Genomic DNA, 1,153,433 nt, shown 5'->3' with positions numbered 1-1,153,433 from the left:
CAGGAGTGGCTTCATTTGACTTCCTGTCAAAAATCTCATCCGGCTATAAAAACAGAATAGTCAAAGTATTTGGAAATACATGCTCCAGTGCGTTGCAGAGCTGTGGCCCTGGTATATATCAAGCACGGTTCCATGTTGTGCTAATCTTAAAAGCCACCAGAATTACTTTGCTATTCTTCAATTTCATTTTCCATTGTCCTGGGAAAAAAAAAACAAAACAAAAAAAACAAAAAACAAACATACACATTGCTTGTGCTTTCAAAATAAATACTGGAGGGGGAAGCCAAAACAAAAGAAGCTCTAAACCAATTGTTGATATGGTACAGTAGCAAAACACCTGCAAACAAAATGAACATTTAATATAGCTACTCACATCACAGGATAGTGATGATCAGCACACTCAAATTTCTGTCTGCCTTTCTGATGCAGGTGAATGAGCATGTAGCTCAGCAGAATGGCAATTACTTCAACAGGCTGCCAAGGATAACAGACTCTATAGAAAAGCAAATGGGCAGGCTCTGGTAGAGCATGCATGCATGCTCTGGGGTGGGCATACCACAGACACCCTCTGAAGACTTGCTCCATACCCTCAGCGGCTCTACACCGTGCCTGTCTGTCCTCCTGTCGTGAACTTGTGCGTGATACATGGGCTTAACTTCTCTCTTCTTTTTTACAGGAATTTCACTGGTAGCTCTTGTAATTCCTGTTTCATTTGGAATATACGTTAACCACAGATGGCCCAGTAAAGCAAAAATCATACTTAAGGTAGGCTATATAAGGCTGAAGCATTAGTAATTATGGACAAATTATGGAATCAGTGGCACCACTGAAGCAGTACATTGCTATTCATGGTATTAGTATCTGACTTCATAAGAGCCAGGAAGCTTTCAGCAGAAAACAAATGAGACGCTGCGGAAATGTATTGCTTTCCCCCTGCACAAACATGCATGGGTTGCATACATTATTAGAAACCATCATTATCCAAAGAGCCTACTTTTGTCTTTGGCTACAACTATGTTAATAATTGAGTTCAGTTTATAATGTAAACTGAAATTGGAAGGAAAATCATTCAGGTCAACTGGAAGCTGTTTTTCTCTGCAAAATAATAAAAAATGAAAACATTCTGGATAAAGAAAAAAAAGAACTTTCTACTTTTAAAACAGTTTATTGATTTTTTTCAGGGGAAATTTTGAGTGTGAAGTCAATTTTTATTTAAAAAATTTTGAAAATGTTCCAACTGTTAAAAAGATCCAACTATTCGCAAAATTCAACTGTCTTTGCAAGATAGCTTCAGATGCATCAAAAATATTTCTTTTGGCAAAAATTATTCTCACCAAAATAAAAATATTAATGATAATAATAACAACAACAAATTAGCTGCAATTAGTGTTAACAGCAAATTAATCATTCTGAACATTAGGTTTAGGTTTAAAATGATTGTCAAATGTGCTGAGCACCCTTGGCCTTTGTTAACCATTCTTAGTTAACACATATATTTCCTAAATTTTCTTAAAGAAAACTAATCTACCAACTTGTTATTCATACATATACCTTGGTATCATTTCTCTGCTATCAGCTCAGGAAGCACAGAACACAAATAAGGTCCTTTTCAGTCAATTCATTTTCTTAAGCTGTTAGCTTATTGTGTTGTATTTTTAACTGCACTCACAGCTTACTTTATGAACTTGGACACTATTGAGTGCTGGTTTCAAAACTACTGTTCCTTTTAAGGGAAAAGCATGGAGTTGTACTCACATGAAAAGAAACTTGTTCTCTCAGCAAAATGCCATTTCATCCTCTTTCTTACCAGGTGAATGAGCAACCCACAGTAGGGTCCATTGATAGTTTGTTTTATGTAGGTCAATAAAGCATCAGTGAAGATTGAGCTGTAGCTGTCAGACTAAGGTCCCTATAGTGAGAAATGAAGCTAAGAGCACCAAGCCAGTGTGCCAGGTGAAATAGAAGAGCTTCTCATGGCCAGACCATGTTTCTTCTTCCCAGGTGCATGTGGTTAATAGCTCAGTCAAACAAAAGTACTTGTTCACTCAGTGCTTTTAAAAAATCTTCAGCCAAAGACTGATGAATCCAGTTCAATGGGAATACATGTTTTAGCTGAGAAATGGATTCCCCTAAGATTAGCCCCAGAAGCCTGCCAGTGAGATCCCTGGCAATGTATGCCATAAGGGCAAATATTTCAGTTAGATGTTGGCAAGAGAATGAGTCACCATTTTTTCGGCAAGCAGTGGTGAAGATCTCGGTACATTCAACCACAGTAAACAAGATCAACTCAGTGACTATGTCTATGTAGAAATGCTATACGAGCTCACAGCCAGATTTCAAACACAAGTTTTCAGCCACATTAAAGATCTACCCTCCACCTGGCAAATATTTCGCTATCATTAACAGTCTGGTGTGTAGTTAGCATGCACTGTACTAAGCCCCAGAGTGTGACTGCCCAAGAAGTGCATTGTACTGGGTATTGGGCTGTCAGTTTCCCAACAGCTCTGGGGAAATTTTTCTTTGTGCACCATTCCTTGCTCATGTCACACCTGTGAAATTATTTTAGTCTCCAGTTCTAAGCACAATTATAGCCAACACTTCAAGAGGCTGGTTTTACAGGTATCTGCTATAGATACCTATTATAGCTGTGCCTTGGTCTATACCTGCAGTCACATGTTGAAGTACATCATACATCTCCCCTTTGGGAAAAATGGCAGCTATCTAATCTGTCTGCTGTGAATTACATTGCCGCAGACATTAGGGTTTATGTTTAATAAGATGTTTCAGTGACTCAGAGACATCTATGGGCATGTTTGACGCTATGTTTGATGCCATTAAATTTTGTTGGGGTGTCTTATACACACAGCCTTTCCTCTTGCCACTCACAGGTTGGTTCCATTGTGGGAGCGATCCTCATTGTGCTCATTGCTGTGGTTGGGGGAATACTCTACCAAGGCTCCTGGATTATCTCACCCAAATTATGGATCATTGGCACCATATTTCCAGCAGCTGGCTATTCTCTGGGATTCTTTCTGGCCCGCATAGCTGGTCTGTCTTGGCACAGGTATGGAATTCACTGTGATGAAGACCTGTAGTCTTTTTTCAGCTGAGGAAAAAGGTTTTACTCAATGATTAATCAGTGCTGAGAATGTTCCCTAAACATTAGCTATGCTACAAAGCCACTCATTCCCCAACCTTGTTTCTAGGATACTGTGTGTAGAAAAACATTTATTGTGCACATTTTTATTTAAAGATTCTGACTATACTATTTTCTCTATCTTGTGTGCCCATGTCCTGCACTTCAAATGAGCGAAACAGACCTGACTTATAAGTGGGTTGGACTGCAGTAAAATTTCTCATGAAGATGCAGCAGCCTACAATTTAGAACATCATTACAAGAGAGGGAGACAGTGAGTGCCACATACATGGCTTGAAGGTGGATCACAGTCCTTGACAATTGCTGAACTGCCATAAATTTTGTGTGTTCTGGCGGTAACAGCCATATGCTTTGTGGAGTGTTTTGTTGACTATGTAAGCAGAAGGATACCATTTTCTGAGTTATCTATTACATGTTTCTTGCTTGTCCAGATTATTAAAAAGCATAAGGACCCACAGGCTGCTATTTCACAATTGCCTTTGTATTATTGCCTTTAGGTGTCGTACAGTGTCCCTGGAAACAGGCATGCAAAACACTCAGCTGTGTTCAACTATAGTACAGCTCTCCTTCACTCCTGAACAACTTGAACTGATGTTTACTTTCCCACTCATCTACAGCATCTTCCAGCTGTTGTTTGCACTACTGATTTTAGGAGGTAAAGTATAGATATTTTATATTATAACATTATTATTTTCAACCTCATTTTTCATGGATATGGAGAAAACAAAAAGGGATAAAAATAATCAAATGGAAAATAGTTAAGTAAATAATGGTCCAAATGATTACTGAGCAGCACCATTGTGCTGTGCCCCGTACATAACTAGGAATATACAAGGCTCAGTTCAGGATTTGGAAGACAGCTTTTTCAGCATGGGAGGGGATGTTCACCTCCTACAACTGGGCACATGAGAATACATTGAGCATAGGATTGTTATTTCCTTTGTCTAAGGAAGGGAAAATGCATCTTCTTCCACTGCTCCAGGGTGCCTGGGCATCCAGCTGCCCAGCAGGGCCGTCCCCACGAGCATGCACAAACTCCCTCTCCTACCAGCTGTTGCAAGAGCAAGCATTAGCTTCACGGCTAATGTGAGAAAATACCTTCCATTAGAGGTAAAGGTCCCTTTTTCCTCCCACACATACCTCTCATGAGCTGCACTGTTGCTATCACAACCGACCTGCTGAGGGTCAGGACCTTGTCCCTGTTGCTCACAGCTAACAGTAGCTGTGACTGTTGAGCTCCCACTCTCAGACCAGCTGCCTTACCCAGCACCAGAGCACTGCCCCAGGGACACAGCTTTGACTCCAGCCTCCCTGGTGTGGCAACGGTGTGGGGACAAACCAACCACTTCGTCCCCGCTCCTGCCAAACAGGACTCAGTAGAATAGAAGCAGGGGTAGAAATAGAAGGGTCCCTCACACAGACCCAACCAAGAGCCCAAAGACTTCCCAAGGCAATACTTTCAAAAGTCACTGCACACAACAGGAACACAAAGCAGTCAAACACCAAATGCAGAGTTTAAAATGTTGTTCTTGTTATTTTCTAAACGTAGTTTTCCAGTGGTGAGTGCTGCCGACATAAAATAATTAAGGATAGTTTTAAAGAAACTGACTGGCGGTGTTGGAATATTTTAGCAACATAAGGAAGGAGAATCTTGCATGGCTACATGTTCCTACAGTGTCTTTTTCAGGCACTTATTATAATTTCTTTATTTAATACTAAATATATACCAATTCCCAGGCTACCGGGTTTACAGAAGACACCGGGTCAAAACAAAGACAGATGTTGAGAAAACAGAACAAAAAGAAGATACAAAATCAACATCATCACATGCTAAAATAAATGGAGGATTTGTATCAAATGAGACCAAATAGACAATTACCTTTGTTCCCACCAGCTGAAAAGATATGAGATATATGGTTTACTTAAAACTCTTTTCACGTGCCATTGCTTTATGGAAATATTTAACAAAAAGAGAAGTTCTGCTGATATTGTACAGTAAGACTCTAAAATTATCAACTTATGAAAAATTTCTACTTTGATTTTGAACGCAGTTTCTGCCACAATTGTAGAATCTGGTTTTGAAGCTAATTGCCTAAAAAAAAATTTGATGTTTTATTATGGCTTATTTAAAGAAAAGCAGGCTAAAGGTGGGCTATTGCTAAAAAAAACAAGGAGATATTTGCACTACGAGTTCCAGCCCATGATCCTGCAAATCCATCTGCTAGTCTTAGTCCCCACACCACACAAAAAGAAATCTTGTAAATGTGTCTGAGCACCAACAGGAGTCGATGTGAAAGATTTGATAAGGCTGGCGGACTTTCACTGAACATGAATCAGCCATGAAATTGAAACAAGATAATAATGAAACAAAGTTTCATTTAGGTCAGTCTGGGCAGACTAAAGTCATTACACTGTACTAATTGCTTGAATAATTAATTTATTCTAAAGCTATAATTTTAACAAGTACAAGGTACCTTATGACTATTTTTTTGCCCAAAGTAATAGAAAGTAACAGCTACGCATGTTCCGTCTGGGTCTTTTAGGTACCGGAAACATGAACAGAGGGACAAAGCTGAGGGTGTAAGCCAAAGCAATTTTAGTGTGACAGCTGCATACAAAGGAACAAACAGAGATTTTGGAAGTGTAAGAAATTACCAACTTCTGCACTGAAAAAGAGGCATTTGAAAGTGGAAGAAAATAGTCCCTGATTTATCCAGGACTACTTTCACCACTGTTAAGATGAGACAACAGTGCTAGTAGAGAGTTATATATTTCTCTTATTTTATGAACTCAATAGATTTGAACTTACCAAGTATCTGTGACGTGGATGTGATGTAGTTGATAACTTTAAGATTTTAATTTTATGAACCACAGACAGAAATAATTGGATGTATACATACGTTATTTGTCTCAGAAAATTCAAGAGTACATACGGAAAGCTGTTCCAAGAGTGTGGAGAAAATTAGGATAATTCTAAGAGAAACAGTGCAGTAAAATTTTTGCAGCTGTAATTTTTTATGGATACATTCAGTAACATTAGTCTTGTAGCTCTTAAGTAAAGAAAACAACCAGAGAACTTCAGATGAATGAGAGTTTGGCTGACCAAAAAATCCAAGAATGAGCCAACTATCAACACATGGAAACTATACACCTTTTTGTCATATTGAAGTGGACCTTCCAAGGTGTTGTGAATTAATGTGGCAGATTTTTTACAAACACAACTGAAATTGTGGAATTTAAGTTCCCAACATGTAGCTTTCCACTGCTGCAGAAATGTGTCCAGTATTAAACAAAAAATAATTTATTTCTATCTACCACATGTTGGTGAAATGGTCTCAAAGTGTTCCTGAGTTCTGGGAGGCTTGAAACTGCTTCACTTTGGGGGGGAGTTTGGAGTGGTCATAACCTCCAAGGTGAAGTTTTCACACTTAGTGAGAGTTAGCACACAACGAGGCATGTTATGTTTTTACAGAACGAAAATTAAACAAAAAAAAGTAGTGAAGTCTGTTATGGAGAAATCATAAATGTGAAACCACATTCACTGAGGAAAGGATAAGCTGCTATTTGTAACATCTGTAGTAAAAACTACTGTCCTTATCCTGTGTCCATCAAAAAATGGGCAGCAGAAATCTGTTAGGATCATGTCTTTCTTACACGCCAAGCTGCTACTTTTTCCCCATGCTCAACTTCAATGCTTCTGTGCCTATTTTAAACAGATTTTGAAAATGTATTGAAGAATAATAGTTTGTCTTGCTTGTACTACGTGTGTGTGTGTGTATTTAAAGCAACTGTATAAACACTGAACTGAATAAAGTCAGAAACTATTTATAATTTTGCCCACTGGACTAATTTACGGTGGAAAGAATTGAAACTGAAACCTAACATGCAGTCCAGTTTATGACTTTGAGATTTAGCAAAAACACCTCAGATTATGTGTAAAATTAATACGTTTAACAATCACAGGATCATAGAATGGTTTGGGTTGAAAGGGACTTTTAAAGGTCATCTAGCTCACCCCCTCTGCAATGAGCAGGGATATCTTCAACTAGATCAGGTTGCTCAGAGCCCCATCCAACCTGGCCTTGAATGTTTCCCAGGGATGGAGCAACTACCACCTCTCTGGGCAACCTGATGAAGATTAAATGAACATGGGATGTCTTTTATTATATTTGGTATACATTTTTTAATGTATATGCGCACTTAGGGCCCCAGGTGAAGGATGGAGGCTGCAGTTTCTGCAGCTGTTACATCTAGCAAGGGTGGTACATCCCAAGCTTTACATGAAGCAAAGCCAGTTCAAAAGTCTTAACCAACATATCCCTCTAGAGCACATCAAAGCTAAAACAAAACCCCAGGGCTTGTTAGTGTTGCCAGAAGTGGGTTTATGTTGACATGACAGCTGCTAAACCTCCAGCTGAAGTCTGAGCAACATCAATGCCCATCCATTGCTTGTGAAGCTGGGGTGGGCTATCTCACCACAGCTTAAAGGACTTTTGGGGAAGCTGTGCCCCCTCTCCAAAGGCCTCCAGAAAGTTGTTATGTAACTTTGGCTGTCAGCCATATAAATGCTGAGATACGGGCTTCTCAGTTGAAGGAGGCTGGTGGCCTCCAGCCTTGCGGTTACAGTTGTCTTGGCATTGTCAAAAGAAAAACCCCGGCTTGCTGAGATCAGCTTAACTCACTCAGCATCATCTCCTCTCACATTCTCCAGCACTCCACTCACATGGGCTAAGAAGTCATACAGAAACCATAGCAAGTTCTAGGTTAACATAGCTAGTCTACTCTTAGATAGACATTCATGTCCAGAGAGCTTGGGTAGTCCTTGAGTCTTAATTCTGCTTCATGGCTGGTTCTCAAGCTGTTGCAGGCAAAATGGGCTGAAATATGTTTAAGGATAGACATACTCTAAAATTTGAAATGACAGCTGAATTAATGCACAGTTCACACCAGGGTCTGTAGTATAAGGCCTGCTAGGACGCATCACACTTGCCATACCAAAGTTTGTAGCCATAAATCTAGGTATAAAGACATGTTCCCTAGTCAGTGAAGAGAAAGAGATGCACTACCACAGAGTTAATCGTGCCTCCTGTCTCAAGCTCCTGTTAGAGGATGAGTTGTCCACTGGAATTGTCTGCCTCTGTAAAGTAGATTTAGATGGCCTGGCTTAGACCAAAAACCTAATATTTTTTTACTTTCAAATAAAAAGAAAAAAAAAAAAAAGAAAAACAAAAGTTGCAATTAAATACCTTCTTGGTTTTGTTTCTTTTTCTGCGTAACATCTCTGAGCACCTAGTATATTTCCATTAACCAGGAAGATACATCTTTATAACTGAGAAAAAGAAAACTAAGAAAAAGGTCTGTATGGTGATTCTAATCTCCTGTGAACATATAACTAGTTTCTCAGCTGACCAAAAGACAGGTCGAAGAACTGGTTCTGTCATGTAGTGTGCTGTGTTAGAAGAAAGTGCAATTTGCATAGAATTAACAAGCAAATTGATTTTCAGTTTATGTTAAATGAGTTTCTTGTTTCAAACTAATCCAGTTATGATGTTCAAAAACCACAATTATAATCTCTGCCAATCACTATTATTGTTGTCAGCCTCAGAAAGGAGAAACAAACTTATTTTCTTGTGGTCCAACCAATTAACATAGTGTACACTTAATGGAAATCTAAAACAATAATCAGTATTCCCTATCTGCTGAGGCAAAGACTTCCACTGCTCAGTACTTGACAAGAATGTTTCTGCTCTCCCCAGATTAGCTGTATCACTTGCTCACATCCAGAATTAAAGCAAATATAATGTAAGTGTACCACAACAAAATGGCAACCAAGCAAGCTTGACTGGGTTTTCCAAGGCAGAACTGAAGGGCAGTAGAAGTAAATCTCTGCTTCTGTTTCTTAAGGAATGTTCATTCTCCTCCAGAAGCACTAACATCTCGGTTAAGGTGAGCACTAAATTAACTTCAAATATCAAATGTAAAAATAACTGTTACTTGCCAGGATATTTGCCAGTCTTTAAAATGGAATTGCAGAAGATGGATAATTGAAAGCCCTAAAGGAGTCCTAATATTTTTCATAACTAGATGTGTGCTGTGGAATGATAGTACTCTCTCCACTTAATTTCCATTAAATTAAGCCATCTACAAGTAAGTTTCCAGCACTGACATTCATCCTTCCCTGAAAACAAGCAGTCAGTACTGTCAGTAGGAAAAGATAGATATCTCTGGAGAGCATGCCATCACACTTTTTGGACAACTGGTTTAGGAAAGGAGGAATTCTGGAAGGAGACAAAAAGACTATGCAGAATTGGGTGTGAAATTCAGTTACCTGAACATAGGCACCTAGTGTGATGTGAGATGCCCTGGGGTGTCTTGCCTGGCTTTCCACTGCCAGTCCAGAAAGTCACAGGTACCCTGTAGGTCCTGTGTCCTGCCTGCACCTACCATGGCCCTACAGCATCTAAAATGGCACCAGACACTTGTTTAGGCAGCTGAATCCTCCTTGTGACTTCTGGCAAGTCATCCTTATTTGCAGGCTTTCCCCTGATCTACACGAATCCCTCCACAGTCAGATGAAGGGTCAGAGCTTTGCATGGGGTAATTGCAAGCCCATAAGAAGACCCTTGCAACACATTGCAAAAGATTTCAGAATTCAGAAAAACACACACACAAAAAAAGTGTTATTTCCAGCTACCTCTTGGAAGCAGCCAGAAGTATGGCTTCTTAATAAATTTCTCCAGCTCTGCAACTCTCCACAGAATGACACGGGACTTCGAAAGGGCTAGGAATAAACTATGTCTATGTGTATGTAAACAAAAAGCATATAAAAAATTATTAGTGATAACTCTACTTGCTCATAAAGGACTTAATGTAAAATGAATCAATCAATTGCCAATAATACCTGAAAGACCATAAATCAGCCTCCTCTCCCAGATAAGGCTTCATTTAAGAAAACATGAGACTTTAGAAATAATAATTTGAAACAAAGATCTTCATCTTCTGGATTTCAACTACTTGGGGACTCAGCCACAAGGATCCAACTTTTGACTTTCTTATCACCCACTGGTTGAGAAATCTTTTGCAATCACAGCAAATATTTTAAAGCTTCAAAGGGAAAAGAAACCTCACCACCGAAGAAAACCCTTATTGACCACCACAGGGAGTGGATGAGTTCCTTTAAGTGGTATATCCCCTGGTTACTACATGTTCTAGATATTGTTACGAAAATGAGTAATTTCTCTTCCAAGCAAACAGAATCTGATTGTTTTCCCTTAGAGCACACAAAGCTCATACATAGTTTTTCATTCACTGCAATTGTGCCTGACTATGAGAAATATTAGCAATTACACACCCAGTGTTTCCATCTCACACAAATTTAACATTGCTTCATATTTTATACATGTAACTTAATTGCTTCAGATATGCGGATTAGATATGCTGATCAGATATCATTAAGGTAATCTGATACATTCTTTCAAATATGACTGCAGACCTTCTGTCTCCTTCTTCTGCAATGAGTTTATGTATTACTCATTTGGGAGAATTCATCACAGTTTTTAAAAGCCACTTTCCCCCACATGAATTCAAAATACGTGTAGGGAGGTCATACTGAGATGGTAAGGCCCTGTTTAAATAGTTTGATGGTACAATTAATTCCCCGCAAGTGGAATTAGCTGCAAGGGATTAATGAAAATGTCAGGGTTACAGGTTGTGCCGGTGATGTGTTTCTAATGTCGGTAGTAAATCTGCTGTAGGTAGAACACAAATTCTTTCCACAAAAGGCTCTTTCTTTAAAAATATAACCTGAACTCATAAAATAACCCACAGCTGATATGGACCGATTTTCCATAAAAGCACATCTACTGAGGAAACAGAACAAAACAGACAGCTCACATAGATGAACACATATTTCATGCTTAAGATATCCAATGATCCTCTGAAAAAAATTCATCAAAATAATGAACAATATCTAAAAAGTGGGCTTAAGAAAGAGGTAGAAAAAAGATTAATTCATGGACCATAAATTCATTGCTGGCAATTTAATATGATGCTCAAGGTACAAGTTTTGGCTCAGAAAGTCCTTTAACAGTTGTTTACTGGAAGCTGCAGAGATACATACCCATGTCTCTTACACCCTTTCCTTAAGCACCTGCTCCTGTCATTGCCAAGCTAACTGAAGACCTGAGGTTCTTGTGTCTGTGCAGGCACTTCCAGTTAACCATTAAATATACAGAAAAATACCAGCTGCTTTCAAATATTTTGACTTTTGAAGGAGAAATAACATCTGAGTGGAAGGGCAGAAAAATATGTATTGAAATGAACAATGTACTGATAGGGGGGACAGAAGAAAATTCAGAGAAAATTATTTTATGCAGGCATACTTAGCTGTCCATAGAGAGACCAGTCATCACATTGATTCCTTGCTTTCTTTTCTGTAACACTTCACCCATTCTGTTGTGTTTTTCAGAATTTTTCCACTGAAACTACTTGGTACACCGAATAAAACCTCCCTGTCCTGGTTGCAGCTGGGATACAGTTGATTTTCTTCTTAATAGCTATATACTTAGTATGTTTAGTTACCTGCTGGGGTTAAACCACGACACTCCCACAGTCAGAAAACATAAAACATCTGAGCCTTTTACAGCACTGAAATCACTTATGGTATTAGAAGCATCACTGGAATATGGTCGAGCTAGTCATTGCAACTCATTCACTCAGAGATAACAAATCCTTCTCAAGGTCTTTTCAGGCACCTACCCAGAAACACTGCGGCACTACTAACTGTGTAGGAGGTTCAGCTGCATGAGCTGGGTGGTCAGGAGTCAGGGACAGCTAGGAGAAGAAGCTGGGGTCAAACAGTGGTGAGAAGAGAGTCTAGTTTCATCCCTTGTTTTCCAGCCAGCTGGACTGCAACAGCTGTGCTCCTACCATCCATGAGGGCAGAGCAAAAGGATGAGCCAGTCCTGCCCTCTGTGCTTAGTTTTCCCCACTTGGTTTCCTCCAGACCGGAGCCAGACCACAAGCTACCATTTAGACTGGTGTGGGCAAGAAAATAGGCTGGGCTCGGTCACAAGTCCAAGCTAACATGACACCAGAGATGCAAGTTTAGGCTACACTTTGCTAATAAATAAAATAAACCAGGAAGCAGTCTCTGACCCCAAAGCCAAGTGACGTTGTCTGTCTCGCAAAGCTCGGTTCCCTTTCCCCACGAGCAGGAGGGACACGTTCCAGCCTCCCTTCTGGAAATAGTGCCCCTCATCAGACCTAGCCCGGCACCACCTGAGAGTGCCAGGTCACAAGAGCTGAAGCGGCACCAGGAAGGGTGCAAACAGTCATGAGCGAGTCCTCAAGCCCATGTCCTCCTCTTGGCTTATTTACTGGTATAGATTTAACTGTATGAGCCCAAACCCATTTTTTTTCCTTTAAACACTAAAAACCGTCTGGGTTTGGTGGGATCAGAGAATTCAGGGGAAAGACCATGTATTTTCCCCTATTGTTTCCTTGTGGACCTGTGTCAGCTCTGACTCATGCTGTTAATGATAAATTAAGCTTTAACGAAGTAGATACTTCAGTTAGAGCAATTTCACCTTCTGTGGAACAGAGCCTCCATTTATACAGAAAACAAGCATGTTAATCCCAAAAGAATGTTATTTCATGCAATTTTAATATTTTATTTTATTTTTTACAATTTGATCTTGGTACCATTTATATTGCACCTTGAACAGTATATATTTTTATTGTTAAATAAGTGAATGGCTATGAGAGGGAATGAAAGCGTTCCCTGGGATTAAGTTTTCAAAGGAGAATTTCTACTTTTTACTATGTTGTGAAGGCTAATTGTATTGCATTAATTATTTGTGTTTAACTACAGAGAACTAGAGGGCTGGGTTCAAAGGTGAGGTGCTGCCTTTAAGCACTCTTTCTAAACATCCATGATTCAAATGTATACTGTGATACAGAGTCACTTCTGCATTTTTGACATGATAAGAAAGGACATCTTGACAGGGGAGGAGGAGGAGGAGGATTAGTGATGCAAGGATACTCAGTCAAATCCTTAAACACCTTTGCAAATGTGCAAAACTGGTTTTTGTACTTAATGCTAAACTATTCAGCAAAGGTGCCTGAACTCCAGAGGCACCTTACAGTTTTATCTAGGAGTTCTTCAGACAGTTTAAGTAGTGCATGCACGCAGACTCTGGAAGTGCCTTATAACACCATTCAGGTCAGAACCTGACCTGAACAAGTTTGCCCCAAAGCTCCTCATCCAAACCCTAGAAATAAGGATTTGCCCCACCAGCTTCTCAGGGGCTCAGTCTAACAGTCATGTTCAGAGCAAACCTACTTGAGTCCTGGTTTTTTTATACACAGCTGTTGTTGATGACACATTTTCTATTCCCTTGTCCTCTCCCTCTCAGTGTACATTAACTAAATTACCTTTGCTGGGGGAGGGGGGGTGGGATGGCAGGGGGGAGGGGGCAGAGTTCAATTTCCTCTTCTATCTAAGGAGATTTAACTCACATTTCCCAATTCCCTAAAGAAAGCTTAACCACTTATTTCTTTTTATTACATTTGCACTCAGCATATCTCAGCATCCTTAGCGCACAGCTTGTGTGCCAAGCTGTTCTTGTCATTCTGCTCTTGACTGCTTCCACCATGTCACATCTTTGAGGGACTGGCCATTCTCAAAAGCAGAAGTCCTGTCCTCCAAACAACACAACAGCTTTCCCTGGAGGTAATACAACTGCTTCCGTTCCTGCTTCTCAATTGGAGCTTGAAATAAAGATGATCCAAGAGCAAAGAGAACAGTGTGCAGACACCAGGGGGACCATACCGAGCACCATGCAGTAGGATATACCACTTCCAGACTCCCCACCAAAATAACTGAACTGAGCTGGAAGAATATGTGGATTTTCACTTTAATCAAAAAATTTAATATGGAGGCATGTGGTTGATCCCCTTAGAAGAACACTTTGGCATCAACGGTGCAGTATCCCAGGTCTGCAAAGCACTGAAGAGACAGAATAGACACCATCCCCTCCCCCCCGGGGCTGCCCATAGGAGAAGCGGTTTGGCCAGATGGAAAGAATCATGAGCACAGCTGGCGCATTGAAGGAGAGGGTTACACAGGCAAAGAGCGACCAACACAGCTGTACCCCAGACAATTAAACTCCTTACATGCTCCAGCTGGCTGGTGGAAGCTACCCCGTGCACAAAGGTGTGCTGCTAGAAGACAAGGTGGCCAGGAAGCAAGTCTGGGCTCGCCACTGCAGTTCATCCATGCTGCTATTTGTTTCCGTGGTACCCAGCAGCAGTGACAGAGGCCAGCCCCAATAGTATGGCCGTGAATCAGACCCTGGTCCTCTTTCCTTTAGCAGTGTATACATAACCAGGCAAACTTCCCTCTGGCTGTGTAGGGGTACCTCTGCTTCAAGCCGAGATCTGCCTGAACGTGTGCTAGTCCCATCACGGACAGCACTTGTTCTGGTTTCTGCAGGAGGTAAACCCTACATCCAGAAAGGCACCACTGTACACTGTGCACTGTACACACCAGCCCTTAGTCAACATTTGGTAGATAATGCCACATATTGCATGACACTTAACAACAGATAAGTCTAGGCACAGCCAGAGAGGTGCAGGCTTCTCACAGGAGAGCTCCTGTGTCCTGCTACTTGCAGATTGGCCAGACCACTAGCAGAGTGCCAGCAAAAAAAGGTTTTATCTGTTTAGCGACACAGATGTGAATGCATGAGTAGGTGTATGCATAGAGGACACTATAAGGAAAGAAAAGTAATGAGGAAGACAGATAAAGGAAGGTGGGTGGGTAAAAGCTGAGCAACTACATTAACTAGTGACTGGAGGGTAAGCTCAATCAGATAGAAATGGAAGTGGGTATAACACACTGGAAAACCAGAGATTTCAATTGCAGCACTGAAATCCAACTGAGAAGAGCTCTTAAATAAACCTGATAAGAAGGATCAGAATTAATAGGAACAGGTTTTGGAGAAAGAAGTTCTTGGTGCCTTTCTTATTAGCATCAAGAACTGCCAATGAAGGAACATTTTTCAGTATTCCTTCTTTTCTTTCTGAAAAGGTACCTTCAAAATTTACAAATCAAAACAGTTGACTAAGTAACAATTTCCCATCAGAACACAAAGTTTAGTGTTCCTTCTGTCTTTAACAACATGCTGAATAGAATAGGGTGTGCCATACACTTTTACCACTCAGTCTCATCTTTATAACTTCATAGATAAAAATAGCTTTTCTTATCAGATAAATTTCAGGTGATATGAGACAGGGGTTCAACTAAAAGATATGCCCTTTGGATTAACAAGTGAGCAATGGACAACTGCTAAACTGGAAAGAATCAAAACAAAATAGTTTATTTTCCCCTTCAGCCTGTACCCTGGTAAATATACAAAGATTTGCCTGATTTTGTTCTTTTAAACAAACATTTCAGTCAGGTTTGCTCTATAATTTTCAAGCAGACTAGTTTTACTGGCTGTGTACAGGCCCTATCTTCTCAGCCTGCATTAATTTGATTGGTAAGTTTGAATCAGAAAAGGTGAGATATACATTAAATAGTTTAATGTTATGCACTGTTTCACTGAATTTATGCCAAAGACTGAGATTCCACAAAAATTGATTTGTCAGAATAGCTGAATAGTGTTGTTCTCCACTGTCATTGTGTCATTCAGTAGTGGTGTACTGGATTTGCTGCAAATATAATCTATGCATTCTTAAGGCAAAGCTTAGAAAGCAACCTAAGCAAATATAAAATGTTTTAACACCATTTTATTGTGCTTTCATTAAGTAACAGCCTGCACAAATTTATTCTCTCTTTCACCACTAACTCTGATATTGAACCCACAGAGGTAGATCTTATGTGTGAGTGGAAAAAGGTTCTGTGCAGATGATTGGAATTTGTGAATTCAGATTTTAGAACTAATTTTAGATCTTAACACAGATAACTGAAATCCTTTATTGTAGTTTATATTGATTTTAATTGATCCCTGGAAATACTGGCTTGGATGGTAGTGAGTACGCATCTCTTGAAGCACTGTAATGAAAGCTTACTTTCTTTTCAGAACAACAGCAGCTTTTGACTGCAGAAATTGTTGGATGAACTCCATGCCCCATCCTGTGCCACAAAACTAAATGAACTCTACAGTTTTTAAAAAAACAGGGAACTGTGGACTTAATCTCACAGGTCATCTTGTATCTGTCACTTACTATTTCAACTGAAAAAATAATTGCCATCTTACTGCATTTTTTCTTCCTTCCTCTCAACTAGGCTAAATTATTTTGTCTTGTCTCTTATTTTTCACTCTATGTCCTCAAGCTAAACTTCTGAAATTATGTGAAATATTTACACAGAAATGTGAAAATATCAGCATTTAACATGACATATGATGGGAGCAGGACAGCTGACCTCCAGAGTTTCATTTTGCATAATCAGTCCTTGAAATCAGATGGTTTCACTGCACAGCAGCACATGCCAGCATAGCGTGTTCAAATAAAAAGAACAGAAGACCGTAAGTATTATCTACTGCAAAACGTGTGAAAAAGTTATTGCTTCTTTGCATATCTTGTTCCTGAAAACTGACATCAGAGATATGAGATACCAAGGTGGAATATAAAACCAGAGCTTAATTGGTTTAATTTTTAGCTCTGAACAACACAGATATAGGGTACACTGATGGCCTACTGTCAGGCCGCATGTGTTCCCATTAAAGGGTCTTTATTTACCCAACTCAATGAAAACACCAACCCAGAGACCAAGGAGAAACAAATATTCAGTGTGTTATTAGCGTCCTGGGCATGTCCTCGGACAATCTGCCTTGGCCCATTGTCTGATGTGGACAAAAATGCCCTTGATCACTTCCTTTACACACACTGCGAGGCGTCACCCTGCTTGTTTGCAGAGCCCATGGGATGCTCACCCACACGGCTAAGAGTCCCTCAGAGTAGCTACGTCCCAGGCGCTGGGAAAGGTCCTCCTCACTCTCCTTGCGGAAGACACCACTTCCTTGGGCTTAGCTTGAAACAGGGCCATAGCCTGACTATGTAGTATTAAATAAGCTGGTGCAATACCAATTTTCAGACCCTTGTATGTAGCATGTCACAGCTCATGCTCACACTGCTAACATTTTTCCGCTCTGAAATGCAGTGGGCAGGTCCTAAATATCTGTCTGTGCACTTAAATGCTTCTATTTCAAACCTGAAGCCCAGGTTGCTGGCTTACACCCAGGTGTTAAAATGGCAGCTCGGTGGCTGGCACATGTAGAGTGAAAGGAAAACCCCTCTGCCAGCATTGCCCAGGGGGACCTGCACCCCATGTCCCACCACACAGCCACAGCTGCTGAGCCCTCTCCTCCTCAGCTCGCAGGTGGGAGCCACCCTCCATGACGTGCTGCAAACTCAGAGTCAAAGCTATTATAAAGGCAGGTCCTGTCAAGACAAGGGATACCTGCCCCATCCTCCACATTCACTCTACATCCTCGCAGCATGTGGCCATCCAGCCTTCTCATCATTCTCTTCTCATTGCAGCTCTTCAAAGGCAGAAAGCAGTGTTTGGTATTAAAAAGTGCATTAATTCTTGGGCAACCTTGAAAAGAAAGAGCACCTTTGCACAAAATTCAGTATATTTTTCCCAAACAGCATGTTTACTGTATTGCCTCTCCTACTTCAGTCAGTTGGATTTTGTGTTGTTTTTCCACTGCTGGAAATGTTCTTTCATTCCATCCCACAATAAAGCCTGTTTCACACAGTCCAGTCAAACACTGTCAGTCTTTTAAGGCAGAAAGGACTCCAGGGTCACACTTCTAACTTCAGTAAATCACTCTGATAAGTGTGTCTCCATCCTGTATCCTTATGTGCACCTCCACAGAAAAACAGAACCAAATACAGCTTATTTATAACACAAGTAGTTTTACTAAACTGATGAGGGAAGTTTCAGACATTACTTTTTTTGAAAACTAATTTGTACAAAGTGATTCCCTAAAAATGCTCTAGTTTATTTGGATTGGATTATGGGGGACTCATAGAAAGAACTCTATGCCAGAGGGAAGATTGTGTTGACTAAATGTAACTACATCTCAGAGAAAATTAGAATGTAGAATCTTTTGATTTCAAGAAATATTTGTTTGTATTTTCCAATTTTCTGAATTTTCTCTGCAATTGTGTTTTCAGTTTCATTAGTATGCTCCAATACTCTGGCACAGGGCAGAAGCAAGAGTAAATTCTCATTGTTACATTTCTGAAAAAGGTACAGCCTGCTTGCTTTACCTTTCCTAACTTTAATGGTTTATATTTGGCCTACTTTCCTTAGGCTTACCTTTTTAACCAAGGGACAGAAATTACAACTATTAAACTATTAGTTTATCTGATCTATTACAGGCATCTTGAAGACGAGAATAATGGGAACCCTATTTCTCCCTGCTGACCAGAGACATGAGTGTAGGTTTGTGTGTAAAAGTTTACATGGTAGACCATCATCATTTGACCAGTCACAAGGTTTGTAGGTTCTACATAGATCAAGAAGTGCAATATTTGATATGATTCTTGGCAATTCATCTTCAACTTATCTAGTAACAGTTGTAGAAATTATTTCTTCTGCAGTTTGTTTTTTTCCATGTACGTCCTTATCACTGGAGGTTAGTAATAGCTAGAAATATGATGTAGAACTGTAGCTTGTTAATTCCTGGTGGTACTGATCTCATTTACCTGTTTGGTACCTCATGTTTACATTTTCAGGGCTAAAGATCTGGTGACAGTGGGAATATTTCTCTCTGCTCTCCAGGTAAGATTGGAAGGAGCTGCTGGACTTCTTGCGCTGCCTCCCAGCCCAGTGTTGGGGCCATCTGCTAGATACCTCTGGCAGTTTGATTAAATAAATTTCCTCTACTACAGGGACTTAGGCCATTAGTAGTATTCTCATCTCTTCTGCTCACTACCTGCGATGTATGGTAGGTGTAACAGAGCATGGTGACATTTCAGGTTGATGTTTTGTAATAACTTCACAAAGCACCTCATTTTAGAACGCAAGGCAGGTGTTAATCAAATGATAGTCACTTCCAGTCCTATGCTGTTATTACTTGTCAGCCAACAAATACTTTAGCTCATTTCAGGGAAGAAAACAGAAGAGGATAAGAGGAGATAGAGGTGAATTAGTACAAGAGTATTATTAAGTGTTTTTTCCTATTATGTTACTTATTAATTTTAATGATGTTTTGAACTGTAACTAGTCATTATGAACCTTTTAGATGGAAAAAAAAGGAATAAAGTTCTACATTATAAACATAATAAAATGTTTAAGAAGCAGTGATAACCCTTCAGACCTTAGGCCCATGGATCATTTCACAGCAGGACAAGTCACGTGTAATCAAGGACTAAATTAATTTGAGAGGCTTGTAGAAGGCAGCAATATGAAGCATCACTTCAGTTTATTCTGAATTGCATCTCCTGGCTAGAAAATCTTATTGTACATTTGTTTTTCCACTCATCCATGGGCATATTGTGTTATTGGAGGTCTAGGTGGTGGCAGACCAGTGTAAAGGGTGCCGTGCACTCTGTGTGTTACACAGTCACTGCCACCAAGAAGATGGGTGACACACTGATTCCCTTCTCCTACACCAATAAATCCATCTTTATCCACCCTGGTGTTCTTGGGGCCCATATTTGACCCCTTTTCCTTTCCCCACCCTGCAGTTCCATCCACACATCACCTTGAATGAAGAGAGTTTATTGCATAGACTAGAATTTCATGCTGGATCGGAAGATGGTGTGAGACCACATATGTGATGACATACCTCAGGGAAGTCATTTTGTGTGCTTCCTATCTAATCTGTCTAAGCCTTTATACTGCTGTCATTACTATGACTTCTAAGCATTTCATTATCATAGGTAATAATCTACAAAGATTGCAACACAATATTTCTAGCAGATACCATTGTCATTGATTCTGATTTTGCTGACTCAAATGATAGAAGTCTACCTGGGAGTGTCTTTAAATATGCATGATCTGACATCTGAAGAAGTTCAGTTTCCCATGGCCTATACAGCAACAGGATTTTGATGTTAAAACAAACTCTCCTTTCTTTACTGAATCCTCCTTTTTCATTGTCGTCATCACAAGTGATGCTTTTCCACAGGCTACCCATACTGTAATTTAGTCTCTTTCAGGCATGTGCTTACCAGAAGAAGCAAGAACCTGAACCTCTTCCATCTGGCTCTGCCACATGCACACCCTGACATATGACAGCAGAAGTCTTCAGTAACATGCCAGCTACCCTCTCCGTTTCCCCTTATAATTGCATCCAAGCCAGACTCTTTCCCAGAGCAGGGAAAAGCTGCTTCTTCTAGTGCGGTCTATGAGCCCTGCACAAGAGCACAGAAGGTTCAACTATCAGGCTTTGGGGAGAGCTCCTTGTAGGGTGGCAGAGACGGCAGGCAAAAGCAGGCGGCGAGCACTTAACACTTGCATGCTGAGCTAAGGCAGAAAGAATGTGAACAGGTCCATTTCCATCCAATTATATTTTATGTTCGCAGACCTGTCCTTCATAGATTTTGGTTTTGTCTTTCACACTAATTGGCCAAAATAACGTAAATCAGATCTGATCAAAAACACTCAGCATGCACTAAAGTTGAGAAAGTTGAGAGGGGAAGGTCAGTCCTGTAAAGGTGTGATACAGCCAGTATGAGCCAAGTTACTAAAGGGTTAGCCCTTCAAATGGCCAAGTTAAATAAGATACAATTGGTGCTAAGTTAGCTTCAAGAGCTCCCAAGTGTAGGCTTGAGAATGCCTGGAGGAACAGGTTTGCTTCAATTGTGCCGTATTTAACTTGGCAATTTAAATGGCAAAACTCCTTTCTAACTTGGCTCTTGATATATGTATCACACCTTTATATGGCTTAAAATCTTTTCTAAAGAGGATTTTTTTTCTTCATGTTAATTAGATATCACCATATGTGTGTACATAATATTCAGATGTATAGACACACACGTAAAATATATGCATCTATTAGATATCACTGAGAATTCACATGGGGTAGGTAAAATTTTCCTACTTCTGGCACATAACCTGTACTCAGAATTTTAGTCCTGAGGGAACTGCTTTTCTTAAAGCAAGGTTCTAATGCCCCAGGTAGTCCAACGAGAAAAAGAAGTGCAATGAAGTCTTCTAGAAAGAAATCCTGTCCAGTTTGACTTGTAACTTTTGCTATCTGGTAATTCTTTCAGATTTTGTCCACTTAAGGATCAAATGAATCAACCAAATAAAGAACACAGGGGTTTCCAGTGACACTCCTTTTCCTGATATCTCTATTACTGTTCGGTGGGAGTGTCCTAAATGTTGGATGAAGTCACATTGTAAGGCTGAGATGGGCATTGTACAGCTGTTCTCCATCATAGGAACAAAACACAAATGACTGAGGGCTAAAAAAGAGTGATGGGATTAAATCCTTAGTAAATCCGTATCTAGCACTGGCATGACAGACCAGAAGCTCTCCCTTTCTTAGCTTATCTTAATTTTTCTGTGATATGCAATAAACCTCCACCACTATTTGCCATTCTGGGAAGCCAGGTGTTCTTCTCTGGGATAGCAATAAGAAAATAATTGGACCTGAGTTGATCTGTATTGAGTTTTTCTAGAATGCCAGCCTCATTTACCCTCAAATTTTAAACTGTACGTCCTTAATCATGAGAGCTGAAATTAAAGCACTTCAACCCCCTGATTTCTAAAGGAGCACTTTTCTCTCCTAACATCCATCCTTTTTCAGATAATACAAAGAAAAATAAATAAATATTTTTGCTGTTCTGGTTTTGCATTTATTTAAATGAAGGATATACAGGAAAGTAGAAATTGATTAAAAGACTGAGAAGATATGTGTTTTCTGGGAGAAATAAGGCTGTTGCACCCCTCAGATCGGGAAAGTGTTCATTCCCAGGATAGACTATTCCTTTATTATGTATCAGATTAGAAAGTTAAATTTCACTTCCTCGCCTTCTCCCAACAAAAACATTGAAGTTAGAAGGCAGATTACAGGTTGATGACATTACTGCAGGCTGTGAAAGAAACCGCTTTTAAATGAGCTGCCTCACTACTTGCTCTCCTATTAATCACTTCTTTTTAACACTTGCATTCTTCACAATAAGGTATGAAAGAATCACCTCAAAATGGGTTTTCTCTACTTCACAATATCAGTGGCATGTTTTGGGGTTGGGGTGGTATTCTTCCACCTGTTTTAAAAGTATGTCATGTTTGGTCACTATCACAGCCTACAAACAGGAGACTGGGCAGCTTGAGCTTCTAGTCCTGTTGAAGACATCAAAAGAAAGTAAGCAAATAAATCTGTTAAGACAAGGTACAGGATTTCATTACCTTTCATTATGTTTTATTGCATTGTCCATATCATCACTTTTAATCCTTACTATCAGTAGAATGTCCAATTACAGGAAGCTTCAGATATCAATTATTTGTTTAGGTGGGCCATTCTAGTTCTCAACCTAATACGCAGGATTTCAAATGGGAAGATACATTTCAAAAGAGAACATATAGTATCTCTAGTAGATGCATGTGCAGTTGTCACCATCCCAAAGCCATTACTTCTTTGCAGAAAGGCTGATTTGGTCTGCCTGGATTTTTTATGGACAGACAAGCAGACATTAGGAAATGGTTTGAGGGACAGTTTAGGAGTTGGGTTCAATTAACTGCTTAGTCAAATGTTTCCTAGTACAATCTGGCAAGTAATTTAGCACGACACCCATGAACAAATGATGCCTGGCTAAGGAAGATGAGCACACCAAGGTCACTGCCTGAACTCGACATACGACACAAAAGAAATAGAAGGCAGCACAGCAACAGTTTCTAGAGTGTAGAGGGAAATGGCAGGTTAACATCAACTAGCAAGCTGCAAATCAGTGGAGAAAGGAATATACCTGAAATTGTTGGAATGTGGAAATGAGACAAATATCAGCCTACATTTAGACATCAAAGTTATGTAATTGGCTGGTAATGTACTCTACTTTCAAAATATAACTGAAAGAGAAAGACATGGTAATACTGCTGTCATTCATCTCTTACTGAAATAGTTGTTTCCCTTAGTATTTGCTTTGGTTGTCCATGAAGTCAATGGTGGAAAAATAGTTACTGGAGGAAAAGAAATAAATAATAAACATGCCAAATAGGCTTAGTATTTCTCTTTTCTGCAACTCAAAATTATAATGATGACTTCTAAAGATTCGGCCTTTTTTCCTAAGGTTTTGTATTCAACAGTATGTTGCTGCTGGGGAATCTCTAAATCATGTGTTGTATTTATGAGTCATTTCCATATGAATTCTTTTTCTGACTTAGGATACCGAACGCAACCATTTAAGATAATGTTAAGGCTCTAATTGACTTCAGTGTGGAAAGCCAATAGCATAAAATTTTCCTTGAAAATAATTGGGAAAATTTTACTGTATTAAATTTATTTAAAATTGAGGCAATTTCACTATGAACCATTAATTTTTTAAAATCATATTCTGTAATTAAAAAAAACAACAATCAAACTTTGAAACTGATTAGGTATAGAAGTATTATTTACACTGCTCAAGATCTTTTAATGAATGTCCCTCATTTATTAAGAAGCTCCAAAATTAGAAAACCACAGTTTGGAGCACAAGTAGGTAGTGAAGAAATGGGAGATCCAAAAGTGAAAAAACCTGTGGAGTTTCTTAAGTTCATGAGTCCAACATTGATTATTTAAGATTCTCTAAGTTTTTCTTTCAGACTACATTATGCACTTACACAATTCATCAAAAATAGATAAACAGGAACTTTAGATAGGTAAGCTAAATTATCTGGAGCCATCTAGAGCTATCTGAAGAAAAATAAGATCCTCCTATGTGATTTTTCTCTGGCTAGCAGAAAGGGGTCATGAACCTGGATGGTGCTCTGATCTATTCAACTCAGTAAGAGAGATGAAATAGAGTTGGGTTTTCCTTTTTGACAATCACTTTTCATGAATTGGCAGCCAGGCAATACAGATGTATACCTGGTCTGAGGCACACAGTATTCTCCATAATAGTGACTGGGCTTTTTTTTCTGTTATAGAAACTACACTACAGGGCTACCATAGCCTAAGGAACTACTCTGAAGTGTTGTCTCCTAACACCCCTAAATATCTTCAAGACACAGAATATGTGTTAAAGCAGGGATCAGTGCCCTTCATCATGTCAAACTCAAACACTGAAGATACTTCACATGAAGTGGTAACAGTCATGAAGCATGGAGAGAGCCATCTGTTTCCTCTATTTGAAAGAGGTGTTGAAAAGGAAGCTGGTTGTGGTTTTTTTTTTTCATTTAGCTAAGAACATGATTTTCATGAGACCAGAGTGTATGCCCAAAGCAAGTGAAAATGAGTTCCAGTGTCCTTGGGTCATTTGAACTCTAATATTGCTGTAATATGACAGGAGGCAAAAGAATATAGGTAGGTGAAACAAAGCACCTGAGTGCTATAGTTTTGTATCGGAAAATTAGGTGTGGGCCCCCTCGTTAATCCCTAGACCCCCACCATCCGGTGTTGGTGGGAAACACGCAGCTTGGAGCACTGCCATAGTCCTGCGGTGACAGTGAAAGACTGCTGATGCCAGGCTGCGAAGGAGTGCTAGAAATAACACCTGCTCTCCTTCAGATGGAGATAACTCCATGAGAAAACTGTGACAGCTGTTAGAGACATGGGACATGGCTCTGATGGATAAGAGCATTCAGAGGGCAAATTTTGCTCAAGCAGCTCTGAGAACACTTGATAACTTCCATAGCACAGTATGGCAGGAGATCAAAGGCAGGCATCTTCTGGAAATCCCTTTTTGTCAGCAACACACTCAGATGGTTTCAGCTTTCTGTGTAGAAATAAAAATAAAACAGAACCTAAATTATCTGTTCCAATTGGTTGACAAAGTCCTCATGGAAGATTCCCACAGATCTGGAGTGAAAGTTTTCTGTACACCATTTCGCCTTTCTAACAGAAAGGCACCAGGTCGGCACTGGTGAGTCTCTTTTTACTGTAGAAATATTTTATTTAAAAGTATATCACTATAAAATACTCACAAAGGAAGTTAAAGGAAAAATCATAAGCAGATCTTCAGGGGTACTTAATTCCACAATCAGAGATACTTGTATATACTTAAAAAACAAGCCTCATACAGCTTCCAGACAGAAAGTAGGTACTGCTTTCATGCAGCTTTGCAGCTTTTTCCAGATTTCCAGGATGCATTCAACATGTTATTAGCATCTATATGTTTTTGTACAGCCACTTTTCCTAAAGCGTTGTACAGAAAGAAAAGTTTGCTGTCTTCAGCAAACCCCAAAGACCTTTGTATCTTCAAGCTGTGTAGTGGATAAGGCAGTACTTTTACAGAACATTGTTTTAATTTCTGAAAGAAATAGTATTTGTCCATGATTCATACTCTAGTAATAATGTAAAAGTAATAGCTAATAGTACCTTTGCAATTTCCTGAGTAATGACAGATCACGCCTTAATGCAAACCTCTGTAGAGTAGTCTTAGAGTGTAATCTTACTATCAGCCAGGCAAATTTTCCCTTTATTTTCCCCCTTGTAGGGAATGAATATCTAATCTGATAACCTCTAAGGTTAAGGACATCAGAAAAAATGTTAAACATTAAGCAGCTGATGGCATTTGAAAACCATCTTCACTAGTAAGAGCTGTAAAAGGATTCCATAAAACCACATTTAAAATGAAACTAGAGCTGGAGTCAGGTGAAAAATAAAAGGAGCCTACAATTTTTGCTAATTAAAGAAAAGTCTGATTTCAAAAGAAAAAAATGTATTTAACGTTAAGGAACTACATTTCCACACTCATTTCATAGCTAGTTGTCCACTGTCATGCAGCTTGTATAACTATTTTCACTTGTGACTTCCCATGTGCTTGTGAAACATAGATATTCCATTGCATGTGATAAAATCACTACCCTAATGGGCTGCAACACAACCACTTGCATTATTTCAGACGCACTGAACTGAAAAATCATATAAAGATGATGATGTTGATGTCGTAAGACCACACAGAGCCTATCAAATACCCAGGGCTAAGCTCAAGCAACAGTGAATGCAAGAAGCAAACCCTGGGTAGGGCCAGCCTTGAGGTACAGGGACATGAGTCATCGTGTACCACATGGCATGGAGCCTGCATCACCCTCCAAGGCTGATGCAGATGTAACTACAGAAACCGAAAAGCATAATGCTGGCTGTCTACATATCTCTGTAAATATCATGCTTGGAATTTATTACCCCATAAACTCTGACCAAAAGGTTACTATCTGAAGGAGAACTTTGCAGAAAGAATATTTGTATCCAATACAGAAGTTAAAACTTTTATTTATAGGAGTTTCAGCTGGTGGGTATTACAGGATTTTATGAAGTACATGAATGTTTTTAGCATAGCTCCTAGCATAAAAATAACCACCTTTATAGAACACTACCATAGCTGGCATGAACTCCCACCCCTGTTTTGTTTTAAATTGTACCAGTTAGTTCATTGCACTGATGGTCATTGCTCCTGGTTTATCACAGAATCACAGAATGGTTGGGGTTGGAAGGGACCTCTGACGATCATCTAGTCCAACCCCCTGCTAAAGTAGGGTCACCTAGAGCAGGTTGCATGGAGTCGCATCCAGGCAGGTTTTTCATGTCTTCAGAGAAGGAGACTCCACAGCCTTTTATGCTGAAAACAGAATTAAGGCAAGCAGTCTGCAGCGATCCTGCAGTGATAACTGTTCACCACCTAAAGAGCTCTCTGTGCTGAGGGAATCCCAGACATCCTTAGTTGGGATTCACTATGTCCAATAGCAAGTCGGGTATGGGGTTGTGTTTTGTCTTGATGTTTCTTCTCTGTACATAGCACATAGGCCCAGTCATTTTGTAGACAATATGGATAGAAGATCTTCAGTGGAAAATAGGGAGAGGGGAGAAAAAACAAAAAAAGCAACAAGAAAGGTTTCTATAAAGACAGAAGCAGCAAGAGGAAGGCTAAGGAGACTATGACAGGTAACGGGGAAAATCCTGAAGTCCTCAACCACTTTTTTGCTTCAGTTTTCACTGATAAGGATCCAGGAACTACAGGCCAGCCAGCCTCACCTCAGCCCCTGGGAAGGTGATGAACCAAAACCTCTTAGAAACCTTTGCAGTCACAAGAAGGATAAGGTGACTGCAAACAGCCAACATGAATTTGCCAAGGGGAAATCATATCTGATCAGCTTGGATGTTTTCTGTGATGGTGACTGATGCCTGTGGATAAGGAAGAGAAAAGGTGATGCCACATACCTTGACTTTAGCAAGGCTGTTGACACAGTCTTCATAGTCTCCGTATCACCAAATTGGTAAGATGTGGGCTGGATGAATGAGCAATAATGTGGGTGGGAAACTGGCTGGACTGCTGGGCTCAAAGAGTTGTGATCAGTGGTGCAGAGTCCCCAGTTAATAGCTACATCCCTCAGGGAGTGTTTAGTGGATAGCAGTGTACTCTGCAAGTTTGCAGATGACACCAAATGTAGAGGAACAATCAATATATTGCTATTCAGAGGGACTTAGGTAAGCTGGAGAAATAGACAGGATTCCTGTGAAGTTCAGCAAAACTTTTAATGTTTTTATAAATGATCTACATGCAGGAATTGAATGTATGTTAAGTAAGTTTGCCAATGAGACTAAATGGGAGGAGCTGTGGACTCCCACGAGGGTAGAGAGAGGCCTTACTGAGAGATCTGGATAGACTGGAGAGCTGGTCAGTCACCAACCCTATGTAATTCAACAAGAGCAAGTGCTGGATTCTCCACCTGGGACGGGGTAATCCTGGTTATACCTACAAACTGGGGGACGAGAGGCTGGAGAGCAGCCCTGCAGGAGATATGGGGGTCTGGGTTGGCGGCAAGTTGAACATGAGTCAACAGTGTGCCCCGGCAGCCAAAAGGGCCAACCCTGTCCTGGGGTGCATCAAGGACAGCATCGCTGGCTGGTCGTGGGAGGTGATTGTCCCACTCTGCACCACACTGGTGTGGCACCACCTTGAGTACTGTGTGCAGTTTTGGGTGCTTCAGTATAGGAAGGATGTCAAACTATTAGAGTGTGTCCAGAGGAGGGCAACCAAGATGGTGAAAGGTCTTAAGGGCAAGAATTATGAGGAGCAGCTGAGGTCACTTGGCTTGCTCAGCTTGGATGAAAGAAGGCCGAGGGGTGACTTCATCGCAATCTATAACTTCCTGAAGGGCAACAGCAGAGAAGGAGGTGCAGTTCTCTCTCTGGTGATCAACAATAGGACATGAGGAAACAGAATGAGACTCTGTCAGGGGAAGTTCAGATTGGAGATTAGGAAAAGATTCTTCACTAAGAGGTTGTTTGGTCACTGGAATAGGTTCCCCAAGGAAGTGGTCATGGCACCAAGCCTGTCAGAGTTCAAGGATCATCTGGACAACCTTAGTCATATGGTTTAGTGTTATGCAGTCCTGTGAGGAGCAGAGCATTGGACTTGATGATCCTTATGGGTTCCTTCCAACCTGAGACATTCTATGATTCTATGAGTCTATAAAAAGCAAATGCAAAGTCCTATATCTCAGATGGGAACAACCCCACGAGATAGTACATGTTATGGGGCACCCATTTAGGAAGCAGCTCTGCACAAAAGAACTTTCTAGTGGACAAGTGGAACTGGCATCAGCAGCTGTAGCAAAGGCCATCAGTATCCTGGCTATAAAAGTGCAGACAACAGAACCAGGGAAGGTCTTGGTACTTGTGTAGCCACAACTGCACTACTGTATCCAGTCTGGGGAGTCCCCATTACAAGAAAGAGAAAGACGAGCCAGAGCGATTTTAGTGGACTTACTGATGAGAGAGAGAGGATTATTATCTCAGCCTGAACACCTCAGCTGTTAGAGAGGAAGTCACATGAATTCATCTACTCCAGGTACCCAGGTAGAGGCTCCTATACTTAATTTGGCAGTGGAAAGGCATGGAGAGACAAGCTGGAGCGTAATTCGAGGCAAAAAATATTTTTTCAGAATCGTAAATACTTTTTGGGGTCTCTTATGCTCCCACTGCCTATACAAGACAACTGAGGGATTTCAGCACATAACATAGTGAAACTCTCCCTGAGCCTTAATTCTTTTTTCTTAACTTTCATGAAAAAGTTTACAGTTAAGTTGTATCACAATTTAGCAGTTTTATGGGTTATTCAGGATTCTGTGCATCTATTGTGACACATCGTGAGATGCAGGAAATTTCACACTATGTTACTTGTCTGCAATGAGATAGTTTTTGGTAGGCACCCTTCTGCTGCAGTACTGGTGTCAGAATTGCGATGGAGGTGGTTCCCCTCTTTGTAATTACCTGAGTGACTGAAGGTCTCATGCAATTAAACTAGTTTATTTGAAATACACATAGATTCCATGGCTTTGACTTACTCTCTGCTATGAGGCTGAGCCATGAAAACCATGCAAGAGACAGCTGACAATGCTGTTAGGGCAAGGAATTGTAACAGGAGACATTGCCATAGTGTACATATTTTATTTTGTATTACTACTTTAACCTCTCATATTAATATTTTAATGCATGTCGTTCCCTACAGAGTCCTTACCATTATCTTTATTTATATATATATATATACACAACCATTATCTTTAAATATATATATATATATATACACAATGGGATTAACATGCCCCAAAATCCAGTAACTGGTTCTGTGTTGTATAAGTCAGAAATAGGCACTTCAACTGCTAGCACCTACTCTGTCCTATATTTCTTATGGTGACATCTATAGTCAGGTTTTCCTCTCCCTGCATTTGCAGTGAACCTCTATTCCCTCAGTCTCCCTGAATTGCCAGTCTCTAAAACAGACATATATTGACACTCCAGGTATTTTCTACCTGGTTAAGTCAATAGTGTGGCAAGTGTCAGGACTCAGTGCAGAACTCCCCATGGATGCCCATTGTCTCGTACAGACACTTGCAAAGGAATTTTGTCTCTCCGTTCCTCACCTGTCAGAAATACTGGTCTCGTTCTCCTTTGTGCTCAGTCAGATCCCAGGTTCAGCTACAACTGCATGCAATTGCTCCTGCTGCAGTGTTATTGGTGCAAAGCCTGGGGAATGGGAGGTGGAGAGCTTATATATCAATAATGGCTGCTAAATGACTGTTGAAGTGTGGAGCTGGGAGCATCTTAGGGAATATCTTTCAAGAAGCTGGACCTCTATCAGGTTCAAAATAGATATTCAAAACTAATACTGTTTAAATAACAGGTCACTTTTTACATTATATACATCTAATTTAACCTTTTTGCAGACCCATGACCTATAGTTTAGCCTAAACGATATATGAAAAAAAATATGTTAGAGTAGGTCTGTGTCCAGACTCATCTCAGAAGTCACACCAAGAGCTCTGAGCTTTTTCAAAATCACCTGCAACTGATCATACACAAGAGAGACATCTTTTGCTCTCTAAAAAGCATTTGGTAGATAGATAAAGGGACACATTTTAATATTAACTGCATCCTTACAACATCACTGCACTCAACAAGCTTGCATATGTGCAATTAACAAGAATTTGGTCCGTTGCCTTCTGTCAATTTTCATGATGATCCTTGACCTGTAATAATCCTAATAAAACTATCTTATGAATTATGTAAGGATATTCCCGAGAACAAAACAGTAAAATATTGCCAGACATTCTTTATTGTATGTTATAAAATGAGTGAGAAAGAATTTACTAAACTACTGCAGCTCATCATAATCTTATCTGCTTAGAGAGACAGTTGGCACTGCTTTCCCTTAGCAACAGCAACAAAAAGCAGTAAGGAGCATAGAGATAAATTCTTCACTGGCTGGTTTGTTTTATAAATCTGTACTAAACCCAAAATCTTGAAACTGGATATCTGAAATCAAGGACCCACATCAATACGCAAGCCTCCTTGAAAAAGTGACCTGGCTTTTAATTGATACTGAGCATCCACAGCTTCCATTGGTTTCTTTGAGAAGAAGTTAGGCCCTTACCACTGACTTTGGTGCAGGGTACACCTGTTAAACACATCTGAAAATTAGACCACTTATTCTTAGAAGCACAAACTTTTGCCATGAGGTACAAAGACCATCGTTCACAGGTACATGGTATCGTTTCTATCACATTGCTAATAGTCTGCAGAGCATGAACAGTGATATTACAACTCCCCCACTACAGAGGGATTCATCCTACTTTCTTCCTGCTAACTTGTCCTATCGTAATTCCACAAGGCAAAGCCTCTTTTTTTCCCTGGAGATAATTCCCGGATAAGTCATATATGGAAGACATCATCATCCTTTTGCTGCAATAGCAATTGCATTTTCACAGTTTGTTTTTGGTTGCTTTAAACGGACATTAAATGGATCAGCAACCAAGACAGAGAAGATAGAAAAATGGACACAGCACTTTAAAAACAACTGGCATAAATGTATGCTATCCCAGTAAAGAATTTTATTTCAGTAAGAATTTTCTGTTCCATTGGTTGTTAAGAAATTTATCATTACTTCCTACCATTGAAACACTATGGCTTTCTTACATCCCCATTTTTTTGTTTTACAAAATTCCTGCTGCAGCTGAGTGTACATTTTCCACACAGAGCTGTGCTGGTGCTTCCTGGGTCTTACATTCCCAGCAGCCAGAGGGACAGTTTGTTACCTTTGCCAAAGCCTTCTCTCTGAGCCCAGGAAAAAGACGATGTCATTGCTGGTTGTATTTAGCTGTTTCCACTTCCTTCTGCAGCAGCGTCCTCCTCCTTCCACTACAGTTTGCAAGGCATGTAACCTTAAGGCAGAGGAAACAGTATTTTTTTCTTAAGAGTTGCCAGAACATTCATTTTCAAAGCTCATATTTTCTCTCTCTTCTCTTCAAAAGAAGATGACCAGGCAGCGTTCTCGTCAAAGCATTTTCCTGACCCACACTTCTTTTTATAACTTCTACAGCGCTAATTGTCTCTGTCTCAGAAGGCTTTCAAGGTGTCAGTACTGAAGTTTTTATCTTTCTGCCCATAAGACTTAGAACTGGTGATCCCAATAAATCATCCTGAATAGTGCTACAGTACTCTCACAATGCTATATATAGTTCTTTTGAAACTTCCAGGACATTTTTTAAGTCAAGTTCATTGTACTGAATTGTTTAATAACCAGTTTAGCTTTTCATACCATACCCTTGAAACAATGAGTCTAAATGATATTTTAAAATAATCTCCTGAATTAGATACCCAGCTATTACAAATTCACTGGAGATATCCTACAAAGCACAATGCAACACAATGTGCAAACCCATTGTCTTTAATCCACTGGCAAACATTTAGTTCTGTAAGACTTTGCAGATAATCTGTACCAGTCCTCAACTAAGAACAAACAGAATTCCTAATTTCATTCATTGTTATGGGTTTTATTTTATTTATTAAAAAAATACTTTCCACTTGATTAGAATCATTGATATATTGCAAGAGCAAAACATCTTTGTCCTTTTCTTCAGACGAAAATAGGAGATATGTTTAGATTTTCTGACCACATACTTAACACTTTCCACAAAATGCTCTTAATTTTACCCTGTAGCACAAAAAAGTTGTTAAGCTAGGAAATTTTGGAGACTTTTCTGCTGACATTCATCTGGAGTAACCCTCTTAAGCTTTCACACAATGAGCTTATTTTTCATTTCCAGTTTAAGACTATCAAAACCATTTGTAGGAATTGGTATTATTTGTGTCTTACTTTCTTCAAATCCTTTTTTAACAGCTCTGGAATTTTACTGCTAACACATATCTTTAAAATTCTGTGTCCACTGCAAGAAACATGTCCAGTCTGCATTTCTTATTTAATGAAGTAACCATTTTTTGAAGCCTAGAAGGCTTGGAGATATTTTTTAATAGTTGGCACAATATGAATTGTGGGGCTTATGGTCTTTTTCTACTCCAGCTCTTCCTTCAGGTCTCTTGTTGCTTGCAAATAGTTTAAAAATGAACCCATGAAAAAAACTACAAAAGCAAAACTGAGCATCAGAGTAATTCCCATAAATTATTCAAGTCTAATTCCACTGTTCTTCTGTCATTAAAAACCTTTAACACTCAACTACTGGCACTAAGATGCTACATTGTCACCAGGAAAATCACTAGTAATGTTTAAAAAGGTGCTGATTATATGTAAATAGGCATTTAATTTTGTAAATGCAAGTTAAATGTTCAAATAGCAACAAATAGAAACATCATTTTACGCAGTTTAGATAATAATTTGAAACTTCTGGCTGTAAGTAAAATAAAGTTAACAGAATAAGACAGGCAGAGGAAAGAGCTAAAAGGTTAAAAAAAAAGTAGTTAAAAGGGGTAACTCCACCACTTGCTATTCTCAGAGTGAAATTTTTTATCTGAAAGAAAAGCCATCACTACCTTCCTGCAAGGACAGGATCAAGGCTGTGTGTGGGCTCCAGGCAGAGACGGGGCAGGCTGCCGGACGGCTGCCCCCAGCAGCCGGGGCGGTCGGCGGCTCCTGGAGACTCCACACCCTCCTTGATCCCACTCAGAGGTGAAGGATGACACCAGGCATTCGTGTCAGATCTCTTCATGATGGCAACATGTGAAAGGACAGACAGGAAAGCCCCAGGGGACTTCAGCGCGAGGAGCTGGCCCCAGCCTCACAGCACGGCAGTAGAGGGATGCCTCCAGAGCCTGCTGACACACAGGAACCCATCAGGCGTTTCTGAGGGAACACCTGAGTTGTGAGTAGCACCTTTTACGGTTCTAAGCAGTCAGGAAAGCAGAGAATTGCTTTTTCACGGTGCAGTGACATTTTGAAAGAAGAAAATGCATTCAATTGCCACATTCCCACATCCCAGCCAAGAAGATAAACTGCTTCTGTGTGAATTAGCACACTCCTGGCACACTAAATATGACCATTTTAGCTTCCTTTGACTCCCAGTCTTGCAGAAACTTTCCATTCTCTCTAGTGCATCCTGGCACTCACCCACTTTTGTGTTTTCTCCCATGGCTTGACATTTGCTGATGTCATATCAGGTGCGATAGGAAGATGTTTATATATGACTCAATGCAACAGGCTGACTTTCTCATAAACCTTCTTCCTTTATGCTATTTCCCAAAACTGGATACATAGGGTCCTCCTTAAATAATAGTGAGGCTGACAGTCATGTAAATAATGAATCCTAGTAGTTATAAGGTGTAGAAGTAGATAATTTTTAACTTGATAATACCTTTGTGAAATTACATTCACTTTCAAATAAAATACAAAAAGGTTAAAGACTAACATTTAATGTACTGTTAGTATGTACAGTTGTGCCAAAAAAAAGAAAATTAGATAGCAATATTAATGCAGAGAAAACATGCCAGATTTAATCTTAATCTCCTACTGGTATGAAAGAGCAGCCTATGTAACTATGTTCAAATTGAAACCTTCAGCTGCTATACCTCTATCTCTCAATAATTGTAACAGTTTACATCATCCCAAAAAATATTCCACATACCAAAGATGGATCCTTTGATGTAACCATCTAGTTTTCTACACAAGGAGGCTGCAGTTTCATTCGGTAGGTATTGCTGCTCCTTTTAAAACTTGTACAGGGGATGCATGAATCATCAGATAAGGTTGGTTAAGTTGCACCAAAACTGGCATGGTGCGAACACTTGCCTTGTCATTCTGGAAAATCACTGACCAACAATGAATATGGTGGAGGGTCTTCCCACCACTGGCTTTTAGGTACTCACTTAACATTTCCAAACAAGCCTGGTTTTCCTAAGCTCCCTATATGCACAATGGGGAGAAAAAGATATTGCCCTGCTGAAGCTTGCCCAGTTTCGTTGCAGAGCCCTAGTCAGTGAGAGCAATACCTGCATTGCTGACTGCCACAGGCTTTGCTTTTGTGCATGCCAAGTAGCTCCCTTGCTGAGGAAACAAGCCATGGCGGGATATCATGAGACAGCTGTATTCCTATATGCAACCTCAAAGCACTCAAAATTATATTTCTGCTTTAAATAGCTCCCAAAAGTAGCCCTTCTCTCTCTAAAGGGAGTTTATATTTAGTCCGAGGGGGAGACTACTTCCTAAGCTAGGCTGAGTGCCTAAAGTTTTAGTACCCAAAGTTAGAAAGTATGAACTATCCCTGAGTTTCAAGAGGTTTTCAGAGTCCATTCCGAAATTGTAGAGACAAAGTATAGAATTAATTTGAAGCTTCATTTCACATAATTATTCTCTATTTATTATTACTTCTTCCTCTCAGGGATGCATGAAAAAAGGAATAAATTGTGGAGCAAATTTCTGCCGTTCACTTTAAGGATATGTTGTCAAGCTAATCATTACACAAGTTCCAGCAATACTGCCTGCACTGTACTATTCTGACTTCATCAACTGTTAACTCTATAAAATCAAAAAGGATAAAGTTCAAGATAATCACTGATAAATGAGTACTGCATTGTGAGATAAAACAGTACTGTAGCTACTGTGCATTGGAATTTAGAGAATTTAGAGGTCAGAACTGCCCAAGGTTTACGTTCTCAGATACATTACAAGCATTGCCTTTGGATATAATTATTTGGATATAAAACGCTTAGGGACTGTATCAGTTTGTATTATTCATGGTGGTGAGTAATTAAAAAGCAAGAGAATCTTAATTTAGCCTCACTGCACATCAGGTAGTTATGAGCACAGCACCCTAGTGCCCTAACCTCATCAAAAAGTGCTTTAAATGAGTTACTTAAAAAGAACAGTTCCACTTCATCCGTTGGCTTTCGTACCCATGAGATCTGGAACTTGATGCATCAGCCCCTGGGGTGAAAACTAACGTTTTGTATAGACGCACCTGGTGCCTGGGTCAGCTTGGAGCAGAACAAGGGAAGAGGAGACAGATTCTGGATTCCCGGGTAGCCATGGTGCTGGGTGTTCACCTGGTTGCAGGTGCATTGGTATGCATTGAGGGGAAACAACAAGGAGTCTGTAACATTATGGCATTTCCAAATCAGTAGGAATAGGAGAAGGTCACCATTGCATAAGGCTTAAATGAGATGATCTGGAGCTTCTAAGGAAATCGTCCTCTGACTATTGACCGTGGTCCTTAACTGAGAAGTTGTTAGGTCTAAAAGCAAGCTTCAAAGATCTTCAAAATAAAAACTTAGAATTTGGATTAGGTCTGAGATTTTATGGAAACCATACAGAGTGTCCAGGGCATCTCTGATTTGCTGAGGAGTCAGGACTCCCAAGTTTTAATTTAGACGGGGGCAAGCAACTACCTTAGTGTATGTCAGGAATGTCTCTCCTTCTATAGGGCCTTAATATTACTTCTTGTGACTTTCTTGACTTTTACTTTGAACCCAGATGCTCAGACAGTAGTTTTGGGTAATTAGACAGACATCTCTGTGCTTGAGCTCTGACTCTTCTTTCATCCCTGTAATTTTTTATTATCACAGTGAGAACACCTAACTGTAACTGATGCCTATTGATACTCATTGGTAGCCATACAGAGATCTGTGACCCCTAAAAATTATAAATGTACTGATCTGGGTATAGTGAATATTAAATCATCTTGATCATGAATATAAACACTCAAATAGTGCAACTGGAAACAGTATTTTAGTGTTTTGGAACACGGTGGTGGCATAGCTAGGCACAACGTGCAACCATTTCACCTCAAGTATGCAAAATCACCACTGGGACAAAGATGGGGGTTGTCGTATGTAGTGTGAGTATGTGACAAAAAGCTGCTAGATAAAGGACAAGACAAGCAGAAGGGACAGCAAGTAGGCAGGATATCCTCCCAAATGCACAAGAAGGACAACTGACAAAACCAAGATAAACAGTACCCGGAGCAGACAAGGTCTCTTCTGGGGGGCAGAGAGGGAGCAATAAAAAAAAACCATGAGGCATAAGCAAGACAAATTGCAGAAGACAAGCCCGCTTCAGCCCTGACATCTCGCAAGCCTGATCACCCTTGCTGACAAAGGAGCATCAGCGACCGTAGCCATCCACACTAATGACATGGCAGCAGTTCCTTGATATTGCATACTCACAGGTAATTCAGAATAAGTGTTAAAGACTAACAGGTTTCTATACAAAATGGTGATTATTAATATTGTGTAAGATTTAGCCATTATCAAGATGTATAACATTAATTAATTAATGTAGTGAAGTTAAATTTTAGTGTTTAGAACTGGCCTGATTTTTCAGTCTTCTGAACACTCCTATCATGGTGATCTTTAATTCCCTATTGGATATATGTTCATTTGCAATGCTGTCTTAGCCTTTGTCTTTATCCTGTTCCATGAAGGAAGCAGGAGTGTTACCATTAAACTGAATGGAAGCAGACTCAGAGTGAGATTGTTCTCTAGTATGTTAGGTAGTCACTTTTTCTTCTCTTTAGCCATCTTCTCTCTCTCTCTCTTTCACCTGATTCTCATGCATCTTTTTTCTCACTTTTGAAAAGGATGTTCTTTTTCTCTCACTCCAGTAAAATTTTTTCTCCATTTCTCTTTCTTTTTTCCTTTTTTGTGAACATTTATTCTTCATGAAAGACTGCAGAGGGGCCACTCATACACATGACTACATTGATGTCTTTTCTTTAACCACAGAACCCAAAGAAAAAGGTGGGGGAGTGCAAGCCCCAGCCAAGATGTCTAAACCAGCAGAGATGAATCACCCCATGAAAGCGGCTATTTCTCTTCATTAACTGGAAAGGGAGTCCGGGCACTTAACTTTGAGGTGATTCAAGTTAGCAAAACAAGTGCTGCCCAGAGCAAAGAACTGATGAGCATTGCTTCATAATGCTTCAGGAGTTCAAGGCCCCTGTTTAAGCACAGAATAATGCAGGAACTGGAGTAAGCTGCATAGGCTTGTGAAGGATCTCTTCATTTTCCCCCAGTACTCTTGCTTCCAGGAAATACTGGAGACTTGAGCTTTGGAGTCCCCACATAATTGGTGCTGGAAAATATGAGGCACTGAGACTGATATATTGCGTGACACCGATAATAAACAGCATGAAACATAATTATTTCCTGTTGAGTGAAAATACCCTGATATCTTGTATGCAATGAAAATTGACCGGGCCATATGATCTTTCTGTCATTGCTACAGAATTGCATCTGAATTGCTTTGAGACTACTCTGCTTTCATTACAAAGTGATTTGTCTATTGTAAAAAAAATGCATGTCTTTGTAGCAGAAGGATCTAAGCTTCCTAGTAGGGTTGTATATTGCCTCCTCTAATTATATTTTTGTAGCTTTCCACAAACTCCCATTTCACCTGACTTGAGAAACGAGGAAGTTTCAGTAAGGTTCAAACCTTTTTTTCCTGTAAAGATGTGAAAACACATACCTAGCTCAGAAAAGCAGTAAACAGTAGAGCATTCGTGTACCTGATAAACAGTAAGTGGGTGAACTAATGTCTCTTACTGTCCTTCAGCAGCACAATGACATAGCAAATGTGGTATATGGTTTCCACTGAAATGCTAAACCATCTCGTATTTCATGACCCTCAACTCTGCATAAAGTATGCTCTATAAAAAAAGCTTTTGCTGATACACACAACTAGAAGTATAATGAAATGAAATTCTACACTGTATGCTCTGTTCTCTACTCAAGGAAAATGACAAATTTTAATGCAGTAAGGGACAACACTGGAATGGTGCAACATTTATCTACTTAACGTAGACCTAAACCAGAAAAGCTACACTTATGCTTACCTCAGCAGAAAACACAGGGCCAGAAGCAAGTAACTTTTGGGACTGATCAAAAGCATCTGGAGCAATGTGTACTGCAGTGATGTACATACTCTGAAAAACAAGAAGTGACGTGTAGTGGGATTCATCTTCACTTGTTTTTTCCAATGTCTACAATCTACATCTAAGTTAGTCATCCCCAGTGCCTAGTTAGCAGATGTATTTTCAGGTATGGTTTGTTGGTTTGTCTGATCTATGCTGGACATCTTATTTAGGATGGGGGATGCTTTTTCCTCCCTGTTGCCTATAAAGGAAGTTGACCTGAGGAAGTCATCCATAGATATCTCTGCAGTACACAGGTATACCTGATCCCCTCGTGACACTGAATTTAAGTTACTCTGCACGTTTTGATTTGTCATCCTTGCCTTATCACAGGCAGTATCCTTGAACCTATACAAAGAACAGAGAGAATGGCTATTTGGGAAGACATTTCATTTTGGATCAATGGTGACAATTTGCCAATGACAGTCTGTCAGTACAGAGTGGTTTACAGGATCACGAATCTCATCTTTACATATACTGCTCTCCAAGGACAGTGGAGGACCTGGAGCTCAGTCATGCTTACCATATGTTCACTAGAAGTAAAGTTCAGAATAACCATAAAACTATCCTGCCCTCTTTGGTGTTACCTCAGTGCTAAAATTACTGCTGAGTTTCATCTTCTTAACAAACATGTAAATATTTATACACACTTCATCAGCATTTTTATCCCACCTGAAATTTTCTCTAAATGCCTTTTAGGTCACTTTTAAATACAAAGTCGCATTTCAAGGGCTGTCTCATATTAGAAATACATTAGCAAACAATTTGAGTGCTGTCTCTGTTTCACTGGTACTAGGTGAGAACTGATCTATTAATACACAATACATTAAGCCATATTTAACTTTTAATTTGCCTTGTTCCTTAACAGGTAGGAGAAAAGCACTCTGGAAGTTCCCACTAATTGATTCATTTTACATTTACAAGAATGGATATGAGTAACAGACTTTTCAATTTCTAGAATTAGTGCCAACATCTCAGAGCTTCCAACCTCCGAAAGTTGGTTTGTAGACCTGAAGCTCATGATTTACCTCCATTCTAGGTACTAGGAACTACTAGGCACCCAGTAGTACTTATTAGGTACTACTAGATACTTGTTACTAGTACTACTAGTACTAGCTAGGTAGTACTTACTGCAGGTAAGAACTGCAGGAAACCAGGGGATGCAACAACTAACTGCATTGTGCTGGATCAGAGAGCTGGAAGGTAAGTGGCCTTTTGCAAGGGCAGAAACTTCCCTGAGATGACTCTGGGAAGGGTCTGATAGTCTTATAAGGTCATTAAGTCTGAAGAACTGCAGTGGAGAGGATTTTTTCTGGGAATGGTGTCCTCTTTTTGCAGAAGGTACTTTATCAAGTTATTGTCCATAGAGCTTGTGTTCAGGAGTGTTGTCATCAAAGTAAAGCCAGTGACAAAAAAGTATGGCTTGCTGGGATGAAATTTCCAACATACAAGAAAGAAGTAAGACCGAGGAAAGAATTCCTCAGCAGTCATTATCTCTTCCCTTTTAAGTACTCTGGGTGGCCTTTTCCGGTTCAATTTTTTTTTTTTTTTTAAACCAAAGACACTATGAACTGAAGCTTCTGTCTGCATTTTGCTAGCATTACAGTGTCTAAAATCCCAAGAGAGAATAGAGTGTCAAAACTTAATTTATGCAAGTTCATTGGCCCAAGGTTTGTATGCATGGAACTGACCCCCTTGTATGCATGGAACTGACCTTCCCCAGAATCTGGCTGGACTTACGCCTGGCCTGATGTCACTGCCTCCTTGATTTTCTAGTTTTTCATGCTGCAGCTGTATTTTTCAACACGTTTCTCATTCCAGCAGCCAGACTCACCCCCCTGCATTAAATTCACAAGCAGCATCTCAGCACTTAGAAGGGTAAAGCACAAACATCAGGTTGTCAGATAAAGTCAATAAATGCTTGCGGCTGAGCAGCAGAGGCCAGCCGTGTAGGCAGAACCTCACTGCGCAATGTCCACTGTAACATCCTTCATCTTGGAATCGTGTCAGGCCAGGGCAAGGCTCGGCCCACAGAATGTTGCAGTCATGAGGATGCTGCTGGCTGAAGCACAGAAAGGAATTTCCTTACCCAGGATACCATGGTAAAAGATCATTAGTTTGTATGTGCCTTTCAGTCATTGTGCAATCAGGATATAACCACACCACATATCCAAGTTGGCCAATAACACCGAAGTCACAGATAATTGTGTCTTAAGGACTCAGCATGATCAAAGTGCTTAAATAAAAATATGTTTACATTGCAAGTCACCATGAAACAGCTTCCAAGCAGAATGCACTAACTTGGTATAGCTTGAGCTAAAGGACGGCTTTAGGGCCCGAGTTAGCAAGCTGGCACTAGTTCAAGGTTGCCTTGAAAGTTGTCTTTTCAGTGCTAATTTATCCCAGCCACATCCTTGAAGACAAGGGGGTTAAAATGTCAAAAGCCAGGGAACTCAAAAAGCAGCATTCTAGACCTGCTGCAAGTAAAGGACTTTTTATACAGATTTGCAAAGGGATTTTCTGGGATTCCATGCTGAAAGTTTCCACAGTCAAAGTAGAAGAACAGAAAAAAAGAGTCAGAACTTCCTTGACAAAAAGAAGCTATTTTGAAACGTGAGGACACTGTGTGGTAGGAATGTTTTACTCTTCACACTCTCTATTTGACATCAACTTCTTAGAGATGCTTATCAATTTATGTCTAAAATTGTATAGTAAATATTGTATATCACTATTTTCTCTCCTTGCTGTGTAAGCACCTGTCCCTCTTCTAGTTGATGAATACATCTGTTAATAGTTACAAGCAATTTTGTAAATGTCATTGTAATATAGACATTTAAATATCTGATTATTCTTTAGCTATAACAGCCATCAAATAGCTATTTCAACTTTCCACCAAACTGAGTTTTAGTGTCCATAATTTTGTATATAAATATCTGTACATCTATTTTACATTTCATGATATTTATATGTATTAATGAGAAATCCATTATAAAAATAATTCAAAACACAGGACAATTTCACAAGTAATGGTTAGGTGTTTCTTTGTGATAAAGTATCAACTGCATAAAAATTAATAATAAGGAAATTTTTAACATACAATAATAAACAGATGCGTACATCAAAGTTAGAAGCTGATAGACTAGAAATTATTGACTATCTAAAATTAAAATGCCAAAGCTGGATCAGCTAAATAATGAGAAACTGATTGACTCAATTACCTCAGAGGAAATGAGTTCAGCAGTATAGAAATAAGCAAGTGGGTAGATGGGTATCAAACAGAATATTTTATAGATTTTTTGAAGGAGCCAGCAGTCTTTCAGATGAGGAGTATATCATGGAGTAATGTATGGTCAATAACATGAGCACCTGCAGCTGTGATTCATAAGATGCGTAAGCTAGAACCTCATTCAGAGTAACAACATTTGTCCTGTTTCATTAATTAATTAAGCATCAAAAGCCTATCAGATAGCTTAAAACAGGTCACAGATAAACTAATTCATAGAGATCAGGTTGATTTCCTCCATGGCCAATTTATGGCTGATAATTTGTGTAAATTATCTAATTTAATACAGCAAGTAAATAAATTAAACATCCCCTCTACAGCAATCCCTGTTGATACACAGAAAGCCTTTAAAAGGCAATTTACTCAAGTTCCCAAATGAATTGAATTCCCAAGGTATATCACTAATACTTTATGACTGTATTTTACTGTCACTGTATCTGCTTTTTCTAGCATTTGCCAATGCATACAGTGAAGATGGGCAGGAAAGCATTTGGCCATCCCTCCTTAGGTACTCATCTTGCAGCTAGATAAGATCAGTGCTGAGGGGAGCAATCCTTCCCTCCTAGACTCATGGTTTATTCCCTGTGTAGCTAGTGAAGAGAATTAGCTGCTTCTTAAGGCCTTGGCAGTCCTGGCTGCTTAGGCTGAGGTACCTGAGGTTACCCTTGCTCTTTGTGTGTAGAGATGGAAAGCTCTGCAATGACTGCTGCTCATTATTTCACACACAGACACATTCCTGGGGATGGAGCCACGCTACGTGCCAATCCTTGTCAAAACAAGCCAGCAAAACAATACCCCTGAAAAATGTGCTGTCATCCTGACATTTGCTCTCTGGAGGAGAAAAAAAAGGGGAAAGGAATGAAAACAAATGGCTAGACTTGCAAGCCTGCTGAAGGAGGCAGCACGTCCTGTGGCCAGCAGCCTGATGGTTACGGCACCCACATTAGGGATAGGGATATGTGGCTCCCACCTAAGGGATCGCCCTGCCCCGGGAGAGCTCCCCAACCACCAAGCTGTGGGCTGTTCTTGATGGTGGTGTAGTTCCTCCCTTTGATGCCTCTCTGCTTCATGTAATATTCTGAAACACTCAAAGCAGAACAAGAATGACTCAGTAAGAGGGAAACTTAAGCCCAAATCCTCTCTCCAAATCAGGTCTTTCTTAGCTTACATCTACAAAGGTAGTAGCGTCAGCAGAAGAGGCTGAGGCAACATTGCCAGAGGCCCCTCATGTTCACCCCATGTCCCTGGGAAGGACAAGAAGAAACAAACTTTAGGCAGGGGAAAAAGGTGAGACCTTGCCTGCAGCGAGGCAGAGGTGCAGCCCCTGTGCCCGCGGCCAGCCCTGCCTTCAGCAAGCTGACATCTGCTCTGAGGCAGCGTGTGCATAAAAACAAAGCAGCAGCAAAGAGAAGCAGTGTTAAGTGGTGTGATGTACCACAGCTTCAGTCTACCAGCCAACCCATAATTGTCAAGAACTAACAGGCTTCTAATCAGGATTTGAAGAGTAATGAGAATAAGGCTTTGAATAACTCCCAGCAGGCAAACTGCAGGGGTATGAGGAAGAAGCAGCAGCATGTTCCTCCTCCTCTGGCAATGTGGTGTCTGTCCCCTTTTGCTCCTGTCGGTATAAGAACCTCACCCAGCAGACAAACATAGGAACAACCATTCCGAAAAAGATCAAAGGAAGCTCCTCTGACTTTTCCTTACAGCTTGCTGTCACTTTCATGTAACCAAATCTTTTGGCTCAACTGAGACAAATATCATGAATTATTTTCAGCCACCTTGAAATGGTAGGGGTTTTTTTTGCAAATACGTTATTCAGAGAAAAACACTTTGCCTGGGTCTAATCAGAAACTAATTAGAATCAGCATATGCTTTTCTGCACAGTTACTGTGTCATCTGGAACAGCTAGATGTACAAACCCAGATCTAATCAAACAGAGATGCTTACCATTGGGAGCATTACCATCTGAAGAGTCTTCTGCAGTCAAGAGAAAAAGAAATAGCAGCATGATTCAACTTACCTAGTATCTTGAACCATCCTCTAAAAATTATTATTGCTCCCTCTTGATTATAGAGGGGGTCTGAAAGTGTGATTTATTTGCCTGAGCACTGGGAGCCAGCACTATTTTGGATGTCCCAGAGTGCCCACCTGGCCTGCACCTGCCCCTTTGGAAAAGTACACATCTCTCCTAAGTCCTGTGGCATATCTGCCTAAGCCCAAGAAGGTGTCTCAGGTACCTTGGAGAATCCCAGACAGCACCTATGAGTTGCACTGTAGCTATTTCTGTGTGCTTCAGGTAGGGCCTGAAGTCACAGAAGGTGAGCCTCAGCCACCAGGGCACTGTTGTAGCCACGAGTGAAGAGTAGCAGGAGTGGTAAAATCTGAAGCCATGGCTAAGATGGAGAGAGCCAAGGAGCAAGTGAGCTGCCACAGAGCAAGCCATGAGTGCAGAGCTCCATTTGCTGAGTGAGGCACTACTGTGTTATGAAGGGATTGCTCAGACACTATTGTTATCAAGCTTATGTGTCAAACTCTTTGCTTGAACCCACTCCCAACATATGTGAAATCATGAAGCCATCACACACATATGCACAGAAATCCCATTTTTCTGCAGTATTTTTTATTCTATACGTATTGATATTATCGCAGTTATGCCAATTACAGTTAGAGAGACAAGCAACCAAAGCAAAAACAAGAATTTGCAAAACTGTAGTCCTTGATCACCACAAAATTCTTCTCTCTTAAATTTTCTTGCCCATTTGGTGAACTTCCCACTTGTCCTTTTGGTGTTTTCTTTTGGATGGAGCTAAACATTTTACTATGTCATAAAAAAAAAAGTCTTCAGTTTTGTCATTAGTCATAGAACTAAGACATTCATATGAAACAATTCATTTTATGGCAACACACTAAGCTTTTAAAAGGAGATATGAAAGGGTTTTCATCTTATGAGGATCAATGTTGTACAACCAAGAGAAATTTCAGTCCATTTTTCAAACCATCTGAAGTTTCATGTATTGAAGAAAAATCATTCAGCAAATATAGTCTCAATTCAAGTGGTAATTTATGATTCTATATGACTGCAATGTTATTTGTAACACTGGCCACCAAAGTTTATCATTGAGACTTTGCCAAGCAAAATGCAACAGCTTCCCATCCTAATATCAGGTTTTCATCTAAACAAATGTGCAAGGTAGGACAGGTTATTTGCACAATGGAAAACTGTTCTCCTGATTTACACTCAGTTGATAATGATGCATAGTTTAACATGTTTAACCACTGAATAATTTCAAAGCATACAGTGAACAGCCCCATCCTGCTGCAACACAATCCAGCTTAAAAAGTCTGAGGCAGGTTCCTGAGCTGGAAGCTGCACAGAGAAGGAACATCTGAACTCTTTCCCTGGACTGTCTACACTGATTCCCAACTTGAGCATCTACAGCAGATACCTGAAGTCAGATCCTGGAATAACCCCTACTTTATGCAATTCTGAGGCTGAGCAAGCGGTGGATAGCATGGTAATACTGAAATACCTGTAGGAAATGGCTGGAGGGCTGCAAACAAGCAAGAATAAAAATAATTTAAAAGTATACAGTATTTCACTTAAGGATGCCAGACCGTCAAAACCCAAGATGCAGAGATCCATGTCAATATCCTTCAAACTCTTTACTAAGACCAAGACCAACAAGGAATTACTAAGACAGACTGAGACCATTTTCATTCATTTGCTTTATGCAAATATATTACTGTTTTGGTCTTCTGTGTTCAGGAATACCAAAACACCACCCAGATAATTATGTTTAAAACAACTTCATTATTCAACAAATGCTTCAGCATGTTCTACTTGTTAGGACCACTGTGCGGCTGATGAAGGTGAATGTGCTTTGATCACAAGGTGCATGGGAGACCATTTGCACATGATATTGAACAAACAGAACGAAGATCATTTGTGCATGATATTCACCAGGGGCAATCTGTGGAACTGGCCAAAGAACAATGGGTTTGTAGAGGTCTGGTCATTTCAACTTTCAGCATGTGGTAAGAGAAAAAGCTGCAGTGCAGAACTAGTCTTAAACAACAGAGACACTGCTGGTAGGACTAAGAAAGAGTGTTACCCTTGATAAGGATGAGGCATGAGGTTGACACACTGTTGAGAAGTCTCAGAAAGAGCAACGCTGTTGGAGGACAAAAAAGAGGACATGATGTTAGTCCCTAGAGAGGTCAGACGGCATAATCTGAAAAAAAGAAAGGTTTCGCAGATATTCTTTGCCTGCACACCCACAAATCATCCAAAAACATTGGTCAGAAACCCAGTTCCACACCCTAGGGCCTTGGCCGGCCACCAAGAAGCACCATGGGCAACTGGATCAGGTTAACTGCAGAGGCTAAGAGACAGTATGAGTGAATGTGTAAGTATCTGCTTGCAATGAAGTTTCAGCCAACGAGAACACCGATGCTCTTCCCCTTGCAACAGTCACACCTAAGACAAACCAAACAGTAAATATTAGCCTGATGAAAAGCGTATGTGTAAAGTTATATATGCTTAAAATATAACTGCGTATCATACCTTAATCTTCAGCTGGAGTACTTGTGCACTGTGACATGAGATGGGCTGAGTAGATTGAGCTTTGTCTTTGTAAATGCTTATAAAACTATTCTAAAACTTGCCCCTCAGACAAGCAAAAACTTAAGTGGAAGAAAGCAAGGTCAATCCACAGCTAACAAGAGCACAGCAAAAAAAATCCTTTGAACAGACCTTGAAATTGAATGATATGCTGGAGCTACTTACTAGTGAGATAGGCAGTGCATGCGCTTGATGGCAATAATAATGCTGTTATCAACATGGAAATGCTGGATTTAAACTTAATCTTTTCCCTGATAAACTCTCCCTTCATCCAGCCCAAGGATTTATAGCCTATACTGCTAAAAGTATTTCAGACTCAAACTTGGGACCAAACCGTGTACCTGTTTGTCCCATTTCTGTAGAGCATTGGAAGACAGTGCATTTTAAATGCAAATACTTAAAGTCCAGACTCCAGAAGCTGAGTGGCAGAGTTGGAGGTTCTGAGGAGGTGTCTGGGGAGCTGTGCAGTGGGTGTAAACCCAAAGCAGTCAACTGACTAGAAAGCTGGCCCAGGACTCAACAGCACCCCACACTAACAGAGCAGTAGCTAAAGCAGTAAAGCGGGGGTGACAGTATCCACCTGGCTTCAGCAAAATAGGGGATATAAAAGTAATAAACATATACTTAGAGGTGACACAATGTCTATAGGCTTATAAGGAAAACAAAATTCTTGTGGTAAAAAGGCCAAAAATGGTCCTTTATCATTTTTTAGCAGTATATGAAAAGCTTTTTTGCTCTTCCCTAGGATGCACGTTTATTTTGAAAATCATGAATAATAAATATATTTCTGTTTCAAATCATTAGACTGTTGCAAAATTTTTGATTAAAGTATCAATAATTATTGCAAGCAGTCATAGAAATGTAATTTTATTTTTGCTGATAGAGGACACGTTCAAAACAGCTGAAATCAGGAGTGTGCAGTTTGTATACAACCTTTTCAGTATCTTGTTCATGATTTCAGAGTTTTCCCAGACTTACTGAAGTGACAGACTCCTGTGACCAAAGCTGGTGATTGGCACGGGGTAACAAAAGTCTCAGTAAGAGAGGAGCCAGAGCTATGGCAGCAGAAATGGAGGGACAGAGACAACTCTGCTTTCCACAAGGAGAGAGAGTCAGTCACTGAGGGATCAGTCAGCCTCATGCGATGGCCATTAATGCCTCAATATACGCTTTGCATAGAGGTATGTAGGTACATGGAATTTTCTATAATGTCCAGAAAAAATGGCAGTGCCTTTCTGGTCTGCTACTTTTGACTAGACGGTGATGAGGAGGCAAAACAGTATATAACACTTAAAGAGCAAAATTAATTTTCTGATGGTAAGAGCAGAATGTACAAATCATCACTTGAGTTTTGTTGTTGATTTGCCAGTAGTAACATTCAGGTTGCCACATACAGTTTTATACGGCAATAAACTTTATTTAATATAATATCTTATATTAAAAACTGCCTCCCAAGTTGCTTTGCTAAAAAATGGACTAGTCTCAGCTAAACAATAAATACAGATGCAGGAGAGGAGAGGGGTTCAGACCTGTGAGCAAGGAAGAGTGTTTCAGTGCTGTTCAGGGATGTCTTTCATCCTACAGATGTTATGTGAGGCCTCCTTTTCAGTACATCCATGTCCACTAGCACTCAATTAGGATGTGTTCATTGGAATAAAAAGAGTCTTCTAAAGAGAATTTGGCTCTCTGTGACATTTAATTTGCTTTGCTTCAAAAGAGCAGCTAGCATGTGTCACCGTCCACATACCTTGGTGCAGGAGGAATTTGGGTCCTGCAGCTGAGGGCAGCAGACCCTGGACTTCACATGCCAGCCGCCCACTGTCCATCAATAATAGGGCAAGGGAGTAAGGACCAGTGCCCTCATTTTGTACCACTGCCTGGCAGTCTGAGCTCTTGCTCAGGATGTGGGGTGTTTTGTCTCCAGGCCACAGGGTTCAGAGTTGTACCTTTTCTGTTCTTCTAGTTAGATGTGGAAAAACTGAGCATTATCCCACATTAATGCTTATGGAAAGAACTTCCGCTGAAGTAGAGATAGCAAGAGTAATGTCACATCTCTTAAAAAAGCCCCGCAAACTATGCAGAATAAATCTATTCAAATATAAATATTACCAAAAAAAATCTAATTAAGCAGTTATGGACAGGTCAACAGACCTAAAAAGTTTTGTACAAACCAAAGAGACTTAGTCTGTTACTCTCAAATGTGTCATTATACAATACCTGCAGATATATGTGTAAATTTTTCAATATGCCTTTTCAAATTAAGGCAGAATCCCTGCTGCATCCAGTGCCAGTCAACCAGAACTTTAGAGAGATAATTTTTGTTCCAAAACTCCCATCTTTCCAGATGCTTTTTTGCCACTCTTCCTCCCTCGGAGGGAGGAAGACCTTCTTCTCCATCTGCCTGTACTTCCTTTTGACCACGTTTTGCCATGCTCCTAGCCACCTACGTGCTGACAGTGTGTTTTCAGAAGAGATTTGGCATCAAGGACTACCTTTTAAAAGGTATTCTCTACAAGCAAAAAAAAGGCTTCATGGGAGAAAAAAAGATCTTAATGCCATGTCTTTCATAAAATAATATGTTTTCAATTAGGTTAGAAAGCCACTAGTAGCATCTCCATTAAGGCCCATTCTTTTTTGGGGGTTATAACCCTCAGTGGTTTTTCTGTTTGTTTTTTTTTCCAGAGGTAGAGCCAAGACAAAATTTAATAGAACGTAGTTTAGTTTTGTTTCAAGTGTGTAGTCCTAACAGGAGCCCATAGAAAGCACTTCTTATTCCAGTTCTTATAAGAAGATACTCCCTGTAGCAGCATGTTAAAAACAAACTAGGCAAGTACTATATGTGATCAACAGAGCACTGTTTTTACATCATAAAGCATCAAGGGATTCTTTATGACAAGGCTTAACATTTGAAACCTTTATAAGGTTTATATCGTTTAACCCTTTAATGTTTATAAGGGTTCCTCAGTTTTCCCTTTTTATTAAAAAATAATACACCTTAATGCATACATTGGGACTACTAAGGAGAGTAAAATTCAGTATTTGCACGGTCACAAAAGCAAGACCTCAGACTGTGAAGTCCTTGGACACACGCTTCTGATGCCCCCCTGAATTTTCTGATGCCAACCAAAGCAAAACAAGAACTCATAGCAGAAATAAATGGCAAACACTGGAGGATGGATTAATAGCTCTGTGGCACTTAGAAGTCTAGATCCAGGAGTGGAAATGAAGTGCAGTTAAACTCCAAGTATCATGGAAGTCACCAAACATAATTCTTGCCCAGTTCCCTTCAAAAGAGACTTTAAAAGTTGAAATGGGGAATTAACTTCAAACTGGAGGTCTGTATTTAGACCTAGCAAGAAATCATTGAAAAGAAAGAATGGCAACCCTGAGACACAAATGAAATGAGCTGCCAAGCAGATTTTTCACAGTCATGATAATTATTTTTAAAATCTCACAGCTTGCTTTTCTCCAAGTAGAAAGCAATTCTCCTCACTATTCTCTTTCATGACAACTTGGGCATCAGCTCTCTCAAAACTGATTTTCACTTGCAGTGGTATTGTTAATTATTATAATGAGATATGCAAGAATCTAAGGGTTTAATGAAAAAAAACAGATACGGTGCCTCATTGTCTATCTAATTAGAACACAATAAAGTGTAGAATTTATCCTTTTTAATGTTTTGCAGGCAATTTTCACACATGTGGTAAGTCAGTTAGAAATTTCATGCACATCTAGGTTTAAAGCTTCTTTTATGTTTGTCAGATACAGCTGAAGCAGTGATTTTGTGTTGTAGATATAATTAGGTGGCATATTGCCATGAGTTTCCCTTTTACACCCTTCTTTTTGCAACTCAGATGTCAAAGCAAATCATTGATCAGCTGTAAGATGTAAGTGGGCCAGTTACAGGAAAAAAACTTAAGGCTAAATTTTCATTAGTTTTCCATTGAATATTGCAAGTTTCTGAAGCATATTCTCATCTAGATGGACTGTTTCCCCCACCCCGCTCCTGTTGCTCTCATCCTAAGGCAGCTTGTCATTGAAATCTTCTTACCTGAGAAATAATTGCTTGTTTCTGTCAGGGTCTTGGTGACTGTTTGTCCTCCTTATAAGAACTATCACCCCAGTTGGGCTTTTTTGACTCCTCTGACCACAGAAAAACCAAGAATTGAAAGGAGGAGAAATACGCCTGTACAGAGCTGGGGAGCTGGCCCACAGCCATGCTAAGACTAAGAGCCAAAGTCTGCAGGGGCAGGAGCCGCCAGCGCTGCCTGGGCACAAGCACGGGGCAGCACGTGAGGCCAGCAGGCTGTGAGAGCCCCACCACCCCGGCGCGCTGCCTGCAGCCTGCGTGCCCAGAAGTGGACCAAGCTTCTGAGCACCAACGAGCACCTTGTGCTGGCAAATACTCCCACCGCTGGGTGTCAGAGATCATGCAGACCTGATTAGGGAAACCAAATCTCCCTTTCTCCCTTTCTGCATAGCTTTTCTAAGTCATGGGCAGGAGGAAGTCATAGGGTACTTGGCAAACGTTCTGCTGCCATTTCCAACCATGCCTGCTCTCTGGGGACACAGATGAGAGATGGGGTGGGCTCGTCTGAACTTGCTGTGTCAGTTCCCTTCACTGCCAGCGCTGAGTAACAAAATTCATCTCATCCTTAGGGAGACACTTAAAGCAAGACAGGTGAACTGCATTTTCAAGTATCTATTTTAAAGTGCTCAGGAAGCCTGCTAGCTAGCAGAAAATGTAGGAGATGACAATATAAGTGTCTGATGCTATGCAAGATAAATCCCAGTCCAGAGTCCAGAGGTAGTGATCTAACCCTTTCCTGGACATACTGTGCAAATGGTTTGGGAAATATACATTCATCAGTACCACCCATAATGGCAGACACAAAATGGAAGTGAAAAATAATTTACCTTTGTTTTAATTTAAAACCCTTTTGCTGGGCTGTTTAAAGCTTTTGTTCTCTCATGCAAAAGCTGAATTCCCCTGGTGGTATAACCAGTGTAATTCTTTAACTGCCCATTCAAGAGGGCAATTGTGCATTTATGCTTCTTAATAACAAAATGATATTATATATTATATAATTATTCCTTTACTAAAGTAATTACATTTATAATGTTAAAGAATAACAGTTCCCTTAGTAATATATACGTTTCCAACTCCCATCTCAGAGTACAATTTCTTTGACAATTCTGGTTGCTTGGATAGTTACAGTATTAATAATTTGAAAATTTCAGCAGTGCTAAATCAAACCCTCACAACCTTGAGACTTCCCTAGGAAGCAAAAGTGGTAGCTCTTTTTGTTTTCTGCTTTTGAGCATATTGACTCAGGCTTGAACTCTTTCAAGTTGTACTGGGTTGAATGCCTGCCTGCCTGCCTCCCTTCTTTGCAGTACCCATTCCTCTGGTGTGACTGCACTGACCAAATATCATGTCCTTTTTGCAAGGTGAAGGGCAGTGGCAAACAAATCCTAAGAAAAAAAAATCTTTCCAAAGTTATGTGATGTTTAAGCAGTTATAGTGTGACAACACCACCTCCCTGAGCCTCAGCTTTTATTTCCTGCTCTGAACACGAGCAGACTAATGATCTTCTTCCTTGCCTATTTCTTCATACCTCTGTGGCTTGCCAGTGAATCCCATAACATTTCTAACATTACAACCTTCTTGCTTTCAGTCTCCTGCTGAACAGCATGTCTGTAGGTGGCAGCCCATGGCTCATTAAGGCAGTTCTGCGGTGCTAAATTCATAGCAGAGTCTGGATTTACAGCTTCTTCAGTGGACAATTTATTATTTTAATGCCTTTTTCCACCGTCTGTTATACTGGGAATGATGGAGACTAGCAGTAATGTGTCTAAATCCAAATTGTACTGCAAATTGCCTAACTTTATGTTCTCTAAACTGTGGCCCACAGTCAGATATTATTATTCACCGTGTACAATGTGTAGTGAAAGATGTGCTGGATATGTATGATCATGTGTTACTGTAGTACCTACCACAGGGAAGGGAGAATAGCAGTCCAGGACACATCCCTCAACAATTTTTTAACAAAACACAGAAAGACATCCTTTTTTTGTTTTTGGGAAGGAATAAAAATAAAAGATTTAATTCCTTTGTGATCTTTCAGTTACAAGTGAGGACCTTTCACAAGCATGTCCAAATTTGCGCGTGTTGCAATGAAAATCCCAACAGCTAGAAACAAGCCCTCTTAATTGCCCACGCTGGGTGAGTTAAGAACACATAGTGCCATGAGCAGTCAGAGGAAATGCCTCCACTGCCCGTGCAAGGTAAGTAAAGCAGGGAAGTGAGTTTCCACCAAAGCAATGGTACACACAACAGAAGTGCATGAATAATTGCATGTATGTGTCCACCTGCACCCTCTTGCTGGGTCTTTGCCACACTCGCTGCCACATGGTCAAATCTTGTCAAGCTGAGGGGTGGAATGATGCGTCCTCACTGGTGGATAACTCAGACCTGACAAACTGTTCATTTGGGGGTGTTTTGTGTTTAATTTTTTTTTTAATTTATAATGTTAAAAATAGGAATGTGCAAGTTGCAGTAGAGGATGGCCACATCTCTGAGCTCACAGAATAAAAAAGTTCCAGCAAGGCAAGGTACAAATGCAACAGAGCATTTGGTGGCTGGGAAAAAGCCCAGACCCTCAGGGCAGCCCCAGCAGGCAGGGAGAAGGGGGAGAACAGGGAGGTTGGCAGTCTGTCCAGCAGAAAGGGAACTAGGCTTGGAGAGCAGAGGTAGCTTCCCTTTCCCTTGTCTTGTATGGAGCTGCTCTGATAGACAGTGAGGGCAATCCTTCCGCCTTTGCATGAACATGAAGCACAGAAAGAGGTTCAGTCTTAGTACAGAGGTGTCCTGGCAAAGACCGTTACAGAGTTGTTGGCAATGCTTTGAGCACCCACAGCAGCCAGAAGATAAGGCTGGCTCCCTTGTTTTGATAAAAAGAAGACTTCAAGCAGCCTGTGTGACTGATGTGCCTGAGTTGTGGAGTTGAGCAAGACTCTGGCCATGACTTCTTGTGGACTACAGCAACCCCCTCACAACCTGCCTGTGCTGCAAAATCATCCCAGTGGAGACAATGTACTCTCAGAAAGTTCAGAGGAATAAAAGGAAACAACAAAACAGGTTACACAGGACTGAGCCTGCTAAAGGGGAAGAGAAAGCAAGAGACTGAATTGTTCCTCCAAAGGCAACCTGCCATGAAGGAGCCAAGAAAGGACTTGGTGAAAGTGTTGGCATGGATTGACACATCCAGTCGTCACTACCACCCTCTTCTTCTATGTTTCGTGATGCATAAAAGCACAAGCTTTGCACTGTACCAGGCTCATAAGTATATGCAAAGATGACTTGCTTTAATATGCCCAACCCCATCAGCTAGAAGTTGGGTAGAAGTTACAGCTGCTATTTCATTAGGATTGGTATTGATAGCAAAAGAAGTGAGACCATGAGCAGAAGGAAACCACAGGCCCAGCAGGTTTTGCTTGTTGTTCTCAGACGTGCCACTGTGGTAGACAGGGGTCTGTGTGAAACGGAAGGTGTCACACAGTCTTACAGAGTGAGATGCGTTATTAGCTCCTTAGGGAGATCTAGGAGGGGAAGGCAGCTTATGCGACAGCCATGAGATAACCCTGTCAAACAGATGGTAACAGGTCAAGCAGTGGTCCTCAAAAAATAGAGGGGGGAACTGGTAAACAGACTGGAAATACAGGAGTGCCTGAGGAGAGAAGGCAGACATCATCGCACTCAGCAGGAAAACCATACTTGACTGATAGAAAAGCAGAGGCAGGGGCACAGACGCTTGCCCAAGATCACTCAGTTATAGATAAAATATAGCTAAACAGTCAGTTATATATAATCATGGGAGTTGAGCTCCAGGTACATTGCCCTGTGTCTGGTCCTGCTTCTCCCAGAGATGCTGAGGTGGTGTTAAGGACAGACTGATGGATAATGTCTTTAAGATTCCAGGTCTCCTGTTTAAAGCATGGCTGCTTTTTATAGAGTTGTCAGCCACAATTTCTAATCAGGAGCTAGAGAGCGGATTTTCTGCGTTACACTGGAGGTCAGGATCAAACGTTAACTTTTCTAAAAAATTTCCCTTTGATAAGTTTTCCTATGGTGAAATCCTTGCTGCAGCTCCCTTGGAAACTGCCTACTCTTCCTCTGAAATCCTTCTCCCTGTCTGATATTCAAAACGAGGGATAGAAAGAGGATGTAAACACAAAACATTTTTAAAAGAAGTGAACTGTCTGATAAATTAAGTGTGTGATTTCCATTTTGTCTCTGCAGATGAATGAAGGAGGTTTCTCTATAGCGAGCAGGGGTATCAGCACCTACCTCCCCTTGGGAGTCTCCCTTCTGACCATGCCCCCTGGACCTGTGCATGCACATGCTCCTACCACCCCCCACCCCTCCACATTAAGCCGAGACTCCTTTTCCTGGCAGCTTCACTGGGCCTCTCCAAGCAAACCTGGTGCCGCTGCTGTCTGATGCAACTCAAACGTAGGCTCATGCAGTGGAAGGAAAACTGCGGCCCTCAAGTAAAGTCTCTTCCCACACTTGACTTTCAAAGAAACAAATCCAGAAGGCTAGTAAATCAGATCAAACTTCAAAGTCAGCATTTTAAACCTCTCTGATTTCTGCCAGCTGGAAGCAGCACAGCACACACCTTGACCCTCACATGGTGTCCTTTGTACCAGCCCTTCCCTTCTGTCTTTGATCCTGTGGAAGCAAGCGTAGTGACAGGCAAATATTTAGTAATCCCTTTGTGCCAGAGGGTCTGTACACAGAATCATAGAATCATTTAGGTTGGGAAAGGCTCTTACAATCATCAAGCCCAACTGTTAACCCAGGACTGCCAAGCCCACCACTAAACCATGTCCCTAAGCACCACATCTACACGTTTTTTAAACACTTCCAGAGATGGTGATTCCACCACATTCCCTGGGCAGCCTGTTCCAATGCTTCACCATCCTTCCAGCGAAGAAATTTTTCCTAACATTCAACCCAAACCTTCCCTGGTGCAACTTGAGGCCATTTCTTCTTGCTCTGTCACTTGTTACTTGGGTGAAGACACTGACACCCACCTTGCTACAGCCTCCTGTCAGGTAGTTGCAGAGGGCAGTAAGGTCTCCCCTCAGCCTCCTCCTCTCCAGGCTAAACAACCCCAGTTCCCCCAGCTGCTTCTCACAAGACTTGTGTCCCAGACCCTTCACCAGCTCCGTTGCCCGTCTCTGGACACGCTCCAGCACCTCAGTGTCCCTCTTGCAGTGAGGGGGCCAAACCTGAACACAGGATTCAAGGCACAGCCCCACCAGTGCAGAGGGTGACAATCACTTCCCCGGCCCTGCTGGCCACACTGGTTCTGACACAAGCCAGGATGCTGCTGGCCTTCTTGGCCGCCTGGGCACACTGCTGGGTCATGTTTCAGCCAGCTGTTGACCAACACCCCCAGGTCCTTTCCCACCGGGCATCTTTCCAGCCGCTCTTCCCCAAGCCTGTAGCGCTGCGTGGGTTTGGTGTGACCCAAGTGCAGGACCTTCCAGCCAGCTTTTAACCCAGTGTAGAGCAGACCCATTCAAGCCATGAGCAGCCAGTTTCTCCTGGAGAATGCTGTGGGAGATGGTGTCAAAGGCTTTACTAAGGTCCTGGTAGACAGCATCCACAGCCTTTCCCTTATCCACTAGGCGGGTCATGCTGTCACAGAAGGAGGTCATGTTGGTCAAGCAGGACCTGCCTTTCATAAACCAATGCTGGCTGGGCCTGATGCCCTTGTCCTACACATGCCACATGATGGCACTCAAGGTGATCTGTTCCATGGCCTTCCCCGGCACCGAGGTCAGGTTGACAGGCCTGTAGTTTCCCATCTTACAGTACCAATGCCCAGCCATGACACCAGCCATGAGCTTATTCCCCTGTTTTCCCATTTTCCCCAGATGTCTTCATGGGCATTTTTACCCTAGCTATCTTTTGTACCTGGGACACATGCAGTGAACTGTCCTGGAATAGCATTTCTTTACCCTCCTTCAAACTAGCTCAGGACTCAACCCTAATGAGGTATTGATCACATTTAGGCACATAGTGAAGTCAAATATGTCAATATTAACATCTAACAGCTCCTTAGATGAGTGAAAGGTGCTGTGTGAGTCCATGAAGACTCTGAAAACTCTAACAGATAACATCAGCCCTCAAAATATGTGACTGAAGTGACAATACTCTGAAAGGAGAGGTTGATGGACACTCATGAAGCGCCTGTTCATAATAATTTTGAGCATCTCTAACAGGAAACCATGAGGGGTTTTGGACATTCCGTCACCAGGAAAAATGAGGCAACACATGATCTGAAATGGAAACATCAAAATCTCAATCCCTTTTCAAATTTGTTGCCTCTTCATTGAGATACAGACATAAAACCAGCAGCTGCAGTACAGTAACATATTACATATCTACCCCACAATACCTTGCATGGTTGCTGTTTTCTGCATGAGCCCAATACAGGTGTGACATGCTGACTGCATGCGGTATAAGTATATATGCAGACAGATCTATCTATAGGCTTCCACTCCATGATTTGGTCAGTTTTTATCCTAATTAACATACTCGTCTTCCAAGCCTATTAGCCACACTTTACATTATCAGTGTCCAGACATATGCATGAGGGTTATTTGCATAAACTATCAGATATCAATACACATAATAAACAACCAATACTTGAGCATGCATGAATTTTCTATTAAACTGGCTTGTTACCATCTCCCTCAGAGCAAAAGGTGTGACCACAGCTTCTCTTTGAAATCCACCATATTTGTGACCTTTTCTGTCATCTGGTTTGCCAGCTTGCCTTGCTTACAAGCCTCTTCCCAGTGAAACAGGTAGATTGCTGCAAGCCAAGGCTCTCGTGCTGCTGATAGCACAGCTTTTCTTACTCACTGCTGGGCATGACTGCCACCTAAAGTTGGGTACTTCTGTACCAGGAAGGTGTCAGCCCTCACTCACTCATATGCTTTCTCCTGCACAGTCAGAAGGAGGCAGAGAAGGGGAATCATCTCAGAGGTAGATTATAAAAGGAAACTGAGGCTTGTACCTTGGGTAGGATGAACTTTGACCTCAGTGCTTTCAGCAGATGTCAGTCTACTGGAGCAGAATTTCAGTCCCTCTGCCTTTTCCCTCACTTTCACCTTTGGTATTAACTGTTGCCTGACGGTCTTTAGCTGAAGGCTTGTGTCAGTCAAGTTCTATGTCTTCATGTGAGAGATCTCCAAGGGGCACCTATCAGAGTACAAGAGTCAGGAAGCTTCATAAGCACCATGGTACAAGAATTTAACCAATTCTGCATCTTTTTAAAAGTTTTTCATTCTCCAACTCTATTCTTATGCACCATTTGAAGTCAGAGAAATAGCTAAGCCTGAGCCTGAGCATGTGCTAAAGTGTTTTGCTGTCAGAAAGTACTTTGTGTCTTACTGCCAAAATTCATCTTTCCCAGGCTGGCTTTAAACTGGCTGGCTCAACAGCTGACGGCAGTATCACTGCTGCAGCCAGGAGCTCAGGGCAGGATAAAGGCCAGAAAGCCTAACCAAATCTAATCACCTTTTCAGATAGGTTTGCATCCTTCCTTGGTGTCACTGCTATACATGCAGCAGGTAACAAATTTAGCTGAAGGCAGTTTGATGACAGAGTAGCTGCAGCCATTTACCGTGCTTGCTTATGCATCAGTGAGCAGGAGTAATGAAAGCTGCTCTCAGGTCCTGCCCCCGGAGCCTAGGTGCACCAGGGTTTGCTGTGGCTTATCATGTCCTGCCTGCTGGAAGGCAGATGTTGCACTTTACTGTCTGGAGAGGACAGAGGACAAAGGTGAAATTTCAAGATTACAAAAAGCAGTAACCTGTTTCCTATATCTTCACAGTTTCGGTCTCCTGAAGAGGTGGCCAGCTAGGGAAAGCAAAGGCTTCAAGTAACAGTCACATGAAGCTGGAAATACTTCTTGATAGGAAAATTCCTTCCCTATGTAAGGCTGAGAGGATGGGCACTAGCCTAGCGCCTCCTCTCTCACACTGAGCTCTTGAAATCTTCACAGCATGTAGAGAAAGAGCACGTGGGAAGAAGACTCCTACACTATTTGCTCAAAATAAATCCTAAACATGCAAAATTTGAAAAAAAATCTGTGCCAAAATCTTTTACATATTGCAATAGGCTTTTATTGTTTTTATCCCGCCATTTTCACACAGTAAACACGGAAAGTCCCAGAGCGCTCAATCTTTACCTTTCCCTCGTCAGCTCTTAATTAATGGGTCTCACGGCTTTTTTTTTTAGAGCTACAGTGACCTCCAGTGGCCAACATGAGCCTTTCACTCTTTTAGACATTGGGAAAGGTAAAACTATCCCTGATTATTATCTACGTGTGACAGGTGGGTCTGGAAATGGAGACAGAAATTGAATCCGTGTACTTCAGGATCAAAGCTGAAGACTAACTAACTACGTTATCTTGAATTAAGTTGCAAGGGAGAAGTTTAAAGAGTTCATTATCTAGCTATTTCTTTAGCTGGTGTGCCTTTAATTAAACAAGGCTTGTTTATCTATCTGTAAATCCTTCTAGTAGCATCTCTGCACTTAGAGTTTAGTGGGACAAATTTCATGTCTCTTTATCAAATATGAAAAACATCACAAGTCATAAAAAACCCATTAAGTATTGTAAAATATGGAAAAGCAAAAGTCAAGTTAGAAGAATGAACAGCTAATGTGTGGCAGAAGAATGCAGAAACGTGTACACTAAGCTGCTAAGCACTTTCTGATACCACAGTTCAACAGCTTTATGTATTTCAGCTTCTGATGAGTGCAATAGCTTTGTTCAGGTGATAAACCTTTCCTATGCTGGACTGATGAATATTCGTGGGAGAAGAGCTGTAATGGTTTGGTCCCTTACATAGCCCATAGTACGGCAAACCTTATTCTATTACCATCCCATGCCACGTACTGCCACGTACATGCACACACATTGCCAAGGCGGCAAGCTCAGCCTCCTCAGACCTGACCTGAGATGGAAGCTACCATCTTTTCCGAACCCCTTTTTTTTGTAGGTGGCACTCTTCATTATGGCTTCCAAGCTACCATAATATTATCAGGCTAATCGTTTTCAAGGACATATACCGGTACAGTAAGTAGTCTGATTGGTGATAGGCATAAATGAAAAAAGTGTGGATTTCAGGTGAGATCAAGTCACAGAAAAGCAACTCTAACCAGTCCTTTTCAGGTTGGTGCTATTGAGTTCACGTATGTACTCACAAGCAGCGGTAACACAATTTTTTTTTCTCTTCTGCAATATCTATAGGTGCATACACAGGCTCCTACTCCCCTTTACAGAAGTACCTGCAGTTGTTTCATGTCCCTCCATCTCAATGCCAGATTTCCAGGAAATCCTTCTAGACCGTGATAGGAAAAGTATCAAATTACCAACACAGATTACGTCTTTAAAAGGGGTAGATATTACTTATTTCCACTTCAACAGCTTGCCTGCAGGTTCATTCACCGTGCAGGTGACTCACAGCAGCACACACCCCTGAGAGATGAGAGAGTTCTTTGCTGAATAGAAGACTGAAGGACAAACGCAATACAGGCAGCATCAAACTGAGACGTTCAAGTAATATCGTAAAGCTCCGAGTGGCAGCCCATAAATGCCCAGAAGGGAGGCAGTAAAGTTTCTTAAACAGCAACAGAGTCCACTTCTGATTCTCACAGGATATTGTTCTGTCTTTGCATCAAAATGGCAAGTCCTTTAGATCTTTCAGCTGCAGATGGGTACAACGAAGGTCTTCCTGAACAGTCTTGTTCTCACATTCTTACAAGCCAGCCTTACAACCAATGTTTGAAGATATTATCATGATCGTTCTGTTCATGATTCAGCTACATCTATGACATCAGTCACTATGTGCTCTTGGCTTTGGGCAAATACACCATCCACAGACATACTAACTGTTCAGTGTATTGGCCCTCCGTATGGACAGATCCCTGACCACTGGGAACGGAAGGCTCAGACCATGGTAGTGCTGTGTATCTCTGTTGATACAAGGTGGCCCTCAACGTGCAAAAAGATGGCAAAATTCCCATTTCTCACTTCCCAGATCTTCAGCACATTTATATGGGGATGGCATTTCACAGGAGAGAACAAACTGTTAGCCAGTTGGAAAGAACTTTCTGGCTGAAGAAACAGACACCTGCCACTGTCAACCTGGATGGCAAGGAACAGCAGAAGGGTGACATGAACTCTAAATACTGAGACAAGATCAAGTGAGACTTCTTGCACACCAAGGAAGGCATTGCCCTTCTGTTGCAGTGAGCCCTCATGAGAAGAATCCCCATAAAAAGATGCTGAAGAATAGGGCTTGGGTTTCAGCAGAGGCATAAATGGCATTGTGCAGCCTTGGGATACCATACTAACTGTAGCATTTTTCTCTGATAATTCTCAGGCATAGAAAAATACAGGTGCTTGTGCTCTGAACAAGTGTATCGCAGAAGATTGTGGTGTCGGAAAGGAGAGGAGAGGAGAGGAGAGGAGAGGACAGGACAGGACAGGACAGGACAGGACAGGACAGGACAGGACAGGACAGGACAGAGAGAAGGGTCACAACTCGATATATTAAAGTGATTGCTTTGACTCAGATTACCAGTTGCTCAGGCAACACACCAGTTTGAGCACCTGTAGGAACTTCATGGCTTCCAGAAGACAAAGGTAAGGAAGCATAAAAGACCTGATATGATCTAGGGATCAGGTCAGCTGAAGTGAAATAAGGATGTTTGGAACTACAAATATTGAATGGAAGTTTTCTGTAGGCACCAGCCTCTGACATGGGAAAATTAAATGGCTTGCTGTGATGGTGTGCTTCCCCACCACCCCACTACCACCCTTGCGACCTCACCCTTGTTTCCAGTAACGCTGCTCAAGTCATATCCCCCAGTGGTGGTGACGGCTGCACCAGCCTCAAAGCGGATTTGGGGAGACAGATGACACAATAGCCAGGGGATAATTTGAGCAACGTGCCCACCTAACGGTGCTGGTCAATGTCCAAATCCAAGCAAATTTGGAAGAAACTAACACCTGAAGTCAGTATGCAAATATGACCACGACTCAACCACCTTACTCCATAAACAGTAGACAGCCCGCAAGCCTGTTGCATGGGCTGCATGCCAGGACCTCCCCCTGAGTAGGAACACCTCTGTCAAGGTTACTTCTTGATGTTGAAAGAATCCTTGCCACATCAGATAATTGGCAAGTGAATGGGGAATAAGTGTGCTGAAACTTTGAAATCTTAGCTAAGTGATATAAAGGGTTGATTGTGCATATATAATCCTTTAGCCGTAAGCCATTGACCAAGTCTGAGACTAAGTCTGGAGCCAGCTGCACATAAACTCCCCTCTGAGAAGGAGTTTAGAATGCAAGAGGGTCCTTTCTGAACCTCATGACTCAACGGGAGGGGCTCCGTGACAATTTTGTCTGGCCCTGTCCTCTGTGCAGCAAATACTCAAGTGTACCTTGCCATCGAAACTTGTTAAACCACTGATGTGTTTACCATTGAACTTTGTTAACTCACTGCCTTCTATCAATAAAATGTATTCATACTCCTCTCTTGAGAGTGAAGTGCATGACTCCCTCTATGACAAACTGGCACAGTCAGCAGGATGGCAAGCAGTATCAATGATTTTTTACAGAGGCATGGAGCGAATCCCAGCTTGTCAGAAGAATGGGCGTGTTACAACTGGAGTAATTGGGAAGCTGTGTCTCTAGGCATTCCCAGAGCCATGATTCAAGGTCAGCGTACTGGCATTATCCTGAGTCTGACTGAAGCATTCCAGAAATTATGTAGCAGTGAAAGGAACGAGTTTATTTCAGCTCCTCCAGTGCCATTCCCCAGAAAGGGAGACAATACCTTCCTTCCACTTAGGGAGGAACTGCAGGACTTGAAGTCAAAAAAACAAGTAAAGCCCAGAAGGCAATTGGCAAAGTAGAGGCTTATCAGTAGATACATGATGATGGCCCATACATTTTAATTCCAGTTGGTCCTCAAGGAAAATTGGTGAAGTTTTAATCCATATGGGAGCACAAATTTCAATACCTACACAACAAGATACCAAGAAGATGGGCATGCTGATGGAAAAGAATAAAGATTACTGGTGTGAACAGAGCAAGTATTGTGTGTCAAACTGCCAGGGTCAATTTATGGCCCCCAGGCGAGAAACATATGTCAACTACTCACTTTGCAATTAAAGATCATAATGAAAATATTTTAGGTTTTAATGCTTTAAATGGACAAACCTAACACATGCCAAATGGAAGTGTGTGGTCCTTTGGCTCAAACATTGATCCCAACCCCAGCAGAAATCAGGATGCTGCAGTGCATGTACTTTATGCAAAGCACCTGTGCTCCCAGATTTGAAAATTAGTTTTCTACCACAATATCCAATTTCTGCTGTGGCATGAAATGGAATTTCCGAAGTTGTAGCTGATTTGAAGAAATGACAAATTACCTCCAGAACCCACTCCTGTAACTCACCTGCCTGGCCAGTTTGGAAACAAGATGGGAGCTGGCAGTCTAACAATTGATTTTCGGAGCCTGTAGGGTAATACAGCTCCCCAACAGCTGCTGTACCAACACTGTGGACTTAACAGCTACTTTGCAAGTAGCAGCACACCCAGGGATGATGGCACTAAACGTGAAAGACATGTTCTTTATGGTTCCCTAGAAGGAGGAGGATAAAGGGAATTTTGCTTTCACTTGAGAGACAATACAATATACCTTTAACAGACTCCCACAGGGTTATAAGCATTCACCCACAATTGCTTATGACTTACTTGCTGAACTTTTACAGACGTCTTCCTCCCCCAAGATGTGCAACTGTACCAACATATAGACGATATTCTGACTGGAGGAACTTCCCCTGAGAAGGTGGGGGAAGCAGCAGCAGCAGTATGGCAAGCACTAAATAAAGTAGAAATTGAGATTCCACCTGCAAAATGTCAGGGAACAAGTAAAGAAGTAAACTTTTAGCTACATGGTGGAAAGCAGGCAGTGCAGTGATTCCCCCAGGTACCTTAAAAAAAAAAAAAAAAAAAAAAAAAAAAAAAAAAAAAAAAAGAGTTGCAAATGCCCCCATCAAGGAGGGAGTTACAATTAATGGAAAATTTAGGATATGGAGGAAACAAGCACCTGTATTTTCTATCATTTCCCATCCATTATACTCACTGTTATTTAAAGGCAAACCCTGGGAATGGAAATTAGAACATAAATTGGCAGTCAACATTCTAACTGAAGAATTAAAAAGGTATCGGTCACTGGGACCAATACACCCCCATGACCCTATTATAATCAAATGGGGTTTTGCTGAACATGCTGCTGCTTACTGTAACCTGTTCCAAACTGGCCCTGATGGGCCAAAAAGACTTTTATTGTTTAGCTTAACCACATTTAAAGAAAAAGAATAATGGTACTCTGAATGGGAAAAGGAGCTTTTATCTTTAGTATGAGCAGTTAAACAAGTTGAGGAAATACATCAGGGACAACCTGTGCAAACTAGAAAATCATTTAATGTACTAGAAGCAATCCTAAAGGGGACTGCTCTTCCAGAAGGAGTTGCAAAAAAAAGACACTATCAGAAAATGGTATGCTATGAAACATAACAGGAGTTGACCTTAACTGAACCTTGTGGCTCACTTGCCTGGGAAGCTGCCAGCAGCAGTGGTGCAAAACATAGAATTAGTGTGTGATAGACTTTTCCTTCTTTTTAACAGGGTAAACTGTTCAGACTCACCACCAAAACAAGTCTGTTTTTTCTCACAGCACCCCACAGAAATGCTGTGTTCATGTTACTGTAAGCTGAGCACAACAACAACTGATTGGAACAAATGGCAGTCTTCTCTCTTAGCACTAGGAACTGACCACTGGGTCTCATCTGATATATTGCTTCAGGGGGAAAGAATAAATTAATTAATAAAATAAATAAATGAAAATCCAGTAGCTTTGGATGTACTTATTGCAGCTCAAAATAATGTTTCTCTAGCTCTTAGTTGTGTCCAAGCTCAACTGCAGATGCAATCTGCAACAGCAGCAATTACAAGAGAAGGTGAAGATGGCACCTTACCCACTGAAATTTGAAAGATAATTTATGATAATGCACCTAAATCTGAAAAATAATTCCAATCCTGGTGGTATTTAAACAGTTTTACTTATGACCCCATCAACAATAAGGCCACAGCTTTTGTCTTAACCATATACAGTCTTCGGTATACGCTGTATACCAAATAATTGCACTAGAATTAAATCAAAGTGGAACTATATCCATTAGAACATAGAGTATGGGCCCAACAAAACAGAAACAAATGGCAGACTATTGATGTTAATGCATGCATTGTACAGAAACAACAAGGATTTATTTGTGAGACTAGCACCAACAAAGCCCAAGACATTTTTCTTTACACTGAACAAAAAGTTTGGTATTTTGAAATACATCCCAATGAAACCCCTGACACTGTACTTATATATATTAGGAAAGGATGTGTTTCTTTGAGACCCCTTTGTGATTTTGTATTCATAGATAACATTACTTTAGATTAGCTACAAGCAATCACTCAAATATTTGTATTTGTAACTTTCCTAAAATTATGAGATGGTACTTTAATTATTCAGAGCCTGTTATGTCTTATCAATTGCTACAATCTAATATGCATTGAGTCAAGATTTATTGCCTAACCCCAACAGAATTAATTTTATATTGGTGAAGAAACCACTACATGATGACCAGTGTCAACTGCTAGAACATATCCAAAACAATGGACACAAATCCAATGACCATTCATCATGATACAGAAGACATACGTCATGTCTTGGAAAAAGTGAAGAAGGATGGAGAACATCATTGGTGGGAAACTCTTCTTGGATGATCACTGACAGCAACAGGAGGTTTTAATATCATGCTTCACCCAATCATGATTTTACTAAATATAATACATATATTGGTTATGATTATATTGTATATAAAGGTTTGGTACACGATAAAACAAATAACTTCAATCACCCAAAATGTACAAATTAATGCATAACAAATACCAATGTTTCACTGTTTACTCACTTTGGATCTGTAAGCACACAAACTATTTATGGCAGAGAGACAAGAAGTGACCATACCACCACTCTGTGAGAGTAAGACAAATTGACTATAGTCATGGGGTGGAATGGACAGCATGCTCCACCGCCACCTCGCTACCTGACCTTTGTTTCCCATAACGTTGCTCAAGTCATAACCCCCAGTGGTGGTGACGGCTGCACCAGCCTCAAAGCGGATTTGGGGAGACAGATGACACAATAGCCAGGGGATAATTTGAGCAACGTGCCCACCTAACGGTGCTGGTCAATGTCCAAATCCAAGCAAATTTGGAAGAAACTAACACCTGAAGTCAGTAAGCAAATATGACCACGACTCAACCACCTTACTCCATAAACAGTAGACAGCCCGCAAGCCTGTTGCATGGGCTGCATGCCAGGACCTCCCCCTGAGTAGGAACACCTCTGTCAAGGTTACTTCTTGATGTTGAAAGAATCCTTGCCACATCAGATAATTGGCAAGTGAATGGGGAATAAGTGTGCTGAAACTTTGAAATCTTAGCTAAGTGATATAAAGGGTTGATTGTGCATATATAATCCTTTAGCCGTAAGCCATTGACCAAGTCTGAGACTAAGTCTGGAGCCAGCTGCACATAAACTCCCCTCTGAGAAGGAGTTTAGAATGCAAGAGGGTCCTTTCTGAACCTCATGACTCAACGGGAGGGGCTCCGTGACAATTTTGTCTGGCCCTGTCCTCTGTGCAGTAAATACTCAAGTGTACCTTGCCATCGAAACTTGTTAAACCACTGATGTGTTTACCATTGAACTTTGTTAACTCACTGCCTTCTATCAATAAAATGTATTCATACTCCTCTCTTGAGAGTGAAGGACGTGACTCAATCCGCCAACAGCTGCTTCCTGGAAAATTAGTGGTTAGCTTCACAGGTTTTGGAAGACCAGAAGGATCCAGACAAGAAAATTTAAGTATCACAGTAGGAACAAATACATAGTCTGAAGGTGTTGGATGCATCCAATGGTGCTTGCAGCACTGCATAGAGTACTAGTTAATCAGCAGTTGCCATATAGCCAAAGTCTATATGTAATGCAGTGAAAGTCTCACAAACATCACTAAATAGTCAAAACACTTGTCTGTATGCTGGGAAAAAAGTATAACTTGTTGATAACAGAAACACCAGCTGCCAAATGTCCGTCAGCTTTTGAAGATGCATTAACAACAAAATCGTTGGTATCTGCATCTACTTGGAACAGACGCAAAATCAAGGGAAGATGATTTACTTCATATGAATAAGAAATCTGCATCTCCTGTGGTCATCTGGTACTTGGCTTATGGAACACAGCAGACTTAACTCTCTCTAATATAATAGGCTTATCTCTGAAGTACTGTGTTACCTGGAGAGAAGATCCTCTTGGAAGAAAATACTAATTATCAAGTGAACTGGCTGAGTAAATTCTTCTAATGACTAAGAGAAATGTAACCAAAATAAATAAAGTTAAATTAAGTTCTCCTAATTTACATACTTGTCTTCAGCATTATCTCAGTGAAATATTAGGTGCTTTCCTGAAGGTGCAAGGATAAATCCAGTTCCTTCAGTATTATTATCGAGACTCCCTAGATAATTAGCAGAGAGGCAATGCCTCCAGAGGTCTACTGAGTCTTCAGGTGCACTTAACATTAGTGCCTCCATCTCTCCATCTCACTCTGGCAATGACTAGTCTCTTACATTAGGCAACTCCTTCTCCTACTAAAAAAAATGGAAAGTGTCTCTTGATCCAGACTGGGAAGTGGTGCTGCACAAATTTATGTAATTGTCTAGAGGTTACAGCACTTACTCAAGAAGATGAAGACTGAAGGTCAAGGTGTCTTCTCATCCTGGAGTTAGGTGGGAACAATCTCCACTTTGGTTTTAAGTCTGGATTACTCTGCATTCAGGAATGCAGGAGTTATGGGACCAGACCCCAAAGACCCAAGGGTAAGCTTAACCCTGCATGAATGACAATGGGCTTTCAGCTGGGAAGGTGCAGCAAGGAAGCTTCAGATCACTCTCAAAAATGCAGCTATATATTGTATCAAACTTTTATGAGACAGAAAAAAATGGATGATGCAGCATGCATGAAAAAGCACATCAGATCTATTCTTTCCTCCGTTTTCTACACTCTGACATCCCTTTCTTCCTCAACTATTACATTCTGTGAGGAAGAGGTAAAAAAAAATGTTGAGGGCAAGTACATTTATGAATGTTCTGGTTTCAGCTGGGATAGAGTTAATTTTCTTTCTAGTAACTGGTATAATAATGTGATTTGGATTTAGGATGAGAAAAAATTTGATAACACACTGGTGTTTTAGTCATTGCAGAGCAGGGCTTACACAGCCAGGGCCTTTTCTGCTCCTCACCCCACCCCACCAGCGAACAGGCTGGGGGGGCACAAGAAGCTGGGAGGGGGCACAGCCGGGACAGCTGGCCCCAACTGACCCAAGGGGTATCACATACCATGTAATGTCGTGCTCAGCATATAAACTAACGGGAAATGTGGCTGAGGGCTGCTGCTTGGGAGCTGGCTGGGCATTGGTCAACAATTGGTGTTGAGCAATTGTTTTTCATTTGCACCACTTGTTTTTCTTGGGGTTTATTCACCTCTCTTTTTTTTGTTTCCCTTTTCATTACAATTTTTAATTGCTATTATTATTATCATCATCATCATATTTTAATTATTAAACTGTTCTTATGTCAACTCATGAGTTTTCTTACTTTTACCCTTCCAATTCTCTCCCACATCCCACCGGGCAGGACTGAGTGAGCAACTGTGCAGGGCTTAGTTGCCATCTGGAGTTAACCCATGATAATTGAGAAAGGGTAAAAACGGAATTTCTGTGTTTGGTGTTTATGTGACACCCACAATGAGGGACGCACAAAAGAGATCTTTGTTGTCCCTGACTAGACCTTACTAAATTGCAGCCACACCCCAGGTAGCCTCTAAACATTCCATACAGATAGTGATGAGATTACAAGTGGGCATCCTTATTTACTTACTAAAAGGCAGATTCCTCGTCACAGGTTGTGTCAGACAATTTTTCTTATATGAACTTTTCCTGCCTCTATTATTCAGCTGCTTATGGCTATTATATGGACTATCTGCTAGGAGTTTACTAAAAAACATGCACTAGACTGAAAACAAGTACTGAATAAAGGTGGGCTATTTTACATAGCTCAGCAATGATTTCCATATTAATTCTTATCCCTGCAACCTTCTGCACAGCTTGCTCAACAGATTTCCCCCCCCTCCCTGCATTTTCCTAATTAGAATTAGCTGTGACTCTTCTGACAAAGTTAGCTTACAGTATAAAACACTGGTTTTGCAAAAACTATCAGTTGCAACAAACACATTTTGACTGAAATTACTTATTTGCCTACTGTGCTGCTAGGAAAACCAAATTTCAAATGTTGAAGAGTCTTTATCAACCATGCAGTCTGAGCCAAGGTCTTCCAGGCACCTGTGCTAGAGTATGGGTACACCCATCTTGGAAGACAGGGCACTAACAGGGCTCCTTAGACATTCACTGTCACTACCCAAATCTCAGATGATTCTCTGAAACTGTGAGACTTTTCATCTTAATTCAAACTAAAACATTTCCCAAAAGCTTCATTTCTTTGATGAAGGACTCCAGTCTAGAAAAAGGCAGACTGTGCTTATGGAGTGCACTTTAAAATACTTTAACAGTCATCCATATCAGGCAGAAATGGGCAAGAATGTATTCTTTCTGCTTGTAGTCTGTGATTCTCTAAATCAGACTTACCATCTATCTCCACCTGTGTCTTCCCATTGTAAATCAAAGCCAACACTGCCCAAGATTCAATAAACTGGGATAGAGCCACATGCTGTACCTTTTATAGCTGCATGACAGTGGAGCCTCCCAGGGTTTCACTGTCAGGTCACTGGGACCGTGTTTTTTGATTATTCAGGCTACTTGGGGAACATTGGTAACAATTTCCTCTTGAGAGATCAGTAGAAGAAATCATGGGAAATCATGTGTTCCAAAGATTGTCTCCATCATCAAGAAATCTGTCCAGTTACCCAGGATGCCCATACACTTCTACCAATTAACACAGGAGTGCTAATGCTACTATAAACTGATTGACTTCTAGCAGGAACACAGCCAATATCTAATGACCTTTTTACTGTGCTGCCAAGGCTGAGCACCTCAGAGTGCAACAGTCATTGCTGCACACATGGGTGTAAAATCATGGGCATCATGAGAGCAACAACATTGTCTGTTTTCACGAACTGCGTTCAAGCTTGAAAGGAATGTGAATGGAGTCAATAACACAGAGGACAGGTGGCCTATAGATGATTTGCAACAAAAATAAAAATAATCTGATAATATATAATCTGGGTAATCCAATAATGCAATAATCTGCTACTAGAGATTAATCATCTCTAACAATCAATGAATGATGTTCTGTAGAAAACTCATCTGATTATGGACCTTTATGGACCTCCTAGAACATGAGCAGTCAGGATTTCAGTGCATTGGGACTTTATGTCTGGATAGCTCCTAAGAGTCTGCAGCACCTCTTAAGTAATCCTGATTTACTTGTCTCTCAATTTCTAATTATCATACTTCCACAGAGAGAATAAGAGTCACACTGGTATATTTTAGAGCTTTTTCCTTCAGATAAATAACACAAAATAACACAACTACAGTGCTGTAATCCACAGGTCTTTAAGAAGGACCACAAGAGAGGACTAAGATGGGAGGGGGGGGGGGGGGTGGTGGTGGTGGTGGTGTAGATTTGCACTGTATGTGAGGAAGAGGTTCAAATGCATGGCTCCCTGCTATTGATGAGGAAATGGCCTAGCCAAGACCTTATGAGGAAGATCAGAGGTGAGACCAACAGAGACATCTGCTACAGACCATCTGTAGAGACAAGGTAATGCACAAGCTCTCTTTAAACAGTCTGAGGAAGCAGGATCATGGTCTCGGATTATCACAAAGGACTTTAACCAACCCCGATGTATGTTGGAAAGGCAACTTGCAACACTGCAAGCAATTCAAGAGGTTTCTGGAGTGCTTCAGGGTCAATTTTTTTGCTGGACTGGCCACATAGAGAAAGTGCTCTGTTGAATCTGCTGCTCATAAATAATGGTCAGGGATACGATAGCCTGTGGCTGCATTGACTGCAACAATCCTGAGACAGCAGTTGAAGATTCTGAGAAAAGTGAAGAAGGCAAGTAGCAGAATAAAGACATTAGATTTCAGGAAAGAAGACTTCAGTCTGCTCAAGGAACCAGCAGATAGGAACTCATTATGGGCTGCCCTGAAAAGCAAAGGGGCCAAGAGACTAACTGATCTTCAGGAACAACCATCAAAGAAGATTGATCTATCCCACCATGTAGAAAGTCAAGCAAGTTCTGCAGAAAACCAGCGTGTACAAAAAGGGGTATATCCTGACTGAGCTAAAATGAGAAAAAAAAAAGTCTCCAGAAAGTGGAAGCAAGGATGGGCTACCTAGAAGGAACACAGAGCAGTTGCTCAAACATGCAAGGGTAAAGTTAGAAAAGTGAAGGCTCAGCTGGATTAGAAGATACGGATGTGAAGGAGTTTATAGGTGTATCAACAGCAAAAGGAAGATGATTGAAAATGTGACTCCACTGCTGAACGGGGCAGGGAATTGAAAGACAAAGGACATGAAAAAGGCTAAACTAAACACTTCCTTCTTTGCCTTCATCTTTACTGGCAAGGTCAGCTCTCAGGATTTCTATATCTCTCTCTTCAGTGACAGAGTTTGGTGAAAGAGATAGTAATATGGTAGAACAATCACGATGGGACCCACTGAAGTAAATTGAGCATACGGAAGTCCATGGGACAGGGAAGAATGCTTCTGAGGATGCCAAGGGAGCTGGCTGATGCCACTGTAAGGTTGATGCCTATCAACTCTGAAAGGTGGCAGTCAGAGACAGCTCCCAATGGCTGGAAAAAGGCAAATATTAGCCCATATTCAAAAAAGAACTAAAGAGAGGCTCAAGAGGTCTACAGTCCAGTCTGCTTCATCCCAGTCTCCACGAAGACTATGCAACAAATCCTCCTGGAATACATTTCCAAGCACATAGGTTTGCAAACAGCCAGTACTAATTTGCTAAGGACCCAAACAAACTAATCGCTATCTATGACTGTTCCTGTGGATAAGCCGAGCGTGATGGATGTAATCTGTTTTTTCTTTGACAAAGTTTATCACTTTTTTACCTGTAGAGGTTTTGTAGCTCAATTGTAGGTATGCAGACTGGATGAATGGACTATGAAGTGGTTAAAAAACTGAGTGGACCATTAGACTCAAGAAGTAGTGATCAAAAGTTCAAAGCCCAGCTAGCAGCCTGTAGGAATGATGCAGGTAAGGTCAGGGCAGGGGCTGATGTCATTAAGCAACATTTCCATCAGAGACCTGGACCACGGATTAAATACATTGAAATGCAATGCTGTTAAGACACTAAACGGGGGTAAGAGGGAATATGACAGGCTGAAGGAATAGGCTGACAAGGTCCACGTAAAGTCCAACAGAATAACACCATGCAACAGCACAGGCCGTGCTAGAGACTGGCTAGAGAGTACCCCAGCAGAAGAGGACTTGGAGGTCCTGATGGAACAGGAACAAAGACAGTGGTGTAGCCTTGCAGTTGATGCAAGCTAACTGCATTGGCAAGAGTGCAGCCTGCAGATCATTCAAAGTGATTATTACCCCTCTACATGGCATCATAACACCCTACCTGCAGTACTGTGTCCAGCTGCAGAGCCACCAGTAAAAGAGTTCTTAACAAACAGAGAATCCAGAGGAGGAGGAGGACTAAAATGGTTAAGAGGCTGAGAGTATTGGGTTCATTCAGCCTGAAGGGAAGATGAGAGGTGGATCTAATGGCTGTCTTCTACTACCTAACAAGAGGGTTATAGAGAAGATGAAAACAGAGGTGCACTGCAAAATGATGAAAGACAGATTCCCAGTTGCAGCAAGAGAAAATCCAGTTGGATATGGGGCAGGAGGGGGTGGGGAGGGAATGGAAATTTACAGGCTGCTCAGATATGTTGCAGAATCTCCTTTCTTGGAGATTTTCGTGTACCAACTGAAAAACTGAGCAATCTGTTCAGACCTTGAATCTGGCCCAGACCTGAGCAGGAGGTAGGACTAGATAACCTTCAGAGGTGTCTTCCAACCTGAATGATTCTGAAATTCCACAGCAGCCAATACAGTCTGTGTACTGCACGGTTGGTTGGCACAACTATGAAAAAGGGAAATTTGGGATTTTATTCTTGCCTATGGTTGAGTGCATGTGCTCTTAAAGGTTTTATAATTTATTTACAGAGTGGCATGGAAATATTTTTTTTATTCAATAATACAATTAATTTCAGATTTTCCTTAATGTGAGCAAATTCAAACAAGATAGAGCACAGGAAATGTTATTTTTACTGTGAAAGAATTTTGGTACTGGACTCTCCACTGTGACTGAAGTTAAACCACTTGACATTTAGTTTAGTTCCCTCTTTGCTTTACACCTGTGTAACAATATTTCCCTGGTGTCACAGAGCTATTATAAGAACGAACGTATCAATTTCTGAAGCACACCCATGGAGCAATGACAACTTGACAGCATCTATCTTTCTATCCCACTGATTCATGATCCCCTCGTGATTACAAGTGCAACATCAATGGCTATGAGTGAGCAAAAAACTTGTACCTTTCAGGTCTCCAGAGTTCAAAGGCTGTTATCTGGGTCTTGTAAACCCACTCAGGTTTCAGGATCCTCTGTTGTTTGGTAAATGTAATATTTCTTCAGATGATTGTGTTGCCTGTGCTATGCTCAGCAGATTTTTAATGCCAATCACCATTAAGAAGAACACATGGCAGCTAGTCTTCTTTGCTCAGCTAACACTGACAAGTGCCTATATAACAGCCAATGTAAGTTGTTCATCATTCAACTGCCATTTGTGCCATGGGTAATTATTCCAGTATTTTTTGGCAGTTGCATTTCTTAGGCTGCGCCTCCATTACTGCTGCTAAATGCAAATGAGGTTTGCACAGTAGATCTATGCTATCATTTGAACACTTTTTCTAAATGTTCAGCGGTTACAGCTTGTTCTTACAGCTATTAAAAGAAGCAAAAGCCCAGACCAGTGGGTTTAATAATGCAAATGAAACCAAATCACTCAGAGCTGCAACATCACAATTCAGCAGGACAGACCCAAAACCTCAATATAACCATATGGAAACTGTACAGTGTTGAAAATGTTTGTTACTTTACTTCTGAGAAGGAAAAGGCAATGATTGCTAAAAGACATTGATGGAGATGTTATATAATAAGCAGCAAAGTACATCACTAATGATTTTACATATACCTTACACAAAAAGAACCCTTCCTGAAAACATTAGCATTTGAAAACTGTATGATTTGGGAAAATTTAACAAATACTGTCAAGTTACTTAAATATATTGTTGCTCATTAAATTATTCTTAGGTTGGAATACGGAAAAATCCAAGGAATTGACTGAACCCATACCATACATCCCAATTTTCTCTCCAATTAATGTGATTACCGTACATCTCTATAAGACACTGCAAAAGCCTACCAGCTTAGGCAGCCTTTCTGGCATTCTTCATAGGTGGAGCTCTTCCACCCACAAATTTAACTGACCTATTTTTTGCTCCACCTTTCACAAACTACAGATATATATGCCATATATATTAGCAACATAATGCACTGAATGAGAACTGGATTCTTAATAAATATTAGAAGAAAGAATAAATTATTATTAAAATTATGACTGACTTTAAGCATCAGTAATACTTGACATTTACGTGAGACTTGTCTCAAAGGGCTGAAATAAACTCCATAGGCAAATGCCACATACAGCCTCACCCTCCATTGGTCATGGTTAATAACCTGTCCATCATACGAGAAGACAAAAGGTGGCTGTGCAATACAGAGCCAATCACCAGAGCTTTCCCAGGAAGCTTCACACAGCGGTGCTGGACAGGCCTGTGAGAAAGAGGACTAATGTTACAGTACAGTAAACAGTAACAAGCTGTTGGGCCAAAAGGACCCAATCCTGAATCCATTCTACAAACACATCTCCTGTTGACTTCAGCAGGAGCTCAGGAGGAGACAGCCTGAGGGCCAAATCGGAGTGCTAATCGGCAGAACAGCTACTTAAAAGTGTTCACACTCAACTACTTTGCTGCAGTCCTTCTTTTAGCCTTCATCACTTTGGAGTTCACAAGATATTTTTGCTGTTACCCATTAATTACAGTGCCAATCCAATTATCAATAAACTGTTTGTAAACAAAGATGCCCTTTGGATGCAAGAACTAGCTTCAATTGCAGTGAACTTGATGGCTGCAAGTGAGTTAGGAGGAAGGAAGCAGGTAGAGGAAGTCTAGAAATGGCAGAGATCCATGTTTGTTTCATTCTTCACTTAAACTGAACTATTTCTATTTCACAGTGTGGAAAAAAATATTTCCATTCTGTAGTTGTGTTTTTCTACAGCTTTAATGACCTAAGGACATAAGCATAGCAAACCTGTAAGTGGAGGTAATACTCCATACCAGTTGGCATAGAGTCTAATTTTCTAGCTATGCAGGTTGATCCAATAAAAGATGCTACCTCTACCTACAAATGTTGTCCCAGGAAACTAACTGGTGAGGATTAGAAGATTTTCATTAGTAACCTCCAAGCCAAAATCTCACATGTGATCTCCCAGCAGGAGACCCAGAAAGTAGAGTCAATGTACTTCGCTTCCTTTCTTGTCATTTTGCTGTCCTGGGCTAAGACATACTGATTGATGTAGTATTATCACATCCGCTGTGGCTCACCAAGGATGCGCTCCTTACTGTCGATATTGAGAAAGATGGTCTACCCTTGTGGTTCCTAACCCCTTTTGTAGTCAGTCTCACTGTTCCCACCTCTTCTCTTTCTCTTCCTCCATCTCACATTCTCTCTACAGCTACCTTTTCCCTGCAATCCTCCCTCCAACTCCAGATCCCTCCTGCCATGTCCTCATCTGTCCTCCCTGCAAAATTCTCTTCACCCCCTCCTTTCAAGCATGGGATCCTCAGCTCCCTCTGGAAAAGTTTGGCAGCTCAAACTTTTCTCAATATGCCGCAAAACCTCAAACTCTCTGCAATATGCCACCTCTAATGCTGGGCACCTCTGTCCCAAGAAAACCAAATGTTCGGCTGGAAGTAAGAGTACATTCCAGTTATGCCAGTGATTTATCATAATTCTGACCCATAGTTGTGCCAGACAGCAGAGTAAATAAGTAACACACATCTGTCACAAGAAGAGGTACAAACACTAGTATGTTCTGGTAGTCTTCATTTAAAAATTGTCAAATGTGATAACACATAAAAAACTTCTGGAGGGAATACAAATAGGACCTTAAAAGACAAAGACTGACAGTCCCCAGAGCCCTCAAGTTACTAGAGCAATTGTGTGCTACAGTAGAGATAGTAAAGCTCTGCCTGGAAATTAGCACTTTTTTGGGGTTTTCCTCTTTAGTCTGCAAGAGACTTGAAGGTCTCTCACACTCGATTGCAAACAGAATCAGAAAATATGGGGAGTGCACAGAATCATTTTATTAATCTTCCTGAAAGAAAGTTCTGTGGTCAGATTAACATCCTTGGAAGCCTGTCAGAGAACAGGAACACACAATACTGAGAGGCTAGGAGAAAATAATTTTGTTTGCCCATACTACAAAAACAAAAAACATCTGAGCCTGCCCAGGCTTTGGCCACACCATGCCAGGATCATTTAGTTTTCTACCTCCTGCCACCACCAGCCAGCAGCGCAAAACTCCTCTCTTGATGGCCACTGTCATTTTCCCATTGTTGTTCCCTGAGGTCCAGATAACCATCTATTTTTAGAGAAGCAGACCTCCAAGAATTTAAGGCCTTTGCAAAGAGCAGTTGGTGATATGCTGTTCTTTTCTTACCCGAGACCTTTGTTCAAGCAACAAAACATTTAACTCCCTCTTGTCTCTGTGTGCGGTCGTCTGTGGAAGAATCCCTGAATCTAAATAAAAAAATGGAAGGGGAAGAAAGCATAATCGTTAAATCAAAAGGTAATTAATATAGCCTGTCCCTTTATTATGACAGTGTATTTACCAGATGGGGTTTGTTGTGTTTTGGGGGTTTGTTTTAGCTAATTTAATGTCCTGTAAAGGCTAATCAAAGGAGGGATTTACACGATAGTGAGAATGAGAGATCAGATTTAACACCACAACTTTTAAATACAAAGATTTATCATAGTCTTAATTTTTAATTGATTGCTGATCTCACAAGACACCATTCAAAGCTGCAATTGAAAGCTATTGGAAATATTCATTACATGACCCATAACAATAATGCTAAGCTATGAAAGTTATTAGTGGTGTCAGCTTAGCACATATAAATCAAGAAAACGTCAAAGATACATTTCTTCTGTGTATAAAACTATTGGCAAATTGAATTTAGGAATTTGTTAGGGATGCATGAGGAATCTGGTGTTTTGTTTTAGCTATCTCTAAAAACATCATTCAAGCAGCTACTAACATGGAAATTATTAAAGAGAACAAGCTGAAACTGTCACCTCCCTGTATCTCTCTTTCAGACCATCAGATTGGAAGGTCTGGCTTTCATCCTGCCTTTCCTCATTGCCTTATACAAGGTTATGTTCAAGCTCGGGTAATTAGAAATCACCTCTAAATCAAACAGTGTCTGAAATCTGTCTACAAATTTGTTCTCTTTGTCCAACCTAAATCTCATAGCCCAAAGAATAACAGTGTCATTTTTGCACAAGTGATCAAAAGTTAGGAGGAGTTCATCCAGGAAGGGATGGTTGTAAACTACATCAGCGGCCATAATGTAGTCAAAGTGACAGGAAGACCTAGGAAAGTTCTTTTCCAGATCAATCCCCCAAGACAATTCCTTAACATGAGGCTGGTGCTGGCATTTCAGTTTTGTGTTTTGGAGAATGTTGTACTGAAGGTTTCCCAGCAGTTCTGGCAAATCAGTGGCAGTCACGAGTGCACCTGTGACAAGGAGAAAACAAACAATCTTTAAATATATTTCAAGACTTGACTAAAAAAGGAACTGATTTAACCAGGCAGCTCTCATTGAGGGGAACAGAATAATGTAAATGCTCCCAAAGGCTCTTAGCCACTGTGCTTAAAATAAATATTTGGTTCCCAGTAGTTCCACTCTACAGATTGCCATCTAAATGCAGATGGGGATGGGTGGGAAGAAATTAAATAGTCAATGCATCTTGATATCATATTGGTTAAAAGTACAGTGAGCAACTAAGGATTGAAGAATACTAGTTATTAACTCCAAGAAGTCAGCATGAGATTTAACCATTGCCTCTGGTTCTTTCCTTTTCACATAGCAGAGAAAAAAAAAAAAGGGGGGGGGGGGGGGGGAGAAAGAAAGAAAACCACAAATCTTTCTCAGACTACAGAAAGCTAGAATTCTGTTAAAATGCAGAAGTCACTTCTCTGGATTACTCATGAGGAAGAACAGGCTACCATGAAAGAAAATACAGTGTCTGTAGCAGAAAAATCAAGTTGCTGAAAGAAAATGATGAGCACAAGTGGAAAGAAAGTGACCTGGCATCCAAGAGCTGTTTGGTCAATGGAAGGTGATACATTGGTCATACCTACACATGGCTTAATGTGGTTGCCACTGATATCCTGTGAGGCCACTAGTTTCTCATTTCAGTTCCTGTTTAACACTGTTAATGACAACATCATCTACTGGGACCCCCTTTACGGCATCAATACATACACTCAAAGCTTTACAGAAAAAAATAATGGAGCAGGTTTCCAAACAAGCCTTTTGGAATTTACTTTTTCTTGCTCTTGAAAGCTTCCAAACAACAGCCTTTTAGAAGAACTGAGACACTTCCTTTGTCCTCCGGTATTCACCTGAGAGATATTTCCAAAAGCATAAGAGCAATGGTAGGTACTCACCCAGTAAACTGGCTACTATGGAGACCAACCCAGTTCCAGCTCCAATTTCAATCACATTTTTGTCAACCAAATTGTATTGTTTAGAATTAGTTTCCAAAAAATAACACAGAACCAGAGCCTGTAGGGGAGGGAATCCATGAACATACTAAACAAATAAATTAAATAAATCCCTTCACTAAATATGCATTGTGATGTAAAAGCATGCAAAAAGATGCTTCAAATGAGCAATATTCATTTAAGCACTGTCCCTAAAGGTTCACAACTCACTATGATCTTTGAGCTCTATAGACTAACAAAATAAATGCTACAGCATGCCTCAATATAGGTTTGTAAAGCATTACAGCCAGAAGGAACAACTTAAATTATCTAATCTGTCATGCTGCATAACATGAGCTATAAAATTCCAGTCAGCAATTCCTGCTTATAACTGCACTTACTTCTCATTGAGTTAAAACATGTCCTTCACAAAGACATCTTCATATAAGGACTGCTTGTGAAAGAAAATCCACAACAAGCACAGTTAAACTCTTCCGATAGTTAATTATTTCTAAGAATAATTAACTACCATAAAGATTCATAAGGGACCAATAGATTTACACCTTTTCTTCCGGTTCAGTTTGTTTTCAGTTGCTAACTTATGTTTTTTAAAGTTGCTTAACAAGGTAACCCCATAGAAAACTTTTATAGCAAACAAAGCCACAAAGAGCCCTCTACCGCAGGCTCCTCATATATGCATTTATAAACTGATTAAGAAGCTTCTTTAGCATTTCTGCCATGTCTCATACTGACCAGTGAGTTTTAGTTCACTGTTGAAATAGAAATTACAGATTTTATTTCTCTGGCAAAGATAGTTTCCAGTTAGACTCCCATATTTTTTTCCCAGATTTTGATAATCATACATTCTCCATTGACAAACACCAACTACGGTTGCCACATCTTTTTGCCTTTCCAAATGGTCATCTGTATTGCAATTATTAGTGGCTTAGTTTGGCACAGCAAAATCACACTCTCAGTTTTGCTTTTGGCTGATTAAGAAGGAAAGGAACAGGAGGACTGTTGACCCAATGTTAACATGCTAGAAATTCAAAGAAAGCTTTTGCTTTCTACCTCTTAATTCAGATGAAAAAGAGTAGGGTCTTTTATGCAAACTTACACATATCTCATAATCAGCAAAGCTTTGATACAGAAATAAGTCTGTAAACACCAACACTAATTAAAGCCTGGTTCCTAAAGATTGTTTGATTAACATTTAAAGGTACATTATATTAAGTTTTTCTGTTAGTTCCGTATATTCCTATAATTTCTTCCCTCAGAGTTTTGTCCTATTCTGTTGTAGAAACCGGCTGGCAGGATCAAAATTTCTGTGGGTTAAATTAGGGAAACTTTGAAATCTGCCTTCCTTTTTATGAAACTTGCAGAAACCTTATTTTCCTTAAAGCTTTTGCCCTTTTGACAAATCTGGCTGACATTTTTCAGAAGAGTTCAAATACGGCTGGATGGAACAGCAAGGGAGAACATGAAGCGGCACATATAGAAGGGTTGCTTTCCACAGCAAAACTGGCTAAACCCTTCCAGAAAAAATATATACTTTTCAGTACAGCCCATGATTTTCTGACAATAATTGGCAGTCAGCCAACCTTTCCTTGAAGACTGCACTGAAGCCACTGAGATACTGCATGAATGACTTGACCAGTTCTGCTGAGACAAGGAAAATTGTTTGGAGTTCAAACAGCAGAGTACACTAACTCTCCTCAGTTGAATTATGGCCATACTTCTTAAAAATAGTACGATTCTGGGAGGCTGATACCACTGGAACAGAAATGGAGCCTCCTGGGTTTTAGTCTGCTCCCTCCTACGGGGGCTCCTGGAGATGGTTCTGTTTCAGGGATGTTCTCTGAATGCACCAAGTGTCAGTGATGCATCGTAGCACCTCCCTGACCACAGTCGTTCCTTTCACAATGGAATATTTCAAAACAGTCAGTTAGCTGCATTTCACAGTTTCAAAACCTTGAAGAAGTCTCTTTGTATGGTGGGCATGTTGATGGTTCTTATATCGAGAGCCAAGGACGATGGTTCTGTCCCACTAGATTTCTGGCAGGTTAAGAAACAGAAAGCTCCAGCTCAGTCTTTTCGCATGTCTGCATATTTAGAAGGTAATTTATTTTATTTTATTTTTCACATTAAGAGCTTGAGTAGCTTCTGTGAGTGCTAATACCTTGTGAGCTCATAACACAGCTGTTTCGGCAACCTGGATCTGTCTGCTGTACAGCTGCCTGTATTTATAAAATGTACAGAAATATAATCATCACAAAACTTCCATATTTCCTTCAAAATATGCTGCAATTGGTCAATAGGATCAAAAAGTACTGGTAGGTGAGGAGGGGACACAAGATCATACATCTTGTGTGACAGGGGCACAAACAAGAAATACCATTTAAGCTTTAAGAACCAGGAATCCATATGAAACAAGGCTAAATTCAAGTTTGGGATTTGCAGAACAGAGACTGAGAAGCACTGAAAGTTTTCCTTGGGTTTACAACATACAACAGATTTATCATGCAAAACAAATTAAAAGTGCTAGAAGACTCCAAAAATAAAAAAAATAACAATACTGCATAAATACTGTACCGATGGCCAGACGACTGCTCCATAACAATCAGTGGCTTCTGTAATTCTTATCTCATGGCCAGCAAAGTGAAAGCCTTCCCAGGCCTTATGAGTTATAAGAGCAGGAAAAAAACGCCTTCTCATGATTTCTGCAACTATCTGTTCATCTTCTTTTTCCCCTGGAAGCAAAAGTATAAATGGTCAAACAGGCTGAGTGGACTGATAATGAAACTACCAGTTTATATTGAAAAACTGATTTGGAAGCAAGTATGAGAATTGTGTGTGTGAATAAAACTACATCTCACCATTAATGGTTAGCATGACACATGGGAAGTATCCTGAATTCTAATTGGAGTTTTCAGTTTATGGCTAAATAATTTCTTTCCTGTTTTGTCGAAGAAGCCAAGTTCGTAAAAAGTAAAGAACTGGAATGTTACCATATATTGCTTTCCATTTCAGCTATCCAAAGGAAAAAAATTAACTTCTTTTATCCTTCAAGAACAGCTGCCCTAGTATAGACACTCATGGTCTTACGTGCACAATTTTTATATTATTTTCCATATCCTTTTACTGTTCACTTTCCCCACTTTATGGTTCTTTTTGACAGTAAACAAAAGGAGCCACAGTATCATTTATGAGCGTCACAAAACTTGTGAAACAAATCCTAGCAACACAAATTATGACAGACAGGAGTGAAAGCACTAGTGTTGTCAGGAAAGCTTATCCACCCATCCCAAGAGAGCCCTGTCAGGGGGATTCTTTCCAGTTGGCATGATATCCTGAATGTCATCCCTGTTGCTAAGCAAAGGGTATTTATGATAGCTAACATAATCCCAGATAACTCTTCTAACAGGAGAGGATTCATTCTTTTTTAGTTGAATACCGAGCCAGTTTCAGTTTTGCCATCATCACACAAAGCTGCACCATAATGTTGCACACACACAAGTATATACATATATATATATATATATATATAATACACATATCTATAAGTGAAGCTGTCCAGAACATTTTCTTAGCAAAGTCTAGAATCATTCCAAGTTTTCACAGGAAATTTGCTTTCACAGCCAACTATGATCTCTTGGCAAATTAGCTAAAGTAAAACATGTTTACAAGCTATACCTCCTAGAAAGCATGCTAGATGTTAAGATAACTGGGTTACCACCTTATCCAAAGCAGAGTTTCTGTATGAAGCCTGCAGTTGCCATCAAAATCACAGCTATCAAGATTGGGATCTGCATAAAACCAGCAGGCCCAATGGTTATTAAAAATGAAAACATTTACATTTTCATCAGCATAAAACACATTGGTCTAGGAAAGATTCTTCACCTTCACACTCAAATCACTGCAGTCACAGGACATGATGGCCTCAAGTGTTGTCATTTGCTCTGCCATATGTCTCAGTATTTTTAGGCCCATAAGCTATTGGGATGTCTCTCCCCCTTCGTTGTCATAGAAGGACCAAGGAACAAAAGCAAGTGTGAACAAAGGAAGAGATGATACTAAACAAAAACACATCAGGAAGATGCTCAGGCCCATTAGCCAGTGCTTTAAGCTTGTAACTCAACTTACTCTCAGCATCAGAGGAAACTAGAGAATAGCAACAAACAAGGAAGAAAAAGCAAAAATGTTCATGCGCAATCTTAGTATGTTGACAATAAGACAGAATCAAAATGCTAAACAAACAAACAAAAACCCCAACTAACTAACCTACAGCATTCTCCAAAAATGTATTGGGTGTGGGGGGATGACCTTAATCATGGTATACAGCAAAAATAACGTAATGCATATACTACTGGAAAAAACATAAACAGTGTAATTTTATAAAGGTAACTTAAATAAAATAGTCAATATTGAAACTACTTTTTTTTAAGATGTTAGAAAATAAATAGCATGTTTCAGCCAGTTACATCTTTTTGCAAGTCTCTAATGTTAAGCTGAGAGAAAACACATGCATGGTGCCTGCAATCAGGGAACTCTGCACAAACATAAGTTAAGTGCCAGAGATACGCTGCTCCAGGGCAAAATTAATCTTTCCTTATGAAAGAATTAATATGATGCTGTCTTACTACACATATCATAAGTGTATTTAATATATCATTTTGTTTCCAGGCATACCAGATATAGCCTGCTTTTAATCTTCTCTGATTGCTTGGAGCAGTCTGATCTTGTTCTGTGATCACTACTAGCTGTGGAAGGAAAAAGCTATTCCTTCTATTACCTCCCAATTACAACCATTTTTCTTGATTGTTTCTCCCTTGACATCTGTTTTGGATCCAATTTTGTCAAGAAGCCATAACTTATGAAGTCTTAACTTACAAAGCTTCTGCCAGAATACCTATAAAACTTTAGCAGTACTACAGCTACCCCTCTAGTGCTCAATAAACATTTCCCACCTATTCCCTACATTATCAGCAATCTTACTACTTCAGGCTCGCAGAGCACCTATACTAACAGGGTTTGTAGGCCACTGCTCCCTCTCTGAGCTAAACTGTCCACAACCCTGAAAGAAGAATCCCAAATCTGATTAATAACGCCTTTGGCCATCTTAACCCACCTGGAGGATTACCAAAGGGATATCTGGAGAAGTTTACATATTTTTTATATTTTGACTTCCCCTTTAGAAGATCTTACTATTGTGGAGAATCAAAAAGAGTACATGTTTCATTAGAGACATCATATGGTAGACAGGTTTCAAAACCCTAATGAAAAACGTAATCAGTACCAAGATGCTAATGATTCTGACAAAGAGTGCTGACAAAATAAGGAGTGAAGACTTTTAGTCAGATTTGCTTGCTTACATACGAGTTTCCCTTCATATTGCAAAAGGCACTCTTCTATTTTCTGCTTTATATCTTCCAAAATAACTAAACTTGTGGGACTGCACAAAAGGAAAAAAGCTAATTTTTCTGTAACTGCCTTCAGAGCAGTCAGAACAGAAGAATAACGAACTAGTGGGAAATCTTTCAAGCAACAAGAAAATTGTTATCAGGCTAAGCAAAATCCAAATGAGATTAAGTCTTTTAATACATCCAAATGTTGAGAAAGTTCTTCTGGTACTTCAATCAAACTAGTTTCTTGCTAACAGATGCAAAAAGCTGGTAGGAAGTTATTCTTCTGCAAGCATTTATCTCTGTGTTAGTCCATATTCTCTTGTTCAGGAAGAAAAAGACTTGGAATTATGACTGAATGAATGGATTTTAATGACATTTTAAGACAACAAGAGCCAACCCATCAGTAGAATAGGGTCAGAGAAGAGTAAAGGAGACTTGACTGATCTGGCTCTCAATTCTTGTAAGAATGGAAGTGGATAATGGGCCTTTCCAGCAATACTACTCAAGCATCCATACTAAAGTGTCAGAACTTAAAAGAGTCAGCTAGGACTGATTCCTCGCTTCTTCATTTGCCTGAGTTTGACCAGGCAGGTTGGCCTCACTCCTCTTCTGTGACTTGGAAAGGCATGGAAGTGGTATATACATAGAATGACTTTCTTCAGCCTATTCATCTTTTTGCACGAGCATGTATACACAGAAACCACTGAGTTTCAGGTGCTAGAAGATGCTACATAAAGATGAGACAGTTCAATCCTGTTCAGGTAGCATATAGAAATTGAGATACTTTTGTTAGTGAAACAGATAGTGTTGCTTTGGTCTTGAACTTGTGTTCACAAAGAAGTTCCCATCTCTTGATGCCCAAATTCCTCTTGAAATAGAATTTGATTGTCTTTAAGTTTCTTAAGACTTTCTGCCTAATAGGTTAATTGCTTACAGCATTCTTTGAAATATTTTGGGTAAAGTATTGTTTATCTTGAAATTCTAACATCTTCTGAGCCTGTTCTTGGAACTCCCTTGGTTTTAAATTAATATCGAGCTGAGGGAGAAAAGTCATATACAGCTGACACATCTTGCACTATATCAACTACATCATTATGAAAAAAATCATAAACATCATTCTCAAAGGCAAAGCAATCATCGTTCTTACAACTGAAATGTGAACATAGTTTTCCAAAGAGACATACTAAATCATTTGGAAGACTGGAGTTGTGAAGTCAGTGGCAGGTTAGTTAGAGAAACGTGTGTCAAGCTGCAAAATCTTGTGTAGGGAACCAGAGGATTTTGCTGACACATTCAAATGTCAAATGAAGTGCTTTATATTAGAACAAAAACTAAAGAAAGAAAAGGACGTGAGTTCTGCTGAAACAGAGTTGGAGACGGCCTTCAAGTGGGAAGGGAAGGCAGAAGGAAAATACAAGGAGATAGACCAGGTCAGAATGGAAGGGGTTGCAAACTGCAGCGTCTTTAATGACGAAGCAAATCACACTAATAGACCTTAGGGTTTAGGCTATCTTTATCTGCATGCTTTTTGCTTAGAATGAGTAGAAATAGTACCTGTTTAGAAACATGCTACATGATCAGCTGTTCTCTTACACCAATTGTCACATAAAATCATGCTTGGGAGTATACAGCTCCATCAGGAAATGGTAACCTTAAAACTCAGTCAGGTATCTTCCATCAGTTAATGGCATATGTTAAATTTCTCACTGCATAACTAATGATACTGCCTACGTTAATGCATTCTCCGCTGAATAAAAATTGAACAGAGACAGGCATTGTTAAACAGCACTTAAAAAGCAGGAAAAGCAGCAAGAGACAAGGAAGCTGAATTAAAATTATATATTAAACAATAATAGATACCACTGTCCAGGTACTTGAATTAAAATCTGTCTAAAAAAGAAAGTAAAATTACCTTTCCACATGAAAGCTATGAAGAATATATTAGCAGTGAATATCTCTATTTTCAAACTCATTCACAAATAGCACACAGATTAATAAAACATCCTCCAAAGTACTTTCCTAATGGATTAGGACAGCATTAATTCAGAAACAAATTTTCCCCAATGATTCATCAAAACAACCTACAGGAGGAAAAAAATGCATTATTAGTCTCTTTCAAGTGCTAGCCCGACCCTGCTTTATCTCTTGAGGTCAAATGGTGTCACAGCCCAAGGTGATAAGGAAATAAGACCCAGATGTCTTCTGCTTCTCTCATGCTTTGATGGATCTCCTCCAACTGGCAAAAGGAATGAAACCCAAGCCTTCATCATGATGTTGACCTGACAAAGTTCAGCCCTCCAGCAACAAATCCTCCCTTCTTCAGAAGCAGTATACTCTCTCCTGTGGAATTTAGGTTTAAAATTTACCATTTAGACTTGTACTTACAAATATTTTAAGAACGATGTATCAACTACTGTAAAGACATACACGGTTCCTCTAAGGCTTCTCAGAAATTGCCTCTGAGTTTGATGAGCACAGGAGGACTATCTGTGCTGACGTTACTAATTGAGTAATTCATGAGTGAAAGTTCCAAGAATTCATGATTGCCAGGACTCTTCAGGTCTCCCCACTCAGGACACACGGAACTGGAGTTATCCAAAGTAAAGATTCAAGATGTATTTTATACATATAATACATACACAATATATATCATATATATTACATATATATACATATGAAAGCTATCTATGTATCCCCACATCAGGAAGATACCTGCAGAAAGGTCAGTAAGGGAACTTATCTGCAAACTGTTCTGTAACTATAAGAGGTGACTGAAGAAGAGTTACATTACTACACTGATAGGAATAATCAGAAGGCAGCCCTGTGAATCCATCTGGGTATTTCAATGGCTCAGAAGAATTTTACCCCAAATCTACATTAGGACCCAGCTCTAAGGGACTCTGGAGAGATGATTTTTGCTGAGCTACTGACTTAGGGTCAGAGCCCTGGCCTTGCAAGCATTACAGATGGCTCCATAGAAACATACACAATCCTGATTCACAGAATGGTCCCCAAACCGATATCACTTTAGTATCTTCATTTTATTCCACTTCCATCCCATTCCATTACATTACAGCCAAGGACCCTTAAAGGAACAGGTTAGGAAGGAAACCTAATCATGTCCTTGACTTCCCAGACGTCAGATGTAACCTACACCTTTCTAAGAATATAAAGCAAAGCACTGTTCCAGTACTTATCTAAACTACACAGTTAATTTTGCCTTACTTCATCCCTACCTACAAAGCAGGAAATGATCATGTAACCTGAGAGTAGGCATTCCAGTACATCCACTACAAGGAACCTGCTGAAGTGATGGCAATGATGAGGTGTATTATATTGATTAATCTGAGATGCTATGTCAGAGTAATATAATGCTTGAAACTTTATACTTTGAAATGCAGAAATACAAAACTGCCACCCACAGGCAGCCTCTTCTCAGCCAAGAGACAAGATGCATTTAGCTCAGAGCACGAGAAGGGAAGAGGAGGAGAGGGGTATGCTCACGGTATCCAGCCTATGTATTTACCCAGGCATGAGAGACACATTTTCAATTTGCAATGCACACCACTCATATCCCAGCCCTATCCAAAACACAGGTCATCCAAAATCATTAGAAGGCTGAAAACAGAGAACCATATTCAGCTAATCTCATGAACACATAATGAATTCAAATATGACAAGTACTTCCCTTGTTACTTCATCATGTTTGTCTGTCATTGAAAACATCTTCAGGTCTAGGCTCAGCAGCTATTTGATCTCTAAAGATAACTAAATTACTTCCCTTTGACCACAAAAAGTAGACTATGTTCTTAAATTAGGTGGTCTAATGTACATTATAAAAGGCCGACAGCCAATTTCCTGATGGATAGGCAGGCTCTGTATGAGTAATTTAGACACTGTAAGTCATTGTCTAGTCTAATCTTTCACATCTCTTACCTTGCCCGGTCAAGATGGCTTTGTGCCATTGAAAGCTCTTACTTCCTTGTAATGACACGCCAGAACATGCCAGGTACCACAGCCAGTGGAACAGAAGGGACTCAACAACATTCCCCTACCAATAACTCTGGATTTCTAAAATGATTCTTTGAGGAAAGGACCTGAAAGTAACCTAACAACACCAATCCATGAAAACATACCACCTTTCTCCTGTAGCAGTTGAGAAATATTTAATTTATTGTTGAAATGCAGCGACTACAGAGGGGAAAGATGTGAAAACAGGAAAGACAGGCACATGGCTGAGGGGTAAGAATGTATTACAGACTTCTCTACAGAGTTAACATCTGATTTGATTATCTGAGTGTTGCCTCTAACTTCTGTTCTATCCATACACAGGAAGTTTCCATTTGAGTTTAGTAATGTCTTCAGCAAAAGTGGGTCTTGTCGGAGGAATAGAAAAGGAACAAAGAAATGTTAATTCAAATTAGTACACCTGATTTTTACTATAGTATTTGAATGCTGCCACTTTCAAACAAAAGAGCTCAGAGGTATGTTACAATAGCCAAGAGGCAACTTCAAAGAAGAGATGCTTTTAGACTATTCTGATTTGCTGTGAATTGTGTACTTTAGCTCTAGTCACTCCTTAATTGGGTTGTACTCAAGTCTTATTCCACACTACCTCTTTTAGCCTTTTTTTGTTTGGAGACTGCTTGTTGCCTAAGAGGAGTAGAATTTGACTCCTGATGTTTCAGTCAATCTTGCAGTGAAGAAAAAAAAACAGTAGGTAACTAATGGTGTGACTTCCAGGAGTCTGGGTTTTTTTTAATGCTTTTGAGATGAGAATTAATGGAAGAGGTTGTTTGGTTGTTTTGGTTTTCTTAAACATAGAAGCATAATTCAAAGCTAAGAGACAAAAAAGATGAAGATGAAATGAAGAAAGGAGGTGGTGGGAAGATACAGCAAAAGTGTCATTTATATATAGCATAAATAGGCTCATTTTTTAACCAGCACTGTTAATTGCAAAGTCCACTATATAAAGAATGCTTCAGCAGTTTAAGTGCTCAAAAAAATGGAGGAACTGACTGCTGGACCTTCCTCAGAAGGATTCAAATTCACAACTCACCCACCTGAGGGGTGTGTTCCAGCCACCCTACAGAACCAGCTGCTTCCCCTTCCCTCCATCACCACCAGAGGTGGGCCACCAGGAAACCAGGATTACAAGAATCATGCTAGAAGGACAAGAAGCAAGGGAAAGCCCAGCTATGAACTGCGCACTCAGTTGTGACAAGGCAGACTTGCGCTCCACACTCTGCTCCTAGGATTTTTTCCACATTTTACAGCAAAGTCTCTGAAGTCAATGGAAAAGTGTCAGTGGGGAAAGGAATGAGCAAATAAGCATCTTTAGAAGTAACCAAGGAAATAGTAATGAGACACTAAGTCACTCCCTTTTCCCAGCTGAATATCTCAACTTCTAAATTACAGGGGTTAGGCTGCTTCTCACTTGCCTCCATTCCAACTACATCCCATTTAAGGCACCTTTCTGGACTCCACCAAGAGACTTGAAATGACAGCAGGAATTGACATCAATTAGGACATCTGTCAAGCAGGCTGAGTACAAGGAGTGTGCCCCTTCTAAAATGACGGGAGATATGTGAAGGTTACCAGGTCAGTATTTTCTCAGATATTTATGGATTAAAAACTGATCCCTGGCCAAGTAAAATGAGATGACAGAGTGTCAAGGACAAGTGTGCCTTGCAAGCTTGCTCTTCTCCTTTTGTTTCAGAGATAAAATCATTCTGAGGTGAATTTATATAACGCAACTGTGGTGAAGTAATTTAGTATCCCAAGAAATGCGAAGTGGCAGAATCTGATCTCAGAAAAGTTTAGCCAAGGAGAGTTAAAGCTAAATTCATCAAGAGAAATCATGAGAGGAAATAAAGAGACACATACAACGATGCAGGTGTGATGAAGAACTGATTGGATAAAGACACCAGAGGAAAGATCAGACTGGGTGAGGATCTACCTGTAAGCTGAGAACCAGTAGTAATAGGAATCATGAACAAGAAAGAGGAGTTTTAACCTGGAGAACTTGTGACAAGCCAATTAAGAAGGGAAAGACCTCAGACTGGAACTTGCAGAGAAACTGAACTGGATTAAGAACCCTGAGAAAGAGACTGGGTAGGTGAAGTTAATGAACTGGGAATAGGGTTGGTGGTAGAGGGAAAGGATGAGAACAAGGAACACACAGGCTCAGGTAAGTATTTTGTATTTTATATATATAAAAATATATAATTGAGCAGGTAAGTATCTGTGCAGCAGGTTCAGCACCCTTCACCTCCAGAACCTGGCATGGAATTTAATATACCAAAATCTGGTGCAGATGAAACTGTAAGGATATCCCAGTTTCCATTCTTGTCTCATCCTCTTAAATTGGTGTTTCTAGACATTGAAGAGAACCACCTGCTATTGCTATCAACAGGTTACTCTGTTAGCTAAGTGGAATGTATTTCTGTATTTGAGCTAAAGATTTTGCCCTACCAACTAATTTTGCATACATTAACCTAATGTCCCAGAATTCAATTTATTTTCATAATTCCAAAGCTAAAGAAGTTACACGAAGACTCACTCCTCCCCACCTTGAACCCTGCATGAAGAGAATATCAATATTAGAGACCCAAGCTTGCAGAAGCATAGAAATGCCTGTGCAACTTTCTATCAGCCCTCAAGTACTATGGAATACATAATGACAGTAATCAATATTTCAGTCTTTAGTAGTTCTACCTTTAATATTTATTCTTCTAGATATTTCTTCCCCCAGCAATCATACTTCATTGCATAGGATCAACTTGAGCTCTTGGTTCAAGTCAGAATTACACAATAGGAAAGGGAATTGCATTAAAGAAAATCTTCAGATTAAGGCACTTGAACAGTGCTTTGTGGAACAGCAATCTATACCAATCCCCATCAGCCATCTTTTTGTGCAATGTCAGTTTTCCAGAGAAGGTCATCAATTTGGGATACTTTAAAAAAAGTATTAAAAACCAAAATAACAAACATCAGTTTCAGTAAGCAAATAATTAATTTTAGGTATTGCAGTCATGCTCAAAGCTCCACCTTGCCTTGCTGAACATGTACGAAAGAAAAACCAGATGCTAAGCTCTCTTGAAAAAGCAGAAGCCCAAAAGCCTGGCTTTACATGGACCATGACTCAACTAAGATTTTAAACAAAAATATTATGAAAAATAAAATAATTTTAAAAAAACAAATCCTTTCACATTTAGCTGTAGAGCATAACTAGACCCCACCCCAAAACGACACCCACCCTTGCCCTAAAACCTTGTCTACTCCTGGTGACTCCTAAAAAGGAGATTACTTGTGATGCTTTAAGATCTTGAAAGATGTGCAACCATGAACTTGCCTAAGGAAAAAAGCTGCCATCAGTCCCTGAAGGAATTTGAAGGTTAGGTTTGAGGCTGTCTAGACAGAAACCAAGCTTGTAATAATCCATTCTTTCTAAATGACACCAACAAACAAACCTCTCCTGCATAGTTTGTTCATAGTCACAGCTTCGTTCCCTGGAATGAGTTGCAGGCAAATAACTGGAGGACAGATGCCAGGCACCAGTAGGAAACTGCTGGGACCATAGTATGCCAGTATATTCCTACATAGCTAGAACTACAACAGTGCTACCTGTTGTACTTTCTGTACAAGTGCCATAAACATAATTCTTCAGGAAAAATTAATAAGAAAATAGCTCAATGTCAGCAAGACACCATGTACCTTAGCAATATTCCTAAGTGGAACAAGAAAATACAGTGAAAGAAGAAACATTTTACCTTCTTGTCTTTCTAATTCTCTTATTGGTTCATTTTGTAGATGATTCTGTTGTGATGATGTCCAATCCATGCTATGCCACAAAACCTGGGACAGAGAAACAAGCCTGCCTGAATAAAGTTATTTCTTTTTCCCCACACAGCATTTCACACACACACCACAAAAATATTTTTACATCTATTATGCTATAATTTACTTCTATTAATAACAAAGACATGTAGACGTACAAATATCAATATTAAAACCATAAAAGAAACAGAAACAGAAAACTAACTCAACTGTTCTACTTTCAGAGGGAAAAAAAGCAAGAAGGTTTAAAAGAAAAACAAAAAAGAAAAAAAAAGAGCTTTGATAAACAGTTAGAACTTTTATGAAATTTTAAAATTAGAATCAGTTCATATCAGCGTAAGTAGGCTTATAAATGATTGAAAGGAAAAGTAGCACCAAACGTGTGAAAGAGAAGAAAAATTGTACCAAAAAGATCTACTCTTGCTTGAATTATTTGGCTTGGAAGGAAAGGAAACAACCTATTAGTAAAGGTTGCACATAAGAATAAGTAAAAAGCTGGATCTATAGACTGTGTATGTGCACAAAACATGTAGACTTGGGAGAAAAAAGTAATAGAAAAGTATGGCAGGGGACAATACAATTTTCAGCTGTCTGCAGAAAAGCAGAAAAACAACCAATAGTCTCCAATTCTGGATATTTTACAATCAGAAAAACACTGAGTTCACAGGAGAAAAAAAAATCAACTCAGTGCTCTGGTAATTTTTAAAGTTCTTGCACTGTTATATGGAAATTTTACTGATTTTTGCAGGAGGTTACAGGCAGCATACAGATAATAATCCTCAGATGTCTAAACCCCAATAGAGATGCAATTAAATAAGGCAATGTGTGATGGAGTATCTCTATCTAGCAAAAATTAAAAAAAAAAAAGGGGGGGGGGGCGCAGCGCAGTGGACACAAGCAAAGTAAAAACATATGCTGAATCTCGAGAAAACTTCCTCACAGCGCAAAGCCTTAGGCAGGTTTTCGTCGCAATACTTCAGATGAAAGAGGACAGTACCAAAACAGCCCTGTCTTGTTAGAGGGGCTGCATCATACCCTCTTGACTTCACCTTACAAAGTCACGCAGGTTTAATGTTTGGCTTTAGTACCACAACGCCAGCAGCCATTAACCTATTTGAAGGTGAAAAATAACTTAGGGGGTTTCTACACATCACCATAACTCATAAAATGAAAATACTGCTATTATATTTATGTCCATCTATGCACTCAGCAATAGTAACATCATTACATGGGACACTGTCGTGCTTTAACCCCAGCCAACAACTAAGCCACACACAGCCACTCATTCACCTTCCCCTCACCGCAGGGGGAAGGGGGAGAGAATCAGAAGTGTAAAAGTGAGAAAACTTGTGGGTTGAAATAAAGACATTGTAATGAGACAGAAAAGGAAGAAAATCATAATAGTGATAATAAGAGAATTAGAATATACAAAGCAAGTGATGCACAATGCAATTGCTCACCACTTGCTGACTGATGCCCAGCCAGCTTTCCCCCACAGTTTATAACCTGAGCATGACATCGTATGGTACAGAATATCCCTTCAGCCCCTTTGGGTCAGCTGTCCTGGCTGTGTTCCCTCCCAACTTCTTGTGTTCCTCCAGCCTTCCCACTGGCAGGGCATGAGAAGCTGACATGTCCTTGACTTACTATAAACACTACTTAGCAACAACTAAAAACATCAGCATGCTATCAATATTATTCTCATACTAAACCCAAACCACAGCACTGTACTAGCTACTAGGAAGAAAATTAACTCTATCCCCGCTGAAACTAGGACAGTATCCACCCCTTATTCTGTATCATTTATGACATGTCCAGGTGTTGCAGTTTAATCCTGGCCAGCAATCAAGCACCACACAGCTGCTCACGCATCTCCCCCACAGTGGGATGGGGGAGAGGACTGGAAAAGTAAAAAGTGAGGAAGCTTGTGGATTGAGATAAAGACAGTTTAATAGGTAAAGCAAAAGCCGTGCAGGCAAGCAAAGCAAAACAAGGAATTCATTCACCACCTCCCACTGGCAGGCAGGTGTTCAGCCATCCCCAGGGAAGCCGGGCTCCGTCACGTATAAAAGTTACTTGGGAAGACAAATGCCATAATGCCAAATGTCTTCATTGTCGTCATTCCTTCTTCTTCCCTCAGTTTATATACTCATCATGATGTCATATGGTACGGAATATCCCTTTGGCTAGTTCAGGTCACCTGTCCTGGCTGTGTCCCCTCCCAATGTCCCATGCCCCTCCAAGTCCTCTCGCTGGCAGGGGCTGAGAAACTGAAAAGTCCTTGACTTGGTATAAACATCACCCAGCAACAGCTAAAAACATCAGTGTGCCATCAGCATTGTTCTCACACCAAATCCAAAACACAGCACTGCACCAGCTAATAAAAAAATTAACTTTGTCCCCACCAAAACCAGGACACCAGGTCCCACACTTTCCAATACATCCCATCCAATCACCATCATCTTTCCTGTCTTTTGATATACTAACACAGATATCATTCCCTTAGCCTACAGGCCTCTCCTCTGAAATGTTCATTGGGTTAATTTAATCCATGACTTTGGGCTCCATTTGTTATGTTAGTTCTTCAGGGCAGGAGAGACTGTGTGTGGTGTTGGATTGTTGCATGCTGAAGCCAGTTCTTGTTCCATCACCATGTTGCTTATCTGGTTCTATCATCAAAATTCATTCTTCATTAATCTGGGTAAGTATAATATCATTTGTATGGCTTATAGCAACAATAGTAGTGATGACATACAGTATTATATAGCAGTTAACATCATACGATTCAAATCATTGGCTAGTCTCACCCCGAATCAAATCTTGGGGTGCACATCAGACCGCCCCATCCTCCTGCACTACCCACCAGGTGCACCCAGGTCCTTGAGCAAAAGCAGTCACGTGAATGGATTTGCCTTTGCCTGAGGCAGGAATAACCCAGCCTGTCTCCCCCAGCGTGTTCTTTATGTGCACTACAGGGACTTTATCCCCTTCTACAGTAGTAAAAGTTTTGATTGGGCAGGGCCAGCTCCACTGGCAGATCCCCTGGTATTGACTGACCAGGCGGTTTTGCTGAATGTGTATCCCAGTGTTTGAAAGTCCCACCACCCGTCGCTCTCAGAGCAGTCTTTCACAGTCCGTTGTGCCGTTTGATTTTCCCGGAGGCCGGTGCACAGGGGATGTGATACACCCACCCAGTGTCACACTGTTGGGCCCGGGTGTCTATGAGGGTGTTTTGGAAATGAGTCCTGTTGTCTGACTCAACTCCTTCTGGGGTGCCATGTCCCTGTAAGACTTGTTTTTCAAGGGCCAGGGTAGTGTTTCAGGTGGTGGCATGAGGCACAGGGTCTGTTTGCAGCCACCACATGGTTGTTTCCACCATTGTAAGCACATGGCGCTTGCCTTGGTGCGTCTGTGCGAGTGGGGTACAACCAGGCTGCCAGGCCTCCCCGTGATCATACCTCAGCCATCAACCTCCATACCAGAGTCCTTAACTGCTTGGCTTTGTTGATTGCGGCACGTTTCACATTCATGGATAACCTGTGCTACATTGTCCATGGTCAGTGGCCTGCCTCGGGTACGTCAGCACCTACATGACCTACTTTTACAGCCAGGTTCTGTGGGAGAGGATAGAGAATGTCTGAAGAGAGATGTGTGAGGAGTATGGAGAACATCTGACCATTATTGACAGGAGGTAAGAGAGAGGAGGATGGAGAATGTCTGACCTGGCAGGACATAAGAGCACAGCTGGGTATTGTGAAGGAGAGTAAGAAAGACAAACATGGTTATCTAGTAGCAAATAGGTGTCTGCATGCTTGTAGTGATATATAACTATGTAACTGGATGAATGGTTTCTGCCCGGAGCCTGGTGGTACATACAGCTGGAATGTCTATCCAGGCTCAGAGATATAAATACAAGCTTCTCTGTACAATAAAGCGTCTCTGGTTGCACCACAACCAGAGTCCATGCCTTCATACGTCACAAGGTTCTCTACCTGAGCAGCAGGATCCTGCCACAATGTGGCAGCCCAGATGGGTTTGCCTCTGCGCTGCTGGTGGCTCTGCTTCCATCACTGCAACCACCCCCACAGGGCATTTACCACCATCTACGAGTCAGTGCAGACACAGAGCACTGGCCACGTTTCTCATCCAGCAATGTCTAAAGCAAGCTGAATGGCTTTCACCTCTGCAAACTAACTTGATTCACCACCTTCTTCAGCAGGTCATATACGACTCCATACAGCCACCTTTCACCTCTGATGCTTTCCCACAATATGACAAGGCCCATCAGAGAACAGGGCATGTTGCTTCTCGTTTTCTGGTAGTTCATTATACAGTGGGGTCTCTTCAGCACATATGACCTCCTCCTCTGGTGCTATTCCAAAATCTTTGCCTTCTGGCCCATCCATTATCACTTCAAAGATTCCTGGGTGACTGGGGTTTCCTATTCAAGCCTGTTGTGTGATCAGTGTGACCCAGTTACTCCATGTACCATCAGCTGCATGATGTGTAGAGGGGACTGTCCCAGCTCTTTGAACATCCAGCCCAGCACCAGCTGTCGGGGTGCCAGGAGGAGCTGGGCTTCAGTACCAACCACATGTGAAAGCAGCTCAAACCCCTTCTTATGCTGACAGTATGTTTTCCAGCACAGCAGGCCTCGGGTCCTCTGTATCCCTAAATCCCAGCCCCCGAGCGTCAACCTTGAGTCTCCCCTGGTGCTTTCTGCCAGAGGCTCGGCTGGTGCAGTATCGCCGCTGGTGCACTGCTGTGGCAGTGACTGCCACCTGATGTTCTTTGACCCTCAGCAACCCCACAACAGAAGGGTCCTCCCCAGAGACTGGGCAAGGTAGGCAGCTGTTTAATTCCCCCTGTCTCCAAGGCAGCTATACCAAAAGCCACCGGTACCCTCGTGGGTCCTTGAAATACCCTCTCCTGAGGCAGCCCGTGCCAAGGATGCGCAGAGCCTCTGGGCCAGTCACAACGGGGAGCTTTTGCCAGTTGTTCCCAGTCAGGCTTATTTCAGCCTCCAATACAGTTAGCTGTCGGGATCCCCCCATCACTCTAGAAATACAGATGGGGTTTGATGGCATTAGGGCACACTGTGCGCCCGTGCCCACTAAAGCCTTATACTCCTGTGGGAGTATAAATAAAGAAACAGACAAGTAAAAGTGAGAAAATTCATGGGTTGAGACAGAGACAGTTTAATGGGAAAGAAAAGGAAAAAATAATAGTAATGATAATAATAATGATAAAAGAGTTAGAATATACAAAACAAACAAGGCACAATGCAATTGCTCACCACTTACTGACGGATGCCCAGCCAGTCCCCGAGCAGCAACCCCCAGCCAGCTTTCCCCCCCAGTTTATATGCTAAGCACGATGCCATACGGTTTGGAGTATCCCCTTCGCCAGTTGGGGCCAGCTGTCCTGGCTGCGTCCCCTCCCAACTCCTTGTGCCCCTCCAGCCTCCTCATGGGCAGGGCACGAGAAGCTGAAAAGTCATTTACTTAGTGTAAACACTGCTTGGCAACCACTGAAAACGTCAGTGTGTTATCAACATTATTCTCATCCTAAATGCAAAATATAGCACTGTAGCAGCTAGTAGGAAGAAAATTAACTCTATCCCAGCCAAAACTAGGACAGGCACAGAAAAGAAATTCAACGGGATTCAAAGTCTTCGTAAGCATCTTCAGAATAACAAGTATAATTAGAAACTACTGGGACAGTAAGCAGTAAATGTCACAAACCCCCATCTGCTTGTCATCTACCTCAGAAGTATATAAAAAGACAATTTTTCTTCCCATTAGAAGATAAAAATAACAGGTTAATAATCATTCCCTTTGCATTCCAAAGCACAAGCAACATTGCACTATAAAATCATCCTATAAGGGAAAACCTTTGTGTTTTGTGATCCTGTACTTCTGTTTTTTTCCATTCTAAAAATATCCTTTGAGGTATACTGAGCTACACAACAACCTGCCTGACTTTAACATACAAATTCAGGAGTACTACAAGCAACTACACAGCGCACAACAGCTCAGTTGCCCAGTAATGCTGTTTAAAGTAAATGATAAAGCAATTTAGAGTAAAAGACACAGACAAGTGGAACAGCACTGGCACCCACTGCATTTCAGCCAACATTACCCGAATCTCTTGCAGCTTTCCAAAGACTGAACTCCAACAGAAAAGTCCTTATCTGCCCCGTCTATTCTCTCCCAGGCAGAATTGTGCTCTGTAGCATGTCACACACTGACAATATCCCCACACCAGCAGCAGTAATAAATCTCGACAGCTGCAGCATGAACATGAAGCGGGCACCACACACTTACGTAAGGGAGCAGATTTTGTAACAGCCGTAGGCACCACCCAGTCAAGGGCACTCCAACCTGCCACATAACCAACTTTTGAGTACTTTTTACAAGAATAAGGTAGTGACAGAGTGCTAGTAACCACTCACTGTTACTAAAACATAACTGAAGAGCAAAACCCCATCCGTCAAAGGGGTCTTCCAAGCACAGAGGGCAAATTACAAAGGGACAGGGATGCATCTGTGGCACGGCTATATAAACGTGTGCGCACATTGGAATGCAGAACTGTAACAAGCTACCTAACACCCAAAATCCTACCTCACTTTACCCCATGAGACAGCTGTCAACGTGCATAAATACACAATTCTTCTCTTTTGTATATACAAGATGCACATTCGCCCAACAGATTGCAAACACTCACTGCATGGGAACAAATACAGGTATCTCCAAGACTTCTCTTATTTAGACTATAACCAATCCAGGACAGGAACTGCCTCTTAAAACAGCTTTTAGCAAAATTAAACTTCAACTGGGGTTTCTAGGCGCCACTCAAAAATAATAACTATTGTACAAAAATACTAATCAAGCCCTGCAGAGAACTGAAGGTCTCTCTACTTTCCTACACTTGGCAGAAAAAATTAACAGGAGCTTTTCTACGTTTACCAGCTGTCAAACAAATCACCACGACCCATCCACACTTTTAAAGCAAAAATCAGTGATTTGCAAAAAGCTGCTGTAAACTGTCTAGACTGAGAATTTGCTTAAAATATTATAATCTTTTACAAGAGTAATATCAAAAGGGATCTGTTTTGCCTAGTAAACACCATACATGAAGTATTAGACTGTCTGCAGCTCTAAAGGCCAAATCCCACCCAGTTCACCTCAGCCCTTCATCCTTTTAGGGGAGGCTAATGTTTCATATGAAACTTCATTGTACGGACCTGGCCTTTCAAAGAATGAAACGATGAGAAATGAAGTAGAAATATCAAATGAGAAGACAAAGAAAAGCAAGGAGGACTGAAATGTACTGCAAAAACACAAGTAAAACCGGCAGCATTCAGTGCTTTTCTACCTCAATCCACAGGAGCGAGAAATAGATCCTACAACCATTCAGAGACAAGTGAGATGGGGAGAATTCTGAGCCTAAAACATGGTTTCTCTCACAAATTAACCTAAGTGCTGCAACCAGTGGATACCCCTGATCATCACTTCTGCAAAGAAATCCTGGCTTTGGACATGGTCATGTAACTACAAATCTAGAAGCATGACAACACTCAAACAATTATTGCACATCAGATTATGTAAGGAATTACTGTACTGCATGATTTCCCATGAGATTTTATGAGGGCTTACACTGTCTCACGATGTAAATAACATTACTTTCAGCACAAAACTTTCAAGACATGCCGAGTGAAGGGAATGAGGAAATCGGGATAAAAAACCTAAATGAACTCACTTTCATTCTCGCAACACCTAGAAATAATCGAAGTAGTTTTCACGATTTCATTTAATGCCAAGGTTAACGAAGCAACAGATCGCATGTGATTTTAACAGCTCTTTCACCTCAGAACGCAAACAAGCGGACATCACATTTTAGCTCAGTTTTAAAATCTCAAACCCGAAAACTTGTATCAAGTCCAATCTAGGTCTTTAACTATTTTTTCATTGTTTAAAATGCCTCCTATTTAAGTTCTGGACAAAAAATGCATGACATATTATAGGGATAACTTATTATTTTATTATCTGAAATTCATTAGAATATTTACAAAGCTTAAGTCATAAAATCCACACGCACAGTGTCTCTCTTTTTTAAGGCTTTTCTTTAAGGCTTTTTCTTTTTAATTCCTCTCTTACTCCGTGATTTCTTTTTTCTGCCCTCAAACACAGGTTTGGCAGTCACCATGACTATCTTTCCCAGTTCTTCATCCTCACTACTTGAGCTACTGCACCCCTTTCTCTCTTTATGGTCTGCCATCTCCACTGCAGAGACATTTTTCCTCCTTTTGCTCTTGCCTAGATCTCTGCTTTCCGATTCCTCTACTGAGGAGTCACTAGAAGTTTCTGAAAGCTGCAAATTCCCAATAAAACCACCTCCACATAAACGTTCTTTTCTGGAATCTGAGTGTTTTCTTCTCTTTCCACTTTGGACTTCCGTTGCCACGGCTTGATGATTTGTGCAGCCTGCAGTACCTCCCCCCTTCCCTTCCCCATGCTGTTTAATTTCCATCTCCGTAACAGCAGCAGCCTTCCGAATTTCATCATCTGCTTCTTTTTCCTTTCTCTTCAGACAAGTCACAGCTCTGCGCAACCTCTGACTTTTAATAGCTAGTTTTTCATGCTGGGCCAGTCTGAAGAATGAATCAATTCGAAGCTGAGTCTATCAGAAATAAAACAGAGAAATACCTTTGGATGTTTTGTGATGGAAATGCAGTTGTTTTCTCAGCTATACCATAAAGCATCCCAAATTAAAGCACGACAAAGAACTAATGGAATTAATATGCATGCAAATAGATATGAACAATAAGATGCATTATTATAGTAATACCCACGCTTTATTATAAATTACACAAGCACCTTTAAAGAAACTAATAAGCAAACCCCAGTGAAATTGTATAAGTATTATGCTGATGATGATTAGACTTGGTTGCTATTTTCAACCCTAATACAGTCAGTCTCTGTAGTGCTCTTAAGTATGTCCTTACAAACACATATTTAGCTTCAAGCTGTTAAAACAACAGAATGTTTACTAAGCAAGTGTCACAAGTGCACTTTACATTTGCATATGCTAGTGCAACAAAATGCGGTTATTTGAAACAAGTTCATTTTAACATGTGCTGCTACAGTATAGATTTAAGAGCAGAACTAGAAGTAGTCACACATGCTGGGCCTTTGTTACTCAATCACAGCTAGGTTTGCTGTAATAGACTAAGCTAGCTCTCTATATTATCCTTAAAATTACCTAAACCAGACAGATGCTTCCAAAGGATGTTCCAGTCCACCTGAAAGTATATGGATTTAACTATGGGTTTTGGTACCTTTCACTCATTTGAGTGATAGGGAGAACCTAGAACAGTGGTTTAGACTACATGCCTACCTTGCTTATGGCAAAAGGAGAAAAGAATCTGACCTCAGGTAATCAATTTTACAACTGACTTTCACAGTATCACAGCATAACCTATGATTCACTTTTAAGTTTTATTAAAGTTGACAGAACATTTATTTGGAAATTAAGAGTAATAGTATCATTGGACACTTGCTCAACAATTCAGTGTGCACTCTTCCTCAAAGGATGTAGATGGTACTAAATGGTCAGTCTCACTCCACCAAAATCTCAGGGTCATTTTTATAAATAATTTCTAGAGACAGCACGCTGCCTTTTAAAAGTACTAAAGGTGCTTGAGGTACCTGTAGTTTCACGTACACCCAGAACAAACAGCAATCTGGACTTAAGATAGGTGCTTGAAAGGTAACAAATTTGAAAACAACAATTAAAATTATGTAGTGCCTCACAGCAAACCCAAATCATAAAAAAAAAAGTCTAGAGAAGTTTAACAACTTTAAAAAAATATATAAAGATCAAAAAATATGGCCAAACCCCAGTTTCTCAGAAATGTACTTCAGATTAAAGCCTTGCTCTTCATTTTAAGATGCTGCTCTCTAAATCTTCCAGTTACCCTTAAGCTATACATAGTTTTATACTTTACCTGCTGCAAGTTCAGCTGTTTGATCACAGGCAACAGGATTTCATCTATCTTTGTCCTAGTCCAGCCAAAGCGATCCTGACAGAATGTACAGAAAGTTAAGGAACTTTACAAAACAGCTATTACTAGTATTTTGTAAACATATAAAATGAAAATTACTCAAACCAACCCATGTCTGGAGGAAAGTTGCCCTACTCCACAGCTTTTTCTGCTACAAAACCAGAGAAAATACTCTAAGTTGTTAGAGCTGACTTATGTAGTTCCAGTATTACACTACATGTCTCAATCACGCTGTTACATTTCTAATACAGAATTTTCTCTAATATCAACATTTCCAAAAGAGTGTCTTCCAAGACAGAACTTGTTTTGGCTATACAATACTGCTATAAATCAAAATACTTATAAATAAACCTTATTCTTGCACTTGTATGCACTGGAAGCTTCATTTACTGTTTAAAACACTATTAGCTCTGCACGCATTGTCATCTACTTTTCAACAATTTGCTGCAGCTCGAGCTGCAACACATGCAAGAAACAGACATTATGGCAAGAAATGCAGTGAATAACTAGGCATAAATTGCAGACTGAATCATCATTTCTAATAAAGTTTTGAAACTTATTTGTGAAAGACTGTAAACATACATCAGGAGCATGCAGACAATCCCACTCTAAGTCTAGAAACAGGCACAGCACAGTTACAGAAGCATATCGCAACAAACTAGGCAGTCCAGCTATGAGATTCTCTTTGCACGCAAAGTGAAGCAGCCCATTCTGTCAGGAGGACAGAGCAGCCCCGAGTGCCACACATGCATGGCTGCATTCCCTTCCATTCCAGAGCTGATGTCATTGTAGGAAAGCGCATACAGACGAGCCCGGGGGTCCCTCACACCAACGAGATGTTAAGAACTTGACACTCCATTACTGACTCACTAACAACGCTTATGAACTTTAATCCCAGTACTTCTAGCTAACAAGTCCTGCCACATAGTAAAAGGATATTCTCTGATCTGCTCTATATCAGGCTTCCCCCAGGTGAATGAACCCTTTGTCTCATCCACTACAGGCTTCAGGTATGCTTCTGCCACTGCTGGATTTGGGAAACCTGAAGAAAGTTGCAGGTCCCGCAGTTTCTTCTTGACTTTGGTATCACGTGGATTAGGTCTCAATTTCTTATTCTTTTGGGCCTCATTCCACCACTCACTGAAAAACATCGAGGAAAGCATTCATTTGCTTCCATAAAATATGACTTGGAATATCAAGAGCCACCATGCTAATTTCAATAGCCTTAGCCTCCCTACTCCGGTTACTACATGAAACAAGGTGGGAAACTTCCAAATAAAAAATGGCCAAACGGACATACAACCTGAAAGTAGAAAAGACAAAACATACACAGTAAATGTAGCCATTGTAAGCCACAGTAGCAAGCATCACATGGATTCCCCATAAACCACTAAACAGAAGGCCCTAAATTCAGCCTCACTTAGGGAGGATGTTCCATACATAATGATAATTTTGGGGTGGTTTTTTTTGGTGTGCAAGAAAGAAAAAATAAAAAAATAAATAATAAAAAAAGAATTCTAACCATCCTTGCCATTGCCAATAGAACTGGCTTGGCCCTCTTCAAATCTTGTAATCTTGTTCTTCTCCACAGTCTGCTTGTCTGTCTCTTTCCAGATCACCCATTCCTCACTCATTGTCTCTTTTCTATATGAGCAAGCTACAGTACCTTCTCACAAACTCAGGCAGAATACACCTCCACTCACTATTGATTCAGCTCTGCATTGAACTCAGAGGCAGTCACACAGTTCTACAGCTGTTCTGTTGTCTTCATTAGTCTCACTGCAATTGCTGTATCAACATGTCACCTTATCTACCTGCCATTTCAAATAGTGATATAATGGACTCATGTTATTTTACAGTTAACTTAGCCTCCTTAATGATATGCAATGATGATCACAGGATCATATGTTTTGTTGTACGCTTAAGCAGCATAAAAATAACATTCATATTATGGAGAGACAAAAAAGCAAAATACGATGAAGAATACCTGAATTTTAAGAGAGGTTCCAAGCCATGTCCAGGAAACTCATTTAAAATCTCCATTGCTGTCACAAAGCCAACATTTGGGATACCCTCAGTGTAGTCACTTCCAAGCAAGTATGCCAAATTAATTAGCTTGCTTCGATCCAACCCTGTAAAAGAAAGAGCATAAACCAAACAAACCCAGTAGATTCAGCATCTCTTACAAATTAAAAAATACATTATCTGAAAGGCAAAAAAAAAAAGGAACACAAAAGCATTAACTCTGTAAAATTACATTTAATTCAACATCAGAATTTGCTACATTGTATTTTGGAGCAGTGACAAAATGCTACTGCTAGCTCAAGCACTAACTTGCAAATGCATCTTGCCAAAACTAAAACTTTACAATGTTAAGACCATGGGAAATTCTGGGTTTCTAAAAGATCAGATCTCCAGTTACTGTCCTGTTCTCATCTAATGCTGATTTGAATTTAATAACCCCTGAACCAGAAATAGAAGCACTCAGTTTGAATTCTAGTCCACAATATCAATGTCTCTGCTGCTTAAAAGCGTTCCCAAACTGGAAGCCTTTTGCTCTGTGCTAGTGCAGTTGCTAAGTAGACCGAAAGAGCCTGTGAAACAGCCAGAAAGGAGGAAGAATTCAGCTGACCACTTCCACTTGGCATGAGCCAACCAGACTGATTTCCACTGACTAGCTTCAGGAGCTTAGATTTTTTTAAAAAAAATAATAAAATAAATAAAATAAAAAAAAAAAAAATCAGTGGACACAAGGAGGGACATGTGTCTAGGCACACAAAGCAAGACTATCAGGGGAAAAACAAAACAGACCAAAAACAAACCAACCCACCCACAAAACTTTTACAGAGCATACATATTTTATATATGCCAGATCCTCTTCTAATAAATTATGTGTCAGCATGTCCAAAAATTAACTTTCATTTCCAGAAGACTATACCTGGTGACATCAGAATATAATTTCTTCCACCATGTCAGAAAATTCATGCTGACATTTACCCAGAAACGGGTACCACAGTTCATAGCTCCAGCCTTGATCACCACACTAACTCAGTGTATTAATTGCAGGTGTCTGCAAATTTAGAGGGGTTGTCTGGCAATAAAATCAGCAACCCAACTGCACGTCTTTAGAGACTCTCCAATGAAAAGGCACTGTAATAACAGACACACAAAATTCTGCAGAAAATACAACTTTAAAAAGATACACAGCAGTGCCGTCTTAGCAAAGGCTGTATTTAACAAATCAATACCCAAGGCTTACCTAGCTGGTTTTGAAAATCAACATACTGATAATATTCCACATATTTGTTTTGACTGAAGAAATTTTTATAAACATGTCGTGCACCAAATAACCAAACATCACTATCATCAGTGATTGTCCCAGAGGTCTGATCAGTAAGGTCCAATACAGCACACTGTGCCTCTGCCTCCATTGGAGCTTCAATATACGGAATACCAAACAGACGGAGAAGCTCCTGTAGGATAGAGAGAAGACAGTTAACATTTCAACAAAAGAATAAACTTCTATTATACTTTTGCTTGACTCAGAACTGCTAGATTAACACTTGGGAGGTACTTAATATTCCACAGCAAATCTTAACTGCTACTAAAAAGTGCCAAGCACAGTTAAGTAAAGGGGGAGATCCCACTTACTCCTCTCAGGCAGACAGTACCACATAAGTCAGGCACCACATGATCACACTATTACTATGCAGGCTGAGAATCTGCTGTCTGAAGCATACTGAAGTATTGTGCTTTCTATAACATGAAGAAAAGTTAATGCGTTACATTTATGTGGGCTCCACGAAAGAAAGATGTAGGTTAAATAAAAAATTAAATAAAAAAACAGTCAATCAGTCATCACCTTAGCTCAGAGAGTAATATGAAAGCATATGAGAAACATTTGTATCAAGCAGGAAACAGTGGTCAGACTAATCACCCTTTGGATAGTGTTTTCACATACATGTATTTCGACACATTTTACACAATTTGCTTTTATGCAATAGATTTTTTAGCATCAGTTAAATATCTCACACACACTAGGTTTACAGGCTTGTGTTAGTAACACAATTCTGGATTACAGCACCTCCAGAAATTATGCTTTGCATTTACTCTCCTGCTCCCAAGTTGGATGTAATAATCACTGCAAAAGTTAAGGTGTAAAATTTATTAAATATGTATTTGATATGCATTCATGTATCTGCACATACACACATCTCTTTCTCACTGCAGCTGGTTTTTGTACCCTAAGAAAGTCAGTCTCAAGACTTAAACTTTTACTGTAATAAAGAGAAAAAGCACAAGGTCAAAGACTAACAATTACAAAGGTGTATCTACCATTATATGACATGTAATATTACAAAAGCACAATCTACTGGCCTTTAAAAAAAAAAAATCATGTCAAGATATAATATGAGCAAATGTTTAACAAAGGAAACAAAAATTTTAATCATTTAAAGATTATCTAAATTAGCCCTTTTATGCAAATAAACTAAAAACACATATATATTTCCTCAGAATTAACGTTAGCATCTATGATGTAATAAACTATTCTAACACCAGTCCACTACATTATGGATATGTTAACCTCAAGACATTGTATTGCAAGTAGTCCCTGCACTAGACTGCATTAACCCTTAAATACTAATACTGAAACATAAGTTACAGGCTTACACAGGTGTTACTGGTGAGATTCTTTACAACCAGTTACCCAGAGAATAAATCTGGACTACCATATGGATTTCCTGTAAGCTTTTAATCCTTAGGAGAAATCACAATTTACCTAACACCAAGATTACACCAATTTCATATTGCTGAATGAACAACAAGATGTTAAGAAGTTACAATTTGCACCCTTCACAGCAACAGGCAAGGATCAAACCGGCCCAACCTTAAAAAGTCGGTGCTTTAAAAAATGTTGATCTATTCATAATTTTATTACTGTTTTATAATGTTATAACAGTTATCTAAAATTGTTGGAATTCAAGATTATCTAAATACTTTCAATATTTTAAATCAAGCAGACCAAACAGAACAAGCTCCTTCAAGGAAAAAAGGTGACCCATAGTTCAGCAAAATTACTAACAGCTTTTGAGAAAATGTTTGACTGGGGTGGAGGGCAGGACCACATCATGCTGTATCAAATCAAAATACTTCAGCAAATACTACCTGGCTTTCCAAGAACATCTGTCCTGTTACAGAAGCCGCAACACGCTCCTGCTGCTGTTTTTGAGCCTGAAGCATGTTCTGCTCAGCAGAGAGGTCATTTTCTAATTCTTCTAGTTCTTCCTGAAAGATGAGACTTTCATTATTTCAACAATTCAGGTATACTTACTTAAGTAAAGCACGAAGTTCCCTACTATAATTATTCTAGTAGCATATGCTCTGTTAATTCACGCTTGAAAGTGTTGTAGTTTCTCTAATGCAGTAAATTATAAGACCAGAGATAGCTCTGCTCATCAGAGTGCTAAAACCTTAAAGTTTCCTCCAGATTTCAGAGCAATTATGGTTAACCATCATCTTTAAAGAAAAAAAAAGTTCCCACAGAATTAGATACATATACGAGAAAGCAATGAAACAGTAGGAAGCTGTCCAATAGTTTTCCTTAAAAACTACTTGGGGACAGAGCACTTCATTACTAATTCAAACCAAATAAGGAGTTACCAAATTGATGTCTTGCCACTCATCCCCTGCATCTTTACCATCATCTTCTCTTTCAACGTTCTGACTGCTGGCGAACTGTACTTCATCAGACTCCTTCAGCAAGTCCTGAGTGACAGTATTGTGGTGCCCTGTCTCCCCTTCTGGAAGAACTGTTTCATCACCCAGTTTTTCATCGCATTCAGTAGCAAACTCAGCCTTATTACTGATTTCAGTAACCACTTCAATAAAGCTTCCTATTAAAGGAAAATAAAAGATTTCAACTTCCTGCTGCTTGTTTAAAACTAAGTATTTGTACATGGCTTTAACTTGGGCATTAGTTTTTGGGTTTTTTTACTGTATGCAGTAAATGGATATAAGGATTGCGAAATTACAGAAACCAAGTGGTTAACCATTAATACACTAGTTAAGTTCAATGTATACAACAGCATGCTTTCCTGATTCTCTGTATTGTACAGTCAGCTTTCAATGATAAATCATAACACACTAAGGGGAAAATCATAGCTCAGATTTTTCTTCCCACCTCCTACTTATGTAGGAATCGATGTATTTTAAAGCATTTCTTACTAGGAGAAAAGCTTAACTTCAAATGACTACATAAACAATAAGGTCTTATTTTCTTATCTTTTTACACAACTAAAAAGCACATACCATCAGAATCACTGTCTTCAGACTCTGATATCCGTTCTCTTTCCTCCTCAGGACCTTTTGCTTCTGGAAAAGATCTAATATCCTTTTGTACCTCAGATGCATTCTCTTCTGTTTGCGAAATTACTTCCTCTATATTTTCAGAAATTGTCAAGTTTTCCTCATTTTTAGAAAGGTCTGCTGTTTCAGCACAAATCAAAGTCTGTATACAAGTTTGTACAGGGGAACAGCTTGGCTTCTCCATGCACAAATTTATATCCTTATCTCTCAAAGAATTTAAGCCCATTTTGGAATCATTTTCTTCTTTGTCTACATCTTCTTTGCCTTTTCTAGTATAGTCAACACAAGAATAATTTCCAGCTCTAGATATACTGGTGTCCTTGGGTGTAATATGATTTCTTTCCAACTCCTGACTCTTTTGTTCACATTCAGTGTCTTGCATAATAACTTGGTTTGATGAATGAATTGTAAATGTAGGTATTTTTTTTCCCTCCTTATCTTCAGGAAACTGATCTTCTTCATCTGAGCTACTAAGCAGAAAATCCTTTAAGTCTGATCTTTCTGGTAGCACTCCACCAGTTTTAACAGTAACAACTTCCTCTCTTCTACCATCATCACTCAGAGCTTGCTGAATTGCCCGTAGTGTTCTTGGAGACACACTGCCTTCCTCTGTTATAGACTGGTACATGTTCAATCGTCCTGTATTTTCACCTCCCAGTTCTTCTTCTGAGCTGCTTTCTACCATAGCTGCCTGGATAGCAAGCAAAGTTCGAGGAGAGGGCGGTGCTGTCACCACCTTGTTATCTTTCTCTGTCTGCAACTTGTCAGATGTAACTAGCTTTGTATTAGCAGGAGCTTCATTGACTTTATTCAATTTAGTAAATTCAAGCATTTCTGATGAGGGTCCTGCAGTAGTTTCGAAGTCTCTAGTTGTAGATTCTCTTGCCTGAATACCTGAAAGAAAGTTTTTTGTTGATTTTTTCTTTATTAAGTAAAAAGCTGCTTCATACTACCATTCCATTTTACATAAGGAACATCGTTACATAAATATTAATAAACCAGTTTTGTACATGTTTACAGATCACAGTTAATTATGCCTAACAGTAACACACGTCATGCAAAGTATTGGCTACATGCACCTGTAAACAACATTCAAGTTTTTCTTAAAACTGACAGCTGCAGACTGCATATGTCATATAAGAGGTTTTAAAAAATTCAAACCTGACATACCCTTTATTAGGATATAGTGAGAAGTATCTTCAGAGACTACCCTCCTAGATTCCACTTCTTTCACAAAACCACCTTCATTTTCATATTGTGTTTGGATTTCACCCGAGTGCTGTTGATTCAATTCTTTTTGTACATTTTCTATGCACCGATTGAGGTTGCTTTTCCTAAGCAAACCCCTAAGCTGGTACTGGGAAAAGTCATTGGACTCCTTGAAAAAAAAAACAACAACAAAACAAACAAACAAAAAACACCTAACAAAAACCAAAACAAAAACACCAAGACATCTTAAAGAAAATGCCACTAGCTGCATCTTTTAAGCAAGTTCATTAACCCTTTTCTGAAAAGCCTTTTAAGAATTTCCTTTAGCAGGTAACATACGCCTTACTGACTGTTGCTCTCCCAAGCAACAGCAACACTAGCTCAGTAACACTCAACAATTCTAAAAGCTACCATTAAGTAGTTCTGAATGCTGGCTAAAACACAACGAGATCTTAATTGTAAGACCAACAAAACTTAGCTGGCTAACAGAGCTGGTCCCCATCTTAAAAACAATGCAATTATAACAGAACCCACATGTGGATGGTTTTACGATGACGGTTCTCAGCTTGCAACTGGGCACAAGCTATCATTTGATCTGACATATATAGCACTTTCAAAAATCAAACTATGCTCTGAAAAGCTGTTGTTGAAGTGGTACTATAGGATCCCCCATTTGTCTCTGAATGGCTTTAGCAGCACATCTGTCTAAGTTACAACAGCCGTTTCCCAGCTGCCAGCTCCCCTAACAACCTGAGGGTTTGGAATCCAATCTGCATTCATTCTGCCTGGCTGATCCACACCAGCAGTATGCTCCTGCAATTGAAATCTGGGGTGTAAGACAAACGAAGCATGATCATGGCATGATTTTTCCCAGCCTGAATTAGCTCTCCCAAATTTAGTGGAAATCAAGAGATAGGGCTCTGAACAGACACACAGGAAGGCTCAGTTAAGAGTTATCTCATTGGTCTTTTTTCCCCTCAGTGTAACATCTCTTATTAAATAGGCCTGGGGATAAAGCTTTCCAGATGTAATAGCCTTACATAGTCTCCATCTGCATGAAAGGCAATAGCTCCCTTCTGATGGCTTGAAAACTATTTTAAATATTACCTCTGGCATTGCTTCAAATAATGTTCTATTGCGCTTTGTAAGTTCCTCCATATGAGTCAAGATCTCATGTTTTACTTCTGGAGGCAGTTTTTTGAAATCTTCGGATTCAATATCTACAGAATAAGGATTTTCACATAACTCTTCCTATAAAAAATGGAAAGCAACATAAATACCTATTTTATATTACAGCACAGAAAGAACAATAAAATATTTAGAGCATCACTCCAAACAACAACCAAAAAACCACAAAATCTTTGTTGCTACTTCCTATACTGTGAAGAAAACAGTTAAGAGGTAACTACTACTTAATAAAATAAAGTACATAATTAATATACACTTTACAGAGAAACTTGGTTTTACTCTTTTTACAAGAAGATAAATCACAGAAGCAGGTCCTATAACCTCAGCCTCAGCTATTTCTGATGTTATCCTTCCAAAGAGGTTCTCCTTCTGAATGTGAACTAATTCAAGGACAAACACTATTTCCAAGAGTTTTTTCTTCCCCGCCCCCCCTTTTTACTCTGATGAAAGCAGACATAATTCTATTATTAATTTTGCTACCTTCTTAGGTTATATATTTCTCTTCTCCCCTTCCCATGAGATCAGCACATCAGAAGGGAATATAGAATTTATCTGTGAAAACTTGAGGACCGAAATGCTTCAATATCAATTCACGTTTGCAGAAGCATGGGAATTTTGTTAAATATGCTGTCTTATATAAGCATACACATGTGCACAAATGCATATATTGCACTTATATTGTTACAAAAAAACATTTCTTCTTCACATGTCCAGAGAAACTATTCAAATAAATAAAGATACCATAAGAAAATCCTATTCTGCTGCATTCTACTGGAGAAAATTAGATTTGTATTTCCTTATTAGTAGGAATTCATAGACTGCTGAAAATTAACTTGTTTGCTTGATAAGTAATGCTACAGTAAGACCTATAACTCCAAACATTTTTTTGTTTTTAACCTTTTTGTTTGTCTTTCAAGCGTAGCATATGAATGAGATGATTGTTCACACTAACAGGGCGATTAGGATGCACTAACCTGCAAGATCTTTTTTTGGCCCATTCTCACTTCCCATTCTTTTTCATCTTCCTCCGCCGAGCTAAAAAATTACAAAGAGAAAAAAGATGTAGATATTTACCTAGGAAAACAAAGTTCTTATTTTAAGTAAAGGGACATTAGTCATCCCTTCACTGATAAGTAAAAAAATTTACACACAAAGTACACACAGATATATACACATCTACACACACACACACACACACACACACACAAGTCAAGACCTGACCTGAACAGAAAGCAAGAAGGCAGACTTATGTCAGTTGAAACTAGACTGAGACAACTGTTGCTGTTTGAATCATTCCCCAATTCTTATTTGGTCAGCATTTAAAGTACAGAGAAGTATGCATAAATGCGTGCAAAAAGTGATCTAACAGATAGCTCCACATTCCCACTTAGTGTTTTTTAAGAAGATGTCACAAGTTTGACAAGTACATACAAAGTATGTATATACATACATCTATACTACCAAATGAGGAGATGCATACCAGAATCAAGCTGCCACACACCAGCTACCCAAGCTTGAACAATCAGTTCCATTTAGTCATATAGATGTGGCCACAGAGACAGAAGTAGCGCATTCATACTTAAACATGAATCCAGCGTAATTTAATTTGTGGGTGAAAAGCTTGTCCTGTAACTTTTCCATAAATAACTAGAAGGATTCTGTATCTAGAGCTATAAACTAAACTCTCCAAAAAGAAACTGAAATAAAATATAAATTAAAGAAATATACTTTATACATCATAGAATCTCATGGGTCAAATGCCTTTCAGCGGCATCCAAAAAACATGGTTTATACTTCTGAGTTTATTATAGTAATTTAATCTGTTTCTTAATTAATTTCTGAATTAAGAAAATCTTAATTCAACCTACCTGTTCTTCTCTTCATCCTCTAAAGGCGGCAATGCATATATATCATCAATTCCTTCTCTTCGAACTTGTGTAATACTGGGCAAAACTTCATTCCTTAGGGAAAGAAAGGAAAAAAACCAACCCAAACCAGTGATTAACAGCTACATAAAAACTTACCTGCCACTTATAAACAAGGGGAAAATATTTTTCATTCTTGCCTTTTGCCCTTAAGAGCAGTTTTGATAACTTGTCTCTTCAAAAATGTTTTCAAGAGTTTCTCTGTAGTTTTCCTGGAATCACTGAGGGCAACTTCCTTTCTTTGTCTTCGCTTAGCCTGTGAAAGTAAGATTAACACCCAGATTTCTCTGGATGCTGAAGGTACACATCCAGCAAATTACTGTTACAATCCTGTGTGCTGAGTCTATGAGTGACTCCTAACTCATCCTACACCAACGGGGATGTAGCCTTCAGACCCTCTGAATATCTATGTCAGTTTCCACTGTGGGACTCAAGGCACAGTTTTCAGCTTTTAAGAGTTGCATTCAGGTCCATACTGGAGTAAGACCCAGGCTTATGCCATCATCAGCCTCTCTGAAATCTGGCTTCTGTGCAAATCAAACCTGAATATATCAAAAGGGAGCAGCTGCACACTCCAACCAACAGCTAACCAAGACTGGGATTGCAAAGAACTCCTCCAAGCCCTCCATCCTCATGGCTCAGAAACACCAGAAGAAGGAAACTGAAAATGGCTACGTAGTATCAGAAGTACATCCTATTTTACATTGCAATGACTCAGCAAAGGTACTTACCAAGGTCTGCTTCTTCAGAAGTGGTGCCTCTCCATCAAAAACAAAGACAGGTCGAATTCGGAAAAACAGTAACTTGCAGAGCCGGTGAAACAGAGTGAGGAGGTGAGCATTTCGTATGGAACTGCCACCACGATCTCTGGCTCCCTTTATTGCTTGGTTCAACCAAATACTGATATCTTAAAGAACTGTTAAGAGGAAAAAATGTGCTATCTTGCATATATACCATATTAATAGTTTCTATAAAGTGCACATATTTTACTGAGTGGCTTTTGCCCGCTGTTCCAGGCCTGGCTTATTGAAACCAGGATTATCCAAACACTTGTGAACTTCAGAGAAGAATAAATTCTTGCCCTCATCACCCTGAACAAAAAGCAAAGTCAAAACAACTGTGCAACAAGTAAGTAATACCTCCCCAGTTACTTCTACAAATAAATGGAGGGTAACTTCTTTCCACATATTCCCAACATTTAAGTGAGTATATATAATAGGAAAGTTGATGCAAAAGCATTTAAACTTTTTCATCTTCTAGTCCTACAGAGAGCAGCATGTTTATTTATACAGCACAAAATCTCAGAGTCCAACACTTGCATCAGGAATCTACTTAAAAAGTCCCTTTTTTATAAGATTAAAAAACCCAAAGAGCTTAGCATTTCAACATTATAAAGCATAAAATTTACTTATCAAAATGTTGTTATGATTTAAAACGCAAAAAAAACCCCACCCAAAACCTAAACGTAGAAACAAATGTGAAATGGAAGAAGCTCCCTCACGAGCTTGGCTCCTCAACTTGACTTTGAAAGGATACCAACAGCAAGGATTTTTCCTTCCAGTATTTCGGGGTTTATAGGTCTTCCAGCACATTCAAGCAGTTTCCAAAGTCCTTGAACTCCCATTGTGCTCTCTTAGCCGCTTGAGGAAAATTTATGAGGAACAACAGCAGGAATAACCCAAAGATTACAGGACCCACGCATGCTGTGCCATCGGTGCGAACGGTTCGTTACCGCAAGGCGAAATCCAGAGGCCGCTTGGGGCAGGGGCGGCCCCGCAGCCCCGGGCCGAGGCCGGGCGGTCCCCTCAGCTCGCGGTACCTGACACCCCTCCAGCACCTGCGCCCGAGCGCAGCCACAGCCGGCCGCGGGGGAGCCCCGGGGACGCCCCGGCTGCCCTCCTGCAGGGACCGCCACCCAGCCCCCGCCCCGGGGACGTGCTGAGGCGGCCGGGGGCGGGCCGGGGCGGGCGGGGGTCCCGGCCCCGGGGGACAGGGGAAGGCGGGGTGTCGGCGGGGCTCACCTGCCGCTGGGGGCGGAGCGCCACCGCCCCAGGCCGAGGACCCCTCGCCGCGGCCCCGCGCAGCGTGCGCATGCGCCTGCCCCGCCCTGCCCCGCTGCCCGCCGGGAAGCGCAGTTCGCGGGGCGGGGCGGGGCGGGGCGGGGCGGTTCCGGCCGCCCTGGGGTGCCCCCGCTGTGGCTCTGGCTGCCGCGGGCGTGCGGGTCCCACCGCCCCTTTCCGGTGGAGCCCGGCGGCGAGTCCCAGGCGGACAGACCGCCCCGGCGCGCTGTTGCCTGAGGCGGGCGGGCTGCAGGGAGGGGGCCGGCAGCCACCCGCGGGGCCTACGCCTGCCCGGAGGAAGGTGCAATACCCAACGCTGCGGCGCAAAAATAAAAGGATTGCGGCTTTTTTTCTTCCCGCCCAAACATGATTTTTCTCAGAGCCTGTGCTCTGCCCGCCCCACTCCCAGCACACCCCCGGTGCCCCTCACCGCACCCAACTGCCAGCAAGCCCTAGGGATAGCTCCCAGCAGCAGGTTCCCAAGGACGTGCATCTTCCTTCTGCTAGTGCTGGAAGAATCAAACGTGCTATACCCTCTTCACTGATGAAGTGTGACAGCCTCCAACCCAAGAGCAAAATAATCACACCTACTTAAGAACAGCAGCAGGCCCTGTTCATCAGTGCAACTATCATTATTAAGCAAAACTTGACATTTACGTAACCGATTTAAACCTGAAGTACCCTAAAGAACACAGCTCAAGTGTTCTAAATAAATTAGAGCCCTCCGCCCAAATTCAACTTGCAAAAGTCTGAAAATAGTTCATCTGGAAAATAAATTTTTCAAACCCTGTTTTGTTCAGTCATCAGCCTGCAGACTTTGGGAAATTAAATATTAGAAGTCAAGTCACGGTAGCTGCACAGGCCTGCGAGCAAAGAAACCCTGCCTCCAGGATTACTTCACAAAGCAGCGGTTGCAGTTCAGATCCTTCGCTTACCTACTTTCCTGAAAACCTCCACTAGCATAGGGTCACCACTCCCAAGACAAATGAAAACAAAATAGAAAACAAATTTTATTGAATGAACAAAAGTCGAAAAGTCTCCCATTTGTGGTTAACAAAAGCAGCAACCTACAAAACCCTGGCATTCCATGACAAATCTTTTTATGTCAAAAAATTAATCCTTGAGCAGGTATGAACATCTGTACACAGAAAGTTACGACTGCTGAGATGTGTTAGGGCAAACAACTGGATAAATTTCAAATTAGGTGGGGGAAAAAAAAAAAAAGGGGAAAAAGAAGCTGCACACAGACACCTGAAAAAGTTTGAATTGTTTGCTGGCCTAGAGGTATATCATCAGGGCTGCCAGCAGTTTTCGGCACTTGCATCCCCTTCATACAAAATGAAGGGAGCAGCAGAAAAACAACAGCTTTTAAGAATGAACAAGGAAAAGAACTGCCAACAGAACACAGTGTTCAGCTAGCTCATTTGGCTAACGGTAAATGCAGCTTTTTAATACTGAATTTCACAAGTGTGTCTTAAGCAAGTCCGTGCTCTCAAGAGGCTCCAGGATAAGAATTCAGCCACTGTGCCTATAGAGCAAAAGCAATAAAGGTTTGTCCTGGAACTTTCCCTACCAAGGTGATTCCTCTCAGTCTAAAACAGGCATCCAGCTAAGGGAAAAGAAACTTGAGACCTGCTTGACAAAATATGATCATCTGACTGACAGAGGTCTACTGGGAACTAAAATAAGAATGTACATTCACTTGGTAAATCTGACAAAGTTTTCTAATATATGTGATTTTTTTCCTTTTCACTGGATATGGGCAGCCTTAATAAAATGGAGTGTTATAAAGGAAGGCAATGTTTACTTTTATCCTTACACCATTTGCAGAATAACCCTTTTTATAAAGTCCTATCATAAATTTTCATGCTTTTAAATACTAAGTATTTTCAATGAAGTCTGTTTATTACATTGACTAATTTCAATCTGTTCTTTTGTTTTCACAGATCGGGACATAGTACAATTATTTCAAAAGAAATGATTGATTTTGCTGTCAAGTGTACTTTTGATTGCAGAAGTACAGTAATCTGTGCTTATCTGTCAGTTTATACATCAGATCTCATCCACTGCAACCAAGTCATGAGATTTACTTAATAATCATGAAGCTGTACCTTATACCTTAATTTCTATTCATATGTATTCTAGGACTAATAGATCCCTAATGTTTTGATTAAAACTAACTTTAATATATCAGCCCTATTACCTAAAGTTAATTTTAATCATTTCCATCATAATCATTATAACTCTGATACCCACTGTTCCTCCTCTCACGAAGATTAGATTTCTTCCATGTAGATTCTTGATGAAAGCCAGCACTGAAAGATCGACCCAGTCGTCCATGTTGTTTCTTAGAGATATTGTCTTCACTCTCAGATTTGGAAATTCCTTGTCCTTGTGTTTGGGACTGTTTATCCTGTCTAACATTTCCAAATGGAAAATTCCAAGGACCAAATCTTTGCCAGTTAAGTCTCTGAAAGGCAATGATGCAATGAAGATTTCCTCCCACCTAATCAAAATAGAAGGTTCTTTGTTAAATGCACACAAGCACATTTCTAACATACATAGGTATTCAAAATTAACACCTTGGTGGGTAACAGAATTCTTAAAAAAAAAAAAAAACAACCAAAAAACCCACAAACCAACAAAAAATGCAACAACACACAAACAAAAAACAACCCACAAAACCATATCCACAAACACCAATTCTGCTCAATCAATTCTGATTGTTTCCCAGATTGAATTATTGCCTTCTTTCTCATCTAAGTTATCCTTTTTCTCTCTTATGGGCTAGTATAACTTATCTTCTGCTAGTCTTTTTCACTCTCCAGCTATTTTCATACAAATTATCTGCTCTGGTTCCTTCTCATCTTGCTGACATGGTCTTCCATAGGGTCTCCACTTTTTAAATCATCTTTTCAGTCTATTATTTTTCATAGACTGTCAATCTACAAATCAAAAATACATCCCCCACCCATGAGACAAAGCCCTATCTATAGGAAAGGAAGATTATGTATTGACAGCAATCTGCAAGAAAGACACATACATTCTTTTATGTTTGTTCCTACTCAACCGTACTTTCTTGCCTGCTTACACGTAGGCCAGAAGGTCATGCACCGAAAGGACTGCTCTGTAGTTTGTCTGTAGAGTACTTCTATACTTTCTGCAGCTACATTTTAAGCCAACCAAGTTAAATATTGTGACCAAATATACTGTATATGCAGTTATCCTGGTTCATCTTAGCATATACTAAGCTACTGCTGTTCTGTATCTTGTCCTGCAAGTAAATATAAATTAATCTGGTATGTTGAGTACCCACATCTGACTTTTCAGCTGGGATAGTTAACTTTCTCCTTAGTAGCTGATACAGCACTTGGATTTAGTACGATAATGTTGACAACACACTGATGCTTTAGTTGTTGCTAAGTAGTGCTTACTCTAACTCAAGGACTTTCCAAGTTTCCCATGCTCTGCCCCTGAGCAGTTGCACAAGGAGCCAGGAGAGCGCAGAGCCGGGACAGCTGGCCTGAACTAGCCAAGGGGATATTCCGTACCATAGAGCATCACGCTGAGTATATAAACTGGGGGGAGCTGGCCAGGGACCACTGACCACTACCTGGGGGCTAGCTGGGCTCAGGCAACAGGTGGTGAGCGTACGTACTGTGCATCACTTGTTTTTTAATTTTTCCTCTCTCTTTCTCTCTCCCTTTCATTACAATTGTTGTTGCTGTTGTTATTATTTCAATAATATTTTACTTTATTTTAATCATTAAATCCTTCTTATCTCAACCTACAAGGTTCACCTTTTCCCGATTCTCCTCTCCACCCCACCAGGGGCAGCTGGTAGTGAGCGAGTGACTGCGTGGTACTTAGTTGCTAGCTGAAGTTAAACCACGACAATAACAAGTTTGTTTTGGTGAAGTTACTTTACACTGCTCTAGTATGAATAAATTTGCAAAAAATCTACCATGAATTTCCTCCCATCTTCGTAAGTTTACATTACCTTCTTTGTTTTTCGATGCTGCAGTCCTCTTTCAAGGTGTCGAATATCTAGATATTCTGGATTTTGGGTGTTTAGGTCAGTGACGATATCTGCCCACCTGCGCAGTAAGTGTATTACTACTCAGCTGCCATTTATGAAACCTCAGCACCACTAAGACTCATGTACACACACATGCAAATACAGATCTGCAGCTTTAAATAGTCTTACTAGTGATTTAAAGATAAACAAACATGAAAAGATATAAAAGCCTCAGTATTAGAGACATCAGGCTAGACAGAACAGTGTCACTTTTAATCAAAGCATTCACAGGGATTATTACTGCTCTTGGGAGACACCTTCCAAAATAACTAAGAGCACCATGAGTCATTAGTCGTGTTGCTTACCAATTCATCAGTTTGTGAAACAAAGAAGCAAAGCACGGTTTAGGCAAGGAGAAACATTCGCTTTTGCTTTACTAAATCCTCTTTTACCCTTTTATATTCTTTTTCTCAAATCCCTGTTTGTTTTTTCCACCCACTAAATCTTTTTTTACCAGACAGCTCTCACCATAACTCACCCCTCCATTTTATTTCTTTCCCATCTACAATAAATTATCAATTCAGTCATTCCCCATTCACTCAGTTCTTCAGATTTTCATAGTCCCTCTAGTGCAACTAAATCGAATATCCCCATATTCCAGACCACTTTAAGCCTGCACACTACCTTTTCATTTCTGCCAATGTCTAATTACCTGCTTCTCTCTAAGATGACCCTTCAACTTCAGAAAATCCGTTTCTACTCCAGCCTTTGCCCTCCTACCTTAAGCACAGAACTTTCTGCTGGCTCTCATTGGGACTGTAGCAGGAGGAAAAATGTCTCCACAATCAAAAACAGTATTACATAGGTTTGCATTCTATATTCAGAAACCTTTTCCTCTGCCATTTGTAGGTTATATACCACAAGACAACATGTGTAGTACACCGTTTCTCAGCAACCACATGCATAATGTGATTTTTATTTTGTTGTACTTAATCCAAAACATCCAGCTATTTACAGTTATTGAGGTAATTGTATCACTGACAAAACAAAAACAAAAAAAGAGTATCTGGGTTTGAAGTACTAGCTTAGATCTGACTAGCTACAAAACTGTCAGATAAGCACTTTCAAACAATTTTTCAAAATAATTAGAAAATGAAGAAGAAACAAAGCAGAAGTTGTGTGATTTTTTAAAAATTATTACTGCTATTTTTTCACAGCTCTTTTCCTAATATATCAAGAAAAATCACTCCATAATTAACTCTAAGGGTGGCAGAGAAGCTATTTGCTAAAACTTGTTTGGGGCACAGAATTGGTTTCTTGAGAAATACTACTCTTCTGCATTGTTCCCTCATTTCAGAAATCGATATTAAGTGTTATGAACTAGTATGTCTAAACTAGCAAAGCTGAGAAAGCTGTTATATTGATTTATCATGACAAATATAACTAATCGATGAAATTTTTACATAGCACCCTCTAGCTCTCCTAGGCTCTATGTCTAGTTTAGACACCAACTTCTTATGAGCCAGACCTCATCATAAATGTATTGTTTTAATGTATAGATAAGCTAATAACACAACAGAGTACAGGCTGGACCTGCAGCTGAGCTAGAAGATCTTGGTAGCAATATAATATTCTGTGCACACCCCAGGCACAGCCTGTATATGTCCTCAACTGCAGCATAAACTCCTCCAAGGTTTGTACAGCCTGTAAGCCACAACTGGCATGATTGCAGACAGCTGAGGCATCTTCTCTTCCTGACTAACGTGAGCTATGTCACACTCAAACAAGAGAAACAGGCTTTGGGTTACGGCAGCCCACACGTGATATAAAATTGTAGAGCCAGCCTTGAGGTCAGGGCATGAAGTTTCTCACTAAAGCACTTGTTTCTGACAGAACTGTAGTACGTTCATTTGAAAGAACTAAGTCGTTGCTTGGTGACTCTTAGTAGAGAAATACAAATTGTTTTGAAAGAAAACATATTGTTTTATATTCTTACCAAGTAACGTACCTTTTACAGTGTATTGTTGGATGTTTTCTGCTTGGCTCTCCAATTAAGATCCAGTATTCTACTTCTTGCTGCAAGACTCGACCTCTGTTCAATAGAAGATACAATCCTAGTAAGATTTATTGTGCATACTAAAAAGAAAGAGAGAGATTAACATTCTGTTGATCTTTTTAGGATCTTCTGACATTTAAAATTCTTTCCTCAGCCAAACTAAAAAACAGCTCTTGTGCTATCAACAGTGTTTGCAATTGCATACAAGGTAACTTTTTGTTTCACGTGGCCTGGAAGCAAGATAAAACCTATTGCTTATTGTTTGGGAAAAAGACAGATCTTCATAAAAAACAGTCTTACTTGGATGAGAGTATAAGATCCAAATATAAGCATTTACGGAACAATGGAAATAAGAGTTGTGGAAAGCCACACAAAGGTGGAACAAACATCTTCCTCCCTACCTGTGATGTCACTACAGAGTCACAAAAGAGCCTCTTCCAATATTTTTAAACTATACCCCAGCTGACAGCTGTTACTAACAGCTGCAGGGTAACCTGTATGAAAGCTACTGGCAACTTCAGCTGCTTCCTCCTAAGTATCCAATACCACATATCAAAAATCAAACCCCTCAACCAATACTGGTTTACATTTTTCACAACTTCCAAGAAACTCAAAGCCTGCAGTAACCTTGTCAGGGAAACTCTGTGACAGACATCAGGGCAGACTGGTAAGATACAGAGAATTGTTCTGTGACTTCCTGTGTATAATCATCCCATGAAAAATTACTTCAGTTTCAACTGTGACAAAACCTGAAATTTTTATGCCTAAGGTATTAGGCAGCATATATGCTTGCAATAATTTGTTTAATTACTAAAAATCCTTGTAAAATAACAATGTATGCCATCATTGTACAGATGGGAAACCAAGACACAGGATAAAATGACTTACCTAAAGTCACACTGGAAGTCTGTGGTTGAACTGGGAACTGAACCCAGGTCTCCCGAGTCCAAATCCAGCAACCTAAGATCATACAGGAAGTCTGTAGGTGACCTAAGAACTGTCTCCTAAACTCAGCCTAGCAACTTATCTACCCATTTCTTTTGGAACTTAAATGTTTCTTAGCTTAATTTTTTAAAAAAGAAAAACATTCCTTTGCAACTAGAATGCAAAATAGGTAAACAAGAACTGCAGCAGAATCCATTGACACTGCTTCTGGAACCAAACACATTTTTTCCCAGTAAGGTTATTAGAAGAAACAAAGAGCACAGGATGCTCTTCCAGTCTGACCTCCAGCCTAAAACAAAACTCTAAAAGCTCCTTGAATTCATTATTTCACATTACATTGTTAGAAGAGATCTGCTGTTAGGACAAAAATCTGATAGTGACTTAACACCACTAGTGACTGAGAATCCATTTCAACCATGGTTAAAGTTGTGAAATTGTCGTTCTCACTCATTACTACGCAATAAAAACTCAAACTAGCTATAAGGAATGTTAAGTTTCCACACACTGAACCATATTATTTTTCAAACTGCATTTTTGATCTAGTAAACAATTTTTTTTCTTCTTTCCTCTTTCTGTGCAGATTCTTAGTAACCAACCAAGCAAGTCATTAACCTTCTGGTAAACTTAAGCATTGGACTTTTCTTTGGGGGTGTATTTTCCACACTCTTCTCACACACATGGCATGTCAGTGAATGCAGTCTTAATAACACACTTCCGTATTCTTCTGTTCATATACTAAAAGCTTTCATTAAACATATGGTCAGACCCACAAGATTCAGGTGATTATGCTTTATTACCTCCGAACAATTACCATTTTGAACTCTAAAAGCAGAGCTAGCATTCTCCATTCCTCGATGTTGACTCTACATCTTCAACACAGTCAAAGGCAGACTGCTTAGGAAGCAAAGTGCAGAACTGAGGCTCACCCTACAGCAGTGACCTACTTTTTTTCATTGTTTAGCATCCCCCACTATTGGTATCTGCCAATTTTGTCAGGGACTGTCATCTTATGCTCAATGGTAATACTAATAAATACTGACCAACAGTTGAACCTCAAGAAAGTCCAACAGAAACCTCTAATATGTACTGTGCTTGCAACTACTTTGGGAGAGGAAAACCAGTCTAATTTAATACGGTTCTGTGAATGAGGTAAAACAAACTACTCTAAGCATATGATACAGCAGCAAGTTACACTCCTTACAAAAGCTAAGATAAATTGCCTCAAGATTATGAAATTTTTCAAACTTAAAACTTGTGGTTTTAACGCAAGACCCTCCCTAAACTCAGTATGAATATCAATGCTATTATCCTCTTTTAAAACCTGTATTTAGTTTAAACTTATATGAACTATTCCATTATTTTTTCCTGAGTAATATCACCCTGATAAATCTGAAATTATTCAGGCAGTTTATTTTCATTCTAAAATGACTGGCATATTACATTTCTCCTGGTCTTTGAGAAATGCTCCAGCATTCCAAGTGTTGTTTAAAAAAGCCAAACATACTGTGATAGTCCAGAGATGATTTTTAGCTTGTCTCCCCCCCGCCCCGCCCCAACCCAATGCAATTCTTAGTAACAAATTATTTGGTTATCTTTACTTTCTAAACCTTATATTCCAGTAGTTGCAGTTTATCATTATTAGTCAACACTGAAAAAAAAGTACATCATCATCCTGCAATACCTACACATCCCCTGTTCTCACTGTACACAAACACCAGTTTCTCCAAGTGCAGACTTCATCATGTCCACTTTGTAATGCATTAGCATCACTGTAGGCTTTTTGCTTCCGGTTTATTAAGAAAAATCCCGACACACACACACACACAACTTTGTTTCCCCCCAGGTTCTCTGGCAACAAGTGCCCCCCATAACTAGCTGGCCTTTTACTGTTTTTCCTTGAAAAACACCTAGCTTTTTTTCCAGCCACATGGTTATATTTTTCAGACTAGTTACCTTCACTTGTCCTTCAGGTAAGTAACTACCCTCTCTACATACCTGCCTAAAATGTCTTCAAACAATTTCTCAGTACCATTCATAGTTTTCTGTTTAAGTTCTCTCAATCTTGTCTGCTTAGTTGTGTTTAAGTCAATCCTTTCAAATCACACAGTAGTGTTTTGCTAGTTCGGACATAAATGCTTTTACAACACACACTGAGATGTTATTTACAGAGAAAAATGGTATCAACTTGCAGCAAATTTTTCTGAATGTTTCCTCCTCCACTAAAATAAACATCAACACAGTATCTTACCTATAGGCTTTACTAGCTTTTACTGGGGTCGCTTCAAATCCAATTGGGCAAAAATAATGGTTTTGGCAATGGTAGATGTAGGCCATTGATTCATCTTTCAGTCCACGTGTTAGCTTCGCAAGGGCCCCGGCAGCTACAAAGAAAGATGAGGTTATAGGCAAGAGTGCTTTGGATCCTGCATCACACATTCAGGAAAAAAAAAAAAAAAAAAGACCAAAAAAAAGACCTATTTGAAAGCATAAAATAGTTACACTGCTTTTTAAAAATCAGAGGGCATGACCTGAAAGTCACGCACAAAACACAGTTTTGACTTCAAACTTCTTCCTATTTAATTTCCTGTCTGGTATAAAAAAAATAACATCTGTCACACAGCCTGTACTAGAGAAATGCAATACAAAGTATGCAGTGTATTTAGATCAAAGACATATTAAAAATTACTTTTCTGAAAAAAAAAAAACAAACAACAAAAACACAAACAAAAAAAGACCCAAAAGTATCTCTTAACCTAGGAAATACAGACTGCAACACAATGCAGTCCCATTGCCCCATGTCAGATGTAGCAAACATCAGTGAATCTACTGAAATTCCTTAAAGCTTTCAAACGGTTTGGTATGAAGCTTCTTGGAGCTTCCTAGTCTCAGCAACATTCTGCATTTGAGCATACAGTACCCTGTAATGTGATTGCAGTGCTCAGTTTCAGGAAAAAACTAGAAAAGGCACTGAAACATGACAGAATTCTCAAATGGGATACCAAGAACAAAAAAATTATTTCCACTTTAATAATCTCCGCCAAAGCTCTTCAGCATGGTTTTATCCTTTTAAAGAACCTTCCAGTTAGAAAATAATTAGCCACACTATACCAAAGGCTAATAAACTGTGTATGAAAGTGTAATTTTTCTTAGGTAGCACACTTGAAAGTAGACATAAAGGTGCAGCTTCATAAGCTAATTGAGAATAATCACCTAACTTTTAGAGAAAGATGTTAACTAAAGTCAGGGAGAATGGATGAGGTCACTAACTTTAAGATTGCATTTTTTAGAAGTGTAAAACTTTTATTAAAGCCATTAATACTTCTGTGCTGTACATTCTGAATTTTTTTATACAACACAGATTTCTAAAATGCTGAAATAAAAATGTGTTGCTACCCCCGTGTATTACAATAAGCACATCTTCCAGGACACTAACAGAGAACTGGAATGCACTGTCCTGGATACCTTAAAATTCCAGTTCTGTGACAGCAGAATATACAGCACAGTATATATTTTATCAAAATAGAAGTACAAATGGAAGTTTTAACAAAAAAAAAAAAAAAAAAAAAGAGAACCAGAAAAATCAGGCACCTTGGAGCTATTTGATAGCTTATGTTAAAACTAGAAGTACTACTTAACAGAATTTGTCCTATTAAATGTTACACATCGCAGAACTTTTCAGTTTATATAATGAAAGAAGAATGCTTTAGGATTAGCAACATACCAGTTTCTCCAGCTGTCTTGTTCTTTCCATGAGGTTTATACAGAACATATGAACATCCCTTGATATGGAAGTGATCATTTATTTGCCTGAACCATCTGAAACGATAAGTTTAAAGACTGTAGTAACTCAAGAGTTATTAAATGAAATTTTATTTCCTCCCACTTATCCTCTGCTTGCCAGTTTAGATAAAAAAAAAAGTCTCAGTATGCTACTAAGTACCTACCACACTAGTACATAGATTGTAGATGATGATGATATCCTAATACAAACAAAACTCAACATACCCTAGAGAGATAAATAAATATGCAGAGCCTTTTCCTTCATTTTGCTTTACAGATTCGTAGTAACCAAAGGGCTGGATGTGAAATGCTGGTCCTATTGTGTTCAGTCCTGTCACCTCTAACTTTCAGTTACTCAGCTTTTAGAAAGACACTTAAATTCTGAGGTGCCAAACTTCAACCATGATTTGTAAGCTACGTGAACGGAATCTTCTAAGACACCAGAAGCAGGAGCCTTCAAGTGAGACTTTCTGCATATCATGTGAGGCTTCTGTCACGTAAGTGTCACAACGCGCCCAAGCATTACAGGAGTCCCATACTGCAACTCTTCACAGCAGCAGTACTTAGGACAGGTCTGCAACTTTTCCACATTAGAATTTTAGAAATTCTAGAAAAAAAATTCTAGGAAAAAACAAATTTTAGAAACAATTCCTCAAGATCAGGAAACAGCAGAGCAGAAGTGAAACAGAATTTGAAAGTGCAATTGTTCTGTGACTCCAGCCCTGTCTTTTTGGCTTTTTTTTATCCCTCCTTCTCCTGAACAGCTCCATTGCAGCAAAGGTGCAGCACTCACTGTCTCATTTTCAATTCTTAAATATTTTTTTACATAAAGCTACTAGTATATCAATTGCCTTTTCACGTCGTTTCAGTGACATTAACAAGGACTTAACATGCATATTCAAAAACAGGAAAATGAGGCTAAAGAAAAAATTTCCTAACCAGGAGACTGGATTCATTAGAGTATTATACAACCATTAAACAAACTGAGCCAAACATCAAACACAATTTCATGTTCAGCTGATCTGTGTAGCGACATCACACTACAAAATCGCTAATGGAAAAAACTCTTTGAAAAGTTCCTTTGGGCACTATCAAGAGTACACAGGTATGCTTCATTATTCTAAAACTTAAGAAGACTAACTTGTATCATCCACCTTTTTTTTTTTTTCTTCAATAAATTAACTACTACTGTATTTTTAAACATTCAATCTTTTAGCTCTATGCTATTTTTGCATAATTAACAATTTAGCTGCATCAAAAGAACTAAACATACCTCATTAAGGTTGTATTTCCAGTGAATGGACCAAACCTAATCTCCTCAAACGGGGGCTGAAAGCCCAGTATATGCAAAGCTTCTTCTTGGGTAATAGGTGGTAAACTGGGAGGGGAAAAAAATGTATTGTTTAATAAAGTAATTAACAAAATATTTTAGACTTTCCAGAGGCAAAGCTGTCTATGTGTGACTTACTTTCCAGCTCCCAGCATACTATATAAGAAATTCCAGCAAGACACTAAGGATGAAATTCCACAAGAAGTCTTGTATTGAGGTCGACTAACACAATACCTAAAACAAACAAAACCACAAACACAGTAGTAAGCATTCTTGATTTAGTTACAGGAGCAATCTCCACTACTTTTCTGTGTGTCAGGTCACTGAAATTTTTATTTCACACTGAAAGTTTTTATGTCACTTGTATTAATTAAAAAAAAAAAAAGAGGAATAAATATGTTAACTGATTTCTTAAAGGTTGTCAGATACTATTACCCTATTTCACACAAATCAGTCAAATTTCTAACAGCCCCATGGGGAAGTTCTGTACAAATGATCCCGTAGGATAAAATGGCTCAGTACAGAGTACCTCTTCTAACACATGAACTTGTAGTAAACCGCATCTCTACCTATTTACTAATGAATGCCATTATGGGTCTCAGATTCCCTAGGCTAACTCTTAACTTTCTGATGTTATAGACAGTAAGATAGATGCATTAAATTAAGCGAATTTAGTGAACCATATTTATATGATATAGATTATACAGCACTGACAGATTCTGATTGAAGTATTTCCCAGTGAAAAGAAAAATCAGGAGTAAGACATATCAGTACGATGTTTAAGGTTACTTTTTGCCTGACCATGCTAATGAACCTGCATTTTTTTAAAGCAATGAATCCCCACATAAATATTTTCCTTACCGAAAGAAAAAATATTTAGAAAGTAAAATGTTTTTAGAATTTCAGTAGACAGGGATAGTGTGAGATGTAGTGTATTGATGCATAATAATTTTCTAATAAAAAAATATTAAGACATTATCTGATTTCAGATAAATATAATTCATAAATATTACCATCTCCGGAGGTCCAACACTTTCCTTTCCTTCACGTCTTCCAGAGCAGAACGCTGAGGACACTCCCTGTATTGTTTGCTTTTTTTGTCTATGGATTTTTTCTTTGTCACTTGTTTCTTCATGTTGCCTGCAAAACAGATTTCAGAAACAAACGAATGCCTAGTCTACCTTTCTTACCTTTCTTCTTAAATATCTTTAGCAATAGCATACACCTTAAATAGAGCCATTGATTGTGTTAGTAAGTGCAAACTAAACATTAATTGGAGGAAAAAGTTCAAACACATGATCAAGATTGTCAACAGGTTTGTAAGGCTGCCATTAGCTCCGTAAACAACATCGTGTTCAGATCCTTAATAGAATTAACGCTGACCTGCCTGACTTTTTAGAGACAGCAGTCAATCTGATTATTCTAATATGTTAAATCAGTCATCCCAGAAACAGACTCTCAGACCAGCATGGACTTCCCATCTCCAAACATTAAATGCACAGGGAAATAGAATGAAATGCTTGTCTTTCATAGCCAAGCTCTGTGAGCCCAGCTACACTTCCTGATGAAAACTTACATACAAATCCAACAAGAATAGTATACCCCTAAGGTCTTTTCCTCTTTGTAAGTGACTGAGGCAGTGGAAAAGACAAGTTGGACCGCATGCTAGAGCGGAAGCATTTCTGTCCCATTTTGAAGCCATCATATCCAAATGAAATATATTTTAGCAAAAATGACCACCCTGTAAGGTATTATAATTTGTTTCTTATATTTATTTAAGGACACTACATGTACACATGAAAAGGCAATGGCAACTTGCCAAAAACATGTTTTTAAGTTTTGATAAACCAGTTTCATACTAAGGTGGAGAAAAGAGCACTTTGAGTAGCTAGCCAAGCCACCAAGAAAAAGAAACCCGCAGCCTGCTCTAGACAAACAGAGGGATTACAGGACAAAGAAAACCAACTGTGTAAGCAAGTGCTTGATTCACTGTTGCCATCTGTGACTAGGCACAGAAAGAACACAGGAGACAGAAAATAAGCCAGTTTTAATGAAATGGGCTCCCCAACACTGTATACCTATAGCAAATCATGATAAATACAATTCTGTTACGGAAACCAACTGCTTTCCTAGGTAACTGGTTATTTCATTTACTTCTTGTCATAAACAAACCATGTATTTAATTTCAAAATACATCTCTGAAGAACCTCAAAACATTTCTGCAAGTGACAAACCTGTACTTAACAGGTAAAAGGAATCACTGCACAATGCACTAGGTCCTACTAAAAGAAAAGAGAAAAACAACCCAAAAACCCAAGTGAAAAAAAACAACAAACAAACCCCAAACCAGAAACCACCCCAAACAATACCCAACAAAACCACACACAGTTAAGCAGAAGCCAGTCTTGTTTTAGACCCACTTCCCTGGTCAGCTCCACTTAACTTTCACTGCTCCTATGCCACTCCCTCCTTTCCCAATGTGCAGATGGTTTGAAATGACATACGGGTTCTTCTACAGAACTTCCTCAAGAGATACGTGTGCTGACCAGCCCCCTCCACAGACAATTTGTAAATATGAAGCTTTTTCCTACCACACCATCAAATCTTCACCACCTCACCTGCTTTGTTCTTCAGATTTGTGGTCACACCATTGAACTCTGACTTGTCAATTTCCCATGCCAGTGGAAGCTTTCCAAGATCACCAGGCAAGCTTTCCAAGTTACCATCTTCACTGTAGATTATCTCTGAAGCACCAGTTTGAATGCCAAGTAAGCTAGGCGTGTTATTTCCAACGTTTAAGGCAGCACTGCCTGACAGGCAGGCACTAACTGAAGCACTTGGGCTTTTACAAATAGATGTTACTCTGTTTAAAAAAGCATAGTCTGAGCAGACGGTATAAAATTTCTCTCGTGTATGAGTCACAGGGCATCCCCATGGATAATGCCCATCTCCCCTCGACACCAAGGACACAGTGGAGGCGCCTGACATGCAGTATGGCCTCACAGGATCATGAAGAGAGGCTTCTGGGGATTCTTTCCCAGGTTTGTTTTCAGTGTTTCCATTATTTCGAGAACCATTCTCCTTTTCATCTTCTGAAATGGTAGGCATTGAACGATACTGAAAGAGTATTATACAGTTAAGAATATTTTTTCTTTGTTTTCACTACAACAGAGTTTGTGTCTTTCCCTCCATTGCTTCTGCAAGGTATTGATGAGGTACCTGAAAGAAAATGAGAATTTGGTACAAGTGTCTCAATCAACATAAAATACACACAAAGCTTATCTTTGAAATCATATCCAATAAATGCTGAAATGCCCTTCAAGATACATCACAACATACACTGTGACTTTTCCCAAGCACCTCTAGAGTTCTACAAATGGTGCTTTTTATTATTTGTGAGGTGGCAACAGCATATGCCATAGTGATACCATGATAATTACACTTGTGAACAAGCACACTAATCACAAAATAATGAAAAAAAAAAAAAGCTTCCTACATTTATGTAGTTGTGATCACTTCTATTTCTTACAGTCACAATACACTGCATATGTGGAGTACAAAGTTGACACAAATGAATAAATCACAGAAACAGCAACTTAATGTCACTAATTCTGAAGAATCCTGCGTACTTTTGCTGCAAGTGAATGTCAAGCTTACAGAAAATTACAGTAACTATTACCTCTGTTGACTGTAAATTGACACCACCACCCGCAATCTGTTTCACTGCTTTCCTCGTAGGGCTGTTAAGGGTTCCCTTTTATTTTCCTGCACCTCCTATTCTTTAAGACATGAAAAAAAAAAGCAGCTTTTGTTTGTAGTAGCTAAAAACTACCAAGAAACCCCCAAATTTAGAAGGCTGGCTTGCTTTTAACGCTCTTCTTTAAAAAGCAAATTGACAGTATGTGTTATCTGTCATCTCAGCAGTTGGGACGTCTGCGGGAGAAGGCGCATTCCGCGGATGGGAGCCCTGCCACGCAGGAGGCGGGGGGAGGCGGGGGTTCCGCCGGAGGGCCGACCCCCGCAACACCGGCTGCTGGGCCCCGGCCCGACCCAGCCGCGCAGGAGCCTGCCTCCGCCAGAAGCGGCTCTCGCACCCCAACACATGCGGGGCGCTACTCGGGAGGTCACCGGGGAACGGGGCAGCCCTGCCCGCGCGCGGGTGCTGCCTGCAACGACCGCGGCCCCGGCCCGGCCCCGGCACAGCCCCCCCTCGGGGCGGGGGGCGCCCGGGCCAGCGCCGGGAGGGGCGGGAGGGCCGCGGCGCCGCCCATCGGGACCGCGGAGCGGCTCTGCGGCCCCGCCCCCCGCGCCGCCGCCGGTCGGTTCCAGAGTGAACGGCCCCGGGGTAGGGGGCAGGGGTCGCCGGGAAGGTGGGCCCGTACCCTTCCTCGGCGCCTGCGAGGGCCGGCGGCGCCCGGCGCTGGGGACAGAAGGGAAGGGCGGCTGCTCGGCGCCACAACCCGCGCTCCCGGCCCGTTACCTGCGCGGCGCCCGCCCGCCTGCCTCGCCTCCCCCGGCCGCGGCGGAGCGGGGACGCGAGCGCGCCGGAAACAGACACGGCGCGCGGGGGGAAGGGCGCCGCGGGCTCACCTGCGCCCCCGCCGCCCCCCGCCTCCTCAGAGCCGCCGCTGGCCGGCACCAACTCCCGCAGTCGGCCGGGGGGAGGTGCGGGGCTGCCTGGCGGTGGCGGCGGCCGCCCTCTCCTTGCAGGCCCCCACGGCGGCTCAGAGGAGCCAGCTGCCCGTCTCCCGGCTGGGCCGCGGCGCCTCGGAGAGGCACCTCTTTAGCCGCGTCCCCCCCGCACGCGCCCTCATGGTCTCGTCCGCCGCTGCCCCGCGGGCGGGCGGGGGAGGAGAGGAGCAGCTCAGGGACAGCGACGCGGGGGGGCGGTCCCCTCCGCCGTGCGCCCCCGGCCGGCGGTTGCGCCGCTCCGCGGCCTGAGCGAGGCCGGGAAGGGCTCTCACCTGCTCGTCGAGGTGAGGCTGCGGGTGTTGGCCAGGGCTTCGGGAGGGGCGAGACAGACACCAGCGGGGGAGCGAGGGGGAGGTGCGCGGCGGGAGGGCAACGGTGGGGCGCAGGCGTGGGCTCACCTGCGGGGCCGCCCGCGGCGGGAAGCGCCCGGCGCGCCCGGGAAAGCGGAGCCGCGTTGGCTAATGGGCGCCGGGCTGCCGGCAGCCCTGACAGAAATTACCTGTCGCCGGCCGTCGCCAGCAGCCCTGCAGGTGCTGAGTGAAGCTGCCCGGCTGCGGGACAGCCCCGACCGTTGCTCCCATCGCGGCAGGCTCGAGGTCATCCCGCGCCCTCTCCGCGCCCCCTCGAACGCGGGCGGTCCCGCCGGCCCCACCGCACCGCACCGGCCCGGCCCGCCGCCTCCTGCCCTCGGGCTGCCCGGTGCTCCGAGGGCGGCAGGGTGCCCTGGCGCCTGGCCCTGCGGCCCCCAGCCCCATGAGGTCATAGTAGGCTCGGCTCGGCTCAGGGCAAGTCTTGGCTCGACTGCCCTGTCGCGCTTCTGAACACGGCAGCAGCTTTCTGTTCAAGGTGGGGAAGGTATTTGCACCAGGTTTTTCTTGTTTCCCCTGATCATAGTAAAAATACATGTAACAAAAATGTTTCTGGAAAACTGTGTACGGGAAGGAAAGATTCAGGTAACAGTGTCTGGAACTGCTGATGGTATTTCCTGTCTCATGTTCGCTGCATTCAGTGTATTTTCAACATGAAGAAACACAGTGACGCTGAAGAATGAGCGGAGCGCTTCTGGTACTGCCACAATTATTTAGAATTTATTTATTTTTAAATGAAACTCAGGTTTGTAATATTAAATAATTACTTTTATTACAGTAGTTACCAAACATATCAAAAAATAGCAGAGAAATTTCAAACAGTTATATGGTATCTTGCTGCCAGAGGATTCAATGCTAGTGATTTTGGTGCTGTGGTGCCCTTAGCCTATGGAGCCCTTGCTCCCAGCAGTAGTTCCTGTGAGGGGTGCTGCAGATAATGGAAAGCAGAATAAAACCTCTCCTCAAATGTTGGTCACTTGATAGTTTTCAGTGGTTAGGCAGAGGAAAGTTGCGAAAGCCCTCTAGTGATTGTAGGCACAGCCAGGTTTGCCATCACCTGGACACTAGTAAGACCAAGATCTAGATCAGATTTAGAATCCAATGTGGCTTCATTCTGAAGCAACCTGCCTCTCGTAATGGAGTGCATCCCTTATGCCTTTGCCAGCTGGAAGCCTGTTGAGCCTTAGTCGGCCAACAGCCTTTGAAGTAATTAAACAATTCTGCCGCCAAAGCATTTTTCTCTGAGCCAAATCATAGGCATTAGGATAGCAGCAACATCGGCTTTGCCAGCCAGGACTAAAATTAGGTTGCATGTTTTATTTTACAACTTGTTTGGATGCTGACAAATAGTGCCAGATCTCTACATGGATTCCCCGAGCTGTACTTACGTGGGGGAGAAAAGCTGGAGGAGAGAATGGCAGAAGCGTGTCACCTTTACTTCATTACTGCTGTGCTTTTTTTAATGTGCCAATGCCACCCTGCTAGGAGGTGGAAGGATGTTCTGTGAATTCTATAGCTATGAAATTTCTTTTTAAATAAAAACATGTTTAAAGCTCTCTTCACTAAAGGAGACTAGCTTGTCTCGTGCAGCAAAGCGTAAGCTGGGAAGGAGTGTGATTTCAGCTTGTAAAATACATCAAGAGAGTAAAGATGGTAAAGGGAGAGGAGCTAAAGCATCATGGATATAAAACAGGGCCTGCACAAATTTTTAGACTGGAAATTGCGAGTTGTCTGACTGCTGAATTTCCTGAAAAAAGCACATCAATAGGAACCACAGGGAGCAAAAAGTATGTCTTTAAAAGTTGGAGCTTGATAATTTTTTTGGCAGTGAGGTGGCTGATTGGAAAAGACAATGTTTGTTGACACAAGTGGGACTTTCCCAGCTTACAGTTTTCTCAAAGCAAGTGATTTTTTTGTGTGGTTTTCTGTAGACATACTTGCAAAATGCAAAATCTCTTTGAAATTCATGACTCCTTGATGATGAAGTTAAATTTTCTGTATTGTTTGCTTTAACAAGAGAAAAGCAATAAAGAGCAAAATAAAGTATCTTTTGGGATTTAAGTTCTCCAGTGAAGAAGCCTTAATTTGGGGGAATTTCTGCAGCTAAATGACAAAAGCATTTGGGCGTGTGTGTACAACCTACCTGAAAGTAGGCTGTAGCAAGGTGGGTGTCGGTCTCTTCTCCCAAGTAGCAAGGGATAGTACCAGAGAAAATAGCCTCAAGTTGCACCAGTGGGAGGTTTAGATTGGTTGTCAGGAAAAGCGTCTTCACCGAAAGGGTTGTGGAGCATTGGGACAGGCTGCCCAGGGAGGTGGTGGAGTCACCATCCCTGGAGGTGTTTAAAAGACATGAAGATGTGGCACTTAGGGACACGGTTTAGTGGTGAGCTTGGCAGTGCAGGGTTAATGGTTGGATGCGATGGCCTTAAAGGTCTTTTCCAACCTACACGACTCTGTGATTCTACGTGTAGTTAAGGACAGTGTCAGTGTTTCACAGTACCTTTCTGCAGCCTGCGGGTGGATCATCTGACCGACAACGGGCGGCTGGGTCCCTCGGGGCACGAGCTGGGCCAGTGCCCCCTGGTAGGGGGCTGGTGGGGTGTCCCTGCACCCCTGCCCGGGGCGCAGAGCTGGGCTACCCGGTGTCACGCACCCGGCTCTGCGGCGGAGTTTGAAAACTCATTTTCCCGATCGTAAACTCTGGCTTCTCACCCTAATGTCACGGAAATGGATCGAACGGGGGGGACGGACACGGAGAGATCCGAATGCGTCAGGCAGGGGCAGAGCCGGCTGTCCTCAGTCCCCTTCCTCTGAGGCGTGTCTCCGCGAAGCCGCCGCCCCCCGCCCCAGACCACGTCCCCCGGCAGCACCGCGGGAAGTGCGGCGCCGCCCGCCCCCGCGGAAGCAGGTGGGAGTGGCGGGCGGTGGCCGCGCCCCGCTCCCTCAGGCCGCGGGGATGGGTCCCTGAGGAGCCGGACCGGCGGCTGGGTGCGGGGACGAGGGCGGCAGCCCCGCGATCGTTCCGCCGACGCTCCATGTCGGTGCCGTGGTGAGGGAAGGAGGAAGGTCTCGGCTGCGCTCTGTCCCGCGCCTCGGCGGTATTTCTCTGTCAGGGAAGCGCTGTAAATGCGGGGCCTTTGGCCGCTCTGCGTGGCCCTGGGAGCCGTTGCGGCGGGCGCCGCCGCGGGCGGGGGCGGCCGGCTGAGCCCCGAGCGCAGCGCGGTATGGGGGCCCGGGCTACGGGCCGAGGCAGCCCTCCCCGCCCGCTATTTTTACGTGCAGGCCGTGGACACCAACGGGCAGAGGTAAGCGCGACGGCGGCGGCTGCTTCTCACGGAGGTTGCGGGCAGGAAAACATCCGAGAGGTCGATTGAAAACACACCTTCTCCGCCCGCCGAGTGCCTCTCGGGCCGGAGGGTGAGGCGGGCTGGCTCCCTGCGCGCCCTTCCGCGGGCACCGGCACCCCCCGCTGAGGTGAGGTGCTGGCGGGCCGGGGCCGCGAGAGTGGCGGGGTCTCCTGTGAGGGAGCGAGGCGTCCTGGCGCCCCACCCCCAAATGGCAGCGGTGCCCCGGCGAGGCAACCTCACCTGCCCGCCTCCCACCGGAGCCGCTTTTACCTTTTCGGCAAAATTCGCTAGGGAGTTTCTTGCAGAAAGGGAAAGCTGAAGGCTTCTTACCTGCCTCTTTCTGCATATCCCTTAGGAAAAGCTAATTAATCTTCACCGAATAACTGCACAAGTGAATGAGGCAAGAGGATGAAAGTGTTCAACAGCAACATACACGCATTAGTCCAGCTGGCAATTTATGATTGAGTCTGGTTTGGCAAAACCTTAACAATAACTAATACATTTAATTTATGATATACCTGCTCAGGTGTCCTGCTTGTTTCCACAGTTAGGAACATCGGTGTCTCTCCTAAACGTAGGCACAAGGTCGGTAGAGTCATTTAGGAATTGGTCTGTAGGCCATTAGCTAAACTTCATAGGAATGGAATACGTAAACTTAGTTTTCAGAGGACACTTGTGGCTTTCTATTTCTACAGGAGAAAAACACTGACTGTACAAGCTAGACAGGAGCTCAGAGTGCTCCATCCAGGTTGTCCAGATTAGATACACCGTGGCACATGCAGGTCTGGAAGCTGCCAAATCGGCTTATCTCGGAGAGTAAATATTTCCTGAATTTAGTCGAACTGGCAGCTCTCCCATGTATCTGGACAAGTTTCAAGGCAGGTGACCAGGCTGCAGGGCTGTAATCCATTAGTCCAGTCACTCCCACCACCTCTCTGTTTATCCTAAGCTCTCCCTATGTATTTGGGACCATGTTTGAAGGAGGTGGAAGAAAGTTGGCAGGTGCAGCAATTTGACCGTGCCAACTTTGTTAATATCTCAACGATATGTGTAACTTAATGATTTTTCAAATTATTATATTTGGTTTTATGGAGATTTCTCTATGATTGGTGTATGATGAATTTTACCAAAATGTTGTAAGTACACACTGAATTACATGATCACACTGTAGTATTTTTTTTCCTACCAAGGCATTTGTAATAGCCATTTTCCCCCCGCCCCTGTATAAGCTACCATAATGCTTAAGAAGGGGGTTTTGTTCTTTACTTCCTCAAATAATACCTGGAAGATAAAGTAATCTGGAAACATTTTGTTTCTGTATGTAAAATAACAAGAGTTATTAAGTTGCCAATGTGGAGCTTGTTCTAGTATTTTTTATTATTATCTTTTTAGAGAATCATAGAATGGTTTGTGTTGAAAGGGACCTTAAAGATCATCTAGTTCCAACCCCCCTGCCATGGGCAGGGACACCTTCCACCAGACCAGGGTGCTCAAAGCCCCATCCAACCTGGCCTTGAACACTGCCAGGGATGGGGCATCCACAGCTTCTCTGGGCAACCTGTGCCAGTGCCTCACCACCCTCACAGTAAAGAATTCCTTCCTTACATCCAACCTAAATCTACCCTCTTTTAGTTTAAAACTGTTGCCCTGTGTCCTATCCTTACGGGACAAGACACCCATGCATGCTCTCTACCTTCCCATCATTTTACAGTTGAGTTGTGGCTAATTGAGAGCTGTGCTGGATTTGTTGAAGTGCTCTGTTCCCATGTAATCAAAGACCACGTTCCAACACTGTTCAATATGTAGGGCACCAAGTGATTTTGGAGGTGCATTCATGAGTATCTGAGTGGAACCTTGTTGATACTTAGTGCTTCTAACAACATGAAATGTTTTAGGTAGCCTAACAAAATTCTCTTAGGAAAAATCATGCCTTGCTTGTGAACATCAGGATGGGCTCGTAAAGACTTAGTGTGGCTCAGTGAAGTCACTGGAAATCTGTCAACTTGAAAAAGGAATGTGTCGGACTAAGAAAGCTGTTGTGTGTTTCCTTTTTTATTAAGCTCCCACTTACTCTCTGGATAGGTTCATTTCATCGCCAGGTGAAAATGCATTCCAGGTGAAGATCACTGCTCCTGATGAACAGTTCACTCGGGTTGGTGTGCAAGTATTAGACAGGAAAGATGGTTCCTTCCTTGTGAGGTACAGAATGTATGCAAGCTACAAAAACCTGAAGATAGAAGTCAAAGCTGGAGATAAACACGTCGCAAAGTCTCCATATATTTTAAAAGGTAAGAAGCAGCACTACACACAGCTTTCCTGTTGTGTTTTTTTTCTAACAAACTATATCCCAGAATGGCTTCTAGGATTAGCACAGGATTCTGTGGGACCTCAGTACTTCTCTGGACTATCAAATCCCATTGAAATTATGGATTCATAAGTGTCCTGCATGTACTATTCAAAATAATAAAAAGAAACAAATGCTGTGAAACTGTTGTCTAGCAAGTACATGTGGAGGGCTCACACAGACGCTCATATAGTTTAGTATGACTCCATTGGAGTCAAAAAACATTCAGACATGTCCATTTAGAGTTGCTGAATGTTTGGCCCTCAGCACCTGACCCTCTTTTGTGATCTCAACAGCTCAATAGTGTGACTTACTAAAAATAAAATAATAATTGTGTTCCTGATAGGACCTGTTTACCATGAAAACTGTGACTGCCCTCAGGAGGAGAGCAGTGCATGGCTGGAAGAGATGAACTGCCCTCAAAGCATTCCACAGATTCAAAGAGACCTAGCAAATTTTCCCATTGTTGATCCAGATAAGATTGCAAAAGAAATTCCACAGAGGTTCGGACAAAGACAGAGTTTGTGCCATTACACCATCAAAGATAACAAGGTACCGAATGGGTCCATTTGAAGTCCATGTGGGGATTTGGTGGCAAGTCATACAACTAGGCTATTTGGCTGTTCCCAGTTGAAAAGCTTCTTGTAGCCTATTCTTTAAGAAACTTCCTTTGCTTGTGTCTCTGTCTTTGAATATTTTACAGTTTGTACGTGAGGTCAGCAATATCTGCCCTACTTTGTAAAGCTCTTGTTGTCCACGTTGCAACTGAAGCAACCTAAGCACAATGAAGGCAAATTACTTTCCACGCAATCAGTATGAGTACTGGGCACTGATCCAAGTCTCCTAAATGCTAATTCAGTTTCCTGTTCTCTAAGTGTGGGAGTGTCAGGATCATCTAATTTGATGTGCATCCATAAATTATGTTGTGCATAATTCCGAGGTAAAGAAATCCACTTTTAGCTCAACTGAGGATCAGCTACAATTCGTTTTAAAAAAAACTGTACTGGCTTCAGTAGTTTCATATGGAAATGGGACAACGGAACACAACAGAAACAGGCAACCAGTTGTTTCTGCTTCCACAAGACAAACCTAAAATGACTGCAAAAGCAAGCAAAGCTTGTCCTTTTTTCTTCTTTCCCCCCGCCCCCCCCCCCCCCCATGTGTCTGTGATGATTTAGAGAGTGGAGATTTCTAAAGCTTCCCAGCTGATTCATAAATCTATACAGCCATACAATCTGTCTGAATAGTTACTAAGTGATTAAAAGAGCTCTAAATTGTGCCAGCCGTTCTCTGAAACAAAAACACCAGACCAGTAAAACCTTTGTTTATTTTCAGGTTTATATAAAGACATATGGGGAACATGTTGGCTTCAGAATTTTCATGGATGCCATACTGCTTTCTTTGACAAGAAAAGTGAGTACATCTGTACAGTCATTTATTCTGTATGTCCTGATTAATAGAAGCCTGGGCTTAACAAATACACTTCAGCATATTCATTGCTATTTATGTTAAAATGCTCTTGTTCTTTGGTTAATAATGGAAAGGTCAGATGGATTTTCCTTGTTTGAAGTTGGCATGTTCTAGAATGCTATCTGATTAGAGTATCACATCTGTTAATTGAATAGTAGGCTTTTATAGGAGAGTTTGATAGATTTGAACAGAGTGTGAGTTGTGGGTTTTTTTGCTATAGACTAAATAAATCTTCCTGTAGCATCTAATATAAAATTCTGTCTCTACTAGTATATTTTACAGGATGACTGAAAAAAAAAAATCTGTAATGTATATCGTTCTCCATTAAATTCCATATGTTGAAAACAGGAGAGGAGGGGCTGAGAAAGACTAGCAAAAGCCCGACAAGTAGCATGTGGGGAAACTTCCTTGATGTACAAGCAAAAAGCACCAGAGACTCTTTCCTAGGGAAACTTTGGGAAAAACCTGATGTTATGTACATAGTGACAGAATGTAGCAGGGCTGAAGTTTCAGCACACAGAAATATGTGATTATTACATAAAGAGAGTAGTGAGAGAAATATGAAGATACCTGAGTTAGGATCTGTTTCTGACTGTAAAAAAGACAAAGATTTTTTTCTTTTAAAAAGGAGAGAAAGAAGAGAGAGGAGCTACTAAAGTATGGAGTTTTTAACATTAAAAAAGTTCCTTAAAAATCTCATAAAAAATAAACACATTATAAATAACTGAAAGATAAGGTAATTGGTATGAAACAACATAGATTTGTCATAAAAAATAAGACATAACAATATAATTTCTTTCTATAACAAGATAATAGGTTTTCTGTATGGATGTCAGGTATCATAATTTTAGTTGGGCTTTTGAGTCTGTCCCACAAGTTTCTCATAGACAAGACAGGAAAACTTTGCCTAGAAGAAACTACTGTAATGTGCTTGGAAAGCCTTACTTAAATAATAGTTGCCAGTGTTTCCAGAGAGGCAAAAGGTGTCACAATGTTTTCTTCAGAGATTTGTCCTAGGTTCTGTGCCCATTTAATAACTTGGTTATATTTTGACTGAATGATGGACTAGAGAATATGCTCACTGAATTTCCAGGTAACAAAAATGAAAGAACCTGCAAGCACTTCTTGGTACAGCATCATAATTAAAAATTTTTGTAACAAGCAAGATAAATTGTATGGAAAAACAGATAAAATAAAATGACAAGGGCAGGATACTACACAAAGACTAGATAAGTCATATAGGTATGACACCTGTTTAAAATAGGGAGTGAGTGGTTATTTTCTGCAGGAAAGTGTGAAGGTAACTATCACAAATTTAACATGAGACAACGGTGGCATGCTGTTGCAAAAAGCTAAACATACACATTAACAGAACAAATACATTAAAGAAATGTAAAGTAACCTTTCCACAGTACTCGGGATTAGAAATCAGTTATGCTACTGTGTCTGCCTTTGGGTGTCATGCTTCAAGAAAGATGGTTCAATTACTGATGTTGCACGGGAAATAAGAATTACTAGACATACAGATGAAGAGTCCTTTAAGTAGAGATTGTTTCGTCTAACAGTGTCTTAAGGGGAGACGTGAGTGTAGCCTTTAATTATGTAAAAGGTTGCTCTGTGACAGATGGAAGCAAGCTGTTCCTGGTTTCAGTTGTGTTGGACAAGAAATAATGGAATTAAATTGCATCAAAGATATTTAGGCTAAATGTTGGAAAAGATTTGCTAACTCCGAAGACAGAAACTGCCTGCAGATCTAGAAAATACAATTTGTCTCATCCACACTAAATACTTCAGGATTTTCAATTAAGACAGTGTCACTGAAAGACAGTAGATTATTGAATTGGAGAAGGAGATTTAACCTGTTGAATGATTCTGCCATTGAGGATGTAGATAAAACATAATTTTAGCTTGTCTATGTCCATTATAACCATTAGATGGCACTGTACTAATAAATAATAAAGTTTAGTGCTGAAGATCAGCATGTGTAGCCAAACCCCCTCTGAAATGAAGGTACACAATAAAACCTTTTTTGTCAGTCTGTATACTGAAGACATAAAGTATTGCTTTGGGTGTCTGTCTCTAGATTTTCTGGATGCCTCTGCCAAAGGTTTTCCTGTATTGTCAAGTTAGAGAAGAATTATCTTCAACCATTTAGAAGGGTGTTTGATATTTGGCAAAGCATTTATTTCTATCTCTTTCCATAAAGATAAAGTAATTAAAAAACTTAATGAAACCTATTTGGGCCACAGAAGAATCCTGAAATGTTAGCCTGTGACCAGCCATTCTGATCTGAAGAATATAGGGGTTTGAGAGGAGAAATGTTTTGATGCATACATACCATGAGTAGTCAGCATTATGTTTAAACTGTCCATTTTTATGTGTGTGTATATATTTTAATTTGGGAAGTATTAACACTCATAATTGTTCTTTCTTCAGAGAAGATATTGTCTCATATAGATATTAATGTAGTTGATGATGACACTTGAACAAAACATCTTGGTTTTGTTCACACAATCATGATCTCTGTTATCTCTTAATAGTCAGGATAGAGATCTTAGAGTTATTCCAACAGTTTTCTGAAAATGCCAGTATAATAATCAGATGTTCATAGTAGTCAAATACCCAATTAAGGCTTATTAAGGAGGGAGGCAAAAACAAAAGAAGATTATGTCACAGTAAAAAATATGTGACATGCCTATCTTGTGAAAACAGTGCAATTCTCATTTCACTTTCTCAAAAAGAATTACAGAGCAGGGAGGCTGTTGGGGCATGCAAAGGCAAGCTAAACTGCCTAGGATTCTTTTGCTTTGTAAGAGGCAACTGAGGGGGATGTGGTAGAGATTTATATTTTTAAAAAATTAATGTCATGAAAAGGGTTAACATCAGTTCTGCACTGACATTATAGATGCTTATAGGGTTCTGTCCTATTCCACCCTACTATAGCTGCTGCTTTTCTTTGTACCTTCTCTTACTTTGTTTGTAGGACCGTGTACAGTGCTTAAGATGGGAGTGCATCAGACTTTCACAGAGCAGCAAAACTATGCCCTCTGTCCTGTTGTTACCACATTTCCTGGCCATCAACAGTATTTTGCTTCCTTTTTGGCTGCAACAGTGATTTCAGATATGGTTCTGTAGTACCAACTATTTAAAATAAGTGAGGATGTTATACATAATAATTAACCCCAGCACCGACTAAATGTGGTCTTCCCATCATGACTGTTCATTTCTGTTACTTCTCTTCTGCTAGATTTGGTTGTCACGCAGACACAGGGCAAATCAGTTCACTGATGTGACAGAAAACTAACTTACCACCCAACAGCAATTTTCCGTACAACCAGATGCTTCAACTTACCTTGGAACTACTAGATCTCAGTGCTAGCCTGGTACAAAGGCAGTGGGGCTAATCATATAAAGCATAACAAGAAACCATGCTCTAAATTGGTGTGCTCCAATCCCTTAAAAAAAAAAAAAAAGCATTTATGTGACTTTGTGCAAATCTTTAAAAAAAATATCTTCTTGTAGGCTTTACTCTGTGATCTCAGTACTTCTAACATGTTTCTTATATATGACTTTAACAATTTATTACAGATACGTTAAGTACATTAGAGACCTGGCTATTTTTTCTCTTATTGTTTTCAAAATGCAAGATGCCACTGAAAGACTATTGCTTTGTATTAAAATACATTTGTGTCTACTTTGCTTCTGTTTAGGTGAAAATGCCCGATGTAGAATTTTTTGTTAATTTGGGAGACTGGCCTCTGGAGAAAAAGAAATCCCTGCAGAACCTGCACCCCATTTTCTCATGGTGTGGGTCCAGTGAGTCTAAAGACATTGTCATGCCAACATATGACTTAACAGACTCAGTTTTGGAGACTATGGGACGGTAAGAAATTGCTTAAAATTTCCACCAAATTCACAGTGAATGATCTTCAAAAATATACTTGTATTACCAATATATATTAACTGTTTTTATTTATTCATTAAGACATTGGCACCCTGTAGGTAGGCAATAACTGTGTAATCAGTATCTTAAAATTAACCAAGTTATGACGTATATTAAAATACTTCACTGTTTTATTTAAAAAATCAAAATTAAACATGGTCAAGTCACTGAAAACAGCACTTAGAGGGGATGTTTTGAGGGCAGGCATTGTTTGTTTGCTTTGTTTCCTTGCCATGAACGTGTTGACAGCTGGCCAGGTCTTTTTTTTTCCCCTGATTTTCCTCAAATCTTTTTCTGTACCTTTTGAAGCCCAACGTAGGGCTTGTAACACTACAAACCTGTCTTGAAACACTAAAAAGCCAGCTTCTAAGAGTTCTTTGTAATTCATTTTGAACCTGATAATTTCATTGCATTTAGTTCAGGTTCCTTGTCTTTATTATCAAGACTTTTCCTAAATCTGCTCCCCCCCAGTTTGTGCTTTAATTTAGCAAAGTTTTTAGGGAAGTGAAGTATGTTGTATTAAGCTATTTACATTGTCCTTCATCTGTCTGGCAACCATATCCACTTTTAGCTACTTTTTTTCCATGGCAACTGACAGGTACTCTTTGCACATGCCACATTGTCGTGGAACTGATGCTGTCTTGCTACAGGCCGGTGAACTTGACGTTCCTTATCTACTTTAATATTGCTGCAAAAATACAGATACAATACATATATGGGTGAGCTCACGGCTTACCTTCATCCTTGGTATTTGCCTATTGGTACTGTAAACTGCTTTTAAGTAATTGCACTTTAAAAAGTTTCCAGTAGGCTATTAAATAACTTCTTCCTCCTCCAGAGTCAGTCTAGATATGATGTCAGTTCAAGCAAATACTGGCCCATCATGGGAAGAGAAGAATACCACAGCATTCTGGAGAGGACGTGACAGTCGCAAAGAAAGGCTTGAACTTGTAAAACTCAGCAGAAAATATCCAGAGATCATAGATGCTGCTTTCACAAACTTTTTTTTTTTTAAACATGACGAAAGCATCTATGGCCCCATTGTTAAGCACATTTCATTTTTTGATTTTTTTAAGGTAAGCCACTAACCATTTTTCATAAACTAGGTCCTCAGTGTTTCCTGTTTTCAAATAACTTTGTGTATATTATTGGTAGTGAAATGATTTTTAGTTTTTCAGCACACCACCAGTAACAAGCATGAATAGGCATTCCTCCAGAGGGCTTACCTGCTGTGTAGTTCTTACACTGAGGATCATAATGTTTGATTTACATCTGAAGGTTCTGTGGAACCTTGTGTAATCTATGTAACTCCAAATTCCTTTTTATTTCTTTTTCCTGATTCAGCGATCAGGACTACTAACATAACTAACATAGTGGGAAAAATCAGTGGATGAAGTGGCACGTCTACCCTCACACCCGAGGATACGCATCTAAGAATTTCCGGAGAACTTAATTGAGGAAGAGGGCATCTCTGTGTACCCTGCACTGTGATGAATTCCAAACTAAATAATAAAAGCTACTTAAACATTGATGCTTGCCTAGCCAATCCTACATTTCTCAATATCGGCAAGTCAGTAATACCAGTGCCCTCAGAACAATATAACCTAACCAAGCTACTTGGATCTTCTGTTTGTTAATAACTTATGGTCATTTTCTTTCCAGTATAAATATCAAATTAATATTGATGGCACAGTGGCAGCATACAGATTGCCTTATCTACTAGCAGGAAACAGTGTGGTGCTAAAGCAAGACTCCATCTATTATGAGCATTTTTATAATGAGCTGCAGCCGTGGAAACATTATATTCCATTTAAAAGTGACCTGAGTGATCTACTAGAAAAACTACAGTGGGCAAAAGAGCATGATGAAGAGGTAAACACATATTTAGAAGTACTCAGCAATGTTTCTAGACAAAATGGAGAGAGCAAAAAGTGCGTTTCTTTAAAACTAGAAAATGTATTAAAGGACTTAAAAATTATTGTCATCAGCTCTACAAATAAGAAAAAACACTTTTTAAAAAATACATAATACTGCCCTCAATTTGAAATTAATTTGAACTTTGGAAAAATTTAGAGTATTTTCATAAGAATGCTTTACTTTTTAAACTAAATAAATGCTTAAATAAAAATAAGTTATTGTAAACTGTCAGCACTTAATTCCGGAATCAATACCGGCATCCTGAAATAATTACTATTTTTTGAAAATTAAAAAAAACTTTTTGTTTTCTTTGACAGGCAAAAAATATTGCAAAATCCGGACAAGAATTTGCAAGAAACAATCTCATGGGAGACCACATTTTTTGTTACTATTTCAAACTTTTCCAGGTTAGTATAGTTTTAATGGCTTCTGCCACAAAAAGAGAAATTCTACAGAAAGAATTCAGAGCAATGGGGCTGCTGGAAGTTGGCCAGTCCAGTATATTTAAAGCCACAAGGCAAGCAGTAGTAATTAAAAACTTCATTTGGTTTGCAAATACTGTATGCAGTTATTTCTTATGAAACCCCTTAAGCCTACGCTGGTGCTTTGAGAGAAGCAATCGGATCCCATAATTCTTGATCTAACCTGCATGAATATGTTGACCACAATGATCAAAGAATTCCACATCAGACGCACCCCCTGTGAACCACAGCTGAAAATATTTGTGCATTAGCACCAAGATACTGAAACTCCAGTGAGGCACCCGAAGGGGCTCCTGACTGCAGTGGAGTATCTGCTTACCCTGTCTGTGACACAGCATGGAGTAACAGATTGTGTAGCCCCAGAGTTTTTAGAGAATTACTCAGTTGAGTTGATGCAGTATTTACAACCAAATGTACAATCTAAGAAGTTTATGAATTAACGAAATCTTCCTTTTTTAAAACTAGGAATATGCCAGCTTGCAAGCGAGTGAGCCAAAAATCAGAGATGGGATGGAGAAAGTGCAGCAGCCTGATGATGACCTTTTTCCATGTACTTGCCACAGAGGAAAGGTACAGTACATAACATCGTTAAATGTTAAGAGCTGGATGTCTCCAGTTCTTACTCAACCAAATGTACTTGCCACAGAGGAAAGGTACAGTACATAACATCGTTAAATGTTAAGAGCTGGATGTCTCCAGTTCTTACTCAACCAAATGTACTTGCCACAGAGGAAAGGTACAGTTCATAACATCGTTAAATGTTAAGAGCTGGATGTCTCCAGTTCTTACTCAACCAAATTGCAACAGGCATTGCTCAGTACCCCATGGTATCAGTTACCAGACCAGACCATTAATGCCTATCGAACTTAGAACCATTTCTTAATGTATTTGTAGGACCAGACAGTTAACAATTGGGTTTCAAATTAACTGAAAAATGTTTCTTCTTTCTTGGCTGCAGGCCAAAGATGAACTCTGACAGCAGGAAATAATTTTTTGAATATTTACCTACATTCAGACTGTCTTCTTACGTCAAAGAAGAAAAATTTGGATTAAAATGCCAGTGGAGAATGTAAGTGGATATTATGAAGTTTACTGTATCGTGAGCTACATATACAAGAAAACCAAGCAACCCCTATTTTCTTTTCATCATGCAGTGGTTGCAGAGCCTTGTTCAAAAACATTTTTATAAATTTTTTTTAAATAAAATGCATCTTTGTATCAGTTGTGTGTTACTGTCCTGAGATACCTTGGAAATGCAGATGCTTTTTACTCATGCTTGTTATACTGAGTCTATTCACAAGTGTGTGCTGCAAAAAGCAGCAGATTAAGAATTGCAAATCTACCCCCCTATGTATCTATCCAAAGTAATCTTTTTCAGACCATAACTGTTTCTTCTGAGAGAATCAGTATTCTCAAAGACAGTGATAAGAGTATATAATATATCTTTTGGACACTTTAGGAATATTAGATAAAAGTTTTAAATTCCGTACAATTTTTCGTAGTTGCTTTGTCTGTGAAACTTGGTCTCTTTCGCAATATGAAAAGAATTAAGTAGCGCTAAGCATTGACTACTGAAACTAAACCAGGGGTTGTCTTGACAGTGTAGTCCATTTTTAAAATACCTGCTTTCCACTCATACTAAGTAATTAAACTGTTGAATTTGAGCATATTGACAACATCATCTGAAAAAGGTGGCTTTAAAGTCAAGTCTACATTCATCAAATTCTGAAGTTAACGCTTATGTTTCCAGTCCAAAGTGAGGGTTTATTTTCTCTGTAACACGGCCAGTCAATTTTAAAATCCATATAGCTATTTTCTTTGTAAACATTTAGATGTGTGCTGTGCTTATTAAATAACATTACTGCTGGGAGACTGGCATTCTTGAGGCATCTTGTGAAAACAATGAAAGAATATTGTATCTGGTTAACATTTTTTTTACTTTCACCTGCCTGTTATTTTTACTACAGTAAAAGCAAGCCTAAGGAATAGTTTTCTTGATTGCATGGTAAACAATATAAGTTCTAATTTAATTATACTAACCTACAATCTTGAATAGATTTATTTTTTTTATACAGTACAGCACTAAAAAAAGTGATCTGATCTAAGCACCTGACCAAAATGTCACAGAAATCCTCTCAGTTCACCAGGGCTGACTTAGTGCAGAGTGACTTAAATGTACACTGTCACATACGACAGTTGCTCCCAAGAGCAAACTCCAGAATGGTGCAGAATGTCCAGAGTGGGTTTTGGAGACCTCTTGACAGTAGAGGTGAGTCTGCCATCTTAGGAGACAATGCCAAGGTGCTTTTCCCAGGACCAAGCAGCCATTTCATCTCAGGGGTCATCATTCAGCTGATGCTTGCTGCTGACTTGGCTGAAAGCAATTAACATATTGCTATAACCTTTGGTTATACCAGCAGGTTACTCATAGCCCATAATGGGGAACTCTGCAGTTGCAAGCACATGCAGTGTTTTATCCTCTGCAATATCAGAGCTCAGTTGAAGAGTTCTTCCTGTTAATGGATAATAAAGTCCAGATCCCCACCTGCCTCTTTGAAGCCCTTCTGACAGAAGCCATGTGCAACCTGTCATACTGGAGGCAGAACTGCTGCCTCCTTCAGCAGTTCCTCCAGCAGTATATAAGCATAACTGGTCTTTTGTCAGTTTTTGTTTAACAGCCTTCTGTGCCCATCTCCCCACAGGGCCTCTGATCAGTCCTTTATGTTGCTGGAGAGTGACACTTCAAAACTGTGACTCATGTTCTTTGCTCCTCATGCACAACTGTGCCTGCATTACCACCGCCTTCTCCCCACAGCGACCAAGAATCTGGCTCCTTAGAGCAGTGACACTGTAAATGACAAGATATTCCTCTCCCTGCATCACTAGTTTTGAAGCATATGGGAGTGCAAGGATAGGGCACAACCCATACTCACCAGCCTTGGGGGATGTGCTTGCAGAATTCTACAAATTGGTAGCTTTTAATTTCAAACAAGTACAGCATTAGTAATATACTCAGAAATGAGAGGCTCCTAAAAATTTGCTGTCAGCATAGATTTTTTCCAGTACGTTACTTCAACTACTAGTGAAAAGCATTTACTTAGTGCTCTGTATTACTAAGTGTTATATACAGTTACTTGCATAGAAACACAAGGAACAATGCTGCCATGATATTAATTATTCTGTAAATCTTCTGTCCTTCCTTTAAAAAGTTATTTATTTTGCATCATATTTTCATTCATACAAAAAAGTTTTATTTACATTTACACACTCAGACCTCTGAAAATACCCATTTTAATAAACAGACTTCTCAGAAATAACAAACTAATTTGCCACGTTTAGGAAAAGCTAGATGCAGCTTAAACCTGCAAATTACTTGTGCTGTAGTTTGATATTATCTCTAAGCCAAGAAAAAACTTGGGCATTTATTTCTTCCATGACATCGTCTGTTGTTCGTCCTTTGACTACCATCCCATGGTTTGCTTTATCAACCCAATGGATTTTTTTAGGGGCTTTCATTTTGCTTGCCACGTCTTCTAGCAATTGCTATGGAGAAAATGAGAATGAAAGTTAGGAGAATCAGCTGCTACAAACTGTGCATCTCCTAGATGTCTCACTTTGCCTGTGCAACACTTAATAGGCAGCTCTTAAAAACAAAACTGATCTGCATGCACATTAAAAACACCTTGATAGAAAAGATGCCATGATACTATTCAATAATGGAGTTTGCTCAAAGGTTTGTCCTCATTCAAACACAGAATAACAGAAAATTGGAACTTCAAAGACTGCAAAGGTCACAGCCCTGTGCAGGCTCCTTCCCCCCCACTGATGAAGGAATCCACTTTTACTGCCAGAGGGTATTACTAGCAATAAAATGACAGAACTTCTTGAGTCAGATTTGTCTACAGTGCCAGAGTAGCAATATAATTGGCTAGAGACTACCTTTGACTCTGCTCAACTTTCTCAGCAAACACATCTAAGAACCAGCTCAGAAAATCTTGAAAGTTTTCCCCATTAAGAGGGCACTCCAAGGATCTACTGGTTGCTAGCCTGACTTTGGTGACAGCACCTCAGAAGCTGTCCAAGCATGGAAAATGCCAATTACACACACTCCCAAAGTCGGGCTGAACTGTTCAAGAACAAGAGGTATCTATTTGCAAGAAAATAAGACAAAAACCACTGTATTGTCATCGCTGTGCACCTGTTCTTCATCTCTACAGTAAACTACCACTTTCTACGACAATAGTCTGTGGGTAGAACTGCTTTGCTAGGAGAATTTGTCATGAAAATGTGATGAATGTGAAATTGGTAACATAGCAGAGTGTTTATGTTTTGTAACCTGAAATGGTTAAAACAGAATAGCAAATAACTTGCTGCTTCCACAGGCTGCTTTTAATTTGTACAATCCTATTAAAAAAAGACAAAACATTTGAATCAGCAGTATTTTAGTGGCCCAAAGATGAGTTTGCTAAAGTGGATGATCGAGTATAATTCAGAAGTTTGAAGCAGCAAAAGAAAGCACTACCAGGCTTCCTTATGTTCAATGAAGTTTCCTACCCCAAGGCTTCCTTCAAAAGATATATATATATATTTAAAGAAGGCTGTTGAAGTCACAGCTGTGTACTCGAGCACAGATGTCACTCAAGTCTCATTCCTATTCCTCCATACTGTCCCTTCATAGCAGGACTTACAAGGATACTCACTTTTTCACACATCTCATCTGCTGATCCTGAGATAAACAGCACTGGACACCTGATAAATAATAAATCTTCATCCCGGAGCTTGGACTGAAGTTTTGGTCGATGCAATGGGTAAGATAAACATACTAGACCTTGAATGAAGTCATCATCATCATCATCCTGGCTAAGCTGACGTATCACAGAGGCAGCAGCTCGTGAGCCCATGGAACGGCCTTTCACCCATGTTAAAACAGGAAAAAAAAGTGTATCTGTTGTCACCTCATCTACATTCTGTTAGAGTAAACAACTCCTAAAAACAATCCAACAGAGTATTTTAGCGTACCAGTAGTACAAAATGCTAGAGATGCTTTTATTCATCTACCTCATTAAAAATACTAATCCTAATTTCTACATTTTATGCTAAAATATTTGTCTGGGTATATTGTGATTTCACATCCACATTTAAAAAAGAAGATGGAAAAAAAAAAGTATAAATGGAGAGGGATCCTTTGCAATACTGGAAGGAACTGGAAGGAACATCCTGGGTGCAAGGGGAATAGAGGGACAGGTCCTGTGCTCCAGACGCTTGAAATTTGAGATAGCAATGCTATTATCTTGTATAATTTATTTCATGCAACCTTAATCTGCTCAAATCAAAAATAAAGTTCTATGTGCCTTACTCCTAAAACAAATCCAGCAAGTGTTTATGCACACTGCAAGCTTCAGCCTAAAAGTAAAAGTAGAAGCAGAGGCAGGGCAGGGTGGGGGTGGGGGGTGTGAACTTGTAGCATGAGGTCAGTCACAGCAAGAGGCTATCAAAATATCTCCTCAAAGAAGGGTCATATGAGCTGACAATGCTCTGTAATTGAGTGCTAGAAGTGGCTGATTCCAGTGGGATTAACTTGCATCAGTGCAGATTTGGTTGCACTTAGTCAGAGAACGTTCAGAGTTTCCTGTATCAGGTTATTCCTAATGACATCCGTCTACTTCCCTTTTCACATAACTGATTATTTTATCCACCACTAGGTTTTATCTACCAAAACCCGTTTTGGGGAAAATGATTTTCCATTTACCAATAACCAGAATTCCTCAAGACCTGCAGTTAAAAAGTACACATGGATTATCAGCAAACTCACGCCCTTTACAAGTGACAAGTTTTCTGCCAAATTACCTGGAAAACATGGTCTATGGCTCTTTCTGTCCTCCTTCTGGAGGGAGATCTGTGGCATCATGAGGAGGATGAATAGGTCTAGACAGCCATGCTGCCAGAAGAATCCGAAGAAAGCGGCAGGCTGGATTCTCCCATTTGTGACCCGAGAAGCAGTGCTGCTCAAGCCAGCTGTGAGACAGCCGACCTGCACACCCACCCCACACAGCCACCAGCTACAGAGGTGGTAGCATTCAGCTCCAGGTTAAGACACCCAAATGCAGATCTGTAAGTGGGCTTGTCGCCTACGTTCCCATGGCAGTCAACGGACTGCTAATCAATTAATGAAGGTGACAGAGCATTCAACTATCAGCAGATGGCTGAATTGCTCTCCCTAGGCAATACTGACTTTATTATAATACTAAGTTTATTCAGCTTGTTCCCATGTTAAGACAGCAAGCTTTTGGTGCCCACCTCAGCCTGGAACCTGTCACCCACATCTGTTCATTTGCTTCTTACCAAAGTGGGATAGACTTCAAAAACAGAGTAATTACAGATTGCTATCCTTAGAGGCAGTATAAGAGAGAAAATTATAGATAATAAAAACAATACCTGCAAGGAAGATACCCGAAAGTTTATAATCATCATAAAGCTTCAAGTATTCCTAAAGAAATAAGATAAAAGAGAAGCATTACAAGGCAGAATTAAGACAGCTGGGAGGCTGGGGATTTTTGTGTTTGTAGCTACTGAACACAAAATGGGAAGCTCTTTCAGCACTGCAGATGAAAAAGACACATAGAAGTTGCCCTCCTGTTTTTTCACACAAATCATAACACTTTGCAGCAACAACATAATCGCCATAAGCAATTTCAAAGTAGCTCCCAGCAAGTCTAAATTATTAGATGCCCTATCAAGTTACCAAAACAAAAATGATTACTGTGTATCAACATAGTTGTAGTAACAGACTGCATGCACACACTTAGGCCATCAAAAGCCAAAATGAGTGAGGAAAAAAGCTCTTCACTCAGGTCCCGTATTTCCAAGAAAAGTTTAAGACACAATCTTGTTAACAGAAAAAATAAAATTCAGAAACAGATTTTTCAGTTTTTAGGAGGTAACTATTCAGATGCTATTTTAGCAGAGACCTTTAAATTACACAGCAGCATATAAACTCACTAGCTACATTATGCTTCTTCAAAAAAGACCAGAGAACAGGTCCACATTAAAGCTAGCAAAGTCTAACTTTGTAAAAGTTAAAGCTAGCAAAGTCTAACTACAGTAAAATCAATGTACATATAATCACAATGACATACAAATTAATTCCTTAAAAACTGGACTTAGTTCTCTGATAAAAATGTCTGATGCTCAATGCAAAGTGCTCAAGCTGCCTTCTCATGCCCTAGTAGCTAGATAATCAGGAGAAAATTTCCCCTCCTTCCTACATGCTCCAGAACAGGAAGATACTCTCAGCTGATACTATTATACCAAAAAGTTGCTCATTTTAACAAAACCTAGGTACATAAGAACATCTTAAATAATGAAGCAGCAGTAGAAAGAGATATACACAAACACATATAATAGTTTAAACTGATTTTGAAATCAAAGACTAGGTTCTGGGGCTCTCATATGCTACTCCCAATCTCTTTTGCTTCAAATCCTCCTGCGACCCAGTCCCCTGCTCTTTCCCCAAAGTCTTATTCCCCCAGCTGACAAACCTCAGAGACCCAGCTCAATTGCCAACTCAGCTTCCTTCCTTCCAAAGCTGTATCCCTTAGTCCCCCTCTCCTCACCAAGCCCTCCCAGAACCCCTACCTACCTCTTGTTTCCATCCTAAATACTTCCATTTTTTCAAGCTATAATTTTTCCCACAAAGCACCCTTGCTTTCTGCACATCCTTTTCTCAGGCTTTTCTTTCTCTCCCGGAACTCAAACCCACATACTTACTGCAGCTGATCCAGATACTGGCCATCTAAAAATTGTTCCTGCTCTTTCTGCTCATAGGCAGTGCTCCATTTAGCTAACCATCACTTCTAATTTTCCCCACTGTTGGTTGACTAATCTCTGGTCATAATTTAAGAAACCCAGAAGATGACCCATGGATCGAAGCTTTGGCAGGATTTGGTCACTCCTTACCACAACGGTTTTGAAGGCCTTAGCCCTGTAAGCAATATTAAGGCCTTTACAAGTGAACCGCAGGCATAGAACTCCATGGGATGCAAGACAGGCTGCCAAAGTCACTAAGTGAGGGAAATTCATATCTCCTCCAGCTCCATGGGTAAGAATCACTCCATACGTTGGTTTGTTCTCTGGGACAGAAAATATAGCATCAAGGTATTTGTTTCCAAAAGGTATTTTCACCTTAACCTAGAAACGAAACAAAAAACACAAGGTAACTAAAAGGGAGGAAAAAAAAAAAACCCAACAAAAAAGACATCTACACATTATGATGAAGAAAAATTGGACAATTAAGACAGAAACCAAAATTGCAAGTCCACTTTTTTTCTGTTTAAGAGTACTAAACGAGTAACTCTACATCTGGCTCAAAGATTTGCTGTGCAATAATGGGCAAAATCAAAAATTACACCGTGGTAACCACTCAGTGAAGTGGCAGCCTGCAAATAGCCAAAGGCTGAACCTTCTCCAAGGACAGGAGACAGACAGCCCAGGTTCAGACAAAGCCACCTTCAGGCTGGTGGAAAGCCTCCAGTCGTGACAGATATCTGGAGGAGCTAAACTAGCCACAAGACCAGCTGATGTTCTTGCTGAACGAAAGGGGACTGGACAGTACATGTGCCCCAGTACATGCTGCAGCTTCTGAAAGCAAAAAGGAAAATACTCTGGGGCCAGGGTGAAGCACTATTTCATGCCAGTGCTGCTTCCCAAAGGCTCTCCTTGGCAGTGGCCCTACAGAGGCACCGTGCAGGGAAGGAGGAGGTTGTCAGCAGCCTCATGGAGCTGCTACCCTTCCAGCCTCTGCCCAGCAGAGATGGCAGAGGATGCCAGACGGAGGACGGCAGTGGGACATGTGTACACAGATGGGCGGCAGAAGGCTCAACGGCCAGAGCTGCTGCCTCCTGGCTACCGGGCCGTAGCTCAGCGAAGACAAAAGGCCAGGCGGGCTCAGCTGGCCGACACCCAGGCTCACACCCCTCCCGGGAAGGCCCAGGAGGCAGCACGCCCATCCCCCCCCCTTCCCCAGCCCTGGTGGCTGCCAGAGGGGAAGTGCAGTCGCCACAGGCCGCAGGACCCTACAGATCCAGACGGAAACGAGGCACACGGGCCCTGCAAGCGGTCAGCCAAAGCTGCTGGGCCCGGCCGAGCACTGCGGCCACCCCAGCGCGGCCCGGGCCGCCCAAGTGCCGGTGGCCCCGCGGGGTGCCTCGGCCCGCCAGGCCGCGGGACTCCCCCCGGGCTCGGGGCCCCACGAACCCCTCGCCAGGCTGCGGCCGAGAAGAGCCGCCCTTCACGGCCAGCCTCCCCCGCGGGCGGCCCCGGCGCAGGGACACCTGACCCCAGCCCCCCCCGGGCGGGCCCCGCGCCGGGGCAGCGCGGGCAAAGCGGCGGCCGTACCTCTGCCTGCCCGCTCATGCCGCTCCCGGCGCCGTGACGTCCCGCGATTGACAGCCAGCTGCCCTATCGCCGCCCCGCCGCATGGGAGGGCCTCCGCCGGGCGCGGCCTGTCGCCGTGTCTGATTGGCCCACGTATGCCGGGGCCCCGCCCCGAAGGGCCGGGCTAGCTAGGCAGTGGGCGGGCACGGGGGCTGGGGGAGTGGTGGTGCAGGCGGGCGGCGTCCGCGTCGCAGCCGGGGTGGCCGGGGGCGGGCGGTACCGGTGCCGGCAGCAGCACGGCCGCAGGCGGGAGCCGCGCCTGAGGGGCTTTTGAGCGGGGACGGCTGAGCCGAGCCGTGTGGGCGCGGGCGGCGCCTCTCAACTAGGCCTCGAGAGAAAGCGGGGCGCTGGGGGCGCGCCCGGCAAGGCCTTGGTAAGGGGGGGATCGGCAGCGCCTGAGGGACCTCTGACGTGGTTAAACGCCTATCGCGTGGGCGTCAGGCGCCAGTAACGGTATATTTTTAAAAGCTGTTGACGTATTGAGAAGCAAAATGTAACAATCACAGTAAATAGAATTTTAAAAATAATGGTTCTTTAGTTGCTGATTTAATTAGGCCTGAGTTACACTGGAGAGTTCGCAACACTCCCTATAAATAGTCTTTATTCATCTGTACATGTAAAACATGAACTGCTGGTGGTAATTTAGAAAAAATAAAGCTAGTTACGTTGGAATTGCTTGGAAAGCCAGGCTTTTACTGACTTCAGGGTGTGCGGATACGGTCCTTACTATGAGTTTGGTCTAGGGAGTGATGTCAAGCTATTTTTTCTGGCAGCTGTTGACACACTGGGTCTATGTGACATTCACAAACAGGAGACTACATGACTAGGGTTTTAGGTGCCAATGTACAGCTATCTGCTGGGCTGTGCTTTATTGTACAATTAAAAAACCTGGTGTGTTCAAAACAGCCTTAAACTGATGGAAAACAGCACCAATATCCTACAACAGTGCCGGTGGTATTTAGATATTGGGTATTTCCCAAAGATTTGTTTCTAAAATCCTCTGTGGCAAGGTATTTAGACAGAGATCATGTTTTCTTCCATTATCGGTGTATAAAACTCATGAGTTAGGATACCAAATCACTTAACTGATTGAAGATGCTATCACCAAGTAGAACTTCGTTTTTCACATTTTCACCTGCTGCAAAATAAGTTAGTGGCTTGTGCTCCGAGTGTCTCACTGTCACTCTGTTGGCAGGATACTGTCAAATGCTGGGATCCAAATATTGCAGCCCTCTTGAGAAGCAAACCTGGCAGGGCAGCTCAGGCGTACCCACTATCTCAGTGTCCACCCTGCCATCAGAGGATTGCCAGCCTCACAGATAAATTCCAGTCCTAGCCGTTATTATCATAAAATGTAAGTGTTAAGGGCAAGTAATGGAGCATCAGCTGTAACCTAGCTGGAAAAGACAGGGAGCTTTATTTGTCTAAATTTTTACCTTGCCTAAAAAATGGCAGGCTAAAGTGAGATGCGGAAGCATAAAGCTGAGTGAGAGGCACCAGCACAGGCTGCACAAGTTGTACACCTTTCATTGCCAGCTGAACTGCAGGTGATTTTGAGGTAGCAGTTCCTTGAGCCATAGCTCACATTCAGGGCATCCAGCAGACTAGGGGAAAGACAATGCTTCAGAGTAATGCCGAATTAACTTACTTTGAGTGGAGATCGCACTATTCCCATTAATACTGAACACCAATTAAGCCTTTACAAATTCGGTACTTGGCAAAAGGGGACTGAGAAGATCTGTTATCCCAAAGCAATTGCACCTCAGCTGCAGCCTCAATTCAGAACACAGGAATGCAAGAAAGAGAGTTCATAAAACTTCATATTAATTTTCTAATTTTTTCTTCTTCATTCCTTTCTTTCCTATACTTAATGGATGCTTATGTGCTCTGGTATAATTTATATTTTTGGTGTTGTTTTGCTTCTTTCTCGGTCTGATTTTTGCATTCTCTTTTTCTTTAATTTTTTCCTCCCTCCTCAGTGCACGTGCTGTATTTCTGCTTTATTCACATCCTGTTTTCAGAGCAGTCCTTGAGGAACATAGATCCCATTAATTCTATCCATGTGTAGCCCCTTCCCACTGGAAAACTATTTTCCTATGCTTTCTGCATATAGCAAACTGCTACCAGTTTGCTTCCTATTTTCTCTGTTCATTTTCTTAGCCCCAATCTCCTTTCAATACTTAAAACTCTTCTCTGCATAAGCACCGTGTTTGAGGTAGGCTGGCTAATACCCGGTAGAGTCCAGAGCAATGCAAATGAACACATGCGGAGGAAAGAGAGGATCTGTCATTCTTTAATCCTCTGGTCCATGGGAATAGGGTCAGACCAGCCTGTTTTTACTGCACTTTTCCTGCAAGAGCTTTCCTTCTGGAAGATAAGGGTACTTTATAGCGACCCAAATATTGCTAATATGTCCAAGGCTAAGAACTTTATATATATTAGATTGCAACTCATGGATATATTTTCTATGATGGATAAAGTCATACATTTTTATGAATTTCTGCATATGTAATGAAATTTTCATGTAAATGTGAAAGAATAGTTTTTAATATTGCAACATAAGGCAACTCATACCTAGCTACTCAAACTTAGGTTTCTGTGGGTTTAGGGGGACATTTAAATAGATGCTGACTGATTTTCAAGTGTGCCAAGTAACGCTTCTGAAATCCAGAAGTATTCACTGCCAGGAGTCATTGACAATCATAATGCTTTTCTTTACATGCTTACATATGAATTAAGAGTGTAAGTTTAAACTCCCACCAATTAAAATAGTAATTATAAATCTCTGAACTTCTCCGTTATTGTTTTTAATTGAATGGTCTAAGAAAGCGTTGTTTCTTAGATGCATGGCATCATTTCATATCTTTAACTGTACATCACTCCTGGAAATAGAAGCTTGTTCTGAAAACATTATATGGTGCATAATAATCTAAATTTGTCATCAAATATGAAAATTATGAAAGGTATGTGATTGGACATGTTTCAATGAGAATATATGTTGTGTGTTATAGTAACCTATACACTGTTGTAAGCACCTCTGACAGATTTGATATGCCAAAGACAGCTGGGTTTGAATAAACAGTGGCTGTTTGTCAAAGAATGACATTATTCCCAATCTAAACTTGGGACCTGTTAACTTTCGGTAGTACATCAGACAATCCATGTTCTTTTCCTTGGATTATAAATACAACTTTTCATACCAGAGGCTCAGATTTATATGCAGTAGGAACAGCAGAGATGACCTTTCCCACTAATCTTGTGTTGGAATAAGTTTGTTTAGAAAAGTGTATAAAAATAATTATAAAAGTATAAAATAATATGTTTTTTTCCCTGTGCTTAAGTGCAAAATACCTAAAGGCTGAAGAGCATGGGGATCAGAAACAGCTGATTTATTTTATTTTTTTTTGTTGTTCCTTAAACTTAATAAAAGACCATCAAAATTATTTTTTTTGTTTTAGGCTGGAGACATGCATATTTGTTATAGAAGTTTGACTCTCACTTTAAATTAGAAACTTGAGTTTTGACCAAGACCCTTCATTTTTTCTGTTCCTGAGGATGTGAATACACAGCAGCACATGTATGTGCTGTGTGCACAGGTATCAAAAGCACCTTTACTAGTTTTCTGAAAGTGATCAGCAAGCTATTATTTGATTAGCCAGTATAGTTTCCTGAGTTAAAAAGTAGTGATACCCATAACTGACTAATTTTTAATTATTGCATCATACTTCTTGAGGGTCTGAAAAGATTTTAGGTCATCTGTGAAAGTGGAAGTGATGGGCAGGCGATAAGCCAAACTTCTATAATGTGCAGAAAAATATAGGATTTTAGTGTGGCCTGTGTAGATCCCCATGCTTTTACAGTAAGCTGGAGAACTTGGCCATTTATGCATTGGACAACTTTTTCCAGGAATGGTGAAAGAGCAAGCCATATGCTCACATTCTGCAGATATAGATGCTGACCACCAGCAAGGTGAGAAAGTGTCTTGGCTGTAACTTCCCTTGGGACCTTAGGCTAGTAAAGAAGGTGAATTGCTCAAACCAAATTGAAGCCATTTCTATTAGTGGTAATTCTTTAATTCAGTCTGATAAAATGTGTTTATTCAGCAATTTGTTCATTCTACATTGATAACAGTATCATTTTATTATTCTAGTTTTTCCTGTGATCTCAGCTTTCTCATTGTGTCCATCTATCATTAATTAGCATAAGACTCTTTGTGGACATTTCTGGCTTTGTAATTGTGGTGCTAAATGGAAGGCCCTTACTTTAATAAAGGAAGGTGTCATTGTGACGCATGTTTCTGGATGGCAACTTTTGGATGCTATACATTTCTCAGGGTCTTTGTTAGGGATTTTGTATTCCCTCATTGTTCTTGATAAGTGCAGCCACTTTGTTTTCCAGTGGCAGCTGTTACAATTCATGCGTGTGCTGGGACTGCTGACAGGAGCTCACTGGCTATTCTGTCCGCCTGGCTGATGAAATGACCTGGCCAGAAGCCAGTGGAACAAGCCTTTCTGCTCACACTGCTGCAAGGGAAGAATTAATAGTTTCGGCATGCCTGTACAGTCTTTGAATGCTAAACTCAATTCCATGTATGTTTTCGCTCTGAAGTTTCACTCTGTTTCTGTGTGTTGCTTCTTTGAATGATTTGCATGGTTAGGGATGGTAAAGAACTTTACTGCTGCTGCTATGTTCACCTTTATTGTGAACATTGTGTTAAGGTCTAACACTCTTTAACATTTAATTCTCAGTGTGAGCCCTCTCTGGAAGGAAACGGGACAACTGGTTACCTGGGAGGCTGAGGTACTTCATGACTTTTTTGCCTCGATCTTCACTGGCAAGTGCTCCAGCCACACCACCCAAGTCACAGAAGGCAAAGGCAGGGACTGGGAGAATGAAGAACTGCCCGCTGTAGGAGAAGTTCAGGTTCAAGACCGTCTAAGGAACCTGAAGGTGCCAAGTCCATGGGACCTGGTGAGGTGCACCTGCGGGTCCTGAGGGAACTGGCAGATGAAGTGGCTAAACCACTGTCCATCGTATTTGAGAAGTTATGGGAGTCTGGTGAAGTTCCCACTGACTGGAAAAGGGGAAACGTAACCCCCAGTTTTAAAAACAGAAAAAAGGAAGACCCAGGAAAATACAGGCCAGTCAGTCTCACCTCCATGCCTTGGAAACTGTGCTAAGGCACATGGAAAATAAGGAGGTGATTGGTGACAGCCAACATGGCTTCACTAAGGGCAAGTCATGCCACCACAAATTTGGTGGCCTGTGATGGGGTTACAGCATTGATGGATCAGGGAAGAGTGACTGATGCCACCTACCTGGACTTGTGCAAAGCTTCTGACACTGTCTGTGTAACATCCTTGTCTATGAACTGGAGAGACTTGAATTTTATGTGTAGACCACTCAGTGGCTAAGGAATCAGCAACCATTCCATGATTCTATGATATTTCTGAAAGTAGTGAGTTCCAGAAAGGAGTGCATGGAAGTCTCTTTGATTTATTTGGTTTCAATAGAATATCACTTGCATCGCTGAGAAGTGTTTTCTGGCCTTGCACCTGTGCTGTTGGAAGTTTAATTTGTTGTGATTCTGTGGTCTGATAGAAAGAAGCAGTGGCAAAGTTTACTAAAGTCAACAGCAACTGCTGCTCACAAAATCTGCTATGCTGTGGTAGGAGAAAAAATAATTTGGTTTGGCACAACTTAGCAAATCCATTCTAGATACTGTCCATCTTTAAGTAGATTTCAGTGTACACAGTGTATTTGCTTTAATAGTGCCTAGGAACTGAAGTTAAGCTGAAAGGTCTAATTATTGGCTTCTCCTTATTTTCCTCTTCTAACTTACAGGTTATCATGAGTTTACATATGTGACAGGATCTAGTTTGCTACCAGCGATATACTTTTGAATATAAACATTCATACTCATACATATAAACATGTACACTAGAAGTGTCAGCATGCAAGGAAATGAACCTGTAAATGTCTGAAAACTGACAGATGTGGCTATGGATGGCACCAGGCAGAATTTTAAAAAGTATGGTACTGCTCGGAGCTGTCTTCTAGCTCATGGCATGCCCAAAGGACAGTTCAGACACCACCTAACTGTGCTCAATGAGTTTTGGGTGGGGGAATGCTTACATGGCTATTGCCAGCTATTTTAAATCCCCCTGGTGTCATGCAAAGCTATGCTCAACGTTCAGCAAACCGGTGAATTCATCTCAGTGCATGTGCTTGTGGTGAGTGGGCCTTGGCTGTGTGCCATGTGCCCACCAAGCTACCCTATCACTCCCCTCCTCAGCAGAACAGGGTGGGAAGAAAATAAGATGGAAAAAAACCTTTTGAGTCCAAATAAAGACAGTTTAAAGAAGCAATAGCAAAAGCCACACATGCGGAAGCAAAGGGAAACAGAAGATGTTATTCTCTACTTCCCATCAGCAGGCGATACCCAGCCACGTCTCGGGAAGCAGGGCTTATGGTACACGTAGCAGTTGCTTCAGAAGACAAATGTAAATAACGAATGCTACCCCCCGCCCCTTCCCCGTCTTCTTCCTCCTTCCTCTTAGCTTTTATATCTGAGCAGACGCTGTATGGTATGGAATCTCCCATTGGTTACTCTGGATCAGCTGCCCTGGCTGTGTCCCCTCCCAAGATCTTGCCCACCCCCAGCCTACTGGTGAGGTGGGGGGGCGGTTGGAGAGACACCCTTGGTGCCGTGCGGGCACTGCTCAACAGTAGTGTCCTGGTTTCAGCTGGGATGGAGTTAGTTTTCTTCTGAGCAGCCCTCAAGTTTTACATTCCTTTCTGATTCTCCTCCCCATCCCTCTGGGTGAGGGGGGTGTGAATGTGTGGCTGTGGGGTGCTTGGTTGCCAGCCAGCAAGTAGCCAAAGCACGGCTGTGTTACCCCCACCTTTCTAGCTCTCAGTACAAGCACAGCACTGTGAGGGATGCTGTGGGCTCAGCCAGACCCAGTACAGTGCTCCATGCATCAGTGCTTTCAGCAGTTAGCATCTTGCTGCATTTGGTAATGCAAGTACGTGGGTATTCTTGAAGTCTTGTGTTTAGCGCCATATGTAAAACCAATCTGAGCATACGTGGAGAGATGACATTTGTCTTGGAGTCAAGTATCTTTGGTGCAAATCTCTTTATTTACAAGATCTGCTCTTCTAAGCACAGGAAAAATCAACTGTAGAGAGACGATGTCCTGCCTTACAGCCCTCCTGTGTTCCCCACCACATCACTAGCTGAAAAGCTTTTCCCTTACCCTTTTCTTGGGTCCTTGTATCCATACACTCCCTACCGAGCAGAAGCTCCCCAAACTTTATTTTTTTTCCATCTCAGCTGTCCTACATTCAGCCTCCTTTCGTTTTCACAGTCTCTCTCCCAAGGAAAGGCCAGCCAGAAGCAATGTTGTTCAGAAGCTTTTGATCCTGATCAGGTGTACTGTCACCTCAGTTCTTACAAATATGTTTCACAACTTCTGCAATGACCTGAAAAACAATGGTGAAGTATGGTGTCAGTGATCTCTGCCCCACTTATTTGTGCTCTGCAGTTTTGGTTGTAAAATTTATGAAAGAGATGCCTATAAACTTGAACATTATATGGTGATCAAACTAAGAACGCTCTTTGAATAAGGCTGAAAGACCTGCTCTGACCATGCTCGTTTTTGCTTGTGCTGGAACTCGGCTGAAATTAATTGATCAAAGCTGTTGTAAAATCATGTAGGAATGGCTCTTGCAGCCATTGCAAAGACTTTGATAGGCTGGAAGAGAAGATTTGGGAATGGTGCAGGTAGTAACACTCACATTGTGCGTGTGACTCCTTTAAAAATCAGATTTTAAATAAAGCTAAGCCTCGTAAGAGCTTCTTTGATACACCATTAAGTGAGTCCTTATCTACTTCTTCTCTAAGTTTCTTGTTATGTTAACCATGTGAGGTATCCTGACCTCCACTTGAAGTTGTGGATTGCATGTCACAAAATCTGCCTTCGTTTTATAAGGACTTGTTTATTGCCAAGTGGAAAATCTTCCGTGAGATGCTGCAAGGGCAACACATTTCTGGAGTCCACATGACAGCTTTTAGCCCCAGACATGTTTGGCACTTCTTTTCCTCAGCACTTGTAAATCAATAGATTATATGACACGAATAAGTTTAGAAGAAAGATGAAACACAGGACTTCATCCACAGTGAGCACTTTGAAGATCCTGTAGCATCACATGACTTTTATTTATGTGGGACTGGTCATCCCAGTTTTAACCTCTGAACTTTTGGACATGCACCCTTGCCCTGATCACCTGGTTAATTCAGCAAGCAAAGCCCAAATAATTTACTGTGAAGACTGGATCTAATATCACAGGTCTCTCACATGTCTGTTGCACAATTAATCCCATCAGGTACAAAAAAAACCCACAAAGGAAAAAAAAAGCTCATTCCACCTTAGCCTTCTGGGAAAATGCTAAGTATAGTAACATTACACTCAGAAGCTGGAGGACTGGCTTCCATAGCGAGTTTGTAGGTCTTTGCCAACAGCAGCAAATCAGACTGAGCATGTCTGAGCAATGACATCAGGCACACCATCCCTTGAGTCAAGTGGCAAGTTGGTGATAACCTCAGAAGGAGACGGGCTTGGCAAACTGTGTCACGTCTGTGCCAGCTTGTGCCAGCACACATGGCGAGGTTTTGGCCTTGTGCTTGTCCAGCATGACAGACAGGGGCAGAGCTAATGAAATGGGTGTTGAAAAGGGGACATAGGGAAAGATCATCTGCAGGATGGAATTTATGGTGCTATCTGTTTTGTGGTTTAATTGCTGCTTTCAGTCCTTCTAATTTTGTATGCCTCAAAGGGTGTATTTGCTCCCTGTGGTTTTTCTTTTGATTTTGGTTTTGTGCGTTGTTGGTTTTGAATTTTTTTCCCCCAAAGGGAATAATTACAGGGTTTCTGGGCAGTGAGTGTAGAACTTTGACCCTTAAGATAATAAATCACTTCCAGATCAAGGGAGTTCTATAAGCCCTCGGTTTGGATCAAGGTCAGACTGAGCCCAGTGTTGTACTGTAGCCAGGCATGAGGACCCAGTGCTGGCAAACGGTGTTTAAAAACTTACCTTTCTCTTGGATGCTCTGTTTGCTTTAAGCTCTTGGCCCTGTGCAAATGCTGGGCTGAGATTATAGGTCTGTACCCTATTGTCATGGTGTCACCCCGGCTGGTGATGCAGTGCCCCACAGCCGCTCGCTCCCCCTCACCCGGAGGGATGGGGAGGAGGGCTGGAATGTGAAACTCCAGGGTTAAGATAAGAACAATTTAATAATTGAAATTTAAAAAAAAAATGAAAGAACAATCATAACAACAGTGACAGTAACAGTTACAGTGAAAAGGGGATGGGAAAGACTAAACCCAGAGGACGGGAGGGGAGGAACCAGTGTTGCACCGCGCAGCTGCTCCCACCCAGTCCCCGAGCAACGACCCCCGCCCCGGCCAGCCCCCAGGTATATACACCAGGCTCAGCCCGTCCCATGGTATGGAATATCCCTTTGGCTAGTTCTGGTCAGCTGGCCTGGCTGTGTCCCCTCCCAGCTCATTGTGCCCCTCCAGCCTTTTCACTAACAAGGCCTGGGGAACTGAAAAGTCCCACACCACAGCCAAAACACAGCACTGCAATAGCTCCCGAGAAGGTGGTTAACTCCATCCCAGCTGAAACCGGGACACCTATCTAAACCACAACTCAGGCATGAATTTATATCAGCAAAGAAGGAGGTCAGATCAGTTGTTTTGTGACACCAGTGAGTGGATTTGTCAAAGAGTGTTAGAAGAAGCTCATGGTTTTGCATCAATTTTGCGTCAATCCATCAATCTATTAAAATTCTTAAAATCCTTCTTTCGTTATATATTAGTGGGATCCCATGGAAGGAGATGCAGCAGAAATGTATCTCAGTAGATGCTTTGACATCCAGGTGCTGGAGCGTGTCCAGAAAAGGGCAATGGAGCTGGTGAAGGGTCTGGAGCACAAGTCTTGTGAGGAACTTCTGAGGGAGCTGGGGGTGTTTAGCCTGGAGAGGAGGAGGCTGAGGGGGGACCTTATCGCTCTCTGCAGCTGCCTGAAAGGGGCTGTAGGCAGGTGGGGCTCAGTCTCCTCTCCCAGGTAACAAGTGACAGGACAAGAAGAAACGGCTTCAGGTTGCACCAGTGGAGGTTTAGAGTAGATATTAGGACAAATATCTTCACTGAAATGGTTGTCAATCATTGGAACAGGCTGCCCAGGAATGTGGTGGGATCACCTTCCCTGGAAGCATTTAAAAAACATGTAGATGTGGTGCTTAGGGACATGGTTTAGTGGTAGACTTGGCAGTCCTGGGTTAACAGTTGGACTTGATGATCTTAAAGGTCTTTTCCAACCTAAATGAGTCTATGATTCTGTGATTACTGCTGTTAAGTGTCTTTTAAGTGGTAGGGCAGTTGTCTAGGACCATAGAAATGAGAGAATCGGAAGCCAGCTCTGTCATCTAGTCTTATCCCTGCCAGTGCAACATTGTCACATTCACTGTGGCAGCTATGGGGAATTTTTAAGGCCACATTATGGCAGCAGTCCCTGTGTTTGCAGTGACACATCCCCAAACAGGGGAAGGAAGAGGCTGTGCCGGTACAGGCACACCAGGTAACGTTTAGTCCCTTCAGCTTATACCTATATTAAAGAATATCATTAACATTAGATCTTTGTCCTCTCCCCCTCTGCCTAGGGCAAGTGTGCAACCAGCTGCATATCTTCTTTTGAAAAGGATTGCTTGTGTCCTTTTTGCACACACAGTGCGGGTTAGTGCATGTTTATTTTAATGTTCATATGACACCATATTTACGTGCAAAGTCCCAGTCCCAGGGCTTGCCTGTATAATACTGAACACTGTCTCATAATGTTTAATACTGAACGTGCACTTACTGTTTCATACTGTGTTTATTCACCTCCTAAGAACATTTCTCCTTTCTTTGGCAGGGCAGGCAAATTTTCTGCAGACTGGCACAGTGTGCGGGTACCCCAAACAGCCTGGCCTGAGCAGATTGTGCTGACTTGCAACCAGGCAGGGCTCTCAGGTAGCTACAGGTGAATCCATCAAGAAGTTGGAGGATGGCACATGCCATTTTGGGGCCTTCTCTTTCCTGGACTGACCTCTCGCTGTCCTTCTCTCTGCCTTCTTTCTGATTTGGTTCAGTGAAGGATTGTAGAGAAGAGTTTGTTTTCTGCAACTTTGCCGTTCTTTGACTCTTGCAGACCCAGCTCCACATTTCAGGGTAGCAGAGGGGTTGGAAACGCCCCATTGTCTTCTCTTGGGTATGTCCCAACGTTGTGTCTTACCAAAGTGTTGAAACTGGATAGCTGGCAGTCAAACAATCAGCAGCCGAGTGTCTCTTCTGCCAGTCCGCTGTACTGGAGATATTCATAGCTGTGTGAAACCGAGTGGTGACTTGCAGACCTTGCTGAGGGTCCTGCTGGCCAAACACCCAGAGACTCTGGGGAACCTGAAGATGGAGACTTCAGTTTCATGAAGATGTACTCATTTAAGTTCCTGTACTTATGGGTTCTTGCTCTGGCCACCTTTTGCAAGTTTTCTAGTTTATTTTTTGAGGTTAATAATACCTTAAATACATCAATTGTTGCTTTTTCTCCTCCAGTAGTTACATCCCTCTCTTTACATTTCCAAGGACACTCTCCTCAACTTTCCTTCTTTCTTCCTTTCTTTCTTTCTGTTCTTCTCAAGGACCCTTAAATTCTCCAGTGGCAGTTCCTTTTTTTTTGTTACCAACTTGAGGAAGCTTTGGCATGTGTCATTTGTGCTAACGGGCTCTCATACTAAATGCAGACATCTTGGCCTATGCTGTACCTGAACATGCCATGGGATAATGGTTCAGCCACAGAAGCACTGAAGCCACTGAAGTGGTAGCTGTGCTGGTAAAGCTAATACATGCTGCAAGTCAGGTGTTCATCCATATGGATGCCTATAGCCGGCTCTGGATGTTTGTTGAGGTTTAACCCCAGCCAGCAGCCCAGCCCCACGCAGCTGCTCGCTCACTCCCCCTCACCCAGAGGGATGGAGAGGAGGATCAGAAAGGAACATAAAACTCAAGGGTTGAGATAAGAACAATTTAATAGGTAAAGCAAAAGCTGTGCACACAAGCAACGCAAAGCAAGGAATCCATCTACCACTTCCCACGGGCAGGCAGGTGTTCAGCCATCCCCAGGAAAGCCGGGCTCCGTCACGTGTAATGGTTACTCGGGAAGACAAACAGCATAATGCCAAATGTCCCCCTCTTCCTTCTTCTTCCCCCAGTTTATATACTCAGCATGATGCCATATGGTTTGGAATACCCCTTTGGCTAGTTCAGGTCACCTGTCCTGGCTGTGTCCCCTCCCAGTGTCCCGTGCCCCTCCAGCCCTCTCGCTGGCAGGGCTGAGAAACTGAAAAATCCTTGACTTGGTATAAACATCACCCAGCAACAACCAAAACCATCAGTGTCCTGGCAGCATTGTTCTCGCATCAGAGCCAAAGTACAGCACTGTACTAGGTGCTAAGAAAACTAACTTTATCCCAGTTGAAACCAGGACAGTGCTGAAGCACATGGACCTCCAGGAGCCTACTGAGTTCCTGTCTTAGCCAGAACTGCAGGAGTGTAGTCAGCACAGGCTTCCTCCTGCATCTTGGAGGTGGAGAGAAACTGCTGAGAAAAGCAAGGGAAGAGAATGACAGAAATATTAATCAAAAAAGGTCTTTTATTTCCCAGTTTATTTTTCCCCGTCCCAAAGCACCTGTCAAAATAAGACCACATCTTTGGAAGATACATGTACATTTACTACACTATTTATACAACAAGTCTTTTAACTAACCTGCAGGCAACTTTTTCCAAGCCACAAGGACTGGTTAGAGCATCTTGAGCCTCAAGGGACCACAGGGATTGTTGGTAACACTTTCTGTTCTGTGCAGTGTGGGTGCAGATGGAGACTTGTAATACATACACATCGGTGGGCTACATTCAGTCTTGGAGCTTCCCAATCTTCCCTTGGAGCGCCAGTGTTCTGCTTATTGCAGACAATAACGTATAGCAAGCCCCCCACCCCACCCCACCCCACCCCACCCCCCGGCTTTTCTTATGTTTATATTTATACCATTTAATCTTTGGCCAGAAACTTCATAGGGTGCATTTTCAAATACCACCATGTGGGAATAACCATAAAAATATGCAGATATGCTTATGCACATGTAAAACAGCAGTTGTTTGTTTGGTTTTTTTTAATTTACTTTTACCAGAGTTGCTTTCAAGTCCATGGATATTAGGCCTGCAGGATGAAATAAACTTCCCTCTGGAAGGCTGAGCACAAACTCAGCATTTAAGCCTTGTTAGAGCCCTATTTTGAGAGCTTAAATAATATTAAATGTTGCAAGACCCTTGTGCCACGTCTCTGCAAGGGGAGCGGGTAGAGTTCATTCACTGTGAAGTAATGCTTGTGTTAATAGTTACAGGTAGGGTGACTGGGAATCCATGCCTGGAAAACCTGTGATCTTGCTGATTTTCGTGCCCTCTCTGGCATCCTGTGAAAAATCTCACATGACAGCTTTAAGGGCAGCTGGGTCCCTTGCCAGTCAGCTGCTCCCTTCAGAAAATTTTTCTCCAGATATTCCCTGGATGGCACAAATCCCCACCAAAACACCCATCAGAAGGGAAAGCAGCGCTGCTATGAAAACAGCCTGAGGTATGTCTGTAGTGCCCTCATTCCAGATTAGTCTGTCAACAACACTTCCAGGTCAGTAGCATCAAACCAGTAAAACGTTGTGGCATGGAGCTCTGCGTGAGCTGTTCTGTTCATTCGTGGGGTAGGGTGTGAAGCCTAGACCGAACCCCATGCTGCTGTGGGAAGCTAGCCACCAGTGCTTAGGGTAATGAGCTTGAAGGCACATCCACAGGGCAGAAACACATACTGAATATCTCCCTGACATCCCAGTCCGCTGGGATAAATCAGTCATCAATATATAAATAAGCCTTTGTGCAAGGGACACCATGTTTATGAAAGGCACCTGGTGCGTGGCTTAGGCAAAATATGTGTGGCTAATGCCATGGAGGTGAGGGCAGCACCACCCCACGCAGGCCACAGGGCTTACAGGTAACCTCAGAAAATGCCTGCGTCGGGGCAGGGGGGCTGTCAGTGGCAGCATCCTCCTCGCTTTTGGCATTCAGACCCTGCAAGATCACTGTCCCCCAGGGAACACAGTTTTTTAGATCTGCTTCTCAGGCCATGCGTGATACACAGCATTAGTAGGCAGCCCATGAAGCAGCTCTGTGAGCAAGAAGGTAGGCAGGTCAGGGAGTTTGCTCTGCTTATATGAGACCATGTCTGAGGCCATATTTGAGTCAGGAGTGGTTTGGGTGAAGCACAAAGCTCTTCTCAGGGCCCTGTTCCCTAACTCCTTGCAATGTCTGGCTCTGGAGGAGCCTCCCACCCTACTGTTGCCACATCCCAAACAGTAATTTCTGGCTGCTTGGCCTAGCAGAGTGGTAGGCTTCAAAATGATGCCAAGATATGATCAATAAATTGCTGGGTGCCTGGAGAAAGGGTGAGGAAAGCAGCACTGGGAATGGGTGTGGAGGAGATGCCAAAAGCATGAGGTGATCTCCACCACAGCTATGCCCAGGTGTCCCCCCATGCAGCAGACAGGTACCTGCAAAAGCCCGACTGGATCATACCCCACAGCTCCCACTCCCTGGATGGATGCTTCTTTTTAGGGGCAAGTGAGCACCAACATCTTGTCCTCACCCACCCAATGTGCCATTACCAGTCGGTCAGGAGAGGTAACAAGCACAGCCTTCGGGCTGGGCTGTGAGGGAAGAGGCGATGGCTGGTTTTGTCTTTGTTTCAGTTGCTGGAGGGGAAGGATGCTCTGTCTGCACCCTCCTGGGGACCAGATAGAGAGTTCAGATGGGCCGTGAGCAGGGCTGGACTCCTGCTGCTGAAGCAAGTCTTCAAAGGTTCATCTTCTGATGGCCAGAAGTCATGAGTATGTGGTTCAGCCCCTGCTATGAGCCCAGATGTCCATGTGAGGTTATACTCCCTTTAACTTTGCTCCTTCCCCTGTCAACCTCTGCGCAGCCCTCCTCCCCCTCTCTCCTGTGTTCTCTCAGCGAGTTGCTTTATGATGCTCCCGAAGAAAGTCTTGCTGCATTCAGGGAACTGAATGGGCAAAAAGCTGGAGAAAATTGTTCCCCCATTCTGCCCCTGTAGGGTTATCTTCCTGTGGGGTGACAGGGGCAGCAGGAGCAGCGTGGCCCCGTGCACGGCGCTTCGCTGTCTCATTGCTGTAGCTGCAAAAGGACAGCACAGGCTCCGCCACCCTTGGGGAGCACAACTCAAGGCAGAGCATCTCCCAGTTCCTCCTGGGGTGAGGGAAGGAGCCGCAGCTTGCAGAGGGAGGGACACCCCAACCCTGTGTGAGAGAGTGAAGAGAAGCGGCTGTGCCTGCAGGTGCACATGGCAGATTTTCTTTTGTTGCTGTTTATTATGAAAAGTTAGGAAGTGGACTGTCCCCAGGGTATTTTTGACCACGAAGGACTTCTTGCTCACCAGTAACCTAATCCCCACAGAGGCAGGGGGATCCTAAATACCGATGCGCAGGGGGTAATGCCCGGTGCCATTCTTTGCATCAGCCTTTTGAACTCACATAACAGTTTGCTATGAACTCTGAACACTGCCAGAATAAAAAGCCATGCCGATGGATATGTAAAAAGAACAGAATAAGAAAAGGAGAAAGGTAAATTGTGTTTCCTAAACTTGGGGAGGTCTCAGACGTTGATCAAGATAGCTTTAGTCTTTGATAATGCTAGACAGTTTAATTGCCCCGCTCGCATACATTAGCCAAATCTTTCTGTCTAAGGTGTCTCTTGTAGTTTTGAAGAATAGCTACACATTAAAAGAAGCCCTTGTTTTCAATTTAATGGAAACACATCTCATAGTGATTTTATTTATTTCATAATTGACAAAAATACCCTCCCTCCCAGGAACAAAAATCTCTCAGCTTACCAAAAGGCAGCATCAGTTTTTCCCTTGGTTGCAGGGCTCTTTTCTCGTAACTGGATGTTAACACCTCTGACAGATATCAGAGGCGACGCTCTGGCACTGTCCTGGCAGATCGGTAGTTGAGGCAACAGCAAGGCTGTGACGTGTGCTTCTGACTTCAGGTTTCAGTTTTCTGGGGAAGGACCATGCCAGGGTGTTTCCTCTTTCCTCAGAGGTGTGGGGAGCAGAATCAGGAGGGCGCTAGCCCAGCGGTGCCTGGCCGTGTCAGGTGTCCAGCTCCAGCATATTTGCCGGTGCTGCAGGGATGCAGCTGCAGAGTTAAAGACTTAGAGAGCTTGAAGTGAGATGTGTTCATCTGGGCTCAAAACACTCACCGCCCGTTTTTAAATGGGTGTATGTTAAAGGCTTTTGACGTCTTTTTTTAAAGAAATGTGTGTATGCATGTGTGTGTGTGTGTAGAGTCCATGTACACACATGCATATTTCAACGCAAACTTAATTTCTTTTAGGTGCATATATAGTTGACAGCGTTGAGTGGGATAACGGGGCTGTTGCAGCAGGGTTATACATCTTAAGTGCACTGAGGTAAGGGAACAGATTATTCCCTACACTTTCAGGATCCTTCTATACAGTAAAGTCAAAGGATTTCAGGAAGAGTTGCTGAGAGAGGCTGAGAAGCTCTAGGATGCAAGAATAAATACTTGTGGAGTTGCACCCTCTCACAGAAATAAACACTCCCGAGCTCTTTTAAAATAAGAAGTAATCTTAAATGTTGAAGACCCCTAAATACATCTGCAGCTTATTAAACAGCTGCTTTTCAGGCCATATTTAACTGAAGAAGGGATTACTTCATCACATCCCCATCAGATCCAAAGGAGTTTGCTGCTGGGGACCAAGGTCAAATAAGAGCTCTTAAAGACGTCCATAACTTGAGCATGCCATGTGTTACTTGATGCTCACAGCCTGAGTGATAGGCCACATCTGTGCCACCGTGAACTTTGTTGATTTAGAATTTGGGGTGCTGGCTGAGTGAAATAAAATCATTGAATGAGACGGCCCGGTTTGTATGGTGAACTTTATTCTAACAGGACTGTATTTCCATTTCAGCACGAACATGTCCCATTGCGCCTGGCGGTTTGGAATCAGAAGCATTACCATGTGTGTATATTAAAGCCTGTAATTCAAAGGATTCATCACCTCCCTATTCTCCTTCCCTGTGTCTGAAGGAGGAGGTGAAATCCTTGTGCAGATGGAGCATCTGCAACAGCATGGGACGCAAGGAGACCCGGCCAAGGAAAGCTCACTGTGCCGAGTGCTTTACAGGCAAACAGACATGGTCCACACTCTGGAAAACTCAACACTGCTTGAGGCAATAAAAGAAAGTGACAGTGGAAAGGTGAAAGTAAGTAACACAATTGCTTAGGTACTAGTTCAGCAGGCTTGGAGGGGCCAGGGTCTTTGGTGTGCTGAGGCCATGTTACATTGTGGATGCAATTAGTGCATTTGGACACTTCTTCGGTGTGTTTAAATTACATCATGACTCGTTCTTGGTCATGGCTTTCCATCAGGGAACAGCAGTTCCCTTTCTATAGGGGACCAATAATCCCTGTGCCTGGGTTCTCAAGCCACCTGACGGAGTGCCTGGCTGAGGCGGTGTGGTGGCTTCTCTCCATGGCTCAGCAGTCCAGCAGAAAAAGCAGCCTGAGTTACTGTCCTCTTGAACTAGAAATGCCGAAATAGCCATGACAACTAACTAGGCACCTGTTCAGAGGTCTAAATGCAAATCTTCAAAGCAGGGAGAAGACAAGATAAGAAAAACTTACTCCTGTTTCTGTGGAAGGAGTCCTTGCTCATGTAAAACTGTGCCAGCGGACTTTCCTAGCCAAAAAGTGAGGAGAGTGTCCTGGAAACACAGCAGGGTGAGAGGAAGGATGGGGGGGGAAATGGGTGAGAGAGGTGACTTCTCAACATCTCTCTTGCTGTCCATGTACAATATGTGCTGGATCCCAGTACTCCTGAATGTGGCTGGAGAAGGTGCTGCAGCACTCCTGCAGAGGACATCAAAACACAAGCTTCATTTCTGGCGTACCTCACTGAATTGATTTCAATGAGTCAGCTGCAGGACTCTTGGCAGGGTGGGAGCCTCCATCCCAGCACAGGATGGTGAATGGAAGTGAGAACGTGGCTCCTCTTCCTCCTGCTTCACTTCTGTTCCTCTTCTGACCACTTCCCACCACACAGTGCCACTGTCTCCTTGCCCTCAGTCAGGTGCTGGTTGACCACCATGGCACACACAAACCTCCGGGGGAGAAGACTCCTGTCCTGTGGGGCAAGGGTTACAAAGCTCACAGCCAGGGAGCACCAGGGCTGCCTAAAGGCTGGGAGCTGGCTGGGGAGCTGGGCACAGTGGGGAGCAAAACCTCCTGCTTGCAGTGGTGGGGAGCTGCTGGCCAGCTGCTCCAAGGGCATCCACTTCTCGATGTGGAGATGGGCGAGCAGGTGGGTGCTAAGCTGCCAACCCCCCCGAGCCCTGGCTTGCTGGTATCCCCCCTCCTGGTGAATCCCTTGACCTTCTGGGAGCCAGCTCAAGTGTCCGTGCAGGCTGTCCCCTCCTGCCCCACGGAGGGCTGCCTATGTCTGACCTAGGATGGAAGGATCACTGTTGTGATGCGTGACTCAGGGGTGTCTCCTGGCTCATTCGAAACAAAGCCTGAGCTGATTAGGCCTTGAAGGCAGCAAGTCAGAAATACCCTGCCTGGCTCTGGGTGGCATGGCGGGAGACAGGACCAGGAAAGGTCACCTCTCCCCCTTCTGTGCTTGGGCAGCTCCTCACCTGGCGCATGCCACGAGGTTTGTGTTACCTGGCTCAACCCTTCTGAGGCTTCCCTCTGCCCAGCCCTGCCCTGTCTTTTGAGGGGTGACGGAGGAAGGATTTTCTGAATACTTTTTCCTGATGCATTTTGGCTCTGCCAACAGGCCAGTTGCTTTGTGTTTGGCTCCTGTCATTGTTCCTCTGGATTAATAACAGGAGTGGGTCCTCCCTGCCCGTGCTGGGCACCATTCGAGCTAACCCCATGTGCTCAGGCAAGTCAGCTCTGACCTCTGACAGCAAGGGCAGAGCCTGCAGGATCATAGCCTCGTCCTTCGTGTTGCCGAGGGGGACGCAAAGCGAGACAGCCCCTGGCCTTTGCTTCTCTTCTGTCCCACATTTCAGCAATGCTGCAGAGCACATTATACCAAAGTGGCCTTTCTGGAAGCAGGGGACACCAGTCATTCAGATGTTTCCGATAAATTGGTAAAAATTGGTACTCACAATGGAAAAAATGAATAACACATTTATATTCAGAGCAATGGGACAAGCACAGAAGCTCTCTTACTAAGCAACCGCCAGCCCAACATTATAATTAGTATTTTATATATTATATAAAACATTATGCATATATATCATTATTTCCCTTTTATACTTAACAGTTCCTGATTTTTCCTCCCCTGGCAGGCTATGGATATCATGCTATCTTTATGATTTCTAACTTGGCTTCTGCAGTGAAATAGAAAACCAGTCCTCACTTCATAAACATGTGGTCATGCTTCTTAAATGAAACGGTGTGATGCTCAGAGTACTAAGGTCGTAATTCAAGTTGCCGATCGCAAACTGCCAAAGTAATTTTTCTTTCAGGATATTGCCTTGCACTGAACCTGAAGATTGACTTACAATTTGTTGGACCATGCAGCGTATCTGTTACTGTTAGGAAGAGTGATTAGCAGACACTGGCAAGGCGTTCTCCTAAATAATACATCACTATTACTCACTGGTGAATTTAAATGAAAAGATACATATTACACACAACAAGGTTAGCTGTATGCATGTTTTCCCTCTGTTGGTTATTACCTATTTCCTAGTAGCAGAAAAGAATGTTGATGTTTTGTGAGCTGTAATTTAAAAACAACAAATCAAAGATCCTTATTAAAGGAGCTTCTGAGCACAGAAGCAGATCTGTTCAGGGCAGTGTAGCCAGATGTTGAATTAGAAGCGCAGAAGTAAACCTTTAAAACACTGTGAGTTTAAGTAGTACATTTGCAGAAATCTGCCCCTTCAATTGAGGCTATATTTGTTTTGTCAATCATAAAAAAAAAATTGAAAGTGCTGGGGTTTTTAAAGGAATTTTATGCTGCTTTGGCTACTTCCAGTTGACTCTAGTGGCTTTGGCTGTTGCTGTCCTAGTCCTGGATGGCAGCTGACTGAAAAGAGCTGTGCTATGATGCTTGAAACAGTCATGCCAGTATTGCTCTTTAAAGATGCATTTTATCACAAAGAACCAAGGTAATGTTATTGGTCCCAAATTCTCCCGTCAGTTGAGCAGCAGAGAAATGGTTGAGAAATGTTTTTCTAGTCAGACAACACACAAACCAGCAATACAGGAGAGAGTGGCAGATGCCAAAGAGAATGCTTTCAGTCAAGTTGTCTTGCTTTTACAGGTGTGCTACAGCACAAGACCCGTTAGATGGTAGCCTTTAGAAAAGAGCCCTTAGCAGTTTGTTGTTGGAGGCGAGGGCTTGAAATGATAGAATAACTTGAATGTGCGTGGAAGAGCTGACAAGAGGTAGTGGAGGCAACCTTACCCTCATTAGCAACATCTTAAACCATGGAGAGTGAATGTCCTTTCTCATGTTTCCTGCACAGATGCTGGAGATAATCCCAAGTCTATAAAACTTTGCTGGATATAGCTCTGTTTGCAGGATCTCATTGCAGGTTTGAGGAGTGAGTACATTCTTGTCCGGTCTTCAGACTGAGGCAGTTTGGGGGGAAAAAAAAAAAAAAAAGCCAAACTGAAGTTTCCTTCCATGTGGTCCTCTGTCAGCACAGATGTCTGCACCAGTGGGTGACATACACACTTCTCTAGTTTAGAAATAGTTTTGAAAATGGGATGGGAGCAGATTAGTGTATCTGTCTACCTATGTTATTTGTTCTCTTAAAACGAGCACTTGCCCTGTAATCTCACTAAGCAGCAGTTTACTTCAGAGGACACTCAACACGTACTGTTCCCTGTGAAACTTGCTGGCTCGCAAGGGGCTGAAGCAACTTCTTGTCGTGTTAAATCTCGGTCTAGCGGGGCACCAACTGATATAGTACGGTGGCAAGTAATCCCAGCTCATGCTCAAACGCATTTGCAGTTGTCATTCAGCAAAGTGCTTACATACATTTTTCAATTTAATCTTATTGGATTGATTTGGAATGTCCTTAATGACTGTGCTACAGCTGAGCAATCTTCTGACTTGGAGCTTCAGCCAGAGTCTGTAGAAGAGCAAGCCATGCAAACCTGCTCCCACCCTTGCATCCAGGCCCTGCATCTGCCACCCACTCCTCATCACAGAGCTCAGCAAAATGGGGACTGCACCTCTTTGGTGGTCTTGAAAAGCGGGTTAGACAAACATCTGCCAGGAATGGTTTAGGTAGAGTTGCTTGTGCCTTGGGCTGGAAAAACGGCCTCCTACAAGCAATTGCAACCCCATTTTCTGAAACTTCTAGGAAACTATGCTACACGATGGTTAAACTGTTACATGGATGACGAGTACAGATACTGATTAGTAGCCAAAATTAAAACCAAGAGTATTAATTATGCAGATTTTTCTGTAGCTTTCTACAGAAAAACCTTTCTAAGTTTACCTAGATATCTTAAAACCTTTAAACCTTTCTAAGTTTACCTAGGTATCTTCCCCAGGAAGAGAAGATTAGAGGAAAGAAAATGTTTTCTAGTTGGGAAAAGAATCCTTTTCAACTTACTGATTGAGAGGACATACTTTCCAGCCCATTTTACCTGTTATTTCTCCCAAGGGTCGACACAGACAGAAAGGAAGTGTAAATCACAAACGGCAATTGTAAGCCCCACTTGGGCAGCTCAGTCCAAAAAGTGTATCCTGTGAGTCCCACCCTAAGCTGCCGCTTGGCTCTGGCAAAATCTGCCTTGTAGCTCTGTTTTCACGGTAAAATCTCCATCTTGTCAGCTGCTTGCCATAGCTACATTTAGTCAAATCCAAATGCTTTTGGCCAAGCATAAGAGTTGGTGGATTCCCCAAAGAGATGCTTTCCCATCTATTTCACCTTGCAGGGGAGGACCTAAGTTTAAGCCTGCCCCTTGCTTCACGTCATACTTTGCTGCTGATTGCCTAGGTGAATGTTCTGTGGCACCCTTCTCTATACAACATGGGATGCTCGAGCCTCTTCATACCAAGAGTACAGTTACAACAGGGGGGACTGTGAAAAACCAACTGAAAAACAACTATCAGCCTGTGAGCTGGATCGCTGTTTTGGGAGGCAAGAGAAGGGTGGTACAGACAGTCTCACCTGTAAATCATCTAAACGCAGAGAAAAAATGGGCTCTTAGTGTCCCAAACCTTGTGATTTTGTCAGTGAGATAGCTTTACTCTGGGCAGTGAGGCTTATATCTTCTCTTGAAATTCAGTATCTTGGCTCCTACTATAATCGGCAGAGACGTGGTTGATGGCAGCCAAGGGAGCCTGGGGGATGACTCAGATGCCTTACCATAACGTGTATAGTCTTCAGTTCCCTTAAGGTTGGCTTCTGCTGTCATTTGACACTCCAGGGCAGATGAGGTATCTGGCTGACAGACATGATGCAAGGCAGAGGAAGCCCGTGTTCTTTCTGGTGCAGCAATGGGATACCAACCGGGATACTCCAAACCACCTAAAATAGCATTAGGCACCTGCTTTCAGGCAACTGAATCCTGGTTTGAGAAAGATTAATTATTTCTAGATTCATTGATTATACAGAATGTATCTCTGTAGGCGGGAGTGAACCAAACTTCCACATTGATGCCTGAATTCAGGTGTTCCCACCTGGAACTGATCTCCCCCAGCAGGATTAAGTGGCCTAAATATGGGTGTCTAGTGCAATCACGGGTACCACGTCTGGACCCTGGCTGCTGCTGCAGGAGGGTGAGGGTCTCTCAGCAGTGCTGTGTCTTCTGTGTAAGCCCCACACAATTGCTCTGGACACAATGAGGTGTCTCAGGGGGATTTGGGCACTTGTATTTAGGCCACCACATACAGCCTGTAGCATCCTGAAGATGGCTGGGAGGATGCTGTCAGTACGATCAGTGCCGGGGGCACTGACATCTCTGGGAAGGGGAGAGCCCAAGTCTGCGCTGATGATGTTCACAAGACTTTTGTCACGTCTGCTAGCTGTGGTGGCTCCACTGCTGGCTCGCAGGGGCAGCACTGGTTTCTGGTTTGAAAAGCATATTGGAGGCTGATGCTGAAATTTCCCCTATAGTTCTCTGACCTGGTGATACTGTCAAGGTAATAGAAGCTCTGCAGTCTGACACTAATGGCACCCATCAAAGATCCCCCACTCCTTTGATTAGTTAGAGCTGTGCTGCTAGATTTTTGTATTTTTACTGCAAATTATTTCACTGTTCAGTGGTTTGAAATTCTTTTTTGGTATCAGCATAGACTTTGCAAGGGTGGCACCACGTGCCCCGAGAGCCTGAATAATTCAGATAAATTTTATCATTGGAGTACACCAGCTTTGTCTGCCAGCCTTTTTGGGCAAGAACAAACTTTAGCCTCTCTGCACAGTAGTAAAGGGGTGGTGACAGCAAGCAGCAAGAGAAATCTTGACCTGCACTGCAGCCGGGACAGGAGGGGCTAGACCAGGGGTCCTCAAACTTTTTAACCAGGGGGCCGGGCGCGCGGATGCAGTGGCAGGCAGTCATCTGCGGCTGCTTGGTTTCCCCACCCCAACCCCGGCGGGGGGGAGTCTGTAAATACCGGGGGCCGGATTGAGGACCCTGGGGGGCCGTATCCAGACTGCGGGCCGTAGTTTGAGGACCCCTGGGCTAAACCTAAAGAAATTAATGGGAACCATCCCCAAGCTAACTAGGAGAGAGTGAATGCCTTGATATATGTAATTGTTTATGGTGTCTTCTCTGACTTGGTGAATACACAGAATTGTCTTTGCACGTAAATACTCCTAGATACTCATTAGTGAACATGCCTTTCCATTGTGAGACAGCAGCTCACATAGTTCCAATCTCTTACTTTATTTCAGTGAGCAGGTTTCAGGATAACAAATTCCCTTCCAATAAACCTACAGTGCCACATTGCCATTTCACGTCATGCGAGGAACAGCAGAGATAAAAGGAAACCTCAGTGCTGAGATGATGAAAGGTTTCTATTGTCAGCTCCAGACACAACAATGCAAGTGATGCAGGAGAACAAAGATGACACACAAACTGGGATGGGTTTGGGTAAACCTGTTATTTGAGATCCCTGAACCCCATCCCAGCTGTTTCAAAAATGGAAGCTTTAAATTAAGTTTGCATAGGGACAGGCGATAAGCATCTAGAACATTTTTAGATTTCCAGATAAATGTGAACTTCTCTCTCACTAAAATAATTGTTTAACTTAAGGGGATAGATTCTGCTCCCCACTTAGCCAGCTTTCAAACACAACACACCATGTATAAGCTAAGGGATTTCCCTGGCAAAATTCAGAAGGATCTTGAAAAAAAAAATCCCACAAACCTAAATGGTTTTAGTGCAAACCAGGAGACTAACAATAATAATCATAATACATTTTAAAAATCTTCATTTGGTGTTTCACAAACTTCTATAGCTTATACCGAGATTCTTGTAAAGGGCTCCCTTTCAAGCTGTAGAAAGGAGATGGGGACAGAAGGGTTTATACACGTACAGCATCAGGGTATGGATGCTTCCAGAGTCCTGGGCACAAGTTCGGACCATCCTCATTCCCTGGCTCATGCTGCCACGCTCCAACACCAAACTATCCGTGTTCAGCACATACTTAACTTCCAGCAGGGTAAGTCTGTTCACAGCATGAATATTGAATTTCTTTGTTGGTGGTGCTTAAATATAGGTTTAAGAAATGAGAGCACCATGTATTGCCCTGAGGCCAACTGGGGCGGTCCCTGAAAGCATCAGGTTCCTCTCATCCCTGTGAGTTACCAACAAATACTTTCAAAAAGGCCCTGCAGCAGAGCGGGTGGGGTGGGAAGCAGCCACTGCCGTCACCAACCTGTGAACCTGGCACAGAATCAGTAAGGTGCACATGTCACTGTGCTGTCATGTCCTCCCCAGCATCTGCATGACATTGCAGGACCTGGTCAGCAAGAACTGAAAAAAAAAAAAAAAAAAAAAATGTTGCAAGTGCCTTTGCGACAGATACTTCTGTGAGGGCACCTCGGGAGGACCAACAGCTGAGTGAGAACTATGTCCATCAGCAGCAGGCAGGTACACCAACCAGGCTGCTTGCTGCCTCCCGAAACCCACGGGTGCAGAAGGACGCTTCAGTTTCCAAGAGCAGAGGAGCTTTACTCATGGGGACATGCATGGTCCAGCACTGACCATTTTCAAACACAAGTGATAAATCAGCGACGCCCCAAGCACCCGCCTACAAACATCTCGCTCAGCACAGGAATGACAGGAGCCTGTGGTCAGAGAGCTCACAGCAGCCTTTGCTCACACAGATGCTGGATATACCCACAATAATTAATATTACAGAAATAATGTATTTAACAGCCAGCATTACCATGCAGAGTTATGCAAGTCACAATCACCCATTTTGCAAAAAAGTTAAGCCGTATTATTTACAACAAGTCTTGTTCATAGTAGACAGTGTCCTTTGTCTCTGCTCCTCTTTTTTTCCCTTTTGGCCGGCTCATGTTTAAGACAGACTTTGCTGAAGACTAAGCTGCTACCAACTGAACAGAGATGACTGTCTGGAGTCTCTGAAGTGTTAGAACAAGGGGCGTCGGCTAAAGAAAAATACTGCAAAACTCAGTTCTTGTTTATTTTTAAAGTCTTTGCAGCTGGCAGTTGTCGCAGGGGAAAAACTGCTCAGCTCACATGGCACTACCACTAAGCACACATTCTTTAGAAGAGCTACATTGCAGAACAGGTGATAAGTAAAACCAAAATAAGACTATTACTCTTGTAATTGATTTTCATAACTTGTACATGGATAACTGCATAAGAAAGCATTCACTAGATGGGAAGTTATTGTGGATGCTATATAAAACAGCTGGAGAGGGCTCCTTGCAAATTTTGCAATACATTTCAGTATTTGACCAGAAAGAAATAAAATAAAAGCCTCCATACAATGGCACAATATTCTTGTGGAGATCTGTGAATATTTCCCCACAGAGCAGGTCACATCCATTCATGCAGGTGTGAGCATCACTGCACCACCCAAGCAGGCAGAAGCAAAAAGGCAGCACACCTGCCAGCAACAAGGAGCTTGAAGTCAGGCAGGTTAGAGTTCTGGGACAGAGGAGAGGATAAGGGATACAAAACCGGGTTTGTAACGCCAGATGTAAACTGCCCAGGATTGCTACTGCTGTAGTGCTCTACAGGATTAGCCCGCGCTCTGTGTTAGGATACCGATACTCATGGCATACATTTCACTCAGTTTCCTACACAGCACAGCTGCCCCCCCGAGCTTCCATCTGCACTGAAATGCTGCAATCCTGGTCCTTAAACAGCTGTTAAAATAATTGTCTTTTTGACTAAGTAGGCTCAAGTACTGAGACCCTGGCTCTGCCTGCGACCGCATCTTCGGTGGGGAGCAGCCCAGCAGAGTATCTGCAGGGCCCATGGCTGGCTTAAAACGCACGAAGTGACCCCTCAGCTTTTTGGTGGTGCTGGGCAGGGAACAGTTTTAACCTTGCTGCAATAGTCATCCCAAAATATCTTTTCTGAACAGCCTTACAAAAGCTGCCAGGCAAATCTTTCATAGCTTTAAGTATTACTGGTACTTTCCAGATAACGTAATTCTGCTTTCTCTGGGCCATTCCTAACCTATTACATGGCATGACTGCAGAGGCAGCAGGACAACAAAAGGTTTGCCAAGACTGACTACCTCCCTGGAACCAAGCTCCTGGGACTTCTCGTCCCTCACCTCCACAACACACGCTGATAGGGTAGGTGAAGCTGAGCAAACGTGCCAAGATTCAAGTGTTCCTCTGATAAAGGAAAAAAAAAAAAAAAAGCAAGCCCAAACTCTCCTTTTCAAACAGTCAAACTTTGCTTCATATCCCCCTGAAAGGCAGCAAAGCCCAACTGGTGCTCCTGCAGACCAAAACCAGGAACTATTTCTGATGTCCTAAAGAAATCATGTGTGCACTGCTGGCAGCTCCCTCTTCAGCGAGCTAGGATGGGCTTAATGACAACTTCTGAGTGAAAGCAAGCCATTTGTTAAATACCCAGACTGCAATCCTTTTAGGCTCTTATAGAGCAAAGTCAGCATCCTATTCCTACTTAAAAGACAGCCAGTTTGCCTGTGAACGAGCACAGCAAGGCACAGCCTGTCAGTCAGCACTGACTTTACAGCCCATTTATAGCTCTGGACAGCAATTACAAAAGATGTGATGATAGATGTTGGAGCTTATTTATTTTTTTTTTAAATAAATGTTACTAGTGACTCAGGATTACATTCTGTAGTTCGTGCTTAGAGAAAGCTGTTGAGCTTTCAAAAATATTGCATATTGCAGCGCACAGATATTAATTAAATTCAAGTGAAACTGGAGGTTTCAAACTATCCCTTTCGCACCCAAACTCAGTATATAAATGAAAAGAGGGCAGAAAGCATGAAAGAGAGGGAATTAAAAAGCACAACACCAAATGCACGAGAGCCCTCTTACAGCTAAACCTGAGGAAGTGATGAAATACTACATTTCTCACAGTCCAAGGCAAGAATACCACTGATTCCAATGACATTGAAATTTACCTTAGTGTCACCATCTGACATTTTAACTATGGTTTCAATACTGTCATCAACAGTATCTGGACTAATTCAGGCACAGAGCTGCTTTGGTTTGCACTAGATTTTTGATTTGCATGAACAATAGTTCATGCAATGGTATTTGTACAGTTAAGCTCATTATAAGGCCAGGCTTGTTAAAAAACACGTGGTTTAGTGGCGGGCTTGGCAGTGCGGAGTTAACAGTTGGACTTTATGATCTTGAGGGTCTTTTCCAACCTAAATGATTCTGTGATTCTAAAAGTGGCTGCCAAGTCAATAGAGACTCTTGCATTTGATGTTTTTTTAATAAGGTCAAGCTACTTCTAGTAACAGTTTGCAAAGACCAGTTTCTAAATAATCAGTTACTATTGCAAAACATTCATTTAAAATTACTTTCAATCCATTCTTATCTTCCTTCTAGAGAAACACCAGATTTTTTACAAGTGGAAGAGAAGCAAGGACACCCTTCAGTGGTATTCCATTAATCAGATCTTGCATTCTCCTTACTCAGCCATTTAATCATCCCTCACTACAACAAAACCCTCCCCGGCTTCAGAATAGCTTTACCTGAATAAGAACTTGCAGAATTTAATCCTAGGCAAATACTATTATAACAGGGAATAGCTAAGTGTCCCACAAAAAACCCCAACAACCAACCAAACAAAAAAATGCCCTAAAACCCCAACTACAACAAACCATAAAAAACCCAACACCAAAAAAACCACATCTGATAAAAAAGCCCTGCTAGTTTTATCTCTGTACAGTGATAACTGCATTCAGCCAAAGCCTGCAGCACTGAGGGTGGTGTGTTCATCCTTAACACAGCCAGCTTAAGCTGGTCCCTCACTTGTGTGTATAGTAACCAGCCCAAAACAGATCGAGTGAAGGCAGCCCTGCTGTAAAATTTCCAGTTCAGTAAATTAAGACCATCACAATCTTTGCTCTATAAAAAGCCCGATGGAATTAGTTCAAGAACTTTTTCCTTGCCATAAGGAAAAAATAGCAGATGGCATTGAGTCCTTCCCCAAGCAACCGGCTGAGAAATGGCAGAGGGACCACGGGAGGTAAGACAACACCCCGTGGCAGGATAGAGGGCTCCTCAGTGAAGAGGTAAAATTCTTCCCAAGCTTTGAGAAAGTTCAGATGAAAGTTCAGCTTTAATGACTACTTTCTCCAGGGAGCAGATGATCTCCAGACAGGTGGGGTAAATAAGCAATGAGAAAGAGGTGGCACCATGGGAAAAACCTGTTCCTCCCTATTAAAAACAGTGCTGTCCAAACAGAGAGGAGAACCAGGATGAACAAGGAAATTCGAAGTAAAATAATCCCTTGAAAGAAAGCACCTTCTGATTTTGAAAGAAAGCAGCTTCTGATTTTGAGAAATGTAACTACGGAAGGCTTGAAGACATCCCCAAAGCTCATTGCTGCGGGGAGCAGAAGCGTATGGCCTTATAATACAACAAGAGTTCATCAGCTGCAGAAAAATCCATGGGTGTGTTATCTGGCTGTCAGTGTGTGGACATGAGGGCAAAGGACCTGGTTCACCCATGACTTCATGCAGCCAAATGCGCTTTTCACATCCAGCGGTGCCAGATGTTGTGCCCCCCTGTTCCCTCACTGCCTTCCCTCTGCTGTCATACCTTTCTAACCATCTCCCAATGCAAGTGCGTGGCATCCAAATGACCTGTGCTCATTGACATAACAGGTCTTTGCTGTGATAGGAAGTGCATACAGAAGCTAGACAAACTTCAACAACAAGGCAAATATTAGGGGGACCAAACCCCCCCCCCCCCCCCCCGCCCCAAACTTACTTCTAGTGTTACACAGCATGTGCCTAAATAACACGTCAGGGCTCTTCACTGAAAAACAAGTGAAGGGACATCCTACTCGGAGCACCCAAAGCCAAATTTTGACTCTGCTGTCTCCTTGCTTTTCCTGCAAGGCTGGAAGAGCACTTCAGATCAGAGATGGACACAGAAAGTACAAAACACATCTGTTCTCACATAAATGAGTCTCTTCAACCTAATCCAAAGCAGCCTAAGTCACAGAAGATGGTTAGACGATGTAAATAAACACTCAATTTATAGCCCCATTCCTCACCATTTTGATTCTTGCAGCAAGCCCAGGTGATGCGCCACTGGTTTCCCCAGCATTTTGCTACTGAGCTGCAGCGCTTGCACTGCCAGGGAAGGAGAGAGCAGGCATTAAATACATGACACACTGCTAACAGCCGTCAGGAGCTGCTGGCAAGGTGGGCACAGCCTGGGGTCCCTCTTCTCAGCATAAAATCTCGGAGCATCTCTTCATTCTTCCACCCTCCTAAACATGAAGATCCCCTAGGTGGTAGCACAAATTAAGTAATTACTTACACTCTGGTTTGCTCCCTTCTTTGAGATGCGTGGCATCTCATTGTACGTGCAAATAAGGTCAAGCCTGATCAGCTTAACATGAAATGTTAAATCAAAGAAAGAAAAGAACGGTTTTGTGAGTCATTGGAACAGGCTGCCCAGGGAAGTGGCTGAGTCTCCATCCCTGAGTCAGCTCTGCTGGGTGAGCGAAAGGAGGCCTGTACCGAGGAGAAAGGAGTTCTCATTTTAAAAATAATGAGAACAGTGGGTTTGGTTTGAGGATCATATTCTGTGTTGTTTTATATTTTTGGCTGCCGCTAGGCAGGAAAGCCAGCAGTATCGAGTATTAGTGACTTTAAGCTGGGGATCCATCCCACAGATACAAGGAATGGGCAGGGGGCAAGGGGAGGGAAGGGAAGGCCAAACACTCCAAACGCTGAAGATGCTAACCTGGAACAAATTTTACCTTGCAAGCAAACAGCACAGGCCCTGTCAACACTATGCTGTGGACATTTAGCTGGCTGCTGACAGCAGTTAAGAAGTCCCTGCAATGCGGAGAATGCAAACATGCTTTCCACATCCAGAAAAGTTCAGCAGATGCCTCCAGCAATCAGGATGAGGAGAATCTGCTCTAGAACTGTGAGTCTGCCATTCTTCATCAGTCATTCACCAGGCCACCTGGGACCTCCAGCAAATCCTGCAGGAGCTACAAGACCCTGAATGTTTCAGACTTGAGTCACACACTGAACATTAAGACAAACTCTGGATTCCTAGAGTGGATAAGCAACTTTCCTGTTTTGTTTTGTTTTTTTTTCTTCTCCTTGTAAAAACGCAACAGTTCCTTTAGCTTTTTGATTACTGATATGGTTTGCGAAGGTATTTTTATATAGCTGTCTCTGGTGCCATTAAGATCTCTTTCCTAGGTGGTACTGAGTTAAGGGGTTGTCCCTGTGTATTATGTTATACTTGTCAACACCGAATTTCATTTATCACATTATCACCTCTCATAACATGTCAGAGATCCTTTTGGAACTCTCTAGCTTATGTTTGTTTTCACTATCTTGAATAATTCTACATTATTGTCACCACACTATTTTCACGTCCTGTTGGCTTTCAGGAATACACTCAGCAGCACAGCTCCCCACAGGACATGGTAAACCTGACCATTTAACGTGTCCTTGCTGTTAACAAAATATTAAGACAAATGATTACTCCCCCTTCTTATCCCAGCAAAGCTTAATTCCTGTAAGCATCTTTAATGAGCGACCTTACCAAAAGCTTGTGGAACTCCACGTATGCTCTATTAACTGAAGGATCCTGAACTGCATGCTTGTGGACACTTTCAAAAAAAACATACAAACTTTCTTCCTCTCCTATGCTATGCCTTATTTATCAGCTAATACCAACACTACCGTTCCCCTTGGTTTAAGTAGCGCAGATGTCAGACTTACTAGCCCACCTGCGAGACCCCCTTAGAAACACACCTCGCATTTGCACGATTGCCGGTGCTCCGGTATCAAGCCTGCTTTCAGCAGCAGGCACCACGCTCTGGCTCAGAGCTGGTAATTTCACCCACAGAGTTCTGGGTAATGACCATCCGGCCTGGCAATTTGTGACTATTAATATCATTGAAAATAATACCTTTTATCTCTTCTGGTGTAACTCTCCCTTCTTCTGGCACAGATCTGGCAGGCTTCATGCTCCTGATGGGTTCAGAGAAGACGGTAACATTTTCATACTTATTTCTCACAATCTTTTCATTAAGGTTTTAACAATTTTTCATCAGTTTACACTGAACTTGCTATTAACAGCACAGGAACTTTAAAATTTGTTTTAAATTTAAATCACTAATTTATAAGCCAGTAATAGGAACACAGGTCTGCTCTGCCTGTACACTGACGAGGATACTACTACTGAGTGCAGTGACAGGCAGAACTAGGAAGAATACTCTTCCCAGCTTTCCTGGTAGTTTGATAGCACTAAAAAGGAAAAAGACTCACAGCATCAATTAGGTTTCACATAACCAGACTTTAAAAACCCCAAAACACAAGCCACACAACTCATATTAAAAACAAATACATTCTAAAAATATTTGAAGTTTGATTTACTTGGTCACATTTGGCAGCCTGTTGTGTTTTGTCTTCCACAAACGGTCTAGTGGCAAAATTCCCACAAGAGCTTACAGAAACAGAAAAGCCAACCAAGTAATTCAGAGCTTTGTGGAACTGGATGTTGAGTTTGTAACTGAAAATCGCCCTTTTATACATAAACCTGAGGTGCTCTACTCCCCTTTGCCTGCCCGTTCACAGAAGTCTGGAGAAGTTTTAACCCCATTAGGGCTACACCTCCAGACAACATTCATTTTCAGTGTTAAACAAGAGACGCTTGGAGATAGACTGTGGCACAGGAAGCATTTATAGAAATTGTATAGTAAATATATGTCAACAGCTACATTGCAGAGTATCAGTGTTGACTCCTGTATCACTTACGAGAAGCGAAGCCGTGCCTACATGATTTGTAAATAAGCTGTAACACTGTCCTTACAGTTGCCATCCTTTTTAGTTGTTCACACAAGAGACACGATATCGAGTAAACCAGTTCCCGTGATTTGATTTAAAAAATAAACTATTCATGTTCAGCATCAACCCCCTTGCCAAAGCTTGGGATGGAACTTTAAGAGCAGCACCAGTCTGAGCTACGTTCACCCCCAGTGACAAATATAATAAACGTGACGGCAAGAACGTGCCTGCTAAAAAGACCACATCTTTAAAAAAGGTATGGTGGTCATTCCAACAGCAGTGCATCTGCCTTTTTCTTTCTAATAACAGCTACTGACGTAGCTTGGGAACGCTCACTTGCACTACTTGTAATGTCAGGCAGGTCTGTGAAACGCAGCATTTATGCTATCAACACAGTTAATGTCTTAATACCAGATCCCAAATACATATTTAAAAAAAAAAGTATTATTGAATTTCCGAGGAGGAAAGAAACTGGGTGCACATTTGAATGAGCAGCCAAGTGTTTTTTATACTTGTGTGAGTACTAGAGACACACAGCGGCTGACGTGTGAAACACACAGCCGCAGTGATGGAAAAGACTCATTTTTTCCCTTTGCCACGCTTCAAGAGTACAATACCTAAATTCAAAAGCTGTTCATCCAAAGATGAAAACGTCCACAGAGTAAAAAAAAAAATAATAAAAAATAAATCTACATTGCCCCCAGCTTATTTCTTTTGCCAGCAATAGTTGTTTACTATTTAGCCAGGGGTGGTTTTCTAGCTTTATGACTTTCGAAGTTCCTTTTAAATTTTTTGACCCTCTATAGTTGAATCTGTTTCTACAGAATCTTTTCCAAGAAGAAGGGGAAGACAGAAGGGCAGCAAAGTGGTAAATGCATATAAAACTCTAAAATTCTTGAAATGTGTAAGGAATACATATTTATATGTATACACATCTATAATATCCGTATGTTTTAAAACAAGCAACTGCAAGATTTTCTGATGAAAGCGTGTTTTTGTGTCCACACTCTCAGCAGATATGATGTTCCCTGTGGTTATGACCTGCACTAAAGATAATGGGGGAGCTGTTATTTCCTCAGGACTGTCAGTTCCCCATGCTGTCCGTGACTCGGGCAGGGGAGGGTACCCAGAGCTTCCACAACCAGACACTCAGCGAAGCAAGCAAGACTTGACCTTTTCCTGGCAGCAGGAGCTGGATGCACTTTTCTCTGCGTCTGAGCTACTGCCAAGCAATCACACATGTTATTTATGCGCTAGTTTGCCCAAGGTAAGTTGCTTGTTTGGGCCAGCACTGCAGACAGTAAGGCGAACATGGGGAACACTTAATCTGCAAAAACAGAACAAGAGGATGGAGGAAGCAAAGATTTTATTTCTGAAGGTTGGTACACTTGGGGCTTCAAAGCCTAAGAGCATTTTCATTTTGTACTCCAAATGTGGAACAGTTTAGTGTAACATAGTAAGTTCTTCAAGCACTGCCTGGTAATGTTACTCTAAATAACCTGCAAGCCGACTGGTCAGAGCAGAGTTATTCCTTCCAGGTGCATGCCTGTATAAAAACCTCTGGAGCATGCATCCGCCCACAGGAAACTTCCAGTGCCCTCTGTCACAGCAGGTACCCACACAGCTGTACAGCTAACCTTGTCTGACATGCCTTTGTGTTCTCCGCTAACTAACAACAGAAATATGTTTGTCAGAATTCTTGTATTTCAGGTCATGTTAACCAACGAAATCCAGCTTACCTAACCTCTGCTGTTTCGCCAAGAGTAGCTATCATTGCCGGTTTTCAATATTTGGATACATTTACTTTGTTGATTCAAATATATAGGTTTACTAAAGGAAGTGTCAGTACTAGGAACCTCACTGTATTTCCTAGAATTTAGAGTACTCTTTTTTAATTTTATTTTGTGCATGACAACAAGAGAAAATTGCATAAGCTCTAAGAAACACAGATGCTTGTGTACGGTATGAGTGTATGGGCTAAGCCCTATCTCACAAAGAATACACTGCAATCGAGTTTCCCACTGAGCAACCAGAATTGGCTTTTGGCCAAATAATTCAGACTAAAACAGACTGGGCTGTGTAAATGTGCAGAGGTGAGAGAAACATTCAGAGCTGTGTTTACAACGGAAGACCCAGTGACACAGTCCTGCTCGCTAACCTACTTTTTTTCTTGGCCAGGTAGCTAGATTTGAAAAATTCTTTCCAAGCAATGGATTTCGGAAGTTCAAAAGGCGCAAAATTTATTCTTACAGGGGATAAGCTGTTACCTTAAGATTTATCTTCATCTTACAATTTGTCATTCAGTGTTTAATTACCTTGTTAATTTTACATGGCATTGTCAAGTAGACACAATTTTGTAAATTATTCTTTCTTCCTTAGGTTCTGAAGAAATCAAATGTGATTTTTCTAAGGTTTTTTTGTTCATACCAGTTTAAGATTATTAATGGAGTCAAAAATTGTTTAAAAACTTTGGAAAGCTCTGAATTTAGGTGATTATTTCCCATCAGGATCATTCTGGAAAGAAATTAGCTGTTACCATTCAGAAAGGGCCAACATTTTCTAAGGGAACAGATTTCGGTTGCAATATTCTTAAATCAAAATTCATTTAGAGATGCATCATTTTCAGTAAAATATGGATCAGAAAAACATAATAGTAGTAAGAAATGTCAGTTTTTACAATTCCAGAAGCACAGCAGCAACTTGACCATATTACACATAGGGTATAGACCAGGGGTCCTCAAACTTTTTAACCAGGGGGCCAGCGCGCGGATGCAGTGGCAGGCAGTCATCTGCGGCTGCTTGGTTTCACCCCCAACCCCGGCGGGGTGCATGTGTTGGGGGGGGTTCTGTAAATACCGGGGGCCGGATTGAGGACCCTGGGGGGCCGTATCCAGCCTGCGGGCCGTAGTTTGAGGACCCCTGGTATAGAACAATGAAGACACTACCTGTTTGCAAATAGCTTAGTCAATACTCACTTGTGCTTGTAGTCTTCAGGTACAGTTTGTCATTTACAATGATAAAACAAAGCTGTGCATCACTAGTGCCAAGATGCTAATATAAATTGTAAGACTACATTCTCCTGTAGCTTGCAGATTAAAAAAAAGCTTTACTTTTAACTCCATTTTATGAAATATATAATCTAATAGTTATGGCAGTAGGATACACACACACACACACAAACCCCCTTCTGTTCAGCAAAAGCTACACGTATGAAAAAATATTTGTATTATTCTAGCATCTAGAAGCCCAAGCTGTAAAACAGAACCCAGTGAGTTGTGTGACATACAAGTGCAGAGTGCACAATCTTTATCCCCGCAACTTACCATCTGAACAGCTCAGGCAAGGGATGGACTTAAGGACCACATCAGCCTCACCACAGTATCAGTGTAATTTCTAGGTGTTTTTCAGACCCACTGGTCATTTTAAGAAGGGATTTCATAAAAAGAGCAAAGTGTCTTTGTAAATATTTAAGCAGACTCCTGTTTTAGAGGAGCTCAAAGGACTAAATAGGAAAAAGCATAACTTTTTAATTTGAAAAAGTAATATCACATGTCTAATTGAATTTAGAATTCAGTCTGTACTGAATGAGTGATAACTGGATATATGTATCACAATCAGAGACACAACTGTATTTACTGCAAGTAAATACAGATTTACTATGCATGTTTCCAAGCTGTTTTCTGGTATTCACTGCTACCCATAGCCAGCTGAAATTTTGACCAGTTGCAGTAAGAACTTGTCTAAGCAAGGGAAAAAACAAATACCGAAGGACCACTTTCTACCCAGAATGACAAACTGAACAGTTTACTCATTAAACAAGCCCTTCTGATTCTTACACGAGAATACTGGACAAGGCAAAGTTTCCTCCTGTTTTGTAATTTCAGGACTGGCTTTTCACTTAAATAGCACAAATTTCGTACTACAAGAGCCTTACCAAAAATCCAGACAACCCCCCAGATTTGAAAATGGTGTGCTTTGCATGTTTAAACATGAAACGTTCAGAAGACTGCGTCTTCAAGTAAGTGTTCTCTGGCTGTAGCCATCACCGGTTCTGACAGATTCTTTACATTTGCACCTGAATATATTTCTCAAAAAAATCTTACCGATACAAACTTCTCACTGCAATTATTTCCTGACTGCAGTCTGCATACTCTGAAATTCGCTACATTTCATGTAATTCAATTAGCTCTTCTGCGGGAAAAGGCAGAGAAGAGAAGGCAACTGTACAGAAGGAAACAAAACCAAGAACACTGACTGCAGCACATTAACCAGTTCTTATCGCAGGAAGGCCAAGTCCTGACTTCTTTGGAAAACAGTAAATTACACAGATAAAAGGTCTTAGTTATGAAAAGACAGTTCATCTTTCCCAGCTGTTGCTTCAGTTGATATGAGGTACCATGCAAGTAGCTCACTTTTCAGACTGATTAGTGGCATCCAGTCAGTGACATAAGGTTTTGCATAAGTGATAAGATAAATGCAATAATAAATATGATAAACATGATAAAATAAAAACTCTGATGGCATTACTGCATTACCAGAAAGTGCTCACAGCAACTTCCAGTGGAGTGGGGATGTCACCTCTCATCATGGCTTCCTATCCGTTCAACCAGTCATTGAAGAAAAAAACAAACAAACAAACCACCCAGAACTCAAGCCCACCCAAACTACTCATTGTCTTCTTCCAGTTGTATCTCATACAGAGTGCCCTCAAGCTTCGGCATTGTTTTCCCTCTTCCTTTTCAGCTCTTTTGCCATGATCTCTGCACAGCAGCCACCATTCCCCAACAAAATTCAAGAAGTAATGGACTGCCAGACTGAGGAAGAAAACTGTGAAGAGCAGTATGACTCCGAAAACTGCACTTGCAGCTCAAAGTGTGCATCATCAACAGCAGAATCCAACTCAGGTTTAATTCAAATACTGCAATTGCTATGGCATGCTAGCATTTCATACTTCCCTTTGTCTCAGTCTTCAAACAGTAGATGTCATCATGTCACTTTTCATCTCTATTTTATCCCACCATTTCCCCTTATGTTTGTATTTATTATCAGACTAAATCTACAAAAAAGACTAGCTGCATAATTAAGATGTATGTCTAAAAAGCTCTCTGGATTTTACGAGACACTTAAGAATTATTTTTCAATTGCAATCAGAGATATGATTATAATATGCATTAATTGGACTGACACTTTTGAAGCTGTGGTATTACAAATTGGAACTGGCCAAAATGCTCAAACACCTACCAAGGACTCCAGGCAAGCATCAATGAAAACCTATGCAAGCTGAAGCAAAATTTTTCTTTGCAGCTAAAGTTAATTTTGTATCATCTATGCAATCCTGCTAACAGGCTTCCAACAACAGGACAGTCATTCAGAACAGTGTCCTTGTTTTCAGTGAGGCCAGATGGAGCAGTTCAGCAGTGCTCTCCCAAAATACCTCATTTACAAGCCTATTTGCTACGATGAGCCATGCTAGCACAACTGTAACACTGACTTGCTGAACTGCGCCTTTCACATCAACATATACTTGAAGAGTATCTTACAACCCTGCTTTTGTGGAAGAACAGTTAAAAAATAACCACTAAGAGCAGCTAGGTTTTCTTCAATGTAAGAGGCAAATCCTACATCCTTCCTATGTAAAAAGTTTAATGTTCTAGATCTGTTGGCCCCCCAAATGAAAACAAAGCCCCTATACGTGGCATACCACGTCATAGTATGAACTACAGCATATCCCAAAATACAAGTGAACTCGGTCCTGAAAGTCTTCTAGCTGTTATTAGCAGAGTTATATATGTGAATGAGCAGATTTGTCTAAAAGGCTCATTTATCTCTGTAAATTGCCCACACACACACCCAGAATGGCAGGAAATTACCATTGCTCCTTTTGCTCCCTGGCCAGCCCGACCGTTCCGCTTCTGGACAGCAACTGGTATCAAGGCCAGTAGCCTGACAACTTTTCTAGTCCATGTGCCTACATACTATTTTTGCAAAATACTTTTTACGCTTTAACAAACTGCATATAAAAATAAAAATTTTATCATTTCTTTCACAGATTCACCAGTAATTCTTAAAATACTACAGAACTGGGTTCCTAGAGTTTCACACTACTTTGATAAAGAGCACTACACGTATGTTGGCCACCAGATCGTCATTCAGGAGTCCATAGAACACTTTGGAGCCGTGGTATGGCCGGGGGTAAGTAGATGACAGTACCCAGAAAACTGACACAACAAAGAGTAAACAATGACAGTGGCACACAAATACTAAGGAAGCTTTTCTTAGATGACACTTCTGGCAGCAGAAGTCAGAATTTTCCCTATGCAGAACAAAGTTGTGAAGTACTTTAGCAGAAAGCTCTGCCTTGTGCTAATTTGCCAGTTCACCCCAAAAGCACTGTGGCCCTGAAATGTTTGTAAATTGCATGCAAATACTGAAAAAAAATTAAGAAAGGGAACTCAGGAAGAAGTGTCCAGCTTCTTCCATGTTTCAAGTCAGTCACTGCTGGGAAGTAAACAATAAATAAATAAAAGAACAGTTAAATATGCTTCTTTTAAAGAACAGGCTGGGAAAGTTCCATTGCTGTATGGAAAACCGTACTTGCAAACAGTTCTCCAGTCTTTGTTTCTCCCTGCTCTTAAAAACAGAGTTTTAAGTGGACTGAGAAAACTGGCTTTGAGGGAAGAGAGGGTCAACTGATAAAGATGTGAAAATTGGGATTTCAAAATTTTCAGATCCACATTTATTGAAAAAGCTCACAGAAAGAGGCAGACATTTTCAAAACAATAGAGCAAAAGAAAGCATCTGGATGGGTGAAACGGTATCTTATTTTGAAATGTCAGATCATCACTTTTCACGTTAATCAGGTGTCAGAATGCAGACTGCAAAACTTTCCAAGAAAATCAAGAGGTTGGACAAATTGGACCAGTGATTCATTAGCTGTCAGCCTTCCCAGAGCAGGTAGCCAGCATTAAATTATGAAAAGCACAAGAGTTAAAAACAGTAACAAATCTGAAGAGAAGCAAAAGGGCAGTTAGTTTCTTTGGCATCAGTTCATTTTGCTCACGAACAGCCGATTTATATTCCATTGATAAGATGTTTACAAAGATCTGGTAAACAATATTTCCATATTATGCTGCTGTTTTGTGGGGGTTTTTTGGGGTTTTTTTTTTTTGTTTGTTTTTTTAAAGTTTATACTAGTATCAAGAGACAAGTGTTGAGTTGGTAAATAACAATTTTTTTAATATTTCCTTTGCATAAAAAGAAGAATTTTAACCAAAAAAATAAAAATCTGTTCTTGAAAAACCTCTGCTGAAGCCTCAACCTGCTTCATGCTAGTGATAACAAACCATAACATTCATGATTATAAACCAGAACATCACTTTTTACATATTGCTAAACCTCGTTTGCTGTTCTGACTGTATGGTTCACATTTAAACACTGCCTACCACGGGCTGTCAGAGGACTAAGAGTATACAGCAGTGTGCAGCAAATACATATCCCATAAACCTAAAACTAAAAATAAGCTGTTTGAATTTTTTTTCATATATAAAACCAGAACACATAATAATTCTTTCCTTATTACATTTTTATGTCACAGCCTTCTGTGTTTTTCATTGTATAAAAAAAATCCCAACTCTGCATAACAAAAACCTGATGAATTTCTGTGGAACTTACCTTGTTTCTGCCTTATGAATATGTGTTAACCATTTTAGGCACTGGCTTTATCTCAATATCTGGAATCAAATCAAGAACAATTCAACCTCAAAGACAAAAAAGTTTTGGAAATTGGCGCTGGAACAGGCTTGGTTTCCATTGTGGCCTGTATCTTAGGTTAGTCAAGTTGTATTTCCTTTTGGATTTCTTGTAAAAGATGATACAGATCTGCTGCTGTCACTTTAAGGCAATGAAGCAACAGCTCAAGTATTTTGTTTGTCACTGCTTTTTTAAAATGAAAATTATTGTAAAATACGGTTTTATTAATAAAGTAACTACACTAGTTATTGGTGAGGGGGAAGCTGGGCATGTAGATAAAGTTTTTTTATATACAACTATGTTCAACTACATATCTATGAATCAAAACAAATTTGTGTTTTATTTAGGAGCTTACGTTACAGCTACTGATTTGCCTGAAGTTCTTGAAAATCTCTCATATAATATTTCAAGAAATACACAAAACATGAATATGCACAAACCTGAAGTAAGAAAACTGGTATGGGGAGAAGGCCTCAATGAAGACTTTCCTGCATCAACTTACCATTATGATTTCCTACTGGCAAGTGATGTTGTATACCATCATACTGCTTTGGACCCCCTGCTAGCAACAATGGTGTATTTTTGTAAGCCAGGAACAGTATTACTATGGGCAAATAAATTCAGATTCAGTACAGACTATGAGTTTTTGGAAAAAATTTGCAGTATATTTAACACAACCATTCTAGCAGAATTTCCAGAATCAAATGTCAAGCTCCTTAAAGCCACAGTAAGAGAGAATTAAAGAGAAAAACTACTACTTTTTGATTTAGTGGCAGCACCTTCCAGTTTGGAATGCTTTGCAGCATTACCATGCACCTTCTGTGCATTTATGTTTGTAAAAGTTGCAGTTGTATCCAAGTTTTTCATTACAAGTTATGAAAAAATTGACAAGATATCATACAGCAGTTTGTCCCTGGCTGACACACATGACCTGTTCAAACAGACTAGTATCACTCCGCTTAAGGAACAATGTTAGCAGCAATAGTTAGTAAAAAGGCTTTAACAGAAAGCATTGATCTTCTGTGCTGCACTGAACTTCTGTTGTTTGTAAGGTGGTGTTTTGCCTTTTTTTTTTTTCCAGCAAGCTTCATTTATGTACTCTTTCAGAAACCAATACAATTTTTAGCTTCATTATTTGTTTTTATTAATTATAAAATAATATTTTAAAGTATCACAGTGCACATGGTGTTTTTTGATCTTCAACTTTGCACATTTATTCTGCTGTGGTTTACATTTTTAACAGTATTAAACATATATGTATAGCTTTACAATACCTGACCAAGATTTAACTGTCTGGCACTTTTATACATGTATCAGCCTGTCCTGATACTCAACTTCACATGGATTTTTGAGTTTGCCTGGAATCACTCCAAAATGAAGTTTTAGGAGAGCACCTATGCATCAGCAATTCCGAGCTACACATTGTTACAATTTGAGAGGTTGAATTTTTCTTAAAAAAAATTAAATGTAAACTCTTGCAAACAATACAGGTAATGATGTTCCATTGCTTTAATCTAATAAATAAAATTTTTGCTACTCTTGAAGTAGCTTTAAGGCCTTCATACAATTGAAATGAAGATCAAACATGTTAAAATTTGTTTTACTGTAAAAAATACAGAGCTTTTACAGGTTTGCAGTTAAAAGTAATCATTAAGAACCTAACATGCATGCAGTAAGCCTGTTCAGCCTAATTCCAAATCCTTGGTGTTGGCAGTTCTGGCACATCCATTGCCAGCAATGGGATGCACAATAAGGAAACTCCCTGATGACAAGTCAGGTTAACAGGTATTAAGCTGTACTGAAGTGCCTTTACTGATAAATACAAACAATTTAATAATCAACATTCAGTAATGAAAACATGCGTTCCAATAAAAAGTCAACTGAAATTTTTCATATCCTGCCCCATATAAAATCACTTACAAGTTTACAATCGTTGGTTTTCTAGAATACACAGTAATCAGGTGGATACATGACAGGAAGCCAATTTTCAGTGAAAGTTGCACAATGAGTCCATCCAAGTAACTTCATTAGCTGAAGAGAAAAAGTGAACATTTTTAAAAAGAATCTCTAGGGTCTTACCCTTTTTAAGATCTAAATCCTTCCAACAAACACTGCATTGATATCAACATCTTAAAGATGTCTACTATCAGAAAGATAACAGATCGGAGAACTAGTGATCTTTGAATTACTTTGTCCTTCCTGAAAGAGGAAAAAGAAAATCATCCTACATGATCTACAGTCTTTCAACTCAATGCACTAAAATTCTGTCCCAGGAGTTACATTAATTCCCATTAATAACAGTAAAACCAACAGTGGTTAAACAGCAACATAATGGGATTTTAAATATGCAGAAAATCTTTGGCTAAGTTGTCTCTACTTTCTTTATGTGCCAAACTAAGTTCCAGAAAGTAAATCTGCTAAAAATGAGTTACTCACAAACTAGCTATTGTAGAAAAAGAAAGAACAAGTCACTACTAAAAAAGGAGGCCAAGCTACAAAAGTCTGGGTCAAGTTAAAATGTTAAGTTTAGTGAGCTCTAAAGTATCAAAAATTCAAGAAGACTTTTTTTATATGTTACTTTTAAAAACTTACTTAGCATGAACATAGACCATTACTTTACCAAGTACACGTTACCTGGATGCAGTTTTTCAAGTTGTCCTTCGTTGGCTTCTCTTCTGCAAGTTTTGTGGCAAACTTGAGACCTCTCCCATACATTTTATTTACCAATGCATGCTTATAGGCAAAAGTCAAAACCTACAATGTGAAAACAAAACCAAATTAGATATTTTAGTTTTACAAGGCTTAACAAGTAATAGCAGATTCTGATCAGGTAGCAGAAGTGATTTAAACTAAGTAAAACATTTACACAAGATAGCTTGCATTTTTCTTCGCAGTAGAACAGATGATTCACAGTAGTAGTTACAAACATGAACTTCCTAGAGACTATTTCTGACTTCACAAATATATTTGACTTCAGAACATCTTACGTAACACAGAAGTCACTATTCTAATTTTTTTATTCATCACATTTCTAGCTTCTTTGGATTTTCATTTTCTAGAGGCAACTGTATGGTATTAAGACCAAAATTTTATTTTAAAAAACAAAAATCAAGAACCAGGCAGGTATATCTTTGACCCACAGAAACAAAGACCCAATTGAGAGTTTTGATTCCTAGGAAGTCACAAACTTATTGCAGGAACAAGTATGAACATACATAGCAAATGATATATATATGCACACACACAGAGAGAAATGCACATAATTATAAACAAGCAATGAAGACAGGTAAGCATGAAGACAAGACTCAAGGTTTGGGTAAGCCTCTCACTATTGGTAATTTACTAAGAAGAGATTATAGAAAAAGCTTCCTCCTGATAACACTAAATCTAAAGAAACAGCTTACAATACTTGTCAATGCTGTAACTAACACGCACAAATGATTACTGAAAAGCTAATGCAAAATAAATCAGGTTCTTAACACCTGACAGTTCAGGCTATTCACAGTTCGTACCATTTCACCAGTCACAGGCACTAAGAATTAGTGAAATAGGAGATGTTTCATATATTCCCTTTGGAACACTCATAGTAAATAGCTTTAACTTTCTTTCCTGAAGAGTGACGTATCAGCAAAGTTGGTGAATATGGTGGTGTTTCTGTTGTTGGTGAAGTTTATGAAATCTCGTATTAAAGAGTTTGCTATTCATTTCCCTCACACATTTAACTATTTTTCCTTTCCTCTGACTCCTCCAACAAAAGTCACATTTTCCCTCACTTAAATTACCCCACTAAAAGAAGCTAACAAAACCACTTCAAGGATGCTCAGAAATATTTTGCATTACAGCAAAAAAATTTTAAAATATTTCTTAAGAATATAAATATTAAAGAATCCAAAATCTGAATCCTGCAAGGACTGAAGAACCTGCCTAATTTTAACATTCAATGGAAGTGTTCAGGCAGCTAAACACATGCACAAATCTTTGCAGGATCAATACTTGAAAGACTGAGCTAAAAAAACGAAGTAACAAGCTTAATTATCAAGCAAGGAAAGGTAAGTAATTTTGAAGCTCTAAAGTGTATGTCGAGCACAGTTGCTCATTCTTCTGTCTTCAGATACTTATTTTGTGGAGTTGAAGTATTCACTTAACCTGTGGTATATTAAGACACATACATATATGCAACAATGAGCATACAGCACCATTCACATGTAGATTTTCCAAATATTGCTATTGGAAAAATACTTTGCATGCTGCATTCTCAATCCAATTATTTTGGATATTCTCCTGAAGCAGAAGACATTAGCAAACACTTCTGAATAACTGCTCAGCGGATCCATTAGCAGATTTAGTTTGTTAAACTTAAAAAAAAAAATCCCTTCTGTAAAAGATGATAGAAACCACAAAACAAAACCAAAACAAAATAAATCTCAAATGAAAAATGCATTGGAGCTCTCAGCAAATAACATATTGGAGGCTAACCAGAAATAATGTCACTGCTCTATTAAGAAAGCTCTTACCTGACCCTGCAAGTTTTGAATGGTTATTGAACATCACTGATAAAGGCAGGAGGAAAGCCACTTGACAGCATTTCTTTCGTAACAGGGCTTCCTAGAGTTTTTGCGGCAAGAAAACAAAGCATTTTACGAAACACCCTTGCTCTGGCCAAATAAAAGTTTGGGTATTTCTATATGAGAAAGAAGTTCTCTGCTGGACCAAAAGGTTGAAATCAATGCTCCAAGAGCTCTTGATAAAAGACAGTAATTTCTGTCTTAGTGCTTGGAAAAAAAACCCCAATAAACTGTATACAAGTTTACTAAAACCATAAGAAGTTCATTTACACTTCAGAAATTAAGAATAATGCATGAGATGCTTTAAAATCAGAATAGGTTTATAAACAAAAACGTTAGATAGGAAATGATACTTTATAACTTCTACACATATTGGTCAAATTAAGCCTTACAATTAAAATACAGCAAGCTTTACAAGATCACATAAGTGAAGATTATGATTCCTTGATATGTGTAAACAAAATGTAAACTGGAGTGCTATTAAGATATAACAGAAAACAGTTGCTATGTGAATGTATAACAACAGCAAATAAATCCATTTGTAGTATTTAAAAGCAGTTGCTACATGAAAGAATAGGAACAAATCTGAGAGGATTCCATACTATTTCATAATGTCAATAATTTAGGCTAGCTTTTACAGAACAAGCGATACGGCCCAGAAATTCAAAGAGCGAAAAACAAAGGGCAATAAGAAAAGTAAAAGCCAGACCCATAAAAGTGTTCGGATGTCCATTTCCTAATTAGCTACCTAACTTGCCATTGCCTACATAAAGATGCATATTTAGGACAGTAAAATGCTGGAACAATCTATCCCAAGACATTTGCAGGGCTAAACATTCTTTAAGAAAAGAACTTTTTGAACCCGGCAACACTAAACTACCTAATAAAAAGTTTTTCTAGTATCCTAATACTGTTACTTATGAAAACAGACCTCTCTAATCAGTTACTTCATTATTTACACAGTTGTTTAAAATATATCTACATTTACAGATAATTGAAATACTAGGTGAAATGATATAATCTATAGATAACACACTCCAACTACTTCAAAGAATCCTGAAGTTGTAACGTTTATAATTACCAACAGACATGTTTTTTCAAGTTCATATATATGTCTATAGTAATAAACTAAGGTTTCTTAGCTATGTTGACATGCCTCTGCTCTATCGACTGGGCTATTACAAATAAAAGCAATACTCATGCAAAAAAAATTGACTCACCATTTTTTCAAGAGAGGGAGGGGAGTTAAGGGAATCAAGTATCCAGCAACAAGTTTTTGGCAGTGACTGAATACAATCAGCTGGAAGAGACAGCTGCATCTGACAGTGCAGACAGCAATATGAAAAACAATCCAGGCTAAAGATGTTTAAGAGACAAGATGGAAAGGTCTGGGCCTTTTATTTGTTTTCAAACTTATTTTTAAATGTGCAATTTTGCTCTTCCCCAACAGCTAATTTAAAGGTCGAAGGGCATGAAATTCTACAGATGGGTCATTCCTAGTAACAAACCAGCAACATCCTATTACTCTCCTGTAGCAGTTGTTTAAAACCAGGGATTTTGACCTACATATTTTAAGGTTATGTTCTAGGCAAAAGAAAAATTGCACAGCTCATATTTCATTACCAAAAACCCTGAAGCACTACCACAAATGTTTTGGGATAAACAAATACGTGCTGCATAGAGGTGTCTCAGCTGACATTTCTTTAAAACACTTGTGGGTACACAGGGAACATAAATATTTGTTTTCATATTTCATTTAAAATAAACTTTCAGAGTTTATTCTACTATCAAAAGTCAGCACCAGCTTCCCTACATACTTGCTACAATGTGGGGACAAGCATGATATTTCAGTGGAAAACAGACAATTCAAAGGAAGTAACGAATGCCCTGGGGCAACACAGGTGCTGTACCTGCAGAGGTGGAACAAGTGATAGTACTTGGTTTACTGGAAGGTGAGCAGAAATGTGCAGAAACGCGATAACATTCCCGATTAATCTTTAAAAACAATGTAGAAAAACCACATCTGTCTTTGTTTTCAAAAAATTTACTTAGCCTTTTCACTGACATCTGGATGAACTTTGGCTTACAGGAAGCTTAGATGTAAAATCACCTAGAACAATGTTTCTATCTAAAGCCACATATATACTTGAACAATTAGTGCAGTTTATTTCCATTCTCTCTCACCCAGTTGTTCCAGCTTTCAAGTGCCCACAGCACAAAGCCATGTTCACATGCATGAAGAGCTCCACATTTTCATTTCCAGTGTAGTCCTTTAGAATAAGCTGGCTGCTTCTTGAGGACTCTCATTTGAAGGACATTCACACAAGATCTATCCCTGATCCTACATCACTACCCTTCCTCCTTCCAAACCTCTTCTCAAAAGGCAAGTGAGTCATGCAAGGTTAGGTGACAGAGCCAAGTCACAACACTTCCATTTCATCAGTGTGGCCTAAGTCCAGAGCAGCATCACAGAAAGGCTATTAAAGCTGTAATTTCTTGTTTTCTACCTAGGTGAATTTTACCAAGCACAAGTCAGCTGGACTGAAGAGCATTATCAATGCTTTTGCCCTTACCCTAGCAAAACTAATTTGTTCTTAGACAGAATCTCTTTTGAAGCCTTAAACACTACTTCACAAAATCAAGTCCTCAACATTGTTCCTAAACTCCCCACCTCAAGGGAAGTGAGCTACATGAAAAGTATGGCTCCCCTTAAACAGGCAAGACTCCAGATTTTCCTCTTACAGTCCATAAAATAAAATTAATTGCATTAAGCTATTCAATTGGTTTTTTAAACAAAATATTCCAGAAAGTACAACAGCATACTGCATGCAACACCAAGGTGGAGATTTATACAACTGTTTCTTCCAAATAGACAGAAGCTACTGCAAAGAAGACCACCAACGGCCACTGCAGGTACATTCTATTAGCCCATCTCTAGGGCAGAAGATGTTTACATTTATTTAAACAGGAAGCTGAGAGAACTTGAAGAACAATCCCACTTACAGAACTTGTCATCCATTGTGAATCAAAATGAATGACTACTGAGTGGACAGTTTAACATGAGATGCCATTTGGCAGAGTTGGGTGGAATGAAGGAACTGTGAAGTATTAAGTTAATTTTTGAAGAAAAGTTACAGCCCATGACACACATGTACAGCCATTCTCAGTTTAGAACAAAGACAGTAGGAATATAACTAACTTTTTCTCTTATACTTTTTTTGTGCCTGGCCATATGATAATTATGTAGCCTTAGTATTAAAAGCAACCCTTAAAAAAGCTAAATAAAGCATAATTGGATCATCATATGTTTACGATTTTGAATGACTAAGAGGGTATGCCATCATTACCTGGAATCTTTAATGCTAACAACTGAAACAGCGGTCTGAACAATGTAATTGCTAACTACAGGCACTTCCTGGGAAAACTACCGGATGGACATGACACCTGTTAGTAAAGCAAATGAAAGAATATGAACAGCAGCCAGCATGAAACTTTTAGGAAGCAATCAAGGAAAAACAAACAACCAACTCCCTCTGCCCTAGCCCTCATCCTCTTCTCTAAATCTGTTATCAGGGAAAATCATTATTCTACTATCTCCTTTCAAAAGTAAAATACTCAAGTCTCATCAAGGTCTGAGTGACATTACTCTTACTCCTCACCCTTTTCAAAGAGCTTCCAGAAAAACAGAAAAAGAAAACCTCAGAGTATGAAAGTGAACAATTACATGTCTCAGTTCCAATAATCATACAAAAGGTTTACGTAGCAGCACGTGTCTCTTTCCCTTCAAAGTTTGTTTTTTTTTTTTTTAACCTTATCTGTATGCCCTTCTGGAATGAGAATTACTGAACATTACCACAGGAGAGATGAGAGGATAAATTCATCATGTGATCTTTAGAGACATTAAATTTGATAGCTAGCAAAACACTACATTACCGACAAACATACATCTTCCTAGACTACAGAAAGCATGAAGAAAACCACCACAGAAGCTAGTGAGCAACATAAATTACTTGCCAAGCAGTCACTGAATCGCAAAATGCTTGAAGGCAAAAGGGAGCTCTGAGATCATTAGTTCAACACCCCCACCACCACCATCCTTCCCCACTCAAAGTGGGGCCACCTATAGCAGGTTGCCCTGGATCACATTCAATTAAGTTTTGACTACCTCCAAGGATTGAGACTTCACCATTACTCCAGGCAACCCACTGGAGTTTGGTCACCCTCACAATAAAAAAAAACCAAACACTACCACTGCCACAAAACCAAAAAACCACACAGAAAAAAAAAACCCAATTTTTTCTTAAGAAGTCCTTGTGTTTTAGTCTGGGCCCACTGCCTCTTGTCCTGTCACTGGGAAAAGCCTAGCTCCATTTTATTTACTCCCCCCATCACCTATCTATACAGACAGACAAAAACTCCTTAAATTCTCTCTTCTCTGGGTTGAATAGTCTCAGCCTCTCTTCATATGACAAATGCTCCAGTCCCTTAATCATTTTTGTGGCCCTTGCTATACTACTTACACTAATGATCATAATTGTATTGATATAGGGCAATTTGTCCAGCAAGAAAAGAACACAGAAGATCAACTGTATGCAGGCCAGGCAAGGCTGAGTAAGTGAGGCACGTGTGGGTACTGGACAGAAAGCCCACAGAAAAGCACAGGACAAAGATGTACCCCAGGGGTCATTAGCATGTAGCATGACACGCTCATTTTTTCCACTTTCAGAAGCCACCCATTTAAAACATTCAGAGCAATCTAGAACATTTCTGGGTGAGAAGCATCCTCAATGTACTGGTTCTAGCTAAGACAATTTTCTTTACAACAGCTCCTGTAGGCTATGTTTTGGATTTGTGCTGAAACTGTGTTGATAATGCAGAGGTGTTTTCATTATTGCTGAGCAGCGCTTCCACAGAGTCCAAGGCCTTTTCTGCCTCTCACCCCACCAGCAAGCAGGCTGTGGGGGGTGGGGGGCACAAGTTGGGAGGGGACAGAGCCAGGACAGCTGGCCCCAACTGACCAAAGGAATCTCTTATACCATATGATGTCATGCTCAGCAATAAAATAAATGGGAAAGAAGGAAGGGGAGACATTCAGAGTGATGGTGCTTGTCTACCCAAGTAACTTCTGTGTGATGGAGCCCGGCTTTCCTGGAGATGGCTGAACACCTGCCTGCCAATAGGAAATAGTGAATTAATTCCTTGGTTTGCTTTGCTTGTGCATACAGGTTTTGCTTTCCCTATTAAACTGTCTTTATCTTAACCCACAAGCTGTCTCACTTTTTCCAGTTCTCTCCCCATCCCACTACAGAGCGAGCAAGTGGCTGTGTATAGCTCATGACGGTCTGTTTAGATTGCAGTTTGACTAGTAAAACCAAGAGGGAAAAGCAGACAAACACACTGTATAAACAAGATGGAAGTTATTTCCATATGAAATGCTACATAAATAAATCTAAGAAATTTTGTTGACCATTCAGTATCAATGTAACCATACAGAAGCATCAATTTTCAGAGCAAAATCTGAATATCCACTTAGACATATCCATGGTCAAAGCAGTCACAGACAGGTTCAATCCCTAATCTGCAATCCAAATCAGTTAGTCATTCCAGGTCCACACAGCTCAAGAGCGCCAGGAATCACTATCTGTATTGAAAAAAAACCCGTAACAGTGATAAACTCCCAATAAAATGTGTATATTGGCAGTTTTTCCACTGAAATCATTCTCATCGGCTTTAAAAACCAAGAGACAGAAATAAACCAGGGGTCACTACACTGGAATGTGGTACTGTATTTACAAACAGACAACAAGAAAATCATGTGCCAGACAAAATCAGCTACCACAGTATAGTTAATCAGTTAAAGATTAGAAGAGGTATGCTGAAAAGATGTAGGTGTACAAGAATATATACATTAAAAGAAGTGAGGGTAACCACCATCAACCCTCCTTTTCAAGCCTCCAGCTAAAGCACAAGTTCTTACTGGGAAGATTATTTACTATCAAGGCAATTAAGAATTTTTTCTTTTAATTTCAAAGTTTTTCTTGTGTAATTATCTGAAGTGCTTTGGCAATTTAACTGAATTATGAACAAATACATTGGTCACTTTATCTTCCACTAGAACACAGCCATATGCAAGAGTTAAGTACAGCAACTAATTAATACTCAGTAACTCAACAGTTAAAACATACAAAGCCATAAACTCTGTAAATTAAAAGCTATGAAACTCATCACCTATAATTGATTTTTTTTCCCCTTCTGGAATAGTCATCTTGAATGAAGCAGACAAAAACTTAAATGTCAGGATTAGGAACCTTGAAATGAAAGGGAAATCTGTGCCAATAAATATATGTGTAACTATTTCCAGGGGTTTCTTCTTTTACCTCTACAGACATTACTGACAGCAAAACACAAAACTTCTTCTGTCCATAGTGTAGAAGAGGCTACAGAATGCAGGGCTGACAGAGTAGGGATGCTGCACACTTCTGTGTGTGTACAGCTAGAACAGTGCAGAGAATCAAAAACGTTCCCTGAAAGGTACAGAAAGAAGCAATTCAATAAAGCAAGCTGTGTTTTCAAGAAAACCTGGTAGCATTCTATATCCTTCCTTAACCTCTACATTCACAGGCACAGAAATGGGCTTACCACGGATTTGACAGGCTTGGCAGAACCTCTGTGGAAAAAGGTTATTAAGGAAGCACAACATATGGGGAAAGCATGAAAAAGTAGAAGGGAGGAATGTATGAGGCTGTGCACACAAAGGCAGTGCATAATTCCAGGAGAATCTATCAAAAAACCCTATATGCAAAAGAAAAAAAAAAATCCGCTCTGCTCTCTTACCTTGCTGTCAAAAAGATCAGTCCATTTTGTTGTTTCCCAGAATGTCTCTGTCAAAGCTTCCGAGCAGCTCTCATGATCCTCATCTTTGCTTTCTGCATCACTGGAAGCAGCCCCTTCTTGGGCCTGCAGATGGAGAAGTTGGTCAGCCAGTGCACTTCCTTTTCGACAAAGTGCATCCACTAAAGTAGTCTTCTGTTTTTCCATTTCACTAAAAAAAAAAACCAAACCCAACATGAAAAATACTAAGAACTTTTTGCAGATGCCTCATTAAGAACAGAAACAGTGCTGTACTGAGTTTAAGCTAAAACTTAAACTTTAGTTTAAGCTAAAAAGTTTACAGCAGTTACACACAAAATGAAAATAAGCACAAAGATTATTTTTCAAGCATGGCTATTTACTATAAATTAAACTAATTTTGAAAAGTTACCTAAAGACACTATGCATTAAACAAGTTTGATCATTCTTCTAAGTCTGAAATGCCTTTGATGTCTTAAGGCAAGGGCAACTCAGGATTCTAAAACTGAGTAAGCTAGCATCCAGAAATACAGCTTTATTATTCCTGGCATTAGAAACAGAGAGTCAAATCCACCACTAACCATAAGCAGATACAATTCTGCTGACTTCAAAGGAACTGCACTCATTTAAAGCACCATTCAATCTGGTGTTCAATTCCAGACGTTAGATTCAACCACATGACCTAACAGGTCAACTTACCAAGAAATGTTTAGAATGAAGTTCATTATGTCATAGCTTTGCTTTCACATCAACAATTCAAGAATTATACAGAAATATTCACGATAGCTAGAACAGACTAGTTTTACAAATGAAATGCAATATTTTATCTAAAATAATAAAAAAATATGCATCACCCATTTTAAGGGCCTAAACTTCAAATGTGCTGCTCTATTTGGGACTACAACAGCACCATGCCACACAACACGAAATCTACTGGTTATTCTCCCAACTAAGGTGTCGCCTTCAAAACACTGTCTTCCTAAGGATATATGCTGGTAATTCAGAGGAACAATCTAAAACTAAAGAAAAACAACAGGTCTCAAAAATACTTTGAAGCACAAGAATGGTCCTCACATTTTTCAGAAATGAAACCTTTTGCAAGCAGTGACTTAGACTACGCAGGTAACACTCAAACACCTCTACATCGATATTCTAATGGTCCCTCTGATCAGAGATTAAGCTGGATACAAAAACTTAATTCCCCATTTTTCTGACACATCTAAATCCTGAAAGCGCACTTGTTTATTTTATTTAACATTGCCAAGTAAAAATTTGCAAGTTTGAGTGTTCCTGCATTCTGGAGATATAAGAAGAGAACAAAATAATTTTGTAGTCAAGTTTGACATTACCTTTGCCCCCCAAAATGACACAAGTTATTAAAAAAGTTTATAGCCATTCCATTTCTTATAAGCAGAGACAAAGTACATAACTACAGAAATAGGATGCAAGAAAATTATTTACTGGGTAGGTACTTTTTTATAGTAGTTGCATCAGGCCTGGGATCAGTCTTCATGGCAAAATATACTGCTAATGCTGTCTGATCAATATGAGAGATTACAATATTTGCAGCTTCAACAATTTCATCAAGTCTTTTCATTCGTTCCTAAAAGAAGAACAGAAAAGGCGTTTAGCACAATGAAATCACTCTACTTGACTGCTGGCCCTAACACTAGGATAATTGCAAAGGTACGCAGAAATAACATCAGGTAATTCAACATGTTCTTTTCTCCACTTTCTCCAATTTTTGATTAAAAAAGCTGGATAAATGCAGGAAATCTTGACAATGCAGATATGTAGTCCATTTCACTGAAAACACTGAGAAATATGAGGTGGGTATATGCAAAATGCAGAGTTTACAGAAAGAAAACCACCTTTCAGTACAAATTAATCCTCTTTAATAACTGTTACCACTTTTTTTAATTTCAGAAATAAATATAAAATCAGAAAAACATCCAAGCTGACATATACACAAAGCTGTTTATCTTCAAGATAAACAAAGCAAAGTTATGTGAACTTTTCTGTTCACAGTTCTCATTTTTGAGGACAACTATGGTGGATTTAGCTGTTGTTTCAAGGGGTCCCTCAGTTGTCTGAGCAATTCTGCTAGAACAAATTACCAATCCACTAGAGGAGCAGAATAGGATGTGTGCTTGTCTCAGTAACCACCATTTAGAATACTATTGTTGCAGCCTAAACCAGTAAGGAAACTTACAATGTATTCAACTTAACAAGGAATAAATGATAAACAAATATTCTATAGGTAGGCATACTTACATTCTGCTGTGGGATTAAGTAAAACACAGTCAGTTAAGAAGGCAGTTGTCAATCTAATTCAGAATTTCTGCTTTATAGTACCGAGTACAGCTACAGCAGTCACTTCAAGACCAAACATGTATGAAGAAAGATTCAGTTGTATAGGCTACACGGATGCATTGAGACAAAGTCTAATTTAAAGAGTGTTAAATAACCTTTTCAGAATCCAGCTGATGAAGTCTTGCAACATACAATGGAAGATGGTTAGGAAATGCTTCTTTCAACTCATTATACATGTCAGTGGTATCCAGCCTAGAAGAGAGGAGGTCATAGCATGAAATAGCAGATTCTGCATAGGTTTTTTGTACAGCTGCTTCAGGCTTGTGTAGTCATGACAGCAAACATACTTGGTCATCCACTGTATTTTTAGATCTCTTAAAGCTTCAGCAAATTCTTCTTTTACATCTTTTTCTTTTTCCTGTTCTCTTTCTTTCTCTTTGCTGCCATTTTTACTCTTTGACAGTGATGGTATCAGGTGATAGTGAACAGTAAGGACATCCTGGAGGTGGGAAAAGACACATACTGAGAGGGATACAGTATGCTTTTTTCAATGCTGTATAAAAGTTAAATCATAGCAAGCAGCTACTCCAAGCTACGCATAAAATGAGTAAGGATTCTGAGAGCAAAGGAATTAGTTGTTAAGAATTCGGGAACTGCTTTAACTTGTTATTTTAAGCGATACAAAGATGTAAACAGTAAAACAGCACGCTGGGCGTAAGACAAGAAAGCCTAAAATTTAGCAACTTTGATATTTTTGTATTCGTAGAGTTTTACATGATATTAATCAGGAAATCAGAAGGGTGGGTCTTTTTCTTTGTTTATAAAAAAGCAAGTAACTTGGTTAAAAGTCAAAGGAAAAAAAATCAGTTAGAGAGCCCATCCCACAAATCTAGCAATAAACTAATGAATAAAGATGACTGAATTCTAAAAAAAAAAAAAAAACCAGAGTAAGATAAATATGAATCATGACATAAGATAGATGTTTATTCCTCTTGAGACAGGATTTCTTGCATGTGCCTACTGATTTAGCTGATGCATTCAGTCAACTCTTTTCCAGTTTGCTGCTACAGACTTTCCTTTTTCACCTCTATGCTCAAAATAAGCAGACACAACAGCAAGATGTTTTTAAACCTGAAAAGGTAGCATAGAAATAACACTATAGTTTGAGTTCATGCTACACTACTCAACAGTTACCATTAGAAAATGGGATACAGCTATTTAAAAGGAAAATCTTAACTGATCTTAGATCATGCTCTGAAGTCCATTTGCTAAGATGATTTACATATAAACTTGTAAATAAGCCATCATTAGATTTCAGTCATTGCTTCTAAAAAATTAAAATTGCTGGGGGAGGCTATTTTATTGTTTTTTGGTTTAATGTTGCAATTTTTAAAAAAGCCTCTCCCCAAACAGTGTGGGGACATGTCCTTTTATTTTATATGTAGGATATTTCACACAGAAGATCACTTAAGTTTAAATCTTCTAGATACCATTACTGTACCACAATATTGTGCAAAATATTCTGCTGCATGCTTAACTACTGTGGCAATTTAATTATTCATACAAATTATTCAAAACTAAATTTGTGGGAATACATTTCCTATAAACAAGGTCAGTGTTTCATAATGAAACTAAGTCTTGTGCGGAAGATGGGAGTTATTTCAGGTTACTTAAACAGTGAGTAAAAATGTGACTGTTAGAAATTGCTATGCATAATCTTGAAATAATGGACTTCAACACTACACTTCTGAAACTACTCTAGAACACTGATGCAGAACAACTTTATTCAAACTGATAGTTCAAAGAGACCAGCAGCTTGCTATGGGTTACTGAAAACAATACTAGTAAGAGAATGTGACATCAATATTCCCTTAAAATAAATTTTCCAGCTGCTTAATACAAAATTGCAGATGAACCACAAAACTGACATTCACATTTTTTTAAAACCCTAGCTTAACTCACTAATCAACATTGAAGTATAGCTTTCACAGGAAATATCCTGCACATGTGCATTTCAAGTATGAAGTGCATGGCCAGGCAAGTACACCTATATGCGACTCCAGCAAGACCTAGGCCAGAGCATGATGAAACAGTTCATGGAGGCAGGCACACGTAGTGGAAGATGCAGAAGTCAGGAACATGGTATGGCCCTGGCTAACATAATTAGAATGGCAGAAAGTAACAATATAGTTAAAGCAAACTGAACATTAAGAAGTTAATTCAGTAAAAAAAAATCTGAATCTGTAGTTTCCAATGTTTTTTAAAAGACATCCTCTACTGAAACTAATACTTCTGTAAGAAAGAAACCTGTCTTCCTAGAAATATTCTTCTAATATTTCAGAATTTCCTTCTTGAAAGTCCTCTTTGATCTTACTTGGCAACATATGTTTGGAGTTACGGATCTAAATGGCCTCTGCATTCTCAAGCCTTGTCCATACGAGAAAGCTCTACTACTCTGGTTTAAGGTTCAAACCGAGCATAATTAGATTAACAAAACCTCACTTATGTGGATGAACTCTTTAAGAGACTAATTCCATGTATCTAAACCATCAACAGCAAAATGTCATCCTGCCACCCTCTCAGCTAGGTACCTTTGGCCGCATGAGATTCTGCAAGCATTACAAGCTATAACCACTGAAAGGGAAACACTGTGTTTCAGACCTAGGCACCCTCCTTTTTCAAAAGGACTTATGAAGAAAGAGGCACACTCTTCTGTACAGACAAACTTATTTCATGGGATCCATAAGGTCTAGGTGCTTATCACATTTAACTAAACTGTCTTAAGATGGACTGAGGCTTCTTTATTTTCTCTATTTTGTCTGTAAACAGTAGCATCATTTATAAAAACTCAGCAACCTCCTAGATAACTGAGGATGCCAAAATAACATTGTCATTGCCATTACAGAAACATTCATCGTTAAAGATTAAGGAGAAGAAAGGTAACTCTTCACAATTCAGTGCTTTAATGTCTTTTCTTATTCCAATTTCACCTCTAACTGTTCCACACTAAGGTAATTGCTACAGTGGTGTACTGGATTTGATTTTATATATGCATCTCATAAAAAGATAGAGTTATAGACAGAGAAAGGTAGCAAGCAAGCATATTGTCCATTGAGAAAAACAGTTTAAGGAAACTTTCAAACTAATGAGAAAGCTGCCCTTTGTTCATCCTCCAGAAAAAATTAAGCAATGTTAAAAATTCTGGAAGTATACAGGATATGCACTTTGGTCAGTGTACTCTCTGCACAGTCTAGTAAGCCTCAGTTTACTTTTTAGAGCTACAAACTGCATACATAAACAAGCACAATGCCCTCAAAACAGTCTCCTCTTAAAAGAGCTTAATTAACATTTAACCCAATTTTGTTTAAAAGATTTTAACTTAGATTTTTGTCCAATGATTCAACATTTAGTACTTCACGTGGAAAAGACACATGAACTATTGTTACTTATACTTTAAACCCTTCATAGCAAAACTAACCACAGGAAAAAGCTCCTTGAAGGATCACAGGCCTCATTTTCTGTTTGACAAATACCATGCACATCTGCACACACAGAAATATGAATGTGCATACGGAATTTGTATCTGCTTTAAGATGTATACAATTTGTGCAACATTGCTCATTTTTACAGCAATACTCGAAGCTGAACAAAATTTCTTGAAGTCACCTGCCAGGCTTACATAAAAATAAATCAGACATGTACTTCATCCATTTTTTGAAGGCCTCCTGATTAAACAGGGATAGTATCTTAATGCTCAAAGGTAGACATGCTTTTATGCTTGCCTCAACAATGCTATATATTAGTCTTCCACCACTACTTATCAATATCAACTACATAATGCATTTCTTGCTTTGAATTGGAGGAAAGGGTGGCTGAGTAGGAAGAAAGATGTAGAAATTTTCTATCCCTTAATTAGTTGTTACATATTGCTGTTCAAAAGCTGCATTATATAAAACAACAACAAAATTCTTACAGACCAGAAAAAGTCAGTGATCTGTTTTCATTGTAACTATGTTCAGGACAAAAACTTCAAGACAAGGGGGAAAAAAAAAAAATAAAAAATCACATTGTAACTGCACTATAAAAGTTAGGTTGTGAAAGAAGAAAGGTACATAGAACCAATTAGTTTTTCCTATGGTTGTTTAGCGCACGTCTCCCCATTAGAAACCAAGGGCACTTCTACGGGTATTGTGGCCAAGCCACAATAGTGCACTTTCTACTTCAGTGGGAATCAGTTCAAAGGGAAAATGTCACTGAATTCTGAACTTTGTAGACATCACAGGCTCAGTAGTCAAATTTTTATTTTATCTTTAGCCCAGACACACTGCAGGAAGGCAATTAAATAAAAACCCATGCCCAAGGTTTGGTTTGGGTTTTTTTAAGATAAAATTAAATTCCCCAAAATAGCTCTTCCAGCAGAAAGTTATGGATTAATCTAAGATTCTGCTGTATGTATCTAGTAACACAAAAACACCTGCTTATTCTGTCGAAAGAACCCATTGATTTTTCTGTCTAGTTGTAAAAGAATTAAGTTTATTCTTTGGAAAATTAGGCTGCTATTTCCTGGCATAACTTCAAATTGCTTTCCCGCAAAATAGAGAAGATACTGAAATATGGGCTGGACGAGCAGTCAAGTAGATTGAAAGCTGCTGAATGGCCAGGCCCAATGGGTGGGCAGGGGGCTGTTTGAGGAGGGACAACTGTTTCACTGGGGTGTCCTCATGGTCTCCAGGGAAAGCGGCAGATTTTTTGGGGGGAAGTAGCAGGACTGGCTTAGCTGTAGGGTGATCAGCAGCACACAGTTGGAAGCCAGTAACCAGTGGTGTACCCCAGGGGTCAATATTGGATTGAATGCTGTTCAGCATCTTCATTATTGATCTGGATGACGGGGCAGAGTGCACCCTCAGCAAGTTTGCAGGTGACACCAGACTGGGAGGGGGAGGGGCGGCTGATACCGCAGAGGATTGTGCTGCCATCCAGAGGTACCTTCACAGACCGCAGAAACGGGCTTTCAGGAACCTCGTGAGTGCCCAAGAGGCAATGGCCACAAACAGAGACACAGGATATTCCTCCAGGCATAAGGAAATAATTTTGCACAGTGGGAGTGACTGAACACTGGGAACAGGTAGCCCAGAGAGGTGGTATAGTCCCCTCCCTTGGGAGATACTCAAAAACTGTCTGGGTATGGTCCTGGGAAACCAGCTTTAGGAGGCCCTGCTTGAATTGGGGGTGGGTGGTGGTGGTGGGGTGTTAGACCAGAGGACCTCCAGAGGTCCTTTCCAGCCTCAGCGATTCTGTGCAAATAAAGATACTTTCAAACACCAGAAATGCCCACCCTGGATTTCTGGTAGTGTCATGAACATAGGGTGCAAGGTAATGAGTTCCCTCCCTCCTTCGACTAAAAAAAAAAATAAATAAAAAAAAACAACTTTCCACAGACTAGTCACCAGTATCAGAGCAAAAAAACCACACAAAATAAAAATGGGGCTTTGAAATGAACCCTCCTAATCCTACAAAAGTGCCTGGACTTGTCTGTGAAAAACATGAAAATTCTACACATGCATTTTTGACTGACTAGGTCATAAACGAAATATATAAACATGTTTTCCGCCACAGAAAACATCTTAACCACATGTAAACTTGTAACAAGGCAGGGTAAATGTTTACAACTTGTAAACTAGGAAGGCCTCAGAGTTGCAGTCCCAAAAAAATATATTAATTAATGAAGATCTTATGGATCCATGCTCTGAAATACACTGTTCTGTTTATTTGCTGCTAGTACACTGATGCCTCTTACGACTAATAGGTGGTAGTATGAAGAACAAGTTTTCATTCAAGCTTGAGTGGGTCTACTGCTCAACTCTGAACACAAATCTCAGTTCTAAAAACAACAGAACATGCAACCTCTTAGATCTGTTTAATAGGTTTTGTTATGCAAATTAAATAATGATTAGAGTTTAACTCCCTCAGATTTGCTTAGTGAAGATTTTATACCCTATTCATCAGGAAGCCATGCATTCACATGGCATTTAAAATAATCTTTCTAGAAGTGATCCCCACATTTTTCAGATATAGTATGAAAATAAAGTTGCAGCAACACGCATTAAAATCCTTCTTGTAAAGCCTAATCAAATTCTCACACAGTTACTACACCAAGACCAGAGTAAGTTAGCAGGCTCAGCTACCAGCTCACTGTTAACAAAATAACAGATTGCAGCAATAAACTGTTATTCATGATTTTCATGCCTTATTTCTAACAGTCCTGACTAATTTGCACTCCAGAACACAGTACCTTGAAAACAAAAGAATTTAAAAGCCTTACAACTTAAAAGCAAAACAAGAAAAAGAAGAGTAGCCTTATAAAGATATCCTACTCAAATAGTTTTGGGTTTTTTTGGTGTTGTTTTTTGTTTTGTTCGTTTTTATAAAGACTGTTTCTGCCTCTGACTTCCGGCAGAATATTGTATTACCTACTGAAAAATATGAGAAAGAACAACATTAAACACTGCTATATTGTCACTCACTCCCTACCCAAAGTATCTCATACTGCTCCAAAATTCTTTCTGTAAATTCTACTACATATTACACTGCTGTATAAACTCTAGCTGATAATGAGTTATATTCAATTTGAGTAGAATCTTGAACTGAGAGACTTTTCAACCAAGTCCATTGCTCCTAAGAAAAACCTGCTTGCTACAGTAAGTTTTTTACAACTGTAACGAAGCCAGCTCTCAATTCAGTAGACTTGGTATGCAGTTAGATATTCAATTCTACATCAGAATGTTAGGTTCATATTCAGTTCTCAATGTGCAGACAGAACAGAATAGGCAGAAACACTTGCCACAGAAAATCTTCACCACAAACATTGAAGTTTTCGGAGTATTTAATAAAAATAACAAATTACAGACCACTAATCATCACATGCATTTTTACAGAAGTATCCAGATGTTCATACGCCTCTCAGCTCTGTATTACAGTAGGATTTTGTTATTCTACCAGTAGACATACTCAAGGTGCTGAAGTAAATAGCTGACAACTAAGGAGGGTAGATGAAGGAGACAAATTAAAAACCAATACTGGTAGACAAATTCTTTAAGTCATAGGCAAAAAGACTTAAGTATATCTTTTTCAAAAACTAACATTCAGTACCTTTTTAAATTTTCCTTGCCACTTTGCTGCAGACTGCCCCTGGGAGTTAGAATAACATACCGTAAGAAAACATGCACACACCACACAGGATGGAGACACCTTCTCTGTACATTTATGGTTATACTTTCAACCTACAGATTTTTAAACTTTTAGAGAGTCACATCTATCATCAAACATGCTTTTAAAGCATGCTCTTTCAGGTTTTAAAAATTAATAAAACAATGCATTATTGTGTATACAGTCTGTTATTCCTGTAAGACAAGCAGGTGTTGTTAACCACTTAGCTTAAATTAATAAATTACAGAAATTCAGCCTTCAATAGATTTTAGATTTTGACTGTTTAGTGGCATTGTTCTATTTCATAATAAATATACAGAAATTAGACACATTTTCCCTCACATTGCATCCACTTGCTGACCTAGACAACTTTGCTGCCTAGTCCTCCTGTTTTGCCCCCTGGTACATACCAAGGTTCACTAAAAGCAGCAAAAAGTATCTGATACTATTTGATACCATCCTTTTTCCAGTGAAATACGACCATAACAGTAATGCCTTAGACTATGACATGAGACACACCTTAGCTAGAATTTCTCTCTGTGTAAGCTCTTAAGTATTCTTCGTCACACAAAGATGTGATAGGCAATACCTACCTACCTCCTACTTCCCATCCCAGAAATCACTGTATATAACCTCCTACTTCCCATCCCAGAAATCACTGTATATAACCTCCTACTTCCCATCCCAGAAATCACTGTATATAACCTCCTACTTCCCATCCCAGAAATCACTGTATATAACCTCCTACTTCCCATCCCAGAAATCACTGTATATAACCTCCTACTTCCCATCCCAGAAATCACTGTATATAACCACTTAGTCTGGTTTTAAAATAAGATAGACGAGAATTACAACCAGCAGTACAAGGAAGTGCAGACTTAAGTTATGGAAACTATACTACACTACTGTAATGGATTTAACCATGGAGTTCATAAAAGTATACTTGCAGCCTTGCAGGAATCACGAAGAAATACAAACCTATGTATTTTAGAGTTCTTGGTTATTAATTTTTTTTCCTCGCTGATACATAAATTCTCAACTGACGTTATCTAACCTGCAGTTACATGCGATCTGCCCCAAAAGCACTACCTACAACCAAATCAGACTGAGCGAACTAAACTTTTCTACTCAGAAAGATCTAAAGGTACCTGTCCACCTACTCACAGAAGCTTGTTTTCTATGAAAACAAACTCTTAGTTTTATACATGTTGTTCAGCCACATCTAATGATGTATGGACATAGATGAAGTACTTCTACATACTAAGCATCACCAGGATTGATTCAATTTTATTTTCAGCTATGCTATCTATTTAAAAATAGCTAGGGGATTTAAATACAGATAGGGAATATTCTAAATACCTCAGCAACAGATACACACAAGAGTGATCTGGTTACTATAATCACTGTTGCACTACAGATTCATACAACTATAAACCAGTTTTTACAGGATGCTGAATTATGAGCACTAAAAACCCTGAAGCTTTTTTCTAGCATCACACAGAGCTTTCAGATTATTCTGTTGGAGCATACAGTCATATCAGTGGTTGACAACATCAGTGTGCAGCAACATAAGAATATCTGCTTATGCATCTGAGTCAGCAAAATTCCTGCTGCTTTGTCACAGTAACATATAGGTGTTAAAAAAGCACATATTTTTGCTGAAAATTGTATGCATGCAAGGAACAGTATAGCTGTTTATTACAGAACCAACATGCACAAAACAATATATATACGCACGTATTTTTCATTCAAAAATTATACTAAGCTAGGCAATTACACAAAATCACTTTTAAAGGCTCCACACCAAACAAAAGCAGTTGCTTCTTAAAATACAAGGATTTAGACTAAAGAATTAGCATTCAAAATTTAGAAAATGCAATTTGAAATTGTAAGATTAAAATAAAACTAGAACTACTTAGAAGTTACTCTGACTTTATAATGAAACAACTGCTTCTAAAATGTCTTGTGTAACTAAACCTAGTGCTCCTTAAAGTACTAAACCCCTGAAACACAGCACTTCCTAGCATGCCATTTACTCGCTTCAGAAGTTTCAGAAAAAGAAGCCATCATTCATTTCAAATACTCACAGCTTTCTTTCCAAGTTCTGTTTTAGACAGTGTAAGAGCTCCTGCAAGGTAACATCCTGGTCCTGCTCCTTTAGGTATTCTATTCAAAGAAGGAAAGTTCAGTGTTAACACCAGGTTCATTCCTGCCCCATGGGGACTACAATATAGTACCCAAACAGCAAAAGAGCAACACAAGAAGAATTACCAAGCCTAAACACATAGATACTTTCAAAGTATTTAGTTAGGTGCAAAGGCAGCTTGTTAGATATAGATGAGAAAAACAGGACTTCAGTAACTTACTTGTCATCAGGCAGCGATGTAACAAAGAATGGCTGACTGTGTTTTGGTGGTAATGTCAAACTGTTGGATTTCTTCTTTCCTAAGAGAGCAAGGCTATGGTTTTCATAAATATCTAAGTTCAAGGTACTAGACAACCTGTGAGAAACAATAAATGGAAGGTCTTTGATGCGGTCCAGTTCACTGTTCTGTTCATGACGAATTTGTAACCGAATAGTGTAATCTCCTTTTTCCAGTTTCACAGAATACTGAAAGAAAAAAGTTCTCATAAATGTCAAGATTAAGTACTTTACCACTCATAAAAGAAACCCAGAAATAAGACTGTCATGTTGTTCTTGATCCATATTGCTCTAGCCATTTAAAATATGCTAGATTACTTAGTTTTGGAACCTCCTGAAAACAGACTGCTTTCAAGACTTGATAGTGGCCAAAACACATTTTGGATTGACTGGAAAAAAAAAAAAGTTTTCAGACCACAATATAGGCAGACTTTGTTTGTTCCTATTCTAAAACTGTAATAACAGCTCAAATACTTAAATCACAATTCTTTCTAAACTTGCAGTTCAAAACCTCTAGCAGGTTTGCCTTGATACACTTTCAGTTTACTATGTAGCTTTGGGTGTTCTGTGGTTTAGATTAGAGATTATCTTCTACTGTCCTAAAAACTGTACCAGCTTTCACACTGAGAGACCCCCAGCATTCCTGTGAGATTTAAGGCTGCAGTTCAAAGAGCTGACAGACTCTCTGCCCTGAACTTTTTATATATGCAGTTAGGGCTATGCAGGTATCTTCTCCATGTATTAAAAAAACCCAAACAACTAAAACAAAAACCTCAAATACACTCCCCCCTCAAAAACCCACAAACCCACCCAACTAAAAAAAAAAACTGAAACAACCCTAGACTTAAATTTTTAGCTTTGAAAACATTCTTTCATTTCTATCAGCTTAAAAGGGCACGTGGATGTTTTGAGCACTAACATGCTAAACACTGCTGTTTTGCTGCTGCTGCAATAATACACAAGCCAGCTCTAAATAGAAACGCAACTACTTTGCTCCCAGAATCTCCCTCTGCAGGGTTAGGGAGTCATGCTTCCTGTTGGTATTTCTTCCTGGATTAAATAATTTTGAATTGCTTTAGAATTGTTCTATGATGCACAACACCAGAGATTTACAACGTGGTGGCCCACTAGGTGTAAGTAACAGAATACTTCAGTGATTTTTAGATTTTATAGCACCTTAAAAATGCAAGTTAAGGAACAGAAGTTTAAATAATGCAATTTCTGAAATTCCTCTATAAGACTCAAAAACATGCTTTAAAGTTGATCTTTTGTACGCTTCCAGAATGATCAATCTATCAAAATAAACATTACATTGATGTTCAACTGTGATTTTGGATCGGTAAAAAAAGTTTCAAAACAAAGAACTATCGGAAATGTTTCTCTTGTGCTTTTTTGTTTAATTCCCCCTCTCCATATGATCCAGACACGTGGTCTGTTCCAGCAGAAAAAGATTACCACAGAGGGTACAGTATCTACAAGTCTTGCGCAAAAAACTCCCTTTGGAGACAGCAACAGGAAATAAATCAAGCTATAACATTTAAAAGGCTGTCTGATGATAGCAACAGCACAGAAGACAACCTTCATGGATACAGAAGCCTCTGGATCTATCAGCAGAATACAGAAAAGGTAAGATAATGGATTCTTTTCACTTTAACAGAAAAGTTCAAGTATCATCTTTGTAAAAAACACAAAACAAAGACAACAAGAACTTGAATTCATTTCTTGAGAAATACCAGTCAAAATCACAAGAAATCACAATTTAGCAGCTTTTTGTAGAAATAAAACCACACCATAACTCTTTCTTCTTCCTTGGAAGAGGAAAAAAATCATAATGTTCTATTTCATGAGATCAAACCTGTCATTACTTTTTTCATACAAATATATCACCACTGAACATGTCTTCCTGTGGACATATAAGAACATCGTACCTATGCACCAGGAAATTTTAAGGAACTAACAGCAGGCCTGTGAGGTGAAAAATAATGAAAATTTTCACGCTGTGCAAAAACCAGAAAGTAAAACAAACACATTGCTCTGTACCTGGTGTGGATAAGCATCTCCTGAACCCATTTGTCTTTTGTTCTGGTCAAAAATAATCCACAGTTGACTATCAAATTCAGATTCGTACAACAACTCACAAAGAAGTGGACAGCTTGGTGTTACTTCTCCACTCTTAGGCTATTGAAAGAAAGATCAAAACATTTAATCCACTACTGAACAAAACAAACACAATCCTTATACAACATATTCAAAAAGACAGCTGAACTAAATCCCATTTCAAGCAACAGTAGCTTCTAAAGAGAACCAAATCAGAATTTTGAGTGGAGAGAGTCTAGGGTGTGAATCTAGACCTCATTTTTGACAGAAAGCTAAAGTTAAAATCTGGTTTATGAAAACATGTTGTATTTATTAACAACTTTTAAAAGAAACAGCACCCATAACCCTTACCTGATGGAAATTATAGGTCAAAATCATCTCATACAGTTGACGATTATTTGGTAAAATATCTCTGGAGCCCAAAGGTTTTATTTTTGTACTCACTGGTCTGCAGTTAAACAACAAAAAAACAACAGAAGGTACTCTTAAGAAACATGCATCCTCTATCAAAACTTGTCTTGCTTAAGCAGAAGCATATTCTGAAGTACAAATGAATTCAGCACATGCAATAACATCTCTTGAAATACTGTAACTATCTAGGCAGCATAAACTTCTCAGCTAAAATGAATGTTAGTTCAAAACCACACAGTTTAGTGACATTACAGACATTGCCAAAGAAGCCAACAGAACTTAGCAAGCATGTCTAAATGCTCAAAATCAAAGGCTATAAAAAGTGGGAAACCCAACAGACTTCAGGATTAGGAAAAAAAAATAAAATCAGGTTACTTTAAATCTCTAGCATTGGTGCTACAATCAACACTTATTCATAGATTGAAAGATTAATGGCACAGCAATTACAGAACAGAACAAACAGTTGGTAATTGTTTGTTATAGAAGGTTATTATCAGAAGTGAATCTGTAAGAGGCTTTACAGAAATCAGAGTGGTAATACAGAAGAATGTTAGCATACGCTTCTTGTGTAGTTAGGACAAGCTATTGTTCAGAGCAGTACAAACACTTTAGAACTTAAGCAAAGAATATAGGCTAAATAATAATGATACAGGAAAATAAGAGCTTTGGAAATAAAGAATAGCAGAATGAAGGTGACCTAGCATCCTTTAAGTTTACATTTCATTAATTCATTCCGACAACCTTTAATTACATGATCAAAATTTTTCTGTAAGATTCTGTCAGCTCTTTCATTGCCAGGAGCATAGGCTAGCCACCCAGTAAAACATCTGGGTCAGACTACAGGTCTATTTAATCCAGGCTTCCTAGTCTGGCAGACACTGGATAGACTGCTGACAGAAGACTTAAGAACGGAGTAATACCATATATGATACGTCCGCTTAATACTCACCCTGCTTCCAAGCATTTTAAACTCAAGAGACCATATGAGAAGCCATCCAGTACATTTTTTCCTGTGTGCTATGACTCGTTACTTCATTCAGGAGACACTACTCATACATTAAATACATAAATATTTCTCACTAGTTTATTTAACTGCAGTTCATTTATTGTCAGATGAGTGCCTCAAATAATTACAAGAAGGTAAGAGCATTTCTATTTTACAAACCAAGAATGAGGCAAAGGTATAGTAGGGGACTCTTATTTCCTCACTTGAGGCGTATCAAATAGGGTCTTTTGGAATCTAACATTAGGTGGCATGTTCATCGAACAAATTCCTAGCAATCTCAATTCCAGCTGCAAGTATCCAGAAGCCCCCAAAAGAGACCACAGTCTCCACCAAGAGGCCCAAATAATGGAACACTTTGGATTACTGTCCACTGTGAACTTCTCTGGCTCAAGTCTTAAAACTAGTGCTTAAATAGCATGGCACTTCTCCCCCCCCCCCCCCCCCCCCCGGGAGTGACCAACTTTAGTAATTGCTGCACTGACTAAGAATTTTCTAAAGCTTTTCCTCCAAATCAGCATCCATTAAAACTGACAAGATAAATACAACTTTCCACAAAAATTCTGCACCAGATCCTACAAAAACACTTTCAATCAAGCAAGTGACAGATGACAGTCCTCCTGGGTCAAAATGGGCAGGACCTGAAGCAGCTGCTTAAACTCCGCCCCCCCCCCCCCAAAAAAGTAGCACCAAGTTAACTCTACAATTTGTTTCTTTAGATATTAAAGTGCTTAAGTGCCTCCATGAGAAGCAAAGGAATATTTTTGTATTTTTTTAAAAATATAAAAAAATCTTTTAATTCACTTAAGGAAAATTGTATCAACACCGGTCATCATAACTGTCAAATTTTGTCCAAGTTAAAAGGAACCAAGAAGGAAAACGCTGAGAAGTTTTATTAATTGATGCTTCCAAACCTCCTTAAAATTTGACAAGGGTACTGGTTATTCTAAATTTCACTGTTAACTTGTTACTGTTTTAACTACATCAAATAGTTTTCCCACTTTTCAAATACAGTTCCCCAAAAACTCTACCTGAGCGTTTGAACCCAGCTCTTCAGATTTATGCAAGGAGCAATATCTTCATACTTCAACAGGGACTGAACATCAAATCGCACGATGCCTTCTGAAGCATGCTAAAGAAAGAGTATATAACAATTATGCTTCTGTACACTTACAATGTCAGATGTGGACCATCTGCTATGTCCCTCAAATATATAATGCAAGCTGTATTGATCCACACTAAGTAATACTGCATGAGTTTGAAAGTGTCACAAGCCTGTCTCTATTTTACAACAGCAGATAAACTGGGACTTGCAAAACTTTAGCAATTGGAGCTGAAGCCTTACTTATATTGCCCGCCCCCCCCCCCCCAATAATTTAAGTAGTTCAAGTCACACTTCAGGCAGGGCTGGGTTTTGTTTGTGTATTTGTGATTACTTACTTTGAATATGCAATTCAATAAATACAAGTATTATTTATCTAGAATCTTAAAACAAATATTTTGTGGTGCTTCTGCTCAGGATTATGATTACGGAATAGTTTAACTTTGTGAAAAAGAAACAAGACTACAACCACAGGCTCGTGATGGGCAAAATAATTCGAAAGGTTTTTTTTCTAGAAGCATCCCACCAAACAGCTGACAGTGTATCAGTACTATCAAAATTTATTTTATGAATGTTACAGGTGCTCAAAGAAGGAAAGACAAAACTGTTTGTATTCTCTCAATTTTAACACTCCATTATTCAGCTGATGTAATCCTGCTGGGGTAGAAGGGGCTGCTGTGCACACCACTACCAGCAGCTCTTTCTTTTCCTGCTCTATTGGTTCAAGACCTGGTACCTTAGCATAATGCACCCACTCTTTCCCCAGTTTCTTCAGCTCTTAGAGCCTGAATACATCCAAATTCACCCATGGGACAGCTATAATTTGCTCTGGTCCTTAGATGAAAAAAACCAGGGAGGAGCCAGGATAAATTAGCATGGTGCTACTTCATGTGGGTATTGCCATCTCAGCTCTCTCCTGAGGGAGGCAAAGCCAAGCCGAGCCGAGCCAGGCTGCACAGGACAGCAGAGAATACAGGAGCAAGACAAAGTGCTGTAAATATTATGATACTAATGTTTTCAGCAACTTTTTCAGTCCTTTAGTATCACAGAGCCTTAAGAACTGTGACCCATCCACTGTGCTTTCAACTGCCCTAAACAATGGCTCTCAAATCAATCAGCACATCTTAATACTGAACAGAAAATAAATTTTAATGACATTTTATTCTGAAAATGGTATTCAGAGTACTGTCTTTTAGTAATGCTAGTCTAGATATTCAGGAACTGCGGTCCCAGCAAAGTTTATTTACACAAACACTCGCTAGTGTAAGTGTAATTACAATTTTAGCCTTTTAGTATGTCTTTTCTATTAAGGTTGAGTATTTTTGTTTTGTTTCGGGGTTTTTTCCCCACTTATTTCTCCCCTGCTGATTCATAATGAAAAGACATAGAAAACCCCCACAAATAATGGTAATAGACATTTTTGTAGGACTGAACTCCTATTTACCTATTTTTAAGAGAAAACGCGAATATCTCATGTATAAAGCTACTTCTACTCCTTCTAAATACAGCAAGAAGGAAGAAAACTTTTTTATTATGAGATATAACAGGGCTTCAAAGGAACTAAAAATAAAACCTCTGGAAAACTTACCATGTTTAGCTGAGGAGTAGCACAAAGTACACCATGAAAAGAAATTGTGTAATTAATACTAACATCGCTAAGGCTTGCCCACCACCGAGCAACACAAAATTCAATGGTTTTTCCAGCCTGAGTAAAAAAAGCACAAAGTTAGACTCAAGCTTCTATCTTCCCCTTCTATTCCCCCCAGCCTTCCTAATCCCAAGCACCCACCCTGTCAAAAAAAAAAAAAAAAGATGAAAATAGACCCCTTTATGTCCAGTTTACTGTAATTGTACAGGTTTGTACAGTACCAAATAAGACATTATACTTGGTCCAGAAAACACAAGACAGCTCCAAAAAATAGTATGACTGCATCAAAACAAAGAGTGTCAGCATATAACCTACAGAGAAAGGTACAGCCTTAAATGTTATGTCTTCCTTTCCTATCCTTCAAACTAGGCAGACAGGTTAGTTCACAGGTGAGTTTAACGTGTTTATAATATAAAAAGAGATCCCACTCTCTGTCTGAATAAGATGACACAAAGCTTGGGAGGTTTAGTGTTTTTGATTATTGGTTGGTTGGGGGTTTTTGTTGTTTGGTTTTGGTTTTTTAACTAACACGATCAAATTCACAATGTGCAGTGGGACAAACTTAGCTTAGGGTCCCCCACCTGACATTTTCAGAGTGTAAGGGACCGAATAGCACAGAAATCATAACCACTCTTAGGCTTTAGAGCTATACAACTAAATTAAACAAGGCAGGGGACAAACTTGAGAAGTGGACACTGTCATCCACACCTCTGAACTGTTACCTCACTCCCTGGTTTCGTTTTGGACTCTTCAGCCAGCATTATTCAAGCTAAGCCTGCTGTGTCTAAGTAGTATGAATGTAAACCAGTCAGTTTTCACCTGGCTTCAACATCAAGCAGATGTCCAAGATCATGAACCTTAAGCGCTAAAGGCAAAATGCCCTGAACTACAGCTATCCAAAGGAAAACAAACTAGTTTGTATAAACAAGTACCAACAAACTGAAGAAATTAAACACATATGAGACCATTACAAAATAATTAAGAAATACTAGCAAGCTATTAGAGCTCTCTTCAAAACTGAAAACCAGATGCACTCACTACTGTAACAAACATATGATTCCTTTGGTTTGGGGTTTTTCTTTGGCAAGATAATTCAGAATGAGTTATGCTATACTGCACTATTACTTCCTCTCTCTTCCCCCACGCCACCCTAAGGTAACTTACCAAGACAGGAAATGCTTCAGTCACTGATCCTTTTTCTGGTAAGGATGAAAATTTGTAGAACTCATGACTTCTGTATGCTTTTTGTTTCACTAGCTGAACAGCATGAAGCACAAACTTGGCAGTCACATCAGCTGAACATGAACATACTGTCACTTCTAGAGTAAAGAAAAAAATATTAATTTTAGTTTCAAAAGCCAAGAATTTTAGAAGGAAAGCAGAGATTCACCAGAAAAATACTACTTTCACAAGTAATTTGTAATTTAAGAAATTATGGAGCCACTTGGAGTACTGCATATGTGAATAATGCTTACATATCAGTTACTTACAAAGACCCTTTCAGATTAAGGAAAACTAGAGTTCAGAGATCATGTGAAAATTAAATAGTTAGTACAGATATATTATCTGTATGGAATTCAGCAGCAGTCTGTCCTAAATTAAAGAGTTGTATCAGTAACTTCAGTCTAAATCAAAGATTCTTGAAAGGATTTAGTAATCTCACACAGGAAGGCGAGAAAAAAAAATATCTTTTTTTTTTTTTCCTCCTTGCAGAATTACAAGCTGCTTGCCCACTATGAAAATCACATTTTCTTCAGTTAAGATATCTTTCAACACACAATCTATACACCTGAGGCCAAACTCAGATAGTAATACTTTTCCATAAACATGAGGTATTCTTCCATTTACGGGCAATCACTTCAGATTGTATTTGCTGGTTTCCATAAGAATGAGAATCAGGATTCTACTATACCAGAAACCATGAGAACTCAAAATCACTCCTCTAAGAGCTTAAAATCAAATAAATATTTTATGTATTCATGGGTCAAATCCTTCAGTTCTTATTCAGGCAAAACTCAAAATGATTTCAAAACAGCTTTGTCAAGTCTGACAGATGCAATTTTTAAATTTATGTAGTCATTCTCCTCACCAGCCCATGTAGCTCCCTGTGGAACATCGATGAAATGCCTTCGTATTTGACCAGGTTTAAAATGAACATCTGTGTATGTCACGTCATAGCTTGATGCTTCATCTACTCTGTATGTCAAAAAGAAAACACAAACATTAATCAAACAAGCTGTGAAGTCTTTTAAAAAGTATTTTTAAATGCAAAAACACTCTCAAAAAACAGCATGCCATGAGTATATTTAGTCCTCAGCACCAATTATTTTAATTCATACTAGTATAGAATCTGACGGCATAATATATCTAAAAGATTTAAAACATCAGCTCCACCACCTTATGTAGACACACACACACTCCAAACCCCCCAGTTACTGGCCTTAAATGTGACTACCAAAGAATCCTAGTTTTCAGCGGATCTGCTTTTCCTGGCTGAGTGAATTTCTACTAAAGTGAGCTAAGGTATGTAAGAAGTAATATTTCTATGAACGTGTTAGAGGAAAGGTAAATATTTCCCCCCTCAGGGCAGATTATCCACTGAATAAGTTTAATAAGAAACTACCCTTCCTTACCACTATCACTGTATTCATACATTAAATCAATGATGTGATGGCCACAATGCTAACTCTCTCTACTCACTGTGTTAATGACGAAAGCTTATCCCAATGTTCACCTGCCAAATAATGCCCCCTGCCTTCATGTACTGTAGTCTATCAGTTAAAAATGAAAAAAAAACAAACCCAAAACCAAACTCCAGTGGAACCTACACCTATGAGTATATTAATTGATACTCTGGTCAACAAGCCAGAAGTATTCTGATGGACCAGTAAGCTGCTGCCACTGTGGCTAAGCCCACCAGAACCCACTGCCTTCTAGCTGCCAGGACCAAAACTACAAAAAAGCCACTGCTGTGTTAAGTCTGCTGGGAGAATTTTTCAGATCTCTGCTCCCTTATCAATCTTCACAGTAAGTTCAAGAACTCTCAGAGAATAAGGTGGTAAAATAGATGACGACAAGTAAAGTGGGTACATTAAACTAAACTTACAAAATGCGGATAAAGTCTGGGTTTACTGACCTTGTTGGTATAACAACAGTTATTGGAACTCTGAACAGAGGGCCTGCATTAGGCATTGCTATATCATAGCCACACACCTAACAAAATAAAATACAGCCACTTAAAATCTTTGGTCAAAATAAAATAACAGAAGACAACATTAAATTTAAACCAGTTGCAGAGTATTTTGAATCTTTGTAGTTAGCACTGAGAAAAAAAAGAGATCTTCATTTGACAACTGTTACCCTACAAATAGTACAACAGCAACATTCACCAGAAAAACACCCCAAAATTAATTTTCACATTTAATACTAGTTTCAGCCTTTCCCCGGAAGTTTTTAATCTTTCATCCCACATCTGATAGTCACTATTATCAAAAGCTCAACCTAGGGACAATTCTGAGTTGAAACTGACAGCCTTATTATTTCTATTTCAGCTATTTTTGTTGTTGTATTAAAAATATTTTAATCCTTGCTTCCCAGGATTATGTTTGAGAAACTGCAGTTCCATTTACCATCCCTTTCATGGCCAAGCTATAAATGCTATCTCTGAAAATTTTTTTCCATCATCACTTTGCTCTCAGTGTTCTTTTCTCATCACATGTTCTCAGTGGTACCTCAGAAGACTTGCAACTCTAAGGATCTTAAGCAAGTCACTCCCCTAAAAAGCAAGCTGGTATCATCTTCATTATGATCAACTACAATGCAATGGAAACATTTCTATGTTAAGACAAGGTTTGGGATGAGGATGGAGCAGGCTGAAAAATATTTTTTGTTGGTGGGTTTCTTTTGCAGGAGTGAAAGAGGATGTCTGGGAAAGAAAATGAGAAATTTAATGGCTTTCATATTAGATTTGTCCAAATTTGAACATAGCTGCTCAAAGTCCACAAAACATTTCTGCTGTACACAGCCATTACCACACATTTTCCTCCTTCACCTTCCAAAATGGGATGGGGTACATGTGAGGAAACAGGAAAACAGGTTGCATCACTGTACTCAAGCAACTCCTCAAGGTAAAGCAGAATCTTGGGTCCGGATAAGACTGTATGGCAACACCACAAAGCTATGCCTGTCCCTTAGCCACCACAGAATGACAGAAATATTTAAAACCACAAATCCCTATCCTCAATAATGCAGGACTAAGCCAGATAGTCAAAGGTGAAAATATATCCAGAGAAAAACCTTTAATTAATGGTTATTTATTTGGTTTCTATGTTCTATATCCTTTTATTTTTAAGCACAGATAGTCAAAAGTCCCATTGGCATGTACTATGCTACTTTGTATAGCATAACTATTGCTGAAATCTGGATTCAGTCTATACAGCAACATGGAGTGTGGTCTCTACAGCACACAGCTTTTATTTCCTTAAAAATTAGTTCCATATAAAGTTGAGAGACCACATGAAAAGGAAAGGGCACAATATCTTGCTTAGAACACCAATGCTTCAATACCTCTGTATAATGCAGTCCTTCTCTCAGACCACGTGGATCCACACGAATATTTATGTGTCTACACTGGTTCATAAGCTCTAAATGACTAGGACACTGGATCCACGGTGCATTTGAAGTTAAAGCTAAATGAAGCTGAAGAGATATTCTTTCAGTGTTTTCTGTCAAGAAACAAGTTTTAAAAACAGTTCAATAACACAAATGTGTGCTCATATTCTACTATAACACAGTATTTGCCATTTAAATGTAACAGGAACCAATTCCTTAGGGCCCCTGGATGTCAGAATCTCCACAAAGGATCATGTTCAATATTAATTATTTTACATTGAGAAAAATAAAATAGCAGCAGTAAAATAAAGTAATATACAGCAAAATAAAGGTTGTACCCAGCTTTGAAATATTCCCCCTGAAACAGTCAAACATTGGCTAGTAAGCAATGCTTCAGCTACCCACAACATATTCTGGAAGCAGGTATAAACTTTCACGTACAGATACAAAGTCTTGCCTAATAAAGAGAGACAATAAAAAGCAACTGCACCAATTCTGATGGTTATAATAATAACCAAATCACGTTATAAAGCAACCTAAGTGAGAGATAGTTTATTAAAAATTACCATGATAATCTAGTCTGACTTTGCAAACAGTCAATTCAGCCGATTTCACAAATAAGCTTCCATGTTAGAAAAGCTTCCAGAAAAGCATCCAACCCTAGTTGAAATGTTCTCTTCCTCCAAAGATTAATGAAACTTTGAATTTTTTTTCCCACATTCCTACTCCTAATTGACCTTAGCTTAATTCAGATGTTTCATTACATCTTTGTTTAGTAGAGAAAAGAGCACTTCATTATCAGATGCAATTCCCTCATAGGTACATGAGAAGCAATAAAAGCTCAAAGACATCTTGAACAGACAGACTGAGCAGATCAGTCTCCCTTAACCTCTTATTACAGTTTCTTAGACTCAGTCTTGTTGAAGACACCAGACACGGCAAAGAAACTGGACAGGTACTAGCAAAACAACAACATCACACTACAAGGCAGTCATAAATTACAAATCAACTGTTTGCAAATTATTTGCTTCCTGCAGAATAGCCTATCGTATGATAATTTCATTTTTCAGTGTCATACAGCAAAATTTAAAATTTAATTTAGTTTAAAATTTAAAAAAAAATAAATTAAAAAAATTTAGGAAATCTACTGATTGCAATGTAACCTGTCAAACAACTAAGTTACTCTGAGTCAGTGACCTGTTCCGACTCATACCCTTTCTTCCCCTAAACTCACCCCTTTATCACATGCCAACTTTCTTGGGAATCACTGGTTTCAGGAAAGGAATTAATCTAGTAACAAGCTCGCACATGGATCGTTTTTTGAATACAATGTAATTCAGTCTCTCAGGGAGTTCCAACTTGTACTTAATAAAGCAGGGCAAAATGGTTTACAGAGAAAAGAAGTCAAACCTTACTTTGATTTGCACAAGTTACTTTAACTCTGTTAGTAACTAAAACCTGTATTAACCCCTGTATTGCCTTCAGATATATTTATGTTTATCCATTATTAGATACCCAATATACATCTAGTTTGTTAAACTAACATTTTTCTCAGGTTGTGGAAACTTAGATAAAGTCCAAATTTATAATTTATAGTCTTAAATTAACGGAGAAACTAATTTCTGGGTAAGTTCTTCCATCTTTAGAAGAGTAATCATTCTTTGTCAATGGTTATCTACATGGAAGTGCTGCAGTTACAAGTCTGAGGTTAGAATGGAAAAGTTGTTTAGCTGCATGCCTTCATTTACTACATAATTTAGAGCTGCACTTAGACCTTTTACAGCACAGATTCCTATTGCTCCTCCTTATCACAGCTTTTTATTTAAAGAGTATACTTTATTTCCCACACCACCATATATAAAAGCTCTTTCCTACCTGTATTCTCAGGAAAGACAGGTTCTATGCCAACCCCATGATCAGAAGGTGCAGCTATCTGGGCAGGATCTCTGAGGTAGATTCCACGGTTGCTGCCGACGGTAACTGTAAAGCCTACGTTATTTATGAATGACGAGTTCTGAATGAGGTAGTCATAGGCTTTATCAACCTGTTTTGAAATTTCTTGCTTTAGAATGTGTTTTTACTAAAGTAATTTATGCATATTATCTTCAATATGAAGCACGCACAGCAAAAAACAGTCAAGTAACCCACATGCTACCTGACCCGCACTGACTGAACCTTAGACAATACTCTGTATAGAAAATGAGGCAACATTTTCAGCATGCAACAGGCACACAGAACACAAAGTCAAAAGCATTAAAAAGACAAATCTCCCATGCCACAAGTCCAACAAAAGATGTGTAACAGAAATTTTCAGAGATGATTTCAAAGACAAAGAGGACTTCAAAGGCCCAGAACTAGAATACTAATTTAGACACCTTTATCATACGTAGAGCAACACTAGTTAAGCATTTAAACATTTTAATACACACAGGAAGTTCAGCAGTTCATAAGAGACAAGCAATATGGGATGCCCATTTAAGTTTTATATACCGATATAAAGTAAGAGAATCAGGTCATGAAATCCAAACTTGGATTTATGTAAATAAGCTGCCACAGCAAACTGAGATGACAAGTTCACCTTTTTCATTTAAAAAGACAGCCTTGTACCTCGCTTTCTATTCTACTGACTCCAAAAACATTACATTCTTTTCTACTTCACAGTGAACTACTTTCACCAGCAGACATTAGGGCACTCTCCTTTGAGACAAGTCCCAGAACAGTTTTAACCTCATTTTAACACGCTTTAATCACAGATTACTAAATCCTGAAATACGACTGCTGCATTCAATTTTTCTGTGGCAATGTTTTTTATTTGATATGGCTACCACCATCGTTGCCTTCTGTATCAAACTCTGTTACAGATATGCTTAGTGGATGGTACCCACTAGGTTCTAGCATCAACAGAACATGAGTTTTGGGCTAAGCATTTAATACCTAGCATCTTTAAGCATGAGAGAAGAATCTCAGTACCTCTATTTGGCTAAAACAGGAGTGACTGTAGGCAAAAAATAGCAGCAGCTCTTCAAGAACCTAAGCTTATGCACAGGGAGACTTGTCTGTTACTGTGCCTTCCTCATACAGAGGATCACATCACAAATTTCCGAACTACAGGATACAATGAACACACAGACTTTTCAGTGTAGGCAAGCAATGTCATTGCACAACTACAGCTGTACTGCTTTGTGAACCAGCGTGGGTATCTATGTATTTTCACTGCCCAGAACTTACAGTTCCAGCTTTTGTCTGCACAGAACAAATTCAAATCTCTCCGACAACAGCATAAAAATTTTTGAACACTGGGGCAGAATTTAAGCATCTAAATCCACGTGGGTGACAAAACCCCACATCCAACTTTTATGTCCATACCTTTTTGATCAGTCTAAGAATGTGTTAACACATTTATTCTACAGTAACTCCATGCTGAAACTGAAAGAACTATCTCATTCCTCCCGCCCTCCCACTACATTCCCTTCTCCCTCGACTGTAGCTCAGAATCAAGTAGCACGGAGCAAAATGAGTAAGCTCATCTAGAAAGCTGCTCATTTTTTGTGGGTTAGGTTTTCACTGGTAGTTATTCATATTACGTTGGGTTTTTTTGCTAGAAAGTACCTGAATAACACCATGTCCTTGTGCAAATACTTCTATGTTCTCAGCTTTCACAGCAGTATTTTCTAAAGCTCTTCTGACAGAATGAACAGTGTAGTGAATATCATTAGCTTTGAGTCCTGAAATTAAAAATAAGGGTATTATTTGATACAACAAAAAACTGTAAAGTTACAGCAACTTTTTTTCTTTTTTGTTAAGGGGAAAAAGTATCTGATCTCTTAGGTTACGCATCCATATTTAACATTGTAGCACATTACCTGACAACACTAATGCAATGCCTCCACATGCATTGGGAGAAGACATGGATGTGCCATTCATGAGTTGTGTTCCTCGGAGAGTCCAGTTTGGAACAGAAGCAATAGCACCTCCTGGGGCACTGATACTTACTCCAAGGGCTCCATCAGTGCTAGTGTTAAAACAGAATGGTTGGAAAAACAAATATTTTTTTTCTGCACACTGTATCTTGAAATCATCTGTGCACTTAAATAATTTTAGCTTTAGAGAACATTCACAAGTATATTACTTCACTAAATCCATTAACCCATTAAATCCAAGAAAAAGCATACCACTAAATAGCAATTTAAAATGTCACATTAATCATCAGCTATGCCGGTTTTACAGTGGAAGTTTTCTAAACGTTCAGTCCTTCAATACTCTTCACCAGGCTTCAGTTTAGTCAGTGAAATACCTTCTGCGATTTGAATTAGAAAATGCATGCAAACAAACTTATTAAACATTTAAATAAATTAGTATTCTACATAGCCTATTTAACAGCTATTATTTTTAAAGAAAAATAGTACAAGGGAAAGTAAGACTATAAAAGATCCAAAACCCAAATCTCTAATTTTATACATTGCCACTTCACTACCAGGTCAAATTCTGAATTACAGTACAGAACCTAAGACAAGGAGACCTAGGGGAGAAGACAAAAAAAGGAACATCAAGAGGTGGATCAGGATCAGCTGGGGCTAAGCCATCTCTCTTTCTTGCCCAAGCATATTTAAGAATGGAGTGAGCTCCTATGGTGCAGTTAAAGCAGCATCTAGTTTTCACCTGTATGAGCCAGATACAGTCCATCTTCCTTGCTCTGGACAGACAAAAATTGCACCACTTGAATAAGGACAGCACTGTACCTGAAGCTATTAAGTTCTGTGGAGAGGCATGGTATTTTAGGGTATTTATATTCCACATTAACAGCTTCAATATACCTAAAATCTGTCTCAAACCAGAGTATTCAGTATGATACTGTAATGTAATGTTTGTATGTATTTTATGACAGCCCTATAAAACAGGTCTGTATCATGACATTTCTGGCCAAGAAGTGCTCAGAGTACCTGCCTGAAAGCCTCTAATGCGTACTCAGACAGACTGATGCCCTAGCCCAAGCCCGCTCTAGCAAAGTTTTAGGAACTCTCCAGTCACCTGCATGTTGCACCCTATACAAGAGGAATCCTATTTTCACCAGGCTTGTGCCTTTCAGCTGACAGATGTCTATTCCGACTATTTTACAACGCAAAGTGACAAAACACACAAACCGTAGTTTTTTTATATGAAGTCTGTATGTATGCTGATATTAACTACGATTCTTTCTCCCTTTCTCAGCTGAAAGCAGAGACCGTATTTCTCTTTTCCCTGCATGAAACATGACAATTCTGCATAAGGTTCTCTGAACAATATACTTGCCTGTAAATACACAAACACCATGACAGCTAACTTTAAAGACCAATGCTAATAGAGAAGTGTTTGCTATGTAATCAGTGAATAAACCAAAGACCAGGCTGAAGCTACGTTTTTTATTTTTTTCCCTTCATCCAATACTACTGTAGGCAAAACTACAAGAGACAGTATACAGTAACTCCACATTTCGCAAGAATTTCAGTCTAAACACAGGCAAGACCTTGGGAAGAGACACTATTCTTTTTTTCTTCTTTTAGCTACCACATTACTACCCACTGCTTCTGAGACATGACATGAAATAAAACCTGAAGTTTACATTGCCCCCAAATTTTCTTTTCTAGAACTTTGAGATAATTTTCAATAACATAAGGTAGAACAGCATTTTTTTCTGCCTACTCACAGTTCTACTGGACTCAAGCAAAATCCTCGAGTAAATTGTGCCATAATATGAATGTCACTGAAGCCAGAAGCAATACCACTAATAGTAACAGTATTTCTTTCAATTTCTAACACTAACAGAACAGTTAACTTCACCACACTAACTCAATTAAATAAACACTCTGGGAAACAAAATCCTTTGAAAAAATAGAACTCAGAAAACCCACCAAATGTCTGAACAACTTTTCAACAACTTTTATCATCTCTGAATAGGTTTGTGCTTATCAAATACACTTTCCTGAAACGTATGGGTTGTGCCGAGGCAGTTCTCCCTCCCTAGGCATTCTAGAGCCCAATATACAAAAGCCAAGAACAACAGGTTACCTATGCTCTTCCCATGGAAAAGAAACACTTTTATTCTGGTATTAATGACCAGGTTTTTAGATCCTGAATTATATAATCTGAAGCCTGAAGTAATGAATTTGTTCTTGTAGTATAACCTACCTAGGCCCTCTGGATGACCAAGTATATTGATTTGCTGGCAGTTTTTCTCTTAAAGAGTATTCAGCAACCATCATGTCAGGTGATACATAGGCACCAACACCTGTCAAAAACATTCAAGCATTTCAGATGTACAATTAATTTTTATTGAAAGTGAAAATAAAATATTTCTCTTTTTTAAATTCAGTACTAGAAGACTTTTTGCTTCATATTTAAGAATGGAAACACACATTTTTCATCTCATCAAATCCAGACATTTTTACAAATGCAACTTTTACAAGTTACATTCACCAGCAGCAACAGTCTAAGTAAAGTCGTGGGTTCAGACATTTACAATTTAAAAAAATAATCTTGGAATCTTCAAACAGGTCAGACCACAAAGACTTCTTTTGCAAATCTTATACAAAGCCACATCAAATCAAGACCATTCACCACCTACCTGTTTCCTACATGAGTAAGGTCTTGAATTGTAAGAAAGTAACAATCTAACTTTACTCACCTAACTGTACAGCAAGTGCCTCCCTCATAATTAATCTTGCAGCCCAATAGTCCTTGATACTTTTTTAGATTTAGTTCAGCAATCAACCAGGATCTCAAACATGTAATATAACTACAAAACTTGAAAAGACAGAAGCTGAAGACTGTCAAAATTTTTTCTCAAAACAAACTGTTTACCTATTACACTAGATGTAGTTCCACCAGGACATCCTACTGTAGAAAGGCAAGGGCCGTTATTTCCTGCACTTGAAACATAGATTACGTTGTGTTTCCACACTGCTTCATTAATAACTTCACAAATTCTCCTGATGTAAGAGAAAAAAAAAAAAAGTAATTAACAGCATTGCCTTCCTCCCACAGGACAAAACTCCCATTTCTAGTAGAACCTCTGTGACCAGCCACAGAACAAAGAATATTACACAGCCTGCTTCCCACACCTTGTAGAGGCAGTTCTAGTAGAAGTTGACCACAAAAAAATACCTTCTGGTTTTAAAAAGGAGCAACAGTTATGTAGCAATAATAAATTTCAAAAAAACCCCACAGATTACGTGGTGTTCCAACTACAAAAAACTTATTATTCTAAAATATTTTTTGTATTATAGATCAACAGTACTTGTATCAGGTTTACTTAAATTCCAAAGATTGTTAAAAATATAATGCAACAGTTTAATATATATGAGTCACTTAGGCCTGGATAACTTATTCTTACTGACAGTTCATTTATACAGAGCTCAACAAATCTATTTTAGCATCACAGAAATGGAATTACTTTGTATCAATCACAGCAGTACTTACCCAGAATTTGGCCAATGTGTCGCCTCTCCATAGCTGTAGTTGACAAGATCACATTTGTATTTTATTGCTTCTATCATCTGATAAAGTAAAAGTCAAAATACATACTAGTCATAGAATAAGTCACTTAAGGAATGGTTAAAAACATCTGCTTAAACTGATCTGCTACAGATGTAAGAAAAAGGAATAAATTTCTTTTGACTCTACAATAGTAAGTAATTTACTTCAGTCAGTTAAGTGGCATTTTCCCAGTGAACAAACAGAACAAAACCACCCACTTTCTGAAGTCTTACTCTTGCCATGTTCCAAGCTATATATTAAGACACTATCCTAAAAAAACCCCTGCAGACATCACTAGTCTTGTCCAAAGTGTGTGTCCTCTAGAACATAAAAAATTCTCCATTCCTGTGCAGTTCGGTTAAATTCCCAAAAGTCAAAAATGTTATTGTACATCTTCATGTTACTATAGCAAGATATTGTATTTTTGGCCCATTTAATCTTCTACTTTCAGTTCCTTTTCTTGCGTAAAAATTTTCCCTGTCAACTCACTGTATAGAAAAGGTCTTGGACCTGTCATTATTAAAAAGGAATGACATTTTTCCCTCACTCTTAAGAAACAGACTTAAAACAAATGCAGCCACATGGGTAGATACTAGTATCTATTCTAGATTTATTTAAGTATACAAGTATTCTATAGTTATTTAAGTAACTATAAAAGAAATACACTCATAGCACAGAGTGAGGAACTGTAAATAAGCAAACAAGTAACTTTACCCATGCATCAAGCTCGCCAGACACACTGCAAATCTGTCAGTCTGAAAAACCTAAGTACTCTATGCAACAGAAGTCTTGTTTTCTATTAAAACATTAGTCTTAAGATATATTCTAGTTGGTTTTGCAGGGTTTTTTGGTTGGTTATTTTTGTCTGTTTAGGATTTGGGGGTGGGGTGAGGTTTTGTGTTTGGTTGTTGAAATATTTTTGTTGGAAATACTGTAGAATCGTGCACACAGCCTATAAAGCAAGTAGAACAGAGAATGTTCTACAATTCAGTCACACTGCTGAATTTAATCATTTATTCAGTAAAATACTCACAGCTCTTATTAGACCAGTGCCAGTTTCCATTGTACCTAGTCTTGTATCACCAATCTTGATTGCAAGAATCTGAGCTCCAGGAGCCACACCATTTCTTTCTGGTTCTTCTGGAAAGTACCCAGCTGCAATACTAGCTACGTGTGTTCCATGTGCTCCTGAGCAAATGAAAAGTTGTATCACTGTATTTATATGTATCACTTAATTTATACAAATGTAATGCACTACAGCTCAACTTTCACATATTGAGCTGTAAGTTTATAAATCCACTCAGTGGCCAGTCACAAACGGTGTTCCCCAGGGCTCACTCCTGTTTAATACTTTCTCAGTGACCTGGGCAAGGGGATCAAGTGCACCCTTGCTAAGTTTGCAGACACCAAGTTGTCGGGGGGAGTGTCTACCTGCTTGAGGGCAGGAAGACACTGCAGCAGGATCTGGACAGGCTGGATCAACAGGCTGAGGCCGACTGTGAGGTTCAACAAGGCTCAGCGCCAGGTCCTGCACCTGGGTCACACCAACCCCACGCAGCGCTACAGGCTTGGGGAAGAGCGGCTGGAAAGCTGCCTGGTGGGAAAGGGCCTGGGGGTGCTGGCTGATGGCTACCTGAACATGAGCCAGCAGTGTGCCCAGGTGGCCAACAGCATCCTGGCTTGTGTCAGAAACAGTGTGGCCAGCAGGACCAGGGCAGTGATTGTCCCCCTGCACTCAGCACTGGTGGGGCTGCACCTCAAATCCTTGTTCAGTTTTGGGCCTCTCACTGCAGGAGGGACACTGAGGCGCTGGAGCATGTCCAGAGAAGGGCAATGGAGCTGGTGAAGGGTCTGGAGCACAAGTCTTGTGAGGAGCTGCTGAGGGAGCTGGTGGTGTTTAGCCTGGAGAGAAGGCGGCTGAGGGGGGACCTTATCGCTCTCTGCAACTACCTGAAAGGGGCTGTAGGCAGGTGTACTCTTCTCCCAAGTAACAAACGACATGACAAGAGGAAACTGCCTCAAGTTGCACCAGAGGAGATTTAGATTGGATATTAGGAAAAACGTCTTCACCAAAAGGGTTGTCAAGCATTGGAACAGGCTGCCCAGGGAGGTGGCTGCGTCACCATCCCTGGAGGTATCTAAAAGATGCATAGATGTGACACTTAGGGACATGGTTTAGTGGTGGACTTGGTAGCATCAGGTTAATGGTTGGACTCTATCTTAACGGTCTTTTCCAACCTGTGAGTCTATAAAATGAGCCCAGCGTTCAAATAATTTCGTTTAATAAATGTCATATTATACTAATAAAAAAAAATAAAGCCATAAGCAGCAATCTGCAAAATAAAAGTTTTTTGATGGGAGAAAGGAGGCAGCTGACAGAAAAAGGCAGTATTAAGTAACTTTTTTAGTGCAATTAAGTCAAAAGACTTAACATTTCTTACTCAAAGTTATGAAAATTGTGTCCGAGATGACTCAGTGCAGATTAAGAAAAAAAGTTAGAAATAAACCCACACAAGTAGTACACAAAAGAATCTCTCAAAAAAATTACCAGCAATTTAGAAACCAGAACTGCTTCTACAGTTCTGCTGAGATGGGATAATTTCATGAGAAATTGAGAGCATTTTTCAAATCAAATACATCCATACCACCTTAACCACTGAGGATGCTTCCAAAACAAAACATGACTATATGAAGAATACACAAATATGGGTTCGGAACGGTTGAAGCTACAGATATACTGACACCTGCCATCACAAAAAGAGTTTATCCAAACTGAAATATAGATCAACACCTCTTTTGCTCATGGATGTCTCATTTAAGATTCTTAAATTGTTAAATTGCACAAGCACAAAGGACAGCAGCTTAAAAAAAAAAAATTTTAAAAAAAATCACCACCCTATATTTACGAAACAAAACAAAAAAGGTACATTGAAAGAAGGTGATCTCTAGTTTAGGCTTTAAGATGCAGGAACATCTTAAAGCAGTACCTAAGCTTACACGTTCTATGTGTACAATTATATATGAACACAATTTGACCCATTTCAGCCAAAATACAAGCAAGTTTGGTAACGTGCTGTCATTATAGGTTTAGTTCAGGAAATGATAGCCATAGTAATGAACGCTGTATTCAGACAGCTGCTTTGAGCTACCCGGAGTATCAGAATCAGGAACCCAACATAAATTGCTGCTTTCCACAATACTTGCTCAGCAGCAAAATTTTCTTAGGATTACTTTCATTTACCTCCACTTGTCACAATAGAAAGAAGGTTTCCATCATCATATATATTCACAGAATAATTCAGCATCTCAGATGTTCCAAAAGATCCATATTCCTGTGCCTCTTTATAGGTTCTCAGCACCGTACAGCTAGTTAAGTCACCACTCTCACTTGTATCTATGCAGGCTCTGTTGACAAAGAAAAACGCAACTTTCCAGCTGCTGTAAACTTTTAGTTATCTCCCCCTGTCCCCAGTAAAAAGCACCACAATGACCTCAAGAAGTCTGGTGCTGTGTTTATGGTATGTTACCTTTAAGTCACTATTTTTAAAGCTGGTTGTTTACACTTCGATTCAGAAACTACAAAGAACTCTAAATAAACTGATTTCAAATGTTCCTAAATTCAAATAAACCTGTCTTTGAAAAACATGCATACAGAAGTTCAGGCAATTTCTTCAAGGAAGAAATTTTACTAAAGCTAGCTGTTCAGTGCTGGTACACAAACTTCTTACATAACAGTCTTATCCAACTGTTTTGTATGGTGCGCATCATCATTCAAGAAAAGTGCCATGTTACATCCTGAAGTTTATCCAAAGGCTTGTTTTTGCTTTTTTTTTTTTCCCCATGACCATCACCAATGGATACTCAAAGCAATTTTACTCTGACTCAGGAAAACCCTGTAAGCTTACACTTTATATCACGCTGTTTTAAACTTCATTCTATCCCATCTCATTTGGGACTTGAACTTTGTCATGAAATTCAAGTGATACAGCAGGATTATTTTAAAGCAAAAAATATTTAAGACCTCTATAACGAGGGTAGATGTAAAAGTTAACACAGTCTTCAATGCAAGCTGTTGTTTTATGTGGAGAACAAGACAATTTTGACAAGTTAGGCATTTACCTCCAGGTGTCACCATCATTCCATACTAAACAATCATATACAGGGCCAGGATCACTATATTTTTTCTCAAAAGAATTCAACAATTCCACTTGATTTTGAAGTTCTTCCTTTATTAGCTTATTTACCTAATAAGGCAACAAAAATACAGTTAAAGTATTTCTAAAATTATTACAAGTTAGGTAATCCTATATTCCTTTCTGATGCTATACATTTGTTCCATTACTTCATCAAGAATTTAAGACTACCCTAGGAGTCTCAGACATCTGGACGTTCAAAGGTCTTCAACGGCACACTATTTATTTTGGTCTACTATGAATAACTATTTCCAATGTCTATAATTGGTAATACTTAAAGCCTTCATGTTGTTTTGGGTTTTTTTAACATATCGTTAAGTGATTCAGAAGTGACCTGAGGTATTTCTGGTATTTCATTGTAGTACCTAGTTTACAAAAGAAAGGATATATTTAGAAGATTACAGTTTTGACAACAGCAAGGATGACAGCCTCAAAAGGAGCATGATTTATTAAAAATAAAACTTACTAAAAATATGCTACAAAGTAATACCCTTTTCATATTTGACAACAATTTTAGAAAGCTAACACACTAAGCAAATCAACCAACCACCCATCTACAGACTTTTACAATTAATCAGAGGATACACTGGTAAGTTATCTACCAAAACAATCACAAGTATCTTTCCTTCACTCATCTAATAAAATATTTTATTCCTCTCAACCAGTAACGGATTATTGCAAAGTTTAGATGTATACAAACCTGGGAGGGAGAGCTATGAGCAGCATTGAATTCTTCTTGTTTCCTACAGGCCTCTGCTAGAGCCAGTCTGTGAACAGGATCCCAGAGCTTCTCCTTGCGTTCCTTCTGTAAAATAAAACCATGTTCCTCAATACTTTGTATACATATTTTTCAATGTATGAAGACTACAAAAACAATTTGAAAATTCCGATTTGAGAGACAATGGCTAAAAAAGTTCAGTACAATACTATAAATAAACTTCAATTGCCACTCAGGAAAAAGGAACGGGTATCAATAACTTCTAGACTTTTTGCCTCAATGGACCACTGTGAGGAGGGCCACCTCCTGTTGTTCTGAAAAAAATCACAGAAGAAATGGATCATGTCAACACTAAACAAAAAATCAGTAAGAGAATAACCCTCAACTAGCTAGCAGCCTACATGTGTTAGCAAATCACACAGTACAGTTTCCTTGAAAAACTTAAGAATCAGAACACTAAAATATGATTATACACCAGAAGCAAAATGTAATTTCTTACCTGAATCCTTTCCTTAAGAGCTTTAGGATAAATATCATAGCCATTTTTTATGCCAATGTGATATCTGCCTGAAGGATTTACCCAGTTTGCAGGAATCTGCAGAAAAGTGTATTCAGAAATAGGTGAACTAATGGTGTAAAAAAAAAAAAAAAAAACCCCAAACAACAACATCCACAAATAAGTCAACACTGTGGAAGAGAACTTAGCAGAACAGACTTGCAAATATCGCCAATTTCTTGTCTTCATGAAGTAACTACTGCACTAAGTTTCAACAACATGACATGGCGATTTCAATCGAGCTCCAAAGGAATCAGTACCAATTAATGTGACACTGCCATTGAACACCTTAAAGTATCAGTTGCCCTTTTTGTAACATACAGCCCCAGCAGTGCCTTTATCAGGTAGAGGTCTGAAGAAATAATAGTACTATAAATGAAAAGAAGCACCCTAGTATGAAGCGGTATTATGGTTAGAGGTCATGACAAACATCTAAATGCCCAATTTCCTATCTTGCTGCAGCTTAGACTCTCAATACATCAGATACACCATTCCTAGTAACAACAGCAAAAAGAGCAACAGATTCACCCTTACAATCATATTCTGTGCAAAATTCGCAAGAAAGCAAATAGCATGGAGAGATTCAAAGATTTGATACCCCCATATCACCTCATCAATCTAACCAGCCAGTCAAGAACATGTCAGTAACATCAGCTGTTCTACATAGCTGAGACCTCTACCAGATTTCATTGTATTCCTTCTGAGAACTCTACACCATTTCTGTTCTATTTATAGTGAGAATGCAGCGAGCCTACAAGTAATTCCTCACAGACTTTTCATTCTCTAGAACTATTTAGCGTGAGCTTAAAATTCCTTTTGTAGTTCAGCCAAATGTAGAAAATACTAGAACTTTTAAAGACAGAACCATGTCTGATATTTTTAGAACGTGTTGGCCTGTTTTCCTCAGCCAACTTCCAAAACCTTATCAGATACCGATTTGAACAAAGAATAATTAAATGACTACAAAGCCCCCAATAAAACTCTATACACACTCCCATTCAACTATAGAGAATATTCAACATAAAGATACATGAAAGAAATGTCAAGCAAACCATATGAAGATGAGCAAATGCAGTATTAGTTTTGGATAGTATCTGATGTGCTGGTTTTGGCTGGGATGAAGTTTATTTTCTTCATACTAGCTAGTATGGGGCTGTTTTGGATTCTTGATGAAAACAGTTTGTTAAGGCATAGACATTTTGGCTATTGCTGTGCACAGCGTCAAGGCCTTTTCTTCTTCTCACCCCACCCCACCAGGGAGCAGGCTGGGGGTACACAAGAAGCTAGGAGGGGACACAGCCAGGACAGCTGACCCAAACTCACCAAAGGGATATCCCATACCGTATGACCTCATGCTCAGCATATAAAGCTGGGGGAAGGAGGCATGTTTGGAGGCATGCTGTTTGTCTTTCCAAGTAGCCGTCCCACATGATGGAGCCTTGCTTTCTCAGATACGGCTGGACACCTACCTGCCCAATTGGAAGCAGTAAATGTATTCTTTAGTTTGCTTTGCTTGTGTATGCAGCTTTTGTTTTACCTATTATTACCCGTCTTTACCTCAACCCACAAGTTTTCTTACTTTTATTCTTCCAATTCGCTTTCCCGCACCCTGCTGGGGTGGGGGGTGGGGGGAGCGAGCGAGTGGCTGTGTGGTGCTTAGCTGCCAGCTGAGGTCAAACCACAACATCTGGTTAAAAGGAAGTTGTGCAGAAACCAGAACAGGTGCTAAATCTGTTGTTAAATAAGAAAGAAAAAGATGCCCAGTGGTGTCTCTATACCACCAAATACTCACCTTTAAAGTTCTTCCAGAAAGACCAGTAATCTCCCCATCTTTAGGTTCTACAATGGTAGATGTAGTTACATCACCACTGCCTGTTGTATCAATTATATCAATTATCTTCGGTTTCCCATCAGTTGTTATCTGAAAATATGAACAGAGAAAACCTGAAAATGTAGTTGATTACCCTTCAGGTACCTACCTGGTATTTCCAGGTTTATTAATAAAAATACCAACTAACTTTCTTAAGCACCCAACCTTTAACTGAAGGACATAAAACCAACTTGAAACTAAATTTTCAGTGAACTAAGAGCAATGTGTGCATCCTTCTGGTTACATAAATTCAGGAACCTATTTGTAAAAAGGGTTTGGAAGAGAAACACGTTACAACATTGTATTAATAAAGCCCAGGCACCTCAATATAAAACCAAGACTACATTTGCAAAACTATTTGCAAAAACTATTTGTGTTCAAATTATTTGCTGCACTGCTTCTACACCACCAAACTTTACAGTAATGACTGCACAACTAACAAAGTAAAAGGTACTGAATGAAGTACATGCACTCACAAGTTTAAGTCCTAACTGAGCTTAAACTAAAAAGGAACACAAATCACCATGATCTTATTTTTCCTGTTTCAAGGATACTGATTCATGTTTTAAACAATCTGAAGTGTTAGCAGCTATGGCTATATGCACCTAATACTGTACAAGGAGTATTTCCACTAGGGTGAGGAGAAAGAGAGCTGCCTAGCTAAGAAGAGTTTATGAGCATAAATTTAAAGCCTCCTCAAATTAAATGAAAACTAGCCCTGATAGATTTTACATTAGCTGCAGGGAACCAAATAACATCAAAAAAGAAACCACTAACCTACCTGAAGTTATTTTCACCTAGAGGAACCTTCTACACATTTACCAAGAGGAAGATTAGTATTTTTAAACTTTATTTAACATTACACAAAAATACTCAATGTTATCTTCTTGTAATGACATGCTTCATCTAGTAGGTACTGTATGAGTTTATTCATCAAATAAACTACGCTCCATATAAAGCAGCATTTGCTGGAAGAGCAAAATGAATCCAGAGGGATGAAACACTTCTTGTGAGGACAGACAGAGAGAGTTGGGGTTGTTCAGCCTGGAGAAGAGAAGGTTCTGGGGAGACCTTATTGCAGCCTTTCAATACTTAAAGGGGGCTTACAAGTAAGATGGAGAGAGACTTTTTAATAGGGCCTGTAGTAACAGGACAAGGGGTAGTGGTTTTAAAGAAAAAGAGGGTAGATTTAGACTAGATATAAGGAAGAAGTTTTTATGATGAGGGTGGTAAGACACTGGAACAGGTTGCCCAGAGAGGTGGTAGATGCCCCATCCCTGGAAACATCCATTCAGGTTGGATGGTGCTCTGAGCAACCTGATTTAGTTCAAGATGTCCCTGCTCATTGCAGTGGAGGTGAACTAGATGACCTTTAAAAGATCCCTTCCAACCCCATCTATTCTATGACTATGAATCGGCCGTATGCACCTATTTTCACAGTTCTACGTTAAAGATTGCGTTGAAAAAAGAAATCAATAATTTCCTCAACACCTCCTAAACACTACAATGAAAGTAAAGAAGCTTCTTGTTCAGAAAAGCAGCAACATTTGCTGCTTTCTACCATTTAAATATTTGGTATTGTTATCATTATCCTCCACCAATAATTCTGATGCTAAACATAATGTATATGGCAGGTAGTTTTGCTGAAATCATGCTCAGGAATTGCGACTTCTGCTCCTGGAAGTTAACATGATCAAGCTGTTTCATAAAAGTCACTCTGTTGCTGCCATAAAGACAAGGGTCAAGCTTTTATCATGCCTCCACAAGTAAATACTCCCAAGGTGTCAAATGCTCATGGTTTTGTTTTTTTTTTTTTAAAAAAAAAAAAAGGCCACAACAAAAAAACACAACCCCCAAAAAACTCCCTGAAACACACAAAAAAACCATCTCTACAAATCCAAACAGAAAAATAACTAGCAACCTTGCTCCACAAATAAAGGCAGGTTAAAACAGCTAAAAAAAAAACCAAACAAAAAAACCACCAACCCCCAAAATCCCAAACTAACAGCAACCACAGAAAAGGACGTTTATTTAATTTCCAAGAAGGTGATAAACACTTCTTTTAAAGAGGCTTGCTAAGGAAGAATTTCCATTACAGAAGCCAACATTCTTTCCACTCTTTCTCTGTTCACAGAAATTCATGTTTAGTTAGGAAAACTGTTAGTTAACCTAGTAAAACATCTACTGAATAGTTACACACACAGCAGTGAAAATTTACTTGGAAAACACAGTATGTAGGCACTCAAACCATGTAATTTTCTAGCATTTGTAATTAATGCCTTCATATGCCAGTCTCCTCTCACAGAGAAGTCAAGACCTGCTCCAATAATAAAGCAACTGCAAGCCAAACCTGAGATTATCAGAACTGGCCATTTTTCGGTATGCCTTTAATCAGAGTGACTTATTCGGCGATCAAAGCACAAGAAAACATGAATGAAAATGTAATCCAAGATGACTTGTTTGAAGTAGACAAGTTATACTGCAACAGGTGGCCAGAACACAGATTTATGCTGTAGCAAGCTTGGGTAATTTTGAAAGTTGTTTCCTAGCCAGGAAGGCAACCCACAAGTCCTACACTATATGGCTCTTTGCCTCTTAGCTGAATTGCGGGTCCACACATGCATGTGAGTTTATACAACTGGAATCAACAAACCTGAGTCTTTCAGTCAGACACAAGAAACTCAGAGTTTCAGGTGCAAAGGCCCAAGGTTCAGTTCTTAATGGCAATGACCTAAACAGGGTCATGGTCATTTAGTGCAAGTAACTGATATGGCTGCTTCTGCTGACATGAACCACTGTTTGGCATACTGCCTACCAGTAGTAATGCTACAGTGAAACCCAAAGAGTTAGCTGGGTTTTCCTTTTCAAGTCTTGTCATTCTGAGGGGGGGGGGGGGGGGGGGGAATAAAAATAGAAAAATTTTAAAAATCAAATGAAGTTGATCAGTTCTCTTGTGAACAGAAAAATCCTGAAGTAATAAATTCATTACAGAGAGAAGACACTTCTAGTACTCTTCACATTAAAATTCAAAATATGAAAACTTTTATACACTATAAAATATTTTTAATCGTATTTATAACAAAATCCCCAATTCCACCTTTAATATGATGGTTTACCTACAGCCATTTGCAGAAATAACACAAAATTATTTTGTTGCTTATACATTTTAGTATGAAGTTTGAAAAACATACTTTCAAATTAGCTCTGACTTTGTAAAACATAAATTAGTAAATTAAGCACATTAAAAATAATCTATCTGCATAATCCTTGCAGGTGATCAGTATAACAGAAGTAGAGGAGCACCTGTATCTGTGACAATCCCAAAGGAAAAGCCAGATGCATTTGAGCATTTTTTTGCCAAGCCATATGACGGTACTGATCCCAACCAACAGCTATTGCAGCAATAAGAGATGAACAAGCACTTTGGTCACAGGACAGCTGATCATCATCACAAATAATTTTAAAGCATTTTTTTTTTTAACTCAGTGCTGAAAAGCAAGTCAAACCACACTAGCTGCTACTGCTAAAAGGTTCTCATAAAAGTAAAAGCTAATTTTAGTAAACAGTAAATCCAACAGGCACTTCACAAAATAAGCAAAAGCGCAGGAAGCAAGAAGAGCAGAGTTACCTATCGTAAAATATAAGAAGTGACAACAGCAACAGGAAAAGGACAGGGTGGGGTTGAACAAAGACTGTATGTACACAACCGCAACACTCCATTAAACATACCTTATCTCCTCACCTAAAATTTCATCAGTTGCTGTGCCTTAATAAGGCATTACAAACCATGACTTGGCAGATAGGAAATAGATTCTACCAAGAAGGCTGAGAAGGGAAATAACTAGCACAAAAAAAGTAGACAAGCTGAACTTTACAGCTGGCATGAACAGGTGGAATGTAAAGCTAAGGGAAGGTGAGGTGAAAAGAGTTCCCTAGAGGGCACTGGCTACAAAATACAAAAGATTCAGAAAGAAAAGGAAAGTACGTACAAGCTGGATTAACAGTTTATGTGGCAAAGCAAGGCAACCAATAGAAAAATTAAATTGATGTAAGAAGGTCTGTTAAGTCTCCCCTATAGCAGCAACTGTCAATGGAAGAATATAAACATACCAGTACTTAAGTCTGTCCCCAAATCTTTTTTGTCCCTCACTAAGTGATCATGTGCTATTCATTTATGGTGTCAGTGTTTACAAACGAAAGCATAACACCAACAAACAAAGGAACCCTACCCAGGAATGAGACACTAGGCAGCAAAACATGAACTGTTTTGTCTTCACCAAGAAGCCTACTATATTCAAAACAGGGTAACTCATTTTGGCTTGTAGTCATTAATGACAAAGTTGAACTCAAAGTTGTAATACCTACCGGCCTTGCCACATATGCCTTCTCTTCCCTCTAAGCAACTGACTCAGTTCTCATAGATCTAAGTCCATGTCAGGCCAAGAATTGACAATAAGACTGACCATAAGAAAAAGCAGCAACAGAGAAGACAGGGGCATAAAAAAAAAATAAAATTGTCCCAAGGTTAGAAACTACTTGCCACAGTACAGCTATGCTGTCTCGCTGTCTGTGCTTACGACACTACCTTATTCCATGGAGGCAAAATGTAAACTGCCCAATATTCCACAGATAGAGGAGTAATTTCAAATTCCCTGTACCCTGTCCAAAAAGCCTCCCCATTCTGTAGGTCAGCAAGTAGTCAAAGTCAGGTAAGTGGGCAGTGTGGAAAGAGCACACAGGTTCTTCACACGCTTCTCTTAACATTCCTACAAATTCACTCTCACCCGTTGCAAGATTAAATCCACATGCACATCCCCCCACTAAGAGTTCTCTAAAATCTTTTACTTCGCTGCCTGAAATGTCATCCTCCACATAAAGAAAATAGGTGAAGAAAACTGGTATGGTCAACAATGAGGTCATGAGGGTTCATACATACACCTTATGAGCTTTGGGTTACCTATCTCAGAACAAAGCTTCCCTCTACTGCCCATAAACTTTTGTTGTTGGTTTTTTTGTTCACCACTTCTCATCTGTAACCTCTAGAGACTTAGGTTTTTTGCTTTTCTGTGTGAAACTTCAGAACTATGCACAACCCATTTATATTCACATCTTTCTAATTGTCTTTTACTACTTGCTGGTCTGCACACGGTATTATCTTTTTGCTTTCTAGCTAGCTTTCTTTAAGCTTCCCAATTACTATTTCACTTACACACAACTTTTTGCCAATAGCACTACTTTCAGTTTAAATCAATCGAAGTTACAGCTGTCAAGTCCCTCCTTCCACCCAACTTGTTCTCTTCTCTCATCCTTTGCCTTACCTGAACCACGTACGGAGTCATTTCAGAACACTGAACTAAAAATCCACAGGGTTAGTTAGGTCCCTGTCCTAGGTCACTTTAATATCTGCACCTGTGCCAAAGGGCAGAAACCAACACAGGCCCTGCTCAGTTAAAATAAAAAAAAAAAAAAAGATGCAGTATCCGAGCAAGTTACATACAATTCTCTGATCATTTCTCAAAGCTTCCTCTGCCACATCAAGAAATTGGAAGCTGCAGTGACACAGAAGGCCACATACAAAACTGAACAATAAAGACATGTTAAGAGACAAGAGTTAAGAAGAAATAAGGAAGTGCTGAGAAGCGCCAAAGTTAAAAGTCACATACACAGGAATTTACTAAACTGAGATCAAGGCCATGAAGGCAATCATTGTGCAGTCTGAGCTACAAAGCTGGCAGATCCAAAACCAGCTGGCAGAATCAAGTTTGATACAGATTGTTATTGCGATACAACGCGTGAAAAATGCACTGAGGAAGAGGTATGCAAATTTTGCCAGAAATACACTTCTCATGTAAAAGATCTATGCAGCTGTTTGTAGCCTCAAACTACCTACTGTTGAAGTAACGCTAAGGTTCAACAAAAATACAAAGTATACTTTTATAACGCGTTCTACGTGAAAGAAGGTAACCAAGGAGACTTAAGTACCATACAACGCCTGCGAATGGCTTAAAAGGAGGATCCTTACGGAGACACCCGAAGGGACCGGTGCGGAGACCCTGCCTACAGGGTTCCCCCGCCCTCCCGCACCAGAGCCCACGCGAACGCACACTTAGCGGCGACCGTAAGCAAACAGACCCGCAGCGAGCCCCCGGGACAGCCCTTCAGGGGCCTCCCCCGCCCTCGACGACGCCTGGGGCCGCCCGGGGGCCATGGCCGCTCCCGCACTAACGCCCCATCCCCGCTCCCATAACCGCTCCCCGCCCCCCCCGGCAGCGCGGCCGCCACCACGCCACGGGGCAGCCCGGCAGGGCCCGGGCGCCCCCCCACCGCTCCCCGCCGCCGTGACTCAGGGCCGCCGCCGGGAGCGGCTCCTCCCCGCTGCCCGTTACCTGCATGCCCGGCGCCCCTGGGTCCACGCCGGTGTCCAGCACAGCTAGCAGAACCCCCCGCCCATCGAAATCGGGGAAGCGGGCGAGGAAGGCGGCAGCACCCGTCTCCTTCTTGGGCAGGAGACCGTGGAAAGGGAACGGCTCCTCCATGGCGGCCGCCATAGCGGGAAGGGAGACGGGTCCGCGCGACGCCAGAGCGCAGCCGGCGGCAGCACGGGAGAGGCCGAGGCGCGGCGCATGCGCGGTGCCGCCGCACCAATCCGCGGGGAGGCGCACCCTCTCGCGGCCAGAAGCGCGAGAGCGCCGGGACTAAACCGAGCAATGGAGCCGCGCGGTGGCGGCAGCCAATCAGAGGAGCGATGTGCTCCACGTGCCAGACCCTGGGGCGGGCTGCGGGCCCGAGGGGGTGCGGCGGGCGCAGGGCGTGTGGCGCGGGGCGGGGAGCGCGGGGCCGCGTACGGCAGCGGCGGGAGGGGGGCCAGTAGCCCCCTCCCAGGGTTGCCGGCCTGGGGTGGCGGGCGCCTTCGAGCCCCGCTGCCCGGCGGACCTTACGGCCGTGGCCTCCTCGGGGGGGCCGGTCCCGCCTCAGGGCCGCTGCCCGGCAGCGGCCTGTAGCGGTGGCAGGTGGCCTCCCTCCCTCTCAGGCCGGCTGAGGGAACGTGCCTGTGCAGCAGCGCCGGGGTGCGCGAAAACCTCGAGTCGGAATCTGAACCGATGAGCGAACATCTAATTACTATTTATTTATGAAATATATTTTTTTGCTGTTTCATTTTCCGGGATAAAAACATCTTACCTGATGGCAGTTCCTGCAGGAGCGCTGTATCCCCATTGCTGTGGGTTGACACGGCTTTTGTAACGTTGCGTGGCAGTTTGATGCTTGTGCAACTGTTTAGCAAAGAGAAAAAAATATAAAAGCTACCTAAAGGCTGTGGCGAGCTGCATGTAATTTTTTTGTGTGAAGTAATTAAAGGAAAATCTCAGCTTTGAAGAGGGGTTTTAAAGTTAATTTCCAGCTTTCATGGTCACAAAGATGAACTGTGGAGTGTCTGGCACCAAATATATGGTGGACTTATTTTAAGAAGATGTCTTGTAAGTGTCTGACACGTGGCTTTTTAGTCATTTTAACCAGGAACAAGGAGGGTACAGACTGGTTGGTTACTTGGGTATAGCTTTGTTTTGTTCAGGCAAGTTTTTGTTCAGAGAGTTGCATTGGGTGAAAATTGTGAAATTTGGATATGTTAACATGTTAAATGTAAAGCAAAAGGGTTTTGCCTTTTGAAAAATTTTCGATTTGTGTAATTTTTTTGTTTCATGGACTGATGAGATTATTACTTAATGTTTGTCACTCATTAATCTTGATTGAACTAAATCTGGCACCTGTTCTTTCTTAGCAGCGATGGGAGAAGGGGTGCTAGCAAATAGTGGTACATTATGCGTTTTTCCTACTTTGTGGGCTACCATCAGTAAAATCTTCCCGCTCATCAGTGGCTTTAGAGATCTACAGAATTTTTATGCTAAAATAAACCTGAAGAGCACTGCCTTGAAAATACATGTTACAAAAAACAAACGTCAAAGCTGTGCCATATGTACTTACTGTGTAACTCAATCTGCTTCCCTCTCTGGCTTTCAATCATAAGTCAAAACATTACATTTTGATGTCTAGGTACCATGTGCTTGACTTTCTTAGAATACTGCTGGTGAGAATATTACTGGTGTCTGACAGCCATGTTCAGCTGTTTTAAAATGACATAAAACCTTGACTGATCTTACTTCAGGGGAGAGAATTATTCTGGCAAAGTGGTTATTCACTTGTTTAATATCTAATTCACTGCCCATTTGATTTTAGTTTTCCTTCTGTGTATCATTGCTAATGCATCTCAGTGGGAGAGGCTTGTATTTCTGGCAGGATGTTCAGATCAACAGAAGTCCTAATATATTCTATTCCTAGTGTATTTTGAGACATTAAACTACATCAAATTCTCAAAATGTTTCATATCCCATTCAACAAACGAGCTCTGTGTTACAGTTTGGAAACATTTATTGCTATCCCTGAAAACTTCTGCTCTGTTCAGTTGCCTTGGTCTTAAAGTTCTACCACAAACAACTCCTCTAATTAGCAGGTACATTAATTGTACAGGTGTGTATAACTCGGTGATGTGCACTGCCAAGTAGCAGGGCAGGTTCTGCAGGAAAAATCAGGCTTTGTGGAAGGTGTGCCAAACAACTTGTAACAGTCTTTAAAGCAATACCATGAGAGAAGAAAGAAAACCTGATTTTGGTTACAGTCTTTAAAACATAACTATTACATTAATTGTATGAATACAATTGGTGTGTTAGGACAGGGTTAAGGTTGTGCATTTTACAATGCAACTGCACTACTGCATTTACTGAACCTCTGTAGATCTGAACATACCGAGATTTTTGGAATTTTACATTTAATTCTGAGCTTCTCGGGTGTCTGATGTTTAGTTTGCTTTTAAAGCTTATTACAATAATTCTGTAATATATTTATTTTATAATGGTAATGTGCATGCTCAACATTGATTCCCTTTACTGTATCTAAGTTTCTGAATTGTAATAAATGGAGTTTTATTTTGCTCTGAGTAATACTTTTGCTGTGATAAAAGCTCAGAAGAAGAGATTGTCACAAAACTTCTTGAGACAATATGGTTTGGTCATTACAGTAATGACTTAGCCTCTCTTGGGATCTAAGTTTGTACAGCAGTTCATCTGGGTTTGCTGTGTTAAATATCACATCTCCATTTTAGGAACCATTTCAGCTGTTTGTGTCCAAGCCTGGGGACTGAGCCAAAGTGAAAGAGTAAGCAACTGCTACCACATCCCAGGACTCCGACTTTCAAAGGTGCACATGATTTGCAGATCCCTTTGAAAGCATTGAAAACCAGGGCTGATCATTTTCCCTAGCGACCATTCCTCTACTGTTAAATGGGTTTTAGCCTGGCAACACCTAAGTGTCTACAGGTGGCTAGATTTCCGTGGACATGTCGTGTACCATCCGTATTCAGCTCTGAATGCTCCCAATACAGATGTGCTTCTAGGTTTGCTTCTGAGAACCAGCAAAGCTGCTTCAGTCTTGACAGTCCCGAGCAATTCCTCATCTGGTTTATGCATTAGGCGTGTCAGGGTGCAGAGCGGAGCCAATGGTCCCCTCTGACTTCACGTGCAGCCCTAACACACTTGAGATAAGAAGGCTGAGGATACTTGCTGTGTCTTCTGCCTGTAGTTGCACCCAGAAGTCAGATGCTGGGATTCAGATCTCTTTTCTGTCTGAGCTTGCATCTTTCGGTGAACTAAATGCTGTAGCTGCTGTAGGGCTTTCTCTGAGTCAGGCATATCTGCTTTGCATGGAAGCACCCCAAAATGAACAGGAGACAACACGAGCTAACATTTTACTAGTGCAGGCATTGACATGGATGGAGAAGTACTGGGGTTTTCATTCTTTATCTAATTGACAACAGATTATTATATGCAAAGTATCAATTGACGTTGAGCACAAGAACTCAATTTCAGTTGCAAGCAATTACCTTAGTCACTGTGTTACAGATTTCACTCACTCATGTCTTCTTTCCACCCTGCCTCAGTTACAACAGGTTGAGAGGAGGAATGAGCCTACCAGTTAGACTGGGAGAGGAGGTGTTTGATCAAATCACATTAGACAAGGGAGGCACTTTAGTGTTCTGAGTGTGTTCATCAGTTACCAAGGTGTTCAGTAGAAAGTCCTCCTCATTCCCACTTCATGAGAGAGGGTTAGCTTCGGTATTTAACTGCCAGGTTATACTGGGGATAGATGATCCTTGAATGAGGTGGGCGTCAAGATGTACTTGATTCCTGCCATTGCCTTTTGCCTCCCTTCCCTTCACACTGGCTCTTGTTACTCCCATGTAAGTATAAATCAACACAAGTCCTCCAGAAGGAACAGTTTCCTACTTCCTCCAGTCTTATTCTTCTGCTTCCCCAATCACTTGTGCTGATCTGGCTTCATCGTGGAACAGATCAAGGAATAAATCTGGCTGAAAACTGTCCACAAAAGCAATTGGCAGCATTTACCCGAGGTAGGTCCCTGTGCCACTTCTGTCATGCTTGTGCTGGTGCAGAGTAGAGATGGTCCCTCACAGCATGGCAGTCCCTGGTTAAACACACCATGGGGCTGTGGCACCGCATGGGGAGCCCTGGCCACTGCACATGGTCAGCAGCACACTCTGGCACGGAAGCTGGGTTTGCAGGATTTAGGTTTTGTTTACCAGGCCTGATAATGAGACTTCCACAAAATGCCTGGATAGCTACAAGCCTGTGTAAGTTTTTTGGTGGATCTATTTCATATATTCATATTTTCAGAGAAGGTGCAGTCCTAGTACTTTTTTCTTTGATTAGTACAGAACTGTTCAGCATGGACAAAGGTATCAGATCTACGCAGTGAACACTTTGACACTCTTTCTTCATAGAGATAAAAATGCATACCCATCTTTTAGTTTTGATAACGTATCTTCCTTCCCGGACAATGTATCCTCAGCTTTGCCTTCGTGAAGCTATTTACCTGGTTGGGTCAGTTTGCCATGTTTGTCCCTTGATAAATATAAGGACATCATTGTATACATATAAAATGTTGACATCATTAGTCAACAGCTGCTCGCTGTTCCTCTCTAACATAGTTGTATTTCAAATAGACCCGTTAGCGTTAGCAGAAGATAAAATTAATGAATTCTTATTGTTCTCTGTCACAGACTCTTGAGGCCTGGCTAATGGTTTTAGGCTATATTGTCGTTTACAAAATTGTTACAAATTCCCTGAAATTATATCCATATGGAGAGCTGTTCATATAGTACTTTAAACACTTTCTCTATAATGCTGCTCAAAGAACTAATTACTCCTGAAAATGTAAGAAGGTAGGGTTCATGTAGCAAGACGCTGGCCTCAGCAAAAAGCTGTAGCTGAAGTTCAGTACCAGTTGAACCTCAAACATCTGGTGGTCTTCTGTGGCAAAATTGTTAGTAGGGTTGCTTTTAAAAAACATATATCCTTGAGAATAGAGGCACAAAACTGAATGCTATAGTTGCTTTTTATCTTTAATGTAACTAACAAATGTTTTCCAAGTTTGCTTTTTTTTTGGGTATAAAAAGAAATATTGAAGAAAATTGTACTCTGTGACAACAAATGCCTACTGTGAAAGAAGGCTCAGAGGAGATGGGCAAGAATGATGAGTTCAGGGAAGTATATAAGGAATGGCCACCAGTGATCTTAAGGAAAGCTGACCTTATCTCAGCATAAAGGGTGTTGAGTGTGACCTTTGTTTTAGATATCAAGTTGTACTAGTGGGGTTCTGTGTTGTCTAAACAGCCTTGCCTGAGATAATTAGGGGAGAGAAACAGCATGGGTGGAGAAGTGTGTAGGCAACTCAGCCAAACCTAAAAGTATAAAAGCTGAACAACCAAGAGAATGAACTTTGAAGAGAGCAGCTGACTTCAGCTGGTGTCAACTCATGCATTCTTCTCTGGAGACTGGGATGCCCAGTGTCATAACAGTGAGCACACAGGGACTGGTAATGGCAATCAGTTTTGTATTATGATCTGTGTGTTGCAATTGCTATTATTGCACTTGTGATTTTAGTAGATTGCTGTGTCACTCTGTTAAATCAAAATCCTGTGTAACATCAAATATCTACAAATAAGGAAATTTGGTATTAAACTTGAAGTCTTCTTTGTGCGGAATATCTCAGAAGAACCTGCTCAGAGAGTATTGTGCTTTGACACATCCCCAGTTGTAAGAGCTTTGAAAGCCACCACAGGCCCTCAACACAGCTGGAGCTGACTCCATAGGCAGCATTCCTTCTCTTAATTCCTGTTTCAGGACCACCCAAATCATTGGATGCAGTGTTCCAGTTGCAGAGTGACTTTCTAGAAACTTGATTTTGCTAAGAAAATTAGACATGTATTTTTTTGCCCCACATGGAGATGAGACAGACAGTTAAAGGAATGAGAGAATGTAATCCTCTCATTAACTTACAGCTGAGGTTTGCAATGGTATAAAACACATAATGATAAGGATACAGCAAATGTGGCCTTCCTGTTCTTTTTTTTGGCTGGAGAGCATTCAAAGCTAAGGTAATATGTTCTGTTTAAGAACATGAATGAAACTGAGACAGCCATACCTTAATCAGTGGAGGACAGATGCAAGAAGGCCTGTGGGGTCTTTAACTATGCTGCAGAAATGAGCAAAGAAATTGCTGAATATAAATATATACTTGCTATTTCTAGAACTGAGCATGCAGATGCGTTTTTCAGGTTACCCTGAAGCTTGAAACAGAGTTGAGCCGGTTCCCCAGACTTGACCTTGCATCACACGCAGAGATTTGTAATAGAGATTAAAAAAAAAGAAAAAAAAAGAGTGAATTACAGATGGAAATGTATGTATGTGAAAGCACCAGAAGAAGAAATATGAAGCAAAGGCTGAAGAACATCATATACTGATAACCAAGGGCATGGTTAACGTCAGTCAAAGTGGTGAACACCAAGGACTGCATTGTTTACAGCAAGACTAGAGCCCTGAGCTCTGATGGGGCCATGGCATGATGACACTTAAGCAGAAGACTTGAACTCTGGTAACAGGAGGATGGCAGCAAGGCTGTAGCTGAAAAGATGCCCAAATGAGGATAAATAGACCACAGGTAGAAACCTTCCCACAAGTTTAGGGGAACGGAATCTTTAAGCAAGATTCTGAGACAAAAATTCATGCCATAGTAACTAGCTCACAGAGTAATAAAACCTGTCTGAAACCCATCGTCAGCAAGAGAAATCCAAGAGGTTTAGTTAGTGATTGATAGCTGATGTCCCTTGTCCCCTATGTTATGTATAAGTGATATTGGGCAGACCATTGGTTCACACACATCTTGGTGCAGGTGAACGTGTGATTGCAAGATTGATGAGATAATGAACATAAACGACCAAAATTGGTTTTGTTTAACGTAGGTATCACCTTCTACCTCCATGTGGTTTCACACTGAATCTTGTATTACATTTCTGCAATCACAACAATATTGTGTTAAAAGGGTGATTGCCAAAGCAGTCAGCTTTGCAACAGTGTTTATTATGTTACATGACTCTCATGTAACACTTTGGGGGTTTTAGGCTTTTAATTAGTCAAATTTTGCAATATGCCACAGCTTTGTTTCTTTCTAAATTTGTGAATGCAAATACTCTGTTCAAGTTACAGTATGTCATGGTTTAACCCCAGCTGGCAAATAAGCAACTAAGCTGTTCACTCACTCCCCCCAGCTGAGACGGCGGAGAGGTTTGGAAGGGTAAAAGTGAGGAAACTCGGAGGCTGAGATGAAGACAATTTAGTAGGTAAAGTAAAAACTACACATGCAAGGAAAGCAAAACAAGGAATTTATTCACCACTTCCCATCAGCAGGCAGGTGTTTAGCCATCTCCAGGAAAGCCGGGCTCCATCATGTTACTTGGGAAGTCAAATGCCATCACTCCGAATGTGTCCCCTTCTTCCTGCAGCTGTATATGCTGAGCATGACATTACATGGTATGGGATGTCCCTTGGGTCAGTTGGGGCCAGCTGTCCGGCTGTGCCCCCTCCCAGCTTCTTGTGCCCCCCCAGCCTGCTCGCTGGTGGGGTGAGGAGCAGAAAAGGCCTTGGCTATGAGCAAGTGTTGCTCAGGAATAGCTAAAACATCCCTGTGCTATCAGCACTGGTTTTATCACAAATCCAAAACAGAGCCTCATCTTAGCTACTGTGAAGAAAATTAACTCTATCCCAGCCAAAATCAGCACACACTGTTACATTTTAAAGTACAGCAATTCATGCTTATTTATGATGAAATGTAAATCATACATCCTTACAAGCTGTTTCTAAAGATTTCCTGTATCTGCTTCAACTCCAAAGCCCCACCTTAGAAAGGCTGAAAAATACATCATGTATAGGCATGCATATATGAAGTACATACATATTCCCTGTAATGGAACTCAGGAGCTTCTGGCTGAGAAAAGGAAGCACAGGAGAAATACTATACAACTGTTTTCCAGGGGGTGACAAAGAACAGCACAACCTATGCAATTCTTGACTTTTATGGTATTGTTGTCTCAGCTTACAGTGTTTTGTATGTAGGTGCAGACATCTGGTGCAACATTTTCTGTTGAGATCCACATCAACTAAACAGTATCACAGACACACTGTGCTAACTGTATATGGGATATGAGCCGTTAACATAATTTCTTGAGCAGCACAAGGCTAAAAGAACATCTAGCAATTAAGGAAAGTATTTCACAAAACAAGGCTTGAATGATACCTGAAACTATATAGATTGGTTTTGAGCTTAAATGCTCAAACTATTCAATTTGTTTTGTTTTTCTTAAGTTGCTCTCTAATTCCATTTATTTTTTTGTTACTCTTACATTTTCCCAGAAAGACAAAGATGTGACTAAATAGGAATTTCAAAGAAATTTCTAAATGCATTGGTAGAATTTTGCTAAAAGAAAAAAGCGCTGAGAATCTCCTGGAAAGTTTTTGACTGCTTGCAGGAAATCCCTTTTTTGAAGAGCTGCAGAGCTCCTTCCAGGAAACAATGAGGACACTGGGCTCCTCAGAGGCATTTCCTCGTTTACTTAACCAATACTTGAAGACTATATTTTAGAAGCTAAGAGCGGCTGATGTGTTCATTTGATCCAACTCCCTATCTCCCAGTGAAGCCCATTAGCAGACATCAAGGGAGGAGTAAAATCTGGGCTAACATAAATAATATTTGTGAGCAAAACTACTATTTTCAGTTCAGGGGAAGTTCCTGCACTTAATGAGGCTTGTCTGTTTGGTGACCTTACATGGATCTGTCTTTCAAATAAATATTTAATCTCCACATGAAACTGTGTTGGCAGTGTTGGGGTGTACTGGGTCTGGCTGAGCCCACAGCATCCCTCACAGTGCTGTGCTTGTATTGGGAGCTAGAAAGGTGGGGGTAACACAGCCGCGTTTTGGTACTGCTGAGCAGCGCCCGCATGGCACCAAGGCTGGCTCTCCAACTGTGACCCATGCCCCCCACACCCCCACCCCCACCCCCACCCCATCCTAGTAGGCTGGGGGTGGGCAAGATCTTGGGAGGGGACACAGCCAGGGCAGCTGACCCAAAGTGACCAATGGCATATTCCATACCATACAGCGTCTGCTCAGATATAAAAGCTAAGAGAAAGGAGGAGGAAGGGGGGTGTGTGTGCATTCCTTATTTACATTTGTCTTCTGGAGCAACCACTACACGTACCAAAGCCCTGCTTCCCAGGAAGTGGCTGGATATCGCCTGCTGATGGGAAGTAGAGAATAACAGCTTTTGTTTTCCTCTGCTTCTGCATGCACGACTTCGCTATTGCTTCATTAAGCTGCCTTTATCTTGACCCACATTTTTTTTTCCATCTTATTTTCTTCCTCCACCCTGCCTCCCATTCTGCTGAGGAGAGGAGTGACAGAGCAGGTTGGTGAGCACCTGGTGTCCAGCCAAGGACAACCTACCACATGGGGTTACAGCTATCTAGTGTATGGCTTTTATTTTTATCTGATTTTAAAACGTGAATAACTCCAAAGCTGTTTCAGAGTCCATAAACTCTGTAAAGACATAGTCAGCTGGAGATATAATGATTGGGATGCGGGTTTGATAAAAACCACACCCCTCAGTCATTGCTTTTAATAGAATAATCATGAGTTAGATATTTGTTAAAGTTCTCCTCTTGAGGGCAGCAAATATTCAGAACTAAAAGTTGTTCGTGTTTCTTCAAGGGTGTGATAAAGAATATCCTGAGTTTGAGATAGGCCAGGGTCAGCTTGCTCGTTGGCCCCCATGGGTCAGAGTACAGCTCTACTTACAGCTCTACAGCTCTTATACTAAAGGACAAAGCCTGAAATCTTAAGTGAAAAATGCAGTGTATGAAACCAAGGCTTCACCTTGTAAACCAACTGAGAAGAGAGTAACTGAGAAGTAGAAACATATCCTACATTTCATAATCTCTCCACTGTTTGTAAGGTCAAGTGAAAAAAATTTGGGCATCCACTGAAAATTAAGCAGTTTTCTTTTTCTGTGCATTGTTGCAACTAATGCCAGTCATGTGCGATAAAGTTTAAAATGAGCTTTTAGAATATGGCTTCATAATAATGGCGCTCAACCACAGGCTGTGTGAGAAGCTCGGGTGCCTTGGATAGCTCTGGTGACTCATAAGCATGTTCATATATGCCCAGCCATGATGAATGACATCTCTGGCTATGTTCTGTCTACTGTGTCTTTATCATGGACGTAGTGCTGTGCCTTCAAACAGAGAAAAGGAAACAACTACAAATGAAATAGCAAAAACTAATAACATATGTTCTGTGTCTGCCTATATATGGCTTCATTCTTCAGTGTGGTCTTATGCTGCAGAACAAGTAAATGCAAGTGATTGTAGTGGTCAGTACGTCTGTGGCAGGGTTCAGAAAACACTTCTGCACCTCAGTGCAGCACCTGCTGTTGCTGCTTTTTGTATGGGTGCAATGTGCTGCGCCAAGGGCTGGTGAATTCTTTTAACTGTCATTACCGACTCATTACAAGCCTAAAAGAAACAATCTTTCTTTCCTCATTCATTAATTAAGAAAAGAGCTATCAAACCCAGTTAGAACTAGTGCTGTATTTACTACTGAAGATCCCTGTGACTTCTGTGTAATCATTGAATAAAGGTAGATAAAACAGTACATTAGACAAGTCTTAATTGTAACTTTTCGTGCTGGCAATGCTACAAATACACATTGACATGCCTCATTTTATCGTTCCATTGATCTTATTAATAGAAACTCTGTGATTCAGAACTTTTCTCTTTGTTTCTGACCCAGAAAGTATGTGTGACCCAGGAATGACCTGCTTCCCTTGAATTTACTTCATGTACTAGAAAACATAATGCCCTTAAACTTGGAGACTGGTGCAGAGCTCCTGGGAACAATGGAAGGAGTGTAATTGTCCTCTGCTTGTTCTGTGGCTTATTTCCAGCTCCCAGGAAAGCTGGATATCAGTCTTAGTGTGGTGTAGCTGGTTTATACCAAACTGCACTCTAGAGGAGTACTTGCAGTCTTGTGGTAAGGGCACATACTCTGGGTGCTTTAGTCAATCCCATACCTAAAATCCCTGAATAGTTTACATGTACTTAGATTCTTTGCTCGTGGTGATATTGATCAGTTCATTATAAGGCAGAGGAAATTTGGGAAAGAGATCTTCAAGGAGTATCATGGAGACCAAAAGAATGAAACTCATAAATCATGTGAAAGGCAGTGGGTGTTGCATGCCCATGCAGGCTTACGAAGCAGACTTGACCATGCAGGTTTGTTCCATGTGGTCTGCAGGGTGGACTGCGTCTAGGTTAGAGAGAGAGCATATGATTCAATGCTCCATCTATCTGTATGGCTAGACTTGCTCCCCTGACTTTTGGGGACGGTTGGCTTGTTAGAAGCTGTTTCAGCTTGTTTCTTGCTCAGCTGCAAGACTGTTGTTGGATCACATGGAGCTCCCTCCTGTTGTGTCATCCCTTGAAGAGAGGCCAGAAGATAAGATCAGCATTGGATAAACCATCACTTCATCCTGCATAGGGCTGGGGAGCAGAGCTATCCCTTGTCCATATGTAATGCCATATCCTTTCTTTTGGTTGGGGAACTCCAGGACTGCATGCTGCTGATCATTCCTCATTGGGACTTAAGGCACCAGTGGCCCTGCATGGAGCAGTCAGGAAGGCCAGGTGCTGTTGTAAGTGGCTGCGCTGGGGGGGCAGGGGAAATCAGTACAGCTTCCCTGAAGTCCTTCAGAGTGGTGGCCGTGGAGCCCCTGTCTGATCTCTGGGAAGGTTTCCTTTTCTTTCCCAGGCAGCTCTCTCTTGTGCCGGAAGAGCAACTTATCTGGGGTAGCTAAGAGAGGAAGGGTTTTCATCCATATGCTCTAGTGTGCCCTGAAGGATTAGTTTAATAAAATTTTGTACATGTCTGCTTGCTGTCATATGGCAAGCTCAGGATGGTACTTCTACTTTTAAGGGTATAAAACCCTCAGAACCTAGATAATTCTGCCTATATTACCATCTTAAGTGCTACATTTGACTAGATTAATAAATGGCATCATCCCATTCCAAAATCAGAAAGGTTTCTTTATCCATATAAGTACCATCAAATGCCTCCTGAATTTCTTCTTCCTTCCCTAAGTGTTGTAGCATTTTTTCTCTAACATAATTCAGAATGATAAAGTATATATTTGTACACAGTTATACACATCTTCCTTATACGGGTATTTAAAATTTTGTTGAGACTCATACAATGTAAATAGAAAATAATATCATCTGATACTCAATATAAGAAATGCCTTTCAGATTAGCCATGAAAAGTATGTAAAATAATGAACTTCGTGGCCACTAGATGTGACTGTTGCTCTGTGTGAATATAGTTGAAGCATCATTCATTGCTCTAAGTTGTGGTCCCTTAAAAAAAATTCGTGGGATAACTCTATAGCTTTCTACTGCTCTGCCCTGAATTCTGTACACTGAATATTCAGCATTTCTGTTAAAAACTACACCTTAGAAGTTTTAGAGGAATGAAAACACATTATTTCATTATTCTGAAGTCTTAACAATTAGATCTTTGTATTAGAAGAATACCATTCTTTCTAGAAAAAGAAAATAGTATTAGAAAAATAAAATAGTAGATCTGTTCATGGAAGATCTGCTAGATGCTCAGATGCTTTTTGATTCTTTGATTTGAGTAGTGCTGAAAGCATTTTACAGTTCAGATAGAACTAGGAAATTGGAAAACATGCCTTTTCAATTGCTGATTTATTTCCTCCAAATCCAAAATAACCCTTAGGCCTAATGAATTATGAATTCAATAAATGTATTGATTTTTTTTCCACATCACAGTGATGGGATGCCAAACAGCTGTTTGTCCTGTCCAGATAACTAGCCCCAAATGCCTCCTGGAGTCAGTCTTCTACTTATCCTTGCCTATGAATTCATGAGGAATACAAGTATGATCAGGAAAGTGGAATCACAAAGGGGAATTGCAAGTCATTGTGAGGTGAAAAGCAGTTCAGAATGGGACTGCAAGACTTTTGATTCCTAATGAATAAAGGAGCTATTTTCTGTGAGCTTTAAAAGACTATGAGGCATGGGCATAACATACTGGGTTTTAAGTCAGTGCAGACAGCCCACAGTTTTTTAAACGTTTTTGGTTGACAGAAAAAGTGAAACTTCAGAGAAGATTAAATTTATGCCTATTATCTCTTATCCTCCCACCGCATACCACGCTGGACACTCTGAATCCCATCTCCTTGATGACCTCCTTGTAGACACTGGAGTAGCTGTGTGGTGTCTGCAAAGGCAACTCTGCCCCAGGCTGGACAAGCCCCTGCTCCAGGCTCTCCTCAAGGGCACTGCTCCAGCCTGGACCATTACCAAACTTGCTGCAGTTTCATAGAATCATAGAATTGTTTGAGGTGGGAGGGACCTTAAAGATAATCTAGTTCAACCCCCCTGTGCCATGGATTTTCACACTTTCCACTAGACCAGGTTGCTCAAAGCCCCATCCAACCTGGCCTTCAACACTTCCAGGAATGGGGCATCCACTGCTTCTCTGGGCAACCTGTGCCAGTGCCTCAACACCCTCACAGTAGATTCAGTTTATCAATGTATTTCCTATATTGGGGGACCCAGACTGGTCACAGTGTCTAGATGTGGTCTAGTGAGTGCTGAGCAGAAGGGGATAATCAGTGGCTCCCCCATCTCCTGACTGTGCTTCTGTCGATGCAGCCCTGGGTGCTGGTGGACGTCTCTGCTGCCAGAGGATGCTGGTGGCTTGTGTTCAAGTAATTGGTCAGAATAAGAAACATAGCATAGAAATAAGTTTTCAGCTCTTTAAATGAGAGGAAGTTGTGAGCGAGTTCTGCATGGATCTGTACTGGGGTGTGTACATGCACCTGGGGGAAGTGCATATGGCAAGGTAAGAGGTTTCAGATAATACTAAATCATTCAGGGAAATGAGGGCAAAGGAAGAGTGTCTCTTATATATAAGATACATAATTATACATAAATACGTATGTATATCTACATGTACTCAGAAATACCATTTTGGATTTTTCTGGATGCTTTGATGAAAACATCAAATCAGTGCCTGATAGAGGTCAAAAACCTAAATATTAAGTTATTAGCAGAAGGCACAGAGAATAAGACAGAACATCATTATGCCACAGCTCCATGGTTCATTACATGCAGTTCTGCTTGCTTCATCTCAAAACGGGAATAATACAAAAAGATGTCCAGATGGAAGAAATAAGAAAACACAATTAGAAGAAATTCAAAGAAGAGCTATAAAGATGAGAAAGTTCCTGGATTTCTCAGTAAACTAGGACACTGAAAATAGACTGGAAAAGAGAGAAATGAGGGGGATAACGCAGAAGTCTGTAAATGGATAAGTAGTGTGCTGAAGGCAAATAGGAATAAGTTCCTCTCTGTATCTTCCAGTACAAAATCTACCATGCAGCAAACAAAACCAGATATATATCTTTTCACACACTATAATTAATCTGCAGGATCTGTTTTCATGGGTTGTTGCGGCTATTAAAAATTTCTGGGTTCAGATACCTCATGGTTCTTAGTCAAGTATCAATTGTTAAATGCTTATAAATGACCAAGTGTGCAGACCAAAAAAAGTTGAAGAGTATACTGGAGAGGAGAAATACCCTACATTTTTGTCATGTTCTTCCATACTTCCTTGAACATCTTCACCTGATTACTGCCAAGGACAGAGTACTGGGCTGAAGGGATCTCCAGTGTGAGCCAGTGTGGCCACTCTTTATTTCATCATTTTAACCAACATGGGTAATATGAAGGAATGAAGAGGGACTTCTGTAGATAAACCCTACTTCAGACAAATTCAGAAGTGTATTGCTTACCTGACTATCGAAGCCCCTGTAAAATGGTGTTGCAAGAAAAAAAAGAACACTTTGTAACATACAATACAAGTTCGTTTTTAAAGTAGGATTTAATACAGCATCATATGGACAAGCAATTACTAATTTAATAGAAACAATATTTCTTAATAATTTTCAAAAGACTAAGTGCAGATCAACTGGCTGCCTTTTAATTAAGATTTACATAGCCATGAGTACTGGAAGATTGTGGTGAAGAGTGGGAGACATCACAGACTGTGTACTAGAATGTGGCTTCCAAGATGATTTGCAAGACCCCTTACAGGAAAATACATGATTCTACTGATTCTCCACTAAAAAAAAGAGGGTTTTGTCTATCAGTTGGAAATGACTGCTTGATCCAGTTCTCCATACTCTCCCTGTTAGTGTTTTAACTGCAGTCAAAGATTTAATATATATTTTTCTTAGAAGTTTAATTTGTCCTTATTCCCCATGTCCACATCAATGTTTGTTACTTTGTTTGCAGTTTTTCATAGTATTTACTTAGCACTGCATGCCCTTGCGTATCAGAACTCGTATTGTATGCTGCCCAAAGGGAGTCACTCCTTTTCAGTCTTTTGTCAGATGTTATAGTTATTAGATTTCTTTGTTTCATAATTATCTTGTATTTCAGTTTGTCCAGGTAGAATGTGAACCAAATATGAAAACCTATGTTATTCTACCTACAAAATATTGTCAACCTCAGAACCATTTTTTTCTTGGGAGAAGTGCTCGTGTTTGCCTCAGCCTTTGCTTTAAGCTATATATTTGTTATTCATGCCTGTTATAAAATTAAATTATTATGTTATTTGATATGAAATGAAGTGCAATCAAAGGGCAAACCCACTACTAGCATGCTGAAAATATTTGAGTCATTATGGTAGTTTTGTCATAAAATAATAACATTTATATATATGTGGCAATAGTACTTCAAGTAAAGATTGCTGGAACATATTGTGACAGGTTAGTGTATTAATGAAAACAGACAGATAAACATAAAAAACATGTAGATCTTACTTTTTCTCACTGCTCTGGGAGATCAGCATTTTCAGTGTCAATTTCACTACAGCTTTAATACAAATTTCAAACTTTATTAGCGGACTCTAGGCTTCAAACAACAAATTATCAGACTCTGTTTCTGAAGTGCTTGTAAGCCTGTAGTCTGACACCTTGCAGAGAAGGTTACCATTCATCTCCCTTTGGGAAGAGAGGGAGGTGTCCAGCTGAACTTCAAGCAGGGAAGGAAGCAATAATCAGCTTTTGCTGGAGAAATTTTGTTAACTGGGTTGCCTAGGACTTACTTGCTATGCAGTTAAGTAATAGTTTAGAACATTTTCCTAAAATATGCCCCATATATATATGCATATATATACACACACATATACACATACAATTTCTGTGTATATATACACACCATTTTTTATACATATACATACACCATATATATACACACCATTTAAATGTATACACCATTTATAGATACAATTTTATATGTATACACACATATATACATAAATTAATACAGATGCAATTTTTAAAATATATTACATAGATTTTTACATATACACACACAAGCACACACACACACATACATACATATAGTGATGAGTGTTATTTGGAAATATCTGAATGAGAGAATTATGGTAAAAATGTCTAGGAGAAGGAGCCACTGGAGTCAGCTGCTGTGGCCTTGAAAGTGAAGTGGAACAAAAATAGGCCATCAAAGGCTGTCTCCTTTTTTGGAGCAAAAGTGCAGGCAGGAGCTGTATTGCAGTTGTTTCTTTCTAAAATAAATGAGATAATTTAGAAAGTGATGGTGTTTGTAGATGATGCCACTGACAGAGTTCTGGCAACTGGAGGCACACAGGCAGCAACCAGCAGTGAAGTGGCAGTGACAGAAATGGTTGTTAAATGGGGCCACAGCCACTTAGTGCAGGAAACCTCCTGGTGGGAATACCTACTGTGCAGCAGAGCCAAAACAGACACCAGAGCTACCCAGGAAGGTAGTAAGGCCCCTGCATATTGTCCATTCAGCAGGGATGAGAGACAACGCCTCCTGATATTTGGGGTCCAGGTTTCAGTGAGTATAATTATGGAGGAGGGTGATACCTAGCAATTCAGCAGCAATTTACAACAATGGAAGGACTGAAGAGGAGGGATGGGTGCTGCTTTCTGTCGGGAGATGAGAACAGCAGCCCCACGGACTAGTAATGGTTTGGGTTTCCTAGGCTGCTGCTACAGTAGGTTTGCCAGCCTTCTCTTCCCTCCATACCTCCCCCAAAGAAAGTACTGTTGATGCAAAACCCTTTGTTTAAATTCATTCAAGTTATTGCCCATGTGGTGCAATTTGAATTGACAGTATTCTGGCTGGCAGCTTGAGCTACTGTTGCATTGGTATTCTTAGATGTCTAAAAACAAACCCCTGACATCCATAGGGTTAAATAGTGTCCTGCAGGAGAGATAAGCAGTTACATCACAACAGCCATACCCAAAAGGGGCAGGAGTCACTCCTTTCTGCATTGTATAGGCTCTAGTGTTCACTGCCACCTAGAAGAGTGGGCAAAAATAAATGCTGTTATTTACCTGTTGATAAAATTGATAGTTACTTTTTCCATTCTATGAGCTTGCTTAAAACCATTTTTTTTCCAAGTGTCCCATTGAGGATCTTCTGACCTTGTACTGTGAAGCCTGCTCTGTCACTGGGTTGGAATTTTTTCCTTTCCTGCCAGCAAGAGCAATAGCCATAATCCCCAGCACTACCCATAGTATTTCTCAGTCCTGTGGCTAGACCCTTTGAAGCCTTACTGGAACTGAAGTGAATCACCACCCAGGGCACCTTCCCATTTATGAACGGTGTTAAAAAGTCCAAATGAATTATTTAAGCACTACTGGACATTTAAAATATCTAGGGCTCATTGCCTGGAGCAGTAAAACTTGAGCAAGCAGGCAGAGTGGCTCAACAAGAAAAGCGAGGCACTGGCCAGCTGCATTGCAGAAGCTTAGGACTGCAACCTTCCCATACAAACATGCTCAGATTTCAGCTTGGGGACTCACGGCTTGGAGCTGAAGCATCGGCATGTGGCGTCTGTCCAACTTGCACCATGCAGACATGTTGCTCCTCAATCAAGTGGAGTCTGCCAGGGATCAGTGTGGGCATTCTGCTTGCCTATTCCCTGGGAAAAGATGTAAAATTAATTAATAGATGTTAAATGCACATTTCAAAACACTGAGAACTCAGGTACAATTCCTTTTCAGTCACTCTGGCATATGCAATATTCAATTTATTGGCTTTTAAAATTAAGCATGAAAATTTTGGCAATGCTTACCACCTGCAAGAGCCTAAGTAACTTCACATACCATTAAAACCAGTGACAATTGTTCTGATGTTAACAGTGTTCAGAGTCCCGCTCATCATTTTCTTTTTGTCTCATTGTTTATATAAATTATACAATCACTTCTAATGTCTTTAATGTGCTTTAAGAGAAGCTTCTTTTATTTTTTGTCTTACCTTATTATCCCTTTCTTTTCCCTTGAATTTGAATTTCCCAGAAATTGCTGAGAGCAAAGGCAGAGGATAAGCAAGGCAAGAAGATTACAAGCTGTGCACTAAAATGGATTTCTAAGTACTTTTATTTGGTACCTAAAGTTACATATTTTATGTTCATTGAACATAACTGCTAGCCAGTCAAAGCTCCCATGGATCGTGAGACAATTGCGTGCACAGTAAGACTCATTTGCGGAGGCTCGTGTTAGCTACCCATCAGTTTTCACTGCAAGTGAATGAAGAATTCATCCTATGAGGATCCCTGTGGTTCTCTTAAGAGTAAAGGTAAGTAAAATGGCTTACCTGTCTTGCCACAGATACAAGGAATGACAGAAATCAACTGTTTTTCAAAATCTAATGTTGCAGGTCACCAGATCTCTGGTCCAAACCGTACCAGGCTGGAGGGTTTTCAAAGGAACCATGTCATTTGGAAAAAGTGAACATTAATGGAGCAGCAGACTGCTATAAGAAAGTGCTTTTTCCCTCAAGTTTTTCGGCCTCAGGTTCTGCTCCCTCAAACTTAAACAGGCCAGCTTAGCAGCACAACTGGGTAGGAATAATACTGGGAATATATCTACCCAGGAGTCTTTCAGATTTTTTCCCTCAATGAGCTCCTGCTTATTGCTGAGTTTTATTAATATAACTCAGAGTGATGGGAAGTTATCAAAAAACATCAAAAGCATCACAGAGTTCTTGTCACTTCCAGTCTTGTGCTTATGGAAAAGTGAGAGACAAGATGCGGCTGAAAAGCCCAACTGAGCAGGAGCCCCAGGAGAAGAGCCATTCCCCTCAGGTTGGGCACGTGTGGAGGTGCTCTCTGTATACCATCAAAGAGTCAACACAAAAATGGTCATACACCAAAAGGCTTGAGTTCTTCATCTTCTATACGGAAAGGGTCTGGAACACTGTAGCAAAGAGGAAGCTGATGGTTGCTTCTCCCAACTAGTAACTGCTAACTACTAATGCTGTGCTGCAGAGATTTCTGTTTAGGAACCTGTAGCAAGGGAGAATTACACCTGTGAGTCGTTTCAGCGGCTGCTGGTTTAGCATGTCTAGGATGGCCAGCCCCTCAGTTGCTACTCACCTGTCTCAGGTGATTTTGCAATACAACTCTGAAGCCCTCTTCTCCCCACCCAGCTCCCCCTTTCTCTAAGGCAGCTTGGCACCACTGCCTGCTTGGTGCTGTTGGAGTCTAAGTTTCCTTCGTAATTCATTGGGATTTAGTTAAAATACCTTGGTACTTATGCAGCACTTGAATATTCGAAGCGCTTTACAAATATTCTCTAATTCACTCTGAAGTGTTTCCTGGCACCATCATAGAGAGTAGAGATGGAAAATGCTTAGAGACAGAAAAATGCTCTACCCATGACAATTTCCAAAATACTTGAAGACAGGGACATCAATCACTTTCTCTGGAGACTATTGGAAAAAATGATCACAAACACCTATTAGCACCCTCCCTTCTTCTACTCCCTACCCCCACTCTCCAAAAAACTCACAGGATTTCACAAGATGTCAACTAATTAGATATTGGCATGTGTCTGGACCAGCCTCTGTAATTTCTCTTCTTCCTTCTGGCTGATAGAGTGTCTTCTGTGCTGTAATTTGACTAACTGATAGTGTTCTGTCTGATTATAAAGCATTAAAGGGAAGGATTAGAGGAAAGAGGACAGTGAGCAAAGCAAAGATGAGATATCTCTTGAAAAACTGCCTAGAGGACTGGTGGGAACAGTGAAAATCCATTGAGTGAAATTACATATTCTAGGTGATAACCAGGACTGATAAAGCTATTTTTTCAAAGGCAAAAAAGAAAGTTAAAAGCATCCATCTTGGAGAAATGGGATTTAGGGTGTGTTCCTCATGCAGACAGGGTGAGGCACTGACAAAGCAATCCTAAAGTGTTGATGCACTTCACCTTGAGCAATCTCAATAAGTATTTCTCTGCAATTAGCTTTCTAAATGAATGCACTGAATTGTTGGTTAAATTGCGTTGGATTGCAGTTAGGTAAGATCCATTTTAAAGTCACTAGCCTAGAAACCAGTCACCTCTCTACATTCATAACTTAGTTTTCACAGGATGGGGTGAACAGATTTAAAATCCACCGCTGCCAACAGAGAGGTCTTGCTTCCTTTTCAGTCTGCCCTGCTGCCTTCTCCTGCATGTATACTCCTCTGGCTGAGGTTTCAGAAATGGATTTGGTTTGCTAACCCAGCACAAAACAAAGCATTTTGTTTGGTTCATTGGTTGGGATGGATTTTATTGTAGGAAGGGAGCAGGACAGAGCAGTTAATCATCTCCTTTTTGGTGGTTGCAAGCCATTCCATCAAAACAACTGTCTGCAAGACCACAGCCTAATGTATGGGATGGAGCCTTGAAGCCGTGAGATGCAGTTGTCACTGAGATGATGTCCAGAGTGTTTATATGGCTGGTGCTGACCAGGAGCCATAAGAGCTGCAACTTCCAATCCCTCACCAAAAGGGAAAAGTGTATCTGTTGAGTGGGTAAACTGATGGTATTTCCTGGGGTTACCTCACAACAGCTCAACTCTGTGACTGAGTTCCATGCCAAAGTTCATTAGAAACCCTGTTTAAACTTGTCAAATGAAATAAAACCCTGAGGTCATGCTGGATGACAAGGTTAAGTTGATGCTGTGTTTCAGCATGGGCCCACGCCTGTCTTGCACTTGCACCGGCTCCACACAGCTTGAAGGCTCCAGGTTTTGAGGAGCTTTGGGGCATGTTAAAGGGGAAAGCCCAGGCCCCTGCTGCCCATTAGTATGGGCTTTGCCTTTCATGCAGCATGAAGGGGATGGGCTTGGTGTGCTCAGCTGGGTCTGTATTCACCCCACCTGCCCTGAAAGGAACGTCACACATGGGCACGGGGCAGGCAGGTCAGCCCAGGGCCTTCCTGGTGAGGAGCTCAGGACAGCCTACATCTTGTGGCACCCTGTGCTGGTTTTGGTTGGGATAGAATTAGATTTTTAATAGTGGCTAGAATAGGGCTAAGTTTTGGATTGTAGTGAAAACTGTTGATAGTACAGGGACATTTTAGCTATTGCTGAGCAACACTTGCTCATAGCCAAGGCCTTTTCTGCTCCTCACCCCACCCCACCAGCGAGCAGGCTGGGGGACACAAGAAGCTGGGAGGGGGCACAGCTGGGACAGCTGGCCCCAACTGACCAAAGGGACATCCCATACCATGTAGTGTCATGCTCAGTATATAAAGCTGCAGGAAGAAGAAGGAAGGGGGGGATGTTCGGGTGATGGCATTTGTCTTCCCCAGTAACTGTTATGCATGACGGAGCCCGGCTTTCCTGGGGATGGCTGAACACCTGCCTGCCGGTGGCAACTGGTGAATGAATTCCTTGCTTTGCTTTCCTTGCATCTGTGGCTTTTGCTTTACCTATTAAACTGTCTTTGTTTCAACCCACAAGCTTCCTCACTTTTACCCCTCTGATCCTCTCCCCCATCCCAACATGGGGACAGGGAGTGAGTGGCTGGCTGGTGCTTAGTTGCCGGCTGGGGTTAAACCATGACAGACCAGAATGAAAACTGGGCCAAGGAGCACCGGGGGTAGCTCAGACTAAATCAAAGAGGAGACCAAGGAGGTAAGTGGTAAATATGGAACATCTTTAAATGATTAAACTCTTACATGCTATTAATGGGTTAATCTAGGAGACATGGCAAGGACAGATGACTAAAACTAATGTATTAGCAGTAGTTTTCAGTACCTACTGAGAGAGGGATGTTCTTGCTTAACCAAGCATGGCTGGATAGCTGAACTTACCTTTCATTTCCAATCCCTGCTCTTCGGAAGGTGTGAGCCTCTAATCCTGAGCTGCAGGGAATGTAGCGTATGCTGTCTCTGAACTGCAATTAGGGGAATTCATATGTTTTATAGCGTACTGCTGCTGAAGCCAGGAGCAAAATAAATGACTGAATGAATAAAGTCTCTTTACGTCAATGGAGACCAAATTATCTAACAAATTAACAATAAATACCTTGCTAAATTAAATCTTGTTTTCTTCAAATAGCCACAAGGAGTGTGAACATTCAGCAGCAAGCTGAGTGCATAAAAACAAAGACATCTTACTCAAATGCCAAATATTACAAACAGGGTATTGTTTAACATCCTGATACTTAGATAAGAGTTTATGAATGTTATTCAGACTTTACATAAGCATTCCTTTTTTTCTTTAAAGGAAATCAAAGGCAGGACTCAAGGTAAAACAATGTTTGAAATCAAAAATATTCTACTATTAAAGTAGGATTTTATAATGAAAGCTGATTTTATCTTTCTCTATAAATACCTGCTTCCTCTTAGTGACATACAACCTACTCCTCACAATATTACACTGCCCATAGATATTTTCTCTCCTTCCCTATATGTACACGCATACATGTATATTTGGATGCACACATTCCTGATCTGACATAAAGACACTCTCACACACCATTTCCACATATTCTCAAGGGCTTTTTCAACTAATGGAGCACTGTAGCATCCTTAGGCTGAGATTAAATATTCAACACCTGACAGAGGTTATGCAATCCTTTCTTATATGTAATTAAACTACTCTGGTTTACATGGATTAAAAAATACATAAACACTTCACTCATTTTGGTTAAACCTTCACTTATGTAGGTTAAACCTACAAGGGAAGCTACTCCTTGCAAATACCCTGTACAAACTTTCTTGTGATGACAGGAAGCGTCGTCTTCCTTTCCTCTGGAATAACTAACATGAAGAGACTGACACAAAATTTAGGAGTCTTTTGTGCTTTTTTTTTCTTATTATGGAAGCAATAGTCTCTGAAGCAAGTTGTAAACAGCAATCTGACTGATTTACTGTATCCTTTGTCCCTTCATCTGCTTTTCCCCAATATGCCCTAGCCCTAACTCCCTGGCCCATGATGCTCATTTGCTGCCAGAGGCAGCACTACTGTATCTCTCCATGTGCAGGCTGCTCCCAGGCTGTTGCCAAACTGGCTGTATTGCAGCTGAATTTTCCCAGACCTTCTCTCAGTGGGAACATTAATATAAGCCCCTTTCCAGAAACACCAGCTTTCACATGTTTTGTCATAAAACTTCTCTTATTTTTTCAGGTCTTGCTGAAAACAGCCCGTAGGTTCACTGGTTTTTGGGTGGGTGTGAGACACCTGGAGACACAAGCGGGTAGGCAGAGCAATCATGAATTTCTTATACCTTCAGAAAGCCAACCTAGAAAAGAGAAGGGATATAAAAATTATGTTCAGGACAAGATACAGTTATTAACTGAGGGCATGGGAATAGTGGTCCCACTGTGGATGGGCAATTCTGTACTTGTACGAACGCTTTTCTTGTTCCAGCCACTGCTAGAAATATGGGTTAGCTGATTCTATGGTCATCTCCATCTCTTACACAACATAAAGAGAAAAAAACCCAAAACAATCACCAAACTCAAGAAAGGAAAAAGTAAATAATTCTCTGAGCAGCAGAACTGGTGCATTCTGGTTTTCTCTATGTTGCAAGGGGATGAGAGCTGGTTTTCCCATTCTTAGCTCTCATCCTCCCCATCCCTCTGTGCAGCAGACCATGCTCCCACTTACACTGACCTCTGATGGTCTCGGGGCTGTCCTGTCGTGCCTCAGCCAGCTACCCCTCAGGCACTTGCTGTTTGCCAGGGGACAGCTTCTTCTGGGGACTGATAGGAGGCTGAGAAATCAATACCTTTCCTTTCAAGACGGCGCTCAGCTGGGACCCCTTTCTAACCAGCTGGTGCTTTCTCTGGTGTCTGATATATTTAAGACCTTGATCAGTCTGTTATATCTGATTGAAATTGGCTGGTAAGTTAAAAAATTATTAGACAGTGAAGAAATGGAGAGGTGAACACAGAGGTGGATAGGCAAGACAAAAATACCTCTCCTCTCAAATCTACACCTAATGAAATTTTAATTAAAGTTTCTCATGAAAGTCACCTGGATGAGAATCCTGATTTATGTTCCCATGACTTAATCATGTCATCATCTGACTTTCTGCCTGAAAAATCTAACTATTATTCTAAGCATATAGACACCCCACCAAATTGCTCACCTAAGAATGAAAAGTCCTCAGGTGCTGGTTCGCCAAGCTCAGAGTAATATTTTAGCAATAAATATACCATGGATTTTATTTCCTCCCCTGTGTTGCTTTGTGTCCTGTTAATAAGCTGTATGAGTGAAAACACTGTTTTTTATAGACACAGACAGCAGAAAACGACGTAATTCAGAGAGAGGTCCTGAATTCAGTTAGTGGAAGCTGCTTCACTCTTTTTTCCTTATCCTTTCAGCTTTTGCTCTTTAACTGTCTTTTAAAAATCAGGTTAGCACTTGCTTAAGAGCCTTAGTGACTTTGCACAGTGCAAGAACAGTAAGGGGAGTGGTGGGGAGGGTGAGGGAGGGAGCAAACCAGTGCAAGCTTTTCCTGGGTCTTGGTAAGAAAAGCCTGACTACAAAAGGCTTAATAAGATAACCACTTTAATAAGACAGAATAGGAAGAGGAATATAAATAGTGAGTAAATGTTATGTCCCTTCAGATGCTGGGCAGCATGTTCATGCAGCATTGGAGGCAGCCCAGACTGATATTCCCTCAGTGCGCTGCACAGAGCAGAGCCCGTCTGTGGAGAGAAGGTCACCCTTGTTGGCCATTCTAGCTATTGTATTAATATAGGAATTGTACTGTATACAGAACAACTCTGTTCCTAAAGGATGGTCACACGAGAACTTACTGCTACCTTTTTAGACAAAGTCAGGGCCAGGCAGGTACGTGATCACTGGTACCAGGTGGGAGCTGCCTGCAGGTGCCCCTGGTACAATGAGCTGGCTGAGCTCATCTTGCAGCCAAGGGACATGGGACATGGGCAGCACAACAGGGCCTGGAGGCCACACTGGATGTGCTGCCCTGCACAGGACTGGCCTGTACCTGCTCCGGTTAACTGTGATGTGGCTTACTCCCTCCACAATGAGCAGTGCTCTCCTGGTCAAGATTGACACGTACCACCCCTTGATCCATGTAGAGTTTACCTTTCCCAAAGCTGTAAATTGCAGATTATACTAATAACACAGAAACTTCTCAAACCCTAAGTATGGGCTCTAACAGAGCAGACGTGGCCTGTCCAGGATCACTGACTCCTCGAATGCAGTGTCTTCAGCAAGACTCCCAGTACAGATGTGTGCCTTTTAAGACTTTTCGCTACATCTCCCATTTAAAAATAAACTGGTTCATATAAAATATGTATGAATCATTAAAAAATGTCAACACAGAGTTACATTAAAGGGTAATGTAATACTCTGTAGTAACTGGAAATAAATCCCTTCGCATGGAAAACTGCTGTACTGCAGAACAGCAATAACAAGCAAACCAAAGGAAACAAGATTCTTGAATCTTCTGGCTGTATCTCCAAACCTAATTAGTATAGCCTCCAACTACATCAGAGTACTTCATTAATGAACCTCTGAATCATCTGTACTCCTCTGTGACTGATAACCGTGACTCAGTATTACCAGCTACAAGGATTAAGTGGTTTGGTAGTAAAAGCATCAACTTGCCCGCTGTCTCCAAGTTCTGCCATGAACTTGCATGGGTGGGCTGTCATCTCTCCACCTCAGTTCTTCATTGAAAGGCAATGCTTCTCAACACCATGACATTTATGTTACTCATAGTATGGATCATGCATTGCAATAAGCCATGAGCCCAGCAGCATCTTCTAGGTAGTCCTGGAAGTGCCTGAGAATGCAAAGAAGTTGTTTACAGCTGGGGGTCCTCAAATACAGAATGACCTAACTTTCCAGATGTTTCACAAGGAGGAAATTTTGGAAATGTCTAAGTTGTAGCAGTTGTGAAAGAAGGAGCTTGGTTTTAAGGAAATGATAATTAAGAGTTCATAGGAGGAGAATGGGTAAAGGAAAGGGGAAGAAATAGTGAGCAGAGCTAAGTTTAAATGAACAGAGAAAAGACTGGGGTAACTCAGGGAAAGAAAATTAAATTACTATCAGATTATGTGGAGGGAGATTAATGAGAAAAGTGAACACAGAAACCCTAGCAGGGAAACCAGAGAAATCTGTTTAATAAACGGAGGAAAGAACTACCTCAGATGATAGTCAATTAAAATAGAACTGCTCTTGTAAAATTCTAGGTAAAGTTAATATCCACAGATGCCATCATATTCAAATTGATCCTGGTGACAAAGATACATATTTGCTGCTTCTTTTCTTGCAGAGACACATCAATAATGCATATCTTAATTACATTCAACTACAGAACCTATGTATTACAGTGGTGCCACTTTGGTGATGAATAGAGACATCTACCAATTTGTCATCTTGCAAAGTACAGTACTGGGAAAAGCGTAGCTTGCCTATGTAAAGCTATAAGGGCCCACTCTGTAAAAGAAGAACTGGAAAATATCTATTTAAAAATACATTATATTCAATAATAATAAGTCACTAACATGAATACTAGGCTGAATTCTGGCCTCCTTAATATAGCTGAGAGATATTGTTAGACATACTTTAAGTACAAACAAACCAAAAAGTGACAACAAAACAGAAGAACGGTGAGGCTTCTGTAACACAAAAAATTGTAGAATAAAAGATCTGTTAACCTGAAAATCAGAAAAAAATAATGAAAATATAATATTTCAGGAAAAAGCTATTATAGTTTAATGAATTTAGATACTCTAGGTAGGTTTATCTGATTTTTTCTAATGTTCTTGTACATCTATCAAACAAAGAAAAGCTGAAGCTGTCTTTATATCACCTGTTTTCAAGTAACATAAAAAATTCTGAACAGGTTTTGTTGCATGTTGGCGTATATACCACTTGCTGTGCTCTGCTGCTAACATACTTTTCACAGTACAAGGATGGTAAGATTGCCTTCCTGAGAACCTGTCAGTCAAAATCCTGTTTACTCTAGCATGTCATAAAATCCATGTTTAACAAACTTTTATGTCAGTTTTATGTTTTGACTGTAGCTGGATGTGACATCAGTTCCCTATATAACAAGTTTTGACTGCCAGATATTATAAACTTGTTATAATAACTTACTTGTTGTATAAACTTTTTATATATAAATATATATATAAGTTATATAAACTTACTTGTTTTGAAACAAAATTTGGGTAGCAATGTTGGCTTTTAATTTCTTCTGATTGTAAAGTCGAAGGTTAAAACTACTTCAACCACAAGTACTCTAACTGGAGAGCCGTAACTGATTGCTGGTTGACATCTGAAACTACCCTCCATGGCAGGAACTGAAGTTGCTTATTCCTGTTCTTTTCCTCTTTTTTTGCTTGACTGTAGAGGAATTGTAGAGGAATGAAGGCAGGCTAAATAACATTGATAATATACAGCTGTGGGCTGGCTTCAGGGGCAGCGGGTTGGCTGATGTGGATAATTTGCAGCTGTGGCTGGTTCCTGCTAAGTAGTTAAATAGCTCTAAGGGGTATGAAAGAGGAGTACTGGATGAGGGAAGGCTCTGGATGCAGCAGAGGCAAGAAGCAGGGTGGACTGGCCTGAAGAAACACCACAGACAGCAGATGATCTTTAGAAACATTGTGGGGGATTGGTGGCCATGTCAGGGCAAGGCATGGGAACTACTTATTGAAGTTAACCTGGTATGGGTTGGTAAAAGCCTTGTTGCAGTCAGCTAGTTTTGATAGTGCTGTGATACTTGACTGTAGACAAAGACATGCTTTTCCTCAGGGAAAACAGAGCATTTTCTCTTGGTAATTGATCTGTAAGTATGGAACAAAAAGCATTCAGAGATGTTGACATAGTATCAAACTTCAAAATACTCAAGTGCTACTAGATTTTACTTGTGGGGAGAAAAACATTTATTTAAAGGTGAAATACTGAAGGTGGACTATATGGATTATGTCTATGACATCTTGCAGGAAAATTTCCAAGAGCATATTCAGGACGTGAAGATACGCAGCCTGTGTTGGCTTTGAGACTGTCTTATGGGGAGGCAGGAGTATTGAAAAGCGGCTGCTTCTGTACAGTTGGGTATCTGGTCTCTGGCCCTCCCTCAAGGCCTCTCAACAACCTCGTATCATGAAGCTCACCACACCTACAGGTTATTTCCATGCCTTTTTGAGGCCTGATGTTGTAGCTCAGGGCCCATACCTGCATGTACAGCACTCCTTTTGGTAGGTCCGAAGTGCAAGATGCAGTTTTTTCACTTTTGAGTCTTAGTGATGCTAATCAGAGGTGTAACTGCCAGTAGGGACTCCTTGCCTTCCCTACTGCACAGAAATTTCTGATGCTGGACCACCCACATCTCTACAGTAGCCAGAGCCTCACTCATGACGGACACTGTCAAATGTGTCAGAAACATTTTTTTTTTAGGAGCAGGATGTATGACACAGAATGGCCTGCCAGTCAGCATGTGATACTTTCAGGCCTCCTCCTTCTGCCATGCACTAGCTCCTCGGCAGCTCCCATTATACCCAGATCTCTGCCAGACCCCTCTAATCCCATAGACCAGCTTCCGTATGTGCCTCAAGCCCTGCAAAGTCCAAGCTGTAGAAGGCAACTAGGCCACTCTTCACGTGGAGAAAATTCCATGGGGTTAGGTGCTATGTATGGGGTCAGAGGCGCCCCGTGGCAGAATGGCAGCACAAAGCAGGCCACCTACTTCACTGACTGCCAAAGGTTTTCCCACTCCCCTTCCAAGATGTCTTCAAAGCCCTCCTCACAGCGGAGTGAAACCTTTCCAGGAGTTGTGCAGTCATGCATGGCCCTGTCAGAGCTAGTAGTGGCATGCATCTGTGCAAGGAAATTCTCCTATCAATGGGGTGTTCAGATGCTTCTGTGTCTGTAAGTGCTTAGAGCCTGTGCCAAACTCAAGTTCCTCTTAGCCACATGCAAGCTGCTGCATCTAGGAGACTTTTGTGTGCAAAGAGATGGTTGAAGGAACTACTGAATGTTAGCTCTCAACAGTTTTTTGGGGTACATAGCTTCCTGGCCTCTGCACCATAGTGTTTTCCCACCTTTGTTGCTGTGTTTCTGAGAGATCTCTAGGTTATCACCCAAAGTGGTGTGGAAGCACTGCAGAAAACTAAGCCAGATTTACTCCCTGCACCACTTCTGCTGTTGAGATGTCCCAGATCAGTAGAAGAAGTGGAAGGAACTGCAGGAGACATTATAAATCCTAGGCTCAGTTTCTTGGCTGTAAGGCCAAGACCTTTGACATCAGCTTTAGATGGAGATGCCATAAACCTAGTGGAGCAAACACTGAAAGTCTATCTGAAGTTATCCATGTAAAGGAAACTTCCAGGGCTGAGGGGATCTTAAGGAAGCTGTTTTATGTCAGGTCTGTTAGTCTCTTTGCCAGGGATCTGGCTATCTAGTATTTAGTTTTACTTTACCTCACTCCTCACATAAAACTGTCTTACAGTCATGTTTCTTCTCTTTTAATTCCCAGACTGCAAGGACTACTGGTCAGACACAAACAAGGCTTTGTCCTCTGTCAGAGTGCTGTAACATCTTATTTCACACTTCTGCTCTCATCTTTCTTTGAAAGCCCATTCATGTTGGCTTTTGGTTTTGCTGAACTTCCTCAGTCTCTCCTTTCTACAAGTCTGAGCTCAGAACACTTCAAGCATTTATCTTCATGTGAGATTGCACCGGAGTGATGTGAGGTGTTATCTCTGAATAATTTTTCACTTTAAGTAATCCATCATATGAAGTCAGACAGGAAAAGCATTACAAGTTTTGTGTAGCAGAAATAAAGTTCTGCAGTAGCAGTGGAACAAGTTAAAAAGATTGTATAGCAAGTCTTGTCATTTTTTTTTCATCTTTAACCTTGAATATAAACAGTGGATTGACCCCTCTCTCCATATTGAGCTACCTGTCAGTGAAGCGAGAGTGGTGATTTTTGTGAATGGAAAGGAAGATGCAGGTAACTAAAATCTTCTGTTGCTTTTTCCTGTCAATAGTACTCTAGACAGAATATGAATTCACCAAGGCCAGAATTTTTGGTCAGTGAGACATGGTAGTGTATATGTGGAAGTGCAAAGGATTTCTGTGGGAGAATGACTGACCAGCTCACACTATTTCATGTGGAGTGGAAGTCCGCTAGAATTGACACATGCTAGAATGAATGGGAGTCTTCTGTCCTGTGTGACCCTCTCCTGGGATCTCAAGTACAATTAGGACAAGAAGTGCAGTTCACAGGCAGGCAGCACAATCATTCACTGTTCAAGTCAGGAGGACAAAAAATGTGTTTTATAAAGATTGTTTCATTTTCTGCAGCTTTTGTGGTGCAGAATCTCTCATTATTTGCTCTGTCATTCAAGTTAAGACAAATATTTTAATCGAAATATTACTGTCAATGGAGTTTAAGCATAAACCCAAGGAAGGTTAAAAACCATCTCCTGACACAAATGCTTTCATATTAAAAATAAATCTTACTTGTAGAAATAAAAGCTATGTGAAAAATACAATTTGAAGCAAGTGTGAACATCTTGAACAAGTGCCACGATTACCAACATCCTTCAGATTAAAAAAGATAAATTCCACTGCTCTCCACAGCAATTCATGAAGATACTGAAGATACTGTTGCCACTATCCACTAGGCAATGACCCAGGGAATCATTGTCAGATTGGAAGGCTGAACACAGAGAAGTAGGTTTGGGATAGGAAGGAGTCCTAAGGAGACATGTTAGTTACCTAATACACTACAAGAAAATCTAAGCAGAGGACACAGTGGGTGGCTGGCCCAGCAGAGGCTTGCTGTCTTTGTCGCCTGCCATAGTCAATGGAGAGAGGAAGAGAGTCCTGCCAGGCCAGCTGAGAACAGGAACCTACCATCATGTATTCTGCATTGCCCTTACTTCTGCCACCTTAAGTAGAGCTACACAAAAAACCTCCAAAAGAGGGAGAAAAGACAAAGAAAGAAATAAAATAGGAAAATGGATGGAGAACAACAGAGTGGGAGTATGAGAGCAGAAGGACACTCAAATGAGGAGAAGAATCACAGTTATGCAGAAACTTAGCATGGGTTCTCTCAACAGGAGAGAGCAGAATTAATGCTTTATCTTGCAAGAGATAAGGACCCTGCTGAGGATCTTGGAACTCATGTCAATTTAGAGCAGAACTGAACGAATGTAGCAAGCTGAATAATTGTGAGAAAGAAATGTTTAGTTAGAGAGACTAGAGGAACAGAAGGATACTGTAACCTTGGAAAAGCAAAAAAAACCCCCAAAATGACATGAAATTTTGCTGATTGAGATTTAAAGAAAAGGATGGATTTTGAAGGATGTTAGAAAAGTAAAGCTGCCCACGAGAAGCATAAAACAGGTCAGAGAACTGCACAGCTGGAAATCTGAATTACTGGAAGTATATCTGAAATGTCAATGACAATAACATAAAAGAAGGATAGGAAGAAAGAAAATTCAATTTTAGTAGTCTTAATATGAGGAAATACAGGCCTAAACAATACCCCATCTCTCTGTCCAGAGAACCATGGAACATGACACACACTGTGCCTAATTTCAGCTTTTAACTTGCACTTAAAATTTAGGCAGATAAGGCCTTCTCCTGAAGGCTTTCAAAAGTATATTCTTCACTCCATTAGCTATGCAGGACACTCATCCAATTTACAAGAATTGATGAACTAGGGACAGAAAATTGAGGCACAATTCTGGTTTCTGAGTTACTTAGCCTAGATCTGCCCCTCCAAAATATTTTGGGCAGAGGAGTAGACATTGGTTTAAGAAGCTAGAAGTATACAACAGAGTTTTTGCAGAGAATATGGAGCCAAAGAGGTCTCTCAGGCAGTGGAATCCCAGAAAAATAGGAAAAAAAATATATGCAAGCAATATGTTGACTGAGGAATGGAAAGACTGCAGATCAGGGAGGATAGGATATTGAAGAGTGGTGAGCCAGGGAGAAGCTGATTAAAACAGCTAGTGACAATAGCAGAAGTGATGCTGTTGTACCTCAGTGACTCATAAAGATGACAATTCCTTTAAAAACAAGTCAAAATCGGACTACAGTAGAGCTTAGCAGAAGTTCTCATGTTTTGCTGTGCCCTGGATATGTCAATAAGTCAAGGAACAGTTGTAACTTGGCAATACAACGCTTAAAAACAGGTTTGAGTCACATAAACTCAGATCTGGTTCTGAATTTCACTTGCCCACTTTAAAGGGTATTTCCATTTGGATTTAATTCAGTACCTTTATTACTTTCAGTGGAATTCAGGTGCATATTGAAATCTGGAGTTATTCCTAAGTTTCAATGGCATTTTTATTCAAATTTAATGTTTATTAGAGAAGGGAATTTATAGGATTTATTTGAATTGGAACTCACTTTGTCAATGTAAGCTGTGGCATAGTGAAATTAAATCAGCTTGTATATACATTTGTCAATACTGTGAGGACAAATGGAAGATGATCATGTAGATCTGAGAGTAAGGTTTGGCTGTGGGTCCATAAACAATGCCACCCTTCTGCAAAGCATTAAAGGCAACTTCTGTAAGAGCTGTCCTTCAAACAAACCACAATTTTTTATGCCACAGTATATAGTGGTACAACAAAAAAACCTGTTAGATGTCTATGCACCAGAGTTGATCACTGTGGAAATGCAGCTTGGTTAAAATACATTTATAAACTCAGCCAACCATGTTTTCGAAGCAGTCATTCACTGTTCACTGGTGTTACAGTGAACTGCAAAGCAGCAGTGCATAATCACCTCCTGGTCTGACGTAAAAATGGGATTTTTTATTTTAAATAGAAGTTCTCACATTGCCTTCTCACCAGCAGCGTATTTTAGGCAGTACTGCATATCATCGTGCTCCATACTATGATATGTAATATTAAAATTCGAAGTGAAAGAAGATTGATCCGCATATCTCAGCTATGAAGTATACATTCTGTTATTGATGGTCTGACTCTAAAATCTTGACCTTCATAGGAATATTGGCATAGGAAATTAGATGTGGTAGCTTTGAAACAGAGTTTTACCAGTGGAAGCCTTTTTAGATTCAACCTGAAGAAAATACATGAGCTGAACATATCTTTCAAAAATCCTCCAGTCCATCCTATTTGTGTTCATTTTAAAATCAGCGGGAAGTAGCTACATGACACAAAATTTTTTAATCCAAAATATTTTAGCAAAATATATTTGTTTGGGAAGCGACAACAAAATGAATTATACAGTTCCTTCCCTGTACAACTTAAAAGAAAATACTTAATAACACCATGCGGAACAAATTGTGCTTACATAGTGATTTTCACAGAGAGTCTTAAGGAAAATTACACCTAAAGAATACAAACCCACAAATTTAGTTCATTCAGTGAAAGCCAAGGAGAACAAATAAAGTTTAGGTCTGGATTTATAATCAGAAATTGAATTGACAATACAAACCTCACTGGGCAATATGATCCAGATGTGAGAAATGGTACTCCAGCACAATCCAGCACAAATGTTAGCATATCATTAAAACAGCTGAAAAAAATAGCACAGTTATTACCATAGTGACATTCTGCCACATATGTGAACAAAAGGCAGTGGGTTGTGCTAGGATAAAATAGAACAAAGGATTAAAAGTAATGTAGTGCTTTTCATAACAGATCTTCTGGCTGAAAAATGGAAGGATGAGTGAGAAAATACTAAACTATATGGTAATCTGTGTTAATTAACATGTGTGTTGAGATACTTCTAACCAACTAAAAACTGACTAACAACAGTAATCCAGAAATGAGTAAAGTTTCTGGATCTCTTGGTGCTTATATGTCAGATGATTTTGCAAAGCTGAGTTTTAATCTCAGCAAGCCTCAGAGATAGTGACTTCCAAAATGGATTCATATGGTATTCCATGGTTTTATAGCTAACTTACATACTGGTGTCACATGAATTTAATGTTATGGCTAACTGTTAACTGAGCAGTCTGCCATAAGTAATACATTGTCACCCAGAAAATTCGTAACACTCTCAGTGCTCAGTAATTGAAAAAAAAGTCTTTAATTAAACCTTTTAAGCCTTTGAACACATTTGGGAAGACTTGCATTAGAAGCCAAATACGGTATGCCAAACGCCTCTATCGATACTCCAAACGCATTGTGACTATGACGAAGTATTCTCTTTTCGCTCCCCAGCTCCCCATAGCTGAGCTTTTCTCCGTCAGTGCTTTCTTCACTAGGCTCGGATACATCACCAGATTGCCACAGGGTAAAATATCAGTGCATTATCTGTCGAGAAGCAAGAGCTATTGGTGCACATATTCCTAGACTGTGGCAATGTACAGGAAGCAACTTGCTGCTATCCTTCCTCACAGTGGGCTAAGTTAAATCACATTGCATTGCATTTGTCTTGAGCTGAAGCACATTTGTCGACAGTGACCGTGGCTCAGCCATCAGGCAGTTACAGTGCCTGTGAGTCAGAGCTCGGAGACCAACAATTCCATGCTTGCTTCTGATCTGAGCTGATCGCCTTGTCAACTTCCCAATTAATGTCACAAAGCAGTCAGGACTTCAGCCATTGTATGTGATGCGTTCTATTGCCTAGTCAGAGAAATTATACGTATTAAAGTTGTGGGAACTAATCAGCGAACTAGTCCCTTGCTCTCCAAATCCCAAGAGTTGCTATTAGGGAAAAAAGCCCCACCCAATCCACAAAACTGTAGAAACAGCTACAGAAGGAAAGAAAAGAGCATAAAACTTCTTTTCCTACGAGGCTGAATGAGACTGGAAAGCGGAAGGGACAGGAGTTATGTAGTGTTTTATCATACATTCAGTGCGCAATGCTTTTGCCTTCTTACTGCCTGATAGGTGATGTTACGTGGCTGAGTTAAGGTAGAATGAGATCACATGGAAACTGGGCAACTCTTTTTACTGCCATTTAGCTCTGTTATATTTTCCCTTTGGAAGAGTGGCTTGTGACAAAATCACAGAATATCAATGTTTAAAGAAGAAACAATTGAATTTATTAAATCTGAAGTTATTGTTTGTTCCAATTAAACAGAATGTCAAAAATATAACGGTGGTTGTTTTACTAAAAGAGAAAAGAACGTATAACACATTAAAAGTTACATCAAGATGTCAATAAATCAAAGGAAGTTAAAGACTTGGTGTCTTTATCAGCAGAAAACAAAAGTAATCAATTAATTTTGCCTGCAGTAATACTTACACAAGCATACATTAAGTCAAACGCAAAATGCTGCTGTCTTGGGAGATACAGCTTGTTTCAGATAAAACTGATCTGCTTTGTTGTGCCCAGTGTGTGGTAGTGCACAGGTAATATATGATTCCTTAAGGAATACAGAATATAAATTTATCCATCTTCCCAGGGCTGACACTTCAGCAAATGATGAAATATACATTAATTAATCAATAGTAACTTTTGCAGTTTTTAAATGGGTGAACACTGGGAGGCTTATGATGGCTATGCCGCCTAGATGTTGTGCAAGCATGAATGAATCAATAAGTTGATAGAATCAGCTACAGAGATTTTGTTTAAATTTTTCTCTATTTCAAATGTGAATACTGTTTTTTTTGGTGAAATTAGAAAGAACTGCAGGTTTCCCTATTGACTTATTATATTACTTTGGCAATCCACCTACAGCTATATACACAAACACAGTATTAAGAAATGTTGCTGACTAATAACAGCCAATTTACTGCATACAGTGAACCAGTCAAAGTCATTCTTTTACCATGGTAATTTATATAATGATAAGAAGATTGATCACAAAAAGAACAGATAGACTTTTTTAAGCATAGCACTGAAAATTAGCACTTTGGGAGAAACCAAAGAATATGTTTGGGTTTTGTGCAGCATCCTTCCTGATTTACTTGTGGAGTTACAAAGCACAGTAATGATGCTTCAGAAATATGTTTCATTCTCTTATTGAAGGGTGCAGGGTTAATTTTTAGAGGAGAGTGCTGGGAGATGAAAGGCTTGGGTATTTGGGGAAATTTCTTCAAATTTCAGAGTCCTAGTGCCATCCTTTTCCTTGGTAATCTTTGGAAAGTGCCAACTCCATGAAATTAAACACTGACAAAAGTACCATTCTTAAAAAAAATTCCTTATGTCTGACACTTACAAGGTTGGTTCACCATTAACTGGGGATTAAGAAAACTGAATGGCTTTCTGCTGCATGAATTTTCTTCCAGCTTTCCTTTTTCCTCACACATTTAACAAATGTTACACTAGCAAGATCCGTAAGTTCATTAACACTCCAGTTAACTGCGCCTTCATTATAAATATCAAAAGAAACTTCTGGAAGAGTCTGGCCAACAGTAGCTTAATATAACTTTGCAATTAATGTATTAAGGCACAGAAGTTACATGAGCTTAAACACTTAATTAGATGTTATCAATATTATGAATGCTTAAACTGAAACCTGAGTTGATATCATCTACATTCCTTTCCAGATCAGGCCCTTAATCCTCAGTTCCAAAAAAAAAAAAAAAGTTGTTATGTCTTAATTAACTCAGAGCAGTGCTACAAGTCTCCAGTTTTTGTAAAATGCTTTGAAAATCTCAGAAGTTTAATGGTAGATTAATAATAACAGTCCTTATTACAATAATTATTAACTGTTTACTGTTGTAATCAGGGTGCTGAATGCCCTGCTCATTTCAAAGAGGCCAGAAAAAGTTCAATTTGTTGCATAATCAGCTATCTGCTCTTCAGTACACAAGCTAAATATAGTAGAAGATGTCAGTTACTAAATATGTAAGACTTGACGAAACAGCTCCTCTCTAACCTCAATGCTTCCAAACAAGTGCTATCAAATTCTCCAGAATTTTAGCTTTATTTAAATATCAGTACGGAAATAAACAGGCTCCAGCCTGTGTGGTTTAGATGAAAACCCTCTGAACATGAAGCAGGGATGACCAGAGCAACGCTGTCTTCCTCAAGGTTATGGGCACACAGCTGCCAGTGCTTCTGCTGCTGCTTGCACCTTTCCCAAGTGTTATGGCTGGATGAGGTCCTTAGCACTTTAATCTGACCTAGATACCTATTTTAGAATAAGATGAACTGGTACCCCTGGGATTGCTGTGGGCAGTGGTAATGCTGGAATCCCAGGGGACAACTGAGCAACAGACAAAACTTGGGTCAGTCATCTTCCATAAGCTTGAAGAGGCTTTGAAGAAGAGTCACAGTGACAGTCTGGAACTATTTACAGAAGCAGAAGATACAAAATAGGATGAGAAGAGAAAGACAAGCTGTGACTTCTTTCTGAACGATAAATAGTTTAGCGTTTCCAAAATCAAAGGAGGGAGAAACAGAAAGACAACGCTCCATCTGGCTTGAAGCAGTTGGAAGAGCTGATGGTAAAGAAGGACTTTGTCTTATTTATCAGACTCTTGAAGAATGCAAGTGAAGTGTTTCTCCAGCAGGGAGAGAAGCCAACAGCTTCATATGAAACCACGTGTAACACATTGAGAAAGGGAGACCTGATATTCCCTCATAGTCATGAAGGATTTTGTTTTGGATCAGTTTTCTGCAAAGTGATATAAATGAGAAATTCTTGGACTGAATTAGAAGGTAATCACAGCCTTAATTTTTAAAGAGGATTTTAAATAAAATATTGGCCGTGTTATGATTAAAGATGGCTTACAGATCCTTCTTCCTTTAGATTGTAATGACCTTGGACATAGCTTTTAGACTTGGTTAGTCCTCAGAGTTGCAGGTGTGACTCGACTTTTAACCTTCTGTTTATTGATTGCATAAGTTTGAATTCACCTACTTTGAATTCGGATTCAGGATAGTATCCTTGCTGCTTTTGAAGAATGACATTAAATTGTCAGATGACACCTGCAAATGAAGGGGAAGATTTTAGGAATTGCTTATGTTTCTTTATCTTTCATCTGATAATGAGGAGGGTAATAATGAATAAATTCAATCGGGATGGGATTAATTTAATCTAACTTCAAACACTTAGAAGCTAGATATGTGTAGAAGGGTCACCAGTGGTAAAGGGTCTGATACTGCATTTTCTCCTGGATTTAGTTCAAGACTTCTATGTTATCAGCATATCCCAAGAGGCCAGAAACAAGGACTAGGATGTTCCTAGACCTTAAGGCAACAACACTACAAAGAGCTGTTACCTGAGGTAAAACTTAACTGCAAAGAAAGAAAGCCTGTGAAGAAAGGTAGGTATGATTAACTGCAGTAATGATGATGTAATGGACAATTATCAGGCTCAAATAAGGAAAAAATATCAGGAAGGATGCAGTGTTCCTGCTAATCATGTCTTAAGATTTTTATATAGTGATATCTCCAATAGGAGATGAGTATAAGAAATCATAGGCATAGCTGACAGTCCCTCCTACAGTTCAATTTGCCTGACACATTCCATTAGAAGGCTCTGTTTCCAGTTATTTAAAATATTGCCAAAGATTAACCAAAGTTCTGGGATAATTTTTTTCTCAGGCTGGGAATTTGTAGTTTCTTACAAGATTTTAGGTAAAAATGAGACTGGGGATGAGCTCTTTGTCTTTCTGCTATTAAAAGCATTTTTGTGAAGAGCACTAATGCTCCCACGCTATAAAGAAGAACCTTCAAGTTTATTGGCAGGGTGTATGTTTTCCCTCCCATAAGTATCTTCACAAATTTAAACAATTTAGAGAATTACCAGACATGCTCAGTTTGGCAGTAGAGCCAACAGAGTTTGATCAACACAGTAGCTGAAGATGTTATCTGGGATAAGCACTGGTTAGATGGAACTGCAGGACTCTCTGCACCCCCCCAAAATGAGCATGGTTGCTTCACTTTAGAAACAGTTAGGTGCTCGATTGAGATCCCAAAACAAGCACTGTTATGCTATTATGAAAAGTACTTCCTGGCTAGCACTCCAAACTCTTTCCAGTAGCCTCTCACATTAACTCATAAAACTGGCCCTAATACCTGCATGTCATGGGCTGCAAAACAGTAACTTTGAAATACTAGAATCTGGTTGTCTCAGGCTGGGCACCAAACTTAGTAGGCACTTATACCACTTTTTTTTCCCTTGATATCTGTGCCTAAACAATGAAGGCCAGGTTGTCTTCCAGCTCCCGGAGGCAGGTCCCTGTCCCAGCCACATCTGGACTGCACATTAAGAGCTCTGGCTTAACACAAAAAAGCAGTATGTCTATCTTGTTTGCACATACACATAACCAGGGCACCCTCTGGATCAGCACAGGGCAGTAGCAGGCAACAATAATCATCCTGTTGATGTGGTTACCCACACATGGCTTTGCAAAACCTGGCTCAGCACAAAGGAGCAAAATTAGCAAAATCTAAAAACTTCCAACATTCAGCTGACCAAAGGTGCAGCTGTACTCATTACTTGATGGAAAGACTTCAGCCATTTGCCAGGAGTTACTGGTAGAAGGTTGTACTGTTAGTACTAGACCATTGTCTACTGAGGTGCAAAGGGAAAGAAAGGAAAAAAAGAAAAGAAACAAGGAAAAGGAGGGTTTAACTAATAACTGTGATGCCTAAATAAAGTGGTCAGGAGATCGATATTTTTTCCAGACACATGAATTTTACAAAACAAGTAAGTTAGCAAACTCATATATTACTTTTATCACAGGTTTTAGCTTTTCATTGTGAGATGCTTTTTGGAAACTCCAGATTCTACATGCTATGAATTTTTCATTGTAGGGACCATTCTCACACTGAAATCAGGCTGCACTGCTCTGCAATAAATTCTTCTGGCACCTTTATATTCCTGAACCATGACCTGCACTTGAGAGTGACTGAACTTTGGCTGCCTGATAACCTCAACACATGTAAAAAAAGAGACAAGTGGAAATTTTATGGAGCTACTTATAAGCTTATCTCCCCCACAAGGCCTCACTTACCTGATCAGTCGGTAGCAGAAGTCAATCTAAACCTGCCAGTGACACTATTTTTATAGAAAAGTGTGCACTAATACATCTGTAAGCAAAGAGAAAGTAATGTCCAACTCCAGTATGTGTTAGCAAAAAGAAATCCGAACTAGAAAACGATCTGTGGCAGTTTGCTTTTTACTTGAAATTCTTCTATTTATTTTTCTAAAGCTTTGATCTACCACTAGAAAAACAGAGTAATCTCTCATTCTCTCTCGTCCAAGGCAAAGGGTAATCCTGAACATGCCTCAAAACCTGACAGTTTGAAGAAAAGTCAGCCCACTTTTCACTGAGCACAGTGCTTCAAACTCATAGATCTATCACTGTAGCTTAGTGTCCTCCCCTGTTGCTTTGTCCCTTTCCTCACATTTGCTTGACACCTGCTCCTTCCTTTGAACTGTGGTACTCCACTCCACGCTTAAGGCTGGCGCAAAGCTGGAATTTACTCTTCCATGCCTGCTGTTTCTTCCTTTCTCTCTCACTGGACTGCTTTAATAAGCTCTTTACTAACATTTCCTTCTCTATGGCTCTTAGACATGGCACTTTGTGACAGTCTGCAGTTCTCATTTTTCCGGTCCTCTGACTTTCCTCCCTTACTCCACTACCTCTGGCTTTTAGGCTGTGAGTCTCTGCCTCAGCTGCCTGTTACTGCTTTCACCTTCTCACTCGCCCGCTCAGCCCTAGTTCATCTCTCACCTACCCATCAAATTTTTTTCTGGACCTTATCTCTATTTGACTGCATGGTATGTTTTCTCTAATCACAAACACATTTCCTTCTCTATCTTTTCCTCTACCTCAAACTCTTGTTTTGCAGCCATCTTTTTCAAATTTGGTGTAAAAATAATAGCCCTAATATTCTTTGTCCATTCTATTTCTTTTACCTCATGTAAACTGAGATAATAGTTCAAAATTTTGAGTACAGCAGGTCCCTCCCTACAGGTATTGCATGGAAGGTGGGCAAACAGCTGATCCATGTGCAGAAAAGAGTTTGGTTCTTCAGCATCCAAATGCCAGATTAGCTAACTTCTCATACAGGAGATCCATTGACCATCCTTAAGGAAATATTAACTCCTGCTGTTGTATTTCAAAACTAAACAAGCCTGAGAAACTAAAAGCAGGCTTCACTAGAAGTTTAGAATAAGCAAATGTAAACTTCTGTGGCACCCTTCTGTTGTTTCACTGGACTGAAGTGTAAGGAAGAAAGAAGACATAAATTCAAGATAAATAATAAATTGCTATAAACAATAAGTATAAATCGCTAATAAATAGATATGTTATGTATTTAAAGATGCAAAAATGAAAATATTTTAGTTGTAGCAATGCAGTAGTATCCCTTAAATCTCCCAGTTCAAGAGAGGGGAAGATTTTTTTTTACTTTTTCTCATGCCTGTTTTACACTAAAGTAACTCAGCCCACTTTATGCTCTGCAGAGTGCCTCACACGACAGAATTCTGCTCTTCCTGGACAGTAAAATAAGCCATAAAAATGATTATGTATCCATAATCCCACAAAGAATAAAAATGGAGAGCAGTAATTTACACTACTGCATTTATAATTTCCTTATTTTACATCACTGCTAGAAGTGAAAGAGGTGAAGATGAAACAGGAACTCTGATCCTGAAAGAACAGAACTGCTATTCTTCATTCAAAATTTTTATGAGATAGAAAGGGAGCAGTCTCAATTGAGTAAGACAGTTTTTACCTGCTGCTTTGCCAAACAGGCTTTTGACAATAGTAATATTTTGTGTTCCCCAAAACAGCACTTTGGCATGCTTCAGTTTCTGAACTTGTTTTTTTTTAACTCCTTTGAATTTAATTAGGATATTCATTAGCTTTGTAAATGCAAAGAACCTTTTAAAAAGGGAACAGTGATTGATTTTTAAAGTGTTATAATCACTCCATCTTGCTGTAAAAACTATTTTCCAGTTAGGTATTTCAAAGAATATTAATATCCTTTTTTAAAAAATGAAAAGTGCTCTGTCCTTATTTTAATACATAACCAGGAAGCTGCCATAATGTCACCAGGTGAAATTCTTCACCCAGGAAAGCCTCTATATAAAGTTTCTATTAACGTCCATGCTTTGTGTGAATCTTGCTGACACAGAACAAATTTTGGGAGTCAAATAATGTTTGTTCTGTACGGAGTCTGGATCCATGTCTGAATGGACTCACATGCAAACCAAAGCTGTATGGCCATACCAGCACATTGCTCCACTAGCATAAACTACCATTTTCTGCACCCAAATAACAGTCTGGAGAGGAGTCTCAGGTGCATGTGTGTGTCATTCAACTGGGCAATGTTGAAAAACTGCAGAAAAAGGGAATCTCAGATTTGATTCTTTTGACAGCAACCCAAAGGAATCAGGTCCAACTGAAGCTCTGCATCATGCAGTCTTGCACCAACCTGAGTTACATCAGAACAGTACTTTGTAGACTGCAGCATCTGTAACTTGAACAGTCAGCTAGCCCCAGGGAGGTAATTCACCACTGAAGGATGTTTCTTCTAAACATTATCAGTTTTAGATAGTATCACAGACATGCCCCTGCTGCAGAGACTGAGCTTATTCCCTAAATGACCAAGAGTTACTCTTCAGATGAGCAGGGAGACAGTTTGCATCTTTTGCTTTCTTAGCAGGGACCAAGAGCAACAGCTCAATCATCAGCTGCATCACCTGTGTGACAAGGCTGACTGACCCCCGAGTATGTTGTCACCACCACAAATTTGGCACCTGAGACCTCTCACAAAGTCAGTGAACACTGTTCTGCTGTGTGAAATGCCTGTAGCTCTGCCTGGGGCTGGGCAGCTCTGGAGTGAGGACTATTGCTTGCATCTTCTGTGAGGCTGCTCCTCTGCAACCATCAAGTGCTGTCATGCAATGAAAGGGAAGGCAGCAGGACACCTTCAGCCTCTCATTTCTGTGCAGCACATGCTTCACAATGCTCCCTCATCCCTTCTCTGCACCAGCCCAAGTAGTTTACTTCACTGACTCTCACTTCATCTGTCTGTCCTCCTCCTTTACCCCTCAGCTCAGGACCAGCCCTTTTCCAGCTATCCAGATATCACGTATCATCCTGCACATTACGAAGTATTTTCCTCTTGCTTTGTCATTAATAACATTTCCATACATCCCTTCATGTCACTAACTGCTGCTGTTTCTTTGCTTTCCTTACCTCTCTGCCATCTCGGCTTAAGCAGCACACAGGCAGACTTGATTCTATTCCAGCCGCAGCCCACTGAAATCCTGTGTGAGCTATGGGGAGAGGGCAACATTGTGGTGCACACCAGCAAACTGCCGTACCTTTAGAAAAGAAGCATATATTCTGCCCAGCCTGTGGAGATTAAAAATTAGAAAATGATGGAGGGGCAGAGAGTACAATTACCATTCCTCTCATCTTACTGTTGGGTTTAAAGCATATTAATTTGACCACTGGAAAAGTATTTCAATTATCCCATTAATGGCACAGAGAAAGCCAGTCATGAGTCATACCAGTAAATTTTAGGGAAGACAAACAGACTCGTACTGTGTGCACTCAGTCCTCTTCTATTGATATAATACTTGGTAATCCCAATGTGCCTGACTCAGTGCTGTGCGTAGAAAGAGCTGTGTGAAGCTCAGGAGCCCACTAGTGCTCAGCGATGCTCCCACAGCTCCTCTAGCCACAGGCTGGCCCCCAGCGAGGAGCCTGGAAGAAGCAGAACACAAGGCAAATGCCCTTCTCCCCATGCTGGGGAGGAGGGGAAGGTGGCACCAGAGAATGTATGGTACTTTGCAAGAGCATTGTTAGCTGCATGGTTTCTGGCCTTGCAAGATGAAGCAAACTTGTAAAGCGGAGAACTGTAGCCCAAATGTTTTTTTCTTCAAGATGAAACAGCGTGCAAATGGGCACGTAACTGCAGTATTTACTGAGCTTTACACTCATCTCTCACATGTCTGCAGAAGGGCTGCACTTCTGTTTTGGGAGCGAGTTTCAGCTCCCTTCAATGGAAAGCACTAAACAGCAAGTGAACCTTCTTTACTCTCCTCCATTTTATCTAACAGACTTAAATAATTCATGTAATAGCTACAAAAAAACCCAGAAAGCCAAAGTGTTTTAAAAATTGCTTCCATTTGTGTACTTCAGGCTTCAGTGAAACGGCTTAAAAAATACAGGCCCATTCAAGCTGAAACAGCACAATTTTGGGGTTCTTGCACAAAATACTTTTACACTCAGAGTAGTCTGCTCTGAGTGATCCTTTTCTTCCTTGATTTTGTTATTACAAATAGCAAACCTTCCAGCCTCCAAGCTGCATCACCTTGAGAGAATGAATGCTGCTTACAGGATTCAGAGCACTATATATGCCATCAAAATATTACAATGCATTTCAAATCTGGAGACAACATCATAGAAATATGCCCCAAGAATGCCAGAGGTGATGAAAGGCTGATGAATAGAACATGAGATGGAGAAGCCCTGCTTCTTCTGTTTTGGTTGTTGTTTTTGGTTTGGTTTTTTTTCTCTGGGAAAGCTGATAGCTTTTCTTTTTCCCAAAGAATAAGCTATTTTCATTTATTACAGTTCAGTCCTCCTGTTATGAGTACCCTGCTCCTAATGGCTACAGGATGTGTAAGTGCTTAAAATGGATTCTGGTTGCAAAATTAATTCCTGCTTTCATTCAGATTACAGGAAGTTTTAGCTACGGGTTTTATAAATGACTGATGGAGATACCTTGATTAGTTTACTAAAATCATCAGATTCTCTTCTTACATAATAAAAATAATTTTTTGGAGGTCGTATTTATTTTTTTCACTGTAAACTAGTTCCATACATTAAATAAATTAGCCATTAATAAGACAAATACACTTCCAACACAAGAAATAAAAGGGAGGATAGTATAAAATCTGCCTAATTTAGCAGTTTGCTTGTACATACATTTTAGGTTTCTAACGAAGTAATCCTTCTGACATAAGGGCCAAATTTTCCTGTATAGACACTTAAGATGCATCATTGACTTTGATGGTTTCCAGAGGGAGAGCAATCCTGTCTCTCAAAGCTGAACGGCCTGGATCCTGGATGATGAGAAGCAGGAAGGAGAATCCTGTTATCTGAGATCCTATTATATTGAAACATCTCAGCTTGCAGCTTTAACTAGGTAATCACTTCTATTTAGGAGATTTTTAAAAGAAGCAAGTTAGTAAGGCCTGGAGTTCTTTATGCTTTTGCGCATACTTTCAGTTTGTTGCCTTCAGATGCTGAAGAGTTAAGGCACTCTTTCATCACGCTACACTTTGCAGAAAAGCACTGCATGTCAAGGACTCATCCTTGACATGCTACATTGTGCTTCATGACTTCCATTTATACCAGGCTTGTTGTATTCCATCCCGTGACCTGGGATAATGAGGTATTTGGCTGGTGTGCCAGGATTTGATGGGTTGCAACATGGCATTATCTGCCTTGGGAAATGTGAAATGAAAGCATTGTCTGAAAAAAATATAATTAAGGAAAAGGTTTCTCAGCCCTTAATAGCAGAGCATTAACAGTACCCAGACTGCTGCTCTTTTGTGAAAAGAAATAATTCCTTTTTTTTTTTTTTTTTATGGTTTTATTCTTACTTCTTTGGTTGGAGGAAGTATTCTGGAGAATACGCAGCAAGAAAAATGTAATGAACTGAAGCAACTGAAATCAAGGCTCTTGAAAACTTAACTGAGGCTTTGTGTTTGCATAATGTATTATATTTTCACATCACCTGCACCCCATTAAAAGGAACTATTCCTTGAAAATAAGTATTGAGAGAATTCATATCCTCACAATGGAGTCGTATCATGGGAATCAAAATCAAAAGGTTTGCCGTATGATCAGGACTCTGGGGTGAATTTGTTCTTGTACTACTTGATCATGAAATCAGCCTACACTGCTGCTGAAATCACAGGGCTTTTTTTCACAGAAAAAACCCACAGTTGTGTAGTTCATAGTTATACAAACAAAAATGCAGCACTAATCATATGTTCTTATGACTATTGCTAATATTGTTATTATCTGTAATGCAGCAGCACATAGGAGTAGCCCTAATACGGATATGGGATCCATTGCACTGGGCGTCCAGGAGTCAGATGTTATACAAGCATTAAAGATGGCACATATGCTTGAAAGAGTTTACATCCTAACTTGACATAATGAATCAGGGAACCTCATTGGTACCAAATTGGAGGGAACATGGAGAGAAAGAATAAAATATGGAGAATAAGATCATAGTTACCCTTATATAAGTGAGCAGGAATGCTCATTACTTTTCTCTCTCAGGGACTTCTGAGAAAAACAAAACTAGATGCTGTAAGACCTTGAGGCTCATTGGATGTCAGGGCTGGGCTTGTGCTGTGAAGCTTCAAAACCAAGGTCCTGGCAGGGACACTGTACTTCCCATGAGAGATCAATGGCAAAACTCTAAGAAGAAGCTGGTGTGGAAGATGAAGAATGCAAGGGGAAAAATGAAGTAAAATGTCTCAAACAAGAAAATGTTTGTAGGATCAGGGCCTGAGCTTTTGATCCTCTGCACAGTCCTTTATATTGAGTTCAGTGAAATTTAAAACCCATCCTTTCTCTTTATGCATGGGATAAAGCTGTGTAGAGATGATGAGGCTAGTCATGCAAGCGAGGTGAACATTATTTGGCCTCACAGGCCCATCAGGGCAAGGATCTGAAAATTCCATTTTCATAGTACGACAGAATATAAATAATAATAAGTGCAGTTGTACCTTTGTCATGCTCTAAAGCCCCTGTACCGACAGCTGAGAGAGCCTTACTGTAAATGAGAATTAGACTGTGAGCATCTGCGTTCTTCTCCAGTACTTTCCTCAAAGGGATGAAGCAGACACACACCTCTGCCAGCATGTCTTTAGGCCCCACACTTCAAGAAGTCCAGCTGGCCCACTTCTGCCTGACATGCTCAGAAATAGCTTCTTGAAGTAACAGAAATAACTGGAGTTACCCTGCTCTAATGCATCAGTCAAGAGTGCAGTCATAAAACCTTAGCAGGTTCCTCATGTTGGCTCTGTATTCATCACTTCTTTAAGTTTTAAATGTGCGGTTTTGGCTTTATGAAAGCATTGAAATACAACAAGCAAGCAAACCACAATATCCCACTACTTGAAATGCTGAATATTGATGACACTGCCGTTGAAAGAACACTGTACCCCAAAAGGACAGCAATTCTAATTTTGTCCTGTCTTTGTCCTGCCTGTGTTGGACATCCCATAATTGTCAAAGCAGTCCAATGACAAATTCCAGTAAAGTGGAATTGCTTTTTAAACTGTTACCAAATAACAATCACCAGGCTTTGGGTAAAATTGCTGAAATTTCTTGACATGAATATTGCCCACTCAACCACATGCTCCAAAACAGTCACTAATGTAAAAATATTGATTACTAAAGGTGCTATACTTTGTTATCTGCTGTCACGCACAAAAGACACCCGTTGTCCAATACAGTAAACAATAAATAAATTGGCTTCGCTGCAAGATGTAATTACTTATGTTGATGCCAGTCATGAAAGACATTCCAGGGTCCTTCTGAAATACTTGCATTTGTTGGATTTGCATTTTTTTGGTCATAGAAGGAAATTCAACCAATAATATTAAATTCATACTGAACCATTTCCTCTGACGGATGGGTTCTTTTACATGAAGAATAGATGCAAATTTAGGACTAAGTTTTCAAGGTTTTCATGATATGCAATTATATCACTGTATAATTACATTGTTAGCAGAAATCAAGCAATAGCATTCAAATTCCCATCTGGGCTAGACTAGGGACTGGAGTCCATGTTTAAGCTTTAAGCAAAGATTCAGTTCAGGCTTTGCTAGCATAGAAATCCTCAGAGCTGACCTTGCAGAAATGTGGGTGTGCTCAGATGAGAGGATGCGGGTGTACCTCTGAGCACAGGGGTCATGGCCTCCCCCGGTGGCATCCCATCACCTGCCCACATGCCCAGATGAGCTCTACATGCCCTTCCCAGGACACTCTCTCTCTCCATATGCACAAATCCTGTAACTTAATGCTCTGAACTTTCTGGCATTTAGACAAATGTTCAAGTGAAATGGCCATTTAATTATCTCACTGGCAGTTTCACTCATTAGTTGTTGGTGTTGGTCTATTGTCAGAAATGCCATGTTGGTACTGGTAGTTCCAGATACATCTTTTCACATCAGACTGTAGAGGTGAACTGCAGGTCCTGCAGGTATTTTCATTACAATGTACTGAGTTTATCCAGAGGCACTAGTGAGAACAAAGAGGCACACTAGCTTTTAGCTTGGCATGTGCACATATATTTCATGCTAAACCCTGCAGCCGCATAAAAAGTTGCAGAGGACAAGCAGGAATGTATTGAAGGAGACTGACTGAAAATGTTCCCTCTGCAGTTTTGACATGAAGTCACAGAATATGTATAAGATATTTTTAAAAGTCTTCTTACCCCTTCCATTCTTTTTCTGGTGGTTCACTTTTCAGCTGACAAAGTGATTTATTAACTGTCTTTAAAAAGTTCCATTTCACTGAACAAATGATAAATATCAAAACCCGAAACCTGACCCAACATCAATATCAAATTTCTCAAACATTTACAGGCTTAGTTTATTTTTCAAAGAATAAACAAAAGGAGAATGAATGAATAGTCAGTATAAGAATGCGTAAGAAAAGAATTACTGTTAGTCTCAGTGACTGGGACACCCAACTTGCTGTGTTAATTCCACTGCAGGCAGAAGATAATCATACTTGAAAATTGTGAATCAGTTACTTTTTCCCCCCCTCCCCTGGAGAAAGGGAGGGGGGGGTGGGTGTCCATGAATCAGGAAATGTAGTTTTAATAAGTAAAATAAAACAAAACACTAAACTGTGTACTTCTGGTTTGCCTTCTCCTCCTCACCATCCACCTTCTGAAGGCCATGTGACAATCAGTGTTGTCACTTCTGTTAAACTCATGGACAGGCATGATTCGATGCTCCTGCAAGTAACCACAACAGCAAAGATGGTCCCATTCCTAAATGCATACGCACACATACACATAAACACACATTGAGTGCAAAGGCAAAAACTGTGAAGCAATCAAAAGGCATTCGTTCATTAGAAAATGTGATTTCCTACTGTTCATGAATGGTATGAGTGTCACATAAACATGGTTTCATGTAAGCCATATCTAACTTCTTCATTGCATTTTGTTTAAGCTCCAGTCTTCTTAAATGGATCTTTTTTCCAGTTCAAGAACTGTTAAATATAGAAAGACATGTAACTATGAAAAAAATTCACAATTCTGGTGCAACTTGTTTTACATCTTGTTGACGCTTGCTGAAATGGCTGTCAGAGAAGTTAAGAATGGAAGGGATCAGATGGCGCCCAGATGCAGTGACACCTGGCAGCTCTCTACACCTACCAGTGACAGTGAACTCAAGCCCAGGGTCCTGCAAGAAAAATGGGAAATCCATGTGATCAAAGGAGACCTCTTGCAACAGCACCATCATCTTGTTTTATCAACATCAATTGTCACTCCTTGGAAGGTGGTGAAGGGTTGAAGAGGTCCAAAACCTCCCCAAATGGACCCAAAAGTTCTGCGGCCTGTTGCCTCTTGAATTGCATTACAGCACTGGTAGCAGAGGAGCAAACAGTGCATGAGTTTCGTCTTCTGGGACTACATACTGCTTCCTCAAGCAAATCCTAGACATTACCTAAAAGATGATATAACAGCATAAGCTGAGCCAGAATACCTTTAGGCTCTTAGAAACGTAGCTGCTCTGCACATTTCCTGGTGTCCATATGGCACAGCAGCATGTATCAGAAACAAACTCAGTTTTCAGGAAGAATCTGGAAAACTGCTCAAGGAAAAAGAATTTTGAGTAGAGGCAGAGGGTCAGGAGTGGAGAACCTGCACTGAAAAGAAAAGCAAGGAGCTGGAGGCAGTCAGGGCAGATTCCTCCACTGACACACGCATTTCCTCAGAGGAAAGATAAGCCCTCAAGAAGACCAGAGGGAAGGCAGGTTTGAACCAGTAGCTGAAGGAATTAAGGGCTTTCTGGATTTACATCTGAGCTCAACCTTTTCTAAAGGAACCGTTGCATGGAAGTATTTCTTTTAATAATTTAAAAAGTAGAAATTAATTCTACATCATCTTGTGATTTCCAGAAAGATGAGCAAGAGGAAAATTTTTACAGCTCAGGGAAGACTGGAAATATTTATTTTCAGTTGCTCTCATAAAGGTCCCTGCTGTGTCAGAACCTGCTGAGACAGAGAAGCCCCTGCACACAAGTGAGGAGAGGACAAAGAAGAGGAGAATGGCATTCCCCCGCAAGACAAGAATAGAGCACAGACAGAAAAAAAGTGGAGTTTCTGGCCTAGCTTTTCTTGTGTAGAATACCAGATTAGTAAACAGTAAGTGTAGCTTGGCTCGCTGGCACTAGCTGAAGGCCAAAGATAGCACATCGACCTTCTCCTGGGTCTGCTGGGACAGGGGTAACCTTCGGGGTCACGCTTGTCAGATTTGCTGATATTGCAGGAGATTGTCTCCATGGCTAAAACACAGGCTGTCGTGATACCTCTTTTTGCTGCTTATCCAAGTGACCATGAAGAAAAGTGAATTTAGTTTCTCTGAAGCAGAAATGCACAAAACTCATGTGGGTGCAAAAATCTGGGGCTGAACGGGATTATGATTTGTCATAAGAGTAAATATATTTAATTATGTGGTCCAAATATCCACCAATATTTAGCTGTCTACAAAATAATAAGAAACTCAAGTTTTCTGAATGGCTATAGTGTCAAGCACAGAGCCTAACAGGTGCTTCTCAGGAGGGCAAAACAGAAAACCAAGAATAATTGTGTTACACGGACTGGAAACTTTCAAAGGGAAACTCTTTGTTGTAAGGGGGGTACTCAATAAGCTCAGAAAACTGAAGTCACAGTCGAAGGAACTGTGTTTATGAGCAAACCTATGTGTCATGCAGGTACAGCTTAGTCACAATCACCTCTGGTGTTTCAACCTTCAGCATCCATAGCTGGATACCTTCTCCACCATATTAGATTACCTGGGTCAGTCTATTCCCTAGAGTTTCCCAGAGAACTAGTGGATGCCCCATCCCTGGAAGTGTTCCAGGCCAGGTTGGATGGGACTTTGAGCAACCTGGTTTAGTGAAAGATATCCCTGCTCATGGCAGGGGGGTTGGACTTGACGATTTTTAAAGGTCCCTTCTAACCCAAACTGTTCTGTGATTCTATGACTGCTTGCATCTCCTTAAATAAAGCCAGAATACACTTATAACACCTCAGCTCCAAATTTAGATGGTAGAGGCAACTCCAGCTCTGTGGTTTTGGTTTGATTTGCTTTTATTTGGTTTCAGAGATCAGATCCTTTCATTTCAAGATGCTAACTTCCCATTCTGAGAGCTTCCTGGTAGGGATCCATCCTTCAGGACTGAAAACATCAGCAGAAACCAAAAATCCTGGTGAGCAGCACCCTACCACCACCACTCCAATGATTTGGTAGAAAGAATATGGCTTCTTCTAAAAGAAAAAAAGAAAGTAATCATGGTTATCAGATCAGATGATCACAGGAAAGACTTTTAAATGTGAAAATCAGTTAAGGACCTAACTTCCATGGGGAGATTTTGAAAATCGTGTGTCTAACTAGCATTTGTACCTCATGAAACTTTCCTCTTCAGTGAATATTCAGGTATTCAACTTGCAAGCATAAATGAACAGTTTTCATGATCTACTTAGGCCGACATATTGTACTGCAATTTGAAATGGTTGTAAACTATTTATATGGCTGTTTTATTGTCAATGTAATACATTTTTTTTAATCTGGAAATATTCCTTTCACTTAGCTGCTGATGATGATGGAAGAAGAGAGACACATTCTTTGCATTTCTTATAGGTGTCCATTAAGTGGTGATAAATATTTTCTGAAATATCTGTCGTAAATGGTTCTCTTTGACTTTTTCTTTTCTAGACTAACAAAGTCCAATTAATTTCTGTGTTTTCCCCGAGAGTAAGATATATCCATTTTTTTCAGATAGCTCCAAATAAGTTTGCTTTGGTCACTACATATATGTAAAAAATATTTTACACTATTCTGATATAACTGGTTATTGGTAAATTATACTTTCAAAAATTATCTTGAAGAGTATCTCTAGCAACATGAGTCTGTTTTTCTCAATGGCCTCCAAACTACTTTGAAGTGGTTTGGACACACCAAATTATTTTTTTTTTTGAACCTTGCATCTAGATTTTAACTTACCTACTAAATCTGGGTGTTAAACACCTTTTCCTATAAGTAGGTGAACCTTACAGGTTTCAAATGTGTTTTTAGAACTACCCCTGGTCAAATGTTTGCTACCAAATGTGGTATGTATTCAGCTTTTTTCTTCCTTTTGGATTTGAGCCTCACTCTGAGAAGGAGGGTGAGGTGGTCAGGATATTTCTTCTCTGTTTGACTTTCTCCTTGTCCTGTCCTTGAATCTTCAAATGTAATATTTCTTTTTAGTGAAGTGGTAATAGGTCCATAATGGCAAGACATGTATCAAGTCAAGTAGTGCATTCCTGTTTCTTTTTGAAGTATAATATACAAACATTCTAATGTTCCAGTTTCATAACAACTAAGAAGGGAATTTCTCCCCCCCCTTGAAATATTTTCAATAAATATTTTTTTTCAGAATTCAGAAACTAAATCACTAATTTTCTTTTTCTTTTCCTTTTTTTTTTTTTTTTTTTTTGGCTTACTCAATGGCCACCTTCCTCACCTTACCGTCAGCTTTCATTGTTACACTGTCCTTAGAGGTATCAAGACAAATAGAGGGAATATCAAAGTGAAGGATGGGGGATACAATATTGCCTTTGTACACAGGAGAAACACACCACTGTAATAGTTCCACTCCTGCGATAGCTGTACTACTGTGCTGCAGTAATATGCTGTGCTACTGTAATATGCTGGACTACCGTAGTGGCTCTGCTATCTTCAAGAGGAAGAGTCATAAAATGAAAGCTCCAAAAATAACTCCTAAGATGAGAAGCTGGTCCTATCCAGCTTATAAAAAGGAGGCTTGTGCAGCTACTCATACATGTAGGGGAAAAAAAGGATCTTTTTAAAAGTGTGTAGTTCTGGCTTTTAGGAAAGAAAGTAAAACTGAAAGTCTTTTCAGTCTTACATAACATGAGACAACCAGATCCAGTGAGAGAAGTCAGGCAAATTCACCTTGACATATGATGCAGTTTTCTAACAGGGAGGATGATAAATTAACACTGATTTTGGAGGGTGGTGCAGTCACTATAATTGGAAGGTGACGTTAGTTGCTGTCCTAAAGATAGGATTTGATCCAGCTATTGAGAGCTTGAAGGCTGCACAGGCAGGTACCCAAGTAAGCCTAAGCGGTTGTGTTCCTTCTTGCCTTGGACCTTGTGGCTCCAAACACCACTCTGTCATCCACTTTCAGCCACACATCCCTAAGGGGAGGAAGGTTCAGCAGTCTTGCCTGCACAGTCCCACAGAAAACTGGCAGCTCTTCAATAAATGACTGTGGTCTGTTCCCAAGGCTCTTCATTTGAATAAGAACTGGAGAAATTTTGCCTTCTCCATTGTTCTCCCTTACTCTAAATCTGACTTCGACTGCAGCTGGGTGCAGCACAGCAGATGGACTGTAACTCAGATGCACCTGTCAGTAGACTTATGATTGACATTTACTCAAAGTCCAATTGAACATCAAATCTGGGATGATAAAGAAATGTTTCTGGGATGAAAAACATCTCCATTCTGGAAGGATTCATGACACTTTTTGCAATTTAAGTAAAAGAAAAACAGACCCTTTGTGTTGTAGTAGATCCCCTTCACTGTAGACTGATGCCCCAATCTTGTCTGTTCCCTCTCTGTGGTACAAAAGGCTTTAGCTGCCTGAGGATTGAAATATATGTCTAATGGAAGTAATTGTGTTCAGTACAGGAATGTGTGAGTGACATTTACATGCCTTTAATACATGAGAAGTCAGTTTAAGTAATTTAACAGTCACCTCTGGACTCTGAACATGACACACTCCATGAAAAGATAAAATCACCATTTCTCTTAGTGATCTCCCTCATGAATACAGCATCAAATCCACCCATCGTTTGTTACCGCAAAGCTTTTTGCTTAGTAAAGGTCTTTTGGGCCCTTCTTACTCCTAACTTCTTTCAGTCTCTGCTACAATGTGCGCACCCTGCCAGCATGGAGCAGCCTGCCTCTGCCTGCCCTGGTTCCTCTCTGCTCCCCGCAAGGAAATCTATGGGTCTCTCAGCCGGGAGCAGGGAGCTGGTGCACTGAGCCATACGCAACTTCCTCAACATCTAGAAAGCAGCCTTGGGACAAGACCCCAGATCATCCTCCAGAACTGGGAGCTGGTGCCTCTGTCCAGAGCTGAGGATTTTAGGCTCATAGCTATCACCAGCAGAAAGACGTCACATCATAATGGTCAAAAGCAGGAGAAGCCCAACAGCAAATAGGCTCTGAGTGCCTGTCCCCATGGGTTCAAGATAAGAAGCTTCCAGAAGCTATAAATACATTCAGAAGGCAAAGATATATGGAGAAGGTGCAAGCAAACAGAGGAACAGTCCTTCTCACACAGGGGAGAGGTGACCACCACCTTTTAGTACATCTGTATCAGAGAATGAACAGTCTATAACAAGGTCTGCTTTACCACTTCTCCCCAGGGTTAGCACAGTTGTCCAACACCTCAAATTCACCTCTCACAGGACCTGTTCTAAGTGGATGATCCATGCACTCACCTTGGGGCATTGCTTCCCATCCTTTTTCCCACAAGACCAAAGTCCCACCACTTGCTTTTGGTCACACCTTCAAATTCTGACTCCAAGCTCTTATTAAAATCCTCTTGGAATAGACTTTGCAGGCAGGGTTGAAAAAAAGACCTTTTGAGATGAAAAAAACCCGCTCATATACAATCACATTAGTCATAGCATCCCAGAATTCCAGTCCCTGCCCAAGACTCCTTTGAGCTTGACAGGGTACAAACACAGAATAAAATAGTGCCATGTCACAGACACTTATAATTCTCTGAGTATAAGCTTAAAAAAGCCAAGAAGTCTGGTAGATGGTGTTTTACATTCACTTTGTGCTGTACAGAGAGACCAAAGAAAGTACAAGGAGCAGACAGTTATGTCGGTTCCTTGAGCCCTTGGAAGTCAACTGATCATTTCACTGTGTCCTGAAAGCACCAAACATATATATCGTGTGACGTGACACAGAGCTGTTTTACACTGAGAGTTTTAAATTACTTACTATAATAAGTCCCGTGGAAGGGAAGTCTGTGCAAGCCAAATGCAGTGTGTCTAACTGATGTACAAAAATTTGCAGAAATCTTAGGTATTTGGACCCAGCAGTGGAAACGAAAGTGCCTACATTTCCTTTAAAGTTAATGGAGTGGGGTAGGTGTCTCAAGATAGCGGAAGGGAGATGCAGCCTTACTAATTCAGATGTTTATCCTTCTTCATTAATTGCACAGAGACTTAAATGCTGGATGACTTTGTCTATTCAGAATCCACTCTGTGTAGTCCTCTACAGATCAAATCTTACAATCTCTTCATAAGAAGAGAAATGGATCTTTTATGAATATGAAAAATTATGTACCCTGTGCATAATGTGTTTCTGTCTGTAGATAAATCTTTGTATTATTAGCTCATCAAATTAAAATTATTATTAAAATTGGGAAAAGATACGGACCTAATAAAGCATGACCATCTCTTTTTAAAAAGGAAAATGGTAACCCTTGTGTCCCACTTTTGTATCATGTAAATATTAACAGAGTGATGAAAATGCTTGCTCCAGAGTGAGACAGCTTTGACTGTGCATCTTCATAGATCCAGGGAAGTTTGTTTCTATCCTTCTCAGGAAAAGTAAGGGAGTACTAAGTAGGGGTGAAAAATGCTACCCTTTCTTCTACAGTGAAAATGTTGTAGACTACCAGGTGAAAAAGGACAGGCATGGGGTTCTTTGACACTGTCATCCAGGGATTTTTGAGTGTGAGTTCTGTCATTTTGGTACACTTTCCCACCTCTTTTCCTGGAAATAACACAGATATGTCATGCGATTGAGACTGTTCCCTTTCTGAGTAGCAACAAATAGCTGAACAGCTGTAATTTTGTGGTCAGCCATGACAAGAAGTTGCTGAATTGATTATGACACCGGGGTGGGAGAGCTTAACACACATAATATAGTGAAAGCTTTAATGTAACTCCTGAGTTTTAGCTACTAGCTGATTTCCACTTTGTAAAGATGTGCTATCTTCAAGTTTATCAGCTGGCTTTCTCCAAGGTTTTCCAACTATTAAGAATGTAAGCATGTATCTAGCACATTGCTCTGAGGCTTTTATAAAGCAACATTTTTCACAGTAACTCACTCAGTAATGAACAAGATGAAGCAGAGAACCAGAGCAAGAAGTTGTATTGGCGAAGGAGAAAAATACAACCATTGTTTAAGAATTTTAAGATAGGAGGTGCCTCCCTCCCTTCCTTCTCCTCCTGTCACAAATAAAAGCCAGTTTGTCATTAAAGCCCCCTGTGTGTGGGTTTGTGTGAACAGGATCTACAGGGACATATGGACATGGATGGAGAAAGAGGTACTGGAAACAGCCAGGTGAAGGCAGGTGATGGAGCTGAGAAGGAGCTCTCCTTCTGTGAGGGTCTCCCAAAAGCTGATAAGAATACTAATTCTCCTCTGAGCCCATGAGAACTGATAACCTCGTAACACCATGAGTTGGCTGAACTTGAGAGTAGCTGTCCAGGACCAATGGCCTCAACAGTGAGTGGGGTGTTTTGGAGGAGGAAGAGGAGGAGGCTGCTGCCCTGCCAAGGCTGCAGCCAGGTGGGTGCACACCTGCCGTGGGGCTGGGACCCGTGGAGGGTCGTGAGCCAGGGTCCACCCCACAGCCCTTGGCCCCCAGAATGAGTATGTAGCTGGGGCGGTGGATGGATAATTACCTGCTACTAACTGTAGCCTGCCTCTATTAAGAGTAACGACCTTGGTAATAAAAGGTGTCTTAGCAGATACTGGCTGTGGTCTGTCTCTCCCCTGATTTGGCAGTAGGGGAATAGGAATTTGTAAATTTTCCTGTAGAAACTGTTTTTTGCCCTCTTTGCCACCCCCCCCTCCTTTTTTTTTTCCCCCCAATCTTTCATTTTTCAGGCTGTCTTGACTACTGTTTTGGGGATTTAGTTATTTATAGCTATTCTGATTTCCTTTTTGTTTACCTCACTGGCAAAACTGTAGATATGGGGAAAAGGATGTATCTTGTCAAAGCATTAAATGTTTTTGTTTTGGGTTTTTTTGTTTGTTTTTGTTTTTCAGGGAAAAATATTAAAATGTTATTTTAAATTCATCAAAGAGTGTATCTAAAGAAGAACCAACGCTTTTCAGTTAGCTGTAGGAGACAATTGCCAACACCTCCTTGAGCATACAATGATAGGAACAAATCAATACAGCTGTGTAACTACCACATGTTCTGGGTAGAAGAGGGTAGCAAATGGACTGTAAAAGCAGCCGTCTTCTTTCCTCAAGATTCAGAGGCGCTTTCTGCCTAGAAATAAGTTCAGGTTAGTCTATTAAGAAATTAATAAATAGTAAGATCACTTCAGAGGCTCTTTGTAAAATTGAATCTTCAGCAATCCTAAATATAAATCCACATTGCTTGGTACCAGTCTTGTCCTGCTCTATCTATGGTTAGAGTTTGTCTGTATATGGGAATTTAGCTACAAGATAAAATAGTCCTTTATATAAATATCTTATGAGTCAGTCCCAGCTGTAACTCCAAAGTGGTGAAGTCGTTAAGTAAATGCTGTTAAGAGAAATGTAAAATGAGCTATGATTTCTTCACAAGAAACGCTTTTATGGCATTTAATATAAGAAAAAATGCTTTAAAAAGGCAGCGTTGGACCCCGTGTCATGCTATACAAATGACTATTTGAAAAAGATAGAGATATGAATCAACATATCTGGTATAGCTACTGTAATGGGTTTGCATCAGACACACTGGGGCATCCTATGATGCTTCTGTAGATCAAATCTTACAATCTCTTCATAAGAAGAGAAATGAATCTTTTATGAATATGAAAAATTATGTACCCTGTGCATAATGTGTTTCTGTCTGTAGATAAATCTTTGAATTATTAGCTCATCAAATTAAAATTATTATTAAAATTGGGAAAATTTTTAATCAGTTGAATTAATGTTTATAATGGTGGCTTGTGATAACTTTTGATTTCTACTTCTTTTCACTGTTAATTTTTTAAAAATAATTAAAAGCCGCATCATATTTCCAAGTTTCCTTTTTCATCTGTGGCATTTCCTGGAAATATAACCTATTCATTATTTATTTTTTGTCACAAAGCAGTTAATTTCTTTATAGCTTAATCAAAATGGGACTGCCTGGGGAGCAAGCCAATTTTATCAGCAATTAAAAAGGTCGTTCTTTTAGATTTTAAAATATACTAAGTAATGTTTTTTATGGGCCATATGTTAAAATATAACTGTGTTCTGATAAGTGATCATCATGTACAACTGGTTTCATGGGATTCTAATTTTTATTGTTCTTCCATGGTTTCATTCCACATCTGTCAGTTTATACTGAAATTGTGATTGACAGCTACGCACATGTAAGTTGTGGGGTATATGCTATGTTTCTTAGGTATACACAGCCAACTTGGAAGACAAGAACCATCAGCAACAAATTTTGTTTCAGTGTCATTGACTTCTTTAGATGTTCCTGGATGTTGCCATTGAATCGTCTTGTAAACTGCCAGTAGCCTAAAACTGGTAACAGAGCCTTGTTCCTCTGTGGTCACACCTGGCGTGCATTGCTAACAGCAGCAGAGAGCTTATAAGCATGCCCTTTTGATCTGACGGCTTTACATAACTCTAATTTGGCACTGAGAACAGATCTGTGGCTGATGGAGGTCCTGGTCCACCCAGGTGGAAGCAGATGAAGCTCACACTGAAGTCAGCAAGACATTGTACAGAGGAAAGGTCTGTCCGTGCAAACCATGCTGACCAGAGCCTCAGCATCTCCCTGAACAGCCAGTGCCATGGGCCAGCAGCTGCTCAACGGGAAGGCAGCAGGGTGAAGGGTGGCATTGATGGAAAGGAAGGGAACTAGGAAGCTTAAACATTCATACTTATTGGGGGGTGGGGTGGGGTGGGTGGGAAGCAGGAAACCTGAAGTCCTACTACATTTTCCAAAACAACTCAGGAACAGATGAAACTTAAAACAAAGTTCACTTTAAGAGTGGAAACTAAGCAGGAAGTCAGACAGAAAAGAGGAACGGCTGTAAAACTCCAGACTCAGGACCAGACAGGAAGGCAGCAGGAACAACAAAAAAGAGGTGCGAGCACAGGCAAGGCCCCTGCAAACCTGCCTCTGCCCTCAGAGGGCCAATGAGCAGCTGAGCGCTCTGTGTGTGTGAGGGTCAGCAGGGCGAGCGGCTCAGACCAACGTACTTGGTGGCTTAATTGCCACCTGTGCATGCAAATGGCATCAGCTGCCTTAGGAGAGAGGCAAGGAGGAGCCGTGTAGCCTACATGAGCCAGCTGGCCAACCCCAGGCAGAATGGAATAGCTAAGGACCCAGAAGTTGTGGGAATTAGGAAGTGTGGCTATCTGAATCATGATTTGGGCCACTGTGGGGCCATTTTCAAAAGCTTTTGCACTTTATGACAATGACATAAAATTCCTTACATGGAAGAAGTATCATTAGGAAGTATATCAAAAGGTATTTAGCTTTCTTTGAGGCGGTTTAGATCCAGAGAAAATCACTGCTATCACAAGTGGCGCTGGCCAGCTTTCTGCAGAGCACTACCTGTGTTCTCTGAAACAGCACTTTCGGAAAATATGACCTGTGTTCCCAGAACTGTTCAGTTTGAGAGAAATGATTTCCAGTTTATTTCTTCACATACGAAATTAGTGTTCCTTTGGTCAGTGTCATGCCCTAGTCTAAGGGATGAGAAATGAGAATTCAATAATCATGTTTGTTCTAGGATGAAAACCTAAATGTGGCTGCTTAAATTTAAAGTATCTGAGCTGTGGCTGAAGTTGCAGAGCTCAGTGAGAAGATAGTAGGAAAATGTTATTTACTAAGATTAGTTAATCTGTACATGTTTTCAGAATGTTCAGAAAATGTGTAGGTCCACGCAGCAGCTGGTGAGTAGTACTGTTTCTCTGATCTGAATCTCTGTAGATGCTAGGGAAAGGACTACTTATCTAAGAAGCTGCTCCCTGTCTCAGAAGTGTGTGGTCAGCCTTCATGATGACCTGAGAGAGAAGCAGAAACAGAAGGTATCGCTCTGGAGAAGTCACTACTCCAATGGATGTGAGGAGGAGCTTTCCTTCTCTACCTACCCAAAAGACTTAAGGGGAACACACAGGATAACTGCCAAGCCACCACGGAAAATGAACTATTTAGTTTATTTGGTGTGCTAGGATCTGAATGATATAGATCTGGGAAGATTTTTAGTGTTTTCTTGGGACACCTCTGATTAAAAAAACCCAACCAATGGAAACAATGGATTCTTTCTGGAGGTCTGAGGGCCTTGAAGACTTAATGGTGCCAATGAGAATAAAAGCAAAGAGGATCCTAAGGACACATCCAAAACCAGCTTAGATGTTGTAAAGAAGAAGGTAATTGAGGCAGATCTGTGTGGGATCCAAATAATTATCACACTGAGCAGAAGCATGCCTGAAGTCAAGCTACTGAGTACAGGATTGAGAGTCAAGATGGGAATATTGTATACTCAAGACTGAGACTGAAAATGTACTTGACATAGACATCCCACTGCTTTTCCTTTTCTCCTTACAGGATCATGTCTTTAAGGAAGGGTCCTTCAGTCTCCCTTTGAAGCTGGGCAGGGCTTGCTCCAACCTTTTAAAACTTACTTGCTGCTGCTGCTGCCTTTCTGTAGGATAGGGTAGTGGACAGAGCAGCTGCTCAGAAAGCAAATATTACAGTGTACTCTCTGCCTCGGGTTTCAAACCCCCTTTATAGTGTCCTTAAGCACCCTAATGTTGTGCAGCAACAAAGGAAGAGCAGTTAAAAATTATATCAGAGAGAAGTTTTTCCCCCATCTGCCTTATTCTGCTTAAAGCTCAGGAAGAGGAGAAGCAACAGAGACAGGTGGGTGCATAAAGCACTTACAGTGACATGGATATGCATTAAGGGTCCCTGAGATCTCAGTCCTACTTCCAGGCATCCTCAGGGGAATCTTTGCAAGCTGCTTGCATGTGTGTAGGGGGAAGAAATGGTCTCACAGCAGCAGAGAATGGGAAAGTAATAAAAAAATTAAATTAGGTAAAATTAGTTTAAATAATGAGAAAGAATATAGAGGAGATGATCTCAGAGGCAGGTGCCCTTTTGAGAAAGTAGCTTTATTTGATTTTGATTGAATTTATTAAAGCTAGGTTGACAGTGTCCTTTTTTAATGCTGTGTGGAACATTATCTTCTACTCCTGTTGATGGACAATGACAAAAAGCAGTGCATCTAGTGTTGAGTGTGGTGAGAGGGAGGAACTTCAAGCGTTGTTCTGTTTTTCATCTTCTCTCCGTATTTTGGCCCCATTTGGCAGCTGATGCCTGCTAAATAGGCTTACGGCAGAAAAGCCCTAAAGCCTCCCTCTTTTATGGTACCTTGTGGCGGCTAACTTGGAAATAACCTCAATAAAATAAGACTTGAATTTGATGTCTAAATAGTGAAAAATATAGTTAAGAAATTACAATTTTAGTAGTTATTTTAGTTTAAAGATTTTTCAGGTGTTTCCAGTTGGCTAACACATGTTTTAGCTTCCTGCTCTTTCAAATGAAATCAAGAGAGACTTGAGGTTTTTTTCTATGCCCAGCTCAGAAATAATCTAAACATTCTTGTTGTGAAACCATATTTCTTGTGCTTTCTTAACTCAGCTTCTTTACGAAGTGTGTTACAACAAGGAAGAAATAGGGCCTTCGTATCCCTAAACCGCAACACTCATTTAGAAACAGCAATGTGTATACCCATTGTGGGCATTCCTTGCTGGCGTGGCACACTGCAGCAGGGGCTCTGCCTGGTTTTTTCTCCTTGATCTTTTATCAGTTCTAATGCCATTTTATTTCTTTGTAATAACAGGTTTATGAAGATGCTTGTTAATGAAGCAAAATCTGATCTTCCCATATTTGTAGAGCTGTCTACATCACTCTGTGATCCCATGAGAGCTTATGAATGATGTAAAGAGACATTAGCATAAACCAGAATAGCAAACTATAAAATCAGCCTGTGCTGACTATCCACTTTTCTCTGTGTAAGTCAAATACATTCCAGGGACAGCTAGGACCTAGATGTCTAGATATCTAGACAAGTCTCTTCCTTCCTATGGTCTCACTCTCAGCAGATGCTCCTCCAGCCTCTACCACTGCAGAAGGGACAGCACAGAAAATGTTCCCTCCTGCCCAGATTCAGGCAGTCCTGAGATGGGATTCAGAATATATTAAGAATATATTCTAGAAACACTGGACCCTAGGTTATTTATTGAAGAGCGCAACTGTTTTCTGCTTCACCTAGCTTTCCACAGCAGTATTTTCATCCTTGCCAGCTGCCACCTGAGCTGGGTTCTCTCTAGAACTCCATTGAAAACTAACACATATTGAGGGAAAGATTAATTAATACAATCAGTAAATGATTCACTCTTAAATGACTTCTGCAACCCTTGTCTGCCATCATTCAATGTGAAAATAAGCCTTCGCTGAAGAACTAATAGCAGAATTTCTGCAGCTGCTGCAACCTCTGAACCTATATTAATTTTGATTAAGTTGATTTCTAGATTTCTTGATTTTGCTGCTGTGATCTGACTTCAGATGTGTAAATGGAGTTAAAACAAATAGCTTTAACTCTGTTTTTTAACACTGTTGATTTCTCTCTTAAATTAAAACTAATGAAATGCTGCCCCTGAACAGTCCTTTTTTTATTTAAAACATAATAGCAGAATGGCTCAGATGTCTCCATAGAGTACGATTAGACCATTGTTCTAAGCCATCCTCTGCTCTTGTATCTCTAATAATGAATAGCAACTCCAGTGATTTGACAGTTACTCCAGATTATCAACAAAGCATATGGGAAACAAACTTGGGCTTTGTTTTCTAATGGCACTCTAATTTTAACACACCTCATTTTCATGTACCTTGCTCTACACTTCCATGACACAAGCCACAGAGTAGTCATTTAGTGTAATATAAATGCAAGATCTAAGATATTCAGCAGATACATTGTCGGTCTCTCTTGTAATTTATTATTTACAATATGTTCTCATTCATTTGCAGTACAAAAGTACATTCCTATGTGTTTTATTTTATTAAAGAGTAGTTTGTTACCTCTGAGGCTCATGCTCCAAGTACAAAGTAAAGCTTTTTACTGAGTTTTTCATGATCTCTGTGAAAATTCTGTGCTGTACAAGTGACTACTCAAAACTATCATGCTAAGGTAGATGAAAAGCTCCTGCGTTGCCCAGATCAGACCTGAAATTAATTTGGCTGGTGAAAAAACATGAAAAAAATGTGGACAACTCATAGTGAATATTTTTGCTTTGTAAAACCAAACCAAAACAAAAAGGTTGTTTATAAAGATATTCTAGGTTAACAATTTGATCAGCATAAACATCCACTAGATATAGATATAAAAGAAAGACCTGAAGAAAGAACTTCCATGTGTTTTATTTAGCACCTTTCATCCTAAGGCAAGATTGTGTATATTTTACCTTTACTGTCTTTATTGGATGTTGTTAATTTTTGATTGGTATAACATAAAGAATCCACCCCAAAACCTTTTTTTTTTTTCTTTTAAAAAAAAATATTGCCAAAAAAGGACTTGAGCCATAATTCTCCTTCATAGATAGGGTTTGCCACTTTATTCTTGCAGTATACAAGACGTTAAGAGTGCAACTGTAAATTCCTTCCAGATTAAAACCTTTCATACCCTGGAGTAACACGTAAGGGAAACTGAATGTAAATGAGGATAGCAAATGCCTCTGGAAAAGCCTTGCTTTCCACGTCACTTACACTGCTTGTATAGTCACTTACACCTAAGCAGAGTAACTGTAACATAACGATAAATCAGAGGTCTTGACTTACCCAATCATTTCCAATTCTTTGTATATGTGATAGCACAAGGACAAAGGCAAGGGAGGACATGACTTCTGTGTGGTGCAAATCTCTACCTTCAAAAATTACAGTATTGAGAAAAGATGTGGAAATGCCAAAAGTGTCAGAGGGGCCATCACTGATATCAATTAGCAGAATGCTGTGCCAGAACCTGTACAGGAACAGCTAGAAAAAAGCAAAGATGCTAACTGGAAGAACATGTTAACTGGAAGAACAAAGAATAATAATCATATGACCAGATAAAGAGCCTTTCACTGCCTATGGTAAGGTATTGCTTTCTTTCCTCACTGTAGAAACTGTGGCCAACATTTTCAAGCTGGGTATTTAAATCAACATTGCCACATAGCAATCTAAATAAATGTCCCAATTTTCAGATTTTATGTACTGTTACAGCTTTTCTTGGCTCCAGAAAATATGAATTCTCAGCATCTCAGAAGATCAAACTGTTTATGTGGGTGGTGATCATAGTAGAAAGTTAAACAAATGCACCTTAACTTGCTCGTGCAGAAATCAGCATGTCCACACACAAGGTATTTTTCATCAGTAGATATCTTACCTACCTACTATTTTATTCTCTTCATTACCAGTATGCTAATTTTTGAAAGTAACCCAGCTAGTTTTTGTTTATTGGCATATCACCCATATGTTATAAAGGATTTGATTCAACTTGCAGATTAAGGCTCTTAAATATATTAAATCTCTGTTATGCTAGTCAGTAGAGTCAGTGGAATGAAGAGTGGTTTTCAGCTGACCTGATACAAAACTGACCTGGTGTCTGTTTTGAGGTGAGCAGAAAATTTCTAGAGGAGAGTCTACTCCTCTTAGGAATTCCACTGTTCTGAGGAAATCTCATCGACTGCCTTAGGAACAGACAGCAATCTGACACAGATTATGTGTAAATGCATGTAGACATGTTGCGTTTAGGTCTTTTAAACTGGGAGCTGAAATCCACTCCCTGTGACTATCACCACGCATCAGAATTTGAATTCAGTCTTGACTAGTCACTTTATACATCCATTGTAAAATAATTGCATTCCTAGATTTTTAAAAAAATTAAGTCCTATCACAGCTGTCTTCAGCAATACTCGTATGTTAATAAGCTCTCAGAACCAGAGCATATAGAAAACTTACACAGTTTTCTGAAGTAGAAAACACGGCTTTGGAGCTAAAGAATGAATAGTTTTCCTAGTATAGTCTTTACCAAGAAAAGATTTTTCTTTCTTCAGACAGGAAGAAAAAGCAAAAGTGGGTCACCTGGGAGGACAGATTTCCAAATCTCAGTTGCGTCTCAATGGCACTGCAAAATTGCCTATCAAGGTGCTCAAGCTAGCTCTGAATTAGGTCTGTCTTGAGTAAGCCTTGGCTACTGTTATGGTTGAGGGTAGGGGGGAACAAGGAGAATAAGTATCTTTGTTCTTCTTGATCACTTCTGCTGTGGAAATGGTTAGTGATAATGAGATCTGGCATGTAGACAGCTCTCACTGAAAAAAACAGCTCTTGGCACTGTCTCTGCTCACTAAGCTCTTTAATTCCTTTAACTGTTTTTGCCTTATTTACCTGGGCTATTCACAAATTGTTGTTTTATTGCATCTGACATATACATAATATACAACAGAGAAAAATCTTCAGTTACTGACCTTAGCATTATGACCTTGGGTCAAGTCCTCAAAGTATTGCTTTCAGTGGGATACACCTAAATATGTGTAACGGTGCAGCTGCAGCCCCTAATGTTAGACAGGAAAAAAGTGGAGAAGAGTAGCGTCAGTAACTCCTTCCAGCAAGCAATGTAGTAGAAGATTCTGTTACTTTTTGTCCTAACACTCATGGAAACACAGACATAGAAATTTCTCATCATTCATTATACTGATGCCAGGAAAGACAGCATCAGAGACTGCCCTGGGAATGGGACAAAAAGAACTCCTTTTTTTTTCCTTACAATGATGAATTTTTACAGAGCATTCACAATTTCTGTCTCTCCCTCTCCTGAACAAGGGAGCTCCACCAGCTCTTCAGTACAGTTCTGCATCTGTAGATGTGCCTTGCCAAAGGTACCAGTCTTTGTCATGACCTGGGAAATGAAAGGAAGGACTCCTTATCTCCTCTCTCATTTTTGTTTAATACCATGTTTTCCTTTGCCCATTGGTATTTCGTCCATCTGCGTATGCCACACACAGCTCTCCCTTCCCTCACATCTGGAGAGATACTGCTGTGGCAACTGCATTTCTTTTAAATTCATACTGAAAAATACAGCCACATAGTTCTCCATCAGGCTACTTAAACATGCTTGTCATTTGTAGGCAACTTGGGATAATCTACATGCCCCTGCATCATGTCAGAAAAAAAACAAAGGAAGAACTAGAAATCTGCCCCAGGTCTCTCCTGAACTTGACATCTTTGTGGAGATGTCACGGGAGAGAATGCCTGAATCTACTGTAGGGATCAAAACCTTCAGACAGGTGGAGAGATCTAATGCCTGGCCCATGTATGCTTTGCTATATCGGGCTGTTGTTACAGATAATGACAATGACAGGATCTAGTGGTTAGATAATCACTCTCTTTAGGCTCAAGAGTCTTTTGCTTCCAGGTCTACGACTTTGGCCACTGGCTAATTTTGTGAGTGGGCTGGATTCAGTTCTCTGCATGATCTATAGAAAGATAAAGATTCTGAGGTAGGGCAAACTGGATTTCCCCTCTTGTCTCCCATGGCCAAGTGTCTATCATTTCAGTGAGATTAGTTCCTATGTCAGGAAACTAGACAGGTGTTTCAACTTTGATCTCCAGCTATTTCTTACTTACCTATTTGAAAGGCACCGTTTATCTTACGACAGTTTGATATTGCTGGCTGAGTTTGATGCACTACTTAAGAAGCCAAGCCTGGAAAATAGTTTATTCTAAGGGAAAATGCATGTACTTGATTTAGGTTTTCAGTGGTTTGGATTCTCTTCCTTCCGGGGACTCTGATTTCCTCCTGTGGATGATGATTATTGTTTCAGGGAACATATGTGCTGATATGAAAATACTGCAGATAAAAATACTTCTCTTCAGGAAAAAAGTCCTCCGTGTCCAGCAGGTACGTTTGCATATTCCTCTGCTCTGCTTTGATCGCAAACAGATTTCTGCTGTTCTGTGGTGATCCATCCTCGTGTTCACAGTGCTGCATCATCTACACATTTCACTGAGATTTGTTTACATAGCTTGGTAGCCCACCGCACCACCTTTTGTACCCACCCCTTTAACTGGTGCAGCTACTGCCTTAGGGTGCTCTGCTGAATGGTGCTAAGGCAAATATAAATAGTCTGCGAACACGTGTTCAAGCTCGTCACCACTGTACTTCCTCTTGTCAGGAACTGAGTTTCCGCTTTCTGTATCAATTACATTCTCATCTAGATCAACATATATATATTTATGCTTCCTTGTTGGCTCATAGCAAGAAGTTTATGGTATCATGCTTTACTTATGCTCTCATAAGTGTTTGCTGGTTTTCTGTTTAAGGATCTTCCAGAGACTTTGTTACTTCTATTGCTCAGGTCAGTGAAAAACCACTACAGCATCTTCTTTCCCTACTAATTTATTTTATTCACATCTTTCAAATACAATAAATATAAACCAAGACATAAAAGTTCTTCTGAAGCAGAATTATGTCCTCCCACTTAAACCACTTGAAGCATTTTACTGTCCTTCACTGACACAAGTTTTAATTTAGACACAGAGCTAACACAAATGTTTTGCCCTTTAAGAACTATAAAAGTTTCTCTAGTCAGTCTTGATAGCAATTACACGTATCTGAAATTAAATCAAGCAACTACAGACACCAAACCATTGTATCACCTAACAACTTAGACTAAGCTATTTTAAGTCTTTGTCCTAAAATCGGCAATATTTGCTTAGTTTCACAGTTAATTGCTTTTTCAATACTGTTGCCCTTAAGTCCTTGTGACATTTCTTGCAGTGTATTCATTTTATCTTAACTGGAGCTGCTTCTTCAATGTTTTTGTATTTCTCAAATTACTACCCTCTGCCCTGTAGTACATGCTCTTGCACTTTATGAAACTTCTATTATTGAAGGGAAAGAAAAGAGGCATGATCTGCATTTGAGAGCAGTGCCAGGACCAGGTTTGTTTAAAAATAAATGCCTTCTGCTCTAGTACCCATAGCTGTATTTTGTTTGTTTGACAACAGCAATCTCAGATTTCTTATGGATTATGGCCTCTGCAACGATTGACTTGCATTTCCACAATGCAAACCACTGCAGTATTAGTCTCGCAATTTAAACAGGGACGTATCCCAGATCCCTGCCATAAACAGAGTGCTTTACAGCTGCTCGTATGTCGCGGAGTGGCCAGGGCTCTGCTCTCCAAAGTTTCGATTAGTTGAGCCAGGCTTCGTGCAGAAGCCAGCTGGCCTTCTGGTACTGGGGTAGCCCCCGACAGCACAGCCAGGAGATGGCTGCAGGCAGAAAAACTCAATCTGTAAATCCCTCACCTGTTTCTAACCTCTGCCAAATGCCTTAAAGACAGTCACTGCCACCTGGTTGCCACACGTTAGCCAGGGGTAAGTACGGCCATCGCAACCTGCTCGGGCACATCTGCCCCACGTCTAATGGAGGGAATTTTAATAGGCTTTCTCAAGAGAAATCACACATGCAAACCTACATGGGTCGCTCCTGCATCGTACATCACCCTGTTTGCTGACTCTGTGCTCTGTCAGACTATCTGTCAGACTATCTGGCCCCAGACCCCACATTTGTCAGGGGAGATGTTCACACAGTTAATGCATGCAGGAGCAATTATCTGCTTCTATGAACAACTTTCATAGTTTTTATACATTGATGAATGAATCAAATTTTGTCTAATCTGAGACAATATCTGAGCTGTCCCAATCTGGCTGTTTCTTCCACATTAGGTCTTTTAGTCTTTCCTGCAAAGAGAGATTTAGCTCAGACAAAGTCTTCACGTTTTTCCGGGCCCAGCATGCCAAGGTTTTGATCCTTGGCTTGTCGCTGTTGAGATGGACTCGACACACAAAGGATTGTGCACAAAACCAAAAGGCCAAAGGGCCGTTTACTGTTCTAACAAGCCTTTTTATATACTTCTTAGGAACAGGTGTCTATACATGATTGGTTCACTCACAGACTAGATGGCCTTTACTTTGCTACATCTTTGATACATTTCTACTTGCGCATCTGGCAGTTCCTTATCTTGTTGGCTCAGCTCTTCTCAGGACTTTCCCAGGCTCTTCAAGAATACACAGGTACCTGTTCAAGGCTAATGTTAAGCTCGCATTCTGATCCCTGGGACCAGCTGAAGTTTCCCACATTGACTAAAGCTCTTTTGCATTACTACATCAATAGCAACAAATTATTCAGTAAAGCAATCTTGGCACCTCCTTGTAAAGCATTTCATTGTGCTTCCAGTTCAAAACAGGGTAGCTGACCAGCTTTTCTGAGTGTCAGACCACTGCATGTAACACTCGCTCTGCATCACACTCACATCCTGCTCACCATCCAGTTACTCTCTCATGAACTCTTACTGTACTGTAAGGACACAGTAGAATTCCTCCCACAATAGCTCCCGCTGAACATCAGGACCTTGGGCCCCCAAATAAGCAGGCAGTTCAAAGCCCTTTTTCTCCCATTCAGTTAGCTCCTTCTTTGCCACACAGGCAACGCCATCCTGAGATACCAGGCTGCTGGATGGAGATAGATAATGGAGGACACCACTCATGAATGTGGAAATATCCATTTGCCTTAGTAACCTAAAACAATCTCAGGACACCAATGTTCACTTTTACTCAGGCTACCCAACCAGGCATCACTAGTACAGGGCACCACCAATTTAGGGCACTATTCACCTGAGTTGCCCCAGGAACTCTGCATTTCTTTCATCACCTTGGAACAACAGGGAAATCCTGATATTTGGTATCCTCTTTTTGTATATATGCAGTTATGGATTTGGCTAACATCTGCTTGTGAGAATATAGTCTATTCCCCATTGTCTCCCTTCCCTTCTCTGGTAAGAAATGTCACCCTTATAGTCCTCAGAAATTGGCACTGGGCTGGAACTGGTGGGTCAGCATGTAAGATTTGTAAGATCATCCAATGTCCAAACTCACCCTCTTAGTTTCCTCAGGGCAAGTGTACCCATATGTGGAATCAAGGGAGAATGAGAATCATTCCTTCCTCCCTTTCCTGCTAGGAGCAAGGTGACATTTCCAAAAAGGCTGGATCCCTTTAGCTCCATTGCTCTTGGCACTTGGGCACTTCTTTCTGACGTCCTCTTTGTGGAAAAGTCAAAAAAATGATCATGAAGTATGATGAAGAATTCAGCCTCATCTACTCCTCTAGGCACTATGCCCAGTATAGACGAGGAAGATTTGAAGGGGGTTTCAGAACTAGCTGTCTCCAAGGGTGGCAAGAATCTACAGTTTTAAGCATTTAGTTTGGAGTGCAACTTGTGGGTAAGATACCTAAACTGAGTTATCTGTGTATGTGTAAACCCATGAGCTATCTAAGCAGCAGTGTAATCAATATGGATTTAGGAGCACTATACAGTTGCCTACACACAGATAGCTACTGTGTGCCCTCAACCTGCAGCTCCATAAGGGCCTCTCCCATAGATCCAGAATCATATCTGCCATGCCTTATGTTGCAAGATACCCTAGGAAGTCTCAGATAGATCTAGATGTCTACGTTTCAGCATCCAGATCAAGTTCTAGATCTTCATGGACTATAATGAAGTATAACCACCTTGTTTGCAGGTAGACACCTAGATGTCTTGTTCTGCAGGACCTATCTCACTGAATAGTAGCTACCATCTTCGTACTTGTTAGACTACATAGGAATTATGCAGGCTCTATATTTTAGAAGACAAGGGAGTTTATGGTTGATGCGTAAACAGCTAACCTTGTCTAATTTACTCTTGCAATAATGTATACCAAAACTTTGGGCTGAGGGGGTTGTTCAGTCCACAGTCTTACTAACTACTATACTAGCTGCTTATATGGTTGGTCTGCTTTGACATCTTGGCAAAACAGTTCCTGTTCCCAAAGGACTCCAGAACAAGGTTTTGCTTAATTTTTCTCACTTAAAAATGAGTTCTCTGATGCCATCATCCTAGGGTTACCTTGAATTTGGCTCATCCATCACCACCACTCTGGCCTCCCGCACGGAGTCCCTAGGTAATGACTTCTTTTCTCTGATCCAGAAGACAAGGACTCTTGGTGGCATACGATAAAAGCAAGGCGCCCTTCATTTTGTCACGTTCTTCCTCTACCCCAAACCGGCAATAGTCTCTGTCAATCAGAGGTTTTTTTGGTACAGCATGGGTGACCAGAATACTCCACTGCTGCTTTGCCCCTTCCCCCAAAATGGGAATCTGAAATCCTTGGAGGAAGAGCTGAACCAAATATCACCTGTTTGTTTTTCACTTCTCTTGACTTCCAAGGACTATGTAGATGGCATTTTCTTCCACAGATCTGCCCACCTTTTATGTGTACAACCCTCTTCTATAAATAAAGTCATCTTATTCCATGGTCCTAAGACAGATAAGAACCCTTGAGGGAATGTTTTCTTCTCTTTATCCTGGTCATTATTTCATTTGATCACTTGCATGCTGTACACAGTAAAATATAAAATGTATTTTTTTCATGAATCCTCCTACTGTGATAAAATGCTTACACCCAGTTCAGTGTCAGTTAAAGATAGGCCATTTATAAATTAATTAAAGTGAGTGCTGAAAAAGATAATTTATACTTAGACTAAATGGGTCTAAATGTATGTTTTAGATTTTTTAAGGTTGTTACACAAATTTCTCCTGAGAAGAAAAGACTTCCTCTGTTTTTTTTCCACATCAGGTCACCTCTTCTTTCAAAAGGCTAAGCCTTCCATTACTTTGACTTTGCATAAAGAGGAATTCTGAATAAATTCTTGCTCTTGGTCAGGTATTTCTCTGCAGGCCTGCCATGTTTTGGGACCTCTTCAACAGCATTAAGTTACCGGACAGGCAAGGTGAATGTTAGTTTTCTCAGCTGAGATACAGTTTCTGCTTCTGTTCTAATTCCAGTAAACCTTAAATCATCTATCACCATCAGAACCAGCCCCCTTTGGTTCTGTAGCCTCAATTCCTGTCATCTGAATGATGGTGAGATGGTAAGAAGTTTTAGTGTAATTTAGAAAGTAGGGAGTTACATGCCAGCCTGAGGGAGGTATATAAGCCAGTTAATTGGGTGGAAAGCTTTTAAGTGACTTTTTGTTTTCTACAGATCACAGCCTGTTCCCAGCTATATAATGTTGGCTCTTGTGGTCAAGGGAAGACAGACACAGACCTCAGATATTTTGGGAAGCCTCCTGATCAATTTTATGTTTGTAGGGAGCCATGACATATGAGCTACCGTGAATAGCACTAGGGCTGCTGTGAACTCCCAACCAGCTGGCTGCAAGGTGGCCGAGCCAGCTTGTCTTCCCAGCAGCCACGTAACGTCTGCACGCCAGGAAGGACTGACTGTTAGCTCAACAGGCAGCACAGCCAAGGGGATGGGACAAGGGACCAAGCCACTTCTTAGCATTAACTTCATCTGTGACCTTTGCCTCACTCTCTAACTTCTCTTAGATTTTATCAAGTTTTGCGTATTTTTTATTTTTGCAAACTTGGGTGCTGAGAGGTAGGTACCTAACACCACCACCCCCCCACACCCCCCCAATGTTCTGCAGACTCCATGGGCCACTTCTCACAGTATGGCCCTTCATTTCTCTGCGTCATTCTTCATCTCTGTAAAACAGGGTAATGATGTCTAAATATCACGCAGACAAGGATCTGGCAACCAAGCAGTTCATCTATACGTGTAAATCCAGAATCTCGCTGAAATGAAAACTACTGGAAAATTTTTGGTTCCCAGCGCTTTTGTCGGTGTGCTAACTAAGAGCTCCCCAACTGTTGGTAACCTGACAGAGATCCTGGCAGGGCAGGAAAAGCACACACACAAACCTCTGTGTTTTTCACACTTCAGTCTTCTTGCAGCGGCTTCCACAGCTTCAGAAGAAAACACCAACACCTGACCATGTCTGAATGAATGCAACTAATAATAGAAATGTCATAGGTGAAACCAGTGTCCCAGTACTTCTACTTTGTACTCTGTCACTGGAAAAAGTTAGTGGTCAAAGAGTGAACGTTTGTTGAGAGAGATAAAGATGATCGTGAAGGTGGATATAGATGACTTGGCAATGAGAGACAGGGCAGGAGAGGAGAGCAAGCCGCTCATGGTCCCATTTCTATCACCTCTCTTTTCTCCTTCCACCTTCTCCTCAGCAGCCCCTTTCTACTACTGCCTCGGCATCTTTCCCTCATTTATTCATGCTCTCTGTGCCATGACTTCCAAACCTTCCAGGACCCACACAGTCCAGCTGAGCATCTGAAGGGGAGAGGGAGCACAAGGGTGGCAGCTCTCAGCTCTCCCAGTGCCGCCGCCACCGCCGCCACGGGTGGGTGGGTGGGTGGGTGGGTGGGTGGGTGGGTGCAGCCACCCCGGGCTCGGCCGGCGCGGCCCCCCCGCAGCGGCGGGGAGCACTGCTGAAGGGCCGTACCCCCGCCAAGGGGCTGCGGGGAGCAGCGAGCCGCACCGCTCAGGAGCCGCCCCGCCACCGCGGCCCCGCGGCGGGTGCCCTGCGGGGCCACCTCAGCGTCGCCTCTGCCGGGCTTCGCGGCGCTCGGGAGCCCCACCCGCGGCCCGGGGCTGCGCAGCGCCTGGCAGCACCCCACCAGGCACGGGACGGGGCTGGGCTCAGCTGGGGCGACCCCGGCCCGCGCCGCCCCGCGGGGCCTTTCGACGCCCTGAGCGGGGCGCTTCGTGCGGCTGGCGCTGCGCGGGCCGCCCCCCACCCAGCGCACAGCGCCGAGCGGGGCAAACGCCTGGGCCGCAGGGGGCCCGGCGCCAGGGGCCGGGGCGCGCCGCAGGGGGCCCGGCGCCAGGGGCCGGGGCGCGCCGCGGGCGGGCCGGGCTCCGCGCTCGGCAGGCCGGGCTCCGCGCTCGGCGGCCTGCGGCGCCCTGCCCCGGGGGCAGCGCCGGGGCACCCGGCTGCCCTCCCCGCGGGCGGTGCCGGGCCGGAGCGGGCCGCACGTGGGTACGTGACGGCGGCCGGGCCGGCGGGGCCCGGCGGCTCCTCCTCCACCGGCGCCCGCCGGCGACTGGGCGCCGAGGCTGCGGCGGGCGGCGCGGGGCGGCGCGGCGCGGCGCGGGCGGGGGTGCTGCCTCCTGCGCGGCGGAGCGGGGAGCAGCGGCAGCCGGGGCCGGGAGCGAGCGGCCCGCGCGGGCGAGGGCGGGCGGCGTCGCGGGGCGGCGGCGGCGGGGGCGGCGGGGCTTCGGCGGGGGCTGCGGGCGGGGTCCGCGCCCGCGGCCGGCAGCGGTCTCTGCGCCTCAGCCGGGCTTCGCCGGGTGCTGGCGGTGCGCTCTCCCGCCGCGGGGCTGCACAATGGCAGTCGTTCAGTAGGATGGATCCTGCCGTGGCTTTTGTTCTGCAGATCCACCCATCCTCCTAGCAGTCAAGTACCAGGCTATGGTTTTCTCTCTGGGGATCTTCCTTCCGCGTTTTGCCGGTGTCTCTGATGAGGTTTTGGCCTCGGCTGGGATTTCGCTACCTTACTTTTCGTTCGGCTTCTTGCTGAAAAAAAGGGATTTCTTTTATTTTCTCTCCACGCTTTTGGTTATAATCCAATGTTGATCTAGGGGGAATAACCATTCAGCCTGGCTGAAAAAGAGCATCCGTTGAAAAGTCTCAAAGAAATATACCACGTGAGGAAAAAAAACTGGGAGAAGATCGGAATATAACAATTTTTTCTATGATAAAACTGGTGCCCCTCTTCAGGAGAACTGGTCTCAATTTATTATTATGCAACCACAAGGATCTCTTCTTTCTCAGGGTGTATAAGCTGCTGGATTGCTTTTCGCCCAAATCAATGTGGTTTCTTTGGAACATTTTCAGCAAAGGATCGCATATGCTGCAGTGTCTTTGTGGCAAGAGTCTTAAGAAAAACAAGAACCAAACTGGTAAGCAATCCATTGCACTGCGTTGTTTTTCTTTTATGCTACCCTGTCTGTTGCTCGCCGAGGTAGATCTGCAATCCTGCTGAGGGGAGAAGGGGGAAATATAACGAGGCCAGCACGGACATGCATGTGCATACGTGTATGAATAAGCAAGGAGCGGCTTGGATTAGCTTCAGCCACTGTCACCACGGAAAAGGAAAAAAAAAAAAAAATCAAAGGCGACCCTAGCCCAGCCTGCATCTCCTAGTTTTTATATGCTGTTTCCAAGGAGGAAACTTGTATCGCTACCCTTTTTGAGGGAAAGCCAGTAGATACCCCCCCCCCCTCCCGTCCCCGATGCAAGCCCCCCGTGCACACACACCCCCGGTCAGTTTTGGGAAGAGGAGCCCGGGTCTCCTTCCCATGCTGCTGCGAGCCGGCCCTGCCTGTGGTGGGTGAGTGTGCCGGGGCTCAGGTCCTGCACAGCACTTTCTGATTAGCTTGCAGTATGTCCCCTCCACCCCCCCTACACACACACACACCCACACACCCGCCTCTCTGAGCTTTCCAAAGTCAAATCCAGCACCCCTCGTCGCCGGCCTGGGGGGCTGCCCGTTACCACTCCCCCCGGACTCTAGGCCGGGAAGGTGGCGGGGGTGTGTGTGAGGAAAGCGGGTGGACACTTTCTTGGGGCTTGTGCCCAGACGGCAACTCAGTCAGCTATGCCAATCGGCAGCAGCAGCACCGCCCGGGTGGCTGAGTCTCCCCTCCGCCTGTCCCTGTCGGGATGACCCCTCTGGGCACACGCCGGTGTCTCTGCGTTCGTCTCCATGTCTGCCTGGCAGCCAGGATCATGCGCTTCGGTTCAGCCCGGCTCCGAGGGGGAAACTTGCAGTACATTACATAAGAAATGCAAATGCAGGTGCTCGGGGCCGCCCGGTCCCGGGGGGTCACGCTGCTGCTGTTGCATCCCTCTGGCTCGGGGCGTCCGTGCGGCCAAGCCCGCAGTTTGGCGAGCCAGGTGGGCGAGAAGGGATGCTCGGCGGGCGGGGGAGCCGGCAGCTTTTCAGGGGAAATACCGGCCCTCCCTGCCCCCCTCGCACCGGGCTCTGTCCCCCGCTCCCCGCCCCCCCCTCCCCCCCGCCCCCGGCAGGTTGGCTGCAAGCACTTGCGTGCCTGGGGAGGCGAGAGCCGCTGAGCCCGGGCCGCGAGGGGTGGGATGCCGTGTGCGCGCTGCTGTGTGTGTGCCGGCTGCCCTGCAGTGGCAGCTCCCGAGCAGGAGGCTCCTGACGCTGGCACTGCAGTGTAGTAGATCATAGGCTCTCGTTGCCTCTCTGACACCCCAACATCAACAAGCAGCAGCCCTAGCAGCCCGCACCCCTCTCCTCCCCGGCAGCCGGGGTGCCGGCTCCTGCTTCTCCCGGCTCAGGGCCGGTGCAGAGAGTCGAAGTGGGCACCTCGGCGGACCCCCACCCCCAGCTCCCGTTTCCCAGCTTGTCTCCCTCCTTTCCTCCCCGCCGCTGCCGCTGCAGCAGAGCAGCCTCTTGGCATACCGAAGACCCCGAAATGCCCCGCCGGAGGCAGCGCTCAGCCTCCCGCAAAGTGCCCTTCGCCTCACCCGCCCCTTGGCGCCGCAGCCAGCCGCCTCCCCCGGGCGGGGGCAACTTCCAAAGCCGTGTGCTCGCCCCGGGGCGGGATGGGGCCGGCAGAAGCAGGGCAGACGGCCACCTTCTCGCAGCACCCGGGGACTCCCGCTCTCTCCCTGTCCGGGCCGCACAAGGCGGGGAGCAGAGCCGCGGCGGGGCTGTGCCCGCTGCCCTGGCCGCCGCCCGGGGGGCGGGCGGGGATCGGCGGCTCCATCGCCGCGGTGCTCTGGGCGAGAGGCGATACTCTGGAGGAAGGGCTGGGGGTGGTTGTGGTTTCTAGACCTTTCAGTTTGTGTACCGGGGCGAGGGGGAGACGTATAACACACACAGACACACACTGACCCCCCAAAGGCCCGTGTCCTTTCCTTGCGGAGGGGAGGCTGGTAAGCAAACGCACCCTGAAGCCCAGACGTGTCCCTCGGGGTGCCGCGGGCCTGCAGCACACCTTTCCCGCCTCCCCTGGGACTTTGCCGCACTTACCCCCTCTACACGGGACGTGAGGGTTTTGGTGGCCAGAATGGCACTGCACCCTGCCGGCCCGGGGGGTGCCGGGGGGGGCGGTATGAGCAAGCGGGGCGGACCGCGGGGAGCGGAAACCCGGCGGGGGCGGGCTGAGGGGTCGCTGCACCCCGCTGCCGCGGTGCCGGGGGCACAGGGCGGCCGGAGAGCTGAGCGCGGAGGTGGGAGCTTGCGGTGGCCGTCCCCGCCAGCCGGCTCCGTGCTCTTGCCCGCCGCCCGCACCGTGTGCGCCTCGCTGCTCCGGCCCGCCGCCGACACGGCGGAGGAGCCGGGACGCCGAGCGCAGCCGCGCCGCTTGCCCTGTCCTGACATCCCGCTCCGGGAGCGCGAAGCTGCGGCTGCCTGCCCAGGGAGGCTAATGAACGGCATGGGGCCGGATTAGCGGGTAGTCGGTCACAGGCGCTGTCGCTCTGAGGGCAGATCAACTGCATCTTGGCTAGGGTCGCCCGCGGGAGAGCAGGGAGCCCCTGCCGCGATGTCCCGCCTCGCCCGGTGCCCCGGCGCGCTGGGCCGGGGGGTGACCCCCACTCTGCGGGCAGCTGCGGCCGCGGCAGCCGGGGACCCCCGTCCCCGCCGCGGCTCGGCGCTCCGCTACCCGCCCCTGGCCCCTCTTGCCCGCCAAACTTTTCAGGAGCTGCTGGGCTTTTTGCTCTCAAAAGGCACCACGCGAGCGAGCAGCTGCCGCTGATCCAACCGTGTGGAAAATCGCGCAGGTTAGGCAGCTCGCGCTGGCTATAATTTCAGTTTATGTAGCTATTTTCGGCCTGCTACACTTTTTTTTGTCCCTCTCAGCAGCTGGTCTTTTTCCAGAAACGGGACTGGGTGGCTCACTTCCAGGTGTTCCTGCTTTGTGCTCCCTCGGCGCCGCTGGCTGCATCCCTCCCCTCGGTGTGATGGGTTCGATGACCTCCCTGTGGGCTCCCTTGCCACCCCCGGGGGTCCCAGCTGGCCCTGCCGGGGCTACCGGCACCAACCACAGCAAGGGGCAAGTAGGGCAGAGAGGGACAGGGTCTGCGGTGGGGTGTTGCAGTTCTCTGGCAGGGTTGCATCAGGAGGCTGTGGTTTATCCATAGTAGAAATGCAGCTGGCTGAAACCCTGTTTGTTCAAATTTACTACCCTGGAAAGAGGAGCTACATTTGATTATTTACCTTTGTACATTTCTTCAGAAGGAAAAAAATAACCCCAACGTTGAGAAAAAATACGTGTGGCTTTGCTTGCACTGATTGAATTTTTTTGAGTTTTCCTGAGTTTAATAGTACAAAAAATAATGAAAGCCCCACATATATGCAGCATCCCGTCCAGCATGAAAGTATTTGTAATGTGTTGGGTTCCCTGGGCCTCACTTGCTTTTGTAATTATTTCCATCTAATTTTGCCCTTACAGCTTGTCATATACACAGAGAGGACCTCACGAAGTGTGAGACAAAAGAGACTTTCCCTTGCAAAGAGTTAAAAGTTGCTCAGAAACATAAGGCCTGAGCCAGGGCTTGTAATGGTAAGATGCCATCCTGGTGGCTTCACCCTGTGGGCTCTAAACTGGGTATGTTCACTTAGACAGTGGCTGAGTCATGGGAAGGATTTGGGGCTTGAGGGGAAATGGGGAAGGAGAATATCTCTGGGTGTATTTTGAAGCAAATACAGCTAGTGAATAGATTTTTTTTTTTTACCGAATGACACCTGTGAGAATGCCCATGGGAGATGAAGTACTAGGTGCCCCCACGGCAGGGACTGCTATCGCATTTCGCTTCTGGTGGCAGCCCAGCACACAGAGGATGGATCAGGTTTCCTTTCCATTTACTCCAAGGAGAGGCATCTCTCCAACTCAGTCAAGAGTGTTGACAGGAAAGTAGATGGAAATTGGCATTACTATAAATACGTTGCTGATGATAGAGAAATTTAGTTTCTGTTAGTAGCAATCCCGTATCAATCTCAAATACAAAACCTATTTAGAAAGAACAACAGGCAGTGGCTGAACTAGGATCTCTGCATAGTCCCTTGTCAAACTCCTCCATACAATAGTCAGACTGTTCTTTCATGGATGCTTATTACTTTGAAAAATTTGTAAGCACAGCCATGTGAGGATCTGTCTGAAACAGACTCTTGGGTCTTGCCTGTAAAATATGTAGTGTGTGTCTTTATCTGAATTCTAAGAAAATTGGGCCTCCCCACTGCCTTCCTTACTCATAGAAAACAAACCTGCCACCAAAAGACAAAGGGTGTTTTGCCTCAGTAAGAGCTGCGGGATCAGGTCCTCGAAGTTTCTTTTATGTAAATCCCCAAAGCAGCTCTGACTGCCTAAATACCTACACTGTTAATTGAGCTGTGGCATATTTCTCTCACTCCAAAGGAAAATTGGCTATTTACATGTATTTCACCTACTGAAGTTTTCTCCTCTATGGAATAAATTTCCTGAATTTATACAAATTTAATTATTCTTGATCAAATTAAATTGCGTATTCTACTTTTTAAGGGGTGAAATTTATGCCTGCTCATGCATCTCCCTACTGTGATAAAATGTTTGCACCTAGTTCAATGCCTGCTAATGATAGGTCATTTATAAATGAATTCAAATATACAAAGGATGACTTAGGCTTAGAGAAAATATGAAAAATGTGTTTACAGACATCATTGGTTTAAATATTTATGTGCATGCATTTTTTGTTTTCATTTGATGTTTATTCTACTTACCTGCTTTAATTATGTTAAGTATCTTAATTTTGAGCTAAAATTCCTATTGACTTCAAATTCAGATAAGGAGTGATTTAGACATTCAGAAATTGTCCCTTTGCAAAGATTTCCTGTCCAGTAAATGCCTGTAAAAGTATAACCTGGAGAGGAGAGAGCTGTTTGAAACTGGAAACCAGTTTTTCAAGAGGACTTCATAAAACTAAAATAGGAATTGGGGCAGTGGACCAACTCTGAGGTGGCATTTTGTAGTCAGTAGAGTCACTGCTGAGGTTCTTGTATAATCACTCAACATGTAGGATGAAACGCTGTGAGTCTAGAATGTGGTTGGATAAATGAGGTGATTGTGTGCAAATTAATTAAACGTTGCTGAATATTTACAGGTGTTTGCCAAATGTGCCTGTGAGCACTGAGTCCTGCTGGAGCAGGTTTCATTCAGTGGAGTATGATCTTGTTACTTCAGGAGCAATGATTTGTTTCTACACCTAATTCTGTTTCAGATGGCCTTTGTGATTTTGGACACATTGCTACTTCCCTATGCCTCGCTTTCCTGCTTGTTAAAAATTGCAGGCAATGCCTGAACGTTTCACAAGTGTGCTAGTGGTCCTTTTGTTTGCTTTTTGCGTTTCAGTGAAGGATAGCTTTTCAAAGACAAATTACTAGTTTACTGAACAGCTTACTGAGAAATGATATTGAATGATCTTAAAAATTTGCAATCTCTGTTGTGAAAAAAATTGCTGTGGTGAGCGCAAGGCTTGATGTACAATTAATGTACCTGAAAGCTACTTGCCACTTTCCAGAATGAATGTATACTGTAGAAAAACAGCCTACCTGGAAATAAACTTTGCAGGACTGGGGCCGTGTTTAGTTCAGAAAGAGCGCTTCTTGCGCAGAGTGTTTCGTGTTTCTACAGTCAAAACAAATGAAGCAACTGGGAGGAAAATATTTTTATTGAAAACCATGTGATAAAGTGCTCAAAGGAGTATATTCATTTCAGACTTGCTATTAAAAAAATTATTTATCGTGTTCTCGAAGTGGATCTTTAGAGGTTCTGAGCCACTCAGAAGTACTGAAAATTATCATTGCAAAGGGAACTGATGGTGTTTGACACCACGATGGACTGAACTCACAAGGAGCAAAATGTGACGTATCCTTTTTAATATACTCTGTAGCAAAGGTGTTAATAACTTTGCATGTGAATAACTAACAAAGTTGTAATTCAAATCAGGAGCACGCTGGCTTTGAAGAGGATCTTTCTGAGGGCAAAACCTCAAAAATCATGAAGTGAAAGGCTTTTAATGGATAAATGGAATGCAGGCTTGGTATATCTGTAGTGTATCACTGTTACAAGCTCTCACATTAAACAGTAGCAAGGAAAGTGAATTGTTGCTGATGAGACAGCATTGAGAAGTCAGGATAATAATATCTGTAGTAAAATTTAATGCACAAGTCAGAATAATAACACCTTCTGCAGTAAAATTCAATGCACTAGTTAGGTAACACTGTGGTGAACATAATCAACATTTTAATAGTTTGAGAGTTAATGTTGAATGGCTGTGTGAGTCAAATGACAATAAATGGCATGAAGTTGCTAGCAGAAATTGATGGTGTAATTTTAATGTCCATATTTTGTGTTTTCACTCTGACACCTGCTTATTTTACTTTTAACTGGGAACAGCATGAGGAATCGCACTGAACAAGTTTAACGTTTGCATACAGAAGGCAGTATCTTGGAAATTACTTGGCTTAATCATTTTGTGGCGCTAAAATTAACCTGGTCCCATCAGACAGTAGAATTGAACAAAGGTTAAACATTTCAATTCCATTGAATTGTTTTGGCTTTTGCTCTACAGGCAGTGATACAAATAAACTGTAAACCTCTATGAAAAAATTGTTTTAAGGAGATTCCTGAAAGGTCTGTGTTTCACTGAACTGATAGGGGAATAGACTTGGCTCTTTCCTGACAATTCGTCATGCCATCCATGGTTGGTTGTTTTTTTTTTCTTGGTGCAGCTTTGTCATCTGGAGAGATAAGAACATAGTGAGGATACAGAATGTGTGGGATTTGTGCCTTAGCTCCTGAGCATGCCCTGTCTCCAGCTTTAGACGTTAGATGTGCAAGAAAAATAAAAGATACAGGGCAAATTTGGGTTTGATCCTTCCCCTAACCTGTCCCCTCTGTTTTCAGCTGCAACTGGACTGTCTTAAGTCGGACCTTTTATTCAGGCCACTGCGTGCAGTAGCCTCTGAAGGAGCTACACACCTTCACTTGTGAAACGACATTTCTATTTTGGGCATCAAAAACTGTGCATGGCAGCAAGCTCCACATAACCACACACTGTGTGGAGGGGTTTGTACTTTCAGTGGTATGCCTTTCTTCTCCGGTTGAAAAACAGAGGCTAATGCTGCTATTCCTTCTCCGTGTTCGTGATTACTGATTATGGGGAGCTTTTCAGGGGCGAGTATTGCATCTATAAGGTGAAGAGTACTTCCTTCATGGTGCCTTCTTCCTTGAACTGTCAAAAAATTCTGAGCGTTTCTGTCATCTTGGTTCCTGCGCAGTAGCTTGCCTCTGCTGAGGATATAGGCTTTGGAGATGAGGCAGCAGCTGACACATCCCTTTGCATGCTTTGCTTTTATCCAACTAAAAGGAGTTCATTCCTATGGATTTTCTAGGCCTGTGGGATAAGGAAGTATCTCCTGCAAAGGGCATGTTTTCACAAAGTCCTTTCTCTTGAGGGAAGAAGCAGGATATTGCTCCCTTGAACAAGCTTTTAAAGGATTAAGCTCTGCTGTGACTGAAAACTAGAATTTTGTACCAGTGTTGAATGGTTTGAACAGGAGAGAGCACTTGCATATAAAAGGAAAGACTTCTGTTTACATATAAATCTCTTGGTTCTCACCAATGCTAGCAAAGGTAATATACAGGAATTTCATTGCCCTTTAATGAGGTTTGAGATGAAAATGTTAATTTAAAGAAGGCAGGTTTGCCAGACTTGTTACTCTTTCAGTAAATGTATTTCTAAGCATGTCCTGCTACGGTTAAACGAAACGTCCAGCTCAAACAGCTCCCAGTCCATGCTTCTCATTAGAGAAGTGCATCATGAAACATTGCTATTGCCCAGGAGTTTCTACACATGTTGCTCATTGCGAATGTAGGTACATTATTGACATTGAATGAGATAAACAGGAACTACCAGTGCAAAACATAATGGAAAATACAGGAAAAGATGTAGAAAAATTACGGAATAGGGAAATTCTTAAAAAAAAATCAGTTAAATTATTACAATAGTAGTATCTTATAAAATAGAGTATCCTACCAGGAATATCTTAATAAGGGTTAAATTAATAGTGGTGCTTATTAATTCATAGAGTTTATAGTATGAAAAAACACTTTACAGTTCTGATTTTCTTGCAACTAGGAATTACAAATCGAACCCAGACTGCTAATAGTCCCTGAGCAACTGAACCTAAATGTGATTATTGGCAGATTATCCCACTAGGAGATCAACCCAGGATCTCAGATATGAATTAACTGCAGGATGTCTAAAACCCAGGTGCAATTTTGTGGCTCAGACTTTTTCAGCTTTCACTAAAATCCATGTTTTAAAGTAGCATTAACAGGTGGATTAAAATTTGTAAAGCCTTGTGCTCCCAAGAGATTTCCTCCTATTCCCTTGCCAGTATAAATCTTTTTTTGTGTTTGTCCCCATGTGAAGGAGACTTTCTGCCTCAAAACATAGGGTTATACAGACTTTCAGTGCTGACATTTGCTAGTCTCCTGGCTTTACTCAGACCTGTTTTATCTGTGTGAATATGACCTTGACCCATCCCAAACACTGTCACATCCCTTATAGCCTCTCACATCTCTTTCAGTTCTTTAACCTGCTGCTTGTGCAGGCATCTCACCTTTTTACTTTGGATTAGGGTCTCAAAGGAAGATTAGCCCTTAATTATATTTCTTTCAGATATTTTAAAGTTCTTTCCACCACTTCAGATAATTAGCTAGTGGCAATGGTCAGAATGACTGTACATGTGACTACTGTTGTAATGGATATTTATGATGGGTGAAGTGTAGGCTGATGGAATATCCCTTGTTTTGTTGGGCACGAGCTGTATGAATGATTGGTTTCCCACTTTCTGTAATGTACAGTAGCAGAACAGTAGCAGAAGTACACAAATGCAGAGGCAGTAAAGCAACCATGATTGATTAGGAAAAGACAGTAAAGTCAGCAAGAGAATTAACCTGGTAGAGAATTGGTTCCAGGTCCTGGCTTTGCCTGCTTACCTGGGTGCTACATGTCTCCCTGAAGCTTGTGGCCATGACTTCCCAGAGAAGTACAAAACCTGTGTGAATGCATGGCATCCATACCTTCAGCAGGATACGCACAGAGCAGACTTGTGGTCTGAATCTTGTTCACCTTTGATCTGCCTTGTTCACCTTTGATTGATTTCACTTTTGATAGTGTGGATTTGAGACATTATTTTATGAGAGGATTCTAACATGTCACTTCAGTGCAGCATGCTCTAGGGCTCCTGCTAACGAGGCTCGTTTGTGGCCAAACCAGTGACTAGATGTTATTAAACCTTTTGTTCTCAAGTGCTGAGCTCTGCCTGTTTGCAGAGTTTTGAAACATGTCAGAGATGAATTCTCTTACCTTTGAAACCTGTAGCACAGACTCTTCATCCATGGAACAGGACACCTAAAAGCAGTATGGGATTTTTTTACAACAAATACGCCATTATGTAGTGTTTGTATTGAAGACCCACATTTTTTTGAAGGAGGCCTTACTTTGTTTTAGAACTAGACTTTAAACCCTGATGATTTTTGTGGAGTTGTAAAACTGTAAGAGAAAAAAGATAATGCTGTTGTGGTTTCCTAGGTAATGTATAACTTGGTAAAATCAACGAGTGTACTCATGGTAGGAGGAATGTGCACCAAGGTAGTGGGAATGGAGTCATTGTGGTTTTGTGTTCTATGTCTTTCCTCATTTCAGTTTGTCTTCGCAGTTTATAAGGGATGATGTATCTGGGGTATTACTGACATGAAGTGGAGATGAGTCCCGTGAATTGTGGGCCACAGAAGATTCTCTGCTCATGGAAGATTTTCAGTGAAGGCATACCTTAGGAGACATTGACTTTCTTAGCACTCTAACGTCACAAATGTTGATTTTGACCATTACCATACACCACTGAGGAAGACACCATCTAAGGAGTTCCTCAAGATACCTAAATAAATATGGTGCTCTTGATTAAAAAAAAAAAATCTTTAAGCACAGTGAGAAAAAAATAATTGAATCTAAGGATATGCAGGTAAATATTACGGTAGTTTAAATGTAAAGCTACTTAGTTTCATGGCCTCTTAAATTCTGGATGAGAATTACTTTATTCCAGTTGTGCCAGTTGCCATCAGCATGAAAGTGGAAGCAGCAGTCCAGGATCTTATAACCAAAGCAGAAGTAAGCTGTAAGTTGTTCAGGCTAGGTTAAAATCTTTTAATAAAATATCAAGATAAACAGCAACATGAGGGTTCATTATGTTTGCTGGGGCCCATTTTCCTTGTCTTTCAGTGGCTGGCTGGAGTGACTATGGTCTAAGTTGACTGCCAAGAAGGATACCTGCTAATAGATTTATGATGGAGGATGAGGAAAAGATATTAAGCCCTTGTAGTCATATATGTAGGTTAAGAATTTGGGGGTGGAACTTGATGAAGTTTGAACAAAAGTAAGTCAGAATGCGATGTTAGTACATTAGGTGAGACTTTTTTCAAGTGCTGTGTGGATGATACATGAATAGTGTGGGATGCTTTCTCTCCCACTTATTCTCAGAGGGAGATGAAAACCCAGAATGACAAAAGAAATTATAAAGTAAATAATAAAGGGATTAAAGGAATCTGTAGTCATTTAGACAGGTTAGTGATAGAGAATCCTACAGGCAAGCAGAATTTAGAAATTGTTTAAGCTACTTATCAATCGAAGAGCAAATAGATCTGAATTTTGAGGACATTTTCATGGAAAACATCTATTTCTAGAAGTGTTTCTTTCCCAAGGACATCTAAGGGAGTTACATTTGAGAGTCTAGCTTCTCTCAATTTATTCCATTTATAGCTATCTTGCTGAAGGTGAGATATCCTTGTAAATGTTCCTTTGCTTTTATAAATAAAGGTGCTCCTACACACTCTAGAGTCTACTGGCTGTCATCACACAGCTCCAAAGAAGTGGCCTCCACGGTGACCTTAGGCTGAGTGTCCAGTGCCTCCTGCCTGCCTACCTGCTGTCACACGGATGGTCTGCAAGCCGTCTGCATGAGCGTGCCTGGCAGCCCTTGCTGTTTTGGACCCGCACGGGCATGTGGAGCCCTATGTGTGCTCCAGCTGCCTGGGCTAACACCTGCAGGCTCACCTGCCGGAGAGATGGCACATGAGTCTACTCATGAGGGTGGCCCTCAAGCTAAACTGAAACAGTATAGTTGCCACAGTAACTGATGGTGAAAGAAAATGTGTTATTCACCCCCCCCTGCCACCCCCCCCCCCCCCAGGCTGATTTACAACAGAACTTTTAAAAAGCAGTGTATATGCTTCTATGGATCTTAAGCTTTGTAAATCTTTGTATCAGACGCAATGCACTGGGTGATACAAGCTATAGAGCATTTAAATATAATGCTCTGTAGTGTAAACTGGAAGTATTTAAATAGCTTCTGTCTCATTTGGGAGGTTTCAAAGGCATTTCTGCCCACTTGCAAGCATTAAGCACTACGAAGGAAGGGGGTAAAGGTTCAATATTAATTTGCCTTTTTCTTCCAATAACTTAATAAATCCATAGTCAGAGAGGCCAAGAATGGTAGGTGCTGTTCAGACCTAGCAGATCACCATACATCTGCATCAAGAAGCATATACTGGTGATCTTAAAGTAACTTCAAAGGGACAGTCAGTCTCTTCTCAGTAACAGATGGCAGGTAAGAATTCTGAGTAAGAACTGTCCACCTTCAGTTTGGCATTGGTATCCTTCCCCCACCTTAAACTCCTCCCAGTTGTTCAGCAACCTAAGATTGAATTTATATTGCTTAATTAAAAAGCTAGGGATTGATCCAAGTCCAAATGGCTATGGCTGGCTTATGTCTACCTTACTTGCAGTTACCACCCTCCCTAGCAGATTTGGCTTGGAGAGAGCTAGCTGAGGTGGTCCAAAACCACGTGGGACTTCAGGAAAAAGTGGGAGTGACCAGAGGTCTAGCACTTCTTTTATTTAGCAGTATGAGCACAGCCAAAGAGGATCAGAAAAACCCTTTCATCTCCACTAAGGAAAGCTAGGGCAAGCTCTGCTTGTTGGGTGACTTACTTGTGCCCCCAGCCTCAGTGTGGGAATGCACCTGGGATAATAACAGCATATGACGCCATTCCAGCCAGGCAAAGAGGGTATTAGAGCTTTGATAGAAGGGATGGTTCCTTTGAGGAAGGAGCATCTAGAAAGGGGCTTCCCAGGGTCTCTTGGTTAACCCTGTGAAAAGCTGATGGAGGAAAGAGACCAGATAAACCCACTTTGGAGTAAGTTTGGCAGCTGAGCAGCAGAGACCCGAGTCTGTAAGGAATGAATCATAATGAATTTCTGAGGAGTGTGAACCAGGCAGGAAGGGAGGCTCAGTCTCGCTGAGGAAGGCAACAGATTTCCCCTTTCTCCTTTCTCTGACAAGAAGATGCAGCTTCAGGGTAGGGAAGAGCTGAAGGACAGGAGGTTTCCTCTGTCTCTAAATAAAACCCTTTTCTTCAACTTCACTGACTTGTACTTGCATTCCTCCTCACTGACCTTACTAGGGATCACCCTTTCATTTGTGTGAGCATGTGCAATGAAACTGGTCAGCACTGTCATCTGAGTAACCTGTTGTTATACTGCGCACTCATCTTCTGTTTGCTGAGCTATATGGATACTGATCTAAGTTGCTGCTGCACACGTGCTTCTTCATCTTCCTTAATTAAAGCGTATATATTTCTCCCCATATGACCACCAGTCCCTCTCTCCCTTATATAGGGGTGAAGAGCACAAATGAAGAAATATTTTACTGATTATTGATGTTTTAAATACTTTGGCACGCTAAATCTGGGCATGGTCTGTAAATTAAAAGGGTTTTTCTTGTAGTCTGATGGTACGCTCCAGTATATTTATATGTATTTTGTCTATGTTAATGGAAACAAGAAATCATAAAGCAGTTTGGGTTTGGTTTTCTTTTTTTGTTGTTGTTTTTTGTTGGCTTTTAAAATAGTTTTAGGGAAGATCAGCACTTGGAATCTCTTGATACTTTTCTCTGAGGATGCAAAGGGTATGTTTACTCTTGCATTTAATACTAAATATGAAAAGGTTGAATTTAAGCAGTTTACGGGATGTGGAAAAAGGGACAGGCCACTTGGGAGGAATACAGGAACATTGTCAGAACATGCAGGGAGGCAACAAGGAAGGCTAAGGTCTGGTTGGAATTAAATCTGGCAAGGAAGGTCAAGGACAACAAGGAGGGCTTCTTCAAATACATCAGCTGGAAAAGGATGACTAGGGAAAATGTGGGCCTGCTGTTGAATGAGGTGGGTACCTTGGTGATGAAGGACACAGAGAAGGTGGTTACTGAATGCCTTTGCTGCCATGGCTGGCCCTCAGGTTTCCCAGACCCTGGAGGCAAGAGAGGGAGTCTGGAAAAAGCAAGACTTTCTCCAGGTTGAGGAGGATCTGAGAGTAGAGATTAGGCATTAGAGATCACAAGCAAATTTGACACCCACAGATCCATGGGCCCTGATGGGATGTACCCCCAAGTGCTGAGGGAGCTGGCAGATGTTACTGCTAAGCCACTCTCCACCATCTTTGAAAGGTCATGGAGAACAGGAGAGGTGCCTGAGGACTGGAGGAAAGCCAATATCACTCCAGTCTTCAAAAAGGGCAAGAAGGAAAACCCAGGAAAACCCTGGTCAGCCTCACCCATCCCTGGAAAGGTGATGGAACAGCTCATCGTGGAGGTCCTCTCTAAGCATGTGGAGGAAAAGATTATCAGGAACAGTCAGCATGGATTCACCCATGCCTGGCCAACTTAATGGCCTTCTGTGATGGAACGACTGACTGGGTAGGCAAGGGGAGAGCAGTGGATATTGTCCGCCTTAACCTCAGCAAGAGCTTTTGACACTGTCTCCCATCACATCCCATAGGTAAGCTGAGGCAGTGTGGGTTAGATGGGTGGGCAGTGAGGCAGGCTGGGGACTGGCTGGTGGCAGAGCCCAGAGGGTTGTGATCAGTGGCGCAGTGTCGGCCTGGAGGCCTGCAGCCGGCGTGTGCCCCAGGGGACAGTTCGTCCGCGGCCTGGATGAAGGGACAGAGTGCACCCTCCGCACGTTTGCTGGTGATACAGAACTGGGAGCAGTGGCTGACACACCAGCAGGCTGCGGTGCCATTCAGCGAGACCTGGACAGGCTGGAGAGCTGGGCAGAGAGGAACCCAATGAAGTTCCACAAAGGCCAGTGTAAGGTCCTGCCCGTGGGGAAGAACAACCCCGCACACCCGTACAGGCTGGGGGCTGACCTGCTGGAAGGCAGCTCTGTGGAGACGGACCCGGGAGTTCTGGTGGACAGCAAGTTGCCCCTGGGCCAGCAGTGTGCCCTGGTGGCCAAGCAGGCCAGTGGGTTCCTGGGGTGCATTAGGAGGAGCGTGGCTGGCAGGTCAAGGGAGGTGATCCTGCCCCTCTGCTCTGCCCTGGTGAGGCTGCACTGGGAGTGCTGTGTCCAGTTCTGGGCTCCCCAGCTCAAGAGAGACAGGGAACTACTGGAGAAGGCTCAGTGGAGGGCTACAAAGATGATGAGAGAACTGGAGCATTTCCCTTATGAGGAAAGGCTGAGGGAGCTGGGCCTGTTTGGCCTGGAGAAGAGAAGACTGAGAGGGGGGGATCTTGCCAATGCGTACAAACTATCCTCAGGGCAGGTGTCAGGAGGATGGGGCCAGGCTCTTTTCAGTGGTGCCCAGTGACAGGACAAGGGGCAGTGGGCACAAACTGCAACACAAGAAGTTCCATCTGAGTATAGGGAAAAACTTACTTTGAGGGTGATGGAGTACTGAACAGGCTGCCCAGAGAGCTGGTGGACTCTCCTTCTGTGGAGGCATTCAAAAACTGCCTTGACATGCTCCTGTGCAACCTGCTCTAGGAGAACCTGCTTTAGCAGGGGGTTGGAATAGATGATCTCCAGAGGTCCCTTCCAACCCCAACCATTCTGTGATTCTCTTCTTGTCATGAATTCCCTGAAAATCCCAGTATCGTAAGAAGAAGAAACCGAGGTATCATTACTTAATCTGGGACTGAGTGTTGCATTTAACAAGAACAGATATTTGTGTTTTCATTGCCTACAATAAAGCCAATTGTAAAAAGCTCTGATGATGGGACATAATTTTGTGTTGCCATAAAATAAAGCACAGTGGGGAGCTGTGTTCACATGTAGGCTTGTTATGAAGATCTGGGATTTCTGAAGCCATTCTAACCACTCTAAATTTGGCGGTTGAGTGAAATCTAAGCTGGTAAAGCCTTTTTAGCAGCAGAGGAGTAAAAAAGTATATTTCAAATACTTCTCAATTTATTAGGCATCTTGAAAACTGTTTCTTCAGTTAGTAGCACATTAACATAACGTGTCTAGGACCTTTCACATGGCATGGCAATTAAGACAACTTGGGCCAGACTAACTGAATTGAGATTCTTTCCAAGAGTGAAAATATGTTTTCTTCATTCCCCCTTCCAGGCTGGGAAAATGAAAGTTTTTGTTGTCTCCTCATTTGCAGTGTCTTTTTGCCATGCTATCTGAGAGCACCAGCTTTAATCATTCTTCTGGAAGTTCCTTGCTCTTTGCTTTATGCTGCAGTGCTCCATTGTCAGATTGGGTCATCAAAGACCTCCAGAGAAGGGTTTTACAGGAGGATAAAGGGAGCATGTTCTCCATGGCCAGTGCATGGAACCATTCTTGTGATGGAACTGATCTTTACCCTCAGAGGAGAAGAAGGGAAAGTTTTTTTTGGCTTTGGCACACTGCTGTGGGTTTTTAAAATCTAGCTAGATTTAAATACTCAAATCCTTTCATGCTAATCCACCACTCCTTGGTCTCTGTTAAGAAGAGGCCCCTGTTTCTGCCAAAGACAATAATTCTCTTGTGCAGATGAAATGGTTCTGTGCTTAATCTACTATTACTTGGATGATTCTTACAGCGTCAGCCTCAGTCTGCTCCATCTTTTTGTCTATTTTAACTTACAGTGACTAATTTGCAGAACAAGCATGTCTTCCCCAGTTTGCATTCAAGGTCATTAACGTATAATGAAACTAATCTAGGTCTACAGAAACCAAATAGAACAAGCAGCAAATGAATGGTTCAGACAGAGCAGCAATTTTCCCCCATGTGGACACAGTCCTCTTGGATTTTCCCTCTAAAGAGAATTGAGCCTATTCTCAGAATCCCCAAGTTCTTGGTTTTTTCAGTGTTCTGTTAGGTACAGGCAACAGTGGAAACCAGAACAAACTGGAGGTTACACAAATAGATTTCAGAAGTCTCAATGTATCTTCAATAAAGGACCTTGAAGCGAATTTATGAAAAGAAAGGCTGAGTTGACAGCAATTTCTAATCCTTTTGAAAAATACTTCTAAAAAAATATGTTAGAGAATGAAAGTTAGAACTGCAAACACTGCAGTATACAAATTAGTGAGTGGGTCGCCTGCTAGTCTCCTTGCCCCTGATAAACGGCACTAATGTTTTCTCCCCGAGGGTGATGTGCAACAAGAGTATCCTAAGTCCCCGACATGGTACCATTTTTTAATTCTTATTATTTTTTATCCAGTACAGAAAGATCTGGCTAATGTAGAAATATGTGGCATCAGTAGATATTAGCAGTACTTTTCAAAGAATAGTGCTAAAAATACTAATTTTTTTAAGGTTAGCTACAATGGTGAGTTTATGAAGCTTCCGAAGGAGCACTGGTAGAATGGCCAGTGCATTGTGCACTGTCCAGTGGACCGCAGTACACTCAACTGATAGGAATAAAGGTCCATCACCAAAACAGAATGTGAAAATTCTGGCTTTAAGTTCACTGCTGTTTGACGCAATTAAGGAGGGCAATTAAGCCAAAAAGCTCCATGATACTAAACTCAGTGTTTGTTGTACCCTCTGTGAGTGCCTAAGCCTTTACAACTGAGAATGCACTGAGACAGTCAGGCAGCTGAGGCAGTGAAGCAGTGTTTTCTGGAGGGTTTATAGGAGCCAGTTTATGCAGTTTGTTTAAATTAGTAGTGAACAGTTCTACATTAACAATTGTCTCAGTGCTAATAAGTAGGAGTGTCTGGGGTGCGGTACTTCACTTGCTCAAGTTATACCTGTGCTTCAAGAGGAGCCAGATCTTTCATCACATCCAGCGCTTTCGTACCTAAAGGATGGACCTGAAGCTTTTTTGCTCAATTTTTTTTTTTTTAAGCTCATTTTATATCAGTCTGTGTTTGCATTCCTGTCTTCTTTTTCCTTGGCAAACTTACCACAGTATTTTCAAGGTCTGTTAGCTGTTTAGCTGTTGCTCCTACATTTCCTTGTAATAGCCCTGTTAAAAGACACCATTTCTATCATAATATTCCATGGCTGATGACTGGGTGGACTGCTCTTGCCCCTAGATGCATAGTTACCTAATTAGAGATTATTCTATTATGGAGCTTCTTTAACCTGTATTTCCTCTTCTTAGCCCACAGGACACAGGCAGGGGATAGTTACTTTTGCCAGTGCTGTGACTTCTACTGCAGTCCAAATGCTTATTCCCCTTCTTCCTCCTTCAGCTGTCTCTCCCCATCTTCCTTTCAGATAACTTTGTTAGAGAGAAAGAGAGTGAAAAATCCTGCTTTACAGCACCCAGCAGGGAAATTTTTCCACCTGGGGATGGGATTTGGAGCAAGGTTTTCTCACCACTCCCTCTGCTTCTGTAAGTGCAATACAAAGCTCCTGTCAGTTCACATCCTTTGCTGTGGTGCAGGGCCTCAGCAGCACTGTATGTTTCCATGTATTTTAAATTCTGATGGATTTTGAAAAGCTTGAGAGCTAGGACACCTCTGCTGTGCTCCATGAGAGATCTCATGATCTTTATCCTAAAGTTTTCTTCAGTGATGAGAGAAAGCATCCAATACCTGCTTTTAGTGCCATAGAGACAATTACTGTCATCACTGGAATGCAGCACATGGCCCCATCACCTGATGAGGTTCAGTGTGATCCCACCACCTGTCACAACACTCTCCAAACTATCAAGCTGCAACAAGGTCTTTTACCATCTCATACCAGCACATTCTTCATGCCAGTCCCTCTGCTGCCTTCTCCTCACCTCATCCAGAGCACATGCTCCCCCTCTTCTCCCTACTTCTTCCTCGGCTGCTCTCTCTTCATGGGCTCTCAACCACTTCACTTAACCAGCCACAGCTGCATCTTATCTACATTGGCCAACCCACTGCCCCTGAAGCCAACCCACAGTTGTATATTATCAATGCTAATTAACCCAGCTTCATTCCTCTACAGCCACCTAATGAGGTTCTGCGTGGCAAAGTTGTTTTGTAATAGAAGAAACCTTTGCTTTAGGAGCAAAGAGATTCTGAACTCTTGAGTTTATGGTACTGTGGGGCAAATACTGCCCTTCTGAGAACAAGCTCTGCTCAGAACAAATTAGAGTGGATTTGAGTTAACAGTTGGGAAGGGAAAAGGCTTCTGGAATTTCTCTAGAGAGAGCACAAGCTCTGCTTGCTGTACCATCCAGCCTGTGTGCAGAGGGATTTCTGTGAGTGGAGTAGAGGGAGAAAAGAACAAAGCCAGTAAATTCATTGGTACTCAGATGTCCCTCAAATGAGCTTCAGATTTTGTGGCTGAGACATCAGAATTTTTGGGTCTTATTACTAAAAGTTCTACTGAAGGTGAAGAGAGAAAAGCAGCTTTAATTTTCTTGTAGAGAGACTTTCTGCACTTCCATGTACTTACTATACTGACAATACTCACTGTGTACTCTTTTCCCTTCCTGCTCTTCCGGGCTTATGGATACCGTGAGTCTGTTAACACTTGCAAAATTACTTGGATTTTGATTCTTCTTCATCATGCAGCAGCCATTTGAGCTATGTCCACTCAACTTCGCTACATTTTTGACAATACTATAATGAGGATTTAAGAAGATGATGTCTAAACAGGAGCCAAATAGTCATATTTATAAGGAACATACAGGGACCTGAAAGAACACTTGCAGGTCAATTTTAGTATTACTGCCCTGATATCTCATAGTTTGGCATGTACAAGAAAGCATGAAGGATTTATTCAGCGGAGTACCATTAGATTTTGGTTCTTTGCAGGCAATTTTTAGTTTAAAAGGTCTAGTGGTATTTTCAGAGATAAATAGGTTAATACACATTATACAAAATCCCATTCTGCTGTTAACAGATCACAAAATGTTCTTAAAGGTAGAGTGTAATGCTAATGGTGGGCTTGGGCTCACGGTTTAGTTGCCATTTCTTGGAATATCAGTTGTGTTACCAAAAAACCCACCCCTCTTTGTCTGGACCATTCAACCCCAGCCGAAAGGTTTTTTCTGTAAGGGGAAACACTGCCCTTGTCATGAACGAACGTTGGAGAGAAATTTTCCCTATGTTTATTTAACAAACGGGTTCTATTCAGTTAGCAACAATGTAAAATGGAAAGTGCAACTGGCCTGTTTGTTTTTCAGGGGTAATATTAACACTGAGTTTCTTAACCTTTCCCAACTGTATAGTTTTACCAATGCCCTTCAGTATTTTGACAGGTTTAATGAAGAGCTCAATCATTCAAAACTTCTATCAGTTCAGTAATAGCAGGCTCAGGGCCCTGTCTTGTCTCACACTTTACCCAAATGAAGATGCTAACTTTTGATTACATTACAAGGATTAGTAGCAAAAAGCAAGTACAGATTTGCTGTCTTTAAGATTTATTGTTCTTGCCAATAATCCAGTTTTTTTATTTACCCTTCAGAAACCAAGAAATTATTTCTGAATATATTTCCTCCCACCTTTATTTTTTTATCTCTGCTCTTGGAAACTGGAACAAAAATCTTGCAGATTTCCTTTCCTCCCTCTCCACAGGTTTAGACTCTTCCTAGCTGTTATTGTACCTCAAGAAGTCTAGATAAAGACTGATTTTAGTGTGTCAAGCGACTCACACAACAGAGCATGTTCATACCAAGCTCACACTGAACTATCTGTGCCACCTCATTGAGTCCCAAGCTGAAGCTTTGAAGAATTGTATATGCAAAGATGACAGTTCCTACAATTCACAGGCTGATGTCTGAACTGATAATTTTTCATTCACACAGTGTAATATAAATACAACAGAAAAATATTGCCTACATGCAAGTTTGAGGAGATGCACGGAACACTAAGATTGCTGGGCCAAAGTTGTCACTTGAGTAGATGAAAATGTATTGACTTGGTAGGAATTATCACTTTATAAACTGGCACTAACTGCTGTATAGTTTTTTTTTTCTAAAAGATCCACTTAAGGAGTGTTCCTGTGGCCTAAAGTAATAAATAAATAAATAATAGAATCCAGCCATATACAGGACCTTATTAATAGAGGCAGCAAACATATGCATGTCAAAAAGAGAGCAAACCAGTTAAGAAACAAAGATTTCAGGGTATTCTTATTGCCCAAACTAAAAAAAAAAAAATTTGTATTTAATAAGTACCATAAAAATAAGTGAAAAGTGAATTCTATTTATTTTTTTTGTTTATTATCATTTTAGTCTAAGATGATTTTACTTATATAAATAGGAAAATACTTCAGTCAGAAATAAGGGAAGTATTTGTATCTTAACTATACCTCTTAAAAGATAGTAATTACTCACTGTTCACTCTAGCTAACGTTGACCCTAAATAAATTTCTTTGTTATTTTTCATTGGTCTTTGAAAATGTTCCATAGGTAAAAGTAAGGTAATGCTTAATTTGACTTATCAGTGGCTTGTTCTTTCTTATTAAATAAATTGGTCACACCGGGTATAGGAGTGGAAGCCCTGAGGTCATGGTCATGTACCCACTTTAGCACTAAGATTGGAAACCTGTCTTGCTTGAGATGCCTTTTCAGGGAGAAAAATTATTAATAATAATGTCATCATACGGTTAAAATAGAATTTTGGATGGTCAGTGTTCTTCATGCCAAGACCCCACAGTACTTACTGCTTTCTGTCCAAAGTCAGTATCTCACAGGGCAGTGGCAAAGGACTGGGTTTTATTATGAAGTGCCTCTGCTTTATCTGCATAGTATTGCCATGGTCCTGAAAATAAAAGCACTAAAATTCCATGCTGACTGTGCCAGATGCATCTCAAGAAAATCCCCATACAGTAATGTGTACTCATTTAAACAGTTCTATTCATATGGTAAGTGCAAGATTATACTTTAGTTCTGCACTCGTGTACCAAGGACAAGGCAGTACTCACCTCCCTTGTTTTCTTGTGGAGTGACTGGCAGAAACTTATTTCTTCTACTCTGGACGTAGAGGGATGTCCAGGTGGTTAATTCTTGACAAGGTGGGAAAAGCCATGCCTCTGCCTTTCTGCCGTAGCCAGAAGGCTAGAGGCAGACCTGTGGGCTGCAGGAGTAATACCCCATTTCTTCCATTTACAACAAATCTGACTTTGGTGTCACACAAGGGTGTGATTCTGCTGATAAAAAAAGTACCATATTTCCAGATTCCCAACGACGTGTGGGATACAACTGCAAAGCCACTACTCTGCTTCAACATAGCAATTAAAACTGACAACTCTACCTCAGTGGCTTATAATAGGTAACAGGTACACTGTAGCTGAAGTCTCCTGTTTTCCTTATTTCCCCTGGTCAGTTTACAGTGTACACTACTGTCACATGTTGCAGAAATTAAAAAAAAACAAGTTACAGGCCTGTTATTTCAAATCTTTGACAATAGGGACTTCTAATGGCTACTACTTGTGGATGTAAGCAGGCAGAGGAATGGTGAGAGCTTTTAGCATCTTTCATCTCAGAATTTGAGGTGTGACTTGCATAGTGGTGCTAACATACAGTATTTACACAAGTGGAAGCAATATGACCTGTTGTACTGCACTTTTGAACATCTCTTCAAAGCTGGATGTGGTTGATACCTAGATGACTCAAACACATCACATGCAATGCAGGCAGAAAGACCAGGATGTATTTTCAACTGGTTGTGCTTGAGTGAGGGTGACTTCAGAAATCGGCAAGGTGCAGGAACAAAGAACCACCTCCTGCTTGTTGCAAAATTGACATCACTCCTTTTTCTAGTATTTCTGGTGTTTCTTTTAAGGCCAGTTCCTTGAGTAATATGTAAATAAGTATCTTCACTGCAGACGTGTTCCTCGACCAGCTTTCTAGTTTCCTGGTTCAGGTTAGAAACACTGTTCAACATTGACCCCAGGGGGCTGAGATGATAGTGGGAGAACAAAGAAAAGAAGTCATGCCCCAGTTCCTTTGAGTGCAACCTTCCCTCTATGAACACGTGAAAGAAAATCGCCCAGGAGTCATAAGCATTTCTCTGTCTGATGTGGGGACAATGTTGACAGTTCTCCTGTGTTTAACCTACCGGCTCTGCAGCAAGACACCAACAGCCTCAGGAGAAAATTTATCCAAACCCCTCACCATAGAACAGCATCTCAGCTGAGGAGCACTGAAAGGGTTTCTTTCACATCAGTGATGCTGTGGAGATTTGCTTCTATCACAACAGCACTTACCTCCTAGAAGGGCTGCCGCATAATATAATATCTGAAACAAGTGCATTACCTTTCTTTCTGTATGAATAGAAGTAATGAAAAGTGCTCCAGAGTATTTTGTGACTGTAGTGATTTTGAGGAGAAAGGGATAAAAATTTTTTGGCTGGTTTCATTGATAATGCGAGCATTTTGATTTTCTTTTTCTGGGAAAAGAGTGCAAAGAATAATTAGTGTTATGGAAACTATCAGATATGTGGTAGTCTTATTTTTTTCCTTTGAAATCAGCTCCATTTAAATCCATTTGTTCAGTAGTGTGCTGAAGGCTCTGAGAGAACAGGGCATAACCAGGAGTTCTGTATGCCTTTGCTTTCTGTATGGCAGATAGAAATTCCAGTTTGCAACATGCAGGGTTGTTTTAAATGCATTATAGAAAAGATAGCCGATAAAAATTAATTGCTTTAAAGTAGTTGTATCCATCCGTGATCATAAATTATTCTGCAGATGTTAATTAGGACTTCCAAAATTCCTATGGGCTAAGGGAGTCTTACTAACCTCTAGAGATAGGGAAAAGTAGGAATAGAAAAGGATAATGACTTAATATTTTTGTACAATATTTTTTCAAAAAAACACAACCTTATTTTTCAAAAGCCTTTAACCATAAGCCCATTCTTTGCTCACTAACCTTCATACCCTGCCATCCAGATATCTGAAAAAATGTAAATAGCTCTCAGGGATGTGAGGCAGTTAAACCTGGTGCATGTAATCTCAGTGCTTTTTCAACTTGTTTTTGTTGCTGCTTGACAATATTTGTCATGACTTCATTAAAACCAAACAAATAAAATTCATTAAAGGGAGCTGCAAAATCAAGCATTCAAATGTTAGGTCTAATTGTCTTTAGAAAGCTGTAATGCTTTAACTACAGCAGCAGGATTAAATCCCTTAGTTAGCAGGCTGTTGTACTAGGAGAAGAAATAAGAAGCCTGGGTATGAAGCGATCTCCTGTTGGTAGAGCAGTTAACTTTCTTCTTAACTGTTTTCCATTATATGTATTAATTATGATAGACTTGGGCTTTCATTACTTGATTGCCTATTAGTTTTTATTCTTTGTCTTCACTGCCTGAGCACTGAGCGTTGCTGGAGCACTGCAGGAGCACTGGAGGGAGTACCTCCCAGACAGCTTGAGAGAGGCGTTAGGAGCAACTGGAGAGAAAATCCTCCCCGCTCACCGATCAAAATACTGGGCTAAAGCACGCACAGCACGACCTAAGACTGCTAAATTCTAGTAAGTCTATTACAAAAACACAGTCTGAGGTTTTCTGTGGTGCTTTTACAGATGTCTGCTCTACTTCATGGATGCACTAGATCTTTTCAGAGGAATGACTGAGAGTTTTTTTAAATACGGGCAAGACATTTCCAGACAGCAGAAGCTGACACTAATAAGTCTCAGGAGGACTTATTAGCTCAGGTGTGATTAGAAATCAAGCTGTCTGTGTGTACCTGTGCTGCACCATGCCCGACTGAATAATGTTACCTATTACGTGGTGTGCTGAAGAGTGCAACGCAGAGACATCCAAGTGCCTCCAACCAGAGCTGTCTAGACCCAGCAGAAACTGGTGCTCATCTGGAGCTAAAAAACCCTGATGGATGCAAACTAATGCCAGGTACCTCACACTGTCTTGTTACAGGTGTGAGGCTAACTGGGGAGAGGAGGCCTCCCCTCCGTGTGCAGAAAGTAGTTGACATCGGTGCCGGTTCCTTATCAGGAGTTCGGTGTCCCAACAGGTTTCAGGGCTGAGGACTGCCACCTTGCTAGCTACAGACACTCTGTGGACTTTGGCAAGAGAAATGGTTGTAGTTTCTGTTTGAGTTGCCAGCTACTGTTTGTGAACTTACAAAATTATGCAGGATTCATAGCTTTTTTGTTCCTAGATATTTTTTTAAATTACTATTTCCTGCTTTCTCACTTACATGTCAACATGACCGGACACTAAGTATCTTCTTTGTGACAAGACATTATGCTCTATTTTCGTGAACTAGAGCATAAAGTTTTGCCACAAAGAAAATGAACTATGGTGACCACATTATTTAAAGCTCTAAGAGGATAATGAAAAATAAGGTGGTGCTTCACCGCAGAAGTGGATGGATTTTACTTATGAAACTGGGAATGGTTTATTACTTTGGGCTTTCTAACCTCCTAATAGGAAGTCTTTATGGAAGGCTTATTTCAGTTAAAAGTGCGTAAGTATCTATGTATCAAAGTACTGAAGCAAAATCAGTGTAGCCACTGCAGCATTTTCCTTTGTGCACCTTCTGAACCGAGGCCTGGGTTTTGCATTTTTCTTTTTGGAAAGTGTTACAGAAACGCACCCAGGACATTGTATGGAAGTCTTGAAATGAAGTCTACCCATTTTTTAAATATTCAGAAAGTAACTTCAGTGCTCAGATACTCACACTGAGCAAAATACAGCATTCAAAATGCTACCTGAAAAATTGTAAAGAAAATTTAACCAATACAGCCTTTCTCGCAGTGTTAATTGGCAGTTTACATAATCTGTATTTATGGAATAAAGAATGTATACCTTTGGAACCACAAGAGAAGGGAGAGGAGAGGTTTTAGTTTTAGCTCATGTACACAGACGTACATGTTTTGTTTTGTGTTTATTACAGACATCTGGTTTTTGTTTGTGTGGTATATAATATCAGTGATCATGTCAATTTGTATATCAATATGTTTGATCAATTTGTATGTCAATGTTCGATCAATATTTGCACATAACCGTAACCTGAGTCTGCTCATTGAGCTGTGGGTGCCAGGAAGGCATTGAGGAAGGTGGGGTAAACATGGGGTGAAGGCAGGTGGTTGTAACTTGCTGGAAGCTTCTGGTTGTTGTGGGGACCCAGTGACTGGGAAAATGACTCAAGTGGGCTTACTCCTGCTTGACTGGGAAGAAAGTTTTGAGGCAGGTTTGAGATGAGAGTAGGTTTGAGGCGGATTGTCACATGCAGTATCTCAGCAGATAAAGAGACAGGAGACGGGGTCCTTCCTTACTTTGACTTCCCAAATACACTGGGGAGGTGGGATGGGTTGAGGTGGTCCCATGTGACATGGTGAGCAATGCCAAGTGTGTCAGCAGCCTTCCTGGGCAGCTCTGCTGGGTGTAAGAGGCCAAGCTGCGAGCTGAGACTGTCAGATGACGTGGATGTTTGGCAGCCCTGGCTGCAGCCTGAAATGCAGCGTTTGTCATCCAGGCCTTCACAAGAAAAGGTGAAACAGCAGCATCTCGGAGTCAAACTCTTCTGCAGGGTCAGAAAATGTGAGCCTAGCTCTGTTCCCTGAACCTTCCTGCAACACCCTGGTTTCCAGTCTCAGAAAATACATCCCAGTCAGTCTGGCAAGCTGATGAAAATCTTCTCTGTTGCTGGTGCACTACAACTTTTACACTGGAGCCTGGATGGCAACAGTGGTTTTGGCCTCCTGACACCAGCAATCTATGTGAGCCAGAGCAGGTCTCCCATCAGTGCCTAGATCTGTAGTGTCCTGCCTCCATCCCTCCATGGTCTTCTCAGGCATTTGAACTCTCAGGCTAAGGGCATGTAGGAGATGTAGGAAACTGCCCCTGAGACTGGCTTCCATAAGCTCTGATTAACCAGTTTGGAGCCTTCTCTTCTAGATATTTTCTGGGGAAGTGGGTAGAAAAAGAGCAATAACTGTAGGAAAGTGTCCTATTTCATTCTCTGGCTGCTTAAATAAAGATGAAGCTGGCAAATTCCTTTTTCATTCCTATTACTGTTTTTCTCTTTTTGTTCATAACTCCCAAGCAATGCAAAATAAAATGTTACAGTTTCAAAGGAAAATTGGATTAAACTCACTTGGAGGGAGGGAATGATGAAGAAAACAGGCTTTATATTTTGACAGAATTCAATCCAGACTTTTAAAAAATTAAAATGAATAATTTTGCAATATTTTGTAAGACTGTGTATTCTGAAGATGCAGCTAATCAGATATGCATGCAAATTTAATGCGGGTTGCCAACTCTCATGAATTTTTCTTTTCTTTTTTTCTTTTTTCTTTTTTTCTTTTTTTTTTTTTTTGCTACAATTATGCGGCGTAAAAATTGGCCTCTTGTGAGAAGCTGCTGACAGCTCAGCAGTTCTGCTTCAGTGCTGGCTGCAGAGGGTGGGATGGCGGCCAGAGTGGGAGGGTGGAAGATGGCTTTGGACGGAGGTGCGGGATGTCTCCAGCTGAGGCAGCTGTTGCGCAGCCTGCACACCAGTTTCTGCTGTCCCAAGAGCAGCAACCTGTGGGGAAAACCAAGAAGCCTGCTGCATCTCCTCACCTACCCTCTCCCTTTACTTAACGGTGAAGTGGTTAAGAAGAGAGAGAAGCAAAGGACGATGTGTAGCAGATGGCCAGAATCTGTGTATTTCCCCATCATACCCCTGTTTGCACGTAATCAGAACCTAGGGGGGAAGAGATGAGGTGTGGAAAGGGGTAAGAACAGTTTGGAAATAACAACCATAGGATAGAAGGTAAGCGAGCTCGTCATCTGGTCCTCAAATTGGGCACACTATGTGTGGAAAAATGAAAGCAGCCGTTTTAAAAGAGATGGGAAACCGGGCAGGAGCAGTACCTGATGCTAGAGCTCATGAGGTATAAAGGTCAGGGGCTTGTCCATGGCTGTGGAGGGCCACAGGCAGCAGCATGTGGAAGATGGAGCCAGGGGAAGTACCTCCACCTTTTTACAGAAGCAGAAATATGGAGGTCTCTATGAAGGTTTTCCCAAAACACTCCAAAAGAAAAAGAGATGACCCCTTCCAAAGAATGGCTAAAGCCAAGATAAGACTGCTCTATTCAGCATTGTGATGGTGTTTGATTTTGCTTGTGGGTTATAATCTTGTGAGGCTGGCAATGCTATGTGTGTATATAAGTATACACACATCCCACACACCCCCTATATACTTTGAGGAAATTTGCAAACTGAAAGAAAACAGGAGGCAATAAAGCACTGTAGAGTATTTCTCCATTACTGTGATATTTAAGTACTGAAGAGGTAGCTATGCCTTTATTAATTTGATGACTTATTTATTTGGATTTTTGACAAATTACGTGATTACTCTTCTAGGTATTAGTCTATTGATATTAACAGCCCTACACACAAATTTATTGCATTTAGAAGACAGATATGGTATCGTTCATTTTCTTTTGTAGTCTTGCATATGCTCTTGTTTATGTCAAGACAATAGTAGATCTGAGTTAGGTAATATTATTACCTGTAGTGAGTTCTGGTAAACGGATATCCAAACCAACCCAGGAAAAAAAGTTAGCTCAGAGATTTGGCCAATACAGGTACTTTGGTTTGTGCCAAATGGTGGCTAGGAAACAGATCCTCATTGACTCACTGGTCTCGTTACAGACTCCCACTTGGTTCAGTGGTCAGATTGGAAATTTCAAACCATGGTAGACAGCCAGTGGGAGCCAGCTGAAAATTTTTAGCAGTCTGCAAATACGTGGGAGTAAAAGCTAGCTGGTAAACAAGTTGGAGAAATGGTAGGCTGACTTCTTTACTGCTGTGCACGGTGTGAGGCCTCCTGTATTTCTGCAAAGCAAAAACACCAACCTGTCTGCTTATTGCAGTCTCATTTTGCATGGTTATGAATTCCATGAGTTACAGGATGAGGGCAATGAGAGCCGGCGACTGGAGGAGTGTATGGGATGGAGACGTGCCATGCTGACCTGAAGCACATTGATTTCGCTGCCTTGTGGCGCTGTCGTCATCAGCCTGACAGTGTTCCCCCAAGTCTGTGGGATGGAGGCTGGCTGTGTAGTGTGGTGTCTGTGGCACCATGCTCTAGCTTTAGGCTCAGAGCCCCCTTCCCACCCAAGCTGGGGCTGCTACACCTCCTAAGTCTCTGCCTAATAGGGAACATCCCATGATGTTAGCTTTTTGGGTGCTGCAGAAGAGCATTATCACATGTTGCAACTGAAATGTTGAGATTTGTTGCTCGAGTTATAATTCCTGAAGTGTGAATGTTTTTGAGTGCTAAATTTAACTTTAACACCAAAGACTTGAAGACTATTTTTAACTTAAAGACGTGATTCTTTGTGCTGGGAAAATAAAGCTGGAATACAGTCAAAGGATGTTATAAATACAGTGTGCCTATTCTAACTGTTCGTCACTTTCTATTTTGATCACATAATGAGTATTCAACCTGAGTGATTCCTATTGTAAGGGGACGTTGACTTTTTTGCAAGTTATAATTGAAACTAACTAAAAAGAGAGATGGCAAACTACAACTTTATAGTAGGTGTGTGGTTATATTATGGCTTGAAAAAAGAAAATGGTCCAGAAAACCATGTCTGGTCTAGCGCACTGTACATATTTTAAAAAGGTCTTTGAGGACAGACAGCATACCAAAGTTGACGAACACCAAATGGATCACTTATGTATTTGCTATGAAACTGTTAACGATTGACACTCTGTGGCACTTAGACAATAGCTGATATTTTTCTATTACACAAACAGAAGAGAAGCAGAATGGTCTTAATTTCATGGCAAAGACACTGTGTTTTTCCTCGTTAGAACTTTATATAGTCAGATTTCAAGCATATAACTTCTTGGATTTACACTCAAAGTAGAAAGAGTTGGGTGAAGCTGCTTCACTCTGATTATTGCCCTCTAGATAACTTGAATGTTCAGGAGAGCTTGTTACTTATAGGAATAGTTAGAAAAAATGGTGGGGTTTTTTTTATTATTGGAGAATGTTAATGAAAAGTAAATGTGGAATTCAGGCTCGTGAATGGACATACTGCAGATCAGATGAGTCATACCTGTGTAATCAGCAAAAGACACATTTGGTTTCAGACCTGTCAAATTAACTTTAATTTTGAATTGTGAGTATCCAATTTATGATACATTCTGGCACTGAGCATCTTATTAAAAGTCTGTAGAGGAAGAGGCGCATGCATTAAAACATGCTCAAAAGAATTTCATACAATGAATGCATTTATGGAAAACATGTTCTGTTCCTAGGCAATTCTTGTTGAGTAGTAAGTGCTAAATTTGATTTAATTGCTGGCTGTTATTATTTCTCACTGTTTCATGTAGTAAACCCATTGAAAATGACCCAATTTTGTGAACTGGGAATTAAGTGAAAAGAAAGTGAAATAGCAAGGATGATTTATTTCATTGTGTACTGAGAAATGCTTTCTAATAGACTATATAAAAATAAGGTGAGTCCAAAATATCTTGGTAGACCTTCTCTGAGAAACAGAGAGACTTTAATATATTGTAATGGCATGAGGTCAGACGGAGCAGTGCAGTCAGTATGTGAAACCAGTGGTGAGGGTTTGAGTCTTGCTCTGAGTTTGTGCCAAAGACACCTCATTTGATCTGGTTCTAGCTGGGTGGGGGATCATTATGTCTTGGAAAACAAGGGGAGTCAGGTCCTATAGGAGCTGTAGGAACTTTCCTGCTCCCCTGAGTTGCTGTCTTGGCCACAGAATACAGTATGCCTTAACTAGACTAATTAGCTTAGACTGGTATAGTAAAAAAATTAGACTGTATTTAGGTGGTGAATACACCTCTAACTGCTTTACCAGGTCCTTGGGTGGTGGACATGGGCACGTGTGAATAGGCGTGTACAAGACACAAAAAAACTGTAGTATTGCATACAATATCTTAGCTAATTTACCATGTTCTTGCGGTAGGATAATGGTATTTATCAGTTATTGTACCTGAGCAAAGCAGAGCATTTGTGGAGTAAGGAAAAGTGACTGAACACAACTTTGTTTTGCACTTGGCACTTTTTATGTACGGAAATATTTCCTTATTGCTCCTTGCAAAAATGTATTAAATGTTATTAATGTTTAATATAACACATCAACACATAAATATGTTAATAATAAAATTAATACCATATAATAATATATATTATACAAAATCATATTAGATATTTCATCCTTTTTTCTAAGATGAGGATTGCCTATGGTGAAACTAACTGTTCTAGCTTTTTAGAACGATGTATATGGTTGTTAGAGAAAATTCGAAGAAATGCAGCTTCTATTTGAAGTGGAAGGGGAGCCCAATCTCTGGTGCTGATGCATTTTTCTGAGAAAAACTTCACTGTAGAGTTCCATTCTGCCCGAAAGGTGAAATCATTTGCCAGATCCTCACTGCTTTTGAACTATTAGTTATCTTGATGCTCAGCCATTGAGTGCTTCAAAAACAGGGATTACGGCTTTGAAACTGATATTGCATGGAACGTGCACGCAATCCAAAACCAGGTCTGATAATCAAAATGAGTAAGGAGATGTACTCCATTAAGCTATGTCACGTGGTATTCACTCTTCTGTATAGATTAAGTTGCTGATTTGCAGCTGAGTGGTGGTGAAAGTATAAACACCCTAGGGAAGTGCAGGACTTAGCAGCTAAGTAAATGAAAGAAATACAATTTAAGTTTAATAAGGAAAACCAACAAAGCTCTATTGTCATAATTTCTCTAGACAAATAAATATTCACCAGTCTTCTATGCTGCTGGTCTCTGGGTATATATGCACACATGCACACACATATACTTGCATATATGCCTCATCTTTTCAAATCCAGTCTGGAAGGCAATAGAAAATATTTTATGCGATTATGTGTGCCATCACATGTGCGTACATAGAGTTATATGCCAGAAGGTAGTCTTTATGGTTATATGCAGCTTGATTATGCACTGCTGCCTTTGAACACAATGGCTGTACGTGGTTTGACATGTCAAGAGGTGCAATTAAAAGGTGAGTTATCAGATTAGCTATTCGTATCTGCTAAGAATTGAAAAAGGAGGCTGAGCCTTATTGAATTTACATTTGTAAGTGTGTACACCTGCAGATTTGATAGAAATGAATGTAGTTATAATTAAAATGGCATTTCTATAACATTTTCTGTTAATGCAATTAGAAGAAGAAGGGTAGCCTTTGTATGAGGCTTTCTTCAAGAATAATTTCCTTAGGGAGAAACTGAAATCCCTATTTTTACTCCCAGGCTTAATTACTGTTGCATGTAGCCTACATGGCAAACCTCTTCTTTTTGCCAGCCTTTGTTTTTGCAGTAATTGTTGGGAAAGATACCTTTCTATCGATAGTTGAAAAGTCTTAGGACACAGCAACATCCATCCATCGCTGAGACAATGCTGTAAAACAAGTTAATAGGTTTAGAACAAGCAGTCATCAAAAAAGCTGAAGCTCTAATTTTGAGTTTCAAAAGCCTGTGTTTTTCTTAAGTGCAGGGATCTTGTTAGACAGTGTACCTAGGATTTGAGTTTGATTTAATATAATCTGGAATAACTAGTCTAAATCAGAAGGGAGGCACTGGCATTATAGCAAGGTGCAGCTGACATAAGCACAGAGACCATTTAGACTGTGTGTTGGTGTCTTTAACCACAGGCAAAATAATTTCTCTGTTAATGCCTTAACCTTATGTTCCTTATGTGACTGTCTTATAAAAACTGGTAACATACTAACATTTTAGCTTTTCTTTTGCTTTATTCATTAGAAAACACTGCTAAATAGCCAAGTTAATTTCATAAAAGTCTTGTTTTCTTTTATATTAACTAATGACTTTATGGGTTATTTTGTAAATAAGGACCTGATTCTCTTCCTCATTGTCTCTTGCTGATTTAATTCTCTAAGAGACAGTGAAAATAATCAGTTCCTGAGAGTGATACCAAGTGAATCGCTCCTGTGCACATGAAATCACCCATGGAAGCTGCTTTAAAAAGTGCTTTCCAGAGGACAGGCTCCAAAGACATGATTAACATTTATTTCTTTAGTATATAAACATGTAACTCAGATGAGTTCAAGATCTTGCTTTCTCCTAAAGTTAAAGGTAATAAAGCTTCTGTCAGAAGGCAGTTTTGGTGCTGCAGCAGAGCTGTATTTATTACATCTGAGGGAGAGGTGGGATTCATACACTATGATTCATCTGGCACACAGCATGTCCGTCTCCATTACAGACTGGTGCAGCATGGAGGGGGAAGGATGAGGCCAATCCATTTCGTTTCGAGAACTCAAAGTGCACATGATGTGTATATGGGCAATGAAGTTCAGGCCAGTTGCCAACTGTAGGCACCCACTGTGTGCCTAAACTCACGGAGTGCTCTGGGAGGTTGTGCAGGCTCCATCCTTGGAGGTTTTCTGGAGCAAACTGGACAATGTTGTGGGCAACCTGGTCTGATCCTGGAGCTGACCCTGCTATGAGCAGGAGGTTGGACTAGAAACCTCCTGAGATCCCTTCCAACACAGATTACTCTAGGATCCCAGAAGGTGATCAGCAGTCAATTGCTGTTCAGCCACCCAAGGTTGTCTTGCAGTTGGTAGCACAATATCCTACCTGTAGGCAGCACCAGCTGATGGAGGACCCTGTGTCCACACAGCACACAACTTCAGTCATGGGACCACTGGGATCATGGAGCACACCAACAGTGCAATGCAAATTTCAACTTAAATAGTGCCTCTTATAGTGCCTCTTCTTTATTGTAAATGGCTGGTGTTGGCACGATGCTGCTGAGGGATGAACTGGATCTTAGCATGACTTGGAAAAATCTCAGGGTTTTACAAAATGCTGTCATTTTGTTATAGATCTGACAGGTAATTTTTGCCGACAGATATTACTGGGATATTTTTTCTTCCATTTTTTAAATCCCATTCATAGTAATTGGAAGCAGTAGGACACAACTTTATATTTCAGCTAGAAAACTCTCACTTATTGGCAAACACTGCATTAGGCTAACCAAAGCTACTTTGCTAGGTTGCACTTAGAACTTTTTTTTTTTTTTTTAATTATCAGGCATTGATGTTATTCCCCTTTCAGTTCATTGAAATTGTATTTTGTTTGAAATAAGTAGTCAAGAGTGGTTTCCCTACCTGGCTTTCAGATGAATATAAATATGGTCTTGTTCCAAAGAATTATTTGTTTCAGGCCCTGGTTTTATAATCTTGTACTTAAAATACAAATCATTCAACAGGTAGACATGTCAACAAGTGCTGATAGCTTGGCAATCAGGCATGAAGAAAACAAAATCAATTCTGTATTGAAATAAAGCACTTACAAACTCGGGAAATTTTTTTTCTTTACTTTTAAGTGTCAGGTGGCATTTAGATGTTAGGATTCTCTTCTTTTTATGTATTCCAGTGAAACTTCCCTTTTCCACTTTACAAGGAGTGCCTAAGTTCAGTTAAATTATGCAAGAAGTATTTTACCTTGACTTGCTTAAAAGCATCACAAATACATCAGTCTATGAAGTAGCTACATCTCCACCATAGCTGATTTATATATTTTTCTGGATAGTATGCGATGATGTAACTGATTGAAGGTTCTTCTTATGTGTACCTGAATGCCAAAAATTTTGTATGAAACCCTTTCTTTTTCATCACATAATAGTATCTTTACATGCTTACATTTTTATAAATACTATTTTCCTTTTTATTTCTCAGCATAATTGCTTATCTTGAATAAGTGGAGTATCTTACGTAGACTTACACAGACTAGATTCAATGTATAGCTGTAAGCAATCTTTGAGGTCAGTATTTAGATAATACCGATGCAGATGGCAACAGTTTAAGTGACTCCGTGTAGTGACTGCGTACTTGCTGGAAACAGTTTTATTTGAAAATACCACATTAAAGAGTTTAAAAATCTAGGCTGAATACAAAGAGGACAAGTAATTGCAAAACCTCCTCAGATTTGCTCATTCAAAACATCCAGAGGGAATGGCAGTGCAGTACCTCTACCTTTATAAGGTTAAAACCAGCAAAGTATTGGGATGTATAGATAACAATACATTTGCATTTATGTCCACTTCAGTATAGCTTAAGAGTAAGGGCAGAGATCATAAAGGATGAAGGCCAAATGAAAATTTGCTGATATCTTCCAAGTTAAATGTTCAAACAGTGAAGATCGGAAGGGGCTGATCTGAAGAAGAGGAAGACCATCTTGTGCAGCACATCACACAAAGTCTGCTAAAGTTATAATGGATTCTTAAAATTTCTGCAGATTTCACTTCAAACCTGTGAACTCTAAGAAAGACACTAGATGTAGCGATCGGCGTGCTGAATTGCAGATCTGTAACTTACTAGTAGCTTTTGCTTTATGGTTGGAAAAATATTTTCAGAATTTGCCAATGTCTGCAAGAAGACTTTGATTTTTTGCTGTGGAAATATACTTAATGCAGTGTGTTAGCTTTTGTGGTTGTTGTTTTCATAGATTATTTGTTCCCAGGAGGTAGGGAATATCATCCCAGTTTTCTAAGAAACTGAACTCTAATTGATATTCATAGGAGTAAAAGTCATGCAGTACTTTATAACACTCAGTATCTTGCAATATCACAGTTTATGTTTTTGGAATAAAATATGACAGGATAAATTGAAGGGGATTTAAACAGTGTGGGCCATTACCAGTTCTTGTGTTGGAAAGAGGAATGGTGAGCAAAGCTTAATGCAATAAAGCCAAAGCTTGGTTTCAAGCTGTTTGTAGTTCTGATGATAAAGGTGTCCAAAGAATAGAAGATCTCACCAGCAAGCACTTGCCTGCTTATCTGAGATTTACTGCTAGAGTAAGTTATCTTGCAACTTACATGATCACGTTAAAAAATTTTAGTCTATTGATTTCAGGATCATCGTTGCATAACTCAAGTCGGTTTCCCTTACAGATTCAGTGATTGAAATTTAAGGTACTAGTATGATGTTGTCACAGAAGTTAATCAGGGAGAGAAATTCAGGACTGGGAATACAAAATGCAGGAGAAGTCTATAGTTTTGGTTATGTAGTGTGATGTATTGTGTACTGCAACTGGTATATGACATACTCTTTATGTAGACAATATTTACAGTATCCTTTTGGGGTGTTTATTTAATGGCTTGTGAATGTTTCCACATTACAGTCAGTATACTGTAATGGTGTAATAGAATATTTCTCTAACATGTCAAAAAGTTGAACTTGCATTTTCTTTAAAAAGAGTGGGACTCTGTATATGTTATAGCAGAATTTTGTAAATGCCTTTATCTGAATTGCGGGATATACCGTATCTTCCTCCCAGGTCAAACACTGGAATACTTTACATTACCGAGTGTGGTATTTTGGTGCTTAGAATTTATGAAATTTTGCTGTCCTGTTGGATTATATGTTGAATCAAAATAACATGACAATAAATGCACACTACAACCTGCCCCCAGCAAACTACTTCCTGATAAATCTGAGATCTAACCTGCATGCATAGGCAAAAGGAAATCCAGAGATTTGGTACACACAGCATCTCAAGAGTATGATAAATCCAGCTGTTCAGAAATTCCTTCAAAAATCAGACAAAAGAAGTGAATTTACAGCATCAATCCACTGCTATTAATGTGGATTGCCATATTCTTTGTACTGAATTTTCAACTTTAAATATCAGAAAAGATGCTGTATATAGTAGAAAAGATGCTAGCTGGCACTATAGAGACCAAGTTTGTTCCACTTCCTTCTGTATATTTTCTGGGTGGCTGGAAAAACCTAATCATGTCTCAGATCTGCAAGTACAACATGGGGAGGATACTTGTCTACCTCACAGTGGTATTGAAAGGCTAAATATGAACTAGACGATGTGCTCAGAAGGGATGCAATCTTTGTCTGTATTTGTGACGTGACTTTTGCAAAGCCTGTTGCTTTTGATTTGGGCAGGAGAGTGCTGTTCTAATGCAGACAATGCTAATTATTTATTAATGTACATGGGTTTGGATACAGTCTGGAGGACTTTAGCTTCTTGCCTTCACACTACGGTGAGCATATATATTTTTTTTTTTGCCACAGCTGTGAATAACTTGTGGCTGAGCACCACATTCATGGCTGAAGAAGGAGGAACAATGCCTTAGGGATTTCTATGCATCACTTGTGTGTTTTGTGAAATCTGTTTCTGGAAATGCTACTACGCTACATTTCTATGACTAAAGAAAGGTACAAAGAAAACATGACAGAAGTCAGCATTGTTGTTGGAAACCCACTGTAGTATATAGGATCAGTGTATTGTATGGGTATCCATATACCAATATAATTTTATGAGTTATGGACCTCATTTTGGAGTAAAATGTGCCTGCATGGGTCATTTAGCAACCTTAATCTCACTTTATAGGAGGGTAATTTATAAATGTCATGATCTCTGAAGAAATGAAATTGCTTTGTATACACTTTGTTTATACAGAGTAGACTCACAGCCAAAACATTGCATGTACTGTAATTTATTAGTGTTATGTCCATCTTTCTCTCTAATTTAAAACACATAATAAAAGTAAGCATTGCCAACAGACTTTACAGGATAAGAAGGAAAGTCTGAAAAATGGTGCTCATATATATGTATACATATATATGTATATATGGGTTTTGTACTCTCTTCCAGTTGTTTCAAACTCTGCATACCTCTGTTTCTTTTCAAAGCTCATGCAATCTTAAAATTTATTGATGGGTAGGTACAGCAGCTTTCGGGTGCACTGCAGGTACTTTGCCTGCCTTGCCTTAAGGTCATGCAATGCTGTAAATGTTAGAATGAATTTCATTACATATATACTGCTTATGCTTTAAATATTCATAGTAGTAATCTGTTTATTATAATGGCAGTAGCCACACGCTAATGTAAGTGTGTAGTTCCTCTGTAGCATTTTCAAATGCATATTCAAAACTGGTAGAGGAAATATAATACCCACAGTTTTATGAGAGTGGCATAATACTTAATACACTCTCTTTATTTTTAAACTTTTTTTTCAGTTATTTAAGGGTTATCACCATTAAACGTATTTCCTATTATTGAATAGCCTTGCAAACATATATATTCAGTAACAAACACTGGAATTAATATGAGGTTTTTGTTTCTTATTGATGTATATCTTTCTAAATGCTCATACTATTTTGAATTCTTCCTTTTGGTTCATTCCTTTCAATTGCATTGTTAGCATTGGAAATATTGCTAAATATTGTATTCTTACACACAGATAAACAATGTCAAAGCAACTCTTTAACAATTAGATGTTGCTGAAGCACTGTCCTACACAGCACCCTGCTAACAAAACATGTGTATTATCCTGCTTCTTATTTAGTTTCAGCCACAATTTCCATTCTGGAAAATGATGTATTTCTGATTTTCATCTTTCCTCTTGCTGTAGCTGCTGCTGCTGCTTCTTTTTTAATATTATCATTTTTATTGTACTCTGGTTAAAGCCAGGCTTTGTCACTAGCAATTGTTTGCACTGTGTGCTATAAATAGTATCCCTTGGTTATTCATTATTTTATTATTCATTAAAAACAGGAACCACTTTTCTTTATCCACTTGTAAGCTGCTGCGTCTATCATTTGGTCTTACTCTTTTGAAAACAGGCTGAAGACGAGACATGTTTCCATCTTCCCCAGTGTTTAGAGATAAAGATGAAACACATAGCTGCTGTTGAGTCAATACTACTTGCCGTTGAGAAAATGACCAGCAATTAGCCAGGTGCACAAGCATTGATTTTGGCAAGGCTGCACAGATGAAACTTTGAGCTGAAGCTAGTCAGAGACCTCAAAGCTAGCAGAGCTCAGCCTGTTTTGTGTGCACCCCTACCTGTGGAAACCTGCTTGTACTGCTCCAAAGTGCAACAATAGTGCCAAGGAGTGTTTGAAAATGCCCAGGTACCATAATACCTGGTTTACAAGACAGCCTGTTTACAAGTCACCTGCTCCTTTCACATATAGTTTTCCATGCTCAGGTTTTTCTATATTTCTCTCAAGAAAGGAGGTGAATGTATCCAGTGAACCAAAACCCATGTTTATGTGCAGTGGTTATATACATAATCTTTAATCTGTCATTGGTTTCCAAAGAAGAAAATAATTTTCCATAGAAACCTAGATAGTAACAAGATTAAAGATTGTGATTGCTTCACAGAAAGTTATAGAACTATGGAGCCATAAATCTGTGTTAAAGATTCAAAAGAGCATTTTGGAGTCTCTAACTGCAATAGCAGTGATTGCTTTAGTTCAAAACGGTTCTACATTAGAGGGCCTTTTTGGTGACTTTGAGGAAATACTGCTTTTGTGGCATGTAACAGCTTCGTTCCTACAGCTGTAGTTTATGAAAAAGAGAGAAAACTCATAACTATTTTCTTAGTACAGGCTCTGACAAGAAATGTGATGACAGATGTGATTTGTATCTTGCACAGAAGCGAAAAGAGAGCCAAAAAAATCACAGAAGTGGCTTGAGCTATGTAACTGGCTTTGGCTTGGCTATGTCCAACAGTGAGGATCAACAAAGCCAAGAGGATTTTCTTCTGGCTTTCTGCTTTCTGCCCATCTCAACATTCATATCCATCACTTCATGCATTTCCCTCTCCACTTGTAGGTAGTCAGTTCAAGTAACTTGCAGTTATGCTTTGATCTGTGGAGCCAAAGCACTTCACAAAGAATAGCAAAGATGGATCTTTCTTTGCTTGTGGTCTCATTTCCATATTGCACAGGTACATTGCAAAAACTAAAAAGTGCATGTCAGTGACAATTACTCCCTCTTTTCCACTTCCAAAATAATAACAGAACTATATTATTCTTTAGGTTTCCTGAGGGACCGTAGCTTTTGCAATTTTCTATGAAGGCTGAGAATCTGTTTTCTCTTCTAGAAAAGTTAATTCCAGCTCTGAGTGTGGTGTCAAGAAAAATCTCTAATGCTTTTATAAATTTCACTGTTGAAAATGGCCGTGCTATTGCTGTAGTGGGTTATAGGTTTTCTGGAGTATCACATGAAGATGACTGCATGACAGTCAGCTTTTAAAGAGGAGGTCTTGATATTATTGAATTTGACTCCTCGTTTAACAGGGCAGGCAGGTAGTGATGCACTTAATCACATGCTATTGATTTCTCTGTTCTGGCTGAATTAGTTCCTTTAAAGATTAGAAGTGTCATAAAGAGAGGTAGATTGTAAGAGCTAGACTACTCCAAGCTATAGCTGCACAAATAATAAGGAGGCTTTACATACGAGTGCATTACATTTCAGCTTTCATTTGGTAAGATGAAGTCCAACTTTCTTTAACCCCTGGGAAGTGGAAGATGTTTCTGTAATAGTGGCTATATTTAGATATTCAGAAAAATCATAAATTCAGGTGCACAGCTTAGTTACTGAAAGTCTTAGTGATCTCAGGCCAGATGTTCATCATGGGGAGTGCTGTTTTGGAAGAATTTGTGTATTTCCATCTATTTTTTTCCTTGCTGGCATGACTTTAGTTCTCCTAACATTCACTTCTTCAGGAGACGGGACTAGAAATGCAAAATACGTTGATCGGGACACAGTTATTCATAGGTTCCTATGACAATCATTGTTTTAATACTGGTTGGGTCATGCTATGCTTTCTTCATATGTGTGTGTTGGACACAGAGCATTTCATACCCTCAAGAGAGCTGGTACACTCAGCCTGGCAAATGCCAGAGTTTCTGGTAGGAATGGGAACATTGCAATCATGGACAATTCAGCAGTACAGCATCCTCTTTCTAGGGCTTCATGCGTATGAGGTGAGAGAAAGGAAAATAATACTCTTATTAGGAGTCTTATATTTATTGTATTGTTCTTGACAGGAGAAATGCATTTTAGTTTAGTGAGGGAGCTGAGGGGTCTTTTGCCTCTCCCAGTCAATTATTGATAACCTCTGAGCTGTAATACAGTGCATATTACAGAACTTTTACTCTGGCAAACTTCTGGAATGCTTTTTCTACACTGAAGGCTCCATGACAGAGTGGTGCAGAAGATAGTTGCACCAACTTCATGGATACTGTTCAACTCCCCTGTTAAAGGTTGCTTGATTCCTTCTGTGTACTGTCAAAGAAGTGTGAAAGTCTTGAATGCAAAGTGAAGAATTTAAGCAATGCTGTGGACGAGTTTCATATGCACTGTAGCGCATATGTGAAATGGTCACAAGTATGACAAGGTTGGCCGAATTAAGAATTCTGAATTAGTTTATCATCTGTCTGATTCCTTGTGTTATGGCCTTGAAATGCTTACTTTATCACAGCAAATAACTCTAGCTGCCACAGCTTTACTGTTATATTTTCTATCCACAGTGGCTAGTTGGAAAAAAAAAAATCATCAGATTCTTTCCCTCTTCTCACCATGTCTGTGCCATTGGCTCTGAGAGTATGTTGCAACTAAGAACTCCGCTGAGTCACAGCACTAGGCTATGTTTAATTAATGACAATTTGATGCAGCATTTTGTAAACAGCATAGGTGGTATGGTACCTTCTTATTTTGAAATACAAGTTTTCATTGTTTGCTAAGGATCCCTCGTTAAAATTTTGCTTATTGCAGTCCAGTGCAGGGCAGGGGCGGCATTTGTTATTTACAACATTTGTCATCTGGAGCAACTGCTATGCATACCAAAGCCCTGCTTCCCGGGAAGTGGCTGGATATCACCTGCTGATGGGAAGTAGAGAATAACATCTTCTGTTTTCCTTCGCTTCCACGTGCACGACTTTTGCTATTGCTTCATTAAATCGCCTTTATCTTGACCCACAAGGGTTTTTTTCCATCTTATTTTCTCCCCGCCCTGTTCTGCTGAGGAAGGGAGTAATAGAGTGGCTTGGTGGCCACATGGTATCCAGCCAAGGTCAACCCACTGTACTAATACGTGACTCTCTGCCTCTCACAGTGCCTAGTTCAGGTTCTCTGCCCCTCTGCTCCCTAAACCTCTGCTGTCAGTCATGTGTTAGAGATGTGGATGGCTTGAACAAATGTCAGAAATCCCGACTTTCCTCTCAGACGCACAAAGCTATGTGATTTTACTGCTCTAAGGGCACCCTCTGGCCATGGTGTGCTTCTAGAAAAAATGTCTATTATCTGTTCATTTACTCAGGAACTGTACACATGCATTTAAAAACAATCCTGCTTTCCAAGTTGTATTGAGCATTCATGTAATAGGGGAGTCAAATGGCAGTCATAAAGGGTTTAATTAACTTTTTCTGAGAATGAGTAAATGTGCACTCTGTTCTAGGATTTTGATTTGCTGTTACTGTTAAGAATGTGTCAGCATTTTCACTGCAAAGATGTTTCATGTTTTGACGGAAAATAATTTTCATCAGTCTGAAATATGGTGTGCTATCTCAGCCCTTATTTAGACATCTAAATAAACAGATTGGTTATATCAAAGTATTCATCATACTCAAGTCAACACACCACAGAAGCAGAAAGCATTGCAGGACTCACTGGTGTTCAGCACTTTTGGAAATACGGCACTTACATTTGATTTAGGAAGCTGGCTCTAGACCGTCATATCTCAAAAATTTGAGCCTTAGTGCATAATAATATATGGTGCAGAGTTTCTGTATCAAAAAGACACTGTCTTAAAATAGTCTACTCTTCCAGCCAGCACGTCTATGTCTATGGATGTTTTTTTACTGTGATGCTCTGGCTCTTTTTGATGAAACATTTTAAAACTTGTTTCTCTTATATTTCAAATACATGTTTTTCTACCTCTTTCTAAGCTGTGTCAAATCTTCTGCATTACAGCCTGCACTGTCAAAACATCATCAGTGTCTTGACACAGTTTTAAAGTGGAAGTCTCAGCAGCTGCATGCAGATTGGCATTGCAAGTGATGCTGTCTGGGGACAAAGAAGTTAGGGAGAGGCTGAGCAATTTAGGTAATACATAATTCTGAGTCGGGTTTGAGGAAAAAATTATGAAGTTTACTCATTGACTTTCTAGGTGCCAACTGGTAAGTGCTGGTTGGCTTGGATCTAGCAGTCTTTGAATTGTTGTCAATTCCGATCCCTGGAAGTCTTTGAGGCTACAGAAAGTGGTACAAAGCTGTCCCGTGGAAGCAAACAGCTGAAAGTCTTTGCTGACACCTCCACTGCCTCTGATAGAGCACAGCAGAGTCTTTAGGCCTTAAACAGTAGCTCAGAGCATCAGACTTTCATACCAGTGGCTGAAATTAAAGATCATGGAGTAAGAAAGACACACAGGAAATTCCTAATGTGCTAAAGAGGGTGTAGCAATGATTTTTGGAGACGTTTTATAGAAAGCTGTGAAAGTTATTGCCTTTTGTGTTTCACCTAGAATGGAACAAAAAGAGATACCAAGGAAAAAGTCAAACAAAATAGTCACAGGTGAGAAACAGTAGAAGGAATAAACTTTTTGTTTGCACAAGTCTCACAGGCTACTAAATAAGATCATGATTTAGGGAGCCATAGGCTATAAAAATTAGGCTTAAGCTTAGACTGAATCTGCCTGGAAACAGGGTGATACCATAATTGCAACAACTTATCATATTTGTAATAGAGCAGCTTAATTTTAGTGATTAGGTAATAAAAGATGGGCTTTGCCCTGGAGCAGTGTTCTGGCAATGACTCATATTCATGCTCAGTTCCTAGTTGCAGGCACAAAGGGATACCCTTTTCATCCGAGAACTGACACCTTTAGGGAAGCTAAGGGAAGATACAGTACAAAAAGGATGACTGGTTGCTGGAGTTGATTTACATCTTTCTGCTTACATAAATGCAGTTCTAAGACTCTTCTTTTTGATGAATTAATAAATTTAAGTTTCATGCCTTTCTTTCCTGCAATGTTTATATTACATTACTTTGATTTATTTGCCCTGTTCCACAATTAATATTTTAGGTAATGGTCTTCTAGAATAAGTTCCATGGATTACTTCATTTCAGTCTGGAACTCATTTGGTGGATACTTTTACTTGCCTTCTCATTTGGGAGTCATCACTTCTCTTCTGCTTATAACTCAATGTGTTCCTTGGCTAGTGGTAGGCACACTGCTTAGTGGCACTGTGCTTAGTGGGTCAGGAGAAATGTCAGGCTTTGACAGCAATATGTTGGTCCAGACTGCCTGGGAACCTCTAGTTAGACTAAAAAAATGTTTTTCATAGCCATCTTAAGTTCCTTTTCACCGAGTGCTATCTACGTAGGTTTCAAGTGCTGAAGCAGGTCAAAGGGCCGTGCCAAGTATATGTAGGAAGGTGTGGGAACAGTGCTTTTGAAATAGAGTCAGACTGAGTAGTGAGAGATGCCAAAGTATGCCAGAGGTAAAGGCAAGGTAGCCCACAACAAACAGTACGTCTGTTGAACATGATTGCTGACTTGTCCTTAGTTTGCTGTTGCTGAGGAAATTAGCCTATCCAACATCAGTGGTTGTGTCAGTGTGCTTAGGAGGACACAATATAATTACTTTTCTTCAGAAATAGTCAGTAGCTTCAAAGTCTTTGATTATTTATACTTCAACAAAATAAAAATTAGAAAGTCATCCGGTACAAACATTTTGAAGAAGTAAAAGAAACCAGTGGAGCACGCTGTTGTAGTATTTCTCTTGCTTAGGTTTGCTCAAATTTCCAAAAAGAGACTAGCCAATATGTAAGGAATTGTATGTATTAGGGTTTGACTTGCCGTTTCAGATGCCATGAAGGGCGCTGGTTGGACTTCCTTCTAATGGCTGCCAGTTTATCGGTCCTGAAAAACTCATGTCCCTAAACTCCAAGACAGATTTCTCATTAATCATCAAGACCACTGCACTGGGTGTGAAGCAGGGGACAAAATGTATATGTATAACAATCTATTCTCCTCTTTGGGCTACAGCATGACATGGAATGAAACCACAGGGACCAGTGCTTTCCACAAGAGAAATGCTGCTTCCCATTGAAATGGTTCCAAGGATATTGCTGCCCCATGCACAGCCATAGCTGTGGTATGTGTCCTGTGCTGCAACTGGGAGTAACGGCTCTGTCAACTGCAGTGTAGGCACTCCTGAAAGTATTTGCAAATGATGTCAAATTCTCTTTGTGCTTCCTGCTGGGGAAATAAAGAAAAAGCTGAGAGGCTAGAAACTTGCTAGGGGAAGATGTGCCACTGCTCTTCTACTATGTGTCTGGATGGTCAGGGAACTCCTCCAGGGCTCCAGGCAGTCAGTTCCTGGAGAAGAAAGCTAGTTGCTGTAGTTGCTATTAATGTAGCCTTTTGCTTTTTGTATGGATGAGCAAAACAGAGTGTCAGTCAAATGGAACAATTATGTCAAATTATGTTGGTTTTCCCGCCCTTTTCATGAGGGAAAAAAGAAAAGTCCTTGGATGTTTTCCTTGCTGTATCAGTTTAGCAGCTGGGATTGCTTAATCACACAGCCATACTTTACTGAGTCTGCATATGAATGTAGGAAAAGCAAACTATACATGGCATGCTTTCTCCTCTGTAATTTATACAACAGAATAGGCAGGCCCAAAAGAATAGTTGGAGTAAATGCCTTAGAAGTGGAAATGTAATTCATGCCAGCAAAGTGAAGGGACATTTTGAATAGAATAGAATAGAATAGAATAGAATAGAATTAGAATAGAATAGAATAGAATAGAATAGAATAGAATAGAATAGAATAGAATAGAATAGAATAGAATAGAATAGAATAGAATAGAATAGAATAGAATAGAATAGAATAATTTCAGTTGGAAGGGACCTACAAGGGATCATCTATCCCAATTGTCTGACTTCAGGACTAATCAAAAGTTAAAGTGCGTTCTTAAGGGCAATGTCCAAATGTCTTTTAAACACGGACAGGCACTGGTTGTCAACCAACTCTCTAGGAAGCCTGTTTGAGTGTTTGACCACCCTTGATAAAAAAATGCTTCCTAATGTCCAGCCTAAACATCCCCTGGTGCAGCTTTGAACCACTGCCACACATCCTATCACTGGATACCACAGAGAGGAGACCAACACCTCCCTCTCCACTTTCCCTCCTCAGGAAGCTGCAGAGAGCAATGAGGTCACCTCTCAGCCTCCTCCTCTCCAAACTCCTCACAGGACATTCCTTCTAGCCCTTTCACCAGCTTTGTTGCCCTCCTCTGGACACATTTAAGTACTTTAATATCCTTCCTAAATTGCGGGGCCCAGAGCTGTGGTGCACAGTACTTCAGGTGAGGCTGTGCCAGTGCTGAATACAGCCAGATAATCGTGTCTTTTGACCGGCTGGTTATGCTGTGTTTGATGCACACCAGGTTGCAGTTTGCCCTCTTGGCTGCCAGGGCAGACTGCTGACCCATACTGAGCCTGCTGCCGACCAGCACCCCCAGGTCCCTTTCTGCAGGGCTGATCTCCAGCCACTCCTTTCCCAGTTTATGCTTTTGCCCATCCTAGGTACAGAATCCAGCATTTTGACCTGTTAAATTTCATCCCACTAATCAAAATCTATCTTAACGGCCACACTTGATTATCTCAAAGGTCTTTTCCAACCTAAGTGATTCTATGATTCTATCTATATGCTTCTGCAAGGCCTTCTGTCCCTCAAGAGAGTCAACAGCATGTCCCAGTTTGGTATCATCAGCACACTTGCTAATGGTGCATTCAACTCCTGCACCCAGGTTATTGATACAGGCGTTGAACAGAACTGGCCCTAGAATTGAGCCCTCAGGAACACCACCAGTGAGGTCACCAGCTAGATGTAGCCCCATTCACTAAAGCCCCCTGAGCTCTGCCCTTCGGCCAGTTCTTCATACGATACACGGTAAATTGCTGCTTTTCTGTCCAGAAGCATATTCTCCTTTATAGCCTTTAAAACACAGGAGCAGATGTGAGCAGTTAGGTGGAAGCGGGTCTGTCTGCAGGGCGCGCAGGAGGGTAGTGCCAGTCCTGCCTAATTGCACGGTTTGGAATAATTGCCCGTGTTGGGGAGGGTTAGTGATCTCTCTGTAAGTCACTGCCTTGAGCTCTGCTGCTAATACCAGAGCAGCAGTACAGATCCCCTGAACGATCTGTCCACCTCTGTGATACATATGTGCAAGGTGTCTTTGTACCTGTCAGCTCAGTAATGCTGTGCTCAGTGTACAAGGCAACAAAATAATCAGTGTCATATTCAGGGCCACAGGTACCTGCTGTCAGCTGACTACTGAGCAAGTGGAGCTGGGCTGGGGGAAAGGGAAGATCCAGCGCTTCCCATGACCTCTGCTAAATCGGGCAGGGTTGTCAAACCCCTGAGTTTTGTCACGCAGATGTCTGGCAGGGAATGGCACACGTTAGCTGAAGGAAGAGTGACCTTCTGCGGGGATGTATTTTCCTCCTGCATGACTGCCGGCGGTTTGCAGTGTTGCTTCTTGGCATGCAGATTGCACATTAGCTGACGAAAATAAGCCTGTGAGTTTGTTAGGAGTATTAATGGAAACACTGTTGACCTGAAGCGCTTACAGTGAATGCTGGTGGTCCTGAAAGCATCCTTCCTCAGAATGAATAAAAATACGGCAGTAAAAGCACTTGATCATAACTAATTTAATCTCATCGTACCAACCACCAATGTTTTTCTTAGATATAATCACGCAAATGCTCTTATCAGGTCAGTGGTGCCTCTGTATGCAGAGTGCCAGCACTATGCACCTTAGCAACTGGGCAGGACAGACACATCAAAACAAATCATCATGCCTGCTCTACAGCCAGTGTTGCTCTAGAGATGTTGTCTACATAACATGGCATGACACTGTCTGTTGCCTTCGAATCATTTTCTGCTGAACATTGAAAAGAATTTTTGGGAAAATCTGTGTGTGTGATGTGAAGGACAGATCAATCTAATGATTTGAAAAAGCAGAGGGACAAACAAGCACTCTTCAAGTGGTGGAAGAAAGAAAGTATTGAAGACAACCATCTTTTAATTATAGTAATATCTCTTATCCTTATTTAAAAATATTTTTATGGTTGTGCACACTATACTTATTTTTGTGAGGAGGATGATGATGATGAGGATGTCCATGATAGCATGCAGAAGGAAAGCAGATTTGAAATAGGACCCTCTACGCTTGGCTTCAATTTCTTTTCTTTTCTTTTCTTTTCTTTTCTTTTCTTTTCTTTTCTTTTCTTTTCTTTTCTTTTCTTTTCTTTTCTTTTCTTTTCTTTTCTTTTCTTTTCTTTTCTTTTCTTTTCTTTTCTTTTCTTTTCTTTTCTTTTCTTTTCTTTTCTTTTCTTTTCTTTTCTTTTCTTTTCTTTTTTTTCTTTTCAATTTTTTTTATTTTCTTTTTTCTTCCAAAGGTGGCATCTTTTGATTTCTCTCTTTTCATCTGCTCTCTGTGCTCTCTCATTCTCTCCTTGTTCTAACCTTTTCCTTTTATTGTATAGACATGGCTACACTTATTTTTACACAGTAGCTGTTGATCTAGTGGTGTTACTGGAAGGTGAGAAGCTGAAGCAATGAGCAGTGCGTCACTGGTTGGCTTGACCTCATTTCTTTTTAATTCTCATGGTGTGAGTAAAAAATGCTTAGAAGAGTTTGAAGAGGGCACGTGCACTTTCAGGACCTGTCTGCACATACGGAGGCAGCTGTGGAGATACCTGGTCTTGGCTGTTCCCACCTTCCCACCTCAGCTCTCCAACTTTGTGATTGTTCTGATGAAGGTGGTCTGGGGTTCCATTCTGCACACCAAGACTGGGAAATAATCTGGGTTAAAAATTACTTTCCAGAAAAAGTGCACAACTGATGCATCTGAGAGCTCTGGGAGATGCATAGGGACTCAAAGCCAAAGTAGAATCTTTTAAACTGGCTTTGCCTCTGAGAAAAAATTGTGGAGCTACATCCTGACATAGAGAAGCACACATACAAGCATTCACACATCTCCCTCGTGCTCAGACAGGGACTATTCAGTTCACTACCACCCCTTCTACTATGTTCCACAAAGCAGTTATTTGGGGGGACCTTCTTTGGGCAGGTAGACCAGCCTTTCTGCTCTGCGCATCTGAGCTGTGGTCAGCTGAGCACCACGGGCCGGCAGCAGGGAACAGCAGCGGGAAGGAAGGGCTATGACAGGGAACCTTCCAGGGGCCAAATACTGCCCATCTGGGGCTTGGGATGCCTGCCGGAGGGCTGCCTGCAGGGGACACTTCTTGTCCTACCCGTCCTGCTTTGAGGCTCCTAGCAAGCTTCAAAGACTTCAACTTTGGAAAGCCGTGTTTTTAAAGAGACTGTGGGGTGGTGAAAAGTAGAAGGACTTAACACAGCTACCAGGAGAAAGAAAGATCTTTGGCAAAGTGTTCCTAGTCATTTTTTTCCATCAGAATATAAAGCATTTGCTTTTTAAGAACTGTTTTGCTCTGTGATTTTTTTTTTCCCATGTGGACTTGCACTTTAGCGTCTATCCTTGAGACCTTTTCATTTATTTTTTCCTTTAAACAAGGATTTTATTTTCTAAAACTGCTAATGTCAAAATAGGTCAAAACAGTATTTAACATCTCACCAGATACTGTTGGAGTGACATATAGACAGTTTTGTAAGGATAAGTTTCCTGTATAAAGGAGGTAAAAGAGATGAGATGACCTTTTCTATTATTGCTGGCTGTTTGTTTGTTTTTACCCCAGTGATTGTTGAATATTATTACAGTTAGCAGGGTTGTCTGGTTTCTAAAACAGTTTTTTCATGTATAAAACTAGACCTTTGGATATTTGTGATTTTTGTGTGTGTGTGTGTGTCTGAAGGAGAATTAATAGAACATCTCATAAATTAAGACCAAATTAATTTATATTTGTGGCAGAGCTAATAATGGCAGGAACCCAGTATTTGTATTCCACCATAAAATGGAAGGAGAAGAGCAGGAAAGACACACAGCTTGCAGACAACTTCTTCTTTCAATAACCTTCCATGTATTCTCAGATCAGATGCAGGTGTGTAGCAGAATTTTGTGCAGGCTGATGCCAAGCGATCACTAGGCAGAAGTAACATATCACCTTGGTATTTTGCTTTGGTCACTTGAAGTATGTGTTTATAGGGAAAATTGGGAAATGTATTCCCCTTTGTGGTTTTCCTTTCCTTCCATTTTCTTTTCATCAGCTTCATTGATAGAAAATCATGTCTCATTGGAAATCCTCACAGTTTCTTAAATCTGTTCCTTGAAAACTGCCCGCTGATTGTGTTAATATAAAAGAAATTTCTATCTCAGCTGTTGATAAAGTGGATTTTTAAAGTACTTCTCACTGTGGTGTCTAGATGCTGAGCCCTGATTAGAAAAATAACCAAGACTCCTTGGCTCCTGGAAAAGTGACAACGATGGTTTTGTATACTGTGGAATAGCATGATTTCATGAGATTGACAGAGAACGACAAGTATTAGTCACTTGAGAAACAATTTAGAAAGTAGTTATTTCTGAGCATTTGATACCAAAAGATATTCATGTTTATAGGAACAAATTCTACTGATTAGTAGGACTGAAATCCTGAACTTTTGAAATACTGAAGATGTGATGGTTTTAGGCTATAATGGTGAACAAGGAAGGTGTGAAAAAACCCCAGCCTGACAGTAGCACTACTTGAAATTATAACTATTAGCTGCTTTCCCCACTCTGTACTAACTCTGTGCAATCAAAGATTTGAAACCAGAGATCTTAGCCATGCATTTCAGAACAGCAGGACCTTACTCGTTAAAGAGGAGGTCCTTCGGTTACCCTGCAGAAACAGAGACCGAAATTCTTCTCATGATGGAGCTAGTCAATCGACAGAGCATGATCACATGTGGGATACACTGCAGAGTCCTTACCCTGATGAAGTCACCATCAGAAAAATCCCAGTGAGTATCAGTGGCTGTTTGGCTTAAAACGTCACAAAAATAACTGGCAGTGGGATTGAGTCCCAGTGCTGGCCACAGTGCATAACGTTATTAATCTTGATTAATTATAAGTAATGCTTGACTTTTCAGAAAGATTAAAATCTGGTAAGTTTGAATGGATAACAGAAAACTGCTTTGCATTTACCAAGAGACAAACCTTACATACAAGATTTAATATTATGTTCTGATTAGCATTGCAAATTTAAGTAATTTCTTTGTAACGCTTAATTAAGCTTAAATGTTCTTCAGGTTTTGAGAGAATATCCTTTCTGTTTTCTGTATCTAGCTATTTTCAGGCCAGGTAAATATTTTTAAGAGCAAATTATGATGTCAGATAGCCACAAAGCAGGACTTTTAATATGGAAGTTCATTAGCACCCTCTCCAGAGCTTAGGCTTCCCAACTGTTTGTTATCTGCAAAATGAAAGCCACCTTTGAGAGTACTTTCTAGTGACTGACAGCAATGACTGACCATTTATAGTGCACACAGATACATATGTATTTAAATGCACATACAAGTGGTTTAAGAGATCTCCTGTTCTTTCCTGTTATCTGTGGCTCTGTCCTTACATCACTGGGAGTTAGTCTTGTCAGAGATGAGTAAATCTGCTAGGAATGGTTAATTCCAGAAGAGATTCTCAAAAGAAGTGTTGTAGTAGATTTATTGCACTGTGTATTTCATGTTTTACAGGTTTCAAAAGGAAGATGCATCATGTTAAAATGCAGTGACTGTATCCATGTGTCTTTGGAAATGCGATAAATTAGAGGATGTGAGCTAAGTGGGTGATAGAAAAGGCAGCTGTTGATAAGAAAAGACTTTCCAGGAAAAAGAATAATCTCTTTTGGTCCTGGATTAGCGCATTGTCTGTTAGTACCGAAATTCATGACATTTCTGGTAAAACCATATTTTTGATAATTTGTTCAGTATAGCAGTGGTGGAGACTTTTTTCCCAGAAAAATGGCATCAATCTGACCATGTAAGCAACTTCATAGTCAATGCATTGAGATGCCTTTTTTTATTTCCTATAAATATGTTTTATTATTTCAGCACATTTTGAAATGAAGTTCCAAAAATTTTTTTCTCAGGCCATTTATGCATTGTTGGGTTCCCCCCACCCAGGTTTTCTCATGTTCTGTCAGGGGAATGAAGGCTCGTACAAAGATCCAGTAGAGACCAATCTTATTTTACTTGACTATAAAATCTTTGGTTTCTTATCAATTCTTAGCCTGTGCTTTTGCTTCTGTTGGTTTAAATGGGAATAGCTAGAAACAGGACTCAGCTATTCAAGATTTTAATCATTGGGGACTGATATGTACATTGAGTATCACCTTGCTTCCCCATCATTTTTTGTTTTTCAGAGGTATAAGCAGTAAAATAAATTAAAATTGCAGTTATGGACATTTTCTAGCATTTATAGTAAGATACATAGGTTGATATAATATTACATAGAATTAACAGTTTCGGGGCTAGAAGAATGTAATTCATAAAATTTACTGGAAGCAATTAAAAGTTTGGTTCTGTAAGCAATAAAAATTTTGCCCTTAAGCTGGTTTGTAACGAAACCTAAATTTAATCGTAAGAAAAGGAAATAATCTGCCATATTCATGATGATTTTCCAATGTACTTATCTGAAAAGGAAGGGGAGAGAGACTTTTAAAATCTTTTAAAATCAAATGTAAGTTATGTGAGGAAATGCTGTTCCTGCACAATTACCATTGAAATCCTGTAGCAGAAATTCGGTTCCTTGGAAGATACATAAATGAAACAGGACATTAAAGTCTGGCATGGTTACTCCAGGCATTTTTTCAAGGACTGTCTGATGCCTATAATTCTTTCTCTTCAGGGACTAACTCCCACATCCCACTTTTGACCCAGGTGGGATGAAACCTTTTCCTTAATTAGGAGAAGACTGTTGGTTCTCAGCATTATCATTACCTACAGATACTGAGAACTGTTAAAAGAAAACAGTGACAAATCACAGCTGCTACCCCTTGGTTAGACGAATACAGTTTTATCAGGAGTTTCTATAAGTAATAAAGCAAGGAAGCAGTTTGTCTCCAAAAGCAAATATACAATGTATTTATTAATTAATTTGGAGTTCAGTAGTGGTGCAGGGAAGTCTGTTATTACAGTTAAAAATTGAAATTAGTATAAAAATTAACCTAATGTTAAAAATAAGTAGTTGAATAGCTGTTTTTTCTAGTGCACACCTGTAGACAAAAGAAACACCCAGCAATTGTTCATTCAGCAAAGACATTACAGGTGTGCTGAGATAAAAATAAGAACAGCATTTTTTAACAGTATTCTCTAAGTGTTTCTTTTGAACAGGGAGATGAGGAGAAAACAGCTGTTAACTAGTGAAAAACAAAGGCCACTGGAGATAGGGCAGGCCAAGCAATACAGCAGTCTTCTGAAAGCAAGAACAGGAGTTTGAGGCACAGTACGTTTGCAAGCTCAGAGTTTCACCCTCCACCATCCTACCAGCAGCCAGCTGCTGACTGCCAGGTGATGGCTAGTCTATGCCTGGGGAGAGACCTGGAGAAAATCTGACATATATCTGTTTTGGCTGCATGGGCCTATGGGACGCTGGGGCAGGAAAGCAGCAGAATTACCGTAGCCATCTGGCCCCCATCTGCCAAAAATTTTACTGGCTCCCAGTAGCCATCTGAAGGACTGTGGACTACTTACGAGGCTGTCATGGTTTAACACCAGCCAGCAACCAAGCCCTGCACAGCCGCTGGCTTACTGCCCCCCAGTGAGATGTGCGAGAGGGTTGGAAGGGTATAAGTGAGAAAACCCACGGGCTGAGACAAAGACAGTTTAATAGGTAAAGCAAAAGCCACAGATGCAAGGAAAGCAAAACAAGTTCATTCACCAGTTGCCACTGGCAGGCAGGTGTTCAGCCATCCCCAGGAAAGCCAGGCTCTGTCACGTGTAACGGTTACTCGGGAAGACAAATGCCATCACTCCAAACATGCCCCCTCCCCTTTTCTTCCTGCATCTTTCTATGCCGAGCATGACATTACATGGTATGGGATGTCCCTTTGGTCAGTTGGGGCCAGCTGTCCCAGCTGTGCCCCCTCCCAGCTTCTTGTGTCCCCCAGCCTGCTCACTGGTGGGGTGGGGTGAGGAGCAGAAGAGACCTTGGCTCTGTACAAGTGCTGCTCAGCAATAGCTAAAACATCCCTGTGTTATCAACACTGCTTTCATCACAAATCCAAAACATAGCCTCCTACAAGCTACTATGAAGAAAATTAACCCTACCCCAGCCAAATCAGCAGAGTGGCTTATCCACATCTGCTTCCTTCCTTTTCTTGCATTGCTTCAGGAGGTGCACAACAAACATGGAGGACAGAGTACCTACTACTCCTTGTAGTAGGGAGGATTTCCCAGTTCAAGCTCTAAAATAATGAGGGAATGATATCAAGATGCTGGCCTGTCCATATGGGGACTGAGGTCAAGCTGCCAGCACAGCACTGCAGATTGGCCTTGTGGTCATTCAGTTTGTTCTGCTTCCACTGCAATTTTTTGCAATTTGTCACCCCACCAAGACTTTTGTTCCTTTTTTCATGGAGGCAGTGGAGGGGGTGGATAAATTGGGTTGTATCTGGTCTGACTTGGTGTCTGGTAGTAAAATCATTCTTCAGGAAGTCATAAGAATAATTGGAATAAATGCCTTAGAAGTGGAAATGTAATTCATACCAGCAAAGTGAAGGGGCATTTTGAATAGATAAGAGAAAAAGAAAAGAAAAGAAAAAGAAAAAGAAAAGAAAAGAAAAAGAAAAAGAAAAGAAAAGAAAAGAAAAGAAAAGAAAAGAAAAGAAAAGAAAAGAAAAGAAAAGAAAAGAAAAGAAAAAAGAAAAGAAAAAAGAAAAGAAAAGAAAAGAAAAGAAAAGAAAAGAAAAGAAAAGAAAAGAAAAGAAAAGAAAAGAAAAGAAAAGAAAAGAAAAGAAAAGAAAAGAAAAGAAAAGAAGAGAAAAGAAAAGAAAGAAAAGAAAAGAAAAGAAGAGAAGAGAAGAGAAGAGAAAAGAAAAGAAAAGAAAAGAAAAGAAAAGAAAAGAAAAGAAAAGAAGAAAAGAAAAGAAAAAAGAAAAAAGAAAAGAAAAGAAAAGAAAAGAAAAGAAAAGAAAAGAAAAGAAAAAAGAAAAGAAAAGAAAAGAAAAAAGAAAAGAAAAGAAAAGAAAAGAAAAGAAAAGAAAAGAAAAGAAAAGAAAAAAGAAAAAAGAAAAGAAAAGAAAACAGAAAAGAAAAGAAAAGAAAAAAGAAAAGAAAATAAAAGAAAAGTAAAGAAAAGAAAAGAAAAGAAAAGAAAAGAAAAAAGAAAAAAAAGACTATTTCAGTTGGAAGGGACCTACAATGATTATCTAGTCCAACTGCCTGACCCCTTCAAGGCTGACCAAAGTTGAAGCTTGTTAAGTTTTTTTTTTAAGTTGTTAAGGGCAATGTCCAATTGTCTTTTAAACACTGACAGGCACTGGTCATCAACTAACTCTCTAGGAAGCCTATTCAATTGACCACCCTTGATAAAAAAATGCTTCCTATGTTCAGTCTAATTTTGCTAACTGAACTGTGTCACTGGGCTTCTGTGGGAGATGGGCTGGCCCACCAGTGGCATAGTTGTTCTGAGGCGGATGCACGATTCAGAGTTGTGGTGTCTTACTCTGCATCTCTGAAAACACGACCTCAGGACTCAATTTGAGAGGCTCTGAGTTCCATGAGCTGACTCATCTGAGGACATATGCTGCTTGAATGCCAAGTGAAGCGATGCAAATGAGTTGTCTTTCAGAAAGCTGTAGAATGTTTAAGAAAATATTTTGTAGAAGCTGAACTGAAAATAACTGAAATGAGACCTCTTTGTATATCATAGATTACAAAGCAAAGAATAAATAAGTGCAGTATGCATTTCCTTAGGAAAAATATGCATCAGGGTGTGGGCATAAGAAAGTAGGATCCAAGTCTTGATTTTGGTTTTGGGAAATTTCAAAGGTTTTGGAGCCAAAGATTTATTCAGAGTCAGGACATCCTACAAAGATCCGCAAGGGGTAAGCAGATGGATGTTCAATGTGTTCCCTTTCCCACTCCCGTGTTGAGCTTGGACCAATTTTATGACAATTAGCATGTATTCAGAATAACAAGTCTTAAAAAGCTGGTGGGAAACAAGAAGGTCAAACTTATGCTAGAGTATTCTGGGTAGACATGTAGAGATGAGAAGGAGGTTTAGTCTATTATTGTGCTATAGATACCATAGAAAACCACTAAACCTGAACTGGTAATACTAATTTAATTTTCTAGCTGACAGAAAGAAATGGACAATTCCAGAAAGTTCTTCATCTGACCATTTTTAGACATGTATTTTGGGCTCAGCTGGATTGGTCTTTCGAAATGCTAGTTTCTTTCCATTGGATGTAGAGTGTTTAAGCTGATTTTCTCAGACTTGAATGTCTAACATTATATTCCTACATTAGACGGTGTAGGAAGACAGGATATATTGATCCAGACTTGATCAAGAAGCATATTTTATCATTTTATCATTATAATCTCATTCTAGTCCATCTGCAGTGACTGTATGACTCAATATGAGGACCAGTCAATATTTACCTGCCTCATTCTCAGAGTGTTGCCTCATTAAAAAAAGGCATCTTTGGAAGACAAAGAGAGGGAGGGTCACTAATAAGGAAATATACTGTTTCCATTTAATCCATCAGAAAATGTATAGAGAAAAATGTTCTGTAATGATCAAGTAGGCCATTTCATGAAGCCTCATTATCTAAAGTGACTGTTTCTCAAGAGATCCTCTGTAAAGAATTGAGGCAGGACAGAACTAACTTACTGAACTATTTTAGTCCACGTGCATCACCATGACAGGCTGCCATGCAGGGCTAGGTTATGGAGGCCGAACAGGGCTTTAAAGTGCCACACTCTCCCACTTACCTCTTTCCTAAAGAGTGTTTTATGAGCACACTTCATGGTACCATGGGTTGTTTCCTCTGAACAGTAATTAAACATCTACCTGGAGTCTTAGCCCCTGGGAAGCAGATTTTCCTGAGATACTAAGATATCTAACCCAGAGGGGCCTCCAAGGAACGTTACACAGTGTTCTGTGTTACATCTGCATGAAGACTTAAATCCTAACAATATTTTGGATGTTGCAGGAAACTCCCCTGCCATATGTATAATGTAGTTCTCACAAATTCCAGTGTTTACCTGAAGTGTTAGTTTTTCTTTCTTCTGAGATTTAAACACGTTGAATGAATTGTATATAGAATGTGAGGTTATATTTTTCTGCCACACAAGTTTGTAGAGGTTTCCTGATTGTATATTGCAAATACTGGCACACAATATGATCTTGATGATCTTGCTCGCCAGTTTGTCTCTTTGAGCTTCCTCCTTCTCGTTCACCTGTATTTGTAGCACCCTCTGGGAAACACGGGGAAAGAGGAGAGGTAGTCTTACAGAGTACAGTATTTCCATGAACACATTTATCTGCTACAAATTTATTTTTCTAAGTTCTTACTTTGACCATATTCCTGGACTCTCATTTCTCCCTGGCACCCCTTATCTTCCCTCTCAAGGCCCTTCATTACCTATTGCTAATGGTATTACCTGCCATTCACTGTTAAGATCCAGTTCGCCCAGGACCTCAAGTATATCTTCCATTTGTTAATTATCACACAAGCATTTTTGGCTTTGTCACTTAAGCTAGGAAAGGCTTCTACATAAACTTCTTCAAAACTATTCTAAAACTTACGTGTACAATGGAAGGTATCTGTAAAAAGTCCTCTTTCTTTGTGAACTATAAATTCTTGCCTCTGCAACAGGAGAGTAAAGTATGAATTTGTTCAATATTTCTTTCAAAATTTTGTGACTATTCAGTCTAGTTAATCACCCCCATATCACTATGAATATGAAAATGGGTATAAGATTTATCTTCTCATACACCTTCTCCCCCCTTTTTTTTTTGTTTAGCTTTTTAAGGTTTTATTATCTCAATGAAGTCTTTCCAGTTTAAGCCTTATTATCTTCAATCTCTGTATCTCCTGGTCTTTCTATGGCTCTAGAGTCTTGCAGTGGGGGGAGTTTTCTGCACTTTCTGCTGCTTCACTTTCAGAGAACTAAACGTGATGCTCCAGTTAAGGCTGTACTTGTTCATGTACCAACCTTATAATCGTTCCAATATGTACCTTATCCAATATTCCAAATGTACCTTATACATCCTAGCATTGTTTGTTTTATTCATTTGCAGGGTGAGCAGATGTCTCCACTGAACTCTTCTGCAGGGTGTCCATCCTCTCCCACAGAGCATTTTACTTACTATCATTTCTTCCTAATGACTTGCCTAAAATTAAGTTCCTGTTCTCTGAAGCATAGTAGTCATCGCTTTCCCATTTTTTCTCTTTTCTTCCTCCTTCTGTGCTATTTAAAGATACACATATTGGTATTTACTACCTAAATAAAAATCCTGGGTTTTCTTCATGCTGTGGTTAAAATGTTTAGTGTGCTCACTCTCTACTTCTGTGTCTTTTTTATTAGCTTCACTTTTTTAAAAAAATACCCCTATCAGAAGATTAGTGTGATAGTGTTATTTTATGCTATGATTACTCTGGAGGAAGTTGAACTTAATTGTATTGTGTCACTGTTAATTAGTGGCTCGGCTGTAGTTACTTTTAAACCTATTCCAGCATGTTTTAGAGGAGAGGCCTGAGAATAACTTTGAGTCTTGCATACTGCGAAAGAACCTGTTCGGAGAAGCCATAATTTTAGGGATTAAGCACGTGACATACTTTGCATGTAGAGCTGAAATATCTTATGATCACTTGACATTTGAAACTGTTTCTTTTATTTCCCTTAAGTTTGTGCAACTGACTGACTTTTCTTGGTCAACTGCCTTTTGAAATACTAGTACTATGCTATGTATTTATAACTCAAGATTTGTATTCATTCATTCTCTGTTGCAGATGTCTCTTCACTGATGTCTTAACATGTTTTTCAGCTATAATACTGCTTTGCTCCACTAGAAAACCTGTCTTTCCTGTGTGTTTCAGGGTCAGGTTTTACATTTATCTTATAGTAGTTTTCTGTGTTTCTGTGATGTTTTATATCATTACCAGTTAGACTAAATCACCTAGTTTTCTTTCTCGGATCTTCCCATTGCTTGCTGACATTTATCTTTTTTATTATTACTATTCGAATAAAATCCCTGCTATCTCACAGTGTGTTACTTTTCAGATTAGATGTCAGAAGTTTTGCTGTCATACTTTCAGTACAAATTACGATTTCTTCTCTGTCCCAGTCCAGATACAGAGTTGTGTGTAATGTGAGGAAAAAGGTATGCTTTTGGATGGCACATGCTCAGTTTCGCACAACAAATAGTAAAACATTAAAGTTTTGAAGAAGATAGGAAGCAATGTCTGAGTTGGAGAATATTGCCTCTGGAACAAAGTAAATTGTCATAGAATTGTTTAGATTGAAAAAGACCTTTAAGATCATCAAGTGCAACTTTTAACCTAAGACTGCCAAGTCTGCCACTAAACCATGTCCCTAAGTGCCACACCTACATGTCTGTTAAATACTTCCAGGGATGGGGACTCAGCAACTTCCCTGGGCAGCCTGTCCCAATGCTTGACAACCCTTTCAGTGAAGACATTTTTCCTAATATCAAATCTAAACCTCCAGTGGCACAACTTGAGGCCATTTCCTCTTGTCCTGTTGCTTGTTACTTGGGAGTAGAGACTGACTCCCACCTCGCTACAGCCTACTTTCAGGTAGTTGTGGAGAACAATCCTCTCCAGACTAAATAACCTCAGTTCCCTCAGCTGCTCCTTATAAGACTTGTGCTCCAGAACCTTCACCAGCTTTGCTGCCCTTCTCTGGATACGCTCCAGCACCTCAGTGTCCCTCTTGCAGTGAGGGGCCCAAACCTGAACACAGGATTCAAGGCACAGCCCCACCAGTGCTGAGTGCAGGGGGACAATCACTGCCCTGGCCCTGCTGGCCACACTGTTTCAGGTACAAGCCAGAATGTCTTTGATCTTCTTGGTCACCATGGCACACTGCTGGGTCATACCCAGCCAGCTGTCAACAAACACCCCCAGGCCCTTTACCAGCAGGCAGTTTTCCAGCTGCTCTTGTCCAAGCCTGTAGCACTGCGTGGGGTTGGTGTGACCCAAGTGCACTTGATCCCCTTGTCCAGATCACTGGTAAAGATATTAAACAGGACTGTCCCCAGTACTGAACCCTGGAGAACACCACTTGTGAGCAGCCACCAACTGGATTTAACTCCATATTCACCACCACTCTTTGGGCCTGACCAGCTAGCCAGCAAAGAGTACAGCCGTCCAAGCCATGAGCAGCCAGGAGAATGCTGTGGGAAATGGTGTCAAACGCTTTACTAAAATCTAGGTAGACAACATCCACAGCCTTTCTCTTATCCACTAAGTGAGCCACCTTGTCACAGGAGTGAGGTTAGTCAAGCAGGACCTGCCTTTCATAAACCCATGCTGGCTGGACCCAATTGCCTGCCTGTCCTGCATGTGCCGTGTGATGGCACTCAGGATGATCTGCTCCATAATGTTCACCAGCACTGAGGTCAGATGGACAGGTCTGTAGTTCCTTGGATACTCCTTCCTGCCCTTCTTGTAGATAAGAGTCACATTTGCTAACTTCCAATCTTCTGGGTCCTCCACGGTTAGCCAGGACTGCTGAGAAATGATGAGCACTTCCACCAGCTCACTCAGCACCCTTGGGTAGATCCCATCTGGCTGCAAAGACCTGTGTGTAAATAGTGTAGCACGTTGCTGACCATTTCCCCTTGCATTATGGGGGCTTCATTCTACTCCCCATCCCTGTCTTCCAGCTCAGGGGGCTTGGTGCCCAGAGGAAAACTGATCTTAATATTAATGATTGAGGCAAAGAAGGCATAAAGTGTCTCAGTCTTTTCCTCATCCTTGGCCATTGCTATGATGGATAGCATCATAGCAATTCACCATAGTATTTGAGAGTGGTAGCTGTTTGGGGACCAGGGACTGGGCTTCATAACATAAATACATTCATTTTACATAAAAGCAGAAAATCTTAATACGTTGTCAGGAAAAATCTATGCCTGACAGAGCTAGCAACAATAGGACCTTTTTTTTTTTTTTTTTTTTTTTTTTAATACATGAATACTAACAATAGATAAATAATAAGTAAAGAACAAAATAAATGTTGGCAAAGATGTCAATCCAATATGGAATGGAAAATATAAAATTGTTACTATGATTCAGAAGAAATAAATCTGTTCAAGAAATATTTATTTTCTGCATTTGGAAAAAAATAGGATGATGTATTCTTATTACATGAAAATAATTTAGTTATTCTGATCCTGGTTCATAAACAATTAGGATGTTAAACAACATTTGCTAGATATAAGCAGTTTTAAATCAGCAGAACTTATAAGTAGCTGATTGGGAAGATGTCTGTCGTTCTAGTGTTAATTTTTAATAAGTACCAGAATAATATTACAATTTGAGAGAACTATCACAGGGCAACATTGCTCCAGCATCTGTGAAAGGTATGGATAACCATACCCTTACATGGGTAACCATAAATTGACATCAGACCCGGGCAAAATAGTGGAAAAGTTAATACCAGTTGTAATTATTAATGTCTTAAAACACAGGAAGTAAATTAATGCCAGTCAACATGGTTTTATGGAAAATAAGTCTCATCAAACAACCTTTATTTCATTTTGGAGGGATTATAAATTAGATTGAAATACTGAAAGAAAACTGTGTAGGTAAAACCTAGTTTCAGAAAGCTGTTGATTTAGTTCCACATGTCATTCTAGTTTGGGGGGTTTTAGGACCTGAGAAGTTGCTTGGGTTTTTTTTTGGTAAACTTTCAAGATTAAATGTAAAGGTCACTTCTGATTTAAAACAAAGAAAAAGAATGGTATCATGACTGGAGAACTGCACCTTCTAGGAAGAACGGTCATGGTGTGGCTTGGGTCATTTGGGAAGGTCTGTCTGCTAGAGCAAATATACACTGGCACAAGGGATGGAGACCATGCTTACAGAAAGGGAGACTGTGTGCAGGAAAGTAGTGACTTTCAGCAAGACTTGGGAATTACAGTGGGTGAACACCTGAACGTGGGCACCAGTGTGACGCTTTGACAGAAGGACTGTATTCAGTCTTTGAGCATGTGGATATAAATAATAAACCAGCATTGTTCTGATTGCTAATACACAGTACAGTGTGTGCGGTTCTGGTGCCACTTTTTCAAGATACTTAGGCAAAAGGAGAGGGTGTAGGGGAAAAACACAAAAAGGATTTTAAGATTGGAGAAATTACCTTTTAGAAAGGAACTCAGGCTTTTGTAAGGTACCTTGATTACAGTCTATAAGAGCTAAAAGAAAATGTCAGAAATGAAGTTGTTCTTTAATGTAGGTAAGGCCTAACCGAAGCTAATGTCTGGTAGCTGAAACTGGACAAAGTCATTAGAAACTAGGCGTCAGTTTTTAGTGGTTAAAGTGACTGATGGAACAAATTATCAAGAACTGTATTCTCCGTCTCCTTATGTCTTCGGATCTAGACAGCATACCTTTCTGGAAAATATGCTTATATTAGAACCAAGATTTTTTGTTCAGTAGTTCTTCTAAAGTGTAATTCTCCTTGAGTCACCAGACACTGCTTAGAGCACAAACAAGGGATTGCTTTATCTTTGTCCACACTAGGCAAAGTGTCTGCATGCCATCTTCAAAGATAATGCTGTGAGTAATGTCTCCCTAGGTAATATTTTTTTGCTAGGACAGTACCCTGCCATAGAAATTTATGCTTTGCCATGGTTTTAAAGTTATTTAAAGTATGGAGTTGATGCTAGTACCATAGGCATTTCCCTCTTTTATACTCTGCTTATATTCCGTTTCCCTTTCTGTTACTCTTGTAGTCCTTTTGTGCATCACTAACCTCAGTGCTTGCCCTACACTCTCCCTTGGGAATACAGAGTTCCCATTAAATCCAAGGTTTTGCCTCAAATTAGAGTTTTGAATTAAGAAGCTAGGAGGGAATTTTTAAGAGGGTTTTAAGTAATTTGATGGTTCCTCACATTTTTTCTTTTTTTCCCCAAGAATTGATGAACTCCTGTATATTTTGGTTGATATGTCTTCCCACACTCATAACTGAAAAGCCAGCGTAGAAGTCAAAGTAGTTTTTTTGGCCTGAATGAAGCATACTTATTAAATTAAGCACATTCATTGCCTTTCATCTTGTTTGATATATCGCTCTTACATGCTACAGGGTTTTTAAAGTAACATTTTCCTATAGGCTCTTTGACAGTCTATCACATTCCTTCTGACCTCATCCCTTAGAACATATCCTTATTTGATAAGGGATCTTTGAGATTTCATATCATAGAAAGTTGATAAACGACTTGCCAAACAACCATTTTTCTGCAGCCCTTCCTAGGGAAAACAAGCCCATCTAGGCTCCTTTCATGTTTATCAGCTGGGAAAATGAACCTGTTCATCACTTCAGACTACAACACTCATATCCAGGAAGTTTTTTGTCTTAAGCATTAAAATGAGTTTTCACGGTGTTATCACATCTAATTACAAGCACAACATTAAAGTTGTGGTAACAGAGACATAAGTACATGTTTAGTTATTTTAAGGTCTTTAATTCATTAGAGTATCAGATGGAGGATATACCTGTATTTTTTGGTGGATTCTCTTTTATAAAATTTTCCCCCCTACTTTTACCCAGCTGCTAGGAGGAAACAAATGGCTTAGTAGGCAACTTCTATTTTCCTCTCCCCTAAATGCCTTGATTTTGGCAGGGAGGAAGCATCTGCACAGTACTGTAATTTCTGCCCACTAATGTTCGCTTTGACAAGAAACACAGAGAAGAAAATCAGTCCTTGTTACAGACAAATTTAGGGGGTGGTATTGCTTGACTAAAAGCCTCCTCAATCCACTTTTTTAAAGCTGCATAGTGATAGTGTTTGCCACAGATGTAGCCTGTGTCTAAATGACCTTGCCACTTGCATGAAGAGTGATTAATGACAACTCATACTATTTGCATTTGGTTATGCATGCAGGCTCATGTTGCAACAGCTTTTGTAAATACTGTCTAGCTGTCACAAATGAATATTTAGACAGGCTTGGTCACATTAAAATCTAGTCACTTTATCTGATGCCTTCATTCCTTGAAATTTGAATCTTGACATTGTATTTTAGCTTTTTCTCTGAATATGAAGTTCACAATTCAGAATTAGCCTTATTTAATCTTACATTTTAAAAACACAGACCAGTTTCTTCCACTTTCTCATTTATGAATGAATAACAGACTTTTCCTTCTCTCAAGTAATCTTTCCTTTTAGCCCTTAAGAGATTCTTATCTTTTCTGTCTCCATACACAGATGTCCCAGTTTAATAAAGGCTTTTGGGAGTTCAAGCCATATTAAGTTGATACAACATGAAAGATGGTCAGATAGTTAGATGTGTCCAATTGGAAATACAAACAAAGATCACATGGCCAATAAGAAGATTATATTCTGAAATTTAAGAAGGATTGTGATTTTCAAAATCTGAAAACAAGGCATGTTTTTTCAATAGCATATGTCATTATGGCTTCTAGTAAATTTATACGTCTCCCATTTTCCCTTGAGCAAGGAGCAAGTTCAAGGAACAAAAAACTTACATTTGAATATTTTATCCTCATAGAAGCCTTGGATGGTCTATAGATCATGTGCCTTTGATCTGAGGCCCTCTCTTCTATAAGCATTATATGTAGATTGTTGACACCTGCTTCCTTCTGGAAAGAAAGTTTGAGGCAGGGTTTGTAAAAAAACTACTTTGTCTTCCAATATGTGCAGAATGAAGCATTTAAGATATGTATTACAGAATCATGGGGCAATTTAGGTTGGAAGGGACCTCTGGAGTTCACCTGGTTAATCTCCTGCTCAGTGTGGGCCTAACCAAATGACGTTGTTTCGGGTCAAGTGTTGAATATTTCCAGGGATGCTAATGACCTCTGTGGACAATCTGGTTCAACATTTGAACTCCTTCTATATATTAGCAGACAAATACAGTTATTTAATGGAAAACCTCTTCTTTTACTTGGTTTGGCATTGCAGTGCCTCTTTTTCTAAGGTACTGCATCTGCAACCTCAGTGAATGGCAGGAAAACAAGGGAGTTTCCCATCTTTCTTTTCCACTATCAGAGCATTGTGTTCCTGTTTGCTTATGGATAAACCATACACTAGAGTAGCAGAAGTCCAGATGTTTCCTCACTTCATCTCCTTCCTGTTGAGTTATCCATACACAGGCAGACCAGACCCATTATAGTTTTGTCTGACATTTTATAAGGCACAATTTTGTTTGTTGTCTGTGATCATCTGAAGGATTTTCAGCCCTCTTATTTTTAGTTTGGATAATGTCTGATCAAAGGAGACAGAGTTAAGGTTGATGCAAGAGAAACACTCCTTAAGTTAATTCCATGCTTACTCAGGAGGGCATAACCTAAGAAAAATGTTAGTAAAAGGAAAATGAGGTGTTCTTGGCAAATCGAAGAGTTTTATAATAATTGGTGCAACAGCAGAACATATTTTTGATCGTGCCCTAGAACAAACTAAGTTGAAATTATACAGATACAAGATGGAATTACACAGATAAAAGTCACCTTCTTGAAATAAAGGAGGAAAGAAGGAAGGAAGGAACAAAGACACTGGCTTTGCGAAGGGCAATGTATGACACAGAAAGGTCTTTTTTTTCAGTGTGCTATGCTAAGGAAATAGCAGCATGTTGTTTGTTTATTGATAACAACAGAAAGGTCAAATATCGTTCCTTCAGCTGTCAGCTTTATGTTCTGTCTGCTGCTTTCCCTAGAAAATTCCTAGAGCCCACCTAAAGGGGATGAAGGTCATGTTGTAGGTTCACATCAAAAAGATAATGTTGTCTGTTTCAAGATGTTACTTAGGAAACTATAGGCAGAATGAGCACATCTTACAGTTTGATTACTGGTGATGTGTGTAATGGATCACAAGGTCAAAAGCATTGGAATGCATTTGTTCCAACTTTAACACATTTTTCTGGCATTTTTATTTTGACATTTATGAGTAAAATGCAAAGACTGGTTTGTGTAGAGTGAGCGCAACATTTGAAAATTGCTTTTCAGTCACATTGTCCCACTACAAAGGTCCCATACTTCCTTCACGGTAGTGCTTCCGTTTCAATGCCAGGTTCCTTATGTGGAGCCTGAAAAAGGAGGTACCTTGTGCATGTGAGGTCCACCAGTAAAGCCTCTTTTTTTTGCTGGGAACACGCTAGGGGATTCTGCGCTCTGTGTCAATATTATTCTACTGATGTTGGGGCTTTTCTCCACTGTTAAAAATATGACTGCAAATCAATGATAAGAAAATTTTTTAAACAGGCAGGAGGGAAGTCTTGAAAGGAGAAAAAGATTTGAAAGATTGTGACCACTCAGTTTTTGAAGGAGATGGATAGTAAATAATGCAAAAGGATGAAAAATGTAACTTAAAAGTGCTGATTACTCAGAGATGCAGGGGCAAGCGAAGTACAACTAGGTAAAAGCCAGATTAAATATTTGTACTGCAAGAAACACCTGTAGATCTACAACATTCTGGATATCAGTAAAGACAAGAGTTAGGGTTAAAAGGATGACTGAGGGTTTGTACAAGTATAAAGCATTCAGACATACAGCAGGGCTTAAAAAGAAACACCGGTAACTGGACTGGTGCATCAGCCATGGCCATTGCATCGCCTTCAGTGCTGTGACACCAGCACACGTGCTGAGGATCCACCTCTGGGTCTCTGGAAAATTCAGTAACTCAACACTCTGAGGCATAACCAAAACTTTAATTATTAAGGGGGGATTAGGAAGATTTTTTTCCCCCCAAAAAAAGAGTAATTTGTTGATTGCCTATTTTGGGATTTCTTTTGTCTTCCTCTGAAGAGATCCGAGGATGCTGCTGTAGGAGACATTACTGGACTAGTCAGGCCAGCACCCAGGTCTAGCTTACTGTTTCTGGGCTATGCTGGAGCACAAGCTCTGCGTGTTGCTATGCTGGAGCACAAGCTCTGTGTGTTTAAAATGGAGCTCAAGCTTATTTAGTAGTGCAGTGTGATAATTACAATGTCACCACAATGCTCCTGAAATAGGATTTAGAATTCTGCAAACTCTCACAGCAGCTTTCATAGGACCAGATGCTTCAGCTCAATCTGTGTTGACTCAGCTCAAGTGAAAACTGCTTGAAGTTTTTGCAGTTGAGGGAGAAGTTGCTTTCTCCAGAAAAAAAAAAAAAAAGTTTATTTTTAACCTTCTTTTACTGATATAAGAAGCTACAATTTAATTTATGAAAAATCTTTTTGGAAAGACTTACGCTGTGCTGTGAAAACCTAAACCTTGCACTGGGTTTAAAATCACTAAAATGGTCAGAAAAAAATGGGTTTATGTTTTTCAATAGATTGAGACTTTCCTTATGGTTATGCAAATATATATCAAACACACTTTGACTGGATTCCAACTCCAGAATCATAAAAACCAGGTTAATGACCTCTTCTAGGTTCCAGCTCTGTCAGTAAGCTCTGTATACATCTTGTTCATCCATGAGCTCCTTTTATCTGGAGTGCAGTTTTTCAATCAAGCAAAAATATTTTAAAAATCAGGTGTGACTTTAATGGTTCAGGCTTTACATCATTTAATGGTGCATGATGTTATCTGAGTGTGAAACAAAAGAAGAAAAAATTTGTTACTATAAATTCATTTGAAGAAAAATTTATTACTGTAAATTCATTTGTGTTAAAGATATTGATACTTTCAAAGTGTCATACAGTGCTTTTTTTAGGGGGGAGATTTGTTTGAAAGAAGGGATCATGACTTCCCTATCAAGTGTCATTATAATGTAAATTATTGATTTCTTAGAAAGAACAAACATGAGTTGTTCAATGATGATTCACTCTGATCTATATATGACCAATATTCTGGAAAGACTTCTCTTTTTTCCCTCTTTGATACTGTTTTGAGTTGGTAAAAATTGGAATAATTTTTATACAATAAGTCATTGCAGCTTCCTGACAGTTCAGATAATTTCTGTAGCATTCTGTCATCTAAATGGCTTGATGTGTTTCATATGAATAGAGATGGGAACATTTTGTAAGATATAACCACAAGATAATTTATTCATACAGAGAAGACATTGTATTTGATAACTGATAAATTTTGTTCTGTTTTCATGATAAAAGCGAAAAAGGGTGTGTGGATTGCAGCTGCTCACTTAGTAGTGTTACTGATGACTAAGGAGGGAATGAGTCTTTCTGAGTTATATAATCAGCTTAAAAGCTCTCCACATTCTACCTGTGACAGTTTATTAAAAAAAATAATATTAAAACAGGAATCCATCAAGTAGGGATCTTTTTCTTTTTTTAAAACATTTATCTGTTCTAGGTGAATGTAACAGCCATATATAGATCAGGTATTAATTATTTGAACAGTAGCTCTAGGAATATTTTTACAAGTAAGCACTGAATCTCTTCTGTATTTAAATGAAACTAAATATTTTGTTTATTTAGGTTCAGAGATTCTCATTTAGGAGATTCCCTATGAAGGGAAGGGTTGAGCATTTAGCTCACTAATTCAGAATTTGCTTGGAATTACAATAATTATTAACAACCGAAGGAAGTGGCAAATAAGACCTCTTTTCTCTGTACATCAGGGGTTAGTCCTTACCAAAATGGAGCTTTGAGTTGAACAGTGATAGTCTAAGTAAACACATAGCCCACAGGGCATTCAGGTTGCTTTACAGCTTGGGACTTATTATTGGGTCAGCAAAATGCTGAGTGTATGTTTACCTGTAGTCTCACTGAAGGTCTTTTATATACATAACATCTACACCTACCTAGAATCTCTGTAAAGGGAGTGGTGTTTAGAAGCCATGGCAGAAAAAGCCCAGAAAGAAGAGGGTTAAGTCCATAAGGAGTAACCCCCCCCCCCAAAAAAAAAAAAACAAAAGAAGGAGATAGTTCAAAAGATGTGGACTTGAGTGGGTTTTTTTGAGCAAACACAATCTCAGAGTAGAAGAAAAACCTTTTATAGTCATAAGCCCAAAGGTCTTTTCTTATCTCCAGGGAGGCTGAAGGTATGTTTGCATCACTGGTTTTCTTCTCTGGACCCCAGAGAGGGTAAATGCAGGGATCAGAGACTGGCATTAAGGTGGTAATGGGAGATTCCTGCTTTTATTCCCTTGCACGGGAACAGAGTCTGTCATGCACAGACCTGAAGCCAGAAAAGAGAAACAACAAAGAAAACAAAATAGCTGGTTTACTATGATCAGGAACAATTTTAGAAGATGCAGGTGGAAGAATCCCACCACAACTGAACTAGTCTCTGGCCTTCCTCTGACCTTGACCTTCATCCTGTGACCAGGCATCTAACACCACAGACAGCCTGTATTTCTTCCACTACCTGCATTTTTCTTTACTCTTGGTTTTATCTTAAGCAAGTCACATGACATTTTGAGACTTTGGCTACCTCAGGTGTATGATGGAAGAATTATTCCTACCATCTGGTAAAGCACATTAGCTCCATGGAAGATGCTGGTTAAGCAGAAAGTATCAGCACTGTACTGTTGAACACTTCTGCCAGGCTATTTTCTACGAGGCGTTCTATATTCCTCTGCATTTGCCAAATGGAATTTCACCTTTCTTTCTTAACAGGACGTTTTACCCTCCTGAGGTCCTTTTGTATTTTCCATAATACCTCAATGACTTCACATTTTTACAAAAATATTTCTTTTGTGTCACAAATGTATGTCAAAGAATCCAGAAGTTAGATACATGGGGTGTACTAGCTTTTCAAAGATCAGCCTTGGAGAGTAATCAGTGGAGGCTGGCTGAGCTATACAGCTCTATGTGTGTGAGGTGGTGATGTCTGTGTGGCACGGAGAAAGATGAGAGACAAGGGATTTATAATAATTTAGTGATGGTTTAACAGGAGACATTAAAAAAAGTAGAAAAATCCATCCATAATGTGAAAGTGGTTCTGTCCACTTCCAAATCCTTTTGTGTTCCTTTGTTTTCCTTATATGTGATACTGGAAGAATCTACTTATCTCTGGCAAAACTGGTCATGTACGCCAAGCCTGGAGCAGTTCCTAACAGTTTGGAAATAACTTGATCCTGGAAAAACACCTACCTGTATATTCAGGTAGTATTTCTCAAATTGTTGTTTCCATGTGATTTTCATCATCTCAGGATATTTTGAAAGATTCAAAATCTGGCGATGTAACAAGGCTGTTAGCAATACTGACAGCAATCAGCAGAGTAATTCTGTGGCAGTGGGTGGTCTCAAATACTCCTGGAGAGATAACTTAGGAAAACATTACTAGAAACCACGATGCAAGCTGAAAGTTTAGTACTATGGCCAAGTTTAGCAAGCAAGTTGTTGCAGCCAAGGGCTCCAGCGGCCCTGTTTCAGTGCACTTGCAAGCTTGGTTCTGCATCCCAAGCTGAGGGAAGGTCCTGCTAGGTTGCTGACTTCAGTGCTCAGCATGTCTCCTCCCTCTGACTCTGTGCAATGGGTCCAACAGCCAAGTTGTCACTTCTGTTTCATAGGGGAGCAGCGCACATATATTCATGTGCTTCAAAGCACCATGAGAGAACCAGCACAATCCTTTTCAGTTATCAACTTCTATATAAAGAAGTATAACAGGTAAAAGTGTTTGCTGCAAGATTACCTAGCATAAAGTCAGATGGTTTTCAGTTTGTAATTATGGAAAAAGTACATTGAACTGCATGTTCTTTATACCAAAACACTTCAGACTTAAGGGGGAAGAAGAAACCGAGCAGGTAGGATTTACTAGCCTTTGCTGCTTCTGTGGTCTGCAGGCAACACTCAGATTACTGTCTTGAGCAAAGCAACTCTTCAGAAATACAAAAAATTGTCACATTTATCTTAACTATTGAAACTGGTAAAAGCTGGGTGTTTTTGTCAAGTAGATTGTTGAATGGCTAGCACATTATTATCTTTTGAGATAACTGGGGCATACATAGGAAGTTTGAAGGAGCTATTAGTTCATGTATTACAATTCTGGGTGGGCTGACAGGAGTTTAAAAAACAAGTAACAGTCTACATGGCTCATCTGACTGCCTTGCATTATCACAAAGTTATAGGAGGCTGTCTCTAGGCCATCTGTGCAATAATAATTGCATTCTTTAAAGAAAAGATTGCAAAACTGCATGCTTAGCTCCTGATGTGAACATTAAGGTAGGCCATTCTACTGATGAGAGCATTGTGCTCTGCTTTGTGCTGTGTTAATGTGCAAGCCAGAGCAAGACTGTAAATAAAGATCCTTTTCTCTCCTTTACAAAAGCAGTTAAAACATCTCCAAGAAGGTCTGGCCTAGAAAGGAGCAGTAAGCACTGTCCTTTTTGGGCATCGGTATCACTGGAAGGAGTGTAAAGAGGGGAAGAGTATGACTTGCATGAATCTCTGGTATTCCTACCTTGCTCAAATAGCATTTGTGGAAGAAGATGGTCCCATCATACACAGTGTTACTGTGGCTGCAAAGACAGGAGGATCTATCACGCTTGTCTTCTGGAAACAGAAGATCATTCCCTGTATTTCAGTAGGGAATTACCCTATTATTACTGTATTATTGAAATAATACTGACTTCTATTTTAAAGCCTCCAGAAAACGAGATTTTTATTTCTTCTCTTGCCAGATTGTTCTATGGTTGAATGCAGGATGCTTTTTCCGGAAATATGAGTAAAAATGTTTCTTCCTGATTTAATCCTAACATTTTTATATTTTTTTTTCATTGTTAAACAAGTTCATGTGTTAAAATATCTTTTTTCCCCAAATGGATTTTAGTAGTCTTCAAAAAGTTGTAGGACACTACCTTACTCCCAAAAAGAAGCAGTTGTTTTATAATAAATGCATCTAATCCTTTTTCATGCTAAACCACTTTGTGCTCCCTCTTATCCTCTTTATCTGATTTAGCACTGCTCTTTAGGTAACATGGTGCCACTAATTGAATCCGATGATTCAAAGGTAGTCACACTCAAGTGCTAAGGAAAAGCACATACCAGTTGTTAAAGAAGGTGTTTTAAAAGGCTAAGAAAGGATTCAGTCATCAGGAAATCTGAAAGACATCATCTTTGACCTTACTAACTTGAAGTTCAGTTTCAGTAAACACCCTTCTTGCATAAAAGAATGCAAATCCACTGAAACAAATACAGCCATTTTGCATTCATTCTGAATATTAACTTTCACTAATAAGTCTTTTTAGTTTTATTTTTGGAGCAGCCAATGGTGCTTATCTTCTATTCTTAAGTATACTTTAAGTGTCCAGGACTTCCATACTTAATTTGCAAGCATGAGACATGTACTTCAGCACTTAATACTGGTAGGATTTGAATCCCACACTTAAAATTGATATGAACACAACAGTCAAGCTGCTTAAGTTGTATTTTTCGATAGTCAGGAGTGGCTGAGTTGAAAGCTGAATGCACCTTCTTTTTCTTCAGTAAGGGCATAAGATTGCTTACATCTCCTTTCTTTTATCATTGTTACTAAAAAATGAAGCATTATATATTTTTCCTATAGGTAATCTGTAGATACTATTTATTTTAATAGAGTATCACTTTATGATAAGGGGCAACAACATTGAAGATATTTTTTATTCCAAATTGTTTATTCATTTTTATTCTCTTCTAAAAACGTTTCTCTTTCGGAGTAAACAGTTTCTTGCTTCTTCCTATTAATTCACAAGGTTCCTTTCAATATATGTGCCTTACGCAAATTCACAATGTTTCCATTTGTTTTCTTTATCTGATATTTAGTGCAAATGAATGTAGTTAAAATTACAAAATGCATATTTTGGAACTGAATCTTTAAAGAGAGATTTTGCCTTGTAACTTCACCAGCTCCGCAGCAGATATTATCACCAGAACCAGACTGCAAAGGGTACTGTGTGGGGCTGCCAGAGAAAAAAGCTCTATAGTCCTTTCTTCCCTTTTCTGGATGGAAAGGTTGCGATCTTCAGCAGTGATTAGCAGCGTAAGTTATGCTGTAACTTTAAACAGCATACAATTACGTTGAGGTCCATTTTAGCAAACTGAAAATATGCAGGTGCCATAAATACAAGAGCATATGCTAGTCCTTTGCAGAATAAGTCTCTTATCAGGGATAGCAGTATCTGTATGTGCCATTTAGTTGACTTGGGCACAGGCAGAAAGTCTGACACACACAAAAATGCATCAGATTTACGGCATCCAAATGCACACAACCTGCTCAGTGCAAAGGCAGGCACCCCAAGAAGAGAGGATTTTACGCATGTGCGTGTCAAAGCTGATTTATATTTATGCAGTGGATATTTGCCTATGGCTTTCTGAACATGTGGCAATGTGAACGGGGCTCTGGCTACTGCACTGACCAACCTGGTAAACACTCGTACTCCTCACATAAACTCCTTTGGGTATTGCATTAGCATAATTTGTAGGTGGAAAGAGATATTTGTACAAAGGAGGTGTATTCTGTTATATTTGTCTTTTGTTTCACAGCATAGTGCTTGGCATGTTGAGCTGGGCAGAAAATTTTCTATTCTGCATAGGATCTGGATAGGCAGCAACACCATTGAAATAATAATTCATATAGTGGGTCAGGAAATTTACAGTTTACTGCAAATAAATAGGAGAATTTAGACTTGGCTGCAGCTCTGTTTTGATGATATCACAACTTTAGAATCATATTATTTATACTGAAAATCTAACATTTTCAATAACTTCATTGCAGCAGGGTTGTTTTATCTCATTTCCCTCAGTTAGTCAATCCAGAAATTTTAAACTCAGACCATAATTAGTATGGTTATAGATACATAAAATTATGCTTTTACTGTCACATGCTCAGGCCAAGGATAACACTGATCTGGTGAATGTGTTAAACTCTGTTCTCACAAGTATTTTATCTGAGGCATTGCTGAGATAGATTATCAGGACTGCTGGGGAGGCTTTTTGCATGCCTAGTTTGTACTGCTGTAGTTGACAGCACCACTGTCACTTTCTTTACACAAGAACTTGATTTTTCTGAAATAAATTTTTCCAAAATAACAAATAATCCCTATTCTGGTCTAGCTCTTGAGAAAAAGATTTTCAGCTGTAGTTTCATTAGTTATTCAAAGACTGTTGATGCCTATGTTCAATAGCAAAGAAGTACGCTGGGCAAATTTCTAAGTTTTTCATGTCCTTGGTTCCCAGTCCAGCTAGGTGGTTTAGATTCAGATGTACATTAGAACACTGAGTAAGTGCTTTTGAGTAAAGATGCATATAACTGTTTTGCTCTCATGGGGTATAAAATATTTCTTGGTTTGTTTTGGGTGATTTCAAAATCTAAAAGCTTAGCACTGATATGGGATTTTTTAAAAGAAATTACCTTAAACAAGCCTATGTGTACTGTAGAAATAAAATATATCAGAGAGTATAGAGAGCTTAAAACCCAAACTCCACAGTTTTGTTTTTCCTCTTATTTTACCAATATATTGTGAAAAATGAGTGCTTATTTGTTTCCTGAAGTAGCCTATCCATAGATGGACACTGTGCAAAATAGATAAAAAAGAAATGCAAGCTGAGTGCTCCTGAAATTTTCAATAATATTTTTTTTCTATTTTTTTTCTGTTGTGTATAGCAATAGTAAGGGACCCCCTTGAGATGTTTGTTCAACCTTGTGCATTGTAAAACCCTAAATTCCAGTGCAGAAAAGCTGAAATCTTGGTGAAACAAATGTTTTGCTGTGTGGGTTTGCTCTACAGCTTCAGGAGAATGTAAGGACTATGAGTGGAATCCATTTTGTTTAATTTTTGACATCTGGATGACCACCAAATATACGCTATTTCTCCTAGGCCCTGCTGGTAAAGAGGAAAAGACAACTAAAGATGATATATCTAGTACAACAATAGCCACCTGAGTTTTAACATATGAGTGTCAAATATCTGATCCCAAAATGTGAATGTGTTAATTTAAAACACCTAAGCTAAGTTAGCTGTAGTTTAACCGAAATCAGGAAGCTGTTCTAATTCAGTAGCACCGTGTGACGAGATCAGGCAGCATTTTACCTTCAGTGGGCAAAGTTAAAAAAATTATGTTTTGGGTGGTTAAATCTTTAGCTTTGAAAAAAAAAATATATCTTTAGCTTTACAAAAAAAATGTTTAGCTTTGTGCAGTTTGTTGCTGAGGCAGTGGGCCAGGAAGGGATTTACAATGCGAGGGTGCACTACAGCTCTTTAAAGAGGGTAAGTTTTTTGTGGAAAGTTGTATTTGGTCTTTGTACTTCAGAAACAGAAAGCAGTTTTAAGGAAATACAAATTCAAATTCAGAATGCTATAACAAACACATAATAATGGAGAAATATTCCCTACCAAATCCATGCCTGCCAAAGTTAAAAATAAGTCTAATAAAAGTTAGTGTTTGGTAAAGGCAGATTTCAGATCTTTGCTTAGATATACTGATATACTGATTTAGTCTGATTTTCATGAAGTAGTAATGGTTCATGCATTGATCAAGGGAATTCTTTTGTAGTATCTGTTTAAAATTTCTTCCCTAAGCTATTTTGGGCATTTGATTATCTCCTATTCTCTTGTAACACAGATGCAAAGAAAATGGTAAAAGAATTTTAACTCATGCCAAGGGTGTTTGTAATATTATTCACAGAAAAGGAAAAGCAGAGCTTCTAAATAGATTTAGGTGCAGCTAGAGAAAAATATTGGCTTTCCAGGCTGCATGGTCCTCAGGAGTGAGGAGGAGAGAAAGAAAAGACATGTGCACCTCTGGGTGACAGCGAGAGGAGGAGGCAGCACCAGCATCTTCCTTATACAGCTCTGTAGGCAAGACTGTTTGTCTGGTCACATACCCAGCAACATTTGCTGCCCATTTTCTGTCCCTTTGGGCCAGCACAGAACTGAGTCTACGGTAGGAGCTGTGTCCATGGCAGGCCCTGAAGTGCTGTTCCTGCCAGAGCCCCAGGGGACCAGGGCTTCGAGCACCTTTTGAATCAGGTAAGACAGCAAACAGAATCAGCTGGGAAGCATCTCTGCAGTTTAAGAGCTTCACTATGTAATCACAGTACCAATGAATGATCTGGTCAGTAAAATGAGATTACTGAATCATTACAATGTGCCACTTTATTTTCTTTTATTAATATATTTTATATTTTATTTTTTATTTCCTATATTAATATATTTTCTTACTTGGAGGCTGCAAGAGAACACCACTTTTATGAGAGTATCTGACCACAGCTTTTATGGAAGGAAAATGTGCCTTGCTGTCTGCTGCTTTTAAGATATATGTTATAAGAAAAGCTTTTTCAAAAATAAGTAATACAGTGAGAAGTGTGCTAGTCTGTGTCTTGGGACTTCTGGAGAGAGTGAATTTTGCTCGTGCTAGTAGAGGTGATCACAGTTGGCATCTGGACATCGAATGAACAAAAGTGCTCCAAAGGAAACCAGGAGGGATCAAATATTCTTTCAGTCACTTTCTATGATAGCTTAACTTATTCCTGCCTTACAGTCAGAATAATTCAGCTTTCTTCTCTCTGCATTGGCTGCTCTGTAGTTTAGTTGTCCCAAGGCCTGGTTTATTTAAGCGTATGCTGCATGATGCTGTACATCTGATGTGACTCCTCAGCACTGTTGGCTTCCACCCTGCAGGCAGGATTTAAAGAGGATTGCAAATAGAGTAGTATGCAATGTTTTCCTCAAGAGAAAAATACTCCAATTTTTCTGCCTTCTAATGAACAAATTGTTTTGAGGAACATGTAGTTATTTGCTGAAAATGTTTTTGTGCTAGTGGAAATGTTTATCTAAGTTGCTTGCCTGGTTTGTCTACAGAAATGTTAATGCTATTTTGTGAGATAGTTTTGAGATTTGAGGTGGGTTGGAATGGACTACTATCATGGTTAAAATTGTATTGTATTTCTTCAGCTATCACAGGAGCCTGATACTATTCCATACCATTGCAGAGGTCTCTAAGTTAGTGTAATGCCACTTCTTAAAGGTTGAGGTTGCCTTTCAAGTCTTTTCTTGGATTCAGGTTGGTGAATCATATTGCATAGATTTTTCAGTGTTTTAGATGCCTATTATAATTACATGTCTTTGAACAGTTTCCCTTCTCACATTTTCAGAAAATCAAACAAATTTTGCTCTGGTATTGAAATAAATTTTACGCTGAGGTAAGGGGCTAAGCAGAAGTGATCTTGTCAGTCTGTGCTGTTAGAATATACACATGTAGACTAGATAAATTCAAGTAGATGAGGTGGTAGCTGAGATAATAAAACATTTATTCATCCTCACCACTCAAATTTATCTTCCTATTACCTGATTCCCCCTGTTCTTAAAACAAGGCCTATGCAAGGTGCAAGATATTGGTGACGAAGAAGGTAGACTTGAGGTGACATCATTCATCTCTGAGCTAATATCAGATTCTCATGACTTCTCAGAATACGACAAAATGGCATTTCTAATGTTTATCCCTTTGTCCCATCTTTCTGTCCTTCATGTCTTGAGTTTCTTCTCTTTTCTTACATTTTTTCTCCCTTTTTTCCCATTAAAGAGGAAGACACTTCCTATTATAAAAGTTCCTTTTATTAAAGTTCCTTTTTTCCTACTATAGAGGAAAAAGTTCCAAAACTTAACAAAAGCAGCAGTCGTGAGCACTGTTCATGTGTAAGTAAGGTGAGTGGTATGTGAGCATTCAGCAGATGTGGAGCTGATAATCATGAGACTGCGTTCAGAGGCAGTAGCAGAATTATTCTTAAACACTGTTGACAGTTCACTAATTTGTCCCTGTCAGAGACACCAGTACTCTAAACCTCTCAGCTGCTGCAGGTGGCTGACCTTTAATAAATATACACTGCTGCAAATAATTTGCTTTCTTCTGGCAATCTGTGGTACTCTGTCCCCTTCAGTACAAAATATGCAACCACCCACTGCATTTTCAAATTATGTTCAAATTAGGTGAGTGAGAGTTAACGGTTTGGCATCTCATGTTCCTGAAAGTTTTTCACTGCAGTAAAGGCTTTGTTTATAGTTCTGAAAAGTCTTACATGTATGCATAGCAAATATTATCTAATACAATGTCTGTGATCAGAAAGATAGTAGACTTAAAAATTGTCACATTTTCGTATGTAAATGAGTTTTTTTGTATAATTGTGTAGGGCACCAAAGCATTTGAACTTATTTTGATTGATTTTCTTTAAAAAACAGGTTCTAAACATATTTTGAGTATTTAGAAATGCTTGCATAACATATTAAATATATTTAGTTTTCAGAAATTGGTGAAAACAGTTCAGTGACATGGCTTTCTCCAAGCAAATGTGCTTGGTGTATTAGAATGATAAAAATGCAGCTTATAAAACTCAGGCAAAATAACAATAGTTAAAAGAACTGAAAGAATTGTGTCCCAATTATTTCATAGTTATTAATTCTATTTTGTGCATTATTGAAATGCCTGTCTAGTTAACCAGAAAGTTTCAAAGAAGTAAGTGAACCCAGGAAAATGCAGGAATAGGGGCAGAGGGTGGGGGGTGGGGTGTGGCTGGACAAAGATAAATGTGGTAAATGGTTATATGGGAAAGTGATTCAACTGTGATTTAGTTGTGAAATTTTCAATTGACAAGCTTTTTGAGATGGCTTATAAACTGCCTCTTAACTAGGAGATAACTTGCGTAGACTTTCACTTCTTGGGCGGGTGATGTCATCTATCAAAAGGGCAAGGAGGAACTAATTTTTCTTTAAAATTCTTGGGCTTATTCTTTCCAGTGGCATGAGAATATTTGTTTTGTAACTTCTCATGCTGTGTTTCCACCAGGCTGTAATGCATCTGGAGGCGGTAACCCCCACCCATGGGACCAGAGAATAGACAGCAACATGCACAGGACTGCTGCTCTTAGAGTGGTGACTCTTTAGTGATATAAGGGATGATCAGTTTGCAGGGAGAGGCATTATCCTTTGTAATGTCAACAGATGTAGTCATAAAAAGAAGTGAACTCGCGGCCACCCTTCACCTGGTGTGTGAGGCAGAAAGCACACCTGCAGCTTCTGACCCTCCTGGGTGATCAGATAAAGCATACTGCCTCTCCCTGAAAACTGTGCTGCCCTCACGTAAGGTGGAGGTGTAGCTGCTGCTGCCTTTGGGCTGGGTAGATGCTTCCTCAGGTTCCCTTCTGGGGGAGTCCTCAAGCACTGAGCTCATTTGCACATGAGCTTTCATCCCACTCCTGCCCACTAGACCTCGGTGGCATCTCCTAAGGAGTGAAGCCATTTTTGAAAAAAGTTCAATTCCCTGATCTTGTCAGCGAGCAGTTTCTGTTTTGCCGTCAGGATGAGCTATGCATGAACCCCTCTGCATTGCCTCTTGTCTGCTGTGGATCCATTATAGCCCGTGTACCTCTAAGAGGATCACTGAGACTTAGCAGAAGCTATTAATGCACTGACACATCCGTAACAGTTTACTTGCTTTTTTTTTTGCTAAAATCCTTTGCTTTGGAGTCAGGTGAAGATTATGCTTATAATTGTTGGAATGAGTTAAACGTTTACCGGATCAGAATTTGATCCCTATGCAAGCGTGAGGCTCACAGATATAAACAGCATTTGGTGAATCTGCCTGCTTTGACTCAATACAATGAGAAAAGAACAGATAAGGTACTTTAAGAAACAGATCTTCTCTAATCTAATCTACTCTGTGTATAATTTGATTTTATTCTGACTCACAGGAAAGGCGATTTTTTTTGGACATCTTTACAGAAGCAAGATCAGCAGCCTTTCTGTCTTGAAGACCATATATTTTAATTAGTTTAATAGCTCAAAGGCTGCGAATGTAAGTCCCTTGGTGTGAAACATGGGGAGACAGGCAAAGGGAATGTCACAAAGTATGTCTATGGAAGATACATAGCCTAGAGGGTAGTAGTCACCAACTTCTGAGGGTCCCGTTGGGAATACTGCACCCTTTTAAGGGTTTTGCAGCCACTATTACTCAGGCTCATCAAAAGTATTGTAGCATATTTAGGCTCTCAAACAGCTGTCTCAGCAGGACCCCTAAATAACTTCTATCCAAGCCTGCCCAGCTTGGTTAAAAAGTCCATCAAAAAAGCAAAATGAGAACTAAGCAAAGAAAAAGCTTTTCAAGAAAATACCATCTTCTCCCCAGACAAATCTGTTTGACTACAAGTTTCTCAATCCTCCTACATAATTTGGCAGCAGAATCAAAAGACTTCATATTATTTTTTTGTGGTGCAGAGCTGATCTTCATCTTCTTGCCAAGGTGACCCCTTTGCTAGAGGGCAAAACCCTACCCTGTTCTTCCTTCTACGATGATCGTCTGCATCCTCAAAATATTGGCTCCAAGACTGTTTAGACACTTAATTTTGACACTAAGTCTACATGTACTACTAAATAAAAGAAAACCAAGGATCTTGATACAGTTCATAACTATTTTCTTTAGGATTAGCTTTTCCAGAGCAGACTGGTTGTCTGGAAACAACATGGTATCTGGCCTTGGCTTTCCTCTAGACCCTGCGTGGGGAACCTGTTGCTGCCCTTCAGAGCATCATTTCCATGCATGGTACCCAGGCTGTTGCAATCTCTGGGTAAGAGGCAGGTGCTTAACCCTGCAAAACTTGGGACACAGTTGAAGCACACCATGCGGTGGTTGTTTCCACTGCCTTTTGCCAGTCTTTATGGAGTGAAGTGTCTGCAGAAAAGTGACTAGGATTTTGTTAGAGAGGGTAGTAAATGCAGTCTTTGGCTGTGTGAGGAAATATCATATAAGCAGTGGGAAAACTTCTGTGATTTAGCAGCGTAGGTGTACCATAAGAATCTCACAAGTTGTGGTGCAATGTTCAAAAACTCCCTTTGAGCTGTGTGGCTGAGGTGACAATGTGGGCTCTTGAGATATTTAATTTTGCTGCAAACAAGATATCTGGGAGGAGTTAACATTAATGTGACTGCACTGCTTCTGGTATCAGAACGGTGCCGCATGGGCATGTCTGTCTGCTTGTTGTTGCTGGGGTAGTCTTTGCCTTACGGTTCTTGGATGGGCTAGCCAAGGCACCAAGGCTCCTTCTTATCCTCCTATCATATCCTATCCTATCTTCCTACAGGTCATGGCCTGTAGCATGCGTAGCTGGATCTCCCCTTGACTATCTAAAACAGATTTCCCCCACTAGGACTGTCATGTAGCCTTTTAAATAGCCTATCTCTTTCTATATGTGTTCTGTATATGTTGCATCTCCATTTGGGGACACCCAATAAATGTGTGTTATATTCTTTTTACTATCTATCCTCAGTCCCTGCCTTTCTTCATTGTTGGTATAACCCTTCAACTTTTGTCATGATGAAGAAAAAGGATGAGTCAGGAAGTCCACACAAGCAGAAAGAGATTCATGTTATCTTTCATATCTGTCTTTAGATTTTGGGTCCTTTGCAAACTTCATTTTGGTAAGGATAAGTAGAAAATATGTAATGTTTACAACCAAGGGCTTTCCAGACATTTACAATGATTTCTGATGTCCAAAATTCTTACAGCGAGCTTTGAGCCTTGCTGCACTACAGTCCTTGACTCCCACTGACCTTTAAGAGAGACCTACAAAACAGTCATTACAATTTTTCTGCCAGGACAGATTTTTTTTTGCTTTCTGCCATAATATATAGAAGGTGAAATAGAAAAACAAAGTTGCATTTGTTGAAAAATTGCTATCCCTCAGTACGTTTTGGCATCTTATCTTATGCCTGAGGCAAATGTTGAAGCTCCATTATCTCGTTCACCACCAGTACCTCAGTTTCCCTGCTGGGGTTTAGTGAGGGCTATCACCGAGGCTTTTGTATGGCAAAATCTGCAAGCAGATGGATATCTGTGTTCCTACAGTGTCCTGAGGGAATACAGAGGTTGTGTACACGTGTGCCTTAAGTAGCACTGTTGGTAACAGTTACAGTCCTGCCCAGAAATGGTCACTATGAATCTCTTTGATTTATGTATTTGATGCATAGATTAATCAGGTCAATTGATTTATGTATGGAAAATTCTGGATTTATACATTAAGAGATATCAGAAATGGTCACTATGAATCTCTTTGATTCATGTATTTGATGCATAGATTAATCAGGTCAATTGATTTATGTATGGAAAATTCTGGATTTATACATTAAGAGATATTCTGCTTTTAACAGACATTCTTCTTTTCTCCCAAGGGTAGGAGGTGTTTCTTAAGGTTCTTGATGTTTTTCTCTTCTTTCCTGTTCTCAGCTACTAGAATCGATAGTGGGTGAAATGTAGACCTTTATTTAGCTTGTAGATTAAAAAAACACTAAGGTGGTAACCCTTTCAAAGGAGCCAGGGTACCCAATTGTCAGCAGTGAAGAGCTGTACTCTTGGGCCCAGCCACCAAGTCATCTTAAAGGCACCTTAAAGAAAAGGCTCCAGCTGACATATGACTACTTTGCCCAGTATTTCTTTGCTTCCTAAGATGTGTCTAATGCTGTGGTATGAGCAATAATTTTTAAAATGATAGTTCAGCAACTTTCTATTTTGTCTGAAAGAAGGGTTCAGTAGAGGAATAAAGACTGGATATTTTGCACACGAAGTTTGTGATATAAAATATAAAGCTTCAAGAATTTATTTCAACTTTCCTGTTAATTTGTCATTTTAAGATGAACATAAAAAGACTTGTTGCAGGGGGGCTGATGTAAGGGGTGTCCACTTATTGCTCTCATCTTGAAATGTAGTTCATTCTTCTGTATACTTAACCAGGATTTTGCAGTCTTTAGACAAATATGGAGTAAAAATAAAGCTTGAAGATGCTTGTCCAGCTTGACTGAAGAATGTCATTACAGAATATATTTTCAAATTTATGTAATAATACATCATCCTCCAGTACAACAGGAGGATGTTTCTTTCTTAGGCATTCTGGGACTACTGAGGAATGAGCTTGTTTTATGCATGTGGTATTGATTGTTTACTTTTAAAATTGTGCAAGCCCACAAACTACCCTTTTTTTCACCACAAGTGGATTTCGCTAGCAAGCTAGCAGGCTTGAAATCTCTCCAGCCAGCACTACTGCAGCTGAATAGCCCCCCCGCTCTTCTCTCCAGAAACTCAACAGTCACTGGTGAGTCCTTAGAGATGCCTCTGCTCCCTGACATGACTTTGCCCCCTCTTCCAGGTTCCGAATATGGCCCTTAGTTGAATGGTTTTGCTCAGAGTCATGGATTTAAGGGGTGAAATGTTTTTCAGGGTTGTCACACTTTGCTTTCAGAGTGCATGGTCCAGCTGGTATCAAAGGGTGCCCTTTACAGTCTCCAGGAAATCATGACTGCTTTAAATATACAGTTCAATTCCTCTGCCAAATCCTGTTAGATAATGAGGAAACTATAGCTCCTAACAGTGAATTCTCTTGGTAGCATACCCAGTTCTTCTGTGCTCCTAATGGAAGTGACAGGGCAGGCTCAAAATGACTATCAGATCATCTAATCTGGTCTTTTTTCTGTGACATAAATTATTCCATCCACATTGGTGACCTCGACATGCCAAGGCATAGTCAGGAAGAGGAGATGACCGGAGTGCAGATGTCAGTGCTCAATTTTTATAGATTTGGTATTTCATTTACCAGAGCTTGAGCCTTTCCAATGCATTGGTTTTCACTTTCATCATGAATAACATCGTGCTTGCCAGCTGCCTGCCCAAATGAGAATTGTGCATTGAATCAACAAAAGAACTAGGGATGCAGCTTTACAAAAAGCAGTTTATAACAAAAAGGGAAATAGAGCTGAGATACTGGAGTTGGCTGCCATATCTTCATGATCTGTACAGTTGTGTGTTTTTCTTTTTCCTAATATTATGCTGACACTGTATCAAGTGTCTGGCCTAAATGCAAGAGAGAATTGGGAGAAAGTATTACATAAATGGAATATTAGAATTTACTACTGCCTTTGAGAAAACAGTGAATTTGACTTGGTCTTTGCAGGCACAAATTATTGAGATGAATTTTTTCATCACTTAGTCTTTATGTTTTGCTGGAATTTTTATAAGTCCTTTCACCATGGATCTCCATTTTTTGTTTTGTTTTTAAGGGCTTGATTCAATAAAAAGATAAATTGGTTCTTTGCTGCATGTTTCATACCCCAAATGATACAGGATGTGCTGAGACATATAGAAAATATATACTCTGAGATGCTGGGAATATCCGAGTTTATACACATGATTTACAAAGGTACTTACAGCTGGAACTTCTAGAGCTAGGAGAGGAGATGAGGATGACAGATATGCTGAATAATAAAATGTATTTCATTTCAAAAGAATAAGAAGCGACAATTACTCATGCATCTTTTTTCCTTGCGTCTGGTTTGCGGCAATCTCTCAATGAAGAGCTAGATAAAAATAAATAAATGAAGAGGAGATGTTCTGAGGCCGCTTTGGGGGCATTATTCCAAACTGACAGCCGTAAATAACGAAAGAAGGTAAATGTCAAATTACATCCCATCACAGCACAGCCCTAGTTAATTTAGCTACCAGAAAGGGTGTTCTGAAGGGACATTTTCCTGCCATATGGCACACTGCAAACAAAACTACATTTTCCCTTGGGCTTCCTTTAGCTTGGGTACACTCCAGTTCCGGCCTCTTTCTTGTCTTCTCCTTCATCCAAAAAAGGGTTCGTGATCTCTTAAAGCTTCCACATGATGCTGTGGTTGCGGCTCTGTGACGAGCAGTGTGAACTGGGGTTCCATACACACTGTCAGCCAGAAGCAGCACCAGGGTCGAGCTTTTCTGCAGCTTCCTGAGACACCACAGACACCCAGCACCCACTTCGCAGGAGCTCCAAGCTTTCACTTTGCACAAGAATCTATAGATGCAGCATCTGGTTTACTGCTCTGTGTGCTTAAATCCCCTCCTTTCTCTCACCTAGCAATAAAGGAGAGTCTGTCTTTAAAAAAATGCAACTTCCCTTTCCAGTTTGGTTCACTGGGGGATCTTGATAGCTGGACTGATGTTCCTTGTCTGGTAATGAGTCACTTTTTATTTTTAAATTTGCCTGGCTTCACTTCCCTGATCTAACTATCTTCTTGGATGGTGTCTTCATTTAAACAGAAGATTTTCAAGATTCAAGAATCTCCATTAGTTAGTGATGTCGCTACTGCTTTAGATTTCATATGGAAATGGAAGTAAAAATAATAATAGATATGTCAAGCTATTCTCATGATTAAAATATAAGCTTTTGTTTAACAAGGGTATACACAGGGAGTTCATAAAATCAGACTAGGATCCACACCATAATGCAACGTTCATATGTCCTCACAGTAACTGTATTTTATGAGCTCCACCACATCAAACTGTGAACATGCCTTAAATTTCTGCAGATTCTATTACCACCTGCAGTTTTTCAAACAAAGAAACCTAATAAATTATCAGCATAGGGATTCAGGCAGTAATAGAAAGAGAGTGACTGTGGAATTCATGTCTTTCATTACAACACTATGAAAAAATCCAGTAAAATGGTTTTACCAACAACCTGTGGCAGAGCTGGGAATTTCCTGGGGCTCAGCCATTACGCAGCAACTGGTTACTGGGGACAACGACCAGCCCAATGACAGGTCTGAAGCAGCTGAAATTAATGGTATTTCAGTCCCTGAAATTCCTATAGAGGCTCCCAGCTGCCTGAGGCACCTTTGTGTGTAAGTCTGGCCCTGTCTTCTTAAATGCTGTAAAGGATGAGATACAGCCTCCAAAATTACCTAGGCTGTCATTGAAAGCATTGCCCTTTGCTTCCAGTGACCTTTTTGGGCTGTAAGTAATGATGATTTTTGGCTCTTATGTTTGTTGGATTTTTGTTTGCCAGTCTGAGCCCTCAAGTTGCCTGCCCCAGAGTAACCCTTGGGATGGACAGGCAAAGTGACTATGTGCTTTGCTAGGACTGATCTTGCTTCGAATTCAAATAAATCCCACTAATTCAAATAATGTCTTTCCTTGCCAATACCAGAAGATGTATTGCTGAAGCTGAAGCAACGGCAGGTTATCGTTAGCTGTCCTGAGGCAAAATCCAGTGCTAGGTACAATGGCCCAGTGGTGCCCGAATCACTTGTTTTGAGCTTCTTTCTTTCTACAGATGCGTCTGCACGAGTATATACACAGATATGCAAGCTATTTCATCAAACACACTCAAAAAATAACTAGAAGCAATTAAAATCTGAATGTACTGTCAATGGTGTCTCATGATGTTATGCTAAAATGTTAGTTATTTGAAGCTGTAGTTTTCTGTAAATGTACTTTTTTTTAGAGAACACAAGAGTATAGATTCTTGTCTGAAGATAAAAATATAAACTAGCAAAACCAAGTTAACTTAGACAGTAAGTTTGCCCTCAAAGAAAAGTAGGAAAAAAAAAAAAAGAAACCCTGAGAAATATGAAAAGTTATAAATGCACTTTTCCTGCTGCAGGCTTCTTCTTGTATTTAAGTGTTTGTTGTAGATACTATAGATATAATTTTACCTTTTTTTTCTTACAAATTATTTTATAATCTGCTGAAAAAAAGTCACAGACCGTGCAGGAATGCTATATAATTTTGAGTGTACAGCAATAAACATTTTTCCTTGTGATGTAACCCTTGCATTCTGACTTCGTGTATCTGATTCAGGATCACAGGTTGTTGGTGTTAAGAAGGTTGTTGAATTAATCACAAATAACATGGAAGGAGAATGAAACTTTGTCCCTATGCACTGTTAATAAAAATACCTTGATTTCAATTTGTATTTGCACCATATTTTAATTGTTTGCCAAACAACTTTTACAAATGCATGTTAAAAAGGCAATAATTGGCCAGACTAAGGTATTCCATTTGCTTATGTAACAAGGGGCCAAACCTGGCCTCTCTCAGGGACTGGATCAGCAAATTTGGTGCTTACTTCATTTGAGATGCTGTTGCAGTGCTTTAAAAGATACATGCAAGTTGGAGAGACTGGATTCCAGCTGCTGGCTTGCTTTTCATAACATGCATCCAACTTTGGTTATTTTTTGTTGCAGATGGAAGATATGATCAGAGCAGATACAGATATCCTCAAACCAGCGCTCACCTAAATCTGACAAGGGGGTGCAGAAGCACAGATTTCACTGTAGGCCACACAGCTACAACCTTATTCCAACTACAATCTTATTAGTGTACTTTAGTGTTATCAGCACCTGAGCAAACTAGTGCATTCAGCTATGCTTTTGCCAGCATTACATGGATTTCTCCAGGGAAAGTGCTGTATACAAATACTTAAACTCTCCCTGGTAACGGCCATTATTGGCTGAATGAATTAGCACAATTTGTGCAGTTGGTTCTCATTAACCATAGTGTGAACATGTAGATCTCTCTATTTAGGCTCAACAATCCCTCTGTCCCCTGTGCGGGAATTTTCGTGCTCTTCTCAGCAAAGTCAGTGCATTGACTTCCCAGCCTCTTCAGAAGGAACAAGAGAACTTCAACATATACACGAGGGAAGACAAGACGATGAGACTGTAACATTACTGAGATGTTTTTTAATTCATTTTTTTCTCTTTCCTCCTTTCCACCATTTTACACCTCCTCTATAACCTCCTTGCTTTAGGGAGTTCAAAACTCATACAATAATTATCACCCCATCCCTCCTCTTCACAGCTACTGTCTCAGGAACTGTAAAGTTTTTTTGTATCCATCATTCCACCTGACCTTTAGGCAGAGCAGATGTCCTTTGAAATCAATTATACGGAAAGGAAAATTGTTTGCTTAGGTTTGTGTTATGCGGTTTAAACCTAGTGACTACACAAATATTGTATAACTGTTGCTGGTTGTGTAGTTGTTATAGGCTGAACAATTCTATTTCTCCCACTGTGAAGTAACTTGCATTAAAGGTCAGTGTTAAAAGTGTCATTTGTTGTGACTTCTTGGCACAGAAGGAATCAAGATTATTCCCCTGGAGGAAGATGTTGCTCAGTATTAGTTTGTTCTTTGTTATCTATCGGCATAGCTGCAGCATCAATGTGAGATCTGATGCAGATACTGTGTTCCATATCTTCCAAGATTGAGTAAAGGCAGTTATCTATTGTGTAGAGGATATGATCTAACTGTAATCTCCATTGTTTGGTCAGTTGTGGTGCCTTGACATCTTTAGAGCTTTAACTTCACAATAGGGATCTTCAGACTGAATGTGGTAAGATAGGGACCCATGCTCTTGATGTTGATTTTGATGCTGTTCTGGTAATGAAAATACTAATACTCAACAGAACATCATCAATATTCACTATTTTCCTGTATCGACGCATAGCATTATCTGTAGTGGAAGACCACGTTGCCCTTTGTCTTGACAGATTACTGCTGAGGGCTTGGCTAGTTTATGGTTTATGTTACTCCTGGCCATTGTTTTGGTGTCAGTCTTCAGCAGATGCTGGAAATGTAAGAGGTGTGGTGCAGAACTATGGGTAGTCCTGACAAATGTCTGCAGTTTCAGAATGGATCCACCCTCCAGCTCCTTAGAACAGAATTTGATGAGTTGAAACACAGAGGCTGTGATACCAGAAAGCTATAAAAAAATATGACTGTGTGTATGGGTAGAGAAGGTAATAATAACTATATGCATTTCTTTTTCTGTTTCATATTTAGAGCAATTTGCCATTCAAAAAAACTTTGACTAAGATACTTCTGATTTCCTCGCTTTTCTTTAAAATATAAACAATAGGTACAAAATTTCAGTGTTGTAACAATCTTACTATTTCTGCTGCAATCACAAGATACTGATGTTTTAGTTCAAGACAATGTGATGTCTTAAGCATTTGTGATAAAGCAGTACTAGGTGTCTGAAGTATGTATAGAAGGTATGCACTGAGGTTTCGTAATATGTATGTGTTTTATTCCTTTACATATCTGACTCAAAAGTAGATGATTATAGTGGAATCTGGGGGCTGTGTTGCTCCCTGTCATTTCAAGCAAGAAAAATTCTGAAGGTAAAAGGAAATTTAGCGTTTGTGTTTGATTTGCTGTGGCACCTTGGAAGATCATGTCATTAACCTTGATGGAACATTTCATGATGCCAGTTCACATTCAAAAATAGTCTGGTGTATTTTTTGACTCCTTGCAGAGCATTTTGAGGCAGGACACATTTGGACAGACTTTGAGCTGCACAATCAAGTGTAAGTATCCAATTAGTGGTTATTGTTCTCTGAGAAGATTGATAGCTCTCACTGATGTGACTGCCCACTTTACAGTTAGGATGATCTTTAAGTGACTGGCCTCCTTGAGAAGACCTGACAATTTTTTGGTAGCCTCTCAGGGTAGCCTTGCTTTGGAAAAGGACCGAGCATGAATTGTTCTCTCTCTCTGAGCCTATTGCTTCTGGGAAGGGTGGCAGTGAGTACTGCAACAGTATTCTAGCATCTCAGAATCTTTTAAAGAAGAAGATATGTGAGAGTGTAAGAATTTCTTTTTAGCCTTTATTTTCAAATAGAAAAAAACTTTCCTTCGTGTTCCTTCTGAATCTTGAACACTCCCTTTATCTTCCCCAATTGTGCTATGTGTCGCTGTATCATAGCAGGTAGCAACCTCCTAGCATTGCCTCAGCCTCTGTAAACTGACTGGCTGCTGCATGTCTCTCCCATGCTATTGCAAATGAGAGAGCCAGACTTGCTCTGGCATCTGTGTTAAAGTGAGGAGTGTGTAACGATATTATATCTGGCAAGTCGTAAGGATGCCTTGTTTGATCACATCAATCATTGGCTTTGTGACTGAGACTTTTTAATGATAGTACCAAGCAGATTCGAGGAATCTGACTGAAACAGAAAAGGCCGGACCCAAAAGGAAGATGTCAAAATCTAAACAAGTCTCAAGCAGAATTCAGAGACCGTACACAAAGTTGTGATGTGGAAACTGCCGTTCATCTGCTTTCTAACCCTGGAAAAGCAGCACGAGTGCTGCTCTCTTTGACTGTAAAAAATTTTTGGGCACCTGGAATCTGACTTGTAAGAATATACAGGCGCCTCCATTCCTGATGTGGTCAAATAGCTTGCACTTAAGTGCCCTTTAGATCCAAAGATTATCTTCCTTTCCTAACCCTCTAGAGCTCACTAACATAGACTGAATACACTGAACACAATGTGTTTGTGCCTGCTGCTGCTGTTTGAAAGAGCTGGAGAAAACTGAGACAAAAACCGGTTTCTTGATGCCTCTGAGACAAAAGCCCTGAACTCTGGATGGTTGGAGAGTACTAGCATTAGATATGGGGTGGGTAGCATTGTGCAAAATATGAGCCCAATCTGCCAAGCTCTGCTCATCGTACTAGCCTACACTCTGAAACTGGTCACAGGGAACAGGAGGAGGAAACTGAAGCAATCTGGTATAGGACAGACAACATGAAAATGTGTGCGGAAGGTTAGGGACCATGCCAAGAGGCCCAGGAAGAAAAAGACAGCTGGTGAGAGTGGGAGGGTGTAGGAGATAGGAGGAGAACACTTTGCGGTGAGGCTCGCCAGGTGAAGCGCTCAGGCAGCAAGTAGCAAATGTTGGTTCAGTTTCCTAATGAGCCAAATCTTCCACCTCCCAGGAAAGTGCACAGTGTGACTTGGTAGGTATGGCTCACTAAGGAGGGGGGAAGCTTCTCTGCTTTCTCACTTCATACCTCCACGTAAAGCAAGCTCACTCTCATACGAGAAGGAACTACTGTGGTCCCTGACTCAGCTGAGAAATGTTCATCTAATGTTACTGAAATGAGTCTTTGGATCAGGAACTGGGATTTGCGTGCTCTCAGATGTGTTTTTGTAGCTAATAGGTAGTGTTGCTAGTTTCTAGGTGACATTGCCTGGTATGAGTTAGAGTAACTGTCATAGGTGAAAGAATGGATTGAATTGTGAATGCCACGAGATGGCAGATAATTGGATTTGTGTGGGTGTGCAGGTGAGTGTCCCAAGCTGAACTGCTGAGCTCTGGAGCAGAAGCCTGCTACTTGCCAGCTGCAACCAGTATGAGGCGCTTGAAAACTTTGATAACACCTGGACTAAACAAAAGTGTCATGTCCTCACTTCTCCAATAAAGAGAGCCATGAGCCAGAAACACCAGTTAGGAGACTGATCCCACATTGTGCCTCTGTATGGAGACATTTTAGATCAGGCAAACTGGAGGCTTGGGGTGCTGGAAAGAAGAGCTGATGTCAGTAAGACAGGTTTCTGAAAAGAAGAAACAGTCTCTGAAAAATGAAGGGAGCCTGGAAAGACACAGGTGAAGATCTTGGTTGGAAGAAAAATCTTGGAAATTATTCTGGAGATTGAAGATTTCACCAAAGACCTGGGTGGAGATGAATGCCAGGGGATGTCCAGGGACCTTGGCCTGTAACAGCTAAGATGGGTCATGGTGAGCAGCTACACAGCAGGAACCAACTTGACTTTCTGCCTGTCTGTCCTAAGCCAGCAGCGACTTCCCTGCTGGAAAGGGGTGACAAGATCTAGTAACTATAGCACTGGTGATAGCAAAAGAGTGGATGCCTCATAATCATGTAGAATAAAACTCTTGTCTCACTGGTTGTTAAATAAACCCCAGTATCCAAATCCACTGTGGGATGTTGCTCACTGTCTTGCCTGTGGCACTCTGAATCATGAATCCTGGGGCTATTGGGGTCCCAGTGACTTGGAGCAGCCTTATAATTGCCACCCTTGCCTTCCCTTAGGGAGCAGGAATTTCTGAAGCCGGAAGGATTTTTGACCACATATATTTTCCCTCCGTCATGCCTTAGCAAAGCCTACAGCTATTTCAGGCCAGGAACTCATATCAAGTTAACATTTTCTACTAAAACTGGGTCTTTGGAAGGGCTTATAATTATCTAACTGAATGATGCGACCTGAACTTTTGTAAGACAGATGGTTTTAAATATAAAAATACCCTGACTGTAGATACATAATATATTTTTGACTTATTTCTCCTCTCCTCTCCTCTCCTAAGTGAGTGACAAGTATTTAAGGCTTGCAGATTTGTCAGTACAACTACAGCATGGCATTCTCATTTTCTTCACTGGTTTTTCCTTCCCTCTTACTTTAATATCTTACCTTTCTATACATTGTCATCCACTCTACTCTTTTTCACTGTTGTTCAGTATGTTCAGCTCTTCAGTATACTTCCCTTTCCCTAACTGCTCAAAGAGCTGTTATCAGTGCCAGTTCATTGCCATGGAGGAGTCTGTGGAATATTTCCAATATCCATGTACACTTTATGTCAAGGATTTATAAGCAGGAAAATTCAGTGTACGAGGAAAGGAAGGCAGGCATTTATTTCCTTTAGTTATGGAAAATCACTAACAACAAATTTGTCTTACATACAATAACCTCATTAATGCTAGCAGGTTATTCCATTTTATTTGAGGTTTAGATTTCCTGACTGAGATGCATCTGGTGGAAGTCACAGAACCAGTAAAACTACTGGATCGGTGGTGGGGTATTGGTAATGAGCAGTTTATTTGTATCAAAATGAGAACAGAAGTAGGCCATATGGGACACAGCTAGTAATACCACTGGAGGTACTTCTGGCACGAGAAGTGTACACGTGCTGGAATTAGGTCATGCTCCTTGTCCAGTTTCTAGCCCAGAATTGTCTGACCCTGGCACTTGCCCCAGTGCACCTGAGGGAGAGCGATCTGGCCCGGCATCTGTCATTGGTTTTAAATCATAAAATGGAGATTTGTGTTAGTCTGTGGAAAAATCAGTGTTTCAGGCAGATCTGCCATGGTCTGCATTACCTTCCCTGAGGGTGTCTGTGATTCCTGACAGACTCTTGGTTGTTAGTAAGGAAAACAGGAAACTGGAAGGGTTTTGTTTGAAGGAAAAAAAATCTTACAGGGTTACCCTAAGCAGAACATTATGAGAAGATATGTCCCTATGAAGACTCAGGGAGCCCAAGCTTAGTACCCCTGCTCTGACAGGCAGATTGGGGATTTTTTAATTTTTTTCTGCAGCATGGACCACAGATCACCAGCTGAAATCATCTTGGTATTTCTAGGTGACTGGCTCCTTGCCATTGCAAGAGACTTATACATGGTCTACATGTCAAATTCCTTTTCTCTACATATAACAAGAGACTGCTCAGTCTCTTTGTAGGTTGAATAGCTTGGTTATGTCTTTACTAGTAAATAGAATGAGCCAGGAGACAGCCTCTGGCCCTGAAACCAGCTCATGCAGCTTGCCTTGCATCCTTTGGGTGATGCTCTTCCTAAAACAAGGCTACATAGACCTAGCTAAAATCTTGTAAGAAACAGCTGTAACATTTTAATTCTCTGAAGGTGTTTGCCAATGCTTGGACTTGTATATTGCTGCCCAACAGGTAGCTGTTAATCTAAACTAAAGTCTCTGGCCTTTTCTAGAGGTGTTAATTAGCCATCTCATGCATAAAATCTGCCTGAGGAGCTGTGTATATCCTGTATCAATCTAAACAAAAGGGCAAATGAGCAGACCCAAGTGCAATACCCCAAAGATGCAATGGGTATGGGGCATGGGACCAAACCTGCTTGATGCCCTACATCTCCTGCCAGTATGTTGGATTGGGATTTGAAAGTTAGATGCTGGGATTATTGTGGGTGATGAAATTTATGCTGGTGGGAGAGGAAAATATTGTGTGTTTCTCCTGTGAAGAGCTTCTCCCTGAGTTCTGCTACTAATGCTTTCATCTAGAATTAAGCAGATTTCAGTGTTATAACTGTACAAAGATTGATACATGTATTATAAATATTTCAATATGGGTTTTTTTTCTTTTGTTCCTGCAGTGTAATGTGACATTTTTCCTATTTATTGCCCTACTGGTCACTGGTCCTGTGTCTTGCTGTAAAACTGCATGATCCTCTGTAACAGAAAGTCCTTGTGGGCCTAACGTCAGTGATGCAGGTGAAGAAACACTGTCTTTTTGCTCACAAAAGGAAAGTTCTGTGCAGTGGAAAAACACAGTTATTCTGGATTTTAGTTGTACATACCACTATAAAGTTTGATATATAACAATGTATAACAGCAATATGTTACACCCCTTTAAGATGATTAAATGAATGCCTTCTCTAACTGATGAACAGCTTAATGCTAGAAGTAACTTGGGAGGCTCTTTTATGTCAGCCTGCTTGTAGAGAGAGTGTGGCAGTGTTTTAAGTAGTGCAGTATGTTCTGTGAGTTTGGTGCAGTGCAGCAAGCTTGTATAATATTAGCATCATCTTGATGTTACATTTGGATCCTAACTTCGAGAAATGGAAAGCATCCAGTGTTTTTGCCTTTCTTTTCTGTGTCTCTTCCCCTTGTCTTCTTTTTTTAAAGTAAAGCTGTAGCTCAACAAATGAGTTCCAGTACAATGTTGCTACCAGCAAGCCCACCATTTGCTGAGATTTGGTTTTTGTCAAGATGGTTATAGATTCCTGAGGAAACTTTCTGCTAACCCTGGGAAGTCGTGGTCGAAGCCCTTTTTTTACCCCCATGCAGGTAGGGAACAGACAGTAAGATGTTTGTATGCTTTTCTCAGTTCGATGTTCTTAAAAATCAGTTTTAGGGTCAGATCCATTTATTGTCAAATATTAACAAAAGCCCCAGAGCTGATAGTCATTGCAGGGCTAATATTTTGTACTTTCTCTTGAAATCTTTGGAAACATCCATGCAACACGTTTTCCTTTTGCTACCAGGTCTGCTATTTTCTCACTTGTTTGTTTCAATGTACTAGGACTCCACAACCAGTTCCTTGAATTTTAGAATGTGGAGCTTTCTTGAAAAAGCAGAATTTATTAGCTGCTGTCTTTAAGACTCTTCCTGCAGTGAAGGTGTGTTTTTCCAGGCCTTTTTCTGTAGATCTGCTTAGTCTCATATCTCATAGTAATCTTTTCTGCTTACTCATGAAGGGGCAATCTAATTTAGAAGGCTGCTTCTCCTGAAAGATAATTTTTTTGTCTGCCAATGTTACCCAATGTTTTTTGGTAATTTTTGTTGGTTTTTTTTTTGAATGAAGTCATCTTTTTCACAACTGAGGACTAAAAATGATGAATGATTTAATTTATTTGTCCTGGAAGAGTAATGCAATTTTGTAAAATTTTTTTTTGTATGAGGCTTATTTCAAAATTAATGCACTTAAAACACAGTCAGCAGTCACCTTTCTAATTTTGCTCAGTTCCTTGTCATGATCATTAATAAAACTGCATCTTTTAAATGTAAATATACTGCAACAAAGTAAAAGTGTTTTGTGGCTGTAACTCTCAGGGTTGTGTTGTTACACTGTTTATGCACACTGTGATTACTCTGCAGCCCTTAGGAAGGGTAACAGTGATGTAGTAATTAATAATTTCAGAAAAATATCATTTGCCAATCTTAAGATTCAGATGCTTTTCAATAATAAAAATTTAGTGATTTGTATCTCTATTTAGCGCAATGTATCTCTCCCTTAATATTTCCTAATGGCAAAACCATAGCTGGGAAAAGAGAAATGGGTCAGGGAGGATCTTTCTGGTACTATAAACATCTTATGACATTCTGTATATGCTGTTATGTGTTTTTGTTTACCTTTTCAGTTTCCTCTCTCCTTTTCCTTCTATTTTCTGCTGGGTTTTTTCCATTTTTTGGTCATGTCCCCCCCGTTGCCCCGATCCTAATCTCTTTCTTTCAGTTCCCTGAATTTAACTCCTACCTGCAGAAGCAGCAATTTCTGTTTCAGTTCTGTTTCATAGTTTCTGCTAAAGGAAGTTTGTTCTTAAGTGAGGCTTATAAATTACCTTTCCAACAGAAAATGAATCTTGGTATTGGATGCTGGACCAAAGTCTGATGATGCAAAGACATCTGAACTAAGGCAAAAAGGAGATTTAAAGCTGATTTTTTTTCTTCTTCTGAACTCATTCTGCTCTCCCACACACATACATGCACAATTTCTCTCCTCTGCCTCCTAGTACATTTGCCATCCCCCTTCTTCTTTACTCTTTGTTTTTCTCCCTCAATAAATGTCTAAAAACTGGAATTAGGACCAGTTATATTCATGTTGCATTCATTGTAAAGGGAAGCTCTGACTCTCCTGCCCAGGTAGCGTAGATTAGCATTTCTTGAAGGACATGGCATGCATTGGTAAGGAAGAAAAAAATCCATTGAAATCCTACCGAAGCCTCTACTCTCTATTTTTGATAGCTTCTTATTGTCAAAGTTTTAATTTAAACCTTTTATTTCTTTTTTTATTTTATTTTTTTTTAATGCAGATAGGCCTTATTCTCCTAGTATTTTTAACACTGAGTGTAAAGGATGATAGATTTAAGGACAGCCATTGTCCAGATGGTCTCTCAGTTCTGTTAACAAAGACACTATTTTCTCAACTCTGCCTGGGCATGTTCACCATAGGATGAAAGTTGCACTCTTTAGCAAAATCCCAGTGAACATAAGGGTTTTTTATAGCTATCAGATAAAGTAACAGATCAAAGGATATATTAGGGTGGAGCCTGGAAGACCTAACATTTTTGTAAAACTATCAGAGCTTGATCTTCACCAGGGCTTCATCTCAGAGGCAGTTATCACAAAAATACAGAGTGGGTTTGTGCTGAAAAAAAAAGGCTGTAGGAAAGAAATGAGATCTGTTTGATACTCAGAAAACGTTGAAATATTAGCAGCCTAGAAAACAAAGGCTTGGAAAAGCTAGTAACCATTCTCATGGGTTAATCCTAAGAACACCACTTTTGAGGGCATTTTGCTTGTTTGTTTAAAGAGAAGGAACTAGCTGATGCAGTGGCAAACCCCAAAAGTGTGAGCTAAGTACAAGTTACATCATGCTGCAGTTCAGGAATATGACGTTAGAGGTAAAATTAAAAAGCTTTAAAAATGCCATCAGATGTCTTGCTAATTATTTGTATTTTCCAGAGTTTGAATTCCCCTGTTTCTCAGCCTCTGGACTTCTCAGTAGTATTATTACTTTTTTTGTCATCCTCAAGCTCTCTTAAGAAATATTGTTGTCCTCTGAAGGAATAGTGTTTTTTCTGTGTTACTTGAAGGAATGAACTTTAGGAAAGCTTCTGCACTGCTAAATATCTTCTTTGTTCCCTTTTACCTTTGGGGCTTTTAAGGTTAAAATGTATTTTCATCTGCTGCCCTTTTTTGTGGTGATTTCTGTTTGTGATACACCGAAAAGACTAAATGGTCCATGATAGCTAGATCATGGCAGACAGAGTGAGATGGTTGTTAAGAATAAAAATTTTTATGTGATGCAGGACATCAAGATAGAAAAACTAGATGACTGCATGACCTCATTATCACTACCCTCCTCTTCATCAAACTTGCTATTAGCATTTTATTACTAATGCACAGGTCTCTGAAACACAGCTCATCTTTGCTTTTGTCCAGTGTTAAGCAAAATATGCCAAGAGGTTTTGGGACTTTGGGAGATCATACCTCCAATATTTTATGATATCTGTTCTTCAATTTTTTTTTTTTTCTGAGAGAAAAAAACCTTCTCTTCAGTTATAAAGGACACAGGTTTTCTCATTCATTTGTCCTATGAGCAATTGGAAGGCTCAATTTATCAAACCTTTGTAGAACAACCTGAAGCAATGTATGTGTTGATTAAACCTCCTCTTCAGGGTAAAATGCAGCCTGAGAAGAATGTCACTGATAAAAATCAGCTACAAACCTTTAAGGAAGAGAGGCTCTCCTTCTGTGTTTTCCAAGGTTGAATTACATACCTGATATAGAGATCATAGCTGTGGCTTTACACACAGAACTTCCACTTATAATGCCAGTAAGGGTGATGGAGAGCAAGGGAGTGAACTCCTGGAGAGGTTACTAGTGACTGTGCGGACAGTAAATCTGTGCCACCTTAGCTGTGCTTTTATGATTTATTGAAAAGGTGCAGTGAGTACTTTGCCCTGAAATGTGATAGGGCTGTGAAACAAAGGGGCAAGGCAATTCTTTCTAACAACATCTGGATGTTTCTTCCTTCACCAGTGGTCTCAAGAAATTTTTGTCCAGTCTCAGCAGGTTATGTGCAGGAATATGGGGAGATAATTCGTTCTCTGGCGCTGATTTGTTCTGGGTCACTAAGAAGATGCTGGAAAGAAGGTGCCAAAACAGTAAACGAAATGGGTACCCCAGAGGGTAAGGACTGAATGTAAGTTTTAGAGGAGAATAGGAGTGAAAGACTGCTGCTAAGCAATACCCTCCTTTCCAAAACAGACTACAGCTGGGAGGCTGAATGACCTAACAAAAAAGAGACAGTAGATTCTGAAGAAACTACAAAACACTTGTGCCCCAAATCAGAATTCTGACTTTTAATTTTTTTTTTCCTTTTGGCTGGCAGTCCTTTCTCTTTCCCAGATCACTTTGCCATTTGAAGTTGAGCAGCGTATATTTAATGTGGAATAAGTACAGTTGGGTATTGCTTAATCAGAGCTATGCAATAAGTTAATAAAACCCTAAAAGAGCCCACATTTCATCTCAAAATTTATGAACAGATTATTTAAATATGAAATGATAAATAAATAAATAAATAAATAAATCTCAAAAAAGCTGTAGGCAGCTTACATAGCCGCATACCGCCTTTATAGGGTGCAGAATCTCTAGGTCTATTGAAGTGAAGAATGGAAGAAAGAACATCTGAAATGATTTAAGTCGACATTTTGATATTATAAATATATTTTTAGTCAATCTCTTCATATTTGTATTCAGTGCTACCATGGTGGTAACATCACATTGGTGAGTCAAAGTACAAAAAGAGAGGCTTTACATTTTAGAAAATGAGTAGGAGAGCAGTTTTGATGCATCTGCAGAGATAGCAGTAAGGCGTACTTGAGTTTGTGCTGAAGAAATTTCTCAATCATTTAGAAATGACTGTCAGATGTAGGGCAGCATGCAAACTGAGCAGATCGCAAATGCAACCCTAACATAGCTCAAGAACAGAATTCTTGAAACTTTTGCAGTACTAACTTTGTGAAATAAGAAAATGCAATAAGTAATAAAGAGGATGATGGAGAGAGTATGTTGGTTTACTACATATTATCCATAATTATTCACACTGATCGCTTAACTGTGATGGAAAATTAAGTACTGCTGTTTGCAGCAAAGTAGGGTAGAAACTTTATGCATAGTAAATCATGTATCAGTCCTTCTTAACATTAATGACATGTTTGAAAGGATTTGTTTTTCTCTGTGGACACTGATGCCTCAAAACAAGGAAATACCAAAATGTTTCCATATAATTATTTGTTACCACATAACCTCAGTAAAAATAAATCTGTTTCCTTGGTTATTTTTTAACAGTATTAGAAATGTTTTAAAATGTAAGTATGCATACTGTATAAACTGATTTCAGTTTTGACAGGATATTTTCACCTGCAGCTAATAATACTACTGGTTGTAGACTGTTTGTAGATACCATTTAATCTAAAGATAAATGAAATTTGGAATATGAGCATTTGTTTTCAGGCATTTACCAGCTCTTGTGCTGCAGTGTTCAGCAAAGCTGAACATCAACCGTCATTTGAAAGCTCTGTAGTACAAATTTTTATTTCTTTCTTGTTATCAACTCCAAAAGTTTCAGAACTGTTTATATGCAATTAAATTTTCTCTCACCTCTGAAACTCTCTCTCTTCGGCCTGCAGTCAAAAAGTGTATAAAAATATTTTCCAAGTGGCTTAAGTTGCTTTCCACTTTGTATGAACACAGCAATTTTAAAGTTCTCTTAGGGAAGACAAAGATGAAGAGATACTGTCAATGACACAATACTAATTTTTATATCTGTCACAATACGTTTAAACTTTTTATGAAGCAGTTTGAAAGCTAGAAAAAAATATTTTATACATGGCAAAGTTTATGACACAATATAGTCACCTGAAAGGTGAATGATAGCAAGTAATTCCTGAAAAAAAATTCTGATAAATAAAACTTTTCTGTAGAAACATATCATTGTAAAGCAGAAAGACACAGAAAGGCTTTAGTTCTGCAGTGTATTAGCACTTAAATGCTTGCCTTCACACATTCATTTCAACAAAAATTTACCTTAACTTGATTTAGACAATTGCTCTTCTCTCGATTTCTTAGTCATTCTGGAGTTATGATGTTCAGTCCTGCCTTGAACATAGCAGTGGAAAGACAATCTTGTCTAAAGGCATGTGGAGAGATTGTAGAACCTGCTGCATATTGGTTCTGTTAAGCCTGAGCTCCCAATTAAAGTTAATTTCTTCATATCCAGAGTTCTGTGAATGAAGAAAGATTTATTCAAGTGTATTAAAACTGATACATTCTAATTTAATTAATAAAATGAATTTTTTAATAACTGAACAATACATTTGGAGGTTGTAGAAGTGTACATTTCAGGAAAAGTACATGCTATATGCTATTTCTTGAAAAGATCCTGTTTCATTTCATTGACCTTTTTCCATCCAAAAAATATTTTGCCTCCAGTTTGATCATATTATCAAAATAAGAATTAGTGGTAAATTATTATGCTGGGTAAAATCTAGTAATCAATAGGTAAATCTCCCTCAGGGTTGACTAGCTGCAATAAACGTCTACCAGCAATGACAGAAACTGAGGTTTAAAACAAAAAGACATTAAGTATTTTCTTGCACCAGTACAAATAAACCCAGATTGAATTAATGGAACCCATCAGCTATTCAGCGTGTTGTTTATGGCAAAAGGAAATAAATAATTTCTTTTTAAATGATAAATCCTCATTTGCTTCATAGCAATTTAAAAACGGATGATGTAAAAGTTGTTTGCACAAATATAAACCTTCTTTGAAATAATGTATCTTTAGGATGATGTCATGCTGAATGCATCTTTTTTTGTAAGCTGATTCATTTGAATTCTACTGTTTTATTAATAGATTAATTATTTCTTTACTCAGTTTTCTTCTAAAGAGACTTGGTGCTAATTTGCTTCTTGTAGCATTACTGTTGAATTACACAATCACCTTTGTGGCTACATGCTGGTAGAGAAAAGAAGTGACAGCATTACACAATGAGTTCATTTAAAACTACAAAATATAAACTTCAACTAACAAAATATTGGGGTAAAAATACAGCTGAGGCCTATTAATAGTGAGATTCTTGATTTTGGCACAACCCCACTGTTGTTTTCCTGCATAACTGTATGACAGAAGTTTTCCAAATACAGCATTATTTAATCTGGTAATCCTTCTAAGACTTGTAAACTCCTTGAAAGCCACATCTTTAAGTTTGACCAGATTTATCTTCCTTTACTCGAGTTAAGTAATGTCTTTTATCCTTTAAAATTCTTACTGTAATCCCTGAGATCACTTGCAGGATAAAGTGATGTTTATTCTCCTAAGAATGTGAGAATTCTCGATAGATTTTAACATCAAGAAATATAGGTGAATCAGGCTACAGATCCACATGCACATAACGTCATTTGGAAGGTGTGACATAAAATCAGCAAGTTCCTTCAAAAGAGATGAGCTTTGAAACATGTCTGCAGCAAACTTCAACAATTCAGGGATTTCTGGGACAACGTATGGAGTCAATTCCAAAGTTATGAGTCTCTTCTAAAAAAAAAAAAAAAAAGTCCTGGTAGCACCTTTATTTTTTCTGTATTGAGAAATCTTCAGAAATATCAATGAGAGCAATAATATTCAAAACCTCAAAATACAGTTCAGAGTAGCTCATTTTGAGTTACACAATACAGAAGAAATCAAAGCTAGCAAACATTTCTGAACCCTGGGTCTCAAATCTTTTCATGTCTCTGCTTTTCCACCTGCAAAGTAAGGGGAGTCTTAACTATAGAGTGCTTAAATGCCTGAAGATTTATAAACAAGGAAAAGGTAACCAAAACCTATTTTTATAGACTTTGTTTAAAAATACAAAATACATCCCAAACATATGAAATATTTTGTAGTGAAAATAAATGTTTACAGGGTTGTGGCTTTTTTGTAATTTCTTTCTACCTGTCTTTATGTGACATTTTCAAGCTTTTCAACATGAACATGAAGACTACACATTTATTATTATTTTTTTTTAATAAACCCTCAAATTATAATGAACTATCCTGATTCTGAAATGTAAAGGAAAAAAGCTCCAAACTACCGAAAGACTTTTTATAAAGTAATGATGGACTGTTCTACTCTGTTACTGATAAGCTATGGCACTTCTTGCTTTAGGAATTGTCATTGTTTGCAGCAGTGGAGGAGTAAAGAACTTTCTCTGTTCTTGCATTTAACTCATTTTTTCAATTGAGGATGAAAAAATCATAATAATTTTAAAATAAATTGTTCATATAATTAATCATCCCATTGAACTGTGTTCTTCCCTTCTTTTGTTTGATACTTCCTTAATCTTTGTCAGCTTTGCAAAGCTTAAATCTCCCAACAATATGTTTCAGTTATTGGCCTAATTAACATACAGCTTTACATGATTGAGTGATCAGTGCAAATTAGATACCAACAGGGGCCATCAACCTAATGTGCAGACAATCCCCAAAACTAGATGCCGAAAGTTTTGCAATGAATTCAGAGAGTGGAGTTAGCACCACATACACTGTGTGGCTGAGCCCTTGGATTAAAAATAATTCTCTTGCGGTTCAGAAATGTATAGCAAGAATTTGAGTGCATGCAGAACGCTTCGCCGTGTCACTCCTATCAAAGCACAGAGCAGCAGAAGGAGGCTGAGATGTGACCCGTCAGTGTTGTGTTGTTAGGAAAGTTACAACAGCATTTCAAAGGGAAAGTTCCCTTTTCTTTGGGGAAGTTTAATCTCTATATGATACACCTTTTACTGAAAAGGGGAAAGGGGAGGTAACACTGAGTTTGCATATTTGTAACAAATGAAGGTGTACATATATTTCTGATAGGAAAAAAAAATATCTCTGGGTTTCTGTAATTATTTGGTGTCACATTACCTTAAAACTATTTGCAAATATCGATGGCTTTTACTTATCAGGGGGCAGAGCCAAGGGTATTTGCAAAGCCAAATCCAAGTGTATCTCACGACTCTGCTTAACTCCTCTCTATGACTTTGCTCAGAAATACAAGGCCTGATACCATTGGATTAAGGTCAGGAGCATGTCTGTTGCTAAAGTTCAGGGATGAGGGATATGAAAATGCTCTTTATAATAAGTGCAAGAATGCCAGTTTGGGTTTTCTCCGTGACATCTGCCTGGAATGATCTATTTTAGGAATACATAGGCTATGTGGCACCTAACAGTGTGGTTTGCCTTGTTAGAAACTTTACGGTTTAAGCAGTTGTTTGATCTGCCTCCACTCTGTTTGCTTGAAACCTTACAATAGTTGTGCAGAAGTTTCTTCCCCTGGCTTCCCAGTTTATTACATTACAAGCCAGACCCGCCACACACAGGTCCACCAAGCCCGCTCTTACCCAGGCAATGCAATGCGGTCTGCCCTGGACCAGCAAGTTTTTGCTTGCATCTGAAAGCAGGAATGACAGGATTTTTTTTTTTTCTCTGAAATTAGATAATAGGTAGAATCAAGTCCTGTCTGCTGAAAGGTTTTCTTGGCATCTGAAGCCAACAATCCTTTGTAACACTTCAGCATGAACAAGTTTGCACTTGAAAGCACAAAGGGTTGCTAGCCTTTATCTTCCGATTTTGCCCCCTGTGTACAGATTCACAAAGTGGAACAAAGGGTGTTGGAAGAGGCTTCTGGTGGTTTCCATGTATTTATTTATTTATTTATTTATTCATTCATTCATTCATGTATTTTGTAGAATCACTATTCATTTCATTTATGCATAGCAGATAAAATTAATTACTGCACTGCAGATAATAGCCCATAAAGGTCATCCTTTGAATTGTGTTTCACTTTGGTATCTTTTTCATGCTTTGAAGATAATGGTGTGATGTTGTTTGTACACTGTGGAGTGAGCTTCTATCCCTTGGGAGGAATACTGAGAAAACAAATAATAGTAACAGGATTGTATAGCATAGTTGTTCTGCAATGTTTGTCCCTGCTTTAAATGTCTCTGCTGCTTAAAGCAGCACCAGATGACAGTGCAGAGGTTCCTCAGTCTGTAAATGCAAAGGCATCGATCTGAGGACACTGAAATAGATGTATCTGTGTGTGAGAAAAGGGATATGCTGGGCTGAAGGTTATTAAATTATTCCAAATGGTTTGCTGCTGTGGTGCCTTTCCGCAACATCCTTCCTGCACATCCCCCTTGCACCCAGTGCTGGGTGAGGAATGTCAGTTCACAGCGGGTCTGGGCTCATAGAAAGGTGTTCTACTTAACAAGTCTTTTCCCCCATACACAGTGCAGGAGTGTAAATAAGACTGCTTGGGAGAAATGTGTTAGATTTTGTCAGTATTCACAAAGTGGGTTTTTTTTTTTTCTTTGGACAAGTGCTGTGGGTTTACTAATAGTCACGGAGCATATGGTTCAGGTTCTCCACCTTGAACTGTGCGACAAATGTGTTGCATAGTCAATAAAGATGCAGATAGCAAACAGTGTGTGTTCAGGGCCTACTTGGGAAGAGGTTTCACCTTCTTTTAATACCTATGAGCAGGGACAGGTATTAATTGTCATATAATGGAGTTGGCTGGGTCTCGCCACCACATTTGGTCACACCATGGGCCTGTGTGTGTCCTGTGCTGGAGGCAGTGCAAGGTGCCAAGGCTTCTGGATCAGGGGAGATGTGTACATGTGCCTGTGCACACACCTGGCTGTGGTGTGGCTTTGCAGTTTCTCCCTGCTGCCTGCAAAGCAGCTGGGAATGAGTTAGTTGCCAGGACTGTGGCAGTGAAGGGAGGAGAAGGCGATGAGTGGGGAATGATGTGAGGAACTCAGCAGACGGAGGTTGATTAGGGCTTAAGCTCCATTTCCCCTTCTTGAAAACTATCACCTGGAGTCTGTTAAAGGAGAGGGATGCTGCTGAGAGATGATCATACAACCTAGACAAGCATTTCTGGGGTGAATGCAAAGAAATCACTGAAAGACAGAGGAAGGTGGTCCCATCACAGCTTATCTTCTGGCCTATGAAATAACAGGAGCCATTTAATTTTTAAAATACTTTTTTTCAAATGAAGTGGAGAGTACATATTTTAAGCGTTTTGGGAGATTTGGTAGTTTAGTAGAAATGGTAATGGTATCTGGAAATTTCTTCTTGTGGTTAAAGCTTAAAATTCAGCCTGTTTAATGCTGTCCAAAAATTTACATAATTTATACAATATCATACTGGAACTGCACTGTTTTCTGTGCAGCTTTCACTAGAAGGATGTCTGCTTCATTTTTCTTTAATTAAAAATTATTGATCTAAGTTTAACTATAATGAAGAGAATGAATGTGAGTTCTAGCAGTAGTCATGCCTATAACACATTGTTGGACTCCCGTGAAAGTCATCTCTCTATGGCCATACAGTTATGGAGAACGTTACAATCCTTTCATCAGGTGCATGGCTACCTCTCAGAGAAACTGAGATAACTCTGTTGGTGTATCAACCCAGCATTCAAATAACATGGCTTGCAAACAGGCTCCCTATATAGAAATTTAAAGAAAAGCAAACACTACTCTAACTTCAGCTGTTGTTGATGGTGGATAGGTTGTCTCTAGGAATATATAAGCTATAAAAAGCAAGACACATCCTACTTTGCATTATGAACAAGCCTTGTGTAGGTCAGAGGTGTTAAATTTGAAGCTGTTTAGAACACATCTGGGTCATCTGCACCCAGGAAAGGATGCAGTATATCAAAAGTGCTTGTGATAAACTACAAAATAGTTTGAATTACCTCTGATGCCTTTGATAATTACCGTGTGATCCTTGGCTATTGATAGAAGTGTTTCAAAGGAGACATAGTGCTGAGTCTCGAGGACGTTGTTAGTGCTGATGAGATCGCTTATAATCAGTAAGTGGTTCATCGTGCTATTAAAAGCCAGTTGGGAAAGCCAATAATACAGAAAAAAGCCTCAAAGGAACAGTGTGACTGTGTCTCACATTACTCATGTTGTTAGATAGGTTCTCATAGTATCTTTTCTCATGAGAATAATTCTTCACAACAAACAATATTTGTGTCATTAAATGTTTGTGCCATGTAATAGGACCCAGGGCTGAAGAGCATAAACGAAGAATCAGTGAGATAATTTTGAAGCTCAGAAAGACTTGTGATACTTCCTTTTTCAGTGAAATGAAAATAAATATGAGGTAAACATGCAATTAGAAAAAATAAAAAATCCAATAGTGAACTTTGGTTTTCATCCTTAATTTACTATGGTCATTTAAGGAAGATTCAGCATGTTTTGACAGTGATTGCCGTGCCAGTAGGTTAAGGCTGTAAAGGAAAATCTTTTGCGCCATGAGTGCCCCTTCAATTTTGGGAAGTGTCTGGCTCTTTTCTCACTGGTTACTAAACCTAAGGGTAACAAAAGCCACTGTATAATTTTGACATCCTGTCAAGGACTTTTAAGAGGTCCAATAAACTAGCTGTGGATATTCGAGACAACTGTTCTGAAACAATGAAAATAATTTAGCAGTCCAGGTTTGTTCAGGTTGTTTGTTTTCTTTCCTGTAAACAGTTGTAGAGCATGGTTCTTTCAGGTCATGTCTGCTTTCTGCTCAGTGGCTGTTCTCTGACTGGAAGATCTGGAGGGTACTTTCTTCTTCATCGACTGACCCCATCCATTTTTGAAAGGGAAGTTGTCTAATCAAAGACAGTGCTAGAAACAGTTCCTTTATGAATTCAGAGTAATGTGAAAATAATCGGTGATGAGCTGACTCTTCTGTTCGGTGCTAAGACACAGGCTGCACCCCAAAAAAGCTACTTGGGAGTGGAGGCCCTGCGCTGGCTTCAGTGGCAGCTGGGCACTCGCCTGCCTTGGAGTATCTGGGCCTTGTGAAGGGGAGCAAAGGGTAAAACCCTTCAAAAGAGGTGGCTTTCCATGTTGCTGTGCATCTTTTGAAGGTGCGCAGGAGTCTGTTCACTCATTTGACTAGATCATTTGATCTTTTTTTTTTTTCTTATGGCAGTGCACAAAGGTGCAGTTCCTTCTGCCGATCTGTGCAGCAGAGCACATTTGGGCAAAATTTCATTTTTTTATACCTAATAATTCTCAAGTCTAAAGAGAGACAGTAGGAACACAGTAGGTTCAGACCTATCCAACAACGCAGGAAGCTGAACCGCTTCCAAAGAGCTTGCTTTGTCTGCTGGCAGACTCCCCGAGACAGGATATTATAGGAAGACACCTCTCTCCCTCCTCCACCGCTCGTCTCCAGCCCTTTATGTAAGAGATTCTGCACTCTTTTGTTTTTGCAACAAAGACGTGGCTCTGCAGAGCCACCGGGAGGTTGGGCGGCAGGCCCACGTTCAAGGTTTTCTCCCCCAGAATGATGTGCTGTACGGGAGGTGTGAGTATTCAGTGCAAGATGACTCATAAGATTGCCCCGGAGCAGGGGGGCTTGGGACTTTTACGGATGACCTGTGGCTCTTCAGCTGGCAGAGAACAAAGCTCTCCTGCAGAATAACACCACAGGACTCGGTTAGCCCCACACGGGTGGTCCCCCAAGTGGGAATGGACAGGAGCATGCCCATCCCTCCAGCCCTTGTGACTGAAGTAGGTCTCCTTAGCAAAGCATAGTATCAAATACTGGATTGCCTCATCCAGGCCAGGGCAAGCACAGACACTGTACACTTATTATGTATTTCCTACTTAATCAGGCAGCAGGCCTTCACATCACATTTCTTGATCCACTTATTGCAAAAGAGTAATGAGGATAATCAGCTGGGTCAAGGTTGAGAACATTTTCTTTGCACCAGCGCAAGATGGGTAGCTGATGTAGCAGGAGGAAATTTGTTGTGAAGCCTACCTCATCTCTCCCAGTCACATGTATCTGCTGATGACTTAGAAAGGCATCTGGCCCTTAGATACCAAATCACTTTATATAGCGTTCTGAGCAATATATTTCTTACTGCTGTGAGCTCTGCTCTGCCACCAGAGCACAAGAAATGCTGAAATCCAGGTGCTGAAGCAGTCAGCCCTTACCTGAGGTGACCACAAATAGAAACAAGCCCATTTACTGGCCACTTTTTATTATTTCTGGCCACTCATAATTCAAGTCAGAACTTCTTTCAGTCTGACCTGGAGGAACAGTTCCACTTTGTATCTTCAGTTCCTGAATGTGTTTGGCAATCATTTGCACTCCTCATATAGAGGCAGGGAGCACATCTGCACCCCAAAGCACTATGGTAAGTGCAGAGGACTCATAAATTCCTAATTTCCTATTAGGGCTCATAAGGCTGGTGATAAGCCTTTCTCTGAACCCATGCAACAATATCACGCAATCTAGCACAACAGCTTTTGTCACTGCCATAGCATCAACTAACTTTAGCCTTCATCCTTAGTTTTAACCTTGGAACATCTACATCTCCGTGAAGCCTTGGATGTGCCAGTTTCCTTCCTAAAAGCCTCCACTAGATGAAGCAATGCTGAATTTTTTAGATTCTGGGAGGCTTTTGTGGCTTAATAGCTAGATTGGTCAAAAAAACTGATGAATTTGTGCTGATCGTTAGGTTTAAGAATTTATTCTGCTTAGTGTGGTGAAATTACTACAGCTGTGCTATTACAGATCAGTTGTTACAAGTGTATGAGGCCTTGCGCAGAAGAACGCTCTAGAATGGCTACTATTTCTGTACCAGAAAGGTTTTGTACTAGATTCGGGCCACTTCTGATAGTTGAGATCTGCAGAGCTAGTATTTGAAGCAGAGCTGTGTTCACCTTTGTGAAGCAAATTTGGATCCATCGCCTATATTCAGAGGTCAGTTAGGGATTTCTTTTTAAGTAGCACTCTTTTTCTCAAAATCTTGGGAAGGATGGGAAGCTCGTAGGTAAGCACCCTGGAATAGGAACAGAAGGCCTTTGAAGAAAAAAAATGAGAGTTACTTAGCAGTACCTGGAATTTGGTGGAAACACCTGACCTAGCTTCATACCTACCTATATTCCTAATTTCTTGCTAAAGGTTCCTGGCTTTGCAAGTAGCAAGATTATAGAAAACTGAAATGACTTTCTGGCTATTATGAGCTTTAAGACTTATTACTGGATAGATGTCACAGCAAGTTTTTAGAGGTTTCTATTAGCTCAACTCTTCTGTTATACTGCAGGTGTTCACTAGAAGGGATGCCAGTTGCCCTCCTGCTTGATACCGCAGTCTGCAATCGCAGCGAGTTGCTGGATGCCTGGCAATGCCACACAGCTGTTTCTGCCTGTTTACACTGTGAAACAGGTACAGATTGCCACACTTTCTTCCAAATACTGCCATGCCCAGTCCTTCTCTCTTTAACCTTGAAAAGTCAGGATCACACAGAACAGTACATTCTACTGCGTAACCCACAAAGAAATTTAAGAGATGCCGTAGCACTTCCTTTCACTGGAGTACTTCACTAGTAGACTTGATTCCTCATAAACTTTCCTCTAAGCTTGATGGCAAAGTGATATCAAGCTGGCTGTGTACTTGGCACAAGTTTGAAGGGAAGGCTATTAAATTTGGTGATGGAAGAAATATAAACAATAAATAGATGTAATGGATTTTACATTTTGTGTTCTAGGGTGCTTGGTGATTATTAGATAACTGATAGGGAGAGAATCAAGGCTTAATGCAGATTTCAATGTGTTTAATTTGATAGAGGCCATGCAATTTTTGTGCAACACTGTAATATTTATAAGCTGACTCAAGTGCTTCATGCAGGCATGCTGTCGAAGTTTTCTTATTACAGTTATGCATAATAACAATACAGTTCTAGGAAAATGGTACTGCTTAGGTAAACACAGCAGCAGGAGCATTTACCTTCTATTCTGAAGAGCAGAGAAGTGGAGCTGGGCATGGGAAGAGGAAGTTAATATGTGCCCTTGCAGAACACACTTCTTCCATTTTTAGGTATTATTAGGGTATTAGGAAGTTTGTCCTTGACGCATCTCCTTCAAGGCCTTTTGTCTATCCTCTGCAAAAGCTACTCAGCAAATGTTTCCCATGGCGTATGCGGTTGCTTGACGCTATAAAGCATACATGGCAGTAAGTATGCTCACTGAAGTTTCTTCAAGACCACTTTTTAGCCTATGTGACTTGTACAGGCTGCTCTTACACTCTTTTTCATTGCTGAAGTATGCTCTAACTGCTGAGTAAAGGGACCTTACTTGGTGGTTAAAAATTTTGTCCAACCCTTCACATTCTTCCCATGAAAACTGGTGAAACCCAAAATACAGCTTGCTGACTCCTCACATGTAACTGCATCCTATCTGGACTTTCTTGTCTTCTTTCTAGTGAAGTCCTCCTTCAGTGAAATCATACTAGAAACACATTGATTTATGAGCTAGCACCTCTCCTTTGCATAACTGCTGAGTGCTGGATGTAGGGGTGAGGATGTTGGGTCTTCTTCTGAACAAGCTGCTCAGACTTCCGCAGGTATTGGAAAAATGTTGCGCCTATAGTATTTAATGTGCCAAAACATGTAATTTTTCACCTGGTTAATCCTTAGCTCCTGTACTTGCCTTCTATTGCATTTAACATAAAATGCAACATAGCTCTGAGTTTTATGTTTCATTATTAATTCTTGGCTAGTTTATACTGGTTTTTGAGACTTTCTGTACCTTAGCAGATGGTGCTAAAATTTCTGTGAATAGTTTAATTTAAGTTCTTCCCACTTTCTTAGCATCACCCTTTGATTTTAATTATTTTGCTTGAAAACTAGCTGATGCAAACTAGCTGAACATGCTAATGACAATGGATTGCAGTTACAATATAAACTTTAGGAGGTCAAATGTGAAGCAAGTAACTGATTTTAAAACGAAAACTTTTCAAGAATGTGTCAACCTCTTTACTACAAAGTATTATATGTACAAAAAAATCCATTCTAGTGTAATGTGATACATATGCCTGAAATTCAGTTATATATCATTTTGGGCAAATTAGGGTGTTAGTCACAATCACTGCAAAGGAAAAACACAAGGATAAACTTTATCAGGCTCCAGTTCTGCAAAAATGTCTTTTTGTGGGGGATCTGTGGAGAGTCTGGGCCTTGTCAACAAAAACACTAGGAACAGAATTTTACCCAGTTATGTCATAACCTCATTTTCAGACATCAAAATATATCATATTTTCTCAGGTGTTCAATATGTGCTATTAATGTGGATCAGAAATGTCTGTAGGCTAGTTTCTGTCTTTCTTTCTGAAAGTTAAACACTTCAGGCGGGATTGAATTGACAAAACAGGTGTGAAGCCATTTAAGATACTGCAATATAACACAAGACTTTTAGGAAACTCTCTGCCTTAGGGGGTGGTAGCTGAGGTTAGACAGGACACCTCACGGTGCTCAATATGATGCTGTTTGTCTTAATTGAGATAATCGAGTCCAGAATTTAGCACTGACACAGTGGGAACTTCTGAAGATCCACCACCTTTGAAGTCATGAACATATCAAAGCATATACATTGCATCAGACCATCTTCAGGAAGTCAAAAAAATAATCCTATCTTTTCTACATACTAGGGGCTGGCAAAAACAGATAATCCAGAATAGTCAACATTTTCGTAGCTGTGTGTTCCAAAAATAGTATCTTGCTGTCCTATCTGTTATTAATGGCAATTTCCACACCTTACAATCTCGTGTTTTCTGCATCGTTTACTGCAGTATTTTGAATGTCATGCTATTAGCAAACTGCATCTGTCAATGTATGGAGTAGTTCTACAAGGTCTTGTTGATGACAAAGGTATCTGAGTTTTAAAAAAGAGCTTAAGGAACATTAAGTTTCAGGTGACTTTTTTATAGACTGAAATAATGAATTAAGTTTAATTCAGCATATTTTAATAATATTTATTTTTATGAAGAAGATTCTATTTATTTGGATTTTTTTTCCCTGAACATATAGAAGTGTCTAAAACTGACTTACTTTTAGAAATAAGCCAGTAATTCATATAATATAAATTTTCTCATCTAACAATTTTTCTTATGTGGAGCCTAAAGCTTAATCCAACTGCATTTTAATAAAAAGAAGAAATACATGTATTCCAACTGATGATAAAAATTTATTGCGTCTCTCATGATTGTAAAATCTCCTCATTTTTCTCTATTTTTAGAACTTCCTATGCCTTTCAACAGCTACCCTTTACACTCTTGCAACCCACAACTTTTCAATTTCCCTTTCCACAACCATTACACTGTCCCACTTTTTCTCAGCTCCATTAAAAACATCTCTTTGACTCAACGGTGAAACATCAATTTATTTTACTTGGGCACCAGCATTGTTTGCCATCAAATAAAAAATTGGTCCAGCTACTTTGATAGAGTTGCACGTGTTTCTGGTTTGTTTTTATGAAAAAGGAAAAGCTATATTTAGCTAGAGTTACACATACTGGGCTGCAGCCTGAAGCTGAAACTAGTTTTCATTTTGAAATTCTATTTCTCCCCAGATGCAGTAGGGGTTTGTAATATTTGCTTTACATAAAAAAGACCAACTTCATGCTGGAGGCAAAAGTAAGTGTCTTCTGAAAATTTCAAAATGAAAATAAAGTCATCATTGTGTTGTCTCCTTCTCTCTAATTCTGATTTTAACCTGTCCATCTCCACTGCTCAAAATAGCCCCTTATTGACATGCCAAAATTAATCTCTGTGCACATCTGTATGGTAACTATATTGTAGGAACATAATCTGTATCAGAGTAAAGCTATAGGTGATTCTGCAGTTTACAGTGTGTAGTTCAGTTCTAACATCACTAGCGGGAGTTTTTTGCCTGCTGCAGAAGCATGAGAACATTATTTTATGTGTGTGCATGGAAAGATGTAAACATGAACACATTGAATGCTTATTTACCTTGACATTTAAAGACATTCAGAAATATACAAAGCTCATATGGCTGTGAAAAACAGGTTCTGATGTTAATTCTTCCCTTTATTTTATAAGGAATGTTGCCCATCTCTTTTGAGCATTCATTTGTCCTTATAGTTGCTATCACAGGTAAATTAAAACCATGTTTTTGGCTTCTTTCTGTACAATTTGATAGAGATGAGATACTCAAGGATTTTGTGTTGGTATTTTGACTTGCCCCTGGTGTTCTTTTTCCGTTGGATTTTGCCTAGAGAAGAAATAGGGCTTTTTTTAAGCCATCAGGAAAATGCATTTTTAGTAGTCATTGCCTTCTTATTTAAAGAGCTTCAGATATCCTTTCCATGAACTGGGTATAGATAAAAATCAAAATTTCTCTAAGTAGAAAGAAAAATGAAAAGAATAAATGACAAAGCTTAAATACAGAATAATATCCTTTGTATTATCTAGGAAATATATGTAGTAGAAGCGTTCTGTTGCAAAGCCTATTGTGTTTTGGCATTTTTAAAATTTTAATAAAATGTTTATGGGACATTGCCTGCATTTTTATACCCGCAGATACATTTTACTGGTACTGCTGTACCTGTTTTGCCCTTTTTACTTTGTCTAGTAAAAGACCATGAGTAGTTACAATGAATAATGTATTGAAAAGTTGTTGTCCTTTTCCCTTTGTGAGCCAATAGTGTGTTCTTCCAGTTCTCCAGCTCTTACTTGCCTGTGGCTTTTCCAAGACAGCTGCACAGTATGATAGGCTTCATCCAAAGTAGCATGCATTCTTTCATCTCCATTTTCTCAACAGTTTATTTTACAGTGTCTCCACTGCTTTCTATGTATTCAGACTTCTTTTCTTTATCTTTCCAAAGACGGATTTGAAAGTGATTTCAGTATCACAATCATTACTGAAACATCACTAATTTAATCTCTCTTTTCATTTATTAATATGCTTTCTTTTTAATGCAGTTCTTGAGTTTGATGTTTATAAAAGCTCTTATTCCTCTTAACCTTTGTGGAACAAGAGAAAAAAATCAAAACATACACTGTCAACCATGTGTTTCTTCTTGTCTTTCCCTTTTAATCTGCTGATTTTCACCCAGGTTTACTGGTCCGTTAACATGAATCTCTCGTCTCCAGGTTTCTCATGAATACCAGAATACCTCTGTTTAAATTTTCTGCTCAACTATGCATCCATAACTGAGTGCATTAACATCACAGAAATGAATAAATATTTAATTAATAGCAATATGTGAAGCTGAGGGGTCAGAAACTGTTGCAAGTGAATGTTGTTGACAAATAGAGCAGACTAGTGAGGACCTTTACCTAATGTGGGCTTCAATTTCAGTCTCCTAATTCATCTAAATTAATTTAGTCTGCTAAACTACATTCATAAAAGCACTAGTGGAAAGAGTTAGATACCTTAGAGGTGTCCAAAGATAGAGCCATTCTGCCTGAATCTGTGTATTTATGTTAGATGGACATGCTATTCCTCTGCAGGCATTTCCCCTCTTCCATTTGCAATATGAGGAACGTGATTATTTCCTTAGATAACTGCTTTACTGCCTAAAATTTGAGTGCAAATTAGCTTCCCAGAGTCTGGCAGGTTGAGCTGACAAGGCTCAGCACAGGCATAAAATCTTGCTTAAGAGAAGCATAATTTGCATCTCAAAATGAACATGTAGTTGTCCTGTAGATTGCTCAAGACTTCTGCTCAGCTCTAGGTCAGCCCTTTGTATACTGGCTGGCAGGTGGTTTAGGAATTATACATGGCTCAAGCACCTGTGTTAAAAAATCTAAGCAGACTGCCCTATGTAGGAAGTTAATGGGGAAGGAATTAAATCTCCTAGTCACAGAGCAATTGGGACTGTCTTTGTTTTCGTTTGAGTTCCAGAGTCCTTTCTTTTTAGTTTGGCTAAGCCCAACACATATTTAAAGGATGGTACAAGGGTTAACATTTTAGTGTGGAAAACTGTGAAAACAATTTAAACAAGTCTTTCAGTTAAGCTTAAAATTGTTTTCTGGCTTGTATCCAGACAAGAAAGGCACACAGAAATGTCTACCATTTTATATCCAATCCATTATTTTTGGAGTAACAACAGCTGAAGGAACACAACTCTAAATGAAGATGCACATACACGCTCTCTCACACATGCTCACAGTAGCAAGCACTATCTTTTAATCCTTTGCAACAGCCTGTCTCCAATGGTTTTCAAGGGTGTATTGATGTGCTTAAATGAGAAATGAGAATTATTGTTGCAAATAGTTACCATCAGAAAATACCCTCCCTGGTTCCAAGCTGCTGTTTCATGATCAACAAAGGTTTACTTGTAGAGATTAATTTCAGCACAGATTAAGATTTTTATTTAATTATCTGTTTGGGTAAATAGCAGGTACAAAGACGGTAGATTCAGGATACACTGGAGAAGAACTCTAGATAGACCAAAAAGGACTACGTTGCCCATAGGCTTTGAATGTGTCAGTGATTATAAAGTTTTCTTAGTGTTCTAGTTCTTGGAGCAATATAAATATCAGAAATCCATATATAATTTTTAATATGCTCTTAGCTCTAGGGCCTGCAAGAAAAAGTCAGGAAGTTATTCAAAATGGTGTTTAAATGTTCACAAAACAGAAAGCAAAACAAAGGTACTTTTCTCCTCCCATTCAACTTAAATGCTGCCTTTTAGTGTGTGGGGACCTGATTCAAGAATTGTGAACAGCTGGCATCAGCAATTATGTGAAGGCTCTGACAAATCTTTGATCTTTTTAAATTTTTTTTTAATTTTTTTTTAAACACCCCCCCCCCCAATACATTGATAAATTTCCTGTTCAGAAATAAAGAAGGCTGTATCATGGGAGTAGGGGAGCTGCTGATAGTGAGTAGGCATCTGAGACTGTAATGCCATAGGAAGGAGAAAATGGTACTGCTTGCTCAAGAGAATAAAACAAATGAAGGAGAAAGAGAAATAATTAGTACTGCATGAAATATTGCTGCTCCTGGGACTTTCTGCAGAATGGTTTCATACTGGCATTTACAAGGTATGTGTTGACCAGAAATCTTGAACCCCTGCCCCAATTCCCAATGCCATTCATAATCACTATGGAGAATTAAAAGTAATTATTAATTGTTGTACGTTTTACTATGCTCTTGGTTGTGACTTTATGCTCTGGAGGTTGCAAGGCCTTAGTACAGCTTCAGAGAGGCAGGTGAATGGGAAGATGATGCACAAAAGTAGTTATTTAAGTTATTTGATTATATTGGGGCTTGCACATGTGCACAAACAGAGGCGGAACTGATGGGGAAATCTCAGACAGATGCTAATTCACAGCAATATATTGTATGGTTTTTTGCCTGATATTTAAGAGGAAAGAATATTAACCAAAAGCACTGGCTAAAAAGGCTGAAGAAAGATCTTGAGTTCCTTGGCAAGGTAGTGGTAGTACCAAGACAGTATGCAAAAAGGCAATCAAAACAGATCCAAAATATAATTGTTGATATTCCCCTAGGACAAGTGTTGTGGTTTAACCCCAGCTGGCAACTAAGCCCCGCACAGCCACTCACTCCTCACCCTGGTGGGATGGGGGAGAGAATCAGAAGGATAAAAGTGAGAAAACTTGTGGGTTGAGATAAAGGCAGTTTAATGAGTAAAGCAAAAGCTGTGTACACAAGGGAAGCAAAGCAGGGAGTTCATTCCCTACTTCCCACCAGCAGGTAGGTGTTAAGCCATCCCCAGGAAAACCGGGCCCCATCACGGGTAATGGTTATTTGGGAAGATAAATGCTGTAACTTTGAACATGCCCCCTTCCTTCTTCTTTCCCCAGCTTTATATGCTGAGCGTGACATTATATGGTATGGAAGATCCTTTTGGTGAGCTGGGGCCAGCTGCCCTGGTTGTGTCCCCTCCCAGTTTCTTGTGCCCCCCCAGCCTGGTTGCTGGTGGGGTGCAGTGAGGAGCAGAAAAGTCCTTGATGCCGTGTAAGCCCTGCAGCAATAGCTAAAACACTCCTGTGTCATCAACACTGTTTTCATCAAAAATCCAAAACATAGCTCCATCCTAGCTACTGTGGAAAAAAATTAACCCTATCCTAGTCAAAACCAGTGCAACAGAGCACTTTCACATACAGCTAGCTACTTGGATGCAGGGTAACAGTATTGGCCCATGGCCATCGGAGGGCCATGTATCAGTTTGCGAAGAGACTTGTCGCAGCTGGTATGCTGATACTGAGACACTGTTTCATTTCCCAATAATGCATTTGGCCAACCTAAATCAACTGCAATCTGATCTATTTTTTCCGGTGGCTGCACAAACCATAAATAAATTTCATTGTTGTAAATGTCAATCTCCTTAACAAATCTCATCTAAGCAATCTCTTGCTAAGTAATAACCTTCCAGTTAATTCTTTTTCAATTTCCCACATGATAAAACATGAGGTTGTCCTGGAAACTCAAAAAATCTGGCAGAAATTAATTATGTCCTCAAAATTTTTGGGCAGTTTGCACCTTTTCTTTCCTCATGCTTTGTTGACCTACAGACTGGTCGTATTCCACCACATTGCAAAAGAAGGTACTGACTGTGACATAGATTTATTGTATTTTGGCATTAGCTATACCAGGTACTTCTCCTGCTGGATAAGCTTAATTTAGACAAGATGTCTGCTGGAACTTTTTTTTGTTCAATTTGAATTATGAGACCATGAGTTACATGGGCTAAAAGATGTGTAACAGGCTTTGAGGAGCAGTATGGAATTGATTTTCACCTTATTTATGCTACAGGTTGTTGCCATATCAAAGGTAAAATCAGTACCTAGTATCTATTCATTAAGTGTAGAAAGTTAAAAGCCTTTTCTCTGGTTTGCTTCCTAAACAAGGGGCAGAAATGGACAGAGATTTGAAGAGCAAGAGATGGTGCATGTGCTATGTCCAAAGCGAGGACACAATGCTTAATGCAAATGAATAAGTCAGGCATTCAGGAACAGTTTCAACCAAACAAACTGCATGGAGATATGAATTTTTGGAAAACAAACATGGAAGAGGGAGCATATAAGAATTGCACACTCCCAGGCTACAATAGTTTGCATATATGGAATTAGTATGGGAAATTTCATGCTCTTTTTTCCTTTTTTTCTGAAATGATAAAAAAGAGTGTGATAGCCCTAGTTGAAACCTGCAGAAAAGTTCCAAGCACGTTGTCCTGGATGCTTGCAAATGATGAGTGCATTGTACAGCCTCATCCAGCACATTGAAGGTTGTGCAAGTCAATCAGGCAGGCAGAGTTGCGCAGCCTAAGGACAAATTTCTGCTACTGCTGTTTCCCTTTCATTTGCAGAGGTGGGTGGGAGCTGTGTAATCAACAACAGCTTTTAAGAGGATTGTCAGTCTTAACAATCTTTGTGGATAGCATTTTTCTAGTCCTGACGGCCTAAGGACAAGCCAAGGTAAGTTGGTGGAATTAATACCTTTTGTGAAACCCACCAGTGTAGCCCAAGAAGGACCATTACTGGTAATCATTTCAGTGACATGGTCTCACAAATGTAAAACTAATTGTTTTTGGTACCATCATGCATCTGAGATAGTGTGATTCTTGAAATGAATGTTTTTCCCCTTTTTGCAATCAGCTGCTGCTTTTTAAAGGAGCATGTACTTCTCCCAGAAATATATTTACTACTTTGTACTTGTGCCCTGAGTGCACCCATGGGCCCTGGTGGCCTCACTGGGGACTCTCATCCCTCACCCTGACCCAGGAGACACCTGGGCCATGATACCTGTGGGGGGCTCAGCTGGTGCAATACAAAAGCTGTTACATGTAATTTGGACTCTAAATTAATAGCCTGATACAAAGGACATTAAGCTGAAAGACTGCATCTTAGAATAAGGACACAAGGACATAAGAACACAGAGGGTTGCTTCCAAGGGTATTATGGCAGGATCAAGAGAGATATGAAAGTTATAGATCGATGAACTTCTTTCACTGCTTTGTTAATTTTCAATATGATTAGTTTTCAAGCATGAGTAACTGAGCAACTTACAGAAGAGAGTGCCGTCTTGCACTTTCCTCCATGTTACTATGGACCTTTAGCAAGTGCTAGTAATTTTAGAATTAAAAATATTCTGTCATGGAAAATGCAGGCAAATAGCATGATTAAATTTGATAAAATTGATCTGTTTAATGTATATGTCTTATTTTGAAGGCCAGGTTAAAAGCTTGGAAGACTGTTTTCACTTCAGATATTGATGTCTGATCTATTAGTGCTTATCTGTTCTGCTCAATTTGCATAATAGTAGAACAATGTTTAACAGATGAATTGGAAAGAAAAATAATGGATAGGAAAATTTTAAAAGAGATTTTATTAAGATCAGTTTGAGATTTTTGGCTTGAGAAGGCTTCAGAACTTTTTGTAGCTATACCTTTAGAAAAGCTTTCTCTATTTTTTCCTGGCTCTGGGTTGCCTTTTGTAATAACAAAGTGAAGAATAAAGAGCACTAAGATGCCATTGAAAATCTGATTTTCAAGTTTACAGCATGCTTTTAAATCTCTGACCCATTCAGAAGATATCAATGATATCATCAGTGAGATTAGTATCTATGTGTACTATTGAGAAATAAGTACTCTTATTCAAGAAAAATGAGCCATTACATTTTTAAAATTTTGAACAGTTTGTTCTAAAAGTTAGAGACAGTAACTTCATCTAATAAACACCCCCACCTCTCATCAAATAATTGGCTTTCTATCTTCCAAGCTACGTCTACCATAAAACTTAAAATGAAGATCTCCACATTTCTTGTTCTTCAGGCCAAAGAATAAACACACTGTACTAAAGACAGGACAAAACATGGAGCTTCAGTTTCTGCAGCTGGGTTACAGGGACAGATTTCTGCTTCTAAGGTCACTGCTGTTTCCCATAGCTGATCTCAGGCTGGGCACACCAATTCCCCCATATCCACTGGAGCACAGCTTGTCAGGTCAGAGCCTCAGTGTGCCAATTATAGGTTTTTAACAAAGTCATATGTTTGGTTTGGGCATGATTTTTTTAGTTAATCATGCAAATGACTGGCAGCACTCATGCTCCTTTGTGATGAGCACAGCCTATACAGAGACAGTTAAGTTAAAATAGGAGTTTCTCCATGGAGCCACTCTCAAACAGTCTTGCTTTATTGAAATTATCCTTCTATTCATACATTTGACACTTTCTTCTCCCTTTTCAAGAGGAGAAAAGAATGTTGAACCCAAATGATGATAATTTTTGCTACCTTATACTCATACTTGCGTATCTTCTTTGAACCACACAAAAAAAGAGAAAATGATAGATATGAAAAATTCATCGGAGTTGCATGTTTTGAGATATACTTAGTCATGAAATAGGTTTTAATCCTACAAGCATAGACCTAGCTGAATATAAATGCATATTTCCATTTCATTCAGTAATAATTTTCATATACATAAAATTAGAATTATTTATTTTGTGCTGTTTAAACCTAAGGCTGCACAATGCTTTTCTTTTCCTCATAACTGGCTGAGTTGATGACTTTGGGATTGGAAAACTAAGGCTTAGAAACACAGGAGAATTCTATAATATATGAATCTGTGTATTATCTGCTTTTCAGTCTTTCACATGATAGCTACCATTTAGGAACTGGGAAAACTTCACAGAGATTAGGGTTTTTTTAACAGAGGTTTTAATATTTATAGTTTGATTTTTACCTTCATTTCTTGTTCTTTCAGCTGCACACAGTGATGCTTAAAAGGTGTGTTTTCAGATCAAAAGGGAAATGATTAGATACTACACATTTCCCCAAATTGCCTTGCTCTTCAGAACAGATTTATCCCTTTAAAAATTGTAGGAGTATATTAATTCCTTAATGAATTAAGAATTCATGAGACACTGTCTTCGTCACCCGTTTTGTGGAGTTGTCTCTGCTGCTGCTGCTATTTTGTGTTGGTGCATGGTAACGTAATGTCTAACTTGTGTGAAACAGTTAACATTTTTTGTCCTGAAGTGTATAGGCTGTAGTTCCACTTGGAAGGAAGAAAGATGCAGTTTCTTCATTCATGCAACTTGCTTATGTAGACTTGTATGTTTTATTTTCATGGTGGTTGAACTATAGTATCACCATTACTGTGCTGCTGCAATATTTTCATTATTACAGTGCAGGGTGCTTGAATACTGTAGAATACTTTTTGAGGGGAAACCTACAGATTCCTTATTTCAGAAGGGCCAGAATACTATAGTTTTTACATTGTTTTATCACTTCTCCAGTTTTTTTTCCTTCAAATGCAGTAAGCTACCATGCATACATGATCTTCAGTGTGCATGCTATGGGTAAATGTTAATGAGAGTATCTGAAGTTGTGGAGTGGGTTAGGGTTTACAAGCCCTTTCAAGCAGAGAGATGGTTAATGCGGGCACTGGCAAGCCAGCAGATGGGATGAGGAAATGCAGCTGTAAGGGATAAATGCGCTCAGAAGGCTGCTGAGGAGGGGAAGTGCCTGAGGAAGCAGGGAGAGTACTTAGAGGAGCCCTGGTAGGAGGGCACACTGCGAAGCTCAAGGTGACATGAGCCTCTGAAAGAAGGAAAACAGCTCCTATGCAAAGGGGAAAAAGATAAAGATGCACTTTTGGGAATGAATTTGAGGATGAGTAAAAAAAACCCCTTTTTTCCTATCAAGGCTGCACCTGGCAAGATCGAGTCCTGGCACCTCAACCTTTTTGTAAGGCATGGGGTTCAGCTCCCCAAACTTCGGAAGTCTGCTATGTGATAGCAGTTTGCATTTGAGCTTGTTGGTGTTGCCCCCTTTGCTGTCAATGGAAAGAAACAGATGCTTTTAGGGCATGATTCATCTGACCTATTTTGGACACCTGCCTTAGGAGGAGATGAATCATGCCCTAGAACTGCTTCTTTCTCTCCATTGACAATAAAGAGAGCCTAGGGTGACTCGCTCCGATTTAAATACCTATATAATAGATATCTTGGCTTGACTAGATATAAATGGTCCCAAAGAATACTATGTAAGTGCTGAAGTTAATGTTTGAATGTCACCATTGTGACAGCTGTAGGGCATGAGCACTACAGCAGTTCCTCTGCATTTACCTTTTACTCTGCTGCTTTGTTTCTATGTAGGATACGGTCAGTTGGGAGGGGGTGGCTTAAACACAGGGCCACTGGATGTGTGCTGATGTCTGGTGGCTGCTGCAGAACCTGTGGCTCTCCCAACCATCCTGAAGCGCTGCTGGTTCTCAGGAGTTGCTTCCCTTTGAGCTTCAGGGGGAAATTTCACAAAGGAGAGAGGGGGGGAAAAACCCAACCCCAGATCCTTCCTAAGAATGAGATTTGGCAAACCTACTAAGTGTCTCTATGTGCTAAACTATCTTGCACCCCATCTTAAAGGAGCTCTGTAGCTCTTCAGTGATTATAAGGAAGATTATGAAATTTTGCTGTGGGAGGTATAGGGTTATCTTCACATGAAATTTTTCTACAGGGAAGATAAGGTTATCTTCATGTCAGCTATTTGTCTGTCCCATGAAAATATGCTCAGTTCTGTCTGAATGGTGAGCCACCATGTACCTCAGTTCACATAAGCTTAGTGGGAAACTGTCAGTTTTCACTCATTATTTGTGGACACATCTAATATGATGTCACTGTGTCACAGTTTCACAGCTGTGAAATCAGGATTGCTTGGGGCAGAGCAGCTGGAAAGCTGCCTGGTGGGAAAGAACCTGGGGGTGCTGGTTGACAGCCGGCTGAACATGACCCAGCAGTGTGCCCAGGTGGCCAAGAAGGCCAGCAGCATCCTGGCTTGTGTCAGAAACAGTGTGGCCAGCAGGGCCAGGGCAGTGATTGTCCCCCTGCACTCAGCACTGGCGGGGCTGCACCTCGAACCCTGTGTTCAGGTTTGGACCCCTCAGTGCAAGGGGGATGTTGAGGTCTTGGAGCATGTCTAGAGAAGGGCAACGGAGCTGGTGAAGGGTCTGGGGCACAAGTCTTGTGAGGAGTAGCTGAGGGAACTGTAGCTGTTTAGTCTGGAGAGAAGGAGACTTGGAGAGGCCTTATTGCTCTTTACAGCTGCCTGAAAGGAGGCTGTAGGCAGGTGGGGGTCATTCTCTTTTTCCCAAGTAACAAGTGACAGGACAAGAGGAAATGGTCTCAAGCTGCACCAGTGGAGGTTTAGGTTGGATATTAGGGAAAATGTCTTCACTGAAAGGGTGGTCAAGCATTGGAACAGGCTGCCCAGGGAGGTGGTGGAATCACCATCCCTGGAGGTGTTTAAAAAATGCATAAATGTAGTGCTTAGTGACATGGCTTAGTGATGGACTTTGCAGTCCTGGCTTAATGGTTGAACTTGATGATCTTAAATGTCTTTTCCAACCTGAATGATTCTATGATTCTATTATGGCCTTCACCTGCAAAGGAGATTAATTTTCCTGAGGCCTTTGGCTAGTATAAATGACAGCAGCCTTGAAAAAGCCCATGAGAAAATTAATGACTGCTCTTTCAGACTAGGATTTGAATCATTTGTAGTAAATAAGATATTGGGCTAAGCTCCAACAATAATGCAATGTTGAATAGCTGTTCATCAGATGAGCACTGTCAGGCTGGTATGTTTAATAAGACCTAAGTGTTGTGGAAAAAGATTTTAAAGAAATGGGCACTCCTAGTTCTGGCATTTCCTAAAGGCTGTATATGGGCAAATGACTTCTGCAACCATAATGTTCTTTAAATTAACAATTTATATGCAACATCACAATATTTAAAAAATAGGGCGGTTAAGGTTCACTGTAATTGCACCTATGTATATAGTCTTTAGAAATGTACTCTTGAGTCTGTTATTCTGTTTATAATGTTTGTGCTAAGAAGTGAAATGTCTTTTCTGATTCTTGAGCAGAAGCTTAAAATCATTGTAATTTCTTTGTAAGCTCAGCGTAAGCCAAGTTTGGCATATCTCTTTTTTTCTACAGTAGGAGCTTGGATATGTGTCAGCACAATGGAGTTGGCTAGAGGAAGTCAGCAAATTTAGGTCAGAATATATATAGTCTATGTTTATTCTTTATATTTACAATAAGCAGATATCATCAGTGACTTTTTAAAGATGGCAATATTTTAATTTAATAACTAATGGAATTATAATTCTTTTGTAATTTAGATTTTTTCCATGATTTTCATATTAGTTTTCCAATTATACTCGAAGTACAGAAAATATAATTTTTCAATATCACCATTTGCCATTAAACCTCCCCTTTAACAAACCAAAGAACAAAGAAGCAAGTGCCTTCACCATTAGAGTATTTTTTGGCTTTCAGTCTGTGTTTTGCATATATTCAGACACCATGCTTTTCTTTTGCAGGCAATTCAAATGACTCAAGGAGAATTAAGTCTTTGCTTAACGACTAGTACACAAGCACATTTGCAGAATTGGCCCTAATAAGTGAATTCAAATAAAGAACTATTTTCTTCAACTCTACGTTCATCTGGAATTTAAAAGAAAATTGGCCTTAATGGCAGATTTAGATTATTATCTTACCTACTTATATTTGTCTATATTTTATTCTGTCTCAGTGCTGGAAGTTAGACTAAATGATCTTTAATGATCCTTCTATCCCACGTTTTCATGATACTCCCAGATAAGGGGAGAAGAGCACTGAAGTGACATAAGTGAAGCCTCCTCTCTTGTACACTCACATGGGCACTGAAGCCCTCTTACAGCTAAACTCCTATTCCAGTAACAGGACTAGGGGAAAACCTGAGTTGGGGAAAATTTCAGGATGATCCCAAACTGTATTTTTTCCTTTGTTTATCTGCCATATATGCCAAGGTCTCTTTACATCCCAAAGTTCAATGGAAGGACCTGAGGCTTGGATTTAAAACATAAGCAATGTTTAGCTGATACTATCTTATTATTAGAACTAAAATATGAAACCTCCCGAATTAGAAGTCATGCTATACAGAAGTCAGGAAAAAGAGGTGAGGTTGTTTGATGAAAGGATCAGTGAAAAAGAGAACTCTCCCATCCAGCCAAACCCAAGCAGTTTAACAAGACTGCCTAGAGCTCCAGTTAAAACTGTCTTAGATTTAGTTTATTTTCCTTTTGTATGAATAAAAGGCAAAGCCAGGAGTGCTGCTAATAAAACTAATACTGCCTTTTTAATATATCTAATTTTTTTGTCTACTCTGAGCTGTTAATCACATTTAATACTTTGGTTAAAAAGCTATTATTTGAGGCAGAGGTTTAAAAGAAGAATATCAAAGATATGTGGGATGAGCCTCTGTGAAGACTATCAACTTACCCTTGTTGATAGATGTTTCTGAGTCGGTGTAGCTGTGCATATTGTATTTGTGCATTTTTACTATTATTGAATGAAATTCAATAAGACACATAATACTTTTTCTGAACTCTGGCTAAATCAAGGAAGTTTCTGAGGCAGACTAATTTATTATGTTCAATATGTGAAATAAATACGGAAAGCTACTATTTCCCATGCCTTTGTTTGAACAAACAGTTGTAATTCAGTGTCATCCTCATTGCTGTGAACTACTGCATTAAGTTAAGAAACATGTAGATGCTAAATAAACCTCATATCTGGGATCTTGGACATTTGTTCATATTTACGTACGTTTATGTGTTATTTTTTCACATGGAACTTCTGGTCACTGTTAAGACCTATTTCATTTTCAGTATCAAATTTGTATTTCCCTTTTCTGGGATTTTTCAGTACTGCATCGGAAAAGGGTCTTAATCTTTGGTATCTAGTAGCCTTAGTCCACATGGATTGCTTTTTTGCAATTGCTGATTAATTTTTTTCCAAAATGAAGCAGTAGCATTAGTCTGCCCTGTATTTGATAAACAGTTCCAACATGCACTCTAAAAACTCACTCCAGAAATATATTCTGAGCATTTTGCAATAACAACAGAAGCAGGATAAGGCTCACTAAGCTGAGAGAGTAGAAAAACCCCAAGGAAAGGAAAGGGAAAAAAAAAAAAGTAATACCTAAAACTTCTGAAGATTCAGAGCTAAGTCCTAATAATTTGTATTCTAGAAAGCACATAGCCTGTCTGCCAAAACCTTGTATGAACTCTCCTGTGACACTTTTTTAGAATGGCAGTTGTTATCACCAAGGACAAGCAAAACAGATTAAATCAGTTACTGTCCACCTGGGTGTTCATCTGAACAAGTCCAATCACAACTGACTTTTGAGTGGTTTCATTGTCAATTAAATATATATTATGAGGGCATTTTTTGTATCTCAAGATGGGAAAACTCCCACACACAGCCCAGCCAGAGAAATGTGTACTTTTTGGTACTTAAGAAGTACTTTGAGCTACTGAAGGACAACCATGCTTACAAATTCATCGTGGCCAGCTTGGTGAGTAGGGAGGCAATTCAGGGCTTAACTCTCTCTGAAAGCCAGCAGCTGTGTCCATCACTTCTCTTTGTGACCCAGAAGCACAGGAGGAAAACCTGTGAAAATAAACACTAGTGATTATGCAGATTTCAGTCACTGCTCTGACTTGACACTGACAGATGGCCAGTCCTCTTTTTCCATTTTCATGTAAATGGCCAAAGTGAGAGCTCATTTAATAAAAAAATCAATAACTTCAGCAAAAAGAAGTGTAGTTTTAATTGCCTTTTTGTGGCACATTGGGATAGCTCTGTTCTTTTTGTTTCTTCCCCCCCCCCCCCCCCCCTCCCCCAAGTTGGTTGGGAGTGTTTCCCTGTTTGGTTATGAGAGCAATCACTATGTTCTCTGTATTCCAATGGGCACATAATAATAACATTATAGGTATAAATGTCAAAATGCTATTAGTGCTGAGAAATACTTTTTGGCAACAGGATCTTGTGTGGAATAACCTGATTTTTTAATAATATAATTAGCTTAATGTTATATATTCACAAAATGAATAGTTGCTGAAATTTCCCATGCATTTTCTTTTTTGAATGGAAATAGTTTTGCCTGTCAGATGCCACGTTATTAAAGAACATTAGTTAAATTAAAATTGCACCTAGGCTGAGAGTGTTCGTGACACTTAATGGACTTTTTGCAGTTTGCTTCCAAGTATTTGCCTACTAACAAGATTAAAGGCATGTTAAGACAAGTGTATTTGTGAAGGGAAACTACATGCTTAAAAAATAAAGCCACTTTCAGCTGCACATCTTTTGAGTCAAAAATTTATCACACAGAAAGGTAAGCAAGGCAAGTATCTCTTCTGCCATTGTTCCTGCAGTCTGGCAAGGCACTGAGCTGTGGCAAGGGAGAAGTAAGACTGGTGCCTGCCCTGGGCACTCTGAAGAAGTAGCTTAAATAGCAGGAAGGGAGGTCCGAGCCCCACTGACCAGCACTGTCCTGCAAGAGAGGCTGCATGTCCTTCATGGCAGGCTGGTGACAGGCAGTAGCTGTAAACATCTGGAAGTGGAAACGTGGAGCATCATTATCAGGAGAAACCGGCTTCCCTCTTTCCCACCCCATCTTCGTGCCACAATGTTTTCTTACAGTTCTTCTGCAATAACCTATGTTTACTGAGAGCTTTGTTACACATTTATGGTCTTGTGCAATTCACTAACTCCTCCAGACAGCAGAGTAACTTTCCGCAATACAAGCATATTATTTCAGAAAATTGTCAGGGTCTCGGGGGACTTCATCGGTATTTATAAAACATCTTTAGATGTTCCTGTGAGAGGTGTTTTATACTGTGATAGCTGTTTTGGAACAGGCCCTCCTCCCTCCCTCTATGCCATACCTAACACAAACATCTCTACAGTGATATGAGAAATTTCCATAGCACTGAGACAATTTTTTCCTCAAAGGGCCATGACACACCTGTCATAGGATTCTCCATGTTGGTATTCAAGTCTTGTTGTGGTGACATGGAAGAGCTACCCAGATCAATATAAAATCCTGAATTGGGCCCAAACCAAAATAGCCAGAATAAACTCCCTTTTGATGGATTGTAAGTGATACAACCTATTTTTCCTACTCTTTAATCTCATCTCAAACTGAGATTACTATTGTTTCTGGTACACTGCATCAGAAGAGAGAAGACACGAAGGGAGCAATTGCCACCTCACCCATCAGATGGTCCCAACATTCCTCACCTGCAAGTCGTTCTGCTGAACATCTGGCTGGTTTGGGGTGGTTTTTCTTTTAATCATTGTGCCAGCCTTTGCCTTGCCACCCATTCCTTGTTTCATACAAGCAGCAACCAGATTCATTATCTTCTGTTTGTTTTAGTCGTGTTCTTCTGGATGGGTCATTGAATCATCTTCCAAACTCCCTCTCATACAGAAACAACGTATAGGGCTATGGAGTACACGTAGCCAACAACTGTAGCTGGGTTTTAGGTTTTGCATCTTTCAAAGAGAAAGATTTGAGATTGCACTTTTCAGCTTCAACATGAAACTAAATCTAAAAGTGTCTTTTGAGGCTAAAATCAATGGGAGCAACACAGAGGCATGTAACAACAGCACAAATGACCCAAATCCAAATCAGAAACCCCACTCTGACCTTTCAGAGGTCAAAAGGTGGAAAGGCAGATTTTAGTTCTGCCTCTTGGATCACAAAATTGTGTAACAATAATATTATGAAAAAAGATACTGCTCTTGCAACTGATTGTCAAAGCATTCTTTAATGGGGGTATTTCTCCAGTTTGTACTTCTTTCTACAAAATGTAAGTATCATTTTTATAGTTTTCTTTCTTTTTTTAATATGCAGATTTAAATATGCTACTAGGTGGGATAGTACTTCTTAAAGGTGTCAGAACTTTTAACTAATAACATTAGAAAGGAATCTTGCTTTTACTAAGGAACAGGGGGAAACAGTAATGTTTCCGGTTTTAATGACCAGAGGCCTAAACCTTATCTTGATAAAGTCTGCAGAGATTAATCCCATGTACAGAGGCTAATTAATATATTTTAAAAGTGACCAACCTTGATTTGTTTGGTTTTGTTTGTTTTTTAAAAAAAGAACTGTATGCATGATTATGTCTCTCACCTGTACCTGTAGGACAGTATTTTCATAGTTTTCAGCATTCAGCAAAGTGCAACCATCTACAAACTTATAGTAAAGGGAAATAGATACTGCCTAGCTGCAAGAAATCTGAAAATCCTCCTGTTTGGGCTTAGATTAGGCTTTATATTGGTCCAAACAGGACAAGCTGTAGGAGAGATTAACTGCTGGAGATGCATAATTTAAATATGCATGTGCAGCATCATTGCCAAAGTAACTTAGGCAGTGCAGGTTGCCCCTGAATGACTATTCCAGTTCCAGGAAATAAAAGCAGTACTGTTATTAACAGGTACTGGGAATTAGTGCCAAAATGAAAGATCTTGAATGCTTAGGAAGTAATAATATTGTACTGTTGGAAAAAAACATGATTAAGGCTCAGCAATAATTTTACTTGAGTGGAAGATCCATATGTCTTCCAAAAAAAATTAAAAGGCTCATAAGTATTCATTTCAGTAAAAGATTCATAAGCATTCATTACTGTAAGAGTAAGACTGAGCCATAAATTCCAGAGGAAGTTTAGTTACTAGCCAGTAAGAATTTCTATTTTTTTTTTGTTGTTGTTGTATACAGATTGAATTACAAAGCTGGTCCCACAACATTATTTTTAAACTTAGTTGGTCATGTTTTTATTCCTTAATTTCAGCTTGTTTTGATGATTTACTTTTTTTTGCTGAATTACACTTTAGAATATTTCTTTTGTTTTAACAAAAGTGATTTCTTGTCTTTGATGGTGTATCATACGTGTTCCTTGCAGCATTCATTCTGAGTGAAGTTCAGATCCAAGTTTTCGTATTTTTGTTTTTAGGAGAGGAAGGCACTTTTGGAGAAAGATCAATTTGCTAACATGAGAAATCCACACAATGTGTCATCTAGCACACTATCATCTCTAGTAGTCAGCTGTAGGAGATGCTAGAGACAGGGCAATCATACTGTGAACCTTCTTTTCACTAATTATCCTGAATTTCAGCAGTCACAATTTTGGAGGCTTTCTTTCATGCTTCCAAGCTGACAAAACACTTCTAATAGTCAGGAGGGAATATGTCCTGAAAGCTTGAAATGAGATAGATTTTTCCCTAGGGAATATTAGCTGTTTCTTAACATTCCTAACTTTTCAATACCTAGGAATAAAACAGTCCTGGAGATTAGTATTAAGCTAACCTCAATGTGTTACAATATCTAATGTCTTCAGAAAAAAAAAGCTTATTGGTTCTGTAGTTCTTTTACTAAAATTTATTTATTCTTTTCAATTTTACTGCAGTATTCTCAGGACTATGTCTGGACATGATATTTTCCTTTGATAAATTATGTTTCCTTTGTCTTGTTATATAAAGACCTACATATGACACGTGGTGACTTTTTCCTTCTATATGTAATTAATTTCTTCTATACAGATGTAAAATTTTAAGCTATTTTCCAAAATCAGGCAGAGCAAACAATGTCAGTGGTCTTTTTTGTTAACTCCCAGCTATCATTTTATGTGGTCCATAAAGCCTAAGGCAGGGAGATAAAAGCAGCCACTGAGGTCAACAGGTGATTATTAGTAGTATGCAAAGGTAAAATTGTGTATTTTGAAAGGGAGTGTCTTTATATACAGGCATCAAGAGGGTCTCCAGCTTGCTTTCAGAACAGGTTTTTACTTCTTTAAAGCAGATAAGTGCTCTTGAAAGAGCTACATTTTACAGAGCTGTTTCACCTTTCTTCAAAAGTGCTGTTGCAAAAGCAAGAAGGGTCATCAGGCATTTTGGATGGGTTTGAACGAAGGCTAAGTGGCTATCCACTTCTGCTTGCCCTCTGCACACCCTGGCATCTGAGTGCTTGGGGGGAAGAGCTGTCCCAATTTATATCTCTTCCTTGAAGCAGTTGTTGCATTTTTCCTATTCCTAACTTACTTGTGGGGACATACACAGATATGAGCCCAGTAAAGATAGGGCTCATTCCTGGACAGGACCATCCCCTTGCTCCTCTCAGGCTAAAGCCATCTTGATCATTATTTTTGAAAACAAAACCACTGATTGTTGCCTGTCCCTGCTGGTATCTGCAGCAGCTTGTGCTTTTATTAGAAAAGGACAAGGGAAGTGATCTTGGCATTGGTGGGGCCGCACCTTGAACCCTGTGTTCAGATTTGGGCCCCTCACTGCAAGAGGGACACTGAGGTGCTGGAGTGTGTCGAGAGACGGGCAACGGAGCTGGTAAAGGGTCTGGAGCACAAGTCTTATGAGGAGCATCTGAGGGAACTGGGGTCTGGAGCAAAGGAGGCGGAGGGGGGACATTATCGCTCTCTGCAACTACCTGACAGGGGCTGTAGGCAGGTGGGGGTCAGTCTCTTTTCCCAAGTAACAAGTGATAAGACAAGAGGAAACGGCTTCAGGTTGCACCAGGGAAAGTTTAGATTGGAACAATTTCTTCCCTGAGAGTGTTGTCAGGCATGGGAACAGGCTGCCCAGGGAAGTGGTTGAGTCACCATCCCTGGAGGTGTTTAAAAGATGCGTAGATGTGGTGCTTAGGGACATGGTTTAGTGGTGGACTTGGCAGTCCTGGGTTAATGGTGGGACTCAATGATCTTAAATGTCTTTTCCAACCTAAACAGTTCTATGAATCTGTGATTCTATATTGTCTTTATTTGTAGTTTTATTATGCACGACTGACTATTCTATGATTCTATGAAAGCTGGTATACAGTTTTTATACAAATATATGCTGACTGACTATTACAATAGATTTTAATTTATTGCAACACTAAAAGCAGTATAGCACAAGATTGCACTTCTAGTATGCCATTGAAATAAAAGCTGAAGTAGCACAAGATTGCACTTCTAGTATGCCATTGAAATAAAAGCTGAAGTACAAGAAAAATAACATATTTTAGTTATTAGACACGTATCACTTATAATCTAATTACACATTTAATAATTTTTAATGTGTTGGAATAGAAAGGAGGGTAATGAGAGGCTGGAATTAATTTTAAATTGAGTGGACCCTACGAGAGGAAATTTAGAGGGTGACTGTCAGACTTCTGGCTTTGCAGTTGGAGGGAAAGTTTGGTGGGAAATGACAGGATCAGCTGGGAAAAAGCATCTACTCATGTTCAGAAATGTGCTGCAGTGTAGACAGGAAAAAAAAAGGAACATCTAACTCAAAATCAGTAAATTAATTTTCCTCCAAGAAGTTATATATTGAAGTAGTTTCTGGATACCTACCATTGTGTTCACAAAATGCAATACATGAGCTTAACTGAAAACCTGAATGGAAGAGTTTTTGAAGAGTATAAAACCATTACATTTCTAGGTAATAGTTGATTTTCAAATTGGTCCATAATGAAATATCTCTGTTCTGAGCAGAATTATGCCTTAAGTTCCCCTTTTATCTTCTAGTAGAGCAGTTTATTTTGGTGGATGAGTGACAGGATTACAAGGGTGATCATGTGCAGGCAGAGAATGTTGACGCTGTAAAGAAGCACCAGGATTAAGTGCAGATCCTTCCCATTTTAATAAAGGCTTTTTTTTTTTCTTTTTTTTTTTCACTTGCCACACCCTTCAAAGCAGTAAGCTATATAGCAGCACTCGTGAATATAAATTTTGCTTTCCTCATACTCCTTGGAAAGCTTCCTGGGGTTTAGTCCATATTTATATGCCCAGAACTCTGGACCCCAGTGCAGGCAATATGTCTTGTATTGGCCACATGTCATGTTAGGATTAGCTGAATCCGTGCGGGGGAGAAACAAGTGGTTTGTCTTTGTGCTGAAATGAAGTATAGGAAGGTCTGTCATTTGGCTACTTACTGCAAACAACCTGCAGCTGAAATATTAGTGGTGGAATAAAGTAGTGTTAACTGGAGTGGTAGGGGGCCCTGCTTTCTGTGAGCATGCTTTTTTCGGGTCAGATTGGGTTTTGGGATGAAAGAAGGGGGTAGCAACTCCACCATAGGTTAGTTTGAGCTGTTGTCAAATCACACCTTGAGTTAATTCATTCACCCTTCCATGGAAGTGCTTCTGGTTTTGTCTGGACTTGGCTTTCCTACCTTCTGCTTCTGTTGCAGAAGTACCTGTATAGACGTACCTATTCTCTTGAGTGTGGGCAAGCTGCACAGAGCCTGTCACACGGTGATATTGCCATCAAATATGTTAAAATGGAGTAAGGTGTAATTCCAAGTGTACCTTAAATGTATCTAAGATGGCACTGCTGCTAAAGGGGGTAGATTGACATGGCCACCCAACCTACTGACATCCCTCACATGGGCATGCAACCTGAGCCCATTTAAGCAAAAACCAGCATGGCCCAGTGAGGCCACCTCACCGATCCAGCTGAAAACACTGAGCAGAATGGGGAGGGACACTGGTTGCTGGTGGCTGTGTTGCCCTGAGGATACATCCGCACTGGGGCCTCTTGGCAGCTGATCCTAGTTAGGTGTGCTGCGAGGTGGCTGTGTCCTCACGATGTGGGCATATGGTTTGCCTTGAAGAGGCTGAGAAGCTGTAAATTCACATCAGCCTCATCAGCTCCCTTTTGCAGACAAGTCTTCAAGCTTATTACAGCACCTTTTTTGAGAGTGGAGAGAACAATGTGTGTTTCAGCGGTGCGTTGTACATCTGAAAAGACTTTTGAATCTGGATGAAAAGTAAATTTTAAGTCCACAAAAATCTTATTGATTATAAAACTGAGAATTCAGGGAAGGTGGGAATTAATGTGAGAATTGACTACTATTCCAATTAGAGTTACTACAACCTACAGATTTTTAATGGGTAGGAAGTACAGTCCTTGTTAATATTTATGTTATTTGTAAAGGGTAGTGCCATAATTCCCTTGGGTAGCTGACTTCATTAAGTGTACATGATCTCTAAATTGCCAAGCAGGTGAGGTGAATGCAAGCTGTAGCAATAAATTGCTTGCTTGGTGGGCTCATTTTAGTGCTCGCTCTTTCACATCTCAGGCTTTGTCAATGTCTTTTCCCGGGTGTTTAATATTTTAAAAAGTGGCTTTTGCAACAATATGTAAAGGGAGCCAACAATAATAATAATCTCAAAATGTTATCCTTTCCTTCTTGTGAGCCCATGGGTGTTTGCTGGATGTGGAGAAGCACAATTGAAGGCCCTTTGTTAGGGTAAGGCATAGAGCTGTATAGAATAATACCACCTGGGAATATGTCTTTTCCTTAAGGACTGATGCAAGCTGATGTTTTAACCTACTATGAACTTAATAATTGCATTAAATACAGTTGTATTCCTTTTCTCCCCCTTTAACTGTTGTTTTCTTCTTTCCCAAGCCTGCATTTTTCATGTTTTGCCTGTTAATTTGATATTTGCATCACAGGTCTCAATTTTTTGGTCATAGATGAACACAGTACAAAGTAATAGATTTTTCCTGATTAATTTCATCTGACATATTTGACATACTTAACCTTGTTCACATGGATAGGATGGCAGTCTTGTGAGTTTTTGGTGTAATTAATCTTTTTTTTGCCAGATGAAAATCCAAAAAGGTAACTTATCTTGATTCATAAGTACAGTGAGTGCTGATGAACCATATAAAACCAAAATAAATTTGAAAAATACGACATGAAAAAAAAAGGAGGTGAAAAAGATTAAACCCTCCATAAAAACCCATTTCCTAAGGGTGTTTTTTCCCCTTTCAGTGTTTTTCATAGTATCAAACTGGGTAATCTTCACAATTTAGTATTCTGTGGGGTTGTCAAGATAGGAATTTATTGTGAAGTAAACTGTTGAAGAAACTTTTTGGCAGAGAAGAAAAACTGTTTAAAAAAAGAAAAAAATTTCTATTTTATTTCCACTTCAGATAGAAATGTCAGGAAAGAGAATCAAAGTCTGGTTGGTTGGTTGGTTTTGACAGGATAGGCAAGATTGAGAAGGAGGGTTAATTGCTTTCAACATGGTGTTGCACGATGTTTTCACAATAGATTTTCAACAGAAAAAGCAGAAGATAAATGCTCTTTTATGGCATGTGTTTGGATGATGATATGACTCCTAACCTGATATTTAAGACCAAAGGAAAAGGCCCCTGTTGAAAAGGTGTGCCAGATGCCTGGCTGGGGCTGAGCTTGAGCTTGTCGGTGTGGCAGGCAGGGTGAGCACCTGGTGAGGTGCAGACACAAAACTAAACCCCAAGTGCTCCATCCTTACTGGCAGGGAGTAGCTGACAGGTAGGCAGTCACCCACGGCTGTCCCTCAGCGGGGAGGGTCAGACAGCAGCTGCATCTGGGAGGGGCAGAAATCAAGGGATGGCTGCTATGATTGTGAAAGGGTGACATGGATCAGCCTTAGAGGTCTGAAGATGTTGGATGCAGGTCTAGGGTACTGAGGGTGGGCTGTTTGTGAAACAGTGACAAGGCCAGGAGAAATGTGGTTTTATCGTGTTTGTCCAATAACTGGGCTGTCACTGGTGAGTGGTTGCCTGTGCCTGGTGGTGCTTTTTGGCTGAAAAGATTGAATGGGTTTTAGTAAGTTGCTAAGGCATGACTGATGCACCTCCAGAGGATCTCTGAGCAGTAACTAATGGTGGTTTGCATAGTGTAGGTATTGCATCTCCAAAGGAAGATCCATCTGTGAAGAAGCCTTGAAAGTATGCAATATCACCTCTCAGTTTCTTTAGTAGGAAAATGGATGCCCTAAGAAAGAAATGCATTTTGGTTGCCAAGTAATATTTTCATATTTTGAAGCTGAGAAAAGTTTTTGTCTTTTATATGGGTTTATTGAATAATCATGCTTAAAATCTTACTTTTGAGTGAAGCATGAAATAAAGTCATTATAGTAGAGATTTTCTAGGGAAAAATGGACAGAATTTATATCCTGATATAAACTTTTTTGGCAGGCTGGGGGGATATTAATGTTTTAGTGAATTGAGTTTTAGGATGATACTATTGTTTTTATTTGCTATTAGGTTTAATTATTTCTGCAATGAACATGAATTTCATGAAGATGTATACGTTTCTTTTTCACCCATTCTTCAGTAACCTGGTATTTGAATAAGAAAATTCACATGATTTATTACATTCCAATAATCCTGAAGATGTGATTTAAATGTTCTGGAATAGATAAAACAAGCTTATTTTTTCTTTACTAAACCACAATAGTCCAGGTAGAATGATCAAAAAGCTGTTATATCTCTTGAGAAGAACCATAAACTCTTATCAAAGTTTCATTCACTAGTTGTTTCTTTTTTTGGTGGTTTTTTTTTTAACTTCTTTTTGGTGTTCATTTTTTGAGAAAAAAGCCCCACAGTAGTCACGTAAATTTAATTCCAGTGAAAGAATAATTGCTTCGGAGAGGAAAAAAAACCTATTGCAGTGGGAAACAGCTTCTGAAGGGCAGAGTTTCAGGTAGCAGGGCAGCTTAGTAATTCTATTTTGAATTACTGGGTACTTGAATAGGTATACAATTTCATAGTTTTTAACTGTGGTACTGAGGAGATGCTTCAGTCACAGCACTCTGAGAGAAGTTAAATTCACTGATGTCTTTTAAAATTTTTCAGGAAGAGGATTTTGATGCTTCCTTTCTCATTAATGACCTGTGCCTCTAGCTAGCATTATTGAAATTGTACATGTGAATAAATAGTGAAGCCAAAGAATGTATTTTGAATTGCTTTATTTTTATACGTATATTAAATCAATAACCAGGGTGAACACTGGCTTCTGCTTTATTGCTGAGTAAATACTGTACACAACAACAATGCTTTTAGCACTTTTGACTTTGAGGTTTGAACTAATTGTGTTCTTCAACTCTTCAGATTCAGAGAAGGATTCAGGTATTTGTAGGCTGTTCAAACTACTTCAGTACAATTAAACCCTATGTTTGAAAGTAACTTTGTATTAAGCATGATGTTGGCTTATTTTGAAAATGCTTTGTTTTGTGTTAAAGACAAGGGGATTTGGATTTTTTTCAAGTAGGATGAGAGGACTCCACTTAGTAGTTATTGTACTGAGCATTGGTGAAGGCTGAGATCTTGCTCAGATATATATGGCATGCTGCTGCAATGCTTGGGGTCCTGGTATTTGATTCTTCAGACAAAAAAAAAGATTAACAAACCTGTAATGGGAACCACATAAATGGATGGAAATTTGTGAGGTGCAAATAAGGTCAATTGTTGAAATATAGGTAGTTAGAGAAACAGCCCTAAGAAAGGGGTGATGGGAAGGGCACTGTGAGACTAAAAGTAAGCAAAGCATGGCGGGCAGCAGAAGGCACTCTCAGATTTACAGCATTGTGGAAAGCTGTGCCCATGTGAGAGGGGGGTAAAGACCTCCTTAGGATTCTATTTCGATACAGACTTTGAAATCCAGAAGGGACTTTTTGCCTTAGGTGTTGCCAGATTCCCAGAGCAACCAAACCACATGGGTACAATCAAATTCCGTGACAATGAAGCAGGTTACTTTTGGTCCTCACATTGCACCCCTGCCTTAGCGCTCAAGGATACAGAATTGCTGAGAGGCAGGACTGCATGTTCTTTGACCAGCACAATACCGCCTTCCCTTGTGCCCCAGACCAAAGTGATGTGGTGCTTGCAATCTGTGCTGGAACATCTCTTTTGCGCTTCATGCAAAACAGCTGTAACCAAAATAATTATACGAAGAGCACTGTCCTTGGGGAACAGGAGCAGGGGTCAGACCTGCTGTGTGACCCTTCTGTGTCTACCAAGTGCAAACAAAGAGGTTGTTGAAAATTCAGTCTGAGTGGGTTTTTTTAGAAGTGTGCTTTGTGTCTTTTTCCACAAGATACTTAAGGATTCTGTCTGTTTTGACTAGGTTTTGGTTTAGGTGCTTTCTTCTTGCTGTTAGTCAATAAACCATTGAATCATTTTACCTCTAGTTTTCAACCTATCTAAGCCTACAATTATTCTAATAGCACCTTATATAAGGGTTGAGTTCACAACACAAGGTAGTAATAATAATGAAAGCCAATAATTGCTTGATGTAGTGGTGCCCAACAAAGTGCAAGTGCAGTTATTCTGATATTGTGTGTGCGTGTGCACACAGACCTGAGATTTCTTTTCTTACTTCTCTAAACATGCAAAGCAAGCAGTTCTTCGGGGTATTACCTGGTATTAGGGCTTGAATCAGGGCTGTTCTGCTCAAGGAGGTCTCTTGGAGTGCTTCAGCCACTGCTCTTCTAAGGTCTGCATGCCTCAGCAAGGCTGATTCAAGACTTGCCCTTACATTAATGTGATTGCACACCGTCTGAGTGAGTTTATACTGACTGCTGTGTCAGTACTGTAGTTGAATGGACTGGGTAGACATTGTTTGCAAGGTAGAGCACTGTGGCTATTTCTTACCAAGCTACAGGCTTTTCTGGAATGAATAAATTTCACATCATAGAAACTCAGCTACAGACGCATACATGAGTCACCTCTAAGAAGGTTTCTCATTGTCTAGAAGAAAAAAGGTAATTGTATCTGAAGAAGGAACTCAGATGTGACTGATTCATCTGACCTGACATTCAGGCAGGAGTTTACAAAGCACATGGTTCATCAGAGAATTACTCATCTGTGAAAAAATATATACTCCATACTAGCCCCATTTCTTTGTAAATTCTCAGCCAAATAGTGATTTATTTTTGAAGTAATGTGTGCCATGCCTTGTATGTTTAGATTTATTTTTTTCTTTGATCACAACTGTTTTTCAAATGGTTTTGCTAAAATCAGTATTTGCCACATTTATTCTTGAACGTGCTGAGTGATCCTGTGATATCCTCAAATCTTTTAAGGGCTTTGACATTCATTATGTTCACAATACTGAGTATTTTGCAGCATTGAACTCTGATTACCCTTTCATTGTCATCTTTGATTTCTGCATCTGAGTCTGCCTGCTTGAGGAATCTCTCATTTCTGAATGATACTCTTTTCAGCTTGTGTACTGTTGTTTAGCAAAAGTTTGAAGAATGCATGTAAAGGATTTGTCTGTTTATTGTATTGGGTCCCTTTCCTAGCCTGTGGCAGAGTACACTGTTTCTTTGCATGAGCTCCCTTTGCCTGAGCAGCAACTGAGAAAAAAATCATCCTATACTGCCCTTTTGCCATACAGTTGCTTATTGATTGTACTGAAGATTGGCATATGTAAAATAACAAGCAACATTTGTTCTAACAGAGCAGTCAGATTCAATTTATGCTAGTTAAAATGATCTTTGCATTCAGACACAGTACAGGCATATAAGAAAATGAAGGGTTAACTTGAAACAGAATTATTTGAGTTACACAGTTCCCCGGTCCTTTGCTTCAAGTTTAGAGCTACATATAGAAAAAATAAGTATATTAAAGAATTAATTAATAAGCTGACACACTGAGTCTCACAAACAAACATAAAATAAAACCTCAGAGTCCTTAGGCTTTGAACAAAACTCCCCAGCTGCCAATACTTTCCCAGATGAGCCTTGTTGTATGTGAAGGATTGTATTATGTCATTTGCAAATAGGAAAAAGTCTCATTATTTAAGGCATTTAGATCTTAGTTACCAAATCGGCCTAGTGGAGGCTAAAACCACTCTTCCTTCTTTCTGCAAAGAGTTTCTGGCTTGAAACAGGTATATCATCCTGCTTTTCTGTGCTGCTGTGTGCTTAGAGAGACAATCTGCCAGTTTCATTGAACTTTTTCATTCTGGGACAAGCAACAAAACAGGTAGGCTTAACTTCAGTAATAATTATACCAAAGGGAGATTATTCATATGGACCATTTTGAAAGATTTATATAAATTAAAGAGTGAAGGAGAGCTCACTTTGATGAAGTAATGATGCTTCTATGGATTCAAGTACAGATCTATGTAAAATTTTTGTTTTATTGTGAAAAACATCTAACAACCCATGAAGGTATATGTAGGGTGAAAACCAGAGGTGAATATTGCAAGACTGAGGTATACGCAAAAGATGCTGAATTGTGATGCTGAAATTAAAAAAAAAAAAGAATCATAGAAATGTAGAAGAATTTACCTGATTTGCTTAGAAATCCTCTTGGGGGAAAAAAATTACCATTATAAGATATGCTGTTAGAAGGCCAACAAGATGGGGTGCAAGCAATCCAGGAGGCTTGGAACCATGTATCACTACATCACATGGATGCTAGGTTGGCTGGCCAAGTGTGATAGTGTCCTGGATGTGCTGCGCAAAACAAGAAATCATTATGTTCAGCTAGGTGTGATAATTAGTTTGTGACAGCCTTAACTGTAGGGACCATGAAATACTGCAGTTCAAAATCGGATGGCAGTGAGGAAGGCAGGTAGCAGAGCACAGAGCCTGGGCCTCAGGAGAGCAGACGTTGGCTTCTGCAGAGAACTGGTAGGTGGGATCCCAAGGGAGGCAGCTTTGAAGGGCAAAGGAGCTCAATAGAGCTGGAAGGTCTTTAAGGATCAGCTTGGCTAAAAACATGAATGAGCTCTAGCACACAAAGGGTGTACACAGGACATGGAAGCAGGAATACAGAAACACTGCCCAGACTTGTACAGAGGGTGCTGGGAAAGCCAAAGCTTAACCGGAGTTGAAAGTGGTAAGGGGTATCCAGGGAAAGAAAAGTTTCTAGTTGCTACAGTAATAGTAAAAGGCTAAACAAGGAAAATATGAGCCCATTGGTGAATGCGGTGGGTGATTTAGTAGCAGGATGCACAGATAAAGCTGGTAGGTTTAATGTCTTATTTCCCGCAGCCTTCACCAGAAAAGGCTCCCAGGCTTCTGTGCTTAGTGAAAGGTTTGGAGTAGAATGACCAGCAGTGGATGAGAACTGAGCCAGGGATTAGTTTTGAGAACGCAACCTGTACAAGTCCATGGGATCATACTGGCTGCGTCCAAACTGCCCAGAGAGCTGACTGATGTACTTGAAAGACCACTCTTTTTTGGAAAAGACCACTTTTTTGGAAAGTGGATGAGGTCAGGGTAGGTCCCCAATGAGTAGGGGAAGGCAAATGTTGCACCTATCTCCATAAAAGGCAAAAAAGACGATCCAGAGAACTACAGAGGTTTAGCCTCAACCTAACTCCTGGGGGTATTGTAGAAGAGGTCCTCTTGGAGCACATTTCTGGGCTCATGTACAGAGATTAGGAACAGCTAGCATTGATTTATGAAGGATAAAACCTGACTTCCTCTTTTGACAAAATTACTGGATTGGTAAGGGGAGAGCAGTGAATGTCATTTACTTTGACTTTAGCAAAGTTTTCAACACCATCGGCCACAGCATTATTCTGTCCATGTTAGGACATTCCAGACTAGATCAATGGGCTACCAGATGGGTGAAAAAGCAGTCGGATGGTCAGGATAAAGTTCAGTGATTGTGCTCTACCTGAAGTGCAGTGCTGCAGGGGTCTGTCCTGGGTCCTATCCTGTTTAATGTCTTTATCAATGACTTGGAGGAGGAGATGGGAGGCACCATCAACAAACTGAGGCCCTCAATGTGCTCGAGGGTGGGGCTGCCATCCAGAAAGGCCTAGACAACCAAGAGGAGTCATGGGCAAATGTGAAGGCCTGCAGCTGGAATGGACCATCCCTCTGGCACAGGCTGGGGATGCTCTTCAGTTCTGGAGAAAGGAGCTGGAGGTCTTGGCAGACAGCGAGGTGGACAGAGCTAGCAGTGAGACCTGGTAGCAGAGACAGCCAACAGTATCCGCGGCTGCATCAGTGGGAGCACAGCCAGGAGACTGGGACAGTGATTGTCCCCCTGTGCTCCACACAGTACCTGGAGCCCTGCTTATGTCTCCTACCCCCTCCAGTACAAGAAAGCTATTAATAAATTCAGGCTCAGCAGAGAGCCACCAAATTGGTCAGTGCTGAGGCAGGATGAGAAAGAGGGACTTGTTCAGCCTGGGACAGAGGTGGCTTCAGAGGACCTAACAGCAGGCACATGGTGCCTTCAGGGAGGAGACAGAGAAGTCTGAGCCAGCCTCTGAGGTGTACCACAAGTGAACAAGAGGCAGTGGCCACAGTCTGAGAAATGGGAGGTTACGACCTTTTATAATGCAAAACTTTCTCACCTCAGGAGGACGCTTTGGCAGTGGGACAAGGTTGTCCACAGAGGTTGTACAGGCTTTGTCTTTGGAGGGTTTCAGGATGCAACAGGGTCAAGCCCTGTGCAACCTGGTCTTGGAGCTGACCCTCCTGTGAGCAGGAGGTCAGACTGTATACCTTCTGAGGTCCCTTCCAGCCTGAGTGATTCTGTGATTAAATAGAAATATAACTATATTTAGTTTTCACAGAAATATAACTATATTTAGTTTTCACAGAATGTCAGGTAATACATTGATTTTTGTGCGTTCAGACAAGATTTTTAAATTGGGAAGTGAGGGATTGCGGTATCTTAATCTGTAAATGTGTTTGCTGCGGAGTTTGAACACCAGTATTAATAAGTACTGGGTATGCAGAGGCAGAATAGATGAAGTGAGGGAGATTTATCTTCCGAATTGGTGGTGTCTTCACTTGGTTTCAGTCAAAAGAAAATATTTTACATAAGAGCTGAGTCCATACCCTTCAATTTCTTGGAGATAAACTGATTCCAGTAGGTTTATTTACTGGATGTATTCCATAGAGTAGAGTGTTTAATGTTTCTTTGACTGATTGTTCTGACAGAAATTTCTTATGTACTCATATAAAAATAAAAGGGGAGGGAGGGAGTGAGCTTGAATTAGCAGCCTTCCAAACAGCAAAATTGTAAGTCCACTACTGGGTTGCTTTTTCTTCCCTTAAGCCTGATGTTATTTTCTTCTGATTGGATTTGTGTCTTCTGAAGAGTGAAGAAAAAAAATTGCAACTGTGTTTTGCAAATATGAGAATCTGTGAAATAGAATAAATTACCAACTATTGGCTTGATTCTGAAACTTGAATTCAAGCACATGGTTGGTTAGTCATACAAATACTCCTCAAGTAAGTCAGCATCCTATACCAGGTGCCTGGTTTTTATAGCTGGCTATGATGTGATGAACAATTTAAGATATTTCAAGTCGATGTGAATATTAGTCATAATTATACCTAGTCTGGCTGTATGGTTCCTTTCCGGTTAGCATTTTCAATCTACATTTATTTAAATGCTTTGAAAGCACAACCTGTTCTTTGTGTAGGAGAGGTATATGTTACCAAAATACAGGGCATTTTTATGGAGAATATAATGTATCATGTTAAATATTCCTCTTCTCCCTACTCTCCATTAAAATAGATAAAATCTAAAAACACCAAGGGCCTAATCTGGTGTATTTGTTACTGCCTTAGATCTGCCCACAGCTCTCCCTTGAGGCGTGCAGAAAGATTTGATAAGCAAACCTTGCCAGATGGCTAATGCTTGAAGGGAATGTTTTGCTGCAAACATTGCAAAGAACAGAAATATTAAAGTATAGCAGCATTCTACAGGCATAGGACTGCAACTGTACTTCACAGTAGATGCTCACATATCTCGTCTTCTGGAGTGGGGGCAGAAGGCTGAATCGACTTTTCCAATACCCTTGGCACAGCTGGCATTAGCATACATATTTTGTGGTGCTGACTGAATTTAAAAAATGAACAAAAATCAGGTAGGTGTGCACTATAGGAAATTAAGGTACTTCCAGCCTGCAGGTTCCTCACTGTATTATAGATATAAGAGGCTCTGGACAGGGAGGAAGAAGGCATAAAAAGGGAAGGAAAATTTGGCAAAGCTGTTAGTCTTGAGTTGACACCGTGCTGCACACACTGTGAGGGAGGACAGGAGCTTGCTCAAGGTAAATGCCAGCTGGTGGCAGTTGAGACAGCAGTCTGCTGTACCTCCTCTGTACTCATCCATGCCCTTGCTTACACCTAGTAAGCAAAAATGTATCAGAGTAATGAAGGCAGCTGCTCCAGCCAAGTAAGAGGCTTTTGAGTAGAAGAAATGGTCTTTGATGCCTTGCTTGTTGTGGATTTATCATCAAAACAAACTTTTTGCAGTAACAAGGCTGCCTCTAGCAAGGAGTATGATATCCTGTGAAACAGTTGTGCTTAGAAAAGCACTTTAAACCCTCCTAAACAGATGAATGAGCAGAAAATAGATTCAGGTCAGAACTGTGTATTTGTAGCTTGGTTTTTTAAATTTGTTTCAGGATAAATAAACTGAAAATTATGGTGTTACATGTATAATATGTATATATTATTTGTTTCCTATATCCTGTATTATCAGTTCTTTTAGATTTTAGACATTTTTGAAGAAATGAGCCCGATTTCAAAATGTAAGAATCAAGTCCTTAGCTGTAACTCCAGAATATGATCCATCGAGTCTAGAAGTGTATGCAACTGGTGTATAGCTCTATGCTTTACATCTTTGAGGCCCAGCAGCACACTCAGCACAGATTTTGACAAGGTGGAGGGATTGTAAGGATTCCTACAAAAATATCCAAGTCTATGGTTCTTGGGGGAGCTCTGCCCAACCTGTAGTATAATACTGTGGTCTAAGGTGGTGTTGGCATCCCTGCCAAATTTGCAAACTTCACCTTCACTTGATTTTTTCTCCTCTTCTTTCCAACTATCTTCTGTCATAGTTCCTTAGTCTACTGCAAAACTACTATATATAACATCATACAAATGCTTAGAGAGCTGAATTGTTTGACTGACCTTGAGCCGTTGGAAATTAAGTAAAACACCAAGGCAAAGCAATAACTCTAGATGCTTGTTTTACTGGAAAGCATCTCATGATTGCTTCCTGAAACACTTAATCATTAAATTCTTTGATTCCCAGACTTTATGTAAGTAGCAGATCACAGGTCTGCTGGGAAAAGAAACCTCAGCAAATGCAGAGGAGTCTTACTGTCATAACCTATGGAACATCTCTTCCTTTGATGTTCATCAGGATGAGCTGCTTGAAAAGTCCAAAATTTGCTTTCTTCATGCTATGAAACTGATTAGCTTAGTCACTTACAGGATACAAGTGTTGTCCGTCACCTTTGGACAGCAGCACATTTAGATCTGTAATTGGATGTTGTCAGAAGATACTGTGTCGCAAAGGAGTTTTACTTGTTGGTTCTAAATCACACTTGAAAGGTGTGAGTATTCAGTGCTAATTTGACAGGTGAGTGCTGTTAAGTTACAAAATAATGTGCCTAAAGTTACTGCAATATTTAAGTGTTTATAAAATCAGATTCAAAATATATTCACTTAAATGCTAAAACAAATTTTCTACTATACTTGCAAAAGCTATGAATGCCTTTGTTCATGTGAAAACCCAATTTTTAAAAATATGAAGTAAAATCTAAAATTAGTAGTCAGTGAGGACCACGTGTGCCATGATTGAAATTGTAGCAGTTATTCCTGTAGTCTTTCCTTAAGGAATAAAAAAGGATAAAAATATCAGCTTAAGAACATTACTCTTCACTCTTTGACTTTTGAAGGCAAGGGAAAATATACTGTAAGATTCCCTACAGTGCTACCAATTAATGCCTGGTAAAGCACTGCATAGGGGAAATTATTTGCAGGATGAGGGGGCCAAATACTTGTACAGATCATATTGATAAATAATGTACCTCAGCAGCTTCCTGTGGCGTTTAATCTTAACTGTTTCAAAATGTTTTCCATAACTCTATGAATAAAGCACTCATTATACACAGTAAAGTGTATTTCATTATTTTCTTCCCTGCATTTGTTATGATTCATCGTGTAGCACACCTCACCTTTAGAAGAGAAGAAATGGAAAGCTAGCAATGCATTCCAATCACTCTTCCTTCAGAGGTGGAAAGATCTGTTGAAGCTGAACCAGTTTAAACAACCCTGTAAATCTCTTCTGGAGTCAAGGCTGGACTGGACTGATGAGGTTTCTGTACCTCCATACAGAAGGTGCTTCTGTATTTCAAAGGGAACCTTAGCTGAGACCACAAGGAGGCACCCAGGACCCCACAGGCACCCGCTATGATCTTGAACACTCACTGGCATCATAAGCGTTTCAGGTGTAATGTCTCTACAGAAGGCAGTCAGGCCCTTGCAAAAGATTACATAGAGGAAACAGAGCAAACCATGTTTCAAATTATTTTTTTCTTGAAGCAGTTAGGATGGCTTGTATCATGTAAATGGTGCTGCTTTTATTTTATTTTTTTTTCCTATGAAACCAAATGGAGATTTTTTGTGTGTTTTGTTTTGCTTTGTTTTGCCATTGGAAGATCCTATTTTGAGTGGTTTACAAATCTGCCAAATTTAGGAGTGAAGCTACTAGATGAGTGTTTACCTGAGAATATCTTTGGTTTACTTAGTGATTTTTGTTTTGTTTGTGGTTTTTGGTTGGTTGAGTTGTTTTTAGTTTGGTTTTATTTTATTTTTTTTTTAATCTCAAAGGAAGTACGTTGAAGGTAAACAGAAGTCATGCAGTTCTGAGGAATTTCAATTTTTATGTACTCTGGCAGGTCTTTGATGATCTACAGCTGAATATGACTCATATTAGATCTGAAATGGTGTCACAGTTTAACCTGGCAGGTAGCTAAACACCACCCAGCTGCTAGCTTACTCCCCTCCCTGCACAGTGGGATGGGGGAGAGAAAGGGGGGGTGGGGGGGTGGGAATTATCACTGCACTTTGCCCAGTTATGTCAAAATTCAGTCTTCATTAATCTGGGCAATTTTTACTGTAATACCCTTTATATGGCATATAGTAATCATAGTAGTGATGACATACAGTATTATATAGCAGTTAACATCATACGATTCAAATCATTGGCTAGTCTCACCCCGAATCAAATCTTGGGGTGCACATCAGACCGCCCCATCCTCCTGCACTACCCACCAGGTGCACCCAGGTCCTTGAGCAAAAGCAGTCACGTGAATGGATTTGCCTTTGCCTGAGGCAGGAATAACCCAGCCTGTCTCCCCCAGCGTGTTCTTTATGTGCACTACAGGGACTTTATCCCCTTCTACAGTAGTAAAAGTTTTGATTGGGCAGGGCCAGCTCCACTGGCAGATCCCCTGGTATTGACTGACCAGGCGGTTTTGCTGAATGTGTATCCCAGTGTTTGAAAGTCCCACCACCCGTCGCTCTCAGAGCAGTCTTTCACAGTCCGTTGTGCCGTTTGATTTTCCCGGAGGCCGGTGCACGACAGGGGATGTGATACACCCACCCAGTGTCACGCTCTTGGGCCTGGGTGTCTATGAGGGTGTTTTGGAAATGAGTCCTGTTGTCTGACTCAACTCCTTCTGGGGTGCCATGTCCCTGTAAGACTTGTTTTTCAAGGGCCAGGGTAGTGTTTCAGGTGGTGGCATGAGGCACAGGGTCTGTTTGCAGCCACCACATGGTTGTTTCCATCATGTTAAGCACATGGCGCTTGCCTTGGTGCGTCTGTGCGAGTGGGGTACAACCAGGCTGCCAGGCCTCCCCGTGATCATACCTCAGCCATCAACCTCCATACCAGAGAGCCTTTAACTGCTTGACTTGATTGATTATGGCACATGTTTTGCATTCACAAATAACCTGTGGAATAGTGTCCATGGTTAAGTCCACCCTTCAACCATAAGCCCATCTATATGTTGCATTTCTCTCTTGATGGCCTGAAGTGTTATGGGCCCACTGAGCTACAAATAATTTGCGCTTATTTTTTTGTCACCAGTTCAGATTGTCACCAGTCCAGATCCACCTGAGTAATTTCAGTCTTGGCAGCCTGATCCACCTCCTGGTTGTTTTGATGTTCTTCAGTGGCCTGACTCGGGTACATCAGCATCTACATGATGTACTTTTACAACCAGGTTCTCTACCTGAGCAGCAGGATCTTGCCACAATGTGGCAGCCCAGATGGGTTTGCCTCAGTGCTGCGGGTTGTTCTGCTTCCATTGCCCCACAGGGCATTTGCTACCATCCACAAGTCAGCACAGAGACAGAGAACTGGCCACATTTCTCGTCCAGCAATATCTGAGCCCAGCTGGATAGCTTTCACCTCTGCAAACTAACTTGATTCACCTTGTCTTTCAGCACTTTCTGCCACTTGTATAGGACTCAACACAGAAGCTTTCCACGTTTCCCACAATATGACAAGGCCCATCAGAGAACAGGGCATGTTGCTTCTCATTTTCTGGTAGTTCATTATACAGTGGGGTCTCTTCAGCACATATGACCTCCTCCTCTGGTGCTATTCCAAAATCTTTGCCTTCTGGCCCGTCCATTATCACTTCAAAGATTCCTGGGTGACTGGGGTTTCCTATTCAAGCCTGTTGTGTGATCAGTGTGACCCAGTTACTCCATGTACCATCAGCTGCATGATGTGTAGAGGGGACTGTCCCAGCTCTTTGAACATCCAGCCCAGCACCAGCTGTCGGGGTGCCAGGAGGAGCTGGGCTTCAGTACCAACCACATGCGAAAGCAGCTCAAACCCCTTCTTATGCTGACAGTATCTTTTTTCCTGTTGGAGTATAGCAGCCCTCTGTATAGGTGTATAGGTCCTCTGTATCCCTGACTTCAAAACCTTAAGGGTCAGCCCCAAGTCTCCCCTGGTGCTTTCTGCCAGAGGCTCCAGGTAGGGCCATTCTGCCCAGCTGTGGTGTAGAGCACAGTTTTAACACCTTGTCCTACCCGGACTGGCCCAAGGACTACTGCATAAACTATCTCTTGTTTAATTTGTTCAAAGGCTTGTTATTGTTCAGGGCCCCATTTGAAACTGTTCCTATTCTGCGTCACTTGATAAAAAGGGCTTACAATCAGACTGTAATTTGGAATATGCATTCTCCAAAAACCCACAGTGCCTAAGAAAGCTTGTGTTTCCTTTTTGCTAGCTTGTGGAGATATAGCTGTTATTTTGTTGATCACATCCATTGGGATCTGATGACATCCATTTTCCCATTTTATTCCTAAAAACTGGATCTCCTGTGCAGGTCCCTTGACCTCACTTTGTTTTATGGCCAAACTGGCTTTCAGAAGGATTCAGACCGTTTTCTTCCATTTCTCAAAAAAAGCTTCTGCTGTGTTGCCCCACATTGCACCCCTTTTCCAATCACTTTGCTAATGCCCCCATCCCTAGAAAAGAATCCCAGCTGTTTGGCTTCCTTACTTGCTAATTCCAGGCTACTGGCCCTGTTATGCCAGCATTGGAACAGCCAAGCAGCAATGTGCTTGCCTGGACAACAGCTGAAATGTTTTTGTATATCTCGCAGCTCACTCAGGGATAGGGATCAAGTGGTTACAGCCTCATTTATGAGTTCTTCCTCTTCCTCCTCCCCCCAAGCAGCGGCTGCCTGTCTTCCTCCTGCTGCTCTCGTGATGGCCCTACTTTGGAGAAGCACAGCTGGTTTTTTTTTCTTCATAATTTTGCTAATAGTAAGCAGCCGCTCTCATGTATGGAAATGAAAATGCAATTAATGACTGATACATTTTGCCTGTACAGAAAAGGTTGAATTAAGATTTTATAGATGTTTCCTTTTTGAATACTCTGACTTTCAAACACTTGTTATTTGCAATTTTAGCACATTCTGATATAATGATTTGCTGTGTTAATTTTATGTAAGCGATTTGGGCTGATCATTTGTTTATCCCTGTAGGTTGGTCACAAATGTATAGTGCAGACTGGAGGTGCATAAAACCAGATCTCCCTTTAAACACAGCTTTGTTTTGTTTCCTTCTTGAACTTTAAGCAAAATAACATGAAAGCTTGGAGAAAACCCGACCTTTTTCTGCTGTTTTTTCCTTCTCCTCTGTATCTTCTGGAAAGGAAAGAAGGTTTGTATTAACTTTTGCCATTTTCTGCTGAATTTTAAAGTTGGTTTAGAAGCCTGATTCTCCAATGCCACTTGAGTATGGAGCTCCAAAACAAGCAGGATATGGCACTTTGGGAAAGGCATGCCGGTTGCAATAGCTGGCTTTGCTGGTTACAAAGTGCCTGTCAGCACAGGCACCTTAATTAGAATTCCTCTTCAGTTGCTTGCTGCATATACTAAAGGATGGGATTTTTTAAAAAGTGTGTAAATATTTTGTAAAGGGCCTAAGGAGCACTGAACAAAAGATGTTTATCCAGCAAACTTAGAAGTGAAATATCGATCTGGGAACAAGTGTTAGTCAAAGGTATCTCAAAGAAAAAGCTGCAGTGAGATTCAACCCCCACCCTGACAAAACAGTGGATGTATGAGCTTTGCTAAACTGAACTGCCTTTATAGCAGAGAAGCAGTAGAGAAGTGTCTTCTCTGAATTTACTGTAATGGTGGGAAGGCTTATATAGTCATACATGTTATTTCACTGCCCTGGTATTTTCACGTGCTAGAAGGGGTAATTCTGAAATCCATATAATGTTTGTTTGGTGTTACTAATATCGGTGTAATACTTTTTACATAGAGGAAAAAGCAGAGTTACATTGTGTTTCTATATATAAACCTAGGGAATTAAAGATGCTTAATGTGTCTCACTGTGGGTGATGAATTCAGAGATCATTTGCAGTTTTGAGTAACTGGGAGTGCATCTATATCGGCATTTTAGTGGATGCCAGGTCCCTAGCACCACCTGCTTTGCTCTACAGATCTGTTCCTATTGCAGTAGTCTACATGCTAATGTAGGCACCGATGGGTACTGTGGGCTGCTTTGCTCATGTTAGCAAACCTTTATCTGGGCAGGATGGATGAGAGAGAGGAGAACAGGTAAAGACAAGCATTAGGAACATTAAAAAGAAACTGAGTCTTCCATTTCTGCAGCATTTTTAAATTTCTGTTTTGCTTTTTAAAATTCCTTTTTCTAGAAAGTGTGTGGATTTATTTTTTTTGTTCTGTTTGGGGGGGGGTGTTTGTTTTGTTTAGTTTTGTTTTTTTAATGGGGAAAAGTCCTACTTGACTGCCTTTTACTTTATTTAGAACTAATGACCATTCTCTTAGGTACTAGGGAAGGGATGGAGGAAAAGATGTTAGCTGAGGTGGACTTCTGCTTTAAAGATTTTTTTAAAAGACAAAATGTACTAGAAAAAAGTGGCAAAAATAGAAAAAGCCATTCTTGTCTCAGGTGCTGGAAAGACGTAGGCAGAACACATGGTCTCCTCAGCTGCTCTGCGATGTGGCAAACCTGTAGCAGGATTGGGCTGTTGAGGATATTATTGAGTTACCTCACTTGTCACAAGTTCACAGAAATGTTGTCTTGTGAAGAAGATGGCCTTGCATGTCAAGGCAAGACCCTCAGAGGGCAGAGAAATAGAAAACAGTATGAAACAGACATCTCCCAGGACGTGCTAAAGGTTTAGCCAGAGGTGATGGGCACAGTAGTAAAACCTGCATCCACTTCTCTGCCTGGTCTTGTTGGGACATTAAGAAAGTAGGAGGTTACTCACTGTCCTAATGGGTATGTGACTCTGGGGAATTATTAGAGGGATGGTGGTGAAGGTTGTTCATCCTCTGTGTCCACTTACTTCCACAGTTTTGCTTCTCACCTGAAGTCTTCTCCCACCCCTCCTCTTATCCCCAAACCAGAGGTAAATTAGTCTAAAATAAGATACAATTTATTTCTTATTCTTTTGGATCCTTTATTGCTGTCCTTTTGTTCACCTGTCACAATTTCTATTCCTTCTGTCAAAGGTATTAAATGTTTTTTTTTTCAGATTAGATCTGCCATCCTGCTCCTCTTTTGTGTCTTAATCCAGTAACATAAAGATGTTGGGATGCATTATGAATCTTCACCATTTTCAAGAGGGCAATCTGAATAATACATACCCTTATATAATGTGGTGATACTTACATTGTCTAGGTGTATCATAAAGTTCTAGTGGTCAGTCCTCTGAAATCGTGTTTTTAACTTCAGGGATGTGACTATCTCAGATGGGATAGCCATACCACCTGGTTATAGACATCTAACATAGGAATCCAGGCTGGCCTTCTGGTCAAGAGACATGTACCCTGAATGTGGAGGATTTCTGCATTATCTTTAATTCCATAAAAAGCCTAAGAAAATGATCTTCCAAAATGACATATTCATAAGGAGGTACTTAAAACCTTAAAGCTTGTTGATATGAACATCACTTTCTAAGCTCTGGTCTGTGAACAGCTCTTGTGCCTGCCTCTCTCCTCAGGGTAAGTTCATCAACTTATTGACGTGGTATTATAAAAAAGAATGGGCTCTGGAAAGAACATCCTGGGCAATAAAGTCTGTTTTTAAAAAACATGTATATAAATTAAAAATAACAAAAAACTGTTAAAAGAAGCTGTTAACGTGAATGTATTTCATCATCAGTGGAAAAGCTTGAATCAGCTCCAGGACTTTGGAACTACAATAGTAATTTCTATAGGAGTACAACACCTATTTCTCTTTTAAAATATGGGCCGATCTGAACCCCAGGCTGTCAGCTGCTTCACGAGAGTTTGGGGGGAAGGGGGGGGGGGGGGTGGAGGGGAGAAGAAGAAGACAGACCAACCACTTTCCAAACCATTTATCCATCAATAACCCAAGTCATTTGCAGGAATGGGGTTAAAGCATACGTCAGTATGGGTGAAATCAGCGAAAACTGCAACTGCTTCTGGGTGGTGCTTTCTGGGTTAGAAGCTTAACTGAGAGCCATATTCCTCATATGGAGGAAAGGAGAGTAGTGGGGGCATTTCATAGGTAAGGGAAGACAGTACAGGAGGGAAAGAGACTTTGCAGCAGGTACTGTGGTAACTCTTGTTAGTTTATGACTTCCCACTGCTAGGGATTGGGCAGCAGGGCATCCCTGATGCAGAGCAGCCCTGCTGCCCAGTGGTACGCAGCTGGTGCCCGAGTTGTGCAAACACCACCGGCGGTCGCCCGCATTTACTGGGGTGGGAGAATTGCTTGCATGACTGAAATCAGGAGCTGATCTGTGGGCTGCTTCCTCTGTTTGGAGACTGGCTGGGAGGAGAGGAGATGCTACAGAGATTTGATTCATTCCTGATAACGAGTGGGTGGAAACTCAGTCAGGCAAAAAAGCCGTGATTCAATGAACCTCCTGAACAAAGAGAGGACAGGAAGAAAGCAACCAGCAAGGGCACTTGGAGAATGAGTTAGTGTGTACCATTTAAAAAACTATACCAGTGTGTCCACTTGAAATAACTTTTTTTGAGACAGTTACAGTTCTTGATACCAAAACAACCAAATGTTGTAATAAAAATGTGTTCCTTGGTGCATTAAGACATTTCTTTCTGTGTTTTCCTTTATTTGCTAGATATTGGATTAATTCAAACATCACAAGAAAAACAACTGAAAAAAATCACCTTATTAAAAAAAATATTAAAGTATTTTTCAAAATATAATCTGAATGATATTTTTTCCAGTGCAGTCAAATCACCATTTGGAAACCTAAAGGACTAGAGGAAGAGGAAAGAGATAGATTAGATAATGTGCTGCCAGCTTCGTAGGTCCTGGGTGGGATGAATTAGGTGGAGAAACGAAACCCAGAACTGAAGGTCTTTTCAGCATCTTAAAAAAAAAAAAAAAGAAAAAAAAAAGAAAAAAAAAACGGGAAATTTTCCACTAATAATAAAAATGTAAACATTTGCACTTGTTTTCTTGTGGTTTTCCCACCCTACTACCTTTTATCTTCAGCTTTTCTTTTAAAGCCCTGAGTCTTTCTCAATTTCATGAGCAGAGATGACAGACTATGCAGAGTTTTATGGCTATTTCAGGGTTTTGGCATGGGCAGAAGATCTGTGCTTATGAATTTCAGTGCAGCATCAAACTGTCAGAGGGTGTCCTCTCTAGGGCAGAGATTATAAGCCCTTCATTTGTGCTTTGCCGAACCTATTCTAGATATTATCCCTGGACAGCCAAGGGGTCTATTCTGCAGCGGCAAGGCTCCAGCTGACAGTGAGCTGACACTGCGGCCTGGCTGCATGATTACTCTCACGGTGCTGGCAGAGTCCAAGGAGCCCTGATAAGAGTTGAGCCTGGACTTCATTTCCTGGGCTTGGGAGTACAATGTGGGTCAAAAGAGATTTGTCTGGCATTTTCACTGGCTGTGTTTCTAGCCCTAACCTAATAGCACAATATGTATTCTGTTTCAATAATGTGAATTCATTTGTGGTTAACCAGGTTTTCATTTCAAGATGACAAATGTATTTTGGGACAGTAATTTAGCAGGTGGTTGTATAGAATCCATATATGAGAATTAAAATAAATATTAGCATGTCCATGCATAATATTACTTTATATTTGCTGAAATTTAGTAGGCATATCTTAAAGAACTAAATACGTACAAATTATTTATTCATTTGCTCATTTCTAGACAAAGGTGTCCTACAAGCTCTCTGAAAACAGTAATGATAGAAAGTACACATCACGAAAGAAAATTGAGAGGGCAGATGAAACATTAAAATGTTATTTTGTAGGCAGTATCCCACTATTAACGGGTATAGCTGTTAAGGAAGAAAATTCCCACATATACTTCAATGTGTAAATAAATCACCCTGTTAATAAAAGGCAAGCAGATGAAGCAGGTGGTGTATTTTCATACGTCAGTTTATATGATGTGTAAACATGTTGGAAACTTTGAAGACTTTGCTTTCCCGTGTATATGGCAACAGGTTACTCTCAGCTAGCACAACTGAAGTGAAGCTACTGTTTTCATGAATTGCTTTAAAAGTTTCTTCCATTTTTGTAGGCTTCTGCTTTTGAAATTTGTATATATAATATCTATATTATATATAGATATATAAATTTATATATATAACTGATTATATCTTAACTGAAATTCTATTTGGAGAAGTCATGCAAAGCACTGTAGAAATCACAGGGAGGCCTACCATTTACATAGTGGGCAAGGAGAAAAGTTTATAGGTGCTATAAGTAAATGGAGAAAATCCCGAGTTAACAGTCCAAGGTTTGTGTTCATGAAATGAAGGTTTATATTGATGAAATGGTTCCTGTTAAAATGCTTCATAGATGTTGTTCACCTTGACCTCAGCAAGGGCTTTTGACACTGTCTCCCATCACATCCCATAGGTAAGCTGAGGCAGTGTGGGTTAGATGGGTGGGCAGTGAGGCAGGCTGGGGACTGGCTGGTGGCAGAGCCCAGAGGGTTGTGATCAGTGGCGCAGTGTCGGCCTGGAGGCCTGCAGCCAGCGTGTGCCCCAGGGGACAGTTCGTCCGCGGCCTGGATGAAGGGACAGAGTGCACCCTCCGCACGTTTGCTGGCGATACAGAACTGGGAGCAGTGGCTGACGTACCAGCAGGCTGCGGTGCCATTCAGCGAGACCTGGACAGGCTGGAGAGCTGGGCAGAGAGGAACCCAATGAAGTTCCACAAAGGCCAGTGTAAGGTCCTGCCCGTGGGGAAGAACAACCCCGCACACCCGTACAGGCTGGGGGCTGACCTGCTGGAAGGCAGCTCTGTGGAGACGGACCCGGGAGTTCTGGTGGACAGCAAGTTGCCCCTGGGCCAGCAGTGTGCCCTGGTGGCCAGCAGGCCAGTGGGTTCCTGGGGTGCATTAGGAGGAGCGTGGCTGGCAGGTCAAGGGAGGTGATCCTGCCCCTCTGCTCTGCCCTGGTGAGGCTGCACTGGGAGTGCTGTGTCCAGTTCTGGGCTTCTCAGACAGGGAACTAGAGGAGAGGGACCAGCAAAGGGCTATGAACATGATGAGGGGACTGAAACATTTCCCTTATGAGGAAAGGCTGAGAGAGCTGGGGATCTTATCAATGTATACAAATGTCTTCAGGACGAGTGTCAGGAGGATGGGGCCAAGGTCTTTCTAGTGGTGCTCAGTGCCAGGACAAGGGGCAACGGGCACAAACTGGAGCTCAGGAATTTCCATCTGAATATGAGGAAAAACTTCTTTACCGTGAGGGTGACAGAGCCCTGGCACATGCTGCCCAGGGAGGCTGTGGAGTCTCCTTCTCTGGAGACATTCACAATGCGCCTGGACATGACTCTGTGCAACCTGCTCTAGGTGAACCTGCTTTAGCAGGGGGTTGGACTAGATGATCTCCAGAGGTCCCTTCCAACCCCAACCATTCTGTGATGCTGTGATTCATTTTCATTTGAAAATAAATTTAAGCTGTAATTATAAGAACAACATCAAATTCCACTAGGTCTGTGCTGCTTTGTGTGTTTAGAAAGTATTTCAGTGAGGTTTCTGAAGATGTTAGTCCATGCTGAGAATTCACCTTTCTGTAAGCATTTTGGAAGAAAACTTTTAAAAAAATTGTTGAGAAGCATACTGATATTGCAGTTAGAGCACTGGTTTTACAATCTGTACTATAAGCCTTCACAACCCATTTGCAGAATCTTTATGAGTTTAGCAATCTGTATTTCATGGCCTTTTTTTGTCTGCGTTCAGTAATGCTTTCTATTTTAATCAGAACAGTTACGGTGGCAGACTCCACACTTGGGCTTGGGATGTGGAGCTGTTTTGTCAAGGCATCCTGTTCTCACATTCGAAGTAGAGCCTCACTGCAAGCATTGCTAAAACACATTAGGAAGCTGATTGGATTTATGATTTCATGCCCTCTATTCAGGGCATGAAAGTGTTGGAGAGAAGTTTCTTCAGGGCAAAGAGAAACAAAATCTGTGACAAAGGTTCAAATGCAAAAAAATGTTAGGAGCCCCCTGGTGTGAAGGCTGCTTGGTGGCTCTTCTAATGATAAAGTCCCGAGTTACTGTGCTACCCCAGGAATAGCCTGGGAAGCACACTGTTCATGTTGGAAGGATCCCATGGGAGTCTGTCAAAATCTCTGATGTAGTTGTGGGCAGCCGTCACTCCTGGCCCACAGGAAGCCCCCAGCCTGCTGTGCTAGTAAGGTGTGTCTTCACACTGGGGTTAGCAGCTGCAGGTTGGGTTGAACATCAACATCAGTGCGGGTATGGTAATTACACAGCAGTGTTCAGTGGTGTGTATTTCTGATGAGCCACGTGCAAACTGTGGAGGGCACCACGCAGGGCCACAGTAGAACTTCTTCACTGAAAGCAGTGTTGTTTGAAGGAAAGCTGAAGGGTGAAATATCTATGTTTCCATTGACTTTTCCTTTGCCAGCTGCCTTCCAGTCTTTCAGTAATCCTCTAAATACATCCACAGAGCTACTGATCTTGAGAGTTTTGTATATCAGCGTTGTATGGCTGTAATAACTTTGTTGTAGACTCAAAAAACCTCACAAAATATGGGACATGTGAAAGCATTGCTGTGTAAGGGCTAAGACAAGGATTTTGCCTTCCCCCCCGCCCTTGAAATTAATTTTTAAGATAAATTTTTACATTTCCAAAAGGTATTTCTTGTTCCAGCATACTTTGTTGCTCTTCTTTTTGTTCATTTTATCCATTTCTCACACAGGTCTCCTTAGACCTGGACTCTGTTTTATTTGCTTCAGTGATGGCTGGTACTCTTTGTGGAGACAGAATCCAAACTCACCTTTCCTGGCCCCTGCAGCCCCTTTTTGGGCTCCACTGTGTTACCTCTGGCTGTGGGAGGTTAAACATACCAGTTGCTTGCTCTGTCTGGACTAGTTGTCTTAGGGAACCCAGTCTCTGACAATGTGCTCCAGTGCAAACATCGTGGCTTGAGCGAATCTCCAGCTTCAGAATGAGCATAGCTGTCCTCAGTTGTTTCACAAAGAGCAGAACTGGTTCTGCTTTTAATTTCTTTGCTTTGCTAGCTTATTTTAGAACTTCCCACAAATAGGCAATTCTGCTGTGGTTTATAGAAATAGGTTTACTTATGCTTTTGTATTTTCTCCATTGAACCTGATTCCCGTTTTCAGAAAGAGTAGGGGTCTTACAGGGTAATTCAACCCTGAAGCATAAACCAGCTACTGTTGCCGACACCTCTTCATTGCTGCAGAAGGTGAGTACAGTGCTGGAGGGAGGTGCAGTAAGGAATTTTGTCATTTGGAACACATGGAAACTAATGAGTCACTTCCAAATAGAGGCTTTCCCCAAAGTAAACTACTAGGACAACTAGCTGGTGTTTGTCATTTTGTACACCTCACTTAAAGTAATCTTTATTTTGATTTTGAAAAGGCTGGGGGGAAGAGGAGAAAATTATGCTGGGTGAAAGTAAATTTTTGGGTTTGACATATTTTTGTTTGATTCTTTTGTATTGCCCATAGTGATGTCATTCAAATTTCACAGGTAGCGTTTGCCTCTCTGGAAAGGAGTTCTGCCAAGCACGTATCTTCAAATGTATCAATAATGTCAATGGGGAGGTCCAGTAAAAGAATTCTGGGAATGAGGGTGAATTTTTGATCTTGTTGAGGGAGGGAATCATAACCCCTTGCCAATGAAGAACTGGAGATGAAAGTAAGTTTGAGAAACTCCAAGCCACCTAGCAAAAAAAGAACAGTATTGATAACTTTGAATATCATCTGTTAACAGTCAACCCCAGGCGATTAATTATGAAACGATGAGGCACTTTAATAAGTGTCTTGTAGTATTATTTCGGAAAAAGGTTTTGGTGACATCATATGGAAAACAGGTTAAAGAAGATGGGTGTTAACAGGAAAAATTCAAATAAAATACAGGGACAGGTTGGGACTGAGCGAAACACTTCTAAGAGTTGCTGAACTGCATACATAAATATGCAAATAGCTGAAACAGCTTAAATTACAAGACAGGAATCCATTCATTGTCATAGTTGTTGCAGATTAGAGGGAATCTAGAATAGATAAATCAGAAAGGCACTGAGATTTGTTGGTTTAGTTTTTCAGCATATAATCTTTGTACTTCTCAGAAAAGTCTTATCCTTTACCATATTAATTGTTTTTGTAATTTATTTTTAAGTAAGAAAAAATGATGTCCAAAACATAAAGAAAGTCTGAAGCTTGGTTTGCTTCTGTGGACAGCATTACCTCTTCTTGTTACCCAGCTCTCTTGTTTTAATTTTTTCTATCCTATAGTCCATATGCACAGGCTTCATGTTCTTTGTTTTTTACCACAAATTAATCTTTTCATTTGATTTGTGATTAAGAACTGTTTTAAATATAACACTACTTATATAATTTATCCCTTTCTAATACAAAATGAGAAATAAAGAAGCAAATGGATTAGCAATTCTCTGTCAAGATGGAAAAAGGAATATTATTTAAAAGTCATTATCATATCCATTTTAGTCTTCTAGAGCTATTAAAAGGTTACATTCTGCATTAAATGGCAATAGATGGCATTAGATGTTAGAACATACGTGCTGCAAAGTATGTGTGCTCTCGCAATTGAATGAGTACTATATGAATTTCATTTTCAGTATGTGGTTAGATGCTTCTGAATTTAACCCTAAAATACATTCTTTACCTCGATGGGGACCTCTGCAGTTAGGAAGAACTTGTGTTCTTCTGGATTTTTCTTCTCCAGTTCAGGGGTCAGTAGGGAAAGGTAAATGTTCGGAAAGGGATTTAAATGTATCACTAATCAGATGAACATTGAGACAGTAATTTGCTCAAGTTCTTGTCATGTGTTTATCTTTTATGCAGCTGATGCTTGCTTCCAAATAATTGTTTAAACATCTTTTTTCTGCCTTGACAGGGTCAAAGGATTCTTATTTTTCAAGCTGAAATAAATTGGTCAAGCTATGATTTTCCTTTGGAAAAAACATTCCAAAAATCTTAAGAGATATTTGCTAAGCCTTTCAATTCTCACTTAGCTAAGTCCAAAAGAAGGAATGAAATAATGGTGATGAAAGGCTGATACTCAATGAACAGGAAGCAAATGTCTTTTTAAGGGGTGTAAAAAATCAAGATAGATTAACTCAGTGGTTTCAGTTGAATGTGGTTTGGCTTGCTTTTATTTTATCCTTTTTCCTTCTCACCAAAGTGACTTGCAGTCTTACCTGATAGAATTAATTCTTCCATCTGCAATATCACTCTTAATGTTTAAGGATAATAGACCAACCTAAAACCTAGTTGAATCAATGAATTGAAGAACAATCTCTTCAATATCATAACTCTTGCTGAAAATATCCAAAGCTATTTTTAGCTGATAGACTGTAAGTTTGGTTAAAGTAGGCATGACATCAGTGTGGAATAACTTGCTGACATGAATAATTCTGAACTTTGCAGGGTTCTGAAAATATTTCTAGTACATCTTGTCTAAGACTGAATTATAGACAGGAACAGGTAATAGTCATATGGCCTCTGGAGCAGCCCAAAAGTGAAATAAAGTCTCAGGTCCAAAGACTTGTACCAAGTTTCTGGCTATTATATGGTAACAGTGGAGGTATGCTCTCTCCAGTTATACATCTCTTCCAGCCCTTGAACAGTTCTTCATAAGCTACTGAAAGCCACTTCTGAAAGATAATCCTGTAGCCTGTGCAATTCACAATGAAAGGCTTCCTGCCCCAAACTGTGTATCTTCATGGTTTTGGATAGCTCTTCTCCCTGCCAAAACCTCCTGTGGATTTTTTCTTTCCCTTTGCCTTTTTTCTGGTAGATCAACAACACTGCTGACTGCATTACTCACCTGCATTATTTAATGAAAGAAATAAGCACTTAAATCTTTCTATTAGGTAGTTTTCAAATCAAATGCAGAAATCATGTGTTATTGCAGAATATTAACTTTTGACTTCTTAATAGCTTACAGTTTTCACATCTCCTCTAAAAATTAAAAATCATAACCAAGAAAAGATACTTTGTGACTGATTAATTTATTGATTCTCTTAGAGCGTGATGCATGGATTGCTCATCAATTTTATAGGGTAACGTATCATGCAACTTATGAATATCTCATTATATTCTCTATGCAAACACGTGTATCAGAAAAATAACAGTTGAATGCATGCAGGATTTATATTTCCCTAGGGAAAATAGACTTCAGACTCATTATAGCAGGGGTCCTCAAACTTTTTAACCAGGGGGCCGGCATGCGGATGCAGTGGCAGGCAGTCATCTGCGGCTGCTTGGTTTCCCCCCTCAAACCCCGGCGCCGGGGAGGCGGGGGAGGTTCTGTAAATACCGGGGGCCGGATTGAGGACCCTGGGGGACCGTATCCAGCCCACCGGCTGTAGTTTGAGGACCCCTGCATTATAGCATCCCTAGGCCCAGTTGGTTGGCATGCCAAGCATCACCTGGCTTGCTGAGAGCCTCTTCTAGGTTCAGGACAGCAGTAAATTCATCCTATGCAGGGTGTTAGGCAAGTATTCAGCTTGGTCATGGGTAAGTCGATGTTTTTTCATTCTTTGTGAGAATTTTTCCCCTTGCTGTCTTTTACTATATGAGATAAATGTTAATACATGAGGAAGAAATGTAATGCTTTGCTTGTAGGGCTTGTTTACACAAGCAAGAACCATGCAAATGACTTTAATATTCTTGTTATTTTCAACTTTTTGTTACAATTATTTTTCTTCCCATGCGTTCAGCAAATATATTTTAAAACAAAACCAGTGATATAGTAAGTTAGAGGATGGGTTTTTTTGGCAAATGAGCCTGGAAAAAAACTCATTTAAAGAACCAATAATTTCACAGAGACATTATTGATGATAACAGTTGTTTTCATAGATCTACCATCTCAGTAATAATCAGAAAAGTATTAGGAATTTATAGGAAAAGAATAGAAAACTAACCAAAGAACAAGCAGAATATTTGTAAGTCTGTAGTTCACCCATATCTTGAACACTGTACTGTTCTTATTCCCTCTTCTCAAAATCACAGAAATGGAAAAGATTCAGGAAAAAGCAGTGACGTCAGTCAAAGGCAAGGAACAACTTGCATACAAGCTGTGACTTGGTGGGCTGCCCATGTGTATTGTGTTTACATGGCAAGGTTTTGGTAGGAGAGTGGGCTGCAGAGATATCTTCTGTGGGAAGATGCCAGAAGCTGCCCCTACATCAGAGAGCCAGTTCCACCCAACTCCAAGATGGACCCACTGTCGGCCAAAGCTGAGCTCGGCAGCAACGGTGGTAGTGCCTCTGTGATAATGTATTTAAGAAAGGGTAAAAACTGCTGTGCAACAGCAGCTAGGAGAGAGGAGTGAGAAGATGTGAGTGGAAGAGCCCTGCAGACACCGAGGTCAGTGCAGAAGGAGGGGCAGGAGGTGGTCCAGGTGCCGGAGGAGAAGTTCCCCAGCTGTCCATGGTGAAGACTGCATTAAGGCAGGCTGTCCCCCTGCAGTCCAGGGGGTTAATGGTGGAGTAGGTATCCACCTGCAGCCCATAGAGGACCCCATGCTGGAGAAAGTGGAGGTGCCCTGAAGGAAGCTGCAACCCATGGAGAACCCACACAGGAGCAGGCTCCTGGTAGGAACTGTAGCCTGTGGAGAAGAGCCCATGGTGGAGCAGGTTTGCTAGCAGGACTTGCAACCCCATGGGAGACCCACACTGGAGCAGTCCATCCCTGAAGGACTGTACCCTGTGGAAAAGACCCATGCTGGTGCAGTTCATGAAAAACTGCAGCCCATGGGGAGGACCCACATTGAAGCAGTTCATGGAGGACTGTCTCCTGTGGGAGGGAGCCCACACCTGAGCAGGGGAAGAGTGTGAGGGGGAAGGAGCGGCAGAGCTAATGTGTGATGAACTGACTGCAACCCCTATTTCCCATCCCCTTGTGCTGCTCAGGGGGAGGAGGTAGAGAAGTCTGGAGTGAAGTTGAGCTGGGGAAGAAGGGAGGAGTGGGGAAAAGTCTTTTTAGATTTGTTCTTATTTCTCATTATTTTACTCTCTTAAATTGTCAATAAATTAAACTAGCTTCCCCAAGTCAAGTCTGTTTTGCCCATGATGGTAATTGGTGACTGATCTCCCTGTCCTTGCCTTGACCCATGAGCTTTTTTTATTTATTTTCTCACCCTGTCCTGTTAATGCAGGTGGAATGATAGAGTGGCCTGGTGGGCACCTGGCAGCCAGCCAAGGTCAACCCACCATACCATGACATGGAGATGGGGAGCATGGAGGAGACAGGGGTATAACAACTCTAAAATCATGAATGCCACGGCGAAAGGAGATAGCATTTGCTGCCTCTTCCAATACAAGAACTAGGGACATCAAAGTAACCTACAAGAAGCCCGTTACAAAACAGACAAAAGAGACAGCTCTTCATGCAATGGGAATCAGAATCAATGAGCTTGCCGATAGGCAGTGCTGTGAATGATGAAAGTTTACATGGGCTCAAAGAAGGAACGGGCAAATTCTTGGAAACAGTATCTGTTGGGGGTTAGTATCCACAGAAACCACATCAAGCTCTGGAAATCAGCTGAGTGGAAAAAATCTGGAAGCTAGGAAAGTACTCACGGGAAGTGTTCTAAGTGTTCAAGGTAAGGTTGTGGATGGGCCTTTGAGCAACATGATCTATTGAAAGCTGTCCCTGCCCATGGCACGGGGGCTGGACTAGGTGGTCTTTAAAGGTCCCTTCCAACCCAAACCAGTCTGTGGTTCTATGATTTGATATGGCTGTCCCTGTTTTCAGTCTCCTCAAGCAGACGGCTATAGCCATTGATTGAAAAAGAGCACCAGATCACATGAACCCTTGGACTTGCCCATTACTGGTATTTTTATGAGGAAATATAAGAATGTAACTTACAGATGGATAGAATTAGACAAGATGAACCTTGCTCATATTTCTGACAGGTAGGAAAAAAAATCCAATGTGAATATTTCAGAAGGAAGAAAGGGGACAAATGTTCCTCCTGGAACACACATCAGCTCTGACATCACCTTTGTCCATACAAACAGACATCTGGGTACAAATGCTGAGCAACATAATTTGAAAGCACTGCTCTGAAAATACTGTATAAACATTGAGAAATAGGATCTTTCCACATACTGAGAATAAGAACTAAGTACAACACAGAATAAAATTATCTCTTTGCTAAGGTATTTCCAGTAAATTTTCTTCAAAGATCAGTCATTTGGGTAAATCTGCACAAATGAAAGAAGCAAGCAGTTTAGAGGCAGGCATTTAAATACGTGAAAGACATTACAATTGCCTCAAAGACTGTGAGCAACCTGTTTTCAGGCAGGTATTTTTGGGTTCTTTAGTACAGTTTGGTTTTTTTTTATTTTGTGTGTTTGAGTGATAACATATTTTGGCTTGAAAAATAGTTCATCCAAAACAATAAGCATTTTTTTAAAAAAAAATCTGTTTAAATCTGTTTTATTCAGTCTCCCATTGAAATAAAATCCAAAATTAGTGACTAAAGGAGTATGCTGTGAAGGAAGCGGGGGCCTGAAATTCTTACAGCACAGCCTAAACTATTGCTTCAAGTTCAGACAAACAGATCAGTCATCTTCTTATTGCTGAGGAGAAAACAATACCTGTGTTACTTGAGATATAAGGATCCTTGCATCAAACTTCAGGAATTTTCCTTATCTAGAATGATAGAATCATTTAGGTTGGAAAAAGACTTTTAAAATCATTAAGTCCAACTCTTAACTCAGGACTGCTGAGTCCACCACTAAACATGTCCCTAAGCACCGCATCTACATGTCTTTTAAATACCTTCAGGGACGGTGACTCAACCACCTTGCTGGGCAGCCTGTTCCAAAGCTTGACAACCCTTTTGGTGAAGACATTTTTCCTAATATCCAATCTAAACCTTCCCTGGTGCAACCTGAGGCTGTTTCCTCTTGTCTTGTCACTTGGTATTTGGGAAAAGAAACTGACAGCCACCTCGCTACAGCCTCCTTTCAGGTAGTTGTAGAGAGCGATAAGGTCTCCCCTCAGCATCCTTTGCTCCAGGCTAAACAACCCCAGTTCCCTCAGCTGTTCTTCGTAAGACTTGTGCTCTATACCCTTCACCAGCTTCATTGCTCTTATTTGGAGATGCATATCTACTTATCCAACCAATTTTGAAAAACTCAGCTTGCATTTACCACTTTCAACTATTTTGACAGCTTGCAGGGAGAGGGTACTCACTGCTGCTGGTAACTATTGATTTCATCCCTGATTTCTCTTAGAAATACTTACTGAATGCCAGAGGGTTTTGCAGTATGTTGCCAATCACTTTTAAGTAACTGTAAAATATGCTACAGAAGTCAGAGGTCTCTTTTACTGAGTCCTACCAAAATAAGGATTTCCACATGGAAGTTGGCCCAGTTTCTTTTACAGTGAGCACTAACACAATTTACTTTATTCTTTGCAATCATGCCCTCTCTCAGGTTTCACTTGTGTACTTTGATCAACAGTTGGCCTTACAGACTTTGCCAAGCTTCTTGCTACTGATGTATTTGGAGAAAGATTTTGTATTTAGTTTTAATTCCTTTTGCCAGTTGCTCTTCAAACCCTCTTTTGCCCCCTCCTAGTTATGTTTTTACATTCAATCTGCCGGAGTCCACGATCATTTCCTTTTCCTTAGGTTTGACACAGCTTCAGCCTTCTGAGGGATGCCTTCTTGTTTCTAACAACCTTCCTTACCTGCTGTACAGTCCACATGATTTGTCCACCCTTTCTAAAAATACTTAAAAAACCCAAACTTGTGGCATGCATTCATCACTACTGCTCCTTCACTAATCTCTGCACTGTCTGTAAGGTTTTACTTCTCTTAGCTGCTCATTTTAAACAAGTTTCTTCATTTTTGTGTGGCTCTGTCTCTTGAAACAGCAAAATTGTGGCGTATCGTTTTGGCTTTTTTTGCTCCTGTAGGGGTACAGAGTTTATCTAGATTCCCATGTGTAGTTTTGAGCCAATCCACATGTGAGTCAGGACAAGGTTGAGTGTGGTGTCCCACTTTGTGGACAGCCTTCACAGCTGCTTCAAGATGTACTTATTGATGGCCTTGTAACAATGTGATTTCTGTGTTATGTACCAGTGTGAATCTTCGTAAGGGTAATTGAAGGCTCCTACTATTCTTGTGTTTCCTGCCCTTTCTGCCTCTAATCTCTCATTGCACAGCAGTCAGTTCTGCCGTCCTAGCTGGGTGGTCAGTACTGTCTTACGTCCTTCTTATTTAAGCCTTGAATTTTGGTCCCTAAGGAGAGTGAGGCACATGACCATACAGGTAGCTTGTCAGTTTTGATTCTTACCTTATTATGCTTCTCTGGTCCAGTTCACTGCTGAAAGGCAGGAAGGGAGTAGCAACGGAGTTTAGGGAAAGGGGTTCTTGCTCCAGGGATTCACCCAGATTTTCTCCATGGTCAGAGGAGTGAGGGGTCTCTTCTAAAGAACAATTTATCCTACCTGCTTTGGAATACGACTAACCAGTTTATTCTTAAAGTTAGATTTACTTCTAAGTTATTTTTTCCAATTACAAAATATGCATTTGAGGTCTCGCTGATGAAGGATTTAAGTGCTGTAAGTGTGCCTTCAGGGAAATATAAGTGTGATATAGACTGATCGGTTTACCCACCTTCCTCCTGCTGAAATCAGTCCAATTAAATCTTTTAAATGTTGAAGACAGAACTCCTTAGCTGGCAGGGCTCACAAGGGGAGGGCAGAAGAAACAGGATACATTGGTTGCCATGCTTGGTCCAAGGACCTATTTTTATATTAAATAGTTAATGGGTAAGTGAATAGATAATTTTGAATAGAGACTGTCAGCTAGTAAAGTAACTTTACTCCACAACTTTCTGTTTTGAGCCAGTTCTGCTTAAGCATGGAAGCACAGTTCCAAGTGCCTGAAGGATTCTGAAGTCCAGATTTTGAGGGTTAAAAATTTTACTTTTTTTCAGGGACAATGGATCGCTTCTTTACATAAAGAGAGGGGAAAAAAGAAAAAGATGGGGAAAAAAAGGATGAGACTTGTATTTTTATGCCTGATGCATATAGAATAACCTAATCCTCCTTAAGTAGCACAGAAAAGATATATTATTAATATGAGGTACATACTAGTTATATTGATTCAGCAATAGAAATAAGTGATTTTGCATAACATATAAAGTTTAATTATTAAGTGATTAACCTGAGACTGCTCCTCTAAGTAAGCATTATGTGTCATTCCGATTTTAAAGGTGTAGACAGTAAACCGTCTCTGGGTTGTAGGTGAGGAAAGCTATAGCAGCCCATGACAGCAGATAAACTGCCTATAAATACATAGAAAATGATTTCAGAAGCTGCTGCGATTTACCAGATTTAAAATCAACTTTCGTATGCATTAAAAGATAAAAATACAAATTCTTGGTGAAACCCCCAAATAATGAATGTCTTTACAAGTTTTGGTCAATGCTAAATTTAGTAGATGTTTGATGAAGTTGCAGAATTACTCCCTGAATTCTTCTGTGTTGGGCTAGGAGCAGTTCCTTGTGGGCTTCCTAAGCACAGACTGTGCTGTTTTGTTCTGGATCTGACCATACTCAGAGGAAGTGTTTAATGGGTGGCAATTCACAGATTTGAAGTCAGTTTTCAGTGTATATGACCTGTGGAGTACATTTCATAAGCAACATCATAGGAATTTTAATGACTACCTTAAAAAAAAAAAAAAAAAAAAAAAGAGAGAAGAAACTTCTATAATACTTACCAAAAATGTTAACCTTCCACTGGTATGTGTGTTCCTGTTTGACAGCCCAGTCAAGCCGCTTAAACTGACAACTCCCACTACAGCTGGAATTATTCCTTATCTGCAATCTCATATATCTAAGCATTTATATTCTTATGTTCCATTTCATATCATGCAGATTTGCATACTGTAGTGTCTGAGCAGCTTTCTGAAGTGCAGAAAGTAATGTGACTAGCATCCATCATATCTATTCTTGCATCCTATAGGAAAAATGAGAATAGTGGGGATGCTTTGAGTTTATAAATTAAGTCAAAGCTGAAAATAGCTTTTGCACATAGATGCTCTTTGGTTTTTCAGGAAATACATCCCAGACACTTAGCCTTGGAGAAAATGATGTCTGTAATGCAGATGAGCTTCACCCTCACTGCAGAAAATTTCAGCATGTCAGAGAAACAGTGCTGTCTGCAACATTGCTAATGTTGGCCTTTCAGTCAACCTTGGCTGAAACAATGACGTACTTGAAGATAATAACTGAGACCTTGGACAAGAATAAATACCATACAGAGAGCTGGTTCAGGAAGCAGAGGACAGAAATGCTACCCAAACAGTAGACACCATTGTTTGAAGGAGGTGCTACAGCATTTTGAACTTCTTAAGTGCTGAAGGCTACAAACCCAAATGTGCTGTGTTACCTTGCTCAGCTTTGAATACTTCATGACATAATATGGTCACTGCCCATTGGCATGGAGGAGTTCCTGTTAGTGAAGAACAGCAATCCAACTGACAGGCTGGTGTGACTAGCTGTGGGTGCCTCTAGCAAAAAGATTATTTCAGGCTGACTTTTAGGTCTCTCCTGATAAAATACCAGCTCTTATGCTGTGTTCTAGCTAAATAGAAACACCAGCTAAGAAACAGGATCTAGCTTTTACCAGCTAAAGGGATTTTTTTTTTTTTTTCTGGTATGGGCATCTCACAGCAGCCCAGCCGTGCTAATGTAAGAATTAGTCTGACACTTTCTCACATCATCCAGTTGGTCTAAATAAATAAATAACATCCCTCCAAATATCCAAGTAATCTCTCCATGCCAAATTTTGCTCCTGAGCTGTGTACCTATTATTTCTTACCTATTATTTCTAACTCTGTGGGAATTGCTTTTCTATAACCACGGCTGGAATTTGGCCCTTAATAGTGACTGTGTCTTCGTTCTTTGTAATGTAGGTCAAGAGAAGAAATTAAATGATGACATTGCACGGCTTACTGTGGCATCCCCCAGGAGTTTGTGTGGTCCCTACTGATTGCCTTGAATCATTAATCAAAGGGTAACTGCACTGCACAGCCTGCAATATATTCTCAGCAGGCACATACATTGATGCTGCTGCACCAATAAAAAAGACTTAATTGCACTGACAGTACATTTTTTTCACAGTTTAGACTGTTTATCAAAATTGTGCTTGTAACATCTAAAAATAATGTAATTAATGTAGCTTTTGGCCTTCTTGCACACTGTTTTCTTTTTAGTTTCTTCTGTTAAAGAAGACAGCTGTTTGCTAGGAAAACAAATTCATCTCTTTTCCTTCTCTCTCTCGCCTCCTGTTTTGTATTTGAGTGCATCAGTAGGAGGCTCACAGTTTGTTGTAAATGTTCATTCACAGTTTCGGCAGATTCCTACATTCATATTCACAAAGGCAGAATATTTCAAGATGTCCTTCATATCAAGTCACTGTTACTTCGCATCAGGCATGTGGAATACAAAATAAAGATTTCAGGGGCTTTGCTTCCCGAGGCAAAATAATGATCCTTAAGGGAACAAAAACCACTGTCCTTAAGGACAGTGTGAAAATTTGGGTCAACCATTTCTTCATTCTTAAACTGTTTCCTTTCACTGCTGATCCAAATGTGGCTTGAGGGTGTTAACATGCAGAGCACATTACAGAATAAGAAAAGCAGACCTTTGATCACATAAAGCATCTGCAAGAGAAGGTGAGGGAGATGCTGGTGACTTGGTTTCTGACATTGCTGGGTAGTTGGATCTTGGCTCCTGGGCAAGCCAGGATGGTGCTTTTCCCTACTAATATTCAGGCTGCAAGAACAGGAAAGAACACAAAAGTGTGCCATGTGGTTTGGGCCACCACCATGCACTCTTGCTTCTGTGCTGGGCAGCCTGTGTGCATGTGGGGACCTGCTAGCCCATAAGAAACCCAACTTGCTTAGCGGTGATCAGACTGGGAGTAAGGGAGTGGTATATGCCCTTCTATGCAGAGAGTAACAGGAGCAAAGGGTATTTGTGTAGGAAAGAGATCTGATTTAGGGGAAAGAAGATACTGGGGGTGGGGAGGGGTGGAAATCTGAGCATCAAGAAAAAGGAGACTTAACATCTGCTTTGCTCACACCTCTACAGAAAAGTAGTGTTATCATGACTTACGTCATCTATCCATTACCATTAACTGTTGTAAAGTGTTTTGTTACTTCAAATATCCACATCAGGTTTTAAAATGTTCCAGTACCTACATACTGCTTGTAAATCTTGTAATACAGTGAAGATGACTGTGTATGTAGCAGAGCTTTGCAAGGCTGCAATTTCACTGAAATTACTATTATTACCTTATAGACTGCAAGGGTAAAGCCCAAGTAGTGCAGTATATGAAATCCTAAGGTTAAATAATGAATTTTGTCATAACATTACACTGGACTTCATACATCTGCTGCTGATGTAGGACTAGCAGCTTTATAAAAACAGGAGTCAACAGAGGCCTATAGCTTTCACTGTGTACACACACAGAGTAAAAGCTCAATATCGCAGAGAATGTAGAAGTATCTTGAATTCATCAAAAGCTTTCTGCGTTGTGAATGAAGATATTCAGAGCCAAGCTGCGATTATGTTGCTAGTTTGCAGTGCATGTGAGAGTGTGATCCACAATAGTTAAAATACTGCGTGTTGAGCAATACTGGAGCTGGAATCAGGTAAGATACTGGTCCTGCAGTGGAGCCTGCACCCACTTAAGCCTATGACCACCACAAGAAAAACTGTACTAATTAATCAGGAGCACATATAAAGCACTAAAGAAGGAAATGAAATATAATTAAATAATAAAATTTGCCATAGTTAATACAGGAAATTAATGAAAATCAAATATATTTAAAACAACATTTTAATAAAGATGCTTTAAAAATCTTTATAAATTATAAATCTTAATAGACGTTCAGTGGACTTAAACCATTCTTTCTCCTTCACTATGTTAAAGTGATATTTTGTATGGGACAGAACAATTTGAAAATTTCTGTGTGGTAGTCTTCAAGAAAATGTACTTAACAGACAGACTATTTACACTATTGGTTGCTATAATATTCCAGAAAAAAATGAGTTTAATGTCTTTGGAAAAGAAAGATGCCACTTTCTTTTCCACTACAAAATCTGCTCTTGGATGTGCTGCCTTACAGATGATAATGAACCTAATGCGTGCAGAATTTGAGTCTTAAAACCACTGAAAAAGCAAGGTGTTCCTAGAATTGATGATGCAGCTTGTGCTGGCATCTCTCTTCACTCATTACCAAGACAGCATTAAACTGTAGTGGTTATGCCACTGCTATTAAGATTGCATCAGGACTTCCACTTAAAAGAATGAGAAAACACAGACTAAACGTTCTGTACCTGATTCTAGATCCACTGTTGAAATCAACAGTAGTCTTTGCATGACAATGTATTTTCTTTTTGTACAACATAGAGAATAATGGGTGTAGTTTATGAGTTCTTTCTTTGTCTCTGTTGTGGAAAACTATAAAAGGAAAATTATTTTGAAACTGAAAACTATTTTCTGCTTTCACAAAGTGTGGCACTGAAAGGTGTTGGATGAATAGGAAAGAACCCTCATTTGCATTGAGCTGTTGCTTTGATTGATGATTGTAAGCTGCTGCTGAGGCTTTTCCAGCCTTTCAAAGAGGCCATCATTATGGATAAGAATACTGACATTTGAAAGGCCTCTTACCTGCTGGGAGGTGCCAGCTGGCTTTACTCTCCCCCAGCCATTTCCAGTTTCACTCATTTCTTAGCAGAGACACCCCTGTCCTTCAGCTTAGTAGAGAAAGAAAAATGGCAGAAAGGGAAAGCTTGTTAAAGCTTAACCTAAATATGTACGTGGATTTTAAAAACAAGTGAAGTAGCAGATTTTTAGCCAGTCATCTGTCAGCCTCCTGTTTCATGGGTCCCTCAGACAGGTGTCAGAAAGGCAAGTCCAGTGTACCGTGGGTGGCTTCAGAAAGACGCCCACAGTCCATGCGAAGCCACTGTGCTGGAGGCAAATGCTCTGCTTGCATCCTGACATCAGGCTGCCTGCAACGCTCTGACCCACAGCTCCAACGCTCCCGCCTCCCCTTCTCCCTTCCCCGATCCACACAGGGTAAACATCTTCCCCTGCACAGCCAGAGGGATGCCGTAATGGTAATGCCATCTCACTGCAGCAATGTGTTCCTGGCACCACTGTTGCTCCCTTAAAGAAGCAAGTGTCAAAGACGTCAAAAAAGAAATCATAAATGCTGGGCCGGGATCAGCCTGAAAGAGAAACTGCAGTTTGCAGCTTACTGGTTACAGTTTTTTCAGTGCAGGATCATCTTTACACAGGCAGGCTCAGCTTTTTACTGCTGTCCTTGTCTTTTCTATGACCCAGCAATTTACAGAGCCTTTGAGAAAGATTGTAAACTTTAATAAAAATACAGAAGTAAAGCAGCAATTTAAGTTCCACCTTCACTCTAATATTATTACTAGCCTGTTTTGTTTAAGCAGCCATTTGTCCTGTGCTGTTTTTAAAATGCTTAGTAACATCAAATGCCAAAATGCGGATGCTATTACTGCTTTTCAAGCTGCACAGTTACACTAACATTACAATTATTAAAATAATCATGTCTAATTTTACCACTGAGATGAAGTTTGTGTTGTAACTCCACAGAAATCAGTTCTGGGGAAGCAGAAACCAGGGTAGGTTGCAAGCAGTTCCCATCATGCAGCCATTCAGGTAACTGCAGCACCAATTGCTTTACAAAAAGCCAAATTGTTATTTTCAATAACTGACTGCTACACAATATGTCTGCTGGTATCAACATCTAGGGATAAAAAGTGATCTAAGGCTGATGTCTGTTATATTGAAAAAAGATCCAGAAAATGGATTTTTTTTTCCACAATGTAAGTACTTTGGAAAAAGAAGAGTTTTAAACAATTCACTATTTAAAGCTTAGCCTGTTCCTGCTTGTTAAAATAGAATAGTAATTTTGAGTGATATTTCATCTGTCTGTAGATCTCAAATGCTGTTAAGGTTTGTGTTCCTTGGTTAAAGCCATCACAGGAGTTATGGACAGTGCTGAATGCTGTCTCTCTTTTTCCTTACTAGCCTAACACATAATTTTGTGTGTATTAATGATATATGAACTGCCTTACTTATCAAAACCATAAAGTTTTTGAACAAAACCAACAGAAATTTGCTACAGCATCTATGGTATTTTGTTTTCCCTTCACTCATGGATTAACTTATTGCACATGCAGGTGCTTGGTAGACCACAAGACTGTTGTGACACTGTTGAGGGGTTCACGTGAAGTAATATTGTCTCCCTTGAAATACAGAAACAGACATATAGCAGCACTCCTTTCTAGGGGAAAGGAAAAAACCCAGATTCAACAAGAAACAAACAAACAAAACAAAAACAAAAAACCCAAAACAAAATATGTAGGTCCATTGTACTTCTGTGGCCATGCATTCTGGCAGTTCAACAGCACTATGTGCTGTTTGTGGAGTGACAGTGTTTACTGCCCTGAAATTGGTACTCCATATCCTTCCATCACTCTTTGATACATTGGTAAATCATATTAACTGGGTTATTGAACTAGTACTCCATAACCCACTGGGCTAATAATAGGAGGTCATAATTCTTCCTCAGCCTGCCTTGGACATTCAGATGGTGTCTGTGGTTTTGGATCTTAATGTAAGTGTATTAATCTTTCCACACTTCAACTTGTCTTGAGCATGTATGTACAAACCTCTCTTGCTACTCAACCCTGCAGTGTTTCAAGTGTTTCTGGGTCTTCGCTGCCATTCACCACTGTGTAATCAAGATTACTACAGGGCTTTCCCTTTCTGTATTACCCCCTCCCCCCCAAACAATAGTTAGCTAGAACCAGAATGAGACCATTTCCTAAAAAGAGAGTATCGCTTAAAACTCCTTTTTCCTCTCCTGTCTTGCGGAATGCAACACCACCCCACCCTGCAGACGTCCTGGTATGCTGAGTCCCCCAGGCACTCAGTGTGTTTCAAGACATCACCAGCAGCAAACTCTACTAACAAGCCAGAGTCATTCATTACACCTACAGCTACCCCAGCAGGGTTGGTGCTATAAGTCTCCCCCAGCTGATCATACCTTAATCTATGCTGTCCCAAAGGGTCAAACAAGTGGACCTGCCCCAGCCTTTAAGTCTGACTGCTCCTCAGCTACTGGAGCTGCAAGTGTAGCTTTCACATTGTTAGAGAGCACCTGCACTGGTTTCAAAGCTTGACTCTTGGCATCTTCTCTTTCATTTCTAGCATACAATTCTGCCAACCTATGCATGAAAGTAGTTTCTTACTCCATTTGGCTGCATCTTCTCCCAGGCACTTCATTTTGTCTTCCAGACACTGTTATTGTTCTATTTCAAATGCAATCTTCATGACTCACCCAGCGTTCCTGGAAAAATAAAAATTAAAAAACCCTCTGTGCCATCCTGCAGGCATACCCAGAGCCATGAGGGTCTGTCTTGTCCTCACTTTCCAGGCGCCTGTCTTGTTTTCCTTCAGGGCCTGTAATTAGCAAGCATTATAACTGCTTGTATTTCTTTTACTGTTATTTATTTGCCACCTTCTTTACTGAGTTCATTAGGCTCTCCACCTTCCTGGAGTCTTGCCAGCCTGCCCTTCCAAATCCAGCTGGTTTATGTTAACAGGTTCAGAGTACCCATAACCATGTGCAATGGATGAGTGAATCCTCCAGTGCTACAGTTTTGAATATTAACTCACCATAGCTAGACTCCATCTCCCTCCAGCACCAGTTTAACAACTATGGACAGTAACTGCTTTAACGATATGTGACTCTGGACCAATTTGGGTTTTATTCTTCCAAATGAAGCTCTACCAACACCAATTCCAGCTGCCTGAACACATCTCAACACTGGCTGTAATCCCTGTTAATTCCCCACAGCTGCAGTTTCTGTGGGTTGCACATGGCCCATTTGGTGGCTGCAAAGGCTATTTAAGCCAGGTGATTTTGATCAGCATTGGTCAACTAGGGATGATTTGCTTTCACAAGGAGTAGTTCCAGGTGGACTGGGATCATCCCAAATGCCTTTGTGCCAGTCCTCAGGACCTCGCTTTGCTAGCTGTCTTCTGGTTTGTACTGCAAGCTGCTCTACCCATTTTACCTAGTCACTTCTGTTTAATCTCCTGTCATCTTATGAGAGTTGTGCTCCTCACCTTCCTGTCTCCTGTGTTCTTTCCAACACCACTATAACAGCTGCCTTAGTCTGAGTCAACTCAGTTTTCTTTTTTCCCCTCCCCTTGTTTTATATCCGAAACTTCATTGATCTGAAGCTTCTCCTCGCTCCATCCTCTCCAAGCAGCAGCTGTTTCTAGCCCTTCTGCAGCAAACCTACATTCCCTGACCTTGTACTCCCCAGCGTGATCCCCACAGCATTTGTTTTCCTCCCCTAATGCCCAGCTCTTATCTTCACGTGCTCTCATCAGCTGCCCAACATTCCTCCAGCCCAGACCACCCTCCTTGTTAACTCCTCCTTTCCCATCAATAATCCACTCTTCCTAAGGCCCTCAAAAGTTCATGCAACTTTACTTAAAAGACCTTTTAAAGCCTCAGATGTCCAGGGATCAGGCTATCACTGTCCTGCCCATTCTTCTGCCATAGAAGCCATAGTAATCTGTCTCCTTCAAAGAGCATGACTGTGTTTGCTGTTGGATTTGAAAACTCCTTCGCTGTCCTGCTTTGGCATACATGGGTTATGACCTTTTTACCAACCTGGTATTTGAATGTTCTTGTTCGCTGTATGTGATAATGATACAATTTCTATTTCTGCTCCACTCTGGCTCTCACATTCTTGCTCTCATAGCCTTGGTTGTTGAGTCCCCTGCATTCTCCACTAACCCGTGACAAGAAAACCAACACCTTTTGCTGCTTGCAGGACCCACCTGGCGCAGAGACAACAAAAGAGAACAGGACTGATTTTTTTTTACTTATTTTACTGAACAAAATTGAAAAAGACAGATAATTGCTAGCATTTCTGTTGTACTAGGCTTTTTTTTCTTCTTTTTTTCCTTTTTTTTTTCTTTGATCACTTCCATGTGTATCAATATGCACAAAGTCTCAGGGAGGTCACGATTAAACGGGAATCAGTCCTCGCCTGGAATCTTGCATGGTAGGTGGACTTTTCTGTCTGGTGCTTATTGTAGTGTCCATGTAGTATTTTACCTTTATGTTGTTCTACATATAGTGCTGTTTCACAGGAAACACTCTTAATATAGTCTGAACAAGTTTGGGGTTTTGCACAATTCACTTTGCAGGTAGTTGTGTGTACATAACTATATCATGTATCGCTGAAATTTTGTTTTGTGAGGTGGCCTTAGTTTTGCAGCAGTTTTGCAACCTACTTGTAAGTGCTAAACATTTAGTTCCACTAACCAGCTCAGATCCTGGAAGTCCATGGCTACTGCATTCTGCAGTGGAAATGGTCATGGTCAGCAGCAGTGCTTGGGATTTTCTGTCCTGGATATTGTCCACTTGTAGCAAAAATGATGTGGAACTGAAGTGGTTTATGGGCTTTTTCAGCTGTACCATGAGAATTACAATTGCATTCCTCATTTAAAACTGAACAAGTCTGTAAAGTCACTAAAATTATTAGGGAGTTACACTGATTCTTATTTTGCAAGGAAAAGCTTGAGATGGAATCTATAACAAGTAAAAAGGCTCCAAAGTAAGAAGGGAAAAACTAGGTTTTCTTTAAGTTTTGCAGCAAGGTTTTATTTAGTGACTCTGGAGGGGGGGTTGTCTATTGATTATTAGTCCTATAACCAGCCCTGCGGGGGCCTGGTTGTCAGTGTTGGCCACATGAAATTAAATTTAATCATGTTTGGTTTTTTGTGGTTTTTTTGTCTGTGGTGTTTCCCATTCAGTTTCGTTAAGATTGAGGAAACCTATGGAATTAGTGAATTAATTGTACATCATCTCCCATGTATGGAAGCAGTGTCAGTTTTGTTATTGCCATCACAAGTGTCTTTGGCTTACTCTTAGCAAATATCCTCTGCAATGTGCTGGTTTTCAGAGGTTCCTAATAGACCTAAAATTGTTAAGGCAGCATTTTCTGTTCTCTTGTCAGAACTGCCAGTTTTGACAGGGGATATATGCTGGGTCTGCTGCGTTTGTTTTGTTTTACACATGCTTGAGTCAGCTAAACTGCTTTCATCTCTTTCCTTTTTTCCTATTGATGACAAATGTGCAGTCCTGAAGGTCTTAGGCTATTCCACACCTTCTTACCACTTGCAGCTGAGTTATGAACTCACCAGAGATTATTCCTTGCAGGTTTCGTTTGTAGGAACCCCAGGAGTCTTGCTGGCATTTGGAGGGGGAAGAAACTGCGCTACATACCCCAGTTTACCAGAGCTTTCTGATTTATGGTGGCCAAAGTCCACCAGCTGACCCCATTTGATTTAGGATTTCAATAGGTATAGGGAAGTTGGTACAAGTCATATGACTTAATCATCTTCAGCAGCTATAGTTTTAAAAAATTGTTAAGATAAAATAAAAATTGTTCATGAAAATGAGTATGAAACAATAGCACATATTGAAATTAATATGGTTTACTCCTTAACTGTTTAGTACTAGCTACTCTGTGAGGCTTGGCCATTTAAAATTCCAAGGATCAGGAATGATGTAGCGCTGCTGTTGGAGATGGCTGTTACTGGAATGGTCAGCAGACAGCCTCTCCTTTGCATTTGTGGCATGTTCACCTGGAATCTCCTTCTTTCTTTTGAGAAAAAGAGAATGCTAGAGGTAGAAAAGACTAACATAGCTTATTGCTTGTGAATTTCCTGCGCTTCTTTCTATCCCTGCTCAAGACAGAATGCCTCTTTCAACTGAGCCTCCTTTATAAAGGCTAAAGTTATAAGGTTATAAGGAGCCTTGTGACTGGGCAGAGATATCACAAGAAAGATGAAAGATTACATTGTTATCTTCATTCTTCCTCCAAGATGTTTTTTTGAAGGGATCCACATATAGGTTGCATGGTTTACATTTATGGATTCTTTTTGAAGATGGCTTTGAAAGTTTTAAGGATTTAGCATATGCATAATCACACATATATTTAGCAACATGACTGTAATTTGCTTCACCAAAACCTATATATTCTCCCAAACCTATATATTTTAAACATGATACACAAATGCATGTTGACACTGAGAAGGCAAGCTTGCAGTAGTTTGCACCTCGTACTCCTGTTTGATTTGGGGTAACATTCTGAGAACAAAAGGTGTCCTTTCATTATGCGTCTACCTAAACCCAAAATAACTCAAAAGGGTTTTAGCAGGGACTTTGTCCTCAAGACTGAAACTTACTATTAAAATTGGCCAGATTATTCCTTCCTTTCAAACATGTAGAAAACCTTCTCCCACATACAAAAAACCAGCATATAAACAGTCCTTACCTGAAATACATGAATTTCAGATAAAATTTAGATCATGGAACCATAAAAAAACAACAATAAAACCAGGAAACTTGGTAGCCAGTGACCTGTCAATTTTCTTATTTCAAGTACAGAACATTTTTAATACCTTTTAATTTTCTTTATTGGAAAGTGCCATTTTGAAAGAAATGCATATTCAATTATGATGTAACCTGTTTATTCTTGTACTAAATTTGTATAACAAAAAACATCCTTTCACTCAGGTTTGTAGAGATGCAGTACTCTACCAAAGAATGATATAAAAACCCCTAACCCTGACTGCTCACATTTTGAGGTAGACTTGCAAGAAAATGAAGTGCTTTACTTTAAGGGCATAGGCTGCATTTACAACAGATGAGAAAAATGAGCTGAGCTCTCTGTTTTTCCTCTTCTTTGACCTAGCTATTGAATAGCTTGTAACATATCTTGAACTGAGTTGGAAGACAATAACATGTACATTAAAAAGACTAAATAAAAGGCTCCAATTATCTGAGATGTGGGAAGATAGAAAATGTTCATTCTTCATAGTTTGTGCTTTTATTTGGAAATGTTTGTGTCCCTCTAAACGTGTATGAGTATGACAATACTCATATGCATTGTTATGGATGTATGTTTGAAAATACATGTATGCCAAGACAAATTTAGGTTTGCAAATATTATTATTAATCCTTGTTGAAAACAAATATCACTGTACTTGATTAATTTTGCATATATTAGAATGATATCAAATGGGATGTTTATAGGTTTGTATTTAGGAGTAGTTGTCTTCAAACATCCTTTCTCTCTGCACAAAAGCAAATTCAGTGCTTCATTGAAAAGGATGAAATATTAGTAAGGGCTTTTTTCTTCAGAGCTGCTGCTAGATAGGAATAGGCAGAAGTATGTATCTTAGAAACTTGTGATTTAACACATTTCTGGTTTGGAGGCTGTTTAACAACTGCTGATATCTGAAATAGAACAATAAAAAAAAAGTTCTTTGCAGTCTAAATTTTGTTCTTGTATCTTAATGACATTCAAATTAAACAATTAAATTTAAACCACAACACATGTAGAGAGTGCTTTCCTTGCAAACAGATTACAACTTGATTCTGACCCAAATAATTAGTGGGTTTTTCTTAGTTTTTCAATAAGAATATGCTCTTGTACCAAGAATATACGCTATCACTTTATAAATTATGCAGCTGTATATCTAAAAAAATGCACTGTGAGCCTCTAGTCATTGAATATGCTGCCATCATTGGCTTAGGTTAATACTATAATTTGAATTCCTCTAATAGTTTATTTCTTTTTAATAACCTTAAATCACGCACTTCCTTACTTTTATGTTGGTTTGGTTTGATTTGGTTTTTTTAGTTAGTTAGTTTCTTCTTTTGCATTGGCAAAGAGCCTGAATGTTTCCTTACATTACTGCAAAGTTTTGTTATTGGTGAGTCAGGGTTTTACATGGCACCCCCAACCTCCCAGTGGCTAATCTTAAAATGATGAGACATCTCTAACTGTAGGAGAAGAGTGTGTATAGTAGGGAAGGAAAACTTTTAAGAAATAAGGAAAACTTAAACTAAAATTTGCCAAAAAGTATTCTTACTTCTATAAATAAAGTGTAGTAGCTCTACTTTTTTTCTTGGAGATGTAAAAATAAGTCCTGGTTACAGATGGAAGCTCTGCTAGGGTGTTGGTGTTCCATCCAAGCCCCTGATGTTATCTCATCTACACTCCTTCCAGGTGCAATAACTATTTCATTTTATTTCAAGGTATCTAGCTATTACCTACATTCCACACATCTCATCTCCGTGTTCTCTAGATAATGATATGTAACATGTCTCTGAACAAATGGAAGCCCAAAACAAGAAAGTGAAGAAAAGAAGGGGCAGCTTATGATTTTGGAGAAAGAATGTTTGACTTCCCACTGGTTAAGATTTAACATAAAAAACTCCATTCCAAAACACCAAAAGCAATGCTCAGAATGTGTATGGCTATTTCTGAGCCTTTAGATGTGATTTTTTTTTTTTTTTTTTTTAAGTTGGGTAGGTGGATAGCACCCCCACCAGCCCCCTAAAGAGCAGCCTCTTAAGATAGCCTGCCTCATTCACCCAGTTTCCAGGACTAATTACTCTGAACTACGATCCACAGTATTCCCCTCTTCTTAAGGTTTACCTTATTTAATTTACCTGACTCTCTCCTCCCATCTTCCTTCTACACTCTAAGGTCTGCTATTTCAAACTCGCACTTGTACCATTTTGTTAACCCTAATAAACCTAGCTGTATGGGTGGTTCTATTAAAGTCCTCTTTTTTTGAGTTTCATTCCTGCTCTCCATAGTCAGAAGCCTGATCCCCTTGAAGGTGAGGTCATCACAGCTCTGCATCTTTCAACATAATTTTTCTTTTGACTTTGATTTCTAGTCAAGCAATTCTCCTACAAAGATTCATGTATGATATTTTCTCTGTTTAAACTCTGAGATTTACTTTTTCTACATTCCAGTTAAAACATGTTTTCATTAGCATGCTTTAGAAATGACAATTTTTTACTTGCAGTGAAGTTGAAATAAACTATTATATATTCTTGACTCATATCTAGACATATACTTATTCTTGTAAATTAAAAAAATAAAAGGGAAAATGAGGAAAAAAAAAGATAAAAGAAAAAGCAAATGGGAACAAGATAAAATCTTAGTCTTTGCAAGGTGCCTTAGGAGTTGCTGTTGGCAATGAGGCCAACAGCCCCCTGGCTGAACAGTCTGAGCCTGTCCCTGCACTTTAGCCTTCCCTGCAAGCCTGAGCCTGCAGCAGCTTACAGCAAACCTGCATGGCATATTGGATTAGGCTGGTTTCTTTGTTTTTGGTTTGTTTGGGTTTTTTTAATATAATGCAGCTCTCCACCAGGGGGGCTGCAGCAGTGTCCTCCTCTGCATCTGAACAATCAGGCTCTCGGAGTATATGCATGTAGTCGCTTTGTAAGGCAATGCTTTATCTCCCCAAATTTCTACTGTGTCACAACTTTGGTAATGAAAGTAACCTCTTCTCCTTTCTTTTGGCTCTGGGAAAAATTTTACTTGTCTGTCTTAATGTGTGGTGATCATTATGAAGATACCATTTTGCAGTTTTGTTGAAGATATATTTCCTCCTGGTTTTAGACAGAGAGAAATCTATAATAAGAGTTGGTAGAAAATCTGATTCATTGCTGTGTTACTGTGCCTAAAGCCGCTTTAACTCTGTCCACCAAAACTGGATTGGACCGATTCCTGGGAAAATTGCTAGAATTAGAGTCATGTGAAACTAGGGTATTGCAGTGATACATCAGACTTATTCCCTTTTTAGCTGTTTTCCTGCATCGCTGTTCATATTTGTATTGCTTCTAGAGGTGCGCTTAGTAACTACTCCCATTATGAATGCTATCTTTGTAGGTTTTCTGGATGCCTACACGAGCCTTTGAACAGCCATCTGGTAAAATGTGCTGTGGCTTGTTATTTACGTGGCATTTAGCTATGCCTCCATAAGCTTCAGTAATATAATAGAGTCCAACACTTTCTACTGAGCAACACACTGAAGCCAAGCTGTGTAGCATGCTGTATCAAACTGTTAAAGAAAAGGAATCTATATTAAACTATAGGGAAATTCTACTAGAAAGTGGGAAAGTTAATTTTTACTTTTGCTTTGTGTGATACTTGCCTTTTTTTTTATTTTTTTTTTTTTTCTTTCTCTCTTTTAAGAAGCACAGTCAATCTCAGCAGTTGCCATGGGTGGTTATCTTCAACTTTGGACTTTTTGCCTTATCCTCACTCCCTTTCTGGTTTAGATAACTTGTCTTTATTAGGGCCATGCTATTTTGTTTTCTTTACAGCAAGTTACAGGAATAGAAGTGCTGGGAATGGAGTCATATTGACAAGTTCCCCAACATAACATACAAAGGATTAAGGAAAAGCTGTTAATTTTCTCTGCTTCCATTGATGCAATTTGGAATCATTATGATGCTGGCAAAGACAACTATTTAACCACATTGTTCTGTTGCTATTTATAAATGGGATCTCATTTAAATTTAGAACACAAAATCTTCCTGGGTGGAAAACTGCCATCTCGTGTATCCGCATGCAATGCAGTGCGAGGGATCCAATCTGATCACTGTCAATATCACTGCTTCAATACAGATAGCAGTAATGAGAATAGCACGGAGTTGCCCGTAGGGCTCAATTCTGTAACCTTGTCGCATCTGAACCTATGCCCTCTCAGTGAAGAGACTACATGTTTAAACGGATGCATTTATCAGGAATCGTGTGGCATCTGACATTTGGAGTGTAGCATGCATCAGAGCTGTGGGAGCTCCAAGCTCCCAGGGGTACCTCCTAGCTGCACCCCGGCACCCTGGGGTGCATGGATGATGCCTGTCCTCCTCTTTCCTCTCCTCCTGCTGACCCTTTCCTTCTTCCTCTGGGAAGCAGGCTGGGTGTTTAGAAAAGGTGAGGTGGGAGCGTGGGGAGCACTAGGCACTCCCTGAGCTGGCACTGCAGTTCTGCTCCTTTGCTGCAAATGTATCAAGATGAAATACTGTTATTAAATATGACTATCTGTAGTACAAATCAGATCTTTTGGATACTGATATAATTAGTCCCCCTCAATATGTTGAAAGTCTCACTAAGGTATGTAAAGCTTGGAGTCCTGAATCCAGCTCTGCCTTTACTATTCCAAATTCTTAGAATTTGTTACAACTAGTGGTCTTCACCCACACAGAGCAGGCAAACCTATTGCATTGACTGGTTTCTCAAGAATGTGATAAAAAGCATCCAACAACATAGACATCTATGTGTTTCTTTTTTTATTTAGCAGTTATAGATGGAACCTAGTATGCATCCAAGTAGTTGCCACTTTTATCTAAACTGAGATAAGGAGGAGTGCATTTATGAAGTTTTATGGAAGATCTTTGTCTTACCTGTAATTTTAGTGTGCTAGTAGCACTTAGCACTGTCAGGTTCAAAGCACCTTACATTTGCAAACACTGCTTAATAAAAATTGTATGAAATGGTGATTGTTCCCAATTAAGAGATGAGGGATCAGAAAAATAATGAAGTGATTCAGGCATTTTGAGCCACAGTTGTTCCATGTGCAACAGGTGGATTCTCCCAAGTCTTAAGTATCACGTATGAAGTAATTGGTATTCAGCAATAGTTATGTGAAGAGTACAGTCACATAAATCACAAGTTTGACCACTTTGGATGAACAAGTTACTGCTTGCCAGTTTAGCAGCACTAACTTACCAGGTAAAAGTTACAAAGATTATTTTTATTACAGTTAGTGTAAGTTTTACTAAAATTATTCTTGGGACATTCAATCAAATAGTTACATTTATATGCAACTTTTCTTGATGTTATATATATTTAAACTATTTACCCACCACAAATTGCCTAGGCATAGATCGACAATACAGTTTGTCCTTTTTCTTTAAATAAATCCTTGTTGTGTATGAGATTTCAGACTGGCAGAGTCTGCTGTTTATATTACTGCAATATGAGTTTTTTTACCTTTTGACTGTGGCAGTTGTACGGATGTTGAATTTGTCAGGTATCATAAGAATGGTAAGAACAAAAAAGAGCACATTGTTTCTGTGTGGAAGCAGATTTAAGGACACAGGGATATGTTCTAACTATACCAGACATATGCATGTCATTATTCCTTTGCTCAAGTTTGAAATGGGATATAACTGCCAATATTGCTAGAAATTATAGATTTGTAGTGCTGTAATTCACATTGTTGTGGATGCCTGCAGTGGCAGGCACAATGTATACAGTGTATATTGTTGCTCATCAATTTTTTATTGTACATTTGAAACACACTGGAGTCAGTGTAGAGAAAGAGAAGTTCAAAGTCAAGAATTCAATATTTGTATGAACAAACAGAATAGCTGGTGAAATCATGCACTACAGGGATCAATTATAAAGCTCCTATGAGTTCAGTGGAGCCAGGACTTTATGTCAAAGTTCAGAAATTATATACAGAGGATAGATACAACTTCAGTTCTATTAAATATATTCCAAGTTATCTGCTTCACTGGCTGATCATTTATAGAACCATTAGTTTATTAATCAGTGAGTGATAATAGACTGCAAAGACTTTGTAAGACTTGAAAACTTCTTTTTAACTTTGGAACATCAAAAACATTTCCTTTATTTCAGCTCTCCCTTTACAGTATCACACCACAAATTTATGGGTTTGCCAGCAGTACAGGGTTTCAGGCTATTGAAATACACCTTTGGCACGGATGCTGCTGCTTGCTTTGAACTATTTTTCTTTTTGAGGGGGGCTTGCCATTGTTTAAGTGGCATGCCATAAAAGTCTAAGTTAGCTTAGCTGCAGATGATGTGTGCCCTTTTTTTGTATGTAGTTCATTACAAATTCTCTTTTCAAGCACAGATGTGGAGATGAGAATATATGATGAGACGTGATGTTCAGAACAGCTTGATTCATAGTGCATCAGTGTCACCTCAAACTGCAATCTGCTCAGATTTCAACAATCAGAAACAGGACTTTGTCATTCCCAAATGCGACAAACCTCCTCCATGAAAATCCACTGTCAGGGCATGAAAGGGTCTTCTTGGCCTTGCCCACCCTCCCCTGGGGCTTTCCCCTACCCTGTCCATGGCCCAGCCCGGGGCCATCAGTCTCTCCCCCAGTAATGCCATAACAGTCCGATAGGACCCCTCATAAGAGTAAGAGCTTGAATTTTGGGGTTTTGGTCAAGTTCTTTAGCTTGAGTAACAGCATACTGCATACCGGCTTTGGCCCGCTACCAAAATACTTGTGAGAGTGTCAGTTTTGCACCATTTGCAATGAATTTGGCTCTGAGCCGTTGCACTTGCACTGCTCTTTTTCAGAGGTGGCAGCATTTCCACAGTAGATCCATACCTGAGAGCGTACGTTTTCAAAAGGACTTTTGCAGGGTCGCCAGCCGGCTGCCCGAGTGCCCCTTGGAGGCTGACCGCAGCCGCGCCATTGGGAGAGAAACAGCAGCTCCAGGAAGAAGGCCAGGGACTAAAAATGTAACACACACGTGCTGAGAGAGTGACACGACATTTGAAAAGCAGCATGCTTAGTCTGATGGGTCATGTTGGGTGAGACCTAGATTTCCTGGTTCTTTGAATATGCAATGGGTACTGCCTTAGCACCTCCAAGTGAGTGTTTATGTTGTACAATTATCGAAGGGCTGTATATGTAATGTGCCTTATTCTGCCCTTCAGAGTAAATGTATTTGATGACAAAGTTACTCATAGACTGAGAAAACAGAAAGCCTGTATCTTCAGCATGCCTCCATGTCTAAACCAGTTCGGGCTGTTGGCTGCCATCATTTTTTTATTTCTACTCTTGAGACATTTGATCCCCAGAGTGTATTTGTTTTGTGGTTTGGAGGTTGCAGCCACTATTCAGTCCTAGTTTCTAAGTATGTAATGTGAAGAACTGCTGTGGGATTTGAGACATGAAAAAATACCCATACCCGTGAAACTGGAAACCGATGAAAGAGTAGGGCGAGGGGAAGAAGATTTTACAGAAGGTGGAAAAATAGCCATTCAGGGGCTGCAATTATATGGACAGTACATCTAGGGAAGTAGGGAAAATAGGGTAACTGTAATCAGTGGGAGGAAAAATAGCTTACCTGCTATAATCAAAACCCATAAAAGAGGGAGGAATGGTGGGCAACCAGATTTGTTGAATCAGAGGTTAGTCATTGACCCAGAGTAGGACGGGGAACCCAGGGGTACAGTGAAACTGAGGGGACAAAGCATGTGTAAAATTGAATTGCAGTAAACAGTAATGAGCTTTGTTTTGCAGAGGTGAAGTAGTAGCAGAGGTTAATAGTAATGGGGGCAAAACAAAAGTTCCAGAAAATGGAAAGGAAGCTCATCTCTTTTACAGTAAAATTACTAAACCTTAATGTTCAGAGATGGGGCATGGGCAAGACCGCTGGGTTTCCATGAGAACAAATGGGCTCCAGATGGGCACCCACGTGAGCCAGGCTTGCATGTCCACTGCTCATCTTGCTATTCAGTCAGGCTCCAGTGGGCCTGACAGAATTCCAGTTTAAGTGAAATAGCATCTCAAAAGAGCAAACTCTACTGAGGACCGTCTGTCCAGACAGTCCCAGTAGTGGGATTTATTTCACCGGTCTGAAGTTTAAACGATAGCACCGTAGATTTCTAAAGTGTGATGAGTCTCCTTCAGTACCTCTGTTCCAAAGTCAGCCAGCAAACCTTGCCCCGTCGTGCTGGGAGCAGGGCAGGCAGCCCTGGAAGACTGTTAATCCTATTTATTCTGTACATACTTTGGAAGGGAGGAACTTCCTTGAGAGGTGTTTATTTTTCTCCCTGGCTTTAGAAGTCTGAAATTCTGACATTGGAGGGATATGATTCAGGTCCAAACTGAGACATCCAAGAAGATGCCAATGTGTTTGGAGCAGATGCCTGGGCACCTCTTAGAATCAATGGAGATGCAGTCAGATATGCCCGGTGGAGCAGAGAGTGCTGTTCAGGTGATCAGCACTGGTGGCTGCTTATGGTGAGATGACTCCTTCTGTGCCCCTGGAAGATGCTTGACTAGATCTCAAGCAATTACAAAGGGACTACAGGTACCCAAAGTTAGGTGTCTGAATCAAGAGCTACAACCCAGCATAGATGCCTAACTTCTAAATTACTGAGAACAAGTGAAGGGAGTTTAGGCCTGGAAGAACAACAAAAGCCTGTCTTTTCCTTTAATCCTGGCTCAGGATTTTGTGCCTCAAAGATTTAAGTGCCCTCATTTCTCTGCTTTTACTATACTATCTGCCTTCAGTGTTTCCCTGCACTTCCATTCAATTAAAAATGTGCCTATAACTACGAAAAGAAAAAAGTAGTAACAGAACAAGGTCTGTATTTTCAGATGTTGAGGTGAAAACACGAATTACCTTTAAATAGTCAGACACGCTTTTACATATTCATTTTTAATTTTTCCACAGACTTGCAACTTGTCAATCTTTACACAGAATACATCTTCCTTTGAATGGTTTGCCTAGCTACTCTGCTGACGGGGAGGGGTTTTTCCCTCTTTCCTCCTGAGTGTGCATACTGAAAAACTGAATGAATGATATAGGCAATTGGCAGCCTTTTCACCCCTGTTTAAATATTGACTTATTATTTGAATTTGGAGCTTGGTCCGAGAATTGGGCCCTACGCTCCTGCAAAAGATGTATGTGTGTTCACTACATTTAATGACATGAATAGTTCCACTGAGATCTGGGAGTGTATTACAGCAAAAAAATTAAAGAGCTATAAATCTTGGCAAGATGAGGCTGTTGAAAAAAAAATATAACTAAATGCTTATAGTCGATCAAGAGTAGACAGAAGTTAACATGCTAAATTTGTAAGATCTGGCTGATATATTGATGCTCTCACATTAAGGAATTTAATTTGTTTGAATTAATGAACCATCATATTCTATCATTTGACTAATATAAATAATTTGGAATTTTATCCTCCTTTCTTTTAAGAAATCCATTAACAGTAATTCAACCTTTAAGAAATGAAGGTGAATGAACAGTGCTGCTTTTAAAAAAGTTATAATTTATTATGTGTTCAGTTACTTTGCTCAAGTTCTCACACAGATGAAATGCATTTGTGTGTGTACAAAATTGTTTTTTAAAAAGCTTGAGAAATCTGCCTGCTTACCCATGCATCAGTGCTTCTGTTCCCAATTTGAGTTTTTTTTCTGTTTGGTTCTTGGTAGGAAACTCTGAAATTACCAACCTTTGTTCAAGATTGCTGTCAGGTTAAATTTACATTTGAAAAGTTTGCTGGAACTTTGTTGGATCTCTTTTTGTTGTTGTCATCAGTTTTATGCTTATTAGGAGTATTAGCTCTACTGGATGTCAAAAGCATTACTTGTAAAAGCTGTTGAAACGCCCATCCATGTGTGATATTTGAAGTGCTTGGTGTGTCCCACAGTTCACTTCTGAAAATATACTGTAACACAAACTGAAAGACTTATTTTTTCATGGTGGTATTACTACCTTTAGAGCTTTTCTGCAGTCTGTATGCAATTAATTACAAGTATTTTAGTTCATCTTTTTCTAGCTTAACACTTTGGGGGTTTTAAGGATATTTTTTTTCCCTCTGGAAACGTTCGTGGACAGGTAACAATGAAGAAAGAGATCCTCTGTAACTTTGAAATGCTTTGTCTACAGTTATCTGTCAACATCTCATGCCAGGCAGAGAGCTGGTAGATGCAGGTAACAGAACAGAGGAAAGAAAACTCTGGAAGAGCTTTAGTACCTGTGCATTCCTGTCCAGGGATGTTACCTCTGGGATAAACACTGGCTGCTTTTGCAGGCACTGCTGCTCCCATACAGCTGCTGGTATAGACATCTATCATACCTCTACATTGCCTCTAAGCAAGCAGCATGCCTTTTGGTTTCATTGTATGTTTAAATATACAATGTTTATAACATCAGTTTGCTAAAGAAATTGTTGGCCTTCAGTTCTTTTATTTTCTTCCACTTGGCTTACAATAAGCTTTTAATTTCTTGATCTGGTATAGAGAAAAATCAAATTTCAAGCTCTTCAGAGGCGGGATGCTCACAGAGACCTGAGTTTTCCTTTGAATTTTTATCACTAACAAAAAAAGCCAAACCACAAACCTTTGCCATGGAAGTTTTTTTCACTTGGTAACTTGTCAACAGAAATCGGCTGAGAAATATGAAGCCACACAATCAGTAAAATGTTCACTTTTTACCTGTATCCCTGGTTCAGTGCTTTGGTATAACATAATGATTAATAGGAGGTGCATACTTTATGGTGTGGAGAAGCATACTCAAGTGTCTCGTATCACTGAAGGTTCACCTGTCTGTTTTTACATGGTCCTAACACACAAAGAAAAGTTAAGTATACACTGAAGACTGCATTTATGGTAGCATACTTAGAGACATGTTTTAGCTTTATTTTTAATTTAGAAAGTCTGTTATTGGTCATCAAGTTGTTGCCTTAGATAAGCAAGAGAACAAACTCTTTTCCCTGTGGAAGCAGCATATGCTAAGAAGTTGTAATCGAGGTTTCCTCCTGAGCATTCTAAAAATCATGAGATGGCCTTTTACTCAGTACAAGGACTTCCCTCAGGTTTTAATGAGATCCCATACCCAAGTCTAACTACCTCCCATCCAGCCTTCCAGCATCTCATTTCAGCTTTTGTCTTCACAATAAAGTTAGTCATCAATCCCTTGGATAGTACATTGGAAATTGAGGTAAAATGGTAATTGTCCCTCAGTAGTTTTCTTAAATTTCAACATGTCTTTTGTGATGCCTGGATCCCTGGAGAAAGATGCAAGCCCATGAGGCTGGCAGTCTACTGCAGCTGTAATTATCAATAAGGGTGCCTGTGATCCCCCTTCCAGTTAGTCATCCTTGGAGACATGTCTTTTTTAGTGAAAGGGAGGGGATGAGCAGGTAGAGGGAGCCTATAAATATTCTTGAATAGATGCGGTACTGAAGAACTCTGGTTCTTCAGTACATTTGTCAAAACACACCGGATGAAGCGAGTGGTGAGATCATACTTTTTTGCCATAACAGTGACTTATTTGCTCTGGGAATGAAGCTGTGTGGCTTTAGACAGAATCGAGTCCCCCTGCCTCCTGTATTATTAGATACATATTAAATCAAGAAAAACTGATCTTGATGTAGCAAGTATGTTAGCTGTGCTGGTGAAATATTGGTTCCACAAGCCATTTGGTTTACCAGTACCTGTAATTCAAAGGGTACTTTCCTCCTATCCCTGTTTTTTTCCTGTGTTTAATGTTTTCAGCCATTTCAGTCCCACTGAACACACTAACAACTTCCAGAAAGACATGGTAGCTTCTTTGATACTCTATTGCATGGATTCTGAGACAACGGCCTTTCCCCCCCAGCTATAATGGGTTGTGTTAAGCTTCTTTATGAAGAGGGGATGCTGCAACATTAAGCACAGATGATTCTCCCTTCTCTTGTGTCCTGCAGAATAGTTCATTCCCTTGTTCAGCCAAATCTAAGAGAAAAAGGTTTACTTCTTTTTCCTCTGCATACTGATTCTTTCTCAACACAGTGCTCATCAAAACTCCCTCTATTCAACCACCTTTCTAAACCCAACACCATTTATGAAAGAATTGAAGAGGTCTCACTTGCAGTAGGGCAAATTATATCACCTGTTCCCAGATCCTGTTGGCTGAGTTATGGTCTGGTATCCCAGGATTGCAGCTTCAGGTCCTTTAACAGTCTGTCCTAGCACAACGTAATTGGTCAGATGTCGGACAACTGCTGCTGTTGAAGTAGTGTTTGGCTACAGGAATACGCTCCCTTAATGACTTGTTAGTGGAAATATAAGGCATGTGGGAGCACCACTTTACTCACATTGAACCTAATAACTGTCATCACACAAAATGTCTGCAGCAAACTATGGGCTTTTTAAGATTCTTCTTTCAGTTTTGACAAATGCTTGGTAAGTAATTCTAGAAGAAAAAAAATACTCAACAGCATATCTTCAAAGGTTAACTTTGAGTATTGTTTGAGCATTGCACTAATGAGACAATATAAGCAGGAAACAAAATGATGTTAATATGAAATAATGTTAATGAATCTGCAGAATCTGAAAAACACCATTCTTTTTCTTCAGAAGTTTCACTAGACTTGGTACTTTAACTTTTTTCCCTGCTGCTATTGTGTGGACTTTGTGTTTGAAATTGCTGGGTTAGAGAGGAAAATCAGGTCTGTTTTGAACGGGTCTTCTGAGAGGGCTAGCTGCTGCTAATTGTGTCCTTAGGCGGAGTGTCATAATTTTAGACAGCTTTTATTAACTTGGCATAGGCTGAAATTCAGTCTCTGAAGAAATTCATTAAAAGAATGATGTTTTGATTTGGAATGAAAGCTAACTGGTTCTGGAAACGGAGGGTTGTGAGGTTTTCAGCCTCCCACAGTGTTGCACCAGTAAGTTTGTTGGATGGTCATAACTCCCTCATGAAGTCGTAAAACAGCTGATGTAGAACTGGTTTAGATCTCTGTTTGTATTTTAATGTGCCTACTTTAGTCTGCGTTCATTTTTTTTAAACAGTTTTATTGAGCCATGTATTATTTTCTTTTTTTGTGTGTGAGAAACCAACATATTTGTGTTATTGTCACAGATAACTTGCTATCAAAATAACCTAGCACTTTTGCAGAATTGGCATGGGGAGTTTTGGAAGAGTGAGAGTTTGGGATTGAAACTGTTATTTGCTGACACGTACAGCTTCATATCAGAATTGCAGTTTTCAGGGTGTTGCTTTTTTTTTTGTGTGTGTGTGTGTGTGCATATGTAAGTAGTTTCAAGTAACATGACATGTTCAATCTGTAGTGTGTGCCGGCTGGCAGCTACTGTAAAAATTCAGACCAGAGACACTGCCCTCGTCTCAGCCAGACTGTCAGTGGAGGTCAGCAATCTCACAGGACTAACACCAGCAACCTGTTGACAGGGACTCTTGTAATATGTGACAGCTCAATAAATCTATATTTATTGAGTAAAATATGTGCTGTAAATCCATCCATGTAACCAGCTAAGTTAAAGCAAAGGAAGTACTGGGCTTTGCTGGGTGCCTGTGTATGCAGAGTCAGTTGGGTCTTCCCTACTGTCCTTCTCAGTGGGTAGGTTTTGGTCTCTGCACCACAGCCCCTTGGTTCCTGTCATCCACCTGTGTATGTATAAAGTCCACAGATCCTTTAAGCAAGGGGATTAATTATGTTTAATAGTCCTGTATATACTACTAATAAAGTTGCCAAGAATTCTAACTGGGGAAAAAATTGATTGTATATACAGTGAAACAAACTTTTAGGTGAAGACCTAGGTGAAATTGATGTTAGTGCTTTCCACATCAATTTACTATGAATTCCTTAGTCTGCTGCCTTCTGTAATGCTAGTGAAAATACTTTAGGAAAATTAACTATTGCAAAGTATAATAGCGCTTGAATTTAACTTTTTAATGAACAAGTATTTCAACCCGTGACAACTGTGCCTACTATGAACACGCCTAAAAGGAGCATACGCAAAAAAGACTGAACTCTGAGGATTAACATTGTTCATATGACAGAATTTGCCATTCTGGTAGTAAATAATGAACATGTCTGAAGGTAACGTAGAATAACTGGTAAAATTGTGTTATCTTCAGACACAGAAAAAAAGCTTAATACTCACAATACCCAATGGAAGTGTAATCTTCTTCCTAGTAAGATCTCACTGTCATTGTGCCTGAAATGTTCCTTTCTCTAGAGAGTGTGTTGTAGGCATAAAGCTTTCACACTGCCAGGGGATAGCATCTCTCCCAAAAAACAGAGCAGTCTTTTTGAAAGGGATGTTGTTAATGCTTTAAACACCTAACTTTACACCTCCTGTGCAAACAGATTTAAAAGACAATGAGACCCTACTCTAGGATTAGAGAAGGCATTTCCCTTTTTCTTATACTGCCATTGGGCTGGACCCAGAAGTGAAAGAAACTAGTTAGCTCCTGAGTAGAGTGAAAAGCAAGAGGAGCAAACTGCATGAAACAAATTCATATGTTAGAACTTAGCTTTCCTAAGGAAAGGTGAGGAGGTCGGTGAGGAATTTAAAAAAGTAATTCCTATCAGAATATCACAAAATGCAATGAAAGGTAAAATGATTTGGTAGAAGTTCCTAAGATCTGCTCTTAAGAGTGAAGATCTGCTTCTTTTTTTTTTTTTTTTTTTTTTTTTTTTTTTTTTTAGCTAGGAGAGAAGAGCTATCCAATTTGCATCATTTGTGCTCAGAAAGATGCAATAACCAGACCATGGTGTGGACTCATTTTCTAATTGTTCTGATAGAAAACTGAAATTCTTCTGAGTCTCATGTGAAAGAAACTGGGCCTTGGGATCCTACAGCATAGTGTTCTTGCAAATATAGACACATATTTGCAATTAGCATGGAGGACCTTCAACAAAATTAGTGAAGACCCCTATTTAAACTCTAAATAGATGCTCAAGTGAATGCCAAAGTAAATATTTTTTCCACTGCAAAACAGGATTTGAGTAACTACTTCACACATGTAAGTTATAGGCTGAGGTTTCTTTCAGAAGACTGTTGCAATACAAACAGCATATGGCTTGTGCCCTTTGTCACCCTTGTTCTGGAAGTGACTGCTTGACATTGACAGTTAGTGACCCAGGGACCCAGGGAGAGACCCAGTGACCCAGGTCTCTCAGAGTCTGTCACCTTGCATTAAATTGAGGTTCCAGTCACTCTACAAATGTAGGCTCTCCTGTTTGGGAAAGCGTAAGTGCAAATTAGCTTTATTTTGAATTGAGGTTTCTGGAATCATTAGATCTGTGAGGCAATAATTAAGTGATGATTGTAGTATGAAATTTTTATGTTGGCACTAATTATTGAGGCAGAGGACATTAAAGTACTTTTGTTTCTAGCATCATTCTTGTAGCACAGATGGTTGGTGAAAAATTTGTGAAAAGCTTTACATTACACTGGATTTTATCTATTTGTGCAGCATATCTTCAGACAATGTCAGAATATTTGTCATATGAATTTCATCTTTAATAGTGTTTATAGCCAAAACTCCTCCTCAGTTATTTACTGTACTAAGCTCAGTGTTCTAACCGAGCTCCTTCACAAACCACCCTGTGTTTAGCAATCAATGATGCATTTTTTCTAAATGTATACTTAGGAAGGCAATAGCATTGCATAGTTTTACAGGAAAAATCAGCGCTAACAAGAACTGAACTGAGAAGATGTTAGAGGCGACTAATGCTGGAAATGGTTTTGCTTACTTTATTGGTCTTTGCAGTCATACTACTGAAACTCAAAACCAGACTGAACTGCTTGAAAGTTTTCCTTGTATATGATTTCTGTGTGCATGTAAAAATATGTATCTGAGAACTTCAGGAACAGAGACTATTATCAACCACTTCTGTAATAGAGAAATGAGCAAGAAAAAAAGAAAAAATGGGTGAGGTTGCATTTTCCAGACTTTTTGTGAGTGAGCCACGTGCCTAGAGAAAAAAATCTCATAATGGTGACTGAGTAATAAGCTAATGAGTAAACACAGCTTCTTCTGGTAACTGGTTGTTTTTCCAAGCTAAGATACATTTTGACCAAAATAACCTGTAAGAATTTTAAAAAACCCAACAAACTCAACTTCACAGCTTTTGGTAGATAAAGCCAAACTTGAAAGAGCCAACATAACAGAAGTAGGAGAGTCAATTGCTAAACAATACACATTTGTTTACTGCTTCATCCTGTGGCCAACTTTGAATCTGTGCTATCCAAATCTTAGCATAAACAACGTAAGATCCTGGAAAGGCTCATGGCATTCCCTGCTGAGGCATCTGTCTAATGGGCAGAGGTGTGATGGCAGCGACTGGGGTGTATGGGATGCACTGGGCAGGTCACTGTCATCTTCAGCTCCTCCTGTGCTGCCCTGGACTTGCTCCGGCACGTGACAGGCGAGGCAGGCAGGACCAAGCCGTTTTCCCAGCTGTTGTCCTTGGAGGTTGAGCATCTTCAGTGTGACCTTGGCTTATGGCACAAATTCCCAGATCAGCCTTTATTGTAGTGTTAACTGTGTGTATCTAAAACAAAATTATGCCCTTCCTTAAAGTACGGGTTTTGGTGTAGTTTTTTTAATAAATATTTCTTTTTTATTGTTTATGATTTTTAGTCTTTCTGAAATCCTTCAAAGGTGCTATTTTAATGTAGTCAATCTAAATGTAAACCAGTGTTTCTCTGGTGAGACACAACACATATGAAAACATAGCTTTATTTTTTGTTGTTGTTTTTGAAAATCGACAAGGGCTTTTCTCCTCTGCTGTCAGATGTTTATTTTTTCTGTTAAGTTGTTTTTTCCTAACAATAGGAGGGAAAGAAACAACCTGCTGAGCATATATTGTAAAACTTCCCCAGGTGCATGAAATAGTCAAGACTGAGAATAGGGACAAAAGAAGAAATTCTTTTAACTGTTGAAACTGCTAAAACTATTCTTGAACAGACTTCTCTGAGTTTGTGACTACAGGCTTCTGCTAGAACATCTTAGCCCCTAGCTAGTGCTGATTGAGAAGCAGTTTGGAAGGGGCCTAGGAACGGTGACAAAGTTTCACCCTTGTTTCACGGCCAGCATGTGTTGGACTGGGTGATATGAGAAAATCCACTATTTGGGTTCTGATTTTTCATTTTCCTAAATATTTTTCTTGCAATTACACCAGTACTTTTTGTACTGCAGCTCCATCACCAGTACCAATGAAAGACAAGCATTGCCCGTTTTATATGACTGTTCCTTGTAAACTGTAGTGGCAGTCCTAGGGAACAGGACCTAGAAGTCCGTCTGGAGTATGGCCAGCTGTTAGGCAGCTGCATCAGGGTCGTGCGCTGGCAGCTTTCCCTGCACAGCAGCCGGCCTTCAGGGGTGACAGGTGCCATAGCACAGCCCAGTCCCAGCCTGTGACTCTGGTCCCTGAGCTGTGGAGCATGCTGAGGCCAACACCAACCCTCCAGGAAAAGTATATGAATTCTGGAGTTCACCTAGAGATCAGTTACTGCCACCTTTTATAGAAGGGGAAATAACATGCCCTCCCCTGACTCCAGCTCATTTCTTGGAGGGATGAGTTGTGGGCACTGCTCGATTCACCAAAAGCTGCAGCTTCCAAGCAGGTCAGAAGTCACAGCTCCAAGGAAGGTGAGCTCGCATCTCTTGTTAATTATATATCCCACTGCTTGGCTTTTGATGACTTGCCACTTGGAGCATAGGTGTCTTGCCTTATCTCCTTGTGCATTGTAAGCTTGCATTTTGTCTAGCTCTGAATTTCCCATTTTTCTCTTTGACCAAGATTTAAAAGATTAGACATTATTTAGACATTGCTGTTTAGATATGCATAATTTAAGACAGCTAATTCCCTCACTGGATTATTTTTCAAAGTCTTTTATGGATTCAGGCCCAGACTTTTTAAGTTTTGGACTTATGTTTGGCATTAGAATACTCTCAGTCACTCCGTAGGTTTACTAACAGTAAATTATCTTGAGAGGTTTATAGGAGACCAAGAAATTGCGTCTGCATCCAAGGATAGGACTTGAATCAAGGACTCTTTCCTGTGGCATATGTTTTTCCAAGTTGCTCTGCTTGTTTGACTGATGGGTGTTGGTGCATTGTTTTGCAATTAAGCATGGTTCTTAATGTCGTGTTTCTGAAAGGACTGGATATCTTTACAGCCAAGTTGGTTCCATCAGTAGTATGACTATTAGGATAAACTAAGAATTAATATAGTTATGTGACAGTATTTATGTACCAGATCATCCACTTTATTTGCATGCTTTGAATGATCAACCATTGCACTGCTGAAGTTGTTTTCGTTTCTGTTGGTGCAGTTTCTTTTTACAGCTTATCAAAGCTAACTGAGGTTCTAGTCCCCACCCAGCTTCCCAGGGTTCTGAAGCTCCCTTTGCACTTGTGCAGCATGCAGATGAGTCACATTGAATTTTCTTGTGGAGAATTAACTAATGAAAGCAGGGGATCCAGAGTTTCACTGGATCATCAAACTTAGCCCACTTCCCTGTAACCACATACTCATGAGATCTGGCAGGAGGCAGGATGGAAATGTGCTTTTGGCAGTAGCATGCAATTAGACTTGGGTAAGTGTAACATATTACACCTCCTGCTAGAGAAGGCAGTGATTTAATGTTTGTGTTTAGGTAGTATTGAGTAATATTGCTATTTTTAGGGTAATGTTGAGTAAAATTAGGTAGCATTGTTAGGGTAGCATTTTGAGATCCCACTCATAGACTACAGCCCCACCAGGCTAAACATAATACAAACATATAAGAAAAGGATGGCTTGTGCAGCAGAGCAGTGTTATGGTCCTAAGTATAGGTTATAATGTGTGCTAAAGAAGTTTGGGAGGAAACAAGCAAGAAGATTCACCATCAGTGAATATAAATGTCTTTCATTCACTATCGATAACTACATGACCCCCCTCTTAAGGTTAGACTACTGAAAGAAAATAGAATAACACCTGAATAAGTAGTTAAATCAGTTTTAGCCTGATTTAACTGAGATTTTATAAAGTGTAGATGATTTATGTAATTATTTTGGACCGCCTTTGGTTTTGTGGCATTATTTTTCCACATATTCTTGGCATTTTGTCATTTGAGTATTATTTGTAACTGATGGCGTCTGGTAGACTCTCTTGACTAACCCAGTTCCTCGCAGATTTGGCTGTTGTAATATACTGCCTTGTTTGGAAGGAGAAAATATTAACTCATTAGATAAAGAGCCTAAATTTTCAACTGACAGACATTATTTCTTTTTACAGCGGCTATTGAAGAATGGCCACTTGTTTCTAACTAAATAAGGAAACAAAATGCATTGTTTAGCCATGTAAACTTAAGGCAACTTTTACAGAACTAGTAGCATCTTTATTAGATAATAATTGGCTTTGAGACATGCAAAGAACAGTAAATATTAGGAAGACTCTTATTGCTAAACTGATCTGTAACTTGTTGCAGTACATCAAGTACATCAATATAGGGAGGCATATAATATTCTGAACTTCCTGAAACCTTAACAGTTGTGACTGGAAGAATGCATTAAAGTGGATTTTTCAGCACTCGCTTTTCTACAGATCCAAAATTTCTAATAGAATAATTTAAATATTTTTAAGTATAATTATGAATATGAGTCAGGACAAAGAATCTATGCTGAAAGGATCACAGACTCACAGAATGGATGAGGTTGGATGGGACCTCAGGAGATCATCTAGTCCAATGCTCCTTCCTAAAGCTGGGTCACCTGGGCCAGGATGTCCAGGACTGTATCCAGTCAGGTTTTTAATATATTCACAACCTAGTGAATTTATTCAATAGTGCCACAACAGTAAAAGGTACTGTGTTGGCTTTTTTTCCTGTCAATAGGACAAGAGTTCCACATAAACAGATTCCAGCTGCAAGACTTTAAATTAAAATAAAACTTCATCTTCCCCTCTCAGTTCTGTCCCTCATAAAATATGATTATTTTAGTGCATATATACACATGATTAATCTTCAGTTTTATTTCAAGGAAGTTTGTATTTCAGTATTTGTGCCAAAATGCGTATTTCATAAAGTCATGGAAGCTGCAGTAAGATTCTTTCTAACCCTTTTATTTTTCACAGTGTGTGGGTGTTTGTCCCTTTCCCTCATCCCTCTACACCTTTTCTTGGAAAGAAAGGCCAGGAAGGTTGAAGAAACAGGTTGGTCCTGTCTTGCCCAACAAGATGTGAGGTTGGACAGAGGTTTGTGGTTCTTGATCAGAGCTTAAGCTCAGTCTTTTACAAAATAAGACAAACTAAAATACCTCTGTAAAAAATAGCCACTAGGGAAGAGGTCCATCTTTGCTTCTTTATTTTGTATCCTGTTATCTATAAAACACTAAAATACTAAGAGGAGCTGAGTCTATGGTATTTTTAGGTACCTTGTTCACTAGACATCTCTCACTCATCTCAAATGTTCTCTCTCTCCTGCTCAAATGTTATGGAAGAGCTGTAGCAGTCAGAGTTGCAGAGCTCAGTATTATGTTCTCTGTCCTAGAAGTACTTGGTCTTCATGACCACCAGTTGAGATGGCTGAAGGAGTAGTTATTCTAGTTTTCACCTACAACTTGTCTTTCCATCTACTTCACTGACACTTTCAGCATAACTAGACACAGACAGGGTGCTACATAATCTTATCTAGGATCCCTTTTCCATGAAAGGTGGTAACAGATGTTCTATTGAGATCCCTTCCAACCTGAGCTGTTCTATGATTCTGTGATCTTATGATTTGTTTCTGGGCCAAAAAATGATTTGAAAGACTAGAAGTCTGTCGTGTATATTTATGTCTCGAAGTAATGGAACAAAAGATTTAAACTTACATTGCTGATTCTTTTTTTATTCTGTGTTGTAAAATTTGATTGTGTTTTTCAAGTTCCCTTGTATACAGCCAAATGACATTATTTCATGTAAATATTGTAATTTTTTTAGGAAGTCTTCAGTAATGGAGAAGTTATTTGAGCTTACAGTACAAACATCTTTAACTTGGTTCCTGGTCAGGATTTCTTACAGCTAGGTTCTGGACACTTTTGCAACTGTTTGGTGCAAAAGTGCTTGAACTGCTGCTGAAGCAAAGGCCAGCAAAAGCATTAACCTAAGATACTGTGAAAGTCTGTAACAGAACCTCTGAAGGCATCTATTATGTGGGCCTATACACTGTTTAACTCATTTTCCTGGGTAGCAGATTAGATGATGTTTAAATAAATCAGTATTTTTTACTTTGGTGGTGTTCTGGAAGGTTAATAGATGCACTTTGAATATATGTTTTAATGGAAGTAAAGATTCATTTCTATCACCTGGCAGCAGCGGACTAGAAAATCCCTTATATTCTTACATGATTCAAGGTGATGTCCTGGGGCTTTCAAGAACAGTCCACCCAGATAAGACTGTGTTCTCTGATTTTTAGTTTTGCACTAAGGAAATAAGTAAGTATGATTAAGAAATCTGTGTCTGAGGAAGCCTGAAAGCAAAACACGCTGAATATGTAAAACATGGTGGTGGGCATTCTCCTGAAACAGGAGCAGTTTTGTTCCCCATGGATGGTCCCCATTCCAGTAAATCTCAAGATTTGCAATAGCTTTTGTCTGGATATTGACTGATACAAAAAATTGTGGAAGGCTAGTGTGGGTGAGGCTTCTAAGGCTTTATCCCCTCTTCTGCCACTTTATTTTAGTGGGAAGACAAAGTTCTAAACCAAGCAGCAATTGATGTGGAATAACTCAGAAATATGGCTCACCAGAGTATGTACTAGCCCTGAGCTTCCAAAATGTCCAGAACAAATACCAAAAATTAAATAGAACTGAAAAGTTTCAATAATTCAGGCTAAAAAGTCTGCTGAATTCTGGACAAAGCTGAGTGGGAATGAGGGCTGACTGCCACCGCAATCAACAGAGGTCTGAGAAAGAGCTATCTGCTTTGTCTCCTGTATTTGGATTTGTAATAGTTGAAATTAGTGCTTGCTGTCAAGACGATAACCCTGAAAACAGATCTGGGTTTATAAAATACATTATTTCTAATCTCAAGTTAGAGGCTGATATTTTCTACCTATATTCTTACGTTGGAGAGGCAAAAAAAAATTAAAAATTTCTTCTTGAAATAAAGTATTTACTTTCAAATTCTTGGATGCATTACTACTCTAAAAATTAACCAGTTTAGTTCTAGAAAATGAAGTTTTCTTGTACTACTTCATGACACTTTTAGCAGAAAGTCTGCTTAGAAACACTGTAATCCTGAAAAATTCATAGCTAAGCCTGTACTTAATGAACCATACATAGCTACTGAGAAACAACAGTTACTTGGTCAAGTATCCAGCATACATGCTGTACATGTTTAAGTATCTATGTATCAGCCAAAGCTGGAGATACGTCTCAGGGACAAAATCATCTGCAGCATTTCTGATATAGTACAGAGCACAAAGTAAGAAAGAAAATCCAAAAGGAATCATATTGCAGAATTCACATTGCTGGACTTTGTTCTCAGAAAAATAAGCACATCCTCAAACAACTTTTTTTTCTGCTAGGAGTTACTTAATCTTTTCTTTGATCTTATTTCCTAAAATGTCTGACATTATTTTCCAAACAGGTACAATGTAAATATCTTTATTTATAAATATAGGTAACAGTGGAGATTTTAAAAACTTGTCAGAGCTTTAGAAGTTTACGTGGCTTTTGTTTGAGCATCTTCATGCCTTTATTATGCATCAGCAAAACTTTTCCTTGAGCTCTTTGAGAGACACAGCATGCAACTTTCCCACTTTGTGTTTAAGTGTGGCTTCCTTCTTTTATGTGCTTTTCTTTGCTCTTATTCGTACAATGAGCTAGTTATGTAAAATCGAGCTTCTTCTAATTTATGGCAGATGTTACCTTCCGTATTTTGTGAGGTTGTGACTGGATACTTTGTCTCTCCTTTTGCTTCTAATTAAGTAATTTGAAAATGTGTAGTCTGCTTAATTTTATTATTATTATGCAATAAAAAGTAAAAGACATTGACATACAGGATTCAGTTGCAGTATGACAGCTTCTGCTCTGTGCAAGAAAATGATCTGTGTGGCCCATTTGCTGAAGTATATAGCCATATTGAGTATTTTAAGTGCATTCCTCTTTACCAGTTTAACCAGAGTGCAATGTTTCTGGATAGTACAGTGGAAACATTATGCAACAGAAAAGAAAAAAAAATGCTTCATTGGCTGACTGTTCAGGTATCTGTCAGGCAGGGTGTCTTAGCTGAACAACTGCAGGTCTGAACAGCTTACAGAATGAACATGGGTTTATTTTTTTTAATTTCAGAACCATGTCTTATGCCATTCGCAAAATGCATAATATTTAATGTTAATGTTGAGACCATAAGCCAAAATTAAAGCGTGTATCTAATTCATACGCATAGTCATGCCTGAGCTTTCTAGGAAGGTTTGGTAAGGCAGCACAACTTAATGTGTAATTTATGGTAATGGTTTGACCCAGGAGTTAGCTGATGCTTCTGTGAATAATAACAAGTGTCCTATCACAAATGCATCTTTGATGCTAACACCTTGAAGCTAGTAAAAAAAAATATTTTTGTAGCATCTAGTGGAACTTTCTAATCAATAGGCTTTTTCCTTCAGACCATCCCTCTCCCAGACAGTATCATTAAAATATTGGGAAGCAAGTATATTAAATGGGTTACAGTTTCCTCTTGAGAAAATGTAATTGAATCCAATAAAGGTGATCTAAAGCCAATTGAATGATCAAGGGAAAAGGTCTCGATGAATAATTAGGCATATTTTACTGTATCACAAAGTAATTAAGTTCCTTCACTGCAGCGTGAAGAAAGCTGCTTCTTGTTAGAGGGATTAGAGATAAACTTTATTCAGGACGCAAACCAAAAAGTTTTGCTGTACAAATGCAGGAAGACAGGCATCTCAACCATGTGTTCACTGAAACTGTTCTCTTTGAGGTGTGAAGATGGGATGCTCTTCTGTTAGCATACATTCTTTCTAAAAATGTCAAAAAGAAACATGCCTATTCACACCTTTCATAAAATAAGTCCTTATTTGTTCAGAACAGGTCTACAGCATAAATAAATCTAGTATTAGAAGCACTGAGAGTTCTGAAGTACGAAGAACAACTTTTGTGTTTGAGGCTATCAGTTATGGAGTCATGAGGTCTTGCTTTTCAAGAAAGAAATGGTCACTGAGAGGTGGGAAGGACCTCAGGATAGGACTGTTCTCTGCAGTCTGCTTGCATGCTACAGCTTTTTCCTGTTTGAAAAATCATGTGAATCTCACTGGGAAGAGTGCCTCCAGCTGAACAACCTCTGATGAGAATGCTATTTTCTCACCTTCAGCAGAATTAATTGTGTATGTTGGCATAATAATACTCTCGTTGGCCTTAACCTGATTCTTTTTCCATCTTAAACATGTTTTCAGTATTGACAAGATATGATTATGCAAGACAGTATTTAACCAGTTATGGAATATGCATTATTAATGTCCTTAATCTTTACTGAAGATGATGGTTTTCAGTCCTGGTCTTTGTCCTAGTCACCATTTGAGATCAATTTCAAAACCAGTACAGCAGGAAGACCAGTAAGAGACAGCCATGGCTTGTAACTGTTGTCCCTTCTACTCCTAGGTTTTATGGTTGATAGTTGCAGAAAACAAAATATTTTCTGTAAGTTTCTTGACCTTCCATAAGATCTCCCTGGGGATACATTATTCTGACCAAGGCTGGTTGTTCTGACTCCTACAGGACGTGTCAAAATGACCTGTGAGTTACATGGAGGAGTTGCTTTAATGGATCGGGGTAAATGATCCAATGAAGGTTCTGCATTATTCCAGGATATACCAAGTTAGTTCCATGATCTTTAATTTTTTCCATTACTAATGACATGGAAAGGTAAAACAAACACATCCCCTAACAGGAACTGTTTCCTTTTTAAAACACTGTCAAATTTCTATTCCGGTTTTTTTCAGTCCCAGAAAGGAACCAGCCTTGACTTTGCTTTCAATTGTGTTAATGCAAATATTTTAAGCGACATCGCCTATTTACGAGCAAGCAGATACTTCTTATACTTAGCATGTATATGCATGTGATATTGAACGTATGTAGTAAAATACCTATTGTATCTATAACACAATTGTTAAGATCTAGTTATTTATGTGGTAGATGTACTGCCAGTCTGAGAACAAAAACTAAAAATGTTTTGTCACTGCAATTACTTTTCCTTCTTTGCTGCAGAGAAGAGAATATTGGTTACCATCATCATTCTCTCTGGTTTTACAATGGATTTGCTTTTAACTTGTTTTTCTAAAACCTTATTTTCAAGTGATGGTGACTAGAGAGTAGCACATTGTGAAATCAGAGAAAATAATAATATGGTTAAAAGTTCAATCTCTTCTGCAGCCTCTGGACATTATTTTCCCTGAGTCAGACTCAGCTGACAGTGAATAATGTTTTTCTAAATGATTTCTTGCATTACTGACCGAAAAAATTATGCCTTGATTGCATGACTGTTGGGAAGTGGCATGATAATGGCTAAGTACTAAAATAAAGGAAAACCAGGGAGCAGTTGAAAGGTAATCTATCTCTCGGTTTCTAGTACTGCATGGTTCTTTGAAGAATAACTTTTCCGTGTCAATACTTCAAGTAGCATCCCCTGCTAACCTGTAGGTTTTTCTAACTTGAATTCTCATGAGATATTGCAAATATATATGATATCTGGGGGACATAGTGGAAAATAATTGCAAAATAAACATAAATGTCTCCTATACCCCAAATCTTTGGTCAGTTTCCTGAATGTTTAATGTCACCTCCACCCCTGAGAGAAAATTCCAGTGCAGGGCCCACCACATGCCCCTCGTTCCTATGTCTGTGCCAGCCAGAGCCTTGGACTGGCACAAACCTTTAGGCAGTAAATAGTGCTAGAGAGTTTCTCTAGTTTAAAACCAAGCTGTCAGGACTGTTTGTGTCAGTGGTAGGTCCAGGTTAAACTGGTGTAAAGTGTTCTCTACAACTACTTTACTAAGCTACTAATATGAGCTAAAACAGTTAAAAAAATAATATGCAAGAATGCTTTTGATACACAGGTCCTACAGTAAGTCCTGGTTTGTAGTAGCCTTTTTACAAAGATCCTGACTGGAATTTGTCTTTACTGATTTGCTACATGATCAATGTGAAAATGAAGTCTTTCCCCAGCCCCTGTAAAAATGTCAGGAACAGGTTGGCAGATACAGCAAACAGCTCACACACTCTGCTTTTCTTTCCCTCAGCAGATTGCCAGCAGTGAGGGCTGTTGGGGAGGAAGTTTCTCTAGGTAGTAATAAATATAGTACAAAGCTCCTGATGGCTGCCCTCTCTGACACATAAATGTTACTCCTTGCTCTGTTTTGGTGACAGAGAAATAAAAAAGGAGAAAGTGAAGGGTCCTAGTAATCCATTTCCTGAAAAGGTCGAACTGATAAATACACATATAGTGCCATACTGACTTTCCTCTCATAAGTGTCTACAAAAGTGAAGCCTATGATGCCTCTTTCTTCTTACTTTTTGGTCCCTTTACTGAAGAAGAGCAAGTCTTTGGTGTAGTGGCAGTTTTTATCAGTAGTATAAATTCTACATTAATTCCTTGTATGAATTTATTTGATTATGCATTTTTTATTTCTTGGGGACTGTAACTGCATATCTAACTTTTGCCTACATAGGAGGGAAGCAAGGGTTTTCCATAACTCTCCACCTGTTTTTCTCCTTGCTTGATAAACTTTGGAGAAATAGTCCAACTAATTTTTTATTCTGAGAGTGTGCCATTTCTGTCCTTGATTATGGATTCATTTGTGTGTATGTAATTACATTTAACCTTGTCCCAGATGCCAGCAATACAGGGGACCAGGTTCAGGTTCACTGGAGATCTTCTAAATGTAAATCCAGGTGGTACAAGAGCTTTCCTAAAGCTGCCTGTGCTCACTTTTGGTATTGAAAAACTAAAACACCACCTCTTTCAATGTGTTCTTGGTCCGACTTTCATTTGCGCATAATTATGTATTCATACTTGGAAAGAGAAAAAGGACAAACCTGTTATTTGGGAGGGGAAGGTAAGAGAAAGTAGAATGTGAGGAAATATGTCAACCAAATATGTAATAACAAAAACAACATTTCACCTACATTCAGGCATACAACTTGCCTCATAGATACAACAACTAAATTATTTGGTCTCATTGAATCATACAATAAAAGAAACATCTTCACTGGGTTTTTGGCAGGTCCGTGGCAGTTAAAGGCAGTACCCCACTCTTTTCTTCCCACTCGTCGTGCTCTTGCACAACCAACCACGACTGAAAGTACAACAGGCATTTGTGAATTTTCACAATGCTCCTAATCTGGCTCTCATAGGCTTATTCCAGAAATAGTATTAAAATAACTAGATAGAAACAAAAGGATATTTTTTTTTCCTCTGGACAAAGTGTTTACTTAGTGCCCATTGATGCAAGGGCAGATCATGAGCCTGAGTTCTGGGCTGGTTTGGCAGTCTGGCTTGTCCTGCAGAATCCCTCTCACTGGCCAGTTGATTTGTGCAACAACTGTTCTTCTTACATGATGCTATTTAGCCTGAACTTGGTCAGTGACGGCCTAAACCACCATCATCCTTTTTTCCCTTTGATTACTGAAAAACACAGAATAAACTCTTTCAGATCAAGGTGACCCACTTGCCTATCTACACAAGTTCTATTACAGCAGCACTCCAACATTCTACCTGCAGTCAGAGCTTGAATTCCTAGTAGTACTACAAAATGTCATGTTTGGGGTTCTGGGTAGCCTTAGTCACATCAAAATCAATGCCAGTGAGATGGGTTAAGTTGATTTCTTCCTCCTAGAGGGAGAGTATCATTCTGTTCCCCTAAACTTTGTAGTTCCAGACCTCACGTAGATCAGAAACAATCCCTATCCTGATCTACACACAGGATCACAAATCCAGAGTTTTCTCTGAGGCTTTTTAGGATTTTTGAAGTTTCCTGGTAAATGCCCCTGAGATTAAAGAGAAAAGGTTTTCTATTAATGTTTCTCTTTCTGCTTCAAGGAGTTGTGGTGATTGTGCTGTGAAAGCAAATAATTTGTCCTGAGCATGTTGTGAAAGAAAATTATGCAGAAAATGGTCTGTAAACTACACCATGTTTTCAGTCTATAGATAAGACTTTTGTATGGCAAAAAGAGGAAAGAAAACTTGTCTCATGTTTCCATGGGACAAGGAGGAAAATAAGCTCAGGCTCTTGATTGCTAAATGCGAAATATCTGGGTATAAAACCTTCTCTGAGTGAGCTGGAGGTCAGATCTTTGTGTGGATCTGGAGGACCACTTCCTGACCTGCTGCTGCTTCTGTAATTTCACATAATCAACTTCAACATAAATAGCTTTTCCTTCTGGATGAAGTCTCGTTTCTTGCACAGTTACTTTTTCTTAACAGTTTAATCAGACTAATTGTGACAAGCAGTGTATTTGTATAAATATTTGAATGTGGAGAATGAGGATTGAATTATTTATTCTGCAAATGTAAGCTTAATGTAACTATCTTTGGAAACCATCTCATTCTCATACGGTTGTACAGTTTGGTCGTGCATGCTGTCTGCTGAATTCCATGTTTAATGTCGCAAATGGATCAAATAAATTATATTATTTACATAAGCACTAAACAAGATGCCAGAAGAAACAAAACACAGGAGATATCTTGGTTTAGCACATGGAAAAACTAGTTATCTTTTTAAATTCAACTGTCAAGGGACCCCAGTTTCCTGAAAATGGGTTAACAGGGAGACAGATGATGTCATTCGTTGTCCAATCTTGTCTCATGCATGAAGAGGCATATGTTCTGAGCTGGAAAGAAAAGGACCGTATTGATGGCAGATGCCAAGCTGCACAGGGAAATGCTGAACCTGAAACTCAGAATCAGATTTTTCTCTCGTGCGATATTGTGACTTGCAGTATTTCTGTACCATTCCTCTTAGGGGAAGATGCAGAACTGTATGTAATAGTGCGTCCCACTGCGTAGATGGGCTATTGCTCTCCAGGGAAAAAAGCGCTGCTAAACATGAAAAAACCATGCTGAAAACCGTACTGCCCCCCAGTAAGTGGGTGCTGGTAGAGTCTCTTGCTTGACTGCATGTGCTAAAGGGTGACTTACAGTGCATAAAGGCTTTTTCCTCACACTTTCCATACCAAGCCTGGGACCAGCTGGCCCCGGCTGCCGCCATCCTGGCAGTGGAGGTCAAGCTGTGGTTGCTGCTGCTCACCTGGGCATCAGCCACCGAGCCGAGGGCTGTTCCAGCAGCCGTGCTTCAGAGGTGAAGCAAGGAGGAGGAGACCGGAGAGGAGATTTGACAGGGGTCAGTGGCATTAATACGAATTGGTATTTGGCGTGTTTACTTTCATGTTCATTAGGGCATGCACTGCATTTCCCAGCAGCCATAGGGTCTGTATCACTAGACCATACCTTGTGCCTCCTTACCTTTACACTTCTTAGTGGGATGGCAGCAGAAAACTTCAAGGATGTTAGTGAAACTGTTTAACAACAGTAAAATCCAAACTCGGTGAGAGCAATAGAGAAAGTGACACAGCCCCTCACCCCCACCCCCCATTTATTTTTCCTTTTAAAAAGTGAGAAAACATTTTCTGAGTGTAGGATTTAGTTGTTCACCTCCCAGTGATGGCCTCCGGTGCTGGTATCACCTACAGCATGTTTGGAGAACACTTTTATTTTCTGACTTAGATGTGCAACAGAGCTGCAGCAAAATAATTATCTTCTGCTTATGAAAATACCTTATTATGAAGATTTTTCTTGTTTGACTAATTCAATATGTCAGCACTGCTTCAGACATGCTTACCTGTTGATGTTAACATTGGGAGCCTTCAGTGCAAGGTGAATTAGTATCACAAGGACTATTGCTACAAAAACCAGAGGGTAGACACCAATGCCTTCTGGACTACTTTTTTTTTTTTCCTTTTCTCTCTCTCTCTCTCACTTTTTTTTTTTTTTTTTTAAATAGAATTTGCACAGATTTGCAGCCATCCTGCTCAGACTTAGAGAAGCCAGTTTGCCTGAGCACAGCTTGTTGTGGGATTGCAGTCTGATTCACAAGCAGCTGAGTTTTGCTACATTCTTGCTGTTTAAACCCCCAAAATTTGTCCTAGCACTTGTACTCAGATCAAGCATTCAGGATAGGAAGTATTTTTAATTAGCTCTTGCTCTTCAATATATGACTTGCCTCTGGCAAAACCCATTCAATTTTATCAAAATCAAACATGTGCCCAAATGTTACTTTTGACAGAGTTTTCTAGGACTTTATTTCTGTTTTAAAATGAATCGGATCTATCTTGGAATAAGTGGTATTCAGAGCTTAGGTTATTTCTTTGGAAAGTGAGAGACCTAGGCACACATGTTTGTCCTGGTAGCACCTTTCTGGCTCACGTGCTTTTGGAGGAGAGGTGGTGGTTGTTCCTCTTTCATGAAATGTCAAAGCTCTCTGAAAAGTTGAAAGAAAACAACTTTCAAAATGGTTTTGTGAATTTTGTTTTTCATCCAGCTCTGCCTGTGTCCAGATGATTTCATTCTCTGAAAAGAAGTGGTGTGAGTATTTCTAGAGATGCTTCTGGGCTTGATGACATCAGTTTTACTAAGTTTAGCAGAACTGCAAAAGTCTAAATTAACAAACCACTTTGCTGTGCTCTGCTGCTACAGCTAAATCAGCGAATACTTTTTTTCTGTGAAGCATAGCTATTTTTTTCCCCTCAAGGTTTCTTTCACTTACAGGGTCTCAGCAGGGGAAGGGGAGATATTTAGTGAACAGATCAGAGCACAGCTAAAATTTTACCATGTCACAGTTTTGGCGGACCTTTATTTCTCTCTGCCATTGACTCTGATCACTACAGTGAATATCGCATTATTGAATTTACTACAGAGATGCCAATTTTAACTGTGCTTTTATCACATGTAAAAAAATCCATCTCAGTCTTTGGCAATTGACCTCTATAAAAGGAAATAAATACCTGTTTCGGTTGCACGTGTTGTCAGAGGACACTTTACAACACCCGTGGCAGCATTTCAGGGATGCTGAGAGCGGGTGCACTTACCAAGCGCCCCACACAGAAGGATACAGCAAGAAGGGAGTTTGTAGCACCTGGGCAAAGCTTTCTGCAGCCGTGTTGGCTTTTCTGTTCTCATTAGGGTTCAAGGAAAATGCCTGCTGACTTGGAGGGAGCAGAACATCTCCAGGATAACTCCCTTATTTATTCCCACCATTTGGCAGATAGAAAACTGACTGCTTTGATGGTTGGGGTTTTTTTTTTGGGGGGGTTGGGGTTTTTTGTTTGTTGTTTTTTTTTTACTATTGAAAATCTTTGCTGCTTAATTCTTATCTCTCTGAAGAATATCTTCATTGGGAATGTGTAGAACCTCAATCCAAAGGTACGTAGTGAAGTGGAAAGCATTCTGCTGAATCCTGTGGTATTTCAAATTTCAGCATAATTTTGCTGCAATATTTGTTTCTGATAAGATTATTTGTGGGGTCACACTGCAGAACTGGATTTAGACATTCACTGGGCTTCACTGCGGAGACCAACATCAGTTTGTTGAAGCTTTGAAGCTTTTATTAATGCTTCATTGTTAAATTATTTTATTTAATAATTTTATATTTATAATTACATATAAATAAATATTAAAATATTATAATAATTTTTTAAAAATAAAGCTTCATTATTAAAGCTTATTAATATGGAAGAAAATTATCTGTGCGTTAAAATGATAATGTAAATATGTGAAGTGCGGCAGTTTGGCCATAATGTTGAAGTAGCAGAACTTAGCTGAAGACCTCAGTCACTTTAAAAACTTGAAGTCCTGACTACAGTTATCTTCTGATGAAAAAACCTGTGTATGTTTTTGCTAAGCTTCTGCCAAAATTGTTTGAGATACGTAATAAAGAAATCCTTCCAAAGTAAATCAGTATTACCCTTCTTTTAAAGGACAAGAAACTGACGTAATAGACGTGGAGGTAAAAAAATCATTTTGCTGGCTTACAGAGGAAGGTTTTGTCTGCCCAATTCGCCCATTTACGCGGCATCCTTCTCCTCTGGGCTGCAGCTTGTCTCAAGCCACTTGCAGATGATGGCTACCCAGAGCAGAAGTCCGTGGGTTTTCTCACTTCTTTTACCTCACTTCTTGAAATCGGGGAACTGCTAACTTCAGCTGGGTCTGAATATGCATGAATGATGACTGGCACACATTTTTCAATGGGAAGGAGGAGGTTAGGGAAATATGACACAAGCTTTGGAGGGCGTAGTGCCTGTGGGCTGTGCTGCTACCCTCATGTCTTTTTTCAGCTCTGTTCAGTGACACCCTTTCAGGGAAGGAAGTTTCTTATTTTTATAAAAGCGAAAATATTTTTATTTTGCTTGATTTCTTTCACTTTGTTTATTCTTGCATTTTAATGTTTTCCTTTCATGTTGTATATTTATTTAATATCTTGACAAAAAAATAGGTATTCTTGCCTGCTAAAAGCCCAGCTGATACAACTAGTTTAGCTAGAAATTTTCAATATAAATTTCCCTTTAAAAGAATTGGGATTTTCAAGCATTCTGTAGAGTAAGGAAATAATTCCATAATACAAAAACACGTTCTGTAACATCAAAAAGGAATCTGTGACTTGCTATATTACCAGAAATTAAACCCAATGTGAAAATGATAAGGAAAATGTGGTTGCTTTTGTAATGGGTGCAGCTTATATGAGTTTATATGTCATAAAACTGTATGGCTGGTGAAGCTAAAGGAAATTATATTCATGGGGAAATGTTGCAGGGAGCCTTGAAAACAGGCAGGGCTTTTGGAGGCAGATGAAGGAGGCAGGAAAATAAACTAAGCCTGTGTTTGGGGGTTGTTGGTAAACAACAGTTTTCTTACTCAAAGGTTAATAGTTTATTATTTCTTTGTGCCAGGAATACACCACCTTTATTTGAAGCAGTGTTGGGACCCTTAGCTGTCTTTCATGACAACTTGCAAAATTGTGAGGCTGAGTCCTTTATATGTGTTGATACCACTATGTGACTGTTTCTCAAATGATAAAATTGAAAGAGGAATTAGTGTCTGGTTCAGACTATTTATTTATCTTACAAGCGTTAAACCAACATATACCTGTCAAATCTTCCAGAATATTTAAGGTTTAGGTTTTAAAAAAAAACTGTAGCTGCACTGAAGTGCTGAAAGGCTGTTTTATTGTCCAAGTAGATGGAAAATGCCAAAGTTCTGAAATTTAAAGTGCTTATTTATATGCAGTGTTTTTAGTATACGTTCCATTAATTTAATGGAATATATTCTATGTACAAGTGATAGCTGAGGTGACTGACATCACCTAGACTCTTAAGGAATGTTAAGTCATGAGAATAAATTAATTTAGGAAGGAAAGAGTGACTGACTGAAGCAGTTAGATACTGTTAGACACTCCAGTAAAGATTATGTGCATAGCACGTAGTTCAGTTAATGTCTAAGCTCTGACATATCAGAATTTCTGCACTGGTATCACTTTGAATTATGAAGTTATCAAGCATGATGGAGAAAAGACAGAAATAATGAATTGTTTTTCTCTAAGGAAAGCCGGGAGGGTGTCAGAGCACTGGCGCCACATTGCCTATTTAAGCAGAAGTTAGAGGGGAAGTTAAACATCAGCTAAGAAACAAGAGAATTTTTCTATCCACGGGTTTGATAACTTATACTAAAGATGATTGGAAGAATTGACCACAAAGCTCTGAGTCAGTGACAAAGTTCAACAAAGCTGATGCTAACGATGCATTTTAGAGAGCGGAAAAATGCAATGGGCCAGTATTTTTTGTTTGCTTTATATGTAAGTACAGGCTGATAGAGAACACTGCAACCTGGTTAGCTCATCATCAGAGCCTGAAGACACCACAGGAGATGCAGTCAGTAAGATATCAGAGGATGAACATTTGAGTCAGTCAGTATAGGTTTATGAAGAATGGGACCTGTCACAAAAACATCTAGTGATACTGTGTCATGCAGAGATGACAAGTCTGCCTGGTGACTGTATTTCTGAATTTCTGTAAGGCACCTGATTCAGTATCAACTGTGCTTGGATTTTAAACAGTCCCATACTACATTGGTTTGGTTCCCTTCTTAAGACTTCTAATGTAATAGGTGTACTTAAAAATACTATGGGTATTATTTTCTACATTTCTTGATCATTATTATAACTTCAGCTAGTTTTTCTTTAATAACAGAGTTTAATATTGAGGACCTTGGGGGAGAAAAACTGAAGTTTCAAAAACTTTGAGTGTTCCTGCATTTAAACCACATTTTTGAAAGCCTTAAGCTGCTGGGTTATATTTGATATCAATTTGTAATTAAAAACTAAAGGGAAAAAATGTAAATGTTTTTGCTTGAAAGCACAACATTTCAATATTATGTTAGGTAATATTGGTATTATCTACCTGATAATAGCTGTTAGAGATTGTATGAAAATCAGTTCTCAATTTCAGTTTAGAATTATTTGCATTCTGGCCAACTTTTCCTATTAGATATGAAGTAAAACAGATATATTCAGTGAAAATTTATTGAAGACTTTCTTCTTTTGGCCAAAATACTTCTTACATTGGCTTACCTTTCATTGTAAACTGAAAGAGTTGGCATTTGGATGTGATTTGTCAAATGGATGCTCGTAACATCATTGGTGTGTTGGCACAAATGGTTTGCCCATGAATGGAGGAAAAGCAGTACAGAGAATGTCTTTCAGTTATTTAGAAGCAAGCACAGGAGGCAGTAAGTGACGCCGAGTGCTTGAATCGTGGTGTTCTCCCACACACTGAACTACTGCCTGGGAGCCAGAATGATGGACTACTCACACAAACTTTACAAGTTTCCTGGTATAAGATTGAAAGTGAGGTAACAAAATGGAAACATAATTTATATGACTTATTAGCAGGTTGAAACACATTCATTTTGTAGGATGCTGGTCTGTACATTTTCCTGAAAATCAGTAAAAAATAGCATAGAAAACCAACTTTTCTGAGCATTTTCCACTGAATGCTAGCATGTCACTTTCTTCTTTCCCATGCATCAAGCACCTTAGAGTATTTTTATTAAACAGCCATGCTATATGCTTAAGTACTGTATAATAAACCAGTAGTATAGATTCTTGTTTACAGTACACCAGCTGGCAGTATTTATAAAGGTCTGTCCGATCCATGTTGATTTCTAAGACAGTGACTTTACTCTGTCATGCTGCTCAGTCTTCAAGGTGTTACTATCATGAGAAAGAAAAAGTAGATTTCAGGATAGTGTCATGCTTCAGTGATATGTCTATTAGTTAAATGTTTGGTATTCTAATCTTCATGGTCCTGAAGATGAACACTAGGAAGATACTGGCAAAGCTACCAACTCTTGCTAAAACTGAGCAAGAAAATCACACCAATATTTGTATTTAAGAACCTGTTGCATTCATCCTTTGCTCATTAAAAAAAAAAAAAAAAAAAAAAAGAGAGAAAAAAGAAAAAGAAAAGAAAGTTTTAGCTGCTCTATCTAATGTGCTTCAGAGATTTCTTGGACCTGAAATGTCACCTCTGACAGTCAAACTTCAGAGAGGAAAGATTTATTAAAATAATTCGGGTGAATTGCTAAGTAAAATCCCTAATTATGTCCATGGCGATGCAAGCACAGTTATTTACCTTGTACATTCTTTTATAATTTATTTCTGATGTTTAGCAAACTTGTCTGAAACAATTTTGAAAAGACAGCAAATGAGTTGCGAAATGCCATGTTGGCTACCACAAAGCGTGGCATTACAACCTGGAGCTTCTTGAGTGAGTTTGTGCACTGAAATACGCAGGAAAGTCTCCTAAGACAACCCAGCCTGTCCCAGCTGCTCTGAGGGTGGCTTTTCACAGCTGGCAGCCTACCTCTATCACGCTTTTTAAAAATGCTTGCGTCAGGCAGAGGGTGAGAGAAAGAAGTGACTCATGAACCTTACCTTAAGCACAGCCCCTTTGAGAGGTTACGGCATCCTGGTTTCATCCACAGCCCCCGAGGCTGAGACAAGCATCTTTTGGTTTCTGTTCCCCAAACGTTCATGTTCCTAGACTTGCAAAGATTTCTCATGAGATAATGCTAGAAACTGTACAGCTAGCAGACTCAGATGCTGTATGAACATGCATATATTCATCTATTTAAAAAGTATGATGTCATAATAATTTAATTCCAGAATGCTATTCCAGTTTGAAGTATTGAACATTAAATCTAGAAATTCTTTGGAATATGCAGATTATTTGTATGATTTGTAGAACTTGCCGTTTATAAGAATATTTTTTTTTAGGCTGCAATTAACGCACAAGACAAAAGAGTAATATATGTATAAATAAATTTTAAAAAAAGCTGTTAAAATAAGTGCCTTGGAAATAATTATAGTAAGAATTAACAGTGAATGTTGTCCTGGAATTCAGTACTAATCATTAAGTTCAGAAGAATTAGATGTCTGTGACCTGAATCTAGATATAAGCTATTAGTATCACCTATTTGGTAGGACAGCTAGCCCAGTACAGCTCCCTCAGGGTATAATAGGTATTTACAAGCCTGAGCTTTTTTCCTTTGGAAAACAATCATGGGAAGGATGCACTCTCTCAACAGGTCTACAGCTTATTTGTATTCAGGAGCTCACCTGCTCAGTTGACCAAAAATAATCTGTTTTTTCCCTGTGATTCCTACACTTGAAAGGGAGTGAAATGAATTCTAGTTCACCTTAAGCATTACCAGAAAAACTCCAAATAACTCCCGTTATTTCTGACTAAAAACAGTGGGGTTGTGTACTTAGAGCTTGTGCTCCATCCAGTCCAAATTTCATAACTATCACAAGCCCCTCCACCTCTTTTCTTGGGTAACTGATTTACTATGTCTTTGCCGTAAGAATTTATAGCATCTTCTTTCTTCTACTTCTGACATTTTTTGGCAGAGAAAATTCACCTGCTTCAAAACTGTGAATTCATCTTTTGCACCTGCATTTAAGGGATTTAATGCCTGCAAGCTGCAAAGCCAATATTAGCTTGGTTACTGTGGTAACAGACTCATTTTCAGCAGCCTGTAATGAATGCTGCTAGAAGCAGGGCTTCTATTCTTGAATTTTATTTATGTAAATGTGTTTTAAACACCTTTCTCCCACATCGTATCTCCTGTTAATAATCTCCAGGTATGAAGGTACCGGTATTTGAGGCTTTCTCATAAAGTTTACATTTCAGTAGGAAAAGTTCATAGTTCATTTGGGTGAAGTTAAAGTAAACTCAGATGCTTTTTTAGAACTGTGGCCTATCGCCCCAATTAATGCTGTACCGAAAGCCTGCCCTCAGAACCGGCTGCTTCGCTAAAGCTCTGGTCTGCTTCTCTGTGTTTTACAAAACCTTGTAGATTAAGAGACCTTATGGCCTCTTGGGTTTTTGCCCATATTTTTGAGAGGCAGAAGGAGCCTGCTCACCAATGCCTTTGAAACTAGGCTTATATCTCAGTTTAATAATGATGTTGCTGGAGACAGGAACATTGTTCCCTGGATTTCTAGTGAAGTAATAAGAACTCCTTAAATCACATCACAAAAAAACATTAAAAGGTGTGCTCATCATTTATAAAACTTCCAGTACCTTTATGAAATGCTTTTGTTTCCCCCCTCAGTCTTGGCTCTCTTTGGTATTAAGTTTTCACAAATATGTTATTTGCGCATATATATATCCATTCTGAAAATGTAGTATACAAAGGCTTGCTGGCCTGCCCTTCCTTGCCCTGCCCCTTGCCCTGGCTGCTTTGGGTGCATTAAGGGGAGACAGTCTTTACTAATTCTCTCTGCCCCCTGTATGAGATAATCAGATTTTTTTTTTTAAGTCTATTTATGCCAAAACCTAGAGACAGAATTCTCTAGGCATAATCAATTTGCCACAAGAACCAAATATGTTAGTAATCAGAAATAAAAATAGTACAGATCTTAAAACACTGGTAAAAAAAAATAGTATTTACTAACCAGTAAGTCTTTCTTACAGAGGCTAACTTATTTTCACTACAGAACAGCTGAATAAGGCGAATGAAATCAGCATAATTTTCAGAGTCATAATTACTTTCCAATATAGGAACCATTCTTAAGGGGATTAATACAAACGTTACAGAAAGCTGAAGATGAGGGAATGAAATGGAGTTGCCTGCATTAAATTAGGTCATTGCTCAGATGTATATTGGAGGACATTCCCTACACCTGTGACCAGTATCTTCCTGATGAACTCTGAACGACACAAGCCTGTCCTTCTGAAGGGCAGTTCATCACAATTACTCAGCCTTTAAATAACAAAGCTATGAACAGTGCTAGTAGCACTACTGTTTTTTCCCTGTCTGCTGTGAAAAGTTCCTGTTAGAACTTGGAAGGATTTCCCTATTGTTTAAATTTTTGCCGTTAGTATTAGGCTTTTGTCTCCTCTGACTGCACCTGAAAACAAGCCATGAGAACATATATGAAAATAAATCTGTACAAATTTGAGCATGGTGGTCTCCAAAGCCGTCAGCAGCTCATAGTCTTTCACAGTGCTGTACTTCTCCCAAAGTCTGTAAGTACAACAGGCGGAATGGATCGAAGCAGCCATGGCTGTATCATAGCATTTAAACCATGTTTGTTGTCACAGTATGATACTAACTGAATTCAGACTTTCTATACAGTACCGGGATGCTTTTGTCTCACTCCCTTGCTTCTCTCCTGGAAATCCCTCAATGCATCTTTTAATCTTTTTTTCCTTCTTTCTACTCTACTCAGGAGTTAATAAGATGTTAATTTAACCAGACACATGTGGGTGATTTAAAGAAAATTGAGTACCTGTTTTTCATTCTGCAATCATTGCTTTTTCTTTTTTTTTTTTTTAACGCTGCTAGGAATTTGTTAGAAACAAAGATCAGATATCTTATTCTGTAATAGCATCTCAGTATCTGTCCTCTGAAATCCCTGTTTTAAATTTTCCATCTCAAAGGCAAAGATACTGACCAAATTTCTTAGCTGGGAGGACTTTTAGCTAATCCTAGAGCAGGAAATTGCCAAGAATCCCTCAGCTACCTTACACTGGGTTGTAGCATGTGTGGGTTATGGATGCTAAACTGCCGTCATGTTCAGCATTTTTCCAGACTGTAATGTTTGCTGGGGACAAGCATGCAAGTTCAGTGATTTGGCAGGGCTTGGCGCTGCAGCATACAGCGTTCAATGAAGGGAGAGTGCTATGTGGTAGCTCCTGTGTCCCTACAGTAGCTGGTTTGCTCATACCCATGCTCTGCAAAATATCCTTGCCTGCTGGCTCAGACAACTTTTGAACTACATAGGATAGCGTGTGATGATCCATTTCTTTATTTAAGGCAAAGGAATGATGGGTACCAGCCTTAGAGGGCCAGCAAAGCTCTGTAATAAATCGCTAGTGAGAGAGAGGGCTAACAGGTGTTTCACGTGCACATGGACAGCAGCAGAAGAAAGCGCATAGGCAGTACCTTCTCTTGGAGGGACCAGTGAAAAGAGCCAGGGTGAACAGATGTCTCTGGCTCCTGCAGGCCTTTGCCAGTTTCTCTGATCGGACTGTTCAGGATTAAATCTGCTCTCACAGGCCTGGGCACAAAGCAGTTTTCACCGCAATGAGCCTCTGTTCGCTCTGCTCACACTGCTTTGCTGGCCCAGGTGGGCAAAGCCCTGCCTGACAGAAGGGGCCAGGAGCTCTGGCTCCTGCATTTCTGCCATCCCCTTTCCATTGTTGTTTTGCTGGTGATGATGCTGTCCTGCACTGCCAATACAGACCATGTAAAGCTGTGACTGAATCATGGGAGGTTGTTTCCCATGTGGTGTCTCAAAGGCCCAGAGAAGAAGAGGCTGGAGCAGGGCAGGCTCCAGGGCTGTATTGCTGCTTCTTTATTGAAGCTAGTTTTGGTTTTCATTCAAAATTTTAAATTTTACTAGATGAGAGTGCACAGTCTAATCTTGTTCAGCTGCTTCCACGGCTTTGCTGGTCTATATTGTGTTTCATACAAAAAGAGCCAAAAAGATTCATTTGATGGGAGATTGCCCAGACAAGCTCTCTGCAAGCACACTGATGCTGGTATCAGAGCTGAATAGATGGTGAAACTCATGTTGTAAATTATGCTATTATTCTACTTGAAACAGAGGTTTGGATCAGGATGTGAGGGGAATAGGAAGTGCTTTTAATATTCTGAAATATTTAAAATTTGTAGCAATCTGTAAAATGTTGTACTTCAGGGAGTAGAAGTATCTTGGAGGAGATAATAAAAATGTTCATGGTAAATGTGTTTGAAAATTAAGAATTTGAATACAATCTTGTATGTAATTATTAGAGGTTACCATGCTATTAATATGATCTTAATGATTAGCCAGGGTAGGGGAAAAAAAATGAAGATGCTTCTCCTTACCTGTGTCCGTTAATAGAATATTTATGTATTCTTAGTAGGCTACTTCTATTTCTCTCCTGCTGCCCATAGAAAAGTGCTTCAAAGAACAGTTAACAGCCTTGACTTCCCTTTATGTGTTGTTCTGTGTTTTGCAATAAATTAGCTGATCTTTCCAATACCTGTGGCAGTTAGCTATTTTCACTCCAAGGATGAAGCACAAAGTATTGCAGCTTCTTCTCTTTGAAAGGGGAATGAGGGGAGAGTTTGTTTCCTTATTAATAAATTGAAAACAAATCATGCTGCTTGTCTCATTTAAAATCCCTGAGTCACCACTGGGAATGAAATAGTTTGATAGTACTGGTAATGCTGTGGTTTATATCGAGTAAGGGAAAAAATGATACTTTTGCAGTGCTTTTCTCTTTTGGATCATTAATAGCAAGAGGACATTGGGTTTGGTGTTTTGGTTTGGTTTTGTTTTCTTTTTTTTCCTTTGTTGTTTTTAACTGGTATTTATAGAATCTGTTCAGCACTGAAATCCATTTCTCCCACGTCACTGCTGTAGGTATTGGGATGACCCCAATCAGGACTGGCCTGAATAAATCTGTGTCTGTAACAGTCACTCCTCCAATTGCATTGCTTGCAGCCTGTCGACATCCATGTAGACCTCTTTCTGCTTTAGTATTTCTCATTGACATGATTTATTCCTAAACCCCCTTGCTTTACCAAAAATGGTCTTGGGTCATTGCATTCACTACCAATCACCAGTCCTACCAAAGAGAAGCACCAGCACTGAATCCTGCCAGACTACCTGGCTGGGCCACCATAGCACAAAAGCCACCTCCAGGGTTTCACTGAAAGGTTATGAGGCACCAGGCCATGCTCACAGCTTCTAGACAAGGTCTGAGAGAAGAAGGAGTAGCCATAGAGGTACTAATGACACATTGCAAAAACATTGCAGTGTGAAAACTACAATTTTATGTACTGGTAAGAAATTTGCAGGAGTATCTACTCCCTGCAGCACCCAGGGCCCTCTGTCTCCAATGACACACTGGTGTGCTTTGATGTCCTGGCTGCCAAACTTCACTTGAAACTTCCCCTAATGGACACCAAACTGTTTCACTGTCCCAACAGAAGGAATTGTGGAAACAGCAGTTTTTTCATGAAACCTTACTGCGTTACGGCAGCCTGTGGTTGTAACTAATACCAGCCCATAGCCAGTTTACAGGAACAGCTGTGATATTTAAATTCAAATAGTGCTTGATGTCAAATTCTTAAGGGAATTAAAAAAAAAAAAAAAAAGTTGCCAGCTTTCAATATGACCAAATTCTTCCAAATTCTTGTATTTTTCTCTTTTCCTGATGAAGAATTCTATCACAGTGACTCAGAACAGTCATGCTGTTTATTTAAAAAGCTGAGAGCACGTATTTGCAACCAATGAGGATAAACTTGTAAGTGTCAGCAGTCAGGCCTCCACTGCAAAACGTGGCTGTTGAAAAAAGAGAAATAGTATTCCTTTACAGTTAAGCCTTCCCACTCCCCCCACCCCCCCCAATTCCAGGTTTTCTGGTGGTAAAGCAGTATGTATGTATAACCCCCTACTTAATGGCAGGATATACTTGAAGAAAAAGATAATTTATTATTAATACATTTCCTAATGAGCTGTATGCCGTAGGGAAATTGAGCCTAGAAATGTGAACAATTGATAAGGGACTGTTGTATTTTCTCTACCAAATGAGAAAAATGAAATATGTATGTAAAAGATCCAAAAATGGCACTTGTTTAAAAATAGGGTGATTTTCTGAGAAGGCATTTGTTTCTTCCCTCTTCTGTTTATTTTATTTTAGGATGTGTTCCACAGTTTGCACCCTCACCTTCTGGAACTTGTACATGTCTTTAAAGCAAATTGTTGTAGAGCATATTTAGTGCTTGGAGTATTAATACTAAGCTATATTAATCATCTATATTTCTACTAGCATGCAGTAAGCGGTTTAAAGGAACACTAACTCCAATCAGAGCTGCTCATTTAATATCACCATATTTCAGGCACCTCATTGTATAGTATTTTGATCGGGTTTTATCATCTCAGTATGGGTTTATTGGGGCTTTTTTGTTCATTTTTTCTGATCTTTTCTGAGAGAAGAGAAACCTCTGCAGCTGACTGTTTGGGGACAGCTGCAAAGCTCTCCATATGCCAACCTTCCTCTAAGCTCATTTCAGGCCATTTGGTTCCTTCCAGCGTTTGCTTTGGGTTTTGGTTCAGCGTGCTGGCCAGCAGTATGTGGGCACAGCGACGTGTATCTCATGTTTCAGCAGTGTTACTGGTATGCTTTGTCACAAACCTGTATTTCATCATTTCTGTTGAGCTGACTTTGTACTGCTAAAAGCAACGCTGACTTCTGGTGTTCTAAAGCAAACACCTCCTGTGATCAGGTTCATGATGAATCTTAAAAATATATTGGCATATGATCAGCTGAAGGACAGTCATTGCTGGCACACTGTGGGAGCATCACTGTTCTTCATGTGTGCTCTGCGTCCTTCCTGGTCTAGGCTCATGCTGAGCAGAGGAGGGAGAGGCAGGCTGAGGTCCCCGCGCCTCCCCAGTGCCACACGTGGCACCCAGGCTCATGTATTGTGGCACAGTGGTGGCTTCTGCTCAGGCCACAGCTCTGCTTGCTTTTTTGCCTAGATGGTATCTCGGGATGGATTATGTTATCCAAAGGCAAGCGTGCAGGCATTTACATGTAATAGCATTAAAATTACTCAGCTTATTCAAACCGAAGGGCCACCTAGCTCTGTCTGCCATCACTCAGTAACAGGTAATTGGGGAACAGTAAGAACAGGATGGGCAGGTAGAGATACCTTTTCCAGAAAGTCATTTTACAGTGATGGGCAGTTTGAGGAGTTCTGGACTCAGTGGCAGTTTATTTTGACTTAATTTGACTCAGAATTTTTGCCTAAGAACTGGTCAAATCAGTTTTGCAGCCTGTTTACACCTCAATTCAACTACAATATCCAGTGACAAAGAGCTTGACCACTGAATTTTGTTTCTTTTCTACCTGCCCTCTCCCAACTTCATCTGGTGTCACAGGTCTTGCACACTTGCTCTCTTTTTACCTTCTCTATGGCACTTCTGAGTTTACAGAAAACTCTTCTGCTGCCCGCTCACAGCAGTATTGTTGTCAAGACTGAAGAATCCTAGTTTATGTAACACTTCAAAGTAAAACTCAATTAAAATGTTCAAAATCTTCCAGTATTTGCCAATATTCTTCAACAGAATCTAATGTGGACTTTTGCCTAAAGTCCAAAATGCATTATGGGAATAGAAACAACCGATGGCTGAGTTCTGGGATTTATTTTTTTGCCCTTTCCTGTATCAACAAGTTGATTTCACAACACAACTGTTTGTTGGATCTTGATTTTCTTTAAAAGAAAAAACACAAGCACCACCATAGCACACCCCACCCCACCAAAAAAAAAAAAAAAAAAAAAAGAAAACTAGCTATCCGGTTTAAACAGTTCTTCTTAAATTTCATTTTCCCTGCATACAGCCCAGATTTCTGGCTGCATCATTAGGAAACAATAGAGGATTAGCTTTCCTTTTATGAGTGTACATGTATGTATGAGTGTGCATGTGTAACAATTTTTTTTCAGCAGTTGCCATGGAAAACAGTATTGTGTGGTGAATCATACTTTGAATTTTGTTGAGTAATATCATTCTGCTTATTTTACAGTAATTTTAATTACAAATATTTGTTGCAAGTTAAAATGTTAAGAAGTGGGTTGTGCACTTAAGGGGAGTCTGAACACATTCTAAAGGTGATGCTTTTTTGTAGTTTGTTGCATGATGTGTGGCATTTTTAATGTCACTCTATAAAAGAAATGATATCATAGAATTGCATAACCATAGAACACCAGGTTGGAAGGGATGATCTGGTCCAACCTTTCTTGGCAAAAGCACGGTCTAGACAAGATGGCCCAGCATCCTGTCCAGCCAAATCTTAAAAGTGTCCAATGTTGGGGAATCTAGCACTTCCCTGGGGAGATTATTCCAATGGCTGATTATTCTCATAGTGAAAAAATTTCCTATTGTGTCCAATGGGAAACCCCTCGGGAGTAACTTGTACCCATTACCCCTTGTCTCTTCCATGTGACTCCTTGCAAAAAGAGAGTCTCCATCTTTGCACCCACCCTTTAAATACTGGAACATGGTGATAAGGTCTCCCCTGAGCGTTCTTTTCTCAAGGCTGAACAAACCCAGTTCGCTCAGCCTGTCCTCATATGGCAGGCTTCCCAGTCCTTTGATCATCTTTGATATAAAATTCTTTGTAGTTGAAGCAGTATGTAGGAAGAGTTGGGAAGCGTAGTTTGCCTGTCCATAGGACACTGAATTTAAATGCATTTTGTTCTGCAGCATGACTGAATGTTTGGAGATGAGTTGATGGGCATGTGCATCCATCACAGAATAGCTAATAATCCAGTTAAGACATAACTGTGGTATTTTGCCATTTTACTGTATTTAGTCATGGGACCAAAAAAAAAGACCAATACTCAACATTCACTGTGGTATGGATATCAAGGTTACAAAAATACCTGCTGTTAAGTTTTACAGCAAATAGATCTTAAATGGGGTCTCCATATTGCAAGTGTTGCCCTTGCTGGGGATGTTATTTAAATATTACTTCTCTAGGTTTTCTTTTTCCTCTTTTTGCTTTCCTCTTCCCACCTCAAAAAAAAAAAAACCCCAAAAAACCCTTTCTTGTGAAAAGTGACAAATGTGTTCCAGCCAAATGTTTGGATTTGGCAAATGATTATTTTGAAGTCTTTTCACATCTGTTCTCTCCCTGTCTCTTTTTTTTTTTTTTTTTAATAAAAGAATACAGTATCACCCTGCAGTACATGGAAGAGTTGCTGATGAGTTGCTTTTAGATCATTAAATGAAATACGCAGGAAGTGGGAGAAAGCTCCTATTTTCAATTAACATTTCTGAGCAGGAGCCAAAATAGTTTAAATAAAAATAATAATGAGGAATGGAAAGTTGTCATAGCAGACTAGTATTTTGCAAGTCAGTTTATGGTAAATAAACGTTTAAGGCTTCGTTAATTATTTTTTTTCATTTCCCATCAACTCCCTTTAATGATCTTAACACAAAATCTGATTTATGTAAGCTTTATAGAAAGAATAAAATAAAACCAAACCAGAATCTCACATAGCCATCTTGATGCCTATTCCTTCTCCTATGTATAATTTTTCTTTATTGAAGTTGTTTCATGAAAACCTCAGAATTTGTAGCTGGAATAAGAGATCAGAACTGTTCAAGGAAGGTCATATTCGTCTTGGCCTGTTCATTCTCTTTTCACTCACATATAACAAATTCGGTGAGTAGCTGGTGATTATGCAAGTAGGGAATTCAAGTTGTCCTAACACTTGTGACAGAGAAGCTAGGGTAATGAAAGATGAACATACACGTGAATAAAACAACTAATCCCTGGCAGTAATAAATACAATTCTGCATCTGAACTGCAGAAAGCCTGTAACTTAATTTCATCTAGAAGATAAACTAAATCCAAGTCTCAAAAGATGTTTGTCTTTGTCTTACTCCTCACTTACATCACCAGAAAAACAAAGGAAGGGAACATCACATTATTTTGGATTTTAATCTTGTTTTCTCTTAACATTTTAGTCTTTTTGCATTTTCTTCAGTGTACTGTTCCAATTTTTAATCATATGAAACAAAGAGATGGCAACAAAAAAAATGTTGCCTCCATTATTTACCACCATTCTTTACCACTTGTCTTTGGGATCTGAAAGTGTTTTCACCTGCATTGTCTGTATAAAGCTGCAGGCTTCCTGATGCCCCCACCCCTAAGCCTTTCCTTTATGAGTCCTAAAAATGACACAAAATACATAACAAGTGGCAAATAAAGAGATTGACACTCTGGGTCTTGTGCCTTCTTATTTCATGTCCTTCATAAAGTTCTTCGTGTTATTCGTTTCAGATAGTTCTCCCATATCTGATTTATTTTTCCCTTGTCGGCAGGAGGAAAAATTTTTGTGATAATTAGGGATGCTTGGTTTCAACTCTTTATATATGGTATGTCTCAGTGGTCTAATACCATCTATTAGTATTTTGCATTATTGTTCCAATTGTTTCAGCACAAGCTGAAGTGAAACACAATTAAATACAGTGAAAAGAATGAAGCATTATGGAAATATAGGACTGTGATGTACTGAGTATACCTTGAAAACTTGTGAAGTTAAACAGATACAAGTTCTTGCATCCAGGTTAATCCAATGATGCATTAGCTAGATGAACAAAATTTATGTTAATTAATCTGTGTATTGGAAGACAGCAGAAGATTGTACAAAGTAAATTCCATTTTGCCTTTGTATGTTCAAGATCTTTCTGTTTTCTGATATATTTTTAAAGGCCTTTGTTTAATGTGGAGTGTCTAGCCAATAGTTTTGTTTTATATTTCTAAATGATTCAGCAGTAAGTGTTATATATTACTTAATAACCTGAAAATAGATGATCTTACAATTAACTGATTTTAATGAATATATGTTGAGTTTCTTATTTTTATCTCCAAATTGAGTTTCTTCAACTGTAAGTAAATAAAAGGAGTGCTGGTGAGTTTTATTTCTTTTTTAACAGTCCTAGTATGTATTGGTCATGATTGTTTCAGCTGTGTGGTAGTATCAGTAATATGGCTTGTGTTCCAGGTTATTGAATCTTTCTCAGAGCTGTCTTGTGTATCATAGTGTTTTGTAAATGTAATGGGAAAGGTGCAACTGTTTACTGCCTTAGGGTATTTGGGGGCTTTCTTCTTCTCCTAGTGCATTTAGAAAAAACAGAATAGCTTGCTGAGCAATTCCTTTAGTTTTATTTATGATTTTAATTCAACATTATCTTGAAGATTTTATTTTTTTTTCTAGTGATAAAACCAAATATCACTGTTGGAGCAAATTCAGATGAGTGGGCCGAAGTGTGGAAAATAGCAAAAAGATGGTGAAGCAACATAGAGGAGGCAGAGTGTGGGTGCTTTGTTTCATTATTTTATAGCTTCCCCCAACACACAACTCACCTGAATCATAGCCATTTAGTGGAGATGTGCTTTGAAGAAAGCTGTAAGCATGTTCAATAGAGTATGATTTTAATTTTATCACTCAATTATTTCAGGAATTCTTTATGAGAAAAAATGCTGAACCATCTGATAATTGCAAATAATTGTTCTTATAAGCTGACAGCTGGTAAAGAAGCTTGCAATTTCCAAAGGTACATCCAGAAACTAGTTGAAAATGCTTTTTTTTTTTTTTTTGTTTTGTTAAGTTTAACTTCTGAATGGTTCTGTATTATGTAGATGCCATTTGACAAGTGAAACGAAGATATAGGTTAGGATCACAAGTGTGCCGTGCTTTCGGTCTAACAGAGCATCTGAAAGTTGTTTCATTGGTTTGTTTCTTTTGGAAAATGTTTGTCATCAACAGATTGTGTTCTTAGTTGTCCATTACATCTCAGAGGATTAAAACCGAAGGGTTTTTTACCATAAATCTGTTCTTGTATTGGTGCAAACACATGGGTTCACCTATATCAATATCAAAAATTATACCATTACATTTCACTTTGCCAAGAAGCAGTTGGGGCACAATATAAGAAAAGTTAGGAGTTGCAGGCATTTTTGTGCAAGTAGCCATATACACTGTCAAGAGCACAGGCTTCCAGAACAACATGAGGTTTTCAGCAGTAAAAAGGCAATTTTAGTCTATATTCCTTAAGTACATGAAGGACAATGTGTTTTCTCTTACATGCACAGTCAAATTAGCCAGTAAAATACAAAATAAGTTTTGTTTTTAAATTGTAAAATACTCATTTGTAAGTATCACCTATAAAGTTATTTTTGAAGTGACAAAGCCCTATGAAACTTTTGAAAACAGAGGAACAACCTGGTTTTGAAGACTGGTCCCATGGTGGTATTTATAGATATTTATATTTATAGAACTTGTGAAAGTATTTATAGATACTTGTAAAACATAAAATAAATATGATTTTAGCACTAGTAAAAATAAAAACGGAACTGTTTTTTTTTTCTTAATCAGGTGCTTTCTGGGACTTTAACCATTTTTAGCACCATTCTTTCTTAACATTTCATCCATTCCTTTTCTCTGTTTTCCTTATACCTAAAAAGATTTTCTTTTCAGATAGAACTGCATGGGATTGTTTTATATTCAGCATTGAATTTCAAGAAATTAATATGGCTTTATTCCATAGATTAATGGATAAAGTGCTTTCTGTGACTTCTCATAGAAGTTGCATGACTGTATGACCTATAGGAGACTGGCCTCTGATTTTTCTCTTTCTTCTGCCTATTTCATGTATGTTTTCTTCGTTCAGCACTGTATATACTTTAATGAACTGTTTAACTGTAGAATACTTCAATTACGTGAAAGAAAACAGGATCACATCCATTTTTAACAAGAGTTTCATAGTTTTTCTGAAAATGCTCAAAAATTTCTATTTAATAACTCACTCGGAGGTTGTTCCAAAGTTTTATTAACTGAAATTAATCTTCTTAAATATGTAAAGCATCATGTCTCAGTTTTGCTCCTGTGTTAAGGTAGGTGAATCAAAACTATCCTGTGTAATCTTGTACTGTATATGCAGCAAGGCAAAAATCTGAGTTGCTAAATTCCATAGATTAGTGGTTAAAACGTATGTAAATTTATATATATATATAAATGCGGCTTGTGAATCGTTTGCTTTTTTCACCATCTTAATGTGCAAGTCTTCTGTTACTTGTGTGTGGTGGTCTTTTCCCTGTTTCCTGAGCAAAGACACCAGGTGAGGGGGCGTACGGAATTGGGTAGCTGTAGCCAAAGAAGAGGCTGGAGGGTGCACAGAGCAGCCCCTGTGCCTGCGCAGCCCATCGTCATTTCTATTCTCTTGAATCTATCACTGGCACTTTCATGTCCAGATAAGAGTGATTTATTCCAAACTGTGTTATCAACAATGCTTTTATTGTGGTGTTTGCAAGTTTATCTGATATCAGTAACTGTATCTCTACTTCTCAGAGGCAAAACCATCAGTTAACATGAAAATGTAAGCATCCAGCTGGCAGTGCTGAAGTTATTACTTACAGTGCTTTTTTGAACGATATTACAAAACCCAACGTAAGTGGCACAGTGGTTATTGTAGAAGACAAACAGTGATTTACTGCAGTGTGCAATGGTGCTTTCATTCATTGTGGGGAGTAGCTGGGTGTCATGGTGGTTTTCTGAAATTGTGTAATGCATTTGTAATGTTTCAGACCATAATGCTAAGAGGAATAATAATACTGAGTCATAAAACTGAAGGTGGGGAAATTTAGAAATATAAATAAAATTGCACATGGGAATTGTCGATATCATCTAGGAATTCAGACTTCTGTTTAAAGCATGTATCACTTCCTCCATAGATATTGCAGCTAATAGGTATTTCTGGACAGGTGGTTGCAATAAATAATGGTTGCAATTCCAGAGAACACTTACCAAAGCTGTTCTCTTGAAAACATTATTTACAGAGTATAATTAACCTCCTGCCTTTTCATGTTCCTGCTGCATATGAGTAACTGGAACAAATAGCTCTGTTATAATTATCTTCTTGCATTTTCTTCCCTCTCATTCATCTTAAAAAAATTATCAAAACTTTCACTTTGTAATGTATCCTATATTATTTGCAAAAATTTAATTTTACGTTGACTTTACCAGAGCCATGGAGAAGCATTTTGTTTGGACATAGCTGTCAGGAATTTGAGAATATGACTGAGGGATTTATGCACAGATGTACCCTCTTATTATAATAGGTAGCATAGCTATCCATTTTATTCAAGTGTTCCATGTCAGAAACTGGTGTTTTTCCTACTCCTCCACTACTCTTCTGAGTAAGATGTTTTATAGTATCATTAGTCTGATATTTGAAATGTGGGGGTTTTTTTTCCAGAATTCACTTTCTCCTCCATAGTTTGAATTCGTATTTTCTTCATCCAATTCTTTTAATTTTATCCTGAAGCAAAGTTTAAAACATCACATACCATACTTTTGAAATATCAAATCTTTCACAAAATCAAATTCTTGTTTTCTGGAAGAGTAACTAAACTCTTTGTTGATTTTCATTTAAAAACTAAGCCTCAAATTAGTTTTTAATTTTATTTTTGGTACAAGTGTTCAGGATTCCCACCATTCATCACAGGGTACAATTCCTGGTGCAGCACACAGTTACAGCCCAAAACAAAGAGCTGCCTCTGCAATGATTTTTATCTTAAATATTTTGCTTGAAAGTGAATGTCCTCTCAAAGTCTTTTTGTGGGACAAAGGTGGCAATTTAGTGCTGCTATTTTGATTGAGGTTGCTGGGCATCTTCAGATTTGCCTTCCCAGCTCTGGTTTCTAGAAGAGATTTAGAGACTGAAAAACCACATCTGTGGGAGGAGAGAAGGGCGGAAAAAAAAAGTTGTAGAGCTTAAAAAAGAAGATGGAAAAGCTATAAAAAGAGAGAAGGACAAAAAGCAAGGGGGTTACAAAGACAAAAAAGGACAAGAGTCATACCCATACCCTCGCCCCATCACAAAAAATCCAGGTAAAAATTACTAAAGAGCTTTAATATGTCATTTGTCTTGTACCACTTGTTAACAATCAACAAATATTTGTTAACAAAGATAGTATTCCTGCATCTTTGGTAAGTCTTCATCACTGTGGAGGGGGGAAATCCTGATTGTGATATGCATGACAGCTGTGGCCAGGACCCCAGATTTGGCTGACACTGGTGGGTCTGACTTCTGCTGTCCTAGTGCCACTTGTTGGTTCATTGTCTGACACTAAGTAGCATCAGGGGAAACTGTAAGGTAGGCTAAACCCTCGGATAACTGCTGGCCAATGAGGAGAGCAAAGGACAGGTATGGGCAAAGGACCACTGAAGGTCTGGAGGACAAGGAGCACTCAGATGCTTTTGCTGGTGAAGCTGGTTCTAGACCGTGGTCTCCCCAGCTGCAAGGCAATGGGTTCATAGCAGGTTTTGGAGGCAAGGCTTTTAAGGACTTTACAGGGATGCAAAATATACCCTGATTAATAGTGTTTGAACATTTCATATTCTGGAGGATGCTCAGGAGTGGCAGATTAAGTGTCTGCTGAGCAGAAATGTGTCTAACCTGTGGTACTGCTTGGACTTAACTTTTATCTCATAATGTCAGAGACAATAACTGCAAACCAGTTCCTTTTTTGGTGTCTTTTCCCTCAAATTACTTTGGATGGTGAACACTTCATATCTGTTTGGAATTTGACCAGTCAGAGAAAATGTTCAATTTCTTCTATTTTCTTCTGATTGCTATTTTTCATGTGAGTGGGGATAGTGTTAATTGTAAGCATCTTACATTTTGACCAGAATGAATAACTAAATATTTTTGTTCCCTTTATTCTAATAGTAAATTTTTATCTTCTGGGGTATTTTCAGTCCATAATAAATTGATTCACTGTATAGTAAAAGCCTCATTGAAGACCTTGTATTTTTGCTTTTCATAGTAACAAAGCAGGAAATACTTTAAACCTCAATCAACAGGAAGAATTTTACAGATAATAAAGTAATCCACTCTCAGGTTTTGTTTAGTTGGGATTTTTGGAGGAATGGGATTGAGGGGTGCTTAAAATGAAACATTTAAGCAAGTATTGCTTCCAGTCTTCGTTTTGGTAGATTTCCTTAAAAAGAATGTCTTGCTAGGATGAATTCGAGCCCCACAAGTGAAGGAGAGAGCAATTATGAAAGCTAAAGCTGTATGTATAGAAGAAACCATTTTGTGAATACTCCTTGTGATTGCTTTGTAAACCATGCTTAGCACAGTGAGAGACATGGCCAGTGAAATTCTTCAAATACATCAAGTTCTCTTGATTGTTAATTAAAAAAAAAAAATTATCTGACAAACTGCTGAAGTCCTACTGGCTTCAGAAATCCATATAAGAGGCTTTATAAGGCTAAAGAAGTTGTATCCACACACCTCAAGTGACTTAACATGTAGTTTCACAGTGGGTTGAGTTAGTCCCATGTGGGGACACCGTGTCCAGGAGGTTTAGTGTTCTCAGAAACGGAGTCTCCTTGAAGTGTGGCAGCATCATCCCTCTGTGTCAACAACATCTGATTTCCTCATCTCAATTCAGGAAAAGCTGATTTGTCGCTCTTCCAGCTGCCAGCTAAGAGGGACATCTTCTTTGGGAAGAGGAAGATCTATTGCGTTTTTCTACTTTATTTTTTTCAAGTGAGACCCTTTATCCTTAATAGTTATCAAAGAATTTCCTAGAAATATAAGAAACTGTCAATACAATTTGGAAACCTTAATTTCATATAGAACTCAATGAAAAATTACTAACTGGGTAGAATTTGGAAGCTTTCTATTTCCCAGAGCCAAAGATAGTAGTTTACAACAGAATAATTTAACTATGTTTTACACTGCATTATTGAAAGCGCTTAAATCAAGAGAATATGCTGGAGCTGTGGCCTGTTGTGCAAGCTACTGGTTAAGCTGAAATACCAGCTGGAAAAAAACTAGTTAATTAATCATCTTAAATTTGCAGTTGAGTATAATAATTAAATCCCTAAAATCTGGACACAATCTTTTTCATAACTGTGTGGTCTGCTGCCTTGTGATTTTCTTAATAATTGCATGTTAACACTGTGCTGATACATACTGAACATACATCCGTGTGATGATCTGTAATCTGAACCTACAGCAACCTATATCCTAGTATAACTCCTTGCATATGTGTAAGTACAGAAGAGGTTCCTTCGAATCAGCAGGCGTGGTAGTGGTGGTGAAATTTAGCATGTAAGATGTTAGCTAAAATTCTCAGCTGTTCTTCAGTGATGATATTACTCCTCTAAGCTGAAGTGTTGGATATGGTGTGCCTTCATGTAACAAAAATAAGTTCCTAGTTCCTATGGATGTGTATGTAATAGGTTGACTACAATCAGATTACTCAAAGAAGAAAAGTGTTCATTTGTATTTATTTGCACAACACTTATCTTTTGTGGTTTTAATCACCTATAAACTGAAAGACATTTGACTTCTGACTTTTTAGCTAAAATATTCCAGCTCATGTGGCTGAGATGTCAATGTTATTAAATTAGGCATTTTCCTTTTTGTGTGATATAATTTTTTTTGTTCCAGGTTACTTTACATCTTTTGAGATACAAATGGTAAAGCAGAACAAGTAATGTTATTTTCTAAATATAAATAATATAAATAATTTAAAAGAGCTGAGAATCTCAGAGGTTTGTTTACATTGAACTGCAACAACTCATGTTATCTTGAGAAGCACTAAGAAACCTTCAGACTTTGCAGGGAGCTCTTCAGTTTGCAGGACCTGACACCCTGAGTTAAGAAATGCGTATCCTCTTAGAGGTAGCTCCAGTGCTGCTTCCCTCCATCTGCGTGGCAGTGTCTTTTTTCAGGGATTAATTTTCCTCTCTGGTGATTGCATAATGCTGGATTAAATCCAATTTTGAGTCCTCGCTGTGGTCAGAACATTCCCAAATGTTTTCGAGATAAGGTCAGAAACCTGAGTGTTTGAGCAGAGTAATGGATTTTTCCCTGGCTGATTGAATACCAGTCACCTGCAGAAATCTGAAGGAGGCTGTGGATTGTCCGGCCTGGGATTTCCCTGGCTGACAGCTGTCAGGTTGGGAATGGAGATTACTGTCATCCTTTTTATGTCTGTCCTCTGCTCCTCTGAGGAAACTCCACAAAGAGAATGGGAGGAGACACTGCCAGCTTCAGAAACTCATGATAAGCAGTGACAGGTCCCATTTCCCCCACTGATACGCATCATTTGGCCGGCTGTTAGCATTCCCTGCTATAAAAATGATATTCACATGCGAGAACTAAGGGAGAAGGTGCACACCGCATGTGCGTGGATGTGCTGGACTCTGCCGCTCCCAGGTGTTTACAGATGTCATCCGTTGCCTAATGATGGGCAGGTGAAGGGGGCGCAGAGTTACAAGGCAGGGAGGACTGCACACATTTTGGGGTCCGTTTGTGGGTATATATGGATAGCCTGCCTTTGGGCAGCTTTGCTGCATCAAGTTTATCATGTGGATGTTTACTATATTGACTGATATAAAATCAAAGTTTGTTGTGTTTGCCTTACTTGTCAAGAAATTTGGAGACTCTTTGAGGTGGAAATCCACTCTAATTTTTTTCTGTGAAAAATTCGGTAGTGGGATTTGAAGCCAAATTAAATTGTAACTGCTTTAAAGGACAGCTAGTTAGGAAATTAAAACCTTCAATCAGTTTAGGGTAATAAAGTATTTAACCCAGATGAATCTTTTATTGTACATATTAGGAACTATCATGTTTTATTCATTTGGTAAATAAACTTTTTTTTTTTTAGTAGCTCTGAGTACATGTAAGTGAGCAGATTCTTGCCTTGTATCTTGATTATGTCTTATACTGTCCTTCCTTCTAATTTCACAATAGTTAAGAGGGTGTGTAGCAGGCTGTATCTTTTTTCCATTTAACATGTTTACAGAGCTGGACATCATGCTGAAAAATACATATAAGGTCCAAATTAACTCCAATACCATTAAGGTATTTTTCACTTGGTGTCAGTGGAAGAAGATTGCACCTCCCAAACAAGATTTTTCTTTTCCTAAGACACCAGCAAGATACTGCAATCTTATGTATCTATCAAAATAAGACATCAGCTTTTTTGAAGACGCTAAATATGTCAGTTGCTAAGCATTTTGGAAAATCTTTTTTAGGAACTTCAGTAGAAGCTGGGCAATTAGAAAAAATAATCTCCAAAACATTTCTTAATGGCTTATTCTGAGACTAACATATAGAGGAGATAGCTCGGTATTAATTTATTCATTCATTAGAGAGCTGTGGCAGGACCAAGTGAATGCATGCAAATCTAGTCTGTAATCATTAGTCTTACATAGCAAGTTACAACTTACAAAGGATGAGCCATACTTCCTTGAAAAAGAAGGGGCTTTAGAAGGTCCAGGAGACAGGTAGGTACTTAATTTTCGATGGAGCGAGCAGTTTATTTTTCTTTCATTTTGAGCCCATTCTTGAGATTTTTCAGTAGAAGAACCAAGTAGATTAGGAAATAAGCAGCACATTTGTCATTCTGTACAATGTGCTGGACCCATAATAACTGCTGATGCAAGTTAGGTACCACTCAACAGCTGTCTGATAGCAGACTGGACAAAATGCCAGCCCTGGATGCAAGCTGTTACAGCCCAGCATAATGTGTTCTTACTGCTTTAGCACATAATATTCTTTAAAGAAAAAGTTAATAAGCAATGTACTGAGGGGATATAATCAACGCTTTACTACTGATGTTAGTCAGCTTCGCTCCTATTCTAATGCCTGGGGGGGCATACAAGTTTTAAAGACAGCCCAGTCATTACATGTCAGAGTGAACTGTTATAGCACGTGAAAAGACCTCAGTATTCAAATGCAGTTCTTGGGCATTTAAATGCTGTCTTCAAACACATAGATGTATTGTGTCATTTTTACAGGTTCTGAAAACTGTTTTAGGCACTCAGAAAAAGGTGCTGTTAAGGCCTACAGAAACACTGAGATTTCTAGAAAGATGTGTGGAACTGTCATTTGTTTACCTGTACTCTAATTACTGTGTGAATGTCTCTTTCATGTATTTCTTGTCTTTAAGACTAATTATACTTTCTTAAAATCTATTTTCAGCTCTTTTAAAGGTTTACTTCCCTCCTCTGTTAATTATCTTCTTTTTTCATTTCTTTTGATGTCAGTCTCCCCCTGACACACACACACACACACACACACACACACTCTCTCTCTCTCTCTCTCTCTCTCTCTTATTCTGTTGTATCCAATTCTTTTCCATCTCTTCATAATGTTCTTTTTCTCTCCTCCAAGTGTGCTTTCTCATTCTGTTCATATGGGGGTTCTGCTTCTGTAGTTGGGAAGACACTTCCTCCTCCAGGTTAGGTATCATGTCATCACCTTTCTTTACTTTCTTGTAAAACCTACATATAGGACTTTATCACATGTTTCTGCTCTTCTCTTTTATAAAAGCTTTTGCATCTGTTTTCTAGAGGATTTTCTCTTCTGTCTTTTATGATGGCCATTGGAATTGACTGTTCACTGAAGTTTGGGGTTTTTTAGTATTGTTGTATGAGATACACGCTTCGATTACTGCTTTGCATTATAAAGTGTATCATTCATTGTGTATTCTCAAAAGAAAAAAGTGTGTTTATATGACCAGCAACTCAAAATATTACAAATACGTGTCTTTATCTTGAGGCAGAATTAAAGCAACCGTCTTTTCAAAGAAATGGTGGACAGCCACAATTGAGTTAACTCTGCACAGATTGTGTAGTTAGACCTGTTATTTATACTGCAATAGTACCACAGAAGCCCGGTGTAGTCCAAAAACTGAGAGCAAAGTTGATTCACATGCTCTAGCTTTCATACAGCTGAGGAATGACATCCTTCCTTGAGGAAGCATCTCTCTTAAATCTGTCAGTGCAGTGACTGTAACAGAGGTCAGTTGTGATATGATGTTATTGTAGTATTTCTTGGATAAGCCTAGTAGAGTAATATAAATGACTTTGTTTTCCCAGAGTTTCTGGTGTTCCTTGCAGTCCCCATAATCATATCCCGCCAGACTTGCACTTAATTATGGTGTTTATATCCTAGGGAATTCATGCTATCTTCTTTCCTTCTCCAAGGCACCTTGAACATAATTGTCTTCATGTGCAAATGGCTTAAAATAATACACTTGGTATTTTCAGACTGTAGTTGTTTATAAAGCAAATTTGGGATAGCCAAAGGTACTCATTTATAAATAAAATAAACTTATTTAATTATATGGTTGCATTTTTACAGCTGTTATTTGCTTGATGCTTTGCCTGTCTACAGTACAGTAAGTGATTAACTGTTGTGACTACAGAATAATTATTAATTACATTGCAATTTGTGAACTGTTATGTGCATATCTAATAACTTTGGTTCTGCTATGAAGGCAGTTGGGCCAGATGAGGTTAGTTACCTTTCTAAACAATTATGAAATATCTACAGTGCACTATATGCTCCAATATGTGCATTTATAGTGAGTTATCTAGTATATAAGCCTAACTGACCCAGGCAATAAATCCCCAGTGTAGAATCTTTCCACTATTGTTTTCAGTATGAGGGTAACAGTTGCAAATAAAAAGATTAGAGAAACAAAATTGTGTGGTCTCGTGAAGGTTGTTTGAATGTTCATCTGAAATGTGTGAAAAATGTCTGGTCTCCTTCATTTAATAAATCTTATCATTGTAGATTTGTACTTTTTCACTTTGTTGAGCAGTATCTGTGTAGGAGCCAAGGCCTGAAAACTGAACTCCATACTCTCATCTAGTAGGTAGCTTGTTTCTTTCTTTCCTTTCTTCCACCTCCAACATCTGAGATGCTGCTGCTGTGTGGTGATTGCAATACTGCTCTCTATGTTCATCCTTCAGAGATGGCTGAGCCTCACCCAAAGACATTTTCTGTCCTGTTTTGCCGATTTCATTTTCATTTTATTTTCATATGTCCTTTCTTCTCTTAGCCCACAAAGTAACTTTCCATACACAAGCAACACAGCTCCACCAACTCGAAAGGAGGAAACAGAAAGAAAATTTAATCATGGAAGTTATAAACAATCCAGGTGCATGCTGCCTTAGTTTGCTGGCTCTCTTAACACTCGTGCTTCTGAGCCCAAGCTTTTTGTTTCTAAAGGACAATGGGGTGTTCAGGCATGAGGTGTATCTCTTTTTGTACATGCCTTAAAGATAGCCGAGGGGAAGAAGAAATCATCTCCAAAGTTCTGTCACCATTATTGGCCCACACATCACACATTGCCTGTCTTTTGGAAAAGTGGGAAAATTACATTGTACTAGCTCTGAGCACTGCATGTTGTCATAGAAATACCCGATATCACCGACATCCTGGCAGAGCACTGTTGGTTAGTTGTAGCTGTCTCATTTCCTCAGTCTACTTCTCAATGACCCAGGGTTCATTGGTTGGGGCTTTTTTTCTTCTTGTTTGTTTGTGGGTTTTTTCCCCTCTTTTTTTTTTTTTTTTTTAATCTTTCCCCCTCCTTTGCCAGACTTTCAAGGAAACCAGGAGTTCCAGTATTTGAATGTTATAATGTTATTTTCAGGTGTGTGTCTTCTGCTAGAGCTCGTGCTAAAATACAGGCTGCAGATATAGATGGGCATAGTCTCTTATCAGAATTTTGGGGGAAAGTTCCATTTCTGCTTTTTTTCTTATTAAATCATTAAATGATTCCTCGGTAGCCTTCTTTTAAGTCCTTGTATGTTCCTTTGCTTTTTTTTGTTTTTTATTTTCCCCCTAAGTATTCTGATAGCTGATGTGTTCTTTACAATAAAGTTGTCCTTCATCTCCACTGCCCAACAGGCAGTCTTTTTGTAACTGTTCTGATCATTTAGTCATCTTTTTATAATAGTCATTCACACCATAACTTTTACTCTGTGTACATTCACCATTTGCTAAACAAAGCATGTCCCAGCTAGAAAAGGCTGTCCCTTTTATAGAAATAACTTTTCTTTTTGTTTCTGCACTGCCTGCTTCTGATCCAGCATTATGGTTGTCTTCTACTTGGACCAGTGGGACCTGTTGTTCAAATAATGCTATTTATATGGACACAAAACTTTACCAAAAAACAACTGTTTTGCAGATAGGTAGGAGAACTTCCAAGTGGGATAGTTTTCTTCTGAGAAAAAAAAAAAAATCTTTCTAGAGATTTTGAGATGAATTTGCAAGAACCTTTAGGATGTGGTATTTACCACCAAAAAAATGGGCAGTTAAGATGTTAATTGAGTACAATGTTAGAACAGGTATTTCCAACATGTTACATCTTTTGTATAAGGAAACCACTGTTCCCCATAAAGCTTCTGCAACTTCAGTAGAGCTGATTGAGATCAAACATTTTTTCTGTAAAGAAAGAATGATAAAAATTTCTGTATTTCACATCAGTAAAAATACATTTAACTAAAATCAGTGTTTTGGTGATTTTTGCCTAAGAACAAATTTTACACTGTAGGAATTCCTTATATAATTTTTTGGAAAACTTTTCATCCTAAAGTGTCTTCCAGGCATCACAAGTGAATGACATCTCTTACTGTGCTCCCTGTTGGTTCAATGTCTATTAATGCATTTTTGGTGAGAAAATGGTATGTGTTATTTGGAATGAAGATGACTGAGTGCAGAGTTTATGGGTCTAAGAGCATTACACTCATGTTATTAGCACCGTGCAGTGAGATTTGGGCCTCCTTTAGCATTCTGTACTCTGTGTGCTGGGCAGGCTTTATTCCAATTAATCTGGGCAGGCACCATGTACCTGACAGCAAACTGCATTTAACGATGATGTAATCTGACTGCTAGGTCTATTAGGATATTCCCACTGAATAAAAAGTGTATGAAGGAGGGCAGTTTGAACTTGTATGGGAAATCCAAGCCTGCTATCATCTGTCTTCAGTGGCTGATACAAGTAAGCAGAACTTGAATGGAGCTCAAGGTGGCTGTAGGGTCAAAACAGGCTGCACAGACAAAAAGACAGAAACGCTGCCTTATGCTGCAGATCTGGGTTATACTCCTTCCTGAAATTTCTATGTGAGATCCTTTCTCCTCTGGAAAAAAAATTCCATAGGTACAACAACAGAGGTGTTACGTCCTCTGGATTTGTAGCAAGATGCTGATTTTGAGCCTTCTGGAAGGCTCTGGTTTGGGTAGCCCAGCCATGAATGTTGTATTTGGGAAGCCAGAGGTTACTGGGTATCATAGTATCTCTGTATAGTACAGTAGCTATGTGATCCAGTTTGCCTTGGCCTTATACCAGTGGGTCATCTTTTGCCTTGATCCAGTTTGCCTTGTCCTTAACCCAGTGGCGGTGCCGTGTTCTCCTCTTCTCGTGACCTGTGGCTTTTCAGTTTTCTTGGCTGTCATTGACAAATATCTTCTTTTTGCTACCTGAAAACACTTTATAAAGTATTTTGTAGCTGCAACAAGGTTAATGGTTAATTTATTTTGCTCGCAATCTATTTTAAGTGCTCTGTTCCCTGGTCCTGACAGAACATTTCTATTTTCTCATAGTTCCTCTGACTCTATTTTTTTAATATACTGCGTTATTTGATCTTCAACTTGCCTTAAAAGTTTACATCTGTGGAGTTTACTTCTGGAAAAAAGTGGCCTATAGATGATGAATATTTATTTTCAGTCTTTTCCTGGACTACTTCCATCATACTGCTGTTCCTTCTTGCTCTGTCTACTCCCTGTGACTTAGTTGTGTTTTTCTAAAGGAGAGTTTAAAGGGAGCTGAAGAATTTTGGCCTTCATAGGTTCAGACCTTTGCATCTGGTGTAGATAAAAATTTTATAAAGATTTTTTTTTAAAAAAAAAAATCACTCTTTAAAGTTTGCAAGCTTTCCAATACTGTAAAAGTTATTCCTAAATGTACAGCTTAATTACATTTGAGTTCCTATAGCCTAGTGAATGAACTGTAGCTCCTGTGTGAACTGATATAGAGGAGTGATTTATGCTTTTCTCAAGAACAGTTCTTTTATAACCCAGAACTAGCAGTTATAATAAACATGTGTTTAAGGTGTCAGGAAACTGTATTTCTAAAGTTTGTCCTGTTGTAAAATCTGACCAGTTAATGCACAAGTATCTAACTCCCCCTTTCCTCCCCTTTTGGCTTAGTTACCTACTTATGCTTTGAGATTTAAATGTGTGTAGAAACAGTGACATAACCTGCTGCAACAAGGTAGGTATTTCAACAGATATTTTTTCAGTCTTCTTGAACTTATCTCCAGCCAGCTTTGACCCACCTGCCTCACTCTGTTTAGTAGCAATTCCATCATATTTGTCTTCTAACTCCAACATCTATTTCTCTTTCTATTTTTAAACATTGATGCTACTTTACATCTGTTGAACTTTCTTATTTTAGGATAGTTTTGTTATCAAGTGATCTCTAAAGTTATTAGGTGTTAATTCCCCTTTCCACTAAGATCATCAAAAAACACTTCTTAATGCTCAGGAAGTTTCTGTGTGTGGTGTGTTCAAGATACAACTTGCTAGACAGTAAGGAAAGGACAGCCTATATTTCAAAACCTGGACAGTCCAAAATTTTCTGGGTGAGTCTCTTTGAGTCCGCTCATTTGCTTCTACACAAAAACCTGCTGGAATCAGACTTTGACATTTTTCTGAACTGTCTACTTCCAGATGAAGTTGTTTGTGCTTCAGTTTTCAGCAATATATATGAATTACTATACCTCTTGGTTTTCCTAAGAACCATCAGATGTGCTTGCATCTTCCCTGATCTAGACTACAGACATGTGAAGAGGTCTGTTTTATTCTATGAGAAAGGAAGTTTTTAGTAATACTTGGAATAAGTATTGCTTAGTGCTGTGAAGATACTCCATTGGGTTCAGAAAAAAACCTCAAATGTTCATGAGCAGCATATTGGAAGCATTTTAGTCTTCTAGACGGAAGGACTGAGGCAGGAACGTCTGCTATATACAAAGTTGAGATTTGATCTTTGATACGATTCTTGCCACTATTGTTATCAACAAGACTTATTGCTAAATCTGGATGATTTTGATTGAAGAGTTCCTCAGACTGGCAATTAAGAGGAGCCCATCTCCCAATTTAATTTCTTACCACTTCTGCTTGTTACATGAAATCTAGTTTTGTAGGATGGGAGGAGACAGGACATACAATAAAATTACGTACTAGTAATTGTGTTTGTCACAGTCTTGTCTTCTGACATCCTATCTTCCTCCCTCTTTCCCCTTTCTACATTATACTGACTTTCTCCGTAATAGTATATTTCCTAACTCTACAATTTTTTCCTATTTTTTCTAATGACTACAAGGGGGAGAAAGGGTGGCCATTTACTGTATGTAATACCCCTGTGATTGACAGTCTTTTTGCCGCCTGCTTCCTAGTAGGTAGATAACGCTTGCTGTATGGGATCTTGTTTTGTAGGGTGGAAGAAGAGGGAGGACTACAACAAACACAAATAGTGGTATGTAATTTTCCCTTTCTCCTTTGTCTCTCCCTACTTACCAGACTTAACGCAGAATGTGCTCAATCATATGATGATGTCTTGTGCTGCTATTTGCTGCTTTTTATCAAAACACATCTTCCCAGTTTTTGTTAGTTAATTGCCTGAAGCATTTTAAGCAAGAATATAAATGAAATATTATGTGCAACACGTGGGTAGTGGGTCAGATTTTGCTCGGTTTTGGCCACAATGTGACTCAACTTAAACCAAGCAGGTTCTATATCTCATTGCAACATCTGAAGTCCTCTAGTCATCCATTATTTTTTAAAATATGTAAGAGGCTACTGTATTTGGGATTTTGGAGAAAACGGCTGTGATGGGGAAAGGGTAATTATCCTTGTATTTAAAGTAAAATCGACTACATGCATAGAGTGGGCTATCTTTTTAAAAAGCTAGTACTGTAGAGCTGATAGAGAACTGCATGATTTTCTGGGTCAAGTTTCATCAAAATATTTTAAACTCAAATTGTGGTTGCAGAATCTTAATTAGTTTGAATGGCACAGGGAGATGGTACCCAGTCGTGCGTAACACAGAATGTCTGGAGGTTAGAGAGGTTTTTCTCATAAAGTGAAGGGGAAGATTGCTGTTAGACAGAGCAGTTGTACTATTTCTAAGGGGAGGACAGCACTTTGAAAAATACTGTGTTTTTTAGTGTTTGAACATTTCACTCAAAAGCACAGAAGTTATTCAAAAGATACCATTTGGGTTTGGGTTTGTTGGTTTTGGTGGTTTTTTTCTGTCATAATGCTCATGCTTCTGCCCTCTTGTTAAAATGGTACAAATTGGCAGTGTTTATCAGGCAGATATATAAAGCGTCATAGCTGCAGCAGAAAGATTATGGAAAAATGCTTTATTGAATTCGGTTATCAAGAGGAATAGAGAAAAACAAATGATGTGTCAAAAACTTGTTGCAAGAAAGATACCATCTTCATTAGACCAATTTTTCTGAGTGTTGTTCTGGGTTGTTGGTTCACTATTGACTGAGAAGGAACATGTCTGCCCAGTGAATCATTCCTAGTTTCTATGACACCCTTAAGATCTGCATAGTACATCTACAGCAAAAAACAAGTCATATTTTCAAGTTCTGAATAGCTGTGATAATTATGGGAAAAAAGCTGCATTTGTATTTGCCGTGATGATTGGAAAGCTTTTCCATTTCAGTTGAAAACAAGAACAAAACCCAGTAAATCCTCAACAGAGTAGTGAATCTGCACTCCTGATAAAAGCACATTAGGAATCAGATCCTGTACATTAACTGATCTGCACAATTTGTGTGTCGAGAAAGTAAATGCAAAAGGTAGAATAAACTTTTTCTGTTTGATACTCAGTAAAATATAATCTACCCCCCACCCCCCAAAGTGAAAAACCCATTATAAGATATTACATTAATCCTCAACATGCTGTTGTTGTTTATAGACTGACACGATGCCTATGGTCAGGATAATTCTTTTCTTTCTAGTGCGAAACTAGAAACAAAGGGGGTTTGGTTGATCTGTCTCTGCTTGGTCCATTTAAAAGGAAGTTCAGCCTTTCAGTGGAGAGATTGTTCTCAGACTAGGGTAAAACCTAAATTTGCTTTGTCAACATGAAGCAAAGCTACTCCATCATGCTGGAAAATGAGTCCCCACAGTGTATTTTATTTAAATAATAACTGCATGTTGTGGAAAAATATGAAGTAATATGATAGAGAACTAATGAAGATGTAGAGGTTTTGTACTGTTGGCATTTGGAAAAAAAAAAGTTAATTGCTTTTATTCTGAGGTTCATAACATTACCATTAATTTTCATGATAACTTTATTGCATAGACATGACACATTGAATAGAGCTGTCTATTTGACAGAAAGTGCATGGGCTACTAAGATGTCGAGAAAAATGGCACTTTAAAAGTTTCAGAAGGATGTAGAATTACTGTGGATTAAGTTTTACTGGAGCTGGGTGTGGAGAGGATTGCTTTTCTTTTTTTTTTTTGCTTTTTTCTTCTCTTATCGTGATCATTGTCTGTCTGCATAACCATGACAAAACATATGGATATGGTAGCTGCCTTCTCCCCCCGCAGCCTGGAAGGTTGTCCATTTTAATTTCAAGAGCTGTTCTTGGCCTATAGTGGAGTAGCTGCCACCTCCGGGTTATACTGGTACCTATTGTCTTTATCTCAGTACTGTGGGTGAAAGATATTTTAATGGGAATGGGTGTGGAATACCGACCCTTTTACTAGTTGGAGTGGAGAGGGGTAGTGGAACCTGGGGACTCCCAGAGAGTCCTTGGTATGTCTGCAGCACCTAGAAATCTTGGTTAGCAGCAAAAGACCCCAGCATCTGTTTCGGCTGAATTGTGAATGTGAACTATATATTGCAGCATGTCAGTCCTGTATTTGCTGTGTTTCCTGCAAAGTTTGCAAAAACCCTCCCAATGTGATGAAGTAGATATAGCAATTTGCTATGACTACAACAAACCTTCTTAAGCAAAGCGTTCCTATAGACATAGGCAGATGCTTAGTAGCAGGCATGTGGGTGCATTTTCTTCCATGTGCTAGATTTTTGTAATTTTTCTGTTATAAATAATGAAAGGCAACACTTAATACTGGAAGGTAGATTTTGAGAATGGATACTTAGAATATGAAGCTTCATATACTTACAAAAATAACATTCTGGTTCTTTGGTCATATTGAACTTTTACAACGTAAATTAGAAAGACAGCACAGCTTGAATTGCTTCAGTACCTGAAAACTGCTATTCAGGTGTAACAAATCAGATTAATTGTAGTTCTATGTTCATGCCTCTTTATTTTTCAGCTGGGGTATACTTTTAGCTGGCTTTTCTTTGACCCATAGCTTATAATTTTCTTCTTTTGTGCCAAATATGTTAAGTTTGTTCTACTGTTAATAGAATGATTGTTGCCTTTAAAATAATTTCTGGTGTCCTCTCTTTTTGATCTTTTAGCCTATAATTATTATAACAAGTTTATAAATATGCTTATCCATTTGTTTTCCTGCCTGTTTTGAGCTATTTATAATTCTCATTAGCAGCAGTAAGAGAGTTCTCTTGTTAAACACTCAGATGGGATTCTGGAAGTACTGTGAAAAGAAAACTGTTAGTCACGGACTTGATGTCCAAACAAAACAGATGTCAGCCAAAGAGAAGCAGCAACCTTCTTATGCATCTACTTCCCAGGGAAGGAAAATTACCAAAATTCTATCTTTCCTAAGGCTAGGGTGAGGCAAACCTGTAGTGCACATATAATGAAACCCAAATCATTCTATGAATCTTTCAGTCTATGAAATTAATTCCAGTTTAATACTGCTCAAAGAAAAATCATGTCTTCACACCACTTCTTCCTTCATGTTACAGCACGGCTGACTTTTGTGAAGCTATGTCTGACCTCCACAGCACATCACTGGAGATGAGTGACAGGCAGGGTGACGATTCAGCCCATCTTCCAATAGCCTTGCGAAGATACAGGCAATGACTTATTCAGGCTCAGTAGGCAGACTGGCCCCCATCAGAAGCTGATTCTTCCCAACCATCTGAGTAGAGTTAGATAGCTGTCTTAGCACCACGCTCATGGCTGGCGTGTGTTAAATTGTTACTTTCACATCTCTGTTCAAGAGGTTTGTAGCTCTGAGGGTTCTGCTGGTTCATGTGAGTTTTTGGTAATTTCTTCTGCATTGTAAATGTGTGTATTAAATCTTCTCTATCAAGGAAACTGGAAGAAGCAACATTTCTTTTTCCAACAGATGACTTCTCCCCCAATGAAAACAACTATACACTTTATAACATTTTATAACACAAAGAGGGATTAATGATCTCAAGAAAAGTTAGATTTCTTTACCTTACAAAAAAGAAGTCAGAAACATTGGGATTTATCCTTTTGCCTGAGGAATTCCATGCTATCATTGTCTTTTCTGCTCAGGGAATTGGTAATGGTCTTCCTCAGAGACTATCTAACCTTCCCAAAGTTGTCTTACGCGTGCTAACCTCATTTGAAAAAATAAAAGTAGACATTTAATAATTTTCTCCTCAGTCCTTTCATAAAAGAATTTATCTTATATTTAATAAATGTATAGCATATTTTCTTCAATAAGCCTAAAAAAAAGTCCACTGTGAAGGGGGGAAGCTTTTACTGATATTAAAAAAAAACAAACCAGATTTGGTAAGATTGCTGTTTGGGAGGTGTATTGAGACGAGACCCCAAGCCTGAGAGATGTTGAATCATCAAAGATAACCAGACATTTAGTCGTTTCTCTGAGGTAACTTAAGGAGTTCTCACTGAGAAATATGGCTGACTTGATACTTTGCAGAGTAGGACTCATTATTTTGTTGGGTTTTTTTTCTCAAATTCTTTCACAAGTGTTCATGTTAAATACACTTAGTTCAAAACACATCTGTTCTACAAAGCATTAAAACCCTGAAAACCATCCTAGAAATTGAATGTCATTGCAGTTTCTCAACTCTTTGATTGTGACCATCAATATATTTCTTCCATCAATATGTTTCTTGTCAAGCTACATGCTGCTCTCTCTATTGTTTACAAATGCCAGCCTAAGCTGCTCCTGTAAATTCCTTTTTTTTCCTGAAAACATTTACTTTTGGGGGCGGGGGGAGAAATCACTCAGGTAGAGATTTGTCTGTATATAAACACACATAGAAAGCAAATTTTTGCATATAAAGGAGCCTACCTTATGTTTTCACTGCACAGAGCAGAACAGCACTCTGGTCTTATGCTCTGGACCTGTGAAGGGAGAAAGCAACAACAGCATGTGCTGGGATGAGTGATCTGGAAAAAAGTGGTCCCGTGTTTATATCTGGTCTATACTCTTCATGCACACCAAAGGCATAGATAAATAGATATAAAATTTGTCCGAAGCTGTATCATCAGTTTGGTAGTTACCTCTATTCCCCACAAAAACAGAAGTGTTTTTTGGCTATTATTATGCAACTTTGAAGAAATTTTTTAGTAGATAAATAATTTACCAATCAACTGACTTTTAATGAGCAGATATTCAAAATAGAACCATGGCCAAATGAGTTTAGTTTAATTAAATGTTTGGTAGCACTTACATTACTTCTAACCAGAAAATAATGCTTTTATTAGACGCGTGATGCAATTATACTGTTTTCTGTTTTAGAACAGAATACAGAAGTTACTGAAATGTCAAAATGTAGACAGGAAGGAGGCTCATGATGGAAAGGACTCTTACTTTTATATGATCCAACCTGTCTCATTATCAGAACATATTTGGCATTTTTCTATTGTTCCAAGTCCTTACCTTATTCATTTGACCTAATAACTGATTCCTTTATTTCCGTTTAACCCACTTGTAGTGGAATGAAGCTGGGTTAATTAACATTGGTAATATACAACTGTGGGCTGGCTTCAGGGGCTGTGGGTTGGCTGATGTAGATAAGGTGCAGCTGTGGCTGGTTCTGTTAAGTGGTTGGGCAGCCGATGAAGAGAGAGGAGGAAGAAGCAGAGACTAGGAGAAGGCAGCAGAGGGACTGGCATGAAGAGTATGCTGGTATGTGATGCTAAAAGACCTTGTTGCAACTGGCTAGTTTAGAGAGTGCTGTGACACCCACTGAGTATGGAATGTTAAACATGTTTATTAAATGTATTGGAGTCAAATGGTTTACCATGGAAACAGAAAGTTTCCCAGTCTTCATCTTCATGTGATTTTCTTGGAACCTGTCTTATTAATAATGGAGTTCATTTTGCCATCTGCTTAATACCACTGATTTTCTATGAAGCAAAGAGGGTAAGGTGTACATGGGTTTTAAAACCATCACTCCTTGAAAAAGTTGGAAAAATAAATCTTCTCTATCAAAGGCAAGAGGGCAACTGTCTAGCCTTGTAACTCAGTCATTTTTTACACTACTGCTTATCCCCTTCGTTAAGATATCAAAATCCCATGAATGAATTTACAGAGGTTCTGACTGGGACTCTGCAAGTCAATAGGTGCAGGGGCAGTCAGCCCTTTAAAAATAAATGGCCTGATTTTTATACTTTGGAGGAATTTTCACTCAAGCAAGAAAATTGCCACTGCCAGATGGTGATGGAAGTATTACTACAACAAGGGGACGTTAACAAAGATGCACTCAGCAAGGCAAATTGTTACCATAGTTACAGGATGCTAAGCGTTTTCAAATAAATAAATAAAAAAAATTAGACTGCATTATTTAGATAGCTCAATGGCAAAAAAACCTTCCTTTCTGAAGTGGATGTGGTTTTTCTACGTTCTGATTAAAACTTTATTACAGCACTTTCTTGCTGACTAGGTGCATCTCTTTCTACCTAAATACCCTTAATTAGCTTTATTTATTTTTCTTCTAGAACAAATCCTCGTACTCACTCCCTTTCCTTTCTCCATTCTTCCAGCATATGTGTATGACTGAACAGAGCATAATGGTCCGTAGGATTTGTAAACACCCTTTAGGCTTTGATAGCAGGATGCAACAAACAACAAAATTAATGTTGGTGGTGTAACAGCTTACGAGTGTCATTAGCCAGTGACTGGCCTCCCACTCTGTTGGTTATCACACAGGGGGAGTTTCATGGAAATGTGGCTACATTAAAGGATCTCAAACTTGGTGTTAGTTACCACAGAGTGGCCAAATGAAGCTTTAGAGGAGGGAAGAGTTTTTGGTACACAGGAGTGTTAAAGCAAGCATACTTTAATTAAGAAAGCAGTAGCAATGTGTTTGTTAGACACACGGCCAAAGATAACATCTTTACTGATGGAGGGGTGTGCTGTGAAGGCTGCTTTTTCTTAATGTCTTGTTAAAGTTGTTTGAGCCACACTGAAATGTGTGGAACATTTACAAACCAACATATTTACATGGCACAGGGAAAGGGAGGGAAAAGCAGAGGAAGGAGAGAATGCTTCTCTTCTTCTTTTGCTAAAACTAATAATCAGACACCACTTATTTAAACAAAAAAATTAACTTACTAAATCAACAAAGGAAAAGTTAAGGTCACTCTGGCAGGAGTTTAAAAGTGAGAGATTTCTCGTCATTACAAATGAGAGAAAATGGAGCTTCTCTTGGTCAGTGGAGCCATTTTTCTGTGTATTTGAAAACAGTGTCCTGACAGAGGCCTGAAAATGTAGAGATTTGGCACAGGGTGGTTCTTGAATTAGTTTGACAACTTGGTTTATGTAGGAATTGTGACAATTCTGTTGCTATTGAGACCAAATCATGTTCTCTTTAAAGTGTTCACCACCAACCTGAACATATGGAATATTGGTGTTGCTCCCATAGCTGGGCTCTCCTTCCTGCAGGATCACACTGTGTGTTTTATTGGCACCATCTGTCACTATTTTAAATATTTAGATTAATGGTCTAACACTAATCCAGTGTCTCAAACTATTAATTGCTGTAGATCTGTAGAAAGGGAAACAAAGAGAAAATGGTTTCCTCCAGGAAAAGTTGCTCTAATTTGATTTTTCACTTAAAATATTTTGTAGATTGGGGCCAACTACACTAATGCAGTTCAAGCAAGCAAAGTATTCTGATGTGAATAATCCATGAATATACATAACAAATCATACTTAATTACATTTTGATGTCTGGATAGAAGCCAGTATGTTTTGTCAAGTCTCATAGGGAAACTGCACGGGCTATTTATGCATCATTTCATAAATTGTTTTACCACCATGCTTCATTCTGTTCTTCAGGCGTATTTTAAAGCTGACATCACTTGTTAAAACCAGTATTATATTAAAGAGGAAAGACGAATTTCAGTGTAAAAGCACCAAAGAATATTCCAGTGAAACTTTCACTCAGTCCATCTGAAAATTTTTCATGTCTTCTTGGATGTGTCTTTTCCTTTCTCTTTCAGTGTAATAAATTTCATCCATTAAGAGCCTTTCAATAATTTAATTTACTTTGTTATATTAGGTAGTTTTAGAAGCAACCTCTAGCCTTCTTTATAGAATTGTATATATTAAGTTCACTAATCATTTTGCATCTGTGGAATATCAGCATCATATCTTAAGAGAATATGGTATCTGACTCTTATAAATGTGTTCACATTTAATAATCATAAGGCATAGTTGTCCTGAAAGATTGATTTGTCATCTGTCTGCAGTGTGCACCCACATACACACCTTTTCAAACATGTAATACAGTTCCTTAATGATAAACAAACCTATTCTAGCTTTTTTACTTACTCCTCTCACTATTTGGGATGAAGCCTTCAAAAATTTGACATTTAATTACTTTATTACTTAACTGTTTTGTTTGTCTTCTTTACAATAGTAAGTACCTCATTTTCTGCGGTTCCATAAATAGACAAAGTTAAAGATTTTGATTAAATTTCCAGCTAGGACAAGAGCAAATTCTAGATAAAACAAGAAAATAAACTATTTTCAATACATGAAAATTATAACAGATAAGCTGCCCTGTTACTTTAGCCACTTACTAAATGCACTTATGTGACGCAGAAATGTGTGAGCATACATTTGTCTTAGCCTAAAATTCAAACATTTTTTCCAGACATTAATTTGCATGAATACTTGGTTTATTATGATATGCGTACTTACTCTTGCTAAGATAATGCTTTGGTTTATTAAAAAAGTTATTCTTTTCTTACACGTGTAGCTTACTTCACTGCAAGAGGCAACAAATTAATTCCACTTTATTTGTCATGCAAACCTGCAAAGCAAAACATATTAAATAAAGTGAATATGGCTGAACCAAACAAAATATCAGGAGGGATTTGGAAATGGGTGCTAGAACATGACAACAGTATTTTTCTTTTTGATCACTGGTAGTGAATCTGTGCTGGTATTAGGTGAATATTGCTCCTGACTCAAACTTGTGTGAAGCCTTGATGTAAAGGGGATGTCTTCCTGGGAGTTAGGCATCCATGTCACAAACAGTGCCATCTCTTACGCCAATTACTTCCATCTGTGTGCTCATAATTTCAAAAAATGTATGGTTTCTTGGCTGAAGCAGAGTCATCCTTCTGCCTTGAGGTTCTCCTCCTGTTGTAGTTGACGTCAGCGGAGCACTGCTGGCAAGCCTCAACTGTCTATGCCACTTTCCCACTGTCAGTGTTTTTGTGTCCTTCACAAAATAAATTTCTTGTCATAGAGCTTGATATCAAATGTCTTGGACTTCTTATTTGTAAATCTACTTGGAGAGAGTTTCTTTTGTTCAGCTCTGATGGAAACTGACCTTCTGTTGGAATTTGTACACATGATTTAAGTGTCTTTTTTTGTTGGTGTTACATACATGATTAAAATAGTTTTCAATGAAAATGGAGTTTCATCCATCACAAATTGCCACAGTTGAGTTATGTTGTCTAAAATTATTACTTAGAAAAAAACACTTTTACCACTTTGGAGTAAAGAAAAGTTGAAACTGGAAGATGAGTGATCAGTAATATATGAATATATTTGAGGGCCCTGGAAAGTATATGATCTGCAGGATGGTAGCATTAGTAATAGCTTTGTGGTTCTTGGCTCCTTTTGTAGCAGCAAAGGGAATGGCGGAGGAAGAGGGAAAGTAGGCCTATATATATATATATTTTTTTTTTCTGGTAACTTAAAACTCTTAATAAGTACAAGTAGGTGCCACCTGTCCTGGTTTCAGAGTTAATTTTCTTCTTAGTAGCTGGTATGGTGCTGTGTTTTGCATTATTGCGAGAATAATGTTGACGACACACCAGTGTTTTAGTTGTTGCTAAGTAGTGCTCACCCTAAGTCAAGGGCTCTTCAAGTTTCCCATGCTCAAAAAGGAAACCTTTTCATTACAATGAAAACTTTTCATTACAGTTGTTGTTGTTGTTATTTTTGTTGTTGTATTTTATTTGCATTTAGTATGAGAATAGTGCTGACACCATACCAGTGTTTTAGTTATTGCTAAGAAGTGCTTACCCTAAGTCAAGGGCTCTTCAGATTTCCCATGCTCAAAAAGGAAAACTTTTCATTATAATTGTTGCTGCTGTTAATGGAAATAAAGTAAAATACAACAACAGCAACAATATTATTAAATTGTTCTTGTCTCAATCCATGGTTTTTACCTTTTTCCAATTCTCCTTCCCATCCCACTGGGGGTGGGGGGGGTGGGGGGAGTGAGCAAGTGGCTACATGGTACTCAGTTTCTGACTGGGGTTAAACCATGACACCACCAAAATAATTTTTATAGATATTTCTAATTTAGGCAATAGATTTTTATTTGTGTTTTAGCAGACAGTGTTTTCATAATTTGTAGGATAAATACCAACCATTTAATCTTCTTTGGCAAAGAAGATTTAGCAAAATTTACTTGTTTGCATAAAAAGACCTGACTTTTGTGGAAAGAATATAGTTCAGTTAAATATCTGCATTCACACTGATCTGTTTCTATTGCAAAACAACTATGAAAGAAAAAATATTTTTATTAAATGTTGAAATTGATGTGACAACTTGGGATTTTTTTTTATTCCTTTATTTTTTGTTATTGTAAAAATAAAGCATTGCTTTGGGTTTTTTGGGGGTTTTTTTTGTAGTTCTGTTGTCGCTGTACCTGTTCAAACCTTTCATTTAACATCAAAATCTTGCTAAGCATTAGAGGTTTAACCTAAAATATTTGTGTAGAAAAGTAGGGTTCACTTGCTTTCAGAACATGAAAGGTGGGGTGATAGCCTCACTGCACTGAGCTGAAAAAAAGCTTGCATTTGACTCACAATGTCACAACATCGTTTTATATTTTTTTGTGTCATCACGCTCATTATATGTACTGACGCTTTCAAAATGTTAGAAAAGTACATTCTCATTCACTGAAGAGCAATGCATAGAGAGAACTATGTCATTAGGAGTAACACCTCCTTGGAAACCATGTCCAAGCTGTACTCCGAAGAAGCTCTTCACAGCTTTCACCTAACATTGAGGGGACTTAAATTCTATAGGGACACTTTTCTTACCCCAAATACCTAAAATTTTGTTTAAGTGCATATCAGTAAGCACTTCCTTGTCAACAAGTTGAGGCAACCTAGCAGCAAGCTCATGGGACAAGTGGGACATGGGACGGCAGCACCTCTTGTACCAGAGCCTCAGTAGACAGGACCCACGCAGGAAGAGCTTCTAACCAGCATGCACCTAAGACTTTCTCCTAAAAGGAAGGGGAGACAAGAACTAGACTGAGCTCTGTCAGCTGCATAACAGAGTTTAAGCCATTTTAATTCACCTGGGCAGATCTGAGCCACAAATCCACTGGGGGTGATTCTGAGGCATTGTACTTGCAGTAGTGTTGTGGGACTCCAAAGGTGAATTACCTCTGACAGTGAAAATGTGGTAGTCTAGAATAGTTAATTAAAAAAGGACTGTCACCTTTCTCAAAGATGTGCAAGCTGTCTGCTTTTAGAAGAGAGGAGTAGGCTTTGGACCTTTGAGGAGATTCTTGGTAATCATCAGATGCCCTGAAGTGCAGTGTTCTTTTTGCAGTGTTCTGGGGGTATATTGACTCCATCATCACCGTGCTCCTGATTCCTCACCCTCCCCATGTGTTTTGCAGACAACCTTGCTCCCTGTCTTGGGATCCTGGGGACTGTCCTGGGATTAGACAGGTCTCCCAGTGTTGCTGTGAATAAAGAAGGCATTGAGCAAACGACTTAGGCACCCAGTGTATTGTTTTGGCCCTACTAGCAGATGACTTTTGACATACTAGATTTTGAGTTTACTAGCATTTGTGTTTAGGCTGCATAAAGATCCATGGAAAAATTAGCCTGATATCCCAGGTTTCAGAATTGAGTCCCACTGTGGATCCCTCTGTTTGCCAAGCTGACTTTGCTTACGTTTGTATCAGGTGGGTTTAAATGTGGAGCAAGATATAAACATTTAGGCATGTTATGGCCCAGTCTCATAGAACCTGCAGACACTGGATTAGTTGAAAATTTTAATAGCTTAGGTTTTGGACTTCATGTCGAGTGCTTCATGAAGGATGACAGACTACTTTTGGTAACTGAGTCAAATATTTCTGTTTGTCTTCCCCCCATGCAGTTCTTCAGTACAACAGTTTTCCACTTACATAGCTTCATTAGTCAATGTAGTTGCTTGGGGTAATGCAGTAACAGCTCAAGGCTGCAAGCTGCTGGAAGTCTCATAAATTTTACAATCCTAGTTCCTTCATATTCTTGGAAGGGTTTTGCCTTTGTTTGTTTTAAAGAACTTTACTCAGAGGAAGCCAAATATAAGACTGCACTCTTGTGCATGCACCATGCCAGCATCCTCAGTTGTCTCATACCAGTTTTCAGACAATATAATCCGCATTTCTTTCCTTCCATTGATTCTAGAAAAATGCATTAGATTTCTGTTATTCCATATTTTAGGCTGTAAAAGGTTATTATGAAGTCAAGGTCCGAACTTAGTTCAGAATTTTAAAATAAAGACCTTATTCATTTCATGTTGGAGTTTCCGATTATGTGCTGAGGCAACTAAATAGAAAAAGTACTTCACTATCAGAGAAGCAGTTTGGTGCTGAGCGTTCCTTAAAATCATCTCATTTGCATCAGTGACTAAACATGGCCTTTATTCCTGTGCAGTTCAATTAAGTATTTTGAGCTGAAATGGTATATCTTACGGAAGAATCAAGGTAGCTGTCTTTCAATATACCTGTCAAATTACTAGAATAAAATTAAGAAAAAAACATACTGATTTCTAATTTTTAAGCAGTATTTAACAATTTAGAAAAGAACTATTATTTAAACTTCAAATAACTCTGTGTGATGTACTTTACTATATCAAAAAACTCTTATAAAACAAGTACAGAAGTGCTCTGCAGTTGCATTTACTTAGAAAAAAAATTGAGCTACTTAGGATATCAGGTCTCCAGCATCATTATCAAATGAGGTTTGATAATCATAGAGGAAAAAATCTGAGCTAGTACTTTCATTCCTCTTGCTGTAAAGATAAATATATCAGACTGTTCCCTAATTCTAGTGCATTAGGCAGCAGATTTAACTTTTCATATGTAATCCTATTTGATTATATGAATTGTATTTTTAGTCAATTTTTATCAAGTGTATAAATAATATACATTTTCTAGGGAAAAGCTTCAATTATTCTCTAAATAATGGTATTTACATACCAAATATAAAACGCTTTTCAGCTTGGGACTTAGTGTTCTGTAATTTGAAATGTTAGCTAGCAAATTTTTGTTGTGTCTTTTAAACATATTTCAATTTAAATGGATCTGCTTTTACCCTGCCCTAAGGTTTTATTTTTGCTTATAGTGCCCTCACCTGTAACTTACGGCCAATTGCAGAATTTTAACAGGAAAAAAATGGCAATTTTCTCTTTGAATCTTAGCCAGATAAATACCTCTCTAATTGTCTTTTTTTTTTTTTTGACAACCAAAACCAATTAACGTGTTCCATCTGACCTGTATTAGTTTGCAAGATTTATTTGAAACATTACTGTGCTTTTTAGCATACCTTAAACATGCTTTACTTTTATGTCAGACCTCAGTTGTATACTTTTACTGTATAATGGAGCCTGCAAACACTAATGAAGCGATTCATTCACACTTCAGTTTCATGTACCATCCTTAATTCAACCATTTATCAAGTTGGGGGACATGACAGATCAGAACAGAAAGTAACTAGGGTGGGAGAAACAAAATCACTGTAGCTGCTTTTTTGGTATTTTTTTATCTCTGCTTTCCTCAGTTCTGTCATCTGCACAGGTAAAATCTCTCTCTGAAGTTCACAAGAATGATAAGCACACCTTTCATAACAGACTTCATTTACAAAACCTTTCAGAAACAAGAAAACTGGGAAGGATTACCAATGTCGTCTGAGTGGGTTTATTTTTTTTTTAAGATCACTGAGAACAATTCTCTGAATAGTCATACTTTATATCTAAACACAAAACTAGGTAGATAAGTCTGTAGGATGTAAAACAGCTACAGTTTTCACATTCTCAGGTTATATATATATATATATACAGTATAGGCTGCTTTAGTGTGCACTGTGACGCCCAGCTTAGTACACAGATGCAAGGTGACCGCTGGTATAGTACAGATATTTTTCTAATGCCAAAGCGGGTGAATGGGGTGCAATAGGTTTTTCTTTGAAAGGGGAATTTGAATCTAACAGGATATTGCAGTGCTGGGTTTCTGGGATTCCGTTTCTTTGCGGCCTTTTCTCCCTACAGCAGTCTTCCAGGCTACAGATCTTCAGTGCCCGTACTCTCAATCAGGCAAAAGCAACTGGGGGCACAGTGTGGAGTGTCATGAAAATATAAAAAGCTTGCTTTGCTGTTTTTAAATGGGAAGTTCATCACATAAAAATTCTAGATTTTGGTCCAATGAGAAATGGAGCAAGGTGGGAAGAGGTGTAATGAGGATAGAGCCAGCTGATCAATCATTTGGATTCAAAAAGGTCATATTTCCGTGCAAATTGCAGGCAGCTTTCCTTAGGTATATTTTCCTGCCAGGAGCTGATTGTAATTTAGGGATGCTCTTGACTAACTCTTTCTATGAAGCTGAATCTTACATCCCATAAATGAAAGCTTGCTCCTTCGTGTACCTGTGCATTCTCCTTCCCCCTGCCCCTTCCCCACAAACACACACTACCCATTAATTTCATTCACACTAGCCTTAATATATCTCTTCTAAATCTCTGCCCTGCTAACAGTGGCTTGTGCCTGGTTAGACAGTAGTAGATTGTGTTTAAGGACAAGAATCTCATCTTCATGCAGATACATTTCAGGGAGGTAAATGAGGGGTGGGGGAGAATGGATATGTGGAATTTTGAATGAATTGATGCATTGCTTCCTGTCTGCTCTTTCTATATGTCTGAATATTTACGCATGGCTACTCTTTTCCTCTAATACCTCGGTGTCTTAGGCCAGGGCCCCACTGTGCTGAGGCTGTTCCAAACAGACTTTCTGGGTTTGAAAGCCAAAATTAATGGAATGTATGGGATCACAGCCAATCTAAATTTAGTTTTCACCGTATGTATTCCATTGTCACAAAAACAATTTAATTTTTCCCCCTTTTGTTTTGGCTTCTGGTTTTAGTTTTGTTCACAGTTCTCAAGCGTTATCATTATGGTGCAATAGCTGAACAATGAGGAATGAGGAGATATTTCTTTAAAGACAGCTGTTTTCAAGAAATATTTCATGACATTTTTACTGAGCTTAAGTTTTACAAAAGGTACTTTACATTTTCTGTTTGAGCCAATTTACATAAGCAACTGTTCCTTTCAATATCAGGTATTATGGCTATCTTCCTCAAAACTTGTGCCAATATATATGTGATTTACCATTCTTTTTTTTTTCTTTTCAAAACAGGAGGCTATTCTAGAAATTACGTATAAGCTGCTGACTGCTAATATATGTACATTTTATTGTAATAAGCACTGGGAATTTGTATGGGTAAAACAGATGGAAAAGGGCTCAGTGATTTTTGCTGTCTTGTAATGTGCCTGATGTTATAACCTTGGGCAAGGATTTTGATTTGGCCTTCCAAAAATGAAGATTAGCAGCCTTTGCAAGTGTTTGATGTGGGTAGATTGCAATCCTCAAAGCATTGCCTCTGGAGTTAAGAGCCTGCCTTTGAAACCCTTGGCCTAGGTTGAGAGGTTGAAAGTTGGGGTGATAAGTACAAGAGCATTTGCTGGTGAAGTGAACTTGGGGGTGTGATTGAGGAGTGGAAGGGTTTCTTTAGAAATGTCCTTTAAAAACTATTGACCAGAGCAAGCTGTATATGATTTCTGTCCAACAGACTATTTATAAAAGGAAATTCAGCTGTAAGCATCCAGTTTAAGAACAAGACATTCTTATAGCTGAACAGGAAAAAAAAAATCACATTCCTTTGGATTTAAATGTAAAATAACAGTGCTTTTTGTGTGCTTGTGTGTGTCTGCGTTTGTAGCTACAGCTTTTATGATACATGAGCCTCTGGTTCTGATGGTATTTGAGCTGCAGCAACATTTTGTTTCTTCCATTAATGAGCATTGTTACAACCAACCTAATAATAACGTCCTGTAGAATATTCCTTTAGGGGCATGACTCCTCCTGTGATAGGTCTCAAACAAATCATAACTTTATTGTAAAAGTGTCAAAAAAAAGTGTAAAAGTCTGATCCTGGAAACATGATAGAAATTTCTTTGTTGCTGTTGTTGTTGTTTTAGAATGACACTTTTTTACTTTGTTAAATCAAAATTAATTCAGTTTTAAGTTTCAAACTTGCTATTAACTTAATCCATAACTAAAACATTGTTTAATGGGTGAAGCAAATTAGTCCATGCATTTAAAGTATGTCTAGCAAAGGATTCTGACACGGAAAACACAACACGCATAATAACTGTTTTAAGAGCTTTCTTCGTGTACCAAAATAATGCATTTCAGCAAAACGCTGGGTTAGTTAATAGCATTCTTTAAGAAATGATGCATTCTGGTTTTTACCTCCTATTCTGAAAAAATGAATTTTAATTCACCTACTTCTGTTTCTGATTTCTTTGACTTCCTTCCTTGGAAGGGCAGTTTGGGCTAGTATAATTGTTTTACATGTTAATATCTATTGCAGGGTTCCACAAAATTGTGAAGTGGTGTTATGTGATGACCAAATATGCTGGCAGACTAACTTTTGCCAAGGGCATGCAGTTTTTTTCCTCCTACTTTTCAGTGCTTGAATTATACTTGCTTTTAAGTTCCAGAAAAAATTGATTTTCCAGCGTACTTGTTTACAGTGTATTAATGAAGCAGACTTTCTGAAAATGACAACATATTCTTTCCTTTTCCCCTCCCCTAAAAATGTTCAATGAGCAATTTATTGTGTTTTTGCTATATGTTTTGGTGTTAAACTTGCCATAAACCATTCTCAGCTATTGCTTCTTACAGAAGAAACTAATTTTTTCTGAGTATAACTTCTAACTTTTATTTCATTGTTGCGTGCTTTAGGCAATAAAGTCTCATAAATGTATCTGACATATAAACCCAGTTATTTTGTAAGCATTCCTTCATAGGAACCATTCATTAATGATATGCCCAAACTACCAGGTATTCAAAAACATTCTGAAAAGATGAAAACATTCTGAAAAAATTTGAAACCCACACATTAAACTTCCAAATGTTAAAAAAAATCCCAACATGTAAAATAGGAAACAGTTAGTACTGGATAATTGCTTATTCACTAATGCCAAACTTTGAGCCAAATGTTCAGAAAACCAACATGTGTTTCTCACCAGCTCAATTTCTACATGTATAACTGTGACTCTATTTCTCTCAGATTCACTGTAGAAATAAAAAAACCCCTCACTTCATGGTTAACCTTACCATCATTTAAGTATTTGAGTCCATTCATTTTTAAGTTCTCTGCATACAGGTTTAAAGAAAACCTTTCTGATGTGCTTTATTTCATGTTTTCCACAGTATGTTATAAACCACATGCTCTTGTTCTATGTGTAAACCTGTATCTCATGTGATGTAAAATCTTGATGTAACTGTTTAATGAAAGGCTGACATTTCTTTCAGTTCATAGTATAAGATACAGAGAGTGAGCTCAAAGGTAAGATATTCTCACACAGTCATCAGTGTCTGTGAAGCTATCAATTAAGTGCAGTTTATCTTAATTCAGCAGAACGCATAGCTCAGCAGAGTTTTTCTGAATCTCTAGTGGAATAAGACAGTTCTTCTAGGAGCTATTTTCAGTTTATTTTTAATTATTTTGAGGAAATATCCCTCAAGTGGAAATTTAGTTTAGTTGTCAGACTGTTAAAATTAGATATAAGCAAAGCCTGTTAGCACTGCATTTAATCCACGTGTCCTGACTCCTCTCATTCATTTTATGTAAATCAAACTTGAGCTGGCTTTGGAAAGTTCAAACACTTTCAGCTACGCTTCAGTCTGAGTAGACATTTCTTTAAGTAACAGTTGGGCTCAAACTATTAAAAAGTACTATTAAATATAAAGAAAAAGATGCCTTTATGTATAAATGTTAGAGTAAAATAGGAAGCTTTGGTATTATTTGAAAGGAATAACATCATATACAACCTTCTTCCTGAGGATGACACTTTAAAATCAATTTTATTAGTTTATATTTGCAAACCTCCTTTCTGAATTATTCTATATCCATCTTACCCATCACTGGGAAACTATTTTCGTCATGGTTTTTAGTATCTCTTTTGTCTTCTTTTTTCCTTGGGTTTTCCCCCCTACCTTCCCTTTTCCCCCTACTGTTACCCATACTGCTTAAGACAAATTCAATATTATTACTTTTTACTAGGCTGGGGTTCGGGGTCCAGGGGTTTAAACATACACCCTCTTGGAGGAAGATGCCATATCTTCTCAGTGTTGAAGCCATTTCTTATATAGGACAGTTATTTCAGTATAGGTAATTTTTGGACATAAAATCCTAATGGTTTTCATTAATCTTACTACATAAGGTACTCTGACCCATCACAACAGAAAAGCAGAAACTAGAGATAATAATTTCATTATGCTCTTCTTATATTTCTAGTTGCACAAATAAATTTGCAAGCTGAAATAACAAGCAGCTCTCGCCCCACTGCCCCACCCCAACGGAGATAAACATTTTTATATGTGTTCGAAAGAAATTTGTAGTACTGTAATTGGCAGCTATTTTGGGTCCGATCTATAAAAATCGTTGACATTTTGCTATTGATTTCCATGAGAAGTCACTTAATTAGTGCTACTGCTGTAAGAAAAATAAGTACTTGTTATGAAGTGGGCTGGCATGAAAGAGGTTTTCAACATCATAACAGATATAAATATGCAAGTTTTATGTTGCCTCACACTACATAATTATTGAATCTGTGTGTTTGAAATAATTGGGAAAACAGGTCAGTGAACAACTCAAAACAATGTTCATGTGCAAGCATTCTTTCTAGTTATAACCAAAGTTTTCTTCCATAGGTTGCTTGGATGCATTCATTGAATCTGTCACTTGTACTTACTTGTCCAATAACATCTTTGAAGAAAGAATGGAAAGATAATTTTATCTGGTTATTTCTTCTGTTTCCAAGATTAATTAGTTCTTGAGTACATTGTGGTTTCTTCTAGATATTGCTTTATTTGATGATGGAAGAGGACTTACATGCTAATCAGAACTAGAGGTCACCGGCCCCTGTAGCTCTTCATGGCTTTTATTTATTGCTTGTAGTCTTTTTCCCTTTCCAGGACTAGGATAGGTCTTCACAGGTGCTGCCTGCTAGCAGTCATAAAATAATCTGAGAAGCAGCATTATAGAGGAAAGTATAAGCAGTCTGAATACATTACTAGTTTATTACAGTCAGTCAGTTGCTACACAGGAGGGCCAAGTTAGGACCACAGTACCACAGATCTTCACAGGACTTGTCACGTGGAATGATGATAGTTCTTGTGCCAAGTATCAGTGAGCTCCAGAGCAGAGGTCACACCATTAGAAGCCTTGTACTTCAAAAGTCATAGCTAACCTGAGTCAGTCTAGTCTATAACTTCCCACAAAGGTGAGAGCACATACTGAGCGGATCTATATCACTTGCATTAACTTTTATTTTTCAGCTTTGCTTGCTGAAGGTAACATAGTAGCTGATCTAGAAATGCACACCATATTGAACAACAGAAGACCACTTGTGAACATATTACAATAGTCTGAAAATTCCTTGAGTCCATAGCATCTTCTTTCTCTCAAAACAAAAATCTTTAAATTATCCTATGTTCATGGCATTGTCTTTGAAACAGCCTCGCTATTTGCATGTGATACCATCTCTTTACGAAGAGTCTCTGGAGCATTCATTAAAGTAGGATTTCATTGATTTAAAAAATGTAACTTATTTATTTAATATATTTATCAAGTCCTGTGGTAGGATATTACAGTCATAAACTTCCAGTAGCAATAACACCTGTGCTAACAGTCCCCAGGCTAACATGCAGACTTCAGAAGCTCAAGTATGCAAGGCAACCATCTGCTACAGAGCCCTAGACATTTTAATAAAATATATCAGTTTTATAAAGCCATTGATTTGGAAGGACTTGTGCTCTTTGTGGCCTCACGTGCCTCTTCTCTGCCTTGCATCACTGGCTACAGAGCAAGCAGGATCATCATGGTGATCCAGCAGATTAATCTGCTCAAATTAGCACCATCTTTTCTATCAGATCAGTGAGCTGCTCTGACCCCCCCTAAAGCTGCTGGCCATTGGAAGAGGGAAGCATCTGTCAAATGAGGAAGCTGGAGAGCAGTTATATCAGGATACAATGAAACTGCATCTTGGTCTCTGTATCTAAACAGACACAGAGCAAACACAAATAGAAATGTGCTCTTGGCTAAGACCATTCGTCTCCACGGAAAGTGGAGATGTCTTCTGTTAGCAGGAAATTGCATTGCTGTACCTCTAATGACTTTCAAAACAAGAGATGAATTCCTGTTCCTGGCTCTTCATTACTGGGCCATAGTAATTGCCCCTTCCGGACTTTCAAAGCTGAGGAAAAGGTACACAAGGGGGGAGAAGCCGTCTGCACATATTGAACATCTTGGTGGGAGCACTCATTGACTAATGATTGGCATTTCTTTTGTGCATCATATTGACATATTGACATGATAATTCATTTTGCTTCGACCCACCATTACATATAAGAAATGGGGAATGGCTAGGTGTTTCCAAATTGCTTGTGAACATTTTCATTTATAACTGTTGCTTTTGTTAGTGGCTAAGCAACCTGCTGTAAATTTTTCTCATTAAAATGGGTTGTAACACAGGCAGCTGTCAGTATTCACACCTTTCATTTCAAGGCTATGTCAGAAAAAAAGATTTGCTTTTTTTCAGCTAACTAGAATACTAGCCTTTTGTATGCTAATATATTAAACCTTGTGTTCAGATAAAATTTTATTTGAACCAAAGAAACTTTCTCTTTCAGCAACAACAGGAGAATGATGCTGAAAGTCAATTTCTTCTCTGTCCAAAAGTACCGTTGTTATTTATATGTTTTGGGTGAGTTTAAGCATTATTGTTGCTCTTTATGCCACCAGCTGTCTGAAGTGTATGGAGGGGTGAATAGTATCATTTCACACACCCTCATGTTCAACTTCTAAGTGAGATTGTATTGCCTTGGCTTTTGTTTTTAGTATTTGTCAAAAAATAGTGACTAGTTTTAATTGAAAAGCCACCAGTTAAGGCAGCATTACAAGTGGATTAGGCTGTTCTGAGGCTCTGTGATCTTAGCTTCCAAGGAATAAATCCTGATTTCTTTTTTATACTCATGTGTAAAACATGTATAAACATGTTTTAATATGTTTAGCGTTTCTTTTCTTTTATTTGGCATGCAGTGGGGTGATAGGGTAAGCAAGGAGGCTACCTATAATTGACAATAATGAGTGCGTCAGAGAGAAAGCTGTATGTTGTCTCTTTAAAACCTACCTACTGTTCTTCAGTTTTCTCTTCCTTTCCTGTATCAGGAATTGTAATTACCAGTATACTAAAAGAGCACTTAAACACCAGTGAGAATATGGCCCTGTTTATACTAAAGTTAGCTGGTCTGTACAGTCTAATTTGTATTAGTTAAAGGAAGCACAGCTTTGTGCTATACATCAGAAGTTTCCAAATGCTCTGATGCTGGCAACAAACAGAGTATAGGATTTGATTATAAAGGGTCCAAACCAAATTAGTTAATAATTTAAAATATAATTTAAAAAATAACACAGACTGTATCTTGATGATGTGCAAGAACTAGTTTTTTGGTAGCATGACAAAGTTAATGAAGCTAAAGGGATGGAGCAGAGTAACAGGGGGATTAATGGTGCTGTTCACCAAATAGAGAAAAGGGACACAGAAAATATGTTTTAGGTAAGTCAAGTTTGTTGCCATTAATATCCATCTGAAAGCTGAGTATCCACGAAGAGATCTCAGGAAAAGAGAGGGGCATTTTTGATTGCACTTTTGTGTTCATCTGGAGCAGAGGAACCCAGATCAGAGCAGCAACTCTAACTTGCCTTTAAATTTAAATGAAATAAAAAGTCATTTTCCCCAAGGAAGTATCAAAATGTGTTGACAGTTAGAAGGAATGAACTTGTGTCCTCTGTCTCAACAAAATAAAGTGCAATGTTTAATTTTATGGCAGACCTGTACCAAGTAGCTTTTTTTTTTAATTAATAGTTGACTTAGTTCAGTGAACAAAATTAGCATTAAGCACATATAAAAGGGCAACGAATTATGTAGTTTTTTAATACAATAGGCTTTAAAATGGAAATATTATTTTAGATTCAGAGTGTGAAAGAGGCTGATTTTTTCTTTCTTCTCAGATATGTCTTGCAAGCTAGGAAGGCTTTACAACAGAGAGCATCTCAATTTTTTATCTAATTCTGTCTCCTTCCCTGCTCCCACCCAAAAACCCCTTCATTAACACACATTTTGCCACTTATCTGTAGAGAAATAGTGGAAGAGATATACAGCTCTTAACATAAAGACAATAGATGACAACACTACTATTAACCTCTGTTAGCTAGATAATAAAGCTGTAATTTTTTTCATTTCAAGGATGAGGCCACAATGAGAGCTGCTGTATGTCGCAAAGTACATGCAAACTAGGTTTTGGTGATATGCCAGAATATCTATTTAGTGTAGTGAGAAGAGGGAGGAAATCTGTCTTGGGTTGTGTTCAGGCATCACTGAATAACCAGGAGAAATGATCAGAGCTACCGCACAGAATTATTAAAGTTTCAGTGGATATAGCTGAATGTGTAATCCTTGATAATTTATAATGTTTCAATGCTTCACACTTGGAACTCTTTTACATAATCTCTTAATTAGCACCCTTGTTGGCTTTTTGAGAAAATTTTAATGGCCTAAAGATTTCTGATGAACTGCAGCATTATAAATATGAAAAAAAGAAATTCCAGGATATTTCAGCTGATGCTGGAATACAGAAAGCCTAGTTTAAACAATGATTTAATAACTGCTGAAAATTAATAACTTTTAAAAATACCTTTGAAAATTTCCATTTTGAAAAGCTAATCTTTTCTGTTGTTGTTGTTGATATAAACTCCTACTGGATCTTAAATACTTTAGACTGAAGTGTTAGAGGTGCATTTCAGAAAGGCAGATTTAGGCTTCTGAAGCTAAATCTAAAAACTACCCTTAGCCAGTGGAAGAAGACTGAGGTTTTGCATGCCACAATTCAGAATCTGTTAGACAAATGCCTCTTCGTACAGGGTATTGAATACCACTGTGAAGGGTCCCTCTTTAATGAACCTGTGACAATTCATGTTAAGGCAACTGTGCTGTGAATGGGATTTGCCCATCAAATGCCTGGATCTTTCCTAGTTTTTGTATGAGAACAAAAAGTCCTAGTTTTTGTTTGGAGTAGATCAAGAAAAGGCCCAGCAAGGCTTCTTCTTGAACAATCTTCTTATCTTTCATTAGAAATTATACTATTACTTTTGTTTAGTCATTAAGTTGTTACTGGTGACTGAAATTGCTAAAATGCTGGCTCTATTTCCTCTATATATGATAAGTTATGATAAAGATTTCTATTTCATTAAAATCAGATTTGCTGATTGGTACAGTATGATGCCCTTATCTAGGTATTTTTTTTCTAAAAAGAAATAAATACAATTTTGCTGGCAATTTTCCTCCTATACTTTCATTTCTATAGACAAAATGGCCATTTTTTTTTTCAGTTTGCTAAAGGTGCTGATATTTTTCCAAAGGAATTGATATGCAAGATTGATCATACTTGCACAACGTACTGAGAGATGGCTGTTTGTTACTCCTTTTTTTTTTTTATTAGGAGATTCAAAATAATAAAAAAATATTTCTATGGGAAGTTGACCTACCTGTATCCAAGGTTTTAGCAGTCAATTTAAAAAATGTGAGTGGCATCAAAGCAGTATTCTTTTGTATAATATAATTGTAAGCAAAATAATTAAAAACTTACCCATATGAGTTATACTTACAGCTTGATATAGTACCTGTATAAAAATGTAGTGGTAAGCAAATTTCTTTTACACAATAAATGATGATGTGTAGATTGTTTATATTTGAGTCTTTAAAGCCCAGAAAGGATTTTTTTTTGTCTTGAGAGAGAGAATATTGGTCAAGGAGCTATGGTTCACAGCAATTTGGCTGCCAGTATGTTCCATTTGTAATGACTTCTGTTCTTCCTTTTCAGTCTAGCATAGACAGGACTGCTTATTATTTACAGAGCACAGTTTGGATTGCATCACAGAGAGCTTCCACTCATCAAGCTGTTTCCTGGTACTAATTTAGTTCTTCCTTCCTACATCTGTAGCTAAAGCAAGTTTCTGTAGTGCTTAAACTAAGGCTGGAAATAAGTCCAAAAGCTTTGAGATTTGGTGAGGAATTTTTATTTTCTTTTAATTTTTTAAGTTTAAGGCTTACCTGAATACTGAAGGGCAACATGAGGGATGCTTGGAGACTTCTAGTAACAAGTCCCGATATGGGGACAAAATGAGTCCCAAAGGACTGAGTCTGAAGAGCAACCTTGTACACCAGTAGCAAGCTCAGTTTCAAGGTGGATGGCTTGGGAAAAGTGAGCTTTGGGAAGGGACAATGTTCTGTCTGCCTGTGTCCAAGCTAAGCAGGTTTAGGGGCTGATGTGACTGGAGAGCAGTTTCAGCAGTCTCTCTGTCTAGTCCAACTATTCTGTCTGACTGGATTTGTGCACCGAGTGATGGCTTCGTAGTCGCTTTTATCCAGGTAATAGGAGGCTGTGGAGAAGGGTCATTAACCCAGTGGGTGCTCAAAGTTCTCAAACACTGAAATACAGCAGCTAGACCTCACACCAAACTTCATGAAGTTCCAGGCTTTCTGGGAGGCAATTTCATAGTAGTCTTATTGTGAAAGGATCTGACACGATCCTACCACTGATACAGGCATGTCCCTCTCCTTAATTCATGTGCAACTTTGCCAGCTCTGCATGGCCAGACTGCATGGTAAATCATATCAATTTACTAATCAAGGTGAACAGTAGAAAGAAGAAAAAAATTAAAAATAGGCTGGATTTGTATCTGACTTTTCATATGACCGTTCTCTTACACATTCTGAGTGTCCTGTGTACATGCACTGGCACCAGACTGTTAGGCCCTATGTATAAGTTTTCAGTTGCATCATCCAGACAATAAGCATTACGTTAGTAAGATACTACATATTCTTACATGAAAACTGCATTTATATAATAGTGTTAGACTGATGGGAATTTTAGGGGGAGTTTAATGAGCCATTTGAATATTGAGATTAGAAGGTGATTGCTGTAACTCTTGTAACTGTGTCTAAGAAGATAATATTTATTATCTGTGATTAAACCTGTGCATTGCTTAAATGCTTAGATTTTCTTTCTGTTTCTAAGACAAATGGAAACTTCCAACTAGCTAGGCTAATTCCTAGCTAATCCTTCTGCAACTTTCCGAGTTGGTTTTACAGCTATCTATTTTTTCTTCCTAAGCAAAAGTCTGCACTTCAGCTTAACTTCAAAGTACCTGTAAAAGTATCAGTGGGTAAAACATATCCTTTGCAGATTTTGAACAATTATATTATTCAAAAAATGATACAGGCTCCAGAAGTAAATATCCTGTTTATAATTTTTTACCTTGATGATTTAATTTCTTATAACAATTTTATAGAAGCAATGCAAAAGTCACACATTCATTGTCATAACCATCATTCTGAGAAAAAGAGGAATGAAGAAATTCTCATTTTTTGCATCAGAGCACCTATGACTTGAAATTATGACTGAAAAAAAAATCCCATGTGAATAAGTTCGTGATTTTCTTAAATTTACTTTAAAATAACAGTTTTTTTTAAAGAAAGTAACAGTCTATCCGCTATCACACAGGTGTTGAAAAATATTACTACTATACAATTTTTACTCAGCTTTTGTCTGACACCAAAACTTCCAAGTTCTCACAGCAGTGAAAGTAATAAAAGAAAAATTTGCCAGTATGTGTTGCAAGTTATTCCCATCAATGTATCTGTGGATAACTAGAGTAACAGTGTCCACTGCTGGCAAATCAGATAATTGCACATTACAGCTGTTGAAGGGTTTCGATGAGTTAAGTTTTGACTATGAGATAATTTATAATTTAGGTTTGTAGGACTGTGTGGTAAAAGCAGGTCACTGTTAGGACTAGTCGTGTTATTACTGATAATAGTAAATGCGATGGTATTTGTATTACTACCAGGAATATCAGCAGGGTAATATGACCAGGTATTGCAATATTTTTTTCAGGACTTAAAAATAATTATAGTATTCATTCTATTCTAACTTTCACATCTTCAAAATAAAGAAAAAGTAGTAAAAGTATTTGAACTTTTTCTTGTTGTTTTAATTTATGTAAATAGCTAGATGAACAAACAGAAGTTCTTAAATCCCTTTTTTTTTTTTTTAAATCAAAGTATTCATTGCTGGTTTTGCTAGACAGTTTTTTAAAACATACAAATGAAGTATAGAATAATGTTTCTATTTGGGAAGAAGTAAAATGGAAACATGCAGCTTGATATAGCAATTACCACTAGTAATAATGAAGCTAGAGTTGAAGTAGACTCATTATCAAAGAGAGGAGAAAAGGCTAGTATTTAAAAGGTTATTTTAATCAATATTCTTCTGGTGCCTTTTTTAGTAGATAATATTTGTTTGCATCCATTGCTTAACAATAGTATAGCAATGCAAAGAAAACCTTTCAATCAAAGAAAATAAAACTGAGTGAAAGATATTAAGGAGAGAAAAGCAAAAGTCACTTGCTATGCTAATATCAACTGCATTATCATGTCAGATACTTCTGAATATCTAGATTGACTAAAAAGAAGCTAAGGTGTACTTGTTTTCAGAGGTTTACATCTGTAATTAACTTACTCCATTCAATAGAAGTAGTAGAGAATGCACTTGATTTTCTCTTTGTTTGGAAAGAGGGAGAGACATGTGGCTTTTTTTCAGAGGACATTAGCTGTGTCTGAACCCCAAAGGAAGGGTTTGGGATGTCTCTATATGAAACGGCCGCAGGGGAGACTAAGGCTTACCCTAGGGGTGAATGTGGCATTGTCCATGTTTACTTGTTCTTCCTTCAGAGACCTACCTTCTCCTGGTTAACAGTACCCAGAAAAATGCTGTATTCCCTTCCCTCTGGAACAAGAAAAGAACAGGATTTTAGGTTACAGAGCTTTTTTTTTTTTCCCCTTGCAAATGTCTTCAAAATAGTATCAAATGAATTGCAAAACAAGAGTTATTTGAAAATAAACGGTAGAAGAATTGTAGAGAAAGACAGATGACTGTAAAAAAGGTTATTTTTGCCAGATGAGTTACGCTGCCAATTTTATGTTAGACAGCAGAAAGGAAGACTACTTTTTTCCAAAATTATTTGCCAGGGAGTGTCCTTCATGCTTTCTTCCACCACAAAGTGGTATTGAGGGTGTATGGAGGGGTGGGTGTGGGAGTGCGTGTCTATGCCTGCAAGTACACAGGCAACCATGTTCCAGTCCTTCCTGTCACTGGTGACAATCACTTTATGTACTTATAGGATCATTGGGTGTGTTTTAAAGGGAATCGTACTTCTGCTTCTCAAGCTAGTAACTTACATACTTCTGCTCATGCTGTCTTTTCTGTTCAGTGTTTACTGTAATGGACATAATGTGCTTTTTCTCCTTGGTCTCTGTGAGATGACCAAAATCCAGCACCTGCCTTGTTATTAATGTCCAGAAATAGAACACATTTTTTCTCATATTGCCATATGTTTTCATACCTGTTCTGAGGAAAGCAAGAAATCCTTATGTAAAGATTTAAAATTAATATTTTGGAGGACTTTAGAAAAACACTGTCAATAAGCTTGGGCTATACAGTTTTTGTGTGTGTGTATATATATGTATATATAAATGATTGGATGGCATTTTGGATTTCCTAATGATTTCAGACAGAAGACATAGGTTCTGTGTCTATGTTGGGATTTACAGGTCATATCATGTGCAGACAAATTACTTTTAAATGATATTCAGACAATGTATCTGAATAAAAATGTCTCCATACCAAATGCCCCAAATTCTCATAAATATAAAAGTGTCCTCATGTACATATGTGTAAACATTTTTTATAAAAATTTACATATTCATACATTTTATGCCTGTATATGTGTTGTGTGTATGTATGCGCTGATATTACTAATTTCCTTAACAAAAGGATTAAACGATTTGATTCCTCTATGAAGCTATCTGTTGGAAAGTGAACATATAATGAACCAACAAATATTGTGATGTAATGTCTATGAAAGGAAATGTGATGTAAATGTGATGTAATGTGATGTAAAGTCTACAAAAGGAACAATCCCTTGTGTGTAGGCTGGTAAACGTTCCCCAAATCACTGTTACTCACTAAGCTGATTTTTTTCCCTTATAGTTAGAAATTTTTATATGCATGGCTACTTTTCTATAGGCCATGCTTTTTCCAGAACTTGTGCAGTAAAAATCAACGTGTGTTTAGGATAGTACCTGTGATTATTCCGATCAAGAGACTGTGAGTAAGTTCATTGCAATCTCCATAACTTTTTTTCTGTTCTAGGAGTAGGAAACCCTCACAGGAGACTGTTGTGTAACAAGGTGTAACAGCTTACATATAGTCATGCTCTGCCAGCTGTACTGACTCCGTAGGAAGTTCACTGTAGGTACCAAATTTCTCAGGAATTATGTTCCTTTTTTATTTCTGTAGAACAAAATTAAGCAGACTCATGTTACAGGCAGTTTCAGTTACTTGGGAGAATGATAGCAAAATCTGTTGCATATTTCAGAAGTCAGGCAAAACAGAAAAGTCCTGCTGTGGCTAGATAAGCAAATGCAACAGATGTTGTTTTAAGCTGTGCAGACGAAAAATTAATGAAGAAGCTCTCTGCGCTGTTTTTAGGTCTCTCAATCTTAAACTGCTCTGTACATCTGTGTGGACTAGAGATGGGGGCAGGGGGAGGTGTTTTTCTTTAGTGGGAGTTGTTCTGGCTTGTGTTGTCAGAGCCTTGTCTGAAGCACTCTGGTGGCAGATCTGTTATTAGCTTTAGTGAGAGCTAAATAAATGCAATGTGTTTCTGTTGATAGCAATTAAGAATCTCTCTCTAAGGAGACTATTTAATTTTTTAAGTTAAAATCACGTATGTATGTTGCTGCAGAAACCACAATTGTATTTAGTTTTTAATTATTTTCATAGATTTGTCCCTGAAAGTGACCTTTATTCCTTTTTTGTCATTGTTGTTGTTAACTGTTTAAAAAAGACTTGTCAGAGTTAAGTTTGGGCCTGTGTGAATTATCCTGGAGAGACTCGTATGGTCTGTGTGCTGTTCAGATTCTCCTGTCAATCCAATTTATCACTTTTGTTCATGTGGTCTCAAAATAAGTGGTATCAGAAGTAGAGGACAGACAAAGTGAAAATTAAAGAGGCATGAAAAATGTCACAGGAGGTGTGCTAACAGTTAGGATCTGTAATCACGTGTCTTACTTTGCTGAAAGATTGATTGTTAAAAAGTGTAAGAATCTCCATTTGCTTTTTGCTGTTGAAGAACAAAGAATTAGCTAATGGAATTGAAAATTAAGCTGTAAGTGATTAGAGCAGGTATTTTCCTTGACACAGTGCTATTTGTGAGTCTCACTAGAACAGTATAATCAATGCAATTTAGCATTGGGAAGGAGGAAAGCAAAGTCAAAAAACCTACAAAAGTAAACCCAAGCAATTTGAGAATTACATAATTTCTAAAGAAGAAGCCAATATCTATTCAGTGATGTCCTATTGGTCATCTACAAGATGATTTTATTCAGTTCTCTAACTGAGTTTGAATCCTTACTAGTATAGAGGTACTCAGTCCTTTAAGTTGGAGACATATTCCATGTAATGTGTGAAAGAAATGCCACCAGTCAATGCAAACAAATATTGCACTACCTAAGCCGTTGACTCTGAGCTTGTATAGGCATTTGTACTTCCTTAGATGTTATGTATAGTAATGGTTACATTTTGATAGTTCTCTGCCCAACCAGTAATCTAATGTAGGAGTTCCTTGCATGGTGAATTAATTTATTCTTGCATATACACAAATTATATTTTAATGGTTCTTCTTATGACTTGGATGCATAAAGTCGAGTAAGTCCAAACCTGTGAAGAAGCTGGCTAAAATATGGACAGTCCTTTAAATGACATAGTGGAAGCTTGCTTTTATTTAAAGGGATTCACTTGATCTATCTAAACAATTGACTATATAGGACCTCCTATGGATTCAGTAAATTTTAATAGGTATGTTGAGACTGAAAACTAAGTGCTTTTGATACAGAACAGTGTGAAAGCATAGATATTCTCTGAAGTATATTAGCAAGTTTAATAAACTTTGTTCTTAATGCTCTTCAAAGTCTATAGTCAACCAACATCAAGTGCTCGGGTTGTTAAGGATTTTAAGTTACAGTGCTTCACAGTGCATTGTCTTCTGAGGGGTTAACAAGAACATATAAGGACAACTATATCCAGGCTAACATAAAAGAACATGTAAAACTGACCTAATTTAAACTGTTTCAAGCTCACTGTGCAACCATACTAGTCTTATTGTATAACATGGAATGCACATAAACGTTCTGAAAAGGGATTTCTTATCTATGATTTAATATGTTCATACAGGTATGGTCATAAAAAATATGACCTTTTATGTTGACAAACATTTTTCTAGCTTGTTAATTTTTTAGAAAACTAAACACCAACCTACAGAGTAAGCCATTGATTGTATTTCTTTCATGTTGTTCAAGTCATTAATTCTTCTCTTGCTCTAGCTTTGTCCCTCAGGAAAATTAAATCAAGACTTGGAAGTTACTGTTGCTTACCCACACCCACCCTCCACACCACATATGTACACATTGCGTGCCTTGGGCAGATACTAGTTTGTAGTTATATGAATAATCCTATTTGTAGAATTGTATCACATTTTCTTATGATATCATTTTGTGGGAGTGGAGGGGTGGGGTCTTAGTATGCAAATTAAATTTAGACACTTGAATTATGGTCCACCAAAATTACCAGCAACCTTCAGTTAATTTTTGATCAGTACCAACAAATGTTCAGAATCACAACCTTAGCTGGAAATAGCACTCTGGTAATCACTCTGCTGTCTTATCAAGATCAGAATGTTGATTAAATTAATCCATCAGAATTTATAAACGAGTATTTTTTCAATGCTGAGACATCTCTTCTTGGAATGACATTAAATTTTCCCAGTGGCCCAGATGTACTCTTATGCACACCTTGCAACTGTAATGCCTAAATTGGTGCCTTTAGCTCTAAAGTAGTCTTTCCAGTTTGAATGGAAGTTTAAGGAGAAAGGTATTAATCTTGCTTGCAGCTGTAGCACATACCATCTTTTAAAAAAAAAAAGAAAAAAAAATAAGAAAAAAGGCCTTTTTAGGGACATGAAATGATGTTCAACTCTAAAAGAGTCTGGGAGAACTACTAGGTTCACAAGACTTTATTTATGTTTTCTAGAATATACAATAGGTTGACTTTACAGCATCTTATTCTAGAGTATTTAACTGGAAAAGCAAGCTATGTGTGCCTGCTGCTGGCAAGCAAGTGTAATGAAACCTTTACTAGACCTCAAGAAACTAAAACATATTTAGTACCAATGTAATAATCTGGCATGTTACACTTGTAGAAAATATATGCTTGTGAGTGCTCTGGAGTATATTTCTTAGGGTTTGATTTCGTTTGTTTTGGTTTTGATATGATGAATGGTTTCAGCATATCTGGGAGGAGAAAATGTGGGTGGAGTGTGTGTATGTGGGAACATACCTGTACATTCTTGTTTCTATTGAAACGGCTTATGAAAGGAAGAACTCTGTAGAGTTTTCATGTCTGCATTGACCAAAAATGACACAGGGTGGGGGTGAGAAAAGATAACACAGTCCTTAAACTGTAAGATTGACATTTTCAATTCTGTACATTTTGTAACCTGTGGATCTAGGTAAGGATAGAATATAAAGCATAGAATCACATTTTTCCTAATGGTAGACCTTACAAAATGATTTTGTGTATCACTAGTACATGTATATACACAAATATTAATTATGTATATTTTAATATTGAACGCTGATGCCTGAAAACAGCACATTGTAATTTGCATTTTAAATTAGATGAAATTGAATGTGGTTTGACCCCAGTAATACAGCACAAAATAAATTTAAAGAATGTTTCATACCCTAGTATATAATAAAGCAAGTATTCCATGCACACTTTATATCTGTTGCATGTTTTGCTCTAAAATTCATTCAAGTAATTTTAAAGATTCTAAAATGTATTTGTTTTATAAAACTCCTGAAATACATTATAAATTAGCAATTAGAACTGAACAGATGGGAAAATAGAAAGTATTGAAAATCCCTTCTCCCCCTGTTTTGCATTTAATCATTTGGTTTCATAGCCAGAGTTCTGTTAGTCAGAAAGAAAATTTTATTTTAATATAGCAAATATTGTAACTAAGATATTTCCATTTGTCCTAAATTCATAATCCTATGCAGTTGCTAGTCTTTAAGGTAGCCGCGATGTTCATACTACGATCCACCTGCTAGCAAAACCTCCACTTTGCCAAGAACTGCACGCACTTTATTACCGGTTAAGACAGCAGATGGCTCTCTTGAGTTTTCTTTGCGAAACCTCAAGCAGTAAACAACTGCTCTGCATTTCCGAGATCCGAGTAGAAAGCCACTGTTTTTGATTTCTGGAGTAAGAAACACATTTTCTCTTGTCTGCAGGCATGCTGCCCATTTTCGCCTTCATTCTTTCCTTTCTTTGCCACCACCCCAAGCATCATATCATTGAGAAATGTCAGTGTGTTTTGGCAAAGGCCCCAGTATTTGAAGGAAACTAAAGAAAAGGAACAATAGTAGTAGATAGTATATAGTGAATAGCATCACTGGATAATATGAAGATGTCCTTCCAGCAAAAGGCAATGGGGAACCTATATCTTTTTGGAGAGACTTTCTCATGCAGAAGTTAGGGCTGTATGTATTCCACTCCTAAATGCCTTTGAAAAATAAAGGCAGTGGAGGGTTGCCCTTTATTTCACTCTGCTCCCTCTCATTCATTCCTTTGTTTGCAGCCTGGAGCCAGGCCGAGCAGGAGACCTGGGGCTGTGTCCTGTCACCTGCCCCGGGGGTGGCAGGGGATGTCCCACGGCCGCTCGGCTGTCCATGGTGCTGAAGGCAGAGACCGCCCGGGGCGGCCGGGCCGGGCCGGGGCCCCGCTGGGGCGGCGTGCGTGGGTGCGCTTCTGTCCAGAGGGGCCTTAAGGCAACGCTTGTGTCTTGTCCACTGCTGGGAAGTAAGAAAAAGGAAGCAGTATGCAAAACTGCTACAGTGAAATTTAAATAAAACAAAGCAAACTCTCTGTCTAATTGCATTAGTTAAGGTAATTGTAACTATTGTAAGGAAATGGCTGCTCTGTAAAAATTGCCAGACAGAAAATCCAATGCGTTTTAGCTGAATCTCTTTAGAGACACTTTTAAATAGAATTAAAATGTATTATTCAGATCCGATTGTGCATGTTCTGCTCCTAGTTGGTCTAGTATTAAGAAAAATATCCCTGTATAAGGGAGTTCCCACCATACACTTTTGCCCTCTGTATAAAAATAGCCTTCTGTAGATTAAAGAATTTAGGGAAATAATGGTCAATATCGGAGATGCTGAAGCCTCTGCTGAAACAAGAACCTACCCTTCCCTAGGAGGTTCTGTATTGCAAAGCACGGAATTATTCCACATGTATATTTACACTTCAAAGACTTTTTTTTTTTTTTTTTTTTAAGAATCATCTAATAAGAAATTAGAGTATTCTGAAAACAGCATAAAAATGAGGTATTTATTACATGGTATTTCCCTCTGTGAGCATCTGCCCTTCTTCATAGGACAACTGCAATTTTTCCTGTGTAGCTGCTGGCTTCCCTTTTCCACTTTCCTCTAATTGGTTACAACTTTGGGAAGTTTAACCATTAGGCTGGCAGAAAGTAAATCCAAAAAACACTGAGCTTCTTATTTGAAAACGGAGAAGACCCAACAGAAAAAGATAAGGAAAGAAATAAGATGTTCTATTTTAGATGGTATTTATTATCTGCAGTGTCTTGTGAGCTCCTTGGGGCAGAGAGTCCTTAGGTATTCTGTGTCTAGTGAGCTTGGTTGGTGCTTGCTCAAGTGCTCCAAGACTATGAAAAAAAATTAAGAAATAATTCTGCATGTGCTGATGATCAATACATCTACCTACTGCAGCTGTTTGTGTGTGCCCTACAGAATTCCTTCGGTATTTCTGAAACCTCAGTAACCAGTTTGCACTCAGAGTTAAAAGTCTGCTGTTGCTATAACATTTTCTCCCAAAGAGCCCGTGTTGGGTTGGGTGGAAGGTCCCCTTAGCCTCGTAGGTGTGTTTCTTCCTCACGGCTCTAAAACCTGCGCTTTGCATGCAGTAAAGACCCCGCTCCTGTGGGCCCACACCCCTGCCCCGTCCGTGCCCGGGGTGAGGAGGGGGGGACGGTTGCCCCGTCCCGCAGAGGGGCTGCGCCGGGCGGCGGGCCCTTCACCTGCCCCCACAGCTCCCCCGCCCGGGGCACGGCGACAGGTGCCGGTGTCACCGCCGAGGGCGGCTGCCCGCGGGCAGGGCGTCAGGGAGCCGGTGCGAGGAGGTGGCCGGAGGGTGCCTGCAAGGGTGTCCGGCTGGGCGGCGGAGGACGGGAAGGGCCGTACGCCCCTCCGGCAGCGCCCAGCGCCCCGCTTCCCGAAGGCGGGGGGGGGGGGGGGGGGGCGCTCCGCATCCAGCCAGCCAGAAAGCTCAGGGGAGACGAAGGCAGCTGGCGGCGGGTGCGCCGGGAACCCGCTGGTTCCCACCCGAAAACGGCATCAGCAACACCGCTTCCCTCCCGCCCCTCGCCCCCTTTGCTTTATTCCCCTGCCTTTCCCCATCCCTCCTCCACCCCCTGCCCCCCTCGCCGCCCCTCGCCTTGGGGAGGAAAAAAAGCTCCAGCGGTGCGTGCCTGTGTGTGCGTGTGCGTGTGTGTGCGTGCGTGTGTAGGGGAGGCTGGAGCGGGGTGGGACTGAAGAGCCGTGATTACAGCTCTCCCCCGAGAAGATTGCTCTCTCCAGATGCTGATTTCTGAAGCACTTGGCAATCACCGGGCAGGAGCCTGGAAGAGGCGGCGGTAGCCGCCCCGGCCGCGGCGATGGCAGCGGCGGGCGAGCGGGCGGTGGCGGCGCGGGGCTGAGGGGCAGCGCCGGGAGGCGACGCTGCCGGCCGGACCCGACCCGACCCGACCCCACCGGGCGCGGCTCTGCCCCGAGTCCCGCTGGCTCCGCGCCGCCGGGCCGCCCGCAAACACCCTCCGCCCGAGCAGGTGCCCCTGCGCCGGGGGCAGGCCGGGAGGGGCGGCGAGGCACCCATGCGGTGACCCGCGGCGGCGGCGGCAGCTCCCGCGGGCCACGGGGCGGGGGTGCCCCGCTGCAGCCGCGCCCCGGGCCGGAGGAGGCTCCCGCTCGCCCGCGCTCCCGGGGATGGGTCCCCGCCGGGGCTGAGCGCCCCGCCGCCGCCCGCCCCCCTGCCCGTCGCGGCGCCGGCCGGCGTGGGCGACCCGGCGAGCAGCCATGGCAGCGGCCATCGCCAGCGGTTTAATCCGCCAGAAGCGGCAGGCGAGGGAGCAGCACTGGGACCGGCCCTCGGCCAGCAGGAGGCGGAACAGCCCCAGCAAGAACCGCGGGCTCTGCAACGGCAACCTGGTGGACATTTTCTCCAAGGTCCGCATCTTCGGGCTCAAGAAGCGGCGGTTGCGGCGCCAAGGTGCGTCCCTGTGGCCGGGCCCGCCCGGGGGGCTCCCGGGGGGGCGGGCGGGAGGGGGCAACCTGTGGCGAGAAACTTCCCGGGCCGGGCGCCGCCGCGGCAGCCGGCGCCAACTGCCGCCCCCGCTCCTGTCAGCGGGCGGCTCCCGGCTCCCCGTCAGCGGGCGGCGGGTCTGGGAGCTGAGGGGCGCCGCGGACCCCCGCACCCCCGGGTCGGGACCTTGAGGGCCCGCCTTGCCGCCCGGCTGCCCGCGCCGGTGCCGCCCGCTCCGCCCGGTGCGCCGAGGCCGGCGGGGCCAGGCCGCCGCGGAGCTGAGGTGCTGATGGGGGCAGGTGGGCGCCGGGGCGGGAAGCCCCGCGGGGGAGGCAGCCGGCGTGGCGGGAGCCCTGCCTGCCGTCCCGCCCGTCCCCGGCTCGCCCGTGTTTTCCCTTAAAGGACAAGGAGCACACAGCGCGGAAAGCTATTTAAAGTGTCCGGGGTCGGGGAAGCGTCGCTCGCCGCTCCCTTCCTAGAGCTGCCCGCTTGGCTTCGGCAGGCGCAGCCGGGCCGTAGCGCAGGGGTCCCGCTCCCCGCTGCCCGGCCAATTCCCGGTGGCCGAAGTGGGAGGCGCAGGGTGGCCGGCAGCCGTGGGAGAGCTGCTCCGCACCCCTGCGGGGTCCCGGGTGCGGGTCTGCCAGCCCGCTGACAGCCTCGGGTCACGGCCTCATCATACAGACGAACAAGTTTTGCAGGCAGCTCTTCTTTGGCGTTGATGGCCGCCAGTCAACCGAGACGACTAAAACTGGTACCATGATGACTGCATTTTATCCAGGACTTTGTATCGGAACCCTAGAAATAAAAGGAGTTAAATGCTATCGCAATGACTTCTTTTTTTTTTTTTTTTTTTTAATTTATTTTGTGGGATTCAACTCAATACTCAACAGCGTTCCGAAATGGTCATGACTTGTTTTGTAGTTGCCCTCAGAAACAGGTCGCTTTAGAGCAAAAGTATTGTGTCATGAGGAGTGGAAATGTTAACTATCACTTGAAACGTGGCCAATACCTACCAGTCAATGGTAAGGTACAGACCACCCTCTGTTACATTAGAGAATGCCACCATGTGTTGTAGTTTGGTATGGATACTATAGCTCCTCTTTAGGTTGGGTTGGAAGATAATTTTAAGAAGCGTAATCGGGGATCTGTCCTGATTGATCCTTTCAGCATTTTTTCCTGTGCTTCATACTTGAAATAGCATAAACTGACAAAATCCATGCAATTTCATTTTTACACGTCTTTATTACTGCAAGTATTATTTCTTGTAACTCCTATTGCAAGCTAAATCTTGCCATTTTTAGGTAGTACAGTGATATAGAGAAGATCAGTGAGAACACGTCAGTGGCAAAATCTGGGGTGGCTTATTTTTAGGCAGCCTGCATGTGTGCTTAGAAAGAAGACTAGAGGACTTGGTTTGTGATGGTGGATTTATATGTGTGATACTTGTTCATGAGAACAAGTTTAGAGGGATTTGCTAACTGAGCAATTGTTCCCAATCACCTGTGCAGTCTTATTTGCGAGAAAACTCTGTATTTGGTTATATTACAGTTTGAGGAGATGACTGTCTCACAGCACGGAGATGGCAAATATTTTCTTAGGTAGGAAGGGTCTTAAAAGATATGTCGGCTCATCCTTTTTCATTCATTCATTTTTCATAAGGCACTTTGTGACATTCTTGAATAAGAGAACTGGATTAGAATGTAACTCAGCTGTTAACCCATAACACTGGTACAAAAGATTTCACTAAGAATAATCAGAACAAGTGGTATTCGCTATAAAGTCTGCAGCATCAGATCCCTGAGTTTATTTTCTCTAAGAATTCCTCACATGGAGACATGGTGATATTTATCCATTGATTTATGTTAAAAGTCTCAGAATTACAGTGCATCTGTAAGAATTCCTGCTGAAAATGCTACCGTTCCTTTTACTGTATATGTTCATGATGCGTGAAGCGATACATGGAGTACCTGTGGATTCAAAGTTGCATGCTATTTAGGAGGGAAAATGAAGAAACAATCAAACAGAAGCCATTATTTCAACAACTTATGCAGAATAATTTAGAATGAATAATTATTTGGGAAAACAACACATTTTATAAGGCTGAATGCTTTAAAAGTACCTTATATGAGTTACAAAGTGAACATTTATGAGTCTCTTTTTAGTTTTCCTAAACTAAGTTAAATGACCACTGAATACTTCACTGAAATCACACTGTCAAGCCCATTAAAGTAAGTCTTTGCCAAAGAAAATAGGATGTATTTCAAGACATCTGTTGTCACAAAGGTGCTATGGGATTTTGACAAATATACCTTGTGTAAATGACATGCAGAGTGTCACAAGAGCATTATGAAAAATAAGCTAATCAAGGTACGACAGACCGTCCGTAGCATTCTCATACAATTAAATGGAAGAGTAGAAGTGTACGTAAGTATTTGTTAGGTAAAGCAGTAAAAGTTAGACTGTATTTCTCATGGAATAAAAAAATATTTTCCTATGTACTTACATATGAAAAATAAATGTCTTCCCATCTCTAAAACAGTCAAGCAGCAAAAGCTAGTGTTGCTGCTTTTTAAATCAAAAATATACATTTACTCATATATGTACATGTGTATGTAAATTAGATAAATAGAAATGCACAATGTGTGCACACTTACCAACATATCAGCCAACTTTTGAAAATAGTCTTTATTTTTAAAGTCTTCAGAAAAAATACCTGTTAGTACTGTTCTTGTTCAGTGGGATTCATTTGTGAACAATTGGAAGTTACTATGAATACACAACATACTAAAATCTTAGGTGTCCCCAACTGAATATAGATTTTTTTCTGCCATTGTGGCTAATTTTCATGGTCTTTCCTTTAGGGGCATACTAAAATATCAACAGAAGTGTGTATTGGAACACTAACATTTGGGAAGGGTAGCATTAAAGATACAACCAGGAGCTCACTCAGGGTAAAGGGTAACATTTGCATTTGCTTATATGCTGGCTCTAAAGATAGATGCAATGGTAAACAGCTTTTCTAAAACTTTGATTAATGAATTAAACTGGCAATGTGATTTCTGTGGGAGACCTGTGTGATAATCTATTGAGTCGATGAAACCAGTTTCATTTACTGGACATCTTTGATTCATATTGTTTAGTATTGTATTTCAAATTTATTTCATCTTTATTTAATTCTACCTGCCATCTGATGAAGAAATCACTGTCATTAATTTCCAGATAGCCATGAAGCCAAGATCTTGCCTGACACTGATGCCAGACATCAATCAATTATGAATCATCCTCTCCTGGATTAGAGGTTGTTCAGTCATAATGGTTTAATTTACATTAATATAATCACAAATGGGAGAACTGACAGACAAGATTTTGAGTCTTCATGTGAGATAACCTTACACATCCTGGGGCTACTCAATAAAAAAAGAAAATAAATGTCAGTACTTCACCTAATGCAACTACAGTGTGCAGAGATTACAAAAGTATGCTTGTCACTGGCGCAAATTCAAACTTCTCAGCCTGTATTTTCATCTAGATATCTAGCTTCTTTGCTAATCTGAAGAATCATTGTTTGGTTAATTAGGTCCCTTGAGAGTATTCTACTGGAAAATACTCAACATTTTAATGTATTAAAAACCAAGTGTGATGTTTACTGTTTCTGTGTGGTAATACCACATTAAGACTTCTAAATTTATCGAGAGAGTGTATGGATTTTGGAATGACTTGGACTCTGATTTTGCTCATTAGTATTTATGAGAAAAAGAGACCTAGGGAACATGTTCAGAAGATGCACTGATTAGATTTTATTGCCTCTACAAAGGTAATTTAATTCTCCAAAGAAAGCATTTTTTGAAAATTCCTTAGTATATTAGCTAATGTTTTGCAGCCAATGTGGGAGTGGCCCATAATCTCAGATGTAAGGTAATTCCCCGTATACGTAGTGCCGTAAGTAGTTTTTAGTTCTCCTACTTGTGGAACAGTGTAAGTGGAACTGAATGGTGCACATGGGTGTATGTGCCTCATTTCCTAAAGCTTAAGAAAGTGCGTTGAATCCCTGTCAGTTAGTTCCAGCATCCATTGATCTGACTTGCTCCAAGTTGCAGCAGACCAAAACCTGTAGCTGCACTTTCCTATGTGACTGACCTCAGAATTAATTCTCCTTGGCAGTTCACTAAAGACGAGAGCATCTAGGTGCAAGACCATCTAGTTTTCTGGTTGCTGAACTGATGTTACTTATTCTTCACTACTTTTCTTCAAATGAAATTGACTAATCCACAACCCTTTTGGAACTACAAACCCAGGCTTAACAGGATATATAAGAAATTTTTAATATTTCAAAATTTTTCCTTCATTGCTGCTAATCTGTTCAAAGGACCGTGTGATCATCACACACTGAAAATGTGTAAATATGCTGTATCTCATGTAAAATATTCTAAACTTATTTTAAATTTATTTTGGAACACGTGGTTTGCTAAACTCAGGGTCAAGTTTTCTTTCCTGTGTGTTCAGTATTTCACATATACCCTGTGCTTGCTAAGGGAAGCTTTAAAAAAAAGTAGTAATGTCTGGAATGTAATTCTCTATTCTGAATTGGTCTTGGTGGCTCTAAAATTGATGAATGGGATGTTTTTGAGAGGAAATGGGGAAAAATAACTTTAAAATGGTAACATAATTTTAGCAACTATTGATTTTTAGAAATATCTAGAATACTGGGCATTTAACATACATGTAGGGCTGTATCTGTTATTTCAGAATATCTCCTGTTTAATGCTAAACAAGTAGAAAAACTTAACTACACCCATTGTATATCTTAAAATGTGCTAAAAGTAGATATCAGATAAGTTCAGAAAGCAGAAAGTGTTTTATAAATACTCTAAGTGTGGTACTAGTTGCAAGTTAAGATTTCTTTGACGTTTCTTAAAGGTTTCAAAGCTGTTTTGGCTTGAGTTCCTTGCTTCTTTTGTCTATAAAGTATTGTGTTTGGATTTTGGGGGGCAATTCTTTCTTCCTGATAAGCATTGGTTTTCATTTATTTACCTCAGGAAGTTTGCATATCTGGAGGATATGTGAAATCGGAGGAACCAAGATTTTACTTTTCCTATATACAAACATTGCTTTTCACTACCTTCACTTGGTAACTGGCAATTTAACTCTTTGTTAGCAAATGAACTCTTCAGTCTTGAGTGATCTTGCTGGATCTTCAAAATTCAGGCAGCTTCCATCCACATATAGTGAACTTTTTTTGTAAGGTATATCAGTTATTGTATCTATTAAACGTATTGTAGAACTACATTATCTGGTTAATAGAAATATAAAGGGAGATTACCATATATGTGGTTTCTGATTCATGGTGACATAGTGATAGAAAAGTTCTTGGCAAGGTCAGGTTTCTATACTGTATTTAAAGACAGGATTCTGTCTTTTAACGATATATAATCTATTAGTAGATGTCATTTTCTGAGGGTATTTCAGTCTGTTAATTTGAATTAAACTAAACTGAGTGCTTAAAACTCATTTTGAATAATGAACTTTCAAGTCAGCAGCTTATAAACAGCAGTAATTAATTTTAATACAGAGCTAACACTCCGGAAGTTTATTACAGAAAACTTTGTGGTTAAAGTCTTTTGATTTAGACTCTAAGCATAATTTAGAAAGTTGAAGATACACAACTGTGGATACCCATTTTTCGCAATGAGTAAACAGAGGCCTATCTTGCTTGGTCGTATGTAAGCTCCTTTCTATCTGGGGCAAGCATTAGAGTTAGTGACAGATGGGAAGATACACCCCAATGGCATGTAGTCTTACTGCACCATCAGCTTTTTCTGAAACCCTTTGAAACTGGTACATTTTTGTTCTCAGGAGCTGTTAGTGCTAATTCAGATCTTATGCTCAGCCATACACTGAGTGGTGTGAAAATAGAAAGAATATATGATACTACATTCCATGGTAGAAAGGGATGAGAAAATCAGTAAAGCTCTGAATTTCTTTATTGTGACATAAAATCAGCAACCTGCTTTCATTGCATCGTAGACCATAACATTTCTGTACATTAGGGGTTTAGTTTATCATTTCAATTATATAAATGAGATAACTCGATTATATCAAGTTTGGATCTTCCAATACATTATCCTATGGGACTGAAAATGAGGGAACATACCCTTTCCTGGTGCCAAGAAAGAAACTAGCTGCTTTTGGTGCCAGGATTTAGGAATACATAATTGGATCAAGTTAGAGACAGGCAGGAGTCAAGTCCAGGACTCTCCTATTCTGACTGTATGTTACAAACGATAGATGCTTTCAGCATATCCCGAAATAGATGACATTACTTAAATTTACATTTCTATAAATAATCTATAACTAAAGAAGATGGAGAATTTTGCCGTTTCAAAGGAAAGTTAATGTAAGACTGAAAGAAGTAAACAGTAAAAGTTTCATATGAAATTTAAATAGATGGACTATGTTGGAAAAAAAAAAAAAAAAAAAAGAGAAACTTGTTCCCTTGAGGTTTTCAGGATCCCAGGTTGTTTTGGTTGTCATTTCATAAAATCGTGAGTACAACCTAATAAACATGATATTGGTTGTTCATATTATATGAAAAATAGATTTTCATAAATGAAACTAGAGAAAGTTGACTGAAATAGGAATGTGCAGTACATCCTTTCTCTGGGATATAAAGTATAATCTCTAGGATGTAACTAAACAATTTAATTAAATCTGTGGTCTTGAGTCTAATCCCTTGCCCAGGTAAAGAGGTATTGAACTTTTGGCATCTGAGCTACTGTGCTATGAAACTGCTGTAAATTGAATCAAAATTGGACTTCTAATTGGCAGTAATGACCATAAATAAATGACAGAACACAGAATTTGTTTAAAACAAATCAAACATTTTATTTAATGTAAGAATAATTCAGTATTATGGAACATAAGCACGCAGTCTTTTTCTCTCTGTAGAAGTTATTAGAAAAGGAAAGTAAAAATAAAAGTTCTTCTTAATTAACTATAATTTCTATTGCAAAGCGTGCTATTTCTGCTTTATTTTGCAAACTCCAAGATGTATCCAATACACTAAGTGTAGCAGCTGCTGCTCCAGCTCTGGTACTGTGAAGCCTGGCTCCAGAAAGCATGTAGTTTTGGTTGCTAGACCATTTCTAGTGTTTGTGTTTGGTTTGTTTTTTTTTTAAATGCAAATGAGAGAAAGGAAGTAATGATTTTTTTAAATTAGTCTCCAGTTTTTAATGGTTCATTGTACAGGTAAACCTGAGTGGAATTTCATGTCCTAATGAAAAGCGACTTTTCAAGCCTCAAGGCATTTTTGTTACTGAATTCCGAAGTCACTCAGCAAACAACAGATATGTCAGGCTTAAGGAAAGGTCAGCATATTTCTTTGCAGTGGAGATACTTGTGGAACTATGAGCCTGGAGGTGGGAGCTGGTCTCGGGGTCTCCATTAATGCAGTAATACATTATATATATTTCTAATTTGGTTTTGCTGAGAATTTGCACTCCTGAGTGTTATAGAGAGATTCACTTCCTTACTTACCATATAAAGCTAGAGCAATAGAGTTTTTTTACTAAAATTACTATGCTTCTATTGTCTTTTCTGTAATGTGAAAGAATTATTTGAAAGACAACTATTTACTTCAGAATTCTGTGAACATTTATGGTTTATATACACCTACTTATATGAAAATATTACATATCTCTAATGCCTAGATTATATTGGTGCTCTTCTTTAAAATGTATATTCTGTAATGAAACAGTGAATACTTAACCAACAAGAAGTCTATTGCAGTATGATACTTACATTTCTTTCCAAATCAGTGTTTTTCGTATAAAAGCAGACTTAATTTTTGTGATTAGAACAAAGCACATGACGTTTATTGGCAATTCATAAAGAACAGTCTATTTGCTAGAGCATAAATAAAATAAATATGTTTTTATTTATTTATTGGTTTAATCCATGATCACTTTTTCTTTTTTTTTAAGAGCAGCTTATGACAAATTGGTATCTTCATAAATGTGGTGAAGTAAGGTTTTTCTCCAGTCATTCTTCCTTGTAACCTAAACTTTTTAGTTCATAGATTATAGTTCATAACTGTTCCAAAATCTTGCAACATTTACTGAGTGTTCAGTTGTTCACAAACTTACTACTTTATGCATTGTGAATATCCCATCTTAAACAGATGCTCCTTTCATTTTCATCTATGTAGTTTATGTATAACTGAGACTTGAATTACTCTACCTTAATTAGTGGTTTGTATCTCTTAAAATGAAATTCTGATGAGTTGAAAAATTTGCCACTAGAATCTGTATACCAGTGACTATGAAATAAATGAACTCTTAAACTTCACTGCTCTAATTTCTTTCACTTTTCTTGCTGTGTAATCGGAACTGTTCCTTCTTTGTAATCTGAACAAATACACATCAAATGTGTAGTACTTTATTCCCAAGAGCATTTTAAACTGTTATTTAATCGAACAAAAATAAGATTCCATCAACTATGGAATTTCTATGATGTAGAAACTGGCATTGCAGGAAGGGCTTTTTTACAGCCTTTTGGATTTTAGCAAGTCTCCCCTTGTGTCCCCTGCAAGTCTTGTCTTGTCAGAGCTCTGTCCAGGCTTGTAGCTGGAGGTATAATTATGGCATCAGTCCTGAAGATCACCCATGCTTGCCTTCAAGCAAGTAGAGCTATGATTTCAGGTGGAAGACTTAAGTGTGGTTGTCTACCCTTCTTCTTATGTAGGGACAGACAAAATTAATAATGGATTCTTCCTGCTATTAGTTCCTTTTCATTATCTTATGAATTATCTTGGACCATGACTGTGCCAAGAGGTAGGACTAATTATAAAATAATACAGAATACTACAGAATTTTTTTTTAATAGGAAACTGTTCCTGGGGTTGAAAAGTTGAGAGAGATTGATCTCTGCAGATGCAGGTAGTCTGAAGAAATGCAAATCTTTGCTGTTTCTAGCAAATAGTATTGAACTTAGCTTATGTATGTTTTAAGGATTTGAAAAAATATATATTTCTCCTAAGAAAATCCCTAGAAAATTATTAATAGTGAACAACATACATTCATAATGATCAGCGCTCACTACCAAGCAAGTTACTTTTTCATCTGAATAGCTTTATTTGGATAATAATTTTTGTGTTTATTAAAGACTCCAGAGTCTGGTGCAGAGATTATTTATACCATTTTTATAAACATTAAAAAATGAAGACTGTAGTGTTAACTTCCTTTCCAGCATAGTTTTGGCTTAAAATAACAGTCTGGATTCTGAGAAGCTTTTTTTTTTTTTTTTTCTTCTCTGAAGGTGGTTTTGTGCAGAGATTACTTTATGGCTGAACACTTCTAGGCATTAGGTTAGTAAATCCCACTCCATTATTGCTTCCAGTTATATTTTAGTTTTCTGACAAAGTGGAAATAACTGTCATTCTAGTTCTTGTGTCCATAGACTTCTGCTAAAGCAAGACAGAGACCTGTTTCCACAGAGCCTCAGTAATGATTTTTGTGGCAATATTGAAGGAAAAAAAAAAGAGATAAACCTTATTGAATTACAGCTTTAAAGGTCAGATATCCCCAAATTTGCAATTTGTGTACAACTAAGAAATTTAGCATTTAGCTCTTTTGTAGATGTAAATTTATTCATGAAATTCTGTGTCTAAGTAGCTTATATATGCTAAACAACTGCAAGGTTGTGATGTTACAACCCTAAAAACAGATCTTTTGATGTAATGCACGATTCTGGAAATCTGTAAAAATTATATGTAATGCTCTGTATAAAAAGTATGCTGTTGTAAGCTCTATGTTAAATGAGGAAAAAAGTTATGCATGTAAATAAATCAAAATGAGTGGATGGCTCAGAATATATAAATTACAGCATTTAGAAAACCCTGAATGTTACTAGTAAGCAGTTACCTTTCTTTGGAAACAGTGGATATCTGTAGAGATAAGATGATTGACTCCAAAGCACAGAAAGAAAGAAAAACTAAGCCATTCCCATTAGCCATACTCTAGTTTGGGACTTACAGAGAGGTATATCAGGACTCTCAGACATTTTTGTCTCAAAAGCATGTCGCAGTTAACAACAGAGAAACAAAGACTCATCAGGTTTCCTATGCGGTTAAAAGGATCTAAAATCAGTGTAGGTTAACCCTGAATGATCTGATTGTAGTTAAACCAAGGTATGAATAGTCATCTGTATCTCGTTGTTGCAGTAACAAAGTAGCAGGACCAAGCCAATAGCCATCACAAGGTCACTTAACGGTACAAATCAATCAACCAGTTATCACCCTGTTTACCAGGGGTTTACGTTGCAAACATAATGGTTGAAATGAACTACTGGCATAAGCAAACATTTCTGTTGAGTTACTGGGGTAGCTTTCTAGGTCGTTGGATGGCAGTGGGCAGGTCTTATTCAAAGTTTGTCAGTGATAAACAGTCAAAAATTCAGGATCTGACTTGCTGAAACTCTCTACTTGCAGAGCTCCAATAATAGCAGCTAAAAAAACATGGTTTGAGCAGCCTGAGTGGCACAAGTATGAGGAACATAGTGAATCTTGTCTTAAAAAATGTTTATGCTTAGAGGTTCTTAACCGTAATTTTGTCAGCTTGTTACCAACTTCACACAGTATTGGTATTTTGGTTTTCACAGTTCGCATTTATTTTGAATATAGGGAGGGATGTAAGGAAGATAAGCCTGTTTTCTACTCTTTGCAAACAAATGGGTAGGTATAAGTAGTGTAAGGGTGAGGTATAAGTAGTTAAGTGGGGAATGCATTGCTGGTAAATTGCTGATGCTATTATTTCAAAAGCACTCACTACAAATTTTGGCTAAACTTTAACAAAATTCAGTCATGTTAAGGTGTAGAAAGGATAAGTTGAATGCACCTGAGCAACCTGCCTAAAGATGTAAGTACTTCTAGATTAAATGGATTTGTAAAGACAATGTGATTTTTAAATTTTTAATTATTTCTATCCTGATATTAATATCCATCTAGGACATAATTGGGGTTGTTTGGAGCAGTATCTTTGAATTTATGATTCTTACTTATATAGTCGGATTAACTCCAGTTCATAATTACAGTAGGGAAACCAGCCACATTTGAAGCCTGAAGCAGCAAAAAGGTTTTGCTTCTTTTTATGCATTTTTGTTGCTGTTAATTGTATCAAGGATGACACAGACTACTACAGACAAGACCTGACATAGAAACATTCTTTCACTATTTGCTATTTATTTTTATTATTTGCTCTGTTTTATATGAGATGCAGTTAGGTTTTGATTGTGTAATAGTTTGTATGTGTCATGGAGTTAGTTCCAATTGATTTCCAGATAGATGTTTGCTATTACATAGGAACAATTTGGGTGTATGCTGTTTACTTTCCAGGGTAGTTCAGATGTGACACCAGAGGACTAATGGCGCAACTCTCGTCCTGAGTCCAATAGATTGTGGCATACTGAATTCTTTTTTAGGGATATGTCATAGCTGTGTAGGAGGTGAAAAAATGTTTCTTCACTTCTGCCATAGTATCAGCAATGTCTCGCACAGTGGCTTTAATATGTTGACAGCTCAGTGAGTCCTGAATGCCTCCATTTGGCTATTGGGTTGAATTTTTATCTTTTATCCCTGTGAAGGTTTTGGTTGGTTTTGGTTTTTTAAGTAACATGACAATTACACAGTTTTGGACTCTTCTGTTTACTGCCATGGAAACAGAAAAGTGTCTTTTGGGGACAACTATTGAAATACCAATAAATTTTGTCTTGTATCCCTAGTTGAGCTTTGAGAGAACATTTTCATGATGTATTGGACCTTGGTTTTTCTGCATACTGGATGCAATTGAGCTTTCTGCATTTTGAGTGTCATGGCTAGTTATGTTTATTCTGTCTTTGTAGAGAAGCACTGGATCAGTGTTTTTTAAACAGTTGAGAGGCACTTGATCAATGAGCTCATTCTGAATATTGTTAGTTTATTTATTTATTGGTATCTAAGCACCTATTTCAGGGGAAGATGAGGAGATCGACCCCAATAAAGAAAATTATTCATTCAGACTCTGTATTTTGGGCAAGCTAGAAATTTTCCTATTTGCATTCCCAAAAGGGAAGAAGAAATATGGATTTCTATAGCTCTGAAAACCCTTTGCCACCACCTTTGCCTGTAAACTTTAGCATAGATGCTTTTGAAAGGGAACAGGATTGTTTTCCAACCATCCCAACACTTAGCTGCTCAATCCTGCCATTTGGGGTCACAGGGATTATGTGCTGCTATCCTTCTGCATTGTGAATGTGAAACTGAAAGAAGGTTAGCCATGAGGCTGTAGCTCAGTCATTACAGTTAGATCAACCAGCATTGGATCTCGCCTCTTGCTCCAGTGGGACCAGGGGAACAGGTGCCATAGGGCTTACACGCTGCTTGTGTAACTATGTGCTTGCAAATTAAATCAGAAAAAACAGCAGAAGGGAGGGAATAAGTTGTTTTGACTATCCTAGCAACAGGATGCAGGTATAGATACATAATACATGTAGATCAGTTGTGATATTAGATGTTATGGTTGTGCTGGATATTTATGTGACAGTTGTGGCAAATATATACAGTTGTGATGTTGCTTCCATGAGCATGTGGACTCTAGAGGAGAAGGATATGACTCTCTGATGTAGGCAGGGCCATAGTTATCTTTGGCTGTGCTGTGACAAAGCTTAGACCACTGGAAGGCATGTTGCCTTAAGCCCACACCTGGAGACCACACAAAACTCAAAAATAGAGCAGAAGTGGTTTGTGGTCTTCTTCATAAGCAGCTCCTAACAGAAGGACATAGCAGTGCATTGGAAATTACTCTGGCTGCTTAAAAGCTTCAGCCTGGAAATCAGAGTAGTAGTAATATCAACAACTTATTACACAAAGCTGTTCAGAAAATGACTGTACTGTCATCTTGGAAAACAAACTGACATTTAGGTTTGTGGATTTTTTTCATTGCAGAGCATGCTATGTTTTCTGTTTTGTCAGAACGGCTTTTCCATTCAAAGCCTGTTTTGACAGACCCATCTTGACTGGGCAGTACTGTATAGCCATACTAGTAAGGCACCTGATTACCTGAGGGGGACACCCCCACCCCCCCCCCCCCCGAGAAAAAAAAAAAAAAAAGAGCTATACATATATTGTTTCATCTAAAAATCTATGGTAGGTATACAAGACTTATCCAGAAAGTACTGTAACATGAATTATTCAGGCTTTAACTTTTATTAGTTCTCAAATGTCTTTTATCTGCCGTGATCCTGCAGTTTCATGTATTAAAACACAACCAAGGGGAATAACAGTTGGTTTGTGACAACCAACTACCTGACAGCAATTACATGATTTCAGTCAGTGGAGTGGAGCTGGCAGCAAAGTCAGGCTTCGCTATGCGTGGAGAGACATTTAAAGATGAACAATATAGAAATGCAGCCAAACAGCTCTGAACTTTGGGTCTATTCCGGTATCCTCTGTGTATTTCACTGTGTTTAATTTTCTTACAGCTTTCTGCTCCTAAAACAGACAGATAGCTGGAATTGGTTTCAATTGTAAGGGGAAAATAAAATATAGGCAGTTTGTTCTGGGATTGCAAGTTTGGAACCTGCTAATGACTATAACCAACTTTTGTACAGGTTTTGGTAAAATCAAAGACCTTGATTCCATTTTGCTCATTTCTGTATCTACAGAAGTTACATGTATCTTTCAAGAATGAGGCTTTAATTCTAGCACATGAAGCTGCAGAACTTGCTTCTGGTTCTGAGTTCACCGCTGGAAGTAGCAAGGAAGGCTGTGAGAAGAGCCGTTACAGCACATTAGAAGTAGCCCTAGCACTAGTAGATATATGAACAGACTTTTTGATAGGGAAAAAGTGCATTTAGTGCTGTGCAAAATAACTATTGATGATTCTGATGTCCCTCTGGCCTTGGTTAGAATTTTAGGTTTTAATAGTGGTATAGCTTTAACTATGGAAACTTCAGAGCTGCTAACACTCAGGACTTTTATGACCCTGTCCTTTATACCTGTGCCTGACCCTTTTCTACACTACTGCTAAAATGGACCAGTGAGGAATGAACAGGTAAAAATTGCAGTGTGGTCCGTGCTGTCAATTTTGGTTTAGTTTGCCTAAGCCATATAAAGGCAGCTTAGTGGAATCTTTAGATGAGGTAAAATATATGACACTGCCTAAAATCCCCTAATCACCTGGAATGGGTTGTCTTCATTTTTTCATCACACCTTTCCATTTCCAGACATTTTTCATCCCTGATTTCTTTTCAGACACACCTGACTGGTAATGAAAGAATATTGCATTTCATTCCTGATGGTCTTTAGTAGGTGCATGAAGATCAGATATTGCAAGGGAGACAAAGCTGAGGGAGGATGGATAGCACCACACAAGCTATGTGAGATATAGTGAGGGACAGTGAGACCTGTTTTTATAGAGAAGGTTATGTTCTTTATACTTACGGGATTTGAAGGGGAAAAACAATATATATGTGGGTATTCTTCTATAACGTGGGTATTCTTCTATTTGAGAAGCCAGGATGACCGTAGTACTAATTTAATGAACTTTTAAAGAAAAAAACATTCTAACAAATGTGTCTTTCCAAGTAATCTTGCAGATACAAGGTTACTTAGCTCACAGTTTTGAAAGAGGAACAGAAATATTTTCTGCTGCAATTAAAGACAGATGATTTTGTCTTTCAAAAGGATAAAACTATCTCTACAAAGACTTGTCGTTATGTTAAAGTTGAATCAAAAATACATCTGCTGTTATGTACATGTTCACTTTTAATATAAAGAAAGATACCCATGGATTTGTTTGAATGGAGTCTTTAAAAAAAAAGAAGACAGGCTATTATTTGTCTCAAAGAGTCAGACTGATTTAAAATATAACTAAAAACATTCTGTTGGTGGAGGTTTTACTGGATGCTTACTAAAATGAGTCATGTTTGGCATCCAGACAAATTTCAGTATGTTGCATTGGTCTTCCAGCTTACATTCTTAGAGGAGTTGCACTATCAAATATAAGCAAACATGCCAAACTTCAGACACAGAGGCACAACAACATATTAGGTTTAACATCAAGAGCTGTGTGGGTTGGAAAGTTCCAGTCATTACAAGGAAGCAGAGATAAGTATGGTACATGGTTTAGCAAAATGAGTTAAGAGTATGTTTTAATAAATTAGCTAGCTTCATTTATATAGGATTTGTTTATAGCAGCTCTACTGAACATAAATTTTATAAGGGTTTGTGCCACTTTGTTTTCACATAATGACAAAGGAGTAATGACAGCAGTAAGTAGGCTTCACCTCTGCTAGAAAGGGTAGAACGGTGCACATGTGTGTGCACTAAATTTGAGATGGTCTATTGCTGTTGTAGCAGTAGTGAAACTGCGCTGATGAATAAAGATTGTTTTGAACATCTGTGTAATTTATTTTGTGACTTGTTCAAGTGACCTGTTGTGCTATGTTCAGTTGTATTTTGCTTTGTTCTTTATGCTTGTAACTATAATTGCTTTATTAAAAAAAAAAAAAAAAAGTGAAGCAGTTCTTTTGGACTGTATGTCATCATCAGGGGAAGGAAAAGAGAATTAACCAAATATTTTATGGTGAGCAAGTGAAATTGTCAGATGTCTGCAGTAATCCTTCTTCCTAGAATGATGAGCTACATTTTTTCTGACCTTCTTGTAGAGGTTGTTGGACTGATATTTTGCTTTTACCTGAAACTGTTTTACTGTTCTGTCAGGTTTGGTCAAATGCCAAAATTTCATCAGAGAGGGATAGTTTTGTTAAAATTTCTGTTGGAAAAGTGACTTGAGGCTGTCCCCAGGGTGTAACAAGCAGCTCTGTGGCTCAAGCACTTTCCTACCATGTGGACATTTTGAGTCTGCTGCTAGTTATTCCTGTGTGAGTAACTCTGGTATTGTTTTTCCTTAATTTTTTTTTCTTTTTTTTTTTTTTTTTTTCCCCCATGAACTGGGCTTTATCCTGAAAGAGTATTTCATGACAGGAACATTATTTTCTGCTTAATTCTAGCTGGAAAGCTTTTTTCAAAATACATTGCTGTAGTCTGATAAAAGGTGACTGGTGTTTGTTACCAATGCCAGGACATTATTAGAGAGTGTTTGATGGTGTGGAGTGAAGTTAGTTGTAGGACAGTTGCAGAGCTGGAAGCTCGTTCTTGGTTGATGAGGTGAAAAGAGAATGACTGCAGAGCACAGGAGAATCTGGATTTCATCAGCTGTTTTTGAATATGTGCTATGCAGATAATCAAAACAAAAAGGATCACTTCAGTGTCTTAGAAGCATTTGTTACTAAACAAAGGCATAAACTTCATCCCCTTGAGTTTTACTTTATGCATTTTTCCACACCCATGTGCTCATTTTGGATATCAGTTGGACTAGTCGAATGTCTGCGGCACCTGTACACTGGTGTTACCTGTACACTATGTGATAGTGAGCTAGATTTTTATGCAATCTGCTTGTTGTTGAAGGATCTCATAAACTTCTTTCTTCAAGGGACCACATAAATCAAGTAGGACAGGGAAGCAATTTCTCTTCTGGAACGTTGTGGGTCAGTGTCACAAACGCGGAGGGTCTGTTTGCCTTCAGGTATGTCTTTTCTGGAGGGTTTAACTATTGCCATGTGTTTCCTTAGACTTCTGACTTTAAGGTCATCGTCTTAGGGTCTTTGGAGAGAAACAGTTACTAAGCACAATTTCCTGTTCTCCCTAGTAGAAAATAATTTTCTGTTAAGGACAGCTTTGAAAAAGTTCTGCCTTCAGGATCGTGTTTCAAAGGTGTTTGATACTGACTGGATTCAGATGATTTACAACATTTCTCAGAGAAATTTCATTGCAATCATCTGTTACAGCATTGATTATTTGTTGTGGTTGTTTACCATTGAATTGGAATATTTTTCTGGGATATTTTGATTCCACTGAAGTTCCAGGAAAAACAAAATGTGTTTTCCAACCAATGAATTTGTCGCTATGGAGTTTGTGTAGACTTTTGGGATGAGATTCACCTGATGATTGCAAATTCTTTCTATGTAGACACCAAAGCTTGAGCAACTTATAGGTTCATCCTTGGGCTGTGACGTCATTAATGTAAAATATTTATTTCTAGGGTGTAATCCATGGCATGCTGAAATAGATGGCTCCACTAACTTTAAAGGGAGCCTAGAAGGACTACGTCCGATGTATGTCTAAGAAGTCTTAATGACTCCAGTCATAGAATCTGCTCTAGAAATAGGTTGCTTCTGGTTCTGATTATCTTAATTTTAGCTCTCATCGCTAACATTTATCTTCTTTTAACATAACTAGATTACTGACATTTTGGTGGGAGAAACATGAAGCATTTACTAGTATTTAGTTCTTTGGGAGGTCTTGAGAACTTCCAACATTTTAGATTTTTGCTGGTGGCCCAACACTATGTAAGGTAATCTTCATACTAATTTCTAGTTTACTCAGCTTTAAATGTCTTGGGAATTTAAGAAACGGTTTAGAGCTATTTACAGTGTACAAACATTGCCTTTAAAACCCTTGATGATTTTTCAAAGGAGGTAATTCCACTGAGAAATTATTTATTCTGAACAATACATATCCAGTAGTTAGAATGAATTGTCCAAAATCTAATTTTAAATTTATTTGGAATTATTTGGAAATGTTGACAAGGGTTTCTCCGCATTCTCCCCCACCCCCACCCCCCCCTGCCCCCGCTGCATTCATCACTAGATACTAAAGCACTGGGGAAAGATCTTTATAAGCCATGACTCTGCTACATGAATAGAAGACTTCTAATAAGTGATGTCTATTTGCACTGACATCTATTTATTTTATTAACAGTGGCAAGCCTTTTCCTCTTGCCTTCACTTCCCTCACTTTAAATTCCTTTATTAAAATCCTTCCATTTGCCTTAACAGTGGAATTAATACTATCTTACACAAATAAACACACTCAATTTAATGTAAAACTCAGGGTAGTAATTGGCCTCTGACATGCTTATAAAGAGCAGTTTCTGTCTATCCAGTTGTTAATTGTGTCTTTTCCAGTCATATTAAGTCCTTTTGTATAGCCTGGTAGGGGCATTTACATCCTGGACCAGGATGCGGAAAACCTCATTTTTATTGCTGCTTTGGACAAACCTTCTGTCCTCTTTGTGCTTCTCTTTTGCTGTCTGTAAAGTGAGGGTGATGCTGATATCTGTTTAGACTCTGCCTGGAAATCTGCTGGCAGCAGGATCTTTTTGCTGTGACTTTGCAATATGAGGCCAGTGCTTATCCTCCTCTGGGAATGTGTCCCAGTGCTCTGGACCAGCCCGTTCCCCTTCAAAGTGGAGCCTGACCCACACTCCTCTCCTGACTGAGACCTCTGCATTTTGCCACAGTGCCATCCTCACCTTTTTCAGGCTGCTGGAGTTCCGGCATAACATTATATTCATCAGAGCCTACAGAATATTGTAATCAACAGGACATATACAAAATCTTGTCAAGAACAGTTTTTTAAAACCTAGAGAAATAGGTTAAAAATAGGAGAAACCTGTCTTTACTTTGAACTTGAATAATAATTTCAATGAATAACCATATAGCCTTTAAAATATTTACTTCAAAATAATCAAAACTAACCACGTTCTAAAAATAAAAAATGCAAAGTGGAAGTACAGAGGCAACTGGTGATGCAGTTTTGGGCAGAAGTTAAAACTGAGTTTGGTTTTCTTTGCATTAGAGCTGGATGCCTGGAAATTTCAGGAGGCAGCCAAGGAGATTCAGTAGAGGACACTTGTCCTCTCTGAGTGCATGACACTCCCAATGGGAAGGATGTAGATTCTTTTCTTGGGAAAATTTGAATCTGGTAGTAATACTCTGCTTCCACAGTGTCTCTCTTTCCAAATAGAGCATATATCTATGACAAGGTCTTTAGGTTTTGGGTCCTTACATATACATCAGAACTACACTGGTAGGTGAAACCAGAAGCCACAGAAGTGATCCTATTAGCTCAGACAGAAAGGATTTGTGTGCCTGTGCTTTAGATGGGATATTTGGTAGGACAGGGCTATTTTTAAAGGTACTTTTCTTTGCAAGCTTGTTGATTCTAGAATGTAGAACTCAATGCAACAAAACAGTCTTCACAAACATGTTAGTTTAGCCATTATAGGGGAAAGGGGTAAACCTGAAAGCAATCTGGAGTAAGCCTTTTATTTTCAGGTAAGCATTTTACAATTTTTACCACTATTATTTTTCCAGTTTTGAAGCAAGTGTTTATTTCAAGTTGTCAGTCAATTTAATATTTAAATTATAAACTTGCATTCATCTTTGAAATGAAATATTTACTCTTTGGCTGAATTAAGTATTCAGTTTGTCAGGAAATGAAGGATTTGTACTCTTGAGTTATTGATGATTTTGTGGTTTTCGTGGTGTGACCCAATGCCTTTTCAACCACCACTGTTCACTTTGGTCTGTTAGAGAAGAATGGAAGAGCTTCCATTTGGTTTTGCTTTTTATTTTAGGGTTTCTTTTATTTTGGTAAACTACAAAAAAATTTTGTTGATCATGGTTCTAAGAACAAAAGGGCACCCATCCAACTTCCAGGCAGTTACCGGTGCTATGGAGACTCAGATCAAAGTCCTTTTCCAGTTGCAGATGTCCTGGGTGACACCACAGTTCCTTTATTCACATCATCCAACTTCAGGCCTCTACCTTCAGCATCAGATGCCCCGAGTAGTTTACGACAGAGTGCGAGTCAGGGCGCTCATCTTAGAAACCTAAAGTCATGTGGCACAAATAGTTTCTGAGCTGTGTCGGTCCTTCTCGGTAAGGTGAGTTGCCACTGCTGCTCTGCTCACTGTTGCAGTGGGGAAGCACCTGCTGGAGAACCCCTCTGTTGCTTTGACAATACAGTGGCAAGGACCGTACGGGCACGTTCAGTACAGAATGGCCTGGTGTCTTCAAGCCTTGTACTGAAAGCAAAGTCGTTGCTCAGCTGCTTTCCAGTGTCTCGTGCCTCCTTTGCTGTCTTGTTATGTTCCCTAGAAACAGCTGAAGTGATACTTTGATTATAAAGCAGCAGACTTCTGGTTTGTCCACAGAATACGTGCTAGAAAAGATGGCGGGTGAGTTTTGTGGCAGCACACAGCTGGCAGTGCGGTAGTCAGGGTGATGGAAGCTTTTACTTCTCTTTTCCCTTTCCTCCTCTTCCTTCTCTGGTAAACCCACACTATGCCTGCAACTAAAAATAATTTCTTAGAAAAATCAAGTTTTGTCCACTTGACAGGGCCACTGACACAGATTTTAGTGAAGAACCTAATAAAGCATAATCAAGGCCCATACATGCCCTTTGTCTCTCTGTATAGAAAAAGGGACTTTGGCTTGTGTATCAAATCTGAACAAGTTTTATGTCAGAGATTTCTGCTGTATTTCAGTGTAGAAATAGACAACTACATCAAAAGCCTCTGAAAAATAAACAAAAATAAACTTCTGCTATAATTTGAGCTTGGTTGAAAAGGAATTAATTATTAATTTTGGACAGGTTTCTGGATTAGTAATATCCTTTCTGTTTGTTTTGGTTTGGTTTTCTGTCTACACTTAGGAGCTGGAGAAGCTTGAATTTATATCCTAATAAAAAGTTAAAATGGTAGGTACTTCATGATATGCTATGTTGTTTTTGAAGTGTATGTAAAAACATATTGGAGATGTGTTACGATAGTAAGCCATGCAGCATTTCCCCCGCAGTATTACACGTGAAGCACTAGCAACACCTCTGGTACAGTGCAGAGGGCTACAGCCCAAGTAAGAGGCCATGTGGGTTAGAAAATGAAAACAGGACAGGCAGCAATTATTTTTACACCACGCTGAGGCAACGCAGAGTTTTGAAGTTAGCGTGCCTGCTGACCAGCCTGGAGCCGAGGGGCAGCCGCCCAGCTGAGGCCGGCACTGTGGGCCCTCAGTGGCCAGCCTTGCCCCAGCCTTGGAAAGCTCAGGCGCCCGGTTGTGAAGCTAAAGAAACCTGAAACTTTCCGTTGAAAGCTGTTGTTAGGATGTGACAACAGAGTAAAATTTGTGCTTCTTGTGGCAGCTGATCAGTAATATGGGCTAATAGCCTTGCTGTCACTGCAGTGTCACTAGGTGGGGGCAAAAGTTGCTGTGGAAATCCCAGGGAGAAATTTCCTGCTTTTCAATCTCTATAATCTTTCAGCTTCAAATAACATGTAAGTTGTCGGTATAATAAATGTGCAGGAAACATAAACGATTTAAAGAGAGTTTAATATTAATACTCAGAAAATGTAGTTCGTTCTGTGGCAGCATACCTGTTGGCTCTCCTGAATGCTGGCTTGAGTGGTAGCACCTCAGTCTAACAAGATACTGCTGCAGTACAAGCAAACGGATCTGGAGAATAAAATTGCTCTTGATTTCTGTTTAAAACATGCTACTTGAATGTGCATGTCCTGTAAGGCAGTTTCCAGGACAAGCTTCAAATTAAAGGGTGGAGTAGAAACCCTGGTGTGTGAAAAGTTAGCAGCTGATAGCTGAGGATGCTAAGCAAACCAGTTTAAATTTAGTTGTGCCCATATGGCTGCATTTTTATAGTACAGGTGGGTCTCTTGACACAGTGTAAGAGTGAATGAGTGGCTGGCTGGGTCAGACCATAACTCTAGTCCAAACAGAATAGTCTGACGGGGGCTGGAGTGGAGTCCTGGGGAGGAAACGCTCATCCAAAGGGTTGAGAGCATTACCGTCTCCAGCAAGTGAACAGGTCTGAAGAGTGCATAATAGATGTTTTGGGTGGATAAATAAGCTATCTTGGGTGTTACTCATTTGGTGATTTTTTTGCCCGGGCTTCAGAATGAGGGAATTTATACCAAGGGCTCCCTGTTTCTCCCTACTCCTTGAAGGAGTTCAAGATCACTAGCTGAGGGGCAGAGTTCAATACTTGATCAGAGGAATGTCACTTGTTATGTCATTGGAATACACCAACAACAGGTCTGGAATGTGCCTTGTTTAGTATCTTCACACACGTAATCTGTAATAAATTAAGATGTGATGCCAGACTTGACAAGGAATGATGCTGGTGTAACTGATTTTGGCCAAGCAGACAGTGAAGGGAGGGGCCATCGTTGTGGAAGTGTTGTGGCTCACCAGACTTGAGGAATATGTTTTGGTTTGGAATTTTTTTGCCAGTTTTGTATTGCACATCTTGGGAGAAAATACACATTTGGAAACTGCCATGGATCTTCAGTCTGACTCACTACCCTGCAAAATGCATGTGATGGCTGACGAAGTTGCTGGTGACTTTGGCTCAATGTGCTGATAGACTTCTGTGTATACAACCAGAAATTGTAGACTGTGTATTATTTCCTAGTAGCTACGAGGTGGAGTTTTTATCTTCTGTTAAGTGCATAGTTAGCCTAAAGACAATCTGTTTCTATGAATTTGTGAAGAAGGATACGTGTCACAGATGGCATGTTTCTTTTATTTCTTTAAGTTTGCAAATTTGTTTTGTTATTAAAGTTAAGATATGATTGGACAGCAGGAAGGATAGCTGCTTTCTTATGTTTTCTTTACTGCTCAGCATAGTTGGAGATGCACAGCTGGGAAACAGTGCTGAACTGAAGAGAACAGCAAATAAGGAGTAAAAGACAAGATGTGAGAAATGGGACGAGGAGAGCCCGTCACTTGAACAGGTTAAAAGAAATACAGATGGTAGATGTATAGCCAGTTCTCCATGGTGAGAGCACTGGATTGGAGGCAAAGCAGGATGAAAAAAACAGATCATGAAATCACTGCAAAAATGTACTAGATAGGATGTGAGATTTCTTATAAAACCCTTACTTATTTTTTATGTCACTTTCTGGTTATATAATTAAAACCTAATTGTTCTAGTTAATGTTCTAATAAAATTTGGGTTTAGATATTGAAAGCCCTTTCAGTATTTTTGAGGTATTTTTGGGCAGGTCTCTATCAAAGTTTGAACCAACTTTTTGCTCCTCCAAAACATAGCAGAAATATGCAGTCTTGTGAGACTTTATAGAGTGCTTTCGGTTTTTTGTAGGTTTTGTAGGTTTTGTAGGTTTTGTAGGTTTTGTAGGTTTAGTTCATGGTGCCAGTGAGAGGCTGGGGTAGTCTCTGCTGACTGTCTCCACTATATCATCAAAAACTTGGAACTGGAAGATTTACTTCTTTTTATTGAGTAATTGTGTTGACCTGAACTGTTTCTGATCATTTTCTCATAGATACTACAAGTACAGTTCTGCTTAGTTTCTGGTTAGCAGCTAAATACCTGGACTGGTAAGAGAGCTGGAGTAATCTAGGTGGGATAAATGGTTTGGTTTTGTTTGGTCCTTTGTGTGGGGTTTTATTCCTCTAGGAGCATTAGGTGGCATAAAAGGAGTCTGCCACTTACAGCCATTTTTTTTTCTTGCTAGAGCCAGTCCCGAAGCCAGAGCTTCCAGAGTTCCAGAGAAGCAAGGCTGTTTGTGCTGAGGTCCCTCAAAAAGGATTTGTTGAGTCACTGCCTGTCAGTTTTTTGTGATCTGTCTAGTATTGTCAGTGTCAAAATCTACGGATTTCCTTAAAGCCCAGCTCCTGGGATCACGTAACATTATAAAAGGTTGTTTCCTTTCTGTCTATTCCAAGTTTTCTTGCATAGCAGAGATGGGGAGAAGAAAAAAAAACACAACCCACCTTGAAGTTGTATGCCAAGTTAAACTCAAAAAATAAGCAGGGAGCATGTCTAGTAAAGACACATGGCTTTGTCATACTGATGATAGAAGAAATGAGCCTGTAAATCTGAATTAGAAATTCCACAGACTGGTCAAGTACAGGGGATTATTTTCTTGTTGCACTGGCTGAAGATCAGTTTTCCAGGCTGCTTCTATTAAGATTTCTGAGTTGTGTTTAATACCACAGATTATGAGGCCTTGCAGTCTGTAGGCTGAACAGGACTCTCACCTTTCTCACAGGGATGATTTGGGGAAAATGTGTTCCCAGAAAACCAAAAGCAGCCATGCATTACTTCTCTTTCTGTCTCTCCATCTCACTGCATTTTATCTTGCAAATAAAATACAAGTGCTTGTGCATACAGTAGAATAAACTATCAGAAAATGCTTGCTATTTCTTCAGCAGGTCCCTGGTTAAATAGGATTCCGGAGTTATGCTTAGATACACTGCAAAAATGAAAGAATTGAAATATTTAGTATGACTTGCTATTTTCTGGTTCAACTGTTCTTAATAATCCACTTCCTATAACTCATGACATTTCTTGGGCATATAATTTGTTCTTTAAAAAAAAAAAAGCAGTAGATCCTCAATTCCTCAATTATATGCTTTTGGTAATATTGTGGTAATATTGCCCTACTTTAATTTCTATTGCTGTTACAGATTGGAGATTAAACTGCAAACAGCAACCTGTTGTGAAAGAGCAATGGAATGTTATAAAAATGTTAAATAATTATTAGTGGTACTGTATGTGTAATGATATTAATTCTTTTGTAGAGCTTCCGTATGAATAAATGTGTGTGCATTCATGCATTCCTATGCAAATAAATATATTTTTAAATAAATAAGGTATTTTATGTATGTTAACAGTGCAAACTTTAGCTTGTATATAATCTTGCTTTATATGGAAAAAATAAAGATTGTTCCTAACTAATAAAAAACATGGAAATACATTTATTTCCTTTTCATAATGAGATTATCCATTCCTCAATCAGTTTTCCTTTCATCCTGGCCATGTATCTTTGGAGTCATGTATCTCCAGTAATATTACTTGTTCATGAAGAGGACTGAAATGTAATTTGCATTTAACAGTTCTCATTTTGCTGGGATTTTATGTCTTTGTAAACAAATCTGTTCAGGCAATGTTGGTGAATGACATGGTTTGACAGTGAGGATTTATGTTAAAACATAAAGATTAAACAATAATACATAGATACATAATGTTCAACTAAGGAATATATTTACTTTTACATGTTTTTGAAGGTCATTGATACATATTTTTCATAGTAAATGCTTTTTGTCAGATAAAAAAAAGCAAACCCTGTGTTTTTTACATCATTAAACACTAAATTAAAATGTAATTAATTATCAACTTCCTTGGTACTTATTTATTTCTTTTTGAGTGCTTTTTAATTTTTTTTTATTTTGTCTTTGCTCCAAACTTAGTGCTTTTATAGTTTCATTCATCACTTTACATTTGTGTGCTAAATTATTAGCACTAATCAAAAAGAACAAGTCACATTTCTGGTGGCTTTCTGATTTATGAATTTAAACCTGCACAAATCTCTGTTCAGTCTACTCAACCCAGCTAAATTTGTGATTTTTTGCAATTTTGTAAAATGTAGTAATGTATCTGTTTATGGTGGTGGAAGTAAAAATTGAGACTGCTGTATTAAGAGATATTTGGGATCTGCTGCACCTGAAACCAAGAAAGGCTTATATGTTGTTCAGCTATCAAAAAAACCTGTGTCTTTGCTCTGCAATGTATCTGACATACCATATGAGAACAAGTCTTATGGGGAGCAGCTGAGGCAACTGGGGCTGTTTAGCTTGCCGAAAAGGTGGCTGAGGGGGGGATCTTATCGCTCTCTGCAGCTGCCTGAAAGGAGGTTGTAACGAGGTGGGTGTCAGTCTCTTCTCCCAAGCAATGAGTGATAGGATGAGAGGAAACAGCCTCAAGCTGTGCTGGGTGGAGGATTAGATTGGATATTAGGAAAAATTTCTTCACCCAAAGGGGTTGTCAAGCACTGGAACTGGCTGCCCAGGGAAGTGGTTGAGTCCCCACCCCTGGAGGTATATAAAAAATACAGAGATGTGGCACTTGGGGACATAGTTTAGTAGTGGACTTGGCTGGGTTAACAGTTGGACTTGATGATTTTAAAGGTCTTTTCCAACCTAAATGATTCTACAATTCTATATATTGCAATTTGTAGTTATCACTATGTAACTGGATAAAATCTCCTTTGTCTCAGTTCATTGACAATGCAATTCATCCATTTCCCTCCACTTTTGAAGCTAGTTAGTAGATGAAAATTTGAATTTTCTTGAAAGTAATGTGAATGGTTTAATATTTTGTACCATTGGCAAGAAAGTAAAAATAAATACAATACAATATGTTCTTGAATTGCACATTTCAAAAGTGAAATGCTGTTGCATATCTAAGAAGAAAAAATATACTACTTTTTGTTGGCTTTTATGTATTCTGACAAGAATTAAATAAAGTTAATAACAAGTTAAGGACCTCTGCCGCTCAGTATTATGGAAGTTTCCTGTATGTAACAATTGAAAATGGAGTGTGGTTTAGGTTTCAATATTAGCATTGCAAATTATGCTGCTATCCTCTCTCCACTGAGCATTACCATGATAGTTTCAAATACTTTTAAAATATATTGTTTAGGTGCTTTTCACATTTAATTCTAAAGTCAGTTTGTGAAAGAAATAGAAGCTGACTTCAAATATTTCAATGCTTTGTGATGCAGTATGCAAGGAGAAAAATATCCAAGATTGTAAAAATAAACATAATGTTTAAACATTTAGTACTAAAAATATGAATAATCTAGGAAAGGGAGTATAAAATTCTTTTTTTGGTAAGTTAGGTGTTGTGTGAAATATATTCAGTTACATTTAGAAAGGTCATCTATGCCCATCCTATCGTGATTTCATTGTTCAGTGACTTCTTCAGAGAAATCTCATTCTTAAAACCCATTTATTTACTGTTTCAAAGGGCAATGCATTAGCTGAATTTTATATGTAAGTGAAATGGTAATAGAATCTGTGACATTGCGGTGCCTGGGTATTTTTTGAATGTAACTAAAGAAAGTTTGGCCTTTCACAGGGCCTCTTTATGGAAGCTAACAAAGTGGAGATTATTGCAAAAATGAGGACACAGAAATTACTTAAGTCATCTTACTTAAGGGATCTATTGCCTAATGTTTTCATTTAAAGATAAATGTTAAGCAATATGTTGTATGTTGTTAATGTTTTACTGTCAAAATTCAGAAGCAAGAAAACACCAGTAGAACTAAGATATTCAGGTATAGGAGAGAATAATATAGAAAATTATTTTATTTAGGTCAAGAAGATTCAGTAAAACAGAATATTTTTTAGGCCTATGTAAAATGAAAAGAACAAATAAAAATTGTAATAGTAAGACTTCTGTAACATGGGACTTCAGACAACAGAACTTTTAGCATTTGGAAGTAAACTTTGAGAAAGTGAATATAGTTGCAAAGATGTTTTTTTGTGTCAATAAAAGATGATGCTTGTTAGGTAACAGTTAAATGCATTAAATGTGACTAATGCTGTCTAAGTAAGCCTGCAAGTAGGGCCCAGCTTCTTCTCAATATTCTTGTGTATAACATCAGCTATTTTAGATACTGAGAAATTATAGATCATTGAATTTTAGTGTATTAGAAGGAACGTGGGTCAACAGTGGAAGGCAGTACTTAGGGAAAAATCTCCCAACAAATTCATATGTTGCAAAATCAGACACTGGATATGTACAATAGAGTCCAGTAGGGAAAGAAATGCAATTTTTAAAATGAAGTTCCTAAAATTAAGCTGCCATACCCATGTAAAAATGTGATTTTGGAACAATGTGTTTTTAAACAATCTCAACCTCCTCCCTTTCCAACAAATACCCTCCAAAAATAATATGGCTGGTTCAGAATACTGTTAACACTTATGCTGTAGACGGCTCTATTAAATACAATTGTCTTGTGAATCTGAACAGATATAAATTATCCCAGCTAGAAGCCAAGTTGCTGTAATTCCATTGACAATCAAATTTTTTTCCAGTAAAACCACACAGCAAAAAGCAAATTTCATGTAGTTTGAAATGTATTGTAAGACCTAGAGACAAAATGTCAGAGCACACAAATGGAAGGGAGCACATTTTGCAGTTAACATAAAAACATTTGCAATACAAAGGCAAGGATGCCAGCACAAAGGGTGTGATGCTGTGCTTTCAAGAAAAGCAACCATTTTGCAAAGCTCTGACCTGCTTTCATAGTTTACCAAGAAATTTCATAAACGCTGTGGAAGAGTGCCGATGACAATGACAGCACAGGAACATAGGAGGACTCTCTGTCTCTCTTAAATGTGCTCTCAAAGCGAGGTTCTGCGGGAGACGAGCTTGTGATATGAGGCATGAACAGACAAAAAGTAGAGTTAAAAATAAACACCAAAGTTGAGTGCCCTGTAATCATCACGAGGACAGAAAAATAAGCGAGCACAGAAAAAGACACCGCATTTCAGAATAAGTACTATTATTACTTACGGGAACAGGGAATAATGGGAGCTATTTCTTTCCTGAGTTCACATTACATCTTTTTCCCCTCTGTCCTGAATAGAGCAAAACTTTCTTTTAAAAGTGTTTTTCTTTCAAGTTCTTAATTAAATTTTAGTTTTCTGGTGTCAATTATAAGATAGTGAAAACATTATCGTTAAGATCAGAGAGCAGTAGCATATAAATGCCCATATTTTATCACTTCCTATTAATAATGAGAGAAAGTAAACCCAACATGATCAGAAACTTTAGAACATCGAGACACCAGGTGACAGGACAGACAAAATAATGAAGAAGTTACGAGTGTATAAAGATTTTGAAAGCAAGAGCTATATCATAAGAACAGCTGAAGGGTTTAGTAATGAGGGAACATTATGGTTTTAGATGCCTATTTAGGATTTTATCACCTTTCAATGAAGTACAAAATTACGCATTTTGAGTTCCCCATCGGCTATGGGAATTCCCCATTTTCTTTGGGAAGCTTGCTTTTCTGCTTGTGTAACATGCATATCAGAGGACCCTGCACTTTTATGTTCTGAATGACAATGCAAAATTTGCTAAAAACAAGGTGTAAGGAGTGTAGTGCGATCATCTGTACTGACTGTACCTGTTAGAGTACTGTTGAAATTAAAGATAAACAGTATGCTTGAGAAGAAGGCAACTTTTGGAAACTGGGAAAAGCATTATAGCAGCATCTGAAATACTTGAAATGAGAATCCAAAAAGAAAATGTCATTTTACATGGGATTTGGTCCCTCCTGGAGCTGAATTGCCTAGCGGAAAATGGTTCTAAAATACAAAGTAGTACTGACACATTTAAGGTTTTTAATACTATCAAGACATGTATCTGGAGTGTCAATAGGTTTCTGTGCAGAAGTCAGTGAAGGGCTGGAGGCTGCCTTGAACTGTGGTCTAGTGGGTGTGCTCTAATCCCATCCATGGTGGGTAGTTAATTAGTAGAGTGGATTCAGCAAGAGAAACTGCAAGAAGCCCAGTCCAAAACTCCAAACAACACTATTGTCAGGTGCTCTTGTGTGAGAAGTCAGGAAAAGCGGCCTTTTACATGTCCCAGACCTTACAAAAGAACTGGGAGGTGGGTCGGGAGTGGGTGAGTCACTCAGTGCTTTGAGTGGGTATTTTGCTTCCCAACTTCACAAGAAACCTAGGGGTTGCAGCTTTTGGGGGGGTTTGACAATGTTTTAATCCTATTATAGATGATAAATGTTTTGGTATTTCAAATAAAGTTTAATAGATGAAGCAGAATGTTATTAACAAAAGCAGATCATAACATCCGTGAGCAAAAAATGACTGTTGGAGCACCAGAAATCTTAAAAAACAAACAAAACCAAAACACACCAAAAAAAGTCTGATTTATTCTGGACCAGCCTGTATAGTATTTTTAGTACTGGAATATCCAAAAGCAAAAACTGCAGGAGAGAAATGCAAAGAATAAAGGGCAAGTAAAACAAAAAGGACCTGGAGCTACCAGTTGTTAACATGAATTTGATGCTATGCTATCTGAGCAGAATGTACCTCTAAATACTGGCTTTCATTTGACTCGCTGAGCAACAAATTTTGTGACAGACTGGTAATTGACTGAATAGTGGAGTTTATTCCCCATAAGAATGTGAGTTGATATGAGACTAACCCACCATTAAGCATTTGCTTGTCAGCTCAAGCAGGCTTGTATTTAGTACCTTTACTCAAAAGAGGGAGTAAATAAATAATGACAGGCAAAAAAGCCCTCCTGTGGTAAAAACTAAACATTAAAACTCCAGTGGATGCTAAGGCATTCATTTTTCATGGTGTTAAAATACAATGTGCATATTCACCATTGTTCTTCTAGCATTGTAAATTCATCTATGTCTTAATACAAAGGTAAAAACCTTAACACCCATATCTAATGAGTTTTCCCCCTTCTTTATTTCTAAAGATATCTGTCCTGGCAGCCTGTGGCGGTGGGGAAGGAGATGCTAAAACCATTCTGTTTGTGAACAGAAAATATTCTTAATTAAAACATAAAGTGTTGTAATTGTTCTAAAGCAAGAGCTGAATTCAGCCTGTCATGAGTTAATGCCAAAGCCATTTTTGTAGACAGCATTCGAGGGAGAAGACATCTTAATTAAACTCCCTTTGTAGAGGGCATCAGAAAAGCTACTGACAGAGTGTGCATGCTAACTGCAATCATGCATCCAGCTGTCACCACTGACAATGAAAAAAAGCAATAAATGCAGGCTGCAAGTGGCTGCTGTCATGCAGGCTGCTGTGGAAAAGTTTGAGAAGCTCTTGCTTTGTCCATTCAGCACAGCATCTTTCAATTTTTAGCAACCACCTCTAATAACTAGAAGTCAGGACAATTCTTTCCAGGGTGGAGCATTACAGGCTTGTCACACTGAAGTGTTCAAAATCAGAAGTTCAGGTGCAAAATAAGATCAGTAAAAATCAGTAGGAGATGTTGAACTGTCCTTTGATTTTGATCCATGATGAAGTTTGCTGGTTTGGGTTCTCTCCCCCCCCCCCCCCCCCCCCGAAGTCAAGGTGTTTAAAATTAAAGAGAAATTGTATTTTTCACATAATCACCTCAGTGTGGTGGCTAGGACTGTAAAAGAACTAGTAGCAAAATATCTGTAATAAAATCATGAGAGCTGGGAACTCTTTGGTTGTCTACTCACACCCTGTTCATTTGTGTTCTTTTGCCATTCCCTTTTTCTTTCATGTGAGAAGAAAAAGGCATGCGGTGTAAAGTAAGGGGTAAGAGTAATTGCTGGTCTGTCTACCACTGCAGTGGGAGTTAAAAAGTATAATGTATCCAGCGTCCATGTGGACAGATAGCATCTGTCTTCTGCTGGTGTTTCTGGGCCATGCTGGTCACTCAAAATGTGGTCAAGAAGAATTCGAGAAACTGATCTGTAAAGCACCTGAAGCTGAGACAGTAATATTGTTAAGTGACAATGGGTAGATAAAATGCTATAGAAATACAGGGAATAGTGAATTTCTCTTCTCTGCTTGCTGACCAGGTGCCTCAAAAAGGACCTGTCATTTATTTTTCTGCAAGGAGAAGAGATAAATTCCTTGCCTGACAGGATTGTCTGCTTCATCTTGGAGATAGTTGCCTTGAGGCTGTATAGAGTAGTCTTTTGACTACAGCTTATTATGGCTAGCATTTAAATTAATGAGTTATTTCATACACCTCCATCACTAAACCTGGGTTGCTTTTTGGCTAAGATCAAAGAAATACCATGTTCATTTCCTAGCTCCCCCCAGGTTTTGAGCACTGTACTGTTGAATTTAGTTATTACTTAGTTTAATTTGTGGATGCAAAGTGTTGGTATATATATTAATATGGTGATAAAGAACTAGTAAAAAATGCATGATCAAATTACTTTTCCGGAATAAAAGTTTTAATCTTGCTAATGACAAGGTAGGAACTTAAGGTACAAAAGATGTTCTTAGGAGGGTGGGTAAAAAGGGGTTTAACAATCCACAGGAAAGAACGTAAAGAGAAAGTTTCAGTTGCTACATTTCATGGGAAGAAAAAGACTTTTCTTTATTAGTTCCCCTTTACTAGTCTACAGAGATCTCCTTTGCACAATGAAAATATTAATTAGTATCACATTATTAATAGTAAATTACAGTTTTCAATGAAACATTCAATTGAAAGAGCCATGTTTTGGGACAGTTTTGTTCACTTCTCTGACAAATGAAACCATTAAAACTATATCAAGTGAGATATGACACATGACAAGGATCCTCTGGTCTCATGCTATAATAGTTATTATTTTGCTGTGTTTGGACTTGAGAGAGCAAATAAATGGGGGATTCATACCCTGCCTCATCTCACATAGCCTGAAATGCTAGCTGAAGTGCATAGCTATCCACCAAATTATTTTTGTTCAGTTATAATTTTGGGTAGCTGGTAAAGCAGGGTTAACTTTAAATAATGCTTTTTGAAAAACATAGACAAATGATTGTGCAATTTATTGTTAGAAAGTAGATTTTATTTTTGAATTTAGAAAAAATAATAGAATCAGTATAAAGAACAACTCTGAAAGTCACTTCTAAGTTTCACGTTTCCCATGAAGCCATAGATGTAAACAGCTGGTGATAGTGAGTTGACTGTACTTTGCCTTCCTATGATACTTCTTTAAGCTAGATATTTATTCATCATTCTTTAGGTACCGAAACTGTTTTTCAAGATACTGATATTTTCCTGTAAATACTTTTAAAAGCTCTAGTTTTAATAGTATTTTTCTAGTATTTTTCTTTTGTCTTTTAAGACACCATTTTAATATGTGTAAAGTATGTTTAAAATCAATTTGGAAGTGAATATTGAAAGCATATGTTGATAGAAACAGTGCCTGTGTAAAAGGAACTCATATTTCATTTTTTAAATTATGAAAGTAAGACAGTACATTTAAAGAAAATACAGTTTTTTCTATTGATAATTTTTAAAAATATTTGTTTCTGAGTATACTTATATAAAGACAGAGAAACTTTTGCCAATGTAAAAAATTACAGGAAGAAAAATTTGCAGTTAAAAGAAAAAAAAGATTGTAATGTGCTTACGTGTTGATCATCAAATGTTTCTATTATTTCCATATCTCCAAAGTATTACAGTGTTAATATTTATAGTAACAGGTTTTATTATATTTACAGTTTAATCTTATATTCTTAATTTATATGGGTTTATTGTTTAATATGACTTTGTAATTTGGATATTCAATAAAAACTTGACATTTCCATAATTGTTTCATGAAACTGAGCCTCTATAGAAAACTTCAGAGCATTTCACTCAGAGGCAGTTTTGTTTATCCGTGTTTATTTTCACCTCCCCTTAGGATACTGTAAGTAACCCAGTGTAATTGATTGTGAGAGCAATTATACATAATCCAAGGAGGATTTTACATTCTGGCCACAGGGTTGCATGGAAATAATTCCTGTCTTCTTTAGATTCACCTGTTCATTTTATTACATATCTGTCTCAAAGTCTTTCTGATTTTAGTTCATTATTGCAGGAGTAAGCATGATAAAACGTAAATGCTTTTAATGCCAATGTCCTCACAATTTTATGTACTGGCTGCCTGGAGTTGAGCCTAATAGTTTATGTTTAACAATATTAATTCCAGTGACACATGGAGGTGGTGCTGTTGATTTTTTTTTTAAAATGCGATGTCCTCTTCCTCACCACTGAACCAGTTCTGCAGCAGCTTAATTTGTGATTTGGGAAAGCACCATCACTGAGATGAATCATAAAGTTGTGGCTTAGCAGCCCCTGCCCAATTCTTGGCAATTTTCTTAAATGCAGAGTATTGAACAGGATAGCTTAACTGTTCAGCTACCTGAATTTCCCATACACTTTTAGCTTACTAAGAGTTTTTTTCCTCATTTGAAGGAGAGTTGTGGCTTGCCCCGACTGTTGGTGTTATTCCCTGGGGATTGGGAGAGGGAAGGTGAATGGTATCGACCTTTAGATTGGTAAAATATTTTCGTAACTCTTCAGATGGGACTGTTACAAATTATTCTACTGGATAAGTCCAGCACTTTGGTAGAGAGTGAAAGGAAACAGAACTTTTCCTCCAAGTATCCTTAAAACTTACATGAAGTATAGTAAGTTACTAACATGTATGAAACAAGTAGGGTTTTTTAAATGTTTTGTTAGTGACTGTAAGGCTCTTTAGTTGTTGCTGAAATCTAAAATTTTTTTGCAGGGCTTAGCTTAATCTTGTTTAAGTCTTTTGACTACAGGTGTTTGGGGTATTCTTTTGTTCTGTGTTTTACCTGTGTTAATTATAATGAAGGATGTTGGAGGCAGAGAACAGGACATGCAACTGGCCTAATAATACTCTGTGGCAAGATTTTTCTCCATCAGGACCCATCCTGTTTTAGTACTTACTTTTAAGACAGCAATGCTGCTTCACCAAACTTCCTCCTACAGTGAGAGAAGTAGGGATAACTCTTGGAAAAAGTTTTGAGGCTAGTGACAAAATATGTTTGTCTTTCAGATCCCCAGCTCAAGGGTATAGTGACCAGGTTATATTGCAGGCAAGGCTACTACTTGCAAATGCACCCCGATGGAAGTCTCGATGGAACCAAGGATGACAGCAGTAATTCTAGTAAGTGACTGCCCCAGGGGAATGTCTTAATCGCACACGCAGACTGCATCACTCAAGTGTGTACGTGCAGACACAGTGTTAATGCCTTTGGAGGGTTTCTGAATGTGTTTTGTCAAAAGGAGGAGGGTTCTGTCCATTTGAAGCCTCATGACCGCCAGTATGGCTCATGCGGGACGTTGGCCTAAATGTATTCCCTCTGAAGGGGAAGGCGTAAATGCTGATGGACCTCAAGGGTGAGATATTTAGGCCAATGGTTGTCTTCTGGTAATTTTATTAAAATGTTAAAATTACATTTAAAATATTTTATAAGTAATATAATATATATATGACATAAATGTCTTATCTTGAAATAAATAACAACAACAACAAAAAGATGGAAACAAAAATTCCTTGAAAATTCTGATCATATGGGCCCTGATTCAACAAAGCGAACAAGTGTATGTCTAACTGTCAAAGTCCTGCTTAAAACACATGCTGAAGTACCTTGCTGAATGGGAGCTAAAGATCCCACAGTCCCAATACCAGCAAGAGTTCCAATGACTTTAAGAGAACTTCTGCCAATGTAGGGACTGTGAAAGTGGCAGTTTTCAAAAATATTGCAAACAAAAGTGGTCTTGAAAATCCATGGGTTGCTGGTTTGATACTGTTTTCCTATGATACTGCCACATATTTTTATTCAGTGAGCATATGTATGTTTGATAACTTCAGCTGCAAATGATAATTAAGGAAACCTATTCTTACTCTAGAAACGGTTGGTTTTTAATTTTCTGTTTAGCAGAGAACATTTGTATTTTGTTTATTTTAATGATAATGGCATATTTAAGTAACATTTCTGTGTGATCTTGAGGTCCATTTTAAGCAATTTTAATATAAAAGTTGTATCTTTCTATTATGCATATGTAAATAAGCCTTTAGTTTCCTCAAAAATTTTGGAATTAGGCTATAGAAATTAAGGGATTTGAGATTTCTGCTTTGCTTTCATTAGGTCCTTTTTTTATCTGTTAATGCACGGCTGTCATTTTTAACACATTTCATCAACAGATAGCATGATCATCTGTTATTGTTTGGGGTTTTTTTAGAATTGATAAAAATAATTTATTAACATATTTTGATGTGTATTTCTCTGCTTGTTTTCCAAGTGTTGTTTTATATCACACATACCCCCTCTTGTTTCTTTTCTTCCCTTCTTCCCTCAGTGTGTCCATCTCTCATGACTGCTTCTGTACTGGGCTAGATAGTAAGACCTTGTACAGACAAGATAATTATTGCTTTTTATAGAAGCTTTGTCTATATGAGGTCCAAGAAATCTGGCTTGGAGTGTGAGTGTTTCTCTCTCTCTCCTTCTCCTTCTCTCTCTGCCCATCTCTCTTATTTTCAGCTTCAGTGAAGAGGTGTGTATGACTGCAACAATTTTGGAATATTTCAATGTTATTTCTGGGGTTTTAAAATCTTAGAACTCTTTGGGCTTAGAATCTTTGCAAAACTACACCAGAGTGCCTTACTTTCCTCTTTTTGCTGTTGTCAGCTTTAAAAATCTTCCTTTATATTGCTTACTATGTCATTTTCCCTTTCTCTCCCCTCTTCCCTGCCTTTCTGGATTTCCATCTGTATGCCATATCTCTTATTCTTGTTATTCCAGAATATAGAATGAATACTCCATATTATAAATATTCTGAAATATAGAAATTGTCTGAACCTAACCAAATACCATATAGCAGTATTGTGTATTTTGGATAAATGCTGTTAGATAACACTGTGCTTTATTTCAACATGATTTTTAGGCTAATACAAGTTTTTTTTCCATAATGGGATGTTTTTCTCTCTTTAGCTGGTGCGATTCACTATTTTTTTTCTTCATTAGTCCAATTTTACAATATTGTTTAGTAAAGACAGTTTAGACCATAAGAACGTAAAATTAATGTTTGCCAGGAAAGCATACAATTTCCACCTTGAATTTTGCAGGTATATATGTATCAACACTATATTAAGAGCTGAAAAGACTGATCCATCGGGTATACTCATGAATATATGAATATGTGCCTGTTTCTTTCATGTCGGTCTTCCTCCTTAGTTCTTATCCCTTCCCACTCTGTTTCCTTCCATTTCCTGTTGAACTTTTTGTTTCCTATTGCTTTTCTTTATTGCAGCATATTTTGTTTTTCCTTTTCTCTTTTATTTTAAAACAGTATTTTTTTTTCCTTGATAGAATTCCTAGTATTTTGATATTTTGTTTTGTGAGCTCCTTATCATTATAATCTCCACCTGAAGCATTCCAGTAAATACATTTTGGCAGTTGCCAGAGGGGGAAAATCCCGATTCTGACCATGGAGCTTTCAGGCTGCCTGTTTAATGTGCCCAGTGGGCGAAAGGATGGACATATATTAGCTGTCAATAGGATAGGTAGAACGCTTACCTTGATAGTGAGGATGACTTCCATTCGAAGTGTGTTTCATGAAAATGGAGGAAATACAGACTGCCAAAGGGTGTGCATCTCTGCCAGCCTTCCACCATCTTCTGCACTATTCACTGTCCCTGAAGCCTGTGAAAGGGTCCTCTTCATGCACTGACCATCTGAGTAGCTGAGTGTTGGAGAAACCTGAGTGAGTGAGTAGCGAATGACAGAGAAGTGATTTCTCTCTTGTCTTCAGCATAAAACTGTTTGAAGCTTAGTCATGCCACTACTTCATGTGCCATAGACAATTTGTTGTGTCAAGCAGTTAGAGTGCTTTAAGTTTAAATTCCCTTAAGTGCATATATCATTTTGTACTCATTTTACATGTATGTCAGTAAAGTTACACGCTACTGGAGTCATAGTGTTATAGAGAGGTAGCACAAAGTCAGATTAAGATGTAGTCTGTTCAAATTGAGTGATTCTGTTCACACCCATTTTATTGTTTGTCTTTAAAGCTTCTTGGTAGTCTCTTTACTGTGACTTTTTGCTTCTATCTGAAGTCAAAATTAGTTTTACCAGTGGTTTCAGTCAGCTGATACAGTGCAAGCCGTTGCTCTGTCTTGCCTTAATTCTGAGTAAAGGGTAGAGTCTGCAGGGATAGATGGCAATATTTGTAATGTATTGCTGTGCACAAACCCTTGATTGAAAAAAGAAAAAAGAAGTGACTGCTTGTAATTGCATCCCTGAACGTACTTTCGTCTGCTCATGTTGGTGGCCAAACTATTAGAACCCAATCTAAATAGACTGATGGGTTTCATGTCATTGTTTTAAAGTTGGGGTTTTTTTGGTATCTTTTCCAAGTTAGTGATGTTTTGTGACAGAGTATGAATTAATACACCTATTGGTTAATGGTGCTGAGGTTCCTTAAATCATATCACCAGACCAAAGCTGTTAGCTTAAATCATCTTGTGTGCAGTATCTACTTTTTTGCCAAACTCAGTGATCTGTGGAAAGAGGCTTTATTACATTGCTTTTCTTGGCTTAGCTGGTTTTCTTTTTCCTTTCTCTAATGCCTTACAGTTTCTGCTTTGGTTTTGTGGCTTGTTGCTAGTGATAGCAGAAGTGACTGTGGTTAAAGCTGTAGGATTAGTTACTGAGGTCCTACTCAGTGTAGTTGTCCCTCTCTAGCTCTAATTTTCCTGTATTTTACAGCAGTTCTTAGCGTTTCTTGGTGTGAACGGAACTTGCTTCAGTGTTGTCCATTGGCCTTATCATTATTAATTTGGAAAAACAAGCTCCTTCACAGAAACTGTAAAGAAATAGAAGAGACTTCCATGTTGTACTTGTGGTAACAAGTGTTACATTCCCCTCTGGTCTTCCTCGCCACCCAAAATGGTTCATTTTCAGGCTTTGGTCTATCTTCAAAGCTTTGTCTCATGAATGAAGGCTGGGTTTAGTAGGAAGACTAATTAATTGGAGAAACAGGCAATTCTGATTCTTTAATTTCGGAGATTGAAACCCTGAATCTCTCAGTGCTATGGCTTATTTTGATTCACCTGAAGAGTGTATCTTGGCCAGCAACCACTGCAAAAATTCAACATAAATTATGATACTTTCCGTAATGGGTGCTAAAACTGATTTTAACACTCAAATGTTGCTATTTGTGCCCCTTAGGAAATTACAGTCATGTTTAAAACAGATTAAAAGAGCATTACTCATTTGTAGCCTTATTTCATAAACAGATGAATGCTAAAGATAACATTACGCAAGCAGCTTTGATTTGGCTGTGCTGTACACATCTTTTGCTTATTTATGCAGCAACATGCTGTACTTCCTTTGTGGCGCTTGGTACCTGGTAGAGTTGCTGTTCAGGAAATCATGCATTCATTTAATATTTCTTTATTTTCATCTTTAAATGCATGATCCTAATGCTGTATTCATGTCTTCCAAACTGAATGTGGAAGTATTAACTTTTTAATGTCTTTCCAAAGTACCTACCACTATCATATTTTGGTTTGAAGATATTAATAAAATAATCTTCACAGCACCCTTGTAAGGTAAAGGAGATAATTAGACAGAAATAATGCACATGAAGATTAAAAAACAACACCTGCAATGATGTTGAATTTGGATTACTGAATGTTAAATTTGGATTACTGAACTGAAATATTTGCAGTCTGATTTTCATACTGTTTTTTACTGCGGTTTGTCTTCAAAGAATTACACAGGCATTTAGTCATCTATTTACATCACCTTTGGGAGTTAGGTAAGCCTGTTTCTCCCATCAGTATCATCTTAGTCAGTATGACAGGATCAATGCAGGCCATGTTCAGCCATACTAAAAAGTACGTTTAAATTAAGTCTTGTGTAACGTCAGGCAGGTAGAATGGGTTTTCTCTGTAAGAAATGGATGAATATAGTATCAACTTCCCTGCACTCATTGCCAATCTAAAAGATGTTCTGATGGAGTTGTCATTTTTGCCTGTAGGCCTGCAGATGGAAATCAAAGAAATAGTTGCCTTGATCTGATTGCAGATTTGGTGCTGTGGGAAGCTTTGTTAACTGACACAAGGGCCGTGCACATGTAGAACAGGTAGCAAATTTATAAGCCTCAACCAACTGGTCTATACCAAGCTTCTTGAGGAAAAAAGGTGATCTGTAATGGCAATTTTCTTGTAGCTACAAGCCAGTTGTATCTAAATAGACTTTCACAAGGATACGGAAATAAGACATTCAGATTTTAAGTTAATAGACATTAAAAAAAGGAAAAAGATATGTGGTGGTATTGTGTTTTGCTTAAGGAAGGAGTTATCAAAATGTGGACTTTAACTTTGGCTAAAACTTTCAGAGGATTAGAATCTAGCTCCAATTTATTCCCGCAAATCCCCTCCACCTAAAAAAATTACCTTTTTCATGCCAGTTGTTCCTGTTAACTGCCCCCCTACCCCTCGCCCCGCCACTGTCTGACCTTGTGTGTGGTGAAGTAGGCTTGCAGGCTTAGGAAAAGGGAGAGAAACCATTTGCGTTACAGTTGTGGGTTAGATGGAATATAAAGCAGAGCTAAGAATGTGGGCACAGTCTCGGCACTGACAAGGTGAAAGGGTTTTACTCATACCATTTTTGACAATTGCCTCACTTGTTTTCCTTGATGTTCCCATGTGTTACAGTTGGATTTGCCAGGCTTTATACTTAAGCATGCAGCGTGGGAGCACAGAGCACCGGGCAGAATTATATTTCCTGGGCTATTCCCGGGTACTCCCCCTCTCAACTCATCTGTGGACTCACTGGGCTGGTTTTAGGTACATGAAAATATTCAGGGACATCACTCCCCACTTAGTTTTGGGTTTGGATCATTGTCTTAAAGATAGAGGGAAGCTGGGGACACAGTTCTGTTTCAGACACATTATCTTTGGCTATGCAGACCTGAAATGCCAGCAAACTCTGGAAGGCTTTCTGGTTTTCTTAAGGCAGGTTCTTATTGGAATGTGGTAACACAGGTGACTCTTAGGAAGGTTTGAAATGTATAATTGGGCGTAAAAGTCCTGCTCAGTAAAGAGTACTGCACAGCCATGTTCTGGAGGAAATTTAATTTCCTTTGGCCAGCTTCAGAGCATGTAAAAACCACATGCTGTGCCTTACTGGTGCATGTTTTGCTCACCTCAATATGAAGCACATTGCTGAGCGTTTATCAATCAATAACTGAACGTAGACTGGCCTCCCTAGTTTCACCCAATATTGAAAGCTGAAATATTGAAATATTTTAAATATTCAATATATATTGAAACTGAAATATTTTGTGGAAGTTACTAAATATTCTGTATGTACAGAATTACAGCATTTCAGATCATGCTCTAAAATTCTATGGTCTTAAAATAATTATAGGATCTCTGACAATCTCTGATTAAAACTTTGCAGTAAAAGATACATTATATGCCCTCCTTCGTGCTTTCTAAATTCACCAACAACTATATGCCGCTCTAGGAGTTTTATAGGTTACATAAAACACTGCCATGTTACAGGGCTCTAATTCTCCTTCAGAGATGGTTTGGTTTTTTCTAGCTTTGCTAGAAAAAAAATTCTTGATAATACAGCAAATTATATCTACGTTCCAGAAGTTTTGACTGAACCACTATGATTTAGAGTTATTTTTCATTAGCAGTTTTCTATGGATGACTTGTCTTTTGTGTTCGCCTCTTCTCTTTATACAAATATTGTCTGTTTTTCCTTCCTGGTGCCCCCTCAATTGTTGCTGCCCTGCCTCTAGCATGGTGTTCAAATCCAGGTTTCCTTCTGGAATTTCTTTCCTTCTAGAAAAAAACCAACTCAACTGCCATCTGAAACCTTAGTTTTGTTGTGACAGACTCCCCCTCCACCACCCACAATAGCAGTTTCTCTGGTTTTGACAGTTTCATTTGAGGGTAATGGCTGATGTTAGTTTGTGGGTTTTTTTTTCTTAATTCCAAATGATATTGAACATTTGAAAGCCCTCAAGTCATGCAGTGTTTAGCCTATTTACTCTTAGGATATCTTGTCCATGGGTGCCATATTTCATTGGTTTACATTTTTTTGTGTGTAGATTAGAGAGGGAACCTTGTCTGTACTTAGTATGTTGCTAGTGAGCAGCTCAGCAAGATCCTAGTATGGTAGAGACTTTTGGAAACCACAGAAATGAAAATGCTATATATTTGTACTCATTCTTGTCTGATGTTATCTCTTTTGGTCTTCTTTGTAAACCCATAAATTTGTTTTCTGTTCTACCAGAGCTGTTTTGAATATATTTTTCTTTCTACAGCTGTAGGAAGTGCTCTGCTTTATACTGGCTTTGTACATTCCTAAAAGGATCTTACGTTATGTATTCTTTTTCTGCATGGCAATGTTGAAGGAAAAGCTTTTTTTCCCCCATCCAGTTCTATCTCTAAATTCTAATAGTCAACCTATGGTTTTTTGTCAGTTGTAAAGATTTTATCATCTTCATCATAAACTTTCTGTGGCTTTTGTGTCCTTTCACAAACCAGGAATTTTCACAACCTGAGAAAATGTACTTATCCACTGCAATTACATGACCCCTTTTCTTTTGATTTGGGCTTTACCTCTGGCGTTCTGGTTACAGATAGCCTCACAGGTGACACTTGCAGGTCACACCGATGGATGTCCTTCCTAAATTTTGAGGAACTCACTATAGGTGTTACTGTGTTCCTGAGACCTGGGTTGGTGGAACCATGGTCCTCACAATCTGTGTTGAACACACAGGTTGTGCTTTTGGTTTTCATCTAAGGACTTGTGAATCCTTGACTCATCCACAGTGGAAAAACACTTAGCATGAACTCTGGCTCATCCAGATCTTTTCTTCCAAGACTGTTTGATGTGTGCTTTGTGTTTGATTTCCTAGTATGAGTCAGTAAACTTTAGTAAAGGTGTGTGCTGTCATATTTTTAGAAGAATTGGTCAGTGTCTGCTACTTAAATAATTTTTTTGCTGTTGTTCTGTGGTGAGACTGGTAAACTCCGGCTCTTCGCACTGGTCTTTTTCAGACACTAATCAAAGCTGTGGTTGGTTTTGTTATTACAGAGGTGTATACCATTGCTAGAGTATCTGCTATTAGCTGTTTTAAAAATTATTTTTCTTCCCCAGAATTTCAGTATTTGAACATGTTCTATATTCACTCAATAGCATTTATACACATTTAGAGTCAAGCACATATTTTGGTGCTTTTCTGAACAATGATAAGCCTCTGCCATTCCCTGAGGTCTGTGCACTACTGCTTGTATCAAATATAGAAGAAGAATCATAGAATCATAGAAGATCTCAAGTTGGAAGGGACCCATAAGGATTCATCAATTCCAACTCCCTGCTTCTTGCAGGACTCATCATTCCAAAGCCAAAAAAAAATAATAAAAAATCACTGATCCCTTGACAGCAATCTTTAATGAAAGCACATCTTAATTCAAAATCATAAAAAAGTCTAAGAAAAGAAAAAGCTACTTGCTAGAACTTCTGTAGGATAGCTCATCTGTATTACCCTTACGATCATTTTACATTGATGAAGGAACTGTTGGGCTCTTTGACTCTTTTCAGATTCCCTGAGATACTTATGTCTGCAGCGCTGCATAAATGATTACACTCCAGTCTGCTGTGCATTATGTTTGCTAGGTAGCACTTGTGCCAAATACCAATCTATTGTGATATTTATTGCTAGATAGATACTTAGGCTTTAATTTTAAGGATTAACTTTACTAGAAGCAAGATTTTCTGTATTAGTTTAATTTTAAAATTAAAAAAAAATTATATGGGGAGTAGTTTTCTGTCTTTTTACTAATGATGTATATTAGAATATTGTAATAACCATAGTATATCCACATCTGGTCATGTTTTTTCTTCACAGCTTTATTCAACCTTATACCAGTGGGACTTCGAGTTGTTGCTATCCAGGGTGTAAAGACTGGGTTGTATATAGCTCTAAATGGAGAAGGTTTCCTCTACACATCAGTAAGTACTTTCTGAACTCTGTTTAAGAGGCAAAGCTCAAGTTGAAATCTACAGAGAAATGAGATGCATATTCACTTTTAAGAAGTTCTGTGGTGTGTATATATGTATATACGTATAGTACAGACACCTGTGTACCCATGTACGTATGCAGCATATCTATAAATGGATTACAGTCAAAATTACTGTGTAGTGTGTATGAAAGTCTGCGAGTTAGCAGTCCTAACAAAACATTCTGTAGAGCTCTTTTTCTGGTAGGCTATACTGGTAGTGTGCAATACACCACAAAGACTATTATTTTCAGTTAAATTCTCCAGAATTTTTAAATGAAGACCCACAATTACTTTCTTAGTGACTTGTTGGACAGAATCAAAAAGCTGCTCTAACAGTTACTTTACTTTTATTGATAAGACTTACAAGTGTAACGTCTGTCTAAAAAGTCTAACAGCCTCACAGTTTATCACCATAATCTTGTAATTGTATACTTAGCATTATTGATTTTCTTTGTTTTGCTGATATCTGAAATAAAAGTTCTGTGAGGGACTGTATCTTTGTAGAATGATCAAAGTTTAAAGAAAAATCTTTTGAGTCACAAAGAAGACTGCCGGATAAAGTGATTGGAAAGTCCTCAAACTGTTTAAGGTATTCCGAACAATTTAATGCTAATCGCTCAGTGTGTTGTAGTGAATACAAAAATCCTCAGTTTTTTCTAAATTTAGTGTCTTCACCTCATTTGAAAGGCAAATGGGCTTTAATATGAACAGGCAGTTCTGTCAGGTATTAACAAGGTGGCTTAAAGGATTTTTTCATTACTATTTTTTTATTGCCATCTATGTTGAATTTATTTACATAGTGCTTTTTCCATTTTTTACGTCATATAGTTCTTAATTCCCCACTGAGTTACAACACAGTGCTTTGTTTTCAAAGTCCATTGAAAGGAAATTGGACAGATTAAGTTTCTGATGCCCTAAGGGGAAGTATTCTGTTTGTTTCAAATATACAATTGTCTGGGAAAAGCTAATTAGGAAGAAAAAATTGAACTAATCTTGAATGTCAATGTCAAGACAAAGAGAAAAATCGTCCTCATAAAATGTCTGCTGGAAACTCCAGCAGTATGATCTAAAACCTTTAATTTCTTCTGTTCAAAAAAAAAATATATCACAGGAAAACATGCAATATTTGGTGTCCAAAGGAAGAAAACTAGAAGAAAAACCCTAGAGCTATTAGAGAAAATGCATTGCTGATTTCTCAGTTCCTTCAATTCATGTGGGGAGTTCATTTCAGTATAATGGCATGAACAGTATTTTTTTAATCTGTTGGTGCAGTTAAGAGTACATTCTTGACAAGCACTGTTTCTGAAATGAGTTCTCAGTCCTTCAGAAAGAAACATAATTTTCAGAAAATGAACAGTTTCCTGACGGGTAATTCTGTGCAGGGAGGGACCCTACATGAACAAGTTCTGGCAGCTACTGTGTTTATGTATTGTTCTGGAGATGGTCCAAGTTAAATGAATGGTGTCATCTGAGGAAGGGAAAGGAGTGCAAAGTGCAAGGCAAGATAAGAAGACATGACTGGATCCAAACTTTTAATAGATGTGAACCTGACCCCTAGAACATCCTCAGGTCTAACAAGATTATTTCTGTCATGTCCGTGGGATTCTGAATTGCTTTGTTCCTATGTCTTTATTTTGAGCAACACAGATTACTTAGGTTGTGATCAATCTCATGGATATAAATAAAAGATTATGTATAAGGCAAATGTAAACCACATGTTTAATGTTTTGCAGGATTGCATATTCTTCATTGTCACTAATGGCAAGATTTTTGGACTTGGTGACTTCATATATTGCTGTAGTTATTGGCAACTTGTTGAGTACTTCTGAAATTTGTTCTGTGAATGTTGTTATATTTTGAGTTTATTCCACTTAAAAATTTATTGAGTGGTCTCAATCTGTCACTTTACCTTGTGTGAGGTAAGGAAATGAGTGTTTTCAGAATGTACTGCTTACTCTTTCTCATGCAGAGAATTAAGAGTGGCCCATTAAGTGACAAAGAGATGTGACATTAGAAAACTCAGTGGAAGCCTTTAGTTTTAGTATGTCTACAAAGTTATTTTCAACTTACACTTTTGTCAAGTTGAAAAGTAGTAATATTTGGTAATTATGCAAATTTAAAGGTAGTGATTTCAAAGTATCAGTGCTGTAATAAAGGTTTGATTGTTTCATATTAATCTATTGAAAACGTTGACAATCCATTTTTGTTTTAGCAATTGCCTGCTTTCGGCTTAGAAATTAATGCATTTGAAAATAAGAAGACAAAACATCAGAGAGAAGTCTGTCTTCTCCCTGAGGATCAAGATGAAGAAATACTGTGTGCAGAATATTTTAAATACTGTCATTTGTAGAAAAATCTTTTTAACCAATCACTTTCTATTACTGTCTTGGTGGGCTTTTTTGACTTTTTGTCATGGTTGTGTGTCTGTTGCACCTAAATGCAGAAGTTGTATATTACATGTCATATATGGTTTTCTCTTGCCAATTCAGGGGACGATGGGAGAGAAAAGTTTTCTAAGTTTCATATGCCAGCTATTATCATTGAGAAAAAAAAAAAAAGTGGCACATAATGGGAATGTGAGTTAAAATTTACATATATTTAGATATATTACTAGTTTCTTACATTTTAAAAAAATGGAAGTATGCACTATAGACTAAGTAGCATTTATAGTCTGAGTTGAGACTGAAGTCCTGTATAGTCCTTCTCTGCAGAATACTTCACTGTCCCTTTTTCCATTCACAGTATATGAAACCCATAGCTTGTGAGAATATCCTACATGTTGATGCCTCTTTTCAGAGGTTGAAGGCCCCAACTCAATTATTTGTGTCATAGGGTTCACATTATGTTGACTAATTAAGCAGCAGCGCTGACAGGAAAGGTATTATGTGTGATCCTGCTTTCTCTGATATGAAGTAACAACTAAGAAGAAAATGAAGGTACAGTGACAGACCAGTTTTACATACAGATTATCAAATACAAAAAAATCAGATTTGCATTATTTCCCTGCTTTGTTTGGTTTATTTTAATATTTTTAATGGTTGTTTGTGTCAGTTTGGGAGTTTCTTGGGGGTTTTTTTTTGTATTTTCTTCTGCTACATTTAAGTTTTTTTCAAGTAATTCACAGAATTAGACCTAGAAAAAAAGTGCAGAAGTTTCACAGAGGAGTGTTACAGCATTATTTCTTTCTTAGAACAGAAATAGAAGGACAGCAAATTGTGTAGGAAAGTCAGTCTCGAGAGCTTTTCATATCTGTTTTGCCTGCTGCAGCAGATGAAATTTCTATTCTGTCCTTTGGGGATGGATCGAGTCAGGGTCCCTAACATATGCTATCAAAGCCTTGCAAATAAAAGAGAAGCAAAATCTTTGGAGTTTGATATGGCTTTGCAGAATTCCTGAAAGAAAATACTTTTCCAAAATTTTAACCCTATTTTCCAATGCATTTAAATTAATTATTGTAATGCCATGATTTATTATTTTCTATCATATAAAATATGAGAACAAAAGCCTTTTCATGTTCATTTTTTTCCTTGCTATTTTAAGGGTTAGTCCACTTAAATACTATCCATTAATCTCACCTTTTTTTAAGTTTTGGTTTATTGCATCCAGCTTTATTTCTCTGTGTGTATGTGTGTGTATACTTACACTTATATATGTATATCCATATATATATCCAGTTGTAATCAGGATATATTTATTTAGTGGCAGCCACCCAACTCTAGATGTATACTAGTAAGTAACAAGAATTATAAAAATGAGTTGAAATTAATTTTAGATGGATTAATGAACTGTGAGTAATTCAGTATTTATGACTGACTTCATCACTGTGAAAGCTAGTTGGAGAAGCTGGATTTTTCCACAAAAAAAATCTGACTTACTAGCAAGATTTTTGACATAATAGTTATGGACTTTATATGTCCATATCCCAAAATATGCCATACTTCGATCTCACCTTTGGAAAGGTTGGGCAAGATAAGGTTTTGTTTCCAGGGTTGATCTTATCAAAATCAAAAGGAGTGGAACTGCATCCATGCACTGGAAAAATGAGCACAGCTGCAGGGATTCTCTATGGGGAACAGGTATTGCCTGCAGCAGGAAAATGGCAATGGCAGTACAGTACATGATGGCAGAAGCTTTTGTTGGTTTTGATGCTAATTTTGGTGAACTTACTTTGAAAAAGGTTCACTACTTAACTTTCAGGGGAGCTGCAGCTTCTTGTTCTGTTTCTAGGATTTTTTCTATCATAACAGGATGGACTCAGAGGTAAAACAATATGTTAGCCCATTCTATGATTCCTGTCTTTCTAAGGTGAGGATAGGAAAGTCTTCTTGGACTATATCAATTAATTTCTTTAAAGAATTAACTGATGTATCTGGGAGGGTTTGGAAGGACACCTGGGGTGGTTTTTTTCATCCTAGAAGCAGTTTAGCAGGGTGTTGCCAACATTTGGTGGCTACCAGAGTAAGAGAAAAGGGAAAAACTAAAATGTATAAAGGAAAAATTTCCTAAGTCTAAACCACCTTTATTTGCTTGTGCTCTCTTCTTTGTGTTTCCTTTTTATCCTTTTCTTCTGCCAGTTTTCACTGAGACCTGAGGCACGGACGAAACCAGAAAGGGAAGAGTACACCTGTGATATTGTCAGCAGCAGATTCTAAAGGCATAGCAATCCACTGCCTGGTTTCTTAGTAAGGCTGATGAACTGCAGAGATGCTTTAAAAGATTGATTGAGCCTGCAGGGCCAGGTCTAAACTGCTTGGTAACCTCTTCCAGTGTGATGCCTGGCTGGACTTGTGCACTGTGTCTCCAGAGCTCCTCTTCTGGGTATGGGGCAGTGGGAACCTCACTGAGAGCGTATAGAGAGTAATGGAGAGACATGGCTGCGTTTCTGGGAGGTCTCACCAACTTTTCGTAATGTATTTCAGAATTAGCAATGGCACACTACTTGCTTTACAGAACCATTATCCTGTAAAATGGGGGTGTGTGTGTTTGATCTGCCATGATACATGGTTATGAGGGTGTTGGAAGGGTGTTGGCTGGGTAGTGTTTCTCCAGCAGTAAGATATCGGTCCATGTCACAGCCTTCACAAATGAGAGAAAACATCAATATCTGTTGCTGGGAAGTGTATTTGTTATATCACTCTGGCAACTCTCACCTAGAAAGAAAAGCCTTTGAAGATTTCTCCTGATATTTCAGCAGCTTCCCACTGCTCGTATTTCCACCACTTCTTTAAGCCCACATAACTGACCTGTCTGAGAACAAAATTCAGCCTCAAGGAAAAAGATAGGAGCATAGACAGTACAGCCTGCAAAAGAGTGAGAACTGAAGTAATGCGTACTTCTAGTATCTAAATCAAAGTCAAAGAAAAAAATAAGTTTCTGATAGCTTTGAAATAACAGTGCTTCACGTGTGCAGTACTTTGAAGGTTCAAAGGTGCATAAAATCTTATAATAAACAGAAGAGAAGGAAGCTTAAACTAGGGAAAACCAAAGAGGAAGTGTGATGTTTTAAAATTCATATATTTTTACAAGAATAATCAAAAAGAGGTTAATGTGACACCAAGGCAGCATTTTTCTGCTTTTTTTTGTTGATTTTGTGTTGCCACAGTATAACTGGTTGACTTACGTTTTGGCAGAGATTGTTCCCCATCTTGCAAGATACTGTAGAAACAGTTAGGAACGTACCTCTTTAGAGAGATGTGGACAGATATGAGCTTACATTATGATTTCAAAGAGGTAGGCTTTTGTTCTAGTATTCAGAAGTATACCGAATAATAGAATAGGGTAAATCTTGTTGCTCTTGAGGTATCTGTGCTTTTGTGAATGTAGCACATCAGAGTGGAGTGGCTCCTTTAATAATGTGATCAATAGGAAACATTTCTTATGTAAGTCTTATACTTTAGGGTCTCAGTCTGCTCCCATGCTCTTATCTGCCAGCAGAGACTTCCCTAAGACAGAGACAGGACCTTAGTTCACTTGTTATGACCTGGGTTGTGAACTACTCTGGCATACTTTGGAGTGAGCAAAATAGGTGAATTTAATTATTTGAAAATCACAGCTTATGTTAACAGTGGTATTTAAGAGCGTAAGCACATTGACTTCATGCAAGCTCCATCAGCTAGTTCTAAGGGCTTACTACTAAAGTATTCTTATGTATGAATACCTTCTTTGTGTAGCCTGTTAATTTTTACTCCATTTGGTATGGGTTGGAGGGTGACCTGTATTTGCTTCATATAACCAAGTTTGTTTGAGAGGGGAGTAAATAGCATGTTTGAGGGCTGTGTTCCTCTGTAACTTGGGCTGCATTGCTCAAAAGGTAAACAAGTTCAGCATGTTCCAGAAGTAGTAGAGACACACTGACAGGGAGGAGAAAATCATCTTATGCTTATTTATGTCTGTGTTTGGAGGTAGATAATTTACCTCTTAAGTTGCCTGCCAAAAATAAATACAGAAAATTGCTAATGTTTTGATTTATTCTATGGTGACACTTAAGAAACAACTGATAACATACCCCTGCTGTATTGTACAAAATAGTGACAGATGTCCCTGCTACAGAGTATAGTAGAAAAGGGGTATAGAGTACATACTAAGTCCATGACTTTTTTCAGTGGGTTAGGTTTTCAGTACATTTTTTGATTGAATGTGCTGAAGGCAATGTTTTCACACACAAGATAAGGGAAAAAGGAGGCATGCACAGACACGTGAGAGTTTGATAGGGTAGGAGAGAAGGGAGAAGGAAAGAGGTGAATGGAATGAGGCTGACATGAGGAGACTGTGATAAGCAGGGATTTAAGAAAGTAGAGAAATAGCACAGTTGAGCAGAACAGAATTGTAGAAAGCCCTATGATTGTATCTTCATTGTAGAAATGTTTATGATGATATCACCATTGTTTGAGTCTGCTTGCATTTGTTACTACTCCTCTGAGGGTTGCACATGCTGAAATGGCTACTAGTTGAACTACGGTTCATAAACAGTACTAGTTAAAGAAATATGCTACTTTGAATATAGAAAAAGATAGTACTATAAAGATGTAGTATTTTAGTGTGGCCTCTTCATCTGTGGCAGCTGTTTCACGCTCCTGCCATTTAAATGCTGCACTGGGGGTAATCACAGAATCTTTCTCAAAACTTGCAGTGATGTTTCTTGCCACTTAAACCAAATATATGTGTTTTATTTGCTACATTAATGTTCACAGTATCCTTGACTGGACTTAGTTGGGTTTTTTAATCTATAAGAAACACTTTCATATTTGCTTAAAATATTTATTTTCCTTTCCCACATCTATCTCTCATATGCACATGCAAAAAAATCTCTTGATATATGTGTTTTCTTTCCCTAAGATTACACAAACGTAGATAAATGTATCAAGGTTAAAAAGCTGCTCTTCCAAACTTCTTTTCAAAGCATGGAAGATCACAGTTAGCGGCTGCAGTTGTGTATTTTTCAACTAATGTTGTATGACAAGGAATAGTAACCCTAGGTAGGTATGCTAAAATAAGGTAATCTAATGTTTCAGGAATTAAGATGATTATCACAGCAATCAAGAGGAATGCTTTCCTCAACATATGGCATCGCTTACTACAGATGTGCTGAAGAAAGTTTTCCTCTGAACTATTGCGCAACGGTCACAGCCAAAGGCTGAGCACAGGCTTGATGGACCAGCAGCTTATCTAGTCTGTCGAATTTCTGCTTCTGGCAATTCTGCCTGTTACAGAACCCCCCCTGTATTTTTGGCCAATGTTTGTTTTGTTGCATAGATAGAACTACACTTTTCTGGACGTTTCTTTATCCTCAGTTTTGTTGTTCTTAGACCTTTGGGGTTATCTGTAATCCTAAATGTTGAATGCTGTCTCACTGCGTGTATTGTGTAATCTTCCAATACCTCTCTTGTCTTCTGTTCTTTTACTTCCCTGGTAATTGTCACTGCAGAAGCAAAAGGATCATGTTTACAATTTCTAATTTTCTATTCATTATGATGTAATCTTACTTATTCATTGCATCAAAGTATGAAAAGTAGCTACCAAAGATACAAAATCTCTCACATTTTAGACAATTATCAAAAGCGTGTTTCCAAAACAAAACCCTACTACTTCTTTCTGTTATTGGTTGATGAATATTCAAAATATCTGAAGGCAATTGTAGATGGATTGTACGGTAAGTTTAAATCCTTTTCATAATAAATTTTATTCTTATGATGTAAAGACTTCTCACTGCAGCTCAAGATTTCCAGGTAAAGAACAAAAAATAAGTGTGTGGTGTAGAACAACAATTTGACACATATGGTGCTATTGCTGCTATAGCTGCATGGTTAATGCACCTTCTGTTATTCAGGGCTATTTCCAAAAGATATATGACTAGATACCAAGATAGATGAACAGAAATGAACTGTGAGCTTTTAAATATAAAGTCAATTTAAAAAAAAAAAGAAAGAAGAAAAAATTCTGCTGCGCTGAAGAATGGCTTTAGTCAAGTAAAAAAGTGCTTTCATTATGCAAGAAAAATTCAGTATTATCTTGCAGAAATGAAATAGTCAAATACATTTTTAAAGAATTTTTAATGATTTCTCTAAAACTTTTAATTAACGGGATCAGAATATTTAAGTTTTATCCTGTAACATTAACATGAAAGATGAAAATACTCTATTTACCTATGTAATTAAATAAAATTATGCAAGCATTCTATAACTTCAGGGAACTTGGTAAGGCACCCTATATAGCCTATAATCAGGTGATGTGGGCTCAAGTATGTATTAGTTTGTCGTTGTATCCTTGCAACACAGTTCTGTATAATATGTGGTCCTTAAGACTGAGCTGCAAAAGAAGGATGGTATATCTGATATGTTATTATAGTGTGCAACCCTACACAACAGGGCTTTGTAGAAAATATATGTTTCTATAAATACCAAATGTACAAAAAAGCTGTAACAGTCTTCATCACTGTTGTAAAATGAAAGCATTATTTGCAATGCAATAGCTGTATGCGTAGCAATAGGTCTTCTGTATTAGTGTTACATATGTTAATGACTGACATAAATAGTATCCATTACATTCTTGTAAAAAAACACAGGTTTTGTATTATTGTTGATTTGTTTTGGTCTTGTTTTACCTTGCTGCTATGCACATTTGTTTTCTGGTTGCAGCATATTCATTTTTTCACTTACATAGGCAAGTGTGTAGCTAAGATTAGTGAACGATGGTCAGTGATGAATTTTTATCCTCTGTAATCTTCCCATATGCCAAGTGCCCCTGTGGAAAAACTTGGGATGTTTCAATTTCTTCCTCGTTGGTGAGGCAGCTTTAGGCATGGGCTGGATCCTGCAGGGAAACCTGACCATCTGGGCATAGAAATGCTGATTCTGCATGTCCTGAATAATGACCCCTCACCCTGGCCTCTTCTTTGTTGGCAGAGCCTATTAATCCAGGAGCTGCTCTAGGGTGTTCATGGCCCCTGTCTTATGGGTGCATGCTGGGGGGGACAGGAACTGCTTCCACCAGCTTTCCCTTGTTGAATTTTCTGTGGCCAAGGACTAGATACGGTGTGCATCTTTGAAGAGCTGTGACAGTCTGTGGGTGAATATGTCCACATACATGACTTGGATCATCTCTGAAGCCTTCTTATTCCCGTGGGACTAAACCTCTCAGAAAGGATAACTCGAGACCACTTTTTTTTCCCTTTAGCTAAATTTGTATTTAACTATTTGCTGATCACAGATCACTTACAATGTGAAAGTGTTAAGAGTAAATTTTAGATGTCTGGACAAAACTAGCTAGGAAAGCAAACATCTAGTAACTTCTGGTACACAGTTGTAATATATATCAAGTCTTCATCTCCTTCTGGTTTCTCATATCAAATTCCTCAGTTCTGCACTTTTTCAGCTGGCGACTTTCTCTAATAGTGTTCCTTGGGGTATTACTATGGATAGTCCATGATCATATATCCTCAGTTAGACAAGTATCATGGACCTTACAGCTTACTTTCGAAGTTGTTCTTTGTAGAGTGTGACTCTTTCCTGCCTTCTCATCTTTCTCTCATTGGGACACCATTCAGTCACCAGAGAGGCAGTTTTAGGTGGAGACAGGCAGATCCAGACCTCCAGGAGGAATGTATGAGGTTTATCTGTCCTGTTACTAGACCAAGCGCGAGCTGTGGCGTGGTATCAGAACACTTAACAATAGCAGAGCTTTTTCTGCCCATAGTTTAGTGTAATCGCATGCATCTGCAATCAAATAAAATTTCCAGTTTCAAATTTGTGAAGTACTGTCTGGACATTGGAACCCTCCAAAATTCTCAGAAGTACCAAGTGTTGGCCTAATTCTGATGCTAATTACAGTTGTTGATCGCATAGGTTGGCATACCGATCACTTTCAAAAATCTCTCTTGCAAGGGTTAAACTGGCAAGGTTTATTGTGCGATGTTTATTCAATATATTCTATTCGCTGTCAGATGAGAAGCTCTCTTGACTGATTCCTGTTGACTTGACAAGGATTCTTGTTTTCTAGCACACTACAAATACAGCCTTGGGGACATTCCGTCTCTCCCTGAGGGTGTCTCAAATAGAATCATAAATATGTAGAAAATCAGCAGTCAAACCTGAATCCTGCACTAAAAGTGTTGGAGTATGGGTGAGTAGACGACTCACCCCATTGTGTTTGAATTCAGTTGTGATTGTTCTCTACATTCTGTTCTCCTGATATATTTGTCACTAAACATTTTGTAATAAAAAGTGACATGATGCCACTACCTGGTAAAACATGAACCCCTAGACTTAATGTGCAGGATCTGCAGCAAAACCCTGTACTTTGAGTAAGCAAAACAAAAAGCTGAAGACTTAAATCCTTCTGTGCACTCGTGGATTTCTTTTTCCAATAGCACATCACATTGCAGATAGCTTTGTCTTATTAACAGGATGATACAATTTTTTAGCATTGCCAGATATTTACATTATATTACTTAATCTGTAGTGTGATTGTGGCTGCAAAGCTGAAAACAAAGTGTTTCAACATGAAAATGAAATACCAGTATTTTGTGGCTCCACAGACATACACAGCTAAGAACCTAGCGTTTTCCACAAAAGAGATGTGATTGCCTAATTCACCATGGAACTGTTTACTTATTGCAGAATTGCCTAACGGCTGGTGAATTTTAAAAAGATAGGGAAAGAGTTTTATACCACAGGCACAAAACAAAATATAGCCAACATTTCAAAAGCATAATATGTTCTCTTTTTCATGTCCCTCTTGGCCAGCATCTGAGTTCCATGTTGTGACTGATGTCCCCTAAGCACTTCCACCCTGTCACGTTGCCATTCAGTCTACGGGCCAAAATTGAGCATAGTCCAGATCATCAGGAATGAGAATAATATTATGAAAAGATCTACTCCTGAAAGTAGCTTATAAGATGTTAACAATAGGTAGAAGTATAAGATTTTTTAAATCTATTTGCTAGCTTTTGCTACTATTTCTCCCACCAGTGTTTTACACTATTGGCTGAGTATGGCTTTATTTTAAACACCCAAGGGTTTAATTTTTATAACATTTAAATTATAAAGTAGATGTGCCTGTGGTTACCCACATTCTGCAATCCTTGTTGTTATTTTTTTCTTTATCCTGTAATGTCTTTGGATGTTCCCTGCCAAGGGAAGAGCAAGGGGCGTGTTACTGTGATAATGTGAGAACAGACTGGTCAGACAAAAAGTAAAGTATAATTAATCGAGAATAATCTGGAAGCACTATCTCTATAAATTATTGATGTTCTCAGGGAGATATGAACTGAAAAATATGTTCTCTCAGAACTCACATGCAGTTGTAATTTCATACTTTCACAATAATTACTTTTCCTTTTATAATGGCATAGAATAATTTTTAGGTTTGATAGAATTTTTCCATTCATTCCAGTGGGATCTGGAGCTATTGGGCTATACTTCAGTAAGTACCAGAAGGATTTGGATAATTGTAAGCTTCATCCTCATTCAGCTTCTTGAACAAAGTATAGCAGGGAGAGTCTCTCTGTTTAATTCAACATCTGGATGCTGTTAGTAAAAAATACGTTTAATTTCAACCTGCATACCTTGTGTTCCTCACCCCCGCACCCCCTACCCCAACATTTTCTAGAGAACTCCTTTTAAGGCTTAGGGTAAGATAGCAAGAGACAGCATTTAATAATCTTTTTCAACACTTACGTTGTTTGTGAGGCAGACCAAGTTGACTATTTTCTTCTTGACATTTGAAGATCAGGAGTGTGCCCTTGTCTCTTTATTTTCAAGCATCTATTGGTACAAGCAGCAAAGGAGATGAAGGAATCGGCCTTTCAGGCGTTGGAAGTGCCAACTTCAAAAGCGTCAGCTGGGGCAATTCTATCACCCATTAGCATTCATTTGAGCAGTGAAGGTGGCTGAAGAATAGCCTCTGAAAACAGAATAAGAGATAAAATTGATATTTCCCCTTAATACTTACAGAAGTTTCACTGCATCGTTGACAGCTGATGGCATCCTGCCCTGTGCTATCCTACTTAGAACTGTGAAAGCCACTTTTCTTCAATTGACATGATTAGATTTTTGATTTTCAAAGATTACTGTATGGAGGTGACTGCTCTATAGATGGCATGTGACGAATAGTGAGATAGTGTCTAAATGACTGTGTCTAACTCACAGCTTTGGATGTGTAAATCTGGCATTGAGAAAGAAAGAGGCAGAAGAAAGGATTAGGATTATGTGATTGACAGGTAGATCATAGCAGGTTCACTTCAAACTCTGCCAGCCGTATGAAAACAGTCTCACTAGTAAATTTTGCGTGAAACTACTCAAGTAGTTTCAAAAATAGTCTCACTTGAAACTGTTGGAATTACCCTGAAAGGAAATGTGGGGACACTGGCCGTGTCACCTACAGACCAGATGCCAAGCTCACACAAAGTGTCCTTTTATTCTGGCAGATCACAGATTTTGATCACAGATTTTTAGCTGTGAAGAGGCATGATCAGTTTCATTCATCTATATGTACACACCAAAGTCAGAAATAAAGCATTGGAGTTCTGCACTCCTGGTCTTAAAAATAAATAGACTATAACCTTGTTATCCTCATTACTTTAGTAGACATTTTTGTGTGAGACTACACTAGTAGAAGTGGTAGAAGTTTCTTGGACAGATTCTTGGAATTTGGTCATGGAAATGTGGAGAAAATGTTGTAACTGAAAAGTCACAAAAGAAGTCCAGGAGTGTAACTGTTAACTTGTTATATTACTGAATAAAGGAATGAAGAGTAACAGTTGTGGTACTGTAGCTGTCCACAACACCAGTTCCTGAGTGTTAATGGGAGCAGAGGAAAGTTGATTGTGCTCAGATGTCACTTGAGTCAGGAAAAGAAATGTTTTCTAGAAACATCTCATTGGACTTAAGGCAAAGTGAAAGACATTACTTATACTAATAAATACTGTCTGTTGTCTGCATTAATGGAATTTAACCAGAGTATTGCAAAATTCGTAGTAAATACCAGAAAGTCTTGTTGCTTGGTTAATGGTTTTGCAAGGAAAAAAGTAAAAATGACAGCTTGTGAAGATTAGAATATTTTTGTTTATGATACTAACTAAAAATTAAAAATATTTTGAAGGAGATACTTTGAAATTATCCAGATAAAATGTTTACTTTATTTCCAGAAATAATTGCTCAACAGAATTTTCAAGATCTTGAACTGTGTTCTTATTTAGGCTTGAGGACAATGCTGAAATATTGCTGGAATGGTTAGTCAAAATTCAAGAAAAACACAAGATATCAACATAAATACAAACTTATATAATAATGCTCCTATTACTTATATGTGTAAAGGGGTGTGTTAGTATATATATGTCCACTCACACAAGAATAAAAGTAGTGTAAATTATACATAAAGATGTAATTTAATCACAAGCATTAAAGAAGAAGAAAACAAACAAAATTATTTTGAGAATGAGCCTATTCTCTGTTAACAAGCCTGAATAATCCAAATTATTATCCACTTTTACAAGAACTGAACCTGTGTATTTTGCAGATTCAGAGTATTTCTTTAATACTTTTATCAATAAAAAAGAAGTGTTGGTAATCGAATCAGGAAGCATTACATTCAAATGTACGTAACAATAACTTTATAAAAAAAATCAGAGAAAATTAGATGATCATTTTGCCACCTTAATTATTACCATCTGTTGGTAATTTCTAATCAGTCTGGGTAGTATCTTTGTAAAAGAAAAGGGCTTCAGAAGTTCAGCAAATGTGTTTTTGCATATGTGATTTTTTTTTTCTCCAGAAAGATGAAACAACCGTTTTTCTTCACATTGTCCCATTCAGCAAAGTAACAAATGTTGAAAAATGCCCGCATCTATTTTGTCCCTTTTTTGTCAAGTCCTATTTGTTAAAAAGTAATGCTCTACTCTTTCCCTTTATCTCTGGATGGAAGAAGGAATTTTATTTGGCATTTCAAGGTCTGCTGCTTTTTCTAAAGGTTTCCAACTCAATTCCCCTCACTGGTAGACAGCAGGGGGTTCTCTAGCTCATGTTTAAGATTGTTAGTAGTATCTTTCTGTTAATGTCAAATTGATATCGCTCGGTGACTGGAGTGACCTGAAGGCAAGCTCTGCTGCGTAAGCCTTTATTAATGTGACATATTGTTCCTTTATTCTGAAGTAAATATATACTTCCAACCCCATCAAATACATAAATAAAGACTCATTTGTTTATGTTGTAGTATAAACCGGTAAAAGAAGTAAATATAAAAATAAACAAATACTTTCATTAATGTATTTTTCTTCACCATATGCATTCCAAATATCAGCATTGAAATGTTGACAGGAAGACAGGTTTTTCTAGGACAGGTTGTTAAAACGAGTCTTATATTATGCTAATAAAAGCATAGGCCAACGATTTCTCACACACATCAGCAGTTTCATGCTTTCAGGTAGCCTCACTGAGGGAGGGACTGTGCTGCTGCCATGAAAAAAGCTTTCTGAAACGAGAGCCTAAGCAGTGCCAACAAATACCCGTAATGTGGTAGTTTCTTAAAGAAAAGAAGTTTCTTATTTTGTTAACAGCTTGCACCTGGGGAACCCAAGAAACTTGACATGCAGGATTGAATGTATTTTGTAACTCTCATGTGCGCTGTGCAAGGATGCCAGTTAGCTCTCTTGCCTTGCCTTAGCAAAAAATACAGAAAATTAAAATTTAGGAAGCTGTTTAATTGAGAAGAGTTTAATTGACCATGGTAACGAAAGTATATGTCAAATGCTAAGTATATAGCAAAGATTTGAGATCGGGGAACATGTAACAGTAGAAGCTTGTCTGCACAGAGCCCCTAGTTCTTTCTCTGCACTGTTTTTAAGCCAGGCTCTGACAGTGTTAGAAAACAGGTATCTGAATTTCTTGTTGTGTTCTCGGATTTAAAAGTCATAATAAATTCATCACAGTGCCATAGCATGTGGTTTGGATGTAGTCACAAATCCTTCTGTCACCTGGAAAATCTCTACTAAAATGATTGACATAGATTCAAATGATCTGAGATAACTTTATGGTAGAATGAATTTAACAAAACTTTGACATTCTTTTTGCAACAACCCTGTATATAGACGGCAGTGTGGAATATCCTAATTTCTGCCACTAAATCATGGCAAAATTGCATTGTTCATCCACATGCTGTCTCCAGACATGGCTTTTAAGTAGATTCTATAAGTCCTGTCTTTTTACTGTTTTAACGAAATGGTGAACACAGTGGCAGGACAGTATGAAAACATGTATGGGTATTTTCATACGGTTTGTTTGCCATGGGCTAAAACCTCATGTCCAAAGTAGCTGTCTAAAATGAGCTTTTTTGCTTCTCTGGGTTTTTTTCCCCTGTTTCTGGTGACCATCTCTTACCTGAAGCCTGTTTTGTTAGCTAACTGGATTACCTGGATACTGGTGCTAAGATGTAATTTCTCCCAGGGGAATTTTATGTAAAACTACCTTATCACTACGCAGATAAAATTTTACTTCCGCAACCTGATCTGGCTCAGTTGGTCCTGACTTTGGAAATCTAGCTGTACTATAGAGTAAGACAAAGCAGCAGTACCAGGAACCAAGCTGCAACATTTAGCATGTTTTACTGCTTCTTTATTTTTGCTAAATATGACTCTAATTGTCTCCTTGGTTTAACTTCTGCAACAGAGAATAGTAAAAGGAAAGTATTGAACAGATCAGACAGAAGTAATCATTTCAGATGTCAGATTAAACATACTAATTGAACAATTCATAATTATTTCAAAAAGCCATAGTTTAAATAGATAAAATCCATGTTTTGGGGATAATAATTCAGTGAAATGCAGTGAAATGATAAACACTCCAAGCCACCATCCTATTAATGCTGCTGTTAGGATGGTCCTCTACTTTTTAATAGCATCATAGGTGATTTGAAATATAAATATCACTTAGAAAAATAGCTATAGTTTTATACAGCCTTTTCTACTTAATTAAATGATACCACTTGCAAAGTTTTTATGCTTAAAAGGCGTTATGTCAATAAAATTGGACAAGGTTCTTTCTTTTTGATGAGATGTACTTGGTAGTGTGTCTTTGGTCTTCAAGTACCATAATAATGAAATATCTTAGGCTGAAACTGAAGGTACACCTTTCTTTTCCATTTCTTTATACTACAATGGCTTTATATCTATTTTGTACAATAAAGCTACTATGACGCCAAAACATTACCCTAGCACCAAATTACTATTATTTTTAAGATGCTGATAAATAAAATTAAGTAACATCTGAAGCTAGTTGTTAGCATGACATCTCAAGAGACCTGTCTTCCTGTCAGAACTTCCGGCCCTAGGGAGCTTCTTGATACAGCTTCTTGAATACTTTTGCCAAGTATAGCTCACCATGTATAAGGTGAATTATATGGCTGCATTTGCTTTAGGCTTCAAGAATGCTTCTCAACATTATTTACTTGAATCCCTGTATAATCTGTTTGGGTCCTTTTTCCTGCTTTCTCTATTTTCAAATGCTGCATGTCAGGGAATACAATACATGAAAATGTATTTTGCATCTGATGCCCCTTTCACTTTGAAGACCAGTTTCAGAAGTTTTGAGGATTGTATGTTGAAAATTAATGGTCTAGAAGGCAGGATGAACATTTGTCCTAAAAATGGCCAGCTAATCGTGCTTGTATTAAGAAACTCAAGGATGATTTATGCCTTTTGCCAAAAAAGAGTATAGAGGAGGAAAGGGGAGTACAGGCCCTGGCTTAGATGTCTGTTCTTTTTTTTTGTCCATGCCTTACTTAACAAATTGCTAAAAAGGTAATGAAAACAGAAATATCACCTACATTAGTCAGAAAAAATGTCAACATTGGGGCCTAATTAACAGCCTTTTATTGTAAAGAAAACATGGGGATAAATTCATCCTGCAGTATTACTGCAATTAAAATTACAGGTGCTTAGTGAAATGGAGTATTAGGCTGCAAACAGTATGACTGAGGGGGTCAAGATTGGTGAATATTATGCAAGTAGTTTATGCAAAATCCGGCTACAAATGATTATCCAAGAAAATTGCCTGTGTAACAGATCCCAGCATGCAATTTCTGGTTTTGTTCATTAAGACTACTGCTTCCTTTCCTGAAGGGTGTGGAATGTACGTGAAGGGTGGCTATACTTTTCACTCTGCATAACCCTAAGAATGGCAGAGCCAAAGATAAATGCACCCTTCTGTGGTAGAATTAACTAAATTTATACACATGGAGTAAGCAAACTCTTAAGCAAAGATATCTTGATAAGTTTTTCCACTTTTATAATGATCACTTGCAGTGGTGTTCAAAGGAAGAAATTTGTACCAGTTGTCAGGGAAAAAGACTCTTCAAAAGGAATGCATCAGGCTATACTGTACCTAGTCAGTAGTGCCTAGTATGATGCTGGCTCTCATAATTAAAAACAAACAAACAAACAAACAAACAAACAAACAAAAAAGTACTGTCGTAAAAATTTTCAGTTAACTTTGAAATGTAAGATGGTAATGTGAATGCAATTTTCTAATGCCCATCTTGGAGTGGCTCAATAGGGCAATTACCAGAAGAGATAAGAAGCAGACGTGTGCACCTGAAACCCCTTATATTTGAATAGAAACTGCTGCAGAAACTGTTTTGAAATGAGAAAGACCCATGAGTAAAAAGATACTGAATCAAATCTGTTTCTGGAGGTAAATGATGTGAAAACCCATGAATAAATATATAACTTGCTCTCTACTGTTGAGAGCTGAAAGGTAATTTTTGTCTGAACTACAGAGTAGAGGTTCATTACGTAAACTTGAATGCTATCTATAGCATAAATAGAAGCTTTATTAATGAAGCTTTTCCTTTGTTTCTCCCTTCCTCTTTACGTGCTGTTACTACAACTTAGTACATTCAGGAGGCTATTACTTTTCCATTAGCAAAAATAGAAAAGCCTTTTGGAGGCCCTTTTGTTGATGAGAGGTTTTGAAATTTATGGTTTTGTAATTTTGTTCCACTGTTTAGGTTTCTTTTACATGGGAAAATGTGGCATTTGGTCTCATATTAGGCCTTAGCTAAGAATTCATGATACATTACCAAAATATTCATAATTTTCATTATTCACATTTGTTTCTTGTCTGTCAATTCTTCTAATTTGGTTAGAAATCTTGAAAACATGTTGTGTAACTTATCTTATAACCTTAAAAAATAATTCTCTTGCATTAATTAAAAAGTTATTAACTAGAAGATATGTATTTCTTAAAGATTAGTATAACTATTGTAATATAATATAAAACATTAATTTTCAAGACTTGAAACCTCTTTTCCATTTTATTTCATTTTTAAGTGTGCTTCTAGCTTAACCTTCTTTTATGTAGAAACAAAATCAGTCAAATAAGCTATTTCCTTAAGGTAAATCCTTAGAAAAAGGTTTCCTCATATATTGATCGTGTTTAAAGGTCTGGCTCAAAGCATTAAAAAACAGTAGAATATTTTAAGAATTTCTGGTGGCATAAAGTGTGAGTTAATTTCTTTTAGTACTTCCATTTTAATGTAACACATGCCAATAAGGTAAGTAAGGAACTTTAGTATTTTTTAATTATGCCACAAGACAGGAAAATTCCAAATAACATGACTTCTTCTTTAATATTTTATCACATATACTTTTAAGCAAAAATGTAAGTATTGACTAGATTCTATGTTTCTCATTTAAAAGTGTAGTTATTTGCAAGGTAGAAATTGTATGTTAAATAGAAAGAAACAAGTATTTTCAAACAATAGAGAAGATTATTTTTAGGAGGGAGTAACAATTACAATACAAGTTAATCTTCCACATGGTTTGTTAATTCAGTGACTGTTAATTAATCATATGATACACATGGTAGAGTATATTATCCTCCCCCAGACCGAAAGCTGCAAGTGCTTATAGTAATACCATGTGCCTGTCATTGGTACCATAGTCCATTTGTTTCTTTCCTTCCTCCTGTCCTGCTTTGTTCAAACCAATTGTCTTTTGTCAGTTTTTTTAGACAGACCTGTAAACATCTGTCCCACTGCACCTCAAGCAGAACCATATTAATTTCAGTGGAACCACCTATCAACACGAACCTCAAAAGGTTTGGCATGTGGCCAAATAAAGCAATATCCCAGGTAGATACCCTGAAATCTTTCAGGCCTGTTCTTTCAGTGCATAAATTGGAATTGTAGGTTGATGGAGATAGGGAAAACCTGAGTTTGGAGGCTGCTTTCAGGAAAGATGGTTACAAAAGATGGAGTGAAAACAATTGGGCTGTTGCATTGAAGAGAGCTGACAGTATTAAAATAGACAAGATTAAAGGAAAACCAGCCAGACTATCATAAAACTAAAGATAATAAGAAACTGCTTTGACTATTAGTCGTACAAATTGTAGAATGGGACTAAGGATAGGTATGGAGTAATAACTGAAGCACATAATTTGGAAAAGATAAAGCTCTCAACATTATAGTGTTTAGATAAAATGTGCAAAAACCTGACTAAAAACAACAAAGTAAGAGAAGGAAAAATGAGCCTATAGGTTCATCTTTAACAGAATGAGGAGCAGTGTATGGCATAGAGAAGGCCAAAGTGGTCCAGAACTAATCAGAACCTAACTGGACCCACTGGAGAGTGAGTCAAAACAAGACTCACTCAAAGGTAGAGGATTTTTAGACTAGTTAGATGTATTTGATCAGAAGTGCCTGCTGTGACTGGTCTCTAACATGCCAAAGAAACCTGAAGCTGTAAGGGATAAGGTAGGACCCCAAAACTCAAAGCAAGGCAAGCATTGTATCCAGCTTTGAGGGATGGGATGGGATGGGATGGGATGGGATGGGATGGGATGGGATGGGATGGGATGGGATGGGATGGGATGGGATGGGATGGGATGGGATGGGATGGGATGGGATGGGATGGGATGGGATGGAAGGAGGGGGCACTGTCTAGTAAATAGTATCTTTCCAGATATTGTAGATAAATTCTTTTAAAATACTAATATTATAAATTCACAAATATATTAAAAAAAAGCCTGTATGAATTGATCAGGAAGTTACTGTGCGAAATCAGTCTCATTGCTCTCTTTGATAGTCTAGCTCACCCAGTGGTAAGAAGAAAGCTATCTTGAATTTAATAGGGTTTTGATGTTGAGGGAACTGGGTTTCATTAATCTGTACTTTAGAGGAGCAAGGAAAGCAATCAATTATTTTTGTATTCATTTAGGATAGGAGAAGAGGTAATTAGTTAATTGTCAGTGATGACAATGACAGGAAAGAATCTTTAACTACATGTGGTACTGGGGAAAGCTAAAAACCTATGAATCATCTCACTGGAGGTTTCTAACTATGAGTTAGACAAAGTCTTGTCAGCATGATCTAGACAGACTTGATTCCGATTGAGAGCACGCAACTTCAGCAGGGTCCATAACCTTTCTAACTAAAACCCAAATTCTAGTCCAATTACTCTGATCTACGTAGTCTATAACTCTGCCATTGAGAGATAACATAACCAAATAATTACTAACTGCAATCTCCTTTACCTTGGATGTGCTGTCATTTGGACTGCAACACAATCAAGGTGTCAGAATTGAAAAATAAATAGTTAGGGGGCTGCCAGTTTTAGTAAGTCTGGTAATAATTAAAAGATTTGAAGTTGAGTTTTTTCTTCTAGTAAACAGTTAATTCTAAATGTAAGGAATGTACTCTCATTTAGGAAAGGTAGCAGCCTGAATTTGAAAAAGTAGTGTGTTTCTACTACGAGCTGTACGGTTCAGAATGTTGGGTCTAATTTCACAAGCTTGATGCCTTTCAGTCAGTATTTGGTGTATTTTCCAGAGATTTCTTCAGGTGGCGTGCATGCTCAGACTAGTTCAATATGGTTGATATAGGTTCTGAACCTTTATTTTGGAGTCCCTTGGATACTTCTTACTTAGAAATATAAAGAAATAGCAATCTAAAAGTATGCTTTGATTGGTTACTTTACAGTAAATTCGGCCCAATTAACTGAAGATTGTGAGAACCCCATGGAATTCAGGCAATTCTCGGTATCTGCCTTCTCAGTCTGTTTTTTCAGTGAGGAGTACTTTTCCAGGGCCGGTAACATCTTAAAGTGCCATGAGAATTTGTTTCTGTTGAAGAATTTCCCACAGATGTCACGCTTGTTCTAGAAGTCTTAAAGGGTGCCAGTGAACTTAGTAACTGGCGATGCTTCCAAAGCTGTGATTTCTGAGGGTGCTAAGTTCCATGTGTGTGACTTACTGGGCAGAGTTTTCAGAGAAAAATTGCTTGTGTCTGCTTGTAAAGAAGTAATGTTGTAATTACATAGCACTGGCTTGTACAGGGTAATAACAGATTGTTGTTAATTTTGTGTATAATACAGATTTCTCTCTTACATGTGGGCTAGTGGCGGACTCTCAGACTATCTATTGGATATCTATGTTCCAAAAAGTGGTGCAACCCCCTGTTGCACTCCTTTTGGCCTCCTGGTCTGCAAGGCTCATCTCCCTCCCTCCATTCCTCTCCCCCAGTTTTGGTGTCCTAAAATATTGTCATCACAATCCAAGATGTTGTGCTGGTTTTGTTTTATCTTGTGTCCTTACGTTTTCATAACCGTGTCCTAAATGCTAGCAGCTGGCTTTACTCCATTTGGAAATTTCTATTCTGTACTGAGGGAATCACAGCTAATTGTTAGAGCAAGGACTGCACCACATCTCATCTCTCTTGAGAGGATATTTGTGGTGTCTCCACAGCAATTAGCAAAGAAAGAAGGTGCGTGGCAATGTTGTTACCGTTTGCTGGGGAGGTAAAGCTGCCTTCCTGCAAGTCATTGGATATGTCCTCTTCTGCATGTGTTTTTCATGTTTAACATGTAACAAGGTTTTATATTAATCAGTGGAGTATAACAAGTAACAGAGTTTTCCCTGAATTCTGAAAGCTGTACATTAAAATCTGCTCAACTTCCTTTGGGTTTTAGACCAAGTTTAAGGAATACTTTGCATATAAAATACATAGGAGGCTAAATTTACTCAAAGATGGTAAGGTGAAATTGTTTTATCGGTGTGATATTATTTCATGAAAAAAAAAATCAGTCAGATTGGTAGCTGTCATCGTATCATATGATATAGATTTAACATATATAATTCAAAGACAATATTTATACACTCCTTTTTAAAAGAAGTCATTTGTTACATGACAGGGAAGCTGTCGAATTCAGTGACAGACAATAAACAAAACCTAGTGCTCTGGAGATCTGCAGTGCGATAGTTACAGCACTAACATCAATACCCACATTTCTTATCCTGATCCTTTCTTACAAAATACAGTTGGAGTTTATTTTGAATGGTAACAGAGAAAAAAAAAAAAAGAAGAATATAGGAAGGGAACTAGGCACGCTTTAAAACAGAAATTAAATCCAGTTAGCAGCACAGAGCATAGAAAATCCTTCCATTAATATTTTGTCCACTTCCTTTCTTTTTTTACTTTTTTTCCAGTGTTTCCTACTAGTTTTTCTAGTTTCTTGCCCAATATTGCTGTTGTAGTAGAAGTTTATTTTTATTTGAATGTGCAAAGCTAAAAATGAGCACAGAAAAAAATCTTTGCTCCCAAAAATATCTACCCTAAATTATTTGTCAGAAAACAATGCATGCAATAGTCCATGCTTGATCTCCAGCAGAGCTCAGAGAAGTAATGTGTGGCCTCTGTCCCTAGCTGAAATCTTACAAAGAGCAGGCCAGTTTTGTAGCACCTAACCTCCTTCACTACCCGCAATGGCCCAAGTGAAAACTGTTCATTTTAGCGTAAAAGTTGCACTAAATTCAGCTGGAGCAAAACCCGGATAAGAGTGAATACTTTTGAAAGGTCCACTCCCTTTTTCATTAAACAGAATTTTGAAACTATTGCCTGTTTTCTTGTGTAATGATGATATCACCAAAAACGGTATACTATGTAAAAGGACTTACAGCTAATTGAACTGGTAACACTTTGAAAAAACATATTTTTTTTCTGTGATTTACATTTCAGTTTTCCTGGCGTTAGTTTCGTTGTGAAGTCTGAGCAGCTTTGATATATTCTTGAGAAGTGATATTTTTATGAAGTGAGAGACAATAACAACAACTCTTAATTAGTTTAGCAAGTTGTTTAAAAATAAAAATAGACTTTAATTTACCCTTCTGTGTTTAGAGATCATACTTTCTTCAAGGTTTCCAGTAGCTTTGCTCTATGTTGTGCATAGTTTGAGTTTGAGTTGCTTTTTGCTCTAAGGAGCAAATAATGTTCAGGAAGGGAATGGCGTGCTGACCAGATGACAGTTCAGAAATGGCATTATAATCCTTTTACTAATACAATATTTCATGCTATTGAAAGGGCAGAAAAGTTAGGAAATGACCAGAAAACAATTTTGATAAGCTGTGTAAAAAGTAGGAAAATATTTCATTTAAGTAATGGATGAAATATAAGTGCTGCATACACTTTCATTTGACCAGTTCTTCAAAAACCAGAAGTAACTATTAATTGTCAATAAGTGAACTTGTATCATATGTAAGAAGTAAGCTAAGTTCCAGAATGTTCTATTAGCATATTATGTAACAGTAATAACTCAAGTTTCTATTCTTTGAGGAACTTATTCTGTAAATGTTAATGTGACTTTTTATTACATTCTAAAATGTACCTTCATAAGTTTGTAGCATGCACCACTTCTTCATCCTCCTCTTACTTTCCAGCAAAAACCAGAAATAGTTTTAATGCCTATAAATTCTTCTTGAAGGCAATTTGATATGACATGGGTGTGGCAGGAGAGCACAACCTTTGAGCGTGCTGTGAAGGTAAAGTATACTTTAGAAATATTACAGAGATTAGGCAGCAATCTGACAGATGAATTCAAGACTTAAAAAGCCTCTGCAACACCAAAAAAACCCCAAACCTCAAGTGTTCGACTTTCTTTGAAGTTGGCCAAACTGTTTCAGAACAAAATAGTATTGTGTCAAGGAGCTACCGGAATTTTGGATGTATGCAGTAAAAGATAAATAGCAAAAATTTGTGTCCAGTCAAAAGTTTTGGAGCCACATAAACCTACTGCACCAATCTGTTAATTTTCTTCAGTTACCAAAAGTGAATCAGGAAATATTTGAGGTAATCCACTATACTGTTATGGTTTTTCTCAATTATTTTTAGATTGCTTTAGCAGTACATAGGTATAAAAGATTCAAGAAGTGAAATTATGTAGGCCTTGACATGGAATATAACTGCTGCCATTGTGAAAAGGAGTCTGCAACCTCCTTTGGTTCAATAAGCTAACACATACTGATGATGAAGACACCCATCTAACCTTACTTCAAAATACAAGAATATTTTCCAGTAGTTTTCATGGACCAGGTCCAAGAATTTATGACTGAAAGAGTACAGAAATGAGTGTGGTGGCTTCACCGCAACTTAATTATAGAGCCCAAGGATACCTTTATTTGGTTTGCTTAAGGAAAAGTTCTAAACCCCTATATTTTAGGGATTGTAGTGGGTTGACCTTGGCTGGGTGCCAGGTGCCCACCGAGCCGCTCTATCATTCCCTGCCTCAGCAGAAGATGGCAGGAGAAAAAAAGTTGTAAAAAACCTTGTGGGTCAAGATAAAGGCAGTTTAATGAAGCATTAGCAAAAGTCATGTGTGCAGAAATGAAGGAAAACAAAAGATGTTTTTCTCTGCTTCCCATGAGCAGATGATATTCAGCCACTTCCTGGGAAGCAGGGCCTTGGTATGTGTAGCGGTTGCTCCAGAAGACAAACATAAATAATGAATGTCCCCCACCTTCCTTCTCCTTCCCCTTAGCTTTTATATCTGAGCAGACGCTGTATGGTATGGAATCTCCCATTTGTTACTCTGGATCAGCTGCCCTGGCTGTGTCCCATCCCAAGATCTTGCCCACCCCCAGCCTACTGGTGAGGTGGGGGGGGCAGTTGGAGAGACACCCTTGGTGCCGTGCGGGCACTGCTCAGCAGTACAAAAACACTGGTATGTGTTACCCCCACCTTTCTAGCTCCCAATACAAGCACGGCACTGTGAGGGATGCTGTGGGGCTCAGCCAGACCCAATAGAGGGGTGCAAAAGGACTGTTGACCAGATTGTTCTCTGATCCAGACATAGATAAGGAGATATGCTACTGAAAATAAATAAGCTGAATTACGCAGAGGCTATCATCCATAATCAAACTCTCTTTGAAATATGATAAATTTGATTGAAGTCTCCTAGGGCAGGTAATTCTTACTACGCTATAATTGAGTCTTTCATTGATAGATGCACCTGGTGTAATTTTTTGTTTTATTTAGAATACAAGTTATCCTTATATGATAGAGTTTGTTTCTTGGCACAGAGTATTACTCAGTGTCATGGTGGCATTCCTTTCTTGATTGGCTTGTAAAGTTAGTTCATGAGCACTGCATGTTTGGTGTATTAAGTGGTAACTGTAAGGTTTTAATTAAGCCATATAGTACAGCAATAAAATGTTTTGAAGATACTTCTTTTGGCAGAACGCTATACTGTAATTGGAGTCGGCATGAAAGAAACAAATTACGTAGAGATTGTAGCTGTCCATGTGTAGGTCTGCATACTGAATTCCCAAACCTCCTTCTCCATTGGTGCATAGAAAATTGATCTAAAGGTTTAATTGAAAACATGAAAATTCCACAATTAAAAGCCCCAAACCAAATTATAATAGCACTGTCTCCTTTATCCAGAACTAATCTTCTATTTTATGCAAGTCACAAATAAAGATGGTACCCTGTATCTTCTAAGACATCTGTAAAGAAACATGTTCATGTTTGAAAATTATTCATCATCACTGGGAGAGGTCTGCCTCCATCCTGCTCCATCTCCCTTGTACTACATGCAGACGTTGTTGCTATGCCTTTTATAAGATAGGAGGGGATGCAGTGTACGTAAGCAGCTTTCATTTTGCGTAGGCCACCAGCGTGGTAGGAACACATCAGAATATGTCATAGGTTTGGGTGCTTTTTTCTTTTGTTTGGGGTTTTTTTTGGTGTTTTGTTTTAGAAAGTAGTCATTCTGATTCTTCATGGACCATACACTCTCTATGTTGTTGGAGTTTTTTGCTCTTTCTATATTAATCTATTTTCAGCCACTGCCCGTTATAGGCTAGGTGGACTTGGTTCCGATGTGGCTTTTCTCTGTGGAGCCTTATATTCAGAGGGATTGCAGCTGGGTTTATAGAGCTGCAGTTCTGCTGTGTGCTGTGCTGTTACTAACTACACAGCGTGAAGCAGGTAGAGTAAAGGCGGTATTTAAAGGTTTTTGGAGACCGCATTTAAATCTGCTGTACCTCTCTGTGTTGCCTTTGACTTGCGTCAGAGCACACTTTATTCCTATTTGTATGTTCCCCCAAATCGTATACTTGTTATTCTCAGCAACAGCAGTATTCTACCAGTTTCATGATGATATATCTTTGGTAACAGCCAGCAGCTGGCATCATGCTACATATTAATCCTTGATGGTGCAAAAATATTTATCATATTTTATAAGTACATAATTCAATATGAAGACAGAAATTGTACCTTCAAGAGCTGGGTTTTTAAAAATTCAGTTTCTCAACTGAGTAACAGCCACCTGGGCTTTCTGCTTTCAGAAGGAAATACCACTGCGGTTATTTATTTATTTTGCAATAATTAGCCAAGAGCTGTATTAGTGTATAATTTAAGAGCACCTGTGTCAAGGTGATGCCATCTCATCTGTTTCCTGAGCTTTCTGAACCTGGTGTCATTCCTGGTCAGAGCAGTCCCAGGAGACAGGGCTGGATGCCTGGGAGATTTCTGCCTCTTATTAGGATCTGCCAATACTCATTATTCTTGCAAAACAGTCGGTGTGTGGTGGCCTTGCTGCAGGCACAGGGGGGTAATGTAATCAGTCTGCAAAGAAGCTGTGCTTTCTGCAGAGCATTTATCTTGCTGAGACCATGTGCCAGGAAGGTGATGCAAGAAAGGAGACACAAGGTGGTGTGTGGACAGGTTAATGCCACCTCTGCACTGTCCCGTGGGGTACCTGTGGGGTGTTGTAGTTCGCTCCTAGGCAAGGATTGCCAAGCTGGACCTTGAGGTTACAAGAGTGTGTGTCCCTGTAGCAAACCATGTTTCTGAGAGGATGGGCATGCAAGTCACTGGTGTCTATCATCATCCACAGATGGCTGCAAGCAGCTCATTTTGGGTTTTATTCCTCCTTTGAAGGAGTCATTATACCACTGACAGGCTTGACAGTGCTACATTAAGATAGATGAAGCATGTCAGATACTTATAGTTCTCTACGCTAGCTCTAGGAAATCCTACTAGTATTATCACATTTTATCTGTATGTTTTAATTAGCATGATCTTAAGAGTGACATACCTGGTTTGTATGTGCAGTCATGCCACTGAAATACAGTAATTCAGTTCCAAAATGCGTTGCAGTTTTAGCTCAAAATGTGACTAGAGAGTTCTACTGATGTAGCATTGACAGTGGCTGTGACTTTATTATTTCTTTTTAACTAGAGCTGCTTGTTAAAACTCAGGCCGTAAAGGAGACTAGACATGTGTGAAATATGTATTGTTAAGCTTTGTTCAGTTCTTAGCCACTGATTTGTATAATTCTTTCTGACACAGATTTTTGGCTAAAAACATAAAATAGGGATAAAAGAACTGAGGTGGAACTTTGATTGTAGTTTCTTTTATTTTTCTCCATGTACAGAAATAGAAACAAATGCTGTGCAGTAAAATTTATAATCCTAAAATATATTCTCTTCACTAGCATGAAATCTGCTATCTTAAACTAGCAAACACAATTGGAATAACAGTAGGTGTATATAACATACATAACAATATGCAAGAACGTGACTTAAGCAATAGAAAAAGGAGCTCATTAGCTCACAGAACAAGCAACAGCACAGCTATTATTATGGAACTAATAAAAAACCATGTTTGCCTTCTGTACATATGAAAAATCAGTTTTTGCTTTTTGTATATACAGAAATCAATGTGCTGTAGTGAATCTTTGAATAAGGAAAAGTCCTTCTGACTCTCAGTTTGGGATTTTCAGATGCAGCTGACTTTGATGGGACTCAGGAATACTTTATATCTGATTAAATGGCAGATTGATTTTATAGAACCTGGAACGGTTTTCTGATTTGCTTGCGGTTTAATGAGGGTGCTGTGTTGGTGAAGGGAACCATTATTACTGGTAGTGATCACATTCATTTCAAATGGCTGAAGCAATGCGATTCAGTGAGCAAAGTTTGCAAATCGGTGCTATAAAAATGATTTGTTGTGCTTGAGTTGAACAGCTGATGTGTCTGTTGCCTATAAAACTGAGATATAACATGTAGTGCAATGATGTGTAAGCAGATATATAGTAAGTATAGGTAGTTGTTATTCTTCTTTTCTTGCCTATACTCCTTTTCAGCACCTATCAAGGATGTGTTTTATGTAATAAAGACAGTGCTTTCAAGGGTATGTCTTTATTATGATTTAATACTTCAGACAGAACAGTTTTGACTCAAGTTAAAGCAACAGATTAACATGACATTACAATAACAGTTACTATTAGACAGTAGTGACATAACTAATTTTACATATTTTAGAAGTAAATGTAGGTGATGAAGTAAAATTGATGCCCTGAATTATTTTGTGTATTTGAGGACACTGAACTCAATTATTTTGCATTATCTTCATACTTTGCCTTGGCTTTTGATTTAAATCTCCTGCTTTCACATATTGTAAGGTAAGGTGGTACTCTTGTTTTCCTTTTTTCTTATGAGTTTTCAATACAGTGAATAACCAATGGCCTTTCAGAAGGAAGACTGGCTATTTTAATTAACATTTTAGCTTTTGGTTTTGCAGACCCTGTGATTTGGCTTTGCTAAGATGTCAGATAGGATCTTTTTCACTTTTGTCTATATAGAAGAAATTTTCATTGTTTGCTTTTGTTCTTGAAAAGCATCTGCCTGTCTCATGACCAACATTTTTATCAAGTTCCCTTTTTAATTTTTTTGTTTATTTACTTTACGAACTACTAAATTTGGAGATTTGAAGAAAGGAGAAGAAACAGACACTTTTAAAATGAAAAAAAACCCCAACCAATTCTTTTCTTTCCGTTTGGTTTGTTCTTCAGTCCTCTATAAATCTACAGATTTGTGGGGTTTCAAAGAACTGTTTTTGTCATCAACTATGGCTCTTAGTGAACTGGATATCCTTCAGAATTCAAAACTAGATTAATACTTTCTTTCTACAGTGTGCACTGCAAGAATTAACTGGTCAGTTCTAGCAATGGTATTACCACCGTCATTGCTAATCAAGTACTGTAAATATTATCCTTGCAGTTTGAGACTCCAGAGCTGGTGAGACTCCAGATGACAGCTGTCACATTGGAGCTGCTGGAGAAGTGGGAGGTCTCCATGCAGGCTCCCGTGCTGTGCTGTAGGGTGCACTCTGCTTTTCTATATTGCACAGCTGTAAAAGCTTCTTCCAGTTTTCCAGTTTGACCAAAATACTGCATTACTCCTTGTGAACAGACTGCAAAAGAAATTCATCTGGGAGATGGTTTTAGGCTGGAGGAGAAAGAAGGTTGGTTCTCGTTCTTGTGTCAAAGCTGATCCAAATTTAAGTAGCTGGTAATACTGCTGACATTGTGGTATTTGGCGTTCACATGTCTCGCTCTTTGTGGTTTCAGTTTTTGCCTCTGACTTCCCATTTGGTCTTAATCCACTCCTTGGCAAACTAGAACAGATATGATTCTCTTACAGTTTTTACTCCTTCTGTATTCCATTTAAAAGGTAATTCTAGCCTAGCCTTACTTCCCAGGTTTAAATATGTCACTAAAAACAGTTCCATTTTTTTAATTAAGAATTAGAAATAGATTAAACAAAGAATGGTTACACCAATATATCTCTCAATAGTCCATGTAGTTTTGGTCATAGCTGCAGTGAAGTTTCCTATGTATCCTTCTGTGCAGGGCTCTTTAGTACAATAAGAAGAGTAATTCGTTTATAATAGTTCTGATTCCACATACAACACCTTCAATGAGTAAACAAGGCAGAACTTTCTTGACTGAATGATGTGCAAATCTCTATAGTGTCCTCAAGTTTACAATTTCTAAGCAAATTTTTGGAATTCTGTGCACAAATGTTGACATGAACTAAAAAAAAAACCCCACATTTAGGATCTGTCTTGTAAAATTTCACGTTCTAGTTTATAAGCATCTTGTAAAAAGGTCATCTTATACTTCCATTAATCTTTTTATCCAGAAAAGCATTCTAGAGAACCCCTGTGTTGAATAGGGGATCTGATGTTCTGAGACTTCATAGCACAGTTGTATTCTGGAGATTTCTGTAGAAGCATACACTGAATTTCACAATTGCTCTTTTGTGCATGATCAGTATTTCAAATCTAATTTAAACATTCTTCTTCATAGCTCCTAGGGAGACATGCTGCCCCATGTAGCTGGATTCAGCACCAGGATGTTTTTAGTCACCAAATCTGAAGCTTAGTGGTCATTCTTAGGACGTCAGATGAGTCAAATGTTCAGGGCTGTACCTAAACCTGGATGTGGATAAGCTTGAGTTCACCTCCATGCTTATGGAATTAAGCCCATTGCATAGTTTGTGAAAAGATTGAACGTGAAGAGAGAAATGGGAATAGAAAAAAAATACATTTTCGCAGTGATCAGTTAAACTACACTTTTGTGACTTGAATTTGTGTTTAGTTAGTAGTAGGCACTGAAGAGCATTGCAGCTGCAATGACCAGATTTAACTTCTACAGCCTAAACCTCTCCTAGTCATTGCTCCAGCAAAGCAAATGGTACCAAGCAATTTATAGCAAGGTCATGCCTGATTGGGAAACTCCCTTCCCCAGGTCACACTTATCATTCCCTCCCAGTGTCCTTTGCTCATGTTTCATGTTCAGTTCACCTCACATTTTATGTATTCTCTTCAGATGTGTTCAAACCTGGTCCTTAAGCCATGTCTTATGACTTTCCTGTAAACCAAAAAGTTTAAAACTGTAAAAATTTCAAACAATGGAAATAAGGAGAGGCCAACTAGTTTTCTGCCAAGAACTTGATGCAATTATATGTTTTTCCATGTGTTTACTTAAAATCTCCCATGCCATACAGTACTGTACATGTCAAAACACAGTCTTCTTCAGCAGATGTAGTCAACTGCTAAAAATCAATAAATCTTTTCGGTCTGCCATTAGAGAACATTATGCTGTGTATATTAGGTTGGGGGTTTTTACCCTTTAGATGTGTGAAATAGCAGATCCATTGAGTCTTGGTGTGTCAGACCACTCTGCTGGCTGGCGGTGCTACACTGCTGTGGAATGTGGGCACGGCTAACATGAGCAGCAGCAGTCTGGCCATGGTGGCCAGGTGGCTGCAGTAGGCTCGGTGTGGCGTGGGACCCCTTCTCACAAAATATTTTTTGTAGCCCTTTCCTTGATTTTCATACTTCCTCAGCTGGACCCTCAGTGATTCGGTGCTAGGTCATATAAAACCAGCCACAGTAGAAGAATAGGCTTGCTGGCATTTAGGGCTTGAGGGGTATCAGCAGGCACATTTACCGCACGTGGCTGTGAGGGCTGGGCACCTCTGCCTCTCCCTTGTGGCTGGGACTGTGAGAAGCCCCCAAACCTATTTTAATCTTGGTGTTTCTCAGCTGTCCCCACCTTACTGAGGTGCTCCCCCCTACATCCAGACCTGGTGATCAATGCACACAGTTTGAGCCCATATGTCTGATTATACCATTTTCATACCATCAGACAGGTTAATTGAAAACATCACCAGGAGAGATTCCAAGATATGAAAGTATAAAGTGGTTTTCTCATACATTTTTCTTACTTTTTTAATACTTCCCTAAGGTTTCTCCTTTGGTTTTGATAATTTTTTTTCCAAACTCCAGTTTTACAGGCCATTGGTAATTGGCGTGGATTAGATATCGTACTTGGATCTTTTCTGAACAACAAAACTTGGCAATTTCTTATTTTAAAATAGCAGTCACTAAGAAGTGGTTTGCTTAGCAATTTGTTCAAATGATGTAAATGCAAAGGAGTTAACATTTTATTCATGCTGGCAAAAAAAGGAGGTAATTTTATAGTTTTCTTGCTCTTTAGTCCCTGAGCCTGAGGGGGTTCAGCACATGTTTTGTCCTAACAACACGTACCATGAAAGAAAACTGGTTACATGTCTGTTTGCTTAAATGGCAGTTTAAAAGTTCTTTTACATTTGTAATAATTTCAAGTACTGCTCTTTTTGTAGGTTTGGGAAGTGGTGGGCTGGAAGCTGTTATCAAAACCCAGTAATAAAGACTAGAGGCAAAAATCTGAGGCAAAGTAGGCAAGTGAGCAAAATTAAAACAGAAGTTAAAAATGGTCCTTGTTTCAGCTATTCCCTGCATACTGAAGAAGCTTCAAAGAGATTTTTCTGTTGAGATCTAGGCCAAAACAGACAATCTGAAGTTGAAATTGTCACCACTAACTTACGCTTTTCCTGCTATCACAAGTGATGTTTACGGTCTATGAGTTGTTTAAATATGTCCATCTTCTGCAGAGATTTTTGCATGTGCAGGAGAAATCAGTACGGAAGACGAAGTTACAGTAGTATCTCATTACCCACAAATTTGTCTGTGCTTTCACATAAACTGTGCTGTAAAGGATTGTGATTTTGCCTTTGCTTTGTGATTGCATTAAAGCTTAATATCTTTCATTCTAGTAATGTGTCGTGTCAAGCTTTGGAAACATTAGGTTACCTGACATCTTGTTGATACTTTCTTTTTGACATATTATCCCATGAGGCAAATGAGCAATCTGCACTGGCATATTCCCTGATGGCTTTCTGTTGGCATAATTAATTCACAACTTAAATCCCTTCACACGCCGTTCTGTATAGAAGTAGTTAGATGGAGCAATGCCATCACTGTGCCAAAGGGCTGAGTGAAGTCTTGAAGGCAAAATGGTAAGTGGAAAGGTTAAGGTACAAGAAGTAGCTTTATTTCTGATTGTAATTAATTGTAAACATCACTATCAGGAACAGGACGTGCCCTGAAGTAACGGGCAGTCAAGCAGACCCAGCAAGTCCCTGAAACCTGCAGTAACCAGCCTCTACAATACACTAAAAAAAACCTGCAAGCTCGTCCTTAATGGTTGCCTGCACAGGTTACTAGTATCAGTGTGACAGGATCCCAAGGGTGAAAAAGGAGACTCCCTAGGATGTGCTGTGGCATCCTAGTCCAGATTAGAGACCCCTTTTAACGTCTCCTATGCACCGAAGCCCATGCTGTTTTCTCCACTGTTTTATAGATGTAATATAGGACAAAATCTAGTCTGTTCCTGTGGCCAGCAATACAAAAGGGAAGGGGAAAAAAGACTGATGGTTCAACGTAATTATTACTTGAAATATTCCACACCACCTTCTGCTTTGGATCTTTATTCCCCAACCTGCCTGCACATGCTTTTTTTGCTGTTGGGCATCGACAGCATTACTGCAGCACTGCCTGTTGGTGCTGTTGGAGGCCAGGCAGTGAGTTTCCTTGCCTCCTAGTTCTGCTCAGCCTAAGCAGAGCTGCCTCTGTTGGTGGCAGCTTACACACAGATACCGGCTGCGGTGATGCTTTCTGCAAACAGACATCAGAGTTCTCAGCTGTGGAGTTTCATCCAAATGATGCTTTGGCAGCTCCCTGCTGCCCATATTTTCATAATTAAGCTATCACTGTTTAGTGATATAACATTATATATATATATACACATACATACATACGTATCTCTGTTATGTATTGTCTCCAACCCAGCAGTACAGAAATGCTTCGTTTAGGAAGCCACTTTGGGCTGATAAATTAGTTAAAATTTTCTGGTCAGTTTGGACAAGAATTATTTTCACACACCCAAATATATGCAAATTTACGTGTGGTGGCCTAGTCTTGATGGACTTTTGCTGCATAACTTTTCTCATACACAGATCTCCAGCATGCAAGCCCTCTGAAATGAGCTAAGAGCACAGCATAGATACTAAAGCTATATAGAGAATGATGATTAATAGTCTCCTCTTCTCTTGCCTCCCTCCATCCATCTGGAACAAAACTGTGGCAGACTAGAGAGATACACATTACTTATTTTCTGTCATTATGATCTGGGTGGATTTATTCAGAATCCCTGAGAAGCTGCAGAACAAGCACATTTTGATTTTGCTTTTTGATTCTGTCAGAGAAGCATTTTCTGCTCATATCCCAAAATACGGATTTAGGTTTGCCTGTGCCCTAGGGCAAGCAGCAATCACTTTAGGGTCAATAGCAGCTTTTCTATGTGTTAAAATGTCATCACTTCTAAGTATTGTACCTTACTACCTTCAAGAAGTGGGATCTGAGGGTTTCCGGATTCACTCTAAATCACAGCACTGAATTTAGCCCTTAAAGGCATTCAATGTCAGGATGTTTTTAAAAGCAAAAGAGTGTTGGGGTTCCTGCTTAGAGACCTTTTACTGCTGATAATTTAGATATCTTTCAGAAGGATGAGAAGCACACTTTTAATACTTTCATTTTACAATTCCTAGTACATTCTTGGCATATTTTTCCTCATAACAAGATTTATGCATGCCAGCTCACACAACTGCAAGGTATACATATTTTGATTACTACGTGTGTAAAGTAATATATATAACCAGCATTTGCTTGTCAGTTAGGAAATTGATATGGGTATGTGACTAAATTGTAGTGATCATTGAATTTCATTTTTTTACCTCTCTGTTTTCTGTCCCTTCATTTTTAGAGGCGTAGAGATGACTTATGCCCAAGGCAATAAGCAGGTTAATGAAACACAAAAGGAGCAAATTTTCCATCATTAAACTATCCATGAACCATGAAGCAATGAGCCAAATATTTGTACTACAGCTTAATATAGTACTATTTATTCTGTACACAGGAGTCTTGTAACCCCAGTGAGTTTCCTGTACACAAAATAACGGGGTAGAAGCTGTGATCCAGAATAATTTCTCAATTACTTTAAATTTGGGGATTGTACAGTCTCTTGAGTGACAATTACAACAATGTGTTTAGAAACTGCCATTGCAAGTCTAGGATTTATCTTCATATCTTACGGGCACTGCGATATCTTAGTAGACTCAGTAGAATATGTCATAGTATTCCCTAGTAATTACGCTACATTAAAGTCTTGATTCTTGTTCCTGAACAGTCAGTAAGACAATAGACTTGGAAATCGGTAGGAGTAGAGCATGCTAATGTACCTTTTAAAAGTATTTTATTTTGTGATAAGCATTTTTTATGCTACTTCAGGTTATATATATTGCATCATGTTACATAATAACTGGATACCTCAGATTTATTCTTCTAGGATTTCAAGAGATACAGCCTCCATTATTTATTTTTAATCCAATGTGGATACAAAGTCCAAGCGCTGCCACCTGCAAGTACTCATCAGTGCACTAAACCACTACATTAGTAAAATTTCTGGTAGTGTACAACTTCTAACTTTGTTATGATGCTGGATTTCTTTCATATTTTAATCTTTTTCGAAGGCAACCCTTTCTCATAACTACATTTTGTAGTGACAGAAACTAATTACAGCAGTATGCAGGCACCCTGCTGTCCTAATATTACCTTCAGGCATACAGCTGTAATAGAGCTGCTCTCAGGGTATGATAGGTGATGAGCATCAAACTCCCTAAAATTTCATTTTTCCATCTTCTCTTTTATGTGTTTTGTTTAAGCATCCAGTCACTATCTCCAACTTGTTCCTAACCGCTGTTTCTCAAATTGGATTTCAGTCTCTTCACCACTTCCTTGGCAGAAGCTTCTATTTTGGAAAAATGAGCTGAGATACTTTTAGAGTATGTGTGACCAATCCTTTTATATTCCTTCATTCAAAGCAACTACCAGAGAAGCCAAGGGTGCTGTGTTGGAAATGAGATCATTTGAGGGATACATGATGAAGACAGTAAACAAAAGTTGCCAGATAATACCAGCATTTACACACCAGTTGCTTACAGTGGAGCAGCAGTTATGAGTCCATTAAATATTCAGTGGCAGGTGTGGGAAAGTGCAGGTACTTGTTGGCTGTTGCAGAACTTCCATATGGAGGAATATAATTCCTGCAGTAGTGCATCATGCTCTTCCTATCCTTGCAGTGCAGTCAGCTGTGAGACCAGCCAGAGCTAGTTTGATGATGGAAATGTAGTTTGCTGTCCTGCCTAGGATTGGGCAATGGTAATTAGTTTGGCATCAGAAAATCCAGGCTAAGCATAGTTGTCATCCACTGACAGCAAGTTGCAAGGCTGAGCAGGAGGATTCAGTGCTATTACTATCCCAGCGGCAACTCTTGCAGGCCCCGACTAATCTTTGCTTCATGAAACTGAAAAAGAGTTGACAAAGAATTATTTACTATTTAAGCAGGCACAAGTTGGTTTGGAGACACTGAATAAAATTATGTAGGCAGCAGAAGTGTCACAAAACCAAGCCAGATTCTAACTCACCAAATATCACTGCTGCTGCTGTAAGGCACCTCAAAGTACCAATGTTCACATGTGCTACTGGCTTCTTGACAAGGTGACCTGCTGGAGCACAGCAGCAAAGGTAGGTAGATAAATACTGACTGCGGCATGTGCCTTTTCCTCATTAGGTTATGAGCACATTGCATGGCACAAAAGTTTGGGCAGCACCTACTCTACTGCCACCTGAACAAGAGGGGAGACTTTGCTTTGCTCCTTCCCTATGTTAAGACAAAACTTGTTTTCTTTTTTTTTAAAAAAAGTGAGAGAACATTATTCCAGGAAAATTTAAATAAATGTGCAGTGGCATACAAAAGCTAAAATTAATCTCAGTCCCTACAGAGAGGAACTGCTGCTGCTGTTTTGTTCTTACAACATTCAGTAATTTCTACCTGATTATTGAACTGAGGTGCAGCATGCACATGGTTTCCTTTGTACTTGAACTTTTGATCTTGAATACAAAGAAAATCCATTTTTTAGTCGAACCAGTACTTTTTTAAGACTCCTTATTAGTATGTTTGTAATGTGGCATAGTCCAAGTATCTAGTTACTGAATTCCTTCCAGATACACTTTGATATCTTTACCACACTTGAATCAGTACTGTTCCATGCAATTTTTTTTGTTGTTTGGTTTTTAGCCTTTTTACTTTTGACTACATTAGAAGCCTTTCATAAAGTGTTTTCTTTGGGAATTCAGACTTTTCGGTTGACTATATTGCTTTAAAAAAAAACAACCCACAAAAAACCCAACAACCTACAACAAACACCACCACACACTAGATTTAAGGGACAGATTCACTGGGGTCACAATGTTTTTATGGCACGCTTCTCTTCGTAGGTTGTGATTGATTAACAATTTGTCACCCTGTGTACCTTCTTTTACCAGGTACATGCCCCAGAAACAAGCTGGCTACCTTGAAATAGTGTCTTTCTTCCCTGGCATTTACGGGGTGAGAGAAGTGTTTGGAGATTGTGATGGGACGCTGGGAACAAAATGCTGAGGCAATAAAGAATGATGCTTTTTCTTCTTTTATTTTTTAATGCTTGTGGTATGGATAGCTGTAAATCACTGGTCTCCTTTTCCATCTTTCTCCGTGGTTTTGTTGCGCTGAAAGGGCTCCTGGGTCTTTACAGGCTCTGTATCTTCTGTGTTTTCTTTCCCTATGGTCTATTCCCTGCCTCGCAGGATTGGGGAGCCTTCCTCTGGGCATTGCAAGAGTCTTCTGCATTCCTGGGATGGTACTGAGTGCCTCTACAAAATGGCATTAAGCTCTGCACAGTATCTGCATATGGCAGCACTGTCTTTTGTTTATTTCCTTTGTCTTCTTGCTTCAGAGCTCTGCTTTCCCCACATGGTGAAAAGCATCTTCCATTAGATTTTGTGTCTTTTTTAAAATGTCTAAAGGAGTGTCTGTATTCCCTGTGATGTGAATGAGCCAGGCTTCTATGCTGCTTTATTTTACCCTCAGGCTGAAAAAAATCCAGGATCGCTTTCCTTATCTAGGGCAGTAGCATCCACTGTGCTGTTAACCTAGGCAAAGAAGGGACATTTCCAATATACAGTGACATCTTAAAGCTTATGAATATATAGTCATGTAATCCTTGGGCAGCAGATGTAGAAAATCTGGCCAGCAGAGCCAGCACTGCAGAGACAACGGAACTGTCACATTGACATTAGAGCTGTTTGTTCTGACAGACACCTACGCAGACTGCCACAGTGGAGATGTGTCAATCAAAGGCTCACGTAAATCCAAGGATTGCTATTACTTTACTTGCAGAAGGTCAGGGTTCAGCTTTCAGGACTGGAACTGGGCTAGAATACATGTATGCCCTGGACTGCACTGGTAGGAGATGCTTTATAGTGTAAACCACGTCTGATATATTTTCTGGAAGAAATCTCTCTCAAGATAATTCCTGAAATAGTTCTCAACCTAGATTTCTCTCTTTAGATGTCCTTGGTTTCTTCATAATCTTTCTTTGGGGGGATTGTTTGATAGCAGCCCCCAGGCTGTTTGTGTTCCTATCCCACTGATGGCAGCTCTTGTTCAAAGGACATTTGTAGCAGCTATTTAAATCTGTGTGGGGAGCAGAAGCCTTTGAAATGGATGCAGTTGTGGTGAGCAGTTAGAAAGGAGCATTACAGAAACAGTTTTCCTGTATTTAGAATATTGTTAGCATTTTACATAATTTAAACAGTTAGGAAGTCATGTTTTACTTATTTGAATGCTTCTTACAGTGATGAGTCTTGCAGCAGAGCTGTGAAGGGAGTATTTCAAAGTAACCCAGCTTGCTTGGGCAATACCAAAATCTGTGGAAAGAAGGTGATCTGAGGGGATTAGGATGTGTTCATACATTCCTAAAAGTATTAGAGAACAGCAGCTAGCAAAAAAATTAATTTAAGGAAGGTCTCCTTTTTTTCACCTCCTTCCTTCTTTGCTATTTCTGCTAGACAGGTCTGCCCTCACAGCACTGTGGGGGGAAGCAAAGGTTGCCATGGTTCGGAGGGTGTTCAGTGATTTTGAAAAATGGAGGCAAAATTAGGAAGAAGGAAGGAGTCCTAGGAATTTCAGTGGTGGATGCTTTTGCTAGAATTGAGAGTAAACATAACTGATTGTAAAAGGAAGGGCTAGGCAGTTTCATAAATGTGGCTGTATATTCTGTGGAGCCTGTTCAGGAGTGTTCAGAGTCTGACGTCCTAAGGCCCTCAGCTATTTTTTGTGACTCAGAATGCTGAAGGTATTTATATATGGACTGATAGGCAAATTCTTGCCGTTTTACTATTTAAAATAATTTTCTAATAATTAGAGAAAAAAAAAGTTGCCCAAAATCCATGCTACCATCTTGTCGATTCATCACCAGGCCTGCAGATAAAATTAGGGAATCTTTTCCTTGGTCTCTGGTTGTCTGGTTTTGTGCTTCTTGGAGAACTTGGTCTCCCAGAGAAAAACAGCAAGTGCTTTCGTGGTTCGTTCAGAGAGAGCTTTTGAATGAACTTCCTGATCATAGATTTTCGATAGTGCGGTTCAGTTTACTTGAACCTGGAGTAATGGATGTGCAATGGGTTTAAAGAGAAAACCTGGAGCATTTCTACAAGCTTTTGAATTGAGCAAGGACCAGCAGCTCTAGTATAAAAGCAGTAGATGGCCAATGCCCATCGTCTGTGTCTCTTCATCTGTTTATTTGCTAAGATGTTAAAGCTGGGCACTTACTGTGCAAGAGCAAAACAGGAAAACCTCATGTGTGGGAACAGGAGGAAAGGACAGGGCAGGGTTAGTCATGTAATAATACCCTGTAGAGCATCATCTGAAATCAAATCTGTCATCCCACATGGCTTGGTTACCATCATGTCTGATTTCAGGTAAAAGTCAGTAGGGAGCGAAGCATGTTATTTTTTTCCTGTGATTCTGCAAAGCGTGGCTGACACCTCCCACCCATAGACAGCCAGGATGATGCGCAGGTTTGCCCCAGACTTCAGGTATCTAATTGGCATGCTTAACTCGTGAGGTCAGTCCTCCTGCCACCCTCTGTAGACAGTGGGTTAGACGATACAGGAGTCACTAGAAAGTCACTCAATTAGGCTGAATTTCATTTCTGAAAGCCCTTGCCTCAACAAACCTTCAAACTACAGCTTCAACTTGGACATCATTGGTTCTGACATAATCAAGCTTTTTGCTAGGGAAGGACATCAGTGCTGAGGTGCTGAGGTACATAGGCTCAGCCAGCTTATCTTTTTCACTATCCATTTGGATAATAATGCTTTTGAAATGGTTATTGATTCTTCTGTCAATTTTAAACTAAAACTGTGGTTTATTTAACCAAAATTACACATTTGATTTCTGACAAGTGCTTTATATTATTTTACTGTGGTCAAGAGTTGTTCTATGATGAATTGAGGAATAAGACTAATGCACTGATTTATTTTTTTTTGTAATTTATTTTGAATACAGCTCAGTATTATCACTGGAGTTTCAACGTGAGCATGAAGTTATGACAAGATATTGAGTCAATGGCAAAATTATCTTTCTGCAACTCATAAGGCAGAATGCATGAATTAAAAAAAAATATAACCATCTACAGCAATTATGGCATAACCAATACATACCTCTGAGAAACGAATAAAAACTTAACAAGGAAATGTATGTTACAATATCACGATCTACATCATCTCCTAGCTGGTTGTCGTAGTCCCATTTCAAAATACCTCCTTATAACAACAACTGTCTTGCCATCATTGCAACGCTTTCTTGACATAAACACTTAATCAACTAGTGGAATTTGGGGCACATTATAAACTTTATCCTTTAAAGCCTTTTGAAGGATAAATTCTTTAAAAATGGATTTAGCATAAACTCAGTTTGATAGATATTTATGATAGATCCATCCCACCTGCTCTTCTCCTTTGTCAAAGTAGGATTATTCTTTGTTATTTCATAATACTTTATTAAATGGATTGTGTTCATTTAGATATTCAAACTTGGTTTTCTTTCCCAGAGTTCTTTCCTTTTGTTAGTGCTTGGCAGCAGCGGACGGATTAAATATATTTAGTATACAAAATCTAAATAAAATAGGAATGGCAGCTGTCCAATACAGCAGTGTAGCTTAGCATAATGAGCACTAATAAAGAAGATAACAAGTCTATTAGCTAATATTAATTCTTAGACAATGGGTGCAATTAAATGTGGCACAATACAGATAAATTTAATGGTTGGAAATATATTAGGCTGGCTAGTTTTTCAATATCTGTTTTTACCTTTAGAAATGTGAATCCTGTTATTTTTAATTATGTCTGATTCTATCTCTCTGAGCACTCCCTTTTCTACGTGAACATTTGGATGTGAAGTTTTGGATTTTGTCCTCTTCTCATCAACCTTTCTAATTATTACTTTTTTTAAAATGACTGGATGAATGAACCTTTTCAGCCACTTCCATGCATTTCCTCCAAAATTGCTCCCATTCAGCAGCATGGAGAAGCTTCAAACTGCATGTGATGTTCCAAGTGTAGTATCAGCAGATTCATATGGTTTAAGAAATCAGTTCTGGGAATACAGCAGCATATTACTAAAATCTCGGATTCTTAATAAAAAGCTGTACTACTCATGCCTCTCTGAGACAGAGCTTTCAACATGCCAAGTCTCTTTAGGACTTAGATTGGGGAAAGTGTGGTCAAAATCTACTCTGTGTGTGTGTGTGTTCCAAGACGCTTTCTCCAAATGTTTTTATTTCACTTTTACTGTATTTAAGACAGGCTTTCTTTCTGAGTCTGTGTATTACCATGATTATTACTTTTTACATCACAGTGATCGTATTTTAATAAAATACAGTGGGTGACATTGAGAACTTAATATCTTAACTTTCAGTTAGCTGTTAGTAGAACGTACCAATATAGGATGATCCTCAGGTCTGGGGAGGAGTTCCTCTTAGTAAGTTATCATTCCTTTGTATTATATCCCCAACCACATTAGGGCTTACAGCAACTTTCAATTTCATATTATCTGTGAATTTAATTAATGTTGTTATCCCATCAGATTACTTATGAAATTACTAATTAAAATTGGAATTAGCACTGTTGAGTATACTTCCCTACTGAAAATCTAATACTAACTAGGAATGTGTGAAATCACTGAGCGCTAAAGCCAAATATATTCTTGTATTTTTACTATCTTGAATAATCTATATGAATGACCTTGGATATTAGGAAAAATGTCTTCACTGAAAGGATGGTGAAGTATTGGAACAGGCTGCCTGGGGAAGTGGTGCAATCACCATCCCTGGAAATGTTTAAAAAACATGTAGATGTGGTGCTTAGGGACATGATTTAGTGGACTTGGCAGTCCTGGGTTAATGGTTTGACTTGATGATCTTAAAGGTCTTTTCCAACCTAAATGATTCTATGACCTAGAGTACCACTTTTTCTTTTAAAACTTTTTGAGCAGTGAAGTTTTAAGCAAACTACTTCTTACATTTTATTACTAAGCTGGGTTTTTTCTCACTCTGTGGTGATACTATAGAAACCTTGGGAGGACATTTTCAGTGAAAAACTAAAATTATGATAATACAAATTCTGAAATACTATAAAATTCATGAACAAAGTTATAGAACATATAAAGAAGATAAATCCAAATGATAAGGACATTGTAAGATTTGATGAGTTTGATGATTGCTTTAAGCATGAAACAGGTTGGGAAGCCTGAGTTTTTCACTTCATGAAGTTTGGATAGTTGGTTTTTTTCTTGAATTCAGTATGTTTTAGAAATTATCTGCAAAAGTGTTCCTTCTTTTCACCCCTCAGACTTCTGTGCACTCTGGAACACAAAAACCTATCTTGAAAAGCTTCTCTCTGTTAGAATGCAGTGGCTGTGTCCCAGTTGTGGTTTGCTCTTTCCTCTCATAAGATAACCAGAATAATAGCCCATTGCTGGTGGTTTTAAATCCGTTCAGGATTTAACAAAATGAAAGCATTTTGTTGAATTTTTGCAGAGGTGTATTTTTATAGCCTAGTCTGTCATATCAGGTTATTTCTTGCAAAGCTGTGATGTACACTGTTTTCTTGCTTGGGTAGATGCTGCATGCCTGCTTGAACAGCATTTTAATCAGAGGGTATTTCTCAGTGGGCATGCAGTCAATTATAGAAACATTTCTTGATTTCACAATGTAATTTATGATGCTAAGTCATGTTACTGTAAGTTGCAAAAATTATTTTTTCACATCTAAATGCTTTACAGTCTAACACTGGAAGCCAAAGATTGGCATTCATGGATTCATAACTATACAAATATATTTGTAAAAATTCTCACACACTGAGCAGTCCATTTAGTACTTGTATTTTTCATCAGCTAACATTTCATGGAATTGTCGATAAATATGGCAGAGCACCAGTCTAGAATTATTTCTTAAAGGAATATGGTCAAAACATAACTTAATTTTTTCAGTCAAAATGCTGTAAAGTATCAAGTAAGATGCTTTACTAACTTGAAATGTGGTGTATATAAAGTTTCCTTTGTTAGCCACCAAATTTAATCTCAGAGAAAGAAACAGTATTTCTCTGACAAAATACATTTTCCATAGTATCATGTTGAATTGCCAAATTAAATTCCTAACTTCTAATTCTCTACCAATTAAATCAAGTATAATCTTGTAATCTTTTCTGGTTTTGCCTGGTTGGTGGTTTTGTTGCCTGGGATTGATGCCGTATTAACTGACATTCAGTCAGTCTGATTGCCCTCTTCAAATACTGGCACAGCATTGGAAACAGGATTTCCCCACTAACTTCAGTTTGTATTGAAAATTAACACGGTTGTTAAAGATTCTTCTTAGGCAGCTCTTTCACTTTCAAGAAAAAGAATACATGTTCAGTTCTTTTCTGCAAGACTAAAAAATTGTCAGCTGTTTGTAGAGATTTTCATGATAATTATTGTTGCCTGCAGAACTTTGATACTGTAAAACAGTGCAAAGTGGTTCTTCCTCAAAGATTTTACCATACACATTATTTGTCAGTCATGCATATTCACACATACCTTGTGTGTCATATCTACAAATACAACTTTTCTCATCTATGAGCAGAAATGGTGAAGTTTTATTCTCTTTCTCACAAGAGATAAAAAGGGGACTGATGATTAAAGTCTTTTGCCCCTGAAATAAATGGCATGGTGAGCACTGTTCCAATAAACCTGGAATGATCCCTATGTTTTAGTGACCTGAGAAAATTGTCTGAGTTTCTGGTATTTTGTAGTGTACTGGGCCGCTTAGTTTCCAGAGCTGTTAGCTGGTTTCTGTGCTACTGGTGTCAGGACTTAGTTGGGCCCACACTTCCTCCATAGCTGCAAGCCAACAGAGACCCAGCAGCCCATTGGGAGCATGCATATTTTATGTCCAGATGAAAGCAAGCTTCTTATGCATTTATTATGTGCCCAGTTTGGTGTGACAGGTTGCATTCATTCTGCAGTTGTGATTTTTGAGGAGCTCTTTCAGTAATTGCCATTAAGCTACATGTTTACATTGTACCATGTGGAGCTTGGTACAGGTAGTCCATTCAAAAATTGGTCTGACATACATTACAGAAATCAATGGACAATTTGGATCCACAGTGAATCCAAGATCAGCTTTAAAATGTACCGATATATTACATCTATTGTAAGAGCATAATTAAAGATCCAACAAGCAATAGGCATGGTGATTAGCTTTCCAGTTGGGGAACTATTACCAGATCCAATATTGCATGCAATCTTCAACATAGTTCTAACTTAATTGAGAAAGTGAAAGTTTTTAAAAATAAATGGATACAAAACCAGCAACTAAATACTGTTTCCTTAATAATTTCTTTGCAATTATTAAGAACAATATCATATGGCCAATTTTAAAGCATGCTTTAATGATGAAACTGAGTCTTAGAAACTGTGTTTGAGGTCATCTTTACTTGCATTTCTTCTAGGAGCTCTGAAAACAGTAAGATTGGATCTAGAATCTTACCCTCTCTCTGAGCTTTTATATGTTTAGTTACTTTAAAACTTCCACAAGCTTTGTCTAAACCCTGAAAGAAGAGGAAGGTAGAGGAAAGGCATGGGCATGTGTATAATGGTACATTGAGATACCAGTACAAACTTTGTGGTCTTTAGTCTTTGGGTTCTTGGTCTCTCTGTAAAGTGGGAGTTGGGGGGCAAATATTTGGTGAGAGTGACCATCAGTGTATCTAAAAGACTGTTCAGATTTCAAATGAAAAGCAGAAAAACTAAATGTTATTTTCAAATTATAGTTGAGAATTTTACAACCATACAAAAATAGAGTTTTCTTATGGTCACAAAAAATTCTGGAAGGTGGCTGTATCCACATTTCTGTCTAACTTAATTCTATTTTGGCATTTACATTGTATTTTTTATGTCAGTTTCTACTTATCTGTCTGAACAAGAAGCAAATAATTTCTTGTTGAAGTTCAGAGACATTATCTAGTATGTTATTCCACAAACTGCCTCTCTGATCTTTAAAAAAAGAACAGTGTGGGCAGATGATTTCACCTAAATAGAGGGTTTTTTGGGAAGTCAGGGGACTTTGTGTGGGCATATTGATCTACATTTATGCACCTGTGGACCTGAAGACTCAGGCAGTTTAAGGCATTAAAAGCTTTATTTGCTTGAGTACTTCCATTAATTTTAGTAAGGGTATTCACGGTTATAAGTACCAAGCTCAGAACTGTTTGCACGATCAGCCCCTACAGTATTTAAATGATTGTGCGGTTCTGGCACCTTCGCAGCTTAACTTTTTTTTTCTCACTTGCGTAAACAAATGATGCAGCTGCAATAACATGGTCATCTCTGCAGCGTCAACATCTGTTGAACATACTAGGCCATAGTTACTGTACGTGATTCTGTCACTCTTCAGTTTTCTTCTCCGCTTCGAAAAAAGCTCAAAACCAGTGACAGCAATACCTATTGGTAAACAAATGATCTCTGAATGCTGACAGCTGTACTGTAAAATCCCTATTACGGACAACCTTGCCACACTATTTGACTTTGCAGGCAACGTCTGTCCTTTCCTAAATTGAATGATTGGATGGAAATTGTCATTCTTAATATGTTTACCTTCTATTTAATGAGCAATCCCACTATGAAGGCTGAAGACAATGCAGCCTCATGCTCGGGTTTTGTTACAGTTCATCAAAGAAAATACCCTTGCAATGTCAGGGCTCCTCTGCAGCAGGCAGCAGCAGGAGCTGCTTAACAACCCACCATGAAAGAGGGAATCATTTAAAGTCAGTGCGAAAAGATTAAAGGGAGAAAATTTCAAACTAGGACTTATCTAAGGCCAGGAAACGCCTCAAGGTACCTTCTGCAGAATTTCAGTATTTTGCACTGTCTGGTAATATACTGTAAGAGGTTTTCCAGTAATCGGGGCTTCTCTTCCCCCGGCGTTCTTGCCCCCCTGTTCTTATCACCCAGGCTTCATCGTTATATCAGTCTAAAGACAATAGAAGACATTTTCAGAGATTATTTTTTTTCTTTCATGAAAGTGATTTGACCAATTTCTGCCTTTCTATTGAAGTAAAAGTGCTGTTGGTGGCAGAATCTGTATTGCTGACTGCAGTTTGGAATGACCCACATTTTATTAGGATAGTCAGTAAGTGCAAAGAGAAGTCAAACAAGTGTGAACTGTAAACAAAAATCTAACATAAATTGGCCAGGGTACATGTGACATGCCATGTTGTGGCCAGCCTTTTGCAACCTATTATTTTAGTGGATGATTTGCATTGATACAAATGCTCCCACCAAATTAAATTTCATTATTAAACTGTGGACGATATCATGGTCACAAAAATGGGCTGGCAGAGTTTGTGGCCGTTGTATGCTAGGCTCCATGCATACTTTGTGATGCCAGGTCTGTGTGTCCTGCCATTTTCAAGGACAAGCCAGGTTTGATGAGCCATTCAGCAAAGGTCAACTCTGTGATTATGTTTCATCTCCTCTCATCTGGAGCTAGCAAGATGGTTAAAAAGCCAAGCTTGGTTGAAATATTTTCACTGTGGTTGTTTATTTCCCGCATCTTTGATTTTCAAAGAATTTTCATGACTGTTCAAGCTCATTTATTTTGTGACCCACACCTTTTCTTTTTTTCTGTTATGTAAAAATATGAAATTAGTGCTGCATTTCATAGTGAAAAAGCTGTATGGACTCCATGGGTTTAGTTGTCTGGAAATCCCTCTTTTTTTATCTTTAAAATGGCATTTTCTACTGCATTTCAATAAATGGGCAGATAATTTTTAAGGCATTCTATATGCTTTTCCTGTCTTTGAGTCTTCAGATATTCTTATCTTCCTGATTATAGATTATATGTTTCTAAGCCTTTCTACAGCTTTAAGTTTAATTGGAAGCATAACAAATGATAGTGCATGAGCAGCAACACCATAAAATCGTATAGCATCTAACTGTAGTAACAGATTCGCATATTGACTGGAAATACAGGCACTGTGCTGAATTTGAATCTGTATCTCAGTAGAGTTATAGTTTCCCCATAGTTAATGTTGATACTATAGAAATCCTATTTTAACAAGGGTAAAAAAAAATAATATTGTATATGTTCAGCTGCAAAGGCAAACTGAAAAATGAGTTGATTACTTTTAAAATTCCTTTTCTGCTGTGTTATCACATACACAAGGTGAAATTTGGCACTATAATTAAGGATGCTTAGGGACAGAATTTCCTTATTTATAATTGCATATTTTAGGCACTTTTCAAACTCTCATTATGATCTTCTGATTTTATTTTCATTCCTAACGCTTACTTTTAGTTTGAAAGAAGTCTCAGAAATCATCAGATGGAGTTTGAAATGGAAGTTGAAATGATTGTAAAGAAGTAGCATGAACCTATTGAGAATAAATCATGACCATTTACAAATGAGAATTACTCTTGCTTTTAAAAGACATAACATTTACTAGGAGCATACTTTTTCGCTAAGCAGAACTCGTTATATGTTAAATTGAAATAGGGGTGGAGGGTTTTTTTCAGATTCTGTGGTAATCCTCATATTGCTTCTTGGAGGTGATGTAAATAGCAAGCTGGGTTATTCCTGTAGATTCAAGGGCTACTGGAAATAGTAAAGACATCCAAGTGAAGAGGTTAAAGCAAGGATAAAACAATTGTTTATTGAAGCATGATACACAAAATGAAAAAGAAATAGGTATTTGCCTTGTCTAGTAGATCAAAGCAGTTTCATGTTCAAGGCTGGAGCAGAGAAAATCACTTGGGGTCAAGAAGTGGTTGTCTGCATTCTAGGGAGAAGGTGAACACCCTTTTTTTTTTATTTTTGTGTGTGTGTGTGTGTAACTTCTGTAATTGAAATATCCATTTACAAAGCAATGTGAAGAAGCTTAAAGCACCGTACAACCCTTTACACCAGAAAACCAGTTTGCTCTTGGGAAAACTAATGGAACTGAAAGTCATTCAGTGTTAGCACACCCAGCCGAGGACTGAGGGGAAAGTCTTGAGCATCTGCGCGTGTATCCTTGTGATGCTACCGAAGTGAGTCATGTCAGTCAGTCGTCTTCCAACTGGAAAAGTAGCTACAGAACAATGGCTATATGTAACAGGCATCAATTGGAAACAGTCTGCAGCCCCAGACCTCAGTAATGTAAAGGGACTGAAGAAGGACCTGTTCTACCATTCTCCCATTATGAAGGAAAAGCCAACTCTTCCGTTTCTTTCAAAGCCAAAATTTGACATAGTAACATAGGCCACCACTGACCACCCTTTGCACTGTGGACTCCCTAAGACTTTGTTTTCCAAGCATGGTTTTCCCTGGCACTCCTCCCGAATTTTAAATTCACTGTACTTTTCAAAGTTTCTTTTTTCCTGAAGGAGTTAGCAGTAGGCAGTTACTCGGTGGTGGTGGTGGTCTCATGGCTGTATTTGCTCACTTCGTGTGGAGTAACAGTGACATCCAGTGGCTGGATATTTCAGCCAGATGTATAAATCACCATACCAACCAGTATTTCAGTGAATGTACTCTTGCCAGTGCTTCGGTTAAAGCCCTTTCCAAGGTTCCCTCGGGTGGGAGGAGATGGGAAAATGCAAATAAACTTTATAGCAAAAGAGATTTGCTTTGGGACTTTCAGCAAGTGTTGTGTTGAAGTGGAAGAAAGTTCTTTCTGATTTTAAACCCAAAGAGCATTTTTTTCATATTCATTTCTGTGGTTTAAAATCTGTTCATGCAGCAGTGGAAGGTTGTTACTTATTGCATCATGACTATTTGAGTTTTACTTTGTATCCGAAGTTCATCACATAACTGTGCAGCTGTGAACATAAAAGAAGACATTTTCCTTTGCCATCTGCAATTAATATTCTTGTAGTTGAATAGGGAAGAGAGAGAAGATAATGGGAAGAATTTTTCATTTCTTTTCTTTGTGGTATGACATATGTTTATTCTAGTGACTTGTTAAACTAAAGGGTCTGCTATTACATCTATAAAAAAAACATCCCAGTAACTGCATTCATTCTATGCAGTGCAACTTGTTGGGTAATTTTTTGGTTGTCAAAGCTTGAATGAGGCTCTTAAGCATGAAAAGAAACTTTTGTTATTGTTCATGTGAACCAGTCACGTTGGAAGGTATTTCAGACAGAAATTCTTCCCAGTGTGTTACTGTGCAATTTTTCTTGTAGGCTTATTGACTTTCATTCTCAACAGATGATCTGTCAGCTAGCAATGTAAACCTGAATAGTTTTTATTATATTTTTTAAAAAATCACTTATTTTCAGTCTTACCTCAAGTTCTGTAATAGTCTCTCCATAAGCTTTCAATAGTAATGATTTCCCTGGTCAGTAGGGAGAATGAACAGTGGAGGTACTTTTCTGCACCTTCCTTGCTGAATGGTAATGATTTTGCAGTCCACTCAGTAAGGGATATTTGTCCTGAAATGTAAAAGCATTTGAGATTTGAGTCTAAGCTTCGAAAAGGTCAAAGTGCTGGTGCATTGCTTCTGAGTTATGGTCGTGGTGACTTCTCAAATAGTGCTTAATCTGATTAAGATAACATAGATGGCACTGCCTACAGAGTAATAAAGAAGTGTTGCTTTACGGTCCCCTTTGGTGATGTAACTGAAGATGTCAACACTGCAATTCAAAACAGGCAATGTCCCCACAATTTCAAGCCAAATACTGGGAAGCCTATTAATTTTCTTATCAGTTAAGGAAGTACAAAACATTGATTTCATTTTGAGAAAGCACCAGTATTTTTCTGTTCTCTCGTTTTTGTGCATTTTCCTGCTTCTCCATGTACCCTGGTGCTAGAAGTTCTTGAGGAAGGCACTTGTTGACCTTTCAAAATTTGGTGATTTGTCACCAATCTGTTCCAGGGTTAACATGAATGATACCTTTCAGCTGAAGGCTGAGAACTGTAAGAGTTAGTTTGAAGTGCCCCTAGGCTGGAAATAGTGTTTTCAGCTCTGTGTGCAGTGAAGCATTTACTGTGGAAGTGTCTGAGAAGACATGTCAGCAGTTGTTTTGGGGCAAATCTTGTGTCTGTCCAAGCTTTTGTATGTGTGCAAGCTGATTGAAAATAAATAAATAAATAAATAAATAAATAAAAAAAAGTTATTTTAGCCCTCGGATTTGATGCTTAGTTTAATGTTATAGCTACTTTTCAATTCAAAATTTAAGTAAAAAGCTGGTGTTCGCTGGTCTTGGCTTCAGTTGTCATTAGGATGTAAATCACTCAGTGCAGTCAGGTAGGTGAGGTTCCAGGGAGACACACTTGAGGGCTGATTTCTGATGTGTAGAAAAGAGGAGAGGTGGTTAGCTTGCACCAGTACTTCGGCTGTAGATGGAGACATCTGTCTAATGAAATTCTTTCCATGTGAAGTATATACATTTCTTTAAAAACTATTTCACAGCATGTAATGCATAGGAGGTATATTCAGGAAAAGCACTTTTCTCAATGACAGTTAAAGTAACACTTTGAATAAAAGGAGTTTTCCACTTGCATTTCAGGCATTGCTAGTTAAGTTTATCTTCTGCTCAGAATATTATCATCACTTTTATTCTGATTTGTCAATCAGTTGCAATAGTCCGATGGATCTATTTCCTTTAAAGCAATTTAATTTAGGTAATGTAGAAATAGAACCCACCTTGATACTTGAAAAAAAATCTTGCCATGATTTATCAACAAAATAAAACTGCTGTACACGATGAAAACTAACTAAAGATAATCTGGTTTCTGATAGCTTCACTGTAACAGCTACAGTCATATATTTCCTTCAACTCTGTAAAATAAATCCTTTGTATTTTGAAGCACAGGAGTTTTAGTTTTTTATGTGAACAGCTTGTTAACAAAAGGCTAGAACGATGATCTACACATGGGGAACAGTACTGTGTGTTACTCTGCAGGCAAATAATTTCATCCATCGTTCTTGCATGATGAGAAGATCATTTTAGGGGTGCTATACAAAATGGCTTATTGCATTGCTTGCTCTTGAAACAGCACCAAAGCACGCTGAGCAGCCCAGTGTCTATTGTAACATTTCTGAAACATTCTGAAACCTTTGTACCCCTAAAAGCTGTTCTCTGTGTCCACATAATCTTGTCCATAATTCCTCCTCCAGGGACTGGGGAGGCATTGGCTTCCCTGGTGGAGTGAGGACTACATCCTGACTGGTGGGATGTTCTGGGCTACTGTGGGCAGAGTGAAAACTGCAGGGCTTCAAGTGACCTAACATAGGGATTTTATCGGGGATTTTTTAATGCAGCCAGACATTTCAACCAATTCTTTTCTCTACTTGCTTAGTAAAAAGTGAAAGCAGTGAAAAGCAAAAGGCTGTTGATGCACCAGGAAATTATCTTGTGAATTGTCCTTAGTTAACAACTATGAAAACAGTCACTGGATTTCAATATATCTATGCAATTCTGATTTATACCAAAACTCTCTTGTCCAAATCTACAGCAGATTCAACCAGCATTTCTTGCACATGTCATAATTTAATAAACATGTTTGGTAGTAAGGGTGTTTTTCAGGTTTTTTTTTTTTAATGTTACCCCAGTCTATTTAAGTGGGTTTTCCTGACTCTTTTGTATCTCTGTAGGGTATGGCCTGTTTCAAAGTTGGGATAACTAAAACACAGTTCGGTGTGAACCTTTTTTTTTTTTTTTTGTCATGCAGAAAAGCTTCAGATATCTGTTTCCTTCTTATTTTTAACCTTGAGGTTTGATCTTTAGTGACAGTTCAGATTTAAAATCACTTCCTACTGTATCACATCAGTAGAGTGATTGAAGGGAACTGGAATCCAAGCTGTTTACTCACTTAGCTGTCAGAAAGTTTCCCTTCAAGGGAAGCATTTCAATTAATGTTATACAAACCACAACAGCAGTGGAGACTGGCCTGAAGCCATATATATATATATATATATGGGTGTCAGTTAAATTCAGATGTCAAATATGGCTTTTAATTACAGACCTACAACTGCAAATCAGTGGTGTTTGAAGCATGCTGGAGGTTTCAGCTTCACTTAGTAACCCCTGATATCTGAAAGTGAAGCAAGAGCCTACAGGTGAAGGTACACACACGGGCTCCATGTGCTTCAAACTCTGAATACAGAAGGTCAAATAAACACTTAGGAAATACATGTTCATTTGCTCATTATCCAGGAAGTCTAATGAGTAAACAGACTTCTGTTCCCTTCACTGTATCTTCAAGTGATGGAAATGGTATTCTGGAGAGGGTAACAAATGGGGTAAAGGTACCTAAGAGGTCTTCCAGCTTCTTCAGCTGTAACATCTGTATATCCTGCTTGAGACTGAAAGCTCGCACTTTGGACAGTAATTTTTGGAGAGGATGTTAATGTTTTTAATGTTTGTGTGTATTTTTTTTAGTATTTTTTTTATTTTCATTTTTAGTTTTTGTAATTCACCTCCTGGCCATCCACAGATTTCAGTGTCATCTGTAGAGCCCCTCATTTAATCAAGATGAACGTTTCTCAGATTTCTTATAATATTTTTGAGGCACTTTTGAGTGATGAAAGAAAAGAGAGCCACAATGGTTTCCAGACAATGGTGAAAAAAATTGTCAAGTTGGCATTAATATGGTGTTGCAGAATCCTCCAAGATTTATTATTTGAATAGTTTGAATAAAATAAAAGAATGACAGTTCACCATTCAGTTCAGTTGGAGATAACATTATTCCAGGTAGAATAGGTATCTTTCCTTTCATGCATATTGAGTACTGTGCTTACTCTTCCTGTCAGCAAGCATCACAGTTGGTTAGCATAGTGATATATGCTTTCTTTAACAGTATCCTCAGTACCTGAGGGTTTTCCTTTTACTGTGGAAGACAGAAGAAAAGTTACTGTTCAACAGCACAAATTTATAGATGGAAATATGTAATTTCTGATTACAGGCAATTTTAAATTTTTGTATTTACAGGCGATTTTTAATTTTTGTATTCAAAGCCAAGAGGCAATTGAACGTTTTACATTTTCCAGATTTGTCTCTTTCATTTCTCCAAGACAAAAATAATTTCTCCTTTGAAATCTTGCTGCAATTCTAGAGTCACAACAGTAATGTGCCTTAAATATTTAAAACCCATCACTGCTGAAGCAAAACTATGGCTGAAAGTGCAGAGTGAAATCAGCTGGAGATGCTAGCCTGAAAATGCACCTTTGGAAACAAGGGTACCTATGAAATGTTGTTGCAAACCTCAAAGTCAGTTAACAAAAACTTTACAGTGAAGGGTGTTTAGCTAGGTAACACCTAGAGCTCTGCTTCAAGAGATATCTAAAGATGTTTTTTTTCCTAATTTCTGCGAAGGTGTTGAAGACTTCTCAAGCCCTCCACAACAGAGCAGCTTCGCAAGCAGCCCTCTGTGTCACTTGAAGGAGGTACATTGGGTGGGCAGCAGCCTGGGTGCCCCGGGTGGGCTGGAGCACTCCCCCTTACCCAGAAAACCAGTCAGACCCTGCTTCTGCTGATTCTTCTGGGCAGTGAAATAAGTTCAGGTAAACAAAAGCCCTTAAAAAATACAGTGTCGTTCTAACCAAATGATGAAACCTGGGCCATCAAACACAGCAGTCAAACTCCTTGAAAACTGCCTAGAAATTTTCATTACAGTTTAAAAAGAAAAAGGGTCTTCCCTGAAAATAGAATTGGAAGGATTAGAGTAGAGGTAATTTTTGTGAAATGGAGCAGAACTTAAAACTGATCGTTGTTAAGGGATCTTGATTGCAAGGTGAGATACACAGCGCCTGTCAGAAGTGTGGATGTACTTAAATTCTTGATAGCAAACCCTGCGATGGCAAGGGGTAAATTCAGATCTAAAATAGTTTCTTTTAGTTCCGCAAAGAAAGCAAAAAAAGGCCACTGGAGTACGGGTCCAGTGCACTTAAGCACTCATTTCCCTCCACTGACACTATATGAAAGTAGTAATTGAAAGAGCTTGTATCTGCATCTTGAGATCTGGTCTGTCTTCTGTTTGAGGACTTGAGCATAGCAGAGTCAGGCTCGTTCTTTACAAATTTATCTGTGGGATCACCAGCATGCCTCATCATTTGCAGCTGGAAAGCTTGCCCACAACCATAAATATGGCTTTTTTTGGTCCTTTTGGGTTTAAACCCACCTCCTTCTTTGTAGCAGTGTTGAGAAGAGCAGGGTACATCTGCACCCACAGGACAGGTGCTTCTCAAAATTTGTGGATGTCTACAAAAAGTTTTCAAAGAGGCAGTTAGGCTCCTGATAGATGTTAGAATGCACGAGGAAAACAGTACTGGGAAGCAGCTGCAATAGGCTTAATTTCTGGTGGTAAAGAGATTTCTAAGCACAAAATTTGTAGTTTCATTCAGATTTTGGTAGTCTTGTTTCCCTGCAGTGCATACTTTGTTAATTTCTAAGGCTTAGGACAGCAGAAATTTGGATAGTAGTGGTAAAGCTTCCTCCCAAAGGCCCTATTTCTGGACAGCATACGTTTGATAATTCTAATATAGAGCTAATTTGGGGGCTTTTTCTGGGTGCATCCTTTGGAGCACTTACAAATTAAGGGAAGAGCATTATGCTTATGCTTAAAAATACAGTATATTCATTAATGCAGAGTAGCCTATGAGCACCATTTTTCTATTTCTGTAGAAATGGGCATGTATGTGTTTGCACAAATGCTTCTCATCAGTGAACATACCTGCAAGTATCTGGAGAGAAATAGCCTTTTAAAACTATCAATTACTTCCCACTAATAATAGAAAAATACTCTCTGCTATTTAACTTCCTCATTACAGACAGCTGAACATGCTTTCTCATTTCCTTTGCAGAACTCATTTGAAGAAGGTGCTGATAAGGGTTAGATAGAGTGTTAATTGGCTTACATTGTGTTTGTGAGAGGGATGAAGGAAGACAAAGTCATTGCTCTGAAAAAAGAGTGGAAGTGACTGCATGTCCCAGTCTTCTCACTGCTGTGATAATGTCATTTATTCCAAATAGTTTCAGGACATTACACTTACAGAAAAATTATTATTGGCTCCTACTCAAGCTCTTTTGCCCTGCTCTAATGACAAACAGAGCCTGCAAATGAAGTTTATCTGTATTTAACTGGGTGTTTCTCCGCTTGAGAGGAATGCTTACTGGCATCGTGCTGGGATTCAGCTGCTTGCCACTCATTTTTGTCACTGGACCAGAGTGGCTTTGGGAGAAACTACCATGAGGTACAGTGGACCCTAGAGCAGCTGGACAACATTTAGGTTAGGTTAAGCTAAACTGTTCTTTAGAAAGTCTCCAAACTCACATACTTCAAGTCCTCATTCAGCTCTTCTGTTGAGTGCAGGGTTTGTAGGGGCACAGGAGCTGTAAGTTTTCCTGCCAGTCTTCTGAATTGCCACTGAGCTATGGGGAATTTATTTTTTCTAAAGATGTTAAATTATCAAACTGTTTTAAATAAGTAGCTTGCTTTGACGGTGCTGTACTGAAATTAAAATCAATGCAAGGAAAACATAACTTTTGTGTAATAGGTATATGTACATAGTAGGGAAGCATTCCTGAAAAGCTTATATGCTATATAATACTTAAGATATATGCAAAGTGGAAAAGCTGATAATCCATTAAAAAACCACTTTCTTCCTAATATTTCCATTTACTGATACTGTTTTCCGTTTGCTGATTATACTGTAAAGCCCCTTCCCGCTTTCCACAGGCAACTCTCAGGTGATCTAAGTAAAAAAACCAGCTTTAACTCTGACAGCTATTAAATGCAGAGGCCTGTAGCTGGAAATCTGAACTAAGGAGGGGAAAGAGGCCTCTGTCAATGCATCTTCTTAAAATATGTGTTCGTGTTTATGCACCACAGCCTGTCACAGTGTACATGGCTCCAGCAGGTGAAACTGCTCCGCAGAAAGCAGAAATAACCCACTCCTGCCTCTGTAATCTCTGCTAGCAAAAATGGTATTCCCTTAGCAACACGTGATTACAGAAAACGTAATTACTCCTCACTGACTGCATCTTTAGATTAATGTACACTTTCCCATTGCTGTGGGCTGGAGGTGGATACCAAACCTGTCATGTTACCTAAAACAGTCTGCACAGCGATTACTAGAGACAGGGGCCAGGGCTCAGGTCCCTGTATGAACTGCCTACCCACTACAGGTGCCAACACACATCAGAGCCTACATTGTGTCTAAATTTAAGGAGAATAATGAAGAGTGTTTGCTACTCCAGACCACTACACCCTGTCTGCTGCTGTAGCCAAAGACGAGCACTATGGGCAGTGTTCAGGCTGCCAGTTACAGATGGTTCATTGAAGCATCACACTTGAGTCTGGACGTTTGTATTTCTAGTCACTGGTGGGAATCTTGGCCATATATTTTTATCCTCATCCCGGTTTCCAGTATTGTCAGTAACTATACACTTTTACACTATAACAATTTCCTGTAATATTCCTCCGGGGTTTTTTTATGTTTGCTTTTTTTCTGAAAATATGGACTGTTTTTACACAATCAGCTATAAGATAGATTATAATACGTAATAGAGAAACAATGTTATTGGAAAATAATGAAATATTTGAAATCCTGTGTGGCTTGGCTATTCTTATGGTACTTCACTATAATGGCACTGAATAAATATTATTTTTACTCACCAGCATTTATAGTAATCCTTATTATAACTCATGCCTTCAAGAAGTACCTGCCCAGTATGTTTTAAATAGTGTTCTTTAGCTCCATCACAGGGAACATCCTTTGCTGACTGGCCACATCACCAGAAAGAGGCTTCCCTCTTTGGTAAAAGAGCTTTTTGGCACTGTGGTTTGGGAATCTGCTGGTTTACTTCTTCATCAAGGGAAGGCTGTCTTGTTTTTCTCTGGTATGGATTAATCTTGCTTAGACAGTTAAATTGGGTGTTGTCTGAGAGTCGGTTAAAGGAGAGAATGATGTAGCCTATCAACTGGGAATGGATGGTGTTAACACAGCCTGTCTTCTCCTGTGCTGCTAGCATCCACCCTGGTTTACAGACTGAGGGATTCCTTTAACAAAAAAGATATTGGTTCACATTTGCACTTGCTAGAAATTGCATGATCAAACTAGAACAAACATTTACTAACAAGACATTAGATCTAGGGATTCTTAAGAGCTTCACGTAGAAAAATGAAGCAACAGGCTCACAGACATGACTGATATAACTCATGGACTTCTTATCCTGAATGACACCTGAAAAAAACCCACCAACAACCATGACCACACACACACGCACACAGAATTTTATATGTAGGTAGGGACAACTTGCACATTACGTGAAGTTTTACTCCATACATTTAGTTAGGCTGCAGATGGCTGAAGATTAAGTGGATTATTTATTCTCCTGTTTCAGAAAATTTTTGGGTTTGCAGTGTAAGCAAGCAGAGGGTTAGTTTGCTTTCATGCATGTAACTATTTGGGCAAGTATCTCCAATCTTCCTCCTATGAGTAACCCACAGATGAAATGAGTTGCTTTAGTTTCTGTCCCTCTTGTCTATGATTCCCTAGGTTTTGCTTTAAGGTACATGAATAAGCTGAAAGTGAATGGGGTCTGAAATTCCCCTTTGCCTCTGTTCCTCAGCCAACTGGAGGTCACTTGGGTTACGTGAGCTGGAGGTGTTTCCCCAGCATGCCACATCGGAAGTAGCAAAGCTTTTAGCTGTAGAAAATCCAATATGCCAATCTGTAAATTATTTAAATCAAGATAAATGGCTTTATAATTTGAGGTTGCACTGCTGTATAAAGAGACTGTTGTCCCCTGTTAGTCAGTATCCATGGACAGTATATATGGGACCACCCAAACCAGATGTGATTTGTCTAGTATCAATGCAAATAGCACTGCTATGCATCGATCCTGGGTCGCTGGAGCTTTCTCAGCTCCTGGGCAAATCTCTTATAATGGATTAATCAAGGATGCGCTCCTTAAATTTTCAAATGGGGGGGATGACACAGTTTCCAGCTGAACCCACGCTGATTAGCGTGGAATGTGTCATGGCTGTGACAGTTTTGCACCATGACCAGGAGGACTTTTACATCTGGGCTGCCCTGAGCTGAGGTCTGAGCAGCTGGCTCAGAAGTCAGGTGCTTTTCTATAGGCTCAAGTTCAAAACCTTTATCCAACCTCATCCCTCCTTAATGAAAGGCTGAGGTGAACAGGAATATTTTTCTAACATAAATAATCAATTGAAGTGGGCTTCTTGATTGCTGCTTCAATGCAGTCCCATCTGTCTGCTTCTTACACTTGCTATTACTGTGACCTTGGCAATGTTTTCACATTTATAAAATAACATTTAAGAAAAGATTGGTGATAGTGGTAGAAGTAGTAAGTGTATGGTGGTAACTGCATGCCCAAAGAGATTAAAAGGGTAAATGAATACCAACTGAGGGATTAGCACTAGCAAAACACTATGATAGATCTAGGACCAGATTACCAGGGTTTGTGAAGAGTAAATGATGATAATCAGAATTTCCTCAAGTGGTTGACTCTGAAAACTACAGGGCAGGAAGGGAGAAGGAGTTTCTAGTGATGAAAGCAATGAAATAAGATGATGATGAGGTGTCAGGAGAAAATACTGCTTGCAGGAAGACTGCAGTCGGATTAAGGATGAGGAGAGGCAGTTTGAGGAAAAAGCAGCAGTTGCTTCTGTTGATGCCAGCTCAGATATTGCCAAGACTGTTCACTGCCATGACCTTTAGGAGCTGCTCTTCTTCCAGAACACACATGAGTTGGAACACACATGAGTTGGTTTTATGTACATTGCCATGTCCCTCTGTATTTTACTGATGTGATTGAGGAAACACATGCTTCAGAAGTACAGTGTTCTGCCTAAAGTTTCACTGGTAGCACTGGTTTCTGAGTTAGGTGGCTGTGAGCCAGGAACAAGGCAGAGCCGAAGAGCATGCAGGTTTTGATAATACGTATAAGCATCCATGTGTAGCACGGAGAGCACCAGCAGTGAAAGGGGACCGAGGAGGAGGTATGAATTACCTCTGCACTTGGATTTTCATGAGATATTTGGATTGGTCACTAAATTTCAGTCTCTAGAAAACCACATGAACTTTAAAATGTACTCACTAAAATTAATTTATAACCATTGTGTTATTCACTCTTCTATCTAGAAGATAAACTCTCTGTCCAGACAGAAACTGTCTTCTGATTAAATCACAGCATCTTATGGCTCTCAAAGCACTTGCTCGTGTGTGGTTGCTTCTGAAATACTGTGCAGTGCGACGTGATGATTTGTTTTGTTCCGCTTTTTGCAGGGGCAGTCCTACTTGCTGTTAAAGCCAGTGACATGTTAGAGTGGTCTGCAGCTCCCAGAGCAGAAGTACTGGTGTGAATTCCTGTTTGGTTGCTGAACATAAGCAAAAACATTAGTGATGTCGTATGATTGTGGAGCAAGCTTTTAGTTATGTCAGTTAATGGTTTATTTATATAGTCTGTGTGCCACAGGTTGGAAAGGTGAGAAGACACCTGTTAGCATGGACCTTTTCCAGTCTGTGTGCCACTGTGTGTCCTGCTGGGAGCAGACACCTGCAGGCAGTGACCAAGCTGCTGCTCAGCCCTTCTTATTTGCCTTGGGCCACCTCAGGTTTCCAGTCCCTGTGGACTGAGCGTATTCTTCTTCCGCACCTTCCTAAAATTTACTGTTGCATGCATATAGCATGTTATTGAATAACGATCATAACCATGAGTAAATGATCCTAGGAAATACATCTTGTTAGCTATTGTATTTGGGCTCTTGGAATACTTGGTCCACTCCAACTAACTCCTTTACAAAAGAATAGGGATACTGTTTTACATCATCTGGAAAATTAATTGCTCTTAGAGTCTTGGAAACACCTCCCAGGCTACAGTTGCTATGGAGACAGATGTAGTATGGAGGTGTAGATAGATTGCCTGAGCAAAACCAGCCAATCATATTTTAAACTTCACCGTTTACAATCCGAACAACTGTCATTTGTTGGCTTTTTCCACCCCCCACCCCCCTCTTTTAAAAACTGTATTAGCCCTGATCCTATAACTGAAGCTGCGTGGCCTGTATCCATGAGGTTTGAGTGCAAACCCTACGGTTATGGACCCTATGGTCCCTCTATATGGACACAATTTGGAACACAAGCCAATGATTGTTAGTTAAATACATTTTTTTTTTTTTATAATTAATGTATTCTGACATATAGCAACAGTATTGGTTTTTCCTCCATTGCAGTGTGCATTTGGCGAGGCTGAGTAGTAAACAGTAATACCACTTCAAACCCTGAGGTTCCCCAATGCTAATTGTCTTCAGGTGCTCACCCAGCATTATTTTTTAGAGACATCTCTCTGCTAGGTACTGCTGCATTGCTGGCAGTATAGATCCCTGTGCTTCTAAACACAAAATAAGGGAAGTTAAACATTCATTTTTATAATTTATTAAAGGACGTGCTCTTACTGTCATAACACTTGGCCATATATTTACTATTGAGTATTTTTTCCACACACAATGGCTTAGTTGTTGGGTTTTTTTCTGGGCTTCAGCAGTTAGCAGGGGATCAGTCTCCTAGATGTTCTTTATGACCAGTGTAAGAGAAGAAACACCCTAAGAGGGCAATCAGTCCTACTTATTTTCAACGTCCAAGGTTGCAAGGGGCCAGCCACACTGTGATGGTACACCTTTCTCTCAACTCGCTGCATAAGACGACTTGATAACTAAAGTTATGCAAAAGAGATCCTATCTGTTGTTACTGGCTATACGGTAGAGTATATGTCCTATGTTTGAGGAGTGTGTACTCATAGTAGTTACACCCTAAACAGACATGTACATGTATTAGTGTATGTACCCTTGCTTGGGGTTTTTTGTCTCTCTGGCACGAGTGGAACACTTTTCAGTGACAACTGGTATAAAGTAATTAATTCTTTTCGGAATAATTCCCGTGGATATTTTTTTTTTTTTAAAGGCTTTGGTTATTTCCTGGAAGACTGGAAGGGTGTGAGAGACTTCACATGAGAAACAGCAGTTGGAGTTGGAGCTCAGCATTAAAAGGTGCTTCCCGTGGCTGCGGCAGCCAGCCTGCCCTAATGTAGGTCACTGCCTGGGATGAAAATCTTCCTCAGGGCATCTGTGGAAAAAACAACAAGCAGGAAAATTTGGCTGATGCAGTTGTAGTCTGAGGAAATGTGACATTTACAACCACTGTCACTGAATAGCACCATCCAAGGCCACCCAACAGCCATCTAATATTGTGGTTTAAGCAGAATACTAAGTGAATAAATATCCTGCAATGATTACAGTTAGCGGTACATGAAAAAATATCCTGCAAATAATGTAGTTAGCAGTACAGAGAGGCAAAAAAAAATCATTCGAAGCAAGGACCCAGAGCGAAAGCTGTGCAGTCGTAATATGTTTTTGATGTCTTTGCTGCCAAAAGCTTCAGGCAGCTGGATAATGACTCATCAGAAAGCCTCTTGGAGCGATTCCATGGTCCTGCAAACTCCCAGATTTGGGTGATTTTTTTTCACATAAAATTGCCATCAGCTATTCAGTTTCACACTGGTTGGCCAAGTAGCGCAGATTAGCACAGGAAAAGTCAAACGACGAGATTATTTATTTTTTTTTATTTTGTGACCGCTCTTGAGAATATAGGGCAGCTCACAAAACGTGTCAGCATGTGATGCATTTGCTCCAGGAGTTCCACGAAAGTATCACTCGGCACGCAGCCGCACAGGCACTCAGCACACCGTCTTGTCTGAGGGCCAGATTCATCTGCACCATGATGGAGGTTTCAGGGAGAGGATGCCGATCCTTTCCAAAGTCTGTGTTTTGAATTTGTGAAATTGTTTGACTAAAACCAGCAGGAAGCCTGCTGGGTAGTGCAGTGGTTCGTTTGCGACTCTGAGGGTCTGAGCAATAATTTTCACTTCAGTTATTTACCCTGGTGTGCCAAGAGTGAGATCTGAATGATCTTTAGCACTGTAAATCAGACACAAGGTTGTTATCCTTGTAGAATGCACTTTGAGACTGTCCAAAAGCTCCAGAAAGAGACCAATTTTATGTCTTTATAGAGTTAGCAGTGTATTATCCACTTACACTCATTATAGGTTATGGGGGGAGAGCTCAGAAATTTGCAGGACAAAAACCTCACTGTGCTGCTTATGTACTTTGGCTAAGAGTGGCTCCATTTTTACAATAGCCTGCTGTTCTTTTATTTCCTTAACTGTAAATTGTATACATCTGCACTCTGGTTTGGCTCTGATTTGAGAATTTTCTCCTTATGTGCTCCACAAAAAGAAGTTCATTTGCTCCCTCCCACACTTCCAGAAAAACAACTTTACCAGTTTGTCCTGGTTTAGGGTTTTGGGGTTTTTTTGGTAGCTAAATCTGCTCTTAAGTGTTGTGGGGTGATTGTCTCCAAAACAGTTATTTTTCTGCACTGAAACATTATAATAAAGATTGGCAACAGTCCTGGTCTCTGACTGTAAGTCATTACAAAGCTTCTTTGTCTATCTACTGGAAATGCTTGCACATATGCTGCAAAATCCTTGACAGGCTTCATATCCCAGGCTCCAAATTATTGCAGTAAATGTCTAGTTTTTTGGCTGTGGAAAAGATGTTGGGAAGGGTCCCTCACTTTTCTGTCCTATTGTTTCTATTTATTTTCTACTGTCTGGATGAAGCGACGGACAGGCAAGAAGTCTGTGTTTTCCCATCCATTTTATTGTTTAGTATTGCTATAGGTAAAAAACTGTTATTCAATAATAAAGACATTTTTCTGAAAACCATGGAAATCTGCAACATAGCTAGGGCTATGTTTATACTGCTGACTAAAAGTGGGTGAAAGCTAATGCTCCCCCTGAGGTGAAGCAGATTTTCACGTAGCTCGTGAAACCAGGGCACATGAGGCACCGGCGCTTTTGGAGGCTGCGTGTCTCTCGCTAGCCCGGGGGCCAGCTGGTGCCCTCACCCAGACCTGGAGAGTGCAGAACACTGGAAGTGACACAAAGGAATTTGATGAGCACAGGTAGGGAAGTGGTGCAGGTGCTTAGAAGAGCCAAGAGTGGTGCAGCAGAAAGAGTAAATAAGAGAAGGGTGTTAGGCAGGGTGAGAGGGCTTTACCTGAGTGGGTATTTTAGAAGATGCAAATATGCCTTTGCTTTTACTTGTCACAGGGTTGTTAATCTCAGGATCTGCCTTTGCTTGTGTTCCTGCAGGAAGAAGGGAACAGCAGCATTTGCTCAGTTCTGCAAAGCAGCTAATAACATATAACACAAAAACTTGCCTTGGTGTTAAGCATTTTTGATTGAAATACATTAGAATACTACTGATATATTTAAGCGTAATCTCAACAGAATTTAAAGGAAAGAGTAATTTAAGCTGCTATTAAATTTTGCTAAACAAACAGAATTCTCAGAAATGTTTTCAGCCTCAGCCATGTGTTGTTTTAAAAGTGGAAAGTGATTAGAAGTGGAACAGTAGGTTAATTCTGTCTCTATTTCTTATGGTACTATATAGGGTATTAACAATACGGTGCATAGGAGTCTTAAGGCTGATATACTGAAAGGTTTGTTGCAAATCAAAACTAAGCACCATGTAGAGAAAATTAATTGTTTACTATTCTTTCCACTAACTAAACATTTTAAAAGTAATAATTTATTTCTGAAGCTGTGAAATTAATTTGGAAAACAATGTGAACAGAAAGTGGTGACATGTCTTTTTTTGGCTGTGAATTTAGCTTCTCTTTTTCTTCAGATGTAGACTGAAGACATGTCTGCAGACATTTAGAGTGTATGGATTGCCACTAAAATAAGTAATTATAAGGGTTGCTGAAGTTGGAGGAAATTTTACATTTTAAAGTGAAGCTTGAAATTTAAAGAGTTTGTGTTTGTAGTACAGTAACTATCATCTGATAAAAGCCAATTTAAATATGTCCTGAGTTGGAAGTGCCTTAGAAACCTGTTAAAGCATAACCACTTTGTTGCTGGTATAGTACTGCCCTGTTCCTCCCAAGTCATTGGAAAGCATTGATTTAAAAATTAGGACATCTGAAAACAGATAGAAAATAACAAGTTTAATTTAATTTTCTCTTGCCTTCCAAGCACTATATGCCCTCCTGTTCAGAGTCTTTTTAACAGCTGTGGAAATGAAAACTTTTAATTAAAGGAGAGTTGAAATTCTCTGGTAATTGCTTGCCGCCAACGTAGAAGGTAAACTAATGCCAGAAAAAGTCCTGAGCAGCCTTCTCTTGTAGCTGACCCTGCTTTGAGCAGGAGATAGGACCTTCTGAGGTTTCTTTTGACCTGAGTTATTCTGGGAGTCTGTGGCAGTTGCTTCTATGGGTTAACAAGCTCTAGCAAAGCCCCAGGCACGCAAGGGCAAGCCCAAGCAGAGCCCCACAAGTCCTGAGTCTCGTGCAGTAGCCCAACATACAGCCAATGGCCTGACGCAAGCAACGAGACCACTCTTACCTGCCTCCACTTCTGGAAATCACAGCTGAGTCCCCTTTCCCTCCAGAGAAGAATGGGGAAATCCATTATTTCACTCTTACTCCTGTGGCTGTAGTAAACATGAAAGGCTGATTGGGAGAGGACATACCTTCATCCTTCTTCTTCTTCTTCCGGCTCCACACAGCCCCATCTCTTGCTGGGCTCTTCTGAACAAGTAGCTCTTAGCAATACTTTGCAATAAAATAATTCAGCTCACCTTTCCAAAGGCTTTTCTCATCACCTCTCTGTGTATTCGGGTCTCATTTACTTATCAGTAAAATTCCAGAGAGTGTTAATACCAATTTCTGCTATAGGATTAAATAAACTGTTGGGACTTATGGTCCTGCATTGTGTTAATCCTTGGTGCTAATGGCATTCATCTTCTTCTGTTAAGAAAGATTATTGGTAATGACAAAAATGCAGTTCTTGTTGAGTCCTCAGTATGTATTTGCACTGTGTAGCTGTGGGTGTTTCAGGCTTGTTCATGAAACTGCTCTGCCACAAGACTTACACTGGTTCTTCCCTGGTGGGGTCATCCAACTGTCTGCTCAGCCTGGCTCAGTAGTAACACTATAGATGAGGGGTCTGGGTAAATAAAAGGTCAGTGAGCCTGTGAGTGAACGCATGGTTACTATGCTGGTTTTCTTCAAACTCGTGTCTTTAACCTTGTGATTACAAAAAAAAGATTCATTTCGTAATTTTCTCCCTTTACTTGTAGAGAGATACTTGAAACCTGCCATAAATTAATAAGATTAAAAATGATAGAGAAAATATAAAAGATCTCAATATTTTTTATGATTAATTAAATGTTATTCTGTGCTCATCTAGAGGAAGAGATCATCATGGGTTTGGATGTTCACATTTGGAAGAAGGGGAACCAAATGGCTGAGTAACAGTGCGGTGCTTATAATTTGTTCAGTGAAACCTGGACTTACCTTTTACGGTTGAGTACCTTGTTCTGAGCTAGAAGTAACAGCATCGCTATCTCCCATTAATACATTATCTCTGACCGCCTTTTTGTATCACTGGTGTGTTTAATTGCTGAGGCATACAAAATCCAAGGAGAGCGTCACTCAGGGGATCTGAAACACTTAATGCTACAACAGCAAAGAGTTTTGTGGGTTGGTGGGTTAGTTGCCGCCTGTTCCGTGTCAGAAGTTTCATATACCTTTCAATGAGCACTTGTAAATCGGTTTCATGAACTGGAACTTAAAATCAATCGTGTATTGAGGTTACTGCCTGGTGTCTTGTAGTTTTGGTCTCATGGGCTATCTCATATATTTGGATTCGTATCATAATAAACTGTATCCAAACCCAAACTATCTCTCAGTGGGTTTTTAGGGTAGATAGATGAGAAGCAAAGCACATCCGCGTAGCTGGAGGAAGAACCTCGTCTAATTCAGATGTCAGATGAGCTGAGGAAGACAGGGCAGTGATGCTGAACCTGGTATCAGCAATAGAGAAGAGAGACACAGTAGAGGGACATGTTTTAGCAAGGGACTCTATTTGAGGAGATATGTAACTTTTAGTATTGGAAAAGGGCTCATTGCTTTGCCAGAATAGACGTTTAAATGTATTGATTTACTGAATTAGATGATAACACTTGCTCTGTAATAAATCAAATGTAAGATCTTTTGCCATTGAGGAAATGGGGATATGGCTCTTCACAAGAAAAATGTTGGATCTACTTGTAGTATGAGGAAAATAGAAACACAGAGTAAAATACAAATTTAATGGAACAATAGGAAGGAACTTTTAACATTATAAAAATCCCCAAGACCTCTTTAAAACTTTATTATTTGTGTTCTGGTTTTGGCTGCTGTAATATATCTTTTTTTTTTAATGGCACAGCTGACCTAGTTCCCTTCACTGTCACTCACATCATGTGCAGCTAACTTACTCATGCAGAGTAGTATTTTGTGAAAGCAGTTATCACTTTGGAATAAATATCTTGGCTATGAAAGCATAGGAGAGAAAAGTATCCTAATCCAGGCATTTTGCCTTAGATTAGGTTTCCAGTCTCTAGATTATAGATTTATGTGTTTTGACAGTTTTCAACTGTGACTTTATTCATGGCAGGTATAGATGAAGTCATCTCCATATCTACTTACAGGAACCTGCATTGATAAATACCTGGAATTCTTCACAGAGTACCTATCTTCAAATAAAGATGTTATTTATTACAGTTATTTATATATTTTAGTTTAAATATATGAGTGTCCCTCTAGTGTCGGGTATAGTAATTAGGGTTATTAATATTTTTAAGTGTTTGCAGGTTGTTTGCTTTGTTATCCAAGGCGATGGAGATTTTTGAAGACTGCTGGTTTATTCCACGTAAAATAAATATAACAAGCACTCTCCTGGGTGCTGTAGGGCCTCTCTGTTCTTCATGAAGAACAGTTGTTCTATAAGCAATGTATCTGCAGCTTCTGAGCCTTAGAAAGAATTAGAGTGCCCAGCAATAAGGTTTCAATTCAGCTGAGATTATCCATACCAGTAATTGAATGTTCCTGATTTTCTTTTTAATATAATAAATTATACCTCATAACATTTTCTGTTTCATTAGGTAATTTCATAAATGAGAGTCATAAATATTATATTTAGACAAAACATTGATGATTATAAATTATTCAAGGGTACTTTTACTCAGCGTCTATTTGCCATTCTGCTCATTGGCCCTGAGGTCTGACTCCAGGTAGAGGTTTCAGCAAGTCAGAAAAATGTTCATGCCATTAAAACAAAGAAGTTCATGCTAATATTGTAATTTTTGCATGATGTTTAGCATTTCATTTAAGAGCACATAAGCACGTAATTTCTGCCTTTTTGTTCATTTACTGCTTCTGTTTTCCTTTTGAAGCAGTGAATTATCAGGAAAGAAAAATATGATTCATGAAATACAAGAGGTAATTTATTTACTTTTAACTTTGGCGATACATACAGAAGGTTTTACCCTGACATGTCAACAAGCAGTGACATATGAGCAAAAATACTCCCCGTAAGTTAAAAAGATGTAAATACTAAATTGCTCAAGGACATGATTTTAGAAGCAAAATCTAATAAAAGCATAATAAAGAAATGGCCAAGATAATGAAAGCCTGGCTTCTGCTGAGTTTCAGTAAAGGGAGAGAGACTGTTTTAATATTCATAAATTGAGCCGTGTCCCAGCCAGGAGCAGCTTCCTTCGCCTGCGCACCCTGGCTGCTGGGCTTGCCTGGAAGAATATGAAAGCAAATGAAGTTGAAAGTCCGTTGCGGCTCGGTGGTTTACCCTGTGAGGCTCAGGTCGATACTTACAGCTGCCATACGCTGTGGCAATTTCCAAGCAGACCCCAAAATCCAGGGTCTGAGCGTGCATCCCCCAAAATCTGGGGTCTGTCTGTGCACCCCCTGGGAGGGTACCCGGGAAAGAGTCTGCTTCCTGCCCCAGCATCATCCCCCTGCTTCCCTCACGCCTGCATCCTCAGCAGGAGCCAGGCTGGTCCTGGAGAAATTACCTTTAATGACATCCCTGTAGTGTCTTCTCGGTGTGAGTTGTTTATGCTAAACTCAGGGCTTTAATTTATTTAAGGGCCTTTGAAGCCCATGCTCTGAGGCACCTTAAAAAGTCCAGGGGAACTACTGTAAGTGAATCAGGCAAGATTTATATTTTCACTACCTATGTTGTACTGCTAGTCTTTGCTCATTTATTTTCTTCCTTTCTCTTACATGAAGAACCCCCCTGCAACTAGGCACAGTCCTTGCTTTTTCCTGCCTCTCCCTCTCTTACTGATTCCCCCTGAAAGCTGATGTATGCCAAGGAGGCAATGCTCACTCTACATGTTGGCAATCCTTTCTAGGTGCTAGTGAGCATGGAATTGCACTGATATGAACACCCAGAACACCATGTCATGTATTTACTGGTTTGTTACTTGGTGTAATCTCTGGCCAGGGGTAGCTGTGTAGTTTAACCAAAGAGAACGACTGACCTTCAGTTTTAAAAGCAGGTACATCTTTTATCAAACACACGGAGCTAAGTAATTAAAACATTAATTCTTATCCCCCAATGAGGACTCTGAATATTTTTATTTTTGTATCAGTTTTCCAAGCAGTGTAGTATTTCAGAATTTTACCTTTACTTTGTAACCCACTGTAAATTAGGTTTGAGTCAGTCTTACGTTTAATAGATACACAAGCTGAGGCACCAGATAGCTCTTTGGTAAAAGGTATGCAGACTGTGGGTGTTGTACGCGTCGTAAGCCTGAGACGTGTCAGGCAAGAGACAGACACTGTGTGGGTAGAGAGGGGATAATTCTTTTTTCTCAGGTATTGCCCATCTTTGTTATTATTGATAAGAGAAAATAAAGAAATACCTGCAATAGCATTCTGAGGGCAGTGATAGGTTAGAAAAACAAAGCAGGGGGGCTTTTTCTCCCCCTTTTCTTTGTAAGCATGACTCCATTTACTTAATTTCTGTGTCTGAAATAGTTTTTCTAACACAAATTGATCAGCTGAGGCCGGGGGCAGATGGTACTCCCCTGGATATCATCATGAGCAAATAGGCTGCTCACTTTCAGAGCTCTGAAACAGTAGTTGATATAGAATTCTGCCTACTTTACAGTCACAGGCTGAAAAACGTCTGTGGCAACTTAATTGCACTGTGAACATACCCTTTCACTTCCCAGATCTAGGAAGGTCCACAGCTTGGGAAGAGGACCAGCAAAGAAGGGAGGTTTATGTTATCTGCTGACCTTTCTGTCCTGGGGTCAGTATCTCTGATGGGATCACCCAGAACATGCTGGGAGAGTGATTTTTAAAAAGGGAGGAGTGGCAGGAAGATTGGGTGTTAGCTTTTCCTTTCCTTTTCCTTAGAAAAGAAGCCTCTCCCTCGTGTCGTAGAAATGAGGCAAAGCCACAGTACGTCCAGACTTGAGAAGTGGGATGCCCTCAGGCCCATCCTATAAGTTTAGCTGATCCAGGTACACTTTTAATAATGGAAAAAAACCATTCTGCAGTCATAAAACTTCCCAGAAGCTCTGCAAACAAACCCTAGCACCTCACTGAATATATGAGAGGAGAGGTTTCTATTCACAACATTTTTAGACCACTGCATTTAACCTGCAGTGTCTCAGCCCTTATGAACTTTCCTTCCAATTCATATGGCTGAGCCCCTTGAATATCTGTACTGCTTCTTCTCTGAATTTCTGTAGTATCATCACACAACTTTGTCCCATGCCCACTCCTCCTATTTGTCCAGGTCTTCCCAGACTAAGTTCGGACCATTTTTCTTGCTCTGTTCAATTCCTCTGTATGTTCTCCTACTTGCAGATTTTATCCTCCAAACTCATTTCACAGAATCACAGAATGGTTGGGGGTGGAAGAGACATCTGAAAATCATCTAGTCCAACCCCCTGTTAAAGCAGGTTGCACCGAGTTGCAGCCAGGCAGATTGTGAATGTCTCCAGAGAAGGAGACCCCACAGCCTCCCTGGGCAGCCTGTGCCAGGGTTCTGTCACCCTCAAGGTAAAGAAGTTTTTCCTCATATTCAGGTGGAACCTCCTGTGTTGCAGTTTGTGCCTGTTGTCCCTTTTCCTGTCACTGGGCACCACTGAAAAGAGCCTGGCCACATCCTCCTGACACCTGCCCTTAAGATATTTGTATGCATTGATAATATCCCCTCTTCATCTTCTCTCCTCCAGGCCAAACAGGCCCAGCTCCCTCAGCCTTTCCTCATAAGGGAGGTGCTCCAGTCCCCTCATCAACTTTGTAGCCCTCCGCTGAGCCTTCTCCAGTAGTTCCCTGTCTCTCTTGAACTGGGGAGCCCAGAACTGGACACAGCACTCCCAGTGCAGCCTCACCAGGGCAGAGCAGAGGGGCAGGATCACCTCCCTTGACCTGCCAGCCACACTCCTCCTAATGCACCCCAGGAACCCACTGGCCTGCTGGCCACCAGGGCACACTGCTGGCCCAGGGGCAACTTGCTGTCCACCAGAACTCCCGGGTCCGTCTCCACAGAGCTGCCTTCCAGCAGGTCAGCCCCCAGCCTGTACGGGTGTGCGGGGTTGTTCTTCCCCACGGGCAGGACCTTACACTGGCCTTTGTGGAACTTCATTGGGTTCCTCTCTGCCCAGCTCTCCAGCCTGTCCAGGTCTCGCTGAATGGCACCGCAGCCTGCTGGTGTGTCAGCCACTGCTCCCAGTTCTGTATCGCCAGCAAACGTGCGGAGGGTGCACTCTGTCCCTTCATCCAGGCCGCGGACGAACTGTCCCCTGGGGCACACGCCGGCTGCAGGCCTCCAGGCCGACACTGCGCCACTGATCACAACCCTCTGGGCTCTGCCACCAGCCAGTCCCCAGCCTGCCTCACTGCCCACCCATCTAACCCACACTGCCTCAGCTTACCTATGGGATGTGATGGGAGACAGTGTCAAAAGCTCTTGCTGAGGTTAAGGCGGACAATATCCACCGCTCTCCCCTTGCCTACCCAGTCAGTCGTTCCATCACAGAAGGCCATTAAGTTGGCCAGGCATGGGTGAATCCATGCTGACTGTTCCTGATAATCTTTTCCTCCACATGCTTAGAGAGGACCTCCACGATGAGCTGTTCCATCACCTTTCCAGGGATGGGTGAGGCTGACCAGGGTTTTCCTGGGTTTTCCTTCTTGCCCTTTTTGAAGACTGGAGTGATATTGGCTTTCCTCCAGTCCTCAGGCACCTCTCCTGTTCTCCATGACCTTTCAAAGATGGTGGAGAGTGGCTTAGCAGTAACATCTGCCAGCTCCCTCAGCACTTGGGGGTACATCCCATCAGGGCCCATGGATCTGTGGGTGTCAAATTTGCTTGTGATCTCTAATGCAGGGGTCCTTAAACTATGGCCCATGGGCTGGATACAGTCCCCCAGGGTCCTCAATCCGGCCCCCGGTATTTACAGAACCCCCCCGCACCCCTCCGCCGGGGGTTGGGGGGGGAAACCAAGCAGCCGCAGATGGCTGCCTGCCACTGCATCTGCGCGCCGGCCCCCTGGTTAAAAAGTTTGAGGACCCCTGCTCTAATGTCTAATCTCTAATCTCAGATCCTCCTCAACCAGGAGAAAGTCTTGCATTTTCCAGACTTCCTCTCTTGCCTCCAGGGTCTGGGAAACCTGAAGGCCAGCCGTGGCAGTAAAGACTGAAGCAAAGAAGACATTCAGTAACCACCTTCCCTGTGTCCTTCATCACCAAGGTACCCACTTGATTTAGCAGTGGGCCCACACTTTCCCTGGTCATTCTTTTCCAACCGATGTGCTTGAAGAAGCCCTTCTTGTTGTCCTTGACCTTCCTCACCAGATTTAATTCCAGCCAGACCTTAGGCTTCCTTGTCACCTCCCTGCATGTTCCTGTATTCCTCCCAAGTGGCCTGTCCCTTTTACCACATCTCATGAGCTTCCTTCTTCTGTTTGGGTTTTGCCAGAAGCTCCTTGCTCATCCATGCAGGTCTCCTGACCCCTTTGCTTGATTTCTTACTCATGGAGAGAGACTTATCTTGACTTTGGAGGAACTGATATTGAATATCAGCCAGCTGTCTTGGACCCCCCTACCTTCTAGCACTCCAAGCAGGTCCTTGAAGAGGCCAAGGTTAGCTCTCCTGAAGTCCAGGGTTGCCATTGTACCTATTGTCTTGATTCTTCCATGCCGGATCCTGAACTCCACCATCTCATGGTCACTGCAGCCACAGCTGCCCCCAGTCTTCACACTCCCAACCAGTCCTTTGTTTGTTAGTACAAGGTCTAGCAGCACACCTTGCCTCATTGGCTCTTCTGCCACCTGCACCAAAAAGTTACCATCAATGCTCTGCAGGTATTTCCTGCATTGTGTATACTTAGCTGTGTTGTCTTTCCAGCAGGTATTAGGGTGAGGGTGGTTGAAGCCCCCCATGAGAACCAGGGCCTGTGATCATAAGGCTCTCTCCAGCTGTCTGTGGAACACCTCATCAATCCAGATCAGGTGACCTGTAGTAAACACCCACAGCAGTGTCTCCCATGCTGGCCTGCCCCTTAATCTTCACCCATAAACTCTCAACTTGTTCTTGTTCTGCATCCACCCCTAAGGAAAGCTTGATACATTTCAGTTGCTCCCTCACATAAAGAGCAACTCCACCACCTCACCTTCCTGGCCTGTCCTTCCTAAAAAGTACATTGCCATCTATTTAGTGAATTCCCTTTTTCTTAAATAGTTACACGACTGACACCACTGATTTCACCTCCATGCTAAATAGGTTCGAGGGCTGATTTACAATTGAAAAACTATATTGTGTTTGATCTGCGTATGTGTTTAGATGTGGGCTGGTTTTAAGTTAGATAGCGAAATATCTAATTCTGCACTAAGTGTTGTGCAGCAGGTACAGGTGGAGCAGCATGGGGATAACAGTGACAACCCGTGGTGAAGCGACCCCTGCCCAGTCCTGAGGCTTCCTAAAGGGGCATAACCTAAGCAGCAGTGCATTTTAGCTGGCTTGAAAAATGGGACTGATTTTGTGAGTTTAGGGAAAATTGTTTATGAGTAGATTTCCATAGTTGTGTATTTCCATAGCTGTATATTTTGAGCATTGAAATTCCTGTCCTGATTTTCAGAAGTTCTGAGGCTGGTGTGAGCAGAGTAGGGTCTGCCTGGCACCGTGCGACTGAATGTCTGGCCTCCAGATTTCTCTGCTAAAACGATAATCTCAAAATCAGAGACCGCCTTTGAAAATGTTGGCTTTAATCTCAATTTCCCAGGTTTTCCTAGCTATAGCATGTACTCCAAAGGCTTTTTTCCAACCTATTTCCTGGCAACGGTGGGTAGAATTAACTAGTACAGACCTTTGAAGATATAAAGCTTGACAGAAATTTAAAAAAACAAAAAGGAAAAAAAAAGAAAAAGGTGTTTCTGTTTGTCTTTTTGTGAAATGCCAGGTTTGTTATTGATGTAAATCCCAGACAATGTAAACAGCATGTTCTTGTGACTGCTGGGGACTGAGCACATCAACAGAAACTATGAAAGCAATTCACGGTGGCTCACTGTGTTCTAATTATTGATCTTGTGCAAAGAGCTAAGAGAATTAAGTTTGTTCTCTGAAATTAGTGACTGGTGTAGGCAGGTATATCCAGCACCTCCAATTTTATATTTTCTGGCAGCATTGTTTTAATTGCTGATTATTTGTTTTTCTATGGGAGAGTTCAATTCACAGTGATGGGTTTTGAGAAGCAGCAGGGCTGACACCTGCACACACACATGCAGAGGCAGCTCCCAGCAGCAGCACTTCTTAGTCGCTGACAGAGCATCATATCAGTGCACAATCTGAAGAAGAGGTGTTCTTTCTCTGAGCAGTCGTATTTGGAACTTTGCAGCCTGTTACTGGCAGCCAAACTACCTGCTCCACACCCTGAGATCTCTCAAATATCTTGGTGCTTCCTACTGGCACCTCTGAATGCTTGGTGAAATACTGAATCTGCAAGGTGATGGTGCAAGATGGTCAGGTCTTAAAAGCCAAAGAGATGTTACATTGTCAGGAATCCAAACAAATTGTACCACAAACCAATCTCTATTTAGATGTGGATTTAAAAAGAAATGCTTATTTTTTACTTAATATTGTGAGTATGTGTGATTGTTTGCAATAAAAGTGACACAATTGCTGCTGTCATTGTGTTAAGCACTAATGGGTCTGATAGATGGTCGTTAATTATTTAACAAGGACATAAGAATTGTCTTTTTTCCAGACGTTTGAGACCTTCAGTGTATAAAAAATTAACCCTGTAATAGCCAAGTGATATATCTGTACTAAAATATTGTAAATTATGTAGTAGGAAGTTACATTTCCAAAATATCTAGATGTATGGGTTTTGGTTTGGGTTTTTTTCTGATTTCTTTGATTTTAATTAGGCCAAAAGTACAAAAAAATAAAAAGCCCTGACAGGCAAACAGAAGAGGCAGAAGAAGAGGGGGTGTCACCTGCTGTAATTTTTTTACTTTCAATTGCATGCTGTGTTGGTTGCCTTCTCCTCTAATGCCTGTGCAATCTCAATTTTGATGAATGAAACATTGCAGCTCCAACCCTCTATGAGCAGACCTGGTCTCCTTACTGTTATTTTCCCACCTTTCTATATGCAACCCATTATAAAATTCAGACATTTGAACAGAGTAATAGGTCATAGTCCCTAAACGAAGTAGGGGTTTTTTTGTAGCTGTCTAAAGTCTTTGCAAAGGAATGGAAGTGGCACGAACAATGCCCTGAGGAAATACCACTGATGATAGGTTAAAACTCACAGATAAACTTCTCTTAAAGAAAAAAAAAAGGAAAAAAAAAAAAAAAAAGAACTACACCAAGGCAGCATAACACCAAATACAGTAAGGAAAATCTTCCAATTTTTGCAGTCAAAGCTCCCTTTCTTTGCCATCTCTTTCATTTGTTATTCCACAAATCATGGGTTTCATGCATTTTAAGATGTGTCTGTGTTCTGTCTGTACCTTGGCCCTTGGAGATCATGGACACAGAAAGCAAGTTTCTCATTTACGCTTCATTCCACTGTGGAAACAGCCACTTCTGCAGCCTTGCCCCTTGCTGTGAGGGATGTGCCAGTGAAGCAGAGGGCATGGCTGGAGATGTGGCAGTCTGGCAGCCCCCCCCGGCCACTGGACACTAACACCAGTGACACCAGCCCTGACACTCGTGGACTCAAACCAGCTGCTTGAGTCCCGGTCACAAGGTTGTATTTGCTTGCCTTTTCAGTGGAGCTTGTGTATCTAACCCTCCGGGTTAAAGGCTACTGCAATCTTTAATGTGTTCTGGTTCCATATGGAAGAAATGTATTTTTTTATTATACAGATATATACAATTGATACCTTCATTCCCATTATCCTGTATGTTATTTTGTTTAGATATTGAATGACATCTTGTGTTGTCATATTTCCTGCAAATGAGAGGTGTATTTCAACTCTATTGAAAATAAATTTTAAAATACTGCAGAACAGGAAAAGTAAGTCCCTTTTTCTCTGGTCTGTCTTTCCATATGATGAAACATACTTGTGAATCATATGCATGGTATTTATCTTTCACCTCCTGCCCCCTTTAAACAGGTGCAAATGCTTTTGTGGGGAAAAAAAAGGGGAGAAAAAAATCCAGCAAATCCTATGTCTCCTTTTCTGGCTGCCCTTTTAAAGTCTGCTTGTTTTAACTTTCCCTTTGATGAGGATATGAATGAAAATCATGTTTTGTAGGGAATTATGAGCAGCAAGAAAAAAAATCACCTGTTGACTATACAAAGGCAGCAGTACTGGGAATTTTTTGGGGAAAAAGAACACATTCATCTCTATTTATGTATTAGTACCATCATGAGGACCAAATTCAGTTGTGATGAATAAAATATTGAAAAATAGGTTCTTACACACAGGCTTACATGGGACTGCTTGTATCTATCTGGACCAAAGTAAAAGGTAGAAGCTAAAAGAGGTGTAAAAAAATGGAACAGGAATTTAAGTCTAAGCATAGGTGCTTCATCAGCCATTTTTGCTTAATTTTAAGAACTTAGTGAACTAATTCAATAGGAATAAGAGCAGAACATATATGCGATTTTGATACATGCTATGAATGTATGCCATGCAATGCCTTTGGGACACAACGGGAGAACTTAGAAACCCAGGTAAAGCTGAGGATGAGAGATATGTGTGTTTATAGCTCAAAAGGTGAAAGTATAAGCAGAAAGTAAAATCCTTGCCCTATTTTATGTCAGTTTAAGGTCAAGGTAAACAGTTCCTCCATGTTATGTGGCATGGAAACAGGCCTGCAATCACTGTGACATTCTCAGGGCAAAGTAGTTCATATGGTTCAGAGCAATATTTTAATATATTGGTGGTTTGATTATTGTGAGAGAAAGAAAGAGAAAATACAGTTCAAAAGGTTCTTGAAAAACTTGAAGGAAATGGACAAGAAAAATGGAACACAGGTAAACAAATACTAAAAGACAAAAATTCTCACAATCTTGTAAGCAAGGAGGCACAATCTTACAAAAGCATGGCCAGTGCCTGATGATGTGACAGCAGTCAATGAATTAGTTTGCATATCTAGGAAAAGAAATTACAAGGAGCTTTGCTCTGGAACAATTAAGCCATGGTCTAGTGGTGGGACACTTTTTTCTTTTCCTTACTGATATTATTTTTTTCCAGTTCAAGCTTCTCTCAAAATAACAAATTTTCTGGATCTTTTTTGACTGGTTTTTTTTGGGTTTTTTTTTCTTTTTTTCTTTTTTCTTTATTTCTGTTTTGTTTTGTTTTGTTGGGTTTTCTTAATGTCTGTGAGACCTGGGCATGTAAAGAAAAGAAGACAGCCATGTAAATACATAGTAACAAGAAATAATATAAAGCAAACGGTGGGGAGGAATGAAAGGATATAATCTGAAAAGCAAGTACAGAAGTTTTGTTGAACTTCCTTGGGCAGGTAATCTAGGGATAATACTCCACTGCCTTTGGCCACAATGCTGAATTTTAGAATCGTGTGTAGGGTGACAGGATGTGAGCATAAGGCAGGGCATGTGTCCTCTTGTCTGAATTTCCCTGCTTGGGGAGAAGCCCCGGCCAGAGCTGGAGCCAGCAGGTGGACATGAAGGGTGAGGACGACATTCTGGCCACAAGAAATAATGCGTCACTTTAGGCACAGTCTTGAGCATGGGCTTTCCACCATGGCTAAGGAGAAAATAGGAGTTTTAATATAGGAAACAACCCCAAAGCTCTTCAGGTAAACTATAAATAATAAAAAAGGTGTAAGAGGAAAGTTATGTGAGTGATCAAGGACCACTGGGGTCTGCAGAGCTAGGGACTAAGTGATAAATTAGTGCTCATAACCCACAGGTAAAGTAATCGCTCTCTGAAAAGGCAACTGAGATCAAGGTAAGTTCAGAGGCATCACCAGGCTTCCTCTGAGGGTAAAGAAGTCACTGGCTGAAATTCAGCCTGTTTTCAGCCTTTCTGAATAATCCCTTGCATTTCAGCATTTGTGTACAGTACAGCTTGAGACATCCTTTCCTGTGAAAGAAAGATTTGAAAAACTGTTCTCAGCCTTGGTGAACCAGTGAAAAATTGTGTTTCCAACGGACCTGGAAATCGAAATATCTGATATTTTCACCTCCATGCTTTTTGCTTGAGAAATCAGTAGGCTCTTTGTAAAATCTTAAATCAGTCTTTCCTTTGCATTCAGCAGTTTGCTCCTGCTTCTTACAAATGATGTAGTAGGGAACACCTTAATATGTGTATTGATTATGTTTCCTTTGTCAGTCAAGGGTGGGTTACAGATTAACTTACTTTTTTGAGTAGGCTATAGTTTTGACCCTGACCCTATGCCTCCAATTGTTTTTATACACAGTTCAATTGTAATATGTATCTTCTAGCTCATTTTAACTTTGCAATTAGCCACTCAGGTCTATAGATAATGCATTTTTGATGCCATGTTGGCAAAGAGAAAGATCCTCCATTTCTCAGGAACATAGGTGATGTGAATTCACTTCCAAGCAGCAGTGAACACAACCATAATCTTGAGTAAGACCTCCTTGCTTTCTTGGAAATGCATTCAGCACAGCTGAGCCTCTTCACAAAAACTGGTGTGTGTAGGGTATGGTATAATGCATTCTGCTGGAAAGCAATATGATACAGAGGAGTCAGTCCTCCCATTAGAGCACTGTAGATGAAAAAAAAAAAAAAAAAAGAGAAAAAAAAAAGGTGATTATTCTTTTTTTCCTTTTGCAGTCTGCGTTCCTCAGGTACACATTAGAAGGGTTAAAAGTTGGATGTTTATACATCTCAGTATTCATCAGGATTGTTCATGAACAGATTTAAGGATCAATATGTTGTTATCCATGCGATATTAAAATTTTACTTTCCGCAAGACAGTTACAGGAATATGCTCTAATAGACAATGAGTTAGGTAGAGACTTGAGAGCAAAGCAGTAACTGATTTTATGGGAAATTGTCATATTTCTAACACCTTGAGCAAATAGCAGCATTGATTATCACTTGGTTGCCAGCAGCTATGGATAAAAATCTTGCTTTGTTTATTGTTGTTATAAAAACTATTTAGTAAATCTCTTTCCAAAGATTTTTTTCAGTTCTGCAAAGCATATCGTAACACTGAGGCAATTAAAAAGCCCTAATCCTTTGCTACCACTGGTTTTTATACCTTTAGGGGTTTTGCCAGACATCTATATATTCACAGTGTTCATAATCAACCTTTATAAGCTTGTTGCTAAAAGAGGAATTTTATCTGAGCATCAGGATGTATCTATAATCATCCTGCTGTTACCCATCCATAACAAAAACAAGCGTCGCTGCTGAGTGTGAGCAGTTGCATGTAATCATCTCCTGTTTAATGAGATACATTAAGTTTCTGCTTTTTTAACATATAATGATATACACAGAAGCGTCTGGCTTGTTTCCTTTCACCACTTCTGACTGGTTAACAGTGTGATCCCATTCCAAAAATGGCATTTTAGTGGCTGACATTTTATTTCCCATTAATTGCTTAGTTAGAAGAGGAGACAGAATGGATTTTCTTTGCTATTGATTCACTATACAGCTTTTGAATGTTTGGGTGTGAATCTCTGTACTTTAAGGTTCTTCGCATAATGGATATTTGAAGTAATATATACACACACACACACACACACACAGAAGTATATATATATATATATATAAAATATATATATATTTCCTGCACTTGCATTTCAAAATATTAGCAAGAAATTTAGGATCTGTGTTTATATTCATCCATTTCAGGACAGGCAGCTTTGCAGAATATTTAAGGGCCTGTCAGCCTGTCAGGTTTTGGCAGCCTTTCAGATTTGATGTCCATCATGTTCTACCTTCTCATTGGAAAATGAGAGAAGGAAGGAGAACAGAGAATGGATTCAGAGCCCTTTGTCTTCACATGTGAAAGCTGCTTTTGAAGAAAATGGGGAAAACCTGTTGAATGCTTACAGCTTTGCTTCCACAGTGGAAAAACAAAGCTGGGCAAGAAGCAGCACAGTGAAAGAAGCAAAGAATTGCTGGTTTTGTCCTAAAATGCCTATTAGCTCTATAGAAAGAGAGTTCAGTAAGAAACACCCAAAGGTGGTCTCTGCTCCCTTGGCTTCCCTTCAGTGGCCAACTGCAGCTTATTTGAGTCATGGAACTAAAAGAAGACTTAGCTAACGTATTTTCTCAGAGAATGGATTACATTTGTTACAGAATGGTTTTGCCTTGCACTAGTCTCCTCAAACTGAGGTTTCTCTGGGCTTGCCTTTCATGTTCTTATGAACACCCAGCGTAAAACAGCAACAGGATGACAAAGAGACATTAGCAAGAAGTTCATGTAATTGACCTACCCTAACTGACTTATTCATTCCAGCCCCTGTCTTTTATAATCATTTAGGCAGTGTAATTCATGCACTGACAGGTCATAAAAAAAGGCTGCAAGCAGAAAAAATAGCTAACTACTGTAAAGAAAAAAGAAATATAAAAAAGTACATTAAAGTAGGCCACTTCTTAAAACTTGAGGGTTTTTGCAACTTTTTCTAGCTTCTCAGCTTGTAAATTACACCCATTTAAAACTTTCATAAATTCACACATCTTTTGGAAGGAACATGTAGAACTGAAAGAGCCTAAAGTATACCTTACAAAATACCTCAGAATTTGCATCTATTTATGTTTACGTTTGCATTTGTAGAGACGTATGGACATGACATACAATCATACTCAGGGATGTCTGCAAATGCTATGTAACCCCACCATATATATTAAAATACACCGTTCCATCTGACATTGCACAATAGTAGCTAATTAATGTTAATATGCCTGTCATGCAATGGCAAAAAGTGGAATTGGTTTTCTTTATCCAGCACTTCAGTGTATTGCAGAGGAGCAGAGATTTCATTGGTGGTAAATGGTAAGAAAAAGTCATGTTTGGTTCTTTTTGAGTACTTGGCCATTTCAATAATTATTTTGCTTCTTTTCTTGATAGTTTATATTATTTGAGGCATTTGGATTACAGAAGGTTGTCCACAGTAATGACTGTAAGTGTCTGGATAAAATTGTGCCAAAAAATTCCACTGTTATTTGGAAAGGTTTGGTCTGTATCTGAGAGCACTCTGTATTCCTCCTGCATTATTCATCCAGGGACAGAATGGTGGATTGATGTGCGACTGGATGAGAATTTATTCTCAAGCCCATCATGGTTTGTTTTAACAGCTATGTTGTTAAATCCTTCCTTTCAGTCTCTTAATTTAGTGCTGTCCCATTTTTCCCTTGGCACTGACCTTTTCTAGCTGAGAACCCAGCGCTGTCTACAAGCTGATGAATTATGGCTGTTCTGAGTGGAAGAGACCGGGAAAGATAGGCTGGTTTACTCACATTCTTCTCCAAGATGTCCTATAACAGCAGTGGAAGAAAATATTCCCTACAATGCACACAATTTTTTTCAGTCATACTTTGGGGTGTGTGCCTTTACACACAGATTTTGTACAGGAGATAAAAGATGTCTCTCTGTGTTGACACAGCAAGGAGTTATAGTTGCCGTTTAAGCTGAAGCCTTAAAGCAGGTATTTACCACAAATTTAAATCTCAAGGGAAACCAGGTGTTGAGGATTAGGTGGGGAGGAGATTGTGCTCTTGAAGAAAGAACATCTCATTTCATTGGTACAAGGATTCTGGCTGCATTTCCTTTAAAGCCAAGAACGTACTCAAGCCAAAACCCACACATTTCTGTGAAAGTTCAGAGTGGGACTAAAGCAGAAAAATAATTTAACCCACTTTTATATGTCTGTGAGGATGAAGAATGATATTATACTTGACCTTACACTGTAGTACGTGCTGGCTTTCTGTGAGCTGCAGCCCATTCTAAACCCAGTTACAAATTTGGCTTATTGCTAATTTTTCTAAAATTCATTTTGCTTCTTTTATTCAGGTAAGGCAATACATTTTTAGCAGTTCTTCTCTTGAACTTCTGTTGAAGTATTCTAGATTTAGCACATAAATAAATGCCATAAAGACAGTTTTAAAAATTAGCAACCTTTTCCCGGCTGCTCTCCCAAACTAAACAACTTTGATTCACTCACTCCAAATGTGAGGGTCATGATTCAGATCTACATGACAGGCTTCATTTCAAAAACATTTTTTCACTTTTGGAGTCAAACTGTATATATCAGAAATGCTTATAGCAAGGAAATTTTGTTCTCTTTCAGCGATGTCCCACTGAGTTGATGACTCTGAATTGTAGGTATCCATCAAGAGAACATAAATAACTGAGCACTGCTTGTGTTATAATACTAACTTCTATGTGGATGGTGAGAGAGACATGTGATTTCTCCTGGCTAGTGTATATTAGTAATTTGGGATCATTCTTGAAGATATTATTTAAAATATGCTTTTATCTAACATCATTTAATCTTGTAAATGGTAAATGATGAGTATATGCTCTGCCTTCCATACAAAATATTATTGCCTTTAATAAATTACAGTTTGATATGACCATAGATGCCAGCTGTAAGCAAAGCAACCTTTCTGTTATGAAACAAGGAATTTTTTGTAATCCAAGCTGTTCTGTTTCAATCTGGACAGAAAATGAAACCAAATTCAGGCTGTGATCAACACTGTCTTAAAAACACACAAAAATCTGTCCAAACTGGGTTTTATTAGTTTGTCTTTATATATGCTATGCGGCTTTTATTAATCACCTTATTTTAGATGCCCATGAATGTACACGAATAAAAATATTGCTACATTATTAACATTAGCAGCCATATGCCTGTTAATTAGAAATCCTAGTGAAGTAAGTGCTAATAGTTGCAATAGCATAAATTTACATTTACTTTTACCTAAATTTTGTCAAAACCTGCGTTTTGTTTCTTTACAAGCAGTGCTATTCACATCTTCAGGTCTTTTAAAAAAGTAAAAGATGAGAGATAGGAATTATAGCTAAAAGTTTTGGGTTTACATGCTGACATCCTTACTGCACCCTCAGTGATTCTTTAACAGAAAGAACATCCCTGATTTTTCACCTGCATGATATCAAGTCCTTTTTTTTTAAAAAAAAAAAATGATTATTTTTTTTAAAGTTCTTGTGTTTAGGAATCTTCCAGAGAACAGAAATAACACTAGCTCTGAAGAGCCAGTAATGGTGTCCTTTGACTGTTGTAGCCTATTAAGGAAATTTTCTGTCAAAGACCATGGAAAGTATGTGAACGGACTTCTGAGCATTTGCTCCTTTCATGGGGTGTCTGTAGCATTTGCAGGTTCATCTATTACTGCATTTTATTTTGAAGCTTTGTTAGTAAAATCACTGCAAACTCTGTAGTGGTAGCTAAAGCTTCATGTTCCGTGGTATCTTACTTGGCCAGTTTGCACATAGAGAATTCTGTTCTTGTGTTTTTGTGTTTAAAAATTATGCTTGTATTAAGGGGCTTTTAGGCCCAGACCAGCTAAATGTCTTCTTAGCATACAGGGAACATGATATCAATTTCTCCTTAATCATAAAGTACCTAACCATGTATTGCTGGGTTTTCTGCCCCTTGAAGGTGAACTCAGAACAAGATCATTTTGACCTGTAGCCTTTTGGCCAGCTCAGGAGTTGGAAAATCGTGGTGCTGTGGATGGGAAATCTTGAGTAACTTTTTTATTCTCTTACACCAGCATTTTTCAAATAGGTATACTGTAAGAAGGTAATCTAAGTCACTTAATTCAATGTGCAGCAAGTCAGAGAAATATCAGTTTAAGTTCTCTTGTGCAGGTCAAACCTCCAGATCTTACAGGTCTCGCTGCATAAATACGTCTATGATATGGCCCTTTGCCCTTCTACAGCACTGCAGCTCTTTTCTGGGATCTCATCATTTCACTCCTCGGTTACTCCAGCAACCTCTCCTCCTGCACTGAGCAACATAGTGCTACCCCCACAATCTCCATCCAGAAGTATGACGCAAAGTTCATTTCCCAGATTCATTATTTTAAATGTATTTCTCTTCTGAGTGCCTTCTCATTAAACACAGACTGCTTCTCGTCAATTTTAAGGCCCTTCTTTATGAGTCATTTCCAACCTTTCTATCCACTATTAAAATATCACTTCCTTCTTTTGATTCCTGTGTTGCTAGCCTCTGACCCCCAAAATAACTTTGTGCTGTCTCTGTGCTGCTTTTCCCACTCCGCAGAAGTTTCCCATAAGCCTCCACAGAGCTTGTGTTGTCCTTTTGCCAGTCTCTTCTTAAAAATCCTTTTTCATCATTCTTACAAAAAGTGTTTGCTACCCAGCTACTAGCATGCTGTTATCATTGCCTGGATATTTTGGAGGGTTTTTTTGCCCTGTATCAATCACTATTGGGACTGAGAGTTGTTCACATCAGGAAGAGTCCACTTGGTCTTTGCTTCCAAAGCACTGAGGTCCTGTTCCATGACCTGGACTTCTAAGTGCAAATAATAAATAGTATCAGGGTTTGGGGTTTTTTTACAGTGCTTTATTAGAGTGGCTGTTCCTTGTCTGGCAATCTCTTTGAGTGTGCCTTGAAGTTGTGTTTTCTGCTTGGCAGCTCCTGCAGCTGCACTTTTGCTGCCCTGCGTGATGATCGAGTCCCGTTGTGCCCATCTCCAGGGAATTCCACTGCCTCCTTATTTGCTGCTGGCTACAATTCAAGAGGCTGACTGCTAGCTATATAATTTCTGTGTGCTGTAACTAGAACAATACCCTCCTTTCCTATTTTTCAGAATAAAACACAAGTCTAAAGAGGCTTGAAGGTTCAAGAGTCCAAGGTAGGAAACTTGTGGAAGCCCTTGTCCTTGGAAATGCCTGCTTTGATGACCATGGTAGAGCTGTGGTCTTACACTTTCCGCGTGGTGTGAAGTGGAAGGTTCCTTTTTATTTAGCCCTGACACCTCATTATGATTCATTTACTGAACAGAGTTGTAGTTTAAAATTGCAGGTGTTCTTGTAATTTTTAAACAATATCTAGAAGCTATATGGCTAGCTGTGTTGTCATGCTAGTTTGCAACTCTGGTTTGCAGCATAGTTGTCTTGTTCGTAGCTGCATAATTATTTCTTCCTTCTGAGTCCTGTAGTAAAAAAAAGTACATGCTTTGTAGGAATTAGTTTAAGTGAAGGGCCATGGCTACAAATGGACATGTGCAACTTCATTAAAGCTAGCTAAACTGAGCAGACTAAATTGTGAAAGCCCAGAAACTGGAAGTTGCACTGATAACTTATTCAAATATTTTCATTTACTCGATGACTTGTGGGACAGTAAAGCATGCTGTACTTTGATTTTGAACTATAGCCATTTACTACTGCACCATATTATTGACTGGCATGGAGGCCTAGCTTCATCATGTCAGACTTCAGCCTCTGATTGGTAGAAAGACATTACTTGGTAGGGAAATCATCTCAGTTGTCATCTAAATTGCTTTGCAATAGTCCTTCTGCCTCCATGTTGAGAACACAGGTAACCTGATCTTCATACAGGCACTCCTAAGTTTGAGATGTGAGTGATGGCTCTTTATTTCATTAGTGTTTTGTTCTTAAATTAAAGTCGATTCTGACAGCACCACATGGCTCCATGAGCTAAGACTCCACCATTATGATGGCCAAAGTCCAGTGCTGAGTTTTGGCAACACTGGTGGGGACCCCAAAACGAAGAACTCTGCAATGACAGACTTTTTGATTCCAGGAGTTGGAACCCACGACCTGTGTGTTGTGATACTTATTAATGCTATAGCAACCAGGAGAATTAAAACATCTGAAAATAGGACTCACAGCAACCAAAAGCTTGATGGGAAGCTGGCAAAAATATCCAAGTGAAAATTCTTCTCAGCAAGGTGCAATTTAATACATCCTTCACTTCTCTAGGACCCAGGAAGCTGTATCAGATTGCAGTTTACAGCCAAAACCTACTCCTGGGGTTTTAGAAATTGGCAACTGGTATATACTTTATTTTTCAAATGTTGCTTTGACAGGAGAAAACCACCTTTTATATAAGACTTCAGGTTAAGTCTGGGCACTGACCTTGGAAGAGAAATCCTGAACACAAATTCCTGTTTGTTAGTCATGTATGTTTTTGCAATTTATTCATTCACTTCCTAATACAAAATGTCCTGGGATCAAAACCCAGAAAGTCATTCTTGCAAGGAAGATCTAAATGACTTTCAGCTAGATACAGGTTGGATACAGATAGGCAGGTAGCCTAGGGGAGTGCTTTCACCATTGAGTTTCTCATAAAATGCCATTGTACTGCCTTTCCCTCCAGCAATGGCTTTGAATGAAGTCGTGTGTGGATGATTTATTTTTTTTTTTAAGTCAGTGCTGTTAGCACATTAGTAATTTTCTCAGAGTTCTTACTGGGTTGAGTCTTAGGTATGCAGATCTAGATTTGTCCCAAGTACATGCAGAAACAGCATCTTAGGTGTCATGGCTACTTACTGGAGAAAATATAGGTGCTTACAGCTTTTCAGCCAGCTGAGATGGTGTCTGAGACAAGGCTTTAGATATCACTCTTAACCTAGAAATATTCAGTTTCCACCTGAGCCACAGGGAAGGTGCCCATTTCGGAAGTCCCTTTCTGAGTAATTCTTTCCTTAGAGGAAATGGTGTCTGCAGTTCAATATAGTCATCACCAGGTGCCTAATTTCCACTAATGAATACTCCCCACATCACTGTTATAATACATCCCCACAACTATTAGCCTGCTTTAAAGTAACGCATATTTAAGTGACCTTTTTGACTGAGAGTTTATCCTGGGCAGAACTGCACCCTAATATACTGGATGACTGCAAACTGCGTCTGAAGCTGTTACGCTACCCAGACATCTGGAGTAGGATAGCTTCACTACTTGTAGGCCAAATACAGCATTTAGGTTTGGCTCTTCTCTGTTTGCCAAAAAAAATTAGCAGACTTTTACTATGTTTTTTGTAACAAAGACATAGAAATTATGCCCGTTTGTCCAGTCTATCAGTCTGCATTTAGGAGTAGCCAAGTAATTGTGTTGACATAATCAATTTTCTTTGACTTGGTAAAGTAAATACCTACCGCTTCATATGCTGTGCGCTGTCAGCAATGCTACTGTACATGCCAAAGAAATGAGAAAGAGCCAAGTTTGATTCAGAGGAGGGATATGATTTGAAGGAATCATACTTTAGTATGCAAATGGATATTGTTTGGAAAAACACACAAATAGCGTTTACAGGCAACCAACCATTTCTAGTATGGGGGAGCATGGAATGACAAACAGCTTTTGTTTATAGCAAAAAAAGTGAGTATTGGCTAAGAAGTAGTGTTTATGGTAATTGAGCTTTACAAGGAAGTGAAACTTAGTGGGGAACACAGGGGGTAGCATTTGCAGTGAAGCAGGTAATAAGGAGAGCTGCGTAGGCATTTCCTGATTAGCATCTGCTGTTTCAACAGCTGAGGAACATGACTTGCATGTAAATGCTTGTGCTAGGCTTTAACAGGCATTCCCTCTAGCATGCCGCCTTGCCTTCTGTTTTTATTTTGAGTCTCCTTGAGCCCTACTGTGATTTGGAATCAGTGGAGGATAAAGGAGAGTAACACAAACAACAGATGTCTTAAAGTCTTGGAACAGAGAGAGAAAAAGCCCTGTGGCAAAGGAGAAGGTGCAGTTAAGGTATTTCCATTCAGTAGTTTTGATGCCTTTGGTACAGACTGTATTTGCATTTCTGCATGCGTACATATATACTGTTGTGCACACAGGTGGTAAAGAAGTAGCAGTGCAAAATATGGCCATTGCACACAGCAGAGAATACTTTTTGCATCCTGTATATGAGTGTGACCTGTAGACACTAAGTGTACTTGTTCAAACAGACAAAACAAGCTGGTTTAGGGCAGGTTTGCAAATTATTTCCCAACTGCTGCAGTAATTTATTTTAGCCTGTTGCTGGATAAAATTAGAAGCATTTAGGTTGGAAAATTCCGATAAGATCATCAAGTCCAACCATTAACTCAGGACTGTCAAGCCCATACACTAATTCTTTTTATTTCAGGCTAAAAGATGTTCCATAATTGAGAAAGCTAATAGTACGCATGGTGTCCATCAAGAGAGCTTTGCTTACAGGTGGTAACTTAAGCCATGGCAACACAAATACTGTGTACCCTGATGTGAGGAGAATCCGGTTATGCACTAAATGACATTTAGTGCAGATGCAAAAAAGTACTTCATCTGTGCTTGCTGCTATGGGGAACTGTGGCTTTAAGGACTACAATTTCCAGAAAGGAAACCTGTGACAGAAACAGCTGTGAAAGTCTTAAAATATACAGGCAGCTAGAGATGGCATGGAGACCCTGAAAACACATTACCCGCTGAGTGTTAACTCGGTACTGCGTGGGGCTGGGAGCAGAAAGATGGGCAGGGAAAAGAAAAATACTGTGAATGGAGAAGTAAAAATATACTTCATATTTCCAGATTTTTGCTTCTTGGGAAAAGTAACTGAAAGAAATATAAAAAAGAGAAGTCAAGGCTAAGAACTTTTTGCTCTGAAAGCTTAGCAAGCTAACTTCCACTTTTCCCCATCTACCTCCTCCTTTTATGTCATATCTTCCACAGGTTTCAGCAGATGGGTCCAAAGACAGAAAATCACACTCACACAAAATCCTATTTTCTCGTGATATTTTAAATGCAATTTTATTTCCTTATTAACTTGATGGGTTTTTTCAAAGGATTTTGGTAAACTCTGTCTCAATATATTTTCACTGTTTATTTTGTTAGTTTCTTGTGTATTAGAAAAAAATTTAAATTATTATTTGGCTACTGATCTACTGAAGTTTGTGCTTAGGTTAACCTTAGTAAAGAGTTGAGGACAACTGCTGTGTTACTGAATGTGAACTCTGAAAAGCATTCCAGTTTTGGGATGAATGTTAAGGATGTCAGTAGGACTTATTTTTCTTTGTACATATATTTGTACATCAAAATAGTGTTTTCTTGTGGTGTTTCAGGCCATGTGGACTCTAGGAAACTTATACATATTTTAATATTTAGGTAGCAACATTTTTTAAGCATCAAATATTAGTTGTTATAAGCAATAAGGGAGTTTCTTGCATTTAGTATGTGAAAACTGAACAACTGTTTTTTCATTAATGCTATTTTAGCATAGATCTTCTTAATCTTTACAAGGATATCCTATCAGAAAAATAAGCACAATAATAATTATGCCTGTTTTTTCAATAGCGCTTCTATGCCTGTGATGCTTCCTCTCTACTTTGAAAATATACTATCCCTGTTGCACAGATGGGGAAACAGAGGTATCCATGGGAGGTGGAATAACTTCACCTGGAGGTCTTCTGAATGAAGACAGATCTCCTGGTCTCAAAGCAGAACCTTATTATAAGTCATATATTAAGCTTATCAAGAGGTATTTGCAAGTTAACAAAACAGAAGCCACAACTTAGAGATATCATTTAACATTTGCTTTTCCTCTCACAGGAACTTTTTACACCAGAGTGCAAATTCAAGGAGTCTGTTTTTGAAAATTACTATGTAATCTACTCATCCATGCTCTACAGACAACAGGAGTCCGGGAGGGCCTGGTTCTTGGGGCTGAACAAAGAAGGGCAGGTCATGAAAGGAAACAGAGTGAAGAAAACAAAACCAGCAGCTCATTTTCTACCCAAGCCATTGGAAGGTGAGGCTCGGTCCATTGCTGGCAGGTCCTCCTATAAATGTCACAAGAAGAAGAGGGAATGGTTTCTAAAATACCCTTTGTGAATGTGCGTGCCCCGCACAGGGGCCTTTCCAAATGACAGTCCCCAGGATTCATGGAGCAGTTTTGCACTTCAGCATAGTGATGCTATAAAGGCAGATGTAAAATCATTTTTTTCCAGGGATTAAGAGGTCATTTTGCAAGAAAATAAATCTTTTGTGGAAGTGCATTGTGCTGTTTTTAAAATATTCTCTTGGTAGGGACAAAAGCTGTTGTGAGGCTTGCAGTGAGAAAATAGTCCTTGCATTAAGCAAGAATGAAATAATGGATATTGTAGGATAATTGGGAGTTATAAAAGGAATGGATGAAATGTCAACATTTCAAAGTAAAAGCTTTCTAATACAAAACACAAAGGTCTCTTTATAAAATAAATCATACTGTATTACTTAGCCGGCTGATGTAATGCACATAACTTGTGTAAGCTGGCCTTCAAACCAAGACAGAGGCAAATAAATGTCATACTAAGCTTACACACCAAAATGATGTCACACATTATCTGAAAAGTACATCCATTTATATCTTGGAACTTTTTGTTTTATCCTATGTGTTCTGCAGGCCTTTATAAACCTATACTGCTTTTTGCTTCTGGTCCTGATGGCACCCCAAATTTCACTGGTATTATTGCTACACATAGCCTCAGTTATTCTGAAAATTATCTCATTACTTAACATCTGAAAACACGTACCTAAGTAATGATTTAGTTAGCAGTCCAATTTCTTTTAACATTTTAACTTAGATTTTTTTATTAAAGGATCAGTTTGTTAAATTGTTTAGAGTTTCATCATAAGGAAAGAATCTGAATAATCCTATGCTTTAACTTCATTTTGAACTCAGGCTAATGCCTTCGTGCTTTCCTTGTCTTGCAAATGCTTATGGTATTTCCATGAGCTCTCAACAATACTGACACTTTATATCTCAATTCTTTTATATTAAATTGTAAGAATTTTAGGGAGGGAAAGCCAGTGCATTTTTAAAAGCAACGTCAATCCATGTAGATTAGGAAAGAAGCTACTTTCTTTATTAATGTCTGAATGGTCAGACTATCAAAATAGTTTAAATACGGCTTAGCAATAACTTGCCCACGAGAGACATCAGATATGACAGCTCTGCTACCTAATTCCTTACTTTATAGTTCCACCTCATGTTACTCAGTATTTCTGTAGGTCATGGTGTTATTTCATCAAGTTCTTTTAATTAATCAGTAAAGTGTCCTAAACACAGTTATGGGGGTGCTCTGAAGACATGGATCACAACCAGCCATATGTACTCCAGAGAAGACATTGAATTTCAGATTTTCAGAAGCCATAAAAGGATTTAGATTATGTCACTAGAAATGTTAGAACAAGTATTTGATTAGTTAATGATGCTATGAGACCCTTCATATTTATTACGAAACTTCACACCATTGAAGATCAAGGTCAGTACTTTGATGCTCCAGCCTCTTGCTCTAATTAGCCAAGGGATGAAGGGATTGTGCTCTCTATGGCAGCACACAGACAGTCCCAAAATCATAGTGTGATGATTAATTCCTTTGACTGCTTTGACATCTCCTTTAACGTTGCTCTGATATAAATAAATGCTACTGAAGTTAGTTATAAGTGGAAATATTACCTGATTCAGTGACATGGAAAATTAAATTGAATTATCCAAGAGCATTAATCATGAAGGCAGCATAACGCTGGAACTGTGTAATTGAACACACGTATTTTCCTCAATGAATTTAAAGTGGTTAGACAGGGACTGAAGCCCAGCAACAAACTTTTAACTCCTCTAAGAATTCGGTTAATAGTTTAATTAGGAGTTTCCTGTACTTCTACGTTCAGTGGAGATCAGTGGCTACTGCATATGTTTTTGGAAAGGAGGAAGAAAAAAACCCCAAACCTCTTGTATAGTCTCCACAGCACTGTCCTGGACATGTCTTCAGTATGCACTTGAAGAGATCATGGCCAAGCTCCTCAGATGTGGGAGACAGATGCACAAATAACTTTGTAGAACTGGACCCAAGCCTAGTCTTGCAACGTAGGACTAAAGAAGAATGCTTAAGTCTAGACAAATGTATCATATGATCCCATTTGTTAAGCATAATCTGTCTTACGTTTTACTTATAAAAACTTGTGAAATATTTATTTTAGGGGTGTGTATACACACACACACACACACACATGTGTTTGCATATCTCTGTATATTTTTGTTTGTCTGACTCATGCAAAGACAGAACAGTAGTATTTAATTTCCAAAGCTTCTATAGTTTCCATTAAACAAGCAAGCACACAGTTTCCTGCTGTGTTTTTAGGTCAGATATGGAAGAAGTGAGAAATTTGGAAGGTCAAGAAAAGCTATCAGTCATGCAGCACAAGTAAATAGTTTCCCTCACATGCAGGAGGAACGTGGATTACATTACAATATCAATTATTGTAGAAAATTAATCCTATTTGAGATGAGCTCTTAAATTCAATACATTCTTAAAAATATCTCTTCTTTTCTCTTTTCTCCCCTCAGTTGCCATGTATCGAGAACCATCTTTGCATGATATTGGAGAAACAGTGCCAAAGGCTGGGGTAACTCCAAGTAAAAGCACAAGTGCATCTGCAATAATGAATGGCGGCAAACCAGTTAACAAGAGTAAGACGACATAGCCAGATCCTCACAGGTGTTGTGACTTATTGAGTCCTGAGTACAGTTGAGTGATTTATCCTTGCCAGACTTCCCCTCTGCAATGTCTGTGGATCAGCTTGCGGCAAGTCACAGACTTGCCTGTTGCTGTTTCTGACCTGAGTTGTTGCAAGCGGATAAATCTCAACATGTAACTCCACCCACAACAAGAAGACACCTGGATGAACCAGCTAAACTCAGACCATGGAATGCCCTACCAGATATTGGAATGCCTTTTTAATATCTTTTCTGTGACTGTGACACTTCATGTGAATGACATACTTCACAAATACACTTGATACCTTGCCTGCTGACAATTGCCCATAATCCCTTTTTGAGTCCAGTTTCAGCAAAATCCATGTGTTTAAGTTCGATTTTGTAGCACACAAATAATCAAGTAATTTCTAGTTAGATGCTGTAAACCTGTGCTATTATGGATTTCTCTTCTTCCCTTTTTTATAAGGCTGCTCGCTCCACTGTCTGTGACCTTTTGCAGGGATTGTGTTTCTCTATAACTTAAGTGTTGCCGGTGGCTCAGTTTTGAAAGCAATCAGGGAATCAGGAAGCCTTCAAAAATCTATTATTACAAATTATATCTATAAAGAATAGGATTGTTGTCTCTGGCTTACAATAATGATTAAACGTGAATACTCTTTAGTAACAGATACTGTGCTTCTGAGGTTGGCATTATAGTGGAGGGAAGAGTGTCAAACACAACCAACAGGAAGTCTTCTGGAACGAGTGTTTGGCATCCCCCTATAGTTTCTTTGTGTGTGTGTGTGTTTTATACATATCACAGGCTTACTGGTAATGGTAACATTTGCCTTGCCCAGCGAGCAAGACCCACTCATTTTTGGGAAAGTGGGTCCAGAGAATTTTGTAGGCCTTGTAGGCCTGAATTAAGGCTCATTTTTCATCTACTAAATCTTCATTGTTTGAAAAACAACCACCACCAATAAAAAAAAAAAAAAAAAAAATAAGACTAACCAGAATTGCGCTACCTAAATCCATTTCAAATATAATCCTTTCCTGTTTTTTAAGGAACTGAACTTAATGCCATTGTCATTTTTGGCTGAATCCCACACCTACTTAGCAAAGCATGGGCAAGGATGTTGTTGTGTTCTTTTTTGCAGCACCAATGCAAAGGGTAGTTACAAATTATAGTTTAATATTTCTGGTGTTTTAAAAAAAAAGTTTTAAAACTGGACATATTACAAAAGTTTATTTTTATTTTTAGCTAAGCATGCGAGTCCGATCCTATGTATCTCACTGATATCCCAGTATGTACCTCCACCCAGCTTCCTAGGATAATATGCCCACCAAATTGCTAGATTGAAGGTGCCGTGCCTTGATCTCTGTATACTGTACTTTCTCCTACATGAACCTAGAAGAAATCAAAAACATTATAAAATTGAAGCCTTGGATCATACTACCAGAAACACCAACTCTTTTGAGTTTGTCACTTGTGAACAATTAAACCAATGTTGTGGGGGGAGAGGGAAGATTTAGAGAATGCCACAGAGAAGCCACTGAAGTGTTGCACACTTAGTCACAGGCTTTCAGGAGACTAAAAATATGGGTACTCTGTGTATACTTCAGAAGGTATTTGTTTCTCAGAAAGGGCAACAAGGACCAAACTGTACCTCAGTCTGGAAAACTCTGTGGCAACACTCTCTTGGCCTCTTGCTGTTACCTTGATTTTTAAGGACAAAAAAAGGAAACTATCCATTCCATTTTTACCCTTGTATTTCTGGCAATTCATTTTATCACATCTTTGTGCTGAAGTCCCTAACAGAGACTGCTGTGGTTATTTCAAACTCCCTGTCTACTCAGCTGAACAACTGATTCAGTCTGAATGAAGTCTTCATGCTAGTTTTTAAACACTTTCTGTATTTGATAAGCAACGTTTAGTGCACTCTTCAAGGAGGCTACTGTAAAGCTGCTAAATTCTAGAGAAACTCCCCCCCCCATAGGCCAGACTTCCTGGTTTATAAATGTGAGAACAGCAAGCTAACACTTGATGTTGGGTCTTTCTAGGGAGGGAATGAGTTAAGCATGAAACCCACTATCCATGTAGAGAAAAAAACATATAAACCTACTCAATACTGTGATAAAAATGCAAAGAAACTTTGACTTAGACTGTGCCCTTGCCTGCTAGCACTAAATACGTGTGTGTGGAAAGCAACGCTTTATTAAAAACTTCGGTGCACCCTTCTCATTCCATCTGGTCCAGTGGGATTTATGCACCATCCCTGAGAAAAGAAAACAAAACCAAAGCAACTCACATGGTGAGCTGGGGGCTTGCTTTCCATCTGGAGGAGCCATGGGAGGCAGCAGCCTTGATGTTGTACTATCTGCTGGGTCCCAGAGGAGGCCCCAGGCTTTCCTGCAATTATGAGAGCAGTACTTCACAATATTTTGAGTAAGATAATAGAGCTGAAGGCTGCATTCTCTTTCTCTCTCACCTGAATTTTGTAAGAGTTCACACAGAGGGATTATATGTGTTCACATCCCATCCAGATGTCTTTTTATTCACCCAGTGTAAGAGCCTGGGGAAAGACAGGGCTGGAGATCTGGCTGAGCCATGCAAGGAGGTTCTCATTCATGGCCTGATGCTACATAAGTATTGTTTTCAATGTTAAACTTTTGATCCTGAGCAATTATGATCTGTGAGCCAGTTTGGGGGGCTATAATTAAGGCCAGACTTAGTTTTTGTAAGCAGTTAGTACATACTGGAAATACAGCATTTTATTTATTATTTTCTGGTTTTGTTTCTATGGGCTAAATCCATATGTGTGTCTAATCCAATGAATAGATGTCCTAAAAAATATTTTTTCTACTGTCTGTTTAAACATAGCAAAGGGGTCTTTGTGCTTTGTTTCCTTCCTTTAATTTTGTCTCGTCTCATCTGTTGCATGGGAAGAGGATGGCAAGAATGAACTGCATGTAGTAGGATATGTCTATCAAAGCACTGCTGGTCTGTATTACTAAATTTACATACATATATGCAAAGAGTTTGTCTGCCTTGTACAGTTTGTGTTTATTCTTATTTGTTGTATACACAGATTCAACATGATGAATAAAACATTTCTATAAAGGCATACCAGAAAACAACAAAAAAGTTTCTGTAAGAAGTAGACTGTGCAAAACATCATTGCACTGGCCACAGGATGGTGAAACTTCATGAAAATAGGTTGGCAAACTCAGTTCTCCCCTTTTACCATGCCAAAGAAAATTTTAGCTCCTTAATATAATACCTCTCTTGCTGTTCTCCAGGATAAGACTTCACCATTTTCTTCCCTCTAAAATTAATTTTGCTGTTAAGTGAAAGCTGTTTTCAACTGTCTGTTACTACTAACATACTGTACAGTAAACCTGATGGAATCAATTTGTATTTACAGGTTGGGGTTTTGTACTTACATGTCCAGCTGTCTGTGAATCTGCAGCATTCCAGATCTTTTGCATGCTTGCTTTGTATTTTGTTCTTCTGGGTTTTATCTAATCTCTGAGAGAGACTGTTTGCACAGCAATCCAAACTCATCTTACCATTTCATATGTTAACACTGCAAAAAGTCATTATCTCTTTCCTTTTTTCCCTGAAACCTGTATTTCAGCTACAGTTCTATTTGGCAAAATCAGTCACACCTGCACTGTTTTAGAAATCTAAAGTAGATATGAACCACTTCAACAAAGCACCATTTTGTTGTACTTCAAGAATTTTATAAATACACAAGAATCCTTATGAGATTGCTCATATGATAGAGCCTATAGAAAGGTGTCTATAGCTTTTACGTGCTTTGTATTTCACGTAACACAGCTTTTTCATAATTTGCAGGGGGGATTAGCCACTCTCAAATAATTTTTTAATATACTATCATCTTCACAAACTTTAACTTGTGTAGACTCCAGTTGGTTCTTAACAACCCCCCTCTCCCCAAAAACACAAAGCAATTCATTTTGACTATGGTATATACCTGAAACAGCACTAAGAACTCTGACTTTTTATATATATATGTAGGTAAACTTCCTTTGGGTTTAAAACCACCATAAACAAAGAGGTATGAAAGCAGGCAGTTTGGTCCGTACACTACAAGTGTGTCTTGCTGATCCATCTGTCTATTGGTATAAAGAAGAAATTACTCAGCTCTATTCAAATAGGAATGCCAGTAAAGTCAGACTAAGTAGGTAGGTTATCTTTCTTTTAAATGCCCCTTTAGATAAATTCATATTCTGTGCAATGTATTTTAAAATGTCTAGTAACAGAGGGGTTTTTGTGATGACTAATGCAAATCTGTGGTTTATTTTTAAAGATGTAATAAAAGTTTTGTTCTATTACCTAGTCACAGAAATATTCAACTTAGCCTTCTTCATCCCAGTATCATTTAGCTACAAAATAAGATGACATTCTGTAAAGCAAAGGCAGTGCATCAGAAATGTCAGAGCAGGTACATGGTTAAAAGTTCATCTACATTTTTCTAAAAGACACTATGGCCAGGGGAAAAAGGGATCGCAAGTGGGTTAATAAATTTTAGAAGCAAATCAATCCTCACCTCTTTTATAGGCTATTTTACAGGTACGTTACATACAATAGACATAATCTTGCAAGTCTATTGTAGAAACATTCGGCACACTTCTGGATTGTGTTCTTTCTCTCACAAGAAAGCAAGGCTATAGTACCTTCTGTTTATCACTCTAACCAGTACAAAATCCCCATTTATCCAATTTATTTTTGCCACCTAGAAATGCCTTTTGCCACAGGCCTGGAAACAAGATTTTATAGTCACTAGGTATGAAAGATCAAGCAGTATGTTTCACTCCCTTACGCCTCTTCCTGCTTTTACAATTTATGTATCTGGGAGTCCCATCACAGGGAATGAGGTACAAAATCCCATTTTATTAATACAGCTATTATTTTCACATATGTAGAGTAATAATCTTACTTCTTCCAGTCTCATTTTTCTAGTAAGGAAATGAGACACAAAACAAATCTGCTGGGAGTTACATCACCAGTTATCTCAGCATGAAAAGCGGAGGGAATGTTCAAGCAACATTATAAGAAACAGAATTAAAATTGGAAAGGAATTTATGTACACATTATATTGTTAGTAGTCTTAGTTAATACTTCGAGGTTTATAGTCATAGCACCATTTTGTTTGATAATTTACATTTTAATGAAACATTGACAGTAGCTGTCTTAGAATATTCTAGTATTTTTCCGTATTTACCTTTAATAAACAACTTGGATGACATTTTTTGAAATGCAATGGCTATGTAATCCATCTAGTAGCCAAAATGTTGGAGTTGATGTTTTTTTAAAAAAATTCTAACAAGAAATCAGAATCACCTTACACTTTTTAAGTATAGAAATTTAAAATTAAAGCAAATTACAAAGTAAAATGCATCAAATATGACAATGCAACCCTCTAAAGAATTGTTCTTTTGCATATGAATGAGTACCTGAAATACCACAGCTTATCTACAGTATATGGAAATCTGCTTATTGTGCCATAAAACATGTCATCTACTGAACCTAGATAAGAGTTCTGATTATTTAGTATTTTGTTATTACAGTACTAAACATAGATGGAATGAAATCAAGGGAAAATTTGTATCTTTCATTGTTTACACTCTGATTCAGCAGATGAATGTATATGCGAAAAAACCATTGATTATAAGATGATTCAAGTCAGTGGTATTCATAAAAATAAATAAAACCAACAATCTGTGCTGTCCAGACACCAGGGTTGACAACATGCATATATGTTAAATTTAAAGAAAATATTCCTGTTAAGCTCTACAGAGTTTAAAGGTTAAAAGTATAAAATATAAACTATAATTTCAAGATGAATTTTACTTTGAAGATTCTTTATACTGTATGAATACATTTTAGAACTCTGCTTGATATTTTGGTTATCTAAAAAAAAAAAAAAATCAGCTAGCAGCTTTGGGGTGTATGTCTCGTTATTTATCTGCATAACTCCTATATAAGTTATGCATGGATGTTTGGTGATTATACTCCCTGAGAACATGGGTTTCACAAGCTTCATTTTTAGAAAGAAGGAATCCCGGTTAAGGAAAAAAAATGAGTAAGAGAAAGAGCAAGGTACGTGGGAAGGGGGAATGATAAAAGTGATTAAATAAATGCATTCAAATTTTTTGCATTCTATTACACATTCTGTACCACTGCATTTTCCTGTTTCAAAATAGTCCTTTCTAAAAGAAAACTAATTTCTAGATTAATAATGGAAATATCTTTTCTGGTTGATATATAGTTCCCTTATTTCTGAGTCATGTACCTCTTCAAAAATCAGGACCTTGGCACCTAAACCACAATGTTACACTTTGGTATTAAAAATAAATATTTTCCAGCCATTTAAGCAATTTCTCGCTCAATCATGGTTTCACAAAATGTAAACACTTTTGAAACTAAGATGTATGTACCTTTTCTTGCTCTAAAGAATTCAAGGGCTGCCAAATCTACATGTACAAAAAAAATAAGAGACTCATATGTAAATAAATTAGGGAAGTCCCAATAGTTGTGCATCGTTCATAACTCAATGTGAATTTCACACTGAGCAGCATTTCACCATTGGAAAATAAAAATAAAATTTTTGTTCATACCACTGCTTTGTTTGTGTTTACTATATTAAAACTTTAATTGCTTTGTTGCCATTGTCTGAACATCTTTGGCTGAGACCAGGTTACTGCATAGCATAGCTGATTTTTCAAGTCAGTTGATCTTCAGGCTCCTCACTTCTATAAAAGCAGTTAAAATCACTGAATACCATGTGTGACAGTGCAATCTGTTTCAAACATTGATTTCTAATAGCATACAGAATTGTCATCCTAAAAGCTATTAGTATAACAAATTTTCATTTGCATTACTTTAGAGAGGACTAGGCAACTGTATATACATAGAACAGTATGATAAAAGTACATATGAGTTGCAGGATAGATATTCAAAATAGTTAATCATACATTTTTATCATTATTAGTTTTATTCCTTATACTCCTATAGGTTATGTATTTGAAAGTATCATAGTATGTAGACTAGATAACCAACTTACTGACACGTTAACCACAGAAACTAAGAAGTTCTCTTGTGAACAGGGTCTGTTCAAACATTTTGGGTCTTCAGTCTATGGTTGTCAGGTAATTGGACCTCATTTATACAAATACAATTCTTTGACCAAATAAAAAATCATTAATTTTTTTATAAGGTTTTTTTACAGCTTCTTTCAATTTATGAGCTGGTGCACAATCAGGATTGTTGGAAAGAAAAAAAGGCCAAAAAATTTATTTGTCAAACACCATAAAATTAATGAAATTTATTTTTGACAAATATTCAGCTAGTGCTACTCTTCTACAGGAGTATTGCTGCGTACTGGTATGGAGAGGTGACAACCAAGTAAATAATATTTAATAAAAGGCTTTCTCACATCTTTTCCAAAGGTTGCTAAAGAAATAGGCATTAGGGGTGTAATCTCAGTCCCACTGAATTTACCAAAAAACTCTGGAGAAGTCCCACAGGGCCAGTATTTTATGACTTCACCTTTTAAAGCTTGGACTGCTCTACTCCCAAGGCATTTTTAGGTTTTTTTTTTCTTTTAGTTTTGTCATGCACTTCTTTAAGGAGCAGGCCACTCAAATGAGTGTTCTAACGTATTTACACCCATGTACATGTGCATGCATGCACACCCACAGCCACAGAGTACTTCTGAAATTAAATGTTCTAGCAGCCTAAAGAAAAACAAACAAAAAACCTCCTCAGTCTTTGATGTCCTTTGTTAAGGGTATTCTCTGCCCAGCCAGATTTCACAAGCATTTCCATTCCAACCTTCCCAGCACTCACAGTTTCCACAGCTACAAACACCATTGCCTAGAACAAAATGAATAAAGGGCAATTACCATAATTGAAATGTACTACATTAAAATGTGTTTTATGGGAAGTAAAAAGCAATGCTAAAGTAGTAATATTGTTCCTTTATTGTTCCCCCCACCCCCTTTTTTTTTTTCTTTGGAAGAAAGCAATTACTGTACCATTGCATTAAGAAGTCACCCCTAACCTACACTTACAAAGCATTAATAGCATTCTCTCAATAATTCCATCAGCAGAATTGCAAATACTGTAATTATGCCACTACTATTTGTACCCAGCTGTTGAAGCTCAGTGTTCACACTGTACCTCTAGGTACAAGGAAAAAACAAGATTACTTTTAACTGTTATGCAGAAAGAAAAATATATAAAAACTTAAAACCAGAATAGCAGTAAAAGCATCACTTTGAACATGAAAAACTTCAAACCTAAATTCTCAAAAATGCTAAACAAATAATATCTCAAACTGTCTATTGGATGGAAAATGTGTTTGCCCTATTTTGCAGTGGGGAAACATTAAGCATTGAGACCCATATCTTCATTTTATTTCAGTGTTTTTCATGACTCCTGGATGCTCAGTTTGAGACCCTTACAGCCTGGGTTTCCAATGTGAGCTCCTCTTCCAACTTACTTTATGAAGACCCGTGAATAGCCGCTGCAGCCAAAGATAAGGCTTCCATTGCCTCTATACTGGCTACTTGCCCCCGGAAAAAGACCCTTACTAACAGGGTTAGCTGGAAGACACAATTTACTGGTGTCAGCCCTCCCACTCTCACTCTAATCGGCTTGCAGATTTCCTCCACATCTAATAATTGCTCGGTAAAGATTTTCTAAAATTAAGATTTGTAACAGGAAGCAGCCATTGAGTTAATTTAGCAATTCCCACGTTGCTTCTTGTCACTAGATTTGTCATGAGGGTTTGTTGGCAGCCTGCCTGTTTCTGTCTGCATCTGCCACCTGAACTCTCAGACAATGTTAAGGTGAAGCTGCTTTAATCACTAGCCATCACATCATAAGAAAAACTGTCAGGTATTTCTGCCTCCCACTGAGAACTGTCTGATTGCCAGGAAGCTTTGTTAACCCACAGAACTATGCCTCTCACCTACCAAAGATCATCATACAAATGAATTTTGTCTATGACTTAAATGCATTATACACATAGGAAGTCCAGTAAGAGAACAAAAGTTAAAAATATCTCATGATCACAGTGCTGACACTGTATATCCTTTGCCAAAAAGCAGTAACTTGTAGTCTATTACAGTGAAAATTGTTGATGGATTTCATAGCTGGCTTACTTATTTAAATTCATACTCAGGCTTTCAACTGTTCTTTCAAAACCTTAAGTTGATTATCATGCTGCACGAAGAAACAATTATAGCAGGTTTGAATAATCAGCAAATGCACTTCCTCTGTCAGTGGAGAAAGAAAAAGCTGGGCTTTGTCTCACATAATTCCCATCAACACAGTTTGTTTCTTGGAGCAATTAAGTGTTAGCCTGTACTGCACCTGTGCAAATGAGACCGTCATGTTTGTCACAGTCTCTGTCATCACATTCACAGAAATCGCCTGAAATGTACCATTCCTGTGGTGAACAGATGCACTTTCCACAGTGGCAGGAACCTGAAATCACAAAAATTATTACTCGCAGTCAAAGAGCACTGGCATTTTCAGACTAGAAAATAACATCCCCAGACACACACCTGCACACATACACACGTGCACATATGCACAAAATTGCTGCCTAAGAAGCTCTTGCATAAAAGAAAATAATCAAGCTAAAAGCTTTTTGAATAAAGCATTATTTTAGCATGAGTTAGGGCATGGTGAGATGTTACTACTAATACTTTGATTCTACTATTTCGCTTAATCAGGACTCACATTTTGAAGCTTTCATTTCAGAGACCTACAATCAGGGCTGCTCCTCCTAGTAACTGTTCTTTTTATATATACCAGAAAAGCTCAGATTGTCCCTGACCCACTATTACTGAAGGCAATAAAATCACAACCAGGAAGAAAATGGCCCTCCTCATCTAAAGCCTTTAGAGACAAGTCTACAAAAGACCAGAGGTGCCTAAGACTAGCGTTTAGACCCTCAAAATCCTCATCCACAAATGAAGCTGCTCCACCTTCCATGGAATTACTAAATATTTGCTCTAGGTCAGAAAGAGTTTGTGCACTTAATGGTGGTTCAGCAGTTCGCTCATTCTTGCAGAGTAGCCCAATGCTCCTTGTTGAGATTATCCAGGCTCCTCCTCCTCAAGGACATCAGGTCGCACCCCCACAGGCAAAGGAGGGACTTTGTGGTGACATTCGGCTGTAACCCACCGAGCACCAGAAACCTCCCTTTAAGGGAAGACTCACAGACGTCCCTGCCTTCAGGAGAAGGTTCATGGCTCTGAATCCTGGAAAGGAAGAGTTGCTCACAGGCAACCATGTGCCAGGAAGGCTGCAGCCTGAGAAGGGTGTGAGAGCACCTTTTTTGCAACTAGAAATGCCACTGGGAGATGGTAATTCCTCCTGGCTGATCCCAACACCAAGCTGAAGAGAGCTGTTTTTTACAGCGCCCATCCTAAGCTGCCTGACCCTATACAGAGTTCAGACACTTAAAAGCCAAGGTGAGGCACTTAGTAACTGCTGAGCAAAAACCCTTTTGTGGACCTACCCCTAAAAACTGGTTACAGCATAAATCAATACAAAAATCTCAAAACCTAAATAATTTACAACAAAGAACACACACATAGTTTTCAATTACAGGAAGTGGATTTTAAAAAAACAAAAGTCACAAAAGCTGTCGACCTTTAACGGAACATGATTATAAACGAGTTAGATTCTGTTGAAAATCCCACCCTCCTGCAATATTTCCAGAATTATTCCCATACAAAGTCACTAATGTGTTTAATTCAGTATTAAAGAAAAATATATAGAAGGAAGCTTGTTCATGTCAGAATATAACCTGAACAGAATTCATGGGTTACTTAACAGTGCCTAAGACAAAGTGTTCAAAATTATGTTTTTCCATCTTTTCTTTCTCTTCAGTGAGCTCTGTGTAAAACCCATAATAAAAATCCAACTACACCTTTTCTTAAAAAAAGTGGATCTGTCAATACGAACAAATTTTCCCTAGTTTTTTCCCCTAAATATTGAAGTGTCTCTGATGACTGAAACTTAATTCTTTAAAACTTCAGAAGAGCCTCAGCAAACTATCTATTTTTTAATAAAAATCTAAGTAATTTAGTGTTTATTGTAATCTGACAAAAAATAACTCATTGCCTAATTTTAGAGAAATGCTCTAAAGTTTTAACTTGTAACATATGGAACATGCAAATATAGGAAGAGCTAGTGGTTGGAACATTTGGGGATGGGAGTATTTGGTTAAGCATCTACTTTTTCCATTAGTTCTGAGTACTGCTTACTAAGCCATGGGCACAGAAAATCCTGACATTCCCTACAAGGATAAAAAATGCCACTGTATAAAAAGGCAGCGGAGGATAGCATACATATCGCATGGTCGCTCTATAAGAGATACGCTAAGACATACTTGAGGGTAATTCAAACCAAATGTCTCTGTTTATCCAAACTACAAGGTACTGACAGCTGAAAATGACGAATAGTATAAGAATCTTAGTGAGCAGTTAATAAGAGCACGACATTGTAAGAAACCTGAAGTGATTCTGCATAAGCAAGCACTGATGCTGCTACTGAGGGATGCCCATGATGTTTAAAACTATTTTGCAGAAAATACAGCAAATTTAACACCAAGTCAAGCAAGGAAGATCAGGCTCCATAACGTAAAATCTGTTAGGGAGCATGAAAGTATGAAGTCTTTTCCCTGAACAGAGCATGCTGCTCTGGGAGGCTCCTCAGTTTAATTAAAATGAGTCTAATGAGTTGCAGGGTGTTCCCTGGGATCCCAGCCAGATTGTCTGGGGTGCGATTTGGCTCATTACCTAGTCCACGTCCTGCACCGTTACAGTAGCCATCTGCAGCCCTACATTTCCTGCCAGGGAGGCAGCAGCATGGTGGGTGTTGCTGTTTTCCTTGGGAAGAGCTTTTACTACAGGTGGCATAGTCAGCGAGCCAAGATTTTGAAAACAATCCAGGAATGTGGATGGCCAACTTTTCTTATATTAACCAAGTGCAATTTTCTGAAAGTGTTCCACAGTTACCTGCTGAAAACCAGGAGTCCTTATTCTATTAAATCCTACACACAGAAACCCAAGCTGCCTCAATCCATTATAGTGCTTGCATATCTTGGCTAGGTCTCCAGCACCAGCAAAGACAGAATACCCACCATTACTGCATGGGTTCAAAACTCCCTTTTATTTGACCAGTAATGGTTACTTATTGCTCAATGTAATGAAACAGAAAGAACAGTTTGTCATTTTGGCCTCTGCACAGTGTTGTCTGGCCTTTGGCCAGTCACATTAGCTAAGAACAACATAGTGGGTACTGAGTAAGGTGTGATTTCTAGATACATATTTAAGCATCAAAAATAGATTTGCCTTAAAAAAAAAAAAAGCAAACAAACAAAAAAACCAACAACACAGGAGAAAAAAAAAAAAAAAGATAAGCATAGGTAAGCATAGAAACAAGAGTTATAAATGATTAGACTGTCTTCACCTGTGATCCCCATCCTGCTCAGAGAAAACACAGGAGACAGTTGCCTCCTTGGATGTTCCTTAGCCACATACTTCTGAAAGTCACCTTATGTAGGCATTTTTCGGCTGGGACAAACTCTTGTATACGACCGGCTGTTCCCACAATAAAGCTGCTATACTATCTAATTTGACACTTTATAATAAAAAGCTTTATTATATTGGCTGTCCTCAGGGCAACCTTCCATCACATTGGAAGCTCACTTGTGCTTGGGAGGCCAGGCTGGAAACCCCATTTAAATTTCCTTTGCACTGAAATAAGTTACCAAAGGGACAATGGAAATCTGCCTGATGCAGAAGGCTCCTAGCTGGTTTTACTATCTAGCAGGTTTCTCACCTGTCTAGGTAAGGAACATGTATATGTACGGAGGAATGGCATGTCCAGTCCGGAGTAAGTGCATTCTAGTTTCCAGCTAGTCCCACCACCCGTTTTTGTCTATTCTCTTCCAGACATGTTATATACAAAAATAGGCAGTTTGCACTATGGGGGAGCTAAAAAGCCCTCTTTCCAGTTATGCAATTTCCAAGCCTGAAGGACTGTAAGGTAAGAACCTAGCAGAAAAATTTCACATAATTATCAAAACTTTCTAAATTTTATTCCTCCCTGTGGCAATTTTTTATAGCTGGACTAAAGCTGATGCAACCACCTGTATAAAAATTGGTAAGTGAGAGAGTCTGTGGGATTCTGTCATGGGGGCTGCAGACATCTACTTTTCCTTTGCTGCTGTGTTGGGGAGGGGGTGGTTAAGTATACCGAATGCTGCTGTTAAACACTCTCCTCCATTTACAGTTGCCTGAGATATTACATTTGCCACCTTGCCCACTGCAATGTTACTGCAGGTAGTGTCCCTGTCCCTCAAACTAGATGGAGCACTAACAGTTTATAGTGTACAGCTGTTAAACACAGACCATCAGATAAACACATACAGGGAATTATATGCTGTTAACAAATTGCACAGGAGAGGAACACTGCTAAATGTGTGTGGCTGCAGTGGGTGTTCAATAAAATGGATGTAAGTACATTACAGAGCCAAATATAACATCCTTTTAATAATAGGTGCCTTTGAAAGAAAGGGTTACTAAACAGCTTGCTGCCATGCACATTAGTCTTCCAGAACATGATCAATTCTCCTCTGGTGGGGCACTGACACAGGGTAGCTCAGCTGCCAGTTCTTACCCTTCCCCGAGCATAATATGCCATCCGCTGACTCGCAGAGACTTCTGCTCTCCTCCTCCGTCATGTTGCAGTTCCTTGAATGCTGGCACAACTTTCCAAACCATCCATCCTGGCAAATGCATCGCCCGCATGAGCAGGTACCATGGCCTGTAATGACACCAAGGTTGGTTACGAGCAAAACAAGCAGCAAGTAGTGACTGTGGTCACGACTGAGATCATCTTCAGACCTCTGCAGTGTGAAGTACATGTTATGGGGTAGATGAGCAGATAGATGGACAGCACAGCTTCCCAGCAGGGTGGCTGCTTTCAGTTCTCTCATTCTTTTGTTAAACAGGGTGCCCTAGTGATGTGCAGAAAAGCATAGGCACGGCCTCCCTCATCCAAAAAGCTCAGCATCAGCTCAACTTTATGGGATGTTCCCTAATACAGCGTACTGAGGACAGACACAGCCCCCTTCCTTCCTTGTCTTAATCCTGCATCCCAATGCTAAAGTCTCACCTGCAGATCCCATACTATCACCTGAAGAAGCAAACCCCAGCACAGGGCTGAGACCAGAAAGGCACACAGCAGAACAGTCATGGGAGATAAAAGCTGCAATCTCCTCCAGCAGCCCATTAAGGCTGGTTATCTGCTGCAGTGCGTGGAGCAGCTGATGTGCAAAGCCTGGACTCAACATACTCTGCAACTACTACAGATTAACTCATACAGTACAGAATGAAGATAATTCCCCCAGGGTCTCATGATCTCACTCCTGATACTGTAGCGAGAAGCCAAAGGAGGAGCAGGAAGAAGGAAGAGACCAGAGCATTCTCCAGTGCACACGCTTCTATGACCCCAAGGCAGGATTTTGAAGAAGAATGGGCAGGCTACCATGGTGGGCTCTCTCCCCAAGACAAACAGATTTCAATTCTCAGATCAAGACAAGAAGCCTGAATGAGAGGGAAGGTGGACAGGCAGAAGAAAAACAGTAGCAAGGACACAGCTATCAAAAGGTGATGAATAATAAGGGGTGGAAATAGGGGGGAATGATAGGACAGAAAGAAAAGAAAAATGAGAAAAAACTTAGAATAGAGGGCAAGTGGAGAGGAATACACTCTGAAACATTAGGGGAAGAAGGACAGGGAATAACAAGTGAGGGAAAAGTCAAAGAACACGTGTAAAAGATAGCGCCCAGAAGCTATAATCAATGTTTAAAAAGTGGGGGTGGGTGGTATAGATTACATAGATTTTTTGAGAATTATGTGTACAAAGATTAATAAAAAAGGAAAATATGTTGAATAGTAAACTGAGTGGAAAATCTGGCCAGGAAGAAGGGAAGTGACAAGAATATAGAAATGGAAAATAGGAAAAGGAAGTAAAGAGGGTCTCCCAGCCATAATTGCATTTCTAAACCTTTAATAATATTTCTGCTGGGATGGGTGTAAGCTAATCGGTTTACTGGGCTTAAAAGAAGCAAATTATACATACCAGTGACTTTTGTCCTATCCTATGTAGGACAAGGGAGTGAAAACAACAGGACTGAGATAATTTGGGAGCATGGGCTGGGAAGAAGGGAACAAGCAGTATCTGGCAAAACATTGAGCTGTAGGATGCAAAGAAGGAATCCAGCAGTTTTGCTTTTCTGATTTGTGGACTTTTCATAAGGCAACAGTGCAACCTGTCATTGTAAACTAGGATGCAGCACTGGTAGAAACCCAAAGGAAAAACAAAGCTTGTAGTTTGCTTTAAGTGGAAATCCTGAATATTTTACTGTTGGCCAAATGCTTTACTAATTTAAATTAGAAAATATTTGAAGCTCAAAAATCTTGGAGCTGTTATTTGCAGTGATCTAAACATTCAGAATAATTTTTGTACTCCAGACTGTGTATTGATCTTTGTTTTTAAATCTTATTACCTATACAAATTTAAATGCTCAGTAACAATGACACAGTCTTATTATGATAGTATTCTTACCCACTTCTGCAAGTGACATTCAGCAATTATACATTTATACCTATGCATTTAATATATATCAAATATTACAAATTGAGAACTAGCAACAATAGAAGCTTGATGCCACTTCAGCTTCTGTGTTAGACTGGGAAACAACTATACCACAAACCAAAATACAAGCGGTAGAAAACAATATATACTTTTCCAAATGCTCTTTTCAGGCAGATGGCATGCATTATCTACATTAACTTACTATAGCTAAGCTTCTGTCAGAACATTTTTATCTGCCTTATTTATTTTTAATTAATATCATATAGATTAGATTTGAGAATAGCTCAACCATTGAAGAGCAAAATATACAACTGGATGTCAGTGTTGGAAAACTATTTGGGAAGATACAAATGCTTGTACGCATTTTAGCAGCAAATAGTAAGAAATCCATGCTGATTCACTGAGAAAATAATTTCATATAATTTTTTTTATGCAGTCATTATGATTTACAGAATGCAGAGACGGATCATGTAAGCCTTTACACAATTCAAATAAAAAGGTAATGAATAATCTATAAATTTACACCAAACATTTAACAGTTTACCACATAAAATTTTGACATGCATTTTTCTGAGATGACCATTCCTCTCCTTCTTTGTGCCATATAAATCCTCAAAACATAAATGATTCTTTTGTCTCACGTAATCCATTTTACCAAAATAATATTTACTCCTTGCTGACACTAGCCTCGGCAGCTGCAGCTCTATGGATGCCTCATCCATCAGGGTGGTGAGTATACAAGTGCTTAGCCCAGTGCTTTTTAACCCCTAGCAATCTTCTGTGTGTGCTAGCCTCTGAAAAGCTGCTTTACACAGTTTAGTTGTGTATATCCTCCTTGCAGAGGGTCTTTGCATTTATCTGAAGATGTCCAAACAAGGTGACTAAAATGAAGGGGCAAAACATTATAAACAACTGCTTTCAGTTGAATGTAATCAAATTACATTCAAAGTGCCCCAGTTGCATTCCAATGAATCCCAGACTCTCAAAATTATGCACATAAGCAGCTACAAAAAGGTGTTACTCTTGCCCATAGGTCTTTTTAGATCTGAACATAATTCCTTCCACAGAGGAGAATAAAATTCAAGAATACAGTAATCACAGAGCAAAGGGAGAAAGATAAATCCCGAACTGAAAAAGTCCAGCCCAACTGAATTGGCTAACATGATAAAATACTGATGTAACTATTCAGTTTAAGCAGATTTACTGGAAAGTGTTAGCCTATCATCAATTCAGATTTAACACAAAACTCAAAATCACAAACAAATTGCATATTGCAATGGTTCTGAGACTATAGCTCTTCATTCATAAAAATCTGTGTTAATGAACATTTAAATATATAGCAAAGTTTTAAACATTAATCTCTAATCAAGAAGAAAGACTGTGATGGGAGAGAGGCAAAGGAGAGAAAAAGATGATGTTAAAGATACTGCCACTTTGTTTAGAATTTTCAATAACTCCCATAACCATAAGATTTAAATGTGAGATATGAATGCAGCAACAAAAAAAAGCTGTGACAGATTACCAGCAGAGGTCCATTATAACCCAAATCAACCCAAATCAAACCAGACAACAGAATGAATTATTTCTTACCATGCCTTGAAATAAAACTGTGTGGTTGTGGGAAACGTAGTTTAGGACTACTTATGGAACTGTTGTTGGAGTTCCCAAAAAACCTGCATGATAATTTTCTAATACAAAAGGCACCATTACATGGGAATGTCAACATAATGAAAAAGATGAAGTACTCATTGCAGAGGAAGCTGGTTCTTATTTATAGACTAACTGATTATAAACAGATGATGTTCATGAAGGGCAAACTGAGGCCAGGCCCAAACAAAATTTGGCACCTCAAGAGAATAAGTTCTTCAAATTGATATAACTGGATGAAAAAAAAAATTTAAAAGTATACTAGGAATATGAAAATCTTAATATAATGCAGGATCTCTGATTTAGAACAATACACTAAATGAAACAAATATTTCTCTCTGTATTTAAATAGAAACAGGAATTTCCATATTTTTTTTTGTTACAGAACTATGATAAATAACTTTCTATATTATTAACATAAGAGAAAATTAAACAACATCTATCTGAGAGAAATATTTCTAAGTGAGCATGCTTCATTAGCCCACCCAAGTATGCTAAAACAGATGTTAAAACATTACTGGATCACTGAGTTTTATTTTTATTGAATATCTGGAGAATGCCATAAGACTGGCACAGTTGTGGTAACCACAGTTAGAGAAATCTAACGTAAATGTGAAGCAAAATCCTGATTGTCTATTTTATTTTCATAGTAAGTCACTTAGCATTGTCCAAGTCTAATAAAGGTGGGCTGTGGTGTCAGTTTGAGCAACACAGCAGGCAGGCAGTTTAGCAAAGCCTTCAAGTGAAACACTGTGGTGAAGAGGGCTAATGCCATCCTCGTATGCATATAACACGAGAGAAGCGAGTACGAACATAAATTAGTAGGAACATTTAGAGCACTGATGAGATGGACATTAATTTCCTGCGACTCACTGTGATAGCCACGTTTGAAGAGATTTTGAAAACTCTGGAAGAATCCCCAAAAGTTCCAAAGAAAGAACTCAAAGAGCAGAGAAAATTGCTTGTTGAAAGAACTTCTAAGATCTGTATTTGCTTAGCCTATTGAAAAGAAAAAAGGAAAAAAAGAAGGGGGAAAAAAAAAAAAGGCTAAGTGTCTTAGCAGGATCTGAACTACCTTCTTTGAATATACTTGAATGGGGATTCTCAAACTACCAGAGAAAGACAAAGCAAGAACCAGAGAGAAAGGCTGATACTGACAAATTCATTTGAGAAATGAAACAGCATTTCAAACAAGGGTGATGACTACTGAAACAAACGTTCAGGTGGTGTTGGCATGGGCTGCGCATGTCTTGGAGTCTTCAGAGCACCACCTTCTCAGAGGCAGGCTTTAGTTGCATGCAGTACCACAGACTTCAACATAGAGGTATAGTGTAATGGCTATTTATAACCTAATATACGAGGTTCAATGTAAACCCCCTCTTGGATTTGCAAATACCTATTAATCAACCTAAATGTCGATGCATTAGCAATTAATTTACTGCTCATTTCAACAGAAAGATTCAATTAAAGTGCTTTTACAAACCTAAATCATATTTCATGCTATCTGAAAAGCTAAACAAGCTACATTATCTGTGCATCTATGTAAAGCCTCAACTTTTCATACACCTGCACAAGTGTTGAGGTGACCAGGACAGAAATATATAGTGCATTTAAAAGAAAAATTAGAAAAGTAAAATTAGCTAAGCAAAACCAAATTAATTTAATGCAGAATATACCATGCAAATTAATACCTATACTGGCTACATTAATCACTCTCATATCTAACTCAATATCTACTGATCCTTTTGAATTTATCTGTTGCTTCCCCTGAATGTCTCTCAGAGCTAGGATGAAAAAGTAGTTAAGTGCAAGGACACAGACATTGAATCATTAACTCTTTATTTAGGGTTATCAGAATAAAACCCTAAATCACACTAGCCTTATGTCAGGCAGACTGACTTCTCCACTACCTAATACAGTCATTATCACCTTTTTTAGCTTCAGTTTTACCCAGCAAGCATGTGTTTGAACTCTTTTTTCCCAGGAGAATCAACTGCATGTTTCAATAACTAATACCATAAAAAAATCTCTATTAAATGGTATAAAAACGTTGAAGTTTTTTACATACAGTGAATTCTGTAACAATTATACGTATTTCAGATTCCTCAGTCAAAAGAACATGGTCCCTGCTCTAAAGACTTTGCAGTAGAAAAGATTAAAAACTTGTTAGGTAGGAAATAAACTATTATTTTAACATAAAGGGAACCATAGAGAAATTACTGGTTCAATTCAGATGCCTAGTGCCATTTGACATACCCTAAGATATCTGGGACATTCTCATGACGGTGGCAGCTATGCAGGCATCCCTGTGTCCTTGTGGAGCCAAGTTAGGGTCAGACAAGGGTAGCCTTGGGCATCAGAAATCATATAAGATGCCTAGCTTTAGGCAGTTGAAGATTTTGAAATAAGGTCCCGTGTAGTTTGAGAAGCCATAGTAGCATCAGGAGTTGAATTCATATTTCTGAATTTTTAGACCAGTCAGTGCCAAAAGCTGTCTTCAGCTGGGGCATGGGCTAGTATTATTTTTCTCTGCTAATGTGCATTTAGATGAGCTCACCAAGCCACTCTCCATAATTTATCAACAGTCCAGGCAAACTGGAAAGGTCCCAGAAGATGGGAAGTTACCCATTCTATCCTAGCCCATCTATAAGAAGGAGGTTCTGGGAATCTACAGGCCTGTCAGTCTAACCTTGGTGCTGGGGAAGGTTATGGGGCAGATCATGCTGAGTGCCATCACACAGCATGTACAGGACAACCAGGTGATCAGGCCCAGCCAGCATGGGGTTATGAAAGGCAGGTCCTGCTTGACAAACCTGATCTCCTTCTGTGACAAGGTGACCTGCCTAGTGGCTAAGGGAAAGGCTGTGGATGCTGTCTACGGACTTTAGTAAAGCCTTTGACACCATCTCCCACAGCATTCTCCTGGAGAAACTGGCTGCTCATGGCTTGGATGGCTACACTCCATGCTGGGTTAAAAGCCGGCTGGCTGGTGGAGCCCAGAGAGTGGTAGTAAATGGAGTTACGTGCACTTGGGGGCCAGTCACAAGTGGTGTTCCCCAGGGCTCAGTACTGGGGCCAGTCCTGCTTAATATCTTTATCCACTATCTGGACGAGAGGATCCAGTGCACCCTCACTAAGTTTGCAGATGATACCAAGTTGGATAGCAGTGTTGATCTGCTTGAGGGCAGGAAGGCTCTGCAGAGGGATCTGGACAGGCTGGACCCAATGGGCCGAGACCAGTTGTATGAAGTTCAACAGGGAGAAGTGCAGGGTCCTGAACTTGGGTCACACCAGCCCCACACAGTGCTACAGGCTTGGTGAAGAGCGGCTGGAAACCCACCTGGTGGGAAAGGGCCTGGGGGTGCTGGCTGACGGCCACCTGAACATGAGCCAGCAGTGTGCCCAGGTGGCCAAGAAGGCCAACAGCATCCTGGCTTGTGTCAGAAACAGTGTGGCCAGCAGGACCAGGGCAGTGATTGTCCCCCTGCACTCAGCACTGGTGGGGCCGCACCTCAAATCCTGTGTTCAGGTTTGGGCCCCTCACTGCAAGAGGGACACTGAGGTGCTGGAACGTGTCCAGAGACGGGCAACGGAGCTGGTGAAGGGTCTGGGGCACAAGTCCTGTGAGAAGCTGCTGAGGGAACTGGGGTTGGTTAGTCTGGGGAAGAGGAGACTCAGGGGTGACCTTATCGCTCTCTGCAGCTGCGTGAAAGGGGGATGTAGGCAGGTGGGGGTGGGTCTCTTCACTGAGAGGAATGGCCTCAAGTTGCACCAGGGGAGGTTTAGACTGGATATAAGGAAAGACTTCACTGAAAGGTGTTGAAGTGTTGGAACGGGCTGCCCAGGGAAGTTGTTGAATCACCATCCCTGGAGGAATTTAAAAACACATACATGCGGTGCTTAGTGACATGGTTTAGTGATGGACTTGGCAGTCCTGGATTAATGATTGGACTTGATGATCTTAAAGGTCTTTTCCAGCCTAAATGATTTTATGATTCTATGATGCTATGACTTTAGGTATACTGGAGAGTTACATAAATGTCCTATATATTTCTGTTTCTGTGAAGCAACATTAGTGCAAGAAATGAGAAAACTGTCTGACAGCAACTACACCATAACATTAATACTTAGCTTTGTTTAATGAAGCATATCATTAATCATAACTCTCATTTTTGTGGTTATGGTCTTATTGGTCCTCATAAGAACATGCTATCTGAAAATACCATGTTTCTGCTTTACTGAACAGATGACAAAAAATGATGTCATTTCTGATTTCTGCAGTATGGACCTAGAACTTTCATAAAAAAGAATTCACAGTTTCGATGGTTTTCTTTATTATATAATAACACAGTTATTTTTATATATATATATAAAATAAGTATTTGTATGTCTTATAAACCACAGCTTTTCCGTTGTTCTCTGCCAATACACAGACAACACTGGAAATCTTAAGACTGGTGTGAATGACATATGAATGGAAATGTGTAGGTAAGCACCAGAAAAAACTCCAGAATGAGGTTAAAAACATGACCTGCATTGATAGCCAACAACATTAACTGCAGTAAAACTGAAGAAAGTGTTATTGTGTCATAATAGAAGATTTGCACTCTTATAAAACAATGGTGTGGTGACTTTCATGATGACTTGTCAGCAGAAGACTGTGCACTCAAACAACAAAGGATGTCAACACAGACACAGCATAAAACTTGTGTCATTCCTTTCCTTGTGAACCCAACAAGAACAGCATTGTCCTGGGAATGTCAAAAATGAGGAAGCACAGACAGCAGGCATTAGACTTGCCTGAAACTTACAGAGATGAAGGTGTGCAAAATTGTGAGCCAAAAGACTCATTGTAACTGTGTGGTCCTAAATGATATAAAATATGTGTCTAAAACCCAGTTTGTCAGTCAAGATGAAACAAAAAGACCTACTCAGAACTTGATGGGCAGCGTCTCTTGTCCATCTGTCACACACAAGTTATCCTGACCAAACTACTTAAACCCAGACACTTTGATGCTTGTATGTGTGTGTGAGAATGCAAGTGAATAAAATCAATGAGAGAACGTGTCTGAGTAGTAAAAATTAATTTACTTGGGGAAGTTATAACAAAAATATTAACTTCCCCTCCCATAAAGTCTCATGTAGTTTTTGCTGCACTAGTTTTCTACAGTTAGAGGAGAGAGAGGTGTGAAGGCGGACCTGCATAAGGAGGGATTTAAGGACATAAGGACAGCATTTCCATCAAGAATAAATCAGCTCCTCCAGCTTTTACAAGCCTTTATACTACAACCAGAATCTCAAACTAATGAGAACTAATGCTTTTTACCAAAATGCATTGGTATAAACAAACAAAAATATAACTGCATTTACTCTTTGATGTGAACAACTGGATTTCCTACAGTGTTAGGATTGTACTTTGATGTGCCATGGCCAAAAAAAAAAATCATTAAAAAGTCATCAAAGTGAATTTGCTCACTTGAAAATAAATTAACCAAACTCCTCAAAGTATTCTATTGTCACTAGTCACCAGTCAAAGAACAAAGACTGTCACCCGTCAATGAACTGGCTTACTGGGGTGACCAGAGACTTAGTTGTTTCTTGGTGTTAAGGACAGTGCAAATATGCAGGTCTAAGTATTAAAGGTCTCATTGAAGCTAATTAATTGTGGCCCACTATATGAAGCACAGACTGAAATACTGACATAAAACAAAATGGAAGGATCCCTAGAAATATGTAAGGGCCTCCCGTGAGTTACCCGTTACAAGTTTCAACCTTTGCTATTGGCCCTAGTGATGAACTTGTGTGGAGCTTCAACCAATTTTTTACATTTTTTAGGGCTGTGTTTTTATTGTAGCGTTTTTAAGCAGCATAATCCTGCACCAACCAGTAGCATGCAGAAAACCTGAAAGGACTTCTGTTTTATTCCTTCAATGTTTGCTACTTTGCTGTGACAAGAACTCACAACTAGGCCAATAATGGTCCAGAGAACAAATCAAAACAAATGGAGTTAAGAGCACTATCAAATCAATTTCAAATTGATCTTTACTGGTGTTCTGAATTCCTGTTGCCTGCCTGCCCTCTGTCCTGAAAGAGAACAGAACATAATGGACAACAGTCAGCCCAGCGAGGCAGAGCAGCCAACAATGGTATCACTGAAAAACATGACTGGACACAGCAGGGGGTCAAATAACGCTTAAAAGCTCAGGCTGGCAGCACAGCCTTAACCTCAGAAGACAGAGAGAAGTGTCTCTCATCAGGATACTGGCAAACCTGTGATCCTCCAGTCATATGTGTGCACTGAAACCACTTAACTTGCACATGAAAGACCTGAAGAACCAAGTAAGCCAAATAAAACGTGATGTTAAATATTGCTGTGGATCAACACTGCAGATATGCTCAGGCAATTCTTACATCATTGAAAAAAACTGAACTGCAGGGAATAGGCCTTTAGGTAGAACATATCTATCTCAAAAAGACTGCATTAGATACCTGCTCCAGCCATAGCATTAGGTCTCTTTACAGAGGCACAGACAAAGAAAGGGGAAAACAAAGGAAAGAACTGGCAAGTGGGTCAAGAGAGGTGAGCCTCTCCCTCGAGTCTCATGAGACCCAACCTAGAGTACTGCATCCAGTTCTGGAGTCCCCAGTACAAGAAAGTCCTGTTAGAGAGGTCCAGACGAGGGTCACAAAAATGGTCAGAAGACTAAGAATACCTGTCCTGTGAAGACAAGCTGAGAGAGCTGAGGTTGTTCAACCTAGAGAACAGAAGGCTCTGGGGACACCTTATTGCAGCCTTTCAATATTATAAAGGGCCTTTATAAAAAAGACAGAGAGAGAGTTTTTACCAAGGCCTGAAGTGACAGAAGAAGGGGCAATGGTTTTAAACCGAAAGAGGGTAGACTTAGCTTGGACATAAGAAAGACATTTTCTACAATGAGGGTGGTGGGACACCGGAACAAGTTGCCCACAGAAGCTGTGGTTGCCCCATCCCTGGGAGTGTTCACAGCCACGTTGGATGGGGCTTTGAGCAACCTGATCTAGTGGAAGGTGTCCCTGCCCATGGCAGGGGGGCTGAGCTAAATGATCTTTAAAGGTCCCTTCCAACCCACACCATTCTATGATTATATGATTCCATTAATCCACTTCTAATAGCAGAGTGCTGTGGAACCTATGCCAAGTCCTCCTGCAACCTCTGTCTTTCTGGAGACATCATGTCTCTATTCCTGGTACTGCAATGATGGACAGCCAGGTTTTTAAGTGAATGACTCACTACAATCATGGAGAAACATGGTAATAGGGTCTCACTCAGTTGTACCCTAATTTATCATATCTTTCACCTCACATATTTCTACTGTCTCATGGACAGCTGGTCTGGAAAGCAAGCTATTAATCAATCTCTGCTGGTCAGAGGAGGCCAGTAACAATTCTTATTCAAATCATTTAGGTTGTCATTCACATTTCTCATTTCAGCATGCATTTAATCTGAAAACACTGGTCTTCCTTCCTTGTGCTTACAGGCACTCAGTGCTCGCTGTCAGACCCTGCACATTCAGAGTCCAGCTTACCATTCTCTGAAGGCAGAGTTACTAGCAAGGGCTTATGTCCTGACAGTGATTGTCTAGGTAGCAATAGTGGTAGAAAAATAGTAATGAAAAGAGGAGAAGGAAAGAGGAAGGAATAAGCAGTTCAGCAAGAGATATCAAGGAGTTCAGGCTGAGATGGAAGCGTGGACAAACCCAAAAAGGAAGAGAGAGAGATGTATAGGCCATAAGTGCAAACCTGATAAGAGAAGTTCTGTGAATAGGTAAGTTGCAAAAGAGGAAAGAAAGTAAGGTTAAAGTTGGTAGAATCTTCTAAGAAGGGAGATATATGAAAAATTGTATATCAAAGGAAAAATGGAAGCATTCAAAATATTATCTCCAGGATAGAAAGTGATAGTCAAGCAAAACATCTGACAATTACTAAAGAGTAGGGCTGAAGCTATCTGTAACATCAGAGACTACAGAGGATCTGAAAAGTTTAACAATGACAGAAATTCCTACATTTGGTCAGATACTGTGGGAAGAGACATTTCAATGAAAATGTTGGTGGAAGCCACAGTGAAAGTGGTCACAGTGAAAGATGAAGTCACAGAAAATGCATGAGTAAATGGCTCATATTATGAGTCTGAGCATGAGGGAAGGCAAAGAGAATTCATTTGCTAAATGGTGAGTGAACAGAAAGCTGCCATTGATGGGGACTGAAAATAAACGTTACTGTACTTAACACTTCACCTAAATATGTGCAGCCTTAAGTTATTGGGGCGGGGGTGGTTACTTGAGGCAGGTGGGTCAGAAGGACAGGTGGACTCTGGATGGTCAAAGAAAATCAGATTTCAGGACCTGCCAGCAGAAAGAAAAAAAAAAAAAAAAAAAAGGGGGGTGTGTGGGGTGTTGGGAAGAGGCAAAATGAGGGTAGGAGCCACTCCAGAGCTCCAGCAGCCAAGAGAAGGAAGAGTGGTGTGTGGAAGAGAACTGCATGATTAGTGAACCATCTATGTTTGTTAATTTGAATCTCAGCACACTTCACATGGAAGAACCAGACAACTGTAAACAAATAAACACATCTGTGGTATGAGAACGTAAACAGAGGAAGGGGAAAACAGTTCCTGGCTACAAAAGAACAAAAGCGGATGGAATTGTGATAACATAGGAACATGCTTCAAGGAGTAAATTACAACCAAATCTAGAATAACCCAAACATATCTCAAATTATATTTAGAAATATAATAGAACAAGAAATAAAATACCACAAATATGAAAAAATAATCTGCCAATTATTTACCACTGGAATCTCAACAGATTTACTACAGAAACCCAACAACTTTTGGAGGATGGTATTAGTAGTGGCATGACTTCAACTTGGGAAGACTAAAACTCTAGAGACCAGCTTCACCTCACCAAGTTCAGACAGCTGTGAGTTAGCAAAGATGCTCTAGTTTCCCATGAGGCACTTCAAAGGTCAGCTCAGATCTTAGTGGATCTAATCATCACCTTATGCCATGCTTCCTCCTCTCCTTTTACTTACAAGAAAGACCAGGACAACAGGATTCCTGATTTGGTGCTTATTCTAAGATTTTGGGGAAAGAGTTAAGAATAAGCACAGCTCCCTGGAACAGCAAAAATCACAGGGTGGACTTTCTGAAGTCCTCTCAAAAGATGCTTCGCAGTGCAATTTCAAATTGCACAGTCACTTGAATTGCGTTTTCCTATATAATTCCTTTAACCTGCAAAGAATCATTAATAACTAAAGTATCATCTGGAATGGAAGTGGAAAAATTTAGCTTGAGACTACAACTAATTTGTAAGTTCATGTGCTTTCTATTTTTCCTATTTCTTGTTTCAAAATTAGGAAAATAAGCTTAAAGCATATTGTTTTTAAATTGATTAATTTATTTGTTTCTGCCATTCTTTTTGTACAAAGCTATTTAAACTAAAGGGGAGAGTTTATTCAGGTAATAGCGTGACGTAGCATGTCTCCTGCACAGTAAAAAATCAGACACTGGTTCTGGGGTCGAGGGAATTATTTATTTAAGTATGAGGTGCCCTAGCCAGCAACAAAACCTAAAATTATAACTGCACACTTCCTAATAAGGAAGAATGGAATTTTTTTCTATAATTTCCAAAAGGTGCAATATAATTAGCAGCATTAACACTGAAGAATTGTCATCGAATAATGTAAAATATGAATGACATAAACGGAAGAGATATTTTTAACCATGGAAGAGGATGAGTTTTGGTTCTCAAGTACTTAATTTATAACAAAGATGACCCAGCTTTTCAGTGCTCTTAACTGCTTTTATGTCCTTTATACAAAACTAAATTTCAAATTATTCTTTTTCGACAAATTCATATTATTGAATTACACTGAATAATATAAGCTGCTTTTATGGCTAGTTAGACATTCAAACTTGAATTTTCCATATATGCCTACATTCTGCACGACAAACACCTCGAAGAAATATTCTCTGTAGCCAGAATTTTTCATGTACACAAGGAGTATGAAGCAATATATGTGGGGGTTTTCCTCGTATAGAAATAAGGAATATAATAAAATGTGTCATTGCTCATATCAACTACTTTATTAATACTAAGAATCAAGTGGTCATTTTCAAGATAAACCAAATAAAATCTAGAAAGAGAGCATTTAAGACAAATACTACTCACCTGGTTTTAAAATACCATAAAGTATGCATACATTTACATACCTAAACGAAACTTGAAATACTGCTTAACACCAACATACATTACTGAAAAATGAAACAGTGAAGTTCTCACTGTCACCATGAAAATAAATGATCTGCATGTACAATTACTGTGATAGTGTATTTCAAGCATTTTAGATTATTTCATAATATATTTTTACTACTTTTTTAGAAAACAAACATATTACCCTCAGTGCATATGAAATATTCAGAAGTATTGCTGGTCATTATTACCTTTAGGTAAAATACAGCATTCTCAGTAAAACATGAACTGTACTAAACACAAAGTAAAATTACCTAATTTTTCAGATTTTCCTTGAAGTGTCTGCATTCTTCTCTAATGAACACTGATGGAATTTGGGGTATACTACAGCACCTACATTTATGCTATTATGTGTATTTAATCTACATCATTAGTGTTTTTGAAGTTTTAAAATAAATATTCACTGACATATTCAATACTTATAGAGCTTGTTTATTACAAAAATCTATACTTCAGTGTAATAAAACCATTATTTCAATAGTCTACAGTGACATTATAAAATCATGGGGAATAGAAAGTTATAAACTGCCAAGATTTGGGTATATTATATCATATCATATTATGTGAACACATACCCCCACAGACATCATTCTCTGCATTTTCACACTGTCGATCATCACATTCACAGTTTTTGCCATGAACTCTGTTGTCTCCTGGAGGAAAACAAGTGCATTGGCCACATTCACATCTCCCTGTAAGAATAAACAATTGTTAAGCGTCATTATTTCAGTAAAGTAAAATAAATGAAACAAAAAAGCCAAACTTATTCTACACCCTACCCCTCAAAGACAAACTAAAAGTCACTCTGCATTAATTAAAGTATGCACATAAAGCCTATAAATTTTTTTTTAATACTTAAAAGAAAAAAAAAAAAACCACCAAAAAGCTGTCCCTCCTCCATGGCAACCAGAAGCAAAGTATATTAGCATTATATCTTGGTGGAGACAGTAACAATAACCATCACTGGCATGGTATGTTTTTCATACCTCAACTTTGCATAACAGAGCACATGCTTAACTGCATAATTAACCTTGGTAACTGACCTAAAACATTTAGCACATACCTCAGAAATTCCAAAATGAATGTGATTAGAAATATACATAAATAGTCTATACACTGGGCTATCTAAGATGGTCTCTATTAATGTAGAAACAAAACTCTTCAAATACTCGATCATGCATTCAGAAAGCAAAAATCCCTATAATTTTTCTTGTCCAGACCTGAGGAAATACAAGTCAAAAGCACAACCTCTGTCAGAGTCTTCCCTTCCATCAACCTGTTCACAGGAGAACTCCCCAGAGCTTAAAGGGGGAATAGACTCATCCAGCCTCCCACAGATCTGCCATTCCAAAGCCCTCAGAGCAGTGAGTATTGAATGTTCAGATGTGAAAAAAATTAAGATCAAGAACAGTCTTATGTTGTACATATAAGAGAAAAACTCAATTTAGGGTAACATTGATTTTGTTATTTCCTAAATTCTAAGAGTTTTCCTTTGTATTTTTAAAATGGTTTTAATACAGTGGCACTGTGAGCCTGCTCTAAATATGACACAAACCATGGATCAAAGTAAATACATTTGATGGTCTTGGGAAAAGATATTGTGTGCAAAAAAGGGCCACCAGAGACACAGATTAGGATGCAGAAAAGCCTGTTCCTCTTGGTCTAATTTAATAACAGCATCCGTGAGACTCAGCCTGGGCCCAGACGCTGCTCTACTGACTACAGAACCCAAATTCACAGTAGGAGCAACTATAGATACATAGCAAAAAAGATCCTCCAAGCGCAGCCTTTCATTATGTACCCAGACAGATGAGCATGCACAATATTTTTTTAAGCATTTGCTGAATGGGAAAGGACTGTTAAGGAGAACCTTAGTGGGGCTTTCCTAACTGTAGGTTTTGTGACAATAAAACTTTCTAGGTCAACATACTGCCAGATCATTCTAAATATTTTTTTTATTATTTTTTTTTCAACTTCTAACCTTAATTTATTACATTTTTTTTTCCAAAAAAACACCAGTCTAATTAACTTGGAGTAGGGGGGATCTTATTACTTATGGAAAAAATTCTCAGCTAATTTTATAGCTGTCATACTCTTCATCTTCCCAAGGAACAATGTACATTGCACTTTTGAGCTGACATCCTATGTGTCAGGATTCAGTCTTGAAGGACATTTTATGATCAGCTTAAAGTACAAGATTCTTAAAAAAGACATGCTGATAGAGACAATTAACAGCAAATGCTTCATGATACCTTTATAATATACATAGTTTTAAAACTATGTTGCGTTGGTAATTATATGAGGATATTTGTTCCAGAAAGAAATGTATTATAGAAAGTGCATCTACCACATCACAAAATACAGTTGTATTTGGTAATCATGTCAACATTTAAGATATGATTGTCTACAGAATCATTGCTGTTATTTGCCTGCATTCTCTAAACTACAATTATTTGCCAAGGAAAGCTACATTAGAAACTGGGAAAAAATAATTCCTTGGTACTTAAATATACAGAGACTTTTAGTGACTCCAACTTGGTACTGTTTGGGGCTCTCACACAGTCTCTTTCTATGCATCCACCTTAGACAACCTGGCTACTTTTAAAAAATGTCACATTGCAGTGTCCCAAAACACAATCAGTCACCTGTAGGCAGACAGATACCTGATGAACAGGACCCATCTCTTGTGAAGACTTTATAAATAAATAAAAAACGCCCCATCTTTAACAGTGGTGTCGTGGCCAGCTAATGCTATAATAAGGAGGACGCCTGAAGGACAATAAAAACCAGTTTAAGCAAGTTACTTTGAAGAGAGGACTCAGCAGAGTTGGAAAATCCTCCAGAGGGACAAGCAAAGGAAAGTTCTGTAATGAGGCTCCTGCATGTTCTGTAATTAAGCATTACCTTCTGTAATGCTTAATTTAATAAGTCAGAATGACCTGAAAGCCCAGTGGCTGGGCACTTGCACTGGAATGAGAACAGGTTCCTCTCAGTCCCTGCTGCAATTAATATTTATTCATTTTAATGTGCAACAGTTTCAGTGAGGAATATCCCATCCCTAGGCAGATAGGGTACGTTTTTGTCATGTAAGAGATAGAAACTCAGGTTGTCTTCCCAAAATCAAGCACAAAGGGGATTTAGGCCCTACTTTCTCAAGCTTCTCATCTTAGCTGATGAATAAAACACCAACATATAGACTGAAAAATTCACATTCCTTGTTGATATATGTGCCTTGTATTTTATTTTGGCTGGCTCACACCTAAGTTCAGGGTATAATTTGGACCATTAGACTGCGGACCTCAGAACTGAAAGTGTCTTGAAACTGCACAGAAACCTTATTCAGTAAGTGCTCTGGAAAAGGATTTCTCTGAGCAATTTTTTCTACTTTTAAATATTCAAAGATATAGTTATAGTAGTTTAGTACACCGCTGCTGAAATTGGTACTCAAATTATTAGTTCATCATTCTTTTTATTTTACAAACATGACAAAAACACTACGAGGAATGTGAGAAGGGAATTTAGTGGTGGCACTAAATAATTGCAACTTTATACTGGCTTCAAAAACATATTTTACCTCCAAAAGTACTGACATTTGGTAAGATTATGTAAGGTGAGCTCACACTGTGGAGATAACAAATAACTGAAGTCCCACTGTTTATGACCAAATAACTACATAGAATGTAGCAAAATATAAACTTCAAAGGCTCAGTTTATCACCATATAGATAAACAACAAAAAATAAACAGCATTCTGGAACAATAAATTTCAGGTTGCTTCCCTGGGAAAACTAGGATAAGATGTTTGCATGGTAAGTTTGCTTCAGCTATATTACTGCTTTGTCAGATGAATCTGCTACTGAAGTAACAGAAGCCACACCTCATTCTGTGACCTTCTTCTCTTAGTGATTGTGATAAAATACTTACTAAACCAATTCAATCATTCAAAAGTAATTTGAAGCTCACATTATACTGAAAAGGGATCAGCACTTTACTAAACCTACTCTTTCTTTGTCTAGAATAATAGGTTTACCATAGCAACCTGATTATAGAGGGAAAGCTACTGCCAAACACATCCTAAATTCTCTTTAAAAGCCAGGGCATACAGAAACAATTAAACACAGGAGGAGACTGTAATATTTTGCACCTTCTCAACCATCTGTGCAAGAGCTACGCTTTCTGAGTAAAAAGAAACAAGTTCAACTCAGACATTTTATAGCAAGTGGCTTCCTCTACTCCTCACTGAACTGGGAGAGTACATTTCATCAGCTGATGACTTCAGATGAAGGAAGCTTTATGCTGGAGGTTGTGTTATCTATTGGTATTGAAAATCTTAACCCATTTATTGCAATGCAAGATTCCAAAAGTACAATAATTATACAAGACATTTATTTGTCTATAGCCTTAATATTTCCTCACACTCTTTCCTCCCATTGATGTCAATAAGAGTACTAACTTATTACCAATACTTTGAAGACTGAAAAAAGACCAGCTCAAGGTGAGGATTTTCATCTTTAAAGGGAATTAAAGTGCCACATCTCATTTAAACACAGAAGTTTGTTAGATAACTGACTCTACAATTCTAAAAATCCATGCCTTAAGCATTTTGCTTTTGCTTTTATTTACCATTTACCACAGCATTTTTTCATTCCTCTTGCCCAACATTTATGAAAGCATAACTAAAATAGTGCCTAGACTCACATTAAACCTGCTCCCATGCAAATTGCTGTGACCATTAGCTGCACACATTCAAACCAGTTTCCAGCTGCCTATATAGACTGATCGAAAGTGTCTTTCATACAGGTAATTTTCTTTTTAAAACACCGTTCTAGACATATATCATTTGCATAATAAAACATTCTTACCATGTTTTTGCCACCAAAAATATCAGGAAGAAATAGCAATAACTTTCAATGTAAAAATAAACACTGAACATAATACGATGTACTTCACTGTTTTTTCCTGTCTATAACTATACAACATAAAGGATTTTTCTGTGCATGGTAATGAATTTTTATCTTCTAAATGCAAACAAATAAATGAAGTTGTTTTTTTAAAAAAAACATTATTTTTAACATGTAGGGAATATAGCACCAAATTACACTGAATGTGTAAAAGCAAACCAGATTCATTGGTACCTCGGACAGATGGTGTTTCAGGCTAGTGATAAGTAGAAGGGAATGTGCCTGTAGGAAGGACTTTTCTGCCCCATGGCTATCCCAGGCTTAACATCTGAAAGCATTACCTATCAGAAATTGCAATTTCTTTGTTATCAAGCAATCTCAGGCAACCTGAGCACATTCAGTAAAGCTGCTGTGTCTTGCTGCCAGCAGAACCTATTTCATGCTGGATGGGAACAAATGATCTAAAATAATGCTCACAAATGGCAAATCAGAGAAGGGGGATGGGAAGATTTGTACAGAAGATCACAAAGTTTCAGGGGAGTGGGTGGGGGGAAGCATATGTGACTTAAGGACATTATAGATAGCATATAGCAGCTTCAGGTAAGCTAAACGAAAATTCACTGACTGAATGGTGGAGGGGAAAAAAAAGACCAGTAAAGGAGAATACCAGTACCACAAAATGGGCAAACAAAATGCATCACTTGCTGAAAATAGGATGGACAATCTCATCACGCTTTGCTCATTCTGAGGCATTAAGAGCAGTGCGATCCAGCTGAGCTTGATCAATGTGGAGAAATTTATAGACTCAAACAGAAAGTAACTATAGACTTCTCAGTGGGCTCACATTTTATTTTGCATGTCCTATTCTCAAAATGGCCTGGAATGACTTCCCACACCTAGAATGGCTTTTCATTTAAAAAAAAAAAATAAATCATATAAAAGTATTGTACTGACTAGACAAAAAATAATTCTGTTAGATGTGGAGGGATCCCTAGCTTTTCAAATGCTGGTAATTCTTGGACCTGGTTGGTTGGATGATTGAGGTGCCGGTAAAAGTGAACCTTTGGAAGCATCTTCAGTATGTGCAAAGGTGTCCTTGGAACCTCTTTAAATACCTGAATATCTGGCTGATCTCACACACACTATGAAAATCTGGGCATTAGTTTATTACAAGGATTTTGGGCAAGTGAGAGCAATGTTGTACTTGTAATATATGAATAATGTCATCTGCAACCTCTAGTTATGTTGGGAAAAAAATGAGTTTTCCTCTTTTAGAACAGCTTTTTGAACTTATGTCAGTACAGTTCTGTTTGTCTCCAGGGCTCCAACATGTCTGAAGTTTTATGACAAAACAGCTAGATGGGCTAGCATAACTCTGGTGCTAGCTCTTCAGCAAAAGGAGTTCAACATCTACATGAAAAAAAATAAAATTCTCCTGCTGGACTTGAACACTTCTTTCAGTACTGAAAGTGCTGGTTTACCATCTCAGAGGAAAGAAGAACATCAGAGCTCTTAAATGTGGTTTATCCTCTGTACAGAGTGTTCAGCTGTAGCTGCAGAGTGAGGAAGGTGCACTGTGCTGCTCATCACAATACTCTGATCTTCATCACAGGTACCAAAGTTAGTTCATTCCTGGTGAGAAGCAGTGGTAGGAGCAGACACGTGTATAAGATTTATCAGTAACGTGGCATCCTGGCTTTGCTCTGCTCTGTACCTTATGAGTATTTGCAGGAAAGACAGAAAGTCAACACCCCAGGAGAGTACATCTTCTACAGCAACTTCCTTGCATTTGAAACATCATATGGGAATATTGATGGTTTTGTATTTTAACTGAAGCTACAAAACCACAAAGGATTTCTTTTCTCTCTGGGCACAGGCTTCCTCTATTAGTCTGTTGGGGGTTTGTGGTTGGGGGATTGCTTTTGTGAAGAAATTCTGGTGAAAACTGAGGTTTGTACACAAGGTTTAAACAACAAGCACTTTTTTTTTCCTGTGGTACATTGTGAAAAATAGAATTGTGCATTTATGTCCTCATACACAAGAAAAGTTGTGCTGCAACTATTACAAGAACAACTACTTATTTGGATTTGGGTTGGGAACTAACTTTCTGTTTCTAAATCAATACACAGAAAGCAAACATGCCTTGAGTCTGCTCATAAAAAAGAGATTTTTTAAAGAGATAAAAAAGAAATCTGATCCAAGACCTCAACTACAGATGTAAAAGCTCTAGAGAAGAGCTTAACTGGATCATACAGACATAAAATGAAATGAGAATTGCTTTAATAAATCGAAATCTCCAAACTTCAGATTTTTTACCTACTTTTTTTCAAAAAATTTGTACACTGAAGCGAACTTTTTGCAGGAAGCTCTGAGATTTTTGTTTAAATAGCATGAACAGTAGCTAAAGCATGTAATTGGGTTAAATATCTTTATTTTCCTTAGCCTTACTAGGCACCTCTCAGATGCAATAACTGCATCAGCTACTATATTCAGCATCATCAACAGGTCTGAAGTAACTGCAATCAACTAACTATCATCATATAACTATATCACACACTTAGAAGACTTGTGTCTATAATTGGTAACTTTTTGTTTCAGGTTGCATTATCTCACCTTAGGTCCAGATGTGGCTTCAAAAAAGGCCAGGATACTTTCACTGATTTTTTATATTGATACAACTGGTTTTATTTTAATTTCCATATCACACTTGGAAAACCTACTCTAAATCTGTGTTAAGTGCTCAGTGACACTGGGACATCCAGTGCCACATGGAACACCATAGTCCCATGTGAAAGGACTGGGAACAGGTTGAAAGGTTTCACAATGCAAGGAGTTTCACAGTGGCTCTGGGGCGTTTCCTGTGTAGTTTCTCTTATCCTTTTCCTTTAGGAGAAGGTACCTAAAGTCCCATGTCTGCTCATCACCTACACTCAGTATCTTGCAATGGCTGTTGGTATAAAAATTAATTATTTTGTTAAAGCTGCCTGAGACTTCCCAATATTGTATGTATGTTTTATGAAATTGTTCACTAGTACAAAGTACCAAGCTGTCCCTCACATAATAGGGTGTGTGAGTTTTTTCTCAGACAGAAAATGTATACTTCTTTTAATCTTTTGAAAACTGAATTGCTTTATAATGTGAAAGCATATTGGAAAAGGTCTGACAATGTGGCTTTTCCGTAAGGGAGAGAAAAAAAAAAACAACAACAAAAAATAACAACACAGAAAACAAATATCCCTAAGATAAAAACCCTGGAGAAATAAAAGATGTTATCCCAAACAGCAGAACTTTCACAACAGCGCAAGCAACTAAATGTCCAGGATTGTAAAACTGTAAAACCAAGTGTTATGCAAGAGCAATTGCAAATGGCTGAGACTTGCCCCTACCCCCCACCCCCTTCTTTAGTACACACAACATGTATGACTGGAAGCCTAATTGCACAGTTGGCATATGGCATCTGAAGTAAATGGTCTTCCTTTGTGACAGCCTAATAGTGAAATACTTCTTTACATAAATCCACTCAACAGCACCACTTTACAGATTTAGCATCAGATAGTCTTTTACAGCTCTTGCTGATCACCACTACCGATTTGTATCTTCTTTTCCATGTTGCTTTTCATTTTCTTTTTTTTTTTTTTTTTCCCTCCTCCTTCTCTTTAAACATTTGGGTAAGAAGTGCTGCTGCACTGCTAGTTTCCTTTTCAGATTGTTAACTTGTTGACATCTGCTATCATTAAACTGGCATGTCTCCTCCATCTGCCTCCTCTCCGTAGCAGTGCTTTGAGGATACACTCACTGAAGGCTGCTATTGTGTTTCTGCATAGCCAACCGGGAATTTCTAGGAGTTCCAGGAAAGGAGTCATCAAGAAAACCACTGCTCACTTTGCAAGAGCAGGATTTTAGCCATGCCTCGCCCTTCCTGGTGACATCCTCCTCAGGTCTCCCGCTGGGGGCATGCACTTGGCAATTCACTCTGTATTAAGGGGACAAGTAGGAGTACGAAGGCTCTGTTTGAAAGAAATGTGATAGTCAATGTCACCACACAGAGAGATGTGTGAAGAAGGCAAGAAAGAAGGTGGCAAAACACTTTCTAAAGAAATGTGTTGTTACGGTAGAGAACAGTGGAAGTAGAAGAGGAGGAGGAGGAATCCATGGCAGAAAAAAGATAAAAACTAGACAGCATGGCAAATGTCACTCCAAAGATGTAAAACCCCTAGATTTCAGCAAGCCATCACATGATTTTTTCCTATCCTTCCTCCCCTCTCCTCTTCTTTCACCCCAATAAAAATAGTTCCTCTTCCTTCCATTAGCCTTTTTCTTTTCTGGTTTTCTCTCTGCAGGTATGGGTTTTTTTCCTCTTTCCACTTTCTCCAGTGGGTCCTCCACTCCTTTAAAATGTTTCACCTCTGGATACTAAACATTTTGTACTTGTACAAATCACCTTCTCTTTCAGATCACCCCATGTTACCTTCTCTAGCTTGCACTGAGCTCTGTCTTTTCATCTATTTTTTCATTCTTTCCCTCCAAAATGCTTTCAATAACTCAGACTACCAAGAAAAGTAACTGTAAAGAGATGCCAATAAATCAAATAAAGGATACACAGCATTTTACTAAACTAACATCTTTTCCATAGAATATGAAAAATGAAGTTGTGTTTGATTTAAAGGACCTGACCTGAGAATGCTTTCCCTTCACTTTGACAACTATCAGGAAAAATAAGTCTCATTTCCCTTTCAGTCTGTCCAACTGTTTGATGTTTAACATAAGCTGCTATAAAATATTTTCTAGCAAAACCCAAACATAATAAAGAGGCACGATCCAACAGTGAATGATATATGAAACACAAGGACGTTGTTCAAGAAGCTGTTATGGCTTTTGAGCCATTTACTTTATACATTTGACTGCCTTATCATCCAGAGGATTGACTACTTACCCCTTTTTTACATGATCTGCCATGTAATGAGTCATAGCACTAATTCCACAGAGATATTTAATTTGCAGATTAATTTACTAGAAAATGTCAACTGCTTTGTGGAAGTTTAATCACTAAAATGTTAACCTTGTTCACTTCCTGCTGATGCCTGTTGTTTATTAGGTAGTAAATTTCAAGATATTTTAGGGTTGTAATACAAGCCTATCTATTAAAACATTTAAACTCCTAGACACTCTGCTTTTTGAAGCTTTAGCCAAGATTAAAGAGCTTTATAATGGCAAAACAACAATATGAAAAGATTCAACTGCATAGCAACCATCAATATTATTTGCAGACAACAAACTGCTAAGTTCGGAAACCATGGCAACAAATGACATCACACCATATCTACCTTATTGATTAGCTTTCACCTCAAGATTTTTTACAGAAATGAAAAACATTACCTAGCAACCGCATCATCTACTCAGTTGTTCCAAGTTAAAATGCTCTTACCCCTCACTTGCAGGCAAATTTTTCGGTTTTGTTGCCAACTGGCCAGATTGTGCACTAGCCTCTTGTTACAAGGCTCTCTATTTAATCTGTTGTAAAGACTCTGCCTTATGGCTCCTAAAATCTTTGCCCAAAATATAATTTTGTCTGTGAAATAATGCTTCTTCTCAGTGGCCAAGAAGGTTGGCTTTGAGGAAATGCAGGTAATGTGTAATGAGGGGATTAAAGGCATGATCATAGCAGCTTTTTAAATGCAAACTTTATCTGTAGAAAACCTCTCTGATTTCAAGTATTGGTAGTAAATTTTTCATTGCAGGTAACCCTGAGTTTACAGATTTCAGGAAGAGTGCACAGCAATAACAAAACTGAGCCAAGAGTTATCAAAGGAGACCAGCTAGTCACATTATGTATCACACAACAGCTGTACTTGTTTAAACTTCTTGAAAGTAACACCTGAACTCTTTGTTCACCTGCCTTGGTACAACCCATGAGCAGGCAAGGACACTGTCTATTAAGTCCGAGTTAGAGAGAACAGGTATAATTATGAGCTTCACATATTTGTACTCAGACTCCTTGGAAGACCTGAATAGAACCCAGCAATTAAAGACATCAGTTTTCAAGCTAGTCAAAACGCATGCAACAAGTAATTAAAGCCTACCGGTGAGGTCATGCCATTCCTGCAATGTCTGCCACGGAAAAGACGGATTTGTGATCAGCCTCCAAACCTTCCTGACAAATACAACAGTACTTTCAAACACTAAAATTAAGGCATTTTATTTTAATTAGTTAAGCAACTGCTGTGAAGTGCCTAAGACTGAAACAATTGCCTATGCATTAATATTGTTGCTAATTCTGAGAGCAAGAAATCAGGTTTTTCAGCGCGCATTAGGCCCAAAATTTCTAGAAGGATCACTGCTAAATAAGACACATGCTCCTGGTGAGATTTCTGCTTTGACTGGAACTGACCTTCATTTTGCCAATAAGTCACAAGCAACGGCTTTACCTGTGTGCTTAAGCTGGAGATGCAAAACACAGCAGTCTCACTGCGCGGCTGCCGCCCCTTCTTTACCACCTGCTTTCTTTCCCAACCCATGCTGCCACCAGCTACTCCGTGCCTGCTCTCAGCAGGACAGCCCACCAAAAACCTGACAGTGAGGAAACATGTCTGGGAGAGCCTCAACCCTTGGTCAGTGTCACCCACTGCACAGGAGAAGACGCGCTTGAAACTGAATGGAAACTAGGGACCAAGAAAGCATTTTTCACATCAGTGCAGGGACTGCTATACAACCACACAACATGAACTTCTGGGGGTGCCAGGGAAGGTTTGTATCTCACAATTCTTCCTACTATTCCTCTCTCAAAAGAGGGAGGGAGAGAGAAGAAACAGTCCAACATTCCCCAGAAAGCATTACAAGCTCTCCAGCAGACGGAGAATTTAAAAGACATGACCAGTTATTAGGCCCTTGAAAATTTTAGTTAATATGATTTTGAGGGAAAACAGTCACATAAAATGTCAGTAATATGCTCAATATTTAATATTGTATCTCTTTGGTTTTAAGGATATGGCTACAATTTTTTGTCTTTAAAAGTCTGTTTAAAAAGTGAGAAATTTATCAACATTAATATATGGAAAAAATCAGATGAAAATAAGAATAACAAAATGTCAAATTTTTTTATAGCATCAGAAACATTCTGAAGTCAAATGAAGCAAAAATAGAAAAGCTAATGTCTATTATATAAATCAGAGAGTAAGAGGATCTTTTACAACTGATTAAAAATGTTAAGACTGTAAAGCCTGATAAGTACTGTAGGGAATTCTATGCTAAATTGAAAACATATCTCCTCTTCTGTTTTGGAAATAAGTATAGATATTACAAAGTACTGCTTTGTCAATCTCCTCAGTCATCATGTAAGAACACAAAGACTTTCTACAGAACAATTGCTTTATTAAATATTTACAAATTCATCAGAAATTAGATTGCTGGCTAAAAAAGCAATCCTTTCAAGGAAAAAGCAATATTCACTGCAATAGTTTCTAGCAAAAAGTATCTGCCAAGCAAAAGAACTAAGAAGAGAAATCTGGACCTAGCCAGTGTACTGAGCAGTTTTATCTTTCCAGGCAGAGAAAGAATGCATCAAAGCCATAAGCTTTGAATGCATCAAAGCCATAAGCTGTAGTAATTTGTGTACTTTTTCTCCCTCAAAAAAGTTTGTCTAAGCAGGTTCACTAAATTGTAAACTAAAACTGCCTATTCCACACAAATGAATATACGGAGAGCTTAGTGTTCCCGGATATAATTGTCACTATTACAGAAATCTGAAAGTAGATGCGACTCCCTACCCACTCCAGCTATTTAGGAGCATTTCTTTTCAACTTCAGAGCAAGGTAACTGCAGTGGAGAGTAAAGAAAGAACTCAACCCTTCAGATAAACCAGGCTTGTGAAATAAAAGCTAGAAAAGTCACTTTCTGTACTTTTTTAGACTTAACAAAAAGCTCACTGTTAAAATAGCCAGTGACAAAGTCAACAAAGTGGGAGCACAGTGGAGATTTCATGTGAATTTAAAGGTGGGAGAGGTTGCTGGAAGCTTTTTCTTTCTTTTTTTGTGCTTTTGCATTTAGGGTAGGATAGGAAAAGTAATGTAAGTGGTTGCCAAGGCAGCAGAAGATGGCACATGGAGAAAAAAAGACAACCATTAAAATGACTAGTTACACTTTGGTAAGCATGCTTTGTAATATGTACATGTAAGAAATGTAAACTAACAGTTTCCACTAAAGAGAAGATCCCCCAAGACTAAAGCCACAGCTGAGGATGAAGGCAAAATTTGGATGGGGAATGAAAAAATATTAAAGAAGAGGGAAGGCTGGATATACTGAAAACATGCACATCTGGCAAACAAGAAGGTTTTGACAGCAGTTTCCTATATGAGGAGAATGGGAAACATCTGGCCATGAAGTCAAGACACAAAAGCAAAACCAGTTCCAGAGAAGAATCAGGCTTGAAGGATAAGTTTGGAGTTCTTCAGACACCCTGAAAAATGAAGAAACGAAGATATGAAATGGAAGGAAAGAAGAGCAAAGATGCCTGCAAATCACAGAATCATTTAGATTGAAGAAGACCTTTAACAAGTCCAACCATAAACTTAGCATTGCCAAGACCACCACTAAACTACGTCCCTAAGCACCACATCCACACATCTTTAAAATACCTCCAGGGATGGGGACTCCACCACTTCCCTAGGCAGCCTGTTCCCATGCTTGACAACCCTTTGGGTGAAGAAATTTTTCATAATATCCAATCTAAACCTCCCCTGGTGCAACTTGAGGCTGTTTCCTCTTGTCCTGTCACTTGCTACTTGGGAAAACAGACTGACATCCACCTCACTACACCCTCCTTTCAGGTAGTTGTAGAGTGCAATAAGGTCTCCCGTTATTGCTGAGGAACAGACAAGGGAGGTAGGTAAATATCAGAGAGTTCATAGAATAATAAATGTGTGATGGTGTGAAAAGACAAAGTGAAGTGATCTGCCAAAAGAAAGAACAAAGGAAGAGGGAGAACCTGTGACTAATGATCAGCAAAATAAAGCAGATTAATCTTAAAAATACAAAGGTAAGCAAAAAAGGTGAGGATTACTAGTTCTGAGGAAGATACTCCAGCAAGTGGAAACTCAGGTGTCCTCAGGAGATTTTTAAGAAAATTAAAGACAACTGCTAACTCAAGCAGTGCTGTGAAGAGAGATAAAAGCTACATTATCCTCTAAAAGCAAAAGAACTTCTGTCCAAGTCAAAATTACTTTATTTATGGGAACAGCCAACACATTTTCCATAATAATAAATAATCAGATCCAATTCCATAGGAAGACAGCTCTGATTAATCAAGACGTTCACCTTGCTGAACTATGAAGCAATATATCATTTTATAGACTGTTGTGTCTACTGAAATAAACCCTATTTCCTGCACCACCATGGTTCAAAACTTTGCCAGTTGATTTTTATTGTCTGAGAACGATCTTTCTGTCACTGCTATGGCCACCTTTCCTCATACACAGTGGCACCTAACCACCTCTGAACCATCATGTTTTGTACAGATGGAATGGTGGCCATAACATGTGGGAAACCTGGTGACACACTTGGCAATCCAGAGGAAGACAGTGTTCCCACCTGGCTGTTCAATCAAGCTTTTCTTTCAATCAAGATCTTTCTATCAGAAAAAATGACAATTCCTATATGCTGACTTGTTATAATTAGAGAGGGCATCAGGGGTCACAGTGAATGGTTGTGCCATGGATCTGAATCTAGGCACATCGTTAGCAATCCACCTTCTTGCCTACAAGAATGAAGCAGGATTACAGCACCTGACAGCAGAGCACTAGCACTACTGTATTAAAAGCAGTCAGCCTGCAACGTGGCATTATGAAAAAAAAACCAACCCATCTCACAACCTACACCTTACAAGAAGGGGAAAATTGTAAAGAGCATCTCCAGATGGGGAAAGACCACATGGGGCAAACTGCTCCTTAGAGCTGCAAGGCACCATCTAGAAGCTGATAGTAGCTCTTGTGCTGCTGTGAAAGTCAGGCGCTTCCTGGCCCTCGGCTCCTGCTGCACTCAAAGGAGCCACAAAAGCTGGCAGCTCTTAGCTTGCATGAGAGGCAGCGCCTCACAGGAGTGTGGTGCTTATAAATCCATCAACTCTGCTGCTCACAGAGGTATTGCCATGCTTGGGGCAGAAAGTACTCATGAGTCCTGCTGAGCCCTAAGCTCCAGAATATCTTTTGACAGCAGCAGGATCCAGCCCTGCTGGAAGGCAGCTGCCCCCAGAGCCAAATTCAGTTGTTGAGCTTGGACCTGTATATCCACAACAAGCACTGGAGATGAACCAAGCACTTTGCAGCAAGTGTAAAGTAGTATTTGTTGTTCATGGCTTTCACAGAGAAGGATTAAAGTAGTATGACAGACGCAGGAGGCAAACCCCAGTGGTGAGAAACACTGTTTCCCAGAACTAGGATGCCATCTGATTTTAGCATGGCATGAATTAATGCTAAAGCCATGTTTGCTCACATGGATTTTTACAGGCTATCAAAAATTCACCCCAGCCCTTTTCTAGGAAACATCAGAGTTCTGTTTAACAAATAGGAAAAAACCCCAAACAATTACTGCCAACCAGATTGAACACAATGAGTTTGTCAAGCTCTGTCATACCTGATTTCAGCTGGAAATCAGGCCTAGATGGAGCATTCCCCATTTATCATAAACATTTGATTAGAGAAACAAAATAGGCCTGGTATTACTGGTTTAACTTTGTCAAAATTGCTCTAAGCACAGCATGAACGTGGGATTTACTTTTATTGCTGTTTCAGAGAAAAGTACTCCAAATTACTCAGACAAATTTTTAAGCTAATAAAGATTTTGTGTTGTTTTGCTTTTTTTTGTTTTTAACATCAAACAATAATGAACTAAACATCATTGATTTCATAAAAAAAAGGTATCTTGGCTCCTCTTTGCTAATATAGTCATAAGAAAATTTTATTTAAGCCTCCTCTCAATAGTTCCATGCAACTGAAAAACGGGTTTTATTAAATTCCTGTGCAGGAAGATATAAGGTCCCAGCAACTGCTTGGATTTTAACCCTTCTCCCCAGGAAACCTGAGTTACGGCAGAGCACTGACAGCAGCAAATAAGAGGCTGCCACAGAAGAATGAGTAATTTTGCTGCTATTTTCATTTCCCCCTCCTGGAGTGGGGAGGATAGTGATGCTTGGTGCTGAGGGAGTGGGAAGAAATAAGGAAAATAATCAGTAGAATTCATTATTTTTTCTGTGAGAAAAAGTGGGAGGCATAAGTTATAGGGGTGGTAATTGTAGATCAGACAAGGGCAGAAACTGATACTCAGTTGTGAGAGGAAAATGAGCAGCGGAGACATCAGCTGAAAATAAGCAGCAACCACATGTACTATAACATCAGTAGCATGCAAAACACGTCAAAACTCTTGCAGTGCACATACGTGCACACTCACAGAAATGAAGCATTGATAAAGAGTCAGTCACTCCTTGCTTCCTTCCCAAGAGCACCAGCCTTGCCTTCTCCCCAGCAGTGAGACTGACACCTCTCAGCATCACTGCTGGAGACATCGGGTCTCTCCACCTTGCACAGTAATGGCTTGGCTTTCAGAAGGTATGATGGGAAAAGGGGTCAGCAGGCAGAGCAGCAGCAGGTCACTGCCAGAGCAGGCTGTGTTGCAGCCGACCTGGACAGCCTGGGATTGTCACTCTCAGGATGAGGAGCCCAAGCAGAGGCAGATCACAATGACAGAATTTAATATTTTCCTTGAAGTCTTCGTTATCAGCACTGCTACTTAAATGAATGACTCATTCATCTATCCTGTCTCAAAGATCACAACAGGAAACACTACACCCATCTCTATCTCTTTCTCCGCTACTTTATTTATACATGTAATTAACGAAAAAGAAATGTATTTTCCAAGAAGTTTCACTACAGAAGTGAAAACTCTCTACAAACCAAATAGTTTATACAAAATCAGAAATACATATAAAACAACACACACAAAACCCCCTCACTTTTAGTATCTATCTGAAAGACAATCTAAGCTTACCTTAAAAAAGCCACCGCTGCTACACTGAAATTCAGTGTTCAGAAGACCAATAAAATCAGCATACAAAGCCAAACAACCCCCACCCCAAATATCAAGAGACATGTGAAGTGCAACATTTCCACAGGCCAAGGGGTAATGTTTTTAAACTTAAGGAAGGTAGATTCAGACTAGATATAAGGAAGACTTTTTTTTATGATGAGGGTAGTGAAACACTGGAACAGGTTACCCGGAGGGGTGGTAGATGCCCCACCCCTGAGAAACTTTCAAGGTCAGGTTGGATGGGGCTCTGAACAACTTGATCTTGTTGAAGATGTCCCTCCTCATTTGCAGAGGGGTGGGCTAGATGACTTTTAAAGGTCCCTTCCAACCCAAACTATCCTATGATTCTGTTTCTGTTTCTGTACTGCAAATGCAACTATTTTCATGGGCGTTTTTCCCCCAAAAGACCTTTATCTGAAAAACTGCAGTACACATTGATACAAGTATCTTGTATACACAAAACCCATGAAAAACCACATGCCTGCAAATGTTTCTAAAAGGCAAAAAGTAAAAAGCAAAAAGCAGAGCTTTCACAGTAAGCTGCACCAAAATCACATGATCATATGGTTTACCATGACACTGGCGTTCAATATAATTTTAGGGAAAATGACCCCCCCACCACCCCAAAATAACAGATTAAAATAACTTCCAAATAAAGGAAAATTTGGAACGGCAGGTACAGTATAGTTTGCAACACGCACACAGATCTGTGATATGTGCATGTGAAGGACACGAGTCAAATGGTGCAATTCTGTAATTTTCAACAACTGCACCCAAAAACCAGAACAAGCCCCTGGTTGCTTCTATATAAAGAGTAAGAAATTACCTGTGAGCTTTCACCCCATCCTTCTGCTTCTGTTAGGAAGGAGATAAAACCTTTAAGGATTGTTCTGTACAGTCTTTCCAAACAAAGCTGGATCCAAAACTCAGTTATCAGCATGAATACAGATGCTTAGCAGATGTTAACAACTCAAGCATGCTGCTATGTTAATGTGGTTTCACGTCTGCAGCTAGATCTTGTATGGTTAACACATTATGAAATACAAACTCAGGACTTTCTGTAGAAGATCCTATGGAAAAAACTTTTAGCAATGCTGCAGAGTTTTGAGCAGATCCATGGCCTGTGTTCCTAATGAAATTATGTATTTGTCTGAAGAATCTTATTAACTCCTAGACAGCTGTATATACCATACAAAGCCCTTGATTAGATGTGATCTATTGTAACTAGGGAGATGCGGCTGGAACTCAGGCTACATGGAAATTGGATATTTGTCTTCTGTAGAGAAATTTGTAATGAAAATAAACTCAATTTTAAGAATGCCTGTGACTTCAAATATCTCAGTAAAGGAGAGCCCCACTAGTTAGTGCAAAGGCTGAAGTGAACTGTAAGCTAGCCAGCAAGGGATGTATTCTTGCAGAACCTGAAACCCAGAACAGTGCTCTGAATTGCACCCTTCAGCCCTCCTCTTGCCATCAATGCTCTCTTCCCGGGGAAGCAGAGGCAGTCGCAGGGGTTCCCTGCTGCAAGGGGATGATTTACTGAGTGAAGTGATGAGTGACACTCCAATTCTTATGTACTTGTTACACAAGGACATAAAATAACAATATGTGCAAAGATGTACAAACCAGAGATATACACACACTGAGGAGTGTCTTAGCTTTTCCCTTCCATTACAATACATAAACAACGCTACTCTCAGATGTTAGCCTAGTACCATGAAATGACACCATCTCAAATTAGAAAAGAGACGGACCAAGTGTCTAATACTGCTGTCTCCTACTCCTAAGGGATTGCAACACGTTATCTTTAATTGAAATGAATTCATTTGTATTGATGGGAAAATTAAACTGTTGCCATGAAGTGATGCCCCAAAATTCAACAGATTTATGTGTGTTTGTGGGAAAGTCTTTTCAGCTAATGTGAATAACAATGTAATCAATGGCAATCACAGAATAGTTGAGCCAAGAAGGCAACCCTGGAGATCATCCAGTCCAACCCTTCTACGCAGCACAGGGCGGCCTATAGCGAGCTGCCCAGGACTCTGTCCAGTTGGGTTTTGAATGACTCCAAGTATGGAGACTACACAAAAACTATAAGCAACCTCTTCCAGTGTTTGGCCACCCTCACAGTAAAAGGTTTTTCTTCATTTAATGCTTTTCTTCCTCTGACCTACTACAGCACCAGGATGTTCATGGGTTTCCATTACCCAGAAAACCCACAGAATTTTAAAATAAATTATTACAATACCTCCCCTGTAGGAGGCAGATTTTTTTTTTTTTTTTTTAATTTAGCTGATTAATTACAGATCATTGAGGGGTTTTTGGAAAAACAAATACAAGTTTCCCAAAAACCTGTGGTGGAAATGCACAATATACATTTGCACTCAAGACTTTCTGATTTATGAAAAAAATACGAAACAATCTGGGAAATGGAATATTTTACAGAACCCAACATCTGCATTCCTTTGAAAATGAAGTTATGAATCTGTTTTGCAAAGGCTGTATACTGTTTTTGACTAATAGATTATCTTTTTTGCAAATATCTGAATTAGGTCCACAATTGATATGACAATAAGTTTTAGTGACTTCTAAGTAACACCGAAATAAATTATTTAAAGTGTGGTTTTGCCAGCTACCTTTAAAACAGTGAGAGGTTTCAAATTTCAATAAAGAACACACTTCAAATAACTCAATTTTCTTCCCCCCTGGGTTCAGGGTCCTCAGAAAGATCCTCAGAGTTAGAAGTGAAGTGACATCCATTAAAGCCGAAAGAAGTACTCTGCTTTTGAGTCTTAGACTATCAAAACTAGGCTCCACATTTATTGTAAATGTGTTTCACAGGGAAGATGAATGTTCATAAGACATCCCATCAGAAACAAGCTAATTTTTGAAATGGAACTATGACAGGATTAATCTTCCTAAATGTTCTATCAAGAAATTTCAACCTATTTTTCCATTTTCTTCACTTAAAGAATCAAATAACTTGTGTAAAAAAAAATATTCAGTGTCCTTATCTTTGAGTCAATCAGTAGCATTGACTATAATAGCTGATGGTTTGTCTTAAGCTCTACAAGTAAGATTTATAGTAAAATCTCAAATCCAGATTAAGCACAATATTATTTTATATCCAAAACAAAACAAAAAGAAAATTGATCTACACTGCAGTGAAAGATTATCAGAGGCACGCCTGCAATTGCAAAACAAAAATTCACAGAGCATGAAAAGTGCTGCAAACATTGCCATTCTCTGCTGGGAGGACAAGGTATGTCTCCTAACATAAATCATCAATTCGCCTCCTCAAAACAAAACACTCTTCCTTTGTGAAAGGGTGAGAAAAAGAGCAAGTCTTAAGTGGTAGCATTCTTCCTTAGCAGGCAACTGAAAGGCACTTGGATGTGGTGGGGATGTTGTGTGAGAGCTTATACATAGGTTAGAATTAATTCCAAACACAGAAAGTTATTCAAAGAAATTCCAGAGGACAAACTGAGTTACGGTGCTTCACAAAGTAAGGCAGAAAGCCTGAAAAGCAGATCAACAACTTGAATGCAAAGCTAAGCAAAGAATTTAATGGGGGAATTCTAAGAAAAGATGGTCATCAACAGGGCAGCCTGCAAGGAAAATACATTTAACTAAAGCAAATGACATGGACTGAAGACAGGTGTGAAACAACCTCAAGCTGTGCAGTTTTCTGGACTTTAAAAAATAGATTACTCACTATCTTTTAAGCAATGCATTTTTCTGTGCTTTGTTTAGAATAACTCTGATGTATAACAAAGTTCTCAGAACAGCATTATTTCAAGTCTACAACTACAAAGAAACATAAAAACTCAGTATAAGTCTATGAAGGGTATCTGGTTTGTACCAAGACAGGTTCAAGGCACATCAATACACACCTTCTCAAAAAAGAAAATAAAATTAAAATAATTAAGTGTATCCTAGGAGACACTAATACAATTTCTGGCAAACCAGGTGTGACAGTAGGATAAAGCCTCAAATGTATAAAAGCTTAGCAATTCCAAATAACACAACCCAGATCCCCTTACCTGGGCCCCTTTTGTATATCAGGATATGTTATGGCTGAACACAGGAAAAAATTATGCAACAGTGCCAAGTGTCATTGCTACTGTGTTCATTCACTTACATACATGTATTTAGATAACTGTAACTGCTTTCTTGTTATCATATTCAATATACAGAACAAGCTAAAATTACTACAAATGGAATATTTATGATCTTAAACCACTGGGGTTCTATCTAGTCTACAGGGTTTATCATGAGGTTCTGCAGGTTAAAGACAAACAGCTGCCTCTAACTCAGCACTATATTCATTTCATATCCAGTACATGTTATCTGAAAAAAAGGGCTGTGGGAATCTTGACATCCCAATGTCACTTGAATGAAAATAATTTCTCAGCATGCCTCCATTTTTTAACCTGCAAAAGATTATTCAAGAGCATGAGTTAATGTGGATAACTGGCTAGCTGAAAAGGGTCACATAGACATAGTCCAGCTGGCTGGACAAAAATGCACATCGCTCTCAGCTTATCTGAAGTAAAGCAAAATACACTGTCTTTGGCTGTCCTTGTTACACAGTAACAGGAAGATTTTGGTGGGAAAAGAATGTTGCAGGTGGGAACAGAAAACTACAGAAGAGAAACTAGGGGCGGGCTTGGTATTTAGGCAACTAACCAATAATGAGCTTAACTTTTGTAATATGTATGAGCTAATTATAAGAAGGCATAAAAGGTGACTGTAAGAGACAATAAACGAAGTCTGCTGATCACTCATATTGAGCGACTGTGTCTTCCCTCCGTCGCAACAAGTTAATTCCTGCCAAGTGTTGTTTCTGTCTTAGCGTGTAGGTGAAAGGGCAATAAAAGCATTTTTTTCTCTCTTTTTGAAACAAATTATTTCGGTGAATTATTTCAGTGTAATACCAGGATGAATTATAAGTGCTAGTGTTGAAAAAGCATTTATAGTCTGAGTGTAGGGTCTTCCAAAATACAGCCAGTTGAACTGGAGTTAGTAGTATGAGTCACCAACAGCCATGAACAAATACAGGGGTTACCTTAGCACAGTTTGATGTACTGAGATGGGTGCACTGATTCATTAAGCCAAACAAAAAGGCAATAAAGAGAGAAGAAGTATGTGTTAGAAGCCCACCGTTCATGCTGGCTGGTCTGGGCAAGGCAACTGGCCAACTTCATCTTTCCAGGAAGAAAGTAATGTATCAAAGTGTAGAAAGTGATATGGTCATGGCCAAGGTGACTCCTTGCAGCATGCTGAGAAACACAACTGATTCACCTGTAATAGGCACCAGTCAGGCGCTGCCCAAACCCATTAATGAGCCAAATTAACAGCTGTATCTCCTGCTGCTCACTTCTCTTCTTCCTTAGGGACTTTTCATAATATAGATATTCTAGCCTGAAACTCAGATAAGAGAGAGGAGGAAGGACAGGAAATTATCTGTTGTTATTCAGACCTCAGAATTTTTGCCCTTGAGCTTTATCTTTTCTTCAAATCGAAGCATTTCTGTGCATTGTCTTTCATGAAGTTATGGTCTTCCTGATATCTGACTCAATAATTAATGTGTAAAGTTATTGCTTGCATGCATAATCTTCCTCTCTCATGAATATGTGAAGGAGGAAAGATTATAAGTTGTCAAATGCTTCCAGAGCCTCTCTCCATGACAGAATGATAGATCCCAATGCTGTATTTAAAACACAGCTGAATAGATAAAAATAGTGTTTAACTTTTATAGTCATTATGAACCATGGTAATTTATTGAACCCTTCAATCAGCCAAGGAAACAAAAGATTGGGAATGGGTGAATGACTCATTTCTTTTCATGCTGTGTGCACTGATGCTCCAGTAACTTGATGATCTGAAGGCTAAATAAGACTGCGCAAATGTATCACAGAAATGAAGCAAACAAAACACATCATAAACAAAAACAAATCGGTGGAAAGCACTGAGGGGAACTCCAACCAGTGGCTGACTCTTAATTAGCTGTATCTGCAGGATGTGTCTGAAATAGCTGGGAGGACAAATGTGGATTTCACAGTGATTCAGGGGAAAAAAAAATAAAGTAATTTCAATAGGAACAAGAAGTCTAAGTAAATAGGCTCAGATATTTCTGCTCCCAACAACCTGACTATGGCATACACACATATGTTTTGCAACCTCTTCTCTTTTCCCAGAAATTAGGACCTATTCATGGAAGAAATTTGGAAGCCACATATGCATTAGGTAGTTTGACTGTAACCTTATAATGTATATTAATGGGAGGCATCACCTGTTTACATTTACAGATGACATTGAAACTACTTTTGTGCTACCCTGTTTATAAACTGGAAGCTAAGAGGCACCACCTGTCATGGAATATCCATTAAGGTGATAGTTTAAACAAATCTGCTGAAACATGCAGCAATCCTGTTTCAGCACAGAACAATGCAGGAATTGCTGTAGTAAAGCAAAGCAATAGTGTATCTGCTTCTGTATCCCTTCACTGACCATTAAAAGCTTTGGAAGATTCAGATCTGATATGCCAAACTCTAAGTTACAAAGCTCAGCTGCCTTCTGTGCACCCCTCACAGAAGAGCTGGGATCCCTTCAAGATTGCGTATGGATCCACAAGCAGACAATAATCTCTGAAAAAGTCAGAGGAGAAAAGGCTTATGACATCCATGAATTACAACCATTCTTGCTTAACTCAGAGTACAGAGAAGCCCATTTCTTTCCAGATATCAAAGGGGCAAACGTTTGGGAGGGGAAAATGAAAGAAAGAAAAACAAAAAAGCAAAATAAAAAGAAAAAAATCATGCTATGCCTTGTTCCATTCTCAAAATATTTTTTCCTGTCGAAAGAAACCAAACAAATCAAAAGGTCATTGCAGCACCTTCAAATGAAGGTCAGAAATATGAAAGGTGTAGGCAGTTCTCACTGAATCCTAAGAATGAGAAGACAACCATAAATATGGGCAGCATTATGAACACAGACATGAATAAGCAATCTTCTGTATGATTTTCAATACACTGATGCTCTGGGTTGAATTATAATCATTGGCACTGATGCATTTGCACTTTGCACTTGTGAAATGAAGATAATTCCTTCAGCTGCTATTAAAACAAAATGCAAACTCCAGTAGAATTTAAAAAATTAATAATTCTACAAGAGTTTGCATCTTGTTTTGAAATTTTTCCTGACAGAAGCTTTCAAGATGTGAACAAAAAAATCAGGTGGATAACTGTTGAAATTTCTCATCCAGGTACCAAGTCTGGCCTAATTACTAGAACTGCTCAAGATGCCTCATTGTCAAAAGTCTTCTGAACACCAAATACAAACCCAAATCACACTAAAAAGGAATCAGTGCAAAGAATTCCTGACAGAGTAAATATGAAGGTAGCAATAAATGTACAGTGCAATCTAATTAATATGTGTTGCTTTGAAATATTATATAACAACTGTAATTACTCCTCATTGTTCCACTAGGGTGCTAGACAATTAGGAAGATTATTGAACCCCACTACGGGTAGTGTAAGCAGGTGTTACTCAGTATTTCAGACTAAAAGTTCAAAATGTTCTTTCATGCTGTTCTCCAGTATCCCGATTATGTATTTCTTACTGGGGAATATCAGACTTCACAATAAAACATATAGTTTGTTGAGCCCTGGAGCAGAGAAAGTGACATTATAACTGATAACACAGAAGACAAGAGAACAATTAAAATCTCAGCTAACACTAAGCCTGTGAAGGCAATGTTCCCTTTCGTCTCCCATATGCCATTATTCATTGTCAACAGAACAGAACAGCCCCTCCTTAAATAAGAAACCTCTTCAGACAAGAGCCATCACTTGTTGCCGCATGGGCATATAGTGCTTTCAGAAATACTGCTGCCAACTGCCACGTGGACATCAGAGGCACTAAGAGAATATAAATGATCACAGAGTAATTGAAACGAAGCCTGAGATAGCTGGTGACTAAATGCAGAGCCTAAACATAAACTGCAGTTTGGTTTATTAAATATATAGGCACAGTAGAATCATTAGCTTGCCATTATGCACCTACTCTCACAAACAGTGCCATTTAAAACTCAGCATGCAGTATTTTATACTTCCTTGACGCTAACGTGGTACCTTTGAAGGCAAACGGTATAAGAGGGATCTGAGCTATCTCAGACTGAAGCAAGAGCTTAACTTGAAGCTACTTGCAAAACTACAAAACTATCCTGTGATGCATTTATCTGTGAAACACAGCATTTTACACAGCTGTAAGAAGCGTAAAAAGTGTGTAACACTTTGCTTCAGGCCTAATTAGAAACACCATTATGTGGGGCCTTCTGGAGTAGAGAACAGGTCCCACTCATCACGTCATTACCATCCAGAATATCATCTCAACATTTTGGTATTTTCTTTATGAAGTGGGGGGGGGGGGGGGGGGGGGGGGGGGGAGGAAGCAAAGAAGAGGAAGTTTCTTAAGCCTCTATTGTCCTGCTTTTTCTCCATTAATAAGTATTGCTTCATGTCAAAAAACTATTCTTAGCCTATCCTTTGATGCTTTTTTCTAGGATACGGTATTTTACTAAATTCTGTTCTTGTAGGTCAAAATAGGAAAGCTGAACAAAGGGACTATATATCTCCAAGTACTGTTTTTAAAAATAATATGAAGTAGAAAAAACAAGAGGGGAAAGAATCGAAAAGATTCTTCCTTGCTACTGATATTTTTCATGATTGTGTAAGTTCTCAGAAATTCATACGTGTATGTTTAGTATAGTATCATCTTTTACAATTGTTAGAGATGTTGGCCTTAACACTTTCTTATCTACCATTCTTTCCTATCCTGGTAGCTATTTAGTGCCAATCATAAAGAAATTCCAAACTCAGGACTACCTGACCTTGTTCAAAACATACTAATACTCAAAAACAAGTATAGTGCAACGGCTAAATTTCCTAAATGATGATTTTTGGATTGCCTATTTGTACTACACAGACATTTCTTTTAACATGACACCAAGTGAAGAACTAATAATACAATGGAGAACTTAGTTGTACAGATATTTTGCTACAGTATTGGCAGTTTCTGCTTCTACCTGCCTGGATCATTCAGGCCAGGTAGTAGTCACTATCCACTCTTAGGACACAACTGCCACCACCAGCATTACCCAAAATTTCAGGTAATGATTTTTGGGCTTCATTTCATCTTGACTAAGTATAACTACCATTTGACAGATGAATTATTAAAGCAGCATATATATCACTTCTTAAGTATTTATATGGTTATAGTAATGAAGTTGTTTAATCATCAAAATGCTTTCAGAGAAAGTGCTGTGTTCACTTTCCAAATCAGGGTCGTGGACCTTTCTTGAAGATGCAGCTTTGTTCTTAAACAGAAACTCAGTACGTGCTTGTATGGAATCTAAGCACCTGAAATATGAACTATCGTTTCAAAGTTAAATTCAGTGGGAAAAACAGGCTTTATTCGGAGAAAATTAATTCTAATTATAATAATACTTCTAATATTTAATTATTAGCAATTATTTAATATCAATATTTAATTACTAATTTGGGTACTGAGAAACAGAAAAATGAGCATTAGATCTATACCTCCCCTACCCCTTTCCATGTTCAGCTTCACTCTTCCACTCCTGACTCCTTTCGTCCCCTGCCACGAGAGCGGCACAGAGGATGGGGGACTGGAAGTTCTGGTCAGTCCATAACAGCTCCTCTCTGCCACTCCTTCCTCTTCACACCTGCCCCAGCGCAGGTCCTCCATGGGCTGCAGTGGGTGTCTGTTCTGCCACAGATGTCTCTGCCACTGCCGCCGCTTCCTCCTTTCTCTGACCTCAGTGTTCATACTGCTGTTTCTCACTCTTTTTCCCTCATCCCTGTCCATCACGTTCTGCCCTTTCTTAAATACACTTTCCCAGAGGCGCCAGCACCTTGGTGAGGGGCTCAGCCAGCAGTCGGTCCACACTGAGCCAACGGTAGGTCTATTGGGGCCAGCTGAACCGGCCATGCCTGACACGGGGCAGCCCCGGCCACCCCTCCCAGAGGCCTCTGCAGCCCCCATCGCCACCTTGCCATCTGCACCCCATCTTGGAGAAAAATAGAATGGACATTTTCCCGGTATTTTTATTTTCAATTTCTAGCACAGGTTTCAAGGTCCATTTTACATTATGTGGTGTTTATCCTATTTTATTTTTTTTTTATTGCTTGACTACTGAACTGTATGTAGGCAGACACAGCAGGAACACTTCACCTTGCCATAAGGGTTTCTACATTCAGCCCCTGCTGTCCCCAAAGGAGTTTTAAAAGGCTGAGCGATCTACACAATATATTAAGTGATTTTTCTACGGGTGATAGTGCCTCACACGAAACATTTCTGCCATTATTAGGCAAATCATATTGTAGAAATCTATCATTACCATGTCAATTCAACAAAAACTTATTGAAGGAATGTAGATTTAATTACCTCCCCACAAGTATTTATTTCAGCAGGTGAAGAACTCTCTGAAGGCCTTCTATGTGTAAAACTATAGAAAATACTCAGCAGAACCCAAGGGCTTTGACCACACTGAAATGTCAGTCTTGTGAAGTTTTCTGCATGAGGCACAAGGTATTTGGAATCCTGACAAAGGGGTTTAGAACCGTAACATGTTCTCCGTAAAATGTACAGAGAGCATTAGCAATGCACAATCCTTACTGACAAAGTAATTCCATGTAAAGCTTGTAATCAGGTCCCTGACTGGCTGATTTACTTGCCTTTGGAAAGAGACTCAAAAATTCTGCTGGTTTGCTGAGCCAAGCTTTGCCCTAAGTTCAAAAAAACCCACAAGTGTAGCAATTACAGTGCAAATCTTTAAGCTTCTGAACTTGAGATTCACTTTCTGTGAGTGCCTGTGCAAGTAAATCTCACTCAGCTGATCACATATATGAATTCGTAAAGAGGCACAAGCAAGATATAAGAAAATTAAGATTTAAATTTGAATATACAAAAAACGTGGTGCCTATACTCATCCACCTTAACTGTAGTTAAATGGTCCACCATTGGAAATCTAGGCATGGTAATCCCCAAAGGAACCTTGCTGTTATGAAAGGTGGAATAGCTTTTTTCTAGGTCATAAGAGATAACTGTCAAAAAGTCACCCCTCTTTGAGGAAAGAAATTTCTTTTTTATAAGTTTGTAAGTAGAACTAATCGTTATCGCACTCTCTTATCTAAAGGATCTATTGCTCCACAACCCTTTTGAATGAATCTAGACAAATTATGTCACCTTGCTGACTCAGTTCAGGCAACGTATAACACACTGAAGAGTATAACACTAAGCTACGTGGTTAAGATGTAGTCTTACTAAAAATGCCACAGCATCAAATTTGTGATTATATGAGTCATTCCCATTAAGAACCACATTTACCACCTCAGAAAGAGCTCCTCAGAAACACAGCTATACTTGACACATGACAAAATGACAGTCAATACACAATTCCACATCAGTAAGCATTATTTATAAGGTCATTTAGTGTGAGTTATCATTTACACCTAAACCAGCCTTAAATCTAATTTAGTTATTACTTACCACTGGCTATGTTTGCATGTCTTATTTGCATTCCAGATAAGTCTAGCTGATCCAAACCCATCACATCAAGTTTTATAACTGTTTGCTATAAAGAAAATAAACTCTAATCTTAAGAACTTACGAGTCAAACATAGAAGCAAGAAAAACTGCCAAACAGGAGAATGAACTCTAGTAGATCACTTTTTTCTTTATATCGAGTACCTGCTTTTCAGATCATCCTTGAAAGTTTATCATCTGAGACATGATCTACCTGATCTCAACAGAAACTGATACCACTTGCGAATTTAGAGAAGTACAAGATTCCTACCCCAAAGACTGATGATCTCTTCAAGATGCTCATAAGCCTCACTACACTCAGAGTCAGGAATGAGAAGTTTTTTCTGAAATTCCTGTGACCTACTGTTAATATATTCACTGAGATGACCCAAGATGACGGGACTGTAATTAATGGCTGAAGTTTGGCATGCTAGATAATTCTACAAGCGACAGACTCTTGCACCTCTTGCCTTGATTTACATACAACTGCTCATCGTTATGCACTTCATTTCAGACCTCAGGAAAACCTGTATTAATGTTAATGAATGCATTTATATTTATATTCGCAATGCCCTTCCTTCTGTCTCTTCAGAGAAGTTTTTTTATGTCTTTTGCTTGGTTGCCTTTGCCGCTAAAGAACTATTAAAGCTTAAGAAATTATAAAGCCATATTTACACTTCATATGATTTACCACTATTCATCATTACCCTTTTCTTTTTTGCCATGTTAATGACTTGAAATGCTTATAAAAAGTAATCATTGGATGTTTATTATTCAATTACAATTCATCTGTATGTCACAAAAACTGGACAAATACATTCTTGACCATAACATTACTGTGGTGTCTCCAGTCAAAAATCAGTCACCTATGACTAATGAGCGTAAGATGCCAATAATGAAATTCAATACATCATATATATGAGACCAAGGGGCCTCTGACTTGATTATTTCTTGCAAATATCTATCCAAGATAATCAATGGTGCATCACATTCAAATTGCTAACGAATCAGTAGCAAAGGTCACAGAGAGGTATCTAGAAACATCTTTAAAATAGAGAGACAGCTGATACGAAATAAATTGTAGGCTGTTCAGACAAACTACCCCATTCTTTTTACATCCAGAAGAGTGAAAAAAAGATCAGTATTTTTCTTCATTATGGTAACAGCTTTTAAGTATTAAAACATGCTGAAACTAATAAAACAAAACTATTACTCATTTGGGTACAAGCCCAAAAAATGCAACTAGAGGTAAAAATTTGAAAGAAAAGATCCAGAATTTATAACATTTGCATGCCAGCTCGAGTTTATTATAATTTCAATACAATAAAATAGATTAGTAGCCTATGCTTTTTGATAAACACATGGATTAAGGATAATCAAATAAAATTTACCAATCACAACAAAGATTAAAGTGCACCTCTAGTTTAATCTAACATACAAGCAGCAATCAAAATTCCAGTATGCCATTACATACATAAAAACATAAAGACTCCATATGTTTGTGATATTTCTGGTTTCTATTAATTCCTTTTACTTTCAGAGTCCTCTTAAATCTTATACGAAACTTTAAAAGGTGGGAGACAGTTTGAGCTGCTCTTCAGATATGCTCCAGTGTATGTTCTACATAAAAATCTGAACCTCTGTGCACTGAGGGATAAATATCTTACTCTTAAAGCTACACAAAACCAATGCAATTCCTTGTGTGGTAAAGTAGTATTTGGACAAACTCATGTGGCAGCATCTTCCCTAATTAAGCAGCGTTTGTGAAGGACATTTCCAATGAAGACTGGGTAAGTGGAATAACCTCTGGGTAGCAGAGCATCACTGATGACCTGAATATTCCTTCCATGGGCATTTTGTCCATAATCATAAACAATTAAAACACCTTTGTTCTTCCCTGGCTCTCAGCTTAGTCCTCTGACTACAGGGGGTCACGACAAGAATCACCACTGTAACCAGGTCACTGCATCCAGGACTTCTGATGGTCCTGGGAATAATGTATTTTTTCCCAGTAAGCAAATATGTGCAGTAAGGTATAATACTGGGGTTTTTCTTCAGTGTATAGGGTGTGAGCCTATGTAGGTCAGTTGACCTACAAGGACAGAGGGTCTTCAACTTAGTTGTTCAGTTTGACACTGCTTTACATTATCAAGGACTGAAAAATCACTGCTATTCAAAGGCTTGGTTTAGAAACAAAGCCATTGCTGATCTAAATTTGTTACTTAGTAGATACATATTCATCATCACCAATAGTTGCATTCAGAAAGTTTTCCACATTTGGCAGTACCTCTTCTAAGCAAATAAGGCTCATCTACCCAGAATCTGAGAGGCTGCTGCTCACACTCACCTCCAGCTCACATCTGGGTAAAGAGTGGCTGTACAGGCATAAAGTGATGGACTCAGTTCACATGCAATAGCAAACTGACTCAAGTGTACAGTATTCCAGTATCCCTGCTGGGGACATTAGACTTCTAGCGTACATGGCCTCAGGGGTGTGCAGCTTCTACCTACTGGTTGGTGCCTGTGAAATAAACATTCAGCACACACAAAAGCCACAAGGATCAATACCTGGATTACACAGTGGAATATGCAATACATTTTGAAATGCAATGGATCTTGAAATATCTTCTACACTTTGGTTGCTCATTTATCATTGCAAAGGTCATGGATTCCATTATGACTAAAGCACTAAAAATCTGGTTACCTTCCATCAAAGTATCTTTGTGAGCAGGCCTCTTGTTTCAGGATCCATTGAAACAGGTCAAAAAGTTTCTGTCGCCAATATATATCTCCTTGTTAACTTTAGCGGGCTTTAGATTAAGCATTCAAAAGGATGGGGGAGGGAATTTATATCTCACCTTTAGTGAGCTGTGAATTACACTTGGCCCGAGGTTGCTGGGTTATTCCACCAGCTCTGCCACAGGTCATCACAGATCTACTACAAAAAAAAATGGTTCTGTCTATAGTCTGTAGGTGTTGCAGACAGTAAGCAACAGGCCAGAAGTTTTCTTGAATGAAAGCAGCCATATTAAACTCTAAATTCTCCATTAAATTTTCTGGCTTATCTTCCAAAAGAGGAAAAGAAAAATCCTTGCCTCGTCCTCATCCCAAATAAAAGTAAAAATTACTAAATCACTTGAATTGTATTATTACACGAACCTGAAATGACTTTCATTTTGGAAAAAAAAAAGTAGATTGTTTTGTTGAATTGAAATAGGGAATTTTGACAAGCATTTCAACATAACAGTTATGTATGATTTCCATGAATACTCTGGAAAGCAAATGTCTATTAACACACACCCCCACCCCCCACAGCCCCTTCAAAAATACCGATAAAAAGTTTCAAATATTCGTTATTTAGTTAATATAACGAATGCCATCTACTGGCAATAACAGGAAGCAGCACTGTTCCTAAGTTGTCAGGTGTGGTGACCCACTGCAAATGAGTCCAAAGGTCACTTAAGAAACCACTGCATTTGGAACAAGGTGTTATGTTCCAGGTTTCTCTTCAATGTCTATTCTTAATCATTGCTTTATGTTTGGAAGCAAGTCCCCAGTAGGAAATAATGGTCTGGGTTCATGACCCACTAGAAAGAAGAGATTTTTGTGTGTGTATGTTCCAAAGCCTTATAAACATACACAGTACGGGCAAAACGGACACCTGCCACAATGAGAAGACAGACATGTATAGCAAGCAAACAATAGCACAAATTAACTCCAAACACAGTTCCAAAGTTGGCCTGCATAAAGGAAGAAGATGCAGTTCTAAGATTCAGGAGTATTCCTGCAGAGAAAGAGACCCCACTACACATAGAGGTTCATGTTCAGTTCTTTGTCATACAACTTTCCCAAAGCATTCGTTTTTTGAAGTGGTGTCATTTTGAAACACGTATTGAGGCAATGACTGATTTATAATGAACATGTAGATAGGAATTACTTATTATAGTACTAATACAAGAAAGGGTATACATATTGCATGTTATACAAAATTTGGAGCAGCATGTCTTCAGATACTTGGCCTTTAAAACCATGACTGTGACCCATTAGGAAAAAAACAAAACAAAACCCAACTAACCAACCAAAAAAACCCAAAGCTTAAAATAAAACCATTAATTTTTAGTATCTCATTTGTCTGCCCTTGTCCGTCTCCATGTCTCAGAGGGAGCAGATTCAGCAAGTATTAATATTTTTATGACAGCGGTTTCTTGAATCTGGTATTTACCTGTCTTTCTGAAAACCTCTATAATTGTAAGATAGTTGTTTCGTTTGGGTTTACTCTCAGCATTAAGCTTTCAATTTTAGCACTGGAGAGCTGAAATTCCAGTAAATTTCACAGAAATTCTGATTTAATCAGAAGTACTTAGTTTTTTGGGTCATGTCTTGCTTTATTTACTTTCTGAATTGTGATTTAGATGACAAACTAAAGAGAACACAAAGACAAATATCAGTCTTCAAGTATGCCATAACATTATTTTCCTAACAGAACTGACAAAGATGTCTGCTGAAAGTATTTTGAGGACTGGACAAAGGAAGATGGCAAGGAAAGGGCAGAACATTTGAACCCATGGGCCTATTACTTAGAAAAAATGGCAACAGTTCCTGTAGAAGGAAAGCATTAATGGCATTCAGGAAACCAAAATGACATAATGCATTACAGCAATTTTTAGTAGTTCTTCCTGAAACGCTACCTCAGGAAGAGATCTGCACCTTCAGGGACAAAGATTTTGACTTGGAAAAAGACTTAGGAATTTCTCAGTATGAAGACTGGCTTTCAGCCTGACTCTTCTTGACTTTGAAGTGTCACTGAACTTTGCACCAGTTTTCTCCAAACATAAACTGCAGAAAACGACTTTACCTTAGAGTTATTTCCCAAGGTTTCATACCACTATTTAGACTTACAGCTAACAAAGATTTCAGAAACTAGTTCAGCTCTTAGTTGCTAACTATACTTGCCACTTTCCACTGATAACTGCAAAAACTCTGAGAGATCAGAATCCTAGGTACTTCCCCCCAACCTCACTTCTCCCCAGGTTCCTTTGCTTCCAGTTAAAACACTGAGTCCAGTCTGTGCTCAGTTCTCATAACACACAATTCTCTCTATAAGCACTTAAAAGTAGGGGAAAAATTCCACATCTTTCTCTCTCATGGAGCTTATGCTGTCATTTCAGTTTCCTACACAAAGCAAGGATGCAACTCTTTATACAATCACAGGGAACGAAATACTTTAAAAACACTATCTACATAAAAAATATTGCCATGTTTTATCAATAGGTGTTTGATAGACCTTTAAAACACTAAAGAACTGATTTCTAAAGAACATCTTTTTAAAGATATTTAACAGCAACTCTAACACTTCCTTTTTAGTTTCCTCCAGGAAAAAAATTAACCTAATGTTAAGTGTTTTTGCAAGATACTGTTTACTTCCTTATAAATTGTATCATTGATCACTGTGCACCTTCACACCAAATAAGCTACCTCAAATAGTAGCACAATAAAAATTCATTTTAAATATCAAGATCTCGTCAACCTAAATTCAGCATTTGCTAAAGGTGTTAACTTCTTAAAGTTACTTTGCTAAGAAAAGATGGGCTTCTGTTCCTGATAGGAAACTACATACTTTGAAAATGAGATTCACTGACTTAATAAATTACCTTTATAGTGTTCTGTCTTTTACAAATACCTGCATCTCTAATGTATCAGTCAGTGCTTCATCCAAAGCTGGCAAACAGCACTTTAGAATTTAATTAAAGCAGAACATAACTATTGATATAAACATGCAAGATTATTCTTGCCCATCAGAAGAATAAAGTTTGCTTAGCTTTTAATAGCTTTCTGCCTTACAGATTTTAAAGAAGTTTTTTATCTTTGTACCTATATGCTTTAAATACACTGTACTCATACATAGTTACTGTGGGAGTAGAATAACTCGCTCTGCACCATAAACATAACATTGCAAAATACTTGAAGGAAAATAATGAACTCCTCAAACAAGAAACTATGAGACAGATAAGCAAGTAAGCATTGATTAGGTTAGAACCTTGACAGGTCTAAAGTCAGTTAAGAAAGAGGGTGGGGTGTTATTTTTGTACCATGGAAAGTTGGACTTCTAAAATAATGCCATGAAGTCCAGGCTTCCTTTCCAAAAAACATATTCTGGAAAACAACATGTCATGGTATTCATCAGCAATCTGAACACTCCCAATTCTTAACAGCTTTCAGCTTAAAAAATTGCTTCCATTTGAATTTTCAGGGCTTTTAAAGTACTTCTAAATAAAAATTTTTATAAAAGCAGCACAAAAGAAAGAAGAAATCAAACTACTCAGTCAACCCGGAAATCTATTAATCTTCTGTCACACCTTACAAAATCAATTTTGGGACAGAACTGATCCATTTGTTTTACACCGGCTGCTGTCTGGGAGAAGGCACAGAGCGGGTAACAGCTTCAGAGCAGGCAATGGGTCCTTGGCAAGGTGTGCTGGAAACTCTTTTCTTTCATCTTTTCCTGTGGGCTACACAGACACCTCACCAACCACAGCGCGGAAAGAAGGTCGATCTTCATTAGTATAATAACAGTACCGTGTTTGATAGATGTCTCTTTACCAGTTAATTACATGGGATTGGGATGGTTCCCCAGCACTGAAGCCAACTGGCACGGAAGAACTGGCATCCGTACTAACAAGCTGTCTTTGGTGAAGGTGGCCTCATTCAGACTGCCTACTGGGACCAGTCACTAGCCCACGCTAATTCTTGAACTATAAGCAGGAATTGTTTGGAAAGAATACTAGCTGGCACAGGGCAAAAGTGTGCCAGTGACTGTTCTAACAATCTGACATTACAGGCAAGCAAGCTGCAGCACCTGGGGATGATCCACAGCTCTACTGAATTTACTAGTCTAGCTGTCACTACTAAGGCAGCTCAAAATACTCCATAAACTACAAGATATTCAGAAAAAGGACTCATACCTGCATAGCAACAGAAGAGGTTCTTTGCTCCAGTCCGTGCAGACTTCTATTTATTTTATTTGCAATGCAGTAAAACGTTACAGTTTGGGTAAATATTTTCATAAACTGGTGAGATTCACAGAACCCAAATGCAGGCACCTAAAGATTAGCCTGATAGTCATTTTCTCTAAGGACAGTAGGGAAATTATGAATGATGACAACTCATCTTACAGTAACATAGAAATATAGAAGAAATGGGCGAATTGCCTGATTTAGAGGTACTATCAATCCACTGAAACCAAAGGCTGAAGTATCTCACATTTTAATGTCTAGATAAATTCAAGAGATGAACCTCACCCAGAATATTCTATTTTGTTTACAATAGCTAGTGTACATTTAGCATGACTTGTAGGGAGCTGTACAGGTAAAAAAAAATGCTCTGTTGTGCATACACCAGTCAGTTCTGTATTTCCAAATACAAGCTGACTCATGCAGTAATGTTACAATATATATACATTTATTATGGGGACGAGTGAAAATTTCGGACAATACAGACCTTCATCTCACTTTTTGCTACAATGTACAAAGTCAAAGCTTTGTATCAGGTATTTGTTCTAGTCAACAAGCTGCGAAATCTAATCAATTTTCACACATAAACATGTATACACACCTCAGTTGCTTCATTTTTCCCACCAGAGATTCTTCTGGAATGTCTCCTGTTACTATGATCAAACTACAAATACTTGATATACCGAAGTTATGATAGAAAAGGTACTTAAAGGTATTTTTGTTTTAAATAGCTACTATGCTTCCACAAATGTAAAATGAGCCTGCATCTCTCTCTCATGCTGTATGTATGCATAAACATTCCTTCATACAATGCAGATTTCAGTGAATAATTTTTTTGGCAGAGTGAATTATTTCCATATCTCTGCCAGTACTCAAGACATTGATAAATTCTGACTTCAGGTCAAACAATTTAAGTGAACCAAAATAGGTTGACAACATGGAGTAGCAAAAATCTAATCTACTTTTTAAATTATTATTAATTTTAATTGGTTGTATCTTCTCTGACTGGAACAAATAGCTTACATTCTACCTCCTTACAAATTATTTTGGTATCTCAAAACAGCAAGTATATTTAATGTTTGTTGGGCATCCTTCAGCAGAAACGAAAGAAATTTTACCGCAGACCTCTGACTATCAGGATTTACTGCTTAAGTGTATGCAGCTTCTCCATCTAGCGTTGACAACAATGCATTTGCTTTATAGACTCTACAAGCACATACCATCCATCAAAGGTGTTGATGTGTTGCAGGTCTGTATGCAGCTCCCTATCCAATCCAATGAAAGAGAGACAAGACGAAAAATTCAGAGGAAGTCTAGCACAAATGAGTGTCGGTCCATTCTTTGATCAGGTAGTAGAAATTATGGTCATTACAGCAATCCACTACAGGGAATGTTCCAAAATTGCCAGCCTGCTGCAAAACGTAACACTTGAAAGTATCCACTTAAGACAAGCTTTGCCTGAACATTTTGAGTGGGCCTGCTCCTCAAGCACGTCAAGATCATTCTGGATGATATCTCCTCCCTCAAGCATATCAACTGTACCACTCAGTATCACCTGCAAACTTGCTGAGGGTGTATTCAATCCCACCACATACATCATTGATGAAGACATTAAATAGTATTGGTCCCAGTACAGACGCCCGAGGGACACCACTCATTACTAGTTTGAACTTGGATATTGAGCCATTGACTAACTCTCTTTGGACATGGCCATCCAGCCAATTCCTCATGCATCTAACAGGCAATCCAAACCCATCTCTCTCCAATTTAGTGGCAAGAATCTTTGGGGGGGACCATATCAAAGACCTTACAGAAGTCCAGGTAGTTGACACCCATAGCTCTTCCCTTGTCTGCTAATGCAGTCACTCCACCATAGAAGGCCAATTGGTTACTCAGGCATGGTTTGCCCTTTGTGAAGCTGTGTTGGCTATCTCTCTAACCTTCCAGTCGTCCATGTGCTTTGGCATATCTTCCAAGAAGATCTGTTACATGATCTTGCCAGGCACAGAGGTGAGGCTGACTAGTCAGTACTTCCCATGGTCCTCCTTTTTACCCTTTTTAAAAATGAGTGTGACATTTTCCTTCTTCCAGTCACTGGGGGCTTCCCCTGACTGCCATGACCTTTCAAATACGAATGGCAGTGGCTTAGTAACTACATCTGCCAGTTTCCCTCAGGACACTAGGATGGATCTCATCAGGTCCCATGTGACTTACAGATGTTCAGGTTCCTCAGGGGATCTTGAACCTGATTTTCTCCTACAATGGGAGGGATTTTATTCCTTCAGTCCCTGCCTTGAGGTTCAGGGAGAGATGTGGGAAAAATCTGCTGGATTACTTGCATTGAGCTATCCTGATCTTCCAGCAGATATAAAAGTAACTGAAATTGCCTGTGATTAGCAAGGCCTCCAATCTTGAGGTTTCCTTCAACTGTCTAAAGAAGGCTTCATTTACATCCTTTCTTGAGCAGGTAGTCTGTAGCAGACACCTACCACAGTCATAATAAATAATCATATATGAATAATTACATAAATATATATAAATAATTGTGCTTGCCTCTTGCATATCCATTTAAACATCAGAATTTCTTTTGCCCTACACTGCCTTTCTTACTGCTGAAAATAAGAGATAGTTGAAGCAAAAATGCTATACTGAAAAAAAGCATGTCAAGTTATTCTCATTGTGAAGTGGCATCCATGGTTGTTACTCTGCCAGCCATTGGTGCCATGGTTTAGTTTCCTTTGGACTTCCTACTGGAATTTAAGTCCACAGCCCTAGTTCCCAAGTATCATCCTAAACAAGATATTTTACTTCTGTTCTTTACCTCTTCTCAAACTTCTCACTGTGAAAACAAGTGTGAAACTTCAGAACATTCACAAATTCTATTACAGAATTTTTTCTGAACTACTTCACTCTTACAATATCACCTACATCTCAGAAACAACTTCCGACACATCCTGCTTCTATCAGAACAGATTAAAAAAGCACTTATGCAGAAACAAAGTACTTTCTCAACCATTTATTTATGACTGAGTTATAAGCATTGCAAGTATGGGTTCAGTACAGAAATGAAATGTTCTCTTAATTTCGAGTCCTTCCTTGGTGCCTCTGTTCGTATTTTCTGTCTCCCCAAGAAGACAAAAGTAAAAGGCAAAAAGAAGAGCTAGGAGTGCTGTAGGAGGAGTCACTGAAAAATAGTGGCTTTCTCCACAGAGAAATACTGAAGTGTTGGGTTTCTGATACAAAAAGGATAAATACATTTTAAAAAGTCAGAAATGGAAAAAGGTGAAATACTCTCCGCAGTTCCAAACTGGCTTTCCTAACAAAAGGCGGCTTCTGAAGGATCCTGCTTCAATTAACAGAGAGAAAGGCTCATGCAGAGCCTGAATCAGAGAAGCAGTTTAAAATCAGTGATCTAAACTATTGATAGACAAGTCATGAGGAGTCTGATGCAACTATTTATCTGTATTTTTTTCTGTTAGACTTCAACAGGCTACAAGCGGAGTTCAGAGTGACAGTCCAGCATATAAGGGTATACCAAACTGTACAACAAATACTGTTATGCCAGCTCTTTTGGCATTAAAGTATAGTATAGTGAGTGCCCCTCTGCTTGAAGCACATGCGTGTATAACAAACCTCTAGTCTCAAAGTTGATGAGGTGAAAGCTAGAAATGTGACGCATGACTTGCATTTATGTTCTGTTCTTGTTACACCAGCTAATAACATTACTTGCTGCCAGGCTGTCTACTATAGTACTTTAATTAAGACCTCCTTCAGAATGCAAGGGTCATGCAAAATGAATGAAAACAGCAGGCCAGATTCAGAGATGATGTACATTGGAGTAATTTACACTTCAATTAAACAGTGCAATTTGCATAAGACAGTGCAATAAAGAGCTGGTAGCAGGGATAGTAACCTAGATTTTACCTTAGGATTGTTTACACTTTTCTGCTCTAATCCCATCCTATCAAATATAAAGTATAGTGAATTATTCAAATGGCAACTTCTACTATCATCTTCCTTCACTAAGTCAGCAAGAAATAGGCTTTAGAATAAATGTGGGTTTTTATAGGTACCTAATAGAAATAGGAAGGTTTTTTGGTTGATTGGTTTTGACTATATCATGCTAGAGGGGGACCCCAAAGTCCTTAATTAATAATTGCACTTAGAACAAAAAAAAATCAGAACTGTGAGGACATACAACAAACAATAGTTGTCCTGGTTTAACCCCAGCCAGCAACTAAGTACAATCCAGGTGCTCCCCCACTCCCAGCCACCCCAGTGGGATGGGGAGGACAATTGGAAAAAGGTAAAATGTGTGGGTTGAGGTAGGAAAAGTTTAATAATAGAAATAAAGAAAAACGTAATACTAATACTTGTAATGAAAAGGGAGTTCACAAAATGAGAAAGAGAACTAAAACTCAAAGGGGAAAAAAAAGACCAAACCAAGTGATGCACAATACAATGGCCCATGACCCACTGACCAACATCCAGCCAGTCCCCAAGTAACGACCCTGCACTCCTGGCCAACTCCCCTCAGTTTATATACTGAGCCTGATGCCATACGGTATGGAATATCCCTTTTCCCAGTTTGGGTCAGCTGTCCTGACTGTGTCCCCTCCAGCTCCTCATGCCCCTCCGGCCTCTTCTCTGGCAGGGCCTGAGAAGCTGAAAAGTCCTTGATTTTGTATAAACACTACTTAGCAAGGACTAAAACATTAGTGTGTTCTCATACTAAATCCAAAACACAGCATTGTACAAACTACTAGGAAGAAAATTACCTGTATCCCAGCTGAAACCAGGAAAACAGCAAATAAAGCTCTGGTGGTAACAGCACAGAACTAGTTCTCGCGATCTGGCACACACCACCAGCAGCCCTTCTGCCCTCCTAAGGCAAGATACCAACCTGTAGAGACTTACCTATTGGTGAGATGATCAGATTGGCATTACAGTTTGTATAGATTTTAAAATATTGACAATATACTGAAATGATGTCATCCAAAGGTTTATATGAAGCTATAGTAGTTAACAATCTAACCCCAGAAATTATTTACAAGCCAAATATTTTATGTCATATTTCTGACCAGTCATATAAAGCTTCAAAAGGTCAGAAGAAAATTGCATATTCACACCTGCTTTTAGACACCTATTTACCACATATCTTTTTTTCTAGTTTCCAGCCACTCTTGTTGGTACGCAGACGTGATTTATTCCCTGTGTGTTTCTCTTTCCTTCTACATGTCATGGTGTGTTGTATCAACAGGAAATTACAGCATTTCATGTATCAGCCAAGGCTTTGATTTACTGCTTCAGAGAAGCATAAAGTGTATGTTATACATTAGTACAGCCAAGATACCCCAAAAAAGATTAGGGCTTTACAGTAGCCACTGGCCAGTGGCTCTGCTCTTTGGAGTCATCGTTGACCCTTGTCCCTAAGCTTTGTTTTCAGGCTCTGGGACATGGTATCCTGCAGACTAGCAATATGCATTACAGAATCAAGCACTGAACACAAGGGATTGATTCATTGTCTCAGTTCACCACAGGGACTCTTTAATAAAGCATGGACCACTGCTGCTCTTCCACTAAGTCAGTCAACATCTGATAATTTTAAATAGAGAAGAAACAGCAAAATTACTGTAAAGTAGCAATGTCAGTAAAGTTTAAAATGCCATACAACTTTTTAATTCATTGAATATTTTGAAAATGGGACTTGAGCGAGTTTGCAAAAACAACAAAAATGTTTGCAGTTCAGAATCAAAAACTCTCTTCATATTTCAGATAGCCAATGCTAGAGCACAAGTGAAAGGGGGAATTTCACAGATAAGCAGTTTCATTCTCTATATGACAAATAAATGAAAGTAATTACAGAAAATAGATTAAAATGGTAAAGACATTACCAATAAGAAAATTTGTCATTTATCTGTCTTTGGATCACTGCCATGGGATGGCTGCCTTCACTACCAGTACGTGATGAGAACAAGATAATTTTTTAAAAAGCTCTCATTTATTATTCTCAAAACCTACTCTTTATTTTCAGTTCTCTTCCTGAATGTTTTTTGATTATAATTATTTTGAAATCTGCTTTTTGTCCTTAGGGGAAACTTAAGATATGTGCATTTTAAAGAGGAAAGTGGTTTGTCTTGTCCCTTAATCCTGACATCTCTTTATTTCTTACCATAAGGATTTTTTGGTGTGTCTTTTCCTTTATCTCTGACACTGGTCTTGTACAGCGTGTTCTTAAAAGGGACAGATTTTCCCTGTGAAATCATTACATCTATAGTGAAAAGTCACGCAGCAAGTAAAAAAAACCTCTCAGGAACAGAAGTGTAGAAGGAATTATTCACTTTATATGAATGAAACTGGCTAGAAACTTTCCTCATCCTCAACATGCTTTTGTAGGGAAAGTAACTTCTGGAAAATACCTAGCCATAATGCATTTTAATTCTCAAAGTTTTCATCCAATCCTTCTCTCGCATTTTATATAACAGGAACTACCGAACGTAAAGACAGCCTGCTTGATGTAACAGAGAATTTATATTTCCTCTGCCTTTATAACATCATTTGAGAATGTAGACATTCCCACTTACTGCTCAACATGTCAATATAAAGCCTCCTCTCTCCTTCACCTACTGAAGCAGCTAAGAAATAGAAGACCATGGTGAAATATATTTTTGGCAGCAACTTCGCTCTCTCCACATGCCAACCAGCACCCATGAAACAGCTTGTTACTCCTGTAAGTGACTGAGGAAAATCAAGAAGGGAATTACACTATGGAATAAAAGTTCACTGCTTCATCTGCTCTCAGGAGAGCAAAATGCAGATTGAGAAATAGTAATCTATAGCACTTTCTAGATACTGATTATCTAATTAGGTCACGTTCTTCATAACATCCTTTTAACTCTCTAAAATTTTTGATACAACTTTTACACACTCTCGATACATTAAACACATCATTTAAAAAAGCTTTCTTTTACTGTTACTTTTCTTATATCTTTTTTCTCTTGCTAAGGTTACGTGACATAGCTAAGGGAGCCTTGGATTCTCAAAATGAGTAGCATGTGACAATTCTGTTAGTTTGCACTGCTGATGCTTTCTCTGTTTCTGCTTATGTAGTAACAATTTGCCTTAAAGGTACCTAATAAAAATTCAGGTAAATTTATATAAACCCCCAGTACTTTATATGAAAATTTAATATTACAAACATATTGTGCCGTTGAATGATTAAAAAAAGTAAAATTAGGTTAACATTCTCTTCTTTCTCATTCATCATTACCTGTAGAAACTAACCATAACGTATAAAAGCAGCACCTTACCAAAATTAAGTTCAAAGATGGAAGCTTTTGGTCCCACATACAGACTGAAAATTTTTGAAGAGTACCATTTTGCCATGATTCTTCTGCTAATATTATACAATTCTGTGAAGTGACAGAAAGGATCCATTTTTTTTTAAAATGTAGTCCCCCATCATTCCAAATCTGACAAAAAAATACAAATCCCAACATTTTTTTTTAATAAGGAGTTTAGAGTATTTGATGGCCTGGTTTGGGTAGTTCTTTTGAGCTGGTTGGTTTTTTATTGGGGGTTTTTTGGTTTTATTTTTGGGTTTTTTGTTTGCCTTCTGTAATTGTTATTGGATATTTTAAAGACTGAAGATGAGTCATTGGGAGTTTTATAGTCTTTGATATCAGAAAGTTTTGCAAAATACAAAAATAACTTAAAATGGCCAGCCAAAGTTTTGAAGGATTATTCCTTCAATGCTTCCTCAGGCAGGGTGGATTTTCTTTTACTACTGTTTAAGTGAAGTATTATCACGTTTTGAAACCACACAACAGTTCAACAACAAAATATAATTGAGGAAATATAATTTTGTTAATCTTGGGAACACAGTATCAGAAATATAATTTTTGTTAATCTTGGGAACACAGTATCACAACTGAAGTTTCAAACTCCTTCACTTGAAAAATCTGAGCGTATGTCAGCATTTATACAGAGACTATTGAAAGACACTGAATTTTAACAGTTCTTTTTCTCCTTATACATTTTGGTTATCTATATGCCATTAAAAAATCCTAAAAATGCTTTGTCCTTTAATGTGTTTATCCGAGACCATAAAAGTGATTACTAAAGAGTGGGTTAGCTGTCATACACTGTTGTAGACCAACTTAGAAACAAAAGGTACAGAGGAACAGAAAGCATTCTTCAAGGAAACTCAGTACATGGCAGAGTCAAAGTCATGCATTCCTGGGCTCTCTGCTCTGCATCCTATTTCATACATGAACTGCCTTGCTAAGATACCATTAAATAAGGACATTAAGTATTCAACTTCTTCAGAAGTACAGTGCATTATTGACCTGTACAAGGACTTTCTGCCCTTGTGTGATAGCCAGGAGAAAAATCTTACAAGAAGGTTAACAAAATAATAATGCTCAAATTTCTTCTGGAACTTTCCATTCCTTGTCACTTAATCCTCCTTGTGGATTTCAGAAAAAATTGAGCTGATGGTACAAGTCCCTGGCCTTTCCAACCCCAGATTTGAAAGAAGTTGCATTTGTTTTGTCATCTGCTTGTGTAACACTTCTGCCTGTGACAAGCTATAATGACAAGTAGTAGGATTTTTCAAATGGGACCAAAGGATTTAACTGTGCAAGTTCAATGACAATTTTTCATAGTAACTAAACACCTACATCACTTCAGCAGTACAGGAACTTTCTCACATTTTTTATTATATACAAAATAGGATGGAAGAAAGGGAAATCCAGGGAGTCCAGGGTAAAAAAATACACTACCCAGTAAATTACAGATTATTAGATTAAAGTATCTTTTCTCTTTCTCTCTCCCAATTTCCTAAACAAAACTGCATAGAACTAGAAAAGATACCACATTCCATTTTAAAACAACTGTTTTCATAGGAATGTTTTCTCAAGCACAGAATGCAGAATCTCTTGTTCCTTCACTACAGTAGCTATCACACTATGTCCTAGATCCACGTCTGTGCCATTTGCACTCCTCATAAACCTTGGTGACCTTTTCTTGTTTGGAAGTCCAGTGAAAACCACTATCAACCAAGCCTTTTGTTCCAACAGATAATGCTTGTACTTTATTTGAAGATTTTGACCAACAGATCGTTCAGTTAAATTAATTCACCTAAAAAAGACTTATTTCACTGCTAGAATCTCAACAGGAGAACACTCTCAGTATTAATATTCAAGTGGTTGGTTGTTGGTTGGGTGTTTTTTTCCTGAAAGCCAAGAGGATAGAATTATTGCCATTAACAGCAGAATTTTTAAACTCACTCTTCTCACTATAATTAACAAAACCTTTCAAAAATCAAAATATAAATAAAACAATGTTCCATAACTTCAGACTGTATTTTTATTCAGATTATATTTGGTTTTAGGACGGTCTCTTTTTCTCTGTCATTTGAATTCCATTGTGCACAATGCAATTAAATCATAGAACTGACTCCAAATGCTTCACACACAACTCCTTGTGACATAGATGACAGAAGAGACATTTAGCATCCAATGACAACAGAAGTGAGTTCATATTAAAAAATATAAGTAAATCAAATGCCAGCACTCCTTTAGTTATAATTCTTGCAGTCATGAACAATAAAATACAGCTAATTGTCTACAGATGCCATTTCAACTAACTTTTAGCCAAAAATTCCTTTGAGAATTTTTACCAAGAGAGTGTAATTCACTGGAAAATTTTAACTTAATTAATAAAAATGAAAGCAACAATCTGTAATGCATAGTTCTTTTAAGATATTGCTAATGCTGTATCTACTAAGTTATGAGCTGCTACACATTTACAAAGGGGAGAAAAATACAATTACCACAGTGCTAACTTGGGTGGATAATATACAATTTTTGACTGTGTTAGACAGTATTAGTGAAAGAAGAAATTGCGAATGAAATAACATTTAGGGTCAAATGCAATAATTCAAGAGTAGCTTTAAACCTTTCCCAGCAAATACTTAAGTGGGCAGAACTCATAAAAAATTCGATTACCACTTCTAGCAAAAGTCTATCTCATATTTAGTTTTCTCTCTTCTCTCTGCAGAAAACCACATTTAACACAGTGACAGAGGAAAATTAGCAGGTGTTTTTCCTTCTGAGAAAAGTTTCCTTTTGCTTGCAATGTGTGTTTCAATTGTATGTATGACTTAGTTTTTTAGTCAAAGCATTTCACAAAGAAATGCTTTCAAATGAAAAGCCTGTGGCTAACTAGCAAACTACATTGAAGAAAGGTGCATTTCAGAAGTCAGTCCTGCACTCCAGGGCAGGTTCTTAAGTAGCATAAATCTGAACAGCTGTTACCACAATGGTGCCACAATGTTTTACACAAGCTGAAAATCCCATGTTGGTTTTGTCAAAGAATGCACAGAATAGATTCATATTTTGCATATACCTTTAGTAAAGGCTTAACTGCAGCAATCTTCAAAGCTTCCTTAAAAACTTCCAAAACAAACGCTGAGATATGTAAAATAAAGTACAAAGCAGTAGATGAAAGGAACAATAGGTGACCTTTGTATTCTTCTCTTCCCTCCTCATAGCTCACACTTTATGCAGGGATGATTCATGCACAATAAGCCAAGAAATTTCACATTTTTCAGTACTAATAACGCTGGACATCTGTAAAAAATATTTTAATGAAAGTACATTTTAAGGGCATGAAAATTCTTCTGGAAATGTGCTTACCCCTTCCAGAGCAAGGTAAATTAGAATTTCCTTGGCATTTCTTAGCACTTTCCTCAACAGACAACGGACAAGAAAGTGGATGTTCACATTTCTTCCCAGTCCATCCTTCTTTACAGTCACACCTTCCACAATTACACTGTCCATGACCTTTACAATGAATACAATTAAGGATTAGTCTACATATTGATGATAGGTATTAAAACCTCATGATTACATGAACTTCAAAGTTGTGGTTTCATTAAATAATCAGACTGGAAAAAAATACAATCAGTTCACTACATCTACTCTTTTTCTGAAATCAGCACTGGTCTATCATTCCGTTTGAGCCATATTTATTTCTAATTTTTTTTTTCTTAAGGGATGTTTTGCCACTTGGCACACACTCATCACACAGAAGGGTGGAATACAGGTTACAAATCCACATTTCACCACTGTCTGGACAAGTGGAGCCTTCATAAGGCATTATTTCAATTACCTTTATAATGTTCTTTTTCTACCACAGCTGCAGCATATCGTGTAAGTAATACAGTGATACCATCTTTCATCTACTTGCAATCAATGTCATACACTAAAGAAAAGCAATATCAGAACAATTCAAGTTTCAAACCAGTGCCTTCTACTAAATGGTGATGTGCAAATAATAAAATAATGGACATAATCAGTTCCCATTTCAACAGGGCAGCTGGATGTGGTTTTGGTATCTCATTAGCTAACTTGACTTTTCCTGACCATGTCTGAACATAGCAACATAAATACAACTTTCACTGTGAAAGCTGAGGTGAGGAAAAGTAGCTGAACTCCATAGAAGCTTTTTCTGAAAAGTTTCTTTAAAAAAATGTGACAGCCAAGAAGTTAGGGGTAAATTCCTCCTGGGAACTTAACCAGGAAAGCCATCCAATCCACTTCCTCTATACGAGTGCTAACATATCCAGACCAAGAAAAACCAAGCTAATTGCCCAGCACCTTCATCATGAGCCTAATGCTCTTTGCATAAAGCAGTGGGATTCTGGCAGTACAAAATGTTCCTTGCACTGGATGAGGAAAGCTTAAGCATCAACAAAAACATTCCTTGCCACAAAATCAAATATTTATTTTCATGAGTTCTGACAGCAGGTTAGATCTTCTCTCACAATTTTTGCATCCACTGGACACAGTGCTCTGATGTCCACTTGTCTATCCAGGTTCTTCCTGAAAACCATAGCAACACAGATTGTATATTGCCTTCTAATCGTACTTGCATTTTAAGACTGGTTTATATTATATTTCTAAAACTTATGCATTTATCAGTTCAAAAGGAGAAAAAAGGGAGGAAGCAAGCATTCTGCAAGTTGTCAGAGTAGTTGCTAGAATACAAGTCTTGTTAATTTCACAAGAACAAGCTTTATTTACATTTGTTATTTATTTTTCTTGAGAAGCAATAAAGTCTTCCTCTTGTGTAGACACTAGATTTAGGTTAGATCTAAGGAAGAATTTCGCTACTGTGAGGATGGTGAGGCACTGGCACAGGTTGCCCAGAGAAGCTGTGGATGCCCCATCCCTGGCAGTGTTCAAGGCCAGGTTGGATGGGGCTTTGAGCAACCTGGTCTAGTGGAATGTGTCCCTGCACGTGGTAGGGGGTGGTGGTGGAACTAAATGGATCTTAAAAGGTTCCTGCCAACAAAAATCATTCTGTGATTCTGTCCCTTGATTTCATGTGTGCTTGCTGACAGGTTGTGAATTGGACACATGTTCCCTAATCCAAATAGATACCTATAAGTAGATGATGCTCTCTCATATAATATTTTCTTTGCTAAAGCCACAGCAAAGGAGCTAATGAGATGTGTAAATGAGGAGTTTTCTTATGAAAGCCTTTTTTCTTTCAATGTCAAGTCATGAAAGCTATTCTCTCTTTAAAGGAAGAGAATCACTTTAACGTTGTAAATACCTCTGAAAGAAAAACATTCAGTAACATACTGAACATCATTTCAGATGTTAAAAGAAGGCATCCAGTTGCCAATATGAGGTACTACAGATTGACATTCACCCTAAACTGTATGAAGCTTTTGGAAGGAGCTGCTGTTGTGTGATGTTAAATCCTCACAGCAGGGCTGTCAATTACTGTCATTTGTAATTTATGAACTAAATGTAGCATTTCATTCAGTTATAATAAAATTATTTACATGTAAACATGTTTTCCTATCATTTCAATCTGCTCCTCAGGACAACATGATTTCCTGTCTCTACCTATTAGGTAGGCAGAACAAGACAAGAAAAGTTTTGTACCAGCTCTGTTTGATGTAGGTTTTAAGAAAGATGGATTATTTTTCCTGTCTTTACTAATCCCTTTTGGATTCATCCTAAATCAATTTACAAATAATTGTGAGAAAAATGAGGATGTTTTGCAAATGCACCTAACACATGCACACTTTGTGCACTAAGTAAATTTCTCATAAACAAATAAAAAAAGTTGTCTTTTACAATTCTGCTAATAAATCTTCGATTTAATTGCAAATTCTGTCTACCACACTAAACTAAAATTAATACTTATGCATTGTCCATTTCTGAAACAGGATAAACAGCAGGACTACAAGACATTACACTGCTTCATGTGAAAATAGATTTTTTCCACAATCTTTTTGAGGAATGCATACTTGGATGGCCAGCTAAGGCTAAATTAGGCTGTTCTAAAACATAATGGAAAGGGATAAGAATAAGATGTAGTACTAAAATTTTTGCTGATTAGATAGCAAAACAAACCTACACTTCAAGTTTTAATTGTATCAGGCAAGCCATGTGAGTACCTCCTTTACTATCGCTCATAAGGTTTGCTCATTTACAGTCATATCTGTGTAATAAAAACACTGTACCAGTCCTTAATCCAATGGTAACTGGCAATATCTTCCCTCCCACTCCTTTGCAACTGTCCATACTTTCTTACAACCATTACCACCCTGGGCAGCAGCAGTGGCAATGGAAATAATGTCCAGGAAGGAGGGAGGGAGTTCAAGCCCTGTTTCAGTGGTGCAGCATTAGCTGTTTGCTGTAATCTAAATTGGTTTGAAACTTGTGTTCACCCTTAACTACAGAACACATTTACCATGTTGGTTTTTTAGCTTTGTATTCCTTAGCTGATGCTGACATTTTGATCACTCCCCGAGTGCTAAAAACATTCTCAGCAATAATATATTCAAAAACTGACAATATCCCAGTCAATCCTCCTGCTGCTCTCATGACTGCAGTTCTACATCCTTTCAGCTTATTAATTAGATAAACCTATACAAAACATTTGTAGGTGGCTGAAACAGTAACAAGCAAATGAATGCACTGAAGGTTTCTAGAAATGCTTTTTTTTCTCTCTCTCATTTTATTAGCTAGTGATTCATCAATGTTTATTTTAAAAAGCCACCACAAGTTAAGAAACCTTTCACCTTTATCACAGGCAAAAAATGTGCTAGGAATTTTATCTATCATGTTTGTTTCAGTTTTCTCTCCTTCTTACCAACAACTCCTATGATCTTTCTAGGGGGGATCTCTTATTCTTGTAATAGGAAGAGAATATATTTATTTTCCTTGATGTGACTGAATTGTTCCTATTAGTTAGGCCAGATCAGATTTCAACAGGATGCATTACAGCTGACAACCTGTAATCTGTCAAGTTCCTTTGAAACCACCCTCATTTGTTTTTGCAAAGTTCCTGTGTGTACAAATTGCATGCTGTGTATTGATCAAAGTCCTTCTCTCCTGCCAAGCACTAGCATCTTTATTGGTAACTGTACAAAATTGTATGCAAGGTCTCACTCAGAATCTCAGCTTTTCTTAGTTTATATACGGAGCATCAATCTAAATACACTCCAAACCTTGCACAGCTGGACGGATTTTAACTAATTTGAATATAATGTTCTGAAGTACAAGTAGAAGAAAAAAGGAAGATGAATGTTTCTAGGATGTACAGTCAGTGATATGTAGCTGGGCCACACATTCATATTTTCCACATATTGATGATCTACTTGCTCTCAGGTTAGCTACTATTCTCAGGATACTGTTTTTCATTAACTCATGAATGAATTCACTTTTCCTTTAGATTTCTTCCTGTTGCTTGCCCTCTCCCTGCTGTATAACATGAAATAGCAAATAAAATTTGATTTAACATTTTGAAATTTCCACAAGGAAGGATATATGGAGATATATATATATATACACACACATAGTTTCAACCATTCTCCAATGCATGTGACGTTATACTGAAGACAAGAGTGTTAGAAAGGAGATGGGCACCTAAAATTATTTCATGTTTACAGAATTCTGTTAAAAGGCTTAGAAAAGAGACATGTTTTAAGAAAGCTTTAGAACTGAAAACATTTTTTTTTTCAGAATTATGTCTTTAAATTTAAAAAGTCCACTCCCAAAAAACTAGCTAAAGCTTGGTATATTTTAAGCTAGGAAAATGAGAATTGGAGCATTAAGGAAGAGCAAGATCAGACCAATTGGATGTTTTTGATATAAAACTACACAGAAGCTCCTTTTATATATATACCATACCTGAACAGAAGTCATCAGAATATCTATCATATGCTGCTTTGCAGTTTCTTTCATCACACTCACAGGTATCTCCATGAATATCTCCCCAGTCACCAGTTGGATCCACATCATGGCATGTGCATTCCCCACATACACATGTGCCTAGGAAAGGGGGGCATGGTGGTGAGAAAAGGGAGACAGACAGAAGATTAACTGAGCAATTTAGGGTAATAGTACTTTGATTACAGGAATTTACACTTGTGAATTTTCTGCTTTCACAAGAGTGCAGTTTCAAAGCTGCAAGTGTTAATCATGAGCATATGCTCATCTTCTGTGATTTCAAACCTTCTATGATTAGTTAGTAGTAATACTTTATACAAACAAGCTGGCTTCCTGTTGAAGTTTCTTTTAGCTGTTGAGCCTTGTAGGAATCAACAGAAAAATGTAGTGCACAGAACAGTCATAAGTCTTTGACATCAAAAGTAATTTGCCCTGACACTAATGACAATAAAAATCAATGCTGTTTAAATGACTTGGGCACAGTAGATAATTAATGATTGTTAAAGCATAAACATTTAAACTAGAAGGGAATCCAAATTCTAATCCAGCTAAAAATGTCTAGGAGGTCATTATTTACCGAAGCAGAACATTAGGACAGATCTACACGACCAATATTCAGGACCATATCCTGTTGGCTACAATAAGAAGGGAAATGTGAAATATGACAAAGTGACTAATTTGGCACAACCTTACTGATATACAGAGAACATGCATCCCGCTTAGGAAAAGTCAGAATGAAAAGACGACAATTTCCTTATTCAGAAATCCAAATATGCCTCAGGGCCATACACTCACCCCTTTTTCTGAGATGTCAACAGACACAAACAAGCAGCCTAACCCTACAGATGTGCATGTGCTTCATTTCCTGAAGAGTAGCTTTACCTTCTGCTACTCCACCAAAGCCTTTGTCATCTTATTCAAATTACTGAACAAGATAACAGGATAGGGTGACTAAAGAGTATGTATAGATATTAGCACATATAGATAAGAGTTGCTGCTCTGTTTAGTGCTAAAGCCACCAAGACAGCCCTAAAGAAATTTTCACCTGATTTTTTGGTACTTTCACAATTCAGTGACATTACTGAAGAAGAAAACCTAACAACAATAAACAAGCAAAACCCCCCAGAAAATTAGGAAATGCCTCTGGAGAGTGATTAATCCTCCCAGAAACAGCTTCAAAGTGAATTTGGGTCAGCTGCCCTGGATATTGGAATGCAAAACACCATCTTGCCAAAGTGTAAAAAAATCTAAAGGTTCACATCTGATCTCAGCTGATTGACTAGACAGCTGGTGGAAAGATACACACAGTTTATCCATCTTAGCACTGAAGAAGACTGGACAGCAAGGTTAGCCTCGATATTTGATTTTTAGAAGGCTCAAGACTGACAAGATGAACTCTACCTATATCACAAGATGTATAAACACAGAAGACTAGGTAAATGGGACTAAAGAGAGTAGAACTACTGTGTTGAAAAGCAACTATATATAGTAAAATCCTACAAAAATTTAGTGTGGATAAAATCACAACTATATGAAAGGCTGAAAATATAGAAGTGTCCTATGAACATACCTTTGTATAGCAGGTTTTAGCTATTCAGAATATCAGCTATAACTTATATTTCCCCCAATACCAATGTAAATTTAGAGAAATACTTGCCCATTAAAATTTCAAATTTGAACAAAAAATTGCTTTGACAAGAAATTAATTTTCAGTGCAAACAAAGCATCTGATCTGAAGCCACTTTGATATTTATTATTTTCAGAATTACAGAAAATTTTTTACTGCTAAGGTCCCAAGACTAAATGAGCCTACGTGTTCTCTGTATTTGAGCAAATCTTTCAGTTTCCTCTAAATTGAGGAAAGAGAGTTTTCTAATTGCTCTCAGGATAATTAGAGGTTCACACTATAGCAGGTTTTGTCAGTTGAAATGTTTTTAAGAGATGTATCTGTGTGACTTGTGCTTATCTGTAACTGTAATTATTCTGGACTATTGCCAAAAAAGAATAAAGAATAACACAGTTTTTTAACTCTTTCATTTAACAATGAAGCCAAATGTAGCAGCTAGTGAAAAGCAACCTTATTTTGAACTACTTTTTTCCTAAAATGGCTAACCAGGCAGAAGTATAAGGTAAAATTCAAATTTTGTAACTTTGTGCAAATAAAACCCCATGTAGTCAGAAACACTGTGTGAAGTTCACCCTTCCATCTCTGTATTCATTCCATAGCATTGTTACCGAACACATCATAGTGGTTTTTTTCCGGTTGCAGTGAAAACTAAAAGCCTTGTGTTTTCATTTTCCCTATTCAGTTGTGGGTCCTTGGTCTTCTTTAAGAGTGAATTGACACACAGTCCTGTTGGCCTTATAGCACCGATACATACCAAGTCAAAAATCTGCTAACATTTTATTTTGCAGGATAGGTCTCACCAAAGTAGATGTACTAACAAATTATCCTGCTCAGTCTTACTACAAAATTGAAGGATGAGAACAACTTGGGTCAGCTTAATCCAAAAATAGGTGTGGAGTTTTGTAAATTTATACCTAAACACAGGTATCTACCCACTCACTTGGAAACATATTCAGAATTGAAATAAGTGAGAACAAACAAGAAACTGTCAGCAAACACAATCTATGTCCTACTGCAGAAAATGCATATTGTAAACCAGAAGCAAGCTATATAAATATGCATAGAAGGAACGTGCAAATGACACACCTCTGTTGCTGCAGATTTTGCCATCTGGAGATGTGCATCTTTTCTTGATCTCCCAGGGGGTGATGTCACACTGGAATTCACATTTATCTCCATGCCAACCAGCCTCACAGTAACAGTTTCCACAGTAACACTTTCCATGGCCTTAAGCCAAAACAAATTTTATACAGTGAGAAAAAGACAAGTTTTTAAAAGGCATTAACAATTTAACTGTTTTGATCTTTTCTTTTAAAAACTTTTAGCACTAGAATAGAAACAATTTACAGACCATATATGCCAGATATCAAAGGATATCTGAAATATACTTTTCCCCAAGTCTATTTTCAAACATGTTCTCATTCAATCACAGATTAAATCCCATCAATAAACACTAGTAACATCAACATTTTTTATATTTGTAAGCTTAATTTTTGAAACTTTATAGGCAAATGTTGAAATTTAAGCACCGCTTTAAATGTTAAGATAGGACACACTTGCCTACCATACTTGGCATGTCTAACCAAGCATTGTCCGTTCTTGACGACTCAGATAATTCCAGAAGGGAGACCTTGATTTATCACAAATTGTCTACATTGTATATGGCTTCCCTTTTTACCTGTTAACAAGATTTTTGAACATGGATAAGCCAGCTCATGAAAGATAAGAATTAGTAAAATGAACCTTTTAGATGCTAATTTAATAAACCACACATCTCCCAAGAAGATAGTCAGGTCATCTGAGACTTGATGAAACCAGCTCCTGAACATTTTGATCCACTACAGTACTACTGCCATGTGCTTCAATGATACAAAGCATTTAAATTAAGTAGCTGCAACTCTCAACTAATCTTAAAGCCATAAGTTAATTCTTTACTAGAAGGATCAAGTCAGGATCTTGTCCTTTTTCCACCCCTAGGTATGTCAAGCTTAGTAGACCTGGTCCTTTCTATCACTGTCTGGTCAGCTGAGTTCCTTAACTATCAAGACCTCAAATTTAAACCTGTGGAATAATATTTTTTTTTCCTGTTTTTATAGTTACACATGGAATTTTCATTACAATCGTTTGGTTACATGTCAAAAAAATAACAGAAGATAAAAATACTATCTTACTTAGATAACTAAACAACAAAGACAGTCTAAAATAATGCTTATTACCAAAAAGTTGTTCTTAAATAGTGAACAAGATACAATGGGGAAAATGGTGGAGTAAATTAATTTGATCTACTGTCAGTTTTTGCAGATCGAAACATCACTACTTCAGTCTTTACTCACACTTCTATAGTCCTGAAATAAGTATGAATTCAATTATAAGATTTGCCTCTACCTCTTATTTTTGACTGAAGACAGAATCACTCCATTAAAGCAAAAAAGCTTTAGATAAGAAAGATCAGGATCAGAATTTAATTTGCTAGAAGCACGATACTTTATTAAAAAGAAGCTGCAACTTGATTCCAAAGTTTACATAACCTCAAACAAAAAGTGATGCAGTCAACTGACTGATAAAAATCCAATGGAAGCTGAAAAAGCTTGATACACCTTTGTAACTCTGCCCTACCTAAGAATCGATTTGCTAAAAAAATACAGTCCCCTTGTGCAAAGATTAAAATGCATGTTATCCATATTGCAGCATGGCATTGCGTGCTTTTCCAGGATAAAATACTAGCTCACAGCTGCAGGTTTTAGAAACATGTGTAAATAGCTTTTGTCTTTTCATTAGTTTGATCCTCCATAGTTGGCTTTCTTTGAAGACAATTACAAACTTCAAGACCTGTCCATACCTTCAAGGACAATAAAGGGTATGTAGCAACTAAGTAGGTGCTACACAAACTGTTAAAGCACAACACATTAGGTTCACCCTATCTGTGAAGAATATCTGGGGGCCCATTGCTAGCTAAGCAGAACCAAGCTGGAACACTGTTTCTTTATTACTTCATAAATAAAGCTAAATGATTCCTGTGGTGGAAATCTTGTGGAAAGATGGCATAGAGGGTATTAAAAGAGACATTGGGATGGGAGAGAGAAGCAATAACCAGATAGGCATGTGAGGTCTGCTTTTCCTGTGATGAAATTATGTACCTTTGACCTTCAGTTCATGTGCTGCCCATTTTTTCTGCACAAGGCCTGGTTCAACATGTGGTTATGTACTGCAGAAGTTTACTAGAAAGCAAAGCAAAATCTAACATTCATAACCTATGTGTTTTAACTTTTCAGCTTACAATAACGTAACCAACCAAGTCAAGCGCACCATTAGTTTATACCTGATATTTACTTTAGAAGGCTCCAAACCTTCCATAGGTATCAGGGCTTTTATACTGATGAATCACAGACCTTATAGACTCAAAACTACCAACATTTTTTGTCCTTTTGTATCAGCATACTATGATTTCTGCATACATATAAAACTAGTATTTTACAGAGATGCAGCTGGTCTGTTCTAGAATACAACAATATTAGATGAAACAAGAGGAAATAAAAGCTAAGAAAAACCTAACAACATAAACCAGCAGCAAAACAGGTGGGGGAAATATGACAAAGAAGAAGAATTTACTGGAACTAAATAAATAGTAAATTTTTATCATATTTGGTAGCTTATTTGGTACCATGGTTACAAGGGAACAAATACAAATGTAATCATTGACACATAAAATTATTGCCTTTCACTCGTTTTATTTTAGGCAGTTACTGGAAATATTGTACTCTACTCCTGGATTTGGACTTCAGAAGACCATTCTGTTTGCTGTCATTTAAAATCTCTACCTAATCCTATGCAAACAAAAGTTCTTTTTGCCTTTGAAGGCACTTAAATATAATTTATGATGTTTTCTGTGTAAGCATAAAGACAGATGAAGCTATTTTACATAAGTACTGTCTCTATACACACATACAGAGCAAGGACTATTATCAAAGTATGAATAGTCTAAGAGCAGTTCTGAACCCTCCTGTAGGTATACAGACATAGTATGCATCTGTATAGCTTGAAAAATACTTGTAGCACCTTCCAGCTCAAGGACAAGCCTCCCTAGTAATATAGGCAACAGCATTTATAATGCCTACATTTATTCTTGTTTTTTAATTTGTTTCCCTGACAAAACTCTTAATAACCTATTTTTCTTTTGTTTTTTTTATGTATGTCCTCCATCTTTCTCTCATCTGTGCCACAAAGCATTCACATTTGTTATATTCTACCAAAGACAGACACACTAAGCTATGAATTACTTTAGTGAATTACCTTGTATAATCCTCTTTGCTGTTATTTCAAAAGAAAATCCTGTCTCAGGATTTCTTCATTCTTTACCCTCCTGCTTAGCTCTTTTTTGCATCTGAAACTCCCACTTACAATTTGCAAACTAAATTCTTGCAGATATACTTTTATTTTAAGTCATACATTTGGTAAAGGCATTTGTAGGTTCACACAATTAAATGATTTTATAACAGCCTGTATTAATCTTCACCATTCTTCTTGTACTCGCTAAAATACATACCTGTACAAATCTCTTCTGTCTCATCATCTATGCATTCTCTGTCATCACATTCACAAAATTTACCATAGACCAGTCCATTTCCTTCTGAGTTTGCACATTTACACCTGCCACATTGACATGTGCCTGTAAACATTTAAGACAGTACTTAATGACTGCAGTTTATGGAAAGAGTTTCATTTGTCCATCAGAAGTGGTACATACTGTATTTTTGAGAAGGCTGAAATCTAAAGATCACCCACCCAAATAAAGACAGATGCAGAAACAATCTATATCAACAAAAAGCCCAATCTTAGCTGTAAATGGATACAACATTCAAGAGGTTCGTTTTTTAAAAAGAGCACCATATTTTCCTAAGTAAAATTCACTCCCGGAGTTGTCCGTCTGACTTCACACAACAGAGGTATGAAGTCAGCTTTTGAAATTACATCTTCTGCCTACTGAAAAGAGAAAATTTAACCTGGTCACCTTCTCCAGAATGAAGCCTGCTTTCAGCCCGTTTCACAGCCACGTTTCTTGAGATTAACAGGGCACGGCTACTGAGGACCTGAAAATGTGTTTGCCTAAGTTCACAAAGTTCCTTTGCACTCTAGCCTCTAATTCCTTTTCTACAATTATCACCTGAGGATTAAGATTTCATAAGTATAGCCTTGGAGAAAGAGCCAGGAATCAAAGGAAGGAAACATTGGTGAGGAACAGCTGCATGAAGATGTTATGATCAGATGTCAGGAAAAAAGGACTCAAGTTAGAAAGCAATTACCACAGTGATACATTAATTATACAACAGACAAGCTAATTGCAGAGAAATACATTCATGGCATTATTAAACCATAGGTATTATAATAGCATATCAATAATTTTACTGTGAAGTGCATGTTTTTCCAGTGGTACTGATTACTACATTGCATGTTATTTCATTCATTTGAAAAATTGTAGGAAGCTCTATAATAATATCTTGTTATTTCAGGACTTTGACCCAATCTAAGCTTTTAGGGCTCATTTTTCTTTGGTTTGTGGGTGATGCCTTAGAAAAGAGTAGATCTCGCAAGAACATTAAGAGTTATGATAAAGGCACTTGCTGGTTTGTCACAATTGAGATAGGGTTTATACCATGTCAGACCAGCAAGTGGTTTAAGAAGATCGGTATGCCTGAGATTCTCCCTCAGTGTAAGTACCCCGAGGACTCTCATACTTTGGAAGCGTAGAGCTGGTTTTTCTCACAACATAAACCACAAGAGCAACCTTTCTGACATAAGGAAAAGCCAGAGCACTCAGGCGGCAACGCAACAGATGAAAATGGGTTTGTAAACAGATTTCTCTTCAGTCACCTCTGGTCTGGTCACACATTTGCTTCTTTGTCTTTTGAGTAAGGTTATGCCTCACTTCAGTGGCTGCCTCTTACCATGACCCACCCTTCCAAACAGAAAAAGGTTGTTTTGTTGCTCCCAGTGAAAGCGGAATCCCTTTTCCCTCAGACAATCTATCTGACCTGGAATGCAGTTGCCAAGGCAAAGCAAGAAACAGCCTTCTCCACCTCCTGAGTATTTTGCAGTTTGGAACATAATGCATGACAACATACAATAACCATAAATAAACATATTAAGGAATTACACAGCAAAAAAGCAGAAATAATACAAAATCACAGTAGAAACAAAAGTATTGCCATTCCCGTCATATAAAACACCACTTTTCCCTACCTCTGTCACCTTTACTAAAATTCTCAAGGTAGGAACTTCGTGCAATACCATGTTAACTGGGGCCCTGTGGTCACTAAGTTTGCACAAGCTGTTTCAGCGTTCACTGGTGCCACTATGCCAGCAAGTATAGATTAAAAAAAAAATGGAACTTAATTCATAAGACCCATAGGCCTCACATTACATCCATATATATTTTAGAAAATATGGTTATTGACACAAAGTCCTCTAAAATATAATTTGAATGCTGATATTACAAACTAGTTTACAGAAACCATTTTACATTTCACCATTCCAAGTATAGTACAAATTTAACTAAATATATTAGTCCAAACAAAGAGCAGAAGAATGGGGCTCTGCAACATACATGGCCAGTCTAAAAAAAGTATAATTTACAAATGTTTGCAAGAGCTAATGTAATAAGATAATAACAATACAACTGATAATACAACATAAATAACCTACAGAATTAGAATTATTTGCTACAGTTACATGAAAAATAAATACAAATTAAAAAATTTGAGAAAGCTGTCTTATTTACAGGTAATTCTCAAACAGAAAAAAAATAAAAAAAAAAGGTAAATTGATTCACAAACTGGGCATCTACAGAGGTCAGACAGACTGTGAATCACAGAAGTGCCTATTTCTTGCCATTGACTAGAGGTGGAAATTGCTCACACAGAGAATCTTGGTTTAGGTAGGATGCCCTAGTTGCTCTGACAAACTATTAGGAACAGTTGAGTCAGAAAAGTTAAATTTAAGTGGATCTTGATCGGTTCATAAAAACAATTCCAATAAATTGTTAGCTGTGTGACAGTGGAGGACTGGTTTTGCAATAGCTCATGCAGTCCCTTCCCATCTTTTCTTGGCAATTGAAAAACAGAGCTCAGACCCTAAAGGCAATGTTGGCAGTAGACTGAAAGGCAATCTCATCAAGACAAATTGTGTATGGCTACAGCCCATCAAAGTTACCCCATTTATTCTTCTCCTGATCTCACAAACACTCCCCTCTTAGCCACTTTTAGTGGTTGTTCAGCTATGTTGGTTTACCTGTGAAGACTCAGTGATAAACAGACTGGGGCCACCTATAGCCAAGAAAAGAAAGAGGGAAAAAAGGTCTTAACGTACTTGTTTAAGTACTTTGATCACAGTGAACTATGCTTATTTCTCATTTAGGTGTCTCATTTGTTAACAATCATGAGTTTCATAAAAAAACGTATCATTTAGTCAGTATGCTGTGTGCTTAAAATTTTATGCTAAATTGATTTCATATCTTGTGAGATCCTAGTCTCTCTCTGTAGCAAGTCCTACAAATCCTTTGGGTTCTTTGCTCATGTCAGCAACTGCCTTGTGAGAAATTTAGTTGTATGAAAGTGTATGGATCCAGAAAGAAATTAAAGGCCAGCATCAGTGAGCAGAAGTGAGGTTCTTGAAACTTTCTCTCACTTGGAGGTCAATGTAATGGAAAAACTGGAAGGCAGTTTCTGATCTCAAACCTTGGCTCGTAAGAAATGCCCTTCAAAATTTCACCATTCTGCAGTGAAGTGTTCTAAAAGGCTGTTTCTTTTTCCTCTGAGTTTTTTAAGGAAAGGACTTCCTATTTAAGTTAGGATGAGTAATAAAATTAGATAAGAGAAAAGAGAGTTACCAAATCAGAAAAGTGAAGATGGAAGCACCCCATTTAAAATGACTCAGCAGATCTTCCACAACTGTTTTAATAATGATTGTTACAGCTCAAAAGTGTCTCAAAAAATTATACAGCTTATAAATGTCCTGGAAAAAATATTTGTAAATTACATTTCTGCATGCTATAAGCAAAGCACAAACATAGAAAAAAAGACATCACTTCCTGTGTTAAACTCATTATCACAACCTTTTGGTGGACAAAATACATGATACAGCTGCAGTTTCATCAACCTAAAGTAGCTATGGATAAACTAGAGTACTAAAGGAGGCATTCTGAATCAGTGCAAACCATACACACAGGAACAGGCCTACAGGAAAATTAAGCATTTTAGTATACATGCAGTTATTCCTCAGTCTCTTGAAACAGTCTACAAAATTCCTAATTAGAAAAGAAATTACAGTGATTCTCAACACAGGGAGAACATCAAGCCTTCTAAAGCAACAAAAGACACCTTACCTGCACCAGAACAGATGATATCTTGAGAATTCTTGCACATTTCATTGCTTTTCTTCCGTGTAAGATTGCAAGTAGTTGGATACTGACAAGCTTCACCATACCAGCCTTCATCACATTTGCACTTCCCACAGTCACACTTCCCATGGCCTAGCAATGGAAGGAAAGAGTGTGTCAAGTCCTTTTTTCATTCAGAAAGTGATATTTTCTAATCCAGCTTTTAAAATAGATTCCATCAATTATAGTTTTAAATGAACATGATCAACAGATTCACTTAACGTAGCTCACGCAATAAAAATAGAAGTGAATAAATATGCCCTTAAACATAAGGAGACATCTGAAATCATTATGACTGAAATCTAACGTATGTAATTTTGGTAAGTCTATATATGAGTTCTTATTTTAAGGAATACAGAAAACATCCTGTATAAACAACGGGCTTTCTTACTACTTTCACCTCTTTCTCATACCAATATTTGTCTACTGTTAATTATTATTAACAAAACTCCAAGTGCACAGGTTCCATCGACCTCCTTGCCAGCTGTAGGCAAAGAACTGCTAGAAACTGTAGCCTGAGGATATAATGCATATAGGATTAGCTATTATGGTACAACCCATGAAAAGGAACGTGGAGATGGCCAGCTACAGCAGCAAGCAGTATTTCCCTCATGCAACAACAGCTGCAGCTCCTACCTCTGCTGGGAGGTGCAAATCCTTCTTGCTGAAGCCTGCTCTGGCTACAGGTTCCTCCAGCCCTCTCCCACATACTTAAACTCTATTTGGCTCCTGCTTGCAAAACTGAATTTTGTCTTTAAATGTTGACACAATATTGACAACGTAGTATATTTTGATACTCACGGGACTATATTTACTTACGATTATTTGCCATGTGTGAAGTGTCTTAAAGAACCAATGCAGGTGCTCAATCTATTAGGACATATATATTCAACCTTCTGTTGGTTGTATAATACATTGCTTAAAATTTTTAATATACATGTAATATATCTCTGTGTGTATACATATACGCACTATTTGTGTATATATTTGTAATATATCTGATAGCATGAAGTATAAAAGTAATGAAAGTTTGTTTTTAAAAATTCTATAGTTTTCTTGAAAAATACCCAAACATGCAGATTAACTGACAATTTATACCATGTTGTACATTAAGTGTCATGTTCCCCATTAAATTCCAGGTGCAAATTTCCATCACTTAGTTCTTCAGCATTCATTTACAATTCTAGGTAGTAAATGTGAAAAAAATTGCAAATCTTTCAAACTAGAATATTCAATTTTAAAATAAATACCATTTGTATATCTGATTGACAGAAAAAGATTCCCTTCCAATCACTAAATCTCAAAAATAGAATCTTATTGCAGTCTATTTTAAATGCATCTATTGCTTGCAGTTAGAGTCAACTGCCTGATAATACACACCCAGTCTTCTGCCAATAAAAAGGAATTTAAGTAACTATTGTAAATAGAAAATTCTAATGAGAAAAAGGAGTATCTTTTGCAGCTCAATAAAATTTTGTTTGCCTTCCAAGATGGTCCTAAGACAAGGTACAGTTCAACAGCTGAAAAAAAAAAAAAGTTCAAAAATATATGAGATAATCACGTCATTTCTTGTTTTAAAACAGGAGCTACCACATTAAAAATTGCTGAATAACTTTCTGTTGGTAAAGGACAAAAAAAAAAGTAGGATAAAAATATATAATAAAAATATAATATATACTAAAAATTAAAACCAGAACAAGGATATATAATAAAAATAAATTTAAAAAACCTCTTGTGATTACTCAGTTTCACTGACAGGTGACAGCATAAGCCATTCTGGAAAATGGTGATAAGCCATAGGGTAGCTTAAAAAACCTAAAGACAATACATAACTATCTGCCTATATTTTCCCTTTCTTTCAGGAATTGCTTATCACAATGACTGTGCATTCTCCATGTTAGGCACTCTTGTGATTTAACAGTTTGACATCTAGTGGAGAAGAAAAGATGCTCTAATAAAAGGAGGACTGACTTTCCCACTCCCATGTCTAAATGACAGAGTAAGGCAGAAGCCACTGCTCGTTAGTACTGATGGTCCAGCAGCACTAAACTCTCTCAGAGATGCACTAATCTAACATACGGTGCATGAAGGACAAAAATAATTTCACTTATCATTCATACAGCCTGATTAAAGAAAGTGAGTAAAAGATTTCCATGAAGGCAGTTATACAGAGTAGTTTCTTGGCTTTATTTTACAAGAAAACACAAAAAAATGAAATTAGCTGAATTAAACAGAGAAATAACGGAAGATCTCTTGCATGCAACTGAAAGGAACTGTAAGGTACTTAACTAATATGATTTTTAAGAGTATACGAATGATTTTAACCTTGATCACACCCTTAAAGTATCCTAATTTTGCCAATTTAATATTTTTTTAATTGTAAAGCAATGGCAATATTCTGACCAAAAATTTTGGTGAGAGGACTATATTGAAGTGTAGAAGGCCATAAAACTGCCTGTGATAGCTTGTATAACTCACTGTATCTTCTCTGTCACACAGATGATGCAGTAGATCCACAAGTCAGTCTGACATACAATTCTCCTCTTGTTTACTTCCCACATTCACATGTAGCAATCTCATGGTAAAAATAGTGATATGATGAACTACAAACCAAGTATGTGATAAGGTGTAAGAAGATTAGAGTACGAAACTTTCTAATTGGTTTCAGATTCCTTTCAGAAAGGTTTGTGTAGGATCCCTTTTGTTGTATATAAATGTCTTTATTATTCAGAAATTATATATTATAAAATACTAACTAAGGAGTAAATAGAACTATGAAAACTGTGAGGTGATATTGTAACTTCTCAGAAAATAAATTCTTCCCATAAGGGGTAGCCCCAGATATCTGAGGATGTGACACATCACATAAGAGTGAGCTACAAGACCGTACTAAATAGTTGGTCAGGAAAGCTGTACCTCAGAGTAAATGATAACACATTCAATTTTGTTTTAAATGTCTGTAACATGAATAAATGCTAAACATAAATAAATCAGAAATTAACTTTAAAAAAACCCAGAAAATAAGGGACATAATGTGACTCAAGGAAGTGCTAGAATTTGTTTAAGATTATGACTTGCGGCAGTGGGCTGTGAAAAACATACCACTTCAAACACGTCGAAAAACCTTTTATAACAAAGGGCTCCATTTCCAACTAGATGAGCAGTCACCTCAGAGAGTGTATGTGGAGTCTGCAAAAACCTTGTAGGGTGGAAAATGAAACTAATATGCAAGGAAAACTGTCAGATGTCAGAAAATATAAGGAGAAAGTGAGAATAGAAAATGTTAGGCAGGGTCAGATCTTGCATAATTACAAGTACCAAAATGTACTTTCATCATCCATATAAAACGAAAACAGGAAAATGAGTGGCTTCACCAAGCAGCAAAGAGCAGTTAAGACTAAAGATATTTTACAGACAGTCCAAAATAAAATTACTATGTGGATGTTGACTACAGTGGCAAATGCAGTGTGGCTAATGATACAGGCTGTGGAAATGAAAATTACTCATCTAAGATGAGAACAAAACAAAGACATAAAACTGTTTTTAAGGAAGTGTCTAGACTAGGAGGGCGAGGCCCCATAATCTCCACTCAAAATACTTGTGCATGGAAGGCCACTTTAATAACAAAGACTTTTAATGAATCTATCAAGCGGGCAATCAAATACCTGAAAAATAAGCAAGCTAACTTTTTTTCCTTTAAGAAAAAGGGATGTACATGATCCAGGCAACATAAAAACAAGTGGCCCTGACCTCATAAGATGTGCAAGGATTTGAAACAAATTATGAAACATTGTATAGCTAGAGACAGTGAGGTAATGAAAAATGGAATATAATGAATAACAGCTTTATCCCAAAATAATACTATCATTATGCCAAATTAACCTGGCATCTATCTTCATAAGATAACCAGAATTTTAAGAAAAGGAACACAGGAAATCCAGTTAATATGATCATATATATTGCATAACATGTCACTTAGAAGAAAAAAAAATCTGGATAAGGTACTCCAGAAATGTAAAAGAATCACAGCTTGGTTTAAGGGAAGGAAAAAAACATTAGGACCAAAAGGGATATTATTGGGATAGATGATTACTGGTGGTGTTTCAAAGGAAGCTTTTGGAAGCAAATGTGTTTTACTGATACAAAAATTCAGAGTACGCTAACATTTCCCAGTGATGCAAACCCATAAGCCCTCAGTAGAAAGGTGAAGATGGAAAATACAGAAGACTAACCGTCTGAAGGACTGAAGTAATAAAAGTGGATTGAAAGTAGAAATACAAAGCACAGGGTCACACACCAGGGGCAAGAAAAGCATGCCATAGGCTATGGCCTCCCTAGCTGGAAAAAATAGCCTGAATGTACGTATACGTATGTCAGCCCTGGAAAGATAGTGTGACTAAGTCTTTAGCTGAAAAGAGTCTGAGCTGTACCCTGTCACAGCACTATCAAAACTAGGCAGCTGCAACAAGGCTTTTACCACCCCATACCAGATAACTTCAATAAGTAGCTCCCGCACCTTGCCCCAGTACAGCCACCAATCCCCCACAAGGTTTCAAAAGTTCATCTGCTGTCCATGCTGTTTCTTCATCCTCCTCAGGCCAGTCCACCCTGCTTCTTGTCTCTGCTGCATCCAGATTCTTCCTTCTCCAGGCTCCTCTTCCAGCCAGCCTCTCCTCATCCAGGCACCCTTCTTTTCCTGGGACCTCTCCTTCTCTCCCCTACATCCAGGGCACTCTCTCTCTCCTCCCTCTGCTTTTTCCCAGGTCTCTCTTCATTCAGTACCCCTCTTCCATACCCCTTAGAGCTATTTACTTAGCAGGAACCAGCCACAGCTGCACATTATCCACGTCACCCAACCTGCCACCCCTGCAGCCAGCCCACAGCTGTATATTATCAATGTTATTTAACCTGCCTTCATTCCTCTACAATTCCTCTACAGTTCATCTACAGTACCCGTTGAAGATATATCAGTAGGAACAGAAAAATGGCAGTAAACCTGCATTTGAAATGCTACACACAACGTATGTAAAATGGTCATGAGTCAAATTTATGCTGGAAAATTACCATTCGGTCTCTAAAACTCCAGAGAATGAGTCAAGTTTTGCAGGGAAAACACCTGAAGAATTTTAGTTACTTGCAAAGTTGCAATAGGCTAGGAACTAAAACATCTCATGATTCTAAGGGCATTCTACAAATTATTTTTCTACTAAATGTTTGCATACCTTTGCATACTCTTGCATGTCCAAGAGTAAAGACATAAAGGTAAAATCTCTGACAAAAGTTCTGAATCCACATCTGAACTGTATGTATTCAAAGGACCAACTTGGAAGCCTGATTTCACTGTGATCCAGCTGTAATCCATCAAGAGAGACAGGCACTTCCGCAGAGTGACTCAGGTCCTGTGTAGGCTGAATAGTCCTCAGAGGTTGGCTGCCTTTCTTCACTAAACTACTGGAAAGCATACAATGATTGAATAGGATACACACACTTAACTGGTGGAACTTTGGTGTATCACTAGACATGTATACATGCAAATAAGGATTCATTCATTTATTTTCTTTTGCTTCACTGATCTACACAATAACCTATGTCAGGTTTAAAATATTCTGAAGCACTTTGAATATAAAAGGAGGATATCAGCTTAAATATAGGTTAAACTCCATCACTTTATGAAAACAATTATATTACGTAATTATTGGGTAAACCAGAAACTGAATTTGAACATTGCTTCCATCTCTATGTGCCTACAGAAATTGTAGCACTGAGCAGTGCTATTCCTATTTCTGTGCTTCCCACTGGAAAAGATTCTCTTCACTTCATAGCAGTTTTGGCTGATTTTTTTGTTTCATACTAATGTTCACTATGGCTGAAAGCTCTGCTACATCCTAGTGGTTAAACATTCCATAGGCAATGCAAACAGTCAAAACAAATGACTTGGTTTATTACCTACTAAGAGCGTGCGTGAATATATATATGCATGTCTATGTGTTGTAATTATCTTTTCTACTGTGCAATGGTGGGACATAAAAATGCAGACCTTCAAAACACTTAGCAGAAAAGAAAAATAAGAAAAGACTGATCTTGAGGTTAAGAGCTCAAACTGACAGAAGGGTGACGGCATTCAACTCTTGGATCTTCCATTTTCTGGATAATCTCTGGCACAGGACAACAACACCAAGGCTCCAAGAAATGAGCTCAAATTATCTTCTTTATAAAGCTGAAAATGAACTTTGTCAGAGAATTTTTGGTAAGGACAAATTTCTTGGGGTTTGAGAGCTTTCAGATGTTATGCATGATGAAGGATAGCTAGTTTGAAAAACAAACACACACCAAAAAAAACCCACAAACCAACAAGGTAAAGTATCTTTGAAATTACATTCACCCTTTTTCTCAGTAAGGTGAAAAGAGCACTCCCTGTCTAGGGGCAATTGTGAAACTATAATCATATGCTTGTTAAACTGAAAGGACCAAGCTCTTAAAAAATTCTTGGCTCCTTAAGTCAACACGATTGGAGATACTGCCTTTGGTAAAATACCTGTGAATGTGTTTGTGCAGCATTAGTTATAGCACAGTAACTCTCACTGCAAACTAAGTCTCTTATTGGAGTACAAAGATCCAGGCTGTTTGACCAGACATTAAAATACACTCAGATGTCCTCACTGTCACTTATTTTTGATAACTAAACCCCAATTATTCTATGTAAGAACACAACTGAGGGCAGTCCTCATTTTAAAATGGGAATGGAATCAATTTGCTACAGACAGGTGAGAATTAGCATAAGAATTCCTCTCTATAGCATAAAGTCAGCCATCAGAAGGAAATCAGCAGCTGGTATGATAATTGAATTGGGCTCATTACTATTCATTTTTAGCAACCACTGAGTGATTCATGAAGTACTTTTCAAATCTAAAAAACACTTCATGAAATAGGTGAAGAAATATGAAGAATTCGTTATTATGGATTCCCTCTTTAAATTGGGATGTTAGCTAGGATAATTGGGTTATAAGAGTTGAAAATTTGGGGAAAGTAAAAATTAAAGCGTTGTTCTACCCTTTCAACCTAGACCAGCACAGTGAAGATGTTTGTAATAGTTCTTTCCAACTGCAGGACTTGCTTTCCTGCAGCTAATGAAGCAGGTTCTGTTACATTATACAAATGTAAAGCTAGTGAAAGTATTTCAGATTACACGAGGGTAAGATTAGCAAAATGGCCTATTCTGTTTAGCTGCATTTGAGATTCGCAATAACTATGCCTTGCATTTAGTTGAAGCATATTTCTGAATCTTTTTCAGAACTGTTGGAGTTGCAGTTTCTGAAAAACTTGTGGTTTCTGAAAAGTTGGTATTATTACCTTTTTTTCTATGTCAGTATGCTTGAAATGAATCTCTCTTTAAGGTTGGAGACTTGGTTGTTTATGCTGTGTTACTTCCGATGAAAGCCAGACATCTAGAGCCTATAGCATACCCTAGGGATTTTGTCCCTACTGAAATTAGGTTCAGCAATGCTGGGGTTTTCACAAAAATACTGGCTCTTCCTTCACATCACAATTACTTCCTTCTCTCTCTATGCTGATACTATGAGGCTAAACTAGAGATTGTTTAAAGGGACAGTTCTGAATTTAGAAAGACCTCAAAAAAAAAAAAACGGGGGGGGGGAAATTTGAGAGAAAACAGCTGCTTAATGGTAGTAGAACATTTCCAGCTAAATTTGCCACTGAAGCCCCTTTATCAACAAAACACAGCCCTAATAAGAACTGCATCAGAGATTTTCAAAGCAACAGAGTAAGTCCAGAGGCCTTTAGGGAGGAAAAGAAACTTAATCTTATTTATTTCTCAAAAGGTTATTAAAAACTAAAAAAAAAACCAACTTAGATGTTCTTACATTAAGCCCATTTCTCTGTGTTTATTTAGAGTATCCAGACCTTGAAGTATCCCAGAACAACAGATACAAACATTCAGCACTAGCATTTAGGCATCTTGAGAGAGTGACTGAGTCACTGTGACAAGAGCACACAGGATCTATTACATGGTTTGTCTCTCAGCACTCTTCAGTGACTGGATTCTCCCACTCCTCTAAGTCCATCTGAAATGGATTTTCAGAATTAAAACAAGAAGTGGTGACAAATAATCGTGATTTAGTTATTACTGGATGGACTTTAACAACAAAACCATCACATGGTGTTAAATCATAACTCAAACAGAGGTATGGATAAAAACAAGCCAAACTCCTGTATATACTTCTTAAGGAAAAGCCCTCTAGTAGATAAAGCAAAAAAAAAACCAACACCAAAACCAAACCAAAACACACACACACACACACACACCCAAAATCCTATTGCACTTGTGCTACATGTTGCAGGGATTGTTTACCACATGTTTTAGTAAACAAATACTCAATAGTGTTCTAAAGAGAAAAAATCAATCAGAACCCACATTAAAATGTAAAAAAATATGCCAGTGGTGGGTGTGACTACTGATGTTATCTAATTTTCAGGTTATAAATCAACTAAGTGTAATGTATATTTCTGTTATACATGCTCTGCAATACTACTTCAGGCAATAACCTCTTTTGTTTCATGTTGACCTAAGGAACTTAATACTTTGGTGCATTCTGCATCACTTGAGTCAATGTGAATAACATAGTTTCAAAATCTTCTAAACATATCCTGAGTTTGATTCTAAAGTAAAGCGAATGAGTTTATTTTAAAGTAGTCACAAAATTTGGAGATTTGCAGAATTTAAGAAAACAAAGTTTGTGTAAGCATCATACATGATCTGTAAGTAATGTGGTCTCATTGGATACAAATTGTTATTTCACTAACAGAAATAAGAAAGTATGGATCAGATCAAACAATGCATTAAAATCAGTATCTTTAGAAATGGAAATAGACTAAAAAATTAAACTGAAATTAAAAAAAAATCAAAATGTGGCCCCCAGAAGGTATTATAGACATTAAAACTAATTAAAGAATATTGATAGAAAACTATTTCAGGAAGATAAAAACATCAGACCTTGTTTAAAGAATTAAAATTTTTACTTAATTTCTTTAAGTTGGGGGGTGGGGGGGGGTGGGAGGGGAATAAAAGAAATACTCTTCACTGCTGAAACTACAGTTATCTTCCTCTATCTAAAGAAGTCATCGTACATGATTTTACTTAGTCTTGAAATTTAAAACTACATTTACTGTCAATTGCAATTCCACTGCCAAGACTAGAATTTAAATTACAGTAATGCTTATAAAAGACTTTAATGACACATACTGGTCATAGGTTGGTTTTAATACACACTAATTCTGTATTTCAGAACTTCAGAACAACAATTTCTGAAAGAGGTCAGGGAGGACTTTTACTCTGTTACATGGTCCATCACCTTAATTTTTTAAATTTTTTTTCTCTCTCAGTGTTCTATGAAGTACTGAAGATCAGTCACAGCAAGAAACAGATGTAGGTGAGATTGTCTCCCGTGCTCTTAAAATTTCTCTGCACACAACTTTGTGTATCAGGTATTGTGGTTGTGTAGCCCTTTCTACACCTCCATCCTGCTTCTGCTTAAACTCCAAAGAAGGCATTAGAAACCAAGCTTTTCAGCAAACAAATGAAAATTGTATAATATGGAATATTTCTTTTTTAAAATCAAAAGGTTTGAGTTGACTTAAAACATTGTTTTGGAAGTTCATCTCATGGCAAATTCTGAAATCTTTTTTGGGTTAATATTTAGAAAAAATAATGTGCAAGACATGAAAATTTCATGTTTTCATTCTTTCCACTGGCAACACAAGGTTTTAGCACTTTTATGTAATAGACAGTACTCTGAGGCCAAATTTTTTTTCATAGCTGAAGTCTCTTACATGAAGAGTACATAAGCCCCACATTTATATATGTAAAAAACTGCATGTTTTATTACTGCATATGTGTAATTAGTATAAATAAGTTTGTGTCTATGTACATACACATACTTTAAAAATCAAAGACAATATGCATTTTTCCTCTACCTGTATTAAAAAGGTACAAAATATAAGGGAAGAAATTATACTGGTAATTAGTAGCATTTCCTTTCTCCCCCCCTTGGCTATGAATTCAAATTCCCTGTAAAGTGAACAAAGTCAGTTGTAATAAAAATCAATTAGATACCGTGAATAATTAAAATCAAGGAAAGCAACACTCAGTTGAATCAGCTCCAGTTTGTTACCCCTGAGGTGGCACAAGTTGATATAATTTTAAATGTGATTCATGCTGTTTAGACAGATGATATAAATATCTCAGGGAGACAGAGAGAAATTAGTTTTATCCATCAAAACAGTCTAGACTCAAGGTTTCCATTAATAATTCAGTGGTTCTGTGAAAGATTCCTTACTTATTTTTAACCAAATGGTTTCTCATTTTTTTGAAGAACAAAAATAATCAACTTTTAAGTAGGAAGATCTTTTAATACACAGAGCAAGTATTCCTTGGCTTCTCTAGAAGGCCGCTTTTCAATATGTTGCTTTTCCAATGCAGACTTGTGTACAGATACTGCACACATCAAACAAAATTATAGCTGAGACATGAACAATTCCTTTTCATGAAATAACTTGCAGAGAAGGAAAAAAATACAAAGCTTCACATATTTAGCTATGTATGTAGACAACAAAACTTGTAGACACTCTAAAAACTTTTCTTGTGGAAAAGAATGATTTACAAACCCAGTGAGTTCATGTTTATATTACTATGCTCAAGAGCTGAAATGGCTGTTGTTAGGACTGTCATGGTTAACCCCAGCTGGCAGATCAGCCCCACACAGCCACTCACTCGCTCCCCCTGTGTAGGAGTGGGCAAGAGAATAGGAAGGGTAAAAGTGAGAAGACCCGTAGGTTGAGATAAAGGCATTTTAATAGCTAAAGCAAAAGCTGCGCATGCAAGCAAAGCAAAACAAGGAATTAATTCAGCACTTCCCATCAGAGGTTCAGCCACCTCCAGTAAAGCCGGACTCCATCACATGTAAGTTACTTGGGAAGACAAATCCCATCACTCCAAACATGCCCTCCTCCTCCTTCTTCCCCCAGCTTTATATGCAGAGCATGACATTATATGGTATGGGATACCCCTTGGGTCAGTTGGGACCAGTTGTCCTGGCTGTGTCCCCTCCCAGCTCCTTGTCGCCCACAGCCTGCTCACTGGAGGGGTGGGGTGAGGAGCAGAAAAGGCCTAAATGCTGCGCAAGTGCTGCTTTGCAGTAACAAAAACATCTCTGCATTATCAACACTGTTTTCATTAAGAATCAAAACATCGCCTGTACCAGCTACTATGAAGAAAATTAACTCTCCCAGCCAAAACCAGCACAACCCTGTTTCCTGAGTCTCAGCCAGTTTGGTGTATGCTCGGGGTTCACTAGCAAATGCTGCCCCAGATACCCTTCGCTGGCTCCTTCCATGGTTTGTGGTTGCACATGACCTTTGGGCTCCATAAGCCCAAAAGTGATGCTCCAAAAGTGACTGAAGGACAATTCCTGACTGCCTGTGAGTTGACGCTTGACTTCACCACCACTATCTCAAAAAGACCCACAAATGCTGCAGGGTTTTTATTTTCAAAAAAAGCAGCATATAATTTTCTTAACAACTGCACCCTCCAAAGGCCTGCCCCACAGCTGCTTCATTTAAGTCAAACCATCAAAGGACTTCTAGACTCCCATGGGCATGGGAAAGGAGCCCATGAAAACCTGTGGACGTCCACAGTTTCACCTCTTCAGCTGTCTGCCAATAAGTCTGGAAACCTTGGAAGCTGTGTTTGGATAGGAGCTCTCAAGGTTTCCATCTGTGGATGTTAGTCCCAAAGACAAAGGACTCCTAATGCTTCTGGTCTCAGATATCGATGGTGGTGACCTGAAAATCTAACATTTGGTGGTTATCATTTGAGAAAAGCTCTTTCACAAAGCTCTTTGAAAAGCACTTTGAGGGAAGCTTTTTCCTTTTGGATTCAACAAAAGTAAGGTTTCCAGTTAAATCCTGTTTCGTTCAAAAATTCCCTGCTATCCCCTCTGCCAGCAGTGCCAATGTGCTGGTCTACAGAGCTGCAGCCAGGTGGTGGTGCTACGGATATTGCCTCTATTCACCTAGTCAAATGCCATGCTTCCCTTTCCAGTGTCCTGTAGAGCTTTGAGAGTCTGCTCTGGTCAAGCATTGGTAACCATGCATACAGTAAAAGCCTCTGGGTTCTCCTCCCCTGCAATGTTTTTATTTCCTTCAGCAGTTTTGTGAGCCTGACAGGGCCCTGAGGGCACCAGCAGCCCTCCCTGTCCATGCCCAGCCTCCCAGGGCTGCCTCCACCCTGCCCATGGCCCAGGTCCCCATGTCAGTCACCTGGCCTGTCAGACCCCTGCCCTGTCAATACTGCAGCAGGCCCCGGTCTCCAGCTCCCCGCAGCCCTGCCCCACCTGGCCATGTCCCCCCACCCCAGCTCCCCGCAGCCCTGCCCTGCCGGGCCATGTCCCCCCACCCCAGCTCCCCGCAGCCCTGCCCCACCTGGCCATGTGTCCTGCACCCCAGCTCCCCGCAGCCCTGCCCTGCTGGGCCATGTCCCCCCACCCCAGCTCCCCGCAGCCCTGCCCCACCTGGCCATGTCCCCCCACCCCAGCTCCCCGCAGCCCTGCCCTGCTGGGCCATGTCCCCCCACCCCAGCTCCCCGCAGCCCTGCCCCACCTGGCCATGTGCCCTGCACCCCAGCTCCCCGCAGCCCTGCCCCGCTGGGCCATGTCCCCCCCACCCCAGCTCCCCGCAGCCCTGCCCCGCCGGGCCATGTCCCCCCACCCCAGCTCCCCGCAGCCCTGCCCCGCCGGGCCATGTCCCCCCACCCCAGCTCCCCGCAGCCCTGCCCCGCCGGGCCATGTCCCCCCACCCCAGCTCCCCGCAGCCCTGCCCCGCCGGGCCATGTCCCCCCACCCCAGCTCCCCGCAGCCCTGCCCCGCCGGGCCATGTGCCCCCTGAGCCGGGCCCACCGTCGGGCCCGCATCCAGCTCATCCTCAGGGAGGTGCCCAGGGCTGATGGCTGGGGCTGCCCCGGTGCTCCTCACATTTCTTCAAGACAGAGCTGTCGCAGAGAGTGCAAACCGCCTGCTGAGGGAATTGTCCATGTAACATCAGCAAGCACTCACTGCAATGAGGTCAGGGTTTCTAAACCCTTGATCCTAGAAGACATTTTGTGGGAAGTGCTGCTTTTAGTTTATCACTGGGTACTGAAGGAAGAGAGCATTAATGGGACATTTGTAGCTAAACCTTAAAAGCTTAGTTACTAAACTGAAGAGTTAGCTAAAGATCATATGGCTAAAATATATCCAGTTAAGTATAAACTAACTTCAAAAGTTACCAGTGTATCAGCTCAATGGAAAAAAAAAATAACCAGAAAGTTATTTAGGGGTAAAATTATGTTATACACATTACACATTCAAAATGAGTGCAGCTGGTACTGCAGACTAAATAGAGCACAGACTGATGCCATGGACTTTACTTTCAGGACAGGGTGAGCCCAGATTAGCAGTAGCAACATTCGATTTGCCACATAGGAAATATGTGGCCAGGCTCACCCGCAGTGCCTGGCCAGTGTGCCGCCTGAGTGTCTTAAAGTTCTCCTGTGAACATCCTTTTGCTTGACAGTCAAAATGACCCACAGTGTCACTTCTACGAAAATCCTGTAAGAGGTCTGAAGGCTGTAACGCTGGTGAACCTCAGCACAGAGAGGATCCAGGCAGCCTGCTGTGCCCTGATTAGAGGTCCATCTGATGCTGCACAACTGAATGTTGTCAGCCTCTGAAGAGACATAAGATTATCTGTGCTGTCCCCTTCTTCCTTCTTGTGTAATTTCCAGTAAAAGGTATCTTAAACAATACCTTATGGAGTCGGAGTGCCTTTCTTACTGCGATACGTAACAAACTCTAGCACAGGTTATAATTCTCTGTAGCCTTCTCCAAAAAACCCCAGACCTTCTACAATTTGCTGGTTAGCAGTGCTCAAACAAGCTCACAGTAAACATGCCAGTACATAAATATTACATGAAACAAGTCAGCTAGGTAAGACAGCTCCAGAGAGTACAAAAATAAGCCCTAGATATTATTTACAGCAACAGCATGGTAAACCCAATGCCCAAAAGGTCAAAATGACAAGCCTGGCACAATCTGTACACGAGCTGCACACAGGAGAACCTATGCCCAGTTCAAGCCAACTCACTGCACAAAGCCTCTTTGATGACCATACAGCCACCATTGAGTCAGAAGTTAATAAGTTCATGCTACATCTCCTTCGAATAGTGAGCTGATGGGGAGAGAAGGGGACACATTCATAAAACAACTACGAGCCTCCCAAATTGACTACACTTCAGTGAAATTTAGTAGTATCATGAAAACTTATCATTACTCAGTAACCATGCTTGAGGAATGACAGACTGGTGATCCAAGGACTTTTTTCAAACCAAGCAACTCCTAGAAGACGTACTGTCTTATCTGAAATAATGAAATTTAGTGTTATCTATCGATGATAGATTAATTTTTAATATTTGTTATCAAAGTTGTGTATATGCTTTACAAAACATAAATTACAACCATTGTAAGTACAGTTATTTAATTGGAATGGATGACAATTTTATTTCATGGTCTTTTTACGTATGTAGCAAATTAAGGGATGTACTTGGCACATTTTTTTCAAAGCTTTTGTTAAAAAGCTTAGTTTAAAATAAATTCTTTGTGTGTGTGCTTTGCACAGCAGCATCTCAACAAGAAAGCATAAACAAAGTTAATGAGTTTCCTCAGATTTAAATAAAAAATATATTTTTCAGTCCTTTGATTAAACAGGGAAGTTGTCTAGTAATTTATGAATCCCTAAGCCAAATTCATAAATACCATCAACTGTTTCCTTGAGATTTGTGTCTTGAAGGAAATCAGGTTCCTTACTCTTCAAAACAATGCAGATGTGCACTTGACACAGAAAATATAAATGGGAAACAACAGTTCCATAGCTTGTCACAGCATAGATTTAAATTGTTAAATACCAGCTGGGAATCCCTGAAATTGAGTCACTAACCTCCCCAACACTTTTGTTAGTATAAGGGGGAAACTCATTACAAAAAGAAGAGTTGTATAAAACCAGAGTATTCAAGCATGTGTTAGCTTGCAGTAACATTTAAAAATAAACTGAGCATTGCATACAATTTCAATAACCCTTTATTGGGGAGGGGCACAGGGGACAACACGGATGGACACAGATGGACCACAGGGACGGATGACACAGGTGCATTAAAATCTCATTTTAGAAAGTTTTGAAAATATCTGACCACCAAGGACATATAAGAGGGCCATACCCTGGCATTCCAATGAAGTGCATGGGTCAAAAGTGAAATATAATTCTGAGCACATTAAGTTGTGTCCACATTTATCCACTCTTTTGAGCAGTGCCAAATGTTAAATAAAGGCTTCTTGAAATTTATTTTGGCTATACTCTTCCCCCATTGTACTGCTACATATTAGGATTTTCTTCCCTTGCTTTTTAAACATTAATCATCTCAATACTCTCTAATTTTTTCCCTATGCTTGTAGAAAAAAATAAACATTTGTGAACTTTTAACCTGTTCAGAGACTGTGGGGTTCTTTATAAGCTTTAAGAAGAATCTAAAGTTCAGCAAAATATAGATGGATCCTGTTTCCTAGAACATGCCTCAGGTTGACAGTTTCTACAGTCCAGCCAAACCTCCTGCAGCACCCCCTGTTTTTATCACAGTCTCCAAAATACAGTCTTGCCAATTTACCAGGTTATGCACTGGCTTCTTACTGAAACTAAAATAGACTTTACCTTCCAAAACATCCTGTATGGTATTTGGGAAATTTTATCCCTAACCTAACAGAGATGGAAGGCTAAAATATATTGCAACTACAGTCAGTCTTCAAAAAAGGTCAGCTCTGGATCAATAGCATCCTGGCTTCTGAAAATGTTCTAAATCCAGTGACTTGATTCAGTCAGGAGACCTCAGGAAGTGGAGTAACAGGATGATCGGTGAAGGAGTAAAGTATTCAAAACAGGATTCCTTAGCAAACCATTGCATCTTCTTTGCAAATAGGGAGACTGGCAGGGAGAAGGACAGGGAGGAGATGAAGAAAAAAAACTCTGTTACTTTTCTGCAGATATACATTTAGAGAGGATTACAAAAGCACTTTAGATTAGCCTGGTATCTGAGTATTATTAATTCTTACAAGGCCCTTCAATTCTTCCCATGGAAAAGAATGCACTTGAGCTCCTTGGTTAAGTTAAAAGCTGGATCACCCTAAGCTTGTCTATAGTCAAAGGGAGGGAGAGGTGGCTCCAGCAAGTGGGTTGGTTTGATTCAGATCTCAAGTAGGCCTGCTTATTTCTCGGAGTAAAAAAGTCTATACCAGGATGTACATTATTCTTGCTTTACAGACTACAGAGCCCCAGATATATTTCCAGCTAACATGTTATCCTTTTCAGAAAACTCATCTATTTTGTCTAATATATATTAGAACCTGATTTCTTCAGTTGCCTTCTGTGAAAACTTTACATACAATCCATAGCCCCTCACAGATCTGCACAGCAGAGTCTGAAACCAATGTAAACATTTCAGGAAGATGGATAGGCTCCTATACTTAAGTTTGTCAGGTACATTGCTAGAATTGAGTGGGTGAATATGCTCAGACCTTTCTGTAAAAGGCATGGTCAAACAATGTAGGGGCAGGCAAAGTAATGCACAGCTTTTGCAGAGTAGGCATTATTATATTATTTATTCTTTATGTCAGATAACTTAAAAAGCAAAATGAAAAACTACTTGCCCAGAGATACAGTGAGAAAATAGCTGGCAGGTGGGAACTATCGCAGGCCTCCAACTGCGATAGTACGCACAGATTACCATCCTTTTAAACAAAGAGTAATCAGCACAGTATTATACATTTTTAAAATACCAGAGACTGCAATTCATGGCAAACTGAAATGAATGCTATTTTTATTCCTTAGTTTGAAATAAATCACAGAAATATCTGAAACTAGAAGAACATAATGGATAAAAGGTGAACAGATTGTTTTCTTTGATTTTAAAACACTGTTTCAGATTCCTAGTGTAATAAGATTATTTCTAGGTGTGGGTGGTATAATTGAACTAATCAGCCCCTTTATGTTATTCTCTTTGATGTACATTTAAATTTAGCACTGATTAAGTAATGAATTTAGGGAAAAAAATAAATCAATCCAAACAATTGAACAACATTTTCCATTCCTGATGAAGTATGAAGCAGAGGGCGAAATAAATCTCAAAGTTCTCAAATAATTTCAGGTGAAGTCCTGAATTATTTTAATTTCAGGTATTTATATATTTCCACTGCCACATAATCTACTACTAGGTGTTTTGTAGACATTTACATTCACAATGTCCAAAAATCATGGGGAATAAAAAATCACCCATGCTTTACAGATAGGGAATAAAACATACTGGAAAACATGTAAGACAAGTGAGTTTAGCTAATGTTCCCAAGGTGTTCATGTGGCAGAGTGATACAGGCTCTGTCTTTACACTCAGGTCATGTCAATCAGTGGTCTTGTCCCTACATTTTGCACTGTGCACTTCCTTCTTAGATTAGGTAGCTGGGAAGGAATGGAAGACAACATACAGAATGAATCCTGTAAGCAAAGAAGGAAACAGAAGAGACTGGGCTGCTGAAGTCAATGGCAAAACTCACATTGATTTTTCACATGTCTGGTTTCAATCCCAAGTCTAATCATTCTGCTTTATGACACGGAAGTCCTCTCATCTAATGAAATGATCAGGGGATCTTCAAAAGCTCAATCACAGCAGCAGAAAGGAAGGATGCTCTAACAAAGGCTGTTGGTTAGCTTTTGTTAACGAATCTTTCACACAGACAGGCAAAAGACAGATTCTCTGTCAGCTTTCAAAAGAAAAATTTCTGAAGAACTTTGGTGGCAAGAAACCAAAAAAGAAGAGCAAACCCCCCCTCCTATAAATTAGGAATTCAGTAAACAAGACTCTTATTGTTCTTCTAAGTCTGAATCTGAGACAAAGATGATGAACCTTTTAAAGGAGACAATAGAAAAAAAGGAGTCAGTTAAAGAAGTTTCACCAAGCTGGCTTGATAACAGAAAAGTTTTTTGGTTTTGGTTTTTTTTTTCCCCTAGGTCTTCTCTTACTTGTACACTTTAGAATCATTTTGAGGGGGAGGATGGGGGTGGAAAGTCTAGAAAAATGAAAAGAAGCCAATAAGGAAAGTTCAGCAATCAAAGATAAAAACAAGGCATTTCTGCTTCTAACTCAGACACACTAATAGGAGCTCTAACACAACGTGTATTGCACTCATAATTCCTCTGTTCATGCTGGTTATTCATGCCTTTTCAAGCATGACATAATCACAAACCCATCTAGTTACAGCAAGACCTTGGCTAGTCAGAGAATTAAATGGTTATTAACAGAATTTAAGAAAAGACAAAAAGAAAATAACTAACTTGTAAAAAGAACCTACTAGATTCACAGAATATAAGAATAATGCAATTAATCATTGTTAAAATAGTGCCTTGAAAGACAAAAACATCTCCATATTCCCCTGTTCTGCCTTTTGGTAGCATAGCTTTGTTTCACAAAGTTTTTCCAATGTGTAACCCTAGCTAGCTTTCATACTCTGTGGAAAATCAATTATCACAGACATTAATAATGTCTGGTTCTTATGGGCATGTTAGTTGTTCTAAGAAGTAGATCAGTTTGACAGATAGATTAGACAAGGTCAACAAATTCATGCCAACACTCTGAAACCTATGAATATGGGTAAGTGTAAGACTAACGATAGCTTAGACCAACAAATGTAAGTGAATGACCGATCAACACAACTACTTTGCAAATGGTACTTAAAATATTAAAATCTAAGAGGAACATATTTCTCCTTAAGTAAATATCCTTAATCAATACTCCCCAGGGCGGGGGGTGGGGTGGGGTGGTGGAAGATAAAAGTATAAGTTGAAAGGGGATCACATAGTATTGGAGAGGAGCAGAAGGGATAGGAAATGGGTAAAAACGTCTGAATTGCTTTAAGTGCATAAGAACTATGGCTTTAGGGGTAGGCAGAGGACAGTATTAAATACAACATGTGTAGGGAACCTGGAAGCAAACGAAGTAGAAATGAAAAAGTCTGTTGGAGTGAACAAAGAAACTAAGGAAAGAAAAAGGAGGCACAGATGAGTAGAAAGGTCTGGGCTACAATATGGACCACAGGGAACAAAACCGCAGGACTACAGCAAGGATTCAGAACAAGCAAAGGACGGAAAATGACAAGCAAAGGTGAGAAAATATAGACAGTTTTTAAAACATATACTCAAAATGGAGAAGGGAGTGAAAGGAGAAAGAAAGCAGTGACATGGAGAGGAAAATGCAAACAAAAAGAAAAAAAAAAGTATAAAAAAATATCTTGCCAGAAAGTGTTAACATTGTCAGTCAAAAGGATGAGATGTGATCACATTTAGAATCAATTCTGGCCTTGCAGAAGAAATTCCTGAATAGAATGTAATTTCCCTAAAGGAAATGCCTTTATAATAATAAGAATTAACAAATCAATAGAAGAAATGTTTAATTTTCTTGCCATTAGTTCAAATTCATGTTCACTACAAAGAATGTCTGAATGACAATCATTAAGCAAAGCAGAATCTCATTTATATTACAGTTGCCAATCAAAGCTACAAAGCTACAAAATTTATACAACAGGGATCTTTGGTAGATACCTATAGTATAGCAGTCCACAAGAGAAAACCAAGTTAGATCATAGTGGAATACAGGAAGTCTTATTCTTTAATTGAATGTAGATTAGTCAAACATTCTCTGTTACAAACATTTTGAAGTAAAGGTATCTGCAATAAAGTGTGACGCTTTTGAAAAAGGTGTAGCTTAATGAATTCATTATGATCACTGCTTGGTTTAATCCCAATTACACAGTGGATATTTTTTTAACTCTTGAAAAGGCTTTAAGATCAGACAAACAGAACATATAAATTATCACAGTTTCTGATTTCTTCTATACAGCCCACACAAATGCATATACAATATTCTCCCATGCAAATACACTTTTCTCCCAATGCAAATACACTTTTCTCCCATCTAGAATGACTGATTACTTGCTGGTTTGTTTGTGTAGTTTCAGGAATACCCTGAAGGATGTCTTCCTGAGACCCCTCCAGATCCTCAAAACCTATAATCCTTTCTTGTTCATTTCAGCGTCCACAGCATGGAACAGAGCAGAAGCAAACACTGAACCTACTCAAAATGTTAGCTAAATTCTTTTTCTACATCCGCACCCCTCCCAGTGTCATATCCTTTGAATGCAGGTGCTAATTTTCAGAAGCCAAATTGCATGCATTACAAAGCAATTGTAATTTTTTTTAATTCCTACTGAAATCAATGGTCTATAGATATGCTTAGTACATCCTAGTAAAAAGCCCCCAAAAATGTTGGCTTTTTTTTCCCACATGGAGCTGACAGCCTACAGAAGCAGCAGGGTTTACATATTGTAGGCATGAATTATTGGTTAGAGAAAGAAGTTTATATTCATTTTAGAACTACATCACAGTCAAACTGCATTGGAAGCAATTTAGCATTCTTACTAGTTAATCTGCCAGATCTTTGCAAGTTACATTTTAAGTGCTATGTTGGTAGGCACACTTTGCCTAGAAACAAGTGCCAGTTTTTATTCCATTTCCACTGTACACAATAGAGGTCCATAAATTGCTTCAGGTGCTAAGCATTCAAGAATTATAGCTGCTGCTCAGGATGTATCTAGTCATAAAATCTCTTGCACACAAATACCGTACATAATCTCTTAGACGAAAAACCTAGACGAACACGTCTAAAGATAAACATGTAAGGGGTAAGGGCTGTTGGTTTATTTAGGGTTATTGGTTCCAAATGCCTGTGGTTTTCCAAAGGAATAGTTACATTACACGTTAGCAAAAATACTTTTATAAACACATATTTAGAATTAAAAGACAATATGCTATCATACCTAGATGCCAAGGAGACTGTAACAAAATTATTTTTAAAGTCACACAGTAAGGTAAAAAATGAGTAATACAGAAGTATTGTAGGGAGCTAACCAAGTACAAATATTTATTGGAGAGTTAGAAGGTAAATCTTGGTGAAAATAGTGTTGCTAGCAGAGACCAAAAAACTTCACTATGGAAAGCACCAGCAGAAAGAGCATTCATTAATAAAGTCAGAGTCTATTGATCATAAACATAAGTGTTTATTACTCTTCAAGTAAAATCTGCTTCATGATATTGTTTTATAACAGAAATAAAAATAATAATTTCCCATATTACTAAAGCTGGTCATGTAAATAAAGATAAACACTAGCAGGGAGAGTACACAATTTCCCACTTAGCACTTTTATATATGCATCTCCATGGACGTCGAAAAGAAGGAACAGTATATAGACACTTTAATGAAAGAGCCAAATGCTATGCATTGCTTTCTGGCATTGTACAATTCAAAAAAGTTGCCTGACAGTTTTCTCAATGCTTTTTGAGACAGCTCCTTTCCGCATACAGATATGTACACACACACACACACACACATATATATATAAAATATAGCTACATATATACCTAGAAAAGTAAATACCTTAATTAGCACAAAAAATGTATACACTCTTTGGGGCAGGTATTGCAAGATGGATAGAACAAGATCATAACTAAAACAGAAGGTGAAGAAAAGGTTACTGCTGTACATGCTGCCATAAGATGTAGAAATAATTTTTTTAAACATGCAGTAAAAATTTATTAGAAAAGTAAGCATCCACCACACGTCAATAACAGGAAAAGCAGAGAAAATTAGCAGGTCTGTTTTAAACAGTTTTGCTATGGGAAGTGGGTATTTTTTTTAAGTACAAATCATCAAATGCTAGCAACTAGATTTCAAGGAAGGCAATTAGATCAAACTGGGGTTTGTTCTTTTTCTTTGCACACTCTCTTTTTCAATCTTTCACTTTCGTAAAGTTTTTTCTTAAACTAGCTTTTCTTCCAAAGAAAATTCAGAGATCAAATACTAATGACAACAGGCTTTTATTATGCATACTTTTTTACTGATTGATTGGATATATGAAGCAAAGCATCGTCTCTTCCTTTTTCACACAGAATGGCAGCCTTGGAAGAGGCATGTGATTTTGTTAACTTGCATTTTATACAAATTTTTCTGCCTCTACACTCTCCAAAACAGAATTCCATCAAAACCTCATGTATTTCTGATCTTTGGTTAGGCCTGACCATTAGCAGGATGTTCCACATCAAGGATAATTGCTTGAATTGGAAATGCTGCCTGTTTCAGGGACACACATGTAGCACATGCCTGAAACAGGGAACAATTTCCCACTAGCCCTTTGCTCCTGTTTTGGCTGAGAACCATACAACAACATTACTCAGTATAAGAGGGGAAAAGAAAGTGAAAGGTAAAAGCCAACTGGAAAGTGATTTGTATTCCCAGGAATAAAATACCGCAGAATGGAACAGATTTTATGTTAATTTTTTTCCAAAAAGTTCTCTACAGTCTTCTGTAAATCATACACATTTCTTCCTAGTTCTTCCAGTTTCCATCTGTCCTTCTGGAACATAGCCTGCTCTACCCATCATTTCTCAGATTTTCTACTTTTGAATGGAATACACAGGTGACTTGAGTAACAACACTACTATTCCAAGTAATGAAATAACATAAAATTCTTAAAAATCTATCCTACCTTGTTCTATGAACCATACTGGGACAACTTCTCCCAAAAGTACACGAAGCATATATCAATGAGGATGACTCCCTAATGCTCAATTGATAGGCATAATGCAACATACTATGAATTTCATCCTCAAATGCCTAGTGTTTTTATATTGAGATTACAAAAAATATTAATAGGACATTTATTTCATTTCAGTTTCTTTCAGTTACTCTTACTTCAGCAGGACTTGAACCAAGCCCTAAACAGCTGCTAAACTCATAGAGTCACAGAACTGTAGAATCATTTAGGTTGAAAAAGACCTTTAAGATCATTGAGTCCAACATTAATCAAGTCCATCACTAAACCATGTGCCCCTAAGTGCCACATCTACATGTCTTTTAAATACCTCTAGGGATGGTGACTCCACAAGATCCCTGAGCAGCCTGTTCCAACGTTTCAACATCCTTTCAGTGAAGACCCTTTTCCTAATATCCAATCAAAACTTACCATGGTGCAACTTGAGGCTAATTCCTTGTCTTATCATCAGTTACTTGAAGGAAGAGGCTGACACTTACCTCACTACAGCCTCCTTTCAGGTAGTTCCAGAGAGCGGTAAGGTCCCCTCACCCTCCTTTTCTCCAGGGTAAACAAGCCCAGTTCTCTCAGCTGCTCCAGACCCTTCACCAGCTCCGTTGCCCGTCTCTGGACATGCTCCAGCACCTCAGTGTCCCTCCTGCAGTGAGGGGCCCAAACCTGAACACAGGATTCAAGGCACAGCCCCACCAGTGCTGAGTGCAGGGGGACAATCACTGCCCTGGCCCTGCTGGCCACACTGTTTCTGACACAAGCCAGGATGCTGTTGGCCTTCTTGGCCACCTGGGCACACTGCTGGCTCATGTTCAGCTGGCTGTCAACCAGCACCCCCAGGCCCTTTCCCACCAGGTGGGTTTCCAGCTGCTCTTCCCCAAGCCTGCAGTGCTGCGTGGGGTTGGTGTGACCCAAGTGCAGGACCTGGCACTGAGCCTTGTTGAACTTCATACAACTGGTCTCGGCCCATTGGGTCCAGCCTGTCCAGATCCCTCTGCAGAGCCTTCCTGCCCTCAAGCAGATCAACACTGCTGTCCAACTTGGTATCATCTGCAAACTTAGTGAGGGTGCACTGGATCCTCTCGTCCAGATAGTGGATAAAGATATTAAGCAGGACTGGCCCCAGTACTGAGCCCTGGGGAACACCACTTGTGACTGGCCCCCAAGTGCACGTAACTCCATTTACTACCACTCTCTGGGCTCCACCAGCCAGCCGGCTTTTAATCCAGAGCGGAGTGTAGCCATCCAAGCCACGAGCAGCCAGTTTCTCCAGGAGAATGCTGTGGGAGATGGTGTCAAAGGCTTTACTAAAGTCTAGGCCAGGGGTCCTCCAACTATGGCCCGCAGGCCGGATACAGCCCCCCAGGGTCCTCAATCCGGCCCCCGGTATTTACAGAACCCCCCCCAATACACACACCCCGCCGGGGTTGGGGGGTGAAACCAAGCAGCCGCAGATGACTGCCTGCCACTGCATCCGCGCGCTGGCCCCCTGGTTAAAAAGTTTAAGGACACCTAGACTCTAGGTAGACAACATGTACAGCCTTTCCCTCAGCCACTAGGCAGGTCACCTCATCACAGAGGGAGATGAGCTTTGTCAGGCTGGACCGGCCTTTCATAACCCCATGATGGCTGGGCCTGATGCCCCAGCTGTCCTGCATGTGCCATGTGATGGCGCTCAGGATCCTCTGCTCCATAACCTTCCCCAGCACCAAGGTAAGGCTGACAGGCCTGTCTGTAGTTACCCAGATGCTTTCTGACCCTTCTTGTAGATGGGTGTCATATTTGCTAACTTCCAGTCAACTGGGACCTCCACAGTTAGTGAGGACTGTTGGCAAATGAAAGAAAGTGGCTTGGTGAGCAACTCCTAATGTTCTTTGCCTCTTTAAAAGTGCTGTTCATCTATGTTAGTAGAAACAGTCTTGCAAAATACCTCCAGACCTTCCAGCAATAACATATAGTGGGTCAGGACGTTTCAGGTTGGATTACACATGGGAATGTGTGTAGGAGTAAGAAATATAGGACTTTTTTTTTGATAACAGTAATATCATCATTATTTTTTCAGACTGTAAATTGCAGAACACTGAAAGTACAGATCTGGATACTCAGTTTTTTTCAAATTGGGCTCAAGGTGGGACTGAGATGCAGCAACCAAATACTTCCTGGAAGAGCCATGCACTATAATTGTTGCATCTAATTGAGATTCATTTCTTAGTCAAATTATAACATATTTCTGCATGAAGTTGTTTCAGTATGCATTTTCCTCTCCCCTACTTCACAGCCAGAATCTCTCCTTTTCACTATTTCTCTCAAAAATAAATCGGTGAGAAAATTCTTCTAAACATATTAACCCACTCTGTGAGAAGGGAACACCAGGACTTAAGTAAAGCTGAAATGCTAGATGTCTGCATGATCTTGAGCTGACCTGAACACAGAAAACTTCCCACATGCTATTAAGCTACAAAGCCAAGGAGCAGTCATACTTCTAATACTGTGGCTTTAATTTGCAGTGAAAACTGTCAACATGAAAAATAGTCTTGGTAAAAGCAGATTTCATCCCCAAGATCTTGTGTCACCCACAGTCCCAGCACATTTTGTTCTGGCACTCTAACTCAGACATTCTGAAGCAGACAGAAAGGAAAAAGCATCGGGGAACAAAATTCATGCTATTTTCAGTAGCAGTTTCCAACCTAATTTCACCGGTGCAGGATAGCAGCATCTCACACAATACTAGCTTCCCACCTCTGTTTCAAGGATTGACTTTTCTGATGGTCTGAAACTGCAATGAGTGTTAATTAATGCACAGTAACTTTACAGGTTCCTATAAGAAAGAGAGGACAGGACACTCTGCAGAGCTTCTTCCTTTGCAGAAGCCAGCAAGTTTTTGTCTCAGATGAAAACATGAGTGGTCACTGTGATCTTGCATCAGTAAGAAAAGCTGGAGGGGCTGCACACACTGATTTGACCCATCATCTGTATTTAGGGCTTTCTATGAGCAATTTGTTTTTAAGGTAAGTATTTATTGTACAGATCAGTCACAGATTCTTGTAGAAGGAGCTGAAGCTGTAAGTAATTTTCTGCCCTTGCAAATTCTTACTGCCTCACATGTGGATCTAAGGCTTGCTATGACCCTTCATTGTTTTTCTAAGCTTTTTAGTAACAATTTGAATCTTTAGAGAATTTTTAATTTTCCAAGTGTTGAACAAGTGAAATAATTTCATGGCAACATGCCATGGAAATTGGTTAAATACAACATTATGCAAGCATTTTAGAGGGGGCAATTGCTCCAGTAAAGTCAGTTTCATTTATTGTGTAGTTGCTTTTTATTTGGTTTTGCTAAACTTCCAGCTGTTTTTTTGTTTGCTGGTACTGAATTTATCACCATTTTGTCTTTGTTTTTTCCTATTAAACTTTTCATTTAAAGATTTATTACAGAATGATTATTTTTAGATAGCTTACCTTGAATACTTCATTATTTATTTATTTTTCAGAACCATCTGAATGCTCCTGTTGCTATCCTGACATCCTTTGTAATTGGCTTTGTGGAAAACATGCAACTTTGATGGCATATTCACTGCTAGCCCCTGCTCACACTCCCATTAACTTCAGCTGGACTAGGGTTTCGTAAGTAAATTAACAATATTTCCTATATGAGAGGTAGAAAACAAAAGATTTCACCGTTCTTAAAAGTTATAATTTGTTTTATGTGAAAATACTTGGATTCAACACAAATAGTCCTATCAGGTTAAAAATCATTATGTAAACGAATATTCACTGATGGAGCTCAATGAACACTGCCAGTGAGCTCTGAGAAGTACCTAATGGAAATGGCAAAATGGATGTGTGTGCAATAACAAGCTCATTTAGATGGACATTTGCCAGAATTTTGTTATATAGGTGTATCTTTCTGAATCTATAACCAGCCACTTGAGCAGACACAACTGAGTCTCGTTACTGTATTTGTTCTATTATTAGTAAACTTGCTGCTAAAGCAGAAGTTTGAAAAGAATGACTTCAAATTCTATTGCCCATCTAGGAGAGAGTGGAGGGCTTAGAGCCCATACTATTCAGCTAATTCATCAGATCATCCATTAGTTATGAAGTTAGGTGTTATACAGGTGTTAGCAAGATGGAAATGAGAAGTTGCTTAGGGCAAAATATATGTCCTAACCAACAGTGTCTGGCATTCGTTGGATCTACAAACTTTGTTTCTGTAGTTAATAAAACATAACTCTGCCAATATAACACTGGAATTTTCTAAACCTGAGTACGTCAGCATTCAAAGAGATGGGAGGGGAGAAGGTAAATAGAGACTACATACATTTCCATAACTTTTGTAACTCTCTTCTGGTTGTCTTTATCCAGAGGGATACAAGCATGCAATTAATTAATATTTTAAACAGAACATATGACAGAGCTTAGAAGACACAAAACTCAAAGCGCTCTGAGAAGGAAGGTAGTTTCATTGCCCTGTTTTTCTGGCTGCAGAACCCCTGACTGAACATCACAGAGCAAGTCACTGGCAAAGCCAGGACCTGAAAGCAGTTCTCAAGCCCTGCTCCAGTTGTCTGTCCCCTAAGAGTTACATTCTGACTTGGTCTTCGTCTCTCTCTAAAAACAGTCCTCATATACAGGAGTTTCTTATGTCCCATAAGATTTCAGAATCTCCTGTGCTGACTGGAACGAACAACGATAAGGAGACCAAATTGGAAACTAATCCTTTGCATGTCCCATCAGTGGGCATGTCTGCTTGCATATAAAGTCTAGCCTTTCAGTGCCAGAGCTCTCCAGATGTCGCTGTTTCAGTATGATCCTGGTAAGATTAAAACAAGAAAAGACTAACAAGTGAAACATTTCTAATGTTAGATATGCAAAAATATGCTAATCCAAATGTTCTACTTAAAAAACAATACAACTCTGACATTCAAAAAAATCTTTCTTGTTTGTTTAATTTCATTTTTTTCTCAGTTAAGGTTTCCTGTATACCTCTGCTTTGCTATTTTTCCTCCAGAAGTTAGAATAAACCTCCCGGATTTCTATGGAACTGCACTCTACCACTTCTTGCTGACAGTAAATTGAAACTTATAGTAGTCTCTCCTACAGTCTTCATGCTATAATAATCTACCATGGCATGCTCCCATCTCAGCAGTCTAATATCAGCGGATATTTCTCTAATAGTCTAAAAATTAGCATTTAAAATGTTAATTGCTTCCTGACTAATGATGAAAATGATGAGTTAAATGTGCAAGAATTATTTATAAAGTGCAATGGCACACTGATTTTCTCTCCATATTTTAAAAATACAGCAGCCAGTGAGGAATTTTAGAGCAATTAGTAAAGTAGACCATACAAGTCTGTGCATATGAAGCTCTTGTATTTTGCACTCCATGCTTTTTTTGGTCCCTAAGAGTAAAGGGTGTCACATTTCTTCACCTAAGATCTATTCTTGCCTCACTATACCTGATGTGTAAAAATTTCCTGGACAGAACTATGCTTATGGGTCAAATGCTGCTCCCATTGTAGTCAATGTGTGATCTCTCTATTAAATGTAGCAGCAGAATCATGACAGCTTAAAATACAGTTATTCGTGGCAGGACCAAAGTCTTCAAGTACATAGTTTCTCCTTAAAGCAGAGATTAAATGTGGCCACCTGAGCACAAAAACCACTAGATAAATTCACTTTCACTGTTCTTTAAACTTCCAGTTCACTTCTGTAAGGACTCAGTAGGAAGAAAGGCAACAGTTACAGTGGCACCAAGATTGACATACATAACCAAAGGCAGCTACACAATTTAGCAATACAGACATTATTTTCCATTGGTTCTTCAAAACATTTTGAATTTTCTTGGTTCACACACAGTAAGAGGATGAATGAAACCCCTAAATTGCAGAATGACACAGATTATGCAAGACAGTTTCCTATGAGTTAAAATATACACGTATCTATATAATTTTACTACATGGTACAGAAAAAAAGTATGTATACATTTTCTGCACACACAGAGAGAAACTGGGTTTATAAGAAGGAGTCACTTAAACTGGATTCTCTGTGTTCCCAAAATATTTCTACTGCAAGCTCCACAGCTGTGGTTCTGGATCCCTATTCATTGCCTTGAAAGCCAGGAAAACTTGATTCTTCAACTTTCAATCTGAGACTCCATCCAAGTAATACCTGTAGAACTGACCTATCAGGAATGAATCCTTAGCATTCACACGTCAATCTTCAGTATCTTTCAAAATCCAGAGACAAATTCTTTCCGATTCATCTATTTGGAAAGTCACAGAGGAAAAGCCATTGTCTACTGTCAGTTTTCCCTGGCTTTATTTGGTGGCTTTTTGAAGAAAACAGATGTGCCCAAAAACCTAACAATTCCTTCCAAACAATAACAAAGGCAACCTAAACATGATAGCCTTCTTTTACATGTCTGTCCTAGCCTATTTTCAGAGGGTGGGGGTGGGTAGGGAACCCCCACCCACAGTTGTGGACACCCCCCCAGCTAGAGCACGAGAGGTCCCCACTGCAATTCTACTAGCATGTAAGAGAAAATCACAGCTAACCCAAAATGGGGGAGAGAAAAAAACCACTTTATTTTAAAAGAAAAAAATGAAATCAAATTAAATATCCGTAATGAGCAATATTAAGGATAGAAAATAAGATAATTACTAAAAGCACATAAACAAGATAGTGATACACACTTAGGAGATAAAAGTAGAAGGCTACAGTGACATTCTATAGTCAGTTTTGCAAGCCAGCTTCCTTTTTAGTGTCATACTCCTCTTTTGAGAAAAAACAAGATGAGTGAAATAATTCACTCTTACGTACCTCTTCTGGTCTCAAATTATCACTTTGGCAAGAAACCGAAGCTTTGTACCATAACCTACTTTTAGCCTATGCAGATCCAGTGTAGACTGAATTAATTCATCATTAGTATTCATTCATACTGAAGTGCCTATGCCTAGAAGTGGAACAGGCATTTTAAAAAAGAAAATTAGGCTGAAAAACCAGAAAGATAACATAAAAATATTTGTCTACTGTTTTTAAAAGAAAGGAAAGTCAATTAAAGCTGCATTTTCTTGTTTGGCCCTCACATTTTGCAGCACTCATGCTAAGGTTGAGGTTATTTTTATAGCACCACAGGGAACATATTTTCACATGGGTGACATGCTCTTGAATGATTGTTCCACAGTATGATGAATAAAAACATTCAAAAGTGTCTACACAGGGTTCCTTTCATCCTTCCCAAATCTGAGTATGTCAGACCCTCTTCCAGCATTGCTTTTCTTCCCATTGACAGCTCACTAATATGGCAACATAGCACACATTTACATACGTAAAAAGATGGGAGTGCTGCCAAATATGATAACATTCACACAATTTATCTTTGAATTATTAATGTGGATTAATTTTAAAGGCTGACCAACTTCAAAACACTAAACCGAGTTTCATTTTAAAAGGCTGGAACAAATCTGTAGGTCTTCACAAATTTTTTCCCAGCTTTCCTACTTTTTCACTATGTAGCATTTACATAAATCTTCAGTTATTGCAGTTTAGAAATTGTCTCCTGATCATCAGTTTCAACCACAGGCAAACCATGATTTGGGGATCTCAGATGAAGCAGGCAGGCAGCCTGTGCATCACACAGCCCTGATACAGATAGGAACTCTGCATGCACTATACAGCAAAATTAGAGAGAAGTAGCAGGTGGAGTTATGAAGACTGACATTCAGTGGATGTAACTGGATGAGTGATCTGGCTGTAATAAAACAGGCTGGAGAATTACATGCTGAAAAAACTGCTTAAAACCCTTATGATCCCATTAATACCTAGCCTTGCCACCTGGTCTTGGCATATGAAGCAGAATTTGCATCAAAAGAGATTAACATTGCCTCTGGGGCTAGTCAAATTTATTCTAGCAAACTAATGTGAAGCAAATAACTCTACCTAATATCATTTATATGAATGAGACAAAAGAGATCAAAATTTAAATACGCAGCAGGATTATGTTACTCATCTATTGTCTAGGGAAAGAAAAACTCACTACAGAAATTGTAACAATAAAAAAGTATGAAAGTAAGCACAACCTAAAATGCCATAATCATCTCACTATAAACAGACCTAATTTGTAAAAGCAAATGTGGGTATAAGGCACCCAACTCTCAGTGTTTTTCCAAAACAGCCATGTAACAGACAATGTAGGCACACAGAACAAAATTATTTAGAGCATTCTGTCAATAGGTAAGTGATCTATCGATAGGGCAGTTGGTTGGAAAATATGAGCAGTTTATAATGGTCTGTGATGTTGAAAATGCACAAACATATCCATTATTCCTTGTCAGTGTTCACAAAGTGGATGATGTTATTGACAGAGTGTGGTATGTTTTACAGGCACTGTATATGATCGTGATGTTTGTTCTTGATCAGCCTTATTCAAAGCATTACTATCAGGACTTCCCCACATCCAGTCATTTGTTTTTCCTGAAAAGCTATTTTACTTTTTCAGCATACAGGAGGCCTTGAGAAATGCTGCCAGATATCCTGGGGCTTTTTCATGGGCCTTGGTAACTGCAATTGCAAAAATTTACATACAGTATGCTGACATATATTTTGTGTAAATATTGTCAGAGCATAATGCTCTCCAGGACAGTAAGCATCATGATTATCAGTGTTTGAACAGCACACATCATTGTCCTGATTGGGATTTTCGGCTGGTTTATGTGCTACATGAAAACACAGAGAGGTTATTTTTATCTTTAATTTCAGTGAGCAATTCATACTGCCTTCAAATTTTCTTTTCTGTCACCTGTGCTCTTTCAGTGATATTCCAAACAGAACTTCTGGTATATAAACATTCACTAATAAACTTAAAGCCTTTTACTTATTGCCTTTATCATAAAAAAGGGTATCAGAAAAAAATTGTATTAAGGAATTTAAGTCAATCTGCCAAGAAAAGCCAAATCATGAGGCAAATGAGGAGACAGCTGTGAAGCTGGCAACATATTTGTCCGCAGAATCTGCCAAATAGCCAGATGTTTCTGCTACACAAGCACACACAGAGCTCAGCACAGGAATCCTACTAGAGATAACTACAGTACAAAAATAATGACTAAAGCTTATTTTAGGGGAAAGTGTTCATTACAGACCGTCCTTTCACCAATTGTTGTCAAGGAAGTTTAGAATAACTACAGGAGAAATAAATTTACCAAACAGCTAAATGATAAATATATCACTAATTCACTGCCACTCTGTACCAAGTAATTCAAACAGAAATGCATTTCTGCAATATTTTAATAAAGATTTCTAAGACGAGTCATAAAAATACCTAAATCAAGTTCACCACTGTTTCTGTAGAATAACAGGATGTTTGAATGAACTCTAGATCAAAACATTTGCACATTTAAATTTGAAAAGTAGTTTAAAAGCTGATAACAGGGTGTAACTTTATAGTCTTTACAGAACCACAACACTTAGTGGTATCAATGGGAAAAGTTTCTTTGACAAAATTGCAAAACACCCTCCTACAGCCATCCCAATAGAACAAAATTCTAAGTACTACCCTTAACTTTCATTCTTTTTTCTCTGCACTGAAATAGCAGAGGCAGTAAAAAATTTAAACTTCTAGTGGTCATTGATGTGATCCTTTCACTGCTCTCTGCAGCAGTACACGCTGAATATTTTTTGTTAACAAAACCTAACTAGCAATGCTGAGACAGCCTAGAGGTTAGCTTGAGTTCCTATGTCTCTAATTACCAAACATAAATTATGAGTTTTTTCTTTCTTTAATGTTTGAACTCATTACTGTTTTCCGTGGGAGAAGAGACAAAACTTAAATTATAGCAAGTACAACAGGAGTTAAAGTAAACAAACATTCATTTGGATCCCCAATGACCATAAAAAAATCTAAATCCTAACCTTTGGAATAAACTCTGAATAAGATCTCTCCCAGCACTGAAAGGAATTATGGGTTTTCAAAGCTCATAGACCAGGGTTTTGCTCTTACAAGGAGTGTAGTACTTTTGCATAGGGGATGCACACACTGAACAAGTTTAAAAGATGTTTAAAACTCATTGAAGTTTATTCCATTTACAAGGATTCTACCAGTCACAGAAATTTTCCCCACCATGGAAGGCTGTGATTCAAATCAAAACAAAGAAAAGGATTACTGAAAGGTATTTCTGGAGACCTAAACCAGAGAATTACTAAGGCTAACACCATTTCAAAATGTAAACTCTTTTAATGGAGTGTATTTTGTTTTCAAAGGCACTTCTAGGCATTTTACTTACTTCTTTCTAAAGAAGTTCATGGAAACTAGAATAACTGGATCTATCTTTAAAATTAACTGAGACCTTTGTTTAAAAGTAAAAGCCCTTCTTCCTCCACCAGTAAGATCAAGAAGAAAACCACCTGGACCCCCAAGGTCCTGACCCTCAACCCCAGAGCCACGTAGTCAGACTTGATATGCTCCAGGTCTCCCCTGTCTGTATCACACAGAAGAGCAGGGTTAATAGTCTGAGGGCTGGAACAGGCTCAGCAGTCTCTCCGTGTCCATGCACCTGGCCAGAAACAAACCACCCCTGACAGCAGATTAGGAGACCAGACTGTGGCCTCCATTCCTCACCACAGCACTCCCTTGCTGCTCCCTCCTGGTGCTGCTGCATGGCTCAGAGCCAGCTCTGGTTCTTCATTGAAGATAGCTCCCAGTGTCTCATCAGCTACCACAGCATTGACCAGGGCACTGATCCCCTTCTGTGGGTACAAGAAGTCACTAGCTTCTAGCTTTTGTCATCATTTCCCAGCCCAAAAAAATACAGACACTGCCTACCTCTCCTTGAGTACAGCTGAGCACTCAGGCTTCTGTAGCCACATGGTATTGGAGAAGATCTGGACAATTTTCTTTTAGTCATCACTGATGCTGTGCAGTGTGCTGACCTCCTGCAGCTCCTTTACTTGGTGACATAGACCTCCACCTGCAGCCAAGGATACCATCTCCCCGTTCTCTGCCTCAGCAAGATGGTCCAGGCACACCCAGACCTGGAGACCTGCATTCTCCCTCGGGAGCATTCTCTGAGGCTTTCTCTTGAGGCTTCTGATATTCTAGAAATAGTTGGTCTAGTTGTTGATAAGGACAATCATGCCCTGTGGTGCACCACCACCAGTACTCAGCACATGGGCACTGTTCTCAGCAAAAGTTCTGCTTATCCTTCTTTCTACTACTTGGTTTTCATTGCAGTTTGCTGATGGCTTATTATCATGAAAAGATGTGCTTACCATTCTCTGCAAGCTTGCTGCAAAAGCAGTCCTATCACCATCATTCACCTGTGGGTTGATAACTGAATCAATACATTCATGATTTGCATTGAAAACACTGAGAATGTCCTGTATATTCATTAACAGAATGCCTGTAAGCACCTTGAAGAAAGTCATGACTCTTCACTTGTTCTTTTAAATGGTGTCCCTGGCTCACTTCAGTCTCACTGCCATCATCCTGCCATGACGGCATCTACTACCATAGCCTGTCTTCCCAGCTGATGTGAAAAGTTTATTTGCATATCCATATTCACATAAGCCTAACTCAAAATGACACAGTTCTACTGAAAGGCTGGTGGTGCAAAGTGTATACCTGGCAAAATGTACACAGCATCCCAAAACATGAGTTTGTGAAAACCTTCTTTCCGGTTTAATTTGTGTCTTCCCTAAGTTGCATCTACTGATCTCATCAACTTGTTCAACTAAGAGATTCTAAACCATGCATTTAGAGACAGCATGAAGACACACATTCTTTCCTTCAGTCACTTAAAAGCTTTTTCATGTTCCATCACCCATACAAAGATGCTCTCAGGTAACTACTCTAACAATGCCTGTTGTGAGAAATGTTGGGCAAATCCAAGGAGTCTGCAGAACCGTGAATGGTGCAATCACCTCCAGAGGACCCAGGGGTCATTCCTACCCTCACCCTCCAGGATGCATCCTTTCTTCTGCCTACATCAGGCAGAGAACTATTGCCAACCTCAATCAGGCTTGAAAAAAAAGAAATGTTAACATCTCCGAACTCTTGACAGGCCTTTAAGCAAAATTCATTCCTCGTCCAACTGCACTGGAAATACTATTCCTCACGGCAAGAAAAAAAATTCAGTTAAAATGAGCTGGATTTCTCCAGTTATCTGCATGCACATGAGTATAATAACTGCCCTTTCAATCCCATGAATCAGACTTTTTTCAGGTCTGAAGTCCAACAGCCAGTAACCATCTGGCTAAATCGTTATCTGGGCAACTATTCACACGTATTGTTTAAACAGTTACTCTTTGCATCAGCAGCCCTCAGCTTTCCTTCTGTGGCTTCTCTCCTCACATCAGCATCAAAGGTCTTCTGTTTGAACCCCCTCAAATGGCAGTCTCAAGCTATTTCCCAGCTGGAACAATATAGGGACAAGCCTACAAAAAGCCTCTCACAGTCACCACCCTGTTGCCTCTTGCTTTTTTATGCCTCACAGAAGTTCAGAAGGTTCAGTTTCCTCTCAGTGCTTGGAAGCAAAAGCATTTGCCCTGTGCTGCCTAGCACTATACCTCACAACCTTCACTTGAAAAATGCTGACAAAAGGCCTGAGCATTGCCATGGAAACACTTTACCCAATATTCTTGTAAATCTGTTTGCCCAGGGAGACATGGGTCTGCTAAGCACTAACAAACTCTCATCTCCTGTATGACCAGCACATATTTTCCTCAAGCAAAATGCTTTGGCCACTGTCATAAAGCCGATGCCACAAGTTTGTTTTGTTTTTTTTTCCTAGGAACTGCAAGTGCTGTTCAGACCCAGCAAGTAATTCCAATTAGCACAAGTAGGATTTAATTTCCTTCTCACCTCCTCAATTAGAAGCCCCAAATTCGCACTGAGGCAAGGCTGTAACACCACCTATTGGTGACAATGCCACCAGCTGACACCTTTACAATACACTTGCTTTTCTTATTGCAGAGGGCAAACCTCTAGGATCATTTAAAGCCCGAGCTGAAATACGGGAGAAAGCAAGATGATGTCGATGATCCAGTGAACCTTCCCGGCAGTCTCTAAATTCCCTCCCTGTGGCTGGCCTGCTAGCTGTCCTTCTACTGGTCGGGAAGGGAAGCGATGGCTTTCTAACACAGCAGCAAGCATCACCCCATGCAGTGTTTTCTACCTCCCCTTTTTCTACCACTCCCGTTAATTGCATTTATGACTGAATGATTTGTTTCAATAGTACGTCACTTGCACTGTCCCTCCTGGCCTGTGCTCCGAAAAAAGCTTCCTGCAAACAGATACCACTGTATTTTACTCTTTATTCTTACACATTCTTTCGCACTGAAGTGGATTGAAGAGCATTTGCCATCTAGTAACCCATCCGTTTAATTTATCTAAGCTCTTCTATAATCTGTCAGATTGCTTGGTTTTTCACTCTTTGCTACTAATTGAACAGTACCTCAAAAATTTGGAAGTTTATCCATTAGCCTTGTCAAATTAATTAAAGCACATAACTAAACCATGAAGGAATAAGTAATAATCTTGTTCATAAATAATGAATTCTATTACCTTGGTATTATTTTTCTCATTTCAGATGTTCAATTTAAGGCTGATTTTTGTTAATTTTTATTCAGTGTTATATTCACTTCCAATTTTCATATTCAATAGTTTATTGTATTCATAATTGCTTTCCAATGTAAAACCTTCCTAGATACACACAGACCATCTATTGTGAACGGTCAGTGCCAATTTCAATCAGTATTTTCCTCTCTCCTCATACAGCCAGTAACTTTCTCAAAAAATCCACAGACAGCACACCAGTAAGATGTAATCACCTCTTCTTGTTACAACAATAATTGTTGTTAAATACTATTTCCTCAAGGATCCTTTTATGAGTTAATCAAAGTGACACCCACACATTGGCCACTTTCCAGGCAGCCTTGAGAGATACAGTCTTTATTCTACGTATGTCTCTGAAACGAGAAGTTTGGGTGGTAAAAGCTGGACATTCCCTCCTCGCTACCCAAAGTCAATGTTACAAATTTAGTGATGAAAAGAAAATTTTTGTGCTTTTTCCTCTTCTTTTAATATTCTTGAGCTTTCCTGGCCCTTTGGACCTATTTCACCTAATCATCAAATGCCATATCCATCAGCAGAAGATGGATCACGTAAGCATCACTGGTGTCAGTTAGACATAGTTCTGGTGTTATATGCCCTAATTATCATCCTAATATTGACTCACAAAACTTAGGCATCCCACGACAGCAAGAAAAGCATAAAGAACCCTGGCTGTCTGTAGGCAGATGATGCTGTAAAGCTGCTTTCCCCTTGTAAAAGGAGTACATTTAGTAGACGCAGAATTATAGTGGAGACTATTAAGCCTGAACTAGAGGCCAGATGTAGCTGTAGAGGCCAGATGTAGTTGCCCATGTGCTGAACCCAAGGACTTATTCTTGACTGAAAAGTCAGTTCACCTGAGCCAGCATAACCTATCCAGCTAGCATGTGAGGCACACCCATGCTGACGGCTGGAACTCATGGTTCTGGATTGGTAAAATTCTGCCACTGTGCCCCAAAACACACCTTTGCTAAAGATGCTGGAAAACAAAATGGACATTATTTCCACAGGTGGCTTATTTCAGTGCTATGCCTTGTGATGCAGTCCTTTGAGCCTGACTGCAGATAGAAGGATGCCTCATTGAACACAGAGGTCAGGAAGCAGGAACTGTTACATCAGGTACTTCAGCCACAAGACTGAAAAGGCAAGGATAGAAACTGCAAATAATAAATCTAGCTAAGGGCAGACAAAGCAGCACAGGCAAGATCTGGACCTGTGAACTCTCGTCCCAGATGCTGCCTTAAATGCCAGCTCAGTCCTGGGATCTACAACTGGAGCCAATTAAAACCAGAAAAGCGGTGCTCCTCTGAAGAAGAAAACCCTCTCAGTTCTCACAAGGCAGGTAATTTTTGAGCTGTGCAGCACCATCTAAATTAAAAAGCATACACTTATTTTCCAGTATTCAACTGTGCTCATTCCTTACCTTTATGGAAAAGTTTTTTTTACAAAAAGGTATGAATAGACTAACATTAAGTCATATCTTGATCATTTAAACAATTTGAGCTTCTCCAGCAAATCAGCCTTCGTCCTCAACCATGTGCTTCATTCTTGGTCCTTCTACTTTACTGCACATTCTTTTTGAATTATGAATTCCTATAGTTCTATTTATTGCTTTCCTGTTTATGCATTAATACTAATGTTAACAATTATCTTCATTGACCGTTCTGCCTGACTTGTGAATTTTAACCAATGTCCAATGCCTTTTTAAATCAGCAGGTCACTATGATAAAATAAATTTAATAGTGACTGTTATTAGATATTCACTCAGTGATAGCAATCCACAAGAATTTTTTAAACCCATCAAAAAAATTAAATACATCAGTAAAATGTAAATCCATCCCAAACTTAAGTGCCTGGCTCTGAGACTGCTCAGTGTAGACAATGATGGTACAATTTCCTTTTAAATTGGAAGACTTTCAATAACAAAATAAATACCACACAAAAATGTAGTGTCCTGGCTAAGTAACCACTTTTAACAACCAAACTTGTAAGCTCTTCAAAGAATGAATTCAAGTTAATTTGAAGAAAAGTAATTTTAAAGGAGTAATTTCCATAAAAACAGGTTGACTTATAAATTATATTCTTATTCTTTATCAACTCAATCCTATATCAGATCTTCTATTATTTCACCCAAAATCTGAATACCTTATAGGTCACCTGCATCCCTCAATTTGGATTTTTTCAATAGTACTATTATACTGCACTCTTTAGTTCTTATAAAATAATGTATAAAGTGAGCATTACCTCATAATTCTGGTATGCAAGTTTTTCATGCTCAAATTTTAAATGTTTTAGTTATAATTTTTAAATGTTTTTTCATAGTAAAGAATGTTTAATTTTACCCTTGATAATAAAGTGTTGAGATGTTATTTTGTAATCCTCACATGATAACAGTATGTAATTCTTTCCAAATACAGAAAATTAATACCCATTGAACAAATCTGCCTTTTTTGCCAAAGTACTCAGCAGCTCTGACAACTGCCAGCATGTTGTTAATAAGAGAATTTTTGAACTACCACAGTCCAAGAACTGGGCACAATACTTGAAAGATGTGTTACTTCCAAATGGTTTCCCAAGGTGGTAGACACAGTGGTAGTGTCTTGTTTCATTATGCATTAGAATGTATTAGTGGGGCAGACACAGTACATGTAATAAATATAAAAGAGTATAGCAGTAGGTGTTACTTGTCTTTCCTTCGGACTTCTTGATATCAAAGAAATTTATTAAAAAAACCCTTATACATTAAACTGCCTAAATTAGTAGTCTTGTATACTATTTACCTGCTTTATGTTATACTTCAGGTTTTTTGATTTAGTTTTAATAAACAATTTAACATATCAAAGCTGTTTAAGCTTTCAGGTAATACATTTTTCAGTATTTATGTTCCATCTTTGCCTCTCCTGACTAAATTCTGTAAGAGGTAATATCATCTAATTAAAGGGAAAGAAGTAGATGAGGGAAAAAGGAAACAGCAGTGAAGAGTTAAGATTTCTTTCATTCCCAAGGTACTATTTGACACTTGAACTCATTTTTCTTGTACTTGTTAACCATTTTGATTTTTATTATTTAATATTAGTTACATTGTACACTACATCTGTTTTAATTGAGCAATTTTAATGTTTTCATTCATTTCTACTGATATTTAATAATGACTGGGAAGTAATTAGTAGATAATATCATTTTAGAGCAACTTTTCTGAACAGGACTACATTTCACTTCATATTCCAGAAACAACCAAGGAGATAAATGGAAGAAAGCTTTAACCAATATAAGTAAGCTCAGCTTAATCAGCATTAAAAGCCATTAATCTTAAATCAGTAAGCTAAAAAGAATTAGAAATGTAACATTAAAAAAACCACCCAAACAACCTGTGCAAAGTTAAAGTCTAAGCTGGATACATTTTTAGTGGTCTTTATTTGAGTAATCCACTGAAAAGAGGCTTAATATGCAATTCTTTGCATTATCTTAGCCATAATAACACAAGTATGTTCACAGTAAAAAGGGCAGCTTTAAAACAAGTAAGGCAGCAGGTCCCAAGAAAGAAAATGGAAAATACGGAAAATATATTTTTCTAAGAAAACAGGGGGAGTTATAAATGGCAAAAGTCAGAAAGAACTTAAATTTAGTCATGCTTCATGAGAATAGACTGACAGCAGTGGGGACAATAAAATGCTCCTTGAGTGTCAGTGCTTATTAAAACAAAGCAGCATCCAAGGAAAATATGTTACTTAAAAGAAAAGTAAAATCCAAATTTCCCCTATAGAGTTTTAAATGTTGCTGTAGTTCTTCAAAAGGGTTGTTAATGTTTATTTATACTCTTCAGTCTGAGACATTTTCTGAAAGTGCTATAAGCAACTCACATCTGCATATAATTTCATTACCCTTCATTGAAGGGCCTGTAGTGATAATTTTTGTAAAGCATATTGTTGACTTTCTCAAAGTACTATTTCTTCTAAAGTTAATATCAGTGTTTTTTGTTTGGGGTTTTTATGTTGTTTGTTTTGTTTTGTTGTGGGGTTTTGGGTTTTTTTTTGTTATTAAAGCAATGTAGATTTCTGAGTATTGGAGTACAACAGAATTTTTATTTTCCTCATCAAAGTTGGGGAAAATGTACCATTGTGTTACTTAACTGATGCACATGTGCAGTCAACATTTTAAAAAATCTTTCTGAAAGAATATCAGGGTAAGGACAAGAGATGGTCCTGAAAGTAATGACTTGGCTTGGCAAGGGTTTTGCTATACTTTTTTACTATAACCTTTCAGTACTCTATTTTTAAATAAAAGCTTGTACACAGAAATCCCCAGGAGCATCCTACCAGTTCCAATAGTGAATTATAGCATACGTCCAGGTTAGCCCTATATCCCAGAAATATTAGGGAAAGAATAAAAAGGTAGAGGCAGGTAGAAAAAAAAAATCAGGAAAGCCATTAAGCTATTAACTTCCCAACAGAAATACATGGCTCGGAACTTAAAAACAAATGCAGAATCTTACTGATACCTTGTTCCTCTTTGAACCTGATCATTCCTGCATATACAGAAAGTGTAACACAACTTGCTTCTTAGCAGGACAAAAAGCATGGGGCATCCTGACACTTACTGGCTTTCAACATGTTTGCCAGGCTAGTGTATTAGGCCAAAAATCTGGATGTGGCATGCTCTTGTCTTCTTGTGCAAAGCCTAGACACTGTCTCTCCAGCTCTTGGTACAGGTACAGAAACACATCTGTATTTCTTCTGGCTGCAGAGAATCCCTGGTTCAGCTTGGTTAAACCCAGAAACAAGAGCTGTCATCCTAAACCCTCCAGTAAGGGCTACACATTTTCTGACATACAGCAAACCTGTGAATCTCCTCGTTTATCACCCGTTGTTTGGGGATGGGGAGTAAAACTGTGTGGTCACACAACCAAGTTAGACGTACACCTGGGAAGCCACAGGCGTACGGGAGCAATATGCTTCCCCAGAGAGCAGGGACAGCTGCTTCGTGCCCCAGGGTGGGCTGCATTTGTGTGCTCACCGCCTTCCTTCGCCTCGGAGCACGTGATGCAGCCAGGCAATTGGCCATCCTCTTGGGTCCCCTCCAGTAACTTCATGCAGGGGAATTTTACTCATGGTCTTAACATCTGGTCCACTTGGGGAAGCCAGCTAGGTCTCCCTTCCTCGTACTTAAGGCACAAGGACAAGGTTTAAAATGATCAAATCTATAGAAGCACAGCATTTAAGAAGTTTAAATGGGGGGGGGGGGTGGCGGCGGGGTAAAGTTAAAAATCAAACTGGAACTCATGATAAAAAGATGATGTCAGAAGAGGTGAGAGCATCCCACTGAAGGGGACTGCCATGAATTAGTTTCTTAGTACTGGGGAGAGGCAAGTTTGTGCCTTCTGCTGTTGCTGCCTCCATCTCTTGGCATTCAGTTTCTACAGGAAACCAGTTTTCAGTTGCTGCCAAACTTGAACCTCACGCAGCAATAAGTTCACAGTGCTATCAAGAGCTTTGTACTATGACTCTATGATTCTAAAACAAATCTTGAGCACCTCTTCATATTTACTGAGCAATAAAATATCATGCCAAAATTAAAGGGTGCTTCTGAAAATAGTTTGAATGTGAATCAGAGGATATTTCAGCAGATCCAATGGAGTAATTACAGCGTAGGAAGAACAAATAGACTGTAATAGATAAGTGAGACAGGCAATCATAGACAAACTCTTTGCTTCCCTGCTGATGGATGAATAGAGCAAAGGGTCACCTAGGTGGGGTTTTCTATTTAACTTTTTGCTGGTAGATTTATTCTTGATGTCAGGCTTAAGACCAGACCCACTATTTGGTAACAATACACTGGATATTTTTAACAACTAACAGCTCTGTGGAGTCTTCAACCACCATCTAAAATAGGTCTTTATGGAAGGATGGTAAACATTATGTCCCTGTTATAGAAGGGAGGATTAAACACAGGGAGTTCAAATTAATCTGTCCCATAGTCAGATTGAGCTAGGGCAACAAGATCTTCCAATTCTTAATCAAGTGTTTAAGCAGTGTCAAAGTGGCCTTGCAAGGCTGTACTCAAGTGCTAGAAATAAATTTTTGGCTGAAGCTCCCCAGAAATTGTAAGCCTTGGCGTCATTAAGACTTCAGTGACCAGTGGCAACATGACATAGCCATGATGAACCATGTCACTGCTTTTGATTATTAATGGCCTCTTACTAGGCATGAAGTCTGAGACAAAGTCAGTAGTTCTATGACCGCATCCTATATTAACAGAGAGATGCTTGGGCCCAAGCAATAAAACCAAAATTTCTTTCTTATTTTATTTGAATGATGAAATTTTCACATTCATTCCTTCAGAGCATCTTCAATTTATGGACTTTTAAGGTCTGGCAACTTAAAAAATGCTTAATTGCAGGACTAAGCAAGTCTATCCCTCTGCTTTCTGACACATATCATGTACCACCTTCTCTTCGTTTGCTTGCTCAACTTGTTCCTCACACACTTCACAGAGAAACCCAGGAGTAATGAACCCAACCAGTCAGCACATATTCAATAGAAAACCCAAAGTCTACTAGCAGCTTGAGTGGTCAGAGAAGCATGAGAAACAGAAAGTAACCTGGGGCAGGTGGACTGATTGAGTACTAATGAGGCAGGCAGAACTAGCCTAATTAACAGCCCTTCCTTAAAAGACTCCATGACAAAATTTTTCTTTTCTGCCTTTGTGTTTATCTCAAGGCTTCCTTTTTTTCTGATTAAAGCTGCAGAGCTTTAAAAAAGAAGTCTCAGAATAAGATGATTTTTATTTTTTTTTTAATAAAGAAAACGGCAAAATAAATCAGTTTGGTTTCATGACCCACCTCTCCTCACAAAAAAAATATATTTTAAACTGTTTCTAATTTTTGAAACATGAATCAGAGGAACTAAGAACTATTTCATCAGAAGTTCATCTGTACTACTTTTGATTGGTTTTATCTTGGTGACATAGACATGTTTTGACTTCATGTCTGTTATGACCTGAGTAACTTCAAAGCCATTCTTTTCTTTAGCAGGAGACTGGACCAGCCAACCTCTACAAGTCCCTTCCAACCTAAATCACTCTTTGATGCTATTCTAATAGATTGGCTACAAACCAGCCCATCCTTTCTGTTTTCACTATTTAACCAATACTACTGAAAATGATGGCAAGAAGTAAGACCTCCAGGGCTGGAGAAGCCTTACTTTGTGATGGCAAAATATATTGTTGTATGTTTATAATAACATGTATACAGACAAAGGGATATGCTTCAGAGGGGTTTTTAACTCATGTATTCATTTTTCTCCTGTCAAAATTTCTGCTTGACCATGAGAACCAAAACTTTTCAGAAAAGTAAAAAAAAATTCTCACATGTGATCGATTCCTGGTGGGGAGTAGAGCTGGATGTGTACAGCTGAATTTCAGAAAGGAGCACTGAAATTCCTCTTTTGACCATGAGGGTAAGTCTGACTGTGTTGAGTGTGTGACATAATAAAAATTGTGACATGAAGACAGCTACAGTCAATAGCAGTGTTGAGAGCCTGAAAATGCTGCCTCAGCACAGCTGATGTTAACATTTCTGAAGTTTAATTTTCCTAACCCTGTTATTTCTGCGGCTTGAAAAACAAGTATCTATGTACCCTCTGCTCCTTGTACCTATATTTCTTTTGCATGTTCTAATTTCACTATAACCATTACAAACACTGCAGACAAAAGTAATGGAAGTTTTGCAGACAAGCAAGTAATGAAGAAAAAAGACTGTTGCTTTTAATAGTTATTAACAGCTGTATCTATACCTATTGACTTCTTCCTCATTTCATCCCCTAAGATGAAATCCTCTCTTTCATTCTCTTATGAAATCCTCCTGTTCATCCTCTAGGATGAACAGTTGCCTCTAGGCATCCTCTATACCATTTGTTCCAAAACCAATGTTTCTGACAATTCCCTGCTCATTTACCAACCACACAATTGTTTATGAGATTCTAAGGACCACTTCTTATTACTCAGGAACCAGAAAATATGTCTTGAAAGTTCATGACAATACAAGCTTAAAACATTTACAGAGAGAAATCCACAAGTCTGTTCAGCAGACTGCACAGCCCTGTATCACTTTTCATTCCCCAGGATTTGTAAATCAGAGAGTGTTCTTAGGCTCTTTGCAAGACAGCAAAAGTGATCAAATTTCTCAGCCATATTAAAACACAAGTGGAAATATATTCAGAGAAAACACAGAAATTCAGTATTGAACTGATATTAATGGTATGTACTGCACTATCTTCGCAGAGCCTTCTGCAGTGCATCATACTATTAGGTGTCTGGACAGTAGCAGAAAAGATTAACTGAAATCTGAATATATGACTAGGACAATATCTTGCAAAGGCACAAAAAAAAAAGTGGTTTCAAGACACATTCATAGACCAAGTAACTCCTGACAGAACTAATCTTGTTGCATTACCTCTGGAACTGTTTGAAAGCCAGGTATATCAAAGTGCACCCACGGCCAACGTGCATGCTATACCAACAGAAAAACTGCCTGCAAGAGCAGAAGAACAGGTGGTCCTCAAAAGCATTATCAATGCTTACATTCCAGTTACAACACAAGGAATCTTTGGTTTTAAGGTTTACATCTCAAAATTACCAAAAAATCAGTATGACTTTGCATTGATTTGTCTCTATAGAAACCAGAAACACGCCAGTGTTTAGATGGTGATGCTCTGCTCACCAAGTCACTCCACTACATTTGGACTGCATCTGTTTTAGCATTCAAACTTAGAACTTTTAAAATCTATGATGCAAGTACCATTTTTAACTGCTTATTTTACATGTTCCAGTATTTTGAGTGAGGAAGGAAATAATATTTTTATTTAAATTGCATTTCTAGCACATTTATTATCACAGACTATGAAAGTGCTTTTATTGTTGAAATGCTACCTTGGAAGAAGCCATTACTGGGGGGAGAAGCAATGAAGACATTGAACTATGTTCACTTCCCTGATCATTTTATTTTAATGCCAAAACATATCATGTAATGCCAATACAACGTGTTTCAGCACAGCAGTCAAAGAAATAATCTTTTTTGGCTCTCCCCCACATTTTTTCCAGAAATATATCTTGTCTATCCGAGTATCTAAAATGGGATCTTCCCACATAGCTGGTTGCTTGGAAAGGTGTTAGTATTTCCCTATCAATATTTGACATCTGTCAGGCCAGTCTCCCCTTTCTATACTACATGCACGATGCCTTCAGGCATCAGTCTCCTTCGTTTGCAGGCTGAATGAAACCACTGCGTTAGGAATTTTGTGAATGTCACCATCACGAAATTAATTCACTGTTTAAAAGCTGTGGGTGCTGTAACAGACCTACATTTTCCTGTTTCGAGGAACACTTTGTACTGCCTGTAGTCTCATATATTCCAGCTGCTGCTTGTATACAAGGTTTTTACATTTGTTTCCAACCCTCAATCCTTCTCTTCTCGCTTTCACCACATTAAATTTCCTATGTGCATTTTGATTCTTTTTCAGCCAAGCAATAAGCCATGGCACAGCGGACCTCTTGGCTTCTGATGCCTGCCAGAAGGTGTTAGGAGGTATGCAGCCAAGATAATGCTCAGTCTGATCCATTTTTGAAAAAGGATTTAAAAATTCAAACTGACAGCTCAGAATGCAAACAAAAGCCTGAGGTTTTGACATTGCTATGACCAAAAAAAAGTGTGCTTAAGGAAAGCAAGTACTTATTATAAAGGTGTCAAGTAGGTGACCAAATGAAATGTTAGCTTTCAGGTAGCAAAGAGACTCTGCATATAGTGACTTTAAAGTAGGGACAGAATTAGCAAAACTATCCATCAGCAATACTATATGACTCACTGAAAGACATTTGAAACCACTTCTGTGACTCACATGGGGAGGAAAAACAGAGCAAAAGGGGAAGAACAGTATACAGTGGCAGTGTCCACTATGCCAAGACACTATGGGACTCCAGCATTGGCCTCCATCACTACACTTGTGAGGTGATATTTCACATAATATGGATGGCGTAACATCACCCTCTAAAAGTACTCTGTTTTCTTCTGAGGCTAACTTAACAAAAAATTTTAAGCACCACAAAGTTAATTGGTTTTATAGAATATACAGTCCAGGAATGCAGATATTCCCCTTACAGCAGCTTCTGAAATCATTGCTTCTCAGCAGCAGCAATTGAATGTCACAGTATCAGCAAGACCAAACCACAGCTTCCATGAAAGGCTTGTCTGAAGGGATGTGAGAGACACCAGGCTAAAGGAAAAGTTAAGCAACAATGTTTTAGTATTTCTTGGATGCAGGAGAAAAGCAGAAGGCTGGGGAAGCTTTTTGTGGGGGTGGAATTCCCTGTTTCCTTCCTACAAATGTGCATGAGAAGTGTGATGAATACCACATGCCTAGGTAATGGAGGAAGACCAACAGAGGGAAAGAAGGCAGAAGAAACATTCATACAGCCCTGTGCTGTATGCTAGGTCTATAGCATTACCCAGTGTAGAGCCCAGTGTTTTTAAGGTGAAGAAAGGAATAGTAAGGGTAATTCCCCAATTCCCATTGAGATGAAAGAAATCAGGTTTATAGAAGTGTTGCACCCTCACAATGGCAACATCTTTTGACTTTCATCAATCTAGGTAATGTTTTCAGCTATCAATACAGAATTCAGTTCACTGCCATCCAAGAATAATTACCTTTCTAGAGGGTATAATATTGCATTGAGACAACATAGGGAATGCATATCTTCATGGCAGCGCTTAAAAAACTGGCCTTTTTTATAAGTTTATTAGCAATGTAATACTGTTTGCTACCCTTTTTTCATTATATGACAAAATATTTTTACATATTTACTTCCACTGAAAAATGCAGAACAGATGTGGTTCCTCTTTAAGTAGGAACTATGTTATTTGCTGTTTAATGGAGCTAACAAGTATAAGGAGCTTCTATAATATCATTTTCATCCTGGTCTATATTATCCTACATCAAATGGCAGGGCAACCTTTCACTTTCCCTTGCTGTTTTGTACATTCTGCCAGTTATCCATAACTGTCAGTGGCTGACTAAGAATCCATTTGTTTAAATAAAGCAAATAATAAAAAATATTGAAATGTTTGTGTAATGCTTCCACTGCTAACTTTCCATCAAATTGCAAGTGTTGTATAAAAAATGTTTTCCCTGACATTGAGCTTGTTACAGAAGTCAGTCCACCACTTATCTCTAGAAAGTATTAATTTATGCCTCTCTGTTGAAAAGATACCTAAACTTTAAACAAGTGAGCTTGTTTCCAGGATTGCTCCTGTTCAGAGGCTTGGTAGCAGTTATTTAGAATTGTAGTCATTTAGAAACTTGAAACAAGACACTCATATTTTATAAAGTAGTATAAATACTGTAGAAAGGTGAAAGTTGTTAAGACTAAGATTGTAGTCTTAACAGATTAAAATCAATGTTATGCATCCCTTTCAATAAATTATTGTATTTACAAACATAATAGCGTGTTAAAAACTATGATCATACTGCCACAGATCCTTCTCACTAAGGCGGAACACCAAGCCAACAATTAGTTTCACAGCAGCATCAAAGAAAATCAGCCTCAAAGAGACCTCTGGAAGAGATCAGCTGGTCCACTTCTGTGCCTGGAGGCACAAACAAGTGAGTGTTGATCCCTCCTGACAGATATTTTTCCAACCTGTTCTTGAAGCCCCCAGTGACAGAAATTCCACAATCTCCCTAAGACAAGCTTTTATACTATGGTCAAAAACATTCACACTCTTGGGAATAAGAAAAACAATGCACAGATAATTTGGAGCAACTAAAATAAACTGTAAAATTTCAGTGTGCTGTGCCACCTACTCCAGGAAGGAGAAAATGTTGAAGGAAAGAGAAATTATGATACATCAGTGTACATCTGATTTATGCCTATTTTAAAGATTCCTTGGTTTAGATTCATGTCCTGCCAGGAGCCTCTACAGCTGAACAACGCCCACATGAACAGAGTATGAGCTGAGAAACAGTATTTCATTTCACATAATTGTGGTTTATTTCTACAAGGTCATTGAATACCCAAGGTGGTTCAGCACCTCTTGAAACCATGCCTCCTCTAAGAAAATATAGTCCTGGAACACAAGTGTGAGAGCAGAGGTCATTGGTTTGAGAAAGAGCCACCAGGAAGAGTAAAGAGACCCAAGGTGGGTCTAACTTCCACTCAGGTCCTCATGGAAACTGTTCTTTGATGAGCCAGAAGAATGGGTTAGGAAACCTATGAACTGGGCCAGACAGGGACCACCCAAAAAGCAGAAAATACTCTGAGAACAGGGACTGGAATTAGGAAAAAAATTTGGCAATTGAGGACAACAAAAATGTTCAGAGTGGGGCTGGCAGCCACTGCTTATACAGAAGAAATGGAGAAAAAGCCCAGACAACACCTGAAAGCCTGAAATATAGAGGACTAGAAGCCCATATGAAAGGCCAGAGGAACTATGAGCTTGTTTTCAAAGAGCTTGATAAATGATATCCCAGACAGATTATTTTTAAAACCTCTCACTATGAATTCCTTTAATAGGCATATATGAAAGAAAATTAAGTCTGTGGTTGCTGTATTATTTAAATACAGCCTCCAAAATATCCTGCAAGAACTTCATTCAAAACATTTTCATGTGATATGTGTCTTTGAAACCACCTATAGAGAAATCATGCTATAATTTTTGGAAAATATCTGTAAAGAAAACCTCTTATAACCTTCATGTAAGGTTAGAAGACATCATTTAAGCAATTCACAGTTGCATTTAAAATGGAATTTTCTTATTTACAAGACAAAATCTTACAGAACTCATATACAAAAGCATTAAGATGGTGAAGGGAGAAGTAACTGACACGCTGCTCATCCAATTACAAAATGTTAATCTTATCATCACTTTCTAAATCAGCAGACCATTTAATAAAACCTGGGATAGTTCTGTCAGTGGAACCAATTCCTTAATTAATACAGCAGAGTCTAACTCTCTGAAAGATTAGTTTTCATTTATCAGAATGTTTTCACACGCAAGTCTCATTTCTGGTAAGTCCAACTCTGCCAGTCCGGAGAACAATTATTTTGGTAAATGTCCTGTCAAACTACTGCTGAGTAACATGTAACTCTTACAAGGAGTACAGTATACAGAAGAAAAACTAAAGAGAAAATCAGGTAAAATGTTGTCAGGCTTAAAAGCATTCTAAACTTTGGAAATTTCATTATCATTATTATTGTTTTACCATTATTATTTGCAGGTAAATGGCAGGTGGGATGCTGTTGTACCTTACTCTGCTAGTAACTGGTGAGTCTGGTCAAACACGGGGAGGAGATGTTGTGAGACCAATTCTCTGTTGGCATAACTGTATTGATTTCATTAGACTTACGTTAGCAGAAAACACAGGCTTCTGTTTAGGTTTTAAAAAAGCCAGACCATTTGCTTTTATTAAAACATTTTTTTAACCGGAAGAATAGATATAAGTGACAGGATCCATTCCTAAATCTAACAAAGTGTCTGAGTGAAGTTTGGCAATTTTACCATCTCCAATGAACTTTTTTGTGTATCTCTGTGTCACGTACACAAAGCTGGTAGGAAGTTAAGCATGATAAATCTTGAAAAGACCTTGCGCAATTACGTTTTATTGTGAGACACAAATTTATGCCAGTTAAGCCTCTCTGTTTAGAACAGGCCACATACAAAGGAAAGCAGTTTATAATCGATGCCAATGATATGCTCTAATATTTCTTCTCTGTGCTTCAATTCATTAAGAAATCTTGGGGGAAAATGGTGGTAGGAAGTGTGAGAGTCCCTCTCACTGTAAGATGATGTCCTAAAGCCCTGGGAATGAGAAAGGGATACGTTCAGGAAGGAGAAGAAAAGTTCACTGTGTCTGGGGTTGGTGGAGGAACAACTTATGCAGAGTGACTTGTTCTGGGAGTTCTCTAGAAGGATCTTCAGCAATGCAAGCAGGAAAGACATTGCTCCAAGAGCTTTCCAGGGCATGCCAGCCTTAGGTTGATGAATCAGCCAGGCTTAAGAAGCTAAAGGAGAGCTGGGCCAGCAAAAACTGATCTCTTTCCCCACGCCCCCCACCATAAAGGATAATTGTAAAAATAAAACTCGGGCATTTTGCCTTAAATAAAAGGATTTCCACAAATGCAGGCTGTAGGCAAACCCACATAAATGGAGAGCAGTATTCAACTGCAATTACTCCATTCTCAGTTCCCATCTAGAGAAACTGCCCTTTCTGGTGTATGTGATGGGCAATTTCCTTTCAGTGACAGTTGGTACCTGGATGCCTTCCCAGGCAGGCTGGGAGTTGAGTTTCATTACATTTGCAGTGTTTGTGATGAGGATTATCTGTGGTTTGAAACAGAAGTGAAAATGAAAATAAATTCTTCCAAAAGACGGTCATTAGAAGTACCAGTCCTACAACAGTACTCCAGTGAAGTTCTTCAAGGCCATCTTCTGATTTTAAATACACTTCTTACTGGTTATCTGCTTCCCACAGAATTTACCTGACCACGAAGGTACCAGACAAAAAGCTAAGTAAATTTGTAATACTGACTTCTGTGATTCTGTAACAGAAGGTCTCAACATTATCACTGCAAGTCAGACTACAGTTGTACAATTCATCCATTGCCACTATTCCATCCAGTTTAAAAAGTGCTTGAGAAAGGACAAAGTCAGTGTGGATTGTTAGGGTGAATGTGCAGTATGTTCCAAGAGCCCACATAATTGTTTTTTTTTACATGTAAAGCAGATATATATATAATGATTAAAAAGCACAATTCTGCAAAAGCATTCAGGAGAACCACACTGCAACTTGTTCTTATATGGCTTTTTGTCATGGCATCGCCACTGCTCAGCATTATTTGAACCTTCTGTAAGTATGTTCGTAAGATTGTTTGTCCTTCTCCATTCCAGTTCTTCCCTGTTGCTGAAGTGAGAGGTCAGAACTTCTCCAGTAAGCCTTCAAAGAATGACTTTATAAACACCATTTTGAGGACTGTTCTCTGGAATGCAGGCATGACACTGCACCTGCAGCTGTCAACATTTCTTTACAATCTTTTCATAGTGAATTTAAAAGGTTATGAACTTAAAACCTTCTTTCTGTTTAAAAGTCTATCATTCTGGAATAGCTTTGAAAATGTTACTCTTGGCTTAATTAATCAAATTTATTTCAGAATATTCTGAATGAACAAACTTTGTCTGACTGATTCTCTGTGGTTTTGACTTGCTACGAATTCACCTCCTTATTTATAGGTGGAACACTTTTAAGTTGGAAACACACTGGGTGTTTTCATAAATCAAAGCTTCTCTCACTTGGATAATCATACATAGGAATCAACCATTTAGTAGTATGTAACACACAGACAGTTCTTTGGAAAAGGAATATATGTCTTATTTGTATGAAACAGTATTTTTAGCATGTAAACATGAATAAAAAAGGTTTTTCTGACACAGTCTTAACTGATAATTTTCATGCTATCACATTTTATTCTTGCACCTGATAGGGGCTCAGTGGTCTAAGAGTCCCTCAGATACTTGGGCTCTCTCCTTAGTCTTACTACCAGTCTAAGATGATCAGGAGGCATATTTTTGATCTCTGACCCTCAGCTTCCCCTCTCCTCAATATCAGAAGAAAAATACATAACTTTTAGTATCTTGTTGCAAGAACTGCAAAGAAGGGTATATATCAGAGCTGGATGCTGTGATCATTACAGTCAGTGTCATATACCAGACACGTTCACATCATCTGAAGTAGGACTTGCATTCTTTTCTGGAGGGAAGTCCTGCTTATATGAACATGTCATTACCAGCTGATTTTACCATCAACTTGTGGTCCCTAAGAATCCAGTAAATCCGGTTCAGAGGGAAACAGAGAATACAGTTGAGTGTCTCAAAGATCCCCCAAAGTAAACAAGATAATCACCATGCAGCTATACAAGAAAGAAAGGAAAGTGGTTAAATTTCAGCTTATGAACTACACCTTCAGAAAATAGGTTACTCACAACAGAAATGTTTTTTAAGACATCCAGATTTGTTACTACTTTAAAAGTCACAGGAATTGCTCCCAGGACAAGTCAAAAACTGTACAGGTGTACAACTGAAAAGACAAAGAAAATCCCTCAACTAATCATTTTATTTATTTTTTTTAGAGCATATACTCACCAGGACATGCAAACACAGAAATGGAATGAACTATTTAAGTTTACCTCTTGTTCACAGACAAATGCCATTCATTATTCATCTCTAAAAGGAACACTTGCATCTTCATCAGCTGAAAAGCCACTCAAACCATATACAAGCTCTACCTGAATTTCTGAAGGGGAAAGGACAGACAAGGAATGAGTCTGGGTGTTTTAGGAAGGGGAGAGAAAGAGGATTTTCTTAAGAAGATGGGCTTCTGGCTTCTGAGACTCAATCGGCTTGCACCCCTGAGTCTAGCAAATATCCAGTTACTTTCTTCAAAACACAGTTTAAAACACTCAGAATAAGGAAATAGGGTATGAAGAAATCTGTTACATGACGAAAAACTGCTTTGCCATCCATGTTCCCCACATTTCAGACAAATGAATAGACTAAGGTAAATCATTAACATTTATATCTTGCTTTAAATATGTTATCAAGTTTATAAAGTAAACCATTTCAAATGTCAGAAAGCAACCATTTCCCTCCTGTCCTTAAAGTATAAGTCCACTGGAGAAAACCATTATGAATACAAAATCAAAAGATGTATCATGGTGCAAATGCACAGGACTCTTCATTAGTGGTAGAGAGTCAGATTTAGCATTTCTTAACTGTCAACCACACAACTTCAGGATGTGAATCATTTTACTTATGAAATTGCATGCAGAATGGGAAAAATACTTACAAAGAGCTGTTTTTGCATTCAGTAGCCTCTAACTGTGGACCATGAAAGCTAACATCCCCAATACTTAAAATGACTCACACCACTTGGTCTAAAAGGCTGAACTGGACCTGCTGGAAACAGAGGACTGGAAAAGGCATGACTGAGGGAGGTGTGGCAGTCTGTTTGGGACACGGGAGGATTCTCCCACAGTCTGCTGGTGCCCCTCCCCCTCCTCAGCATTTTCCTCAGGAATACAATACTGTGACCAGGTGCTCCAGACACAAACATCTGCTGCTGCATGCTGCTGCCAAGGCAACAGCATCTGGCGCTCACACTTTCCAAACCACAAAGTTATCACTCAGTTCACTCCTGCCAGTGTCAAGAGTTGGCACTCCCAGCCACTTCCCCCATAAAATGCCCCAGATATGCCTTCAAAGACTGACTGCCACTTTTTAAGCCATTGGCAAGAAAACACCCCAGATTATCCACTGCTGCTGCTCAGGTGGGCCGGCAGAAGGGCGAAGCAGGTCTTAGGAGCATTAGGAATGTAACTGCTGTCTGGAGAAAGGGGACAGGTGCAACTACAATTAAACTCTCTTGAATCTTTATTCCTCTTCATACCAGAATCTGATCATCTAACTTCTTGAGCTGATGTTCCAGCCCACTCCCTATGTCCCAACTCACAAACCTCTATCTGCAAATATTCACACCTTCACTAGGGAAAGAAGCTATTAAATAGCCTTTTAAAATGTTGTTTAAAAGAAAGTCATTTTTTTCATTATATACTCAGAATTTGAACAGAGGAGTGGAGGAAAACATACATCACTGGGTCTGGATAAGTGTCTTTTCGATGTAGAATTACTGCTATGAGCAGGGCTTGCAAGCATTTTGAGCCAAAACAATCCCCTCCTTCTAGGGAAAAGTAAACAACCTCAAAGAAATCAAAGAAAAAACCACAAATTCCAGCTTCTTCACTTTTGCCTTGTTCTTTGTAGTACTTCCAGCTCCAAAGGAAACTTGGCTCCAGCAACACAACTGTGATACACCACAACACTGGTAAATTCCACTACTACATGTATACTCTGGGGTCTTTCTTTGCATAGAAGCCAAATATCAGTCCTTTTTAGGCACAAATGACCTTTTTTCCTGAGACAGTCCTAGTAGTGTGTTTTTTCCTCCTAAAAAAGCTCATGGAAACTTAAAATCAACATGTTCCTTGTCAGGACCAGCTACCTGGGAACACCTACACCCAAAGGTTTATAGTCCAGTGGCAAAAGTGATGGATGGTTTGAAGCCCTTTACAGGAAAAGCTATCTACAATAAAACTTTAAATAAGCATAGAAAATTTTAGCAAGCCAGTCAGTTTGTCTGACAAAGGCTGTCATAAGAACATTTAATGAAACCCATCCCTTGATGCAGCAGGTAAGAGCATTAATACACTCTTCTGTAACATTAAGTACACCATCTATTTTCTGTCATCCATGTCTTTTCCATATCAATGATAACGAAAAACAAATCTTTATAAAAGGACTCAGTCTGTGAAAGCCATTTTGTCACAAAAGGCATGCTTTCAAATAAATAAAAAAATACTTCAGTCCATTATCAGCCCGTGAATAGCATCAAAATTCAAACCCATTTCAGAGCACTTATTTACATTATCAAAACTTGCATGAAGGTTTGCTTTTTCTCTGCAACAGATGAGCCTGTCACCCCAGTCTAAAGAAGGGCAAAAGGTGAAGTAGATGTTGTTCTCCCTCCCACCCTTTGCTGTTGGTGATGGCATGAGGGGCTGCATCCCAGCTCTGCTAGGTGCTGCAAAAAAGCCTCTCCCTCCTTCCACGTGCCCAGTGTACTCAGTTTGGTTTTTAAACTATTTTCCACGAGTAGTATCTGCAGTTAAAGGTGCTGAAAATGAGAGCTAGGCATTTAGCTATGAATCGTTTAAGAAGATACTTTTAAAATGCCTCGCTTCTAGTAATCACCCTCGCAGTGCCTCTCTCTGAGCTTCCTTCTCGTGCCTCTCTCACCATTGCTGTGAACATACACACTGCATTTGGAACTATGGCAATTGTAGATGCATCAAAAGCAGCTTGTGTGTACCTAGATCAGATCGTGAGAGCATAAAGCTGAGAATAATACTGGCTTTAGCTTGTGCTTTGTAAGTTTGCCAGGACCTTGTGCACCTAGCAAGGCAGCGATCCTGCAATGAGGTCTATGCTATCACAACTTCACTTCACTAGAATCTGGGGGACCTGTTTTGAGATGAATATGTATGTTATTATCACACCTACACATCCCTGCTCCTAGATGAAGTGTCACTTAAGCCAAGTTCTGAAATCCAGACTAAAGCAAACTAGGTCAGAGAAGAACTGCAACATCCATTTTCATCAACAGCCTCCTGCCCTATTTTTAGCTTGGTCTTTTTAGGAAGCTGTGTCTCCGATGACCACATGTGCCACAGCTGACTCTTTGCAAATGTGTCCTCTGACAGAGAAGAGGCTTACACCCGCTTTCAAGAACCCAGGGCTTTGAATCTCACTTTGGATCAAATGGTAATCAATGCAGGTCACAGACTGGCCTTTCTTTGCTTTTAGCAAGAAATGCTGCTCAATGAAAAAAAAAAAGCTTGTCAGACCTCCGTCCAGTACACATACAAAGATACACTTGTTAGAGCGTTTCCAACTCAACTAAGATAGCTCTGCCTAAAACCCGCTCTTTTTGTGCAAAGAGCAGTCCTCAGCTCAAAATGTTCTCCATATTCCATTCTCAATTTCCTGACTCTCTCCAACTGACTTATAGGGCCATATATCCCATAAACTCACATGGATGCATAACTTTGTATTACATTACTACTTTATTTCCGATTTATCTTGTATTTCCACATCCACTCCTCGTCAAAGTAGTATTTCACTTGTGTTCTCTGCACAGTTTAAAGCCTTACAGAGAAATAATGGCACTGATATCTTTCTGTCCTTCACATAACATGATAACACTTCTGGCTGTGAAAACCTATGACTAACACTGCCATTACATCGCTGAACTAGCCTTAAAATAGGCACAGCACTTACAGCAACTACAGCTTTGGAGAAAGTAGCAGGAAAATTTCTCACTGGCCTGAACAGCAGAAAAAAATGTTCCCCAGCAACCGCTTAGGGCAGTGGTAAATCACACAGTTGCCATTATTATTCAGTAGGTGTAAAAGGTATTTCCATTTGGAAAAAAAAATGTTTGTAAAATCTTAATAACTCTGGGAAAACAAAGACAATTAATATAGCTCTGAGCAAAGAGGAACGTCCTTCTTCATATGTCCCTCTCCACGCTGTCACCGAATCGTATCTGCCCCTTGAGCTCACCAGCTATGCGCAGTGCAATCACACTGCCTTCACGTCCCAGCTGGCAATTTCCGTGGTCCATTCTCTAGGAACATCTAGAGTGTTCCCATTCCAGTTGCCCATGGAAGTCTAAACTTTGTTTACTTTTCCTATCTTCATTAATCACAAACACAGTAAAAAAGATTAACCAAAAAAAAACCCAAACCCAACAGCCCAGTAAAACTGATTTTCCCCTATGCTGCAAAACCATAGAAAAATAAGTATCAAGCAGCAAAGTTATAGGAATTAGTGCCACATTCCTCTTTCCTTTCACACAACACAGGCTCCACTTATGCTAAGAAAGCCTGAGGCAATATGAAACTCTCTGAGGTCAGAACTACTAGTTGCAAATAAACAGCAACAAATACATTGTCTGCTCTGAATGAAGCATAAATCCTTTGGGGTTTTGATTCAGTGTTTGATTCAGCCTTCGTCCTCTTAGCTCATCTCCTTGAAGACCAGAAGAAAATGACAAAATAAAGATGTCACTGACACTGCAAAGAGAATGACAGTATTGGGACTCTTCTTTCCTCTACACCCTATGATATGGCAGGCAGACAAAAAGGCCACTGAGGACAGGAGGCTCAGTGACTCAGAGTACAGCATTTCATTTCTCTCTTCTTCTTTGTTTCTGACTCCATGAAAGATCAGCTATTGCTTTATCAATCTCAGTGGGATAAAACAATCAGAATTCCCTCTAAAGCACATGGAAACGCCATGGAAGGGAAACACAGCAGAGAAGTCTCAAGAGAGAGTAAACGGACAGAGACATTTGCATCTGCTTTCCTTCTTTACTCATGGCATAATCTTTTCCCCATTGCTTATACAAGATGATAAGAAAAAGAAAATCATAAACAGATGGAAATCTTCTCTATCTTCAGGCCTTCTCTTTTCAGAATATGGGTGTCCCATGACTGGTCCAGAAGCTGGATCTGACCCAGAAAGTCCCCTGAAGATAACGAGCTGCATATTGAGCAACTAAGTATTTTGTTTAGCTTGGGACAGAAGAGGGGAGTTATGTCTGAACAATTATGTTTGGCACTCATGACTCGAACAACTCTGCCTGACAACTCTGAATATGAACATCACTGGTGATTAGACATCAGTCACTTGAAAAAGGCATCACTGGCAGCTTGAAAAGTAGCTTGTTTGAAACAGCATTAATCTCAAATATTTGAGGCTCTCTAGAGGAATATTCAGTGTCTGGTAGTTCTGCATGTGGTACCAGTCAGCAGTTATTGTTGTACTCATCAGGAGAGACCCACATTGGAACAGGACAGCAAGTATCAAAAAAAAAAAAAATAGGAAAAAGGAGAACAAAGCAGGAAAGAGGAATAGAACTGCAGTAAGACATTTTGGCTTTTCACCCAGAGGAAACACAATTTCATCATTGAGTTTAAAAATGTGCTCAGAAATGCAAAGAAAGGGAGGTATGTCATACATGAGAAATCAGCTCCATGGTGTGGCACTAAGAAACATCAGAAGGTGCAGTTCACTGAATGGCTGGGCGGTGGGGATGTTATTCCTACAACACAAGGACCAGTTATACTAGATCTGACCATCTGTTCTATGTTCCCTTCCTCCCATACATGCACAATGTAAAGTTAAGTGACTGAAAACATGGGGGGAAATGAAGAGAGCAGCATGCACAGCCTGAAAGGAGGTGTCTCACTGCCTGGACCCAGACCCCGTGTTCCAGCCCTGAAGGAGTTACCCAGGCCTGTGCTCCTGCAGTGCTGGGCAGCCCTGAACTCCAACAAAGTCAGCTGGACTTTCAGCACTGTTGTCAAAAAAACAAACTAAACAAGCAAAACCCCTAGGCCCCTCACAGCTGTTTCCCTGCCCATTACTTTGCACTGATTTTTTTACTACTTTTTTTCCAGAAGAGTGCATTTAAATTATTTGACATCTCAGTGGTAACGCAGCTTCAATACTCCAGCTACAAAAGGTGACAACTACAAAAACTTGTTCTTTATAAAATGTTTAATCACTTAACATTCGCATCTTTGAACTGCTGCACGAAGTGTTACACAAAAGCTAAATATTGTTAGAAATTTAGTGGTTATGTTTATCCTGTCAGCACCACTTTCCACCAAAGCACTGACAAAACTCTCAGCCACCACTCGTGACATTGACAGGAACACAATAGTGGAGTTTGCGGCAGAATATTAAAATTGAAGGAGCTTTCAGTTTCACTTTATACAGTTACCCCAGCAACAACAGCAAGCATATTGAAATCACACCACCAACGAGGAAATTCTTGTTTGGGACAGCAAAGCACTGAAATGATCAGCAGACCCCTGATACTTCTTATGTATGTTAGCTTGACACTGCTAACTACAGAGTCTATAAATCAGTTTCTCCACAAAACCCTAAAGTCATAGGTGCCAAATACAACTATTTTTCTCATAATCACATCCTTGATCTTTTCATATTATTACTGGACTTCTTATTCTTAGCTACTTTGTTGCTAAAATAAGTTGCTCTTTTTTTCCTACAAAATTTGCCAAACCCACTACTGGAATGCATTTGTATTGTCCTCTTACTAGGAGAATTCCTGTAAAATTCCCATTGACCTAATTGCAGTTTTTGGCCTGAAGAGATGACACGTTTGTGTGAATCTGGTAAAGCTGTTGAAGCAGGGATACTGCAAATTAAGTACCCTTCTGGCCTCTTTCATTGAGCTTCAGTCTGAATACCCTTAGGAATGTGATGGCATTTCTCCTCCCCGCTTTCTTCTAAGCTGCTTAAGAGGGGAAAAAAAATGTCCAAAATCCAACTGAAATAGCCCAGAAACTTAAGTAAAGACAGCTGGAAAGATGAAAGAGTGATAATGTTTAGATGCAAACCAAGCAACATGTTCCAACAACTGGCAGGGACTAAATTCTGTCCCAGAAATGTTACTTCATCTGTCATTAAAGAATACAGTGTCAGTGGGGAAATCTCTGAAACCACAATACAATTACATTGTTTTAAGTCTTTATTTGGAAAGCATTACCATTACTTAGAGAAAAATAGAGTTTTCATATCTATACACCCTGAGTGTAGTACCTGTTAAAGCAAACCTTCTTCCTCATAGCAGGAGAAGAAAAAAAAAAACAAACACTACAGGACAAAACTGATTGTTTATAGATACTTTAAAGCCTTGGTATATAACATATACCATCATTAGGTAAGCAGTTCAAATGCAGTAATACTGTATGAAAAACACAAGCAATATTGTTCCCTGCATTAGATTCAGTTTGCAGAGCCTCCAAACCAAAGCAGCTCCTGCTTTTGCCCCTGCTGCAGATGCAGACTTGCTCTGGGCAAAGTCCCATTTCATGGCAGAGACGGTGCCTTTGACTTGTATCCTTTAATCTAACAAAAACTTTGGATGTGCCCACAATCCCATTTAGAGTATGGTTCGGGGACACATACACAACTGTGGTCTCTACTGTAGCAGTGTGCTGTGTTCCCAACATATTCCTGCTTATATACTCTTAATTTTCTAAGCTTTTGTCACCTCCTTACCTGCACAGATCTTCCCATCATAGATCTCACACACCCAGTCGTGGCACTCGCAGAGCGGACCGTAGTATTTGCCGGACTCAGTCACTTGGCAGATGCAGACTCCACACTCACATCTGCCTCTGTCACTGCACAGTTTTCCCCCTGGGATGCGGCACCTGAGCTCCGACTCAGTCTGGGACAGCCGGCAAGAAGGACTACCCAAAACGCTCCTGTAGAGGACAGCAAAAAGAACAAGCTGTGGTCAAAGCCAGGGGCTGCAGCTCAGAGCCGATGACAACCTGGCTCATGGGAAACCATCCTCTTGCCATGGCTTCAGCCGATCCCCAGAACATTGTTTTTAACACCACCACTTTAGTTACAGTTGTAAGCTATTAGTTGCCTCAAATCACCCAATTTTCTTCTCTTTCATCAGAAATCTCATTGATAACTGTGGGAATGCTTATATTGTATTTGACTTACCTTGTTAACTGCGTTAGGCTCATGGTTTTCGTTATGCATGTCTGGTATAGATGCATATACATGTATAGTATGGTTATCTGTCATGAAACATTTTGATCTGGATTATTCCAAAAAGTTTAGAAAAGGCATATACATCCAAACATCTAGGTAGCATAACAGGAATGTATGATACCAAAAAGCACACCTATGGTTGATTCTAATAAACACATTTGCCAGAGTAATCCTTCTGGTTGTCATATATGTAGGATCCATGCTTTCATTGGAAAAGGAAACTGAAGTAATCACTGCTTTCCATGCAACAGTGTAGTTTGTGGCTCTGTTTTTAGTAAAGTCAGCAGAATCCAGATGCTAGATCTGAAGATTTGCAGCTCTGCCATGCAATTGTACCATGCACTGGAGCACACAGAGATCAGGACTTTCAGGACATACACAGGGAAAGTAACACACTGCCTCATCAGGAGCTGGATTGTAGGAAAACAGAACAAAGGACTGGCCAAGCCAGAGTTGTTCACAGTGCTGGGGAATCCTGAGGATTCAGGTGACTAGTACCTGCGCTTCTTAGACACTAGATTTTGCAGGCTCTGGGGTACAAGCTGCTGGCTCTGAGAGCAGGTGGGTGCTGGGCCTGGTGGAGGGGAAGAGCAGAGGGCAGCGTGCCTCGCTGTGCCGCTGCACCGAAGAGCGGGAGCACACAGGGGTCTGTGGTTAGAAGCCTGCTCCACTCAGGCAGCACTATGTAAAGGTCTAGGCGCAAAGAGTCATCGCTGTTCAGCTCTTTGCCCTTCACTGCTTTAAAAGCCTGCGTCTCGGGCATGAAATACATCATTGCAAACAACCCCCGCGGTTTGCACAGCACCAGTTTAAGCGCCCAGTGACCCACAGCGCTTCCCGCAGTGTCACTTCCAAACAGGCAAAGGAAGGGCTCGCAAACGACTCCGCCGCTCCCCCCACAACCCCAGCCTCCACACTCCTGACATCTCAGAAATCGGTCGAGCCCCCCCGGGAGCCTGCAAAGCCACACTTACCGCAGGGCTGGGGGGCCGGCCGGCGGCGCGGGGTGGCCGGCTGGCAGCGAGGTGACCAGCAGCAGCACCACCAGCCCCGGCAGCCCCCGCCCGTGCATGGTGCGAGCCGCGCCACGCCACACCTGGAGCACTCCTGGAGACGGCCGGCCGGACAGACGGCCGGACAGACGGCCGGACAGAGCCGCCGGGCGTGCGGAGAGCTGCGAGCTGGACAAGCCCGGCTCCAGGGCTGCTCCCCCCGTGCTGCAGTGGCTCCGATTAGCTGCCTGCGAGCGGGATTTGGGCAGCGCTCTGGGAGGGAGGCCGATGCCAAACCCCGAAGTTTACAGTCTAGGCAGGGAAGTAATTAGAAACAGTTGCGCAGCCAGATGGTTTATTTTGATGTTTTAAAAGTGGCCCGTTCACAGATGTGAACGAACTGTCTCGTTCTCGAAGTGCAGGCACCGTAAATATTTGAGGTATGCGGATCCCCCTATCCATCGATGGCTGGCTGCTTGGGATAACCTGTGTAACTCGGTGGGGGAAAAGCACGCGGCTGAGGAGACAGGACCAGTGCTCCCCAGCTGCAGCATCCCAGCCTGGCTGCTGGAGCACCTCCTTCCCGCCTGCCGCCCCAGGTCCCTCCTTTCCCTGAGCTCACCTGCCCATGCCATTGCACCATGCCACACCACGGCCTGATGACCCACACCAGCCTGAGGGACTACAAAATAAAAAATATTATGAGTGAACCGCTTCCTAATGCCTCATTAAAACGCACAGTACAATACTTCACCAGAGCAGTGGGAGATGTTGGAAGTGCTTTAAAGCTAAGCTAAAATGAGGGGTAGTCTCTCTAAATGAGTAACATTTGGCAGGAATGGCCACATGCACTTCTTTATGCTACAGAAAAGTTGCAACAGATTTTGATGCCTCTGGTTATCCTGGGAAATCAATGATTGCCTGGTACCTCCCTGGGATGGAAAGCTCTTACAGAAACAAACGTCCACCATAAAAGACGGTAGGGTATAGGTGTCCTAGTCCACAGACACACAGACACACAGACACACAGACACACATACACGCGCGCGCACACACATGCACGCACATGCACGCGCACACACACATGCACACGCACGCACGCACACACACGTGCACGCGCATTTTTACAGCAAGCAGCTTTCACTGGTTCCAGCACCTATATTGGAGACTAAAGCCCTCAGTAGCTTTCTCAAAATTAGTAACTCTTGTTTTATTTTCATATTACGTATCTGGTATACCACAGTTTATACTGTTCTAGAAAACATTTTAAGATTTGGTTACAAATCCTTTGACTCAGATGCTGCCTCTCCTAAAAGTGTAATTAGGTGTCTTACATTTTACATCGTGAACTCAAGGGTACAATTCCCAGGATTCCTGCTAAACATAACTAGTTCTGCTAGTGATTTTTCTTAAAAAAAAAAAAAAAAAGTATTAAAAATGCATCAAGCATTTGGCTTTGCTCTGCTGGTCTTACAGATACAAAAATAAACTTTAAAGTCCAGTTTGGAGCCTGTAAAATCCAGTTTTTAGTCAAGTACCCATCCAGTTGAAGTATAAATTTTCATTGGAAGGCAAAAGAAGAGATTGGACAAAATCTGTTCTATCTATTCACTAAAGATACACAGGTTAAAACCAAACATGATTTCCATGGACTATTAACACACAATACTTTTGTATTATTTTAATAAAGTATCTTGACGTTGTGAAGTGTAAAACTTTGCTCTCTACTTGTAGTGTATTATCCCCTACATGACACATAATTTTGCCCTAAATTATAAGCAACTAGAATTAGGATGTAAAAAAAATCTCAGATCTCTCTATATAGCTGCTGCATATTGTATACTGATTTTTAACAGTTTTGTTGCCCTTTATAGTGTATTTCATATTGCAAGTATGTTACAGAATTTTCTCATGCAATGCAGCTCATAAAAATCCTGTATTAAGAGTGATCTGTTAGCTTCAGTCTTGTGAATGTTTACAGTTGTGCTAACTTCATGCATTTGACTTAATTTGATGGATCTAGTGAGAAGGTAAGTAATATTGGCAGGCATTTATTTCCGACCATCCTTGAACTTTGAAGGCCATACTTAATGCAGCACTATGTGTTCTATCTGTGTGATAGTTTTTTAAAATTATTTGTAGTGCTACAATAAAAAATACTAAAAATTAAAACCTCTTAGATTCAAAACTGGAGCACTTTTAAAAACAGTATGATTGTCAGAGACTGTACTGCCAGAAGTCTGGAGTTAGAGAAGAATAAATAGAAAGCCTTGCATTTTAAACAATAGTAATTCCCTTTTGGCACCAAATTTATCTTTAATCCACAAACTAAAATGTTGCCATCTGTTCATCTTCCTCCTTTTTTCCCTGTGCAGAGTGGTGCTGCATTCACAGACCTTCAAGCAGCCTGCAAACTATAACTTCAAGTGTATGAGGAGAAGACATCCATCATGATGCGTTGACCTTAGCACTCTCTTATTTTTTATTTATTTACATCTGTCAGGGTTTTAAGTAATACACACCTTTTGGCTATGGACCTTTTGGATTTGGAGAAGGCATAGTTACACAGTCCAAGTATGCAGTATTTAAAGTGTGCACCCAGAGCTTACGTTTAATAATTGCTTTCATGTGTATGTGCCTCTAATACAGTATCTCAGTGCTCCCTTACTGGATTTTAACCTTTGCTCAGACTAATCATTTAAGTCTAGAATGTTTGTATGTATGCACATATATGTAAGTATATATACACGTGATGTGTACATGTTTGGGAGATAAGTGGCTCCCAAACAGACTGTAAATTCAATGTAAAAGGAGCCAGTCTCTTTCTAAATGAGAACCTGTCACACTGTCTTGAGAACTGCTCAATTCCTTTCAGCCACCCCTGTACATAATCTTAAGAAGCTTTGTTCTCTACTGCATAACATACACCCACGCAAAGTACAGCACTTGTAAAATGCTACTTTTCCTGTGTATTGGAGTTTCAGACTAAGGCTTCAGACCTGTAAGCCCTTGGTAGATGTACACTTTACATGTGGTAATGACAGTACCCTCAGAGTAAAGGTACAGAAGAGAAAGTCAACACAACGTGGAGGAGGAGAAGAGGCAGCTGGAACATACTGCTAATACTGAACAGCCCTTTGAAAAGTAGGCAACAGGTTGAAATAATACTTGTCAGACAATAAAGGTCTTCAAATAAAGATGTGGAATCAAGAAAATAAGTGCTGTTAAACACACCCACACCTGCACCTCAGTTTAAGTGTATTGCTGTTCGTGCTCTTCTTAAAACTGCAGGATTTGATATGGTCAGAGATTGGGATAAGCCTTTCTCCTACAATTTTATTTACCCTCAGCAGAGGAACCCGCAGTGTAATTTCCTGTCCAAACTGGTGATGGCTATTTTGTGGTTTCATAACCTTCTGAACCGTGAAGAATTGTGATGTAGTTTTTTACGTGAAAACCAAGTTGCAAGCCCTGGGGTAGACTAGTTAATTCATAGGCAGTGGTTGGTGTTTTGTTTGTTTGTTTTTTAAAAGGCAAGCAATATCTTAACTTTAACAATGCCAGAGTTGCTTTTGTAGCAAAGCAAATCAGAAAAATATTATAAGGAAAAAAAAAAAAGTAAAAAAGCTTTTTTCTTTTTACTCTAAGAGTGGTCTAACAGTAGGAACAGTGGAACAGGCTGCCCAGTGAAGTTGTGGTCTCCCCACCCTTGGAGATATTCAAAAGCTATCTGCACAGAGTTCTGGGCAGCCGGCTCTAGGCGACCCTGCTCTGAGCAGGTGGGTTGGACTAGATAATCTCCAGAGATCCCTTCCAACCTCAAATATTCCATAATTCTATGACTCTGATGACATACTGTGCTACTGAACAAGATTTTATTTGGTGTGGGGAGGCAGAGAGACTGCTTCTCCTTTATTACAGCCTTTTTAGTGGCCAGCTTAATTTTGTTTTCACTTTAATGAAGCCACTAGGTTTGCAAACCACATTCCATGCTATTTTTAAGGAATTTTTTTTTTTTAACAAAACAAAGCAAAATGCATATCCAGTGAACAGTGTAAGCTTAACAAAATACTGGAGACCACCAAAATTTGTCAAAAAATCCTTCTGGGTTTCCATGGAAGCCATTATAGTAACACCATAGGTTTATATCAGTGAATACATTGCAGAGACATTCATTTATATAGCAATTTTCTAAAGTTAACCAGAAGTTGAAAATCCAACATATAAAACAAGTTACTATTTCTCCATAAGAGAATGGAATGAGGAGAGTTGGAAGCTTCCAATAATTCTTCATCACTTCTGCCAAGAATATATAACGACTAAATGAGATGGTTGTAAAGATCTGCAACAGATCACTTTAATACCCATGGACCAAAGTACTTGATGGAGTTAACTAAAATCCGTCTGAATTAAACAGTTCAGAAATGCATGCAGCTGTTGAGAGTCATTACCGTGCTAGCCCATGGCATCCTTGGAAGGGAGCAAGAGACAGAGTATGACAAAGCTGTGCAGAACAGAAAACCTTGTGTTAATTTTGCTGACATGACACGGAATCTGGGACAGCTGATGGTGTCACAGAGGGAATAGAAATAGCATTTGGAGTTATAGGATCAAGGTTAGAACAAGATTAAAGCTGAGCTGGCCTGAATGTAGCTGGCCTGAATAGTAGTGAATATAAGCTACCCAAACAGTTCATAGGCCAACATTAATCAAGATATTATTGTGTTATACTCTAGTGTAAAACCCTAGCTTACACTTTCAGGTCCCTGTTGACACTTTAAATAGTAGGTAGGTCTTTTGTTTGTTTAATGTTTACTAGTTAATTCCCCTAAACGGCAATAATACCCTGCTTTTACAGAGGCCTTAAGGAAGCATAAGATTTTTAAGCATGAGCTTGCAAGACAGCTCAGAATGGCAGCAATAATAGTATGTTCTAAAAAACATACCACTGCATTCTTAACCATTTAGCACTTATTTCAGAAAGCTAGTCAAGGTCTGGTGTAATCCAAGCTAACAGTAGTGCTGAAGAGGCCAAGAAAGGAAATAAATGGGCATTTTCGAACATAAACTCTCATTCTGAGGACAAATTGTGCCTTATGTCTCAAAGGACAACATTCTTTGCTTCTGGGAATCTTGAAAAATCCACAATAGTGGCAAATACAATAAAAATAATGAATGATCATGATTTTTTGTTATTTTTTTTAACTAGTTACCTGAATGAGTTACAACGAAAGATCATTCTCATCTTTTTGACCAAAGAGTTTGTAAGGATAGTAAATGAAAAAATAGATACTGCTGACTTCTTAGAGGCAAAATGCAGCAACTCAGGTTAAATGCCCGAGTTGAACATATGCACACCAGATTCTCCAGGCAACAGCAAACATCTCGTATGGTTTCAATGCTCTGTCTCGCACTGGGTCCTGCTGCCTGATCTGAAACAAAAAATGCATGAGACAGAAATTAAGCAAAAGTCAAGGCAGGGTGAACACTGTTATTGCCCCTGAGTACTCAGTACTTTCTGAAAGCAAACAAAACATATACATAATTGTAGACTTAGGATCCTCCTTAAGGTTTGAAATTTTGAAAAGCATACTCTTGGTCCTTTATTCTGGTTCACCAATGTTGACACCGGTCACAGACACTCAAGAATGACAGACAGTTTTGTAATCCACCCCAATCAAAATTACTCATGAACACTAATTGATCTGCTCTTGCAGTCATTAGCCTGACGCTGCTCCACGACTGTTTCTGTTACGGTTATACGCTTCAGCGTGAGACCGCTCCTCAGCCTGAGCCATGCAGAGCAGATGGATGGCAGAAAGCCAGGCTACTGGGCTGGTTTGAATCACAACAGAGCCCTGGCAAAAGCAGGGTGCCGCTCAGCGCATGCAGAGCAGGACTTCAAACTATGGGAGAATTTACGTTAACTGCCATTAAGATGACTAAGAACTTTGGACACCCTGGGGCTAGACAGGAACACAGCAGGTATAGAGCAGTTTTTGACTTGTATCCTATGCCTAAATCATTAAGTCTTCCTTTTGGTCTGCAGTTTAATTCTGAATTTCTAAATGACATTTTGTGACCTTTTTTAAAAGCTCAAGCATGATTTCAAAATGAATATTTAATGAATTATTTTTACTTATTATGGAATATCTGAAACCTGACCAAGCAGTGCATTCTTTCCTAAGAATTGGTAAATCAAATTCCAACAATGGCACTTCCAATAGGCTCAGCTCCTTGGGGTGTTTTTAAAATTAGTTTACATTACTCTTCAACTCCTTAACAGATACTTACGGAAAGTAAGGACAAGAGAGCTACAAATAAAACTTGAATAAATTAAAAAATAAAAGCTCATAATTGCATGATTTCTAATGTGGCTTTACTTCCTTTGAATCACAGTCGGATAATTAAAGCACATGTATTGCTGTGGAAACATGCACATTTATACAGATGTCAGAAAATGGGAGAGTAGTAATGGGATTTTATAAGATGGAACAGTTGGACTCAACACAAGTTGGGGACCTGCTAGTGCGTTCTCTCCTTAACTCCTGCTCTTCCTCACCGAAAATGGAGAAGAAGACTATGTTCATTACTTGCCTGCTTTGGTGCACTCTAGAAACACTTCACTCTAATTTTTACCCTTTTAATTGCTTAAGAGCATCTCAGGAAAAAAGTAGAGCTTGAGGGCTACCCAAATTCTGCAACAAAACATACAAAAGCTAAGCAGATGCTTTCCATTTCCCATTTTTCTTCAGTTCTTACTGAGTGAGTAGGTCTAGGAAACTTTGTTAGCTACCTTTGATCCAGGAAGATCTTAACTGTGTTTGCAGATCATGTTACAGAAATTAAAGTGATAGGTAAGGCTGGAAATTGTCACCTTGAATTCTCAGTATCAGTCTTCTGGAGTTTTCCAAAATTTTTAAAATGGAAGTTTCCCCATGGCCAGTTTCATCCATGTGTTGAAGTTTGAAACCTGAAATTCCTTTATCTTTTCTAGATTTATAGGGATGAAGGTAAATCTTTACTACTTTTGACCTATTTCACATTACCAGGAAGTAACATTTTAAAATTAACTCTCAAATTCAGCCTTTATCTGTGTGTTTATGGCTTGCTCTTTAGGTCAGTGGGAATTGTCTAAGTCAAAATAAAACCAAACTTCAGCCCTAAATAATAAAACATTGGTATGGACTTTAAATGACTGCTAGACTCTGAAAAATTGTATCAGTAATTTTATAAATATCTTAAGTTTTCCACTTCATCCTTATGCTTATGTTATATGCCGTTCAAGTTCAAAAATGTTCATAATTGCTTTTCCCATGACAGATGTGAACGTAAATTTGTGGTGAAATAGGAAAGCAAGAAAGGGCTTTTTCTTGCAAACAGCAGAACTTCACTGTCTGCACCGTTTTTTAAATGGAAGACTACTATTTTTCCTGTGCGTATAGGCAGGTACATCAAGGCATCAAGGGCTAAACCCTTCTTCCAGCATTGGCATCATCTGATGCAAGTTGTACTCAAGGACAGGCTACCCAAGAGAATCCGGCCTTCTGCTGAAAGTGTGGGCCTCCATCAGCAGCCTACAGTTCACAGAGGCTCAGTATGTGCAGGCAGGGCAAAATTTAACAATGTGTTACCAAACACGATAGCAGGTAACAGTAGAAGTTTGAAATACATAAGGAAATATATATTCTATAATACAAACCACATGTAAGGAAATTAATCCCCTTTTATTTGCCATTCATTAAATGGTATCCAAAATACTGCATCTGATTTTGAGCCCCCCTCCAGTACATGGAAGACATTAATATGCAAGTTCAGTGGCAGGCCACAAAGGTGGTTGGGGCTGAAGCACTTGCTCCATGAGAAGAGGTTGAAGGAGCTCTCCTTCAGCCTGGAGAAGGGATGGCTTGGCGGGCACCCAAGAGCAGTCTGCCAGGGTCTATGAGGAAGGTGTCAAGTGGATGGAGCTGTGCTCTTCCCAAGGGTGCAGTGGAGGAGGAGGAGAAACAGCAGATGAGAGAGGGTACAACAACCTGTCAGGAAAAGATTTCTTCACCATGAGGACAGACAAGCACTGGAACAGGTTGCCCAGGGAGGCTGTGCAGTCTCTGTCTTGGGAGGTTTTCAAGACCCAACAGGACAGAGCTCTGAGCAAGCTGGTACGATCTTATAGCTGAGCCTGGTTTTGGGAGGTCAGTCAGACCAGATGGCCTCCCAAGGTCCCTTTCAACTGGAGCTGTTTTATCAATAATTGCTTTTCCTAGGTGAGTGTATCTGTAGAAAAACTGTTGTAGAGTCACATCTGCTGGCAAATGCTGGTTTCTTTCGCTTAGATATAGCCGCAACATTTCACTGTTTGCAACTGTCAGTTTTCATTTATGAGATGCTATCAGCAACAGCATAACAGTGCCTAGCAACTTAGCCCAAGTAATAAAATCTAACTGCAGAGGAAAAAGACAAAATGTAAAGTGTTATTTGTAAGCACATTTATCCTTAAATTTCCCCCCCCCTCTTTTTTCATGAGATCAGCTGGCTGATTGCTATCAAAGATACTAGTCCTGCAAACACTAAAATTAGATGCTTAATTTTACTGTAATTGCTAATGCTGGTAATGCACATATGTAAGTGCTGGCAGGCCTGCATCCATAATCCTGATGCCAGCTCCCTAACTGGTTTATTAGTTTTTGTTCAAAGTGTCAAACAGATATACTTTAAAGGAACCTAATACAGTTTATGCCATCCACTTTACTTCTGCTTTCTGGGGTATTTTGCTAAGGGTTTTGTTTTTCAAATCCTATTCCATGTCTTTAATGCCATTGTAGCAACAGTGCATTTGCAGGATTACATCTTTAATTTTGCTAATTTTACAAGCTCCAAAAGACTATGGGATGGCCTTACGTTATTTCATATATACTAGTTTCATTTAAAGACAAATTATACTTTAGAGAAATTAACCTTTTCTGGCCAAGAAAATAAGCATACAGACTGGAACACAGCAACTTCATTTACAGAAACTATTTCCCAAGTATTTATTCATTCATTCATTTATTTGTGGTGTCTCTTTACAACAGGCAGTGTTATTTTATGATTTCACTGTGAAGCTCAAAACTGAGCCTTTATTTGGCTCTTCAGTTATTCGAAAATTAACCTGAGCACCCAGCTGATGCTACCAGTGAAGTAAACGCTCTGCAGCGGCAAAGTGCACGAGCACTAAAAAAAACTTTGAGATGCTCAGATAAGATTTCTTACCAAAATAAACCCATCCTAGTACTTGTACCATGTACTTTTTTCAGTACCATGAAAAAAAAAAAACAAAAAAACCCCCACCACCACACCAAAACACACCAGATCACCCCAAAAGCCCCAGCCAAAAACCTACAAAACTGCTGCCAGAAGTCCTGCTCCAGTGCCACGCGGCTGTGGAAACAGCAGCTGTGCCTGCTCGCCCGGGGGGTGACACCCGGGGGTGACACCGGGGGTGGCAGCCGGGGGGTGCTCTCCGGTTCCGCTCACCGCCGGCGCGGGTCGGGGCGCAGCCGACACGTTTCGGGGTGGCCGTGGGAGCGTTGTGCGTGCCGGGACCACCGGCCGCCCCTGGCTCCCGAGCCGTTGAGCGCGATTCCCTCTCAGGCGGGAGGCTCTGGCAGCTCACGGGTGCTGCCCGCTGTTGTTTGCACCGTGCGTGTGTGCGGCCGGTACCGTCCCCTCCTCACCTGCCCCCTCCCCGGCGCCGGCCCAGGCCGCCCCGCCCGCCCCCCGCCCCGTCCCCGCGGCCGCCGCCGCTGTTGCCGAGAGACCGAGGGCGGCCGCCGCCGCCGGGCGGGCCCCGCCGCCCCGATCCGCCGCGGGAGGACGGCGTGCGAGGCCGGCACACACCGTTACACCTCACACACCCGCGGCGGCCGGGACCGGCCCCCGCCGACCGCGCCATGAAGGCAGATGCTGGCGGTAGGTCGGAGGCGCGGGGCGCGGCTTGCTGCGCGGCGCTGGGCTCGGTACGCGGTGGGCCCCGGCTCCTCTCGCCCCCTTCCCCCGGCCTCTCGGTCGCCAGCGACCGCCGTGGCGCTCCCGAGGAGGCAGGCCACTCTCGGGGAAGCGACGGGCGCGGCGAGCGGCCTGGCCGGCTCCGCCGGGGGGGCAGGGGCGGCGGCGCCCTCCTCGTCGCCCGCCCCACCCGCCCTTCCCGGCGGTGGGAGGGGGCGCCCCGGGCCGCCCTCTGGGCCTGCGGCCGCTGGGCCTCGCCGGGGCGGGCCTGTCCCTCCTGCCCCCGGTCCCCTCCCTGTCCCGCCACGGGGCCAGAATGTGCCGCTGTTGTGTCCTCGCAGTCGCGCAGGCCTCTTCATTTATCGCAGGCCGGGGGTGACGGATTTAATGGGGTGGTTGTGGATGGGGCAGGGTGTGCGGGGGAGCCACTTCCCGCAGGGGGGGGCCTAGGTGGCTACAGGGCTGGGGTGGTTGGAGGGGCGACGTACCTAGGCCTGAAGTCGGTCTCTAACGTGCAGGTTCAGGGGTCTTAACACTGTGCCTTGAGTGGAGGAAGAGGCACTTACCGTCTTTCTGTTGTTGACATGTTTTTATTGTAGCAGTCCGGTAATGTGAGAGACACGTTTTTAGGAAGGGGGGTGCTTTCTGATGGCCTTTACATGCAGATTGTACCTTTAAAGTCAGCTGTGATTTGGTCGGTTACCCATTGTTGCATTCTGAGTCACTTACAGGGGGCAGATAGTCACAGTGAGGAAGTAATAACTGAATGCTGTTTGAGTGTTTTGGTTTTGTCTTAAGCATCTTCAATTTCCTGTTTCATTTCATTGGCCTTCTCTCTCCATTTCCTTCCACACCAGCCACATCGCACCTGCCTTCTAATTCACTTCTAGAAAATAGTACATATTAACAATGAGCACAGTTTTGCTGCATAAATCACAAAGAAACTTCAATGGAGGGAGAAAAAATTTCTTTGAGTTGGTGTCTGGCTGCTGGAAGACTACAGCTCTCTGCAAACTCGTGCATATACCTTTGGTGACTTTTAGGAATGCTTCAGGGAATTTTTGTTTAACTTTGAGCTCAATATTGTGTTTTAAAATGAAATTTTAAAGCCGTAACAATCACATGTCATTTGTGCTTTAAAAATGTAGACTTTTTGTTTGGTGTGTCTGTTTATTTTAGTCTGAAAATGGTCCATCACAGTTAATTCCCATTTAAGCTATACCTCTTGGAAATACAACTTAATCTGATTTGACTTATTGCCAGCTCATGGACATTGCTGGTACCATGAACACTATGTAGAAAGAACTATGTGGCATTCATCCAAACCCAGGACTTGAGTCACAGAGGTTTCAGGTCTTAAACCTTCACCACAGGATGTGAATAGCATCAAGCTGGGTTGTAGGGAGTAACAGGCTACTGGACCAAGCTGTGAAAGAGCTGGAGAGTCTCGGATTTTCACAGATAAGATGGGTATCTCATAATGAGATAGAACTGTTACTGGCTTCTGAGGATTTGAGTTTCCTCCCCACTCCACTAGGTATTTAGGAATTCAGGCAGCTGTAAACAAGATTTTTCATGTGTTTATGAGTAGAATAGAGGCGTTGTATTCACAAACAGTTTTTAATGTGTTACTAATACAATGCTTCCATGGTTGGAAAATTACTTGGATGTCCTGTAGATTTTGAGCCTGAAATCTTTTTGGAGGTAAAGAGCAAAGTCAGCCTAATATGGGCTTTACGGGTTGAATCATATATTATTTCCCTTTAAAATCTTTTTCTGTTCTCCCTTTCTTTACCTCCATAGCCTCTTTTATTTTGTTTAAGGTTCTCTGTATTGTTAAGTACTCATAAATGTCTTGCTTTGGGAGTTACACTCCTAGACTATGGTTGCAAATTGTCTTTGTTCTGCTAGGTGATTTTTCTTTATTTTCTGTGATATTTTTATCTTTCATGTCTTCTTTTTTCTATTTCATTTTCTCCCATCGTGAGAACAATCAAACAGTGGAACAAGATGCTCAAAGAAGTTGTAGTCTCCAGACCAGACTGGAGTAACCCGAGTAAATTGAAATAGCCTGATCTAACGCCAGAGTTCATAGAATTATAGAATCACAGAATGGTTTGGGTTGGAAGGGACTTTAAAGACCATCTACTTCTAACCCCCTTGCCGGGGTGGGGGTGGGGGATGCACACCTTCCACTAGACCAGGTTGCTCAAAGCCACATCCAGCTTGGCCTTGAATGCATCCAGGGATGGGGCATCCACAGCTTCTCTGGGAACCCTGTTCCACTGTCTTATCACCATCACAGTAAATAATTTCTTCCTATTATCTAATCTAAACCCACCCTCTTTCAGTTTAAAGCCATTACCCCTTGTCAGGCATCACTACCTGCCCTTGTAAAAAGTCCCTCCCCAGCTTTCTTGTAGGCCCCCTTTAGGTACTGGAAGGCTGCTGGAAGGTCTTCTCAGAGCCTTTTCCAAGCTGAACAACCGCAGCTGTCTCAGCCTGTCTTCATAGGAGAGGTACCTCAGCCCTCTGATCATCTTCATGGCCTTCCTCTGGACTCGTTGCAACAGGTGCATGTCCTTCTTGCGTTGGGGGCCCCAGGGCTGAACGCAGTGCTCCAGGTGGGGTCTCACAGGAGCAGAGTAGAGACGGGGGATCGTCTCTCTCAACCTGCTGGTCGCGATTCTTTTGATGCAGCCCAGGATGCAGTTGGCTTTCTGGGCTGCAAGTGCACATTGTGGGGCCATCTTGAGCTTCTCCTCAACCAGCACACCCAGGGCTTTCTCCTCAAGGCTGCTCTCAATCCATTCTCTGTCCAGCCTGTGTTTGTGCTTGGGATTGCCCCAACCCATGTTCAGGGCCTTGCATTTGCCTTGTTGAACTTCATGAGGTTTGCATGGGCCCACCTTTCAAGCCTGTCAAGGTCCCTCTGGATGGTGTCCCTTCCCTCCAGTGTGTTGACCGTACACACACAGCTTGGTGTCAACAGCAGCCTTGCTGAGGTTGCGCTCAATCTCACCGTCCATGTCGCTGGCAATGATGTTGAACAGCTGTCATCCCAGAATGATGCTGCTTGAGCAGGAGGTTGGACTAGAGACCTCCCGAGCTCCTTCCAACCTGAGTTAGCTTATGATTCTATGATCTCAGTTTTCCATACACTTTTTTTCCCCAAAATAAAGCTTTTGGGTTTGGCCTTTCCTTCCTGAGGCATTGCATTCAATCATTGTGTTTATGAAGATGATAGTATAGTACCAAAGGTTATGGCTGCACCTTCTAGGAACTACCCTGCAGCAATGAGACTGTGTATCCCGAGCCAATATATTTGTTTTAAAGGAAAGATAATATGGCAAAAAGGAAGCCCTAATTTTGCTTTGAGGATTTCAAGTTTAAAATCTATAGGTGTTGACTGTTTTGATGGTGATTCCTTAAATGATTGACAGGGAAGAATTTGGGAAGGGAAGATGATCTAGAATATTCAAATTTCTTAAATAATTATTTTACCCAAAATTGTGGCAATGCTAACCACTGTTTATTTTAAGTTTTACTGTATTTCAATTTAAATTATGAAAAGATGTGTGTACAAGGTTCTAGGCACATTAACATGTAATTAGTGGTATAACAAAATCCCAGCAACATTAAAATAATCACTTAAGCAGGCATGCTGCCAGCCATCTGCCTACAGAGAAGCTCCTTTTCCACCCCAGCATCATTCTGGGAAGGATGCCCTCATCCCTTTCTTTAAAACCCTGAAAAATTATATCTGCAGTATTCATGGCAGGTTAGTGAATGTGGGGTGTTTTAGAGGCAGGATGGCTTACTCCCTGAATCATTTCAAAGAATGACCTACTGCTACCTGCCCTCTTGCTCTCAGAGAGGGCTGTGACACAATTTCTACCTAAGATGAATAGAGCACAAAAGCAAATCCCAGAACACTGCTCTTGTATTTTTTCCAGCATGATTTTGACTGAGCACGTTGCTGCATGTCTTTGTTAGCTATGGGCTTTTAAGGATTTTCATATAGGCTACATTGCAGTAGACTAATCCTAGAGCAGCAAGTGGTGAGTAAGTGGCCCACAGGTGGCCCACAGCTGAAGTGAACTTTTTAGGTAATGCAGCTGTTAAACTGTGCTATACATCCATAAAAGCAATATAATGCCATCAATATATTCTCCGCATCTAATTACTGTGCATTCAGAGGCCATCATTAAATTCTAGCATTTTAGTAACCATTCTGACAGAGTAATGTCTAAGGGTATACTTAAATTGTAGGACTTGGTAAGCTGCCCTGTTGTCCAGTCATGCCAACAGCCAGCATGTTGGAAGGAGACTGAGGGTGCTGCCCACTCTTGTGCTTTGGTTTCCACTGGAAGAAAAAGCTGGTTACTTGTACAGGGAAGCAGCCACTTCATGCTCAGATGTGTCCCTCCTTTCGGGACACTTGGGGAGCTGGGACTCTGAATGTGAGACTGTATCTACTCTTTACTAGAGAGTTAGCTTTTGAGTAGCTTGATCTCTACTTTGTATGTAAAAGAAGTGGCATGGTGGAGTGTGCCATGGTGTGGTCTAACAGCACCATCTGAAAAATCATCTTCAGTATTTTTTTTTCTTTTACTCAACCCAATTTCTTAACCGAAAAATGTCAAAAAGCTAACCAATTCTATTTAAAATGATGAAGTATCTGGCTGCATCACGGCACCGTGTATACGCTTGTGTAGCTTATTTGAAACTGTGTCTTCTGGGTGTTAGAAGGCTTATAGTAAAAAGGACTTGTGATATGACATTATGTGATGGTAGTGGTAGGCTGTGTATTGTATCTGGCTTACATGAGATCTGCTTTTGTATGCATTGTGATACTTGATTCTGTCTGCTGAGTAGGTCTGAATTATTTTGGCTAGGTCTGAGAGGAAGAACTTATATTTGAGAAATAAATATTGTGTAAGCATTGTCCTTAGCGGATTATAAGACACAGGTGATGTGTTGGGAGCAAAGAACTAAAGTCTGGACACCTGTCTATATTCAGATGAGTTCTTACATTGGCAGCTTTAAGCAATTGTTAAACCTTTCTTGATCTGTGAACCCCAGTCCAGTATTTTTGATCTGGGGTCCTGTTAGTAAGTACAAGATGTCACTGGCTGTTCTTTCCTACCTGTATCCAAATGATTTGAAAATGCGAATTAAACTGATTTTTAGGGTGTTCCCTTCAGTATAACTTCTTTGTGAAGAATCCTGTTTGGTCTTAATAAATACTGAAGTTCAATCAGCTATTGGCAGTATACTGTGTTCAAAATAATGAAGATATCTTTTAGGACATTTTATCAGATGCGATAACGATACCACACAGAGAGAAAAAGTACCAAAGTAAGTTTTTCCTTGAAACTAGTTATGAGTTAATAACATCCATAGTGCCATGTGGTTGTATCCATTGGAATTCTGTCTTTGCCCTTCTAAAACGAAATATATCTGTACTGTCATTTGTGTAACTTGCTCACTTCAAATATTTTGCAACATGAAAACAAATACTGAAATGCCATTCACCTATACCTGCACCCAAAAGCAGGGATGGAAGAACATGGGGATGGAAGAACGTGGGGATGGAGGGAGCAGTCCACAGAGAAACAACAATTTGCTAAGAGGGAAGGAGGCTATTGAGATGAAAGAATGAGAACTTACGTTTTTCCTTTAACCGTATAATGCATACTGTGGTTAAGAGCAATTTCTTCTTTAAGTTAGCCTTCTAGTTCAGGGCTTTTTTACATGTATAATGTGGAAATGGGGTTTTGTCATCATGCTATGTGTATGGGTGCTCACATCCTCTTACTGTACCCATTTCAGCTTCCACAGATAGTAAAAGATTCAAAGATAATTATTCTCTTAGGACTGTATGTGCCACTTGTGTGTGTCCCAGCTCTGGGAAAAGTTGGGAGTTGACGTTTTCAAAGAAGAGAGAATTGGTTTTGAAGAGAGTGCTTGTAGGTGGCCTGCCCTGGGAGGACCTTCAGGCAGTGCTGACATGATCTCAGGTGACAAAGTTAACAGGCAGTATGCTGGAAGCCAGACACTGCTAATTCCAAGGATTTGTCTGATTTTTAAACTCTCTCCTTAACTGACAGGTAGGAATATCTGCTTTATTTTCCTATTTATTTCTCTGTGATGTCATTTTTCAACTGCCTTCTTTGTATACCTGAGCATTTATAAGCATGTTTTCCTGACTTTGCGATAGAGATTTCATGACCAGATCTGGCTGTATACAGTGAGCTTGCTTTATACACAAGAAACAGATTTCTCAGCTTTTGATACCGTGTAGGATCAGCTATTTTTTTAAAATTGTCTTTTGATTTTTGTAGGAAGTGCAAACTTCCATCAGCAGGAGTGTCTTGTGGTTAGCGTGCATATCACAAACTGGGACTGGGTCTTCAGATTTCTTTTTCCCAAGTGCAGTGTGGGTCCACATTCACTAGCTATTGTGCTAGCATCCTTTCATTTCAGCAGAAGCTTCAAATTTAGTGATTGATGGTGGTTTAAACAGTGTAGTGGTTGCTGAACATACCTGCAAGTTCAAGGAGACAGAGGAAGAGGAAAGGCTGACCATATGGATCTGAAGGGGCGCAGTGTATGAGTAATTTTCTATTTTGTTTTCTTCCTTTAGTTTGTCTTTGCTTCTAAAAATAGAGGAGAGATTTAAAAGCAAATACACAACATTCCTCCCTGACAAGGTTGACGGCTGCGCTGTGGTTTTTCACTGATACTGTAAGGAAAGTACTCCAAAGAAATGTGAAGTGGATGTAGACCCAAAACTCCATGTTTTCTTGTCTCCAAACCTGTCTTTGCCCTGCACCCAATACTTCTTAAAAACTCTGCAGCCAGAAATATATCCTAGAGAATGTAATAAGCCTTTCATGTTAATAACAGGTTGTGATCAAAGAAAGACCTAATGATATGTATGAGAATCAATGCAGGAACTGCAGGGGTGGATTTGTAGTTGGGGTTAGGGAGGCCTACAGCCTTCCCATTAGCACAGCTTGGTGTGATGCTCACTGCATCACATGCTAGAAGGTGTTCGTGCACAGCTCCCTTCCTCCTCTTCATCTTTCAGCAGGTTCCTCCCCTGCAGAAACAGGTGCAAAAGGTATTGTAGTCCAGGAGTTAAAATTCTTTACACCCATGGAAGAGTCCCGAGGCTGTACTGAGCTTTGCGTTACTCTGCAGTAACAAACATGAAAAAAGCCTGTGTGTTCCCTGGAAGAATAAAGAAGTCAGAACAACAACAAAAAAATGGCATAAAAGCTTGAGAGCAACCATGTTAGACTTTGGATAGTCTTGCTAAAGACTATTTCCGGAAGATTCTTGGCTTGTCATCTTTATTCTGCACTTTTTTTTGTGGGCATTTCAAGTAGAGAGGTGAACAAGGTTGTTCTTACATTTCGTGAACATTTCCTCCCTTCCATTGGGCTTATATACATTGTGATATTTTCCTTCAAGGCCACCTCTTAAAAATAAGAATTCTGATCTCTTAAGTCAGAACATTTAAGTATGTGAACTGAATCCATTATGGACATTTAAAGTTCACAATATTTTCTGTGCCCAGATCAATTAAAAAAAAACAACAACAAAAAAACCAAACACCCCCCAGCACTGCATAGAAGGGTAAATGGGAATTTTATTAGAAGGATATGGCTGATCTTCCTACACATCAGACATATAAATAAGTAATATTGAGAAAAGCATAAAAAACCCAGAGCCTCCGTAATAGCCAGTTGATAATTATGTACTTTCTTCCTCAAATGGACATAGCTTGTTATTTAGTGTCATTTACTTTAAAAAAATCAGTAGTGACTCATTAGTGTTTCATATCCTGAGCCTTTGCTCATAATTATGGATTGTACTTATCTTAATGATTCTCTATTTATTGGCATGTATTTTCTTAAGAGTTTACGAGGAGCACTGTCATATAGCCATTACCAGAAATTGTAACCATAAAATTATTTTGTTAATTCACTGATTAGCTTTCGACTAACAGTTTCCAAAGGAACATATTTGCGAGAAACTTTCTGAAAAGTGTCTTTTTTTCCCCCTAAGGTTTTAAGAAATTCAGTTCCCAAGACGTTGCAGTAAACTTATCACTGCGCTAAATGTAGCCGTTTTAAGACTTCATGACCTGAAAAAGTACACCGACGTCTCTGAGGCTTCTAGTGTTTCTAGTTATTCTTTGGTCCAAGTAGAGAAAATAGGTCAATACATTAGCCTTAGAAATAAATAGGAGAAAGCAGGAAAAATTGCCAAAGAGGAGGAAGTAGTGAATTCAGTTATGAGAAAGATGTCAGAGCATGAAGCTTGAGCATGAAGATTAAGAGAACGTAGAACTCATAGGGATATTATTTCTGTCTTCATTTGTTAGAGAAAGACTATTAATTTGTAATGTTCATTTTACAATATTTGCAAATTTTCAGTGACAGCTTACCAGTTTCACCTGTACTAAGACTGCTGTGACTGATCATCCAACACAAATAAATGTGTCAGAAGTTGTACCTCATTTTGTGCCTTTATATAATTTCTGTTTATTTTAAGATAATCAGTTACTGCATAATGTCATCCTCTGCAGCTGGAGCATCTATCCAAGACATTGACACTGTTGCTTAATGGTCCATACAAAGATAGACCAAAGTTTCAGACTTGGTTTTTAAATACTAGACAGGAGATAAGGGATAGGTGTGTAGGAAAACACAAGGTCATACTGATGGCACAGTTACCATGATCAGGAGTTTTAGTTTACTGAGAGATACAAAAGAAGGTACTGAAAAAACTTTGTAGAAACTCGCAGGGAGCTCACATATGGAGCTTGTCCTGTATGGAGAGACATCAGAAGAGAAACCACAATTCTGAAAATGTAGCAAGGGCATTACAGAAACAGGAGCTGACCTCTTGAACCTGAGAGAGAAAATAGAGCAGGAATAGACTCCAAGGGACTTGGAAGAAGATGAATAGGTTATGTTTGCCCTAACAGCTAAAAGAAGAGCCAGTGATGCATAGGTGCATAGTGTTTGGACATGAAGCAGCAAGCAGCCTGTGTGGTTGAAGAGGCCAGCTGAGACCAAGCACATGGGTACTTCTGTGGTCCTGAGTCCACTGTTTCCTCCAGCTGATTGAGGACAGTGTCTCTTGTGTTCATGTTGCAGTCATCATTGTGATACTTAGGCCTGTAATTACCCAGGGCCTGTAGTGACAGGACAAAGGGGCAATAGTTTTAAACTGAAAGAGGGAAGATTTAGGTTGGACATTAGGAAGACATTCTTTACAATGAAGGTGGTGAGGCACTGGAACAGGCTCTTGAGAGAAGCTGTGGATGCCCCATCCCTGGAAGGGTTCAAGGCCAGGTTGGATGGAGCTTTGAGCAAGCTGGTCTCGGGGAAGGTGTCTGTGCTCATGGCAGGGGAGTTGGATTAGATGATCTTTGAAAGTCCCTTCCAATTCAAACCGTTCTATGATTCTATTTTATACTAATTTTAACAAACTTTTGGAAAGTGTAGTGTTACCTACAAACCACACTTGGTCCAGAGTAAAGGTCCAGAACACGGTCCAAATATCTTGCTTTCTCCTTCTCCCTTGCTTTCCTGAAAAAAAAAAAATCCTTAAGGGATTGTATTTCATGAATGAGAGAGTTGTATTTCATGAGCAGACTGTTATGCCTTGGAAGAGTGTATCTTCTTCATCTCTGCATTTATTTGGACTTGGGGATCAGTGAACTGTGTCTGTGGGAAAGTCAATAATGAGATCTGACCCACCTTTCTACTCTCGTGATGTGTCTACTGCTTATGGCTCACATCATCAAACATACAGAAAGCTCAGTGCCACCCACACAGCAATGTCCAGGCTCAGCCTGACCTTGTGGAAACAGCACATTTTCCTCTGTCCTTCCATGTGGCAACACAAGCCCCAGAGACAGCCAGCTGTCTGGCTGTTGAATACATAATCTCTTTAACATTAAAAACAAACAAACAAACAAAAAGTATTAGAAAAATACATGTTAATAGTAGTATATAGCAAAAAGGCTTTTCAGTGAAGAACATTAACATCTGCTGGGTGCTTAACATTGCTTGTTTGCCTTTGGCATGTTGGGCTTTATCTTAGCCTAGTGTAATAAATGAAAATGTCACCATTAAATTAAATGGCTCCAGGTCAAATCCATCCAATGATTACTCTGGGTTCAAGTTCACAGCAGTAGCATTCTTTGCATATTGGCACAATTTTCTGCCACCATTGCTGAGTTTCTGTTAATTGTTTGTGTTGCATACCTTTATGTAAATTTTTGTAAACTAACAAGAGTCATGTCAGTGATGAATATAGGTAAAGCTTTTTAATAAAATGAAGATGTTGATAATCAGTAAGTACAAAGGCATTTTGCTTGAAAACAAAATTATTTAGGTTATTTATAAAACTATTCAAAATGCACTATAAAATGACTTTAGAGAATTAATGTCTTCTCTTTTTTTCTCCCCAAGGAGGTTTCATGATTATAGATAACAAAAGTTAACGTCAGGATGCTAAAAAGGAAACAGAGTTCAAGGGTGGAAGCCCAGCCAGTTACAGATTTTGGTCCTGATGAATCTTTATCAGACAATGCAGATATTCTGTGGATTAACAAACCAGTAGGTATCTCTTTCCATAGTTATTAATTTTAAATTATATGTAACTTGTATTGTTGAAATATGACTTCCACAAAAGATTCTGAAATAGATGTTTGTTAGAAACAAGTATTGAGCTATAGTTGCTAATCTACCAGTTCATTTTTTGCCAAAAAATCTGAAACTAAATAAAAAGTTTTCTTTTGGTTGTTGCAGACTGATGGGGATGATTAAGCAGTGTTTGCCAACCAGTTCATCTACTAATTGCTTTTTTAAATGGCCATGCTTTCAATATCTCTGGTTCCTAACGTGTTTGTTGAAATTAGAAGTTAAGTTCGTAAAATGACCTTTTGAAAAGGATATTAAAAGGAGCATTTCATTGCTAAAATGGTAGCCAGCAGTTGGCACTTTTGACTTTCAAATCTCTCCTTTTACAAAACTTATGAATATAAAAGTGTATTTTGGCTGGTTATTTTGAAGTACAGCTCACATTTTTCTGGTATCATTTAGCCTACATCCTGCTCTAAGAAATAGGTGTAAAAAACTTGAAACGTGGGAAAGCTTTATTGGGAGTGTAGTTATTAACAGAATTTGCAGTATTAAGAAAACACCTTTACCATGTCAATACAGTTATTACAATTAAATTATTTATTCAGCAGCCAGTGTGCATGTGGGATTCCTATATTTTGAATGACTTTTGTTTTTGCAGAGAAGGCATTTTAGAGTTTCTTTTATAGTGTATAAATTTTTACTTTGTAAAAGCAGAAAGTCAAATATTCTGAAATAATACATGTTGGCATTAAATTCATTGAATGGAACTGTTGTCTCATTTGCAGTATGGATGCCAGATCCCCTCAGCTTTGTTGCTGAGTTGTAACACCTGAATAATTTACAAGACAACACCCATATATTAATTTGTGCTAAATAATCTTAAGTAGAACCTTTGTAGTGACAACCGCTCTAATAAAGTGACATTGCAGAAATATATGCTGGTTTGGCACATAGTACACTAATTTTCAACAGAGATAAGTTTTTTCTTGTCACACTGATGGACTAGTATATTGTTTAGCATGTATACTACCAACATTTTACTGTGGCAGAGAACGGTTTTTGTATCAGCCACACTTTAGTATTTATGTTAATATTTTCAGTTGAAAAAAGATTTGAAACAAAGTGGATGTTAAAGGGACATAAGAGATCATTTATCAGATGCTTTTCACTTCCAAATTATTAATTTGGGCTCAGACTATGCAAATGATAGAGCTATTCAATTCAGGTCAAATATCATTACACTTAGGTGAGCGTACAGTGCATATTAAATAAGGTGAGTGTTCTTAAATCTTAATATCAAAAGGTCTCAGGTGGTGTAAATGAGTGCAGAATTTTTCTCCAGATGAAAAATTGTTATACACTTCAGTGGTTTTTAGTTGGAGAATTTTTTTCTTGCTGAAGTGTCTGGTTTTTTCCTTCTTGTTTTGATAGATACGACCTTACCAACTCTGATTCATTACACTTGTCTGGCTTCAAGATCTTTCAGTGGTGTATTGATTTAAAAGAAAAAAAAATCTAACCTACAACCCCTGTACTGATACATTCTTCTTTTTTGTTAGACCTCCCACTGTGACTGGCACTGAATATCAGCCTTATTAATAATGATTGTAGTGGGACTGAGACCTAAGTAGTCATAGAAATGAACTGTTACTGTATAGCAACAAAACTTGTTTGGAACCGAAGTGAATACTGACGTTAAGAAGTAGCTTTCTGTGACATAGTGTCTGTTATATTTATTTGTTTCACAAATGGAAGGATGCTTTTAATCCCCATGCCTCTCACTTATTTTTTTAAATTGTAGACTGATTTAGTTTTAATTCTTGGTTTCTGAGTTATGGAACCTCTCACATTAACTAATAAAACTATATATGTATATATATTATATTTATATATAAATGTCTGTAATATATATAAAAATAAATAAAGTCAGGAGTGCTTGTTTTTGGGTGGAGACTTTTAATATGTGGATCATGATGTAAAAGAAAAATGCAAATGTGTGTTTATTTAAGTGCCAGTACAAGTTATGGAGGCTAAATATTTGAGCTTTTTTTTGAACATCAAAGCAAATCTTGCAATGTCTTGATTTCTTTCCAGTGGGTACACTCTTTACTACGCATCTGTGCGATCATCAGTGTTATTTCGGTTTGTATGAACACTCCAAAGACCTTCGAGCATTATCCTCCTCTCCAATATGTGACATTTGCTCTTGATACTCTATTGATGTTTCTTTACACTGCAGAGATGATAGCAAAAATGCATATCCGTGGGATAGTTAAGGTAAGCATTTAAACAATATTCTACATGTGCTTAAGAAAGTGATCTAAATACATGCTGTGACATTTGGTCTTTGTTTTTTAACTTCTCAGCTCTTTTTGATTTGATTGTTTTTAACTGCAGGCAATACCATGGCATATAAACTTAAAAGAAAGATTGACAAAAATGCAGATTTACTGCATATTTAATCCCTCCCAAAATATAATGCCAACATTCATAATAATGGTTTCCTACTAAGGAATATATAGTTTCTTTGTATTAAAGAATGAAATGAAAAATAAGCTACAGGTACATTAGCAAGAATATTTTGTAAATGTCTAGAGCGCCGTATGTGGACTTAGAACTTTGATTTTCATTTCAGAAAGCTGGATGTGTTGTTGTGTGATTACATTATTGAAATGAAAACATACGCCTTACTGTAAGCTGGATGAGAAGGTTATTTTTTCCTTAAGATAATGCATGTTGGTAAACAAATTATTCTGTTATCGTATGTTTACTGTTGTTGCTGGACTAATTTGCGTAAGTAGATATGATATTGGACAATGTAAAACTGCAGAATTTTTCAGTAATCATTATTTTGTAGCATTATTGTATTGATTGTTTCCAGTCTTCTATAAAAAGGTACAGATTCAGCCTGCATATAGAAAATATCCTTGCAGTCCTTATTGACAGCACAGTTGTGTCACTATTGCGCAGAATAGATCATCAGTGCGTTATCCTTGCCTTTCACTCTTGAAAGGTCTGGTGACTCCAGAGACATGTGTGATTGTACTTAGCTGTTCAGTTTGTTCTGAGTTTACGGATAGCATTTTTTGTTCACTGCCAAACTGAGCTATTATGTCATCATACTTAATGAATATTAATATTAATAGTAGAAGTTAAGATCTCATTAATATTAATATTTAGAAAAATACTGAAATAAGATGATTCTGAGAAAATCTTATGTGTTGCATAAGGCCAAAGTAATCCTTTGTGAAGTGCTATTTCTGGCCACTAACTATACACTCTTTACTTAGAGATGTCCATTAAGCAGGTGAAGATGAAGACACAGGATCATGAATGGGAATCAGCAACCAGCATGCACATTTGAACAGTGTGGGAGTAACAAGTTACTATTGCAACCAGTGTAGGCTTTGCAAAGAAGTGAACACCTAGGTATTAACGCAGAGAGAGGGAAGTGTGACTTTTGTACAAAGCTTGATTTCTCAGCTTTTGTGTATGGTACTATCAACTTCACTCGGTCGACACCTAGGGGCTACGAATAATATGTTGCTGCATATTCTGATATGTTTTGCTGGGTTGTTTAAATTCGTGGGTTTGTGGATATAGTGTAGTGTAGTATAGTATAGTTGGAAGGGACAATTGGAAGGGACCTGTATTGATCATCTAGTCTAACTGCCTGACCACTTCAGGGCTGACCAAAAGTTAAAGCATGTTGTTAAGGGCATTGTCCAAATGCCTCTTAGACGCTGACAGTCTTGGGGCACTAACCATCTTTCTAGGAAGTCTGTTCCAGTGTTTGGCTACCCTCTCAGTGAAGAGATGCTTCCTAATGTAGAGTCTAAACCTCCACTGATGCAGCTTTGAACCATTCCCACACCTTCTACCATCACTGGGTACCTGGAAGAAGAAATCAGCATCTCCGTTTCTGCTTCCCCTCCTCAGGAAGCTGTAGAGAGCAATGAGGTCACTCCTCAGCCTCCTTTTCTCCTAACTAGGCAAACCCACAGTCCTTAGCTGCTCCTCATAGGATGGACTTATCTTTGATCGTCATACGATGAACTTGTCTTTGAAGCATGTCTGATGAGTCTCTCCATTCAGAATGAACAGCTGTCTGGAGTTGGTTACATTGCCTTGATTCATGTTATACATGTATGTAGATGAAAACACAGATTATTTCATTTGCATGGTGACATTTCACTCTTTGTTAATGTCCTGGTTTTGGCTGGGATAGGGTTAATTTTATTCTTAGTAGCTGGTGCAATGATGTGGTTTGGCTCTGATGCGAGAACAATGCTGCCAGGACACTGATGGTTTTAGCTGTTGCTGGGTGATGTTTATACTGAGTAGAGGACTTTTCAGTTTTTCAGTCCCTGCCAGCGAGAGGGCTGGAGGGGCACGGGACACTGGGAGGGGACACAGCCAGGACAGGTGACCTGTAGCCAAAGACGTATTCCATACCATGAGACAGCATGCTGGGTGTATAAACTGGTGACGGTTGGCCAGGGCCTGCAAATCTTTGCTCGGGGACTGGCTGGGCATCAGCCAGCGGGTGGTGAGCAGTTGTGTTGTGCATCGCTTGTTTTCTTTTCTCCCTTCCCTTTGATTTCATTCCTCTCCCTTCTCCCTCCTTTTCATTATAATTGTTATTGCTATTCTTATTATTACTGTTCTTTTGTTTTTATTTTATTTCAATTATTAAGTTGTTTTTATCTCAACCCTTGAGTTTTACATTGCCTTCTGATTCTCCTCCCCATCCCTTTGGGTGAGGAGGGAGTGCATGAGTGGCTGCATGGTACTTAATCACCAGCCAGGGTTAAACCACAACAGTTTTATTAGATAAAAACACAGTAGAATAGATTAGACATAACCACTGTTACAAAAGAGATTGTTTCAATATAAAATGGCTGCATTTGTTATTTAACAACTGAGGATTTGCTTACAGCTTAATGTCTTGTAGCATTCAGTAAATATAGTTGCACTGAAATCTAGTGCCTTCATTGGCACTAGTCATAGAGTCATAGAATTACTTAGATGGGAAGGGACCTCCAGAGGTCATTTAGCCTGACCTGCTGCCCAAAGCAGGTCTGGTTCAATGAATATGCCCATGGCTTGCGTTGTTCAGGTGAATCTCAGCTTCTTCCAAGGAAGAAGATTCCTCAAGCTCTCTAGACAGCCTGTTCCACTGCTTGGCCAACCTCATGTGAAAGATTTTTTTCCTGAGATTTAATCAGAATTTTCCATGTTCCAACTTGTTTGTCTTAGATCTTGTCTTACCACAGTGCATTTCCAAGAAGAGTTTGACTCCATCTTCTCTGTATCCTCTGATTAGGTGGTTGTAGACAGCAGCAAGGTCTCCCCTTTTGCTTCCCTGCTGAAGGCTGAACAGACCCATGTCTCTCACCTTTTCCTCCTACATCATGTGCTCCAGCTCTCTGACCTTTTTGGTGGCCCTCTGCTTGCTCCATTATGTCTATGTCCTTCTTGTACTGGGGAGCCCAGAACTGCAGTCAGCTCAAAATTAGGCTTGTTGGATGTGGTTTCACAATTGCTGAATAAAGGGGAAGAATAGCTTCGCTGGACCTGGTGGCTGCACATTATTCACGTAAGAGAGAGCTGTAGGAAAAGGATATGGGCTTGAGTCATTTATAGCAACATCCATAAAACATGTTAGAACTGGATTGGCCTTTTTTTCTGCTGTTAAATCGGAACTTTTTGAATATGTTATCAAATTTGTTCTTTGAATACTAATCAACAAATAATCTTTTTTAGTGAACCATTTGACTTACTTTTTGGGTTATTGATTCTGGGGGAAATATTGGTTAAATATTACAACTCTGCCAAGAACATAATTATCCATGGACTTCCAAAGACAGCAGCAACACAAATAAAATAAGGCACTGTTTAGAAACTTCTTAACATTTATTAAAGATGTTTGTATATGAAACATCTTTATATATGGAAATTTGTGTATCAACTGTAGTGCTAATTTAAGTGCATTCAAGACTTTTGGTGAATGTAGGATCAATGAATGTATTACCATATGGTTCTACTGAACTTTACCATAAATCAGTATTTCTGTAAAGGCCTTAGGAATTGAGATGCTAATAAGCTTTTGAACTATGATTAGGGCAAAATTTTAGTCCAGTGAGAAACCTAATTTATGGAGAAGGTAGGCACCATCCATTTAAGTATCAGTTAATAACAGTGTAAGTATAGCTGAACTAAGAAGATTTTGAAAATTTTTAAGTCAAGTCTAATTAATATCTTCTGAGGACAAATGAGAAATTTACTTCCTTTGGTTCCCAGGGGTTTTTAGAAAAAGAAAGTAGTTTCTGAAAATCCCAGCCTTTTCTCTGTAAAAAGTTTCCTTTTTGCCTGTGTAAACTATGTGACAAAATAAAGTGATACATCCATCCAAATGTTTTATTACCCCAGAAGGAAAGTTAAACTGAAATGTTGCTGTGACGTTGTGTCTTTTATTACTCATGTTTCCTTCTGAATAATTGTTGCTGTGGTAGTAAAATCTATTCAAAATTTGGGCTCCCTGCGCCTTGCCGTGTTGGTTGTTGCTTGTTACATTTGTGGACAATCGATATAGAGGACTTGGAATTACAAGCACACTGCTTATATATTCACCACCTACAAAGAAAATAGACGCTGATATGTGTTTCTATAAGGAGCACAAAATGCATATATTAAAGAAGCCAGAAGATGACGGTATAGAATATATCTGCTACAGGGTCTGAGGTCCTCTTGTTTTCAAAATAGTGTATTGATATTCCTTGTTATTGCTACCACACGCTGTTTGCTTCTGATAAGTTTTATGATAGATTGACTCCTCTTGGAAGAATTGAAGTGGGTATACATGTGCAGCATAATGGATTATAGTCAGTATATAGGCACTACCTTGGAAGAAAATACCAAAAGGCTTGTGATATGTTCATCACATTACAGCTTTTGGTATTGCAGGCTATTGCAATTTGTTGTGAACAAGTGAACTAGTATTAATGATGTGTCTGTCTTCACCTTGCAACTCACACCTGAAAAATGAAATACAGGCTATAATTTCTTACTGATTGAGATCTTTTTAAAAACAAAATTCTAGGACAGTCTGCCTAATGTTGGCTGGCTGCATCGTATAAAATGTATGTACAAACAGTACGACAACTTGTAATGTTTTGTGAAGTTTTATACGAGATAGAGACAGAGAATTAGATCAAGTCAGTTTGTTTTTTATGACATATTTTACGCTTGTGTTATAAATCGAAGAATGATGGTCTGTGAAATGGTAGAGTGGCTCAGGAAAATACTGTGTCCACAGTATTAAATCTATTTCAAAGAAATGAGATCATATATAGTCAATGAGGTCAAATGAATATATAGTATCACTGACTAGAGAGTAACTTCCATGAATACTACCTAGCCTCCAACTGAATAGTTTGATGATGTTAAAAGTTAGGTGTTAATTACTTCATCAGGCAGGTTATTCACGTAGTTGTAAGAGAAACTGTCATGGCTTAGTATTTTGATTTATGTTTAACCTGTTACGGTTTTATGAGCAAGTAATTTTGAATATGGATTTCAGTCATGAAAATATGCTATAATAAGTGCAGCAAGATTTTAATATTATTTTCTAAAAGTATTGCATTCCTAGATAATGCAGGTTTTCATAGTTACATATTTTTTCTGCAGTCTTTCTGTCTAGATCACACATTTTAATGATTGCAAAGCATTGCAAATTCTGTTCTCTGAGTAGCACATGAATTAATGGATGATGTGACAGCCACATCAATATTTTGTAGGAATAGCTTACAAAGCATGTTAGAAGAGATTGTGTTACAGACACATCTTAAAAGGACCTAATGTTTTAGAAATTAAAAATTCTGATCTCTGAAAGCAATTGAAAAAAATTTAAAAGATTAATGGTAAATATCACAGACTTTCTACACATTAAAAAAGCTGTGGAGAGTGTAAAATAAAAAAAGGCAGTTTTAGTAAAATGGGGAATGATGTTCTATTAGTGTTGCCACATGCATATTATTTCTTTGTGTCAGACCTAGAAACATTAAATATAAAGTAGAACTCTAATTCAGGAGTGACTGAAGGTAAGAATAAAGGCCAGGAGACCTCTTGACTTTGACTTGTTAGAACATCAAAACATGGTATGTGGGGGAAGTCTGTGTTGTTGAGACAAATTCAACAGATTTAATGACGCCAGGATAGTGTGGATTTTAGCAACAGGAGCGTTCTGATTGAATGAAATCCAACTTCTAGTTTCAATTATGTTTTACCATAGAGCATGAACAATAGAGATCACTGTCATGTACTTGAAAGTCTCCCAGTCCTAATATGATGTCCAGTCTCATCATTCATTTCGTTCAGTGAATTCAGGAGTGTTTCAAGAGATTACTTAATTTATTTTTTTATTATCTCATGTAAGATGTAAATGTATTAACTTAGACTGCCTTCATGGTGTAATGTTTTCCCCAGTTATACCTGTCTGCTCAGCAGATACAGGCTGAAGCGTAGTATCGTGAAACACAAAGCTCCACTGATAGCAGGGTGGCTGAGGAACACAGCATAGTATCACTGATTAGGCAGAAGTCGGGGATCTCTTTTATGTTGGTACAGTGAACAGTGATGGGTTTATTATCAACTAGCCTCTCACAGAATACATTTACTTCTTTCAGAATCCCTTTTTTTGTGCTCGAAGTAATATCTTATTAGGTCAGAAATACTCTGTGTTAGGAGTTTATCAGAAAATGCACAGTAAGGTGACTGCCAGAATACCCGGAGTATGAACATTTGCAGACATAGGCAGTAAGTGACTAACCTGTGATTCATCGGGATTGTAAAACTGGGACTTCCACATTTACCTGAAATTTATCTTTATTTTGCTGCCTGATACTGGTGATTTATAGTTGTATAAAGAATATGAAAGTTTAACATTGTGTGCAATTATAATATACTACTTCAGTTTCCTAAGTGAAATTACAGCCTTCTAAGAAAATAAATGCAGTTTTGGCCACCACAGTAATACACTGCATAGTAATACATAAAATGTAATAAATTTAGTGCAGTGGTAAAACTTAATTAATTCAATTTGACATTCATATTTTCATGATCTCTTCAGTTTAGAATTCTTCTTTCTTCAATTGATCCTAGATTTATCCACATGATCTTCATCTCCCAGAATGTAGAGTTCAGTGACTCTGGTTCTGCTTTCTTTCATGTCTCAGCCTCCTTGGTCAGAAAGAACTCTGCAGTAATCAGCTGCGTCAAGGAGGTATTAAGTCTGTTTAAATGAAAGCAGATCAATCTCCCTCACTTGAATAAGAATTAAACTGGTCTCCCAATTACATACAGTTTATGTCTACTGCATAACTTATTGGTTGGCAGTCTTCTGAGAGCACCATGAATGAATTAATGTTCGCACCTCGAGAAATAGTTCGTGGGTCAATTTGTAACATAACAGACAAGACTCGCAGTCCCTCAGGAACCAAAGGTCACATTTACACGCCCACTTATATGTCAGTTATGAACATGACTGTATGTGCTTTACATAGGACTGTCCATTGATTCAAGCAAAGTTTCCAAAATGGTCTCCTCATTAAAAAAAGGAAGGTAAAGTGGAATTAGAGAAATGAAAGGTAACTGTCAAGCCTAACCAGGTGTGATATTAAATGAGCATCAAAATTCTGAAAGCAAGCAGTGAGCCTAACCTGTGAAGAAAGGACTTTGTATTTCTTTTAATCAGTGTGATGCAAAAATTACTTTCTGCTTTCTTATATGGTGTCTTCTGAAGGCCATCTCATGAGTATGAGCAAGGCAAGCATACCTTACTTTAAAGCTGTCTTATCTTTACTAGAAGTTTTTACTCAGTCTTTGTACTAGGAGGTGGAATGAGAGAGAAATATTCCAGGTAAATTGCTTGTATTAGACACAATTTCACTGGTGGCATCGTATGTAATAAAATAACCAAAGAGGAAAATATGCCAGAATCTGAGAAACTTTCAGGAAACTGTGTCCATGATATGAAAGAATTCATATCTACTACAACACAAAGGATTCAGGTAATAGATGTCTTAGGTGAAAATTCAGCTTTTAAGGAATGAGAGATCAATGGATATCATTTCACTGTACGGACACTGTGAAGGTATGTGAAATTCTTAGTTATACCACATTCTCATTGCGACTTCTAATTACAGTCGTGATGGTATTAGAAAACCTATATTGAAATCATGTTGTGAGAACAAGGCATGGTTTATCCTGTTCCTCTCTTAAAAGAGTAGCACTGTGAAATAGAAAGTGTGAGTTCTCCTGTCTCTTAAAAAATCCTAGCTGACACTTATTTTATTATCATCATGCTGAAAATTAGATTTTTTTATATATATATAGCACTGGTAATGCACTGAATTTAATAGAAATGTCTTTCTTTTCACTGTGCAGTTGTGGCACATGTCAGCTAACAACGGAGATTATAGAAAGTCAGAAGTAATGGTCCTTGACATTTCCCCCATTGTTAAATCAATTACATTCACAGCAAAACTTTTGTACTAACCAAAGTAGTTGTGAGTGGCTTTGTCAGACTTTATTTCAGTAGCACTGAGTGCTATTCACTGACTTCAGTACTCCTGCAAGGGGCTGAAGTGAATGGTTGTACCCTTAGCTTTCAGCACTCTCTCATGAATTCATGCAGGAACTGAAACAAAGCTTAATGTTCTACCAGCGCAGTCACAGAAATAGGGGAACCATTTCTTTTGCTTCTGTCTAGTACTAAAGGCCAGGTTACTTAGTTAATTGAAATCAGCAGCTTTCAGTATGTGTCATGTTCCCAGGCAGCATTAGCCCTGTGCCCTTTTTCGTCAGTGTTTTTCTGATGGGTGCTTTGGTTGCTGTAGTTGCTATCTGTCCACTCAAGAAGAGAAAATCGAGGACAGAGCAGGCTGGAGCCTTACCTGAGCCATGTAGACTTAACTCTACGTTGAGTTCACTGTCAGTATCAGGAACTTGCCACCTGTAGTGCAAGCAGTGTGAAGTAGAGATGGGCTTTTTATACTGTAATGAAAAACTGGTTGCCGTGATCTAAACTGGGGTCTGCAACAATTTCCAGTTGCAGCAGATGTCCATTTGCATATTCTGATACTTTTTTATCTTTGCTTGTACAAAATGGATTTCTGAGCTTAAAATAGAAACACTTTTAGTAGCATTCATCAGCACTAATTTGAGGGTCTTCAATTGTCTGTAATTAGTTGTTTCTGTCTAAAGTAGGCCCTTCCAAAAGGTAATTTATCTGGCCTGTTTTTCTCCATTGACTGAAATAAAAGCTTAAAACCTAGGCTGACACCTAGCCTTTAGGTATCTCGCAGTCAGTGATTATTCTGACTTGTTACAGATTTGTTGTCAATGGGACAGGTGGGCACTAGAGGAAGACAGTTGGATGCCAGCTTCTTTAACACTTGTGGCCTTAACTCATTTATACTTAAATGAGTTTCTTCCATAATCATCCTGATTCAGAAGTTTGTCTGGAGTTATGGATTGCAGAACTGTTTTTTACTGTACCTTACTATGTTTTGCCTTCTTTTTCCACCTTCATCTAACAACAATGGAGAAATTACAAAACGAGTTTAAGCCTTCTGATAAATGATGGAAATATGAATTGAATTGCAGTGAAACACTCTAAGCTGGCTCACCAGCTTTTAATAACTTTGTCAAGGGAATTTCTGCTGCATTACAGACTGAAAACAGAAGATGGAAATTGCTGCGCTCTGTGACTTTAGATATGCTGTATATCCCATGGCGTATAAATGAGTTAAGGATCAGGATGTTGTGTTGTTTTCAAAGGTCAAGTAGTAAAACAGAATGCGTGGCTCCTGTCATCCCAAGTCAGCATGCTTTGATGTGCTCGTGATGCCTGTGGTGAAAGCTCAGTCTTGGGATGTGCAAGTCACAAACAGAAGCAAGAACCTCAGCCATGAGGGCAGAGGCATAACCAGCAGAATCAGTGACAGTGATGAGAAAATGATGAGCTGCTTTGACTAAACAGTGTGTAATTATGTGGAGGGAAAAAATGGAAAAAACTGCCTGTGGTAGTAAGAAGCTCCCAGAGCAAACATGAAAAAGGACTCAGTTGACTTAAGATTTGAGTTTCCCCTTTACTTCTTGGAATTGTAAGGTGAAAATCATTTGGCCCTATGAAAAATCATTTTACATACCTTTATTAAAAAACAGAATTTTGTACTATGTATAATGCTGTTGGAAACCTAGATGTGTAGTGCGGGTCCCATGGTGTTCTGTGTTGGCAAAAAGTATATTGTTTCAAGTTGACTTAAAAAATAATGGTGTTGCCAGCTGTGATTGTTTGCAATATTATTTCATAGCAAACAGTATTTACATCCATTATTTGAATAAGGCACTCAATCTACAATAGTTGATTCTTCTGTCTCACCTTTTTGCTGTGTGTCTGTGTCCGTCACAAGGACATCTGTTCCCAGCCTGCTGGGATTGTGTGGCTAGTGAAATGCTCTGATGCGGTTTCCAGTCACAGGAAATTAGAAAAATTAAAACTGATTATCATGGGGAAAGCAAATACGAAGTTACCTGCAGTATGCTGCTAGTTGGGTGTTACTGCCTGTGGGCCAGGGAGGGTTAGAGACCGTGGTACTGGAACATACGCACCTGTTTCTATGGTTACTTGTGCCTGGTTTTGTTGGAGTGTTTATTACAGGAAAGTAATGACTCATATTACACAGTGGGGCTTTTAGCACCATTTTTTTGCATTAGAGTATTAGAAAATCAAAGGTATTTAAATTACTTAGTGAACTTATACAGGCAGTATTTCTAAACTAAAAATGGTAAATTTTCTAACCAGTGGGTCATAGAAGTTTTTACTGAGAAATTCTTTTTGGGCATGGATTGAAGTATGTGTCCATGTAATACTTAGTGACTTAACTGTGGTGGTAAAGATTTAACCTTAAAGTTGCAAAGAAAAAATGTACAACATACTGACTTTCAGAATGTATTTAGAAATTCCTCTTTCAATATACAGACCAGTTAGATGAACAAAACTTTACTTTTCAGTAATGTACATTTTTTCCCTTTCTAATACCACTTTTAGGGATTACTTTACTGTTTTTCTTCATGAAAGCAGATATTATTATGAGATAACAGTGAAATCAACTTACTGGATAACATGTTATGTATTCAGGTCGGAAGACAGGGAACTTAATCCCTAATGTGCCTTTCTGTGTTGAAACTTGCATTTTCAGGGAAGTCTGCTGTAATTAAACAATATTATTTTATTTTAGTTTTATTTATTTTATTTTATTTTATGCCCATGTTGTCTTCTCTCTTAATATGAGAAAATAAAACAAGATGAAAAAATGTTAATGACATCCAAATCCCTGTGGAAGGGAATGAGAACATTTTCTGTGCAGCTGTCTTTTCATGAAAATGACAAAATGTGTATGGGATTTTTAAGGCAGTAAACTGAATGTAAAATTTTATTTCAGATTATTGTGTTCTCTACCAGTAACAAATATTGCTTTCTTACAGCTATACTAAGGTTGCTGATTCAGTAAACTTTTCCTGTTCTCTGTAGTATAAAATGGATTCTCCAGCTTTTATTAATGATAATTACCAAATAATAAAATCCTCTTTCTGAAAAGTGCCTCCTTCTTATCTATTCCAACTTTCATCATTGTGGCTTTTTTTTTTGTTGTTGTTGTTGAAAGAGCACTATGAATGATGATCGTAAATCTGAGTCTTGTCATGCTAGGTGAGACTGTTTGCCTGTCAAATCTTCCTATTCAATCTCTAGGCAGTATGTGATGCTTTGGAGTGAAAGCTTTCACCTTGAAACATTTGGATGCAAATCCGCCCATTGCATTCACCATAAATGTAAGAGCTGGGGAAGGGGAGAATATTGCTGGATGAAGCACAGCAGTGTTTAACACACATCACCACAAGGCTGCAGAGTACTTCCAACCATGAGCAGACATCCAGACATGTGCAACTAGATGTAGAACTGGAGTCTACAAGGAACTGGCATCTTGAGGAGATTCTTAGATGCGTACAACCAGAGAAAATCTGGCTTTGAAGGGACCTGTGGAGATGGTCTGGACCAACATCTTACTCCAAGTGGGGCCTTAATTTGGTTATCCAGGGTCCTGTCAAGCTGAGCCTTGAATATTTTGAGCAATGGAGATGCTAGCACTTCTTTGGGCAATGTGTTACAATGCTTAGTTGTTCTCATGGTGAAGATTTTTTTCCTGTGCACATCCCAAAACAGTGAGTTTTGTTCCAGGTAGGGGGATCCTATCAATCCTCCTTCTGGTCAGCCATATTTAGATTTGCTGAACCCCTAAGACATCCAAACGATCCGAGTCAGCTAGTAGGGCAAAACTTATGGCACCAAATATGGATGGCTAATCAGCAGATGGAGAGGGAAATGAAATTCAGGCTTTCAGTGCAGTAACCAATAAAATCTCTCTGCAGGGCATGTTGGCACCCAACTGCAGCAGTTAAGCAGTGTACCAAGAAAGCAATGTAATACAGCAGCGAAGCGCCTTCCCCACATGTTCTATAGCCATGCCTGCAGTTGGGTATTGCTAAGAAGGTATTGGCATCTGTCCTCTGTTGACTATATATGAAGGCTGTGCCAGGCAGCTCTGAATAGTGAGCAGTCTGAATTACTTGTCACTCAGCTGAACTGAGATGCTGTACAGTGATTTGGCTGATACAGGAGGTGTGTTGAGGCATCCCTTGTGTTGTTTTGTGGCAATGGTTATTGTACTTGAAGGGAGTGTTGTGTAATGTTTTCATGTTTGTTTCTGTTTTGTTTTTAAATCTTCTTGTTAACAATTTGGTTTACACCACCATTTTTTAATGCCTCCAAACACCATCACACCACCACCACAACGGCAAATGCTGTTACAGGATTTGTAGCAAGTAAAATGGTCCTGGTTTGTCTGTTTGAAAGTCTTGATTCTTGTTTCACAGCCAGGATTGTTTCTTCCTTCACAGGCTTTCTGGTGTTTTTGTGGGTTTTTTTCTTTCTATTAGAAATAGTAAATAACATGGTGAATACTATAACTTAAAAAAAACCCCATTACAATGTGAAAAATGAAATAAGTTCGGTGAAGTTAATTACATAAATTAACAAGAGTCTAGTGTGTCTTAAAGTAGTCTGAGACTGTTCTTTAATGAATGAGACCACCTTACATCTTCATTGGTAATTCCTAAAATAGTCTGAAAACCTCAACAAATTCACTTAAATCTATTTTTTTTTTAATTCTTACAAATGATTAAGTAGTGGTTCTGTAGTGATTATAGCTTTCTTGTAGTGATAGATTGGAACTGTGTGTGTTGTGTGCCTGTAGCATGCATGGCATCACCCTGTAATCCAAAGGAACAGTAAGAGCTGTGTTTCATTTTTTTAATTATAAATAGAGAAACTTTGCTTTGTGTGATGTAAGATCAAGTGATTTTTCCAATGTTTTTCTAACATACAATACAAAATTGCTATAAATTTTGCATTACATGTTATGACAAAGATAGATTATGCAGTATGTAATGTGTTACTTAGAAGCATCTGATGATGGAGCAGTTGAGTACAACACCTGAGTAGTTAGAAATTGAACGTGTTTAACTCAGTGATGATAAAGTGATATTACACCCACTATAACCGTTTAGAGTTAAGCTTCACACAGTAATTCTAATTTCACTGTCTGTTACAAATCAATTGCTTTTATGTGAATATATTTTAAATAAGATTCTTTTCTGTGAATGAAGACACTGAGGAACAGAAGACATACAGAAATGAGAAGCTGTGTTGTGTGTTGTCCCCTCGCCTTGTCTCTTTTTCTTTCCAAATACAGACTTTAAATACAAAAAAAAGTTGGTTCATTTTGAAGTGATACTATCACCGTTGCAGAGGGCTAACTTGGAGGTGACCACTCATTTTAAAATATGCCATTTTATATTTCTTTGGTTATTAACATGGTCTTAGCTAAGCAGTCCACAATTCCCTTTGTGCCCTGCATGGATCATCATTTTACAGTCACAGGAGCTCTTTGCATTAAAAGATGGTTAGTATGTAATTTGCTGGTTGTTTGCGTAATAAAGTGCTTCAGGTTGAATTTTTTTGTCACACAGAGTAGAAGATGGACTTTTAGGTAGGTGGTGCAGTTGAGAGTCTGTCTGTCTGTCTGTCTGAGGTCCTGCTTCAGTCAGTCCCTAGGATGGCTGAAGAGTTACAGAGCTATGAAGAAGGAAGCACGGGGCTAATGTTTGACACATGAACAGATTTGAGAAATAGTTTTATGTTCAGGAGAGCAGAAGAGGAGGATGGAGAACCAAAGTCAGAGGCAGCTCTTTTTGTTGGCTGTATCTCTTCATTCTCTTTTCTATGTGAGGAAAATGTTGAAAGTATTTGACAGGCTGGGGGCTGGGCTGGATTGTCCACATCATTCTGCTACTAAACAGACCTGTAAACTGCGAGGTTTTAAGGAAATAGGGAAAGTTTGAAGTTGAGCCCGAAGCATAAGGGTTGTATGCATAGGTCTGAATGGATGGGAGATACATACCTCTATATGTGTGTATGTATCTTTATGTGCATTTGCAGACGGGAGAGAGAGGTTAAGGTAGGTGGTCCCTTGAGCTCTGATTGAATTTTCTGACCTGCTCCCACCTCCGTGACCTGTGGTGTTTGTGTGGAGTAAGGGAATGGGGGAGGGAGGGTCAGTTGTTTCCTGAACTCAGCTGTGCCACCTCTTCTAGTTTGCTATTTATAAAGAGCATAGCAGAGAGGGAAAAAATGATACTCCCAAACTCTGAATCTTCCTGTTCCTTCAGTTTCCTCCTGTGCATTTATGCTGCTCCTAAAATGCCAGTAAATGTCAGCCTCCACTCCTTAATGCTTATTTGTAATGCTACACAAAGTAGCCCACAGGGTGATCTGAAGAATTTGCTAGAGTTGATGTGCTTTATTTACCACCACCACATACAGGATGCAATGACCATGATAGAATAATAGCAAAGTCGCTAGTTGTTACTGAGCTTGCTGGTCTTTTTGAGTTTGTACCATCTTTCAGCTATCCTGTTTGTTAGAGACTGTGATGAAAAGTGGGAGACTAAGGTTCTCCTACTGACAGACCCAGGGCTGCAGAACTCCTTTCCAGAGCAGATGATGGTAAATCTGATTACTCAGAGCAGATGTTATATCACTTCTTTTTTTTCAGCTTTCCCACTGAGGCAGCTGGAAAGAGGCGGAAGGGAAGGATTCAGAGAATAGGTTGTAGTCAGGGACGAGAGAGAAAAAAGAAATCCTTCAAGGCAAGCAGGGAGGCAAAGGAGGCTTTTTAATTGTAGGATTTGCTGTTCATCCTGAGGTGTTCCTAAGATGATAAGAGATAAGCAGGACAGAAATGACCTGTGAGATGACTGTGCTGTCATCTTGCTAAGCTGTCTACCTTACCAATGAGATACTGAAATTGCTTAAGAAAATTAGCAGACATAACCAATCTTCTAGCAGATTGCTTTATGCAATTTGGATGTTGATTTCCTAGAGTATTTTGTGTTCAGCAAGGTTGATAATGAAATAAAAAACTACAGTCTGGCTAGTCTTTCCTTCTGGAGTAAGTTAAATTGTAATGGCTCTCATGGAGTGACAACCTCAGATGTTATCATGTCTGTCTGTGGTTCTGTATTTTGTACTGGCTCACATTTCCAATGAGTTAGGTCTTAAGAACTGTTTTTTAACATGAACTTGTGTAACGACTGTTTAGGGCACCTAATACTGGCTATTTTAGCTTTAAAGTGCTGTTTACAATTGAGAAAGTGTATCTTCCAGCATCTAAGTGCTGTTATTGGGGTATAGTATTGCATGTGAAAATAAAAAAAGAAGAAATAAGCTAGTACATTGTACTCAGTTAATGTAATGGTACTAAAACTAAGCAAAAACTGGTGAAATAAGGAGAATGTAGGGAGAAGGCAGAAGATTTATTTGTTGGTCTTATTTTTGAATAGGTAAAGAAACACTCAAGATCTTATGCTGAACTTGAGGTATTCTTCCTTAGTTATAACAACATTGCCATAGACAATTATTGGCATATAAAAATTATATATGGCAAATAAAGGGGATATTTTAATTCCAGACTGTTATGTTAAACTTGTCTGTTCTTTTGGGATGTCAAATTTTGTATTAATTCAGATTAGCATCTCTAATCTGGGGCAGACTTTTGATCCGTTCCATGTGTGGTTTATCAATAAAGCCATTTCCATAATTGTGTACTAGACTAACTGTGATGCTGACCTGTTGTAGATTAACTACTGGGGGAAAAGACAGAAGTATATTAGGAGAAACTGAGGGGACTAGGAAGGGTATTACAAAATAACAAATGGGCCTCTAATTAACAAAGGAAAAATTGATCCATCTAACAGCTAAGCAGTATTGCTGCTTTGGACTTCAGATTTTTTTGGTGTATCTTAAAATGCTTTGTGTTTAATAGTTGTAAGTTAGTTAGCTAGTCCACTGAGTTCAAGTGACACCCCCTAGTTTGCCTGGGAGAGGCATTAAGTGAGGGCATGGTTTACTGCACAAAAGCTTTCCAAAGGCTGTCCCAAGCCTGCAGTTGTGGACTGGCATCCACTGCTCTGCTAGAAGCAAATGATTTTGTTGTCTAGATAGACTGTAAGTCATGTTGCTGGAGAAGCTTTCATGACTTGCTATGCACATTGAAGAATCCACTGTCCGCTGTAGGCAGCAGGGAGCCAGCAACTTTAATGACTTCAGGAGGTTTGGATTAGTCTCAGCATGAGGCTTCTAGACTACAGTACTAATCCTTCATCTTTTGCAAATGTTTAGGTCATGTTTCAAAGGCTTACAAACCATAATGTAAATGGTCTGGGATAGCGCATTCACAAAAAAAAAAATACTAAAACAACCCTCATCAATAATTCTCAAATTTAATCAGACATGATGAAAAAAGGGTGAGGGATTAGCGCATTGCAATACTTCAGCTATTTCAGGTAAGATGCCTTCAGGTGTATTTAAATTTCATATATCTGTATTCCTTTCCAAGTTTTAAGAACAGTCTGCCATTGACCATGAGCGTGGAATTTCAGCCCACGGCTTTTTTCAAGTGTGAATGAAACTCACTGTTGATTGCTATTAATATTGAAGTGCTAACCTCTGTTTAGTCAGATTTTTCGTGGAAGTAGCACTGGAAGTCAATATCAAGATTCATATTAAAAAGGACGTTCTGATTTTCACATTAAGCAGGACGTGGTTTTGCCTTAAAAATGCTTCCAACCACAAATAGCATCCCATATGCAGATGCACAGTATAAATGTGTTAAAGGTTCCCCACCACATCCACTGCCAGCCAAATGACAAACATGAAAAGGATTTAGCCAACACCTCCCTATATGCAAAGAGGAAAGGGCCAGAACCTCCCCCCAAATGAATAGTTTCGACGGGTGTAATTCAGGTGCCCTAAATTTCCGCAGGCAATCCACTGGAAGCCTTCCTGGCTGGGAGGATGTAGCGTTGGAAGCTGGCCTGATGTGGCAATGAGAGAAGTGAGGTGGTGGAGCAGCCTGACTGGTGAGAAGGCTGGGAAGGGTCACGACATCTTCCTTTGTGAGGAGAAAACAGCAGAGCTGCTTCAATCATGCCGCACCTATTGTGGAAAGAAAAAGCAATTTCTAAAAAAAAAAAAAAGATTTGGCTTTTAGCGAGTACTTGATGGGTTATTCAGAGCAGAGTGACTACAGGAACTCCTGCACAAGTTCATGCTCATGTTCATATGTACAGCAAAGCTCAGGGAAAACTTGTTTTAAAGGGTGCTTAAAAGAAGAAAAGCAAGTTTCAAGGAGTTCTTTGGTGAGAGAAAGACCAATCAGCGTCTTTGTTCTGAGCCACAATTGAAGGACTCCAGGTGCATGTTGATACAAATCTCACCAGAGATATTTCACTAGGAGGGAACCAGGGGGAGAGGAGAGCAGGCCCAGGAGATCGATGGTGTTGGTAGCTGATCTCTGTAGAGAAATAACATGTGTCTGCTTCACAGTTTCTGAACATAACCACTGAAACCATAACACCGAGTTTGTTCAGCCTTGGGTGAAGAGTTACTGATTAGCTCTGACTTTACTTAGGGAACTTAAGTCTACTTTTTTCAGGAAAGAGAGGTTAAAAATACGATGCAAATTTGTTGTTCTGTTGCTTCCCTGTTTTGCCGTCTTCCTCCCCTTAATTCTTGGATTGAGAACTTTAACATCCTTCTGTGTTAGAAAATCCTCTGTCTGAAAATAGGATTGAAGTTCTCTGTCCTTTATTTCTGATTTGAAAATCACTTGCTGTATTTTCCTTATATCCTTGCTTTATTAACTTCTGTCCTGAAGAAATTTTGCAAGTGAAATAAAGCTTTTTAAAAAAAACCGTATTTGGTCTCTATTTACACAATATATCTTGCTGTCACCTACTGCAAGGAATGATAAATCATTTTTAGGATAGTGTATGTCATTGAAAATATTAAATTAAACCAAAACATCTTGTCTGTGCTTTCAGCATCAAGGAAAATGCTGAGACATTTAAAAACAAATACAGGTTGACTGAAATAGCTGTCGCTGAGATAAGAAACAATGTGTATCAAGCCAGGAATCACGTAACAGGCCAAAGTCCAGTAATGTCTTCAAAATTCTTGAGATGTGACAGTACTTTTTTCCTCAGTTATGCCTGTGAAAGTGGATATCAAACACTGTAGTTTGTATCTGGAAGAACACTAAACAGAGAAAAGGAACAAGACAATGTATAAGGCAGGGGAGGGTATATCCAGTCGGTTGGGAGAAACCTCGTTCAGAAAGGGGTGTTTATGTGCCCCGAGATGCATTGCCTGTGTCTCTGCATACATTTTTACTTGAAACCAGGATATCCACTTCCCTTAAGTCTAGTCTTGTCTAGTCTGCCTTTCAACAAGCTGCATCTATCTATATGCATTTGGTCCCCAACTTCCTCTATGCTCCATGTGGGTGGTACATCAAACTAACTCTCAGCTGTAACCTACCTAATAAATGTGGATTTTTTTTTTCAGTTCAGTAGTTAAAGTAAAGTGCGAGGCATTGGCATCCCACCAAAGAAGTGTTTTTATAGCTTGCAGTGGAGGGCCTGTGTTGTATGTCAATGGGGATGGTGTGAGACGTGAGGAGATGGAAGCATGCAAACTGGAGCAGTGCCTGAGAATAGCGTAGTGCAGAGAAAACTGAGCTTGGATGCAGCCTTCTCCATACTCCTTTTAGGAGTGATCTTTGGAGTGGACTTATCACCACGGTCATGCTCAGGTGTTAGAGAGCTCGTTGAAGAAACCTAAAGCAGACCTGGAAAACAAGCAGGAAGGCATATGGGTCATCAAAGATCCAGTGCTCAGTTTTCTTCCCTGAATTTCTTTTATTCAGTAGTGCAAAGTTATGCTCTGAATCCTTGTGCTTGACAGTTCATGGAGTGCCAATAACATAAAAGTTGAGAAGCTCACCATACATACTATTAATGAAGTCTAAAGAATGATCACTTTGAGATGGTAAAGTGTTGCTCAGGAAACGTCCAAAGAAACTTGAAAGCCTGCACTGTGATGAGATGGCAGTTACTGTCTAGTGTTTTTGAAATGGCAAGCCTTTGCTAGAGCATGAAAAATGATGGAAAACATGAAAAAATGAATGTACAGTGATACTGATTTGATTTAAGCTGTTGAGCAATATTGAAGTAATTGAATGGCACAATACTAGATAGCTAGCATTTTACACTTACCTTCCTATGCAAGTGTTTTGTAATGGGTGATACAGTGGCAAAGTCAGTCCAGTGCTCTTTTTTTTTTTCTTCTTTTTTGATTTACATCAAAATGGAAATAATAGGTTTCTTTGTAAGTTCTTTTTTATATAAGCTGAGGAGAAGTACCGCACAAGAAAGAAGGTACCATTTATTCACCCAGAAGATGTGTTTATATGTTTCCAGCATATTCTAGTCCAGATACTGGGCTGTTCGAGTCTTTCAAAAGTGGCATTTTAGAAGCGGTACAGAGAAGATGGATGTGGTTGTGATATTTGTAAATCCTGACAGTAAACCAACAACAATTAACCTCTTAGCTTTCTTTCTCTTTTAGGGTGATAGCTCCTATGTAAAGGATCGTTGGTGTGTGTTTGATGGATTCATGGTCTTCTGTCTTTGGGTGTCACTGGTTTTACAGGTAGTTATTTCACTTACCTCTTTCAATGAATAGTTCCTTAATTGTGAAAAACGTGTGGTACAACTAAATAATTACAAGTTGTGGAAGTATAGCTGTACATGGGTCAAATTATTTTTAAAATACCGTGCTGAATTGAGTAACTGCATAATTGCACATTGCGGCATATCTATATTAGTAGTAGAAGTTATCTTGATTAATTTTTCTTATTGAGAACTTATACATTAATCTGAAGCTTCTTACCATAAACCCACTGCATAGTCAAAAGGAGAGAGAAGGATCTTCAAAGAGCTATTAAATCTCTTACTCTATATGACAGTTGTGCTCATCTCCTTCCATTGAGTCTAGTAGGATGCCATGGTGACTAGCTTAGACAGCTACAGGCAGAATGATTCCAATGGTAGATGCTTGTCATGCTGTAGGTGTATAGGTGTGGTGAGTGGAGGGGTTTCATGTAATATGGCCCACATCTAACACGACCTTTTCCAAAATTCAAATTAAAGCACAATGGGAAAAATAATAATAATAAAGACATTTGGAAACAAATTGATTAAATTTTCATAAAGAAGGGAACTTGGACATGTTGCAAAAAAGTGTAGAGTATTAAGGTACAGGTCAAATTTTGTCCTGCAAACCAATCAGTCCATAACCATAGCCAGTTGTTTGGGTAAGAACAGTTTGAAGACTGTGAGACTGGGCCTGCAATAGTACAAGGATTGTAAAAGTGCTATAGTGATTGCTGTTAGGCATAACTTACCCACTTCTGAGAAATTTAAAACACCTTGTAATTTTCTGCTTTATACCCAGGAGTAACTTTGGTACATCATGTATGCATGTAGAGTGAAGGTTGATCATTACAGACAAGTTCCAGGTTCCCCCTCCCTTTTCTTAGTACTTCGAGCAAATATTAGATTACACAGTTTCTCTCAGAGAGTAAGAGACAGGGATTAAACCAAGACATTTTCACCCAATCATTAAGCGAAATAGTCTTTATGGAGTGCCTAACCTGTCAAAATATTAAGGAAATGGTTCCTTGCTCTGTGGCTTGGCTGAAATTTGTAAGTGGAGTCTAGAAGAACGTGTACAGTTTTCACATGGACTTGGAATTAAATGGAGAATTTATAAGCATGTACAACTCATAAGGCAGTCTGTGTATATGTACCTTTACATTATAGCACAAAGAAAATAGTGGTGTGCAACACCAACATACTGGGTTTTGTATTTGGAAATGTGAATTACTTTTAAATGAAGTTTTTGGAAACTTGTGGGGTAGGACTAGCACAGAAGCAGGCAGCTGGCACCAGCTTGCACAGCCTTCTTGAGCTGTTTGAGACAGAAGCGTTATGAACATAGGCAGAGTATATTTTTGGAATTTCATTAGGGTAACTTAGGAATGGATTAAAGGATTTACTAAGACTTTTCTTTTAAAAATGTAGTTAAAATGAACCATGAAATAAACCAAGAGAAGATTGAAAATGAAAACAAAAATCATACATAGTATTCATAGTTTTAAAAGTTCTGTAAATGAATACAGCAACAGGACAGGGTCATCAAGAAAACCTCCCGATTCTTTTGTTTGTAGGTGTTTGAAATTGCTGAAATAGTTGACCAGATGTCACCTTGGGGCATGTTACGGATTCCACGACCACTCATTATGATTCGAGCATTCCGGATATATTTTCGTTTTGAGCTGCCAAGAACTAGGATAACAAATATCTTGAAGTAAGTAAGGCTGTTACCCAAACAATTTTGACTTAGACGGGTTACTACACAGCTCAGAAAATGACCCTGCACACTTAATGGACATTTTCTTCCTGAGTTTTAGTTTTGGCCAAAAAATTCTTGCTATTTTCCATACTTAAGGAATCATTGAATTGCCTAAAAAGTTATCAAAACTGTAAAGTATTTAAATAAATCTTAAAGCATTTTGCTAATAACTGTAGCCAGCAATTTTCAACCAGTGGCAGTAAATTCTGCTCCCATTAACGTGGGCACTTAAGAACGAAGGTGAACACTCTTAGCAGGGTAGTATTCGTAAATAAAAGCACTTGAGCGTGTGCCCTAACCATTACAGTTACAAGTGCACATTTATTGGTATATGTACAGAGATGCTTACATGGAAGCAAACACACATAAGTATGTTTGGTACAGTGCATAATGTCAAAAGCCATGTAATGTGGAAGAGTTTTTTGGTCTTATTTGGTATCAACTTTACTTCATCATCATATCTTGTCTATTTAAGTCATTAGATACTGTTTTACAAAAGGTAGACTTTATACATTTTATTTGGGGTTTTTTTGTTTCACCCTTTGTAGTTTGCAGCTGGTTTAATTACCGTAACTTAAAGGTTTTAAAAAATCAGGGCTCCCTTTTCTATGTCTGCACAGAGTAAGAGATCAATTTTAAGAACAAATTTTCTGCAGCATGAAATACTACTTTCTCTATGTAAGCATATTTTCTATTCTGGAGATTTTCAAAGGAGGCTTCACATTGCCTGTGCATTCAGTGTCATATTTATCTTTTTGCCAGGCGTTCCGGAGAGCAAATCTGGAGCGTTTCAATTTTCCTTCTGTTCTTTCTCCTCCTGTATGGGATCCTGGGAGTGCAGATGTTTGGAACTTTTACATACCATTGCGTGACTGATGACACGCAGCCAGGGTGAGTTAGCCTTTGCAGGCATGTTGTGGCACTGTTCTTTCATTGCATATGTAAAATTGTAGTTAGTGTCAGTGGGTGTAAAATGGACTTAATAGATTAAAAGCAGTGCACCAAAATATACTAAGATAAGTATGGGAAAGAAAAATGTTAGGAATTATGCAAAAATACAAATTTTAACTGTGACAGCAAGATTGCAAATTGTGGCATTTGACTGCAGTCTGAGTTAGGGGTGTGAGTGACGGGGGGTGGGGGCGCTGGGAGAGCAAGAGAGCAGAGGAGGCCTTAAGAGGAGTGTCCTGGTTTCAGCTGGGATGGAGTTAACTTTCTTTTTAGTAGTTAATACAGTGCTGTGTTTTGGCTATGGTGTGAGAACAATGTTGATGGCACACGGGTGGGTTTGGTTGTTGCTGGGTGATGTTTATACCAAATCAAGGACTTTTCAGTTTCTCCGGCCCTGCCAGTGAGAGGGCTGGAGGGGCACGGGACATTGGGAGGGGACACAGCCAGGACAGCTGACCCAAACTAGCCAAAGGGGTATTCCAAACCATATGGCATCATGCTGAGTATATAAACTGGGGGAAGAAGAAGGAAGGGGGGGACATTTGGCATTATGCTCTTTGTCTTCCCGAGTAACCCTTACGCAAGATGAAGCTCAGTTTCCCTGGGGGTGGCTGAACACCTGCCTGACCATGGGAAGTGGTGAATAAATTCCTTGCTTTGCTTTGCTTTTGTGCACAGCTTTTGCTTTACCAGTTAAATTGTTCTTATCTCAGCCCTTGAGTTTTATGTTCCTTTCTGATCCTCCTCCCCATCCCTCTGGGTGAGGGGGAGTGAGTGAGTGGCTGCGTGGTGCTGGGCTGCCAGCTGGGGTTAAACCACAATAAGTGGAGCATTGCCACTTGTGGCTTATTTGGGTCGCTGATGATTCATCAGCTTTTGCTGTTCAGAACATCTGGATGTGGGATCAAACCTAAAGTATAGGGTGGAACTACCCCTATAATCTCACACCCTTTCTGGATTAAGAGGTTGCTGGGACCTTGTGTTCAGATTTAAAGTGTTTTTACCCAGCCTTTGGAAAATATTTACGATTAATATGTTAACACTGGTGATCAAGTTTTTGATTCAGCACATACTTGAACACAAGATTAACTCGAAGTATAGTATACCCTCTTGTCACTGGGATGGCTCATAAAATCACAGATAAGTGTGCACTCACACATCCTGTTGAATTGAGGGCTTGACCGTATGCTCCGTCACCATTACATTGTGAGAGTCCATTGTATCTATTTCTTCATTTTGTCCCTGTTTCTTTGGATAGGGCAATGTTAGCTCTGAAGCTGTAGCCTTTGCTTTCATCAAAATTGGATCTTTTTATTCCTGTATTGAATTTGTCAGAACATAAAATAGAGTAGACATTATAAGTAAGCAAAACACTGCTTAATCTGCTACTGTGCTGAATAAAAAGTCTTACTATTGCAAATCTCTGTGTTAAAGATTTTTCTAAACTATGGCCTATAAGCGATCAGATATAAAATGAGGTTATTAAAAGCGCCAGATACAAAAGAGGTTACAAAATTATTTGAGAATATGCTAGGCATTATGTGATATTTTGTTAAATGAAAAAAAAAATTACTTTTGGGTATTTTCTTATTTATTTAATCAATACTATAGTAAAATATGGGGTTGATCGTCACCTAAACTGGAAATTTTGTATTTCATTCTGACTTTTTTTTTTAAAGAGAAAATCTTTACAGCACAGATTTTTTTTACAGTTTCCCGTAGACGTGGGAAAAAAAAATCTTTGTCAAAAAATTGTTTGTGGTAATGAAAAGATCTGTGATTCTGTGATTTGCCTGTGTTGTTTGAGAAAAGAAGTGGAATATCATATAATTGCTTGTGTCACTGAATACAGGTTTTCCCTGAAATCAGCAGAAAAGCTGTATTGGGATATAATAATGTTTGCAATATGCAAAGTTAAGTTTATAAATTCAAGGTTTCCCATAAAATTTTTGTCTACTTCATCTACATGTGATGGGTTGCTCTTTGAATACTGCATTATTAAAAAAAAAAAAAAGTTTATGGAAACACCTCAATTTTAGGTTTTTTAAAAGGTGAAATACAGGAAAAGCTTAAAAGGGACAAATATACAGTACATAAAAATAAAAACCTGTCTCAAGTGGATTAATGTTGAAAAAGTCAAGTATGCAGAATTAAGGAAATTTTAGACATGAGGTTGAATGTCAAGCTGTAACTCCTTTTCCTTTCAGTAGCATCAAGTATATATATATTTAGCTGTTTAAAAATTAGAAAACTAATTTAAATGACTTTTTAGGTACCTGGGATAGGCACCTTCAGAAAGTAATCAATCACTTTTGTCATCTCCAAACCAGACTTGTAACTTTAAATGGCTCCCATGGTTGTGTATGAGGACTACAGTTACGTTGTAAAACACTTTTCCCCTAAAAGTGCTGCCTGATTTATTCTGATGAATAATGCTCATGCAAAGAACAACGCATTTTTTCCATTGTTGCTTGACACGTGGACTTACACCTTACTTTTGGCATACTACTGACTCCTGCTCTGAAAACACTTATTTTCTCTTGTCTGTAATACTGATTGTTATATCTTGTGAACACTTAAACATATCCAATCCTTTTCTAGTTTTTGAAGAATGCAGTGCAGAAGCTCTGGGTGGAGTTAGGCTGTACCCTCTTCACATGGGTTAGGGCTGACCTTCACAGAGCTGGCTGCAGAATTTATAAGAAATAACACTATGAGTTGGGAAAACAAATACAGAGAAAGAAATAACAGTTCTGGTGCCAAAAGAGGACAATTTAGAGGCAGACATTGGTCCAAAAAGTAGTTAGAAAGGAGGTGACATACCACTTCAGTATCCAGGAGAGTTTAATAGCTGAGAAGTAGTAGAGCACAAAAGCATGAAAATTGCCTAGACAAATTTTACTTTTGTCTTTGAGGTTCAGTTTCTCAGCTTTATAATGAGGATTTAACATTCCTCTCGGAAGTTTAATCTGTCTGTATGTCTGAGGTGGTTCTGCTCCAGGCAATGGAGAGTGGCCAAAGTTGGCTGTAGTTGGCCTTAAATAACTTCAGTTTTCAATGATCCACAGCTGTAAATACTTAGTATTTCTGCAAACCAGATCCCAGGCTCCCAAGTCAAGATTAGAAAATGAAAAGCATCCAATTAGTGGCCACCTGTGAGAATTTTAATTTTAGGTGATTTGCCTCATATTATGCAGTATTCTATGGCAAGTGGCAAGGTTAAAATCTTATTATTGAGGTCAAGACTTCATCTATTTCAGAAATTTTAGAAACCACTCTTTTAAAGTCTACTGCCTTCTGAATTATTATTATAAGGGAGGGAAGTGTCTTTTGAAAACGGCATCTTAAAATCTCGCTATTCTTTTTTTATTTGAAAGGACGTGTCGGCCTCATCAGACACTCATTGCCTCTTTGACTGCTGCAAGTTCTTTTATCTTTCCATCCTTCTTTACACCCACACTGCCTGACCTCCTGTCTCTCCACCTCCTCAGTAATTTTCTAATGTTAACTCTGACAAACAGAAATACTGAAGTGAGCTAACTGCAGTCTGAGTTTTTCGTTCTGTCTGTGAAACCAGCAAAATCTGACTTCCTTCCAAAGGCTGAAAAGTGTGTTTTTTCTGTTGTTTGATGATAAATCTTTTTTCCTCTCATTCTTATAACCTTCTTTATTTTGCCAGACTTTTTATCCCTACGGGGAACACTATTGTCTTCCTAGACAATTTTCTCACTCAGTATTCTCTTGTGATTATTACTGATCTTTTTACCACTATGCTGTCACAGCTTTTCCCTGATGATTTGTACAACTAGTATAAATTTACTGCCAATAAGTGGTTTATTACATAGATTTCCTTAGTATGGATCTTCTTCAGTTGTTTGAAAGACACGCAGTATGGTTGGAATATAATATATATATATTCCAATTATCTAGTTAAGCCCATACATTATAAGCAGCTTGACAGGGTGTTTTGTTATAGCTGAGGTTAATTTCAAAGAATTGGACAAATATGGTGAAAACAGGTTGTGTTCCCCAATCTATTGTAATTTACTCCTCTAGTATACAAAAAGGTACTTCCACAATGACAGGAGAGAAATTATTTCCAAACCATTGTTCTGACTGTTGGAATCCTCACACACTAGCTGCTGAGGGTTTTCTTTATTTTTGTTACACAACGTGTTTGACTACACAAAAATACACGATTAGATTATATTTATTCCACAACAGTAAATTCTCCTTTTATAATTCTCAGTCTGCACTGGAGCTAAGGGAAGGGAAACCTCACCAAAAGAAAGAATGCTAATATGGCTAACTGCCATAAAATGGAATACTTACCTATTTCTTCTTCCAAAGTAATTCTTTAAGGGCCTTTTCTTAATGCTTGCAGTAAGGTATAGACTGGGTATTTCTGTAGACCTGTCTGCCCTGTCACCATGGCAGTCAATTTTAAATCCTTCTTTGCCAGTTTTCTTTTTTAAAGTAGGAACTGCCCAGGAAAATAGATAAGAAAAATAATTACCAAGTAATAGAAAGATCTAATGGGTTCTTGGCCATCTTTCCATCTGTCCATTGATAGGACCCAAAAATGTCAGAAAACAGCTTCAAAGACTCTGGAGCTGAAAGTTCACTGCAATATCTAATAGAGGAAATAAATATGATTAAAAAGAACAAAGGGATTCGAGATACTGTCTTACCAATGGGAAAATAAGAATGAGTAATTGGATTTCTAAGAAAGGGAAGAAATCAAAGATCATGACTGAAAAATCAATGTAACAGGACTTCTCTAACAGAGCATATTAATTTATTGGTACTAGTTGAACAGCCAGCACTTCTTTAATATGCCCTTGGGTTTTATTCACAATCTCTCTTAATGATGCTGTGTCTCTAGTATAAACTCCTCAAGGAGAGGAGAAATGGAAGAAATACTACTTTTCCAGGTCAGATGTTGTTTAGACCCCAACCAAAATCAAGAAAAAGACAGCATCAGTCTAAAAGGGAAGTAATTCAGTCCACATGGGATCCTGTCAAAAGAGTGGGAGAGAGTGCTGAGGTGATGGCCAGTATTAGTACTGAAGGGAAGTGATATTCAGGCAGGAGTAGGGCTCTCCTCACTTTCAGAGGGCATGTGATTTCTGAGCAAAAATCCTAATTTTGTCTGCAATTGTTGTATAGACAGTTATCCAAAGCTGTTAGGCTCTGATCATTTCACACAGGCTTTCCATTGTTTTGCTTGTCTAGCTCCATTTTGAGCGAGAAGGTGACCTTTTAGTGAAGGTCTAGGATAAAGTGATGGGAACTCAATAGCCTCACTGCATGGTGGCTCAGTAATGACACATGCTTACCTGTATTAAGATTTGGAACCGTTTTTACACAATGCTTTGTCCCAGTGGAGACATCAAAGTTTATTGAACTTCTGCTCAGCCTGCCAACCTTTATAGGCTTTCTTTCATTTGGCTAATAAGTCCTTTTGAGTAAGTTGGAGTGGATTTTATGGATTCTTGTGAAATTGGCTGACTATAAATACAAGAATTTGTATTTATACAGTAAACATTGAATAACTTAACTACCACATCTCCTTTTTGCTGTAGGGAAAGTTTTATATTTATCCACAAGATTTTTACCTTATAATCGGTGTACAGAATTGAGGCCTGGTGAGTACTGAACTTTCCACAGGAGACCTGCAGGAGGCCAGGATGCCAAAAGTCAGGACATCCTCCAGTATATTATAAAATTAAAGGAAAGGCCAGATATCATTAGACAAACAGAATTCTACCAGTGATCTCCACTGAATCCACCAGATGGATGATTGGGTGCTGTTTACTTTATTAAACAGAAGGGAAGCTGGGAAGTTCTGTTCTTTGTATTGCAAGAAGCCAGACAACCAATGGAGAAGGCTGTGGATGCCCTGACATTTACAGGTTAGACAGCAGTTACCACTGAGCATCTCCCTTAGCCTGGACATGCTGCGAGGGTCACTTCTAGATATGCAAGCAGTTACAGGAAATAGGAAGAAGTTCTAAAAGAGGCTTCAGCTCTGTTTCGGTGAGTGATCTATCTGGTATGTTATTTTGAAAACCAGGTGACTGTTCATTTTTGTACTGCTTTCTGGAAGCTGAATGTGACATCTCCATTTGATTCCTGTCCCAGTCCTTTGGATTACTGCAATTCAAAAAGGTCAGGGAAATGCTGGAATATTCATCCTGAGGTGCTTGTGAGCAGACTGAAGCTATCATCTCAGCTATTTCATTATTTCTGAGAGCTTGTGAAGGGTGGGTGAGGAGCTGGGAGGCAGGAAAACAGCAGTTTAAAAAGGAGGAAGGGATGAGACAGGGCAAGAAAAGCCAGGGAGTTACAGCTGGAATACTGGTAAGCTTAACTTCAATCTCTGAAAGAATTCTACAGTGAATAAACAAACAAAAATTTGTAAGCCGCTGGAAGATAACAAAGATGTAAGTAGCAGCTAATATGGATTTGTCAAGAATAAACCATGTCAAACCAATATAATTATCTATGACAGGGTAACAGCCATGTGAATTGGAGAGAAGAGTGGATGGTGTCTTTATTTTTGGAAGGCTCTGTAACAGCCTTGCAGGGCTTTTTTGTAAGGTGGCAGGAGAAAGGTGGTTAAGGTGGAAATAATCATTGAATAGTTGCAAAACTGCCTGGAAAACATAGTGAGTTGATATTAATGGCTCATTGCCAGAATGTGCTATTGGAGTTTTCATTAACATTCTGGATGGTGGCAGATAGAATATACTTACTGCACTGAGGATGACATGAGGTTGAGAGGGACTGCAGACATTTTGGAAGGCAATATTAGGATGAAAATTATCTTGAGAAATTGAAGACAGGCTCTGAAAAAATTGGATGAAAGTCAGCAGGGAGATATACCGCACTTAGTAAAAATGAACTGTATAAATACAACATTGTGAATGACTGTTTAGGAGATAGTTCATAAAATTATTTGGGAGCATAATGGATGAACAGAGATCAACAGAATTATGCTCTTGTTAAAATGTATAAATTGTGGTATCAGACAACATAGAGGCATTATACACCTCCTACCTGGCAGGTTAATGAGAAGGGCTCTTCAGCTGGTATTTGAAGAAAAAGCTTTGGTTACAGACTATCAGTGGCTCATTTAGTTTTCTCTCTTGGGCTAGATGTAGCCTATAGGCTTGAAGGCTAGACCAGTTTGGGCTCTTACATTTGGGTTTCTTAGAGCCCCAGGAATATTTCAAATCTTTTATCGACAAAATCATTTGATCTTACCTGGAGGTCTAAAGCTGCATATTTTAACAGTATTATTCTCTTTAATATGCTGTCAGTGAAGCCCTTTCACCAGATAAAAATAGCAATCAAGTTGCTTTCTCTTAGGTACAATGATGCAACAGCCAGTTCCACCAAATGGAACTGGCCAGTCAAACGGCCAGTCATCAGATGCTAAATAGTTTCCATTCAGAGCTAGCTGGATGATGTTGAAATTTTTTTCTTAGGTGTTCAGTGATAGCAGCCCCTTTCTTTTGCTATGCTAAGAGCTGCATCTCCTGCCACTTCAGGTGTTAGATTAGTGACTGGCCTGTATCAATGCATTTGGTGATGGTATCTTGTGTATGGTCTCTGCAACACAAGCTTTAGGAAGGAATTTGTTTTGCATATAGTTCAGATTTGGATTCAGGGCAGTATTTTTATGATACTGAGGATTACCCTGTCTGGTGCCTAAACAGAAAGTTTGTTCAGATAAAACTGTGTGTTGTGGCGGTCCCATAGGGAGAGCCTTGAAAACCTCCCCTGCTCACTGATAGCTAACTCTGCTGTTGTGGGTGATGGGTCCAAAAGTGCTTGTGAGCTATGATGGAAGTGATTCCCAGCTGAACTTCAGGCTTATGATTTTCAATTCCTACAATCCAGTTTAGTGACTTTGTGTTTTTCCTATAGTTGGTAGACAACTACTTAGGAATTTTTCTATATTTATTCCAGGTAAGTCTGATATGCAAACATTTTTTTTTTTTAAGTGATCCTGAACATACTTTAAAATCAAAATGGATGCAGTTTTCAGATTAGTTTTTTTCATATATTTCATTTCATGTCCTTGCAATTTAAAAGACAACTGAGGCATTTTTCAGTTTCTTTTAAATTCTCTAAGGAAATACTTTATTGGATTGTAATAGGTACTATAGGTGTGAGATCACTTAATGTGTAAATAAGTCTAATTTGATACACTTCAGTGAAATGCAGATTTGGGCAAGCTAGCTAGATTTGTTTTTAACTCTTACCGTTTATTTCCCATGTATTAGCACTTACAATGACAGCCTTCTCCATTGTGCAAATGCCATTAATTCATGTTGGTTTGATTCCTGTGAAACAAGTCTTGAATTATCATACATATGCAATTGCTATTTGAATTCAGCTCCTTCATGACTGATTGTAGCAGTCACAAAACTGGACTGTCATAGAGTTGTTATGCCATGTGGTATTTGACAAAATCTCAAACTAGTACTGATCATGTGCACTACTTTAAGAACAAATCGATACTGGAACTTCTGAAAATTTTCTTCTTGGAGCTTTGCTTTCTAGTGCCTCGATGTACATTCCAGCACTGTCCATAGGAAAGATTTCTTCTTTTACTCATTTTTCTGTAGTTAACTTCTGTGGCTTTGTTACTCTGCAGGGTAATGACAGAGTGATTTGATTTTAATTTCCTCTAATGCCAGTAACTAGTGATCAAACCCACAGATTGTCAAAACTGTTAAGTAGCTGCAAGCATCCTGTTTTCATTTGGACATTGACAGCATTGGCTTTGTGCGACATAAGCGATCAGCCATGAGTACAGAGTCATCTGGTTTTGATGTTAGCATCTGTGTTCCCAACCTAAATTCCTTGAATTCCCTCTATGGCTAGCAGAGAGAGAAAGGTGCTTCAGGAGTGGCTGAACCCGCCAAACTCCAGACCTCTGGAGATGTATTTCTCTTTGCTTTCATTGCCTAAAATGAGGTGGATAGGTCAGGACACCAGAGCTGCAGCCTTTTATTGTGCAGCACCTTCAAGTGATTCAGCTAAGAGATGCTGGGTCTTTGAATTTTTGCATCCCCAAGTGTGAAATAAGGTTGGTGATTTAATTGAATCTCTTCAAAATTCCTGTGCAGGGAGTAGGAATAGATGGTACGTCAAAGGCACATTTTGTAGACCATAACTTAGGTCATGTATGGAATGAAGAAGAGCTACAATCAAAATCAAATCAAACTTGATGTAGTATTACTGCCTTATGTAATAGGCAGTCTGATTTAATCATGCCTTATTACTAAGTACCAGTGGGAGGAGAGAGAGACTAAGACCAGTACTTGATTTATTTGTTGAGTAAACATGTAAATAATTTTCTTCTTGAAAACCTGACCAAAAACGTAAGAATCTCCAAGTTCTGCTCACAAAGGCTCGATGTTAGACACTAGAGGACTGTGAAAACTGTCAAAACCCCCAATACTAAAACCTGAAACTGAACATATAAATAATGACTAAAAGATCTGAACTGAATAGTAAGATACAAAAACCTATGTTCCTTGATGCAAGTATATTGAAAGACAATATATTAGCAGTAGTAAATTTTTACAGTATCTATATATTGAATTTAAAGTCAGAAGAAAAAATTGGATCATCTAGTCAGACTTCGTATTGTTTCCCCTCTATGAAACCTTATAGCTTGCATTTGACTCCAGATTAGTTGGCAGAAGACCAATTCATAAGCAAGGGAACTTTTTGTTTATACCAAAAATTATTTCAGTGGTAAAAAATAATGTTCCTAATTCATTATCTTAATTTGTCTGGCTTCAACTGTTAGCTTTCTATTCTTGTTATACTTTTTAATGCTACATTACACAGAACCTTAATTCTTGGTATTTTCTCTGTGTGAATCCACTTACACACAGCAATTGAGGCACCTTTCTTTTTAATAAACTAATATTATTTAGCTCTTTAAGTCTCTTACTGCAAAGCGTGTTCTCCAGTGTTCTCATTTTCATGTTTTTGTATGATTTCCTCAATTTTTCAAATACTTAAAAAAGTACAAGCAAAATCCCTATATGTAATATTAATCATAATTTGCATGAGTGTCATACAGAGAGGGACATTAATTTATTATTGTTCTGCTTGTACAGTCTGGGAAAGCACTGGCTCTTTCTTCCCAGTTATTGGGACAAATATGGGAGGATGCCCTATTCTATCCTCGCATTTCAAACTGTCACGTAACTTCTGTATGCAATAATACAGTATTTCCATTATCCCCTTTATTCCATAGGCCATAGGGTTTGCCTTCAGTGATCCTAACTCTATAACTGCATTTGGCTGTATTAAAGCACATTTTGTTTTATTGTATCCAGGCAACCAAATGATCCTGATAACTTGTCAGACTGCCCTGTCCTCACTATTACTTACGATTCTATCCTTACTCTTGATTTTATACCTGTTTCTCCCTCATTGATTACAGTAGATCATGATAATGGTTTCCCTGGCAAGTATTTTACTGACATGTCAGTTAATCAGTTTTCAGCCCATTTAGCATGTGCTTTGTTGATGTTATGTATTGCCAACTTTTTAATCGGTCATATGTTATTGAATGAATTGCTTTACAAAGTTTAAACTAGGCAGTTTTATTGGACAGATCTCTAACCTTACTAAAATCATGTTGGTATGATGAGAATTATTTTCGCTAAATCCGTACTCCCTGCCTTTAACGACATTCATGCTTTCACTCTTTAGCAATCAGATTTTGTATCAGCTCACTCTTTCTTTTGTCTTGGTTGATGTCAGGCAAACCAGTTGTGCTGATTGTTCTTTAAAAATTAATGGCACATTAGCATTCTTCTGGAACTTCTCTGCTATTTCAAGATTTATTAAAAATCAATAGAAGAGATGAGAGATGCCCTCAGTTATTTTGGCCTGTTGATTTGAATATAATTATCCCTAGCAGATGCTATTTGATATTCTCTTCAGTTACTAATTCTTGGGTAGTGAAATCTGTGTTTGCCAAGTTAAAATGTAAAATATGGGATGTTGCCAAACATTAAGCTTTGTTTGTTGTGTTCCTAAAGTCATGAGTCCTTTAAGCATGCCCTATCTTATCTTTTAACGTGATAAAAATAATAAATAGATATTAGAGACAATCTGTTACTGGAAAGGTTTGAAAGCTTTATAGTTATAATTACAGATGTAATTATGAGAAACATTAAATATGGATGAAGTTTTCACACTGACAGTTTGAAAGATAAAACAGATCTTTTTTCTAGATTAAAACCAGGAAACTGATTCTGTAAGTATGGTACATAATAACTTTAGACCTAAGTTTGTCTAAAAGTAAAACATTACATTTAAAAATGACCTTTGGGAATGCCAAGATCATAAAATATCAAAGGAAGACTTATTCCTAGAAATATTTGTAATTCTTAAGCCACAGTCATACTCTCTGAAATTTGACTATCACCAGTGATTTTGGATGATACTGTTACTAGATTATCTGCAACCTGTAATGACTCTGGCAGCAGCATTGTCCTAAGTTGCAATCTCATTCTGTACAAATTAAAAGACAGATCAATGGAAATAATACCTGGACTTGCACAAAGCATGTGACATTGTGCCGCATGACACCTTGACTCTAAATTGGAGAGACATGGGTTTCATGGATGGACCACCCAGTGGATATGGAATCAGCTGGATGGTCACACTCAAAAGAGTTGCAGTCAATGGCTCGTTATCCAAGTGGAGACCAGTGACGAGCGGCATTCCTCAGGGTCAGTATTGGGAACAGTACTCTTTAACATCTTTGTCAGTGACATGGACAGTGGGATTGAGTGCACACTCAGCAAGTTTGCTGACAACACCAAGCTCTGTGGTACAGTCAATACCCTGGAGGGAAGGGACACCATCCAGAGGGGCCTTGACAGGCTTGAGAGGTGGGCCCATGCAAACCTCATAAAGTTCAACAAGGCCAAGTGCAAGGCCCTGAACATGGGTTGGGGCAATCCCAAGCACAAACACAGGCTGGACAGAGAATGGATTGAGAGCAGCCTTGAGGAGAAAGCCCTGGAAGTGCTGCTTGAGGAGAAGCTCAAGATGGCCCAGCAATGTGCACTTGCAGCCCAGAAAGCCAAGCGTGCCCTGGGCTGCATCAGAAGCACTGTGGCCAGCAAGTCAAGGAAGGTGATTCTCCCCCTCTGCTCCTGTGAGACCCCACCTGGAGCACTGCGTTCAGCTCTGGGGCCCCCAACAGAAGAGTGACGTGGACCTGTTGGAGTGAGTCCGGAGGAGGCCCATGAAGATGATCAGAGGGCTGGAGCACGTCTCCTATGAAGACAGGCTGAGAGAGCTGGGGTTGTTCAGCCTGGAGAAGAGAAGGCTCCAGAGAGACCTTATAGCACCTTCCAGTACCTAAAGGGGGCCTACCAAAAATCTGGGGAGGGACTTTTCAGAAGGACATGTAGTGGTAGGACAAGGGGTAATGGCTTTAAACTGAAAGAGGGTGGGTTTAGATTAGATACTAGAAAGAAATTCTTCACTGTGAGGGTGGTGAGGCACTGGAACAGTTTGCCCAGAGAAGCTGTGGATGCCCCATCCCTGAAAGTGTTCAAGGCCAGGTTGGATGGGGCTTTGAGCAACCTGGTCTAGTGGAAAGTGTCCCTGCCCATGGCGGGGTGTTGGAACTATGTGATATATAAGGTCCCTTCCAACCTCAAACCATCCTATGAATCTATTATGATTCTAACTCCGTTACAGTATGACTCTTTTTCACCAGAGTTAACAGATATATATGTGTCTGACCTCAGTGGCAGGCAAGTTAGATGACAGTCTGTACACTTAGAAAAAAATATACCCAATAATAATGATAAACTGCTACTGCAAGTTTTAGAAATACCAGTATTACTGATTTATATATTAATATCTCCCTTGTTAAGATGAGGTCATAATGTGGTAATAATTATGAAAATAATCAATAAAAAATTCATTATAGAAACAAAATCCTTATAATTATTATAACACAATATTATTATTCTAACAACTGTGCAGGAGCAGCTGTTGTTATTGTTAGGTCTTTCTGTAAAAATAGCAGTAGTATAAGGAAGTAGTCTAGGAACCGGCTGTTAATAGGAGTTGTGTTCAGAGCTTCCCACTGGAGAAAACAGACTTGATTGGATTGGCACAGTAAGAATTAAGATACAGATTTGGGAATAAAAGACTTTTAAAAGGACAAATGAAAGAAGATTTGCCCAGGTGCTTAGACTGCTTTCATGATTACCAAATGACAAATAAATGTTAACCCTTTTCCTGCCTTTTACTTTTTACGAGGAGTGAGATAAAAAGCAAGCACTTTTCCATCTAGGCTTCCTATCTTTTAAATTTCAAGAGTCTCTGAAGTCTTGGAATATGAAAAGAATATTTTTAACTACCTAATGATATTGGCAGCTGTATAGTTGTTCACATAAGCTATCTGAACTTTTAAGAGGACACATTCTAAACAGAAAAGTTATTTAAAACTCCCCTTCTGCACAATGTTACCAGTATAATGTCCTCACAGGAACATCTCAGATTTCCTGATTTTTATTGGTATATTACTCATGTGTATGTCAGGCATCTCTTTTTTTTTTTCCTTTCTTTTTTTTTTCCTTTTAATTTCTGTAAATTTTCTTCAGGGAAAGTCTCTGGATTGGAAAATGAGGCTCTGTGCTCTAAAACTGTGCAGTGGTATAAGGGGAAAGCAAACTAAGGCTGATGACTTACTGACCATGGGAACTGTCATTTTTTTAACTTGAAGGGCCTAATGCAGTTATCCATGTGTAGGCATTTAGTGCTACTTAAAATAACTAATGTACCCAAGACACTCAGGCATGACACAGGGCTCTCAGGTGTGGCACAGGACCTACAGAGACCTCCGACCTCCTAGATCAGCATCTAAATGTTAAGAGGGTTAGCATCAGGCATCCCAAATGGCACTAGCAATCTGTGTGAGGAGAATCAAATTGAATTACAAGTCTTGGGTATTTGCATGGACTCAATTGCAGGAGGGAGCTTTAAATCTAGAGTGCGAAGTGTTTGTGACTAAATAGAGCTTATTCTGCATTTGATATGAAAATCTGTTCTTTTTTATGTTTAAGTGTATTAGTAAGAAATTAGCAAGAAAGTAGTTAGTATTTGCTACTCTAGAAATTGGTATTTGCTATACAAGATGTGTTACCTGAGAGGTTCCATTATCATTTATCTGCCAGTCTCTACGTATTGTGTACTTACATTTTGGAACTTCAAAGAAAGCTCCAAAAACATTGTTAAAATCAGGATGCTCATAACACAGCTGACCTTGTTTTCCCACTGTGAATTCAGCTTGTAAATTGCATCTCATTTCATAAAATACAGTTATAATATAGAATTGAAAGCTTAAAAAAATGTTCATGGGCTATAGTAATTGTCTGGAATGGTGCAGTAAAAGTGTTTCAGAGAAGCAGATCAGCCTGGTTTTCAGAATAAATTCAAATGAATTAGTTATCATTCACCTACAATGTAAGAAAGGAGCATTAATAATACTCATGAGGTAACTTGTCTAAAGTCCATGTAGAACCACAGTATTGACTTCATCAGAAGATGTTTACTGAGTAATCCTGGCCAAGAATCAATTTAATTTGAGCTTCAGGAACTTCTCTGCAGCATGGAGCTCTGTGCTGTCCCCTGGATTTATTTTAGATTAATTGCTAAATTCTAACTCGGTGGGTGCTTTTGGCTGTGTTCTGGCAATATGGCAAATCAGAAGCCTCTTTTAGAAAAATGTATAGGTATGGATTGCATGCTGAGAGTTGGACATCTAAATTCATCTAGCAGAAGAGGAAACTAGAAAAACTTGATATCTTAAAGAGAAATCTATCTCTTACCAATCATCTGATCCAAGCCTATTTCTATATTAGTACTTTCTATACAACGGTGTCCATTTTGCATTTAGGTTCTATCACTTCCTGAATTCATTACCTGACATTAAATCACAGTGACTGGGAGTAACCTTCAAGCTCTTCAGAACTACATAATCTTTCTCTGTTCTCAAAGGCTTTTGTCATCCTTCAGCATATGCTTTGTGTGATTTTGATGAAGCAGGATTCACACAGTCCCCCTGGTCACTGATGAAAATGGATAGCACAGAACCCAGTGCCAGTTTCTTTGAGATCCCGGTTAATGCTCCCTGTTTGGAGGCTGTACAGTGGCTACTTGCTTCATGATCCACCAGCCATATTTTATGTGTGCTGTGGTATTTTTACCAATTCAGTAGTTCTTTAGTCAGGAGCTCTGCAGTGCCTGGTTTTAGTGCAGAGACAGACGTAGGATTCCTTTCAACTAATACAGGAACTCCTTCAGCTCCAGCTAATTAATTTTTAGTTACTGATTTCTTTACCTAATTGACAATTTGGAATATTTTTTAATACCTTATCAATAGATATCCTTCTTATTTTTTCTGTAATCTTCTGGATCTGGAAACTACATGAATAGATTGGTAATTTTGAATAGCTTTCTGGTGATATCTTAGAAAATTAATAGAATATCAGAATTAAAAAAAAACCACATTTTTTCTCAGTTTCTATTTTCAGCAGAGAAAGTCAAGCTAATAGAAAAGAGGAAGATAGGAGCTACCTTGGGTAATTTGTCTATTAAGTTGTCAAAACCTCTCATAGAATAATGGTACTAATAAAGAAATGATGCTCAAGGAGGGATTGTGCTCACATGAGCACATAGTGGTTGAAAGACCAGTTTTGCTACAGATACCGTGGAAAACAGGCGTGTGTACTGCCAAGGCACATAAATTCAGGTTCTTCCTATGGTGTACATTTATGTATGTATGTAGTCAGAAAGTTAAAAACATGTCAGAGTAACACTACTGCAACAATCTTAGTCTTTTGCAACAGTCTTACTGTTGAAGGATTCTTACCAAGCAATGTGGAGTCAATTATCTCTTTCTGCATCCGTTGCATTCCTGTGCAGAACTAATTTCTCAGCTCACCTGTTGGGTTGATGCTGTACTCCATACACATTGAATCTCTGCATAGTAATACTCAGTTGGTCTATTGGGATGAATTATTTCTTTGGTCGTGTTGAAAGAATTTGTAATTTTATCAAGGCATCCCATTCAGCAAGATATTTAAGCACATCTAATCAAACTTTTGAGATGCTTAAAGCTAGTTATGTGCTGAATCAGTATCTCAGTGCTTAGTTGATGTTGAGTATGGCCTATGAAAGAATAAAAATATTTAAAACCTCTTATATTGAAAACATCTGATAATATTCTAGCCACGTCTAGACTAGATACCTACTGTTGTTTAGTCCATGTAGACTAGTCTATGCTTATTTATTGTCCTGAGGCAGAACACAAATTGTCTAGTTACATTAGTCCAGAAAAGGCCTGTATCTCTATGGGTACAGTTACTGTAAGCACAGATTCTTCCTTTTTAGCCTCAATTATACTTAGTACATGGAGGCAGCTTTAATTCTTCAGGAGTATGTTTGATGTGATATAAAAATGACCTACGTTTAAATGAAGCACTTATTCTAAGTGCTTTGCATTGTAGCAATTGAGCCAGCAATACTTTTAATAATATAACGTCACACAGCTAGTCTCTTAGATCTGAGGGTTTTTATAATGCAAACCATAATGCAAAATTCATTAGCTACCAGTAGCCGGGGTTCTGAATCTGCTTGAGCCAATGAATTAATTTTCATTTCTGCAAATATTCATAAAATGTTGTCTTATGATAATCCTATATATTAGAATGGCATTTAGATGGCAGTATCATAAATCTAATGTACTTAAAGCATACAACCAGGTATGAATTAGGATACTCTAGTATAAAAGAATTAAGGTGCCCAGATTAATTTTTAAATCTTTGAGTGACATGTGCTGAGCATGCTGACAAGAAGTGAAATGAGTACAGGTATGCTTGTCTATCTGTCTGTCTTTCTAGTTATGCATGTAGCTAAATTTCAGGATGTTCTCTAAAACTTCAGCTGGAACTGTACATGTCTGTGTGTGCATCCATGGAGAAATGTATGGCTCTTGGTTATCATGAAGAAATGACTACAGGATGGGTGCAACTACAGTTATTTCTCTGCATTTATAATTGCCTAGGAAAAATTTTGTAGGAAGCATTAGTTTCACACTGACAGATTTAGACTAATCTATTGCTATCGCATGGAGTGCATAAAAGCAAGAAAAATAATTAAAGCTTCTGTTCACCCAATTTAGTTGTCAAAATGCATCTGTGAGTTAGATTAAAAGAAGAGGACTTTCAGATGAAAAATAGGATATGAACGATACTAAAGGGCAGACTGAAATGTTTTACCTTTTCTGTAGACAAGCAAGGTTAATTAAATTGATGAATTTTAAGACACTGGTCTGAAGCCTCAGGATAATAGGGTGACTACTACAAGATCATCTTTGTAACTTTCAGAAATTCATTTTAGGTGTTTCTATATCAAAAGTCTGTGCTGTGAAAAAATCAGCCTGAGCATGAATGGAAAATGCTATTGACTGTTTTTTTCTCAGACCAGAACTCACCGTGATTAGCTTTTCAAGTCAGATTTGAAATTGCCCTAGGACTGAACCAAAAATCAGGATTTTCATTTGCTGGTTGAGAGAGTACAAGCAAGGGAAAAAATGGATGTTGCTTGTGCCTGTTCAGCGCAGTTGGAGCTATGCCATATTACATTTCTTCTCTTTGGTTTACCCAGCTGACTCCAATAGCACAAGCAGCATGACATTCTGCACTGTAATGCTGTGCTGTGTTGCTTTGTAGACCCAAACAGAGACCTGCTCAGGATGGAGGGGGCAGTTTGCTAAGTTTGCTTCTTAAAGTACGTCTGGGGAAATGAGGTGACCAGTGTCTGGTTTTGGCAAAGGACTATGTATTGTGATTATTAACTGGGTGCTGTAAATGCTTGCGAGGAGTCAACTGCCTGAGCTCCTTACCCAATTTTGGGAATACACGGATACCCATCTTTATGGATACATGTCACAGACACAGATTTAACAGGATAGGGAGCTACAAACTTGCCCTCCCTCTCCTTTTAGCTGCTATGTTTCTTAGTGCTGGACCTACCTGTATTCCCATTGCAGTGCACCATGAGAGAGCCTCTAGCAGCTCAGTCCCAGGTGCCAGAGGAGCTGCGAAGACTAGTGATACTCAGCCTCTGTCAACAGTAAAAAACGGCCAACAGGCCAACACACTGTGTTGCAGTGCTGCCCCTTGCTTCATGACCTTTCTGTTTTCCCCAACATAAATCAGTTTGAACCAGTTCAAGCCAGTTCAGATTTTTTCACCTGTTCTACCAAATCATTACTGGACTGACCTAAATGTGAATTAAATCTGTTTCTATCCTAAATATTAATTGCACTGAACATGTAATGATTTAACTTCTTGCCTGAGACTGTGACTATCCATCTGTGGTGGAAACCTGGCCTGACCAAGATGCAAGAAGCTGAAAACATACTCAGGTGGCTGACAAGTCATCCACAGTGACCCTTTTAAAGAGTGTCAAAGCTAGCTCAGGTAATGTCTGTGGAAGTCAAAGTCACAGTATTGACTGCAATTGAACACACTCCTAGGATTTGCAAAGAAGCCTGAAGCAGTAAGTGTCCAAATTGCATTCAAGAGCAGTTGGAGTTGCTGAATGTTAACTCCTCTGTGTCTTGGAGTGTCTCCATTTTTGATGGGGTCTCTAGGCATTAGTATGAAACTTCTGCTGTTAGTATATGTACTATCATTATATAAGGCTGAAGTCTCAGGAGACTGTCAGCTTGCCATTTACTGTAAGTGCCTAATTAATAAAAATAACATATATCAAAGAACATCAGATAGCAAAAACGAGAGCTGATGTACTTTTTACTTTAGTCCTCTCTCTTTCAAGTATTTTGTTTTGCTGTGGCCTGAGTTTATGTAACGTCTTAATTTTTTATTTTTCACAGAAACGTAACCTGGAATAATTTAGCTATCCCAGACACCCACTGTTCCAGAGAGCTGGAAGAAGGTTATCAGTGCCCACCTGGATTTAAATGCATGGACCTTGAAGATCTGGGACTAAGCAGGCAAGAGCTGGGCTACAGTGGCTTTAATGAGATAGGTCTGTCTTACTGGTAAAATCCATTTCAGTATCCATTTAAAACTGTTTATGAAATGAATAGAACAGATAGCTCATGTCTGTACTGACAAGATATCAAGTGCAATCAATATTCTGCTCAAGTAGACCACATGCCAGAAAGAGAAGCTGTGCAATTCACTTTTAAATGATGAAGTTATCTATTTTTACATTGCCTGGGATCCCAGGATTTAACCCCACCCGGAATTACTTCGGTAATCATGTTGGTACTAAAGAGAAAGGGGAAGAGAAAATGAGATCATGCGTATGTGTGGCAAATCTTAATCCAAACTGTGTAAATCAGAACATCACCCAAAAAAACAATTGGGAGTCAGGCAGATTTTGCAATGCAGGTACAGTTTGTGTTCTGTGAAAAACACTGCAGAGTAACCAGGAGAACACATTCTCCGCTAGCTGCAATGTGTTGTGGAATCCCCATGGGGAAACAAGTGTAGAACAGTAATTCAGGATAGGTGGGAAGAGCATGGACAACTGTGGCAAGGTTCATATACAAATGTAAAATATGCAATTACCCTGTCAGAAAATTGTGGTTATCTCACATTTATTTAACAAACAAAGATCCAATGGGAGCCTGCAGCTGTAAATTTTCATTTCAGCACAGGTAGGGAAGTCCCTTCAAATGATAAAGCATGCCTGCAGGCTATGTTCTTTCTGATGCATCTCTCCGACAAGCTTTTTTTTTTTTCCTTCATTTTTCCTGACTTGAGCTCCAGACTATTATCCTGGCTGCAGCTGAACTTGAAGGTGATAAAAAGGTTTAATGACTAAATGACTGCAATCCAAAAAGATTTTTTTTTTGAAAGTTGAAAGCCTTTGCAGCTGAAATCACATCAGTAGATTCTCAGGTTCCTGAATATACACAGCGAGACAGTTACAAGAAATAGTCTCAGGGTCCTGTTACAACAGGTACTCCTTGATACCAAGTACTTTCTGAATAAAAACTGTCATTTGTGTCCTTCCTTTTTTTCCTCATGAGAAAGGGAGAAAAAAACTGATTTCAGCCAAGCTCCATTTTGTTCCCTCTGGGATTCAGAGGCATACCAGTTGTAGCAGTACTGCTAGCTGAATAGCAGTACTGATAGCACCTACCTTTTATACAGATTTTCTATTCAGTACATCTCAAAGGATAAACCCTGTCTGATCTCTCAGACAACCGTTAGATTTTTAAGTCACTAGCATACTGCCATACCATTGACTGAGATCACACTAGAAGCTAGAAACATCCACACGCAAGTTTTCTAGTTTGAGATGGTTTGGCAGGGAGCGTGGGATAGGTGTATCACCAGAAGAATTATGCCTCAGATTGAAATCACCTTCTTATCCTGACATGCAAAATTATTTGTGGCATTGAAGGCTGTTATTCTAGCTACATACCTGGTTCCCTGGGAGTAGTTGCAATGCCTTAGGCAAGCTTAAGTGGGTAGATGACTTAAATAGGGTTCAGAGTGCTTAATGAATGAGGCCACTGTGTTTTTAATGGTGGGTGCAAGCTGGCAAAGACAGGTGAAATAGTTTGTCTACGGCTGCCTGCAAAGCTGGTTGAAAAAAACAGGGATCAAACTCCAGTGTCTTGAGTTGCAGTCCTGTATTTCATCAATATTATTCTGAATGCTGTGTTTTAAAGATCAAAGACTGCTAATAGACTTGTTGCTGATATATTGCTTTTGTCTAGAAATAGGTAACCAGAATATAACACCTCTTGGTACAGCAGCCAGAAGTTAGGTTTAATATCAATTGAAAGCTGATTACTAATTTTTAAAATACTGGGTAAGACACAGCAGCTTCGCCACAAAATGTTGAATAAGTTTCCTCAAATTAGGAATGTTATAAACAGGGTTGTAACCAGCAAGTTTATCGATATTTTGTAAATCTCCATATTGTGATGCATCTTTGTATGAGGTTAAAAGGTATGTAATGCAGTAGCTCTTTTCTGTGTAATTATGCTATTTTATTGTATACATTCATTGATATTTTATTTGCAGATATTATGTAGCCTGCCCTGTTGGCTCCTGAAATCATTACAAAAATCACAAGAGTATAGCAGTTCAGCAGTTATTGTATAATTAGATTCACTTAATTTGTGGTATATAAGTACAAGCTATGCATATGTGAATTTGATAAATTCTGTTATTTTGCTTTTCTTTAAAGAAAAAGGGAGGGTTTTTACAACTTTATTACTGGCTGAAGCCCAAGCTGTCCTAATCAAATAAAAGTTGATGATTTTTTTATACTGTGAGGACTATGCTGACTAGGTAGTTTCATATTTGGAAAATCCCTTAATTTTGCCCATACCCTGCTTACACTTTTATAAATGGCTTTGCCTTTAAAGGGATGAAAATTGGAAAGACGATAGTGTAAATTTTCCTACTTGACAATAAATTTATTTCTCAGGTTTTCTATTTTTAGTTTTGAGGTGTTCTGTTTACCTGTTTTATGTATGCTTTTGTGCAAGTATGTATGTATTGTTTAAGGAAGAACATAGTTATAAACTACTGATAAATATGGCTTGAAGTCATCTTGTCAAGATAATCTAGGCCATCCCCTTCCAGTGTGAAACACTTTACAGTCCTTCCAGGCAATCTGTTGCACTGCTTCATTGTCTGTACTCTTAGGAAGACTTTCCTGAAGTATAACGTGAATCTTTCTTTTTGACAATTTAAGATCATATTTTATCACCTTATTCACTACTGGCACAAAACTTTAAAAAGCTTTTCTGCATCTTTCAAGACTATCATGCTTTCTTTACCCTCTATGGCCCTGCTGGGGCCAAATATTTCAGTGTTTTGCTATAGGACTTAGACTTTATACCTTAAATAATTCTTATTGTTCTTCTCTAGACCTTCTCCAGCTGATTCACCTCTATATTGAAGTGCAGTACTGGCAGAATAACACAGTAGAACCATTACTTTATGTGTTTTTAAGCTCTATTACACTTTCTGCATCCCAGTGAGATGTTTTCCATTTTCAGAACAGCATGTTGTGGGTGATTCATGTGTTTTTCTGATTTCTTACAGCCCCTGTGTCCTTTTGTTAAGATCTGCCATCACTGTTTCCCATCCTTTGTTTACTTGATATTTATTTTTAAATACAGACTCCTACATTTGTCTCTGTTGAATAGCATACTTTTTTTTTAAGACTTTCTTCAATTTGCAAAGATCTTCTGCAATTTTAATTCTTTCCTCCTGAATAATTTCAGTGCCTCTTAGCTTACTTTTATCTGAAATTTGATGAGTGTAACTTACTTTCTATAACCTGATCAAGAGTGGAAAAGTAAATAGAATCAGACCAAGATCAGACTCTGTTGGAACCTAGAGGTCTTCCTTTCTGATGATGTTTCATTAATAGCCGCTGTCCTGTTTTGTCTGGGATAGTTAATTTTCATCTTAGTAGCTGGTAAAATGCTGTGTTTTGGATATAGTACGAGAGTAATGTTGATGACACACTGAGTTCTTGCTAAGTAATATTTATACTAAGTCAAGGACATTTTAGCTTCACAGGCCCTGCCTGCGAGAAGACTGGAGGGTCACAAGAAACTGGGAGGGGACACAGCCAGGACAGCTGACCTGAATTAGCCAAAGGGATTTTCCATACCATAGAATATTGTGCTGAGTGTATAAACTGGGCGGAGTCAGCTGAGGGCTGTTTATCGCTGCTCAGGGACTGGCTAGGCACCAGTCAGCGGGTGGTGAGCAGTTGTGTTGTGCATCACTTTTTTTTTTTTTCTTTTTGGGTTTTATTCCTCTCTCCCTCTCATTACAATTGTTGTTATTCTTATAATAATGTTTTATTTTATTTCAATTATTAAAGTGTTATTTCAACCCATGCATTTTACCTGGTTCCCAGTTATCCTCCCTATCCCACTGGGTGAGGTGGCTGGGTGTGAGCGAGCAGCTGCATGGTATTTAGTTTCTGGCTGGAGTTAAACCACAACAGCTGCCCACAAGCTCGTAACAAATGGGTTTGCACCCATCATAGAGTAGTTTTACCTAGCCTTGCTTCTGTATGTGAGACAAAGTTAAAAGCCTTTCAAAATCAAGTGCTTCTCCTCTCTTTACAAAACCTGCTCCCATTATGCATTTGTACAGCAGTGATACAATAAGGTTTGTGCCATAGGTTCTCCAGTGCCTGCACCCTTTCAATATGTTAATAATACTTACACCTGATGTTTATGAAGATAATTTTTTAAATATAGGCCACATCAGCATGTATCTACAGCTAACGTCTCTGTTCTTCAGTGTATATATTTCGAGATTGGTTGTAGAATGAATTTAACACCAGTTGGGTTTGCCAGCTTGCCTAGTGTAATCTCTTAATGAGAGTTCAGTTACTGAAAGCTGAGGCAGTTCTGTCTGGCTATACCTCTAGGAAAGTTATGAGCACCAGTCACAGAGGTGTATCTTAGTACTGCTTGTGAAACTGGAGAATTAATGAAACACTGAGTGGACAACCAATTAGCTAAGGGCTTAGTACCTCAAATCCCTTTTCTCTGTGAAGTTCTGAAATCGGAGGAGGGAGTTGTAGAAAAAGGATAATCAGCCCCCGTAGGTGAGGTCACTTCAGATGTTTCAGGTTCCAGCTGATGGGAGGCTACAAGAAGTTACTGATTGCTTCTAGGAAGTTGCTTGTGAACTGGGAAAAAACCTGAGTGTTCTTTCCAACAGTTTGACACAGAACTTGACTTCTTAAGTAGGTGTTGTTCTTATACAGTGGGAGCCTTCATATTAAATGAAGTCTTTTATCCATCAGGATGCCTGAAAGATTTTTCAAATACTACCTGTGGGGCTGAGTGGGAGTAAGAGGAAGGATATGAATGAAAGGCTTGGCTGGCTGTGTGGATGTGGGTGGCAAAGCTCCCTACTATTGACTATACCTGTATGCTGCTGCCAAGATCTTCTCTTTCTCAGACTTCCTAGCTGATTTTGATTCAAGCTTCTGTAGAAAGGTTGATATTTCCTTCATATTAGAACAGCCTTCAGCCTTGTCACCCACTGAGACCATCAGGTACCTTCACAGCTGGCCTATTTTTTCTTAGTGATTTTATTCTCTTCTTTTCTGTGTTTTTCCTAGCTGTGTTTAATTCCATAGAGTGTAGCTGATAGTATGACAGTATCATGAAGCATGCAAAAAAAGTTGAGCTAAATATTGAGAAAAATGGCCTGTTTTGTGAATAAATCGCAGTAACTGTACAACTCATTTGGCATGGGATTGTAGTACTTGCATCTGATATATCTAAAAAGCATAACTATAATTGTTGAATTAAATAAAAGCATGTAAGACTTGGCAGCTGGAGAGCTATGACAAGTATCTCCTCTGCCTTCCTTGTTACTGTTTCTTTTGAGTGTGCATCTAAAGGTCAGTATTGACCTTTAGTCAACATTTAACATGGCAGTAATTCCTGTCAGGGCCACACTAAGGGCGTTAGACCCTAATGTGTTAGAACCCCCACTGTTGCTGAATCCTGGGCGGTTTTCCTCCTTACCTGTACTTTGCACACAGTACAGATCCCTTTGCATTCAGATTTTTGTAACATCTGGCTAGTAATCATTCCACATGCCTCATGGGTGCAATCATCTCTAATCATCTACAGATGTACACTTGCAGCTACATTACTGATTTTACTCTCCACGTAATCCTAGAGAATGTTTTTTCATGATTTACAGTGCTACATAGTGCTTCAAATAGTCTCAAGAAAAGGAAGTCGTGAATGAAAGATACTGAAAAGTTAAAAAAAAATATTCCACAAAGTAAGCAAGAGTTTTATGCCACGAAAGATCATTCTGAAAGGAGACTTTATTCTATGCTGTATCACCAACCCATCTGTTAATTGCTAGAACCAGTGCTCATTAAATGATACTAATTACGTCTCATACCTGTGGAGAGTATTTAACAAAGACTACCATATTAATGTCCATTTTATATATAGGAGATAAACGCACACATGTTGCATCTTGGAGACAAATAATGACATTTCAATGGTAAGGGGTGCTTCAAAGCACATATACAAAAATGACATCTGTATTAAACCTTGCTTGCTTTACAGTAGAAGCAAATATTGTTCAATAGCATGACCCAGCAAAATCAGCTCATTTCATGGGCTGTAAAACAGCAACAGAGCTTTAGGTCTCAGATACTTCCCACTTTTATTATAAAGACTTTTGCCTTATAATATGTGACCCAGAATTTTAATATTCTTGGTGTGCCTATAGTTGAGAGCCTTTTTCAAAACTGGTGATTAGAACAAAAGATTTTATATGTCACTGTGAAAAATGTCTGTCGTGATTGAATTAAAAGTGAACCTAATTTAATGTTTGTGAAAGGAAACATCATGGTGGGGCCGAAGTCAACTTCCTTAATTCACTTACAGGTATGGCTTTAATAAAAGACTTGTACAGGGATCAAAATAGCTCATTTGTTTACCCGTAAGTTGAAATGTTATCTACCAAACACTGGAGTTACATTGGTTCTCTTAGGAATTATTTTATGATAGTGTCGTGATTTCACCCCAGCTGGCAGCCCAGCACCACGCAGCTGCTCACTCACTCCCCCTCACCCAGAGGGATGGGGAGGAGGATCAGAAAGGAATGTGAAACTCAAGGGTTGAGATAAGAAAAATTTAATAGGTAAAGCAAAAGCCACGTGCACAAGCAAAGCAAAGTGAAGAATTCGTCCACCACTTCCCACGGGCAGGCAGGTGTTCAGCCATCCCCAGAAAAGCCGGGCTCCATCATGTGTAATGGTTACTGGGGAAGACAAACACCATAATGCCAAATGTCCCCCTCTTCCTTCTTCTTCCCCCAGTTTATATACTCAGCATGATGCCATATGGTTTGGAATACCCCTTTGGCTAGCTTGTGTCAGCTGTCCTGGCTGCGTCCCCTCCCAGTGTCCCGTGCCCCTCCAGCCCTCTCGCTGGCAGGGCCCAGGAAACTGAACAGTCCTTGATGTGGTATAAACATCACCCAGCAACAACTAAAACCATCAGTGTCCTGGCAGCATTGTTCTCACATCAGAGCAAAAATGCAGTACTGTACTAGGTGCTAAGAAGAAAGTTAACTCCATCCCAGCTGAAACCAGGACAGATAGGGAAAATACTTTTGAGTGTGCAACCAGTTTGAGTAGTGAAGGTGCTGCTCTTAGACTGCAGGAAGATTGAGGTGGCATATAGGTGCCTTGTTCAAAAGAGAAGGAAGGAATTAAGGTTAAGAGAATATGCTGTGAATTGGATTTTGTGCCTTTCTACCACAACCCGTTAAGTACATTTTGCATGAGAGATTTTGCCTATGGGTGGGGTACCTGTCTATAGGATTAGAATTCATGGTGCCTAAGTAGTGTGTTGAGTGGTGCAGTGTGATGGACACATGAAAGCCAAACAAGTGGAAAGCAAGGAAGTATGCTCACACCAGTCTAGAATAAGAACTGAAAAGTCAGCCTAAATCAGGAAACAGCAAGCATTTAGAGCTACAGGTCCATTTGTTTATGTAGATACATATATAATTAATTTGGCTGCAGGAGACTGATACAGGTTCTTAAAGAGAACATTTTTATATAGTAGTGCAGTGGTCAAAGTGAGAGACTTGCATTCTGGAAGGATGCCCTACTCACCCCTATGCAGGGGCTGGGGCAGAGCAGACTCCCTTCCACCTCCCTCCCTTGGAGTCGGCAGCAGCAGGAGGAACTCCTGGCTCTAGAGGAGAGCAAGCAATACAAGACTAGTGCCTAGATTCTTCATGAAGTTATTTCCAGTTTTTCTCCATGGACTGCATAAAACAAAAATGTATAAAACCACCTTTAACATTTAGGAGGCTGAATGTTGACAAGACATAGCAACATAAAAGAAAACACTTGAAAATCCAACTTGCCATTCCTGCTGCCACTGGGTGAAGAAAAGAACCTGTCACTGGTGGCAGAGGCTGACCTTTTAATTTCTCTGTTGCTCCATGCCCACATGACACAGCCGGCTTGTCTCTTGCTGGCAGTATTAGCAGTCACTTGGTCTTTCCAGGTCCCTGGCATGGGCAAGGCAGGCAGATGGTTTGTGACTGATTAGTTGACCTAGGCAACTGCCTACTTTGCCAGCTCTGAGACTTCGAGGTCTGTAAAGGAACAGTGAATTATGAGTTGTTGAACAGAATAAGAATGATATTTGTAGGTTATTTGTTCAAAGTAGGAGATATAACTGATAGTGAAAAGGTTTGCAAAGGTGTTTTCAGCCTCCTAGTGTGACTCCTTCCTCCCCCCACTGCCCTTTCAGAGTCATCTCCACCTGAATGAAGCCAGTGTTGTTTTGCACAGACATAGATGGCCAGAAATGCAGATCAGCATCCCCACCACAGCCTGAATCCTTTAGCTCTGAGTCATTTGCTATCTGGGATAATAGAAAGCAATGAGGGGATATAGTTGTTAAGTCAGAGCCCCCATTTAATTGTATCCGTTAAAGGCTGAGAGATGAGCTCTTATGAGAGAAGCATTGGTTCAGTAATGATTTCATCAAAATTTGTGGTCAGACTGTTTTATTCTACAGATTATATGTATGCTTCATATATGTATTGTGTCTTAATGCTCCATTTATTCTAGTAAGTACATCATAGTATTAAATCATTTGATAAATAGGTCTTATCTTATTCCACTTGTACAGCTCTTTGGTTCAGGCACTTGCATGTAAAGTGGCTAATAAGGAAGCCTTCATCCGTGACCACAGCCTGTGGCGTTATCATGTGGTAACGTGACAAGTGATAACAATGTTAATGTGTGAAAGTGTCAGAATGTAATTAGGGAAGCCATTCAGACTGTCTAGTGATAAAACTCGTATTTTCTACATGTGAGCCAAAATGACTTGAAGCATGCCCCATTAGTCCACTGATTGAGAAACCAGTGAAAATCATTATTTCAAAAATGGTGGTTTAGTTTTTCTCACTGGAATTCCTTCCTAGGCCTTGCAGGCAGAGAGCAATAGGGCCTTGATCCCTGCTGAGGCACTGTCAGGGGCAAAACAGTCTCCATTCAGGGAATTTAATTTACTTGTTTTACTGCCAATTAACATAAACATATAATTGCTCATTTGGGTATTAAGAAGCAAGGAAGACAAACAGTTAAAGAGACACAGGTAAAATACCTTTCCTCCTTCACCTGTCTCAGCTTCAGTCCACACATCTCTCCTCCCCATGTCTTAGTCCCTACTCCGCTTTTGTAGCATGTGAGGCAGGGAGTGGTGTGGGAAGCTGGGGTCAGTGCATAGTGGTTTCTCTTCTTTTGCTGCACCTTGTTTCTTACTCTTCTGCTGCTGCTCCTTCCTTCTTAATCATCTCCTCTGCTCCATCATGGGCTTAGCCGTGGGCTGCAGTCGCTTCATGGGTGTCCCTGCTACGGCATGCCCCCTGCTACCAGTAGCGTACCAGTTGTGCCCACTGCACATAATAAATAAATGCCCACATAAATAAACCTAGGCATAGCAGCTTAGAGCACCTTTATGTAGGCACCTTCAGAAGGTTACACAAGTTTTTGGTGAGCATGGAGAAGTAAACCATTCATATGCCCTGTGCAGGTGCAAACAGTTTGCAGTCCTCATTGTGTTGTTCCTTTTGGGAAATAATTCTAGTTACGAAGGATGTGAATGCTGTGAGGAGTGAAGCATGGCTATGTGAATAAGGTAAATAAATTCAGTCTGTTTCTTAGATATAATGAACAAGGTCAAAGGGAGTCAATAAATCCCTGTTGGGGCTTAAGGTGCAATACTGTTTTCACTGGTTGCAGCTACTTTATGACCTGCTTACAACACCCTGTTTAGTTTCTCATAAAAAAAAAAATAAATTAAAAACAGAAGACGTTGGGAGGGTTGGTTTTTTTCCTTTGGGATTTCTTTTTATTTGGCAGGAAAAGTACTGATGAAATTCAGTGTTTAGAAGTTGAATGTGGACAAATGTATTTGGGAAAACATAAACATTCAAGGCAGGTCCTACTTGACTAACCTGATCTCCTGACAAGGTGACCTGCTTAGTGGATGAGGGAAAGGCTGTGGACCTAGGCTGTGTTCATCTAGACCTTAGTAAAGCCTTTGTACACTGTCTCCCAAAGCATTCTCCTGGAGAAACTGGCTGCTCATGGCTTGGATGGCTACACTCCATGCTGGATTAAAAACTGGCTGGGTGGCCAGGCCCAAAGAGTTATGGTGAAAAGAGTTAAATCCAGCTGGTGGCCAGTCACAAGTGGTGTTCCCCAGGGTTCAGTACTGGGGCCAGTCCTGTTTAATATCTGTAGCAACAATCTGGACGAGGGGATTGAGTGCACCCTCAGTAAGTTTGCAGATGACACCAAGGTGGGCTGGAGTGTTGATCTGCTTGAGGGTAGGAAGGATCTGCAGAGGGTTCTGTATGGGCTGGATTGGTGAGCCAAGGCCCATTGTATCAGGTTCAACAAGGGTCAGTGCCGGGTCCTGCACTTGGGTCACACCAACCCCACGCAGCGCTACAGGCTTGGGGAAGAGCGGCTGGAAACCCACCTGGTGGGAAAGGGCCTGGGGGTGCTGGCTGATGGCTACCTGAACATGAGCCAGCAGTGTGCCCAGGTGGCCAAGAAGGCCAGCAGCATCCTGGCTTGTGTCAGAAACAGTGTGGCCAGCAGGGCCAGGGCAGTGATTGTCCCCCTGCACTCAGCACTGGTGGGGCCGCACCTCGAATCCTGTGTTCAGGTTTGGGCCCCTCACTGCAAGAGGGACACTGAGGTGCTGGAGCGTGTCCAGAGACGGGCAACGGAGCTGGTGAAGGGTCTGGGGCACAAGTCTTGTGAGGAGCAGCTGAGGGAGCTGGGATGGTTTACCCTGGAGAGAAGGAGGGTGAGGGGACCTTACCGCTGTCTGGAACTACCTGAAAGGAGGCTGTAGTGAGGTGAGTGTCAGTCTCCTCTCCCAAGTAACAAGTGACAGAGCAAGAGAAAATGGCCTCAAGTTGAGCCAGGAGGAGGTTTAAGTTGTATTAGGAAAAAGGCATTCACTGAAAGGATTCTCAGGTATTGGAAACAGGCTGCCCAGAGAAGTGATGGAGTCACCATCCATGAAGGCATTTAAAAGACCTCGAGATGTACTCAGAAGTGTAGATATGGTTCTTAGCAGCATGGTTTGTTTAGTGGTGGACTTGGCGGTGCTTGTTTAACAGTTAGACTCGATGATCTTAAAGGTCTTTTCCAACCTAAATGATTCTATGCTTTTATATCAGTAACTGTCACAACCTATAAAAATAATCACCAGGAAAACAAAGTGAAAACACTTGATATGTCTCCTAAAACCATGTTAGAGCCCTTACAGAAGTTACTGGATTTGGTGCAGGAAATAATTGGTGAAAATCTCAGCTTTTTTTTCTCTACAAATTAATTTTAAATTCTTCTAGTGTAATGCTGGATTAAATTATCCCAGAGGTTCCTTTGGGATTTAGGATTAATTCTGTGTATATTTATTCTTTAGCTTGAAAATTTTGTCTCAGTCTTTTATGTGGCTGAGAAGTGAATGACCTGTAGTCACAGCATAGGAGAAGTAGTCTTTGTCTTCTGCTTTGTGTTTTTCTAACTGTGGTTCTGACACTTCAATAATTTAAACAAAAGATAACAGAAAATAGGTAATGCCAACCTATCATGGTCAATGTGTTAGTATTTTCTTTTGCTGTAAATATCTATGCTGTATTTTAGCATTTAAATTCCTAAGTGGTGTTTAACTTTACTCCTGGTAACATTTTCCTGTTCTTCAAACATTTCTTAATGATTTAAAAATGGTTCTTCCTCCCTGTAGTGAAAAAATGGAGATCTACAATATCTTCAGTTTTCACAGAATACAAAAAAGCATCTTTGACCCAATATCCCTCTCTCAGTGCTCACCTTTAATTCCAGTCACTGTTTAGCCACTCTTTCCTTTGAGGTTCCAAATGCCAGTTTATGTAAAGGCTTAACTTCAGAAAGCACAATAATGACCATCTTTCTACAAGGATTTTACCCACAGGCACCCTTTTCCATTATGCTTTTCAGCAGAATGTAATTTTTGTGATCATGTGACTCTGAAAGTATTGAAAGCTTTCTTCATCTTGCATTATGCTCGTTTGTGTTCTTTGTTAGTATTATATCTTGTACAGGATACAGGATAATATCTTTTAGATCAAATTGTCCTCTCACAGAGATTATTTTGATACATCAAGTAGAAGCAACATTTTAGGGATCCATGTCATGATCCAAAGCAATAAAGATAGCTCTTGATGATGATTATTTTTCTCAGAAATTCTAGATTTTTATTCTGTTCCACCAAGTCGTGACTTTTTTGATGTTCATCCAAGTCATGACTTTTTTGATGTTCATGTGTTGGCTCTCATGCATTTATGTCACCTAGGTGGCTGACTTACCACTTTTTCCTTTCCTCAAGAAAGTTTCTCTTTTGAATACCTTATCCTCCATGTGCAATTAATATCATTATTAACTTATTAATTGAACAATTAAAACAGTTTCAGGCATTCTGCTCCATCCTTCCACTGCTGCTGACATGCTCGGTAGTGTAGTTGGTATCTTAACCTTAAAACAGAAAATATGATTGATATAATCTTGAACTGACAGAACTGAGAGATTTGGCAGTGCCGTGTTATGAAAATTCGTTTTGCTATTAGAGAATTACTCAAGCTTGTCGAACAAGCAAGATGATATTTAATTCTCAAATTGGTGCAGTAAGAAAGGGCTGTAGCTTATGAGCAGAAACAAATGAAGAAAACTAGGCAAACTTAATTTATCAAAATGTGCTTGTATGGCACAAATATCTCAACCTAGGCAGTGTCCATGGGACGTGCATATCTTGCATTGCACAGTAAAGCAGAGTCTGGTAAACCAACACCTTACAGAAGACAATAAATTTTTCCCCTTGATCTATCTCCACATTCTGCAAAGCAGACTTTATGGTTTGATCCAATTTCTGTGCCTTTTGAAGAAGAAATGTGAGCAAAAACTTCAAAATCAGCCACATAATTTTCCAGGTAGTTTACCAGTTTGGTAGTTTCCACAGCTGTGGCGTTGTATGGTGGTGATCCACTGTTTCTGCAGCTTGGCAAGGATATCCCACTTTGTGCTTGTCACTTGTGCCCCTTAAATAAATGCTTACAGTTTATTACTATGTGTACTTTAGCTCAGCTCCAAAAGGAGGTGTCTCTGTTTTGTTCAGATACAATACTGTTGGAACATTTGTGCTGCTGCTTTAGGTGGGCTCGAAGGCACTCATACTAGGTTGTTGCCTCTGCAAAGGTATTTCTTGATTTGATGACAGTCTTGCCCTCATTATACCTGTTTTCTTAATTGAGATCTAAATTTATTTGAGGGATCATAACCGCAATACTAATTTTAAGCCATTTCCCAGTATGACTGGGTAGGAGCAGACTGGTTTTAGAAATGCTAAATCCTCAGTATGGAGTTTTCTCCTGAGCAAACACTGAGTGATTGGCCCTTATTTACTGACTTCCTTTGATCATAAATATACTGTTTATCCTTTGTAAATCACTTGCTCTTGCAGCCTGACAGGACAAGGGGCATTTGTAAAAAACACACAAATGCATGTGATTCCCTATTTCTTTCTGATAGAGATGAGATATGGCAGTTACCAAGCAATTTGGGGGTGATAGTGGTTTTAAGGTGAGTGTCAATTAGCTCTGTTTAGCAAAAATTCTGTGGCACATGGCAAAATTATTATTGCTATAGAATAGCACCTTTCAAACCCGAGGTCTGGGATGAGTCTTCTGCTGAAGAGGTGTGGTTTGCCAGGCATCTTCAGATTATGCCAGTTTGGTTCTTTAATTCAACAATTCCATCTAAACAAGCAGAATAATTTTTAAATGGAGGTTCTCTAACATAAGGCAGTGTTAGTCAGTGAGTTTGCATGCATTGTAGATGTATATTGAATGGAAAACAGGTCATTTCTTAGTTTGCAGTAAACACAATGCCAAAGTGATCAGACTCTAGCAGGGAGCATGTTTCTTGACAATTTTCAGTCTCTTCAAGTGCTCTGAATTCTTACAGTTCCTGAAGAGAGTCACATCTGTTGTATCATTGTTGCGTGGGTTATGTACTTACTGAAGAAGGTATTAGCAAAGAGCCTGTCATGAGAAATTTTTTGGCAGAGTAGAAACAACTATGTCATAATACATTATGTAAGGCCCTGAATTTTCAGTGGAAAGCTGATGGACTTTTAAAGGCTACACCTCAAGTGGTGAAACTGCATGTCTGACATCTGGTTTTGTATACCCTAGCTTGTCATGGTCTCACACCAGAGAGGGAGTTCATTGCTTCTTTATTCCTGCTTGATTTTTGCTGGAGAAGGAACGCTGATACATGGACCAGAAGGCAGCTCCAGCCTCCTTTCCCCAGGCCTGAGGCACCAGTGTCCTGGCGCTCCACAGACCAACTGCTTAAACTGGTTGTACTACATGGGTCCAGGAGCATGACTGGGGTGTAAATATTGGCTGTTACTGAAGGTCACACTGAGCTCTTTGTATTTCTGTGTTGGAAAAGTAATAGAGAGATACCTAAATGCACAGATTTTCAAAAAAGGATATTAAGACAATGCTTCTGATCCTAGACAACAGAATAAGTGGCCTGAAGTTGGGAAAAAAATAATAATTGTGGGATGCTCCAGTTAACTGCCTTACTATTTGATGTTTCTGTGTGCTTTCCACTTTTCTCAGTGAGGCCATTTTAGTTGCCTAGTTAATTAAGACTTTTTTAAGCCATGGTTTAGAGAGACACAGAAAACCTGCCCATGTAATGTCCATGGAATTAGCTCTGTTACACTAAAAAACGGTATGTGGGAAGTTGCAGAGTTTTGGAAACTTTGAGTAATTTGAGCAGTCCTCCAGAATTTTAATTTATTGCTGTGTTAATCCCAAAGTAATTGAGTTTTGCATTAAACCAGGCAATCAAGTGAAACTAATGTGAATAGATTAGTACAGTTGTCTTGTACTGACAGTCAAAGAAAACTTTACTGTTGCTGAGAGAATTCAGTGGAACATACTTTCCCCTGCCTTTTCAGGGTGTTCCGTGTTAGTTTCAGCAGCTCAGTAGTTGGATCTATAATGGAATAAAACAACTTTCCAGAAAGATTTACTTTTTCTTTTGATTGTAATAGTGGATCTTTCCTGGTGGCCATCTTCTTCGGCTATATATAGTTTGATATATCACTTGTGTCATTATAGCACGCTGCACAGAATTTAATGGCCTGTCTGTGCTGTGCGCTTCTATCTCTCTTTCATTCCTATCTGTGCCTGGGAACACAGAAGGAATGGTTTGCACACTGAACCAATATGTTTTGGTTAATTTCATTTCGAAAGTAAGTATTTTGAAGTTTTCCTTCTAATACAACTTCTTATAAGTACTTGCATGATAGAGATGGTGATGTTAAAAAAAATAAATTCATTCATACTTGCTGATGTTAAGCAGGCCCATAAACTGTCACTGATCATAAGCTGAAGAGATGGAAAAGCCAAGTGTAGTGGAAGGGCAATCTTATTTGAAGGGTATAAGAAAATGAAAGTTGAGGCAGGTTAAATGCAAGCTTTAATTGCATCTCATCATGCTTTTTTGTACTGTAAGCTATATCACCTCAGAGATATCGATCTCTTATTGACATAAAACTTCACGTACAGTTTCTTGATTTATCTCGAGTAACATAGTCTTAAATTCTATGTAAGTTTTCAGTGTGATTAGTAGCATAACAACAAAAAAAACGGAGAATTCAGTAGAGCTCACTAGCACCAGTGCAGCTGTTGACTTCTTACTGAACCACTTAAATATCCCCACCCCTTGCTCCCTACTGCTTTATGTCTCAAGAGGGCTTATTTGCCCCATCGTAAGGGTTTAAGGAGTCCTGGAATGGAGCTGGCTGGGGAATGCTGTGCTGGAGACATTGCTACTGGCTCTGTAGGACTCAGGCTCCCAGAGGGCACCCATAGCAGAGGGCAGCCTTTGCACTGCATCCCCCAGAAGGTCTGCAGTGTGTCAGTGCCCACTGCTTGCAGATTGTGAATTAAATGTAGTATAAGTACTATTTCCACAGATGACCTTCTTGTGCTTACTTTCTGCAGCCCCTGCTCCAGCATAGTAAGGCCTCCCAGCATGATTTTGAGAGGATACGTGGTCTGTGAAGGCAAATGAGGAAATCTGCTTTTGTACTGCTGCTACTGTTTACTTATAATTCCTATGGGAAGTGTGAGTTCAAACATTCAGGTCTATTATCTACAGTGACATTTGTTTTTTCCTCTGATGCATATTAGAATGTTAACCAAGGGGTCAGATAACTTTGAGGGGCTCAGTAAAGCAGTCAGGGGGACACATGTGTGGTAGGAATGCCAAGGTCAAAGGCAAATAAATGAAGATTAAGACCATCTCCTTAATGAGGATTTACTATGAAAATAAATAGGAAGAGTTACTTCAATGAAAAACAACCTCCCAGCCCATCAGTTTGCACTCTGCGTGGGAACTGAAGGAAGGATTATGTCAAAGAAAATAACTATTTGTGTGGATAGCTACTCAACAACTCACAGTCTGACAAGGAACAGAGAACAATGTGAAAAAATAGAGAAGTTAAAGGTGTGACAGTAGTGTGAGCAGCCCTGAAACAAAAGGCGTGACTAATTTCAGCCACACTAAGGAGCAGGAAACTCTTAGCCAATAGGCAAAGCATGAAGTTAGGCAATTAGAAACCTGTGATTCCATACCAAGAAAATTAGATCCTATCCGTTTAATTATCAGTCAGTGCCATTAAGACAATATAGCTTTGCATAATGAAAGCTGCAGTTACTGGGTAATAGAGGTAATTGTTTTCCCAGTGGAAGATTTTTACTTTCAGACAAGAGCTTCAGTATGTGACTGGTTTACAGGCTTTGACCTTCAACACTTGCATAATGCATGGGACACAGTTTTTACTTTGCTTCTTGAGATTTGATTATTTTATCATAAACAGCATTTTCATAAAGTTGGTGGAAATGAGCAAAACCACCCACTACAAATACAGTCTCCAGTAGTCATGCAGCATGCCCTCTGTTACTGGAATTAGAGCAGCTTACCAAATCATCTTTGATTTGATAACACAGGGCCAGCTTGCAGCTTGGCTTTTCCAATTCTGCTGGGGAATAAGGGGGAATAATGCTATTCCAGAAAATCTAGATCACAGATGGTCACTCCAGAGGGGGTAGCGCACATAGAGCAGAAGCTTAGGTGTGACTCTTCAGCACATCAGCTCATCTGTGGTAACTGACTTCATACATGCTGCTACCCTTGCATTACCCTGTGGCAAATGTATAATGGCGTACTCCATTAAATAGTTCACAGTCTCATTTTATTACTCTGTTACTCAAATATTTCAATATTGAGTGTCTTTCCTTGTGGTTCTTAGGGACTTCCAGTCTTTACTGTGTTCTACACCAGGGTCAATGTCATGACATTGCCACATGAATAAATTCTTAGACAATATCTAGTACACATTGAGTGGTATTGGAAAAGACATAGGTTACAAGCTAAAAGAATAGTGTAATATTTTGGATCCCCTGTGAACTACTGAAGTACTTCTTCAAAAAAATGTAATACTCTTCCAGTTACTGCCTTTCTTATAGCAACTGAGAAAGCATAGAAAGGGCAATCTAAGAACAAATACCTTATGTAGTCTTTACTTTGATCATAAATTTTGGTTGTCATCAAATTGAGAGCTAAATCTTGCAGTATCTAGCAACTGTAAGTAAAGAATAAATCTTTAACACGTTAACTAATAGTTGCCACTTCTGTATTGTTCCATACTTAGGACACAGTGTTGGGAAATACATCTTGATTTCTTTGCCACAGGGGCATTTTTGTTCTATGAATTGTGTCAATATGCAAATAATTACTATCTTTCCTAAAATCTCTACAGATATTTTCAGTGGACACTCTTCAATGGTACAAGCTGCTTTGAAGGTTCTCTTTAATATTCAGCAGAATGTAAGACTTTTTGGAGACATGCTATTCCATCTCCAGTGAAGGTGTCATCTTGGGAATTGTCAAGATACATCTTCTCTCATACTGCAGTCGGCATTTTCCATTCTCATGCAAAAAATCCTTTAGAAGGTTATCCTCTGCTTTTCCAACAAATCGGTACTACTGTCACCTTTGACTAGAGAGTACATAACGATTAGCACTTTTGACCACAGTTTATGCCTCCTAAGATTAGGTAGTTAGCATGAACATTCAACTTAAGACTCTCGGTTCACATCTGAAAATCAGTAAACCACACAACAGTATCACCTTTTTCTTTCCACTGTGAACAGGATTGCAGTAACTAATCTCCCAGTGTTGCTACTTAATTTAAACAGCTACAATGAGATCAGCTATATACTTTTTTAATTAAGGACACTGAAAGAATTAAAATTATTTGTTGCATAGAATTCAAAAGAAGTGAAAACTGTTAGCAAATTTTCTGCCAGAAGACCTCGTCAGTCACCACTGTAACAGTGATGTCTAACCATTCGTAGAGCATAGATGCTCTGTGGTAACATGTGCCAGATGAAAACTTCAGAAATCTGTTCTATTTCTCGAGGAGCTGACCCTATATAGAGCTGATTCATCTTGAAAGAAGTTACCCAGGGGCTGACAAATTCAAATAAAATAGATTAGTCACAACAGGACTTCTGTATGTCTTTTCTGATAAACTGTGGTATTATTTTCTCCTAATTACCTGCCTGTGGCAGGTTTTGTATGGGTTTTGTACTGGTATGTATACTACTTGCATATCCTTCTGTATCAGCCAACTTTGCTATAGCCTACATATGAATATTTTCTTACATTTGTTTTTCATCTGCTGGTTTTAGGCATTTTACTTAGGATTCTGAGGTTAAGTGGCAATTAAATATGTCTATCATCATCTCAAAAAAAAAAGCTTCGGTTGTATTACTACTTAATCTTCTTCTCCAGAACAAATGCTGTCTTTGTTTTCTTTTTCCTTTTTTTTTTTTTTTTTTTTATTTCATGTAAAATCATGATTCTGCTGTAACCTGGATTCTTTTTGTTCTTCATGTCTGATACAGAACTATGGATCAATAATGGTGATTTATGGAGCGGTAGTAGCAATGAATGGAAATTGCATACTGCAGAAACCATTTAAAAAGTCAGCATTCTACCATTATTATACCACAGCCATGGATATGTATATCACTGATACTCACATAGCAAGATGGTAAACGCCCTGAAAATAGCTAAGGATATTGGCTGCAGTCATTCGAGCACAAAGAGAAGTTCTGAAGAGAGTTTGGAGTATCAGGGGAGAATACTGGTTTTGAATAGTTGCTCTGGGAAGCTTGTAGGATTAATTTAACAGACGTGTATGATTATTTCACAATCAGATTAGTCTTTGCAGTCTTTTACCTGGTCTTTTATCCAGTGAAGAATGCTGCTTCTACTGTGCATTTACTTGAACTGTGGTTAACCTGCTCTCTACAGTAGTTTCACAAGTGTCTTAAACTTAATCAACATAGATGGTTAGTTGCTTCACACCTATCTGTTTTCTATGTATTCTCTTCTCAAATATTTTGCCAGATTTGTCAGATATGAAGCTTTATGTCATACCAAACTAGCTAGTCTCCATCAGCTTGTCTTTTTCCAGATGCTTTCTGATTTCATTCATTCCTTGGAAGTGCTATGAAATCCACGTGCTTTCATGGATGTGCAGACTTGGTATCTCCAAGAGCTATGACTTCTTTTGTTTTTTTTTCTAAATGCATGTTTAGTTCCTTCTGGTCCTTAAGCAGTCTGTCTTTTCTGTTAAATGTTAGAGTCATCAGTAGATTTGACCCACTATGCTAACAGCAGGTTTTAGAGTGTTAAAATGGTTAGGGCTGCTGTAGTCAACATTTTTTACCAAAATATGAGGATATTGTTAATTTTGTATGCAATTCACTTACTGATGACAAATGCAGGATTGCAGCTATGTCCACAGTATCCTCAGGCGCAATGGAGAAGGTACAACTTAGGAAACGAGTTTTCACTGGAGAATTTCAATGCAGTGCAAGGTAAACGTGTGTTTTGTAACAAACCCAGACTCTGTGCCAAAGAATGACCTCCCCTAGCTGTTGTGCAGTACTTCGAAAATCAGCCACATTCTGAGAACTTCCAGAACAGACAGAGCGTTAATCCTTCCTGTATAATTCATTAAAAACATTCTTAGAAATTTCCTCCATCAGGAAGCCAATGAAAATTAAATTACTAATATTTTTGTACTGTTTGCTTCTTGAGGATTAAGCCTGTGTTATTTAAAACAACTGGACTCTATTGGACTTAGTAGGGTTTTGTTTGGGGCCTTTATCTTCACATTTACTGATGAAACATTGGTTTTCAGCTGGAAGGAACCTTGATGATGCTCTTCTCCACGTCTTCTTGTGACCATAGGAAACTGTGCAATATCCGTTGTTCATAAAAGTATGAAGTCCCAACTTAGAAAACTTAGGAACAGAATAGGCAAAACACGATGAAAAACTCTTTCAGGACTTCATTTCTCTGATAATTAGAAAATGCCTAAAATCAGCCTATCTCATGTTCATGGCTACTTGTTTCAATGCCAGTATTAGCTTTGTCTTTCTTTATGGTCACAGACAAGTGCTTAGTGATATTTACCTCCTGATTTTTTTCATTTTTTGGCAACCTGAACTTTGGAACTTCCTACTAACAGAGGTTGTATTTGCACTTAAGATATTTGGCTGTGTATCTTTCTGATGCATAGTGCTGCTGAGCCATATACTGTAAAAATGTGTGAACTACAGAATTGAGTCAAAGGTGGGATTTGCGCTGGTAAAATCATCTGCTTGGCATTGGTCTTTGGTCTACAAGCAATGTGATATAGACTGACTTGTGTTCACACTGCTCAAGCCTGGTCCCTTCTAGAGCAGAGTGGCTGTGTTTCCGTATGTACAGAGGTTGGTTTTGATCTCCGCTGGACCCCACGAGTCACCCCTGTGGCCCCAAAACATAACTCAGAAATGTGGGATTTTTCAGCCTGAGGTTCCCGTGAGCATTTCCCTGGTGTCACAGCCCACCAGGGATGTGATTTTATAACCCAGTATTGAAGGTATGTATAGCACGAGGGAATGTCAGCCTGTGGAAGATGCTGAAAATGTGAGCCTATTTGGAGTAGTACTGAAGGTATGTATGGGCTGGAGGGAGCTACACTTGGTACAGGCACATCCATAGGAAGATAACACCAAGGAACAGGAGCTGTTTATTTGTCTGCATAAGTGCTCGCAGAAGTGCTGCTTTGCACTGGACTCAGGCTGTTGTTTGACATGTTAAGACCTGCGGTAGAGACTGATCAGGACGAGGCAGAGTAAATGAATGAATGTGTTACTGTCAGAGTCACTGAGGGAGGCACTTGGTACTGAAACTGTACCAGCTTAGGGCCAACTCGATGCTGGAGGTAGAAGGGTGGACAATACCTACTGTGGCACAAGTTAAAGGTGAAGACAGACAATACAAGTTGCAGTGTGCAACATTTCAGTACAAAGTGAAGCCCTCAGAAAAAGGGTATTTTGTAAGGGGCAGAGTCAGATTGTAGTAAATCAGTACTTTGTGTCATGTGGTTGTGGTGCTTTTAACACAGTATTCAGAGCATTACAGACAGAGTTAAATTATCATCAAAACATGTCCTGAGTGACATTTTATTTATTCACAGTGTTACTTTACATCTATTATTTTACAGAATTTAGATCTACATACCATCTATGACTCATCAATGCTTCCTTTATGGAAGGAGAAAGAAAAAGGGCTTTGTGCTGAAGTATATGATTTAGCTGGTTCAGAAACAGCAGAACTTGGCTCTGCACCATCACTCCTACAACAGTTTTCCAGGCAAAACTGTAATGTAAGGTGTTTTTCATACACTGAACTCTTTCTTTGTAGTATCTACATGCAGTAGTTGGGAAAGGTAGTGTCTATGTGCAGCCTAAACAAACACAGATTACTTTATGCATGTTAATACTATTCTTTTTGTAACTAGTAATGATAAGACGCTGTACTGGCTTTACAGAATTCTTTAATGCTGTAAAATTGGAGAAAACTAGTATAAGCTTCAAAAGGATATCTTTTTGAAGGCCAGGCTCATTGCCTCACCACTCCCAAGATTAAGTGACCTCTACTTACATCATTCCTTATAGATGCTTATCTGATGTATTCTTGAAGAGCACCAGGGAGACAAATTCTGCAGTCCTCTCGGTTATTCCAGTGCTTACTATTGCCTGCTAGCAGTTGTTTCCCATCTATTTCAATTATTTCTGACCTGAGCACATGAATCCTGCTAACAGCGTTTAGTTGGTACTTTTACAAGTTCTTTAGGAAGGTCACTGGAAAGAGTTTTAATGCCAGGGCACCACAGGTGTGCCTCATGGTCAGGTTCAGAAGCAGACATATTTTGAGATTCTCTGTTGCATTTGTCTTCATTTAAGAAGCCCATCTCCCAGATGCTGTAAAACGAATGGGTCTGGAAACAGGTGGCTTTCTTTTCTTGATTACACCTTACAATATCAATCTCTAGCTTATTTTTAGTGTGGCAGGCAATTTAATAAGTGTTTTGAAAGCAACATATTGATCAAATATACTGTTTTCCCAACATCTTTTATGTTTTGCGGGGACTTATGTGGTAGAATCTCAGACCTATAAATACAACTTTTTTTCTACTAAAGGAATGATAAAATTCCCTTTGGCTTCAAGCACTAGCATTCAGGCCAGGACTGAAAATTTTGAACTTGCCTCCTTCAGCATCTCAAAGAATCAGACTATATCCAGCTATGTGAACATCAGCTCATGTGCCTGACTTTGGGCAGTGGGATTTTAAAACTGTGAACATAGTTTTCTCTTCAAAAATATTATATAAATATGCTGGCAGAACTTCCAAGTTAGAATCAGGATTTGTTTCCTGTTCTGAAAAATATGGGGACATGATGTAACAATATAAAATTCTACCCAAGCTATGGTAGGACCTGCAAGCACGTTACTTTGTGTTTATGATGTCCAGCAATAACTAACTGTCTGTATGCTTTTATTCCTAAGTAAGTGGTAAATAATTAGAGGTGCCTTTGACTTCAGGGAAGAGAGTGGATAGACTTCCAAAGGTCTTTTTTTAAGGTGACGAGTAGCCAAAGAGGTAGTCCCTGTGAAGTAAATAGCATGCAGAAAGTCATCCCCAAATTTATGCATATCACTTGTTTGTGCCTTCAGATCTAAAAGCTCTGATTTCATTTCACCAACTGGAAATTATTTTCATATGGAAAATGAGGTTGTTCAGCTCATCCTTTGATAAAAAAATACTGGGAGTAGGTCTGATCTGTATTTCTTGGGAAATTGCTTCACTGAGCGATGCCAAAACTTTTTTTTTTTTCATGCACAAATCATGCACAGTACTTTTTTTCAAACCACATGTTCATGTGGCTCAGTACAAAATGCCACATTTTCCACTTTGGCAAAAAGCTTTGACTTTGAAGAAAAATATGTTAAATATCATAGGTCTATAAGAAATTAAAGCAGCTTTGAGTCAAAGCACAGAGTTGACACACACCTATAGAAAGAATAGACATCTTTGCAGGTAAACTTCATGCTGAGAAAAAAGAGAGGGCATATGTGAGAAAATAATCGTTGATTTGATGGTGAGAAATCCAGGAAATTTCTGTTATGGGTGTGCGGAACTATTTTCAGTAGCACAGAAAGATCAGAAAGGATTTCTGCAGAAGGAGATAATATTGAAAACAAGGTTTAAACAGAGTGTATTAAGACTTTGAACATTCTTTCTCCTAAAAAAATATCTGGCTGTTTATACAGCTTTTCTTGCCAAAGGTTTTGATTTTCATCTCCAAATAAACCTGCCAGCTGCTTAGTCTGTTAGTGCTAGTCTTCCAAGAATTCTTTTGATAACCAGTAGATCTCCGGTCATGCAAACACTTTCTTTTAAGACAGTCAAGAATAAAAGAAGTCAGATGTTACAAAAATTGGTTTTCTTTTCAACTCCACTTTTCATTTTCTAAAGGAGAGGGAAAAAAAAAAGTCTTAATTTGCTGACATCTGTGTATGGTTTTCTATTTTAAAAAATCAGGTTCTTTCTCTTTTGACACCCAGCTCTTTTAAAATCAGAAATCTTTAAGATTGTCTCATCTGAGACATTGATGGTGTTGCTGTTTGAGGAAGGTCTTAGAGTCTCTAGCTTAGCACAGCCATCTCTGAAATTGAATTAAAAATACACTTGACAAAGATGGTGTGGGGTTTAGTGAGCTGTTAGCACACTAAACCACTTCTCCCTGTCTCTGCCTGCTCCCTAACTGTGCGTATTAGGCAAGAGGGCAAACCTCTGCCTCACATAAACAGAGTAGGTAAATTATTTTACTTCTAGGGGCACGTAACAGGTACTGGGGAGTACTTAATTTATTAATAGCTAACAGGTCACTGAGTATGTCATTTGGGTTTTCTTGTAACAGTCAATCATAGAGCTCCTTTCTCCCATTCAGGAAAGGAAGATTTTGTCTCTTCCATTAGACTAGTCTCTTAGGATGCCTTTGGCATTGTGTATTTGCTCCTGTTATTCAGATGTGTGGAGGCTAAGGAGATTTCTAACATGTGTCTGTTTTATAATGTTTCCTTGGCCAGCTTTACCGTCTGGTTTTTTCTTACAGAAACACATTGAGCTAAGTGTCGCTGCTGTCTTTATTCCTGGTCACTGAATACTCAGCAGGTCTTGCTAGTTGGGATTTTCTACCGTTGTTCTTAGGTGAAACTTTTATACAGAAAAGAGTAAAGTCTTGTTCGCATACGCTATAGCTGGAGCAAATTAAATTAGGATGCTTTGGGGAGGGATTTTTGAAAACATCTTATGAAAGATGACAGCAGTTTTACCACTGATTGCAGGAGGGATAAAATTTCATGCAACTGCTTTTAAAAATGTTATCCATGGAAGAGGAAGGGGCTGATCTCTTAGTTTAAGGAGCACATCCTCAAAGAAGTGCCTGCAATTCACAAGTGATACCCAGAGGAACTGCATGAAACTGAAATGAAGCATTAGGGCAGAGCATCAGCTTTGGTTGTCTAGGTTCCCTTAAACTGTTGTATCTCCTACCCTACAGTAAAAAAAACCCCACAAAACAACACAAAAAACCCACAAACACACACCCCCCCAACAAACCAAAAAACCTTTCTTAAGCTATTGAAATGATATACTGTGGAATATCCTCCTTGAATACCTTCCTGTCTACCACTGTACATAACCTGCTATTTCTCATAATCGGACTGAGCAACCACTTCCCACACACAGTCACCAGTGTGGCTTCTTGTCAAGTGAATGTCAAGCTCTCTTCAGCCCTCTTCTGTCTCTTAAAACTCTGCTGGGTCAAGGAGGTTCTTCCCTTTGTTATGTATTTGTGCTGTTGGGTTTTTTTTTTAGTTGCTGATTGATTGGACCATTTGAAACTTCAGAATGAAAGGGTTGCACTGCAACTGGAAATAAGGAAACGCATTGTTGTGGAGGTCAAATAAGATATGGTCTTCAGGGTTTGAAAATCACTTGCAAGGTCTTTCTTAGCACTTTTGGGACATGATCCTTTTTTTCTTAATGGACTGTGCTAGCCTGTTTTTTCCTGTAAGACTTTTTCAACCTCTCTGATTGTTCAGTTCTTGCCAATATAAATATCACACTGCAGATGCCTCATTTAGGTCAGGCAGTATCTGTATTTCCCAATATGCATAAAATTTTATGATCTTTGTGCAATTCCAGGTCTCCCAGTTAATCTTCTGCTCAGCTGAATCACTAATGTATATTCTTAGAAGCTCCGGCATCTTTTCTGTTAGCACATTTTTTCTAACTCCACAATTTTCTTGCTTTCAAGACAGTTGATACTAGCTGACCAGACTCAAGACTTGATGAAATGGTCTCTCATGGTAAAGCTTACAGTCATGCTGCCTAATTATCTCTGCTTTAGGGTAAAGTATCATTGGGGTTTAACCCCAGCCAGCAACTAAGCCCCACACAGCTGCTTGCTCACTGCGCCCCTCCTCCCCGCTCCCCACAGTGGGATGAGGGAGGGAATCAGAAGGGTGAAAGTTAAGACAGCTCATTGGTTGAGATAAGAACAATTTAATAATTGAAAAAAATAAAACTAAAAAATAGAAGTTGTAATGAAAAGGAAAATAACAAAAGGAGAGAGAAATAAAACCCAAGAGAAACAAGTGATGCAAATGCAAAACAATTGCTCACCACTAACTGACTGATGCCCAGCCAGTTCCTGAGCAGTGGCCCCAGCAGCTTTCCCCTTTGTTTATACGCTGAACATGACACCATACGGTATGGGATGTCCCTTTGGTCAGTTGGGGCCAGCTGTCCCGGCTGTGCCCCCTCCCAGCCCCTTGTGCCCCGCCAGCCTGCTCGCTGGTGGGATGGGGTGAGAAGCGGAAAAGTTCTTGACTCTGTGTAAGCCCTGCTCTGCAACAACTAAAACACCAGTGTCTTATCAACAATATTTTCTCCTAAATCCAAAACACAGCACTATACTAGGAAGAAAATTAACTGTATTTCAGCCAAAACCAGGAAAAGTATCATCATGGTCACTCTAGATACAGAAATGTAACTATGTGAATGTGTTTTATGGTTTTGTTCTTCCATACTCCTTTCATACGAAGCAGATACATTTTTTATTAATTAAGCAAATTAGTTGACTCCATGATGTATGCTAGCTTTGCTGTTTCATGACTGCATCTAAAATGAATTAGATTGCTCTGTCTATGGCTATTGGGAAAGTTGATGCAGCAAGTGTTTTGATTGACAGTGTATGCAATTCAATGCTGAATTTACATGCCTTGTGTCAAGAAAGATTTGCATACTTTGTTTTCTCTCTAACAAAGGGATCCATCACTGCCTTGATTTTAACAGTCATTCCCGTTGTTTAATATATGGCTGAATGACAACCCAAATACACAATATCTGTACTAAGAACCTGCCTTAAGTTTATCTTTTTAATAGGATAACCCTTAAAGTGTTCATTAAATTTTAAATGTAACTATTTGTGTGAATTTCTGAATGTTTGATTTCTGGACTGTCAGTTTTACTGTATGGTTTTAAAGGCATCTATATAGTAATGTATTTTAAAAGAGGACATAACAGTCCTATAAAAAGACGGCTTATTTTCAAAGGAGTAAGTTAATATAAATTATAGAGTTTCTTCAACATTTTTTTGTATTACACAGTTTTGTCATAACATTTACTGTAGCAGTCATTTACTCTACTATGACTGTGCTTCAAATCAGAGACGTTTCATTGGAAAGACTGAGGTGGTGGCAGGCCCATATTCACAGTGTTTATTGCTTTTAAAACCAAAGCCTAGGGATTTCGGTATTCTTGGTCTCTAGATCTGAAAAGTGAGTATTATTAGTTTGATTCTCTGATTAGGAAAAGTACAGCTATAGCAGTGTCCTGCTTTCAGTCTCCAGCCTGAAGCTCTGCCTGTTCTGTTGAGAATGGAAGCCCAGAGATCCAAGTCCTTAAAATACTCTTGAGGGATAAGGAGAGGTGGGAGTTGTTGACTGTGCTGCAGAGCTTCCAGGTAGTGGTGTGTGAGGTGTGAACAATTCACAGCTCAGTATTTCCTTGATTCTCATCAACTGCCAGTAAATTTTGTAAAGTTGCCACACTTAAAAAAAGCAGATGTAGGAGAGAGTGTATGTTAGCACTACAGCCCTGCAATGGCAAAAAGGAAAAAACAGACAGTATTTATGCACGTAAAGCCAGCTTAAGAGCTCTGCTAACATTTTGGACCTCTGTTTGCTAAGCTATTTTTGAACGTTTAGCTGAGGAGCATTTTAATCAAAAAAGTATTAAAGAAAAGCAAATATAAATGCTAGTCTGGCTAAATATCCATAAATATGCATACCTAAAGACATTTTGAAGAATGTTGGTCTTTGTTTATACCATGGGACTTGTTCACAAATGTAAAACAGACTTCTCTTTTTAAAGCATAAAACATTACCTCAGGGAGGACAAGCACTATCGCATGCGGGACACTAATGGTGTAACTAAGCATGAACTGCCGTGCTCCTGTTTACCCTGTGCAGTCAATACATGTGCCAACATGGCTGCATCGACATTGTAAGACAACACTTCTGAATAGCGAGCAAGTTTCTAAAATACTTGTAAACAGTGCTACAAAGTCCATCAACATTTTTTCGGAAAGTGGCTGACTTTCTGTCTCCTCATTAGTAAGTCTGTAAAACAAATTGCATTGATCTTAGCACTTACATTTGTGACGTTTCTTTGTCTCCTTATTGGAGGTTGTATGTGTACAGTCTCAGTATGTAGTCTTTTCTCATACATAAAGGCTTCATCTTCTCGTAAGGGAGCAGATTTTTAAAATGAAGAATCAATTACACATCACTACTGTATGTTTGGATTCATTACACTTAACAAGGGTTAAGACACTGTGCTCAGACAGGCAATGTGTTTTTTCTGCTGTTGTAAATCAGTCCTCTGCACAGTTTCTGTTTTGCTGCCTTTTCCACAGCTCAGTCACAGGAAAGTGACGCTGGGGTTTGAGGTTTCAGTGGCAGAGCAGAGCACTGGCATATTTTACTTTTCTTCTTTTTCTCATTTCTGCTGGCTGGCAAAGTTGGTTTGGGGGAGTAAAATAAACTGGATCGCTCACTCAGAGACAGGGAAGAAACCCCATGAAGCTGTTCAAGAGTTGATCTTTTTGTTTATTTCAGTGGTATCTACCAGCTGCTTCCCAGAAGTGCTAACAACTTTGTCCTTGCATTTCTGGGTAATTTTTGTTCCCTTCTATTTTCACTAAAGCAACAGTGTAAGACAGCTGGAAAATCCTGACTGCATTGCAATGTTTTACAAACATCCTGATACTGAAAGATATGAATTAAATTAAAAGATGACTGTTCAGTGGGAATATCCGTGCCTTGCAGCAACATTCAGCTTCGTGATTTTATCAGTGGAAGTGAGCAGGGACAGAAGCAAGGCTGATGATAAAATTTCTATAGGTAAGCAAGAGGTCATTTCTTTCTGGACATAACATTCACAAACCCACCTTAAGGCAGGCTACCTTTCCATATTCAGCACCACAAATAGAGTTAATTTAGACAGCAGCACCTGCTAGAAGGCTGCTTAGTCTTGCCGCGAAATAGAAAAATCAATCCTTTTGCCAGCCTACCGGGCGGTTATCAGCCTGCGCTCCCCGTGGTGGCAGCCCCTCCCTGCCTGATGTTCCAGATGTGCCCGAGGTGCACGATCGCCACCTAGTGGCTACTCGTGAGTAAGGAAAAGGAGCCTGGCACTGGCTGGCATCTGAGGCATTTTACGGATGATCGTAGTAGTATTTTAAGCTTTTAGTAACAGCGCATGCTTTTTTACTTGCCTGAATAATTCCTGATTAAGAAGAAAAAATTACAAACCCAAAATTTTATCCTTCTTTTTTTACATAAAGTGGCTCTCCTGTAGATTTTCTTTCTCAGCAGCTTCACAGCAGCCATAAGAAAACTGAGAGAACCCTAACGTGGTAAGCCAAGGGTAGTCAATAAACACAGATTACGCATGCAGAAAATGCTGGAGTTAATGGCATGCCTAAGTTCAGTTTTTCTTTTTTGTTTTTCGCTTGGAGTAGCTACAAATCACATAGCACAAACTTACTCATAAAGGACAATACTTTGACCCTGTTCATTCACTTCCTCAAATACTATGGGATTTTGAATCAAGAAGCAAGAATGTAACAGTTAGGAGGAAAGCGTTCTGTTTCCAGACTTAGTGAATTTTCCGTGTGACCTTTATCTCTGCTCCTTTAATTCTGCAGTTATAAAATTACAGCATTATTCAGTGCACTCCCTTTTCCGTGATGTCCATTCACAGAATGAGCTGATTATAGCAAGAGCTGATGTCACAGGGCATGGTGGTGTCACAGAAGCCAGAAACAAGCAGGAAATCCTGTATGTTTGTGAAATATGCATAAATATAAAATACACTAGCATCCCTGCATAATGATACTATTGTTCTTCTGTCAGCTGAGATTTTTTCTTAAATAAATGCTTTCCATATTCCTTAGGTATTTAAAAGATAGGGTTTGGGCATGATAGCTTTTTTCACTCCCCTGTGGAAAATCATCACCTATGTGTTCTGGCTCTTACAATTATTTTTAACCTGGTACTCTATTCATCTGTAGAAAAGACAGGTGTCCTTGCTCCCTGACTAGGTGTGGAAATGAGTAGAATTTTCTTTTGTTATAATAAGTTAGGTGTTAAAAGGAGCTACTTCCTCCATGCCCTGTCAGGCATCCTATCTGGTGAAACATGTATTGAAGAAGACATAACTGCCCTGCATTTCAGTGCTGCATGCCCATATACCTAAACACGCATTATTATTGGGGAGACACTTTGTCTCTCTTATCTTTTCTTCTATGTGGTATGAAGCAAGTGAAAATATTACATAAGTTAAGCAAGATTCAGTCTCTTCTCCTGTACTTCACTCAGTCTTTCATTTTCTGGGCTTTTTTTTCCTTTTGTTTTTGATAATGACCATGTAGTTGTAAAACATTTCCAAAGGTAACAGTGTTTATTGGTTGCATAAAAGCAGTCTTTTGAGACTCATGCAGATTATGATATTGATTTATTTAGTTTTAATCTGTGTATTGAGAAATGTTTTCCTTCCTTGTTTTGGTTAACCATCAGCATGGTTAAAGGAGTTGTTTTATGGTAACATCAAAATGTGGAATTCATTAAATAAGTTCAAACGAAAGCACTGAAACAAAAAAAAATTCAAAGTATATGCCTTTATTTTACTTCTGTTGTCATCAGAACATTCCTCCTGAATGACTTTAAGCTTTTTTTCCACCAAGGTATAGCCATCTACTGAAACAAATAGGAAAATTAATATAAATATTGTCTAGATATTTTTATTTACTAACATTTAACAATATTCTAGATGCAGATGTTGAAATTCTACTTCCAAATTCAGCACATTACACGTGCCAGCTTGCCTAAACTGATGAGTAATGTCATTATAGTTATGTGTTTAACCCTCTTCACAGTTCAAAGCTTTTTCATGACTGCAGTGGCTCACTGATGCCTGTAGAGAGATTGCATGAATCTTGATGTTCAGGACGCTAACAAGATATTACTACACTCTGAAGTATCTGTGGCCTGTTGTGTATCTGAATAGCCACGTTGTGCAAGTTTTCAAGCTCTTGTTCCCCCTGCCACCCATATTGCTACTTTTCTTACGCACACTATGGGAGGTCCTATGCTCTCATGTGCCCTAATCATGGGGCTCTTAGCACCATGTGGTCCAGACTTAAGCCTTCTGACCTAGTAGAAGACAACAGTGTCAGTGATAGACAGAACACCAACATCTGTGGAAAAGGAGAATTTTTCCATTTTATCTAAAGGGCATAAGTTTGGTTTCATACATGACAGCATTGCCATGTGTGGTTTTTTGTGCTGTATCCCACCATCACTTAAAATTTGATCATTTCCCTCCCTCTCTGTAGCTTTGAACATCGTGAAAAAAACAGAGCATGCTGCAGCAAAAGTCTTTTTAATAGTTTACACATTGGCTTTAGGAAGATGTCGTTGGATATTAAAGACATGCTCAGAAAAATAGAATTGGTTGTTGATTGTCTATAAATGCAACCCTTAGAAGAGCAAAAATATGCAATAAGGCAGATGTTAACTAAAAATTACTCTTCTTTTTGAAAGCAAAATATTTCATGGTGTTGGAACCCTTTCTGTCATGCCTTTATTCTGTATCCAGTTGAAACAGTATTTACAGAGGTAGTTAACAGCATGGTTCCTGGCATCAGTATTGAAAGCTTTATTACTTCTAGTCACATACGTTAAGTAAGAATGTATATTCTTAGTGGTGATTGCTTTCTAATAGCCTTAAGAACACCTGTACCAATTATACGCAAGACATATTTTTACTTTAGTGTCACAGACGAACACATATTATTTTAGTTGGGTTAATTGTGTGGTTTTGTCCATTCACAGTATTGCTGTGAATGGCAGATGGCCCAGTGTATGTGTTATAAATACTTTGCATGACATCCCCTCTTTTTTACTAATCTTCACTGTGACTTTCGCATTGGTAATGCGTAATGACAATTTCCTAGCCAGCAACTTTTAATAGATTCCTTTTTTTTCCTTAATCTCTGGCTGCCCTCAACAGCACTGTTTTGTTCAATCATTTAATCAGCAACAGTATAATATTAGATAGTTGAACCATTACTTTATGATTTTTTTGAAATGCAAAATACTCATGAAGTAATCACTGATGTATATTTTAGTATTGACAAAGACCACTGTCTTCTCTGAAGAAATAGAAAGGGGGTTGCTATCATCTGTGCTTGAATATTTTATCTTTTCTTTTATTTTTATTTTTGCCCCTTGGTCCTGAGAACCATGTACACTAAATAGGAAGGAATCCAATAACCAGAAAAATTAAGGGAAAGGATTAACATTTTTGCCTAGCCACCATAACCATGTTAACTATTCAACACCCACATATCAAAGGAACGAGATTATACAGAAAAAAATTCATTCATCCCCGTCTCCTCTTACCAGTGAACATTTATCCACAAAAGGGACTCACTAAGGCAAAACCACTTCCAGGTTCATCCTGCCTGTGTTAGCAGATGAAAGGATGTAAATGCTGCAAATTCAGTGGGAGAATAGCAGCGCAGAGCTCCTTACAGGCTGGTGTGATTTTTGGGAAACTCCTGGCCTTGGGAATTTCTGACTAGAGCCACTCCTGTCTCTGTGAACAGCATCAGATGATTGGCTGGCTCATGCCTACTACCTGTACGTTGCTAGCAGCTGCTATGGTTTTGCTAAGGGCAGTACTCCTCATGCTCCCTCTTTTTATCCAGGATGTTTCATGAAACGAAGCAGTAGCGGAGCAGAGCTATCAGGTGGCTGTAGGACAATTCCATGATTTCACAGCAGTTTGTGAGATTTTACGGTTTAATTTCACAGTTTGTGTTCCTTCTTGGAACAAAAAAACCTGCTTCTAACAAGAATGCCGTATGAGCCCTAACCACAGTCTATATTTTGAAGCTTTCATTGGAGAGATCAGGAGGAAGGGGGAGCTGACTGAAGCATGCGATCACTCAGACATTAGGATGACTTTGGATCTTATGTTTAAAATGAGTGACTTAATAGCTTTTATTCAAAAGTGGATTTTGAATAAAACATAAACCCCTCATAACTTGTCTTTGATCTTCTCCCCCGCTCCCCTGAGTGATATGGGAAATTCAACTAAAAATGCTTTTAACTTTTTTAAGGCAGGACATGTAAGTTAATGCAGCTACCCTGACTACCTGCCTGAATTTTAAAATTGTTTGGTAGCTTGTTGTAGATGCTTAACAAGTAGCTTAAGTAGCTTGTTGTAGTGCTTGGTAGTGTTGGACACCTTCTGTGTGTACTGCTGCTCACTCAGTGTTGCTGATATCAATGGTGATTTTTTTTTTTTTTTTACTTACTGAATGTTGGTCCTGATAGTTTTAATTAAAACTGCCTTTTCTCTTGGACGCTGCAGAAGTCACATAATGGGACAAATTTTGCTTTTGGAGACATTTACACACTTCCAGTGAACCCATCTAAATGATTACGCACATGTGTCTAGGAAGAGTCAGTCTGGTCTGATACAAAACCAATTCACGTTCAGTTGCAAAAGGAAGAAACATGGAAATGCACCTGAAAAACATCTGTTTGAAGGAGGAGAATGATACCCTTTAGAAAAAAGGGAAATAAGATAGAGAAAAGATTATTGTTTGTTGATATTGAAAACTTTCAGGGAGTCTTAATGCCAAACATTTTCATTTTTCCTCTGACAGGCACAAGCATATTTACTGTTTACGAAGCTGCTTCTCAGGAAGGCTGGGTGTTCCTTATGTACCGAGCAATCGACAGTTTTCCCCGATGGCGTTCATATTTCTATTTCATCACATTAATTTTCTTTCTGGCCTGGCTTGTTAAGGTACTGAAAAACATCACTTTTTAAACCTGTCTGACATGTAAATCATATTAGAATGAATTTTCTTCTCTTTTCTGCTTGCTGAGCTTTCTGTCAGCCATTCTTTCTTGTTCTTTTTTCAGAATGTTTTCATCGCAGTCATCATTGAAACATTTGCAGAAATTAGAGTGCAGTTCCAGCAGATGTGGGGGTCCAGGAGCAGTACTACTTCAACTGCCACCACCCAGGTGAAGCACCTGAGATACTGAGATTCTCTGGGGACTTGATTTGGTTTAGTTTATGAATGAATAATAAGCCCCAGATTCCTATTAATTATTATTTTATCTGATCTATTTGACTTTGCATGTTACTGCATATATTTTAAAGTTGATAAATGACTTGTCAGATAAAATTAAATTCTAGGTTGTATTATCCAACTAGGCTTTCTTAAAAAAGAATAATAGAGAAGACTAATATGGTTCTTTATGTTGCTGGGTATGTTATCTCTATGTTCTTATTTTCTTTTAATGAAGTAGGATAACGCTTTTTTATCCTGTCATTGGTGGGTTTGGAATTAGGCTTGCTATTGAACATCACTTTCTGTGCTAAGGAAGAAGAGCTGAAATTGCAAGCTGTAGCTGGAAGAGAGGTCAAAGAGTAGCTGAAGTGTTTGGGGAAGCTGGTCCTGGAACTGGGAAACGCATATTGAGACCAATGAGGAATGAAGTGCTGAGGCAATGAAAGAGCCACACTAGCAGTTGAGGTAGCCACAGAAAGTGAGACCCTGAATATGAGATAATGGGTAGGAAGAAACCATGATAGGAAGGGTGCTACGTTTGGGCTGCCTGGTGTGGAAGACCCAGTATGAAAACCGAGGGCTAATGGGTTGAGATTTAAATTCTCCCACTCATTATTGTAACAATAATACTATATATCCTGAATGTACAAAAGGCCAGGCTTTTTCTGTCTAGTGCAGTTTGCCATATATAAGAGGAACCACTACCAACTGCCTGCAAAAAGCCCTTAGAAAGACAGGTATAAAACACATACCCCTGAGGAAAATTTTTCTAACTTCTATAGCTAAAGTGTATTTATTTTCTTAAGCCAGAGGATTTAAGTGTTTCAAAATTATTTATTAAATATTTTCTAATATTCCTTTGGTTATTCCTGTAATCCATATGTAAATCTAGTCTTTTTCTGCCTGCTGCTACATTTTTAACCTCAAATAGACTTTGTGGCAGTAATTTTTATTCTATATATATCTTTGTCAAAGCAGACTTGGTCTTACCAATTTAAAATCTAGCAAAAGAAAGGGCTTTTCCACAGGACACATACTTAGGCTGAAGAACTTAATGTTCATTTCATCTCCGATGGGAGAAATTCCTGAGCCATATAGGCTTAACCAACATACTCTGAACTAGAAGCTGGAACTGCGGAAATTCAAAAAGCAGCCAACGTTAAGGAATTTCAAGGAAAAAGAAATTCCCAAAATAATGTCATCATGCTGAAGAATATGACATGTCGAATGTAAATTGCATCATGCAAAATAAAAATACTGTGTTAGCTGCAGAGCAAATGGTTGCTTTGTTCCTTGAGCCACTGGCATAATGGGACATAAAGGGAGTCCAGCTTACCGAACTATAAAAGTGGTTTATTTTTTACTTTATTGAGAAGGGTGGAAAATTTATTGCAGGCACCAGGCAAAAGTTAAAAGCATTGCTGGTTTTGTGCATGAAATAACTTTGAGAAAAACCAACAATATCCTTCTTCATTTGTCCACTTCTTAAATCATTGAACTGTTCCCAAAACTTAGTCCTATACAAAAGAAAAGGAGTGTCCAAGAGTTAAAGTCAAGGGAGGGGTCTCTGGAGAAGGATGAAAGGAGGTTCTTGTAAAACACTTTAGCACTGCACATTAAAGCACAGTACAAAGAGAAGTAACTCAGTGCTAATCTGAGTTGGCAACTCTTCCTGCTGCAGGGATGCTACGTAACAACTCAGCAGCATTATAACCATGTTTGTGTGACACTGTCCCCAGTCTAATGAGCACTTCTCTCAGGATGGCTTTTAAGCTTCAGCCTTGCTGCTGTGGCTGTGTTCTCAAGGTAATTTGGTTGGGTGTTGGGTGTCATGGAAGAAGTGGGAGTGGGGTGGGAACTTCGCCACACTTGATTTCGTAGTATGTGCAGACTCTCAGGTGGCAATTCAAAATGCTAGAGCCATTCATTTTCTTCCAAGGACATTTTCAACGACAGTGTTAATCACTCCCAGACATGGTTTCTCACTGTTCCTTATGTCCAGCAGTCTGCATCTGTTTATGGCCTTATTTCTGAGGGGGAAAAAAAAAAAAAGACAGAATACCTACACCTGCACTTCCAGAGGTTAGCGGTAAAATGCAAATACCACTGTGGGCAAGAGGTCCGTTGACAACATTAGAGCCCAGATATCATTCAGCTGTTTGCAGGAATTATAAGCTCTGGGTAATGGTACAGAAGGCCTGTACAGCTATTCTTGATACATATTAGTGCAACAAACCCAAAGTCTGATCCTTGGTGTAAAATAATCTTGCCAGACAAAAAAATGAGGTAGTCTGTTATTTACAAATGCACCATGAAACTTATTTTTTTGGTCAGAATGTATGTGTGTTTCCTCAGGATATGCTTACCTTAGTAAGGAATTTATTCTGATCAGGTACCACTGTCTAATGATACCGATCAGAGATTAATTGAATTGGTTTCTACATTAGGACTAACAGAGACATACTGTGTTTGATTTTATCTGAGTAAAATTCAGAATCTATTAATGTTGGAAAAAGCGCATGTTGCTTTTTTTCTGTAGCAGTAAGAACCATTTCCCTCTTATTTTAAACTAGCTATCATCAAAATGTATGCAGGTCCTTAAGGGAAATGTATTAGATTTCACTTGTATTTATTGGCACGTAAAACATTTCTGACAACAATTTTCCCTTTCAAGATGTTTCATGAAGATGCTGCTGGAGGTTGGCAGCTTGTGGCTGTTGATGTGAATAAACCCCAGGGCAGAGCTCCTGCATGTCTACAGGTATGACATTGCTTTTTGAAAATCAGTGTGTGTAACCAGCACCATTCAAATGTTGGTATAAGGAGACTGTGGTGAAAAATAGCTACAATAGTTTTAGTCATAAATTTATTTAAATCCATCACTTTCTGCAGTGTAGGCTTGTTCTTGAAAAATCACAGATCAACAAAAAAAAGATACACCACACCCAAAGGGAGGACATTAAAAAATGCATTCCTTGTAAAGGCTCTATTTTCTGTGCTTATGAGAGAAAGTTTTTAGATTTTTTAAAATATAAAACAATGTAAGTAATTATATTTCATCTCTCAGACTTTACATATGCACTTATTCCATTGCTAGGTTATTCACAACAGAAATGCTTATACATTAACTGCAGAATACAATAACATATGCCAAGTAGCATGACTAATCATAATAAACACAAAAGCACTTACTTTCTGTTGTTCCATCTTGAAAATAGGCTCACAGAAGGGGGAAGAACCATATAGGTAGTAAGCCATACAGTGTTTGAAACTTCCAGATTTAATATTCTCACTTGGATATAGGTGAGTTTGTAAAACTCTGTCCTCATTGTTTAAATAAATCCAGACTAAGATAAGTAATATTTTTATAAATCCCTTTTTATTACAGCACATTGTACAGCAGCTCAAATTTTTAATTGCAAGTTAAATGATGTTGCTTCTGGATGACATAAACTTGCTTCAGAGTAGAAAGCCAGATCTGCTATTGCAATCTGATAGCATGATGTTTGCTGGCACTTTTGGTTATGTCTGGTTTAATGCATAAACTAAAATACGCGTGCTTGTTGGCAGCATGTACATTGCTGAACACTAAGCTGGCAAGCATCTTTCATACCCTCCACAAGCTGTTCATTCTCAAATATCTCTGCTTTGTCAAACCACTGCCATATATTTAAGTATAGCATATATCTTAACTGATAATTCCTCTCCCCAAATTTAATTATTGATTTTGACAGCAACAGGAACATCATTGGTGGTGTTCTTAAGTAGCAGTCTCAGATATGTGGATAAAATGTAGCTGAACTCACAGCGAAAACTCCTCCAGATGAAAATTAAGATAGCATCTAACTTACCTGGTCTTCCTTTGTCCATGGTGTTGCATTCTTGCCCATTCTAGGAATCACATGAACACACTGAATTATGTTCCAGAGAACATAAACCTCATGCATCAGTGGGTGCTGCCACTTTTTATAATTGCAACACAACTAGCAGTTTTATTCTCTTTTTTCATCCCTTTATGCAAAATCTGTAAGTTTTCCAGTAATCTGTGATCTTGCTGAATGCCAGACCAAGGAAGGCAATCCAAAGGAAAACAACGCATTAAAATACTATATTTTATTAGGATAGTGCCCAAAATAGGCTTCATTCTTATTTAATATAGACTAAAATACAGACCAAAGAAAGCAGAATCTCAAAGCCTGGATAAATACACACACCTTTATTAATTTCCCCATGCATTGTTGTTTCACTTCTAATAATCCAAAATAAAAAGAAAATAGACTTCCTAAAAAATTCATGTGTTTAAAGCCTTTGCAGTATATTAAAGGCATTCTTTGTGCATTATGTCCCTAGTGAGAGATGTGGTGGTTATTTTCTAAGGGTTTGGGTGGGTTTTGTTCCTTAAGGAGAACACGGTGCGTAAATCTGAATCTAAGAAAGGGTTAATCATATTGGAGAATATATATCCTGCCTTTAGGATACATTCAATTAATATGCATTCTTCTAACCTTTATTAGCTAAGTATATTCATTCAATATCCTGTGAAGGATGGAGTTCTTAGAAAAAGATAGTGAAGACTCTTTTATTGCCCCGTATCATTTCAATTAAATTTTGCATTAAGTTTGGTTTTATTAATTCCTGTCTGAGCTCTGTAAATATTACTGCTCCAAAGATGAAGGGAACATTATTAAAAATTCTGTTTCAACAGTTACCTGGGTCTGTGCTTTGGTGACACTCCACTTACTGAGTGTATTGAGTTATTTAGAATTTACCTCCTCAACAAATGATACCGTGCATTGGGAAAGAAAAATCTTTGCAGCTAAGGGAATGGAGAGGCACTCTGGAGATCTGGGTTCAATTTATTGGCCAAGCACAAATTTTCTGTAGACCTTGAGAAAACTACTTCATAGGTATCTTACCTTTAGTCTACCTTCCTCATGATGGAAAAGCTTATCCCTCCCATATTGGGCTACTGTGGTGTTTAAACCTACTGACTACTTGAGAGGCACTCCAATAAGATGGGCTTGTGCTATCTAAGTTGACAGATAAGATACATCCAGCTCTATGAAGTGGGGAATGATGGAGGAAAGAAGAATTTATGTGTGGTGTGGAACATAAAAACCTCTCTAATACAGGTGTTGGAAGACACGTCACATGTACTAGCTGGATCTGTTGGTTTTTACTAGCTTGGCCTTTTTGCAACCATGCTTACTCCTACAGACCAGGTCAAGGGCTCCAGCCTGGCAGGCCCTGCTAGCCTAGGTAGAATATTGCAATGGCAGGTGGAGCAATGCAGGTCTGGTGTTATTCCTGAACAAACACGAATTCAGGCAGAGATACTGTATAGGCTCTCTGCAGAGCTTTTGTAACTGGCTTTGTCTCACACAAAGGTGGTGGTGTTGGCACCAAACTGCTCAGTTAGGTGAAATGAATGAGCAGGCTAACTACGTCTTTATGCTTCTGGCACAGCTGATCTGCAAAGAGGGGATTGCAAAGGAGTTTTAGAATCTTGTCTAGTGGGTAGTGTGCCTTGGTATGTCTAAACTGCTGGGCAGGTGAGTGCCACTCTGCCTGCCAGGGTACCCCCTCCTGGGAGCTCACCTGCTGTTCCACTGGGCACATGGCAGACAGGCGGAACAGAGCCAGTATGTGCATACAGATCTCAGATCTGCAAGGGGTTCTTGTATACAGCAGCACAGTAGTTAAAAGTAAGACTAAGCCATGACAGACGAACAAGAAAGATGAGCATTAATCTGGTGTTTTTGAAGACCTTTAACTCAGACACCTAACTAAAGTTTTCTTTAGTTTTTCAGGAGTGGCTGGAAGTGGCAACACGAAAACTTAGTATCAGTATGCTTTCTGATTTTGACTTGCAAATCTATCCTAATGTGGGGCAAAGAGGCTTTTATTTTGGTATAATGGTTTTGTATTTATTGCATTTTTCTTTTGAGTATTCCCAAAGGTCCTTTGTGGTCTTTTGTCACTTACTCTCACTGTTCCCTATGACTGGCAATGATTTTAAATATTGATTTTCTTTTGTCACTGAAAAATAATCTTTGTGTTTTCCATTTTAACATGAGCCATTTGGCATGAATGCATGCTGAGGCTCCCATATTGCCACATTATTTTGCTGTTGTTGATATTACTTTAATACACTGTAGTGTGTTAGAACTTCCTGCCTACCGTGATTTACTCCTACGAGCACAGTAGGCAGCACTCAGTTCACAAATAAAGAAAAACTAAGCACCAGATTCCAGAAAAAAATCCTTTAAAAAATGCCTTGAGCATGTATTTAGCCCTTTAATTCCATGTTAAAGGCACATTGTGTTCCTTGTTATTCCTTTCCTGTTAATTTTAGAGGTTGTTGATGTTTTCATCCTTCCTTCTTTCTCTTCCTGTCCTCAAAGACTTGTAAAATGCACATACTCATTTAAAGCTGAAAGTTTCAACTCATGTGTCTTCCATGAAACTGTGGTTGGTGTTACTAACACCAAGTAATAACATCTTCAGTCTTCTCAATACATGGTTTGGTAATGAGCAGAGAAAGGTGGAACTGTGGTTCCTGTGGGAAGCAATGAGCCAGACAGCAATTCCCTGTCATGCTAATATTTTGGGTTCACATGTCCAGCAAAAATGAAATGCAAAGCTGGAGATGGAATGACATTTAGAAGCAGCTTGGGAACACTGTGTGTGATGTGAAAGCGTGAATGGAAGCAGTCACTTACAAACTGTATGTGCACTTGTACTCTGACAGTAAAATTTTCAACAGATTATATGCTTTTAATCATATGTGCTCCACCTAGGGAAGAAATAGAAGGTCACAAAGCTATGATCTGAGCAAGCAAGTGACAGTATTATGATTACAGCACTCTTGAACATGTGATTAATATCAGAAATTGAATTATATCTTTTTGCCTCAGAAAGATAGTCCTTCAAGCTATGTATTATTGTCCAAATGGTACAGGTTTCCATACAATTACAGAATTTTAGAGAACCTTGAAGGAGAGACAAAAAGATGAAAAATAATATAAAAAGACAGAAAATATATGGAGGGTGGAGGAAACCTGGCCAGAGAAGCAGGAATTGAGTGTTTTAGGAGTTTCATAATGGATATATTGAATGAGAGAGAGGGAAATGAGACAAAATAGTACTCAGAGATTTTCTCTGCAGGAAAAACAGAAGAGAGTGAAGTGAGTTTTCTCTTTCTTCCATGGGAAGTAATTATCGGTGAACCAGAAAACCATGGTAGTCTATATTTATATACTAATTTGGCCTTTAGTGTAACTTTGGAATCAAGCAGAAGGTATGCCTGCTCAGTCCTGTTCTCTTCTTACCTACAGTGGCTTTCATTAAATTAAATACATATATAATGCATTACTTCCAATTAATTGAAATGCTCTTACAGTGAAAGAAAAATCTTCTCTTTCAGCTGGCTAAAATGAATTTATTTTAATGAGTTTATTATTTGAGTATATGATATGAGTTTATTCAGAAGCAGATTAAACTGATTCCAAATCCTAAACTTCTGAGGCTGTCATTAAAAAAAAACAAAACCAAAACTTCTTTTTCTAATCCCTGTTCTCATTTAAAAAGCCTAGAAATTGCATCAGTTAACAGAAGCTTGGATAGTTCAGTGATGTACTTGGCACTGAAACAGTAATGAAAAACAACCATATTAGTTTTATTGAGGAGACTCAGGGGCAGAGTATGCAAAGCATCATGTAAAACTAAGGTGTTAGTTTTGGTGAGGTAAAAACAGGGAAAAAAAATCAGTGGAATGGAAGACTCTGCAGAGAAACTAAACATGTTGGTGACAGAGGAACATGTACAATGAAGTCCAGCCCGATCCAACCTTTCTATCCTCAGTTATATATGGGAAGATCGTAAACTGTGAAAAGAAAGAAAACAAACCAGACTACCAATGTTTTCCACTTGTGTATAGGGTATGGGAAGAAATGATGAAAATAAGTTGAATGGAGTAAAGGGGTAGAAACTCCAACATCTGGCTAACTCCCAGGGTCTGATTGGGGATTCACAAAATGAACTGCCATTCAATGTGTGCGCAGTTTCATCTTTGTGCTATTTCAGATGAGGAAGGTAGAGCTGTTACTATCCTCTCTTGTCTGCTCACCCCCTTTTTTTCAGGGTCTTTATCCACAGTAACTGTGGCAACTGAAGAGGCAGTGAGTTTACTCCTGGGACACCTCAGTTCCCTGTCTCATCTGGTAATGCAAACTGGCATTCATTTCAGTTTATGTTATTAAAAGAAGTTATGAATTCAGACAGCTGAAATTATTACAGTTCATTTAACTGAAGGAAGGAGAGGACACAGCAACTATAATGTAAATTAAGTGGTGAGAACTGCTATGTTTTTCTGTTATAAATCTGACCATATACATTTTTTGCATACTTAAATTCACCATTTTTTGCTGAAAGGGACGTGAAAAACAGTAAACCTCAAGATACATATATTGGAGTACTCAAAAACTAGTAGACAGTACATTTAACATGTCTTCAAAATTGCCCAGTACCAGAAATAGGCATATATAGATCATCCTTCTCTGAGCTTCTGGGTACCCATTTATGCCCTCATTCTCTATCTTGGACTCCAGCAATCATTCACATAGGGACTTTCAGAAGTGGATGTTAAATTTAGGCCATTGATGGATTTATCACCTATCAATTTGTCTAGCATTTTTTTGAACCCATTTATTGTTTTAGCCTCCAGAACATCTTGTAGGAACAAGTTATATAAAGTAACGATGTAGCATTTTAATTGATTACAATTTCAGAATAAATTTTCTGATTTTCTTGAGTTTACTCAGAAATAACAGAACACAGTGTAAAGATTCGTGGTTGTAATTTTGAGATGGATACTCGTTTTCAATAAAACAAAGAATTTGAAACAACAGAACATGACAATCAGGATCACAAGCTGTTGTAACATGCAATCAGTAACAAGCGGAGGGCAGACATGAGTGTCTAAGGACTATAAACACCAAGTATGGGGGGTGATTGGTTTATGTTTGTGCTTGTGTATACAAACAGAATTAGCAGTGATGACGAAACTTCAGAAAGGGAAATAGACTTTGAATATCAGGAAGGACTGTTAAAAAAAGACATTAGTTTATTTGGTGGCAAGGCTGTCATTTGTAAGCCAACTTTCAAATATCCCATAGGTAACATTCTAGCATTAACAAATAGTGATTAACGTAATGATTATAAGATTCCTATTGCAATTTTGTCTATGCTTCTATTTCTCTGCTATTGTATACATGCATCTAAAAGAAAAGTAATTTCAAGGGGTACAGAACTACATGGGTATTTCCAGCCTGCAAGGCATACAACCTCCCTCCCTCCCTCCTTTCTTCCCTGCCTGCCTGCTTTTCCTTTGTAGCCATTATACCAAAGCATATATGTTAATGAGTTAGAGACATAGTTCTTTTATGTTTTCAGTTGCATCTCCATTTACTTGCTGAACTGTCTGTTCTTGTTCATTACAATCAAAGTAAATTACTAGCTACAGTTCGTAGCAATCTAACCAAGGAAACTAAATAAAAAAGAAAACATGTTATTGATTTCATTGTTTTGCATTTGAACAAATAGATTTCATTTTCCTGCAGACTTAAAGTATCAGAATCCCATTGCAAAGACAAAATAGATAGGTGTTAAAACTATGATTAGGCTTATAAAAGGGTAGTGGTGTTCCTTGGCAGTATTCTGTATTAGAGGAGGTCCTGCTGCAGCATAAAACATGATCACATCGGGCCCTTGGCAACTTCTTGGGAGATTTAGGCTCAAGTATTTTTAATTTCTCTGAGGTTTTCAAATATCTTTCTATGTCAGAGGTACATGGAAGCCTTGGCTGACATAGTCAGTGAAGATGTCTGAACTTCCTCGTATTTATGTACAAGCTGACACAGAACCTTTTGTGTAACCCCTGATTTTCAAATGAGGTCCCAGAAAATCTTTCTGCTCCACAAGTAATAAATTTTACGTAATGATTTTTTATTCATCTTGACTTTCTTTTGCACAGGCCTGTACAGTTGTATTGGGTCTGGATGAGATGGAGTTAATTTTCCCCACAGCATCCCTCACAGTGCTGTGCTTGTATTGGGAGCTAGAAAGGTGGGGGTAACACATACCAGTGTTTCGGTACTGCTGAGCAGTGCCCGCACGGCATCAAGGCTGGCTCTCCAACCCTCTACTACCACCGCCACCAGTAGGCTGGGAGTGGGCAAGATCTTGGGAGGGGACATAGCCAGGGCAGCTGATCCAGAGATGTTCCATACTGTATGATCTCTGCTCAGGTATAAAAGATAAGAGAAAGGAGGAGGGGGGCTGTCTTCCAGAGCAACCACTACGCGTACCAAGGCCCTGCTTCCCAGGAAATGGCCAAACATTGCTTGTTGATGGGAAGCAGAGAATAACATCTTTTGTTTTCCTTCATTTCTGCACATGTGACATTTGCTATTGCTTCATTAAACTGCCTTTATCTTGACCCACAAGTTTTTTCCATCTTATTTTCTTCTGCCCTGTTCTACTGAGGAGGGGAGTGATAGAGTGGCTTGGTGGGCACCTGGTGTCCAGCCAAGGTCAACCCACCACAGCAGTTCACCCATGAAGCAGTGACATTCAGTTCTTACAACATCACGGACAAATTAATAAGCTAAGAATCTCCTGCAATAAAAATATTCAAGTTGTTATTATGTTTTTTAAAGACTGATTTGCCATGCCTTTTGTTTTGTTCTGATTTTTACCTCAGTCCTTTTGTTGTGAACTGAACAGGCAGAGTGGACCATTTTTCTGTCCTTCTTTTCAGCAGTGGACTTCAGTACAGCTTGTAGTCATAATATGCACTTAGACATTTTGGGGCACACGACCGTCAGTGGATTGTAGAAACTATTCAGTAATGCCACTAAAATTGATCTGAGTTTCCTTTAGAAAATTTTATTTCTGGGGTTAAATATGTCCAGTGTTTCAAATCCCATCAAGCTGAAAACAGGTACTTAAATTGTCATGTAGCTTTTTTGTGTTTAGCACAATTACAGCAATCAAAGTGTTGCAAGCAGCAGCAGCAGCAGCATGACTTCCTTTAGAGCTGTTTATTTGGATGACAAATCTGAAACAAGTGGAAGACTGCAGAGTCTTAGAATAAAACTAGCAGGGATTTTTTTTTTCCTTTTGCTTCATGTTGAGTTGTTTTCCCCTGATAATTTCCATATTTCTAGTATTTCACACAGAAAGTTCTCTTTTCACTGCGACTGAAAAGAACATTGTGTACTCTGTAGATTATTAGATTGTTCTTTTTGATGTTCTTTTTAGGTTTTTGAAACGTACATTCACACACACACACCCCTTGCGATATCTTTTTGTTGCTGTGGGGTGTCTAATCCTTTGGTTTACTCAGTTGTCAGTGGAGAGAGTGATTCCCATCATAAACCTGAAGATAATTCCTATGTTGGGGATGCTGAATCACCTCTTGCATTGTCTGTATTTCTTCATTGTCATGGGGAGGCAACATAAATCGTGTGGCCTTCTCAGCACCTCAGTGAAGTGTCTAAGAGTGGGATGAGTCTGAGCCAATACACATTTAAACAAAGAGTTCTTACTAAATCCTGAAACTTCCAAGTAGTTATTTCATATTCAGATTAAAAATTTTACTTTCAATTATTCATTAATATATCTCACTCAGAAAAAATTATGAGTAAAAGTCTTTGCCTTTTTTTATCATATTGTTGGTATTCTGAACACTGACTCTAAGTCTTTTGAGAATCAGTGGGGTCCTGATTAACCTCACGTGTCTTTAAGTCCTTAGCAGATACCAGTGGTAGGATCTTAGTGGCACAGAGGCAGTGGAAAGAGATGTGCACTGCCATAGGGCAGCTGAGGATCTGAATCTGGTGGTGCCCATTTCTCTACAGACTCCATCAGAGTCCAGGGTGTTTACTTGCCTGTTTCAGTTGTGCCGGTGCTTTTGGGGTGGATCTCCAAAGCCAAGTCAGTACTTCCTCTTTTGCCAATAGGACATAATAGTCTGGATTATGTGTTTCTGATGTGCAGATTTAAAGATAAATTACATCCAGCTTTAGAAAGCATGCATACTGAATTTTTGTAAGTATTTTGTGTTAAATCATACTGAAATCAGTAGAAGGTACCTAGACCTTTGAGAATCATGCTTTTATATAAGTGATTTCATTGACATAAATGCATTTGTTATACAGTGAAGTATTTGCAGTCATGTAAAAGTCTGTATCCTTTATACTTTGTGAATTCTTGAAGTTCCATGTAGAGAGAAGTGTTTTCAGCTGATGTATGTATTTTAACAAGTTGAAGACTGCAGTGCAATACAGTAAATTCAGGTCTCCAAGCTGATTCTGTCACAATTTTGCTTCCCCTTGCCCGGATTCCCTTTCTTTCCTACCCTTACCTCAGACCTTTGAAAAGAGGGTCTTTGGAACCTGACAGGAGTGAAGAGGAAAGCAATGTGGCATATGGAGGAGGGAGACTGGCTTTCTTCCTGTTTAATGTATGTGAACTGATAACACGTTTGCAACCCTTCTTTGGCATAAGTGTACTTTGGTTTCTAGCCTGAGATTTAGTTTGGTATTCAGGGTGAGTATTTTGCAGTTTGAGGTCTTTTGTTTTTTTCTGTCTCTTATTTTAATTCTTCAGTACAAAAAAAAAATAAAATCATTTTGTGTTCTTCTGTGAGAGCTTTCAGAACACATACAAAACTGAACTGTCACAGTAAGAGTGCATTCTCTTTTATAGATTCTCGTTATCTTTATTTTTCTAGCTAAAGAGGACATCTGACATGAACTGCAGCCTTCCATACTTCCTTCTCCAGAACACATTGATCACGCCCACTTTACACAGTGCTTGGCCATTTGTCTCTTCTGAGCCCGTGTGGCATCCCTGTGTCCTTCAGACACAATTATTTCTCTGTGCGTTTTTCAGTTCTGAGTATCCAAAATAATGCAAGGGTTGTGTTGCACCTCACCAGGATGATAGTTTTATGATCTGATGCTGTGAGATCATGTGTTGTGTGCTCTCAGGTTTGATACCAGGGCAAGTGAGGTTGTTCAAGGGTGCAGAGTTTTTTGATGTTAGGGATTGTACAGAACAGGGGAAGCTGTGCTTGGGTGTTGTTTTGAGGAGAGCTAACTGAATAGGTCCAAACCAGAGCTGTGCAGCCAGCTAGCAATTGAGCAGACTGGATATGGTGATTGGGTTTTGTAGTTGCAAGTGAAAGTACCAGGTGTTACCCAAGAATGAGTTTTTCTCAGGTGAAGAGTTTTTAACAAATTCTTTTGTAACATGGGGGCCAAAAGGATACAGGACAGTACTTGGACCCAGAAAACAAACATGCTTTGTTGTTAATGCTAAGTATTTTAAAGGAGTGACTAGAGAAGACAGAAAATAGGATAGGGTAGAGCAGGGTGCACATTATATGGTACAAGCAAGTATGACTAAGACTAGTGGGATAAATTTAAGAAAGAGAGAATTTATGGCCGACAGTAAATGTTGTAGATTCTGTCTTTGTGGAGCCAGAATACCTCCTGTACTGCTATTTTTCCTGTTAAAGGAAACAGTGTTCTGTGCGCTGCTACGTATACAGTAGACTTTAGCTGTACATACCCACAGTATAAGTGTTTTGCTAAGATCAGCTGTTTGGTTGGTATTGTTCCATCATACCCTCATAGTAATCATTCTACTAAGCATACGCAAAGATAAGCTTGTTTGAAAGGCAAAATTTTGGTAACCATAAATTCTGAAAACCAACCCGTTTATCTCATGTTTGTATGTTAAATCTTTTAAAGCCCTCTATATTAACTCTTTGTTAGTATATTTGTACATTATCTCTTTTAAGCCCTTTATATTAACTGTTTCAGACATATTAACTCTACAGACATGTAAGAGCAGCCTCACGTTCACAAGTCCTGGTCCTCATGGGGGGCTTCAACCTGACATCTGTTGGGAGGGACAAGACATCAGAGCATAAGCAACCAAGGAGGTTCCTGGAATGCGTTGATGATAACTTCCTTCTCCAAGTAACAGGGGAGCCAACAAGGAGAGGTACCATGATGGACCTTGTTCTCACCAATAAGGAGGGGCTGGTGGGGAATGTGAAGCTCAAGGGCAGCCTTGGTTGCAGTGACCATGAAATGGTGATTTCAAGTTCCTTAGGGCAGCGAGGAGGGTGCACAGCCAGCTTGCTACCCTGGACTTCAGGAGAGCAGACTTTGGCCTCTTCACAGATTTGCCTGGTAGAGTACCATGGGATAAAGCCCTGAAGGGAAGAGGAGCCCGAGAAAGCTGGTTAATATTCAAGGATCACCTCCTCCAAGCTCAGCAGCAATGCATCCCAACAAAGAGGAAGTCAGGAAGAAGCACCAGGAGGCCTGCATGGATGAACAAGGAGTTCCTGGAAAAACTCAAATGCAAAAAGGAAGTCTACGGGAGGTGGAAGCAAGGACAAGTAGCCTGGGAGGAATATGGAGAAGTTGTTCGAGCAGCCAGGGAGCAGGTTAGGAAAGCTAAAGCCCTGACAGAATTAAATCTGTCCAGGGACATCCAGGGCAACAGGGAAAGCTTCTATAGGTACATTGGTGATAAAAGGAAGACTAGGGAAGGTGTGTTTTCTCTCTGGAAGAAAATGGAAGACCTTGTTACCTAGGATATGGAGAAGGCTGAGGTATTCAATGACTTTTTTTACCTCAGTCTTCACCTTTACCAGCAAGTGCTCCAGCCAGCCACACTGCCAAAGTCACAGAAGGCAAAGGCAGGGACTGGGGGAACAAAGGACTGCTGACTGGAGAAGATCGGGTTTGAGATCATCTAAGGAACCTGAAGATTGATAAGTCCATGGGGCCTGATGAGGACCTGCGGGTCCTGAGGGAACTGGTGGATGAAGTTGCTAAGCAACTATCCATCATATTTGAGAAGTCGTGGCATTCCAGTGAAATTCCCATTGAGTTGAAAAGGGGAAACATAACGCCCATTTTCAAAAAGGGGAAAAAAGGAAGACCCACGCAGCTACAGGACAGTCAGTCTCTCCTCTGTGCCCAGCAAGATCATGGAGCAGATCTTCCTGGAAACTATGCTAGGGCACATGGAAAATAAGGAGGTTATTGGTGACAGCCAGCGTGGCTTCACTAAGGGCAAGTTCTGCCTGACAAAACTGGTGACCTTCTAGGATGGGCTTACAGCACTGGTGGATAAGGGAAGAATAACTGACATCATCTACCTGGACTTGTGTAAAGCATTTGACATGTCCCACATAACATCCTTGTCTCTAAATTGGAGAAACATGGGTTTGACAGGTGGACCATTCTATGGATAAGGAATTGGCTGGGTGGTCACACTCAAAAGAGTTGCAGTCAATGGCTCAATGTCCAAGTGGAGACCAGTGACGAGCGGCATTCCTCAGGGGTCAGTATTGGGAACAGTACTCTTTAACATTGTTGGTGACATGGACAGTAAGATTGGGTGCACCCTCAGCAAGGCTGCTGATGACACCAAGCTCTGTGGTACAGTCAACATCCTGGAGGGAAGTGACACCATCCAGAGGGACCTTGACAGGCTTGAGAGGTGCAAACCTCTTTGCCCGTGCAAACCTCATGAAGTTTAACAAGGACAAGCGCAAGGTCCTGCACGTGGGTCGGAGCAATCCCAAGCACAAACACAGGCTGGACAGAGAATGGATTGAGAGCAGCCTTGAGGAGAAAGCCCTGGAAGTGCTGCTTGAGGAGAAGCTCAAGATGGCCCAGCAATGTGCACTTGCAGCCCAGAAAGCCAAGCGTGCCCTGGGCTGCATCAGAAGCACTGTGGCCAGCAGGTCAAGGAAGGTGATTCTCCCCCTCTGCTCCTGTGAGACCCCACCTGGAGCACTGTGTTCAGCTCTGGGGCCCCCAACAGAAGAGTGACGTGGACCTGTTGGAGTGAGTCCGGGGGAGGCCCATGAAGATGATCAGAGGGCTGGAGCACGTCTCCTATGAAGACAGGCTGAGAGAGCTGGGGTTGTTCAGCCTGGAGAAGAGAAGGCTCCAGAGAGACCTTATAGCACCTTCCAGTACCTAAAGGGGGCCTACCAAAAATCTGGGGAGGGACTTTTCAGAAGGACATGTAGTGGTAGGACAAGGGGTAATGGCTTTAAACTGAAAGAGGGTGGGTTTAGATTAGATACTAGAAAGAAATTCTTTACTGTGAGGGTGGTGAGGCACTGGAACAGTTTGCCCAGAGAAGCTGTGGATGCCCCATCCCTGAAAGTGTTCAAGGCCAGGTTGGATGGGGCTTTGAGCACCCTGGTCTGGTCGAAGGTGTCCCTGCCCATGGCAGGGGGTTGGAACTAGGTGATGTACAAGGTCTCTTCCAACCCCAAACCATTCTATGAAGTAAAGTTCCCATTTTTCTGTACATCACACACTTCCTTTAAAGTGATTTTGTTGAATACAATTTTGAAATTCCAGTAGCACTGAATTCAAAGTTTTTTTTAAAAAAATAGAGAAAAATGTGCTTTGGTAATAGTAAGGCATAACTGTAAAAGCACAACCACCTAGAACTCAATACACAACTACATCTCTGAAAGTCGTGATGGGACGTGTCAAATAACACACTGGTAATGCACGTTTTCACCCTAAAGGCAGATGCCTTTAAAATGAGGAACAGTCTAGTAATGATTGGCTAAGAAAAGTTTCAGAAAGCTTTGTTAGTAACACAGGGTTCTATCTCAGCAGAGGTAGACATCAAATACAGATCTTCAAGGAAGTATTTGGCTGCCTGAAGCCATCCTTCTCCGTGTGCCACTCGCTGCCATACTCACACCACATGTGGCAGGATATTTCATCTACTGATCGGCATCCTACAGCCCCTTCCAGTTCACTGAAAAGTTGGGGACTGTGGTGACCCTGTCATTAATGGCTGTATTGCAGCCTGCACATGCCAGACACAGATGTTTTTAATTCCAGCATTGTGTAATTCATAGCTCTGCAAATTTGATAACATTCTGTTGATACCAGATTTACTTAACAGGAAGTAATTTTCAATAAAGAACCTATTAAGTATATAGGTCCTTATTTTGTTTGCTGAATACCAGTAGTTTATTCAGAAAAAAACCCCAAATAAACAAACAAACAAACCCAAACCAACAACAGTTTAACAAGCACAGGCATATATATGAATCTCATCAAAGTAATTGAAGTATGTAAGGATTTTGTGATGCAGTATGGCATCTTATTGATACCATTGGGATTGTTTGTGGAAAGGTAAGGGTGCATGTATGGATGGGAGTCTGGTTTACAGTGTCTTGTCTTGCATGGTATTTGTTTCATTTGTGTGCCGCCAGTCAGAAGGATTCCCGTGAGAGAAGGCAGCACTGTTCCTTTTTCAGAGATGCTACTGAGCATGCTGCACTTGGAGATGGTTGCAAAGGATGTGGATGAAGTCAGACAAGGTGTGGCTATATTACAGCATTGGGATCTTGGACTTTACGCCAGGAGACTTCGAGGTGGCAGTGAGTAGGCATCTTTCAATAGGTGATCGGAGTAACTTCCTGGGGGATAGAACAGACTGAGCAGAATTTATTGCAGCTGACAATGCCATTGAGTTAACCAAAACCAGACCTGGAGCAATGGTCTGCCTGCAAGGATACTTGGGCAAAGAAAGAGCTGTGTATGGTATAGAAATACTAACTTTGGCTTGCCAGTCTTTCAGTTGAGTGTTCTGAAGCAGGTTGTTATTCACTGATTGAGCTGCAAGAGAGAATGATTCACTGCTCTTGTTCAGGTTTCTGAGAGAAAACTCATAGAGGATTCTCCTTGTTCTGCAGAATTGAGTAGAGCCAAGCGCCAATGCTTAAGAGACCCTCTTCTACCTATCCCTCACAGAAGAGGTGAGGAGGAAAGGGCATGTGAGAAGCATGTTTTTTATTCTCTGTTCCTCCAGATTTTCTCTCCTTCTGTTTGGGGGAAGTACAGAAGGGAAAAAATAGAACCCGGGCACCATCAAACTCAGCAAGAATTTTGCCACTGGCTGCACTGGAGAAGCATTTAATCTCTAATGTTTTGAATATAAGACATTGGTTTTGCAGTCATTAAAAAAGGCAGATTGAAACAAATATCAAACAGTCTTCAAACAAATAAAAACACCGTAAATCCATGAGGCAAAAAGGACATGCTCTTACTAAGTGTTCTTTAAAAAATGAAGATAGAGGGTTATATGGGAGAAACTAGCAGTTTCTCACAGCTATAAATATAATGAAAAAAGGGAGTTCCTTGAATTTACTCTAGCTGTGAGAAATTTACTTTATTGCTTATGTTTAGCACTGAACACATTTCTAGAATACTGCCTGTTTCTTAGAATTAATGACATACTGTGCTTCAGCAATTCCAAGAATTGTTTTGTATCTATTTCATTCCTTGCATGTCTAAATCCACTTGACTGCTTTGAAAATCTTGATCTCTAGGAAGACTGTTCCACATGTGAGTGTGCTGTGCTTTCATAAACCAGTAAGGACTTTATACTGAGACAGGTGAGTGGAAGTACAAGACACATAGTGAACGCTACAAGTTTTGGGGTTTTTTGTGTATTGTGATTATGCAAATTATTCAACTAAAAACATTGGAACTGGCATCATCATCTAAATGAAAGGACAGTAATACCAGTAGGTATCTATGAACCAGTGTCATTACTTTTGCAGATAATTTGGAAAATTGTCCAGTAACACTGGCACTGAAGTCCTTTTTCACATTAAAAAACTACATTGTAAATCAATGTACAATTTATACCATGCCCACCATTTCTGTTCAGCATTAATCATTAATATATAACTAGTAGGGTTAATCCTACTGGTTGTGTAAGTGGAGAAAAAGATACAGTATGCAAAAGGTGAATAATGTTATATGACTCAGAAGGGGATGTATGGTAGTGATGGATGCATTTTTAAATGCTTTTACTCTTTGCACTGGTGGGATAGCAACATTAGCTAGAAATCACTTCAGAAATTACTTAAAAGCCTTAGGGTAGGAATGAGGACAAGAATAAATACTTATGCATAGGTGTGGTTGTACAGACATAGAAGGAATTGAATTCAGTTGTCTGTTTTAGTAGTCTGGCAATTAAATGTGCTGATAGGAGTTGATCACATCAGGCACTTTATAATCAGAAGAAAGAGACATCAACAGGAGGTGATTCGTGTAATTTTGAGACAATCTGATCATAGCTCGAAGCCTAGGTCGTTTATATGTTCAAGACTCCAGCTGAATTCACAATGCAAATACTGAATCACACATTGTGCTAATGCATTTTCAGTAGGCCCTACTCTTCAAGTAGATATAAAAAGCCGTCATGATAATAATGAGAAGCATTTGCAGGGCACATTCTAGTTTACAGACACACCAAATTTCATCTGGTAACTCAGTATACTGCAGTATGTCAGTGACAACGATTCCTTTTAAAGATAAAAATACACTGGGAGTGTATATCTCATGATGTGTTACAGATAGTTCTTGAATTTTGGATGTATTTCAGTGGTCATAATTAAAGAGATGGTTTTCAGTAAAGGCAAATAAATTTCTTCATATCAGAATCATATAAATCTTTAACGATTAAAAATTTCTATACTTTCAATGGTATTTCTGTATTTTCCCATTTTTCAGGGATGGCTATAAATGGAAATAATACTTCATGATATATTGTGACCATTTTGATAAGTGCTGTAGATCTTCCTTGGAATAATAAAATCAGCTGAATGATTTTCAAATGAGAAAACATCTAAATTTGCAGAACTTGCACCAATATTGTCAGACTTATGTTATTAGTTTGTTTTATCATTTAATTACAGCATCCTCCTTCTTTCCTCAAGTCTTATGAGATACCTTATAATTCCACTGAGAATTATCAAATAAGAATTATATATTACAAATATAGGACAACAGCATTTTTCTATCAAAGGATATTCCTTTGTTGTTCAAAAAATGTTTGATGCTCATATTTTTAAATAAATCCTTTGAAGTTCACTTCAATAGAAACTCTTACTGTACAGACCAGAAGAGATTTATTTTACTAATTAGCTGCTTCATTTTGATTTAGTATATAACAAAATCAATTCACAATTATGGATCTTTTATTAATTAAACTTTTAAAAACAGCTGTGTATGTGCTGATGGCAAACTTTTAACCTGACTTTTTCTTTTCTTCAAATTTCTTTCTTCTCAATTCCCAACTTGCTTTAATTCTCTGCATTTTTAGGCAGCCACTGCACTCACCACTTAAGAGCAGGAACCAGAAGTGAGGCTCAAGTAAATCATTATCCTAGAGTGAGTTTCACAGTCCGTCAATGGCAATTCTTCCATTGTTGCTACCCAAGGTTCTGTCAGCCGCTCTTATGGGCTCACCATGGTACTAAACCTTTGGTACACTTTTGCTCCTGTTCTGCCTTTCTGTCCTACACCTGCTGGGAACATAAGATTTCTTAATTCCCACTCCACATTCTTTCACATCAGGTGAATATTTCCAAGGTGAAAATTCATAAAGAACATATGGGAATAATTTTTGAAAGGATGAGTTATAGGGAGAAAAGCATCATAAGAGTTCAGGGATTTGTGGAGAGAGCGAGTAATGTATTTCCTTTCCTCTCCCTTACTTAATCAACTTCTTTCTATCCATTTCGCTTCTCAGTGTTGAGGGCACGCCCCCAAATTTAACATTTTCACCCCAAATCACACATTATCTTGTGCGTCTTTACTGCTTGAACAATCCCAGTTATTTTGCTGTAATCCCATACAACTCTTAGCAGCTTTCAGCAAAGCAGCTATTAATTTGCTGGTGTTAAAGCTGTCAGTGTTGCAAATCAGCTCTCCCTGCAGCTAAACTGTTCTTTCAGTGTGCTGGGTATAGATGAGCAGAAGCTAGTACAGCGCTGGCAAGCTGTGATGGTGAAAGGAGTCCAAAAATTTGAATTGTATCCCCATACACACAATCTCCAAGCCTTTGAAAGAAGACTCACCAGTACCTGCATTTGTTGCATCGGTTGATTTTTCTTTTGTAGGACCTGCTTGGTTTTATGTCCTAAGTATGGCCATAGTTATGAACGCTATGCATTATGCTTATGTCTTTTTATACGGCATCTACATTTTTAACTCTTCTTAATCCTGTTTGGAAAAACAGTCAAAAAAATTGAGATGGTGTGGAGGTTTCTAAAATATTATTTGTGGCTTTTTTTTCTTTTGGAGGGGGAATTGAATGATTTTCATTGAGGACTGAAATCTGGATTAATGATGTGTATATTAGGCTTGAAACAATTGCTCTGTCTTAGGCCTCTTGCTTTAAATAGATCTCTTAAAATAACAGCTTAAAAGAGGAAGCTGGTAATTTTGAACTATGAGCTTGCCAAAAATGACAGTTACAAGTCACTTCTCTGTGTGGTTGTGAAACTGAAGAGTTACTGTGTTGTTCATTCAATCACCCAACTAAGTTTTAGTTGATACTCAACTGTATTTGGAAAGGTGAGCTTCAGAATAACCAGAAGGCTGCAGTCTCCTGTGTCTTATGACTCCAGCCTCTCCAAGAGATTTACAAAACAGGATTCCTGTAGGCTCCAGTCCAAATCCAACCTTAATATCATTACTGTTTTAGAAAGTGGGGAAATAATTTTTTGTGCTGCCACCTGTGAGAAGGGAGCAATTATAAAATGTACAAATCTTTGACCTTAGAATCAATGCATTTTCATTCTGAAATGCAACTGTATTTCTTCCAAGCCGCATTAGTCTGGGTTGCCATATCCCTTTGGTTAGACAAGTCTACACCATTAGTCCTACCTTGGTGAAGGGAAGAGGGATATCACAGCTTGACTGCTGTAAAAGTAGTCTAGCTGGTGAAGTTAGAGAACAGGAGCTTTGTAAGAAAAAAGAAGTATATGGGAAATCACTGCCCGTAGCCATCCAGATTAATGGCAAAGTCTCTGATTAGCTCTGCTATCCCACTGGTCAAAGCAATAGAGCCTGTAAGTTGTCTGCAGTTTCCAGCACTACTTCAGTTAGGCAGAAATACTCCAATGATTCTCTTCTGTATGTTAAATTTTGTTTGAATGGAAGCTGCTTAATTAGAAAGTAGGTTTTAAGTGCAAAAAATACTTTTTTCCTTCTAATTATTCATCTGATCACTTCTTTAATGGAGCATTTGATTTATTTCAAAGTAATCTCTGCTTTTATATGTAAATCACAAGTCTGAGAGTGTGGTAGTTAAATTATGCAAGGGAAATGCAAGGAAAAACTGTTCTAATCAAAAGGTGGAAATTCCGTTAAAGTGTTTGGTATTTATTTATATAGCCAAGTAACTCATTTTAGAAAAAAAAGAATTCTAAAAAAGAGGTTTTCTGTAGTGTACCACTGTAGGTATTTTCCTTATGTTTTCTATCACGTACCTGACTAGCTATTTCTGAATGGTCTGAGCCTTCTAGTATGAAGCAGGTACATGTACATGTTTTGAATATTATCAACTGAATTTAATTACATTACCAATTTCCTGACATAAAAACTTCTCCCACAAAGTGAAGTTTTTGTTGCCTCATTCAGGCACACGGGAAGTGTAGAAGTTGTAAAGACCCGAAGCAAAGGCATTTTGAAGGAGCTAGCTATTGCTGATCTGAACTATATTGTACACCATGTTCCCAAGACAAGTACAGTACATATGGTAACGGAGAAGATTAATGTACTCTGTTAGGCAAAGTGGTGCAGTCAGAAACCAAATAATCGATACAAATGGCCAGTCTGACCCAGGAAAAGATTTTCATTAATTCTAGGTAGAGTTGTCTTAATTACCTAAAGCACACATTTGGCAGTGTTTGGTTCAGAAGCAAAGCTATCAAAGAACTGAAGTATTCTACTACTTCTAATGCAGATCAAGTACTTCTGTAAGTTTTAAACAGCTCAACAATGCAAGAGTTTTGAAAAAGCACTGAAAATTTAGCTCAGCCTTCTAAAGAATTTCAAAGCACACTTGCTGTAATACTAAGTACTAAGATAAAAAGCTGCAATAAGAACTAAGATAAGGTAAGGAGCTCTAGTTGATCATAAAACTTCTCCATGAAGGAGGGGGTTTTTTTACTGTCATTGCTGGGAAATACAATAATAGTAAAAAGAAAATCCACTACAAAAAAATGTTTCCTTCCTTGAGCAATTGCTTTGTTAGAGTCTCATTTTGCGAGTTTTCATGCCACTTGGAAATACGGGCAGCAGGATGTCCAAAGAGAGAATGGAATGCTCCCACGCGTATATTTTGATGTTAGAAGTCATTTAGGAGGACATAGACTATACTTGAAGCATTTGGATTTCATTTTTTGGGTTTTTTGCCATCACTTCCTCAAACTAAAGAAAATTGTTCCCCCTCTTTTTTAACTTGTTTTGTTTTTCTTTTCTGTTAAAAAGTCAGCTTGTTAGTGCTTTCTCATTATGTAAGAAGCAAGAATTAGATGGTAATTCAAAATAGTGCTTCATCCTTGTACAAGATGTTTCTGGCAAATACTCAGTTTCTGCTTATCCTATATTGCTGTGTATGCTGTTTTCTCATGAGCTTAAAGGAACTAGAAGATATGCCCTGAAGCCTTCCTAACAGCAGAATTTATGTTTCCAGTACTCCAACTCGTTCTGGGTAGTGTCAGCTTTCTTCTGCCCTCTGTCACTGTAAACTGTCAGCAAAACACCCACATAAGAGGGTGGGTTAAAGCACACGTGTACAGCACTGAGCTTGGGTTCCCCCTGAAGAGCCATTTCTTCTACAGAGTATATGGAGAATTAGTAGATACCAACTTGGATCTGAGCAACTTGCTCATTGGTGTTCACACAGCAATGCAGTCACACTGAAACTGAATCTGTGCTAAATACTTGAGAAGGTGCTTTAAACTGTGAGAAGGCAAATAGAGAAGAGCAGGCAGTGTATTTAGCTCCTCTAGCTCAGCTGTACCTGTCTTGGTACATGGTAATGCTGTGTTCTGGAAATAATACCAAGAATGCTGAAAGATTTCATGGTGATCCTGAATAAGCACCAATTGAAGTGTGTGGTGCAATACTTGCATTACGGTCTGTTGCCCTTTCAGCTCACGAGCTACTCATTATCTTGAGAGCAATGTTTTCCTTCATATGTATAAAGCAGCTAGTAAATCTACACTACTGCAATAACACAAAAAGTAAAAAGAACACTTTTCTAATTATTTGAGAAATGAAAGGCCAAAGAAAAGAGAGACAGTGAAAATGGCTGATGCACGTATGGTTAATAAATGACATTTCAAAGCCATGCTTCTTGAATTGAAATGTAAGTGAAAAAGTAGCCTATTGAAGCAATTTCAGGGAGGCCTTCCAGGTGAGGTCTTCAAAGACATATAATTCAAGGAACAGGTATTAACTGGAAATTGTTGGAAGTGAGTTTCCTAGAGCTGTAAAAGGGAAAAGTTATGGAAATTTTTAAGGCATGGAAAAAAATAACAGCACAGGTAGGTTCCAGATTCTTTCCATCCTCACTCACTTTCCCTGCAGTTTGAGGGAAAGTTGAAGCACATGTACTAATCAATTACTTGTCAAAAATTTATTTAATGTGTTTCTGAAGGAGTGAGCAATATATTATGTACCACAGCTCATACATGGTACAGCTTTTGAATAGCAAATGGATTTAGCATTAGCAATGGAGCTGTCCTGCTGCACAGTAAGCATGACATTATTGTGTTTTTTTCCTTTTGTGGGTAACATATTTTCAAAATGAAAATTTACAAACATGGGAAATGTCAACATTGTTGACATACATGAAATAGAAGATTGTATCTAGAGGGTTCAGCAACAATATGTAAATACCGACAATGGTATAACACAGATACTGAATCAGCTTGAGTTTTCAGAGGAAAACTTAGAAAATGTAGATTAAGAGTGTCAGATGCATCCATTATAAGGTGATGATGGAGAACAACATCACAAATCAGCTAGAAATTTGGCCTACCCTAAGTGTGTGTATATATACATATAAGTATGTGCATGCATAGATTTTTTTATATATTTATGTATATATGGTGTGTTAATCTGTAATGTGACCAGGTGTTTGGGTCTGTAACTCTTCCTGTTACATTCCTGAGGTTAAATGCATTTACCATTGTGATTTTAAAGTAGTTCAGATATCTAGGCTGCTTCTAAGACATCAGTGACAACTGACATTTTAGAGTATTTTTATTGTGAGAGGAAAAGAACTTGTAGACTTTCCTTTTGAAAGTACTATGGGGCTAAGGAGCATGCTAATCCACATAGGAAAGGTAGGTGATTCATCACACCTTAGTAAAGGACAGGGTCTACTTCAGCCCTACAGCTTAGATAAAGTCACTAGATATAAATAAAAAATATTTTGGCCTATTTCATTTCAGGTTTTATGCAATAATTATTTTGACTCGTATTCTGAATTGAACTGTGTTGCAGCGTTTAGGGAAGAGTTAAGTCTGTATTCGTATTATTTGGGTTCTGGTTTGCATTTCATAGTATGTAGCTTTAAGAAAATTACTGCCGAGGTGATGATATACTTACTAACAGTTCTAAAATCTGGAGGGTAGGTAACAATCTCTATGCATTATTGTTATCATGAACAATTTAAGTAGTATTTTTAGGTTTCTTTTATGTTGCAGCTGCTGCTCTCCATTTCTCTAAGTCAGATTGCAGTCACTGAAAGGCTGCTTACTTCCTCTCTATCTTCTTGCAAAGAAAATGACATATCTGCACTAGCTGATTTATAAACTGGTGAGGAGGAGATTCATTTAGTTTCAAAGAAGCCATTATTTCATGGATTTTCAGGGCAAAAGATTCACCATTTTCAACTGTTCTCTTAGAAGTTTGTGGGAGGAGAAAAGTGGCTACTGTCAGTAAGAGGCGTACAGGAGTGTATCTATACTGCTACTTTATTCTGTTGTTGCAGGGTGTGAATTAACAGGATGCAGCTAGTCTGAAGGAGGCATATACAACACTTACTCTTTAGCCCTACAGCAGAAATAGGGCTTTAGCCATCAAATCTAGGATGTAAGGAAAGAAAAGTATCTAATTTCTGCCAGAAACTTTTGCTTTTAAAGCTTGGTTACTCTTAAAAGTCCTATCTTATAGTTTGTCATTTCTCTTCAATAATCTTCCTATGGTTATTTCCATTCATTGACTTCCTAGGTGTGTATTTTCTCGTTCTTCCTGTGTTACTGACTTTACTTTGTTCCTTTGTTCAGAATACAGCTTGCCTTTTCGAAGTAGTTTTTTATTTTTAAATTGAAATTCACTACGGAAAAAGACTGGAGAGTCTGGTACAATACAACAGGTTCACAAATTGCTTGTATTTTCAAATATTACAGAGACATGTAGACTATTGGAAGACAGTCCTTGGCAACTACTGATTTCTGTGTGATTTTTGCTATAAATAATCTGAAAATTGCATTTGTTGCTTTAAAAAACATACGGTGATAGCATGAAAAGCAGGACCCTGCTTACATATCGGAGCACATATTTGCATGTCCTGAAATGTTGCCATTATTCAGTAATAGCCCCATTTCCAGTTTGTTTTGATGCTGCATAGTAGGAGGCCCTGTAAAAACACAGTTAGATACAGTGCCTGCCTTGAGTTTTAAATATTAATCAGATGAGGTAGAAGGTGGAAAGAGAAGCACAGCAAACTATGTAGAGTATTTCTTAAGCTAGGACAGTTTACTCTCTATACTGCTCTTTCTGCAAGGCCCGTGTCACCTCAGCTGCAGCCAGATAACATATATAGAAGGGTTTCCAACTGCACAATTTAAAACTTGCAAGAGTTATGATGTTTGGTTTTTGGGGAGAGTTGTGCTTCCTTGAATATCCCTATAGCTTCTGTATTATCTCCTTCAACTGGTAACAAAGGTTCTCTATGCTATGGTGATCTTAAAGTAACGAGAGTTTCCAAGGAGATTTTTCACTGAACTACGGATCTTAAAGAGTCTTTACATTCATCTCTACTACATCACTACGAAGAGTTTCTCTGCCATCGTAAAGAATGTTAAAGCAAGTCCCTATAGCCCAAATCGGTGAAGAATCAGTCACTGCACTGGGACAGGCAGCCTGTACTGAAAAGGCAAGACTGCCTCCTTGTCATCACCAAAGTTAGTAACATCTGAGCTGCGACTACTAAATTATTTTCTTTGCAGTGTCTAAAAGCTACCCCTTTCAGCATCTTCAAAACTCACTCTTACCTTGTTTCCTCAATGAGGTTGCATTGCTTGAATTCATCTAGCATCTGGAAGTTCCTCTCAAATACAGTAGATGATATCCCAGATTTACAACATTTTTTTTAATGTCCCACACTGATATGTAACTGCATCAATCTAGGATATTAAAAAGCTTGTTCCCTTAAAATTTGTGGTTAATGCTTAATAATTTTAGGAAATGTTCAGATTGCAGAGCTTGAGAATAATTTGCTAAATTCTCCATACATGCATATCGTTGTCAGGCAGTCATAAAGTAAGTTGAAAGGAAAATGGTTTATAGAAAATTAGTTACACAGCTTGTAAAATGCTCTACAATGTTCTGCAAACAAAAGGGAAAATTTCCTGCAATTTCACAATTTTGTACTTGTTCAGATGGCCATTAACCAACAAGATGAAAATCAAATTTATCCTATTCATGCTATGAATTCTCTATGATTAGCAGTGTATAGAATGTGATTTTCTAAAGCTCTTTTCATAGTCAAGGTATCTTCAAGCACTTTGTTAAAAAAAAAAGAAAAAAAAAAGACAAAATAAACACAAGTATACTAAAAGTGTGTAGGATTAAAAAACTTGCCCTTTTCTTAAGGCCAAGATCAAATATTTGCTCAGTGACTCTTAGAAATCATAGAATCACTTTAGGTTGGAAAAGACCCTTTAGATCATCGAGTCCAACCGTTAACCCAGCACTGCCAACTCTACCACTGAACTGTGTCCCTAAGTGCCACATCTACATGTCTCTTACACACCTCCAGGGGACTCCACCACTTCCCTGGGCAACCTGTTCCAGGGCTTGACAACCCTTCTGGTGAAGAAATTTTTCCTGATACCCAGTGAAAAACTCCCCTGGCACAACTTGAGGCCATTTCCTCTCATCCCATCGCTTGTTACTTGGGAGAAGACCCCAGCACCCACCTTGCTGTTGTCTCTTGCTACAAACCTTACTTCTTCAGTTGTCCACAGGAGCATTGGTAATAGGTTTTTGCTAATTCTTAGGCAGGACATTACACTATTGACTTGGTAAGTCAGGCCCAAACAGGGCCTCGGAATCTCGGTATTTTACTCACAGATCATACCTCTTGTACCCTGTGAATATACAAATGTCTGCTCTCTTCTTTCCTAGCACAAGGTTCTGCATGAGTGGAAACCCTCACACTGCCTGTGGAGTATGTTAATCCTCTGTGGACTATTTACAGATTTCCAGTCAAGTTTCTCCCTTTTCTCTTTCTTTGTGGTGAATTAGGCAGTTACGCTTTTTTGGTTCATGTAAAATTTTTTTAAACAAGTCCTTTTTTGCTATTTTAGTTCAGTCACACACATCACCCTCAGCTTTTCAAGCTTTGTTGTAGTTAAGGCTGTACAATAGACATGTAGCTACAAAATCATGTCGGATCTTAGAAGTCAAGGATTTTTTGCTATTTCTAGTCTTGTTCCAGGACCAGTACCTTATAATAATTTTGGAGGCATGTGATGTCTCCAGTTTCAACATCAAATCCAGAGTGACTGCTGTGTTACTTCCTTAGTGGTGTAAATCCTATTCAAACAACTTAAACTGCCCCTGCTGTGTAATACCCGTGGTCCCTTTATATGTATTTAGAAGCTGTGGGCCAAGCCCTGAAAAAATGGCCAAAAAGAGTGAGAATTTACTTATAATAAATTTTCATATTTTATTTGACTTACTGTATTCTGTGCTGCTGTAATGAGCTTGAGTCATGCTTTGTTAGCTCTTCTGAACGAGGGTTCTGTATTCTGTGATACTCACATGACTGCAGCTAATGGGGCTTTAAGAAATTGTCAGGTACGGTAAGATTTGGAGTACAGTTACAGAACGTACCAGCACTACACGTTGTGGTGGCAATGTGCACAGAAATGAGCTGGGAGTCATATTTACCTTCATGCTGCTGCAGTGGTTGAATCTAGGCTGCAGCAAGCCCAGAAGTAAAAAAAGACTGGAGTAGCACAAATGTAACCTTTTCAGTTGTGATAACTACTTTAAAATATCATCCAACTCTTTTGTACACATCTAAACAATAACCTTAACAAATCAATATGTACTCTAGTTACCAGAAAGGGTGGTCTTCCCCTAGGCATGTGTAGATATAAGCAGAAATATCCTACAACATCATTCTAGCAATGGGTATAACATTTACCACAATAATAATGTAGCCAGTATAAAGCCTTTAAACAGTGTAACTGGGAGCCTGGCTGGAATATTTTAGCAGGACCTAGCTTCCTTAGGCCAATAGCAAAAGCTAATGAAATTAAAAGGGAGTAAGCAGCTTGCTGGAGCCATGCTATTAAAACATGGAGGAGGAGATGCTAACGTTTTATGAAGTGTTAAAAATGTATCTAAAATATAAAGAGATACAGATACAACTATTTTTCCTGTTGAAGAATACACAATTCAAGAGTATCAAAATTGGGAAAAAAGCTGCTTACCCATATAGTGATTATGAAAGTCTTTTAGATAAATGATGTTTACACTGTTCATTAATTGGTTTCATACTTTTGAGAGCTACCCTGCCAGTTTGACAATTATGCACTCTAAGCTTTTTACACACTAAATGGCCAAAATAAGAAGAGGTTTTCTGCATATCAGATCCTCACCATGTATTGCTCAGTACTAATAAGCTTGAGAGCTTTGTTGGTAATTTTTTATTCTTCAAGGTAGTTTTTCCTCTTTTTTTTTTTTTTAATGATTATTACTGTTATTTAGACCATCACCCAGAGTGTTAAGTACTGTCAAATGCAGTCTGAATTTCCATAGGTCTGAAATAAACCACTGAGCTCCTTTTTCCAGGTTTTGCATTGTAATATTGAACATTACCAGCTTCGTCAGTTTTGAGCTAGTAATATCAGGGTGACATGGCCCATGTGTTATTTTATTATTATGCCTGTCAGACCCTACAAGTTTGCAACGCTTACCATCTTGCTTAGTAAGCAAAGTCTATTATGGACTTGAAACAAAAATCCCACATAAAGGATGGTGGTGCAAGGAGTGACCCGATGTACATATCAGACCCCCAAAAGGGGTTTAGCATTAGGAAAATCATCTTTATTCTAGTTTGCTTAGTGACTGCATTTTGCATGGACCACTGCCTTCCTGAGCCAGGGTCTGTGTGGCTCTGACTGTGTAAGGTGGCAGCTGCTGTGGATTTTGTCCAGGGTAGCAAGCTAGAAAAGGCAAATTTATGTCACTCATTCTTCCTCTGCTGTGCAGGAAGGTGGAAGGAGTATTAAAGCAATGTACCCCATTTTGATGCTCCTGGAGGGACAAAAGACTGCTTTAGTCTGTGCATGGTAATGCTCCGTAAGGGTAGTTGACCCAGGTAGTCTCCACCTGTCAGCAATTGCAGTATCATTGCTTACTTAAGCTTTTGGGTGAATCGGGTTATTATGTATAATTTTTCATTTCAAGTTCCTCAGCTGTACCAAGCACATCCCTAATGTTAAATAAATGAGCAGTGGTTTAGAAGTTTTTTCTGTTTTCATGAAATTCCCTCTGGGCACAAAGCAAATAAATCCTGAAGTCCTTTGTGCATTTCCAAACACTGAAAGATTTTGGATCATTAATAGTTTGTTATATATTGGGTTTATGGCCATTGCATCTTTAAGGCATTGTGCCATCCACATTCTTCACAGCGTCCTGGACACTGAGAATTGTCATCCTGCGTGAAGCCAGATGCCAGCATTAGAAGTGAATCATAGTAAATGTAAGACATTCATCAGTGTTGTAGTTGATTGATGGCAGCAACAGGGCATTTCACTTGAGACTACTTCAACACGGCTAATCTTAAGTCCAATTTAATATTAGACACAATTTTCCCATCCTGCAACTGGCTGACAGCAACATCAGAACATTTCTTTCATCTTATTCCTACGCAGTTTAAGAAACACACATCCAAGGGCTGAAAAAGGTCGATAAATTAAACAAGAACAAAAATTGGCATTACATCTCTTCTTTCAAGTTTGCACAGAGAATTTTCCATGGCTGTGTGCTCTGAGAAGGGCTGTAATCCAAATGAAACACTGCTGATCCAGTGATCCAAAATGATTTTTAAGGTTTGGGCAAGTGCTGTGGGCTAAATTCAGCTTTCGTTTAGACTTCGTTCCAAATACAGAAACATGTAAAGAGACGGTGAGCTCTCATGGTCAGACATTACAGCAGAGGTGCAGCTGAACTCTTTCAAGGGTACAAATCCAAATTAAAATTCTGTGAAGCAGAAAGAACAAACCAAGACAGATTAAAGTAGGGGAAAGTTGGGCACAGTAGGTGTGTGGGCTAGAGCACTGTGGTTGATCTCCTAAGGATATTGCAGCTTGTCTGAGAAGCCAACAGGAAAGCTGCTTATCAGACCTAGCATTCATGACAAGTGAGCAGCTAGATTCTGACATGCTGTAGAAAAAATTAAGAAACACAGATGCCAATCTGGCCCTCATAAGAAGGCCAGTCCTAGGATTTTAAAGCAATGAATTTCTTTTTTGGGTGTCCTCAGCACAGTGGTTTTGCTGTGCAGGTGCATTTACTTCTATACCTCCACGCTGCTGGTCCTGTGGGCTTTCTCTCTGCCAGCAACTAGGTGTGTTTCACATTGCCTGCCACAGCCATCTCCTAATTTGCTGCCTCAACCAGCTGTTCCTGCCTTTATGTACCCTGTGCCTAGCTTGTGTCCTGTCTGAACCTCCCTCCTTACTGTCTGGGTGTTGAATTGTGGTATGCCAACATAATACTCCTTGTTAGCTAAAGAGTCTCCGTTCAGTTGGGAAGGCAACTTTTAGTAATTGGCAAGAAGCTTTATTGAATTTTACTGAATCATACAACAATTAGGATATTATTTATGTTATTGTCATTTATTTTCCAGCATTAAATATACCACTGGAAAATCTTTTTATGGGTGTCCAAAGGTATGGACTGTATGAGAAAGTATGCATGTATGTAGATGTATACCGGGGTGGTTTATGCATTTTTGTTCTTCCTGTATTATCATTTTGCTTCCCTGTTGTTTTCTGTGAAGAGAGAGAAAAGTGCATTTTACAGCCTCACTTACTAGTTTCTTTTAGCAAGTTCTTTTGCAATTGAGGCAGAATACTTTGTTACTATGAAGGAAGTTTTGACACTGGTAAAAATACAGCGTAAAATATGCAGAGAGATGTAACTGTCTGTTTAGATCTTGTGTGAAACAGAAATGTAACGGATACCATGCTACCTGTTGTGAATCACACCACTGACAACAATGCATGACGGACGCCAGTAGCCCTGTCTTTAATTATTGTATTCTTATAGCTTGCCTTGTGGATTAAAGATGACAGCAAGATTTCATTTAGCCATTCTGTTTTGGTGACTTCACTGTGCTTTAGGCATTGTTTTCAACCCAGGTGTGTTCTGTAAATTTCTGACTCTCAGAAATTCATGTCCTAAGCCCCCCTTTCCAGGTTGGAATATACAACCATTTTATGCCACTACGGTCAAAAGGAAGCCAGCTCACATAAGGGTTGAGCTGTCTTCTGTCTGCAGTGCTATCACTGATCCACCCAAGAAGTCCAGATGTTGAGGCAAGGGGCAGTCCTAACAGCTGAATGCTTGTAAATATGTGCTTAGTCTCCACTCAGCTTCAATTTAAGCAAACTGCCTTAAAACACCAGTGGAATTCAACAGGGGATGAGTTCTGTATACAGGTGCAAGACTTTGCTAAGGGCCTGGACAAGGGCTTATGCCTTATTATCTAATAATTTGATCACAGTATTATGAAGAGTAGCTTGGTCAAGATCCTGAGCTCCAAGCAGGGTAAAACAAAAAGTGTAAATGTGGACAATTCTTTATCAGTGTTAACAACAACAGCTCACTAAAGACTCAGATAATATTTTACAACTGTATATATGAATTTTCTAACACATTAATGTACCTTTACAAATGTAAAAATGTGTGTTACTTAATTTTTGTATTCTCCTATAACATCTTCACGTTCACAGGCCCTAGTTCTCCTGGCGCAATTTAACCACTCTGATATCTGCTAGAAGGGCAACACAGCAGGAGACAATCCAGATTTCTGGATTGCCGTGATGGTAACTTCCTAACACATGTGAGCTGATGAGGGCAGTGTTATGGCTGGACCTCATACTCACAAGCAAGGAAGAACTGGTCAGGTTGTGAGGTTCAGGAGCAGCCTTGGTTTCAATGACCATGAGGTTGTGGATGGAACAAAGCCAGAAGACAGGAACACAACCCTGGTGTTCAGGAAAGCAGACTTCTTCATGTTCAGCTGTTTGCTTGGAAGTATCCCTTGAGATACAGCCCTAGAGGTAAAAGGGTTCCAAAGAATTGGTTGATTTTCAAGGATCTCCTCCTCCAAGCTCAAAAATGGTCCCCTTCCAAGTTCAGGAAATGAAGCAAATGTGGCAGGAGGTCCATATGGATGAACAAGTAACTCTGGAATAAACTCAAAAATAAAAAGGAAGCATACAAGGGATTGAATCAGGGGCAGATGGCCCAGAAGGAATACAATGATTCTGTCTGTCTGAGAGTAGAGAGATAAGGTTAGGAAAGCCAGACTCCTCATAGAGTTGAATCTGCCAAGGGGCATGGATGGCAACAGGAAGGGCTTCTACAGATGTAAGAGCTGTAAAAGGAAGACTAGTAAAAATGTAGGCGTGCTGTTGAATGGGTTAGGGGACGTGATGACATGGAAGTGGTTGAGGTACTCAATGCCTTTTTCACACCCATCTTGATGAGTAAGACTGACCTTCAAGAATTCCAAGCCCCTGAGATTTGTGAGAAAGTCTGGAGCCATGATGACTTATTCTTGGTGGAAGAGGATCGCATTAAGAAACATTTAAACAAACTGGACGTAATGATGTCTATGGGATCTGATGGGATGAACCCATGATTGCTAAGGGAGCTGGCCAATGTTACTGCAAGGCCAGTCTTGATTCAACAACACCCCCTTCAATGATCCGGATGATGGCGCAGAGTGCACCTTCGACAAGTTTGCAAATGATAGAAAACTGGGAGGAATGGCTGATACACCAGAGGGTTGGCTGCCTCTCAGAGGGACCTTGATAGGCTAGGGAACTGATCACACAGGAACCCTTATGTTCAACAGAGGGAAAACCAAAGTCCTACACCAAAGAAGGAATAACTGCATGCACCAGTACAGGCTTGGTACCAACCCCCTGCAGTGTAGCAGAAAAGGCCTTGGGGACCCTGGTGGACAACAAGTTGAATATGAGCCAGCCATGTACTCTTGAGACAAGGCCAACAACTCTCAGGGCAGAACTAGGAAGAGCATTCCCAGCATACTGGGGGAGGTGATCCTCCTCTACTCAAGTCTGGTGGGGCCATCAGGGGTGTTGTGTCCAATTTGGGGCTCCTCAGTATGAGAATGATGTGGACATACTGGACTGAGTCTAGCAGAGGGCTGCAAAGATGATGAAGAGGCTGGGGCATCTTTTATATGAGGAGAGACTAAGAAAGCTGCAGCTGTTTAGCCTGGAGAAAATAAAACTCAGGAGGAGACCTTATCAGTATGGAAAAGTACCTCATGTGAGGAAGTAAAGAACATGGAGCCAGGGTCTTAATCAGTAGTGTCTCATAATAGCATAAAAGGCAACAGGCACAAGCTGAGACACCGAGGAATTCCATTGAAACATGAGAGAAAACTTTTTCACTGTAAAAATACAGGACGAGGTTGCCCAGGCAGGTTGTGGAGTTTCCAGACTTGGAGATACTCAAAACTTGACTGGATGTGGTTCTGAGCAACCTTCTGTAAGCGACGCTGCCTTGAGCACAGGGGTTGGGCTAGGTGACCTCAAGAGGCCCTTCTGATCTCAGGGATTTCATCATCTTATTTTTCTTATGTCTCACACTGGGACAATGTCTTAGTTTTAACATCTGTACACAAGAAAACACTTTCACTGTGAAGGTGGTCAAACAGCAGTGGGACAGGTTGCACAAGCAGGTTGTGGAGTCTGCATCTGTTGAGATATTTAAACTCTTATGGGACACAGTCCTGGAATACCTGCTCTAGCTGACTTTGCTGGAGCAGGCAGGGGAAGACCAGATAATCTCAAGAGGTGCCTTCCAAACTAAATACTTATGTGATTCTGTGAATATAAACCAGTACAGACACACTAAGTCTTTAGGAAGAAATTTAGAAGAGGCAGAGTTCTTCTATATTTTGAGTTATATTTTTCCTGGCACTTTTATAGATAAAATCAGGAGCAGATGAAAATGGCCTTTACCCAATGTGAACACAATTTAAATCTACAGACAAACACAAAGAACCATAATGTTGCACAACTTGCATTTGCAAATAAGCATTAAAGACATAAACTGTGAAAGATTACTTGTGAAAGATACTTACTTGTGAAAGATTGTAAAAAGTATCGATATTAGTGACCACTCATTCAATGATGCTTTAGTGTAGAACAATGCTCCATTCTCTGTGTTTGAAGCTAGGTTCTACTGGAACAATTGTGGCTTACCCAGTGAGGGTAGTGGTTACCTTAAATTGTAAGTCCATGCTCTTTGTGGTGGAGGCCTAGAAGTTAGTTCTTTGAACTTCTGGCATACCTTTTACCACTACTGTTTTGGCAACTCACAGATGTAAAGTCCTGGCCAGTGCTGCGTGCCTCCATTTCTCTTTTCTTCTGTGGGATTGCAGCAGCAGTGACACAAAGCATTAAGTGCACAGATACATGAATTACCTGTGAATTACTTCACGGTTCGTTGGACCAGATGTGCATAACTGCTATATGTAGATATGTTGTATACTTTTAGGCAACAGTTTGACATCAGATGAATCTCTTATCACTTGTCATTCTTGAGTAAAAGCAATGCACAAGATAGAATTGATGTTACTTGTCCCTGAACATTAAGATCTGCATGAACAAATCATAATGAGGGAATATTAACCAAGGGCAACTGAATAGATAGAAGTACGGTTTATGCTTTAAAAACATACTAAAGCAATGGATATCATATGAAATGATAAACCTTCACTTAGAAGTCAATTGGCAAATAAAACCCTGAAAAGTAAAAAAATCCACCAACTTACACATACAAACCAGGTGAAGCAATATATCAGAAGTATAAGTTTTCTTATTTTAAAGCGTAGTAAGTTAGAATCATGTAAAGAAGCTGATTATGTTTTAACAGTGTAATAAAACTTAATAATGTGTGTGGTTTAGCTCATTTTGTTGATAAAATTTTCTTTTTCTTTTGCAGAAAATGATGAGGTCATCTGTGTTCCATATGTTCATACTAAGCATGGTGGCTGTAGATGTGATTGTCGCTGCTAGTAACTACTACAAAGGAGAAAACTTCAAGAGACAATACGATGAATTTTACCTAGCTGAGGTGAGTGTAATGAAATGGCTATCTGGATATTTTTCAAGATAAGCTAAAGTAGAAAATGTGAATGTCAAGCGTATTTTAGTATGTAATTTTTTTATTCCCTTAAGCATTCTGAGAATTCTGTGCTAACTTGTTCCTCAGTCTGACAGTGGCTGACAGCCCTATCTTACAACCTTTTGAAAGGTAATTTCCTCAAACAAAATGTCAGTGGTAATGAGCTCAGGCTTAAGTATAGCATCTGCAAGCAATGCGTGGCTGCTGAGTTGCTATCTTTCTCTAGAAGGAATGTAACATCCAGAAGAATTTAACTTTAAAAAAATGACAAAACACTGTCTTTACAGAGTAGAGTACTTCTTCCTAAATCATCTTTATTCAACATACACTTAGCTGCAAGAAGGTCCTTAAGCATAACCAAAATAGTGTCGCAAATAGCCTGACTTTGGCAACTTCAAGAGCATACTGTAAAAAAAAAAAAAACATTTATCCAGTCATTAATTTGGTGAAGGAGGAGGTTGCGCTCCTGAACCAGTGAAATGGAGGTAAAAAGTTTCTTTGCAAGTGGCATTCTGGCAGGGACCCTGACTGACTTATTAGCTGGTCAAGGATTTTACTGTAGGGCGTGCACTAGAGATGCCAGAACCTTGGCTACATGTCTTTTTAGTGGTTTTTAGTACCGCTTAATTCAGTATTAAAAAAATTAAAAAAGAATGTAACACTTTGATACTAACGTACAGGCATAGATTTAAATAGATAACTTGTTTTTCCTGACTCAAGAGTGAAATCAGTATTGTAACATTCTTTATTAAAAATAGTTCCGTGAGCACTGTTAGTTGTCACTTTGTCTGAGTATAAAGCCACCAGTGCTGAAATTCACCAAGATCAGTTCTCTGACAGTGTTGATCACGGTTGCCTGGATTTGACACGTCTAGTTTAATGGTTACTGCGGTTTCCCTGGCTTTGATAATTATGCAGTCCTTCTTTGGAGGCAGAGGGGACATCCTTGGGCTAGGGCGCATGATAGCAGTATATTCCTTGTGATTCCTCTGCCATTTTTATTGCCTGGTTGGCAACCAATATACCAATGGCAGAGGATTCACGAGTCAAAAAATTTGGTGATTTGTACTCTTTTTGTTTAAAATGTCTAGATACATTTGAGAGTCAGACTCTAAAGTGCCCAACTTTAAACCCTTTATTCCGTAACATTATGATGCTTTATGAATCTCCCTTTTTAAGGGAGGTTGAGCTGATACTATTTTTTTTAATTTATCTTAGTTTTAGAATATGTATCTGATGTCTTAAAATCTTATGAAGCTGAGACTTCACCAGTTCTGGGACAAAACTGAAAACAAAGTTAAAGGTAGCACCAGAGTCCTAAAACCTCAAAAAAGTGCAGACTGGAGAGACATCAGTGCTGTGTCATGCTTTATTGTGTCTCATGCTCCTGGAGATAGCTGCCGTTTGTATGAACACTGAGTAAAGCTGGCCCAGCCAACAATTACAAGAGTAATTGTGAAATGTGTTATCTTTATTTTATCTCAAGTTCTAAGCGTATCCAGAAAACAACATGAACATGCAAGAAGATGATCTTGGGAATAAGTCATTGGAATAAAATGCACAAATACTGGGTTTTCTTATGACATCCCCCACAGATCTGAGGATGTAAGTGAGGACAGGGAAACTCATTTTAGCCTCTGTCGTGGTTTTAACCTGGCAGGCAGCTCAGCCCCACGCAGCTGCTCGTTCACTCTCCCCCAGTAGTGTGGGGAGAGAATCAGAAGAGTAAAAGTGAGAAAACTTGTGGGTTGAGATAAAGACAGTTTAATATGAAAGCAAAAGCCACACACACAAGCAAAGCAAAGCAAGGAATTCATTCACCACTGCCCACGGGCAGGCAGGTGTTCAGCCATCCCCAGGAAAGCCGGGCTCCGTCACGCATAACAGTTACTCGGGAAGACAAAATGCCATCACCCGAACATCCCCCCTTCTTCTTCCCCCAGATTTATATGCTGAGCACGACATTACATGGTATGGGATGTCCCTTTGGTCAGTTGGGGCCAGCTGTCCCGGCTGTGCCCCCTCCCAGCTTCTTGTGCCCCCCCCAGCCTGCTCACTGGTGGGGTGTGGTGAGAGGCAGAAAAGTCCTTGACCCTGTGCAAGCCTGCTCAGCAGTAGCTAAAACATCCCTGTGTTATCAACACCACTGTTTTAGTCACAGACCCACAACAGCACCATACAAACTATAATGAAGAAAATTAACACTGTCCCTGCCAAAACCAGTACAATATCATAGGCCAGAGACAAATAATTAAGTCAGCATTAAAGCCTGGGACCATGAACTTTTTGCAATAGGCATTTTTGCTTTATGCCCAGGATACAGGAAGTGGAGCCTGGATTCTTATCAAAATAACATTAATTCTATTTATATTCAAATAGGAAACGCTGCATGTGCTATTTCTATTTTCACACTGAATATATAGTATAATTATGCTTTTATTAATCAGTGCTAGAAACACTCTCTTCACCATCTATTTCAAGTGTAGGGTTTGGGGAGGGGGAGGTTCCAGAGAAATACTTGCCAGAGTTTAATAATTCAAGATGAGTATGGCATGTAAACTAGTGTATTATAAGCCCTCTTAAGCAATGTCTGGTTTTCTTTAAAGATGTATTTTTCTGCTTCTGCGTATCTTAGATTATTGGTTTATTGGTGGGAATGTTGTCAGACATTTTTTTACATTCTACATGTTTACATTTCTAAGTATATAAGGTAAATTAATCTGGAATACAGAAAGGTATTTTGTTTATTTGTAAGGCATACTTTTGATGTCTGTTTGTCTGGGTTTTTTTATTTGTGATACTTTTACTAGAGACACTATAAAAAAAGCAAGAATAACCCCCTAGTATCTTACAGAAGGAGGTATAAAATACAGTATCAGAAGAGCAGAAGAGTAGAAAACATCCTGGGAGAGAGGAGAAATTGATAAGCTGGTGTCATTTCCTACCCAGTTAATTGTGAAACTTGTGCTTTACAGCACAGGGCGTACAAAGAAATTGTTTTTAAGAGCCTTGAAGAGGCTGAACACTCAAACAACGCCTATTATTCCTCAGTGGCTGGTTTGGTTTTCTTGGTGAGGAAGACTAGTTGGAGCAGGACGCACTGCTGTTGCTCTGTATTTTCCATTACACTAGATGCAAAAAGCTTTCCCTTCAGAGGGAGCTGACTTGAGTGGCCAACAGCAATCGGGATTCCCTTTGCTAAAGGAAATGCCTAGGTACATCACAGCAAACATATCTCGCTTTCTGATACATTTTCTAGAAGTCATCTTGGAAGCTGCTGGCTTTAGGAGCAGACATGTCCAATAAAATAGCTCACAGTCCATTTTATGGACCACACATTGTAGTGGCCTAGAACTGTAGAAATACATCCACTTAAATTCAGTAAACAAATCTAAGTGAAGTTATTGAGATACCCGGTGTCAAGAAAAAGAAGTGTATTCGTTGTTGGAAAGAGAAGACAGACTCAAGAGAAAAGGAGACAAAGGTTAGACAAGAAGATAACAGATAGAAATTAATTCTAAACTCGGGTCCCACTGGTTGCATAATTTTGTATACCCAGTAGTAAATGAGAGGTTCTGACAAGCATTTCAATTTGTATACATCAGCCCTGCAGATTAAGCAAAACCAGAATTTTAAGAGGATAGCTCAGAACCCCAATGCACTATCTGAGAACCTGGAAAGAGCAGAGCTTCAAACTCATTTTTGGTAATTGTTATTGAGGATGTTGACTTTACCTACTCAATACCTGGACAGAATAGTGATGGATGTTTGTTTTTATGTGCAACTGCCACATTTTGTCTTCCATTAAAAGATGATACAGACTAGAAGTCTTATTGGAGATGTGTGAAATTCCTTCAAGTACTGCTTTAAAGGGTCTGAAAAACAAGAGTTCAAAACTAGGTGCTTTTATAAGCTTCCTCTTAGGCTCCTTTGGCAGTCTGTCTCCTTGCACTTCTGCCTTCATGTAGCCTTTGCCCTGCCCTGGCTGAAGGTAGGATTGAGTGCTGGGTCAGATCTGGTAGCAAGGGAAATGCTGGAGGTCTGTGCCCTTAATCCCACTGATCCTGCTCAAAAGAATTCTTGTCTTTCCCAAAGCCACACTTACAAAGAAAACTGAGCCTGTCACTGTTGGATGTTGGCTGATCCTGAGCTCTGCCTCTGCAAAAAAAACATAAAGGGGCTACTGGCAAAACGTACTGTTGCTGAAGGCAGCATTAATACCATAAAGCTTCCAGGTGACTCAGTGGGAGGCAGCTGTCACAGAAGCAGCCCATTCCTGGTAGCTCCTCTCTGGCCTCCCCAAAGCAAAACTGGCAACCTGGTGGAGGGTGGCTGCTCATGTGTTACACCTGCTTTTTGTGTGTACATCTGATTTGGCTTCTTATGTGAATTTGCCTTTCTCTTGTCTCTACAGCAATGAAAGGAGTGATTTCAGCTTAAAAAAATAAGCTATAAAATTGTATTACATTTCATACCTAACAAAAAGTTTTAGTCAGATATTCTGAATCTTCTGTAATTAATTACAAGGAAGGAAAAAAATACCAGCTCTGTCAGCAGGAAGACAGGTGTATAAATGTAATCAGATGTTATGCAAGCCATTTGATACATTTTAAGTGCTAGTGGTTTGAATTCATTTGACAAGCATGTAAAATGCAAATGATCCCACCCACACATTTTTAGAATAAATTAAAATACTCTTAACATCGTATTTGTTAGTCTTGTCCTAATAGGAAGCCTATGTGCTCTGAAGTATGTATGTGTGTATTTAAATGGCATTGTTATTCCACCTGCTTTGAAGCTGAATTCCAGCTGCTTTCTACCCACTGTTCCATTTTTCCTCATTTGATCCCCTTGTTCTTTCAGGGCTCAGATGTGTTTTCATTAAAAGTGAGATTTCATTTCAAGATTTTTTTGATAAAACATTTTCCTTGTGATTAAGATAGAGATTTTCACGTGAAGAGGTAGCCTCTTCAGACTTCGCTCATTGTTCTTCTTGAGCTCTTTGAGCTCCCAGAACAAAGGCTGAAAAACTGGACAGACACATTTCAGAATATGAGCATGAAAGTATTTCTACACTGTTTATGACTGAAATCACACAAATATTTCTTAGTAGTATATCTTTCCTAATGTGAAGAATTTTTTGGATCACTATGAAGCATTTTGCCTTAATTTAATCATTCAGAGGACGTTTGAAGCCTGATAACTATTTTGCATGCCTTGACAAGGCCACATAATACAGCTGGTGGCACTGTTCATGAATAGCTGTGTGGACTAGGGGATTACGTCCTAGGAAATACAGGACACAAACTTCAGTGTTTAACTTCCATTTCCACTCCTGCTTGTGACAGTCCTGTACACATAAAATATGTAAAATTTTATTTAGCTGTGTCACAAAATCCTACTTTCATGTTGATGAATATATTTTTGATGGACTGGAGAGTTTAAATTTTAAATAATGTAGGTACTTAAGGCAGCATACCAGAGACTGTGACTGTCAGATTCAGAATTAAAATCTTAGCCTCTAACTTTGTTATGCCCTGCCAAATCCAGTAAATCTACAGTCGACAGTTGGTTAATCTCTCCATCTTAAAAGGATTAATACTTTTGCTCAAAGAAGGTTTCAACTGTATTTTGGTAATGTTTGCACAGCACTTTGAAAGTATTAATTGTATATAGATGCCACGTAATGTTATCTCAGTGTCTCTTTTAAGCCCCAAAGTGTGTAAAGAGTCAAAGAGGAAAATTGCTGAATCAAGGAAAAACATTCTTTCCATTGGTTTTCCTGGCTGTTGGGAAGTGAGGGAGTGAGTCTTTCATGATTTATACAGTAGTAAATTATAAGAAGACAGGTGAGGAAGAAGTGTGTCCAGCCAGAAGGACTTTCAGTAGTGAGAGAAGTAAGAGAAAATAAATCTTGAAGATGCAAACCTATGCAAAATTCGTTCCCTTTGTTCAAGCTGAACATCATGTGTTTTAGTGCGTAAATATTTCGAGAAAGGCCTCACAGTCATCCAATGCCTACAAGCAGATTTCTTCCACTGTAACTTCCCACCTTACTCTCTTTGCTCAACTTCTTTAACACCATCTCTTTAAAATTTTTGAAAACTTACCAATTTTGGACTGTGTTTGAATTTCTTCTTTTTTTTAATTTGTTCTAATGCTTGAGTCCCATCACCCATTTTCTGCCTGTCTTGGTTTTCACATTATTATAGATGTTTTAGAAAATTGAAGCAGCAATTTTCAGAGAGACCTTTAAACTTTGGTTTGTTCCATAGATCTCTTAAAATTTTTCAGACAGCTCATATGTGTTGCTTCACATTTTGAAAAAAAAAAAACTCATCATTTTTTTGCTTTTTATCTGTGTACAAAAAGTGAAATTTCAGCTGGATGGATTTATTATTTCATGCTTTCTAAATTGTGGCATCTACATGTCTGTGTTGAGACTTCAAAAAATTTCATAAAGTGTACCTTTTAAGGAAGAATATTAGCCAATATGAGGAAATCTATTGTTGATTGTTCATTCTGTTTATAGTATGAGTGTTTTCGTTAAGTGTTATGGACCTCTTTATTTTTGCCATATAAAGCCTTTATAGACATCATGACATAGAAACCTGTAATTTAACTCAGTGTTTTGAATGCATCTTTCTTGTTTTATATATTTGTCTAGGTTGCTTTTACAGTTCTGTTTGATTTAGAAGCTCTCCTGAAGATCTGGTGTTTGGGTTTCACAGGATACATCAGCTCATCTCTTCACAAGTTTGAGTTGCTGCTTGTAATCGGAACCACTCTACATATTTATCCTGACCTCTATCACTCTCAGTTTACATATTTTCAGGTATGATCAACTATTTTTACATTTCACCCTATATACCAATTAAAAACATTACCTATTTTGCTCTTATTACTTCTGTTCTCAGGCTACTGATGTTGTCACAATATTGTCTCACTTTGAAAATATATTTAAAATAACAAATATGTCTGTTCTTAACTACGTTTGTTGGGTGGATTTACAGAAATAGGATTCTTTCTAACTTTGCTGGGATTCCCTTCTGTTTTCATTAACTCACGTTTCTTATCTGAGCTACGCTGTTCAGTAGGTTCTGCATTAGTTTTTTCACTGTCCTTCATTGAGCCGTGACCTTGCATACAGCTCTTTAGGGCATCACCTTCCAGTAGTGTCCACCACTGTCCCTGAGGCTTTACTACACTTGCTTTTGCTTTTCCAAATCTTCATCTCTGTGGCAGTCTCATGCCTAAGTCTCTGCTCCAGTTACTGTGGGTCTTTTGAGGTAATTTCTTCAGAATCATCTTAGATTTATAGATTTTTTATAGATCTGTTTTTTATAGATCTCTAACCATTCTTTATCTAGAGGGAAAGTGTGTTTATGAAGGCTCTTCCTACATTTTCACTTTGGGGAAGAGCAGGAAGGAGACAAAGACTGATTAATTCAGACTTCTGATTCTTCCTCTGTCAGCCAGCCAAACCAATTCCCCATTCCTCCTCCTCAAAGTGCTTAGGGTTGCTCCAGTTGTGGGAGAAAGCGCTGGGATTTGTTATAATGTGTTATGTTCTACAGTGCTAAAGAAAGGGATTTTTTAAAAAAATGCATTAAAGGATTCATGTCTGTCCATTATTCAGTCATGGATTGGCATGATGTATAATCAGTAAAGGCAAATAATAAATCATCAGAGTCCTGTCAATAAATGTGATTAGCTACAGTGACACATACTGTAACTAAGTGAGTACAATATGGGGGGAGCAGTCTCCCCAGGTATGGGTTGAAATATGATGGCCTTTTCAGACTTCTGCAAATGGCGTCCTGTATTTTTGCTAAATGGTTCTACAAACCTGCTCAAGAAAGCTTTCAGGATGACAAATTCTATTTTGCCTTCACCTGGCATCATTTGAAGTCTTTTAGATGGTTATAGCTTTGATTTTGCTGTCCAAATATGTAAAATACTGTTATTCTATGTGGCATAACATTCCTAACCTTCAAGTATCAGGAGTATGTTATTGCACTTTCGTGTCAAAAGCGCACAGGAAACCTTAGCTAGGAGCTCTCAGTTAAAGCAGTAAACAACTTAGTTAATAGTTGGTCTATGTTTATTAGGGCAGAGTCCACTTACATCTGATGATTTATTTCTAGGAATTTTAAGTGTAAATTATGAACATGTTGGGCTAAATGGGTGACATCATCACTAACTCATAGGACTGAAAGTATAATTAAAATATAGCCAGATGTGGATAATAAAATAATGTCTTTTCTTTTTAACGGTTTTAATTAGTTTTGTGGGTCGGGGGTAGTGTGTTTTGGTTTTTTTTAAAAAAAGTGCTAGCTTTTATGACAGAAAATGTCAGGATGTGGTTTTTATTTCCTGAAATATATGATACATACATTTTACAAGCAGAAACACCTGCTACACTGAAAGATTTGGGTTGTACTGTGCAATCCAAATCCCTTAAGTGTCAAATGACAGTGAGGTTGGAAAACACTTTACCTTTGATGTCAGTGTGTAAGGGAGTTACGCACCATATTCCACCAATTAAGCTTCTGGGCAAGCTAGATAACACATTTTCAAATCAACCAAGGTCAAAAAGTCTTTTTCACATGGTTACATTGTGATGTTAGGCAGATTTCCAGGCCTTTAGGTATTAATGATGACAGGTTAAATGTGTTCCTTGTCAGCCAACAAAACAGATTACTGAAAACAGAAGTTTTATTTGACACATTCCAGGATAGTGAGCAGAAATGTGTGGTTTATCTAGTCTTCCTTAGCATATATTTCAGTCTGCATTATTCATTGGTCTTTATCATTACCTTTTGCCAACACATCATTCACTCTTCACCACATTGGCTCTTGTCCACCCTCCCACCTATCTTTCTTACATTTACTGTACAGTCATTCAAAACACTTTGTAAAGCTCCTTCTGAAAGACTCCAGCAAACCAACATTCTATGGCTATAATCTATAGAGCACAAAATCAGTGGAGAAACAACAGATTTTTCATGTTATTGCAGAGATCTGTAATGAACTGGCATAAAATGGAGACATTTAAACAGAATTTTACCTATACTGGACTGAAAAGATTTTATTTGTGCTTGGGGAAAATACTGCTGAGTGATTTTCTGAATAAATATCATCCCTTTTAGCAAATGCAGCCATTTTTTGTAACAAAGCCATAGTTTCTCTTTTATATTGTTTATTTTGATTTGGGTTTTAACTTATTTTTATATGTAATCCAAGTTCTGCATGCACCTTCTATAGCTCTAAATTTAATACAGTTTGCAATCCAATTACACAGAATGCATAAATGTTCATTAGAGTGTACTATTGCTAGATTCAATTTGTCACCTAATGAAAATAAATGAAAAAAACATATAGTATCAAGAAGATTAATGTGTTTCTTAAAGGTCAATTAATGTTCCCCAAAGGAAGGGAGAGGAAAGTAAGGCAGATAATACAGTTTATCTAAAACACAACTCAGAATACTGACTAGCATGAAATCTTCACCCCACTGGAGTCAGTGTTGAAAGTAACTTTTACACTGTCAGATCTTGTAAGTAAGAAGGCACCATGTTCACATGTTTGTAGTACTTGGAAATCTCACTCATCTCACTGTCTGTCACTGCCTTTGTAACCAGTTTTATGTGCTCAAATTATATGTAATGGGATCACTGTACCAATATGAAAGGAAAGGACTTCATCTTACCTTGTTCTAAAGTTAAGCTGTGTAGTGTAACCTTTGTAATTAGGACCTTTTTTTAGTACTAAATACAGTGAAGCCTCATCCCATCTAATACAAGGGGTCTGGTATATTTGAAATAAGTTGTTGTCTTGAGTTGACTTTCTCTTTCTGTCCCTCTTGGCAGTAAAGCCTAGATGACTCACATATTCTGTGCACCTGACAGATAGGTAGGGAGGTGGGTTTCATGAAAAATGCAAAGGTTTATATTATTAGCAAGCTACAAGGTACACTGAACTCCGTGAACAGCTTCTGTCAAACTTACTGCCTCTCCAAAAGCAGCAGAGCAGTTGTATTTGACTTGTACATAAGGTCAGCCTTTAATTGCACTGTAATTCCTACCTTCCAGTTTCAATATGTTCTTGCAGACATATAAGTGATGCTTTGGGCTAGAGAGTCTTTTTCTTTGTAAGGACTGCAAAATCTCGTTTGCCACATACACTGCTGTCTGTTGTCTTCAGCAGCTACTTTTGCTACCACTGCCTCTTGTTGATACCAATGTTCATGTCACTGTTTATGCCACCATCAGTGGCAGAAATAGGAGAGTCAGAGCTGTCAGCAGCTTTTCCAAGGTACACTCGGCAATGAATGGGTCAGGAGTTCTACACACGATCACAGTTCTGCTGCCACTACTAATACTGAGACATGTCAAATATATCAGTGGCACACAATGCTGTTTCCGCTGATATTGAGAAATGCCATCCAAAATTTCCCTTGTGGGAAGCAGCAAAGTATGTTCATTAACAATTTTGCTAGGGTATATGGTACACAATGCCAAGCAATTTTGCCTTGGGTCACCAAAATGGAAAGATGACCTGTGGAAGAAGAGTGGGCAGTTCTTCACGTGAATATATAACCTGGTGTAACAAATAACACAGAATCATAGAAAAATCTAGGCTGGAAGTGGCCTTTCAAAGTTATCTCATCAAGCCTGCTGCTCAAAGCAGAGATTTCCTCAAAGACTGTTCAGGACCTCAAAGACTGTCCATGTAGAATAAGTATGTTTTTTTAACAGTGATGATAATCACAATTGGAGCAATTCACCTAGCAGTGCACTGCAGTAGTTTTCAGTTGCTAAATCTAGACTGATGTATTTTGACCTTTACCTGAAGCAGTTCTTACATTTGGTAATACAGTATAAACCACTGGTCTGTAATTCCACATCACATTCAGATTTATTATCTGTGGTATGTTTTGCCTATGTCTTTGTTTCCTTTGTTACCCCAAAAACAGTTTTACCCAATTGCATTTCTGTGATGACTCTTCATGAGTGGTGAGTTGATCACAGCCTTGAGGGCCTTGCATATCCTCCTGTGCCGGTACTCTCAAGATCTCCGCTGTTGTCCCATGCCTGTACGCATTGATGCTGTGTTTTGTGGAAGGGTCATAGCTCGTTCTATGCAAAATTGCTATTACTGCAGAAAAAGAGACATGTAACAATAAGCATTACACCACACAATTGTAAAAAGCTAAGCAAAAACCAAAGTAGGTTAACAGTTACCTGGTTGTTGGGTGACTGCCACTGCTAGCTAAAACAAATCTCCAGGCAGGCCAAGATAAGTACAGACAAAACACAGGTTCTAGGGCTTGTGTTCTTAACCTAACACATAACTTGTGGTCTGTTACGAGAGGTGGCAACCTGATATTTACTGGTCTACAAAGCTGTAAGTCCCTTTTTGGCCTTGAAGTGTCTGATCCTGTGAAAAGTTGTTGATTAATGTGATTATTTAATGTGATTATCATGTAATTGATACAGTTGTATTTTCTCTTTCTTTGCAGGTTCTTAGAGTAGTTCGGCTTATAAAGATTTCTCCTGCTTTAGAAGACTTTGTTTATAAGATATTTGGACCAGGAAAAAAACTTGGGAGTTTGGTGGTGTTTACTGCCAGCCTTTTAATTGTAATGTCAGCAATCAGTTTACAGATGTTTTGCTTTGTGGAAGAACTGGATAGATTTACAACCTTCCCACGGGCAAGTATAAAAAATATTGATTACTCTTTGCTTGTTATTATTTTCTTGTCATTGATATTTTCTTGCGGTTGGTGGTGGACTGGGCAGTGCTAGGTAAACAATTGGACTCGATGTTAAAGGTCTTTTCCAGCCTAAATAATTCTATGGTTCTATGGTTCTGTCATGGTTTAACCCAGTAGGTAGCTAAATACCACGGAGCTGCTTGCTCCAGGGGGATGGGGGAGAGAATTAGGAAAAAAAAAAGTAAAATTTGTGTGTTGAGATAAAGACAGTTTAATAGGATAGAAATGGAAGGGAAAATAGTAAAAATAGTAATACATACAAAACAAGTGATGCACAATGGAGTTACTCACCATCTGCTGATCAGTGCCCAGCCAGTTCCTGAGCAGCGGCCCCCCAGCCAGCTTTCCCCTTAGCTGAGCATGCTGAGCATGATATCATATGGTATGGAATATCCCTCTGGTCAGTTGGGGCCAGCTGTCCTGGCTGCGTCCCCTCCCAGCTCCTTGTGCCCCCCAAGCCTGCTCGCTGGTGGGATGGTGTGAGAAGCTGAAAAGTCCTTGAGTTGGTGTAAACACTGCTTACCAACAATGAAAACATCGGTGTGTTATCAAAATTGCTCTTATTCTAAACTCAAAACACAGCACTCTACCAGCCACAAGGAAGAAAATGAACTCTATCCCAGCTGAAACCAGGGCAGATTCTATCATATTTGTTATTATATCGGCGGTCTTCCTTTCCTTCTGAGAACCGTGGAGCAGTTTGCCTCCGTATGTGTAGATAAAGTAATTTTGTTTTCTGTGTGTAACAGCCTTCCTGTAGTCCTTCAGTAGCAAAGTTTGGCCTTCTTTGGGTTAGGTATTCTGTTTCTGCTGTTGAGGGAATATAGCAAAATGTGATGTGTGCACCCTGATGATGAAAAAACAAAGCATATGGCTTAATGCTACTCTAGCATGTTACCGAAAGAGGATTCACGTGCCAAATCATGAACATTAGGCACAACATTTATATAAAACATGTCTACGCATGATTTATATCTTCATATTACAAAATTGGTTGTTCTTGATTTGTACAGGAATGCTTGTTTTACACAGGGTTATAAAACCTGTCTGCATTGACAAAATAAGTGTTTGCCTTCTGGGTATAAATAATGGATATTTATGGGCATTGCATTAATTCAGAACAGAACACTGAAAATCAGTGGAAATTGGAGCTAATGTATTTATTGAAGCACACTGTTCTGAATGAAAATACTGCCATTTCATTATTAATGGATTAGACTGAGTGTACATGGATTGGTTCCAGTGACAATTTATTTGTTTCTGTCATTCCAGCTTGGTTATCCAATGTATCTATTTTAGCGAAAGTGCATTGGTTGGAACAATTAAATAACAATGAATAAGGCAGCCTCAGGGGTCGTGCATTTAGCAAACAAAATAGCTAGGCAACAGTTTGTAATTATCAACCTGGACTTGCTGTATGGGAAGCTAGCCATCAAATGTGAGACAAAAAACACCTACCCACAGGGAATAATGTAACATCATACTTTCTATTTTGAAAAACGTGCTTAGAAAAGCAATGAGTACAATCATTAAGAATTCAGTAGAATTCATTTTTTTAAATGCTGGAGGAAGAAAAAAACCAAAATCAAACCTTAATTTTTTTTAATGAATCTAGGCCTCTGTCTGTAAATTGGGTGATATTACCACCATATTGTATGCCTGACTCTCATGTATAACTTCTGAAAAAAACTTCCAGCTGAAAATTTGAAGTCACCATGGAATTTTGTTTTAGAATTATTTTTATTATTCATGCAAAATGGCAATGAAAGTCCTGAAAGAACTATTCTAGTATAATTAAAGTAAGACAGATTCACAACCAGCGGCACATTTTAACAAGATAAATTGATATAAGTATTTGAGAAAGATCTGCTTACAGTAAAACATTGCAAAGGTATATCAAGATGTTAGTAAAATTTTAAATTATTTTGAGCATTTCAATCCGGCCATTTAAGCTTCAATAAGAGCTTCTATCAGATTGAATTTCAAGATATATGTGGATAATAAATACATGTTTCAAGAGTGAGAAAATACTTTCTCCAGCAAATTACAGTTTTTTACAAGCAGAATTAATCCAAACTTGTTTTATATTTTCTGACTTAAGTTTTGGGAAAACAGAAAACCTGTTACCAGTAGTAAAGGAGTGTTCCAGCAATACTGAAATATTTTTAATACTTTTTATATGATATCCAGAAGCAGGAGTCTCTCATTTTTTAGTTATTGTTTATTTGTATACATACGGACCTTCTTATGAATGTTTCAGAAGTATAATTTACATGGTGTGGTTTCTTTTTGCAGGTTTTTAGTGAAACATCTCTTAATTGGTTAATAGAGTCAGTGAAAATTTTGTACTCAAAACATGTGATCGATGGTTTGAGTGATGGTGTCCCTCCAAAGGAGTCTGTCTTCCTAGCAAAGGTTGGGGGATGCCCACTCATGTTGTCTGCTCTGAATAAAGACCACTGAATTCGTTTACAATAAGACAATTATAAAATATGTGATTTTGGGTTTGCCTGGAATGTATTATTTTCAAAACATGACTGAAGACATCTTTGCATTAGTATATGATGTTGGCAACAATAGGAGGTCTGCAATAGCAGAATTTGCTAAGATAAATTTTTTGGGGCTTAACCCCAAAGAAGAGCCCTAAAATGGCCAGGACTGTTGCTGTGGACTTTTTCAGTTACAAATACAGAGAGGACAAGCACACTAGCAAAAAGGTGACACCAGAGGCTAAAATTTGAGTTTGTACATTAAAGTGCTTTCTACAATGAAACAGACAAAACCTAAAATCATTGTGAAACTGTAAGTGCTTTATAAGAAGGCACAGGGTGGGTTTTGGAACAAGCAGACCTCCTCCTTTCACTAATGCCTCTAAATTGCATGTTTTCACATGGTTTCCTGACAACAGTCAATAGGCACAAGCTCAGTGTTGCCATGGCTACAAATTTTACCCTTCTTTTGGCCATTGCGACTACCCAAATGGACTGCCTTTCTCTCTAATACTAAATATAAATATATAGAGGTTTGCTATGCTGTTTTTAACCGGTCCACCATCTCTATTTTTGCACATCTTCTTGGACTGCACATATTGAGCCATGAGAAGGACAGGGGGTGACTAGGACCCCTGAAGAAGGAATAGGAGAGGGGTCTGTTCAAAGGCATCAGTGTAAGATGGCCACTAAGAAATTTCAAACTTCACTGTATGGAAAACAGGTTGTTAGTATCTCTGACTTCCATGCCCTGGTTTCTCTTGGTTTTTGTGGCTGTGTGTTGACTGCTTGGTGTGGCAGGTTACAAAGCTGGGCCTGCTGCTCTTCTGCTGAATGGGTCAAAACAAGATGAGAGCCAGCCCCAACTGATCTCAGCAGCAAAAATCCCCCAGTCTTCAGCAAAACCAGGACTTTGCTCCTAGACTTGAGCTTGGAGAAGGCTCAAGCTGTGAAATGTTAGTTCAACCTAAGCATCACTCCTTAAAAAATTTGAACAATGTAGTCTTAATTCTCTGATTCAGTTACAATCTCAGTGCCACTGCCACATTTTTACAGGATGGCTGCTCTTCTCTCAGGGTGTTACTGAGCACTCATGACTACATTAGGAGGAAAAAGTAAGTTTGCACAGGTGGGACAGATTGCAGGCCTTGGCCTAAATCCTGTTAGTTTAATTTGCAGAAGTAATTCTGCTTCCATGAATAAAGCTTTTGGGATTTGGCCCATGATATTTTGTGGACAAGCAGCAGTTATGAGTGAAGTAGATTGTAACTGTAAGTAGGCATCTATGTGGCACCACCCCTGTAATACTAGACAAGGTATCAGAACTGACACTTCAGCTCTTATATTCCACCAAACCTTTGCCAATCTTGCAGTATAAATTAAAAGTAGTTTGACTTCCATCATCAAAACAGCTAATTAAGTAATAGGGCATAAATACTGAAAGAAATTGACAGTCTTTTCTCTAACACGGATTAATTCAGAAAATCACCATTTGCATAAATCTCTTAAGTCTCATCTTCACAGATGTTGATTCTGTCAGCTAGTTGCATTTAAAATTAATTTTAAAATAAACAGTGGGAAGTGTACCTTTCAGCTAAAAATAACTTGCTCCAAAGCAGATTGCTAGGTGCAAAGCACATACTCATTGTGCACTGCCTTATTTTCTTAAAACTAATGTTTTATCATATACTGGACTTTAATGTTATAATAAAATGTTTAAATTGTATTGAAAGGCCATTTTATATAGCTACATGCTTTATGGACAACTGTTTCGGATGGAAGATTACATTTTTATAATGTCAAAAAATGTCTTTTCCAAATTAATCTAGTGCTTGTATTAATGAGGGGTCCACGACACAGTATTGGAGCTATCTTGAATTAATTGAATAATTAATTTATATATATTTTTATATATATATATATATATATATATAAAAAGCAATAAATGATGGTAATTTAGTGTGATTCAGAAGAAAGGACACTTCACTGGTTTAGTTATCCAGTCCCTCGGGTGTTTTTAAAGGCAGCAGTGGAGTGTATTACTTAGTGTTGTGCCCACCTTGTATTTCAGCCAGGAGTGTCACACCAGTCAGGTACGACCACTACTGGCGTCAGAGATGCTCGAGTGCAGGGAAACAGCAGCTGCCTGGCTTGGCTTCACCTCCCCCTCACAAAGGGAAGCAGAGAAGCAGTGCTGAGTACTGATGGGGTGGTTGTCTTCGTCACCCTCAAGCACCACTGGCAGCTATAAGGGAGGCTGAACTTCCCACTTGTTTCATGCACACTCCTCTGGCTACAGAAGGCTTCTCCTAGCTAAAGAACCCAAATTTTTCCTTCTCTTCATAATTTGTATGTGGAGGTATTTTGTAGCGCTAGATAACAGTTCTTTAGGGTTGGGGTATTTTTGCAGGACCCTCATTGTTGTTTTTTTTTTTTTCTTTTTAAAGAAAGGAGTCACTTTTGTAAAGAAAGGAGTTCGTAGTTTATGGACTGTAAGGAGTCTGCACATGTGGTTGTGAGGGGGAGGTAATTCAAAAGGAGGATCTGGCCCCAGGTCGGCAGCATGCTACGTAAAGCCAAGGTTGCTGGCAGGAACATAAAAGTAGCGGACACCGTGCAAATTCCAGCCTTCATGTTTGGCCTTTCCTGACACATGACATAGCAAAGATTTTAGCTGACATAAAGAAGGGAAGTAGTTGCGAGCAGTTTTCTCTGCTGCTTCTAGTTTATGCTAGCCTTTGTTCTCTGTGGGATCCGTGTGTTCAAAGGAAAGGCTGGGACATTACATTTGGTTCAACATGTTGCTGATGTAGAAATTAAAGTCTTAAGTTGAACTTCATCTCCCAATATATGCTTGGATGCCTTGATATGTTCCCTGTATACCTTTGCTTGACTTCTGGGCTATTTGGACTTGTTGGTGTAATCATCTCTGAAAATCTGATTAGTGTGATTTAATTCTGAAAAGCAACTGTAAAAATAGCTGTCAAACTCCTTGTTCTTAACCTGTGTTTATGATTCTGTCTGCCTCAGTGCTGCAGAACATAGCAGCAGTAAGAAACCGAGCTGGATTCTGGTGTGGGGCTTTTTGTGGGAGCCAGCAGGCAATTTTTTTTAAAAGCCCTTAGCAGCTAAATGTTTAGGACCCCCCTAACAAAGTAAAAATGCACAGTTCTTCCTCTGTGTGTGATCTAGAGGCAGCATGATTCAGTTTCTGTACTTTAAAATATGTACTATTTATAATGGACAGAGGAGAAAAAGCGTTAGTCCTAGGATCCTTATCAGTGGTAAGTGGCAGAGGGCCAGACACTGAGCTTAAGCACTGGCCTCCTGATACGTTACTGCTTAGCTGTTACCCATCCTGCTTCCAGGGAACTCTCTCCGAGGCAATCCCTGGGCCCGGGCAGGGAAATAGTTCTTTCCAACTCAGCACTCCAAAAAGGCAGCGCATGCATAACAAGATGCACCAGATTAGGTTGTCTCTTCCTTACCCAGTCCTCTTACACTACCCCAGCAAGTTTTGTACTTGCAGGCCCTCCTTCCAAATTGTAAGCAAACAGCATACATCGTTGACTTTGTAATATGCCACAAGCTATGCCACATCCATCTTACTATTTCTGATAGTTGGAACCAGCTCCTTCTTACCAAATATTAATGATGTGTCATGGCCATAGGGATATTACACAGGGCCAGGAGGAGATGCAGGGCCAAGTGCTGTATGTGTGCACATGGACAGTCAAGAGTAAATCAGCCTACGCAGCACAATAGAAATCACAGCCTCGAGTTGACTCCCTTAGGGTATGAGTATAACCTTAAGGGTCCTGTTTACATGGAGAAACTGCTTAAGGAAGTCTTTTTTTGTTTGAAAAACTGCAAACTTGATGAGGAGCCTAAGCAAAGTACTTGCCTGTAGTTAATATTAGTAATCTAAACTTGAAGTCTCCCTCCCAGTTAGTTTTGCCAGCAGCTTTAAAAATTAATAGAACCCATTTTATTGTTTTTCAAGTACATAGATTTTTATATCTATGTATTTTCAGCTTTCCCAGCATGCATTAGGGCTTAGGGTGAATTGATGTGAGGGACTCCTCAAGTACTGTTTTCTCACGGGTGTGACAAGAACAGTCCTATTCTCTTGTGCCAAGTGCATCGATGTATTAACCAGCTGTTGCTGGGGGTGTCGGAGGCACTGAGCATAGACATAATGTATCCTCCACACTGTGTTAACATTGTGAATTCAAGGAATCCTATTATCTATAAGCTGCATCGTTAAAGTCTTCAGTTATATCACTATTTTTTAATGTATTAAACCTCAGTAAGATACTAGCTTTGGTCCTTGCTGTCTGGAGAGTACTTGTGATGTCAGGCAAAAGCAAAAGAAACTTGTGCAACAGTTTCATCTCACTGAGAGGTTTAAGACTATTGAGATCCACACTTCAGTTTGATACCATAGTCAAAACTGCTGTGACTAAAGCAAAGCGCAGTCCTCAGTGTCTGTGTGATGTACACACCATGCTCCCACATTGTTCGTGCTGAGTTAAATTCTGCTCTGTGCTGCAGGCTCAAGATGGGGTTTCAAAGGTCTAAGACATCTGCGTTTCAGGCTTATCGGGATTCATATATTCCTGTCACCACAGACAGTTTGCTGAAACATTTCCATTATTCCCACTATTTTTGACATGTACTGCTGGTCTGAAGGGTTTTGAAAATGTTACAGGAACAGTTCCACAAAGAATGCTATCTACAAAAGGTGTAGGGGAAGAATCTGACTGACTGAAGTGAGTGGAAGTACTGGGTCCTCCCCTTGTATTGGTTAATCTCATCTGTGGGGTGCCTAAAATGCTTCTGCTATTAAGATAACAAAAATGTGTGGTCACATTTAATTGTAACACTTTATTATTATATTTATAGAAAGGTAGCACAGAAGAACAAGCATAATCAACAAATCACAATATGTTATAACATTCAAAACAATGATCTCTGATGCTCAGGATATTTCCCTTACTTTGTTAGCCCTGGAGGAAACCAAAAAGCTCTCCATATGGGCTAATAGAGCTTGGACTATGTTTACAAGTTCAAAGATTAAGCTATTTATTTCTCCTTTAGCTCTGGAATATTGATTCACCTGACTTCAATAACTGAATAATTGAAATACATTTGTTTACTAAGAACTAAAAAATAAACAAAATGGGTGTTCTGATCTGTTAAATCAACTTGAGGAATGTGTCAATAGAACCATAGTAATATAATTTGTGAATGTTAATATGTTTGTAATTGTTTTCCTTGCAGGCATTCATGTCAATGTTTCAGATTCTCACACAGGAAGGATGGGTGGATGTAATGGATCAGACACTGAATGCTGTAGGACATATGTGGGCACCAGTAGTTGCTATTTATTTTATACTATATCATCTTTTTGCTACTCTGGTAAGTCTTCACTTGCAAATATGCTTGTGCTTTTCTTTGTTTTGAATTATGCTCTCAGCTCTTGTAGTACTTTTCTCAGCTAGTTAAAACTAATTATGACGCTCCTTTTCAGCACAGAGGGCTTTAGGATTAGTTCTTTGATGTGGTAGAATTTACCCTTCAGCCCTGCCACATAAGGTGGTGGTAGCCTTTGTTCTGGTGCGAGGTGTTGTTCTTCGTAAGATCCAAGTCACACTGCTAGACTAACAATATAATTGTTAACTGTCTTGTTCCTTCACAGTTCTAATGATTGCAAAGTTAAGCAAGTGCTTTTATTTATCATGTAGAAATTAGCTCCTCGGCTTCCATTGCATTCTCTTTGCAGCAGTAATTAAAGTGAGAAGTGTAAAGCCTAAACTCTTAACTAGAAATCATTACTTTCCTGTTACATGATGCAAAATCAATGCATGGAAAATATATGTTACAGTACATCAAGCAACAAAAGGATGAGAACCAATAACAGCAGTTCCTGCATGTATATGGAAATGGGGATTATATCTAAACCCCCATTATTTTCTGTATGCATTTTGAATGGGGATTATATCTAAACCTGCATTTTTTTCTGTATGCATTTTGAATGGGATAATTGCTTTTTTTTTTTTTTTTTTTTTTTTTAGAGAAAATGGTAAGGAAAACATCTTTTTGGATATCCTGTATCAGTAAGGGCCTGGTTCTGTATTTTGAATACCATCACAGAGGAAATACCACAATCAGGAGAAATAACCATTTTTACTCACCCTTAATTCACTCCTACTTTTGCTTAGTTTATATTTTGCATTCATTGCGGTTTTGATGCACATATTCTTATTTTCACTTTCTTCATTCCATTTTTGTTCTTTCCTTGGTTGTCTGCTTACATAAGCTACTAACTGCATTTATACAACCTCCATCAGCTTCCATCTACTTCTTTTACTTTATAGTATGTCCTGTTCCACTTCTGAAGACTGAATAATTTGACTGTAATTGTGGGTGCAGCGGATTCCTTCGTTTGGATTAAAATCTTGACCACTTTATAAATGGCAGTAAAGTGCATTTGATGCTCTTGGATTTGCTTACCAAATGAAAGTATAAGCCAAACAAATGCATATCAGCAGATATATAGGTCATGTAATTTGCTCACAAGGGTCAGAGCAGTCCTTGGGGTCTGGAAAAGCTACTTTTCTTGCTGAAGTGGTCCTTAAAACTCCTTGGGAAGTGGGAATAAAAAGCAAAATAGATGGATTTGAAAGCAGTTAGTGTTAGAGAATCTTATTACTGTTTTTCTAATTCTTCACCAAGAACATTGCCTGAACTGGAATCCATTTTTATCTCTTAGATGAGCATTAGGCAATCTCATAAAGTAAATGAGTGTCAGGTGGCCTCTGTGCTAAAAATTCACACCTTATTTGAGAAGTAACTTAGCTGTAAAAACAATTGCAGTATTCTGCTTTACGTTTCATGTTTTGAAAGAGTCGTCTGGGATGTCTCCATTTATTTACTCAAAGTGCTTACTTTGCCAGGAGCAAAGTCACTTTTCAGTATACCATCCTCAGTCCTTTTACAGGGAATTTACATTTAAGTACACGGTCCTGGCTTTGCTTCATAAGTGTACACATTTCTTCTCATTCATCTATGTGAATTTTGCATGGATGAAGAAAGTCTGCTAAGACAACTTCGCAGAATTACCTGGCCTTATAAAGTTGCTAGTTTTGGTCCTAAGATCTTCCTCAGACCCTGGAAGAGAAAAGCTATGTAGGACAAAGTTGTCCAAAGCTAAAAGAAGCTTGAAGAAAGAAGTTAGCGTGGAATTGGTAACAGAGCATGAAAACAGTTGGGCTGCTACTAAAACCGAAAAAAAGAGTTTTAAGAATAAACATCCATTGCTGAATAACAAGAGTGAAGTCAAATGAAGAAATTACTTTCACCAGCCAGAAGAGGGGGGAGGATTAGAATTGAGAAGTGATAATTGCAGGCATTGGGTGAAGCAGACTGTAGAGCCTTGGAAATAAATGAATAGGTTTCACATTAGAAGGCAGAGAAAAGTTGAAGCTTGAAAAACAAAACCTCTGTTGGAAGTGAGGACTGTTATTAGTTGAGGTGGCAGTGGAGGAAGTTAAACAAATAACAAGTTTGCGTTTAACTTTTCTTTTGTGCTACGTTATCTTTGGTTCTTGTTGAAAAAAAAAGTGAAAAGGGAGATAATGAAAGTCTTGATGCCTTGATACATATCAGTGCATGAAGCAGCAAGACTGTAAGGGGTGATACATTTAATGAGTACTATACTTCTTTTCAGCATGCAACTTTACGTCCTAGTATGCTCTGAGCTGCAGGTACTGGAGTATCATAGACTGTATAAAGTATCTGAAGAAGAAAAACACCATACTGTAAAATGATGACAGAATGATAGCAAAACTGTTCATCAGCAATTAGGCATCAAGGTAGTTTCTGCCAGGGATTACATATTTTATCAGAATTCTGTCTTGCTTTGCCATTCTGAAGGTCATCTTAACTTCCGCTGTTGGATCACTGAAAAACTGTATGAGGTGCTGTATAAGTGTGTGGCGTGTATAGTATGTATTTTCAAACAGCTGCAGGAAATTCTACATATTGCTAAAGCCAGTTTCCTTTGAAAAGAACATTTATTTTCCTGAACACTGATATTTTATAAATTTATGGGTGGGAGCTTTTCCTGTGTCTTGTGTCCCTTTATAGTTCATGGAAGGAAAGGGAGTCCTGCTCTGAAACAATGTCCAGACACCCAGCTCAGATGCAGTTTGAGTTCCAAACTCCTTGTCTGGTGTACTAAGCTATTTAAATTTCATCTAATATATTGGTGGGGAATAATTTTCCAGTGTGATTGAATGACAGGTAAACTTACAATTCATTTACAACAGTGGTGGACAGATATGTCTGCTCTGTTTATCACTCAGTGGTCCAAAACCACAAATATTTTAAGCCTGTAGCTCTTTCAAAAAAGCTTAGATTCCTTCTGATGTCTCTAGGAAATTGGTGGTTGCCTGTAGGAGCTCAGTATGTTTGAGGGTATTTGCCTTGAACCTCAGAGACTAAAACCTTGGCAGCTGCTGACAGCTATAAAGCTATGTATGTATAAATTTGCTGCCTTAAGATGTAAGTTGTCTGAGGATACATGCTGAATGGTGGTATCCTCACTCACCTACATACTTGCTCTCTTACTTCTGTCTCCTCAGCTATATCAATCACATTTTCAGCTTCTTGAAAGGCCTCTGGTCAGTATCTCTATGCAAGGAAAATATAATATCTGATATGCCCTTCCCCCCTCCCCCCCTTGGATTCTTCCTCCTAGAGACGTAGCTGCACAATATTTACTGTATAGAAAATGAAAGTGCATGAGTTTTTTATACTGTGGCTCCAATTGCATGCAGATAATGAGGCAGCTTACTTTTGTTTCAAAGTGGAGTTAGCTGCCTTGCACAGAGGTACTCTGAGCACTAAGCAAGTCCGTAAAGTAAGTCAGTGTTACGTGGCCTCTGTGATAAACATTCATACCATAATTAAAAAGCACCTTAAATTTATGAGCTGTTTTAGAATTCTACTTTGTGGTTCTTTTTTTATTATTATTTCTGATTAATTTAATTTTCTTTTCATGTGAAATAGATTCTAATGGGTACATTGTTAAACATACATAATGCATTTGTCATAAAACCTAGAATTAAAAATTTTGAAATTCATATAATTGTAAGGTAAGCTAAAAACAGTCTAATGCTTGCAAAATGTAGTAGCAGGTGATATTAGTTTCTGCAGGTGTCGAAGGCAAGATGCCCATTTACATCAGTAGGGCCTTCATTTTTCCATGACATGTCAGAGTACTTCTTAAGAAAAGTTAAGACAAGCTTTAACAGGTAATTTGCAATTGTTTTGTAGATTCTACTTAGTTTGTTTGTTGCTGTTATTTTGGACAACTTGGAACTTGATGAAGACCTGAAGAAACTTAAACAAGTAAGAACATGTTTTTGTTGTTTGAAAGTGGTTTCAATAAAGCTTTACTGGTGTTTCTGTGATAGAAGTTGTGAAACATTTTCATCAAAATGAACAAACAGTAGATGCTGAAGAGAATAGCAGTATTTTGTTAGGACGGTTGACCATCACACTATGTGAGGTAGAAAGTAAGAGACTGTAAAAGAGATTTAGAAATTGGTTTAAAATATTGGATGAAAGTCAATTTTGATAGTCATTAACTAAAATAATTTTAAAATCACAGCTAGGTCATCTTGTTGCTTATAATCTAGTGGAAAATGTCCCTGCCCTTGACAGGGGATTGGACTAGATGAAGGGACCTTAAAGGTCCCTTCCTACCCAAACCATTCTGTCATTCTGCATGATACTTCATGAGCACAGTGTAGCACCACTGCAGGGGAGAGTCCTGGCAAGTGTCCACACACAGGAATGGTAGAGGGGACTGGGTTGAATGTGTTAGGTGAGTGCTAAGTGGTGGTGAAGTTAACTTGCTTGATTGATTCTGCAGATTTGGGAACCAAGATTACCAAGAAGCCATTCTCTCATGCTTGAAACCCAAATGACAATCATGTAGAGCAAATTTTAAGTGTCTAGAACAGAAAAGGTTTCCTGTGGGGTAAATGTGATGGTATCTCAGATTCAGTGCTGATAATGACTGTGTGCTATTATACTGAAATATTGGTTGTCTTATCTCAGAAGATAAAGCAGAAAGAGTTTTTAATTCAATATGGTATTTTGAATTTTGCACTTTAAAAAATGGTCTACAAGAAGGAGGATTGTGAGGTTAATTATTCTGTTGTAATCAAGACCATTTCTATAAAGAAATAGAACTCTATTGCTCCACATGAAAATTTTTGCCATCTATAGCTAAAAGTTGAATGTTGTTTCAAGGGAGGAATCAAATAATTCAACCTGTTAATTTTAAAGGCATTGATTGGTTGAAAATGGTGAAAATATAATGCTCTTGAAAATATTTCCATCCTCATGTTTGCATTTTTTCCCTGCCTTTAAAGGCTGTAAACCTTGAGGCCCAGGGCATTTTGAGATGATGAAATACTAAATGATTTTCAGGGAAGAAAGGAGAATATGTTTAGGCCAGAAATTGCACCTAGTTAATAATCCCTTTTGGCCTGTGTCCTTTCTAATTATGACTTAATTCCCTTTCTTGCACTTGATAAGAAAAATAACATTACTTATCTTTCAGATTACTGGGAAAGGACTAATTAGTTAATATTTGCAATGTACTCTAAAATGTAAAATGATATGTAAACACTTGATATTCATGTTGGTTCAGTAGATGTGTTTAAATATGTATAAATCAAAGCAAAAATATATGAAATGACTAGTAGATTATAAGTAACATTGTAAAATAATGTATTTAAAAGCTAGTAAACTTTTAGAATTAAATTTGCCAATGCAAATTTAGTTAAGGATATACATCATAATTCAGGCTTTAATTACATCTCTACATAATATTCTTTCCAAATCTCTGGCCTCATTTAGTGCAGAGAATAGAGAGAGTTCACTTTAATAAGCCACTAATCAATATTTTTTTCTTTTTATTGTACAGTGTGTGACCCCTGTGCATTATTTATTGCACAGCATTCAGGCTTTGCTACAAAGACAAAACTGTATATCTCCTTCCTGACTTTTTTATGGTATCCCTCGGAAGTATCTAGAACAAACATAAAACTTGTAAAAGATTAATTTAAGTGATTTACTTAGCACCACAGGCACACACAGGAATAGAATCTGTTTTTCCAATTCACCGTTCAGCTGGTTTAAGGACAGAATCATTTTTTGTATTGTTAGAGCTCTGTTCATTTGCAGTATGTTTCCCATCCTCTGCCACATGTCTCATCCTCTCCTCTGTGTCTGCCATGATAGCTCAGGTCAAGTGAGAAGGAGTTTCACCTTCTGTCTGTGCAATAACCTTGATCCTCTGCAGCAATCCTGACTAGCCCTAACACTCTACTTAACCTCCAGGTACGAGGTTTATCCTGCTTACCTTCCCATGAGGCCCCTTTCTGTGGTGTTTGTTGTATCAGTTATGTGGATATTGATCTTGGGCACAAAAAAATCTATCAGCTACAATCTTAACTTCCTTGTCTTCTATTCCTGTCTTCTCCACCCTCTCCATAAACTGTTACCCCAAAGTTAAAAAGAAACTGAAAGGATTTCTTTGATTTCTTTTCCCTTTTATGATAAAGTTTGGAGTTTCTTTTTAGAAATTCGTAAAAGATTGTGAAGCATGACTTTCCTTTACAGCAGCTGTGTTAACTTTTCCCGTTATATTTTCCACGTGTTTACTAATTCTATTGGTACTACATTTCTCTCAATTTGCCTAGATAGGAAGTCAGACTAAGTAGCTTCTAATTTTCCATGCCCCATCCTGAAGCCCTTTTTTGAAGTTAGTCACATTTGCCACTTTCCTTGCCCTTAACTACTGAGTTTATTTAGGTGACAAGTTATTCACCACCACTAGTGTGTCAGCATTGCTACATCTGAGATCCTTTAGAAGTCTTGAGTGTTACCAGATACTGGAGGGTACCAAATTGACCTTGTGTCAGTTATCTTCCAAAAGCTTTTCTTCTGATACTTTTGTTGGAGATTAGTCTTTAGCACAGTTTAGGGTTTTTTTTGACCTCCTCTGTGGTCAACACTATTATTTTGCTTTCTTGCTTTGGTTTTATTTTTCTGAACACTCTTGATTAATAGTCTGTTACTCTTTTAACCACTCTGCAGATCTCACTGCTTTCTGTGTGTTCTTAAAAACTTCCTTATTAGATTTTATTTCTTTAGAAAGTCATCCCTCAAAATCTTTCATTATCTGCCCTATTATAGTAGCATAAAAAATTTGCCAGAATTTATTCTTTTTTATCTATTCTTTCATTAGCATATGGCTTTCCTTACTGAAATATATCCATTTGCTTTTAAAAGCCTTCTTTGCATGCCAATTGACATTGCTGGCCTTTTTGACCTTCCTGAAATTTTTCTGTAGGTGGTAGATGTATTTGGTTCTTCTAAAACAGGTATTTTAAGTTACTCCATAAACACCCCCTCCAGTTTCTGTCATTTGGCTGTTCCTTTAAATTTCTTTTCAAAAGCTTTATGATTTTATATAATTTATTTATTATTGAAATTCAGTATAGTAGATGGTTTTGACCTTTGCAAAAAAATTGTGAATTTAGGAGCATTTTTATCACTCTTGCAGAATAGCTTTTTGATATTTATGTCATGAACTACATCTTGCTCAGTACTAAAACATGAGGTGCTTCTTCACTTAGGTGTTTTCTGACTGTATAATTCAGCGAGGAGTCACTTATGAGTAAAACTTTTATCTCTTCTACCCTTTCCTATACATATGCAAAGGTAAACAAAGACTTCCTACTAATATTACTACTTGTCTTTAGGCCTTGCATTCTACTTTGCATATTTAAATTACTTTCTAATCCTCATTTACATGTATGCAGAATATTTCTTCCAGTTAGGCATGCAGTTTCAATACAGAGGGATCCTATGCTGTTTGTATATACATTTTCCTTCCTCATTTTGTTGACTGTAGATTTTCTGTAACAGATAGCACCAGTTTTTCACTAGTGCAGGGTACTGTCAGTCTAGATAATATGTTGCCTGGTTCTGCATATTCTGATTCTGTAGCATCCTACTGCTTGTTACTTCTACCAAGTTTCTAAGACATCTTCTGTGTCAACATTGTGGGTTTTTTAATAACAGGAATTATAGTTCAATCATGTTATTTTTTAGGGTTCTACTATTAGTATAAAAGCCTGTATATGTGGTGTTCTTGTCTAGTTTTCTGTCTCCTCCTTCACATCGCTTTATTTCTTATGTTTTCCTGTTTTCTATCAGGATGTTGTAAACTTTCATAAATCCCATGCTTTCATTCTGTACAAAGAAACTCATTTTACCTTGTTGATTACTCGACTTTAGGCTTACTCTATGCTTTTAGGACCTGTTCCCTGAAATAGATTTTGCAACCAAAGGAGTTCATTAAAAATGTTACAGAGATTTAAACAACTGGATATAATTCAGCCCACTTCAATACTACATTACAAAGTTGTATATGCAGACAGGGGATCAAGCCCAGCCAGCATGGGTTTGTGAAAGGCAGGTCCTGCTTGACAAACCTCATCTGCTTCTGTGACAAGGTGACCTGCCTAATGGATAAGGGAAAGGTTGTGGATACTGCCTATCCGGACTTTAGTAAAGCCTTTGACACCATCTCCCACAGCATTCTCCTGGAGAAACTGGCTGCTCATGGCTTGGATGGCTACACTCCATGCTGGGTTAAAAGCCGGCTGGCTGGTGGAGCCCAGAGAGTGGTAGTAAATGGAGTTACGTGCACTTGGGGGCCAGTCACAAGTGGTGTTCCCCAGGGCTCAGTACTGGGGCCAGTCCTGTTTGATCTTTACCAACAATCTGGAAGAGGGGATCGAGTGCACCCTCACTAAGTTTGCAGACGATACCAAGTTGGACAGCAGCGTTGATCTGCTTGAGGGCAGGAAGGCTCTGCAGAGGGACCTGGACAGGCTGGACTGATGGGCTGCGGCCGACTGTATGAGGTTCAACAAGGGTCAGTGCCGGGCCCTGCACTTGGGTCACACCAACCCCACGCAGCACTGCAGGCTTGGGGAAGAGCAGCTGGAAAGCTGCCTGGTGGGAAAGGGCCTGGGGGTGCTGGTTGACAGCCAGCTGAACATGAGCCAGCAGTGTGCCCAGGTGGCCAAGAAGGCCAGCAGCATCCTGGCTTGTGTCAGAAACAGTGTGGCCAGCAGGACCAGGGCAGTGATTGTCCCCCTGCACTCAGCACTGGTGGGGCCGCACCTCAAATCCTGTGTTCAGGTTTGGGCCCCTCAGTGCAAGAGGGACACTGAGGTGCTGGAGCGTGTCCAGAGACGGGCAATGGAGCTGGTGAAGGGTCTGGGGCACAAGTCTTGTGGGGAGCAGCTGAGGGAACTGGGATGGTTTACCCTGGAGAGAAGAGTCGTCTCAGGGAGGACCTTATATCTGTCTACGACTACATGAAAGGAGGCTGCAGGCAGGTGGGGGTGGGTCTCTTCTCCCAGATAACAAGAGACAGGACAAGAGGAAATGGCCTCAAGTTGTGCCAGGGGAGGTTTAGACTGAATATTAGGAAAAAACTTTTCACTGAATGGGTGCTGAAGCATTGGAACAGGCTGTCCAGGGAGGCGGTGGAATCACCATCCCTGGAGGTATTTAAGAAGCACGTAGATGCGGTGCTTAGTGAGATGGTTTAGTGCTGGACTTGGCAGACTTGGCTTAATGGTTGGACTTGATCTCAGAAGTCTTTTCCAACATAGATGATTCTATGATTCTGTGAATTATCCATGCAGGTTTTCTTCTGTAATCACTAAAGAGTAATAGATATTTTTGGAGGGCAGTTTTTAGAGACATACATTTTATTAGTATGGTGGCTACAAGAAAATTTGAAGGCAACTGTGATGTTATCCTGAAGCCACCCTAGCTGTGTGGATCATCTTTATTTCATCTGCAGCATAGTTTGTTGTTTACAGCAGTGACACCTGTATGACACTACTTCTCAAGTGTATATCCCAGCTTCCATTGTACCAGACAGAGTGGATCCCTTCTAAGCTTATGCAATTTAATAATATTTGTGGAATAATGACAAAAATATAGAAAACAAAAGGTAGGGATAAATGATTGTTTTTCATAATAGAAGAAAGGTGCCAGTAGAGGTCCATGATGATCTTGGCTGGGACCTTTGCTGCTCAATATTCGTAAGTTACCTAGAAAAGGGAGTGAATAGTGAAGTGAGAGTTTGCTGGTGGTGCAAAGTAAGTAAAGGCATGCAAAATTAAAGCTGACTGTGAAGTTCTTGTGTTTTGTGGCTGAGATATAAAATGTCAGATGAAATGTAATGTCAATAAGTACACATAGTCAGCCAACTAGATGCATGAGTGTAGGCTTTAAACTACCACCAGTCCAGAAAGATTTTTGTATCATTGTAAATATTCACCATCATGTCAGTTCAGTGCTTACCAAAACAGAAGGCAAACAAAAGTGAAAACATTACTGTTCTGCAATATACATCCATGATGCTTCCATGTTTTGAATACTGCATACAGGTAAAATCACACCATATTTTTAAAAATAAGATACAATGAACTTAGAAGAGGTGCAGCTTGTAGATGAGGTGACTGAGGAGGAGACTAAGACAGTGTTATATGAAATCACAAAAGGTGTGAGAATTTGAGTAAGAGAAGTCTACTTTACTTCCTCCACTGTAAGAAAATGAGAGGGCACTCTATCAAATCACATTGGTTTTTTTAAGAAAAATTAATGGAATAAAAATCCCATAAGGGCTGATAGTTTAGATGTAGCTTTCAGCCTCAGGTTGTCAAATGTAGGAAAGCACGCAGGAAATAAAATTAACTCTGTATTTGATCTGTTCTTATACCTCAGACACCCTCTCCTGGTCCTTTTAAGAGACAGGGTACTGGTGAGGTGAACCTTTGATCTAACTCAGTGCACTCATTCCTACACCCGTAATGTTCCATAATCTGCATGGACTTCAGAAGCAATTGGCAGATAGCAGAAGGATGAACCCATTGGTGGCTAAAACCATATGTGGCGCCGCTTTACTGAGTTATAGTTCCACAAAGGAAACAGCAAGCATCTCAGACATCTCTGAGTATAAACAGTGACCAACTACCTTGGCTGTGAAATCTTACTTCTATAGTCCCATTTCCTGGAATTCCACTCCTAAAATATATTTAATTTTAACAGTACTCAGATATAAAACACTCTTGATTTGCCTTATGCCTATGGTAACAACCCCAGCGTATCTCACAAACTCTGGAGGGTTTATCTTACATCTTATATTAGACAGGATTATTGTGAACCTATTCTACTACTGGAGAATCAAAGCTGAAGAAGTGACACCTCTGGGTTCATACATAAGTTCCCAGTTCTGTTCTAACGCTTCAGCCCCTCAAGTCAATCAGGAACATTGATCCGCTTAAAACTGTTGAGATCTCACATAAATGTAGTTCTGCTGCTTCAAAGGAATATTCCCTTAAGGAAGATCAGATTTCTGTCATATCACACATGTGGTGCCTGTGCTCAATAGCGCACACTCGCAACATGAGTACAGATGGCATTCGTTACTAAAAATATTTTCCCAATACATGCCTTACTACATAGCAACAGAAATTCTTGGAAGAATAAACAAGAGTATGCAGTAGGGACATTATTCTTCTAATTGAATGAAATTCTTACTCACCAGTGAAGGTACCTGTCAGATGTACATGCTCCTTTCCCTCCAATTCTGCTCCACACCCCAAAATATATACAAGGTGTTTTCCTCTGAATCTGTATCAAAGTAGCAAATGCAGGAGGCTGGAGAGGTATATGTATCTACTTACAGTATATATCTTTAAAAAGAAAACACAAGTCCTGCCTTTAGAATTATTTTGCCTCTGTGCTTCTAAATGATGTATGATTCCCATGTTCATTTTCTTTTTTATATGTCACATTTAGCTATTTGATGTTGAAAACAGAAAGTTTCTTAAACAAAGAAGCTTGGAGATAGCGATAGCTTCTTTGCTGGTTTTGTCCATTGAGATAGATTCTTGTTTTGACAGCAGTTAATGTCTGAACAGCTCAATTTGATGCCAGCGGTTCAGGGTTTGAAATGCTTAAAAGCTTTGCAAAGAGGCAGTTCGACAAACATTAGTGGTCTTGACAGGACTTTCACAGCAAAAGCATAAAAGGAAACCATTAGGCAATCTGTCTCATAAGGAGCAGTAGAAGAATTGCGGTAGAAGAAAGTTAATCAGGAGCTGGCTGCCATCAAAAATGGCACAACTACCACAGAATCTAGCTCCGTAATGCTCTTTTTTTGGTGGTGGTGGTGGTGGTGATGGGGGCATGGGGAGTTCTGTGCTGGGATCCACTACCACCAAGTTGTCTGGAACTACAGCAGCAGGGTACAGAGCTCTTTGAAAACATTTTTTTTCTTTTTTTTTAAAAAAAGGATTCATTTTTAGGTGTTAATCCCTCTGGTCTTAAAATCTACCCTGTTTTTTCTGGGTTTATTGTCAGCAAAACAGAGCAATTAACACTTCATTTTTTTCTCACTAAGCAGTTACTTTTGCTCCTTCACTATGTACTGAGGTTAGAAAATCCTTGATTTATAATGAAACTTTTGGCCTCACACTATCTAAAGAGAGAGTATCTGACATTTTCTGAACATTGTTCAAGATAACTCTGGCACAAATATTCTAAATATGAATTTGACAGTGCTCCCCTTTCACGCAAGAATACATAAGTGAAATTTTGGTTAATGTCAGTCAAGACAAAGTGAGTTAGTCTTTAAAGAGATTGTGCCAAGTCCTACATTTTTATCGAAAGTACAGTTAATTTGGGTAAGAGATTCAAATCAGGCATTTATAATGAGTAGAAAAAAATATTATTTCAGTGTTGCAGGACTCTGATCACCATAGCATCCTGTTAATTTTAGGAGGGTCACAGATACTCAGTTGCTTGTAGAGTTGAAATTTCTATTAAACTAAAGCAGTATTCACGTGTCAAACAATTCCAACTTACATCCCCAGAGCAAACATAAAATTTCCATTCTGTGATTGCTATAGTATTCGGTTTTGTTTGTCTGTAAACTGGAAAGAAGCAGCACAATTTGTACCTTTGATCTTAATTTTATGTGCAATCAGTTGTTGATTGTGCAATTATTACTTTGGTGCAGTTAAAAAATATTTCCAGTATCTGTGCTTCTCATGTCTAACTCAGAGCAATTTGATTCACATTTTTAATGCATGTAAAAGAAATCTCCAAGAATAAAAAAAACTTTGTGTGCTTAAAAAAATACAGTTATTTTTAAGAAAGAAGTAAAAGTATCTTCTGACATACACTGGAAAAATAAATCGTGAGAATTCTGTGTGCTTATGCACTAAGCAGCATAACAAAAATTTTAGTGCTTTTATAGTTAATCCAACACTTAGAAGTTTAGAAGCAACTATCCTCAAGTTTTGTAAGAATTATATACAAGGGAAAAAGCATCTCATTCTTTTAGATAAAGGTTGGAATTTTCGAAAGTGTGGAAGGATGGGACTCATGTTACCTTGTTAGCCATGCAAAAAGTTAGACATGTAGTCTAACTAGTCGTCTGTGCTTGCCTGTAGTCATAGTTACCCTCCAGGGAATGACTCATCCCATCCAGACTCGGTATAGTCTTTTTCTGTTACAGAGGGAGTCTGTGCAACTAATTAGGCAAAATGCCTGATTTTCAATGGGTAAAGTTAAATGACATGATTCTGCAACTTTAATGAATTAGGAACCTATGTTTCATTGACATTTAATCATACGGGTGCTTACTGAGGCCCAAAATCACAGTGTGTAATGCTAGGCATCTTACTGAAGTTCCTAGGTTGGGATCCTAATTTAGGTTATGGACTTGGATGAAAATGGCAAGAAAGAAGGATAAAAGTCAACATTCAAAGCTCTTCCATCTCTTGACTCACAGCAGAGAATGAATTCCTCGTTTGTGAACTTAGGTTCATAAAATAGCAGGTCCCTGGCACTGGCACTTCAATTAGGTTTCTAAAGGTGCATGGTGTGAATCCAACAGGATCTTTGTAGAGTTTCCCACCTTCCACCTGGGTTGGCTCAGAAGGAAATACAGGACCTGGCTCACTTGAACAAAAAACGTGCTCACAGGAAAAGGCAATGTGGTCTGTGTGAAACCAGACATTCACCATTTGCTCGGGAATATGCCAGATATGTGGTTCTTGCACATTTTAATGTATCCTACTAAGTTTTTGTAGTCAAAGATACAAATAATTGCTTCCCCAGAGAATAAGGCTGTCATTGCACTGCTACTGATGTTGAGGATTATGTATTTTACATTCCCTGCAATGATATGTTAAGAGTGTTGCTGCATCAATATCTGGGGTTTTTTTTATTATTATTCTTTTAATTTCCTATGATGCTCCAGTATTCTTCTTGCCAGTATGCTTGGCACCTTCCTCCTCTCAGCCATCATCATGATGATTTGCATTTTCTCAATTACTGGTTCTTTTTCTTTCATACCCAGATGAATTAGTTCAGTCTTTTATTTACATTAGGTCATACATTTGCTGCTGCCTGTGGTCACATCTCCACGATCATTGTCAAAGGAATTTACCCATCCTTCCATTGCTGAAATTTGCAAGACAACCATCCATTTATTAAAAGCGTCTCCATAAATTCACAGTTGCAACACTGGTTTCCTTGAAAACTTGCAAAGTGTCTCTCCTTTTTAAAGTTGATTCTTGCTCTGGGAATGATCACTACTTGCTTTTGGACTAAAACATCCTTCTAACAACTGATTATCAGTGTTTCTGTGTCCAAGGCATATACTTATTGCTCAAATTTGTGATGTGAGGGAAAGCTTTCACACAAACTAGGATTCCAATATTGAAATCACACTGGCAGGGAGATAAAAATGAGAAGTAGACTGATCTTTTCCAGAACTAATTACAGAAGTCAGATCTGCAACATAATCTTCCATTAATTCTTTTGTCTGTCTCACACGTAACATTTCTATTTTCAGTGTTGGGGGTGGTTGCAGATTTTTCCTCATTTTCAGGCTTGTTGTCATTCTCTTGGGATCAGATGAAACAGCAAGGAAAGACTAAGGTTTTGCTGCTGACCTCATGAGTGTACATTCATGATGTTTGCTAATGCAGTCTGTCTGTATATTTATATCTTTCCAGTTTTTGTTTGCTTTTTTAACTGTTTTGAGATACTAAGCTGTGAAATTTGGTTCCCATACACTCTTGCTCTCCAGATATTCATCATCTCTTCATGTAAAGAAGGTCTAACAACTAAAACAGCTCACTGGTTTTCTAGCTAGTGAAAATACATGCTGTTTTTATAGCTCCTGCTAGACACTCCTGCTGCTGTCTTTTTGTATTATTGTCAGCAGAACAAATGAAGAAAGCAACCTGAATTAAGTGTCCTGCTTATTTTTATTTAACTTTTTACTGTGACCTTCTAAGAATAAATATTTCTGCATTGATCCTTACTTTTGTTTTGGTCAAGAAATATTCATAATTAAACCCCTGTGAGAGCTTTGAGGAGGTGAGGGATAACAAAGTGATTTATTCAGCAGAACTGGTCATAGAGAAAAGATCAATCAAAATCTGTCAGCCAAACTGAAGCCTATGCGCTCCAGTACCATGACTGAGGCCAAGAAGTTCTACCTGAGCCTGGTTCCAGTCAAGGAAGAAAGTCTAGGTGGTCTGGTGTGAAGCATAATTGAAATGGGATGCCTGAAACAGTAAAAAAGTAAAAGTTTTTTCTTAGTGTGGATTTGGGAATTGAGAAAATATACTTGCACACTGTAAGAGAGCTCCAAAAAGCAATTATTTTCACCTCTGTTAAAATGATAGCACATAAACTAAGACTCTGCAAGGCTTTATTTCCCTGTGCAGAACGATGATTTTTCACAGAACATGTTCACATGGCAGCTAGACAGCGGTCTGTGAGCTGCTCGCCGCACTATCATTGTTAAAGGAAAAATTCACACAGATGTGGGTACCGCTAGGCTTGCTTTAATCACAACTCAGAGTTGGGCCACCACCTCAGTGAGTGGCAGAGAACAAAGGGATGCAGCACAGCTTATATACACTTATCAAATCATTAGCCAATGTCCCAAGTGTTTAGGGGTTTCCTTTGGTCTTGCAGTTCTGCAGATCCATCACCTGACTCTGTCCCAGCTGATTCATCTATTCGGTTCCAGTCTCTACCTCGGTTCCAAGATGCTCCTCAGATCATCATCTCCTTTCTACCTCTTTAACTCACACAATCCGTCAAGCACACTTACTCTTTGAACAAGCAATTCCCATTCACATATACCAATTTTTCTAAAAACCCCCTATGTTTCTAAGAGCACCTGCGTATACAAAGTGATCGATTGTTTCTCTATTCTCCTACTGATTAACTTGACTAAGTTTTAAACCAGCCTTGGATTAGGGCTGTACAAGGGATGAGGCCTGGTTCTGCCATGTAGCAGCTTCAGCACGTTAAAATTCTTAATTCAAAATACATTTTCTTCAACAATCATGCATGACTTATTAAAAATAAACTGCTTTCCTTTTGAGAGGGAAACAACTCTTTGGAAAGCAAGTAATTTTAAAGAGTAATGTGCTAGGAAAGAGAAAACATAGAGTTAGAGAAGAATTTTGAGATCATTAAGCCAGGACTGCCAAGTCCAGCACTAAACCATCTCACTAAGCACCACATCTACGTGCTTCTTAAATACCTCCAGGGATGGTGATTCCACCGCCTCCCTGGACAGCCTGTTCCAATGCTTCAGCACCCATTCAGTGAAAAGTTTTTTCCTAATATTCAGTCTAAACCTCCCCTGGCACAACTTGAGGCCATTTCCTCTTGTCCTGTCTCTTGTTATCTGGGAGAAGAGACCCACCCCCACCTGCCTGCAGCCTCCTTTCATGTAGTCGTAGACAGATATAAGGTCCTCCCTGAGACGACTCTTCTCTCCAGGGTAAACCATCCCAGTTCCCTCAGCTGCTCCCCACAAGACTTGTGCCCCAGACCCTTCACCAGCTCCGTTGCCCGTCTCTGGACACGCTCCAGCACCTCAGTGTCCCTCTTGCACTGAGGGGCCCAAACCTGAACACAGGATTTGAGGTGCGGCCCCACCAGTGCTGAGTGCAGGGGGACAATCACTGCCCTGGCCCTGCTGGCCACACTGTTTCTGACACAAGCCAGGATGCTGCTGGCCTTCTTGGCCACCTGGGCACACTGCTGGGTCATGTTCAGCTGGCTGTCAGCCAGCACCCCCAGGCCCTTTCCCACCAGGCAGCTTTCCAGCTGCTCTTCCCCAAGCCTGCAGTGCTGCGTGGGGTTGGTGTGACCCAAGTGCAGGGCCCGGCACTGACCCTTGTTGAACCTCATACAGTCGGCCGCAGCCCATCAGTCCAGCCTGTCCAGGTCCCTCTGCAGAGCCTTCCTGCCCTCAAGCAGATCAACGCTGCTGTCCAACTTGGTATCGTCTGCAAACTTAGTGAGGGTGCACTCGATCCCCTCTTCCAGATTGTTGGTAAAGACATCAAAAGGACTGGCCCCAGTACTGAGCCCTGGGGAACACCACTTGTGACTGGCCCCCAAGTGCACGTAACTCCATTTACTACCACTCTCTGGGCTCCACCAGCCAGCCGGCTTTTAACCCAGCATGGAGTGTAGCCATCCAAGCCATGAGCAGCCAGTTTCTCCAGGAGAATGCTGTGGGAGATGGTGTCAAAGGCTTTACTAAAGTCCGGATAGGCAGTATCCACAACCTTTCCCTTATCCATTAGGCAGGTCACCTTGTCACAGAAGCAGATGAGGTTTGTCAAGCAGGACCTGCCTTTCACAAACCCATGCTGGCTGGGCTTGATCCCCCAGCGCTCAGGATGATCTGCTCCATAATGTTCCCAGCACTGAGGTTAGACGGACAAGCCTGTAGTTCCCCAGATCCTCCTTCTAGCTGTTCTTGTAGATGGGTGGGCATCATGCTGGCTAACTTCCAGTCTTCTGGCACCTTTCCAGTTTTCCTGGACTGTTGATAAATGATGGAGAGTGGCTTGGCAAGCTCCTCCACCAGCTCCCTCAGTACCCCTGGGTGGATCCCATCTGGCCCCATAGAATTGTGCACATTTAAGAGGAACAGCAGGTCACTAATCATTTACTCCTGAACTTCATTCATGTACTTCATTGTGGTCCTCCTTATCTCTGTCTTCCAGATCAGGGGACTGAGTACCAAGAGGGAGATGTATTGGAATATGTATTTATTGAAAGAGTCCTTGAACCTCCCTTTTCCCTTTTATGAAAACCAAACCATAAACAATTCAAGTTTTGGAGTAAAGCACAGTTACACAGCTATCCATCCCAAACCATCTGTGATCTGAGATTTAAAGTGCAAAAGCCTGCATTATTCTGAAACCTGAACATCTGCAATAGTGAAGCTTTAAGCATTTTCACTTTTACCAACATTAACAAAACAAAAAAACAAACAAGCACACACACACACACACACCCCCGCACACACACACAAAAAAAAAGGAAAAAAAGAACCAAAGAAGGTTGTATTGAACAAGAATACTGTATTCAATAACCTATTGTTTTGGAACACTCCTTATGTTAAGTATATGCCTTATGCCTTTGGGTCTGGATAGTCGTATGGATTACAGAAGATGAAAATGTAATCCTTTAGTTGGTTTGCTCTGTGTCTTAAGTAAGATCCTGATATGTATTAACTAACTCTGGATTCATGAAAAGATTTATATGAGCTTAGAGAAAATCAGCTTCTTCCAATAGCTGCAAGTAATTTTAAGACTTGCCAGAGCTACTCTAGGAACTAAAACTGTTAATGCTGGCTGTCAGTTTTAATCTTTGAATTGTGATATCAACAGATCTGCATAAAGCTTCTCTAAAAAGACTTTCCAATGTCAGGTCTTGCACATTTACCACATCCTTTAACAATATCATATTCTTAGATTAAAGCCATTCAAGAAGCAATGGACACCAAATTTTCATGGGATATGTAGGATGCAGTCCCCCACAGTATAAAACTGTACTTTGGCTCTATGGTTCTGAACTGTCCTTCATCCTCTTACTCTTCTTCTTTTCATTCCTCTCATTGAAAACAGTGAATCTCTCAAAATTCTTAGAATTTGTTTCTATTTAAAATTATTAGAAGAAAATTATTTTCTGGTTCAGGTCTAGGAGATCAATTTTTTTCAGTTCATTTACTGAAGCTGTAGCTTATGTAGAAGTTCAGGAGTTGTAATTACTGCAAGAAGATTTTCTCCATAAGAGCCATAATGTGATCTTCATTTATATTTGGCACCACTTATACTTTCTTTTCTTCCAAAATGCATCTGTCTTGAAAAACTGACTTGAAAGTCTGCAATGCATTTTAGTATTAGTGAAAAAAAGTAGAATAATGTGGAAACTGAAAGTTGTAATTTGTAGGAGGTGGTAAGGGTTTCAACAATACTTTCTTCAGTGTAAAGTGTTGCTGAGAATGCAAGTTCTTATGTGTATGTGTAGGGGGTTTTCACTGGCTTTCTAAGCTTATAGTAATGTGACAATTTGGACTAAGCATGAGCAGGGGTGGGAGAAAGTTGTAAGTTCATTCACAACAAGATGGCCATTGTTTTCTGTTTTCTAGTGTGTAACAACCAAATTTTCTTTATCTTCTTAGTGTTACCTTGAAAATGAATAACATTATTATACAAATAAACTTGATTTGTATGATACTGTTCTTTCAAACCTCCTGTGTTACACATGCGTGTGTGTGCGCACACACACTTCTGCTATAAAGTTTTCTGTTAAGATCCCCAGTAACTAAAAAACAGTTATGTGTGCCACTGCAAAATACTAAGGCTGGCTTACTGGTGCAAGTGAAGCTGGCAGGAGCTTCAACATTAACTTCAACGGAATGAAGTAATATAAAGCTAAGGTGAACTGCAGTACAAACTACACAATGATCATAATCTCCGCTCAATATAATTTTGTGTAGAAATCCAGCCTTAGTTCAAGGTCCCTTGTGGGCAGCTGAAATGAATATGCTTCAAAATGGAGCTTCCTATACACCAGAGGAAGCATAAAATCTAGAATAACGTTATACAGCCACAGCAATACTTGGCGTGTGCTGGCCATCATAGTGCAGCAATGGGCACGGACAACATGGCATTGTCATTACCACTGCTGTCTTCCAGAACTGTCCTCACTATGTCAAGCCCAACCACGCAACAGTCACCCCTTGCATGGTTTCAAATAAAAACAGTGACCCGTAGGTCTGATTTAATCTTTTCAGACATTTCATTTCTTCCTTGCCTCTCCCACTACCTCTTTTAATTCTTGAGCTCCAAAAAGGCTTGCAGTATCCTTGTGAAATCTGAGGGGAATAGGGCGAGACCTGGCTTCGTTTTTAATTTGGGCAGGTCACTAAGGACCAGTCCTTATTTCTGTGGACGTCTGTGGTGGGTTGAACCTGGCTGGACATCAGATGCCCACCAAAGCCTCTCTATCACTCCCCTCTTCAGCTGGACAGGGAGAGAAAATATAACAAAAAGCTCGTAGGTCTAGGTAAGGACAGGGAGAGATCACTCAGCAATTACCATCACAGGCAAAACAGACTCAGCTTGGGAAGTTGGTTTAATTTATTACCAATCAAATCTCAAGAGTAGGAGAATGAGAAATAAAACCAAATGTTGAAACACCTTCCCCCCACCCCTCCCTTCTTCTTGGGCTCAACTTCACTCACGATTTTTTCTGCCCCCTCCCACCCCAAGCAGCACAGGGGGACAGGGAACAGGGGCTGCGGTCAGTCCATCACACAGTGGCTCTGCCGCTCCTTCCTCCTCACACTCTTCCCCAGCTCCAGTGTGGGGTCCCTTCTATGGGAGACAGTCCTCCATGAACTGCTCCAATGTGAGTCCTTCCCACGAGCTGCAGTTCTTCATTAACTGCTCCAGCTTGGGTCCCCCATGGGGTCACAAGCCTGGCCAGCAAACCTGCTCCAGCACAGGCTCCTCTTTCTATGGGCCCACAGGTCCTTCCAGGAGCCTGTTCCAGTGCAGGCTTCCCATGGGTTCACAGCCTGCTTCAGGCACCCACCTGCTCCGGTGTGGGGTCCTCCAGGGGCTGCAGGTGGGTATCTGCTCCACCGTGGACCTCCATGGGCTGCAGGGGGACAGCTTGCCTCACCGTGGTCTTCACCATGGGCTGCAGGGGAACCTCTGCTCCAGTGCCTGGAGCCCCTCCTGCCCCTCCTGCACTGACCTGGGGGGGGGCTGCAGGGTTGTTTCTCTCACATCTTCTCACTCCTTTCTCCAGCTGCAGTTGCCATTGCACCATTTGTTCATTTTTTCCCCCCATTTTAAATAAGTTATCCCAGAGGTGCTACTACTGTTGCTGATGGGCTCAGCTTTGGCCAGTGGCAGGTCCATCTTGGAGCCAGCTGGCATTGGCTCTGTCAGACACAGGGAAAGCTTCCAACAGCTTGTCACAGAACACCCCTGTAACCCTCCACTACCAAAACTTTGCCAGAAGTACACAATACAAGGCCTCTTACTATCACTTTAAAGCATAAAGCAAGTTCAATATGAGTGACACGCTAGCCTTTTGCTTCCATATTTAGCAAACAAGGACAAGAGTAATTCACAGAATCACAGAATCACAGAATGGTTGGGGTTGGAAGGGACCTCTGGAGATCATCTTGTCCAACCCCCTGCTAAAGCAGGTTCTCCTAGAGCAGATCACCCAGAGTCATGTCCAGGCATGTTGTGAATGTCTCCAGAGGAGGAGACTCCACGGCCTCCCTGGGCAGCCTGTGCCAGGGCTCTGTCACCCTCGAGGTAAAGAAGTTCTTCCTCATATTCAGGTGGAATTTTCTGTGCTGCAGTTTGTGCCCATTGTCCCTTGTCCTGGCACTGGGCACCACTGAGAGGAGCCTGGCCCCATCCTCCTGACACTTGCCCTTAAGGCATTTGTAGACATTGATGAGATCTCCTCTCAGACTTCTCTCCTCCAGGCCAAACAGGCCCAGCTCTCTCAGCCTTTCCTCATAAGGGAGGTGTTCCAGTCCCCTCATCATCTTTGTAAATTCTTTCAGTCTGATCTTTCTTTGTCTGGGTGAATTTACATTCTAACCTCACGAGGACGCCTTTTTACAGTGCATTGATACAGCTTTTTGGCACAATATGGCGTCCAGGCTCTGCTGAAATCTCTAAGCATTACTGTACTACCCATAAGACTTTTTAAAGTTTGGTGAGTGTTTTTGCTAGGAAAGATGAGAGGAAAGGGGTCCTCAGGCTTTCTCCTTTTTCTTTATATAAGTTCCTAGACTGTGATGATTGTGTCCTAAAGAAAAAGATGCATGATATGAACAAATAGAAATTTACTCTTGTATAACCAACTTCGGTAATTTCCATTTATGTATATAGATCCTTCAAAAGCAGTAGACAAAATACAGATCTTAGTTAATGGGTTTATGCTGCCATTAGTTGGGCTGTGCCGCTAACTCAGCATAGTAAAATAGTATTGGTTGTATGACTTGGCACAGTATTCTAGAAACTTTTCAAGGTTGTGGGTTTTTTCTTTACAGAAACCTAAAGAAACTCATTCCTGTTTTAAACTACTTGTGGTAGGGTAATCTTTGCAAAAACTCAGTGGCATATCTACTAGTAAAGACTGAGCCAGTCCTGTAAATGCTTAAATTAATAGAAAAACTACCATACATGTCATACAGAATTTTAGATTATAATGGCTTACAGCTATTTGTTTAAATATTAAAGCCCTGATCTGGTTAAAACTCACTGACACAAACCTTGTAGGAGCTAACCTTAAGGCTTGGGTTCATTCCTTCTAACCTGTGGCCTCAGCAATATAGTTGCATCAGTTCTCTGAGCGTTGGAGAGGAATAGGCTTCTTCAGAGACAGGGCAATACCTTAGCTGTGCTAAATTGTCTTCTGCAGATACCTTTCTCCCCGGCTTATTCTTTCCTGTGGCTGCAGTCCAGGATACCTGTTTTACTAAGCTAGGTGCTTTGTTTAATTGCTTGCGGTTGAGAGAAAGTAATTTAGTGTCAGGGTGCAACTTCTACTGGATAAGTTATTCAAAATTCAGTCACATTCGATTGTTATTATACCTCTATGCATAGAAGCAGTCGGTCTGTGGAAGTGCAGCTATTAAACATGCAAGCCCATATCAATTACTTTTACTTATAGGTCAGAGGATTCCAGACATCAGGTTAAAAACTAAGATGGGGGAGCAAAGGCATATGCAAGAAGCTTGTAGAAAAGGTATAATTCAGCTCCTAGCAAAGACTGAAGCATTTTTTATTTGCATCGACCACATCCTTCTGAAAAGAAATGTGTGTACTTCAGTCATGTTTAAAATATTTCACAAAGGTTTTAAAAAAGAGAAAAAACCCTAAAAAAGTAAAGAATCTTAATATTTATATTTTAAAACATACAAAAAAACCCTCGGAATCAGATTTTTTGGTTATACATCCAGTGTGTTGAGGTAGTTAAAAAATTTGCAATGTGCTGCATTCCATTCTACACTAAAAATAACAAGTGAGTTCTGGGAGAATGAGGTACCCTCTAGGCAGTAGTATAAGCAATTATGTTCGGGGCAAAAAAGCACCAATCAAAATGTCAGAACAAGCTCTTCTTTTTGCATTTTTTTTAATGTTATTTGAAAAGAGTAAAGGATATGAAGACCTCCTGAGTACACTTGCAGATGCACGTTTTTCTGTTCTAGGCATCTGATTATCATACCCTAAATGTATATTTTGTGTCTGCTTTCCAGCCCAACCATAAAAACGTGATATATAGTTTTACTCTCTAATACCAGCAGCCTATATGATTTGGAATCTACATAGACACGCATATGTGCAAACCGTTTCAGAATCATAAAAGTTTTCCTCCATTTCAGGTCCTACAGATATTTTTGTGACATATGTATATGTGAATGCAGGTGTACACACCCACCCACACAGAATAAACTTGTCAAATATACAGAGTTTTTCAAAGTGCCCTGCTTTTTACAGGTTACAGAATGACAACAAATCCCTTTTAAAATCAGGCCAGTTTTATGTAAGTGCTGAATATATTCCCAAAGCTTGAAAATGTGTGTGTGTGCCATATAATAATATTGTTCTTTTAAAAGAAAAAAATCTGAAATCCTTAACAGCTCCAACAGTGCGTCTAATGAGCTTTCTTGTGTTTAGTACTTTTTTTTTTTTTTTTCCCCCACTGGGCATGTCTTAATTCCACGAGATTATTTTATCCATTTTCATTAAGGAAATGATGTGGTGTACCTGCATATCTTTTCGTAATGCCAGTGGACTGTCCTAAGAGTCCTGCTAGAGACTTTTACTTTGGTGAACCAAGTGTACTGCGTTCAAATGTAAGTCCTTTCAGACTGCTGGGGTAAGGATACCTTCTGGTAACCCACGTCTCCCTTCTAGCTCTAATAATATCAGTATTGATGTCACCTGAAAGTAGAACCAAGACATGGACGGACAGTCACTTGACAGTTTCTTGTAACCAATTTGATACAATTTCACCATCTATGTTTTTGCTTAAAAAAAAATTAAAATAATGCCAATATTCTGTGCTTAGACATTTATTATAAAGTTTACTGAGGAAGAACCCTGTAGGCTGGGAAAACAGCAGCAGCTGTACTGTGTCAAAGTAAAGGTCCTCCGGCTTCAATAGCTAGTCCCTGACAGTGGCCAGTAAAAGGTGTTTAGGGACTAGCATCAGAACAGGGAAGGCACATAGTGATATTTCATTCAAACTGGAGTGACAGTCTGTCTCCAGGGATGTGGGAACTTCCAGTGTCCAATGTGGTATATCTTTATCCAGTACTTCTTGAAGGATTTTTTCTTACATGTGTTTGTTAAATCTATATATTTCTAGCATTTACTGCTTGGAGTAGCAAAGATAAATTTAACGATGCAGTATGTAAAAAAAAATCTTTTTCTACTTATAAATCTACCACTTGATTATTTAATTCAGTGCCCCCTAGCTCATGATGTACGGTCATTGCAGTCAAATGCTGCCACAGTGTTCTGTCCAACATGTCATGCCTGTTATTACTTCCACTGTATTCTGTCTTTGTGCACCTGTACATGCAACTTTAGAATCTGACCAAAGGTTTTTTTCACTGGGTAAGTATATTTGAAGTGATCTGCACTTGCAAGTAAATTTGGCGGTTTAACTAAGGCATCTTGGAAAAAGTCATCTTTAATTTTCATTACAAACCCTCTCAGTTATTTTCTAAGTAAATAAATCAACATGTGGGATTACTAGGATAGAATTTGTGTAACATCGTTTCCTGGAAATTATTTCCTTTTTAACACTAATTCAAAATATCTAGTCCCTAATAGAAAAAATACTAGGAAGGCAGTCTGAAATAATCAGAGGTCCCGTCTCCTTGCATGCAGTTAGCTTGCTGATGCTTTACTGGTACTGTTTTTCAGGGATTTCATCTTTTTGCTTTCCCTTTGTCTCCATTTGTTCTCCTCAGATCTCCTTTCTGGTGAAGCAGCTTAGTATTTGAAAGCAAGCTGTTTCTAGGGGAAGTCCAGGGCATTCAGATGCAGTAATTATTCATTCAGGAGATAGTTTTGACCCTTCTGCTGTTAATACTAAGGACTCTCACAGTCCTAGCAGTGCAAACATAATTTTTGCAGACCTGCTAGCTCCTTTATTCAGTGAGGAGCAGAACTGTTCTCACACTTTATGACCCAGCTGTACTTTTCAGTATGAAGGAGTTTCCTTTTTCTTCCTTCTGCCCCTGCCCAGATTCTTGATGAGTAGAACCAAAGCACATAGCTCACTACTGCCTTTATGGAGGGACACAGGGAACAGTGGTGGGTCAAATACTAGTATTTGATTTTTCAGGCACCTGGCTCCAAAACCTATGCTGAGTGATATCTCAGAAGAGAATTTTTGTTTGTCAGTAGAGGAAATGGAGAAAAAAGGATTTGGAGGCTTCCTACCTGTTGGACTTCAGTGTTTTAATATGTATAGGACCACCTTGTAAACCAGGAGCAGAGCTGTAAAAAAATCAAAGGCTTTGATAGAGGCATTAAGAACCATCTAGATATTTCTTCCTTTTCTAAAGAATTCTTTTCTTTTTTTTTTTTTTCTTTTTTCATCTTGATCATACCTATTAGTGACAAGCTACAAAGCAAAAACCTCATCTGATCCTGATTGTCTTGCTGCACCCCATTCTGGGATGCTGAACACGTTGGGTCAGAACACATTGCCAGAGCCCTGTACCTTTCACCCAGCACCTCCAGGCATTCAGCAGATCTAGGAAGATGCCAATGACAATTTCAGCATCACTTCCAAATTTTTTATGCTGAGGTTTCAGCATTAAAGTGGGAGTTTCAGCATGGGGATTTTTCATGAACATATTGTGCGAACAAGGTGTTATAACTGGTATATCTAATTTAAACACACTCAGCATAAATATATATATGTGTGTGTGTGTGTGTGTGAATGTGTGCATGAAATTCAAGCTTTTAAAGCCTAGTTAGATTCACTTGCCTCCAGAGTATTTTTATTCTGAGGACAGTGCTTGAGGTAATTCCAAATGGGAAATAACTGCAAAACAGAATAAAAATGAAAATTACCTTTTCATTATATCTGATCCCACGTAAATGGATTTTTAACAAGTGGCAGGAAAGATACGTGTCAAACACATTTTATTAACAAATGAAAAGTACAACAATGGTTCAAAACGGAATTTTAAGTACTACGTAAAATGCATTAAATCCTTCTTTTCCGCACAGAGGGAACATAACAGAAAGTTCACAAAATTCAAGTTGGTCCTCCATTCCCAGGCTGTATGCAGAGCATTTGAAGTAGCTCTATTTCAGAAGTAGTAAACTTTACAGAGAATATGTCCATTTCTAGAAAACAAGCTGTCCCTTCAAGACTGGAAAACATAGTCATCTAGAAAACTGCTTGTGCCAGACTCTCCTTTGTTAATAACTAAGAAAGTTTTTAAAGTCTCCTGAAGGCTGTAGCTTTGTAGCTTCCACCTTTGGGTTTGTTTTTTTTTCTACCTCTTACCTCATCTATCAACTTTTTTAAAAGCAGTATCAATGGATCATAAATTCTGGCTTATATATCTGGTGCCCAGTAACAAAATAAACATTTAAGTATTAATTCAGTGTCAACCCCTAGTATATGCAATACAGTATTATTTGTCATGAAAATACATAAAATTCAAGAGGGGTTCTCTTGGAAGGTTTTATTGTATAAGATAGGGACCTTTGCAAATGCTAGTCATAGATCATATTCAAAGCACACACTTTTCAGGGAGGAGAGATGGGAGTCAGATTTGCTATGGATGTGTGAATAGCAGTAACAAAAATGAATGTAAATTTCTGCTGCTTCATTTATATCACCAGGGAAGAAAGTGCTTACCTAGCTTTTATATCACCGGGAGCTCATCTAATCTATTTTTTTGTTTTATTTGGTTGATACCTAAGAAAAATGCAAGTGCTTTTCAGGACATACAGGTGATTCTAGATACTCCATCCTCTGAATTAAGGGACAGTCCTGTAACTGTTTGAAAGGAAGGAGGGGGCTTATGTAATATTTCTCATTATTTTTATCGCAATTGCACCATTTAAAACTCCGTGCTGTGTTTGCTTTTGGGTCCTTCTAGGTCATACAGGTCTGCATGGCCTTTTCTGAACTGTGTTTTAGGCCCATAGGAGTTTGTGGATATATGCGCTTGTGTACACATTGTACATAAACTTCGTATACTTATAAAAAGTAGAAGCCTGGCCTTTGCATGAGGTTTAATTCCTTGTCCAGTCATTAAAATAAACTAGCTGCTTAGAAGGATGAATTAGTTACATTTTTACTGAGATTTTTAGGTACCTGAGTGTCCGTCACTCACTCACTTTCCACTTAGAATTCAGAGGACTTCTCTTTGTAGTTCCTCAAAAATGGATCAGGAACTCTTTTTAAAACATGACAGAAGATGAGGAAGCCTGCATGGTTTTCCTGCATAATATGCAACAAGTAGGAGCACTATTTCAGAACTAAGGGAGAGTTCTTATTGAAATCTCCCCCTTTAAAGAAGCAATCCATCACCACAAGAACACAAAGATAAACATCCTCATCTCTTGTGAAAGGGAATAACGGAACGCAGGAATCTAGCACAGGCTAAAATTTTATCAGCAAATCGGTGTGGGAGAAAGGGCAACCAGTAAAACCCAACTATCTTTGTTTTCATCTGATCCAGCTAGGAAAGTTCCTGAAGTAGTTGGGATCAACCTCTGTGTCCTTTCCGTTACCACTCATATAGGTTTGCCTCTGCATGTCCTTTGGTTAAATTAACTTCCTGTGTGTATTTCTGTGCTGGAGAAACACTGTAAAACTCCAATTAATGTAAAATTCAGGCCACCTGTGTCAAATTAAATGTTCTGTGTCTGGTTCAAAACAAGCAAAGAAACCACAAGAAGGCAAGGGGCAGCAAAGACAAAGTCTCTCCTGTTTAAAGAAATATACTGGTTTCTGGCCTCAGCTACAGCTATGAATTTCTTCTCACCTTCAGTTTCATTTTCTCAGGGTTAACTATATTCAATTACAAAAATCTGTCCACCGTGTGTGTTTCAAATACTCACGCAAATCTAAGTTATATTAATCACCTTCTCACAGAATCTGACAAAGCCTAGTAGTGATGTGAACAAAGGTACAAGTTTTCAAGAGATGGCAGATGCATATACACAACAGTCAGACTGAAGAGCATAATTATCTGTTGTCTGAAAGTTCATAGTTATCACTAAATCATAGAATTGTAGAAAAGTCTAGGTTGGAAGGGACTTTTGGACAGCATCTGGCCCAACCTGCTGTTGAAAGCAGGCCATTAGATGAGATTACCCAGAGTCCTGTCAGGCCAAGTGTTTAATACCTCCAGTGATAAAAATTCCATGGCTTCTCTGGGCAACTTAATCCAATTATTGTCTTCATAGTGAAAAATTTCTTTGTTTTATCTGGACAGATTTTTTCATGAAGCAAATGGTGCTTTCTGCCTCCTATTCTGTGATGAAGTCTCCTTGTGAAGAGGGTGCCTCTGTATTCTCTAGAACTACATTACAGAGAAGATCTCTGTGGCCCCTCCACAGACCTTCTCCAATTTTGCAGTCCCAAACTAATCAGTTATGTGGAGATGAGATCAAGTGTACAGCCTCATACATATTTAGCTGAATACATTTGATGAAACAAATCCACATCATAATGGTATTTATAATAAAAGCACTGGGAACAAACAAAAAAAATACTGTGCACTGTGGTTGTGATTCACTTAGCTTGTCCTGTGAGTAAGACCAAGAATAATGCATTCATTGTCACATTTGGGACTTAGGTTAAAGTGTTTTTAGGAAGATTTGTCTGGCGTCTCATCTAAATTGTATTCCGTGTTGCAGATGAAGCATTCTTGTCCCAGCCACAGTGATCATGAGTAATTATCCTTTTTGTCTTTGTAGACATCCTTTATGTGTTAGAAGTTGTTATTATATTGATCTGTGCCAGTAAAGTATCCTTTTAGAGGAGTGTCCATAGACACTGCAGCACACCTAAAAAGAAGGGAACATAGGCTGGCATGGTCACAACCCACAGAAACAACATGCAACCTGCTCCACAAGCACCTGCATCATGATCTGTGACAAGTATGATTCAACATCTACACATAACTGTTTCCATCTCAAGCAGCACTCACAAATTCATAGGGAACATATAGGTTGTCTTTGGAATCTGGAATTAGGCTCACATAGCTTAGGTATGTTTCCTACCATGCAGATGGAACTAAGTAGTAAGTCAAGCTGGATATGCCTTATGTCCATACCAGTTTAGTGGTGATCTATCCCATGTAATACCCCAGAATATGCATAAAGCAGCCTATAAAAATCACATGGAAGAAAGGTTTTGCATGTATGAATGAAATTCCAGTGTTCCTATACTTCAGTATTAAGAGGGTCTAGGTCAAAGTTATATTTTATTAAACTTTGAGCAGGAAAAACAGATTCTCTGCAGACTGAGTCTTTTATCCCTATGACCTTGCTATTCTTCAGCATTTTATATACCTCTGACTGTATCCTGATAGGAAGTCAAGATGACTTCCTGGGTCAATCGCGCCCAGGTTCTCTGAGTGTCTTCAGCTCTTTTTAAGTAAATGGGAGCTGCCTGTGGTGAGAACTTTTGAAAGTCTGTCTGCAGTTATCATCTCCCAGATTGGCTCTATTTTTCTGCAAGCCCAGCAGGGCAGTCGAAGTTGTGTATCTTGGCTACACATAGGTAAGCGCCCTTTACAAAGCTACCTCCAGGGATCTTCCTTTGTGCAGGGTCTGGGATAGGTAAGCAAACATTAAAGAGTCTCTGAATTGTCCTGCAGTGGTACTTCCTTTGCTTCCTGAGCAGAAGCACTCTTTCAGGTTGTAATGAATTTTACCCTGAGTCCTGAAGATGAACATGTACCTAATCAATATTGAATTATTGTATTTGTACAAGAGCAGAATTCATACATCTTGTGCTTTTGTTCGCTTGAAAATATTTTAGTTGCTTTTTGTTCATAAGATATACAATTAATAACAAATAATGATGCCTAATTTAAGTGAAGTCTCAAGCAGTTTCCTCTAATGAAATGGAGCATGTAATGCATTTTTTATTACAATGGCTATTCTTTTGTGAATCACTAACCTTTGTATAGAAACAAAAATATTTCTGCTACTTATCCCAGAGGAAAAATAATGAATATGAAAATGGTAAAGCTGCCTTTATATGTGAAAAAGCTATTAAAACAATATTTATGCATGTTAGTATTAGATGTATGTTTCATTTCCATTGTCTATTTTAAATTGTCCATTTGAAAATGTATCTACCCCTGAACTGTTTTAAAATAAGGGTGGTGTTTATCTTATCCAGGATAAGCCATTTTATCTTATCTAAACTAGGGCATCTTCTCTAAGCTAATAATTTAGCTGATCTGTATCAAGAGATAGAGGTGACCAGGACTTGCCATCTCTAAAGCTGGCTGGCCAGCACAGCCTGACTTGTACGTACAGCTAAGTTATTTTCCCTTTCCAAAACTACCTACCACTTAAATCCATACTGCCTACTGAGAATGTCCCCAGCTGCGATAAGCCCCAGACTGTGCTCAGCTATGATCGGGGCGAACGCTAGCTGGGCAAGGCCAAAACTGTGCACGCAGCCTTGCTAACAGCGTAACACAATGGACAATCTTATTCCAGTTCTTAGGCCCGTATCCCAGTACATGACTTGTATAGGTGTAGCCTTACAATGTTTTCAGCATTCAATGAAGGAGTCATCCTGAGGTGAATATTCCATCTTAATTATCTTACTCTCATGGCTGAACTTACTGAACTGACCTCTTCAAGTGCCTCTTCATCACTTCTGGCTGTAAAGAGAGACTAAGGCAACCATAACTTAATTAACTCGGGTAGGTACCTCATTCTAAAGACAAGAAGGTTTAATATGGTCTAGTAAGCACATTCCTGGGGCCCTGATTATGGATGCTGACCATGCAGAATCTTGGATCTCATGTGTTTTTAAAATGGTATCGTTCTTGCCACTGCAGAGGGGAAGAAGATTTGGAAATACAACTAAAGTGTAATCAGTGTATGAATGTTTGCCTGAGTCTGTAGACAGTATGAAGTAATAGCTCTGAAAAATTCATCTTACTTGTCTAAGTTAATCAAAGGGAAACTCTCTGACACACTGGATTCCTGTCCTCTATTAAGTAAATGGACTAAATCTTAGTGAAATTTTGCTAGAGGAGTTTTGTACCATTTGAATTGCAATCACATCTTGTCAGCAGCATTTGTTCCTGAAGAACTGATAGGAGCTACAATTACTGGAAGGAAGTTATTAAAAAACCCACATTTGTGAAACCTTGCTCAATATCTTATTAATTTGGAAGACTTCATGCAAAATTGAAGAAAAAGTTATTTAAATGAACAATTGGGAAATAGCAGTCACAGAACCAAATCCTACTACACACAGCATATAAACCCTGTGACACAGAAGAGTTGTTTATAAACAAAACAAATCTTGTGTGTGTAAGAAATACACATGTAATCTTGTTCCTCCATCTGCTAGGATTTTTTTCGGTTTATTTTACCCCTTTATTATCAACAGTGTCATCTCTGCTGTGAATGCCAGCACCACTGTAATCATATTTTTTGGTACATTTCACTGAAGATTCCCCAAGGTAGCACAGAATATGGTTAAAATCAATTTAGATTCTGTTTTACAGGCCCTCCCTACCTGGGAGAATTTGTTACTGCTTGCCATGTCCCCATTTCTTTCAGTGAGCCTGCAGGGTGAAATTCACAACTGGTACATCTAGGCAGTTAACAGAGGACAAGAGAGCAAGCTTGAGCTTTCATCCCTTGCCCATGCACGCATGGTACTTAACTCTTCACTCACTGCTGGTTCTCTCCTGTACCTCCAGCTGCTTTCTCCAGAACATTACTTTGGTGTAGCTCAGGGAATACTTTAGTTGAGGGACTGCTTTGGAAGAAAGCACAGACAAAGCCTCACCAGGTTGGACTCTAAGCCACACACTCCTGTAATGCTATCCCACCTTCAGCCAAACTCACAAGCCCTTCTCCTTCTCCGAGTAGGCAACACACGACCCAAATGTCGTCCTACGGAAGTGCTGCTCAGGAGAATTGCATATAAAAGCTCTTATGTTGTTTTAGAAGAATTGGGAAACCTGTGGAAAAATAACTTGTAATTATGTCTCATGGCCACCACACAGGACCTAGAGTAACCAAGAGCCAAATATTATGGCTTGAGGTCAGCAAGTACCATCTGACCTTAGGCATGGGGTTAGGCCCTTGACAGTCTTTTATATAGCACTATAGACATACTAAGATCTACACATCATACATTCCGCTTTTTCACACTGCAAGTGTTACTTTTACAAAATTCAGTTTGATCTTTTTTTTTTTAATCTTAATTTCCAGATCGGTTTTTGTCTTCCTTTTTTTCATGGTGCAGTTTGATCAGTCAAAATTGAGCTGCTGCTTCATTGATAATAGAATTGCAGGTGTAAACAATAGTAACTGAACAGCTGATTTGTGTTGAACTTTAAGTCAAACGCAGGTTCAAAAATGTTGATACAAATTCATGCCAAAGCTGTATGGGCTGTGAAAGCTTACTCGTATGTGTGTCTTCTTTTAGTATAGCTCATTCATGTCCAAAAAATTTATCAGGTCTGTACAATTTCAGGATAATAACAGAAAGGGAAAAAGAGGCTCATTTAATCTGCCTTTCTGATTTCTAGTTGATTAATTTACATGTCATTTAATGCTAATTAATTGGATTTCATCCAGAGCTCTCTTTGACAATTTGAAGGTGATGGTAAATCTGAGAATTTGGGTAAGTAAAAAAATCTGGAAAATGGTTGGATGGGTGCCGGTATCAGTTTGTAATGTCTTTCATCCACGTGCACTTTCATGCTGAAAGTGTTTTGTGTTGGAGCACATACGATATCCTGCTAAGAGTGTGACACAGATATTGTATAGTCACTTTATTCTTCAAATACAGCCCCTAAAGGAGATTTGCTGTGAAAAGTGTTGATATATAGCAGTGCACTATAATGTATCAAACAATATTAATTTAAAACTATCCTGTAGTGAGACCTCCTGAACTTTCTCAAAAGGTTTGAACTATCCAGTCACCGTGAAATTACTCTGGGCAGCTGGCCAGTTCCCAAATAAACTGTGTGTACATCAGCAGCAAAGCTTTTAATTTTGAACATGATTGATCTCAGCCTGTTATGAAAACTGTCAACTAAAATGAAAGAGTTAGAGCATTGCAGTAAATTTTTCATAATAATTTCATTTCATTTCAATATTTACAGAGCATTTTAAGTTAAATTTCGCATACACTTGCCTCACAGACCATATGAAATCGACATCTTTCAACTCTTTGTGTTTTGCACATTACTAGCTCTTCTTCCATGATCAGAATTAAATGAGTAAGAACAAAACAAAAAGTTAGGAAGGGTAGGTCTTATCCCTTTGGCTATGGTTAACTCTGTTTCTTCTCTGGCATGTTCTTACCAAAGTGTCAGTGTCTTAGAAGCTCAATGACTGTGTTAAATTTGAGCTTTCCATTTGCTTTGCCAAGAACGTTACTTTCAAGGATGCTTCTGTCTCTAAATGCAGATTGGTGATATTAAGAGATACTCACCTTAGTTAGCCCTTTGAACTGTTCAACTGATCTTGTTCCAGCTGCTGGAGCACTTCCATGTTCCAGGCTGTCAGCTTCCACCTGAGCCCGTAAAGAGACCTCTGGATGTGCAGGCACTTCTCACATCCTGCTTCCGCAGGAGGGGGTGTAAGCTGGAGGGCAGGTGTTACACTGCCCTGCATTCACCTGCAGATCTGAAGTGCACTGTGACATGTCTGTTCTGTTGAACATAGGGAGAGACTATGGGAATGCAGCTTTCCTGCCTGTCTCACTCCATTGCTTTAATGCTGTTTCAGCAACTGCAGTCACTATCAAAGAAGTTGCAGTATGCACTTTAAAAGAACTCACTGCTTTCACCCTAACCACACTTCCAGTGATTAATATCTGGGTGACTATGGTACTACAGTCTTTTAACATTAAAAAAAAAAAAATTAAGAACCACCATTTATTGCCTTGCTTTCTTCTTCAGGTTCTACGTAACACCACGTATACTGTGTGGCTCAAATACTGTAACATAGCGGCTTTTTTTTAAGTTTTAAATATCACACTTTCATTTCTGAAAAATGGATGAGAAAGCTTTAGCAGCTGGCAGAGGTGAGATGGTTTTGTGGTGTGGTTCTATTGGCCTTGTGGGACCAGTGTGGTTACATGGGAGATGCCAGCTTTCTGCTGGGAAGGCTGCTGTCTCCAGCAGGGCAGTGATTGCTCTTCTAACCATTCCAGCACAATTGTCTGGCCACAGCCAGCGTTCATCTGCATTAGAAAGATAATCCTGCCCCTTTTCTCACTAGTCATTACCTGCTGTCTCTTTTATTGCATCTGCCTCTGTCCCAGTCTTCCACTTTCACCACTATTCGTGCTATTCTGTGTATTTAGGACAACCACTTACAGGTTCTCTGCAGTTTTAAGGGCGCAGATCTTAATTACCCTAAAGCTGGTTTTAGCAATCACCTTTTTGTAACGAAGCCTTGAAGTCACAGATAAATGTACAGCTGAAGCTGCATTAAGTAGTATGGTTGAGATATATAACGCCTGGGCTGCACCATGGGAGAAAATCAGTGCAATGAAGCAGTTGCTGCCGCCACCACATGTACAATGTGTGCAGTTCAGAGGGTTCTGCTTCAGAAGATTCAGGCTCACACTGAACTACATGCCCCATCACACATGGGGTTTGAAGTCACCCTAAGGACCAGTCATTGGTCATGATCCTTAGGTCAGTCTCGGTGCCTGGAGTGCATTTGTGTGTAACCGAGGTGGAGCTTGCAGTTTTGTTTCCTCCCAGAAGAAAACACAGCTCATAAACTAAACCAGTGAACAGCAAGTGCTGGTGATCAAAGGATTCACTTCAAGCTGCTCTGAACCAAACAGAGACACAGCCATAATGCCTTTTGGGAAGAAAAAAACACAAATACACTTTCTTCACCAATAAATCTGCCTTTCTCACAGCTGACTTTTGTATTGATCAAGACAATTATGTGACAGATCAGGGAGAGGTTGGATTTCAGGGACCTGTATCTGAACATATTATTCAGGCTGCCACTGGAATCCCAAATTAAAATTTCCCCTCGTCTACTCCTTACCATTTATGTACTATTTGGATAAGTTCTTCTGGTCTAGGTTCAGAGCAGACAGTTGTACTGTATGTATTGTGCCATTAAATATGCCCTGTAAACTCAAGCACTGTGGAAATAATGTAGATAGACATAAATACCTTCTATGGCTTTACAGCCAAAAATTATTTTTACTGTTCTAACAGCCACAAGAGAATTTAGCCAGGCCAGGCTGACAAAATATTCATGAATTGTTTCCAGTAGGCTCTTTGGGGCTGGAGATCAAGGGCCATGCAAAGCAAATCAAGTCAGTGTGCCAATAGTAATAATAATAAATAAAAAAATACAAATCATGAAAAGAATGGCCTGATATTTTATTTGGGGTTTGGCTGTTACTTGAAACACTCTGCACCATCACTGCTACATTTCAACATAATCCTGTACCTTTACAAAGATGTGTGGGTTTTATGGTTTAAGAAAGTTGAAATCTAAAGGTTTTAAGCAGCAATACCAAATAGGATGTATGTCATGCGGAGCAACAATTACACCCTTAGTGCGTGGAGAAGAATTTAGTGAAGTTAAATGCCTCACGTCTCTCAATATGTAATATTATCACAGCATGAGTAATTGGAGATATTCTATAGAAGTGCTTTGACTTTCAGTTATTTTAAAGCCTATCTTGAATCATTCTCCTTTTTAGACAGGGGACATTGCTGTCCCCTTCCTTACCTTTTGAATGGTACGGTTTCCTGCTTCCAAGGTCTCCCTGATGTGTTCTGCATTGAGAGTTTGCGCAGCATTACAATCTGTCATATGCTCTGTACTCTATAGACTGACTTCTGTGAACAGGAGTTCGTAGGTGTAAGAGGCATTGTCCATGCCAAAATCTGCATATTTAGGCAATGATGAGGTACTAAATAGCAAATGGCAGAAACTGGAAACCTTTTTCCCCCCTAATAATTACCTTTCCCCAAAGCTTTTCAACAGTACAGTGTTGCAGAAAAGTCCCAGTAGATTATCCAATTAATTTCCTTGTCAGTGAGTAGTTTCTTTCTGCAGTACTTTGGTATTTCAAGGGGTTTGTCTAGTCCGAATTTGAAATGATGAGGTATTTCCCTCCAGAGACCTCTCTGAACACTCTGATCTCCCTGTAAGGACAGTAATTTTTATTCTCATCCTATAAATTTCCTTTCTTAATTTCATCCTCTCATTCCTATATTTTTGGTACTCTATTATATTCCTGAAATAATTTGTTTTCAAGTATTTCTTACCTAAGTTTACATTGTCTCCCCTCCCCTTAAATTATTGTCAGTTACGGTAGATGTGGCATAAATATTGGATCCCTTTAGTCTTTCTCTCCTTTTTTCTCCCGTGGCCCAGCTGGCTGATGCAGCTCTCCCCTGGTTTTCATGGCTCTCTTCTGCACTATTTTAGCTTGTCAGTGTGAGACTAGTAAGATGGTATTTAGAAATGAAAACATGCCCAGGTGTGGTCTCTTCAAAGCAGCACAGAGAGGAGCTGTGGACTTCTGTACCATTTTCTAAACCTATATGATACCTAACCAACAGAGGTTTGTTTTGAGCATAGCCTTTGGCTGGTAATATAATTGGTGCCCAAACTGCCCTTTTGATGCTGTGCTGAAGGACGAGTTCTTGTTTAGTTTCTGCTCTTATTCTTGCTCTAGTATTTTTTTCAGCCCGTTATTTCTGGCCCCTATTTCTAAATCTGTTTTTTCCTTGTCCAATGTGGTATTTGCAATTCTTCACATTTTAATATCAAGTGATTTCATTCATGTCATCATTTCTTCCTTTTAAGGATCATTAATAAAGCAGTTAAATAGGACTGGACATAATACAGATTTATACAATATTCCCCTTCTATTCTGACTCAGTGCTTTACCATTAATCATTAGCCTTTGTTTGTAGCTCTTCAAACAGTTTTCAGTCCACATGACAACTTATATCCAACGTAATACGAATTGATTTTCAGTTTAAGCTGTCCTATGACTGGAAGTGGTGATGTTGCGGATAGCATGACTGCAGCAGAGCAGTTGTTCTATAGCATGCTGCGGGAGCATGCATTTCACTAGGCAGTGCAAATGAGAGTTAGAACTCCATTTGACTTCCTGGGCAATTGCCCCTGGTAAAAATCTATAGCTGATGTCTATCAGCAGTATTCCCTGCAGGTGCGGATGGTGAAAATCTGTTTTAAAATGTAAGCTTCTAAGCCTATGCTCACAAGCAGGTGGGAGAGGAACTGAAATAATTCCAGTTAGATATATGCTTACTGAAAGAGTATGCAATACAGGTATCATTTAAAAGAAATGTAAAAATTAATTTCACTGATTCTTTTTGTCTTGGTACTTTGTTGCAATGACACAACCAAACTGCTACATAAGGTAATGGGAATTCAGAAATCATATCTCCATAGCATTTCTCTTTTCTCTTCTATCATTAGATCTATATATCATCTGTCCATGCAGATAGATGTATCTGCCTTTTGTGTACTTAAATGTGTGGTATTCCGTGGAATAACACTTTGTGAATACATATAAATGCAACATTTTTTATGTGACTTGATGCAGCTCAGTATCAGAATGGCTGATGTAGATGGATTCTTTTAAGTCCTTTATTATTACTTATAATATTCATCTAAATGTAATTTTCCTGTTATTTTCATCTTCTGAGAGCTGGATTCCTTTAAAATTGCTCCATTTTAAAATGCTGTGTTCTATTTGGATATCGAAGAGCTGTCAGCATATACACAAAGATGTGCCTAATAAGAAAAGATCATGGGTGTTTATTTCATAAAGTGTTAGGGATCTGTGAAGAAAACGGAAATAAGCATATTGAATAGGACACTAATATGCTTTGTATTTTAAAATTAAAATTATTAACAATCCTCCCATTTTATGACTTTCAATTAAAGGCATGGTATTGTTAGGTATTTGCCAGCTTCTAACACAAGCAGACCAATAAACTCCCGAGTATCAAATTTACTCTCTGTAGTTCTTTGCTGCCATCTTCTGTTTCCTTAAATGATTGCCATTATTGTTTGGATTCTGAAAAACAAGGCTGGGATATTGCAGACTGAAATATCCCTTGCTGTCATTTTTTTTCATTTCCTTGTTTTCAGCTAAAGCAAAGTGAAGCAAATGCAGATACAAAGGAGAAGCTTCCATTGCGTCTACGCATCTTTGAAAAATTTCCGAACAGGCCACAAATGGTGAAAATCTCCAAGCTTCCTTCAGATTTCACAGTTCCAAAAATAAGGTATTGAAATATTTCCTTTGCTAGTATACTGTAAACTTGTCTGGAGCCATGTAGCACCCAAAATATTAAACTCTTTTACTTGTGGATTAGGCAGGTAGTTCAGAAAATAAGAAATTAAATAGAATTAACATTGGCATCGGAAGGATGTGACATTTTTGATTTACTCATTTTTACTTTTGAAAAAAAAATAATCTTAGCACTCCTTATAACTTACTCATGAAAGCAACTAGATGACCAGAACCAACACAAGTTGAATATGATTGAAAAGTGTGTTGTAGTTTCTCCACTCCCATTTGGATTTTAGATTAGTGGCTGACATAGACAACTTACAGTAGTCTAATCGGTTTTCCTGTAGCTTTTTAAAGATAAGGTCAACTGGCAGCAAATCATTAGAGGGGTTAACAGGCCATCCAATACCAGTTACTCTGTGATGACCTTGTCCCCTATTTGTATTTGCATAGTTACCACTTTCCTGTAAAACTCACCTTAACAAAGCATCAGACCCTCAGTTGTCTACTAGATCATTACTTACAGGACAATTATTCTTGTGCGGTACCAGAAAAAGCTTATAGGAATTCAAGGGCTGCTCTGGCACATACAGGCTGCTAAGACTGCTGAAACAGCACAGGATGGCCAAACAGGTCCTCTGGCCATGCCCATTCCAATATCCCCACTAAGCACATGCCAGGAGAGATGACGATGTGAAAGATGGCTGTCATTGTTCTGGGCCTCCTGAGGATAAATTTCTTTTGATTAGATTCACAAGGAAGCTAAGGCAGCTGGTATTACTTGCTTGTATCAGTTGAATGAAAGGAATAATGCTGGACAGAAAGGTCAGGAAAAACAACCTTCCAAACCTCAAGGAAGCAGTCATAGATGTTTTAGTATCAAAATACTGTTAGGTTATATATCGAGGGCATTCTTCTCCTAGTCTTAGTCTTTTTGAGTATTTCTTTCTAGCTTTCTTTCCCAGCATACCCTAGACTAACATGTGATCATGCCAACTGCTTAAATAGGCTTCAAAGTATTACTAGAAAATCATATATTAAATCTGAAACTATTGTACTGCGTAGAATTCTCTCTCCAGATAAAAATTAGTTTTGACATAGTCAATTCACACTGAAAATAGGGCAACTCTACTAAACTTAAAATACAGCAGGATAAATGTACATCTGTTGTAAACAGAAATGCTCCTACATTTTAAACATGGCATATGTGAGACACAGAATTGCTGAAGCGCCTTAATACTGGCATTCAAAGGAGCTATATGAACAGATGTTGTTTGAAGTCTTCAGGAAAGAATTTCTTGCAGAGAGTATGTTTCCTTTGGATTATATCAGCATTTGATTTACAGAGAAGTAACAACTCACTGTTTAATGAGCTCAAAAGAGCTGAAAACTGCAAAAGGCACTTCAAATATTTAGCACTTTAACTGGTAAATAAATAAACAAGTGAATAATAGAAGGAATAAAATTATTCTCTTCAAAACTACATGCAAGCCACCCACCTCTCCATTTACAGATTTCTTTAATACGTGAATTTAAGTTTCATCAGTTGTTTTGGCACTCCGTACATTTATACATCTGTAGCCCAGTACAACTTTTTCTTGGAGTTTATCTGTCTTGCCACTAATGAGTTGTGACATGTCATAAAGTAAACCAAATATTAACTCTTCCTGGGGTTTTAATCCATCAATATCTTCTGTTTGTTCACAAGGGAAAGTTTTATGAAGCAGTTTATTGATCGCCAGCAACAAGATACCAGCTGTTTGCTTCGAAGACTTCCCTCAGCATCTTCTTCCTCTTGTGACCACTCTAAAAGATCAGCAATTGAAGAAAACAAATATATTGATCAAAAGGTAAATCAAGAGTGTAGGGCATTAAATGTCTTTCCTTGAGTATTATGAGGAAAGACCTCAGATTGTTCAGTTTGACAAACTATGTAAAAGTGAACACAAGCTAGAATGACTGAACACAGGCTAAAAGACTGCATTTGATTTAGCCTGTGAGGAGACATCACAGCAGATCCTCACTTGATTTAAATTTTCGTGTCTCCTTTGGCTTGAAAATTTAGGCTTTGATACATAATTTTGTTTAATGCATCAATCTTATGAAGCTATGTTTTTTAAGTAGTCTTGCTGTTAATCACTGAGAAGCTACTTTCAAGTTTGTGAATATCGCATTGGATTTTTGAGTGCCTTGATACTGTTACAACATTGTAAACACACTTCACTGAAGCAATGTCTCTGTGTAATCACTGTAAGAGGAGTAAAAATTTAAGAATTATTCTAAATATTTAGAGGACATTGACGACTTAGGCCTGGGAATTGGTAGAAAACGTGCTGAACACATACATTTGATACCCATTGTGCTAAATGTGCTAAATCTCCCATCCAGACTGCCATGGCTGGTTGGATCTGAGAAATACCAGGACTGCTTGGAATGATGGTGATGATGATGCAGCATAAGTAAACGTGTGTGACTTCTGGCACCTTGCAAAACTACAGGGGCAGAAAAACTCTTCACATGCATCATGAAAGATACTGGTTTCCCAGATTTCTAGTGGCATCTACACTGATACCACTTCTTGATCACTTGTAGTATTGGCCTATTAGTGGCATTTTAAGAGACAAGTCCATTCAGTATTCATAACGGGGTGCTCAAATCCTGTTGGAATGTTAACATTGGGGGTTTGTAAGTACATTTTAAGTTACAGAATCACAGACAAGGAAGAGAGGGTATGTATTGTAGTTACACAGTATAACTCTAGCTTGCCTAGTGTGTAGTTTGCAACTATAACTCAGGACAGCATTCATACAGGCAGAGAGCAGAGTTGGGGAAAACAATACTCTTCTGATAATGAATGAAAAGAAAGAATCTGCAAACTATTGTTAATTTCCATCCCTATTTCAGTGCAAGAAGCCATTCCTGTGGCCATGTATTTTATGGCTCATCAAAGCTGAGCAGCATGGCCTGAGAGAGAGGTCTGTAGTAAAATATTATTTATCAGACAAAGAAGGCCATGGGAAGAAATCAAGCCTAAATGGACATCATGTACTCTAACAAGCACAGCAGAAAAAATGGATAAATTATTAAATGACAAGCCTAGGGGTCAGCAGAACTGTGCCAAATATCACTAATGATGGATCTCAAACGCTGTGCCAGGGAAATCAGAGGATGTTTCTGCCACGTAATGAAAAGATGAACAGAGACCTTAAACTTGTTCCAGCCACACAGATGAGTCCACAGTAGGCAATGCAGAGCTGTGCAATGATTCAGTAGATCTGTTTATATTAGTATAGTTTAGATATATTAAATTGCAATCTTAATTCCTTCATCCTGCTGTTCATAAAAGTGAATTGTTACTGTGTTTGGAGGTAGATGAATACGGGGCACAGTTTATTCATTGAGTCTTGCAATATGAAAACAGAATGCTCCATTCTTTTCAAATTCTCACTTCCCTCCAAAAGCAAATATTCATGATCTGACTTTCGTTTTTGAATTGAAGTAAGTGTTTGCAAAATGATTTTGCACTATTCAACCTGCTTTAACTGCATATTTTTGGATTATAATGCCTCTAGGGTAGAATCAATGATGAGTAATATTTCTGATAAATGTAGCTTAAAACACGGTATCTGCACATTCCTATTAAGAGGGAGAAAGCACTAAGAAGGATTTTATGAAAGTAATTGCTCTGGCTTTCTATAATTACAGTTGCCAAGGCAACTTCACTTTTGTATGAACAAATCTTCTTAAAAATATCTTATCCTTAAAAAAGCTTGGAATGGCTGGCTACACTTAAATATAAACTTTACATCCATACTTTACTTTTCATTGTGAAAAAGAAACTTGACCAACCATTTTACTAATCCCAGTGCCTAGTAGGATGCATTCCCACTGCTCCTGATAGCAGTGAAATAGCTTCAGAAACTTTTCACCTCTTTTTTGCATTGTAGTGGTTGATAAAAATAGGGTGGAAACAAAAAGTGAGATTCTGCTGGTGGATTTGACCCTATCCTTCCTTTGTGGTGCCTGAACTGTGGCTAGTTCCTCCAGTTTCTCCTGTACATATAACAGTATTTCTGCATTCCACACCTTCTGAAGTGATAGGATGTACTTAATACATACATTCCTTATTTCCACTTCAGCAACTTTATTTTTTTTCTTTCACTAAAAATCTGCCACTAGATATATAAGGTGGTGGTTTTGTGTTCAAAATTAATCTGACCCATAATTTGTGATGATTGATAAAGCAAATCGCGTTTTGTTCTCCTATATAATGGGTTTAGCAAGTATTTTCAGTATTATAATTACCCACTTCCTTGAAAAGAAGTTTTAAGTTTTAAAAGGGAGTAGGTTTTCATTGCATTTTTTCTTTAATCTTCTCAAAATAATTGAAAAAATTATTTATTTGTATATATTACCATAACCATAATGACAGTTGATTTGAAATTATTTTCATCTATCCCAAATCAAAAGGACAGCTTTAGAAAACAGATTTATCCGCTATACTCCTTTTTTCCCAGTTTTTCTAGCTCTTCCGAATATCTAAACTACTATCAAAGTAAAAAATAAACCAAACGCTAATATAAAAAGTTACTTTTAGACACCAAAATGCCCTTTACCTTTTATACATCCCCTAAAGAGTTTTCTTTCAGTGTGTGGAGTCTGAGTGGGTGTGTGGAGAGAGATTGCCATGGTCATTCTTCTCATCCGATGCCAGCAACACCTGGGCTATCTCCATTACAGATGCTTGATAGGCAGCTTAGCATGATGCTTTGGTTGAGTTATGATTATCTGTTGTTTACCCTGGAGAAAAGGAGGCTCAGGGAGGGCCTTATCACTCTCTGCAACTACATGAAAGGAGGCTGTAGGCAGGTGGGTCTCTTCTCCCAGGTAACAAGCAATAGGACAAGACAAACTGGCCTCAATTTGTGCCAGGGGAGGTTTACATTGGATATTAGGAAAAAAATTCTTCACTTAAAGGGTTGTCAAGCATTGGAACAGGCTGCCCAGGGAGGTGGGTAGAATCACCATCCCTGGAAGCGTTTAAAAATTACGTAGATGTAACATTTAGGGACAAGGTTTAGTGGTGGACTTGGCAGTGTTAGGTTAACAGTTGAACTTGATCTTAAAGGTCTTTTCCAACCTAAATGATTCTATGATTCTATATACTTTCATACTTTGCATGAAAATTATTCACAGTATGCTGGGAATTTTCTTAGCTAACCAGTATTTCAGTAAGTTCTTGGACAGGAGAACTGGATGAAATATGGAAACATAATTTTTGTGTGAGTGGGTATATAAGAAAGGAAGTTGGCAGAAAATAAGGACATCTCACTGTGGTGGCTCTCGCAGGAGCCTGAATGATAGTCACAGCAAGTTTCAGGGGGTTAAGATCTGAATGAGCTGTAAGATTTACAGCAAATCAGGCATCCAGTAAAATGAGTTGGCTTTAGAGCATTGGCCTTGGCTTCTTAACTTTAAGACTGAGGTGTTCTGTGCTCCTCAGATTACAGGGTCATACAACTTTTAGCAAGCCCTGTGAAAAATTGTTGTGAGGTGGACACTCCTGAACTGGTTATTTATACATATTTATAACAGCATATTGCTGTTAAATAAATTTCAAAACTGGCAGGCTTATGAGATGAAGTTCGAAAATGCCTATGGCTTAATATGTACAGATACCCATGTGCATGTTTTACAGCAGTGGCACAGCAGGAGTGAATTACAAAACAAAGCAAAAGAGCATTTAATATATCCATGTATTTTTATAGTTCAGACTTCTAACATCTTCCCATTTAATCGAAGGAATATAAACAAGCCAGTTCCCTTATTTCTGCATTTATAAGATTAATTGGATAGTAGCAAACAGAATTTCTCTTTTCCATCCTCGTTATCATCCTGTTTCCTTTCACATTGTATGAATTTTGGTTTTAGCGCTGCAAGCAGTGAAGTTAGTAGCCATTCCTTTTTCCTGTGGGAGCAAGATCCACCATTAAGGTCTAACTCCTGAGAAAGCTCGGCACCCCACACCATATGCCTCTCCACTGATTTCCTACTTATCAACAGAATGTACCTGTATGGTGGAAGGTCATGGTCAGAAAGTAAGAGCTGATCTCAGAGGTTGTCAGAGCCATTACCATGGAGGGCTATGAACATTAAGCAGCAGACCTTGCGCTGGCTTCTGCATTCGTTAGGGAGTCAGAGCACCAAGGTGATATGTTCACGATGACCTGTATTGCCTTGCAGGTGTGCTGCTGAGCTCCCACACTCTTTTCATAGGCTGTTTGCCTTCATTCACAGATAGGATCCTGCTGGTACCCATTAAAGTTAGATGGGATGGAACACAAGAATCAACCCACTTATAAGCCTTATCCTGGAAGTACTTCCTTGGAGATCAACATCCTTTGGTCTATGTAGAAATCATTATGTCTCAACACCTAAGGGAAAGTTTATGATATTATCTGTTTACAGTTTCACACACAAATTGAGCACACAAGATTGCCCACAACTTTAACGCATGTTTAGTTAACATCAGAGATACTCCATTTGTGAGCAGCTGAGACATGCCACCTATTCTTGGTAAGATGTTTAATCTGGCAGTTTGTTACAGCATGTCTTTTTGTGATCTGTGCTCAGCTTCTTTCATTAACTATTCTAGTTCTTGCAAAAAGACCCATGTATATTCTGAGAGTATTCTGAAAGGTCTTCTCCTTGCAGAAAGTATTTGTGATTGTTAAAGCTGAAATAGTCTTTCAGCTTTTCTAAGGCATAGCTTTTAGTATTGAAGACGGGGTATCCCAGCATATCTTTCAGAAAATCATCAGGCATGAAGACATACTTATAAACTTTATTAGCATTTTTTCCTTCTTAGACAAGAACCAAGAGTAGAATATTTACTCACAAATTGTCTTTTCCAGAATTTCTACTGTTCTAATAAACTTATGTCCCAAGTTAATCAGCCTCTTCTGAACTTTATTTTGGGCATTCTGTTGTGCAAAGCAGAACTTTGGGACAAAAAGTATGATAGCATTCATTTGTGTTCCTGGTTATTCTTTTCTCTAAGTAATTTGAAAGAATTGTCACATTAAATTTTAATATAGCAGAAACTAATAAAGTGAAATTGCACATGAATTGCAAGTAGAAAAGATTATTTATTTTTAAACACTAATAAATACTACATTTTCTTCTGAAATAATTCTTGCAGAATTTTCTGCATAAGTATCAGGAAAAATCATTCAAATTTTATTTTAATCTCCCTTTACTAAGTATATGAGTCCTACAATTTCAGTTTCTGTATACCACTTGTTAATTAAACACAGCCAAGTGCTTTAGTGTTACCTATCTATGTCATTCATAGGTTACTGACAAAAATCTATGTATGTGGGAATGAGAATGGCTTATGAATCTAACATTTGCTTACACATTGCAGTCTTGATGTCAAAGATAATTTGTGTCCCATGTCTGTTCTCATCAGATCTTTCTATTGAAGTTAATATATGTAAATACAGTAATGCATTTCAGGTTTTCTAAAAATTAATTAGGAGATGTCTTTGTCTATTTTGCATTTTTTAAAGAACTTGCTTATTTTATGATAAAATGGGTATGTAACAATATCCCTATGTCCCAAATAATCAATTTATAGGAAAAGACACTGTTTCATTAAGTATTTTACCATATACACATTTTATCTGGTAATTTTTAATTTTTCTGACCGTGTTTGCCTTCACAGCAGAGAAGACAGAACTGCAATAGTAACAAGACTGTTCTTTTATTGTCAGTTTTTGTCTTCTGATGATTTTAAATTGCTTTGGCACTTTTCCTCTACGTCGTAAGTTCAAAATTCTACCTGGAGAAGACCAATTTTCAATTACATTCAGAGAGAAAGAAGGCTGAAACTGGATATACTTTGCCCTTTTCAAAAAGTGCCATAATACTTCACCACTTCTTCCTGGCACTGCCTTTCTACTTCTTCAGTTTTGCACTAAAAGATGTCAAGGGTTTGATACAAAGGCCATGAAGATGCATTAAAACACAAGGGGCTGATCATAATAAAAAAAAATACAGACATGGTAAAAATGTTAGGGCCATTGTATTTTAATAGAAAAGAGCATGCGTTAGTTTGGAGTGAAGGGAGAGGCAGTGAGGGGCTGGGTTACAGGAATGACCTTCTACTTGAGCCTTGTACTCTCCCTTCCCCTGCTCCTACAGAGGAATCCAGATCTCCTTCTCCAAGCTCTTCAGTCTTCCTCACCCACTCACAAGATTTTTACAAGAATTGATCAAACATAGTCGAGATTACTTTGTTCTAGTGAAGGGAATTATATGCATGTGCTTATACAACCAGGAGTATGATTTTTCCTTGTTCCCCCAACCAAAATTACCTCCCATTTGAAACTCCCAGTCCATGTCAGTCTTCTTGCATTCCCAGTCCAGCCCAACCTGGCAGTCCCTTCTTCCCTAGAGCCTCAAGATCCCCAGCTCAAGGTGTGGAGTGGAGCCTTCTCCTCCATCACTGCATACCCAGCACAATGTATTACAACCCCACATCAGCTTGGCCAGGAGTCCTCACTTCTACCCTGCTGTTGGCTGCCGCGAGTAATCTACCCAGCCCTCTTCACTAGCTTTTCACAAGGTCTCCCTGCCTCCTGCATCAAGTAAAGATAGAAAAAAAAAAAAAAAACTATGCAAGGTTGTACTTGCCAAAATAATCAGAGGGACTGAACACCTCTCCTATGAGGACAGACTGAGAGAGTTGGGGTTGTTCAGCCTGGAGGAGAAAGGTCCATGGACACCTTATTGCAGCCTTTCACTACTTAAAGAGGGCTTATAAGAAAGATGGGGACAAACATTTTAGTAGGACCTGTAGTGATAGGGCAAGGGGGTAATAGTTTTAATCTAGAGGAAGTTAGATTCAGACTACGTATAAGGAAGAAATTTTTTATGATGAGCATGGTGAAACACTGGAACAGGTTGCCCAGAGCGGTGGTAGATGCCGCACCCCTGAAAACATTCAAGGTCAGGTTGGACTGGGGTCTGAGCAACCTGATCTAGTTGAAGATGTCCCTGCTTATTGCAGGGGGGTTGGACTAGATAGATGACCTTTAAAGATCCCTTCCAACCCAAACCATTCTATGATTCTATGAAAAACCTACCCGTTAAACTGCTGAAAGTAAAAAACTTGGACATGCCAAAGGGAAAAACCCAACCGTAATAAGACAAGACATAAAAGAGAGGGATTCTTCTCCCACCCTGGAGGTGCTTCCCTATGTATCTGAGATGGACTATTATCGTCTCCTTTACGTCTTCAGTGTTTTATAAGTATGCTAGTATTAGCCTTGTCCACATCCTCAGACTTAATTGAAAAAAGTTTCTTTGTTATGAAATGACATGTAGATTTTCCAGACCAGTAGTCAGCTAATTAGAAGATAGTTTTCCTTAAGAGACAGGCAGCAATCAAGGGCTGCAAAAGGAATTAAGGCTATTTCAGGTCAATGACTCCCAAGAGTTAAGGAGATTATGCCCACTTCTCATTCTAGACATCTGATCAAAAGGGACAGCCTTTGACTCCTTGTGGCACTTATCTAATGCTAGACCACTTTCTTGACTGTTTCTTATATAGGACGACCTCGCCAAGGGCCAGATTTTCAAAATCCAAATGAAAATAGTTCTACTTTGAGAGAGGGAAATGGATTAGGTGATCTCTAGAGGTCCCTTGTAATTGCATTCTTTATGATTCTGTAGGCATTAAGCAAAGTTTTCAAAAGAGTTTAAGAAATTCCCCACTGATTCCTATAGGATTTAGTTGCTTAACCTGCTTAAATTCTTTGGAACATTTTGTTAGGTGCCTATCAACAACTTAGAGTCTGGCCTTCCATATTTTTGTCACATGAATTTTGATAGTCCAGTCTCTTCAAGCCAAAGATGCACAGTCAGAATGTTGAACAATATCTGCATTTGAAAGGCTACACAGCAAACTCCTGTGGGCCAAAAATATCCTATATTTAATGAAATGCTCAAGCTTTAAACAGATTCTGCCCACATATTTCCTCACTGTTTCTTAAAAATCACTCTGTTATATTGCTTATTGTACTGACTCCTCATATTTTCCCTAGAAGCTGCACATGTTTAAATCACAATATAGTCTGTTAATTCTGCCAGTGTACATAAATCCATCAACTAGCATCCAACAAATTCCAAACTGAAACAGAAGCTTTGGATGATTATTTTTTTTCCTTGCTTGGAATTTTTGGCATGGTATAGAAGACTATTTCCATATGGTCCTGCAGTTGCCTATAAAACATTGTCATCAACAGCACTAAGTTAAAATTCTTAATTTTCATATAACACTTAAGAAATTGCATTAGAAAAATATATTGCATGCACTTTTTTTTTCCATTGTCCACCAAACATTTCAGATATTTATATCTCATTATTTATTTATGACCTTGTCTCACCTTGTGTTGCAGTACACCCACTAACAGTTGTCTCTTCTGCCAACTCTGCGGTGGTCCAATACAAAAATAATACACTACATCACCACAGTTTTAACCTATTGATAGCATGCAATCCTCCATCAAATTCAAATGTTGAAAACAATTGTTTTTTGCAGTGCTTTCTGGAGTTTGTGCACTGCGAACATGTTGCTAGCAAAATATATCAAAACCTTGACAATGAATAGCATTTCTCAAAACTTAAAACCACTGAGCCATATCTTAGCTGTTATAAATTGGCATAGATCCCCCTGAAGTCAGCAGTGTTGTGCCAGTACACTTACGTTACAGGTCTGGCCCACAGTCATTAGCTGTCACCTATCAAAAGTATCGCCCTGAGTTGCTTTGCTTTTAATCTTATGCCAAGGATTTTCTTTTTCCAGGGTAGAAAGCCTGGATTTTTAAAATATACTACTAAATAAATATTGTCATTCAAATTGTCTGCAGTACCTTTCCAAAGCAGCGGGTGGCACTTGCAGAGCAACAATGTTCTGTGATTTCGCTTCTTTTACAACAGTTACAGTGGTTTATTGCTTTGTCCTAGTCATTCTGGACAAATGCGGTTTCGTAGGATGTAGCATTCAGATCGGGTTCACATTGGCTGGACCAAGTCGTTTTGTCTGCCTGAAGTCTGTTCTGCCAACAGCAGCAGTGAAGCGTGCCAGCACTTGTGGAAGAAGCACCACCTGCAGATTTCCTAATTCTATGTGTGCAGACACATCTGTGTGAATAAACTCAAAGGAATGCAGGAACCAAGACGTTTGTGGGAGCACATGCTTTCCATCTAAAACCTTTTCGTCCAGGAAATATTATTGGTAATTTGCTGACCTGTCACAGCTGTTCCTTACAGATTAAAGTAGCCTGCAGGAGTTCTTTAAAATGGGTTGTTGAAATCATATTTAACAGTAATCGGATGCTGTTAGGTGATTTCAGGACAGTGTCTTATACTAAAAAATAATGCTCTATAGCAGAAAGCTATATCGCACTGTTATTTCTGCACTGAGTGTACTTATAGGTTGCATAAAGATGCAAATAAATAAATAATGGCTAATAAAGATACACTGAGGGTGTCCTCACAGTACATCACAATCTGTAATAAAAGACCCAGCAGGCTAAACAGATACACCCTAAAATAACCTCAGTAGAGTACACTGTACTAACTTAATTCCACATCATCTGATCAAGTAATGTCTTTTGTATGTTAACACTGCTAATAATTTCCTCTGCAACATTCAAGAACTCGGCAGGTATCACAAGTTTTAATTGCCAGCCTCATTCTACACCAGCATGTGGCATCTAGACATTATTAAACAAAATACTGATCATCACCCCCATTCTCTTTGTACAGTTCCATTGTTTGCCTAGTGTGCTATGCAAATTTGGAAAATTAAATGAGAAGTACTTTTATTTATCTAATATAGAAGTAAGGATACATATTTTAAAAATCTGTAGTCATGTTTGATTTTCTTCAGCATGCTATTGATAGATGCATGTTGCTATTTGACTGACTACTGACTCCTTTAAATATCAGACACTGATCTATTGTGCATATCAAAAAATATTACCATGTATTGCTTCTTCTGAGTATTTTAAATTTGAGATAATTCGCCAGGGTTCTGCTGAAGAAAGGACTCTTAAATCCTACAAAGCAATGAGGACCATCATCTTCAAAAGCCTTAATCCTTGGAAGTGCCTAGGTTATATTATCAGTTCCATTTTGGACCACTGAGATCCCTAGGCACCAAAGTATAGGATCTTGTACATGCTCATGTATTCCTGGGTTAACAAACTGGATACCTGGCTCCAATCTCAATTCTCTCAGAACTTCACCTAAGCATCAGTCCATTGGGTATGCTTAGATCATGGTCAGTGCCTAAGGATGTACTGCCTCAGGTGCAAATTTCACAGCTAGTCCTTCTGAAAAATAGTGCAGGAAAAGTAAATGCAATCTTTGCACAAATAACCTGGTGCAACACCCTGTGTTCTGGTCACTTTTCCCATTCCCATGACTTCTTAGACATTTATTTGTTTAAGCATCACTGAATAAAATTCATGAGCAGCTTTGGGATTGGGAACTAGAACCGTCTTTTCTCCCCATCTCAGTGGCTCCAGACATGGGCTCCTTCCTACTGCTTCTCTTCATCTCACTGGTTCCATGGATCTTGCACCTCTGGCTGTGCAGTGGCCAAATACGAGTGCAGCACTGTCCTTGCAAATCTCCAGCAGACAACTAGGGTGTCACTGAAGGCATCAAAAGCAGGGGGTCAAACGATTTCAAGCTGAAGTTATGCAAGGGATTTAGCAGTATACTTTCATGCATAATGTATGCCACTGTCTCCTTCTTGTGTGTCTTGCTACCTAGAGGGAAGATCCACAGTCCCTGGTAGACAAATAAGCCAGATGTAAGTGGCCCTTGACCTAGACCTGCTGGGAACTTTTCCTGAGAAGTTCTTCTTCCTTCCTGGCACTAGATGGTCTCACACTTGGCTTGAGGAAGCACTGAATGTATCAGTACAAGCACCCAGCCTCCCTGTAAAATCTTTGAAAAGAAGCAAGACTCCTCGTTCCCACTTTCCCAGGGCACATTCCCTTGTTGATGACCTGTGTGAATTTCCCTGCTTGGGCCACACACACACTTAATGCCAAGGTGTTTTGACACCGATTTTAAATGCCAAAAAGAAGTGTATGTCAGATAGGGAGCTCTAGACAATTTCAGGAAAATTTCTTTGCCTCAGCTTTTTTCTGAAATCAGATGAGCAAAAGCTGGAAATTTGGAAGGAAATTAGTGCTTCCTGTGTTTGAAATCTTTCTAATTTCTAAGATGTTAACAAGTAAAGAATTGTTATTAGACAGAAATAGACATAACACACTAGTAGGCAGCACACTTTTTTCCTGATATTTGATGTAATTGCAATTACTCTAAAGCAATTATTTATAACAGGAAAAAACAACAGAAAGAAAAAAGCTGTTTTTCCACCTTCACTATTCCCGTAAGTTTGATGTTCCTAGTTGAGTCCTAAAACAATTACTAGCTAACACCTTGCAAAAGGATAGATACTCCTGTGGTTTGGAGGCTTCTTTCTGAAATCCTGATAAGGGAAAAAATCAGTTATCTGGGATTCCACTGACAATTTCACTGACATTACAAGAAAAAAGATGTGAAAGAGCTGTCGCTGCTGTCACCATCGTCAGTTATATCTAAATGCATAATAAGGTATCATGCTGATAAGTCCACTAAACCTGTACTGAGGTACTGCAAATGAGTTAAAACGCACATAAATACGTTTCAATATATGAAATACTTACTACTCCACAATATTTAATATAACAGTATATCTCATACTGTGATTTTCAGATTATTTTTGTGTTAACAATTCCCAGGCAATGGAACAATTTTTTGGTTTATGTTCAAACATTCAACAGTTCTGTTACTATTTTTTTGATCTTAACTGAAATTCCAATACCTTATTTTCTGAACTACTTTCTGAAGTATTGCATACTTTATTGCAGTTTTCAAGTTGCAGTTTTTTAAGGAACCCACAGAATTTCAAAATACTGGTGTTTTCAGATCATCTGTGTTCTTACCTCCACAGGCTGTGCAGAAGTGGGTCAGGACTTGACAAAGGTTAAAGAGGCCACACTTGAAAAGGCAAGGGTTAGGGCAAGAGGCTGCAGCCTGCTGTTACAGGTGTGGCTTAAAAAGATGCAGTTCCTCACCTAAATTCTTCAGCTGTGATTTGCCAAATTGTTAACCACTTCCTTGGGAATTAAGTGCTTGTTTTTTTTCACATATCTCAGTCCTTCTATTTCATGTTCAGCGAGTCCTGTTTACCAGAATATGGCTAAAACACTGTTCGTGACCAGAGGCAAGTACAAACACGTTTTGCTCACCACATCTTTGCTCTGCATCAGGAGGAAAGAAAGGGACCTACTTTCGTTTCACCTAGCTCTGGGCACTGAAATTACACATCTCAGCATTGTTAGCTGGCTCTTCCATATAGTCAGAGCACCTCCAGATATGATCCAGCCTAGTCAAAATCTAAAATGGAGGAGGAATAGCAAGGATTAAGACAAAGATGTGACTTGGCTAACTGGAGAAGACAATAAATCTGTAATAAAGGGAATAATATTCACACTATTCAACAAAACTAACTGCTTCTTGCTACCCAGAATTAGCAAGGGATTGGGATAGGGAGGCTAAAAGCTGCGACGTAAGGCTATGGTTTTATACCAGGGGTCCTCAAACTTTTTAACCAGGGGGCCGGCGCACAGATGCAGCGGCAGGCAGTCATCTGCGGCTGCTTGGTTTCCACCCCCAACCCCCGCAGGGGGGTGCGGGGGCGTCTGTAAATACCAGGGGCCGGATTGAGGACCCTGGGGGGACGTATCCGGCCTGCGGGCCGTAGTTTGAGGACTCCTGTTGTAGACATTCCTGAAGGAATTTGCTGTATGTGACCATCTTGATCTTATCCACCATCCTTTTCCTGGAAAAGGACATCCATGCCACAGACTGTGAAAAACAGCTTTATAATAGAGAACATTGTTTTTAATTTTACATACATTCAGCATCATAATGTTTCATTGGTCTGTCACATACACATGCTATATTTTACAGCAATTAAAAAGTACCCTGTCTTTTTCTTAATTTTATAGCTCCGTAAATCTGTTTTCAGCATCAGAGCAAGAAACCTTCTAGAAAAAGAGACAGCAATCAATAAAATTCTAAGGTAAGAGTCAGCAGTGATTTGATATTATTTTAACTGTCATAATTTCTCATAATCTTGTTTTTCATGAACATTACTGTATGTATAATATTTATAATAGTGTATCACTTTGTAGTAGATCTGTTGTTTTCACTATCAAACATAAATTGCTCTTTTCTCTGGCTATATTATATGCTTGAACAGCATCAAGAGAGACTTCTTCAGTATGTATTTGAATTCTGTGTCATGCAGAAAGACCATGTTTCAGGTCTTTTCACTTTTTTCTTGTAAATTAACCAAAAAATATCTCTTCATAAGCAGTGTTATTTTGCCTGAAGAATTCCAGCCTAGTTCTTGCATATATATGCACATAAATATTCGAAGGTGATGTACACTAGAAAGCATACACTACAGCTGATCGTATTCCAGGTAGGAAATGTACAATGAATATTTCAGAACTGGAACTTCTGCGGGAGGATTTCCTGAATGTTTTCATGATGATCACTCTTTTTGGTATTCCTTATTGAGAAGGTACTCAGCATCGTACTGAGTATTTACATAAGAAAATGGTGCAAGCCTAAGTCTCCAAGACCCATGTTTAAAGTTATCATATAGCTAACACCATGCCACAGGTTTTCATGCCACTATTGGTTTTATATTATAATGACTGTCATTGATATAAGGTGCATTAGCAATGCTAACAATTTATAGATCATTCTTTTTTTTATATTTACATTCTCACCAAAGCAGGTGCATCTTCAGAATGTAGTGGATGAATGGTCCCAGGTAAATACACAGTATAAACAGGAATAACTGATCTGACAAGTCGCAGCTGTGGGATTAGATTAAGTATGGCAGTGTTTTATGAGGAGCAGTGCACTAGAATTCAGTATGATTTCCGAATTATGAGGTTTCTTGAAAAGTGCCTAGTAATTACATGCCATTTGAGAAATATTACAGCTCTAGTTCTTTTTTAATACTCTATAAGAATACAGCACAGGGAGAACTATAAAAATTAATGTGAATCTTTATCTGTCTTTAAACCCACAGTAATGAAAAGATAAACAATTACTAATTCTAATGAATGCTCTTTGTCAAAATAGTATTAAGAAATGTAACTACAAGATCATCAGTATTCAATTTTAACAAAACTTAGGGCTCTATTTGTAAGCATTTATTTCAGTTACGTTAATGTATCTTGATTTTACAACCATCACTGTTAGAGATGAATAAATACAAGTCTATTTGTTCTAATAAAAAAAAACATGGCTTCATAGCAGTGTTTTAGTAAAACATTTGTACTGAAATTCTATGTTATATTACAACTATGAAATGTTATTGACACCTCTAGAGTTACACAAATGTCAGTGGTTTGCATGTTTCTTATACTGTACCACAGAGGAAACATGTAGACAAAGAGGATACCCTACTTTTACATTTATTCTTTTTTCAAACTGTGACATCTGTAGGGGTTTCATTCTTTCTTACATAGAATAAAAAAAATAAATACTGCAAACTGAAATTCAGAATTCTGATTCATTCTTCCATCAGCACAGAACTTTCTCCTTTTCAGGACAAGTCTGAAGCAGAGTGGGAGGAGAATTGAAGCTGTTAAAGGAAAAATTCACACAGATGTGGGTACCACTAGGCTTGCTTTAATCACAACTCAGAGTTGGGCCACCACCTCAGTGAGTGGCAGAGAACAAAGGGATGCAGCACAGCTTATATACACTTATCAAATCATTAGCCAATGTCCCAAGTGTTTAGGGGTTTCCTTTGGTCTTGCAGTTCTGCAGATCCATCACCTGACTCTGTCCCAGCTGATTCATCTATTCGGTTCCAGTCTCTACCTCGGTTCCAAGATGCTCCTCAGATCATCATCTCCTTTCTACCTCTTTAACTCACACAATCCGTCAAACAGACTTAGTCTTTGAACAAGCAATTCCCATTCACATATACTATTTTTTCTAAAAACACCTGTGTTTCTGAGAGCACCTGTGTATACAAAGCGATCATCGATTGTTTCTCTATTCTCCTACTGATTAACTTGACTAAGTTTTAAACCAGCCTTGGATTAGGGCTGTACATGGGATGAGGCCTGGTTCTGCCATGTAGCAGCTTCAGCACGTTAAAATTCTTAATTCAAAATACATTTTCTTCAACAGAAGCAAACTGCTCTTTGGACTTCACAAAGTTCTCAGAGGTACCAGGACAGAATCAGAAATCAGTTCTTCCAGCTTCAATCCTGCTGACTTCCAGTCGGTCCTTCAGAGCACAGCTTGTGCCAAAGTTCTGTATCTAGGAGGACTTTCTCGTCATTTCACCTGAATTCCTTTGAAGAAAAGTTTCAGAGGCAGAAGAAGAAAGTTTTCACTTACTAATCTATTTTAATTTAATTGTTCCATTTAATCTCTTAATCTAATCTACATTTACTGTGCTTTCCCATCTACTCCCTGGGTCACTGGCAATGAACTTTTGAGGAACATGGGTAAAAGTAGGGAATTTCTATCAAGTAAGAAAAATATGGGGTCATATGTCCTCTAATGCTTTCTCGGTATGCTTGTAAGTCACTTACAAAGAGGCAGTCTTATTCTCCTCCTGATAAAAAGGAATATATACTGTTTACTGTTCCTTGTTATTGCCTCATGATTGTTAAATAAGGTCTGAACTGTGACATCTCCAATGCATCTCTTCCAGCATAAGAAGATTTTCTTCATGGTATATCTGGCGGGCATGATGATGGAGAGCATTGCCAGTGATGTCCCTGCTGGTTCTGAGCACTGCCAGTGTTTCCATGTTGATGCGAGTGTTGATGCAGGGGAGTTTTACAAACAAAGAAGTGATAAGAAAGGATAAAATTTGCAGTTGAAACTTTGGATTCCATTCAAGGAATACAGGAAAACTCAAACTCACAAGACATGAGAGATTCTTTTTCATATTTTTGCTTTTGTTGTAAATGCTGTATACTGCTTAATAAAAGTGTCTGAGTCTCAGCAATTCAGAGTATCTGACAAAAGAAGAAATGGTGTTTATGCCAAGAACAGTAAAAGATAACTCAGGATGTCCCTTCTAGCATCTTTTTAATTTTTGTCTACCTGAATTAAGAAGCATTTATCTGAAGCAATGCCTCTACACAGTAAAGCTGCCCGTGGGCAACTTCAGCTTGATCAGATTGCCATGCTGAAAAGAGAATTTTATGTCTCTTGTAACTTAAGTCCACCTCTTACCTTTCCCCCCTACTTTTTAAACCTTGTCAAATTGTATTTTAATCAAATTCTGAATGTTTCAACATAACCAGCTGCATAGGAGTATGCATTACACAAGTACCTTTATGTCTGTCTTGTGCATCTTCCTCTATCCAAACCTTGTTTCTGTCTTTATATACTGCAGTTTGATATCTTCCCTAAGAGGAGAAAGAAGGGCATAAATAGCCCTCAGCCACCCAGAGTGACAGTTCATACATTCAATAGCAGGTGTCTCACCTGCTCATCTAATGTTACATTATGCAGCAAAGCAGAGGTCTCAGGTCTTTTTTGGTTTTCTTCAGCTTTCTTACTGCACTCTAGGGGAACTCTGTTTTCTGAACATGCCGGATTAGAAGCCAATGTTCACCTTGTCTCCTTAAGGTCTTGGTGCAGTTAGCCCTGGGAACAAAGTCAAGAATGTAGCAACTGCAATCCTGGGTACTGTGACCAGTAAAGATTTGCTTCACCCCTGCCAGTGTCAATGCACAGAGGGGCTTAAGTCTCACATAAAGCCATTCTGAGGACAAGGACTTCACCCTTCCAAGGAAAATGAAACAAGAGTTACAGACCATTAGAGCAGCTTCTTCAAAACACGATCACATTTAGCAGTGCCTCTGAATTACAGACAGCTTCATTTCTTTCTGAAAAATATGATACATTTCCCACAGCAGCAATAACCACTGCTAGCAATTGTAATTCCTCCTGCGAATCTTCAGTGTTTCCCACTTTTGTCTCACTACCTTGTGATTACTGCTTTTCATCTTAAGAAGGAGTTTTGTGTCTGTGATTCTTCTGACCCTCATTCATTGTGGGATCATTATTTAAGAATGCATGTTTAGTCCTTTATTAGTCCCACTGACTTTCTGAAGTAGAGAGGGTGGAGAATGTCCAGTCAGAATGTATGTAAGTCAGTCCAATCGCTCTCTAGTGTTGAGGATAAGTTGTAAACAGCACAGGATGGTGGCGAAACAGAGGAAATTTAGAGTAGTTTCACACAGTCCAAAATACAATCAAAGTATCAGTAGTGCAGAACCTGACTATTAAACCCTGCTTGACAGAAAAATTCAGGCTGGAAGGGACCTCTGGAGGTCATCTGGTCCAGCCATGTCCAGATGGCTTTTGAGTATCCCCAAGGATGGAGGCTCCACAACTTCTATGGGCAACCTGCATCAGTGCTTGGCCATCCTCACATAAGGAATTATATCCTTGATTTATAAATTACAAGGACTAACTTAAAACTTCTTATCAACAGACCAAAGATGATCAAACTTATCAAAACCACAAAAATTCATTTTATTATAAAATGTCACAGCACTAGCAAAACTGGCCAGCTGCAACAAGGCTTTTACCACCCCATACCAGATAACTTCAATAAGTAGTTTCCACACCTTGCCCCAGCACAGCTACCAATCCCCCACAAGATTTCAAAAGTTCATCTGCTGTCCATGCTGTTTCTTCAGCCTCTCCAGATCAGTCCACCCTGCTTCTTGTCTCTGCTGCATCCAGATTCTTCCTTCTCCAGGCTCCTCTTCCAGCCAGCCTCTCCTCATCCGGGCACCCTTCTCCCAGGGCCTCTCCTTGGCTCTCCTACATCCAGGGTGCACACCCTCTCTCTCCTCCCTCTGCTTCATCTAGGTCTCTCTTCATCCAGGGCTCCTCTTCCATACCCCATAGAGCAGGGGTCCTCAAGCTTTTTAACCAGGGGGCCAGCACACCGACGCAGTGGCAGGCAGTCATCTGCGGCTGCTTGGTTCCCCTCCCCCCCCCCCCCCCCCCGCAACGGCGCAGGGGGGTGGGGGGTGTCAGTGTCTGTAAATATGGGGGGGGGGGGGCATATCCAGCCCACAGGCCATAGTTTGAGGACCCCTGCCTTAGAGCTATTTACCTACTTAACAGAACCAGCCACAGCTGCACATTATCCACATCAGCCAACCCACCGCCCCTGAAGCCAGCCCGCAGCTGTATGTTATCAATGTTAATTAACCTGCCTTCATTCCTCTATAATTCCTCTACAATAAAATATATATACTGTCACAGTTTGGGAAACTAACAGTTATTTTTTTGAAATTAGAAGCTTTTTGTTTGCTTTTCATTACAGCTGATGCTATAGTCAAACTGTAAACTGATGTTAGGGAAATGCAATAGGGTTTTCACTGTTCTAGTCAAGATTTGTCTGATGTGATACTGGACCTGAGGGAATAACATAGCTCACGCCTAAATGGAGCTTCCAGTTTCATAAACAGCTAATTGAGTGAAGTGCATTTATCTTATGTTTGAAACTAAGACTGCTATGAGTGCATCAGGTTGGGGGGGCAGAGAATTTCTTGAATTCAGTATCCAGTTCTACTAATTTGCTAGTATGCTAGAAGATAATTCAGCCTATGTTCATACAAGTATTTCTGCTAAGTACAGTGATTTTTTTTTTTTCTGAATATTAGAATAAGAAAGTAACAAGATTCTCTGTGCTTCTCGGAAATTTTATAAAGTCAATCCCTGAATAAATTCTCTCTGGACACTAATACAATATGATACACCACCTCTCGTAAGAGGATGAGCAAACATTTTCATTAGTTTGTTTATTACAGGACTGTAGACATGTTGGTCAGAGAGAACTTTGGAGGCCATGTTTTCCAGCTGTGCACTTCAAGTAGGACTGTTACTAACCCTGGATCAGATCAGCCTCTGCATCCTCCACCTGCTATGGTTCCAGCACTGTGTTATCCTGCCCTTATAGAGAGGGTTTTCCTGATGCCCAGTGTGAACCTTCCAAGCCACTGCTTCTGGCCATTGCTTACTGATCTGTCATCTCACAGTAACAAAGAGCTTAGCTCCATGCTTTGACCTCGTCTTCACCAAAGTAAACAAGACCAGCTCTCTAAAGTCTCTCTGAAGGTCGTGTTGTAGGCCACTGATCGCTTGTGCCTGCTCCTGTGTTTCAGTGTCCCTTTTGAAATACCCAAAAGTGTGTCCCAGGGCCAGTCTCTCCAGCACTGAGTAGAGGAGGAATAGCAACTTCCCTCAATCTGCTGGCTACACTCCTCCTTTAATATAGTAACCCGTTTGCCTCATTGATGGCAGGAACACCTTCATCCATTTATCATCCAGGTAACTCCATCCCATCTAGACTCAGCGCACAATGCAAATCCTATATCCTTTTCCTCAGCCAGCCACTCCACAGCCTTCATAGATATGTGGAGCTATTCTGCACCAGCTGTGAAACTGCATACTTCCTTGTCCAACTTCCTGAAGCTTTTGCTGCCTTGGTCCTCAAGTTTGTCAGGGTTCTTCTGGTTTAATGCCCTACTATTCAGTGTGTGAAACACTGCTTTTCACTTGCCCACATACCCAGTCATTTCATCTTGATGATGATGATGATGATAGGGTTGAGTGCTTATGAGTAAGAATCAAGGGAAAGGCCATCAAGGCAGGTAACATGGTAGTAGTCTGTTGTGGGCCACCCAACCAGATAAAGAGGCAGAAGAACTATTCTAAAAGCAGCTGGGAGAAGTCTCACAGTTGCTAGCCCTTTTTTTCATGGGGGACTTCAATTTACCAGATGTCTCCTGGAAATACAATACAGCAGAGGGGAAATAGTCTAGGAGATTCCTGGAGAGTGTGGAAGGCAATGTCCTAACACCACTGGTGAGGGAGCCAACTAGGGAGGGTCCCACAGTGGGCCTGTTGTTTGCAAACACAGAAGGACTTGTGGGTGATGTGATGGGTGAAGGCCATCTTGGGCATAGCGATCATGAAACAATAGTTTTCAATTCTCAGAGAAGTAAGGAAGCCAGTTAGCAGAACTGACACCTTGGAATTCCAGAGGGCAGATTTTTTTGGCCTGATTAGGAGACAGGTTGACAGAGTCCCTTGGGAGGCAGTCCTGGAGGGCAAAGGAGTCCAGGAAGGCTGGGCATTCTTCAGGAAGATAATAAAGGTACGGGAACAGGCTGTCCCCATGTGTCAAAAGACAAACCAGCAGGGAAGAAGACTGGCCTGGCTGAACAGAAAGCTTTGGCTGGAACTCAGGGAAGAATTTGTGACCTTTGGAAGAAGAGGCAGGCAGCTCAGGAGGACTGCAAGGATGTCATGCCATAATGCAGGAAGAAAATTAGAAGAGCCAAATCCCAGCTAGAACTTAATCAGGCTATTGCCATAAAAGACAAAACAAATGTTGCTATAAATATATTAGCAACAAAAGGAGGGCTAAGGAGACTCTCCATCCTTTATTGGATGCAGAGGGAAATATAGTGACAAAAGATGAGGAAAAGACTGAGGCACTTAATGCCTTCTTTTCTTTACCTCAGTCTTTAGTATTAAGGATGAGGGGATCGAGTGCACCCTCACTAAGTTTGCAGATGATACCAAGTTGGACAGCAGCGTTGATCTGCTTGAGGGCAGGAAGGCTCTGCAGAGGGATCTGGACAGGCTGGGCTGCGGCCGACTGTATGAGGTTCAACAAGGGTCAGTGCCGGGCCCTGCACTTGGGTCACACCAACCCCATGCAGCGCTACAGGCTTGGGGAAGAGCAGCTGGAAAGCTGCCTGGTGGGAAAGGGCCTGGGGGTGCTGGCTGATGGCCACCTGAACATGAGCCAGCAGTGTGCCCAGGTGGCCAAGGCCAACAGCATCCTGGCTTGTGTCAGAAACAGTGTGGCCAGCAGGGCCAGGGCAGTGATTGTCCCCCTGCACTCGGCACTGGTGGGGCCGCACCTCAAATCCTGTGTTCAGGTTTGGGCCCCTCAGTGCAAGAGGGACACTGAGGTGCTGGAGCGTGTCCAGAGACGGGCAACGGAGCTGGTGAAGGGTCTGGGGCACAAGTCTTGTGAGAAGCTGCTGAGGGAACTGGGGTTGGTTAGCCTGGGGAAGAGGAGACTCAGGGGGGACCTTATCGCTCTCTACAATTGCCTGAAAGGAGGCTGTAGGCAGGTGGGGATCAGTCTCTTCTCCCAAGTAACAAGCAATAGGGTGAGAGGAAGTGGCCTCAAGTTGCACCGTTGGAGGTTTAGATTGGACATTAGGAAAAATGTCATCACTGAAAGGATGTTGAAGCATTGGAAGAAGCTGCCCAGGGAGGTGGTGGAATCACCATCCCTTGGAGGTATTTAAAAGACATAAAAAAATGTGGCATTTAGGAACGTGGCTTGGTGGTGAACTTGGCAGTGTTAGCTTTACAGTTGGACTTGATCATAAAGGTCTTTTCCTACCTAAATGATTCTGTGCTTCTGTGATCATAGAAGGCATACCTTTGGTATTCTTTATTAGAAATTTGCCTACATTAAATAACTGACTTGTATCAGTCAGCTCTAATTCACTTACAACAGGTTTCTCTGTGTATATTTTATGTTTTAAGAGTGTGATTTGTTTCTTCATAACCGTGAGGCTTTCAAACTATACATTTCTCAGAACAAATGTTCCAGGTAAGCCCAGCATATGAGGTGCTGGGCTTTTGTACCATGTTTTTCCCAGAAAAAATATTTCAGTCAAGCTCAGCTGATGATTGTTGTCACCAGAATCAAACTCCAGACTTGGTCACCACCTTCTTAAATCTCTACAAGTGTATGACTTCATTTGATTTCACCTGCCTCCTGCAAAGACAAACAAAAAGAAATACTGGAATGCACGTATTCATTGGTAAGAGGTTACACTTTTTTGTGGGGTTTATGCCAAGTGACCACCATGTTATAGATCACTGTAAAGCGTTGTTGTGTAGTAGAGTCAGTGGGCTATGGAGTCTCCCACACTGCAGGTATGGAAAAGGTAGTTAGACAAACAGAATAGTGTAGATATCATTGATCCTTGATATCATTGAGAAGTGATAGGCTAGGTGGCCACTTGAGGTTCCTTCTTCTCCATCCATTCTACCAATTCTTCTAGAATCTATAGATTATATAATCTGTAATCTAAGGAAAATAATTATTATACAAACGTGGTAGAGGAGAAGCTGAAACAGCAAGGCAAGAATGAAACAGCAAGGCAAGAATGAAACAGCAAGGCAAGAATGGCAATGAGAATACAAAATGGCTAAAGGAAAGAAAGTATGCTACCAGAGTTCAACAGGCTGAGCAGACATTCACAAGAAAAAATGTGACTGTTTGTTTTTTTCTTTAGAGGCATATGGAAGGTAACAAGAAAAACCATGGAAAACAAAAAACATGTATTATCCAAGTTGCATTAATAATTCATTTTACCAGCCAAATTCAGGTTTCTTTAAAAAATATTATAGTATATTATGCCATATTGAATTAAATTTATAAAATGAAAGGGAGAAACACTAGAACAGCTGTCAGGTGGATTCATCATGAATCTTAGGTTGTCATATTTAACCATATGTTCCAAGTTAGATGGAAGTATAATGAGAGCATAGAAGGATTTAGTAATGATAGCTATAGTGAAAACAGTGCTGAATGAGGCTGATAACTGGGTGTTTTACTGAAGCGTACCACACTGCTGAGACTTCAGTGTGAGCATGTTTCAGGGAGAACAAGAACAAAAGTACATAGTAATATATGCAGTTGCTGGAGTTACTACGTAAGTATTCACTCATTAAAATAATACAGAAAAACAACTAATTGGTATTATATTGGAATGCAAGAAGATGAATAAACAGTTGCTGTGGAAAGGATGCCTCCCTAAAAAGTCCAAGCATGAGCCTATGCATACCCTCTGCAAGAGACCTCAGAATATTCATTAAAGGTATAGTATTTTGAAGTATTGATCAAAGCATTTAACATTTTACATTAACTCAAAGAATGTTACTTGAACACTCTGCTCACCACTTATTTTTCAGGAGTCCCAAAGCATGAAATATTTTGAAGTACTTAAAAGTTTGGACCTCATAATTGTTCACAGGTAATGTAAACTATGTTGTATCCCAATATCATGTTGTTCTGTATGGTCTTCACTTGTAGCCTGGCTTTTTGGTAACTTACCAAATTGCACTTTCTTTTTCAGGATATTTTATTACATTTGTGCTTTTCAAGGCAAATTTGGAGCATGTAGTTTGCAGCTGCTAGACTGTATTCAGAGGTCTGCAAGGCGAGTACAATGTCCAGAAGCTTGACATATGTCTTGTCTCTTCTTTGTTTCCTTCCTCCACAACTGATCGTAAACCTAATACTTCAAAGAGATGGTACACGAAGGTGGAAAGGACGATTTTAGCGGAAAAAAAAGGTCATTTTGCCTGCATTGTTCAAAGAAAGGTCAAAAGATTCTGACCAGATACAGTTACATGAAGATATATCAAGACAAGAAAACATTTTTTTTTAAACTCAAATTTGCAAACCACATCACACTAAATTTTCAACACAGTGATTGTCCCAGGTATGGGATTCACCTCCAGATTACCATATCTGCCTGTGAGACAAGTGATGACCTCTATCATCTAGTTGATAAATGTCTAGTCAATGCAGGCAGTGAAGAGCAGTGAGATCTTTAGCTGTCTGCTTTATCTTTGCATGCACACAATATGATTATTTGAATAGCTTCCAAACGTTATTAAGTTAATTGACCAAGTGTTCAATGGAGTTATCTACATATGGACATGTAGTAATGTATGAGATACCAGAGGATGTCCAAAACATCCTCTTGAGGATGGCAGGTAATACAGAAATTTGTAGGGGACGCACACCCTGCTGGAGCAGTATCTGGAAACAAGGCAAAATACTCTGAGGCATGGCAGTTGGCACTGACTACCTCTGTGCAACCCATTTAACAGAGTCCTGCATTTCCACTGATTATGAGGGCAGCCTAGACACGGCTCACGTGTAGGCACTGAGAGTGAGCGCCTAAGTGTTAGTGGCTACAATAAGAAAACAAATCCTATTGTAGACTTCTAAATTGACAACTCTGCAATTCTGAAAACTTCATGGCACCTGCCGCCTTTGTCAAAAGTCCCCAAAGGTCTGTAAATCTACGTGTCTAAGAGGCTGAAAAATATCCAGATCCTGAGTCAAAAGGATAACAAAGCATGTCTTTTACTAAGAGTTAATACAGGGAAGATTAAGGCAGTAATACCCATGAAGTGGAAAATGCCGGGAGAGGGGCTGTCAAAAGTAGCCTCGGCCTTTTCAGCACAGCATCTTTTTCTCAGAAAACACAAAAAGTTTCTTTGCAGTTACTTGATAAATTTCTGATCTTTGTGCTATACAACTGGCATTTCATTATTTCTCTGCTGACTTCAGTAGGAGCTGCAGGACTTCCAGAGTTATTGAAAATGAGGCAATGGATATAAATTCTAAATATGGATTTAGGAATCTCACAGTCTTTCTACAGGTGTTAGCCTTTATGCGTGCCCACTCTGTATAGGAAATGGCTAAGTGTATTTTGTTATACCGTCTTGTTCTTTAGTCATGAAAAGAATTTATTGTCTGAGCATTTAATGTTGTCTTTTATTACAGACACTAAGTGTTTATATAACTTGGTATTCAAGTAACCTGTACAAAGTTGTACAAGGACATGAAAAATTTATGTGCAAGTTACTGTTTTTATGTCAAGAAAATAATTTCTAGCTGTTAAAAGCAGAACACAATAATTGATATTCACAGGGGAAAAACAGGTAAGTTACCCTCTTTCTCACAGCAAGAAGCCTCTACACAGAAGTCAGGCCCAGAACTTTTTATTGTCTCTGCTGGCAAAAACTGGATTGTCATTTTAATGGAGTTAGGTAGGATCTTTCTTTAGGAAATAATTTTTGTGTTGGTTTTTTTCCCCCCAAGAAAATTGCACAGGCATTCAAATGATCTCTCTGTTGTCTTCTGACAGTGTTATTTAGTGTCATCCTCCACAATATAATGCTCAAAGCACAGTGGTGTTCAAACAGTCATTATTTGGCTAAGGTGAGCTGTGTTTTATAAGATACACAGTAATTTTCTTAAATGGCATGATGCTTCAGTTCAGCGTAGTGTAACCTAGTGCCTTCTATAACAAGTGTAGCACAACGCGTTTTTCTAGCATGCTAGTATGATTGGCAGTGATGACACTGACAAGCGTTCTAAGCTTCTTTTTGTTCCAGATCTCCCTTTGGATTCCTACTCATGTAATTTATGTGTTTAAATCCAAAAGAAAGAGAAATAGCAGAGAAGAGTGAAAAACAAAGTCACAGTGGAGAAAGAACATGCCTGGGACACCTTTTGCCATCAAGCATGATCATCCCATGCTGTCAAGGATAGCATTTATCTAAGCCTTACAGTAGATTGGCAAATAGAGTGGTTACTCCAATAGCATGTTGGGATTTTGCATGTTTTTTTAAAAAATGGAGATTCAGTTCATTAAAAAGTATGAAATATTACCAGCTGGGTCTTGTGTTTCTCTGAATGATTGCATAACACAGAATGAGCAATGAGATGTGCACTGTATAAACTAAAAATTGCAGCATTCCTGGAAAGTTAAAATATTTTTCCAGTGTTGAAATTCCATTTCTCAGCCATTGGAGGATTTGTGTGAGCTCTGTTAGTGGAACTCTCTCTTTTTCTTCAACAAGTCCATATTTTTGTAGCCATCAAAATAAAGATACGCGTGTTCTGTTTTAACTGTAGCACACTTAGCAACCAACAAATACTTGTTTCTGCCAAAATATGTAAAATGTGTTTGCCGAAATTCAGCAAAAGCAAAATGAAAGTAAGTAAACAAGTGAAGAAACCTACACAACAAAATGCTGCAAGGTGAATGCATTCCCAGACAGCAGACATTTCACATCACAGGGTATCAGGAATGTGCCGCTTTTCATTTCAAGCTATATATGGTCCCAGTTACGCAGAACAACAATCAAAGATGGGCTGTAAGTCCTGAGTGTGTACATAAATATTTTGCCACATACATCCCTGAAATGGAGCTCCCCTAAAATGACAGCTATACTTGTACTATTCCCTTCTTTTCTGCTGAGAAGCTGGTTTTACTGATGATTAGTCATTGTTTGACCATTTTCACACTTAGCAAAGTCTTGAGGGACCTTAAATCCTACATCAAACTGAAAAAAATCAATGATGGCCCTTGCTAAGGCATGGAAAAGGTTCATGAGGTGACCAGTTATGTTGCAGAGTGAGGACCATTGCCTTGGAAATATGTTTTCGTGGAAAGTCCATTGCTGTTTTAGTTATCTGTTGAGCTGCACATTTGCTTCCCAGAAAGCCAAGCTGATTTGTCTGAATGCAGTACCTTGGAAATTATAATTTATACTGAAAACTCTTGTGTCATCATCATTGTATTTCTTTGTAGGGCCTGCACTAGACAACGCATGCTGAGTGGATCCTTTGAGGGGCAGCCTGCAAAGGAAAGGTCAATACTTAGTGTCCAGCATCACATACGACAAGAACGCAGGTAAATGTGGACAGAAGAGATGGTTTAAAAACTTTCTTAAAATAAAGGTGACAAAAAGAATTACATTTGAGCAATACCTAACATGAAAACCTGAAATTACTTACTTGTACAAAGAACTGAATTCTACATTCTTCACTGTAACCATAATGAAATTCATTGTACTGTATCAATGGAGAAAATGCCTTTTTATTTCAAATGTCATTTCCTTCACCAACTACAAAGCTATCAATTTAAGGATCAGAAGGAAAGAAATTGGCTTATGTTAGACCGGATTGAAAACAATTGAAGAACAAACATATAAGCGTCTGATGTTAGCGAGAGAAAAATGATAAGAATTTGAGATATTGGTTGGCTGGAGAGCAGTGCTTTATAATGGCCATCCTATAAAGGTCAAAATTTCATCTTGAGATGTATCGTTAAATTGATTATGATTGTTTCAGGTCACTGAGACATGGTTCCAACAGCCAGCGAATCAGCAGAGGAAAATCTCTTGAAACGTTGACTCAAGATGTAAGTCCTCATAGAAATGAAGAAATAAGAATGTATACTATATAATAAACACTTGTCTAAGAATAATGTCTATTTATGATCTTGTTTACAGTTTGTCTTTTGATATCTTGAAATAATAAAACAAATAGTGCAACTGCATCAGAATTATCCTCAATTGACATGGTTAATTCACTGATTGACTTTCTGGTTTTGAAACACTTGTTGAGATAGATTTCACTGATGTTGGAGACACTACATTAGGAACACGGCAATTGCTACCCAGGACACCTTAAAAAGCCTTACTTTGGAATTATACAAATCAGTCAGGCTGGCAAAACAGCACTTCAAAATTTCTGATGGAAGTTTAACAATATTTTTCAAACACCAGGACTGTCAGGCAAAAGGACAAAGACTAAAGAATAGTAATCACGGATTCCACTGTGCTATGTTTTATGCAGTTAAGTGCATTTTCTCTTCTGCAAATTCATGATAGTTTGTGGATATCTGCAACTGTGAAAATTCAAGGGGCAATATTAGTCCTTCTATTTCCAAACTATGGCAATCATTCTCTAGACGTGCTTCATACTTAGAAACAACTGCATATGAAGTAATTAATGAATTTCCCTGCATGGTGGTAGAAAGAAGCTATAGGTAACTAATCTTATAAAGCAGATGTAGATTTGGCTTGTGTCCAATAGTAAGGGTAACACCCAGTATTACCCCTCCAGGATTGCTCCAAGCTCACTTAACTCTGAATAGTAATACTGATTGTACCCTCAAGCTCAGACATAATGTCCTCCCTCCCTCTCCCCCTCCCTGTGCTCAGCAGTCACTACCTGCATGTTCTGTGCAACTCAGTGCCTGGCAGCACGTATGGCAGGCTTGGGAAGCTGAAAGGGTGTCTAAAGCCTTTTCTTTCCCAGTCTTTGCCCTTAGTAACTTCGATGGTATTCATTCCAGTTCAGAGAGATCAGCTGAGCTTACGGGACCTTTGCTTTTAAAGTTAAAAGTCTCATTGGATGAGACTTCACGCATGAAATTAAAACTGAAATTAACCTTGATGAAAATAAGCAGCTTTGTGCTGTAGATGATAGAAAATACTGTATAGTATGCTTGACTGGGTTGATGTGCAATGCATTTTGAAATACAGATTTTTCATTTGAATCATTCTATGTAAAATACCATATCTTGCTTTCATCTAACATTAAAAAACAACAACCCACGAACCTCATTTAAAAGGAATCATTTTGCTTCTAGCATTCCAACACAGTGAGATACAGAAATGCACAGAGAGAAGACAGTGAGATAAAGATGATTCAAGAAAAAAAAGAACAAGCTGAAATGAAAAGGTATTTAAAAATCAAAAGTCTGCGTGCACACTTTTCTGTATTAGGAGTTTTCTGCATGAAGTAAAAATATTGAGAGTCATAATGAAAAAAGAACAAATATAAGGGATATTTTTGCCAGGTGTAATGCATATCAATTAATAATTTATGTTCTGTCTTTCCAAAGGAAAGTCCAAGAAGAGGAACTGCGAGAGAATCATCCATATTTTGATAAACCACTTTTCATAGTTGGTCGTGAACATAGATTCAGGAATTTCTGCCGAGTGGTAGTACGAGCTCGCTTTAATGCGTAAGTTTAATCCATATTAACAATTGGCTCCAACAAGAGTTTACATTAATGTCCTCAGAAATCTAGGTCTGACTTTTATTTGGAAAGGAAAACTGCGTATAATGTGGTCACCACACGAGCTGGCAGTCAGTTGCCTATAGTATAGTATAATCTTGCTGTTGGAAGAAAGGAAGCAATAAAATGCTGTGTAAGGGCAGACACATTTGAGCAGTCTGCGATGCCGAGATGGGACAAGACTGTGGGGAAACTGTAGGTGTGAACTGAGAGGAAAGGCTAATGTTTTATACTCCCATTTTTAGACCTTGGGGAATCAGCTTGCTATTCCCTTCCTATTCCTTATCGTGAGGCAGGAAGTCCATAACACCAACAGTTACTCAAAGAACAGAAAAAGGTGAAGGGAAATGAATCACACCTATGCTCACACAAAGAGTCCTTAGCCCATAATTAGAGACCCAGAATGGGATGGGGAGGTGTTCAACTGTGGGAGGTAAAAGGAGAAAAGCTGAGACCAGATGAAAGCTGGGAAGACTCAGTAACTAAACTGTAGGTGTATGTGAGTGTGGCGGGTACAGATTTATGTACAAGCAGCTTGATATAAAATCATCTTATAGCTCTTCTTTTAAACCTCTGTGGCTAGCACTCTAATTTTGGAGGGTTAATGGTTGTCATCTTGCAAACACTGTGACAGAAGATAGCCCAAGACTATGAGCTTGGCACTTGGAAGACCTGGTTTCAGCACCTGCTTTACTATTGATTTTCTCTGTACCCTTCAGCAAATTACTTCTAGGTAGAAGAACAGGAAGGTTAGATACTTCATTTTTACAATACCTTATGTAAGTGTTCTGCCACCTATGTAGAAGCATGTCCTTGAGTTAGGTGCCTGCTTTTCTATGCAACTGCTAACTTGATTGCAGTTTGCTTGTCCACAAAGCAGTTGCAAATTAAAACAGCAAAACAAAACACACAAACATGCATTCCAATCCACTTGTCAAATGCACATCAGTGCCTCTTAGCATTGTGGAGTGCCTGAGGGTAACAGGATATTTATATTAACAGTTTAATTAAAATGTTTGCAATTATAAGAGTAAACTGATTTTGTTAAACAGACATTGTTTTGTTTATTCATTGTCCCACCCAGCTTGCCAAGCAAGTTGTCCTAGGTATCTTTTTTCAAACTGGAAGGTTATGTATTTTCTTCTAGTAAAAAAAGGCTGAGGAATGCCACTGTATACAATGTTGGGAACAGGTAAGAGCGAGCTTAAGAAGACCCAAAAGTCAGTTGGTTCAGTGGAAATATTCTGTATTCTGACTGGTGTAGGTGGGTGAACCTGGCCTGTGACAGTTGCCTCTTTTTCTCCTTGTGTGCATCTGGCATTCCTGTAATTCATAACCATGAAATTTCTTCTGGTGGTAATACCTCAAAGTCAGGTCAGTCCATTTTTCACTTTAAGCTCGGCAAGGAAGTATGGACTGTAGGATATCTCAGTGGAGATCCTGTCTTGGCATGATTTGCTACAAGGATTCAAAAGATAAGTAAAATGTGCCCCTAACCACTGGGTCAGGGTAGGCTTCTTGGGTAGGATTCTTGTAGCTCCTCCTGCTGAAGCCATTCTGCTTGGTACGAAAAGGCTAAATAATTGCTGAAGCAAGAACTTAACTCACATCATGTAGATATGTGCTTATTACTCGTAGGGTGGTTCTCACTCTCTCTGGCTGCCTGATGGGTGTTTGAATATGGTAGGTGAAGCACAGCAATTTCATAGGAAAATTCAGACACAGAAAATCTAGAAATATTCATCAGAAAATGACTAAAGAAGTAATAAAAGAAGTAGGGCTTGTGGAAGGATTTTTTTCTTTTTTGTGTCAACTGAGGGTATGGTCCAAGAGGTTTCGAAGTAAAAGGAAAGAACTTCTGAGGAAGCACTTCAGAACATGAAATTCAGTAGCAGGTAATCCTCCCCATCCCCAAGAAAAAAACGAAATTAAATTCTTGCTTACAAAAGCAAGACCCAAAAAACTAGCAGTGTAAAGAATCATTACAGGAATTGCTGGTAGGCCATGAATTAAAGTGATCCTAGCTGTGTTGATGATGTGACTAAAATTGCATAGAATTAAATGAAACTTATACAGGCATTTAAAATTAAGCCAAGATAAAATGTAGCCTTGTTTTTGGATATAAATTATTTTGAGGAGATGGATGCATGATATAATTATAATGCTGACTAAAATAAAATGTAAATGACTGTGTCTTTTTTTTTCTTTTTATAGTTCTAAAACAGATCCTGTTACTGGAGCTGTGAAAAATACCAAATACCATCAGCTTTAGTAAGCACTGCAAAAAAGTAACTTTGCTTGGTCACATAAGCCTGCAATATAAGTGTGTGAGCACACACATGCATGCATGTGTGTATGTGTGCATGCACATGTGTATTTCTTTTTTTCCCAAAAAAAGATTTTTCTTTCCATGGAGTTGTTTGGCCAGTAGGATTAATAGGAAGAGGATTTTTTTATCAGACTTTTCTTCTTCACTTGCATGCAACTTCCCTAGTTTTACTACACATTTCTGAAATATAGTAACATACTCCTCAGCTTAATTTATTTTTCTTAGGAAAGCACTTAACTGTGGTGTAGACACAATACAAGTGACACAGCACTCATGGCATTTCTGTAACGGTTATCCTTGCATATTCTTTGCAGTGACTTGCTGGGTTTGGTTACTTACCTGGACTGGGTCATGATCATTGTTACTATATGCTCCTGCATTTCCATGATGTTCGAATCCCCCTTTAGAAGAGTTATGCATGCTCCAACACTCCAGGTACTGTCTGCCACTGAATCATTTTACATTTAATGAAGCACAGTCACCTTGGTTTTCTCCACCACCCATTCCTAAATTATGACTATTCTCTGCTTTGGTTTTCAGATTGCTGAATATGTGTTTGTAATATTCATGAGCATTGAGCTTAATCTGAAGATTATGGCAGATGGCTTGTTTTTTACGCCAACAGCTGTGATTAGGGACTTTGGAGGAGTTATGGACATATTTATATATCTTGTAAGTTTTTTATATTTTGGGAGGTTTCGTAATTTTGGTATCTTTGGATATATAAATGTTTGGTAATGTTAAAAAGTTTGGCTCTGCACCTTGGTGCAAATGCGGTCCTGGAATTTATATACAAACACCACTGCTTTCATGTGTAGTCCTGTCAGTTATGTATATGAATACTTATTTGGACATCTAAAAATCACACTTACATGTGATATGCACCTGGCATTTTAGTGTAGGGCCATTATATGGCCCCTTTTAATTGTTTATTTGTTGATATGTTTTAAGTACCAGACCTGATTTCATTCCAAAGTAAGCTCAAGATCTCTGACCTTGCTTCAGCGTTTGTATGCAGAAGAACCTTTATTTTATCTAGTTCTTAGCCATTCATTGCTCAACAGCACTCCTGCTTTATAGAAGGCTTTTCAAAAGCCTCTACCATTTGACAGAAGGGCACTTCCTTGTTGCTGGTATTGCTGTAGCAGAAAGAAGGCAAAGTAGCATCTTTCTGTATTCCATACCTATCAGTAGTGGTTCTCAGGAAAAAATTGATACACTGTTTTCTTTGTCCCCTGGAAATTTCTTGCACACCATTCAGATAGAAGGGAAAGAGGTCCTTTCTTCTTCACATACGGCAATAAACACCACAGAACGTGTCAAAACCAGTGCTCAGTATAATACAGTATGCAATATTTTCCAACTGAAGAAATTACTAAACAAAATGGCTTTGATGGATTTAGATTAAATCTTTCAGAGATTAATCTACCAGACATGTGCTGCATAAAATTTGCCACAATCAGTTTGTATCAAAGATTCCATTGTTAGCATAAATAAAAATACGCATACTTATACAAAATTCCTACTGCAGTATGCATAATCATTGTCTGCATTAGGTTCTTGAATCTCTAAATCCCTCTGTTTTGGTCTGAAGGAAAATTTAGCGTTGTAGCTTGGATATTCCAAATGTGCCTGTGGTGATCTTAAAAGAATATGAAAGTAAGTCAAATGCACTAGCAACTCTTTTTGTTTCGGTGGGGCAGCTGTCTTTTACCACTGTTGCTTTTAACAAATTGTATGGTGTTTGAAATCATACCGGTGATACCAGCTTGATCCTCCATTTTTTGTGCACTTTGTAATACTCTCATTTCTGTCCCCCTATAATAACACTGACTTTATAAATACTTTTTACAAAATAATAAGAAACAGGTTTATAATCAATAACCATCTGTCAGAAATTGTTCAGGCTACAGGACACAATTATGCTGTTTGAAAACACTTTTGAATGTGTAATACTCGCATGATAAAACCACCCAGTAACAAAACTACTTACGCCTATAACAAAGTGGTAGGAAAAACTGGCAAGGAAACTGTTAAGACTTTCCAGGTGAGGATATTTCAGTTACTCAAGACAGAATCTCCATTTGAAATGAGAAGGGAGGAGAGAGATGCTGCTGCCTGCTTCAGTTTGTGTCCCTGCTCTGAATCAGCCAATTTGATTTATTCTTTTGGAACTGATCCATTTGCTGAAAAGAATCAAGTAGATTTGGAGTCAAAGGGGAAGACAGAAGCTGAATCTGATGCCCATTAGTTAGGACAGTCAGCCAGGCCACAGGATATCCAAGTCCTCTTCTAAATTAGGGGTTTTTTTACCTTAATCTTCCCTTTAATTTTAAGGAAGCGTGTTTATTGATCTTCTGTGCTGTGTCAGTGTCAAGTAAGACATTGTAAAGCTAATACTTTTTTGCCTTTTCCTGCCTTGTCTCCTCAAGGTGAGTTTGATATTCCTGTGCTGGATGCCCCAGAATGTCCCTGCCAAATCTGGAGCTCAGCTCTTAATGGTACTTCGCTGCCTCCGGCCTCTTCGAATTTTCAAACTGGTCCCTCAGATGAGGAAAGTGGTGCGAGAGCTGTTCAGTGGCTTTAAGGAAATCTTTTTGGTATGTGTCTGTTATTTTGTTCTTGCAAAAAAAAAGACATGGAGAAGTACTACGGTAACATTTTGCTATCATGTTTTTCTTTTCTAATCTTTTCTCCACCGCTGTCTGTTTACTTTTCATTGTAGCTACCTCTGCAGGTGATTACAGAACACTTTAAAAATTAGGAATATAAATAACTCATTTACATTTATACTGAATAAAGCTGCTGTAACAATTCTTCTATAAATTATAGTATTCTTTCAACATATATTTGGCCATAATTACATAAGAGGACTACTGAAATAAAGTCTACCCATTATTCACAGTTCTAGTTGGGGAAGAAAGGTGAGAAGTGTAGGGTATGACAGCTTGGCAAGAACTAAAGTAAACCTGGTTTCCAAGCTGAGGGTCTGTCCATCCAAGTTTTTTGAGAGGCAACCAAAGATAAAAACAGTTGTTCATCACAGATCTGGATCTTATTATTATGTCATCGTTGTTATTATGATCATGATTATGCACTTATAGTAATAATAATAATAATGGAGTCTGTGATTGCTTGATCAGAACCTAATTTGTTGTCTTGGGACCATATGTGATGTTTGTCAGCCTAAACAACAGGCATTTTGTTCCTTAACAGAATGCTGTATTAGGTCAGGTTGTTATAAAAAAACTAAGGTGCAAAATATATTCAGGCAGCAATAAGAGCAAGGACAAAAAGTATAAAGCTTTTTAGCATTTCATAGATACAGTAAATATGTGAGAGAATACATCAAAATTTGCTCCTACATATCTTTATTGTAGCTATACTGGAATTAAATATCTAACAATGGCTTACTCATTAATTAGTAAAGCCTGATTAAGCAAAACAGAAGCAGCACATATTTAAGTATGTGAAGAATTCTCTTTGAAGTGAATGGCAGTTCTTATGCATACAGAATTTAGCAAGTTGGTACACTAAGAGCAAGAAATCTTTGATCCTTATCTACAATTCTTAGATGCTATGTTAATAATAATACATATAATAATACAGCACCTGGTTACTGGATCAGAACCTAAAGTAACATGTCTGTCACAAAAGCCGTATCTCCAGGTTTATGCAACAAAATGATCCTCCCTGCACTTCACCGAAGGAGCTGACCTCCTTTTTCAAGTCTGCAGGAGGAGAGCTTGACAAGTCTAACTTCATCTTTACAGGTTTCTATTCTTTTGCTGACATTAATGCTTGTTTTTGCAAGCTTTGGGGTGCAGCTCTTTGCTGGAAAACTGGCTAAATGCAATGATCCACACATCATCTCTAGGGTAAGAACTGCTTTTCTGCTTCAAAATAATAGTATGCTGTGCCATTTCTGCCTGCTGGGGGAAGCAAGTCAGGGAATCAGAGCTATTATATGAGAGATGGAGATCTTGGGCACTTTGTTGTTCAGAAGCAGGATGATGGACAGAAAGGTGGTAAAGGAGTGGGCAAATGAGGGTGAATCTGGGTTTTCATGTAAAAAAGTAAAGCACATCCAAATATCAGGAGACGTCTGAAAAAGCTGTCAAACTCATGCCATATTATTTGCAAAGGGCTGGATGTCACATGGAATTAACCATGGAAAATGACACCTATGGATTCTTAGGTCAGCAGCAAAGTTAAGCTGCTAGAGGTTAAAAGCACTGGGAATGCTGTGTAGGTTACATGGAGAAAATTAGCTGTGTTTCTTACTCTATTTGGAGAAATATCATCACCAGAAGAGAGGAATAGTCTTTAGGAAAGAGGTGAAAGACTAGGTAGTCTTGCAAAATTCAAAGCACTCCGTTCTGGAAGGAAAAGGGGTCTTTGGATTCTTCCCAAGATGCATTTTTCATTTTGGTAAAGGTCCATGACTATTAATCCCAGACCTGTAAATAACCTTTCACTTCTGTTTATGTTGCTTCCCTATGGCAAGTGTGCTTCTATACTGACATTTCAGCATTTCTCACAAGCCATTATTTAATCTCAGACTGTGGTTTATTTCACTATAGGAAGATTGTCATGGCATCTTCAGAATAAATGTAAGTGTTTCCAAAAATCTCAATTTAAAGTTAAGACCTGGAGAGAAAAAGCCTGGATTTTGGGTGCCACGGGTCTGGTGAGTTGCTACATGTTGGCCTATCTTTCTTCAAAAAAGCATCTGTTAATGTAGAAAATGGCTCAGATGTCATGGCATTAAACTACTGATGAAGGGGTTTTATTGTAAGTCAAGTTATAGTAAGAGTAAAAATTCTGGTATTTTTAGTAAAAAGCCAGATATATGAAACTTTTCCACACTTAAACTGCTGTTCTATTCATAAAGCAGAAAGGGAAAAAATACCCATAGGTATTGAACCTAGACAGGAATTAGATGTGGTTGTTATTACAGTGGGAGTTATTGTCTTGAACCAAGATTATCACTTCATTGTTCCTTAGTACTATTGTGAAGACAACCTAAGAGCTCTACATCACAACAGAACCTAAGAATAGATAGGAAAAGATGAGAAGAAAGGTAAATAAACCTGCCTACAGCTACCCATAAAAACGAAAAAAAAAAGAAGAGCAAGTAATGTCTAAAGCCATTTCTATGGCCATCAACCATGCCAGCTAGCAGCTTCTTTCTGTTTCCAGTTCAGGAAATCCTTGTGGTCTATGTGGTGCAGTAGTGTAGTAAAATTTATTTAAAAGCTAACATTACATTTCTGATTAGTATTCTGGTTAAGTCCATTGAGTATTTCCCAACACCTGAACAGGCAAAAAAACTTTCTTTTTAACTGTTTACATTTTTTAGTTGGTTGACATTTTGCAAAATCAGCTTAACAACTACAATTATTTTAATTGACTATGTGTGTGGATGAAGAATGTACCAGCAGTGGTAGACTCAGAGCCATCCTACACTAATGAAATAATATGCTGTGATTTGAACAGTCGGTGAAACTCTGACATCTGCAGAAGTCTTTGTTTCTGTATGCTTCAGAAAAATTCTTCCACGAGTAAGCAAATTCAGTCCTCTTCAGCCTGATCCAGAAATAAGCAAAAACTGTCTTAATCAGCATAACTGTAAACTTTGGGGAATGTTTTGTTGTTGCAGAAAAATATTTTACCACAAGGACGTTTATACCACCTGTTGGCTGTGTCAGGCCACATTTTCAAGAGCCAGATGCCAATCTAAGGGCCACATTTAAAAGAAATATCTACATGTTAGAGCTCTTTTTCACTGAATGATTGGATTTTCAGAAGCACCAAATACTTAATAATCTTCTAAAATACAACTATTTACCTCATAAACTGTTGAAAACACTTGAGCTTCTTGAATTATCTGTCTCAAACTGTAGACAGAGCAATGTGCTAACCTAGCCCAGAGAGGGTACTTCTAATGTTCAGCTAGAAACATCCTCTTGAATATCAACTGTTACAAAAGGTCAGAACATATGGTGTAGGAAAGTCAAGAAGATGTGATGTCCTCTCAGTAAGTTTTGCTTTAGATCATCAGCTCCTGATGATAATGAAATGGGGAATCACATTTTCTAAATGATTTCGCCAACTTTGGAGTCCAAATAATTTTATGTGGGTTTGAGGCTGGTCTCCTTCACTTATATTTATTTTATAATCTGGCCAATGTCACCAGATCCATTTTTTCCTGAATGCTGAATTTTGCTAATTTCATTGACAAAAATACTAAAATGCAGGAACATCTTATGAGCTTTATTACTGTGAATCAGAGTCTGAGTAAGAAAATAAAACATACATGGGGATCAAAGAAATTATGCTGTACATATTTATTGCTGTAGCTATTTTCTTATTCTTGAGACAATTTTGAATGATACATTTCATAGGCTTTCACACCAACTCTTCAAGGTATTTAAATCTTAGTTAGACTATGAAGAATCAAGGTAACAGAAAGAACAACTTAATTGCTGAAGTTACACCTACTTATGTACTGCATTTCAGGGCAAATCCTCGGAATTTTAATTTTGACAATGTGGGGAATGCAATGCTGGCACTATTCGAAGTTCTTTCATTGAAAGGCTGGGTGGAAGTCAGAGATGTTATTATTCATCGCGTTGGGCCGGTAAGGAAACACATCACAGTCTTTGAATTCTACCACACATACTTTGATTTGTTTTAACTATTGATCTTATTTTTGTCTATTCAGATCCATGGAATCTACATTCATGTTTTTGTATTCCTTGGCTGCATGATTGGACTGACCCTTTTCGTTGGGGTTGTCATCGCTAATTTCAATGAAAACAAGGTACTGAGCGAGGTGGTTTATTGGGTGTAGGACTGGCTCTGTAAGAAACCTGAAAGTGATATTGCACTGTCTGCGTTACCTGGTAAGACTGCCTTTAAGATTGACTTACCAGTCTTACAATCTGCAAGCCTCCGAGTATGGCTTCAGACACACCTGATCCATATTTGCTACAAAACTCAAGCCTGCAATGATAACAATCCATCACACATTCTTTCAGAGCTGCCTGAGGTTATTTACAATGCAGCTGTGTTGTCACATGAGACTTAATCCAGAGCACAATGTATTTACAGATGCTGCACATTCTGCTGTTTTAGTTTGATGGAGTTATATATGCAGCAGCAGGTAAAAAGACATGTTATGCTTGTATGTTACAACTGAGGGGTCTCATTAGAGCCCTGCAATTGCAGTGTTTCAGATCCAAAGTAAAGCTGCATGGCTTTTTCTTGGCAAGCAGCAGAGTTGTAAAATTAATTGTCCATCACTCAAACAAAAAAGTAGCTAGTGTTCTAGGAAAAAAACTGCAGTTCACATGGGCTTTGTGGATTACCCTGAAAAGTAGAAAAATCTGTCCTACAGTGAATTGTTACAGAGCAGCTCATGTCTACACTTGTTAAAGATAGCATCCTGTGGATGGGGCTGCTGCATACACACTGCACAGCCCTTAATCTGACTGGTTTTTTCTGAGCCTCTTGTGGTGCCCCTGTGGCACCAAGATATAATTATTATGTTTTTTTCATCTCTTAGTTCAAAGGCCCCAAAATAATGAGTTGTCTGTGTTGCAGCTAGCTAGAGCGATATCTTTATCACTTATGGCATTGGAGGGAAAGGATGCACTCTGGGGCTTGGAGAACACAAGGTAGATGGTATGCTCATGCTGGAGACAAACTGGGTGCTGGCCATGGCCCTCCTATGGCCCTGACCCAAAATATATAGCAAACACAACTGTTGATTTTGCCCTTCAAGGAAACTACTTGACTCCTGGAAGGGAGCTGAGCAGCACACTGCTGTGTGTCCAGTGTGGGCAAGCAAGGCATTGTGAAATGAAGGCAAGCAGATTGCGAGCCAAATATATGGCCTAAAACCTCTGCCATTCAGAAGGTATTTCTGTTTGTGTGACTCCAGTGTAATTTTGGTAAGATGAAGTTATTTGTGTTAAAATACATCTGTTCTAGAGAACAAGGAGCAATGTGCTATTCATTTATTTTTTTTATTCACTAAATTTTGACTCGTGAATTAACAAAGCTGAAATTTCTCAAGTATGAGAATTCCACGGGATTTTTATAGATGCTTTTACCCCTTCCTGTTCAGCTGTGTAATGTTACTTTTCCTTTAAATGTGTCAGCTTTACACTGATGCATACAAAATAATTTTTCAGTAAGTCTTAAAAAAAAGTAAATTGTTTTATTTGAATTACAGGTAATTAAAGTATTACTTGAAAAGTTAAAAATATTTTAATGCTTTTCCTTTGTAGCTATGAGGTATTTGGCTATGTGTTTCTGTCAGGTACATCATAGTTCATGAAACCCTATTGAGATGTTAGGTGAGCATTTCTGTCATATACATTGTTTTTTGATTCCCCTTCACACTTTCCACACAAGTCAATTTCCTCAAAAACCTGTTTGTAGGCACAAGTGTAGGCCACAAGAATACCACATTACAGAGTTCTCTCTTAAATAGCTTTTGATTGTAGCTGATCAAGCATCTTTCCTTTACTCGATTGAGGTGCAGTGCATATGATGTTGAGAACCAAGCAAGTGGTGTGTTTCTGCTTTAGTTTTGAATGTGTTCTTGAATGTATTTGTCAGAAATTCTGAGCCAGCTCCGTGGGCAGTGGAGAATCATCAGGAGCCACTTGCTGGTCTGGGTTGCTTTGCTACACCTACAGCGTCTATTTTTGGCCATTGTCATAGAAAAAATTTACTAGAGGAGCTGGATCTTTGCCCTTACTGGTATGACTTTTATTATGCTTTTGTGACAATAGGCCCAATCTTACTTGCTGTCCATCTCCTAGACGGTGTTTTTGCTCTTAGTTCCCACTCTTTCCATAGGAGTCACAATATCAAGTTTACTATGTCAGCCTGTCTCCTGCAAAGGCAGCTTTTGAGATTTCTTTCACAAACCAGTGAGATGTCATTAACTCATAACTCAGTATTCATCCTTGTAGTCAACTATCAACGACGGAATAAGGTGATCTGGGCCAACACACAGGTTACTTTTGAAGTGATTTGTCCACAAGATCAGTGTAAATCTTGCACCATTTTTTTATTTTTGAGTTTGAAACATGCAGATGAACAGGGGAAAAATACCCTTAAACATGTGACTCTAACAGATTCATATTTCATTCCCTCCTCCTAGATATGCTGCTTTAAAGGCACAGGACAGACCAAACTCACGTGAAAAGCAAAAGTTTGTTTATGTTCACTGTGATTTAAAATGAGAGGGAACAGGAAAGTTGTGAACATGAGGTTTATAAGGATTGGGAGCACAGGAGATAGCCAAACAATTCATCTTAGCCCAGATTGACCCTTCACAAGCTTCCAGTGTAAATGTGGAAGTCTGAGGTGTAGGGCCTGAATTAGGGTTCCCATTATTTTCAGAAAATTATCTGATTTTTACATTTATCCTTTTGGGGTGATTTTCTCTGCTTGTATGTTTTCCTCGAACTATGACCACGTTTTCAGCTATGAATAAGGTCCTCCCTCAATTCCATGTCTGAATACGGGGAAAGCATTAGTATGAACATCAAAAAAGTTACTCACTAGTAACAGTTCCCTGTAAATTACACTGAACAGGCACATCATGCAATATTTCTATAGAATTTACATAATACTAAAAATACAGTCAGTACAAATTATTTATGTCATCTGGTTAAGCTTTTTCAGCTGTTTCTTAGTAACCCCAGGTAGCTACTGTGGCATGTAATGTTTGGTTTTCATCTCTTTCTTTCTTGAATACTTTTTACTTTTAAAGTGTTTACTATAGGAAAAAGAAAATATCCTCAGATTTTAGTTGAAAAGATGAATATTTTTGTTAATTATGCAGTGGAGGGAAAAAATCTCATCCCAATTAATATTTAAGTAGAGTGAAGAAATGCCCAGGAACTGAAAAAAAAAAAAAGGCCAAGTAAGATAGAGAGAAGACTGTCAACTAGTCCAGAAAGAAGAGGGCAAAATAGTCCACTATGTGAGGTTACGTTACATCATCTTAAAACTAGTTACTTAGCCAAGCTATTGGTGTTTAAAGTAGATGTTGACTTTAGAAAGTTTATGGCTGATACATGGTTACAGTAGTGCCAGGAGTTGTTGAGGAGGGTCAGAGTTGCACAGTTACTGCATAAATATTTTATGTGAGAATGAACAATTTTTAAAAAAAAATCCAAAAATATTTTCAGATATGCTGTAGTATTTCATCGGAGCTGTCGGAGTTGCAGGCATGGAGATGTACTGGGAGGTACCACAGGAGGCTCTGGGCTGAGCCCTCAGGTGTTCCGAGACCAGGACAGTAGCCCAAAGTGTTCCACCACCCCCTGTTTCACAACTTCCACCCATCACTTGTCACAGCTCCCAGGTGTCACGTGTTTGGTCAGCAGTGAAGATGTGATCGACTCAGATATTATCCGAAAGTTTTGAGTCGAAGTCCAAACGCAAACGCAGCTCATCCAGCAGCAGTCCCCCTCGCAGGGCTCTGCTCTTTGGTCCCTTATAATGATCCCGCTGGTGGAAGTGGTAGCGTCTGAGCAACAGAGCAACTTGGCAGCACTATTTCTAAATTTTACAAAAGTCCACATTTTTTGCTACCTTTTGTCTTGTGTGCAGTGAAGGCTCTCTAAGAATATAAACCAGAAGTACTCATTGGGTTGATTGAGTTGCCTTTTAATTTAAACATTTCTAAATGGTGCAGTTTGGGCTTGACATGAGCAATAGGCATCCTTACATCTGTCACTTTGTCCACTTTGTGTTGGAAAGCACCTTCTCCCAGGCTGCCATTTGGACACACAGCTCTGTAAAGAGATTATGTCCAGTGAGAGGGAGGAATCCTGCCATCAGTCACACAGCCAGCCGCAGTTCCAGCATCTACACAAGCCAATGCCAAGGGAAGCCCCAGAGATCACACCAGCCCTTGTCCAGCTCAGTGCGGCTCTGTGCTGGCTGGGGGAGCAGCCGAGTGTCTAGGAGACAAGCTTGTGGCATTTACCTTGAAAAGGTCTCCCTTCTTTTTGTAACTCCAGAGTCCTTCTGTGAGATTTTACAGTTCTCTGAAATGATGAGGACCACATTTTTAAGGTCATTTTAAATAATGCTGAATTCTGTTTGGGGCTTGCTTGTTTCCTCCTGTGTTATGAAAACACATACACACATTACCATCTACCAGCGCCCGTCCAAAGGGTATATCCCTACCTCTCCTTGTGCTTCCTTTGTGGAGAGCTCTTGTCAGTATATAGTATACTATTATTTTATTTTAAATACCCCACCCCCCCCCAAGCAGAAGAGCTGTAGAGAGTGACGGCAGTCTCCTGGAGGGCTTGTTCCCCAAGAAACTGTCACAGCACTGACAAGCCGCAGGATTTTCTGCAGCAAAGTCCAGACAAAATCGACCACTCTTTAAAACAGTGCTTTCCAGCAAATGACGTTCAGTCAAATGGAAGACCTCCTGCAGTGTTTCACTGCCCACACTGGGCTGCTGCTACAAAGAGCAGCAACTGTGCCTGCTGAGTTGAGTCCCAGAAACTCACAGCTAATGTGTCCAGAAATCCTCTTGAGTAACAGCTAATACTTTAGACTCCTTTACCCAAACAGTGTGTTATTTAAAAAGAGTTGCATATGTAACTTTATTTCAGACACCAAAGAGAATGTTGTTTTCATGTTTACAGCATTAAATGTTCTAGCTTTTATATGACAAAAGCTTTGTACACTTCTTTTTTTTTTATTAAGGGGACAGCTTTACTGACTGTAGATCAGAGAAGATGGGAAGATCTGAAAAGCAGACTGAAGATAGCACAACCTCTTCATCTCCCACCTCGTCCGGGTATCAAAGATATTTTGATTTTATTCATGTTGAGCCCTAGTGTTCGTAATTCCCCAGGAGTCTGTGATTCAAATTAAAATTGTAATCGTGAGGCCACTAGGAGGTTGTGCATAAGTTAACGTAGAAACAGGCTCCAACTACAGATCTTTGCATAAGGCTATTAAAATCAACCCCAAAAAAGGTTGTGCTTCGATGATTTTAGGATAAGCCTTAATGAAAAAATGAATTTCTAAATGAAAAATATTTGCAGTTGGCTGTTAATGATATGAATGGAATGTATTAACCTGACAGCAGTTGAATGATGCACTTGCCCTACTAGTACCACAGCCTTCATGCAACACTGGTGTTCAGTATTTGAAATTGTATATTCAGAGGCCCTATTTGATATGGAAAATTGTAACACAAAATTAGAAATGTATTTTGAAACTGGTGAAGGATTATTTTGCCACTAATGATCATGGAAAATATGTCAAGATATAAGGGGCAAATACTACTGTGCATTTTAACTCTCCTCAAATTCTTTCTTTTTCAGATAACGATGGCTTTAGAGCTAAGATGTATGATATAACTCAGCATCCATTTTTTAAGAGAACTATTGCTGTACTTGTTCTGGCTCAGTCTGTGTTGTTATCAGTTAAGGTAATTGTGTTTCTTTTTAAGTGTTTCATTATAGTAGTACAGCATGTGTTGCACACATTTCCTGACATCAATTAATGATCAGTTGAACCATTACTGTGATGAATGTAAGGAAACAGAATTTCTAGATACAGCAATCTCAGTTGGCACAGATCACTGTAGATTAATTGTAAATTGTAGAGCTGAGTCAATTTCTGTCTTTTTGTAGTCTGGTTTGGTATTTTTAATTTCCAGTTAAGCTGTAAATCTGTGAGAGATTAATACACCAGGATGCCACTTCTGTCTTGAGCATATTTTAAAGTGAAGTCTCTTCATTAACAAAACCTGCAAGAAAAGTTAAGGCAATGAAGAGGCATTTATTTCTGTTTAACAGCTACTCTTCTATGAATGGCTTTTGTTTGCATTTCAGTGGGATGCTTCAGATCCAGTGACTGTGCCTTTAGCAACAATGTCTGTTGTTTTCACCTTCATTTTTGTCCTTGAGGTAAAGTAATATATTTTATGATTTCTTGAGACTAGTATGTATATGTTTCATTTTGTCTTTAGGGATATTGTCTCATTTTTCACTATATTTTTTATTTCTGAACATGTACATTTGGGGCTCTCCATGTCACTTGTCTTTAAACATGTGTTGTAGAAAGAAACTTTTGACTTGTTGTAGTCATACTTCTCCACCACCTTGAGCTTTGTGTTCTTTTATATAGGTCCAACTCTGAGCATTTCAGCATGTGTTTTGGTCAGCCTAAATTAACTCGTTTCTTGCAGAACATCTCAGATTAAAGTCACTCCATACAACACAAGGTCTGTGTTGTATCATGGAAGTTCTCCTTGCTCCATTTATATTTTGCTTGGTGTGTTAATCCCCACTGTTCTGTAGCTGTGACATCATCAAACCACTCTCAGTTTTGTTTTGGTTTTTTAAACATCATATTTCATTTTAATACTTTTAAATAACATAAGTCAAATTCCAGTATTGTCTATCTTTTGTTGCACAGATCTAGATCCTATGTGGTAACAGTTCTCTGTCTATGAGAAAATTGTCACCACAATCAATTGTGCAAGGTGTAATTAGCCTGTTTTCATAAGATTGGAATCTAAGGACATAAACACATTTTAAAAGCATTTATTTTTTCATGTGTAAGGATATCCGTACTGTAACAAAGCAGACATTTATGAGGTTAAAGAAGATGCTTCCTCTGTGGTTAGGTTAGTACATAATTGTGTTCCAAGTTTGTAGTTGAGTATTTTTCTTTTCAGTCCCTTTTGAATAGCTGATACTGACCACTATCGGAAACAGGATAGTAGAGTACATTTCCCACTGCTCTAATCCAATATGACAGTTCCCATGTTCCAGTGATAGGTTTCGCCAGCAGTGATGAATAAACAATGAAGTGAATAACTTGTAGCAGCTGTAGCTAGAGTATGTCCATGCTGTTGCTTCTTTTTTCCCTACCCAGGAGAAATCAGTATCTCTTGAGAGACTGAGCAAACACAGAAAAGTTTGATTTGTGTCATACACAGACAGGTTTTAATTTACCTAGTAACTATGTCTTCAGAAATACTTTTTTTCTCTTATACTGCCAGGGGAAACAAATACATCTCTAAAATTTCAAAGGAAGTTTGTTAGAGCCAAGAAAAATTTGTTGACTGTCTCAACAGGCCAGCTATCACGCTGTGAGTGCACACAATTTATGGAGAGATGAAGCAGCTTCCTGCCCAGGATCTTCCCTAATGCAGCATAGTCTGGTTAGTCTGCTATGTACACAGTCTGCTACCTCTAGCAGGCATGGTCCATGAGGAAGGCCAAAGCTTTCTGCAAAGCTAATGGCCCTGTGTCCAGCCTAAGGACTCCCGATTCAGTCTTAAACCTTTACTGCTCACATCAGTATATGTGGTGTAGAAGAATAGGAAGAATTCAGAAAACTTACTAATGATCACAGAATGAAGTGAAATGTGTTTTTTTATTTGCAAGGTGTGGTGTTCAGTTCAAGATTATAGGCATCTGAACTTAGGCGTTTAATTTCTACAGGTGAGGCAGGTGTTTAAGCTGTCAATATGATCAAGGGAGATGTAGGGTGAGTTTCATTTGCCTAAATAACCAAAGGCATCAAAAGCTTTTTAGGGTACCCTAGCTGATCTCCCCTTACCTCCATGAGCTGCTGCAGAAGAGCAGAGGTGTGTGCAGGTCTTGTGTCATCCCTGCCAGCCCCATACATCTCACCTGACTGGATAGGAGTCAAGATACTTTCAGGTACCTCAAATGATAATTAGAGACTCAGACAACGTATTCTTCACTTTGCAGGCAGGCTTCAGAAAAAATTTATAAGGGGAAAAAAAAAATAAACCACCTAACTGGAAAATCAGCCTTTTACCTCAAACTAGTGTCCTTTTATATACAGTTTAGGTTTCAGAAATGTAAAGGATACTGCTAAATGGCAGTGTTGCAAGATGGGATGGAAAAAATTATGTAGTGAAAGCCTGACATTTATAGCCTTTGTATACTAACACTTGACTTGCTTTGAGGTTTAATACGAATTGTGTATGAGAAACTCTCTGGTGGTCCCTCTACATGTATCACCCTACCTCAATATCTGTTAGCCATTGTGACTATTTCTTGCTGATGTCTGTTCTTAAGCTTCCTGTTTCTGCTCCTATTACCTGTATTGGAAATGTCAAGCACTTCAGCTGCTGTCTTTTACCAGGTACATTGTAAAATGTACGGCCTTTACTGTTCTTAGGTTTCTTCTCTTATACACTGCTGAGTACAGATGGTGCTGAGTACAGACTGTTCCTTAAAGCAAGAAATATTTGCAATGTGGGAAAGCTTTATAATTAATTAGAACTATAGGTGCTACAGAACACAATTATATTCTTGAGTTCAAATGTGCTTATGTGATTTTAGCCTGTTTACAGACAGCTAGATAGATAGGATACTACTACCTCTTTCAGCCACGTGTTATTGACAATCATTTTCTAACTTCATTACTTGTTTAACTGTAAGAAAACTTAAGCCCACATTCACCTCAGCAATCTATGCATTAAGCATTCAGTCTGAGGTGGTCAGCTACACCCCTTCCTTCAGTACTTGATGGAGAGAGAGAGAGAGAGACCCTGGTCTTGGTCATTTGTGGTCTTCCAAAAATACCACTTTTCCTTTATCTAAGGAAGCTTAGATGTTCTGGTTAGTCTAGCAGCCTAACCTGTCTATGTGGGAACACTTAGCTGACATGAAACCTGCCCTTGGTTGTTTGAAACTATTTCGTAAGATTAATTCAATCGAACATTTTAGAGAATGGAAGAGGTTTGTATAGCAAGAAATAACCATTTCTTCAGTGCACCTGAGAAATTGCTGTTATCTGTAGGTCACAATGAAGATTATTGCCATGTCACCTTCTGGCTTCTGGCAAAGCAGAAGAAATCGGTACGATCTCTTGGTGACATCTCTTGGAGTTATATGGGTGATACTTCACTTTGCCTTACTGGTAAGATTTATAAAACGCAGTTCCAGTGATTTAGCTTGATTTTTTCTGTTAAGCAGCAGCAACAGGATTGCTTCTATACACCCAGATAAACCCTCGGGAGTTTAATAAGGCTGAAATATGGATGAAATAAATTAAGTTTGATGCTAAGAAGAAGGAATTGTTGTCTTGGGCAACGATGAAGTACAAAACTTGTCTTACTGACTTGAGGTAGAGGTGGTAAATGTGTAGAAAAATGAAGTCTTTAGGGAGGATGTGAGTGAAGAAAGGATGGAATCTGAAGACACTGAGAGCTCCTGCCCACAGAAGTCTCATGAACGTCAAGAAAGAAAGAGGCAATGCACAGTATGCAGACAGGAGCAGTGGGCTGGAAGAAGGCATAGTTGCAAAACTGCTGAACAATACAATCTGTCCCAAACACAGAAGCAATTCTGGAGCTCTGGTTTTGATAAAGGGACAATGTTTAATCCAAGAAGGTGTGGAGGAGAGGGGATGGAGATCTACTCTCCCTCCATCCCACTCCAGATTTATCAATTTGGCTACCCCCTGGTTCCCTTATATACAAGGGAAGGAGAGGGGATAGCTGAGACTTGTGATCAATCACAAGTTGTTGAAGCCACAACCCTATAATGGCTGTGCAGGCTTCTCTTTTGTCTGCCGGCAAGCTCTGTTTGGAGGAAAACCTGTCTTGTGTGACTAGTCATTTTGCCCTGACATTCACAGTTTGCTTCCTGCTGCGGAGTAGCTGGGAAGGCCTGGGGAGTTTCTGTAAGCCAGCAGCTGTCTAGACAAGTAGACTGGGGCTGCTGGACATGATTACAGCCCAGTTAATAGAGGATTGAAGAGTTTTTGAAATGATGTGTGGAGAGGTTGAATTAGTATTTTTGAAGCGGTGGAACATCTTCTATTAGTTTCTTACTGCTCCACTTACTGAAGTATTAGTGCTACTAGTTTATGATTTCTCTTATTTCATATAGCAACTGCCCTACATTATTAAAAGACCAATTATCATGATCTTTCCATGAGATCCCTGGGAGACAATGTATTAAGTCTTCTGTGTTTCTGTTCCAGAATGCATACACTTACATGATGGGGGCATGCGTAATTGTCTTCAGGTTTTTCTCAATTTGTGGGAAGCATGTAAGTATAAATTAGGAACTACAACTATTGCAGTGCTCATGTATGGATTAAAGGACTAGATACTACGTGTTTCTAGTGCACATTCTGTAAGGCTCTATTTTATATGCAAGGAAAAAAAAGGACACTTCAAGCAGCACTCTCCAATTTTACACTCTGTCTTTAAAATGTCAGGATTTTAGCTGTATTATATAATAGCATTATATTATGGTTACTGGAAAAGCTGCAATTTTTGCAACAACAAAAAAAAGTACAACTGCATCGCAATGCCATGTAGTTTTTTAAAAATGCTCTCTCAAACTCTGAACATAACATTGTGATACTTTCAGTACTTGCCATTTCAGTGTGGTCTGATGTGCATTATATTTATTTATTTTCTCTGCAAGACTAGTGGAGTGGTAGTTGATGCCCTCATCTTGTTATGATAGTACTGTCTTATAGAAGTTTCTCCCTCCACAGTACAGGTCTGTGTCTTGTATCTCTATAATGTACATCTTATCACAGTAAAAGATTTATGTTCAATTTTAAAAATATATTGGGCTAAGATAGTCTTCTGGAAACACTGGCATGGCAACAGAGTAATTCACTTCCAAAGTTTACATTTGTTCTGTGTTTGGAATCACTCTGATGTAATTAGAGTAGGCTGGCAGAATAAGCATAGGCAGAGAACAAACACATTTGTTTAACAAGTGGTGACACTCTGCATCCTCTTGCTGTAGAACATCTTAGACTATCCAAACATTTTCTGTGAAGTCTAGCATGTTAAAGTAAATGTGATGAAAAGACTGCTGTACTAGGTTGCCAGGGTTAAGCACAGCAACTTAGAGGGTTTGTGCAGTAAAAATAAAAAGTCTTCCTTCAGTCAAACTACACAGAGCCTGTAGAGCCTTGAAAGTCAGATAAAAATTCCTTGCTTCTCCTATGCAGCCAGACCAAGTGATTGCCTTCAATGCTTTCTGATTGATTCTAAAGTTTTTTCAAGGTTTTAACCTAGTCGTTTGTGCTTTCATGTTAGGAATTGTATCAGTTTCACTAATTTATCTGTTGTGATGCAATATGATGACTAAAAGTCAGCATGACTTACCAGTTTGTCATGATTCTAATGAAAGCTGCTATCCTCAGTCCCATTAAAGAGAATTTTCCGTAGCATCCAAGGTGGCTGAGGGTGTTAGGACAATCTAGGGTGGTAACTTTTATCAAGAGTGAAATGTACAATATGCATGCATGGGAAAGTGAAATCTAATGTCAAGGCCTACACCCTATGTAATTTCCAAAATTATGCTCTCTTCTTAAGCCAAATTGTGTGAGAAATTACTAGTTTGATCAAGCTGTGCTGATCTTGAGGAAATCCCCTTCTCTCTACATCAACCCATTCCTTTTGGTAGGCTGCAGTATCTGTGATTTCCACCTAACAGTTGTCATCACTTTAAGATAAGCCCAAAGTAGTTTACTGCACCACTGCTCATGCAATGCTAATTTTGATACTTCTGCAGTATACTGATCCTAGAATATTATAATTAAGCTTGTTCTGTATTATTGCTATGTTATCCTACATCTACTCTTTGAGGAGCAACATCTTGACCTTGTAAATTAGGCAGATGCGCGGATCTCTTTAACAAGTAAAAAGCACACTGAATTTCAGAGGAAGGCGCAAAATGTTTAGTTCAAATCAGAATCAAAATGTACCATTTCACTGGGGTCATCCATTAACGTACATGTGTAAAGAATTTGTTGTCAAAATGGCAAGTGCAATAACTCCCTTTTCCCTTTTATCTCTGGTTTCCTGAATGGCATCATGGATTGCTTTTTCTCTGTGACAGGTGACACTAAAAATGCTACTCCTGACTGTGGTTGTCAGCATGTACAAGAGCTTCTTCATCATAGTGGGAATGTTCTTACTGCTTCTTTGTTATGCTTTTGCTGGAGTGGTTTTATTTGGTACAGTGAAATACGGGGAGAACATTAACAGGTACAGTATGTACTTACTACCTTATGGGGATGTTCTTTAAACAGCCTGAAAAAATCACATTCTGCTAGAGAGAAATTTATCCATGGTAAAAACCAGACAAGTCCCCAGGTCTAGCTGAAGAACTCTAAAACAGAATTTCTGATAGCAGACACCAAGCTGTCTTTCCAGCCCTTGTGCACTGGACCAATAACAGCCAATCCAGCCCAGAGCAGACTGAGAGCTGTTCTCCATCATGCCAGCTGGAATATGTTTCAAAGCAGTGCTGCTCTAGCCATAAGCTGCTGAAACACAGTGCACATACTACACCTTAATGGCATCACCCAGAAACATGATCTGTATCCAGGCTGATGCAGAGAGGGGACAGTCCTGTGAACTTGCTGTTAACTGGAGATTTCCCAATCAGTAGCATCATCAGGCTTCAGGAAGAGAATGGAGACAGGAGATAGGATCTGGCCTTGAGTGTGTTTTAGCTCTGATAAAATGAGTCAAAATACTCAGACCTATGTCTGAGCTGAAGTTCAGTTATTGTATCTTAAGTCACAAAATAAGTAATTCAGTGAGCTCATTCAAAAAGTACTGTAACTATTTTTAGTTTAAAATAGTAGAACAGTAGAAAATTGAAATTATTTGCATTTATTCTTGCCAGCATTTTAGTTCTGGGGTGTGAAATGATCTCTCCCTTTACCTCTCTCTCTCTCTCTCTCTCTCTAACAGACATGCAAATTTTTCATCAGCTGGCAAGGCTATTACTGTGCTCTTCAGAATAGTTACTGGAGAAGACTGGAACAAAATTATGCATGACTGCATGGTAAATACAATGCTGCCAGAGATAACATAGGCAAGAAGCAGGAGACACCCTTAAAGTGTTTCTGGTATCATAGCTTTGTACAAGGAATGTTGTGATGGCCTTTCTCTCTTCAAGAGTGTTGTGATGGCCTTTCTCTCTTCAAGAGATAACCTCCGAATAGGACACACAGATTGCAGTTCCAGTCACACACTCACTGTACTATTTTGTGGAGCTAGGCTATTACATGATATTAAAACAAAAATAAAAAGTTGTTTCCAAAATCAGAAGTGCAGTAACTTGCTTTCTCACTGTTACCTCTGCTTGGACTGGGGCAAGGTGACTTTTTACATTAACTTTGTCTTTCACGCCTGCACTCTGGCTCATTCCGTGTGAATGGTAGTCTTGATGACCTCAACATTTGTCCTTGAATCATCCTATTTTTCCCAAGTAAATTTCCATCTGTGGTTTCCATTGCAATGAAAATCATATTCCCTTCCTTTTTGAAATTAATGGGCAGGGAAGTTTTTTGAAAACCACATTTCAGCACAACAGGTTGTTTCCTTACAGTGGCATAATGCACAGTGTGCCTTGTGTGTGGTAGTGAGGCCCACACCTAGGCCTTTTTTGTCATGCTTCTGTCTGGTTTCTGATTACTAACCACTAAAGGAACAACAAAAACCTGCCCACGATAATGCCTACAGTATTATTCCCTAATTGGGAAACTTTAAAGAAATTACAGTTATAAATACTGTATTGATTGCATAGAAATTAAGAATCTTTCTTTATGATTGAATGACTTGGTTTTCTTTTGTTTTGAAGGTTCAGCCTCCATTTTGTACGCCAGATAACAGCACCTACTGGAAAACAGACTGTGGAAATTATGCTGGTGCTCTTATGTATTTCTGTTCATTTTATGTCATCATTGCATACATCATGCTAAATTTGCTTGTTGGTAAGTGAAACTATACATTAAGAAAAAAAAGGTCCACCTTAGCATGTAGTATGTTAGATGTGAGTGTTGTGATATCCAGGCATGAGGTAACCTCGTACCTTTACTGTTACCTTATATGTATATGATGATTTTGATACTTCTCTGGCAGGGTGTATGCTAAAACAGAAATTTTGGGAATGAAAGTTTTTTGAACAAAGAGATGTGTTGCATTTTTATAGTTACCCTAAGAAATACTGTTTTTCTGAGCTTTTCCTTCCTCCAGTTAACATTTTTCCAACATCACTGGAATTCACCTAATTGACCTTAGAGGATAGTAGATTAGGCATCTCACCAGCATTTAAGATACAGCTTTTTAAAAGTGAGCACAATGAATATTGATGTAGCATGACTATATTACCCATACATAGTTTTTGTCTAAACATACAGCTAAAGGCATTGATTAATATGAAGTTTGCACAACAGAATTCATATTCTGTTGAAATCCATTGTTACTTATAGGTGTTAACCAGTTAGAATGTAACTACCAGCTTTCTTTATAGTGTATTTTGGTTTTGTGGTTTTCAGCTATCATTGTGGAGAATTTCTCATTGTTTTACTCAACTGAAGAAGACCAACTTTTAAGCTATAATGATCTTAGGCATTTTCAAATTATATGGAACATGGTTGATGACAAAAGAGAGGTAAGAAAGTTGATAATGAACACAGAAATCCAGTAAGTTTACATTTTTCCTAAATTACACATATGGGGAAAACAAAGTATGCTGACAAGGCTCACTGAGCAGTTACTGTTCAAGTTCTAAATGTTCAGCAAGCACGATCTAACATTGTTCATGGCCCTTAGGTACTAACCTGTATTCTTTACTCCTGTGAAGTACTTATAATAGTAAATTTAAAAACAAATGTAGATATTGATGGGATCAATAAATAGCATCTTTCTGCCTGGTCTCCTGAGAGTTGTTCCCTTGGAAGTCTACAGACTCACATCCATTTATGTGTTTGATCTTCAGAAGAGCTTTGCTGAGATTTCAGCACTGTCTCCTGTAAGATGCTCATAGAGAACCCAATGAAGTATGGGCTGGATGAGAAGATGATGAAGTGACTGAAAACTAGCTGAATGGCCAGGTCCAGAGGGTGATGATCAGCAGCACAGGTTCTAGTTGGAGGCCAGAAACTAGTCATGTACCCCAGTGGTCAATACTGAGTCCAGTCCTGTTCAACATCTTCATTCGTGCTCTGGATGATGGGGTAGAGTGCGCCCCCAACAAGTTTGCAGATGACACCAAACTGGGAGGAGTGGCTGATACGCCAGAGGGTCATGATGCCATCCAGATGGATCATTTAGGTGCATTTAGACTGGAGAAATGGGATGACAGGATCCTTGTGATTCAGCGAGGGGAGGTGCAAAGCCCTGCACCTACGGAAGAACAGCCCCAGGCATAAAGTACATGCTGCAGGCTGACCAGCTGGAAAACAGCTTGCCAGGAAATAACCTAGGGGTCCTGGTGGACACCAAGTTGAACATGAGCCAGCGGTGCCCTTGTGGCAAAGAGGGCTAATGGTATCCTGGGCTGCATTAGGCAAAGGGTTGCCAGCAGGCCAAGAGGGAGGATCTTTCCCCTATACTTGGCACTGGTGAGGGCACACCTGTAGTCCTGGGTCCAGCTCTGGACTTCTCTGCAACAGAGGTCTAGACATACTGGAAAGAGTCCAGCAAAGGGACACAAAGATGATGAAGGGATTAGAGCATGCCTTTTATGAGAAAAGGCTGAGAGAGCTGACACTGTTCAGCCTGGAAAAGAGAAGCCTCAGGGGGGATCTCATCAGTGTACGTGAATAACTGAAGGGAGGATGCAAAGAATATGCATGTAGAGGAATGAAGCTGAGTTAGTTAATATTGACAACATACAGCTGTGGGCTGGCTTGGGGGAAGTGGGTTGGCTGATGTCGATAAGGTGCAGCTGTGGCTGGTTCTGTTAAGTGGTTGGGCAGCCGATGAAGAGAGAGCAGCCAAGGAAGAGAGAGGAGGAAGAAGCAGAGAGAAGAGCACAGCACGCATGCATGTACGTACAAATGAACGAGATGGTGAAAGACCTTGTTGCAGCCAGCTAGTTTGGAGAGTGCTGCAACAGATGGAGCCAGGTTCTCTTCGGTGGTGCCCAGTGGACAGGACCAGAGGCAGTGGGCACAAGCTGAAACTCAGAAGGTTCCCTCTGAACATCAGGAAACACTTTTTCTGTGGGAGGGTGACTGAGCACTGGTGCGGGTGGCCCACAGAGGCTGTAGAGTCCCCATCCTTAGAGATACTCAAAAGCCATCTGGACATGGTCCTGGGAAACTGCCTTTAGGAGGCCCAGCTTAAGCAGAGGTGTCAGACCAGGTGGCCTCTGGAGATCCCTTCCAACCTCAACCATTCTGTGATTTTGGGATAAGAATTGCATCTGGGAGACTAAGCTGTTCAGATGCCCACACAACTTAAATCATCATCTGAATGATTCATGACATCACTAAGACTTGAACATAAGCAACGTTATGATGAAAGAAGTTGGTTGCTTGTAGCTGGCACATGGCTTTGCTGGAGATGGAAGCCAGTCTGTACTGCTGGAGATGGAGAGTTCTGCATCCATTGTGCCCAGCACCGACAGTTTTTCTCTCTGATGTGGAACAACACACTACAGCGAAAGTACTTCCACTCAGGCTCATTTAGCAGAACAAAACACTTGGAAGAGTGTCAATACCACTGTTTCAAGGAAAAATACTTTCAGTCCTAATTTTTAGAAGCAGATCAAAATTGTTGTCACAAAAAGTGCAACATGTGCTAGGTTGAGCAGAAGACCTTTGAAAAGCCAATAAACTCCCAACATTCTCCTGTCTAAAAATGCACAGTGAAGGGGACAGGTTGAATGTTTAAATTGCAGTTTAATCTCAGTTTTTTTCAAAGGCGGCTCTTTGGGCATATGATTCTAATTACAGATTAATGCAAATGGAGAAATTAAATCCCCAAGCAATTTTGAAAATTTCTGGCAAAATTAACAGCACAGATTCTTATTGTGTATCAGTTAAATAACAGCAGACTTCCATGAATGTGCTGAAGAGCTGGCTGCATGCATATATTCTTCAGCAATGTATTCACAGTGACTTAAATAGGCCAGGATTTGAAACAGAGTCTTTAGAGAAATAGCATTTCTCACAGCGATCAGCCTGAATGTCTGAGCTGGTTGTTAGGTCAGTAATAATTTACCACCTATTATGCAATTTTACACAGGGAGTAATCCCTACCTTCCGAGTGAAATTTCTGCTGAGGCTTTTGCGAGGCAGGCTGGAGGTGGATCTTGACAAGGACAAGCTGCTGTTCAAGCACATGTGCTACGAAATGGAGCGGCTCCATAATGGTGGTGATGTCACTTTCCATGACGTGCTCAGGTACTCTGATATTTTCTCTAAATTTGTAGAAGGGGTATATTGACCTGTTTTTCTCTCCAGGCTAACAGGTATTTATTAGGCTTGGGAAAAGGCAAGGCTGGTAGCCATAGAGATACTGCCATTTTAAATGTAACACAAATATTAGATTTCCCTTTTTTCCTTGCAAATATTAGTGATGGAAAATGCAGGTCCTAGGGAATCAGCTCTGAGTAATTTTAAAATTTTCATTTGTCATAAACAGAAAACACATGTTGTTCTTGTATCCCAAGTTATGAAATACTGTCCCCACACATGTAGCGACATGACAGTAAATCTGACTAGAAATAAAATAGAAGTGGGAACATTATGCAAGTGTAAACTGGGGGGGCGGGATGACAGGGGGACACCAAACTAAGCCACTACATATGCCCTGGCTGCTTACAGTTCAGAAGCTTATCTTTGTTGGACGGCTGGATGTAGGTGATAAGATCTTAATTTGAGCACTGCATGTCTCTTCTAGAATCATCTCATCATTTTTTTAGCTTCAAATGAGAATTTATTACACACACCTGAATTATGTATTCTTGCATTAAGCTCTTCAGTATGAGCTTTGATTTTCTGAATTAAAATGTAAGTTCACCAGCATTTAAAAAAAAAAAATATCTGTTTCTTCCAGCATGCTTTCATATAGGTCTGTTGATATCAGAAAAAGTCTTCAACTGGAAGAGCTGCTTGCTAGGGAGCAACTGGAATATACCATAGAAGAGGAGGTGGCTAAACAGACCATACGCATGTGGCTAAAGAAGTGCTTAAAGCGAATCAGAGCAGTAAGTAAAGCTAAAACAGGATCGAAATAGTTGTAGAAATTGAACTGTTCAAAAGTGCTGGAATTTGCTGTCACTAGTCTTCATTTACTCTGGAGTCACAATAATATTTATGTAAAGAAGTACGTAGCAGCTGCTAATTCAGAAAAAAAAATATGTTACAGCTCAATTGAAAGTGCTACAAAAATAAGCATCTTTTGAAGGCAAAAGCTGTCTTCCTGCCAAAATTTATGTCTTTTTAATACAGCAGTAAGGCACATGTGCAGAGACCAAAGTCAAAGGAATAAAGAAAAAACAATGTAATCTGGTGAAACCTCACAGGCCTAATCCTTCCTCTCAGAATCTAATTGTGTAATTTCTTTGCCTCTGGTGGCAGAAGATACCATGATCAGTCACCAGCAGATGACTCTTCAAATTGAACTCATATCAAAATACGTTGTTTAAGTGACCATTACAGTAACTGTGTGTGCAAATGAGCAGCGTGTACATGCGAATCAGGTATATGAACCATGGCACACAGTAGCTGTGCCTATGTCAGTAAATTAAGTAGGGCCAAGGCATCAGGTCAGGACTCAGATGGGGTCACTCATACTCATTAGCATATTGCTCAGTATAGTTCTGGCCAGTGCATATTCATACTCTCCCATACCACTACCATAGGAGCATCACTGCCCTCCAGGCATAGGTCCGGGTGGAGACTGCTCCCAGCAGGCAGCGGTTGGAGCGGTCTTGTGCAGTAGAGGGAAGATTGGCCAGATTATACAAATCCTGGCCTGTCACTTGGCTTCAGCACGGCAGAAAACCCGTCTTTTTAATTTACTAGTACAGACCTAGCTAGTACTTCTGTATTGTGTTTACGCAATGCTTCTGATAGTCAGAAATATTTTTGCCTTTGCTCAGCCATAGCTACAATCAGGTTTTGGACTGACTCTCCTCTTATCTTCCAAAAAACACTCTTCCTTTATATAAAAAGTCACAACCTGGTTGCATTGATGACTGATTTTTCAGTTACTGTAAGGCTGAGCCCATGTCTTGATGCATATACTTTTTATTTTTTTAAAAGCTTACTTCATGTGAGTGGAGGTTTTCCATAGAGATCTGTGATCATGGGATCTGGCTTTTTCTGCTTGTAAATTTATAAAAAAAGGTAACCGGACAATTTGAATGTAATGTACATTCCAGCTGAAACGTCAATGTTCAAGGCATATTCAGATAGATAGTTTCATTTTGATCTCATCTCTGTAATAATAATGGCATGAAATTAAATCTTACTCTCAGTTCTGGGTTTTTTTAACTCTGTTGTTCATTTCATTATGATGTTGAATTACACTATGTTAAAGTAAATACAGTATTCATTTCACTCTAATAATATGGTTCAGATCATTTCACATTATATGAACCTTTTATAAACTGAATGTAATTATAGAAGTTAATATATATTTTCAAATTCTCTTGTTAGTCTCTAAGTCTCTCTAGAGGGAGCATGTGAAAACTACCCAGGAAAGTGAAACCCTTCCTAAGGGCTGTTTATTTTAATTTAAAAGCAAATTAGATTGTAAGATCATAATGGCAGTGGTTTTGTTTTTCTATTTGTACTGTAAATCTATGCTTAGTCACAAGGTTTCCGCTACTGTTTTATTCAATCTTATTGGCAGCCTGTTCCAAAGTCCATGAAAGAAATCAGATTTTTTTCATTGCCTTCATGTAATTCTTAGTGAGTCTCTACCAGTTTCCTTGTTTCTTTTTCTTTGCAAGAACTTTTAGCACATAAATTAAAAAATGTATGTTTTCAAACTCTAGGTTTAAACCAATAATTGAGCGACTTGCCTTCCACTTAATATAGTTTATAAGTTTCATCCTCTGTTCCCTACGTAAAGGTTAGACATACGCTGGAAGTCACTTCATTTAAATAGCAACCATCTGATACACGTGGCTTTATCGATGCACCTGGTATGCACATCTGGCGCTCACTGTTTTGTTAAATATTTAGAAGGCTTAAAAAAAAATCAAACACTGTGACACACCAATGAGAACATTTTTGTTGTCACATATTGTACCTTGATAGAAACAACAGCAGTCATGCAGCATTATCCATAGTCTACGAGAGAGTCAACAGCAGGAGTTGAGCCGGTTTCTGAATCCTCCCAGCATTGAGACAACACAGCCAAGCGAAGATATGAATGCTCTTAATCAGGATAATAGTGCACAGCCAGAGGTATGGTAACCAGAAGATCACCAGCTACTCAGAACAAATTCAGAAAACTTACATGTTTCTTACTTTTTTAAAAAAAAAAAAATCATTTTAACTAGAAAAGTTGGTAGTACTGTCTTGTTTTGCCTCATTCTTTGCCTTTAGATGTAAAGGCAAGATGGTCTAAGGCAGTAATTCCCCAGCTTAGTTCACTGTCTTGCTAGCACCATAAAGGGCAAACTCAGCTGTACGACTCCGGCAGCACCAACTTTCAGCTCTAGCATGAGCTGTGTACAGGCTCAGGGATGTGAGGCTTTCCTGTTCAAGCATTCTGAAGACGTGTTTACACTGAGTAATAACATTGGGCACGATGGGTCCTCTGAGTAGGAGTCCTGGGCTCTTCCAGGGTAGGGAATGACGAAGGTACAACGTAAGGACTCCACTGCAGAAGGCTGAGAATTTTGTACCCTTCAGTGACTCTGTGTAACTGAATTGAGCCTGAATGTTCGTTTTATTTTTTTCCTATTAGTAGTAGTTTTCTGGGGCAGTAAAGAATAGAAGCCATGCTGCCTTAACAAATGGCATTATGTTTTGTTTGCATTTTGTATAAAGCTTGGAAATATTGTATAAAGCTTGGAATTCTTGGAAAAAAGAATAGAAAGATAACCCTTCTTAGGATTATCCCCATGCAATGGAGAACTATGACTGAGATTCTTTTTTCTATGTTCAGACAAGTAGCCAGCAGCAGCTACTAAGCCCAACACTTTCTGACAGAGGTGGCTATCGACAAGACTCTGCAGATGCTGGGAAACCTCAGCGGAAATTTGGACAATGGCGTTTGCCATCAGGTAAGTGAAAAATGTTTATCAGTAGAGTCCCCATATACCAAATCACTGCTGTACAGTAACAAGACCATGAGAGGCTTTGTAATGCACAGTTCTGCCTGCTGCCTGCTGCCTGCTGCCTGCTGCTTGCACCCACATCAAGTGTTTTCTACCCTCATGCATGATAAAATACAGCAGTCTCTCCCCTCCCACCCAATTCTGAAAGTCTGGAAGATGGGCTCAAGCATTGCCATATGCAGATGTTTGGGGTTTTTTTTACTTTTTTATACATTTACTCAGGATCTTTGGATTAGGAACTGTACTATCCCGTATTTTGGGATAGTGTCTTGTGCATTTAAAGTTCTCTCTTATCATATAAAGCACATTGGAAGTGAATGAAGTTTTTCCTAACAACAGTAATAACTTCTGAGTGGCTTGTCTTGCCTAAGCATACCAAGCCTATGACTTACACCTTAACACTATAATAATAATTTTTTTTATCTTCACTTCAGCCAGGAATTGCCAGGTACAGTTTCCCATTTATTTTCTCAGAAACAGGAAACATCCTCAAGTTATTCTAGGAACAACAGTCCATGACAAAAGAAAGGCTAGACTATACTTAGAGTTATATATATATGTAGGAGGGTGGGAGAGGTGCATAGGTACAGTCTGAGGCCTTAGTCCTTATCTCAAGAGCACTCTCCGCCACCTGAAATATTCTGTAATAAAGTGCATATTGATCTCTGCTGCCTGCCACACTCGTGACCAGCATGTTAGGTGTGTACACATCAACCTGCTTTCAGCTGTCATCAGTCAGTCCTATTCCAAGTCAGAGTGCTGCATTAAAAGGCTGCCACTGTTCAGACCCTAATCATATCTAAGTGGAAGTAGAAGAGATGCTTATGCTACGAGTGCCATTAACCCTGCTTTTGTGACTAGAGTACTTGTCCAAGAAATGGGACAGCTTAAGAGAGAGCTTTCAATCCATGTTTTCTACTTAAATGTCACTGAGCAGCAAAGATCAACATTTTGTTGGAACAGAGAGAAAAAGAGGGAGCATGCTAAGAAGGGATTGTACTACTGTAGCCAACTGGATAGGTTTGTCATGTGAGAAGGAGTTCAGGGTTCCCTTAGCACTTGATCTTGCCCATGTCAACCTTGAACGTTCCTCAGTGGACGGTCTCAGAAAAGGAGAGTCACCTCCATGCACAGTACAGCCCGGCAGATGATAAGAATTCTGCCTCCAATCCAACAAAGACATGTATTTAAGATCATAAGCAGCATCAAGATAAATTGTAGTACTTATATGCTTACACATTTATTTTAGTACTTTCCTAAAGCCATACCAACACCTTGTACTGGCTTCCAGCCCTAGGCCACACTAAATACCACTTTCTAGGTGTAGCTACCACCCCTAAATGCACTTTTCCCTCCCTTTCTCCAGCAGTTACCAGTTTCATCATTTTGCCAGCAGGACAATGCATGTAAGTACTGCCTAAACCATTTAGGTTGCAGTTAACCAGGTAAGAAGAGATCTGTTGCATCAGTTCATCCCAGTAGAATGAAATGAGGCACCGCTTAGTTAAACTGCTCTACCAGCAGATTAGTGAGAGCAGTGTCAACAGTTGGAGCTGAAAAAAACCTCATTGAAACAGAGCCCTGTTCTTTCTGCACTAAATCATTTTAAAGCTGCCCCAGTCCAGCCAGTTCTGTATACCTGAATTCTAACCAAAAATGTTCAAGTAGGTCTACTCTAATACAGCACTTTCTGTTTGATTTCATAGCCCCCAAACCAATAAGCCATTCAGTGTCTTCAGTCAACCTCCGCTTTGGTGGGCGCTCAACTATGAAATCCGTTGCATGCAAAATGAATCCCATGTCTGATGCTGCTTCTTGTGGATCCGAAGTCAAGAAATGGTGGACAAGGCAATTAACTGTGGAGAGTGATGAGAGTGGAGAGGACCTTCTTGATATCTGAGAAAAATTTAAGTCATACTACAACAACAACCACTTCAAGTACAAACTACTTTTCTATGTTTAGAATTGAAGATGCTGTGTGATGTACAATTTCTTTGAAGTCAATGTCATAAATTTTTTCAGATGCTTATCTTTCTGCCATATGAAGCATAGCACACATTTACTAACTGTACTCCAAGAAACCTGTATACAATAGCAGTACTAACAAAACCAGAGAGAATATATTACCTTTAGCAGACAGAGCATTTAAAGATTTCAGATGTTCTGTAGCTACATAATGAAAATGTATTTTGATACACATACCTCTGTGTTTTTCTTCAACCTATACCATACTTTGAAGTGGGAACACTTTACAGGTGTAATGTATTTCTTCTTTTTGTGTTTTCCCTCAGTTCTTATTTAGTAACATTTCTTTAGAAAGATTTTATTATTCACAAATGACCTGAAGAGGTCAGCACTGACTTCATGTTCAAGGAAATTATTTTTACAAAGTACAGATTCTGAATTACAATTCCAAGCTTTTTCTGGACCTTTTTTAAAATACGCAAGATACAGGATAACTCATTTTAAAATCAGAAGGTGAAGGATTGGCTTTTAAAATGTAAATATCTTTGGGTTTTGGTTAATTATGCAAAGAGCTTGATTTTCATAGAGAAAAGGGGGGGGGGGGGGAGAAAAAAAAAGACATGAAAACTGTGCATTTATGATTCCAGCAAAAGACCTCCATGTGAAAAACATGGTTCATGCTTCATTTTCAGACTAGACTGGTTACATATATGTATGGTGTCATTATTCTCTTAATTGGGTCCCACTTTCTTGCATAGTCATAAGATAACTTTCTTCTTGTCTGTGTGATAAAAATTAGCATGTTGGGGGTTCTAATTACAGAGTAGTATTGTATGGCTTTTAAAATACAGTTCAGTTTTGCCTGTACAGGTAGAAGTGAATTTTACTTACCCGTGTTACTACTCATGCTATAGCCCTGCGAAGCTAAGGTATGACACTGTACTGTGGTTAAGTACCTTTGCCCCTTTTATCCCGATGCGTAATATTTTTACATGTTAGCCTTCTGTTATTTTATGAAGCACCAGTAGTGCTGTATTATTGCTGGTGAAAAGCAGCTGTCCCTTTCATAAATGTTTTTTCCAGTAAAAGGCCAATGCTATACGGATATGGAGGTAGAGAAGAAAAGCCACAAAATGCAGCAAAGTTTGTCAGTTTCAGAACTTAAGCCTGTCTAAAAAAATGTGGGGTAAAAATGTACCCTTCCCTCAGGGAAGAAATAAGAGGTTGCAGATTTTGTAGCTAACCGACTGGGTTTTTTAGCATAGCTGGGACCTTTCTGTCACCATTGTTTCCTATGGAAATTATTGGTTGCTCTAACATGGCCTGATGTGAGATCTTGTAAGAGGCTCACAGTTAATATACATCATCACTTAAAAAATATATCCTTTAAAAAGCAAGAAAAAGCTAGTGCTTTGCAATGTTTTCTGGCCAAAATATTAATGAGGAGCGGTCAGAATACAGCATTGTTTTTACAGATACCTTCACCATAAATGCAAAATTAATTTGGGCCATAAAATACAGTTTTCTTGGCATCTATCAATGTTTTTTCCTTGTGTATGGTTGAACCTGGTTTAGGGCTTTTTTGAAAATAATCATATTGAACACATCTGTATTTTGTGGTTTCTTTATGTGTTTTGGTATATATTTAAGTTTAAATCTGGTCTACTGTAACTCTATAGTAACAGAACATGTGCATTCTCTTGTTTATGAGATGAACCATCAACAAAACTTCATATGAAAGTCCATTCTTTGGGGTTCTGTTTTGTGCTTGTTTAAGTTGAGCTTTTGTATATATGACAGAAAGAGAAATATTTGATTTATAAAGGATAGTATCTTTAAAAGTTCAATAATACATTGAACTGCAGATCTTTCTGAATCATTGTTGCTGCAAATCTTCTTTTTAAAAAATCTGGCAAACATTTTTTCCTTGCCTTACAGTACTCTGTCAATAAAAGTGAGTTGCTTTAAGCAATATTCCTCCCTCTGGTTTTCCTTCTGACTGTGTCTGCTGTATCTGGCCCGTCTCTGATATTGCTGCATAGTGGCTAGGTATGTGGTTTGTACAGGCTTATTTCAAGACATGCTTTCACACTCTTCTAATTTGTTTTTTGGTGAGAAGTCCAGCAAATTACCTCATCAGTACTGCCACGAGGGGGTCTCATTCAAAAAATGGGACTAAATAGGACTGTTCATTATTTATTTTTCGAGATCTCTGGACCATCTAATCTGACTGGGAAGCTGGCTCTAGGAAAGCAATGTTCACCTGTTCCTTTGCCCATTTTACCTTTTCAGGTACAGGAAGTGAAATGGAGTTACAAAGATGTGACAAGAATACGTGCTAGAGCACCCGGGCAACTAGGTTAAGGTGAAAAACTCCTTAGTATGGCACCTCCGACATAACTGAAGAAGGTGATAAACTCCTACTCTGCAGCAAAGCAACCAATGTGCATTTGCACATGAAGGTGAGGAAGCAGAGTTGAGGAATGACTGAAGTTCAAGCAGCCTGCACAAACAATGGAGAGAACAAAGAGGAAACAGTGCATCAGGAAATCAGAGTCAGTCCAGACAGCCTGAGAAAAAAAGTTCAAACAAGAACAGACCCTAGACAAAGGTAAACAAAAAATTGCCAGGGGAATGTTACTACCTACAGTGCTCTTGGCCCCTAGAATTAAATCCAGAGTTATGCTATACAAATGAAAAGAAGAAAGTGTTTAGACTCCTTTTCATCTACCGAGAGAGCTCTGTTCCATAGGAAGCGAGTTGTAAAAGCCTTCATGGCTTCTGTGGGCAAAAAGTGTAGTGCATGTTGTCAGTGCTTGAATGAAAACCAGCTTGTGGGAAGTCTGAGAACAGCAGCAAAGGTGAGTCTCAATATCATTCCAAAGTCAGGTCAGATTTCAATTCACTTTTGTAACGAAGAAATTAATAATCTGAAACCATTTGCTACTGGAATGTATCCAACTTAACTAAGAGCTAAAACCATAAAGTACATTTTATCTGGCAAGCTGAAAATACCATCATTGTTTTAACTGATAAGGACCAATCAGGCTTAAACATCTTCAAAATAACATTACATTCAGTATTGTCTGCATTCAAAGACCAGTATCACAGCTTCCGAGAAGCCAAAGAAGATTTAGATGCCAAAAGCAAGTGAATGACTTTGTGAGAATCATCTTTTTTGTTCTCTTCTTTTATTCACAACATGCCCACGGCTCTTCTTATTGTGCAGGTAAGTATGTCCATGAATAACTGAAGCAGAAGGGTTCGCACTGTTGTAACAGTACATTTGGAGCCTCAGCAAGCAGGATGCATGCTAAACCTTCCATCCAAGAGTGCACACTCCTGCTGCTGCTACATTTCCACAAGTGAAAACAAATAGTGCCCTGATTTGTCAGTCAAAATTACCAATACGATTATCCCAGTCTCCTCGAATTTAGCTTTAGGAGGCTAAATTCATTCCTTCTGTTGAAGGCAGTTTAGTCACACCACAGATGAGCTTGCCGCAATGCATAGGCTGATGCTGGGAAGTTGGCTGCCCTGGTCTGTTCAATTGCTCTGCAACACAAAGGGAGCCTCACTAGAATGCAATTAACCTTCCTTTTCATCCCAAGGGCCCTAGTGTCAGACCCCATAGCAGCTGGTGTCCATTGTTCTTCATGAAGAACCTCTAAGCACCAAGTTATTAACCCATCAGTGAGCTAAGTGTACAGATAGTGGCATTTTGTTCCCTTTCCACAGGTTTCTGTCTCAGATACTTATTCCAGTACCCTTACTGGTTTCATACTTTTGCCTGACTCGCATATCTGCACTGGGGAATTTGAGTAAATTACTTGGGCACCTACAAAAGTGTGTTTCATAAAAGGGTAGCTTACTGGAAAGGCAAGAAACCTCTTAAGTACAGGTAGAAAACAAAAAACCCACTATCCATCAGCTTGAAGAGCTGTTGACATTAGCCTTTTCTTCTTTTGGGATTCAAGCAGCAACCACCTGTGTGGCACAAGCCTCCACTGTCTCAGTGGGCATTGCTTTGTTTCAGGAAATCTTTTGCCAAGGTTGGAAACAAACTGGTTTATACAAAATAAACATCAGTGAGTCCTGGAGACTTGAGCAGTCAAGTTCTAACTGGATCCTCCACATGATGCGAGACACTGTGGTGGGTTTGTTGTTTGTGAGTACATTTACCTGCAAAGGTAAGAGAAGAGGGTTGGTCCTTGAGTTCATTAGCAGAGAAGCTGGATGTCACATCCCCTCACATGCCCTGTATTCTGGGTTTCTTTTAGATTTTTCACTCCAGTTACATGTAAGTGGGAAAATGCCTTGGCATATTCTGCATTCTCAGTAAATGCTCCCAAGAAATGGGGGACTGAACAGAGTTATGATCTCATTATAATGCATCTGATGCCCCCATCCCAAAGAACTACGTATTCTACAGATCAGGTACTTTCACACCTCAGGTTTCTAAATTCATACTGCCTAGGGAATCTGTTTACTGCACATTTAAAAACAAGAAAGAAAAAGAGAAAATAAAAAAAGAAAGAAAAAGAAAGAGGAAGAAGAGAAAAGGAAAAAAGAAAAAGAAAGAAAAAGGTGTTACCTGGGTGTTGGATTTTAGGGTTTGGGTTGGTTGGGTTTTCTTCATTTTAGCAACTATGTAAAAAAAAAAAAAAATAATCAGCAAATCTGTCTTTCTACATAAGCTTCTCGGTTGTTCTGACCAAGCTAAGAAAACAAAGAAATGGTTGACCTTTTTCTTAATGTGTCCATTTCTCAAATGTACCTCTGTTTTGAAAATAACAGGTTTCATGTTTTGATTCTTCCCTTTTGTGTAAAATGCCATCAAAACCTATTTGCTGTATTAGACTTAAAATTGCCAAAACTTTGGTCAATGAAAAACTAATTTTCCACATGAATTTTTATCATGCACAAAAATTCACCCTTTTTTTTTTTTCTTTTTTTCTGTCCACCAGGAAAAGTTCATCCTGGTGGGTGGATATGAGCCAAAAGTGTGTCCTCTCAGACCAGAAAGCTGACCGTAACTGCAGAAAAAGAAGCGTGGCCAGCAGGTCAGGGGAGGTGGTTTTGCCCCTTTTCGCCATTCTGGTGTTACCCCACCTGAAGTACTGCATCCAGCTCTGGGGTCTTCAGTAGAAGAAAGGCATGGACCTGTTGGAGCAGGTCCAGAGGAGGGCCACAAAAATGGTCAGAGGGCTGGAGCACTTCTGCTATGAAGAAAGGCTGGGAGAGCTGGGGTGGTTTAGCCTGGACAAGAGAAGGCTCCGGGGAGACCTTATTGTAGCCATTCAATATATGAAGGGGGCTTATAAGAAAGGCAGACAAAGACTTTTACTGAGGCCTGTAGTAACAAGATAAGGGCTAATGGCTTTAAACTGACAAAGGGTAGATTTAGATTGAACATAAGGAAAATTCTTTATGATGAGGGTGGAGACACTGGACCAAGTTGCCCAGAGAAGTTGTGGATGCCCCATCCCTGGAAGCATTCAAGGTCAGGTTGGATGGGGCTTTGAGCAACCTGGTCTAGTTAAAGATGTTGTTGCCATGGCATTGGGCTTGAACTTTGATCTTTGAAGATCCCTTCCAACTCAAACCATTCTGTGATTGTATGATTCCTATAGATTTTTTTTATCTGGCATAAGAATGATGTCATACAGAAAAATAGCATGCAGGGAAAAAAGAACACTGCCTTTGTTGTCAGTGTGTTAAAAAATGCACAACAATGAACGTTTTGCTTTATTTGCTGAAAATGATTCACCCAAAACATTGGTTTGCTGACATTGCTAGGGGTCTTCTTCCCAAGCACTTCAAATGTGTCAAAAACTAAACATCACCAAGGAAGAAAACCAATAACTTTTCCCAGTTTCTCCTTAGCTGCCTGCCAACTGCTCCAGTGAGATGAGACACATGGTGGTAAGTTTTGCATTGCCCTTGTAGGCAATGCTGGCCCCAGCCGCCCCGCTGTTGGAGACAACCACCTCCTTATCAAAGCCGGTTGGTGCAAAATAGGTGCCTGTGCCCCTGTACTCCATGGAAAAACCTGGATTTTCCACTGCGCCTGCTGTGGAGGGCATTTAAAGCTCTACTGAGGTCAGCAGAGGATAAGCAGGTGCAGGGCCCCTCAGAGTGCTCCACCAGGAGAGGGAACCTCTAGCACCGCAGTGCTTGGGCAGCCAAGAGCAGTCAAGGGGCACAGCAAGGCTTGCCTAAGCTTTTCTGCTGAAACTTTCAGATCGGTGATGTCAGGCGTGCAATTTATCCACTCCTGTGCTGCGGACACTCCTGAAGACATGACCCAGTGAATTGGTTTAGCTGCTGTGAGTAACAAGGGGCTCAAATGCAGTTGCTCATAGCCAGCTCCAGTTCTTCCACTGTAGAGCTTGATGCCCTGAACTTGGCCGGTTTAACTCTTCACCCAGTTGCTTCTACTGAGCTCTGTAAAAGACTCCAGATTTAAAAATACACATACTAAAACCTTCATCTTAATTGGATCAGCAACAGCAAGAATGTTTCTCTGACCTTGTCCTATAGATGGTATTTCAACTTTATATGCATTCATCAGTTTAGCATGCATCATCTGTAAGGGTTCATCTATATGAGGACATTGCACCAGCTTAAATTTAACCTGTTGTTGGAAATCGATTTCTCTAGATCAGTTTGAGTACCTGTGGAAATGTTTATTTCAGTTTAAAGATTTTTTTTTCTATTGATCCCTGTTAAAACCGAATAGCCTTGCTTTTATTCTAATGGCAAAATTAGAATTAAAATGCTCCCACAGGTCTACACATCAGCCGTCTTAATTGGTTTTAAAACCGCACCTTTAATTATATGGTTGCAAGTGCTTTGCATAGAGGAGGCCTTTCTTATGATCTGTATATAGTTGCAGCTGAGGTGCTAAATAAAAGTGCAGTTTGGGGTAATTTACAGCAGGAACCACCCCCCCAGGAGGCATTTGGGGTGAGACTGTGCTGGTTGTAGCCCCCTCTGCTTCGAGCAGCCCTCAGGCACCGTGTGAGCAGCTTTGTGGCCCCAAGTATCCCTGCAAGCCTCCCCGCTGTGCTGCAGAGCATGCAGGACATGGGTTTCAGGCTATGGCTGGTGCTGTACATGCCTTGCCTTATTCCAGACAACTAAGCCGAACAAAACACACAAAGAATATGCTGATTATTTGCTAGGCCCACATAAACACCAAATGGCGCCCAGGGTGTGTGCTGTGGATGTGATGAGGCTTCTGCAGAGGGTCTCACCCCGGGCAGTGTGGCCGTACAGCTCCTGCCACGTGCCCTCCGAGCTGGGGGCACCTGGCTCTCTTTTGCTTCCCTGTTAGACACAGTCAGCTTGGGATTGGATTGCTTTCACAAGGCCTGTCTTCTTCCAGGTAAATCAGTGCTTTTCAGTAGGAAAAGGTCTCGGCACAATCTGTTAGACTGGTTTTCTGAGCCAATCTAGCTACGGTGTTTTATTTTAATATATGTTGGATCATCCACAGTTGTAATCAAGCATTATATCCCCCCTGAGATGGACGGTCAGAAATGCCAAAGAGAGGGCATTTTGACAACTTTCAGTAGCTGAGCTTTCTGCTAAGGTATTGCAGAACTATGACAGATTTAAATTCTTTTTTTAACACTAGAGGGCTAGCATTACTTTACATTGGCTGTCTGCACACACACACACACACAGAAGATTAGCAGGTTGATCATCTTTGTGATACAAGTTTAATATTTTTTTCTGCTTTGTATTTAGATATGTCAGTGACAAGAAATTTCTAGCATCATTATATGACAAGGGACCTTTCATTAACCTTGTAGCACTTATTGAAAAGAAAGTGTTTTGTTTTGTTTGTGGAAGCATGACTTTTTGGGAAACCAATGACATTTGTATTCCCACTTGTTTAAGATGTGCACAGAAGTTGTAATAGAAGATTGAGTTAGCAGCAACGTTTCATTTCTCTGTCTCCAATGACTGTGGTATTTGCATGTCAGCTGGAATACAGCTTATATTTGCATTCCAATTCCCAGAAAAATCATGT

General features: G+C 39.4%; 11 protein-coding genes and 2 long non-coding RNA genes across 28 annotated transcripts in view; 6 read left to right on the top strand and 7 right to left on the bottom strand.

Moving 5' to 3' along the window:
- Window positions 1-5,028, top strand: part of SLC10A2 (solute carrier family 10 member 2) — a 9,218-nt gene extending 4,190 nt beyond the window's left edge. Inside the window, exons 3-6 of the mRNA XM_056329583.1 lie at window positions 677-765; window positions 2,889-3,064; window positions 3,655-3,812; window positions 4,895-5,028. Coding sequence (XP_056185558.1) covers window positions 677-765; window positions 2,889-3,064; window positions 3,655-3,812; window positions 4,895-5,028 — 557 coding nt within the window. The remainder of the gene's footprint in view (window positions 1-676; window positions 766-2,888; window positions 3,065-3,654; window positions 3,813-4,894) is intronic.
- Window positions 5,029-76,466: 71,438 nt separating this feature from the next.
- Window positions 76,467-100,113, bottom strand: LOC130144074 (protein-lysine methyltransferase METTL21E-like). 2 transcript variants are annotated; one of them, XM_056327109.1, is made up of 5 exons: window positions 98,387-100,113; window positions 92,179-92,263; window positions 81,594-81,751; window positions 78,966-79,083; window positions 76,467-78,029 (listed from the first exon to the last, which is right to left on the bottom strand). In XM_056327109.1, the coding sequence occupies exons 2-5, from the start codon at window positions 92,246-92,248 to the stop codon at window positions 77,605-77,607; spliced, it is 771 nt and encodes a 256-aa protein (XP_056183084.1). In that variant the 5' UTR covers window positions 92,249-92,263; window positions 98,387-100,113; the 3' UTR covers window positions 76,467-77,604. The 2 variants fall into 2 exon arrangements, with proteins under 2 accessions (XP_056183084.1, XP_056183085.1); XM_056327110.1 differs by lacking the exon at window positions 98,387-100,113 and adding an exon at window positions 93,706-93,821.
- Window positions 100,114-100,265: 152 nt separating this feature from the next.
- Window positions 100,266-115,033, bottom strand: ERCC5 (ERCC excision repair 5, endonuclease). Its single transcript, XM_056327112.1, has 15 exons — window positions 114,536-115,033; window positions 113,731-113,906; window positions 113,140-113,255; window positions 112,943-113,035; window positions 112,049-112,109; window positions 110,994-111,137; window positions 109,848-110,055; window positions 108,621-109,571; window positions 107,973-108,205; window positions 107,478-107,597; window positions 105,571-105,784; window positions 104,299-104,443; window positions 103,251-103,451; window positions 102,255-102,339; window positions 100,266-100,927 (listed from the first exon to the last, which is right to left on the bottom strand). Exons 1-15 carry the CDS (start codon window positions 114,621-114,623, stop codon window positions 100,373-100,375), a joined length of 3,390 nt encoding a protein of 1,129 aa, XP_056183087.1. The 5' UTR covers window positions 114,624-115,033; the 3' UTR covers window positions 100,266-100,372.
- A 1,012-nt stretch (window positions 115,034-116,045) lies between these two features.
- Window positions 116,046-131,930, bottom strand: BIVM (basic, immunoglobulin-like variable motif containing). 7 transcript variants are annotated; one of them, XM_056327100.1, is made up of 12 exons: window positions 131,779-131,930; window positions 130,868-130,967; window positions 129,807-130,407; window positions 128,202-128,328; window positions 127,327-127,422; window positions 127,132-127,236; window positions 125,800-125,894; window positions 124,327-124,459; window positions 122,022-122,093; window positions 121,086-121,169; window positions 119,060-119,156; window positions 116,046-117,565 (listed from the first exon to the last, which is right to left on the bottom strand). In XM_056327100.1, the coding sequence occupies exons 3-12, from the start codon at window positions 130,294-130,296 to the stop codon at window positions 117,275-117,277; spliced, it is 1,590 nt and encodes a 529-aa protein (XP_056183075.1). In that variant the 5' UTR covers window positions 130,297-130,407; window positions 130,868-130,967; window positions 131,779-131,930; the 3' UTR covers window positions 116,046-117,274. The 7 variants fall into 7 exon arrangements, with proteins under 7 accessions (XP_056183075.1, XP_056183077.1, XP_056183076.1 ...); XM_056327102.1 differs by having other exon boundaries at window positions 130,868-130,962; XM_056327101.1 differs by having other exon boundaries at window positions 131,669-131,789.
- A 114-nt stretch (window positions 131,931-132,044) lies between these two features.
- Window positions 132,045-146,972, top strand: POGLUT2 (protein O-glucosyltransferase 2). 2 transcript variants are annotated; one of them, XM_056327108.1, is made up of 10 exons: window positions 132,045-132,164; window positions 137,678-137,883; window positions 138,286-138,491; window positions 139,275-139,352; window positions 143,120-143,292; window positions 144,191-144,428; window positions 145,015-145,224; window positions 145,587-145,676; window positions 146,217-146,321; window positions 146,710-146,972. In XM_056327108.1, the coding sequence occupies exons 2-10, from the start codon at window positions 137,802-137,804 to the stop codon at window positions 146,725-146,727; spliced, it is 1,200 nt and encodes a 399-aa protein (XP_056183083.1). In that variant the 5' UTR covers window positions 132,045-132,164; window positions 137,678-137,801; the 3' UTR covers window positions 146,728-146,972. The 2 variants fall into 2 exon arrangements, with proteins under 2 accessions (XP_056183083.1, XP_056183082.1); XM_056327107.1 differs by lacking the exon at window positions 132,045-132,164 and adding an exon at window positions 135,232-135,553.
- A 2,007-nt stretch (window positions 146,973-148,979) lies between these two features.
- On the bottom strand, window positions 148,980-155,232 carry TEX30 (testis expressed 30). The gene is made up of 5 exons (XM_056327111.1): window positions 155,145-155,232; window positions 153,708-153,938; window positions 152,187-152,238; window positions 150,452-150,660; window positions 148,980-149,294 (listed from the first exon to the last, which is right to left on the bottom strand). The coding sequence occupies exons 1-5, from the start codon at window positions 155,160-155,162 to the stop codon at window positions 149,121-149,123; spliced, it is 684 nt and encodes a 227-aa protein (XP_056183086.1). The 5' UTR covers window positions 155,163-155,232; the 3' UTR covers window positions 148,980-149,120.
- Window positions 155,233-168,306: 13,074 nt separating this feature from the next.
- LOC130145156 (uncharacterized) lies at window positions 168,307-178,473 on the bottom strand. Its single transcript, XR_008820388.1, has 3 exons — window positions 177,768-178,473; window positions 171,231-176,013; window positions 168,307-170,898 (listed from the first exon to the last, which is right to left on the bottom strand). It is a non-coding gene; the product is annotated as an uncharacterized LOC130145156 (long non-coding RNA).
- A 10,099-nt stretch (window positions 178,474-188,572) lies between these two features.
- Window positions 188,573-196,611, top strand: METTL21C (methyltransferase 21C, AARS1 lysine). Of its 4 annotated transcripts, XM_056327976.1 has the most exons (6): window positions 188,573-189,248; window positions 192,057-192,185; window positions 192,614-192,774; window positions 193,920-194,062; window positions 195,580-195,697; window positions 195,967-196,611. In XM_056327976.1, exons 3-6 carry the CDS (start codon window positions 192,624-192,626, stop codon window positions 196,359-196,361), a joined length of 807 nt encoding a protein of 268 aa, XP_056183951.1. In that variant the 5' UTR covers window positions 188,573-189,248; window positions 192,057-192,185; window positions 192,614-192,623; the 3' UTR covers window positions 196,362-196,611. The 4 variants fall into 4 exon arrangements, with proteins under 4 accessions (XP_056183951.1, XP_056183950.1, XP_056183952.1 ...); XM_056327975.1 differs by lacking the exon at window positions 192,057-192,185; XM_056327974.1 differs by lacking the exon at window positions 188,573-189,248 and having other exon boundaries at window positions 190,742-192,185.
- A 127-nt stretch (window positions 196,612-196,738) lies between these two features.
- Window positions 196,739-251,321, bottom strand: TPP2 (tripeptidyl peptidase 2). Of its 2 annotated transcripts, XM_056327972.1 has the most exons (30): window positions 251,082-251,321; window positions 244,618-244,746; window positions 242,769-242,864; window positions 242,252-242,356; window positions 241,478-241,602; window positions 240,600-240,763; window positions 238,392-238,546; window positions 237,302-237,378; window positions 236,684-236,811; window positions 236,012-236,111; window positions 233,710-233,858; window positions 233,456-233,571; window positions 231,722-231,890; window positions 229,802-229,959; window positions 228,372-228,448; window positions 227,325-227,431; window positions 226,400-226,554; window positions 225,176-225,292; window positions 223,517-223,617; window positions 221,423-221,519; window positions 221,015-221,152; window positions 218,919-219,163; window positions 218,640-218,718; window positions 216,496-216,534; window positions 209,694-209,845; window positions 209,502-209,598; window positions 208,506-208,636; window positions 207,019-207,226; window positions 198,254-198,373; window positions 196,739-197,650 (listed from the first exon to the last, which is right to left on the bottom strand). In XM_056327972.1, exons 1-30 carry the CDS (start codon window positions 251,241-251,243, stop codon window positions 197,561-197,563), a joined length of 3,786 nt encoding a protein of 1,261 aa, XP_056183947.1. In that variant the 5' UTR covers window positions 251,244-251,321; the 3' UTR covers window positions 196,739-197,560. The 2 variants fall into 2 exon arrangements, with proteins under 2 accessions (XP_056183947.1, XP_056183948.1); XM_056327973.1 differs by lacking the exon at window positions 216,496-216,534 and having other exon boundaries at window positions 251,082-251,320.
- Window positions 251,322-325,953: 74,632 nt separating this feature from the next.
- FGF14 (fibroblast growth factor 14) lies at window positions 325,954-741,394 on the top strand. 2 transcript variants are annotated; one of them, XM_056329621.1, is made up of 5 exons: window positions 325,954-326,629; window positions 636,028-636,138; window positions 644,913-645,016; window positions 734,883-735,081; window positions 737,659-741,394. In XM_056329621.1, the coding sequence occupies exons 1-5, from the start codon at window positions 326,422-326,424 to the stop codon at window positions 737,793-737,795; spliced, it is 759 nt and encodes a 252-aa protein (XP_056185596.1). In that variant the 5' UTR covers window positions 325,954-326,421; the 3' UTR covers window positions 737,796-741,394. The 2 variants fall into 2 exon arrangements, with proteins under 2 accessions (XP_056185596.1, XP_056185597.1); XM_056329622.1 differs by lacking the exon at window positions 325,954-326,629 and adding an exon at window positions 601,011-601,711.
- On the bottom strand, window positions 738,423-888,212 carry ITGBL1 (integrin subunit beta like 1). Its single transcript, XM_056329620.1, has 11 exons — window positions 887,976-888,212; window positions 886,492-886,700; window positions 826,289-826,435; window positions 822,455-822,577; window positions 818,998-819,138; window positions 816,246-816,386; window positions 811,728-811,874; window positions 766,011-766,127; window positions 751,520-751,666; window positions 747,194-747,307; window positions 738,423-745,690 (listed from the first exon to the last, which is right to left on the bottom strand). The coding sequence occupies exons 1-11, from the start codon at window positions 888,071-888,073 to the stop codon at window positions 745,599-745,601; spliced, it is 1,476 nt and encodes a 491-aa protein (XP_056185595.1). The 5' UTR covers window positions 888,074-888,212; the 3' UTR covers window positions 738,423-745,598.
- A 9,512-nt stretch (window positions 888,213-897,724) lies between these two features.
- Window positions 897,725-1,147,366, top strand: NALCN (sodium leak channel, non-selective). 3 transcript variants are annotated; one of them, XM_056328711.1, is made up of 45 exons: window positions 897,725-897,941; window positions 908,477-908,623; window positions 910,745-910,927; window positions 930,801-930,884; window positions 932,464-932,603; window positions 933,411-933,539; window positions 952,573-952,727; window positions 986,630-986,772; window positions 986,892-986,996; window positions 989,721-989,807; window positions 1,023,505-1,023,636; window positions 1,030,355-1,030,522; window positions 1,035,212-1,035,403; window positions 1,043,238-1,043,375; window positions 1,047,297-1,047,371; window positions 1,081,901-1,082,037; window positions 1,083,754-1,083,895; window positions 1,097,186-1,097,259; window positions 1,110,692-1,110,793; window positions 1,111,234-1,111,303; window positions 1,112,540-1,112,631; window positions 1,112,795-1,112,917; window positions 1,115,186-1,115,242; window positions 1,115,615-1,115,735; window positions 1,115,841-1,115,972; window positions 1,117,733-1,117,900; window positions 1,119,074-1,119,178; window positions 1,119,884-1,119,990; window positions 1,121,823-1,121,943; window positions 1,122,028-1,122,126; window positions 1,127,058-1,127,151; window positions 1,127,684-1,127,790; window positions 1,128,197-1,128,271; window positions 1,131,150-1,131,269; window positions 1,132,338-1,132,406; window positions 1,134,224-1,134,372; window positions 1,135,087-1,135,180; window positions 1,135,979-1,136,111; window positions 1,136,676-1,136,791; window positions 1,139,374-1,139,531; window positions 1,140,187-1,140,337; window positions 1,142,400-1,142,549; window positions 1,143,256-1,143,373; window positions 1,144,794-1,144,833; window positions 1,145,134-1,147,366. In XM_056328711.1, exons 2-45 carry the CDS (start codon window positions 908,516-908,518, stop codon window positions 1,145,231-1,145,233), a joined length of 5,163 nt encoding a protein of 1,720 aa, XP_056184686.1. In that variant the 5' UTR covers window positions 897,725-897,941; window positions 908,477-908,515; the 3' UTR covers window positions 1,145,234-1,147,366. The 3 variants fall into 3 exon arrangements, with proteins under 3 accessions (XP_056184686.1, XP_056184685.1, XP_056184687.1); XM_056328710.1 differs by lacking the exon at window positions 1,144,794-1,144,833 and having other exon boundaries at window positions 897,726-897,941; XM_056328712.1 differs by lacking the exons at window positions 1,115,186-1,115,242; window positions 1,144,794-1,144,833 and having other exon boundaries at window positions 897,727-897,941.
- LOC130144678 (uncharacterized) lies at window positions 1,102,317-1,109,765 on the top strand. Its single transcript, XR_008820211.1, has 3 exons — window positions 1,102,317-1,107,172; window positions 1,107,267-1,107,328; window positions 1,107,431-1,109,765. It is a non-coding gene; the product is annotated as an uncharacterized LOC130144678 (long non-coding RNA).
- Window positions 1,147,367-1,153,433: the final 6,067 nt, after the last annotated feature.

This window comes from Falco biarmicus, chromosome 2 (assembly GCF_023638135.1).
Source record: "Falco biarmicus isolate bFalBia1 chromosome 2, bFalBia1.pri, whole genome shotgun sequence".
Taxonomy (NCBI): Eukaryota; Metazoa; Chordata; class Aves; order Falconiformes; family Falconidae; genus Falco; species Falco biarmicus.
This window is presented reverse-complemented; position numbering and strand designations above follow the sequence as displayed.

What these genes read in the sequence shown, in the direction of transcription:
- LOC130144074 (XM_056327109.1), bottom strand. Translation starts at nt 92,248, where the DNA reads ATGGATTGGACATCATCACAACAGAATCATCTACAAAATGAACCAATA. An exon ending in GAGCAGTCGTCTGGCCATCG is followed by an intron (nt 79,084 to 81,593) that starts GTACAGTATTTA and finishes CCTCCCCTACAG; the next exon opens with GCTCTGGTTCTGTGTTATTT. An exon ending in CATAGTAGCCAGTTTACTGG is followed by an intron (nt 78,030 to 78,965) that starts GTGAGTACCTAC and finishes TCCTTGTCACAG; the next exon opens with GTGCACTCGTGACTGCCACT.
- ERCC5 (XM_056327112.1), bottom strand. Translation starts at nt 114,623, where the DNA reads ATGGGAGTTCAAGGACTTTGGAAACTGCTTGAATGTGCTGGAAGACCT. An exon ending in TTCTGAAGAAGCAGACCTTG is followed by an intron (nt 113,256 to 113,730) that starts GTAAGTACCTTT and finishes TTACTTTCACAG; the next exon opens with GCTAAGCGAAGACAAAGAAA. An exon ending in GAACCTCTCTTAAAATTCAG is followed by an intron (nt 103,452 to 104,298) that starts GTATTCTTCATC and finishes GATGTTTTTCAG; the next exon opens with TGAGTGGTGGAATGAGGCCC.
- BIVM (XM_056327100.1), bottom strand. Translation starts at nt 130,296, where the DNA reads ATGCCTACCATTTCAGAAGATGAAAAGGAGAATGGTTCTCGAAATAAT. An exon ending in GACTTCCAGTGTGACTTTAG is followed by an intron (nt 121,170 to 122,021) that starts GTAAGTCATTTT and finishes TCTATTGAACAG; the next exon opens with AGGTCGAGTCTTGCAGCAAG. An exon ending in AGCATCGAAAAACAAAGAAG is followed by an intron (nt 117,566 to 119,059) that starts GTAATGTAAACT and finishes TATTTTGATTAG; the next exon opens with GTGGGAGGAAATCTTCATTG.
- POGLUT2 (XM_056327107.1), top strand. Translation starts at nt 135,375, where the DNA reads ATGCGGGGCCTTTGGCCGCTCTGCGTGGCCCTGGGAGCCGTTGCGGCG. An exon ending in GTGGACACCAACGGGCAGAG is followed by an intron (nt 135,554 to 137,677) that starts GTAAGCGCGACG and finishes CTCTCTGGATAG; the next exon opens with GTTCATTTCATCGCCAGGTG. An exon ending in GTTTTGGAGACTATGGGACG is followed by an intron (nt 143,293 to 144,190) that starts GTAAGAAATTGC and finishes TTCCTCCTCCAG; the next exon opens with AGTCAGTCTAGATATGATGT.
- TEX30 (XM_056327111.1), bottom strand. An exon ending in AGGCCTTCAAAACCGTTGTG is followed by an intron (nt 152,239 to 153,707) that starts GTAAGGAGTGAC and finishes TTATTTCTTTAG; the next exon opens with GAATACTTGAAGCTTTATGA. An exon ending in CAGATGAGATGTGTGAAAAA is followed by an intron (nt 149,295 to 150,451) that starts GTGAGTATCCTT and finishes TTTTCTCCATAG; the next exon opens with CAATTGCTAGAAGACGTGGC.
- METTL21C (XM_056327975.1), top strand. Translation starts at nt 192,624, where the DNA reads ATGATCTCTGCACAGCAGCCACCATTCCCCAACAAAATTCAAGAAGTA. An exon ending in GAGCCGTGGTATGGCCGGGG is followed by an intron (nt 194,063 to 195,579) that starts GTAAGTAGATGA and finishes TAACCATTTTAG; the next exon opens with GCACTGGCTTTATCTCAATA. An exon ending in CATTGTGGCCTGTATCTTAG is followed by an intron (nt 195,698 to 195,966) that starts GTTAGTCAAGTT and finishes TGTTTTATTTAG; the next exon opens with GAGCTTACGTTACAGCTACT.
- TPP2 (XM_056327972.1), bottom strand. Translation starts at nt 251,243, where the DNA reads ATGGCGGCCGCCATGGAGGAGCCGTTCCCTTTCCACGGTCTCCTGCCC. An exon ending in TTCTATTGTGACAAGTGGAG is followed by an intron (nt 238,547 to 240,599) that starts GTAAATGAAAGT and finishes TCATTTGCTCAG; the next exon opens with GAGCACATGGAACACACGTA. An exon ending in TGTCTTTCCTGAGAATACAG is followed by an intron (nt 229,960 to 231,721) that starts GTAGGAAAGAGC and finishes GTTTCTTGACAG; the next exon opens with AAAACACTGAAAGAATATCT.
- FGF14 (XM_056329621.1), top strand. Translation starts at nt 326,422, where the DNA reads ATGATAAAACTGGTGCCCCTCTTCAGGAGAACTGGTCTCAATTTATTA. An exon ending in GAAAAACAAGAACCAAACTG is followed by an intron (nt 326,630 to 636,027) that starts GTAAGCAATCCA and finishes TTTGTCTTTCAG; the next exon opens with ATCCCCAGCTCAAGGGTATA. An exon ending in GGATGACAGCAGTAATTCTA is followed by an intron (nt 636,139 to 644,912) that starts GTAAGTGACTGC and finishes TTTTCTTCACAG; the next exon opens with CTTTATTCAACCTTATACCA.
- ITGBL1 (XM_056329620.1), bottom strand. Translation starts at nt 888,073, where the DNA reads ATGCACGGGCGGGGGCTGCCGGGGCTGGTGGTGCTGCTGCTGGTCACC. An exon ending in GCCGGCCCCCCAGCCCTGCG is followed by an intron (nt 886,701 to 887,975) that starts GTAAGTGTGGCT and finishes TGTCCTCTACAG; the next exon opens with GAGCGTTTTGGGTAGTCCTT. An exon ending in GACAGAAGAGATTTGTACAG is followed by an intron (nt 819,139 to 822,454) that starts GTATGTATTTTA and finishes TTTTGGCTTAAG; the next exon opens with GCCATGGAAAGTGTTACTGT.
- NALCN (XM_056328710.1), top strand. Translation starts at nt 908,516, where the DNA reads ATGCTAAAAAGGAAACAGAGTTCAAGGGTGGAAGCCCAGCCAGTTACA. An exon ending in GAGCTCCTGCATGTCTACAG is followed by an intron (nt 989,808 to 1,023,504) that starts GTATGACATTGC and finishes TTTCTTTTGCAG; the next exon opens with AAAATGATGAGGTCATCTGT. An exon ending in ATAATAGTGCACAGCCAGAG is followed by an intron (nt 1,142,550 to 1,143,255) that starts GTATGGTAACCA and finishes TTCTATGTTCAG; the next exon opens with ACAAGTAGCCAGCAGCAGCT.